General features: G+C 41.7%; 6 protein-coding genes, 1 long non-coding RNA gene and 1 pseudogene across 29 annotated transcripts; 5 read left to right on the top strand and 3 right to left on the bottom strand.

Moving 5' to 3' along the window:
* The first annotated feature begins 3350 nt into the window (after window positions 1-3350).
* Window positions 3351-10433, top strand: chrac1 (chromatin accessibility complex subunit 1). Its single transcript, XM_048529287.1, has 3 exons — window positions 3351-3359; window positions 3718-3877; window positions 9887-10433. Exons 1-3 carry the CDS (start codon window positions 3351-3353, stop codon window positions 10039-10041), a joined length of 324 nt encoding a protein of 107 aa, XP_048385244.1. The 3' UTR covers window positions 10042-10433.
* Window positions 10434-27620: 17187 nt separating this feature from the next.
* LOC125451790 (protein argonaute-2) lies at window positions 27621-125761 on the bottom strand. 4 transcript variants are annotated; one of them, XR_009445790.1, is made up of 20 exons: window positions 125510-125761; window positions 93834-94023; window positions 92765-92885; window positions 83802-83983; window positions 72193-72329; window positions 66863-66997; window positions 64206-64293; window positions 63780-63927; window positions 62320-62439; window positions 60008-60130; window positions 58779-58912; window positions 57072-57256; window positions 54719-54878; window positions 52615-52705; window positions 51218-51412; window positions 45546-45680; window positions 43690-43791; window positions 38706-38905; window positions 30259-35159; window positions 27621-28337 (listed from the first exon to the last, which is right to left on the bottom strand). XR_009445790.1 is itself a non-coding variant. In XM_048529367.2 (19 exons), exons 1-19 carry the CDS (start codon window positions 125529-125531, stop codon window positions 35051-35053), a joined length of 2577 nt encoding a protein of 858 aa, XP_048385324.1. In that variant the 5' UTR covers window positions 125532-125761; the 3' UTR covers window positions 27621-35050. The 4 variants fall into 4 exon arrangements, 3 of the variants coding, with proteins under 3 accessions (XP_048385324.1, XP_048385325.1, XP_048385328.1); XM_048529367.2 differs by having other exon boundaries at window positions 27621-35159; XM_048529368.2 differs by lacking the exon at window positions 125510-125761 and adding an exon at window positions 99105-99211 and having other exon boundaries at window positions 27621-35159.
* Window positions 93052-93136, top strand: LOC125452153 (U6atac minor spliceosomal RNA; annotated as a pseudogene).
* A 15759-nt stretch (window positions 125762-141520) lies between the features above and the next one.
* On the top strand, window positions 141521-149181 carry LOC125451939 (prostate stem cell antigen-like). Its single transcript, XM_048529703.2, has 3 exons — window positions 141521-141636; window positions 144463-144588; window positions 147739-149181. Exons 1-3 carry the CDS (start codon window positions 141585-141587, stop codon window positions 147945-147947), a joined length of 387 nt encoding a protein of 128 aa, XP_048385660.1. The 5' UTR covers window positions 141521-141584; the 3' UTR covers window positions 147948-149181.
* A 7340-nt stretch (window positions 149182-156521) lies between these two features.
* On the top strand, window positions 156522-159633 carry rplp1 (ribosomal protein, large, P1). Its single transcript, XM_048529461.2, has 4 exons — window positions 156522-156737; window positions 157988-158062; window positions 159142-159241; window positions 159497-159633. Exons 1-4 carry the CDS (start codon window positions 156666-156668, stop codon window positions 159574-159576), a joined length of 327 nt encoding a protein of 108 aa, XP_048385418.1. The 5' UTR covers window positions 156522-156665; the 3' UTR covers window positions 159577-159633.
* An 11995-nt stretch (window positions 159634-171628) lies between these two features.
* Window positions 171629-653327, bottom strand: LOC125451742 (focal adhesion kinase 1). Of its 18 annotated transcripts, XM_059646207.1 has the most exons (36): window positions 653091-653327; window positions 572041-572140; window positions 544886-544912; window positions 421177-421397; window positions 407683-407849; window positions 403728-403815; window positions 391822-391901; window positions 383809-383871; window positions 366576-366630; window positions 350399-350539; window positions 348129-348206; window positions 337881-337988; window positions 337174-337291; window positions 333546-333576; window positions 331321-331373; window positions 318194-318274; window positions 312598-312615; window positions 296755-296811; window positions 290459-290479; window positions 290181-290278; window positions 283748-283832; window positions 275086-275186; window positions 272677-272792; window positions 270678-270778; window positions 267835-267924; window positions 265049-265253; window positions 230828-230939; window positions 222446-222532; window positions 221833-221895; window positions 217944-218075; window positions 202984-203046; window positions 201511-201550; window positions 198464-198573; window positions 181408-181563; window positions 178591-178671; window positions 171629-172657 (listed from the first exon to the last, which is right to left on the bottom strand). In XM_059646207.1, the coding sequence occupies exons 4-36, from the start codon at window positions 421363-421365 to the stop codon at window positions 172442-172444; spliced, it is 3204 nt and encodes a 1067-aa protein (XP_059502190.1). In that variant the 5' UTR covers window positions 421366-421397; window positions 544886-544912; window positions 572041-572140; window positions 653091-653327; the 3' UTR covers window positions 171629-172441. The 18 variants fall into 18 exon arrangements, with proteins under 18 accessions (XP_059502190.1, XP_059502189.1, XP_059502183.1 ...); XM_059646206.1 differs by lacking the exon at window positions 572041-572140; XM_059646200.1 differs by lacking the exons at window positions 572041-572140; window positions 653091-653327 and adding an exon at window positions 567006-567192.
* Window positions 653328-769538: 116211 nt separating this feature from the next.
* On the bottom strand, window positions 769539-783136 carry LOC132209594 (uncharacterized). Of its 2 annotated transcripts, none has more exons than XR_009445788.1 (3): window positions 782989-783136; window positions 772012-772138; window positions 769539-770058 (listed from the first exon to the last, which is right to left on the bottom strand). It is a non-coding gene; the product is annotated as an uncharacterized LOC132209594 (long non-coding RNA). The 2 variants fall into 2 exon arrangements; XR_009445789.1 differs by having other exon boundaries at window positions 783014-783134.
* Window positions 783137-783156: 20 nt separating this feature from the next.
* dennd3a (DENN/MADD domain containing 3a) lies at window positions 783157-872761 on the top strand. 2 transcript variants are annotated; one of them, XM_059646195.1, is made up of 26 exons: window positions 783157-783465; window positions 783559-784431; window positions 793519-793636; window positions 795828-796110; window positions 800215-800330; window positions 802337-802476; window positions 806743-806854; window positions 811327-811446; window positions 815309-815527; window positions 819928-820049; window positions 824263-824418; window positions 825363-825459; window positions 827322-827425; window positions 831648-831829; window positions 836912-837433; window positions 843665-843769; window positions 847521-847780; window positions 850354-850521; window positions 855520-855649; window positions 859159-859257; window positions 860744-860883; window positions 862403-862560; window positions 862745-862887; window positions 863885-864003; window positions 864992-865129; window positions 868557-872761. In XM_059646195.1, exons 3-26 carry the CDS (start codon window positions 793553-793555, stop codon window positions 868749-868751), a joined length of 3912 nt encoding a protein of 1303 aa, XP_059502178.1. In that variant the 5' UTR covers window positions 783157-783465; window positions 783559-784431; window positions 793519-793552; the 3' UTR covers window positions 868752-872761. The 2 variants fall into 2 exon arrangements, with proteins under 2 accessions (XP_059502178.1, XP_059502179.1); XM_059646196.1 differs by lacking the exons at window positions 783559-784431; window positions 843665-843769.
* The last annotated feature ends 4277 nt before the right edge of the window (window positions 872762-877038 follow it).

Here is an 877038-nt window from a genome sequence, read left to right as displayed (position 1 = left end):
GGGAAGGGTGGGGGTGGGGAGGGGAAGGGGATGAGGGGTGGGGGAAAGGGTGGGAGGTGGGGAGGGGAAGGGGATGAGGGGAGGGGGAAGGGTGGGGGTGGGGAGGGGAAGGGGTGAGGGGAGGGGAAGGGGTGGGGGTGGGGAGGGGAAGGGGATGAGGGAGGGGGAAGGGGAGGGGGTGGGGAGGGGAAGGGATGAGGGGAGGGGGAAGGGGTGGGGTGGGGAGGGGAAGGGGATGAGGGGAGGGGGAAGGGGTGGGAGGGAAGGGGATGAGGGGAGGGGGAAGGGGTGGGGGAGGGGAAGGGGATGATGGGGAGGTGGAAGGGGTGGGGGAGGGGGGAAGGGGTGGGGGAGGGGGAAGGGGTGGGGGAAAGGGGAGGGGGAAGGGGTGGGGGAAGGGTGGGGGAAGGGGTGGGGGAGGGGGAAGGGGTGGGGGAGGGGGAAGGGGTGGGGGAGGGGAGGGGGAAGGGGTGGGGGAGGGGGAGGGGAAGGTGTGGGGGAGGGGGAGGGGGAAGGTGTGGGGGAGGGGGAGGGGGGAGGGGGAAGGGGTGGGGGAGGGGAAGGGGTGGGAGGGAGGGGGAGGGGAAGGTGTGGGGGAGGGGGAGGGGGGAGGGGTGGGGGAAGGGGTGGGGGAGGGGGAATGGGTGGGGGAGGGGGAGGGGAGGTGAGGGGAGGTGGAAGGGGTGGGGGAGGGGAGGGGGAAGGTGAGGGGAGGTGGAAGGGGTGGGGGAGGGGGAAGGGGTGGGGGAGGGGAGGGGGAAGGGGTGGGGAGGGGGAGGGGAAGGGGTGGGGAGGGGGAGGGAAGGGGTGGGGAGGGGGAGGGGGAAGGGGGGGAGGGGGGGGGAGGGGGAGGGGGGGGGAGGGGGAGGGAGGGGGAGGGGGGAGAGGGGAGGGGGAAGGTGTGGGGGGGGGGAGGGGAGGGGAGGGGGAGGGGAAGGTGTGGGGGGGGGAGGGGGAGGGGGAAGGGGTGAAGGGTGGGGGGGAGGGGAAGGGGATGAGGGGAGGGGAAGGGGTGGGGAGGGGGAAAGGGAGTGGGGAGGGGAAGGGGAAGGGATGGGGAGGGGAAGGGGAAGGGATGGGGAGGGGAAGGGGAAGGGAGGGGGAAGGGATGGGAGGGGAAGGGGAAGGGAGGGGGAAGGGATGGGGAAGGGGAAAGGGGAGGGTGGGGGAGGGGATGAGGGGAGGGGGAAGGGGTGGGGGAGGGGGTGGGGGTGGGGAGGGGGAAGGGGTGGGGGTGAGGGGAGGGGGAAGGGTGGGGGAGGAGGTGGGGGTGGGGAGGGGGAGGAGGTGGGGTGGGGAGGGGGAGGGGGTGGGGTGGGGTGGGGGTGGGAGGGGGTGGGGTGGGGAGGGGGAAGGGTGGGGGTGGGGAGGGAGGGGGTGGGGTGGGGAGGGGGAAGGGGTGGGGGTGGGGAGGGGAAGGGGATGAGGGGGAGGGGGAAGGGGTGGGGAGGGGGAGGGGAGGGGAAGGGGTGGGGAGGGGGAAGGGGTGGGGAGGGGACGGGGAAGGGGAGGGGGAGGGGGAAGGGGTGGGGGAGTGGGGAGGGGAGGGGGGAAGGGTGGGGGTGGGGAGGGGGAAGGGGTGGGGAGGGGAAGGGGTGGGGGTGGGGAGGGGAAGGGGTGGGGAGGGGGAAGGGGTGGGGGTGGGGAGGGGGAAGGGGTGGGGAGGGGGAAGGGGAGGGGGAGGGAGGGGGAAGGGGTGGGGAGGGGGAGGGGGGGGGAGGAGGGGGAGGGGGAAGGGAGGGGGAGGGGAGGGGAAGGAAGGGGAAGGGGAAGGAAGGGGAAGGGATGGGGAAGGGATGGGTGGGGAGGGGGGAGGGGGAAGGGATGGGGAGGGGTGGGGAGGGGGAGGGGGAAGGGATGGGGAGGGGGGAGGGGGAAGGATGGGGAGGGGGGAGGGGGAAGGGATGGGGAGGGGAGGGGAAGGGAGGGGAGGGGAAGGGGAAGGGAGGGGAAGGGGAAGGGAGGGGGAAGGGGAGGGGAAGGGGAAGGGAGGGGGAAGGGGAAGGGATGGGGAGGGGAGGGGGAAGGGGATGGGGAGGGGGAAGGGGATGGGAGGGGGAAGGAAGGGGATGGGGAGGGGGAGGGGGAAGGGAAGGGGATGGGGAGGGGGAGGGGGAAGGGGATGGGGAGGGGGAAGGGGATGGGGAGGGGAGGGGGAAGGGGATGGGGAGGGGAGGGGAAGGGGATGGGAGGGGAGGGGGGAAGGGGATGGGGTGGGGAAGGGGAAGGGAGGGGGAAGGGAAGGGAGGGGGAAGGGGAAGGGATGGGGAGGGGAGGGGGAAGGGATGGGGAGGGGGAAGGGAAGGGATGGGGAGGGGAGGGGGGAGGGGATGGGGAGGGGAGGGGGAAGGGGAAGGGGAAGGGAGGGGGAAGGGGAAGGGGAAGGGAGGGGGAGGGGGAAGGGGAAGGGAGGGGGAGGGGGAAGGGGAAGGGATGGGGAGGGGGAGGGGGAAGGGATGGGGAGGGGGAAGGGGAAGGGATGGGAGGGGGAAGGGGAAGGGATGGGAGGGGGAAGGGGAAGGGATGGGGAGGGGAGGGGGAAGGGGATGGGGAGGGGAAGGATGGGGAGGGGAGGGGGAAGGGATGGGGGGAAGGGGGCAGGGGGACGGGATTGGGGGAGAGGGGGAAGGGATGGGTGGAGGGGGGAAGAGGGAGGGGGAAGGGATGGGTGGAGGGGGGAAGAGGGTGGGGGAAGGGATGGGTGGAGCGGGGAAGGGATGGGTGGAGGGGGGAAGAGGGTGGGGGAAGGGATGGGTGGAGGGGGGAAGGGATGGGGCGGAGGGGGGAAGAGATGGGGCGGAGGGGGGAAGAGATGGGGCGGAGGGGGGAAGAGGGTTGGGGAAGGGATGGGGCGGAGGGGGGAAGAGGGTTGGGGAAGGGATGGGGCGGAGGGGGGAAGAGGGTTGGGGAAGGGATGGGGCGGAGGGGGGAAGAGGGTGGGGGAAGGGATGGGGCGGAGGGGGGAAGAGGGTGGGGGAAGGGATGGGGCGGAGGGGGGAAGAGGGTGGGGGAAGGGATGGGGCGGAGGGGGGAAGAGGGTGGGGGAAGGGATGGGGCGGAGGGGGGAAGAGGGTGGGGGAAGGGATGGGGCGGAGGGGGGAAGAGGGGAGGGAGGGTGATCGGATAGGGGGAGGGGGGAGGGAGATGGGTATGGGGGAGGGAGAAGGGGAAGGGATGGGGTGTGAGAAAGGGAGAGGAGGAGAGGCGAGGAATGGGAGAGAAATGGACATGGGGTGGAGGGATTAGGAGGTGGAGGCAGAGGGGCAGAGGGAGGAAGACAGCAGGGAAGGAGGAGTTGGGATGGGTGAGAAGAGGAGGTGAGGTGTAGGAGGTGTGGTGTGGCCGTAGGCATGGAAATGGTATGGGGAGAGAGTGTGATGGGGAGGGAATGGAGGGCTTGGGTCAAGACGGATCCTTTTTAATGGTGCTGTACACATGAAATTGTTTGGTATAAAGTCATTGTGCTGGAGAAACTCAACAGGTCTTGGCAACATCTATGGAGCGAAAGAAACAGTTAATGTTTAGAGACTAGTGACTGGAAATAAGTAATAATGTTCATTTAGCAAGCTGATGGAGGCATAGTGGGCTGAATAGCCACCTTCTGCAGTGTCATTAGACTCGAAACATAACTGTTTTTCTCTCCACGTTTGCTGCCAGATTAGCTGAATTTCTCCAGCACTTTCTGTTTATATTTCAGATCTCCTGCATCAGAACTAGTTCGCTTCTATTGAACTCCTTGTTGTTATATTTCAGGAATTATTTGTGCAGCATCTAGCCACATGTGCATACAAAAACAGCAGTTCGGAAAAGAAGGAGCTAACATACAATCACCTGGCTGACTGTGTGGAGAACTCTGAAACATTCCAGTTTCTAGCTGGTGTGTATATCTCAATAACTATTACGAAAATGCGCCTTTTCACTGAGACATTTAGGTGAAGGAAAGACCATTGAGAACAGTGATTGGCTTCAAATAGAGAATGTTTGAAATACAAATAAACTGAAAACAAAAATGCAGGCAATCACAGTGGATCAGGCAGCATCCTTGGGGGGAGAGAGCAAGATAACTTTTCGTGTCTAGATGATTCTTCATTTAAACTGACATGTACCATAAACTTGCTTTCTCTCCATGGATGCTGCCTGACCCGCTGTGATTTCCAGGATTTTTTGTTCTCAGTACAAGTTCCAGAATCCGCAGTAATTTGCTGCTCCTTTACTTTTTACACTACTTTTGACAAACCATAAAAGAACGTAAATAAACATACAGAATGATTTGACAAATGAAGTTCAAAACAGATAAATCTGCCATAGCACATTTTTGGTAGAAAGAAAGGAAGGTCACAGTTTTTGGAAGGTGCACATCTAAGTGGGAGGAACAAAGAAATCTCAGTAAATACACAAATTGCAAGAAGTTGTAGAATTGGTTTGCAAGGTAATTTATTTAAAAATGGGCACTAGCTTTATTTCTAGGGGGTTAGATGTTTGAAGTTATGCCAGACAATATTGGAGTAATCTTATTGCCACATTGTAAAAGAATAAAGAAGAAGTGCAGAGAAGAGACTTATTCTAGAAACACGTGTGTGTTGCACATCAGGAAAGGATTGACAGGCTGGGCCTCTTCGAAAATTAAGATTTGAGGATTTTTTTTCCCTCCATTTTGTCGTATGGGATGTGGATGTTAATGGCAAGGTCAACGTTTGCTGCTCACCTGTAATTGCACTCAAATTGAGTGCATTGTTAAGCTGTTTTAGAGTGTACTTTGAGTTAATTGCATTGTTGTGCATTGCATTTGCAGTTGAATGTAGGCCAGACTAGGAAAGGATGGCACATTCGTGTTGTGTACACTGCCATCTGTATTGTCCAAATATGGAGAGTTCTTTAGAGGCTTATGTAGCTTTAATCAAACAACAGTAGACATCTTCTGGCCTATTTAGAAGAATATTGTAGAGCAAACAAATGTATTTTGTTGCAGCTGTGTAACTGTTTATAGGTTGTAAGAGTAGGCTGTACATTATTCCAAAAGCCTGACGTTGGATCTGTCTCCCTCAAAAGCCTACTTTACTCTTTCACAATGTGTCGTGCTTATTGTGCTCAATCGAGTGGTAACCTTTTCAGACCCTTGCAGTTCCGTATATAGCATCTGCCCCAACCTTGACTTTACACATTCAGACAGCTGTAGGTTTCACATGTATCCCTAAATAATTTGTTTTCAGATTTGCAATAATTTTCTGTGCAAAAAGTAATTGCTTTGAGCTGTCTTCCCGGTGGTTTGAACTACTCTTCTGAACTTTTAATCCATTGTATTTCTGTCATGCAGGATGTTAGCCCTGCTATAGCAATCGCTTTTATCTTTGCATAATCTTTAATCTCAAATCATTACTTATTTCTCTGAATTGTATGCACCAAATTTTCAGCTTGTTTCAGTGGATGTTTGGTTTCAAGGCCCTTCCAAAATCTGTTCTGAATAGATAGATTTTGCCTTCCTTCAGTTCATTAATTAGTTTGGATTTTCTCATTTACCCTCCATAACTGAGTCCAAAGGGAAATAGACTTGCTCATTTCTTCAATTGTGTTACCTGAAGATTGCTTCCTGCTTGATGTGATATCTGTTTTGGTTATTGCGGATTAATCTCTAATGTATGTTTCTTTATTTGCCTTTATTTTTGAAGCTTATTGGCACTTCAGGTTTGTATTGCGTTTAATAATACTGGATAACATATCTGCAAAACCAGTGTACTCACCTCTATCTCATTTACCACATGAAGCACATTTCTTATTCCAATGTAAGACCACAAGGTGTGGAGCTGGATGAACACAGCAGGCCAAGCAGCCTCAGAGCTTTTGTGCTCCCGAGATGCTGCTTGGCCTGCTGTGTGCATCCAGCTCCACACTTTGTTGTCTCAGATTCTCCAGCGTCTGCAGTTCCCATTATCTCTTATTCCAATGTAACTGACCTTGGGGTTACACCTTTTGTTTACCTTCTGCATGAGCTCACTAAGCCCTGTAAAACTAGCTATTCCTTGAACTTTTGCTTAACTTTTGAATGAGATTGAGGTTCAATACCTTTTTGCTCGGAAGTGAGAATTCTTGGTTAAGAAGTACATTATTAGTTTTCTACTGTTTGAATTCTGGTGTGTTGCAGTGTTGCTTGCAGCACATGTTTAACATGAAGTGCAGTGCCTCCTGTACCATGTTGCTGAATTTCTGTCTGCTGCAAGCAGGGATTTGTCAATGAAGGCTCAGTATTTGACAATATTATGACACTTGTTCCCACGTCCAACTTGAAATTTGTGAGATAGCTATTGACGTAAATGTGTACTTTTCAAGTTTTTTGATCTGAGTTAACAGTTTCCCCAAGAAAGCTTTAGTACTGGAGACTGTTGTACCTCAATTATCTTTTGTTTGGATATATAATTTTCATTTGTTTTTATATGGCTGTGTCCAGCTTCAGCATGTTTTCTGGAAGTGACTTTTTGTTTTTGAATAAAACCATCACTTTTAATAGCTGGGCAACCCTACCCAGGTGACTCTCCTTCTCAGCATTGGCAAAGATTTTGTGTGTCTTTACTAACTGTTACACTGGCTTATCATTTGCCCATTTTGTGATTATGGTGCTTCAGAATTGAATGGTTCTAAAGATCATATGTGCCAAATGTCTCCCCTTAAGATTGGTGTTACCTCTGGACTTCTGCTTCATTCATCATTTGGATGACTTTGTCTAGAGACAGGTCTTCTTTGGACTGCAATATGGTTGAATCAGCAATGCCCATGTTCAGTTATAGAAATAAAAGGCAAAGACTTGTCTGTCAATAGTCCAGTCTCTTTAAGCCACCAGTTGTATTTGTCCTCTAGTGATTAGAAATTGTTAATGAAATCATCTGTAGATTCCCCTGGAAGCTATATTCATCTGTTTAACTCTTGGTCATTAAAAAAATTTCATTAGAGGATTAAATATTTGTCACAGACTTTTGGTAGCTCTTCCACTGTCTCTGTTGCTTTTTATTGATTGAAGAGCAATAACATCTATTTTACGTCTAACCATGCCAGAGTGTATTTACTTATGCAGTTTCTGAACTTGGTTTCCAGTTTCAAAGGTATTTTATGCCCAACAAATTTTTTCACAGGATGCCCAATTTTGTGTTCTATTTGGCTCATTTTGAAATTGAATCTTAATGCTAACACTACTTCCTATTGTGATTGTGCATCCTGTCTTTTTGTTTTGCGATAATGATGGTTCTTCCTCACTTTGCTTTGGAGGATTTTTCTGCTCTTTGCAGAAGATGGAGATGCACAGCTATAGCGGAGTATCCTGAATAAAATTTACACCAGAATCACTTACTACTATAAAAATCCCAACACTTGTTTGTTTTAAATATCTGGTTTTGTTATTTCCTCAACACTTCCTAGATTTTGCAAAATTCTCTCTTGGGCTTATTGGCTCTACTTCGTTCTACCAAGTGTCCCACAGTATCTGTATGCCATGATGGCATTACTTGATCTGAACTAAAAATTTTTAAAATTCTTGCTCCTTCAACTCAAATTACTATACCATTTAACGTTTCTCCCTTTGTACCCGGGATTTTTTTAGTTTTGACTCATGCGTCTCCACGTTCATCCACTCACTGGTTCAACGTGGCCTTCCAGTTTATGATGCAGTCTGCCCTCTTTCACGGAGCCGCAGATTTCTTCAGCTCCAGTACACCTCATAACGGGTCTGAAATTCTTTCTGTCTTTCTCTGAAGTATTCTGTTGTTTCCACTAATCTTTATGTGGTTTGCTGTCTTCAGCAATTAACGGTCTCAGTGTTTCTTGAAGTCTTCTAGGTTACTGACCTACTTGCCTCGTTGGGATTATTGTTGCTGAATTAAATTGTCAGATCTCGCACAAATCACCATGTTGGGTATGCTGTAGTTCAGTGTCTTTTAAATAATGCTCACTGCCTGTCACGGTCCTCACCTTGCCCCCTGCTCTCAGTAACGCTCATTGCCTGTCACAGGGTCCTCTCTTTCCTCACTTCTCTCTGCAAAGACACAGTGGTTGGTCCGTCCCTCAAAATCTTACTTTACTGTCCCACTAAGTCCTTGTGACATCATCACAGTGAGTGCTGTTTATTGGACTCAGTCTGGTATTAACTCTTAGATCCTTCCAGACCCATTTACAACAATCCCCTTCTCTAGGGGAAATAACCTATACGACATATGTGAAACAAGTGGGAATTTTCCAGCATTCCCTTCAGTGGTATTTTTATGGATGACTATAAAAAGAGCTTTTTAATCCAAATTGTTTAATTGAATTTAAATTCCACAAACTGCAGGAGTGGGATTTAAATCAATCTCATCGAGGAATTAGCCTGGGTTAGTAGCTCAGGTGACATTATCATTATGCCATCGTCTTCTGTTTAATTAATGGGGATCTTAAAGTGATGTAAGGTTTTGTTAGGGAGGAAAGAGCTGTTCCTTTTGTGGGACAGAGTGTTCCTTTTGTGGGACAGAGTATTACTAGAGGCCATCAACATTAGAGAGTCACCAAGAAATTCGAGATATTCAGGAGAGATGTCTTTACCCTGTGAATGATGAAAATGTGGACGGTGAACAGGATAGATGCATTTAAGGGGATAGTGTACAAATGTGAGGGGGAACAGAATAGGGAGTTGTAATGATAGATTTTGATGAACGAGGTGGGAAGAGAGTCGAGGAGCAAATCACCTGCATGGATGGGTTAAGCTGAGTGGCCTGCTTCTGAATTTCATCCTGTATAATTTGGAGTGTACTGCACAAAAGACCTAAAAAGATTTGGATCAAAATTTTGAAGTGGATAAGAAATTGGCTAAAGGACAGAAGTCGGTACGTATTTGTTAGAGAGGGGTTTTATGAGAGGTAGAAGAGAAAAGGGCATGCTATGTCCAGATATAGTTCTTGAGACCCCATAGTGTAGGGGAGAGTTTACATAGAGCTAGAATACAGATAATGCATGTGTGAGGAAGTACAAGAATGAATTCAATCGAGATCTCTGGGTAACAGCGGCAGATGAAATGAGCCTTTGCAAATCCTGTCCACATCTGAGACTAAGTTATAGTAAAGCACAAAGTCTTAAAAGTTCACAGTTGATGGAGTTCAGGAAACAATGAGATTGCTGCTTGAGGTTGCACAGATTAGCAGTTGAAGCCAAGTTTGCTGTTAAGGAACACCAAAGTACATGCCCTTGGAGTCTCAAAGACCAGTTTTCAGGGATGAATCCATAACCCCATCTACCTGAAGCTGTTCAAACAGCAGCAGTAAAGAAAACCTTTTCCAAAGCTTCTGGTAGGAAAGTGAGAAATTTAAGTAAAAATAGAACTGAGCTACTTGATCTTCCTGGGATAAGCTGTCATAGCTGAGGACAGAAGATGATTCACTTTCCTGGTCTAGGTCAGTTCACATTGTCAATTCCTGAGCTGAACTACTTCAGAATTACATATACTGCCTTACCTAGATAGTCTACAGAGGGGTTTATGATGTATGTCGGAAGGTCATTTCATAGAACTGCTCTGAGGAAGGGTCACTGACCCAAAACGTGAACGATGTTTGTCCTGAAGAATTTTTTGAAAAGTTGGGAGTGCTCACTCGGCTGTCCATACAATTAAGATTAGCAGGTTCCCTTTCCATGAAAATTATTGGTGAACCACGTTGATTTTGTTTCACAGTTCAGTCTTTATGGCATTGTTATTTCTTCATTAAAGTCAATCTGGTAAAGCATACCTGGTGCAGTGCAAAATGGATCACCCATTACTTTTGCCTTACTATCCAAGACTCTTACCTCATACTGATAGAAATTATGATTAATCAGTCACATTCGAAAGTAATGATTTGAAGTACATCTGCTTTAACAAGGCAATAATTAACTGTTGCAGATATATTACCAAAGAAGATCTTAGCAAGTGAATACCTGAAGATGCTCGAGGAGGAGAAAGGAGGAGGAGGAGGTGGTGATGAAGAAGGTGATGACGGAAATGACGAGGACCGTGATGAGGATGAAGATGAGGATGAAGAGGAAAATGAATCTTAAAGAAAGTTGCAAAGTGCCCTTTCACTACCAGCATTTCACTGGTGATTGTACAAAAGCTGCAATATGCAGCAAGAGGAAACCTCAATACCCAGGACTATAATGTACTTTGGGATGAATCGGCACAAACCTGCATATGCAAAAGTTGTAAATTCCAAAACATAAGTAACTGTGAAGAACTGAGTAATGATCAAATAGGAAGTCTGGAGTTAGCGTTAACAGTTCCTTCAGTTCAATGATAGGAAACTGCTGTTTTTATTTTGAAAAGACATGAGTTTTTTTTTCCCTTCCTGGTTGTGTTATTGGTAAATAACAGGACAAACTTGGTATAATATTGTGTAAATATGTGAAATATACTTTTGTATGTTTGGAAAAATAAAGATACAAATGTATTACTGGATTGAGATCATTTAATGACTGAATTAGATACTGGGTGGTTTAAAAAGTGCTCCATTTTATAGTTTCTAATTTTTAGTCTGAATTGAGTGCTCTTACTCTCCAAGTGCGACTATCCTCTGGGAGTGCAAGATCACTGATCTATTCAATGTTTGTAAAAATGTTTTTGTTTGAAAGCAAATACCAGGCATATATTCAGAATTTGTGCTAAACCTTTTCCTAATTTCTCAATGTAGGAATAGGCAGCTGCACTATATCTTTTGAATTGTAGAGATCTGATTATCAAGCAGTGGAATTTCCCACATTGTGGCTAGAACATGCCTTAGTGCAACGTGCTACTTTGGATGTGTCTTGTTCAGTTAGCAAAACCACTGTCCAAACTTAAAAGTTTGTACAGGTGAAGATAGCCAGCCAGTCTGGACAGAGTGCCTCACTTGTGTTTCCTACATTAATATTAGCATTTTGTGGACACCTAGTTTAATCACACTTTATCCAACTCAACCATTCTGCTTACACATGGTTGTCTTGATCTAACTACTGTACTTATACCAGGAAAGCGAAACTTCTTGCACAAGAATCTCAAAGCTCTGGAAACATGTAGGAATGATATGTTAGATATGTGACATAAAATGTGTCACCTACAGGCTGTTTTCACAGGTTTGTACGAAGTCATACTCTCTACACGCATGTGCAAACAGCTAAATGTTTTATTCACTTATGGGATGTGGATTTTTTTACTCACTGGTTGTGGGTGTCACTGCCTCGGTCAGTATTTGTTGCTCCCCACAAGGAGGTGGTGATGAGTTGCTGTATAGAACTGCTGAAGTCCATCTGGTGATGTAAAGCTTTTTCACTGAAGTTGGTGGAGGTTGGGAATGCTCTGCCTAGGAGGGGTAGAGGTTGAGGCAGAAAACTTCACAATCTTTTGTGTTCATTCAAGTACCTTTTTAAGTTTCATAATATTCAAAGGTATGGGTCTAGAGCAGGAAAGTGGGACTCGTGAATGTAGTCATGTTTTCACAGTTCAGACTTAATGGGCTGAAGGGCCTCTTCTGTGCTGTATGAATCAAGTGGGCTGCTTTCTTTTGGGTAGAGTCAAGCTTCTTGAGTGTTGTTGAAACTGCATGCATCCAGGTAAATGGAGAATATTTCATCACACTTCTCGCCTGTGTCTCGTAGATTGTGGACGGGTTTTGAGGAGTTAGGAAGTGAGTTACTCATGACAGATATTGCAGCCTCTGATTTATTTCTGTGGCTGGTCCAGAACAATTAGTAGTCAATGGTAACCTTTCAGCATGTTGAGAATGGGGAATTCAGTGATGGTTATGCCATTGAATGTCAAGGAGTGACGATTGGCTTCTCCCTTGTTGGAGATGTTATTGCCTGGCTAGCCACTTGTTGATGTAAACCTGAAACTTGTCCATGTCATGTTGTCTTTGGATATAGCCTGCTCTAGTATTTGAGAAATTGTAAATGAATGTAAGAAATCTACCTCATTTTTAAATACTTCAGTTAATTAGCATTCACAATTTACTGGGGTGGAGAATTTCAGATATTTAATACCCTTGAGGAAAATAAATTGCTTCACATCACAGTTCATGAGGATAGATGAGTCCCCTGGGCCAGACAGGATATACGCAAGGGAGGTGAAAGAAGAGATTGCTGTCCCTTTGGCAATGATCTTTGTGTCCTCACTGTCCACTGGAGTAGTACCAGAAGATTGGAGCGTGGTAAATGTCATTCCCTTGTTCATGAAACAGAATAGGGATAATCTTGGAAATTACAGACAGGTCAGTCTTATTTCTGTGATGGGCAAATTATTGGAGAGGATTCTGAGAGGTAGTATTTATGATTATTTGGAAAAGAACACTTTGATTAGAAATAGTCAGCATAGCTTTGTGAGGGGAAGGTCATGCCTCTGAAGCCTTATTGAATTCTTTGAGGATGTGACAAAACACATCAATGAAGGTAGAGCAGTGGATGTGGTATATATGGATTTTAGCCAGGCATTCAATAAAGTTCCACATTGTAGGCTCATTCAGAAAGTAAGGGGGCATAGGATTCAGGGAAATTTAGCTGTCTGGATACAAAACTGGCTGTCCAATAGAAGACAGAGGGTGGTAGTAGATGGAAAGTATTCAGCCTGGAGCTCGGGGACCAGTGGTGTTCCACAGGGATCTGTTCCAGGACCTGTGCTCTTTGTGACCTTTATAAATGACTTGGATGAGGAAGTGGAAGGGTGGGTTAGTAAGTTTGCTGACGGCACAAAGGTTGGTGGAGTTGTGGACAGCATGGAGGGCTGTTGTAGGTTGCAACAGGATATTGACAGGATGCAGAGCTGGCAAAGAAGTGGCAGATGGAATTCAACAGAGAAAAATGTGGTGATTCATTTTGGAAGATCAAATTTGAATGCCAAATATAGGGTTAATGGCAGGATTCTCGGCAGTATGGTGGAAGAGAGGGATCTTGGGGTCCACATACATAGATCCCTCAAAGTTGCTACCCAAGTTGAGGGTTGTAGAGAAGGTGTATGGTATGTTGGCTTTCATTGGCAGGGGAATTGAGTTGAACAGCCGTGAGGCTATGCTGCAGCTCTATAAAACTCTGGTTAGATCACACTTGGAATATTATGTTCAGTTCTGGTCACCTCAGGAGAGGAAAGATGTGGAAGCTTTAGAGAGGGTGCAGAGGAGATTCACCAGAATGTTGCCTAGACTGGAGGGCAGGTCTTATGAGGAAAAGTTGAGAGAGTTAGGACTTTTTTCATTGGCGCTAAGAAGGATGAGGGGTGACTTGATGGAGGTGTACAAACTGATGAGAGGCATAGATAGACTGGATAGTCAGAGACTTTCTTCCAAGGCAAAAATGATTATTACCAAGGGACATAATTTTAAGGTGATTGGAGGAAGGGATAGGGGAGATGTCAGAGGTAGGTGTGTGGAATGCGTTGCTGGCAGTGGTAGTGGAGTCAGATACTTTAGAGACTTTTAAGCAACTCTTGGACAGGCACATGGAGGATAGCAAAATGTAGGGTATGCAAGTTAGATTGATCTTAGTAGGATAATAGGTCAGTAGAACATCGTGGGCTGAGGGGTTACCGTGCTGTCCTGTTCTATGATCTATAAATGGGGGTTCCATCATTCTGTAACTATGCCCCCTAATTTGAGACTCCCCACGTGGAAATATCTTCTCAACTCAAGGCCCATCAGAAACCTGTATGTTTCAATAAGATCATTGCCTATTCTTCTAAACTCTAATGAATAAATAACTAAACTGCTTAGCTATTCTTGATAAGTCAACCCCTTCATCCCAGGGATCAGCCCAGAGAATACCTTCTAAATTATCTCCAATGCCCATGCAACATTTCTGAAATGGAGATCAAAGTTATACCATACTCCAGATGTGACCTCATCAACACCCTGTACAATTATAAAAGACTTCCCTATTTTTAAACTCCAATTCACTTGCTGCATCTGCTTGCTAACTTTGTGTTACATGCTCAAAACCTCTGATCACTCTGTTTAGCACTTGTTTGGAATCCCTCCATCTAAATAACAGTTTGAGTTTTAATTCTTCCTATCCAAGTGCATGTTCTCATATTCCCTGAATTGAACACCACCTTCCAAATTCTTGCCCACTCAACCTAGCTACATCCCCTTTTAGATTGTTTATGTCCTCATCACAAAATGCCCTCTCACCTATATTTATCTCATCACCAAATACATTGCATCCTGCCCCCTTTTACAAGTCATTAATACAGACAGTAAATCACAATCATATAGGCCCTAGCACTGCTCCTTGTGGGATTAGTAAAGAGAGATGTAAAGACCATTAATCCCAACTATCTGTCTTTTGTGCATTAAACAATCCTCACCCCGTGCTGATACATTACCCCTAATACTGTGAACTTCCATATTATGAAGTAATAATGCCTTCTAGAAATCAAATACACTGGCTCATCAGTTCTGCTTGTTATGTCCTCAAAGAATTCTAACAAATTTATTTAAAATGGTTTCCCTTTCACAAAACCATGTTGACTCTGATTGTAATATGTTTTTCTAAATGCTTTGCTATTTCTGCCTTAAAATAGACTCTAGCATTTTCCCAATACCAGACTCAGACTGTCTCGTCTATTGTTTCCTGCTTCTGTCTCCTCCGCCCCATCTTGAACAGGGGTGCCATATTAAAGTTTTACAATTGCTGGAACCTTCCCAGAATCCAATGATTTCTGGAATATTTTGACCAATGTCTTAACTATCTCTGCAGCCACTTCCTTTAAAACCCTTAAATGCAGGTCTCCTTTCAGTCCCATTTGTTAAATACTTTGTCTCATCTGGTAGAGAGATAATGGGAACTGCAGATGCTGGAGAATCTGAGATAACAAAGTGTGGAGCTGGATGAACACAGCAGGCCAAGCAGCATCTCAGGAGCACAAAAGCTGACGTTTCGGGCCTAGACCCTTCACCTTCTGATGAAGGGTCTAGGCCCGAAACGTCAGCTTTTGTGTTCCTAAGATGCTGCTTGGCCTGCTGTGTTCATCCAGCTCCACACTTTGTTATCTCACCTGGTAGATACTGCTGCAAGGCCTTTCCTCCCATTAACACCTTGCTTATCTTCATAGTGTCCTCCACCATTAAGACCAATGCAAAATATTAGCTTAGATTATCTGCCATTGCCCTGTTCCCCATTAATTCTCCAATTGCATTTTGCAAGGATCACACAAATATTTTAATTAGTCTCTTTTTATACACACACGTTGTTTGTTTGCAAATTTCCTACCAATTTAATTGCAAATCAATTTTCTTACTCTCTGTTGGCTTTCTGGTCATCTGCTGCTGACTCCTAGAAAAGAAATTCCCAATCCCCTGACCCACCACTGTTTTTCACCACGTTGTATGCCTTAATTTTTGATTGGATACTCCCCTTGATTGCCTCAGTTAACCACAGGCAGTTGGAACTTCTCAGTTCTCCTTTTTGACCAGAATAAATTTTGGCTGAACATTTTGAAATACCTGTTTGGTCTACTTTCCCAGCCCACTTTCAACAACTCTTCTTCACACGTTTGTAATTACCCTCATTTAAGTTGAGGACACTAGTTTGAGACCCGAATTGGTCTTCCTTTAATCATGCTGTGATTGCTACCCCTAGAGGATCGTAAGAAGTTTCCTTATTAATCGTACCTCATTACACATTGCTAGATCTAAAGTTCCCTGTCCCTGACGCACTCTACAAATTTGCTTTCCCTTACTGTTAGCTTTGCCCATCTCGTCAATATGCAGATTAGAATCACCGGTGTGCCCTTCTTAAAAACCTCTAATATTTCCCAGTTTATATTTAGTCATACAGTAAGGTAACTTTGTGGAGACCTATAAATGACTACTATCCATGACTTCTTTCCTTTGCTATTCCTTATATCCACACAAACTGATTTCACACTGTGATCTATATCCCTACTCACTTCCACACTGATACTTTCCTTTAACACCTACCTACCTCTTTTTCCTTTTTACCTAATCATTCAGGACAGTGAATAACCTTAGAATTCCCAGTCTTGTTCACCTCTGTAATAGCTATTAAGTCATGGTCACAAATTTCAATTTGCAACGTCGTCCTCTATGTTGTTGTTACAAATAGTATGCAGAGATTATGAGACCTAAGCTTTGACTTTTTGATGAAGGGTCTACGCCTGAAACGTCAGCTTTTGTGCTCCTGAGATGCTGCTTGGCCTGCTGTGTTCATCCAGCTTCACACTTTGTTATCTTTGACTTGTTGCTGTTTATTCCGGTTCTAATTTCTGCTGTCTCTTCTGTGTATCTTTTGTACTCTTTTCTGTCACACTTTCATAACCAGCCACTCTGGGCCATTGCCATCATTTATTTTTGATTCTTTAAACCTCCCTTCATTTGACATCAGCCCAATTATAGTTCTATCTACATCCCTAATTATATGATTCACCAGGACATGGTACTAAACGTTGTGCAATCATCGGCAAACATTCCCATTTCTGACTTTGTGATGGAGGGAAAGTCATTGATGAAGCAACTGAAGATGTTTGGGGCCTAGGACACTACCCTGAGCAACTCCTGCAGAGATGTCCTGGAACTGAGATGATTGACTTCCAAAAATCATAACCATCCCCGCCTTGTGTTAGGTATAACTCCAAACAGTGAAGCAGTCCCTCCTGATCCATACTGATTCCATTCACTACAATTTTTCAGTTGAAGGGTATTGTTGGCCTGATGCAATATCCGTGTCTATGTGAAGGACAGTCACACTCGCCTCACCTGTGGAAACAAGATCTTTTATCCATGTTTGGACTAATGCTGTAATGATGCCTGGGGCTACGTGGTCTTGGCAAAATCCAGACTCAGCAGTGAGCAAACTATTATTTTTAAAAAAGCCACTTGATAACCCAGTTGACAGACCCGTTCATCACTATGCAAATAACAGGGAACGGCCTGAGAGTACCTAGGTCGGATTTGACCTGCTGATTTTGCACAGTACGTACCTGAGCAATTTTTCACATCAGTGTTCTATCTGTATTCGGCTATGGACGTGGTTATGTCTGGAGTACAATTCTTTGGTACTGGAAAGTTGTTGGGCTCCACAGCCTTTGTGGTAGCAGCCAGCTATTTCTTGATGTTACACAGAGCAAACTGAACCAATTGAAGGCCGGTATCTCTATTCTAGAGGATGCCAAGATGGTTGTCCAATCAATCGCGACTGAAGACTATGGCAATAAAATGTGAGGCTGGATGAACACAGCAGGCCCAGCAGCATCTCAGGAGCACAAAAGCTGACGTTTCGGGCCTAGACCCTTCATTTATTTAACCAAAGTTGATTCCCTAGTTTGCTGATAATGGTAAAATGCAGATATGCTCTGCCATGAGGTTATAGATTATGGTTGAATGCAATTCTACTGCTGATGGGTGTCATGAATCTTGAGAAACCCTGTGAATGATGGACTTCACCAGTGCATAGCTCATTTAAAAATACAGGTATGGATGGTGAGTTTTGTTGTTACATATTTTGGCATGGGTAAGTGAATTCGTAATTTGTGATTTCACAGATACACAGGATTTACTGTACATTCATTCAGTATGGTGAAAGAGATCCTCAGTGTAGAAGTGGTACTTTGTTTTTCTTTATTTACTAACGAGATGAGGGCAGCACTGGCTAGGCAGCATTTATTGCCCATCCCTAATTGCCCAGAGAGCAGTTCAAAGTCAACCCCAAGTATGGCGCACTGACCTCTACATTGCTGAAGCCAAGTGCCAACTCTCCAACACCTCCTCCTACCGCCCCCTTCATCATGACACCAACCCCGACCACCAAACCATCATCTCCCAAACCATCCACGACCTCATCACTTCAGGTGACCTCCCATCCACAGCCTCCAATCTCATTGTTCCCCAACCCCGCACCACCTGCTTCTTTCTCCTTCCCTAAATCCACAAACCTGACTGTCCTGGTCGGCCCATTGTCTTCACCTGCTCCTGTCCCACCGAACTTATCTCTACCTACTTCAACTCCATTTTCTCCCCTTGGTCCAGGAATGCCCTACCAACGTCTGTGACACCACCCATGCCCTCCACCTCCTCCAAAACTTCCAATTCCCTGGTCCCCAACACCTCATCTTTACCATGGACGTCCAGTCCCTATACACCTGCATTCCCCATGCAGACGGCCTAAAGGCCCTCCGCTTCTTCTTGTCTCGCAGGCCTGTCCAGTCCCCCTCCACTGACACCCTCATCCGCTTATCCAAACTCATCCTCACCTTCAACGACTTCTCTTTCAATTCCTCCCACTTCCTACAAAGGGGTGGCCAAGGGTACCTGCATGGGCCCAAGCTATGCCTGCCTCTTTGTAGGTTATGTGGAACAGTCCTCTTCCTTAGCTACACCTAAACCCCAACTCTTCCTCCTTTACATTGATGACTGTATCAGTGCCGCCTCGTGATCCCATGAGGAGCTCGAACAGTTCATCCACTTCACCTACGCCTTCCACCCCAACCTTAAGTTCACCTGGACCATCTCCAACACATCCCTCACCTTCCTGGACCTGTCTGCCTCCATCTGAGGCAACCAGCTAGAAACTGATATCCATTTCAAGCCCACTGACTCCCACAGCTACCTAGAATACACCTCCTCCCACCCACCTTACTGCAAAAATGCCACCCCCTATTCCCAATTCTTCACCTCCACTGCATCTGCTCCCAGGATGAAGCATTCCACTGCCGACCACCTCAAAAGTCCTCATTTTTCAAGGACCACAACTTCACCACACCTCCCCCCTGACAATGGTCGAGAGAACACCCTCGACCGTGTCTCCCACATTTCCTGCAACTCATCCCTCACACCCCCTCCCCACAATAACCACCAACCTCCAGATCCAATGCATCATCCTTTGACACTTACGCCAACTGCAATCCGACCGCACCACCAAAGACATTTTTCCCTCCCCACCCTTATCAGCTTTCCGGAGGGACCACTCTCTCCAGGACTCCCTTATGCACTCCACATTCCACTCCAGCCCCACCACACCCGGCCCCTACACCTCCCCCCTCACCCCCAAGACTTTCCACATCACGATGTTTACCTGCACATCCGCTGATGCAGTATACTGCATCCACTGTACCCGTTGTGGCCTTCTCTACATCGGGGAAACCAGGCAGAGGCTTGACGACTGCTTTGCGGAACACCTACGCTCGGTTCACACTAAACAACTGCACCTCCCAGTCATGAACCATTTCAACTCCCCCTCCTCTTCCACCCCTGTCCATCTTGGGCCTCCTGCAGTGTCACAACGATGCTACCTGAAGGTTGCAGGAACAGCACCTCATATTCCGCTTGGGAACCCTGCAGCCCAATGGTATCAATGTGGATTTCACAAACTTCAAAATCTCCCCTCCCCCCACTGCATCCTAAAACCAGCCCAGCTCATCCCCACCTCCCTAACCTGTCCTTCCTCTCACCTATCCCCTCCTTCTACCTCAAGCCTCACCGCCATTTTCTACCGACTAGCCTCATCCTGCCCCCTTCACCTGTCTGTCTTCCCTAGACTGACCTATCTCCTCCCTGCCTCCCCATCTACACTCACCTTTACTGGCTCCATCCCCACCTCTTTGACTTGTCTGTCTCCTCTCCACCTATCTTCTTCTCTATCCATTTTCTATCCGTCTCCCCCTCTCTCCCTATTTATTTCAGAAACCCCTTACCCTCCCCATTTCTGAAGAAGGGCCTAAGCCCGAAACATCAGCCACCCTGCTCCTCTGATGCTGTGTTCGTCCAGCTCTAAACTTTGTTATCTCACATTGTTGTGGGTCTGGAGTCACATTAGGCCAAAGCAGAAATACATCCGCCACAGTTGATGGTGAGGACAAAGTCATTTGCACATTTCCCCATTTAAGATCCCTCACCAACTGGAGTAGATCCAGTCCAACAGCCTGTGTCCTTCAAGACTTGGCCAGCTCAGTCAGCAGTTGGGCTACTGAGACACACTATGATGGGCAATGAAATCCCCCATCCTGAGTCCAATCTGTGCCCTTGTCACCTTCAGTGCTTCTTTCAATTAATATTCATCCCTGAGAAGAACTTAATCAGCTGATGCTATGGGTGTTACATGTTAATCAAAGCAGGTTTCCTTGTCCGTGTTTGACCTTAAGCCATGAGCTTCATGGAATCTGGAGTCAACGTTCAGGACTTTCAGGGTAATTCTCTTCCAACTGTATTCCACTACATGACAACCTCTGGCACATCTCACCTGTTGGTAGGACATGAAGGGTAGGGTTACAATAGAACAGCAATGATGTTTAGGATATTGTCTGTAAGATCTATCGCCATAAGATGTGGTGTCAGGTTGTTGCTTGACTCGTCTGCTGGGGGCAGCTTAACAGATGCCAGACATTAATAAGAAGGGCCATGCAGGGTCGACAAAATTGTGCATGCTGTTGGCATTGCTGGTGCCTTGGTTGATCACTGATATCCCGTCTGACCAGCTACAATCCCCTTTTAAGGGCTTTGTAGCAATTAGAAACAACCGAGCAGGACTTGGGACAGAGGATGAATAACCAGGGGAGCTCACCAAGTTTTTGATTGCTTCCCCTGCACCTGAGTAGCATGCTCAGCCATTTTGGTGGACGGTGAAGAGTCAACCATTGTGCTGTGCATTTGAAATGACATGTCAGCCTGAGGCAGCTAAAGAAAGCAGAATTTTCTTTTCAAAAGAACGATGTAGTAAAAGCCTATCTGCTTCACCAATCAATGTGGTTTTATGATCACTATTAGACTAGCTTTTAATTCCAGATTCATTAATTGAACTCAAATTTCACTACCTACCGGTGCCATATTCAAACCCACATTCCCAGAGAATGCGTGTGTGTTTGGATTACCAGTCCCACGGCAACACCACAAACTGCATGTTCTCATATAAAGAGGAATTATGCATGTAATTACTAGGATATGGAATTGATTTAATCTGCTTTTCATAGAAGTTGAAACAGTTTTGTAGTTTTCTGTAATGTAGAAACATGGCTGTTTATATCAAAGACATTGCAGACTCCAGTCACCCATGTGATCCTAGAGCTAAGAGACCTGATATAGCCAACCCTAATCAAGTTATATCAGAAGAAATGAATGAAGCTTTGTGTCAAATAAATGTTAGGTTATCAGTGGAAGCACATATGGTCTTGTGAAGCAGGAGCAGACCTTTTTACTGTTGTAAGGTGTCTTATGAATTCAAGGTGGTAACTAAAAATCTGATTAGACTAATAACAGAGGTAGTTAACAGGTTAGTAGGGCTTTGCATTGGGGTTTGATTGTCAGGAAGGGCTTTAAAATAGTTCTGTACTTAATAAAATACATGAAGCATACAACTTGATAAGATAACTTGTAGTTTTAAAAAGTGAGAAATGATTACAAAACAAAAATGGAAATCCCTTGTTTGAGGTTAGTAAACTTCCATGTAAGTTACCATTCAAAAGAGAGTGCATGTTTCTATAGAGATTAGAAGTGAATGTGTGAAAACACTAACCAAGGGCCATTCTTCCAGAGCTTTTTTTCATACAGGCAAGGTATCAACAGTTGTTACATAAAGGGGTTTAAATTAGAAATGTAATTTGCAGATTAAAGAAAGTAAAAACACCCTCATTAAAAAAAAAGACTTCTGCCCTTCTTTAAGTCATTCATTGAATGAGGACATCACTGAGGGCAGTTAGGAGTCAACCACATTGCTGTAGGTCTGAAGTCACATGGTCAGACCAGGTAAGGATGGCAGTTTCCTTTCCTAAAAGGGCATCAGTAAACCAGATAGGTTTTTCCTGACCATCAACAATGGATTCATGGTCATCATTAGGCTCTTCACTCCTGATTTTTATTGTATTCAAATTCTACCATCTACCATGGCAGGATTCAAACCCAGGTCCCCAAAACATTCCCTGGATCTCGATCAACAGTCCAGTGATAACGCCAATAGGCCATTGTCTCCCCATTAATGTCTCTTGCGGGAACAAGTAAATCTGAATTGCCTTCAGTTCTTTAGAGATTTGAATCTTCGAGTGTGCGCCAAAAACAAAAGATGCAGATTTAAGCTAAAACTTAATGAAAATTTCTGTTTCTAAGGTCCCAGCTACATCATGTTCCAGTGAAAAGCTAGTGTGTTAGAGAGCTTCCTTTATTGTGTATATTTGCTCACAGAAGCAGGCAGTCAGTAATTCAGTTTAAGAACAGAAGCAGTTGCAATTCATGGAGCCAAAGGAGCAAAAGAGACAATGTTAGCAAGACCTACACTTTAAGCAGAGGAAAGACTAACATTCACTGCACAGGACAGGTGAGGGAGCACAAATTCAGATGACAGCATTCGAGAGAGAAAGGCTGGACAATTTGGCTAGCTTCGAGATAGAAGAAATTTAAATAACCTTCACTGAAAATAAACAATTAACTTGAATGCAGTGAAGCCAAAACTTGAGCTAAAATAGCTTGTTTTAAAGCCTTACAACTGAAAGGTTGAAGAACTGCTTAACCAAAAGCAATTGGAAGGGTCACCATGAAATTTCGTACTTCAGATTAGACAGAACATGGAGGAGAAATTAAAGTGAATTCTTATAAGCTACAGTATCTTAAATGAAATTCAAAAGTAACTGAAGACTTAAAGTAGAGGCAAGTCTTCTTGCATTAATTTTGTTTTATTTATAAAATAGGCTGAGTAAAAATGTGAAATCTTTCAGATTAGTAGATATTCAAATTTAAACATTAACATATCTGCACAGCTTGTAACAAGTTATGTGAAACCTATTCAACAGAAACAACAGAAGATACTAGAAGCAAAACTGTGTGGCTGAGAACCAAAAGGGAGACAGTAAGTTAAGTGGACTGCAGTTAAAAGTCAATTGGAAAGTACAACTGAAAATGCTATGAAGTAATTACCTGAAGTTTATGCATAATTTTATTTTCTAATATATTTGCTGCAATTGCTGACAAAGTATCCTGTTTCATTAATTGGTTTTAATCTTTTCAGTCGAGAATTAAGAATGACAAACTTCGCAGAAGAGACTGATCAAAATTGTGCAATAGATGAAAAAGTAACTTTCAGCAGCTTCTGACAGTGTCATTCAGGTCGCTCAAGGAGATAAAGAGGCAAATGGAAGTTCAGGTATAGAACTGCTGTGAGATTAGAACATTGGGTGACAGTGGATTAAATCGTTACCAATAACCTAGATTCAGTTGTAGGGAGCAGCTTTATAAAGTTTGTAGATAAGAAGGAAATGACAACATAATTCACAACAGGTACTGTAGAAATAACAAGTTGTAGAGCTGGATGGAACACAGCAGGCCAAGCAGCATCAGAGGAGGAGGAGGAAAGCTGACGTTTTGGCTCTGGACCCTTCTTTAGAAAAGATTTTGGAATGATGGATAACATGTGTCAAAAGGTCAAGAGGGCACCCAAAACTCAACTCAAGAATGCTGTCAAGACAGACAACGGAAGCCCTCAACTTCAATCATGACAAGTTGAAAACACTGGATGATAACTGATGCAAGTGGAAAACACTAGTTGATAACTGATACAAATGGAAATACAAGCTGTGGTACTGGGAATTTCCAAAATCAGGCACCAACTCCACAATCAAAACGTTAGGAAAGATCATCCTACACCACCAGCAAGAGACAACTTCAGGAAAGGCAAGTGTAGCAGACTTTGCTTTTTGAGAATTGACATGTTCAATCATCAACTCTAATGGATGATCTCAATTGACCTCTCATGATGGCGTGTCAGATAAAAGGATGCGAACAAGTAATTTATCTACAATTAGGTCTTCAAAGAATACATGAACTGGGTTAAAATATATAAATCTGATGATTAGCATCCCTTAATATATTGGGAAATTTGATACCAATTAAAGGTTTCTGGGAAAAATAATGGTTTTGTGATTTGTTTCTGAAAACAACTCACTTTTTTGTTAATTTATCCAGCTTTATCAAATACCTCAAATTTACCCTCTTCTCCAAATCTCAATGATCCTAATACAAAGAGCTAAGGGATTTAACTTCAGTTGCAAAGTTTGGAGAAGTTAGTCTTATTATAAGAACATAGGAGTAAAAATGTTTTACTGCAATTACAGTGTCTTAGTGAGATCACAGCTGGAATGCCAGAGAAAGTGGTGGATGCAGGTACGGTAATAACATTTGAAAGATCTTTGGATAAGTTCTTGAATAGGAAAGGTTTGAGGGATATGAGCCAAACACAGGCAAGTGGGACTAGTTCAGTTTGGGAACATGACCAGGACGGACTGTTTAGACCGAAAGATCTTTCCCATGCTCTATGACAATGACAGTGCAGAATTTTGGGTTTCATTGTCAAATATACCTTTGGTGGTGCAAACTAAATTCTGGGATGGTGCAATTATCCGATTGTCCAACAAGGCAAGGTTAAATAAACAAGACTGATATTCTCTGGAGATAGGAAGAATGAAAGGTCACTTTCAAAAGTTAATTGGAGTAGACTGTTTGTAGGTTAAAGGATGTCAGACAGGCAGGAGACGTTCAAGAGTATGATGCCAAGACTTCAAAGATATTTTGTTCCTGTTAGAGTGAAGGGTAAGTAAGTCTGGTAAGATTAAGGAACAATGGATGAATACAAATATTGAGGTTCTAGTCAAGAATAAAAGATAATCTTATTTTAGATATAGACAACTTGGTTCAATTAAATCTGTTAATCAATATTGAGTGTACAAGCATTCTAAAGAGAGAAATCAGGAAGGCAATGAGGGGATATGTGATAGCATTGGCAGATAAGTTTAAGGATAATTCAAAGATATTCTATAAATACTTTAAGAACACAGGATAACTAGATCGGGGATACGGCATCTTAAAGATCAAGGAAGTTGTCTTTGAGTTGCACCCCAGGAGATGGGAGATACTAAATGAATACTTTGCATTAGCTTTCACAGCAGAGAAAGAAATGGAGTCTGGAGAATGCAGAGAAATAAAATTTGTTTTAAAAATAGTTCACACTACAGAAAAGGAAGTTCATAAGGTCTTAGAGAATATAAAGGTGGATAAATCTCTGGGACCTGATCTAATGTATCCCAGAACATTGTCAGAAGGGAGGAAATTATGAGACCCCTTGCAGAAATATTTGCATCATCTATAGCTTTGGGTGAGGTGTCCAATGACTAGATGATGGCTAATGTTGTACCTTTGTCTAAGGAAGAACCAGGGAACTATAGACTTGAGAGTCTATAGTGAATTGTTGGAGGTGATTATAAAAGATCGGGTTTAAGGACACTTAGAAGGTCAAAAATTGATTACGGACAGTCAGCATGGTTTTGTGTGAGGAAAATCATGTCTCTCAAATTGCATTTTTTGAGAAGTTACCAAAAAGCATGATGGTGGCAGTGCAGTTGACGTTGTTTATTTGGATTTTAGTACAGCCTTTGACAGGGTTCCATATGTAGACTAATTAGTAAAGTTAGGTCACATGGGATTCAGTGTGAGCTTGCCAATTGAATACATGTTTTGCATACAACAGAAGACAGTGTGTTGGGAGAAGGTTGCTTTTTGGGCCAGAGACCTGTGGTCAGTGGTATTCCCTAAGGATCGTTGGTCATCTCTATAAATGATTTGGATGAGAATATAGAAGGCATGGTTAGTAAGCTTGCAGATGACACCAAAATTGGCAGCATAATAGAGTGTGAAGAAGATTTTCTAAGATTACAGACGGGTCTTGATCAAATGGGTTAATGGGCTGAAAAAAAGTGAGTTATTGTATTTTCATACAACAAACAAGGGTAGGGCTTATACAATTAATAGTAGGTCCTTGGGTTGTGTTGTAGAACAGATGGATTGAAGTTTGTGTCACATAGATAGGATGGATAAAAAGGCATTTGGCACACTTGCCTTTGTTGTTCAGTTCTTTGAATGTAAGAGTTCAGCAGTCATGTTGAGGTTATACAGGACATTAATAAGGCCTCTTCTGGAATAGCATGTCCAGTTTTGATTTCCCAGTTATAGCAAGGATATTATCAAGCTGGAGAGGGTTCAGAAGAGATATACCAGGATATTGCTGGATATGGAAGGTCTGAGTTATAAGGAAGGGCTGAATAGATAGACTCTCTTTTACTGGAGTGTGGGAGGTTGACAGGCAACTTGATAGGAGTTTATAAAATAATGAGGTATAGATAATGGTAGTTGTCTTTTCTGGATGATGGGGGATTTCAAGACTAGGGGGCACATTTTTAATGAACTGAGCTAGTAAAATGTCTTTATTCAAAGTATGATGTATCATTAAAATTGTCTGCCCCAGAGTTCTGAGAAGCTCAGGTGCTGTATACATTCAAGACGAAGATAACTAGATTTCTACTTTTAAAAAAAATCAACGATAGTGCAGGAAATGAAGTAGAGATAAATTAGCCATGACCCCACTAGATGGTAGAGCAGGCTTCATAGGCTGAATGGCCTCCTTGTTATTCAAAGTAGGGATGTTTTCTTGGAGAAGATAGAGAAGTTTGAGGTATTCAAAATCTTAAATAGTCTGAACAGTGTAAATAAGCTAAAAGAAAACTGTTGACATTGATAGAAAGACCTTCAATGAGAGGGCATGTATTTAAAGTAACTGTCAAAAGAAGCTGCAGAGACAAGAGGAAAACCTGTTTCATGCAATGAGTGTTTACTATCAAGAAATTCAAGAGGGAATTAGATCGTTATCTGAAAACTAAGAACATGTACAGCACTGGCATGAAGGTGGCAAAACAGCATTTGGAGAATTGCTAATAAGACAGCTGGGATAGATATCATCAGCCAAATGGCCAATTCCTGTTCTGCAAAAATGCTGATACATAACATTTAAAGTGTTTGAAACTGCTGTTATAAACAACAAAATTTATCTGAAAATGGACTGTGTTTATGATCCTTAAGTCTGTTCATTGGACTTGGATATCAGTGGTTAGGCCAGCATTTATTGCTCAACCTTCATTGTCCAGAGAACAATTAAGAGATGGTCACATTGCTATTGGTCCAGATTACCCTCCCTAAAAGGACATTTGTGAACCAGACAGGTTTTGACAAACAGGAGTTATATTACTGCAATTGGGCTAATTCACTTCTTAATTTTATTCCAGATTAAAAAATGAAATTAATAAATTAGACTAATAAATGAAAAGTGACTAAATGCAGGCATTCAATCACTGTGGACCGTACCCATGAAAAGAACTGCATTAGAGTTTCGTTTTTCACCAAATTAAAAACCCCATCAGAAGATATATAAAAAGTTGTAAAGGAAACCACAGAACTGCTCTTTCATTGGATAGGCACAACTAGTGGTGGTTTAACCAGAGGGTCACTGGGCCTCAGGTGAGCAAAGAGGTTGAGGAGGGCCATTCATGGTAACCTCAGCAGGAATTAATGGCACACTGTTGGCTGGATAAGGAATGTCTGGGGAGGGATTTACATTTTGGAGCATATTTTCATATGTAAAGCAGAAACTAATGTATAGTATGAATTAGATTTCAGAGCTCCTTCAGGAAAAGGGGTAATTTTTCCTTTTACTCAAAACTGGGTTTGTAACATCATCATCCATGATATGCAGCTCTTTTCTTGGTGGGACTGTATATTGCAGTACTGAGTGAAAATAAGGCCTGAGAAAACGGAAGACAAGATAACTAAGAAACTAATTTATCACTTGTGGGCAAGTAGTTAAAGTTACAGAAGTTTATTTGTTAAGAAAATGATCATACCATACTGCTAGTCAAAAAATTGATATTTCAGATTCACAAATTCATATATAATACTCATACATCATATTTTGTCAAGAGTTTACAGCATAGTTATTCAACTCATTAAAAAATATTGACTGAAAAAGGAATGGACAAATTTAACCTACAGGAACTATTTACACAGCATTAGTAAAACAAACTGCAAGCAATGCAAATCCTCATTGCCACAGGAGTGTAAACTGCTCATTCAAGCGCAAATGGACCACAAACACTAGGTTAGGTAACAAACCTCACTTGTGCTGGTTAAAAAGATTTAAAAAACAATTTGCATTCAGGATCAAAACCACCCTAGATTAAAACATGAAAGCATGAATAAAAATTTGCTGGAAGTCCACTTTGTGCCCAATTTTACCAGTGCCCATAAAAAGGAAACAAGCCAACATCTTAAAATGCAGTAGTTACAGAAGGTAGATGAGTTTGTGCAATTCAAAACAAAAAAAAGCAAAACAAAGAATATTCAAACTTTATCAATGCAGCATATGTCAGGCTTTTGAGGTACTTGAAAATATTTTAAATCCTCTTTTGTCTTAAGGATTTACAAGTAGCATTTTTTTCTCTCTTCAAAACCATTGTCCCGATCACCTCGTTTTTCCGCAGTTTTTTTCTGCAAACAGCCGTCATATGGCATAAGTGACTGCTGAGAAAGTGCAACAATACTGATCATTCTATGCAGCATAAATAACGATGCTTTACAACTTCTCAAAATATATTAAGTTTTCAACCTATTTTGTTCATTTAAGCAGTTTACGTACAATATAGTCATACACTGCTATTTAAGCCCGCCAGCAGATTTTGACATGCAATGGGATGATTACACAAGGCACGAAGAACAAAATAAAGCACTATAATCAACTTTAGAGGAAAACAGAACTGTATACCCAACTTTGCACCATTTTAAAACTTTTTAAAAAAAATTAGGATTACATTTTGAAATGTTCATTTCGGTCTTTATGTTTTTGGACCAGGGAAATATGCCATTTCTTCATCACTGCTGCAGCAAACAACTAATATATTGAGGTAGGTCCAGATTCAAGGGCAGAGGTCAGGATTGGGAAACAAAAGAAAAATGCAAATAGCAGCCAGGTTTTCTCCTGGCTGTTAGTGCCTGTTGCTCAAACTTTAAAAAAATACAAATCACTCAACCAGCCAGCAAGAAGGTTTGGCTGGGAATGGCTTGTCTGGTTGGGAGGCAGAAGGAATAGGTCAAGGTGAGCTCAAAACAGATGAAAAATTTAAGTTTTCTTTTGTCTCCTTCTTGTGCAGTATGATGATAACTTGTATTAAAGCAGTTTACCGAGCATTAAATGTAGAAATTTGATCCACATTTCTAAGGAAGTACAGGCCAAAGTAATAAAAGGAAGGCCAGTCAAAGTGAATATAATGTTGCACAGCCATATTGGCACTGAGTTCTCGTTCCATTCCCTCACAGAAGTAATAAATCTATGAAATATCACAAATTATATTTTTACTTCAAGATTTAAGGTGAGCATTCAAACAAATAGAACAGTCTGTGAAACACCATCACTTCCTTAAGTGGCCTTACAGTTTGTTTTCCAATGTTTTGGTAGGTTCATTTTAATCAGAGGCAAACAGAAGACAGTTGACACACATCTTCAGCTTATTTCTGAATTTCAGATATTTCCAAAGCACCTTTTTTTTTGCATGAATAGCTTGATTGAAGATGTGCCTTTTGCATTAGCTTTTCTTCTTTAAGTGTACAGTGACATGTTATGGACAATCTGCTTAACATGGTTTGGCTGCTCAAACATTTTCTTTTAAAAAATGTTTTCTAAACTACAGATTGGAGGTTTTAGATGACGACTCTGCTACTACATCATCTGATTTATCTTGCATCAACATATGAACTTTAAAGCTTTAAGGAAGAAATGAAAGAACAATAACTCAATGCTTAGGCTCACAAACCAAAAATAAAACTGGCAGCAGTATGATTCTGAACAGAGCAGAAAGCACAAGATCTAGACCTTTCTGCAAGACTACCAGCAAAATGATAACCAGCAAAAACCCAATGCAAAATTATTCAACTACAAAGAATAGAAATTGCAGCAAGGTCAAAGATGTCATCATCATACCATGTGTTAACATTAGTGATACAACATATGGCTGGATACATGCTACATAGCATAGCCTTGAAATCTTCAAATGGACTTGTCCCAGGATTATAAATGGAATCCTTTATTTCTCTACATTTCGTAAATGATTTGTTACCATTCCTTCTCCAAATTACACTATGCAATTAGGATGATCCCAAATCAAGACTTTTAAGTTTATTTCCACTGATAATGCTCAGAAGAATCTGCCTTTTATTATTGAAAATACAGACATGTTGCTGAAATTTTTCATCTATATTTATTTAGAGAAATGCAAGAAAAACGTTTGTTGGCAAATTGACTTTTGTTTGCAGAGGAAGAGATCCCGCATATTGATACCTGTCACTTTTAGCAATCTTAAATTAAACACATTATGAGCTTGACTGATTATATTCCAGTTATCTGCATACAAAACAACTACATTTAAGTCTTGCACCTTTTCTGAATTACCTGGGAGCTTGGTAGGCATATAGCACCCTGTTGCTTTCTCAATGACAATGCACTGGTTGACTAATTGACTTGGATTAGTCAATCAGCACCCTTTCCACCTGCGGTAAAAATTGCAATAGTTTGAAATAGACATTTAGTATCTGTCTTGATGAGTGCATGACAAGAGGTTTTGGCAACTTGCCTCTCTTTTCAGCAATATTCAACATCTGTATTTACCCTACTGGAAAATAAGGGGTTAAACAATTTTTCACTGAAGCATCATGTAGCTCAAAAAACCAGACCGGTCAGATAAATGAAAATCAAATTTCCACGTTTATAATTTAGGTGCTGTCAATTTTTCATAGAATTGCATCTTCTTCAATATGTTAATATAAAAGTTTAAACCTTTGAAAAACAAAAAAGGCCTTTATTGCTAACATCCTTGGATATCTTCATTGTCGACAGTGGATTTTGGCTATAGATAACTTAAATTTTATGAAATAAGGGTACATCAACTTGACATTCATTAAGTTGTATTTCTAGTATATTAGTACGTATTAGTTCGGTGGATACGACTAGGAAAAATAAAGCACAAAAATTCTCTTGCAACCACATACAAGATGCAGCTTATTTTTAGCACCTCTCTGACTAATGCAAAGGCTTGTGGAAAGTGCACTGCAAGTATGTTTTACACACTGATTGATCAGTGTTTGAAATTACAATTATGACATGCAGTGGAACTACTGAAGCCATATATTGCAATTTATAAAGATATTTTTACAAAACAAACATGGACATTGTTAGGCTCAAATTTTGAGAAAAGATTATTTTGTTTTTGAAAGAAGGCCACATAGGCTGGATATTGTCCTTAGTGTGAAGACTCTCAAAAGAGAGACAGTATGTAACATTTAAGACAACAGTAACCTCGCTAACTTCCAGGTGCTCACTTAATTTACCCCAGACGTCGCCATGTTTCTCAACTGTCACAGCCAAGAGATGGCAAGCATCTTACAAGAAACAAATACAAAAGAAAATTCTGTAATGAACTGATATCATCTTTTAACTTTGTCATTAGTCTTTCAGTTTACTGGGTTGTTTACATTGAAGTTTACAAAATTATTTACAAGCATTAATATTTCTCAATTATGCACAAATACATTTACAATAAAACACTAATGGTTTATTAAATTCCCACGGTGAATTCTGCTACATTTTTAAAATACTACACTGTTTTACACTCTAGCTGCATCGCTACAATTTTGTTTTTACAGGTTATCAGAATAATTATCCCAGTTGAATGTTGGCCACCAATGGCAGTAACTTATAAGGCAGATTTAATCAGCCAATTGCAGCACCAATTATTTGTCAGATGGCAGTGACTGCAATAAACTTTCACAAGAGCTGCTGCAATCCATTGATCACAGCACTTCATTGTTATTCTTCGTCTCTAATTTAACGTCGATATGACTGTCAATGTATAGCACAAGAACAGAGAATACAGGGGCCAGTTTACAGTAGCACCCATAACTTTGAAGCAAGATGTAAACTTTTTGTAGTGCTGGTTAGAGATTGCTTAATAGCTAAGGACACTTAAGAACCAAATCTGCCCCAAAAAGTGGGACAGAGATATGTATCTAAGGATTGTCCAGTTCTAAATAAACAGCCCAACCTACTCATCCAACTGTAGGCAATGACAAAAAAAAATCAAAGAAATAATGACTTATGGCTATGTGTAACTATTTATGGCTACATAATTTCTAAAGCTGCCCAAGCTGAGTTGGATGCTGGATGTTATCAAATAAGTGCATTAGTCAATGTGTTAAAAGAAAGCAGAACAGATAGAATCATAAAATCACTAAAATGTGGAAGCTGACCATCTGGCTCAACAATCCACACCAACCCTCCAAAGAAAATCTCACCCAGACCCACACCCCACCCCATCCCTGTAACCCTACATTTCCCACGGCTAACCCGCCTAGCTTGCACATCCCTGGACACGACGGTCAATTTGTCATGGCCAATCCACCTAACCTGCACATCTTTGGACTGTGGGAAAAAACTGGAGCACCCGGAAGAAATCTACACAGACACAGGGTGAACGTGCAAACTCCACACAAACAGTCACCAGGAGGTGAAATCGAACTTAGGTCCCTGGTGCTGTGAGGCAGCAGTGCTAACCACTGAGCTGTTCTGCCTCCCATTAGATGGGATGAAACAATTTGAAACACAATGGAACATTTTTATTGAAGATTTTTCAATAAAACTTTTCCTTGAACTCAATCCATAAACAGAGCAACTCAAATAAGATAAACCTTTGGTTCAGAGCTTCCGTCTAGCCTACAAATTTGAAGTTCAATCATCCACTTGAAAACAAAATTAAATGAATGTCAACTACTGCTTCATCAAATTATCATGCTGATTTTAGTATGCTTAAAAGGGGTTAAGTTCTAACATCACCTCACACCCATCTCAATTCCAGTGAAATAATCCCTTATTTCCATGATTAGCATTTTATAAATATCCGCCCTAATTATGACATATTTCCCCATTGTAAAAGAAGTGCAGACTTTAAAACCCTGAGTATTCATCATGCTGTCACTACTTACTATATTGTCACTTATTTTAATTGCCACATTGGTAGCCCTGCATATCTGAAGTTACACTGCAGCCCACCATGGGGATTTTCATGGACAGTAATGCATGTTCTTTGGCCAATGAACCAGTTAGCTATACTCGATCTTTCTGAAAAAGAGTCCCCTTTCTTTTATCAGCCTTCACCATGCAGGAAACCTAAATAGTTAGGTCAGCTGAGACTCAGGCTTGAACTTGGGTATCCCAAGTTGAAAAATTGAATGGTCTTAGTGTTTTAACTAATGAGTGTGGCAAAGACTTACTCCACTTCTACAGATTTTTCACAACTATTCAGAAGTCTCAATAGAACTATTTCAGTACTGAAAATTGATACACTTACTGTGTCCTTTGCTACATCCATTCCTCAAACAGTTTTAAAATTATAAAGTGGAAAAAAATTACAGGATTCCAGAAGAAGCATTAGGAGAACATGTAATTTGCATTTTCTTTAAGAAGCATTGCTCATCAATTTTTCAGTAGACATTTCATAAAAAAAAAGTTTTTTAAAAACATTGAACTTGTTTGGCAAAATATGCCCATTTGTGTAACACAATTTGCAGCATTATCACCTTCCTTGTATAAAAATGTAGCCAAATACAGAAATAGTTGAAAGCAGTTGATCTAACACTTCTGCAATAGACTTGCCTGTATCTATATGTTTGTCACATGATGTTCAAAACAGAAGTTGTATCCTAAATATCTATGTAAAATATGGTTTTTATTCATGGCCACATACGCAAGTTGTTAACACTGAAGTTTATGCTGGTTATGCCTTCCAATAGATTTGAACATTTGCAGGGTTGAGGTATATAAAACTGGATACTTTATACAATGCTTTGAGTCACAAGTGCATATAGGCCTTTGAAAAGGTGTTGTAGATAATCATAAAGAGATTTGGCTTCAATCTCAGGATGGATCTTAATCCAGGGATCAGTTTACATCATTTAGATGACTACCATTACAAAAATGCTTGCCTCATGGCAAAAACCTAGCACCATCTTTGAACTGCTTTGCGAACATAACAATGGCATGTGCTCATTCTGTTTTTGCTGCATGAGAATAACCACGAGGTAGTTAAAATTTACTTCATGCTAAAAAGTTTCAATTTTGATAGTTCTCATCTGACTGACCTGTAATAACTGAACTCAAATCGGTGAAGTGATGGTCATGGTAATCCTTATATTCGATATGATGCCAAGCCACAGCAGTGGCCGACCAGATAACCACAGCATAAAAATGTCACTTTTGAATCACTGGTATATCGTACGGAGATCCGAGAACTAAACAATTGCAGCATCTTACAAAAATATTAAGAGCTCAATATATAAAATAGTAGTGCCCATCTGTTCTTGTTATTTTTACAGATTGTCTCCAAAGATTAATTGTTCCAAACACACACACACCATTATTTTCTACTAAACACATCTTAAAAAGAGACTGCATTCCTTCTGTTAATAGTCATAGATGACATCTCAGAACTGCTGAGAAAGTCAAACCAATACAATATATTGCCTGCACAAAAAGGAAAAGCACTAGTTCTTCATAAACTTACTTTCAGTGTTAAAAGACTTTTTTCCCTTACCCACTTACAAGATGGCCGTGCTTCACAGTACTGTATTACAGTAGACTTCACTGAATTCACTGGATAAAACTCCAGATATAATAAAAGGAATGCTGTTGATGTTCAATTCCAAGTTTCAAAATTCTGCCATTTGAAGCCAACAGTCGGGATTACTATGTCTTTAAAGACTCTCACTATCCTTACAATTTTTCCAAATATTGCAGTCCTAAGTAACCTCCATTAAATATGCTGCTGCTGCATGTTATAATATTTCCACCAAATACTTTCTTATTCTATCCACAACAGTCTCCAGTCTAGTTTTAACTAACAAGATTAAGTTGCAGTTATTTAACTTCGATTCATGACTACATATCAAGAAATCTATTACAAGCCTAATATTCCCTGTTTTTGCTGTTCAAGAAAAGACTTACAGGCAATTTGACTCACACATTGACAGGCAGGTGAGATTTTACCTCATAGTTGAAAGAGGCCTGCAAGGTATTGCAATGTACACAGCAACAGAAACACATTAACTGCTCGTTCATCACTACACTGCCTGGAAAATGCAGCCGGTCTGGTCTTAGCCCAGCTCTGTTCAGAAATCCCAACTTAGGACACCTGTCAAGCAAAATACATAGTGCGCAGAGTGTCCTGGTGAACCTGTACAGCTTTAGCCAAAGCCTGCTGATCCCGGCCATTACTCTGGCCAGATGTGTGACTCCCTTCGGCGCTGAAAAGGAGAGAAAAGAGCAAGATTAGTTTAACTTGTCATCTAATGCACTACATAAAATTTACAGCAAAACTAGTTTAGGTAACAGACAAGTCTGCCACCTTACTTCATCAGACCCCATCAAGTGTAACTTTGTATCTGTTTTGGCCTCATGTATTTTTCCAGCTTCCCATCTTATTGTGTCAATGCTATTTATGACAATTACATTTGGTAGTAAGTCTTGTATTCTAACTGCTGTCTGGGTACAAAACAAACCTTCTGAATTCATTTCTGGATTTATTATCAACCATCATTTGATGGTAAGAGGAGGAGCAGGGACCAAAAAAAGGGATTTGTACCAGGAGTCAGGTGAAATAGCTGAGGTCTCTTTTCCAAAGACAGAGATGTAACCCAGGTCAGGGTGAGAGAAGAGGGAACTCACAAAGATTTAAAAGAGATAAGACAGAAGTGTCATATAGACATTAAGTGAGTGAAAGTGGAATTTGCAGGTATACTGGCCACAATCTTTCAGTCTGCCCTAGACTTGGGGGAGATACAATCTGGAGAGTGGAGCATTTGTTGTTACATGGAAAAAGGTGGGTTGATTTGGAACAATGGATTTCTAAAAGGGAACTCGCGTAACTAACTTGGTGTATTTTGAAGAGGTAACCAGAAGGCTTGATGAAGGTGATGCTGTTAATGTGAGGTGCATAGATTTTGAGAAGGCATTTGATACAATGCTACACAACAAGCTTGAGCGAAGTTGTATGTCATGGAATAAATGGGTCAGTAGCAACTTGGATAGAAAACTGGCTGTGTGATAGGAAACATTTTTTGGGCCAGAAGACTGGTAGTGGAGTTTCTTCAGGATCATTATTTAGACACACACTTTTCCTGATATATGTTAATGATTTAGATCTTGGTCTGTCGGGGTGGCTTCAAAGTTCACATATGACAAAACCTGGAAGCAGTGAAAACAGTGAACAGGACTGTGTAAACTGTAGAAGCACACAGACGAGTTGGTGGAGTAGGCAGATAAATAACAGATAGATTTCATTGCAGAGAAGTGTGAAGTGGGGCATTTTGATAGGAAGAATATTAGAAGACACAATTCTAAAGGCGGGGGGACACAGGAATATGGATCTGGAATATACAGAAAGTGGTTGGACAGTTAGAGAGAGCAGGAAGTAAAGCATATATTATCCTTTGTTTTATTAATAGAGACAGAGGATAAGAGCAAGGAGATGATGTTGAACTTGCATAAGACATCTGTTTGTCCTCATCAGGAATACTGCGTGCAGGTGTGCATGCCACATTTTAGATCAGATGTGAACTCATTGCAGGGTGCAGAAGCGAATTACAAGAATAGCTCCAGGGATGAGGAACTTTAGTGATGGGGACAGATTGAAGAAGTTGAGACTGTTGTCTTTTAAGGAAGGCAGCTAAAAGGAGATTTGAAAGGTGGTTTTTAAACTCACGTGCAGGTTGGATACAGTAGAAAGGGAGAAACTGTTCCCTCTCATAAAAGGAACAAGAACAAAAAAGCATGGATTTAAGAGATCTGCAAAAGAAGCAAGGGTGAAATGAGGGAATACTTTTTTACTCAGCGAGTTGGTGGGTAATGGAATGCACTGCCACGAAGGTGTGGTTTTTCTCTTCCTTCCTCCATTTACCTAGCTTCTTAAATGAATCTAAATGATTCTCCTAAACTAAATTCTGCAGTTGAGTTGCATATTCCCATCACTTGCTAGATGAAGCGGTTTCTCAAAATGGATTATTAGTAACTATTTGGTATTTGTTGCCCCTAAGTGGATGCACCTTCTGTATTTGAACCCCTTTTGAAATCAAAGCCCTCGCAACCCGAGTTACCTTTCTTCATTTTAGAGAACAGAGGTCCAGCTAGTTCAGTTTCTCCTGAACATTAACTACCAGTTCAGCTTCACCTTTGTTGAACCATCTTTATTCACATTTCTGTGGGTCCATGACAATTCACCCAAGAAAGGCACTGCAGGACTTCTTCAACCTCTACTGACTGTCACTTCCATGATGATAACTGTATTTCTCTACATATGCTGCTAGACTTGCTGAGTATTTTCAGCATTTTCTATTTTTATTTCAGTTTTCTAGCACATCTTAAGTTTTGCTTTTGTCCAAGTGTTAAATTCTCTGAAGAACCTCTTCAGACTCATCCCAAATTTAAACAGTTTAAAGCTTTTCTAAAAAAATCTGTTCCTGAGACAGGAGTGTGCTGTCCATCTGGAGTTTCCCTGGAGAAAATGGTGGTACGTTTCTTAGATCGCTTTAATTCCCAGCGCTGTTAGGAACAGAGATCCAGGACTGTGACACAACTGAAAGTCAGGGTGGTTTTTTGGGTATGGAGAATAAGGCACAAGTGGTGGTGTTCCTATGCATCTTATTATCAACCATCATTTGATGGTAAGAGGAGGAGCAGGGGCCAAAAAAGAGGTTTTGTACCAGGAGTCAGGTGAAATAGCTGAGGTCTCTTTACCAAAGACAGAGATGCAACCCAGGTCAGGGTGAAAGAAGAGGGAACTCACAGGAAGATTTAAAAGCGATAAGACAGAAGTGTCATATAGACTGTAGATGCTTAGTAGTCCAAACAAGAGATTGCTCTTGGACCTCTAGGCGGTAGAGGCTACAGGCTTGGAAGTTACTGTGGGCGGAGCCTTGGTGAATGATCACCCATTGTAGAGATGGTGAGCACTGCTGTACTGTGCATTCACTGCAGTGAAGCAAGTGAATGTTGTAGGTGGTGGATAGGTTGCCGACCAAGTGGGCTGATTCATCCTGGAGGTGCATTCCTCTTGAGCAAATTCACAGCACTGAATCACACTCCTGAAGTGTACCTTGTAGATGGTGGTCAGGCTTTGGGAGACATGAGGGGAGTTACTCACTGTAGAATTTATAGCTTCTGACGTGTTCCCATAACCACAGAATTCATATGGCTGGTCCAATTCATTGTCTGGTCAATGATAAGCCCCAGGATGTTGCCAGCAAGGGATGTCGTGATGATCAGAATCTCAGCCACATTGTCCGAGTTTTATCTGGTGATATTCCACATTTATCAGTTCCACTCATGACACTATTTTGTGTATTCTATAAAGTCCCTTTCTTTAATTCATTCATGAGAGTGTGGACATCATTTATTGCCCATCCCTAATTGCACACAGGGCAGTTAAGAGTCAACAACATTGCTATGAATCTGGAGTCACATGATAGCTGCCACCTTCCCTAAGGAACATTAGTGAACCAGATGGGTTTTTCTGATAATTGGAAATGGACTCACAGTCATCTTTAGACTGTTAATTCCAGATTTTTATTGCATTCAAATTCCACCATTTGCTATGGTGGGATTTGAAACCACGTCCCCAGAACATTGCCTGGGTCTCTGGATTAACTTCTCAAAGATATTGTTCCATGGCAAGCACATTAACGTTTTATCAGCCTTTCCTTGTAGTTCAGACCCTCGACAGTAACAGATCTGTTTCTGCAGCGCAAAATTTACAGATGAAATAAAACAGTCAAAGTCTCAAAAGGGTTTCATACCTGTCATGCTCCTTGTCCACCAAATGGTATCTGGCACGGAAAGCTACCAAATGAGCATAATAGGCTGGAGCTGGGATGGATACCGACCGCGTACATCGGACATACGTGTGGCAAAGCTGATATGTGAGGATCTGAAGTTCATCTGCATTGAAGCGATTATCATCCCAAAGCACATGGTAGTGAGATGGTCTGCTCGTCCCCTAGAAAATACAATTAATTATTAACTCATTTATAATTATATTCAATTGCTTATTTAAGTAATGTAGAAATACTATGTTTAGAAAACAACTCGCCGATGCACTATCTTACCTATTATCTGGAATCCTAACTAGATTATTACACTAGCACCTATTCTGAAATGCCACTTAAATTTGGGATTCTGATGATAATGCTGTTTTATCAATGTCTTCAAAAGACGGGAAAATGAATTGATTGCATGCTTTTGCACAGAACCACACGAATTAAATAGCATCTTTGACAGATTTATAGCAGTCGATCTTCAGTAGATGGACAAAATACTGGGTTAAAATTACACGTCCTTATGTGCAAATTCAAAACAGGCTGAATCAAGGCTTGCAAAATATTATTGAAGGCTTTTCACTGACTAGTCTAACCATGCACAAATTTAAAATTGGACGAGTTGAGCAATTGGTTAGTTTCCTCGTTGTCTGTTCAAAACTCTCAAATTGCTTTGCAGGACATTAAGAGCTACTTTTGACATCCCAGACTCTACTGCCTTTACACTCTAGGAAACAAAGCACGCTTTAAATCAAATTGCTTGTTCAGGTTGATGTTCAAGATCGAAAATCTGAAGAGTAGAGCTTTTTCGTGGTGTCCTGACCAAAATTTCTGCTCAACAAATATCGCTGAAGCGATTGGTTGGTTACTTATACTCATGAAACACTGTTACTGTCAATCAGCCATTGTACTCAAACTAGCTTGATATCTGAAGTCCACAGAGACACGCTGATCTTCTTGATTAATATTTTCTATGCAATATTACACCACCTAAATGATGCATTGAACCAGAGTCAATAGCATAAACAGTAATGTCCCTAGACTAGTAATCCAGAGGTCGAGGCTAACACTTGGGGGAATCATGTTCGGGCCCTACCAGGGCTGTTGGTGTAATTAAACTAAATTAATAAAATTTGGAATACAGAATTACACTCAATTATAGCAACCATAAAGCTATTAACAATTATCATAAAAACTCCTTTGATTTCCTTCTCTTTCAGAGAAGGAAATCTGCCAGGGCCTATACATGACTCCAGATCCACAGCAATGTGATTGACTTGTAACTTTCTGCCGAAATTGCCTAGAAAGTCAGTTCAAGGACTTTTCAGGAAAGGCAACAAATGCTGGCTATGCCAGCGATTCCCTCTTCCCATAGAAGTAATACACAAAATAAACTGAGTAGTCAAAGCTAGAAATTTAACTCTGTTTCATTTCTCTTCATTAAGGAAAATTTGGTCCGTTCTTTGTCACATATTCTATTTCTCTTCCTGCCACCGTTTCAAGGTGGATCAAACTGTTTGAATATTTTAAAACCACAGCCTGTTATTTAACTTCAAGTGAAGCTTCTAAAAATTTAACCTTCTTTAGAACTTGCAGTAATCATTTTTGGGAACTGGACTAAAAAATAGAGGTAGACCTATTTTGGACAATTCAATTTTTTTTAATGAAGGGTCAGAAAACACATTTAGATCACTGTTCCAAATTGAACAATTACAAGACAACATTTGACTGCATATGCCTGGGGGAACCCCCATTGTGTTAAAGGATCAGATATTTATAATTCTGAGTTTATGATAGGCAGAATAAACATATTACGGCTAACAAAGAACTGGGCTGGTTTTGGGATGCAGTGGGGGAAGGGGAGATTTTGAAGCTGGTGAAGTCCACATTAATACCATTGGGCTGCAGGGTTCCCAAGCGGAATATGAATTGCTGTTCTTGCAACCTTCAGGTGCCCATGACGGACATGTCGCCTGAGGAATGGGAGGGGGAGTTAAGATGGTTCGCGACTGGGAGGTGCTGTTGTTTGTTGCAAACCGAGCGGAGGTGTTCTGCAAAGCGGTCCCCAAGCCTCCGCTTGGTTTCCCCAATGTAGAGGAAGCCACACCGGGTACAATGGATAACCAGCCCAGTTCTTCCCCTCCCCCCACTGCATCACAAAACCAGCCCTGCTTGTCCCCTCCCCCCCACTGCATCCCAAAACCAGCCAGCCTGTCTCCGCTTCCCTAACCTGTTCTTCCTCTCACCCATTCCTTCCTGCCACCTCAAGCCACCTCCTTGACCTGTCCATCTTCCCTGGACTGACCTATCCCCTCCCTACCTCCTCACCTATACTCTCCTCTCTACCTGTCGTCTTTTCTCTCCATCTTTGGTCCGCCTCCCCCCCCATCCCTATTTATTCCAGTTCCCTCTCCCCATCCCCCCCTCTGATGAAGGGTCTAGGCCCGAAACGTCAGCTTTTGTGCTCCTGAGATGCTGCTGGGCCTGCTGTGTTCATCCAGCTCCACACTTTGTTATCTTGGATTCTCCAGCATCTGCAGTTCCCATTATCACTGATACAAACATATTAAGGCCATTATTTTAGTTTTGACTGCAGGATAGAAGGTTCAAAGTTAGTTCAGAAGAACTGAGGATAACAAAGCATGGAGCTGGATGAACACAGCAGGCCACGCAGCATCTTAGGAGCGCAAAAGCTAATATTACAGGTGTAGGCCCAAAACGTCAGCTTTTGTGCTCCTGAGATGCTGCTGGGCCTGCTGTGTTCATCCAGCTCCACACTTTGTTATCTTGGATTCTCCAGCATCTGCAGTTCCCATTATCACTGATACAAACATATTAAGGCCATTATTTTAGTTTTGACTGCAGGATAGAAGGTTCAAAGTTAGTTCAGAAGAACTGAGGATAACAAAGCATGGAGCTGGATGAACACAGCAGGCCACGCAGCATCTTAGGAGCGCAAAAGCTAATATTACAGGTGTAGGCCCAAAACGTCAGCTTTTGTGCTCCTAAGATGCTGCTTGGCCTGCTGTGTTCATCCAGCTCCATACTTTGTTATCTCGGATTCTCCAGCATCTGCAGCTCCCATTATCTTCGAAGAACTCAGTTCTGTTCAGAAGTGAATAGTTTTTCTCCGAACAGAACAGAGTTTCACAGTTCAATTCAGGGGAACCAGTCATCTCAGAAGTGGCTCCTAACCTGAAGCTTCCAAGACAGGAAAGCTTGAATAAAAATCTTCAAGTTGTTACAACTGAGAAAGTTTAGGCCATCACAAATGTGAAAGGTTGTGCTAATAGACTTGCAAAGTAATTGTAAAAACAGTCTCAAAGAGGAAGAAACTGGAATGCTTTAACTAAACAAATATTTAAAAGCTGGAAAAGTAGTAGTATTTCTCGAGGATTGAGTCTCTACGACAAGTTAGTGCTGGAAAACAGGTTGAATTTTCGTATTAATGTTTGTGTTAAAAAACTTTCTAACCATAATTTACACATCTAGCTGGGTTTTTCCTCTTCTTTAGTGCTGTAACGTTAGGTTCTACTGAAAAAGAACACCTGCAGCATCATGTGAATATGGTTCATTAAGCAACCATCATGTAAATTAATTACAAAATTGAAAAATAAGGCCCACCAAGCCGTTTCATTCTGTGATCTGATTTATACAGTATTACCATCAGTTGGGATCACACCACACTAAGACTGTCTGCTCCCAGCTGCACATCACTGTTCACTACCTGTCATAGCCCATTCACTACAGAAACCTTCAGCTATACGGACTTTCCTACACCTCTTCTGATCAGCCTTCTACTCCAAATGCTCTAAACCTCAATTTATCCAAAACGCTGGTATACCAAAGATAATGGGTAACAATTACCCATCAATTTGATCCTCGTTATCCTAAATTAGCCCCCAAAAACCTAAAAGTTCCTGAGTGTTTAAATTCCTTCCTGGTATTGCCTCCCCAGCCAACTTTAGAACATAGAAAAGTAAAGCACAGTACAGGCCCTTCAGCCCACGATGTTGTGCTGTGAAATAATCCTAATCCAAAACTAAAATAACCTAACCTACATTCCCCTCAATTCACTGCTGTCCATGTGCATGTCCAGCAGTCGCTTAAATGTCCCTAATGACTCCACTTCCACGACTACCACTGGCAAACTATTCCATGCACTCACAACTCTCTGGGTGAAGAACCTCCCCCTGACGTCGCCTCTATACCTTCCTCCTAACACCGTAAAGCTATGACCCCTTGTGGCAGTCAGTCCTGCCCTGGGGAAAAGTCTCTGGCTATCGACTCTATCAATGCCTCTCATTACCTTGTACACCTCGATCAGGTCACCTCTCTTCCTCCTCACCTCCAGAGAGAACTTTCTCCAAACTTACAATTGCATCAATTCAATTTTCAATTTCCTTCAACTTTGATGCACGATGCATTCCTTGCTCCTTTTGTCTAATAAACAGAAGTGATGAAAACCTCATGTGTCAGTATTCCCTACTCAAACCAGCTCTCCATCTGCTGTGACCACTACCTTTAAAGTCATCTTGATCAAGCTTTTAAGTCCACTCAATATTTTCCCCTTTGGCTTAGCATTGTTTTTGCACCTTGTTTTTTTTTCATATTAAAGATGATTGAGAAGTGCAAAATGTTTGTTATTCCAAAACAGGATTGATTCGGCACTTGGTAACACAGTTGAGTATCTTACAGGGTTGCAGAAAAGCAAACAAACAAATACTTGCATAAGGCACATAAGGAACGGAAGGAAAATGAATGTTTCTAAATCAAAATGCAGGTCTTTAAGCAAAAGAGTGAAAAATGAATGGAACTTTAACTGTGTTACGACACGGGCAGAATTTTGGATCACTTCAAGTTTATAGAATGTTAGTAGTAGTGAGCTAGGAGCATACTGAAATTTGCAGGTAACAAAACCTGGATTGTTAGGTAATTGCCTTTGGGTTTTGTTTTAAAAACCCACCTGAATGCCAGCATGGCTGCACAGGTAGAAGTCAAATTCTGATGGGTGTGTTATTTTTGTATCCACCGTTGTGCCTGCTGGAATATTGCCACTTTTACCAACCTAAAAAGAAAATGCAAAATGCAAGTGATTAATACAAATCAGCACAGGGTACAATGGAAAAAGCCAAGCCAAATGATAGTTTACAAGCTTGAATTTAAACTATTCCTCTACAACTTCTATCTTTTCCTGAGAAATCTATGGATTGAGCATACAAGATAAAATGATTCAGATACCATTGCTTCTTTCTACAGACCACCAAGGATTACATTGCCCCTTATGTTAAATGAGTGTTACTGCAATACTTAACAAAAGGTCACAGGTCTCCAAGACTCTGGGGAAAGTCTTGCTGAATTTTTAAACGATGTCTGTGCCATACAGAGAAGTGCTAATGCATACCTTTGTGATATGGTCCAGCTAAACTTCACAGCCTGTCACAAGCGCAACAATTTCATTTAGTATACATTTAAGACCATATTGAAATGAAAATTATTCACCATTATCTGCATTAAAATTTAGATTTTTTCACCTTTCTAAAAATCAAACTCTTCTCATCACAGGCTCCGAGAGGCAGCCCTTTCAATTAAATACTATAAAAAAGTGACAACCTGAGATTTCTAGTTTTATTTTTACTGCATTTGAGATCTCACGCCTGAAAATCTAGTATTGGTAACATTATCATCTCAATCAAACGTAGCAAGGACAATGTGCCAATGCCCCAATGGAAAGCTCCCTCCATGCTCTCCAATCCCCTTCTCCTCTGACTCCAACCTTTCTTCTAATCTAGTTCTTGTCATTTAATTGCCATACCAACTGACCTATCTCTGATGCTGATTGATGCGTGTTCAGGAAAGGACTTAAATTTTATCTCTTTATGCCCCTTTCGTTCTTGTCAGTACAGAAAAGTCTGGTGTGATGTCGTTTTTGAACCACAATAAAAGTAATACCAGGTTAGTAGTCCTTTTCTAGCTTAATACATGCCTCTCGAATCTGAATGATTCACAAGAAATATATGGCCCTGATTTCTTTGTCTCTCACCTTCAGCTCTGTGCCTATTTCTTTGCACAGGAATCCTCTTCCTACCATTTGGACCCTTTTTCACCCATTTCCAATCACCCTCTACACCTGGCCCCATCACTCTAGACCCTTGCCAGAACTAAATTTCTTCATTAAGAGCTATCTACTTGGTGTCAGTCATATTCATTTCTCTGCTCTCCTCACCTTAACTTCCACCACTTCATTTTTTCAGGTCTAACCTTGACATTATAAAACCTTCTGATAAGCGTAGTGCTGCTTTTGTTGGACATGCCAACTCTACCTTGCAGCTGTTGAGAATCAACTTTATCCCCGTCACCTGCAGACCCCGACCCCGACCCCATCAAGTTGCTGCTCCTAGGATAGTCACTAACCTCATTTCTTCTGAAAATTTCTCCTTCACAACTTTAGATTCAAAACATTAATTCCTTGTTTGTCTATCCAACGATGGCACTCGATCTGAGTTTCTCTAGTTTTTGGTTATTATTTTAGACACATGACATGCCACCATCTTATTTTCTGCCAACAATTAATAATTTAAGCTAATTCAGGTATTTGGATTAGTGACCAAATTATCCAACAAGTGAGAAAACACAAAAAAACTTGATTTAAAGCAGGCGCTTATGATTGTCAAAGTAGTTATGAAGCAATATATGTTGCTTTTAAAAAAACCAGATAGCAAACCCAGAGTAAAGTCAGTTCAGAAAATTGCTGGATATTTTCTTATTCATTTAAGATATTAAAACAAACACTCCAAAGTAAGAAAACTACAAATCTCCTACCCTTTCGTTCTTGTCAGTACAGAAAAGTCTGGTGTGATGTCGTTTTTGAACCACAATAAAAGTAATACCAGGTTGGTAGTCCTTTTCTAGCTTAATACATGCCTCTCGAATAGCCAGCAACTCATGATGGAGCACCTACGGAAATGGTGCACAATCACATTAGGCTTATTTGGAAAAACTTCAAAAGACTTTGAAACGGAACACACTGATACAGGACATTCAGGCAAAAACAAAGACAAATACCTTCTTTTGAAAACAAAAACAAAATCCAAGTTTTAAATTGAAATAAGCGAACTATAATGTGGATGATGCCACCAATTGTTACTCATTTCAAATTCAACAATTTTCTAACGACAATCAAAAGCATATTCTATTTTACAACAGTTTGGAAAACCAATCTCTGCATCAAGTATATTTAGATGTTAATCACCTACATAAATATATTTTGATTCAATTTTGGGTCTTCAACTATCTGGTTCAACATTCCAAAAGAAGAAGCTCCATTAAAGGAATCTTCATAAATTTTATATTTTACACAGAAATTGATTCACAGCAATGTAAACACAAAGAATAACTACTGCGTTTAATTGATATTTTTCCACATTTTCTGCCCTACGTTCACTTCTGTTCCATTTTTCTTCAGTTTCCTAAGTTGTATTTTGTCTTTTGATCACATCTATTTGTGACAAATAATATTGAAAATCAGTGAAAAGTGCATAGAAATCTCAAAGACAGCCTAATATCCATGGCATATATCACTAGGTATACCACAACTGATGTGCTGGAGACTGGTCACCAGAAACATAACCAGAGAAACTGCATAGAGAATTAAGAGGCTGGATATACTTGGTCGGTTGGCTCCTCTCAATTTCTAAATTGTCTCTGCTGCCTAAAAGGCACATGTCACTAAAGGGGTTGATGCACGAATACAAATGTGAGGTCAGCACTGTCTAATTCAAAATAGTTTACTTGATCAGCACCTCATCTGCTGGGTCAAATATACATTCGGTCCACCATCGATGAAGTGCGGTTGCAGTCTGAACTACCTACTTACAGTAACTTGCAATAACTTCTTTGGCAACACCTCTCGGACCTATAGAACCCATCACCTAATACTTAAAGGGGAAGTTATACTTCACGTTGAAACAAATGAGATAGGAAGAAATTGAAGTGGGATCCTGAAAAGCGAGGTCAATTATCCACTACAACAAGGTCACTCCCTTTCCCTTTTATCTGTCAAATTTTCCCACAGAAATAGAACCCTCACATGTATTACTGGTGCCAAGTGCAAGTGAGCAGAAAACAGTAAATTTAAAGAAGTGAAACATTTGATTTGTAAAGTGGAGGTGGTGGCGCATTATTAATTAGTGAGCCAGTTACTACAGTAAGGAGAGATGATATCTTGCAACAGTTGTCAAATGAGGCTTTGTGGACAGATTTGAGGAATAAAAAGGGATGGTCTTTGTGTACTGTAGGCCCCAAACAGTCAGCAGTCAATTCACTAAAGCATGTAAAAACAATAATATTGTAACTATATTGGAGATTTCATCAAGTCTAATATTAAAATTCTTTTCCTTTATTCATAGAATCCCTACAGCGTGGAAACAGGCCCTTCAGCCCAACATGTCCACAGCGACCCTCAGAGCACCACCCTCCAGACCTAACCCACCTAATCTACACATCCCCCAACACTACAGGCAATTTAGCATGGCCAATCCCCCTAGCCTGCACATCTTTGGACTGCGGGAGGAAACCGGAGCTCCCAGAGGCAACCCCCGCAGACAAGGGGAAAATGTGCAAACTCCAGATAGTCAGTTACCCAAGGTTGGAATTGAACCCTGAGTCCCTGGTGCTGTGTGGCAGCAGTGCTAACCACTGAGCCACCGTGCCGCTCACAGGATGACAGTGTTGCTTTAAGGCAGCATTTAGTGCCCATCTCTAACAGCCCAGAGGGCGGTTAAGAGTCAACCACATTGCTGTGGGTCTGGAGTCCCATGTAGACCAGGCCAAGTAAGGATGGCAGTTTCCTTCCCTAAAGGACATTAGTGAACTAGATGGGTTTTTCTGACCATCGGCAATTCACGGTTATCACTAGATTCTTAATTCCAGATATTTATTAAATTCAAATTCCACCATGTGCCCTGGCAGGATTCGGTCCCAGAGCATCATCATGATCTCTGGATTAACAGTCCAGTGATAGAACCACTACACCATTGCCTCCCCATGAGGAATATTAATTGGGATAACTGTGGCATAAAAGGTTTAGAGAGACAGATTTTTTAAAATGCAAAGAGGTGAACTTTTTATAACATGTAGATGGTTCATCAAGGGACAGTGCAGAGCTGAACCCAGTTCTGAGGAACAACACTAAACAAACAGTGCTTGAGGTGACAGTGGGGGAGCATTTTAGTGGTAATGGCCACAAGCACCATGGAAAAGGAGAAAGATGAGTCTGCAAAAAAAGGGGTTTTGAATTGGGGATAAGGCTGATTTTATTAAAACAGAAACTCCAGAAAGCAATTAGGAGATCAAAGAGGAGGCATGGAGAAACACAGGCAGGCAAGATTAGGGAGAAATCCCAACATTGCACAAGTATATAAAGGGGAGTACAAGACAGGGCCCATTAAGGACCAGCGGACAATCTGTGCGTGATGTCAGAGGGCAGTGTAGAGACTGGACAAGGAAGCTGTAGGTAGACAATTCAAGATAGACTGGGGAGTTCTTCATCAGATTAATACAAAAAGCAGGACGATACTGGAAGTTCGAGCAGACTTACGGCAGGTGTCGAGGGAGGAAATAATGAGGCCCTAACCCAGATTTTCAAGCTGTCTCAGGCCACAAGGTAAGGGGCCACTGGACGGAAGGTCAGTTAATGAGATTCCATATCCAAAGGTGGTAGCACAGACCACGGAGACCAGTGAGTCTCACAGCAGTGGTAGGCAAACTATTGGTGAAAATAGTGAAGGAGAAAATTTTACTCAAATCCTCTGTAAAGCTTTCACATTAAAAGTGCACCCCAATTAGTGAGAAGGAAGGGTTGATCAGGGATAGTCAGCACAGCTTTGTCAGTGGGAGGTCATGTCTAACAAATCTGGGTAAATTTTTTTGAGGTGATGACCAAGTGTGTAGATGATGATACGGCGTGGTTGATATAATTTACATGGATTTCAATATGGCCTTCGACAAGGTCCCTATGGGAAACTGATAAATAGTTAAAAGTTAATGGGATCAAGGGCAACTGCGAAAAGCGGATCCAAAATTGGCTTAGCAACAGGAGACAGATTAGTCAGACAGGCAGATCAGTGGCAGATGGAATTTAACCATGAGGAGTGTGAGATAATGCACTTTGGAAGAAATAACACAAGGGAGTACTCAATGAATGGCAAGACACTAGGTAGCTCAGAATAACAGAGGGATTTTGGAGGCGCTGGTCCACAGTTCCCTGAAGATGGCAGGAGAGATTAATAATGTATACAAGACACTTGCCTTTGTCAGTCGAAGCAAAAGAAAATGGAAGCAGGAAAGTGATGTTGAAGCTGTACCAAAATTTGGTTAGGACATAGTTGGAGTACTGTGCGTGGTTCTGGTCACCACACTAGAGGAAGGATGCGATTGGAAGGAGTGCAGAGGAGATTCACCAGGACATTATCTGAGATAGGGCAATTCAGCTATGAAGAGATAGTGACAGTATAGCTCAAGTTGATTTCTTCAGACCAGAGAAGGTTGAAGGGGTAACTTGATACAGGCATATAAAATTATGAGTGTGAATAGAAAACAGCTGTACCCCTCAGCCACAGGGTCAATAACAAGTGGGATAACAAGGTGTAGGGCCGGATGAATACAGCAGGCCAAGCAGCATCAGAGGAGCAGGAAAGCTGAAGTTTCGGGTCTGGATCTTTCTTCAGAAATAGGGGAGGGGAAGGGGATTCTGAAATAAATGCAGACAGAGGAGACGACGGATGGAAGATGGATAAAGGAGCAGATATCTTCCATTTTCAATCTGCCTTCCCCTCTGTCTCTATTTATTCCAGAGTCCTGCTCCCCTCCCCCACTTCTGAAGAAGGTTCCAGAGCCGGAACAGCAGCTTTCCTGCTCGCCCTGCTGTGTTCATCCAGCTCTACACCTTGTTACCTCAGATTCTCCAGCATTGGCAGTTCCCACTATCTCTGAATCAAAAACAAGTGGCTACGCTTCTAAAGTGAAAGGCAGGAGGTTCAGACAGGATCTGCTCTGAGGAAAAACCTATTCACTCAGAGTGTGGTGGGAATCTGGAAAGCATTGCCTGGAAGAGTAGTGGGTAGGCAGGTAACTTCACAATCTTCAAAATTACTTGAATGAACGCATGAAGAGTTGTAATGTACAAAGCCATGAGCTTAGCACAGGGAAGTATTTTTGGCAATAAACATCTAAGTTAAAGGCTTCTTCTGTACTGTATGATTACATGCTGCCTCACAAAGAATTTCAGCTCTTACTGAGGTGTATTCAAATCACAACCTGTGAACAATCTCCACATACCTGCCTTTGTCTCAAATCCATAAAACCTTTGAGGGTGTCAGGCTAAGTAGTCTACTCTTGTTTCTGCTAACCGAAGAACAGTAGTTATGACATCTATCAGACTTGAGGGGTGTAACCAGCAGTGTGTCCAGATCAGTGCATGGACCCAGTTAGACTTGAATTTTAGCAACCATAAGTAGTCAGAGCAGAAAGCGAGCCATTCAACTCCTTCGGTACGGCTCACCATTCAATGAGATCATGGTTGATCTGACAACCTTCAACTCCACTTTCCTGCCTTTTCCCCACAACACTCGATTCCTTCACTGATCAGAAGTCTTCTCAGCTTGAAGTTTATTTAATGATAGTCCTTTGTGGTAAAGAGCCCAACAGATGTACAACTATTTGAAAGACCCTCTTCTCAATTTTAAATATCCAATCCTTTATTCTCAGGTTATGACCTCTACTCCTAGACTTTCCCATAGGGGAAACAAGCTTTCTGCAACTACCCTGTCGAGTTCCCTAAGAATCATGCACATTTCAACAAACTGTCTCTCATTATTCTGAACGCCACTGAGTACAGGCCCAACTGACTCAACCTCTCCTCTTAAGGCAGTCCCTCCATAACAGGTATCAGCCTAGTGACCAGTCTCTGAACTACGCGCAAAGTCAGCAGTTTATCTTAGACAAGTGACCCAAAACTGCTTACAGCAAAGTATTAAAACTTACAGTCAATGAAATTAAGTTTTCTAAACTGGATCTTTGTTGTACTGAAAATTCTTTCTCCCACTTCCCAATTAACTTTGCAGGCAGCACTGCCTGTGATTTTAAAAACCTCTCCTCTACAATTTAGTTAACTTGTCGACAGACTTTAGGTTACAGTACATATATTACTTTTCAAGCAGAAAAATTACACAACACGATCAAGTCTACCTAAATCAATTTCTCCATTGTTTGGTTCATCAGTAAGGCCAAGATCAGATTAAGCAGGATTTTTTTTCTTTAAAACCTAGATAATCCACTTAATTGGCTGCACTTGGCTTGTAAATGTGCAGCTCTTATAAGGAAGGTACCATTTCCATTAGGTAAGTACATTTATAGGTTCAGCACCCTCTTTAATCTCATCTAGCTAACAATAGTCAGCTCCATAACCAAGCAGAGTCACCCAAACTTTCATTTACCTGTTGAAACTGCCCTTCTGAAACTCCATCTCTATAGAATATAATGCGTGTTGGTTTGAAGCGAGTGGATTTGTAAAATTGAATAAGGAGTTCTCTGACCATGAAAGCAAGGTCCTGAATGATTTCCTGCCGATGCTGCTGTACACGGACTGTGGCACAATAACGACTTGGATGAGCATCCATACTACCAACCACCTAAATGAAATGATATACAGCGCAAGAGAAAACAAACCTAAAGTAAGCTTCAGCATTTTATTAAATTACACTCCTATGGAATATAGCACACAATCAACAACTGTCAGGAAGCTTAGAAGTAATACTGCCATGAAACTGCTAACAAAAAACGGATTTAACAAAAGGAAGTGTTCACACTTGCAAGCGGGAAATGCCAGAAAATTGCTTTTAAACTAATGAGACTGCTCAGTAAACAATACTAAGCAGGTCCTTACATTTGTGGATTATAAAATATCACAAAATGTGCTTAACAATTGATAATTCAAGTCATCACTGTACTAAATATTTGGCATTTTTAGCATGCCTATATTCTAGGCATCTACATCAAAAATTATTTACCAAAACTGGTGTGGAGTAACTAATGACTCGAAAGTATTTGGGCATTGAATATGGTGTTTAGATCACTGATGTATTCTTAGGGTATAACAGCAGAGTGGGAATGGAAGATGAGGGCCCCAGCTTGACTATGCAATTTCTCAGAGTCTTTTACAAACTGAATTTGGCATTTTACTCTTGGTTCCTGAATACTTACCACCAGTAAAAGGTCATTAATTCAAGAATCATAGAATCCCTATAGTGTGGAAATAGGCTCTTCGGTCCAACAAGTCCACACCAACTCGCATAGCATCCCGCCCAGACCCATTCCCCGAAAACCCACTCACCCCTGAACACTATGGGCAATTTAGCATGGCCAGCCAACCTGCACATCTTTGGACTATGGGAGGAAACCAACCAGAGGAAACCCACACAGACACAGGGAGAAATTGCAAACTCCACACAGACAGTCGCCCGAGGGTAGAATCGAACCCAGGACGCTGGTGAGCTAAAACAATGCTTCAGAAATTCCTAAGTATTTTAATAATTGATAAATAGAAACTATACAAATCTGACAGGGGTGAAGCTGAGGGATGGAGAGATTGCATACACAGTTTTTTTTAAGGATGTCTTTGAAAGCAAGGGCATAAATGGGAAGATAAAGTGGTTTTGGAAGATAATCAGAGGGAAACAGTGATTGCAAAGAATGAAATAAATCCATTTTAGAGATTAGGAATCTCATTTCAGATCAAAACCTAGACTATCACATTCATATACTAATTACACTATTTCAATTTAAAAACTGTAGAAGCAAAAACCTGAATATAATTAGAATCACAGTTACTCACTGCAGCAATGGAAGGTTTCTTGCCATCTCCAGCTGGTGGATGTGTTACATCTGCACCCAGGAATATCACTGGCTGCTGAAACACTGCAGGTCTGGAAAAGTAAATATAAAATTTGGGACCATTACAAATAGCTCCAATAAATTACATAATAGAAGCACATTCCTATAGATATCCTCACTAAGTCAACTCAATGGGAAAATTTAATATTAAACATAGTATCCCATTTCCTGAAACAATGGGAAGATCACCTCAACATGAGCGTACCATACCATTTGGTGTTTGATATCACAGCTCCAGGGACCCGGGTTTGATTCCGCCAATGGGAGACTGTGTGGAGTTTTCATATTCCCCCTGCATCTGCATGGGTTTCCTCCAGGTCCTCTGGTTTCTTCTAACAGTCTAAAGATGCGCTGGTTAGGTGTATCAATCATACTAAATTTGTCCACAGTATCTAGAGGTGCACACACTGGATGGATTGGCTGTGGGAGGTGCAGGGTTAAAGGGACATCGTGGGAGGGTGGGTCTCAGAGGGATGTTCTATGGGGGCAGGGGGTCTGTGTGAACTTGATAGGTCAAATGGCCTGCTTTCACACACTGGGATTCTATTAATAAATTTCTGCCACAAACATTTTTTTTTAGACTTTCACGAATCAGTCAATATTTTAAAACAGTTACCACCAGTGGAACTTGGCACATTGGTTGCAACACAAGAAACTTACATACCTTTCCTTAGACAGTCATAGATGCCAAGTTAATCTACATAATCTGTTGTCAATAATTTAGTTTTGGCATACTATACACAAATGCAACATTGAAAGTATTTTGTGCAAAGAACATTTAAAAATGCAACATTGACAATATTTTGTGTATTTCCTTTTGAAATATGTTGTCCAAATATTGAATATGTATAAATCTAGATTAGCCTTCGGGTCTTGTCTAAACTGTTCAGCAGCAGGTGCCATTCTCAATTTGGCTGTAGCACTCTTACCCAATTCAGGTTACATGCCTATATCCTATCAAAATTGATGTATGCAAACCATTATAAAACCTAACTTTAGTATTGTAAAAATATGATAACACAGTTGATGGGACCATCTTTCGGGTGAAGCATTAAACACTGGGTGCTGTCCCCCTCAGCTTGACAAAAAAACATTCTGCAGCATTATTTCACAGAACAACAAGGTAGCCTACCTGGTGTTCTGTCACATTCATTGCTCAACTAAAAGTAGATTTCAAATCAATCATTAACTAGTGATTGGGTTTTCCTACATTACAACACAAGCACACAAAGTGTTTCATTAGCTGTTAAGCACTTGGAAGATCTGAGGTCAGGAAGAGTGCAGCATATGTGCAAGTCCTTTCACAGTTAAATATGCTGGGAGAGACATCAACACCTGCTTATTATATCTGAAGCAGATTTCATATATATGATACAGTCGCACATGGACATATAATCGGGAATATCTTATTCAACACAGTTGAAAATAAAACAAAGCAGGAACCAGTAAGCTGAAATCACAATTATTACAGCGCAGAAGGCCACTACAGCCTGCATCAATTATCCAGTGGCGATCTCCTGCCTTTGCCCTATATCCCATTACTATCCCAAAAAATTATCCAAAGCCCTCTTGAATGCCCCAATTGAACCTTTCACCATATTTCCAGTCATTACATTTCATACCCTAATAACTTGCTGAGAGAAAATGTTTCATTTTCCTCAAACTACTGATGCAACTAAAAGCTGAACTAAAGCAAAACTTTTAAAAATCTTTTTTCACTTTGCACAGAAAAACTAAACTGAACTATCAAAATGGTGTAAAGAACAAGCGTGGAAACAAGAATGAATTAGAATATTCACATTAAATGTGATTACAACAAGCAAACAGAGAAACAAATTTGAGAAGTGAGTGCAATGGTTTGGCTGACAAGATGACAAATTGTCATGGGATCTGCTCCACAACTACGGTCTCAGAAGATAACGTAATCCATTAATGAAGACAAATGTAAATATTGTGAAACCCTGCCTTGGGAAAAAAAAATTACATTTATAGAAATGGAACTTCCAGAAATTAAGTTACTTAACAAGCACAAAAGCTCAACTGACCTTCCTTGTGGCACCAAGATATTATTGACACCTCCTAGCTTAACATTGATCTTCAGACAGAGGTTGGAAAGTGTTTGAGGAGAGGTTTTCAGTACATTTTTCACCTGCACACATTGTGTTGCCATGCCAAGTAACGTGTCACCCACGCGCTTAACTTCCGCTGTCAATGAAAAATGCCATTTATTACCACTATTAATTCAATTACAGCTCATTCTTATTCAATATTTAAATACACAATTAAAATTATGCAGATGGTGAGACAATATAGCAACAGTATTGAATAATTTGAATAATTTAAACTAGTTCCAAGTTATCATGACTGATATGTTCCTAAACTTAATTTCTAACATTTTATTCATATCCTTACCTAAAAGAAACAATTTCTCAAATTTCATTGGACACAGCATCCATAATCTTGTCAGACAGAATGGCAAATTCCTACTATTGTTTACAATAAAAGCTCTTCATGACTAATTCCTGAATGACACAAATTTGAAGACTGTGCTCTAGCTTGTTCCAAATTTCTCCACCAGGCATTAGTTTCTCCATTTATCATACCACTTATAAGCAACTAACTTACAGCAGATTTCTCAATGAAAAGGAATGCAAGTTTATATAACCAGTCTCCATAAAGTAATCCATTAGGTCCCAGTCAGACCAATCCGCATTGCATTTTCACCTCCCCTCCCTGTCAACAAAGGTCAATAAATTCTTGAACTGTGGAATCTGAAGACAAACATAATAGTTCAGATGGAATTTGACCAAGGCTCTTGAAAAATGAGAATAATTTATGTATGTCTATGTTTGAACAAACATTTTACACCAGGGCACTAGTCTTTAGGGATGTGCATATATGGAAAACAAAATATCTTCATATGTGAAAACACCAAGTAAAGCTGAATTACTTTCTAGGTTCCACACCAGATAATATCCTTTCCCTACACGAAACTTCTTTCTGCAAGAGTTTCATTCACTCACAATGGATCTCATGTTCCTTTGTAACTTCCAGCTCCCAACTACACATTTTAACAACTCAATCTATTGTCATCTGAAAATCAGCAGTATAATTCTCTGTTCCCTCAGCCAAAGCATTGATTATATCTGGTGAAATGCTGGAATCTTAGGAAGCTCCATCAGTCGTACCCTTAAGCCTCACACTGAGTTCTTCACTTTAACCAGTTACAAACTCATCACAAGGAATGCTGTTGTTGGGGAAAAAGAAAAGTTTCTTAGCCAAGTTAGCCAGTCACCATCTCCCAGGTCAGTTGTTGACCAGTTAAGTGCAAAGTAAACTATCCACCACTATGTGTACCTAAGGTCAAAGAAAGCACATACCACCCTGAGGGTCTCTGAGCAAGACATGGCAGTTGTGTTTCAGTGGGTAGCATGTTCAATTTAACTAAACTGCATTAGCAATTACATACTGCAGCTAGAACAGTGAGTAAAAGTCGAGAATATTTTGACGAGTAACTCACCTGCTGTCTCCCCAACATCTGTCACAGGTATAAAGGGGTGATGTAATATTCTCTACTTGCCTGGATGGTTGCAGCTCCAACAACACTCATGAAGCTCGACACCATCCAGGATAAAGCAATCCACACAAATAGAATCTCATCACAATCTTAACATTTATTCCCTCTACAACCAATGCACACTAGAGGAATGATGTATTAACTCACTATTGATCATTTGACAGCACTTTCCAAACTTGGGACCTCTACCAAAATGAAAGAACAAGGGGAGGTTATACATGGGAACACCACTGCACGCAAGATCTCCTCCAAGCCACAGACCATTCTGACTTGTGACTATCTCACTGTTGCTTCACTGTCACTTGCCTTCTAACAGCACTGTAAGTTTTCCTATGACCCAAGTACAGCAACAATCCAAGAAGGCAGCTCACCATCTTCTGGGATTAGGATGGACATTAAAGTGCCAGGCGAGCAAACCATCTCCATATCCTTTCTATGAGTAAAAAGAATTCTCACTCTGAGTCAGAAGGTTGTTTAGCGCAAGTCCATCCATAGACTGGAGCATAAAGATCCAGTCCCAAGACAGTACAGCACTATAGGAAGTGCCATCTTTCAAATGAGCCAATTTCTTATCTGTTTACTGAGGTGACCACTGCACAGAGCAGGTGTCCTAAGACCTCAGGTTATAGCACTAAAAGATGAAGAACAAAGAGTCTGATCAAATGGCTGAAATTAGGTGACATCCACTTTTGCTTTTCATGTTACTTAAAAACTGCTCACTTTTACTGCTAATATCTTAATGGTTTTATTCAGAACATTTTTCAATGCATGCTATCAGAAAAAAAAATGCTTGGAAACCACAAAATCCTCAAAATACTGACCATAAACTGGCGTTTTTCCAGGAAGCACCACTACCACCAGCTGAAGTCCTGCATATGTATTCTTCAGGTGCCTGAACATGGGTTCCACACTATCTGCACCTTGTGCGTATTTACAAAAGCAAGGTTGGCCTTGTATTGGCATCCCAGCATCCCTGGATATCTTCCTTAACTGGTCTGTGAATGCTCTGAACATAAGCAATATAGTTACTGAGTAAAAGCTTTGTGTTCACAATTTTTAAAAAGCTAATAATAAACAATCTGGTAGGGAGCGGTAGAAGAGATAGGGTTGGAATTACAACAGTTTCTTTTTAGTATTTGGGATTAATGTTTGACAAAATTCAAACCTGGAATAATACGAAAATATTTTACTCTTTCCTGTTGCAAGATCATAGAATTACAGGACACCCTATAGTGCAAAAATTCATCATTCGGCCCATTAAGTCCAATACCCACCCTTCAAAGAGCATCCCATCCAGACCCAGTGCTCACTCCCCCAACTATTAACCACGGATTTACCCTGGCTGATGCACCTAGACTGCATATCCATGGGCACTATGGGGCAATTCAGCAAGGCCAATCCACCTAACCTGCATATCTTTGGGCTGTGGGAGGAAACAGGAGCACCTGGAAGAAACCAACACAAACACAGGGAGAACCTGCAACTTCCACATAGACAGTAGCCCATGGTTACAACTGAACCCAAGGCCTTGGCAATGTGATGCAGCAGTGCTAGCTAATGAGCTACCATGTCATGAACGAAAATGACAGACTGTGCTGGAAGGAAACTTGTTACTTCTCAAATTTGTTCATCCTTAAAAGCACAAGGATCCTTCAGAATCGCAGAATAATGCTGGATGTGGTCTTTGCCTGACAGCCACACATACATCTACAAGGATGACTGGTATGGAGCCTAAATCAGAGGCTAATTCTAACCAGCATACTGTCAAGGAGCTGTGAAAAACAAATTTAGCATCGATGAGGAATTAAACATGGACCTTTCTTGGCTGTATGGCTTAGTAATTATCATATAAAAACTGAAAGAACTGCAGATGCTGTAAGGAACAAAAACAGAAGCTGCTGGAAAAACGCAGCAGGTCTAGTAGTACCTGTGAAGAAAAAAAATCAGCGTTAAGGTTTCGGGTCCAAACTGTAGTTCTGAGAAAGGGGTCACCAGGCCCGAAACGTTAACACTGATTTTTTTTTTCTTCACAGATGCTACCAGAACTGCTGAGCTTTTCCAGCAACTCCCCTTTTTGTTCCCAATTATTACATAAAGTTCTCCACTCATTTTTTTTTAAACCAAACAGTTAAAATCATACAGCAAGTGCCACAATATTTTTATAATATTAGATATTCACTTGCAATGCCAAGACATACAGGCCAAGAGACGTAAAATAAGATTAGATTAATTAGGTGCTGCTTTTTGACCAGCATACACTGGATGTACTAAAGGGTCTTTGTGCCATAAGACTTCCATAATGCTATTTCCAAAACTACACTGTTAAGACCCCGCAGGATCCTGTACATTTCAATCAAATCACTTCTTATCCTTCTACTTGCGGCTGTGTGTGGGTGTGTGTGGGTGTGGGGGGGGGGGGGGGGGGGGGGGGGGCGCGATATTTGTGCACCACCACGGTCTTGCACTTCACATCTGTTTACTTTCTTGTGTACAAGTTTTGGAAACACAGGATAAAGTATATTGCTTACTTCAGTGTATCTTCTCTGCACTGCCTCTGTGGAGCAAAACAGGCAATTGCCCAGACTTTCACCTCAATGCCTGTATGAAACTGTTTGCCGCGCATATCCCACACACCCTGAATTGGAGTAGCAACTGTCTTATTCTGTAACAAAAAAATAAAAAATAGCAAGAGAGCATGAATGTTTCAATGTCACACACTTAGTCACCTACTAGCTAGAATGGTTTTCGTGAACTACAGAATACAGATGAGTTCTGTTGACTTTCTAAACCTTTAAGAATGTTGAGAGGTATAGTACTTAACTTCAATTAAACATCAATGCTACACAAGACAGTTATACACTGCCAAAATAAAATTTCTCTTGCACTCTCAGCATATTCTCCACGGCCAATTATGACACTTATAATTGTCACAGGACTTTTTTCAGTCTAAGAAACTGAAAATTTAATCTTCACTTGAGTAACTCAGATTTTTTTTTAAATCACTCATGTTTCCAGTTTATGAGCTTCACTAATTGTTGCCAGTATTTTTGTTTACTCATTCATAGGACGTGGGCAACTCAGGCTTAGTCATCATTTACTATCCCTCCCTCGTCCCCTGAGGGGAGGTCAGTGAGCTGCCTTCATGAACCACGGCAGCACCCTGATAAAACTGATCAGGATCATTCTGTTTTAACAGACAGGTTAAAGAGAAAATTTCAAAAGCAATGAAAATTTGAGAAGTCAGCAAACTTCAAGAAATTTAATAAGCTGTGATATAAAAGGAAGATGGTTCAAATGTGAATCTGAAATAAAAACAGAAACACACAGGTCAGGCAATATCTGCAGAGGGAATCAGAGTTAATAGTAATTTATTTTTAAACTCAATTGTCTCCTGACCTGTTCAGCTTTCTCAGCATTTTCTACTACTATTTAGTGTGCTGCTTAACTTTTCAAATAACTAGAGTTTAACATGGCTCATTATCCCAACAAACTTCACAAACACTTGGAGGAAGAAGGACAAAAGAAAATGGAAGAAATGGAAAAAGAAAATGAGGAATTAGTATGCTAACTAAAGTACAATCAGTTTTGTAACCTTCAAGTAGAATGCCTCAGCATTACAGAAACGGCAAAAAAGTTGGGTTAATGCCTCAAGATTTCAAAAATTAAATGATTTTAAGCAGGTTGCAAATATACCAAAAAAAGTTCAGAATTGTTGATCAATGGTTTGTTTGCTCATTTGCAAAATCAAAGTCCTTACCCGACCACCATACAACAAGGAAGGTGCCTGAAGAACACGACCTGGTACATCTGTCATGTCATCTCTCACTCCTATTCCAAATTCCTGAACATAGGGGTCAGCATTAAAACTAGCACTTTTCATCTGCAAGGAAAAGGACTTCTTTGAATAACTGAAGAACACATCTGCACACAGAAAATAACTTGGTTTACACTATTACAATATACAGTACAGCATCTATAGACTCACCAAGTAATCTTAATCCATAAAGCAAACAATTTCAGAAACAAAAACAGAAGTTGTGGAGAAAACTCAATGTCTGGCAGCATCGGTGGAGAGAAAGCAGAGTTAAAATCTTGAGTCCAGTGACCTTCAAAAATGTTAACTCTGCTTTCTCTCCATAGATGCTACCAGACCTTCTGAGCGCTTCCAGCAATTTCCATTTTTCTTACTGATTTCCTGCATTCAAAGTTCTTTGTATTTTTTTGTTTAGTGAAGAAAATAATTTATTTTGTTTCACCTGAATGTATTCATCAAATTAATCACCATTCTGTTCACCATCATTGCAATTTCCAGTAGCGTTGTGAAGTCAAAATAAACTGAAACAATGGAAATGTAAGTTCCAAAAACAATCTTAGAATATCTGGCATACATTGTATACCTAAACATCGGGAAGATATTTCCACAGCAAGACAACTGTAGCCAAAATTACAGACAGTATTGAAGTATGCATAAAATTATGAAGGCATATGGATGGATTAAATGAATGGACAAAATTATGACAACAAAATTCAATGAAAGTAAATGAAAATAATTTAATTATGGAAAGACAGGAACAATAGAGGTCAAAAGTAACTTGGAAGTCCAGGCTCACAGGTGACTAAAATATTATAACAGGTAAAGAAATCAATCAAAGCTGACAGTGCTGGTGAGCTCTTTTCTTGACTTGTTGCAGTCTTTGGGATTGTAGAGAAAATTATCTTGCTGTTAGACAGCATGTTCCAAGACGATGACCCAGCCACAATGAAGGAAAAGGACTTGCAGTTCCAAGTCAGAATAGTGCATGGTTTGAAAAGGAACTTGCAAGTGTCAGCTTCCTATGAATCTCCTGCTCTGCTGGTAGAGATCACGTTTGGAGCGAAAGAAGCTTCGGTGAGTTACTGCAATGAATTTTGTAGATAGTATACACTGTTGCACTGCTCAAAAGAGTAGATAGTGAAGGTCATTTTTTCGTGGATGGGTCAAATTTCTTGAGAGTTGTTGGAACTGCACTTATCCAGGCAAATGAAGAGTAATGCAACACTTTCGACTTTTTCCTTGTAGATGGCGGACATTATTGAAACACAGTTATTCACTGCAGAAGTCTCAAATTCTGCTCTTTTAGCTCCAGTGTTGATATAGCTGACCCACTTCTGTTTCTGGTCAATGGAAAATCCTAGGAAGTTGACAAGAGGACTTAAGCATCACTAACATCTTTGAACATTGAAGGGCAATGGCTCGGATTTCTTGTTGAAGGTTGTCACTACGTAACACTTGTGTGGTGTGAATGCTACTTGGCAGTTATTGGCCCAAGCTTGGATGGCTTCTCGGCCTGGTTGTACATGGCCATAGAGTGCTACAGTACTCGGGGATGGTGCTGAACATTGGTGATTGCACAATGAACATTCCCATTTTTGCCTTCATGAAAGAGGGAAGGTCATTGATGAAGCAGTTAAACATAGTTGGGTGAAGGATTTTACCCTGAGGACCTCCTACAATGCTGTCCTACACTTGAGATAATCAGGCTTCAATAACCACAATTATCTCCCTTTATACATGGTACAACTTCAACCAGTAGATAGCCTTCATCCTGATTCCAATTTTACCAGGGCACTTGGATGCAAAGACAGAAGTAAACAGAATGATACCAAAGTTCCTCAGGTTTTGTCCACCATGAAAATTTAAGCAAACTAGGGCTGCATCATACGGAATTCAACAGGTTTAGGGGTGATTTGATTAACGTACTCAAGATATAAAGGGAAGCAAATATTCAGAAAATATGTCACAGTTGGGAGTCTAGGATTCAGGTGCAAAGATTCCTGTTCTAGCTTTAGATTAAGAGAAAATTACAAAAATTATGAAAATATTTGTAAAACAATGTAGTATATATTTGAAACTATTTTGTAAAGTGTAATTGATGGTAGATCAATTTCAACTTCTAAATCTGAGATCCACAGATTTGTTAGCAAAGGTATAAGGGATACTGGGTAAAGACAGGTATGTGGAGCCCAGAACTAAATAGCAGAAAAGGTTCGAATGGCTAGATGGCCTCATGCTATTGCTTTATTACTCACCAGTTTGCTGATCTCATCTTGTCTGTCTGGTGCAGACCTGGCAGTGGCTCTAATCATTGTTGAGGTTTGATTGTCTGTCAGTTTTTTTATACATCTCTGCCCAGCTACAATGTTACACACCTGGAAAGAGATCAATTAAAAATTAATTCAGTGCCAAATTAATTTAACAATACAAGTCTCAAGAGTAACTCTAACAATGAGGTTCCATTCAGGAATTTTTCACTTAAACAAAATTTGAAAAAACTATACCTTTCAATATTAACTATTTTCCATTTTTATTTTTAATTTTTATTCATACTTCCAACGTTAGACATTACACTTCTAGATATGTGACATCTACAAAATAATGCATCAAAAACCTGAGATGATTCAAATTTATCCTGATCACTCACTTTATGTATCGGACTTGCTATCTCTGAATTCCTTTCTGCCCCTAATCTTCAACCAGAAAACCAAATGTCTGCTTTTCCAACAGTCAATAAAGTAGATGTGTTTTTCCTTAAACAAACATTGCAAGGTTTTTGACTTATTGATTAAGGCAGGATCCACACAAATATTTTAGAAAATTTTCAACTTATGAGGAACAAAGGGATTTTAAAAGAATCAGGGTACACGGGATTAGGGCTACTGCTTATGTGGAACATTAATAACACTGACAGGTTTGGACCAACAACCTGTTTCTACATCTATGTAATTCTATTTGATATAAAATGATCAAAAATTGTCATTGGATATAAGTACTACATTGCATAAGTGGAGTAGAGAAAGTCAGGCTAAATAGTGAAGCAAAGTCCTGTTAACAGCATCATATTCTTTTCAATACAAAGGTGAACAACATATTTTGAAAAGGGTATGCAATTTTATATAGGACTGTATACTGTATTACACTGAGAGAAATAATTCATGATTAGTATAGAATATTAGTATTAATAGTGTGACCACAAGTGAATGTTTATTCCATTTAATGTATTAGAAGACAGAAAAGGCTAATTGAAGTCACTGCTCTTTCAATTTCACCCAACAGCTGGACTATTGAATTTAAAGCATGTTGGAGTGTTTGCACATCTAGAGTTGAAAAAGGGGACATAAGCCCTTTTCTATTCAGTTCCCAATCCTATCAGTGTTGTTTGAGGAGGAAATCTCAAACTGAATAGGAATCTCAGTCAACCCGTGACAAGGGAAAATCAGGTCAGTGTGTTGTGCACGATGCAAGGTCTCTGACAACTCCAACTGCGGGCAACAGTGGCAGGAGGATGTACGGTCACAATGCTGTTTAGCAATGTCAAACAAGATGGAGAAGGTCAGAAGAAACCAAAATAGAAAGGAAACATGGGGAAAGGGGAAAACAGAGAAGTTTTGAAAAAAGTGTAAAGAAACTGTAAATCTTCAACTAACAAGCCTGGCACAAAAGTAATAATTTTATTTCATAACTTTAGTAAGAGACAACAAAACTGACATGCCTCAAGAGGAAGATACGTATGTTTTTGCTCCTGTCCAACTTGTAGACATGGTAAATGAGGATAGCGAAGATTTAGTTTGTGCTTGTCCTTGAAATATTGTGCTACTGTGCATTCAACAGTCTGCCCATTCTCCTGCTGAAGTGGAAATCTATATACAAACATGGTAAAACAAAATCAGAAAATTTTACTCAGCCATTAAACTTACAAAATAAAACTATTTCAGCCCTTTTAAAAAAAATTCTTCAGGGTCAGAGAAGAAAATATTCCAGTTATAAACAACACTTAGCAAAAGTCATCGGCAAGTTAAACTCAGTTTATGGAATTATAATAGCCAAAATCTGCCCCCCACCCCCCCCCCCCCCCACCCCCGTCCCCACCAAGTGTCAACATTAAATGCAATGTTGTTTCCAAACAGAAATGCCTTACGTTTGATGGCTTGCTGGTCTTCTGGTAACATTGCACACTCTATACTTTCTTTTCATTTGGCCACAATGAGTGATCTCCACCTTGAGTCCTGCAGAGAATTAAACACAAACTGGAGAACATACTAAATGGTAATAATGCCATAGTACTAATTACAAAGATACCAAACCATAAAATATATAAGCACATCACCACTCAGCCTATTACAGCCTGACAAATTCTTACCACTCATGTATTTATCAAAATTATTTTTAAGTTGGCAGTTGAATCTGCTTATACCACACCTTCAATTCAGATCAATTACTGAGTATTTAAAAAATAAATCCCTCTGCCGTCTTTGGTTCCTCTTTAAGTCATTTGAAACTAGTATCCACTGGCTACCAAACTATTTGCAACTTGAAACAGTTTTGATGAATTGTTTAATCAAAATCACTTGGATGTGAACACTATCAAAACTCCCTTTAGACTTCTTTTCTTTAAAGTGAACAACTTTAGCTTCTCTAGTCTCTCGACATCACTGAAGTCCCTCAATACTGGTATCATTTGATAAAATTCTTTTTGCAATGCCCTTAAAACCTCAAGATAATTCTTAACGTTTTGCACAAAACTGAACACAATACTCTTGTTAAGACTTCATGTTTTTTACTCAATCATTTGTTCATAATACCAATTCTTCATCGAACCACGGATCTAAATAGAACAGACTTTGAACAGATCTAACAACTGAAAATTTGATATCCAAGTGGATTTCAGCAGAATTGGATTTAACAATCATTTGTAACCTTACAGTCCAGCATGTGCCCCAGTCCATCATTGCCATCAAGTCCAGAAATCAACCCTAGTTCAGTGAACAGTGCAGGAGGACACGCGAGGACCAAACATACCTCAAGTTATTGTCAACCTGGTGAAGTTACAACACGGGATGTCTTGTTTGCCAAAGAGCAGAAGCAGCTTGCAATAGAGAGAGCTAAGAAACCTCAATCAACAAATCATATCCAAGCTTTACAGCTCTTTAACATCCAGACATAAATGGTGGTGGACAATTAAAGTAACAGAAGGTGGCTCCACAAACGTCCTCAATCTCAATGATGGAGTCCAGCACAAAATTCCAGACTGCAGCATTTGCAACCATATTCAGCCAGAAGTATTGTCTGGATGATCCATCCTAGTGTCCTCCTGAGGTACTGATCATCTCAGTTTCCAATCCTCAGCCAGTTTGGTTCACTGCATATGACCATAAAATATAGTGGTTTCATTAGGCCATTTGGCCCATCAAGTCTGCTCCACCATACAATCATTGCTGATAAGGTTCTCAACCCCATTCTCCTGATTTTCCCCCCATAACCCTTGAATCCCTTACCAACCAAGAACCTCTGTCTGTCTTAAATACATGCAGACCTTTCGGCAATGAGCTCCACAGATTAACTATCCTCTGGCTGAAGAAATTCCTCCTTGTCTCTGTTCTAAAGAGCTGTCCCTTCACTCTCTGGCGGTGCCCTCATGTCTTAGTCTCTCCTACTAGTGGAAGCATTTTCTCCACGTCAATTCTGTGCACTAAACTATCTGCAACTGGAATCATTCAACCATTGTTGAATCTTCCAATAATATTTTGGGGTTTCCAATGACTAGATACTGAACTGGACCAGCTATATAAATAATGTAGCTACAAGAATGGACAAGAGGCTAGGAACTCAGCAGCAATTAACAACTTCCCCCTCTACATCCTCAGTGCCCAGTCCATCAACTACAAGGCACATGTCAGGAATATGAAGGAATACTCTTCTTGTGCCTAAATAGGTGTAACTTCAAAAATACACAAGCAGCTCAAAACTATGCAGGACAGAGCAGCTCGCTTGACCACCAACACAAACACAGCATGTCACAATGATTTATAAAGTGGTGAAACTGTGGGGGGAAGCAGACTCAATAGTAGCTTTCGAAGGCTGATAGGACAAATACTTGAAGAGGTAAAGATTTTCACTACTATGTGGAAACAACAGACGAGATGGATAAGTCAGACAGCTTGACTTAACCACCCAGCAGATAGTATGGGTTAAGTGATCTCCTATATGCTGTAACATTATGATGCTATTTCCAAAAGGATGCAAAGTACTCTTAGTCACCCAATCAGTCTATAATATGAAAAACTTTGCAGTAGAATTGAAATCCATGTGTTTTTTTCCTATGATATACAATCTTCAAATTTGGGTGGCTCTAGCAAGATAGCATTTGTGCCCTGACAACTGAATGGTTTAACAATCAGCGTTTGACTACAGTAATATGTAAGCCTGACTAGCCAAGGATGACAAGTTTCTTTTTCTGAAGAACATCACCACAGCAGGTGATGTTTGCAACAATCTGATAGCTTCCAACATCCTTTTTTTTGCTGTTAGTTCATAAATCACTAATCTTATTGCATTCCATTGCTAAACTTTCTACAATTCTCAACCATTGGGCTGTATGTCCAGTACCATTAGACTACCACATCCCAAAGAGGCCTTTTGATACCATTATCTCTCAAATAATATTGTGCAAAGTTACTTTAAAATTGGGAAATGCTTAGTCCACTATAAGAAAAGAAACTCTAAAACTAATGTTGAGCACATAACGTGTTAAAATAAAATCTCTCAATCGTAGTTCCACTCAGTTCCTAAGCTCACCTTTGATCTCTTTGGTGAACTTCACTCTCTGGGAGTCAGTTAATGGTTTCTGCTGCTCTTCAATATTTTTAAAATCCAAAACTTCACACATGAATTCAATCACTGGTTGGGCTTTATAAAACGCTGTAGCAGATACTGTAAACAGAAAGAAAAAATGATAAAACTCTTTCTCTGTCCCTTTTTTCTTTGAAACAAATATCTGCTCTCAAAATAATGTCACAATGCCATATGTGATGAGCAACTTTAATATTTCCATGTTTTGACACCGACGGACCTGTCTTTCTCAACTGCAATAATATGAAAGCAAACTCTGCACATGCTGGAGATTTTAAATAAAACAAAGCTCTGGATAAACTCAGATCTAGCAACATTACTAGAGAAAGAAACAGAAAAAATGTTTCTAGTCCAATAGGACTATTCTTTGGAACTCAAAGAATAGGGCAAGTGTAGCAGTTGCATGCAGAATAAAGCTCCATTTTCTCTGCACTGATATGTACTAAAATCCTAAACCATAAAAAGCAAACCTATCAATGTACTAAGCAGAATCCTCACCTCTTAAAAAAAATGTCAGATGCCAAAGCATTTTCCAGCAGGGTAGCCGGAAATCAATTTCTTCTCAAGGGCAACAAGACGGCAGCAATAAATGCTGGCCTAGTCAACAACACCCACGGCCTATAGTCAGATATTTAAATATTCTGATTCATGCCGTCACTTCAGGAGTTTAAACATTGATTAGAACAGCTTGGGCAACTACAATCTAGAGCCAGAAAGAGCAAGTGAGAAACTGGAAGGCACAGAGCATTTAGCACACTAAGTCACAAGGCAAAAACATGGTAACTTTGAAGTACAACTAATATTACCCAACACAAGCTAAACAAACAATATAGGTAAATTGCCAATGTCTGGGCATTAATGCTGCTAAGCTCAGTTTGGGCACAAGGAGGTTGTCAATTTACTGGATTGCTAAAACTGTACCCATTGTAAAAGGATCACTCGATACAAATAATACTAGTACATTCTTTACGCAGTAAACAATAGATGTGCTATGTCTCTTTAATGAAAAATCACCATCTGAACATCAAACATTTTCATATTTCATATAACTAAGATTTACTTCAGATGTATTCAGTACTTAAGTCTTAATCTTAAGGAACTGAGTTGGCGAATGGCTGTTGCAAGTGATGTGAAGTAAACAGGTAACGTAAAAAGAAGTCCAATGGGTTACTGTCTAGAGAGACATGACTGAAGATAGTTTAACCTCAGGATCAACACATTTCAGACGAGGAGAGATGGTGAGCTCAGTCTGTCATGGTAACCTCAGTTGGTGCAGGAATTCAACCCACACTATTGGTGTCAGTCTGCATCACAAACCAGTCATCAAGCCAAATGAGCTAAACAACCCCCAAAGTGATGCATCATGTGGATACAAAATAATAAAATGCTGCAGATGCTAGAAATCTGAAATGAAACCAGAAAATACTTGAAAACTGAAATCAGGGAATGAGACAACAATATTCCACATTGTGGTTCCCTAAGTCTTCTGCTGTGCTTCAGTAAAGGAGTGTATAAGTTAAGTAGGAAGATTTCAAAGCGTGGTTGTTGACTTGCTCGCTAAGCTGGATGGTTATACTTCAGATGCTTTGTCACCATGCTAGCTATCATCATCAGTGTGGCTTCCAATGAAGCAATGTTGTTCTACACTGCTTAGCATTTGAGAGATCTGTTGAGGTGCTTTGTGTCAGTTCCAATTCTTTTTTGCAAGGGTTTGTATATGGTGTCTAATTCCACATGTTTATTGCTTGTATTTTGGGTGGACAACCAAGCCTCCAAATTCAAGGTGTATTTCTGTGTGGAGAATACAATGGTATGGCATATCGAAATGGAAAACAAAACACATATAATATAATATAATGAGGTAATGAGGCATCCATTAGATAAAATGGAAATATTTGGATGCTGTTGTTTGCCACAAATTATTTAATTATTTGGAACTTGTCAGGAAAGAGGTAAATCAAGTAATCAGCTATATATTCTTGACAGAAATTTACACAAGTTATGTTAATCTTGCAAAAAATATTAACAAACATGCTGATAGAAATGTGTAAGTCTGACACTAATTTTGAAAGGATACTGATTCAGTTGGAGGTGCTCCAATGGGGGACAAGGTTTTGAAAGGATACTATCCAGGCCTTCAAAATGCTTTGGACAATTAAGCGTTCTTTGCCGTATACAGGGTTATAATTATAGAATCACAAAGCAAGATAGTGTAACATCTCTACTAAATTCCAGCAGCTTCTAAGTTTGGGTTATGATGCACTAAAATTTAGTTTGTCATCAAAATTTAAGCAGAAGTTTAACCTTGGCTTTCATATACAAATATACAATACCAACTGCATGTATAAATAAAAATTATCACGTCTGCTAATCCACAGCAATATTTTATAACAAATGCACATTAGTGCATACTAAATTTTTAGTTTGGTTTCTGAGACTATCAATTACCTATTTCTTAGTGAAAGTCACAGCACAAAAAGTATCAACTATAAAAGCCAGAAGGGCCACAAGATTATATATAAACACATTGACTCAAATATGTAATTGAATATAAAACTGCCATTAGTCATTCTATCACATTCACATTGAAGGTCAACACCCATCAAATACAGAAATCACAATACAGAACTGTTTAGATCTGAAGCTTCAACAAATTTTCATTGAGCGTAAATTTCAAGCTATAGAACATAGAACAGTACAGTGCAGTACAGGCCCTTCGGCCTTCGATGTTGCGTCGACCTGTGAAACCAGTCTGAAACACATCTAACCTACACTATTCCATTATCATCCATGTGTTTATCCAATGACCACTGAAATGCCCTTAACGTTGGCGAGTCTACTACTATTGCTGGCAGGGCATTCCACGCCCTTACTACTCTGAGTAAAGAACCTACCTGACATCTGTCCTATATCTATCACTCCTCAATTTAAAGCTATGCCCCCTCGTGTTAGCCATCACTATCCAAGGAAAAAGGCTCTCACTGCCCACCCTATCTAATCTCTGATCATCTTGTATGTCTCTATTAAGTTGCCTCTTAACCTTCTCGCTAACGAAAACAACTTAAAGTCCTTCAGCTTTTCCTCATAAGACCTTCCCTCCATATCAGGCAACATCCTGGTAAATCTCTTCTGCACTCTTTCTGATGCTTCCACATCATTCTGATAATGCAGCGACCAGAATTGTATGCAATACTCCAAGTGCAGCCACACCAGAGATTTGTACAGCTGCAACATGAACTCATGGCTCTGAAACTCAATCCCTCTACCGATAAAACCTAACACACCATATGCCTTCTGAACAACCCTATCAACCTGGGTGGCAACTTTCAGGGATCTATGCACATAGACACTGAGATCTCTCTGCTCCTCCACACTACCACAAATCTTACCCAGTTAGCCCAGTGCTCTGTATTTCTGTTACTCCTTCCAAAGTGAATCACCTCACACTTTTACGCATTAAACTCCATTTGTCACCTCTCAGCCCAGCTCTGCAGTTTATCTATGTCCCTCTGTAACCTCCAATATCCTTCTGCACTATCCACAACTCCACCGACTTTAGTGTCATCTGCAAATTTACTAATCGATCCTTCTACACCCTCATCCAGGTCATTTATAAAAATGACAAACAGCAGTGGCCCCAAAACTGATCCTTGCGGTATATCACTAGTAACTGAACTCCAGGATGAACATTTTCCATCAACCACCACCCTCTGTCTTCTTACAGCTAGCCAATTTCTTATCCAAACCACTAACTCACCCTCAATCCCATGCCTCAGTATTTTTCTGCAATAGCCTACCGTGGGGAACCTTATTAAACGCTTTACTGAAATCCATATAGACCACATCAACCACTTTACCCTCATCCACCTGTTTGGTTACCTTCTCAAAGAACTCAATAAGGTTTGTGAGGCATGACCTACCCTTCACAAAACCATGTTGACCATCCCAAATCAAATTATTCCTTTCTTGATGATTATAAATCCTATCTCTTATAAACCTTTCCAACGCTTTACCCACAACCGAAGTAAGGCTCACTGGTCTATAATTACCAGGGCTGTCTCTACTCCCCTTCTTGAAAAAGGGGACAACATTTGCTATCCTCCAGTCTTCTGGCACTGTTTCTGTAGACTATGACGACATAAAGGCCAAAGCCAAAAGCTCTGCAATCTCCTCCCTAGCTTCCCAGAGAATTCTAGGATAAATCCCTTTCGGCCCAGGGGACTTACCTAGTTTCACACTTTCCAGAATTGCTAACACCAAATCCTTATGGACCTCAATCCCGCCTAGTCTAATAGCCTGTATCTCAGTAATCTCCTCAACAACATTGTCTTTTTCCTGTGTGAATACTGACGAAAAATATTCATTTAGCACCTCTCCTATCTCTTCAGACTCCACGCACAACTTCCCACTACTGTCCTTGACTGGCCCTAATCTTACTCGTCATTCTTTTATTCCTGACATAGCTAAAGAAAGCTTTAGGGTTTTCCTTGATCCTCCTGCCAAAGACTTCTCATGACCCCTCCTGGCTCCTCTTAGCTCTCTCTTTAGGTCCTTCCTGGCTACCTTGTAACTCTCAAGTGCCCTAAGTGAGCCTTAACGCCTCATCTTTACATATGCCTCCTTCTTGCTCTTGACAAGAGATTCAACTTTAGTAAACCACAGTTCCCTTGCTTGACCACTTCCTCCCTGCCTGACAGGTACATACTTATCAAGGATACACAGTAGCTGTTCTTGGAACAGGCTCCACATTTCAATTGTGCCCAGCCCCTGCAGTTTCCGTCCCATCCTGTGCATCTTGAATCTTGCCTAATCGCCTCATAATTGCCTTTCCCCCAGCTATAACTCTTGTGAGCTCAAGTGAATGTTTATTAACAAAAGTATTTGCAACAAGAAAGCATTCAGCATCTTGGGCCATTATTCCCCTCAGATTGTGGCAATTTCCTTTGCACTAATTGGATACAGTGTACCCCAATACTGCAAGAGTCACTACACTTAAAAATACACAATTGGTTGCAAAGTACTTTGGAAAACCAACTGCTTGTCAGATGCGCTGTACAAACAAAAGCCTGTTGATCCTTGCCATTACCAAAACTAAATTAGTGAAAACACGCCAACATAGTCCCAAGGTTAAATTTACTAGAATTCTCAAACATGTAGTATTAAACTCAAACACAGATGACAGGTACCTCAAAACTAGATCAACTGAAAGCAGTAAGAATTCTAATATCTAAAAAGCAAGAATAAATTAGTACAATACATTAAACTCTGAAACCAACCATCAATATTAAGCATCATTTTCCACAATGAAGGTCTGACAGACTGATGAAATCCAAACCACACTTCCCTGCCCCCTCCCAAAGGATTAGAGCACCCCTCAGATGGTGTGAAGAATGAACGGCCTACTGGAGTGTACCTGCAAAGAAAACAAGATGTACTTTACTTAAGAGTGCAATCACTAATTAAAGGACTGTAATGACATTAAACATTTCCACTATGATGTCTAACTGAAAAGCAAGAACAGCATTTTCATTTCTCTCTGTCTGGCTTCAGGAGCTCATTTGCCAAGGGGCTGAATTTTAGCCTTACCACTCACCCACCTCCCAAATCCTCATACAAAAGTCTGGCATGAGCCAAACAAAATGACTTTAAAAACAGCTGCCTACAGCACTGGAGGCAATTTTTACAAGGAAAAGGAGTCAACTATCCCTCACTAATGGTGTTCCACCCCAAAGCTGTTAGTCAATCTGATTAGCCAATAAACAAGTTGCTCCAATATCAGAACTCAGCAGTGGGCTTTGCTGGGACTACGATCGGATCCAAGATGATCATCGTGGTGAACAAAACCAAAGTTGCTGGAAAAGCTCAGAAGGTCTGGTAGCAGCTATGAACGAGAAAACAGAGTTAACGCTTCGGGTCCGGTGACCTTTCCTCAGAAGGGTCCACCTTCCAACATCATCATGGTGACCAGATTTAAAAAGCAAGTCCCAAGGCTTTTAGACAGGGAGAGATTGTAAGCCTTAGGAAACATGGAGTTTCAGATTTTGAAAACTAGAGGGGAAGTAAGTTGTTCTGCCATACACAGAGCACATAGACTTGCTAATGCCTTACCCACTACTGTATTACACACACAGTTTTGGAGTAGGCAGGAAGGTAGTGGACTAGCCAACTACTGAATTTTAATCATCCCTCACACCCAGCCATAAACTTATACAGCACGGCTGCCCAGAAAATTTTCCTCTTCGGTTCAGGTAGTGGCATTTTCTACCTCTGAACCAGCAGAGTTTGGATTCAAATCACACTTCAGGACTGGAGCACCAAAATCAAGGCTGGCAGTTGAAGGTACTACCGAGAGTACAGTGCAGCAACTTCCACTGACAGTGATTTGCTAGTAAATGTTAACCAGTGGGGCCATAAGACCTTACAGGTAAACATAAAAATGTCTCAAGATAAAAAGCTAGATTCCAGATATATTAGCCATTAAACTTAAACAACATGTTCAGAGGTCTGAAAGAAGCCAAGAAACGTCTTTGCAAACAGGATTATGCATTTATATGTATATATGGAATAACAGGGTAGCAAGGGAAAGGGTAAGTCCACTTAAGGACAAAAGAGGGAATTTATACGTGGAGCTGGAGGAAACCAATGAAGTACTTAACAAATACTTTGCATCTGTATTCACAATGAAGCAGATGGTGATCCGAGAGGAAGTTATGATAATATTCCAGGGCATGTCAATATAAAAATGATGGTGGTGTTCGGTGTTTTGAAAGCATTAAGATAGACAAGACCCTATGACCTGATGGGTTCTATCCGAGAATACAGAGGGAGGCAATAGCTTGGGCTCTATTTAAAAAATTTTTGTATCCTCTTTAGTCACAGGAGAGGTCCCAGAGGCCTGGAGAATAGCCAAAGTTGAAGGAGGGCACAGGGATAATCTAGGAAGTTACAGCCTGATGAGCCTTATGTCGGTGGTAGGGAAATTTCAGGCGAAAATTCTCAGGAACAGGATTTACTTATTTGGAAAAATATGGACTTACTAACAATAAGCAGCATGGCTTCGAGCAGAGGTCATTCCTCACAAATTTAATTGAATTTTTTGACAACGTGACAAAATGATTGAAGACAACAAGGCAGTGGGTGTTGACTACATACACTTTAGCAAGGCTTTTCAAAAGGTCCCTGGTGGCACAATGATACATAAGTTGAGGTCACATGGCATCTGTGGTGAGCTGGTAAGATGGATACAGAACTGGCGGAAGGGTGTTTTTCTGACTGGAGATCTGTGACCAGATTTTTTTGGTGGGATTAGTGCTGGAACCTCTGTTGTTTGTAATACAAATAAACGATTTGGAGGAGAATGTAGGAGATCTGATAAGTTTGCAGATGACACGACGGTTAGGGGAGTTGCAGACAGTAAGGATACAGCAGAATATAAATAGGCTGGGGACTTGAGTGGAAAAATGGCAGGTGGAATTTAATCTCGACAAATGTAGGTGACATAGTTTGGAAGGACTAATGAGGAACAATTATACAGTAAATACCTGAACCCTTAGACATATTAACATAAATAGGAATCTAGGCATAAAAGTCCACAGACCCCTGAAAGAGGCAACACAACTAGATAACGTGGTCAAGAAGGCATACAGCATGTTTGCCTTCATTGTCAAGGCATACAGCATAAAAATTGGCAAGTCAGGTTGCAGCTGTATAGAACTTTAATTCGGCACATTTGGAATATTGAGTACAGTTCTGGTCACCACACTGCTGAAAGGATATAGAGGCTTTGGAGAATGATACAGAAGTAGTTTACCAGGATGTCGCCTGATTTGGAAGGTATTAGCTATGAAGAGAGTTGGACAAACTAAACTTTAATTTCAGTTGAACATCAGAGACTGAGGGATGATCTGATCGTTCACATAATTATGACAGGCATGGATAGTATAGACAGTCAAAGTCTTTATCCCAAGATAAAAATGTCAGTTACTAGAAGGCATAGGTTTAAGATAAAAGGGGGGAAAGTTTAAAGATGTGAGAAATTATATTTCACAGAGGGTGGTCAGTGCCTGGAACATGTTGCCAGAAGAAGTGGTAGAAGCAGATATAATAGCAACGTTTAACAGGTATCTTGATAGATACATGAATAGGCAGGGAAGAGATGGATACAGACCGCCGACAGGCAAAAGTTTTTAGTTTAGAAAGGCATCGTATATCAGCACAGACTTGGTGGGCTGAAGGCCCTATTCCTGTGCCATACTGTTTTGTTCTGTGTTCTTTATTACTTAACCCTCAATCAATGTTACAAGTCATCTGTTGATGGATGCTAGCTGTGTGCAAACTGGCCACCAGTTTCCAACTTTAATGACTATACTTAAAAAGTATTTAAGAAATCTGGTGATTTTGAAAAGTACCATTCAAAAGCAAATCATTGTGTGCTCGCATTACTTTGAAACAACCAAAATCTAGTACTGTGCAAAGCTTTAGAGTAACAAAGCTGCAAATCTGTATAAAGGGAAAGAGGAAAAAAAAGTGGATCAAGGGAACTATTGTATGTCACTGCTGTCCATTCCTTTTCAGCTACAAATGGGACCAGATAGACCCCGAAAAGGTGAAAAGGGCAATAAAAATGACAATCAGGATCAATACTATCAACCTGAGAAAAGCTCAAAATTGGAAAAAAGCCTGACTATCACAACATGTAACTCAGATCCACAACAATTATAAGCTTTTCCACTGGTCTTCTATGTCTTTACATGCCTGCATGGAGAGGGCAGATTTTCGGCATCTATCTGTCCTAGTCATATGGTTCATTTGATTGTCCTTTTTCTTACTTTACCTGCAAGGAAATCTCCTCAGTTCAGTGTTTCTAGGACTGACAAGACTTTAAAGCATCATCCTTTTTTAAAAATCCATTCAGGGGATCTGAGCTTTGCTGGCTGGGCCAGCATTTACTGCCCTTCCATAATACCCTTGTGTAGGTAGGAGTAAGTTACACATTCTTGAACTGCTTGAACAGCATTTGGTGTAGGTGCATATATTATGCTGTTACTGAGGGAACTTCAGAATTTAGAAACATAGAAACACAGAAGAAAATAGCAGCAGACTGTTTGCCTCTTCAAGCCTGCTCTGCCATTCAGTATGATCATAGTTGATCATCCAACTCTGTACCATGTTCTCACTTTCTCCACATACCAGTGAAGAAATGGTAAAAATTTCTAAATTAGGACGGTGAGTGGTTTTGAGAGGAACTAGCAGATGATGGTACACAGGTGTAGGGAGATTTAGCAGTCTGGATTAGAAACTGGCTTTCTATAAGGCGGCAACGAATGGTGGTTGATGGGAAATATTCAGCCTGGAGTCCGGTTACTAGTGGTGTGCCTCAAGGATCTGTTTTGGGTCCACTGCTGTTTGTGATTTTTATAAATGACTTGGACGCAGGCATAGGTGGATGGGTTAGTAAGTTTGCAGATGACACTAAGGTCAGTGGAGTGGTGGACAGTGTGGAAGAATTTGCAGGTTGCAGGGAGACTTGGATAAACTGCAGAATTGGGCTGAAAGGTGGCAAATGGAGTTCAATGCGGACACAAGTGAGGTGATTCACTTTGGGAAGAATAATAGGAAGGCAGAATCAATGGAAAGATTCTTCGTGGTGTGGATGTGCAGAGGGATCTTCGTGTCCATGTACATACATCCCTGAAAGTTGCCACCCAGGTTGATAGTGCTGTTAAGGCGGCTTATGGAGTTTTAGGTTTTATTGGTAGAGGGATTGAGTTCAGGAGCCATGACGTAATGCTGCAACTGTACAAAACGCTAGTGCGACCTCACTTGGAATGCTGCGTGCAGTTCTCGTCGCCCCATTACAGGAAGAATGTGGAAGCATTGGAAAAGGTGCAGAGGAAATTTATCAGGACGTTGCCTGGTCTGGAGCGAAGGCCTTATGAAGAAAGGCTGAGGGACTTGGGTCTGTTCTCATTGGAGAGAAGAAGGCTAAGAGGGGATTTAATAGAGACATACAAAGATGATCAGAGGATTAGACAGGGTGGACAGAGAGAGTCTTTTTCCAAGGATGATGATGTCAACTTGTACAAAAGGACATAGCTACAAATTGAGGGGTGATAGATTTAAGACAGATGTCAGAGGCAGGTTCTTTACTCAGAGAGTGGTAAGGGCGTGGAACGCCCTGCCTGCCAATGTAGTTAACTCAGCCACATTAGGGGCATTTAAACAGTCCTTGGATAAGCATATGGATGATGATGGGACAGTGTAGGGGGATGGGCTTAGATTAGTTCACAGGTTGGCGCAACATCAAGGGCCGAAGGGCCTATTCTGCGCTGTATTGTTCTATGTTCTCTTGCTGTTGTCCTTGCAGATGGTAGAAGTTAGAAGGCGTTGTCTCAGGAGTTTTGGTGAATTTCTGCAGTGTATCTTGCAGATGGCACACACTCACACAGAAGGGTCTGAGGAAGGGTCACCGGACTGAAACGTTAACTCTGTTTTTTCCTCCACAGATGCTGCCAGACCTGCTGAGCTTTTCCAGCAACTTTGTTTTTGTTCCTGATTTACAGCATCCACAGTTCTTTTGGTTTTTAATAAAAAATGAGAACTTGCATTGAAAGATAAAAATTCACGAAGGAGCAGGCTTTACCTGTGCCATGCAAACAAGTTTGGTGACACAAACAGTTCTTCTGAATCCTTTCTTAAGATATCAAATGAAACTTAGGTGGAGGATTTATTTGTTTGTCATAAAAGCCCATGTCTGACAGAAAAGTCTTGCAGAAAAAGTGTCAGATTTAAGCTATATTAATAATTCTACAGAAAGTGAAAGAAAGAGTGTTAAGCCCGAGATTTGGGAGCAATTTAGAATTCACTAAAGTATGACTGAAGAAACTGATAAAGAAAGGGGAAAGAGAATATGAACGTGAACTAGTGAGGAACATAAAGGTGGACGAGAAAAGTTTGTCTACGTATGTATAAAAGAAATGGTTAGCAAGGACAAATGTGGGTCCACTATGGATAAAGACAGGAGAACCTAAGATGGAGAAAAGGGAAATGGCAGAGCAACTAAACCACGTTTGGCACATTTGTGAGGAGCAAGATATAGAAAATCTCCTAAAAATGAGTGAATACCAACGGCCTTGTGAAAATAGAAAACTAAAAGAAATTAGTATTAATAGAAGTACTGAAAAAATTAGCTGGATTGAAGATTGATCAATCTCCTGGACTGGATGACCTATATCTCTCAATGTTGAAGGTTGTGGCTGAAGAAATAGTTGATACATTGGTTATCAGTCAAAATTCTACAAATTCTGGAAAGGTTCTGCAGACTGGCAAATAACCAACATAAGCTCATCAATTAAAAATGGAGGGAAAGAAACTGGACAACTACAGACCCGTTAGCTTAGCATCAGTGGTCAGAAAAAAATGATGGAATCTAGTGTAAGTGATAACTGGACACTTACAAAATTGTAGGACTGGGCAAATTTAATATGAACTCATTAGACAGAATTCAGGTTGTCAAACCTGCAGGAGTTTTTGAGTAAGTTGCTTGTCGCATAGATAGAGGAGAACCAGTGGATGAGATTTATTTGAATTTTCTGAATTCTTTGATAAAGCTCCAGGTTGCAAGTTAGCAAATAAAATTAGAGCATTTGGAATTAGTGACAATATATTGACATGGATTGAAAATTAATTAACAGGCAGAAAGTAGAGAGTAAGCGTAAGCAGGTAATTGTCAGCTATGGCAGGCTGTTTCTAGTAGGGTGGTGCAAGTTTCAGTGTTGGGGCCACAGTTATTCATAATGTATGAAAATGATACAGATGTGGGGATCAAATCAAATATTTCCAAATTTGACAATGAAACCAAATTGAAGAAAAATGCAGCTTCAAGGTAATTTTGCAGGCTAAATGAATGAGCAGGAACATGGCAGATGGAAAATAATGTGAATTAAGTGTGAAATTATTCACTTTAGTAGAGAAAAAATAATGTTTCCTAAATGGTGAGAGGTTGGAAGTGTCAATATCTAAGGAGGCCAGGATGTTCACTAGTCGCTAAAAGATAACAAGTGCAGCAAATAATTACAAAGCCAAATGCTACTTTGTGGGTCGCCACAAAGGGATTCGAGTGCAGAAGAAAAGATTCCTTGCTGAAATAGTATAGAGCTATGGTGAGACCACACCTATAACACTGTTTTTATTTTTAGCTTCTTTACCTAAAATAAAATATATACACCATAGAGAAAGTGCAATTGATTTTACCAGGCTAATTGTTAGAATAAGGGAATTATTTTATAAATGGAGATTGAGGAAATAGGGTGTGTACACTCTGGAATTTCAAAGTATGAGTGATGATCGAATTGAAAATTTACAAAATTCTAACAGGATGTGACCAAATGCGTATAGCTGTTAAGTTCAGAACTAAGGGATAAGGGAAAGGCCATTTAACACAGCTAAAGAGGATTTTTTAAACTCAGAATATTAAATCTTTAGAAATCTCAACCCAGAAAACTGTGGAAATTTAATGTTTGAGCAGATTTAAATCAAGAATCGATAGATTTCTGGATACTAATGCCTTCAATAGATATGGAAAAAGTTGAGGTAGATAATCAGCTAGGATCTAATTGAATGATGCAGACTCAAGCAGCTGAAAGGCTCACTTCAGCTCTTATGTAAGTTCACATCGCAATGGCTACCTGATCCCTACTGATTTCCCATCTATCTCCCTACAACTCCAGTTTCAACTTCAAGTACACTGGTGTGCTGCAATGTAGGAAATGGGAAATATGGCAGAGAATTGAAAGCAAACTACTTCTGTGGAGCTGCTTTGTGAAACTTTTGCACTTACATTCACTGGCCACCTTCTTCTTCTTTAGATTCAATGTAAGCTATAAATCTAAACACCAACACTACTGAAGACTGGAACTGACTGCAGACAAACAGAAAGTCAAGGAAACAAGATAACAAAGTGTGAAGCTGGATGAACACAGCAGGCCAAGCAGCATCTCAGGAGCACAAAAGCTGATGGTTCAGGCCTAGACCCTTCTTCAGAGAGGGGGATGGGGTGAGGGAACTGGAATAAATAGGGAGAGAGGGGGAGGCAGACTGAAGATGGAGAGAAAAGATGATAGGTGGAGAGGAGAGTATAGGTGGGGAGTCAGGGAGGGGATAGGTCAGTCCAGGGAAGACGGACAGGTCAAGGAGGTGGGATGAGGTAGTAGGTAAGAAATAGGGGTGCGGCTTGAGGTGGGAGGAAGGGATGGGTGAGAGGAAGAACAGGTAAGGGAGGTGGAGACAGGCTGGGCTGGTTTTGGGATGCAGTGGGGGAATGGGAGACTTTGAAGCTGGTGAAGTCCACATTGATACCATTGGGCTGCAGGGTTCCCAAGCAGAATATGATTTGCTGTTCCTGCAACCTTCCGGTGGCATCATTGTGGCACTGCAGGAGGCCCATGATGGACATGTCATCTGAGGAATGGGAGGGGGAGTTAAAATGGTTCGTGAATGGGAGGTGCAGTTGTTTATTGCGAACCAAGTGGAGGTGTTCTGCAAAGCGGTCCCCAAGCCTCCGCTTGGTTTCCCCAGTGTAGAGGAAGCCACAACGGGTACAGTGGATGCAGTATACCACATTGGCAGATGTGCAGACGAACATCTGCTTAATATGGAAAGTCATCTTGGGGCCTGGGATAGGGGTGAGGGAGGAGATGTGGGGGCAAGTGCAGCACTTCCTGCGGTTGCAGGGGAAGGCGCCAGGTGTGGTGGGATTGGAGGGGAGTGTGGAGCGGACAAGGGAGTCATGGAGAGAGTGGTCTCTCCGGAAGGCAGACAAGGGTGGGGTTGGAAAAATGACGTGGGTGGTGGGGTCAGATTGTAGATGGCGCAAGTGTTGGAGGATGATGCGTTGTATCCGGAGGTTGGTGAGGTGGTATGAGAGAACGAGGGGGATCCTCTTGGGGCGGTTGCAGCGGGGGCGGGGTGTGAGGGATGTGTTGCGGGAAATGGGGTCAAGGGCGTTCTCGACCACTGCAGGGGGAAAGTTGCAGTCCTGGAAGAACGTGGACATCTGGGATGTGCGGGAGTGGAATGCCTCATCCTGGGAGCAGATGCGACAGAGGCGGAGGAATTGGCAATAGGGGATGGAATTTTTGCAGGATGGTGGGTGGGAGGAGGTGTATTCTGGGTGGCTGTGGGAGTCAGTGGGTTTGAAATGGACATCAGTTTCTAGCTGGTTACCTGAGATGGAGACAGAGGTCCAGGAAGGTGAGGGATGTGTTGGAGATGGCCCAGGTGAACTTGAGGTTGGGGTGGAAGGTGTTGGTAAAGTGGATGAACTGTTCGAGCTCCTCTGGGGAGCAAGAGGCGGCGCCGATACAGTTATCACTGTAACGGAGCAAGAGGTGGGGTTTGGGGCCTGTGTAGGTGCGGAAGAGGGACTGTTCCACATAACCTACAAAGAGGCAGGCATCGAAAGAAGTTGTTGAGGGTGAGGACGAGTTCGGCTAGGCGGATGAGGGTGTCGGTGGAGGGGGATTGGTCGGGCCTGCGGGACAGGAAGAAGCGGAGGGCCTTGAGGCCATCATCTGCGTGTGGAATACAGGTGTATAGGGACTGGACGTCCATGGTGAAAATGAGGTGTTGGGGGCCAGGGAATTGGAAGTTCTGGAGGAGGTTGAGGGCGTGGGTGGTGTCACAGATGTAGGTAGGGAGTTTCTGGACCAAAGGGGAGAAAATGGAGTCCAGATAGGTAGAGATGGGTTCGGTGGGGCAGGAACAGGCTGAGACAATGGGTCGGCCAGGGCAGGCAGGTTTGTGGATTTTGGGAAGGAGATAGAAACGGGCCGTGCGGGGTTGGGGAACAATAAGGTTGGAGGCTGTGGGTGGGAGGTCCCCTGAGGTGGTGAGGTCATCGATGGTGTTGAAGATGATGGTTTGGTGCTCGGGGGTAGGGCCATGATCAAGGGGGCGGTAGGAGGTGGTGTCGGAGAGTTGGCATTTGGCCTCGGCGATGTAGAGATCAGTGCGCCGTACTACCACTGCGCCTCCCTTGTCTGCGGGTTTGATGGTGAGGTTGGGGTGGGAGCAGAGGGCCGCCCGTTCTGCGCAGGAGAGGTTGGAGTGGGTAAGAGGGGTGGAGAGGTTGAGGCGGTTGATGTCTCGACGGCAGTTGGAGATGAAGAGGCTGAGGGAGGGTAGGAGAAAGCTGAGCAGCAGATGAATGATGCAGACCCATAAAAGGGCAGCAGGATTGATCAAACAGGTTCGTCCATTCCATATCGTGCTACAGTACTACAAACAGGATTGAGTTCTGGATAACCTTTCTCTGACGAACTCACCCATGGGTCCTACATTCCTTTCTCTACACACGTATCACACACAATGACAATTATATCCAAGATGCTTTTACTTTTTGGATTATCCGAATATCAGAGTTTAACAAATAATAACACTTAATGAAGTGGGTACCTAGTTCTTAAGATAAAAATAACGAAGGGAGAAGTATGAGTGAGAGTTAAACCAGGGCTACATAAAAGTTAACCAGAATTACAATACCAATTCAAGGAAATTTAATTTGCAGAAGATACAAAGATAGAATGCCTTGTGGGTGCAGGATGCAGCCAAGTTCCTACAAAAGGAACTCAACTGAGACTCAAGGACAAATGCAATATACAACATGATAAGGTTAAGATTAAACAACTATTTTAGGATATGAATGTCAAGGGATACCTGGAGATATTTTCATCAGGAACTAGTATTCAGAGATGTGCTCCCAAAGTAAATTGCGCATGACCAATCTGTCTTTAAAGATAATTTTTCAAAGTGATGAACTTCCAGAAGACATTTGCAAAGTTCTGATGCATTGCTTTATGAACTTGTCAGTGGGAATCAAGGGCAACTAGCTCACTCATGTAAGGATGTACGGAGTGCTTCCAAACAGATCAACAGCAACAGTGGGAGATAGTGCATTTGGTGTACTCTTGGTCTTTGCTAAACTTCACCCTTTCAGGACACTTATTAGTTGACCCTGAGCAATTATCTCCATTGGAAGGAAAGCTACTGGCATTAATTGACCTGTGACTCTCAGTGTGACCAAAAACAAAACAAGATTATATCACAGAATCCACTGATTGCATCATGCCATGGTCACACCACAGCTACAGTATAATTCTGGTCACAAACACAATGGGAGATTAACACAGCTCCTACAAATAATGCAGACTGTGTAACAAGGTTGGTTCTTGTTGCAAGCGCAAAGAATGGTAAAGAATGACTCAATAAAATTGGTAAAGAGGCATGCACCATTCAGAACGTCAGAATAATTATTGGAATAGTAGAAAATCAACCCAAAACATTGTACACATGGTATGTTTAAATCAAGGATAATAGGGGTTGTTGAAAACCTGGGATAGATACCAGGAAGTATGGCTTTGTGTAAATGGGATCAATTACTGGAATAGGTAGTCAAGAAAGACAAGGTTCTCAAAGCTGAAGTCAAATTGGCCACAGAATTTTGTCCTGTTATACCTTTATCAATGACAGATGGAGTATCTAATTTCCATGATTTGAGGTCTAATTTGTGTGACTGCAAACATATGGTTAGGTGCTAGACAACAGAATTCATGAAATTCCATGTGGTGAATAAGTTAATTGAAAGTAAAAATAATTTTCTTTAGTCAATATTCTTTGAAAGAACCGTAATTACTCGCTAAACTAGGTAACTGAACAGAGACGGGGAGGCAGAGAGATCAATTTGTGGAATGATGCACCAGTAAGATCCTTCATTCATGATTTTGTAACAGAGGTACTACTGCGCTTCCCTTTTAGTATACATCTAAAAACGTCACATGCAAAGTTATTACTAAATGTCACATTTTAGTCACTAGGTGGCTCTTCTCACCTCATGGAGGGCAGGTGTCTCATCACTACATCTAGTGCTTGAATAGATTCAAAAGGAATAGCTGGGAGACGACCTGAAAGTGCATCATGCAGAGCTTGGAGACTGACACATGCCACCCACTTTATCACCACCTTAAAGATTCTGTCCTTTCCTTCCCCTGGCAGAGTTACCTCCAGCTCCACCTATTTAAAAAGAAAAAACGTCAAATACTGAACACAAATAAACAAGACAGTTAAAAACTACAACAAATCAAGGAGCAGAAATATCTATTCATAAGCTACATCGACCAAAAGCCATATTAAAATAACAGCAATAATCAATATTATGTAAAACACAGAGGTTATAATAAAGACAATTCATTAGGATTAATAACCATCAGTAGAATAGCCACAAAGGGAACTGAAAGAAGGTCTAGCTTCGCACTTAGTCAATTCATTGCACTTGTATCAAAACGGGATTAACACAAACTTCTGCTTATTTGGAAAAATTATTAATGTAATCCTTCTGAAGTCTACTGCAAAATAAAGTAGATCCTGTGACAAACTAATCATTTGCCAAAAAATCAATATATCAGTCATATTAATCATACCAAGATGTTTTCAAAATACATCCAACAGGATTAAAATGATGATGCAATGGGCATTTTGATTGTTGTCTGTTCATTTAGTGGACCTCAGTTTCGCCGACTAGCACTGATTTCCTGTCTCTTCTTGTCCTGAAGGTGGTAACTGTCAGCAGTCTTCATGAACTGCTCTAGTCTCTACAAATGAAATTCAGCTAGCTGCTACTTGGAGGAGTTTTGGGAACCAATGAGAACAAATTTATTTGGCCATTAAGGAGCAGATGGAATTGTATCAGTGATAATGGGAACTGCAGATGCTGGAGAATCCAAGATGATGAAATGTGAGGCTGGATGAACACAGCAGGCCCAGCAGCATCTCAGGAGCACAAAAGCTGACGTTTCGGGCCTAGACCCTTCATCAGAGGTCTAGGCCCGAAACGTCAGCTTTTGTGCTCCTGAGATGCTGCTGGGCCTGCTGTGTTCATCCAGCCTCACATTTCATCATCAAGGAGCAGATGGAGTTATTTTGTATTAACTTGGTGTTGTTCTAAATTGAACTGTAAAGCCTAACCAGAAAAAGTGTAGAGAAAGTAGATTAAATAACATTTCAAAGGCATTTCTAATTATCCAGTATGCTTAACATAATAGATCACCATGAGACATATTACTGGATTTTTTTATGTACACCAATGCTCATATGTAAAGTGACTAAAGAGTCCAGTTTTGTTTGGTTAGTTCTAGATTTTCATTAAACATCCCAGTGTCTGGAAAAGTTCCTCAAAATAGCTGAAATGCCACAAAATTTACAACTTTCACATTGATTTTCAAAGTGAAATAAGATCAAATTGTATTTAGGTTTGAGCACATATACTTGGTTCTGTACCTTGCCCTATAGTCAACGCAGCACGTAGCCTTACCCTACAGCATGATAATCACTCCAGGATGAGCAGGCAGAAAATGGGCAGCAGGTAGAGATTGTTTGATTTGTTTACATCCACAGCACATGGTTTCTTAGGACTAGTTGAGGAATCAACTTTGAAAAGAAGGGCACCAAACTATGGTCATTTTACTTGTTTCAGTAGTACGAAGCATTAGTCCACTTTCAATCTGAAAGTCTGATCAGCCCATTTGCAGAAGGATATTAGGTCAGGTGACGAAAGTCCAGTAGTAGATGTGAGTTTTAAGGAGTTCTTAAAAGGAAGTAAGCAAGATAGAGAAAGAGACAGGTATATGGAGGTGTTAGGAGTACAAGGTTTTCACATAACGTTGAATGTTTTAAACTATCCTTTTAATTCAAGGTAAAACAGAATAACAACGATTTTGGACAGTAAGAGAAACAAATATTTTCATCAACAGATGTTTCAGCAGGAAAAAAAATGGAAGCTCATTACCAAGCTGAAAAGATGGGACCCACAGAAGTTCAGCATATGGTCTGCAAAAGGAGCCGTCAGAACATCTTACCACAAATCGGTTTGGGTAATTCTAAGGCAACTGAGGGAACAGACATGGAATGTTACAATTTCACAAGAGAGATGAAAGCCAAAAATTGGAAGCAGATTCAAGCTAGTTCCTACAAAGGCTACAATGCTCCAGAGAGTGAGGGGCAAAAGCAAAAAATGCTGTGTATGGCTTTCAATCATGTTTACATATTTAAGGAAGGTTACCTTTTCTGTATTACTGTATTACCTGCCTACAATGCATTGCTTAGTTGATGTTGATTTAGTCTGTTTTTTTTTCCCCGTTTACAGGTTTTAAAATAGGAAATCCTTTACTGTGCTCCTGTGGATTGGTCACTGGGAATTCAGAGTTGTCAGTGTCTACAGGAACTGTAACAAAAGGAATTTCAGAACTGAAGGCTCAGCCACCAATAAAGGGGTAGTTAAAATTGAAGATGTTTAAACAGTTAGACTTAGATGACTGCAGATGTTGGACAGATTGCAGACATGGAGAGGGACAAGATTATGGAGGGATCTGAAAACAAGGATGGAAATTTTACAGCAATTTGACAGAAGGAAGAAAGAAAACATGGGATGCTTTCCTCAGCAATATGGATTAAAAATCAAAATGGTGGGGATAATTTGTAAATCCTGATTTCATTTTTGACTATCGTGCTGCTGTTCACGACAGCTTCCAATGAATGAGTCAGCTACCAGTAAGTTCAATGTTACAACTCAACCCTAAACACTGAAATACTTGAAGTACATATAAAATGATTTCGGATGCATTGTTCTTGAAAACTCTATACAGATTTAAGTATCTGCTTTTGAAAGATTGTAAAGTGGGACAAACACAACAGAATGTTGGAGAAGCTCAGGTCTGGCAACATCTGTGGAGACAGAAACACAGTTAACATTTTGACTCTTGTGACTCCTGCAGAATTTCTGAAGCGCCATATTGAATTCAAAATGCTCACTGTTTTTCTCTCCACACGTGCTGCAAGGCCTGCTGAGTTTCTCTAGTATTCTGCCTTTGTTTCAGAATTCCAGCAGCCACAGTATTTTTCTTTTATTTAAGGATGTGGTGCGAAGGCGGCCAGGAATCCTTGGCCAATGATCAAGCCTAGGAGGTACCAAAGGCATGATGGTTTCACTAATTTGGTTGTCCTGAGAGCCAGAAACATGCTCTATAAATCCAAATACTTTTCTCAGCATCTTCATTTTATCATTGCAGAATGACATTGCACAGAAATGCAAACCAAGCTTGGGGTGACTCTTTGAAATAGTCATCCAATGAACTTTACTTCTGTGGTCTTTTTCCGCAGCTTTGCACAGTTCGTGTTCAATTTTACAGCCTCTGCTGCTTCTAGGCTTGATGGGTGAAACACATTGATGGTTGGTCTCCCACGTTCAGCCCCCCCATTAACCCAAGAGCACCCAGAACTCTGCTGCTCATGTTCTAACTCACAAGACCAGTTCATAATTTCACCAATACATCAGTTAAAAAGAAATCCCCTTTTGCACTAAGATTTGTTGGCTTTACCCAAGCTTTGGAATTCCCTCACAATCCACTCTATTTCTCTCTCTCGCTCTATCTTTACCCTCTGAAGACACTGTAGTCTCCATCTTTAAGCAAGTCCACATGTTTAAATATTTCATGTGCTTGCGACCACTTTAGTTCAGAGGTACTCCTGTCGAGAACCTGATGTTTGATTATATTAAAAAGGTGCTGTATAAAAGCAGTTAGTTTCAGTACAACTCCTGTACTAGAACTGGCACTTAAAATTCTCAATATATTTCCCTTGTATTATAATCTAGAATCTAATTTTTAAAAATAACTTTAAATTTACAGTTAATAGATGAACTGATGACATGATTTCACATTTTAAGATGCTTGCTGTGACAGACTAAAAGCGCTATCGACTAAACAGTACCTTATGTTGAAAACTTTATATTCTAACCTACAGAACAGCATTGATAACAAAATCAAACTCAGATTCACAGAGATAACAAGGTGTAGAGCTGGATGAACACAGCAGACCAAGCAGCATCAGGGGAGCAGGAAGGCTGACATTTCAGGCCTAGACCCTTCTTCAGCTTTCCTCCTCCTCTGATGCTGCTTGGCCTGCTGTGTTCATCCAGCTCTATGCCTTGTTATCTTAGATTCTCCAGCATCGGCAGTCCCCACTACCTCTATCAGATTTACATTCTGCTGACCTTTAAGTAGACGTTCAATTCACCCAGAAGCAATCCAAAATGAAGCTTAGCTCTAACAGCTTGCTTCCTATCTTTTCTATTCCCAGCTTGGAAACTGTCTTCCATTGTGCAACTTTGCCTGGATATTTTTCCATTTAACTAAAGCTAAGAAAGTCATTCAACTTCATTTTAACAGGAATTTTGACTTTCTGATCTGAGTACAAGACCCTGCTTAAAGTCCTACAAGGTAAACCACAGCACCTTACTTCACATAACCTCACTTCCTTCCCAAGACCTTGGCAGACTAACCTTTTGTAGTGCAGGCTGAGGTTCTGGATGTGAGATTGCTCGCTGAGCTGGAAGGTTCGTTTTCGGACGTTTCGTCACCATTCTAGGTAACATCATCAGTGAGCCTCCGATGAAGCGCTGGTGTTATGTCCTGCTTTCTATTTATCTGGTTAGGTTTCCCTGTGTTGGTGATGTCATCTCCTGTTCTTTTTCTCAGGGGATGGTAGATTGGCTCCAAATCAATGTGTTTGTTGATGGAGTTCTGGTTGGAATGCCATGCTTCCAGGAATTCCCGAGTGTCTCTCTGTTTGGCTTGTCCTAAGATGGATGTGTTGTTCCAATCAAAGTGGTGTCCTTCCTCATCTGTATGTAAGGATACAAGTGATAGTGGGTCATGTTGTTCTGTGGCTAGTTGATGTTCATGTATTCTGGTGGCTAGCTTTCTGCCAATTTGTCCAATATAGTGTTTGTCACAGTTCTTGCAAGGTATTTTGTAGATGACGTTTGTTTTATTTGTTGTCTGTACAGGGTCTTTTTAGTTCATTAGCTGCTGTTTTAGTGTGTTGGTGGGTTTGTGGGCTACCCTGATGCCAAGAGATCCGAGTAGTCTGGCAGTCACTTCGGAAATGTCTTTGATGTAGGGGAGAGAGGTTATCGTTTATGAGCCCGTTTTGTCTGTTTGTTTGGGTTTATTGCTGAGGAAATCGGCGGACTGTGTTCATAGGGCACCCATTCTTTTTGAATATGCTGTATAGGTGATTTTCCTCTGCTCTGCGTAGTTCCTCTGTGCTGCAGTGTGTGCTGGCTCGTTGGAATAATGTTCTAATGCAGCTTCGTTTGTGGGTGTTGGGATGGTTGCTCCTGTAGTTCAGTATTTGGTCCGTATGTGCTGTTTTCCTGTAGACGCTGGTTTGAAGTTCCCCATTGACTGTTCGCTCTACTGTGACATCTAGGAATGGCAGTTTGTTGTTGTTTTCCTCCTCTTTTGTGAATGTTATGCCAGTAAAGGGTATTATCGATGGTCTTGAAGGTTTCCTCTAATTTGTTTTGTTTAGTGATGACAAAGGTGTCATCCACATAGCGGACCCAAAGTTTGGGTTGGATGATTGGCAGAGCTGTTTGTTCGAGTCTCTGCATTACTGCCTCTGCTAAGAACCCTGATATCGGAGATCCCATGGGTGTACCGTTGGTTTGTCTGTAGGTTTTGTTATTGAAAGTGAAGTGGGTGGTGAGGCATAGGTCCACTAGCTTGATGATGTCCTTGCTGATGAGGTTGGTGGTGTCTGGTGTATGTGTCTTGGGTTCTTCTAATAGTGTAGTCAGTGTTCCTTTGGCCAGGTTGATGTTGATGGACGTGAACAGGGCTGTTACATCAAAGGAGACCATTATTTCATCCTCTTCTATCTTGGTGTCTTTGATGGTGTTCAGGAATTCTTGGGGAGAGCGAATGGAGTGGTGGGAGTCTTCTACTAGGTGTTTTAGTCTTTGGTGTAGTTCCTTGGCTAATCTGTAGGTTGGTGTTCCAGGTAGCGACACTATGGGTCTGAGGGGTCTCCTGGTTTGTGAATTTTTGGTAGTCCGTAGACGCGTGGTGCGTTGGATCCATCTGGTTTCATTTTTTTGGAAGTCTCTCTTGTTTAATTCTCCAGATTTTTGAAGTTTTTTGAGTAAGGCTGTGATTCGGTTCTCTAGTTGTGGGGTCGGGTCTATCGCCACCTGTTGGTAAGTGTCAGTATCTGCAAGCAGCGCGTTCGCTTTCTCAATGTAGTCTGTTCGGTTTAAGATGACTGTCAAGCATCCTTTGTCTGCAGGTAGGATAACGATGTTTTTATCTTTTTTCAGTCCTTTTAGGGCTTTTCTTTCTTGTGTATTGAGTGTGTTTTCTTCCTTTTTCCTCCTTAATGTTGGTGTGACTGTCTGTCTGATGGTGTGCTGGGTTTCTTCTGTGAGTTTGTTGTCTTTCAGTGTTGTTTCTAACTCTGCTAAATCTTTCTAGTCCGCATCCCGGAAATTGTAATTTAATCCTCTTACTAAGACGGCTTTTTCAGTGTCTGTTAATGGTCGGTCAGATAAGTTTTTTATCCATGCTTCTGTGCTGTCTGTGTTGTTATTTTGAGAGAGTTTGTCTAGTTTTTTCTGCGGGTCTAATTTTTTCGTTTTCTGTGTTTGCCGTTGTCTGATGTCTATGGCTCGTTGTACTGTGTCTGTCGCATTAGTGAGTAAAGTTTTTTGGGGTGAAATTTCCTGGTTGTATTTACGGAGTCTGTTGTGAGCATCATTGATCATTTCTCGAAGCATTCTGCAGCGGTTTTGCTCAGCTATTCTTTTGGCTAGCGGGGTGTTAAGGGGAGGTTTGTATTTGAGACGTTTGGGTAGTACCTGTTTCCTTAGGCATTCATGCAGGAAGTACAGCTGTTCGCGGGTGGCACTCTGTCGGATGGTATTGGTTTCCCATCTTCGGGCCAGTTTTAGCGTATTGCGCCCATAGGTGCTAGCGAGTTTTGAGAAGATTTGTAGCTTAGGTTGAGGTTCTGGATGTGAGATTGCTCGCTGAGCTGGAAGGTTTGTCTTCACACGTTTCTGAACCACAAACCCACCAACACACTAAAACAGCAGCTAATGAAATTAAAAGACCCTATACAGACAACAAATAAAACAAACGTCATCTACAAAATACCTTGCAAGAACTGTGACAAACACTACATTGGACAAATTGGCAGAAAGCTAGCCACCAGAATACATGAACATCAACTAGTCACAAAACAACATGACCCACTATCACTCGTATCCTTACATACAGATGAGGAAGGACACCACTTTGATTGGGACAACACATCCATCCTAGGACAAGCCAAACAGAGAGACACATGAGAATTCCTAGAAGCATGGCATTCCAACCGGAACTCCAACAACAAACACATTGATTTGGAGCCAATCTACCATCCCCTGAGAAAAAGAACAGGAAATGACATCAACACAGGAAATGACATCACCAACCCAAGGAAACCTAACCAGATAAATAGAAAGCGGGACATAACATCAGCACTTCGTTGGAGGCTCACTGATGATGTTACCTAGAAAGGTGACAAAACGTCTGAAAACGAACCTTCCAGCTCAGCGAGCAATCTCACATCCAGACTAACCTTGTCCAAGAGCTTTCAGGGTTATCTTTGAAATCCTTTCCCTCGCAACGCCTTTCATCATGGCAGCGTGATCATAGGGGCACTGTCTCCAGGTGGAATCCTGATTAGTTTTTGAGCCCAACTCTCTTTCATCTTGGAAGTATTGATCGGAGCAGCAAAGTCTAGAGCCTATCAGCCTACTCCTAACTCATATTTTCATATTAAAATCGTGCACCTTGTTCCCCGCAAAACAACTACGGCCCATTCATTTGGTAACAATAAACAAACCAGGCCTATTCTCATGCAGACTTCAAACAAGTTACATTCCCCGCTTTCATTTTATCTTAAAGACTGCTCCAAAATATGAAAATTTATAAATTCCAATTGTAACATCTGATAACCTAATAGAAAAGCTAAATTCTGTATACAGTAATGCTTTACCTCACCTCATTATAACAATTGTGTTAGTTTTGAAATACAACTTGGAGAAAATAATAAATGCATTTCTTCTACAGTCTAAACATTTTATATTTTTGGATAAAAGTAATCAGAGAAAGAATTGCATGCCAAAGACAGCGATAATTATCTGCTATATGTGGCCAGCAGGCGATAGTTATCTTTAACACACCACCGCTGCCCAGTTTTTTGCGCCATCTTCAAAATAATCACAACTATATTGTTAAAAAGATCAAATGCCAAAATATCTCTAACCTAACAGTAAAACAAAAAATTGCCATAACTGAATTTCCCTCTTAAGTGCTTCAGCTGAATCTTACAATGGATTCCAAGAATTAAGCTTCATATTCTGGACAGTACCAATCCCACTTATTATGACCTGCGTGGACATCTCAAATTCTTATACCTATCTTAGTACCTACCTTTCAAACTCCATCCTGAGCTCCACCCTAACTAGCACCATTTTATCTGAATCTCGAACACCTACTTGTCCTTATGAATTATCCAATGTCATTTCCATCTTCCAATGAATCTTCACTTACTCCTTCAATGCACAACTTAAATGTATTGTTTAAAAAAGTATAAATACCTTCAAAGTCTTATGTCATTTAACAATCTGCTTCAGTTTTATCTCTCAACTGAGATTCTTGCCTTCTCCTTCTAGACCCCTGTGCACAAATCGCTCCCTTGCATCTGACAATGGTGGCACACAACCTTAACGCAATATTGTTCAAAGTTGAAGGATATGGAACTTTTTGAAAACAGACCACTGACAATTAAGTTTTGGAACTATGACAACAGAAAGTCAACACCAACTTTTTCCACACCTCTACAAATTAAATGCAACATTTGGGCTGATCTAATGAATTCAAATGTTGAATTCATTGAAGTAATCTCACTCACCCTGTCTCGCCCTATTGGAAGAGGCATTGCTGTATAGAGGTTTTTCCTTCCATCAAACACTGGCTTCCGATCACCAAAGATCTGGTTTTTAAAATGCTGAACCATATGTTCAACAATTTCTCTGAAAAGCAAAATAATTATTTCACTTCACAGCTGTTTGGATAGACATTTTTTATCTATGCATTCATTGATATTTTTCAAATTGTTTTACTTTACTTCTATTGTAAAAATTCTTAATTAAGATGAGTCAGTGTCTTTTTTTAAAATTCACTGAAATTATAAATATAGTATTTTATGAAAGTACAGAACATTAGCACACCCCCTGAGTGGGATAGGAGTCGTCCTAGTGGCCTTACAAAGGTATCCTCTTATGGCACAGTGGCAAGGTAGGGACCCCTGGATCAGGCAGCACAGGTTCAAGTCCCACATGCTTTAGAGGAGTGTAATAACAGCTCTGAACTCGTTGATTATAAAAACATAGACTTTTGCACATTTCAGATTCACATATAATGTATATTTCTATATTGTATAATCATCACAAAACAACTTCACACAACAAGTTACTAATGAAAAGTGGTGACCCATCAAGCAAACCACTGATTTAAGAATGATAGACACCTAGATTTAAGTTTTGTTTCCATCGGTTCATAATCTTGAAACAAACAAAGATTTCAGCTCAAAGTTCTCACTGTTTCTCAACTTCAGATAAGTTGATCAAATAAAGAGTCTCTCATTTGGGGAAGTGCACATTTATAAACTAGCATTGTTTTCTACCCCAGGCGGTTAGCACTGGAATTCAAAGTTTGCCATACATCTTAAATCCTAAAATGTAGAATTTTTTCTGATAGTCATACTGAACCCAATAACATTATTTGTGAAAGCAAAACTCAGACAATAAGAAGTTTGGCAAAAAATTAAATTGCTTAAATGGAAAAGATGTAGGCGTCTCAGGACATATCCATTTACACAGGTTAGTCCAATATGGTGACAAAATATAGTCAACACTAAAATTTGCATCTTGCTGAAACTACCTACCATTCACAAAAGGGAACTAATTATTTCACATTACCTGTTGACTCTTCTCGGGCATTTGTCTGGTTTTATGTCTATGTCATAATGGTAAATTTCAATTTTTGGAATGTCCACTTCAAAGAAGTTGGCTTGTAATTTGATTGGTCGACCCATAGTACCAAAATCAGGTCTCACAGGTGGTTTGAAAGTTGCCAACGTCTGCACAGGTGGTGTTGGGGAAGGTAGATCTAGGAGAGAAAGGTATTTTTATTAGAATTAAAAACAGATTGTGCATACAAAATTGCACAGATAGTCATCTCAAGCTGGCTGGCATCTATTGCAAGATAGACAAAACATATTAATTCGCTAAGAATTATTCTGTGAGCTATAGCAGAGAATGATGCCTATTTAGCCCACCCACGTTTGTACCAGCATTACACAAGAACCATCAAGCGTCTCATTCCACTGCTCTTTATTTCCAATAAACTATCAAAATTTACAGGTGCATCTGCTTCTAGACAGTGCATTTCTAATCATACATCTGTATAAAAACATCTCTGATCCAGTGCTGATGTCAATTATCGAACATCTGCACATTTTCCACAAGACCATAAAATGTAGAAACAGAAGGAGGCCATTCAACCTATCAAGTCTGCTCCACAGTTCAATGAGATCATGGCTGATTGGACAATCCTCACCCACTTTCTTGGCTTTTCCCTATAATCCTTGATTCTGGCACTGATTAAAAATACATCACAGCCTTGAATACAGTCTCCACATCCCTCTGTGGTAAAGAATTTCACAGACTCATTCTCTTCAAAGAAGAAATTCCTCGTCTCTGTCCAACACCTTACACAGATTGTGCGCTTTGCTCCTCGACTCTTCCACAGGGGAAACAACCTCTCAGTATCACTCTGCCAAGCTCCGAATAGCCTCTTATATTTCAATACAAATTTGCCACAGTTTTCTAAACTCCAACGTATACAGTCCCAACTTGGTCATCCTCTCCTCATAAGAAAATTCCTCCATACCAAGGAGCAACCTACTGAACATTAGTGAAATCCATCAAAATGCCAGTATGGCTTTCCTTAGATAAAGATGACCAAAACCATTCACAATAATTTAGGAGTAGTCGACTAGGGCCGTTTAGCAAGACTCCCCTATTTTTATAAAACAAATGACTGCATATGCTGGAGATCTGAAACAAAAACAAAGTGCTTGAGAAACTATGCAGGTCTGGTAGCACCAGTAGGGTGAGGAACAGAGTTCAAGTTTTGAGTCTAGTGACACTTCATCACTGTATCATTTTGTTAGCTGTTTCTTCCTGCAGATGCTGCCAGCACTGCTTACAAGTGCTGGAGAAACTAAATAGATCTGGAAAGAGAAACAGAACTAAAATGACATAGCAAAGAAGGGGTGCTGGACTCAGAACATTAACTCTGTTCCTCTCTCTATTGGCACTTCTAGACTTCTACAGCAACAAAAACAGAAATTGCAGAAAAGCTCAGCAGGTCAAGCAACATTTGTGGAGAGTAATCAGAGTTAATGTTTCAGGTCCAATGACCCTTTTATGAGGAAGGGTCACTCAACACGAAACATTAACTCTGATTTCAACCCTACAGATACTGCCAGTCCAGCTCAGCTTCTCCAGCAATTTCTACTTATGTTTCTGATTTACACCATCTGTAGTTCTTTTAGTTTTTATTTAATTTCTCCAACAGACAGTTTCTGTTCCCTAACTTATGCTCTTTTCTCCTTGAAATTAACACCAACTGTCCATTTTCTCTGTTACCTGCTGAACTTGTATGTTAGCTTTTTGTTAGTAGGAACTGCCAATGCTGGAGAATCTGAGATAATAAGGTGTAGAACTGGATGAACAGAGCAGGCCAAGCAGCATCAGAGGATCAGAAAAGCTGACATTTCAGGTCTAGACCCTTCTTCTGAAGAGGGGTCCAGACCTGAAACGTCAGCTTTCCTGCACCTCTGATGCTGCTTGGCCTGCTGTGTTCATACAGCTCGACACCTTGTTATCTCTGACACCCTTTTTGTGATGTATGTACACGACTCCATTCAGCTTTTCTATCCTTCCTGCCAAAGTGCATAATCACACATTTTTGCACATTATATTCCACCTGCAAGGCTTTAGACCATTTTCTTAAACCTGTCTATATACCCCTAAATTCTTTGCGTCATCCTCACCACTTGTCTTCCCAACTGCGATCATCAAGTTTGCCAATAGTGCATTCGCAGTCCTTACCCAATTCAAAAATAAATGTTGTAAATAATTGTTGAGCTGTAATTCCTGTGGCATTCTACTAGTGACAGGTTATCCTTCCTGAAAATATCTCCTTTATCCCAATTCTGTATTCCACTAGTTAGTTAATCCTCTATTCAATCAAATATTGTTCCATACCCTGCCCCTCCCCCACAACTCCAGGGTCTCTAAGCCTTACTTGTAGCAACTTATTGAATGCCTCTTGGAAATCCAAATATATTATATCTACTGGTTCCTGAATCTACCCTGCTCCTCCCTCCTCAAAGACTAACAAATTTGTCAGGCACTTCCTTTTCATGAAACTTTGCTGACTCTGCTTGACTATATTATAGATTTCTAGACATTCTGATATTATGACTTCTCTAATAGATAACCAGCCATTGTCTAAAAAAAAATGTCTGTGTCTTTTTGAATAACGATTTTAAAAGGGAAAGAAACAAAAAAAGAACTAACAATACACCAGTCAGCAAAACATCTGACATTAGGAAAGTGTTATGATCAAGGATGTAATAGCAGGTCTCTTGCCAGTAAAAATGGTTTCTCATATACTCAATCTTTCACAAGTGAACATTAACATTAGATATTTAAAATTAAGTGTGGTCTGCTCCAATAGAAATACAACTTCTTTCTACATAACTGAAGTCTCTCATTTTTGGCATTTTTCCTATAAACCTTCTCTACAAAAACTTGAAACCCCTAAAACAGAGTGCACATTACTTACCATAATATCCCAGATGCAGCCCAATGAGTGTTACTACCAATGTTTAGCACAACTGCTATGCATTTCACATCTCAAATTTATAAAATCACAAATCTCGTACATTCTATTAGCTTTATCAAATTGCTATTCTGCTGTGTTTAAGGATTTGTAATTATAAACCCTCAGGAATTTGGTAAGCACACAAATATCTAAAACTAAATTATTTTAGCTTGATTTGTTGGCAACCAACTTGAAGGTCTATCACTAGCCTTAATATACTGGTAAAATTATAGTTCTCCTATAATTCCAACTCATCACCTACAACTGCTTCTACTGTCACCAGGCCTTTAGACAATATTTCCTGTCACCAAATTCGGAGGATTTAGCAAAAGCAGAGCTATTCTCTACAGCTTTGAGGTGCTTGTTATATGTCTGCATGTGTCTGAACAATATAGGAAGACAGGGATTGCCATTCCCCAGAAAGGCATGACTGAGATTCTTTTCCTCAAACATTTTTTCCCCTCGACTGAAGGTTAATTGGCACACTGAACATGGAAAACTTCATTGTCTGGCGGCCTTTGATGAGAGGCTACTCCCAATATATGAACGAAAAGGTCCATACATTTTAGCATATTTCACAAATGGCCAATTTTCTTGTATGTTTCAGCAGAAGAGTACATGATGACCCAGAGCTCAGTAAATGACATCATTTGCATTCTGAAGCATAATAATCAAAGTTGCAGTGGCTTCAGTTTTGAATTAAAGGTGGGGTGGGTTCAGCACTTTTCCATCTATTCTGTACATGATGTCTATGCCTGAAGTTATTCTGCTGAAAGTGAGATGCAGTGCTGCAATGTGAAAGGATAGAGAAGAGGGTTTGTGCAAAGACACAGCCTTGAATGATTCCAGTTTGCACTGGGTCCTTGTGATGATTCCATTGGAGAGGATCACAGGTTGTACTCCATTGTCAAGTAGGCAGGAAATGGTGACAAATTTCTGAGGGTGTCCAGGTTTGTATTACATAAGCCTATATGGCAGGCAGAGACAAAGATTTCTGAAGTATTGAAAAAGGTGATACACAGCATTTACTGCTATTCCTTGTATTTTTCTTGATTTGGGTTGTAGGGTAAAGTGGCATGATAGTTTAACAATGAATGCAGCTTCCCCCAAGCCAACTTGTCCCTTAATAAAGTGCTACCTACCAGCTCCACTGGGCAGGATGTTGGTCATATGCCTGGTATTAGACTCCCAAACCAACGTTCTACTCAAAACTCAAATCATAGAATGAGAGAGATAATAGGAACTGCAGATGCTGGTGAGTCCGAGATAACAAGATATATAGCTGGATGAACACAGCAGGCAAGCAGCATCTTAGGAGCAGGAAAGCTGACGTTTCGGGCCCAGACCCTTCATCCGTCAGCTTTCCTGCTCCTAAGATGCGCTGCTTGCCTGCTGTGTTCATCCAGCTGCACACCTTGTTATCATAGAATGTGACTTTCAGTAGGATGACAGAAATACTTTACAGATACCCTCAAAGCAACCACGTAGAAATTAAACATCCTACTGACTGATGGGAGCCCCTGGCTTGGACCTACTGAAATGTAGAAGCTTTATTTGAGAAGGCATATACACATTTTGAGACTGAGAAGCATGCAGAGACAAAGAACACACATACTTCTCAAGCTATCACTGCATGCAGCAATCGTAGAATCCCTAGCATGGAAGTAGGCCATTTGGCCCATTAAGTCCACACCAAACCTCTGAACATCAGCCAAACCAGACTCACCCCTCTACACTATGCCTGTAACCCTGCAGTTCCCATGGCTAATCCACCTACCCTGCACAGCTTTGGACTGAAGGAGAAAACCCATGTAGACACAGGAAGAATGTGCAACCCCACACATACAGTCACCCGAAGGTTGACTAGAGCCTGGGTCCCTGGTGCTGCAGGGCAGCAGCGCTAACCACAGAGCATCTGTGCCGCCGCACTGTCTGTAGATTACCAGTGGATTCATAAGTCATCGCAGACCTCACTAAACTAGTGTAGAAACGTCATCCTCAACTCTGAGGGACTGTCTAGGAAGAAACAGCAATATCATTGTCATGCAAATTGATTCTGTAACATTAAGAATTTGGAAGAAAAAAATTCTGTAATCTGACCATGACAAGTTTATTGCAGTTCCAGTGAATATTATGAAAATTAGAAGCTAAAAACATTGCAATTCCCCCAAATCTCATTTGAAAAACATCACAAATTTTGTTACATAATTAATTTTCAGACAAACCATTATTCCTGGCTAAAATCATTAAAACATCAGACTGCATTTTCTTTTAAACAAAGTCGTAATACGTACCAGCTAACAACAATGAAGTACACCAGAACAGTATAGAGTAAAGAACAAAAACACCCCACCATAAAATTGTGCATCATGGAACGAGTGGGCCCCTAGTGCAAATCGTGGCTATCTACTTCAGCACCACTCTTCTCTGGTCCTTATCTCACTTAAAAAGACATGCTCCTCCTAGCAAAGTCCTGCCCTGTATAGAATGATAAACTAGCAAGTCTAATCGAGGAAATTAGGAATTATAAACAAACCGTTGGAGAAACTAAGCAGGTCTGGCAGCATCTGTAGAGAGAAAAGCAGAGTTAATGTTTCGAGTCCAGTGACCCTTCATCAGAATCTATTGGGCTCAAAACATTAATTCCACTTCTCTCTCCAGAGATGCTGCCAGATCTGCCTTTATTTATTTTACAAATTAAGTAACACCAACAAATTAAGTTGGTCTTGTTACTATGCACGACTGCATACAGTACAGTATCTTGCCAAGAAACTATTTATGTTCTTCCTTCTTCTGGCTCATGAAGCTATACACAATTTGCTAGTCACCCATTATATATATCAAGAGGTAGCTTATTCCCATGCTTAAACCTTAAATAATCACAGGGAGATGGCAGCTAATTGAAATCTGGAATATTCGCTATGTATCCATATAAGAAAGAGAATCATCTGATTATCAAACTTCCATAATGGGACAGAAAAAGCCAAAGTAAATCAACAGCATAAACTAACACTGCAGAACTAGTTCTGTTGTGTGATGTTTTACCAGTGTAGTCAACTTCATTTAACCTGCAGAGCAGATTACAAAAACCCTAGACAGCAATGGAAAAACAAGTGCACAAAGTCAATTTTCCATGCACCGGGCAAAAGTCATCATAACCTTACCAGACCATTGGGTTGCTCTCAGATACAGACGACTGGTGGTGGTTTAACCTGCAGGCCATCACACTTAGGGCAAGGGGAGAGGTTGAGGAGGTTAGTCCTTCACGGTAACCCTAGCCAGTACAAGGTTTGAATCTATACGATTGGTCTCACTGTGCAACACAAGCCAGTCATCCAGCCAACTGAGCTACATGCATGGTACAATACTTTAAAGATGAGATCAGCAACGCTTACGTATTACCCCACTCCTTTGCCACTACTATAATTTCCACTGGTGCTTGCATCACACCACTGCCAGAAATGTTCAAATTGAATCAGGCACAATGAATCAAATATGCAACACTGGGAAATTCACAGTTGCAAGCTGGAATATTTCATCTGTACTTTAACACAGAACATTACAGCACAGTACAGGCCCTTCGGCCCTCGATGTTGTGCCAACCTGTCATACCGATCTCAAGCCCATCTAACCTACACTATTCCATGTACGTCCATATGCTTATCCAATGACGACTTAAATGTACCTAAAGTTGGCGAATCTACTACCGTTGCAGGCAAAGCGTTCCATTCCCTTACTACTCTGAGTAAAGAAACTACCTCTGACATCTGTCCTATATCTTTCACCCCTCAACTTAAAGCTATGCCCCTTCGTGCTCGCTGTCACCATCCGATGAAAAAGACTCTCCCTATCCACCCTATCTAACCCTCTGATTATTTTATATGTCTCAATTAAGTCACCTCTCAACCACCTTCTCTCTAATGAAAACAGCCTCAAGTCCCTCAACCTTTCCTCATAAGACCTTCCCTCCATACCAGGCAACATCCTAGTAAATCTCCTCCGCACCCTTTCCAAAGCTTCCACAACCTTCTTATAATGCGGTGACCAGAACCATACACAATACTCCAAGTGCGGCCGCACCAGAGTTTTGTACAGCTGCAGCATAACCTCTTGGTTCCGGAACTCGATCCCTCTATTAATAAAAGCTAAACCACTGTATGCCTTCTGAACAACCCTGTCAACCTGGGTGGCAACTTTCAAGGATCTGTGTACATGGACACCAAGATCTCTCTGCTCATCTACACTACTAAGAATCTTACCATTAGCCCTGTACTTTGCCTTCTGGTTACTCCTACCAAAGTGCATCACCGCATACTTGTCTGCATTAAACTCCAATTGCCACCTCTCAGCCCAGCTCTGCAGCTTATCTATGTCTCTCTGCAACCTACAGCATCCTTCGTCACTATCCACAACTCCACCAACCTTAGTGTCGTCTGCAAATTTACTAACCCATCCTTCTACGCCCTCATCCAGGTCATTTATAAAAATGACAAACAGCAGTGGACCCAACACCGACCCTTGCAGTACACCACTAATAACTTGTCTCCAGGATGAACATTTCCCATCAACTATCACCCTCTGTCTTCTTTCAGCAAGCCAATTTCTGATCCAAACTGCTATATCTCCCACAATTCCATTCCTCCGCATTTTGTACAATAGTCTATTGTGGGGAACCTTATCGAACGCCTTGCTGAAATCCATATACACCACATCAACTGGTTTACTCTCATCTACCTGTTTGGTCACCTTCTCAAAGAACTCAATAAGGTTTGTGAGGCACGGCCTTCCCTTCACAAAACCATGCTGACTATCCCTAATCAATTTATTCTTTTCTAGATGATTATAAATCCTATCCCTTATAACCTTTTCCAACACTTTACCAACAACTGAGGTAAGGCTCACTGGTCTATAATTACCAGAGTTGTCTCTACTCCCCTTCTTGAACAGGGGAACCACATTTGCTATCCTCCAGTCATCTGGCACTATGCCTGTAGACAATGACGAGTTAAAGATCAATGCCAAAGGCTCAGCAATCTCCTTCCTGGCTTCCCAGAGGATCCGAGGATAAATCCCATCCGGCCCAGGAGACTTATCTATCTTCACCCTCTGAAGGATTTCTAATACCTCTTCCTTGTGAACCTCAATCCCACCTAGTCTAGTAGCCTGTATCTCAGTATTCTCCTCGACAACATTGTCGTTTTCTAGAGTGAATACTGTTGAAAAATATTCATTTAGTGCTTCCCCATCTCATCTGACTCCACACACAACTTACCACTACTATCCTTGATTGGGCCTAATCTTACTTTCATCATTCTTTTGTTCCTTAAATACCTATAGAAAGCCTTAGGATTTATCCTGATCCTATCTGCCAACAACTTCTCATGTCTCCTCCTGGCTCTTCTGAGCTCTCTCTTTAGGTCTTTCCTGGCTACCTCGTAGCCCTCAAGTGCACTAACTGAGCCTTCACATCTCATCCTAACATAAGCCTTCTTCTTCCTCTTGACCAGAGATTCCACCTCCTTCATAAACCACAGCTTCCGCACTCTACAGCTTCCTCCCTGCCTGACAGGTACATACTTATCTAGGACACACAGGAGCTTTTCCTTGAATAAGCTCCACATTTCTAATGTGCCCATCCCCTGCAGTTTCTTTCCCCATCCTATGCTCCCTAAATCTTGCCTAATCTCATTGTAATTGCCTTTCACCCAGCTATAACTCTTGCCCAGTGGTAAACACCTATCCCTTTCCATCACTAAAGTAAACATAACAGAATTGTGATCGCTATCACCAAAGTGCTCACCTACTTCCAAATCTAACACCTGGCCAGGCTCATTACCCAGTACCAAATCTAACGTGGCTTCGCCCCTTGTTGGCCTATCTACATACTGTGTCAGGAAGCCCTCCTGCATACACAGTACAAAAACTGACCCATCTATAGTACTCGAACTATAGTGTTCCCAGTCAATATTTGGAAAGTTGAAATCCCCCATGACAACTATACTGTCTCTCCTATTGCTTATAGCAATAGGCTTATAGAAAACTCCCAACAGGGTGACCTCTCCTTTCCTGTTTCTAACCTCAGCCCATACTACCTCAGTTGACGAGTCCCCAAACATCCTTTCTGCAACTATAATACTGTCCTTGACCAACAATGCCACACCTCCGCCCCTTTTACCATCTTCTCTGTTCTTACTGAAACATCTAAATCCTGGAACCTGCAACAACCATTCCTGTCCCTGCTCTATCCATGTCTCTGAAATGGCCACAACATCGAAGTCCCAGGTACTAACCCATGCTGCAAGTTCACCCAACTTATTCCGGACGCTTAATACATAATAAAGCAGGGAATTATTCACTGAGTTTAACATTGCAACAAAAAGGGAGACATATGTATACTGAGGCTCAAACAATAAAGTTCTAATTTTTTCAATTCTTCAAGCAATTTCACATTAACAGAAATTTACAGTAGAAACAAAAAGGTTCAAAATTGTAATTCATAACGAAATCAATAGAAGTTGGGAGAGGGGAAGCCAGAAAATAAACTATCCAATCAAACACAACATTCCACTACATGACATTCCAGTGTGCAGGAAACTCTGTTTGCATTTTAATTAAGGAAAACGAATGAAACCAATAATCATTTAGGTTGAATATAAAGAAGAATTTTTCCAAAACATGTTTTTACAGGTATATTTCAGAACAGTTTCTGAAGTAAAAACAGGAATGCACAAAACAGATTGACGTCCATTAATTCACATGAAGGCAGTTTTTAAAATATTTTTGATTAACATATTTCAACTTTTAAACTGGTCGTTTCAACCAATGAGTGATAAAGGAGTGCTTTTGGGATTATTCATTTTCATTTATTTTGTTTAATAAATGGTTTAATCATTAATACCAAATAGGCAACATAAGGCTATTCACAATTTTCCACAATTATTTAAGCAATTGTCTTTTGCTCAAAAGCTAGAAGACCTAATACAAATGCAAAATATTGTGAATGTGAGAAACCAGACAAATACAGAAGATGTGGGAAATGTACCATTCAGCACTTGTGGAATATTCTAGCATTCTGTTTTTATCACAGCTCCATTTGTTGTTTGCTGATAATGATGAAACCAGCATCTGTACTCATGTTCAAGTCCTAATTCAATCTACAGGAAACATCAACCTGACCTAAAGACAGTGAAAGTTGATCCAAGCAATAGAAGCAACTGTTGGTGGAGACTTGTGGGCATGAGCCATGGAAAATATTCACTGAGCTGGTGGTGTGCTTTTTTAAATACTGATAGTGTTGTTACCCGTGCCTGTAATGCCTAATCTAATTTGACAAGATCACTCCCACCCTTCTTGCTAGCTTGTCATCCAAGTGCTCACCAAGTCGGTTAGGAAGTCATAACCAAGATCAATGTCATATTTCTGTACTACCATCTCCCAAGCATTTCCATTCGGGTCAATATGTGAATTAGTAATTGGAAATTCAATTTCTTTGGCCTTACCCAGCCAACTATTGCATCCCTGCTATTGACCTGGTGAACAACTGTAATTTTTCAAACATTTACAGAATAATATCAAGCACAGTAAGGGTGATGAGTGGAAACCAAACAGGGTGTCTCACAGACAGAAAAAAATTCCTGCTCAAAATTCCCTTTTCTTGTCAATACTGATTACAATTCAGCACTGAGGCTTCAAGAAGCTCTATATGGATTCTGAACCTAATTCACTAAATCAATTTTTATCTCAATACTACTTGTGAAAATAACCAATTCAGTCTGTGTGCGAATAAAATCTCCTCACACCAAGGAGCATTTCTTCCAAGTCAAAACCACACGATATATCTAGCAAACCAATCTGGGTAGCCATAGAACATGGTGGGCCAAAACAAAATTACCAATATATTTTATAACATGCAAGCTGTTTCTGAAATGATAACTATCTGGTGAGATAATTTTGCTAGTCTCTGAAGTCTGCTATACATCATAAACTTTTTAACTAAATCAGGCACATAACCACAGTTTTCAAAGACAATGCTTCACTTCTACAGATTTTTATGACTCTAGTTCACAATATTGAAGACTTGTGTACAGCTAGTTGACCCTGGTAGAAGTTCATTTCAAATTTTCTCAACAACTTATTGGATGAATTATTAAAATTCTCATATCACATCAATACCTACAATACAAGCTCCAGATTAATTGTGCTACTTTCCTAAAAAGACAAAAACTTCCTTCCTAATCCCACAGAACCCAGTTTAGGAGTTTACAAATGTAACTGCGAATTCTGATTCGATCTGCCAGTATCAATAGCAAAAATTAAATTTCATATTCTATCCAAGTCCCAGTACGAAATGGCAAAGCAAGCTAAAGTAAACACTCATGCAGTTGGAGCATAAAGCAAAGCTAAGTTACATTTCTGAGGAATTAAGATATATTTTAATCATCCTGCTCAGAGATGTTCTTACACACCTCTGGAGCAACTGGGACTTGAAGCCAGGTCTTCTGGCTCGGAGGTAGAGATACTGCCACTGCAACTGCACAAGATCCTGAGTCTTGTTAGATTACCAATTCTCGAACCACACTGCTGCATATACGTAGGCAAGCGCACATTACGGGTCAGATCGTAAATAGTTGTCAGATTTCAGATACAGGACAACGGTTTGTAGTTGAAGCCAAGTATTATTACTTATTCTGCGATGAAATCAACATCTAGCACTGTGACAATGCAACTTTCAAGATACAACCACCTCCAACTGTGTTACGCTTAATTGTTCCAAAATGCAAGTACCATCCAATTGCACCCAGGAGTAAGGCTTATTACAAGATCGCTGAAGAGAAGTTCAAATATTGCAAGCAGTATGAGAGAATGTCAGAGAAAGACAGAAATAGACTACATATTAGGTGTAGAGATAACAAAGTGTGGAGCTGGATGAACACAGCAGGCCAAGCAGCATCTTGGGGGCACAAAAGCTAACGTTTCGGGCCTAGACTTTTCATCAGAAAAGGGGTATGGGGAGAGGATTCTGAAATAAATAGGGAGAGGGGGAGGGGGACCAAAGATGGATAGAGGAGAAGATAGGTGGAGAGGAGAGTTGGGGGGAGGGGGGGGGGGGGTAGGGACAGGATAGGTCAGTCCAGGGAGGACTGACAGGTCAAGGGGGCAGGATGAGGTTAGTAGGTAGGAAATGGTGGTGCAGCTTGAGGTGGGAGGAGGGGATAGGTGAGAGGAAGAACAGGTTAGGGAGGTGGGGATAAGCTTAGCTGGTTTTGGGATGGGGTGGGGGGAGGGGGGATTTTGAAGCTGGTGAAATCCACATCGATACCACTCGGCTGCAGGTTCCCAAGCGGAATATGAGTTGCTGTTTCTGCAACCTACGGGTGGCATCATTATGGCACTGGAGGCGGCCCAGGATGGACATGTCGTCTAAGGAATGGGAGGGGTAGTTGAAATGGTTCGCGACTGGGAGTTGCATTGGTTTATTGTGAACCGACAATAGGTGTTCTGCAAAATGGTCCCCAAGTTTCCGCTTGGTTTCCCCAATGTAGAGAAAGCCACACCGGGTACAGCGGATGTGGTATTCCACATTGGCGGATGTGCAGATGAACATCTGCTTGATACGGAAAGGCATCTTGGGGCCGGGGATGGGGGTGAGGGAGGAGGTGTGGGGGCAGGTGTAGCACTTCTTGCAGTTGCAGGGGAAAGTGCTGGGTGTGGTGGGGTTGGAGGGGAATGTGGAGTGGACAAGGGAGTCGTGGAGAGAGTGGTCTCTCCGGAAGGCAGACAAGGGTGGGGGTGGAAAAATGTCTTTAGTGGTGAGCTCGGATTGTATATGGCAGAAGTGTCGGAGGATGATCCATTGTATGCGTTGGTGGGGTGGTATGTGAGGACTAGGGGGATTCTCTTTTGGCGGTTATTGCAGGGGCGGGGTGTGAGGGATGAGGTGCGGGAAATGTGGGAGGCACGGTCGAGGGTGTTCTCGACCACTGCGGGGGTGGGGGGAAATTGTGGTCCTTGAAGAACGAGGACATCTGGGATGTACGGGAGCAGATGCAGTGGAGGCGAAGGAATTGGGAATAGGGGATGGAATTTTTGCAGGAAGGTGGGTGGGACAAGGTGTACTGCTGTGCTGCGCTGCTGGATGTGCATTTGACCTACACAGATCCTATATAGGAGACTCAGTGATGAGTCAAAAGCAGCTTGGCTGCTAGAACAAGGAAGTGTTCCTGGAACTGTAAGCACTTAAACGTTGCAATCAGGATTCAGTGGCCCTGGGGGAAGCTGAGCAAGTGGAAAAGTAATTGCCTTGAGTTGGAGAAGATGCAAGGCACTCAGAAGTCCACAAGCTTTGATAATTTAGTACACAATTGAAGGAGTGTGGGAACTAAATACCTTACGCAGTATTTGCTTATTGCAATTGAGGAAGATTGGAGCTCAACATGTATTCACTTGCATTTAGAAGAGGAGGGGGTAATCTCATCAAAACATATAAAATGCTGACAGGCAACTTTCCCTTCAAGTTATGCAGTTGCACTCTAACGTTTTTCAATTTTAAATTTTCCAATCAAAAGGTTGTGAACCTGTGGAATTCTCCATTGCAGAAAGCTATGGAGGTGGACTTAATGAATAAATTTAAGAAAGAAACAGATTTTCACATGTTAAAAGAGTTAATATGAGAAGAGCAGGAGCATGGCATAGAAATCTAAAAACAGCTATGATCATGTTGAATGAAGGAACAAAGTCTGTGGGCTGAGGGGTTTATTTCTGCTTCTGTTTTCTACACCATGTTTTTATACTCAAGCTTGGTGGTGCAACTGACATCTTTGGAACATGCCTTCATTGCACTTATTACTTGATATGCATTGTGGAGAGTTTAAGTCATTTGTCTGTACCTACCACCAAATTTAGCAAGTTAGAAATAAGTTATCAATGCATTGTAGATTATTTAAAGCTGTGAAGTTTAGTTGTCAGTTTAGTCTGATTTCAAACACGGATAGATGAAAAAGAATCACCAGTTTGTGATGAAGATTCATAAGATATTGTTATTATAGAACTTGAATTGGGTGTTAATTTCCATTTTTGCAAAGATCTGTCTTGTTTTTTCTGAAACAGGTGGATGCTGATGTGAGTTTCACAACCTCAAGGTGCTGACAGAAGAAAGCAGATTCGTTCTGAGAAAAACAGTACTTAATAGTGAGGATGCTGCTAGCAGCAATTTCCATGCTTTTGGGATTGGGGAGGAATCTCAAGTTGCTGAGGAGTCAACTAAACAAAGCATCAAAAGCAGAAGATTGTGGAAGTGAGAGCGTGTGCACGCACGAGAGAGATAATAGTTTAAGGAGTCCAGGTTAAGTAATGAAAAAAGAACTGCAGATACTGGAACTTAAACGCAAACAGAAAGTGCTGAAGAAATTCATTCTGATCTGGGGAGTCAGTTCTGATGAAGGGTCACTGAACTTGAAATATTAACTGTACTTATTTGTCTACAGATGATGCCAGACCTGCTAAGTTTCCCCAATACTTTCTGCCTGCATTTCAGGTGAAGTAATAAGCAACAAGTAAGCCTAGTCAGCAGCTTGAGGGTCTCGGGGAGAGACATTAAACAGAGGAAAAACACAAAGTAATTGTCAAAGAAAGCTAATTACAGCCATGCCAGCTGAACAAGAATTTTAGTGTTGAAATACGGGTAACTCTTCAATGAAGTGAGTGTCAATAAGATTATTACTGGTGTAAAAGAGATGAAATATTGTAATTGGATTTCGTACCTTGGCTTTTCTGCAACAATTTTTATGTTTTTTTGTTAAAGGTACATCAGCATCATTTGCCTATGTTCAGTGACTTATCTCCACAATAAAATGAAAAATAAAACTTATGGTCTATCAAAACAGTTTCCACTCTGCGTCCAGTATTATCACTAACTGGGATCGTAACAAGTATAAAGCATATTATACCTGGGCATTTTCTACTGAAGTAATTGTTCTGGATGCTCTTATTTTAAGTAATTGTGGAAAATACTATGGGGCAGAAATTTCAATGAAATAAACTTACAGTTTGCAGTTATTCTCAGGCCAGAATTTACAATTAAAACAGCAAGCTAATGATGCTCATCATTATTTATAAACAAACTGGGTGAAACAAGGAGAGAGGTTAGTTACATACTGAGTTCACAGACTACAGCAAATTATGGCCCAAGTGAATCAGGAAATGTCCCTCACAATTGAACAAAGGAAAAGAACTGCCCAGGCTTCTTTTTACAAAAAGTTAAATCTGGCAAGGCTTTTCAGCATTTATTGATCTAATAAAGTGGATAAAATAATGCAAGTCTATGTAACAGTGACCAAATTAAACAGCTGTGAAAGACTTGCAGATCGTTATCCTGTTGGCCAAAGAATGAAACCTTACTATCTTGCTTATTGGATTTCCTTAGGTCTATTACAGGTTGGGAATCCCTTATCCAAAAACCCAGGATCAACTTGCTTTCAGGTAAATATGTTCAGTTTTCAAATATGCTTATGATTATAAGTCCACTTGAAGTTTTTTTTTTCCAAAGGACCTGAATGAGCCTAAAAAAAAATGTTCTTGTTCCAAAAGGCCTATCTAGAGGTCTGTTTAGGTCTGTTTCAAAAGACCTTCTGTTTTTAGGTTTCTTTAGTTTTTGGATGTGTCTATAAAGGATAGATGACTTGTACTTTGCAATAGGAATATTTTACCTACTTTTTACAGTTTTTAACAGTTTGAGATCATACTCGGAAGGGACAGAAAGAAACAGATGTAGAATTTATTTTACGAAATAAAGCCAGAATTAAAGACAGAAACCTCGTGTTCATCTGCAACATTCAGCCACGCAATGTTAACGAGCAAGATTTCAGTAAAGTCTAATAGTGAGCATAAAACTTTCACATAACAGCATTCTAAAAACCCATCATGACAAAATAGGCTTTGTTCTATAAGTTGAGATCCAAAACAGGAAAAGGGTTTTGTTTTGAAGTTATCCACCGTTTTGAAGCAGCTGCAGTAGAGGTGGTCTGGGTGGTACTGATGCAAAACAATGAATAGAAATGCACACTGCTCTAAAATGTAATTTTGTTTTCCATTTTGGCACGAAAAAGCCTATGCTCTCACTGCAGGGACTTCAGGTGCATACTCTTCCTTTGAAAATATAGCTAATGTTCAGCAGGGTTAACAGGATAACACCAAAGATAAAATATTCTGCTTTAATTCTTGGAAGAAGTTCTTCATTTTTACAGCTGTTGTAAATATTCATTAAAAGCAAATTATTCATAATTACAGGATTCCATTGATAGAGATTACAAGCCTTTTAAAATTCAAGATGAGAGCTTAGAAGAAATAGAACAGAAATAATGAGGAGAATACAAAAAGGTAAATTAATGAGGAGGATCAGGATTGCTCTAAGAAACCATTTGAAAAATTCAAAAAGAACAATAACATTCATAAATCAAAAATTCTCAAAAGCAAAAATAAAGATCTCCAGAATCCACAGTATTTCACTTTTATTTTCTTCACATTAAAAGGTCCAATCCCCAACAGAATTGTCCATTTGTACTGTACTTTAATCATCTTTAAGGAAGGTTAAGAACAGTTTACACAGTTCATACTAAAGAAAAGGATGTAATGGAGGATGCAAATTCTGAAATGCTTTGGAGCAAGGCACATGATATTTTGACTGAAGGGAACATCCTCTTGAATTTAGTTAAGATAACAAAGACAGGACCTCAGGGCAATGGAATAGCCTCTATAATGCTGAAAGAGGAAATAGCCAGTGCCCAGGAAATATTTCAGGATCCCACTGGGATGCAGTCATGTGCCAAGGAAAGGACAGTGGGCAACAAGTACCCACTCCCAGAAGGTAAAACAAAGGTAATCAAACTCTCTTGTCCCCTTTAACTTGTCTGTCTCCTCTCCATCTATCTTCTCCTCTATCCATCTTCGATCCACCTCCCCCTCTCCCTTTTCTGATGAAGGGTCTAGGCCCGAAATATCAGCTTTTGTGCTCTTAAGATGTTGCTTGGCCTGCTGTGTTCATCCAGCTCCACACTTTGTTATCTCAATAGCAAATACAGGTCAGTTTAGTGCATGGGCAAATCTTAAGGTTTTCAATTATAGGAACTACCACATGTTTGAGAGAATTAGTGAAAGCGCCAGGGCTTCTAAATGAAAAATTTGATCAGCAAAACTTCAAGTTTTTTTTTTAAATTAACAGAAGAAGGAACTGCAGTTAAAGGTCATTTTAGGAAAGTCTTTGGTAATGCACCAGAGGCTAAGATTTAACATATGGAATTGGAAGAGCAAAATACAAATTATGAATTGGTTAGCCTTAAAGTGCAGTGGTAGTGTCTCTCTCTCTCTCTGGGTTGGAGACCCAGATTCAAGTCTCACCTGCTCCAAAATTAGTTCATGTCTGAACACGCTGGTTAAAAACATGTACAAATTAGTTAGGAAAGAGAAATGGGGAATCTGGCCTTCACTTCAGAATGGTTCTTAGTGGATAGTGATATCTAACAAGGTTTAGTTCTGAGACTATTATTATGTGCGTTTACCACGTCCTTAGTTTTAGCAGCCAGACAGTACTAGATTTTGAATCTTGTTGGTTTTAAGAAAACTCATACACCTTAATTCACATTGGAATGCCTACACCTAATGAATAGGGAATTCAGGAAAACAATTGATATAATTGCAAATCAAATTAATCGTAAAGAGAAAAGAACTATGGATGCTGGAAATCAGAAACAAAATCAGATATTGCCGGAAAATCTCAAAGGGTCTGTCAGCATTTATGGAGAGAAAGCAGAGTTAACGTTTTGGATCCAATGACTCTTCTCCAGTTCTGGCAGACCTGAGTTTTTTCAGCAATTTATATTTATGTTTCAGGTTGAAAGATCATGTCACTGCTGATATTAATTCAAGTCTCAAGCATTGGGTTCAATAAATTACTGCATCCCTGCCCTACTTCTCTGTATCAGTGTTATAAAAATGAGGAAAGATCATGAAAAATCTTCTTTTCAGACAACACCAGTTTTGGGTAACCAAATTGGAGGCAGTTTACTTGTATTCACTGTCTATATGAATGATTTGAATGGGGGGGGTGGTATCAAATAACTACAGATAACACTGCAATAGTAATTGTAAGTTATTTCTTGCAAGAGAGCTGCAGATGGATGACAAGAAATTGATAAATGGGAGATGGACCCATTTGGAGATGGATTTTATGGCGTTAAGTCCAATGTGATGCATTCTGCTTTTAAAAACAAAACTGGCAAGATTCAGAAGCATGGGGTTTAAAGAAGATAGGGATCGGAAATAACCTGGTCAAAGCGCACTAAGCAGGACTACTAGCTAAAAGATTTAAAACAAAAAGTAATGGCTCTTGATATTATTGGCAGTTATTTTGAATATAAAAAAGGGCCCTGCAAAAAAAAAACTTAAGAAAACACCATTTGGTGTTCTATTAACAGTATTGAATTACCAGACTACAAAGGAAGACTTTTGCTTTAAAAAGAGCACAATGCTGGTTCAATAAGGTACTGCTTGATCATTGCGGTATACAATATAAAAAATGAAAAATTAAGAACTTCTTTCATCAAACAGCATACAACAGGTCAAGTAATTAAAATGCTTGAAGGGAAGGAACATGGGAATAGAGTATACCATTTCACTCCATGGAAAGGTGGGACAGCTTCACAAGGTAGTAGCTTGTCTGCTTACCTAAATATACGTACCCACTTTTGACACACACCCCTTATAAGCTCTTGGCTAACAATGTACCAATCTCAAATTTAAATTTAGCAATTAATGCCACAATCATTCTTTGCAGAATAGGTTTCAAAAAGTGAACTCTTTTAATGTCAAAGTGTTGCCTCAATTCACTCCTGAAAGATCTGCTCCCTTTTTGGTTTTTTAAAGGAATTACACATCCAATTAGATGCCCCAGCCAGTGGAAATAGACTCTTTATTCAGGCCAATCAACCCTGCAGTCCTCCAAGACCAAGCTACCACTCCTAAGGTGTTGTGTCCAGATTGCTTACAGCACCCCAGGTGAAATGTAACCAGGGCATTGTATAGCCGAAGAATGACTTCAAACTCTTTGCAATGTCATCTACAAATTTAAAAAAGCATTTTATTCAGCTTCTTGACTACTTTCTGTACCTGTTCATTATATTTTAATGATCCACGTACCTAATCCACCTCCCAAAGTCGCTTCAGACTTCACTGTTTCTAGCTTTACACCATTTACAAAGCACACTGTTCTATTCCTTTTAGGTCCAAAGTGGCTGACATCACATTTATCTATGCTGACCTTCATTTGCGACAGTTCTGCCTATTGTCTCAAAATTACCAAAGCACTAATAAATTAGGCTTCTACCTTTTAATGCTTTATTGACAGTAAATTTGAACTTACAGCCTTCTAGTTCAAAGTTGTCAATTAATACAATGAATGGCTGATGCTCCGGTGCACATCCTCGAGGGACACTACTGATCACATCCTGTCAGTTAGGATACCTGCTTGTTATCTGTGGTCTACCTCCTATGATGAGTAGATGTAGACAGTTTGCAATCTACTAACATCTAATCATTGCAAATCACACAAATAGCAACAGACATTGGGGCATGACAGCCCACTAGTGATGGAACACTTAAGGCGCCAGTGGTCCAAAGACACCGGTTTTTCATTCTGTAGTTGCCACACATCTTACCTCAAATTTACCTACACAATGCATCCCAAAATATACCCTTCTAAAAAAAAATTACTTTTTGCATTGCAATCAATCTATATTTTGTTCTCCAGGGAGCCTGTTCCAGAACGCCATCATTGAAATAATATTTCCATAGCTAAGTTTTCTAGTCCCATTCATGGCGGTGTGTCCTCTGACTCCAACGTTCCAGACAAAATGCAACAACTGGTCATCGTCTACAATACTAATTCCTTCAGAAAACTATAACAAAAAAATGCAACTGCACAACCTTCAGCCCATTACTCTGGTCACCTTCCCACCGATCCTCTCAAAAACTGGAATCACACTATTTGTATTAGTAACCAGAAGTGTAAACAGTATTGTAAGCGTGGTCACCATTCTTTATAGATGAGTTTAACATGTCTGAACCTGGCTAAAAATGTGTCCGGGTCAGGATACTTGAATTTAGACCTTTTAGACAAGAGGGAGGGGCACTACCACTAGATTAACCCCACATCTGCAACTCAATGTTGCCCTTAATGTACACCCTATATTTGATTTGCATTTGATGCGACCAAACCTAATCGAGATTGCAAAGCAAATTACTGCAGATGCTGGAATCTGTACTGGAACAACAAATGCTAGCAATCACAGCGGGTCAGACAGCAAGCCAACATTTTTCTGAATGGTCTAGGCCCGAAACGTCAGCTTTCCTGCTCGGCCTGCTGTGTTCATCCAGTTCTACACCTTGTTATCTCTATTGAGTACAGATGACTCTTCATCAGAGCTTGAGTGAAGTGTGAAGGGGCATGATAGTTTCAATTTATCAATCATGACTCTCAAGAATCTCATCTCTTGCAGTGAGCAAGGGCGACTGCTTTTGCCCCCAACAGGCTTTGGATATAGATTATGCAACTGGAAAACACAGGCAATTTACTGCTGTGGTTAATAGCTGAAAAATACCACAGGTGATTTGGTGATAGGACAAAACTGTTCACAGTTGTGTGTAAAAGCACTTCTAGATAAAAGAAATAAAAGAAAAAAAAACAACCACCCCTCTTTTGGGCTTTTGTGAAACAATGGCATGGTTCCTGTCTCTGGGCCAGAAGACCTATGTTCAAGTCCCACGTGCTCCAGATGTGAAACATAATATATTTGAACAGGCTGATTAGGAAACATTTACTGAAGGACAACTTCTTTAGAAAAGTGTGAAGTAAAGAAATAATTTCTGCTTCAACTACCAACTACAGAAGTAATGTCTACATTCAAGGTTAGATGAGATATGTGTGTCATAGAACATAGAGTGAACGTGACTAGGACTGAGAGATTGCATGGGGATAAATGCTTATGGAAAGCATGTTCTCATTGATAGTTCTGATTCCAATTAATATATGGCACACATAATTGATTGAAAAATTATCACAACTGCATGTGCTGAATTGAGATTACAATGCAAATAAATCAAATGGGCTCTTTTGGCACCCAGACAAGCTGCTGTCTCTTGGCCAAAAAAGCCGGATTCAAATCCCACTGGAAATGTCTCTCAATGTATCCAAACACATTTTAAAAGAAAAATTATTTATTCATTTTGTGGGATTTAGTCTGTCATCGCTGGCTGGTCAGCATTTACTGCACCTAGAAGCCCTTGAGATCAGGTGCCTTCTTGAACTGCTGCAGTCCACCTGCTGTGGGTTGATCCACAATGCCATTACAGGAAGGCAATTCTAGGATTTTGACCCAGCAACAGAGAATGAATGCCAATACATTTCCAAGTCAGCACAATGAGTGGGTTGGAGGGCAACTTGAAGGCGGTGGTGTTCCCATATATCTGCTGTCCTTGTCCTTCTAGATGGAAGCAGTCATGGGTTTGGAAGGTGCGGCCTAAGGATCTTTGATGAATTTCTGCAGTACATTTTGTAGATAATACACATTGCTGCTACTGAGCGTCGGTAGCGGAGGGAGTGGATCCTTGTGAATACAGTGCCAATCAAGCGGGCTGCTTTGTCCTGGATGGCATCAGATTTTTTTTAAAAAAATTGTTCTGTCTGCACTCACCCAGGCAAGTGAAGTATTTCATCACATTCCTGACTTGTGCCTTGTAGATTGTGGACAGGCATTGAGTTACTTGCTGCATTATTCCTAGCTTCTGACCTGCTCTTGTAGCCATTGTGTTTATGTACTGAGTCCAGTTCAGTCTATGATCAATGATAACTCCCAGGATATTGATAGTGAGGGATTCAGTGATGGCAACATGATTGAATGTCATGGGGCGATGTTAACTGGTCTCTTATTGGTGATGGTCATAGACTGGCATTTGTGTTTCCTGAACATTACTTGCCACTTGTCAGCCCAAATCTGGATATTGTCCACTTCTTGTTGCATTTGGACACAGACAGTTTCAGCATCTGGCAAGTTGCAAATGGTGACCATTGTGCAATCATCAGCAACCATCCCCTCTTCAGACCTCATGATGGAGGAAGGTCATTGATGAAGCTGCTGAAGATGGTTGGGCTTAGGACAGTATCCTGTGGAAGCCCTGCAGAGATGTCTAGGAGCTGAGATAACTAGCCTCCAAAAACCATGACCATCTTCCTACGTATTAGGTATGACTAACCACCAGAGAGTTTTCCCCCTGTTAACCACTGATTCCAGTTTTGCAACGGCTCCTTGATATTAAGGACTGTCACTCTTAGCTCAGCTATGGAATACAGCTCTTTTGTCCATGTTTGAATCAAAGCTGCAATGAGGTCAGGAGCTGAATGGCCCTGGCAGAACCCAAACTGGTTATTGTTCAGCAGCTGCTGTTTGATAGCACCGTTGATGACACTTTACTGACGACTGACAGTAGGCTGATGAGGCAGCAATTGGTTTGGTTGGATTTGTCCTGCTTTTTATGTACAGGACATACTTGGGTAATTTCCACATTATCGAGTAGATGCCAGTGTTATAACTGTACTGGAATAGCTTGGCTAGGGGAACTGCAAGCTCTTGAGCACAAGTCTTCAGACTATTGCTGGAATGTTGTCAGGGCCTGTAGTTTTTGCAGTATCCAATGTCTCCAACCATTTCTTGATATCACGTGGACTGAATTAAATTGGCTGAAGACTACTATCTGTAAGGCCAGGGACCACTGGAGGAAACTGAGATGGATCATTCACTCAGCACTTCTGGCGAAGAATTCTGCAAAAGCTTCAGCCTTATCTTTTGCACTGATGTGCTGGCTCTTTCATCATTGAGGATGGAAATATGTGTGGAGCCTCCTCCTCCAGTGGGTTGTTTAATTGTCCACCACCATTCGCAACTGGATGTAGCAGTACTGCAGAGCTTAGATTTGATCCGTTAGCTGTGGGATCACTTAGCTCTCCATCACTTGCTACTTATGCTCCTTGGCATGCAAGTAATCCTGTTTGCTGGTTTCACCAGGTTGACATCTTATCTTCAGGTATGCCTAGTGCTGCTCCTGGCATGCCCTCCTGCACTCTCCATTGAGCTAGGGTTGATCCCCTAGCTTGATGGTAATGGTTGAGTTGGGAATGTGTTAGGCCATGAGGTTACAGATTGCACTGGAGTATAGTTCTGTTGCTATTGATGGCCCACAGTGCTTCATTGATGCCCAGTCTTCAGTTGCTAGATCTATTCGAGCCTGTTTCATTTAGCATGGTGATTGCACTACACAACACAATGGCAGTTATTCTCAATGTGAAAGCAGGACATGGTCTCCACAAGGACAGTGGGTGTTGGCTTTTACTGATACAGTCATGGACAAATGCATCTGCAGCAGGCAGATTAGTAAGGATGAGGTCAAGTATGTTTTCCCTCTTGTTGGTTCCCTTACTACTTGCAACAGACCCAGTCTACTAGCTATGTTCTTTAGAACCCAAACAGCTAGGCCCGAATTGTCAGCCTTCTTGCTCGGCCTGCTGTGTTCATCCAGCTCTACACCTTGTTATCTCTAGCTCACTCAGTAGTATTGCTACCAAACTGCTCTTGGTGATGGCCACTAAAATGCCCCACCCAGAATACATTTTGAGCCCTTGCCATCCTCAGTGCTTCCAAAAGTGTTGTTCAACATGGAGGAGTACCAATTCATCAGCCGAGGAAGGACGGCATTTGGTAATCAGCAGGAGGTTTCCTTGCCCATATTTAACCTGAAGCCATGAGACTGCATGGGATCCGGAGTCAACGTTAAGGGCTCCAAGGGCAACTCCCTCCCGGCCATATACCACTATGCTGTCCGCTCTGCTGGGTCAGTCTTGCCAGTGAGATAGGACACATCCAGGGATGGTGGTGGATGTGTCTGAGACTTTGTATGTAAGGTATGATTGCATGAGTATGACTATATCAATCTGTTGCTTGACTCGTCTGTGAGACAACTCTCCCAATTTTGGCACTAGCCCCCAGGCGTTAGTGAGAAGGACTTTGCAGAGTCAACAGGGCTATTTCTGCTGTTGTCTTTTCCAGTGCCTAGGTCGATGCCACATGATCGGTCAGGTTTTGTTTCTTTGAGACTTTGTAGCAATTGGTACAACTGAATGGCATGATCGGCCATTTCAGAGGGGAACTGAGTGTCATCCACACTGCTGTAGGTCTGGAGTCACATGGAGGCCAGGCCAGACCAGGTGAGGATGGCATATTTCCTTCCCTGAAGGACATTAGTGAACCAGATGGGTTTGGTGAGCCCAACGGACATTAGTGAACCAGATGACAATTGACAATGATTTCATGGTCATTAGTAGATTCTTAGTTCCAGATTTTAAACTGAATTCAAATTCCACCATCTGTCATGGCAGAATTCAAACCTGGGCTCCCCAAAACAAAATCTGAGTCTCTGGGTTAATAGTCTAGCGATAATACCACTCAGCCAACATCTTCCAGGCGTACTTACAAATAAAATAGCTATATTCAATGCAACTATAAAATTATAAAAGGTTTGCACAATTATGAACAGTACACATTCACCATACTTAGCAAAATGTAGGTTTCCTTAATTTTCAGAAGTTACATACACTCTGCATTTTGTTTTCAAGTAAGTAAATTATATGCTATCAGGTTGAGGTCCTTACATTTGCATTCACATGCCATTTATCAGAGTTTTATAAAGCAAGGCCTGTTTCGTAAACTATTCTTTCTAACCTTATTTATGGAATGGGTATTGGATGTGGGATTTAAACATTTTCTGTCAACACGAGTTAACTTTGATCAAAGAAACTATGACATAAACATTCCATTGTCAAACAAGTCATTCTACTTTCATACTTTAAATTCAACCACAATGAACAAATTCTCCAGGCCAGAATAAAAGTTTCATCAGCTACTGAAAGTATCTCCACCTCTGTTAAAGGTTAAAAATGTTAGTTTTAGATTTGCTCCAATTTAATTGCTTAAGTCTTGTTAAAAGGTAGAAAAAAAAAATACCAATGAATAGCTTGCCTTTTTTTAAAATGAAAGCTGAGGACGGAAGTGAAAAGATACAAGGGATGAGGCAATTAATGAATAAAAAAATTACAAAAGTCACAAACACAAAACTGGAAAAGGCTAAAGTTGATATCTGCATCTTAGAATGCTAAGAGAAGTTGTGAAGGAGCAGAGATTCTAACAACATGTGTTCAAATAATCTTCAATGTGGCAGTATTACCAGGACCAGAGGCCAAATGATCTGACAGCACTGTTCAAAAATAAAAGCAAAGGATACAGTAGAGATAGCAAGAACTGTAGATGCTGGAGTCAGAGATAACAAAGTGTGGAGCTGGAGGAACATAGCAGGCCAGGCAGCATCAGAGGAGCAGGAAAGTTGACGTTTCAGATCAACTTCTAGTGACCATCGCTGACACTCTCTTTGAAATGCATGGTTAATTAATATCAGAGAGCATATTCCTTACACTCAGCTGGTTGGGGTCATATCTGGCACATGGTTGACGCAGGTCAAACATTCCACCTCTGCAGGAATTCCTCAGGATAGTGCCCTAAGCACAACCATCTTCAGCCGCTTTATCAATAACCTTTCCTCCATCATAAGGTCAGAAGTGGGGATATTCACCAATGATTGCACAATGTTCAGCACCATTCATAACTCCTCAAATACTTAAGTAATCCATGTTCAAATGCAGGAAGATCTGGATAATATTCAGGTATGGGCTGGAAAGTCTCAAGTAACATTTGCTCATACTGCACAAATGCCAGGTAATGACAATATCCAATAAGTGAAAATCCACCCATTGATCCTCGATATTCATTCAAGTAACCACTGAATCCCCTATGATCAACATCTGAGAGGGGTTATTATTGATCAAAAATTGAACTGGACTTGCCATATAAATATTCAGTGGCTACAAGAGCAGGCCAGAGGCTAGGAATACTGCACTAAGTAACTCACTTCCTAAACCCCCAAAGCCTGCCCACCATTGACAAGGAAGGAGTCAGGAGTGTGATGAATTACTCCCCACTTGCCTAAATAAGCACAACTCTAACATTACGGAGAATGCTTGACACCATCCAGGACAAAGTGATCCACTTGACTGATACCACATCCACACTCATTAGCAGCAGTGTATACTATCTATGAGGTACCCTACTGAAATTCACCAAACACCCCGAGACAGGGACTTACAAACACACAACCACCTGCAAGATCCCCTCCAAGCCACTTAAACTCCTGACCTGGAAATGTATCACCATTTCTTCATTGTCACTGGGTCAAATCCTGGAATTCTGTCCCTAACATAGTGGGTTTTCCATTTTGTATGCGGACTGCAACAATTCAAGAAGGCACAAAAAAAGTTGCTGGAAAAGCTCAGCAGGCCTGGCAACATCTATGAAGAAAATAAAGAGTTAATGTTTCATTAACTCTGATTTTTCTTCACAGATGCTGACAAACCTGCTGAGCTTTTCCAGCAACTTTGTTTTTGTTACTGGTTTCCAGCATCCACAGTTCTTTCAGTTTTGATTCATGAAGGCAGTTCACCACCAACTAGGGACGAGCAATCGGGCCCAGTCAGCAATATCCATGTCAAACGAGTGGGGGAAAATATCTGACAAATTTTAGCTCTGAAATAGTAACTGGAATGAAGAAGGATATTCAGTGGGTATTATGTGAATAGATATTCAAAAAGCCTTCAATTGGAAGCCTGATAAAATTAAGGTAAAGGAAATATAGAATTGTGAAAGGAATTGGCTAAAGAAAGCGGAAGTGGTCAACAGTTTCTTGAGTGGGATGTAAGCAGCAGTGCTTTCCAGTTCATAGACTGGATGCTGCATTTGAGAACATCACCTAAATTCATATAGTCTTAATTAAAAAATAATGAGACTTTTAATTGTTTATTAAACATTCCAGTGAGCTACACAGGAGAATAATTAGAAAGAAAATGCACACTGAACTGAGGAATGGTATTTAAGGACAAATACCTAATCAAGGGGGTGTGTTTCAAGCGGAATCTTTGTTGAAGACAAGAGGAGAGGCAAAGCAGTTTGTGAAGGGAATCAGGGCATTCAGGACTAGGTGTCAACAAAGAAAAGTGGGAGTTGCTAAGAGGTGGGAGATAGAAAAAAGGTAAGAGTTTTGATGACTGGAAGATGCAGAGATACAGAAGGGCAAAGTTCTGGCGAGATTTAAACATGGAGTGGGATTTTAAAATCATCATATTCGTGGACCAGGAGTCAATGAGCACTGGCATAATGGGAAAACAGGGCATGGTGTGCCTAACAGCAGTTAAAAACAATAGCTAAAAATAGTTTATGGCTGTGATACTTATAGGACATTGAGACTTTAAAAAATTGTTTTACAAGTGTAAGTTCTCTCTCACATGCAGCAAAAAACATGAAGATGGTTATGGGAGGCACAATCTCAATTTATCACTGAAAACAGATGTGTTTAATTTTGATCAATTTCAAGGAATAGGGCAGGTATAATAACATTGAAAAGATAGATAATTGATAAAAATGTAGAGAACATGCAGCAATACATTGTGATGGAACAAGGACAGAACAAATAAACAAATGCTAACACTTTTAAAAGAATATAAATTTAAAGACACACACATCTGCAACCCTAAAACAGCAAATTTAGAAAGCTCGTAGCAAGAAGCATGTGGAATCCTCTGATTTAAAAATGGTAGTAGACTACAAAAGCCAGCAGAAAATGCTAAATCTATAGAAATAAAGCCAGTTAGAATTGTCTATTTACTCTTTCTAAAGTGAGCAGCCAAAAGCTGTCAAAGCCACAGAGGGAATAAGAACATTACAAAATAGAGCAGGAGAAAGCTTGCCAAGTCTGCCCCACCATTCAACATAATCACGATGACCTAAGGTTTCAACTTCACTTTCTTGCCCACACCTGCAGCACCAAACAATTGCCCACCTCTTGTATTAAATATATTCAACCATGATACACCTATATCCCTCTGGAGTATGTGAATCTTTGGAATTCAATCTATTAAATGAGGAACTCTCTCATCTCAGTGCTAGATGATTGCCCTGTTTTGGAACTGTGACCCATGTTCTTGATTTCACAGCTGGGGGAGGAAACCCCGCATTGCCCATCTGAATCAACCCCTTAACAATCTTCTATGTTTCATTTTGATCACAGAGAACACAGGTTCCAATTTCCTCAGCCTCTCAAAAGTAGAATTGCTCCTGAGATGAGTGCAATCTTGTGAACATCCACTCTTCTGTCTCTAATGCAAATCTATCCTTTCTTATATATGGAGAGCAAACCAGCACCCAATATTCCAGACAAAGTCTCACCAAAGCCTTGTTCAATTGTAACAAGGGCTCATTACTCCTGTAGTCAATCCTCTTCCATTACAGGCCAACATGCTATTTATTCTCTTAATTGCTTGCTGTCCCACATTCTAAGATTTTATGTTGCCTGCATGGGTACACCAATGTCTTCAGAACATCAACTCTCAAGTTCTGCACCTATTGATAAGAGTGTTGATTTTCTATTCTCATCACCAAAGTGAATGATCTCACTTCACCATATCACCGTTGATAATTGTCCTTCAATTTGGGGATGTCAACTATCAATCAGAGTTGCAAGTTTCTGTTACAGGTCTTCATGTAATTAAACTGGCCAACTGTTGACCTGCAGATCTCTGATCACATGCAACAGGAGGTCCGAGGTGGTATGGGAATCCAGAGTACAGAAATTGCTTCCACTCACATTCCCTGCAGCTGCTGTGCCTCGTGATTAAGGCTTTTGGGATCAAAGCTTGATGGATCAGCTGGTGTCATTTTGCAAGACTGATAATGAAGTAGTCCCTATCATGAATATCAATGCTGCCACATATCAAGGAGAACTTTTCAGTAGCTCTGATTCACATTGTTTTTCCACCCTTGGAATACTGGCCATTCAAGGGTTGAGAACACAGGATCTGGCCAGGAAGACAGTTTTCAGACAAGTGGATAGTGTCCAGTCCACGACACACTCCTTCTGCCACCTTGTTGCTCACTCAATTAACTTGTCTGACTCACAGCTTCCATGATTGGAGATGCCAGTGTAGGCCTGGGATGGGCCAGGTCATAAAACACATGACACCAGGTTATAGTCCAACAGGTTTATTTGATAACACAAGCTTTTGGAATCTTACTACCTCTCTCACTAACATCTGAAGGAGGAGTAAGACTCCAAAAGCTTGTGTTTTTAAATAAACCTGTTGGACAATAACCTGGTATTGTGTGATTTTTGACCTTCGTAGCTTGCATTCACACATAGCTTTGACTCATGATACTACCTGGATACATTACTCAGTGTTGTCATCCAAATCATGAATATAGATTGGAAATAGCCAAGATCCTAGCACTGATCTTTGCACCACTCCACTAGTCATAGTCTGTAGACTTAAAATGTCGATTTACTCCCATGATCTGCTTACAGTATGTTACTGATTTTAAAAAAGCTGACTAATTGGAAGCAAACAGAAATAGTCAATGAATATCTTCTGGAAGAAAAGATTGTAGTGCAGTTCCCCATGGTTCAGTATTGGGACCCTTGCTCTTCCAGATATGTATTTGTGATCTAGTCTTTGGTGTGCAGGGGATAATACAAAACTTGGAAGCATTTTAAAACGTGAGGAACAGTGATAAATCATAGACAGATTCAAGGATGAATAGATTGCAGGTGATGCATTTTTATACGAAGAATATAAATACAGAATGGGTATAACTCTAAAAGATAGGCAGGAGCAGAGGGACCTGGATCTTAATGTGAGCATATAATTAACACTAAAGATCAGGTGGACAGCGCATTACTAAAGCATACAGTATCCTGAGTTTTATACCGGGTCACAGAGTACAAGGGTAAGGAGATGATCCTGAATTTGTATCAAAACACACAAAGCTGGATAAAGTTCTGGGGGTGACACTGGAGAAAGGGTACAAGAGATTTACAAGGATGAGACTTCAGTTACAAGGAAAGATTAGACAGCTTGGGAATGTTCCCCTTGGAAGGAATAAAGATAAAAGATCACAGAAGTTTTCATAATAGTGAGGGGTGCTGAATAAGTACATAGGGAGTAAATGTTTCCACTCAAAAGAATCAAGAATGCAAGGGTACGGATTTAAGGTGGATGACAAGATGAGAAGATGTGAGAAAAAAAACATTTTCAGGCAATGAGCTGGTCAGTCAGAATACACTGCCTGCAAGTGTGTTGGAGCCAGTTTCAATGAGGTATTCAAGAGTATGTTAGATGATTATTTAAGTTCTGAGGAAGGGTCACTGAACCTGAAACTAACTCTGTTTTCTCCTTCACAGATGCTGCCAGACCTGCTGAACTTTTCCAGCAACTTTGTTTTTGTTCCTTAAGTTTACACACAGTTTTAGAGGGATAAACAGAAATAAATTATTTCAAATGCTCAATGAGTTAATGGGTATAGATTTAAGATAATTTACAGTTGATGTAAGCAGACTATGCATATCTACATTGATAAAAGAAAGTGGATAAAGATTTTAATTAAAACTTGAGAGGGTATAGGGATAAATGGATAAATCTTTTTTGAAGTCCAAGATGGTCAAAATCACCTGTCATCTAGTAGGATTCAGAGTACAGTTAAAAAAGAATCAAAAATAAGACCATTCTCGCATCATTACGAGATCAAGCTCAGTGTGGACTTTTTGTATATTTCAATAATGCACAGTTTATTCTCTTAAAAAATTACGTTTACCTTTCCCAAGCGTTAAGTTAAAACGCATGACAGAAATCCAACTATAGTACAACGCTCCTCTCTCTCTCATCCGCATAGTAACACACGTTTGCATCTAAAAACCGAAAGAACTGCGGAAGCTGTAAATCCGGAACAAAAATAGTAGTTGCTGGAAATGCTCAGTTCGGACCAGAGGAAGGGTCAGCGGACCCGAAACGTTAACTGATTTTTTTTTCTTCTTCACAGATGCTACCAGACCTGCTGAGCTTTTCCAGCAACTTCTGTTTTTGTTCGCGACACTTTTGCATCTGTTTTCTTTCATTGTCGGCTTTGTCAAACCATCCAGCCTAGTTTACTTCCTCCAGTAATTTAGGAGTGAAGTGAGAACAATTACCCGACTCCTCTCATCTTGAGTGCTGCAAGTTAAAATCCGAGTGGGAAAGTACTACAGAGGCTTTACGTCCATTCGAAGCTGAACCACGGGAACAGCTGACAGTGATAACCCCACGCAGTCCTGATTTACTGTATTTATGAAAACAGCAAAGTATCGCCTTTATGGTTATATTTATAAAGTTCACGGGGGCGGGAGCGGAAGGTGGACGGAAGAGAACGAAAGACGGAAACTTTCCAAACGCGAGGGGAGCCCACAGCACAGCAAAGCTGGCAGCTAGAACACGGCCCGGTTTACAGCAGGTCACCCTTCCAACTTCAACCTGGGGCACTCCTCGTAGCCGAGTCCCAGGCTTGGATGAGGCCTCAATAGAGACAGGGTGGCCGCAAGCAACATCAAACTCCTCAGACCTCTGTAAGGCGCCACTTCAAACGATGAAAAACTTTTTTTTAAGAAAAGGAAGAAAAAACGTGAAGCAATAGCTTACCGGGTTCGCCGGCGGAATACATCCTCGTTTAAAGGGGAGGGAAGCAGCTGGCTGAGAAGAGATGGAGAGTTTCCCTTCCCCCCTCCCCCGTGTTTATGTAAAATTATAGTACAAACAGGAACAAAACAGCACTCATGAGGAAGAAAAACATTAATAATTCCCGATGGAGAGATGGGGGACATACGAGGAAGGATAGTGAAACGGGGACAGAAAACCCCGGGCCAGACACTTGACGGGCGGTGCAACGCGCAAGCGCAGGAGGCGGTCCCCAGCGCGCCGCCGTACGCCCGAACGTTACGCCTCCTCTCCCCCACCCCGCGACCGCAAACGCCTCGCGCCTCCCGCCTCCCGCGCGCGCGCCCGCCATTCGAGCCAGCGGAGGGCGCCAACGTGTAGCGCGCATGCGCCCTCGACAGGTCGGACCTCCAGTGCGGGTTGGGCATTCCACCCATGTGGTTGTGCGTTTTTGTAGTATGACAGTAACTGGGAGAGTGAATGTGAGTGTACGTGTCGAGAAACAGAGAGCTGTGGAGGCAAAATGCCTGTGTAACGTTGAAGGCTGAGCTGGGCAGATGCCCGATCAGGAGGGGAATCAAAGATCACGGGAAACAGCAGTGTTTGTGAGGAGAGACTGATCAGGCAGAGCAGGCTGGAGGGCTGTTTGGTTTTAAACACCTTTTGCCACTGCAGAATGCGCTTTTTTTGACATCAGTTAAAAACTTCCGATGAAGTTTGTGACCGCTTCGCAGAACATCTGCCTTCCGCTCAGAAAAAGAGACCCTGAACTACTTGTTGCCTGCCACTTTAAAGCACCACCGCGTTCCCTGGCCAACATCTCTTGTCTCTGGCTTGCTGGTGTGTATCAGCGAAGCTCAATGCAGAAGGACAACACCTCATTTTCCACTTGGGGACCCCTTGCAGCCTTCTGGACTCAATACCGAATTCAATAATTTTAGGACCTAAACTCTCCCATGTCCCAGACCCCCACCCCACACACCAGACCTTGTTACCATGGCATCACACACCACCTGCTATTAGTCATTATTCACCCTCCCAGCCTGATCATTATCAACTGTTGACTGTCCAACTGCTCCTCTCTCTTTGGGCTCTATTCTATCATTTGCTCCCTACCCCTTCCCCCGTCTCTTATTTTCTGCATATAAACTGCTGCTTTCCCAACCACCATCAGTTCTGAAAAAGGGCTACTGGACCCAAAGCATTAGCTCTGTTTTTTTCCTTCACAGATGTTGCCAGATCTGCTGAGCTTTTCCAGCAACTTTGTTTTTGTTCCTGATTCACGGCATCCGCAGTTCTTTCAGTTTTTAAAAACTTATGATGTTTTTTAAATTGCACCCGGGTGCGATTCCAGCCCCGGGCGACTGCCTGTATGGAGTTTGCGCGATCTCCCCATGTTTGCGTGGGTTTCCTCCGGGTGTTCCAGTTTCATTCCACAGTCCAGTGATTTGGAGGCTAGATGGATTGGCTGCAGTAAATTGCTCATAGTGTCCAGGGTAAGAAACGCAGGGATAGGGTAAGGGGTGGGTGTGGGTGGGATTCTCTGCGGAGGGTCGGTGTGGACTTGTTGTAACGAATGGTCTTCTTCCACACTTCAGGGATTCTCTGACTCTAAAAGATCTGTGAAGTCTTTGCAGAGAAAATACATATTGGAATTTTGACCTTCCTCAGAGCTCGCCTACAGTTGCAAAACCAAAGCATTTTCTACTCATAGTAGATAACTATTTACATACATTTTGAGGCAAGGACAGGATCTGATAACTGACCCATTTAATTTGGAAAAATGCAAAGTATTACATTTTGGTGAAACAAACAAAGACAAGACTTATGCAATCAAAAGTAGGGCCTTGAGCAGTGTTGGAGAGCGGAGAAACATAGGGGTTCAGATACATTATTCTTTGAAGTTTGCATCACATATAGATAAAGTGGTTAAGAAGGCATATATCACGTTTGCCATTATTGCTCAGACCTTCGAATATAGTAATCATATGTTATGTTGAGGTTACCCAGGGAGCAGTGAAGCCTCTTCTGGAGTACTGTGTCCAGTTCTGCTCATTCTATTATGGGAAGGATATTATTAAACTGGTCAAGGTTCAGAAGAGATCTGCCGCAATGTTGCCGGGAATGGAGGGTTTGAGTTATGAGAGGCTGGACAGTCTGGGATTTTTTTCACTGGAGTAGTAAGTTGAGAGGTGAACTGAGAGGTTTATAAAATAATGAGGAATATAGATAAGGTCAATGGATAAGGGTGGTGTATTTCAAGACTAGGAACTGTATTTTTTAGGTGAGAGGAAAAGGATTTTAAAAAGAGACAAGGCAAATTATTTACACTGGTTCGTGTGTGGAATGAACATCCAGAGGAAGTAGTGGATTCGGCAACAGTTTAAATGACAATTGTATAAGTACATGAATAAGAAGTGTATGGAGGAATATGGGCCAAGAGCAGGCAAAAGGGACAAGCTTAGTTTGGGATTATGGTCAGCTTGGACTGAAGGGTCTGTTTCTGTGCTGTAATACTCTATGACTCTAGATCCTTGTTGTACTTCAGCAGAAAGACCTTAGATGGTGCTCTTTCCTCACTGCTTTTTGGCAGCAGCTGCTCCAAGTTTTAGTGAGTCCCTCAGCGTGTAGTTCTGCACCTGGAAAGTGCCAGCCTGTAGCACTCTTTCGAGATCAACTCTTTACACTGCAAGGCTGACAGATTTCTTCCAGACCAGAGAACATCTTTCACAAGAGTTGATGTTTTCCAGGTGCGGTCAATACTTGTCTCAGTGCCCGTACAGCACGGAATTCTGCTACCCCCGCAGCTGCCTCAAGGACAGCAGTGGTGTCGGAGAGAGTCTGGGTGAAAATGAAGAATATGACTCTTAGTGCCCTTCTTGCCAGCAGCCAAGTTACAGTTTAGTGCTTGTTGCCAAGTTCTGGTGATGAGGCATTCAGCCAAATAGGTTTGACAGTCTGCTCTGGGAAACCACACAATAATGAGGTCAGGCCTATCATTTGTAACACCAGGGGCAGTTTGGACCTCAGTATGTAATAATACATGGTGTTTATTTACTGACGGTCCACGCACAGTTTGATGCAGAGCACATAAAGTTAGCCATGAGGATTAGGTTGGCATTGGGTATGTCCTTCTGCCAATCTGGAGCTTTGTACATGATGTCTGAATATGATCCATCTTTGATCTCCAGAGAAAGTGGCTCGGGTGACTGCAGTGGTCAAGGCTGGGAGAATGGGCCCGACCTGTGCCATGTGCAGCAACACCAAAATTACCTCGCACCTGATGACCAGGCTTTTACCTCCAGTAGAGAGAGAGGCTGGTGCTCCCATCTGCCTAGTTTCTACTTTTCCTTGGCAATATGCTCCTCCCAAGTTTTAGCACACGCCGTGGCCTAAATGAATGATATTCCCAACATCTTCAGGTGATCTGGCATGATGGTAAAGCGGATAAGGATCAGTTGATCCAGTTCCCAAAGAAAATGGCCTCACTCTTGCCTTGATTTACTTTGGCTCCTGATGCCAGTACAAAGTCATCCTTGTTCAGGGAGGCTTTCTACTGCCTCGAAGAGTCACCCCTCCCAGGCTTGAATCCATCTGGATGGACTCGGCAAAAGGCTCTGTGCAACACAAAAAAGGCAGGAGAGAGAGGAGCCCTGCCCAACTCCAGATATGATCAGGAAATCTTTTGATTCCCACCCATCAATTGAGACTGTGCTATTGATATTAAAAGAAAAAAGAACGGAACAGCACAGGAAAGGCCCTTCAGTCCACCGAGCCTGCGCCAACACATGAAGCCTTTCTAAACTAAAAACCATTGCCTCTATGCAGTCATATCCCATCAAGATTCTTCTTGAACATTGCTATCGTATCTATTTCTATCACCTCCATTCCCGGAACTTACCACCCTCAGTGTAAAGAACTTGCCCCTCACATCATCTTTAAATCTTCCCCCTTTTACCTGAAATCTATGTTATCTAGTAACTGACATTCCTACCCTGGAAAAAAAGACTTTGACTATGCATTCTATCCACACTTGTTATAATTTTGTTAACTTCTATCAGGTCATCCTTCAAGTGAAAACAAACCAATTTTGTCAAATCTCTCCTTGTAGTACCCTTCAAATCAGGCAACATGCTGGTAAAACTTTTCCATGCCCTCTCCAAAGCCTTTGAATTTGATGTATAGCAGTTGGATCCAATTGTGGATTTCTTCCCTAAAGCCCATTTTGGAGAGGACATTCCTGATGTAGATGTGCAATATCCTGTCAAAGGCTTTCTTTGGTTCTGTAAAGTAACATTTTGAGGAAATAAACAAACATTGGCGTTTGTCTGTGTCCAAACAAACCAAAGACATCTCTTACACATACAAGACCACATTTACATTCATTGAGGTATCAGGAGGGTGAGATAACTGAATGGACCTCCACTTACCTTCAGCAGGAAGACCTCAGAACAATGGCTTTATCCAGTGTGCCTTGGTGGCAGCTACACCAGGCTCCATTGCGGCCCTCAGCACATAGTCCTGGACCTTGGGAACATGCCAGCCTGCAACACTTGGTTGAGGTCAACTCCTTGTTCTGGAAGGCCAACAAGTTTCGGGCAGACCAAAGAACGTCTTTTACCGTTTTGATGGTCTGCCAGATGCAGTTAATGTTTGTCTCGATGTGTATCCTGGGGAACAGATCACAGAGCACAGACCTGCTGTGGACAAACCCTGTCAAAAACCACTGCATCTTTCTCTGGACACCCTTTGCAAAGGCACATTCCAGCAAGGGATATGTGACAGTCTAAGCACCGCCCCCTCCACCACATCTGCTTTGAGGGCAACATGCAGTGACACCAACCGACCTGGCTTACATGAAGGATATGATGGATAGTGCCCTTCTCACCACCAGCCAAGAAATTTCTTGGTGCTTGTTGGAAAGGTGATGAGGCATTCTGCTAAATGACTTTGACAGCCTGCTCAGGGAACCATGCGATAGGATACACTCTGTCTTTTTTCCTCAGGTGTCAAGGATGCTATATGCTGACCACTTCCTAATGGACATGTGGTCAAAGGTGGTTTTCTTTGGAAATTTCTCCACAAAGGACAGGTGATACGAAATGTTCCAACTATTTGAAGTATTGAACAGCAACAAGGCCAGTCCCATCCTTTGCAACACTGGGGACATGTAGAACCTCAGTATGTAGTGACGCTTGGTGTTTGCATACCAAGGGCCTACACACAGTTTGATGCAGTTGCACACAAAATTGACCATCAGGATGAGGGTGATGTTGGGTACATTCTTCCCTCCCCTTGTCCAGAGTTTTGTACATGGAGTCCCTGCAGACCTGGTCCATTTTAGACCTCCAGATGAAGTGGAAGATGGCTCAGGTGACTGCAGTAGTGCAGTGTGATGATGAAGGAGATGGTGGATTGCTCAGCCTAGTTCCCAAAGAATATGACCTCGTTCTTGCCTCGATTTACCTTTGCTCCCAAGGCCAGTTTGAACTGGTCACAGATGCTCCCCATCAGTAAGGTCATAGCTGGAGCTCTGTATATAGTTCTGATTGCCAAACCAGATGTGATAGTGTAGAGAAGATTCACCAGGGTATCGCTTTGAGCAATTCAGCTATGATGAGAGATCAGATAGGCTGGGTTGTCTTCCTCAGATCAGAAAAAGCCTAGGAGAGACTTGATGGAAGTGTACAAAATTATGAGGGGCATAAATAGGAAGAAACTTTTCTCTTTGTATCGAGATCAGTAATCGGGACAAAGGTCTAAGGTAAAGGGCAGGGGGTTTAAAGAGGATTTTGGATTTTATTTTTCACCTAGAGTGTTGTGGGTGAAACCAAATGCCTGAAAGGATGGAAGAGGCAGGAACCATCACAACACTTAAGAAATATTTAGATGATTACTTGAAGTACCATAGCATACAAGGCTACAGCCAAATACTGGAAAATGATAGATAGAGATAGGGGCTTGATGACTGATCTGGACATGATGGGCCAAAACGCTTCTTTTTGTGGTTCTGAAACTCTATTATGCCACTTTATATATGAGTTCTAGCTTATTACTACTGTAAGCAACGGCTCTGGGTTGAACCCCATAGGAACATATGTGGCCATTCAGCTCCTGGAGCCTGTACCAACATTAAATGAGATCATGGCTGATTTGTGACTGAACTCCATATACCTGCGTTTGGCCATAAACCCTAGTACCTATGCTAAACAAAAATAAATCTATCTCAGATTTAAAATTAGGAACGGATCTAGCATCAACTACTGATGTGGAAGAAAGTTCCAAACCTTACTATCCTTTGTATAACAAAGTTCTTTGCAACATTTCTCCTGAATGGCCTTGCCTTAATATTTTTTGACTATGTCCCTTGTTCTAGAATCTCCAATGACTGGAAATAGTTTATCTATCTACCCTGTCTTTTCCCGTTAATTTCAGATCACCCTGTAGCCTTCTAAATTCTAGAGAAGATCAGCCTAATTTGTTTAATCTGTCCTCATAACTTAACCTCTGAAGTCCAAGTATCATTTTTGTAAACCTACGTTGTACTTCCTCAAAGGCCAATATATCTGTCTTAAGGCATGGTGCACATCTCACTCTAGGAGTTATGGCTAACAATCACATGGATGTTCCATTGAGGAAGGGCTGTGCTGTCAGAGATGCTCCCTTTGAAATGTGGCACTAAATAGAGGCTCCATCTTCACTTGCTTAAACTAATGTAAAAGATCCTGTGGCATTGTTTCAAAGAACAAATGAGTTAACTGCTTCAGTGACAAAATGGTGGAGAATTTGGAGCTTTTGGTCCATGCAGGTGAAGTCTCAACAACAAAGGTCATCAAACATAGGGTGGCACGGTGGCTCAGGGATCAGCCCTGTTACCTCACAGCGCCGGGACCCAGGTTTGATTCTAGCCTTGAGCAACTCTCTATGCGGACTTTGCACATTCTTCCTGTGTATGAAGGTTTTCCTCCGGGTGCTCCAGTTTCCTCCTACTTTCAAAAGACGTGCAGATTAGGTCAATTGGCAATGCTAAATTGCCTGTAATGTTCAGGGATGTGCAGGCTAGGTTGATTAGCTATGGGGAATGCAGCGTTACAGGGGTAAAATAAGGGCATGAGTTTAGGTGGGATGCTCTTTGGAAGGCCACTGTGAACTTGATGGGCCAAATGGCTTGCTTCCATACTGTAGGGATTCTATGATTCAATAAAGGTCATAAAGTTCTGGGAAAGCTCAGTTGGTCTGGCAGCATCTGTGAAAAGGGAAACAGGGTTAATGTTTCAATCCAACCTGAATTGTGACTATATTGCGATCTGTGCACAGTGCCTGTAAGACGCTCTTATATGTCACTAGACCTGAAATGCACAGATACTGCCAGACCTGCAGAGATTTTCCAGCAATTTCTGTTTTCATTGCCCCTTATACTGTCTGTGTGGCATATAAAGTACTACCTGTTGTTAATGATTTAACTGAATTTTAATTATATTAATATTCTGCTCAGATATTGGGAATGCTCAGTTTTATTTAACGTCTACGAGAACATTCTGGATTGAAAGTGTTCTGAAGCAATATATGAGGAGATTGTATTCTGTAGTAATTACTTCAGTCAAAACCTGTGTGCCATCTGCTGATTTGGTTGGAATTTGAATGTCTTTCTGGAAAGCAAACAAGCAACCTTTTTTAAGAGAGGTAAGATACAGTATTTGTGGCTTTCATTCTTGATAAACTTTTGGAAGAGACGGAATCTTACACTGAAGTTAGCCTAGCAATCGCCTCTGAACTAAAGTTATTGTCTCAGTAGAACGAACGAACCACCAAGAAGCTGGCAGGAAAAAAATCTCACCCTCTCCTAATAACGGAAAAATATTAAAGCAGAACAAGCTGTCCAGATCCCTCTCGGTATCTTTCAGTATCTTTTACACCCTCTTAAAACTCTGAAAGGTGTTTTTTCTGTTCAGATACCTAAGCCTAATATGAGCCTCATCTAAACTGAAGTCTGACCTATTGAACTCCCATCAATTCTCCAGCTATCAAAATTGTGATCTCAACAACAAGGAAATATTCCCTCTTTTATTTTCAGAGTTGGCCCCTTGACCCACTGAAACATTTTTCCTTTTTGCCTTTTTTAATGTTAATATAAATGCCTGCAGAGTTATCTTAGATTCTAGGTCATATGATTGTGTGTTCTTGGGATTATAGTCGTAGAGTAGTCATACAGCACGGAAACAGACCCTTCAGTCCAACCAGTCTCTACTGAACATAATCCCAAACTATACTAGCCCCAGAGATAGTAGGAACTGCAGATGCTGGGAAATCTGAGATAATAAGGTGTAGAGCTGGATGAATACAGCAGGCCAAGCAGCATCAGAGGAGCAGGAAAGCCGACATTTCAGGCCTAGACCTAAGGTCAGCTTTCCTACTCCTCTGATGCTGCATGGCCTGCTGTATTCATCCAGCTCTACACCTTGTTATATCTGTCTTCTCCTGGCCCAAATCCCTCCAAGCTTTTCCTATTCATGTACCAATCCAGATGTCTTTTAAACATTGTAATTGTATCCACATCCACCACTTCTTCATTAGGTTAATACCACAGAAGAACCACCCTCCATGTAAAAAATTTCCCTTTCATGTCTGTTCTTAATCTCTCTGCTTTCATCTTAAAAATGTGATCCCCTAATCTTGAAATTGCCCGTCCAAGCGAAAAGACAACTTCCGTTAACTCAATCTTTAATCCTCATTTTTTTGGAAACTTCTATGAGGTCGCCTCTTACCTTTGTATGCTCCATTGAAAAATGTTCCAGCCTATCCAGTCTTTCTTTATAACTCAGACCTTCCTTATAAATGCTACTTGGTTAAATGAAAGTTTTGTTGATAACAAATAAGTAATATTTGAGTTTATTGAAGAAATTGGGTGAAAATCTCTTATTCTAGATAACCAAACAAATCAAATTGACCATTTGTTGATAAAACATTCACTGTTGTGGTATGACTCATGTTGTAATGGACTTGATTATCAGCATTCTCATCCCATTAGAACAGTTACAAATGGTTCACAAAATGTTTGTGTCTGTGTGAGAGAATGTTTGTGTGCTTTTGTGTATTTTGTGGCTAATGTGCCACTGCTGGACTGTTGGTTTCTATTAGGTAGAAGTTTTCAAGAAGCCAAGATGAGCTTGCATGTTGGCACTGCAGTGTGATTCTGCCAATGCATGTATAAACTGTGTGGCAGTTTCTGGAAGGCTGAACCATGGACTTCCACTGAATCAGGTATACACTCTTAAGAATGGTGTGTAGAGCTAAAATGTTGGCACTAGTATCTGTATCAATTTTCGGATTTAGGATGTGTTGTCCTGCCTTCTCAGGACATTTGATGTTAATGGTTGTAAAACTTCTGATTGGCTTGTACAATTAATATGGAGTGTGAGGTTAGCAATATGGATTGTTTAATTACCTTGTGAAATTAGAAGTTTATTTGATTGATACTGAACATTTTAACATATTTGCATCTTTGAACCTTCTTAAGAGTTTTGTTTTATTCATTTGTGGGATTTGGGCATTGCTTGCTCATCCAGCATTTATTGCCCTTCCCTGCTTGCCCTTCCTATTGTGATAATGAGCTTCCTTCTTGAAACATTGCAACCCAATCAGTGTAGGTAGACTCATTGTGCTGTTAGGGAGGGATTTTCACACAGCAAAATAATGTGAAAGAATGGAGATATATTCTCAAGTCAGAGTGGTGAGTGGTTCAATTGAGAATTTGCAGGTGGTGGTGTTCCATGTAAATGCTGCCTTTGCCCTTCTAGATGATAGTGGTTGTGGGTTTGAAAGTTGCTGTCTAAAGAGAACAAATTTCTGTGGTGCATCTTGTAAATGGCATGCACAGCTGCTACGAGTGTCGGTGATGGAGGGAATGCATGTCTGTATGTGTAGTACCAAACAAGTAATCTGCTTTGTCCTTGAAGATTTCAAGCCTCTAGAGTTTTGTTAGAGCTGCATTCATCCAGGGAAGTAGAGAGTGTTCCATCACATTCCTGATTTGAGCCTTGTAGATGTAGCCAGGCTTTGGGGAGACAGGTGGCAAGTTAACTGCTGTAGTATTCCTCGCCTCTGACCTGACCTTGTAGCTCTTGTATTTACATGGCTAGTCCGGTTCACTTTCTGGTCAATGTCAGGATGTTGCTTGTGAGGGATTTAGCACGGTAATGTCATTGAATGTCAAGGGCTGAGGTTTAGATTTTTTCATGCTGGAGATGGTCAATGTTTGTCACTTCTGTGGTGCGAACATTGCTTGTCAGTCTATATTTTCTACATCCTTACATGGACTACTTCAGTACCTGAGGAATCATGCATGATTCTAAACATTGTGCGATCATCAGCAAGTATACCCACTTCTGACCTTATGATTGCGGGTAGCTCATTGATGAAACAGCTGAAGATGATGGGACTGGGACACTACCCTGAGGAACTCCTATAAAAGTGTCCTGGAGCTGAGATGACTCATTTCCAATACAAAAAACAATCTTGCTTTGGGCCAGGTACAACTCAAATTAGCAGAGGGTTATTCCAGAATTCCATTGACTCCAGTTTTGCTAGTACTTTTTTGCCACACTTAGTCACATGCAGTTGTGATATGAGCAATAACTCATCTCTCCTCTAGAGGTCAGTTCTTTTGTACATGTTTGAAATTAGGTTGTAATGAGGTTAGGAGTGGGTTTTGCAAAGTAAGTGCTGCTTATTAGTATTGTTGATGTAACTTTTCATCACTTATTAATATTAATAATTAAGAGTAGACTGATGGACCATAATTGGCCAGGTTGGATTTTGAGTACAGGATGTAGGCATCAGGTAATTTTCCCCATTGTCAGACAGATTTCAGTGTTGTAGCTGTAGCAACAAGTTCTGGAGCACAATTCTTGAAGCTACATTGTTGTAGTGTCCACGGTCTTGTTGGCCACCGTTTTTCCTGGGGACTGGCTTGGCCTTCAAAACTAGATATCAAGCACGTGCTTGCCAATGTTCCTTGGTGCCACATACTTTACAGATATCCAGAAAAATGAGACCACATTTGCATTGGTGCAATGGATCGTAACTGTCACTAATTTTGTAAGTTTACTGAATCTGACTGCACAATAGTATTGGTTGCACTTAAAGTATCTCTTTGTCATTAACCTGCCACTGTTGCTGCATTGACTGTATAGTATGGCATGGCCCTTTTTCTTGCCAGATGATCTTTCTTAAATGCTTTAATTGGTGTGGACGTAAAAGAACTCATTTGGCAATTCCTCTTTGCAACTGATGCTAAATGCAGTCTGTACTCACCTTAGCTGATTCGACTGATTGTTTGAATTCTTGATGTCCATAGTTGTTGTAATGATTTTTAATTTGTTTTCTTTCACCATTACCTTGGAGTCTGAGTGGCCACAACCACTAACCATGTGGGTTTTTGCTTCAGCAGGTATCTTTGCCTGATGCAGCAATACATCACAAGAAATTAGACATGATAATGTGGTATTGAACAATCCAACAAACATTTATTAGAATTTATTAGTATGCAGAAATATTATATTCACAGGCTAATTAGTGTCTGGGTCAGTATTAAATTATTTTGGTTACAACTGACCAGCATGCATTTACACAGGTGGCAAAAAACTAGCGAATTTTAACAAGGTTGATCGCTGCTTTCCTCCCATTATCCACATTATCTGTGTGGTAGATTGATTATTGATTTGTTAATGCCTGCAATAGGTTATAATCACCATGGTCTTATCAATTTTTTATATTCATTATGGGTTGAGAGCATCATTGACTGGGCTAACATTTATTGACAATCCTACTTGCCCTTTGGAAGATGGGGCAAGTTGCCTTCCTTCACTGCTGCAGTCCATTTGGAATAGGTAGACTGATGATGCCATAGGAAGGAGAACCAGGATTTTGAGCTAATGACAGTGAAGGAATAGTGATACATTTCCAGATCAGGATGGTGCATGGCATGGATGGGAGCTTTGCAGGTGTTTGTGCTTCTGTGTATCTGTTGCTTTTGTCCTACATGGTACTGAGTTTGCAAGGTGGTGGCTAGTTAGCTCAGATGGTTACAGCCTGATGGTGTAATGCCAAAGTCATAAGTCTGTGTCTTGGCCACCATCCCATGTTTGTTAGGAACCCCTTATGTCATCAAATTGTAGAGGAAAGGACTGAACCTTAAAATGCATCATGATTTTGCAGTCTGTATATGCAACCGTTAACCTGAGGATTGATGTAGAGTCATAGAACTGTACAACATGGATCAGACACATTGGTCCAACTCGTTCATGCCGACCACATATCCTAAATTAATCTAGTTCCATTTGCTGGCATTTGGCCCATATCCCTTCAAACCCTTCCAGATATCTTTTAAATGTTGTAATTGTACCAGCCTCCACTACTTCCTCTGGCAGCTCATTTCATACACATGCTACCCTCTGTGCGAAAAAGTTGCCCCTTAGGTCCCTTTTAAATCTTTCCCCTCTCACCTTAAACGTATGTCCTCTAGTTCTGGACTCCCCCACCCCAAGGAAACAACCTTGGTTACTCATCCTATCCATGCCTCTCATGATTTTGTAAACCTCTATAAGGTCAGCCGTCAACCTCTGATGCTCCAGGAAAAATAGCCCCAGCCTATTCAGCTTCTCCCTGAAGTTCAAACCTTTGAACTTTGGCAATATCCTTGTAAATCTTTCCTGAACTTCAAGTTTCACAACATCTTTTCTACAGCAGTGAGATGAGAATTGCATGCAGTATTCCAAAAGTGGCCTAACCAATGTCCTGTACAGCCGCAACATGACCTTCCAACTCTTATATTCAGTGCACTGACCAATAATGACAAGCGTACCAAATGCCTTTTTCATATCCTATCGACCTGTGATTGCACTTTCAAGCAACTATGAACCTGTGCTCCAAGGTCTCTTCATTCAGCAACACTCCCAGGTCTTTACCATTAGGTGTAGAAGTCCTGCCCTGATTTGCCTTTCCAAAAAGCAGCACCTCACATTTATCTAAATTAAACTCCACGTGCCACTCCTCAGCCCATTGGCCCATCTAAGGTCCTGTTGAACTCTGAGGTTACCTTCTTCGCTGTCCTCTAGACATCCAATTTTGGTGTCATCTGCAAACTTACGAACCATACCTTCTATGTTCACATCCTCTCAGTCCTAAACCAACTAAACTTTTATCCTCCTTTAATCGAGCACAAATGAGGCAATACACATTCATTTCTTCATCTCTAGTGACAGGTGTGAAATATTTTCCAAATCTCGACCAGGAAAATAACTGATGCATTCCCACAAAATAGGATTGAAACTGTGCCATATTTTAGATTCTGCCCAATTTTAAGTTGACTTGGAACAGTGATCTGGAGTTAAATGTAATTTGAAATGCTGGAATAGACTGGTATGTCAGTGGTGAAAAAGATAACAAGTCCAAAGCTGTGCAGAGCGTATTTGAAGTTTATTTTAATTGATTAAGGCTTTTTAAAAATATATACATTCTAAACTGTTGGTTTTCAAACAATTTTTCTACAGACGGTTTAGAGTGTACGTATGTTTGGCTTGGAAACATGGACCAAACAAACAACAAACTAAACTTCAGCCAAACAATGTGCAGGTTATCTGTGTGTTTTGGATTGTTTTGCTCTAAAGCACAATACTAATGATCTGATTTCATATGGAAAGCAGGGCAGCACTGTGCCTGAATGAAGGGAGGGACATTGGTTGCCAAGGATGTGGTAAATTAGTGCAAATATTAAATTACTTTTTAACTTGCTGTTTATTATTAACAAGAAGAATTAGCGGTAACTACAACAGAAACTAATAACTGAGTGGATAAACTACTAACTATTTTACAAAATATCACATGTATCAGTGGAATTTTATTTCCCAACATTAAATATATTTTGCTTGGCAAAATGTCATTAACAGTTAATTTTCTACAACAGGTCAGATTCGTTGTAGCGCATTAGATTGTCATTTAACCTTTGACCTCTCCAGTCAGCCTCACTCCCCCAATTCAGCCCTGTTGCTGTGATAGTTGTGTTCAGCCAGTTTCTACTGCTAAATCCATCACGTTCATGCGCAATGAGCTCTAGTCATTGGTTCTCACAACATAAAAATGTTCCTCCTCGCATCTCCTTTCCTACCATCACACCCCCTCCACTACCACCACCCAATCCCAAAAATACATGCTGTTGTTCTTTTTTCTGTCTAAGATTAGAGTGTGGCATTTCGGTCGAAAGAAAAACTTTCTTATTTACTTTTAGTTGCAGCAGAACTGCAGACTAGTCAAGGCATGGAACTCATGAGGACAGCACCCTCCAGATCGGTACAGATTAGCAAGGCCCCTGTGACCCTTTTGACTGACCTGGGTGGACAGCCAGCTCCTGTGCCTGCCTGTTATACTCCCATTGATGAGATACTAATAATTCTGACTTTGGAGTAATCAAAGCACTTAAGATATGTGCCCGGATGAAAAATAAAAATTACATTCTGTCCATGATGTTCCGTCTTTAAAGTATATCATCTGTGTGCATGTAGAGTCTATACGTTCACAGTGCCTCCACCTTTTGGCTGCAGGAAACCAAAACGCACTTCACCCCAAAAGGTGCAGTTGCAGGGTGGCCGGAGATCACAGAGCGCCAATGGGAAAGTTATTTCAAAATTTGTTTATGGGATGTCAGCGTTGCAGAATTATTTCATTGTAGAAGGAGGCCAGTCAGTTCAAGGTGCCTGGCTCTAATACAGCTCAGGTATTCTTCATCTACACATCTGGACACCAAAAAGATTCTAAAAACCGAAGGTGTTTTCAGAAGTGGACCTGTAGACAGGCTGAGTTCAGGCACTTTGGAAAAGACCTTTGTTTGATCTGGACAAACCTGATTGTATCTAAAAGTGGGGTTAAAATTGTGATCAGAGATAATGGGGACTGCAGATGCTGGAGAATCCAAGATAATAAAGTGTGAAGCTGGATGAACACAGCAGGCCAAGCAGCATCTTAGGAACACAAAAGCTGACATTTCGGGCTGATGAAGAGTCTAGGCCCGAAACGTCAGCTTTTGTGCTCCTGAGATGCTGCTTGGCCTGCTGTGTTCATCCAGCTTCACACTTTGTTATCTTGTATCTGAAAGCGGAATGCTTTTTACCAAGGGCCCAAATGGACCCGTAAAGGCCCAAATGGACATTAGTGAACCCATTAACTGAAAATATCCTTTATCCGGAGGATTCCCGAGCTGTTCCGTCACATCAGATTGCTGACTATATTTTGAGACATGGAATAAATGTAACAAACCTTGGTTAATATTTCACAAACACAAAATCACACCTCACCTTGTTTCCAAAAACAGAGTTTACTTGCCCAAAGAGACTTGGGGACTAACTGTCAGCTCGCTTAGCATTTATTGGTCTGGAGTCATAGGTAGACCAAACAATTCCCTTCCTTTTGAGGTTTTACAACAATCTCACACTTTGAATAGCTTCTAATTCCAGATTTTCTTGAATACCAATTCACCACCTGCTACAGTGGAATTTGAATCCATGTTTTCAGGACATTAGCCTGAGGTTCTGGATTTCTAAACCAGTGACATTACTACTGTTCCACCAGCCTGTTCTTGAGACAAACTTGATGTTTGTTAAGACCCTGGCTGTTACAGTTCACTCAGGTAGTCTTGAGTTGCAGAGGCAATGTGTACTTACACACATGCCGTCCTCTAGATTTATAAAATTCAAAATACAACATAAGTTCACAAAGTGACATTTTAGAATATCAATACTATGCAAAGGTACAAATTAATATCTAGGCAATGACAACATAACAGTAATAAGATAGGATATGTAAAAAGTCTTTTCATATTCAATTGATTCACGTTTGAATAATATGTGTGAAATTTGATATACAGTTAATTATATCTAAGGAATTTAGTACTTAACATTTCAGCTAGAAGTTATTGTATTTCTAAACACAGCGACAATTTCTAACAACATTTCCCCTTACATTTATAAAGGACAATTGACAGCATTCCTTCCTTCAAACTGGGATCAAGATGAAGACTGTTTTATTTCTGCTATTTATGAGTTACTTCTTTATTCCTTCAGGTATTTTTTTACAAATACAGACTTAAATTTAATGTTGTACTTCTCATTTCAGAAATTTTAAACATTAGCTTTCTATTGCTTTACAAGTTTGCTTTGCGTTAGTGTAAAGGACAATTTAACAAGTTTCCTTTGAAATAAAAGCAAAGGACTGGAGATACTGTAGATCTGAAAGAAAATAGATGAAGCCAACTGCTTTCTCCAGCATTTCTGTTTTTACTTAAGTTTTCTCTTGTGTTGGAAAGCTGAGTGATTAATTGTTAGCACAAGTCAATGTAACTGAATTTAACTTTCTCAGTGGCATGGAAGATCAGGTAATATGTGGGTGTGTCTGGTAGTTTGCGGCAGGGAGGTAGATTTTCGTGCTGTGGCGCTGAATTGTCTGGACACAACATACTGAGGAAAATCAAGAAGGGCAGGATGCATACCCATAAAGCAGGCCATTCAATTTTCTACATACCACCGCATCCAGGCTCACCTGCACCCTCTGAGTTAATTTCTGCTGCTTCAATTGACTGCTTACTTAGTTCACTTGGCCCTAAACTCTGGAATACTTCCTCTACACCTCTATTTTTTTTTACCTCAATTTACCTTCTATAAGAAACTCCTCCAAATTTAATACATCCTTCTGGAGGTCAGTATAGTGTTACGCTTCAGTGAAGCTCTTAGGATTGAAGGTACGATGTAAGCTGTTGTGATGGTATATAGAAATTGAGTGGCTGCTGAGACTAGTGGTAAAATTGTTGGGAAAAAGGCACTTAAAGATGCATTCACTGTCCTTAAATGTTGAGATTTTCCTTGCACCTGCAAGGCTAAGTGTTCCCACTGTCTTTTTATCATGGGGCTAGAAGATGTCCTTCCTTCACCACAGATACAAGACATCTTTCCTGCATGACTAGATGCCTGCATGTGCCCTGCTTTAAAAGGTGCAGGTCCTGATGCTAGGATGGTAGAGTTTCGGTTTCCCCACTGATCTGTGCAGCCCAATGGATAATATGGTAGCGCTGGCTGCATGCAGCAATTATGTATCTTTCCAGGCATGTATGCAGAAAGTTGCTGCATTCATTATACTGAACATATTTGAGGCAATTGCACACCCCCATGCCCTTTTCGAAAGGCAATTCAGTTTAATTCCCATGTATTTTCCAGGCTATTCTGTTCATGGAGTTCAGTTTTATGGAGTTCAGTTGTCATTGACTATCTTAGAACTTATGTCGCATATCCTTATTAACAAAAGGAGTTACACCTGTCCTGTAGCTCTACATCCTCTGTTAGCCTTGACACCTTAAGGCGTTCTTCATCCTTATGAAGGTCATTATGTTTAACTACTCACCATTCTTGGATAAGTTCCCACAGGAATGAAAACATATTTCATCATTTCCCATCATGCTTTGAGAATGTGTTTATAGCTACATTTATTTACTCTAAGCTAGAAATATCAATCTTATATGTCTCACATCTTTCATCACATAAATATTTTTTTTCCTCAGGTGTCGCCAGACCTGCTAAGCTTATCCAGCACTTTATGTTTGTATTTCAGATCTCCAGCATCCACAGTATTTTGCTTTAATTTGGGGAAATGTGTTCTACTGTCCTTTATGCATGAACCCAAAATACATTTGTTTTTGTTGATATGTCTGTAGCTCAATTTGGTGGATAGGGTAGTTTCTGCTCTCTCTAAAAGTTGTCCCTCCTCGTGACCATATCCGGATGTGCTAGTTTTTTGTTAAGAGACTTTCAATGTTGATTTTCTATTTAGTTTAGATTTTCACAGGAAAGATGCACAGAAGATTGTTCCTTGAGTACTGCTGAAAACATACCTCTCGTATTTTTCACTTAAATACTTGAAAAGCATTGATTACGTGAAAACATTATGAAGAATAGTGCATTATATTTAACATGCTAAATTCTAAAATTTGTAGGCAGTCCTAAACAAAAGCCAGGTGCCAATACTACTATTATCAGAAGAATGTTGCCAATAGACCAGACTCCAAAACCAGACTGATTTTGTCCTTTGTTCTCAGGTGTTGAGACGAGTATTATACATTGTTATATTGTCAAGAAGGGCATCAGTTAGCTCAGTTGGCTGTATCTAAACACCTAAGAACTAATTAGACAGGAACCAGTTGTATGCATGAAGCTGTTCTGGCGCTGGGAGTACATTCACAGCAGCACCGTCATGTACAACACAACACTGGACAGCAGGTCAAAATGGATTGAAGATGAAGAGCTCTATCTAAGCTTTGTAAACCTATGTAATTATTTCTAACATCTGGGAATCTAAAGGTACTGGGAAGTCATAACATCCAGCAACCTTCTCTTAATTCTCACACAACTTTAGGGCAGCTATCAAAGAAAGTAAAGTACTCAGAGTGTATAATGGACGTATCATCCAACTGGGAGGACAGTCAATATAAATAAAAAAAATGAAAGTGGATCTCAAAAACTTTAAAATATATGATATGTGAAGAATATAACCACATTCTTTAAAACTTTAAAATATATGATATGTGAAGAATATAACCACATTCTTTAAAACTTTAAAATATATGATATGTGAAGAATATAACCACATTCTTTAAAACTTTAAAATATATGATATGTGAAGAATATAACCACATTCTTTAAAACTTTAAAATATATGATATGTGAAGAATATAACCACATTCTTTAAAACTTTAAAATATATGATATGTGAAGAATATAACCACATTCTTTAAAACTTTAAAATATATGATATGTGAAGAATATAACCACATTCTTAGTTTGTATCTTCACTACTAAGGATAAAACTGAACCAACTGGTTGTTATGATTGTTCTGTTTGCAGTTGTCCCCTTGCAATGCTACAGCTGCAGCAATGAAAAAAGCAACAAAATCTGCAATCAGAACCCACCTGTAAACTGCACAGGTAATCAGGACAGATGTATGGTATCCAAGGTCAGCGCAACTATATGTAAGTTTACATTCCTAACTATCATATAAAAGCTGCCATTTAAGATCCATTCTTAACACCATTGTTAAACTAAATTAGACAGTTATCAATGTCGTACCTTATTGAGGCTTCAAATGGTTGCATCAATCAGTGACACAGAAAAAGAAAGTTTTTCATTCTTGTTGGAATATCCAGAAGTGCAGAACAGAAATGGGATGTTAATGAAAAACTTTCTGGAACATGAAACGATGGTATGCAGGGAAAACAACCCACATCCACTGCTGACTGTGCAATACATTAAGAGAAATTTGTTTTGGGGCAAGGTGTAGAACAGGCAGAGCAGGAGGGTGTGATGGCAAGTGTTGCAGGTATGGAGATCAAGAAAATAGAATTGTAGGTGTCTTGGCTCTTGTAATCATATAACAAGTTCAACATTCTGTCATCTGAAATGAATGAACAAATTGACCATGGCATCTTAGAAATGGTAATCATTCAAGTAGGGGTTAGATAAGAATGTAATGGTATTAGGAAACAGTACGGTAATGGGAATAGACATAGGCCTGAGTGAAGATCCAGACAGCTATATTACTACCTGCTGCCAAGTCTCAGGTTGTTTGCTTGAGGCTATAGGAATCCTTCATGATGATGTGGAGAATCCAGTCTTAGTGAACCACATAGGCACCAATGACATGGATATAACTGAAAAAGAGGTTCTGCGTAGGAAGTATGAGCAACTCGGTACTAAGTTAAAAGCAAACATCGAGACCATAAGAAATAGAGCAGTAAAAGACCATTCAGCCCATCAAGTCTGCTTGGTCATTCAATGAGGTCATGGCTCATCTGATAACCCTCAGATCCAGTTTCCTGCCTTTTCCCCATAACCCTTGGTTCCCTTACTGATGAAAAATCTTAACAACCCGCCTTTACAGCCCTCCAAGTCAAGTGTGATAATCTCTGGATGATTAGGTAAATCATAAATAAATTGGGATAAAAATAAGCAGAGAGTTAAATACATGTCTCAAGGATTAGTGTGAGAAACAACTTTTAATTCATAAGACACTAACAGCAGTACTGATGGTAGTGGAAACTATTTTTGGGACGGTCTTCACCTGAATCTGTACTAGTCTAGTGTTCTGGTGCATTGTATAACTGGGGCAGCAGAGACGGCTTTAAACTAAATAGTCCGAGAAATGGGTTGCATGAAAAAATGTATGGTAGGTTAAAGGGCACGGTCCAGGCAAGAGAACAGGTTAGTATTAATTAAAGAGTGGCAGGAAGGGACAAAGTATATAAACTTCAAAGTATGCCAGAGTTTGGATAGAGGCAAGAAATAGCAATAGTAAGAAGTCACACATTTGGTCATAAGTCTCTTAACAGTGTACTGTAAGACAGAGCTCAGAAAGAAACAATGGGGATTTGTAAGATAGTTACAGCAATAATCATGGGTGATTTTATTCTGAGCATATATCAGACAATCATATTAGCAACAGGAGCCTGAAAGATGAGTTTTGGGATTTTGGATAAGTTCTTAAGAGTAATATATCCTAGAGATAATTAGAGAGGAGGCGATTCTTGACTTGGATGTGTGCAAGTAAAGAAATTTCTAAGTGGCAGTGATTACATTGTGACTGAATTCTGCGTATTATTTGAGGGAGAGAAGGGTGAACGGTGTTTCAAATTTAAATAAAGAGTATGAGGACAGAGTAACCCAAAATGAACTGAGAGAAAAAGGATGTAGTGATAATACCAATGGACTATTAAACCAGAGGCCCAGACTAATGTTTTGAGGACATGATTTTGAATTCAGTCATGATATTGGTGACATTTGAATTAATTAAAATTATGGAACAAAAGCTAAATTAATGGCGAACATTGTAAAAACCCATCTAGTTTATTAATGTCCTTTAGGAAAGGAAATCTGCCATCCTTACCTGGTCTAGCCTACATGTGACTCCACAGCCACAGCGATGTGGTTGATTTTCTGCGCAGTTAGGGATAAATTAGGAAGAATGAATAAAAGTTAAAATGGTAGGACATTTAAGGAGATGTTCCACAAATATATATTCCACTGAAAATGACACTAGAAGAAGAATGCAGTATCTGTGGCTTACTAAGGAAGTTAAGGATACTATGAAATTGATTGAAAAAGCCAACCATGGGGACTAGTGGTAGGTCAGAAGATTGTACAAATTTTTAGAAACCGGTGAAGATTTATTACAAAAAATAAGGAAGCAATTATGCTAGGTAGAAATACAAAAAGAACTAGAAGTTTCTGTGGTAAATTAGGTATATATTTGATCCACAAAGGGGTTGGACAGGCAAAAAAGTGAATTTGAGCAATCATTTCAGACATGAAATCATCAAATGGTGGCACAGGCTAAAGGAGCGAAATGGCCTACTCTTGGTCCACGATTTGTGTGAGAGAGAGATTGGCTACATTGTTATGCTATATGTATTATGCTATATGTTGCAACAGATCTGAATGTCAATCACTGTGTAGAATGGGCAGCCAATCTCAAACTGGTTTGCTGCAGTGCATGAGATAAATTTCCATCCCGAAATTTTTCTTTTGGGAAACACATGTAATATTCAAGGAACATCAGAAGAATATGTTACTAGATTTCATTACAACAGATACTATCAAAAAAAGTTTTGTCTCTATCAATGATAGAGGAACTGCCGATGCTGGTGTCTGAGATAACAAGGTGTAGAGCTGGATGAACACAGCGGACCAGGCAGCATCAGAGGATCAGGAAAGCTGACGATTTGGTTTCCTGCTCCTCTGATGCTGCCTGGCCTGCTGTGTACATCCAGCTCTACACCTTGTTGTCTCTATCAGTGTCTTCTTGACAGATAGAAGGAAGGTGAACCAAATAACCTGCTCATGTGCCTTTGCTAATTATGGCTTTCCATTGGCTACCAACATGAGAAAGCAGCCATGTCTATCACTGTAGCAGTACAGCCAGCAGGATCTTAATTATTCTCCCAATGGCAAGGCTAAGATCACTAACAATTTGTAAGCATCACAGGTTTCCTGCTGGTGTTTTTGGGGATTCATTCCTGCAAATCACACAAGAGCACTCAGTAAATGTACAAGACTGATTAAAATATTAGCACAACAGATGCTTGAAAATTAATGAGCTTAAATTATCTTTGCCTTCATCATTCTAGTTGGACAACAAATAACTACTTTGACAAAAGGCTGCATTGAAAGTTCAAAGTGTACTGGAACCATCAGTGTCATAGTCATCAGTGCTGGCAATAACTGCTGTGAGACGGACTTATGCAATGTGAATGGTTCACTTACTTTCCATGTAAACAAATTGATGCTTATAGCTTCTGCAAGTCTCCTTTACATGATTCTCAAGCTGATAAATTAGTTTGGGCTTTAACGTGTAGAATGCCGCTTCTGCTTGCGCAGGTCTAATCACAAACCATATTACCAATTTTACCTAGAGTTACAGTCCATTACCAAAAGTTAGCTAATTCATGTTGAAGTTTATGTCTCTGTATTCATGCCATGACTTACTACAGTGATCCCATATGATCAAAATGCAATCAAATGCTACCAGATACTTACTATCTTGTCACTCAAAAGATAAGGCAAACCAGATTAACAATATAAATTAAACAAACTGAAGTATAGTGAACACTTAGTGTCTTCATGAGCAATGTGACCTGTGATCATGGCCAATATAACACCGTTTGCAACTGTTCCATAGGGTTAAAGTGGTGATATTGAAGTGGCCTCCATTAAAACCACATAGAGACACATTTGCTGTAAGTAGTTGTACAACAATAAGACAAGGCAGCACAGTGGCTCAATCCAAGGACCTTCGTTCAATTCCACCTTTGGGTGACTGTCTGTCTGGAGTTTGCACATTCTTGCCTTGTCTGTGTGGGTTTCCTCCCATAGTCCAGAGCTATGCAGGTTAGGTGGATTGGCCATGGGAAATGTGGGATTGCAGGGATAGGTAGGGGCTGGGTCTGGGTGCATGCTCTTTGGACAGTCAGTGTGGACGTGATGAGCCAAATGACCTGCTCCTCACTGTAGGAATCCTACGAATCATTGGCACAGTTAGTGGTCCTCTTGTTACTATTGCATTCAATTGTAAGGTAAAACAAAACACATCTCTGTCATGCATTTATGTAATTCTTCATTAGAACTGTAAGTGGATTCATGTTTGTGAAGAATCTATTTGAGTAATTTTACGATAATTGTCAATATAATTTGCAATTGTTATGATGTGAGATAGAATTGGTAATGGTGACGTAAAGGTCTTGCCCATCCCTACCTCTGCAGCCTTCTCTAAAGTTATAGTTCTGTGAGATCTCTACATTGCTTCATTTTCCCCAAATTGAATTATTCCATGATTGACAGTTGTACCTTAAGCTGCCAAGACCTAAGCACTGGCATTCCCTTGCTAAATCTTTCCATTTGTTTCTTTTGTAAGGCATTCCTTCGAGTTTTTGATTATCTTTCCCAATGTCCCTTCATATGCCTTGGTTTCATATTTTGCTTGATAACAGTCTTGTGATGCATTTTGTTAAGTGATACATCAATACAAGTTGTTATTTTTATTGTGGCATTAATGAATAAATATATAACATGAACTTTGAGTGGTTTCTTTACTGCAGCATTTGAAAGAAGCAAAGGTTCCTTCAGGTCATTGCCTGCATAAACGGCACATGATGTTTCCCAAGGTGAAGAAAGCTGACAAACCAGATAGTTCATGTATAGGTCACAAAGGCTACTCATGAGCTATGGTGAAAATATTGGATGAACACCTTTCAGTGGTCTTCACTCCTGAAGATGATGCTTGACAATTGGAATTGAATAGAATTAATAATAAGTAGTAATGTTAAATTTGATACACATCTCATCACGTGTAATTTTACCGAAGATTAAGAACTTGATAACAGATAGAGCAACCAGTCCAGATGGTATCCACCTGAGGGCCCTTTTTTGTTATACTGTTCATTAACCTCCAGAAGAATTCCTGTAGTCTGGAAGGGGGCTAATTCCTTTCTATCAATAAAATCATTGATGAGAGGACCCAGATAAATGTAAGTCCATTAGCTTGATATCCTTAAAAGGAGAAATTACTAAGAAATGATGGAGTTTAATTTAGATAAATTTGAAGTGTTGCATTTTGTTAAGGCAAACCAGGGCAGGACTTGTATGGTTAATAGTTAGGACCTGGGAAATGTTGCCAAACAAAGAGACATTGGGGGTGCAGGTGCATAATTCTTCCAAGATGGAGTCACTGGTAGACAAGGTGGTGAAGAAGACATTTGGCACACTTGCATTATTGGTTATGACTTTGAGTATAGGAGTTGGGGTAGCCTGTTGCGACTGTACAGGTTATTGGTGAGGCAACTTTTGGAATACTGCGTACAATTCTGGTTGCCCTGCTGTAAGAAGGATGTTGTTAAACTTGAGAGTGTACAAAAAAGATTTACAAGAACGACATCAGGACTGTAAGATTTAAGCTTTAGAGACAATATTTACAAGGCATCTGGAAGGGTATATGAATAGGAAGGGCTTAGAGGGATATGGGCCAAATGCTGGCAATTGGGATATCTGTTTAGCATGGACAAGTTGACCAAATGGTCTGTTTCTGTGCTTTATGACTCTTGAGTGCAATTCATGATTATTTATGGAGAGAAAGAAACATTAGGCATAAATAAGGCTTCAATAGAAGGAGGTCTCACAAATCTAATTAAATCTTTTTGAAGCACTTATGAAAATAGTAGAAAAGGGCAGTCTTATAAACATGGTCTGAACTCTCTACCACAATGGCCATGTGTGCAATCTTGTGAGATTGGAAGTTTGGAGTGGGGAATTAGTGACCTACCTTTTGAAGGAAGATCGTGTCACGTCATCTCTGTCCAGATATTTTGTAATGAACTGGTTCAGGAATGGTTATTATACACATCTAAAGCAGGTGGGACTTGAACCCAAGCCCTCTGGCTCAAGGTAGGGACACTACCACTGCACCACAAAAGACCTTAACCCATCTCTGTTCTAGATATTTTCCAATCAATGAGATGTTATGATGTGCACACGGAGCAAGTGAGATTTGAATGCAGGACTCCTGGATCAGAGGAAAAGACACTCCCAAAATGGCATATCAGCCCCTCCCACCCACAATTTTCTGTTTCATCCACCACTTGTGTGTGTTAACTGTGACACATTAACACCCATGCTGCTTGTGTCAAAGGGATCAAGGCTCAAGCCTCACTCCAGTATTTGAGCACACAAACAGAAGCTGAAATGTCAGTGCAATATTCAGACCACGTTTTGTGCTATTGGAGATACAGTCTGTCTCTGGTTTTAAACTCCTGCCTGCCTAGTCGGGTGGATTAAATGGTCTCAAAGCATTACTTTGAAGGTGAGTAGAGGAGGTATCATGAGTGAATTGGCCAACATTATCAGAATACCAAAAACAGATCATCTTGTTATTATCACATTGGGTGCTTGTGGGAGTTTACTATGCACAGATTGGCTACTCTAATTCCTACATTACAACAGAGATTATATTTGAAAATAAATTTAATAATTATGAAAGATACGATATACATGCATGTTATTTTTCACTACTCGCTTGATCCCATTGATGACACCTCCCTATAGCTGTTGGATTTCCCAATCATTAAATTCAAATCTGTACCAAAAAGGATCGGGAATGAAGCTTCATTTACATATTTGAATTACAGAACTGCCCCTTTGAAGTATGTATGTGAATCTAGACCTTGTGGTGGCTCACTTTGCAAAGGCAGTGTTTAACTGAGTTATAGAGACCAGAAAGTTTCAACTTCACATTTCTGGACTGTTCTGCGTTAATGATTGTCCTTAGGCATCTCCTAAGAAATGTCAAATGTCCTCAAAACTAATCAAATCAGAAGGAATTGACCCCTCATTACATTCCAATAATCACTGGCAAAACTGCAGTTTCCTGACTCATCATTGATGTGCATCTTCATGCAGTCAAATAGACTCCTGATGGTGTATGTTTAGGTACACAAGTGAAAAATAACCAACTGTGTGAGGTGTAGAAAGTACTTGGAATTGTAGTAATACAACTTAGTAGTGCTGAGGAGACAAGTTACAAGTTTTAGTGTGGCTAGGAACGTAAGCACATATTTTAAAAACAAAGCCATATTTCTTAACTGACAAATGCACACCAATGTGAAGTTTTGACTCTCTGGAAATCACCGAAGTTTCAAGCCCAGTGAAACAGTCAAGATGATCCTGAACCAACTAAATCACTGACAGAAATGCAAGGGTATCAAATAAACAGTATGTTGTCAATCCTCCTATTTTGTCATCTGTCTTACACTTGCCACTGGATGTCACCTTTCATAGAATAAAATGCTGACAGGTGACTTATAGATATATGTAAAGTTATGAAAGGTTTTGATAAGAGTGGATACAGACATAACATTTTCTGATTGGGGAACGGCATAACTGGAAGCCATAAGATAGCTACTGAGAAATCCAATTAGGTAATTAGGAGGGTGGTGAGAATATGGAACTTGCTACCACCGGAAATTTATGAAGTGAATAAGACAGATAAATTTAAGCGGATGCTACACAAGCAGCTGAGGGAGAAGGGAATAAAGTCATTGTTTGGTATCACAGATTTTGAGTATGTCTGAAAACAGAGACACATTATTGGCGCTGACAATCATGCAGTCATTAGAATAGAGGCAGCATGTGTCCTCTGCGTCCTCTTCTATTTGTGATTTTTGTAAATGAGTTGGATGTAGAAGTGGAAGGGTGGATTAATAAGTTGGTGGACAATACAAAGGTAGGTCGAGTTGTGGATAGAGCGGAGTGCTGTTCTAGGTTACAAAGGGACATTGATAGGATGCCGAGCTGGGCTGAGAAGTGGCTAATGGAGTTTAACCCTGAAAAGTGCAAGGTGATTCATTTTGGAAGGACTAATGTGAAAGCATAATACAGGGTTAACAGAAAGATTCTTGGTAGTGTGGAAGAGCAGATCTCGGGGTTTATGTCCACAGTTCCCTGAAAGCTGCCACCCAGGTGGATAGAGTTGTTAAGAAGGCATATGGTGTGTTAGCTTTAAATAATAGAGGGATTGACTTCAAGAGCTATGAGGTTATGCTCCAGCTATACATAACCCTGGTTCAGCCACATCTGGAGTATTGTGTTCAATTCTGGTAGCCTCATTACTGGAAAGATGTGGAAAAAGGTACAGAGGAGATTTACCAGGATTCCTGGAATGGAGGGAAGGTGTTACGAGGAAAGGTTGAAAGAGCTATGCGTTTTCTCTTTAGAATGACCAAGTATAAGAGGTGACTTAATAGAGGTGTACAAAATAATCATAGATAGAGATAGAATGGACACCCAGAGACCTTTTCCTAGGGTGGAGGTAGCTATTACGAGTGGTCGTAGTTTTAAAGTGAAAGGAGGTAGATATAGGGGAGACACAAGAGGTAGGTTCTTAACTCGGAGAGTGGTCGGGGTGTGGAATGCATTGCCAGAGAGGATGGTAGAGTCGGCCTTATTAGGGGCATTTAAGCGACTATCAGTTAGGCATATGGATGGTAGTTTAAGATAGGGGTGAAGGTTAAATAGACCTTAAGCTTAGGGTAAAAGTTTGGCATAACATCGTGGGCCAAAAGGCCTGTACTGTGCTGTACTGTTCCATGTTTTATATGCCATATACCAAAGTTCAAAGGGAACAACATTTTAGAGTGCACAAAGACACTGACTGGTTAGCGAGTCAATTTTGATTAGTCAAAGCATTGCATCGAGAATGTACTAGAGAACTATTGTTCTGCACACTTAAATTGTAAAAAAAGCAATGTTAGATTTTCCTGCAGAGGATAGTCCCTGTGTACGACTATATGTAGCTTCCAGGATGCTTAAATGAACCACTCTGCGAGCCCGTCTGGTAATCCGTAGGCATTTTACATGCAGTCTAAATTGTTCCTCTCTTTGAAATCTGCATTTGCCAATAATAAGCATTAGACACGAAGGGAATATATAACTCCTTTGCCATTTCCTGGTTCACATTATTATTTCCCTAGCCTCAATCTCTTAAGAGGCCTGCATTCGCTTTGGCATCTGTCTTTCTTTTTATATATTTAATGAAGATCTTGATGTCCATCTTGATGTTACTTGCAAATTTTATGTTCTTCCTCTTCTTTTTGGGTTGTTTGGGCTGTAATTGTTGATGCTGCTCTGTAACAACCCTGGTTGTTATATTGCTAATAAAATTCTTCCTTGTCTGTATTACAGAACTTGAGTATTGCTGAAAAATGATGCACATTGTTGAAACTTTTCATCTCATACTTCTCAGGATAATTTGCAAGAAATACCCAAGTGAAAGGAAAGAACAGTGGGGGCGGCTCAGTGGTTAGCACTGCAGCCTCACAGCACCAGGGACCCAGGTTCAATGGGTTCAATTCCGGCCTCAGGCAACTGTCTATGCAGAGTTTGCACGTTCTCCCTGTGTCTGCATGGGTTTCCTCCAGGTGTTCCAGCTTCCTCCCACAGTCCAAAGATGTGCAGGCTAGATGGATCAACCATACTAAATTGCCCATAGTGTTCAGGGGTGTGTGGGATGCTTCAAGGGGCAGTGTGGACTTGTTGGGGCAAAGGGACTGTTTCCACACTGTAGGGAATCTAATCTAATCTAAACATTTACACTTATGTATACAGAATGTCAATTAGTTGGCAAGTGGATTTTTAATAGCAGCAGCACTGTTTACTAGAATGCACTTATTTCTTTAAAAAAGTTAATTATTTAATGAATCTTTTCAGCAATTCTCTTTCTTACACACAATGCATTTCCATAAGAATAACGGAAGTTGTATTGACTGGTAACTTTTATTAAGAACGTAGGAACAAGAGTATAGAGGGGTTTTCGATTTCAGTGTTCAACTTACAAACACAGTCCCATATGAGTGTGTATTAATAATAATTTCAAAGATCTGAAATATGAATATATCCCCATACTTATGACTGGTTATTTCATACTGTCCTGCATTGCGCCCAGACATGCATACAAGTTGACTTGCCAATGAACTCAAAAACAGAATCTGTTTGCAAACCATGGTCTGCCTGCAATCCATTCAGTTTGGCAAGCCTGTTCTGTCATTCATCTAAATCATAGCTGATCATTCACCTAAATGCCACATTCCCACACACATTTTGTTTGTAATTGGTACACATGAATTTCTGCCTTCTCAACGACTGAGCTTCCACAGTCCTCTGGAGAATTCCAAAGATTCATCAGCCTCTGCGTAAAGAAATTCCTCCTCGTCTCAGTCTTAAATGGCCTACCTATATTCTGATGCTAGATGGCTCCTGGGACTCTGTCGTGTTGAGATGGCCTCGGAAGAATTGCTCCTTCAAAAGGCCGGCCAACGCACAACAGGCAAATGGTTCCTGAGATAATGGGAACTGCAGATGCTGGAGATTCCAAGATAATAAAATGTGAGGCTGGACGAACACAGCAGGCCAAGCAGCATCTCAGGAGCACAAAAGCTGACGTTTCGGGCCTAGACCCTTCATCAGAGAGGGGGATGGAACTGGAATAAATAGGGAGAGAGGGGGAGGCGGACCGAAGATGGAGAGTAAAGAAGATAGGTGGAGAGAGTGTAGGTGGGGAGGTAGGGAGGGGATAGGTCAGTCCAGGGAAGTCGGACAGGTCAAGGAGGTGGGATGAGGTTAGTAGGTAGCGGCGGGTGCGGCTTGGGGTGGGAGGAAGGGATGGGTGAGAGGAAGAACCGGTTAGGGAGGCAGAGACAGGTTGGACTGGTTTTGGGATGCAGTGGGTGGGGGGGGAAGAGCTGGGCTGGTTGTGTAGTGCAGTGGGGGGAGGGGACGAACTGGGCTGGTTGAGGGATGCAGTAGGGGAAGGGGAGATTTTGAAACTGGTGAAGTCCACGGTGGACTTCACCAGTTTCAAAATCTCCCCTTCCCCTACTGCATCCCTCAACCAGCCCAGTTCGTCCCCTCCCCCCACTGCACCACACAACCAGCCCAGCTCTTCCCCCCCACCCACTGCATCCCAAAACCAGTCCAACCTGTCTCTGCCTCCCTAACCGGTTCTTCCTCTCACCCATCCCTTCCTCCCACCCCAAGCCGCACCCCCCGCTACCTACTAACCTCATCCCACCTCCTTGACCTGTCCGTCTTCCCTGGACTGACCTATCCCCTCCCTACCTCCCCACCTACACTCTCTCCACCTATCTTCTTTACTCTCCATCTTCGGTCCGCCTCCCCCTCTCTCCCTATTTATTCCAGTTCCCTCCGCCCATCCCCCTCTCTGATGAAGGGTCTAGGCCCGAAACGTCAGCTTTTGTGCTCCTGAGATGCTGCTTGGCCTGCTGTGTTCGTCCAGCCTCACATTTTATTATCTAGGCAAATGGTTCCTTCTATGTTGTAATGGAACTATGATGCTTGTTCAATTGAAAATCTGTGCTGCTGCTCAGAGTTCCAAAGTTAGAGGAATGATTAAATCCAACTAATAAAGCCTATATATATTATATTATATATACACACACTAGACCATTATATCTTACACTACCGTATTTCTACCCCTCATGGGAGACTTAAAACAAGGGGCAGTAAGTTTCAGGCTAGACAGTTCTCTGTTTGCCCTGCCGTTTGTAAGACAGCGGACAGTGTCCCACTTGCTTTACCCTCTCTGATGAAGGGTCTAGGCACGAAACGTCAGCTTTTATGCTCCTGAGACGCTGCCTGGCCTGCTGTGCTCATCCAGCCCCACACTTTGTTACCCAGGGATGGGCCCAGTTTCGACTGACCGGTCTACACAGCCCCAGCGCCATCACCACACACTCCTCACTCTCTTTTCCAGCCGGAACCACGGCGCCGCCGACCCGGAAGATGGCGCGCGGAGAACAGGAAGTGACGCGAGGGGCGCCCAGCCTATATAAAGGTCCGCCCCGCGGCCTGCGCTTCCTCTTCCCGCGCCGCCCCGCTCCTGAAGTGCTCGGTTCTTCGGATCGAAGCTAAGGCCGAGTTCGTCCCGGCGACTAGCACTGTTGGATCGCGTACACCCCCACCCCCCCACCACCCCACCACCTCTCGGACAGCCATGGCCTCCACCTCGGAACTCGCCTGTATCTACAGCGCACTCATCCTGCACGACGACGAGGTCACCGTCACCGTGAGTGTCTTCTGTGTGTCCCGGCGCCGTGCCTCAGGGCCCGGGCCCGGCCTCGGTGTGGAGGAGGAGTTGGGGCAATCGGTCCGCGTTCCCCTCGGCCTGAGGGAGAAGTGACTTTTTCCGCCTCCCGCGGTCCGTGGGGTGGGCCCGGGGAGGGGGCGTGTGCGGAGGGCCCGGGGTGTGGGGAGGCCGGGGAGGTGGTGGGTGGTGGTGGTGGTGGTGGGTGTGTGTGGAAGGCCTGCCGTTTCGGGAGGTTTTAGTGAGGGGGGGGTGGAGACACTCCCATTTCGCCCCCAACCCACCCCCCCCCCCCCCCAAACTGCCTGTAGGAGGTACATTCTCCAGGCTCATTCTCGGGACACGTGCGAGTCTGTCTCGGATGTTTTCTGGAGGCAGTAGGTAGTGCTGATGCAGGAGAATCTGAGATAACAAGGTGGAGAGTTGGATGAACATCAACAGGCCAAGCAGACCATTTCTGAAGAAGGGTCTAGGCCCGAGACGTCAGTTTTCCTGCTCCTCTGGTGCTGCTTGGCCTGCTGTGTTCTTTTTGTTCTTTCAGCCCCACACCTTGTTATCCCAGATGTTTTCTTTATATTTTTATTCATATTGTTGAGTACTTTTACACTGTTTTATATCCTTCTTCCCGCGCCCTGTGTATGCACCAGCTTCTCGTGCGTTATTCCACATCTGCCTTTTGAGGTTGCTTATTCCCTATTTGACCCCAATTAAACCTGTCTCCACACACACTCAGGCTGCCTGCCTTCCAGATCCAAACCACTCGTTACACTGAAGTGTTTATGTTGCATTAAAGTGTTTTCTGAAGAAGGGTCCTGACCCAAAACATTGACTTTCCTGCTCCTCTGCTGCCTGACCTGTGTTGCTCCACACTGCACTAACTCTGACTCCAGCATCTGCAGTTCTTGTTATGTGTTCTGCAGTATTATATTAAGTCAGTTCTGTCTCGTCCTTCATGCTTCCACAAGTGGAGTTGTTTCTCCCTTTCTACTGTCTAGAAACCAAGACTTTGTAGTTTTAATTTTCATCTATTATGTGTATGTTAACTTATCTGTCGTTTTAAAGTTTATTCCTATCATGCTCCACTTTGTGATTTGTGAGATGACTGTGATAGCACTGCACGTGTAGATTTTATTCTGAATCTGAATATGTGTAGCATTCTCAAATATCTGGACCAAGATTGTGCTCTCTCTCTCCTAAACTGATGCAGTTCTTTCATTTGTTTTCTTTTCTAGGAAGACAAACTCAATGCTCTGATCAAAACAGCTGGAGTAACTGTTGAGCCTTTCTGGCCTAGTCTATTTGCCAAGGTAATGTCCAAACTCATACTTTGTGTATTCACCGTCATCAACCCTGTTACTTAGGTAATTTAGTGCAGGACAACCTTGCACAGTGGATAGGGAGCTCTTGTTGGGCAGAGGGTAAGTGTCCCATCTGATCCAGTAGTGTACAATGTGATTTCTGAAGTTGATTTTAGAATATATCTATCCTGTTACACTAGTTTGAGTTTAGAAACTGATGTCCTATGCTGGAGGTCTGTTTTTGGTCTTGGTGGTGTCAGATTTAGTTACATTTGTTTAACTCTGTGATCCAACACCTTTTATCCATATGGACGTGGTTTGTTTGGATACTCCGAAGGCTCTCTTTAAGGTCTCCTCTGAAGCATGAATTTTTACAGAATAATTCACAATGATTGTGGGTGGGGTACTGGATAAAAAATTGATTAGCAGATAGGAAATAAGTGTGAATAAATGGCTCATTATTAGAGGTATGCAGTGACTCGTACCATAAGGATTAGTGCTTGTACCCCACTTAGCACAAATGTATAATAATGATTTAAATGAGAGCTCTAAATGTAATATCTCCAGATGATGCAGCTGGGTGGGAAGTTAGACTGAGAATGTAGAAATGCTTCAGTGCAGTTTAGACAAGAGTGGGAGATGTAGCAAAAACTGGAAGGTAGATCATCTGAATGGTGATAGATTGAGGGGGGAAAAAGAAGGTGCATGAAGATTTGGGTGTCTTTCAATCAGCAGGCACAACAGTATTCCATGTTTGAACTGCTGAATATTTTGGGCAGTCTGTAAATTTTGGATAGTAACTGGTGAGTATATGGTCCAATCTAAGGGCTGCAATGACAGGTTTCTGGCCAAATCAGGCTGTCATGGATTGTGAGACAGGCCGTCTGGTGGGACTGAGATAAATTTCATTCTGTCCAGAGTTAATCTGAGTGCTACCAGGGATTAAGGAAGAGTTTGGAATAAGAAGCAAAACAGTGGGTTCAGTCGTTATTCAGTACTGTTGTGTATGTTCAATATCTGAAGTAAATTTATATATAAACTGAAGTCTTCCTAAAGCAGACTAACTTTTAAAAGTTGTTTTCTTTTAGGCTTTGGCTAATATTGACATCAGCAGTTTGATCTGCAGTGTTGGTGCTGGTGGTAGTGCTCCAGCTGTAGCAGCTGTTTCCACTGCTGCCCCTGTTGCTGGTGAGTGGTCTTTCCTCTTTTTGTAAAGGAACTATTTGTTGCAGTTGTACAACTTTTGGAGGAAGCAGATTAACTGGATTGTTCATTGTACAGTGCTTGTGCAATGTGTGGCTGAGCTGATTTTCTTAACTTTCAGTTGCTTCAACTCTTTAAAGGTGTCCAGTTTTTGACAGATGAGATTGGTTGAGACTTGTAGTGCTAGCTTTGCTGTGTGAGAGCATGTTTCTTGTAAATAACTATTTTTTTGTCCTGTAGTGGAAGAGAAAAAGGAAGAGAAGAAACAGGAAGAGTCGGAAGAGTCTGATGATGACATGGGCTTTGGTCTTTTTGACTAAATGTAACATGTGACATTTGTTACAATTTAAAAACAAATAAAAACTGATCACACTTTTGCTTTTGAGTTGTCATGAACACTGAAGGATGTGATCTGCACAGATGTAGAGGAGGAACAGATGTGGTGGTAATGTTATGGGGTTGGAAGCCTGGCTTGATGTTACAGCTAGTGAAATTCAAATTCCATTACTAAATCTAGAATTCCAATCAAGGAATGTGACATCAATCAAGCTCCCTAAGAAATTAACTTACTGGTCTCCTAACCTACCTGTGGCTCATGGGTCACTTAACCCATTGAATTTTGAGAAGATTTGTAGCTCAGGTTGAGGTTCTGGATGTGGGTTTGCTCGCTGAGCTGGAAGGTTAGTTTTCAGACGTTTCGTCACTATTCTAGGTAACATCATCAGTGAGCCTCCGAAGCGCTGGTGTTATGTCCCGCTTTCTATTTATAGAAAGCGGGACATAACACCAGCGCTTCGTTGGAGGCTCACTGATGATGTTACCTAGAATGGTGACGAAAAGTCTGAAAACTAACCTTCCAGCTCAGTGAGCAAACTCACACCGTTGAATTTTCTCAACCATTCCCAAAAATTCCTGTCTGATTCCCATACGTTTTTAAAAATTATTTCTCTGGTTAAAGAATTCCACTGATGACCAGGGCCACATCCCTCCTGGTCTAGAGCCTTGGACAAGAAAGTTGAACTTAAGATATACAGCATGGAAGAAGACCCTTCAGTTCAATCTGGCCAGCAATCCTAAATTAATTCAGCCCCACTACCAGCATTTGGTCCATATCGCTCTAAAGTCTTCCTAATCATTACCCATCCAGACGTCTTCTAAGTGTTGAAGTTGTACCAGCCTCCATTACTTTCTCTGACAGCTTATTTTACACACTTGCCACTTGAAAAAGTTCCCCTTAGGACCTTTTAAATCTTTACCCTCTTGTCTTAAAACCTATGCTGTTTAATTTTGGAATCCCTTACTCTGGGGGGAAAAGGACCTTGGCTATTCACCCTATCAATGCCCATCATAATTTTCTATTCCTCTAAGGTTACCCCTCAGCCTTTGTAAGGAAAATAGTCCCAGACTTTTGGCTTGAACCTTCTAATCCCCAGCATTATTCTTACCCTTTCTGAACCATTTCAAGTTTATAGCAGGGAGACCAGAATTGAATATAGTATTCTTAAAAATTATCTAACCAATGCCCTGTATAGCTGCAACATTATCTTCCCAGCTCCTATATTCAGTTATGAGGGTGCATCGCCAGACATGCTGAGCTTTACCAGCACCTTTGTTTGTTTTTGTTCCTGTATTTGATGGACTGGTCATGAAGGCAAGCATACCAAGCAAACCCCTTCATCCTGTCTACTCTCAGCTCCACTTTGAAGGAACAATGAACCTGAACTATGTAAGCCTGCATCAGAGGAGCAGATAAGTTGATATTTCACATTAGGACCCTTCAGGTCCTGACCTGACAATGTATCCTGCTTCACTGATGCTGCCTGGCATACTTGCTCCTCCAGTACCACAGTTATTTCTGACTCCAGCTTCTGCAGTTCTTACTATCTCCAACCACACTCTAGTCAGTGGGGCTTGCATCACTGAATTTCTATTATCAATTTGCTGGGTATTACTAGTGACCAGATACTGTACTGGAACAACCATATAAGTCTTGTAGCCGAAAATGCAGGTTGGAGCTGGTAATTTTTGTGATAACTCGTCACTAAATACAGCCTATCACGATCTTCAAGATACAAGTCAGAAATATGATGGAATAATGTCTACTTACCTTGATTAATGCAACTCTGTTCTGCTGCCAGACCTGCTAAGTTTTTCTAGCGATTGTGGTTTTTGTTCCTGATTTACAGCATCTGCAGTTTTCTTTTGGGTTTTTAATTTAAGTGGAAATGTGCCAAAGGGGTCTTGATTGCTGGGGGTTTGAAGGTACAATTGCAGTGAGGTGGGGAAAATTTTTTGGGCATTTCTGTAAAAGATTGGATTTGGACATGGAACTGGATGGCTGTAACATGGAGTGTGATCGTAGGAAATGCTTAGAGAAACTCCTGTAACTGGGTGTAGCAGCACCACATGAGTTAAGAGTGTGGCAGTCAATACGGTTTAGGGAGTTCACAAGGAGGGACAGATTTAGGGAGGATAACCAGGCAATTGAATACAGAAAACAGAACATGATGAAATGGAGGCTGAAATCAGTGAGGATTAGAAGTCAGTTGGCGTAAAAGCTAAGCCAAGTTGGGGGTGGGGGGAGGAATAGTGAAGAGAAGGAAGAGTGAACTTGGTGAGAAATTGCTGTCCCATCTGTGGATGTAGAGAATGAGTGTTCTTAACTGCGGCGTGCAGAGGTGAGATTCTGGAAGGAGGGTAAAGTAAAAAGAGGAATGTTAGACCAAGATAACAAAGTGTGAAGCTGGATGAACACAGCAGGCCAAGCAGCATCTCAGGAGCACAAAAGCTGACGTTTTGGGCCTGGACCCTTCATCAGAGAGGCCGGAAACGTCAGCTTTTGTGCTCCTGAGATGCTGCTGGGCCTGCTGTGTCCATCCAGCTTCACACTTTATTATCTTGGATTCTCCAGCATCTGCAGTTCCCATTATCTCTGACGTTAGACCAAGGTGTAAGTTTTTGATAAGAGCCACATGTTTAGGAAGATTGTAAAGTAACGTAGAGAAAAAATACTATAAAACAACTTATGTTGGAATCCTCATCTCCCACTAAGCTCCACTAGATGGTGCCAATACTCTTGAAAACTAACATCACTTACTACAGAGATAATGGGAACTGCAGATGCTGGAGAATCCAAGATAATAGTGTGAAGCTGGATGGACACAGCAGGTCCAGCAGCATCTCAGGAGCACAAAAGCTGACATTTCGGGCCTAGACCCTTCATCAGAGAGGGGGATGGGGTGATGGTTCTGGAATAAATAGGGAGAGAGGGGGAGGCGGACGAGAGAAAAGAAGATAGGTGGAGAGGAGAGTATAGGTCAGTCCAGGGAAGACGGACAGGTCAAGGAGGTGGGATGAGGTTAGGTAGGAGATGGAGGTGTGGCTTGGGGTGGGAGGAAGGGATGGGTGAGAGGAAGAACAGGTTAGGGAGGCAGAGACAGGCTGGGCTGGTTTTGGGATGCGGTGGACGAAGGGGAGATTTTGAAGCTGGTGAAGTCCACATTGATACCATTGGGCTGCAGGGTTCCCAAGCGGAATATGAGTTGCTGTTCCTGCAACCTTCGGGTGGCATCGTTGTGGCACTGCAGGAGGCCCATGATGGACATGTCATCTAAAGAATGGGAGGGGGAGTGGAAATGGTTCGCGACGGAGGTGCAGTTGTTTATTGCGAACCGAGCGGAGGTGTTCTGCAAAGCGGTCCCCAAGCCTCTGCTTGGTTTCCCAAAACCAGCCCAGTTCGTCCCCTCCCCGCACTGCAGCACACAACCAGCCCAGCTCTTGCCCTCCACCCACTGCATCCCAAAACCAGTCCAGCCTGTCTCTGCCTCCCTAACCTGTTCTTCCTCTCACCCATCCCTTCCTCCCACCCCAAGCCGCACCTCCATCTCCTACCTACTAACCTCATCGCACCTCCTTGACCTGTCTGTCTTCCCTGGACCGACCTATCCCCTTCCTACCTCCCCACCTATACCCTCCTCTCCACCTATCTTCTTTTCTCTCCATCTTCGGTCCGCCTCCACCTCCACCTCTCTCCCTATTTATTCCAGAACCCTCACCCCATCCCCCTCTCTGATGAAGGGTCTAGGCCTGAAACGTCAGCTTTTGTGTTCCCGAGATGCTGCTGGGCCTGCTGTGTTCATCCAGCCTCACATTTTATTATCATTTACTACAGTTATGCTTCTGGCGTTAACTTGGAAACCAGTTTTTAAAGTTATGCTGGTATCCTTTGACTTACAAAATTCAGTTTATTTGGTTGCAAGATTAATAGTTATCCTGGGTAAACGTAAAAGATCCCACAACATAATTGTGAGGATGGTAGCAGGGGAGTTCTGCCTAAGTTCCTGGCCAATATTTATCCCCCAGCCAGCTCCTAAAGGGTCTAGGCCCGAAACGTCAGCTTTTGTGCTCCTGAGATGCTGCTTGGCCTGCTGTGTTCATCCAGCTCCACAGTTTGTTATCCTAAAAATGGATTTTCTGGTCAATTGCATAATGAGTTTTGTAAAATGTTGTTTGTACAAATTAGCTGCCAACTATTTCCAAAAGAACACTAACAAAAACACTTCAAAATTATAGAGGCACAAAATTCATTGCTTGTGCCAAGCTTTGACAATTCTCCAGGTTGTGAAAGGCACTATACAAATGCAAGTTCTTTCAACACATACCAACTTACTGAAGAGTGGATGATATTGCCCAAGCTAAGACTTTAACTGCATCAACACAACAGCCTCCATTTGACTCATGCTGACACCTATCACTCAATGCTTTTGGGCATTCAGTTTTTCTCCCCCCCAAACTTGAAAAAGCTACTGTCCTCTTAAACTATCAACAAATCCCACTCCCAAGGTGGATTGTGTGGCGATTCAAATCCACACTTACCCCCACAGTTTCACTCTTGTCCTGCTCTGGGCAAGGTTGCCACTGACATTACGTGTCTGTGATACTTGTGTTACACAGAAGATAGGGACAGAAGTGGGCCTTTCAGCCTTCGATCCTGCTCTGCCATTCAATGTGATCACAGCTGATCCCTGTTCCCCTTTCTCCCCATACCCTCTGATTCCTTTATCCAGAAGAACTACATCTAACTCCTTCATAAAAAAATCAATGTTTTGGCCTTAATTAGAAACATACAGCACAGAGGCAGTTCCTTTGGTCCAACTTGTCCATGCCAATTCGGTACAGTAAACTGAACTAGTCTTGTTTGCCTGCGTTTGGCCCACATTCCTCTAAGCTTTTTCTATTCACATATTTGTCCAAATTTTAAAAAAATGTTGAAATTTCTTTGGCAGAGATTTCCATAAATCATCACTCTGGGTAAAGACACTTCTCCTCATCTCAGCCTGAAATAGCCTTCTCTGTATCCAAAGACTGTGAACCGCCTGTCCTGGACACCTTGGCCTGGGGGAAGCACCATCCAGTCTGTCCAGATCTGACAGAATTCTATACATTTCAATGAGGTGCCTTCTCATTCTTCTGAACTCCAATGAATCCAGGCCTGGTTAACTCAGTGTCTCCTCATACTTGCTGTCTCAGGAATCAGCCTGGTGAACCTGCTCTCTATGGCAAGTATGTCTTTTCTGAGGCTGGACACCAAAGCTATACAGCTGCAATAAGACACCCTTGCTCCTGTACTCAAATCCCATGCAATGAAAACCAACATGCCATTGGTTTTCCTAACACCTTCCTGCACCTGCATGCTTGTTTTTAGTGATTATTGTACAAGGACTCCCAGCTCCCCTTATACATGAACATTTCTCATTCTATCACCATTAAAATAATGCCGTGCCATTTTCTATTCCTTACCAAAGTGGATAATTTCACACTTAGGTTTTTGCCCACTCGTTCAACTTGCCTGTTGATAGGGAATAATTCAGTGATAGTAATGCAATTGAATGTCACAGGGCAATGGTTAAATTTTTCTATTGTTAGAGATGGTCATTGTCTGGTACTTGTGTGACACAAATGTTATTTGCTACTTGTCAGTTCAAGCCTGAATATTGTCCAGATCTTGCTGTGTTTGAATGTGTACTGCTTCAGTATCTGAGGAGTTACAAATGGTAATTATTATCATTTGCAAACATCACCAGTTCTAACCTTATGATGGAGGGAAGATCATTGATCACGCAGCTGTTTTGGCCAAAGACAGTCCCCTGAGGAACTCCTGCAGAGACATCCTGAAGCCAAGATGACTGACCTTCAGCAACCGCAACCATCTTCTTTTATACTAGTAATGACTCCAACCAGAAAGGACGATTCCCCAATTCCCATTGGCTCTGGTTTTGCTTGGGCTCTTTGGTGTCAGATTCAAGTGTAGCTTTGATGTCTTGGCTGTCACCTCACCTCTGGACTTAGAGCTGTTTTGCCCAGTTTGAACCAAAACTATAATGCAGTCAGGAACTGAGTGGCCCTGACGGAACACACACTGGTAAACAGGTTCTTGCTGAGTAAGTGCTGCTTGATTGTATTGTTGATACGCCCACCCATCACTTTATTAATAACTAAAAATAGAATAATGGGAGCAAGTAGTTGGCTGTGTTGGTTTAGTCCTGTTTACGACATACTTTCAACATTTCCCATATTGTTAGCTAGGTGCCAGTGTTGTAGCTTTCCCAAAACAGCTTAGCTAGTTCTGAAGCACAAGTATTCAGTACTAATGCTGAAATATTGCAAGGGCTTATAGCCTTTGCAGCATCCAGTTTCTTTTAATCACATGGAGTGAATGAAATTGGTTGAATACTGGCATCTGTGATGGTGGTAACCATTGAAGAGTGAGAGGAATCATCCACTCAGCACTTCTGGCTGAAGATCGTTGTGAATGATACAGCCTCATCCTTTGCATGAAGGTGCTGTGCTCTTCCACCATTAGTAACATAATAATCAGCAGGGGGTTTACTTGCACATATCTGGGCTGATGCCATGAAACATCATGGTGTCCGGAATCACAGAGTCCTCTGCTGTGAATTCACATGGGAACTTTTTCCCTCTGTCCAGCTGGTAGGACAGAATATACCCAGAGATGGTGGTTGAGATGTTCAGGACATTGTCAGTCATTTTCAAAGAATCAGGCTGTTGCTTGGTTTAGTCTATGAGACAGCTTTACCAGTTTTAGAACTATCACCCCGGCATTTTTAAACGTGGACTTTGCAGGTTACAGGGTGGATTTGCTGTTGCCTTTCTCGGTGCCCAGGCTGATGCTAGGTTATTCATCTGGTTCTGTTCCTATGAGGCCTTTTAGCAGTTTAGGACAAATGAGTAGCTTGCTAGGTCATCCAGGAGTCAACCACATGCTGGTGTCTATGACATTGGCATTGCGATAGTGAAAGTCAGTAAGGATTTCCCTGGAACTTTTGTTGGGGATAAACAATCCTACCAATTTTTTTTTGATCCCAGGATACAGGTTTACCTGTTACGTTACAGCCTTAGAGATTTGACCATACATTTTAAATAACGTTGATGCAGTGCAAAAGATATTGCAAATGTGATGCTGAACAACTATGCAGTTTATGTTTTGCTAACTATGGTTTTATTTCTGAAAAAAAGAAATTGACATTCTGAGCTGAAGTACATACATCTACAGAAACAATTGGACCAAAGTAACTGAAAGAAAATATACTGAAGGTTTGGAATTATATCTCTCAGATTTCCCAATTCCGATTAAAGCTTACAGACTCCAAAATTTGCTTCTGTCTCCACAGATACTGTCTAACCTGCTGAATAATTTGCAACATTTTCAGATTTTATTTCAATATTTGGTGATGGTAGTTTGCAAGCTCCAAGTGTCCAACTGGATGTAGTACGCCCATTTGGGTGAATGGGGGTACTACTTGCGATTAGATGAGAAAATTCTGTTTTCTTACACAGAGAGTTGCGAATCTTTGGAATTCTCTATGCCAGAGGGCTGTAGAAGCTCAATCTTTAAATATACTTAAAGTAGACACTAATAGATTTTGGATTACAAATAGTGCACGGGCATTGTATGATGTAAAGATCAGCCACCAGAAGATCATCCATGATGCTATTAAACAGTAGATCAGGCTCAATAGCTTCATTCTGTTACTATTTCTCCACACATTGATTTTTGAAATCATTCTCCTTTGAATGTAGGCCCCTCTGGTTCCACTGTTCTGGATAAGGTGATGCAGCTTGTCATGGCAAAAATAGGCTAATTTACAGGAACTGATGCTTTCCAGTCAGGCATTAAAATAAGGAATTGAAGTAATCAATCCCATTAAATTGGACATCTGTTGTGGCGAACTTACCGGAATCTGTACGAGACAGCATGACTGAGCACTTGGACAAGTATGAGCTGTTCACAGAGAGTCAGCATGGTTTTGAGAGAAGTATTTCATGTCTGAAACTGTTTATTTTTTATTCATAGGTCACTAGGTGGATGGGACAACAGAGTATGGATCTGGAGGAACACATCAAGCCAGGCAGCATCAGAGGGGCCGGAAAGTCGACATTTCAGGTCAGGATTGTTCTTCAGACGAAGGGTCCTGACTCGAAACATCAGTTTGTCTGGTCCCATGATGCAGCCTGGCCTGCTGTGTTGCTCCAGCTCCGCACTGTGTTGTCTCTGACTCCAGCATCTGTAGTTCTTGTAATAATTAGGTGGATGGGGTTGTTTTATGTACATGGACCTCCAGAACATAACTGAAAAAGAAATTATCACCAAGATCTAATGCAGTTAGATTAGATTCCCTACAGTGTGGAAACAGGTTCTTCGGCCCAACAAGTCCACTCTGCCCTTTGGAGCATCCCACCCAGACCCATCCCCCTATAACCCACACACCACTGAGCACTACAGGCAATTTAGCATGGCCAATCCACCCAACCCACACATCTTTGGACAGTTAAACGCAATATTGTCACATGGGATGTAGGAGACGGAGATTTGAAATTAGTGAACTCACTTATTGGATGTAACCTGGACGTAGGCCACACCAACTTAGCACTGGATCAGCCCACACCAATTTGTGCAGGCTTTGGTTCAATGGCTAAATTCAAAATGCATGCCCAACAACAGCTTACAATCATGTCATTCCATCAATCCAATAGCCCAATCGAACAAAATATAAACTAACCCATGTAAAGAGTATTAGGGCAGATGGTTAAAAGCTTAGTCAAAGAATAGGGAAACAGAATACTCTGTAATTGGTGAGACGCCATTAATTGTTGCTGTTGAGAGAGATTTGAGTATCTTTCTATAAGATCATAAACATCCATTGACAACAGAAAATTGGGAGAGGTAATCATGTTGAGGAACAATATTCTGTGGGGGGTTGTCAGGATAGATGTTACAAGGCTGCTTCCTGGCTAGAGTGTCTAGAATTTAGAAGTTGGTCTGAGGATAAGGAGAAGGCCATTTTGTGCTGAGGTTGGGGCAAATACCTTCCCTCAAAAGACGTGAACATTTTGGTATGCTCTACATAAGAGGCATGTGGATGCTCAGTTGTTGGGTTTCATACAAAGGATGAACAGATCTTTGAACCTTATGGGAATCAAAAGATATGGGGACCTAGGCTGAAGATCAGGGAAAATTTAATTCAATGGCAGGTTTGGCTCGAGAATGACTGATTCCTGCATATATTTCTTACAATCCTAGGAAATTATGGCAGAACTTCATACAGTTCTTTCAAAGACAGGTTATGTGAATAGATAGAAATTGTGGCAGATGAAATTGAATGTCATTTTTTATTATTCAATCATGTGATGTGGGAAATGCTGGCTCAGCCTTATTTTCCAACTATTTATTGTCCAACTCTAAACACCCTGGAAAAGGTGGAGATAAGCTGTCTTTTCGAACTTCCTTAGTCCTTGGAGTGTGAAAACTCCAAAAGTGCTATTAGTGGGGGGAATACCTAGATTTTGACCCAGCCACAGTAAAACGGTAATGTAGTTCCACATTGGGATGGGTTGTGGCTTGAAGAGGAGTTTGGGTCCACCTTAAATAAGAAGATAGATTAGAAATTATTTTTCTGGTGAGACACCAGGAATTGCGCGTAAGAAAAAGATGATTTAGACATTTTAGTTGAAAAATCACAGAACAACTAGTGCAGAGACAAAATTGATTGAGATAACTAACGGAGTGTTGATCATAATCTGAAAAGGAGCTGAATACAAAACATACAGACCCCACCTGGATCAATGTTGGAGGAGTACTGTGTAGATTCATCAATACATCAGAATAGAAACTTATTGTCACACATACTTTTAAATGAAAAATTCAGTGAAAAGTTTTATAAAGTTGACCCATCATGGTGCCTAAATCAATGACAGAATAGCAGATACCCAGGAGTGAGTATGGTCCAGAATCAAATCAATAGCTCAGAGTATTGTATTTATTATACTTGAGAGGGAGTTACAATCTGATCAGAGGGATTTGAGTATGTTAGCTTGCATTGTATATGTGTTTCTCTCTGTTAGTGCTTGTGTGTGTGTATACATCACTGAGCGATATGTGTTCGCCTGTGTGTTTGTGCCTGTTACAGAGTAAACCACTGATTGACGTGTTTTTGTGTGTGTGGCCTCAGCACTCCTAGGTTTCAACAATGAAATGAAGCAAGTTTCCCCATCCTAACTGCCACAATTCTGTCCCTGCTAAAAGATCATTGGTCAAATAGTCACTGCCCATACTCCCATGTGAAGAATGGTCACTTGGGCAAACTGCTGAAATGATTCCGAATAACATGTCATGATTAAAGAACTCAGATTTATATGCATGACACCAAACTTGATTCACTCTTGAACTGTCCTACATAAACTAAGATTAAGAACTGCTTATTCCATAGCTATCATTCTGGAAAATGGTGCTATATCATAAATGACTGGCTCACATGACAAAAGAGACACAACATAACTTAAAGCCTCTCTCTGTACGGTAGGTTTTCTATGTTTTTATATTACTCAATAAGGAGACATTGGAAAATCATATCACCTGATTTTGCTCCTTCCCACCTCTGACAGGAATATTCTGACACCCTTTGGTAGTATTTTGACCCCCCTGCAGTAATACTCCAAATAAGCCTGTCATAAGAGATCTTGCCTAAGGTCTTGCTAAATTCCGTACAGAAAACATTAACGCCCTGCCCTCATCAAACACTTTTTCGCTGCCTGAAAAAAACTTAGTCAAGTTTGTGAGACGTAATCTTCCCTGCACAAAGCTATGTTGCCTATCACTAATAAGTCCATATTTTTTCCCAACATGAATAAATCCTATCCTAAGAATCATCTCCAATAATTTCTCTACCACTGACTCAGAGTGCTTGCCTGCCTGTAGTTTCCCAGATCCTTCCTGTTGTTCCTTTGTTTTAGAAGGGCATGTTGACTATTTTCCAGTCCTCTGAGACTTCTGTGACTCAAGAAGGTACTGTAAAGATTTCACACAAGGCCCCAGAAATGTTCTCACCTGCCTCCCTCAGCATTCTGGGATAAATCCTATTCGGTCCTGAGGGCTTAATATTTTTCAAAACACCCTACACCTCCCTACCACAACCCCACAATACACAGCAGCTCACTAATATCCCTCCTCACTTCGGGCTGTATCAGTGTGAGAGAGCATGTGAGAAAGGCTGTAGGTGCTGCAATAATTTAAATTTCAAGACTGAGATTAATAGAGTTTTTAAAATTAAGGTCGTAAGGCATGAAAGCAAAGGCCGGCAAAATGAAATTGTTGTACAGATCAGTCATGATGTAAATGAATGATAGAATGGTCTAGTCTTCCTCATCTTCAGCTAAAGTAGAGCTACAGAAGAAAATGAGTATAGTAATTTGCTAACAGCTGTAGTCTACTGTTATCTTTTGAAATATTTCTGAAAATGTGGAAGTTTACATCACTGTTCCTCACCCAGTACGCTCAGGAAATTACTTCCCAAAGATATACCGCTTAGAAGCAGCAACATGGCTAGAAGATGGAATCACTATGTGAATTAGAAAGACAGTTTGTTCAATTATACAAGCTCCTGAAGGCAAATCCATGGAACAACAGAGTTGGACAAAATCTGAGAGATCTCATCTATTCTCCAGATAAAGAGAAACACAAGATGAAACAGACCAAAACATGTTTGTCTATCAAAATATTTGAGGATTCTTAAATATCTTTTGTTCTCAGGAGTCTGGATGGGTTTGGCAAAACCACATTTATTTCCCAGACAGCATTGGCTAAGAACCACAAATTGGCACCAGAGCTACACAGGCCAGCTTCCCATTCCTGTAGAGCATGAAAATATTTTTCAACCATTTAGATTCTTAAAAACTCTTGTGACTAGTACTTCTGGTACCAGCTCATAAATTATTCACAATTATGAAGTTGCTTGTGCAACCCTATGTTTAACTGAGACAAAGTGCAGGTGTATATCAGGTAATCTGTACAAAACATTACAAGGTTTTGCTTTTTATTAACACCTTTTTAATAGGTCAAATAACTGTACAGTTCATTATATTCTTCCTGAGAATAATTTATACCCCAAAATGAAGGAGGGAGTTCCAGAGAACAGGTAATACATATGGAAAATAGAAATAAAAATGTACCACGTCTGCATACTACACTGTTCCCACAAACTCCTAGACAAGCCAGAAACAAGATGGTTAGTAACTAGTTTTTTTTTAAATTGTGATCGTGGCTTTTGTTTTAAATAATTAAAAAATGAAGTTAAACAATGGTAGAAGAAATATTAATACACAGCACTCAAATTTTGCTGCATCTGCAATTGCAGCACAATCTGTTCCAGGTTTTCTCTAAACTAGCATGTATTTCCGCTTGAAGCACGATACAGTCTCAGGTCTATTCTACATGCTAGTCTTTTAATTAACACTTCAGAGTGTTGCTAAAATACAGGTGAACCTCCATTCACACGCTGAGTGGAGTAACGAAGGAAGTTTTTTTTGTTACCTTAAATGACTTCAGTCTGAAAATATAACATCTTTGTTCAAATCCTGTTGATGTATTGCAGCTAAATATTGGTCTATTTCTATTCAGTGATTACAGTTCCAGTCTGGAGTTGTTGTACTGTACAACAAGAATTCTCAGCCCTCGGGTGTCCCGGAATCCTTGACTTGACAGTACTTTCTCTGCTTTTTATACATATGTCGATAGATAAAGTCTCTTTTTGGCTCTTTGTGATTCCACATGCTGGTGGTAGATTTGATCACACAATCATTTCAAAAACCCCCAGAGCAAGTTTCGGGCAGCTAGAGTGGCCGAGGTTGACCTCCAATCATTTTCAGTCTGGCTTGGTCGATAACATCCAGCAAATTTTTGGCATCCACAGCTAATGCATGTGCAGCTGTCAGCATCTGCTTCTTATATTCCTGCTGAAGAGTTGTCATCACATATTGTTGGGCCAGCTTCATTTTTCCAATTAATTCTGCTAGGTCAGAGTTCAGTAGCTTTTGTGCCATCTCAATCTACAGAGGAAACGTAAGGTTAGAGGCTTCCACAGTCAAACACACGTAAAGTATTAATCATAGTATGTAATCATAATTCTAAAAACTGGTATCAACATTTCAAAAAATTAAGCAGCATTTGGTTGAATTAATAAAACTATTTTAACTACATTGTTAAGCATTAATGCGGATATTCTACTACTCTATGAAACAGGCAAATTAAAAAATTGAGTAATGCAAAGAAAAATAAAGAAAAAGATGCAGTCAAACATAAGAAAAATGTAACTTTTGATTATGAAAAGGTTTCAAAAGAGTGGATACAGAGGGACAGAACATTTCTTCTTGTGGGAACAGCATAACCAGAGACAAATGGTGTAAGACTGTCATCATGAAACCCAGATTTCTGAAGAAACATCTGCACCCAAACAGTGGTGAGAATATGGGTTTCGCCACTTAAGGGTGCGGTTGAAGTAAATAGTACAGATGCATTTGAGGGGAAACTAGTCACAATCATGAATGAGAAGGTTGTGATGGTGGAGAAGAGAAAAGATGGGAGGAGGACTGAGGAGCAGAAACACTGGCATGCACTGATTGGTTTGAGTGGTCTATTTTTGTGCTGCATTCCTGAGTTAACCATCAAAAATCCTTTGGGTCTTTTGGTACATTTTAATTAAAAGAGCACAAGGCCAACCTTTGCTGGAAAATAACTGATATGGTCACGATGCATGTTTTACTAATGCATATGTTAGGCAACAAGTTCAGGCAAACTTCTGCCTCACACAAATGGCAATTCACGATTCAAACTCGTTACTGTACTCTTAAAGAAATCGCAGGATTTATATATTAATTGATATACTTGGAGCAGAAAGTTAGGGCTTGCACTCAATGGTATCTTTCTAAATACTTAATTGTAATGCAATGCCAATGAACCTCATTGTAACGAGATAAAATATGCACTAGTGATTTTCAAATTCCATCATTATGATTTTAATAACAGAGGCTTTCATGGAATGGCTTGTTTTTTAAAAAAGAAACATAACATCAACCTAAATCAGTCCAAAGATGTGCAGGCGAGATGGATCGGCCATGCTAAATTGCCTGTAGTGTACAGGGGTGTGTGGGTTATAGGGGGATGGGTCTGGGTGGGATGCTTCAAGGGGCGTTGCGGACTTGTTGGGCCAAAGGGCCTTTTCCACACTGTACGGAATCTAATCTAATCAAGCCACAACCATCACCTGACCACACTGGTAAGCCAAGCTTCATGAAAACAACATGGTATAAACAGTTGTCTGAACTCAAAGTAAAATTTTATGATACTAAAACTAATTCACCGAGTCAGGAAAAAGATACTAATTTTCCATTTGGATTCACAGCTCCGTCAAGTTTCACATGTTAAAAATAAAAGACGTGAACTGCAATTATCACATTTAGAAACAATTAAGTTAGACATGGAAATACACAAACCAACTTGTATTTTAAGTTTTGGCAGAGCATAACAACAGATTTTTGACCACAAACTGAAACCAGTTGGAGAAAGCACTTTCAAGAAGGAAAAAGTGCCCAGTGACAGAACTGATAAAGAAGAAACACCACAAACTGAGAACTCAAAGCAGAACTGCTGTTGATTTGCCATTGCTGATGGTTCAAGTCTGCACAGTCCGAAGTTAAAACCCTCCACCTCAAGGACTTTAAACTGTACTCTCTTTTTGATTCCTTTTGTACTGGACTCTCCCTTAACCTTTGTAACCACTGCATAGACACATGATCTTACATCTTATCATTTCTCTGGGGTTAGAAAACAATTAAGAAAAAGTTTCAGGGTAAGTATAGTATTATTAGGGAGACATATAGCGTCCAGCTACAAAGAATGCAAATTCTTATTATGGCCAACCCGGCAGGCTGCAAAGAGGGGAGCTGATTCAAACCTCCTCAACTGGTTAGAACTAATTTTCAGTCAAGAAAATAATTTAAATAGGTGAGTTTCATTCTTGAATGAAGTAATTTTGTTTTAAAGATTCAAATTAAAAATAGGTCCTTGCTGTCTTCCTGTCCCACTTAAGCCAAACCTTTCCTCTTTATTTTTTCGGTATCTGATTTCACTAATTCACCCTTTTTCTCAGTTGCTCTTCTTCTCCTTTCTGAAGCCTTATTTAATTGATGAAGGGAACAACATTGTTGATCATTATGTTCCCAGGTAACCCACAGCCCTTGGTGTGCTGTTTAAGTTACTGCAAGTCTGAGCTGAAAGTGCAAATTATACTTGAGCTGAAGGGTGCAATAAAATGCTACATTTCTGCAAGATTTGATTTACAGATACATAGGAATTGAGAGATGTAATCTTTTCAACAATGCCGCTTTCACAATTTTGGTGATACTAAATTACAGCTCTTATTGTATGCCAAAAAGGAATGCGAGATGACACAAGCAAGTTAGCAGACCAAGTTCAATGTGGAAAATTTTGTATCAACACCTTTCAGAGGAAAACAACGAAACCATGTACAGCCTAAATGGTAAGCTTATTGGTAGACTGGAGGAACAAAGATATAGAAGGTAAAATACATAGCTTGTTAAATACGTGAGAGAAGTACAAAGATACAACTCTGGATTTTATATGTCAAGCTACTGACAATATAATGGAGGAACTGACGTTATATTTTTTAGGTCACAGCATGATGATCTGGGCAATTCATTATAGGAAGGATATGAGTTCTATAGCAAGAGTTGGCTACAGTTATATCAGAATTTAAAAAACGGATATCATGCTTGGCAGATGGTGACAATACTGTAGCTTTAAGAGGTGTGCTTTGTCCTGGTTTCTTTGAGAGAGACAGGGACACAAGTGAAGAGCAGTCTATGAGAAGAAAAGCAACTTGTGGGTCCTTGGAGTTTTTTTAAATAAAACAACAGAAGCGATATGAGTGAGTGTGGTCAAACTCTCAATGATCCAGGAGTTTTAACTTTCAGCACTTGTTGTTGGGGTCTCAGCAGGTCTGGAATACAGTGACTCTCTCCTGGCTACTACTCTCTCTCTGGGAGCTGCTGCATGAATGTCTTTCTTGTTGATAGGATTTCTATCACCTGTTTTTCTGAATTTGCCTTTTTCTCAAGGTGCATTTTTGGGATGTTTACTAAATTGGAACAGTTACTGTTTCATAGTAAAATAATATATTATTCTGTTAAGTTTTCCAGTATAGTTAGATTATTGTAAGTTCCTCTTTCTTTTGTTGCATTTTAACTACAGTGTTGGAATGAATTGTGTTTTGCTGAATGTTGAGTAGTTTGACCAAAGTGCACCTGCGATACAGCACCTCGCGTTTATCTTTGAAGTAAGAAAAAGTTAGGGTCTAGGCTACTTTCTTAATATATTTTGAGGGGGTCTGGTCTGGTTCATAACAAATGGGGGCTCTTGTTGGGATCAAAATCTCGAATTCACGCTTTCTGTTGGTTAATGAAGCTAATAAGTGACCCTAACCTCATGCGATAATATCTTTTCTTTGGCACTTTATCAAATGATGAGGGAACTAAATGCAATATAAAAATGTGCAGATAGCACAAACTTGGGTGGGAGGACATACTGTTAGGAAGATGAAAAGATGCTTGAGTATAATATGGACAAGACAAATAAGTTGGCAAATGCATGGCAGATGAAGTTTAATGTGGATAAATGTGAGGTTAACCACTTTGGTAGCAAAAGGGAAGGCAGATTATCTGAACAATGGTAGATTGGGAAAGGGGGAGGTGCAACAAGATCTGGGTATCATTGTACACCAGTCAGTGAAAATAAGCATACAGTTGCAGCAGGTGGTGAAAAAGGCAAATGGATGTTGGCAGTCATAGTGAGAGAATTTAAGTACAGAAACAGGGAGGCCTTGTTGCAATTTTACAGTACCTCGGTAGGACCATACCTGGGGTATTGTATGCAATTTTGGACTCCTCATTTGAGGACAGATATTCTGATTATGGACAAAATGCAACCAAATTTTACCAGAATAATTCCTGGGATGGCAGGACAAATGTATGAAAAAAGACTGGATCAGTTTAGAAGAATTGAAAGGCAGCGGGGAAACAGTCTCACAAATCCAAAAATTCTAACTGGACTAGACAGGGTAAACGTGAGAAAGATGTTCCCAGTGACTGGGGAGTCCAGAATCAGGGGTCCCAGTTTAAGGATAGGGATAAAAACAAAATTGCTGGAAAAGCCCAGCGGGTCTGGCAGCATCTGTGAAGGAAACAACATAGTTAAGTTTCAGGTCCGCTCTGAGGAAGACCTGAAACGATAACTTTGTTTTTTCCTTCACAGATGCTGCCAGACCGGCTGAGCTTTTCCAGCAACTTTGTTTTTGTTCCTTCGTTACAGCATCTGCAGTTCTTTCAGTTTTTATTAAGGATAGGGATGCCCACTTCGGACTGAGTTTAGAAATTTCTTCACGCAAAATGTGCTGAACCTGTGGAATTCTCTGCCACAGAAAGGCTGTTGAGGCCAAACCATGTAATGTTTTCAAGAAGGAGCTGGATATAGGTCTGGGTGCTAAAAGGATTGAAGAGTACAGGGAGAAACTGTGAACCTTGTGATCTTTGTGAATGGCAGAGTCAGCCTGAAGGGATGAATGGCCTACTCCTGCACCAATTTTCTAAGGTTAAGTTTCTCAGGAACAAGAGGATATGGAATGAAGGATGATTTGACTAAATACATGTCATTGAGATCTCAACAATACCAGCAAAGTCACATTTGTAGCCCATCCTTTACTGCACTCCTTAAGACTTCTTTCTTTGTCCAAGCTTTTGGTCTTCTGGTCTATTATCTTTTGATGTGCCTTGGGGTTACAATGACGTTTTACAACACTAAAGTGCCTTGAGACATTTCATTAGATTGAAGGCATTATGAGTTGTTGCTATCCCTAGCTGGCCTGATACTGGCCAGGAGATTGGCACTCAGTCACATAACGTGGGACTGGAATTACCAGCTGACCAGGCAAGGTACAAGTGGCAGATTTTCTTCATTCAACACTGTTGTCTTTATTGGAGTAAGAGATGGTTGAGGATGGGGATTGGGTTTAATAGAAGTTTTGAAAAAATAATGAAGGGTTTTGACAGGCTAAATACTGATTGTTTGTGCTACTGGGAGGAGTGGTAATCAAACAACCTCTCAGAGTTTAATGGAAGGAGAAATGTGAAAGCCCCGAGTCATTTTCTTTCCCATTTATTAGATCTTAGAATGCTTCAATGGCTACTGAAGCAGACTTCAAAAACATTGGTGATGAAATTATTCTTTCGCATAAGTACAATGCTAATAGAAGTTTTAAAAAAAATGTAACAAACTTAATTACCATTAATATGAGTTCCATTATTCGCACTCAGGTGCCTTAAAAAGCACGAGTCCTTAAAAAGCAGTTTAGAATTCTGGAATCTGAGATAGCAGACAGCTACCATGCATCGAACAGTGGCTACATCTGTCTAATGCACTCAAATACAAAAAAAAGCACATTCTACTTTTTAATATTTACACTGCAGCTGCACAACTTGAAAGAAATTAAAAACCAAAAGAACTGCGGATGCTGTAAATCAGGAGCAAAAACAAAGTTGCTGGAAAAGCTCAGCATATCTGGAAAAAAGTTAATGCTGGGGTTTTATATAATTATTACCTATCATGTTGCACACAGGGAGTCAGTACCGTGTGCTGTCTTCAACTGAAGCAAGCTGAGCAGACAGTAAAGTTGAGGGGAGACTGTCATTACATACAGCAATGTGGGCAAAGTGTGTGGTTTAACAAGTTTACACAAATAGTTTCCATGATAAATGTAGACATAGGAATTTATGATGAACATGCTGCCAAGAAGTGAGATTAGATTCATTTATAAACACATACACAAAGATTTACTTATTAACCAGCAAATGCTGTATGGTAAATGGCAATGAGTTTGATCAATTAAAGGCTAAACAAAGTCTTTGCTTACCTCTCTATGGGTGCTTGCCGGAAGTGAAGGAATGGTTTCATCCACTGTAGCCAATAAAGTTCTCAATGCCAAACCAACCTCCTGAGAACACATTTACCAGAATCAAAGCACTTCTGACAATAAACTGATCAATTTAGTGCACAACATGGATAGTGAGACTCTCACTTTTTTTTTATCTTTGCCAAGTTTAAATAAATTGTGTTTGGCAGAACAGGAATCAATAGAGTTTTTTTTATAAACACCACTGATTTGTGACATACTCAAACGTTCTATTTAATTAATTTTGCTTTGAACTTTTTTTTTACCATGGTGAGATGAAAAGAAACAATTTTGAAGCCCTTTCTGTTCAGGGTAGTGAAGTGATCTTATTTGGCTGTTTTTCATCACACTTTGAGGCAGCATTAAGGTTCAACGATGTTTTACCACAGATGATCTCAGTACTCTGGGAAACATTGCAGAATTGTGGAAATTAAAAATCTGTAATTCACAATGATATTTTCATAATGGAATATAAACTCGATATTTTAGTTTAATTATCTTGTTGTGTCTCAACTTAGAGTCAAACTTATAATATTGATTTTGACATGACTGAAAAAAACTAGGCTTATTGCCAAATGAAATCAATCAGGAATCCCTTTGTTGGATTTATTTTCTCACAACTATAAGGTTAGAAATGGTATAATCAAAAAAGTCTGAGAACAGCAAATTTGGCAGGGAACTGAGATGAATAACACTGCACTGTAATTATCTCTCATTCTATCAATTTTTGCTTTTAACATTCTAACCCTTTTCAAAATGATTTTACAGCATGCCACATCAGAATGGCTGGGCTATTTTTTGCCTCTTGCTAATAAAATGTACACTTGTGTGACATTTCCCATGTCTTTCTAAGACAGATTGTCAAATCAGTGCTAATTAGGTGCAGTTTTATGCTCAGTTGGGAATGCACAAATCCATTTCAATATTACTCTTACAGTCAATGGATAGCTTTTGCGGTGATTCCCAAGGTGAAGGAGCAATGTTTAATCATTTATATAAGACAAAGAACTGCAGATGTTAGCAAACTGCAACAGAAACAAATCGGTGGTAAAACTCAGCAGGTCTGGCAGCTTCTGCGGTGACAGAAACAGAGTTAATGTTTAATTTTATTGTTCTTTTCAATTTTTACAATTCCAAACTAGAGAAGGAAGCAGCATGGATGACGATAACTTTATGACTTTCTTTCAATTTCCATCCTGGTCTCACCTTCACCTGGTCCATCTCTGACTCCTTCTTGACATCTGTTTTCAATCCTGGGGATAGGGTGGGCACCAACATACTTCCATAGTTACTTGAGCTATATTGCCTCAAACCCTGCTTCCTGTAAAGAATCCATTCCATTCTCCCAGATTCTGCTTCTGAGGCGCGGGAGGTGGCAGGAGGGTGGGGGCAGGGTGGGGAGGGGGTGTCGGGACACTTCAGAAAGGTTCACTGTTTTCCTCAACCAAAGATTCCCTGCTACCGTGGTTGTCAAGGCCCTTAGCCATGTCTCACCCATTCTCTTCCCTCCCATAACAACAATACAGGCCGCCTTCCATCCCACCTGCCTCCACATCTGAAGAATCATAAGCTGCCTTTTCTGCTACCTCCAGTGGGATACCTCTCCCTCCCTCCTTGTCAGCATTTCATAGGGATTATTGCTGGTGGAGCATCCTTGTCAATTCCTCCTCCACTCCCAACACCACCCCACAACCCCATCACACCTTTCCATACAATCGCAGTGTAACGCCTATTTGTTTACTTCCTCCATCCTCCCTATCCAAAGCCCCAGACACACCTAGGTGAAATGGTGAATTACCTGCACTTTGCTCAATCTAATCCACTGAGGTCGCTACTCACCATGTGGTATCATCTACACTGGACAGATGAAACACAGACTGCTTTGCAAAACACTTAGGTTCTGTCCATAACCATGACCCTAGGCTTCCAGTTGTCTGCTAATCCAACACACCACTCCGTTCTTTGACTGCTATTTGTGTTTGGGCTTGCTGTAGCATTCCCACAAAGCTTAGTGCAAACTGAAAGATCATCATCTGATCTTCCACTTGGGGACCTAGCAATCTTCAGGTATCAATACTGAGTTCAATAATTTTAGAGCCTGAACACCCCTTTCCAGGTTTTTTACCCAACCCTACACCCCAGTGGTGTCATGCCGAATTGCTTTCACCAGAGCCAACCCATTTTCACTCTCTCAATGATCTCATTATGAACTATCTATCTTTTCTTTTTTTGACAGAGGACAAAAAAATGCTATAAATCTCAGTGGGACAGGCAGCATCCGTGAAGAGATAGCAAGGTAACATTGATTCTAGAACACTGTTTCTGATGAAGAGTCATCTAGACTCAAAACCTTAGCTTGTCTCTCCATGGATGCTGCCTGACCCGCTGTGATTTCCAGCCTTTTTTGTTTTCAGTACAGATTCAGCATCTGCAGTAATTTGCTCCTACCTTTTCTTCTTCCCTTCATACTATGAACAGTCCTTTTACCCAAACTTTCCCTCCCTTTCTCTCTAAGCTCCACCTAGTCTGCCCTACCTCCTGTCATCAAGATAAACTACTTTTTCCTAGATGGTACCAATTCTGAACATAGGTCATTGGACTTGAAAAGTTACCTGTGTTTCTCTCTCCACAGATGCTGCCAGACCTGCTGGGTTTCTCCAGCAACTTCTGTTTTTGTGTTTCATCCCTTCATCGTGCTTCTGCATTCTTTTTCCAAACTATTATTGCTGACAAAACTGTGAAGTCTTCCACAGTACCAAATTTAAAAGAGCTTCTCACCTTTACCATCGGTATGTATTCTTCTGGAGGTGCTGGCTGTATTTTACTAGACATTTCTATCACGGCCTTCACCAATCCAGTTACATTTTCATACACTTTGTCATTGGAACGGTCCAGGTTAGCTGTGGGTGGGGGGCTTATTTCTTGTGGTTGAATCTGGATTACAAGAATCGAGCTAGTTACAGTATTATATTATATTCTACATTTTTAAACAATAATACATCACTGATTGTTAGGTAAAGAAACTTCTGAAGCTCCATGGATAACTACAGAGTCTCAAAGGATCATGGAACATACTGCACAAAAAGAATTCTCTGCTGTTAACTGCACCTCATTTCTTAACAATGCCACAATGGTTAGTTTGTTGTGTGAACATTTTCACACTTTTAGGACATGTCACTCAGCCCTTGTAAAGAGTGCGCTGCAGCACAGATACCATAAAAAATAAAAACTGACCTCAAAAATAAATTAATCATGAACCACAGTAATACTGTAGATTAATTTAAGGGTTTAGTTCATCATTACCTACCTCATGTTACATAGCATTGTTCATCTAGCCCACAGCACCAACTCCTCTCAATGAGGCTACTAAGATGTGCAGCTTAGGTGAATTAGCCATGGTAAATTGCCCACAGTATCCAGGGATGTGCAGGTTAGTTGAAGCCATGGGAAATGCAGGATTACAGGGATAGCATAGAGTGGTGGGTCTGGATGGGATGGTCTTTGAAGGGTCGGCTGGGACTCAAAGGGCCGAATGGCCTGCTTCCACATTTGAGGAATTATATGATTATCACTCTTAAGAAACCATTATTTCCAAAATACCTGTTCATTTGAAAAGGTGCATTAATGTTAACAATTTTCACCAAATGCACTTGGAACTTCTCGTCACCAACTTACCATAAGGTTTAGGAGCAGAACCTGGCCATTCGCACCATTGAGTCTGCTCCGCTATTCAAACATGGCTGATATGCTTCTCAGTCTTATTCTCCTGACTTCTCCCTGTAATCCCAGATCCTCTGACTAATCAAGAGCTTATCTATCCCTGTCTTAGGTGCCCTCTATTACTTGACCTCTACAGCCTTCTGCAGCAATGAGGTCCACAGATTCATCACTTCTGGCTGAAGGAATTTTTCCTCATCTTGGTTCTAAAGGGTCATTCCTTCTCTCCGAGGCAAGTGCTCTTCGGATCCCAGTCTCTCCTACTAGTAGAAGCATTTTCTCCAAGTTCACTGTACCCACGCCTCTCAATACTCTAAGTTTCAATGGGACCTTCCCTTCATCCTTTTAAACTCCACTGAGTTCAGTTCAGAATCCTCAACTATTCCTTATATGACAAGCCCTTAATCCCCAGGATCAGTTTTGTAAACCTTCTCCAGACCCCCTCCAGCCAAGCACATCCTTTCTTAGATATAGAACCCAAAACTGCTCACAATATTCCAATTGCTGTCTGACTAGAGCTTCATACAACCTCATTTGGAAACATTTCACTTGAAGCATTAATCCTTGAGTACTAATATACTCTCCTTCTGACTCTTGTGGTCCTAACCCTAGCTTTGCAAAAATATGCTAATGTTAAACACAGGACCTCAACTCATACTAATGGTGTTATTACATACATTTCCTGTTACATGAATTTAAAACTTTGTTATGTGGATGGAATACATTTGTGTCCTTCAATGTAAAAACTTGATTTGTTTTATGAACAGCATTGCCTGTCTCATTCTTTACTCATAAAAGTGAAGATTGGAAGTATTAGACACGGGACAGTCTGACAGTTTGAGAATCAAGCCCCAGGAATGTCCATTCTTGAATTATGGGCAGCAGAGTCAGTTGCAGAGTTCCATCTGCTCGTGCCAGTACTGTATTTCAATCTTAATCTCGAGGCAGTTAAAAGACCCATTTCCCATGCAGCTATTGTTATTGCTGCACTAAGTAAGCCAAAAATTTAGTAACAATGAGTGCTAAAAATATGAGTGCTGTTGTGCTGAATGTGCAATAAAACAAACAGTCTCAATCTTATTTCATACAGGGTTATCAAACCCTGACTGTATCTTCTCCTCTGGTTTGGACAGAACTTAAAATTCGAAACATGAAAGCGTCACCTATTAGTTCACTGTTCAATGCAGTTTCTCATCGAGAAATACATTATTTTTCCTGGTGACATATATTAGACCAACACATTGCGGACATATAGCACTCTGCAGGAGACAGATAAATCAGATTCACATTTTAGAACTTTCATTTGTGGAATCACATATGACTACAAAGATTTAAAATTTCTATTAAAGTAACAATCATGTAAATGAAGAGATAAAATAGTAAGGAAGATTAAAGAGGAACAAAACATAACTACACTTAAACTGACTAAACAAAACAAACTTCTGCCCCACATTAACTTTGGAGGAAAATCAATAATTATATGCTTTTGTGTAGCAAATAGTGTTAAATTTCAAATGATGGACTTTAAAAAAATTACATACAATTTTTCGACATGAGTTAGTTTATTAATGGAACTGTCCATTCAGTAACTTTGCAAACGTTCAAGTCAGGCATTATGAACTTGGCAGTGGACAAATGAAATTCTAGCCAAGTATCTACCAAACAGATGCTTTCATTCCAACCTTGCATTTCAGTATACCACATATGGAATTGCATTCAAATAACAGATTCTACCAGCACTTCGTTAAAACAAGGCCACAGGAACATTAGTAAAAGTAGTCTACATCCTAAATGATTTAATTTAAATTTGAACATTAGTATAAAGGGTGATTACAACCACACTCCAGAAATTAAGTTGAATATGTGTTGTTAAGACACACAACAAACAGCTATTGTTTAAATATAACAACAGAAGGTGACTAGAAAAGGGAGCATATACTTTCTACAAAAATGGGCAAATGATCTCTAACCTTTCATTAAAAGCTCGAAGTCCTTATTTATTTCACTTGTAAGAAGGATAAATTTGCATAACACTTCATATATGGTATCCTACAAGTTATTGTGGAGCAGACAATCTTGGGGCTCTTTTGGAATTCTGACTTATTTTTATATTTAAATTTGTTCCAGTGGAGGCTATTAAAGTCACACCAACAGCATGATAAGGAAATATTAAATGCTAGCTGTCTATTTAAAACAATATGAATTGGCTTTGCAATATTTTTAAGCTGATTGTCAGAAAAACCCATCTGGTTCACTAAATGTCCTTTAGGGAAGGAAACTGCCTTCCTTACCTGGTCTGGCCTACCTGTGAGTCCAGACCCACAGCAATGTGGTCGGCTCTTAACTGTCCTCTGGGCAACTGGTGATGGGCAATAAATGCTGCCTGGTCAGCGACACCCTCATCCCGTGAATGAATAAAGAAAAACAACTTCACAAAAAATGTGCAGGTGTGCTAGGATCACACATATTTAACAATGTTGATACGCTAGAAATATAGATCCCTGTACAAACCAAGTTACAAATGTACCATTTTCTTTTTCAAGGAGTGTGCCCAGGAGGAAGTCAATTATAACTTTTGATTTAAATTTCATGATAATTCACTTGAGATTGCAGTGTTATTGATCATACCTCAGGCTAATCTGCTGCCAAAATTTTCACATCACTTCTGATCATCAAGCAAGTGAAAATAACAATGCAGTATTCATCTGCAGAAAGATTACAGTCAGAACTTCACTGCACCTAGGAGGTCTGTTTATACATCTACAGCATGAAGAAAGGAAATTACAGGTCAAGTTTGATGAAAATCCCAAATCTACTTTTTGGTTAATTTATTTCATTTAGGTTGTTGTCCCTTTCTCCAGTCCAACGTGCCAAGCTCAAACAAAAATACCAAGGAGACAAAAGCTCCTTGACTGTTATCCATTTCACACTTGAAGCAGTTCTTATCATGCCTATTTTCAAAGCAGCTCAGGTACACATGCAAAGTTTAGTCGAAAGGCAAAATTATAATTAGAAAATTTTATAACTTTTTATTTGAGATGGGAAATATGGAGTGTAATTAGTACAATAGAATTTTTCTGCTAATGAAGTGAAGCTAAATAATTTTGCTTTTACTGATGATCAAAATAATAATTTGGTTTGTGTCTTCACATCATTAATCCATTTTTCAGTCTATGATGACTGAGCCAAACTAGATGGAGTGTATAACTCATTCAGCTCACACTATGGTTTCCATGGAGATCAAATTGTAATAGTCCATTGTTACAAGGAGGCAAGTTTCTCTATTCACTTGAGTACAGGGACAAAAATAAACACACAGATGGAATGAATACAGCTGTGGTAAAAATGCAAAATCAACGAAAACAAGATAACTGGTAATGCACAGTGCATCAACTGTACTGAACTGATGTTCCTGCCTAGATTATGTCCACTACACAGCAGTGATTTCTCAAATCTCATTTCAGAATTTTAGTCATAAGATCATATTCGTAAATAGAAGTTTCCATATTAACATTATGTGGTTGTGATTTTACAATTCAGTTCTGCTATCTTGGATTCTAACGTAGCTGGCTTTCAAATTGGGGTACAGGTTTTCACACAGGCCAAAGCCATAGTATAAACAACTTTTAAATAAAAAGATTGAGTGAAACCCAAAGTGCACTACAAACTGAACTAAGTGGATAGTTCTCATATTGCATTTCAATTATCTGGAATGCACAACTGGGAAGGATGGTTATAGCAGATTCAACCGTAGATTTCAGAAGGGAATTGGATATATGCCGGAAATAAGTCGAGTCACAGGGCTCTGAGGATTGAGCAGAGGGTCCTCTCAAAGGGCCATGCTGGCGTGATAGTCTCAATGTTCGCCTCAATCTCTGAATCACTGCTATTTAAAAAAACAATTACTTAGTCAAGTACAGAATCATAGAGATAGGGGATTACTGCGATAATCAATTTATATAATTCACTGTTTTTAAAGAAACATTTTGCAATTATACAGCCCTTTTCATGTCACCTTGAAGGAACAAATACTGTATAGTAAACGCAAGATAGAATTTAAAAAGAAATACACATATTATTTTGCTTACCCTCCATGGCTAGTGGTGAACACAATGTGAAGGAAGGTTAAAGCAATTTACCAAAAGGAGAAAAAAAGGAAAACAATTATTAAAAATGCAGCAAGCAAACCAATAATGCAATGTGCAGTTAAAAGCTGTGAAAACAATGGCAGTCTAAGAATATCATGCATCATCAAATGTGTTAGAGTGCAATTTAAAAGCTGTGTACATATTTCACCTTAAAAAGAAATTCTGCTAAAGTAGAAGCATTTTTTTTAAAACATGCAAATCAAATCAGTGGAATATATCAAACAAGTAATAAAGTCTGGTACTTGGTTAAAATTAAATAGCTTTACTGCACAGGGAAGAACCACGGCAGCAGAAAACTGGAGAAATGTTTAACTTCCCAATAGAGGCAATAAAATATTGCAGCAGTTTAGCAATGCAATCCAAATGATAAAAAAAACTCAAATAGAATAGAATGAGAAATTATGGACATATTGTACCATCAAACATGTTTATCGTCATACAACAGCATGTCTAAATTCACACCAAGAAGTTATTTCCTGTTTTCCTTTTCTTATCTACCAACCGAGATACATAATTGAGAAATTTTGCTTGAAATAACATCGGAAAGACAGATGCAATCATATGCTCCTCAACATGGGGCTGCAAACAATTTTCTACAAGCTGCTTCCACATAATTATGTTATTGTAATTACGTATATATTTATAAATTTTTTTAAAAGGTGAAAGCCTGATAACTCTTGGTGATTCAGAATCATAATGTTTCAATACTGGCAAGAGCTTGTTTTTTTTCCCCCCTCAATTTGGCCTTTAAACCAAGGCAAACCTATGCAATAATGTTAAAGAATTGATTGTCCACTTGCTGTCAAGCTCACCAGATATTCCTCCCAATGATTTTAAAATAGAATATTATGCCCTTTAAGGTACTATGCCTCTGAATGCTTCTGAAAATAATTTTAAAAAATACATTCACACTCTTCCATAATTTAGAGCTTAAAAAATAAACAATTTGGCTAATGCCATTTTCTCCATTCAATTAATAAATATTTCTATGATTTTTGCACACTTGTTTCACAGAAATTTATAAAAGTTCTTCCAACTCTCCTGCTTTACTTGCACAGGTAAGATTACTTAATGTAGGATACCAATACAAAGTTTCGAGTTTTGAACTTTCTCACTGAAACAAAATAAGCATTCCTTTGCAGACAGTCATGATTTAAAGAAAACTTAACAAGCAAATGGAAACTCACTCTGGCATGCACATAGTTTAGAATTTAAAATTAATATGATTTCAAAACAACCTCATGCTCATCCAATGCTTGGATAATAATGGAATAGTGCAGGTTAGATGGGCTTCAGATTGGTTTCACAGGTCAGTGCAACATTGAGGGCCGAAGGGCCTGTACTGCACTGTAATGTTCTATGTTGGAGCCCACTATATTAGATTATATTGCGATATACGACATTAAAATGATTTACTTACCTAACTATGAACTGTACCATGCCTGACTTTTACCAGTCACTTTGTATTATATAATAATGCAAGCAATATTTTGGTAAGACAGGAAATAACTCAAAGGTATACACTCAAGCAGGGACAAATGAAACTTTTGAATGGCATTGATAAGTAAATTATGTCGTGGGACACAGTACATGGCTTAAACTACTCATTTAATTATGCAACCTAAACTAGATGCCAACTTAACTTGACAGGTAAGCATACACAGTACAAAATGTGTCAACCTCAAAATCTAGGTTACAGCTGTTACTTCTGTGGAAATGCATTATACTGCAAGTTATTAAATTTCTTAAAATTTTAATTCAATAGTATTGTGTTTGCCTTGCCGCTAACAGATCAGTGTATATATTGCCCTAGCATACAGGGCACCTCCTGTTTTTGGATGCTAAAATGCATATTTAGTTCTATATGCAGCATATCAGTTGACACTCCCTCTCACCACCCCTCTTTTTCAGCTCATACCAGTATGTTGAGGGTTATGCTCAGATTAGGAGTTGGCCTCAGGTTTTCAACGGAGAAAACATCTTTGAGGTTACAGGCATCTTATATGTTGGTGCTTTGGATCAAGCAGGTGATCTCAGTCATGCTGCCAACATGACGCTATGAAGTTTAAGACATGCCGATATAGAGCAGACTGTACAGTGACCGAAACAGACATTTTCTGTTACATTTCAAAGTGACCACCTCTACACTACTGGCTCAAATTATATTCAATGTATTAGTCAACTTTATTTTTGGAAACATTTTTTAAAAAACTTTCAAGGTTGACTTATACCTAGAGTATAAGCAATAAATTTATCCTTCAAGTCAAAAATTTCAAAATTTTGGAAAATATCTGACAGTACATGGTCAAATTACAACAAATTGATTGCGACATAACAATATAAAAATATAAAGGGGATATAGTACACTTTTCCAAGAAGCATAGTGCTGGAAGTCATGGGTCATTTAATTAGTGCAATTCTAAGCTGCCTGTTTTCCTTATTCATTTGTAGGTTACAGTTAATCATGTAGCATTACCATCAAATAAGTTCAATCAAAGCAGAAATCATAAAAAGTAAGTTTTAAGGGGTTGAATGGGTAAAAACAATGCCATAGCTGTGAGTTTGCTCGCTGAGCTAGAAGGTTAGTTTTCAGACGTTTCATCACCTTTTTTTTTATTTGAAAAAATATACTTTATTCGTAAGATGTGCAAAAAATAAAACATATTTACACACCTACCCAGTCATGCAACCCACTCCGGATTACCCAGGGGGTACGTACACCAACTAAAGGAAAAAAACAAAACAGAGAAAAAAAAAACAAAGCAAAGAAACCACCCCGGCAGTCATCACCCCGCACAGTCCCAGTTGGCCCCCTGACCAGTTGGGGAAGGCGCCAGCTGGGCCCAGTTACCAGATAGGATTCTTTTTCCTTTTCTGGATGAGGGGGCTCATACGGTGATCTTTCCCCACCGCGCCTTGGCGGTGGCTGCCCCAAGCTTTAGCACGTCCCTCAGCACGTAGTCCTGGACCTTGGAGTGCGCCAGTCTGCAACACTCGGTCGGGGTCAGTTCTTTCAGCTGGCAGACCAGCAAGTTGCGGGCAGACCAAAGAGTGTCTTTCACCGCATTGATGGTTCTCCAGGCGCAGTTGATGTTGGTCTCTGTGTGCGTCCCCGGAAACAGCCCGTAGAGCACGGAGTCCCGCGTCACGGAGCTGCTCGGGATGAACCTCGACAAATACCACTGCATCCCCCTCCAGACCTCCTGCGCATAGGCACACTCCAGAAGGAGGTGATCGACAGTCTCCTCCCCCCCGCAGCCACCTCGAGGGCAGCGTGCGGTGGTGCAGAGATTCCGGGCATGCATAAAGGATCTCACTGGCAGAGCCCCCCTCACCGCCAGCCAAGCAATGTCCTTGTGCTTGTTTGAAAGTCCTGGCGATGAGGCATTCTGCCAAACGACTTTGGCAGTCTGCGTGGGGAACCACATGACGGGATCCACCCTCTCAGACGTTTCGCCACCATTCTAGGTAACATCATCAGTCAGCCTCCAACGAAGCGCTGGTGTTATGTCCTGCTTTCTATTTATATGTTTACGTTTCCTTGGGTTGGTGATGTCATTTCCTGTTCTTTTTCTCAGGGGATGGTAGATTGGCTCCAAATCAATGTGTTTGTTGATGGAGTTCCGGTTGGAATGCCATGCTTCTAGGTATTCTCGTGCGTGTCTCTGTTTGGCTTGTCCTAGGATGGATGTGTTGTCCCAATCAAAGTGATGTCCTTCCTCATCTGTATGTAACTCCGTAAATACAACCGGGAAATTTCAGAATACATGAACATCAACTAGCCACAAAACAACATGACCCACTATCACTTGTATCCTTACATACAGTTGAGGAAGGACACCACTTTGATTGGGACAACACATCCATCCTAGGACAAGCCAAACAGAGACACACGAGAATTCCTAGAAGCATGGCATTCTAACTGGAACTCCAACAACAAACACATTGATTTGGAGCCAATCTACCATCCCCTGAGAAAAAGAACAGGAAATGACATCACCAATGCAGGAAATGGCATCACCAACCCAAGGCAACCTAAACATATAAATAGAAAGCGGGACATAACACCAGCGCTTCGTCGGAGGCTCACTGATGATGTTACCTAGAATGGTGGCGAAACGTCTGAAAACTAACCTTCTAGCTCAGCCAGCAAACTCACATCCAGAACCTCAACCCGAACTACAAATCTTCTCAAAACTCGCTACAATGCCATAGCGTTTCTCTACTCAGTTAGCCTCCTACCAGTATGGTGCAGAATTGAAGGCCAGTTGGGTTTATGAAGTGATTGCTTTGAGAATCTTACATTTGGATACATTACAGTCATTCTGCCATATCCGTGAGGGTTCAGTTCCTGAGAACCTCTGTGAATGATGAAACATACAAGTGTTGAACTCTTTACAGAAGGTTAAAAATTGTGGATACGTGATTTGTGTTTTCATAGATACAGCGTACTTCTTAATTAGGTGAATAATTTCAATGACGTATGTTTGCTTCACTGGTATAAACAGAAAATCAAAATAAAGGAGCATTAGACTGCCCTTTCTTCTTGTAGGAGATTCTAGAACTAGGGATCATAGTTTAGAAATAAGGGATTGCACATTTAAAACCAAGATGAAGAAACGTTTTTTTCTTTCAGAGGCTTGAGTCTCTTTGAAATTCCTCAAAATGCAATGGATACAGAATCTTTTTTTAAAGTTATTTTTAAGGCAGAAGTAGACTGGATTCTTTATTGTGACGGGCTGAAAGACCATCTTGGATATGAAGGAATGTCGAGTTGAGGTTATAATCAGATTGGCTGTTGCTTACTGAATTGTGAAGTAGGCATGAAGGGCTGAATGGCCTGTTCCCAATCCTTGTTCTTATGAAACTAATGCTGCTGGTCACCATTTTTTGGTATGAAATACTTGTCATAACTTAATGACTGTTTAATTGTTAAGATTGGCTGTGAATTACTTACAGCAATTATCTATTTTAAGTTTTAATCAATTAAAAAAAAATCAACACTGCAACATAGGGATTGTTAGCCTAATAAAGTTATTGGAATCGAGTCAAAGAGTTATACAGTACAGAAACAGACCCTTCGGTATCCCTCTGAGCTGTTCCTATTCATGTCCCTGTCCAGATGCCTTCTAATTGTTGTAACTGTACCAGACTCCACCACTTCATCTGACAGCTTGTAACATACATGCACCACCCTCTGTGTGTCGATGCCATCCCTCAGGTACCTTTTACTCCTTTCACCTCTTACCTTAAACCTATAACATCTAGTTTTGGCCTTCCCTACCCTAGGAAAAAGACCTGACTATTCAAACTAGCCATGGCCCTCAAAATCTTAGAAACATTGATGAAGTCACACCTCATCCCTCTGACACACCAGTGAGAAAAGCCCCGGCCTATTCAGCCTGTCCCTATAGCTCAAACCCTCCAATCCCAGCAACATCCTTGTAAATCTTTTATGAACCTTTTCAAGTTTAATCACAATCTTCCTATAGCAGGGAGGCCAGAGCCGAATGCTGTATTCTAAAGATGGCCTCAACCATATCCTGTACAGCTGCAACATGATATCCCAACTCCTATACTCAATGCACTGACCAATAAGGGCAAGGGGTTTTACTGTAAGTTACAAAGAACAAAAACCTTAAATAAGACAGAAAATTCTGGAAAAACTCTGCACGTCTGGCACCATCTGTGGAGAGAAAGCAGAGTTAACATTTTGGGTCCAGCGACCCTTCTTCAGAACTGAGCCATTTGTCCTGCCAAGTTTCTCCAGCGAGTTCTAATTTTGTTTCACATTTCCTGCATCTGCAGTTTTTTTTGTTTAAAGAAAGCCTGGAGTTTGGGAACTGTAAGGTTCAAACAGAAAATAGTCTTGACTATTTTACATTATCACAGGACTCAAGCACACTGGATGCAGATCGGATTTAACAAAAAAAATGCCTGGCACCAACTCATGAACCTATCACTAATTTAAAAAAAACTGAAACTGAGTTCAGTGTGGAAAGACAGAAGCAAAAGGGAAACAAATCTGTGTAATGTCAGTTACTGATTCTTTGAACGGAATTATAAAATTTGTGCAAGCGGACATGATCGAGCACATAACCAGTTCATGAGGGATTCTCAGAATGCCTTTTTCCTTTGTAGTTTATTCTAAGGGGTCACAAGCAAAGCCAGAATGTATTACATTCTAGTTGCCTGTAGGTCAGGGCAGGCCTTCTTCCTTCAAGTGCTGTGATCTGTATTCTATGACTGGAGTTAACAATTGTAACGATAGTGAAGCTATTAACCTTCACCACGATTACCTCATGAATCTGACCATAACACCTGGCATCCTCATATGTTGTTAAACATGAATCCAAAGGTTGTTGGCTATGACCGCCTGCTCCTGTACAGGGTATGACTCTGAGGTTCTGGCAAACCTTTAGAAATTACTTTATTGATGGAAGTTCCTCTTTTATGCTACGATATCACAAATAGTTACTCTTTGTTAATGAGGTATAACTGGGTTTATAATAGTCTACCAAGTCATAAATACGGCTGAACAACTTCTTGGTCCATGAAAATTAATTTTATATTTTTGTAATGCCATTCAAATAAAATTCTCATCAATTTTAATGTAGCATTTCTTTCAAAATATTCATTTATTCATTCAACAGCTCACTTGCTTATCCAACTTAATTGCACCCTAATAAAATTAATAAAAATAAACTTTATTTCTTGGTGTGCTGTCTTTGAAAATTACCTCACACACTTGGCTGATGACATTACTGCTCTAGGTGACCAAAGATCCTCTTTATTTGGTGGCAGATTCAAATTAGTGTTAAGAAACGAGCGCTAGATCTCTGTGGATTACTTTCGTCAAGGTCAGCGGTGATCACAAAATCTGGATCATGAAGTGATGATGCAACCTAGTGGCTTACTACCACTTCAGAGGGCAACTATGTTGATGTTGGCAAGGAGTCTGACACGGGCAAGCGTTTGTAAAATAATAATGAATGACAAAGCAACGTCGGAATTTAAAACAAAAAGCATTAAAACACTAGATGGAGCCAAGAACTGATTAGAGGGCAGTTTGACTCCATGATCTTATTATTCCCAATTTCAGGCATGTCAGAATGGGAACATGACTAGAAGTCTGTTATTTCCAATAAAATAGTATGTGGGAAAATCGACTATGTCCATGCCAAGCTTTATGAGGCAATACCATAGCAGAAAGTCAAATATAACACATGGTCTAATCACTTATACACAAAATTTGTCAGGCTACTACCATTTAAACATTGAGATAAGTCTGTTGCTGGCTTCGGGCAGGAACATTTTGACTTTGAAATCAACAGAGTTAATTCTTGGTCATCGGTTTCAGAATGAACAAGGCAGTAGGCAGATAAAAATAGTGATCAGTGAGTACTGGCAGGATATTCATTTTTGGATGGTATCACTGCTGAATGTATTCCAGAATTCAGCTGAAAACTGCTCACCAAGAATCTGAACGCTGCTGATTAAGTTCTAACTGCTGGCCCAGCTGGGATAAATTTACTTAGCACTGACCTGCAAAAGGGTCTGGGAGCATAAGATCTTAAAGACTTCATACTAGACTGGGAATTGCTTTTGTCCACTAGAAACATTTGAGGAACAAATATGAATAAATTGAATAGTTGGTGTGGTGAAATGGACATTCTACAGACAACAAGAGCCCGTAATTAAAATTTGTTACTTGTTATTTCAACCAAGTGTCTCTTTAGAAGAACACTTTCAAAACAAGGAACATTTAATATTTTGCTCCCTCGTGGTGCCTTTAAGTGTACTCTACTCAGTATATACCTCACGGGAACCAGGCAATTTTATTTATTTGGAAAAAAACTGCAGTCCATTTCCCATTCAGTTGCACAAATTTAGCACAAAAACTTCAGCATTCAAAGCTTTTGTTCAGTCATCACTGACAGCTTTTAAACCAATTCAGTTTCTTGATGTTTGTGAAATAAGAGAGCATGATTTAAAAAATGCATATTTTTAATTCTACCTTTCACGAACCTAACTGCTGGTCATTGCTGTTAATGATCAGCATAGTTGTGTAATAAATATTTGACCAGGATGATTTAGGTTTATACTGTTTGGATTTAGTGAATATGGGTTGTGATTTAGCATATAACTTTGGTTTTGAAATGGTCAGAAAGCAAAATTTCAATTTTCACAGCTGGCCACGTCAAAACATCTATAATAAACAAAACAAAAAAATTGCAACAGAAAACTCAGTGCATTGGCTCAATCAACCTGATTTGGCTTCAAGCAAAAAGTCTTAATTATATTTACCCTGCATTCTGCTGTCATCCTGACCCTTTTTCCTTCTTCCACCTTCCCAATCTAGCTGTGAACGCTGATATTGTTTCTGTCTCAACCACGAATCCTGGAAGTGAATTCATAGCCTCATGACTCTCTACATCCTGCCCTCTGTTTAAAGTCATTCAATTGTGTCCTTCAGTAAAGATCTCTCAACAACTGAAAACAAATTGTTTTCATCTAGCATATCTCATCCTTTCATAGTTTTAATTAAATGTACAATACTGTCCTGTAATCTATGTTGTTCGAACTAAAACAAATGATGCATATTTTCAAGACTTTCTTCATACTCATATTTCCTAATTCAGGCCAGCATCCTAGTCTTTATGCCCTCTCAAGATTTAACTTCTTTCCATCGCATGGTGCCCGGCACCATAACTAAAATTTAATTATTTTAATAGATAGGTTCACCATTACCTCTAGCTATTACTTTCCTTATCTCAAGATGCAACTTTCCAAATTCTATTTTCTAGAAGGTGTTATCAACTTGAGGTGCATTCTTTAATATCTAGAGGTGACAAGACATCTTAAATCTACTTGTTCTTGAAAGACACCGGCCTGCTTCCATTGTGAAACTATTACTGCTCTTTTCAAAAATCAATCATCACCTGATTCTTACTGACACTGAATTTCAAGATTTAACTGTTTGAGACTACGGTCTAGATCTTTTCTACCTCCACTCCCATCTTCCAGATCTTTATGATGAATTAATAAATAATGCAGAAATGGCAGATGAGAAAATCTCAGATTGAAGAGATTTTTGTAGAAGCAATTTTAGCTGGGAGTAAGGGAGACATTCTGCTTTATCTTCATATATCATGCATCTAACTCCATCTAAACTATGCAGGGCCATCAGATATCTATCCAAAGGATACAACCTTAAACAGTTCAACACTGCATTACACCAAAAGTCAATCTAGATTACAGCCTTTTAGAAAAGCAACAAGTGCTAAAATATGAGATAGTAAGAACAGCCCATGCTGGAGTTAGTTAACACAGTGTGGAGCTGGAGGAGCACAGCAAGCCAGGCAGCAGAGGAGCAGGAAAGTTGACATTTCGGATTGGGACCCTAAAAGTGCTACAATATAGCTGGCATCCACTGGCATGTGAAAAAGACAACTGGTTAATCTTTAAGGGTGTATATCCCTTGTCAGAAGAAGGTCCTGCATTCAAAAACCTTAACTTATTCATCAACATTTCTAGAACTTGTGATTTTTAAAACAATTTAGACTGTTGGGCACAACTTCATGGGTTCAAACAAGGACGACTGTTACAGTCAGCTGGATTTAATGGGTTAACTTTATTCTTCAACCATGCGTGCCTATGATTCCCACCACTGCCCCACACAGATTGAGGGAAAACTCCCATCCCTTAGCAGCAAGGCCAAGCAGCATCTCAGGAGCACAAAAGCTGACGTTTCGGGCCTAGACCCTTCATCCCGAAACGTCAGCTTTTGTGCTCCTGAGATGCTGCTTGGCCTGCTGTGTTCATCCAGCCTCACATTTTATTATCTTGGAATTCTCCAGCATCTGCAGTTCCCATTATCTCTGATCCCTTAGCAGCAGTAAGTTAAGGCTCAGAGTGCCAGTGGGAGCAGTGAATACTACCAGTTCAGCAAGGTCCATGAAAAGATTTGAGCTTCAAACAAGGGTCTCAATAAGGGTACGTCTGGTTAGGGAAGGCAAAGTAGAGTACGTGGCTGGATTAGGAAGAGGGTTACACTGTGCCTGTGTGTCTCCAATGTGCCCCAGAGTTGCTGCTAAAGATGTACTCTTCCCCCTTTCATCTAGGGCTGCGTGCTTGTTGTGGGAATCTCCTGCCACTAGTTAATTAGTGGGATGAGGCTTTTAAGTTGGCTGGAACTACCCATTTAAGGGGTCTCAACTGGTTCAAAAATAGGTAGGCCACACAGTGGCCAGCCACAAGTAGAATGCTGACAGGGCAGAGGTGAAGGAGAAGGCAGGTGGCAGGCAGGAAAGCAATAAATCTAGCCTACTGAGTTTACTCCCTGACTGCCTTTAGTCAGCAGTACAACACCTTAGAGTTGAAAGACACCCATACATTTAAAAACCTCCTTATTCTCAACATTATGAAGGAAAACAGTACAGTACCATCGAACTTCATTTAAAATGAATCATTAAAATTCCAACTCATACAGAAGATCAAGACCACACAACCCTGCAGGGTGCATCACCAAACAATTAAGGTCCTATAAAATCAACTACATGATTTAAAAGCAGAATGATGATTCAATGAATAGTTCATCTAGAAGGAGGCTCAGCTTTGAAGTACCCTGATGGAAAAATAGCTTAATAAATGTCAAGGCTCACAAATGACTAACAGCAAAATATCAGAGGTCAATTAGTACCCATGAACTATATACCAGCAAGCAATCAGTATTTTCAGATGTATTTGTAGTTTCAGTCACTATATTTGGTCAGATAATATTGGACAGAAAAACAGCTTCAGCTGTTTCACCACGAACTTCAGATTTCATATGGGTACAAACTCTTTATTTTCACATTCCTGAGGCTTGCTTACAAAAACTAAAAGCACTACTTTATTTTGCCACTTCCGAGTTGAAATCAGCATCTGTTGAATTGAGCATTGAAATCAATCAAGACATTGCTTACTAGATTTTTGCAGGCTAATACCCACTGGGGTATGAAATCCAGATTGACATTCTCATACAGTACTGAGGGAGTGCAGTACTATTGGAAGTGCTGAATTTTGGAATGAGATGCTAAACCAAAGGCCCATCTGCCCTCTCAGCTGAATGTAAAAGATACCACAGCCCTATTTTGAAAACAAGCTGGTGCCCTTCCCAAAACTAACCTCAAAATCAACATCATGAAAACTGGTTAGCTGAGTACACTGCAGGTTGTGGGAGCTTGTTGTAAGAAAATTTGCTCCTGCATTTCCTTCACAATGACAAATATATTCAAAAATATTTAATTGGTGATAGAGCACTTTGAGGGCTTTGGTGGTTTGAACATGTTCTAGATAAATAAAGCCTTTCATTCATTCTATTCTAGTTATTTCTGTAGAAACCAATTGACATATAAGGGCTCAGAAACTAAATATATATGGGCAGTCCCCTGGTCACAAATGGGCTCTGTTCTGGAATCTGTACGCAAGTTGACTTGTCTACAAGTTAGAACACAATGCAGGGTAATATAAAATAGCCATTCGTAAGTACAGGAACTACTCATATCTTGGATCTTTAAAATTGTACCCCAGTATAGGATTGCATTCAGAAATACGAGCATTCCTAAGTCAGACATTTGTAAAATTGGGAACCTCATGTAAAACTTAAAACAAGGGCTGCTTTAATAAATTATGAGATAGACTCGAGAAGCAGCTAACTAAATCAATTGTCTTGTTCCTGACTTTCATCATCAACCTATTTAATATTTGAACATGTTCTACTTTTACTAAAGCAAAACTTAGAACAGCCATGTTAGATATCCATCTTGATCTCCAACTATCAAAATGTTTATAAGGATTCAGGTGAAATCTTACAAAGGTATCGGCTCTGACTCAGACTAAAGTCTCAATTGAAAGCTGTATATAAAAACTATTTCTGACAGGATGCCTCATGAATTAACACTGTAAGCTTGTATCTAAATGCTAACCTTCACTCCTTCATTGTAATTGTCAATTGGACTGTTTAGGCTGGCAATACTTCCTCCGTGGCTAGGGGCACCAGGTCGAGGAGGCTTCTTTGGTGGCGCTGCATGCTCTGCTTGTCAAAAAGAAGAAAACAAAATCAAAACTGCTACTTCATTGGTTGTTATACCGCTGGAAATCTAGAAATAGTACATCTCTGTCAAAATATATAATAATCGATAATCAGAAATACTTCTAAAGAACGTGGAATAGACTTCTTCATAGTGTGCACTTTGTGAGTCTGACTGCAGAATGAAACACTTGGTTGCTTAAGAGCCATGTGGGAGATAACACAATGTGTGGCCGGATGAACACAGCAGGCCAAGCAACATCTCAGGAGCACAAAAGCTGATGTTTCGGGCCTAGACCCTTCATCAGAGAGGGGATGGGGAGTGGGTTCTGAAATAAATAGGGACAGAGGGGGAGGCGGACCGAAGATGGATAGAGGAGAAGATAGGTGGAGAGGAGAGTATAGGTGGAGAGGGGATGGGTCAGTCCGGGGTGGACAGACAGGTCAAGGAGGCGGGATGAGGTGTGGCTGGAGGCGGGAGGAGGGGATAGGTGAGAGGAAGAACAGGTTAGGGAGGCGGGGACGAGCTGGGCTGGTTTTGGGATGCAGTGGGGGAGGGGGAGATTTTGAAGCTCGTGAAGTCCACGTTGATACCCTTGGGCTGCAGGGTTCCCAAGCGGAATATGAGTTGCTGTTTCTGCAACCTTCGGGTGGCATCATTGTGGCACTGCAGGAGGCCCATGATGGACATGTTGTCTAAGGAATGGGAGGGGCAGTTAAAATGGTTCGCGACTGGGAGGTGTAGTTGTTTATTGTGAACTGAGCGGAAGTGTTCTGCAAAGCGGTCCCCAAGCCTCCGCTTGGTTTCCCCAATGTAGAGGTAGCCACACCGGGTACAGTGGATACAGTATACTACATTGGCAGATGTGCAGGTGAATATCTGCTTAAAATAGAAAGTCATCTTCGGGCCTGGGATGGGGGTGAGGGAGGAGGTGTGGGGGCAAGTGTAGCACTTCCTGCGGTTGTAGGGGAAGGTGCCGGGTGTGGTGGGGTTGGAGGGGAGTGTGGAGCGGACAAGGGAGTCCCGGAGAGAGTGGTCTCTCCGGAAGGCAGACAAAGGTGGGGATGGAAAAATGTCCTGGGTGGTGGGGTTGGATTGGAGATGGCGGAAGTGTCGGAGGATGATGCGTTGTATCTGGAAGTTGGTGGGGTGGTACGTGAGGACAAGGGGGATCGTCTTGGGGCGGTTGTGGCGGGGGCGGGGTGTGATGGATGTGTTGTGGGAAATGCGGGAGACACGGTCAAGGGCGTTCTCAACCACTGTGGGGCAGGGGGGGGGAGGGGTGGGGGATGGTGATGCTGCAGTCCTTGAAGAACACGGACATCTGGGATATGCGGGAGTGGAATGCCTCATCCTGGGAGCAGATGCGGCAAAGGCGAAGGAATTGGGAATGGGGGGATGGAATTTTTGCAGGGGGAGTGGGTGGGAGGAGGTGTATTCTAGGTAGCTGTGGGAGTCGGTGGGCTGGAAGTGGACATCATTTTCTAGCTGGTTGCCTGAGATGGAGACAGAGAGGTCCAGGAAGGTGAGGGGTGTGTTGGAGATGGCCCAGGTGAACTTGAGGTTGGGGTGGAAGGTGTTGGTGAAGTGGATGAACTGTCCGAGCGCCTCTTAGGAGCAAGAGGCGGCACCGATACAGTCATCAACGTAACCGAGGAAGAGGTGGGGTTTGGGGCCAGCGTAGGTGCGGAAGAGGGACTGTTCCATGTAACCTACAAAGAGGCAGGCATAGCTTGGGCCCATGGGGGTACCATGTGGGAGACCTGGTCAATTTTGGGAACTAGGTCTTATTAGCATGAACACCATTCAAATGAAAACAGCTTGCTTGAGTAGTACCCAACTTCATCTTAAACATTCACTGTCTCTTCTACCAGTATGTTGGAGCAGCTGTATTTACTATCTATAGAACGGCCTGTAGTAACCCATTTCCCAAACGTACAGGTTCAATTGCCTAGAAACACAAGGGCAGGTGTACGGGAACACCAACATCTGCAGGTTCTGCTGCAAGCCACATCCTATCTTGCAATGGGACAATTTTCCTCTCCTTTATTTCAGTTGGTCCAAGACCTTGCATCTCACTGTTCAGTAGTACTGTGGTCATACCTTCATCATAGAGACTGCAGCTCAAGAAACACCCCACCAACATTTCCTCAAAGTAGTTGGGAACAGGTAAAAAAATGCCAACCTTTCCAACAATGCCCACATCATAGGACTTAATAAAAAAACTTCCAAGCTTTTCTACTCCATTGTTCTATTGGCAAATCTGAGGATTTCAATACTTTATTAACTGCTTTGCTAACTAATCCTACCAACTAAGGTTCAGGCCCAACCATATCCAATCTCTTTAAAAAATTATACGACTGAAATTTTATTGTCTCTCCTTACACTGATCAGAAAGCATTATCTTACACTCCCTGCAGTGAATTTTGTCTGCCGACCATACCATCAGCCCAAGTCCTCCTCTCTTTTAACCACACTTTCAAATTTCCTCTGGATATTGTTACTCATTCCATATGTTGACAGTGAATTGTTTTCCTATCGCTCTTGACCATGACACTAGAAGTTATTTCACTACGTCTAGTTTATTTGTTAATTACAATGCCTGACTGCTTCCTCACACTCTTTTCATCAAGTTAAGTCTTTCCCTCTGATACACCATTTAGAATGTCTTTTTGTGACTGAAAAATCAGGCTGCTTATATGGTGTTTACATTTCAGGTTGCTATTGAAGCTTATCAATGCATCCACACTGTTGGTGTTGCATCAGAAAAGTGAAAGGGGAAACCACATTTATGAAGTGCTATGCATGCCATAGCCAAGGTGCCATGAGTTTTCCGGCAGAATTACAAACATTGGATCTGAAAATGGGTCATTAACATTTTGTTCTAAAATTTATCCTCATTTATTGAGCAAAACAAACCTTTAAGGTATTTCAATTCTTACCTTGTTTCCCTACAGGCTGGTAGATGTGATGATTGCCAGTCTAAATAAAAACAATATGAAAATAAAAGATGATCATAATACAGTTTACATATTTGATTGGCAGCAGCATAATGGCTTCTAATTACATTACTTAATGGAATCAATTTTTTAATGCCAGTTTTTAATAGAAGCTCTTGGAAAGAAAAACAAAATTAAAAGTTATTCTTGCAGTTCACTAGACAGCCCAGAGCTTAAACTTTTATGATTTTCGTTCTCTCTCTGCTTGGGTTACCTGCAATGCATAGTACTATGTTAAAGGCGGAAAATAGTTTTTCACCTTGGTCACTTTGACGATACAAGTACTGGATGACGAGAGAAAGTGCAATACCTTATCCTTCCAATTGCAAAAGGTTTGAACAACAGGTGAAGTTGGCAATTTCACACTGCTACTACGCAGTAGCAATGCAAGTTCACCGTGAACAAGATGGTGCTGTCAAGCCAAAAATACATTGTGTTTGTCATACAAATTAGTAATATGGCATATAGAACTTCAGTGCTGGTATTATGCCAGGTATGTAGGCCATAAATCGCAAAGATTAGCAAATTCTATTAAACAGCTTATCCCTTCAGCTATTCACAATAAGCAAGATAATGGCAGTACCCAACCAACTCATGCTTGCAAAACTTGCAACAGTGTACAACTTTAGATGTGATTCTGCATTTGAACAACATTTACTAGATAATCCCAAGTTTGTGAAGAATTACACTGACAATCAATTCCTAATTGGCAGTTGGGTTCCTCATGTGCTGAAAGCTGCACGTATTAATTCACAGAGAGCCGGGTTTTCTTGACAGAAAAAAAACATGTCTAAGCACTGCACCTGCTTCAAGTCAACAGAATACATGACAGCCATTTGCTGATACATTTGTGAAGGAAATACCCTGACCAATCAAAGTCACCGTGCCTGGTTTCAAATCTAAATGAAGCCATTAAGTTATCAGTCAATCATCATTAACAACCGCATTCTCCATGGTAATGCAAAGGCAATCAGAATCCACTTGTTAACTAATTAACATTCACCCCTTATACAACAGAAATGCTACTTGTCTCCTCCTTTATTGGCACTCTTGTGAATTAACCTGATGGGCACAAGATTTGTCATGAAGAGAGTCACAAATTTGGAACTCGTGCATAAAATGCTAGTGCACAACACTGTATGACCTCTCTTAAAAGTAAATTTTTTGAGGGAAATTGGTTTGTTCACAAAACTGATTCTGTTTATTTGGCCAAATCCTCAGTTTAAATCACACTGTGCATATACCAACTTCAAGCACAGGTCTTAAATTATACTAGTAGAAATGGACCAGATTGGAATCATCTAGCATTCAAAATCATCTATCATCAAAATTATAAGGAGATGACACATGTGTCGCTCTCTTGATTGGACTAAGAAAGTCTACTGGTACCAGAAATAGCATACTGCAAAAACTTACTGGGTCCAGGAGACCACCATCATCTCGATCAACATTGTTTCTCATTGACCTTGGATCGGGTTTCTGAAAAGAAAATTACAAGGCAGAAATTAAAACATTCAGACAATATTGTTCGTTTTCTGCTGCACAGAATGTTCAATTCAGCAAAATCTAAGTGTAAACAATTCAAACTCAAAATGGTTACTTTACCAATTTTCCAACACATGACCTGAAAACTTCCATAATATAATTTTTGTCTGGGAGCAAAACAGCAGCCTATTCTCCCCTCACAGCAGTAATTACATACAGAGGACGGGAATAACATGCAATAATTCCTGTTTCCTGTCAGAGGAAGGCTTATAAGTACTTGGCTGCAGAAATACAGAAAGAGTGTTCAATTACAACTTACAGACACAGTACTAAGACCATTTCAAATTAAACCGATATCTTGTTAAATTCAATTTGCCCTTGTTTACTTAAGACATGATGACAGCTCTTCACTTCATCAGTGTGGGAATGATAACGATTAAAACTCACTGAAGGAAATGGGGATGTTTCTAAATCCTAGCTTGTGAATTTTTTTTTTATTTTTGACATGGTCTGTAATCAATTTGTCCCAAACCTCTTCCCCATGAGAATTTTTGTTTGTGATCCATCAATATTTGCTTCTTCTTTAAACAAATACTTTAAATATTTGGTTTGTGACCAGTGTCTTTATTTGGATCAACTATTTTTCCTCTCTAACCCAACTATGCTGTAATGAATACAGTTTTAAGAGGGACACAAACGAGTACTTGAAATTGATTTTAAACAGAATAAGAAGTCTCCATTCCTGGAAAGGCTTGCAACATTGAGGTTTGCTGCAGTTTGTCACAATTTTTAAGTCAACTTATCTTGGTTGGCGCACTCGTAACTTTATAACAGCATGAGGGGTTTCTCTGCAGAAAAATCAGGGAAGAAATTCAACCTGAGAAGAAAGCCATTAGTGGAAAGTTCATTCAAAGAACTCTGCCAATTTAAAATGGGAATTGGGTTTCATCTGTATTTAACCGGTGAGCCATGCTATCCTTACCACTGCGAATATTGATCGGTGAATCCCAGGGTTGAGGTTGATCCTGCCAAGTGAAATAGCATTTCAATACCTTTACAGAGATAGGAGATGCATTCCTCTACCTCAAGGCTCCATAAAGTATAATATTTTCTGAATGTTATCAGCAGCTCCTACAGTGCCTTTACCTAGCACTGGATAGACTGACTATGTGGAACAACCTGGCGCATGTTTGGCAGACTAATTTTAACTGAGGTCCAAGAACTGATGTAATTATTCTAATTTGCATTTGCAAGATACTTAATGTTCAATTACAGGTGAGTAATTTGTACAGCCACAAATCACTGAATTTCAAGTGAGCTGTTGCACACTTCCAGGAGATCGCCATTGTTTTCACGCACATAAAATAGGCATACTGATGTTAAATTCTGGCATCCTATGTCACCAGTCTTATAGAAACTTAATGAAAATATTTTACTGGGGAGAAAGTGTGAAGTTACTTGACATGTCTACCCACAGCACTTGTCTTTTAAAGCAGGGCTTGAACACTGCCGTTCTGTTTCCTCCCTTACCACTGTCTGTACCCTTAGTATTCCTTCCAGGTGAGTCAGTGATCATAATGCAATTTTATCAGTGGGAGACTTGCAGACCTACCTGAAAGGGGCATTTGGGCGTGTAGATGGCTCAACTTTGACAGTCAGTTGATCAGTGGAAACACAATGGCTATTCCCTACTAAGGACGGCTGCCCACCCAACTGGGTTGAAACAAAGGCCTTAGTTGGATGAGGAAGGGGAAACAGCGATGGACATGTGCGACACAATCAGCTCAGTGAGGTCTGAGGTCTCAGGGCAACTCAGGCAGATCCTGGTGACGTGGGAGTCAGGGAGGGCAGGTGGTGTGTCGCTGTGTAGACAGGCATTGGTACCAGGGTCACTCTGTGGGCTAAAGAATGTCCACAAATGAGTGTACCACCTGCAGTTTACCAGCATTTGCAGCTAACCCACGTGGCAAAGCCAGCCCAATTCCTCCTCAATCCTCTGGCTAAGTACTAATGGACATTTGAACAAGCTCTTAATTGACTACTTAACTGTTTCATTGGTCTCTATACTAGAGAGCTGTCATTTAATTGCTTACTTCCACGCCACCACACACCCTTCTTTTCCTTCCCACCTCCTGCCTTTTCACTGTCCCTGTACTCGCTATTACATCACTACTTGCATCCAATTCGGCTGCTACAATTCTTTTCCTGTCACTGACCATAAATACTACTTTTTTCTTTCTATAGACGCTACATGACCTCCTGGGTATTTCCAGCATGCTTTGTAGATAGATGTTAAGTTTTTGCAGCAGAATTTACACTGTTTTGTTTTAACCCGTTAACAAGAAGCTTGGCTCCAATCCAGAACACACAGCCAGCCAGATGTGATCTCAAATTCAAGATTAAGACAACATCATATTCTGCCAAAATAACTTGTCAGCACAGTTGTAGTTCTAGCAGTAGCATTTCCAAATAGGGAGAAGTTGGGCATAATTATTCTTCCAATGATATTTCAAGCCTTCCTCACCAATATGGTTGTACTTACAATCATAAGAAAACCAAGTTTGAACTTGTTTATTACGGAGGCATTTCATCCAAACTCGCAATAGCAGTGATGCAGGTAAGAAATAAATTTTATAAACAGGAAGTTAGTTTAGGTAATGTGAGGATGAAAATCTCAAATGGTAAGGAGTGTTTTAGTAAGTATTTTCAGATGATGCAAAAGACTATAATTTTTGAAGATATTTCTCAACACATTTGCCAGGCATAATTCCTAAAAGATCTGCATGTAATTTTTAGTTTTGCAGTTACATCATATATTGAAAAGATTGAGGTCTTTATTTTGCAAGAATTTTTTTCAATACCTTTCCCTTAACTGTTCAGTCATTACATTATGTTCCACTCAGCTGAAATACATTTGTATTTAACTTAACAGCAGCTGTAAATTTTAGATGCACGTGGTCCAGAAATACCATGACCTAATTTTGTTCCTCCTCAATAACATTCCACTGTAAAACCCAACACTGACTTTTTGATCCTTTATCAATCAATGCCTCAATATCCAACTTCCTCACCTATCCAGATTCCATTAAAAGTGCTTTCTCAAAAAACAGCTCCATTCTGTTCTCAATATTCACTGCCTCACTTTCTCTCCAGTACAGTATCTTTGAATGCATCAACACTGCTCAGCTGCACTGACTCCTCTCCGTAACTCCCTTTAAATCCTTCTAGACTGGCTTTCACCCTTCTCACAGCACAATGACTTTACTACAATCATAATGATGCAATAATGATAATAGGGCATTATTCCTCATTGTCCACCCTCAGGTACTGATAAATTGGCTATTTTTCTCCAATGAAAGATAGTAGGAACTGCTGATGGTGAAGTTTGAGATAACAAGGTATGGAGCTGGATGAACATAGCAGGCAAGGCAGCATCAGAGGCACAGGGAAGCAGACATTTCAGGTCTGGACTCTTCTGCAGTGAGGGGAAGGGGAAGGGGATTCTGAAATAGAGAGAGGAGGCGATGATGGAAGGTGGATAGAGGAGCAGATAGTTGGAGAGAAGGCGGAACCCTGCAGACCAATGGTCTCAATGTAGGCTTCACAAGCTTCAAAATCTCCCCACCCCCAACCTAATCCCAAGATCTGCCCAGCTCATCCTTGCCTCCTTGACCTGTCCGTCTTTTCTCCCACCTGTCCACTCCTCCCACCTCACTGACTAATCCCCATCCCCATGTCCTACCTACTAGACTCATCCCCACCTCCTTCCTTGTCCTGTCCGCTCTCCCTCCCAACTGACCAAACCCCATCCCAACTCCCTACCTACACTCACCTTTACTGGCTCCATCCCTGCCTCCTTGACCTGTCCGTCTTCTCTCCACCCATCTGTTCCTCTATCTACCTTCCGTCATCGTCTCCCCCTCTCTCAATTTATTTGAGAGCCCCCTTCCCCTCCCCCTTTTCTGACGATGTGTCCCGGCCTGAAACATCAGCTTTCCTGCTCCTCTGATGCTACTTGGCCTGCTGCGTTCATCTAGCCCTACATCTATTTTCCTTTGATGTCGCTATTTGTCAGGACTGACTACCCACAATTTCATAACAACCAACCTAAATGTAGTCAGTGCATCTCAAGAAATGCTTTCCGTTACATTCCCACAATACCAGTTTCAGAATCTCTTAAGGATGTCTTTAGGCTCCCTTCCCGCTCACTAGTCTTGGGAATATGATTCACAGGCATAAGGTCACTTTGCACATGTATGCCAATAACACTTTTTTTTCTCTCCATTACATGTCTGACTGCTTTCTGCAGTTGGATTGGTTGACTGACCAACTCAGTCACAGATTCATACAGCACGGAAACAGACCCTTTGGTACATCTTTAGCAACAACCAGACATCCCAATCTGACTTTGTCCCAAGTGCCAGTATTTGGCCCATATCCGTCTAAACCTTTCTTATTCACATACCCATCCTGATGGCTTTTAAAATGTTATAACTATACCTGCCTCTACCAATCTCTCTAGCAGCTTGTTCCATACATGCACTACTCTTGGTGTGAGAAAGTTACCCCTCAAGTCTTTTTTAAAATCTTTCCCGTCTCACCTTAAATCCAAGCCCTCTAGTTTTGAACCCAACCTAGGAAAAAGACCTTGGCTATTCACGCTATCCACGTTCCTCATGATTTTTTATAAACTTATTTTTATAAATTTCTATAAGGTCACTCCTTAGCCTCCAATGCTCCAGGGGAAAAAAGCACCAGCCTATTCAGCCTCTCCCCATAACTCAAACTTTCCAGTTCTGGCAACATCCTTGTAAATCTTTGTCTGCACATTGTCAAGTTTAACAACATCCTTCCTACAGTAGGGCAACCATAATTCTACACTGAATTCTATTCACCAATGTCCTGTATAGCCATACTTGGCATCCCAACTCCTATACTCAAAGTTCTGACCAACGACGGCAAGCATGCCAAATACCTTCTTCACCACCTTGTCTATCTGCAACTCCACTTGCAAGGAACTATGCATCTGCATCCCCAGGTCTTTGTTTGGCAACACTCCTCAGGGACCTACCATTAAGTATAGGTTCTTCCTGGTTTGCCTTGCCAGAATACAATGACTCACAAATATAAATCCTGCTGTACTAAGATAATCATCTTCGATGTCCATTATGCCACCTAGTTTAGTGTCATTTGTGATCTTACTATATTCACATCCAAACCATTTATACGAATGACGAAAAGCAGTTGACGCAGCACCGATCCCTGGGGCACACTGGTGCTCATGAGCCTCCAGGCTGAAAAGCAGCCTTCTACCCCATCCTTTGTCTTCTACCCGCAAGCCAATTTTACATACCATGAGGAACTTTGTTGAATGCTTGCTGAAGTCCTTATCAACAACATCTTCTGCTCTGCCTTCAGAAAACTGTCATTGTCACCTCTTCAAAATACTCAGTTAAATTAGTGAGACACAATTTTTCATGCACAAAGCCATATTGGCTATCCCTAATCAATCTTTACCTTTCCAAAAGCATATAAATCCTGTCTCTCAGAATCCTCTCCATCAACCTGCCCACCGCTGACCAAAGGCTCCTGGTTTCTGGTTCCTGGCTTTTCCTTACAGTCTTTCTTAAGTAACGGCACCACACTTGACAGGGAATCAAGCTCTGATACATCACATTTGAGATTTTTTGGTTGAAAGTCTGAAGACATCAAATTCAGCTCTTGGCACAAACTGTAATCTGTTACCACTAATTTCATTCACCTCTCCACCTCACCAACTAAAACCGATGACAACTTCGGTACTCTATTCATCCTAGTTTAGCTTCAGAATCTATGTTCTTTCCAGCCTGAATACAACTTATTCCACTATTGGCTCCATGTCCACAACATGGCCTTGAAGTTGTTAGATTTTGGTTTAAAAACTAAAGCCAGTTGGCTAATGTCCATTAAGGAAGGAAATCTGGTGTACACACCTGGGTTCAGTCTACAAGTGACTCAAGTACCATATGAATTCAGTTAACCCTTAACCGTTTAGAAAGATACTCAATTATGTATAACAGTTTTAAAGAATGTAGGGCAACAGTTCAAGGAAGAAGCCCAACAGCAATTTCTTGAAATGCCCAGGGTTGGGCATTGATACAGCCTTGTCAGCAATACCCCACATTCACAGTATGAATATGAAAAAAACAAACAACTCTTAGTGAAGAGCCGCTTGTTATTGAGTATTGAAGTAACCTTTCCAAACTTCTTTTAAGTTATCCTGTGAAAACACTTTCTTGAGACCCATTTCTTTCACCAAACTTTCTGCAGTGCTCCCTAAACTCTCCCCTTCTAGCACAAAATTTTAGTTACTTACAGTGTTCTGTGAACGGCTAGACAAGCTGCTGTTGTTAATAAGAGTAGATGATTTGGGAGACCTTTTATGGCTTAAAAAGCAAATCTGTGTGATCATCCAGTTGTAGAACGGTATTTCAGAGGCGAATCTCTGTTCATTACTGCTTTTTAACTCCTGATAGTGCAGCTGAGGTCAGCAACAAGCAGTCTGGAAATGTGGTAATGAATCTACATCTGCAACACCATGAATTGTAAAACACACTGCACCACCCAATCTCAATCCTGGCTTTGGGCAAGGAAAACACAAGCGAGGCCAACAATCCACTGGTGACTTAGCCTTTAACTATTCATTTAATTGAAACCATAAACTCTTCAAACAGATGAAAGCTACCATTTTTATGGCAAAAAAAGGGCAAGTTCGCATGACTTGAAAGTTTTAAGTTTCCTGTAGCCCATAACTCAGTTTTCCTGGAGCAAAATTACTGCAAAATTGAGACAGCTGATTAAATAACAAAAGAACAATGGCATTTGAGGGAGAACCACAATTTATTCTGACCTCAGTTTTCGGAGAAATTCATCTCTTTTATACCAAACTATGAAAATCTACACTTGCTTTTCGAGAAATAAAGCATCAGACCCGAGAAAAGAAACCGATAACCTGAATGTTCCATCGGCTTTAGCTGGAGATCAAGTCATCAACCACCTAATTTAGTATTGTTTGACACATGAACAAATGAGGTGTATCCTGCTAAACAAGAATGCATTCAATTTAGGTCACACCATCCTTGACTGACGGTGATCTCCATGCTGATAACATTCGACCACACAGGAGTGCTGACCAGATGACTTTTCAGCATCTTTGAACAATGAACTAATGAGTGATACTCTCGTTCTTTACTCATGGAAGTCCTTTACCTTTTGAAATGACCGAAGCTGCTTTCACCACCTTTTCAGCTAATACAATCCAGATACTAATAGAGCATAGTAAATCCAAAATAATCTTCCTGCCAATGAAGACAGTTAAGTCTTTCAACTCTATCAAACACCTTCATAATTCCGAGTACCTCAATGAAATTTCCTCTTAAACTTCTCTGCTTCAAGGTAAACAATCTCAGTTACTCTGGTGGCATTCTGGTATACCTCCTCTGAAAGGGCTTTTTTAAAAATACATTTATGGGATGTGCATTATATCATGTGTTGTACTACCACTGTGCTAAGTAGGAAAGGCTTCGAACAGATTTAGTAACTGAAGACTGTCATGGACGCTGCTCAAATACCCTCAGCCGCAATGCTGAGAGCGCGCAACATATCAATGCGAAAGAAAAGGCTAAAGCATTTGCAGCAATTTTCAGCCAGAAGTACTGAGTGGATGACCTATCTTGGCTTCCTCCAGACATTCCCAGCATCTCAGATGGGAGGCTTCAGCCAATTCAAATTATTCCACATGATATCAAAAATTGGTTTAACACATTCAATACTATAAAAGTTGTGTGCCCTGACAACATTCCAGTGAATGTATTCGAGACTTATCATTTAGAACGTGCGACACTCCTAGCCAAACTGCTCTAATACAAATACAACGCTGATATCTACCTGACATTGTGGAAAATTGCACAGCAATGCCCTTGTCATAAAAAGGAGGATAAGTCAAACCAGCCAATAACCATCCTATCAGTTTGGCCTTGCTCATCAGTAGTGATGGAAGGTGCCATCAACAGTGCTAACAAGCAGCAGCTGCTCAGTAATAACCTGCTCACTGACGCTCCATTTGGATTCAGCAGGGCTACTCAGCTCCTGCCCTCATTTTAGCCTTGGTTCAAACATGGGCAAAAAATTCCAGAATGAGGTAAATGTGACAGCCCTTGACATCGAGGCCATATTTGACCCAGTACGGTATCAAGGATCAGTGGTAAAATTGGAGTCAATGGGAAAATTCTTTGCTGACTCATGCCTGGCGCGTAGGAAGATGGATATTGTTGCTGGAAATCAGTTGTCTCAGTCCAAGAATATGTCTGCAGAAAGTCCTCAGGGGCATGTCTTGGGCCCAAACACTTTCACCTGCTTCGTCAACAATCTTCTCTCCATCATAAGGCCAGTAAAGGGCATAATTGCCAATGGATGCACAATGTTCTGCACCAGATGGTGAAGCAGTCAGTGCAAATGCAACTAGACATAGATAACATCCAGGATAATAAAATGTGAGGCTGGATGAACACAGCAGGCCCAGCAGCATCTCAGGAGCACAAAAGCTGATGTTTCGGGCCTAGACCCTTCATCAGAGAGGGGGATGGGGTGAGGATGCTGGAATAAATAGGGAGAGAGGGGGAGGCGGACTGAAGATGGAGAGAAAAGAAGATAGGTGGAGAGGAGAGTATAGGTGGGGAGGTAGGGAGGAGATAGGTTAGTCCAGGGAAGACGGACAGGTCAAGGAGGTGCGATGAGGTTAGTAGATAGGAGATGGAGGTTCGGCTTGGGGTGGGAGGAAGGGATGGGTGAGAGGAAGAACAGGTTAGGGAGGCAGAGACAGGTTGGACTGGTTTTGGGATGCAGTGGGTGGAGGGGAAGAGCTGGGCTGGTTGTGTGGCGCAGTGGGGGGAGGGGACGAAGTGGGCTGGTTTTGGGATGCGGTGGGAGGAAGGGGAGATTTTGAAGCTGGTGAAGTCCACATTGATACCATTGGGCTGCAGGGTTCCCAAGCGGAATATGAGTTGCTGTTCCTGCAACCTTCGGGTGGCATCATTGTGGCACTGCAGGAAGCCCATGATGGACATGTCATCTAAAGAATGGGAGGGTGAGTGGAAATGGTTTGCGACTGGGAGGTGCAGTTGTTTATTGCGAACCGAGCAGAGGTGTTCTGCAAAGCGGTCCCCAAGCCTCCGCTTGGTTTCCCCAACGTAGAGGGAGCCACACCGGGTACAGTGGATGCAGTATACCACATTGGCAGATGTGCAGGTGAACCTCTGCTTAATATGGAAAGTCATCTTGGGGCCTGGGATGGGGGTGAGGGAGGAGGTGTGGGGGCAAGTGTAGCATTTCCTGCGGTTGCAGGGGAAGGTGCCGGGTGTGGTGGGGTTGGAGGGCAGTGTGGAGTGAACAAGGGAGTCACAGAGAGAGTGGTCTCTCCAGAAAGCAGACAAGGGTGGGGATGGAAAAATGTCTTGGGTGGTGGGGTCGGATTGTAGATGGCGGAAGTGTCGGAGGATGATGTGTTGGATGATGATGCGTTGGATGCGGTAGGGGAAGGGGAGATTTTGAAGCTGGTGAAGTCCGCATTGATACCATTGGGCTGCAGGGTTCCCAAGTGGAATATGAATTGCTGTTCCTGCAACCTTCGGGTGGCATCATTGTGGCACTGCAGGAGGCCCATGATGGACATGTCATCTAGAGAATGGGAGGGGGAGTGGAAACGGTTTGCGTCTGGGAGGTGCAGTTGCTTATTGTGAACCGAGCAGAGGTGTTCTGCAAAGCGGTCCCCAAGCCTCCGCTTGAAAAGTGATAAGTAACATTCACGCCACACAAATGCTGGGCAATGACCATCTCCAATAAGAGACAATCTAACCTAATTACCATCACTGAATCCACTGTTATCAACATCTTGGGGGGTCACCATTGATCAAAAACTAAACCGGACAAGCCATTTACAAAAGGTGGCTACGAGAGAAGGTCAGAGGCTACAATTCAGCAGGATAGCAATCAATTACGGTTTTACGGTCACCAGACTAGCTTGCAATTCCAGATTTTGTGAACTGAAATTCCAACATTTACTGGCCCAGTGACATTACCTCTGTACCACCATCTCCCTAAAATTTAGGAACAGTGATAGCTGACAGTGAAATTTATATGAGTGTGAATTTAAATGGTTCATGGATTTACCTGTCAGGTAAAATAACTTGAAGCAGTTCCAACTCTCATAGGCTATATCAGAAACGCTGGTGTTAATTTTGTATATTACAAGGGTCAAATTACAAGTTACAATGCGAAATATTTGGTGTCCCAGTTCTCTTCGTCTGCCAGGGCCTTCTGTCAATTTGGTGGAAGTTGATCCTGTAAGCTACTCCAAGATCATATCTTCTGACCTACCCCTTCCAGCTGGGCCCCAACGCCCTCCAGTTTTAAACAGCCCAAGTCATCCTGGGAGTCCTCAACATTTGGAGTCTAGACTCCAAGAGGTCTCACAGCATCAAGACAAACATGGGCAAGGACCCCCTTGCTGAGTACCCCATAATTTTACCTGGGGGTGTGGTTTACCTGTGACAATACTGCCTGGCCATTGCTGTCCCATGGCATTGTTAAAACTAAATCAACTACGCAAGTTGTTGTGTTCTCAAGTTCAATGAATATTGTTGCACACAGTAGAGGGAGGGTCTAGATTGCCATGTTATGGTGTTGTAATGTAAATATCAAAGGCTTCCTTGAGTGATGCATCTGCGTAAAGGTCAATGTCAAATCCATGAAACAGTTTTCTTTCAGCAGTACTTAATATCGGAAATGTGGCCAGTTTCCCACGTATTCCTTCCCACTTTCTTCAGTATTTTATGATAGTTCCACCGTTTTGTTTCCAGTACAGCTTCAGGTTTTCAATTATTATTCATTTTCTCTGACATTCATCTGTGAAAACCAAGGGACACTGAGACAGATAGTGAACCTACACTGAAACAGCTAGAAGTCATTCTATTTTCTCGAGGAAACAGAAGGCTGAGGGCGACCTGATAAGGATGAGGTGTCTTTATGCTATCAAAAGGATTTTATGGGATAAATGTCAAAAAATTGTAGAAATTTATAAGGTAGTCAAAAATAAATCGAACTGGAAATTCATAAAAAACCTCATGCAAAGAATATCCTATGACAAACAGTTGTGAGCGATCATTGAGGTATTTGATCAGAAACTGGATCAGCACATCAGCTTTGCTGATGATTTAGCTGGGAGTGGGCTCAAGTAGAGCATAAATGCCAGCACGGACAAACTGAATCGAATTGTCTCTCTCTACATAACAATGTAAAGTGGGTAGCAAACATACCATATTTGTGGCATAAGTGTGGAATGAACACATTCTTTATTTAGCACAATGTTGTACATTTTCTATAGCCTCAATCGTTTTCACACAACTCTCCTGCCAATTTCAGACTGCTTAACTATGCTCTTGTTTGCCAAAATAAAGATTTTAACGGTCTTTGGGTATGAAAGAAATATACAGTTCAAATGGATGATTATTAAGTTCATGGGAAATATAGCAAAGTTGAGAATAGATCACCAATGACAAAGGAACCATCTGGATGTTCATGTTTTCAACGAATATTTGAACAAAACACAGAAAGAAAACCACAGTTCCTTCATTGTAATAAGATTACACAGTCTTGATGGAAAGAGATTCCATGAAATAATAATGAACTTGTAAGTCACTCATTCATCAGAATTGGCTCAAGAAACTTACATAAGTTTTTAATTTCACAAAAAGAAGTGGAAGAAGATCTAACATACAAAAATATCTTCAAAGCTATTAAAAGCAAGCAGCTTGAACACCTCCATTTTGAAGGTTCAGGATATTATTTCTACATTCTGTGACTCTTCTCAGCACACTACAATTCCATTAAACTCTGCTCCTCCCAATCTCAGGGTGAGATAAGGACGTTCCCACGCTTGGGCACAACTAAGAAAATAAGAAATTCGATCTACACAGTATCTTTCACAACATCATGGGTTTCCAAAGGGCTTTAAAGGGCAATTATGTACGATTGTAATGTAGGAAACATGGCAGACCATACTCACACAGCAAAGACCATGAAGCAGTAATAGAATAATAAATGGATAAGTGATTTATGATAACAAAACGTGGAGCTGGATGAACACAGCAGGCCAGGCAGCATCTTAGGAGCACAAAGGCTGACGTTTGGGCTTAGATCCTTCAGAAGGGTCTGGGCCGAAACATCAGCCTTTGTGCTCCTAAGATGTTGCTTGGCCTGCTGTTTTCATCCAGCTCCACACTTTGTTATCTCCGATTCTCCAGCATCTGCAGTTCCCATTATCTCTTATCACAATTATAAGTGACTTATGATGTTGGTTGATTTTGGTAAAGAGATAAATTGCGGCTTGGGCACTGGCTAGGATAAGTCTGCTTTTTACAGCAGTAGCCTACACCTCCTCATTTGGATTCCAAAAGGGGAAAAATCCAAAATTATTGCTTATTTTGATTCTCCTCCCGGGTTGCTAATTCAGGCAAACTCAGGTGCAAGTCTAGTATCCTGTTCAACTGGAATTGATCCTCAAACTTCTCATTTTATCCATTATCATGACAATTAATACCAATTTCCAAAACACTATCTAGCTTTGCCTTCCAGTCACTTCACAGCTGCTAAAACCCACAAAGGAAACACAGGGTTAGATTTATAAGTAGGCCATTCAGCTAATCCAGCCTGTTCCATCATTCAACAGGATCCTGGCTAATCTGATTATAGTCTCAACTTCACTTTTTTGTCTAACCCCCATAACCTACGAATCATCTTGGCACCCAAGCGTCTAACTAATTCTGCCTTAAATAAATGCAATGACCCAGTTCCCATTGCGAGAGAAAAGCATATCTCTATGTTTTCATTACCAACAGACTTTTCTTGAATACCTATTTTTGCTAACTTCCTAAGAACCACTGTATTAATACTCACAAAAGTTAAAACATAACCTCTCACATCAGGTTGCACTCATCCACTGTCTCTTGAAAAAAAATCAGAAATTAAAATCATTAATACCCTTTCTCAGTTTATCCATGTCCTTGTGTAAAACTATGTTTCCAACCTCATCAATATATGCTTGAGCTCAACATTTCAGTCTCTTCATCACTGGCAATCACTCACTAACGAGTATGATTGTCCACCTAGGAAATTCCATGTACTTGGTCAGGAGATCCGTGGGTTGTTATGTGGCTGATGAGACCAAGCCTAGAGCCACATATCAGACCACACATTTGGCAGGTGTTTTCAGGAAGTGGGAATGATCCTTAGCCTTGAGATCGCTAATATTCCTTTCCCCAGTTCCTTTTCTGTACTTCCTCTTGCCTGGGGGTGTTCTCAAATAATTGTGTCCCTTCAGCAAAGAGAGTTTCCTCTAACTCAGTTTCTTCTGAATGAATATCTCTCATGCATTGACATATATGTTGCACTTCTTGAGGGAATCCTTCAGGGAGACTTTGAAATGTTTTCTTTGCCCTCCTCTTATTCAAGTGCTTTCCTTGAGCTGGGTGTTAAAGATTGGCTTTGGCAGTTGGAACTCAGGCATCCTAAGCACACAGCTGGTCCAGCAGATTTGATTTTGGATAATCATGACCTTGATGCTGGTGCAATTGGTTGCTTCGAGGACGCTGATGTTAGTATGCCTGTCCTCCCAGCTGATGCAGAGAAACCACCTCAAACAGCATTGAGATATGACGGTCTCACTGAAAGCAATATGACAGAATCCTTTGGAGGTAAAGACGGGGGTCAAGCAGGGATGTGTCACTGCCTGCATGCTTTTCTCCATCTTCATTGCCACCATTCTTCATCTTGTCAAGAACAAGCTTCCCAGTGGTGTAGAGATTGTCTACAGCATGGATGGAAGCCCTTTCAACCAAGAAGAAACTGACACTGCTTGTAGAACTTTAGTATATGGATGACACTGTCATCTCTGATCTCTTGGAAGGGAATCTCCAAGCCTTGTTTAACATCTTTGTGAAAGCATACTGAAGAACTGGTCTTGGCCTCAACCTCAAAAAGACTCAAATCCTTTGCCAATCTGTTTCAAGTAAAGTTTTGATCCATCCCTCCATTAAGATCCATGGAGAACTTCCAATGGTGGAGCATTTCCTTTACCTGGGAAGCTACCTTTCATCTAAAGCTGACAGTGGTGCAGAGATTCAAGATCTAATTCAATCTGCTGCATTCGATGACTGCAACATCTGTGCTGATGCCATGATCATTATTATAAAGCAGGCATCCTTCCAACTCTCCAAAACCTGGACTCATCCTCTATAACTGCATCCTGTGAACCTTTCTTAGCACACTACACTCCATCAGTCCTGGCATAACTTTCATTGCCTTGACACCATTTTCTCCTATTGGTCACCCCTTCCACTTCTTATTTCCTACTGCTTAAACAGCCATATTTTCACAAAGGATATCATAATGTTCATTATGTTAAAGACCCTATATTAAGACAAACATGTTAGGTCACATAGGAACCCAGTTCAATCATAATAAAGCATTTATTATTACTTAAATCAGAAGTCCCAATAGAAACACTTCAAAGACAGAAATATCAAAGTTAATAATAACATCTAAGCTGTGCAATCTTTTATGCAATGCTTCAGACTAAGACTGGATATTATACTTTCAATCAATTGTTTTCTATTAGATCCTTTTCATTAACAACCTGAAGTACAGGTGACTGCTTACTCTAAAAGTTATACAATCAGCACTTATACAGATTCAATACATTTTCAAGCTAATATTTAAAATTTTATCCATCAATCTCTAAAATTTGTTGCTGCACGGTGTATTTAGCGAGGCACCAAAAGGAGAAAGAAGGAATTTACCAGAAACTTCTCTTCCTGTTCAAGCCATCGTTGATCCTCCTCCATTTCCTGCTGCTGCCTTAACAACTGTTCTTCCATTACATTTGTTGGGAGCATCTGTCCCATTCCACGCATATCCAAAGAGCCAGAATCCTGGAAGTTTAATTAAATGATTACATGCCATGCCATATCATGCAGTATAAGACTAAAGATATTGACTGAACTCCAACAGCATACAACTGTTGGCAACTCTTGGTTTTGCGAGCAGTTTTCACCCCTTCCCAAAAAGAAATAATGCAGCTGAAGCCAATGTAAGTTCAGTTCCTACAGAAGTTCTGTAACATGCCATTATTTTGCAATGACGTGAATAGCTTGAAAATCTGTTACAATGATGAACTAAAACAAAAATTGAAATTTGGCCCCTACTGTAATAAAATTATTTAATAAGATTAAATGAAGCTGTTGACTTGCTTGGTGAGCTGATTTGTTTTTGCTCAGCCGGTCCGTCACCATGCTAGGTAACATCATCAGTGAGGCCTCTGATAAAGTGATGTTGTTCTACTTTGCTTGGAATTTACACTGAGCTAATAGGAACTGCAGATGCTGGAGAATCCGAGATAACAAGGTGCAGAGCGTGATGAACACAGCAGGCCAAGTAGCATCAGAGGAGCAGGAAGGCTGACATTTCGGGCCTAGACCCTTCTTCAGAAATGGGGGAGGAGGAAGGGGGTTCTGAAATAAATAGGGAGAAAGGGGGAGGCAGATAGAAGATGGATAGAGGAGAGGTAGGTAAAGAGGAGACTGACAGGTCAAAAAAGAGGTGGGGATGGAGCCAGTAAAGGTGAGTGTAGGTGGAGAGTTAGGAAGGGAATAGGTCAGTCCAGGGAGGATGGACAGGTGAAGGGGGCGGGATGAGGTTCGTAGGAAGGAAATGGAGGTGGGGCTTGAGGTGGGAGGAAGGATGGGTTAGGGAGGTGGGGACGAGCTGGGCTGGTTTTGGGATGCGGTAGGGGGAGGGGAGATTTTGAAGCTCGTGAAGTCCACATTGATACCATTGGGCTGCAGGGTTCCCATGCGGAATATGCAGTGCTGTTCCTGCAATCTTTGGGATAGACATATCATCTGAGGAATGGGAGGGGGAAGTTGAAATGGTTTGCAACTGGGAGGTGCAGTTGTTTGTTGCAAACCGAGCGTAGGTGTTCCGCAAAGCGATCCCGAAGCCTCAGCTTGATTTCCCCAATGTACAGGAGGCCACAATGGAAACAGTGGATACAGTATACCACATTAGCAGATGTGCACTTGAATATCTGCTTAATGTGGAAAGGCTTCTTGGGGCCTGGGATGGTGGTGAGGGAGGAGGTGTAGGGGCAGGTGCAGCACTTCCTGTGGTTGCAGGGAAAAGTGCCGGGTGGAGCCGGAGGGGAGTGTGGAACGGACGAGGGAGTCCCGGAGAGAGTGGTCCCTCCTCCTTCTCTTTCAATTCCTCCCACGTCCAGTCCCTATACACCTGCATTCCTCATGCAGATGGCCTCGAGACCCTCCAATTCTTCCTGTCCCGCAGGCCCGACCAGTCCCCCTCCACTGACACCCTCATCCGCCTAATCCAACTCGTCCTCACCCTCAACAACTTCTCTTTCGATTCCTCCCACTTCCTACAAAGACAGTGGCCATGGGTACCCGCATGAGCCCAAGCTATGCTCTTTGCAGGTTACGCGCAACAATCCCTCTTCTGAAGCTACATTGGCCCTAAACCCCACCTCTTCCTTCATTACACTGATGACTGTATCCGTGCCATCTTGTGCTCCCACAAAGAGCTCGAACAGTTCATCCACTTCACCTACACCTTCCGTGCATCTGGACCATCTGATACCTCTCTTTCCTTCTTGGACCTTTCCGTTTCCATCTCTGGCAACTACCTGGAAACCGATATCCATTCCAAGCCCACCAACTCCCACAGCTACTTCGAATGCACCTCCTCCCATCCACCTTCCTGCAAAAATGCTATCCCCTATTTCCAATTCCTTCGCCTCTGCTGCATCTGCTCCCAGGATGAGGCATTCCACTCTCGAACATCTCAGATGTCCTTGTTTATCAAGGACTGCAACTTGGTCCGCTCAGTGGTCGAGAACACCCTCGACCGTGTATCTTGCATTTCCCACAACTCATCCCTCACACTCAATCCCCGCAACAACCAAAACAGAATCCCCCACGTCCTCACGTACCACCCACCAACCTCTGGATCCAATGCATCATCCTCCGACACTTCTGCCATCTGCAATCTGACCCCACCACCAAAGACATTTTTCCCTCCCCACCCTTATCTGCTTTCCGGAGGGACCACTCTCTCCGGGACTCCCTCATCCGTTCCACACTCCCTCCAGCTCCACTACACCCAGCACTTTTCCCTGCAACCACAGGATGTGCTACACCTGCCCCCACACCTCCTCCCTCACCACCCTCCCAGGTCCCAAGAAGATTTTCCACACTAAGCAGATGTTCATCTGCACATCTACTAATGTGGTATACTATATCCGCTGTTCCCGTTGTGGCCTCCTCTACATTGGGAAAACCAAGCGGAGGCTTGGGGACTGCTTTGCAGAGCACCTACATTCGTTTCGCATTAAACAACTGCACCTCCCAGTTGCGAACCATTTCAACTCCCCCTCTCATTCCTTAGACGACATGTCCATTCTGGGTCTCCTGCAGTGCCACAATGAATCCACCCAAAGGTTGCAGGAACAACAACTCATTGTGCTTGGGAATCCTGCAGCCCAATGATATCAATGTGGGCTTCACAAGTTTCAAAATCTCCCCTCCCCCTACTGCATCCCAAAACCAGCACATCTTGTGCCCGCCTTCTTAACCCCGTCCTTCCTCCCATCTATCCCCTCCTCCCACCTCAAGTCCCACCTCCATCTCCTACCTACTAACTTCGTCCTGCCCCCTTGACCAGTCCGTCCTCCCTGGACTGACCTATTCCCTTCCTAACTCCCCACTACGCTCACCTTTATTGGTTCCGTCTCCGCCTAGGTGACTTGTCTGTCTCCTCTCCATCAAATGTCTCCTCCATCCATCTTCTATCCGCCTCCCCCTCTCTCCCTATTTATTTCAGAACCCCCTCCCCTCCCCCATTTCTGAAGGGTCTAGGCCCAAAATGTTAGCTTTCCTGATTCTGATGCTGCTTCGCCTGCTGTGTTCATCCAGCTCTACACCTTATTACCTGGAATTTACACTGTCTGGTCCGTTATGGTAAGTAGTGTCATTTTTGGTTTTGCTCTGCATGAGTTTGTAGCCAGACGGTATAAATTCCAAGCGGAGTAGAACAACATCACTTTATCAGAGGCCTCAATGATGATGTTATGTTGCATAGTGATGAAACGCCTGAACAAAAACAAGCCAGTTTGGCAAACTAAGTCAACAACCTCACCCCACAACCTGAGCTACAAATCTTTGCTAAAACTTTAAATAAAATTTCATATTACATGCAATATCATAAATTAATTTAAATGGGTGATCAAGCACAAAACTCAAGGTAATGACATCATCTAAATTATAGATTACAATTCGATTAAAAATGTCCAGCACTTATTTTCTCTGGATCGCACTGAGAAAGATCTGAAATCCCTGGTTCTGTCAAACTCAAGTGATGCCTTTTCCAGCATCTGAATTACAACGGATGTATATTTTATTCAAATACTCCATCATGACGTGATGGTGTTTTTTAAATTCATTATACGTTAACATCTAGAGCACGGCTTGAAGGGCAAGCTATCAGTTTTATTCCAAATCAAGCTTCAATGAACTGAGTACCTTGGTTGTACAATTATATTACCTCCAGATTTTGTGGCCAAATTGGAATATCCTAAGCTCTATGATGATTCCAGGAATCATGAGCATCTAACACACTTGCCTGTGCAGTATATATAGTTCCAGGCATGGGCGAAATTCCATGTGAACCAGTATATCCAGAAACCTGTTAATAAACACAAATTAACTGAAATGATCTACAGTGACCACAGCTATAGATTAGTTCAATTCACAATTGTCAAGAGGACACAGCATTTTAAACATGGAATAAACCAAAGGATTCCAGAATTCAATATTACAGTTAATATGTTTAGAGATTTGCAACAGGAGTATGTATAAATCAATGCTGATTGAAGTAGAATTAGTGCTGCAAGATGATGTTTCCTCTATTGGCATTCTGTAGAAAGCACATACATGTTACTCTGACTATATAACAGAAAAATATTACTGCTATAACAGACTCTTGGTCCATGGTCTCTCAAGTATTAAGTGCTTCATTTAGACAAGTTTTAAAACTCCATGTTCTGCTACGGGGTAGGCTGAGATACTCCATGTCATCCAGTCACAACCTTGAATAAATGTATCAAGGCCATCACCATTCAATGAATTTGGTCTTTGTTGCATTTATGTTCGATTGATCCAAGTTATAATGTTACCATGTGTTGCAAATTCAGTGGTATTTTTCCCAAAAATGTTTTACAATGTCTGTTATTTACCTGATAATGATTATGCTGCACCATATGTTGTGGACTGGGAAAGAAACCATCACTGGATCTTGGACTTGGGTAGCCTGGTCTACTGGGCTATCGCAGAGAAACAAAGGAAAGAAATACACTGTAAATTATATCTGCTATTACAGCTGAATACAAAGGCCCAAATATTTGCACAGTACAGGTAAAGGAAGAGGTCAGATACATGATATGTGCACTACGTATGAAAGAAAATTAGTCATTTCAGACAGTTGGCTGGAAGATTCCACATTGGCCTTAAAGTTTAAGGTTAATTTCTGTAGGTAATCTTCCTACAACCTATGAGAAAATTTGACGATTAGCCAAAGTCAAATTTTCATCAGATGCAGTGGAAATAAAGTGGAGAACTGACTTGTAGAAAAACAGACACCATCCATCACAATTATCCAGTGTAGCTGGAGGCAAATTTACCCATTAACTGCAGTAATCGCTTACTCAAACTAAAGACCAATGATGAAGGTCAAAAAAGATCACCTTTCAACTGTGCTGTCTTTAGCTTGTTTATCTGCAGAAGCATACAGAGGATAATAAGAAAAGATCACTGTCTATTTATAGTAATTTTGTTAAAACAAACATACATTTTAAATGTATGTGTTTTAAAGTTTCATCATGCGAGGTATTGAATGGTTTCTTTCAACATGCTGAAATATCATTGACTACTGAGATAGACTAAAAAGAAACCTACATTTTAACGATAATGTGTAATGCTGAAACATATCTGCCGGTTAGATTTCTTTCAAACGAATCTCACCTAGCCATGTGTTCATTTAATGGCAGTGCCATTAAATAATCTTAACCATAATTTTTTTGGATGTTTATTTGATGACACAACAATGTACACCTTTAATGTATCAGCTGCCCCAAGCCCCTTGAGTGAGACACGAAAAACAAACTTCAAAGGCAAGCCACATACTAAGAGACAAGGAGAATTGCTCAAACAGTTGGTCAAAAATGTGGGTTTTACAGAAAGAGAGGTGGACAGCATGCTATTGGGCCAAGGCCAGTACTAGCATGGGTGTTATTGGTGAGGACAAAGAAAGGAAGGATGGACAAGAAAGCAGAGTCAGAGCAACACAGAGCTTTAGGAAGATGGAGAAAGAGGTTATGGGCTGATGGAAGACAGAGTGATAAGTGTTGAAAACTTGGTGTGGGTTGGAATATGGGCAGCATAGATTTAGAAAGGGTGGAGAATGAGTGTGAGCCTGGAAAGCTTTTGAATAATTTGGTGTGTGATTGAGAAAATCTCGAATGGGAATGCCAGCAGGGAGCAAAGCAGCAGGTAACATACGCAGGTGGAGGAGATAGCAGCAGGCATACAGTCAGTGACGTTGTTCATAATCAAAGAACACTGAGATTCTGAATAGTCATTTCTGCAGCAGGGGGCAGGAGGGAGATGAATTCAGTCGTGAGGGTAAAGGGGAATTTGGCAGAAATGGAAGTTGACAGCCTGGTTTTACGAAGTTTTAGGTAGAAACTGTGCTCATTTAAAACAATATAGCTACACACCCAGTAAAGTCTTAACTGGTGAAATCAGAGATTTGGTAACACCGTGACAACAGACTGTCTGTCTGTCTCTCTCTCTCTCTCTCTCACACACACACACACACACACAATCTATGGGGTTAATTTGTATTTGCAGATACGTTCTATTTTGTTCAAAGAGCACACAATTTATAGAGTCAAGGCAACATTTCATAAGTTCCTACTTTTGAATAAAACTAGTTTGACTCCAAACCAAGACACAAACACATTCTAAGCAAGGTCTCAAACCGAACATGCACTCTCCGGCCAAAAATGTCACTTCTTTACAATGATAAAACCTTCAGTTGTCTACAGAACAGTGAGTTGAAAGGAATTTGGGGATTTAGATGTATATATATCAATTAAAACATTCTAACTATTAAAGGTTTAACAGCATCTGAGGTTTGTTTAATACATTCTCATTGGTTGTGTGGCCCTTTGATCTTTTACTTATAAATACTGTGCCTGATGCCACCTCTCTCATTATCACCTGAAGAAGGAATGAGGGTCGGAAAGCTTGTGTTTTCAAATAAACTGCTGGACTACTTTCTGGTGTTGTGTGATATCTGACCTTGCCAACACAACCCATACAGAGAGGGAGGGAGAGGAGAGAGGAAGGAATTCACATTTGTAGCACCTTATAAATTCTCACTGCTATTATTGTAGTTAACTCTGCTATTATTGTAATGAACTGCACCGGCCAATTTGTTCAAAGCATGATCCTACAGCAAGTGACGGCAATTAAATCAATAAAAGCTGACAACAAACACTAGGTAATTTACTCCAGTCATCTTAGTCCTAAATACAAAATGTATTGCTTGTGTTTGAGTGCATTTTTCTGGTAGGTTGTTTCTTTGTTTAGTTTGACATGAAACAGTCGCAGACGTAAGACAAGCTTGAATAATCATGTCCATCCTGGGCCACCTGCAGTGCCATACTGATGCCACCCGAAGGTTGCAGGAACAGCAACTCATTTTCCGCTTGGGAACCCTGCAGCCCAATGGTATCAATCAAGCCTCAAAATCTCCCCTCCCCCCACTGCATCCCAAAACCAGCCCAGTTCGTCTCCGCCTCCCTAACCTGTTCTTCTTCTCACCTATCCCCTCCTCCCACCTCAAGCCACACCTCCATTTCCTACCTATTAACCTCATCCCGCCCCCTTGACCTGTCCGTCCTCCTCATACTGACCTATCCCCTCCCTACCTATACTCTCTTCTCCAACTATCTTCTTGTCTATCCATTTTCGGTCCGCTTCCCCCTCTCTCCCTACTCATTTCAGAACCCTCTCCCCATCCCCCTTTTCTGATGAAGGGTCTAGGCCCGAAATGCCAGCTTTTGTGTTCCTAAGATGCTGCTTAGCCTGCTGTGTTCATCCAGCTCCACACTTTGTTATCTTGAATAATCAGCTAACCTGAATTTATGTGTCATTCTATCACGTGGATTTACTGTATATCACAGGAGAACTGAGCACTGTGAATCAAAGCCATGATGACATCAAAGATTCATGAAATACTTCAAATCTTCAAGCCATAATTATCAAATTTGTCTTCTATGGTAACAGAGTGATTAGGGGGCAGAATCAGGCAGGTTGTAGAATGGGTAGCCTATTAATTTCCACTCACTTGTGATCCTGCTGAAGTTAAATTTTTGCTCCAAGATTAAAGGCAGTTTTCAGGTTAACGGGTTTGCACAAAGCGGGATAACTGGGCCACAGCCCAATTTGGGAGTTTAGTTCGGCATTAAGTAATGCATTCTCTGCCTCTTTGAATATTTTAATGCCTATGTGTACAAGTTAGATAGTGATTACATCAACATCTTCAATGGCAGAACTCCAACACAATACGTAACATTTACTTGGCTACTTTCAACTATAAATGTAGACACACCGATTTATAATGGTGCAAAATAAAAGAAAATGTCTGCGTGGATTTAAGATTTTAATGTAGTAATAAACATTCTACATTAGTTGCATTAAAATTATACAATGGCTTATATTTTTCTGCTCCAACTATGTCAGCGCACAAAGCAACTTTCACTTTAAAAACAATATGTGTGCGCTGAAAACTCAATTGGATTTCCTCTGACAAGATCCAGGAATATTTATGGATCTAGCAGGCAAATCAGCATAACAAAATTCAAAGTAACAACTCAAACTACATAACACAATCAAGTCTTCAGACTTATAAAACAAAGAAAAGAGTTAAATAATGGTCAGTTCTTTTCATTCATGTGGCTTGAACAAAGAGTATGTCATGGCTGTAGGAAAGTTACAGTGTAGGTTACAGGCCACATTCAAATCAAGCCAACCAGATGTCTTCAGATCTCTCATTCATTTCTATAAGTGCCATATAAAACATTTGCCGCTACAATAAGCTGTTGCCAGGTACGAATCACAGATCGAGGAACTCCCATCATATTGTTTATATACACCATACATCATGATATAGAAATAACTTTGTTAGTAGAGGAAAAAATTATCAGCTGAACATTTGACAATACCATTTCACGTAAAAACTATTGCCATCAGCTTTATTGATCAGAGAACAGGAAGGAGCGATTTAAAGATATATGGAAGCACAAAAAGACAAGCAATTAAAAGAAAGGACAAGTATTCAATCTTAGAACAGATACTTTGTGAGGAGGAAAGCTATAACAGACATGCTGGGTTAGACTGAACACACAGTTCATTCACTGCATCCAGGAATAAATAATAACTGCATGGGCAGCAAGTAAACAAAATGGTAGCTTTCAAAAGTTTTGTTAAAAAATGTTGTCATTGCTGAATATTTTTCTGCATCATCAGAACAGAAAAATGATGTGTTGAGAAGTGGGTTTAAGAATTTTCTCCAAAGAAAATTTGTACCAATTAAAGTATGCAAGAATTTTGTACTCAAAACGTAGGATTTAAGTGTTATTCATTTGGAGCGCTCCAGTTTTTGAGCACCACATTTAATCGTCAAGTATTTTCAGTTTTCTTAATTCATTCATAGAATATAACAAGGTCAGTATTTATTACCCATTCCTAATTGGTTGTAAGGAGGTGACACTGAGACACTGCAGTTCACGAGATGAAGGCACTGCAATAGTGCTATTAGTTGGGGGCTGGTTTAACTTTGTTGATTGGATGGCAGGTTTGTGATGCAGAGTGACACAAACAGCATGGGTTCAATTCCTCTATTGGCTGAGGTCACCATGAAGGTCTTACCTTCTCAACCTTTCCCCATGGCTGAGGTGTGGATCTCAGGTTAAACTCACACCAGCTGTCTCTCTGGGACAACGGTGACTTTACTTATTGTTACTGCTCCAAAATTGTGTGCCTCATCCCTAGTTTGAAACAGTATGGCTCATTACTAAATCCCACATTAGGTATTTTGTGATTTGCCAATTTCATGCCAAATAGGGAGTTAGCTGGCTACTGCTGCCAAAAAACTGATCAAACTTACAAAATTTATGTCTATAGAGAACTTAGTGTTCAGACAAAGAGGACACACTCCTGTTAATCGTGTCTGGATTTAAATCCAAATCTCAGAAGTGCAAAGCCATTGTCAAACTCACTGCATCACCCAATCATTCCCAAAGTATTCATAACATATTTATTGCTTGGAGAACATCTTGTCATTATATATCTTGAGAAGTAAAGGAGTGAAAGGTTAAGGAGGACAGGCAAGAAAGGGCTGATCAGATCAGCTATGATCTTATTGAGTGGTAGAGCAGGATCGAGGGGCAAGCTGGCCACCTCTTACTGTTAACTTTCATGTCTGTAAAGTCAAAAACATAAATAGTAAAACAAAAAATATGCGCTGACTGTATAGAGTGGTAACAGATGAATGTGCACCTCAGGATATTGATGGCCTAGTCACTAACCTATTAACCCAGAGGCCTAATTAACTACCTGGGGACTTTGGTTCAAATTCCACCAGTGCAGATAATGGAATTTGAATTCAATAAAAATCAGGAACTAAGGATCATATCTAATGATAATCATGAAACTATTGTTAATTCTCAAAACAAAACATCTGGCTCACTGAAATCCTTTAGTGAAGAAGAGTTGTCCTTACCTGATCTGGTCTACGTATGACTCCAGGCCCACAGATATATGGCAATATCTTAACTGCCCTCTGGGCAATTAGGGATGAATAATAAATGCTGGCCTGGCCAGTGATACCTACAATCCGTGAATGAATAAAAAATACCTATATAGTGGCCTTTTGATCTCAGTTCACAAATTTTGAAGATACCTTACATACCTGAAGTGTTTCTTTGTAGAAAATGAGGAGGGAAAATTGTTTTGTTATATTCTTGTGACATTTGGGCTTTAAAAGAAAAAAAAAATGGCATCTTTACAATTAAATTCTTTATTGAAATGGAAGGGGTATTGTTAAATTGCATTAATCTTATCCAGTATGTGTTTTAGATGTAACAGTTTAAAAGTGTTCACTATAAAAACACTATTTACTTCATTGATTTCTATTTTTAGCTACATGACAGTGCTGTGCTGATGTTTTGTTCCCTTTGCACAGTGAATCCTAACCATTGCTTCTTCCTGGGCTCTTCTCCATTCGCCAGACATCAATTGTTGCTGCAGATTTGCATTCAGCCTGTCAAAATAAAAGGGAAGCAGACGAGCACTCTGTCGATATGCTGAAGGGGGTACAGGAAGAAGCCTGTCAGAAGCAGACGCAGCAGCAGTGAATGGATGCCCATAAACTTCTGATGGTTGTTTTAGATATAAACAAAACTTGGTGCTGCGTTGGGAGAACTCAGGTAATGACAGACTGTCCAAGCTAAAACTGTGTTGCAAAGATGGCCAACGGGCTGGCTGCAGACAGACACAAAGCAGATTAAAGTAGAAAAGCAGCATGAATCAGCTTAACAAAATTATGAGACTATAACAAATGATAAATAAATATGCAAACTAAAATTGAAGACAATGCTACATGTCAAACATGGAAAATAATCTCAATTTCATAGTGCAATTTAAACAGAGACAGTGTTCCACAAATGAAACAGAACATTGCAAGCACCGGGCATTTCTACAAGAGGAAAGATTCAATGTGCTACTTTTAAAAAATCCTAATAATAAAACAAATATTTCCCAAAGACACAACTAATAAATCACAAAGGTATAACCATTTGGATTTGTGTACTAAGTATACAGCCTGCTGAAAAGCAACTTATTTCGTAGGACAGCACATGTTAAGTAATTGAGTGTATTGAAGCAGAGATAGATAGGTTCCCGATTAATGGGGGACCAAGGGTTACTGGGAGAAGGAAAGAGAATGGAGTTGAGAAATATATCAGCCATAATGAATGGCATGGGGACTTGATGGCCTAACTCTGCTCCTATGTCTATGATCTTTCAGTTAAACTAGCTTTGTCAAATCAAAACTTTCTTTGTATCTTTCCATACTGGTCAGTTTCGAGTTGTGGTTTCAAATATGTACTTAGGAAATGCCAGACAATATAAATTAATTTAAAGTTGCGTCTTTATGGAAGTATCTCAAAATTGCAGTAGGCCGTCTAGCTTATTTGCTTTAAATCAGGTTCTTTAGTAGCTAGCGCAGACTTGATAAGATACTTATATACTGCAGGAATAATCCATACCGTGTCAACATGGATTTCCAAAGCGGAAAAATCGTATTTAACTGATTTACTGAGGTTTTTTTTGATGAGACAGTTGGAAAGCTCAATGACGGTAATGCTATTGACATGGCAAACATGGATTTTGGCTTCGATACAATGCCATACAACAGATCAGAGAGGAAAGTTTAAGTCATGTTAATGACTAACGGGAAACATAGAATAACGGTCAACTGATATTTTTCAGGCTGGAAGGTGGCTTGGGGTGGAGTTCTTCAGGGGTCAGAATTGGCACCCTTGCTTTCCCTCATTTATTAATGATCTGGATCTTGGTGTGCAGGGGACAATTTCGAAGTTTTCACATGATATGAAGCTTGAAAGAAATGTAAGCTGTGGGAATCCCAAAGGACTCTGATGAGTTAGAGATGTGGACAGGCAGGTGGCAGATAAGGTTCAAAGTAGAGAAGTTTGAGGTGATTCAATGTTCTTCCAACCAAAGTGTATGACAGTATAAAGTAGGGAGTAAAATTCCAAATGGAGTGCAGCAGTGCATGGATCTGGGTGTATGCGTTGACAGAAATTATTGAAGATGGCAGGACAGGTGGAGAGAGCAGTTAATAAAGTATTCATTGTTCTCAGGTTCACTAATACATGCTTGTCCTCAGCTGTTAACTCCCAAGTTCTGGGAATTTTTTCCCCAACAGCTTCTGCATCTCTTTATTTCTGTCCTGTTTTAACGCTGCTTCTTAAAACTAATCCACTGAACCAACCTCTTTATTATTTGTTGTAATATGTCCCTTCTATGACTCAATGCTGCATTTTGTTTGGTAATGCTTCTTTGAGGTTTAAAGTATTTATAGAGCACCTCTAAAGGCAAGTTGTTGCTGCGACTAAGTTCATAAAAGTAAAACTTTGAAGGCAAGTCATATGATATTTTCCCATCACTGACAATCAATCCTAAAAACAAATACTTTAAGGCATTCTTCTACCAGTGCTAAATAAAAGATAGTTACAACTATCCTGTGTTACTTAGGTTGGAAGGGTGTTAGCAGTTTAAGAAAAAAATACATTTGTAGCAAACATTCAAGTTATTTAATGTCTTAGTATAACCCACAAAGAGATTCAAGGTGTCACTATCCCAAGCAATGAATTGAACAAACACGAAAAGAACAGCATGATATGAATATTAAAACAATTAGGTGTTTTTAAATAGAACAGGAAATTAGGTGCATTGGATATTCACAATACCTTTGGAGGGGCTTCATCTGATCCTCCCGAATCCCAGGAAACTGTGATCTGTCTTCTCTGCTCCATTCTCACTCTTTCTTCCTGTTGCACTTTCTCTTCTTCCAATATTGTACTGAAAGAAAGAAAGAAAATAATGCTTTGTTTAATTAGCAAGAAAACAGGGTGAACTGACCAAAAATTTGGAACAAAGGAACAGGAATAGGCCATCCAACCCGTTGAGCCTGCTCCACCATTCAGCACAATCATAGCTGATCGAACACTTCAATTTCTTTAACTCACACAATGCCACAACACTTTATACAATTGGTAATCAAATATTTATCAACCTTAAACTTATTCATAGACTGAACATCCGCAGCCATCTGGGGTAGAGAATTCCAAAGGTTCACACACTCTGAACAAAACAAAATTGTCACCTCAGTTCTAAATGGCATTCCTCTTATTTTAAATTGTATCCAACAATTCTAGACTCTCTTACCAAGAGAAACATCCTATCTGCATCAAGGTAGATGAACAGGGGGCTGGAAGAACACAGCATGCCACACAACATCAGGAGGAAAGGAGCAGTTAATGCTTTGGGTATTACCCTTCTTCAGGGCTGAAGGTTTTGAGTTATGGACCTGCGGTTCGCAACTTTGTGTTTACACATGCAGTTAATTCAGTGTCCGTGATACCACTGACCAAAATCTGAACTACACCAGTGATTACAACAGCAGGTCAGGGGCTAGGAATTCTGCAGCAAATAACACCCTTCCTGACTCCCCAAAGCCTATCTTTTACAATGAATGTGTTAGAACTGAGTTTGACAGCTTCAAATGGATGTTTCATACAATTTTGATACTTTGAAAGCATAAAAACCAAAAGAACTGCAGATGCTCTAAATCATAATTAAAAACTAGAAGTTGCTGGAAATGCTCAGCATGTCTGGCAGCATCTGTGAAAAGAAATCAGCATTAACATTTCAGGTCTGGTGACCCTTGCTTAGAATTCTAACTTTGAAAGTATGTAAGTTGCGGGCAGACCAAATGAGCGTCTTTCACCGCATTGATGGTCCTCCAGGCGCAGTTGATGTTGGTCTCAGTGTGCGACCCGCGTCATGGAGCTGCTCGGGACGAACCTCGACAAATACCACTGCATCCCTTCCAGACCTCCTGCGTATAGGCACACTCCAGAAGGAGGTGATCGACAGTCTCGTCCTCCCCGCAGCCACCTCGAGGGCAGCGTGCGGTGGCGCAGAGATTCCGGGCATGCAAAAAGGATCTCACTGGCAGAGCCCCTCTCACCGCCAGCCAAGCAATGTCCTTGTGCTTGTTTGAAAGTTCTGGCGATGAGGCATTCTGCCAAACGACTTTGACAGTCTGCGTGGGGAACCACACGACGGGATCCACCCTCTCCTTTTCCCGAAGGGTCTCGAGGATACTATGTGCTGACCACTGTCTGACGGCCTTGTGTTCAAAGGTGTTTCCTTTCAAAAATTTCTCCACGAAGGACAGGTGGTACGGAACGGTCCAACTCCTCGGAGCGTTCCTCAGCAACGAGGCCAGGCCCATCCTTCGCAACACCGGGAACAGGTAGAATCTCAGTAAGTAGTGACACTTGGTGTTTGCGTACTGAGGGTCTACGCACAGCTTGATGCAGCCACACACAAAGGTAGCCGTCAGGGCGAGGGTGGCGTTCGGTACGCCCTTTCCCCCATTTTCCAGGTCTTTGTACATGGTGTCCCTGCGGACCCGGTCCATCCTCGACCCCCAAATGAAGTGGAAGATGGCCTGGGTGACCGCAGCGGTGCAGGTCCAGGGAATAGGCCAGGCCTGCGCCACATACAACAGTATCGAAAGCCCCTTGCACCGGACAACCAGGTTCTTACCCGCGATGGAGGGGGACCGGAGCGTCCACCTGCCCAGCTTCTGCTTCAGTTTGGTGATACGCTCCTCCCAAGTCTTAGTGCACGCCCCAGCTCCAACAAACCAAACACCCAGCACCTTCAGGTAGTCTGTCCTGACGGTGAAGGGGATGAAGGAGCGGTTGTCCCAGTTCCCGAAGAACATGACCTCGCTCTTACCCCATTGACTTTGGCACCCGAGGCCAGTTCAAACTGGCCGCAGATGTCCAATAGTCTACTCATCGATTGACGATCGGTGCAGAAGACGGCGACATCGTCCATGGACAGGAAGGTCTTGACCTGAAGGCCTCCGCTGCCTGGGATAGTCACGCCCTTCAGGCTCACGTCCTTCCTGATGGATGCGGCGAAGGGCTCCACACAGCACACGAACAAGGCAGGAGAGAGCGGGCAGCCCTGCCTGACTCCAGATCTAACAGGAAAACTGTCCAATTCCCACCCGTTGATCGAGACTACGCTAACAATGTTGGCGTAGTGCAGCCGGATCCAATTGCGGATGCCCTCCCTGAACCCCAATTTGGAGAGGACGTCCCTCATGTAAGCATGAGAGACCCTGTCGAAGGCCTTCTCCTGGTCCAGGCTGACGTGGCAGGTGTCCACCCGCCTGTCCTGTACGTAGGCGATCGTATCCCTGATCAGTGCGAGGCTCTCAGCGATCTTCCTGCCCGGCACAGCACAGGTTTGGTTAGGGTGAATCACCGACTCCAGGACAGACCTGACCCGGTTGGCTATGACCTTGGCCAGGACTTTGTAGTCCACGTTCAATAGTGAAATGGGACGCCAATTCTTAATTTCTTCCCTCTCCCCCTCCCTCTTGTAAATGAGGCTGATGATGCCCTTCCTCATGGACTTGCACATTTCCCCTGCCCGAAGCGCACTATCGTACACCTCCAGCAGGTCCTGGCCGACCAGGCCCCACAGAGCGGAATACAGCTCGACCGGTAAGCCGTCGCTCCTGGGAGTCCTATTCCTCTCCAAGGACTTGAGGGCTCTGGTCAGCTCGTCCAGGGATATTGGCTGGTCCAGCCACTCCCTCGTGCCGTTATCTAAGACCTCCGTGATAGATGACAGGAACGACTCGGAGGCCGTGCTGTCCGTGGGCTTCGTGTCATACAGTCCGGCATAGAAGGATCTGCTGATCCTCAGAATGTCGGGCCGAGACGACGTCACCGAGCCGCCGTCCTCTTTCAGCCGGCTAAGCACAGAGCTCTCTTTGTGCACCTTCTGAAAGAAGGAACGCGAGCATGTCTCGTCCTGCTCCACGGAGCGGACCCTGGACCGGAAGATTATCCTGGAGGCCTCCGCGGTGAACAGCGAGGCTTGCTGGCCCCTCACCTCGCGGAGGTCCTCCGTGACATCGACCCCCATCAACTGCAGAAGGAGCAGGTTCTGCACCCTTTTCTGGAGTCGCGACAGCTTTCCCAGCCTCTCTCTCGCCTTCTGAACACCCTTGAGGACAAAGAACCTCTTGATGTTCTCCTTCACTGTCTCCCACCAGTCGCCCGGAGACTCAAAGAGGGGTTTCACGGTTCTCCAACCGGCATACTCACTCTTAAGCTCCTTGATGTTCTCTGGGGTCAACAGAGTCGTGTTGAGCTTCCACGTCCCCTTGCCGGCCGGCTGGTCATCCTGTAAGTGACAGTCGGCCAGCAGGAGGCAGTCGTCGGAGAAGAACACTGGCTCGACGCCGGTGGACCTGACCGAGAATGCCCGTGACACAAACAGGAAGTCTATCCTTGAGCGAATAGACCCGTCTGGCCGCGATCAGGTGTACCTCCGCTGCGCTCCATCTGTAGGGTGCTGAAGACGTCGAGCAGCTTGGCATCCTTCACCATGCCCATCAGGAATCTGGACGTGACGTCCAGTTGACTCCCCCCACCCGCTGTCCCCACGCCAGATCTTCCATCTGCATCGATGATGCAGTTGAAGTCTCCACCTAGGATGACCGGCCTGGACGTAGCCAGCAGGGGTGGAAGCCGCTGCAGGACGGCCAACCGGTCATTCCGTACCGTTGGGGCGTACACGTTGATCAGCCTCAGGGGAGCATTCCTGTAGGTGACGTCAGCCACTAGGAAGCACCCCCCCACCACATCCTGAACTTGAGAGATGGTGAAGTCGCGCCTCTGCAGCAGAATAGCCAGGCCCGAGGAGCGACAGTCTATATCCCCCAACCAGATTGAAGGCCCACAGGTCCAGGCGCCGGACCATTTCCCGTACCTGCCGAGGTGCGGTATCCCGCACTCCTGCAGAAACAGGAGGTCCGCCTTGATGGTGGTCAGGTAGGCCAACGTGGATACACATCTTGCGGTGGACTTGACACTGCGCACATTAATGCTCACAACTCATACCCCCATTGTGGGCAGTGACGGCAGTACCCTCCCCAAGTCCAAGGTTCAGCCCCTCCATCTGTCCCTTCATGCCCATTGCCCAGGCTAACTACTGGACGCTCTCCGGGCTCAGGAAACCGTCTGTGCTGCCTTCCAGGTGGCATCCCCCCATCAGGGGTACGGAGGCAGGAGGGTCCGGCTCTGGGTCAGGCTGGGGACGCACTGTTACCTCCTTCCTGCCTGGAAGTTCCGGGGGGCCCTCCAGTGCCCCAGCGGCACTTGACTGGGTGTTGGAGGGAGCCTCAGGACGCCTCCCGTCACCTGGAAGCGTGGTGCTGCTTTCCTTCTCCCTCGAGATCTTTAACTTCTGCTTCGGGTGGGCCCTCTCCGAATCTCCCTCGTCAGAGGAGCTCTTATAGCCCCCCTGTAGCTGCCTCTTCCCGCCTGATGGTTGCGGTTCCTGGGCCCGTCGACGCACCTTCCTCCTCGCTTTCCGGACCGTCATCCACTCCCCTGGGTCGCCTGTCGCCACCTCCATCGACTCCGGGTTGTCGGGGGTGGGGGTGAACGGAGCCTGCAGGGGCGCTTTGCTGGCCTCGGGCCCATCCTGCGGGGCTGGGCCCTCCTGCACGACCTGGCCCTCCTGCACATTAGTGGGGTCCTTGCAGGGCTCTGGTGCCTTCCTCTCCTCCGGCGGGGCTGGCCCCGCATTGCACCCTGCCGGCGACCTGGGCGTAGGTGGTCCCCCGCTGCGGGCATGCCCTATAGAGGTGGCCCGCTTCCCCACAAAGGTTGCAGCTTTTCTCTTGTGGGCAATCCTTTGCAAGGTGTCCCTCCTCCCTGCAGCTCCTGCAGATGGTGGCTTTGCAGTCGGCCGCCACATGACCTGACCTACCACAGGCATGGCAGACTTTAGGTTGCCCTGCATAGGTCAGGTAGCCCTTGCTCCCACCGACCGCGAAGCTGGATGGTGGGTGTACGATGTTCCCGTCCACGACCATCCTCAGCGTCACCTTGACCTGCCTCTTACTGGTCCAGATGCCAAAGGGGTCCATGATGTCGGTTAGGTCCCCTTTCACCTTCACATACCTTCCGAGGAAGGTCAGGACATCAACTGCTGGCACATGCGGGTTGTACATGTGTTCAGTCACCATACGGCTCCTCTGCACTGGCATCACAAACAGCGGGACAGCGGTCAATACAGAGAAGGGGCCCTCACCTCCTTTCTCCTTGAAAACCTCCAGGAAGTGCTCGCAAAGCTTGGCACTCCTGAAGGTCACATCGTAAAAACCTCCTCCTGGGAAATCCTGCAGGCAGTAAATGTCCGCAGCAGCGAACCCGTAACAGTCCAACAGGACCCTCTGAAGGTGAGGTCCACAGGTGCACCTTCATCCACCTTCTTTACGGAAACATGGATGGTGTTCCGGACCCCCTGACCTGGGGCACGAGCACTTGCCGCAGCCATCGTTGCAGGTTGGCTGCTCCCCTGAACCAGCGTTAGGCCGAAGCCATTATTAAGATCCACTGGTCGCAAGGGTGCACAGCCAACCCGACGTCTTCCTTTCACCTCCAACACAGCACTCTCCCCCTCTCGGTCCACAAGAGAGTGGGTCTTTATTTTGTTCCAGATGTCAGCTGGTTCACTGAGCTTGGGGGGTGTGTTCCCAGATGTTTTGTCGCCATTCTAGGTAACATCAACAGTGAGCCTCCGACGAAGCGCTGGTGTTATGTCCCACTTTCTATTTATCTGGTTAGGTTTCCTTGGGTTGGTGATGTCATTTCCTGCGTTTGTGATGTCATTTCCTGTTCTTTTTCTCAGGGGATGGTAGATTGGCTCCAAGTCAATGTGTTTGTTGATGGAATTCCGGTTGGAATGCCATGCTTCTAGGAATTCTTGTGCGTGTCGCTGTTTGGCTTGTCCTAGGATGGATGTGTTGTACCAATCAAAGTGATGTCCTTCCTCATCTGTATGTAAGGATACGAGTGATAGTGGGTCATGTTGTTTTGTGGCTAGTTGATGTTCATGTATTCTGGTGGCTAGCTTTCTGCCAGTTTGTCCAATGTAGTGTTTGTCACAGTTCTTGCAAGGTATTTTGTAGATGACGTTTGTCTTATTTGTTGTCCGTATAGGGTCTTTTTAGTTCATTAGCTGCTGTCTTAGTGTGTTGGTGGGTTTGTGGGCTACCCTGATGCCAAGAGGTCCGAGTAGTCTGGCAGTCATTTCGGAAATGTCTTTGATGTAGGGGAGAGAGGTTATCGTTTATGAGCCCGTTTTGTCTGTTTGTTTGGGTTTATTGCTGAGGAAATCGGCGGACTGTGTTCATAGGGTACCCATTCTTTTTGAATATGCTGTATAGGTGATTTTCCTCTGCTCTGCGTAGTTCCTCTGTGCTGCAGTGTGTGCTGGCTCGTTGGAATAATGTTCTAATGCAGCTTCGTTTGTGGGTGTTGGGATGGTTGCTCCTGTAGTTCAGTATTTGGTCCGTATGTGTTGTTTTCCTGTAGACGCTGGTTTGAAGTTCCCCATTGACTGTTCGCTCTACTGTGACATCTAGGAATGGCAGTTTGTTGTTGTTTTCCTCCTCTTTTGTGAATGTTATGCCAGTAAAGGGTATTATTGATGGTCTTGAAGGTTTCCTCTAATTTGTTTTGTTTAGTGATGACAAAGGTGTCATCCACATAGCGGACCCAAAGTTTGGGTTGGATGGTTGGCAGAGCTGTTTGTTCGAGTCTCTGCATTACTGCCTCTGCTAAGAACCCTGATATCGGAGATCCCATGGGTGTACCGTTGGTTTGTCTGTAGGTTTTGTTATTGAAAGTGAAGTGGGTGGTGAGGCATAGGTCCACTAGCTTGATGATGTCCTTGCTGATGAGGTTGGTGGTGTCTGGTGTATGTGTCTTGGGTTCTTCTAATAGTGTAGTCAGTGTTCCTTTGGCCAGGTTGATGTTGATGGACGTGAACAGGGCTGTTACATCAAAGGAGACCATTATTTCATCCTCTTCTATCTTGGTGTCTTTGATGGTGTTCAGGAATTCTTGGGGAGAGCGAATGGAGTGGTGGGAGTCTTCTACTAGGTGTTTTAGTCTTTGGTGTAGTTCCTTGGCTAATCTGTAGGTTGGTGTTCCAGGTAGCGACACTATGGGTCTGAGTGGGGCTCCTAGTTTGTGAATTTTTGGTAGTCCGTAGACGCGTGGTGCGTTGGATCCATCTGGTTTCATTTTTTTGGAAGTCTCTCTTGTTTAATTCTCCAGATTTTTGAAGTTTTTTGAGTAAGGCTGTGATTCGGTTCTCTAGTTGTGGGGTCGGCTCTATTGCCACCTGTTGGTAAGTGTCGGTATCTGCAAGCAGTGTGTTCGCTTTCTCAATGTAGTCTGTTCGGTTTCAGATGACTGTCAAGCGTCCTTTTGTGGTCTCGGCCCGAAGCATCAGCTTTTGTGCTCCTGAGATGCTGCTTGGCCTGCTGTGTTCATCCAACTTCACACTTTGTTATCTTGGATTCTTCAGCATCTGCAGTTCCCATTATCTCAGATACACAAGGTGGTCCTTTCTGTTGCTGAAGATTTCAGTTCCCATTCCCAAGGCCTTAGTTGGTAGAAAACCACCTGAAGTATTGATTACAAGATGCACTCTGAACTATGCTATATCAATATGAACATACTTTCAAAGTTAGAATTCTAAGGAAGGGTCACCAGACCTGAAATGTTAATGCTGATTTCTTTTCACAGATGCTGCCAGACGTGCTGAGCATTTCCAGCAACTTCTAGTTTTTATTATGATTTAGAGCATCTGCAGTTCTTTTGGTTTTTATGCTTTCAAAGTATCAAAATTTGGTCTAGGCCCGAAGCATCAGCTTTTGTGCTCCTGAGATGCTGCTTGGCCTGCTGTGTTCATCCAGCTTCACACTTTGTTACCTTGTGTATCCAATGCTTTTGACTAAAACAAATATTAGAAAAGTTAAAACTTTTGAAATTAATTAAATAATATAGTCACATGATAACCTGATAAATTCCCATTCATTCAATAAATCAGAACATGCCAAATTGGTTGTTTATTTCAAGCCTTTTAGGTCTTTTCTCACAAAGGTTGTATTCAGTTCACACAGGACTTAATCATGCATTAGGCAGCTGTCTCTTGTCCTATTGTATTAATTGACTATTTTCTTCCCTGGTAAGGAAAGCTTTGATTGCAAAAGCCTTCATGATTTAATTAACCCTATCCATTCACAGCATTCATCCTGTCCACTGATTCACTTCTAAGGACACATTTATGTTAATTTGCTAGAGTATTTCTTCAATTATCCAAGTTAAAAATGATAAACAGAACTCAAAACGACATTGTCTCTATATGAAACAAGGGTTACAAATGGAGTTTGCCCAAAACTAGACACTTACATAATATTTCCTAACGCTTATTGGAATTCTAAAATGACAATCTTCTTATCACGAAACATGCAACCGCAATAAATGCTATATGTTAACAAAGCATTGTATTTATCTCAGAGGGAATTATTGATCTAAACATGCACCTGCACACAGGAAGCTGGGATTGACTGCCATTCAAAAAGGGCGGAAACTTGCACTTATCAATTTCTAAGTTCTCAATCAAATTTCGTTACAGCTCTTTCTCTGATCTCAGTTAAAATAACAGAGGGGTGGTAAACTTTTTCTTCAATGATGTGGAACACATTACATGTGGAGCAATGGAGTTATACAGCATTTGTAACCAAAAAAATGGCTTCAAGACAAGATGAGTGCCACATTATATCAATATATGTACCTATAACATGGCATAACAAGTGAAGCATTTAATTGTCTAACAAGTTGGCTTGAGGTAACATTTATTCGTACTATCGAATGTAATGCATCAAGAATGTGAAAAATGTCAAGATATTTAAATCCAAGTTAGTTGAATGAATTTTTTTAACATCCAAAACAACTTCCTTTCAGGAAATTCAACTGCTCACCAGTCCTTCGCGAACGATGTTCTGCAATGAAGGTATCATAACCAAGTTTGAGCATGTCACAATTGCACAAACATTTTTCCGGTATTAGTCACTAGCCAACAACCAACAGTGGGAACATTAGCTGATTATATTACTCTCTTCCAGCACTAAAGCAATAGGGCCAACAGGAGTACCTAGAATCAATTATAACATATTCTGGATCACTTCTGGGAATGTTCCTCACCTCTATGACTCAGAACCACAGCATGGGACACGAGGGCAAAAGGAGATGGGAGCACAGATGGAGCCACTTACCTGGGAACTGTGCATATTGGGACCCTGGGTCAGACAGCACTGCCCCTTAAAATTTTGGGGTTCAACTTAATTCCAATTATTAACTACATTATAAAGTCAAGGAGTCATACAGCATGGAAACAGCCCAACTTGTTCACGCCAAACAGGTTTCCTAAACTGAACCGGTACCATTTGCTTGCATTTGGCCCATACCCTTCTAAACCCTATCTTTCCATGTACCTGCCCAAATGTATTTTAAATATTGTAATTATACCCACCTCTGCCAATTCCTCTGGCAGCTCATTCCATATATGCAACATACTCTAAATCTAAAAATATACTAGTCTTGATCAATCTTTGGAATTTAGAAGAATGAGAAATGACTTCATTGAAACAATCAAGATCCTTAGTGGACTTGACAGATTAGCTGCAGACAGGTTGTCTCCCCTTGTGGGAGAGCCTAAGACCAAAGATTGGAATCTCAGGCTAAAGGGTTGCCCATTAGAGTCAGAAATGAGGAGGGATTTATTCTCTCAGAAGGTATCTGTGGAATTATGAGGACTGTTGAGGCTGAATTGTTAAGTATTTTCAAGCTGAGGTAGATTTTTAATCAGGAAGGGAATCAAGAGATACAGGGAAAAAGCAAGAAAGTAGAAGTGAGGATAATGAGATAAGCCACTGAATGACTGAGCAGACTCAATGGGCTGAAATGCCTACTTCTGCTCCCAAGTTAATTTCAAGTGTACTTTCTCAAGATTTACAGAAATTACATTTATCATAGTACGTGTAAACCAAACGACACTTAATAAAACAGAGATCTATCCACTTAAGGCCATCAACTCACATTTCAGGCTGAATGGACTCAGATATCTTGCTTTCTTCTGTTAACTAAAGTTGTTCTTCCGTCTTTGGTTTGCTGTTTTGTAAACTGAATCACTAAGAATCACAACATATTAACTGTTGCTTGCCACTACCACATATGTATGACAGGGGACATTCTAAACTTTAATTGGCTTGCCACTGCACGAAAGACACATATCAATCTCAGACTGGCTAAACTGTGCATGCCCAAATTCTAGTCAGTTTCTTTATAAGTAATAGTCATTCAAATGGTCTCCTTGTTCATTCTTTGACATGCCAATGACTTTGAAAGATCACCAATCTTTATAACAGATTTTTTGTACCAACCTGCAAACATTTTACTTTTCTACTTATAATACAACAATAGTACAGTAGTTTGTATCTCTGCTTAGACTATGTAGGGCCATCCCTAGTGATTACTGTCATTCCAAATCTCCCAACTGTACACCTAAGCTTTCTCCATAAACTTATCAATATCCTTTAATGAAGAGTGCCATGTGTGACTCCACAAGTTGATGATCTGTTAGGAAGGAGAGGTCAAATGCCTTTGATAATGCAAATCAAAACACTAGCCTCCAATCTATTAGGGCAGGAGCAGAGATCACCTTTTAATAATTAAACCCAAAATACCCAGAGATGCTTGCTTCAACTTGCCTAATCTATTAAACTATTATGGAGGAAGGGAGGTTACACGTAAGAAAATCCCTGACATTCACTTTATAAGTAAAAAGTAATAATTTATTTATTTAACTCTTAACAGTGAACAAATTAACAGAATAATTAACAAACCAAACAATTCCCTCTTAACTACTATCTATTCCCTCAGTGAACTAAATTTTATGGTATGCTACAAGTGCCACTTATATAAACACAAGTAATAAGAAAAAAAAATTAAGACTTAGTCTCTCAAAGACTACACGCTATTTTTCTGCTGTTCACGAGTCATAAACGCATTTGTTCCACTGGCCCGACCGTCAGGGGTGTTTTCTCCGTGAGGTCTTCTGGAGGACAGTTGGCTAAAAGTGCCGTGGTGTCTTTTATGGATAGATGGTGCTTTCATAGAGAGTTTAGCAATTTCTTGTGAGAGCTAGATGCTTATTTCTCAGGTGGTGGTTCACTATCATAGCAATTTTCAAAAACCCTCTCCTTTTATACCTTGGATGACAGATAGATTTTCTTATACTAGCACTGGCCCGAGGTTGTCAAAGCCATCAGATTTGAATTCAATTGACTTCCAATTGCTAAGTGCTTGGTTTAAATTAATTGCCTGATTCTAGCTAGTTGCCAAAACATCAAAACAAGCATTAGGTTTCCAATCACACAGCCAACTGATAAACGTTTCAAATTCAGAGTGGTTTGTACCCCCTACAGTTGCTTAGACACATGTTCTGTATAAAACTCTAAGCTTAGAAAAGCACTTTACCTCTTCAAGGAGCCATGCACTCTTTCCCCCTATTGATTCTAGCTTCCTGCCTTCCAAGTCACCATTACTCTATACAACTTTGTAACATGCCTGAAACAAACTGATTTTAAAATAACCATATAAACGAATATACATGGGTCTGTTACATATTTTAAATTACACACCAAATCATTTTAAAGGATAGCTAAGTCTTTGAGTGAAAGCCTTTTCATTTAAAACATACTCACATTTATTAGTCTAGGTTCACATTAGCTCGAGCCATAAAAACAGCCTTTAAACCATAAATCCATTATCTCAATTTTGACCTGGTCCATATAAGTATTTTTCATTAAAGGGTTTTACAACTAGCCATAATTAAACAGAACATAAAACTTAACTCTGAACTTGCTTAATGAAGTCAAAGTTATTGAAAACTAACTCAATCCTGCACCTGATAGTAGGAAGTGCTGATGCTGGAGAATTTGAGATAACACGGTATAGAACTGGATGAACACAGCAGGCCAAGCAGTATCAGAGGAGCAGGAAAGTTGACGTTTTGGGTTTGGACCCTGCTTCAGAAGAAGGGTCCAGACCCGAAACATCAGCTTTAATGGTCCTCTGGTGCTGCTTGGCCTGCTGTGTTCATCCAGCTCTGTACCATGTTATCTCAATCATGCACCTGCTCGCTCAGGTAATCTCAAATGTACTCCCAATCACACAGTGGAGAAACATTCTTGTGCTCAAGATATGCTTGTTCTGAAATGACAACCCAGGTCTATCTTTGCTTTAAGCCATATTAATCACCCTCCCTTGCGGATGTACCCATATAAGGACGGTACATGGGGCTGTAGAAGACTCTCCCGCAAGGGCATTTGAAATATATTCAGTTAATCTTGACAGGAGTTATGATTAAATCTTGAACTTTTACACTTCTTTCTTCCCCACAGTGAGACGGTCTGAGATTGCAGACCCAGCCGTTATATCTTGGCTCTATTCACAATCTGCACAGTCAGACTTACTGAGGTAACATGACAGATCCAAGGCAACGAGATGGTAGCAGAAGCAACAGCAGCTGCTTGCACGGCCACCAGAAACCCACAATCTGATAGGGCAGTTTATGGTAGAAAATTGGAAAATTGCAGAGAAGCTAAAAAAGTAAGTTGTGTCTGCACTCTTACAGAAAGACAGGAAGTGTCCTTAAAATAATTAACATCCAAGGGTCTACTGAAGGTGTAGAACTGAAATAAATTATTATTAAAGAAATTAATAGGATTGAAAGTTGGCAGCTCTCTGGATCCTGAAGACTTTCACCCTAGACTTTTGAAAGAGATGACTACACAGTGGTGATCATACTTTGAAATTCTATTAATTCTGCAATAGTGCCTCAGATTGGAAAATTGAGAATATAATTTCACTGTTTAAGGAAGTAGAGAGAAAATCAGGTAACCACAGTCTTTAAAGCCTAACATCGGTAGTATGGAAATGTTACAATACAATATAAAGGATATGATAACGAGATATCCATTCCTGTCCCCTCCCTTAGGCATTGTATTCATGTTTTACATCATTTCTCTATGAAAAGACCAAATTTATGGGAAATTAAAGTGAAATTTCCAGGAAAACTGTCACCATGAAAGACATGACAGGCTGGTCACAACCCACAGTGTCACAACTCAGTGTCCCACCCTGCTTCATCACCTACAATTTGCTCACTGATGTAATAGATCCACAGAAGATGCCATATCCCTAGCCCTGCACTCATCTCTGGAACATCTGGACAATGAAGACACCTACGTCAGACTCCTGTTTGTTGACTACAGCTCCACTTTCAACACCATTATCCCCTCCAGACTGATCTCAAAACTACGTGACCTTGATCTCATCTCTGCCCTCTGCAACTAGATCCTCAGCTTCCTGACCCATGGGCTGCAATCAGTGAGGATAGGTAACTGCACCTCCTCCACAATAACACTCAACACTGGAGCCTCTCAAGGATGTGTCCTCAGCTCCCTACTCTATTCCCTGTACACCCATGACTATGTTGTCAAATTCCAAATAAATGGCATCTACAAGTTTGTTGACAAAACCACCGTAGTGGGACTGATATCTAACAATGACGAGTCAAAGTACAGAAAGGGAGATAGAGGGCTTGGTGATGTGGTGCAATGAAAACAATCTGTCTCTCAATGTCGGCAAAACTAAAGAACTGATCAGCAACTTCAGAAAAAAAAAAGGAAAAACCCAGCCCCATCTACATCAATGGAATGGAGCTTGAGAGAGTGAACAGCATCAATGTTTCTCGGAGTGAGGATAACTGGCAGCCTGTATTGGACTTCCCATGTAGATGCGATGGTCAAGAAGGCACAGCGTCACTTCGTCATCAGGTGGCTCACAAAATTTGGTATGTCCATGAGGTGTCTCACCAACTTCTACAGATGCACTATTGAAAGCATACTGTTTGGGTGCATAATGGCCTGGTGTAGCAACTGCTCTGCTAGGACCATAAGAAACCACAGAGGATGGTGTGCATAGCCCAGGCCATCACGGAAGTCAACCTTTCATCCATGGAGTCTATTTACACGGCTCCCTGCTGCAGAAAAGCAGCCAACATCATCAGGGACCCATCACACCTTGGTAATGATGTCCTACAACCTCTTCCATCAGGCAGAAGGTGCATAAGCCTAAACACATGCACAAACAGGTTCAGGAACAACTTCTTTCCAGCTGTTATTAGACTGTAGAATGGACTCTAGCCTCACATCACCTATATGCCTCTAAGTCGTTTTGATCTGTACATCCTTTGCTTGCTGTGATCTGCCTGTACTACTCACAAACAAAGCTTTTCATGGTATTTCAGTACATGTAACAATAAATCAATCAAATCTCTATCTCTTTTTTTTGAAGAAAGGTGTACAACCTGTACTAGTCTTTTCGGACAAGTGAATCCTATCAGTTTCAGTATTATTCTGATAAATATAACGTCATTCTCCGTTGCCTCTACAGTCTTTATATAATACGAAAACTATAACGACAAACGAGTACAAGCATGGCATTAGCAAGGTTCAATTTCTCTACTTTTCAATTCAAGCACTTTAGAAACAAATCCCTAGCACTTGGCTTGATCTTTTAATGACCTTAGGAATTTAAATCATGATGTTGTGATTTGTGAAAATATACACTATATCCCTTTGCTCCTCTACCCCACTTATATTCCTTCTTATGCAAGCATCGTGTAACCTCTTCATTCTAACAAAATGCACCACCTCATACTTAGCTACACTGAAATTCATTTGCCATTAGGCCATTTACTTTTATTTTGTTGCGTTCTTCATTTGTGTTACCTAAAGGTGTCCCCTACTCTAATTTTAAGTTACATAAAACTGTTGAAACTAGGAACAGGAGTAGTCTGAGTGATAATGGGAACTGCAGATGCTGGAGAATCCAAGATAATGAATTGTGAGGCTGGATGAACACAGCAGGCCAAGCAGCATCTCAGGAGCACAAAAGCTGACGTTTCGGGCCTAGACCCTTCATCGGAGAGGGGGATGGGGTGAGGGTTCTGAAATAAATAGGGAGAGAGGGGGAGGCGGACCGAAGATGGAGAGAAAAGAAGATAGGTGGAGAGGAGAGTATAGGTGGGGAGGTAGGGAGGGGATAGGTCAGTCCAGGGAAGACTGACAGGTCAAGGAGGTGCGATGAGGTTAGTAGGTAGGAGATGGAGGTGTGGCTTGGGGTGGGAGGAAGGGATGGGTGAGAGGAAGAACAGGTTAGGGAGGCAGAGACAGGTTAGACTGGTTTTGGGATGCAGTGGGTGGAGGGGAGGAGCTGGGCTGGTTGTGTGGTGCAGTGGGGGGACGAACTGGGCTGGTTTTGGGATACGGTGGGAGAAGGGGAGATTTTGAAACTGGTGAAGTCCACATTGATACCATTGGGCTGCAGGGTTCCCAAGCGGAATATGAGTTGCTGTTCCTGCAACCTTCGGGTGGCATCATTGTGGCACTGCAGGAGGCCCATGATGGACATGCCATCTAAAGAATGGGAGGGGGAGTGGAAATGGTTTGTGACTGGGAGGTGCAGTTGTTTGTTGCGAACTGAGCGGAGGTGTTCTGCAAAGCAGTCCCCAAGCCTCTGCTAGGAGTAGTCTATTCAGTTCTTCAATATGATCATGACTAATCTTTTATTTCAATACCATATTCATGATTTCTTTCCAAACCCCTTGATACCTTTAACATCTAAAATTTTATCGACCACTAGCCTCTACAGTCTTCTGTGGTACAGAATTCCACAGGTTCACTACCCTTCGAGTGAAGAAATTTTTCCTCACCCTAGTCCTAAATGATAAACCCCATATGCTGAGAGTGTAACCTCTGGTTCGAAACTCCTCAACTATTAGAACTGTATACATTTCAATCAGATCCCCGCTCATCCTTCTAAACTTGACCAAATAGAGACCAAATAAACTTGACCAAAAAACTGACCCTTCAGAAGAAGGGTCCAGACCCGAAATGTCAGCTTTCCTGACCCTCTGATGCTGCTTGGCCTGCTGTGTTCATCTAGCTCTACACCTGGTTATCGCCGATATAAACATGCTGCTGCATGGCTGACAGAAATCCAATTTTCATTCCTTAAGTAAGAGTAACAAATAATTTGTGAGAAAGTTATGCAGTTCTGTGTCACAGGTACAGTTGAAACTATAAGTTAATGCTCCCGGTTACACAACCAATAATTACAGGCAATTTCACATGTCACAATCTGTCAAATTTTAAACTCTGGCTCATGTTCAATATCAGGTCAACTGGGCTCAATATAGCCTGTTCCTTTAAGGTCACTGCTCAGTAAGTCCCTTTTGACAAGCAATCCAAATGGGCACCTGAAAATTAATTTCGAGGTTAGTATATGAGAGAATTTCCAGCATTGATTAGCACTTGCTTACATACTGTCAGTCTTGCTTTGAAAGTGAAACACTGTTGTTGACAAAATGGACACAGTGGCCTAGTGGTCACATACCTGGACCAATGATCCTGTAACATAAGTTCAAATCCCAACATGGCAACTGGGGGAATTTAAATTCTGTTAACTAGTTAAAGTATATTTAAATTACTTAAAGGAACATAAGCAATTGCAAGCAGGAGGCTACCAGATATTCATAAACACTCATCTGGTTAACAATGTCCTTGACGAACGGAAATCAGATGCACTCATTTAATCAGGCCATGTGTGACCACAGTCAACAGCCCTCTGAAATGACTTAGCAGGTTCACCACCAGCTGGTTCAGGCAGTTTGGGACAGGTAACAAATATTAGGTATTCTATTGTTGCTCAGAGCCCACTTACATAAAAAAAACTAAAGAATTATTAATTAGTTTTTAAAAAATATATGCTTTGAGTTTGTGTTATCTAAAATATCAAGGACACAAATTATATTATAAAAGTTTACCATAAAATATAGAATTTTTCCCTAAATCTGAAACAAGGCATAAAGGGGGATTAATTTAAAGTATTCATTTTTCAACTCAGTGGTCATCCAGAAAGGAAGAACATTTACAGGCAACCTTGCATGGTCTCAGGGCATCACAATCAGATACAGTAGTTTTGATATTTAGTCACTGTTACAATATTAGACAAATTATAGTTGAAATGATATTGATGTCTGGCATTTGCATAACAATTAATGGTTAAGCTCATCATCTGATTCAAGTAGTGGCTGGTGGGATAAAAGTCAGTCAGGCCATCAGGAAAACCTTGCTCTTCGAATATTGCCATGAGATTTTCCACAACTTGTGACAGTAAAGACAGAGCCTGGGTTTAACATCTTATCCAAACACTGACATCTCAATTACTTACAGTGAAGGCAAGTGTTGTAAGATATTGAAATTCCTGTACTTCCAAAACATGCTACAGTTTGGTTTGATTTGATTTACGGTAGTCACATGTACTCAAGTACAGTGAAAAGGTTTGTTTTGCGTGCAGCACAAGCAGATCACATCCAACAAGGACATACTGATCATAGGGTGCCTAGACAGAGCAAGGCATACAGGTTACAAAGGCACAGGAGGTGTGCAAAGCAAGATGAACATTATTTGAAGTTAGAGAGTCCATTCATCAGTCTCATAATGGCAGGGAGGAAGCTATTCTTGAACCCGTTGGTGTGTGTTCAAGCTTCTGTTTGTTCTGCCTGATGGGAGAAGTTGTAGGGGACTATTACCAGGGTTGGCAGGTGGGAGGGGTTGCATCTGTAAAAGTTGGTGAGGGCATGCTGAATTTCCTAAGCCACCTCAGGAAGAGGAAGTTGTTGTGCCTTCTTGCCGGTCGCATAGATGTTGGAAGTCCAGGACAGGTTGTTCGTTATTGTCACTCCTAGAAATTCAATGCTTTCAACCCTCCCCACTTCAGCTCCTGAGATAACTACGCAGAGGCCAGTGTCCCATCAGCAAATCACCTTTATTTACGTGTGCACAGTACACTGGCTATGGCGAGGTAGCTTGAAGCCAGTCCTGTGAACTGAGGAGATTCTAAATCTCCTGTTAATATTAATATTGGTCAGCTATGGACCAGGTTAACAACCCCAGTCAAGGACCTAGTCAATGAGGTCCACTGGTTCCAATCACTGTAGCTCAATTGCTGTAGATGGGGGTGTGTCGTCTTCTTTTCTTCCTGAAGGAAATGAACAGTTCTTTTGTTTGCTGACAGAGAGAGGCTGTTATCATTGTACATGACACCAAGCCCTCTAAATCCTGCAGGTAAAATGATCAAGTTGAGATAGTTTTTCAACTGTGTGATAACAGCCCAACCTTTAATTAATCAGAAATAGGAAGGATACTTCTAAACTGCAAGAGAATGAGTGGCTTCACATCTTATGGAGCATCTGAACTCACTTAACAAAAGAGTGCAGGAATGCCAACAGGAAATGACAATTCACCATGGCAGCATTTCAACCTTTAAGTCTTAGCTTGAGTTGCAAGTGAAACAACATTTCCACACACATTTCTCACCTGAAAATCAATAAGACTCACTGTTAGTATATTGATGGGAAAAGAGGTATTTGTACAATGTTCAGGCCCATGGGGAAGGGGCAGGAAAGCAGACATGAAGAATGTTGGATCAAATAGAGAAGCAGGTCTTAGGGGCTGAATGGCCCACTCCTGTTCCTTACAGTCTTATGTTGAATGTGTGGTGAAAATATGATAATAAAGCAAAATTTGAATTTGCTGAGGCTACACCAAATAGATCATCTTGTGTGTGAGGTGCTCCCATGTTTCAGCGCAGTGTCGAAACTCCTCAGTTAGTCTTTAAGGCTGTCCGTAAAGCACACATCTGCTGGCTAACATGTGAAGGTCACCTCTCTCCCCTCTACTTCTCCAAACTAGTTTGCTGTGGAAGTGCTTTTTTTAAGCAACATACTCTGTGCTTTTTATCTAAGCTTTCTTCAGTGTGGTCACTAGGCATGATGGTCAGGGACAGAACATTGGTATTAGCAGCCCTGTCTTGTTATATAACGCTGAGTAATCTCCGCAAGACGATCATGTTAAAGTGGTGCAGCTTGTCCATGTGCCATGCACAGGTTTGAACAAGTGCTGCCAGCCATGAATATCAACATGTTTAAACAACTTGGACAATCTGACATGACCCTGAAGTCAATGTTTAACATCTTCAGCTCAGTCACTTATCCCAAATATTGATATAATGTTTAAGTTTAGAGATGCCAGGTTTACTAGGGTACTGAAGTACCAGAAAGTAAGAACTAAAGTTAGGTTAAGTACTCGTAAGATTGTTTTTGTTACTATTCAATTAACTTACGGTGAATGTGATTGAAAAAGCAAGACAATATATGGTGGGATTGTTCTAATGTTTTAAACACTGGCAAATGTCAATGGTCATAGATTCATATAGTACAGAGGAGGCCCTTCTGCCCATGAATTCTACACCAATGCTAATGCTGTTTTACAGCACTGTCCCACAGCGTTCAATGTTTTGACACTTAAGTGCGCATTCAAGTACTGAGATTTCTTGCCTCTAACATCCTTCCAGGCAGTGCATTCCAGATTCCCAGTACCCACTAGATGAAAAACAAACTTTCCCCAAATCCCCTCTAATCGTCCTGCCCTTCACCTTGAAATTATGACCACTTATCATTGACCCTTCAGCAGAGGAACTGCTGCTTCCCATTCACCCTGTCCATTCCCCTGATAATCTTGGACACCTTAGTCAGGTTCCTCCTCAACCATCTCTGCTCCAAAGAAACCAACCCAAGCTTACTCAATCTCTCTTCGTATCAAAGATCCTTCACTCAAGGTAACATCCTGGTCAATCTCCTCTGCAACCCCTTCAGTTTAAGCTCATCCTTCGTATAGTGCAGTGATAAGTACTGTACACAGGACTTAAGTTGCACCTATTCAAAGTTCTAACATAGCCTCACTGCTCTTATAAACTAGTCCTTGACTGACAAGGACAAGTGCCTTCTGAATTACCCTATTAATCTGATGCCTTCAATGGACAAACATCCTAAGATCCCTCTGTTCCTCTAAGCTTTCTATTGTCCTGCCATGTCATTAAAGGACATTAAAAAAATGAATATAGTCTTATCGATGATTTCCGACTTTGGTGGTGGAGGACTTCGTGTAGTACAGAGGACAAAAAAAAAATTACAGCACAGGAACAGGCCCTTTCCTGCGCCAATCCAGATGCTCTATCTGAACATGTCGCCTATTTTCCAAGGATCTATATCCCTCTGCTCCCTGCCCATTCATGTATCTGTCTAGATACATCCTAAATGACGCTAATGAACCCACTTCTACCACCTCCGCTGGCAATGTGTTCCAGGCACCTACCACCCGCTATGCAAAGAACTTTCCAGGCATATCTTCCTTAAGCTTTTCCCCTCTCACCTTGAAATTGTGATCCTCCTAGTAATCGAGTCCCCCACTCTGGCAAAAAGCTCCTTGCTATCCACCCTGTCAACACCTCTCATGATTTTGTAGACCTGTCAGGTCCCCCCTCAACCGCTGTCTTTCTAATGTAAATAATCCCAGTGTTCAATTCGAGTTGGTGAGAGGAGTCAATGTACAGAATAAGGCTAAAGAAAGAAAGGAAGGGTAAAGTTAGCAAAGACAAAGCAATGCAAGATAAGTAGAGACTAGTTATTCTGACCAAGTTGAGTGATGACAAAAGGGAGTAGATTTTGTTTAATTCTCTGAGTAATAATTTTCCAAGGCAACACATAAAACATGGAAGTGTTTGAGTTACCACAGTTAGAAAATAACTTCACAAATTAATTTATTGCAAACTATAGTAAATTAAAAGCAAGGTTTAAATCTTGGACCTCAACTGATTTTAGGAATATGAAATTTAGAAATGAGATGGGGAGAGTAAATCAAAGTATTTGTCTAAATATTTAATTATGTGGTTAAACATGGGAAAACGTATTCAAAATAAATTGATTTAAAAATCATTTAAAAAGACAAAGATAAGATGATTTCATGTAATATGAAATACAATTAATAAAGAGAATTGTTCCTCTGTACAGAACTATGCTTAATTACATTTTGGCTGTTAACTGACAGCTAATTTCTAACATTTAAAACAGAATTTTAAAAATTAGATTTACTTGAGAGATACAAGTACACTTAAAATAGGAACTATTTTAATACGTACCATTTAATTTTGCCCACATAGAAACCACACGATAAAAGCAGTACAAAGAAACAATAACTGAGGTTTCCTTCAATTCTCAATACTGTTTCTCTTTAATCTTACATCAGTAGACAAATGTACCAGTATTTTATATCTATAGTTCAATCTATTTAATTAAATTCCAACCAAGTTAAATGCAAAAATAAGAATGCAAATTGTCTTAGAATTGTTACATGTTTGAAATATACCAAAATGCCAACTTGCTGGACTTCAGTCTAACGTTAAGTGGCAAGTGTATTGTTTGAAGTTGCACAGTTAATATAGTAGATTCAAAGTCAGAAGTCATGTAACACCAGGTTATAGTCCAACAGGCTTATTTGAAATCAAAACTTTCGAAGCACTGCTCCTTCGTCAAGTGAAATGTTCACCTGACAAAGGTGCAGTGCTCCAAAAGCTTGCGATTTCAAATAAATACCTGTTGGACCATAACTTGGTGTAATGTGACTTCTGACTTCGTCCACTCCGCACCAACACCGGCACCTCCATGTCATAGCAGATTCAAAATAGGCTTGTCCTGGTGTTGTTATGATCCCAGCTGATGTTATTACTGGATAAGTCCGATTCCAGGCTAGATCTGGCTTGATAGATTTCTTTCAATTTAATGAGGTGATATTTCATTGAAACACAACTATGCTGTGTTGCAGATTTAGTTCTAACTAAAGTGAAAGTTCATTATACAAAATAAGCACATGCTATTTGCATATGACACCGTTTGAAGGCTTTGCAAATATAAAACCACCTACTCCAACATTGCCCCTTTATGATATCCAACCACCAGAGGAATTTGATCGAGGTGATCCTTGAAAATCCAGACTGATATTTCTGTATAGTACTGATATTTCTGTATAGTACTGCACAGATACAGGTGCTGTCTTTCTGATGACAGATTGAACCAAAGCCCCACAACATGACATAAAAGACTGTACGGTGTTATTACAAAACATAAAAGAGTTATCCCTAATGTCCTCGCCAATGCTCATCACTCAGTCCATGTCCCCGATACAGATTACTTGACCATTAACATATTGTCTCTTGTGGAAATTTGCTCTGTGCAAAGCAGCTGCCACATTTTCCTCAGTATAATAGTACACCTCAGAAGTATTTCATTGCCTGTAAAGAACTTTGAGACATAATGAAGACATCAATGGGACTCATGGCAATTTCTGGCCCAAAATTCTGGGTCAGACTGGAGAAGATCTGTGAGGGTGCTAACCATTTTGAACATCTCCAAAAGGCCAAATGGAGGCCAAGAACAAACAGCTGAAGAAACGCGCAAAGCTCTAAGCATTGAAAGCGCCCACATCAGCAAACGTACCCGCCCCACCAACAGCAGGGCTTGTGGACCCAGTATTGGGCCATTTAGTCATCTCAACAACAGAATGGAGGAAAGTCAGTCAGTCATTCTCAATTTGAGGGCTGTTAGGAGAAGTCTAGATTGTATAACTAGAGAAAAAACATGGTTTTACTGAAGAGAATTTTTTTTGACAATCTAACTTGTAGGATAGGTAAAGGGGAGCTTGTAAATCTAGTTTATTCAGATTTCTAAAGAGCATTCATTATGCCTCACAAAACATTAGTACACAAGAGGAGTGCTCATGGAGTATGGGGTGATATATCAGCATGGATATACGACTGCAAAGAGCAAGAAGCAGGGAGTACAAGTTAAATGGGACAATTTCAAGTTGGCAGGCTATATCTAGATTGCCACAAGGATCAGTGCTGTGGTCTCAACTTGTTACAAACTATATTAATCACTTAATTGAAGAAACAGCAACTTATCCAAGTGTGTTAACAATACAAAGCTAACTGGGAATATAAGCTGTCAAAGGACAACAAAAAGACTGGCAAGAGATATAAACAGCCTAAATGGGCAACAAGATGGTAGTTGCAGCATAATGGGGGAAGTGAGAAGTTATTTAGTTGGAAATGAATAGAAAAAAGATAATATTTAACTTTTTTAAAAAAAGATCATTCGCAGGATATGGGCAATTTAGTGCACACCTCCATTGCCAGAAACGTTGCAGAACATGTTAATGTTCAGAGAGATTTAGGTAGATTCATCAAGAAAATAGCAGCCAGGTACAGGAAGCAGTTGGGAAAGGAAATGGCATGTTGGCTTTGATTGCAAGGGGAATGGAGTGCAGAAACAAGAAAATTTGTTACATTGTGCAAGGCTTTAATGAGACCAAACCTGGAATACTGTACGCAGTCATGGCCTTCATATTTGAAGAAAGATGTACTTGTAATTTGAGGTCTACAGTTCACTAAGGTTTGCTAGATGGATTCTGAGGATGAGACAATTACCTTATGAGGAGCTGAATAAATTGGGTCCATAATATCTTCAGTTAACTTGACATGCAATCCAACTGAAAGATACAAAATTCTGAAGGGGCACAAGAAGGCAGACATAGAGGCGGTTTCTCCTGCTGGGGAGTTTAAAGCATAACTTCAGGATAAATGGTCTATCAATAAGGATGGAGATGACAGGGTTGTAAATTTTTGGAAATTTCCATTTTCTTTAATATATTCAAAGCTCAGATAGACTTTTTAAAATCCCACAGGTAATCAAAGGGTATTGGGAACATGTGTGAAAGTGGAATTAAGGTGGAAAAATCAGCCATAGCCAGACTGAATAGTGGAGCAGGCTCAACAGGTTACATGCTCTACTCTTGTTTGTTTGTTATGAAAAGTAGAGGAAATCTTCAAAAAAAAATTGTAATGTCTCCACATTCAGAAAATAATTTCATTAAAAGCATTTCAAAAATTTCTCTTAAGTTGGTAAGAAAAAAAACTGAGGCAACGTGACAGGGTGGATGTTGACAGGATGAGAGAAGAATTAAGGCACACTACTTACTGAAAGGGCTGGCAATTTAAGATAGAGACAAGGAGGAATTTTTGGATCTTTCAAAGATGGAACAGTGTTTTCCGGAGAGTGGTAGAGGTGAAATAATTTCAGGGCAGAGGTAGATTCTTGACTAATAATGGAGTCAAAGGATATTACGGGTAGGCAGGAGTGTGAATGAATCCACAACCAGGTCAACCATGAGGAGCCAAACTGTCTACTCCTGCTTCTGATTTGTATGTTTGTAATAACTTAATCACAAACCTTGACACAGAATAAAGACCACCAAAGCTAAAGGGATAAGGAAGACATTGAGGTTTAAGTTCCATATTCAGCAATAATAAATGTCCAACCTGTATGTAATCCTTTCTCTCCTAACTGGGATGTCAAATGGTGCTTGCAAGCAACCAAACACAACTATCTACCTATATATTACATCACACAATATGAGTTTCGGTACCAGATCCTGGCTTAAAGTATGGCAGAAATGGACACTATACTGCCAGATGTCTGAAACATAGTCAAAATCAACAAAGTATTAACACACTGAAATGCATTCTTGAATGATACAAATGATGATTTCTCAAGTCACAGTTTATTTAAATAAGGTAGCCATTTCAAAATTAAGCCATAAAATTTGTTAATTCAGCTATAACAGTCAGCTGCCTTAACAAAATGTTTAAAACTCTGTTTACATCTGGTTAGACATTTGCCTGCTCTTTTCCATTAAAGTTTGAGAAATAATCAGTAAGGGTGTTAAGATGACTCTGCTATTTACTGTAAAATCAGCACAGCTTTGAAGATGTAAAGTTTCACTTAGTTAAAAAATTAAGTTGGATAATTCAATTTTTATGTTCTGATTTCCTCCCTTGATAGGTCACCTTTACTCCTTAAACTTGATAATCACAACAGTTGTGATGACATTAAAGGCAAATCTGTGGCATTTCCTCAACAAAAAGGAGACAAGTATCTTTCATAAATACTAAAAAAAACTAAAAGCTTTAAGCACACCCTATGGCAGCTGATACATTTCTACTCAGCTTGCAAGTTTCTCAAATCAATGCAGCAATTTTGTTTTTAAGAAAACATTTTAAAACATATTTTAGGTCACAAAGATGACTGAAGAATGCTACATATTCTGATCTAGTTACGTCTATAAAATACTTACTTAGAGTTGGTGAACTGTACTTCATGCTTATCGAAAAGTTGCTTCACTTTACGCTTCCACTGCATTATCAGCATTTTAAACAAAACTCCACAGGTTTAGAAAAGAAATGTAAAGTAAATCACCCAAAACAGATTTTAATGAAGTTGTTTTAGGAACCTTTATGTTGTCATAAGGAAAGGAAATGATTCCAAGAAAGTTAAAGCTTTTCGGCACTGTTGCATAAGTGATGGCAAAAAGAGAGAGTCTGGTAAGCAGTTCAGTGATAGCCACATGCGTTACTACTCACCAAACCCATTCTGATGAAACAGGATGTGCTGGCAGCTGGCAGAATGACTCAGTACAGTGGAAAATTATTTGTTAAGGTATGTAAGTTAACAGCCCCAAGCACATCCAAGTGCTGACTTTAATCTAAACTCCAAGCAATGCCTAAATAACAGTTAGTCCAAATCATTTTATTGTTTTTCCTTTCACTGTGGAAAACAGTTGCAAAACTGCACTATTTACGTACAGGCTACATCACGGAAACAAGCCATTCAATCCAATTGGTCCATGCCAGTGTTTACATTCCACACGAACTTCATGCCAACCCTGTTCATCATATATTTGGATAACACTCAGCTTGGGCTACTGAGGAATAACCTATTTTGTATTAACAAAACCTACTGTAAATTTAATGCAATTCTTGCTGAGAAACAAAGTGGTTTTCAAGAATTACTTTAAGATAGAACAGCAGTTCAGAGTGTTGGTGTGTAACATTCTGGGTGTCGGGTAAGATCAAGATTCATAGATTATACAGGCATTAGTTGGCTAACTGGCCCTTCGAGCCTAACCCACCATTCAATATAATCTAGGCTAACCATCTAGCCCAATAACTACTCTGTCTTTCTCCCACTATCTTGTGATGCCTTTAGCCCCTTCAGCCTCTAAAATGACCATGCATGCTCATTCAATTCAAACCATATTCCAGACAATATTTTTGGTAATAAATCTACGACATTATCCTTATTTTCACAAGTGTAAATATTTTGAGAGAGACTTGAGACAATGCACCACCATAGCCATTTACTTTGATTCCACTTTCAGCAGTCCTTCAATACTGAACAAGTTGGCACAGACATATATGATTCATCTTCCACCAATGCTGTGCTGAAGTATATTTTGAGGATATATATCAGCATAATACCAAGGTGTTTTTTTCTCTGATGATCCCTCCCTTTCTTCCAGAAGGTAGCGGGTGTGAATGGAGCCATTGTGAAGGCATTGTGTGTGAATGACCATCTCATCATTGCCATAAACCACTCATCAGCTTTCTGTTGTCTTGGTGAAAAAAATATAATGTGCAACGAGCATAGGTTTTCCAGCCAGACAATTATGATAAGATAATTATGGCTGCACCTCTCAAAGGTGATTACGTGTTGCACAGATTGGGAGCAGTCCTTTACATATCCTAAGGTGATCATTCAGATCTCTAAGTCTCAATTTTCTTTCGGTTGCTAGATGTACTGCATCAAAGCATGTTTCTTAACATTTCAGTTCTGTCTTATGACACAAAAATCCTGTTTCAACTTGCTTCATAAAAAAAAAACTCACATTATAAAAACAGTTGGAATTAGCAGCAAGCACAAGCTTCCCAAATGATTTTAGATTAATCAATCTAAAGTAAGTTGTTCTGAGTCTATTTTCTTTAAGGACTTTAGTTAATGCATAACAAAACAGCATGTTTGATCCTCCATATATTGTATTTTTCTTTATAAAAGTTCCCTGTGTCAAGATTTTTTTCTTTTTATTGCAACAGAGCACAACAGCATGCATTTTAAGCTGAAACATCGTACTAAATCATGAAAACAAATTGTGTCTGGAGTTTTTTAACTGCAGTGGAGAAAACTGCAATTTCTACTTCTGGAGATCAGATGTCATCAAACTTCACACATTCCCTTCTAGTACATAAGATCAAACAAATTGCTCTCCTTTGACTCAATAAATCAATAAATTACGCAGTGCAAAATCTACCTTACTAAATCGGGGAATTTCCGTTTTGACACATCATCATTTACGTACTCTGCAGACTCTGATTCCACAATTCCAGAGAAAATAATACTTCTGCAGGCATATCTTGGCAGAACTTAATGCTAAAATCTACCAAAGTAAACAGATCAAATTCTGCCTCACCCGAAGTACCAGAAATCCAGTCACTACTGTCCTTCACTGTGATTGGAATACTAAGTTCTAAATCTACTGTTTTACGTTGTTATGAAAGTTATATATATCATATTTGAGAAACAAAATGGAGGGAAAATTGTGTTGAGTTTTTTTAGTTCTGACCTGATTTTTTTTAATAAAACGTCAGAAAGTAATCTTGAACAGTAAGCTCAAAACAGCATTTACAAGCCTTTTCAGCTAAATGAACAACAGACCATCTGGGGACATAATTACTAGGGGTGTTTGTTGATTTGAGTTGTACAACCACTAGGGAGCAGGCAGAAGCAGGTACATGCAAGAGGCCCTCAACAGTAAACAGACTGTTTATTAGGAGTTTCCAAGCAGTCAGTAGGGGAACAAGTCCTGAGATGCCTAGATGTTAGTGAGAAAGTGAAGGCTGTGGTGTGTCAGAGAGAACGGTATCCTACAAGTCTGTGAAAGAGATGAGTCCAGGAATCTATGTTAAATAAATGAGGAGTTGAGTTAGCAGCTTGTTTTATGGGTCTTGGAGATGACCTAAAGAAAATAGTTAATGCACAGAAGCTGACCAAAAGAAAACAGATTACAGCCCAAGTATATGATTTTTTGTAGAACTCAAAGCTTGGAAGTCATATTGGACTCGAAACATTAACTCTCTCCACAGATACTGCTGGACCTGTTGAGTTTATCCATTACTTTCAGCTTTTATTACAGATCGCCAGCATCTGCAGTATTTTGCTTTTCTTTGGATAAAGATGTTTATTTTGATAAAATATTGACAGATAAAAATGGCAAGCAGCACTCTCTATCAAAGACACCAACTGCTTGCATCACATTCTCATCCAGGTATTCAAGGTTTGTTACAAGTTTTTATGAGAACAGTCTGAATCATTTCAAAGCTTGCACATTTCTGTTACCATGAGTGTTTATGTTTTCCTTTTATAGTCAAAGCAACAGCTCAAGGCATTCTTTTTCTCTTTTTGCCACTGCTCATCTCTCCTCCTTAGAGAATTTGTTCAGACACAGCATGATAGAAAACTCCTGGCTCATTGCTGTAATACAGTTGAACAGATGCTCTGATAATACACCAGTAACACTACTACTCTGTATTTTCATTGGTTCATTTTCCCTTTCAAAAGATGTTGTATTACTTTCTAATCATCTGGCACACTTAAGTAAGGTCCTGAGATACAGTTTCTAATGCTTCCAAAATTTGTTCCAGTGGGGTGACACACTAGGGATTTTTCTTTTGTTAGCTGAACAATTTATGTAATATATAACTCATGCTCATCATGCATTCAGCTTACTCAGTCATTTCATATCAATTCAAAATTATTGACAAGTTCTTTGTAAATACCCGAGTCCTATTTCTGAGACACATTCAGACCTCTCAAAGATTCTACCTCACTTCCAACAATTTTCCTCCAATTGACCTACTAATAAAATACTTTACTGTTCCTTTGATATGGAAAAAAAATCCTCATACTCTTTAGCTTTCTCAGCCCTCGTACAATCTCATGTACTCCAAACGTCAAGGGGTCCCAAACATACCTTTGGTCATGATTTGGCTGAATATCTTATTTACAAAGGAGTGAATATTTCACAATCATCACATTTGAGAATCTATAAGGAAATTATGTGGCTTTTGAAGCAAAGTGCCAGAATATTTAGCAGAGAAAGGCTAAGGCTGCAAGGGAGAACAGTGCAGTCAGCTTTGTTGAAACAGATGGCGAATGCCGGAGGAACTCAATTCAACTCTGGCAGCATCTAGCAGACCTGCTGAATTTCTCCAGCGTTCTGAAGTTTGTTTCAGGTTTTCAGCATCCACAGTACTTTGCTTTTATTCAACTTGCAGTAGATACTGATATTACTGCACAGGATTCACTCACTTGACCAGTGTCGGGAAGCTGTGTGTTTTCAGGCAAGGGAGTAAATCAGAAACACATGCAGCAGTGGCAATTCATGTACCTAACGAAAGGTCCCGGAAAACCAAATAATCAGACCAGAGTGAAACTGAAGGAGGTGCAGCGTTTTGCCTCTACCATACAGGAATATAGAGACAGAGAGCTCAAAACTCAGAAAACAGTTTAAACATAGCTCTGTTTCAGATATTGAAACATCTGCCATTCATTTTTATAAAGATCCTCAGGAGGATGAAAATAACAAAAAATAAGTTCACACCACAAGATGAGATCAGATTGGCATATGGGAGAGATGCATGGCCCATCTCCACTTTAGCTCGGTCAATTAATCCCTCAAGGACAGATGGAAATTCACCAGAAGGAGCAGTGCTCAAAGCTTGTGATTTCAAATTGTGTTAGGTTGTAATCTGGTGTTGAGAGACTTCTGACTTTGTCCACCCCAGTCCAACAACTGCACCTCTACCTCAGGGACAGGTGAAAGCAAAGTCTGTAAAATATCTGAGATAACACGGTGTGAAGCTGGGTGAACACAGTGGGCCAAACAGCAGAGGAGCAGGAAAGCTTGATGTTTCAGAAAAAGGGTCCCAACCCAAAACGTCAAGCTTTCCTGCTCCTCTGATGCTACCTGGCCCACTGCGTCATTCCGGCTTCACATCGTGTTATCTCAGATTCTCCAGCATCGGCAGTTCCTGCTATCTCTGTAAAATATCTGCCCTCCATCAATGACCAGAGTTGGTGGTGATGGGGCAAGTCTGCTGTGACAGCACTGAAGCATACTTGTTTGTTTATTGGACCTTTCCTTCACAAAGGTTGCACATGGTGAAAATTATGAATTGTTATCTGCATGACATTTATAACAACCGTATATTACTCACAGGGGTTAATGATTGTCACTGCACAGCCTTAGCAATGTGCAGCAGATGGTAGATGTCTTGGTAGCTTAAGCCTCAAAAGCATCCTTCTAACTAGCAACAGGATTATGCAAAGCAGCACATGGTATATTCCAGTCAGCTGGAGAATACCCACTTTTTGAACCCTAACACCTTAACTTGCTTACTTAGATATTTGACAGGATCGTTATGGATAAAAGATCTGCTGTGGGAGTAGCTAGTGACATGGAAGATTTATAAAGTGATCAGGAGGATTGGTGAGGACATATGAGGAAAATGTTTCTCATGCAGACGGTAGAGGGTGACTGGAATTTGTTGTTTGGGTTCATGGTTGATGCAGAAAGCCTCAACAGCCATAAAAAGGTACCTTGATCTGCAGCTGAAGTGCTATAGCTTTCAAGGATATGGAAAAGGTATCAGTGGTAGGAGTGGAAATGGCAGCAGGATGGCTAGATCATTTTTGTTGTCAGTACATGATGGGCTGAAACGACACTTTGTGTTGTAGAGAGATAACAAGGTGTAGAGCTGGGTGAACACAGCAGGCCAAGCACCTTCAGAGGAGCAGGAAAGCTGATATTTAGGGTCCGGACCCTTCTTCAGAAACCTTTAGCAGTAGTTTATTAATTATCAAAGTACAAGCAAACCTAAGCCACTGAAATTAATTTCTTAACTGAGTTTTGATTCATTTCAGTTTCCTTTACGGAACATTGCCAGTTCAGATTTACTTCAATAAAGTTTGACAGACTATATTTTCCAGTGAGTCGTTAATCAAGTTGCTTTGACATATTCTGACTAGTATTTAGAAAAGTTATTCAAACCTAAACAGCAGTATGTTATAGGCTAGATACAGAATTTATAAGAGCTAAACTGAGCCAGAATTATAAATAATAATTGTTAAAAGAATGCAATTGCTCACCGTTTGAAATTCAGTTTACATGAAGCAGCGCTCTTCTGTGGTGGTCAATGTCAAACAACCAAAGTAAGCAAAATAGTTACAAAAACAAAGCTGCTGGAAAAGCTCAGCATCTGTGAAGAAAAAAATCAGAGTTAACATTTTGGGTCCGGTGGCCCTTCTGAGGAAGGATTTTTTTCTTCACAAATGCTGCCAGACCTGCTGAGCTTTTCTAGCAACTTCAACAGGGTTAAAGGTAAAGGAATGTGAAGTCATCCATTTCAGATACTTATCCATCTTCTCAAAATGATTAACTGACATAGCATTATGCGTTTTTGCTAAATTCCTGTTCCACATATGCATCACTCTACAGATTTTGATCAAGTTTCACTTAACACTGGTTAGTCTTTGCATCAACCTGTTTTGTGATCACAGACCAAGTAATTAGCTTGTTTCTACTGATAATGCCTTTGTATTAATATTTTAAAATTAAATTTGGATTATTTGACTCAATTCAGTAGTTATTTCTTTCTGGCAAAGAGAAATTACATCAGAGATCATTGTCCTTCTCTAAACTTTCTTTGAATCATCAGTGGGAACAATTTTGAACTTTGCAGCCCCAATTACTTGGCAGACCACTTTACCAGCCTTTGAGAGCTTGCCCTTTGTTCTTCCATTGAAGAAGTGGACAGAAATTGGAAGGTTCAACAAATGGTCTTGATAATTTTTCTTTGTACTTATGCCAATAAATTTCCATTCATGATTCTGGCTTCAAAATAAACCCCCATTTATCAATAATGAAATACAACTCCATTCACAAGCCATGTACCATTAACAGTTGTTTGCTTGCTTGAAAGGGGTTGCATGAAAATAAATTGTACTTTCAGCTCACATGATGCTTTTGAAGGGGAAATATATTCTATCAATAACATTGATCCACATACAGTAACTGCGTTAGTACACTAAAACGTTGCTCTGTGAACAAATGAAGGGGAAAGGCAACGATAAATCCCAAATGGGTTTGTAAATCACTTGACAATGAGTAGAACCTGTTAAGATAATCTATTGAAATTAATCTTCATTTAGGGATTTGGGTTTACCAATTAATCATTTTGCAACATGATAGCAGTACAAGGACAGAATTTAAACATCTTTCTGGAATGGTGACAAGCTCTCCATACAGCGCCAATGTTTAAATAATAAAATTGGTAAATCAATGCTCATTGTCATTCTAAAAGCAAAATACCATTCACTTGTTGGTCTTAATTATCCAGATGCAACAGAATACTAATAGTTCCTGAAAATGCTTCAAATAAAATACTGATTGCTATCTATTTATTGTTTTATAATGCCAATACACAGTATTTTTATTTTTAAACCTTCACCTCTTACATTTGTATGGTTGTCAAATATTAAAAATTCCAAATTTCAACTCATCAGGTTCTACAAACAGATGGCATAAGGCACAACACAATAAAGAAATTTTTCATTAAATTTTTCCTGTGTTTTCATTTGCTTATTTAGCACGTAGCTCATAAGTTGACCCAAGATTTCATGACTGAGAATGACATTCTGATAAATGGAATTCAAAATATAGAGAGCTGGTTTGAACAGAAATGTCTGAGGAAGGGTCACTGGACCCGAAACGTTAACTCTGTTTTCTCCTCCACAGATTCTGCCAGATCTGCTGAGCTTTTCCAGCAACTTTATTTTTGCTCCTCATTTACAGCATCCGCAGTTCTTTTCATTTTTATTGAACAGAAATGTGTTTTGCTCCTTATATTCAATATAGGACTACACTTAGTCCTTAAAAGGTCTGCAGATCCTGGAAATCTGAAACAAAATCAGAAATTACTTGAGAGACTCAGCAGATCTGGCAGCATCATGGAGAGAAAAACAAAACTAAAATTTCAAGGCCAGGGAGCCTTAAGTCTTGAAATGTTATCTCTAATTTATCTCCACAGATGTTGCCAGACCTGCTGAGTTTTTTCAACAATTTCTGTTTTTCACATTTAAATCATGCTGTAGTCTCTATTTTGTGCCCGCCCCTCTTCAACAATGTACAATTTTTACACCAACACTCATTAGACAAGGGCACGAAACACAAAAGTCACTAAAAGAATTAAAGCAACAGTAATAAAATCTGTGATAATGGGAACTACAGATGCTGGAGAATCCAAGATAACAAAGTGTGGAGCTGGATGAACACAGCAGACCAAGCAGCATCTCAGGAGCACAAAAGCTGACATTTCGGGCCTAGACCTCTGATAAGGGTCTAGGCCCGAAACGTCAGCTTTTGCGCTCCGGAGATGCTGCTTGGCCTGCTGCGTTCATCCAGCTCCACACTTTGTTATCAGTAATAAAATCTGGTCCACTGACCTTTGATACCCACCACTTCATCAGTGTCTGAATTTTAGTGTTTCACTTCATATGATAGACGTGCAGCAATCTACATGAATTTTACCATAAAAATGCACATTTACAATATACCTTTCGCAATCCGTGCATCCCAAAGCACTTAAACAGCCTATAAAGCATTTTAAAGTCACTGTCGTGACAAAAGTAGATGCAAAAGCTGATTTACACACAGCAGGTTTTCACAAAAAATGAATGACAACAATTAAATAATCTGTGTTTATTGATGCTAGGCGAGGGAATAATTGCCACACAGGGCTGCAGGAGAACCTCTCTGCTGTTCTTTAAGAAATATTAATGGGAGATTTTACATCTGAGGTGGTGAATGGGACATTGGCTTAAAACAGCAACCGAGAGAAGCAACCTCTGATTGGGCAGCACTCCCTCATGAACTTTTAGTCAACATTATGGGTTTCATTTAGAAAACAAAGTCAAATCATAACTGTAATTTGCTTTGTTAAAATTTTAATCAAAAGTAAATAAGAACTTCTTCCTACCTGAGCTGTTGTTTCAGTTCATTGAACCGTGGTCTTCTGCTAGGATCATATGCCCAGCATTTGGTCATGAGGCTGTAGAGTGTTGGAGGGCAATTTGGAGGCATTGGCAACCGCTCACCATTTTCAATTCTACCAATTACATCATTATTTTTTACTCCTTGAAATGGTTTCACTCCATACATTAGAATTTCCCACATACAAACACCTAAATAGAAAGAAACATAGAAAGACATGAATTATTTTAATTAAATACAAAACAACATAAAACTGAACTTTCTTAATAGCAATCTGAATACAGAATTAGACAAACCACATAAGTCATATCTACCTAAAATGGAGAAGACTGAATTGAAGCTAATGATTTAGCCACAGATAACAGTGACCTGAATCTTCTAAAGAAGGCCAATCATAGTCAGATTGTTATTTTGCTCCTTTAACATACTGTGCCATGGAGCTCTTAAGTTTCAGGACCAAATTTCTCATTTGGACCTCTTGACAAATATACAGTATATTAAATGTAAGAGTAGCACAGAGTCAGAATGGATGCTAAGTTGCACCCATTTTTTAAAGCAGTAACTGCTGCACATAAAAGTTTAAAGATTCCAATGCTCTGTGAGAAGCTTCAGGGAGAATCTAAGTGAGCAGGGTGACAGGTGGCTGGTGGATGAAAGGACAGGATAGGTTGGATTTCAGATTGGGTTGAGATGTTGGGTTGACGGGGGACAGTGGGGTAATTAATAGAGTGTTGGGCCGTGGCAGGTACAGTTATGAGGTTTTGTTGGAGTTGGATGGGGGTATGTATTGGATCAGATTAGGGTACTGGGGTCAGGCCGGTGCAGCATCTGGGAGTCTGAAGCTCAATGGGGAACTGGAGCGGGCTCAGTTTTATAGTGACAGCAGTTTTAATTCCTTTAACTATTGCTGGTTAATTATTCAGGAGAGTGAGCTGGAATGCTCTCAAAGTCTGAGTTCTACAGTTCTGCGGAGACCACTGCAAAGACCGGGGCAAATGGAATTCAGCATTCATTGGGTGACAGATGAGCAGCAACTATAACAGTATGACTGTTTTGAATGAACTGATCCTCTACGGGATGGAATCACCTGGCCTGGAGGGAATAATGAAGATTTAAGCAAAGAGTGGAAGGAGAGAAAGAGACACGCAATGTTATGGGGATATAATATAAGAACAGTACATCACAGATCTGTGTTGATGATGCCATTCTAAATTAATCCTATCAGCTTGCGCATTGTTTGTATCCCTCTAACCCCCCACTCGTTCATGTGTCCATCTAAATGCCTCTTAAATACTCAAGTGTTCTTCATTATGAAGCGTCTATCAAGTCAGAATCCCAACTTGGCGTTGAAATGGATGAACTGCCCTAGACAATGGTAGAGAAAGGCAATGCATCTATGGCTACCTGAGTGGAAAGTGGATGGTATGAATCATGGCAAGGCTTCTATCGCCTTTATGTTACCCAAAAGAAATTGTAGCTCAACTAATGCTGAGCAGCTAGCTGCCTACTACGCTGACATTCAAAAAATAGCAAAGAAATTGAGTCAAGAGGTACAACTAAGTGTTATTAATTTTAATGTACAAATGGAAACTAACTCATGTCTCAGGCATGGATTTTCAAAAGCAAAGTTTAAGGAAGGATGTGGTTTGAAACATATCCTAAGGAGTTTCTACAGTTTATGGTGCATGTTAGGAAAGAGGGGCCATGTCTGGAAATGATCCTGAGCAATCAAACTGATGGGAGTGGAAACAAATATGAGTGAGATCCTACCAATGTGAACAAGAGGTGTTAAAAGAAAGTGGCCAGTCATGTCAAAAACTATAAAACAGGTCACAGCCATGGAGCATGGCAGTGATGGAAAACTGATGCAGGAATTCAAACTTTAGATCGCAAGAACAGACAGACATTTGAGACAGGACACAGGTCAGAACCTTCCATAAGTTTGGGAGAGAGTAAAAAGAAAACTTTTTTTTTAAAAAACAGAGGGACTTAGTAGGGTGGGAACAAAATATTTTGTCTGGTGGGGGGGCTCTGCAACATGGGCTTAATGCTAAAATTACGGTTTGGCCATTTAGGGACGAAATCAAAAGGAATTTTTCTGAAACTCACAAGATTGTAAAAATCTGCAACTCTATCAGTAAAAGATGCTGGTCAATTGAAACTCTTAAGCTAATATGGATAGACTTTGAATGTACAAGAGTATTGGGATATATGGACAAAATGGAGCTGAAGTGCTGATCAGCCATAAACTATACAAATGGTTGAACAGCTTCCAGCGTTTGCGATAGAGTAATAGTTTGTGGGGACAGAGGGTTTTCCAGGTGAATCTTAACAGAGGAGAAAGAGATTGATGATGATGATCATTTTGAAAGGGAACGGGTCAGTGCCTGAGAATAAAATTAAATGGGAGCCAGAACGTGTGTTTGGATGGTCAGTAATTTAATGTGGATGCAATCAAGGTGAGTAGGTATTCAATCTAATGGATGATAAGTTCAGAAAGGGATGAACCGTGAAAACAAGTTCAGGGGTACGGCTAGAATGAGGATTCAGGAAGGTTTCGTTTGCAGGGCAAGGAATTAAATTCAGTTTATTATCAAAATGCAAAACCATAGAGGCAGGTGTCTAAATCAACTCAATCTTAACGATAAAAGTAGCCTGCAATTTGCTGGCACTCCATCTTAGAATAGAGGGTGCAAAAGAGTAGAGAGTTTAAAGGAGGCAAATGCATTTCCTTCAACAAGATTTCTGTGAATGGAGTTAAAACAAACTTACCAAACATCCACACATCACTAGCTGAGGTAAACCGGCGGAAGTTGATCGATTCAGGAGCCATCCATTTAATGGGCAGCTTCCCTTTCGAGGCTGTCAAGATAAGGATGAAAGCTCATAAATTGTACCATCTATGCTGTAGTTTCCATACCTAGTCTCGCTCTTTAATTATACAAATTTAGATCTGGCCCTCAGAAAACAAAGTAGTGCAATCCATGAGCAAAAGTAAAAGGAATGAAGTTCTGCTCAGATGGCATTTGTGAAAATGCATTTATAATGAGCTGATCATAACATCAGTTTTGCCAAGGTAAAATTGGCTCCATGTTACTGCTCAAACTCAGTTGCATAATTCAAAACATAAAATCTACACTGAATCAGTGTAATTGAGAAGCACGAATGAGTGTAATTGATAATTGACTGGAATAGATGTACAAGTAACATAATAGTTTGATTAAATGGAATCTGGAAGTCTGGACTAATGATTCAGAGGTATGAATTCAAAATCCACAAAAGCAATTAGGAAATTTAGATTCAATGATATGAATGTAGAATTTTTAAAAAAAATGTTCATGGGTGTGGCTATCATTGGCTAGACCAGCATTTACTAACTGCTTAAGAAATTGGTGATGAACTGGCTTCTTGAATCACTGCAGTCCTCAGGTGTAGAGACACACTCCTTTGAAAAGGACTGCCAGGACTTCGTCACCTGTGACATACAAGGAAAACCCACTGGGTTCCAAGTCATGATGCTTATGTGACTTAGAGGGAAACTTGCAGGTTGTGGCCTTTCTGCTCAGCTGTTGCTCTTGTCATTGTAGGCGGCAGAATCTACAGGTTTGGAATCTGTCTAAGAAGCCTTGACTAGTTATTGCAGTGCGTCTTGTAGGTAGAGCACACAACTGCTGTTGTGTATCAGAGGCGAAGGGAGTGTTTATTCAATGTGGCAGATGGTGTTAGGAGTGAGTTCTCTCTATATTTCCTCTTCGACCAAACGAGACTCAGGTTCGTTACAAACTTATTCATGCATGCATGGGCAAAGTACACAAAAAAAAGGCGCACAACTCTAAGCTTCATTACAAGAACAAAGGTTAAATACAATTCTTAGAGATAAACCATTTCTAATGACTATTTCTATATGTAATACCTATCAATTAAAGCTTTACACACTTTATCTCTGAGCAACCCCGGTTGTCTACCAGACATTTGTGGTAATGCACATGTCTATATTATACAATCGTATTCAACTTCAGTCGATTTTATCCAATCATATTCTAACTATGATATACGCTCATGTCTCATACTTCTAAACACATACTAGTTGTAACAGGAAACCTGCAAGGTTTATTTGCCACCCCCATATCAGTTCCTCCTATTTCTGATACTATGCATGTTCCCTTCAATGGGGTGCCAATCAAGTGGGTTGCTTTGTCATGGATGGTGTCAAGTATTCTTGGGGCTGCACTCATCCGTAAGTAGGGACTATTCCATCACACTCCTGACTTGCTTTGTAGATGGTGCACAGGTATTGGGACGACAGGAACTGAGCTACACGGTACAGAATTCTCACCTCTATTGTAGTTGCACTGGAACAGCTTGGCTAGGGGCGCAGTTAGTTCTGAAGTGTAAGTCTTCAGCACTAGTGCTGGAATCTTGCCAGGGCCTCAATCTTCACGGTATCCAGTATCTCCAGCTGTTCCTTGATATCACATGGATTGAATTAATTGGTCGAAGGCTGGCATCGGTGATAAGGGCGACTGTGGCAGGAGGCTGAGAGGCATTATCCCCTTGGCACTTCTGGGTAAGATGGATGTAAATGCCTCAGCTACTAAAAGTGATGATGATTCTAATGGATTGTTGTGATAGTTTACAGATTTCCTTCCTTAAAGAAGATTAGTCATTCTATTTGATCTAGCATAGCCAAGACTGGAATTCTGACTCTCAGCAGTGCATTTGACTGTTAAACACCCTCTCTTAACAGCCCAACAAGTCACTCAAGAGGACAGCTCACCTTCTGAAGGACAAACAGGAATGTGCAATAACTGTTAGAGTAGCCTTTAATGAAAACATTCCTCAAATGAATTTTATAAATGACCATTTAAAAAAAAACCAAGGATTCAAGACAACTGAAAATGCATTCAAACAATTCAATGGTGCTACAGTTGGAAGAAACAGAATCAAAGATTTTACTTGACTGCCGATCACAAATCTTAAGTACCAAAGACAGACCAATTAACTGAATTTGAACTCACTTAAATACAGGTTGATAAACAGACCTGAATGAGGCTTTAACTGACAGGTCATGGTCATTATGATGAACTAACATGCCCACAGGTTTTTGCACATCTGAAATCCTCATCATAATGTGAAAAACACTCCCAAATAGGTATAGTTGGCATAAACTTACCACACTAACCGGTAGGTGCAGTCAATTACTGACAGTGACTTCTGAACCAATGTATAAGATTGCAGAACATCACAATATTACAAGTACAACTTACTCAAATGTTATGTTGACTTTTGACGTTTCCAGTGGACAATAATTACTCAGTGGGATCACATGCAAAAGCTATGAATTTCTGTAGTGTTAACTATTTACAGGTTGTACTCACTGCAGAGATAGGAAATGTATTCTTTGTAAGATTATTGTTCAAACATTTCAAATAAATGGGAGCAAATTCTGTTTCACCAGCAATAAAATCCAACAGTTTTACAGTTTATTATGTCAAGAATTCAATTGATACCAAACACATCACATATTAATTCCTTGTCAGTGCAGACTATCAAAATATTATTTGCAGAGATTGCCTGTCCAAGTTTTATAGCTTTGTATTAACTCCAATCCTTACCTTTGTAGTAAGTGCTGTCTTCCATGTATCTCGATAAACCAAAGTCTCCTAACTTTACACAGTCTAATGATGATACTAAGACATTTCTGGCAGCAATATCCCTATAAGAATAAAAAGTACAGATTAAAATATTTATACTAATCCTTTGAAGATTAAGTGCTGACTCCGTCACATATATCCTTTTCTATTCTTTCATATTAAAGGGCCATTCACATTGTGATTTTTACTGGATAAAGATATTTTTCGCCCGAATTGTTTTTCGCACACAAGTTTCTTTGCGCAAGTAAATTTGAAAGTGTTTTACGCACATCAAAAAAATCATCCAGAATTTAGTTAATATAATTTGCTGCAATGCCACTAAATTTGACATAAGCCCAAATCTCAGAAACACACTTCTGAATTTTGCTAAGTGCTATCCTTCGGCTCAGAAGCCACTGATCCCACTGTCTGTGGGCAGATTCCACCTTCGACTTTCATGACATCAAGTTTATCTTCTTTCATGCATGACAGCTGTAGGTGTCTATCAGCTCCACTAAATGTCTTGTTGTTACTTATCACTGAATATTACAAAATAATCCATTAATGATTTTAATTTACAATAGGTTATACACCAGAAAAGTAGTGTGATCCATCCAAACAAAGAACTGATTACGATTCATCTTATTCCTATAAGTGTAACAATAAATTCATCGGAGTGGCATACTATCACTATGCAGTCTTTATTAGATATGCCGCAGTGATTTTGATTACTTCAATTTTCATAATCAGGAGAATTCTTAGAAATGTGTTTTTTTAGAAACAGTGGTCTTTAAAACTTTTTGCAAATAACGTTGGAAACAAAACCAGAACAATACTATAGTTTGGTAAACAGTCTCTTTTCTAATCCTTAAAAATAACAAGCTATATTCTGTGCATCAATAATGCAGTTTAAAAATAAATAGCACAGTTAAATCTTATCCGAGCTAATCCTAATCCACAGCAAAAGATCAGAAATGTTGTTCAGATCTTCAAGTCAAGGCAATTGGGATGCCTCAACAGTGAATAAATGACTTTACAGCAAAATTAGAATAAATTGAGATTGAGTGATCTCTGTTTGAAGGGTAGTTTCTTCCAACGGTAATTTCAAGAGTTTAATCACCATTTCCATGGCTAATAAAGGTGCTTCAATGCTTTAACTTCCTGTAAACTTGCTCACAATACGTTTTTATGTTGCAAGCTTATTTGAGGCAGCACGTCACCAAGAAGCAAACATGGATTTTTTTACTGTAATTCATCTCTAATCCAGAAGGTGGCACTTACTTAGCACTGTTTCCAAACGGTAATCTGTTATTCTTTGTATGTAGGAATATACAAGAATAGACTAAATTATGTTTCTTTAAAGCTTCTTTTCGTTTTGATCTTCCCATAGTATTTTTGTTTTATTAAGAAATATATGCTGGCTGCGGCACGAGCTGATAGCTTCACCCAAATCTCCGCTGCTGAGTACTAACTTATGTGTGCAAAGTTTGATAACAACCCAAGGAACTAAGGATGCTGTTAAATCTGGAACAAAAACAGAAGTTGCTGGCAAAGCTGAGGTCTGGAAGCATCTGTGAAGAAAATAAAATCAGAGTTAACATTTTGGATCCGGTGACCATTCCTCAGAACGGTTCTGAGAAAGGGTCACTGGATCCGAAACATTAACTCTGATTTTTTTCTTCCTTGATGCTGTCAGATCTGCTGAGCTTTTCCAGCAACTTCTGTTTTTGTGCAACATTGAATGTTGCTCAACACAGCTCGCAAGGAAGCACTTAACATACGTGTAGCTATGCAACAGAATAGTACTTATCTCGAATGACGTCAGTATCTAATGGTACTTTGTTTCCATTTCAAACACCCTTAACGCCTACTTTCATTAATTAGTAAATGGTTAATAATGCCAGAGATGCCCACATCCAAATCAACATTCCTATAACATCCTTTCCTCCAATCAACTAGACTAAATTGCACATTTACTCACCGATGTACAAATCTCTTACTCTCCAGGTAAGATAATGCTGTGCTGAGCTGGTAAGCATACAGAATTAAGGAGGCCAAATCCAAGTTGTATTTTCTTACTTGTAAAAACGACCGTAACTGAGTGCAAAAACATTCAATTATAATAGTCATTCTTCTATGAAAGCAATTCCAAAAGGTATCATTCTTTTGACATTGACGAAGCAAAATATTGTAAATGTACCACATTGAAAAACGTATGGCAAAACATGTATTGTTTTTTATGAGCTTACATTCAAATTAATCTTAAAAACAAGTAAGAGTCTCTTCTCATCATTGCTTTTGATTTCAGGTGTTTAATTTCCTTTATAACTTGGAAGCAACTGATCAAACTAAATTACTGAACCTATGTCTGATGAAAAGTAATGAATTTTAAATTATACATATCACTGGTTACATTGCAATTAAAACATTGAGCCCAATTCGGAACATCCGAATTCAGGAAACATATGAGGGTGCAGGGAAACATCACAGCCAGGGCTGAGAGACATTATTTAAGAGAGTTGAGAAAAACTATGGTCTTTTCATAGGAACAAAGGAGGTTGAGAGGTACACTAACAGGTGTTCAATTTTCCCCCTCCCAGAATTAATAAAGCAAACGGTGAAAATAATTTCCATTCATTGGTTTACATAAATGTCCCATCTTTCCAATGGTATGCACTTTCCAACCCTGACAGTCATGATCAACTCTGTTAAAGCACCACCTGGTACAGCTCAGGCAGCCAGTTCTGGCGTGGCAGTCTCTGCTGCATTGACTACACAGGAAGTCAATGTGTCGTAAAGGTGCACATTTCACTGGCATCTCTTCCTCAGGGTCCACTTCTCAGTCAGCCAAGCTTTTAGATTCTGCTTGCCACTTTCATTGCCCTTCGAGTCAACCTCCAGCAGTCACTGGTGACAGTGAGATTTTGTTCCAGTTTCAATTCCAATGACTACCATCTTCATGTCTCACTTGCAGATTTTTGTGAATGCAGTGGTCATCCACTTTAGATCCACACAGTGAAGATAAAGACTCAGTAAGCTCATGATGTGGTGTGCTCAGTCAGATCAGTGTAATTCTACACTCTCAAACAGCTTCATCATAACAGCTGCAGCTTATGCCTTGCATATGTCAATTTCAGCATCAAGCAACAGATTGCTAGTAATTGTGGAACTTAGATGGGTGAAGCTATCAACAACCTCCAGAATCACATCATCAATGCGGACAGACGGCAGTATGACCAAGTCCTGTCCTCTAATATTTGCTCTGCAATCTTGATGGTGTTTTATTTGCTGAAGGTCGTTTCTCAGGGGTGCTAGTGGAGGTCCAGCCATGGACAATAACTCTTTTGTGAGGATTTGGCACATCTTTGTCTTGCATCTCTAATGAGCAATGTTGAACAGATTTCTGTTAATTCTGGTATGAAAGTAGATACCCTCCGTAGATAACCTGGAGGTATATGGCAGCAACAGGATTGAATATGGCGAAGAGTGTTAGTGCAAGAACATAAACCTTTTTGACCCTGGTGCAGATCACAAGTTTTGATGTAGTCACGTCATAACTGACCTCACGTGCCATCAAGAGCAGATCACATTAAATTGGTTGCAAACCTGCTCACTCTCAACATCTTCAAGAATTGTGCCTCTGCTCCAATGATCAAAGACTAGGTGAGAATATTGAAGGCAATATATATTGGTATCGTCAGTTCATGGCATTTTTCTTGAAGCTGTCATAATGGGAGGATGTTGTAAGTTGTGGGTTTTCCAATTCTGAAACCATAGTGAAATTCAAGGTAGGTGTGTTCAGCCAGCAGCTGCAATCTGACAAGGGCCAAAAGGGCAAGTACTCTTTCTAATGTCCGACAGGGTGATGTCTCAATTGCAAATTGTTGCAATTGCTCTGATCACCTTCGTTCTTATTACAGGACCAATTAAAATGAGAAGCAAACTAGCTCACAAAAGTAGGCTAACACACTCCACATACACATTTGATATTGAATTGCCAGACACTATTTGCTAAATAATGGGCATAAATTTAAGATTTTTGTACACAGAAGATTTTTAGGACAAGGTTATCCTACAGGATAAGTAAATATTGTAACTCTTTAATACAACTTCTAAAATGTCAAAAACCATCTTTAGAGCAGCTTATTAAATGTTGTTTGATAACAACTATACATCATCCACTGAATATCTCCTATTAATGCTTCAGGAATCTCAATTTTCAGGACTGTTATTATGTATTTTAGACATATCTATTTTGCAAAAATGTGTTGCCAATCCTGAAATATCCCATGTCATTCTAAATTAATATACATGTTAACAAAACACTAGGCAGATTCTTTCATAATATTCACACATCCCTGAACAAATCTGGCAGTGAATACGATCATACCTCTCCAAAGGTACACAGTTCCATAATTATCCAGACCGGATTTTCCGTAATTACGCCAATCAGCTTCACTATATGAGGATGGTCAAACTGTCGCATTGTCACTTTAAGAAAGGAAATAAGGGGTTGTTATTTTTGGCAAAGACATGTTTTATTAACTGAATAAAGGAGGAAGGTCCATACTGCAGAGGAAATATCAGATCAGGAGGAGATCATTCAGCTCTTTGAGCCAGTCAAACAATTAGACTGAGGCTGATCTGCATAACAATACCATTTATCTGCCTTTGCACAGTGTCTTTTGCAATCTTGCTTTAACAAAAAAAACTATCAATTTCCGTCTTATAAGGTTAAAATAAACCAGCATCTGCAGATTCTTCGTAAGAGAACTGTAGCTTTCCGATTTCAATTCAAGAAATAAAACTAAAAATTAACCCATATGAATTGGTCTGAAAATCTCCATCAATTTTGTCTATATCAAATACTATACAATATAATGCCAGAGTATTACTTTGCACTGACACATCTTGTCATCATCAACTCAATGTTCAGCTGGGTCATCATAAAAAGTGTTGCAGGCATTTGACTATTCCTTGATGACAATGCAGGAAGACCACTGTTCAAATCACCCATTATTGTTGTTCTGTGCCTAAATAACAAGTCAAAATTTCACTAAGAACGTTAAGAGGACCCCTGCATGAATGGCATGTTGCATGTCCAAACATGAGCATAATTATTAAATGCATATGCAAAATAGTAATGCAACCCTGAAGCCAGTGAAATTAATTTGAAACATCTGAATGCTGTTTAATTTTTTCAATACGAAACACTGGCCAATTAGGAAGAATTCATTAATAGCCAACAATGTCAGAGTTTCTTTTTGTAAACAATTGTTCGCAGCTGAATTACAAAGTCAAAACAAAATTCCTGTGGAGTGACACTATCTCTGCCATAATATAAATACATCTCGGCAATCTTGAGTTCAGCATGGAAGTGTAAATTCTGATTCAATATTGTGTAGTCATATCTGATAAAGTAACACTGCCTAAAATAGAAGCCAGCAATACTCCAATCGCATGAAGTGGTTAAAAATAGAAGGCACAATATCTCCCAAGGGATACAATAGGTAAAACTGGAGTACCTGGTCACGACATGTCTAGGAACAAGCCAGGTAGTAAAGAACTGTACCGAATTCAATATTTTGCCCAGTCCTTTTTTTTAAACTAGCTAATTTGCTAATCAACCTGTTCAGATTTAATAGAAGCCTCTGGACCAGGTGGGACTTGAACTCAAGATCTCTTGGTCCAGAGGTAGGGACACTACCACTGCACCACAAGAGGACCTTCCCAATCTTATACTTGGTTACAGTAAACATTAAAAGCAAGTACCACCTAATTCAGCTAGTTTTAAGTAGTAACTCTTGTTTTGTGCTCAAGTGAAACCACAAGTAATGTCCTTTACTCGCTGATAATTACATACAATTGAAATATAATTAACAAATGGGCTGGGAAATATATTTCATGGAAGTGAGTGAAGTGTTTGTTCTCTTTAGGAATAAGCAATACTAATTATAGCCTAGATGGAGATGGTATGATAACTTGACACCCGCTCTGCACAGAAAATGAATTGCTATTGTAAAGCATCCTATCGTACCCCAAGGAGATCACCAAGCACTCACTGTAGATCAAAATTTTTGAGATAGAATGTGTTAACACGGATTAATGCAACAACTAATATGTTCCCTACACTTCAGATAGCATTATGGGACCTGTTATATCCAGCAAGCTTTGATGCCTCCCAAATGACAATGCAGTAATTATTTAGTACTTGGAAGTCAGCTAATGTGTTGACATGTTGAAATATGATATCCACTTCAGAGCAGAATGTTAACACACCTCGAAAACCCAATTACCTTCAACTATTCCATCAATGACCTTCATTTCATTACAGGGTCAGAAGCGGGGTGTCTTGCTGATGGTTTGGCACTATTGAACTCCAAGCGCAATTTGTCACAGTGAAGCAGTCCATGTTCACACATATCAAGATCTGGACAACATCCAGTTTTAGGCTGGTAAACGGCAAATGGTGTGTATGTTTCAAGAGGCCACTCTTCAGTAAGAGAACACCCATCAGCTCCTAATGACATTATTGTTTCCTTGGTAAGAGGCTATATCTTGTCTGGCCCGTGGCTCACATTCTGATTCACTAAAGTCACAAGGAATAATAGTCTCCACTTGCCTGAATGAATGTAACGCAGCAACATTTGTTCATTAACATTAATGAACAATCTCAACCATACCTCCTGACATCCTGCTTTTTATAAGGACTCCATTCTCTACTCCCAGTTTCACCATTGCATGTGTTCTGCTGTAAGTACCATTCGTAATGACACTTCCAACAAATCTTCCTTTTTCCCAACTAAGAATCTCTTGCCATTGGGTGGGCAGATTCCTCAAATGGATGCAATCCATTTCATGCACATCTGCCGTCACCCTTTCCCTACCCTTCCAGAATAATGATGTGGAGGTGCGGTGCTGCACTGGGGTGGACAAAGTCAGAGGACATACAACACCAGGACGTAGTCCAACAGGTTTATTTGAAATCACAAGTTTTCTGACCATTGCTCCTTCTTCAGGTGAAGTCCCAGAACAATGGTAGGATTCCACTCTTCCTCATTTTCCACATCCAGCAGCTTCTGCATACAAATGATTAACCACCATTATTTCTGCCACCTCTAGCATATTGCCATTACAAAACAAATCTTCCTGTCCTCTCTACTGTCAGCATTCACTTCATCACCACTCCCACCCACAAAAGCTTGTCTCACTCTCATCATACGATTTCAGGCAATTGTGGTGTAATACATGCCCTTATAGCTCTTAACTGCCCAAACCCCCAAATTCTCCTTCCAGGTGCACAGCAATTTACCTTTTACTACTTTCAACTCAAATCTATTGTACTCATTGCTTACAATATGGTCTCCCTCATAGTGGGAAAAACAAATACAGGCTGGATGACCACTTTATAGAACATGTATTCTTTCTGCCTGCAAAGAACTAGGCCCGGTACATTGATATATATAGATTCCAGTACAATCTAGTGCACTAAACTGTGATTCCTACTAAATTGGATATCACATTTTTTTTTAAAACATACTTAGGAATTGATTTTGCTTTGAGCTGAGCTGATCTTTTATTCTGTTATGAAAACACCTACCCTTCGCCTTTTGCTGTGTGATACCTTTGATCATCAAACTTTCTTACTGTCTAACCATACCAGGATCTTCCCTTTCTTTCTACTTGCTCATCCCCCCATCCAATGGTATAAAACCCATCATATTTCCATTTCCCTCATTTCCAAACAAGAGATACATTAGACTTGAAACATTAACTTTACAGATGCTGTCAAACCTGCTGACCTCATCTAGCATTTTCATTTTTGTTCCAAAATGCTACAAATGGTTAAGAATAAACTTGACAGCAAAAATAGGAAGCAGTCTGACAAAGGATAGTTTTCCACTTAAGTAAGGTACCTGAATGAGGAGAGGTACTGAACGAAAACCACAATTTTAACAAGATACCAAAGCCTAATTATTATACACTGGATTAGAAATCCAGCATTCCATCTTAATAAACAAGGAAAAGCAAACTCAAATACCAATGAAATTTAGAAAATTTGATCATTTAAAATGAATCCTGGAAATAGAATGTTGGCACTACTTAAAATGAATTTGAGGCTACTGGATTGTTGTGAAAACATAACTGGTTCATTCAGGCCTGCTAAGCAAGGAAACCTACTGTGTTTACCTAGTTTGGCTCATCTACTAGTCCAGTATCAAAATGTGACTGGCTTTAACTATCCTGAAGTGGCCAGGCAAGCCACTCTCTTATATCAAAACATTGTACAGCAATTCAAGGCAGCAGCCCATTAGCACTTTGTCAGAGCAATTAGGGCAGGCAACAAATGCAGGGCTTCGCACAGGCACCCACATAAAATAAAGTTTTATCTCAACCCTCCCCACCCTTATCTGATTGAATCTTTTCTCAGTAATAGAAAATGATTTCTGTATAAGTCCCACATGGAAAAAATTATTGTTAGATATAATTCATCATAGACTTCAGAGGCTCAGAAGAATATCTGGCATCAATATACAAAGGGCTGTGTTCTCCATTATAATTTTAGCTGCACCACAACATATTTCCATCTGTATATTTTACAGACTAGTTGAAGGCAGGTTTTGTTTAGAGGCATGGGGCTGTGCCGAATCATTTAAAAAAACCCATCACCGAAGTGAAGGAAAAAGCAAGCCTTGTAAGATTGCATGATTCTTTTCTCTTACCACAGCTTTGCTATAATGACATCAAAAGCAGCCTCATAATTAAAAAGAGGACCACAAGATTTTCAACACTTGTTGACAAGCAAGCTTGCTCCACAACAGTTTGATGCCCAGCTTTAGAATAATGCTTTCACTATGCTCAGTTGCTGGCTTAACATTCCAATTTTCTCAGTTTTTTCCCCCCACTCGTATTAGTTTAAACTTTCATCATGGTAAAGGTAAGATAGTTGGATAGCCAAGTCTAATGTTATTTTAAACCTTTTAACGTTACAAACAGTTCCTTTAATCTTAAAAGAATCTTTAAAAAAGTCATGTCAATTTTCTAATAATATTCTTCAGTGTCAGGAATTTTTCATCGCATAATATTTAATCTATTAAGATTTAGTATGACATACCAAAACAACTGTAACCTCTTCAAAGCTAAGGATGTGCACAAAGATGTGAAGCATATGGAATAGGGATGAAGGTATAAATCTCTCAGGTAAGATATGTGAGATGATCATTTGCGAACCACAGGGAGCTCCTTGAGATCAGACTAAAATGGCCTGAGAAAGGGCTGCTCCAGATCCAAGACAGGGAGGTAGTGGTGATATCACCAGTTGATAATCCAGAGGCCCAATCTAATGCTCTGGGGAGACAAATTCAAATTCTACAGGTCATCTGCCATCCTTGCCTGGTCCCACTTCTGTGTCACTCCAAATTGACAGGAGGGTGGTTGGCTCCTACTGCCCTCAAATAGCCTAGCTAACTACACACGCCATTAGAGATCAGCAACAAACGCTGGCTTTGCAAGCAATGCCTGTACCTACTTGAAAAATAAAAGAAAACAAAAGCTATTGGTGCTGAAGTGTTAGGAGTTTTAGCCTGAGGCAGATTTGGGGTTGGAGGAAATGTTGGATGCTGGAACAATCAAGCTCTGCATATTTTCCATTTTTCATCTACCTCCCAGATTATTTGCAGCCTGTGTGACAATTTGTTCACAAAGTCTTTCACATACGTCCAACCAAATTGCTTTCTAATTAAAAGGCTTTGACAGGTTGGTGGAGTAAGCAGATAGGTGGCAGAATGTAAAATAGGGGGTATAATTCTAAAGGGTGTATATGTGCACAGATTATTGAAGGACGCAGGGCAGGTGGAGAGAGCAGATAATAAAGCACAGCGCTCTCGGCTCATTAACACAGGCATAGAGAACGAGATCAGCAAGATGATGTTGAACTTGTACAAGACACTTGCTAGGCCTCAGCTGGAGTATACAGTTGTGGGTGCCACATTTTAGAAAAGATGTGAATGCATTGGAGGGAAGGCAGAAACAAAAACAAGAATGGCTCCAGATATGAGCAACTTTAGTTATGAGGATAGATAAAACAAGTTGAGGCTGTTCTCCATGGACAGAATAAAAGGCTTTGACAGGTTGGTGGAGTAAGCAGATAGGTGGCAGAATGGAAAATAGGGGGTATAATTCTAAAGGGTGTATATGTGCACAGATTATTGAAGGAGGCAGGGCAGGTGGAGAGAGCAGATAATAAAGCACAGAGTGTTTGGAGAGAAGATGGTTCGGAGAAGATTTGATAGAGGTTTTCAAATTAATGAGTGGGCTCACTAGAGTAGATAGGGAGGAGCTGTTTCTGCTCAGAAAATAAAAAAAAGAATGAGACGGCATAGATTTAAAGTGACACGGAAACAGAGAAAGGGTGATACAAGAAAGACCTTCTCGCATAATGAGTAGTTAGGGTATAGAATGTACTGCGTGGAAATGTAATGGAGACAGGTTCAATTGAGGCATTCAAAAACGCTTTGGATGATTATTAGGATAGAAATAGTGTGCAGGGATTGGCACTGGGTAATAGAGGCATAATTTTTCTATTCATTCTGTGGAATGTGGGCATTGCTGGCTGGGATTTTGACCTAAGACAATAGACAAAATGGCCTCCTCTACAATACAACAATTTTGTGAATCAGTAATTTACATTATCATAGGAAAAATGTACACACAAGTTGTTGTTCATGCAATTTATGGTTTTAAAAGCAAAGTGTGATACACTCGTGTTAGTGTCGTGCGCCTCACTCTTTTATACCTACTGATCAACAACTGGACTCTGAACAATTTCCGTACTACTTAGATAGCACATGATTTAAGGTGTTCTGGCATATTATACAATACTAAAATGTAACCTTTAAGGTACCAAGATCAGTTACAGTTATATTCCATGGCTTGGAAGGCCTACCGACCGCAAGTTAAATGGGAAATCTACCGTCCTCACATCGTGTGCCCTCTTTGACTCTGGGCCCATAGTACTGTAGATGACTTTGAACTGAAATGACTTAGCTAACCATTCAGTTCAAGGGCAATTAGGGATAGGCAATTAATGCTGGTTCAGTGAATGACGTCCAAATCCTTGGCAAAAACAACTTCAAAAAGGTTTCTGGTTAAATAGTGGAGACGAGCGAAGCCTGGTTTTTCTTTGCGTAAATGCAGACAGCCATTTGGACTGCAAATTTAATTTCCAGTGGTCTCCAGTTTTAAGATGGTCAGTCATGACACCATGAATTTCAACTGGTAGCAGAGGAGACAAGGCAACATCAAAGTAATGCATGTAAGGGGGCAAATTATCTAGTGGGACATCTAAAATAATTAAATAGCATGATTGGCATACATATTTGAAACGTAATAAAACAGTTGTTACTCAGTAGAAAGGTTTTGGACTTCATCCCTGGAAGTTCACCCTGAAAAATACATTGACATAATTTAATATATTAAGATCTCACATTGTGAGAGAGTCTTACAGTGGGATGTGATTCAGCAAAGGCAGTGCAAAGCTTAGTGCAAGTGTACAACTTCCAAACTGTTGTAGGATTATGGAGAAGTCTTTTTTCTATCAGTAACACAGCAATGCAGTTAGCAGTAGTGGCCGAACCATGAAGTAGAATCCTGCACAATTTTTGGTAGATCAAAGCCCGAGAAGGTAACAAACAAACAAGTGGGAGGATCAAGCTCTTTGAACATCACCTTCCTCAGCAATGCAGGAGTCCAGCTCATCAAAGCTAAACTTTAGCAACCGTATTTAATCAAAGGGCCGAGTGAATGATCCAGCTCAGCCACAAGAATCTAACCCATAAATGCCAGTTTTCAGTCTATTCTATTTGCTCCACGGTTCTGTTATACAAACCATTGATACAAATCCGAAATAGTTGCGGTCTCACCACTAATCCACATAGCATTCCATTAGTTACAGTTTGTCAACCTGAAAATGGTCTGCACACCCCAACCGTGTTCCCTATTTTTGTGTCACTCCCCCATCCGTGCTGCTATTTACGCCTACCACACAATCTTGTGTGGTAATCTTCTATGTAACACATTTAAAAAGTTATTTTCATTGGCATATGAATGCCAATGGCAAGGCCAGCATTTGTAGCCCATCCCCCCACAGAATGCCTCTGGAAATCCAAATACACTCCATCTTCTGGATGCTCTTGAATCTTTTGTTGTTGCACCCTCAGCGAACTTTAATAAACTTGCTGAACATGTATGCCCTTTGGCAAAACCATGGAGACTCAATCTGATTGTGCAACATTTATAAAAAATGCCCTGCTACAGCTTTGACAATGGATGCCAGCATTTTTCCAATGGCAGATATTCAGCTAATAGATTTTTCCTGCTCTCATTGCTCTCCTTTCTTGAATAAAGGTGTGATATTTGTGATTTTCTAATCTGCTGGAACTGTTCCAGAGCCTGGGAATTTTGGACAACTGCAACCATGCTTCCACTATCTCTACAACTATTTCTTTAAACGCTAGATTGCAGGCCATCAAGTTCATGGGACTTGTCAATCTCTTGAATTTTCCTTCTACGTTTTCTCCAACAAGAGTGATTGTTTTAAGTTCCTCCCCCACTCTTGCCTATTGATTTTCTCTTTGTCGTTGTGTCTTCTAGCCTGAGAAAAGATATTAAATAACTGTGTGGGGTCTCTCCTGGTTTCCTATTAATAATTTTAAAAAGTTGGTCTCACATATTTGAAGTTGACGAACACAAGCTAATGTTCTTACCTTTAAGTCAATCATTAATGTAGATTTTCATTGCACATATTACACATATTCTGTTGTATCCTGAACCAAATTAGTAAAAACATGCTCAAGTACCATTAAATATTAAGTTACAAGCTTATATATCTCTCAAAGAATCAATAAAATTTGCAGAACAGAAGATGGTTCCCCACCCAATCCACAGAAGGTTTGCTATGTTACCTCTTAAACTCTAATTTAAATCCACTTCTCCATCAATTAGGCTAAGTGTTACAGTAAAATTGCAAAGTAAGAGTACATTTATAAACTTACAGGCTTCCTGTAAGAACTTTTCTCGCACACTATCTGAAGTGGAGTTTTTGCATGTTTTGATGGCAACAGCCATTGCAGGGTTTTCCTGTATAAGCAAGAAGAAAAAAAATACACAACTATAAAGGTTTCCAGAAGCAGTGGAGCAGTCCGAATAAACACATATCTGCACACAGCACAGGGCTACGTTGAAACACTTAAGTTAATACGTTGATCCAAACACACAATTTCTGCATAAAGCTATTACAAACTACATGGTGTTTCATTCGGAGACAGCAAGAACTGCAGATGTTGGAGTCAGAGTCAATTTAGTGTAGAGCTGGAGGAACACAGTCAGGCAGCATCAGAGGAGCAGAAGGGTTGATGTATCAGGTTGAGAGCCTTCTTCAGGGTTGGGGAGGAGGAACGGAGCTGGGAAATAAATGGAGGAGGGACGGGGCTGATAGGTAGGTGGGATGGTTACAGGTGGACGCGGATAGGGGTAGTGGGGATTCATCAGTAGGAAGGGTGGGACAGTTAGGTGGGAAGGAAGACGGACAGGCTGTGTCAGGTCAAAGACTTGGGGATTGGAGGGAGGGTTGGATTTGGGACGAAGCCAGAGGTGGGGAGATTTTGAAACTGATGAATTCTATGCTCAGGCCATTGGGCTGCAGGATCCCCAGGTGAAATATTAAGTATTATTCTTCCAGTTTGCGTAGTGTCATTGTGACATGGAGGCGGCCCAGGATGGACATGTCACCAAAGGAGTGGGAGGGGGTGCTAAAATGGTTGGAAACGGGAAAGCAGTGCTGAATATAGCATACAGAGCACAGATGTTCCGCCAATCAGTCACTGAGTCTCGGCGTGGTTTCACCAATGCGGAAGCGGCTACATTGGGAGCAATCAATACAGTAGGCCGAATAGGAGGTCATACAGGGGTACCCCTGTCAAATATGGAAAGTTCGTCTTGGGCCTTAGATGGATGTGAGAGGGGTGGTGTAGGGGCAGGTGCAGTGCCTCCTGCGGTTACAGGGAAAGATGTTGGGTGTGTTGGGGATTTCATTCCCAGTGAACACGGCCAGAAATATGCTTCAATAAAATTCTCAATTTAGCATAAAGTCAATGGGTTACTGACTGTAACAAAGATGCAAAGTGCTGGAGAAACTCAGAAGGTCTCAACAGTATCTGTGGAAAGAGGAACAAAGTCAACTGGGTCACTGGACTCAAAACATTAACTCTGCTTTTCCCTCCACAGATGATGCCAGACCTACTGAATTTCCCCAGCATTTTCTGCTTTCGTTTGAGATTTCCAGCATTTGCAGTTCTTTATTTTATTGTAGAAGCTATCATGTTATCTCTCATGGTCAGTATGCCTTTAAGAGACATTCTCATGATATCACCACTGTATCATAGTATGAGAGCTGAGGATATAAAGGTCTCATATTCCATCTTACCTCAGATCATCTGAAGCATGAAACTCCTGGAAACATGCTTTCTATTGTAAACAAATAGCTCAATACCAGCCAAATGCATGCACCATATATGCACCATATGACAGGTAGAACTAAGCAATTCCACATCCAATGGATGTTATCTATGCCCTTAAGTCCAATCGCATCCAATCAAATTTCCCACCCTCAAAGAAGAGAGAGGCCAGCATTTTAGAGCAAACGGTAAGGCTGCAGCATTTTTAAAATCGCCAACCATAAGTGCTGAATGGATGCTCAAACTCAGCCTTCTCCAGAAGTCCCCAGTATTCCAGATACCAGTCTTCAGCCAATTTGATTATTCCACATGACATAAAAAAAGGCTGAAAGCACTTGATGCTGTAATATTCTGGCAATAATACTGAAGACTTGCGGTCCAGAACCTGCCACGCTCCAGTAGAACTACAACACTGGCATCTACCAACAATGTGGAAAGTTTCCCAGATACATCTGTATGTTAAAAATAAGCCAAATCTAACACCTAACTTGTTGCTCCATCAATTTACTCTTGACAATCAGTAAACTAATAGGTGTACCACTGCACAGGAGCAGCAGTGTTTACCACCTGCAAGATGTACTGTATAGCTGACCAAGCATCACTTAACAGCATCTTCTAAAGCTGCAATCTCGGCCAGCTAGATTGGCAGCAGATGTATGGGAACTCCACCTGCAAGTTCCCCTCCAGGTCATTCACCATTCTAACTTCGGACTATAATCGCCATTCTCTCACTGTCGCCGAGTCAAAATCCTGCAACTCCCCTCATCATATACTGTGGGTGTCCCTAAGGCCAAGAATGAATGCAATTCAAGAAGGCAGCTCATCATGACCTTCTCAAGTGATGAGCAATGAAAGCTAACCTCACCAACGGTTCCTATACTCCAATATATGAATTTAAAAAAGAAAGTTCTGTTCAGCTATTGTCCTTACACCAGCCCCCAGTGAAGCAACCGATTTTAACATTCCCATTCAGTTTTTAAATTCTTACACACTGAAGCCTCTCCTGCTCTCTGGAATGGTCTCCTCTGCTTTCCTCTGGCCCTCCAAACAGATTCCAGTCTTGGCCATCCCTGCTTTTAGTCATTCCATAATTGGTGGGTGGGCTTTTTCAACTTTGAAGTCTCAAAGTTATGGAATTCTTTTCCTCTGCTCACCTTTCTTGCATATTTCACAACCTAACTCCCTAACACCTATCTCTTTGATCAAGTTTTTCTCTGGCTATTTACTTCTTGCATTGAACTTGTTCTGTACAGCAACTTGCAACTTCTACTGTGTTTTCCTTTAATAGTGTTGTACTTGTAAAACATTTGTTGGTTCTGATGCATTTTGGTACGTCCTGGGATCACCAAAGTTATGATGCCCTGGTCAGTATTCTGTCTTAATCACAATTGGCCAGAACAGATCAACTGGTCATCCATTTTATTGCATATGTGTGGAATCTGCTGTGCAGAAAACACGTAGCAACACTCACTGCCTCTCCAAACAGCCCTCAGAATATGAAATGCTTTGAGCTGTTTTATATGAACGCTGAGAATTTCTTGGCTCTAACAGGATACAGTATAAGATTTTCATTCAGATTTCATTCAGGCTATAATTTAATAATTCTGAGACTAGAAGCGGGTACCTGTTACTCAGCACTTCTGGAAGTGCTGAATCAAACTCAAGAAAGTGTCTAGTAGAAAGGGGAAAAAACTTTGAGGACAAGTTTCTGAGACTAGCTAATGGCTAGAGTGCAGCTAAGCCAGACCAAGACTTCCAACTGGCAACAACATGTGATGTGTAAAGCCCCAAAACAAAATAAGTGGCTAGTTATAAAGGAAAACTAATTATGCACAATACTAAATGTTTACTGTTTTCGAATTAAATTCATTTTAATAACCAACGGCAGTAATAGAGGTTTCCTGAAAACTACAAATGTATACTCTTCACACATTCTATTCATCCAGGCAACGCAACTTTCAAAAACATTGACAAAATGTGTGACTAAAAGCTCTTTTCCTCAAAGTAATAGAAAACAATGAAAAATGACTTTACAGACATATGAAACTTTTCCAAAACAAGCTACGTGATGGAGATGGCAGATTCCATAATGCACTATCCACAGGGGACAATTTCAAACAGTATATTTATTGTTAATTTCACTAGTACACACTCTATGCTGAAGCACAACTTGGACAGAATTTTTTGAATTCACCTGACTAGTTAAAAATGGCTCATACTTTCTTTCCAGTGGAAACAAACAACAAACCTCTATTAAACAATCTAAGGGACAAAACAGCTTCTGAATACAATAATGTGGGAACCAGGAAAGACAATTTGGTTCATCCAATTTTTTCTTGGACATCTGATCATTATTTATTTTTTCTAATTAAACTCAGCTATCTCTTTATTTAATAGAAATGGACCCGAGTCTTCTCCTTCAATTGTTCAACAGAATGAGTAATTTAGTTAGAGATAATGGGAACTGCAGATGCTGGAGAATCCAGGATAACAAAGTGTGGGGTTCGATGAACACAGCAGGTCAAGCAGCATCTTAGACGCACAAAAGTTGACGTTTTGGGCCCAGGCCCTTCTGTTTCTTTCAAAAATTGAAAATCTAGTAAGATCCAAGTTATTGATTTCATGAAGATGAACGTGCTGCGCTGTCTGGGTTCTTACATCTTGACAAGATAACTGCCTACAATAAGTGCCAGATTTTTATGCCATTGGGCCAACTTTGAAGGAATTTTAAAATGGCATGCAATACCTAGATGTGGAGTGCAGCCTCCATTTTCAGCAGATGCCATTTGTGTCAACTAGGGGCAGGAGACGAGGTTTGAATCGGAACTGATCAGGGCCTTTTGAAATTAGAGCAGGCTTTAAGCAGACCACGTTTTGGTTGTTCCAAGGACTTCAACCAAACAAGAGAGTCACAAATTGAACAGGCATAAACCCCCTTTTGGGGTAGCCAAGAACAATTTATGCTTCATGATTCAACACTATTCGATCATCAGCCCTTGAAACATGAAAATATTAGGCCAAAGTTGTCAGGCAAGGACAAAAAAACCCACATACTGCTGTAGTATAGAGATTGACAAGCCATCCAGTGTAGCTTATAAAACAAGATTGTCATCTGCTCCTGCACTTTCAGTAGACCTCAATGTAGATCTTTCAAGAAGCTTTACTACTGAGACAATTGTGATAGCTTGGCTGAGTTTCTAAAGCTCCACATTACTTCTCAGTTTTATAAGGCTATTAAAAATAAGCTAGTTTTGATGTGAGAGACAGTCGGAACTGCAGATGCTGGAGAATCTGATAAAACAGGTTGTAGAGCTGGATGAATACAGCAGGCCAAGCAGCATCAGATGAGCAGGAAAGCTGACGTTTCGGGCATAGACCCTTCTTCAGAAGACCCTGACTTCTGAAGAAGGGTCTAGGCCCGAAACATCAGCCTGTCTGCTCCTCTGATGCTGCTTGGCCTGCTGTGCTCATCCAGCTCTACACCTTGTTATCTCTAGTTTTGATGTGGTTGGTTTGCTTTATAACTGATAGAATTTTAAAATTCTTTGAAGTAGCCCAAGTGGATTTTCAACTGTAAACTGAACTGGACATGCCATACATATAGTGGCTACAACAGCAGACCAGAGGGTAGGCACACCTTGACAAGTAATTCTTGCCCTGACTTCCCACAGCCCATCCACCATCTACAAGGCACAAGTCAGAAGCATGATGGAATACGCCACACTTGCCAGGATAAGCGCAGCTCAAACAACACTCAGGTAGCTGGAAACCATCCAGGACAAAGCAGCCCGCCTGATTAGCGCCACAGTCACAAACATCCACTCCCTCCACCACCAATGGTCAGTAGCAACAGTGTGTACCATCTACAAGACGCAGTGCACACATTCACCAAAGATCTTTACACAACATCTTCCAAACTGTTGACCACTACCATCGAGAAAGACATGGGCAGAAGTATGGGAACACCATCACCTGCAAGTTTTCCTCCAAGCCACTCAACATCCTGACTTGGAAACACCTCGCCATTCCTTTACTGTTGCAGGGTCAAAATTGTGGAATTCCCTTCTGATTGCATTGTGGATCTACCTACAGCATGTGGACTGCAGCCCAAGGAGGCAGCACAGCACCATCATCTCAAGGGTAAGTAGGGATGGATAATAAATGTTGGCCCAACTAGTGATGCCCACGACAGGTGAATAAATTAAAAGAAGTTCTTTCTTTTGGTATCAAAATGTGTAGGAATGACACTGTTCAAAAATTGTTAGAAGTAGTTTTCATTTCCACGTGGCTCCCGAGTCTGCCCACGGTGGATACCGGGTGATTGGCTACAGCTATGAGCATGCATGGTGTGAAGTTGTAAGGATGAGTGTGGAGGTAACTTGGAGGGCATGAAGAGGCATAGACGTGGTTTAGGGATATGAGGGTGAGACCAGAGGGATTAAGGACCTGTTACAGAAATGAGTTGCAGTCTCAGATCAGAGACTGGCCCAATTTGATGATGCCTGCCCCACAACTCCAGAGTGCAAATCGTGTTTCTGGAGGATACTTCCAAACTTAAGCTTCCCATACTTATTATTGTAGCACTTAGCAAAAAAGGTTTTGGCAGTAGATAATTGTAGGGAGTATCAGGAGTGTGCTTACACTTTCTGGCTGTATTGTTAAAAGGTATTCTTTTCGAATTCCCTTCATGCTTGGTTTCAGGCTATCTGAATGACAGATATTTTGGCAACTGGGCATCCTCTGCAGTGATTACAAGGAGATCTTTGCTTGTGGAACATGATTCAATGCAAAAAGTTTACCCATGCAATTCAGGGCGTCTTCCACAGAATGAAAGGCAAAACAACTTTTGAACCTGCTGTGGCCTAAGGAGATTCCACACTTACACTGGAACTACTGGGCACTGTTCTGATTTTCTGTTTAACCATAAATGCTTTTAACCTTGTCATAGACACTTAATTTCTAAATTACTCACAGGACTCATGTAAATTCCTTGATGCACATCACCGAACTGCCCCTCTCCAATACAGCGGCCCAATTCGATTCTTTCCCTCTGTATCTCATAATCTCTGGCTGTAAAGATTGGAGATAATTAGCTATTAAATCAATTTAAGAGTCAAATTATTTTCACGGTTTTTTCAAAATTGATAGAAGGTTACACACTTAAGTGACACACAACTTGGCAAAAATTATATTCATCCAACAGGCAGCAAGCAGAAAAATCAGGCAACGATTAATAAACAATTTCATTACCTTCATCTATGCCATAGCTTTCTGCATTGCAATTGGGAGTAGGAGGAAGAAAATCAAAAAGCAGTGTATATTACAGTTTCTGTTGATAAATATGAAATAATGCATTTTACGTAGCATGGTACTGCAGTGAATGCTGAACAATGGATTAAACCATCAATTCTTTTGCGCAAAAAAGAACAAAAATTTAAAAGAAAACAAAACCTCTTTAGATGAAAAATTCAAATGAAGCAGCAGGTTTCTTATAAATTTGTAGAACAAAAGAAATGTGGGTTAAACAGCATTTTTAACAATCTCAGGAAGTCTCAAGGTGCTTTACAACCAATTAATTACTTCTGAACTGTTGTAAGGTACTAAATGCAGCAGCCAACTTGCATCAGAAATCTTCCACAAACAGCAGTGAGACTACAATGACATCATCTATTTTTCAGTTGTGGATTGACGGATAAATGCTGGCCAGAACATCTGGAATAACTCCTCTGTTCTTTGAAACTGTGATATTCCATCTTCCACATCCACCTGAATGAGCATGTAGATTCTTAGTTTAACACCGCACCCTTTAACAGCATGAAAAGGGAACGAGATGGCATTTGGCATAAATTAACCCAAACTGAGCTTCATTCCCTGTTAAATTTTTAAAACTAATCATCAAACTGTGGGTTCGTATACTGCCCAATTGGTATACTTCAGGGAATAATTTTTTTGTTGAATGAAATAAAATCAGAAAAAGCAGACAGAAGATAAAAACAAACTATCGTGTCTCCACTGCAATAAAACATTCCAAGGTGCTTCATTGGATTGTAAGAAGATGAAATATGACACCAAGCCATATTAGGCAATTTTAGATCACTTAAGACAAAGAAGTGATTTTAAGGACTGTCTTATAAGAAGAAAGTGAGACACAGAGGCAGAGGGGTGTGGGGGGGGGGGGGGGAGAAATTCCAGAGCTTGGGGGCTGGGCAACTGAAAGCACTTCCAACAATCATTTATCAATTAAAATTGGGAAGTGATTCAAGATTTAGATGAGTGCTTTATCAAAAGGGGTTAAGAGGCTGAAGAAGATTACAGAGTAAGAGACAGAAGGGGTCCAAGAGGCATTTGAAATCATAAAAATTTTTAAAAAGGATGAGAATTTTAAAATCAAGATGTTGCATGAATGTAAGCTAATGTCGGTCAGCAAGCACAAAGGAAGTAGCCAAAAGGAATTTAGTGCCAGTCAGAACATGAGCAGGGTTTTGGATGGCCTGAAGTTTACAGAAGTTTGCATGCGGCTGACCAACCAGAAACATGGTGAAATAATCAAGTCTGGAAGTAATGAAGGCATGGCTAAGGGATTCAGCATCAGATTACCTGAAGCAGGGAATTAGACAATGATTCAGAGGTAGAAATTAGCAATCTTCGAATATGACTCTCTTTACAACAGGTCTGGTTTAGTATCAGACTGTTGCCTGGGAGAATTTTAATCTAGAAGTGGGACTGAAAGTAAGGTTTTATGTTAAAGGAGCTATAGAAATGCAAATTGTTGCTGTTAAGTCTCTGCAGTGTTTAATTGAGAAAATTTCTGCTCACCTAGTACTGGATGCTTGGATTCAATAACTAAGCAACAGTGGAAGAGTCTGAAAGATGTGGAAATATAATGAAATAAAACAAGAGTAGCCATAGGCCAGTGAAACCCTTGAGCCTGCTCCTTCGTTTAATAAGGCCATTGATTGTAACCTCCACAAATCCACATTCTTGTCCACTCCTGATAATCTTCCATTCACTTGTTTACCAAGATTAATTCCACTTCTGCTGTAAAAATATGCACTTCTATCACCTTTTCAGGACAAAAGTTCCGAAAACACTCGGACCTCTTAAGTAAAATTTAGTTTCATCTCAGTTTTAAATGAGTGACTTGTTATTTTAAAAGTGTAATTCTTCCATAACAAGAAACATCCTGTTCATATCTATCATGTCAAGACCCCTTTCTTAATTACTTGCTGTACTTGTATATTACTCGCTATACCTACATTTGCAATTCATACACTAGTATGCCCAAAATCCACCTCTCAGAGGTCATAAATTTCTCAGAAGTTATATGTTTTCTTTATTCTTCCTGCCAAAAATAAAAATTTCACATTTTCTACATTATATTCTATTTGCCAAATCTTGGCACACTCACTTAACCTATTGATATCTTTTTGATGCCTTCTTACATCCTCTTTACTTTTCTACCTATTTTTGTATCAATAAATCTAGCAACCATCCCTTCCATCCCTTCATCTAAGTCAGTTATATGATTTTTAAGCAGTTGAGATCCCAACACCAATCCGTGTTATGCCATTCATTACACCTTGCCAAACTGTAAAAGAGCAATTTGTGTACATTCCCGATTTCTTGTCAGCCAGCCAACTTTCTAACCAATCTATTGTTCTCCCCTTCTTTTGTTTTCCACAATAACCTATGATGTGGCACTTTCACAAGTGCCTTCTGCAAATCAAAGTACAGTACATCCATCTGAATCCTTTTATCCAGAGCACATACTATTTCCTCAAAAAAGAATTCTAAACGATCATTAGACACGACTTACCTTTTATAAAACCACATTAACTCTGCCACATTACCTTGAACTAATCAACAAATTACTTATATAGAAGTGTCATTCTATAGCTTCCTTAATAAAAGATTCTAAAATTTTCACAACTGGCCTGTGGTTTTAAACTAGTTGGCCTGTAGTTTTCTGATTTGTCTCCCTCCATATTTAGATAAAGGAGACATTTTTGCTACCATAAAATCTAATGTGAAAATCAAGGTAGTTTTGGACATTTAAAATCAATCCATCAACTATCTTACTAGTCATTTCTTTTAAAGCCCAAGGATGAAGTTCGTCAGGCTGAAGCTCCAACTATTTTCCCAGGCCCATTTCACTGCGGTCAGTGATTCCCCCTCAGCACCCCAACCCACCCCAAAGTTCCTTCTTCCCTTCTATCTCCTAATTTATAGCTGTTCCTAGGATGTTTCTTGTATTCTGTGGTGAGTAATAATATCTTGCTTTGGCTTTGGCAATTAACTATTCAACAACGTTTTCAAAATTTGTCTAAATCAGTACATTTAAATAATCAAAAGGTGTTGTTTGATATATACCACAAAGACAGGAAGCCTAATGAGCAAGTACAGGAAAAGACTAAGAAAAACAGACAGGGAAAATAGTACAGGAAGGCAGAGGAAGATACAATATTTTGGTCACATCATTAGAGCTGATAGTGGACTGAGACAAATATTGGAAGGAATGATTGATTGAAAACTGAGCAGAGGGGCAAATGGATGGCCGATATATTGCACTGAATATAGTTGATCTGTGTGGATCACGTAAGGGCAGTGACAGGAGACTGATAAAGGTTGAGATCCCTGTGGCAGTTAATCTTTGAGGAAAATGATACCACCAACAAGCCAGTGACTACAACTCAATGGATACTGCATTATCAATGTAGTAATTGCAGAACCAGTGCAGAATTGGCTTTGATAAATATGCGATTCTATTAACAGAAAAAAAAGCATCAAGTCTTCACAATTTGGATCAGTGATTCTCTGGCCTTTTGGGTATCAACAGTACACAGTTATATCAATGCCCTTTTTGAGTACTTGCAACTTGGGGTGATTGGACCAAACAGTCGATATTTTAGTAGCGGTGTACAAATACATAGGTAAAGATGCAAGGTCACTTGGATTTTATTCTCTGTATCCCATAATACCAAGGTCACATCAAAGGTCCTAGCTCTTGCTCATTCTGTAATGTGAAGTAAATAGTAGCACTGATAATCAGCAATTGTTCACAGATATCTCAAGTGGTAGACACAATCATTACTTCTGTGCGGTACACGGAGTATTCCTGGTTTCACAAAATGATTTTTTGTGGCAAATTGGGGGTTATGTTTCCTACAACCTGTTTAGAAGTTTAAAAGTGCTTCATTGATAGTAAAAGCACTGTGAGCCATTCTGAGGACATAAAAGGATTAAAATAAATGTAAGTCATCCTTTAATATCTCCCACTTTTTACATACTTTTCTGAGCTCTCAGCCCTCAATGTTTACATGGCCATCTGAAACTCCTATTCTCCTCTATTTTCCTATCACTGCAGTGTCAACCACACTTGGTAATATCTTCCACCCCATAATCCCACATCTGATCATCATTATCCCAGCTCACATCCTCCCACATACCAGGACATCCCTAAATGCTGCAAATTCCAGAATCACTCTATATCTTGAATTAGATCCTGACAGCACTTTCAACATCATAAGTCTTGTAACTACCCCTCCAGGAGAGGTGACAGGCTGCAACTTTTATCTCTTAGATCTTTGTGTCAAAGCAACGTTCATTATCAGCTCACAAATGCTGGAACCACCTCCACTGTCTTAGCGACTTAGAAAAATCCAAAACTTCTCACATATACTGTTTTTCTATCAGTCATTGCATGGTCTGCAGCACAGAAAAAGGCTCTTCGAACCATCAAACTGCATCAATCACAAATAACAGTCTAACTATTCTAACTTCACTTTCCAGCACTTGGCCCACATTTGGCCCCCTTACATTGCAAGTATATGTCTAAATACTTATATATTATGAGGTCTTCTGCCTTCATCACCCTTACAGACAGTGAATTCCAAGTTCCAAACCCAGGTACCCAATGATTGAAAAAAAATTAGCACGCAGTAACAGGTTCAGTATGTAGGTTAAATAATGAGAGAAAACTAAATTATGCATGCTAAAATTCTGAAATAAAATTAAAAGTGCTGAAAGATGAAAGGAGGTCAATTGGTACAATCCTAGCCAAAGTCTTCACTTCATCATTAAAACACTGACTTATTTATTCCAAATTGCTAGCTTTTCTGTTCTAATATATTATTAATATATGATGTTAATATATTTCCATGGTTGACCATGGAAACTGCTTGAGGCAGAAGTGAACATACAAAAATCTGAAGTTTTCAAATTTACGTTGGGCATTGCTACCTCCAGTCTCTAACTCCTTTTGGCACTTACATCTTCTAAGATACCGGCATTCTTCCAATTCTGGACTCTTCAGCATCCTCAACTTTAATTGCTTCATCACTGGAAATCCATACTTTTGAGCTGCTGATGACCTAAGCTTTGTAAATCCCTCTACAAACCTATCTATCTCTCTTTCTTCCTTTGAGTTACTGCTGAAAACCCAGTCCTTTCCTTTTTCAAATTTATCTGATAGCAATCTGGAAAAGCCTTGGGACATTTTACAAGAATGTGCCAGGGAACTACGTCATTGTTGATATTGGGGACTGACCTAGCACTGATTTTTATCCAGCGGACATTAAAACTTTGTTAAGTATTCCAACAGAATAAGTGGTGATATTGATCGGTTTCTGAAAATTCATTATTAATAATTAAACTATTGAATAATCTTGAAAACAACATGGAACTATAATATACGATTTTAACTGTGTGTGACGTATTTCTTTTTCTCCGACCTCACTCTGGCAGAATATGGTACATATTCTACTCACAGTCAGAAAAGTTTAATATTATATCACTGCTGCATCTAATATCTCAAGTACCAATGTATCATGGAAAACAACACACACCAAAATTCTGTTAACAGCTGCAGTCAAATCAACTGTCATACTTCAACTACTCAATTAGTCCTGTTGTAAATAACTTCCAAATATCCGTTATCCATTGAACAATGGCCAGCGTCCACTGTGAAACTTGGATGAATCATTGGAGAAATCGGTTCACGCTCAGTTCTCTCATGATTAACACCCTGCACTACTGCAATACTACAGTGCTATTAAAAACAATATTTCATGGAATTGTGTCCAAAGGAAGCTATGAAACAAAATAAAGGAACCAAATAACAAACACTTTAATTTACTTTGGACTTTGAAAAGAAACAAATGTTCACAATTTATCAATTATCACTGAGTGTGTTAACAAATCTGCTGTGAGTAAATTCATTTAAACCTCATAATTTTCAAGTACTCAGCACAAGCAACAAACAGATTTAACCTTTAAATGTGGCTATGAAATTGAATGCCATATTCTATCAACAGCACTATGAACATTCCTAAACAATGTCAGAAACTAATTATTTTAAATATATAAAAAAGTACTCAGGAGTTATTTTTTGTCCGCTCTCGATTGAGCATTTGGACATCAACTTACTTGGAATGCCTTAAGTCAGACACACACGAGTACCGAGCTGATGCTGACGTAAACGTTTACTATTTAACAGATGTTTAAAACTGGGCCACATATAGCCATTACAGAACGGCAAATGTACTTACTGGAGGGCATGGTATATGTGTCCTCTTCATCTATGATCTCTGCGTAGTCATCGGTTTCTGCAAGTGAAGAACCACGCATTTTAACTGAGTTTGCTCAAGGCACAAACCGTTTCTAATTAAACTTAGACACACAGCATAAGGAAGGCATTAGAAGATAAATGTCTGCTTTCCTTTTAGACAAGCTGAAGCCCACGCTTTTCAAAAGAAACTACTTAGATTTCTCTCAATCGCTATTACAGAAAGTGACGTGTATAGACAGCCAGAATGCTAAGCTATTCCTGGTGAATAAGATGACATCATCTAATCTTAAGTACAGCCTTCCTTCTTAGAAAAAGGAAGAACAGCAAGTAGGGGATAACCCCTGATGAGATGGGAAAAAACACGAACAAATCTTTAAATAAAATAGGAAAGCACTAATCTATGTTGAGAACACATTCAAAGTTTAATAAGGAAACTCAATATAAAAGGTCTGTATACCATGGCAAGCTCAAAATTGGCAAAACCCTTTCTGCTGGCTCCCTGCGATTTAAACAAAATGTCAAGGTTCTATCTGGCTGAAGTTATTATCGAGCAATACAACACAAGGGAAAACAAAGGTGGTCTTTTCCCAGAATTCAGCTCTGATGACTTCCCACACATTGAAATTTCTGGCAATTGGCCTAGTAACTATGGTTTAAAAAAGAAGTATTTCATTTGGACCATTTACATTAGTTAAATGGAATATAATTTCAAAAAACATTTACAGATTTCCTTGATTTTTTTAAAACACACATATATAGTGGTGGTTAAAGCATTTAACCAAATTCACTTACTTCACAGAAAACTGAAGGACAACATCTGTCACTTGATACGCATTAACAACTTTCACTTACATAGCTGTTTTGACTTAATAAAACACCCCAGAGCACTTCAGTCAAAAAATGAGAGTAAAATGGCAAGTTAGAGATACATTTTCAAGAAGCTTTTAAAGGAGGGGTTGCAATTCAATGTGAAGAGCAGGGTAGAAAACCAAAGTTAATAGTTCTGCAATGAAAAGTACGCAGAAGAGGGAACAGATGGAAGATTGGGGAAAAAAGAATGTACAGGAACAGAATCTGAAAGTAGTGGCAATGATAATAAGGAGTGAGGCTATGGATTGTCCAAAAAAGGAAATTTAAAAGCAAAAAGACATCAAATGAAGGCTAGCGAACAAGGGGAAAAGGGCAGCATGGCAATACATTGAACCTGGGTGATGGAGTTTTGAACACAAGGCAAGTTTCTGAAGGCAGAACTTGGATGCATGTCAAGGAGAACATTGGAGCAATTTAGTTGGCAAAAAGGGGCTGAAGGATGAAGTCAGGTCAGAAGCAGAGACTTTGCAGACAGAATTGGTGGCATCCAGGATGAAGAGTTTAAAACTCCATCGCAAGATAAAATGAGGCACCAACTTTGTGCACCATTGTATTCTATTTAAATTGCCACAAAGAGGGAGGAAATTAATTGGTTCCATGTATTGGGTGGGAGAGCTTGCAATGAACAAACCTCCTTCGTGATCCAGAATTTAATACTGTCTATGCAGTCAAATAGGACAGTGGTATTGAACAACATTAAATATTGCTAAAGTTTATTTAATCCTTTCATATTATTGAGGTGTTCTCATCACAAGCAAAGCCAGCATTTGTTGCACATCCCAAACTGCTCTTGAAGGTGCTGGTGAGGTGCCTTCCTGAACAGCTGCAGTCCATCTGGTGCAGTATACTCTGCATGTCACAGATGACAATTGATGTTGTCAGAAATATAAAAGGAAGGGAGAAAGATTAAAGACTGGGTACATATCTGATGAAGCCATCAGGGTGTTGGGGCAGGCAGGATGGAGTCATGATATACAATCTAAAGATGGCTGATGGTCAAGCTTATATAATTGTATCCAACAGTCCAGAGAAACCAGAGATATGTCACTTTGACCAGGGTATCCTTGGAGCTGTGAGCAGAAAACAAAATGAAGTGATCTGGGAACTAATTATGGAATGTTGTGAGATGCAAGTCCAAGCTGAGTGGTGGCTACTCATTTGAGCATTTAGAGAGAATACAATTGTTGATTACCAAACAGTAATTGGAAAGACCAAAGGCATTAAGCATTGGTGTTTAGAGGAGAGCAGGTTAACAACATTTGTGGGGAGGGACGCAACCTGAAGAAGGGAAGACATAAGGTGTCACTGAGATGAGCTATGCTTTACGATAGCCAAAGGAAAATACTGGATGAGACAAGGTGATTTCAGATTAGATCGGAGGATAGGTTACAGAATACAGGCCTGAGTAGGGACAGAATAAGGCCATTGAAAAAGCTGTGGTATGTTCTTAATCTTAGAAGCTGTGGGAATTAAATTAACTGAATGTACAACTCCGATGTATTTTTTTTTAAGGCTTTCCATATCATCTTCGTTCTTTTTACAGCAATCCAGACACAGAGCAGAATTTCATACTGCCCTGCCGGTAGGTTTGCATACGGGATTAAGGGGCAGTAAAATTCCCAAGATGGTCCTCCCGGAGTCTTCCAACCCGCCCTCATCTGTCTGTAGTTTCAACCTAATGCCTGGCTTTGCCCCAGCTGAGGCCCTTAAGTATCTGCAACTGCGGGGTTTAAATTTTGAGGTTGTCAGGAGGAATGCAAGGAATTGAGAAGTTCAGAACACACCACTGGAGTCTTAAGTGGGAAATGGAGATGCAACTGAAGACCTCTTTTCCACACCAGGTGCTCACCAACAACCCCCCTTCCCCAAACAAAAGGCTGTCCTATCTAGAATGGCTTCCTTATCAAGACCCTAATCTTCTCTATTTTCCTTCTGTGAAGCCCCCTACAATTATCTGGTTTTAGGCTGCAAAGATTCTGGGACTAAATATAGTTCTAATCCTGGCCACAACTGCCATTGGTGCTGCTGGGACAGCAGAGCACCTAGCCAACCAGGTTGACGATGCAAGTTCAATCTCCACTCAATTAACACTCCACAAAGGATTAAATGGCTGCAGAGCTGCTGTGATTTGTGAGGATGCGTTCCTAATTGGCACTCAGGGAGGTTGGATGGAAAATCCTGCATCCGAAAAATCCTGCTCCTAATAAAGTCCTGATACACTTATGCTCAATTTTAAAATGCCAAAAATTTACAACGCACAAATTCAGCAACTTGGAACAGAGAGACCAGCCAATGTATAAGTATATGTCAGTAATTTGTGTGGTCAAGACTCGTGTATGAGCACCACTGATACATGTAAAAACGTTCATTGTTAAACATATGCATGAAGCTAGTTAAATATTTTTAAAGGAATGAAAAATTCCACCTGTTAAGCAGTTTATTCTAGCTGCAGTAACCTGAGTAATTTTTATTAGTGACAACTTTCCAGCAATTAAACGTAAGAAATATTTAAACAGGCATCAATTATTAACTGTAGTTTTTACATCTAATCAATCCATTACTGTGCAAATAAAAGGAATCGGTTTAAAACAAGTTCACACACAAGGGCACAGAATAAATTAACTACAAAACCCTTAGATCTAGATAATTAAAGAGTCATCGTCACTTCCTCCATTTCTTCACATCTCTTCTCTTGGATGCAGCATCTTTAAATACTATTAAGGCAGAGATAGATAACTTCTTGATTACCACGGGGTTGGAAGGTGATCAAAAGTGTAGGGGTGAGGTTAAAACAGATCAGCCATGATCATACGGAGTAGCAGAACAGGCTCAAAGGGCCAAGTGGCCTATCTTTGCTCCTTATTTGTTCTGTCTGCCATGCCTTTGCAATGTGAATTCTCTTTCATCACTGTATACACATTTTGCTTTTCCATCCAGACTGAAATCCATTAATTGCATCTTATTTGGATCTGCGTCTCTCAAACCTGCCACTGCTGTTACCTGTTCATGCCAGCTTTCTTCTCTTGCTTCAGTGATATTTTGTTTCTTCAACTCTTACCCTAACCTGACCCTCTGCAGTATTTTACTCAGTTCATACTTAAATGGCTAGTCCAGATGTGATTCCGACCAATCGCAATCCCCATGATGCTCACGATGGAAGTTTTGATAATGCCACAATGTCCTGGCTAAATTTTTGGCCCTGACACAGTATCACTCGCTACATATTGGTCCAAGCCTGTCTTATCTTGTCTTCAGCTTCGTCTTGGTCACTGGGCTTCAAGATTACTGGGTAAAGAGAAGGCTACCCCAGGATCCTTGTGAATGGTCTAACGAGGGCAGTAGAAAGGACTGCAATTAAGAAGGGGGAAAGGAAGCCTCAGGCAAGGGTAAATCTTTCACGCCTGAAGAGAAAAATTAAGGCTGTAGATCAAAGTGGTGATTTGGGGAATATGGAGCAGATGTCGAAGGAAAGGCAGGTGAAAAGTCATAACAGAGCATCAGCGACTAAGGTCACATCAGGACAAAGTTACAAAATGTTAAAATTAAAGGTGTTAAATCTGAATGGGCAAAGATGGATGGATCAGACCATAACTGATTAGTTAATGGCACAAATAGATTTGATCTTTTAGCTGGTAATGAGATGTGATTGCTAGCTGATCAAAGTTGTGAAGGAAATATATTTTCAAACATCTTGATCTTTGAAAAAAGACAACAAAATGGACAAGGAGAGAGAGTAATGAAGGTAATAAAGGATGAGATAAACACAGTAAAAAGAATTTTCAATAAGAAAATGAGTATGTATGGAGTTGAGAAACCACAAAAGGTAGAAAACACAGGTACTGCCACTTCATGAATTCACTGTTTAGTCAGTTGCCAACAGATTTATACATTAAGGAACACACAAGGGAACAGGCTTTTTTGGATTTGATGCTGAATAAGTAAACAGAGTCAATTAGAAATCTTACAGTAAAGGCTTATCTGGAGGGACAATGAGATCACAATATTAGAATGACAATCTTCAGTATACTTGCTAACTCAATTTTCTTACATGATTAGATTAAAGATACTATTCTCAGAAACAATAATGTCATTGATACTCAAACAAAATGATAAGTGGAAATAGCAATTGGTATGGCATTTTGTAACACTGTGCCTGCATGCCTACGCTGTGTACCTGGGTGATACATGGCAATGGCAAATGGCGTTATCCTATGTGAATGGTTACTGAACTGTTTTTGTACAAGGAGGACTAACACAATTTAAAAGAAAATGTACAACTCCTAAAGAAAGATTCACTTGATGTATTGTCACCTAAACTGATTCTTTAATTCTTGAACTTTATCACCAATATTAACAAAGAGGGCAAGAAATTAGAATTTTCGGTGACTGTTGTCTGGGTGAAACTGCTGCATACAGCACTGACACAGTTTTGGAGTACATGACACCAGTCACGATATAAGTGAGGACTTTGACAGGCATGCAATAAACTGTTGCAGAAATTATGCAGTTTATGACAATCAGCATCTAACACTAATTTGACATTACTGGAAATATTTAGGTGCTCAAAACTATCTAAACCCCTGAGCACAGTCTCAGGGGCGGAATGGGCCTTTCATAAGGAATACGAGAAGTAGGCAATTCAGCCACTCAAGTCTGCTCCACCATTTTATGATCATGGCTGATCTCATCGCAACCTTAACTCTGCTCTCCAAAAGCCTTCAACTCATTAATAATCAAAAATCCATTTATCTCCTTCTCAAATTTACATGTCTTAGCATCCTAGCATAGTGAATTCCACAGATCTAAGACTGTTTTAGCGAAGTAATTTCTCCTTGTTTCTGTTTCAAATCGGCTATCCCTTATCTTAAAACTGTGACCTCTCATTCTAGGTTGTATTACATGAGGTAGCATTATCTGGATGTGAGTTTGCTCGCTGAGCTGGAAGGTTAGTTTTCAGACGTTTCGTCACCATTCTAGGTAACATCATCAGTGAGCCTCCGATGAAGCGCTGGTGTTATCTTCCGCTTTCTATTTATCTGTTTAGGTTTCCTTGGGTTGGTGATGTCATCTCCTGTTCTTTCTCTCAGGGGATGGTAGATTGGCTCCAAATTAATGTGTTTTGTTGATGGAGTTCCGGTTGGAATGTCATGCTTCTAGGAATTCTCATGCGTGTCTCTGTTTGGCTGTCAGGAAAATGACATCACCAATGCAGGAAATGACATCACCAACACAAGGAAACCTAAACAGATAAATAGAAAGCAGGACATAACACCAGCACTTTGTTGGAGGCTCACTGTTGATGTTACCTAGAATGGTGACGAAACATCTGGGAGCAAACCTTACAGCTCAGTGAACCAGCTTACATCCGGAACCAAATAAAGACCCACTCTCTTGTGGACCGAGAGGAGGAGAGTGCTGTCTTGGAGGTGAAAGGAGGACGTCGGGTTGGCTGTGCACCCTTGCGACCAGTGGATCTTAATGCTGGCTTCGGCCTAACGCTGGTTCAGGGGAGCAGCCAACCTGCAACGATGGCTGTGGCAAGTGCTCGTGCCCCAGGTCAGGGGGTCCAGAACACCATCCGTGTTTCTGTAAAGAAGGTGGATGAAGGTGCACCTGTGGACCGCACCTTCTTCGTGAAGAGGGTCCTGTTGGACTGTTGTGGGTTCGCTGCTGCGGACATTTACTGCCTGCAGGATTTCCCCGGAGGAGGTTTTTATGACGTGACCTTCAGGAGTGCCAAGCTTTGCGAGCGCTTCCTGGAGGTTTGAGGAGAAAGAAGGTGAGGGCCCCCTCTCTGTATTGACCGCTGTCCCGCTGTTTGTGATGCCAGCACAGAGGAGCCGTATGGTGACTGTACATATGTACAACCCGCATGTGCCAGCAGTTGATGTCCTGACCTTCCTCGGAAGGTATGTGAAGGTGGAAGGGGACCTAACTGACATCATGGACCCCTCTGGCATCTGGGCCAGTAAGAGGCAGGTCAAGGTGACGCTGAGGATGGGCGCGGACGGGAACGTCGTACACCAACCGTCCAGCTTCGCGATCGGCGGGAGCAGGGGCTACCTGACCTATGCAGGGCAACCTAAAGTCTGCCATGCCTGTGGTAGGTCAGGTCACGTGGCAGCCTACTGCAAAGCCACTATCTGCAGGGAGGAGGGACACCTTGCAAAGGATTGCCCACAAGAGAAAAGCTGCAACCTTTGCGGGGAAGCAGGCCACCTCTATAGGGCATGCCCGCGGCGGGGGACCACCTACGCCCAGGTCGCCGGCAGGGGCAATGTGGGGCCAGCCCCCCCGGAGGAGAGGAAGGCACCAGGGCCCAGCAAGGACCCTACTAATGTGCAGGAGGGCCCAGCCCCGCAGGATGGGCCCGAGGCCAGCAAAGCACCCCTGCAGGCTCCGATCCCCGCCCGACAACCCGGAGTCAATGGAGGCGGCGACAGGCGACCCAGGGGAGTGGACAATAGTCCGGAAAGCAAGGAGGAAGGTGCATCGACGGGCCCAGGAACCGCAACCATCAGGCGGAAAGAGGCAGCTACAGGGGGGCTATAAGAGCTCCTCTGACGAGGGGGATTCGGAGAGGGCCCACCCGAAGCAGAAGTTAAAGATCTCGAGGGGGAAGGAAAGCAGCACCCCGCTTCCAGGTGACGGGAGGCGTCCTGAGGCTCCCTCTGACACCCAGTCAAGTGCCGCTGGAGCACTGGAGGGCCCCCCGGGACTTCCAGGCGGGAAGAAGGAAACAGCGCGTCCCCAGCCTGACCCGGAGCCGGACCCTCCTGCCTCCGCACCCCTGACGGGGGGATGCCACCCGGAAGGCAGCACCGTCGGTTTCCTGAGCTCAGAGAGCGTCCAGCAGTTAGCCCAGGCAATGGGCATGCAGGGACAGATGGAGGGGCTGGACCTTGGACTTGGGGAGGGCCTCCCGGATAATCTTGCGGTTTGGGCCCGCTCCGTGGAGCAGGACGAGACGTGCTCGCGTTTCTTCTATCAGAAGGTGCACAAAGAGAGCTCTGTGCTTAGCCGGCTGAAGGAGGACGACGGCTCGGTGACATCGTCTCGGCCCGACATTTTGAGGATCAGCAGATCCTTCTATGCTGGACTGTACGACACGAAGCCCACGGACAGCATGGCCTCCGAGTCGTTCCTGTCGTCTATCACGGAGGTCTTAGATGACGGCACGAGGGAGTGGCTGGACCGGCCGATATCCCTGGACGTGCTGACCAGAGCCCTCAAGTCCTTGGAGAGGAATAAGACTCCCGGAAGCGACGGCTTACCGGTCGAGCTGTATTCCGCTCTGTGGGGCCTGGTCGGCCAGGACCTGCTGGAGGTGTACGATAGTGCGCTTCGGGCAGGGGAAATGTGCAAGTCCATGAGGAAGGGCATCATCAGCCTCATTTACAAGAGGGAGGGGGAGAGGGAAGAAATTAAGAATTGGCGTCCCATTTCACTTTTGAACGTGGACTACAAAATCCTGGCCAAGGTCATAGCCAACCGGGTCAAGTCTGTCCTGGAGTCGGTGATTCACCCTGACCAAACCTGTGCTGTGCCGGGCAGGAAGATTGCTGAGAGCCTCGCACTCATCAGGGATACGATTGCCTACGTACAACACAGGCGGGTGGACACCTGCCTCGTCAGCCTGGACCAGGAGAAGGCCTTCGACAGGGTCTCTCATGCTTACATGAGGGACGTCCTCTCCAAATTGGGGTTCGGGGAGGGCATCCGCAATTGGATCCGGCTGCTCTATGCCAACATTGTCAGCGCAGTCTTGATCAACGGGTGGGAATCAGACAGTTTTCCTGTTAGATCTGGAGTCAGGCAGGGCTGCTCGCTCTCTCCTGCCTTGTTCGTGTGCTGTGTGGAGCCCTTCGCCGCCTCCATCAGGAAGGACGTGAGCCTGAAAGGCGTGACTATCCCAGGCAGCGGAGGCCTTCAGGTCAAGACCTTCCTGTACACTGACGATGTCGCCGTCTTCTGCACCGATCGTCGGTCGGTGAGTAGACTATTGGACATCTGCAGCCAGTTTGAACTGGCCTCGGGTGCCAAAGTCAATAGGGGTAAGAGCGAGGTCATGTTCTTCGGGAACTGGGATGACCGCTCCTTCATCCCCTTCACCGTCAGGACAGACTACCTGAAGGTGCTGGGTGCTTGGTTTGGTGGAGCTGGGGCGTGCACTAAGACTTGGGAGGAGCGTATCACTAAATTGAAGCAGAAGCTGGGCAGGTGGACGCTCCGGTCCCCCTCCATCGCGGGTAAGAACCTGGTTGTCAGGTGCGAGGGGCTTTTGGTACTGTTGTATGTGGCGCAGGCCTGGCCTATTACCTGGACCTGCGCCGCTGCAGTCACCCAGGCCATCTTCCACTTCATTTGGGGGTCGAGGATGGACCGGGTCCGCAGGGACACCATGTACAAAGACCTGGGAAATGAGGGAAAGGGCGTACCGAACGCCACCCTCGCCCTGACGGTTACCTTTGTGTGCGGCTGCATCAAGCTGTGCGTAGATCCTCAGTACGCAAACACCAAGTGTCACTACTTACTGAGGTTCCACCTGTCCCCGGTGTTACGAAGGATGGGCCTGGCCTCGTTGCCGCGGAACGCTCCAAGTAGTTGGACCGTTCCGTACCACCTGTCCTTCGTGGAGAAATTTTTGAAGGGAAACACCTTTGACCACAAGGCCGTCAGGCAGTGGTCAGCACGTAGTATCCTCGGGACCTTTCGGGAAAAGGAGAGGGTGGATCCCGTCGTGTGGTTCCCCACACAGACTGCCAAAGTCGTTTGGCAGAATGCCTCATCGCCAGAACTTTCAAACAAGCACAAGGACATTGCTTGGCTGGCGGTAAGAGGGGCTCTGCCAGTGAGATCTTTTATGCATGCCCAGAATCTCTGCGCCACCGCACGCTGCCCTCGAGGCAGCTGCGGGGGGGACGAGACTGTTGATCACCTCCTTCTGGAGTGTGCCTATGCGCTGGCGGTCTGGAGGGGGATGCAGTGGTATTTGTCGAGGTTCGTCCCAAGCAGGTCCATGACGCGGGACTCCGTGCTCTACGGGCTGTTTCCGGGGACGCACACCGAGACCAACATCAACTGCGCCTGGAGGACCATCAATGCGGTGAAAGACGCTCTTTGGTCTGCCCGCAACTTGCTGGTCTGCCAGCTGAAAGAACTGACCCCGACCGAGTGTTGCAGACTGGCGCACTCCAAGGTCCAGGACTACGTGCTGAGGGACGCGCTAAAGCTTGGGGCAGCTGCCGCCAAGGCGCGGTGGGGAAAGACCACCGTATGAACCCCCTCGCCCAGAATAGGAAAAAGATCCCTATCTGGTAACTGGGCCCAGCTGGCGCCTTCCCCAACTGGTCAGGGGGCCAAATGGGACTGTGCGGGGTGACGACTGCCGGGGTGGTTTCTTTGCTTTGTTTTTTTTCTCTGTTTTGTTTTTTTTCCTTTAGTTGGTGTACGTACCCCCTGGGTAACCCGGAGTGGCTTGCATGACTGGGTAGGTGTATAAATGTTTTATTTTTTGGACATTCTATGAATAAAGTATATTTTTTTCAAATTTAAAAAAAAGTGACAATGTCTGAAAACTAACCTTCCAGCTCAGCGATCAAACTCACATCCAGAAACTCAACCTGAGCTACAAATCTTCTCAAAACTCACTAGTAGCATTGTCTCTATGGCCAGTTTGCCAATCTGGTTTAGCATCTTATATAGCCCAATCATATCTCCTCTCATTCTTCTAAACACTAGGGAATCTAAGCCGAAAGTGCTCAATCTCTCTTCTTAAGACAAACCCCTCATCTATGAAATCAATTCAGTGAGCCTCTTTCGAATTACCTAAATGCAACAAAATCCCTTCTTAAGTAAGGGGACCACCATTGCATGCAGGTGTGGTCTTACTAATGTCGTGTACAGTTGCAAAAAACTTCTTTACCTTCATACTTTATTCCTTTATCAATAAATGTCAATATTTAATGTGCCTTCTTTATTATCTGCTATACTCGCTTACTATATTTCTATGATTCATGCACAAGGACACCCAGATCCCTGTGCACCAAAGCATTCTGAATTTTTTGTCTATTAAGATAATGTTATTTTTATAATCAAAATAGATACCCTCACATTCCAACCACATTATTCCTAGGGATCAACAATTTATAGGTGAAATGTTAATTATTTCTTTCAGCAGTTGCTTTCTTTACAAGAAGTGTTTTGTGCTTTTTAAAGTTGTAAAACAAAATCAGGGAGAGGTGCGGCAAGTGATGGGCAAGGTTCTGCTGACCTCAAGGCTTCTGCGCTAATTAATCAAGAGTGTGATGGAATAGTAGACGAGCAGCATCGGCAGTTCCTACTATCTCTGTGATGGAATAATTCCCATTTGCAACATTCTCAACAAGCTTAACACCATCCAGGATAAAGCAACCCACCTGATTGACACCACATCCACTCCCATCACATTGACACTCAGTATAAATGTGAAGTCATCCAATTTGGTAGGAATAACATTAAAAAAGGACTATTATTTGAACAGTTAAAACAAAAAGCAGCATGCTGATATACAGAGGGACCTGGGTGTCCTTGTGCATGAATCGCAGAATATTGGTTTGCAACTACAACAGGTAATTAAGAAGGCAAATGGGATTTTGTCCTTCAGTGCTAGAGGGATTGTGTTTGAAAGCAGGGAGGTTATGTTGCAGCTGTATCGGGTGCTGGTGAGGCCAAACCTGGAATATGGCATGCAGTTTTGGTCTCCTTACTTCAGAAAGGATGCAGAAGAGATTCACTAGGTTGATCCCAGAGTTGAGAGGGTTGGCTTACGAGGACAGACCGAGTAGACTAGGATTATAGTCAATGAAATTTAGAAAAATAAGTGGGGTTTTTATAGAAACATACAAAATTATGAAGGGAATAGATTAGATAGAAGCAGGGAGGTTGTTTTCAATGGTGGGTAAAACTAGAACGAGAGGGCAAAGCCTCAAAATTAGGAGGAGCAGATTTAGACTGGAATTGAGGAGGAACTTCTTCACCAAAGAGTTGTGAATCTGTGAAGTTGTGCCCAGTGAAGTAGTTGAGGCTTCCTCATTTAATATTTTTAAAGCTAAGATAGATACATTTTTGAATGTAAAGGAATTAAAGGTTATGGTGAGCAGGTGGGTAAGTGCAGCAGAGGCTATGATATAATCAGCCATGATCTTATTGAATGGTGGAGGGGGCTCAAAGGGCCAGATGGCCTACTTCTGGTCCTGGTTCTTAAGTTCTGTATCATCTAAAAGATGCACTGCAGAAATTTACCAAGACTCCTGAAAGTGGTTTTCTTTCATTTTGGTGAAATAAATGGAATGCATTCTAAATCTGTACATTTTATTATCAAGGTTTTCCACACATTTTTCCTTTGATACATGTGTGACATAAATTGCCATGCATTCACAGCTTGCATTGGTTCTGTACCTAACAATTATGCGGGTTGAAAAAGCAAAGGCACATAATTCCGATCGGGTTTTTTCCAAGTGTTCAACTAATTTCTTTAGGCGCTAAAGTTAGTATCAACACTCATACATTAGGGCAAGCATAGAAAAATGTAAAATAAAACATAAGTTGATGCAAGAAAAATCCAATGAAGAAAAATCTCGCCCACTGCACAGCATCTAGAAAGACAAGGGCAGCAGATACACAGGAATACCATCACCTGCACGCCACTCCTAGCCACCTACCATTTTGACATATAACAGCATTCCTTCAGTATCACTGGATCAAAATCTTGGAACTCCCTACTGGATTTGTGTATCTACCTATACCTAACTTTCTTGGAAAAGATTCAAGAGGGCAGCTCACTACTGATATCTCAAGGGTGACACAGCAATAAATGCTGGCCAGCCAGTGACACCCATGTCCCATAAGCGAATTTTAAAAGAGCATTCCAAACATGGCAAGCCCAACCTCCTCCACTGGATTTAGGACAAGCAGGCATTACTCTTCTCTTTGAGCTTCTGCTGTCTCCTGTTGAGTGCCACCTTGCTCCTTAAGAGAGAGGGGGGGAAAGTTTCAGTGAGTTTGGGTAATGTGGTTGCCTGGGCTGACTGTGTGTAAGACATCAGTGTGACAAGCAGCGCTAAGTGTTGTGGTTGTAGTGTAGCAGATGAATATCAGATTATGAGGTATGATTCAGAGGCACTGTTGGTAGGTGAGTGATGAATTACATGGTGTCCAAAGTTGACACTTCAGTAGGAAATAGCATTTGTAGATTCATTTACTTATCCTGACCACTTGTGAGGTCATTGGTTTTAGAATTACTTCTAGATTGTCAGAGCTTGACTCATACCTTCTGCGGCTATCTCCTCAGACTGCCTCCTTGACATATGTCGGGACAGCGTTCTAGGCCTTCTCAAAAACCAAATATCTCCCTAGTTTGCACGTCCATCAGAATCTATCAAAATCTTGGAGCCTGCTCTCTCCCACACTGTCATTCTTCAAAGGTTCTTAGATCATCCTTCCTGCCCAACCACCATCATCTCCTCTTGCAACAATACACTTCAACTTTAAGCGGTGGGGGAGAACAGGCTAGTTTTCAGTTGTGCCAGCCATATTGGCTCATTTTATGTTTTGCCAATTATAGATCAACAGCATGGAAATCAGTGGGGATTGGTGTCTTGTTTGCACTGTAATCAATGGGAAAATGTTCACTGTGCATCATTGTCCCTAGCCCATTTTTTGAGGCACTATCAAATTTACCCACAATGAGGGGAATTGTTGCGATATAAAAATGTGGACTGAAGTAGTAATGTGGAGGAGCTAATACGTCAACATCAGGTTGTAGGATCATTCAGGTTTAATTGTGGGTACTGGTCCTTCTAATGATTTGCTCAGTCTCACTCCTGGAGACCTCATAATCCTGCTTCCTAATGCACCTCAGTATTTGAAAACCACTTTTCGGTTCAACGACCTCAAACAATATATAAAATCATTTTCTTTCATTTTTGTGAAAAAACATCCTGCCACCAAATCCATAAATGGAACATATCATAAACCTGTGCATTTTATTATTAAGCTTTTCCACACATTTGTCCTTTGATACATGAATGACATAAATTGCCATGCAGTCCAAAGGTGTTCAGTTAGGTGGAGTGCCAGACTAAATTGCCTATGTATCAGGGATATGCAGGCTAGGTAGATTAGCCATAGGAAACGTAGGGATGTGGTGGTGGATCTGGGTGGGATGTGGAGGGCCAAAGTGGATTCAATAGACCAAATGCTCAACTTCCACACAATAAGGTTTCTATGATCCATAGCTTGCATTGGTCTGTACCTAACAATTATGTGTGTTGAAAAAAAAATGAAGGCACATAATTCCCATTGGGTTTTTACCAAATGGTCTACTAAATATTTTGGCACCACAGTTAGTATCAACACTCATAAATCAGGTAAAACAAAAGGTAAATGTGAAGTAAAATCCAGTGAAGAATAAAAATTGTTCATCACATTATTGTGACAATCTGCAATATCATTGACTATAATAAGACTGTCAATTTTTTGCCAAAAATAAGCTTGTCTTCAGTTAATGAGGAACTGACTCAAGATTGCTCAAGCTCACCCTTGCTGCTCAACTGTGTAATTTTGAAAAAAATGCATATGATGCTAAAAGCCAACAGACTGAAAGGACCCACATCTGACCAGTTTGACACTAAGTAAAAGGGCCAAATGCAATTCACTATGACAGCTAGTGCCTCTTATTTACTCATTTTCTTTTGTAATACTTCGAAAGCAGTCAAAATCCAGCAAAAGTAATTTGTCTCCAAATCGCTTTGAATTATTGAATGCAATGATGCAAAGTTTATTGCTTTGATTTACTTTTGAGTTATCACGCTTACAGCTACAAGTAACACTATAAATTATTTTAGATTACAACCTCTGAATCTAGTCACATCTAGATTGGCAATGAACAGCTATGAAAATAAACCAAAAAAGGCAATAATATAGCTCAGCAAATAATCAAAATTCGGAGAAGATTTCATTCTTCCTTCCAGTTGAGTAATTGGTAAATATTTAAAAAAATAAAAGCAGGGACTTTCATGATAGCTCTATTCCACGATAGTCACATTACATAATATGTCAGATCTCAATTACCAATGTAAAAAAAAATTAAATTTTGATTAAAGTTCAATTCCACACGAGTAACAGAGCGTGCAGGAGAAATGAGTGGAAAAATTTAATAATAAAATGTACAGGTTTAGAATATGTTCCATTAATGGATTTGTCAGCAGGACATTTCACCAAAATCAAAGAAAACCACTTAATATATTGTTTGCAGTCATTGCACTGAAAAATGGTCTTCAAACACTGAGGTGCACTAGGAAGCAAGATTGAGTGGTATACAGGAGAAAGACCCTGCAAATAGTTAGAAGGACCAGAATGTACATTTAACCTCAATGATCCCAGCCACCTGATGTTGACATGTTAGTTCCTCCACATTCCAAGTTCCTCCATGTTCCCATTCAAATGATTTCCTGTTTCAACTATATTATTAAAGGATGCTATTGTGCCAAGACCAGACCGTGTACAAAAGAGGAAAAGCATTAATGGTTGTCCTAGGTCACGCCCATACCAACACTAAATGGGTAGCATTGCCAGCAGATTGACATATATTTTCCTCCTGATCTAAATATGATGCAAGGAAAATCAGGCAGCAAACAACACAACTCGTGTAAGAAACATTAAAGAATACAACACGATAATAAATTTCGTTTGGTAGAAGAATCAGCATCAAGAAAGCAGTTAGTACATTTTCTAGTCATTAATTACATGCGTAGAATGAGAAATTCAATAGCATACATAGTCCACTGTGATATGTATGCAAATACCAGTCTGTACATTTTCTCATGGGCAAACTAACAGCAAAATCTATTAAAGCACGAATTAATGTTGTTAGCAAGTTCAAATTCTTTAGAATTTTAAGCATAACAATTACCGTCCCCACTAATTTCATCTGTGAATCCAGGCAGCAAGACAGAAAGAGAAGAAAAACAAGGAGGGGAGAAAAGGTGGAAAATTGCATTATTATCAGAGGCAGGAAACAAAAACAACCTTCAGGAACAAAAGCATCAGAAAATGCAAGAATCTATGATTCACAACAAACGGAAGCTAAACTTAAAAATAAATCTTTATAGATTCAAATTAATGTTTGATTTTCATATCCTTATATTTGGAATGAATTATTAATGATATTAATACTGGGAATTAAACTGACAGCCACACTTGACAGCATCTGCCAATATAAACCACTAACTTCCACTTCAAATACAGCTTCCCAACATGCAGAATAAATCACTATCCTGCCTATCAAAATGTTTAAAGCAAGATGAATTCCACTGTGTTAGAGTATTTCATACACTTATTGATGCACTTTTGAGCTAAGAATTCATGTCTTTTAGGTGAAAAAAACTGAAACCATTTCACTTGGGATCCAGAGGTCAGGAGAAACAGGAAATTTCCATCCAATTAGTTTGGGCGAGCTTCAGGTGGCACAGTGGTTAGCACTGCTACCTCACAATGCCAGGGACCCAGGTTCAATTCCACCCTTGGGTGACTGTCTGTGTGGTGTTTGCACATTCTCCCTGTGCCTGCGTGAGTTTCCTCCGGGTGCTCCAGTTTCCTCCCACAGTCCAAAAGATGGGCAGGCTAGGAGGACTGGCCATACTAAATTGCCGACAGTGTTCAGGGATGTGTAGATTAGGTGGGTTACAGGAAAAGAAGGGTATGGGCATGGGTCTGTGTCGGACGCTCTCAGGTTAGGTGTGGACTTGATGGGCCAAAGACCCTGTTGCCACTCTATGGGGATTCAGTGATGTTTAGGTGAATTACATGGGATATGCTAGATAACAAAGTGTGGAGCTGGATGAACACAGCAGGCCAAGCGGCATCTCAGGAGCACAAAAGCTGACGTTTCGGGCCTAGACCCTTCATCAGAGACTCTCTGATGAAGGGTCTAGGCCCGAAACATCAGCTTTTGTGGTCCTGAGATGCCGCTTGGCCTGCTGTGTTCATCCACCTCCACACTTTGTTATCTTGGATTCTCCAGCATCTGCAGTTCCCATTATCACTGATACATGGGATATGCTACCCAGATCCATCAGGGTATAAGATGATGCACTATAAAAGCAGCATTTTCTGGGCTCAAGCATGCAAAGGGAAAACAGATTGAGTAGCATACTGCCCCAGGTTTCGATTATACAGCATCTGGAAGACGGCCCAGGGCAGAAGATGAATGGAAATCAAATGTTTAGTCGGTAGCAATTATTAGAGAAACTCTCCAACTCTACAAAGCATCAAAGGTTTGTCCATAAAGTTTTTAAGCCCGAGGTAGAAAAATTACTCATGTTGATCATGCCACATGCTTTCAGTAAAACGGCATACCAGTCACCACATTAGTTTCAGTACCCAAAATGGTTTTATTTAAAATGCAGTACAAGTTTTGCTACAAAAAAAACCTATTGTGCATGCCAAGATTAAGAATTACAAAAATACTGAAAAGCATTAGTACATTTGTAGATAACACAGGGTAATAAGTCTTTTCTTAAAATAATATTTTACTTTAGTTTCAATTTAATTGGATAGCCAGACACTTCTTCCTTGGCGGAAATGACTATTCTGAGAGGGCATAATTTTAAGGTGACTGGAAGAAGGAATAGAGGAGATGTCAGAGGTAGGTTCTTCACACAGAGTGGAGGGTGTGCGGCATGCGCTGCCGACAGTGTAATGAAGTCAGATGCATTAGGGACATTCAAGTGACTGTTGGATAGGCACATGTGAAATGTAGGGTATGCAAGATAGTTTGATCTTAGAGCAGGATAATAGGTTGACACAACATCGTGGGCCGAAGGGCCTGTACTGTACTGGTCTATGTTCTTAAAATGGGAAGAGACATTAAACAAAATTTCTATTTTCATATTTTCAATAAGGACTCTGCTGCTTAAAAAATTAAATTGAAAAAAAAAACAACTAAAAATGTGACAGTAGAACAATTTCTAGTTAAAAACCAGGAAGTGCAAATGTAAGATACTGTATTAGTGAATAAGCAAAATAAAGTCAGTGCACGCTGGAAGCTAGGCCAAATCAAAACATTGCAATTGCAGAAAATCTTTACTAAAAGCAGAAAATGCTGGATATACTCAGCAGGTCTGTCAGCATTGGTGGCAAAGAAAGACTTTAACATTTCAGATTCATGCCCTTCATCAGTACTAGAAAATATTAGAGATGTAACAGGCTTCAAACAATCTGAGTCAGTAACAAGTGAGGTGGAGGAAGAAGAAAATAACCAGGTGTGTAATGGAGTGGAAAGTAAGACTGAGTAAATTAAAAAAAAAAGCAAAATAGACAAACACTCGAAGAAAATAACATTATGAGAACACAAGAGCAGATGTTATGATATCAAATTGCGAACTCAATGTTGAGCCCAGAGGACTGTAAAGTCCTAAAAAATAAACTGACCCCATCCTTCCCCCTGCTAACAGTCTGCTCACAATCTTGTTTCAAATTGGACTACAAGGGAAGCTTTCCACAGGACATTTGATAAGGTAACACATGTTAGGCTAGTTAATACTGCAGAATACTTTAGATTTAGTGGGGAGAACTGAAAAAGAAGAGGAATTACGAGGAAAAAAGGAAAAGGAACTATGAGAAAAAAACTCACACTAACATAGTGGGAAACCCGAAGTTTTCTATGGGCGTATAAATAGTAAAAGAATGGTTAGAGGAGGAGTGGGTCCAATCAGGGACCAAAAAGGGGACTTACACAAGGAGACAGAGTAATGGCTGAGGTATTAAATGATTACTTTCACCGAGGTAGAATGCTGCCCAGTCCATGGTATCAAAGGAGGCAACTCTGTCACATAAAGGTTCCAAATTTTTAAGCAGCAGCATTGGGTAGACTTTTGGTACTTAAAGTTGACAAGAAATCAGGACCAAATGAGAAGCATCCAAAGATTTTGAAGGAAGCAAGGTTAGAAATTGCAGGGGCACTGGACTTGGGGGTAGATGCTGGAAGACTGGAGAGTTGCAAACATTGTGGGCTTGTTCAAGTACAACTGTAAGGGCCTTCCCAGCCATTACAGACCGGTCAGTTTAACTTCAGAAAGAGAAAGCGAGGGAGAGACAAGTGAAAGAATACGCAGGTTAAGTGAGTGGGCAAAAACTTGGCAGATGGAATATACTGTGGAAAAATGTGAAATTATGTACTTTGGTAGGAAAAATAGAGCTATTAATAATACTTAAATTAGGAAAGACTGCAGAAAACTGTGATACAGAAGGATTTGGGGGTCCTTGTGTATAAGTCACAGAAAACTAGAAGTTCAACAAGTAATAGGGAAGACAGACTGTAGGCCTACTTCAAAGGGAATGGATTATCAAAGTAGGTAGGTTTTGTTAAACTATACAGGGCACCAGCTGGAACATTGTCCTCTTATATAAAGGAAAGATATAGTGGCACTGGAGGCAGTACAGAGAAGGTTTATCAGGTTGATTCCTGATAGGGTGTAAGGTAGGCAAACTTACTGAAACATACAATATTCTTAGGGGCCTTGACAAGGTAGATGCAGAGACTATTGCCATTGTAGGAGAGGCTAGGGCCAGATGTCTTAATCTCAGAATTAAGGTAGAGACGAGAAAGAATTTCTTCCCTCAGACGGTTGTCAATCTGTGGAATTCAGCCCAACACACGACTGTTCAGGCTGGATCGTTAAACATTTGAATGATGTAGGCAGATTTCAGAGATAGATTTTTTATTAGTAAGGGAATCAAGGGTTATGGGATAACAGGAGGAAATGACAGATTAGATTTGACTGGAGCAGAAATAGGCCATTCAGTCTCTGTTTTATGGTCTTACAGATATTCCAACCTCAACTGCCAACATGCGGAGGGTGCCCATTTCCACTGCTGCAACAATCTCAGGCTTACTCTTTGTTCAGGTCATCTGTTGCTGAAATCCTCATTCAAGCCTTATTTAACTCTAGATTTAGCAATTCAAATACATTCCTGGCTTGTCTCCCACAGTCTACCTTCGTTGAATGTCTCTATCTTAACCCACAGCAATTCCCACTCCTCTATTATCCATGCACCTGCTGACCTGCACTAACTTGCAGTCAAGCAACATCCTAATTTTAAATTCTTATCTGTGCTTTCAAAATCCTCTATGGATTACCCCTTCCTATTGTTGTTATGTCCTCCAGCTCCATAACAATCCCAAGATATCTGTGCTACTCTGGCCTCCCGACATTAATTCTCTCCATCACTGGTGGCTGCACCCAAGTCCCAGGTTATGGAATACTCACCCTATACTTCTTTGCCTCTCTCTCACATTTCCTTCTTTTGTTAAAACATGACTTCTTCGATCAAGCGTTTGATCATCTGATTCAATATCACCTCACTTAACTTGTTATCAAGTCTGGTGTATAATGCTGCTGTGAAGCTCCTTGAGACACTTCATTTATATACTATCTTTAACATAAAAGCTGGCATTTGGAGGCAGTCCAGAGGAGGTTCACTATGTTGTTCCTAGGTGTGGAAGAATTGTTTTAGGAGAAGAGGTTGATTAGGTTGGACTTGTACACCAATGAAAACATACTAGAACCTTACGTTCTCCCATCTGCATAACTGCTATTGTTTTGTTGAGGTACCATTCTTCGGAATTAAGTAATTGGAACAGAACTAGGGGCTGAAGATAATCAGGTCAGAATTGCAGTGGGATGGAGAAATAAAATGACAGGCAAAATGACTGCAAAGCAGTCCCTCAAACCAAATTTGGTCTCCCTTGTGTCAAGGATTCTTAGAGTGAAAATAGTATACCAAATTGCAAGAGTTTACATAAAATACTCTTTCTTGTGGTTAATAAGTGTTTGGGGCCAAGGAAGGTGAGAAGAGGGTAGATAAACATTTTATCTCCTTGACATCGATCTAAGACATTAACTCAGTTGCTAACTCCACAGATGCTGTCAGACCAGCTGAATGTTTTCAGAATTTTGTGCTTTCACATGATTGAGAGTTACAACATCAGAGCACGATTTGTTAGTGTTTTGCAAAATAAGCCGATTTATATTACGCAAAGGTGACTTAACACTCCCGCGCTCTGAATATCTGTACTTTTATCAATCTGATGACATTGGCCATACAATACACTGTGCATTTTCTATCACAAGGTGACCTTTTTTCCAGTTTTAGGATGTCTCCTTAACATCTGTTAGTGACCAACGACAGTAAAGTTCAGTTCTTGGAAACTAGATAAACATCAGTAAATGAATGTTTTAAATGATTTAAGTCATGTCTATATAAAAAAAGTTGTATAAATCACCTTTAAATCCAAAGATCAGAATTTTATTGGGTGAATAGCTCCAAGTGATCTAAGAAATTATAAAGCTGCATACATCAAATGATAATTTGCACAAACACTACAGATAGAAACGAGGTTTAAAGAAGAATGCAACCTCAATCACAAAGCTAAGGAGTTAAGCAGTAATTAAGTTAATCAAGGCAATGCTCTAGATTTTTCATGAAGTTAAACATCAATCCAGTACCCTTGGCTGTCTGATGAGAGCAGAGGATGAAGGGGAAAAAGCGTCTGGCTTTCTTAACTCTGGGCTGCCAATGATTCATTCCTTCAGTGACGACAAAGAATAAAAGGAAAGTTTGGATATCAAGATGAAATACAAAATATTTGAAAGCAGAAAGTTTAATGAATAAATAAATAAATAAATATCAAACCTCATATAAAATTACCAAAATGTTAAATGTCTCAAAGAATGTCCTCAAAGACAGTACACAACAAAAATGCAGAATTACTTTCATGCTCGAGGGTGCGAGCTATGTCCTCACTTCAACAGCACTACAATTTACCTAACAGCCATCCAAGTTCTGAATATCTACACACAAAACGGTTATTTCTTCATCAATTCCTTACTGCCACTTCAATTACACATCCTTTGCCCCTATTTGCCCATTGTTTTTAAGCTAGCTGCCATATATTTTTCTTAAAGGTAAAATACTGAATCATAAAAAAGCATCCCTGCAGTGTGGAAGGTGCTGCAAATCTGACATTGCAAATTTTGCTTTCACTTTTCACTTTCTAAGTGGATTTTCTCATGAACATATGTATATTATTTATTTCACATAGAACATTACAGCACAGTACAGGCCCTTCGGCCCTCGATGTTGTGCCGACCTGTCATACCAATCTGAAGACCATCTAACCCACACTATTCCATGTACGTCCACATGCTTGTCCATCTTGTGGATTTCCTAATCTGCCTTGATTGTTGTTTTGTTATCCTTTACATTTTCTGCATCAAAGGATATTACATAAAATCTGGCCTCATAGAATAAGGATTACCATGGATTGAGGGCTGATTATGGGGCAGAAAACAGTATAAATAAAGAAGCCATATCTGGGCAGGCAGGCTGCACTTATGGGTACTGTAATAATCAATGCTCGAGCATCAGTTATTTCCAATCTATATCGATGGCTTACATAAGGGTTTTTAAACTTGTTGACAGAATGAGGGGAGGTGATGGCTCAGTGGCTATTGTCACTGGCTAAGTAAGACCCAAGTAATGCTCTGGAGGCCAAGGTTCAAATCACACCATAGATGATAGAATTTGAATTCAATAAAAGAAATGGAACTAAAAGTTTGAAATCATTGCCAAATGCTGAAAAAAACCATCTGGTTCACTCATCCTTTAGGGAAGAAGAGTCATACCAGACTTGAAATTTTAACCTTTTCTCTCCACAGATGCGGACAGACCTGCTGAGTTTCTCCAGCATTCTCTGTATTTGTTCCTTTAGGGAATGCCTGGTCTACTTTACGTGACTCCAAACCCATGTGTTTTACTCCGAACTGCCTTCTGAAAATGCCTAGTGAGTCACTCAGTTGTATCAACAGTGAAGAAGAAAAAAATAAATGAAACTGGGCAGATCACCTGGCACTGACTAAGGCACTGAAAATGGCAATGAAAAATACAGCCCTGTGACCGGAAGCATTTAAAATTCAGAAAAAGGTTTGATCAAGAGGGGAAAAATTAAGTCTGAGAGTTAAATTGCAGGGAACACATAAATTGACCATAAAAGCATTGAGAAAAATGTGAAAGGAAAAATATTAATGAAAACAAATGTAGGTCCCTTAGCGTCAAAAGCTGGAACAATTATCATGGGGAACAAAGAATTAGCAGTAGAATTGAATATATATTTTGGTTCTCTTTTCACAAAAGAGGACACAAATGATTTTCCAGAAACTTTAGGAAACCAAGGATTTAGCGACAGGGTGAAATTGAAGGAAATTAGTATTAATGGGGTTAAACACTGACAAATCACCACAGCCTGATCCTTTACAACTTGGGATCTAAATTAAGCAGCCCTGGAAATACTGGATGCACTAGTGGTCATCTTCCAAAATTCAATAGAATCTAGAACATTTCCTACAGACTACAGGTAGCAAGTGACAAAAAAAACCCCAGAGACCAGTTTGCTAACATCAGCAAGGGTCGAATGCTGGAGTCTTTTACAAAATACAAGAAAACAGAACATTTAGAAAGCATTAACAGGACTGGTCAAAAGCAGCATGGATTTATGAAAATTTTAAAGGAATAAAGGGGAGATGGCAGAGCTGGCTCAAAGGGCCGAAAGGTCCACTCCTGCAATTAATTTCTATGTTTCTATACAGTACTTCTGTTGGGCACAACAAAGAAGAAAATTATAACAGTTGTGCTTTCATTGGCTTTTATAATAATATGCAATACTGATTTCTTCACTGCACACTCACTCTAACATCCAGAATGACAATGAAGAAGGGTTTCTGAAGAAGGGTCTAGGCCTGAAACGTCAGCCTTCCTGCTCCTCTGATGCTGCTTGGCCTGCTGTGTTCATCCAGCTCTACACCTTGTTATCTCTCTATACTAGATAAGAAGAGGTCGTTTTCCTTACAGTAGGAAGGGCTGATGGGCAGATCCAACTGTATAATGTTCTGACAGACACAGACAGCACAGGTGGGCAAAAACATTTCCTCTTAGTAGAAGGGTCAATAACCATGGCTCACTGTTTTATATTAAAGGAGCAGGATATTTAGATAGGATTTGAGGAAGAGGTTTTTCACCCAGAGAATTGAGGTATCTGGAACTCACTGTCTAAAAGCATGGTAGAGGCAGGAACTCCTAAGACATTTCAGAAATGCCTTCGGGCGACACAGTGGCTCAGCGGTTAGCACTGCTGCCTCACAGAGCCGGGGACCTGGGTTCAATTACACCCTCAGGCAACTGTACGTGTAGAGTTTGCACATTCTCCCAGCATCCGCATGGTTTTCCTCCGGGTGCTCTGGTTTCCTCCCACAGGCCAAAGATGTGCAGGGTACTTGGACTGGCTATGCTAAATTATCCGGAGTGACAAGGGATGTTTAGGTTAGGTGGGTTAGACATGGAAAACCAAGGGTAGGGGAATGGGTCTGGTGGGACACTTTTCAGAGGGGCAGTGTGGACTTGTTGCACCGAATGGCCTGTTTCCACACTGTAGGGAGTCTATGATTCTTTGAAATATTTAAGTAAACACTTGAATAGAATTAGAATGGATTAATGTTTTGGGACCAGCAAAGACATATGGGCTGAAGAGTCTTTTTCCATGCTGTAAAATATTATTGGAAAAATATATGTTTTGTCAAAGTTATTTATCTTGAACTGATCAGAACAAAAAGCTTTGAAAAAGTGACTTTTTCAGCAATACTGAAAGTGTTACAAAGTGACTACATATTCAAAATAATCATTTGATTTTCTACTCCAGTCCACAAAAAAACAGAATTATGCCGAGATACAATTGGTTGCATGTAGTAAAAATCAGGCTACTGCCCATATGTGAGCACTGTCACATACATTAACCACTGGAAACAAAGGCAGTACACGTCTGGTTGGGTCCTATTTTCAATATCTGCATTTTTAAGAAACAGTGACTGGATTGAGATCACAGCCCCAATATTTATGAGGCAGTTGGAAACTTAAAATAATTGAGAATCCAGCAAGGTCAGGTGTGTTGTCACACTCAGCTGAATGGCCTTATTTGTGTAGCATAATTTGGCTTCCCATCTGTCAAATGGCCAGATCAAACAGAGAGCAAACTGGTGGTAGTAAGGATCACTGAAGACAGGTCCAGACAATTGACAGCTAGGTACAGGTGTGAGGAAAGAAGTTCCATTTTGGCAATAGGGACTAGGGATTTGGTGAGACTTGCAGGGTTATCTGAGGAGCCTTGGGGATGGGGAGACATTCCTACTTCTCTCGATGCACAACGAATGCCCACAGCAATTCTGACAGCAGTAGGTCCTGCCTCTATTGCACTGCCAAGTTTCTAAGCCCTTGGGGAAACATATGTAGCATCAGCCTGGTTGAAGCCTGATTCAGGCCGGCTAGTAAGTATCGAGTACACCTGCAGCAGCCACTCACACACGAAGATCAGTGTAAGGAGGGCAGTGGGCATATGTATATCAGGGCTAGATTACATGCAATTCACTCTTCACCAATCAAACTGTCCCTCTGCTGAGGTTTAAAGTCTTAGAAATGTTGGACAATTATTAATAGAGAATAATTGTTGGCATTTGTAAAATTCATCCAGACACAATGATCCAAGGTTATTACAAATCAGGATACAAAATTTGTATCTATTGGCCTGCGCACCTTGCTGCCATTCATGGAAAGGGGAACTGCTGCACTCAAAAATAACTGGAGATGGCGCAGATACATAAAATACTTTTGGAGACAACTGATAAAATGGGGTTAATAACACAAAATAATCTTTAAACATTAGCAATATTACTTACAAATAGGCCGCCAGACTCAAGCCAAGAAAATTTTTTCAAGGAATTTGGCAAGGTTTTTGCTGGAGAACTAAATGGTTATTTAGGGTTCACTTGGCTGGCAGAGGACAAATCACCACTGTTTGTGAACCTCATCATTTCATCACAAGTCGAACTGGGTTGGTAGTAATAAGCTTTTAGGGCAGCACAGCAGCCTGACGGAAGCATTACTAACATAGCAGCATTGTGATTGAGTGATTCAGTCAGGACAGCTAAGCATTGGCAGGCAGAATGTGCCAGCAATGGCCCTACTGAAAAGGAGAATTTGGCAAAACAGTAAAGTCGCAGGAAATGGAACTCCAAAAGATGGATTTCTGTGGGATTGTATGGCAAATAAAATGGATGTGCTTTTACTTAGCTTCATCAAAATGTCAGTTTTCCACTGGAGTGCGCCACAATGGCGCCACCCTGTGGCAAATGTTAAAATATGCCATTAAAATTTAGACAAGTTTTAGTTCAATTGGTAGGCAGCTATGTAATTATAGGTACCAAAACAGCACCAAGTAAGATATAATGTTAAACTAATCGCCATTTTCGATAATAGCACTTTGAAGTTGGCAGAATAATTGTGAAAGGCTCTTAAAAGCCTTGCTTCAGTTAGGGAGTGGTGTGCCCTACAGAAGTGTGTGGTGGAGGCAGATTCAATTGAGGCATACAGAAGGGAGGTTGACTGTAATCTGAAATGGAAGACCACACAGATTTACAGGGAGACAGTAAGAGACCAGCATTCATTCAGTCCGCTGGTGAAAACACATGGGGTTGAATGTCCTCTTTCTGTAGTGTTGCTTAGCTTTATAAATCAGTTAATGGATATCAGCAAGCAAGTTATGTTAAACTTTTACAACACATTGGTTAGGCCTCAGTTGGAGGATTATATCTAATTTTATGAACTACAACCTGGATTGAATATCAAGTCCTTAGAGAAGATGCAGATAAGATATGACATTGGTACTGGTGTGTGAGATTGCAATCATGTATTGTGAAGAAAAATGTGAATAATATATATATCATTTTTAGAGTTTGGATTTCAAACTAGAGGCGTATTGGTGCTGATTGCCTCTAAGAAGGGTTTAAAAAAATTTCTGGAACAGTGACCTAATCCAATATGCGTCAGATTACAGTGACTGCAAAATCCCTGGAGTGTAATTGTTAAAGGGAATAGCTTGCTGGTGGTTTAGAAAAATCAATGATTGATTTTAGTTTAGAAATCAGAGAGATAGAAAACTTCTAAGGCAGTTTTGAAGATACCCAACTGGGGTGAGAAACAGATAATACTTTCTCTCCTAAATATGGTACAGAACAGTTTAGGGTTACCACAGTCAACCTTGGTGTAAAGCTTGTAATGTAAATTTTCTAAAGCAGGGTGCTTCGTTAGAAATTAGCAGATTACTAAAAGGATTAAAAGTTTAAACCTTCAGTTTGGTAAGCATTTTCATAAGATGACTTCACAGTTCATCGGACAAAACTGGGAAAAGTAATTACGTTGAACCTGAAGATTTGATAGAGAAGGATAATTTCCCTGGATTTGGATCACTGCCTGTATTTATTGCCCATTCTTAGTTGCCAGAACTGAGTGGCTTCCTTAGTAATTTCAGACGACAACTGACAGTCGGTCAGTCATGTTACTGTGGGTCTGGAGTCACATATAGGCTAGATCAGGTGAGGATGCCAGATTTTCTTACCTGAAGGACTTTGTTGCACCAGATGGGGTTTTCCAACAATTGGCCATGATTTATTTGATGGTCATCAGTAAATTCTTAATACTAGATTTTTTTTATTGAATTCAAAATCCACCATCTGCCATGGCAGGATTTGAATCCAGGTCCTCTGAACATTAGCTGAGTTTCTGGATTAATGGACCAGCAAAAATATCGTTAGGTCATTGCCTCTCCTTGACCATCACTCTGAGGGGCATAAACAGGGTAGACAGGGAGATGCTATTCTCCTCAGTACTGGGATTAATGACTAGGAGCCACAGTTTGAAGGCAAGGAGTGGAGTTTTAGATAGAATTTGAGGAAAAACATTTTTCACAGAGCGTTAGGGGTATCTAGAACTTCCTGCCTGAAAGGGTGGTACAGGCAGGAATAGTCCAGCTCATTTAATATATTTTGATGAGCACTTGAAACACTATAACATAAAAGGCCATGGATCAAGTTAGTGCTTAATGAGATTAGAACAGATAGATGTTTGATGGCCTGCATAGAAATAATGGGCTAAAGGGCTTCTTTCTGTGCTGTTATGTTCTTGTAGAGGCGTAAGAACTTGGAGCAGGAGTAGGCCACCCGGCCCCTCGAACCTGGCCCGCCATTCAATAAGATCATGGCTGATCTTATTGAGACTCAGCTCCACTAACCCACCAGCTCACCATAACACTTAATTCCCTTACTGTTCAAAAATTTATCTAGCCTTGCCTTAAAAACATTCAGCGAGGTAGCTTCGACCGCTTCACTGGGCAGGAATTCCACAGATTCACAACCCTTTGGGTGAAGAAGTTCCTCCTGACCTCAGTCCTACATCTGCTTCCCTTTATTTTGAGGCTACGCCCCCTAGTCCTAGTTGCACCTGCTGGTGGAAATAACCTCCATGCCTCCACCTTATCTATTCCCTGCATAATCTTATATGTTTTGAAAATATCTCCCCTCATTCTTCTGAATTCCAGTGAGTATAATCCCAGCCTACTCAGTCTCTCCTCATCATTCAACACTCTCAACTCTGGCATCAACTGAGCGAATCTCCTCTGCACCGTCTTCAGAGCTAGTATATCCCTTCTCAAGTAAGGAGACCAAAACTGCACACAGTACTCCAGGCGTGGCCTCTCCAGGATTCTTATACAGCTGCAGCATAGCCTCCCTGTTTTTAAACTTTATCCCGCCAGCAATGACAGACAAAATTGCATTTGCCTTTTTAATTACCTGCTGCACCTACAATTCTACTTTTAGCAATTCATGCACAAGGACACCCAAGTCCCTCTGCACAGCAGCATGTTGCAATTTTTTACCATTTAAAACATAGTCCATTTTGCTGTTATTCCTACCAAAATGGATGACCTCACACTTAACAACACTGTACTCCATCTGGCAGATCGCTGTCCACAAACTTAGACTATATCTCTCTGCAGACTTTCAATGTCTTCGGCACACTTTGCTCTACCACTCACCTTAGTGACACCTGTAATTTTGACATGCCACACTTAGTCTCCAACACCAAAATCATCTATGTAAATCGTAAACAATTGCAGTCCCAACACTGATCCCTGAGGCACACCACTAGCCTCTAACCATCGACCAAAAAAAACACCAATTTACCCCACTCTGTTTTCTACCAGTCAACCAATCCTCTATCCATGCCAATACATTACCTGTAATACCGTGCAACTTTATCTTATATAGCAGCCTTTGGTGTGGCACCTTGTCAAATGCCTCCTGGAAATCCAGATATACCATATCCACAGGTTTCCCACTGTCCACCATGCAAGTAATGTCCTCAAAGAATTCCACCAAATTAGTTAAGCATGCCCTACCCTTCATGAACCCATGCTGGGTGGTCCCAATGGGACAATTTATATCCAGATGTTTTGCTATTTCTTTCTGAATGATAGATTCAAGCATTTTCCCCCACTACCAAAGTTAAGCTAACTGGCCTATAGTTACTTGCTTCTTGTCTACTTTTTTAAACAGTGGCATCACGTTGGCTGATTTCTAATCTGCAGGAACCACCCCAGAGTCCAATGAATTTTGGTAAATAATTACAAATGCATTTGCTATTTCCCCCATCACCCCTTTTAGTACCCTGGGATGCATTTCATCAGGGCCAGGAGACTTGTCTACCTTTAGCCCCATTAGCTTGCCCAGCACTGCCTCCTTAGTGATGATAGTTTCTAGGTCCTCACCTGCTATAACCTTCTTGTCATCAGTTTTCGGCATGTTATTTGTGTCTTTCACTGTGAAGACCGACACAAAATAACTGTTTAATGCCTTTGCTATTTCCTCATTCCCAGTTATTAAATCGGCCTTCTCATCCTCTAAAGGACTAAATGTTACCTTCACCACTGTTTTATGATTTACATATTTATAGAAATGTTTGCTGTCTGTTTTTATATTCTAAGCTAGTTTACTCTCATAATCAATCTTACATTTCTATATAACTTTTTTTGTGGCTTTCTGTTGGCCTTTAAAGATTTCCCAGTCTACTAGTTTCCCACTACTGTTTGCTTTGTTGTACTTTTTTTTTCCCAAGTCTGATACTTTCCTTTATTTCCTTAAACATCCATTGCTGATTATCTCTTTTCCTACAGTTCTTCCTTAGCACTGGAATATACTTCTGCTGAGCATTGTGAAAAATCGTTTTGAAAGTCCTCCACTGTTCCTCAATTGACCCACCATAAACGTTTTGCTCCCATTCTCCCTTAGCTAACTCTTCCCTCATCCTATCATAGTCTTCTTTATTTAAGCACAGGACATTGGTACTAGATTTAACATTTTCATGCTCTACCTGTATTTTAAATTCGACCAAATTGTGATCACTCTTTCTGAGAGGATCCCTAACTGTGAGATCATTAATTATTCTTGTCTCATTACAAAGGACTAGATCTAGGATAGCTTGCTCCCTCATAGGTTCATTACATATTGTCCAAGGAAATGATTGCAAATGCCTTCTACGAGCCCCTCCCCAAGGCTGCTATGGCCGACCTGGTTTGACCAATCCATATGCAGATTAAAATCCGCCATGATAATTGCTGTTCCATTTTTACATGCATTAGCTATTTCTATGTTTATTGCCCGCCCCACCACAATGTCTTTATTTGGTGGCCTATAGATCAAGTCTATCGGTGGCTTCTTCTCCCTGCTATTCCTAATTTCCACCCAAATGGTTCAACCTTTTGTTCAGGAGAACCTATAATCATCTCTCACTACCGGCCTGACATCATCCTTAAAAATCAGAGCGAACCACCTCCCTTACATTCCTGTCTTTCCTTCCAAACAGTTTGAAACCCCTGGATATTTAACTTCCAGTCATGGCCATCCTGCAACCATGTCTCTGTAATGGCCACTAAATCATACCCATTTGCCATGATTTCACCGTCAACTCATCTATCTTGTTGTTTCGAATGCTCTGAGCATTCAGATAAAGTGCTCTTATGCCAGTTTTTGCACCTTTCTTTTGAGTCCTGTCATCTCCATTACTAACAGATCGCGTTCTCCTTCCCTTTAACTTTTTTCCTAATTTTCAATGGAATTTAAGCTTCCTCACCACCTGCTAACCTGCTGTTTTGCTTTCCATTAATTGTTATGCTCCCTGTATGCTCAGTCCTCCCTTCGCCCCTACTTACTAGTTTAAAGTCCTATTGACCACCCATTTTTCCCTTTTCACCAGAACACTGGACCTGGCCCTCTTCAGGTGGAGTCCATCTCAGCGGTATAGATTCCTCCTGTCCCAGAACTGATGTCAGTTGCCTGATGCCCCATGAAAAGGAAACCCTCTTTCCCACACCACTCTTCTAGCCACATGTTTACTTTCTTGATCCTCACCTATCCATGCCAATTTGCATGTAGCTTGGGCAACAATCCAGAGGTTATGACTCTTGAAGCCCTGCTTTTTAATTTTGTTCCTATCTTTTCATAATCCTGAAACCGGTCTTTCTTCCTAGTTCTGCCTATGTCATTGATACCTACGTGGACCACAACTGGATCCTCCCCCTCCCTCTGTAGTAGCATCTCAAGCTGGTCAGAGATAGCTTGCACCCTGGCACCGGGCAGACAACACACTGTGTGGGATTCTCTATCCTGCTCACAAAGGATGCTGTCTGTCCCCCGATGATAGAATCCCCTACAACTACAATCTGTCCTTTAGCCAGAGCTCCTCAAGCAGCCAACACTTGCTGCAGATGTGGTCACTGCTGTTCTCAATGGGATCAGCTAGCTCCCACATCATACAGCTACAACACATCACCTGACCTGCCATCTCTACTTAAATAATTATTTAAAATTAATTAGTTTTGTTTTTAAGTTTCACAGTATTCTCTCTTTAAGTTCACTGCACCAGTAAGTTTACTCTGTTATATACTCAAACAGACTCCGGTTTTGCCTTCCGAACCACTCCCAGAGGATTTGGTGTCTAGGTGACGTCCTCAAAAGATAACAAAGAGATGAGAAAAAAATGCCAATAGTGTACCACCTCACCACGCTTAGTGTTTATTATTAAGTTAGAGGGTGTGGAAGGGTGGGAGACACTATACGTGTAGTGTTTCGAGTATTAGCTACTTTCCAAATTTATTGGGTGAAAGAAAACTGTTACACAGCCAACCACTCGCACCTGGTCTGGGGCTCCTCCTCCGCTGAACAACTGAAGGCTGCAGTCACACGAGGTAAGACTTTTATAACAAAAGCGTACCTTCCCGGCTGCCCTTGCACTCTCTCCCGACACCCGTCGCTGAACAACTGAAGCTATATACCTATGATTCTATATACCTACGGTTCTATATATCTACATGTTTGTTTTTCTATCTCTCCCCAACTGTTTGGGAATCTATATTACACTCCCAACAAAGTATCCCCTTCTTATTTTAATTCCACCCATATGGCCTAATTTGAACAACATTCTAAGATATCATCCCTCCTTACTACAGTAATTGACTTCCTAATATTCCAAGCCCACCTCCTCCTTTACATTACCCTATCCCCACCTCACCTAAAAATTCTATCAAACTGAGCTGCCAGTCCTGTCCCTTCCCCAACCCTGTTTTTGTCATAGCAATGACCCCACATCCCCTTGCATTAATCAACATTCTCAACTCATTTACTTGTAAGACTCCTTTTACTTAAATAAGAGCCATGCAGCTTTGTCACGCTCCCTTGTGTGTTATCGTAACTATATCTGCACTGCCTCTACACTGACTTGGTTTTTCTTCTATACTTCTATGTGCATCACCCCCACTACACCTCCATTCCACATTCCATCCCCCTGCCAAATTAATTTAAGCAATCAGAAACCACACCAGGAAACCTCGCCCAAAGATATCAGTTCCATTCCAGTTCAGGTGTAACCGGTTGGGCTTATTGTTCAGGTTGCACTTTCTACACAATCTAAAACCCTCTATTCTGCTCTAATCTGTTAATTTAATTTTAGACAAAAATATTCCAAAGAAAACTGATCTAAAAGTGCACACTTCCTGGAATTTTGTAGTGATGTTGTGGGTCTACTTACAGCACATAGACTGCAGTGGTTCATGAAGGGAGCTCACCCACACCACCAAAAAGGGATGGGCAACGAATGCTGGCTGAGCCAGTGATGCTCACATTCCATGAACATTATAATCCTAATTTAGCTGGTCATAATAATACTGCAACAATCGATAGGTTATACCTTATTCATCTCATTCTTCAAATTTGCATGAGTTTCTGTAAAGTTGAAAGCCTTCCAGAGCAGTCAAACTGCAGCAAAAATAGTTTGAGTTTAAGATGCTTTTTCAGAAAGGGGAATACTTCAAAGCTGCAGTAGCTATTTGTGAGCTCATTGATAAGCTGATCTGATTTTCACATTTTTTTAGCCTTAGTTTGACACAGGCTCAAAAGTGTGGGCCAGAACAGTTGAGATTTGATACCTAATCCTGTGGAACCCCTATGGCAGAAAACGGAAAGCAATTTCAACACAAGAAGTTCTTTCACATCCAATACTAGGCCTCATCATCGTCTTAACATTGAGGTCACAGCACATAACTTGGTCTGTGCTTAGACTGAAATTTCAATAAACTTCTATTTTTCCTCAGCAGTCTGGCATTTAACATTCATCAGCAATCGACCTGAAAACAGGATGGGAGCTCTGTGACATTCAAAAAGAATACTTTTATGTTGATTGCTATTCAACAGAGCTAACACAGCCTGCGGCTTATTGACTCTCGCCTTTGAGGCAACTTAGTCATTACAGTGTGTCGGAGTAAGTAGTTCAATTATGATCAATCCCACTTTCCACATGACAATCAAGCGGGTATTCACTCTGCCATTGTATTAAATCTAAAATCAATGTAGCAGAATTAACTGCTGCAAACATTTCCAAGTGTAAATTAATTTAAGAAGTTGCACTGTCTATTTTCAACAGCTAATACAGAGAATACTAACAAACCAAGCGCTGATGAATTTACATAAAGCATTTGGTATTGTTCAATTACCGAACATTTCTATTTACCTCTTTCTAAAATATTACGATGTACAATGAATGCCTTCTAATATTATTTCTGGTTTTGCTTATTTTCACATCCTGAAAGAAACATATCTTGATTTCTCAAAGTCAAACTGGTTTCATTTTTTATTATATAATATTCTACATTTGATAAATATGATGATTGATGAAAAAAGGCATTTGGAAATGGTCAACACTGAGCAACTGGCATTACACAAAATCATTGAGGAAAATAAGCATATTATGCTATTTGCAATACAATGAGAATTCCTTTATCCATTTGCAAGATATATCATCTATTCAGTGTGTGAAAAACTGGCATAATACTGGTGTCAATGTATTCTTAATTAGAAGCGTTATATTTTAGCTAATAGTTGACATCTGTTGGGTTATTTTTAAATGCATAAAATAGTGAACCACTTAAGAATTATAAAATGTAGAATAGAGAACCTAAAGTATTAAAGAAAAAACTGTTAGAATCCAGAACTGGAATTCTCGAACTCCAAAATCACCAATTACAAAAATGCTAAAATATACCTTGAAAAACTGGCAAATGCTTAAAGGAAAATATAACCATTGGTCAGTGCTTCCTACAAAATTTAGGAAACAAACTTACTATCCTAAACCCAGAAAATCTTACCCGAGACTGAAACGGTCCGTGTCCTCAATCCCTGTTTTTCACTGTTTGACAATCTGAAAAATGAATGAGAAAGACGCTGAATGTTATGCATTTTCTGAAAGGTCCAGTATGCATTCATTACTTCAACCCAATGTTGCTTACAATAATAAGCAGGTTATGGAATTCCCTTTCTGACACAGGAAAATTGAGACGGAAACGAGCTACCATCCGAGTGTTTTGTAGGGTGAATGAATATACACAACACAATAAAGCTAAAGTTGAACATATTTATGTCAGTCTGTTGCAAACTGAATTTCCAAACTACAAACATACATTACGGCCTAATACAGAACTGTGATTTCATAGATTATGTTGTAAATGCATATGGGAAAGCCAACAGGATCATGCATTATGAGCAGGAAAATGTTGTCCCTGCAGTGTAGAGAGCCAAACAGGGAACATAATTCAGTCTTGAATACCTCTCATGTTGAATAATAATTAACCGGTTGAAAGGAGGGAGGAAGGGGAGGCGGGGGAGGGGCACAATCACCAGCATCAGCCACTATGATCCCGTTTTGAGCTGACTGGCTAAACACTCCACTGCTTTAACTCCCTGCCTTTCGAAAAGGTGTTCCTAAAACCCACCCCTTTGACAAAGCTTTTTTCATAACAGTGTGAAGTACCTTGGATTACGTTCCTTTAATAATTTGCTACTATTCTGCGTGCTTTTTTAAAAAGAGTGGTCAAATTTGGGGCAACATGGCAACGAAACTCATGATCAAAGGAATTCAATTTAATTGAAAATCTTAACCACAAAGTCCAACAAGGGGGACCAAAGCAGACAAAACATCCATCACCCCAGGCACTGTAAACAACAATGGTATTCATTTCCTACTTGACCCTGCAAAGGCTTCCTTATTGACATCCAAAGGCCTGTGCAAAAGTTGCAAGAGTTGGACCTCATGTTAGTTAAGGAATAGCCTGATATTTTTCTCTAAGGTGCGATTCTGTAAGAATGGCTACGTACCAGACAATATCATCACCATGCTATCACTGGGAGTGACACAGTCAGAAGTGTTGCCATAGCATCCTCATATTAACTCCTGAACATGAAATCTCACAGCATCATATCAATCATTGGGATTCAAGCAAAATACAATCCCATGCGCCTGTAAGTCAATTCAATGTTCAAGGAATTTCATTAAGGCGTTGCACTCATTGTTAAAATAATTATCAATTTCGCCATTACAGTTTTTATTTACTAATTTATCCCTAAACTATATCTGTCTGTCTGTCCATCTGTAAGAAAGTGGGAGGGGTGTTGAAACAAAACTGTGCTGAAATCATAGATATTAAGTAGATTATCTTGTTTACTCACATTCTGCTAAAGTTACATGACTAATAACAAATCATTAAGTTGTTTAAGTGTAAATTTGGTGATGTGAGGGGATTAGAGAGAGTTCAGAAAAGACTTAAGAGAATATTTTCATGGATGAGAAACTTCAGTCACATGAATAGAAAAGGGGAGGTTGGAAAGAGCTTTGATCTGGATAGAGTGGGGAGGGAGGAACAGCTTTTGTTGACAAGAGGAACCAGAGGACGCTGGTTTAAGGTGAATGGTAGAAGAACCAAGAGTGGCACGAAGACAACCATTTTTAGACAATGAGTCGTTAACATCTGAAGTGCTCTAAATTAATATGTGGTACAGGCAGATTCAATTATGGAAATGGAACTGAATCATTATTTCAAGTGATTTGTGAAAGAAGCTAAGGTGGAGTGAGGAGAAACATTTTCACACAGCAAAAGGTCAGGGAATGGAATGCACTGCCAGGTGACGTGTGAACGGCAGGTTAAATTGAGGCACGCATGAGGGTATTGGATGATTATCTGGAGAAAAATAAATGTGTAGAGGTACAGGGAAAAAAGCAGGAGATTGACATAATGGGCTGAACAGTCCCTTTCTGTGCTGTAACACTTCTGTGATTCTGGGAAGATTAAAAAAAAATTATGGGGCTACACGGAAAGGATAGGGGAATGATACGAGCTGAATGGCTCTCAGACAATTCGCAGAGATATGAAGGGCCAAATGGCCTCCAATTGTGTAAGAACTATTCTGTGATTCTACATTATACTCTGTTGTGCATGAAAATACTTAGTTTTCAATGAAAATGAATACAAAAATTATTAAAACTTAAATTTATCTTAAATGATACACTGCTAATTACTTGAAACTCATGTTCACTTACTTGGGCAAGGATGGCAAGGCTCGTTCTCCTTCTGTGGAAAAAGCATCAAAAAATTTAAGCAGATAAACAACAGTTTCTTTTTTAAGCTGAGTTGTATTACTGCTTTTATTAAATCAGCACACACTGCTTGAAAGATGTAAATTTAGGAATCCAGAATACTATGAATCAAACCATCCACAACTACTGGGACACCCAAACTAAATCAGAAAATGCTGCAACAGCCAACTAAAGCCAAAACAAAGACGTAGCAAATCATGAGTTAACCCAATCTTCTGTAAATGAGTTTGGTCTATTTCTAAATTCTTTCAATTATTTTCTGTTCCATATTAATTCATTTCTAGTTATGTAAAGATGACCAGTTTTACCAAATGATGAGTGGTGATAATAAAACCCCAAATTCCATCAATTTTTAATTGCAAACTTTACAGAAGATTGATGGTATAACTTCAAAACTTCAGAGGAACAGAAAAGACTAACTGCTTGCAAATAATTGCAGTAATTGCAAATATTGGCTCTCCTAATTAGGTCTGGAGACCAACTGAACCCATTTTGCCTCAAACTGTCAGCAGACTTGCTGTTCTGTGTATTTTAGTCTTCAAATTACAATCTGCATGTCTCTAAGTTGGTATTTATTCTTTCATTTTGTACAAAATTTGAATCAGAATTTGTAAAATGAATAAAGTCACCCCAACTACAAACCACAAGTACAGGAATCCCATTAAGGTATTTTAATTTTGTTTAGTTATTCAGGGGATGAGACATTTCTATCAACGCCAGTCCAAATTGTCTTTGAAAAGGTAGTCAACCACATTTCTGAACTGCTGCAGTGAGTATGCCTGAGGTATACACCTAAGTACTGTTCGGAAGGAAGTTTCAGGACCTCGACACAGTGACAATAAAGAAACAGATGATAAAGAAACAGGTGCCAAAGAGAGTAAGAACTGCCGATCCTGCAGAGATAACACAGTGTGGAGCTGGAGGAGCGCAGCAGGCCAGACAGCATCAGAAGAGCAGGAAAGTTGGCATTTCGGGTCAGGACATTTCTTCAGAAGTGGGGGAGGGGGAAAGGGAGCTCGGAAATAAATAGAGAAAAAGGAAGGGTGAGACTGGGGAAGGTAGGAGGGATGGTGATAGGTGAGTGCATGTTGTCAGGTGGGAATTGGTCAGTGAGGTGGGAGGAGCTGACAGGTGGGAGAGAAGATGGTCAGGTTGGGTCAGGTTGAGGCAGGGATGACAGGGAGGACTGGTCATGGGATGAGGCCGGGGGAGGGGAGTTTTCAAAACTGGTAAAGTCCACATTGAGGCCATTGGGTTGTAGGCTCCCAAGTCAGAATATGAGGTCCTGCTCCTGCAGTTTCCAGGTGGTGTCATTGTGGCATTGGTGGAGGCCCAGGATGGACTTGTTGCCCAGGGAGTGGGAGGAGGAGATGAAATGGTTTGCAGTTGGAAGGTGTTGTTGCTTGTTGCGAGCATCACACAGATGCTCTACAAAGCGATCTCTAAGCCTTTGCTTGGTCTCACCGGTGTGGCAGGAACAGCAGATGCAATAGACCCCATTGACAATAACAAGGTGTAGAGCTGGATGAACACAGACGACCAGCAGGAAAGCTGACGTTTCGGATCTGGACCCTTCGGTTCTGAAGAAGGTTCCAGACCTGAAACATCAGAATTCCTGCTCCTCTGATGCTGTTTGGCCTGCTGTGTTCATCCAGCTCTACGTCTTGTTATCTCAGGATCTCTAGCATTGGCAGTTCCTGCTATCTCAGACCACATTGTTGGATGTGCAAGTGAATCGCTGTCTGATGTGAAAGGTTTATTTGTTGCCCTGGGTGGAGATTTGGGGGGTGGGGGTGGGGGGGGGGGGGGGGGGGGGTGGTAGTGACGGTGTAGGGTGTAGCACCTCCTATGGTTGCAGGGAAAGCTGCCGGGTGTAGTGAGGCTAGTGGGGAGTGTGGAGAGGACATGGGATTCACGGAAAGAGCGATCCTTATGGAAGGCAGATAGGGGTGGGAAGGGAAATATACCTTTGGTTATGGGGTTGGATTGCAAGTGGCAAAAGTGGTGGAGAATGATGCGTTGTATCCAGAGGTTAATGGGGTGATATGTGAAGACAAAGGGAATTCTGTCTTTGTTTTTGTTAAGGGGAGGGGATGTGAGGGCACAGGTGCGGGAAACATAAGAGATGTGGACGAGAGCATTTTTGACCGCTGAAGGAGGAAAGTTGTGGTCCTTGAAATAATTGGACATTTGGGATGTTTGGGAGTGGAACGCCCATCTTGGGAGCAGATGTGGCGCAGGAATTGGGAGTAGGATGGCAGTACACTCCCAAATGGGGACCCCTCACACCTTAAATGCACGCTCCCTAGTTTTAGGCACTTCAACTCTGGGAAAAAGATTGAGCATCAGCCCTATGTATGCATCTCATAAGTTTATAGACCTCTATCAAGTCTCCCCTCAACATCCAATGCTCCAGAGAAAACAAACCGAGTTTTTCTATCCTTTCCTTTTGGATCATACCCTCTAGTCCACGCAGCAACCTGGCAAACTTCTTATGCACCCTCTTCAAAGCCTCTACACCCTTCCTGTAATGTATGTAAAGCTGCAACATGAGATCCTGACTCTTGTACTCAATTTCCCGACCAATAAAGGCAAGCGCACTATACACCTTCACAACCCTTTATACATGCATGGCCACTTTCAGGGAGCAATGAACTTGAATAACAAGATCCCTCTGTACATCAATGCTGTTCAGGGTCCAGCCATTAACTACACAGGTCCTGGAACTATCTAATAACATTGTGCATGTATTGACACCATATGGACTGGACCAATTCAAGTTGACAGTTCACCACCACCTTATTAAGTAATGCTCACTGAAGAGAGTTCTGGCTTTAATATTGTGGCATGGCCAAAAGCCCAAGTGGAGAGGTTGCAATTCAGATACTTTGCAACCAACTTGCTGCATTGCCATTTACACTGTTCACCAACCACTGAAATACAATTTTTTCAACTATCAATGATTAAGCCATTCTTATCAATAGTCTGAAATAGGTCAATTGTTTACTTGTTATTTTTGCTATGTACCTTGTGCGCAATTTACTCACTCCCATATAACGACTTCAATAACGGTTATACAAAAGTTCAAGTAAGGCAACTCATAGGTTGTGAAACTATTAGGGAAAAGGCTGAAATACATAACAACAATATAAACATGCTGTCTTCTCTCCCTCTATCAAATAGTTATCCTGACTAGGCTGTGTTACAAGCTGCAAATTGGCAGCTGCGATGTCAATGGCACTGGAATTGGCAGCAACTATGACCATCATTGTGCTGCTTAAATATGACAGAATCATTTGTTTATCTGGAATTCAATACAAGTAGCAAAAGCAGATAATTTGGAAAGCAGACTTTGTAGAGATAGACGTATTGAATACTTTTAGTGAAACGTATTTCTGGTCAAATGTACACTTCTGTGAAACAGGTGGTGTTCAACTTCAAACTTTCATGAGAAGGAACAGACGCTAACTATTAGAGTTGGTCGCACCTCATCAAAATCTAAAATACAGCTGCCAGTTAGCATGTTAGTAGTCGTTCAAAAGACAAAATGTTTGTAAGAACTTAAACCTACCTTTCTGGGATCTAATAATAAATGACTGCATGATGCCATTCACTAGGCGACAATAACCATCTATTAAGTCTGCCATGTTCTCTGCAATGTTCAGTGATGGAGTTGTTATTGTCAAGGGCTGAAAATAAGAACGTAACATTATTGACATAACTTGTCCCAGCTGTCAGTTCTCATCAGGGCATTTAGTCTCATTCTAGACAAGATATCCAGTGTCAAGACCAGAATACATCATCGCAAACAGCAAGTCAGGTGAGACCTGTCCAACTGGAGTGTGTGCTTTGTGTATACTACTCATTGACAACTCAGGTTCAGTGGTGTAACAAATGGCAAGTATAACATAAAAACTAATTTTCAGGCTTATTTTACGATGCAAATAAATTATAAAAAGAAATTCAATAGAAAAAGAAATCTCCAAGATCACTTTTGCCTATGCAAAAATATAGTAAAAATATGAATGAAGTCAATCTTGTGGACCTCGAATAAATTGTCCAGCAGATTACTGCATCAACTAGCTCTGGAAATCTGACAAGTTCTGCTGACACAGCATATGTATTTTACTTGCAGATGCTTGATGGAATACAAATTGGGCAAGCACTGAGGTGGTTTGACCTACAGATCTGAAATTATACCACAATGAATAAGAAACAGAAATCACAAAAAAAATGTTCAAGATGGTTGTCATTCTCAAAATTGGTGTTGGAGCTTACCTCTGCTGCTCCAGATACTTTTAACTGCAAAGTTCCTTTTCTGTCTTTGTCATCACTGTTTGAATACTGAATGGTCTGTACCTGGTTAAAATTAGCCAGGTGAGTTGGCTGTAAAAGGAGAAAAATGTTCTTTTTTTAAAAAAGATCGGAAGATTAATAAAAGACTTAGCTGTAGTGTGTCCTTTCACCTGAACCAAAAAAAATGTCAAAGCTTTCATATCATCCTTTTTGGGATAAATTTATCAGGTTTTTAAAAAGCTGGAATAGCAAATGTAGGCAGCTTTCAAATATGATGAGAAGACAAGCTTTTGAGAGTCAGGTGGTGAGTTACTCGCTGCAATATTCCCAGCCTCTGCCCTGCTTCCATAGCCACTACAGAGGAGCTTGGAGTGGGACAGGAAAGATCCAACTGTCGTGGTCTATGTGGGTACCAACGATTTCGGTAGTAACAGGAAAGAGGTTCTGCTCAGAGAATATGAGCAGCTAGGGGCTAAATTAAAACTTAGAACCAAACATGAAACATTCTCTAGATTACTACCTGAGCCACGGGGTAACTTGCACAGAGTCAATAGATTAAAGAGATAAAGATATGGCCCAAAGACCTGTGTCGGAGAAACTGGTTTGAATTCATGGAACATTGGCACTAGTACTGGGGAAGGACGGAGCTGGACCAACAGGACAAGCTCCACCTGAATCATGCTAGGTCAGTCAATGCAGGACCGAAGGTAAATAAACTTAAATGAACACAGCAGGCACAACAAGGCAAATGAGCTTACAGCACAGATTGAAACTGATGTGGCAAGAAGAGGATCAGAGCTGGGAACTAAACATTCAAGCATATCTGTCCAATTGAAAGGACAGGCACATGGGCAGGTTGCCTTGTTTAGTAAATGAAATTGAATCAAAAAACAAAAGATAAAAGACCCTAATGGGAGTTACGTGAAGGCCTCCTAGCAGTAATTAGGATGTGGGGCAGAAATTAAATCAGAAGAGAGAAAAGGCAAGTAAGAAAGAACTTACTACAATAATCATGGGGGACTCCCATATGAAGGTGTACTGGGAAATTCAGGTAGGTAGAGGATCCAGAGAAAAAGAATTTGTGGAATATATATGAGATGGTTTTTTTGGAACAGTTTGTGATACAGCCCACCGGGGAACAGACAATCCTGTGTTTTATGATGTGTAATAAGGCAGATTTAATTAGGGAGTTTCAGGTGAAAGAACCTGCAAAGGGACATTGGCCATAATATGATCAAATTCAGGATAAATTAGGAGAGGGAGAAGATGGAATTAGATGTATCAGTATTACAACCGAGTGAAAGTAATCCTAAAGACATCAGAAAGGAGATGGCCAGAGTTGATTGGAAGGGGACCCTAGTAGAGAAGACAGTGGAGTAGGGATGGCAGGACTTCCTGTGAGTAACTCAGGAGACACAGTGGAAATTAATCCCAAACATGAAGAAACATACTAAGGAGAGGACGAAGCAACTATGAGTAACTATGGAACTCAAAGGCAGTATATAAAAGCGAAAGAAAAAGCATACAGTGCTGAAAACTAGTAGGAAACTAGAAGAGGATTGGGACACCTTTAAAAACCAACAGAGGATCCTTAAAAAAGAAATCTAGGGGAGAAGATGAAATGAGGCTAACTAGCAAGTAATATAAAAGAAGACTGCAAGAATTTTTTTTAAGTTACGTATGAAAGATAGGAAAGAGGCAAGAGTGACTGCAGCAAATTGAGGCTGAAGTAGTAATAATGAGGAACAAAGAAATGACAGAGGAACTGAATGGGTATTTTGCATCAGTCTTCATGGTGCATAATACCAGAAGCATGCCAGAACATCAGAGTTGGGGGAAGAGGCGAGTCTAGTGGCTACAGTAAGGAGAATGTGCTGGGGAAGCTGAAAGATGTTTGAAGGTGGCTGCATCACCCAAACTAGATAGACTACACCCAGAGTTCTGAAGAAGATAGCTGAGGAGTTTGTAGAGACATTGGTGATGATCCTTCAGGAATCAGTGGAGTCAGGAGAGACCTAAAGAACTGGAAAATGGCCTGTTTGAGAATGGTGGGAGGCAGATGACAGGGAACTGACCTAACATCAGTAGCTGATAAGATTTTAGAGTCAATTAAAGATAAGATTGCAGAGTACTTGAGACTGCGTGGTAAAACAGGGCTGAGTTAGCACAGTTTGGTCAAGGGCAGGTCACACCTGACAGTCTGTTACAATTCTGAGGGTGTAATAAAAGAGCTAGACAAAGGACAGCCAGCCGATGTGACCTATTTGGATTTTCAGAAGGCCTTTGACAAGGTGCTGCACAGAAGGCTGCTAAATAAAATAACAGCCCATGGAGTTGAGGCAAAGAATTGGCAGGGACAGAGGACTGGCTGACTGGCAGAAGGCACAGAGTGGGGATAAAGAGTTATTTTTCAGGATGGCAGCCAGTGACTAGTGGAGTTCTGCAGGGGTCAGTTTGGGGCCACAACTATTCACATCATATGTTAACGATCTGGATGAAGGAACTGAGGATACTGTTGCTAAATTTGCAGAAGACACAAAGATGGAGGGACAGGTAGTTGAGAAAGTGGGGAGGCTACAAAAGTGCTTGGGCAGGTTAGGAAAGTGGGCAAAGAAGTGGCAGATGGAATACAATATTGGAAAATGTGAGGTTACATACTTTGGTGGGATGAAGAGAGAAGCAGGTTACTTTCTAAATGGGGAAAGGCTTCCAAAATCTGAAGTACAAAGTGACACAAGAGTCTCTTAAGCTTAACATGCAGGTTCAGGTGGCAGTTAGAAAGGCAAGCGCAATGTTAACATTCATTTCAAAAGGGCTAAAATACAAAGCAGGTAACGGGCATAATGCTGGCAAATGGGACGAGGTCAGATTGGGATGTCTGGATGGTGTGGACAAGTTGGACCAAAGGGCTGTTTCCATGCTGTATGAGTCTATGGCCCGATGACTCTAAATACCGCCGAGGCTATCTAAGGCTCTGGTCAGACCACATTCAGAATACTGCAAGCAGTTTTGAGCCCCATATCTAAGGAAGGATGTGCCGACACACTTTGACTACCAGTTATGTGGAAATAGGCTGGAGGAATGATTTCTTCACTCTGGATAAAGAATTCTAGCCTGAGATAAACTCTGGACAGTCAGAGATCAGTAGATCTGGACAGAGGTAATGCAACATTAGATAAAGTAGGAGCAAATTACCGCAGATACTGGAATCTGTACTGAAAACAAGCAAACGCTAGAGATCACAGCGGGACAGGGAGTATTCCTCGAGAGCAGCAAGCTAATGTCTCGAATCTGGATGACTCTTCATCAGAGTTGAAGTAAAGTGTGCAGGAGCATCATTTATGCAATAGTTTTGGGGGTGGAGAGTTGGAGTCCTTGGGGAGAAAGGAAGTTGATAGCACAGATTAAGTGACTTGAATGTAAGAATGGCAGAATAATGATGTGTCTAACTGCCAGATGCAAAGAGCAAACTGTCCCATTGTAGTGCGGGGGAGGGGAGAAATGACATGGTGATAGGGAATGTAACAAGCAAAGCTAAAAGAAAGGGAAGGAACGGGTTCACAGTTTGAAGGTGTTCAACTCAATATTAAGTCCAGAAGGTTGTAAAGTGCCTCGAGTCTAAAGATGAGATGTTGCTCTGCCAGTTTTCGCTGTGATTTGCTGGAGCATTACAGCATGCCAAGGACAGACAAGTGGGCATGTCAGCAGGATGCTGTGCTAAAATGATTAGCTACGGGAAGGTTGAGGACATGATAAGGATTTGAATATGTGTTGTGCCAGCTGAACAAATAGCGTGGGCCTTTTCTGTGGTCAGTTAATTCCTAATGATGGTGTGACAAGATTCTTAAATGGGTATTATTTAACCAATTAACAACCTCACTTGGCTCCCAAGTAGTTTCGCCACTCAACATTATCCCTGCCCTGGCACAGGTCTAACAAGGGCAAGAGATCCACTGGATTTAAGAAGCACTACCAACTTCAAATTCAACAGTGAAGGAGAATTAAGTCCAGCCTTTTATTTAAAACTGGGCAGCCATAGTAAATGACACAGTTTGCAACCTAAACTTCAATTATCTTACAATAGATGACAGTTTTATTCAATAAACAGTTGAAAAAGCAACCTTAAAACATGGTAGGCAATGCACTGCAGTAAAAATGTATGCAAAGAAATCATGGTCACAGCCTTACAAGAAGAACAATTTCATTTCAATAAATTACAGTGGTACTTTTCTCCATTTCAGGGAACTTACAAACGAAAAGAAGATACTATCTAATATGTGCTGGAGTGCATCCGAATACAACTTATTAGCTTTGGTAACTGGTTAAGGTATTCTTCTTGCAGTGAGTTTATTGCACAAACAGCCAGTCATCTTATTATCAACAGGTGAGGGTCAAGGACAGGGATCTCCCTGACTGGAAACAACAGGTTAAAAGGTTTAAGTGCACTTTCATAAGAAGCTAACAAGGAATTAAATTCACTTCCTAAAAACGATATAACATCACACTGCTGCAACTAGCACTGTAATTAAAATTGACCAGTCTTTTACTAAACAGCAGAGCTGGGGGAAATCAGTGCACGTCGTGGTGAAAGAATCTAAACCTCTCTTCTTAAAGAAATTCCTTCAAGTTGAACAAGAAAACAGATCAGTTAGTTTGGGAAACTTGGTCAGCATGGACCAGGGGACCAAGGGATCTGTTTCAATGGCTGTATGACTCAATGAAGTGTCATCCACCTGAAACATTAACTCTGTTTTCCTTGTTAACAGATACTGCTTGTCCTATTGAGTTACTCCAGTTTTTTATTTTCTCAATTCAAATTTCCAGCATCTGCAGAATTCTGCTTTTGTATTTGAGTTGCTTTAATCTGGGCAGTTGTATTACAGCAACATTTTTTGTAACCATAAATAAAATGACCCACAAGGTGGCACTCCAAACAAGTATCACAGCTGTGCGTCACTCAGATAGCAAGAACTGCTGATGCTGGATTCAGAGATAACAAGTGTGGAGCTGGAGGAAAAGAGCAGGTCAGGCGGCAGAGGAGCAGGAAAGCTGACTCCGAGCTAAAACATCAGCTTTCCTGCTTCTCCGATGCTGCCTGACCTGCTCTGTTCCTCCAGCTCCGTGCTGTGTTATCTCTCAGAGTTGTGTGGTTGCATTTGGAATTGCAGTTGTTGCTATAAATAAGCTGTTGACATGAGCAATACTACCTGTGATTTCTGAATAACACTATTAGTGCAGTAAACATACAGACACAATGAAATTTATAGAACAGGAGGCGGCTATTCATTCCATCATGTCCACAGTGGTCAACAAAGATCTGACCAATTGACCCAGCTCTTGGCCAAAGCCCTGAAGGCTACAGCAACATAAATAAATATCTGAATACTGTTTTAATGTTTACAACGGTTTCTGACTCAACCAGCCTTCCAGGCAGTGAGTTTCCGACTTTCTCCACCTCATGAATCACAGAATCATACAGTGCAGAAAAGGCCCTTTGGCCTATCGAGAAGCACCAGACTTTTAACCTAATCCCACGTACCAGCACTTGATCCACAGCCTTGAACATTACGGCATGCCAAGTACTCATCCAGGTATTTCTTAAAGGATGTGAGGCAATTCACCTCCACCATCCTCTCAGGTACCACATTCCATGCTATCACACCCTCCGAGTAAGAGGATTTCTCCTCACATCCATCCTAAACCACCTGCTCCTCACCTTGAACCTGTGTTCCCTCACGACTGACCCTTCAACTAAGTGGAACAGCTGCTCCTTATCTACTCTATCCATGAGCCTCATAATCTTGCAATCTTTAATTGGATCCCCCTCAGTTTTTTCTGACCCAAAGAAAACAATCTAGGCCATCCAACCTTTCATTGTAACATAAATTTTCCAGCCCAGGAAGCATCCTGGTGAATTTGCTCTGCACCCCTGAAGTACCCTTCCACAACTGCACACAATTCTCTAGCTGTGGTCTTACTAAAGTTCTGTACAACTCCAACTGGGCTTCCCTGGTTTTGTAATCAATGCTAAAGGCAAGTGTCTCGTGTTTTTTTCACCACAATCAGAGAGCTATGGGCAAACACACCTTTTGAATGATTAAAATTCTCCTCAACTCTCCACTTAGCCTTCTACCATTTGTCTTAAATCTACAGCCCCTGATGATTTACTCTCACTACAATTACGGGGTCAGTCCATTCCCACACTGGCTGAAGCTATTGCGAGGGACTCTCCTTCTCAACCTCTTGAATCACCTGATGAGTGGCAAAGCCACCATAAAGGATTTCCCTGATGTGTGGTGATGCATTGGTTAAACTACTACCACTCAACTCTCCTAATGAGAGAACAGCACTCTGGTCAGGTAGGACAACAGCGAGTTTGTCCGTATTTGCTGGAATAAGTGCCTTCCTATCTACCCTACTCCTTTTAAATTTCACTCCAAGGGAAACACAGCTCAGACCCTCCAGCTAAGAGGAGCTTACAGGAAATATTCAGGCCTTATACACAAAGTGACCACAGCAAACATCTGTACAACGAAGTAGTGGACTATAAATGGGAACAATTTTTTAAAAATGCTTTAAGCATTATACTTATTGAATCAAATTATGACAAAATAGGATACAGAGGGGACTATGGTATTGACTCTCATGAAGTGATATTTTCTGTATTGCACTGGTTAATGTGACAGAAATATTATTTCGGTCAGAAGCTTTGGTATATGATTTTGCCCACATGGGAAGAATTGACTCAAGTTGCAGAAATTAAGAAAATGAAGAATTTAAAGCTTGGATGCATTAGATCCAGAACTATAATGCTCAGGTTACTGCTGGCTAGTACTAACTCAAGTTACCCCATCCAGAAAACTGACCACATTTCCAGCTCGTCATGTCCCGTATTCGCTGATGCCTTATGAATGAGTGCAGTGTATGTGTGCATGGGAGAACAGGGCAGGGTTAAGCGGGAAATAGTCATCATAAAGAGCACAGAATTTCAGATGCACAGGTACAATGCATTAATTCATTATTAATGTCCTGCAAATGCAATTACCAATTCCCTCTATGCGTCATGTGGCACTGTGGTGGTGTTCCTACCTGTGGGCCAGTAGGTCTAGGTCCCACCTGCCACAGAGGAATGTCATAACTTGTTTGAATAGGTCAATTAGAAGTAGAATTACACCAAATTCAATCTATCACATCTCAAAAAGTTAATCAGTTAGTCTTCCTGTGATATAAAGGTTCTGTAACCAGCAGCAGAATAAAAGCACTGAACATTCTGTTTCTTTGGTGTAGACTTGTTTCAACACATATGTTATGAAAATTGATTAAATTCTCTACATCCTTTAGGCCCCACTGATGGTGATCCTGTTAATAATCATTTAAAATAGTGCTTGATTATGCTAATTCATGGGAGATTTTATATTTGGTCTTCGGCAAATAAGTTTGAGTGGAAACCTGGGTGTTACTTTAATTTGGCAAAGCTGAGTGAATTAAAGGATTCAAGTGCATTAAAGAGACATTTTGCTGACCACACATCAAACAGAATCACCTAGCCCTGGCAGATTAAAGCAGTTTGGAAAGGTGATGTTGTCCAGAGCACACCACCAGATGGAACAGTCACAAAAATAGAACGTTTCTGTTACTTGCAAACTTTGGAATTAAGTAACTGGTGTAGTTGATTGGCAGGTTAGGTTAGAAGATACATGCTTGCAATAGGTAACTGAAACTAAGTATAAAAACGTGTGAAGATTGGCTGCGGTCCTGACTTTCAACAACTAGCCTTTTGGAAAACAACCCTTATACTTAGGTCCATGTTGTTCGTATATATCAGTACAAGCCTTCGAACAAGTCTGTCATGTAGCACTTTATCAAACAACGTTTGAAAGTGCAAATACATGTCAACTGCATTTCTTTTTTTTAAGATCATAGATCATAGAATCCCCAGAGCGTGGAAACAGGCCCTTCGGCCTGACAAGTTCACACCAACCCACGGAGCATCCACCCAAACCCACCCCCCTACAACCCACCCAATCCACATATCCCGCAACATTATGGGCAATTCAGCATGGCCAATCCACCTAGCCTGCACATCTTTGGACCGTGGGAGGACACCGGAGGAAACTCACGTAGACACAGGGAGAATTTGCTAACTCTAAACAGACAGTCGCCTGGGGGTGGAACCGAAGCCAGGACCCTGGCGCCGTGAGGCAGCAGCTCTACCCACTGAGCCGCAATGCCGACATGCTGAACAAATGTCATTATACTGACACAGTGTATTAAGTGGCTGCATTAACTGACACCAGCGTATGAACACTATGCACCATTTAAATTTGCACACCTACACATACGTGGGTTTGGGTTTAAACAAGATGTGGCTGTGAATCGCTTGTGTGGCTGGAGAGGGTTTGGTGGGAATGGGTCCCGGAGAGATGTGCGGTGGGGGAGGTTTTAGGGAGGTGTAGTAGTAACGTCAGTTGACTAGCAACTGACATGTTTAGACTAACGCTCTTGAAAAACTGTTTGAAGTGTCACAGTGGCAGCAGGCAGACCTTAAATTCATTTAATATATCTGAGAAAAGTCTCTAATTGTGACTATGAAACCATTGTCATCTGTGGTAAAACCCCATCTCATTCACAAACATCCTGTAGGGAAGGAAATCTGCCATCCTTACGTGTGACTCGAGACCACATCAATTCGTTCACTCTTAACTGCCCTCAGACATAGCCAAGCAAGCCATTCAATTCAGCTGGAATTAGAGATGGACAATAAAAATAAAGTCCTCTGTTTGTTAACTGTGAGAACCCATTCCAGTTTGTCAGATATTATTTGCCTTCATCAAAAGTGCCTGGCTGCCTCTCGATAAGACATTCCACTCCCGCACATCCCAGATGTCCAAGTTCTTTAAGGACCGCAACTTTCCCCCCACAGATCGAGAACGCCCTTGACCGCGTCTCCCATATTTCCCGCAACACATCCCTCACACCCCGCCCCCGCCACAACCGCCCCAAGAGGATCCCCCTCGTCCTCACACACCACCCTACCAACCTCCGGATACAACGCATCATCCTCCGACACTTCTGCCATTTACAATCCGACCCCACCACCCAAGACATTTTTCCATCCCCACCCCTGTCTGCTTTCCGGAGAGACCACTCTCTCCGTGACTCCCTTGTTCGCTCCACACTGCCCTCCAACCCCACCACACCCGGCACCTTCCCCTGCAACCGCAGGAAATGCTACACTTGTCCCCACACCTCCTCCCTCACCCCTATCCCAGGCCCCAAGATGACATTCCACATTAAGCAGAGGTTCACCTGCACATCTGCCAATGTGGTATACTGCATCCACTGTACCCGGTGCGGCTTCCTCTACATTGGGGAAACCAAGCGGAGGCTTGGGGACCGCTTTGCAGAACACCTCCGCTCAGTTCGCAACAAACAACTGCACCTCCCAGTCGCAAACCATTTCCACTCCCCCTCCCATTCTCTAGATGACATGTCCATCATGGGCCTCCTGCACTGCCACAATGATGCCACCCGAAGGTTGCAGGAACAGCAACTCATATTCCGCCTGGGAACCCTGCAGCCATATGGTATCAATGTGGACTTCACCAGTTTCAAAATCTCCCCTTCCCCTACTGCATCCCTAAACCAGCCTAGTTCATCCCCTCCCCCCACTGCACCACACAACCAGCCCACCTCTTCCCCCCCACCCACTGCATCCCAAAACCAGTCCAACCTGTCTCTGCCTCCCTAACCGGTTCTTCCTCTCACCCATCCCTTCCTCCCACCCCAAGCCGCACCCCCAGCTACCTACTAACCTCATCCCACCTCCTTGACCTGTCCGTCTTCCCTGGACTGACCTATCCCCTCCCTACCTCCCCACCTATACTCTCTCCACCTATCTTCTTTACTCTCCATCTTCGGTCCGCCTCCCCCTCTCTCCCTATTTATTCCAGTTCCCTCTCCCCATCCCCCTCTCTGATGAAGGGTCTAGGCCCGAAACGTCAGCTTTTGTGCTCCTGAGATGCTGCTTGGCCTGCCGTGTTCATCCAGCCTCACATTTTATTATCTTGGAATTCTCCAGCATCTGCAGTTCCCATTATCTCTGGCTGCCATTTCCATGTTTTTTAAGGTAAATATTAACTTTAAATATTGCAATTTCATTTTGCTGAGGGGATAGCTAAAAATGTTTATAGATTATTTTGGTGAGATAAATGCTGCAAAATTACATACCATAGAGCCTTTGTCTGTAAGATAACTGATACCTTCTTCAGGTCCAATTGCTAACTCCACTGAAATTATCCAGCTTGACTGTTAAGATTGAAAATAAACATGAAACACAGGAATTGAAGAATGCAATCAATTTTGCTTTAAACTGTACACGTACGAATGAATTAAACGCTTTAAATACAAAATAAACCATACATGCTGAAAAATATTGAACAATTGTAATGGCAGCCATCTACTCTAACTTTATTGAAATTTCATGTCAAGTTAGAAGTGTGGGACAAATTTTCAAAATAGAATTTATTTTACCAATGAACTCGCCAATCCTTCTTTATCCATATCTACATTGTTCTAACACTTAGAAATAAACTGTTCCGTTATTTTAAAATCTGGAGAAATGGTATTTAACAGAAGGGACTGCTACTTTAAAATTTAATGAAAAGCATTAAAAGATGTTCACTGTAACTGATCTCCATGACCTAACTATATGCTTCACTCAAACTCATTGTTCATTATTATTATAAATATTTCTTGCAATAATCTCATCCTAAATGCTCTAGGGCTACTGTGCTATAACTACATGCAAGGAAGGTGTCAGTGAAATTTTAAGAGAGAAATATCAAGCAGGCAATAAATTTTGATCAGTGCCATGCCTACTAGTAACAAATCAAAATAGCAGTCTTTTATTTACGTCAGAAATTTAGACACATATCTTTCCTTTTAAATCTTGTTCGGTCTACAATTTTGCCCAATTATGACATTTGTGTATCAGATGTTTTCACTGATGAATTCCATTTTCCAGAGAAGATTTCTATAGTCCAGTTTTCAAATGAAGAGGCTTACAGTATTGCCAAGATTAGTATTAAGATTGAGAGAGACTTGGAAACCAGGAAGAACTGAGCAAAAAAATTGTATTAATCAGCAAGAAACATAAAAAAGCAGATATTAAGGGGTTCTGCAAGTTTGTGGGAAGAACGAACATGGCATAGTAAATGTAGATCCCTCAGAGTCAGAGAGAAAGAATTCTAATGGGGAAGAAAGAAATTATCTAGATATTAAACAAACATACTGTGCCTGTCTTCACAACAGACAACAAAAAAAAAATCAGGTGTAGAGGTCCTAACAAGAGTTAGCAACTTAAACACTAATAGATAGGGTACTGCAGAAAATAGAATCCCTACTGTGTGGAAACAGGCCCTCTGGCCCAACAAGTCCATACCGAACCACAGAGCACCCTATCCAGACCCATCCCCCTATAACCTACCTAATCTACACCTCCCTGAACACTATGGGCAATTTAGCATGGCCAATCCATCTAACTTGCACATCTTTGGACTATGGGAGGTAACCAGAGCACCCAGAGGAAACCCATGCAGACAAGGGGTGAATATGCAGACTCCACACAGACAGTCGTCCGAGACTGGAATTGAACATGGGACCCTGGCGCTGTGAGGCAGCAGTGCTAACCACTGTGCCACCGTGCCGCCCCAATATGCTGCAGGGAAACTGAATACAGTTAATGCCATGATCATAGTGAATGGTGGAGGAAGCTAAATAACCTATTCCTGTTCCTATTTTCCACATATAGATTATTTTTGCTTTCAAACAGACACTGAAGAAGTGAGGTCCAGAGGAAGTTACAAATACTGAAGTTGCTGGAAAAGCTCAGCAGGGCTGGCAGCATCAATGGAGAGAAAGAGAGTTGGCATTTCAGGTCGACTGACCCTTCCTAGAACTGACAGTTCTGAGGAAATGTGATGGAAGAAAATTGATCAATTATTCACTGTTGAAGAAGGCTTGATGATGACCATGGAGACGGTGGAATTTATATGTACGGGAGACACAGGAATTTTTTAGACAAAGATTGTAGATTTAACAGTTCAACTTTTATTGAAGAATTATTGTCTCATTGTTTCACAAATAAGATTTAGTTTATGCACTTTGTAAGCTGCATCTTATTAACAGCATTCCACAATATATAGTTTGGGCAAATTAAGTTTATATACATGGAGCAGGCACTTTCTTCCTCACAACAAATTTGTGAAAGTGAAGAATTTACCCAAAATAGCACTAGCAAAAGCAGTATAAATACCATACACACATAAAGAATGAAAAATTTGAAGGTGAATACATATTTGGCAGTAAAATGCTGCCAAATCAGTCTTCTGCTATACTGGAAGTCTACATCTATACTTGCATGAGATAACAGAAAACAATTAATTTTAACAAGTTGGTCCTTTTTGACAAACTGTCAAAGCATCATTGTAAAAACTTACCCCAAGGGCACACTTGAAGCACTCCTTGTCAAATCTGTAAACTGGAGACAGAATCTCAAAGAATTTCAGAACACTTTGCTCTTCATTCAAATTAGCAAACTGTCGAAAAGATTGTTGTATCAATTTCCTCAGTGTTTTGGCCTAAAATAGAAATTAGAAATCGTTAAGATTGATAGGAAAAATCTAGGTTTAATTTGTCCAGCTCAAATGCTTAGCTACTTACATAGTTTTTTATTTAAAAATTTTATTGCCATCATTTACGCTATATTATCATGAGAAAGGAATTTCAGCTAATGATGAAATCATAGCTACTATTTGGTCCTATTACTGCAGTTCATTTAATGGTACTGGCAACTTGACCTGTACCTTCAACCATGTCATTAAAACATGAAAACAGGAGCAGGGGTAGGACATCAGCCTTTCGAGCCCGTTCCAAGATTCAATATGATTATGGCTGATCATGAAACTCAGTTTACTCTTTCCGCTTTCTCTCCATTTCTTTTGATCTCTTTAGCTCTTATAGATTATATCTAACTCTTTCTTGAAACTCCTTCTTGGAAGGGCCTCGTGGGTCAGTGGTTAGCATTGTGCCTCACAGAGCCAGGGACCCGGGTTAAACACAGCTCAGGTGGCTGTTAAGTTTGCATAATTCTCCCTCTGTCTGCGGTGTGTAAACTGTGTGGACTGGCTGTGCTAAATTGCCCATCGTGTCGAGGGATGTGTAGGTGAGGTGGATTAGCCGCGTGGGTTGCAGGGACAGGGTTGGGGTGGGGCTAAGTCTAAATGGGATGCTCTTCAGAGTTTGTGTGAACTTGTTGGCTGAATGGCCTGTTTCTACACTGCAGGGATTCTATGAAAACGTTCAATTTTTGGCTCAACTGCTTCCTATGGCACAGAATTCTACAGGCTCACAACTCTCTATGTGAAATTTCTCCTCATCTCAGTCCTAAATAGCCAACCTCATATTCTTAGACTGACCCCTTGGTACTGGATTCCTGGTCACTGGAGACATCCATCCTGCATTTCTCCTGTCTGGTTCAAATTTTACAGGTTTATCCAAGATGACTCCCTCATTCTCCTGAACTCCAGCAAATATAATCCTAGCCGATTCAACTTCTCTTCAAACATCAGTCCTTCCATCCAATGAATTGGCTTGGTAAACATTCATTGTACACCCTACATATCTAGAACATACTTCCTCAGATATGGAGACCAAAACTGTGCATAATATTCCAGGAGTGATCTCACCAAGGCACTGCATAACTGCAGAAAGACATCCCTACCCCAATACTCAAATTCTCTTGCTATGAAGATCAACACATCATTTACTTCACTGTCTGCTCCACCTGCATGCTTTCTTCCAGTTTCTGGCATACAAGGACACCCAGATCATGGTACACCACCCCCTTTCCTAATCTATCGCCATTTAGATCATAATCTGCTTGCCTATTTGTGTTACCAAAGTGCTTAATCTCACGTTTACCCATACTATACTTCATCAGCCATGCATTTACTCATTCACTCAAGTTGTTCAAATCATGCTGAAGCATTTCTGCATCCTCCTCAAAGTTCATGTTCCCAACCAGCATTGTGTTATCTCCATGTCTGAAGATATTTACTTCCCTCATCTAAGTCATTGGTATGTTGTTAATAGCTGGGGTCCAAGCATTGCTTCCTGCAATGCCTCACTCATCACAGCCTAACACTCAGAAAAAGACCTGCTTTTCCCACTCTTTGTTTCCTGTCTACCAACCAGTTTTCAATCCATGTCAGCACACAACTTCCGATCTCATGCACTTTAACTTCACAGGATAACTTCTTCTGTGGGACCCTACTGAAAGCACCCTGGAAGTCCAAGTAAACCAAATCCATTGGCTTGCCCTTACCAACTGTACTACTTACATCTTTGAAAAATTCTAGTAGATTTATCAAATATGATTACCTCCTCAAAAAAAATCCATGCTCATTCTGACCATTCTGGTCACTGTTTTCCAGATGCTGTGCTATTACATCTTTTATAATGGACTTCAGCCTTTTCCCTACTATTGATGTCAGGCTAACTGGTCTTTCATTTCCTGTTTTCTTTCTACATCATTACTCAAATACTGGTGTTGCATCAGCTACCCTCCAATGAATAGGAACTGATATAAAGACTATACAATCTTAGAGGATGACCACTAATACATTTGCTATTTCTGAACTCACTCCCTTACTTACACTGGGAGGCAGATTACCGGGCCCTTGGAATTTAACTGCCTTTAATAATATCAATTTCGAACACTATTTCCCTACTAACATTGACTTCCTTTAGTTCTTCCTTCTCACCAGACCCTGTGGTACCAAAATTTTTGCAATGTATTATTAGTTAGTGTCCTCCTTTGTGAAGGAAGAACAAAGGTCTGTATTTAATTATGTTTACAAGGTTTATCTGTCATCTCTTTGTTCCTCACTATAAACTCTCTGATTCTGTTTGTAAGGAATCTACATTTGTTTTCACTGAACCTTTCTCTTCGTATACCTACAGAAGCTTTACAATTAGTCTGTATGTTCCCTGCAAGTTTACTTTCGCACTCTATTCCTCTCTGCCACTTAATCAATTCCATTGTCCTTCTTTGTTGAATTCTCAGGTCTGCAGCCTTTTTGGCCAAATTGTATGCCCCTTTCCTGGACCTAATATTATCCCTACATTAGCTTCAGCCAGGCCACCTTTTCCTTTTTCTTTTTGCAACAGTCAAGAACGAACAATTGCTGCAGTTCCTCCTTGCGCTCATCAAGTGCTTTCCATTGCCTATCTATTATCATTCCTTTAAGTAACAATCTCCAATTTATCATAGCCAGCTCACTGCCATGCCACTGTAATTTCCTCTATTTTGAATTTGTTCAGATGTCTGTAAATTTACATAAAAATAGCCACCAAAAATATGTCAATTGTTTCTCATTAATAAAATTACTGGCATTTATTTACAATTATACACAAACATGAAAAAGACTATTTTAAAGTATGCCATGTCAACCAAACTGGAAGATGTTTAACATAAGAAATAGATAATTCACAAATTAATTGAAGAGTTGTACTAATAATAAATAATTTTAAATTATATTCAGAATCATATTTCAGCATAGTGATAAAATTATAACTGTTAATATGGAAGAAAAACCTGAAAACTACACAAGTGTGGAAGTACAAAGTAAATGGAGTTAGAACTCTGATTACAGAATATGAAAATGTTAACGAATTGCAAAGGACCTACAAAGGAAAATACAATCCTTACTCAAAAGAAAGCACCTCAAAGAAACTATCAGGACCCAAAACAAAAAACAGATAACATTTTTCAGGTATAGTACGCTTAATAAGCAATAAGAAACAAAGGAAAGTGGATCCCCTAATTAGAAAGCAAAACCAAAATGGATGAGTCAGGCATAGTGATGGTACCACTGAGAGGCAGTAAATAGCTTCACAGCCAGTAAATCTCTATCAAGAATTGAGAAGCAACGTAAACCTGGCATACCATCCCAGTGCAGCAATGAAGCAAAAATTTGCATCGTTCATTTAAGCAGTAAACCACAATGAGAGATTTCAGCAACTATACTTACCAAAAACTGACATTGACCCAAATAAGATTATACCATAGAGAAACAAAATGTTTTGGAGAAATTACACGTTGAATGCTGTTTCAGGGAGGAGACAGATGGTTTAGGGGGCAGGGGGGTGGGTCTACTCAAGACTTATTATCAAATGCGGGATGAAGGTAGGTAGGCAGGCAGGAGAATTGAAAAATGTATACACTACAGTGCAATACTCAGTTAAAGAACTAAGGCGGCACAAGGCCATAGATTTTAACACAAAAATTAATATTTTCAAAATAGAGATATTGTTGGACTGGCAATCAACGTAGACCAGCAAGCACAGGGCTGATGAATGAACAGGACATGCTGCAGATTCGTAAATGGACATCAGGACTTTCAATGAGCTATGAGAAGCTCGTCAGGAGAGTATTGAAATAGTTCAGTCTTAACATAGTAATATGGATGAGGGCTTTGCGAAGAGACAAATTGAGGCAAGGGCAGAAAGTGGCTATGTTATGGAGATGTAAGCGGACTGTCTTGATGTTGGAAAGGATATTGTATGAGAAGCTTCAGTTTAAGATCAATCAAGGGTGCAAACAATTTGCTTGAGTTTAGCCAGTGATTAGGAAGCGGGATTGCATCTAGAGAATAGAGAATTACTAGAGAATAAATTTTCAGATAGAAGCTAAAATAACTTTAGCCTTTCCATTGCTGAAAGGAATTTTGCCTCATCCAGGACTTGAGGTCGGCAAGCAGTCTCACAGTATAAATGCAATGAATAGAGGGGTTGACAGCAATGGTGATGAGGTAGCACTGGATGTTGTTGGTGGAGCAGGTATGTGTGGAACAGGATGATGCATTGTTCATCAGGTGGCAGCAAAAGGAAGCATGTAAATTAAAGTGGATGAGTACTTGGAGTCCTCCAGAAAGAAGCATGGGAACAGAAAAAGATTCTCAGGCAACAACTAGATATTGCAGAGTCACTTAGCTGGATAACAGAAAAGAATCATTTGAACAGAAGGTAAATAGATCTGGTTGGAAAAGCAGATATAGTATATTTCGTAGTCACGGCCACATAAACTGATATATATGACTTTGATCAGGGTAGTTTCAGCAGCGATAAAGAGGGAAGAAACCTGAAAAGGTTTAAATATTGAGGTGGGCAATAGATGGGCGGTGGGGAGGGGGGGGGGGCAACATCATGAAAGGGGAGGTTGGAAATGGTATGGTAATTTGCAAGGACAAAGGGGTCATGGACAGGGTAAAAGAATATCAGGAGATGATGATTTTAAGGGCAGTCATCAGATTGTTGGATTAGAATACCCTGATAGCTCCTGACAACTGGCCTATTGGAAAGGTTTTTATAAACGGCTTCTCTATTCAACATATGGTGGCAATATTGGTAATCTGATGGAATGGATGAAGAATTGACAAAAATACCCAATGACTGTGAATGGATTTGATTTGTTGGGATTATCACAGTAATGAAAGATTACAAGATTACAATGTCGTTGTCTATTTCTGTTCCACAGGCCTGTGGTGCGGATCACTGAAGCTCCATTCCAAGCTAGTTCCAAGTAACTTGTATCAGCTTTTCCATTTATTTCATTTAACAATTTATGCGATTTAACAATGTGATCCATTTTCAAGTGTTCCTCTTTCTGCTTACAAATGTTAATTACTGAGGACAAACTGTGTTTTGCAAGTGGAAGAATTGACATTCTGAAATGTTATAATGAAACAATTATAACCCATGCTACCGAAACAAACTTTCCAAGCTATAGCCTATAACTTACAGCACAATTTAAAACAGCACTGAATCAAGATTACAGAATCTTATGTGGGTGAAGTACTTCAATGCCTCTCACCTTGAGTAGCACAGTAATGATGTCACTGTCGACCAAGTCCAATTGTCACAGACCTAACTGTTTATGATAATTTTGTTTAAGATCCAGTATGTGTGGGAATGGACTTGAAATGATAACTCTGCTTTCTTCTCACAGATGCTGCCAGATCTGCTGACTTTCTCCAGCAATTTCTGTTATTTCTGATAGACTAACCAAGGAAAGTGCTGCACTAGACTTTGTATTGGGGAATGGGGTCTGCTAGCAGATTGAAATTTCAGAGGAGGAGTATTTTGGAAACATTGATCATAATTTTGTAAGCTTTAAGCTAGTTATGGATGAGAATAAGACTAGTCCTTGGGTGAAAGTGCTAAATTAGGGGAAGTCTAATTACAACACCATTAGGCAGGAACTGTGGAAATTAGATTCAGGTCAATTGTTTGGGGATAAATCCATGTCAGACATGTGAGAGTCTTTTAAAGACCAGTTAATCAGAGTTCAGAAAGAGGGACTGCACCTAGAGATTCAAGAATCAACAGCATGTCGAGATGCAAGATACGGATGGGAGGATTTAGGAACCTTGGATGACAAGAATTATTGAAAGGTTTGACAAAAAGAAAAAGGAAGCATATATAAAGTTTAGGAAACTGAAATTAAACAAAGCCCTCGAGGAGTATAAAGGAAGCAGAAAAGAACTTAAACAAGAATTAGGAGGGGTAAAAGGGGCCATGAAGTACTCTTGGCAAGAACAGTCTCAAGGTATTTTATATTAGGAGTAAGAGGGTAGCTAGAGGAAGGGTAGGTCCACTCAAGGACAAAGGAGGGAACTTATACATGGAACCAGAGGCAGTGGGTGAGGTGTTTATTTTACAGAAATTTCATTTAATAGAATTTCATTGAAACCCTACAGTATGGAAACAGCCCATTTGGCCCAACAAGTCCACGCTGCCCCTCTGAAGAGCATCCCACCCAGCTCCATTCCCCTATATTTCCCATGTCTAACCCACCTAACCTAAACATGGGCACTATGGGCAATTTAGAATAGCCAACCCACCTAGCCTGCACATCTTGGGACTGTGGGAGGAAACTGGAGCACCCAGCGCACTCAGAGGAAACCCACGCAGACACAGGGAGAATGTGCAAACTCCACACAGTCACCGAAGGCTGGAATTGAACCCAGGGCCCTGGAGCTGTGAGGCAGCAGTGCTAACCAGTACTTTCCATTGATATTTAGCAAGAACGGATGATGGTAAGATTAGAGAGGGGCATGTCGATATTAAGAACGTGGTGGTATCGGGGAAGGTAGATAAATCCCCAGAACCTGATGGGATCTATTACAGGAAGCAAGGGAGGAAGTTGCTGGGGCCTTCACAGAGATCTCTGTATCCTCTTTAGCCACAGCTGAGATCCCAGAAGACAGAAGAATAGCCAATGCTGTTCCTTTGTTTCAGAAGGGTAATAGGGATATTCCAGGAAACTATAGGCTGGTGAGCTTTATATCAGTGGTAGGAAAATTACTAGGGAATAGTCTTAGGGACAGGATTTACTCACTTTACTTCAAGATGATTGGACTTATTTGGGATAATCAGCATGGCTTTAAGTCTTGTCTCACAAACTTGATTGAGTTTTTTAAGGAAGTTACAAAGATGACTGATGAGGGCAGTACAGTGGATGTCATCTACATGGACTTTACTAAAGTATATGACTATGGTAGGCTTGTGCAGAAATTTAAGTCAAATGGTTGATCCATGCTGAGTTAGTAAATCGGATACAATATTGGCTTGGTAACAGAAAAAAAGCGTAGTTGTGGAAAGTGTTTTTCTCACTGGAGATCTGTGACCAGTATGTTCTACAAGGATCAGTGCTGGGACCGTTGTTGTTATCAACATTTGTAAATGATGTGGATGAAAATTTAGGTAGCCTGATTAGTAAGTTGGCAGATGATATGAAAATTGGCAGACTTGTGGATAGCAAGGATAACGAGTTATCAAAGGATACAGCTTGATACAGATCGGTTGGAAAATTGGGCAGAGAAATGGAAGGTGGAGTTTAATCTGCACAAGTGTGGGGTGATACATATTGGGAAGTCAAATGCAAGAAGTAAGTATACAGTAAACTGCAGGGCCCTTCAGAGCACTGAGTTGCACGTACACCGCTCCCTGAAACTAGCAAAACTAATGGATAAAGTGGTAAAGAAGGCATACAGCATACACTTAACTTCATCAGTCAGGGAATTAAGTATAAAAGTTAGCAAGTCGTGTTGCATTTGCATAAAACTTTGTTTAGGCCACATTTGGCAGTTCTGGTCACCACACTATAGGAAGGATATGAAGGCTTTGGAGAGGTTGCAGAAGAGGTTTACCAGGATACTGATTGGATTGGAGTGTATTAGCTGTAAGAAAAGGTTGTACAAGGATTATTTTTGCTACAGTATCAGAAGCTGAGGGGTGACCTGATAGAAGTATACATAAATTATGACAGGGATAGATAGGGTAGATAGTTGAAGTCTTTTTTCCAGGGTGGAAATGTCAAACCATACTGGCATAGATTTAAAGTGAGAGGGGAAAAGTTTAAAGGCCACGTGCGAGGAGAATTTTGTTTACACAAATGATGGTAGGTACATGGAACATGTTGCCAGGGGAGGTAGTAGAAGTAGAGACAATGGCAATGTTTAAGAGGCACATGAACAGACATAGAATAGTGCGATACAGACCATATGCAGCGAGGTGGGATTAATTTAGAATGGCATCATGGAGGTAGGCACAGGCATGATAGGTTGAAGGGCCTGTTTTGATGCTGTACTGCTCTCTGTTCATAGTTACACAGATATTGCTCCAGTTATACAAGGCTTTGGTGTGGCCTCATCTAGAGCACTCTGTTACATAATTGGTCTCTTTATTAAAGGAAAGAAGCAAATGCATTGGAAGTATTTCAAAGAAAGTTTACAGGATCAATACAAGGAATGGGTGGGTTGTCTTATGAAGAAGGGTTGGATAGGCTAGGCTAGGCTTGCATTCACTAGAGTTTAGAATAGTCAGAGATTAATCAATTGAAGCAAATAATAACCCGAGGTATTTTTAACACAATGCATATGGAAAGGACACTTCCTCTTCTGGAAGAAAGTAAATATTGTTTTTGATGAGTAAGGGCTCATGTATTTAAGATAAGGAAAATTTCTTTGGCCTTTGGTACTCTTTTCCTCAAAGGGTGGTCTTTGAACATTTTTAAGGCAGGATCCGAGACATTCTAGATAAGCAAGATGAAAGAAGATAGATGGGAATGTGGACCATCAGATCAGCCGCGATCTTACTGAATGAGCAGGCTTGAAGGATCGAGTGACCTACTTCTGCAATTTGTATGTTTGCACTTATGACGGTAAATTTATGGATTAAACCATCAAGCAAAACTGCAGCAAATGAGTTTTGATTTTGACAAACGTGATGTAATAAAAGGACAGAATTAAGGTATTTTCTAAAAGGAGACCTAACAACATTAGGAGGTACTTGTACCTAGATCATTAAAACACCATTAACAGGTTGAGAAAATAATCAGGAACAGACTGACCTTTACATACGAAGGATCAAAAAGGGGGAGAAGTTATATGCAGCTAAACAAAGCCGAGATTAGACCACACCTGGAATACTATGAGCAATTCTGGATACCACACCTTAAACTGGATACACTGGCATTGGAGGGAGGGCAACATAGATTTAGCAGATTACCACCTGGACTTCAAGGACTAGACAAAAAATATAGCTTTGAATTTAGAAAGATAAAGGAGTAATTCACTTAAAGTTTTCAAGATATCAAGGTGAGCTTTTAGGTAAACAGAGAAACTGCTTCTGCTGGCTGTGGAGACTAGAAGTAGGGGAAAAAGTGTTAAAGATATTTCAAGGGTGAAATTAAGAAGCACGACACACAATGATGACTGAAGTTTGGAATTGTGTTCCAACAATGCCAACTAATAAATAGATGACTAACGTTAAATCTGAGATGTGTAGGTTTTTGTTAACGAAAAGTGCTAAGGAGTAGAGAGTAAAGACGAATATGTGAATTAAGTTCACAGGGCAGCCATGATTTTGGTGAATGAGAAAATACGTTCAAGGAGTTAAATGTATTTTTCAAAAAGATTATTTCACAGTATGTGAGCATTGTTGGCACAGTCAGCATTTCGTGCCTATCCCTAGATGCTATAGAGAAAATAAAGGTGAGCTGCCTTCTTGAACTGCTGAAGTCCATGTAGTGCAAATATACTCATACTATACAAATAAAAGGAGAGTTCTAGGATATTGACCCAGAGACAGGGAAAGAACAGCAATAAGTCAAGATAGCATGTGGCTTGGTGTTGATCATGATGTCCTTAGCCTTCTAGGTAATACAAGTCGGGCATTTGGAAGCTGCTGTGATTGTAGACCGAGCAGATTACTGCAGTGCATGTTATCCATAGTACACCAAAACAGCCGAGTGAAGGGAGTGCATTTTTCAGGTGGTGGATGGGTGCTGATCAAGCTGTGTGCTGAGATTAAGTGCTGTTGTCGCTATGCTCAGCCTGGCAACTGTAAAACATTCACTCAAAATCCTGAATTTTGCCTAGTAGATGGTGCCATGCTACTGGGGGTCATAAGGTGATTTACCTGCCACAGAATATCCAGCCTCTGATTTGCTCTTGCAGCCATGGTATTGATGTGGCTGATGCTTATAAGGCCTTAGTCCTGCTTCCAAGGTTCAATGGCAGACTATAAGACAACATCCATGAGGTGTTGTACATTGCAGTAGCCATGTATTCCACCACACCCGTAGCTAAGGCTCGTCATTTTCTTCACTCTACCATTCCCATCAAGCCAGGAAACTAGCCCTGATTCAATGAATAGGACAGCCTGTCAAAAGTAGCAGCTGGTTTACCTTAAAATGAGGTACTAACGTAGTGGATCTAGTATACCACAGGGTTATATGCATGCTCTAACACTGTCCTTGGAGGATTGTGGGGGTGCATGCCATAGATAAAACCAAGTGATTTCCTATGACTGTCTTAGCTCTGAAAGTCCTAACACAGTTAGCCACAGGACAACAGAAAATACTAAACCCTTGGGGCCTGCTCCACCATTCATTATCATCTTCGCTGATCATCTACCCAATTGCCTGTTCCTGCTTTTCTCCCATATCCTTGGATCTCTTCATTCCGAAGTGCTATATCTAACTCCTTCCTGGAATCATACATTATCCTGGCCTCAACCACTCTCTGTGGTAGAGAACTCCACTGGCTCACTATGCTGAATCCAGAAGTTTCTCATCTCAATTGTAAATGGTTTATCCCTCAGAGGACTGAGGCCCCAGGTTCTGGACTTCTCCTGTCGTTGAGAAAATCCTCCTTTCATCTACCCTATCTATTCCTGTCAAAATCTTATAGGTTTCTACAAGAATTCCACCCCCACTTCTTTTCCACTCCAATGGCTATAACCCTAACTGATTCAACTTCTCGTATCAGTCCTACCATTTCAGGAATCAGTCGGTAAAACTTCGCTGCATTCCCTCTGCAACAACAGCAGGCTGTGGATAATTGCACCAAGATATCCCTGCTTCTGAACTCAAATCCTCTCACTATGAACGCCAAACTACCTTTTGTGTCCTTGGCAGTCTGCTGACCTTGCATGCTTACCTACAGTTACAGAACCCAGAAGGTTCTGAGTGTCACTGGACATAAAACATTAACTCTGTTTTCTCCTTTACAGATGCTGCCAGACCTGCTGAATTATTCCAGCAACTTTGTTTTTGTTCCTGATTTACAGTATCAGCAGTTCTTTTGGTTTTTGCTTACCTACAGCGACAGGTTTACAGGGACACCCACATCTCGCTGCACCTTTCACACTCTTTATAGGCATTCAGATACCAAGCCTCTTTCTGTTTTTGCTTTCAAAGTGGATAACTACAAGTTTATTCACAATATTCTGCATGTGCTATGAATTTGCCCATTGAACTTATTCAAATGTTACTGAAGAATTTCCTCACAGCTCACCCCCCCATCCAGCTGTCATCTGCTAATTTGAAAATATTACGTTTAATTCCATAATCTAAATCATTAATACATGTTTTGAAAAACCGGGGTCCAAGCACTGACCTCTACTTTTAAAGAAACAAAGGGCATGAGGGCATCACCACCAGCACATTTACCTCCAAGTCACACACCACTTTGACCTATTTCACAGTTTCTCACAACATGAGAACAAATGTCATGACCTTTACAACTTGAAGGCTTTCGTAAAGGGCAACAGTATGCGACAGTAAGGAAATGCAGTGTCGGGTGGGGGAAATCAGACTTCGTGCCATTAAAGGTATGGTTAAGGTCAGATGCGACAAACCAGGGAGATTGAGAGATCACTGGGCATGGGAACAGAAGGGTCATGTGTGAGACTCTGCTGTTGATGGAAGCAAGCTTGGAAAAAGGAGGCAAACCATCAGTTCTTCGATGGAAGTATATATGCTAGGTTGGAGATGAGTTGGTAGCATAGAGAATGTGGATGCTCAAAGTGAGTGGAAAGGTTGCCAGAAGGGTCATTGGAACAGACATCAATGACCCATGGATGGAGGAGGGTCGTCGCAGCAGCTGGATGGGTGGGTGATGGTAAGGTGGGGCAGAGATCTTGAGGGCCAATTGGATGTGAACGTTGAGTGAGTGATAATGGGAACTGCAGATGCTGGAGAATCCAAGATAACAAAGTGTGGAGCTGGATGAACACAGCAGGCCAAGCAGCATCTCAGGAGCACAAAAGCTGATATTTTGGGTCTAGACCCTTCATCAGAGAGGGGGATGGGGAGAGGGAACTGGAATAAATAGGGAGAGAGGGGGAGGCGGACTGAAGATGGAGAGAAAAGAAGATAGGTAGAGGGGAGAGTATAGGTGGGGAGGTAGGGAGGGATACGTCAGTCCAGGGAAGACGGACAGGTCAAGGAGGCAGGATGAGGTGGTAGGTAGGAAATGGAGGTGCGGCTTGAGGTGGGAGGAAGGGATGGGTGAGAGGAAGGACAGGTTAGGGAAGCGGAGACAGGCTGGGCTGGTTTTGGGATGCAGTGGGAGGAGGGGAAGAGCTGGGCTGGTTTTGGGATGCAATGGGGGAAGGGGAGATTTTGAAGCTGGTGAAGTCCACATTGATACCATTGGGCTGCAGGGTTCCCAAGCGGAATATGAGTTGCTGTTCTTGCAACCTTCGGGTGGCATCATTGTGGCACTGCAGGAGGCCCACGATGGACATGTCGTCTGAGGAATGGGAGGGGGAGTTAAAATGGTTAGCAACTGGGAGGTGCAGTTGTTTACTGTGAACAGAGCCGAGGTGTTCTGCAAAGCGGTCCCCAAGCCTCCGCTTGGTTTCCCCAATGTAGAGGAAGCCACACCGGGTACAATGGATACAATATACCACATAGGCAGATGTGCAGGTGAACATCTGCTTGATATGGAAGATCATCTTGGGGCCTGGGATGGGGGTGAGGGAGGTGGTGTGGGGGCAAGTGTAGCACTTTCTGAGGTTGCAGGGGAAGGTGCCGGGTGTGATGGGGTTGGAGGGGAGATTGTGGAGCTGGCAAGGGAGTCACGGAGAGAGTGGTCTCTCCGGAAGGCAGACAAGAGTGGTGATGGAAAAATAACTTGGGTGGTGGGGTCGGATTGTAGATGGCGGAAGTGTCGGAGGATGATGCGTTGTATCCGGAGGTTGGTGGGGTGGTATGTAAAAACGAGGGGGATCCTCTGGGGGCGGTTATGGCGGGGGCGGGGTGTGAGGAATGTGTTGCGCGAAATGCGGGAGACACGGTCAAGGGCGTTCTCGACCACTGTGGGGGGAAAGTTGCAGTCCTTGAAGAACATGGACATCTGGGATCTGCAGGAGTGGAATGCCTCATCCTGGGAACAGATGCAGCGGAGGAATTGGGAATAAGGGATGGAATTTTTGCAGGAGGGTGGGTGGGAGGAGGTGTATTCTAGGTAGCTGTGGGAGTCGGTGGGCTTGAAATGGACATCAGTTACAAGCTGGTTACATGAGATGGAGACTGAGAGGTCCAGGAAGGTGAGGGATGTGTTGGAGATGGCCTAGGTGAACTTGAGGTTGGGGTGGAAGATGTTGAAGTGGATGAACTGTTCGAGCCCCTCTGGGGAACAAGAGGCGGCACCGATACAGTCATCAATGTAATGGAGGAAGAGGTGGGGTTTGGGGCCTGTGTAGGTGCGGAAGAGGGGCTGTTCCACGTAACCTACAAAGAGGCAGGCATAGCTTGGGCCCATGCGGGTACCCATGGCCACCCCCTTTGTCTGTAGGAAGTGGGAGGAATTGAAAGAGAAGTTGTTGAGGGTGAGGACGAGTTCGGCTAGGCAGATGAGGGTGTCGGTGGAGGGGGATTGGTCGAGCCTGCGGGACAGGAAGAAACGGAGGGCCTTGAGGCCATCTGCATGAGGAATACAGGTGTATAGGGACTGGACGTCCATGGTGAAAATGAGGTGTTGGGGGCCAGGGAATTGGAAGTTCTGGAGGAGGTGGAGGGCGTGGGTGGTGTCACTGACATAGGTAGGGAGTTCCTAGACTAAAGGGGAGAAAATGGAGTCCAGATAGGTGGAGATGAGTTCGGTGGGGCTGGAACAGTCTGAGACAATGGGTTGACCAGGGCAGGCAGGTTTGTGGATTTTGGGAAGGAGATAGAAACGGGCCGTGCGGCGTTGGGGAACAATGAGGTTGGAGGCTGTGGATGGGAGGTCCCCAGAGGTGATGGGGTCATGGATGGTGTTGGAGATGATGGTTTGGTGCTTGGGCGTAGGGTCATGATCGAGGGGGCGGTAGGAGGTGGTGTCAGAGAATAGGCATTTGGCCTCGACAATGTAGAGGTCAGTGCGCCATACTAGCACTGTGCCACCCTTGTCTGCAGGTTTGATGGTGAGGTTGGGGTTGGAGCGTAGGGCTGCCCGTATCAAGCTTCCATATCAAGCTGATGTTCACGTGCACATCTGCCTATGTGGTATATTGTATCCATTGCACCCGGTGTGGCTTCCTCTACATTGGGGAAACCAAGCAGAGGCTTGGGGACAGCTTTGCAGAACACCTCCGCTCGGTTCGCAACAAACAACTGCACTTCCCAGTTGTGAACCATTTTAACTCCCCCTCCCATTCCTCAGACGTCATGTCCATCATGGGCCTCCTGCAGTGCCACAATGATGCCACCCGAAGGTTGCAAGAACAGCAACTCATATTCCGCTTGGGAACCCTGCAGCCCAATGGTATCAATGTGGACTTCACCAGCTTCAAAATCTCCCCTTCCCCCACCGCATCCCAAAACCAGCCCAGTGCTTCCCCTGCCCCCACTGCATCACAAAACCAGCCCAGCTCGTCCCCTCCCCCCACTGCATCCCAAAACCAGCCCAGCCTGTCTCCACTTCCCTAACCTATTCTTCCTCTCACCCATCCCTTCCTCCCACCTCAAGCCGCGCCTCCATTTCCTACCTACCACCTCATCCCGTCTCCTTGACCTGTCTGTCTTCCCTGGACTGACCTATCCCCTCCCTACCTCTCCACCTATACTCTCCTCTCTACCTATCTTCTTTTCTCTCCATCTTCGGTCCGCCTCCCCCTCTCTCCCTATTTATTCCAGTTCCGTCTCCCCATCCCTCTCTCTGATGAAGGGTCGAGGCCCGAAACGTCAGCTTTTGTGCTCCTGAGATGCTGCTTGGCCTGCTGTGTTCATCCAGCTCCACACTTTGTTATCTTGGATGTGAACTTTGAAGCCTTGTTCAGACCACTGAGATTTTTCAGTGTTGCAATCAATCCTAATAGGAAGGTAAAGAAAACCACCACTTTGGGCAGAATTTCTGAAAGGCACTGCAAGCCTAAGTTTGCTCGTCTTAAGCTAAGGGGAATAATTTGAAGTTTCATTCCAGACTGATTCCTGGATGGAAGGGTTATCTTATGAGGAAAGGTTGAGGAGGTTGGGCGTACATTCTTTGGTGCTTCGAGGAGAGCTTACTGAAACATAAGATCCTGACAGAACTTCACATGATGGAAAAGAAGAAGAAGAAAAAGGAACAAAAACAAAGTTGCTGGAAAAGCTCAGCAGGTCTGGTAGCATCTGTGGTGGAGAAAACAGAGTTAACGTTTCGGATCCGGTGACCCTTCTTCAGAATTGCTCAGAACCCAGTTGAGGAAGGGTCACGGGACCCAAAACGTTAACTCTGTTTTCTCCTCCACAGATGCTGCCAGGCCTGCTGAGCTTTTCCAGCAACTTTGTTTTTGTTCCTGATTTACAGCATCCGCAGTTCTTTTGGTTTTTATTTGCCCAGTAGGAGAATGCAGAACTGGGTGACAGCATTTAAAAATTACGGGTATCCCATTTAAGATAAATATGAGGAAATATTATTTTCTCACAGCAGGTCAATATTGTATGAAATTACATTCCCCAGAGAGCTGTGCAGTCTGGATAACTGAGCATATTCAAGACTGAGTTTAACAGATTTTTGGTCAGCAAGAGAGAAAAAAGCGGAGTCAAGACCACAGACAATCTTACCAAATGGCAGAGTTGGCCTGATGAGCCAAAGACAAATAATCTTTTCCTGGTCTTGTGTTATCTTGGCCAATAGTTTACTTCTAAATACTCACGAGGACGTTTCATTTCTTTTTCTGAATTTTCAGTTCCCTTTATTGCATAAACATGAAGCCCATGCACGTACATCAGGTGATGATGCTGCACTGACTCTAACAAGGACAGAAAGTGCACCAAAACTTTAATCCAGGTAGTTTTACCTTGACTGATTCCACCAGGCTCTTGGGAAAGAATCTCTTCAAACCCACATCCTTCCTGTTAAATAGAAAATGAAAACGTAAATCATTTTTTGTACCGAAGTAAAAGTCCTTGCTCATTGATCTAGAACTACAAAAACAGGTGTTAAAACAATTATTCCATTATTACAAAGTTGAAGTTTTTTTTAAATAAATGATGCCTTTTTATACATGCCTTCCTCAGTACATACTGCATGTAACAATGAGAGGCATTACAACACTCTAGCATGCTGAATGGGTCAATATCATTACTAAACAGATGCAGAGCATTAATAACAGAACATCCCAGCTCACAAGACTGTTCATTAGTTAGTCAGATGAAGTAACTTTTGGGGATTGATATGAACATTGCAGTATGGATAAGGAATTTTGCAGTGACAAAGATAACGATAAAATTGCGAAAGGACCATAGTGCTAGAAGGTGGATCTCTCATTAGAAGTGAGATGACTGGTGTGGAGTTTAACCAAAGGGCACCAAACCTTAGGCAAAGAGCAAGTTTGAGAAGGCAAGACCTCTGTGGTGACCTCAGTAGGTATGGAAATTTAACCCATGCAATTGGTATCACTCTGAATCATAAACCACCTGTCCGGCCAACTGAGCTAACAGTCCCCAGTAAGAAAGTGCTAGTGGGCAGGCATTTTTCAGGTTGAAAGGTGGTTTGCAGCAGTGTTGTTTAGTTGCCTCAGGTCCAGTATATCTTGCAATTTTTTTAAATGAATGAAGGACCCGGGAGCAGACTTAACAAGTTTGCAAATAATATAAAACTTGGTTTAGAAGTAGACAGGGCTGAGAATAGTTGTAGATTTTCAAAGGACATAGGCAAGGTGGCGAAATGAGCAAGAACGGATGGAGTTCAAAACAGAAACATAACTAGGATCAGGAGTAGGCATTTTAGCCCCTCAAGCCTGCTTCACCATTTAATATGATCTTGGCTGATCTCATCTCGGCCATGACTCCATTTTCCTGCCTGGTCCCCCTAAGCCTTGAAACTTTTTCTAATTAAAAATCTATCTCCTCTTTAAATTTATTCAGTGTTCTGGCATCCTCCAGATCTGGGTAGTGAATCCCACAGATTCACAACCCTTTGTGAGAAGTAATACCATCAATTCTCTTTAGCATCTTTTCTCTCAACTAGTTCCTCTCTCATCCTTCTAAATTTTGAGAGAATAGGCCTAAACTACTCAATCTTCATTAGGGAAGCTTTCATCTCTCGAAACAATTTAATGAACCTCATCTGAACTGCCTTCAAAGAAATTACATACTCCCTCAAGTTAGGGGACCAAAGTGTACACAGTACTCCAGATGCAATCTCTCTAATGCCTTGTACAAGTGCAACAACATTTCCCTGGTTCTGTACTCCATTCCATTAATAATAAATGCCAAAGTTCCATTTTCAAGGCAAAGAAATACAAAGTGACGCACTTTAGGATCACCAATATGTAAAGACAACATAATATAAATATGTACCTAAATTTTCCTCCTGTTCCATCATTTTTACTTCCTTGGTGTATGGATTCAATTCTCCTTTGAAACAGAATCACTCCACCTACTGTCACCTCTCCTTGGGGCGTTACATTCCAAATCCAAACCACTTTTTGTACTGAACCAATTTCTTGAGTTTTGCAGAACAATTTCAACTGTGCAATTTGCTCATCTGGTTTACAGAACCTTACTGTTTTCTGAATGGCATAAGTTAACGTTAGTTATTAACAATAAAAGGAAATTACTCAAAATTGTCGGCTCTCTTGAACAGAACTTTCTGGCTTATACTTGCACATCACATCAGCAGCTGTCTGTGTTACACAGCGACTCTTATACTGACCAACAAAGGCTCCATTGGTAAAACCCCAATCTCCAACTCAGAAATCCACTCCAGGAGTTCAGCATCTAATCTGGGCCTACCTATTCAGTGCTGCAGTGCTAAATAAGCTGTTTTGTTTCCATTAGATCTTAAACAAAGGTTCTGCCAGTCAATGAAAATGTTCCGCATGTACTTCGCGTATGATTCTTAAACATTTTCTCACAATTCTTTCAGCCATTGTACATTGCATAACTTCCCTCCCCACATATATTTTAATTAAGGTGTAATTCAATTTAAAAAATAGTTTTTTGTTTTGCTGCCGTTACAAACAATTCTTCCTCATCCTGTGCTATTTGTAGAGTATTGTGGTGCTCAAACAGGTTGCTGCAGTTGTCCGAGATAACAAGGTATAGAGCTGGATGAATACAGCAGGCCAAGCAGCATCATAAGAGCAGGAAGGCTGATGTTTTGGGTCTAGACCCTTATTGTGGTGCTCAAACAGGCTACAGCAGTTGTCTCAGAGATAATGGGAACTGCAGATGCTGGAGAATTCCAAGATAATAAAATGTGAGGCTGGATGAACACAGCAGGCCAAGCAGCATCTCAGGAGCACAAAAGCTGACGTTTCGGGCCTAGACCCTTCATCAGAGAGGGGGATGGGGAGAGGGAACTGGAATAAATAGGGAGAGAGGGGGAAGCGGACCGAAGATGGAGAGTAAAGAAGATAGGTGGAGAGAGTATAGGTGGGGAGGTAGGGAGGGGATAGGTCAGTCCAGGGAAGACGGACAGGTCAAGGAGGTGGGATGAGGTTAGTAGGTAGCTGGGGGTGCGGCTTGGGGTGGGAGGAAGGGATGGGTGAGAGGAAGAACCGGTTAGGGAGGCAGAGACAGGTTGGACTGGTTTTGGGATGCAGTGGGTGGGGGGGAAGAGCTGGGCTGGTTGTGTGGTGCAGTGGGGGTGGGGATGAACTAGGTTGGTTTAGGGATGCAGTAGGGGAAGGGGAGATTTTGAAACTGGTGAAGTCCACATTGATACCATATGGCTGCAGGGTTCCCAGGCGGAATATGAGTTGCTGTTCCTGCAACCTTCGGGTGGCATTATTGTGGCAGTGCAGGAGGCCCATGATGGACATGTCATCGAGAGAATGGGAGGGGGAGTGGAAATGGTTTGCGACTGGGAGGTGCAGTTGTTTGTTGCGAACTGAGCGGAGGTGTTCTGCAAAGCGGTCCCCAAGCCTCCGCTTGGTTTCCCCAATGTAGAGGATGCCGCACCGGGTACAGTGGATGCAGTTGTCTGTCTATTTGTGACTTCAAAGTTAATTTACTGCATATGAAGCATTGAGTGTTTTTAAACACTTAACAGACCACTATATAAATGCAAATAATCCCTTTTCTTTACATTTCGAAGCATCAAGAGCAAGCATCGACAAGTTGCTGACCTACAGTCGTCAGTGATACTAATTTTATCCAGATTCTATACTTACTTTCTAGAAAGGCATCACTGATTAACAGATGAAGTGTGGAGCTGGATGAACACAAGCTTCACAAGCTTCAAAATCTCCCCTCCCCACACTGCATCCCAAAACCAGCCCAGTTCGCCCCCGCCTCCCTAACTTGTTCTTCCTCTCACCTATCCCCTCCTCCCACCTCAAGCCACACCTCAATTTCCTACCTACTAACCTCATTCCGCCCCCTTGACCTGTCCGTCCTCCCTACCTCCCCACCTATGCTCACCTCTACTGGCTCCATCCCCGCCCCTTTAACTTGTCTGTCTCCTCTTCACCTATCTTCTCCTCTGTCCATCTTCGATCCGCCTCCCTCTCTCTCCCTATTTATTTCAGAGCCCACTCCCTATCTCCCTTTTCTGATGAAGGGTCTAGGCCCGAAACATCAGCTTTTGTGCTCCTCAGATGCTGCTTGGCCTGCTGTGTTTATCCAGCTCCACACTTTGCTATCTCTTATTATGGTTATGGCCTTACTAAGTTAACACTGACTCTGAAAACATTGAACACATGTGATTTCACTGGCCACGATTTATGTAATTTACAATTTTTACGGCTTGCTTGAACACTGCAGCTAACTGTAATGGCTTATTTTTGCTACAAGAACTTCCTGGTGGAGAATGATCTGAAAGTCAGGATTTTAGTCTTTAAACCTACTGGCAAATCCTTTGACTTTCCGCATTGTGCAGAATGCTCTGTCAGTGCAAATAGTCCAACACATAGTCCAGATAAGGTTGGTTTCCCTTAAATTTGCCCAGTTTGGGGTTCACCAAGGCCACTCAGCTCCTAATCTCATTACAGCCTTGGTTCAAACATGGACATAGGAGCTTAATTCTAGAGGTGTGTGGCAGCTCTTAATATCAAGGCTACACTCAACCGAGTGTTAACAAGGAGCTCTGGGAAAACTGGTATCAATAGAAATCGGGGACAAACTCTCTGCTGGTTAGTCATAGCTGCCACAAAGGAAGATGACTGTGGTCTTTACAGGTCAGTCATCTCAGCTACAGGACATCTCTTGCCCTGCACCCAACCATCTTCAGCTGCTTCATCAACAATCATCCCTCCAGCGTAAGATCAGGAATGGGGATGTTTGCATGATGTTCAGCATGATTCATGACTTCTTAGATACTAAATAAGCCCACGTTTAATACAATAAAGGACTGGGCAATAGAGGTTGGAGCTGAAAAACGGCATATAACATTCAAGCTACACAAATGCCAGGCAATCTAACCACCACCCCATGACATTCAACAGCGCCACCATCACTGCATCCCTGACCATCAACACCTTGCGGATTAGCAATCAACTGGTCTCACCATATAAATGCACCAGCTACAAGAGCAGGTCAGAGGCGAGGAATACTGCAGCAACTAATTCGCCTCCTGACTTTCCAAAGCCTGTCCACCATCCACAAGACACAAAACAAGAGTGTGATGGAATACTTCCCACTTGATTGGATGGATGTGGCTCCAACGACACTCAAGAAGCTTGAGATTGACACCACATTCACAACCATCCACTCCCTGCACTACTGACGCTCACTATTAGCTGTGTGCACTATCTACAAAAATTCACTAAAGATCCTTAGACAGCACATTCCAAACACAGATAATAAAATGTGAGGCTGGATGAACACAGCAGGCCAAGCAGCATCTCAGGAGCACAAAAGCTGACGTTTCGGGCCTAGACCCTTCATCAGAGAGGGGGATGGGGGGAGGGAACTGGAATAAATAGGGAGAGAGGGGGAGGCGGACCGAAGATGGAGAGTAAAGAAGATAGGTGGAGAGAGTGTAGGTGGGGAGGTAGGGAGGGGATAGGTCAGTCCAGGGAAGACGGACAGGTCAAGGAAGTGGGATGAGGTTAGTAGGTAGCGGGGGGTGCACTTGGGGTGGGAGGAAGGGATGGGTGAGAGGAAGAACCGGTTAGGGAGGCAGAGACAGGTTGGACTGGTTTTGGGATGCAGTGGGTGGGGGGGAAGAGCTGGGCTGGTTGTGTGGTGCAGTGGGGGGAGGGGACGAACTGGGCTGGTTGAGGGATGCAGTAGGGGAAGGGGAGATTTTGAAACTGGTGAAGTCCACATTGATACCATATGGCTGCAGGGTTCCCAGGCGGAATATGAGTTGCTGTTCCTGCAACCTTCGGGTGGCATCATTGTGGCAGTGCAGGAGGCCCATGATGGACATGTCATCAAGAGAATGGGAGGGGGAGTGGAAATGGTTTGCGACTGGGAGGTGCAGTTGTTTTTTGCGAACTGAGCGGAGGTGTTCTGCAAAGCGGTCCCCAAGCCTCCGCTTGGTTTCCCCAATGTAGAGGAAGCCGCACCGGGTGCAGTGGATGCAGTATACCACATTGGTAGATGTGCAGGTGAACCTCTGCTTGATGTGGAATGTCATCTTGGGGCCTGGGATGGGGGTGAGGGAGGAGGTGTGGGGACAAGTGTAGCATTTCCTGCGGTTGCAGGGGAAGGTGCCGGGTGTGGTGGGGTTGGAGGGCCGGTGCGGCTTCCTCTACATTGGGGAAACCAAGCGGAGGCTTGGGGACCGCTTTGCAGAACACCTCCGCTCAGTTCGCAAAAAACAACTGCACCTCCCAGTCGCAAACCATTTCCACTCCCCCTCCCATTCTCTTGATGACATGTCCATCATGGGCCTCCTGCACTGCCACAATGATGCCACCCGAAGGTTGCAGGAACAGCAACTCATATTCCGCCTGGGAACCCTGCAGCCATATGGTATCAATGTGGACTTCACCAGTTTCAAAATCTCCCCTTCCCCTACTGCATCCCTCAACCAGCCCAGTTCGTCCCCTCCCCCCACTGCACCACACAACCAGCCCAGCTCTTCCCCCCCACCCACTGCATCCCAAAACCAGTCCAACCTGTCTCTGCCTCCCTAACCGGTTCTTCCTCTCACCCATCCCTTCCTCCCACCCCAAGTGCACCCCCCGCTACCTACTAACCTCATCCCACTTCCTTGACCTGTCCGTCTTCCCTGGACTGACCTATCCCCTCCCTACCTCCCCACCTACACTCTCTCCACCTATCTTCTTTACTCTCCATCTTCGGTCCGCCTCCCCCTCTCTCCCTATTTATTCCAGTTCCCTCCCCCCATCCCCCTCTCTGATGAAGGGTCTAGGCCCGAAACGTCAGCTTTTGTGCTCCTGAGATGCTGCTGGCCTGCTGTGTTCATCCAGCCTCACATTTTATTATCTTGGAATCTCCAGCATCTGCAGTTCCCATTATCTCTCACATTCCAAACACAGGATCACTTCCATCTGGGAGGACAAGGGCAGCAGATATATGGGAACATTACCTCGAAATTCCCCTCCAAGTCACTAATCATCCTGATTTTGAAATATGCCACTGGTCCGTCATTGTCTTTGGGTTAAAATCCCCAAATTTTCTCCCTATGGAAACCCACCACCACCTTCTCAAGGGCAATGAGACATGGGCAATAAATGCTGGACAGTCAACGATGTCTATGTCCCAAGAGTGAGTAAAAACAAAAGTAGGTAGCTGTCACCTGAAATAATTCTTCACCAGTGGCATAAATTCGTAGCTTCTTACAAAAAAAAGGTTCTCTAAGTGGAGTCTGATTAATATACAGAATGTTTGGCCATCTGCTGGCAGCATGCGCTTTACATCAGTGGATTCATCAATCTGTAAAGCAGACTTCTCACTAGTAGCTAGGTTTTTTTGCAGCACCTCTCAATATCAGCTAACATGTCATCAATTCTTTGTTTACTTTCATTACTGAGAGTGGAATATTGTCTATCTTTTGCAAGATCAGTTTCTGACAGCACACTCATGACTGTTTTACATGCAGGCATGATTAAGGTTTCAGCAATAGTATGGGGCTTTTTTGATTTTGTTACAAGCTCAGCCACCAGGCAACTGGCCCCTTGAGCTTTATCCAATAACACATTGCTCAGACACTGGGGCTGCTTGATGTTTTGCTCAGTCAAGCTCATGAAGTACGATAAAACTATAATGATATTGGATCAGAATTAGGCTATTCTGGCCCACCGAGTCTCCTCTACCATTCAATCATGGCTGATAAGTTTCTCAAGCCCATTCTCCTGCCTTCTTCCTGTAACCTTTAATCCCCTAACCAATCAAGAGCCATTCTATCTCTGTTTTAAATACACTCAATGGCTTGGCCTCCACAGCCTTCTGCAGTAATGAGTTCCACACTCACTATCCTCCAAGTGAAGAAATTCTTCCTCATCTCTGTTCTGAAGAGTCTTTCCACCAACACTGAGGCCTTGACCTCGGGTCGTAGTAAGCAAAGGGATAATGGAGGAATGGGGTTTTTGATACATGTAGAATTTTGAACATTTCCAGGTTTACAGCGGGTAAAATTCAGAGGGGTGGCCAATATGATAAAGGTTCATAATTTCTTATAATTTAGGAATTTAGTTTCTAAAGTGGAGCAATGATGAATAGTTTTGAGTTTGATTTGTATTTCTATATTACATCTGTTGAGAAAAGGAAGACCAGAGGCTGACCTTACTTCTTTTAGCTAAATGCTAGTTGCTTCGAATTTCTGGGAGGTTTTATGCCACGAGATTCAGTAAAATGAGAAGAGGCAATGGCCTAGTGGGATTATCGCTGGGTTGTTAATCCAGAGACCCAGCAAACATTCTGGAGACTGGAGTTTGAATCCCGCCATGGCAGATGGTGGAACTTGAGTTCAATAAAAAATATCTGGAATTAAGAATTTAATGATGACCATGAGTCCATTGTCAATTGTTGGAAAAAGCCATCAGATTCACTAATGTCCTTTACAAAAGGAAACTGCCATCCTTACCTGTTCTGGCTTACATGTGACTCCAGACCCACAGCAGTGTTCTGAAGTATGTCACCAGACCCAAAACACTAACTCTGTTTTTCCCTTCACAGATACTGCCAGGCCTGTTGAGCTTTTCCAGCAACTTTATTTTTGTTCCACAGCAATGTGGTTGACTCTGAACTGCCCTCTGGGCAATAATGCTGCCTAGCCAGCAATGACCTTACTCTGTTAGTGAAATTAAAAAAAATCTGTGATCAAACTCACCTCATTAACTATCTACATCCTCTCTGCACCTCATTCAAATTTTATCCCCATCTTCACATACACTGTTTTCAGCCCAACTTGCCACTCAACAGTTACTCACCAAAAAGCCAGCTTCCTTGTGATGCTGCTGCCGCACAACCAGACAAGCACAGCAGTCACAAACAGCTCAGGGCACATAACATACTTGTTGACACTCCCTCGCACACACAAACCCATTCTCTTATCCTGTCGGCTGTTTAACCTCTAGACGACAGAAATTATATGTCGTTAGATACATTCCATCTAAAATACCCTCTCTAAGTCATCGCTACTGTATCCCTTATGCCCACTGGAGACCTACCACCTGTTATTATCCAGGAAGGAAACGTCTAGCACAGGTAAGCAATTGGACAATTCCAAAACGAGCTTTATTTCCAGCTAGCAAATGCAAATAAAGCAAGCAGAGGCTACAGTTCACTCCCACAATGAAAACTGAACGCTGGCATGAAGACCTACTTAAAAGATGTAGCGAGCTACTCCCAATGATCCAGATAGTTTTCACCAGAATTCTCATGCGATTCCGTCACAAATATCATCAGAGCTGATTTCATTCGGTCTCCGTAAGACTCTGTCCAGAGTTTTAGTTCTTTTTCACGTTTGTTCAATGAGTGGTGACAGGGTGCCTTGAGTTGTTCATATGCATTTTAATGAGGCTACAACATTTCAGTAGAGTTGGAAGTGAGAAATCCAGTGCAACAGAAAAAGGTCAGAAAGAAGAAAAGAAACGGCTGTTGCCTCATAACAGGAGTCGAGTATCACATATGGACAGAAATATCCAGAGGCAGTTAGGTACAAGCAGGTTTATTTAAAGACAATGGGTCTGTAGCAAAATAGGTGCTGTTAGTTTAACAATCTCCAAAACAGCTTGGGCTGTTTGGAAATTCTAGATGCCTTAAAGATCAGTAACAGAATAGCTCCAGAAAGAGAAGGCAGTTGAAGTGATAAATTTAGGGAATAATAAATGTGAGTTAAGGTTTAAACGACACAGGATGCAACACTAAAGAAAATAACATCACATGAATGGAGAAACTTTCCAAAAACAATTAAATCCAAACTCATGGAGCTTTAAAGTAGAGACAGGGTGGCCCTTCGCCTAAGTTTGAGTGTAAGGTTGTTGCTGAGGGCTAAAACAGTTTCTTAATTTCTACTTTTTTCTAATAAAATTGCTTCAAGTAATTCTTGCTCAGTGAAAGATAGCTTGTGTTTGAGTAATAAATCTTTATATTCTTTTATTACAAAGTGCACTGGCCTCTTGTTCAGTGAGTGACTACCACAGCAAACAAACTGCAAAAATAAAACTTATGGTCTTCAAGCCAGGTTTCACTCTAGGATCTGACGTAGTATTATCATCAGCTGGAATCAATATCAGGCATAGTCAAATACAGATATAACGAAGACACTGATGAAGATTTCAGTCACAGATGAGTAAGGGCAGAGTGAGACAATATTATAGAGATAGAATTTGTCGGTCTGTGTGTTAATGTGGATATATGGCAGAAAGCTCATTTCTTGCTCAAATATTAAACCAATGGAGCAGAGAGTCTGGTTCAGCCTCAACAGCTGCCAGGGAAAGAGACCAAGTTGAAGGCCAGAGAACTGGGTTGTAGTGGGTAGTAACTATTTCTACTTAAGGCAATGGGGGCTTCAGTCATCCAAGTTTTATAATTGGATAATTTCTTTAACAAGAAACATCCATTGTCAAATTGCTGACAGTAATTCTACTTGAAATAGTACATCAGTGTTCCAAAGCTATATTCGGACTTGTTTCTCACTCAACATGTTCTACATTTTTTTCAATAGCTGTTCACTACATTCCCTTCTCCAAAATGGCCTTTACAACTAAGTACTTGCTTAAAAGAAAATGGTTTTGGAAATGACGGTTCTTTGAAATATCTTATTAATCTACATTACTGGTTTGAGCTTTCATTTCTGGAATCACTAAAATCTTGGTCTTGAACCAGTTATTCATTAAATCCCTGAGGGAAATGTACTCATGCACAACATATGATTAAATACTCTGATACTCACCAAATGCTAGAACATATGCAATTTCAACTGCCACAGGGGCAGATCCATTTAAAATGAAAGAAAGCTTTGACATCTGACATCCCAGGAACAGTGGGTCAGCTTAAGGCTTAACATTTATCTACAAGCCACAAAGCAGATTTCAGAACCATCTGCCGCTGCAGTGTGAAAATGAGTCTGACGAAAAAAAGACAACTGGCAATGTTCCAGATCAAACTGTTACAAATTACAGCAATCTGATCCATAGTGAATCCAGTCACACTTTTGCAAACTCTCAGGATGTTCAATGCTCAAAACGTTTATTTGAGAAAACCTTGCTATTGTGCAAGAAAAATGTTAAGTTGAAAATAAGTGCACAAATGCTTAAGATTTGAATTCAGGAATACTCTTTAGGAATGCTAATATCTTGTCGGTTGAAACATTTCAATACGAAATAAAAACAGTACTTATTTCATATCACCACCATCATACATAGAGGTATTAACAACTAGGCACTGTTCCAGACAACCTAATGATGAAAATAAAACTGAACTATTGTAATTATAATAATTTTTTATAATAATTTTATTATAATAGTTTGTTTGACTATGGAAAAATGTATTTAAATCTTAAATGGTACAAATTGAGGGTGGACTGCACCAGTCATGTGAAGAAATGTCAAAAATCACAAAAGTGATTATCGTAAAAAGTAGAAAGTAGACAAACAAGTGTGGGGTAGCAATTAATGTGCAACTTCACAGCACCTAACAGACTTACAAAAGATTGGAGTTACCAATGCAGACATTAAAAAATCTCTCAAAGATTAAAACATGCGAGATGAACTACCATTGGAGCAAGATTTCAGAAAATCAAACATCAAGTGAAGTATAATCAAAGTGTCTGCGCACACTCCTATTGAGCCATTTTAATTGGTCTTTTGCAAACAGAGAGGTCACAGCATCTGTGATACATAATACAGCGTAACACCTTTGGGAAGCCCAAGGAAATTCTCAACTTTTGTTCATAAGAATAGAAAATCCAGAAATACACAGTGAAGCTGTGGAAAAAGCCAAGTCTGTAGTTAACCATTTCGGATTTTAATTTGGAATTGAAGATATTAAATAGTGAGCAAGACATTTCACCCACACTAGGCGGAAACAAAATGGCTGAAACATCTCTTTGCCTGTCGTTTTGTTTGATCCAGGGAGAGTAGAGGTTGAGGAAACCAACAGGATGGATACAACTCCATTTATTTTTGTTATGAACACTTCAGGTATGAAGACAATGAGGAATACAAAGGACAAAAAATGCCTAAGTCTGACAAAACACTGCTGTTTAACCATCAAATAAATTTACATGTAACAGAAAACCCAGTTTGTCCACCACTTAGCCAATATTTGTGTAGTCACAAAATTTACCCTTAGGCAGCTTGTCTGTTCAGCTCTATTAAGTACAACAAGACTCCACACTGAACGTAATTCATACCACCCTGAAGGACTGTGCAGATTCTAATTAGTAAGCGTATCAAATGAATGGTAATCTGATCTGCCTTCTAATTGACCAACTTGACCATTATTAATTTGTGAACATTCTCCTGCTGCTGATCATTTAGCTCCTAAAAGCTGCTCTAGGAAAGGCATAAGGTATGGCACTGACCATCTGGAGAATAAAATGCAAACTGTACTTTACATCAGTGGAGGTCTTTGTTTTATTGAAAGGAATAAATTTAATTTGGTTCAAAGAACAAAAACAATACTTTGAAGTTGCTGCATTGTTCAAAAATACTCATCAAGAATTCAAGATTATTAGGACCTAAACTAAAAGCAAAATACCACAGCTGCTGGAAATACAATGTGAAAACCCTAAGTCCAGTAGCATCCATGCAAAAGAAAAATTATCTTTGAGTTTAACGTGACCTTTCTTCCAAGCTGAAAAGAGGAAGAAAGGTGTTGGTTTTCTTCTGTTGAAAACGGAGAGAGAGGTTCAGGCAGAACAAAAAGGTCAGGGATAAAATAGAGAAAGTTAGTTTAATTGACAAAGATGTAAGGTAACTCTATGAATCAGTAATGGTAATGACAGCTGAAAATAAAAACAAACATTGGTTTGGAGTAAGTGTTAATGGCAGATTAAGAACAGCTGTGTCTAAAAGCAAAACCAGATTGACTACTGATTCCTTACGTCTGTAACGAGCCTAAGTGAAAAATGGGGTGCTATTTCTTAAGAGATAATAGGAACTGCAGAGAAGAGGGTTCTGAAATAAATAGGAAGGGGGGGGGGGGGGAACACAGGCGGATTGGCAGCCCAATGGTATCAATGTGGATTTCACAAGGTTCAAAATCTCCCCTCCCCCCATCGCATCCTAAAACCAGCCAAACTCATCCCCACCTCCCTACCCTGTTCTTCCCCTCACCTATCCCCTCCTCCCACCTCAAGCCACACCCCCATTTCCTACCTACTAACCTCATCGCACCCCCTTGACCTGTCCGTCCTCCCTGGACTGACCTATCTCCACCCTACCTCCCCACCTACATGCACCTTTACTGGCTCCATCCCCACCTCTTTGACCAGTCTGTCTCCTCTCCACCTATCATCTCCTCTATCCATCTTCAATCTGCCTCCCCCTCTCTCCCTATTTGTTTCAGAATCCTCTTACCCTCCCCCACTTCTGGAGGAGGATCCAGGCCCGAAATGTCAGCTTTCCTGCTCCTAAGATGCTGCTTGGCCTACTGTGTTCATCCAGCTCCACACCTTGTCATCTCCACCATTTCTCAAATCTGTGTTGGGCTTCACCAGAACAGGGAGTGAGCAGAGACCAATGTGGCAAAATAAAACACCAAGCATAACATCAGGATCATGCTCACAGGCTGACTACAGCCGTTCTGCAAAGCAGCCACCCAGTTGCAATTGGTCGTCTCAATGTAGAAGAGTTCACTGTGAGCAGTATACTAAATTCGAAGAATGTGAGTTGATTGCTGCTTTATCAGGAAGGATTATTTGTAGGATTTGACTTTCTCTCTTCTCACTGTCAAAGAACTTTCGGTCGTCACATGCGAACGTGCCCTTTGAAGGGGATATTAGGGGAATGTAGGAACACAGCAGGGTGTCATGGAGGAAATCCAGTTTACTGCCCACTGCTCCTAAACGTCTTGGATGATTTCGTAGAATTGGATAATTACAATTACTGAACAATTTTCTTTCCAGAACACTTGTACTTTCATTGTAATTTTTTAACTAAAAAAAATTGATACACCAATAAAAGATTCTTCTTTCAAGGTTTAAAGCAGGAGAGGTAGAAAAATACAGCAAGGAAAAACATATGTAACATTGAAAACAATTTGCCTTAAAAAGGAATGGTAATGACTAATAAAAGATGCCGAGTTGCAAAAATACAGTATTCTCAGATTAAAATCTCATCTTCAACTAGTTAGCTGCAAGTACATTTTACAATATTTCAGCGCCATGTATTTTGGATGGCTCCACATTGGCTTTTGTACATCTCAATGTTCTTTTTACAGTGCACCTTGGATTCAAAACGCACATACACTAACTTCGTGTTCAAATTACTGACGTTCAGCCAAATTAATAGTGTGCAAACATTATTCATATCTGAATGTGCATCCTCTTTGCAAATATTATGCTGCACTTGGGGAAATGCAGCACAATTTTAACATTTACAGAAACATTATACAGTAGTTGGTTACAGTAAAATTGGAGGACTGAGACAAAAAAGGGAAGGTAACAGAATCAAAGAACTGGTACAATATAGAAGGCCATTTAGCCCATTCTATTCGCACCATCTTTCTCGGACTAATTTATCTAATGTCACTGCTCTGCCTTCTGTCTACATCCTGATTTATCAAATAACAATCCAATTCCCTCTTGAAGACTCATTTGAACCTGCCTTCCCCACACTCTCAGGCAGTACATTTCAAACCTGAGCTGTTCACTGAGTGAAAAGATGTTCGTTTCCCCTCAAATAGTCACAACTTCTTTTGCTAATTACCTTAAATTTGTGCCCTCTTGTGCTCAATTCTTCCAATTGGAGCTATTTTCACCCATCTATTTTGTGCAAACCCTTCAGTTTTAAATCCCAATGTCAATCTCTTCTCCAAGAAAAAGAGACCTAACTTCTCCAGTCCATTTATGTAACTGAAGTTCATTGCCTTAAATGCCTGCACATCCCAACAATGTCTCTTCTTCCTCAGGTGGCTCAGGAAATGTGGCATGTCCTGAAGGTTCCTCACCAACGTCTACAGATGCAACACTGAAAGCATACTGTACATAATAGCCCGGTATGGAAACTGCTTTGCCCAGGACCCCAACAAGCTACGTAAGGTGGTGTGCACAGCCCAGACGATCACAGAAGCCAACCTTCCATTCATGGATACCAAGATGTAAAGCTGGATGAACACATCAGGCCAAGCAGCATCAGAGGAGCAGGAAGGCTGACGATTCGGGCCTCGACCTTCTTCAGAAGGGTCTAGGCCCAAAACGTCAGCCTTCCTGCTCCTCTGATGCTGCTTGGCCTGCTGTGTTCATCCGGCTCTATACCTTGTCATCTCAGATTCTCCAGCATCTGCAGTTCCTACTATCTCTTCCATTCATGGGCTCTATTTACACAGCTCACTACCGCGGAAAGGCAGCCATCATCAAAGACTCATCGCACCGTGGTAATGTCCCCACTATAACCGCTTCCATCAGGCAGCAAATACAGAAGCCTGAACATATGCACAAACAGGTTCAAAGACAGCTTCTTCCAGGCGTTATCAGATTATTGAATGGGCGCTAGCCTCAAATAATGAACCTGTATGTCTCCAAGTATTTCTGATCTATACACCTTATGCTTGCTGTGATCTGCCTGTACTGCTCGCAAACAGGGCTTTTCACTATGTTTCAGTACACATGACAATAAAATCAATCAATCCATCCTTCCTAAAGTGTGGCATACAGAATAGAATCAACGCTTCAGTTGAGGCCGAGCTAATGTTCTGGACAAGTTTAACATAACTTACTCGCTTTTATACTTTATGCCTTTATTTGGTAAGCCATTAAGTAACGGCACCACAGACTTGAGGGAGTGAAAGGTCCACTCTTGTTCCTAGGTTATATGCTCATACTTGTATTTCTTGAGGAGTAGATTTCTCTAGACAGAAACTTGAGAGAAGAAATGGAGACGATGCAAGATAAATGCAGAGAACATACTTCCAAGAGCGTGTGCGTGCGTGTGCGTGTGGTCAACAAGTCAAGCCCAGCAAGACTTTATCCAAACAATGGTCAGCATCTAGAACTTGCTCCCACTTACAGCCGTTGAAGCAAGTACTGGGGGGAGGAAAAAAAAAAGAGAAGGATATGTTGGCGGAGTTTGATGAAAAGGTGGGATGAGGCTCATGTGCTATGTAAGTACCATTGTGGATTTGTTGAGTCAAATAGCCTGCTTCAGTACTGTCAATATGCTTCAATACAATCTAAGGAAAAAGTTGCCTCTTTTGAAGCTGCACAAAGGCATAGTATTTTTTGAAAACTGTTTAGAAACAGGGAGCCTTAGATGGCAGTTGGTTTGTTGGCCGAGCTTGACAAATGAATTGCAAACGTTTCGGCTCCCATCGAGAAGACATCATCAGTGCGAAGTTGGGTGATTCCTCTGGTGCTCGCATTTATATAGGTTGCCTAAGAGTAGTTAATTTTCTCGATTTTGATTGGTGATATTTTAGTAACCTAAATCACGTTTGTGTTATGGTTTGTCAAGTCGCCATTTGATTGGCTGTTTGGAGATTGTTTGAATCGTTTCTGCGTGCCTGGGGTTTGTGGCAAAGGACATGGAGTAGACTATCAAAACCCAAAGGGAAACTGGATTTGATGAAAAGAAGCAACGTGATCTACCAAATTCAATGCAACAACTGCACCAAGCACTACGTCGGTCAAACCGGAAGAAAGCTGTCTACGAGAATCCACGAACACCAGCTCGCCGCCCGAAGGCACCACCCAATGTCACTGGTATCCGTCCATGAGGGCCAAGAGGGACACCAGTTCAACTGGAACAACATGAAGGTACTGGCACAAGGAAATACCAAACAAGAACGGGAATTTATCGAGGCATGGTACTCATCCGAAGAAGCAATAAACAAGCACATTGAAATCGACCCAGGCTACCAACCATTACGGACAAGGGAACAACGAACATGGGGGAACCGTGGAAGAGAGACAAACGCCACAAACCCCAGGCTCGCAGAAACAATTCAAACAGCCAATCAAATGGTGACTTGACAAACCATAACACAAACTTGATTTAGGTTACTAAAATATCTACCAATCAAAATTGAGAACATTAACTACTCTTAGGTAATCTATATAAATGCAAGCACCAGAGGAATCACCCACCTACGCACTGATGATGTCTTCTCGACTGGAGACGAAACATTTGCAATTCATTTGCCAAGCTCGGCCAACAAGCCAACAGCCAACCAATTTACCCGAGCTACCAATATTTCCCAACATCTCTAGAGAGTCTTAGAGTTTGATGCCGAATAGTTTTCAATAATTGGTCTGACTATTATGCTAAAATACTAAATTGAATTTTTTGTTGGCTAACAGAAATCAAAATTTATTGAGGTCCAAATGTCTCAGAATAGATTTCAGAAGAAAAAGGAAATATGGAATATAAAATTGTATGCTTTTATCCTTCTTGCAGTAATTTGAGACAAAGTGCAAGTTAGTTACTTAAAACTACGAGATAATTACCTACACATTAAAATGCAACAAGTTATCCTTCAGTAGAGAAACACAGAAAAGCTACTCACTCCAACAATTCATAATTGGATTTCTTTTCCAAGGCATTTCCTCGCATTTCCCTATAGAATCTCCTAAAAAAAATAAAAATTGTTTAAATTACAATCAAAAAGTGATCTGTTAATTAAACCATGAATCATTTGAATTCGTATTCTACAGGGAAAACTATTATGACAATAGGAAAAAAAATATGAGCTTAAGAAAATGATTTACAAGAAATGTTGAATTCAGTTTTAACATCTGGGCAGACCAGCCAGAAAAATGGACTGCAACGTAGAAGTTTGTGCATTTTCATTTAGGTCTGTCCTTGTATTATTTGCACTGACCAACTTAATGTTATCTGCCCAGAGCTAATATTTCATAGATACTGTTTCACTTATCTCTAGTAAGCTATTATATCTTTCTTAGAGTCTTGAAATCCTTCCATTCTTTTCTGTTCCATATACCTGTACAGCTTCCTCCATAATAAATTCATGCCATTCAACTCAAACACTGCCTGAAGCAACACATTTCATAAACTAACATAGATATGGAAGGAATGGGCACAGTGTTACAAGAATAATATCATCAAGAGGGTATCCAATGATATGGAACAAAGACACGCAAGTGGAACTGAGGTAAAGATCATTATTTTAGTTTATTTTAATATTTTGTTTTCTATTTTAATTTTAATTGTTTAGTTTCTGGATAATCTGTATGTAAGATTTAGAGATTTAAGAAGCACAAGATAATCTGTGATTAGCCAGTTTTGAGAAGATTTGTAGCTCAGGTTGAGGTTCTGGATGTGAGTTTGCTCGCTGAGCTGGAAGGTTAGTTTTTAGACGTTTCGTCACCATTCTAGGTAACATCATCAGTGAGCCTCTGATGAAGCTTCATCGGAGGCTCACTGATGATGTTACATAGAATGGTGACAAAACATCTGAAAACTAACCTTGCAGCTCAGCGAGCAAACTCACATCCATAATCTGTCATATTTATGGACTATTTTTAAAACAGAAAACATAGAACACTACGGCACAAGAACAGGTTCTTTGACCCATGATGTCGTGCCGAACATGATGCCAAACTAATTTTTTCTACATGCCCATGTTTCACATCCCTGCATTCTTTGCTTTTTCATGTGCCTATCTAAAAGTCTCTTAAACGCGCCTATCATATCTGCCTCTATCCGTGGTGGTATGTTCCAGGCACTTACCACTTTGTACAAAAAAAAACTTGCCCCTCACATTTCCTTTCAACTTTCTCCCCCTTCAACTTAAATGCAGGCCCTCTAGTACTAGGCATTTTAACTCTGGAAAAAAGATTCTAGCAGTCAATCCTATCTATGCCTCTCATAATTTCGTGGACTTCTATCAGGTCTCTCCTCAACCTCTGCTGCTCCAGAGAAAACAATCCTAGTTTGTCCAGCCTCTGCTGAAAGCTCGTACCCTCTATTCCACACAGTTTCTTTTCCAAAGCCTCCACTTCCTAATGTGTTGGCCAGAATTGAACACGATAGTTTGAGTGTGGCCAAAGTTTTATAAAGCTGCAACATCACCACCTCACTCTTGTATGCAATACCCCAACCAATAAAGGCAAGCATGCCTTTCTTACTACCCTATTTGCTTGTGTGGCCACTTTCAGGGAGCTACGGACTAGGACTCCAAAATCCCTGAATACATCAATGCTATTCGGGGTTCTATTAACTGTAAACTTTCCCGTAACATTTGATCTTCCAAAGTGCAGCACCTCACACTTGCCAAGATTCAACTCCATCTGCCACTTCTCAGCCCATGTTTGCAAGTGATTTATAACCTGCTATATCATTTGAAAACCTACTATACCATCCACATCTCCCCGATCTTTGTCTCGCCTGCAAATGTACGATACCCATCTGTGTTTTAATCCAAGTTATTTATATAAATCACAGACAGCATACTCCCAGTAAAGATCCCTGCACTAGTTACAGATCTCTAGCCAAAAAACCCTTTTCCACTACTACTCTCAGTCTTCTATGGACAAACCAATTCTGAAACAATAAGCCTACGAGGGGCATTGTCAAAAGCCTTACTAAAATCCATGTAAACAATATGCACTGCTCTACCCCCATCACCTCCTCAATCAACTTTGTTAGACATAACCTGCTACGCACAAAGCCATGCTGACTATATTAATTAGGCTATGCTTTTCCAAATGAGTGTAAATCCTCTCCAATAGCTTTCCAACCATATATGTGCGACTCACCAATCTATAACTTCCTGGATTATCCCTATCTCCCTTCTTGAGCAAAAGAAAACAACATTAGCTACTTGCCAATCCTCGGGGACTCTTCAGCGGCTAGTGATCTCGGTCAACGATCCAGCAATCTCTTACTTTCCCTCCCTCAATAGTTTGGGATAGATGGCATCAGGCCCTGGGGAATTACCCACCTTAATGCTCATCAAACGACCCAACAGCACTTCTTTCCTGAGCTCAAAATGCCCCAGCATATTAGCATGCTCCACATTAAGCTTACTATCTTCCCTGTCCTTCTTGTTCATGAATACCGATGCAAAGTACTCATTGCGGATCTTGTCCATATCCTCTTCTTCCAAGCACAAGTTCTCTCCTTTACCCTTGAGTGGTCCTATCTACTGCCTAGTTATCCTCTTGCTTTTAAAGTGTATATAAAATGCCTTGGGAATCACTTTAACCTTACTTGCCAAGGACATTTCTTGGCTCCTTCTTGATTTCCTAATTCCCTGCTCGGGTTCTTTCCTGCTTTCTTTATATTCCTCACCAGCCCTATCCAATTTTAGCTTTTTAAACCTTATGTATACTTCCTTTTTCTTTCTGACTAAATTCACAACTTCTCTTGTCATCAACTGGTCCCACACCTTGCTATCATTGTCTTTCCTCCTCACTGTAACATGCTCACCTAAACTCTGTTCAATAGGCCTTTAAAACAACTCCCACATGTCAAATGTGGACATGCCCTATAACAGCTGCTCCTACTTAAGTCTCCCTAGTTCCTACCTAATACTGATGTAATTTGCCCTCCCCCAATTTAGTACACTTTTCCAATACAGAGTCTACTGTATTTAAATAAAGTACTAACACATAGGTATACAGGAGATCTCTTAAGGAAAAGATCTTTGAGAGATGTCCAAATTCAGGGGCTATAAATAGTTATTAGTGGATCCAATAGGGTAGTCAAAAAAACCCGAGTGGATTTCATAGAGCATTTCATAGGATCCCTACAGTGTGGAAACAGGCCCTTTGGCCCAACAAGTCCACACTGATCCACAGAGCATCCCACCCAGACCCATCCCCCTATATCCCACCTAATCCACACCTCCCTGAACACCGCAGGCAATTTAGCAAGGCCAATCCACCTAGGCCGCGCATCTTTGGACTGTGGGAGGAAACTGGAGCACCCGGAGGAAACCTGCACAGACACAGGGAGAATGCGCAAACTCCACACAGACAGTCGCCAGGGGATGGAATCGAACCCAGATCCCTGGCGCTGTGAGGTAGCAGTGCTAATCACTGTGCCACCGTGAGCTTATGAAGCTTGTTACCTCAGGCAGCAATTGATCAAAATGGCATGAATTCATCTTGGATTCGTATGTGATCAAAGCCTCAAGTGAACATCAGCAGGAAACGGAGAACAGTGTTGCTAAACCTGTGAAAGTAGCCTGGGTGCTGGTGGAATAAAAGGAAGAAAATAGGATTCATGATGGGGGTTTACGAGAGTTAAATAGGCTTGGGACTACCAACGGGTGGCATATGTTCCAAAGGATAACCATGCCATTTGAAAAATCCTGCTCTATCAATAGGCTCCCTATGTGGACAATAACCTCTAATTACCAATATACTGTTGATAAGTTTATAGGAAGCTTCTGTAACCTTTTTTTAAAAACTCATTTGAGTGCCACTGGTTGGACCAGCAATCATTGCCCATTCCTAGCTGCCCTTGAAAAGTTTTTGGGGGGATAAACTGCCATCTTGAACCACTGCAGGTATGTGCAATGGAATTCCAGGTTTTTGACCCATTGATACTGATCGAATTGCAACATATATTTAAGTTAGGATGGTGAGTGCATAGGAGGCGAACCTGGAGGTGCTGGTGTTCCCATCTATCAGCTGCCCTTGTCCTTCCAGATGACCATAGATGTGGTTTTGGAAGGTGTTGCTGAAGGATATTTGGTGAATTTATGCAGTACATCCTGTAGATGGTACATACTTCTGCTACTTAAGTGCTGGTGGTCGAGGGAATGGATGTTAGTGGATGTGGTGCCAATCAAGTGGTTGCTTTTTCCAGAATGGCCTCAAGCTTCTTGAGTTTGTTGGGTTTGGATTCATCCAGGCAAGTGGGGAGTATTCCATAATTCTCCTCATTTGAGCCTTGTAGACGGTGGACTGCTTCAAGAAAGTCAGAAAATAAGTCACCCGCTGCAATATTCCTTGCCTCTGACCTGCTCTTGTAGCCACTTCATTTATGGCTCGTCTAGATGAATTTTAAGGTCAATGGTACCCCTCAGGATGTTGACAGTGGGGAATTCAGTGATGGTAACACAAGTGAATATCACTTGTCAACTGAAACTTGAATATTGGCCGGGTCTTCCTCTATTTTGCTATGGACTGTTTTAGTATCTGAGGAGTTAAAAATTATTACAAATGCTTCCGGCTTATCTTTTTCACTGATGGCTTCTCCATCACAGAAGATGGGGATATCTATGGAACTTCTTCCTCCATTAAGTCATTTATTTGTCTACCACCAGATTGTTAACAATGACAAGTCCCTCCCTGACATACTCAATGCTTTCTATGCTCAGTTTGAGCAGAATACCCCCGACATGGCGACACTTGCCCTGACAGCCCCAGGCACACCTGTTCCCTCTGTCACTGGTTCAGACATCAGCTCAGTCTTCCTGGGAGTCAACCCAAGGAAAGCGATGGGCCCCAGACAGAGTCCTCAAGCACAGCACTCAGATCCTGTGCAGGCCAGCTGGTGGAGGTATTCACTGACATCTTCAACCTCTCCCTCCTACAAACATAAGTCCTCACTTGCTTCAAGAAGACCACCACCATCCCTGTACCCATGAAAACACGTGCAATGTGCCTTAATGACTACCAACTAGTAGCTCTGACTTCAATAGTCACAAAGTGCTTCGAGAGGCTAGGTATGGCCTACATCATCTCCAGTCTCCCAACTTGCCTTGATCCCCTACAGTTTGCCTACTGACATAACAGATCCACAGAGGATGCCATATCCCTAGCCCTGCACTCATCCCTGGAACATTTGGACAACCAAGACACCCACATCAGACTCCTGCTTGTTGACTACAGTTCTGCCTTAAACACTATTATCCCATCCAGACTGATCTCAAAACTGAGACACCTTGGTCTCAGCTCTGCCCTCTGCAACTAGATCCTCAGCTTCCTGACTCATAGGCTGCAATCAGTGAGAATAGGTAACTGCACCAACTCCACAATAACATTCAACACTGGAGCCCCTCAAAGATGTGTCCCCAGCCCACTACTGTATTCCCTGCACACCTACCACTGTGTTGCCAAATTCCAAATGAACACCATCAATCTACAAGTTGGCTGAGGACACCACCATTGTGGGAAGGATATCTAACAACAATGATTGAAAGTACAGAAGGGAGATAGAAGGCTTGGTGATATGGTGCAATGAAAACACTCTCTCAATGTTGACTAAACTAAAGAACGACATCAACATCAGAAATAAAGGAGGGGAGCACACCCCCATCTACATCAATGGAACTGAGGCTGAGAAAGTGAAGAGCATTTAGTTCCTTGGAGTGATGATAGCCGACAACCTGTCCTGGGCTTCCCATCTAAATGCAACAGTCAAGAAGGCACAACAACGCCATTCTTCCTCAAGTGGCTCAGGAAATTTGGCATGTCCTGAAGGTCCTTCAACAACTTCCACAGATGCACCATTGAAAGCTTATTGTACAGGTGCATAATGGCCTGGTGTGGTAACTACACAGCCCAAGACCGTAGGAAACTATAGAAGGTGGTGTGCACAGCCCAGACCATCAAAGAAGCCAAGCTTCCATCCATGTTCTCGATTTACTTGGCTCACTACCAACGGAAAGGTGACCAACATCATCAAAGACTCATCGCACTCTGCTAATGACCTCCTACAACCTCTTCTGTCAGGCAGAAGGAACAAAAACCTGAACATATGCACTAGGAACAGCTTCTTTCCAGGCATTAATCAGACCGTTGAATGGACTCTAGCCGCAAATAATGTAACATGTAATGTAACCAGTATGCCTCTAAGTACTTTGACGTGTACATCCTTTGCTTGCTGTGATCTGCCTGTACCACTCACAAAAATAGCTTTTCACCCTATTTTGGTACACATGACAATAAAATCAATCAAACCTGCACAGGTGTATGCAGTAGGACTGCAAAATTTAGATCTGACCTCTTCATTACGGGATCCCTTGGTTCTGTCTATAACTTGTTCCTAATGCTGTTTGGCATACTAGCAGTCCTGCTTTATAGCTTCACCACATCGACAACTTATTTTTGGTATGTCTGGTGCTACTCCTGGCATGCTCTTCTGCACTCTCCATTGGGCCAGGATTGATCCGTTGGCTTGAAGACAAATGTTAGAGTCGGGGATGTCCCAGGCCATCAGTTTGAAGAATGATTCTGCCGCTAAGGGCCCACAGCGCCTCATGGATACCCAAGACTTGAGTTGCCAGATCTATTTGAAGTCTGCCCATTTAGCATGGTGATAAGGAATACATCGCGATGTATGGCATAATGTAAATGCAGGACTTTGTCGCTACTGTGATTGTATGGTGGCCACTCTTACTGATACTGTCAAGGACATGATGCATCTGCAATGGCAGAATGGTATTAAATGAGGCCAAGTATGTTTTTTGTTCAACTTGTTTTCCTTAGCATAGATCATAGGGATTAGGGATCATAGATCATAAATCATAGGGATTCCCTCATAGATATTGTGATTCTAAGATCTATGATCAGCACCTACCACAGGCCCAGCTGAGCAATTATGTCCTTTAGGCCTCACCTAGAGTATACTGAGTCCTTGCCACTCTCATTGCTTCCCTCACATGGCGCTCAACATGGAGGAATGCTAATTCATCAGTCAAGAGGGTGTCAGGGATAAAATGTGGTAAACTGCAGAAGGTTTGGACAAGTTGACTGAGTGGGCAAACGTATGGCAGACGAAACGCATTGTAGATAAATGTGAGATTACCCACTTTGGTGGCAAAAACAGGAGGGTAGAAAATTATTTAATGGTGATGGGGAAGGGGGAGACTTTAATGTCTTTTTCCACCAGTCGCTCAAAGTGAGCATGCTGGTGCAACAGGTGGTGAAGATGGCAAATGGAACATTAGCTTTCATGTAGAGTGGATTTGAGTACAGGAGCAGGGATGTCTCGCTGCAACTGGGTCTTGATAGAAATCAACAGAGTACTGTGTACTGTACTTATTAGAAACTAGAATAACATTGCATACATCTATATTTGATTGACAAGCAAGTGAAGGGCAATGGGAAACAGGGAAGAAAGCAAAATTAAGGCTATAATCAGAGCAGCCATGATCTTACTGAATGATAAAAAGTGACAAGGGGCTGAATAGCCTCCTCCTACTGTTTCTTATGATCTTATTACGAAGAAGATACAAACTCAAAATGTCCCAAGTTGTAAATTCAGAACTGCTATATCAGTAGAGGCCCGAATTACTCGTCTAATCACTATTTCTTTTCTTCATGATTCTGAACTTAGTTATTTATACTTAACATCAAGCCTCAGGTGCTTTCCATTATACAATGAACCATAGCTAATTAGTGCTAACCAATATTGCAAACGATTGACTAATCCCAGCTAGAGCTTCAAACAGGGAGCAAACTGGACAAAAGTTATTTTAACTGCTTCATGTACTGACTAGCCTTTAGTTTAATACCTAATTAGATTTCTGCATACCTGAATTTACCAAGCAGAAAAACCTTCAAATGTATTAACATTGGTAAAGTCGCTACAATAGACTTACCTGATCTCAAGGCAACCCAGCTTCAGTGCGATATCCTGGTCCACTTGATCTGCTATGTCCATCATGTAATCATTCTTAACCTAAACATGAAAATACATTCAATAAGACTAAATACTTAAGCTATGATCTTTGAATTACCCTGTAGATTAACCACATATGTAATGGCATGACTATCTTGGATACCTAGAGATTCAAAACTAAGATATATTAAGGTATGAAAATGGCAAGGTATTACTCAGATTTCCATACAACATAAAATGTTCCGATATTTTCAGTTATAATTTCCTAGGGAATACTTAATAAGCAAAGCAGTGATTAATTGCTTCTTTGCCGAAATTAGTTATGAAAGCTTGACATACTTTTCAATTCCTTTTACAACATACTGCTGCAGAACTTCTTCAGTAGTCAACAGAATGACAATAATCAATTTAATCCAAGGTCTGTAGATAATGTTGTACATCATCACTTGACAGCTGAGATCCCAAAAGCCTCATGGGACTGGATCTTCCATCATGCCTAGGTGATGGCCTCACTGCTGATGCAGGGATGAAGGAAGAACACCTAATTTGTCTTGGCTGAAGGGTACAGTTACAGAGCTGCTAGCTGTATTCAGCCAGAAATATCAAGTACCACAGACTAGATGGGTCAAAGGGCCTCTTCTGCGCTGTGACTCTAAAATCATCAGAATGAAATGCAATACAAATCACAAAGAAAACTTGTTAATAGGAATGCTGGCAATTTTTGGCAAATGATTGACCTTTTGGATATTTCAAAGAAAAAAAATTCACTGCTCATTTTAATCAATGGAAATACACTCTAGCTAAAATGGTTATTATTGCACATTTTTGAACTTCGAATGCATTCAACAGGCATGTGATTGTGTTTCGTGGTCCAATTATTTATTTGTAATACAAACACTGCAAGTTATCTAATTTAGCCCCCATTATTTGCAAAAATATTTAAACATTAATTATCATTCCCCAATTCCATATAAATGAGATATTTCATGAATCGAGAAAAATTGAATATCAAAGTGTTAAATATGCCAATGTAACTTTTGAAAGCTTTCATGTACGATACAATTTAAATGATCATAACATGCAAGATTATGACACAGTGTTCCATACTATGTGAAGCTGCTGTAACAAACTGACTTACTGGCTCAACAACTAGGAGGTCAGCATATATAAAGATAAGCTTTGTTTTGGGAGCAAAATTGTAAAACTTGTTTGAAGGGAAGTTCCATACTTCATGAACTTTACTTAATTCCCATATCCTGTTATTCCCTTAGAAAGCAATCAGGCCCCAAATTTAGTCAAAGAGTAGCCAGCTAAACTTCTCTAGGATGGAAAATTTCAAAGAAGCACAATCCTTTGAGTTAAGAAGTTTCTCTTCAGTTCAGTCTGAAACGGTCATCTACTCATCCTGGTGAACACTCATTCCAACCTTTACAGAAATCAAGAGCCTTAAAATTGCAACTCCCTTACTTTTATAGGCCAACTCTCTTGCAATAAACGTCAAGATAAAACGAGTAATTTAAGTAAAATGAAAAATGACCAGACAATCAAATGAAGCCCAAAGCTTATCTAAAATTTCTACAATTAATTGTGAAGCAAATCAATTCAGCAAAATTCATTCAAAAGTGAAAAATACACCAGAAGAAATAGAAACGGAAATAGACCATTCAGCCCCTTGAGCCTGCTCCATCATTCAATAAATTATAGCTGATCCACAACATTCCTTATACCTATTTTCCTGCCACAGCCTTGATACCCCTATTGATCAAGAATTTATGCATCTTAACCTTAAATATACACACACATCCAACATGCTGCCATAACTTTATCTGAAAAAACACTCATCACCCTCAACTAATCTTCCCCTCTCTACCAACGGATAACGAGATCAAATTTAGGCCTTATCCTAGCTGAGAATGTTAGTTTAGCATTAACAAGAGATTGAATTTGGACCTTCCTTGTGTGTATTGTTCAGAATCAACGTGATAAGATTTAAATTGTAGCATAAACGTTTCAGGAACTTTTACTTTATTCAAACCAAGAGGGTTTTCCCAAGTTTTATTCAGGAAATCAGAAGTCTAGAATTAAAGATTAACCATCTTGCAGGAATATAAACATAAAATAGCATAGAGCAGTTGCTTAGTGGAAATTCTGAGGCAGAATGGATCTTTTTAAGAGGCAACTGCAATTTTCTTCTTATTAAAAAAACAAACCACAGGACAAATTATTCAAACAAGAGATGCAGGGGGCTTGCCTGACAGCGAAGTATTCAGGATGGCTGGAGCTGAAGTTTAAGAACTATTTTTAAACTTTAGAAACTTCAAATATTCTCCCTTTGGACTTCTAGCTGGCTTACTAATAAAATAAGAATTTCCAGAGTACTTTATTGCTGTGAAGCAGCTTGGAATATCATGTGGATGGGAAAGATGGTCTATAATGCATATTTGTACTTATTTTCCTGGGTTAAGAATGGCTCATTAATCTGTACGGCAGCTTTCCACATGGCAGGATCTTTATTTGTTACACAGTACAGGTTAATAGCCTTTCATAATTGACTGGGCAATAGTCAAGTGGATGATGAATGCATCTGAAGAAGGGTTTATGAAATCATATGCGTTTAGTCAGCACCCAACTTACCACAAAAACACTCCAAAGTTCTTACTTCTGAGAATGTATTAAAGAATTACAGAAATCAAAGAATTTCAGGAAGTATAGCAGCCTTTGGCTTCCTTGGACTAAACAGCACATGAAATCAACAAACCGCACATTGTCATCAAATCTTTAAAGATACTGAATAACCTTAAGTCTGCAACTCGCAAAAGGCAAAACCTTATATACATTAACTGGTCAACAATTTCAAGTGAAGCATTCTTAGCATCTTGCAATACCTGGACGAAGTTAAATTAGCAAATATTTTCCAGGTACACTTGGTTACTTATTTTGGCATTCTTATGAAAGCAGTCTGTAATGGGTTATATAGGCATGAAAGAGGATATAGAGATTGATAATATTCTAAACTATAATAATAGTAACAAATATCGTAGACAAAATGGTTCATAGTCTTCACAGACTGACTAGACAAGCACTATTACAGTAAAGAAGCAGACATTGCAATCCTCCAATTCCCAAAATAAGCCTCAATTTATCCATAACCTTTTGTCCTGCAGCTCCACACTTTCTCCCAAATCAAATAGAAGATCTCATGCATTGTATGCTATTTTATAATAAAAGAACTTTTTTTTTCTTTTAACTATAATCAAGGAGTTCAGTGATGGAATACCTGAACTAAATCAGTGAACTAGCAAAAATAAATGAGAACAATCAACTCCAGTTCTGCCCTGAAGAGTTTATCCATGAACTTTTTCTGCTGCTCCTTTATATAATCTTAGATCTTTCAGGAAAGGAGGTACATCATCACTATTTACAGAAAATGATTGCCCCAATTGAATATAAAACCCAACAAATACAAAATGTTAATCAGGATTAATGAGTTTGAACATTATATTGATATATACAAAAATTCTCTCTGATGTAAAAAAAATCCTACCAAGCTTTGAACATAGTATTTAAAATAATAAGGGATAGGCCATTTAGGACTGAGATAGGGAGGAATTTCTTCATTGACTGAATATTTAGAATTCACTGCTCCAGAGGGCTGTACAGGCTCTGTTGTTGACGGCATTCCAAGGGAAGATCGATAGAGTGCTACATTTAAAAAGATCAAGGGATGTTGGGATAGTGCGCAAAAACTACATTGATGTGGAAGATCAGTGAAGGTCTCACTGAATGGTGAAGTGGGCAAGGTATGGAATGGCCTACTCCTCCTATTTCTTGCATTCTTATAACTTGCATAACTTACTTTAATTTGAAATTTGCCTTGCATCTTGGAACAATTAAAAACCTGCTGAATTAATGGTAACTTTTAGCCATACAATCCATAAAAATGCTGACAAACTGAATGACGAAACGATAGAAACTGAGAACAGAACTAAAACATTCGCAACTATTTTGAAGTAGGAGATCATTGAAAGGAAAGCCTCAGTTAAACTAAGACAAGAGTAAACCTGATACATTTTGCAAGTCATTATATTACATGGTCTGGTAATTTTGTAATCAACATGGTCAATTTAAGCTGGATTTTTACTCTCCTAAAAGGAAAAGTCAATGGTAAAGTCATCAGGAAACAATGTGGATAACAAACTAGTTCGCAGACATAGATGGGAAGCGACGCAACATACATTTCAAACTAAGAATGCATGAATATAACTGCTAAAAACTGCATATTTGTTCAAGTTGTTAAAGTTAATTGTAAAAAGACAGCGCTCAGTGACAACTGTGCAAGAGGTGATGATCATAACACAGTCGTTAGTAGCAACACTGGTGATTAAATTTAATTTGACTACATATAGCTAGGAGAAAATTGTCAACAAATTGCAGATATTTGTAATATGTAGATATTATTAGCTACTGTCCCCATTTCAGAGATTTTATAAAATTATTTAAACCTACTTCATTTAAATTGCAAAATTAATTAAATTAAGGTGTAATAGAGTGACTCAAGTTTTTAAAATTTTATTCACTTTGATGCAAGTCGGCCAATAGCCAAGAAAACAATACTTGTTCAGAAACAATTGTTTACAGAACAATATAACATTAAGCTCAACTGTAGACCACTCATGCTAAAACTAATAAGAACAAAACCTTTATGCTTATGCAACACTACATCAGTTCCATTAGAACCAGGTATGACATAATTCAGAATAACGAAATGTGAGGCCGGATGAACACAGCAGGCCCAGCAGCATCTCAGGAGCACAAAAGCTGACGTTTCGGGCCTAGACCCTTCATCAGAGAGGGGGATGGGGTGAGGGTTCTGGAATAAATAGGGAGAGAGGGGGAGGCGGACCGAAGATGGAGAGAAAAGAAGATAGTTCGAGAGGAGAGTATAGGTGGGGAGGTAGGGAGGGGTCAGGTCAGTCCAGGGAAGACAGGGTCAACGAGGTGGGATGAGGTTAGTAGGGAGGAGATGGAGGGGCGGCTTGGGGTGGGAGGAAGGGATGGGTGAGAGGAAGAACAGGTTAGGGAGGCAGAGACAGGTTGGACTGGTTTTGGGGTGCTGTGGGTGGGGGGTCGGCGGGAAGAGCTGTGCTGGTTGTGTGGTGCAGTGGGGGGAGGTGACGAACTGGGCTGGTTTTGGGATGCGGTGGGGGAAGGGGAGATTTTGAAGCTGGTGAAGTCCACATTGATACCATTGGGCTGCAGGGTTCCCAAGCAGAATATGAGTTGCTGTTCCTGCAACCTTCGGGTGGCATCATTGTGGCACTGCAGGAGGCCCATGATGGACATGTCATCTAAAGAATGGGAGGGGGAGTGGAAATGGTTTGCGACTGGGAGGTGCAGTTGTTTATTGCGAACCGAGCGGAGGTGTTCTGCAAAGCGGTCCCCAAGCCTCCGCTTGGTTTCCCCAACGTAGAGGAAGCCACACCGGGTACAGTGGATGCAGTATACCACATTGGCAGATGTGCAGGTGAACCTCTGCTTAATGTGGAAAGTCATCTTGGGGCCTAGGATAGCGGTGAGGGAGGTGGTGTGGGGGCAAGTGTAGCATTTCCTGCGGTTGCAGTGGAAGGTGCCGGGTGTGGTGGGGTTGGAGAGCAGTGTGGAGCGAACAAGGGAAAGCAGACAGGGGTGGGGATAGAAAAATGTCTTGGGTGGTGGGGTCGGATTGTAGATGGCGGAAGTGTCGGAGGAAGATGCGTTGTATCCGGAGGTTGGTGGGGTGGTGTGTGAGAACGAGGGGCTCCTCTTTGGGCGGTTGTGGCGGGGGCAGGGTGTGAGGGATGTGTTGCGGTAAATGCAGGGGATGCGGTCAAGGGCGTTCTCGATCACTGTGGGGGGAAGTTGCGGTCCTTGAAGAACTTGGACATCTGGGATGTGCGGGAGTGGAATGCCTCATCATGGGCGCAGATGCGGCGGAGGCGGTGGAATTGGGAACAGGGGATGGAATCCCCCTCGTTCTCACACACCACCCCACCAACCTCCGGATACAACGCATCATCCTCCGACACTTCCGCCATCTACAATCCGACCCCACCACCCAAGACATTTTTCCATCCTCACCCCTGTCTGCTTTCCGGAGAGACCACTCTGTCCGTGACTCCCTTGTTCGCTCCACACTGCCCTCCAACCCCACCACACCCGGCACCTTCCACTGCAACCGCAGGAAATGCTACACTTGTCCCCACACCTCCATCCCAGGCCCCAAGATGACTTTCCACATTAAGCAGAGGTTCACCTGCACATCTGCCAGTGTGGTATAGTGCATCCACTGTACCCGGTGTCGCTTCCTCTACATTGGGGAAACCAAGCAGAGGCTTGAGGACCGCTTTGCAGAACACCTCCGCTCGGTTCGCAATAAACAACTGCACCTCCCAGTCGCAAACCATTTCCACTCCCCCTCCCATTCTTTAGATGACATGTCCATCATGGGCCTCCTGCAGTGCCACAATGATGCCACCCGAAGGTTGCAGGAACAGCAACTCATATTCCGCTTGGGAACCCTGCAGCCCAATGGTATCAATGTGGACTTCACCAGCTTCAAAATCTCCCCTTCCGCCACCGCATCCCAAAACCAGCCCAGTTCGTTCCCTCCCCCCACTGCACCACACAACCAGCACAGCTCTTCCCCCCCACCCACTGCATCCCAAAACCAGTCCAACCTGTCTCTGCCTCCCTAACCTGTTCTCCCTCTCACCCATCCCTTCCTCCCACCCCAAGCCGCACCTCCATCTCCTACCTACTAACCTCATCCCACCTCCTTGATCTGTCCGTCTTCCCTGGACTGACCTATCCCCTCCCTACCTCCCCACCTATATTCTCCACTCCACCTATCTTCTTTTCTCTCCATCTTCGGTCCACCTCCCCCTCTCTCCCTATTTATTCCAGAACCCTCACCCCATCCCCCTCTCTGATGAAGGGTCTAGGCCCGAAACGTCAGCTTTTGTGCTCCTGAGATGTTGCTGGGCCTGCTGTGTTCATCCAGCCTCACATTTCATTATCTTGGATTCTCCAGCATCTGCAGTCCCCATTATCAATGACATAATTCATTTCTCTCAAGTTGCCCTCCATCAAGTTTTCAAGTGAAAGTTTTCAACCAGTCTGACTGAACATTTTGATGATATCAGTTTTAATATGATTTGATGCAGAAAAATAGGATCAGAGTGACATTCAAATTTAACAACTTTGTTGAGAAAACAGACTTGCACAATTATCTGTTCATACTATCTTAGATAAAACAAAAGTCAGTTTATTAAGATTTGTTAATAAAATCAGGATCAAAAATATTGAAGCTTTTCAAAGAGTTTAGCAGAGAATTAATGCCTAACTATAAGACAGACAAAGTGTCTGCATAATTGAAAAAAGTATTGGCTCAATGGTGATTTAACTGAAGTTGATAAAAACATGAAGGAACTACATTACATTTTTTCTCAAATATCTAAAAGAGTCAAAGAAGAATCTTTCAGACTTTTCTTGATCTAATGAGCCAGAGTTTTAAATCCGCTTTTTATTTCTCCAGAAGATCACATTGTTTGAGGAGGGTGAGAGTTTTCTGTGTTGTAATATGAAGAACAGTGGTAGCAAATGCCAAGACCAACACTGCCAGATGCAAGTTCCACTCCAGGCAACACACCATCCTATCTTGAAAATATCACTCGTCCTTTTTGGTTGCAGGGTTGAAATCCTGGAACTCTCCACCTACGTAGACACCCCACCCCCGCCACAACCGCCCAAAGAGGATCCCCCTCGTTCTCACACACCACCCCACCAACCTCCGGATACAACGCATCATCCTCCGACACTTCCGCCATCTACAATCCGACCCCACCACCCAAGACATTTTTCCATCCCCACCCCTGTCTGCTTTCCGGAGAGACCACTCTCTCCGTGACTCCCTTGTTCACTCCACACTGCCCTCCAACCCCACCACACCCGGCACCTTCCACTGCAACCGCAGGAAATGCTACACTTGCCCCCACACCTCCCCCCTCACCCCTATCCCAGGCCCCAAGATGACTTTCCACATTAAGCAGAGGTTCACCTGCACATCTGCCAATGTGGTATAATGCATCCACTGTACCTGGTGTGGCTTCCTCTACATTGGGGAAACCAAGCGGAGGCTTGGAGACCGCTTTGCAGAACACCTCCGCTCGGTTCGCAATAAACAACTGCACCTCCCAGTCGCAAACCATTTCCACTCCCCCTCCCATTCTTTAGATGACATGTCCATCATGGGCCTCCTGCAGTGCCACAATGATGCCACCCGAAGGTTGCAGGAACAGCAACTCATATTCCGCTTGGGAACCCTGCAGCCCAATGGTATCAATGTGGACTTCACCAGCTTCAAAATCTCCCATTCCCCCACCGCATCCCTAAACCAGCCCAGTTCGTCCCCTCCCCCCACTGCACCACACAACCAGCCCAGCTCTTCCCCCCCCACCCACTGCATCCCAAAACCAGTCCAACCTGTCTCTGCCTCCCTAACCTGTTCTTCCTCTCACCCATCCCTTCCTCCCACCCCAAGCCGCACCTCCATCTCCTACCTACCAACCTCATCCTACCTCCTTGACCTGTCCGTCTTCCCTGGACTGACCTGTCCCCTCCCTACCTCCCCACCTATACTCTCCTCTCGACCTATCTTCTTTTCTCTCCATCTTCGGTCCGCCTCCCCCTCTCTCCCTATTTATTCCAGAACCCTCACCCCATCCCCCTCTCTGATGAAGGGTCTCGGCCCGAAACGTCAGCTTTTATGCTCCTGAGATGCTGCTGGGCCTGCTGTGTTCATCCAGCCTCACATTTCATTATCTTGGATTCTCCAGCATCTGTAGTTCCCATTATCACTAGTACTTATGGGCAGACTGGATTGACTAATAAGTTTAAAAATAGAAATAACATATCTAAATAGAAGGACACAACATTTAAATAATGTTTACATTTAGTTACGTTTCATACACAAGCACAATATACTTCATATTGCATATAAATTTGGTTGCCTAGTTTCCAATAATACAATAGTGAACACAGCTCAAATAAACTGGTTACTAAATGCCTTGCAACATCCGGAGGCTACTAAAAGCATTACATATTTTTTTTTTCCAAGATGGTTGTGCATGTCAAACCAGGAAATAATTTGTGAAACTACAATCCATTTTTAAACATAATTTAACTCAGAATTGAGGCCACACAACAACTGATGTATCCATCAGATCTATTGGTGCATTGAGGTATCAGGTAGTTAAAGTCAAATTTCATAATAAGATGCTCTGACCACTCAATAAAGGCAACTGACATTACTGAATCAGGCAAAATATGTATGGCAGACCTAAACTTGTAACATGAGTGATAATGGAGCATAATTCCAACACTCAATATTCTTTAAGAGTTTTGAGATTTTGCCATCAGTCACGCTTTGCTCACAGCAAATTTTAGTTGCTCACAGTGCAATGTGAAAGAACATGCATATATCTCAAAGACAGGTAGGGGTCAGTTAGCACAGTTTGCAGGATGGCTTGTTTGCAATGCAACAGAGCGGTTCAATTTCCGCACCTAGCTGAGAATACCATGAAGGATTCTCCTTCTCACCCTCACTTTTTGTTTAATCCTCATGTTAAACCCCTCCAGCCATCTCTCTAGTGAGAGAGCAGCCCCATGTTCTGGTAAGACAGCGGCAACTTTCTTGACGATTCTAATATAAAGTATTCAAAATAAAATCATTCATAAGACACGAGCTCCAGCTTGCAGTCTGGTAGTTGTGTTGATATACGAATTATGAAGTTCACCGAGGGTCAGAGACTCTAGATTTTTGAGTCATATCAAAGCTTTTTGCAAGACTCTTTGCTGTGATGGAAAAATGTAGCAAACAGCAAGAATGTTAACTTTTTTAATACTTAATGAGACACAAAATAAATTAAGCTGATCTCTTGTGGTGTTGCCTATGCTAAATTATACAGAGTTTTGTAAAGGACAGGCTGTTTCTCATTCATTCTTTGGATGTGAACTTCACTGACCCATCCAGTGCTGTCCCAAGAAGGTGATGAGCTACCTTCTTGAACCATAGCAGTAACTGTGCTGCAAGTAAATCCACAGTAATATTAGGAAAGGAGTTCCAGGATACAACAATGTAAGAATAATACATTTACAATCAAGCTGATACATAGTTTGCAAAGAAACTAACAGGTGGCAGTGCTCCAATGCATCAGCTACTTCTGTTCTTTTTTTAAAGTAGTAGACATTTGGAAAGCATAGTCAAAAGAAACTTGACAAACTGCGGTGCATCCAGACCAGCAATAGTGGAGGGAATAAATGCTTAAGATTGTGGAGATGGTACAAATAAAATCAGCTGCTTTGTCTTCGATGGTGCAGAGTCTATTTCAGTTTGTTTGAGTTTGTACTCAGTCAGGCAAGTGGACAGTATTTCACTGCAGTCCTGAATTGCAGATGGTGGAGTAGGTATTCAAGAGTCAGGAGACGAGTTACTCCTGATCATCAGCAAAGTTATGGACACTCCTATTGGGTGGCATTTGCTCAAAAATAACTTGGTCAACGATGCTTGGGTTCCTTCAAGATTCTTGACAGTATTTCAGCCTTGATCGAAACATGGCTAAAATTTAAGAAGTGACATGGGATTATCAGACCGTGTGTAACAATGAGGGAGCCCAAACAAAATTAGAGTTAATGGGAAAAAGGGAAAATTTTCCACAGACTGGAATCGCACCTGGGGCAGAGGAAGTTGATTGTGGATATTGATGGTCAATTGTCTTAGCTCCAGGACAGCTCTGCAGGAGCTCATCAGGCTAAACCTCTTCAGTTGCTCCACCAATGACCTTCCATCACAACACAATCAGATGTGCGATGTTTACAGATACTGCACAATGTTCAGCATCATTTCCACTTCCTCAGATACTGAAGCAGTCCATGTTCAAATGCAACAAGACCTGGACAACTGGCAATGGCAACCGAGAGTCGCACTACACGAGTGTTAAATAATGTCCATCTCCAAGAAAAGGGAGACTAACCATTGCAACGTGGCATTCAATGGCATTACCACTGTTGAAACCTTCTACCATTGACTAATCATATAAATACTTCAATTGCAAGAGCAGGTCAGAGGTAAGGAATCCTGCAGCAAGTGACTAGCCTCCTCACTCCCCAAAGCCGGCTCAAGGCACAATGCAGAAGTGTGATGGAATACTCCCTACTTTCCAAACCAGAAGCCCCTCAATTCATTAATCTATGCCAAGCTTTATATTCTTTTCAAAATTGTGAATGTATTGGAATTCCTAAGATTTCTATTTACCTTGTCTACAAAATGGCTATTTCATTTCCTGCACTGCAACGGTACCTACATTTTAAAAGTACTTCATTGACTGCAATGCACTTTTAGATACTAGGTGATCACAGTCATCATAAGAATGCAAGACTCATTTTTCCTGTGACAATAACATCGCCCCCATTATGCAGAAACATGCTGGGAGAATTGGTATAATTATTTATGTTGAAAGTTTCTGAAGTGACCTACATTATGTCATTATTCTTTTGTAAGCAAAGAGAAGAATGTTTTAAATGCAGATAAAGTTATGAATGATCATTTAAAAATCTAAGCACCCATATCGTTAGTGCACCTATGAGGCCAATTTTCTTGAAAAGTACATGTTACCAGGAAACATTTTTTTAAAAAAACCACAAATAGCAACTAACGTGCATTAGGTGCAACACTACTTGTTTAAAACAAAATGAATTTGAGCACGCTTGCAGACCTTTTCTTGTGTCTGTTAATTGAGGTATCAACAGGGTATTCAAATATGAACAAGAAGTGAATAACCATTAGCTCACCTGTTGATAAAAGAAATTTAAACATGGCTTGTCTTCATTAAACTCGTTCAGGAAACCTTTAGGCAGATATCTGATTCTTAACTCATATCTAGGAGAATAAAAGAAAACATTAAAAGGCTGTCAATTTTAAAGATGGCAACAAAGTTGAATACTTCTTGATTGCCTCTAAGAAAGCATTGTTGAAAACCTGAAAACGTGCAAACCTCTGTTGGAATGACTAAGTACTTGAAAAATCTTATGATCTATTATTACTATGTACGTGGTTTGAAGACATTCACGTACATCAGGAAAGACGAGAGTCCCAATATCAATGCTTGAAGGAACACCTTCATCTTGTAACCAGTCCCAGAAGTATCCAATGCCCCTGACTCTCTGTTCCCTATCACTCAACCAATTTGTGCCCACGTTGTTATGTATCTCAAAGGCTGCCTTGGAGGACGGAAGCTGAATGTCCTTGACCACTAAAGTGTTCCCCGACTGGGAGGGACATTCCTGTCTGGCAACCGTTGCACGGTGTCCATTCATCCATTGTCATAGCATCTGCGTGGTCTCAACAATATACCATGCCTTGGGGCATTCTTCCATGCAGTGCACATGGTAAACAACATTGACCGAGTCACATCAGTATCTGCCATATATGTGGTGGGTGGCGTTCCCACATTTGAAGGTAGAATCCATGTTGATAATTTGACATGTCTTGCAGAGGTTGCCATGGCAGAACTGTGTGGTGTTGTGGTTGATATTCTCCTGAAGGCTGGGCAGTTTGCTGTGAACAATGGTCTGTTTAAGGTTTTGCAGTGGTTTGAACGCGAGAAGTGGAGGCATAGGGAAGACCTTGGTGAGATGCTCGTCGTCATCGATGACATGTTCTTTGCAGCCTTCCACATGGTATAGTCTTTCTGCTCTGGGGAAGTACTGGATGACAAAGGGTACTCTATTAGTCGTATCTTGCATCTGTTTCCTGAGGAGGTCATTGCGGTTTTCGCTGTGGCATGTTGGAACTGTTGATGGATAAGCTGAGCATCGTATCCCACTTTTATGAGGGCGTCCTTCAAAATCTTTAGGCGGCTGTCGCGTTCCTCCTCATCTGAGTAGATCCTGAGTACACGCAGGGCTTCCCCGCTGGGGATGATTTCTTTAGAAATGTTTAGAGTGGAAGTTAGAGAAGTGCAGCATTGAGGTTATCTGTGGGTTTGTCACAGAGTGAGGTAACTGTCCTTGATGAAGGTGCATGCATCCAAGGATGAAACGGGGACTGATTCTGAGGAATAATTCATGAATAAGACTGATGGTGGGATGAAAATTGTTGATATCGCTATGTAGTCATTTCAGTGATTCCTCGCCATGAGTCCAAAGGAAGAAAATGTTGTCATATAACGTTGGTCGGAGGTCTTGCACAGCAAAGAAATCTTGCTCGAACATGTGCATGAAAATGTTGGCATATTTGGGTGCACATTTAGTCCCCATGGCTTTTCTGTGTGTTTGGATAAAGAACTGGTTGTCAAAGGTGAAGATGTTGTGGTCGAGGATGAAGTGGATGACTTGCAGGATAGCATCTAGAAACTGGCAGCTGTTGATATTGAGAACTGTGAGGTCAGTGGACAGACTATGCCATATATTCTTCGCAGCCTGCAACATGTCATCGAAGACGGCAAGCATCTCTCCAAGATCAACCCTATGCCTCCACTTCTCACCTTCAAAACAACAGCCAAACGTGTTAAACATACCATCGGTCGTAGTAAACTATCGAGGCTTCAGGACAACATCGACCACAACACCACACAATCTGTCACGGCAACCTCTGCAAGACATGTCAGATCACCGATACGGATACTACCATTACCCATGGGAAGAGCACCCACAATGTATACTGCAGATACTCATGTGACTGCCAACTGTCTACCTCATATGCTGCAGGCAAGGATACCCCAAGGCATGGTATGTTGTCGAGATCATGCAGACGCTACAGCAACGTTAGAATGTACAACATGTGACAATCGCCAGACAGGAATGTTCCCTGCCAGTTGGGGAACACTTCAGCAGTCAAAGACATTCAGCTTCTGATCTTTGGGTAAGTGTCCTCCAAGGCAGCTTTTGAGATACACAACAATGCAGAATTGCCGAGCAGAAACTGATAGCCAAGTTCCATACCCACAAAGATGGCCTCAACCGTGATCTTGGGTCATGTCGCATTATGTGTGACCCCATCATACTGTTCTGTATCTGAAAAATCTTCCTTACTATCCTGTTTTGTCACCATCACCTGGATAAATTGTTATGATTTCTCTATGTTAATGACTTTGTACAGTTTTGGGTTATTTATTACTTTGGTTAGACCCTCAGAATGTGACTCTTATACCTATCACATTATTCCAGTCATTTGGTTTGTCTCCAGCACCAACCTTTCATTAAAATTTTTTTTGTAAGTATCTCTCTGCCTCATTTACTCAGATTACAGGTCATCCCTTCACTTGTTATTTAGCTACTGACACTTTACTCACACCGTCTAACACTTTGGTTCTTCTGCAGGGACTTATTATTCAACACTCCACTCATACCAGCTGCACAATCTTTTCGCCCTTGATCGCTCTGCCCATATATTCTGTTTTGCGTGTACCGCTCGCATTTCATCTGTTGAAAGGGGCTATGCTCTGAAGGCTTGTGATTTCAAATAAACCTGTTGGACTATAACCCGGTGCTGTGTGATTTCTGACTTTGTCCACCCCAGGTCAGCACCAACACCTCCACATTATTAGGAACTTATATTAAGGAATATTTAAGACCCAATCTTTTTTGTGCCTTAAGCCCAGCCTCTGCTATCGCCACAACATTATATTTCCATATGTTAATCTTCGGCTATAACTCCCCAACCTTATTTACATATATGCCATTAACTCTGTCTTGGGCTTCATTTCTTTCTCCCTTACTCCAACTTCGCCTGCTAAATTGCCATTCTCTGTGCTAGTGTTATCTGTATACCCAGATATTTTACATTTCCTAGTATTCGTCTCTATTCCCATAGACTTGCCAAGTTAATTTAAAGCCCTCCCACCAACACTACCAAAGTACCCTGGAAGGAACTCGGTACCAGCTCTGTTCAGATGCAGCCTGACCAACTTGTAAAGGTGTTTCTTCCCCAGGGCCAGTGTCTTAGGAAGTTAAAGTCCTCTCTCTAGTACCACCTCTCCTGCTGTGCATTCATGTGCCATATCCTCCTATTTCTGTACTAACTGCAAGTGGTACTGGGAGTAATCGAGAGATTTCTACATTTCAGATCCTGGTTGCTAACATTCTACCTAGATCCCTAAATTCTGATTTCAGAAGCACAATGCCTTGCTACTTTAGTCATTACTACCAACATAGACACCACCTTGGACAGTTCATCTTTCCCCGAAGAATGTCCTGGAGCTGCCATGTTACATTCTTAATAATGGCATTGGGGAGGCAACATACCATCCTGGAGTCATGTTGACAGCCACAGAGGCCAGTGAACCCCTATCAGTGTCAGTTCTCTCTCTTCTTTCTCCCTTCCGGTATAGTCTGACCATTCACAGTGCCAGAAGCTGGGCCCTGACTGCACTCCATTAAGGGCCCAGCAGTCTAATCAGCCTCCAAAATGGAAAAATGGATCAGAAACGGAGACATAAAGGGTCTCCTGCACCACCTGCTGGTTTCTCTTCCACTGCCCTAATGTCACCTAGTCCCTCCCTTCCTCTTAGGCTGTGGTGTATCGACATTTCTAAATGTGCTAGCCACTTAACCCTTAGCTTCACACGTGCTATAGTGTCTTCAGCTGCTACGCGGACTTTAAACACGTCGTCAACTTCAGGCAAGGGGCTCAGAGCAAGATATTGGATGCCGAAGCCAAAGATCCAGGTAGTCTTGCATCTTCACGATTTAGTTGTTATTCCGTCACTGTTATGCTGTTTTGATTATAATGTATTATCTTTCTTACCTCCATTCCTCTGCAGGGTGATGCTGCTCAAATTTTTCACGTACATGTGAAACGCCCATGTCTGGATGCAGCCAGTGGACCTCTTCAGAATGCATATGACTGAGTCGAATTCCAAAGCAGGCCACATTCTTAACTTTGTGAGAATCTACAATCTTCTGAATAATACCCTGAAACATGACGCAAATATGCAATTGAATCAAATTGTACAACACAGCAAAAGAAAAGGTACAACTGTCTGGCTTAAGCTTTTGAAATCAACTCATTTAACCTTCTGCCCAAAGCTAATAACCTACTACAGATTTTAAAATTATGATAAGATACGATTTACTTCAGGGGTTAAAACACGGCAGCAAAACATATTAGCTGCATGCTGATTACAACTCATACTTGCAGAATCTGAAAACAGCCCTATAAAATATTGCACTTAAAGTAAAATCTGGAAGTTTTGAATATAGACGAATATCAAAAATTCAAAATAAAATTAGAAGAAATACATTAAAAGAAACTAAAAAGTGAATTTTGAAGTTGATGGTGTTATACTGGATCATGGCTAAGTTTGCCTATTTAGAACAAATGATAACAGAGGTTGGCAGATGTGCTGCAGGAGTTATAATGAACTCACAAATAGCCCAAAGCAATTTTATGAAGCTGAAGTGTTAACAACTCAACAAGAAACTGTAAGGTTGCAGCAACGAAAAATTGTTATATTCTATCCATTTCCTTTATGCCTCAGAAAACTGGACAAAGATCTGTGTAATAAAAATCTGATTTGTGGATATTAAAGGTGCATGCTAAAATATGTAAGGTACATAAAGTAGTACCTGAAATTGTAAAAACAAAAAAGGATTCCAAAAAGAGACAGACATTCTGAAAAGCTGAAGAGATCTATTCGAGAACTCAAAGCAGACAAGGGTCAACCTAGGCATGCATGGACAGCAAATAACACAAAACTGTTGCAGACAAGGATGGTGCGGGACAAGTTTGTGTTTTATACCATGACAGTCTCTAAATTCAAAATTCTACAGATTCTGGAACGTTAAACTGGAAAACCATAAGAATCCCTCCAGTGTGGAAGCAGCCCAGTCAGCCCCAACCCTCCAAAGAACATCTGAACGAGATCCAACACCCCACCCCACCCCACTCCTCTACCCGCTCCCCGCAACCCCATACACACACACACACCTCATAACCCTGCATTTCCTATAGCTAATCCGCACTACCTTGTACATTTCTGGATACTACGGACAATTGAGCATGGCCAATCAAACCTGCACAACACTGGACTGTGGAAGAAACCAGAGCACACAGACGAAACCCACGCAGACATGAGGAGGATGTACAAATTCCACACAGATTGTTGCCCAAAGCTGGAATCGAACCTAGGTGTGTGGCCCTGTGAGGCTAAACACAGAAGCCACTGTGCTGCCAGTTTAACTTTTCCTCACCAGCTGCATATCAATGGTTTGAACATGGGGACCAAATGAAACATCTCTAAATTTCCAGATAATTCAAAGCTAAGTGGAAATATATGTTGTGAGAAAGACGTAAAACATTTCCACGATGATTTGGATAGATTTAGCGATTGAGCAAGAACATAGCAGATGGAAAAATGTGACGTTATCCACATTGCTAGAAGAAACAGAAGTGCAGAGAATTTCTTAACTGTGGAGATGTTGGAAATTTAAATGTGTAAAGGAGCTTGATTTTCATTGTCAATAAGTCACTGAAGCTTAACATGCTGGTGCAGCAAGCTATTAGGATGGCTAATGAAATGTTAGTCTGAAAACGTATTTGTGTATAGGAGTAATGAAGATTTGCTTCACTGGAAGAGGAGTTTGGTTAGTTAGCACTTGATGTACAGTGCGCTGTTTTGGTCTCCTTATTGCTATTATTCCATAGTCGAGTGTGCAAATGGTTCCTCAGACTGGTTTCTGTGATGGTAGGAGAGTCCCATGAAGAGACATTAGACAAACTTGATCAGTATTCTCTAGTGTTTTGAAGAATGATAGGTAATTTTATTCAAACCTATAAAATACTTCAAGGAATACCGACAGCTACATGCAGGTAAGATGATTTCCCTGGCTGGGGAATCCAGGGTGAGTGTCAGGGGTTAATTTGAAAATAAGAGGGATGCTTTTTAGAATCGAGATGAACAGAAATACTTTACTCAGAGGTGGTGAATCCTTGGAAGTCTCGAGCCCATGTATATGTATTGTGATATGTATTGTGAATAGCTTGGGCCCAAGGACTGATCTTTGCAGTAACTCTCTAGAGTAATGTGCTGGAAGTTCATTCTTTCAGTAGGTTTAAAGTGGAAATGACTGTGTGTGTGTGTGTGTGTGTGTGTGTGTGTGTACAGTTTTAAGTAGTGTGTGTGTATATGGTTTTAAGTATTCAATGAGCCATAATTACACTAAATGGTGGAGCAGGCTCAACAGGCTCAATGGCCTATTCCTGTTCCTCTGAATACCAGGACAGCTGGCACATGCAAAAAATGGACTAGTGATGTCAATTTGCCGTGATGCAGCCTTCTTCATTAGGATGTGTTTGCATATAGATACCATGGGCTGTTTGTTATAATGAGCTTTCCTTGTGTCGAAAAGAGAGCTTCTCTCACCCAGTGACAGTCCATTACAACCCCGAAGGGTGTTAAACACACCAACATCAGAAACCCATTAATCTGACAGATAGCGATTACAGAAAAGACAACAAAAGAACAGAATGTTATTTAAATGGAGAAAACTGCAGAAAGTGGCAACACAAAAGGGGCCCGGAGGTACTTGTGCATGAAACACTAAACTAGCACACAGGTTCAGCAGGTAATGAGAAATGCTAATGAAGTGTTGGCCTTTATTATAAGAGTAGAAGTCTTTCTGCAACAGTACAAGGTGCTAGCGAAACCACATCTGGACTACTATGAGTGATAATGGGAACTGCAGATGCTGGAGAATCCAAGATAATGAACAGTTTTGACCCCTTTGGAAAGCTATCATTTCACTGGAGGCAGAGAGAACGTTCACCAGGTTGATCCATGGTATGAAAGGATTATCTTATGAGCAAAGGATAAATAGGTGGGGGGGTCTACTCACTGGAGTTAAGAAGAATTAAAGGTGATCTCATTGAAACATATAGGTTATTAAAGGGCTTGATAGGGGAAATGCCAAGATGTTTCCCCAAATGGGCGAGTGTAGGACCAAATGGCATTATCTCAGTACAAATGTAATGAGGAGCAATTGCTGCTCTCATATGGTTATGAGTCTTTGAAGGTCCTTGCCATAGAGAGCCACGGGGGAAGTGTCCTTATGTATACTTAAGACTGACACAGATTCTTGATCGGGGGAAATCGAGGCTTACGGGGAAAGGGCTGGACTCTGCCCATGAGGAACGTTGGATCAGCCATGATCCTATTGAATGAAGGAGCATGCTCAAGGGGCTAAACAGACTTCTCCTGCTCCTATTTCTTACCGTCTTATGATCTCAGAGCAGCATGCGGTGCGAAGCCAGCCTCTTTCCAGTTACTATTTTACAGCAACTGAGACATGCGAAAGAGTCTTCAGTAAAATCAGGGAGAAATTGCTCTGCACCTCATGTTGAAATGTTTTTAATTATCATCACAGCAAGAGACAAAATGCTGTTAGTTTCAGTCAGCTGGCAGAGGTTTGATTCTGTCATGCACTGAGATGATATGGCTTGTACCATCCTCGTTCCAGACAACTGCCAATCCAGTAGAAAGTTGTGTTTGTGCGCATGTGCCACCGCTAAGCCATTTACAGATGGCAGTCACAATCACCGCTCTCTATTTGAAAACTGACCAGAAGTAATCAGGTGTCAAATAAATTAATAAGTGACATCTGGAAAATACAATCTACAGGTTTGTGAACTGGTTGAAAATTAGATAAGATGATGCACCCACCAGGAAATCATAGAATCCCTGCAGTGAAGCAGGCCATTCACCCCATCGAATCCACACCAACCCTCCGAACAGCATCCCACCCAGACCCATCCCTATCCTTTCCCCGCATTTCCCACCCTACACACTAAGGTCAAATTGGCATGGCTATTTCACCTAATCTGCACATCTTTGGACTGTGGGCGGAAACCGGAGCACCCAGAGGAAACACACGCAAATATGGGGAGAATGTGGAAACGTCACACAGACAGTCACCAGAGGCTGGAATAGAACCTGGGTCCCTTGCATTGTCAGACAGCAGTGCTAACCCCTGCGCCATCATGCCATCATGTGATGTACCACACCAAAAAGATAATTCAAATAAAAACCTATCGTTGCCCAATGCTGCATGTCACTACAAGTATACCAAAGTTTGAAACAGTTCAACACTTCTAATGCACCTGGCTGCTTTTCTTGAAATGTAACAACAGAAATGTAATAACAAAAGCCATAATTTTGAACTTTTAAAATTGATCTGAATTTTTAAAATGTTAAATCTAATTGCACATTGAATCCAGATTGCCCCCCTCAGTAAATTTTTGAGAATGTTCTGTGTTCAACAGCTTTTGATTCCATTCATAATTTCTGTTCCCTAGCAGTCATGCAATCATCATTTGACAATTAACAGTGATCTATTCAAATCAATGACCCTGAAATGAAATCATACAGCACTCAATCCACGTCAACGGCAAACATTTATTTGTCTTTAAAGTGGTCAGCAACGTTTATCTGAAATCACTGGAAATAACAGAGAAGGAACAAAGCTAAAACAAAAAACATTAAAGCAATTCCTCAACCAAGAAGGAATTAAGGAAGAAACTATGTAGCTATCGCAAGGGGTTTTTGACATTTTTCTGAAGACCTGATTTAAGCAGTGGCACACAATTCAGCCCATTGTGTCTGCACGAGCTCTCTGAATGAGAATCGTGACTTAGTGCTATTCTCCTGCACTTTCCCATAAGCCCATACATTATTTCTAATTTAAAATTTTCAACTGTCCTTCTGAGAACTGGAATGAACTTGCCTCCAAGACACTTTCAAGCAGTGCACTCTAGACCTGAACCACTCAATGTAAAGAAGAATTTTGTCACCATTTTGTTTTGCAAATTACTTTTTTTTAGTCCATTTATACATAAAAACAATTTTTCCTACATGTTCAGATCCTATATGATTCTGAATACATCATCAAATCTCATTTTAGGTTTCTCCTCTCCAAGGAGAACAGTCCCAACTTCTCCATTCTATTTTCATAACTGAAGTTTCTCATCTCTGGAATCATTCAAACCTCTTCTGTACTATCTCCAATGTCTACACATATTTGGTAAAGTGTGGCACCAAAAACTGTACACAATACTCCAGCTGATGTCTAGTCAGTGTTTTATAAAAGTTCATCAAACCTCCTCGCTCTTGCACTCTATGCCACCTTTAATAAAGCAAAGGATACTGTATGCTTTGTCAACCATGCTCTCCACCTGTGCAGCCACCATTAATGACATATGCGTAAATACACAGTGGTCTCTCAATCCTGCATACCCTTCACAGTATCTTATTTTATATTGTATTTTTATGTACTTTTTACTGAAATACACTGCCCCAACTACTTCATCACATTGAACTTCAGCTGCCACCTACTTGCTGTTTCCACTTACTTGTCAATATGAATTTGAAGCTCTGCACTGTAATCATTTTATAATGCTTCCATTTTTTAAATTATTGTCAGGAAACTTTGAAATTATTCCCTGCTCTCCAAGAACTAGAAATTCATGAGTTATCAGAGCAGGCTCCCAATACTGATCCAGGGAATTTCCATGGCAAATCTTCCTTCAGTCTGAAAAATATCCATTACCGATTACACTGCTTCCTATTATTCAGACAATTTTGCATCCTGTCTACTGTCTGTTTATTTCATGAGTTATACCTTTTTTTTCTTGTTTGGCATGGCACTGAATGCCTTTTGCAAGTCTCTGTACACACATCAACAGCATTAACTCAAGTACTCTCGCTATTACCTCTTCAAAGAATCAGGGGAAGACAAAGAATTTTGCCAGGGCCTCTAATTTCTAATGTCGCTTCCTTCAATATACTTTGATGCATTTCATCAGTTTCTGCTCCTCAAACCTAAATACCAATTGCTTGCCCAATGCTGCCACCTCAGCAATTCTGAACCCTTCTGTTTATTGAGTTGTCTCTTTTGTCATCATGATCTGGGTAAATCTGCTTCCTTGGAAAACACAGATGCAAATTATTCATCTGCACCTCAGCCGTGTTCCCTGCTTCCACGAGTAAATCCCCTTCTTGATTTCTAGGTGGCCTTATTCTTTCTTTTACTATTTATACATGTTCACTGATAGAGCGCTTTGGAGTTCCTTTTGTGGTCATCTGATCTTTCACTGTGTTGCGGACTTCTGCCTCCAGCAGAGCTTTAACAGAACCATACATGGGATGTGGGCATCGCTGCCTCTGCCAGAATTTATTGCCCAAACAGCAGTTAAAATTCAAACACATTGCTGAGGGTCTGGAGACACATATTGGCCAAGTTATAACAGTAGATTTCCTTCCATAAAGGACATGAATGAACTGGCTTTTACAATAATCAATAGGACAAAGCAAATGTTTTATTCCATGTTTTCAGTGAATTTAAATTTCAACATTTGCCATGGTGGGATTCAAACCCACGTTCCCAGAATATTTGCCTTAGGTCAGGATTACTTGTCCAGTGACATTACCATTGTTTCACCACCTCCCCAGGGAAATGTGCATATATACCTGACAGGGTGATACTTGTATTGTGGGAGCACGCCTAAGAACTAGGCGTGGGTAACGTAATACAACATAGACACTAATGTACAGGAGTAGAATGAGGCTATTTAATCCATACAATCTGCTCAGCAATTCAATGACATTATAGTTAATCTGATAATTCTCAATGCCACTTTCCTGCCTATTCCCCATAATGTCAATTCCCTTACTCAATAAAAATCAGCATATTGTAGCCTTGAATTTACTTAATGATTCAGGCTCAATAGTCCCCAAATGGTAAGGAGTGCTACAGATGCACGACCTTCAGAGAAAAAAATTCCTCCTCATCTCAGTCTTAAATGGGTGACCCCTTATTCTAACATTTTGTTTTCTGGTGACAGACTCTCCCACAAGGGAAAGTAATCTTTTCATATCTATTGTCAGGTCCCTAAGAATCTTGTATGTTTCAATAAAGACAACTTTCATTCATCTTAATTCCCATGGGTACAGGTCCAACTCACTCAATACCTGGTAATAGCTTCAGCAACTTTCTCTGGACAGCCTCCAATGCCAGTATATCTTTCCTTAGATAAGGGTCTCAAACTATTCATAGTATCCCAGCTGTAGTCTGACTAGTCACTTGTATAATTTTAGTAAAACGTCCCACTTTTATATTCCACACTCTTCGAAATAAAGGCCAATGTCCTACTTGCTTCCCCTGGTACCTGCTGAATTAAAAGAAACCTAAAGAACTGCAGATACTGTAAATCAGAAACAAAAGCAGAAGTTGCTGAAAAAGCCCAGTAGGTCTGGCAGCATCTGTGAAGAGAAACCAGAGTTAACATTTCAGGTCTGGTGGCCCTTCCTCAGAAATGGGTGGTTAACTCTCATTTTTCTTCACAGATGCTGCTAGACCTGTTGAGCTTTTCCAGCAATTTCTGTTTTCGTGCCTTATAAACTTGTTTTTGTTCTTTGTCATTCACTGACAAGGATGCCCAAATCTCCCTGATGCATAGCTTTCTGAAGTCTTTCTCCATTTGAATAATATTCAGCTCTTCGCTATTTCTTGCCCAAGTGTCTAACCTCACATTTCTGCACATTAAATTCCATTTGCTAAGTTTCTGCTCAACCGCTTAACCTGTCTATATCCCTCTGCACACACAGTCATCCTCACCACTTACCTTCCCTCCTATTTGTGGGTCGTAGGCTTTTTTTTTTAAAAAAAACAGTTCCCATATATACATTTATTACAGTCACGGGTACTTCTGTGTCTGGACTAACAATCTATATTCAGTTGTAGTTCCCCTACTGTAACTACTCTACAATGCTTACATCTTGCTTTAGTTCCTTTGCAGGCTTCTTCCCAGTAGTAGTCTGAAGACCACAGCGAGCAACATAAATGAACCCTTCTTGCATGTGGCCAAATTGATTCTGTCTTTAATACTCAGACATTATCTTTTTCTAGTATTGCAATCGTGGTCTTAAGATCACTATTGCCCCACTTTTTCTTCTTTTCCTATCTTTTCAGAACACCCTTTAACCAGGAATATTTAGTACCCAGTTATGCCCTTCCTTCAGCAAGATCTCAACACAGCATCATAATTCCACATGGCAGTCTGCACCAGAAACTCACCAATCTTATTACCATGCTTTGTGTATTCAGCTCAGCGCCTCAATCATGGCAACATTACTATAAGTTGCATTATAGCATTATAATTTTAAATATCATCCCATCCACACCCCCTTACTCTTCCCCCTCCACTCTTGCACCTGTTCATACTGTCTCTCCTTTTCCTTCTCTGCTCTCTTTCACTGCATGTTGTTGAGAACTGGATGGTGTCCAGTGCTGGGAAGCGAAGAGGTTTGGTGGAGAATTGGAAAGGTGTGCAATCCAGAAGACTGTGGTTCTAAGATACATAATGGCTAGGAGAATTTTTATCTCCCAGAGTTGGTCACCTTGCTGAAGTCAACACAGAGGTATCAGAGAACAAAGAGTATCATCAGTTCAAACGAAAGAGATGATGAAATTCTTGTGAAAACATTTGAAAATACTAAATAAAACATCTTTATATTATCACCTGTAAGAAGCTGCGTTTGATGCTTGTGTGCCTCCTTCCACAAATTTAATAAGCTGTGATTATTTTTGAACATACAATAGGGGAGGCAATTTGAATTTATTTTTAAAAAACTGTAAATAAGAGGCCTCTGATGACCATGAAACCATTGCCAATTGTTGGAAAAACCCATCTGACTCATCAATGTTCTTCAGAGAAGGAAATCTGCCATCCTCATGTGCTCTGGCTTACATGTGACCCCAGATGCACAATACTGCGGTTGACTCTCAACCGCCCTCTGAAAATGGCCAAGCAAGCCACTTAGCCATAACAATCATGACAAAGTCTCAACAAAGAAGCGAAACCAGATGGACAACCTGGTATCGACCTAAGCACTGGAAACAACAACAAAAACGGTCAACTTTGCAAAGTCTTCAAGGGGCTAATGCTAAAATTGGGAGAGCAGTCTCACAGACTCAGAAAACCATACTTCAAAGACAACATTCCAGACATTACTATCAACATCCTTGGGTATGTCCTGTCCCACCAGCAGGATAGAGTCAGCAGAGGTGGCAGCACAGTGGTATAAAATCAGGAGACAGCCCTCAACATTGATTCCAGACAGAAATTTACGAGGATGGTGCCAGAGACTGACTGATTTATAGGGAGAGGTTGTACAAGCTGGGACCTTTCTCTTTAGAGCATAGGAGACCAAGGGACAATCTTCTGGAGGTATACAAGAACATGAGCAGCATGGATAGGGTGAATGCACTCAGTCTTTTTCCCAGGAGTGGGGAATTGAGGACTAGAGGGCATCAGTTTAAAGTAAGAGAGGAAAGAATACATGTGAACCTAAGGGCAACTTTTTTTTTACACAGGGAGTGGTATGCATATGGAATGAGCTGCCAGCGGAAGTTTTTCAGGCAGGTACATTAACAACATTTAAAATGCATTCAGACTAATACATAGATAGGAGGCTTTAAAAGGATATGGGCCAAGTGCAGGGAAATGGGGATATTTTGGCCGGCATGGAACAGTTTGAGCCAAAGGGCCTGTCTCCTTGCCATGGGACTATAACCCAGTGAAGCCCCAGACAGGACTACTTATATATCAAGAAACATTGGCAGCAAATGACAGGAATCAGGGAGCAAACGCTCCACTGATTGGAGGCATACCTGGCACATAAGATGATGGACATAGTTATTGGAGATCAGTCATGTCAGCTCCGGGAGATCTCTGCAAGAGGTCCCATGGTAGTGTCCTAAGCCCAAGCATCTTCAGCTACGGGGGCCAAATAGGACTTTGAACTCACGGCTCCTGGTTCAGGGATAGGGGCAGTACAACTGTGCCACAAGAGAATGTGCATATATCTTGAGTACTGTATAACTCTGATCTCATTATTTAAGAAAGGTTATAGTTACAAGAGAAACAATGCAGTGAAGTTGAACTTGGCTGATTCCTGGGATGAAGGCATTGATTCTGGAACAGGTGGACCTAGGCTGAGGAGTGGCAGATGGAGTTTAATTTAGATAAATGTGAGGTATTGCATTTTGGTAAATCAAACAAGGGCAGGGTGTATACAAGTAATGGTAAAGCAATGGACAGTGTTGTAGAACAGAGACACCTAGGGGTTCAGGTACATTATTCTTTGAAATTTGCATGACAATTAGACAGGGTGTTAAGGCGTTGAGCACATTTCCTTCATTGCTCAGACATTTGAATATCGGAGATGGGACACCATGTTCAGGTTGTACAGGGCATTGGTGAGGCCTCTTGTGGAGTATTGTATGCAGTCTTAGTTGCCCTGCTTTAGGGAGGATGTTATGAAACTGATTTGGGTTCAGAATAGATTTACAAGGATATTGCCAGGAATGGAGGGTTTGAGTTGTAAGGAGAGGCTGGATAGGCTGGGGCATTTTTCACTGAAGTATGGAAGGTTGAGGGGTAACCTTATAGAGGTTTATAAAATCATGAGACATAGATAAGGTAAATAGCAAAGGTCTTTCCTTAAAGTGGGGCAGTTCAAAACTAAGGGGCAAACTTTTAAGGCGAGAAGAGAAAGACTTAGAAGGTACACAAGGGGCTTTTTTTTTTAAAAACACACAGTGCGGTTCGTGCGTGGAACGAACTTACAGAGGAAGTGATAGATTCACAATGTTTAAAAGACACTCAATAAGCAATATATAGGAAAGGTTTGGAGGGGTATGGGCCAAATGCAGGCAGGTGGGACTAGTTTAGTTTGGGAACATGGTTGGCATAGACTAGTTGAAGCAAAGGGTCCATTTTCGTGCTCTATGACTCTACAACTGCCAGTTCAATTGCAGGGTAGACATCTCTGCAGCCTCAGGAGCAGTAGCCACTATTGCAGCTGCATCCAGTGGAAGAGGACATAGTGGTTGATGTGTACCACTCACAACCAGCTAAATGGGGTCTGAAAGTCTGTGAATAGCTAAAGTCCTAACCCAATTTCTGCAGTACCCTACTAATCACTACCTTCTATTCAAAAAAAGAAGTATTTATTTCTGCCCTTTGTTTCCTGTCTGTTAAGCAATTTTCTATCCTTCTCTATATATTACTCCCACACGTTAATTTCTTATATGGGATTCTGTTGAAACCCTTATGGAAGTCTGAATAAACCATATCATTGGCTGTCCCTGATTAACTCTGCTAGTTACATCCTCAAAGAATTTCAGTAGATCTGTCAAGTAATGTTTCCCTTTTTGTAAACCCATGCTGACTGTGTCTGATACTACCGCTGTTTTCTAAGTGCTCTGGTGTAAAATCTTTTATAAAAGGACTCGAGTATCTTCCACACTGCTGATATCAGACTCACTGGTCTATAATTCTGTTTTCTCTTTACCTGTCTTTTAAAGTTGTGGGGTTACATAGCTACTGTCCAATCTGTAGGAACTGTTCCATTGAAGTCCTTGGAAGATGACCACAATGCATCCACTGTTTCTCACTTCCCTAAGTACTCTGGGATGTAGACTATCAGGCCCTGGAAATTTAATGACCTCAAAACCCTTCAATTTCTCCAACACCATTTCCCTACTCATATGGATTTGCTTCAGTTGCTTCTTCTCACAAAACCCTGTGTTCTCCATCATTTCTGGTATGTTATTTGCGTCTTCCCTTGTGAAGACAGAAGCTAAGTATGAATTTAGTTTCTCAGTTATTTTTTGATCCCATTAGAAATTCCTCCATTTCCAATTCTGAGGAACCTACATTAGTTTTCAACAATCCTTTTCTTTTCACATACTTAAGGAAACTTTTACAGTCAGTTCATATGTTTCTAACAAGCTTACTCTCATACTCTGTTTTCCCCCTTTTGATCAATCACTGGGCCCCCTTTGCTGATTTCAAAACCATTTCTAATCTTCAGGTCTGTTGTTTTTTCCCTTGCCAATTTGCCCACTTCCCTTTCCTGCATCAAATACAATCCCTAATTTCCCTTAAAAGCCATGGTTTAGCCACCATTCTCCTTGGACTCCTGCACCAGACAGAAATAAACAATTTTTGTAGTTCATTCATTAGCTCTTTCAATACTTGTCATTACCTATTCAATGTCTTTCCTTTCAATAACATTTCCCAAACCATTACAGCTAACTCACACCTCATACCGTCATGGTTTCCTGGAACAATCAGGACCCTAGTCTCAGAATCAACTATCTTATTCTTCAACTGATGCAGAATTCTATCATATTATGATCCCACGGTATTTCTCACAGCCGCATTACCAATTATTCCTTCTCACTGCATGGTAGCCAGCCGAAGATATTCTGTTCTCTTGCTGGTCCCTCAACACATTGGTCCAGCAGTCACCGAATTAGCTGCCTGCTCTAAAATGTACCAGTCCACCTCTTCTATGTTCCATTGCACGGCAGGGTCATTCCCTATAACCACCCCCAAGAATCCAGTCACCTCAGAAAAACCTTGTTCTAAGATTGACAAAAATCATCTCAGTTGAATAGCTTCTGTTGTTGGTCAAATTTTCAAACAGAGAAAGAAAGAGAATATCACAAAGCCCATGCGACATCAGCAAAGAACTAAAAAGGAAGTGAAAGCAAGAAAAGCAACTCTGAGTCCTGCGGTCCAGACTGGTGTTATTGAACAAGATTCCCTGATCATTGCTTTTCTTTTCCCACTATTTATAAACATGTTGTGTCTGTCATTGTCTATAAATGCTTATGAAGAGGGTAATTTTTAAAAAGTATCGAGTTTTAGGTTGCAGATTCATAACCTAGCATTTCAAATTTCCCAATTACAATTGGTTAAGGGCAATTTGTTTATAATAAACAGTTATTTTCTTGTTAAGTCAAGAAACCTGGTGAGTGTTTTCTTTTAACCCAAGTTCAGTCAGGTAATTGGGGACAATGACTAGCTTGATTAAATCTTCACACTTGTGACAACTACAGGAATATTAGGGCTTGGTTTCCAGCGCACTACCTAGATTAGTCCTGACAATATGCAAATAATTGTTTAGTGTATATGCATCATTTGTCATCTGTCACCGAGCATATTACAAGAACAATTCACAAAGTCTAAATAACAAATTTTAAAAAAGATAAGCAATATGAGATTGATGAAACTAATAGGAATATGTTTAGCTGATTTTTTAAAAAAGATATCTTTAATATTTCAGCTCAACATCTTTCCCAATTTTCAGTAGTAATCTAAGATCAAAACCTTTCATATTGATCATCATTGGAAAGTATTCCAACAGATTTCAGCTCAATAACAGTACTGACTCACCCGGACATCAGTGGCATCACCATGCCTGATGTTCATGACCCAAGTCGAGGGCTCATTATTGCTCTCAAAATAATGGAAGACCTTCAGTACTCGTTCCATGGTACCAGGAGATCGTTCCATACTCAAACGAGACTTGGCTCCTGAACCTGCTGTGTGATTCAAGTTCGGATCAAGGTAAGCAGCTGCCATGCTTCTACGGGATGCTATGTGTCGGTCATATTCTACGGAGATCAAAATTAAAAGTTAGAAACAAAAATCTACAGCTAAGTAAACACATGTTTTGACATGAAGAAAAATCAAAATCGTACTAAGTGTTGGAACAAAATGTAAAAGTGTAAGTAAGAGTAAAGGCTGAATATCAAACAGTGTTCCTGACTGCTCATCATCTTACAAACATCCCATTGTATAATTATTTCACACAAATCTTAGTGTCAATTGTTGAGTTGTAACAAAATGAACCAAAACCAAAATGACGATCCATTTAGATTTTAGAAATTAGAGCCAATAAAAATTTGATTTATCTAATGTTAAAAACAGAAAGTACTGCAGAAATTCAGGAGGAGTTCCAAAGAAAAGTCATCGGGGAATATGAAACATGAATTTATTTTCCTCTCTACTTGGACATTGTCAGACCTGCTAGGTTACTCCAGCAGTTTCTGTTTTTATGTCAGATCTCCAGCAACCACAGTTCTTTATTTTATTTTAGTTTCTTTGGTGCCTTACTGCATAACGTATCAATGATTGTCTCATTGTTGGCAGTTTCAACTAATCCAGTTGTAGATTCAAATCCCAATGTAGAGACTTCAAGGCACAACTTAAGTCTAGTGCAGTACGGAGAGTGTTGTCTTCCAGATGAGACGTAAAAGCAAGGTTCCATATGGTCTCTTAGGGGTTCATTAGAAAATTCTTAACATTACTCAAAGTAAAGCAGCACGGTCTAATTGTCCCAAACAAATTTATTACCTCACCCCACTAAAAATAGATTATCTGGTCATTTAGTACTGCCTTCTGTGGGACTTTGCTATCTGCAAGTGTCTATAATGTAGGTAATTACAGCAGCCATGCGATATAACAGCTATGCGATTGCCTGCTTAGCCCTTAGATCACCCTGAATGACACAAAATAAAAGCATTCTTATTTTTACTTTCTTCTCTTTGTTCTTCACACTATACCATTTGAGTGCTGCAAGCATTTTGTCTTAACTTCAGATCTTCAGCAACTGTAATTCTTGTGATTTTTTGTTTTAGGTATTTCGAATTCTGTGCAACCATAGTTAATCCAAACTGAACTAAAACTACTAATGCATGATGAATCATTTGGTTAAGGACCATTCATGGCATTACTAGTCTGATTGTTATACTACAGCTTGCCCACTAACTCCTTCACATCTTAGGGTTTTAAGCTTTCAATTAGATTTCTCAAGCTTATGACTGTGCCCATTTAGGTGCTCATTAGAAAGGGTAATGTTAATAACATATTAAATGTTTTACAAACAAATTATTTAATAAAATCATGAATAAATTATAGCTACAAAACAGTTAAACTTTCATGATAGAATTGTTTGAAAGGCAGATTTCATTTTGAAGAATCACTGGACATTTATTTCATTATTAAATATTGCACTTATAACAGCATGATAGGACACAACAATCATTGGACACTAAAGACTTTAAGGCCAATAGTGTTACTACTTTTCTGAAGTAGAAACCTTGGTATTCAATTTATACACATTAAGCTCTCATAAACAGTAATGGGATAAGAACAAGAGAATCTGTTTTATTTGATTTTGATCTGAGCGTAAATATTGGCAATGATGCCTGGGCTAACTCCCATTTTGTTTTTGAGTATTACTAAGCAAAGATATATGATGTTGAAGTTTTTGTCAAGAAATATGAATGGAAATGGAAACATTTAAGCTGTATGAGAAGACAATGCTGATTGTTTGACAAGTGAGTCTGATTCATAGAAACACTGATGATGGCAATGTATCAGCTGAATGAATGAATTTTGAACGTGACAGGTTGACTCAAACTAGTCCACGCACTGATGGGATGTAATAAACGAACCAGAGAATCACTGTCACGCATTTTGCTGAGTTAAAACAGGCACAATGTATTTACATGCTCTTTCAGTCTGCAAAGAACAGTTCCGTTGTACGCAGATTCCAGCATATGCTAGAGTGCCACACTGCAAGCTTGAATAACAAGTCTAAATTAGTTGCCAGAATAATCATTGGAACGTACTGAAATAATCAGCAAGCATTGTCCAAACATTGAGGCATATCAAATGTTGGATATTGTGGTTTGAGTTCTGCAAACATGTGCTGCTTGGGAATGGTAAGTACCTCGACTGGTGCAAATTTGCAATTATATGTTGTTTGATACAACCCACCAGTCTTTGGGATGTACAGCTGTCATATCTAGCATCACACCAGCATAAATTCATTTACTGCATTCCACAATGTATGGTAGGTCACCTTTCAGGATTGACAGCAACATCCTGCTCATAGTGGACAACACTCATACAATCATAGAGCCACAGCACCTGACAGCACAAAAACAGACCCTTCAGCCCAACTCATCTATGCCAAGCAGATATCCTAAGTTAATGTAGTCCCATTTACCAGTATTTGATCCATATCCTTCCTATTCATGGACGCATCCAGATGCCTTGTAAGGGTTGTAATTGCACCTACCTTCACTATCTCCTAAGGCAGCTTGTTCCATATACGCACCACCCTTTAGGTGAAAAAAGTTACCCCTTGGGCCCTTTTTAAATTTTTCGCCTCTCACCTCAAACCTATGCCCGCTAGTTTTGGACTCCCCTACCCTGGGGAAAAGAACTTGGCTACTTAACTGTGTCCCTCATGATTTTATAAACTTCTGTAAGGTCACCCTCAGCCTTTGACACCCCAGTCTATTCAGCCTCTCGCTTTTGCTTAAAGCTTCCAACCCTGGCAACACCCTTGTAAATTCTTTCTGAACACTTTCAAGTTTAACAACACATTCCTTATAGCAGGGAGGCCAGAATTGAATGCAGTATTCCAAAAGTGACCGACCCAATGTCCTCTGCAGCCACATCATGACATCACAACTCCTATACTCAATGCACTGACCAATTACGGCAAGGGTACCAAACGCCTTCTTCACCACCCTGTCTACCTGAGACTCTACTTTCAAGGAACTATGAACCTGTACCCCAAGGTTTTTTTTTGTTTGACAACACTCCCCAGAGCCCAAGTGTGTAAGTCCTGCCCTTATTTGCTTTACCAAAATGTAAATTAAATTCCAACTGCCATTCCTTAGCTAATCATCCCATCTGATCAAGGTCCTCTTGAAACTGGAGATAACATTTTTCACTGTCCACTACATCATCAATTTTGGTGTCATATGCAAACTTACTAACCATACCTCCTATGTTCAAATCCAAATAATTTATATAAATGATAAGAAGCAGTGGGACTCAGCACCAATCCTTGCAGCACACCACTGGTCACAAGTCTCCAATCCAAGAAACAACCTCTCCCCTCCCCCCACTGCATCCCAAAACCAGCCCAGCTCGTCCCCACCTCACTAACCTATTCCTCGTCTCACCTATCCCCTCCTCCCAACTCAAGCCGCACCTTCATTTCCTACCTACTAACCTCATCCCGCCCCCTGGACCTGTCCGTCCTCCCAGGACTGACCTATCCCCTTGCTACCTCCGCATCTACACTCACCTCTACAGGCTCCATCCCCACCCCTTTAACTTGTCTGTCTCCTCTCCACCTATCTTCTCCTCTATCCACCTTCGATCCGCCTCCCCCTTTCTCCCTATTTATTTCAGAACTCTCTCCCCATCCCCCTTTTCTGACGAAGGGTCGAGGCCCAAAACGTCAGCTTTTGTGCTCCTAAGATGCTGCTTGGCCTGCTGTGTTCATCCAGCTCCACACTTTGTTGTCTCTATTTCCACCAGCACCCTGTCTCCTACCTTCAAGTCAATTTTGTATACAAGTGGCTAGTTCTCCCTGGATTCCATGTGAGCTAACCTTTCTAACCAGGCTACCATGTGGAACATGGTTGAATGCATTGCTGAAGTTCATACAGACAATGTCCATCGTTCTGCCTTCATCAATCTTCTTTGTCACTTTTTCAAATACAGCTCATGCTGCTGCTGCAAGTAGCAACGCAAAAAAAAGTAGCAAAAAATAATCTGATCAGGGTCGTGATTACCCTGCAAATTGGCTTTGGATGTACCTTGTTTCAGCAACAGGCCTTGAGTTCCATGCCCCATAAGATGGGCCTTCTTTGTTCACCATTAACGTTTGATACTGCACTAGCCTTTCTGGTAACCTTCTTCTGGTTACCTTCTACATATTCTTCATCCCAACTTCATATTGAAATCCCCCATGATTACTGTAACCTTGCCTTTCTTACATGTCTTTTCTATCCCCTGGTGTATCTTCTGCCACAAATCCTGACTACTGTTTAGAGGCCTGTACCTAACTCCCATTTGGGTTTTTAATACCTTTGTGGATCCTCAGCTACCCACACAGATTTACATCATCTGACTTTGTTTCTTGCTATTGATTTAATTTCATTTCTATTTAATAAAGGAACTCCACCCCCACCTGCCTGAATTTTCAATAAGATGTATATCCTTGGGTATTTAGCTCCCACTCCTGATCCCTTGCAGTCACGTCTCTGTGAAACCCATCACATCATATCTGCCAATATACCAAAAGCTCATTTACCTTATTTCATATACTGCATGCATTCAGATACAATAGCTGGTCATATATTGACCGTCCTGCTTCTCACTGTCATTCGTTTATCCAGCGTGCTTGAAGTTTGATTCCGAACCCGTTCCAAACATTTTGCCCAATTGTGTGTGCTGGAGATTTTAACAACCTCTCACAAGTTCTTCATCATCAATCACAGAATCATCACAGAATCCCTGCATTGTAGAAACAGGCTCTTTGGCCCAACAAGTCCTCACCGTCCCTTAGAGCATCCCACCCAGACCCATTCCCCTATAAGCCCGCCTAATCTACACTTCCCTGAACACTATGGACAATTTAGCTCAGTACAGTCAATCCAACTAACCTGCACATCTTTGGACTGTGGGAGGAAACCGGAGCACCCAGGCAAAATCCACGCAGACACAGGGAGAATGTGCAAACGCTGTACAGACAGTGTCACCTGAGGGTGGAATTAGACTCTGGGTCCCTGGTGCTGCGAGACAGCATGCTAACCACTGAGCCACCGTGCTGTTAATTTCTCTTGTATATTTCTATGCAGTTGAATCCACTCGTCACGTTAACCTGCTGTTATGTTTCCCACTGTCTATTATGCTTCATGGAGTTTTACTCTTCCCTTCCCCCACACCATTCAATTTATAGGCAGAGAGATCAAAAGATACAAATAGTGTGTGTAGAGTGTCAAGAGGCTGAATAAGAAATCTCTGCAAGGGATCAAAAATGTCAGATGGTGTGAGTAAAGTATAAACAGTTCAATAGCGAGTGAAGGGATGACCTATACTCCGATTACTTGACGCAAAGAGATAAATACAAAAAGTTAAAAATAAGGTGGTGTTGGAAACAAACCAAACAATTGGAATAGCATGATAGGTATAAGGGTCACATGCCAAGGGTCTAACCAATGTAACAAGTAATCCAAAATTGTACAAACTAATTAAGGTAGAGCAATCATAACAAGTTATCAAGGTGCTGGTGTCAAAGCAGATTAATAAGGAATATTAGAGATGCTGAGCAGTGTTGTGAGGGTTGCATGTAGTGCAACATGAACCCCAAATCATGGCTGAGACTGTCTTCATGGGTACAGAACTTGCCTACCAGTTTCTGTAATGGTGATTCTGCACTGTTCTGCATCTCAAAGGCCAACTTGGAGGGTGCTTATCCGAAGATCAGAGGTTGACTGCCCTTGACTGAAGTATTCCCCAACTAGGAGGGAACAATCCTGTCTGACAATTGCTGCATGGTGTCCATTCATCCGTTGCCGTAGCATCTGCATGGTCTTATCCTTGCCTACAGAGTACAAGGTAGACAATATTCGCCGAGGCACATGGGTATCTGCAGTGTACGTGGTGTTCTCGTGTGATGGTAGCATCCATGTCGACGATCTGACAAATCTTATCGAGGTTTCCATGGCAGGGTTGTGTGGTGTTGTGGTCGATGTTCTCTGGAAGGCTGGATCGTTTGCTGCAAACAATGGTCTGTTTAAGGTTCGGCGGTTGTTCGAAGGCAAAGGGATGATCTTGGATAGATGCTTGTAGTCATCGATGACATGTTGAAGGCTGCAAAGGACAAAGCGTTCCTCTGTTCCGGAGAAGTACTGGACGACAAAAAGTACCCTATCGGTCATGTCCTGTGTCTGTCTTCTGAGGAGGTCATTGCAGTTTTTCGCTGTGGCATGTCAGAACTGGCGATCAATAAGTTGAGCATTGTATCCCGTTCTTTTGAGGGCATCTTTAGATGTTCGCCGCATTCCCCCTCAGCTGAGCAGATCCTGTGTATACATAGGAAATGGCTTCTTTACTCTGTTTCAGGTAGAACCTAGAAAAGTGTAGCATCACGAGGTTACCTGTGGGCTTGCGAGAGAGTGAGGTACTGCGGTGTCCTTGATGGAGGTGTGTGTGTGTCCAAGAATGAGACTGATACTGAAGAGTAGTCCATGGTAAATCTGATGGTGGGATGAAACTCGTTGATAAAATTGTGTAGTTGTTTCAGTGAGTAATGCCACAAGTACAAAGGAAGAAATATCATCGATCTATCTGGTGTACAGCATTGCTTGCCAGTCCTGTGCAGTAAAGAAGTCTTGATCAAACTTGTGCATAAAAATGTTGGCATATTGGAGTACAAATTTGGTAGCCATGGCTATTCCATGTGTCTGGATGAAGGGCTGGTTGTAGAAGGTGAAGAAGGTGTGGTTGAGGATGAAGCTGATGAGTTGTAGTATGGCATTTGGAAATTGGCAGTTGTTGGTGTCAAGTACTGAGGCTGATGCCATCACCGTCGGGGATGCTGGTATAGAGAGTGTCAAAATGTCCATGGAGACAAGGAATGTTCCTGGTTAGACTGGGAAAAGCCAGGGAATGATAGACCAGTGAACCTGACATTAGTATGGGCAACTTGTTGGAGAGAATCTTGAGGAACAGGATTTACATGTATTTGGAAAGGCAAGGATTGATTAGGGACAGTCAACATGGCTCTGTGCATGGAAAATCGTGAATCCCTAACTTGACTGGAGTTTTTTGTAGAAGCAACAAAGTGGAGTCATGAGGGCAGAGTAACAGACTATGCGGACTTCAGCAAGGCATTCAACGAGGTTCCTGGTAGACTGGTTGCAAGATTTAACCACACGGATTACAAGGAGAACTAGCTATTTAGATACAGACCTGGTTTAAAGGTAGAAGACAGTGGGTGGTGATGGGGTGTAGCTTTTCAGACTGTGGGCCTGTGACCAGTGGTGTGCCACAAGGATCGCTGCTGGGTCTGCTGCTTTTTGTCAGCTATATAAATGATTTGGATGTGATCGTAAGAGGTATGGTTTGTAAGTTTGCAAATAACATTAAAATTGCAAATTTAGTGGACAGCGAAGAAGGTTATCATCAAATACAACAGGACCTAAATGAGATTGGCCAATGCACTGAAAGCGGCGGATAGGCATTAATTTATACAACTGAGGTACTGCATTTTTGGAAAGGCAAATTAGGGCAGATCTTATACACTGGGCAGCATTACTGAACAAAGTGACCTTTGAGTGTAGGTTCATAGTTTCTAGAAAATGGAGTCACACTTAGATAGGATAGTGAGGGCGGCGGTGGGTATGCTTACCTTTGTTGGTGACTGAATTGAGTATAGGAGTTGGGAGGTCATGTTGCAGCTGTACAAGACATTGGTTAGGCCACTTCTGGAGTATTGCATGCAATTCTGGTGGACATTGTGAAACTTAGAAGTGTTCAGAAAAGATTTATGAGGATGTTGTCAGGTTTGGAGGGTTTGAGTTATAGGGAGAGGTTGATTAGGCTGGGGTGTCAGAGGCTGAGGGGTGGCTTTATGGAGGTTTATAAAACCATGAGAGGCACGGATAGGGTAAACAGGCAAGGTCCTTTCCATGGGGTGGGGGGAAGAGATAAAAACTAGAGGGTGTAAGTTTAAGGTGACAGGGGCAACATATAAAAGAGACCTAAGGGCAACATTTTCCACAGGGGTTGGTGCATGTATGGAATGAACTGCCAGAGAAAATGATGGAGGCTGGTACGATTAGCTTTTCTGTGCTGTCATAATTGTTTGTGCTGACAAAAATTTTCTTATACAATAGACTTTTTTCAGGGTTAAAAAGGAACAAACATTAATTATGTACACAAAAAGTTTTCATGTAGGATTTAAGATATGAAAACAAGCATAGTAATTACAGAGATAGCAAGGTGTAGAGCTAGATGAACACAGCAGGCCAAGCAGCACAGAGGAGCAGGAAGGCTGATGTTTCGGGCCAAGACCCTTCAGAAAGAGGGGTCTAGGCACGAAATATCTGCCTTCCTGCTCCTCTGATGTTGCTTGGCTTGCTGTGTTCATCCAGCTCTACACCTCGTTATCTCAGATTCTCCAGCATCTACAGTTCCTACGATCATAGCAATTACAGACTCTTGCTTATTACAAAGCAGATCAGATGGCAGAAATTCCAAATCAGTATGAAAAGCATGGGTCAACAACTGTGTTTTCAGAACATGGTCACTAGTGAATGCAGGGAACTGATCCTACACATTTGTGCATTTCCATATGAATTGCAGAGCCCAGATAGGTTGCAGGAAACATCTTTCAGAAATAACACAAAGTGAAGAATGCGGCAATGCATCACTCTTTGGAATCTAGAATCTTAACAGCAGATTTTTTGACTATGGTGCCTATGCCAGACCTCAAACATAGCCATATAATCGATCCAAACTCTGGTTACTTTCCTAACATCCCTGCAATTTTACTCCTACAAGTACTTGACTTCACCTTCAAAAGTTGTAAATGAATCTGCTTCCATTGTCTTTTTAGGCAATACATTCTAAATCATTATCGTGCAACATTTTTTTTCTCCCTCAGATTCACAGGATAGTGCAAGATCATTCATACCACCAAGTCTACACTGGCTCTTTCAAAAAGTAAAAAGTTGATTCCCTCACCTTGTCCATATCCCTGCAATTTTTATCCTCCTTCAAGTGTATATCCAGCTTGCTTTTGAAGGATACCAACAGATCCATCAATCTGTCTAGCAGTGCATTCTAAATTTTAAATGAGTGTTACAAAAACAGGTTCTTTCCACACACTGGATCTTTCACTGATTGTTTAAATCCATGCCCTCTGGTTACTGACTGAAAACAAATGCCTTTTAACTATTCTATCTTAACACTGAAGGATTTTAAACAACAATCAATAAATTCAGTTGGTCTTCACTTCTTTGAGATTAGCCAAAGCTTCTCCAGTCTCTCCCTGGAGCCATTCTAGCAAAATGCTTTCTGCCTGCTGTGAAAACATTCACATTCTTGCCAACATATAGTGCCTAAATTGCACACAAAATCCCAGCTGGAGGAAAAGCAATGTTTTACGACAGGCTTAGCTCCATTTCCTGCCTTCTGCAATGGAATACAGAACATTACAGGCCCTTCAGTCCACGATGTTGTGCCGACCTATTATCTTACTAAGATCAATCAATCTTGCCTCTATTTATAAACCCCAAATTCCATATAGAACATAGAACAGTACAGCACAGAACAGGCCCTTCAGCCCACGATGTTGTGCCGACCATTGATCCTCATGTATGCACCCTCAAATTTCTGTGATCATATGCATGTCCAGCAGTCTCTTAAATGACCCCAATGACCTTGCTTCCACAACTGCTGCTGGCAACGCATTCCATGCTCTCACAACTCTCTGTGTAAAGAACTCGCCTCTGACATCCCCTCTATACTTTCCTCCAACCAGCTTAAAACTATGGCCCCTCGTGTTAGCCATTTCTGCCCTGGGAAATTGTCTCTGGCTATCAACTCTGTCTATGCCTCTCATTATCTTGTATACCTCAATTAGGTCCCCTCTCCTCCTCCTTTTCTCCAATGAAAAGAGGCCAAGCTCAGTCAACCTCTCTTCATAAGATAAGCCCTCCAGTCCAGGCAGCATCCTGGTAAACCTCCTCTGAACCCTCTCCAAAGTATCCACATCTTTCCTGCAATAGGGCGACCAGAACTGGACGCAGTATTCCAAGTGTGGCCTAACCAAAGTTTTATAGAGCTGCAACAAGATCTCACGACTCTTAAACTCAATCTCCCTGTTAATGAAAGCCAAAACACCATATGCTTTCTCAACAACCCTGTCCACTTGGGTGGCCATTTTTAGGGATCTATGTATCTGCACACCAAGATCCCTCTGTTCCTCCACGCTGCCAAGAATCCTATCCTTAATCCTGTACTCAGCTTTCAAATTCGACCTTCCAAAATGCATCACCTCGCATTTATCCAGGTTGAACTCCATCTGCCACCTCTCAGCCCATCTCTGCATCCTGTCGATGTCCCGCTGCAGCCTGCAACAGCCCTCTATACTGTCAATGACACCTCCAACCTTTGTGTCATCTGCAAAGTTGCTGACCCATCCTTCAATCCCCTCATCCAAGTCATTAATAAAAATTACAAAAATTACAAACAGTAGAGGCCCAAGGACAGAGCCCTGTGGAACACCACTCACCACTGACTTCCAGGCAGAATATTTTCCTTCTACTACCACTCGCTGTCTTCTGTTGGCCAGCCAATTCATCAACTTTAAAAAGGGAAATGGCCAGCCATTATCATCAACTGATTTAATCACCAATCCTGACACTCTGCCTCTCAGATCTTTGTTCGAGCATTTACTTAAATGCAACCCGTATACTGCAAGTAATGTTTAAACCATAAAACATAGGCCATTCAGCTCATCGAATTATTCGAAGAGACGTTGGTGGATTTGATAATCCTCGATTACATTTCACTGCCTTTTCCTTATAACCTTCAATTACTTCCTGATTAAAAGTCTACTTATCTCAGCCTTGACGAAAATTAACGACCCAACCCCAATAGCCATCTGTAGTAAATAATTTTGTATGTTCACTATTCTCTGAAAGAAACTTAAAAAGATGACCGCTTACTCTGAGATTATGTCCCTAGTCCAAAGCTCTTCAACTGGCCCAACTTACTCAACCTTTGCTCATGAGACAGTCCCTCCGTACCTGGGACTGCCTCCATTTGCGAATATATCTGTCCATTAATCTGTTCACGGTATTCCAACTGTGGTCTAACTAGTTTTAGCAACACTTCCCTACTTTAATACTCCCTCATTTTGAAATAAAGAACAACAATTCATTTGTCTTCTCTATTATCTGCTAAACTTGCATTTTAGCTTTGAGATTTACGCATGAAGACTTCCAAATCCCTGTGTTCTGCTTCTAATGACTTTCCCATTTTAAATAATTTTGAACTGCTTTTTTCACCCTGCCAAAACATTTACATTTTCTAATATTACATTCCATCTGCCAAGTTTTTGCCAACTCACTTAATCCTAAATATCCCCTAAGTAGATTCTAGATGTCATCCTCATCAATTGCCTTAGAAATACAGAAAATAGGAGCAGGATTAGACCATTCAGCTCTTCAAGTGTGCTCTGCCATTCAAAATGATCATGGTTGATCATCTAACTCCGTACACTGTTCCAGCTTTCTTCCCTTCAGCCATGACAAACATAATTAACTCCTTAATGAAAGCAATCAATGATTTGGTCTCAACTGCTATCTGTGGCAGAGAATTCCACATGCTTACAAATCCCTTGGTGAAGAAATTGCTCTTGATCCGAGTCCTAAAAGGCTACATCATATCCTTAGATTGTGACCCCTCATTCTGGACTCCCTGATCATCAGGAACATTCTTGCTGTGTTTATCCTTTCTAGTCCTGTTAGAACTTTGTAGGTTTGTCGATCCCCCCTCATTTGCTCCAGTAAGTATAGTCCTAATTGATTCAGTCTCTCTTCCTATGTCCTATCATTCAAATAATCAGCCTGATAAACCTTTGCTGCATTCTCTCCATTGCCAGAACATTCTTCATCTGATAAGGAGGAGACCCAAACTGCACACAATACATCAGGTATGGTCTTACTAAGGTCTTATTAAATTGCAGATCTGTACTCAAGTCCTCTCATTTCGAAGGCCAAAATATCATCTGCCTTCTTCACCACCTGTTACACCTGTATGCTTAATTTCAGCAACTGGTCTACAAGGACATCCAAATCTCATTACATTGTCATACAGTAAGGCACAGACCCTTCAGTGCAACCGCCCATGCAGAACATAATTCTAAATTAAAGTAGCTCTACCTGGCTGCTCCTGGCCCATATGCCTCCAAACCTTTCCCATTAATGTACTTATCCAAATGTATTTTGAACATTGCAATTGTACCCATCTCCCCGTTTCCTAATCTATCACCATTCAGATAATAATCTGCCTTCCAACCAAAAGTGGTAGGCTTACATTTATCCACATTCTACTTGATTTGTAATGCATTATCCACAGTCCCAAATTATCCAGCAGGGTCTGTTTCCGTGTTGTATGACTCTCGCTCTGACTTATCCAAACCACAGTGAAGCACCTCTGCATTCTCTTCACAGTGCACCGTCCCATCCAGTTGTGCATCATCAGCAGATCTGGAAATATTACATTTAAATTGTCTCATCTAAATCATATATACTGCGAATAGCTTGGGTCCTAGCACTGATTCTTGCGGTACCCCTTAGTCATTGGCTGCCACTCGGAAAATCACCAGTTTATTCATACTCTGTTTCCTGTGCGCCAACCAGTCCTCTATGTCACTACCCTAACCTCAATCCAATGTGCTTTAACTTCACTTTATGTGCGATTGTACATAAATCAATCCCGCCAGCTTACATTGCTACAATTCACTTTCCATATTCAAGTCAGTAATATACATTGAGATTGATTATGGCCCTAGCATTAACTCCTTTGGCATTCCATCAGTCACAGATTGCCAATCTAAAAATAGCCCCCTTATCACAACCCCCTATCCATGCTACTATATTACCTCCAACACCATAGGCTCTTATCTTATTAAGTAACTTAATGTGTACTGCCTTATCATGTTACTTCCTCAAATAATTCTAAAAGTTGTCAGGCATGATTTCCCCTTTGTGGATTCATGCTGACTCTACGTGACTGTATTATGCATTTCCAGGTGCTCTGCCTTTACATCCTTTATAATAGGCTCTAACATTTTCCCAACAACAGATGTTAAACTTACAGGTCTGTAGTTACTTGTTCTTTGCCTCCTTCAATTTTTAATTAAAAGTGTTACATTGGCGGTTTCCTAATCCTCTGGAATGTTCCTAGAATCTAAGGATTCCTGGAAGGGAATTTTTTTAAAAAATTCAACCGTGAAACATGTGCATCGCTGGCTGGCTAGCATTTACCGTCCGTCTCTAGCTGCCCTTGAGAAGGTGGTGGCAAGCTGCCTCCTTGGACTGTAGCTGTTCATGTGCTGTAGGTTGACCCACAATGCCCTTAGGGAGGGGATCCCAAGATTTTGAACCAGCAGCACCAATATATTTCTAAGTCAGGAGTGGAATGGAGGGGAACTTTCTAGTTATTCTGTTCCCATACGTCGTCTGCCCTTTACTTCTAGATGGAAGTGACAATGAGTTTGGAAGGTGTTATCTAAGGTTCCTTGGTGAATTTCTGCAGTGCATCTTGTAATTAGTGCTGCACTGCTACTCAGTGTCAGTGGTGGAAAGTGGAGAAAGTGGATGCTTGTGGGTGCGGTGCAAGTCAAGCAGCCTGTTTTGCCCTGGATGGTGGCAAGCTTCTTCAGTGTTGCTTGGAGATGCACCTATCCAGGCAAGTGGGGAATATTCCATCACACTTGGGATTTGTACCTTGGACAGGCTTTGGGGAGTCAGAAGGTAAGTTAATTGCCATAATATTCCTGCCACTGACCTGCTCTTGTAGCTACTGTGTTTACAGGGCTCCAGTCGAGTTTCTGGTCAATGGTAATTCCCAGGATGTTGATAGTGGGGAATTCAATGTTGGTGAAACTGTTAAATGTCGAGGGGACAGTGGTTAGACTGTCTCTGACTGCAGATGATCATTGCCTAGCATTTGTGTGGTGCGAATATTACTTGTCACTTGCTAGCTTAGGCCTGGATATTGTCCAGTTATTGTGGCATTATTGGCTGTTTCAGAATCAGAATTCAGAGTGTAGTGAAAAGTGTACAAAAGTCGCCATTCTCCAGAACAATTTTGGTTACAGAAGTGGAATTTTAAAAAAGGAGAAATAAAAGGAACCAGAAGGAAAGAAACATGTCCAGATCTTCTGAAAAACTCCCATCTCAAAAAAAGGTGAATTGAACATTCAGCCAGCCTGCAAGCCATCGATCGCCACATCCTTGCTGCCACTGCTGACTCAGGGGCTGGAAGAACTTTGCCCCTGCTGTTGCCACACCCTCTGATCTTTGGGCAGAGCTTTGTTGAACACTATGCAATCATTGGTGAACATCCCACTTCCGTTGAGAGTTCATTGATGAAGTAGCTGAAGATAATTGATCCAAAGGCACTAACCTGAGGATCTCTTGCAGAGATGTCCTGGAGGTGGGATGACTGACCTCCAACAACCACAACCATCTTTCTATGTGCCAGGTATGACTCCAGCCAGTGAAAAATTTGTCCTGATTCCACTTTTGATAGGACTCCTGGGCACTACCTTTAAGTCCATTGCAGCCTTGAAGTCAAGGGCTGCCAGCTCGCCTCTGGAATTCAGCTCTTTAGTCTATGCTTAAAGCAAGACTGTCACCAGGTCAGGAGTGGAGCAGCCCTTCAGAACACAAACTGGGTTTTAATGAGCAAGGTTATTGCTAAACAGGTGCTGCTTGATAGCACTGTCGATGACAACTTCCATCACTTTACTGGTTATCAAGAGTAGACTGTTGGGGTGGTCTCTGCCCAGTTGAATTTGCCCTGCTTTGTGTGTACAGAACATTTCTGACACTTTTCTAAATTGTTGGGTATATGCCAGTGTTGTAACTGTACTGGAAGAGTTTGGTCAGGGAAGTGGAAAGTTCTGGAGCACAATCTTCAGCAGTATTGCTGGAATATTGTCATGGCCCTGTAGCCTTTGCAGTGCCTCCAACCATTTCTTGATATTACCTCGAGTAGCCAAATTGGCTGAAGATTGAGGGACTACCGGAGGAAGCCAGAATGATCATCTACTTAGCACTTCTGGCTGAAGACTGCTGCAAATGCTTTAGCTTTATATTTTGCACTGAAAAACTGGGCTCTTCCATCATTGAGTATGGGGCTATTTATGGACCTTCTCCTTCAGTGAGTTGTTTAATTGTCCACCACCATTCACAAATGGATTCGGCAGATCTGCAGAACTTAAACTTGATTGTGGGATGACTTAGCTCTGTCTATCATTTGCTGCTTATGTTACTGGCATGCAAGTAGTCCTGTGTGGTAGCTTCAGTAATTTAACATATCATTTTTAAGTATGCCTGATACTGTTATTGGCATTGCTTTCCTGCACCCTTCCCTGAATCAGGGTTGACATGCTGGCTTGAAAGTAATGGTAGAGTGGGGTATATGCTGGGCCTTGAAGTTACAGATGGTGCTGGAATACAATTCTGCTGTTGGTGGTCTCATGGATGACCAATTTGCTAGATCGGTTTGAAGTCTGTCTCACGTAACATGGTGATAGTGCCACATAACACAATGGAGCATATTCTCAGTGTGATGGCAGAACATCATCTCCAGCATGACTATGCAGTGATGACTCTTACAGATACTGTCACAGATGCACCTGCAGCAGGCAGATGAGTAAGAATGAGCTCAAAGTATGCTTTTCCTTCTCATTGGTTCCCTTGCCATCTGACACTAACCCAGTCTTGGAGGTATGTTCTTATGAATTTAACCAACTCAAATCAGTAATGCTGCTGCTGAGCCACTCTTGGTAGTAGTCATTGGAATCCCCAGCCCAGAGTACATTCTGCACCCTTGCCACATCACTGCTTCCTCCAAGTGTAGTTCAACATGGACGAGTACTGATTCATCACCCACGGGAGGACAGTACATGGTAATCAGCAGGAGATTTCCTTGCCCACGTTCAACTTGAAGCTTGAGACTTCATGATATGCAGAATCAATATGAATACTACCAGAACAACTCAAAAAGAATGATATCTTACAATGTCTCGGTGTTGCTTAACTAATCTATTAGACAGTTCTCCCAACTTTGGCACTAACCCCCATGTGTTAACGAGAAGGACTTTGCAGGGTCAACAGGACTGTTTCTGCTGTTGTCTCTTCCAGTACGTAGGTTGATGCCAATTGGTCTATCCAGTTAAATTTCTTTGTTGAGATTTCATTGCGATTGATACAAAAGAATAGAGATACATTTCAGATATCAGGTGAAAGTCAACCAATTTGCTGTTGGTCTGGGGTTAAATGTAGGCCAGACCAGTTGAGAATGGCAAATTTCCTTCCCTGAAGAACATTAATGAATCAGATGGGATTTTCTGAACCAATGGTTTCATGATCATCAGTAGATTCTTAATTCTGTATCTATTATATTATTGAATTCAAATTTTGAACCAGACTCCAGAGAATATTAGCTGAGCTTCTGGATTAATAGTCTAGCAAAAATAACACTCTATTACTGCCACCCCAGGCATGCACTCTCTCTGTAGGAACTTGCTTGGGGGCATCTCATCAGGTCCAGGGGACTTAGTCTTTAGCTCTACTATGTCCTTAGCACTTTTTCTCCAGAAATTGTTATTGTTGTTATTTCCTCTCCTCCTTATGCTCCCTGAACATTTAGTATGCTCTTAAGAGTCTTCTGATGTGAAGATTTATGCAACACAATGATCCATTTCCACGTTCCTCTTTACTATTTCCAAAGTCTCATTCTGTAGGGAGCTTATGTTAACTTTGAGATAATAAAATGTGAGGCTGGATGAACACAGCAGGCCAAGCAGCATCTCAGGAGCACAAATGCTGACGTTTCGGGCCTAGACCCTTCATCAGAGAGGGGGATGGGGAGAGGGAACTGGAATAAATAGGGAGAGAGGGGGAGGCGGACCGAAGATGGAGAGTAAAGAAGATAGGTGGAGAGAGTATAGGTGGGGAGGTAGGGAGGGGATAGGTCAGTCCAGGGAAGACGGACAGGTCAAGGAGGTGGGATGAGGTTAGTAGGTAGATGGGGGTGCGGCTTGGGGTGGGAGGAAGGGATGGGTGAGAGGAAGAACTGGTTAGGGAGGCAGAGACAGGTTGGACTGGTTTTGGGATGCAGTGGGTGGAGGGGAGGAGCTGGGCTGGTTGTGTGGTGCAGTGGGGGGAGGGGACGAACTGGGCTGGTTTAGGGATGCAGTAGGGGAAGGGGAGATTTTGAAACTGGTGAAGTCCACATTGATACCATATGGCTGCAGGGTTCCCAGGCGGAATATGAGTTGCTGTTCCTGCAACCTTCGGGTGGCATCATTGTGGCAGTGCAGGAGGCCCATGATGGACATGTCATCTAGAGAATGGGAGGGGGAGTGGAAATGGTTTGCGACTGGGAGGTGCAGTTGTTTGTTGCGAACTGAGCGGAGGTGTTCTGCAAAGCGGTCCCCAAGCCTCCGCTTGGTTTCCCCAATGTAGAGGAAGCCGCACCGGGTACAGTGGATGCAGTATACCACATTGGCAGATGTGCAGGTGAACCTCTGCTTAATGTGGAATGTCATCTTGGGGCCTGGGATAGGGGTGAGGGAGGTGGTGTGGGGACAAGTGTAGCATTTCCTGCGGTTGCAGGGGAAGGTGCCGGGTGTGGTGGGGTTGGAGGGCAGTGTGGAGCGAACAAGGGAGTCACGGAGAGAGTGGTCTCTCCGGAAAGCAGACAGGGGTGGGGATGGAAAAATGTCTTGGGTGGTGGGATCGGATTATAAATGGCGGAAGTGTCGGAGGATGATGCGTTGTATCCGGAGGTTGGTAGGGTGGTGTGTGAGAACAAGGGGGATCCTCTTAGGGCGGTTGTGGCGGGGGCGGGGTGTGAGGGATGTGTTGCGGGAAATACGGGAGACGCGGCCAAGGGCGTTCTCGATCACTGTGGGGGGAAAGTTGTGGTCCTTAAAGAACTTGGACATCTGGGATGTGTGGAAGTGGAATGTCTTATCGTGGGAGCAGATGCGGCGGAGGCGGAGGAATTGGGAATAGGGGATGGAATTTTTGCAGGACGGTGGGTGGGAGGAGGTGTATTCTAGGTAGCTGTGGGAGTCGGTGGGCTTGAAATGGACATCAGTTACAAGCTGGTTGCCTGAGATGGAGACTGAGAGGTCCAGGAAGGTGAGGGATCTGCTAGAGATGGCCCAGGTGAACTGAAGGTTGGGGTGGAAGGTGTTGGTGAAGTGGATGAACTGTTCGAGCTCCTCTGGGGAGCAAGAGTCGGCGCCGATACAGTCATCAATGTACCGGAGGAAGAGGTGGGGTTTGGGGCCTGTGTAGGTGCGGAAGAGGGACTGTTCCACGTAATCTACAAAGAGGCAGGCATAGCTGGGGCCCATGCGGGTGCCCATGGCCACCCCCTTAGTCTGTAGGAAGTGGGAAGTGGGTTGTTCGCTCCACACTGCCCTCCAATCCCACCACACCCGGCACCTTCCCCTGCAACCGCAGGAAATGCTACACTTGTCCCCACACCTCCTCCCTCACCCCTATCCCAGGCCCCAAGATGACATTCCACATTAAGCAGAGGTTCACCTGCACATCTGCCAATGTGGTATACTGCATCCACTGTACCCGGTGCGGCTTCCTCTACATTGGGGAAACCAAGCGGAGGCTTGGGGACCGCTTTGCAGAACACCTCCGCTCAGTTCGCAACAAACAACTGCACCTCCCAGTCGCAAACCATTTCCACTCCCCCTCCCATTCTCTAGATGACATGTCCATCTAATCCAAGTTCCTCATGGTCACACTGAATGCTAAATTCTTCCATAGCGTGGTCATTGTTTCTACAGAATCTTTTATTTTGATATCATTTATCAAACCAACTTCATTTCACAACACCACCTCCTAAACAGCCTGATCCTTAGTTGGATTCATTAAATATTGTCTTAGAAATGGTTCTGAACACACGTTACGAATTCTTCCTTGTAGCCACCTCTGACAATCTGGTTACCCATGATTAACACAATGTCTTTTTTTTTAACAACCTCATTTAATATCTCAAATTCTTTCCTATCCTACTGAATAACAACTGCCAAGTAGTCTATAGATCACTCTTTCCAGTGTTTTCTTCCCTTTTTATTTCTCACTTAGACCCAATACGGATTCTATATCTTCTGATCCAGGATCAATTCTTGTCACAATTATTCCATCCCATACTAACAATGTTAGCCCATCAGCCTTTCTTTACTGCTTGACCCTTTGAAAGTCACTTACCACTGAATACTTAGTTCCCTGATTTGACTTCCGAGTAATCATGTTTCTACAATGGCTAGAGCACCATTACCGTTTACCTGTTTTTGTGCCATTTTATGTATTTTATTTCAAACGCTATGTGCATTCAAGTCAAAAGCTATTAATTTTGCTTTCACCAACCTTGATCCTAATTATTGCTGTTTTTCTATGTTTTTACACTTTGTCCACTTCTGTCCCACTCTGCATATCATTATTCAAATAGGTGCCTTGCAGACTTTGACACTTAGTGGCATCACCATCACTGAATTCCTCACTATCATCATCCCAGAGTTTATCGTGAAGCAGAAAATGAACTGGATAGATACATGAATAGGAAAGATTTGGAGGGATATGGGCCAGGGGCAGGCAAGTGGGTCTAGTTTAGTTTGGGATTATGTTTGGCATGGACTGGTTGGACCGAAAGGCCTGTTTCCGTGCTGCATGACTCTATAACTGCACCGTGGGTGTACATGCATCACATGGACTATAGACACCCAAGAAGCCAACTCACTATCACCTTCTCAAGGCAAGTTAGAAATGGTCAATAAGTGCTGGACTTGCAAAAGATGTCCACAGCCATGCAAATAAATAAGTAACATTGTTCTTCATCATCTTTCTAATTATGTTCCTTTTTTGTGTTAAAATTTCATCTGGAATCTGTCGCCTCCTTTTACTTTCAAGGGCGAACTATACAGTAAATGGAAAAGTCCTAGGGAAAATTGATGAACAGAGAGATCTGGGTGTTCAGGCCCATTGTTCCCTGAAGGTGACAACGCAGGTTAATAGGGTGGTCAAGAAGGCACATGGCATGCTTTCCTTCATTGGGTGGGGTATTGAGTACAAGAGTTGGCAGGTCATGTTGCAGTTGTATAGGACTTTGGTTCGGCCACATTTGGAGTACTGTGTACAGTTCTGGTCGCCACATTACCAAAAGGATGTGGATGCTTTGGAGAGGGTGCAGAGGAGGTTCACCAGGATGTTGCCTGGTATGGAGGGTGCTAGCTATGAAGAGAGGTTGAATAGATTTGAATTATTTTCATTAGAAAGACGGAGGTTCAGGGGGGACCTGATTGAGGTCTACAAAATCATGAGGGGTACAGACAAGGTGGATCACAAAAAGCTTTTTCCCCCCAGAGTGGGGGACTCAATTACTAGGGGTCATGAGTTCAAAGTGAGAGGAGGAAAGTTTAAGGGAGATATGCGTGGACAGTTCTTTACACAGAGGGTGGTGGGTGCCTGGAACGCGTTGCCAGCGGAGGTGGTAGACGCAGACACATTAGCGTCTTTTAAGATATATTTGGACAGGTACGTGGATGGGCAGGGAGCAAATGGACACAGACCGTTAGAAAATAGATGACAGGTTAGACACAGGATCTTGATCGGCGCAGGCTTAGAGGGCTGAAGGGCCTGTTCCTGTGCTGTAGGTTTCTTTGTTTCTTTGTTACTTGTCTAAGTCTTCCTAGCAATGTACTATGCTTTCAAATTTTGTGTCAGCTGCAAACGTAGCTTTGAAACTTTGCCATGCATACCTCAGTCCAGGTATATAATAAGAAGAGTCATAGCCCTAACTACTGGAGAACATCACTATATTTCTCTCATACTGATGAATAACTATCTATCAGGCAGGATGGGGATAAGGAGGCAACTGTTTTCTCAGCAAGTTGATAATCTTTGAAATTCTGAGATAATAGGAACTGCAGATGCTGGAGAATCCGAGATAACAAAGTGTGGAGCTGGATGAACACAGCAGGCCAAGCAGCATCTTAGGGGCAGAAAAGCTGACGTTTTGGGCCTAGACCCTTCATCATAAAAGCTGATGAAAGCGTTTCTGATGAAGGGTATAGGCCCGAAATGTCAGCTTTTGTGCTCCTAAGATGCTGCTTGGCCTGCTGTGTTCATCCAGCTCCACACTTTGTAATCTTTGAAATTCTGTTCCTCAGAATGGTGAAGTGTAGGATATCAATTATATTCATAGAACATAGAACATAGAACGTAACAGCACAGTACAGGCCCTTGGGCCCTCGATGTTGTGCCACCCTGTCATACCGATCTCAAGCCCATCTCACCTACACTATTCCATGTACGTCCGTATGCTTATCCAATGACGACTTAAACGTACCTAAAGTTGGCGAATCTACTACTGCTGCAGGCAAAGTGTTCCATTCCCTTACTACTCTCTGAGTAAAGAAACTACCTCTGACATCTGTCCTATATCTTTCACCCCTCAATTTAAAGCTATGCCCCCTCGTGCTCGCCGTCACCATCCTAGGAAAAAGGCTCTCCCTATCCACCCTATCTCACCCTCTGATTATTTTATATGTTTCAAAGATTGAGTTAGAAAGATTTTTGAGCTATAAATTAGTAAAGGGTAATGGCAGGGAAAGCAGACTGGAAAACGGAGGTGAAGCCATAATCGGATTACCCACAATCTTATAGAAGAACAAAGCATGACCAAAGGCTCAAACAACATACTCCTGCTCCCATTTCTTATGTTCTTCAATTCTTATGTTCACCCATCACTAATCTCTGCTTTCTAGCCTACCTTGTAACTATGCTGTGCTATCCCTTTAATCCCATATGTTTCAACCTTGCTAACAAATCCATCATTTTACACTTTGGTGAAACACTTTGGAAAGGCTCCAGTACACAAAATCAACCTCATGAGTTTCATCAACTTTCTTCATTACTTCAAAGAATGTAATCAAGTTGGTCAAACACAACGACCCAAGGGTCAGTAGCTAAAGTTGGCTGGATGGCTGGTTTTCAACAGAGTAGAAGCAGTAGCGCAGGTTCAAGTTCTGTATAGTTGGGTCACCAAGATGACCTCATTCTTAACCCAAGACATGGTGAGCCCTAGGTTAAAACTTCTTCTAAAAGTTTACTTGATGAGTTTAATCATTCAGCAATCTCTCAACAGAATACTAGACTTTGCTTTGCAAGGGGAAATTAATCTTTAAATATTATTAACAAGACAGACATGTTGTCAAAACATCACCTTCTACTCGCTGAATGACTGAGGCATTATCATGGAGTAAAGAGTGGGATACAATAGGTTTCCCAGGCTCCAAGGTAATTAAGGCTTGAACATGCTTTCATTTGCTTTTTCAGTTGTTTCAGCAGCGGGAGTCCGGAAGGAGGTGTGAGGGCAGCCTTGGAAGGTAAACCTTTCCTTTAAAAACTTCGTGAATAGGCAGAGTGCGCGCTGACCAGGAGCAGATAAAAGATGGCTGAGTAAGTGAGGTAATATATTTGGGTTAAAATAGTATCAGAGATAATGGGAACTGCAGATGCTGGAGAATTCCAAGATAATAAAATGTGAGGCTGGATGAACACAGCAGGCCAAGCAGCATCTCAGGAGCACAAAAGCTGACGTTTCGGGCCTAGACCCTTCATCAGAGAGGCTCTCTGATGAAGGGTCTAGGCCCGAAACGTCAGCTTTTGTGCTCCTGAGATGCTGCTTGGCCTGCTGTGTTCATCCATCCTCACATTTTATTATCTTAATATATTTGGGTTGGTGCTTTACCCGAAACACTATTCAGGTAGTGCTTCCGACCCATCCTGCTCCAAACAAAAAAAGTTCTGAGTACCAATTTGGTAAGTTACTAGTTTTTTCTTCCCCCAATAGTCTTTTTTTGGGAATTCAGAACAGTGGGAATGGATGTTAGGGCAGTTGCATGCTCCTCCTGTAGAACGTGGAAAGTAAGGGTCACCACTACTGGCCTTGCTGACTTCATCTGCGGGAAGCGTACCCAACTCCAGCTCCTCAGAAACCGCTTTAGGGAACTGGAGCTGGATGAACTTCAGATCATTCAGGAGGCTGAGGGGGTGACAGAGAGGAGTTACAGGGAGGTAGTCACACCTCAGGTACAGGCAAAAAGTAGATTGGTTACAGTCAAGGGATGGAAAGGGAACAGGCAGACAGTCCAGGGATCCCCTGTGGCTGTTTCCCTCAATAACAAGTATACCGTTTTGGATATTGTTGAGGGGGACAAATTACCAGGGGTAAGCAATGGGGTACAGATCTCTGGTGCAGAGTCTGTCCCGGTTGCTCAGAAGAGGGGAAAGAGGAGGAGAGCATTAGTCACTGGGGACTCCATAGTTAGGGAGACAGATAGGAGATTCTGTGGGAACGAGAGAAACTCGTGGTTGGCATGTTGCCTCCCAGGTGCCAGGGTCCGTGATGTCTCTGATCGTGTTTTCAACATCCTTAAGGGAGAGGGGAAGCAGCTCCAAGTCGTGGTCCACATAAGCACCAACGACATAGGCAGGAAAAGGGATGGGGATGTAAGAGAGAAATTCAAGGAGCTAGGTTGGAAGCTCAGAGCTCGAACAAACAGAGTTATCATCTCTGGTTTGTTACCCGTGCCACGTGGAGGGACAGCAGTTGAACATGTAGCTACAGAGATTGTACAGGAGGGAGGGATTCAGATACCTGGATAATTGGGGCTCATTCTGGGGTAGGTGGGGCCTCTACAAACAGGATGGTCTACACCTGAACCAGAGGGGTACCAATATCCTGGGTGGAGAATTTGCTAATGCTCTTTGGGAGGGTTTAAACTAATTCAGCAGGGGGATGGGAACCTGAATTGTAGCTCCAGTATACAGGAGCTTGAGAGTGGCGAGGTCATGAATAAGGTTTCAAGATCATTGGAGTGTACCGGCAGGCAGAAAGATGGTTTGCAGTGTGTCTACTTCAATACCAGGAGCATCCAGAATGAGGTGGGTGAGCTTGCAGCATGGATTGGTACCTGGGACCTCGATGTTGTGGCCATTTCGGAGACATGGATAGAGCAGGGACAAGAATGGTTGTTGCAGGTTCCAGGCTTTAGATGTTTCAGTAAGATCAGGGAAGGTGGGAAAAGAGGGGGAGGTGTGGCAGTGTTAGTCAAGGACAGTAGTACGGTGGTAGAAAGGAGGTCTGATGAGGACTCATCTACTGAGGTAGTATGGGCGGAATTTACAAACAGGAAAGGAAAGGTCACCCTGTTGGGAGTTTCCTATAGGCCTCCAAAAAGTTCCAGAGATGTAGAGGAAAGGATAGCAAAGATGATTCTAGACAGGAGCAAAAGGAACAGGGTAATTGTCATGGGGACTTTACCTTTCAAAATATTGACTGGAAACACTATTGTTCAAGTACTTTAGATGGGTCAGTTTTTGTCCAATGTGTGCAGGAGGATTTCCTGACACAGTACGTAGATAGGCCAACAAAAGGCGAGGCCACATTGGATTTGGTGCTGGGTAACGAACCAGGCCAGGTGTTAGATTTGGAGGTAGGTGAGCACTTTGGTGACAGTGACCACAATTCGGTTACATTTACTTTAGCGACGGAAAGTGATAGGCATATACCGCAGGGCAAGCGCTATAGCTGGGGGAAAGGCAACTATGAGGCGATTAGGCAAGACTTAGGATGGGGAAGGCAAGTGCAAGGGCTGGACACAATAGAAATGTGGAGCTTGTTCAAGGAACAGCTACTGCGTGTCCTTGTTAAGTATGTACCTGTCAGGCAGGGAGGAAATGGTCAAGTGAGGGAACTGTGGTTTACTAAAGAACTTGAATCTTTTGTCAAGTGGAAGGAGGCGGCTTATGTAAAGATGAGGCACAAAGGCTCAATTAGGGCGTTTGAGAGTTACAAGTTAGCCAGGAAGGACCTAAAGAGAGAGCTAAGAAGAGCCAGGAGGGGGCATGAGAAGTCTTTGGCAGATAGGATCAAGGAAAACCCTAAAGCTTTCTATAGGTATGTCAGGAATAAAAAAGAATGACCAGACTGAGATGAGGGCCAGTCAAGGACAGTAGTGGGAAGTTGTGTGTGGAGTCCAAAGAGATAGGAGAGGTGCTAAATGAATATTTTTCATCAGTACTCACAAAGGAAAAAGACAATGTTGTCGAGGAGAATACTGAGATACAGTCTATTAGACTAGACGGGATTAAGGTTCATAATGAGGTGGTGTTAGCAATTCTGGAAAGTGTGAAAATAGATAAGTCCCTTGGGCTGGATGGGATCTATCCTACGATTCCCTGGGAAGCTACAGAGAAGATTGCACAGCCTTTAGCTTTGATCTTTATGTCATCATGATCTACAGAATAGCGCCAGAAGACCAGAGGATAGCCAATGTTGTCCCCTCCTTCAAGAAGGGGAGTAGAGACAACCCTGGTAATTATAGACCAGTGAGCCTTACTTCAGTTGTTTGTAAAGTGTTGGAAAGGATTATACAAGATAGAATTTATAATCATCTAGAAAGGAATAATTTGATTAGGGATAGTCAACACAGTGTTGTGAAGGGTAGGTCATGCCTCACAAACCTTATCGAGTACTTTGAGAAGGTGACCAAACAGGTGGATGAGGGTAAAGCAGTTGATGTGGTGTATATGGATTTCAGTAAAGCTTTCGATAAGGTTCCCCACAATAGCTATTGCAGAAAATACGGAGGCATGGGATTGAGGGTGGTTTAGCCGTTTGGATCAGAAATTGGCTAGCTGTAAGGCGGCAGGGGGTGGTGGTTGATGGGAAATGTTCATCCTGGAGTTCAGTTACTAGTGGTGTACCACAAGGATGTGTTTTGGGGTCACTGCTGTTTGTCATTTTTATAAATGACCTGGATGAGGGCAGAGAAGGATGGGTTAGTAAATTTGCAGATGGCGCTAAAGTCAGTAAAACTGTGGATAGTGCGGAAAAACGTTGCAGGTTATAGAGGGACATAGATCAGCTGCAGAGCTGGGCTGAGAGGAGGAAAATGGAGTTTAATGCAGAAAAGCATGAGGTGATTCACTTTGGAAGGAGTAACATGAATAGAGTGTACTGGCTAATGGTAAGATTCTTGGTAGTGCAGATGAGCAGAGAGATGTTGGTGTCCATGTGCATAGATCCCTGAAAGTTAACAACCCTACCAACCTGGGTGGCAAGAAGGTGTACGGTGTGTTTGGTTTCATTGGTAGAGGGATTGAGTTTGGGAGCCATGAGGTCATGTTACAGCTGTACAAAACTCTGGTGCGGCCGCACTTGGAGTATTGAGTACAGTTCTGGTCGCCACATTATAGGAAGGATGTGGAAGCATTGGAAAGGGTGCAGAGGAGATTTACCAGGATGTTGCCTGAAATGGAGGGATGGTCTTATGAGGAAAGTCTAAGGGACTTGAGGCTGTTTTGTTAGAGAGAAGGTGGTTAAGAGGCGACTTGATAGAGACATACAAGATGATTAGAGGATTAGATAGGGTGGACAGTGACAGCCTTTTTCCTCGAATGGTGACGGCTAGCACGAGGGGACATAGCTTTAAATTGAGGGGGGGTAGATATAGGACAGATGTCAGAGGTAGGTTTTTTACTCAGTGAGTAGTAAGGGCGTGGAATGTCCTGCCTGCAATAGTAGTAGACTTGCCAACTTTAAGGACATTTAAATGGTCATTGGATAAACATATGGACGATAATGGAATAGTATAGGTTAGATGGACTTCACATTGTTGCACCGACCTGTGAAACCATTGAGGACCGAAGGACATTACAGTGCAGTACAGGCCCTATGTTCTATGAAGGAAAGGATCTATGCTAGAAACAACATGTACTGAACACAAAGCTAAATGAGCCATGTTATGAGCCTAATTATCTAAAATAGTTACTAGCATTGCTATGAGCACACAAAATTGTTCAGCAACTGCTGAATCAAAGAATGACAAAAATGGTACAGGCCATTTCCCTGGCATCGCACCAGTACTAAAATGCAGTGTTCATACAGTGGTATTTTTCCCTAACAAGATGCTGCCCTCAGTTTTAAAATGTTTTTCTGCCTATTACCTAACTGAACAACACTAACAATTTCAGTGCCAACACAATGCCAGGCACTGAGGCGGAACATCCCATCAATTGGCTATCAAATCCAACAGCATGTTCTTTCTGTTGCTCATGACAAAGTACAGGCCCTGCTCAACCAGCCACGCTTGCAAACTGCAAGCATGTTGGATGTACTTCTGAAATTTGTATTTTTGTTTAATTGTTTCTTATTAACAATATTAAAATTAATCCTCTAACGCGTTACATAACATCAATATTTGTGACTAACAGCATCTGCAGCAAGGGTGACTGTGCATTGGTATTTCACACGCTACACCATAATAAACCAATGAAAATACATGTTTTCCTCAGTTAATGACACATATAATTACATGTCAGACAGGATACAGAGCACCCAAAAGAGACCAGCTCGTTTATACATGGCTTAATTATCTTCTTCATTCTCGTTCCTCAATCTTACTTGTCCTTTCTCAATCATGACTTCACCTAAAACATGTTCATGCTATCAGCCTTAAAAATAGTTCTTGTGACAGCAAGTTGTGAATGCTCACTACACTTGTTTAACAAAACTCATTTTATCACTTAATGACATCAACAGTATGCATAATTAAATCAACTAAGACCTTATAAAACTAGAATGGAAATTTCTTGATAGAAAACAATATAACTTGCATGGAGGCGCTTTTGTAGGCCAATTGGAACATTCTTACCTCTGGGCTAGAAAGTCCAGTTTCTTGTCCCACTATGCTGGAAATGTGTCTGAACAGGTTGATACAAAATACTTACAAATTAGCATGGACTCTAGGAAAACTAAAAACATGTTAAAATATGCAAATTTCAAGAATGAAATCTCAGAGTCATTCAGCACAGAAGAAACTATTTGCTCTCTTGAGTCTGTGCCAACCAATCATCATTACTCCCACATCCTAACATTTGGCCCATAGCCTTGAATGTTATGACAATTCACACAATCATTCGAGTACTTTTTAAAAGGTTGAAAGTTTTCCACCCTCCACTAACCTTCCAGGCAACAGAGTTCAGAGTCCAGATTCCCCAAGCCAGCTGGGTGAAAAAACGTTTTTCAAATTCCGTCTAAATTTATGAAGCTAAAGGTAAGAGGTTATGTCCTCTGGTTATTGATTCTTCAACAAGGGAACAGTCCCTCATAACCTTATACACCTCTATCAGGTCCCCATTCAGCCTTCTCCGATCCAAGGAAAACAACTCAAACATACCCAATCACTCTTCATAGCTAAACTGTTCTATCCCAGGTAATATCTTAGTGAATCTCTTCTGCACCCCACCCAGTGCAATCGCATCCTTCCTAAACTGTAATTACCAGATGTGCACACAGTAATCCATCTGTGGTCTAAACAATGTTTTGTACAGCTCCAACATAACCTTTCTTCTGCTATAACCTATGCCACGACTACAAAGGCAAGTGTCATGTATGCCTTGTTAATTACCCTATTAACTTGCCCTGCCGCTTTCGGAGATCTATGGACAAACACCCCAAATTCCCTTCATTCTTCTGAGCTTCATGGTGTCTTGCCATTTATTAAGTGTTCCTGAGTTGGGAATGAGTTAGCTCAATTGTCTAGATGGCTGGTTTGTGATGCAGAGTGATGCAACAACATGGGTTCAATTCCAAAATCACTGAGATTACCATGGTTGTCCCACCTTCTCAACCTCGCTGCTCACCTGAGGCATGGTGATCCTCAGGTTAAACTGAGTACCATTTATCTCTCTTCCATGAGAAAGCAGCCTTATGAGCATCTGGTGCTATGACGATTTTACCTTTACATCATGGCATTTAGGACAGCTCAAATACCAAATTGACAGTTTAGAAAATATTCCTTTATAAAACTTAGCATTTTGCTGGATTCCATGCATTGACACCTATCCTTGATACATGTGCAAATTAAATATGTTGTGATTTGCACGAATTCCCATGAAATAGTATCTAAATTTTTATATCCAAAGCTGAATACACTTACATCAGAAGCACTGCAGGAGCAGACAATATCCAGCAGCTGTTCAGCTCTCCTCACAAAATACCACAACACTGTATTTGGATGTGGCAGCTTATTGCTTATGTTCTTCAGTGAAGAATAGTGAATATCACCACCACATTTGGGATTTTATGAGGAGATTTAGAAGTGAGAACACTAGCTGCAAATATCTAAATCTACATGTGTCAAAAGCATTCTTACCAAAGAAAAGCTATAGCATGCTAGGCCTTCAATGTGCTGAATACAAAGTAATGGACTAAGCTTGGAACCCAGATCCCTAAGACAGAAGATTCAATCTGTTATGTCTTTAGTGGAAGAAACAATGGGAACATAAATATATTTCCACGTGTTCCAGGAAAAATAATGCTACAAGTCTGTCAGCAGCTAATTCAATGGAAAGGCTTCAAAATATTTCCACCACGCCTTCCCCCACTGGGCGGGGTGTGGTAGCTGAAAATATATTTTAAGAAGAATTGATACAAAACATTGCCAGAGCAATTTCACTCCACTCAATTTACAGCTAGTAACTATTAAAATTCAACACACCTTCAAACAGAACCTTTTAAATATCCTTTTTTTAAAAATGATCCATAGAATAATGAAAATCTTGTTAATTGCTTGAAATATTCTAAACATGGCTTAAAGTCCTTTGTAATTATACCTTCTGCCACAAGATGTTGTGCTTCTATTTCATTTCTTGTCCGAGCACCCCAGCAAATACATGGTATGTAGGATTCTGCTGGGGAAGAAGGATCCTTCTCCACAACAGTCATAGATAAAAAGCGAATTATTCTAAATTTTAAGATAAACCAAACGGCCACTCAGCTTCTTTCTTGTCGAATTACATTCTTACAGTCAACCTATTCATAAACCAGCCAAACATGAATCATTGGAACCTGGACCTTTTTACCCAACGTCACAAGTAGTATACTTCCTAGTTGTAACACCGTCTGCACGTTTCACCATGATTTTACACAGCGGCAGCATTGCACATTCCACAGAGACCGCCTCCACACTGTGAAGGCATACTATTGCACAAAGTGAGTATGTGAAGATCTCATTGGTTCAGTTTGCAATAAAACAAACAGACATGCAATATATAGGAACTCTTGCCAAACACCATTCAATGAGGTGGGGCACCACAGATTAGAATGTTTAACATAAACCATAAGCATAGAAGGCACTTGTTTTAGCATGGGTCAATTCTCAAGAAAAAGGACTTCTCATCACTCAACCTCAGCTTCTGCACTGAAAAGGGCCAAAATGACTTGCAAACAGTTCTCAAATGGAATTGAATCAATGGCATTCGATTGCCTACTCCATTGAATATTTACAGAATTAATCCTTATATATTTTCACATTATTTACCTGTGCTGTGTCTCTGAAAACATTTCACAAAATATTTGTTGATTTAAGCTTGAAATTACATGAACGAGGTATAGTGTTTGTGGCAATCTTGACCATCTTCATGGGGCTTAATTTATCTAGTTTAATTTATCTAAAAAAAATCACAAATGCTGGAAACACACAACCCAAATCAGCATTTGTGGAAAGGACAGACAAGTTGGAAAGGACAGGCAAGTTAATAATCTAACTGTGAACACTTACCCTCAGCATTTTCTTAGAAACAAAAACAAAAACATTGTCAGGGAGGCTTTCTTAATTATCCTGACATTTTTATATTTGTTTGAAATGACTGTGCTACTCACAAATTTATACTATCACAATCTTTTTTTACTTTCATTCCCAGGATCAATTCAATTACTTTCGTTTTCATGTTTACCTTCTTCACTGATGTTGGGGCAGTGTTTGCCTTCTGGCAAAGACTCAGTTTGGAAGTACCTTTCAGTAGACAATGAAACAGTAGATAATCACATGGTGTCAAATATGCACACAATTTTAAAAAAAGGCAGTAGGTAACTGCATGCAAAATCAGAGACAGCTGGTTGGTGTGACTAACGTTTGACATACAATACGTATCACAACAAGATATCTTGTTTTGTGGACTTATTTGACCGCAGCTTAAAGGGTTCAAATTCCAAATCAGTACAAGCAATTCCTTTTGAACTTTCTTGCACAGATAAAGGTGAAAATGTTTGGATCAATATACAACTTAAAATAAACAGCTTTTGATCCGCAATCCCTAAACAGATACTCATTAAAGTTTCGCTTAAAACAGGAAAACATATTTACTGGTGAAACAAAATTCAAGCAAGAAATATATATTACACAGCAACTAATAGATTACGGAGGGCTTACAGCAATTTCCAGCTTAGCAAAGATGCAGGACTTGTGAGAAAAGAATCATAAGATTTGTAATACATAGTCCTATATCTAGAAATAAACTAAGTTTGGTGGCACAGTAGTCAGCACTGCTGCCTCATGTCACCATGGACCTGGGTTCAATTCCAGACTTGAGACTGGCAGTGCAGTTTGCACGTCTTCCCCACGTCTGTGGGGTTTTCACTGGGTGCTGTTTCCTTCCACAGTCAAAAGATGTGCAGGTGAGATGGACTGGCTATGATAAATTTCCCCAAAATGTTTAGGCCAGATGGGATAGCCATGATAAATGAGGGGTTATGGGGATAGGATGGAATGTTCATTGGAGATTTGGTGCAAACTCACTGAGCCAAAAGTAGGGATTCTCTGAAATGTAAAATAAAAATGTTAATAAAGCACAATATCTAGAAAGGGAGAATAAAAAGGTGTTTAAAATTTAGTCTCATGCCTTTGTTACGGACCAGACCAAACCACCTTCAAATATATCCAGGTGATGGCGTAGACCTCAACTTTAAAGACAAGTGCAAGTTGCTGCATTCCTGATGTAACTCAATTGGCCACACTATTTGGTTTTAACAAAACACAATTTATTCTTATACCCAGTTAAAATACAAACAAATGAAAGAAGAATTGGTATAATTTCAACTCTATTGGAAAGTTTAACAGAATAATATATTATTTAACTAGTAAACAGTAACTGTTCCAATATAGTAACATCCCATAAACACACCCTTGGGAAAGACAAAGACTGTAAAACAGATTGTCTCACATGTGACTCTAGCAGCAGAAACAGAATCCAAGCTTTTAGCATAGCAGAGCCAGATGTAGCAGCTACCACAGCTAACTTCAAAACCCCAGCAACTGCTGAAAGCCAAACGAAAACCCTGGTTCCGTGGGAGCCCGTGTCCACCCATTCATATTGCTGCTTTTGCTCTGACTTCTAAGGGAAAAAAACAACAAGGCCCCACAAGATGTTTACTTTATTGGTTTTGAGGAGAAACTCAACACCTATTGCCCAAACCTCTCCAATACCAATCAGGACAAAATATACCTCTTACACTGTAGTTTCCTCAAAATTTACAATGACAACCAAGAGAAAAATCAATAAATGAATAAAATCAAAATTCACTATCCGTTGTCATAGTTGCTGCTTCAACACAATGTCTCACCTGATTAATGTTACAAAAATTAGAAATGCTTGCAATTAATTTTACCTGGGAAGCAGCAAATACAGGAGGCTGTGAGATATCAACTAAGCCTGAGATCCAATAAATCTGCAATCCTTGCTCACGCTGAGATTTTTTTTGTGTAAGATTTGTAGCTCGGGTTGTGGCCGGTTGGCTCGCTCGCCAAGCTGGCTCATTGTTCCGCAGACGTTTCACTACTCTGCTGGGTAACATCATCAGTGCATCCTCCGATGAAGCACTGTTGTGTTTTCCCACCTGTTATTTAAACTCTGGTGTCCGTTGAACCGGGTTACCTCACTTCGGGTTTTCCTTCGCAGTGGAGTATATATAGGGTCTAGCTCTATGCGTTTGTTGATGGCCTTCTTAGCAGAGAACCAGGCCTCCAGCAATTCCCATGCATGTCCCTGCTTGGCCTGATCCTTTGAAAGAATATCGGGAATGTAGGGTGAATCTAAAATGAGGAATTAAGAGGGCTAAAAGGGTATATGAGATATCTTTAGCAAAAATGGTTATGGGAAATCCCAAAGCCTTTTATTCACATATAAACAGCAAGAGGGTAACTAGAGAAAGGACTGACCCACTTCAGGACAAAGAAGGAAAGTTATGCGTTGAGTCAGAGAAAATGGGTGACAATCTTAACAAGTGCTTTACATCGGTATTCACCAAGGAGAGGGAATGGTGGATGTTGAGGCTAGGGATAGATGTTTGATTACTCTAGATCAATTCCGCATAAGGAGGGAGTAAGTGTTGGGTATCCTAAAAGGCATTAAGGTGGACAAGTCCCCAGGTCCAGATGGGATCTATCCCAGGTTTTTGAGGGAAGCGAGAGAAGCAATAGCTGGGGCCTTAACAGATATCTTTGTAGCATCCTTAAACACGGGTGAGGTCCCAGAGGACTGGAGAATTGCTAATGTTGTCCCCTTGTTTAAGAAGGGTAGCAGGGATAATCCAGGTAATTATTGACCGGTGAGCCTGACATCAGTGGTAGGGAAGCTGCTGGAAAAGATACTGAGGGATAGGATCTATTCCCATTTAGAAGAAAATGGGCTTATCAGTGATAAATAACATGGTTTTGTGCAGGGAAGGTCATGTCTTACCAACTTAATAGAATTCTTTGAGGACATGACCAAGTTGATTGATGAGGGAAAGGCTGTAGATGTCATATACATGGACTTCAGTTAGGCATTTGATAAGGTTGCCCATGGCAGGCTGATGGAGAAAGTGGAGTTGCATGGGGTCCAGGGTGTGCGAGCTAGATGGATTAAAAAACTGGCTAAGCAACAGGAGACAAAGAGTAGTAGTGGAAGGGGGTTTCTCAAATTGGAGACCTGTGACCAGTGGTGTTCCACAGGGATCTGTGCTAGGACCACTGTTGTTTGTGATATACATAAATGATTTTGAGGAAGGTATAGGTGGTCTGATTAGCAAGTTTGCAGATGACACGAAGATTGGTGGAGTAGCAGACAGTGAAGGGGACTGTCAAAGATTACAGCAGAATACAGATAGATTGAAGAGTTGGGCAGATAAACAGCAGATGGAGTTCAATCCGGGCAAATGCGAGGTGATGTATTTTGGAAGATCTAATTCGCAAGCAAACTATACAGTAAATGGAAAAGTCCTGGGGAAAATTGATGTTCAGAGAGATCTGGGTGTTCAGGTCCGTTGCCCCTCGAAGGTGGCAATGCAGGTCAAAACAGTGGTCAAGGCGGCATACGGCATGCTTTCCTTCATCGGACGGTGTATTGAGTACAAGAGTAGGCAGGTCATGTTATAGTTGTAGAAGACTTTGGTTCAGCCACATTTAGAGTACTGCATACAATTCTGGTCACCGCATTACCAAAAGGATGTGGATGCTTTGGAGAGGGTGGAGAGGACGTTCACCAGGATGTTGCCTGGTATGGAGGGCACTAACTATGAAAAAAGGTTGAGTAGTTTAGGATTATTTTCATTAGGAAGATGAAGATTGAGGGGGGGACCTGATTGAGGTCTCCAAACTCATGAGAGGTACAGACAAGGTGGATAGCAAGAAGTTTCCCCCCTCCCTGCCCCCAGCACAGAGTGGGGGACCCAATTACTAGGGGTCATGATTTCAAGGTGAGGAGGAAAGTTTATGGGAGATATGTGTGGAACGTTCTTTACACAGAGGGTGTGGATGCTTAGAACGCATTGCCAGCGGAGGTGGTAGATACAGACATGATAGTGTCTTTTAAGATGTATCTGGACAGGCACGTTGATGGGCAGGGAGCAAACGGATACAGACTCGTCGGGAATAGGTGACAGGTTTAGACAGAGGATCTCGATCGGAGCAGGCTTGGAGGGACAAAGGGTCTGTTCCTGTGCTGTAATTTTCTTTGTTCTTTATTCTGACCCAGGAGCCTAGTGTTATCCCAACCAAACTGGTGGTTTTTATTACCCATGTGGATGGACATGAGCGAGTATTGGTCGTGTCTTTATTGTTGCTAGTTGATGTTCAAGTACTCTTGTGGCTAATTTTCTTCCTATCTGTCCAATGTAATTTTTGTCACAATTAGCCTCAAGAGTACACGAACATCAGCAGGGTAATGATGTTACCCAGCAGGAGAATGAAACTCTGCGGAACAACAAACCAGCTCATCGAGCCAACCACACACAACATCACACTGATATTTCAAAGATGCAAACAACAGCATGCCAACATCACTCCTGCACTTCAAGGAATCAATTAAACTAGTCATTTGGATTTCAGCGCTGTATCAGAACACAGAACATAGAACAGTACAGCACAGTACAGGCCCTTCGGCCCATGATGTTGTGTCAAACTTTATTCCTAAACCTAAGGTCTATCTAACCTCCACCGCCACCTTATACTATCATCCATACACCTATCTCTTAGTCGCTTAAATGCCCCAATGAGGCCGACTCCACTACCTTCTCCGGCAATGCATTCCATACCCCGATCACTTTCTGAGTAAAAAACCTACCTCTGATGTCTCCCCTGTATCTACCTCCGCTCACTCTAAAACTATGTCCCCTCGAAAAAGCTACCTCCACCCTAGGAAAAAGTCTCTGGCTGTCTACTTATCTATATCTCTGATCGTTTTGTACACCTCTATTAAGTCACCTCTCATCCTTTGTTGTTTTACAAAGCCCTAGCTCTCTCAACCTTTCTTCATTACACCTTCCCTCCATTCCGGGCAACATCCTGGAAAATCTCCTCTGCACCTTTTCCAATGCTTCCAGATCTTTCCTGTAATGAGGTGACCAGAACTGGACACAATACTCCAGATATGGCCGAACCAGGCTTTTGTACAGCTGGAGCATAACTTCATGGCTCTTGAACTCAATCCCTCTATTAATGAAAGCTAACACACCATACGCCTTCTGAACAACTCTACCAACCTGGGTGGTAGCTTTCAGGGAACTGTGGACATGAACCCCAAGATCCCTCTGCTCCTCCACGCTGCCAAGAATCTTTCTGTTAACCCTGTATTCTGCTTTCAAGTTTATCCTTCCAAAATGAATCACCTCATACTTTTCAGGATTAAACTCCATCCGCAACTTCTCAGCCTAGCTCTGCATTCTATCAATGTCCCTTTATAACCGAGAACAGCCCTCCGCACTATCCACAATGTGACCCACCGTCGTATCGTCCACAAACTTGCTAATCCACCCTTCCACTCCTTCATCCAAATCATTTACAAAAATCACTAATAGAAGAGAACCCACAACAGATCCTTGTGGTACACCACGCGTAACTGAGCGCCATGTTGAATATTTTCGGTCCACTACCACCCTTTGTCTTCTAAGGGTCAGCCAATTCTGAATACAATCTGCCACATTTCCCCCAACCCCATGCTGCTTGAGCTTACCATGGGAAACCTTATCAAACGCCTTAAATTCATGTATACCACATCCATTGATTCACCTTCATCCACGTGTTTGATCACCTCTTCAAAGAATTCAATAACACGTGTGAGGCATGATCTACCCCTCACAAATCCATGCTGACCATCATGAATCAAACTGTGCCTTTCCAAGTGATCATAGATCCTGTCTCTCAGAGCCCTTTCAAATAATTTGCCCACCACTGAAGTAAGGCTAACTGGCCTGCAATTTCCGGGGTTATCCCTATTCCCTTCCTGAACAAGGGGATAACATTCGCCTCTTTCCAATCTTCCGGGAATATACCCATGGGCAGTGAGGATAAAAAGATCACCACCAAAGGCCCCACGATCTCTTCCCATAGAATCCTTGGATAAATCCCATCACGCCCAGGGGGCTTATCCATCTTCAACTTCCTCAGAATTCCTAGCACGTCTCCTTTACTAACATCAACCTCCTTAGCCTACCTGTGGGCTTCACACTTTCCTCCCCTCCAACTAGGTCCCTCTCAGTTGTGAATACTAGAAAAGTACTCATTAAGGGCCTCTCCTCTCTTTAGGCTCTGTGCACAAATTCCCTTTACAATTCTTGATCGGCCCTAACCTTTCTCTGGTCGTTCTCTTGCTCTGCATGTGTAAAAAGCCTTGGGGTTTTCCTTGATCCTATATGCCAAGGTTTTCTCATGCCCCCTTATAGCTCTCCTAAGCCCTTTCTTCAGCTCCTTCCTGGATAACTTGTATCCCACTAGAGCCTTTTCCGTTCCTCTTTTCCTAAGCCTTACAAAAGCCTCCTTCTTCCTCTTAGCCAGTCGTTCGACCTCTCTCAAGAACCATGGCTCCCTCAGTCAACCGCATCTTCTCTGTTTGCTAGGGACAAACATATCGAGCCGAGCACGTGCAGTATACGTTTCTTAAACAATCTCCATATTTCTGTGGTGCTCTTCCCTACAGCATCACGGATTCTGTTCAGTAAACTGCTGTGCAACATACCAAGCTTGTCCCATGGGATGTAGAAGCCTAATGTGGACTCGTTCTGAACCCTAGCTCAACTTCTTACAGGTTTATGGCATATATCTGCTCTACGTATTTTTAAACCTGGCAGTGTGCTTTCACAGTCAGAACACAAAGGTAATATTTGCCAGTGAGTTCAAAGAAGCTATCACAATCTACAGAGAGATGGAAAACTTTCAAAACAAACCTGAATTTCCAGTTAAGATCTGAGAGAATGACAGACCAAAATTTCACGTTTTAAAGTTTTACTGTAACAAAATACATTTTAAAAAATCTTAACACTACTGCCTGTTTGCAGACAACCTATACTTCAAACTGCAGGAGAAAAGATTCATCATTTAACTTTTAGCACAGCAGAAAATGTCCTGCTATGGTTAGACAGTTCATTGTCCTGTAAGTATACACTTCATTCCCCAGGTGTCAGGTTCATCTTCTAGTGGCTTGCTTCTTTACTTTCTCAGCAAGGTATTTATAATTGCAGCACTGAACTTCCCTGTAAAAATTAGGATGCAGATTTATTCTTCTTGCTTAAGCTGGGTGAATAACTCCTTATAAATTCAGCATCCAATTTGAGTGATAGCTCTCACTCACATTCCACATGAATAATAGTCAGCCTTTTCTATTCCACCTCTCAGGATGGCTAACCACCATACAAGTCAAAACTGCTGTTTGCCTTTGATATTCATGGCTTTTAGATGGATGCCTTAAACCTGATCTTAAAAATGCCTTCCACTATCCTCTTCACTATGGCAACAGGAAACCTATTAGGCATGCAACATCAGGGGCCGAAGGGCCTGTACTGTGCTGTTATGTTCTTATGGTCTATGTAACAAATGGTAACAATTATCATTGATCTAACCCCCTTGCACTCAGTTAGATTTCAGAACAGGTCAAATGGCTCCATTTGTTTCCCTTAAACTGAAAGTTACAGTTCCAAAATATAACCTTATAAACCTTGTAATTTTAACACCACAAATATCCTGCAATCTAAGCTCATCTTCTCAAACTTCAGTTTAACTTTAGCGACAAGTCAAAAGGCTGCTTCATGCATCCTCCTAACTGCAATTATAATGTCAGCAAGCAGGTAAGCAGCCAATCGCAGTGAACAATCCTCACTAACAGTAATGATTACCATTCACTTTTCAGAAATCTAAAATAAATGAATTGACAAATAAAGTGGGTTATCGAGGATATTCAAATCTCATATTTGCAAATAAAAACATGGTGGCTCGGTGGTTAGCACTGGTGCCTCACAGTACCAGCTACGTGGGTTCGATTCCAGCCTTGGGCGACTACTTGTATGGAGTTTGCACATTCTCCCCGTGTCCGCGTGGGTTTCTTCTGGGCGCTCCGGTTTCCTCCCACAGCCCACAGATGTGAAGGCTACGTGGATTGGCAATGCTAAATAGCCCCTAGTGTTAAGGGCTGTGGAGCTTAGATAGGTTATCAGGGGAGGATCAGTGCGGACTTGTTGGGCTAAAGGGCATCTTTCCACACTCTAGGAATTCAAAAATAAAAAGTACAAATTATTTTGGGACTAAAAAAGTTAGGTGTTCTAGAATAACACCATGTGAAGCTGGATGAACACAGCAGGCCAAGCAGCATCAGAGGAGCAGGAAAGCTGACATTTCAGGTCGAGACCCTTCTTCAGAAAGGTATTCTAAAAAAAATTTTTTTTTTTTTTACAATGTCAAGGCCACTGAGGCTCCTTATTACTAATTATGAACTTTGTACCTCATTAAAAGTAACATTCCATTTATCAAGGTATAATATTTTCAAGGCATTTACAATTACATTAGTTATTTCAAATTTGTTTCTGCCTGGAGTACACACTAGTACACCTTTTTCAGAAGCAGGAAATCTCTGATAGCAACTTCTGGACATCAATTTTAATAGCACATGTGCAAAGTCTAGATTCTGGCCTTTAGCTGCTGGTGTCACGGAAGTACTGACTGCAAAGATTGACTGTTTTGGTCTCATTAGTACTGCAAAATCCTAAAAAACGATGCACTTGTGCCAAGCTTCTTTAATTCACAGCTGTGCATAAATGTTCTATAACATTTTCCTTCTGCCCCATTTCTAATGGTTTCCGTGCATCAATGAAGAACAGCACAAACAACACTCAAGAAGCTTGACAACATCCAGGGCAAAGCAGCCTGCTTGCTTGGCACTCCAACTATCACCTTCAATATTCACACCTTCCAGCACAGCAGCGTAGGAATGGAGTACCCTATAGCAAGTCGACAGTAGCTCCAAACGCAAAATTATAGCCTGCCCTCTCATTACTGCTCATCTAACCTGAGGTTCACTAGGTCTTAAATAAGGAAAGAGAATTGAGAAGGAGGGTCATTTGTGGTAATTTCAGGTGACACTGGAATCAAACCCATGCTTTTGCATCACTCTGCATGTTAAACCAGCTCTCCAGCCAACTGAACTAACCAAAACCCTGCTTCCAGAAATACAGGTCACTATTTAAAAACAAAGGGTTACACGTTTAAGACAGAGTTGGGAGATTTTTTTTAATCTCTGAGGAGCATGAAACTTGCAAACTATTTTTTCCAAAAGGCATTGGAAAAAAAGTGTCTTTGAATATTCTCAAGATGGAGACAGATAGGCTCTCGATAAGCAACGGGGTTAAAGGCTATCAGGATGGTGAGAATGTGGAGAATTCAATTCAGCCATGATGCTACTGATTAGCAGAACGGGCTCAAAGTTTATCCTAAAATCAATTCACCATTTAAACAGTGAGTTAATATAATCCCACTGCACAGCCCCACAGGCCATTATGAACTAGTTCCAACCTTAATTTAAACATTTTTCCTACAATACAGTTTAGTTTTGCTATTCACTCCCCGAGTTTCACCTTCTCCAATAACGTAGTCTCAGCTCTCCTTTTCTGTCTGCTCCTTGTAACCCTTAATTCTTCTGTTAATCAAAAATGTATCAAACTCAGTCCTGAGTAAATTTAAAGATGATCAGAAAGAGAACTGCCCACTAACTCACGTCCCCTCATCTTCACTACAAGAAGAAACATCCTCCTTGTATCTACCCAATTCAGTTCCCTCAGCATCTTACATATTTCAGTGAGCTCAAAATGAGCTTCTTCTAATTATTTTCACTTCATCTAACATTAAGACAACTCCAAACTTGCCCAATATAGCTCAATTAATTAATTCAAAGGTAGTAAATTCGGAGAAAATCATCAATACAGAAAGCAAAGCTGAAATGCATTTAAGGTGCACTCTGGTGTCAATGTTATATGGCATAAAATAGATCATGAGTCATAACTAGGCTGGAAAAGCTGAAAGCATATCCTACTGCATGTCTGCATGCAGAAATTATATAGTGTAGCACTTTGGTGATAATATTCTTGACTGAATAGAATGTGGACCCACTAAAGCTACGTGAGCACATCAAAGACGAGCGTACAGCTTGAGATATTGCAAAAAGGACCTATTTACCTTTTGATTCAATTTCTCATCGCAGCTGCTCCCTCATCTTGATTTTGATCATAAACAACGTCAATACGGCACCCAAATTGGAATTGCTTGTAAGCCACCAACTGGCCTGTCGCCACTATCGTCACATCAATCTTACTGTCAATGTGCACAAACACTTTAATTTACATGGGTAACCTTGTGCACTTAATGATTCACTTTCATTTTCAGATTTTCAAGTTTCAGCTCTCATTGTCTAAACTAATCTTAACTACACTACACTGTTAATTTAACTAATATACAAATCCGTAAATCCTGACCTGAAAGTTCCTCTCCACATAACACCCATCCTGACTTTGAAATACATTGATTTTCTTCATTGTTACTTGATCAATTTCCTGGAATTCCCTTCCCAGCAACAACGTGGAAGTACATCTTTCACCATGTGGACTTCAATAGTTCAAGAAAGAGACTCATCAATACGTTCTCAAAGGCAACTCCCAGGTATACGTGAAAAGCATGTTTTCACTGACTCCACAAGTCTTTGGAACATTCAGGCATATCACCCGCCTGGCCGAAGATTGATTCGGAAGTCTTCAGCAACCAGCCACCATCCTGAATTCTAAAAATCTTTACCCAAACTCCCCAGTTTCACATTCTTATAATTTTAAAGTCTACCTCTACACTCCCTCCAATGTCCCGTTGGTGCTTATTGTCTGATTCAACTCCCGAACTCTCCACTAAAGTAAAACAAAATACTTCTTAATAAATCAAGATTTAGAATTAAAAGCGCAGTCATCACTGCCAGAACTGTGTGTGCTCAGACAAACAGAAAATTAGAACTTGAACAAATGGAACACTTTACTTATTTCAGTAAGGACTTGGCGAAACAAATTCATATGTTTAATTAATTGTGTCGGAGACACTTTGGGTACAAGATTTTTTTTAAAATGCAGTACAATTGAGGGTGCTGCTTAGTCAACAATAAATTATCCTAGTGTATTCTAGATTTGAGCAAATAAGAATCTGCACTGGTTGTCAGAACAGAAGGATTTGTTGGTTGTGATGTTTAACCCCAGGTTAATAACCTTAAACTGTCTCAGGTGAGGCATGAAAAATAACTAGCTTGGTGCCTGTGAAACAGTTGGTCATGATAAATCATGTCTCTCAAGTATCTGTCCTGCCAAAGGGCAAGTCATAAATAAAGGCTGAAATGTAAAAGACGCTTGTAGTTCTGAAGAGGAACAAGAAAAAGAATTTTGAAATAAAAGTGAAACAATTTGAAGTAGTACATACAAGGTTCAACAACATCTGTAAGGGCAAGGTACAGAATAACATTTCATCTTACTGTGAATAGCTGACACTCAGGATCCATCAATTGCAGTTTTCTTGTCATAAATATTAGCAGCCCTGCTATCTATTTCTGGCAGATTTTTGTTTCATTTCAGAGTTTGTAGCTTCCCTATTTGGGATGACTAGAACCTGAGCTCATGTTAGAATTGTGTACAGCATACTTTTGAAGGTTGAGATGACAACAATGTTACTTATTTAGTTTTGTATACCGGAATAAAGTATTTCACAGTTTTGTGAGAATATTTAATTTCTACAGACAATGGTGGAAGTAGAAGACAACTGATGAGCAGGATTATGAACTTTATGAACTTGTCACTAGTATCTATTGCATACCTCAAATTACTCTGGAAAAGGAGAAGGTGCTTCCTTGAACTGGTACAGTCTTTCAGGTGTAGGTACGCTCATTGTCTTAAGGGAGTTCAAATTTGGTTTAGGCTCACAGTGAAGCAACAGCAATTTAGTTGCAAGTCCAAGATGATCAACTTGGAGGAAAACTTGCAGGTGATATGGTGGTGTCTGCATGCATTTTCTTCTATTGTCCTTTAGGTGGCACATGCTGTCAGCTTGCAAGGTGCATTCATAGGAACCAAGATGAATTACTGCAGTACACCTTGCAGATAGTAAACACTGCTACGACTATATCGGTGGTGAAGGAACTACGTATTCAAGCTGGTGGATGTGGTCAAATCTAGTGGGGAGTATTCCTGAAGATGATGAACAGGCAGTGGGAAGACAGGATAACAAAGTGTGAAGCTGGATGAACACAGCAGGCCAAGCAGCATCTTAGGAGCACAAAAGCTGACGTTTCGGGCATAGACCCTTCATCGGAGAGGGGGATGAGGAGAGGGTTCTGAATGAATCGGGGTGGCGGGGGGGAGAAGAGAACCGAAGATGGATAGAAGAGAAGATACGTGCGGAGGAGAGTGTAGGCAGGGGAGGTAGGAAGGGGATAGGTCAGTCCGGAGAGGACGGACAGGTCAAGGAGACGGGATGAGGTTAGTAGGTGGGAAATGGAGGTACGGCTTGAGGTGAGAGGAGGGGATAGGTGAGAGGAGGGGATAGGTGACAGGAAGAACAGGTTAGAGAGGCAGGGATGAGCTGGGCTGGTTTTGGGATGCAGTGGGGGAAGGGGAGATTTTGAAGCTGGTGAAGTCCACATTGATACCATTGGGCTGCAGGGTTCCCAAGCAGAATATGAGTTGCTGTTCCTGCAACCTTTGGGTGGCATCATTGTGGCACTGCAGGAGGCCCATGATGGACAGGTCGTCTAAGGAATGGGAAGATGAGTTGAAATGGTTCGCAACTGGGAGGTGCATTTGTTTGTTGCGAATCGAGCGGAGGTGTTCTGCAAAGCAGTCCCCAAGCCTGCACTTGGTTTCCCCAATGTACAGGAAGCCACAATGGGTACAGTGGATACAGTATACCACATTGGCAGACGTGCAGGTGAACCTCTGCTTGGTATGGAAAGTCATATTGGGGCCTGGGATGGGGGTGAGGGAGGTGTTGTGGGGGCAAGTGTAGCACTTCCTGCGGTTGCAGGGCAAGGTGCCGGGCGTGGTGGGGTTGGAGGGGTGTGTGGAGTGGACAAGGGAATCCTGGAGAGAGAGTGGTCTCTCCGGAATCTGCATTTCCAGCATCTCCATTCTCTAGTGTCTGCGGTTCCCATTATCTCTGATCACAGTGGGAAGACAGGAGGTGAGTTACTTGAATCCCTAGTCTCTGACATGCTCTGTAGCCACTCTATTTTCTTTGTACAGCCTCGTTCAGTTTCTGGTCAACAGTAATTCCCGGGATGTTGATACTGGGGAATTAGGCAACGGTAATGTCACTGTATATCAAGGAGATACAGATTATTTCCTTTCAAGCAGTCATTGCCTAACGCGTTATGCCAATGTGAATTCATGTGTGCTTTAGTTCTCCAGGTTGTTTTAAGTTCTCTGTATATTCAAGATACGCATATCAGAGTCAGTAAGTCCACCAAATCAACAGTCAACATGCACAGCACGCATTCACCATTTTAAAGGCAAAGATTAAAATAAGCAACACAAATACATTTGATGTCACTAACCCTTTAAATAAAGCCACTGAATGACAGCAATTTATAAGTAATACAATTTTACAGTGTACTAGTGCAAATAAGAATATTTGATGTCATATATACTTCAAATTGTACATCACCACTTTGCTGACTGTTCATTCATCCTTGCATGAATCCACATTCTCAAGATAATGCCATAAGGGAAAGAAATGATGTTAAAAATAAATTTATATACAACATAATGTCAAGACATAGCTGGTAGCAGGCTTCAGTAGTAACTTAACTCTTTCATTCAGCAGGCACTCCACTCTAGTTTTGCACATCCATATAACTCACTGGCAGCCATTCTGTTATCCTGTTCACATTATTCGGTCACATTATAAATATTTCACTTGCTTTCTGATGATGGAAAAAGGCTAGAATTTTGCATTACAAAAACTAACAGACTTAAAGGGTAGACTGGCAGATCAGATCATTCATAAGTCATAGCAAGACACAATTCTAATGCCATACATTATGATTTCCTTACTTTACAAAGTGAAGTTGTGGAAAAAAGTATTGGAATGAAAATGAAGCTGAGTCCCTTTGAACACTCTGAAAAATACTTAAAGGGCCAGAGGTTGTGCTAATATTTAATATCAGATAAACAGAACATGACATGTGTCACACGTTTCAGTAGAGAGTAACGAAAATTATGGGAAAACAAAATGTGCACACAAATTTCAAAATAACTTCTCTGATAAATGCCATCATTCATTTATTGCTTACAAATATAAAGCAAGTCTAATTTTTTTTTAAAAAATCACTTTTTTTAAATTCGTCCCAGTTACGTATGTACTTCCCTCAGTCATTCAACATTCTAAGTTGTTACAACACAATTACACAAACATATACTGTATTCATAGCCTCAAAACTCAAATCTGAAACTATGGCACAATCCAAAATGAACTTAGCAACATCAAAACCTTTTTTTAAAAATTCATTCATGGGACCTGGGCATCACTGGTTAAACTCATACTTATTTTCTCAAATCTAAGTGCTCTGGAGAAGGTGGTAGTGAATTGCCTTTCGAACCACTGCACTCCATGTAGAGTGCATATACCCAATATGCTTTTGGGAGGATTACCAGCAGCAAGGAGGAATGGCGATATGGTTCCACGTGAGGTTGAGTGATCTGGGGGGAGAACTTGCAGGTTCAGAATTCACATGTGCCCGCTGCTCCTGCCCTCTAGATGGTAGAGGTTTTGAAGGTGGTTTACTTTTGCTGCTATTGTACATTGGTGAAGGGTGTGAATATTCAAGGTTGTGGATGGGATGCCAATCAAATGGTCAGCTTTGCCCTAGGGTGCTATTGAATTTTTATGGATATTTTGTACTTGAAGTATTTAACATTTGAAGTAACATGGTTATGTCATCAAATACCCATGCAAGCAACTGGAGAGTATTCTAGCACACTCCTAACTTGTTTGTTTTAGATGCTGATCAGGCAATTGGGGTGCAAGAAGTGAGTAACCCATCATAGAGTTCCTTACTTTTGCCCTTTTTTTGCAGCCACAGTACTTACTTGGCTGGGTTGATTCAGGTTCTGAACTGAAGCTAAGCTGGAAACCCCCAAGCGGTTGATATGGTGGCGGGGGGGGCAGTGATGATGCGTCAAGGTACAACTTTTTCTGCTGGAAATATTCATTACTGGGCATTTGTGTGGCATGAAAGCATTCTGAAGGGAAAGGGTGAACAGCCAGAGGTTGTGGTACATACTGGTACTAACAATATAGGTAGGATGAGTGCCAAGGTCATGCAACAGCAGTTCAGGGAGCTAGGTGGAAAGTTAAAGAGCAGGACCCCCAAGGTTGTAATCTCGGAATTACTCTCCATGCCACGTGCCAGTGAGGCGAGAAATACAAGGATAGCACAGCTCAACACATGGCTAAACAGATAGTGTAGGAGGGAAGGTTTCAGATATCTGGACCATTGGGATCTCTTCTGGGGCAGGTGGGACCTGTACAAGAAGGATAGGTTGCATCTAAACTGGAGGGGGACAAATATTCTGGCTAGGAGATTTGCTGGTGTCACTCGGGAAGATTTAAACTAGCTCGGCAGGAGGGGTGTGAACCAAGCAAAGGTGAATGGGCTGAAAGGGAAATTAGAGAACAGAGCCGGTAAGACTCTGAGGAAGAACAGGCAGGATGTGGTTGCAAAATAAAGCAGGTCTGGCGAACTGAAGTTCATCTGTTTCAAAGCAAGAAGTGTAACAGATAAGGCAGATGAACTCAGAGCTTGGATTAGTATTTGGAACTATGATGTTGTTGCTATTACAGAGGCTTGGTTAAGGAAGGGACAAGATTGGCAGCTTAACAATCCAGGATACAGATTTTCAGGCTGGATAAAGGGGGATATAAAAGGGATGGGGGAGTTGCACTACTTGTTAAAGAGGACATCACAGCTGTACTGCAGGAGGACACCTCGGATAGATTATACATGAGGCAATATGAGTAGAGCTCAGGTACAGGAAGGATGCAATCGCAATTTTGGGATTTACTACAGGCCTCCCAACAGCCAGTGGGAGATAGAAGAACTGATATTCAGGCAGATTTTGGCAAGATGTAAAAAGTAACAGGGTCGTTGTCTGGGTGACTTTAAACTTCCCATATATTGACTGGAACTGACTTAATGCTCGAGGTTTGGATGGGGTGGAGTTTGTAAGGGGCATCCAGGAGGGCATCGTGAAACAGTATGTAGATAGCCCAACTAGGAAAGGGGTCATACTGGACACAGTACTGGGAAATGAGCCTGGCCAGGTGATCAAGGTCTCAGTAGGGGAGCAGCTCAGGAACAGAGATCACAATTCAGGAAGCTTTAAGGTACTGATGGATAAAGATAGGTGTAGTTGTCAGGTGAAGGTGCTAAATTGGGGGAAGGCCAATTACAAGAATATTAGGCAGGAACTGAAGAATGTAGATTGGAGGTAGACGTTTGAGGGCAAGTCAACATATGGTATGTGGGAGGCTTTCAAGTGTAAGTTGCTGGGAACTCAGGACTGGCACGTTCCTTTCAGGATGAGGGATAGGCATGGCAGGTCTAGACAGCCTGGGATGATGAGAGATACTATGAGCCTAATCAAAAAGGAAAAGGCAGCATTTATCAAGGATAGGGGGCTGAGAACATACAAAGCAAGGGTGGAATGCAAGGTAAGTCCGTAGAAACTTAAGCAAGGAATCAGGACGGCTAAAAGAGGTCATGAAAAGTTACTGGCCATCAGGATTAAGGAAAATCCCAAGGCTTTTTGTAGATATCTCAACAGCAAGAGGGTAGCCAGGCAGAGGGTTGGCCCACTCAAAGACAGGGAAAGGAGTTTATGTGTGGAGCCAGAGGGAATGGGAGAGGTATTACCTCAGTACTTTGCGTCGGTATTCACCATAGAGAAGAACTTGATGGATGATGAGTCTGGGGAAGGGTGTGTAGATAGTTTGGGCCGTGGTGAGATCAAAAGTGAGGAGGTACTGTGTTAAGGTTGACAAGTCCCCAGGGCCTGATAGGATATACCCCAGATTACTGAGACAGGCAAGGGAGGAAATTGCTGGGGCTTTGAGGGAAATCTTTGTATCCTCACTGGCTACAGGGGAGGTCCCAGAGGATTTGAGAATGGTCAATGTTGTTCCTTTGTTTAAGGAAGGGCGGTAAGGATAATCCAGCTAATTACAGGCCGGTGATCCTTACGTCAGTGGTAGGGAAATTACTGGAAGGATTCTTCGAGACAGGATTTGCTCCCACCTGGAAATTAATGGGGGCATTAGCGAGAGGGAACATGGTTTTGTGAAGGAGTGGTCATGTCTCGCTAAATTGGTTGAGATTTTTGAAGAAGTGACGAACATGGTTGAAGAGGGTAAGGCATTGGATATTGACTACATGGACTTCAGTAAGGTCTTTGACAAGGCTCCTCACGGCAGGCTGATACAGAAGGTAAAATTGCACGGGGTCAGAGATGAACTTGCAAGATGGATTTTAAAAACTGGCTCAGTCATAGAAGACAGAGGGTAGCAGTCGAAGGGTGCGTTTCTGAATGGAGGGCTATGGCTAGTTGCGTTCCTCAGGAATCAGTGTTGGGACCTTTGCTGTTTGTAATGTATATAAATGATTTGAAGGAGAATGTCACTGGTCTGAGTAGTAAGTTGACACAAAGATTGGTGGAATTGCAGATAGCTATGAGGACAGTCAGAGGATACAGCAGGATATATACATCGGTTGTTGACTAGGGCACAGAGATAGCAGATGACATTTAACATAGAAAAATGTGATGGTCTAATCCAGATGTAAAATACACAGTAAATGGCAGAATCCTTAAGAGTAGTGATAGGCAGAGGGATCTGGGTGTACAGATACACAGGTCACTGAAAGTAGCAATGCGGGTGGAAAAGGTAATCAACAAGGTATATGGCATTAGATTAGATTCCCTACAGTGTGGAAACAGGCCCGTTGGGCCAACAAGTCCACACCGCCCATTGGAGCATCCCACCCAGACCTATCCCCCTATAACCCACACACCCCTGAACACTATGGGCCATTCAGCATGGCCAATCCATCTAGCCTGCACATCTTTGGACTGTGGGAGGAAATCGGAGCACCCAGAGGAAACCCATGCAGACATGGGGAGAATGTGCAAACTCCGCATAGACAGTTACCCTAGGCTGGAATCGAATCCGGGTCGCTGGTGCTGCGAGGCTGCAGTGCTAACCACTGAGCGATCATGCCGCATGTTCATCTTCATCAGCTCGGGCTGTGAGTTTAAAAACTGGTTGGTAATGTTGCAGCTTTATAGAACCTTAGTTAGGCCACATTTGGAATAGTGTGTTCAATTTTGGTTGTCACACTACCAGAAGGATGTGGTGGCTTTGGAGTGGGTACAGAAAAGATTTACCAGGATGTTGCCTGGTATAGAGGGCATTAACTATGAGGAGACGTTGGAGAAACTTGTGTTGTTCTCACTGGAATGACAGACATTGAGGGGCAATTTGATAGAGGTCTACAAGATTATGAAGGGCATGGGCAGACTGGACGGTCAGAAGCTTTTTCCCCCCCAAGAGTGGAAGAGTCAGTTACCAGGACCATGGCTTTAAAGTGTGAGGGGCAAGATTTTAAGGTGATGTATACAGCAAGTTTTTTTTTTTACACAGAGGATGGTGGGTGCCTGGAATTCGCTTCAGGAAGCGAAAGTAGAAGCACATACTACAGTGACTTTTAAAGGATCTCTTGACAAATATAGGAATAGGATGGGAAAGGAGGGATACGGTCCCTGGAAGCGTAGGGGGTTTTAGTTGTGATAGGCAGCAAGTCGGTGCAGGCCTGGAGGGCCAACGGGCTTGTTTCTGTACTGTAATTTTCTTTGTCCTTGTTTTATGAACGCTGCCTGCCACTTGTTATCCTAAGGGTATTGGATACCCTTTGTATTCAACGGACTGAAGGGTGCTGATGAAGCAGTTGAAAATGACCAGGCCTAGAACACTACACTGATGGCCAGGGGCTGAGATGTCTAACCTCCTACAATCGTTTCCTCTGAGCTAGGTATAACCAGAGTTTCCCCTCACCACTTCCCCAATTCCTACTAACTTCAAATTTGCTCAGGCTCTATGATGAAAAATGCAGTCGGATGCTGCCTTGCTTTCAAAGACAAAGACAATCACTCTCAGTTCACCTATTAAGTTTAGATCTTCTGCCATATTGAATCAAAGTTGTAATGTCTTCTGAAAACGAGCAGCCCTGGTTGAAACTAATCTAACTGTCAGTGAGCAGGTTAGCTCTTTGCAAGTACACTATGACCAGGCTATCAATAACCCCATCCATTATTTTGTTGATGAATGAGAGTAGACAGAGGGGATAGGAGACAGAGAGGATAGTAGATGGTCAAGTTGGCCTCACCTGCTTTTTATACACTGAGATACCAGGCAAATTTCCAACTTTTCAGCTTGATGCCGGTGTTGTAACTATAGTATACCAGCTTGGTTAGAGGACGGATAGCTCTGCAGCACAAGTCTTCAGTACTATTATCAAAATCAAGTCTATGATGCCTAAGCCCACAGGGGGGCAAGATAGATCGTCCATTTGGCACTTTTTACTGAAGGTGGATAGAAATACAAAAACCAAAATTTCTGGAGAAGCTAAGCAGGGCTGGCAGCTTCTGTGGACAGAAATCAATTAACATTTTAGGTCGAGTGACCCCTCCTCAGAACTAATGGACGGAAATACTTCAGCTGCATTCTGGGCTACCCATCATTGAGGATGAAAACATCTATACATCCCCAAAATCCTGTTAGTTACTGAACTGTCCACAACCACTGAACATGGCAGAACTTAGAACTTACGGTCTGCTGGTTCCACTGTTTTGGCTTTCAAGTTGATTTGTGTTCACACCTCATGTTTTGGTGTAAGTGCAAGTCACCACAGCCCAGAGGATTAATGGCTGCTGTCTTTTAGAAAGACACGACTGGTGGCAAGATTAATCAGAAATTCACCATGCCTCAGATGAGGGGCAAGGTTGATGCTTCATCCATGACCTTAGCTAGTGAGGGAATTGAATTGGCACTGTTGGTATCACATGCATCGCAAGCCAGCTGCTCAGCCAAATAAATACAGCTGGTGGTGCTCATGGATTACCACCTTACACGCTTCATATAAGCCAGGATTGAGCTCCTGGCTGCATGGTAACGGCAGACTGGGGGTATCTCAGGCACAAAATACCAGTTTGTGGCTGAACAAAATTGTTATCGTGGATGACTAAATTTGAGTTGCAAGATTATATGATTGGAATGAGGTCAGTCAGGTGGATCTCACTGAATGAGCTCCCCGATTGGGGCTGTTAACCTGATCCAATCAGGGAGTCCTGGCTGATAGATATAAACAGGAGCGTCAGAGGTTCTGTTCCCTCTAGATTTCAGCTCAGAGACAGCTAGGGCAGTGTCATGTTTTATGCCCGTGTAAATAAAGGGTGATTTGGTGATGGATTCTGGCCTTCATGGGCTTGTTAGATCTGTTAGAGGTCTATCCAATTTGGCAGAATGTAGTGCCAGCCATCATAATAGATGCATATTTTCAATGTGCAGATGGGGCTTTATCTCCACGAGGACTGTCTTGCTTAACCCTACCAATACTGTCAAGTACAACTACATTTGTGACAGGTAGTTTGGTGAGAATGCGGTCAAAGTAGAATTTTCTGGTTGTTGGTTCCCTCATCACCAACCGCAGATCCAAGAAGTTATAGTCCAGCATCTATGACCTTTAAGTCTAGCTTGGTCAATACCTTTAGGACTGTACCTGTTCAGTCAGTAGCAATGCAACTGAGCCAATCCTGGTGATGCTAATCGGAGTTTCCCACTTGAGTACATTCTTGCACAGTTACTACTTCCTCTAAGTGGTGTTCAACATGGACATGTACTCATCCATTAGCTTGCAGAGTGGAGTGGGTAAATCAGAAGGAGGTTTTCTTGCATGTTTGACCTGATGCCACTAAATTTCATGAGGTGTGGAATTCATGTTGAGGACTCAAAGGGCAATTCCATCCTAATTGTATACTGTTCCACTACCTCTCATGGGTCCATTCCAGGGATGATGATGATGACGATGTCTGAAACATGGACTCAAAAATATGATTCGGAGTATGACAAAGTCAGGCTTTTGTTAGACTACTCTGTGGTACAGCCATCCTAATTTTGGCACAAGCCCACAGATATTAGTAAAGAGGACATTTTCACTGAAGCCAGGTGGCCGTATCCAATATCATCCCTTTCTTTACACTTTTCAGCAATTTGATTTGTCTTGCTAAGGACAGTTAAGATATTTCTGTAGGTCTGGAGCCATGTGTAAGCTAGACCAAGAAAGAATAGCAGATTTCTTTCCACGAGGATATGAGAAAAAAAAATTCATCTGAAGCCATGAGACTTCTTCTTGATTGTACACTAATATATCACCAGACTTAGTATGTCTGTTCATCTGGTGGAACAGGATATAACCAGAAGTGGTAATGGAGGTGCCAGGACATAGTCAAGATCAAAACCATACTTAACAGGTATTGCGATAACAACATGTAGAGCTGGATGAACACAGCAAGCCAAGCAGCATTAGAGGAGCAGAAAAGATGACATTTTCAGGTCTGGATCCTTCTTCAGAAAATGCAAAATCTTCTTCTAAGGATCTTCTTGTAAGCCTCTTCTAAGGATGCCCGTTTGTTATTTAAGATTCTCCAGCATCTGCAGTTCGTACTATCTCTTCACAGGTATTGTCAAACTTTACCATTGTAACTAATTGTTCATACAGGATAGAGTGGTTATTCCAGAGCTGTATAAATTAACTCATCTATAAGAACAAACTGGAAGAAATAAATCAAGCGATTCTATTTCTATTCAGTTCTCTTTGATAACATGATGATAATGTTACAGTAGCTGGAACCATACATGACTTTTGGATGTCAAAAGTAGCTTTAGTCCCCCTTTTTATCTGTCCTGTGAAAACACTTTGGAAAATCAGCTTACTTTTCATGCAAGTGATTTTGCAGACAGGCATGTCAATTGACCGATTATGTGCCTTCAGCAACAACTAACTTGAGGGGAAACCACTGTGTAAACTGCACTGATGCTACATAGGCAAATTGTCATATTGCTTCCAATGAAAGAATGAAAATTAATTGTCCTTGATAATTTTGTTTGAATTCCCATTTCAAGAAATATTGGCAATGGGATTCAAATTCAGTTCTGAAAGATGATATTTCAACAGTTTCGGGAAGTACTGGTTTAAAGGCCAACCAGATGCTTTTTGCATTTTACATAAATGGTAGAACAGCAAATTTGCAATGAATGATAACCAATACTTTGCAGGTTTCAGTACTTACATTAGGTAATTTTCCCAAAAAAAATAAGGCAGCAAATGATTAAAATCAACACAGCACAACTAAACTACGACATGATGCCCAGCATGGGTTCCACCAGGACCACGCAGTACCTAATCTCATTAACTGCTTTGGTTCAAACATGGACGTGAAATGAGAGTGGCAGCTCTTGACATCAAGGCTGCATTCCACCAAGTGTGGCATCAAAGAGCCCTGGCAAAACTGGTGTCAATGGGAATCTAGGGGCAAACTCTCCAGTGGTTGGAGTCATACCTGACACATAGGAAGATGGGTGTGGTTGATGGAGGTCAGTCATTTCTACGGGAGTTCCTCAGGGTAGTGTCCAAGGCCAGACCATCTTCGGTCACTTCAAATGACCTTCCGTTGATCAGAAGGTCAGAAGTGGAGATGTTCACTGATGACTGCACAATGTTCAGCACAATTTGTGATTCCTCGGATACTGAGGCAACTCATGTCCAAATGCAACAAAATCTGGATGATATCCAGGCTTGGGCCAATAAGTGGCAAGTAACATTTGTGCTACACAAATGCAAGGCTATGATCATCACAAATAAGAGACAATCTAACCACTGATCCTTCAAACACATCCAGTGGTGTTACCATCACTGAAACCCCACTACCAACATCCTAAGAATTATCATTGACCAGAAGCTCAACTGGACTCACCACAAACACAGCAACTGCAAGAGCAGATCAGAGGCTAGGAATACTGCAGTGAGTAACACCTCCTGACTCCCCATCTACAAGGCACAAGTCAGGAGTGCGATGGAATACTCCCCATCTGCCTGGTGGAGTGCAGCCCCAACATCACACAAGCAGTTTGGACACCATCCAGGACAAAGCTGCCCACCTGATTGGCACTACATCCAAAAGATTCCACTCCCACCACCACTGATGCTCAATAGCAGCAGTGTGTGCTATCTACAGGATGCACTGCAGATAGTCAAATATCCGAAGACAACACCTTCAAAACTCACAACCACTTGCACTTGGAAGGACATGGCAGCAGGTATATGGGAAGACAACCACCTTCAAGTTCCCCTCCAAGCCACTCACCATCCTGACTAGGAAATATATCGGTGTTCCTTCACTGTTGCTGGGTCAAATTCTCAGAATTCTCTCCCCAAAGGCATTGTGGGTCAACCCACAGCAGGTGGACTGCAATGGTTCAAGAAAGCACCTCACCATCACCTTCTCAAGGGCAGCTAGGGACAGGCAATAAATGCTGGCCAGCTAGCGATGTCTACTATATAACAAAAAATATTCAAAGTGCACATATCTATACGCTGAGTCCTATTAGCTGGATTTAACCAGATGATTGTATGGACTATTGTAGAAATATCTGATGGTCTTAAAGAGGATATGATTTCAACAAAACAATGTAAATGGACATCAGCACACATTGAACATGTCAGAAACAAAAACATAAGCACTGGAAAAGTTTGTGCATTAGACAGGTTAAACAAAATCCTTAATACAAAGTGGAATTAGTGTTGAAAATATAAACAGAAATGTTGGTAGAATTGGTTAGAATTTAGAGAAACTAGAGCAATAGAAAGTGGCTTCTCTCTTTTAAAGAACTGAATGCACATTTTTAGTTATCAGCTGCTTAGCAAGCAAGGGAACAAACAATATCTAACAACTCCATTTATGCAATTATGAATATAGTTGTGCAACTTCACCAAACTTCATTCACTTCCAGTGCGATAAAAATGTGGATTTCTTTCTAAAAATATCTTTCTAACTTTATAAGGCAATCGCAATTGTCACATTTGATGTTACCAGTCTGTGAAATGCGAACAGAAAACATTGACATTTGTCACAGAAGGGAAAACAACGGATCGCTTTTAAAAAGGACAAAAAAAACAAACAAACATATGAATTCAGAGGAGGCCTCTCAGCCCCCCAAACTTGGCTCTGCCACTCAATGAGACCACAGCTGATGTGATGGGTCCATATTTCCACTTACCTGTAATAACCAATCATTTCCTGTTTAACAAGAATATATGTATGTGTACATACAGACACACACAAACACATACACCTTTAACTTGACAATATTGAAAGACACTGCATTCACCATATTCTGAACAGTCATGATCCTCTAAGAAAAAAGCATTATCCTCATCTGTTTTTAAAGGGTGACCCTTTCTCTTTAAATAGCGATTCCCACTTCTAGAATCTCCAACAATAAGAATCAACATGCACCCTGTTCTAGAAGCTAACAGTTCAATCTAGTTACAACGCAGAAGCAAAATATCTACATGTACTTTTTGTATTAGGTTTAATTTCTATTACTGGGTGATTAGCCTTGGAATGATATAATCGTGATACAATCAAACAATAGGTTATCTAGCCCAGCTTGTAAACACTGAAGTTTGCTATTCCTTTATGTTATACACATTTCTTCTGGGCGTTTAAGTGTTACTCACTTGTTACCTTCTGTATTAGTGTGATATTGCCTTGATTAAAGTTTTAAGTAACTATGCAATTTTTTTTATATAAAGTAAAATAACTGTGCCAAAGAGAACAGCCACAGTGAAATACATCACCCAGCAAGAGGCTTCCAAAAGGCAGTGATCTGAACAACTGACATAATCAACAACGTGTAAACACAGGAAGACAAAAAACTTTGATTTAATTAGGAATTCACACTACATGAGGAAAATCAGAGGCACAAGTGAATCGTGCTTCCTGTCCTAGGAGAATAGACATCAGGTGACCAGGCACTGGACTATTATACCTCACCTAGCCAATCATGATCTAATCATTCTCTTCCAGGGCTAATAACAGGGTTGGGACCCACTGGTCAAGCTGTGATTGTGGTTTGGGAAAGGTGGGCAAGGTTAAAAGCATTCTAGGGCTTTTGTGGCACAATAATGTATCTGGCTCTGGGTGAGAAGATCTTAATTTAATCCTACCTGCTTGAGACAGATGTCATTCCATAACTGAATCAGCTGGTTAAAATATCTAGAAAATCTTGCCACTCAGTGCTAGAGTGCAGATAACAAAAAGACGACAGAAAAATTTGCTGCCTGACAAATTGAGGACTAATATTTCATTCTGACCAAGCTGAATCCACTGCTTTAAATATTACTTCTGTTGTACTGGATTTGAAACCTTAATTAAATTGCCAATCTTGCCTAAACACACTCGTACTCCAAGCACTTTGGTACTTGGTCAGACTGGAGACTTATAACTTATGTTAAACTGGATTTCAGAATCCTAATAGTCTTGTTGAAGATCCCGCAGGGTCTTATGCATTCAAATCAAGTCACTTCTTTTTCTTCAAAACTGCAGCTGATACAGTCAACCCAGTGCAACTTTTCCTCCTTAGACAGCCCAATGCATTCCAGGTACTTTTAACTACTTCCAGCTCATTTACATCCTTCCTTAAACATGATAGCCGATATTGTACAGAGCACTCCATCTGCTGTCTCTCACCAATGCTCTGTATAACAGAAGCATAGCTTTCCTCCCTTTGCAATAGTTAACATTCTAATCAGCTTTCTCAATTATTTGTTGTACCTGCATACTAACTTGTTTCCTTTGGATGATGTTTTCTTTCCCCGAGAATCTCAAACTAAATTAGTTGAACACCATAACAGACATGCAGCTGGACATTCAGTGAAATTGCATGCTTGTTAGGTGCAGAAGGACCTCCATACTCTTGCAATATTGCTACACGTCAACAAATTGTTCAACTAATAGATCATAATTGTTAAATGAATACTTAGGCTTGAAATTACTTCACATTTGTGGCAAATTTCATTTCCACCTATTTCAATATACATTCACTTCTCCCCCGAACGGACTGCATCCATTATATGAATTACAGCAAGTAACATCAGCTCACCATTATTTTTAAGAGTAGTACCTGCACCACTGGATACTTAAATAAAGAAAAACCATGATGCAATACATGAACCAATATGTATTCAGCTTAGGAACCAAAAAGTAAATTGCCTGATAAAACAAGCATTGTTTTACTATTGTTTTATTGTTTCCTTAAAGAAATTACCCTCGTCCCTCCAAAAAATCTCAGTTCATCCCTCTCTCACTGCAACCCTCTTGTACTTTTCTTTGGCCCTGAAACTGCTCGACCACATCCGAAGGCAAATCAGGTACTACTGCCACATTTCCTTTCTGAGCACCTGCCTATGGAACCAGATAATCCCCAACGGATTAATAGATGTGCCTCCCACTTCCTACAGACAAAGGGGGTGGCCAGGGGTACCCACGTGGGCTCAAGATATGCCTGCCTCTTCGTAGGGTGTGTGGAACAATCCCTCTTCCAAAACTACACTGGCCCTACCCACCCCCATCTCTTCCTCCGGTACATTGATGACTGTTGCGGCGCCACCTTGTGTTCCCACGAGGAGCTCAAAGAGTTCATCCACTTCACTAACACCTTCCACCACAACCTTAAGTTTACCTGGACCATCTCTGACACCTCTCTCTCCTTCCTGGACCTCTCTGTCTTCATCTCTGGCATCTGGAAACTGATATCCATTTCAAACCTACTGACTCCCACAACTACTTAGAATTTTCCTTCTCTCACCCACCTTCCAGTAAAAAGGCCATCCCCTATTCCCAACTCCTTCGCTTCCGCCGCATTTGCTCCCAAAATGAAGCATTCCACTCCCGAACATCACAGATGTCCTCTTTTTTTCAAAAACCGCAACTTCCCCTCCACAGTGATTGAAAATGCTCTTGACCGTGTCTCCCGCATTTCCCGCAACTCATCCCTCACACCCCCTATCTGCAATAATAGCCAAAACAGAATCCTCCTCGTCCTCACGTACCAGCGCACCAACCTCCAAATCCAACGCATCATCCTCCGACATTTCCGCCATCTGCAATCTGACCCCACTACCAAAGACATTTTTCCCTCCCCAGCCCTACGTACTTTTTGGAGGGACCACTCTCTCCGTGACTCCCTTGTCCGCTCCACACTCCCCTCCAGTCCCACCATCCCTGGCGCTTTTCCCTGTAACCGAAGCCACACTTGCACCTATACCTCCCCCCTCACCCCCATCCCCATCCCAGGGCCTAAGAAGACTTTTCACATCAAACAGATGTTCACCTGCACATCTATTAATGTGATATACTATATCCGCTGTTGCCGATGTGGCCTCCTCCTCTACATCAGAGAAACCAACGGAGGCTTGGGGACCGCTTTGCAGAACTCCTATGCTCAGTTCGCAACAAACAACTACACCTTCCAGTCGCGAACCATTTCACTCTCTGCCCACCTCCCCCCCGCCACCGCAAAACTACTCGGACAACATGTCCAACCTGGGCCTCCTGCATTGCCATAATGACACCACCTGAAAGATGCCAGAACAGCATCTCATATTCCACTTGGGAACTCTGCAGCCCAAGGGTATCAATGTGGACTTCACAAGCTTCACAATCTCCCCTCCCCCAACCACATGCCAAAACCAGCCCAGCTAGTCCCCACCTCCCGAACTATTCCTCCCACCTCAAGCCCCACCCCCATCCCCTACCCACTAACCTCATCCTGCCCCCTTGACCTGTCCATCCTCCCTGGACTGACCTATCCCCTCCCTATCTCCCCACCTACATTCACCTTCACTGGCTCTAACCCTGCCTCTTTGACCTGTCTGTTTCCTCTCACCCTATCTTCTCCTCTATCCAGCTTCTATCTGCCTCCCCCTGTCTCCCTATTTATTTCTAAATCCCCTTCCCCTTCCCCCATTTCTGAAGAAGGGTCCCAACCCAAAACATCAAGCTTACCTGCTCCTCTGATGCTGCTTGGCCTACTGTGTTCATCCAGCTTCACACCGTGTTATCTCATTGTTCTACTATGAATACTTAATAGCCTGTAATTAGCCACAAAACAATCTTGAACTTTTGTAGGCTCTTTGTCAACCTTCAGTATCTAACCAACTTGATTTCAAATAGTAATATCAATGTAACTACGCAATATCTATGTTTTATTTATGAGTAATGACATTTTAAGGTGGTGGTAGATGAAAGTAGTACATTTATAAAATTTAAGTGGATTTTAGCAAAGCTTTTAACAAAGTCACACATGGGAAACTGACAAAGAAAATAAAAGCACATAGATCAAGGTTGACTTGCAAATCGGATCCAAAATTAGCTTAGTGGTAGGAGGCAGAGGGTGGTAGTGGAAGACTGGTGTTAAGCGCATATCGCTAGGATCAGTACAGTGTTCCTTATTATCTGTGACAGATGAAACAGAGATTGGCTGGTTGACAGTGAGGAGGGAGGTCTTAGATTATAGTATATCATAAACCGATTGTCAGATGGGCAGAACAGTGACATATGGAATTTAATCCTGAGAAATGTGATGTGATGACTTTGGAAGAAGGTAAGGGAGTAATCAGTGAATGGCAGGACACAGATCATGGGAAGGTGTCCACAGACCCCTTAAGGGAGCAGGACAGGTTAATAGACCAGTTAAGGAGGCATGAAGGACACTTCCTTTCATCAGTCGTGGCACAGATTCTAACAGCAGGGCGGTTATTTTGAAGATGTTTCAAACTTTTGTTAGGCCACAACTGGAGTACTGTATGCATTTCTGGTCACTGCACTATAGGAAGGATGTGATGTGATTACACTGGAAGGAATGCAGAGGAGCTTTACCAGGATGTTGCCTGGGGTAAAGCAGTTTAGCTATGAAGAGAAGATAACAAAGTGTGAAGCTGGATGAACACAGCAGGCCAAACAGCATCTCAGGAGCACAAAGTCTGACATTTCAGGTCTAGACCCTTCAGCAGAGCCCTCTGAAGAAGGGTCTAGGCCCGAAGCGTCAGCTTTTGTGCTCCTGAGATGCTGCTTGGCCTGCTGTGTTCATCCAGCTTCACACTTTGTTATCTTGGATTCTCCAGCATCTGCAGTTCCCATTATCTCTAGCTACAAAGAGAGACTGGAAAAGAGCTTGTTGTTTTCTTTCTAGCAAAAAAATAGGCTGAGTGTGAAACCGACTGAGGTGTACAGGATTGAGGGGCATAGACATGATGTGTCGGAAGCAGTTGAACTTTAAGGTGAAAGGGAATCCGAAATCCAATACCTTGGGAGAGTAGTAGAGGCCAGAAACCTTCACAAAGTACTTGGATGAGCACACAGCACTTCAGCCTCAGCCTAATTTAAGCCATTTTTAACAAAATAATAGTTGAAGTAATAATCCATATTTTATGCTACATTGAACAGTATTAAAGGAATTTTTCTGTGAAATTAAAAATAACTGTGATGTTTGAGATCTGAAACACAAACAATAATTGTTGGTGAAAATTAGGTGGTCTGGCATTATCTGTAGGAAAAAAGCAGAGTTAACGCTCTGAGTCTGGTGGATCTTCACCAGAACTTAATCATGATAAATCTACACAAGTCCCATTTTCCAGCACTTGGCCCACAGCCTGAATGTCAGGGGCAAGCCACAGGGACCAGGTCTCTGCTGCAGGGTCTGGCTCTGTGGCTCAGAAGGAAAGGGAGGGGAGAATAGGAGAGCAATTGTAGTGGGGGATTCAACAGAGGCAGAGACAGGCAGTTCTGTGAACGCGAACAAGATGAATAGATGGTACGTACCTTCTTTGACAAGGTGACAAAACAGGTGGATGAGGGTAAAACAGTTGATGTGGCGTTTATGGATTTCAGTAAAGCGTTTGATAAGGTTCCCCACAGTAGGCTATTGCAGAAAATACGGAGGCATAGGATCGAGGGTGATTTAGCGGTTTGGATCAGAAATTGGCTAGCTGTAAGGCAGAGGGTGGTGGTTGATGGGAAATGTTCATCCTGGAGTTCAGTTACTAGTGGTGTACCACAAGGATCTGTTTTGGGGTCACTGCTGTTTGTCATTTTTATAAATGACCTGGATGAGGGTGTAGAAGGACGGGTTAGTAAATTTGCAGATGCAAAATTGCAGGGGCATGAGAGAGGAATTGACGAAAATTGACTGGAAGTAGAGCCTAGCGGGGATGACAGGAGTTTCTGGGTGTAATTGAGGACACAGTACAGATGTTCATCCCAAAGAAAAGAAAGATTATCCGGGGATGGGATTAGACAGCCATGGCTGACAAAGGAAGTCAGGAAATGTATCAAAGAAAAAGAGACAGCCTATAAAGTGGCCAAGACCACTGGGAAATCAAAAGATTGGGAAGGCTACAAAAACAAACAGAGGATAACAAAGAGAGCAATAAGGAAGGAGAGAATCAAATATGAAGGTAGGCGAGCTAGTAATATTAGAAGTGATAGTAAAAGCTCCTTTCAATACATAAGAAACAAACGAGAGGCAGAAGTAGACATTGGGCTGCTCCAAATTGATGCTGGAAGGCTAGTGATGGGAGATAAGGAAATAGCTAAAGAACTTAATAAGTACTTTGCGTCAGTCTTCACAGTGGAAGACATGAGTAGTATGCCAACAATTAGGGAGAGTCAGGGGGCAGAGTTGAGTATGGTAGGCATTACAAAAGAGAAAGTGCTAAAATGTCTAAAAATTGATAAATCTCCTCGCCCCGATGGGCTACATCCTAGAGTTCTGAGGGAGGTGGCTGAGGAAATAGCAGAGGCTTTGGTTGTGATCTTTCAAAAGTCACTGGAGTCAGGGAAAGTCCCAGATCATTGGAAAATTGCTGTTGTTACCCCCTTGTTTAAGAAAGGATCAAGGCAAAAGATGGAAAATTAGAGGCCGATTAGCCTAACCTCGGTTGTTGGTAAAATTCTAGAATCCATTGTTAAGGATGAGATTTCTAAACTCCTGGAAGTGCAGAGTCAGATTAGAACAAGTCAGCATGGATTTAGTAAGGGGAGGTCGTGCCAAACAAACCTGTTAGAATTCTTTGAAAAGATAACAAGTATGTTAGACCAGGGAAACCCAGTAGATGTTATCTATCTAGACTTCCAAAAGGCCTTTGATACGGTGCCTCACGGTAGGCTGCTGAGCAAGGTAAGGGCCCAAGGTGTTCAAGGTGAGTTACTGGCTTGGATTGAGGATTGGCTGTCTGACAGAAGGCAGAGAGTTGGGATAAAAGGCTCTTTTTCGGAATGGCAACTGGTGACGAGTGGTGTCCCACAGGGTTCAGTGTTGGGGCCACAGCTGTTCACCTTATATATTAAATGATCTGGATGAAGGGACTGGGGGCATTCTGGTGAAGTTTGCCGATGATACGAAGATAGGTGGACAGGCAGATAGTACTGAGGAGGTGGGAAGCTGCAGAAAGATTTAGATAGTTTATGAGAGTGGTCCAGGAAATGGCTGATGAAATTCAATGTGAGTAAATGTGAGGTTTTGCACTTTGGAAAAAAGAATACAGGCATGGACTATTTTCTAAATGGTGAGAAAACTTGTAAGGCAGAAGTACAAAGGGATCAGGGAGGGTTGGTCCAGGATTCTTTAAAGGTTAACTTGCAGGTAGAGTCCGTGATTAAGAAAGCGAATGTAATGTTGTCATTTATCTCAAGAGGGTTGGAATATAAAAGCAGCGATGTGCTTCTGAGGCTTTATAAAGCTCTAGTTAGGCCCCATTTAGAATACTGTGTCCAATTTTGGGCCCCACATCTCAGGAAGGACATACTAGCCCTGGAGCATGTCCAGCGAAGATTCACACAGATGATCCCTGGAATGGTACGTTTAACATATGATGAACTGCTAAGGATCCTGGGATTGTACTCATTAGAGTTTAGCAGGTTGAGGGGAGATCTAATAGAAACTTACAAGATAACGTATGGCTTAGAAGGGGTGGACGCTGGGAAGTTGTTTCTGTTAGGCGGGGAGACTAGGACCATGGACACAGCCTTAAAACTAGAGGGGGTAAATTTAAAACTGAAATGAGACAGCATTTCTTCAGCCAGAGTGTGGTGGGCTTGTGGAATTCATTGCCACGGAGTGCAGTGGAGGCCAGGACGTTAGATGCCTTCAAGGCAGAGATCAACAAATTCTTGATCTCGGAAGGAATCGAGGGCTACGGGGAGAATGCCAGGAAGTGGAGCTGAAACGCCCATCAGCCATGAGTTAAATGGCGGAGTCGACTTGATGGGCCGAATGGCCTTACTTCCACTCCTATGTCTTCTGGACTTAATAGATACATAAAAGATGATCAGAGGATTAGATAGGGTGGGCAGTAAGGGCTTTTTCCTCGAACGGTGGTTGTTAACCTGAGGGGACATAGCTTTAAAGTTGAGGAGTGACAGATATAGGACAGATGTCAGAGGTAGGTTCTTTACTCATAGTAGTAAGGGCATGGAATGCCCTGCCTGCAACAGTAGTAGACTCGCCAACTTTAAGGGCATTTAAATAGTCATTGGATAAACATATGGATGATAATGCAATAATGCAGGTTAGATTTCAGATTGTTGTACCATGTGAAACCATCGAGGGTGGAAGAGGCTGTACTGCGCTGTAATGTTCTAATTTGCCTCCCGGGTGCCAACATCTGTGACATCTCAGATTGTGTCTTCAAGATCCTTAAGGGGGACGGTAAGCAACCAGCAGTCATGGTACACATCGGTACCAACGACATAGATAGAAAAAGGACAGAATGCGAAAAACGAGTACAGGGAGTTAGGTTCTAAGCTGAAGTCCAGGACAAACAGGGTAGTTGTCTCTGGGTTACTACCACTGCCACGTAATAACAAGTTAAGAAATGGGGAGAGAGCACAGCTAAACACATGCCTACAGGGCTGGTGTAGGAGGGAGGGCTTCCATTATGTGGATAATTGGAGCACATTCTGGGGAAGGTGGGGCTTGTACAGGAAGGATGGGTTGCTCCTGAACCGGAAGGGCACAAATATCCTGGGAGCGAGGTTTGCTCCAGCTAAACAGGATGGTTTAAACTAGATTGACAGGGGATGGGCAACCGGATTTGTAATTCAGAAGATGAGGTGTTCAGCCTTCCAACAGACACAAGAGGAGTGAAGTTGTTAATAAAGTAATACAGTTAATGGAGCATAATTGTGGACACAGAGGTGGTCTGAAGTATGTATACTTCAATACTGGAAGTATCGGAAATAAGGTGGATGAACTTAGAGCATGGGTCAGTACTGGGAACTATGACGTTGTGGCCATTACAGAAACTTGGGTAACTCAGGGACATGAATGGTTGTTGGAAGTTCCAGGATTTAGATGCTGTAAAAGAAAGAGGGAGGGTGGTAAAAGAGATGGGAGAGTAGCATTGCTAGTCAGGGCTAGTACAGCAGCCACTGAAAGGCAGTTTGAGAATGATATGTTGACACAGTCAGTTTGGATTGAGGTCCAGAACAAGAATGGAGCAGTCACTTTGTGGGGGGGGGGGGTTTACAGACCCCCTAATAGTTGCAGAGAAGTAGTGGTGGAGCGGATTGGGAGACAGATACTGGAAAGGTGCAACGGTCACAGGATTGTCGTCATGGGTGACTTCAATTTTCCAAATATTGATTGGAAACATTTTAGTTGTAATAGTTTAGATGGAGCAGATTTTGTCCAGTGTATCCAAGAAGGATTCCTGACACAGTATGTATATAGACCAACATATGAAGAGGCCACTTCTGATTTGGTGCTTGGTAATGAACTGGGCCAAGAGTTAGACCCATTGGTAGGAGCGCATTTTGGCAGCAGCAATCATAACTCTGTTACTTTTACAACGGTCATGGAAAAGGGCAGGTACATACATCAGGGTAAGGTTTATAATTGGGGGAAGGGTAATTATAATTCAGTTAGGCAAGAGCTGGGTAACATAAAATGAGAAGAGATGCTGACTGGGAAGAGCACGATAGAAATGTGGAGATTGTTTAAGGAATGTATACTGCGTGTGATTGATATGTTTGTCCCTAGCAGACAGGGAAGATGTAGTCAAGTGAGGGGGCCTTTGTTCTCAAGAGAAGTCGAACGACTGGTTAAGAGGAAGAAGGATGCTTGTACAAGGTTTAGGAAAAAAGGATCGTAAACGGGTCTTGAAGGATACAAGTTAGCCAGGAAGGAGCTGAAGAAAGGGCTTAGGAGAGCTATAAGGGGGCATGAGAAAACCTTGGCATATAGGAATTAGGAAAACCCCAAGGCTTTTTAAATGTTCATGAAGAATGAGAGAATGACCACAGAAAGAGTAGGGCCGATCAAGGGAATGTGTGCACGGAGCCTAAACAGATAGGAGAGGTCCTTAATGAATACTTTTCTTCAGTATTCATAACTGAGAGGGACCTAGTTGGTGGGGAGGACAGTTTGAAACAGGTTGGTAGGCTACAGGAGGTGGATGTTAGTAAGGAAGATGTACTAGGAATTTTGAGGAACTTGAAGATAGGCAAGTCCCCCAGGCCTGATGGGGTTTATCCAAAGATTCTATGGGAAGTGAGGGAAGAGATCGCAGGGCCTTTGGCAATGATCTTTTCATGCTCACTATCCACGGGTGTGGAGCTGGAAGGCTGGAGAAAAGCAAACATCATTCCCTTGTTCAAAAAAGGGAATAGGGATAACCTGGAAATTATAGGTCAGTTAGTCTTACTTCAGTGGTGGGAAAATTATTGGAAAGGGCTCTGACAGGTAGGATTTATGATCACTTGGATAGGCACAGTTTGATTTGTCAGCACGGATTTGAGAGGGGTAGATCGTGCCTTACAAACCTTATTGAGTTCTTTGAAGAGGTGACCAAACATGTGGATTAAGGTAGAGCAGTGGATGTGGTATACATGGATTTAAGTAAGGCGTTTGATAAGGTTCCCCACGGTAGGCTCATGCAGAAAGTAAGGAGACATGGGATTGGGGCAAATGTAGCAGATTAGATTCAGAATTGGCTGACCCTTAGACGACAAAGGGTGGTAATGGACAGAAAATATTCAACATGGTGCTCAGTTACGAGTGGTGTACCACAAGGATCTGTTCTGGGTCCTCTTCTATTTGTGATTTTTGTAAATGATTTGAAATGTAGGAGTGGAAGGGTGGATTAGTAAGTTCGTGGATGATACGAAGGTGGGTCAAGTTGTGGATAGTGTGGAGGGGTGTTCTGAGTTACAAAGGGACATTGATAGGATGCAAAGCTGGGCTAAGAAGTTGCAGATGGAGTTTAACCCTGAAAAGTGTGAGGTGATTCATTTTGGAAGGACAAACTTGAACGCAGAATACAGGGTTAATGGAAAGATTATTGGCAGTGTGAAAGAGCAGAGGGATCTTGGGGTTCATGTCCACAGTTCCCTGAAAGCTGCCACCCAGGTTGGTAGAGTTGTTCAGAAGGCGTATGGTGCATTAGCTTTCATTAGTAGAGGGAATGAATTCAAGAACCATGAAGTTACGCTCCAATTATACAAAAGCCTGATTGGGCCAAATCTGAAGTAGTGTGTCGAGTTCTGATCGCCTCATTAAAGGAAAGATTAGGAAGCATTGGCAAAGGTGCAGAGGAGATTTTCCAGGATGTTGCCTGGAATAGAGGGAAGGTCTTACAAGGAAAGGTTGACAGCGCTAGGGCTTTTCTCTTTAGAACAAAGAAGGATGAGAGGTGACTTGATAGAGGTGTACAAAATGATCAGAGTTATAGATAGAGTAGACAGCCAGAGACTCCCCCCCCCCCCCCCCGAGGGTGGAGGTAACCATTACTGGAGGGCATAGTTTTAAAGGATGTGGAGGTAGAGATAGGGGAGACGTCAGAGGTAGGTTCTTTACTCAGAGTGTTTGGGACGTGGAATGCTTTGCCGGAGAGGGTCGTGGAGACAGCCTCATTAGGGGCATTTAAGCATTATGAGGAAGGCGCATGGATGATAGTATAAGGTAGGAATGGAGGTTAGATAGACCTTAGATTTAAGGTAAAAGTTTGGCACAATATCGTGGGCTGAAGGGCCTGTACTTTGCCGTACTGTTCTACATTCTGTTTTCTAGTTCTAAATCTTTTCTAAACCATCTCAGGTTTAACAACATCCTCCCAAAGATGGACAACCAGAATTGTGCACATATTCCAAAGTGGCTTCATCAATGTCCTGTCTAGCAAAATGACATCCCAACTTCTATACTCAATGCACTGACGAATAATCGCAAGCATACCAAACGCGTTCTTCACCACCCAATCAACCAGTGACTCTACTTTCAAGGATTTATGCACCTGCACCCCTCGGTGCAATAACTCTTTAATCAGCAACACTCTCCAGGGCCCAAGCATGAACTGCATAAGTCCTGCTATAGTTTGCCTTACCAAATGGCAACACTTCACATTTATCTAGATTAAACTCCATCTGCCACTCCTCGGCCCATTGGCACGTGATCAAGGTCCCATTCAACTCAGAGATAATCATCATCACCATGCAGTACACCACCTATTTTGGTTAGAGATAATGGGAACTGCAGATGCTGGAGAATCTGAGATAACAAAGTGTGGAGCTGGATGAACACAGTAGGCCATGCAGCATCTTAGGAGCACCCAAGATGCTTCTTGGCCGGCTGTGTTCATCCAGCTCCGCATTTTGTTACCGCCTATTTTGGTGTCATCTGCAAACTTACTAACCATACATCGTATATTGAAAGGAAGCTGCAGTGTTACTGGGGAATGTATCCTCTGAAAAGAATCTCAAGACTGAAGGGTCTAGGCCAGAAACGTCAGCTTTTGTGCTCCTAAGATGCCGCTTGGCCTACTGTGTTCATCCAGCTCCACACTTCGTTATCTCGGATTCTTCAGCATCTGCAGATCCCATTATCTCTGACCACAAAACTTCCCCAGTTGTGCAAAGAGGACAAAAAGCTAAGTTACTCAGTGACAAAGTGAGCATTCCACATTCCCATTACTTCTAATCTATTGTTAAACTCCTGCCTGCCTATTAACAGCCTTCCTATTGCAATTCTGTTACTTGCATCCAAACTTTTCTGGATATAGTACTGGCATACAGAAATATTCCATAAAACATCAAAAATAGTAAGAATACTCTGTTGGGAGAAGCCAGAACAAGAGAACATTTAAGAGTGATATTGCAATGTCCAAATAGTTAGATAAAAGTGCGAGTGAGAAGGATCTTTACTGGTAAGTTTTATTTACAGCAAAATTGCATTGTTATTTAAGTGATTTATGCTGTAAGTAAAGTATGACAGTGAAGTGTAAAACCCCTGTATTATGTTTCTATTACTTAGTGGGAGTTTTTACATTGATCGAGGAGTCCACATAATCAGAATATTTAATCAACCAGTACACTTCTGGTCCCATAGGTGCCAATTAGTGAAACATTTGCTGTAGCCACAAAACACTGTATTCTGAATTCCATTTTTGTTCTGTAAGACAGCAATCTGTGAAAATGGCAAAATTTAAAGTAAACTTTTAGAAGTCAGTGATAATGGGAACTGCAGAGTCAGATAACAATTCAGTTCCTTCTCCCCATTCCCCTCTCTGAAGAAGGGTCTAGGCCCAAAACGTCAGCTTTTGTGCTCCTGAGATGCTGCTTGGCCTGCTGTGTTCATCCAGCTCCACACTTTGTTATTTTAGAAGTCAGTGTTCATTTCACTATTACAAAACACAATTTGTATTCAAATCTGCATGGCAATAGGGGTGGGGCCTGTTGCAAGTGCTTCAATTATGCAACTGAATTATTTTCAAAAAAATGCATGAATAACACTAGATGATGCTTGTTGTTTCTGAACAACAGGAAGGGAAGTGTAGTACCTCAAAATCCAGGGTAGTGTAAGCCCAAGAAGGTTAAAATACACCACCAGAATATGGGCAATCTTGAGGGGAGCAAGTTTTTTGAGAGGCGTTTCAAAACTAGGTTGTCTGAAGTGAAGAAGTAAAATCCTTTGTAGAGTTTCAACAAGATTTAGTAACCCAAAACATCATGAACTTTGGTTGGAGATGGGAACTTGCTGAGTAATCTATGGGGTCTGTTTCATCTCCTTAGCTATTTGGTGTGTCCTGTAGGATGTTCAATCATCACTTTTGTTGCCCATTTTTTCCCCTCAAGTTAAGCTTGAAAATATCAAAGTACAAATTCAGGGAAAGGTTCACCAGGTTGCTCTCAGGTGTGTAGGGATTGTCTTATGAGCAAAGTTGGGTAATTTGAGCCATTACTCATTGGAATATTGAAGATCATGAGGTAACCTTTATTAAAGCATACAATATTCATCGGGCACTTGATAGGTTAGACAGGTTGTTTAGTCTTGCAGGAGAGTCTAGAACCAAGAGGGCATTGTCTCAGAATAAAAGGTCACACATTTAAGGCAGACATGAGGAAGAATTTCTTCTCTCAGCAGGTAAGCAAATCTGTGGATTTCTGTTTCCAGTTGCACAGGTCTGTACAGGCTGGGTTATTAAATATATTCAAGTTGAGACAGCCAAACTTTTAATCAGTAAGGGGTTCAAAGACTATGGGGAAAAAGGCAGGAAAGTGAAGTTGAGGATTATCAGTTCAGCCATCATTTCATTGAATAGTGGAATAGACTCGATGAGTTAAATGGTCTACTTCCGTTCCTATGGCTGAGTTTGCCTTCCCTCGAATTTTCTTTCAGGCTATGTCAGCCTCCAGGATCCAGGTACGACAGTGACTGTCAGAACAAGAAATGAATGCCACAATTGACATACTGATGCCGATCGATGTGTACCGAAGTTCAGAGCGGCTGCATGCTTAGAGGGGGCACTGGTTGAGTGCCTTTGGAATTCTCTGCATCAAAAGGCAGTGAATGCAGAATCCTTAAATATTTTTAAAGGCACAACTAGTTAGATTATTGATTATCAAGAGGTTGAAAGATTATCAGGGTATGCAAGACTATAGAGCTGAGGTTAAAAACAGGTCAGCCACGATGTTATTGAATAGCAGAGCAGACTGAGGGTCGAGTGGCCTACTCTTGTTCCTTGTCATATGTTCAAGCTTTCAGCATAGTCAGTCAGAAGAATGTCAAGCAGCACAATTTCCAGACCAACAGTGAAAATCATAACCTAAATTAGCTACTATTTCCACTGTAACTTCAGTAGTTCCATTTCATTCCTATTCTAGTACAGGCAAAATTGGAGCTACAAATCAGCAGCAGAATCAAGGCAGGGATAACGGGAACTGCAGATGCTGGAGAATCCAAGACAACAAAACGTGAGGCTGGATGAACACAGCAGGCCAAGCAGCATCTCAGGAGCACAAAAGCTGACGTTTCGGGCCTAGACCCTTCATCAGAGAGGGGGATGGGGTGAGGGTTCTGGAATAAATAGGGAGAGAGGGGGAGGAGGACCGAAGATGGAGAGAAAAGAAGATAGGTGGAGAGAGTATAGGTGGAGAGAGTATAGGTGGGGAGGTAGGGAGGGGATAGGTCAGTCCAGGGAAGACGGACAGGTCAAGGAGGTGGGATGAGGTTAGTAAGTAGGAGATGGGGGTGCGGCTTGGGGTGGGAGGAAGGGATGGGTGAGAGGAAGAACAGGTTAGGGAGGCGGAGACAGGTTGGACTGGTTTTGGGATGCATTGGGTGGAGTGGAGGAGCTGGGCTGGTTGTGTGGTGCAGTGGGGGGAGGGGACGAACTGGGCTGGTTTTGGGATGCAGTTGGGGAAGGGGAGATTTTGAAACTGGTGAAGTCCACATTGATACCATTAGGCTGCAGGGTTCCCAGGCGGAATATGAGTTGCTGTTCCTGCAACCTTCGGGTGGCATCATTGTGGCACTGCAGGAGGCCCATGATGGACATGTCATCTAAAGAATGGGAGGGGGAGTGGAAATGGTTTGCGACTGGGAGGTGCAGTAGTTTGTTGCGAACTGAGCGGAGGTGTTCTGCAAAGCAGTCTCCAAGCCTCCGCTTGGTTTCCCCAATGTAGAGGGAGCCACACCACGTACAGTGGATGCATTATACCACATTGGCAGATGTGCAGGTGAACCTCTGCTTAATGTGGAATGTCATCTTGGGGCCTGGGATAGGGTTGAGGGGGCAAGTGTAGCATTTCCTGCGGTTGCAGGGGAAGGTGCCGGGTGTGGTGGGGTTGGAGGGCAGTGTGGAGCGAACAAGGGAGTCACGGAGAGAGTGGTCTCTCCGGAAAGCAGACAGGGGTGGGGATGGAAAAATGTCTTGGATGGTGGGGTCGGATTGTAGATGGCGGAAGCGTCGGAGGATGATGCGTTGTATCCGGAGGTTGGTGGGGTGGTGTGTGAGAATGAGGGGAATCCTCTTTGGGCGGTTGTGGCGGGGGCGGAGTGTGAGAGGCGTGTTGCAGGAAATACGGGAGACGCGGTCAAGGGCGTTCTCGATCACTGCGGGGGGGAAAGTTGCGGTGCTTGAAGAACTTGGACATCTGGGATGTGCGGGAGTGGAATGCCTCATCGTGGGAGCAGATGCGGCGGAGGCGGAGGAATTGGGAATAGGGGATGGAATTTTGGCAGGAGGGTGGGTGGGAGGAGGTGTATTCTAGGTAGCTGTGGGAGTCAGTGGGCTTGAAATGGACATCAGTTACAAGCTGGTTGCCAGAGATGGAGACTGAGAGGTCCAGGAAGGTGAGGGATGTGCTGGAGATGGCCCAGGTGAACTGAAGGTTGGCAGAATCAAGGCATTAAGTTTTCAACTCAACATTAGATTCAGTTTGGAAAACATTATCACCTACAATGAATCTGTTGTAAGAACGTGGCAGGACTAAAATGATAAAGCACTAATAAATTGTTTTGTCTCTCCATAAGCTACTATTTTATATTTTAAAAATTTACATGTGCAATATCATTTTAATTTGTTCATAAGCTTGTCACATGATCACATAACTATTATTCTCCAAATAAATGTGAATCTGTTGCTCATTTGTAATAAATGCTTTCCACTTATTTCCAAGTCAGAACTGTTACATATGACACATTTACATGTATAGACATGTTAAAACAGTGCATAGCAATCTTAGAAATGCTCTCAACTTTTCACCAAGGGTTAGACCAGAGAGCTGGCAAAAACATAGGAATAATGCACACAAGTATTTGGTGCAAGACACATTGACATGATTGTTCAAAAAGGTAGAAGAGCTGGAAGAAACAAGAATCTTACAGCAGTGTATGTTTCCTATATTCTGGATTATACTTAGTTATTGCAGATGCACAACAAGATTGTTATGACCAGGTGAGGAGTGAAGGAGTACATCATCCCTTTGCCCTCCTTGTTCGATCACAATAGATCTTTTGTTTGAAAAGAATATATCTGTCATTTAGTGAATACATAATTATTTATGTACTGCAAATTTAAAAGAACCAAAGTTCAACAAGGAAAGAAAGGAATTAGCTTTATTAGGCTGAAACCAATCAAAATAAAATTATAAAACACTCAGACTTTGCACAAAAACTTGAGACTTACAAATACAGATTGTTGTGGGGAAAGGTACATTGACTGAATTAGGAGTTCATAAAAACTGGCCTGAAGCCAGCCAGGTCAATTTCAGCGGTCTCAGTGATTCCAATTTAAAAATATAGATGGCTGAGTTGGTTGCACTTCTGCAGATGACAGTACTGAATTGAATCCTTTTAAGAAATCTCTGTCTACATCAAGGGCATGACTGGATTATCCCAATCAGCAAACAGGGATCAAAGCATGATGGAGAAGTCAGACAGAAGGAGAGGAAGAATCACACTTGAGTCTACTCTCACAGCTTGTCTTCAGTTCTGCGATGATAACAAGTTTAAATCATACCAAGGGCTGTCTGGTCATGTGGCTTTTCTACACCCCCCACCCCTCCCTCCAGAGCTAGAAAAGTTCACGTCGATTGTTTGTCTGCAGGTTCCGAAGGCTACTTTTCAGCTTATGCCTGGAAAGCTTCCTTAGCCATGATTCACTGACCAAGTAATTAGTTTTAATAATTCTTTAATTATGGAATACAAATAATTCCTTATTGTCTTGTTGATGGGTCAAGATATATGGGTGCTTCACATTCCAAAATAACTACTGCCTCTGCAAAAACAAAATACTGCAGATGGTGGAAATCCAAAGTCCTGGACAAGATGGTGTGTCAGCATGTGTAGAGAGAAAACAGAATTAATGTTTTGAATTCAATATGACGACTCAAAATCAGCATCAAATTGGACTCACCGTTAACTCCGCTCCTCTCTCCACGTATGACGACACACCTGCCAGGTTTCTCCAGCCTTTTTGCTTATTTGATGGGTTTTTCAGACTGTCTCCATTATACAGATTGGAATGTGAGATATACTGTTGTGCAAATTAGGATAGGCACCTTTAGCCGTGTCCTTGTGTTTTAAAAGTCTGTTTTTTAAACAAATTCTATGCTTCCAACACCAAGACAGCCACAAGTCGCTGTGATGATGTCACATAGCCACAACAGAGCCTGCTGGCTGACATCCCAACTCTTGCTAGCTGCATCCCTCCCATCTAACGGCTCACCACCTCAAGATCTTTTTAAGAATGCCAGTCATTGCACCACAATATGGCAGTGCTGGCCATAAACACAACTATTTTCAAAAGTTCAATTAATATTTTCAGTGAGTGAATTAATAAAACAGGATTCAACATAAGCATGGCTTCACGGCATGATCACAGGCAAATTAATTTGTTATTTGCAATCCAAGTATTATAATGTTTGTGAAATGCTAAGGAGAACACATCTGATCAATTCCGATCAGAATCAATTATGCCTTATCCTAAAATTCAACGATATCTGGATTCAGGTCCCACCTGCCCCAGGGGTGTGTTATGTCATGTCCAGTCCAAACAGGTTGATTGAAATAACTTGCATTTAGTATTGCCACTACCCTGACACCAACATCTTGAACATTCGGCCATCCATTCAACCAATAACAGGCAGACTTCCCAAACAGATCTCTCACTGATGTCCTGCAGGGTTAGGTGACATACAAAGACAGAAAGCAAAAAAAAACTAACAGATGTGCCTGCATACCTTGATTCACATGAAAGAAATGGTGCCGGGGATTATCAGGGTAGTCAGTAAGGAGGATGACACCTATCTTCCAGCCCCATCCCAACACCCCCAGACTCCATTATATCCTAATTTACGAGCTACAGATAAACTTCATTATCTGCATCCAACTCTCTTTTTAATTCACAACCAATGGGTTGTACCTCAACAGGACAACTGGACATGTAAAGGCATGCACAAGACATGCACAAGGGTAAATTTTGGCATTCACATGCAATATGGCATGTTTTAAGTTATAAATGTGTTTGAAACTTTGATTTTATGGTGACATTTACTATTGTACTGTGACCAAATGGCACCATGGCATTAATGAAAGGACATGGGGACCGTTAAATGAATAGAAAATTTGGGTACTAGTTGCTAGATCGCACGTCACTGACAGCCTGGCTAGGAAAGGATAGCGAAGATTACCATCTCTCATCCTTCTCCTCATGCTCCAATCCTTAGCTGCTTATAATATCGTTGGTGGTAAGGACTCAGTTGTTTTGGTATGAAGGAGACTATCTTGATCCAAAATATCCATTCTGGCAAGTAAACTGCAGGTCATCTCCAGAGCATGCTAGGTAGTGGAACTATTGTTTTAGCAGAATATTGGTCCACTCTAATTACATTTGTGTGGTCACATGCTCTTGACATACAAGTTATGTATGAATATAAGCTTTGCATCAGAGTCAACAGCGACATGGGCACTGTTCTGAGGAAGGGTCACCAGACCCAAAACGTTAACCGTGTTCTCCTCCACAGATGCTGCCAGACCTGCTAAGCTTTTTCCAGCAACTTTGTTTTTGGGCACTGGGTAGCCCGGTGCCCATTAGTAACTCTGTGGATTACCACGTTGATTGAAATGCAGCGGACACTGCAGACTGTACTAGAGTAAAGGTGTCATGTCTGCTGCTAGGAGACCAGATTTTAAGCTGCATGATTCATTGCCTTATGGACATACTTCAGCATCAAAGTGGAATCCCTCCCTGTTCCAACGTAGTGATGGAATCTATGGTTTCAAAGTTTGTACATTTTTCAAAAGATCAATTTGAAATGAAAAGGGAAACAGAAAAAAAAATGACCTTTACAAGACTGAAACTTACCAAATCTTCTAGAGTAGAGTACCTGGCGCTTATTGAAATAATATAAAAAGAAAATAGAATCATTAGAGCTCAGGTATGATCCCAAGAATGCAATATAGATAAACTAAAAAGGATCATGGTTAGATCTAGAAGCTGAGAATAGGCAAATATACAATTGCTGCTGCTACTTCTGCTTCTTGAAGTTAATGTACGTGATTCTACACAATCCAACCATCATGAACCAAGTTGAATCAGTGATAATGGGAACTGCAGATGCTGGAGAATCCAAGATAACGAAAGTGTGGAGCTGGATGAACACAGCAGGCCAAGCAGCATCTCAGGAGCACAAAAGCTGACGTTTCAGGCCTAGACTGATGAAGGGTCTAGGCCCGAAACGTCAGCTTTTGTGCTCCTGAGATGCTGCTTGGCCTGCTGTGTTCATCCAGCTCCACACTTTTGTTATCATGAACCAAGTCGAGGAGGTTCTGCAGTAATGTGCGATTCTTGGCAAAGGCCACACCTGTAGAACCTGGGAGGGTTGTGCACCGCAATCAACTGGGAACTAAGTCATGTTGTAGAAAAAGAGAAGCTGAAATTCTTTGAGAAGAAGATAGAGTTTAAGGATTTTGTTGCTGTGAATGATATCCTGAATGGACTGCCAAGCTAGTTGCCAAGGAACTGCCTCAGCTTTATCTGCTAATTTAGTTCATTTAAAAAAAAGGGGAGCAGTTAGCTTAGTTGCTTGGACAGTTAGTTTGCAATGCAGAGTGATGTCAACATGGTTCAATTCCCACACCAGCTGAAGATACTGTGAAGGACTCTCTTCCTTCTTACCCTCTGCCCTCGTCTGAGGCATGGTGACCCTCAGGCTAACTCAGTCATCTCTCTCTAACGAGAGAGCAGCTCTATGATCTGTTAGGACTTTAGCGCTTAACAATAGACTACAATTTGCCTGCTGATTCATATTTAACTTCTCAATGCTACATTTCAGAGCAGAAATTTAGCTAAGACAGTTTTTAGCATTTGCTTTGATGGTAAAGATTATTTTATTTCAAACTATGGAATCTTATGGCTTCACAATTTCAGTAAATAACAGTGATTTCAAATTATTTCAGAGATAGCAGGAACTGCAGATGCTAGAGAATCTGAGATAGAGCAGGATGAGACAGCAGGCCAAGCAGCATCAGAGGAGCAGGAAAGCTGATGTTTTGGGCCTAGACCCTTCTTCACAAATGGGGGAGGAGAAGGGGGGTTCCGAAATAAATAGGAAGCAAGAGGGGGAGGTAGATAGAAGATGGATAGAGGAAAGATAGGTGGAGAGGAAACAGACAGGTCAAAGAGGTGGGGATGGAGCGAGTAAAGGTGAGTGTAGGTAGGGAGCAAGGGAGGGGATAGGTCAGTCCAGGGAGGACGGACAGGTCAAGGGGGCGGGATGAGGTTAGTAGATAGGACACGGGGGAGGAGCGTGGGGTGGGAGCAGGGGATAGGTGGGAAGAAGGACAAGTTAGGGAGGCGGGGACGAGCTGGGCTGGTTTTGGGATGCGGTAGGGGGAGGGGAGATTTTGAAGCTTGAAGTCCACATTGATAACATTGGGCTGCAGGGTTCCCAAGCAACATATGAGGGGCTGTTCCTGCAACCTTCAGGTGGTATCGTTGTGGCAGTGCAAGAGGCCCAGGATGGACATGTTGTCGGCAGAATGGGAGGGGGTGTTGAAATGGTTCGCGACTGCGGAGGTGCAGTTGTTTAGTGCGAACTGAGCTTAAGTGTTCTGCAAAGCGGTCCCAATGCCTCTGCTTGGTTTCCCCGATATAGAGGAGGCCACAGCAGGAACAGTGGATACAATATTACCACATTAGCAGAGGTGCAGGTGAACATCTGCTTGATGTGGAAAGTCTTCTTGGGGCCTGGGATGGGGTGGGGGCAAAGAGATGCGTGGGAGCAGGAGTAGCACTTCTTGCTGTTGCAGGGAAAAATGCTGGGTGTGGCAGGGCTGGAGGGGAATATGGAGAGCACAAGGGTGTCCCACAGAGATTGGTCCCTCCGGAAAGCCAATAAAGGGTGGGGTGGGAAAAGTGTCTTTGGTGGTGGGGTTGGATTGCAGATGGCAGACATGTCAGAGGAAGATGCGTTGGATCTGAAGGTTAGTATCGCCCGCATTTCCCACAACTCATCCCTCACACCTGCTCCCCGCAATAACAACCAAAACAGAAATCCCCTCGTCCTCACATACCACCCCACCAACCTGAGGATCCAACGCATCATCCTCCCCCTCTCTCCCTATTTATTTCAGAACACCCTTCTCCTCCTCCATTTCTGAAGAAGAGTCGAGGCCCAAAACATCAGCTTTCCTGCTCCTCTGATGATGCCTGGCCTGCTGTGTCATCCAGCTCTACACCTTGTTATCTCAGTGATTTCAAATTTCTGCTTTAAGCAAAGTGACTGGTGTCAACTGATAATGTAACAATACAGAGTTAGCTGTCACACAGAACCTTCAAAGTGATACACATGCAGACAACGGCAGTGGTGACCATTGCTGTAAAACTGCATTCTTTTCTTTAATGTCTGCTGAAGAATCCAGAGTGATGGTGTTTGTCTTATGACAAGGGATTGAGTACTTTAGGCTTACAATCTGTGTTTAGAAGAATGAGAGATCGAATTGGGGTATAAGAGATGCAAAAGGGAACTGAGAGTGGAGGCATACAGTGAATGTTTCCTTGCTTGGGGCAATCAAGGTACTTAAGGAGGTGGCTCCAGAAATCATGCACACATTGGTAATCATTTTCCAATGTTCTATAGATTCAGGATCAGTTCCTGTGGATTGGAGGCAGCTAAATGTTGTCCCACTTTTCAGGAAAGGAGGGAGAGAGAAAACAGGGAATTATAGACCGGTTAGCCTGATGTCAGTGGTGGGAAAGATGCTGGAGTCAATTATAAAAGATGAAATTATGACTCATTTGGATAGCAGTAACAGGATAGGTCAGAGTCAGCATGGATTTATGAAGGGGAGATTGTGCTTGACTAATCTTCTGGAATTTTTTGAGGACGCAACTATGAAGATGGACAAGGGAGAACCAGTGGATGTAGTGTACCCGGACTTTCAGAAAGCCTGAAATAAAGTCTCACATAGGAGATTGGTGAGCAAAATTAGGGCACATGGTATTGGGGGCAAAATACTGACTTGGACTGAAAACTTGCTGGCTGACAGGAAGCAAAGAGTAGTGATAAATAGGACCCTTTCGGAATGGCAGGCGGTGACCAGTGGGGTACCACAGAGTTCGGTGCTTGGACCGCAGTTGTTTACAATATACATTAATGATATAGATGAAGGCATTAAAAGTAATATTAGCAAATTTCCCGATGACAAAGCTGGGTGGCAGTGTGAAATGTGAGGAGGATTTTATGAGAATACAAGGTGACTTGGACAGGCTAAGTGGATGGATGGATGCATGCATGGCAGATGCAGTTTAATGTGGATAAATGTGTGGTTATCCACTTTTATGGCAAGAACAGGAAGGCAGATTACTATCTAAATAGAGTCAAGTTAGATAAAGGGGAAGTACAACGAGATCTCAGTGTTCTTGTACATCAGTCAATGAAAGCACGCATGCAGGTACAGCAGGCAGTGAAGAAAGCTAATGGCATGCTGGCCTTCATAACAACAGGAATCAAGTATAGGAGCAAAGAGGTCCTTCCACAGTTGTACAGGGCCCTGGTGAGACCGTACCTGGAGTACTGTGTGCAGTTTTGGTCTCCAAATTTGAAGGGCATTCTTGCTATTGAGGGAGTGCAGCGTAGGTTCACGAGGTCAATTCCGGGAATGGCTATCAAATGTTGAAAGATTGGAGCAACTGGGCTTGTATACACTTGAATTTAGAAGTATGAGAGGGGATCTGATTGAGACATAAGATTATTCAGGGATTGAACACTCTGGAGGCAGGAAGCATGTTTCCGCTGTTGGGTGAGTCCAGAACTAGAGAACACAGTTTAAAAATAAGGGGTAGGCCATTTAGAAGAGAGTTGAGGAAAAAAACTTCTTCACCCAGAGAGTGGTGGATATATGGAATGCTCTGCCCCAGAAGGCAGTGGAGGCCAAGTCTCTGGATACTTTCAAGAAAGAGATGGATAGAGCTCCTAAAGATAGTGGAATCAAGTGTTATGGGGATAAGGCAGGAACAGGATACTGATTGTGGATGATGAGCCAAATGGCCTACTCCTGCACCTATTGTCTATTGAGAATGAGAGGACACAATTTTAGGATAAGGATAGCAGATATAAAACTAGTGAGGGGCAATTACTTCTCTCAAAAGGGTTATGAATCTGTGGAATTCATTACCCCAGAGTGTGGTGGATACTGAGACACTGTATAATTTTAAAGGAGTCAGCCAGATTTGTAATCAGTAATGCCTTTCAGGGGTTATGGAGAACAGGCTCAGATGAGCCATGATCATATTAAATGGTGGAGCAGTTCAACAGCTGAATTGCCTACTCCTGCCTCTAGTTCTTATGTTCTAAAGAAGAAAATCTCCTATTCTTAACTAACCTGACCTATATCCAACTCCAGACCCACAGCCATGTAGCTGATTATAAACTGCATTGCAAAATGGCCCTAAAAGCCATTTAATTGTATTCAAAAAGGCCGCTTACAAACGACCTTGAAGGGAAATAGACTTCTGGAGGCTAAAAGGTGTCAAGGTATGAGGAGAGTGTGGGAACACAGTATTAAGACAGAGATTCAGCTATGACCACGTTGAATGCATGAGCGAGATCAACGGGCTGAATGGCCTTCTCCTGCTTGCATTTTCTATATTTCTAACCTTCTAAAGGAAAATTATGGGCTGTTGTGACCCTAGAAGATGGTAATATTGGACATTATTATTTAAAGGGCAGCAGTGGCTCAGCGGTTAGCACTGCTGCCTCACAGCACCAGCAACCTGGGTTCGATTCTACCCTCCAGCAACTGTCTGTGTGGAGTTTGCACATTCTCCCTAAGTCTGCGAGGGTTTCCTCCAGGTGCTCCAGTTTCCTCCCACAGTCCAAAGGTGTGCAGGTTAGATAAATTTCCCATGCTAAATTGCCCATATAGTGTTCATGGATGTGTAAATTAAGTCAATTACAGGGGAATGGGCCTGGGTGGGATGGTTTGAGGTTCGGTGTGGATTTGTTGGACCAAAGGACCTATTTCCACACTGTCGTCATTCTGTGATGATGACAAATCAAATCCAGAGTGAAACTTGGCTTGATGGGTGACAAGATATATTTTTGTCTGTTTTTTTTTACCATGGAGGTTAGTCAATGAACATGTTCGTTAGAGATTGTCAAAGTACTTTTAACAAAGGAACACAGAAGTTTATTACACAATAGAAAAGCAAAACTATGCTACACTAGGCATGAACTATTGAAACAGTGTCATGATAAATGTGTAATAAATTCAAATAATTTATCTCAGCAATACACTTACAGGCACCCAGACCGCAGTTAAAAAGTTCTGTCTTCATGTTAATCGCTCCTTACCTGGCACAGCTGTATTCAGTTCCATATCATCAAATTTCCTACATTCACTGTTTTCTGCGGTTAATGTCTCTGGAGATTCTGAAAACAAACTGATAATTCAGCTATTACTGGAGTTGGTTCCCTAAATCCTTGTCATTCAAAACTGCCTTGCTGGATATCTCATTCTGTAGCTTCCGCCGCTTTCTGCTTCTCGAACGGCCTTCTCACTCATCCCTAAGTATCTCAGGGCTTCACCTGGGCCTGACTGCATAATGTCTGCTCGTGACAGAGGTCTTGTCACCTTTCGCCTCTTTCCCTTCCCCCCACTCCAAGTACCAGTTACTGGCACTCCCTTTCTCTCTTCCTTCTGTGCTGTGGTAGTTGAACAACTCAAATCAGCAATACCTGAGCAACTATCTCCCAGATGGGTTGCTGTTCATTTAACTGCAACCACACAACTTCTTTGAAATGCTGTTTTGAACCATATATTCATAATGCGTTTTTGGTCCTTCAAAAAAAAAGTCAGATTTTCACAGAACTGAAGAACTAAAATCTACTTTGCATCCACTTTAGAGCCTCTTGAACTATTTTCATTAATGAGCTTCATAACCGGTTATGTTATGAATGTTGGGTTTGCTCGCATCATAACTATATCCAATGACGACTACATTAAATAAAACTTGCATCTTGGTACATATGCCATCCTAACAAAGTCAGATAACTCCGTCTGTTTCTTCCTAATGAGTCATGAAGAAAAGTAGTTAGCTGTCTTCACACGCAAGGTCTCACTTACACAACAATGGTTGGGTGGGGGGGGTTAATCTCAGAGATGCTTAAAGTATCTCCAGCCAGGAAGGAGCCAGATATAGAAAAAAAACACTTACAACAATCACTACACAAGCACTAACAATATAGTTCTGCCCCACTCCAAGGTTGCTGAAATCTGCCAGCACAATTAGAATGGCATCCTTATTGAAGCACAAAAATTATAGTTGATCACAGAATCCCTACAGTGTGCCTAACAAGTCCACACCAACTCTCCGAACAGCATCCCTCCCAGACCTATCCATCATATAACCCACCTCATCTACACATCCCTGAACAGAAACCTGTACACACACTTGTCAATATCCCTTCAACACAAATGAACTTTTCAACTGTAGTCAGTGGACAGTAATTAATAGGAAGAATTTGCTGATTTTTCTACTCCTCAGCAGAGAACTAAAGCTAGCTGCAGTATCCATCCGTCAAAATACCACTCAAAACAAATTCAGATTTGATACTGATTTTTCTCAGCACCAATGAATGAATTTATTCACTGAGCAAGCAATAAAGCAAAATCTAATTTTGCTTGTTAGTGACAACTAAGTGCAAAGAAAAAGAATTCAAAGTTGAATCTAAGGTTTGGGGAAAATGATTCACCAAGTTAAACAGGATTTTGTTTAATCCACTAATTAAATCAAGAGCGTAGAAATTATGTGGTAACATTTGGAATCATTTTTGTATTTTTTTTAAAACGACCACTTGATCTCAACTTTAAGTGACAATAACAAATAATTACAGATAGAAATGATCACATCCAGAGTTAATTAACATCCTGCTAGCATGGGAACTACAATGATTTCAAAAATTGAGCCAATGAGATAATGATAAGAGAACCAATTAATTGTTTCAGATGGGGCTCGTGGTGTAGAGGTAGTGTCCCTACCTTTGAGCAAGGAGACCTGGTTTGAAGTCCCACCTGCTCCAGAAGTGTGTAATAGTATCTCTGTTGATAGAGATACCATAACTGACTTTTTCAGTTGGAGCTCTTGTGGCAACATGGTAGTGTTGTATATATGACCCATGAGACCTGGGCTCAAATCCCACCTGCTCCGAAGGTGCGTAATTTAAGCTATGAACAGACTGATTTGAAATCATCATTACAGGAGTTCCTCATGGTAGATGTCCTGCCGCTGAGATGATTGCCCTCCAGCAGCAACAAGTATTTCCTTCTCTTGATTCTTAATCCAGAGACCCAGATAATGTTCTGAGGACTTGGGTTCAAATCCTGTCATGGCAGATGGTGGAATGTGAGTTCAATAAAAATCTGTAATTAGAAGTTTGATGAATAGTTTCAGTTCGCTTCTTTGGTACAATGACAGTGTCCATACCTCTGAGCCAGGCAAATCAGGATCTCGTCGCAGAAGTGAGTAATAATATCTCTCAGCTGGTTGATCAGAATTGTTTGGTTTGCTGCCATATCAGTCAGTGCACTAACACTGTTTGAATGTAGACAAGTGCTACAGAGTGGGAATAAATTGTAATTCAATAAGATTTCTTCTCCACTGAAGTGACTTTACGAATAGATATGCATTTTTGTAACCAAATGACCACTTCACCTTATGGCCTTTCTTGTTCAAATGAAAAACTTGTCAATAATCTATACATTCATATTCATTCTTCTTGTGTAGTTAAAATACCTGAAAGTGCTGTAGCAAATTATTGAACTTTAAAGAGGTACACATTGCCTTGTTTAGTTAAATATAACAGCTATTACGAACAAGTAATATTTCACTAACACTAAGCTCAATGACCAGTTAATCTGCTTTTTGTTTTGGTTAAGAGACAGCATTGTTGCCAGCGCATTAAGTAGGTTTCTGCGTTTTAGTCACTGCCGTGGTCTTAAACAGCTGCATCCACTGGGCTGCACGCTGCCTCTCAGTGCCAGGGACTGGGTTCAGCTCCAGACTTGGGCCGCTGGCCGCATGGAGTTTGCACATTCTCCCCATGTCTGCATGGGTTTCCCCAGGTTCTCCAGTTTCCTCCCACAATCCAAGGTCATGCAGGTTAGGTGGATTGGGCACGATAAATTGCTCATAGTCTCTAGCGATGTGCAGACTAGGTGGGCTTAGCCATGAGAAAATGCAGAGTTAAAGGAATAGGGTAGAGGAGTGGGTCCGGATGGGATGATTTTCAGAGGGTCAGTGTGAGCTTGATGGGCCAAATGGCCTGTTTTCATACTGTAAGGATTCTACAACTCTTCAAGGCAGACAGTCTCCCTGTACAATACTTCAGCTACTCATGACACCTCAACAAATGTCAAGATGCTCATTTTGGGTTGAGCCCATGAAATTCCAGTCTAGTGCTGTCGGCTTGACCAACTGAGAGAAGTCAATTCCATATTTTTTTTTAAAAATTCTTTTATGGGATACAAAGGCCTCTGGCAGGCCAGCATTTGATGCCCATCCCCATCTGTCTTTAAACAGAGTGGCTCAACAAGCCATTTCAGAAAGCAATTAAAGAGTCAGCCACATCATCATGGGTCTGGATAGGACTTGAGCCAGTATCAGATATTGAGATCTTTGGACCTCCTTGCCACAGAGCTGTGACAGCAGAGTCTTTGCGTATATTTATGAATTTGATAGGTAGATTCTTAATCAATACAGGAATCAAGGGCTACAGGGAAAATGCAGGAAAATAGATGTGAGGAATTTCGAATCAGCCATGATCCTATGAATGGCAAAGGAGGTTCAAGAGGCTACTCCTGTTCCTATTTCTTATAGTCTTAACAATCACCAAAGAAACATGCAACCAGTCCACAATGTTGTTACTCTAGAGTAGCAGGCATCATATTTGTCTAAAACTAAAAAGGTCCCCAGTTCAAAACCACAAAAATTTAAAATGCTGCTAAAGCTTAGGAATCTACCTATGAAGAAAAGATGTGCTAAGCCCTACAACACATACTTCATTTATTTATTTTGGTGAGAAACTAATTAGCAGCTCAGAAAAGAAAACTGAAACATTTGTTGTAGGGGGAAGAACAAGCAACTTGTTTTGTTCTCTCTTTCCAAGACAAATTTATGCCTGTGACATACAATGAATTTGTCAGTTGCCTCAACATTCTCAAATTACACTAAGTGATGATGTGACCTATTGAGCATAGTGAAACTGAACTAGCAGAATTTGACAGTCCGACCACTCTGAACTGCTCCTTTCCTGTGATACCAGCTAGTTGTTTACAAGATTTTCTGTAAGTAAGCACTGCTGTCCAATCCCATCCTAATGTGCACAGGCTGAAATTAAAATGCACAAAATATGCATTTGACATCATAAAAACAGGAAAATGAAGACTTCAAGCTCAGAAACCCTTTTTCTCTTCAGCCTCTAGCTCACAATCTTATTAAAAACCTACAGTTCCTTCAATGACCAGTATTACTAAATGACAAAAGGAAAAATATTACGGATGATAGAAATATGAAAGAAAATGCTGGAATATTCATCTGTTCACAAATCTGCTTCATCTGAATACTTCCAACACTTTTTATATTTGCTTTTAATTGCTTGTCTCACAGAACAACATTTATAGACGGAGGCTCCATCTGTTCAGCATCTGGCTTTGAATTTTTGACAGCCCATCTTATTTCACACAAAAATTTTGAAGGAGGTGTTTTTCCTCTCTTGTTCTGTCTCCTTTCGATTACCTGTACCTAACTATCTCCTAAAATCACTTTGACAAAAAAAACTGTCTTGGTGCCTTGTACATGTACTGTGGGATACCTATTCTTTCTTCTGTTGTTAACGAGAATGTCAGTATTTTGTGTTCACAAAATTCAACAGAACTTTTGAGGTGAGCCATATACTTTTGGAAACAATGCTCCTGCCTTTTCTTAAAATTGTGGTCACTGTAGTAATATCAATGCAATAAATGTCAACATCAAGCATTCCCAGCTAATTATGGCACAGTGAGCTACAAGACAAAGTACTCTCCTAATCTGACTCGTGATAAGCCTTTGGTGTAACTGGAGAGGAGAGCCTCCCGACTGCACTAGACTGCCCTACTTTCATTTGCCATTCTTCCAAATATTTGGACTGAGCCGGCACAATGTTGCTGAATTAAAGTTTGATGCTGTGGGTCCCTGTTTACAAGGAACTGGATTTGGATTACACATTCATTTCAAATAAACACCTTAGTTTACATATGGGAGTTAGAAATTGATCAGAGCACTGGCCCCAGCAGCAGAAGAGTAGCATACTAATCTACATCAAAATCCAGGCCGACCATAATATACCTAAACTTAACCTCACAATTTACTTGCGGTCAGACTTTATATAAAGGTGGGCCTTCAAACCGTCTGTTATCATTCTTCTAGGATACCGAACTTATTCCCACTATAGGAGGCATCTGCTTCTTCAATAATCCACACACACACACAGACACACACACAGACAAAATCAGGGATCCAGGTGCAGCTAAATACACTTCAGATTAGCAAATAATAACGAGTAATGGACACCTTCATTGGGAATGTGATTTTGATTTTAATTTCCATTTTTGTACAGTGGATGCACAAGTGTTCAGTCAGAAAAGGAAATACAGGACTGCTTTTGATCATTAAGAGTACTACCGTTACTGAATATTCAATTAAAATACACTGGACATAACTAGAACTATATGCGAGGCATTTTCCACTAAAATCAATGTGTGAGATTGAAACAATGTTGCAGTAGCCAGAGCTGCAGCAAGCCAGTAATTTTAACTGGATACTGCTCCTTTTAAGTGCAGTGTCCTGATCTTTTCTGGCAAGATTCTTCAGGTAATATTTGCCACTTAATAAATAAAGCACTTAATGACATCTGTTAAATGATTTTCTTCACAGGCCCAATGCCCTTATGGTTTTTGTTACTTCATCATATCTGCAAATATTATTTTGATTTTTACTTTCACATGTACTTCAGTCTTCCTGAAAAAAATCTATAAGGCAGCGTAGTCCTGGACCAAATTATTTCTCATAGCTTTGCCTTCTATCAGCAAGAATCAGCCTCATTTCTTCACTATATGACCTGTCTCCTGGGTATCACTCACAGAAATGTCTAACATATTTCGGGTACCATTTGACCAATGCAACCTCTCATTTGACTTCAATGTGCCATCCAGATTTCAGCTCAGCTCATTAGGTAGTGAACATGGCTGCATTTCTTATTGCTGCCTCACACTACTTCAACATAATTAGTGACAACCCAACAGAATCACAGAATCCTTACAGCGTGGAAACAGGCCCTTCGGCCCAGCAAGTCCTCACTGACCCTCAGAGCACCCACCCAAACCCATTCCCCTATAACCCACCTAATCTACACATCCCTGAACACTATGTGCAATTTAGCATGGCCAATCCACCTAGCTGTGCAAGGAAACTAGAGCACACAGAGGAAACCCACACTGACATGGGGAGAACATGCAAACTTCAAACAGACAGTTGCCCGAAGCTGGAACTGAATCCGGAGCCCTGTGCTGTGAGGCAGCAGTGTTAACCACTGTGCCACCTTGCCATCCCAGTGCCCAATACCTCCAAGACCCACTCAAATTTTCCTTTAATAAACTCGAACCAATCTACTGAATATTTGATACAGCTGAACTAGCATGATACAGCATAGCTCATCTCGCCTATAGCACAATCTCCTTTATGTCTAATTAAAGCAAAATAAATTTGAGAGTCAGATGGTTTATTGCTTTGGTGTAAGCTGTCAAAATAAGGTTGATTTCTTAATGGCTCTTGTGGTGCAATGACAGTGTCCCTACCGCCGATCCAGGAGGCCTAAGTTCAAGCCCCAGAAGTTCCTGACAACATTTCTGAACAGGCTGATTGGAAGAAAAAAGAAAAGAAATGAATGATTTTGCACAACCTACAAGGATCCGCATGATAAGGAAGTGTTTCACCAATTTGGAACACCACTTACTGAATTTGCCATTATCAATTAAATATTAACATTGCGAGAGTAAGCGTATCAATCAATTTAAACCAAGCCTCCAACACTTTTTTTAAAAACTGTTTTAAACTTATCCTTCTAAAAATTTACTTCCTTTTAAATGCAATTGCTTGATCAGTTGTGAAATGCAATTTGGGCCACAAGATATGCCACAATCGGGTATCACGGCTTCAACATTAAACTAGACATTTTCAAGACTGGTGAAATTACGCAGAGCTACAAACAAATCAGAAACAGGAAACCTGCCTGTGTTGTTTATCCTTCACATAACCCAAATCCCTTGAGTCACAAACATAGCTTCAGTTTCCTAAAGTTACATCACCACGTACAAGCACTTAACTCTGCTTAATGTATTAACAGCTACTGAATGAAAAGCAAACATGATGTGCAGGTAAAGTCACAATCATATCCCAAAAAAATGAAAATTTATTTTCAAATTACTATATCTTCTGATTGTAAAAAAGAACACTTAGAGGTAAAGAAGTAGTTGTTTAGTCATCAGTAATTTAGCTTTTTGCTTAGTACCACCAGCATCTGGCAAATCAAAAGTTTGGGAGTCAAGCTCAGCATACTGGTCCCACAGAATTGCAAGCATTCAGTAAAACGTTCAAAGCCAACACACTTTTAACAAACTAAACTCTGACTTTTTATTCTGAGCTGGAAACTCCACCTGTTGGTTAATCCTCAAAATGAATAACAGGCTTGAGGTAGGCACTGCATCAGACTGCCTCTTATTTTATGAATTTTATGTGATTATTTAAAAGTGTAATCAGTGCAATTTATATTCAGAGAACTGGACTGCAAGCCACTACCAAAAAGTGATAGCTAAATGACAGATTCACAAAATGCCAAACAGAAACAGCTTACATTTACATGTGCCTTGAAAAACACAACTATCCCAAAATCCTTCTGCAAACTGGAACAAAAACAAAGTTGGTAGAAAAGCTTAGCAGGTCTGGTAGCATCCGTTAAGGAAAAGTTAGAGTTAATGTTTCATGTCCGGTGCTTTAATTTTAGAAATTGGATACTAACCACATGAGATATCAGGGAAAATAATCAAGAATAAAAAGAATACGACCCTTATGAAGGGTCATTTAACTCTAAACATTAATTGTTTTCTCTCCACAGATGCTGCCAGACCTGGTGAGTTTCTCTAACAATTTGTTTTTGTTGTTTCAGATCTCCAGTATCCTCAGTTCGTTGTTTTATTTTAAAATGACTAAAAGCTTAGCCATAGAGAATTTGTGATGAAGGAAAAAATGGAAGCCGAGAGGTAGAGGGGTTTTGGGAAGGAATCAAAATTTCAGTGCCTAGGGTACTGAAAGCGTAGCCAGCAATGGTGGAGCACTTAAATCCAAAAATCCTCCAGGCAAGAAAAGCTGAGGCCGCAAATGGATTTGAAAGCAAGTGTGCAAATTTTTAAAATTAAAGTATTGACTCAGCACCAATATAGGGCAAAAAACATGAGGATAGTAACAGATGAGGGAGATTAGGGCTCTTGTGGTGCAGCAGTAGTGCCCCTACCTATAAACTAGGAGGTGTGGGTTCAAGTCCGACTCGCTCAAGATTTGTAACAACAACTCTGAATAAATTGACTGCAAAACTATGTAGATAAGACAGACTTTGTATAAGAAGTGCCACAGACAGCAAACATTTGGATGAAAAGTCTATGCAAGGCACAATGTGGAATGCCAGCCAAGCATGCATTAAAATAACACAGCTAGGAATGAGGATTTCAGCAATATATAAAATCAGACAAGGGTGGAATTGGGCAATAATACTGAGGTAGAAATAAGCTTAGTGACGGTAAGATGCACGGTTGGGTGCTTATTTCAAGGTCAAAAACAGCATAGCAAGTAGTTGCCAGGGTTAGAAATGGAGTTGGCAAACTAGGAATTGAGTTTGGGCTGGAGACCAAAGAGAATACCTTCAAAGGTCTTCAAGTATTTAACCAGAGGAAACTTCTGCTCAATCTACAGATATCAGATAAGCAGGCTGATAATTTAGTGATGGAATGGAGAAATGCAGTGGCAATGTATGGCTTAGAAAGGGTGGACACTGGGAAGTTGTTTCCGTTAGGCAGGGAGACTAGGACCTGTGGGCACATTCTTAGAATTAGAAGGGGTAAATTTAAAACAGAAATGAGGAGAAATTTCTTCAGCCAGAGAGTGGTGGGCCTGTGGAATTCATTACCACAGAGCGCAGTGGAAGCCAGGGCATTAAATGTCTTCAAGGCGGAGACTGATAAATTCTTGATCTCACCAGGAGTTAAGGGCTACGGAGAGAGTGCAGGGAAGTGGAGTTGAAATGCCCATCAGCAACGATTAAATGGCGGAGTGGACTCGATGGGCCGAATGACCTTACTTCCACTCCTACGTCTTATGGTCTTAAGTAGAACTGTGTGCAAAAGCTAAATACAGTTGATGCTGAAAATCTGAAACAAAAACAAAATGCAGGAAATGTGCAGAAATCAGGCAGTATCTGTGGCAATAGCCCAAGTTCACATTTTAGGTCAATGACCTTCCATTAGAACACAGGAACAAAGAAATATCAGTTTTTAAAGCCAGTAGAGCAGTTAACAGTGCAGGAAGAACAAAGAAATGTCTCTGATGAATGAAGGACAAGCGAGATTTACAAACAAAAATATTTCATGATACGAAATCCAACATGAGTGATCATGGGTACAGAAAACAAAATGTCATGTGCTGTTAGCCTAAACACCTGCAGATGATGTTGCCCACAGCAGCACACAAATGAGAAATACAGAAGACCATGATAATTCCTTGAGGGACACGCAGGCTAACTTCACAGGAACAGGAAGAGAAGTCATTGCAAATGATACTTGCACCACAAACAGATGAATAAAATATAAAGGAGCTAAGTGAGTGAGAGATATTGGGAACTGCAGACGCTGGAGAATCTGAGATAACAAAGTGTGGAGCTGGATGAACACAGCAGGCCAAGCAGCATCTTAGGAGCACAAAGGCGCTGCTTGGTCTGCTGTGTTCATCCAGCTCCACACTTTGTTGTCTCGGAGCTAGGTGAGTGCTGTCTGATCCAGCTGGACAACAGCAGAGAGACACCAGGACAAGATGGTGTGGTCAGTAATAAAGGCTCAAGACAATTTAAGGAGAACAAGATACGCTTCACCTTTGCAGCACATCAGATTACATGCCATGTGACTTTGATTCAGTACTAGGACTGACAAACTGCCAGAGGGATTCAAACCCGAAACCTGGAATGGGGATATACATAAGAACGCTGAAGAGAGAAGAGAGAGATAGGGATCACTGGGGGTGTTTTTCTGTTCAGATGAATTATGACAGCTGATTCAGAGAACAGTTGAATAATCCCTGAGGAGAGATGGATGCTAACATGTGGTCCTTTAAGGGAAGTTAGCAGCTTAGCAGGTGTAGGATTTGGGTGGGTGGGGGGGTGGTGGAGGTGGGTCTCATCAACTACATATGCTTGGAAATAGCATGAAGGAAGGTAGAAAAGAAACAAAATGAAAGGATGAGAATTCAAAGCTAAATAGGAGAGAACATTCAATCAAGTTTTACCCAGCGGGTTTGTATGTAGGATTTGCATTGGCAGTTGATCAGATGGCCTCAATCTTAATGACATAGAAGTCCACGATACGCTACACCTTTTATAGCAGAAGAAATGGTAATCTAATTTCAATGTCACAGAATATATTGTAGATGATGCCTTTTATAACAAGTCATGCACACGTAAGCAAGTACTCTGTTCTCACCATTATTTGTTCCTCACGCACATAAATAAAACAAATTACCTTCACAGAAATGTGAAGCTTTTCTGTACAAAAATGAGAAGTTATATGAATTGAAAGGGGAGACCTACATACAAACATGAAAATACATGACAAGTTGAAATATTTATTTAAAAACCATACAAAAACCTTAGGCTTACACTTAAGAGACTAAAATACAAAAATGCAATATAAGATACACAAAACCTGAGTCGGTGTATGGATTCAAGTTCTGACATCAACATTTAGGTAGCATGTCATGGTCTTAAAGAGAAAGTACAGAAGAGGCTAAAGAGAAGAGCACAAGAACTGAGAAACCTCAGTTCCCGAGATAGACAAGAGAATCTAGGGTTGCTCATCCCAGAGCAAAAAGAACTGATTTCAGTGTTCAAAATCATGTAAAGTTTTGATATGGATGAAATGAGATAAAACAGTTTTCAGCAGCCTAAGAATCCATTCTCAGAAGAAAAAGACATAAGATAACTGAGTTTAAAAAAAAGTGACGAGGCAAAAAATTGTACTGACTTCATGATCTGGAGTATTCTGCTTGTAAGGAAGTAGAAACAGACTTATTAATAATTCTCAAAAAAACTGTATAGATATATCAAGTAGCAAATTTCTACAAAGTGAGACTAATTGAATTACATCCAAGGAGCTGGCATAAATATGGTGGGCCAAATGTTCTCCTTCTATAATATTTCATTCAATCATCTGTTTTGGTACTTTACTGATGGAAAAGAGTCATTCTATTTCCTTCAGTGACAACAGTGGTGAATTAAAATGCTCTGGGGCTGCAGTGCTTCATAAATATGAACTCTTCAAATCTGACATCATTCTATTTTGTGATCATCAGTTTTTGGCTGGTTTAGTTATTTCAGTCAAGCAGGGAAGGCAACATACTGACTGATCCCATTGGCAGAGCTGGTGAGTGAAATGTATAAACAAAAACAGAAATTGAATGGAAGTGGAGGAAAAACATTTATATGCTGAAAGATGACTGTTGATTGTCAACCAATCCGCATGACAAGTACAAAACCAATGAACTGAAATATTAGAACATAGAACAGTACAGCACAGAACAGGCCCTTCAGCCCACAATGTTGTGCCGACCATTGATCCTCATGTATGCACCCTCAAATTTCTGTGACCATATGCATGTCCAGCAGTCTCTTAAATGACCCCAATGACCTCGCTTCCACAACTGCTACTGGCAACGCATTCCATGCTCTCACAACTCTCTGTGTAAAGAACCCACCTCTGACATCCCCTCTATACTTTCCACCAACCAGCTTAAAACTATGGCCCCTTGTGCTAGCCATTTCTGCCCTGGGAAATAGTCTCTGGCTATCAACTCTATCTATGCCTCTCCTTATCTTGTATATCTCAATTAGGTCCCCTCTCCTCCTCCTTTTCTCCAATGAAAAGAGGCCAAGCTCAGTCAACCTCTCTTCATAAGATAAGCCCTCCAGTCCAGGCAGCATCCTGGTAAACCTCCTCTGAACCCTCTCCAAAGCATCCACATCTTTCCTGTAATAGGGCGCCCAGAACTGGACGCAGTATTCCAAGTGCGGTCTAACCAAAGCTTTATAGAGCTGCAACAAGATCTCACGACTCTTAAACTCAATCCCCCTGCTAATGAAAGCCAAAACACCATATGCGTTCTCAACAACCCTGTCCACTTGGGTGGCCATTTTAAGGGATCTATGTATCTGCACACCAAGATCCCTCTGTTCCTCCACATTGCCAAGAATCCTATCCTTAATCCTGTACTCAGCTTTCAAATTCGACCTTCCAAAATGCATCACCTCGCATTTCTCCAGGTTGAACTCCATCTGCCACCTCTCAGCCCATCTCTGCATCCTGTCAATGTCCCGCTGCAGCCCACAACAGCCCTCTATACTGTCAACGACACCTCCGACCTTTGTGTCGTCTGCAAACTTGCTGACCCATCCTTCAATCCCCTCATCCAAGTCATTAATAAAAATTACAAACAGTCGAGGCCCAAGGACAGAGCCCTGTGGAACCCCACTCACCACTGACTTCCAGGCAGAATATTTTCCTTCTACTACCACTCGCTGCCTTCTGTTGGCCAGCCAATTCTGTATCCAAGCAGCTAAGTTCCCCTGTATCCCATTCCTCCTGACCTTCTGAATGAGCCTACCATGGGGAACCTTATCAAATGCCTTACTGAAGTCCATAAACACCACATCCACAGATCGACCCTCATCAACTTTTCTAGTCACGTCCTCAAAAAACTCGATAAGGTTTGTGAGGCATGACCTACCCCTCACAAAGCCGTGTTGACTGTATTTGATCAAGCCATGCTCCTCCAGATGGTCATAAATCCTATCCCTCAGAATCCTTTCTAACACCTTGCAGACGACAGACGTGAGACTTACTGGTCTGTAATTGCCGGGGATTTCCCTATTTCCTTTCTTGAAGAGAGGAATTACATTTGCCTCTCTCCAGTCCTCAGGTACGACTCCAGTGGAGAGCGAGGATGCAAAGATCTTCACAAGTGGCGAAGCAATTTCATTTCTCGCTTCCCAAAGCAGCCGAGGACAAATCTGGTCCGGGCCTGGCGACTTGTCAATCTTAATGTTTGACAAAATTTTCAGCACATCAGCTTCCTCTATCTCTATCCATTCCAGCATGCACACCTGCTCTTCAAAGGTTTCATTCACTACAAAGTTCGTTTCTTTCCCCTACCTCCTCAGACTCCACACACAAGTTCCCTATGCTATCCCTGATCGGCCCTACTCTTTCTTTGACCATTCTCTTATTCCTCACATAAGTGTAAAATGCCGTTGTGTTTTCCCTGATTCCTTCTGCCAAGCCTTTCTCGTGCCCCCTCCTGGCTCTCCTCAGACCTTTTTTGAGCTCCTTCCTTGCCTGCGAGTAATCCTCTCTAGCTGAACTTGACCCTAGCTTCCTCCACCTTATGTAAGCTACCTTCTTCCTTTTCACAAGAAGCTCCACCGCTCTCGTCATCCAAGGTTCCTTTATCTTACCCCTTCTTGCCTGTCTCAGAGGGACATATTTACTCATCACTCGCAACAACTGTTCCTTAAACAGTCTCCACGTCTATAGTTCCCTTACCATGGAACAATTGCTCCCAGTCCATGCTTCCTAACTCGTGTCTAATCGCGTCATAGTTTCCTCTTCCCCAATTAAATGTCCTCCCATTTTGCCTAATCCTCTCCTTCTCCATAGCTAAGTAGAATGTGAGGCAGTTATGGTCACTATCACGTGAAATTACTAAACAGACACCAACACTACAAAAAGGACAAGTGGAGTTGGAGTTGGAGTAGGAGTAGAAGCCAGTTCTCACGCTCAAGGTTGATCAACAATTAGCCAATGTCCTTTTACATTGGAACCACATTTGATTAGGTATGACAAAAAGCCCAAGCAAAATTTAGGCAATGGTAATCAAGGGGAAAATGCATTAATAGCTGGAGTCATACCTTACATAAAGGAAAATGGCTGAGATTGCTGAAGGCCTCATCAGCTCAGGCTCAGCATATGGGTGAATGGGTTATGAAGGCTGGAATCCTAAGTCTTGCATTTTCAGCAGTTTTATCAATAACCTTCATATACTTTCCAAGTGGAGACGTTTGCAGTGTTAAGTACCATCCAAGACCCTGAAGGAGTTCATTTCCATTTGTAGCAAGAACGTTAACATTCCAGCATCAGATGTTATTTGGCAAACAATATTCATGTCTCAAAGTGCCATGCAATAACATCTCCAACAAAGAGGGAATCCAACCATCTCACCATCATGTTCAACAGTATTACCATCACTAAATATCCTAATTTTGACACCTGACGGTTTTTTTGTGAGGGGGGTGCAGATGTGATATCACTGAACAGAAACTGAACTACAAGTGTGAATCAGAGACTGCGAATTCTGTAGATAGTAACTAATCTCCTGACTTCCCAAAGTCTATGCACCATTTATAAAGCACTAGTGGTGGAATACTCTCCACTTGCCTTGGATAGGCATAGCTCCAACACTCAAAAAGCATCATATTCAAGACAAAACTGCCTGTTTGATTGGCACCCAATTCACTCCCTCCACCACAAGCAAACAGTGACAGCAGAGCATACCAGCTAAAAGATGTATTGCAACAACCCGGTAAGACCCCTTTAAAGCACCTTCCCAAGTTTGGCTTCTACAATTTAGAAAGTCAAAGGCTGTGAGAACACCATAATGTGCAAGCTCCCCTCTAAACTACACATCCTGACATGGAAAGATATCACTATTCCTCAACTGTCACTTGATCAAAATTCTGGTAAGCCCTCCATCACTACTCTGTGGGTGCACCAATACCACATTGGTGACATAGTTCAAGATGGCAGTTCACTAATACCTTTTCAAGAGCAAACAGGAAATGAGCAAATGCACTAGTTTTGCCAGCCATATTTGCAATCCATGAATAAATATTTTTAAAAGTTGAAAGGTCATTTCAGGAAAGTACAAAAAGCCTTCAGAATGCCAGACAGAAAAAGCACAAAATTAAAATTTAGGAATCTCCAGTAAAGTTGCAGGTACGTTTGGATTTTGGCACGAACTATATCTCAATGATGACCAGTTCTGTCTATGGAGTTAATTAGAAATGACATCTTCAACAAAATATAATCAAGTTTATAGATCTGTAATTTGCAATTGAGAATCAGGATTTAGACATACATTTTCAGACTTCCTACCTTCAGAAAAATATTGTATACTGATTGGTCCATTGCTGTGTTTTGCTTTATCCTTTCACAGCATGTGGGCATTCCTGGCTAGGCCAGTTTTATTTCCTATCCTTTAATGCCCTCAAAGAGGTGTGATGAGCTGCTATTTGGCAGGAATTGTGACCAAGTTACAGTGAAGGAACAGTGATTTAATTCAAAGTTGTGATGGTGAGTGGCTTGATGGGGGTCTTGCAGGTGGCCATGCTCCCATTCATCAGTTGCCCTTGTCCTTCTAGGCGATACAAGTAACAACAAAAAACATTGGGAGAAATTCAGGAAGTCTGGCAGCATCTGTGGAAAGAGAAACAGTTAACTTTTTGAGTCAATGTGAATTTGACATGTTAACTTTGTTTCACTCTTCACAGATGCTACCAAACCTGTTGATTTTCTCTAGCAATTTGTGTGTGTTTGTTTGTTTCTGACTTCCAGCATCCACAGTATTTTGTTCTTATTACAGGTAGGTGATATTGGGTTTACAAGCTGTTGTGAAAAGGAACCTTGCTGAGTTCCTGCACTGCATTTTACGATGGTATGCACTGCTGCCTCTGCACGTTGCTGGTACAGGGAGCGAATATTTGAGGCTAAGGTCACCCAATTTGGAAATGAAGCATCCCATCTGCTAAACATTGATGGAAGCTAGGTACATACAATGGAAGGAATATGCAAAAACTCGAACTTTCCACCAACCCGCCTCTTCAAACATTACTTGTGGCTATGTGTTCAATCACTTCAAGATCCACAATTCCAGAGTGGAAGAAAATCATCTTCAATCCTTGCCTAAGAAGGATTTTGATGGTTATGGATGCGTTGCCAATCAAGCAGACTGCTTTGTCCTTAATGGTGTCAAATTTCTTGAATGCTGATGGATTCATCCAGTCAAATGGAGAGTATTCATTTACGCTCCTGGCATGAGCCCTGTGGAATGGTGGACATGCACTGGGGGCACAGAAGGCAGCTTATTCATCAAACATTTCCGAGCTTCTGACATGATCTAGTAGCTACAGTATTTTTATGTCTAGTCTGATTCAGTTTGTGGTCTGTGGTAACCCCATAGCAACCCAGGTGGGAAAACACACCGATGCTTCATCAGAGGCTGCAGTGAGGATGTTACCAAGCACGGTTACGAAATGTCTGCCGAACAACAAACCAGCTTGGTGAGACAACCAACCTCAACAATCTTAAAGTATTTTTTGAAGGGGGAAGGGGTTAATAAATAGGGAGAGAATGGGAGGCGGATAGAAGATGGATAAAGGAGAAGATAGGTGGAGAGGAGACAGACAGGTCAAACAGGCGGGGATGGAGCCAGTAAAGGTGTGTAGGTGGGGAGTTAGGGAGGGGATAGGTCAGTCCAGGGAGGACGGACAGGTCCAGGGGGTGGGATGAGGTTAGAAGGTAGGAGATCGGGGTGCAGCTTGAGATGGGAGGAGGGGATAGGTGGGAGGAAGGACAGGTTAGGGAAGTGGGGACGAGCTGGACTGGTTTTGGGATGCGGTAGGGAGAGGGAAGATTTTGAAGCTTGTGAAGTCCACATTGATACCATTGGACTGCAGGATTCCCAAACAAAATAGGAGGTGCTGTTCCTGCAACTTTCGGGTGGCATTGTCGTGGCACTGGAGGCTCAGGATGAATGTCGTCTGATGAGTGGGAGGAGGAGTTGAAATGGCTCACGACTGGGAGGTGCAGTTGTTTAGTGCAAACCGAGCGTAGGTATTCCGCAAAGCGGTCCCCAAGCCTCCGCTTGGTTTCCTCAACCACACCCCCTCCTTCACCTGTCCATCCTCTCTGGACTGACCTATCCCCTCCCTAACTCCCCACCTACACTCACTCTTACTGGCTCCATCCCTGCGTCTTTGGCCTGTCTCTCTCCTCTCCACCTATCTTTTCCTCTACCCATCTTCTATCTGCCTCCCCTGCTCTCCCTATTTATTTCAGTACCCCCTTCCCCTGTCCATTTCTGAAGTGGGGTCTGAGCCCAAAACGTCAGCTGTCCTGCTCCTCTGATGCTGCTTTGACCTGCTGTGTTCATCCAGCTCTACATCTTGTTATTTCTCTCCATCTCACTGAGGTGGCTTTAAGTAAATCTGCATTAAAGAATGTGTTCTGAAAACCCTCACTTTGAGGGACCCATTAAACATCGGATACTAAGACAATTCATAATATTTTAAACAAAACATTCCAAAACAGGTTTAGCAAATCCTTGAAAGAAAATTCAGCATCTGGATCCATATCCTTGCTAAAACTGAATCAATGTTACACTGAGCCAAACCCTATCATTTTATCAAAGTTCACTGAAATCTGCCTACTGAAATCTGATATTTAATGTTTACAGATAAATAGGCTTGATGGGAGGGGAGCCATTTCCTCTATCCACCCTCAGCAGTAGAAATAAGCACAGGTACAGTGTGTATGAATGCTTATTAAAGGCTGCAATTTCCTCAATGGAACACATGAGGCCTGAAGTGTTGCACAGCTAGTTAATATTTATTAGAACAGAGCTACTGTAAAGTGTAAGCACTTATTTTTCCTATTACAAGTAAATAAATACCATTCTGCACTTTAATACCTTTAGATAGCCAAGAACTAAGTAAATTTACAGTTGAAAAATATTGACCTTTCTAAAAAAACTCAGATTGCTCCATGAAGCAAAAATGGTAACAAATGCCTTCACTGTGGTGCTTTTAATTTGTTAAGAAAATTAGAACTGTCACATTTACTCACCCACTGTGACCTGACAGAGGTAAATTATAACAACACAGCACAAATGAACTTTTCACAGAAGTGCTTTAAAAAAATGTTCCAGGCAAATGAATTGTCAACTATTTGTGTTTATAAATGAATTTAACAAAACAAGGTCAAAGTCAGCATACCAACCAAGAAACAGTTGTCAAAAAAAGATACTTTCCCCAAAGGCATTTAGAGAATAATTCCTCAAAAGAAAACGTATTTAAAATATTTCAGATTTTTTCACAATTGCTACATGCTAATTTCCTCCTTCTGTTCATTAAATGGGTAGGAATTTCTTTATCTGTCAATACCTCTGGCCCAGCATACTGGGAATAGACTGCAGCCGCTCCTCTCCATGCAGACGACAACTGCTACTGCTTCTTGGAACAGGCCTTGCTGCCTTGGCAGCAGCGTACGCGCTAGCTGGGCCACTGCGTACAATGTCTCAATTGAACACTGTCAGTATGGGCTCCAGCAGGGGGCTGGGAAGGCACTTCAATGTGTTCAGTCCAACACAAAAACCTTGCTTCCTTTCATTTGCGCCTTCACATTTGTTCTCCTATTACAGGTTCCACAGCCGTGTTGAACAGCATATGATTTCTTTAACAAAGAACTGCATCAAATCGCCGTCAAGTTTTAGATTCTCATCATGCTTCTCGTATACACGAAATATCCTTGCAAACTGCTAAAAGGCACTACTGCAGCCTGCAGCCAGCTCCATTTGGAGTTGATTAGCAAGGACCTTATTAATATGCTAATCCGACCCGCAGACTCCTGTTTACAAAACTGACAAGAGAATTCAACAATGCCTCACTGCAAATCAAATCTGACCCAGGTCGTGACTATATGTCTTCAAATGTGCCTCTAGTATTTTGCAGAATTTTTTTCTCTTTGTTGCATTTGAAATTATGACGAACGTCAGGCAATAAACACATAAAAGTTGCGCTTCATCTTGCCATTTCTATCCATAGGAGGAGTGTACTTTTTAAAAACATAACCTACTAAGAACATCATTGGAGTTTGAGCACGTACTGCATAGCAAATAGGGCACTACCATAATAATTTATCAGTACCACAGCTAGCTCCTGGATCCTTAAAGACAGCTTCCGTATTTTCCATACATCTGGGCAATGATGACGGACTACATTTTTATACTGCCAATACCAACTCCATCACATTCCATTTCATAAGCCATGTCACTGCTGCAACATCCATCAGCCTTAATAAATGGTACCCAATTGTGTGTTTTGGCTTCAAAATATTCTTTGTGCATCTAAATCTTTATAATTCATGAACAACTTGGGCCAGCGTAAACTACAATACAAATGTGATTATAATTAAACCTATGTTTATGTGACATATTTTGGAAGTCTCAAACTGAATGTTGTAAGTTGATTATAAACTGTTTAGAAATGTTATTACACACCTCTGGAGCAAGTGGGACTTGAACCCTGTGTCTCCTAGCACAGAGGTAAGGACACTACAAGTACACCACAAGAGTCTTTCAACTGAGTGCTATACACCTCTGTGCAAGTACCACTTATTCAGTGATCAATTATGAAGTTTAAAAACAACCAATCAAAACTGCCCTTGGGATACCAGAGTCTCCAAACGCTGTACTGAATAGGTGCTATGAGAGTGCTGCCCTGTCAGCGGTGCTGACTTTTGGATAACTCGTACAACCGAATTTCCATTCTTCCTCTCACGGAGCTGTAAAATAAAATCACATTAAATTGTTTGAAGAAAGGAGCTCATCCTCATCCAGCCAACGTTTATTCCCCAAAATTGTCCAACATCCATTCATCATCACAACTGTTTTCCAAAATTTATTTATTCACTCATGGGTTGTGCGTGTCATTGGCTCGGCCAGTATTTATTGTTCAGTTCTAGTTGCCCTCGCGAAGGTGATGGTGAGTTGCCTTCTTGGACCACTAAAGTCCATGTGGTATAGGTAGACCAACAATGCTTTACAGACTTTATGGAATCTTGTGGAAGTGACTGCACTTCAGAAAGTGCATCACTGGATGTAAATTACTTTGGGATGACCTGAATTCACAAAAGGCACTATATAAATGTGCAACTGAATTTTTCCCAGTGAATCAAAATCCTACGACACAACTGGTGGCCAGGCACAGAAGAAAGGTGATTATTTCTCTTCAAAAATGCTAATAAACCTGCGCTTAATTCACTTTCAACATCTAAGAGGCCAAACAGCAATAGAGATAGTGTTCATTCATTTATTTATAGAATCTGACATACATTATGGGGTGGGACACAAGAGAGAAGACAAAGAGAAAAACAGGAGATGGTGAAACCATCATTAAAAATACAGGCTGGGATGAAGACAAGCACCAGAACAGCAATAAGCAAACTCACTGCAAACAGGATTTTTTTTCCCAACCAAATTTGACCACAAAAGTGAAAAGAGTTCAAGTCCAATTGAAAGTTGAGGACTAAACTTGAAATATTTGTCACTAACATTGCTAATGATGCAAACAAGAAACTTCCCAGGCAGCCTGACAAAAGAATGTTCCTGGCATGCAGAGGTGAGCGTACTTGTACAAACAGCAATACTTAAAAATGACTTTACTTCACAAGCCCAGCAGATTATGCAATTGAACAGTAGACAATATGGCAGTTATAAATCAAAAGAATAACATGCCTTTAACCTAAAATAAGAAAAATTCTCAAATTGCTTTCAAATGCACGGCCAGCAACACTTCTCTCCCCTCCTTCAACCAGTGGCACTGACGGCTTGCTGAACAAGTTTCACAAGCTCTCCAGCACTTTGTCCAGCTATCAATTATTCACCTAGAAACTTAACTGGTATTACAAAATCAAAAGTGACAAACCTCACTAGGTTAGTAAGTCGAATGGTCATGCTAAAGGTCTGTGGACAAGGGTTCACACTTCACCACAGCAGAATTATTTCATTCATAAATTTGAAATTTTAAAAGCTAGTCACAATAATTGTGACCAAAACATGTTTGTACTAAGATTGTAGCAAAGGCAGCAGCTGAGTGGTTCTGGCAGGTCCCGAAGTGAGCATCTGTGAGGAGGTTCCCAAACAAGTGCCGCTTGATTGTGACTACTGATTTTAATCATTTATTGTCACATGTATTCAACGTAAAAACACAGTGAAAAGCGCGTACCTTCACCATACATACATGGCATCATTCACATTAACTTAGAAAAAGATAAGAAAAAAATAACTTCAGTGTCCAGGGTTTTCCAGCCCTCTCCATCCTCCACCAGAGTCCTGCTTGACCGCCTTCCACCATAAATGACCGAGAGAAGACTGATGGAACAGTAGAACACAGAACATAGAACCATGCAGCGCAGTACAGCCCCTTCCACCCTCGATGTTGTGCTGATCTGTGAAATCAATCTGAAGCACATCTAACTTACACTATTCCATTATCATCCACATGTTTATCCAATGACCATTTAAAGTTGGCGAGTCTACTACTATTGCAGGCAGGGCATTCCACGCCCTTACTACTCTGAGTAAAGAACCTACCTCTGACATCTGTCCTATATCTATCACCCCTCAACTTTAAAGCCATGTCCCCTCGTGTTAACAATCACCATCCGAGGAAAAAGGTTCTCACCATCCACCCTATCTAATCTTCTGATCATCTTGTATGTCTCTTTTAAGTTGCCTCTTAGCCTTCTTCTCTCTAACAAAAACAGCCTCAAGTACCTCAGCCTTTCCTCATAAGACCTTCCCTCCATACCAGGCAACATCCTGGCAAATCTCCTCTGCGCCCTTTTTAATGTTTCCACTTCCTTCTTAAAATGCAGCGACCAGAACTGTACTCAACACTCCAAGTGCGGCCGCACCAGAGTTTTGTACAGCTGTAACATGTCCTCATGGCTCTGAAACTCAATCCCTTTATCAATAAAACTTGTGTGTGTGTGTGTGTGTGTGGAGGGGGGAGAGAGAGAGAGAGAGAGAGAGAGAGAGAGAGCGAGAGCGAGAGCGAGAGAGCGAGAGAGCGAGAGAGCGAGAGAGCGAGAGAGCGAGAGAGCGAGAGAGCGAGAGAGCGAGAGAGCGAGAGAGCGAGAGAGCGAGAGAGCGAGAGAGCGAGAGAGAGATGCTGCTGTGGACAGGGGACAGAGAACAGAGCCAGAGGCAGAGAGTCAGAGTCATTCAGCATGGAAACAGACCCCTCAGTCCAACCAGTCCATGTCGAACATAATCCCAAACTAAACTAGTCCCACCTGCCTGCTCCTGACCCATATCTCTCTAAACCTTTCCAATTCATGCACTTATCCAAAATGTCTTTTAAACATTGTTATTTATACCCACATCCACTGCTTCCTTAGGAGGTTCATTCCACACAAGTACAACTCTCAAAAATTTGCCCCTCATGTCTTTTTCAAATCTCTCTACGCTCACCTTAAAAATGTGCCCCCTGGTCTTGAAATCCCCTATTCCTGGGGAAAAGACAACTATCATTAACCCTATCCGTAACTCTCATTATTTTATAAAACTGGTGATTGCAGAAGCTTGTGCCCAAGTTCTGTGGGGAAATAAAGAACCAACTGCATTTGTATGGTGTCTTCAATGTGCTAACATACTTTCAAGCATGTATGGGGATTTTATCAGCAACACTTCATACTGAAGCCACCCCCAAAAGAGATATTTGATGACAATAGGCTTGATAAGAGATAGGCTTTACAAAGTGCCCTGAGAATAAAGAGATAGGCATCCTGAAACAGTGTGGTTTACAAACAGAATCCAGGGCTTTGGGCTCTAGATGACAAAAGATTACACAGACTCAAAAGTCATAATCACCACAATTCATCATAAGCATGAAATATATCAATCGTGGTTAAGCTAGGGAGAAATAAAGAAGCCAGGACTGAAGAACAAAAAGTATGTGCAGTTACCAGGGATTATCTGCCAATCAGGTTAATTGTCAAACAGGTGAACTCCACAGCATTGCAAAAGTTGATGTATAATGCAGTTGCACTGCATCACATTTGCACTTCTGGTCTTCGTGATCTTTTTCAACTGTGACAAGTTAAAGGCTCCTCAAAAGCACACATAGGGGACTGGACTTGTGTTACATCCTTCAGTGTGACTTGGGAGCGTAGGTGTTGACTGTGGATTTACTTGATCTCCTTTGTAAGGGTCAATGCTCTACCTGTACTTAATAATCTCACTGAGAATGACATGTCCTTATTAAAGAGAAGGCTGGAGCAAAGTGCTGGAATCCATGCCAAGTGTCCCAATCTTGCAAAAGACCACAATAATGTACAATAATTAATTATATAATTCTTTTAAAAATGATAAAATTACATTAAATATCTCCTGTGTTGACACTAATACTTAAAAGTGTGTCATGCCTTTCCTGATCTCAGTACATCCCCAAGAGTTTTCCAGAAGGCATTTGATAAAATGCCACAAAATCTATTACAGAAAATCAAAGTTAGTGGCACAGAATTGACATATTGCCAGGGACAGAACACCAGCTTGCTAACAGGAAGCAGAGAGTAGGCACAAATGGGTGTTTTCCAAGTTGGCAAGATTTAACATGTGCTATCATTTCAAGCGTTTATTGTTTATATCAAACGACTTGGCCGAAAAAGGTATGGTTGCCAAATTTACTGATGACACAAAACTAGGTGGGAAACTAAGTTGTGAAGAGGACAAAATGAGGTCTACTAAAAGAAGTGGACAGTTTAAGTGAGTGGGCAAGGATGTAACATGGAACTTGAGACAACACAGGGTGGAACTGGAGGAACACAGCAGGCCAGCAACACCGGAGGAGCAGAATAGTTGACATTCCGGGTCAGGACCACTCCTCAGAGCCATTTCTGAAGAAGGGTCCCAACCCAAAACGCCAACTTCCAGCTCCTCCGATGCTGCCCAGCCCGCTGTGCTCTCCCAGCTCCACACTTATTTCTGACTCCAGCTTCTGCCATTCTTGCTATCTGTAACATGGAACATAACTTGGCAATCCTTTTTTCAAAAAATAGCTGATTATCCAAATGGTGAAAGATTGCAGAGCTCTGAGATGCAAAGGGATCTGGGTGTCCTTGTGCATTATTTGAAAAAGTTTGATATGTAAATACAACAAGTAATTAGGGAAGCCAATGGAATGCTACCATTATATAAGAGAGGAGAGGATATGCTTCAATTATACAGGGCTTTCGTGCAACTGTACTTGTGCAGTACTGGTCATTTTATTTAAGGAAAGATGTAAAGGCATTGGAAGTAATTTAGAGAAGATTTACTAGTCTAATACCTGGAAAGGGGTGGGGTGCTTTACAAGGAAGAGTCAGACAACTTAAGCTTGTATTTGTTCGAGTTTGTTAGAGTAAGCAAAGAAGACAAGCATGAAATGTAAGTTGCTGAGGGGTCTTAACAAGGTAGATATGGATAGGGAGAATGGAAGAATCTAGAATTAAGCTTTACTGTTTAAACTTTAGGGGTCACTCAGTTAGAACAGAAGTGAGGTGAAATTGTTTGCTCTCTGTCTTTGAAACTCTTCCTGAGAAGGTGAGTGAAGCAGAATTTTTGAATATTTTTAAAGGTAGAAGTGAATAAAATCTTGGTAAGGAAGAAAGAGAGTGAAATATTATCCGGGTACGTGGGAATATTAATTTGAAGTTACAGTCACAATCTTATTAAAAGATAGATCAGGCTGGTAGGGATGGGGTAGGGGTTGTGGGGGGGGGGGGGGACTGGCATACAGCCTACCTCTGCCCTTTTCTACAACCAACGAAACACTTCTGAAATGTGGTCATTGTTGTAATGTAGGTGACAGTTGGTCAGTTGGCTGGACCGCTGGTTTGCGATGCAGAGTGACACTAAACAGCGCAGGTTCAACTCCCACGCTAGCTGAAGTTACCATGGAGGTTCCGCTTTTCTCCACCGCGCCACTCCCCTGGAGGAGGCATGGTGACCCTCAGGTGAAACTCGTTGGTCATCTCTCTCTATGAGAGGCAATCTGGAACTATGGTGCTTTTATCTGCAGGGCACACAGCAGCAACATATACAAAAATCAGAAACTACTGGGAAAACTCAGCAGGTCTGGTAGCATCTGTGGAATGAAAGCAGAGTTAACATTTCAGGTCCAGTGACCCTTCAAAACTAAACCCTTAAGAATTTCCCACAAACAACGTGATGATAATCAGGTTTTTTTGAAATAAAAACATTGACAAAGACATTGACTAAGACACTGTAGAAAACAGCATAGATATTCATTTTCAAAAATAATTTCAGAACAACATTCAGGTCCATTGGAGGGAGCAGATTGGGGCTCAGCATAACCTTGCTCAAAAAAGGCCAATTCTCTGACCAAAGTTCCCATATTTACACAGCAAACTGAAAAGAAGCTCACATGACTTGTTCTACACTTGTGGGGAAATTGGTGTTTTTTTAGAAAAAAAAGCAAATAGGGAACAAACACCGACAAAAAATTTCTATGGGACAGCTAGGTTTTAAAGGCAACACTGCAGAGTTTAGCAGCACTGTCCCAGTGCAGCTCTGGGAGTGGTACTCTACATGCTATACTCCAAACTCTGGAACAGAACTCAATCTTGAATCTTCTGACTGAGCAGCAAATGTGCCACCAACTGGACCAGACAGGGTCAGCAAGTTCCAGGCAGAAACAGACAATGACTATTTTGAAGTGGGGGTGCGGCAGGGGTATTGGTGAAAAGTTGGTCAAATATTGGAAAATGTCAGCTGAAGTCTCTTGCGTGTGAAACACCGGGTGGTCACAAGTCGATCCACTTCAGGACTTGAAACGCAAAATCAGATGGAACCTAGGTGAATTTCTGGGGATAGCGCACCGAATTGCGTATGGGGAAGGACGAGCGAATATTGATAACGGCTCAATAGACAGGATTGGAAATTCTGCCATGGCTCCAAATCTACAATTTTCACTCAACAAACAGCAAATGGAAAGCAAAGCAAAGACCCAAGGAACTCGGCGGCTGGACACAAAATGGCTTCTGCCTTTTCCAACACACGAACAGTGACTGAGCCTCAATAAATCGATACATCGAACTGCTTGTGACATCCGAGGGAGGAGAAAGTAGAACTCTTTTCACAGCATGGGCCTACGGATTGAGACACTGCAACGGCCAACACTGTAATACACTTCGACAATGTGTGTTAAATACAAGCTTTGGAATTTAATTTTACCAGTTTCAGTGAAACAGTTAAGTACTTACAAAAAAAAGCATAATTGATAAGACCTGCAGCAAAACTATCCTTCACTAATTAACTAACTAACTATCTGTCAAGTCCACTGAAGTCGACCGGCCACGGAAGTAAAATGCAGTATTCAGGAACTGATGTTTCACACTGCCACTTTGTCCAAATATGGACAACTGCACAAGGGCATGCATGAAAGAATCTGCATAGTACCAGGTAGTAGACTCCCAATCTTTAATAATGCAATGTGCTGCGATCTCGGGCTAGTGGTCACCATAGCTTCAAGATCTAAGCAATGTCATTTTGGGAACTACATGTCAAATCTGCTCTGTTGATTGGCTGAAGAAGCCAATTGTTGAACATGTAAATTATGATTACACCACCGATTTTCTTGTGGTGCTGCTTCAGCATTGTCTTCTCACGTACTGTGAATTTGACTCGGCATGTTTTCAAACCTTTCCACTTCATTCAGTTGCCTAATGTATTGAAATTCATGAATCTTTCATCCAAGGTGTCAATGTGACCTAACAGGCACTCATGATCATGATTTGTTGAAAACTTGGAAATTTGTAACAAGCTTTGCCTTGAATAAAGCAGTGACACCAATGAGCTATTCCTAGAATACACATCCTCCCACCCAACCCCCTGCAAAAATTCCATCCCCATTCCCAATTCCTTCACCTCCGCCGCATCTGCTCCCAGGATGAGCTCCCACTCCCGCACATCCCAGATGTCCACATTCTTCAAGGACCGCAATATCCCCCCCACCCCCGCAGTGGTCGAGAACGCCCTTGACCATGCCTCCCACATTTCCCGCAACGCATCTCTCACACCCCGCCCCTGCAACAACTGCCCTTAGAGAATCTCCCTCATCCTTACATACCACCCCACCAACCTCCGGATACAACGCATCATCCTCCGACACTTCCGCCATCTACAATTCGACCCCACCACCCAAGACATTTTTCCATCCCCACCCTTGTCTGCTTTCCGGAGAGACCACTCTCTCCGTGACTCCCTTGTCCGCTCCACACTCCCCTCCAACCCCACCACACCTGGCACCTTTCTCTGCAACCGCAGGAAATGCTACACTTGCCCCCACACCTCCTCCCTCACCCCCATCCCAAGCCCCAAGATGACTTTCCACATTAAGCAGATGTTCACCTGCACATCTGCCAATGTGGTATACTGTATCCACTGTACCCGGTGTGGCTTCCTCTACATTGGGGAAACCAAGCGGAGGCTTGGGAACCGCTTTGCAGAACATCTCTGCTCGGTTCACAATAAACAACTACACCTCCTAGTCGCGAACCATTTTAACTCCCCCTCCCATTCCTCAGACGACATGTCCATCATGGGCCTCCTGCACTGCCACAATGATGCCACCCGAAGGTTGCAGGAACAGCAACTCACATTCCGCCTGGGAACCCTGCAGCCATATGGTATCAATGTGGACTTCACCAGTTTCAAAATCTCCCCTTCCCCTACTGCATCCCTAAACCAGCCTAGTTCATCCCCTCTCCCCACTGCACCACACGACCAGCCCAGCTCTTCCCCCCCCACCCACTGCATCCCAAAACCAGTCCAACCTGTCTCTGCCTCCCTAACCGGTTCTTCCTCTCACCCATCCCTTCCTCCCACCCCAAGCCGCACCCCCAGCTACCTACTAACCTCATCCCACCTCCTTGACCTGTCCGTCTTCCCTGGACTGACCTATCGCCTCCCTACCTCCCCACCTACACTCTCTCCACCTATCTTCTTTACTCTCCATCTTCGGTCCGCCTCCCCCTCTCTCCCTATTTATTCCAGTTCCCTCCCCCTATCCCCCTCTCTGATGAAGGGTCTAGGCCCGAAACATCAGCTTTTGTGCTCCTGAGATGCTGCTTGGCCTGCTGTGTTCATCCAGCCTCACATTTTATTACCATTGTACAAGCAAACAGTTTTAATGGAGTAAGGATTCATGTATATTGTATGAGATCAGAATGGGGGAAGCCAGAGTTTAGTAACACCACAACCCGCAGGTTCTTCTCCAAGCCACACACCATCCTGATCTGAAACTCTATTTTTCTGTTCCTTCAATATCAAAATCCTGAACAACCCTTTCAAACAGCACTATAGGTAGCACCAAACTCCAAGAATCACAGCAGTTCAAGAAGGCAGCTCAAATACCGTTTTCAGGAGAGGGAACAAATGTTGGCCACAGTTACGACAGTATATCCCATGAAAAGAAAATTGTACTCCTTTACCTACTGGCATTCAGGACAAATTTAATGCTGTACCACGCACCTATGCTTTTCTTGGTTGAGGCCGGACACTTTAGCCCAGTATAGGATTTATAGTCTGCTCCGTTCACCTATTTGCTGGATATATGCATGCTGAGTCAGAGAGTCCTTCATCATGCTTCTCAGAAGGATACAAAATAGTTCAAATGACAATACAGGATACATTCAAATATATTTCTCAAACAGTAACGTTCATAATCTATTAAATTATGGAGAATGCTGTTGTGGGCATCCAGTGACTTACATGGCAGTTAGCATTTGAATAAAATTTCCACTAACTTTACTCATAAAAACACGACAAGCAATATACACAATATGTGGTCCAAACATTTGTTTGCGAAGGAAATTAAAATGGATCTATATTTTGAATACACTCAACAATTACACCAGTAATTAAAGAATAGCTGCAATTAAAATTTTAAACTATGAGTAAGAGAATGGAATATTATTTTTGCAAGAATACATCTTTTGGATTATTAATAATAATGCCTATACACTAAAACTATATGTATTTTAGGACTGGCAATGAATCTGCTTTCAGTCTGCCCTAGAGGTAAATGCCAGAAATATTCAGAATATTACAGTCACATTTATAGTGCCATAATATACTGTTCACATCACAAAGCATTTAAACATTGAATTACTTGTGACTGATTTAATTTATTCTTTTCTCCAATTCAGTACCTAACCAACATATTAAGAGTACAGCACGAACAATTTTGACACAGTAAATAAAGAAAAACCATTTCCAGTGGCAGAAGAGTCTTTACTAAATCGTATGATTTCAAGGTAATTGCCGAAAGTACCAAAGGTGAGATGACATTTTGTCTTTAAATTCAGCAAGTTCTATGGTCTGGAATATATTGCCTGAAAGGTCAAAGAACATTCATGAGTAGCAACAAAATCCCTTGAAAGAAAAAAAATAGTGCTGTCAGGGAAAATGTGGGGCTAATTAGATTGCTTGAATAACAGTCACACAGGCACAATGAATCAAATGACCTCCTGTTCTTTATCATGCAATATAAAGAACAGTTCAAAATGTTATTACAAACAGACGGATGGGAACTAAAGGTGTCTTAGTCAGCTTCATATAGACAGAACACTTAGAAAACACATTAAATTCCAAAAACAACATAATCACAAAGAAAGTTAACATACTGAAAATTGCACTTATTTGTTCAGTTATCATTTCAGATGTATGAATTGTTCTGAAAAGCTAATCCATTAATCTATGACTCTGACTCTGATCTGGCTGTGCCAAACAACTCTAAAAGAACAAACTAAAAATGATAACAATTCACGTAAAATCAGAAAAATTTATTTAATACACAAACAGAATTCTGGTGAGTGGAGAGAAAGTGGCTAACATCGCAGCAGCAGTAAACCAGAGGCCAAGGCTAATGCTTTGGGACAAAGGATTCAAATTTCACCATAGCAGATGGTGAAATGTGAATTGAATTAATAAGTTTGGAATTAAAAACTAATCATGAAATCTTTGTTGATTGTTGTATAAATTCATCAGATTCACAGACTTACTGCGAAATTTACTTTCTCTGGTCTACATTGGACTCCAGACCCACAGTGATGTGGTTGCCAGTGAACAGTCTGCTGCAGTGTCTGCCACTCAATTGTACACAACTGCTACAAAGTTTAAAGTGAGAAATTAAATTGAAAAGACCACCCAACATCAACCTAGGTAACAGAAACAACAACAATGGGGAAAACATGCTGGATTGAGGCAAGGTTGAAACAATGCGGTTTCAAGTCACACCCCTCCCCAGCATACTACTAGCAAACATCCAGGCTACCAAAAACAAAATGGATGAACTCAGATCTAGCTTACCTTCTGAGAGACTGATATGTGCTCTGTTGCACAGAGCCTTTGTTCACCCATGCAATTTCTGACTGCACCCTACAAGCTGATGGGTTCTCTATACATCTCACAGAGTGCACAACATCCTCAAGTAAGGCAAAGGGCAGTGGGGTACGATTGCTGATCAACACCTCCTGGTGCTCAGACGTAGCGACCCTACCGAGCCATTGCCCCCTCGGACATAGAAAACCTTACAGTTAAATGCTGTCTCTACTACAGGCCATTGGAGTTCACCTCTGCCATCCTGACAACTGTTTACATTCCATCTTGTGTGGATGTGAAGAATGCTCTGGATGAAATTGACATCACCACAAATACTCTGGAGACGAAATTATCCAAGGCCTTATACATCGTGGCTAATGGCTTCAAGCAAGCCAATCTCAAGAGGATGCTGCCCCACTACAGGACCAAGTATCCTGGACCACTGCTACACAACCAAAGGCGCCTTCACTCCATGCCCCACCCATACTTCGGAAAATCACATCACCATGCTACGTTTTTCCTCCTAGCTTACAAGCTAGAGCTGAAGCAGGAAGACCCTTCACAAAGGAATATAAACGCTGTTGCGAGGCAGTGAAAGAGGGTCTCCAGGGCTGCTTGGAATTGGTGGACTGGACTGTAGTCAAGTACTCAGCAAGAGACCTGGATGAGTACACCACCAGTGTCACAAGCTTAACTAGCAAATGCATGGAGGGCTGTGTACCAAAAGAAGTCAGTCAAGTGTTCCCCATCTGGAAATCTTGGATGAACCAGGAAATCCACACCCTACTGAAAACTAGGTGTGCAGCATTCAAGTCAGAAGACCCAAACCTATACAGAAAATCCAAATATGACCTCCACAAAGCCAGAGATGCCAAGAGGCAGTACCAGATGAAGTTAGAGGTCCAAATCAACCATACAGACCCCTGCCGCGTATAGCAAGGCCGAAACAACATTGAGTTATAAACTGAAGCAGAGCAAGGTAGCAGACAGAGACACATCCCTCCCTGATGTACTCAATGCTTTCTATGCTCAGTTCAAGCTGAGTGCCAGTAGCACGGTGTCACCCGTACCAACAGCCCTGGACACACCTATGCCCACTGTCCCCTCTGCAGATGACAGAGTGGTCATCCTGGGAGTCAACCCAAGGAAAGCGACGGGCCCGGACGGAGTCCCCGGCCTAATACTCAGATCCCGTGTGGGTCACCTTCTGGAGGTATTCACCGACATGTTCAATTTCTCCCTCCTACAAGCCATAGTGCCCACCTGCTTCAAGAAGGCCACCATCATCTCAGTACCTAAGAAACCACACAAGTGCCTTAATGACTGCTGCCCAGTGGCCCTGACCTTCATAATCATGAAGTGCTTTGAGAGGCTGGTCAAAGTCCACATCAACTCTAGTCTCTCAGCCTGCCTCGAACCTCAACAATTTGCCCACCAATGAAACAGATCCACAGCGGGCACCATTTCCCTAGCCCTGCACTGCCCTGCCCTGCCCTCTAGAATATCTGGATAAGGACACCTATGTCAGATGCCTGCTCGTTGACTACAGGTCCACCTTCAACGCCATTATCCCCTCCAGACTCATCTCAAAACTCCAAGTCCTAGGTCTCAACTCTGCTTTCTGCAACTGGATCTTCAGCTTTCTGACCCATAATCCACAGTGAAGGTAGATAACTGCACATCCTCCATGATAACAGTCAGCTCTGGAGTCCTCCCAAGGATGCATTCCCAGCTCCCTACTATATTTCTTGTATGTCCATGACTGTGTTGCTGAATTCCAAATGAAAGCCATCTACAAATTTGCTGACAACACCACCATAGTATGACGGACATTAAACAACGAGACAGAATACAGAGAGGAGATGGTAGGCTGATAATGTGGTGGTCTGATAACAACCTCTTTCTCTCAATGTCAGCAAAACAAAATAACTAATCATTGACTTCAAAAAGAATGGAGGAGAACACGCCCCCATCCACATCAATAGAGCTGATGTTGACAGGGTTGGGAGGGTCAAGCTAGGAGTGATAATAAATGACAAAGATCCTAGGCATCCCATAGAGCTACACTGGCCAAGAAGACATAACAAAGCCTCTTCTTCCTCAGGCAGCTCAGGAAATTTAGCACGTCCAAAGGACCCTCAACAACTTTTACAGGTGCACCACTGAAAGCAACAAGAGGGAGCAATGTACTTGACATCTTCATGTCAATCTGTCTGGGTGCACAAAAGCTGACGTTTTGGGCCTAGACCCTTCGTCCTAGGCCCGAAACGTCAGCGTTTGTGCTCCTGAGATGCTGCTTGGCCTGATGTGTTCATCCAGCTCCACACTTTGTTATCTTCTATACTATCCATGGTGTTCATTTACACGTTCCGTTACCACAGAAAGGCTGCCAACATAAAAGACCCATTCCACCCCGGTAATGCTCTCCTACAGCGTCTTCCATGAGGCAGAAGATATAGAAACTTGACCACAAGCACCAGCAAGCTCAAGAACAACTTCTTCCCTGCTGTTATTAGACTGATGAATGGTCTCTCCAATTTGAAATAATGCCGATCTTGTTAATGTTGATATTGCCTACTGCATGGCCTGTGTGATGTAATCTGTGTGCCTCTGTCCAAGCATTTTTTCAACTATGACCTGTATGTCCTTGCTTATGATGATCTGCCTGTACTGCTCATAAACAAAGCTTTTCACTGTGCTAATGTACATGTGACAATAAATCAAATCAATGTAGCCCCATCGGTCCTACAAACTCCCTACTGATATCCAAGATGTTGTGCCAAAATCAGAAGGGTACACCAAGGAAGGGTCAAACCATTGTCAAACCACAGCCATACCTCTTGGAAACCTACCTTAAAATCATTGTAGACTGACTACTGATGGAACAGACCAACCCCAGGTGACAGTACTGTGCTATCAAAGTCTGAACACACTTGCCCTGAAAGTTGTCAGCATAATTCCAAACCCCACAAAGTCTCGTGGCATCAAGTCAGACAAGGGCAAGGACATTTTCTGTTAATTGCCATCCACTGCACCACTCTCAGCTGATGAATCAGTTCTCCTCAAGTTAACAGCGATCCTCCAAACAGCAGCCCACCCAGAACCTCCCACTTACCCTATCCCATGCAAAATCCACTCACCTGGGTATCTCCAGACACAATGGACATTTAGTATGGCCAAGCCACCTAACCTGTCCATCTTTGGACAATCAATCAAGATGCATCTGACAATGAAAGTATCATTAGGAAAGAAAACTGCACAGTACTTGCAGACACCAAGTCCTGTCTTCACATTGAGGATACTCTCCATTGTCCTATGTGGCACAACCAACATGCTGAACAGCATAGATCACTAACAGATCTGGCAACTCAAAACAGGGTATTCATGCGGCACTGAGGACCATCAACAACAAAATGGTATTCAACCACATCCTATAACATTAAGACCTTGCATATCTGTCACTCTACCACCACCGTCAAGCCAGAAATCAACCCTTTATCAGTGAACAAAATAGAATAGAATAGAAAAATGTATTGTCGTATACTTTTACATGAAAAATGCAGTGAAAAGTTTTATAACTCACCCATCATGAAGCCCACATAATACACAATAATACGAAAATGTAAAATTAATACAGATTTCATCACAGTTCAGTTAACGGCTCCTGGGCTTGAAGAAAGCCAATTAAGGAAGTGCACTAGGTCATGCAGGGAATAACGCCAGACATATGTAAACAGGAGGTATCAATCTGGTAAAGCTGCAACACATGTCTATTTGCAAGCCAAATACCTAAAGCAGAATGCATTAAGTAGGGTTCCACAGCAATCCTGTAACCAATAGATTCAGATCTATGATGTGCCACAGTGCCAAATCCAGCCATGACTGGTAATGGACAATTGAACAACAGCTGAAATCACCACAATGATCCCCAACTTCAATGATGGGGGCGCCCAAGACACCAGTAAAAAAAAGAAGGCTGAAGCATTTACATGAATCTTCAGCCACAGTTGCCAAGTGGATGATCCATCGCTGCTTCCTCCTCAGGCCCACAGTATCACAGGCATTAGTCTTCAGCCAGTAAGATTTATTCCACATATGATATCAAGAACCAACTGAAGGTACTGTAAAAGGCTACTGGCCCTGACAACATTCCAGCAATAGTATAAAAGAACTAGCAGTACCACTAGTCAAACTGTTTCGCAACACTGGCTTCTACCTGGTAATGTAAACTTAACAAGAGATAACCTGTGTACAAAAAAAAAATTCCAAGCCAGCTAATTATCACCTCACTGTCCATTCTTGATTGTCAACAAAATGATAGAAGGTGTCATTGACAATTTTATCATACAGTTCATTCTTAACAATAACCTGCTCACTGATGCACAGTTTGCAGTCTGCAAGGGCTACTCAACCCACCGACCTAATCATAGCTTTGGTCCAAACGTGGCCAAGAGAGCTGGGTGCCAGTGATGAGGGAGAGTGGCATTGACAGCAGTTTGTAAACATCTGCAAGATGCACTCAGTAACTCACCCAGGCATCTTTGAGAGCTTCTTCCAAGCTAGCGACCACTATCACATACAAAGATCAAACGCGACAGATGCATGTGAATAGCACCATCTGTAAATTCATCTCCAAATCTCATACCATCCTGACTTGGAACATCATCATCATTGCTTCTCTGTCAATGGTTCAAAATTCTTGAACTCTCCCCTAATATCATCGTGGGCATACCTACATCCCAGGGACTTCAGCAGTGCAAAAGGCATCTTCTCAAAGGCTATTAGGTAGAGGTCATTAATGCTGGTCTTGCATGCCAAACCAACATCCTGTGATAAAATAAACTGCTGAAAATCATTTTTTGAAATACCTTATAAAAGTAGCCCGCATTCATTCTTATGTTGCATAAAATTTGACTCAATATGAAAAATCTTATTTAAATGAATCGTCAAAAATACGTACATGGGCCTGTAATTTTGAAATGAGCAAATTGTTTTATTTAGTTTGCCATGGTAATATACTCAGTTCGGATTATCATAGTTTACCTCTATTTCCTTTGAATGCTTCCAAAACTGAAATGTGGACAATGAGCTACATGGCTAAATATGAATACGTGTGTCAGAGCTAAACTGTGTTACCAGTTTAAGTGCAGATTATTATTAGCTCACTATGCTGAACAGTTTAGCTGAGTTCCCATTAAAGCTTCACACACTAGATTCTGCTTCACAACTCTGCTAAATGTCCCAGTTTTCAAATCACTACATTGTGCTAATGGGCTATTAATGGAACACTGTGGCAAATTTCTTCTCAAGTCTGATATTCTTATTTGCTTCCCATATAGATAGGCTACATGATATCACGTACAGAGCTTGTAACCCCATCTGGTAAGATACATAACTGAACATAGCCAGATCTACTGTATGATTTTAGCACAGCATGATAATATTACATGTTAACTCTTTAGATGACATGCAGTTTCAATTTGGCAGCTACACTGGCAATTTGGTATATTTTCAGATTCCATGCACACTTTGTACAATGGTGGTATATTCAGAAATAATAACATTTCAGACTACTTCAGTTGCTTACAAAACCACCCACTCCTGTCAGAAGGGCTTTGCAGCTCTTGAACCAAATGCAAAATATTTCAGATTCCCAGCATCTGCAGTAACAGAAAATACTACAGAAACTCAATAGGTCTGGTTGCATTCTCTGTTGGAGAAAGAAAGTTAATGTTTCCACTCAAAGCCTTAACTCTTTCTCACTGTTCAGTTTCTCCAGCATTCTCTATTATTATTTCACAGATACATATTTCCTATGATTTTTTTAAGATTTCAGATGTAATGGGGAGTGATTAATTTCTGTCAAGACTTTTTCTCAGACTAAGTAAAGATTCGATTTCAACTTTTTAAAAATATAACACATTTAACATTATCAGTTGTCTCAAGGGGATTCACAGAGCACTTTTCAACAAACTATGACACTGGCCCACAGAGGCAATTCTAGGTCAGATGACCAAAACATGGTCACAAATGGGTTTTAACGATTTAGAAGACATAGAATCCCTTCAGTGTGGAAGCAGGCCATTCGGTCTATCGAGTTCACAACGACACTTCAAACAGCATTCTACCTAGAACCACCACAATTCTAATCCTATAGTCCTAAACTTCTCAGGGCTAATGTACCTAATCTGCACATCCCTGGACACTATGGGGAAATTTAGCATGGCTAATCCACCTAACTGGCATATGTTTGAACTGTGGGAAGAAGCCAGAGCACTTGGAGGAAAACCATGCAGACATGGGGAGAACATGCAAACTCCACACAGACCTAAGGGTGGAATCACATCCGGGGCCCCTGGTGCTGCAAGGCAGCAGCACAAGCCACTGAGCCGCCACGCCACCCACCTATTTCCTTTTTCAGGGGATTTTGGCATAGATGGCTGGGCAAGTATTTATAACCCATCCCTAGCTGCCCTTGAGAAGAAAGTGGCGATCTTGAACTGCTGCTGTCTGTTAGATGTCAGGTCACCTACAAGGCCATGAAAGAAGAACCACCAAACCAGACAGCAGAGCACAGGCAAGTCATTTGGCCGATTGATTAGCAGAATGAAGTTGATAAGATCATGGTTGATTTGATATCCTCAATTCCATGTTCCTGCCTTTGAACATTTATCATAGATCCCTTACTGATTCAAAAAATCTCAACCCTGAATATACTTACATGACACAACCTCAAAAGCCCAAGATTCACTATCTATCAAGAAGAAATTTCACCTCATCCCGGTCTTAAATGTGCAACCACACAGAGACTGTACTCTCTGGTCCTAGACTCTCCCAAAATGAAAAACATCTCTCCACATCTACTTTGTCAAGCACACAAAGTCTCATGTTCCAATAAGGTTACCTCCCATTCTCTTCAGCATCGAGTATAAGGCCAACCTATGCAATCTACTAACCAAAGTAGCTCCCGTCTCCCCCACATCGGTGCCATTGCCCCCAGCAACACCAATCTTTGAGTCACACATTTAACTCCTTGACTTCATTTACCCAATGTCAGTTTGCGTGCAGCTCAGGGAATGATACCAAGATTATTACCGTGGAGGTTCTGTCTTTTATTGTAGCACCTCACTTTTGAAAATCTTTCAACTGGACCTTCTTTCTAGTCCTTTCAATGTTGTGACAATGTGGATGAAAACAACTGGATGCCATCCTCCCTAACCCCAAGTTCTTCTCCAAACCTGAGCAGACGTCCTTAAGTGTGGCACCAGGCAGGCAACAGAGTCTTTGGAATTCTCACTCATTGCTCCCTGCAGTAATGTCTATCCCTCTAATTACACTGTACCTACTACTACTACTACTACTACTACAACATTTTGATTTGCTCAGCCAACCTGAATGGCTCCAGTGCTGTCATCAGTTCACTCATCACCTGCTACAGTCCCCAGTTTGGTTCATACAGCTTGCAAGAATCTTGATTGTTGTTGAACTGCAGGAACTAAGGCTCCTCAAACACTTCCCCCTGGACCCCATACCTGTCTCACTAATGGTCTCTCACTCCTTTTGTTGATCACAAACTAAACTTGAATTACCTAATCGGAATGATGTGGTAGCCTCCTGGACCAGTCTTCCCAAGTAACTTTCTCCCTCCTTGCTATGACAGTGTCAGCTGCCCAGATTCCAGCTCCTCAATTCAAATCCAAAGTTGTAAAGACTTTAGATAAATGTGTTCACACTTGATCACCTTAGCGTCCAGTTGCTTCCACATGCTGCAGTTGTTTAACATCCCTATTGTATTTTGTTTAAATCCATTACTTACTCTAGAATGTCTGTTTCTTACATGTTATATTTTACAACTATTTTCCCGCCTACTCCCTACTTCACTCAATTCCCAAACACACTAAATATTTATCTATCCCTGACTTAAATATAGTTAACAATGGTACATTGGTAATCATTTGGGATATAGAATTCCCAAGGTTCAGAGTTATTTACATGAATAAATTTCTTATGATTTGACTCTTAAATGCTTAGCCACTTATCCTACAGTTAAGACAGTTCTAAACTTCCCAGCCAGAGGAAACAACCTCCATACATACGTTAAATCTGGTCAGAAGCTGAGTTTGTCCTCAATAAATTCTCACTCCTCTAAACTTGAGCGAATATAGACAGTTTACTTAGCCTGCATCACAGGCTAATCTTCTCAGTCCAGGTATCAGTCTTCTAAACCATCGCTGTGTAGCCTCCACTGTAAGTGTATTTTTTCATTTACGTGAAGACCAAATTCCATGTGTGATTTCATCAACGTCCTGTTCACTCATCCTAGCGCTCTCCTTGATTACAGAATTGCTATTAATGACTTGGATGACCAATCATTCAAAATAGCAATAACTTGCTATCAAACTGCATCACACTAAAGAGGGTCATTTTGTGATGTGGCACAACATCAAGGGAAATATAGCTAATCCCACACTCTGGACATTTGTGTGCAAAGAATTTTGGTGGATGTATCCAGGATATATACCACTGTTCAAGTACTGATCACTTCTGTCAGTTTCCTCTCTGGCATTCCCTATAAAGAACAATAAGGTTAGTAGAGTCAGAGAGTCAAAAGAGATGAGCAGCTTGGGAACAGACTCTTCAGTCCAACTCATCCATGCTGATCAAATATCCTACATAAACCTAGCCCCATTTGTCAACAATTGGCCCATATCCCTCCAAACGCTGCCTATTCACATATCCATCCAGATGCCTTTTAAATGTTGTAACTGTACCACTGCCACTTTGCCTGGCAGCTCATTCAATACATATACCACCTTCTGCGTGAAACGGTTGCCCCTTAGGGCCTTTTTAAAAATTTTCCTTCTTACCTTAAACCTATGCCCTCTAGTTTTGGGCTCCCCCACCCCATGGAAAAGACTATTTATCCCATCTATACCCCTCACGATTTTATAAACTTCAATAAGGTCACCCCTCAGCCTCCAACGCTCCAGGGAAAATAGCCCCAGACTATTCAACCTCTCCCCTTACCTCAAATCACTTCAAACCTAATAACATCTTTGTAAAGCCTTTTTGAACCCAACATGTTTCATATAGCTGGGAGACCAGAATTACACACAGTACTCCAAAGTTGGCCTGTGACATGTACAGCTGCAACAAGATCTCACAACTCCTACACTCAATGCACTGACCAATAAAGGTAAGCATACCAAATGCCTTCTTCACTATTCTGTCTGCTTGGAACTCCACTTTCAAGAAACAATGAGCCAGCACTCCAACGTCTCTTTGTTCAGCAACACTCTCCAGCGCATTACCATTAAGAGTATAAGTTCTGCCCTGATTTGCTTTTCCAAAATGTAGCACCTCACATTTAACTAAATTAAACTCCATCTGCCTCTCCTCAACCCACTGGCCCATCTAGAACACAGAATAGTACAGGCCCTTCAGCCCAGAATGTTGTGCTGAACTATTATCCTACTCTAAGATTAAAGTACCCTACATTTTACTAGCCTCCATGTGCCTATACAGGAGTTGCTTAAATGTCCCTAATGTATCTGACTCCACTACCACTGCCAGCAGCGCATTCCATGCACCCAACATTCTCTGTGTAAAGAGCCGACCTCTGACATCTCCCCTATACCTTATTCCAATCACTTTAAGATTACCTTAAACCCCTCGTAACAGTCATCTTCACCCAGGGAAAAAGTAATCTCTGGCTATCCACCATCTATGCCTCGCATCATCTTGTACACCTCTATCAAGTCACCTCTCATCCTTCTATGCTCCAAAGAGAAAAGCCCTAGCTCCCTCAACACTTCCTCATAAGACTTGCCCCTCCAGTCCAGGCATATCTCTCCTACACCCTCTCTAAAGCTTCCACATCTTTCCTATAACGAGGTGACGAGAACTGAACAAAGCTCCAAGTGTAGTCTAACCATGGTTTTATAAAGTTGCAACATAAACTCGCAGCTCTTAAACTCAATTCCCCTGCCAATGACAGCCACCACACCATACACCACCTTCACAACCCTGTCAACTTGGATAGCAACTTTGAGGGATCTATGCAAGTGGACCCCAAGATTCCTCTGTTCCTCCACACTGCCAAGAATCCTGCAATTAACGCTGTATTCTGCATTCAAATTCAACCTTCCAAAATGAATCACTTCAAACCTTTCTGGATTGAATTCCATCTGCCACTTCTTTGCCCAGTTCTGCATCCTGTCAATGTCCCACTGCAACATATAACAGCCCTTCACGCTGTCCACGACTCCACCAACCTTTATGTCATCAGCAAACTTACTAATCCACCCTTCCACTTCCTCAACCAAGTCATTTACAAAGATCACAAAGAGCAGAGGTCCCAGAGCTCCATGCTGAATACTTTCCATCTACTACCACCCTCTCTTCTATTGGACAGCCAGTTTTGTATCTAGACAGCCAAATTTCCCTGAATCCCATGCCTCCTTACTTTCTGAATGAGCCTACCATGGGGAACCTTACCAACTGCCTTGCTAAAATCCATGTACACCACATCCACTGCTCCACCTTCATCAATGTGTTTTGTCACATTCTCTCTCTAAGACCATAAGGCATTGGAGCAGAAATGAGGCCACTCGGTCCATCGAGTCTGCCCCATCAGTCATGGCTGATAAGTTCCTCAAAGAATTCGATAAGACTTGAGGCATGTCCTTCCCTCACAAAGCTATGCTTTTTCTAATCAAACTGTGCTTTTCTAAATAATCATAAACACAATCTCTCAAAAACCTCTCCAATAATTTGCCCACCGCAGACCTAAGAGTGACGGGTCTGTAATTCCCAGGATTATGTCTATTCCCTTTCTTGAACAAGGGAATAACATTTGCAACCCTCCAATCATCTGGTACTGCTCCAGTGGACAGAGAGGACGCAAAGATCATCGCCAAATGTGCAGCAATCTCTTCCCTCGCTTCCCATGTAAACTTGAATATATCACGTCTGGCCCAGGGGACTTATCTATCCTTATGTTTTTCAAAATTTCTAACACATCCTCCTTCCTAACATCAACCTGTTCGAACATATCAGCCTATTTCAAGCTGCCCTTACAAACATCAAGGTCCCTCTCACTGGTGAATACCGAAGCAAAGTATTCATTAAGGACCTTCCCACCACCTCCAATTCCATGCACAAGCTTCCTCCATTATTACTGATCGGCCCTACCCTCACTCTGGCCATTCTCTTGTTCCTCACACAAATATAGAATGCCTTACTCCCTTCTAGCTCTCCTAAGTCCATTCTGATCAAGATCCCGTTGTACTCTGAGGTAACCTTCTTTGCTGTCTATTAGATCTCCAATTTTGGTGTCATCTACAAACTTACGAACCATACCTCCTTTGTTCTCATCCAAAGCGTTTATATAAATGATGAAAAGAAGTGGACGCAGCACTGAGCCTTGTGTCACATCACTTGTCACACGCTCCCAGTCTGAAAAGCAACCCTCTGTCATCTTCCTTCCAGCCACTTCTGTGTCCAAAAGGTTAGTTCTCCCTGTATTCCTTGCTAACCAGTGTACTATGAAGAACCTTGTTGAATGCCTTACTGAAGTTGATAATAGGTCACGTTCACCACTGTGCCCTCATCAATCCTTTGTTACTTCTTCAAAAAAATCTCAATCAAGTTAGTGAGACAATTTCCCACACACAAAGCTATGATCAGTCCCAAATATATGAAAATCCTATCCCTCAGGATTCCCTCCAACATCTTTTCCACGACCGATGTCCATCTCGCTGATCTATAGTTCCTTGACTTTTCCTTACCACCTTTCTTCAATAGTGGTAACCACATTAGCCAACTCCAGTCTTCTGACATCTCGGCATATTAGTAAAATTTCCTCTACGATCTCCCACAACTTGCAAAATGGTGACTTCATTAATGCTGATAAGAATTTAATGACCTTTATTACTTTTCGTTATTTTTTCCAACTGATAGCTATTATACTGCAGAAATTAGCTTGAACACAATACCCCTCATTTAATTTTGTCAAAATATGCATTTTCTTATTTTGCACGAGCAAATAATGTAAACTCCTCCTTTGCTGCAGTGCATTAATATTTCTCTATTGTAGCAGTGTCAGAGGTCCCTTACCAGTCTCCAACACATTCAGTGGATTGCACACAACATCAGTGACATAAAGATTTACAACATAGAGAGCGAGCATTTGGCTCATTGCCTCCATGCCAGTACTTTTGAGTCAAGTTTCAAATGTAACAAATCAAAACACTAAATGAGCTCACCATGAATGAAGTGAGCATTCTTGCTGTCTTTCTCATACCCACAAGATGTGGCACAGGCAGTAAACGGTGATACAGAAGTATGACTGACAAGTGGAAAGGACAGAAAATTCAAACCAGTTACCACTGTCTTTTACTTAAAAGGCTGGACATAATTTATAAATAAAAATATAGTAATCCAAATCAAAGGCTGCACAGTCTTTCAATTAATTTCAACAACACTGAAAATAATTGAGAATGAGAGTTGTTCCTCACAACACTAAATGACTTGAGCATCAATTCAATTTAGTGTTGGTGTACCTCATAAGGTTCTCACTAAGCCAATTTTAGATGGTATATTGTTACTACTAATTTTTTACCTATTTAAATAGTGGATGCATCAATAAATTTTGCTGACATTCCAAAAACAACATTAAATCTAAAACTTATCAAAAGATAATGCACACTCACCTCTTTGATGGTGTGTACTGGAAAGATCTGCAAGGAATAAAAAAAAACATATTACTTTACGTTTGTGCCTTATAGCAATGTCAGGCTTCCTTGTAAACACACAAAACAGAAATCGAAAAATTAATAATGAAGAAGAACTGAAGACTTAGTGTGGAATCCTCTGGTACAAGCAATTGGTGCAGTTAAGTCCTTCATTTCTATTGAACTGGATTAGAATAATTGGGTGAAAAGACTATAAACAGTGAAGGTAACGTCCTTATAGTCCTGCTGGACCATAAAATGGCCCTGCCCTGCCATTAGAGGAAGAGAGTGTGAGATAGAGTGCAAGATGAGAGAGAGCAAAGAGAGAGAGCGCGAGAGCAAGAGCAAGGAGAAGAAAGAGAGCGAGAGAAAAAAAGAAGAAATTGAGAGCGAGCGAGAAAGCAAGCGAGTGAAGAAAGAGAGCGAGCAAGAGAAGAAGACAGAGACGAAAGGAAGAAGAAAGAGAGAGCAAGAAAGACAGAGAGAAGAAAGAGAGAGAAAAGAAAGAGAGAGCGAGCAAGCGAGAGAGAGAGCACGCAAGCGAAGAGAGAGCGAACGAGTGAAGAAAGAAGAGCGACAGAGCGAACGAAAGAAAGAGAGCAAGCGAAAGAAAGAACGAAAGAAAGAAAATAAAAGAAAATAAATAAGACACCGATTACTGCATTACAAACCAGCTATCCAGCCAACTGAACTAACTGACCCTCAAAACCTGAGCAAGCAGGTGTGGTTCAAAGAAAACACGAAGTTGATCTGTTGTTTGTGCTTTAACCTTTTGTACGAACTAGTCAATTTCCAAACATTAACAGATTTTGGATACTTTTTATAACATAATTTTTGAACTTCTGCAAAAACAAAGACACCACACAAAACTACAATTATTAAATCAATATTTTTGTCACAGTTGAAAAGTGTTTTTATTAAAGAGAAACAAACCAAATTAAGAAAGACACAAATTTATTCTACATAGTTCACATCTTGATGCCAAAACATTTCTCAGCCAATGAATTACTTTTAAAATGGAAAATGGAAAAACACAGCAGTCAATTGTACATGGAGACAGTAGAAACTGCCGATGCTGGAGTCAGGGGATAACACATTGTGGACCTGGAAGAACACAGCAGGCCAGAAAGCATCTAAGGAGCAGGAAAGTTGGCCGTTCTTCAGAAACGGGGGAAGGAGAAGGGAGCTCCAAAATAAAAAGAGAGAAGGGAGGGGAGGGGTTGGGGAAGGTTGGTGGGATGGTGACAGGTGAGGGCAGGTAGGCAGTATGGGGATGGGTCAATGAGGTAGGAGAAGCTGATAGGTGGGAGAGAAGATGGACAGGTTGGGTCAGGTCAAGGAGGTGGGGAGGAGAGGTAGGGTTGGTCATGGGATGAGGCTGGGGGATGATTGGAAGATTTTGGAACAGGTAAAGTCCACACTAAGACCATTGGGTTGTAGGCTCCCAAGGTGGAATTGTGTATGTCAAGATTCTACAAATTGAATAAATAATTGGATACGAAGAGCACAAGTAATAGGATGTGAGAAGCATACATCCCCTTGACCGTGCTCCGTCATTCAAAAAGATCACAGTTGATCTTCACCTATAACTTCACTTTGTGCACCAAGTTCAAGCACGAAAGTCCATCAATCTCAGACTTCAATATTTTCAACAAACAGGCACTCAGAGCAATTTGGGGTTAAGAATTTCAAATATTTATAACCACCCTAGTGAAAACAATTCCCTTCAGCTCTGTCACAAATGGTTAACACTATTTTTTTTGCAATTATGTGGCTAATTCTAGACATGGAAACAGTCTCTCAGCACCTGCAAGGGTAAACTCTTGCAGAATTTTTTTGTTTCAGTGAGATAATCTCTTTTATTCTAAAATCCAGAAGGCATAGGTCTTTTTCCACTCCTCTTTTCTTCTTGGGATATTCATTCCAACAGTCTAGAAAAGTGAAGGCAAGCATATACTTCATTACGTATGTTATTTTGTTTTCATGGTATGGCATTGCAACAAAACCTATAATTACAGCAAGAACATGCCCTCTCTAGGTGACTCTAGGCCTTTTTGCAGAGCCTCTGAGTCTTCCTTATACATGCAGTTACATGTAGCCGAACCAGGTAAGGATTTTGTTCCAAACAGGACATGAGTTAACCAGATGGGTATTTACACAACTGATTGCGTTTCCATGGTCATCATTAGGCTAGCTTTTCTTTATTCTAGATTTTTACTGAATTCAGATTTCAGTATCACCCATAGTGGGTACAAACTGACATTCCCAGACATTAGCCTGGGGTTCTGCACTACAAGCCAAGTGACATTATCACTATGCTACTGCTTCCCCACAGACCATTGGCTTGAAGTAAATTAAAATTGTCTGATATTAACCTTTAGACATCATTTGATAAGTATGATTGTTCAATCGCACTGTCTCACAACAGTACAAAAGTCATTCCTTGGACAAGCTGTCAACGAACAACATATTTGCTAAAGGTATAGTGGTAATGGGTAATTTTAATCAATTTTAATAGAAATTAGATAGACTTTCAAACGTTTTTTGTGGGGGGTGGTATACACTAAGTCATTTAAGACATGGTAAGTACACAAGCTTGGGAGGAAGGACAGGTGACTATGGGCACATGAATGAGCTTGAACAAAAAGAATCAAAGTACTATGAATGCTGGAAATCAAAAACAGAGAAATTGTTCGAAAAACTCACTCAGCAGGTCTGGCAGTATACGTGGAGAGAAAAATCAGAGTTAAATGTTTCAGATCCAGTAAATCTTTGGACTAATTGTAGCTAGAAAACATATAGCATTTCTGCTGAAGATATTTGGGGCGGGGGGGGGGGGGGGGAGGAGGAGGAGGAGGAGGAGGAGGAGGAGGATGAGTAAACAATAGATGAAGATGGAGCCCAGGGAAACAGAACAGCAATTGGGCAGACAAAGGAATGAATAATGATCAGTCTGGACGAATCAACAACTGCTAATGGGGATCATTAGTAGCTGACAATGGGTTGGTTGCGATAGTAGTTCATGGAATGACAAGGTCTGGTGTGTTGGAGCCAGGATAAGAACACGGAGAATATGGTCAGGCCCTGAAATTATTGAACTCAATATTAAGTCCTGAAGGCCACAAGAGCCTCAAGCACAAAACAAGATGCTCTTTCCCCCGCCAGGGCTGAGCTTCACTGGAACAACCCCGAGTTGGAGATGTTGGCCAGAGAATGTGATGGTGTTTTGAAGTGGCAGGCAGCAGGAAGCTCTGGGTCATTTTTAAAAGGACAAAATGCAGGTGTTCTGCAAAGCAATTGCCCAGACTGTACTTTATCTCCCCAACGTGGAGGAGACCACATTGTGACATAACACCAGCGCTTCATCGGAGGCTCACTGATGATGTTACCTAGAATGGTGACGAAATGTCTGAAAACGAACCTTCCAGCTCAGCAAGCAAACTCACATCCATTGTATACAGTACTTCAGGGTGTTTTTACTAGGGCCTTACAATAAAACTTTGCTAGTTTTATAATTCCATTTCCCTTGAAACAAATGCCCACATTCAATTTGCCATCTTAATCATTTTGCTGAACCCACAAACAAATTTTCTGTGTCTCATGTACCAGCATGAGAACTGTCCTCAAATGAACAGAACATATTCATTTTAACTAAGTTATGGCTTTCCTCAATGGCAAGTTATATTGGAAGAAAGTTGTCATTTTCAAGAACTACAATCCATTGCTTGATAGTTTCAAGTCTAGGCTTTCAAAATGCAATGTAATGTTTTCTTGCTTAAACAAGGGATGGGAAAATGACAACACATTTGCATCCCCTTAGATTTTGAAACTGGTGAAATCCACGTTTATACCATTGGGCTGGAGGCTCCCAAGGCAGAATATGAGGTGCTGCTCCTCCAGTTTGTGGTGGCATCATTATGACACAATGTCAGTATCACAATGACACTCCCTACCTGTACTCACCTATCACCATCCCACTTAATTTTCCCTTCCCCACCCCTCCTCTCTCTATTTCTCAGCTTTCTTTCCCCTCCCCATTTCTGAAGAAAGATCCCGACTCAAAACGTCAACTTCCCTGTTCCTCTGATGCTGCCTGGCCTGCTATGCTTCTCCAGCTCTACACTGCGTTCCTTCAGCTGTGTCATGCTTGGAGTAAATTGTGAAATATGATGCTAAAACCAATTTACTTAAAAGGGATAAAAAAAAACTTGAGTAGCCATGTACTATTGCCTCCATCCCCTTCTGCTCTCTGCTGTCCACCCTCAAGCATTTGGAAGGTGCCGACTTATAATGGCATTGTTTCGCAATGTGTTACTATTCTGATAGACTGAGATAAAAACAATTCAAAAGAGATTGTTCACTTGTTCCACTAGCAATCATAATACTCAACTAAAATGATTTTAAAAACCCAACATTGAATTCATTGGAAAAAGCTCTGAATCTATTTCTTAGTATGCTAGTTTCCCATGGTTCGGGCAATAATCTGCCTCATGTCTCTAAGGGTAGACTGAAGTTATTTTTCTTTTCCAGATTTAATTCTACTTCTCAGGATCCAACTCAACATTTTACTGCAAGACCTACTGAAACAGAATCAGGGCTTCATTATTAAATACTACACATCTGAATTAACAATAAATTAGCAACTATTGAGGAAGAGAAAATTTGAAAATCACAGTTGGGTTTTATTGATTAATAAGAATACTGCCATCTGGCACAACTCTGCGCTCTTTACAATCTAAACTGTCAGCAGTCACACACTGGCAGCAGCTGGCTTCCCTTCTGCTTTGAGATGCAAAAATATACTAACGTCTTTATTTCTCTCTGGGTTACCTGTTCATTTTCATATCCCCTGAAATTCTAAATTTAACTGTAAAAATTTTCAAGAAAACAGCATCTGTGCAAAATTCACCTAATGCAGGCTATTAAACAGGGCCTGCTGCAAAGAAAATCTCATCCATTCCCATACCACACATAGGAATAAAAAAGTGTCACTTGGGCCCCTTTGATTATAGAACTCTAGGTGAAACAAAGTTTCTGATTAGACTCAGGAGATACAAATTGCTCATCAAACATTTTAAAAATTAAATATCATTGCTCAACTTATTCACAGAGATAAACACAAGAAAAACCAGAAAGGAATAATAGTGATAATGGGAACTGCAGAAGCTGGAGAATCCAAGGTAATAAAATGTGAGGCTGGATGAACACAGCAGGCCCAGCAGCATCCCAGGAGCACAAAAGCTGACGTTTCGGGCGTAGACCCTTCATCAGAGAGCTTCATTGGCAGATGTGCAGGTGAACCTCTGCTTAATATGGGAAGTCATCTTGGGGCCTGGGATAGGGGTGAGGGAGGAGGTATGGGGGAAAGTGTAGCATTTCCTGCAGTTGCAGGGGAAGGTGCCGGGTGTGGTGGGGTTGGAGGGCAGTGTGGAGCGAACAAGTGAGTCACGGAAAGAGTGGTCTCTCCGGAAAGCAGACAAGGGTGGGGATGGAAAAATGTCTTGGGTGGTGGGGTGGTCTAGGCCCGAAACGTCAGATTTTGTGCTCCTGGGATGCTGCTGGGCCTACTGTGTTCATCCAGCCTCACATTTTATTATCTTAGAAAGGAATAATAATTTGAGCAACCTCCAAACATAACTCATCTGCCAACCAGCAAAATAAAAGGACTTCAGCACTGGATCAGACAAAAGGAGTTCAATTTGCAAAATGTCGTGAACAGTTCAAGTAATAACGCAAAGCAAGGGGAAATATTTATTTACTACCAGTTGACATTTCAGCACAACACTAATTTTTTAACGCAATGAAAAATATCTTCACAATTGTCATATTTGTTCCAATATATAAAACTTATACTTACTGTTCTAAATTTACAATTGGCTGCATTTGGTTAGGTGCAACAGAAAGTTAACTATGATTGCTGTAAATAAATGTTCCATTTCAAATCAAACTGTCAGAACAGTTAAGCCACATATCTTATTTTGAACAGTAGAACAGGTATGTTATATTCAAAATTCCAGATATAACTGCAGCATAAGCAAATTCTAATTCCAATTCAAATTGCAAAATCTGTAATCCATCCTTTTTAGCTCAAATTTTATATAGACCAATATGATGAATTTAAAATAAATTCAGCTGCTCATTGCAAGAAATTCAATAGAAACTACAGTAACTCACATTTTCAAGGAAGATACAGTGGATAGCAGTTTATAGTACTTGATGTTAATTGAGTTAAGATTGCAATTCTTTGAAATGTTGAACATTCACAAACTTATCAATATATGATGATCATAAACACGAATCAAACTATTTGAAAATCACTTCAGAATAATGAACATATTATCTTCCTTCAGAATCTTTACACAACAAATCTGAATTTAATTCCAGTGACAGTCTGTGGCAGTTAAGGAAAACTTGGAATTGTTAAAAATATATTGTCCTTTCACTTTACAGCAATTAAGAACCATTACAATTGGTTGGGGGAGTGCGATTTCCAAAATATTTCATATGCCTGATCAGTGTTCTAAACTACTGGAAGTAATATTTGAGAGCATGTGTAAATAGCTCAAAACCCATCAACTTCAAAAAGCCGTATATCAAACTTTTCACAGGCCAAAATTTTAAAATCATGATAAAAATTCAACAGCTTGACATATGGAAAGGCCCCTGGTGCATGTTTGAGATAGAGAAATGGTGTAACAGAGAATTTATTGCTTTCTGTTATTTTAAACAATTATTTCCTCATCACTGTAATGACATGGAACAGAAGTGTATCTATTTTCAGACACTTAAAGGCTTGGTTAAATTATTCTTAAATGCATTAAGCTGCTGTGCATTTTACCATGTGAAACAGCCTAACATAGCACGTGAATTAGAGATTTGTGGCCCTGATAATATGGTCAACACCTTTTACTTTTGTGGAATGAAAGAGCATGTAAATGAGCAGGTAGTGGTGGAATACTAACATTGCTAGACTAGCAATTCAGAAACTCGGGCCTATGTTCTGGGGCACAGGTCTCAATAGCACCATCATAGATGGTAAAATTTGAATTCACTAAAAATTTGGAGCAAAAAACAGATAACCACCATCAATGATTGCAAAAACCATCTGATTTCACTAATGTCCTTTCGAGACAAAATTTGTCATCCTTACCTGGTCTAACGTATGTGTCACTCCACATTCACAGCAATTTCGTTGATTCTTAACTGCCTTCTGGAGATATGTTGGTGTGTTCCAACTCTCAGGAAAAGGAAGGGTTCAACCCTTGGTCCAAAATTTCATTTCTTGTAGCAAAAAAAAAAGCAGAAAGAACTGCAGATGCTGGGAATCCAAAACAAAAACAGAAATTGTTAGAACAACTCAGTAGGTCTGGCAACATCTGTGGACAGAAAGCAAAGTTAATGTCTTGGGTCCAGTGAACCAAAATGTTTATTCTGCTTTCTCCATATATGCTGCCAGACATGCCGAGTTTCTCCAGCAATATCGGTATTTCTTGCAGTTCTTGTTGTTTATTCACTTTTGGGACATGTGCATCACTGGCTGGACTTGGCCTTATTGCCAGCCATTAGCTGCCCTTGAGAAGTAATGATGAGCTGCGTTTTTGAATTGCTTCAGCTCATGTGCTGTCAGCAAATCCACAATGTCGTTATGTAGGGAATTTCTGGGTTTTAAGCCAGCAAAAGTGAAGTAACAGTGACAATATATTTCCAAGTTAGGATAATGGGTGATTTGGAGATGATCTTACTGGTGATGGTATCCCCATGTATCTGCTGCTACTGTCCTTGAAGTGGTTGTGTTTGGAAAGTGCCGTCCGAGGATTTTAATGAATTTCTGCTGTGCGTCTTGTAGACTGTAGCAACTATGTGCACTAAGCATTGGTGGTGGAGCATGTAGATATTTGGAAATGTGGTGCCAAATAAGTAGGCAGCTTCTACATGGAGGTTGTGAAAATTCTATTGTTCTTGAATTTGCACTCATCCAGGTATGTGGTGATTTGAGTCTTGTATCTGGTAGGCAGGCTTTTTTTTTGGGGGGGGGGGGGGAAAAGAGTCGGAAAGCAAGCGACTCACTGCAGTATTCCTAGCTTCTGGTCTGCTCTTGTAGCCACAGTATTTATACGGCAACTCCAGTTGAGATGCTGGTCAACAGTAACCCCAGAACGTTGATAGTGAGAGACTCAGTGACACTAAAGTCCTTGAATGTCAAGACAAAGTGTATGGAAGGTCTCTTATTGGAGGTGCTTGTTGCCTGGCATTTGTGTGGCACAATTGTTACATGCAACTTTTCAACTCAAGCCTTAACATTACCCATGTCTTGTAGCATGTGGACATTAGACCGCTTCAATATCTGAGCAGTTGTGAACGGTGCTCAAAATTATGCAGTGAATGTTCATATATTTGACTGAATGATGGAGGGGTGGTCATTAACGAAGAAGCTGAAATTGATGGGCCGTGAGTACAACCCTCAGGAACTCCTGCAGCTGTGTTAACTGACCTTCCAACAAGTACTACCACCTCCCTATGTGCCAGGTATGAATTCAAACAGTATGCCAGTAAAAGTGGAAATGCTCACCATCCCCATTCAGGACAGATGCACTTTTGCAAGTTGAAGATGACTATAGTTTGCCTACAGGATGAGCAGAAAAATAAAGTGCAGGGGTGTACCCAACTTATAAAGAACAGGGATAGTAAGAACTGCCAGTGCTAGAGTCAGAGATAACAGTGTTGAGCTGGATGAACTCAGCAGACCAGGAAGCATCAGAGGAGCAGGAAAGATGACGTTTCGGGTTCAGACCCTTCTTCAGAAAACGATTGTCAAAGTTTGCTGTCTGTGTGGTAATGTCGGCAGCGGTTGGGGCGAAGAAGGGCCCTGACCCGAAATGTCAAATTTTTCTGCTCCTCTGATGCTGCCTGACCTGCTGTGCTCCTCCAGGTCCACACTTATCTCATAACAGAACAATTTTGTAGTCAGTCAAATATTTCTAACACATTTATGTAACCTAGTCTTGCGCAATAAAATTAAAAACAAACCCCATTTCCTAACAATGTGAAATGAGTGTTGGTGTGGAACTGACACCAAATAGATCATAAACCAGTTTCACAAAGGTTACAAAATTAATTAACATAGGTTCTTGATATTGGAGATAAACTACTACTATTAAAAAAAGTTCCTGCTATGAAACTATTTTATCAAATAAGTTAATTTTCCCCTTGCTATTCAATTTGACTTACGATTCTTTCAAATAGAAACTGTTTTTAAAATTTTTCTTGGGATGTGGTCATCACTGACCAGGCCAGCATTTCTGACCCATCCATAATTGCCCTTGAGATATAGTGGTGCGTGCTTTTCTGAGCCACTGCAATCCTTGACATATGGGGATACCCATGTTGTTGTTATGGAGGGAGTTCTAGGAGTTTGTCCAACCATAGTGAAGGAAGTGCAGTACATTTCTAGTTGAGATGGCGCACAGCTTACAGTGGAATTTGTAGGTAGTGCTGCTTCAACATAGCTATTGCCCTGGTCCTTCTAGCTCAAATTTTACAGGTTCAAAAGAGGCTGTCGAAGGAGCCTTAAATGAATTACTGCACTGCACATTGATGACGCTCTTCATCGGTGATGAAGGGACTGAATTTTCAGGTGTTGGATACCAATCATGTGGGCTGGTTTGTCCAGGATGGTGTGAAGTGTTGTTGGAGCTGCACTCATCTTGGCAATTGGAAAGCATTCCAATATACTCCTGATTTATGCCTTAGAGAACAAGCAGTGGGTGGACATGTATTCATTTATTTACTGCAGAATTCTAGCTTTTGACCTGATCTTGTAGCCACAATATTGTAATGGCTGGTTGAGTTCACTTTATGGTCAACGGTAACCCCAGGATTTTGATAGTGGGGAATTCAGTGAGGGTTATGCCATTGAGCATCAGGGCCAGTGATTAGATTTTCTCCTCATGAATATGGTTATTGCCTGGCATTGTGTGGTGTGAATGTTACTTACCACTTGTAAGCTAAAGGCTGGCTTGTTGTCCAGGTCTGTTGCACATGGACATGGATTGCTTCATCATCTCACGAGTTGCAAGCGATCTGACCATTGTCAGTTAGGACAAGCGAACTGTCATTAATCTCTAGAAGGTGATATTACATACTCTAAGCAGATACATAAAAAACCTCATTGGTGCCACCGATCTTGATCAAAGTCTACGGAACAGGTGAACTAAAACAGCCAACTTCTTAGTGCTGAAATGATCTTATAAAGTGATGACATGTCAAAGAATTAATCAGAAGGCAGGAGTGAAAGTGGTTAAAATGACCGATCAGGAAGTGGTCTATCTAGCCAATCTAAGACAGGCTATAACTTTTTCATACACCAGAAATCTTTGGTCATGCACAGAGGGTAGCAGCTAGCAAAGTTTAAGTAGTACTTCTTTTTGGTTTGATGCATAGAATGGAAGGCTGAGGACATAAGAACTTCAAACAACAGAACAGGAGACTTGTGCTATATCAACCAGTGTCATGAATTCGCATCCCAAAGTGGATCAAATGACAAACAATTGCATTTAATGAGAATTATTTATTTTTGCATTTGTTATGATAAATGCAATAAATTATCTAAAACGTGAAAATATTTATATCTGAAACAGGTCTTGTAATAAATCAGGACAAGGGAACTTCAGATTGAATTTGGGAGAACCAATCTATAAATGTGATTAACATTACACTGTAAGACCCAAGTCAAAGTTGACCTCAAAATCTTATAATCGCATGAAGTCTCTCAGCCAGCTTCCCGAATTTCAGCACAAGGCCCCAGATGGAAAGGAGCAGTTTGCAGAGTCAATATGGTTGCAATTACTCATCATTTCCAATACATATATTGGCCTAACTAGAGATAGACAGTGATGGCGGAGGGTTGTTTTTCAGACTGGAGGCCTGTGACAAGTGGTGTTCAACACAGATTCTCTGGGTTCACTTTCGTTTGCATGAATATAAACTATTTAGATGAAAATATAGACAGCATGGTTAGAAAATTTGTGGATGACGCCAATATTGGTGGTATAGTGGACTGTGAAGAAGGTTATTTAAGATTAAGAAGAGATTTTGATCAATTGGGTCAATGAGCTGAAGAGTAGTTGGAGTTCAATTTGGATAAATACGAGGTATTGCATTTTGGTAAACCAAGCTAAGCAAGTCTTACATAATTAAAAGTAGGGCCTGGGCTGTGTTGTAGAACAGAGAGATCTAAAAGTTCAGTACATGATTCTTGGAAATTTGCGTCATATGTAGACACGGTGATGAAGAAGGTTTTTAGCATGCTTGCCCTCATTGTTCAGACCTTTGAATATAGGGGTTGGGAAGTCATATAGAGCTTGTACAGGACATTGGCGAGGCCTCTTCTGGAGTACTGTGTCCAGTTCTGGTCACCCTGTTACAAAGAAGGATACTATCAAGCTGGAGAGGGTTCAGAAAAGAAAGATTTACCAGGATTTTGCCAGAAATGGAGGGCTTGAGTTATAAGGAGAAGCTGGACAGGTTGTGACTTTTTCCAGAGAGCACATGGGGTTGAGTGGTCATTAAGGTTTATAAAATAATGAGGGGTATAGATAAAGGTGGATGTCAGGTGTCTTTTCCCTAGGGTGGGGTTTTCAAGACTATGACGCATATTTTTAAGATGAGAGGACAGAGATGTAAAAATAAAGTCATGAAGGGCAATTATTTTTTAAGTAGAGAGTGGTTAGTGTATAGAATGAACTTTCAGAGGATGCGAGCACAGTTACAATGTTTAAAAGATATTTAGATAAGTACATGAATAAGAAATGTCTGGAGGAATATGGGTTAAGGACAGCCAGGTGGAAGTAGTTTAATTTAGGATTTTGGTCGGCATGGAGTGGCTGGACCAAAGGGTCTGTTTTCATACTGTATGACTATGACAGAGATCCATGATCCATCTAAATGCATGATCTCACATTTATTAGGACTGGTAGCACTGTTCTGCCCAATTTACCAGGTGATCAATAACAGACTGCAGCCTGAGACCATCCTCCTCACGAGCAACAATGCCACCAATTTCTTTATTAGTTATATCTTCTGCACTGACATCCAAGTCACTAATATACATAAGAAACAGCAAAGGTCCCAGCACTGATCCCTGCGGTACATTGCTGATCACAAGCTTCCAATCTCAAAAATAACCCTCCACCATCACCTTTTGCCTCCTATTTTCAAACCAACTCTAGATCCAGTTTGTCAATTTGCCTTTGATACAATGGGCTCTTACATTTTGGACCAGCCTTCCAAGTGGGACCTTGTCATAGTCTTACTAAAGTTCACATAAACTACAACAAGTACACTACCCTCACCAATATATATAGATACTTTTCCAAATAAAAAGTTAAATAGGATCTCCTTCCAACAAGTCCTTGCTGACTATCCCTGATCAATTCATGCCTTTCCAACTGTCAATTAATCCTCTCGTCAATTTTTTTTCCAATAATTTCCCGATCAATAATGTCAAACTAACAGGTCTATAATTACCTCACCTTTCCAGTCTGCCACTCCTGAACAAGGGAACCATATTAATTATGCTCCAAGTCATCTGACACTTCCCCTGCCACCAGCAAGTATTAAATATCTCGGCCCAGGCCTTAGCAATCTCCTCCCTTGCCTTTCATAACAGTCTGGGACATATTTCATCAGGCCCTGGAGATTTATATACCTTTATACCAGCTAAAACATCCAATGCCCCTTCCTTATTAATTTTCCTCACCATCACTACTGAAATCCCCAGGTGGTGGTGAGGAAGGGCGTTGCTGTTGTCACCTATATTTTTGACTTTTTTTGGGGGGAATTAAGATTGCCGACTCACAGGTACTAAACTAACACTGACTTAAATTGTTTCAAAATTCTGCACAACTGCTGGCTCTTATCAAAAGATGTGTTGCAATATACAAATGAATTTGAATTAGAAATCATGAGGTGGAATAAAAGACATGGGAGCACCAGCACTTGGAAGTTCTTCTCCAAACCACACACCATCCTGACTTGGAACTATATCATTGCTTCTTTACTGTTGTTCAATCAAAATGCTGAAATTCCCTCCTAACAGCACTACAGATGCTCTTACACCCCAGGGGCTCCAATAATTCAAGGCGGCTATTTTCCACCATTTTATACGGGCAGTTAGTGTTGAGCAATGCATGCTGGCCCAGTTAAAGATGCCCATATCCCATATTAAACAAAGACCTTTATAAAATGGGCAAAAATTTTAGCAAGCTAATATCAGAATTACCAATTGGATCACAAATGAAAAGTCTGCAAGCTGCCAGGATTATATTTGGAATCACAAGGTGGTAAAATTCACCAGATTCAAGACTCCACTGACAGGATATGCATTTTAATCTCAAACACATGAAAAGTCCTCTACTGTACTAGGTCTTGCATTTGAAAGCCCTGAAACATCTATCATGTTTGAATGGGGTAGCTAATTTAACACTAAATTAAGGAACCAGAAGGGCTTTTCCTGACAATCAACAATGGATTCATGGCCATCATAAGATAACTCAATCCAAATTTTTACTGAATTCAATTCCCACCACGTGCTGTGGTGAGAATTTAACCCAGATCCTGGGAACATTAACCAGGCCATCATCTCTCCTGGTCAACTTTTTCCTGTCACTGAATGTCAGCATCTTGCCATATGCACCTTTTAAGGTCAGACAGGAAAATGGTTGTACAGGCAAACACACAGGCATTGGTCCATCATCAGCAAAGGCTCAACCGCTTAAGTTGCATAGAGGTTACCCCACAAATGAACATTGTTAGTGTTACTGATATTCATAGGTGCTCCGTGAAAGAGAAATAAGCAGGTATTTTTTAAAAAAAGTGAATGAGAACTGACAATTTCTTTATTCTTTAGAATGCGATGATTCCACAAGGACTCTTACCATTCTTTTCAATGCACCATAGAAAGCATCCTAATCTGGATGCAACACAGCTTGTTATGACGAGTGATCTGCCCAAGACTGCAAGAAATTACGAGAGTTGTGAATGCAGCCCAGTCCATCACGCAAATCAGCCTTCTTTCCATTAACTCTGTCGAGACATCCCACTGCCTCATTAAGGCTGCCAAGATAATTAAGGACTCCTCCCACTTCAGGTACACCCTATTCCATCCTCTCCAATGAGGCAGAAGATACAAAAGTTTGAAAACACATACCAACAGATTAAAGAACAGCTTCTTCCCCACTGTTATTAGATTTATGAACAGACCTCTCATACAATAAAGTTGACTGTCTCTGCACCTTCTCTGCAGCTGTAACACTATATTCTAAACTCTATTCTATTACCCAAAATGTATTTATGTAAGGTATGATTTAGCACCCAAAACAATACTTTTCACTGTATCTCCGTACACAACAATAATAAATCAAGACAAAGTGCACATCACTGGCAAAGCCAGCATTTGTTGTCTATGCCTAATCATCCTTGAGTTATGTGGCTTGCACAGCCATTTCAGAGGGTCAGCCACAGTACTGTGGATCTGTAGTAACATGCCGCTCAGACTAACGGTGTTTCCTAAATATCACTGGTGAACCAGGAGAGTTGTTTTAAAATGATAAGTGATGGTAGTCATCACACCTTACATGGACTAAATCCATATTCTAGATTTTTGAGTAGAATTTAAATTCCATCTGCTCCAAATGGACTAGTCTACCAACGTTCTCTGTTCTTCTCGAACTCTTGACACTGTTACAAAACATGGATTTGCATCATGGTTTGACAATCATAGCAAAAATAGGAATAATGATGATTGGCAAGGTCAAACTGTCATTTAATGGACAAGAAGCAAAAAGTCTATTAAGTTAAAAGTACTTTTTTTAAATAACCTGACTAACAAACTTGCAAACATCAAGCAAACTTGATCATCTTTGATTTTAAGAAAGGTTTTCTAGACTTGGCAAAAGAAACAAAAAACTGAGACAACAACAGCATACAAGTGTCATACTTGGATAAATTAATTAAGTGGAACGGAAAAGACATTGATGGGTTACACAATTTATGTTCCAAGTAGCAAAGAGACTGTTCACTTGCCATGACTTCAAACAACTGAAGATAAGCTGCCTTATAATCAGCACCCCTTTAGATTAAATGGGTGGGTCGGACTGATGCGGCATATCAAGCCTAAATGTATGATGGCAGATTTCACAAAGTTTAAGCAGCATTCAAGTAACATCTTAATGGCAATATAAATCAATAAACAAAAAGGGATGCAATAAATTTTTGAAATTTCTGAAAGATGGGCAATTATCCTCTGGTTTTAGCAGAGCTCCTCTTGCATATTGGCATTGGCTTAATTTTGGTCCCATTAAACGAAAGCAAAATCAAAGCAGTGAATCTGCTCTTTTCTTGGCCAATTTCTTCACTAACATTGTTGTTGTCTCCTCAACACTGCTCAGTTCAACATGTCAAAATTTATGAACATCTCAACTATGTTCCAATCCAGGCCATCAGTATTGATCCAACAGTACAAATAGAAGTTAATGGAAATCATCTCGTAACCATATCTCAGTCATGGCTATCAGAAGGTCAAAGCTGGAAAAGTCAAGAGTCTGGAACCTCTGAAAAGGATACACAGAAAGGGAAGGGTGGTGGGCTAGCATTGTTGCTACAAGATGGAATAATTAGCCACATGGAATAATTCATAAAGTCTGCCCTAGTTTTCTAGATTAATATGCTGTGGATCCAGACAGGGATCAGGGTATTTTGGATCTGGTGACGTGAACTGAGGCAAATTTAATAAATTATCTCAGAGTAAAGGATCACCTCGGGAATAGTAACAATACATTACAACTCAGCATTCGGTTTGAGAATAAGAAATTTGACTCAGAAACAAATGTGCTTAATTAATTTACATGGCAAGGTCAGCATTGTCCCAGAGAATCACAGGGCAGCTCTCTCATAAGTCAGAAACAACTGGTGAGGAGTTTAATCGGAGATTCACTATACCTCAAGTTAGAGGTGAGTTTGAGAAGGTGGGACCTTCATGGTGACCTCAGCAACTGCAGGCAGAGTTTGCTGGAGTGGACTGGAAAATGTTTTGCAAAAAAGACGGTTTATGAATAATGGCAGAGGTTTAAGAAAGTGGTACACATCTCACAGCAAACATAGAGATAGTAAGAACTGCCGATGCTAGAGTCTGAAAAGTGTGCAGCTGGATGAACAAAGCAGGCCAGGCTGCATTTTTTCTGAAGAAAGGCCCAGACCCGAAACATCAGCTTTCTTGCTCCTCTGATGCTGCCTAGCCTGCCATGTTCATCCAGCTGCGCGCCTTTTCCAGCAGATATATATGTCAGTGAGGCTGAAGGTTACTAGGAAGGGCATAAACAGAACACAGTTAACCAGGGAAGTTAAGGATATTACCAGACTGAAAGCAAACAAACAACATGGTAAATTACAGGATTGGAAAGTTTCAAAAGCCAACAAAAGATGAAGAGAAAACAAATAAAAGAGTGAAATAATAAACCAAGGGCGAAATGGCAAGAACCAAAATGGATAGCAAGAGTTTCTTTAAATTTATGAGGTAACAGAGAGGCACCAATGTACATATGTCACTCAGATAACAAATGTGGGGAAATTCATGGCTGGAGACCCTAACAGTATTCTGGAAATACTAAACAATCAAGGGTCTAAAACTGGGGGAAGAAGGGAAACAAACATCACTGGAAAAAGAATGCTTATGGAACTAGTAGGACTAAAGGCCAAAAAGAAGTCCCTAGACCTTAAGGGCTGCATCTGAGGATATTAAAAAGAAAGTAGCTGCAAGACAATGGATCCACATATAGTAATCTTTCACTTAAATAATATTCAGCTCTCTTCTTCTTGCCAAAGTGCATTATCTGCCATTTTCCTTCATTTTCCATCAGAAAAGTTTTTGTTCAATCACTTAACCTGTCTACATCTCTCTGTAGACTTTTTAATGTCATTCTCACTACATTGAGTCGGTGCTGACCAAAAACAATTACCTAACTATTTTAATCCCATTTTCCAGGTATTCCCCTGCCTATGTGCATCAGGTCACACATATCCATACTGAATTCTATTTGCTACTGATCAGCCAATCTGAGCAGCCTGTCTATATCCTCTTGTAATCTTAGCCTACCCTCCTCACCATTTACTGCCCAACTAGTTTTCATATCATCTTCAAACTTACTGGTCAAAATGGGACTCATTCAGTTTGCGTATATGTTGTTTGACTCTGTAACCCTCCTACACACAATTCTAAATTATTTTTTATAGAAATCATTTATATACAAGGATCCCAACAGCGATTCTTCTGGAATTCCCCTGAACTTAGGTTTCTAGTAACAAAACAACCCTCAATCGTCACCCACTGCTTTCTGCCACTCAGCCAGATCTGAACCTAGTTAGCCAAATTTCCTTGGATCCTACAGACTCTTACCTTTTCTATCAATCTCTCATGCGGGACCTTATCAAATCCAAGTTCTGAATTCATATCCTATGTTCCCATTTTCTCACTTAATTATACGTGTATCCCATTTAATATTTTGACAACTTGGGGTCTCCTTTCAGAACAATCTGTCTCGATGGTTCCCTAAAATCTCTTTCTCAAAAACCCTAGTTAGGTACTATCTTCATTGCACTATTTCATAATTTTGGTATCCCGAATTTACAAAAGCAAATATAGGCCCTTGAGGAAATGCGCAGTAGGCTTTTTAGCCTGCTCCAGTATTCAGACCATGGCTGATCTGTCCCTCAATGTGTTTTGGCTCCATATCTCTTGATACCTTCCAGAAAAAGAAAGACTGAAGTTGGACTGGACTAAGCAAAGCATTGTAAAGCATTCATTACTGCACATTGACACGTGTGTGTTCTAGGTACAAAGTCCAGTCATCAATTAGCTTTTATGATAGATCTATATTCCTGTATCAAAGCAGATAAAGTGATACCGCCGAACCAAGTCAAACCCATTCATTCTATCCTTGATATTTTTGACTAAGGTGCACAAATTGATATTTCACGTAGTTTATCTGCCCAAGTGGAAAAAAAAACACTATGTAGAAGTTTTGCAGACCATCTTAACCACTTTTCCTTTTTTATTGACCTTTAACATCCTTAGATGCTAATTCATCGCAACCTAATCTGCTCACAAATTATACCATAGAAAAATGAATAAAGTTCGACCCAGCTGTAGCATAACAGAACTGTGTATCCATTTTTTAAATATAAGACTAGCAAGTTAAAGTAATTGCAAACTCCGATTTTCATGGGCCTTTTAAAATGCAATCAGATTAATATATTCCTTTAGAGACCCACTAAAAAGACTAAGTGAGGCATTTCATATTGCAACATGAAATGTGCAGTCCCTCAGATTCAGTTCAGCATCAACTCCAAGGTCCTCCAAATCTATTTTTGTTTATTCGCTCATGGGATGTGCGCATTGCAACTGGAAAGCAGTTATTGCCCATTCTTAGTTGCTCTTGAGAAGGTGGTGGGGAGATGCCTATTTGAACTACTGCAGTCCATGTGCTTAACCCACTATGCCATCAAGGAGGGAATTACAGGATTTTGACCCAGCGACAGTGAAGGAACTGCACTATATTTCCAAGTCAGGATGTTGAGTGGCTTGGAACACAACTTGCATGGGAACACCACCACCACCTGTATCTGCTGCCCCTGTCCTTCTAGATGGAAGTGATTAAGAGTTTGGAAGGTGTTATCTATGGATATTTAGTAAATTTCTGCCATACATCTTGTAGACAGTACACACTGCTGCTAGTGAGCATCAGTGTGGAGGAAATGAATGTTTGTGGATGTGGTACAAATGGGTGGCAGTGTCCTGGATGGTGACCTGGGCTGCTGTGGGAGCTGCACTCCTTCAATCAAGTGGGTAGTGGGAATTTTACCTATGACTTTACAAACAGAAACTGAAAGAACAATCTTTCAGACTCTTGTGTTGTTAATTTGTCTATAAATTTTTTGGGGCATACTAAAAAGTATGATTTCAATTATGAAAACTAATTTTAAGAATCACCTTTGAAGATGTTAGCCTCTTGGGAAGCAGTATAAATTAAGGTACCACTGGTCAGCAGAATTATCAGGTTTCTCTTTCAATTCAACATGCAGGTCATTTGGATAGAATTTCTTTTAAAAATTAATAACTGCTATAGGCCTCATTCAAGCATCACATTGCATCTCTTAAGCTATCAGTTCAGTTCCATGTTGTATTCTGTATTGTTAGATATCGCTATGAATCTTTCCTGTGGACCTTAGCCAAATACACAGCTGTAATATTTTGAAGGAAATCTGCTGAAAAATAATTTTGCCTTTTAAATTAATCATAGAAAGCATAAATAAAAGAGCTCTATTTTTACTTTGTATTGCAATAGTTTCCATTAATTTACTTCCTGCCTTTGGCAACACACTAATGAATTTGAAGTTCTCCTGCAGGCATTAGTCTAGCTTTTAATTTTCACTGAGGTCTCAGGTTAGAAAAAAAAAGTCACATTTCTCTCTTCTGAAATCAATATGGATTTCACAAGCTTCAAAATCTCCCCTCCCCCAACTACATCCCAAAATCAGCCCAGCTCGTCCCCACCTCCCTAACCTGTTCTTCCTCTCAGCTATCGCCTCCTCCCACCTCAAGCCACACCCCCATTTCCTTCCTACTAACCTCACCCCGCCCCCATGGCCTGTCATTCCTCCCCAGACTGACCGATCCCCTCCCCACCTCCACTGGCTCCATCCCCGCCCCTTTAAATTGTCTGTCTCCTCTCCATCTATCTTCTCCTCTATCCAACTTCGATCCACCTCCTCCTTTATTTGTTTCGGAACCCTCTCCCTCTCCCTCTCCCCCTCCCCCTCCCCTCCCCCTTTTCTGCTGAAGGGCCTAGGCCAAAAACGTCAGCTTTTATGCTCCTAAAATGCTGCTTGGCCTGCTGTGTTCATTCAAGTCTACACTTTGTTATCTCAGATTCTCCAGCATCTGCAGTTGCCAATCTCTCTCCAGTTCTGGTCACACTGCTTTAGGAAGGATATTATTAAGCTAAACAGGATTCAGAAAAGATTTCAATGTGGACTTCACAAGCTTCAAAATCTCCCCCTCCCCCACTGCATCCCAAAACCAGCTCAGCTCGTCCCCTCCCCGCACTGCTTCACAAAACCAGCCCAGCTCGTCCCCGCCTCCCTAACCTGTTCTTCCTCTCACCTATCCCCTCCTCCCACCTCAAGCCGCACCTCCATTTCCCACCTACCAAGCTCATCCCGTCTCCTTGACCTGTCTGTCCTCCCCGGACTGACCTATCCCCTCCCTACCTATACTCTCCTCTCTACCTTCGGTCCGCCTCCCCCTCTCTCCCTATTTATTTCAGAACCTTTTCCCCATCCCCCTCTCTGATGAAGGGTCTAAGCCCGAAACATCAGCTTTTGTGCCCCTGAGATGCTGCTTGGCCTGCTGTGTTCATCCAGCTTCACACTTTGTTATCTTGGATTCTCCAGCATCTGCAGTTCCCATTACCTCTGTTCAGAAAAGATTTACTAGGGTGTTGCCAGGAATAGAAGGTTTGTGTTCTAAGGAGAGACTCGATAGGCTGGGACTTTTTTTAAAAAACTGAGCACAGGAGGTTGAAGGATGACCTTATAGATGTTTACAAAATCACAAGGGCTATATACATATATATATATATATATATATATATATATATGTATATGTGGTAAATGGCAAGGATCTTTTTCCTAGGGTGGAGGATTTTAAGACTGGGGGCACGTTTTTAAGGTGAGAGGAGAAAGATGTTAAAGACGACTTGAGGAGCAACTTTTTTTTTAAAAAAAGGAGTGGTTTGCATGTGGAATGAACTTCTAGCGGAAGTGGAGGATGCAGGTACAGTTACAATGTTTAAATGACATTTGGATAAGGAAATGAATAAGACATGTTTGGAGGGAAATGGGCCAAGCACGCGCAGGTGGGACAAGTTTAGTTTGAGATTATGGTTGGCATGGGCTGGTTGAACCGAAGGGTCTGTTTCTGTGCTGTCTGATTCTACATAGCTGGCATTTGTTTTGTTATCTTGTGCAGTAAAATTTGTGTTTCAAATGGTGGAATCTTGTGACTATTAACAAATAAATTGGGATTTTGAATTTCATGAACTATTTCAAAAGTTACTGAATCCACCCCAGATCATTATGTTGATCATTTGGGTTTGAACTTTCAGAAACACAAGATGGCCTCAGTAAGTAGGTCCACATTTTTCTGAATGCTTGCATATGGAAGGATATTGATATCCTCTAAGTGTGTAAAACTTTAATGAAGCATTGAAACATTAAACTAATCAATGACTAGCAAACATTCCCATGGTTAATCCCCAAAAAAAATTCCTGATCACAGAAAGATACAAAAATTAGCTCTAAGAGACATGTTAGACTTTAATGTGTACAATCAAAGAATTTGTAACATAAAATAATTTCTGTTCTAAGTTATGCCTCTTCCTAACTTTTACTTTTTACATGTTGAAGATATTGCAAATTTCAAATTTAGGCAGGTTTGGTTTGCAAATTTTTAATATTACCCCAGATCCAATTGGTAGAGAAAAACACAGAAAGAGGTAGCATTTGGTCAAGTTTGAGAAAACACCATTAGTCTTCAACTACATAAGATGATATTCAGATATACTTCATAATTCACACATTCTCTCGTCTTCAAATTAACCAGCCTAATTTACTGCTTCATCATTCCAGACGCATTGTTGGCATATCCCTCACACAGACAAGGCATCAACCATTTTACAAGCCATTTCACATTTCAATTTTCAAATAACAAAATCTAGCTACCAAAAATTCATGTCCCTTTTACAGTCACTAAGACATGGCATTCTCCTAGATTTTTCAAAATCATTCAATTATGTTAAAAATCACAAAATACATTTTTATGATTAGTAATAATTTGATCTGGCAGTAAAATCTGCTTCACAGTTATTTAGCAAACAGTTGCAAACAAAGGAGTTTTAAAAAATACCAATAGAAATTTGCCACATTTGCCTCCATAAACTGAAGTTGATCTAACAATGTAAGCAGAAAGCACAAGGACTTAACTCACCATAATATTTAATATTCAGCTTCCAGTTCAGAAAATCTTCCATATAAACAAAGCAGCTTGCCTGACTATAATGTAACGTGATTTCTAGAATATACGATTCAAAATTTCAGCTAACCAGAAGCACATGATTTAAATGAACACAGAAGAGGAGAAAATGGCTCTAGCCCTGCATTAAAACACCGACTAGTCTGCACTATGCCATACGCTGACGTGAGTCTTTTGTTGTGGCACAGCACCCAAAAGCTGCACATCAGAAACAATATACATCAATCACTGCAGTACACAACCACCAGACGACTCAGCAATGTTGTCTCGCAGATGGATAGGATGCTTATAATTTAATCTACTGTATAAAATTAAGCAGTTGTGTTGGTAATGACTAGCTCAATTCTCCAGATTAAAATACATTTTCAGTTTTTGATTTGGCTGCACTTATGTTCTTAGCATTGCTAATGCAATAGATTTAATTCTCCAAAATAGAATTTACAAACTTTATCTCAATATATTTCAAAACAATTAATTTGCAGTTAACTGCTGCTACAAACAATACTTTTAAAGCCTGAAAATATTTTGCTAATTCACATTTTAAACTCACAACATAAACAAAATGGGAACATTTTTTGGTAATCCCTGGAATATAAGTAGCCTGATAAGACAGTGTAGACTTGAAAATGGTATATTTTATTATTAGTATCTTGTAGCACCTTTTATCTAGATCTTCTTTCAAAGTCATAGCATGCTGTCATCACTTCACTGTTTATGGTTCATGATTTTTGTAACTTTCCCTCCGCCCTACACATCCCAGGGGTCTACGTAATCATGCACCAGCTGAGCCCTGCATCAACAGCCTTTCAGGCATTGTAGCGCATTGAAAATTACACCATGGACAAATTTCAAACAAAGCTTGCACTGGCCTCAAAAGACTAATTTGTCAAAATATCACAGCACATTACCTCATGGTGAAATGTGTAAATGTACAGTAATAATGCAAATACTGTGGGCCAATTATTGCATTTCAGTTCTCATATATATAAAAATTTGACATTCATTCATCACACTAATACAACAGAAAAACTCTACATGCAAGCAATGGCAAAATTTCAATTGGAATTTTCTACCACTAGGAACCAACCTTGTACATTAATCAAGATGGAAGATACATTCTACTGTTGATGCTACGACAACGATATCACCTTTCTTACAACAGTGAAACATACCACACATACTTAGTAGTGAAGAAAGTCCAAAATTGCTCTGTAAATTTATACACTTTGTGACGTCCCAGCATCTTCCATCAACTCTACAGTTAATAGCTTCATTCCAAGGTTATAAATGGAGTACATCACAGAATTTTGGGAGCTTGGCACAGAATCAGAATATCCTTTACTGTCACATGTACTCCAGTACAGGAATACAGTCAAAAGTTTCTACAATGGCTGCCTTTAAATGGCACCATCTTGGGTACAAGTGCCTAGATACAAAATGTGGAATAAATGAAAAGGTGCGGTTACAGAATAAAAAAAAGAATATAAATTAGCACAAAAACAGTGAAAAGTTCAGAATGATAAGTGCCCATCAATACTTAAGTTCCGGTCCTTGTCTGCAGGCCCCAGGGCACAAGGCCATGCTGCCACCACATGCTGTTTTCTATCAAGGGCTCACTCCACTGCCACTTCGGGAATCGCCCCTGCCTGCTTGGTCCTCTCTAACATGGGACATGGTCCACAGCCCGCTCTTTCAGCTCCACTGCGGGACTCAGTTCTCTCGCTCTGCTCTTGGTCATCTGCCGCCATCATTCCAGCCCATGCTGGATCCATTGCCGCACATTCATATGTTCGGATCTGTTTGGTCTCTGGTCACGATCCAACTCCTTTCCACAGGTAGGGGTAAAAGTTAACAGTTGGATGGGTCGGATGGGGTGGGAGTGGAATAAAAGTAAGTACTGCAAATGGGACAGACAGAAAAAGAAGGAAATGGAACTTGTGAGCAGATGAACTCTCATTGGAGCGTCTTGCCCTGCTGCTATCTTTCATCTCGAGTAGCAATTTAGTAAAAAAAGAGAAAGAAAGAGTGCTGCTTTTTGCCTTTGTTATTTGTAGAATGTTCTTTCTACTTCATTCTAGGTATATGACTAGTATTTGTTGCCCATTTAATAACTGCATATGATCACAATTCACCCAATTAATAAATAATATCTAGGCTCATTTCCAGATCATTGATTATTCAGAGATTTCAGCAGTTCACACTCCATATTACAATTTCTTATAGATCACATATACCAGTTTTAGTACGACAGTATTTATACAGAACAGCCAAATAAATGGGCAGGATCACAGTAGAAATCTTTTTAGCATGATTTCTGTCAAAGGCCTGAGAATTCTGCAGTGGAGTACAGAATACTCCAGCCACAGTTTTGAAGGAGTTTTATATTCCTAACAATGTTCACTTTGTCTGGGTACTAGGTTAACACCAATTTGGTGGAGTTTTTACAATGCTTTGGGTTTGAAAAACTGCAGAATAACCAAATTCTGATTAATACAGTCTGTGATGCAGTTCCGTGGTTAGATCCCAGATGTATGAACCCAAATCTGTACTCAAGGTCATATGACTAAAAATATTCATCTATTTCCCACCCCCATGTAAAAGTTTAGCAACCTCAGTTTTTAAATATCACATTTGAATAAATGTTTTGCCAAAGAAAAATGTTAAAAATACCCCTTCAGAACTCCGTTGTTATAATTTGTAAAACCGGTCATTAAAGTACTAGACTAGAATGGTTTCGAAACATTAAAGAAAAGCAGTGTACAAAAGTATTTCCTAGTGGCTCTGGATAAAATGGAGTTTTCTCCTGGATGAAGGGTAGTAAATCTCTGATCACATGACTACACATTGTCAAGAAGTGGTCCTTGGGTCACCCCGTTGGTGGAAAAGGTCTTCCTCTCCAAATTCAGCTTCTTCCTCCACATCTTCACTAAGTTTTTCAGAGATTTCTTACTGCAACTTCCTCTCCATCAGCGCTGACAATGACAGTCTTAATCTCATCACTAGTGCCCCAGCTATGACTTTCCACAAAAGGTCAGTAGGAGGACTATGGGCTTTACCAGCATCCAGATTTTGACTTCTTGTCCAGCCTTCAGAGTGTTCTTGGGAGTGAATTTGTAGGCCATTTCTTCCCCATCTTCAATTTGCCTCTTCAGTCTCCAGCCACCCAGTGGCTGATCCTTCTCAGATTTATTACTGAGACAAACAAACTTTTCCCTCAAGATCAGTTGGCTCAATACTTAATCGAACCACTGCTAGTGTAAGTCTGCTGTATATGACTGCTGCTTTCATGAAGTTCCTCTATTTCTACATGCTTACTCTTGGCTGGGGAGGTGTGACCCACTGCTGGATGTAGCACAGGACACTTATGCGAGAGGAAGGACTTGGAGACGGCTTCAATCTCTCTTGCTCGCATTCCAGGAGTTTACAGTGGGCTTGAATTTCCATGTCAAGATCCAGTTTGACATCAAGGAGGTCTTCATATTCCTGCAACTGCTCCTCCACAGCATCCCTCAGGTCAGCCATTTGCCAGTCTCTTGCCTCCAACATCTTGCGATATTTATTATGGTCATTAGCCAGCATCTCTTCCAGCTCCCTAATTCGAGCCTCAGAAGCAGCCGACTGCTTCTGCAGGGTTCCAAGTCGGTAGTTCAGACTCTCAAATCCGAGATATGCCTCCTGTAGTTCTTCTCTTGCCCGTCCCTAACTGCACATAAAAAGGCAATGCTGAGCCATGTTCTTGAACTGCAAGAGTGCCTCTAGGGAGGGAGTTCCAGGATTTTGACCAAAAATGAAGGGACAACAATACAGTTTCAAGTGAGAATACAGTGTAGTTTGGAGGGGAATTTGCAGTTGATGTTCCATCTGCTGCCTTTGTCCTTTTAAGTAGGTGACATCATGGGCTAGAGTAGTGTTGTCAAAGAAGGATGTGCACATAGCATACGTTACTGCCACTGTACATTGTCATGGAGAGGTGACAATCAAGTGGGCTCCTTTGTCCTGAATAACGTCAAGTTCTGAAGTGTTTTTTTGAATCACAGTGAACCACACAAGTGGGGAGTATTCTCATATTCTTGATTTGTGCCTTGCAGATGCTGGAGAGGCACTCAAAAGGAGACAAAGGCAAGTTACTCATTGCAGGCTTACAAGCTTGTAACCTGCTCTTGATAGTTTAACGTGCTATCAGGAAACTGTCACAGTCAGTCAATCATGTAAGGAAGTAATAACAGATTTGGAAAGTCAGCTCAGTCAGTACAGTTTTATGTTTGCATAGCACAATACATCACATTTGACTAGTTTGCTTGCTACAGAAGTGAAGAACTCCAGCAAGGTAGACAATGGGGATTCTGGATGTGGTATATCTGGGCCTTCAAGAAGGTATTTGATTAGATGCTGCACCAAAGATTAATACTGCCTTACTTAACGTTACCTTGTGTAAAATTATTAGCTTGAATAGGAGAAATAGCTAACAGAAAGCAGATGTGCAGTAAGTGGGTCTTTTTCTTCTGGTTGGCAAGACCTAACTAGCAGGGTGCTACAGGGCTTGGTCCCCAGGCCCAAACTACTTACAATCTACAGTGACTTGAACATGGAGTTCAAAGAATTGACAATGTCGAACTTGCAGATGACACTTTAAAAGATTGGAAAGTAGGCTGCAAAAAAGAAAAAAGTTTACAAATGGATATGGACAGGTTAGGTGAATGGCCCAAAATCTGGCAAATGAAGTATAATGTGGATAAAAGAAAAGGCTATCCATTCTGGTCAAGAATAGAATGGTAACATGATCTAAATGGAGGGAAATTTCAGTGTTTTGGTGCAGACAGATCTGGGTGTTCTCCTCCACAAATTGTGGGGAATAACTAGTAGGCAGGTACAGTAGGTAGAAAGCAAGGCAAATGGAATTTTGCAATTTTTCTAGGGTGTAAAAGTAGGGAAGTGGTGCTGCAATTGTACAAGACATTAGTGATTAGTGCATATGATTTGGGTCCCTTACCTGAGGAAAGATGTCTTGGAAGTAGCTCGGAGGCTCAATGCACTTCTTCCAGGGAAGGGTTTGCCTTATGAAAAGAGGTTGAGTACTCTAGGCCTATTCTCTGGAGGGGAGTAGAAATGAGAGCCATTTAACTGAGGGTTAAGACGCTAAAGGTGACTGACAAAGTAGATGCAGAGACAATGTTTCATCATGGTGGGTAATCTAGCCTGAGTGGTCATTAGTTTTAAGTCTACTATCCCTTCTCCTAAAACTATAAAGGAAAATCTCCTTCTCAAAAGGGTTGTGAATTTCTGGAATTAACTACCTGAGTGGTGGATGTTGGAATATTGAGTAAATTTGAGGGGCTAGGCAGATTATTAATCAGTAATGGGGTAAAGAGTGATAAAAAGCAGGTAAGAAAGTGGGGGTGGGGTTGGGGTTGGGGCTGAAATGAGATCAGCCATTACTATGTAAAATGGCCAAGCGGCCTTTAGGGGCCAAGTTGTCTACTACTGCACCTAGCTCTGTTCTTGTGTTCTAATTAATAAGATGTTAGCTATGGCAATGCAGGTGAATTGCTGGTTTGAAAGCGGTATAATTTTGCACAAACACACCTGCACTAATTCCTTGAATTAAAGCTCCTTTAAAATGCACATTCAGCTACAGAGCTGGCGCCTGATGAGCAGAGATTCCAGAAAATTAAGTTACCTGGACACTTTTTTTAATCTTGGAGAATCCGTCACAACCTTCGTGTTATGGTGTAGTACAGCTCTTGTCAGTTATCACAGGCAGTAAGGTGTTACTGCAAATCAGTTGAGTACAGGGTCTCAAGGGAAGGACAAGTTAAACTAACTTCTGACCTTAATCACCAGATACAAGGTTCTTGGTGCCTACTCAAAATGAGGCAAAAACTGCAGGTTGAACTAATAGCCTACTACATCTTTTGTACAGGTGGTTATTCAAATAGAAGGAATGAAAACCAAAATGTGGGAATAGTAGTAACAATTATTGTTTTCGGATCAATGCCATTTTCTACAGCCAATACTTGCGTTTAGAAAGTTGTATCACATGTCCACTATCAGGGTTAAAGACTTCTCCTTTAACCCTTTGAGTGAAGGGGGTGGATCCAGTTGGCACAACATATAAAGGGGATAAGCAAAATAGTTAGGAGGAATGAGGCTCTACTGAGAAAAACTAAAGAATCAGATATACAACACAGAAACATACCCTTTGGTTCAACTTGTCCATGCCAAACAGATTCCCGAAATTAATCTAGCCCTATTCACCAGCATTTGGCCCCATATCCCTCTAAACCCTGCCCTGACATGCCTTTTCAAACGACAAAAGAATTTCACCCTGAGCAAATATTGAAGCACATTCTAACCGTACAAAATATGGAAAAATCAAGTAAGTTGACGAGATTGATTTTAGAAATCTGACAAATACTGTCTTTCAGTCTATCAACTTTTTTTGATGGGCCATGTATTAAATAAAACCTTTGTGGGTAGAGTGATCTGCCAATAGCTAAGAGGAGATTTAGGATGGCTAAGTGAAGATATTTAAGGATTATGCATTTGTATTTATGGGGAAGGAAAGTATAGCAAAAGTAAATGCAGATCGGAGGGTGAGACATAAGTCATAATGAGGAACAAGGAAATGGATAAAATGTTAAATACCTTGATACCTTACTTCACAGTCAGGGGGAAAATAAAATGGTAGGGAACCAAGTGTCCATTGAGGAACTTTGAGTGTAATATTAGGCAAGAAATATAAATGGGGGAATTAAAGGGACTAAGCCAACAAATATCATGAGCCTGCTGCCATATCTTAGAATGAATGCACTGGTTGTCTGCAGATTCTTACAGTCACAGTGAATTCTAAGTATGCAACACCTGTTGTGAAGGCTTCATATTCAATTTATTTGAGGACCTGAGTTTTGAAGGATTAATGAGAACTAATTTATTTCAAATTCTGTGGCAACACCTACACTTTGTTTTAAAAGGTCAATGAAAGGACTTTTTTTTTTAAATAAATAAGGCATGTTAAAGAAACTTTAGGATTTCAGCTAACTGCCAGATTTGTTTGCTGAGGTCAACTACTTGAGCTTTATGACTACAAAGGGAGCTAGTGTTTTACTTGGAGATTTACAGTGGAGGTTTGTTTTTAACTGAACAAAAACATCTACTTGAAGACAGACTGCCCAGCTCATCTCTCCTGTTTCTGAAACACCCTTGCTGTGAATTCAATGTAAAACCCATTGTTTTGGCCCAGTGTGCCTGCGCTGCTCTATCACAGGGTCCATCTCCTGCCTTTTTCCACATAGCACTGTACACTTTGTTTTGGAAAGCACTCTCTAATGCTCTCTAGAAAGCCTCAATTGAATCTGAGGAGGTAACGGCTTAGTGGTCTTATCCCTGGACTATTAATCCGAAGACCCAAGTAATGTTCCGGAGACCTGGGTTCAAATCCTGCCACAAGTGGTGGAATTTGAATTCAGTTAAAAAATAAACCTGGGATTAGGAATCTAATGATTATCATGAATCCATTGTCAATATAGGAAAAACCCACCCGGTTCAGTGATGTCCTTTAGGGAGGGAAGCTGCCATCTTTACTGGTCTGGCCTACATACGACACCAGACCCACAGCAATGTGGTTGGCTCTTAATTATCCTTGGCAATTAGGGATGGGCAAATAAATGCTGGCCTAGCCAGTGATGCCCACATCCCATGAATGAATTTAATAAAAATTCCAGGCAGAGTGTTCCATACCATAATTGATGTTATTTTCCTCATTACCCTTGCTTTGTTTGCACATCAGTTCAAATCTATGCCCTCGTTTTTTTTCCCCTTTTACAAGCAGAAACAGGCTCTCTCTAATCTGTCCAGCCTGCTCATGATTTTGAAAAGCTCAATCAAGTCTCCTCTCAGCCTGCTTTTCTCCATACAGAACAGCCCCAACTTCAATCCATCCTCTGAACTGAAAATTCTCTTCCCCAGAATCATTCTGGTAAATCACCCTGCGCTCTCTTCAAAGCATTCACATCTTGCCAATAAAGGTGGTAATTTTACACAGTTCACCACCTGAGATCTAGCACATTTTTTTTGTACAAGTTCAACACGTCCTTGCCCTTACACTTAATAAAACTGAGGATAAACTTAGTTCACTGTTCTGACCACCTGTTAAGCAAGCCTGAAATGATCTGTGCACATTTGTATTCCTATTTTTATTGTCTTTTGGTGTTTTTATGACCAACATCATCTCAGTTTCTGTATTGAACTTCCTCTGTTACCTACCCACTAAAATGGATAGATGTTTGATGACTGGCACATATTGTTAAATGAGAAAAATGAATTCTGGTGGTAGATGGAGTATGTTGTGAAAAAGAGGTTACTCACTTTGCTGGAAGAATAGAACATAGTGAGATGGACAGTTTTTTTTAAATCAGTAAAGGAATTGAAAGTTTTAGGAAAGGCGGGAAAGTGGTGTCGAGGGTTATCAAATTCCATTTAACTGAATAGTGGAGCAAACTCAGTGACTTGAATGGCATTCTACTACTCCTACAATTTACTGTCTTCAAACTTTTCTACATTTTATTTTCCCTCCCTCCCTACAAAACACCTAAATTAACATGCAGGTACAGCCAGTAATTAGGAAGGTAAATGACCTGTTGCCTTTTAATCCAAGAGTGTAAAAGTACAAGAATAAGGAAATAAGGCACTGAGTTTTCCTGTATGAAACACTTTGTACATGTGACATTAGTCACTGGGTAATGTCCATGTTACATTGATACCAATACTCAAGTTCCAGTTTTGCTGTTTAGGTTTCATCCCTGAAACATTTCTATGTCATGGCACAGTAGCTCAGTGGTTAGCACTGCTGCCTCACAGTGCCAAGGACCCAGGTTTGATTCCAGCCTCTGACTGTGTGTGTGGAGTTTGCACATTCTCCCTGTGTCTGTGTGGGTTTCCTCTGGGTGTTCTGGTTTCCTCCCACAATTCAAAGATGTGCAGGGCAGGTGGATTGCCCATCATGCCCAGGGATATTTAGGTTAGGTGGGTTAGACATGGGAAATCAAGGGTAGGGAATGGGTCTGAATGGGGTGCTCTTCAGAGGGACAGTGTGGACTTGTTGGGCCAAATAGCTTGTTTCCATACTGTTAGGGATTCTAATTCTAGGATTATCAATGTTATCCAAAAGTGTAAAAAGCAACTTGTTACGATAAGCATTTTCAATTTCTTGGCTCAAGAAGCAGTACTTTTTTTTCCTGTAAAACAAACCTTTTCAATAGATTTTTTTTTGTTTCCCTTCTTCCAAGCTCACTTAGGAGAGAAGTGACTAATGTTCATCTGCAAGTAATAAAACATAAACAGCCAGTAGGAGGTGCATGTGGGCAGTGTTAAATTGAGTGAATGTTCGTTCACTGTGGCCAACGATTTCACTTTAAATTTATTTTCCATAAACAATAAAAACATGTCAAGCAAGCTATTGTATTATTACACATGGAACTTGTGGCAAGAATTACAAATTGAATACTTAAATTGTTCAGGCTATGCTCAAACAAACCTATAGCACAATGTCACTTAAAATATTATGATCAAATGTGCAATACAAACGCATACCATCATACTGCTCCAAATGTTTTGGCAAAGTTCTGTAGCTTGGGTTGTGGATGAGGTTCTATACACATATAAACCCATACACATCAAACCTGGAAAAGACAGTACTCACCATAACGGACTATACAGTATAAATTCCAAGTGGAGTAGTTGTTTCATCAGGCTCCACTGATGTCACCTAGCATTATGATGAAATGTCTGAACAAAAACAAGCCAACAACCTCATTGCTCCAAAACTTGGATGTGGAGACCAAGTACAAGGAATCAAACTTTGTGACAATAGTTTGGTGAGGAAGTGAATGAAGAGGGCGTAAACAGGCTGGAGAGGGTTAGAGGAAGGTTAAATAAGTTGGCAAAGACATTGTAGATGGAATAAATATGAAGGACAGTAGTATGTTTGGAGGATTCTTTTTAAAAAATAGTTGAATGGTGAGACATTAAGAATTGCTAATGCTCAAAAGGGCCCTGCGTATCCTTGTAAGCAAATCAAAAAGTTTGCTTGCAGGAACAGAAAGCATTTGTCTTTGAAGCTGCTCAATCTTTTGTTGCAACAGGACTGGGGGAGAGAGCAAGTAAAGAAATCTTACTGCACTTGTACAAGGTAAATCACTGTTTGCATTTTCAGCCTTGTGGGCAGCAAGTTCCAGGTCACTGCAACAGTTAAAACAAGTTCGTCCTCAAATTTTGCCGCCCCCCACCCCGTCTCTTGCCAGGAAGTCGTTATTTTCTAACCTACCCTTATCAAAGCTCACCTTAGCGTTTATACATCTTTAGCAAATCTCCCCTCAAACATGTGGAGTTAGCAAGAACTGCAGATGCTGAAGTCAAATTCAATACAGTGTGGAGCTGGAGGAACAATGCAGGTCAGGCAGCAGAGGCGCAGGAAAGTTAATGTTTTGAGTTTGCATTCCTCATCAGGACTAGGGAAGGGTAAGGGAGCTGGGAAATAATTGCAGGAGGGTGAATAGGATGGTGATAGATGGATGCAGGTAGGGAGTAGGGGAGACTGGTCAGTGGGAAGGCTGGGGTGGATAGGTGGGAAAGATGATGGGCAGGTAGTGTCAAGTCAAGGAGACAGGAATGGGCGAACAGAGGCTATGGCAGTGGGTGAGGAGATATGAAACTGGTGAATTCTCAGCTGAAGCTGGAAGTCCCTAAGTGGAACAGAACGTGTTGTTCCTCCAGTTTGTGGGTGGCATCATTGTAACACTGGAGGTGGCCCAGGATGGACATGCCACCAAGGGGGTGGGGGGTTTAAAATGTTGTAACCAGAAGATGTTGATTATAGCACACAGAGTGCAAATGCTCTGCAACTCGCTCACCAAGTCTACACAGATGTGGAGGAGACCACATCAGCAAAACATACAGTAGACAAGGTTGGAGGATGTACAAGTGAATCCCTGTCAGATGTGGAAAAATTGTCTGGGGCCTTGGATGGAAGAGACAGGGAAGATGTACAGCCAGGTGTAGCACCACCTGCAAATGCAGGGCAAAGGAGCCAGGAGTAGTAGGGAATTTGGAGTGGTCGAGGGAGTTGCAGAGTGAACAGTCCCGATGAAAGGCAGACGGGTGGACAGGGAAATTGCTCTTTGGAGTCAGATTGCAGTTTCATGGGTGTTATGAGGGGACCAGGGGGACTGTGCTGTTTTTGTTGGGGAAGGGGTGTAAGAGCAGAAGTGTGGGAAAACGCAAGAGATGCGATTGAGAGCATCATAAATCAATAAAAAATGGGGTGGGGGTCAGAGAGTTGTGGTCCTTGAAGAAAGGCAACATCTGTGATATCGGAGTGAAACACTCCATCTTGGGAGCAGATGAGGCAGAGGAATTGGGAGTAAGGGGTTGCATTCTTGCAATAGGGTGGGTGAGGTGGTGTAGTCGAGCTTGAACAAACCCCTCCAACAAAAACAACAACAGAGACTCTCTAGTCCTTACATAAAACCCCACCAACGCCAGTACCTTTCCCTCCAACCACAGGAGGTACTACACCTAACCAACACCACCACCCGCTCCGTACAAGGCTCCAGACAATCTTTCTAAGTCCAATAGCAATTCGCCTGTACATGCTCCAACCTTGCTCCCGTTGCTCCCAATGTGGTGGTCTCTACATCAGTGAGATCAAGCGCAGACTCAATGCCAGATTCACAGAGCATCTACACACTGTATGCTATAATCAACACCACCTTCCAGTTGCCAACCAGTTTAAGTCTTCTTCCCACTCCTTTGGTGACATTGTCTATCTTGGGCCTCCTCCAGTGTCACTGACACCACACGCAAACTAGTAGAAAAGCACCTCCTATTCTGCCTCAGGAGCTTAGAGCCTGATTTGGGCTCAGAGTAGAATTCACCAGTTTCTTTCTTTCCTGCCTATCCACCCCACCGTTCCCACTTGACCAACCTTCATACTCCTACCAGTATCCACTTATCAACATCCCACGCACTCCTTTTATTTCCCAGCTCCTTTCCCCTCCCCACTGCTGAAGGGTGTAAACCCAGCATGTTGACTTTCCTGGTCCTCTGCTGCCTGGCCTGCTGTGTTCCTCCAGCTCCACAGTGTTGCCTCCCCTCAATAGTCATTCCTTCATGGAAAACAATCCCACCCTTTTCCAAATACTTCATTCCTGGAACTTTGTAAATCTCCTCTGCAACCTCTTATGGGCCTTCATAGCTTTTCTAAAGGATGACACCCAGAGTTGAAAATAATACTTTAGTTGAATGCATTCATTTTCTAGGAAATCCACTGAGCAGTGCAGCAATTAATTCGACAAACGTTCATTTTAATCATGTCTAACATCTGGTCAGCAGTTTTTCCAATGCTCCAAGCTGATCCACTCAATTTGCAATTCATCATCTTATCAAGGCAGTCATCAATGCCTCTTCACAAGCAGCAGCTACCCTGTCATCTTTGAATTCCCCATCCAGAATGCTCGCTGAAAAATTTAAGATCAATGCTCGAGGCTCATCTCCACTTCTTCCACCAGATCATTCACAAGTGAACAAATGATCTTGGCACTGAACATCTTTTTAACAATGACATCATCCAGTAGTCAAGATTTTAATGCAGACAGCCTTCCGCTTTTCGATTCCTCCTCGCTCTGCTATAACTTCCATGAGCATCCTGATTTCAATCACCACCTGGTGACATGGCCCTTAGCAATGAATTCCATGTTACCTCCAACTCTTTTAGCACCTTCCTCAGTTGCACCCTTGTTGTCTCTCCCTTTTCAAAAATCTCATTCTCTAACTAATCCCCAACGAGGTCACGCATCAAATTGCCACCAAGATCTGCTCACTGCTTTGCTCCCCCAGCCTTCACAGGAAAATTACTCAAACATTGAAAAAAAAACATTTTTACTTCAACTCAGCACCACCTTCACTGCCTCCTTGTTCTAACATTTCTGTAATGAAGTCTCCTACCCCTGTTTGCAGCTTTTGAAACAACTGTCTCTTCCATTTTCTCCATCATAGACAAGGACATCAAGCTCCTTGCTTGCCTCACCACTCATGCAACACTTCAATCTATGTCTATCACTGAAAGAAAACTAACCAAGTCATTTTAAAATTCCCAAAGCCTAGCCTTTATTCCCTCACTGTGTGCAAATCGCAAAATACTCACCAACAGCATGCACCTCCCACCCCAGTTCACCCATGTTGGGCTGCCCTTGGCTGGCACCACTTAATTATGCTCTTTCTTAAAGTTTTTGCAGTTCAATTTTCCCCCCCACTACTTTCCACCATTACCTTTTGAAATCCTCAAGGATCAATTCTTGACCTACACCCATTTTTCAATTCCACGATGTCATTTGGTGTGATAATCTGACAAATACCAAAGTTGTAGTAATAATAAGGGGACTGTGGTATCTTTCCCCCAGAAGATTGACTTTGTCAGGTTCCCAGTATATCAGTATTTTTGTCACATTATAAAGCCTGAAAAAGTGAGCTGCAGCCACTTTCCAAAGACTTGGAACTAGCCTGATTTCTAATCAAACTAGATTTTTAAAAAAACTTCCATTTGTATACAGCTGATAACAATGGATTTTGTCAACAAACACCTATGGACCGTGAACAGCCAATAATACCGCTAACATTGTTTATAGACCACTGGTTGATCAAGGTAATTTTCCCCTTTTATTTACTTGTAAAGTATCATCACTGCAGAGCTGTTCTTGTCCTGTGCATATGGGAGCGTGCTTGAGTCTGATTAATTTTAATTTGAAATTAGACTTTAGATATTAACCAGTTTTACCACTTAATATTATATATTCAGTTTTTATGACTAAGTAGATTGAATTTACTGAAGAAGCCTGGTCAAGGTCTGCAATTCTAGATAGCATTTCTAAACAGAATCAACTGGCCATTTTAGCGAACGAATTTAAACTTTTATTCTAATGGTGTGATTTGTTGAGTAGTGGGGCTCGATTATCAGCACATTCTTCCCATCACAGTTGTAACAATTTCAAAATCCTGAAACTCTCAATCACCCTTTAACATTTTATATTCCAAAGAACGCAAGCTCACAATCTCTCCTCAAATCAAGCCAGAGTAACACTGGTGAATGTACTGTATTCACTGAGGCCAACATATCCTTTTACAGTTTGGCACACAGAACCCTATATAGTATTAAAAACAAAGTTGAACAGTCTTTGCATACTACTGCAAAAGGAGTACTACTACTCCTTTATATTCTTATCCATCTAGAGGCTTAAAACAGGTTAACCATTCCAAATTCTAACTATATTCCAGTTTTTTTAAGACCATGTAGCACCTTGTAAAAACTAAAAGAACTCCCTCTGCTGTGAATCAGGAACAAAAACAGAAGTTGCTGGAAAAGTTCAGCAGGCTCCTCAGCATGGTGTTCTGAGGAAGGGTCGCCAGACCAGAAACAACTGATTTTATTTTCCCCCCCCTTCTTCACAGATGCTACTGGACCTGCTGAGCTTTTCCAGCAAATTCTGTTTTTGGAGAAACTTGTAACCCTGAAGTATTGTGTCGAACAGACCATTTTTAAAAAAAGCAATGTCTAAGTCAAGCCAACTCAACACACAACAGTCAAGGTTGACATATTAATGTTTAAAGTTTCAAATTTCTTAACATCTGAAAAACAAAAACCAGCAAATATCATACACATTATACTACAATGAACAATCCATCAAATACCATGTAATGTAGAAATCCAAATGTCATTCAATCTGGTTTGGAATCGTTTTGAGACCCTATGCTACTTAACCTTAGGCATCCTCTTTACAATGCTGATCCAGTTTGGAGACTGCCAATGTCTTTGATATGCATTCAGCATTCATAAGCAATTAGAAATGACACTTCTTCTTTCTTGTACAAAATCAGAAGAATTTTTTTAACAAGTTATTTTGTACATGAACAACTGCAAAATGTATAATTGCTCATCCAACAGTTCATGCACAGGTTGGTTGCTTAAAAAAAAAACTCCAACTTTCATAGAATTCTAAGTCAAGAAGGGTCCTCAAGGAGAAGGCTTTTTTAAAAACAAGTTGACTTTTTGTGTCAGAGGACAAACCAATTTCAGCAACTACTGGAAAATTGACAAGCGGGTAGGCAACCTAACAATCAACCAATCTATTTTGGAAAAGAAGACCGCTATTTGTGTACTACTACAATTTAATACAAACTTTAATTGTGGGCATTTGTTTCTTAACTTACCTATTGATTTTGGATGAAGTTTTCTAACATCAATAAATCGAATGGTACCTTTCATGCCCTACTATTGCTTAGATTTTGCCAAAGCAAGCAAAATCCTTACTTTGCCTTGATGTTTTTACTCACCCAAATCTTGGATGATTAAATTACACATTAGTATTGTCAGCTAAGGAAATTACAACATGTGGCTGGCATCCATAGGCAATAAGGAAAAATGCACATGCACATAGCTGGTTGCTTTTTATCTGTAATTAAAATAAAATACGAACAAGTAGAAGTGCAAACAGAAGTATCACTTTAACAGACAGTAATAACCAGGATGAATTCACAGTAGTTTTCTAAACCTACGTGTCGACTCTCTCTCTCTCGGTCCAGAGGAGAAAATGCTTATCATCTATACCCAGAACGGCAAATTAGAGCAGCAATGTCGAAGCCTAGGGAAACTATTCTGACTTCAGCAAGAACAAAAAGAAGCTGAGCCACGTGAAGAGAAGTTCTGCATGCAAATGTGGAAAAGAAAACCAAGTTGAAAATATTAAAATGCGTCTGCATCAGTTACCATTATTGTCAATGGAATTTTTTTCAAGTGAGGAAGACCAGTCCATTGTTATCCTTGCTACGATGAATTGCAGGAAGGGAATAATCAGCACAGGCTTTACGTCATGTCCTCCTTCACCTTTTAGAGAACCGTAAGATGTGGCATTTTGCCTTAACTACGTAGACTGGGGAGTGGAGGTTTGACTAAATGGTTTTTAAAACTCTAGCTTTGTTCAGGATGTTCAAAGTTAACTGAGTGACATTGTACCTGTGCTGATGGCATTTTAGCTCTCATTAGCAAATTGAGGATTTTTTTTGTAGGATCTGGCTACAGTCCGAACAATCAATACAAGATTTAAACAAACATTAAGTTTCAGAACTGAATTCTGTCATCACTTCAAAGTTGTAACAACCAATCAGCAAGCACTCCAGAGATAAAGATAATGAAACATTTTGGGCCTCAAGTAGTCTTAGCTGAAGGAAGCAGACAAATTGATGGAACATAATAATTCAGTTTCTTCAAATACTATTACTTTTGTCAACTTGCTACACTAGCTGCATCAATACTGAATAGTTTCTTAAACTAATCTGTGCTTGACAACCAGCTACTTCCACTTTCAGGGAAGAGAGAAAATGCTGCTCTTTTAGCTATTTCCATCAATCAGATTGAAACTGGTGAACTAGTACACAAGCGCTCTAAACAGCATTATAAGAATTGTCTGTCTCTGGGTCTACAACAACTGGTATTCTTACTGTAAAGGTGCTTCTCCAGCAGCTTGTCAAACATAATTGGAAATTGAGCCACCAAAAAAAGTGACAAAGCTTGGTCAGGGCGATCAGCATTAAGAACCACTGAAAGCACAGAAGCTTTGGGAGGAAATTCCAGAGCTTAATACCTCAGTGTTCTTTAAATTTGTTCACAGGATGTGAGAATTACTGGTTAGGCCAGCATTTATTGCCTAACCTCAATTATTGAAGGAGAAGTTAAGAGTCAGCCACATTGCTGTGGTTCACATGTCAGCCAGCCTAGGTAAAGATAGCAGATTTCCTGCTCTTAAAAGAGCAGGAATGAACCAAGTGGGGTCTGTCAACAATTAACAGTCCTTACTTGGTTGTCATTAGACCAGCTTTTCATTTCAGCTTTTAATTGAATTTAAGTTTCATCAACTGCCCAAGTGGAATTTTAACTTTTGTTCTCAGAACATTAGACTGAGGTTCTGAATCAAGAGACATGACCACTTTGTCATTACCTCTGGATTTAAAATTGGGAATAGTGAAGTAATTACAGGCCAGAATTACAGCAAAACACAGATCACATGTGCTCCTGAGATGCTGCTTGGCCTGCTGTGTTCATCCAGCTTCACACTTTATCACAGACAGCTGCATATTAGAGAAATAAGGAGGAACAAGGCCCTCAAAGTTACGTAGAGTTAAATTTCAATCACTTAAGTTGGCGACTGCAGGAGTGATTGGCTAACAGGACGTGAAGCAAGTTAGTATAAAGGCAGCAGAGAAAGTGAGATCATCTCTATGGAGAAGGGAATTTGGAAGATGGGCCAGCAGTGCATTGGAATAAGTGAATTCTAGATGTAACAAAAGGGCTTCACAACATGAGAAATTGAGATCAGGACTGAGTTGAATAGTTTCATAAGTTGGAACATGTGCTCTCAGTGATTCATCTCTGGGTCAATTCTGACATTATGTGCAGTTCGAGAATCTACATTTGTAGCAGGGATATAATGGCACTAGAGTGGGATTTAACAGGATGATGCCTGGAGTGGAGTGTTTACGAAGACAGTGGACACACTGGAATCGTCTTCCTGGGAGCAGAGGAACTTGAGGAGAGGGCATAGTCATGCAGCATTGGAACAGACCTTTCTTGCCAACCACTCCACACTGACCATAATCCCAAACTAAACTAATCCCTCCTTCCATGCAATAATGTATACATATTTCCTACTTCAGCAGTTAAGCAACTTGAGCACGACGATTTTATCTATAGAGCAGTTAAGTTGTAGTTGTGTAGTGGCAGGATGTGGTTACAAAACCCTACACACCCTCTGTTGTTAGTCACTAACAGTTCCCATTGACAACTATTCACCCTCCCAGCCTGATCCTTTGTCTGTCCAACCACCTTTCTCTGTCTTTGGGCTCTATCCTACTGTTTACTCTCCACCCACTCACCTCCCTATTTTCTGCATATAAGCTGATATTTTCCCAGCCATCATCAGTTCTGAGGAAGGGTCACTGGACCTGAAACGTTAACTCTTCTCTCCTCCACAGATGCTGCCAGGCCTGATGAGCTTTTCCAGTAAGTTTGCTTTTGTTACTGATTTACAGCATCCATAGTTCTCTTGGTTTTCATTTAGAAGGAAATGGGGTCATGCATGTAGTTTGAACTGGCCAACAGGCTTTAGAGAAAAATAGAGAGATCAACTATTGGGAAGTTTGCAGGCAAGTCCAGGAAGGAATAAGTTTAGGCATAGAATGGAGGGAAACAGACTATGTTCAGGCAAATGGGATTAGTTTAGAATGGCATAATGGTCAGTACAGACATAGTGGGCTGAAGTGTGTGTTTTGTGCAGTATTGTTCTATGTTCTGAGAAAGTGATTACCTTTGCTGGAGTCACAACGTGTCATCTGTGACTTTGAAGAAAATTGTTAAGATTGTGGTATATTGAAATTAGATTTAGAGGAATTCATACATGGAATTTCTGGAGAAGAGGGCATGGATTTGGGAGGCAACAGAATGTTCAAGGACTTGAAGAAGAAACAAAAAAGGTGGAAATGGGCTGATAGTTTGAAAAGATCATGGGGTCAAAAACAAAGTTTCCTCTTAATGTTGTTGTATGTAGCCCCTTTCTGAATGTTTTATCCACAAGTTCTCCTCCAAACCCCACATTAATCCTGCCTTGGAACTATAACGCAAACAGATTACAGAAGAAAATCCTCAGGTTCAGCAGCATCTGAGGAGAAAGAGACAGTTAACATTTCAAATCCAGAGACCCCTCTCCAGCAATTTGTTTTTTTTGTTTCAGATCGTCAGCATCTGCAGTTCTTCATCTTACAGTCCTCATTAAAACAATGTTACCTCACTTATTGGTTCAAAATCCAAAGCTCCATAATAGAATTGTGGTCGCCTGAGACAGCAACAATTTAAGGAGGCAGCTCACTACCACCTCTCAGGCAATTGGTCATGAGCAATATATATTAGACCAGGCAATGATGCCCACATGTCATAAATGAATAAAAATTGTTGAAGCTGTATGTCCTGTACTCACCAGGATAAATACTAGAATTACACATTTCCAATAAATCAAACAATTTACACAACAGGTGAGGGAACCAGAGAATCAGAGGCTCCACGAGCTCCCAGATAATACAAAAGCAAAAGGCTTGAACATATTCCATTAGTTTGCAAACAGGACCTTCACACTTGGAAGTATCTTACATTCAGAGTTAAAGTGAGCCAAGTCACAAGATCAACTGATTATCATTAAGTAATTTATAGTAATGTAGTTGATTGCACATGCAATTGTTCAGAGAGAGTCGTCCTTATCATGAAATCACATCGCATGGTAGACCTTTCTAATAAAAGGGACATGAGACTCAAAACATTTAACTCTGTTCTTCTCTTAACAGATGCTATCAGACCCGCTATGGTTTTCCAGCAAACTCAATTTTTCTTCACATCTAACAGTACTTTTTTGTCTGTTTTGAAAGTGTGCGCTACTTGAAGATGGTCTGTATTCCGCCAGTTATGAACAGCCGAAGGACTGAGCCATCTGATTTCTTCAGCTAAACATTGCATACCATGGCCTTCATTCCAGATGTAGGATGTCACAGAAACTGACATTATTCAACTACAAAGGTAGTCTTATGACAGTATCTTGTTAATGGAAAATACCACTCACACAGCTGCTCTGTAATATCTGTACAAAACAATTTGCTCAAACTTATTTAAATTTTGAGATACCGTCTTTAGAATTAGACAAAGCAGTTTACATGTTTGTATAACATGATCAGGTTAGCATTACAGTTCTATTTCCACATCGTGCTTGTAAACCACCAAGGGCCCTGTTAACAAGACTACTGAAAGACAATCTTGCAGCATATGGAGCTAAATGAATCCCAGTGTACATACTGACTGAAGGTAAACTTAGTGGATCCTATCAGCAGATTTCTCATCCAACACAAGAAACAGATGCAAGTTAGGAATGCTAAAACTAAATTACAGTTGAGATGGAGCAGTCCGAGTTTATTGTGATTAGAATAATTTGAAAGGATTCACTCATGACACTTTTCACCAAACTTAAATAAAACACACTTGTACAACAAGTTAGGAGATTAATACATACATAAAAGACGAAGTGAAACATTAACTTAAATTGTTTAATAACACTTCATGATAATAAGTTATTGTCAGGACCAGTTCTGCTATGCAAATCTCAATTTAAAAAGCTAGTTACACCTGATTAAAAATTAGTGTTTAAGGGAATTTCACACAGTGATGTGGGAGTGGGGAGGTTGAAATTGTCACCGATTATCACAATTGCTGCTTGTTGCGTGGCTCATTGTGCAGCTGGAGATGGAAATCTGAGCGACAGACAATTTCAAGATTTCTGCACTAATGTGCAAATGCCTAATATCCTGAATTTGCAGTCTGTTTCAGAGAGATTGTGAATTAGCAAGGTTAACCGGCATTATCACTTCACTACCAAAGATCATTTATTCTATCACTGATGACAAACATTGCATAAACACTCCTCCATGGAAAGCAGTCAGATCCCAATTTTTAGAATGTAGGGCTGCCTCGGAATCACTCGTACAAGATAAATCATTCTTGTTGCCCAGGTAGAAAACATTTTTAAAAACTTTTAATGTGAACTTTAAGATCTATTTTTAAAATGTGATAAATAAAAGTGTGGGAATTGGGAAGAATACTTTTACCTGTACATTAAACATTGGTCCAAACCAGGGTTTCAGTTGTGTGGCTCTAATCATAGAACAAGATAGTCAATAAGACCGGATCCTTTTGGAACATTATTGGTATTTATTCAAGAAATTGAGAATTAAGTCCACTGAGCACTCCAGTGTCAAAAAAATATCATGGGCCAACGTCATTACAATAAGTTTTCTGACACAACTAATATTTTCCACTGACTTGTTCAGAATAAATTCAGCAGGTAGATAGTCCTGGATCACATAGAAAAAAAAGAGACAAAAAGTGTCATATTAAACTCAAACCTGAACAGTGGTTTTATTGACATAATTCAATTGCCTAAAAATGACTAGTTTGCATGATCTTTAGATGTCATTTATGTAATTATACCAACTTGAAACAGGAATTAAAAGGATACTTAAAGACAGCTCTTTTTGGTGTTTATTTCTACACTGTTCAACCAGTTTTTCTCTTTAAACAAAAAAGCAACATTTTCAAGCACTGCAATTCAAAATTAGTTGTCTGTTTTCTTTGAGTAGTATAATGTTGTAATACTGGGCCAGCTGAAACCACTAGCCAGAAGTCAGCTCAACTAGCTAATATTATGGCAACAAAGGGTTGATGAGATATAAAGCTTTCTTAAATTGCATTCCTCACCACATCTCTAAATATCTTTATCAAGAACATACATTACTCATCATTCACCTGAACAAACATTATTACCACATTTCATCAAGTCAACAACCTCTACTGCACAATACTGTGCAACACCAGCAACGTGAGTGAATTCAATGCTCACTGTCACTGTACATTCAATGTTTGTAGTCAGTGGGGTAGGAGAGGGGTGACGGTAGAATAAATTGGCTTTGGTAGTGAAGTGATAGTGAGTTAATTGTGCTGACTGTCATCATCCCTCTTGAAACAGACTGCAAATTCAAGATATTAGCCACATGCATATTAGAACAGAAATCTTGAAATTGTCTGCCACTCAAACTTTGTCCTGGATGGTGTCAAGCTTGAGTATTTTTGGTGGGGGGGGCACGGTGGGGAAGAGGTTTCCATCACACTCCTGGCATTTAGAATCATAGAGGCCATTTGACCCAATGAGTCTATACCAACCCTCTGAACAGTATTTACCCAAATCCACCACCATACCTGATCCCTGCGACCTTGAATTTACCACAGCTAATCCACCTAGCCTGCATGTCCCTGGACACTACAGGGCAATTTAGCATGGCCAGTCCACTTAACCAACACATCTGTGGGAAGAAACTATAGCACCTGGCAGAAACTCACACCAGGGAGAAGATGCAAACACCACAAATACAGTAATCCAAGGCTCAAATTAAACCTGAATGGGTCCCTGGCCTTCTGAGGCAGGAGTGCTAACTGCTGTGCCACTGTATCACATCAGCTTATGCCTTGTAGATGGTGGACAGGCTCGGGAAGTCAGCAAGTCAGTGCCTCACTATTTGCCTTTGGATTCATACTACTTGCGTGGCTCCAACAATTCAGTTTCTGATCAATGGTAATACCCAGAATGTTGATAGTGGGGGATTCAATTATGGTAATGCCATTGAACATCTAGGGTTGATGTATTAAACTCTTATTAGGGATGGTCATTGGGTGACATTTCTGTAATGTGAATATTACTTGTCACTTCTCAACCCAAGTCTGGCTATAGTTTTACATCCACATCTGTCACCATAACTGAGTGCATCTGCAACTGCAAATGACGCTGAACATTACTGATTGCACAAACATCCCCACTTCTGATGCTGTGATGAGGGGAAGCATTTTTGGGTGATGCTGTTTCAACACAAAAACAAGCTGATTGGTGAACGTAACACTTTCTGATCCCATATCCAAGGACGATGGTGATGGTGGTGGTGGTGGTGGTGATGTCTGGTACACTAAGGTATGATTTTCAGAGTGTGACTATGCTAACTGGCGCTTGACAGGTCCAACAGCTCTCCCAATTTTGGCACTAGCCCTCAGATGTTAGCAAAGAGAACTAAGGTCAGCAAGAGATAGTAGGAACTGCCGATGCTGGAGAATCTGAGATAACTAAGCTTTAGTTCAGCTCTCAGTGCATTGTCCAGAATATATTTCTTGCATTGTTCAACAAACAGCAAGATCAGTGTACGACCATAAGAAACTGATTTGATCTATTATTACAATTACTGTTGTCACATGGTACAGTGAAAATTGTTTTGCATGCAATACAGGCAAATCATACCATACAAAATGTATTAGGGTAGCAGGACAGAATGAAGAATAGTGTGTTACAGCTGCAGCGAGCAAGGTCAACATTCAAATTTTAAATTTGAGAGGTCCGTTCAGAGCCTAATAACAGCAGGGAAGAAGCTAATCTTGAACCCAAACGTACATGTATGCAATCTGTCGGGCAGAAGATATAAATGGAAGAGAACATAACGGGGGTGGGAGGTGTCTTTGAGTATGTTGTTTGCTTTCCCAAGGCTGTGGGAAGTATAGAGAGAGTCAATGGATGGAAGGAAAACAAAAACTGTTCTGAGGAAGGATCACAGGGCCCAAAGCGTTTAACTTTTATTTCTCTTCAGATGCTGCCAAACTTGTGAGCTTTTCTAGCAACTTCTGGTTCTGTTTCCGATTTGCAGGTTGTTTGGTTTTTTCAATGGATGGAAGGCTAATTTCCACGATGAACTGCGCTATTTTCACGACTCGTAGTTTCTTGCGGCCTTATGAAGTGTAGTTGTCAAACCACACTGATGCATCGAGACAGGATGATTTCTGTGGTTCATCTATAAAAATTGGTACAAGTCCTTGTGGACATGCTGAATTTCCTTTGCCTTCCGAGAAAGTAGAGATATTTATTGTGCTTTCTTGACCATTGTGTCAAAGTGGCTGGACCGAGTGATCATCACTCTCAAGAATTTGATGCTCTCGACGATCTCCACTTCAGCACCATTTATACAGATAGGGGCCTGCCCTCCACTCTGCTTCCTGAAGTCAATGACCAGCGCCTTCATTTTGCTGACATTGATTGTTATCTTCACACTATGCCATTAAAAATTCAGACTTTTTCCTGTATTCTGTCTCATTGTTGTTTTGAGATCTGCCCAGTGGTGTTGTCAGCAAACATTTAAAAGAAGTTAGGGGCAGGGTTTGGCCACACAATCGTGAGTGTTCCGGGACTGAGTATTCAGCCTTGTGGGACATCAGTTTTGAGGATTATGGTGGCGGACGTGTTGTCGCCTTTTCTAACTGGATCCTCAATTTCCTGACCCATAGGTTGCAATAATTAAGGGGTGGGGGTGGTGGGAATCAAGACCTAGGTTTCAATTTAGAGATGAGTTTGTTTGAAATTACGGTGTTGTAGGTGGAACTGTAGTCAATAAGTAGGAACCTGACGTAGGTATCCTTGTTATCCAGATATTCCAAGGATGAGCGTAGGGCCAGGGAGACGGTGTCTGCTGTGGATCTGTTATGCCAGTAATCGAATTGCGAACAATCAAGGCAATTTCGTAGGCTAGAGTAGGAACAGGAGCAGGCCATTCAGCTCGAGCTTGGTACACCACTCAGTAGGTTCTTGGCTGATCTGACACTCCTCACATTCACAGTCCTGTACTTCCCCTGTAACTCTTGATACACACCTATCAAGAATCTGTCTACATCAGCCTTAAATATACACAAGGACTCTACCCCACAGCTTCAGTGTTTTGTACAGTTGCAATAAGACTTTCCTACTCTTTCATGCTCCAATCCCTTGAAGTAAGGGCTAACGTTCTGTTAGCCTTTCTGAGATACGATTAGTTAGAATGTTGTGGTTGGCACAACCACGCTGCAGATTTTCTCCATCTAAATAAGAATAAATAATATTCTGTTCTTTTGTTCTCCCTTCCAAAAAAACAGCTTCACATTTTTCCACATTATACTCCATTATATTTCCATTTCCTTGTTCTCAGCCAACATATCAATATCTCTAAATTGTACGTATACTTCTTGCAACCTGCCTTTCCATGTATTGTTTTGTTGTTTGCAAATTTGCGACAGTGCAGTCATACAATACTGATCTTGTGGAACCCCACTGGTCATGGGTTGACAACCTGAGAAATAACCCCTTATCTCCACTGTTTCCTGCCCATTAGCAAATTCACTATCCATGCCACTATACCACCTTCATCACTGAGCTCTTAGCTCATGACTTGACTTAATTGTTTGTGAAGTATCTAGTTGAAAGCCTTCTGTTGTCCAAATAAAATATTTTTATAATTCCCCAAATACACTCTAATTGAGGCTGCCTCAATACTTTATTAAAAAGTAGTCAGACATGATTTCCCTTTCATTTAAGCTATGCTGACTCTGCTTGATTAGGTTCTGCTATTACTTTCATAATAATTGATTCCAACACTTTTCCAACAATAGGTTAAATCGGCCTGTAGTTATCTGCTTCTCGCCTCCCCTTTTTGAGCAGAGATGTGACATTGGCAACTTCCCAATCCTCAGGTACTTTTCCAGAATCCAAGGATTTTTGGAAAATTACAACCAATGTATCCACTTTCTCTATAGCTACCTATTTTAGGATGTGAGGATGTAAGTCATCAAATCAAAATATGTTTTGTAGTGATAATGGAATGTATTGACATCACTCTTCCAGTATTATTTGAACATTCAACTGATAACAGACTGAAGAAATTGATCAAAAAGGTGATTGATCGCTATAATTATACTTCTGAAATTGACCTACCACGCATGCCAGAGCAAAAACACCATGAACTGCCTTGATTTAAAAAGGTACCATTGGCAGCAGTCCATAACTAATTCAGGCCTGAAATACCAAATAAATGTCAGTGTAGTGTGCTGTTAATACTGTGAATTTGCAAACAACTGGCTTTAGCCTTGTGGTTATAAAGCTTTTCTTATATGCATTCAAGGTAACTATAGTCAACGAGATTTTGCTGAACAGGGCATCAACATGCTTTCTCACAGCATGCCCCATTTGTTAGATTTGTCTGTTTCAAATTCAGCAAGAAAATTTTAAAACTTCAGTGCTAAAAGTGCCAGCATGTTGCATTATGGGTGTAGGGAATCTTGGTGAGCAACAGAATAAACAGTTTGTTCTTCTTTAATGTTAGAGTTTAAGGATTAAAAAAAATGTTGGTATGAAGCAAAGTAAACTGGCATGTTTCAATGCAATATCAGAAGGGACACAAAGATAAAACATGGAAGGGAAAGAAAGATTGGATCAAATAAAAGAGAGAGGCTAATCCACAGATCAATGTGGAGAAACATTAGGGAGGAAAGGATAGAATTCTAAGTTATGATCAATTCGATGTATTCCAGGTTGGGTGGTGATGCACCATAATTAGCTCAGCCCACTCCTTTTTGATAAATTAGCTCCAGTAGTAGGTTTTCAATACTTTCCAAGTTAGTCACTGTCATTTTCCTTTGTAAGGATTGACAATTTACAAGTAATTTTGCCATTTCCTCATCCATTTGTACATCCATGGGTAATGACAGGTTGATGCTTTAATTTTCTCCTAGCTCCAACTATTTCCCCATCAAGTGCACAGCATAAGCTTTTTCAAAAAAAATGCTGGAGCTTTAGGAAACACGTAACTTGATTATTAGTTCGCAAACTAAATATTCTGAGGCAGGGAATTTGAAACCAGAAATGCCTGGACGTTTTGCAAAATTTCTTCCTTGAAACCCTGAGGAGGCAAATACAGCTTTTTCATACTGATAGCATCCTTACCTCATACTTATCCTTTTGAAAGCTATGCATTAAAAAGATCCATGTTAGAGGCTTGAGAAAATTTGATTATTTTATCATAACAGAGTGCTGTGCTGTCAAACAGACCATCTTTCAGATGAAAGAATAAATCAAGGCCCATTTTGCCTCTGCAGGAGGCATCATAATGCCAAAGTGGCATTCAAAGAGGAGCAGGGGATTTCTCTTGGTCAATATTTGACCTTTAACCATCATTAAAACCATAATTTTGAAAATTTATCAAGTTGTTCGCAGGGCTAGATGTTATTTGTCTGCTGCATATCCCTTTTTCATTGCTGTGTTGAAAGTTACTACGTAGCTGTAAAGCACTTTGGAATATCCTGAAGTCACAAAATTTGCTGTATAAATCCAAATATTATTTTTTCCCTCCCTGACTTGGGCAGGAAGAAATGTTATCCATCTGGGGCTGAACATGTTATTTAACATACATGAAGAATTCTCCATTTTGATAAAGATTTAGCGCAACCCAGAGTATCACGTGCATGATATAGTTTCTCAACAAAACACTTGTGTAACAAGCAGCCATTGACTTGTACATTAGCTTCTTTCTCAGAATGAAAAATCTACGACAAATGAGTCTAATGGCAAGTTCTTTTGAGCAAAACAGTGTGATTAACTGCAACTGGCTGATTAATTTACCACTTAGGGTCAAATCAGATTCAGGTGGCATCTTACTAACACATTGTGAAGAACTTTTAGGCCAAAGGGAAAATAGCTTTTTAAAACAGATTTTCTCAAAGTCAAACCAATAAAAAAATCAAATGCAGCATTGATGACAGGAACCTGCATTGAACTCAGCAGTTTAAATATAATTGCACACTGAAATGACATTATTTAGCACTGCTTTAAAGAGTGCCTTAGTGTGCAAAAATAGACTTTGTTAGCCCTTGGGAGTGGTTATCATTTCTTGTGGTTCTGCTTTTGTTCTGCATGGACAAAATTTCCTTTTTATTGGACACACAGGTTTTCTTTATGCATTTGTCTATTTCACATTAATCTGTAGGTATTTGAATATATAGCCGCACAGAAATGAAACTGTTGGTAACCATTTTTAAATCGGCTTAAAAACTGCAGTTCTGATTTTAACTATGATTCTCTGAGAGCACTGAGCAAACAGTTTCCCTCTATGCACAAAAGAAACTTTTTTCAGATGGTGTTAAATTTGGCTTGTAAGCCTGAAATCTGGTTAAATCTAGCTGTTGAAAGCTCTTGACTATTAAAAAGGAGGGTCCCTGATAAGTGTGGTAAACACTCAGATTTGATCCAGTTATAAATAACGGTAATAGCCCAGCGAGAAGGCTACTTTCCAGTATCATTTTGCTAGCTGAAAATTTGGGAATATCTCCAGTATCAGTTTGATGCTGGTATGGTATGAGTCAGAATGCTTTTTAGAAACACCAGTCCTGTTGCATTTGGATTGTGAACAATGCACTGGTTACTCCTGCATCTTAGGCAAACTGTTTGAAAAGTATGCTTAAGTAGACTCTTAAGGAACTACCGCAATGCCGATTTAAGACAAAAAGTTCGAGGTTTGAAGTCTTCAGAATTCTTTTTCTCAAAAGGCAGAATCTTTGAGGCAGAGGTCGATTGAATCTTTTATCCTTTCGGTAATTAAGAATCTGAGGTATGAGAGCATGCAGAGTCAAGGTTAAAATTACATCAGCTATGGTCTTATTCAATGGTGGAGTAGGCTTGAAGGACCGAGGGGCCTACATTGTTCCTTGCTGATGTGTTTGTTGGGCTTCAGCGGCAGTTGAATTAACCAGATTCTAATAGATCTGAAGTCACATGTATGCCAGATGAAGTAAAGTGTAGCAGATTTCCTTCCCTAAAAATTGGAGAACTGACTGCTGTAAAAAGCCATCAAATGACAGTCTCAGAAATGGTGAATATGAAACTAACTTTCAAGTCCATGATCATTTATTGTCAATCCATGTTTTTTTGCCAAGGTGATTTGAACCACACCACAACAAAATGCAAGGAATTCTCAGTGTGAAGGTGCCACTTGGTCTCCACAAGAACTGTGCAGTGGTCAGTCTTATAGATCTTGTTGTACATTGATGCATCCATGACCAAGAGATTGGCAAGGACGAGGTCCACTTATAACACTCTGCTAGAAAGTCTAAACAAAAGTAATGAAACTAATCAGACTACCTGGTATTGACAGAAAACCACAAGAAACACAGCTTGCTGACCTTAGATAACAAGGTGTAGAGCTGGATGAATACAGCAGGCCAAGCAGCAGAGGAGCAGGAAAGTTGACATTTCGGGTCAAGATAATAATGCTACATTGGTGTCTGTCAAATACATGTGGAAAGAATTGCTTTCACCTGCAAACTTTTGGAAAGTTTAATGTAAAAATGAAAAAAGATTAAAAATACATTACCCAGAATAAAGAATGAAATTCAGGTGCTGAACAACAGGGTTTGAAAGAAAACACCAAACCCCAGCTCCAACAAAGCATCTCTCCAACTCCTGTCTTGAAAATGCTGATTCTTGAGGAGATTCAGCTCCAAACCTCACCAGGCACTTATCAGCTTCTTTGCTATTGGTGACACTTTACAAGAGGTGTTCTCCAGGAATTGTTGCTTTACATGCTGCCACCCATGATTCTGATTAAGAGTTTAGAGACAGTGTTATTGGAAATATATTCACTAAATGTGCAGCTGATACTAAACTCTGTGCAAGAGTTAAGTGTTGAGACATGCAATCTGATACAAAGTGATTTACCGAAGGAATGGCATTTAACCTAGCTGAATGCACTGGCATGAGTTGTTAGAATCAACAGATTACAATTATCGTTTACAGCGAATGATACTAAAAAGGGAGGTACATAGATCAGTGATAGTAGGAACTGCAGATGCTGCAGAATCTGAGGTAATGAGATAACAAGGTGTGGAGCTGGATGAACACAGCAGGCCCAGCAGCAGAGGAGCAGGAAGGCTGATGTTTCAGGCTTAGGCCCTTCTTCAGAAATGGGGAGGGTAAGGGAGTTCTGAAATAAATAGGGAGAGGGGGGGAGGTGGATAGAAGAGAAGATAGGTGGAGAGGAGACAGACAAGTTAAAGAGGCAGGGATGGAGCCAGTAAAAAGGTGCTTGTAAGTGGGGAGTTAGGGAGGAGATAGGTCAGTCCAAAGAGGACAGACAGGTCAAGGGGCGGGATGAGGTTAGTAGGAAGGAGATGGGGGTGTGGCTTGAGGTGGGGAGGGGATAGGTGAGAGGAAGAACAGAGTAGGGAGGCGGGGACGAGCTGGGCTGGTTTTGGGATGCGGTCAGGAGAGGGGAGATTTTGAAGCTTGTGAAGTCCACATTGATACCATTGGGCTGCAGGGTTTCCAAGCGGAATATGAGCTGCTGTTCCTGCAACCTTCAGGTAGCATCGTTGTGGCACTGCAGGAGGCCCAGGATGGGCATGTCATCTGAGGAATGGGAGGGTAAGTTGAAATTGTTCGTGACTGGGGAGGTGCAGCTGTTTATTGCAAACCAAGCGTAGGCGTTCTGCACAGCGGTCCCCAAACCACCGCTTGGTTTCCCTGATGTACAGGAGGCCACAACGGGAACAGCAGATGCAGTATACCACAGTAGCAGATTCTTGGGGCCTGGTATGGGGGTGAGAGAGAGGTGGAGCAGGGGCAGGTATAGCACTCGCAGGGAGAAGTGCCGGGAATGGTTGGGCTGGAGGGGAGTATGGACCAGACAAGGGAGCGAGTGGTCCCTCTGGAAAGCAGATAAGTGTGGGGAGGGAAAAAATGTCTTTGGTGGTGGGGTCGGATTGCAGATAGTGGAAGTGTCGGAGAATGATGCATTGGATCCAGAGGTTGGTGGGGTGGACCAGGGGGATTGGGAAGGAATTGGGAATAGGGGATGGCATTTGTACAGGAAGGTGGTTGGGAAGAGGTGTGTTCTAGGTAGCTGTGGGAGTCGGTGGGCTTGAAATGGATATCGGTTTCTAGGTGGTTGCCAGAGAGGGAGACAGAGGGATTCAGGAAGGAGAGAAAGGTATTAGAGATGGTCCAGGTGAACTTAAGGTTGGGATGGAAGGTGCTGTTGAAGTGGATGAACTGTTTGAGCTCCTCGTGGGAGCAGATCAGTGAATGTTAACAATCAAATCAGCGCTAACTCAAGCTAACATGGTACAGAAAATTGGAACATGTTAATTCATATAGCAATCCAGTAAGTAGAGCATATAGGGAACCAACTGATATGATCGCAGAGCACTTTAGGTTAATGGGCAGAATCGTGACAAAGTGGTTAATGCCGTTGCCTCACGGGACGCAGGTTCGATTTCAACTTTTTGCCTGGGTGGGTTTCTGCCATATCACTCCACAAGCCAAACTTTGCCCCATATAGTGTCCAGGGGTAAACAGGCCAGGCAGATTAGCTATGGTAAATGTAGTGTTATGGAGACATGGTGAGGGATGCGAATCAGAGTCCTGACAAAGAGTTTCAACCCGAAATGTTGACTTTCCTGCTCCTTGGACGCTGTCTGACCTGCTGTGCTTTTCAAGCTCCACATTTTTTGACTCTGGGTGGGATATTATTTGGAGGCATTCTATATAGCTGATACTAATTTAATTCTCAAACATTGGATTTAAAAACTCTGCTCGCAGGCAATGTGGTTTTGGGATTGCCAAATTTGGAGCTATGTACCTGTATTGGATTGTATCATTAAAACTCATTCAGTATAAATAGAATACCACCCATTGGACATTGAACATGCAATTATTCAGACAGGATCTGAAGTGACGAGCTAACTTCCATCATGCTAAGAGGGCCAGTAAAGTTCCATCCCCTGGAAAAAATTCATAAGACCAATGAGAATCTTTCCTATCTTATGGAACAGAATCTACTTTACAGCACCACATATTTAGAGGTGACCTGATAGAAATATGTATAAAACAATGGAAGGGTGGGGTATTATCCCCGTCAATCGATTATTTCAGTTCAGATTGTGGAGCATAAGTGGACACATATTTACGCCACACAAAAGTATGTCTGAACTGAATGTTCAACACCTTTTCCTTATCTTCTAGAATGCATGGCCAGCTGAAAGTAACTCTCAACTAGTGGAAAGTTGAGTGATCTTATCAAATAAATAGATTCCTGCTCTTAAGTCCTATATCCATCTTTTCAGAAGCCACACCAGCTCTTCAATGGGGCACAGACCACATCATGTAAAAAGTAAGAGATTTAACAGATAATCACATAGTTCACACAATCACATATTTGACTAGTGGAGGTTACAGAGGAATTTCCCAGAGCATCTTTTTCTCATTTTGATCCTTAGTCTGGCACTTTATTGCCACTCCCTTGAGAACATGGAGGGCAGACAGGAATGTGGAGTTCTTTTTTCCTATTCATTTCTGGTATGTGGGCATCGCTGGCTGGCGAGCATTTCTTGCCCATCCCTAGTTGCCCTTGAGAAGATCATGGTGAGCTGCCTTCCTGAATAGCTGCAGTCCTCCTGCTGTAAGTTGACCTACAATGCTATTAAGGAAGGAATTCCAGGACTTTGACCCAGTGACAGTGAAGGAACAGTGATATATTTACAAGTCAAGATGGTGAGTGACTTGGAGGTGATGGTGTTCCCATAGGTCTGACGCTGTTGTCTTTCTAGATGGAAGTAGTTGTGGGTTTGGAAGATGCTGTCTGAGGATCTTTGGAGAATTTCTGCAGTGTAACTTGAAAATAGGACACACTGCTGCTACTGAGTGTTGGTGGTGGAGGGAGTGAATGCTTGTGGATATAGTGCCAGTCAAGCCGACTGCTTTGTCCTGGATGGCGTCAAGCTTTGAGTGTTGCTGGGGCTGCGCTCATTCAGGCAAGTGGGGAGTATTCCGTCACGGTCCTGACTTATGCCATGTAGATGGCAGGCAGGCTCTGGGGAGTCAAGTGGGGAGTTACTCGCTGCAGTATTCCTAGCTTCTGGCCTGTTCTTGGAACCACTCTGTTCAAATGGTGAGTTCAGTTGAGTTTCCGGTCAATGGTCACTCCCAGAGTGTTGGTAGTGGAGGATTGTGAGATGGTAATACCATTGAACGTCAAGGGACGTTGGTTAGATTGTCTCTTATTGATGATGGTCATAGCCTGGCATTGGTGTGGCACGAATGGCACTTGCCACTGGTCGGCTTGGATATTGTCCAGATCTTGTTGCATGTGAACATGGGCTGCTCCAGTAGAGGAGTCACAAATGGTGCTGAACACTGTGCAATCAATCATCGGTGAACATCCCCACTTCTGACCTTATGATGGAGGGAAGGTCACTGATGAAGCAGCTGAAGAAGATTGGAAATAGGACACTACCCTGAGGAACTCATGCAGAGATGTCCTGGAGCTGAGATGCTTGACCACCAACAGCCACAACCATCTTCCTACGTGTCAGGTATGATTCCAACCACCGGAGAGTTTGCCCCCTGAAACCCATTGATCCCAGTTTTGCCAGGGCTCCTTGACGCCACACTCGGTCGAATGCAGCCTTGATGAAAAGGACTGTTACTCTCACCTCACCTCTGGAATTCAGCTCTTTTGTCCATGTTTGAACCAAAACTGTAATGAGATCAGAAGTGGAGTGGCCATGGTGGAACCCAAACTGGGCACTGAGCAGGTTATTTCTGATGATCGAGAGTAGATTGCTGGGGCAGTAATTGGCTGCCCTATGATGGCCCATATAACAACACCAGTCTGGGTTGAAGTGGTGTCTGCAGTTTGTCAGAAAACAGGTCAGTTAGCTTAGATAATAAAATATGAGGCTGGATGAACACAGCAGGCCCAGCAGCATCTCAGGAGCACAAAAGCTGACGTTTCGGGCCTAGACCCTTCATCAGAGAGGGGGATGGGGTGAGGGTTCTGGAATAAATAGGGAGAGAGGGGGAGGCGGACCGAAGATGGAGAGAAAAGAAGATAGGTGGGGAGGAGAGTATAGGTGGGGAGGTAGGGAGGGGATAGGTCAGTCCAGGGAAGACGGACAGGTCAAGGAGGTGGGATGAGCTTAGTAGGTAGGAGATGGAGGTGTGGCTTGGGGTGGGAGGAAGGGATGGGTGAGAGGAAGAACAGGTTAGGGAAGCAGAGACCGGTCGGACTCGTTTTGGGATGCAGTGGGTGGAGGGGAAGAGCTGGGCTGGTTGTGTGGTGCAGTGGGGGGAGGGGACGAACTGGGCTGGTTTTGGGATGCGGTGGGGGAAGGGGAGATTTTGAAGCTGGTGAAGTCCACATTGATACCATTGGGCTGCAGGGTTCCCAAGCGGAATATGAGTTGCTGTTCCTGCAACCTTCGGGTGGCATCATTGTGGCACTGCAGGAGGCCCATGATGGACATGTCATCTAAAGAATGGGTTGGGGAGTGGAAATGGTTTGCGACTGGGAGGTGCAGTTGTTTATTGCGAACCGAGCGGAGGTGTTCTGCAAAGCGGTCCCCAAGCCTCCGCTTGGTTTCCCCAATGTAGAGGAGCCACACCGGGTACAGTGGATGCAGTATACCACATTGGCAGATGTGCAGGTGAACCTCTGCTTAATGTGGAAAGTCATCTTGGGGCCTGGGATGGGGGTGAGGGAGGAGGTGTGGGGGCAAGTGTAGCATTTCCTGCGGTTGAAGGGGAAGGTGCCGGGTGTGGTGGGGTTGGAGGGCAGTGTGGAGCGAACAAGGGAGTCACGGAGAGAGTGGTCTCTCCGGAAAGCAGACGGGGTGGGGATGGAAAAATGTCTTGGGTGGTGGGGGTCGGATTGTAGATGGCGGAAGTGTCGGACCTGTCCCGCAGGCCCGACCAGTCCCCCTCCACCGACACCCTCATCCGCCTAGCCGAACTCGTACTCACCCTCAACAACTTCTCTTTTAATTCCTCCCACTTCCTACAGACTAAGGGGGTGACCATGGGCACCCGCATGGGCCCCAGCTATGCCTGCCTCTTTGTAGGTTATGTGGAACAGTCCCTCTTCCCCACCTACACAGGCCCCAAACCCCACCTCTTCCTCTGGTACATTGATGACTGTATCGGCGCCGCCTCTTGCTCCCCAGAGGAGCTCGAACAGTTCATCCACTTCACCAACACCTTCCACCCCAACCTTCAGTTCACCTGGGCCATCTCCAGCACATCCCTCACCTTCCTGGATCTCTCAGTCTCCATCTCAGGCAACCAGCTTGTAACTGATGTCCATTTCAAGCCCACCGACTCCCACAGCTACCTAGAATACACCTCCTCCCACCCACCCTCCTGCAAAAATTCCATCCCCTATTCCCAATTCCTCCGCCTCTGCCACATCTGCTCCCACGATGAGGTATTCCACTCCCGCACATCCCAGATGTCCAAGTTCTTCAAGGACCGCAACTTTCCCCCCACAGTGGTCGAGAACTCCCTTCACCATGTCTCCCACATTTCCCGCAACACATCCCTCGCACCCCGCCCCCCACCACAACTGCCCAAAGAGGATTCCCCTCGTTCTCACACACCACCCCACCAACATCCGGATACAACGCATCATCCTCGACACTTCCGCCATCTACAATCCGACCCCACCACCCAAGACATTTTTCCATCCCCACCCTTGTCTGCTTTCCAGAGAGACCACTCTCTCCGTGACTCCCTTGTTCGCTCCACACTGCCCTCCAACCCCACCACACCCGGCACCTTCCCCTGCAACCGCAGGAAATGCTACACTTGCCCCCACACCTCCTCTCGCACCCCCATCCCAGGCCCGAAGATGACTTTCCACATTAAGCAGAGGTTCACCTGCACATCTGCCAATGTGGTATACTGCATCCACTGTACCCGGTGTGGCTTCCTCTACATTGGGGAAACCAAGCGGAGGCTTGGGGACCGCTTTGCAGAACACCTCCGCTCGGTTCGCAATAAACAACTGCACCTCCCAGTCGCAAACCATTTCCACTCCCCCTCCCATTCCTCAGACAACATGTCCATCATGGGCCTCCTGCAGTGCCACAATGATGCCACCCGAAGGTTGCAGGAACAGCAACTCATATTCCGCTTGGGAACCCTGCGGCCCAATGGTATCAATGTGGACTTCACCAGCTTCAAAATCTCCCCTTCCCCCACCGCATCCCAAAACCAGCCCAGTTCGTCCCCTCCCCCCACTGCATCCCAAAACCAGTCCAACCTGTCTCTGCCTCCCTAACCTATTCTTCCTCACCCATCCCTTCCTCCCACCCCAAGCCGCACCTCCATCTCCTACCTACTAACCTCATCCCACCTCCTTGACCTGTCCATCTTTCCTGGACTGACCTATCCCCTCCCTACCTATCTTCTTTTCTCTCCATCTTCGGTCCGCCTCCCCCTCTCTCCCTATTTATTCCAGAACCCTCACCCCATCCCCCTCTCTGATGAAGGGTCTAGGCCCGAAACGTCAGCTTTTGTGCTCCTGAGATGCTGCTGGGCCTGCTGTGTTCATCCAGCCTCACATTTTATTATCTTGGATTCTCCAGCATCTGCAGTTCCCATTATGAGTTAGCTTAGAATCTGATTTGGGGAACAATTATGTAGGATGTTTTGGTTGGACAAAATAAGTAGTCCATTCATAACTTGGTGAAAGTTCAGTGACTTAAGTTGCCATACACAAAAGTAAAGTTCAGAGAGAGAAGTTTGTTGTCCATTTGATACAAAGAAAATATAAGAAACATTTTGCTCACTCTTCTTTTACTGCCTTTGGAAAACAGTGTTTGTCAAATTAAACTTAACTGCATTTTCAAAATTCCAGTGTCTAACTTTGGGTCCTCTGACAAGAACACAGCTATTATTCATCTCTACCATCTCCATTGAAACTACTTTTCTCTCTCTCTCTCAACCCAGTTTCCCTTCAAGTTCAAAGAGCACAAACTTGAGAGATAATGTAGACAGCTAGTTTAGCCATTCACCTGTCTGCTTGTACTAAGTAGAATACTCAGGTCCTGCTCTCATCTACCAAAATTGTTCACTACTGCACCATCTTCTTGGTGTTTAAAGAGAATGCAAACCATTTTCTTAACCTCATCTCCCCGTGTCAATTTCTGCCAAGTACAAGGAGCTTGTGGATTTATCTGACAAAGATTAAAATAATTTCTGGTTCCCTGAATTCCACTTTATTGCCAGATCAAAACTCCTCCTAAACATTCCCTATTGTACTTTTTTTACTGGAAAACATAGAACAGTACAGCACAGTACAGGCCCTTCAGCCCATGATGCAGTGCTGAACTATTATCCTACTAAGATCAATCTACCCTGCACACCCTACATTTTACTATCCATGTGCCGATGCAAGTGTCGCTTAAAAGTCTCTAAAGTATCTGACTACACTACCACGCTGGCAGCGCATTCCACACGCCCTCCAAATCAGCTTCAAATTATGCTCCCTTGTAATAGTTATTTCTGCCCTGGGAAAAAGTCTCTGGCTATCCACTCTATCTATGCCTCTCATCATCTTGTACACCTCTTTCAAATCACCTCTCATCCTTCTTCACCCCAATGAAAAAGGGCCCTAACTCCCTCAACCTTTCCTCATAAGACCTGCCCTCCTGTCCAGGCAGCATCCTGGTGAATCTACTCTGCACCCTCTCTAAAGCTTCCATATCTTTCCTATAATGAAGTTACCAGAACTGAACACCAAGTTCCAAGTTCAGTCTAACCAGAGTTTTATAGAGCTGCAGGATAACCTCTGGGCTCAAACTCAATTCCCCTGCCAATGAAAGCCAACACACCATACACCTTCTTTACAACCCTATCGACTTGGGCAGCAACTTTGAGGGATCCATGGACATGGCCCCCAAGGCCCTCTGTTCCTCCACACTGCTGAGATTCCAGCCATTAACTCTGTATTCTACATTCAAATTCAGCCTTCCAAAATGAATCACTTCACACTTTTGTGGATTGAATTCCAGCTGCCAATTCTTTGCCCAGCTCTGCATTCTGTCCATGTCCCACTGCAACCTACAACAGCCCTCCGCATTGTCCACGACTCCACCAACCTTCATGTCATTGGCAAAACGTACTAACCCACCCTTCCACTTCCTCATCCAAGTCATTTATAAAAGATCACAAAACAGCAGAGGTACCAGAACAGATCCCTGTGGAACACCACTGGTCACCGAGCTCCAGGCTGAATACTTTACATCTACGATCACCCACTGATTTCTATTGGACAGCTAATTTTGTATCCAGACAGCCAAATTATCTGGCTTGCTCCCAGAGTTCAAAGATGTGTAGATTAGGTGGATTAGCCATAGGAAATTCAGAATTACAGAATATGGTGACAGGGGGAGAGCGGGAGGGAAAAAAAAGAGAAATGCTCTGAGGGGAAGTGTGGACTCGATGAGCTGAATGGCCTGCTTCCACACTAACGATTCTAATGATCTATTATGCATCTCCTCTACATCACCTTCAAGGTCATCTTGACCATGAGATACAGCAAATGTTCTCTCAACTTTATTCTGGCCTGTCTTTTTGTTGTTTCCATGATAACTGATATTGCTAAAAATTTCTCCTTCAGACAGTGAACTATTCCTCCCCCAACCCCCAAAATGTTTTTTCTTTTAAATCAGATTGTCACCAACAACCAAATATTGCCCTCTCTAGTTTTCTATCTTCTACAATTTCCCCTCCAAAGTCCGGAGCAAGTTTGTGCCCATCTTTCCCTGAAATCTAGGTTTGAATCCCATCAATATGGTTTATAGTGCAGAGTAACAAAAGATATTTCATGTTCTCCTTGTTCTTCAATCTGCCTGCAACATTCAACTTAGTTGATCACTCCCATTCCCCTCTGTCACCCATGTTTGCCCAGTTGGGTAGGACTGCATTTGTCTGGTACTATAGGCGTCAAACCACAGCTAAGTTTTCCTTTATGCTTACACTATTACCTCTGTCCATGCCTACCTCCGACCTCAAAATAATCTGTCCTTGGCACCCTATTTCAGGCACAGAGCGCAGATGGAAGCCATTCAGCCCAAATCGCTTTCCTTGAAATACACCTCCTTACCCAAGAGTTCCAGCAGCTGTCTGAATATCTATGGTACAGTTCAGTTTGATCTTGAAATGCTGCTGGTAATCAAGTTGGAAGATTTAACTACATTAAAAGTTGCAAATACAAACTATTGTTGCTGTTGCTTTTCAATCATTTCACCAAAAGTTTATACAACTACTTCATACTTCAATTAAAGAAATTTATTTTGCCTATCTCACCAGTTCAGTTTACTACTAAAATGTAATTAACACTGTTCTTAGCTTATAAAATTGTCACAGGACATGTTGGAACTTGACACCGAAACCACTTGAAGAGTGCACTCCGTAAAGCACACAATTTGACTACTCGTTCAGCTAATTCAACATTATTACAATTAATCAGTTTTTTTTCAGGCTTTTCCCTGTCTGGCTGATACAATGCAACAACAAAGCTGAACAACAAGTAGGTCATTTTATTAAGAGCTTCACTGCATTGGAGAAGTTTCATCCCAATCTAACAAACAGCTCTGAAAACTGAGCAAAGTTTGACAACTGAGTCACATTGGACCAGAGTGGCTGAGACAATCTACAGCATTCTAGAAAAGTTAAAGTTAGTTCTCCATCTCAATGTTTACGGATCCTTTAAAATAATTTGAGGATACCAGAGTTTGCTGTAAATTATTTTACATTAATTTTTGATAAATGTTGTTTACAGACAGCCTTACAGGCAAAAACATTATCGCAACCCACCTTTAGTGATGCAGTAACTATTTCTAATTGCACAATTCCCAGCAGCAGATAAACTATAACAACACAGATGACTAAGTTTGAATGCAAAGTGTCTGGCCTAAGGATCATTTTACATAATTGACTTAAGTTCCAGAAATTCAAAACTAACTTAAATTTTTTTCAATTTGCCCTCCAATTCCTGAAAGTTTAAGACGTGCAATTAATTTTCTACTTCTGACAGGGTCACAGTGGCACTGCTGCCAGTCAGCACCGGAGACCCAGGTTCGATTCCACCATCAGGTGATTGACTGTGTGGAGTTTGCATATTCTCCCCATGTCTGTGCAGGTTTCCTCCAGGTGCTCCAGTTTTGCCCCACAGTTGACTGGCCATACTAAATTGCCCATAGTTTGCAGGGATGTGCAGGCTAGGTGGGTTATCCAATGGAAATGCAGGTTTACAGGATCAGGGTACGGTGGTGGGTCTGGTTGAGATGATCTTCAGAGGGTAAGTGTGGATTTGAAGGGCCAAATGGCCTGCTTCGACACTGTAGGGTTTCTATGACATTAATGTTATGTTTGATGGATAATGACGGTGAAGCTTTCAAATAACATTACTACCCAGGGAGATAATTCTCTATTGTTCATGACCTTCTAAAATAGAAACTTCATTTATGCAACTGATTGCAAAAGATCACAACATTCAAACTAATGAGATAGGTAATGCAATCCATCTTACTTTAGAGTTTATTGGTGGTTCAGGTAAGATCAACCTGATACACTAACTGTTTCTCTATCCACTGATGTTGTGAGATCTGCTGAGTATTTAAAGCATTTCCCATTTTTAATGCCAGATTTACCAATTGGGTTGATAAAATAAATTTGTTTCAAAAAGTGTATTATATCCATTTTGGGACAAAATGTTAAAACGTTTTCTTCAAGGAAGTCCAGTACAAAACAGTTCTATGTGCATAATGCCTTCCATTAATTTGAGTTGATATTATCAGGTAGTATTAGTACACATACTGCATATCAACACTTAAGAATATGACAACAGATGTGGGGGTGCTGGTGTTGGACTGGGGTGGACGAAGTCTTACTCAGGAGTGAGACTCCAAAAGTTTGTGTTTTCAAATAAACCTGATGGACTATTACCTGGTGTCATGTGATTTCTGACCTAGAGCAATAGACAACAAGAATAGGTCATGTAAAAATCAATGAGAAAAAGTCCCCTACATAAATAGCAGGAAGTGATTTACTCATCCTTTCTGCCAGCCAGACTAGCAACTCTCATTCTGTAAGGTCTACAAACTGTCACCAAGGTTTTTAACCTTCTTGCAAGTAGAATTTTTCTGAACAACTTTTGAAGATATTTTCTAATCAACCTATTCAGAGGCATTATGACTCACATCTGGAGCAGGTAGGATTTGAGCCCAAGTCTCCTGGTTCAGAGGTAGGGGCACTGCCATTGCACTCCAAGAGCCTTGAAACATTTTAAAAGCTTCCAAAATGGATATCTTTGAGCTGCCAATTTCAACAATTATATGCAGGGTTTGAACTAAATCATCATCCACAGATTCATTATTACAATTATCTGAACCAATTCCAAGCAGAAATGCAATTACACCAACACCAAACATCCTCATAAAGATTAATCAGCATAATTACAACTATATTAAAAAGTAGTCATAGATTGAGTGTTAAAATAGATAGATGTGTATGATGACAAAATTAACTTCAGTAACTAAAAATGGAATATTCAACCATTATAATTGAAGTTATGAAGTGGGAGATGGCAGGAAGGATAAAAGGCATGCTAGAACAGGAGAGGTCGACATACTTTTTAGAGAAAGATAGTACAGAAAAAAGTGTTTCAGTAAGGACTTCTAAGGATCAGGGTCACAAGGGTTCAAAACTAAGATCTAGGAAACACAACAGGAAGCTTAATAACAATAATCTGGGGGACATACAACAACTAAACTAAAGAAAAATCAGCTTGGAAAAATTAAGCAGACTCATGCAAATATTTTGGAGGGGGGGGGGAGCGCGCTGGGGGAGGTTTCACCTTGGGGCAGGAACCCAGTGTCCTGGGTAGTGTTGCAAAGGGCAAGGAGAGTGAAGAGGGTGCGGTGTCTACTGTGGGAGTTGAAGAGTTAATCTCACCTTAAAGTCAAGTACTAATTGCTTACCTGGTCTGGCCTATGTGTGACTCCGGACCCACAGCAATGTGGTTGGCTATTAACTGTCCTCTGGGCAATTAGGGATGGGCAAAAATTGCTGCCAAGCCAACAACAACTCATCCAGTGAACGATCAGAGGCCAATGGAATTTAACAAAGTTGCTGGAAAAGCTCAGGAGGTCTGGCAGCATTTGTGGAGGAGAAAAAAAAAGAGTTAATGTTTCGGGTCCGGTGACCATTCCCCACAACTGATGGTGGCTGGGAAAACATCAATTTAGATGCAGAAAATAGGGAGGTGGGTGGGGTAGGGAGTAAACGATAGGATAGAGCCCAAAAAAGAAAGAAAGAGAGAGAAAGACAGTTGGACAGACAAAGGAGTTGCTAACGATCAGGCCGGGCGGGTGAACAGTTGTTAATGAGGACTGTTAGTGACGAACAACAGGAGCTGTGGAATGGCAGACTATGTGGTAACAAGGCCTGGTGTGTGGGGTGGGGGGGCTGGGGCATAGGGGGAGTTTAAGGCCCTAAACAGAGAAGAAGGTAAAAGGGGCAGAGGTGTGGCATTGTTAGTCAAGGACAGTATTACAGTTGCAGAAAAGGATGTTTGGGGACTCGTCAACTGAGGTAGTATGGGCTGAGGTTAGAAACAGGAAAGGAGAGGTCATCCTGTTGGGAGTTTTCTATAGGCCTCCGAATAGTTCCAGAGATGTAGAGGAAAGGATAGCAAAGATGATTCTCGATAGGAGTGAGAGAGACAGTATAGTTGTCATGGGGGACTTCAACTTTCCAAATATTGACTGGGAACACTATAGTTCGAGTATTATAGATGGGTCAGTTTTTGTCCAGTGTGTACAGGAGGGCTTCCTGACACAGTATGTAGATAGGCCAACAAGGGGCGAAGCCACATTAGATTTGGTACTGGGTAATGAGCCTGGCCAGGTGTTAGATTTGGAAGTAGGTGAGCACTTTGGTGATAGCGATCACAATTCTGTTATGTTTACTTTAATGATGGAAAGGGATAGGTGTATACCACTGGGCAAGAGTTATAGCTGGGGGAAAGGCAATAATGATGAGATTAGGCAAGATTTAGGGAGCGTGGGATGGGGAAGGAAACTGCAGGGGATGGGCACATTAGAAATGTGGAGCTTATTCAAGGAAAAGCTCCTGTGTGTCCGAGATAAATATGTACCTGTCAGGCGGCGGGTGGGGGGAGGAAGCTGTAGAGTGCGGAAGCCGTGGTTTACGAAGGAGGTGGAATCTCTGGTCAAGAGGAAGAAGGCGGCTTATGTTAGGATGAGATGTGAAGGCTCAGTTACGGCACTTGAGGGCTACGAGGTAGCCAGGAAAGACCTAAAGAGAGAGCTCAGAAGAGCCAGGAGGAGACATGAGAAGTTGTTGGCAGATAAGATCAGGGTAAACCCTAAAGCTTTCTATAGGTATTTAAGGAATAAAAGAATGACGAAAGTAAGATTAGGCCCAATCAAGGATAGTAGTGGTAAGTTGTGTGTGGAGTCAGATGAGATAGGGGAAGCGCTAAATGAATATTTTTCAACAGTATTCACTCTAGAAAACGACAATGTTGTCGAGGAGAATACGGAGATACAGGCTACTAGACTAGGTGGGATTGAGGTTCACAAGGAAGAGGTATTAGAAATCCTACAGAGGGTGAAGATAGATAAGTCCCCTGGGCCGGATGGGATTTATCCTCGGATCCTCTGGGAAGCCAGGGAGGAGACTGCCGAGCCTTTGGCATTGATCTTTAACTCGTCATTGTCTACAGGAATAGTGCCAGATGACTGGAGGACAGCAAACGTGGTTTCCCTGTTCAAGAAGGGGAGTAGAGACAACCCTGGTAATTATAGAGCAGTGAGCCTTACCTCAGTTGTTGGTAAAGTGTTGGAAAAGGTTATAAGGGTTAGGATTTATAATCATCTAGAAAAGAATAAATTGGTTAGGGATAGTCAGCACGGTTTTGTGAAGGGAAGGTCGTACCTCAAAAGCCTTGAGTTCTTTGAGAAGGTGACCAAACAGGTAGATGAGAGTAAACAGGTTGATGAGGTGTATATGGATTTCAGCAAGGTGTTCGATAAGGTTCCCCACAATAGGCTATTGTACAAAATGCGGAGGAATGGAATTGTGGGAGATATAGCAGTTTGCATCCGAAATTGGCTTGCTGAAAGAAGACAGAGGTGATAGTTGATGGGAAATGTTCATCCTGGAGACCAGTTATTAGTGGTGTACCGCAAGGGTTGGTGTTGGGTCCACTGCTGTTTGTCATTTTTATAAATAACCTGGATGAGGGCGTAGAAGGATGGGTTAGTAAATTTGCAGACGACACTAAGGCCGGTGAAGTTGTGGATAGTGACGAAGGTTGCTGTAGGTTGCAGAGAGACATAGATAAGTTGCAGAGCTGGGTTGAGAGGTGGCAAATGGAGTTTAATGCAGACAAGTGTGAGGTGATGCACTTTGATAAGAGTAACTGGAAGGTAAAGTACAGGGCTAATGGTAAGATTCTTAGCAGTGTAGATGAGCAGAGAGATTTCGGTGTCCATGTACACAGATCCTTGAAAGTTGCCACCCAGGTAGACAGGGCTGTTAAGAAGACATACACAGTGTTTTAGCTTTTATTAATAGAGGGATCGAGTTCCGGAACGAAGAGGTTATGCTGCAGCTGTACAAAACTCTGGTGCGGCCGCACTTGGAGTATTGTGTACAGTTCTGGTCACCGCATTATAAGAAGAATGTGGAAGCTTTGGAAAGGGTGCAGAGGAGATTTACCAAGATGTTGCCTGGTATGGAGGGAAGGTCTTACGAGGAAAGGCTGAGGGACTTGAGGCTGTTTTCATTAGAGGGAAGGAGGTTGAGAGGTTACTCAATTGAGACATATAAAATAATCAGAGGGTTAGATAGGGTGGATAGGCAGAGCCTTTTTCCTCGGATGGTGATGGTGAGCACGAGGGGGCATAGCTTTAAATTGAGGGGTGAAAGATACAGGACAGATGTCAGAGGTAGTTTCTTTACTCAGAGAGTAGTAAGGGAACGGAACGCTTTGCCTGCAACGGTAGTAGATTCGCCAACTTTGGGTACATTTAAAGGTGTCATTGAATAAGCATATGGACATAAATGGAATAGTGTAGGTTAGATGGGCTTGAGGTCGGTATGACAGGCCGGCACAACATCGAGGGCCGGAGGGCCTGTACTGTGCTGTAATGTTCTATGTTCTATGTAAAATTATTGAACTCAATATTGAGTCCAGAGGGCTTTAGGGTCCACGAGCAAAAAAAATGAGGTGTTGTTCCTCCAGCTTGCATTGGGCTTTACTGGAAAACTGCAGCAAGCCAGAGACAGATGTTGACCAGGGAGCAGGATAGTGTGTTGAAGTGGTAGCATCTTTTTTGCAAGCAGAACATAGACATTCTACAAAAGCGGTTGCCAAGTCCACGCTTCATTTCTCCAACGTAGAGGAGACCACATTGTGAGCAGTGGGTGCAGTAGACTAGATTCTGTGAAGTTTTACTTCAGGTATGTTTGGGCCCTTGGATCTTGGGAACAAAGAAGGTAAATGGGCAGGTGATGCATGTTCTCTGGTTACAGGGGAAAGTGCCGTGGGGCTGTGGGAGGTGTGGGGGGGAAAGAAGTGTGGACCAGGGTGTCCTGAGGGAATTGTCCATGTGGGAGGCAGATTTGGGGGGGGGGGGGAAGCGAAGGCGGGCGAGACAGCGAGGGCCGGGGGGGGGGGGGGGGGGGGCGAGACACCGAGCGCGTGGGGGGGGAGGGGGGCGAGACAGCGAGAGCGCGGGCGGGCGCGCGAAAGCGGGCGTGCACGGGAGCGGGAGCGCGCGAGCGCGAGAGCTGGCGAGCCGGAGAGCACGGGCGCGGGAGAGCGAGAGAGGGCGCGCGCGAGAGCGGGAGGGAGAGAGAGCGCGCGCGAGTGGTGAGCTCTTCCCTAGCTCCCATGGTTCACCTTGTCTCCTTTCGTGGGCGAGAATGATTTAGCTAGGAAGAGGGGTTTAACATGCTGGGATTGTTTTCTTTTAAGCAAAAAAGGCTGATTGGGGGCCTGATTGAGGTCACGGACACGGCCGACAGGAACCAGCTGCACCCCTTCGTTGAAGGGGAGGCATAATTTTAGGCTGACCAAGTTTAAAGGAAATTTGAGTAAAGGTCTTTCAGGCAGAGGGTGGTAGTAATCTGGAATGCACTGCCTGAGAAGTTAGCTGTTGCAGGAAACCTCAACCTTTAAAAAAAAGTACTTTACAGGAGCACTTGAAATATCATAACATTCAAGGCTAGGGTCAAGTGCTGAAAAGTGGAACTAGTGTAGCTTTACAGCAGTTTTGTCAGTACAGACCTGATGAGCCAAAAGGGGCTCTTTTCTGCACTGTATAATTCCATTGGGGGGGGGGGGGGGAGAACAGGGTCAGGGAAAAAAAATGGGCTGCAAAATAAACTGAAGATTGTGAAGAATGCAACATGACATCCTAATTCCTGTACTGAAAAAAGTCTGACCACTGTGCCAAAAGCATTCTTAATCTCCCTCTCTACCCAAAACTCTTTCAAGGATCATGTATGGGCACCCCAGGTCTCTATGTTCACCAACACTTCCCAATACCCTACTATTAACTGTACAAGTCATGCCGTGCTTTGTGTTACCAAAATGCAACACCTCACATTTGTCTAAATTAAAGCAAAGATCCCCAAAACTGCTGGTAACCCAAAAATGGACACAGAGCAGTGACAATGTAAATTAAATTGAATGGGTTTTCATGTATGGAAGTGATTTTGTTTGAAAAGTCTATATGGTAAAGGTTGTATTAGCATTTTAAACTTTATTTTGTTTCATGGTCAGCATGGGTGCTGAGGTCTACCCGTGGTAGTCACTGGATGAAATGACAGAGGGATAAGGGAAAAAAATGATAGGTGGACATCATAGGTTGGCATGAGGTGAAATAACTGTGGAAGGGTATTGGGGTTAGGGCTAGACATTCTGAACATAAGCAAATAACTGGATGAAATCTTGGAGAACCAACGCAGGCTTTTTAAATAACCGACTATGGAACTCAACACTTTTGCAGGCATACACTGTGAAAGTCACACCATTCAGGGCTCCTTCCCCCACGGCAGACAGTGGTGAGCCAGGAAATTTCCCAAATCTTGCTCTCCAACTTGGGACAGAAATGAAACAAGTTAGAAAATGTAGAAAGACAACATTTTTAAAATAAAAACTGAGATTGGGTGGCAAATTACAATGGTGCAAGGAATAAGGTGGTGGTAATGGGACACACAAAAGAGCAAAAACAGGAAATAAGTAAGGTTACAGAATCAACCTCAGCCATTGCCGTCTGAACAAAAAAGGTGGTGCTTCCAAAATCAGAAATTGATATTGAACATAGAAGGCTACAAAGTATCTAATCAAAAGATGTGATTACTTGAATGTCTTTTGTAATTCATAAAATCTTAAGGAAGAGTGGGGGAGGGCCATTTGGCCTCCTTGTGCCACCTCAGGGAAAATATGCCTCATGTCTCTCTTAAAAGGGAGATCCCTTACTTTGAAACTCTGCCTTGCAGCTGATCCAGATTCCAAATGTAATATATTCTCTCTGACCATGGAATTCATTGATTACGGAAGATATTGCCAAGAGCACATACATGGGATGATTATTCCTCATCTATACACAGTCGGTGGGACTGCCTGAATCCTTGCCATCCACTGTTGAGCTCCAAAAACTCAGGCCATAAAAATTTGACTTTATTTTGCATCTATCCTCTGTTAATCTGCTTAACCTATCGACAGGTTTTCTGAATGTGGCATGTATTTTTTTTCCTTATTCCTCTCGTTACTGTTTTGTCACAGGACCATCATTTTTGGCACTTAATGATCTCCTTCATTTAATTTGAGCTGACTCTGCATATTTAAAAAAATGTGTTCTGAAAGGCCATCCATATGAAATGCTAACTCCATCTATAGTGACAGCAAGATACTACTTGACCTTCTGAGTGCATCCAGCATTTTTTTGCATTTCAGATTTCCAGTATCTGTAGTATTTTCTCTCAAGTTTCATTATGGATGGCTGTTTTTAAACCCACGTGAAGTATGTTTAACAATTCAACATATCTCAGATCATAGTGGACAAGTTATACTAAAAGCGACTGAAACTTAATGAAAAAAATGCAACTTTAAATATAAAAACTGTTGATTTATGAAGCTTACCTCCACCTGCACAGTTCAAAAATTCCCAAAACTGCATTTTTCAGTCTTGAATTTAAAATCTTCTATACAGGGAATCGGAGCCTGTTCTGTTATCACATACAAATCCCTCTTGATTAGCATTCCACCATGTTTCAGGAACATAGTGACTGAGAGACAGATCAAAACATGTTCTAGTCCTGTAGAAACATTTTCCACACACCACCACCCCAAGTACAATTGATGCCTTTGGCGTGAGTAATCTGGAGGAGTGATTAAGTTTTGCATCTGGATCGTTACTGATCCTGATTAGGCTATAATTATTTAATCAGACATACCAGGAAATCCCAGCAATTGTACTGCAGTTCCTAAAAATAAACAACTTTGGATAATATATAATAACCCAAAGACAAATAAATTTAGTTTCAAGCCAACAACACACAATTGCTAACATTGGACAAGGATAAACAGAACATTGGAAACACAAGTACAATGTACAGTGGGGCGTGTAAATTATATCCAACTGAAAGAATAGCATTAGCTAGTCATTGCATTTGTCCTTATTCTCCATTTGGTAATTGTATGTACTTCTGTCCATTCAGCATTTTAGTCAGATCATACATTGGTGGTCATCAGTTACTCTTACCAGTAAGAATAATTTGGAAAGCACTGTAAGTGCTAACTAATTCACAAAACAAATGGCCAGTTAAACAATATTCTTACTTAGTACAACATCGCACTATGTTCACTATTCATTATTCTCAAGAACCACTTGACAGGATGTCAGTAATTGATGAAAAAACGCAAAGAACTGTGGACGCTGGAAATCTGAAACAAAAACAGAAAGCACTGGAGAAACACAGCAAACCTGGCAGCACCTGTGGAAAGAAAGCAATTAACATTCCGGGTTAAGTTCAGGTCTTTTCTGAAGAAGGGTCACTGGCTCCAAAACTTTAATCTGCTCAAACCAGTAGTAAGCCAAGAATGCACTGACCTACGAAACCTCATTTCATATCCAAGTGAGTGAAAGGACACTCCAAAGTTAACAGCACTGTGGGTGACACAAGGCTTGTAGGATGGCTCGCTCACGATCACCTTCTGGAGTTCAAATTAAGGATGGGATAAAAAAACCCAAAACACTGGCCAAATCAGAAATATTCACAACCAAGGAATAAATCTGTAAATAGGTACCAAAAATACCTAGGCTGAGTAACAAGGCCAAAAGCCAGAGACTTAGTAAACTCCTTCCCATGCATTGCAGAAGAGGTCAACTACATTGGTGCCCTTAAATTCTGCTGTGTTTATACTGCTTACTGAAGATGGTGAGCCAGTGACAATCCAAAAGTGGGACAAGAGAAAAAAAAATTATTGGCTTTGTGCTAAATGCGGATTCCAGTTACTGACAACAGTGGGATAACAAAATGGTACAAATCAATTAAGATGAAAGGAGATGGCATGACAGTTGCAGGATGATTGCCAGCACCCATTCGGGGCTTTAGCGTTGACATCTGGAACGCTTTTTTAAAAAAAGTGGAGTGGACTTAACTTGGAATCAGATTTTGACCAAACAGACAATTCCCATAATGTGGGATTCATTGTGTCAGGTCACATATGTAGCAAAAATTATTTCTTTCAACATTACAGATTTACCAGGAAACTGACTGTACATCAATTAGCAGCCATTTTCTAAAATATTTCCTGGTAAAATATATTCCCAACAATCTTGCACAAGAACCAATTAAGATCACAATCAGCGTCTAACTACATGAAAAAATGTTAAGAATTCAAGAGAGGTGCTTCTGACCTACAGTGGGTCCTTTTGGAGCATATCCTAAAGTTTAAAATACTCAGAGATAACAGTGTAGAGCTGGATGAACACAGCAGGCCAAGCAGCATCTTAGGAGCAAACAAGCTGACGTTTCGAGCCTAGACCCTCTTAAGGAGGGTCAAGGCCCGAAACGTCAGCTTTTTTGCTCCTAAGATGCTGCTTGGCCTGCTGTGTTCATCCAGCTCTACACTTTTTTTAATCTCAGATTCTCCAGCATTTGCAGTTCCCATTATCTCTTTAAAATACTCATCCGCGTTTTAAATCCCTCCATAGCCCTGTCCTTCATTTTCTCTGCCATCTCCACCAGCCTTACAAGACTCCAATTTATCTGCACTCCTCTTGTTCTAGTCTGCTCAGTACCCCAACTTTAATTGCTCAATCCTTGGTGACCGTGCCCTCAGCTGTTCAGGCTCTAAAAACTGTGGTTCTCTCCTTGAACTTCTCCACCTTTCTCCTCCATTAAATCACTCCTCAATACCTTCCTTTATGACCAAGCTTTTGGTGGTGTTTTCATAAGATTTATTTGCCTTAGTGCTATATTATGTTAGGAAAAGTGCTTTGGAAGATAAAGCTGTCATAAAAGTGTGATGGAAATACTGTTCACCACAATTCTATGTAACATTAGGTACCATAGTTTCAGGTTATGTCCCATCTTTTCAGGTAGGGCTTCCCAAGATTTGGGTCATGATTCCCAGTGGAGTTACATACAAGTGGAGTCCAAAGTTGAACAGCCGACAGTTTTCTGACAACTGAGATCCTTTCAAATCATTTTCCTCTTCTTGGTGGGCATGCCCTAATGGACCACTTTCCAAGGCCTTAATACTGTTACAATACAAAGCCTGCAGGAAAAAAAATAAAGTTTTTTTTGAAAGAACGACAATCTTTCAACAACTCTGCCTCCTAAACTCAGTTCCTCACTCTGTCAGCTAAAGCCTCTAACTATCCTCATTCCTCTGCTGGTCTTCAACCCTTCACTAAGGTCTCAACATCTGGGGTGTTAAAAAAATAAACAGAAATTTTGAGAAACAACAATTTAAGGCATGCCAATGTTGCCAACAGTTTATAATTTGCGCATTTTTCATGATTGCAGACTGTTTCTTGCACCATTTAGGACGCAAGTTATTTGGCACTATCAATACAATTAATCTTTTGTAGGTATCCAATTGGACACAGTTTTGTGGGAGGTATGCATGCAACTGACCTGAATTGTAAACCATGATAGAGCGATGGCAGGCTTTTTAAGTTTAATCGATAACATTATATTCCAAAGGTAATTTACACAAGCACAGCACAAGGGATCAACATACAGTGGGTCACAGCCAACCTTCCTTTCAGAATAGGAACCAAAAGCTCGCTTCTACCTCCTGCCAAAAATCCACAAACAGGACTGTCCAGGTAGACCCATTGTTTCAGACTGCTCATGCCGCACAGAACTCCTCTCTTCCTACCTTGACTCAGTCTTCTCTTCCCGGTCCAATCCCTGCCCACACGTCCATGATTCATCTGATGCCTTTACGCCAGTTTCAAAGCTTCTAGTTTACTGGCTCCAGCCACCACCTCTTTACTATGGATGTGCAATCCCTTTACACATCCATTTCCCACCAGGAGGGTCTTAGGGCTCTCCACTTCTTCCTGGAGCAAAGACCTGAACTATCCCCACCCACCACCACCCTCCTCCGCTTGGTCGAGCTTGTCCTCACCCTCAACAACTTGTCTTTCAACTTCTCTCATTTTCTTCAGGTAAGAGGCATTGCCATGAGTACCCACATGGGCCCTAGTTATGCCTGTTTCTATGGGGTATGTGGAACATTCCTTGTTCCAGACCTATTCCAGCCCCCACCCAAAACTCTTTCTCTGAATACATCGATGATATCGTCGGTGCTGCTTCCCTCTCTAGTCAAGAATTGGAAAGCTTCTTCAACGTCACCTCCAATTTCCACCCTGCCCTCACTTTCACCTGGTCTATCTCTGACTCCTCCCTTCCTCGGCATTTCTCTTTCCATTTCTGGGGATAGACTGGCCACTAATCTCCACTACAAACCCACCGACTCCCACAGCTTCCTGGACTATACATCCTCACACCCCACTTCTTGTAAAGACTCCATCCCATTCTCTCAGTTCCTCTGTCTCCATTGCATACGTTCAGATGAGGCCAACTTTGACAAAAGGAGCCTGCGAAATGTCCACGTTCTTTCTCAAACGAGGATTCCCCAGCTCCATTGTTGACAGGGCCCTCAAATAGGATCCAACCCATCTCCCGCACTTCTGCCCTCAACCCTTCTCTTCCTGCCCGCAACAGCGATATAGTCCCCCTTATCCTCACCTACCATCCCACCAGCATCCAAATCCAGAAGATCATCAGATGCCATTTCCACCACCTCCAGTAAGATGCCACCACCAGACATATTCCCCTCCCCTTCCTTGTCCACCTTCTGCGGAGACAGTTCCCTCTGGGATACCCTGGTCCATACCTCCTTCACCCCCAACACGTCCCCACAGCACCTTCCCCTGTAACCAAAGGTGCAAGGCCTGCCCATTTGCCTCCTACCTCCCCAGTATCCAAGGGCCCAAACAAACCTTCCAGGTGAATCAACACTTCACCTGCACTTCCAAGAATCTAGTCTACTGCATTTGCTGCTCACAACGTGGCCTCCTCTACATTGGGGAAAACGAAGCGCAGACTTGGTGACCGCTTCGCAGAACATTTATGTTCTGCTCGCAAAAAAAAGACCCTGAACTACCTGTTTCCTGCCACTTCAATGCACCACCTTGCTCCCTGGCCAACATCTCTGTCTTTGGCTTGCTACAGTGTTCCAGTGAAGCCCAGCGCAAGCTGGAGGAACACCACCTCATCTTCTGCTTGGGCATCCTACAGCTGTCCGGAACCAATATGGAGTTCAATAATTTTAGGGCTTAAACTCCCCCACGTCCCAGCCCTCCACCCCACACACCAGGCCTTGTTACCACAGTCTGCCATTACACACCCCCTGTTATTAGTCATTAACAATCCCCATTAACAACTATTCACCTTCCCAGCCTGATCGTTAGCAACTCCTTTGTCTGCCCAACTGTCTCTCTCTGCGCTCTATCCGATCCTAACATTAATTCCCTACCCCACCCACCTCCCCGTTTTCTGCATATAAAATGATGTTTTCCCAGCCACCATTAGTTGTGAGGAAGGGTCACTAGACCCGAAACGTTAACTCTTTCTCCTCCACAGATGCTGCCAGACCTGCTGAGCTTTTCCAGCAACTTAGCTTTTCTTCTTCCTTTCGGAAGGTTAATAACAAGCATATTGCTCCTAGACGAAACACAAGATGCGTACACTGAAGGTGTAGAGCTGGATGAACATAGCAGGCCAAGCAGCAGAGGAGCAGGAAAGCTGATGTATCGGGTCTAGGCCCTTCTGATTTCTTGTTGTCTCAGATTCTCTAGCACCGGCAGTTCCTACTATCCATGCCTACACTGAAACTATTGTAACCAGAGGAATTTGTCCTAACATTTGAAAACCAGGGGAAAAGGGATAAAAACACAAAAATATTTGAAAAAAATTTAAAAAAACAATATTCATTTGGAAGAACAAGAAGAAGTAGTGCAATATTTAGCGAACACACAAATGACAGGTTAATATTAACTGCCAAGCTGCATTTAAAAAAGTTAACAAAAAAAAAAGTAGCAACAGCTGAAGTTGATCGGTGACATTTTGCCCCGCAAGTTGGCATTGGCTGAAATAAACTAGGGTGTGTATTCCTGGTTTGTGGTATCTGCTAGAAAATACACATCATTCAGTTGTCCTCTACAATTAGGAGAATGAGACAGAATGCCACATAAGGCAATAACATGGCACATGACCAAGGTTGATCAAACAAAATTCACTTTGTTTTGTAAATTTGTACATATTCCTACTGAGTGTAACTAAACGCTTGCAGCCAGTCACGTTATATTTCAACAAGTCATTAGTTTCTGGAAGTCCAAATTAAGGGGATGGGGGAAGAGAGCAAACTCATTCATCCATTTAAAGATGTCCTATGTTTAAAAATTCTATTGACAGAATATATGTTCAAACAGAACTGGATATGCAGTATTAGACAAAAAAAAGGTCAGAAATTTCATCAGATGCCTTCCTGTAAATCATTTTACTTTGTTACTTTAAACCACAGCTGCATATTTCTTCCTTCACAATTCTCCCAAGGTGTCTCATCTGTTGCTGTTGAGTTCTCAAATGCAGCTTGTTTCAAATTTTCATTCACACAAAAAGCAAAATACTGCAGAGATTGGAAATCTGAAATAACAAAGTGCTGGAAATTCTCAACAGGTCAGGTAGCATCTGAAACTGATTTATGATGGCCTTCAACAGTCAGGGTCTGCACAATGTTCAGCACAATTTGTGACTCCTCAGATTCTGAAGCAGTCCATGTCCAAATATAGCAAGACCTTGGCAACACCCAGGCTTGAGCTGAAAAGTGGCAAGCAACATTCTTGCCACACAAATGCCACATAGCAACCATTCCTAATTAAGGCCAGACCACCCACCACCTCTTAAAAACACAATGGCATTATCATCACAGAATCCCTGATTTATCATCCTGGGGGATACCACTGACCAGAAACTCGAATGGACTCATCTTAAAAAAGAAAGACCACGTTAGCTACAAGAACAGACCAGAGGCTAGAATTAACTCACCTCCTGACTCCCCAAAACCTATCCACAAGTCATAACTTAGGAGTGTCTTAAAATACAACCCTCCTCGCTTGGATGTATGCAGCTCTAACAACACTCAAGAAACTTGACACCGTCCAAGCAAAGCACCCCACTTGATTGTAACCACATCCACAAATATCCGCTCCCATCACCAACGTTCAGGAGCAGCAGTATGTACTATAGATGCACTGAGAAATTCACCAGTGATCCTGAGACAGCCCCTTCCAAACCTTCCACATCCAGGACAATGGAAGCAGATATTTGGGACCACCACCAAGTCCTCCTCCAAGCCAATTGCCATCCTGACTCGGAAACAATTGCCATTCCTACTGTCACTGGGTCAAAATCCTGAAATTCCCTCCCTATCTATTGTAGGTCTACTTACCTCATGATCCAAAGCAGGGAGGTCACAATCATCTTTTCAAGGGCAATTAGGGATAGGCAATAAATGCTGGTCTGGCTAGCGATGTACACGACCATGAGTGATTAAGAAATACAACCAAAAACAATGAATTGTGTTTCTGTTCACAAATGTTGACCTAAATGGGAAAATAAAACTCCAGCATTTTTATGACTTATTTCAGAATTTCCTTAGTTTCATCAAAACAGTAAATTTTTAAGACTGCATATTATTTTGGTTGATTGACACCTGTTTCACTAAATCACAAGTTACAGCTGTTTTACAGCAAGCACTATTCTTAGTACTTAACAATCAATGTAACGTGCAAAACTTGCACTCAAGCCCACGACATTGCACCTATACATTGGATGTTGTATGGCATCCTCATTCGTACAAATAGAACCAACCACCCACAGGAAGAAAAGGTCTGGTCCCATGTTATGTTATCTCAAATAAAACAAAATTTCAAACAGAATGGATATTTGCACTCTTTTCCTTCACAGTGCACTACTGCAATAATTCCTCAAGTCAAGTATGCATAAGAAATAATAACAAGCAGTCATGTAGATCAGCAAATCAATTTATAGGTAACATATTTGTTCATTTAACCAAAGAAACATCTGCCATTAAATTAGAACACAAAAACACTTGTGGTAAAAAAGCAACTTTAATGCATAAACTTATCTAAACATTCCCAAAGTGATCAAAGGATGTGTTTATGGAAATAAGGAAATGAAGGCTGAACTCCACCCAGTCCCGGCACATGTAACTGCAACTGGGCAGTTATGTCTGCGCCTGTACACACAGACACACACTCATTTGGACGTCCAGTTTGATACAGGCTGGCAGCATAGCAAGAAACAAATGACCACTTCAAGGGATAAAACTATTCACAATACTGCATATTGTGCCGGAACTCTGAACTACTTCCATAAATTCGCAGAAGAGTGAAAAACTAGTATGCACACAAGAAATTTGTCCAGCATCCAATGGCGTGAATAATTTTTTCTTAGGACATGAGCAATACTAGCAAGGTGGTAAAGTGTGGAACTGGATGAACACAGCAGGCCAAGCAGTATCTCAGGAGCACAAAAGCTGACGTTTCAGGCCTAGATCCTTCATCAGAGAGGGGGAACTGGAATAAATAGGGAGAGAGGGGGAGGCGGACCGAAGATGGAGGGAAAACAAGATAGGTAGAGAGGAGAGTATAGGTGAGGAGGTAGGAAGGGGGATAGGTCAGTCCAGGGAAGATGGACAGGTCAAGGAGGCGGGATAAGGTGGTAGGTAGGAAATGGAGGTGCGGCTTGAGGTGGGAGGAAGGGATGGGTGAGAGGAAGAACAGGTTAGGGAAGCAGAGACAGGCTGGGCTGGTTTTGGGATGCAGTGGGGGGGGGGGGGGGTGGATTTTGAAGCTTGTGAAGTCCACATTGATACCATTGGGTTGCAGGGTTCCCAAGCGGAATATGAGTTGCTGTGCTCATCCAGCTCCACACTTTGTTATCTTGGATTCTCCAGCATCTGCAGTTCCCATTATCACTAGCAAGATGGTATTTGCTACCTATTCCTAGCTCACCAACGTATAGAACCAAAGCAAATGTTCATTCCACTGAAAGACATTTGTAAACCTTTTTTTTTAAAATATAAAAACAATAAATCAGGAAGACTATGGTCACTTTGTAAGTCTAATTCACACATTACCAAGTTTATTGAATGCAATTTCACAATTCGGCTCTGCAACGCTGGAGCTCACAACTAGCCTACCCTAGTACTAGAAATACTCCTCTATTATACCCATATTACTAGACTTCTGTACTGTCTGTCTGTCTTAGACTTCAAAAATCAGCAACAAGAAGTTGGACTAAAATCATACGTTAAAGAGAATTGCTTTTTAAATCAACACAGGCCTGTTGTGTTTAGGTGTTTCCCTGATGTAAAAATCTGATTCAACCAATCAAGGCGTATAAAAGGGTGCACAGATCTTAAAAAGATTACTATGAACAATCAGGATTAGGAGGTACAATTTAAATATGCAAAGTAGTAAAGCAGAACAACTGAGATTAAACATGTAAAAATATTCCAGTTGTGAAACAGAAAATGTATTTATGGACTAATGCTGGCATGAATATGAAGTTTTGTGAATATCCTTTCTTTTAAAAGGAAATGTACTGGTCTTCACCTTTCAGGAATGTGAACAGTTTTGGAGCAGAGCAGTAATCTTACATGCTAGAACACACAGTTTGAGATGTATTCGATTCCACACATCCATAGTCTACAGCACACTTCTGACCAAAGTGGTGGATATAAAAGCCTAAACATTCTGAGAATCAAAATTAATGTGTGGCATAAAACACCTTAGTGGCACATTCTTACCCAAGCACAATTTTTAATTAAGTAACCTCTACAGAAAAACATGAATGTTACCAATATTTTATTCATCAGTATAAGAATCAGCAAAGTGATGGAAGGGTTGTCAACAGTGCTTTCAACTTGCACAGTAAAAGACTTGCTCACTGATGCCAAGTTTGTGATCATTTAGCTCTTGACCTCATTTGATCCAGACATGGACAGAACAGCTGAATTCCAGCAGCAAAACCAACTGTCCTTAACATTAAGAAAGCATGTGACTCAGTACGATATCAAGGGGCCCGAGCAAACTAGAGTAAATAGAAAAATCAGGCAGAAAACTCCCCACTGATCATAATTAGCACAAAGAAAAATGGTTATGGTTGTTGGATATTGTTTTACAGCCCAGACATCACTACAGTAATTGTTCAGGGTAGAGTCCTGGACCCAAACATCTTCAGATGCTTCATCAATGACCTTCATGCTGACATAAGCTAAGAAGTGAGAACATTTTCTGGTGATTGCACAAAGTTTACCACCATGTGAGAATCCTCAGGTACTGAAAATGTAGCAAGACCTGGACAACATACAAGCTTGGCCTGATAAAGTAGCAAGTAAGTAAGTAAGCTGGTTGGTGGAAAGTATAGAGGGGATGTCAGAGGCAGGTTCTTTACGCAGAGAGTTGTGAGAGCGTGGAATGCGTTGCCAGCAGCAGTTGTGGAAGCAAGGTCATTGGGGTCATTTAAGAGACTGCTGGACATGCATATGGTCACAGAAATTTGAGGGTGCATACATGAGGATCAATGGTCGGCACAACATTGTGGGCTGAAGGGCCTGTTCTGTGCTGTACTGTTCTGTTCTATGTTCTATGTTCTAACACTTACACCACGCAATAAACAACGGGTGATTACCATTTCCAAGACAGACAACATGCAGACTGCTTTGGATGGACTCATTGGTGCGCTGGCGTGTGCGTGTGCGTGGATATGGGGTCAAGCTTCTTCAGTGTTGTTGGAACTACACCCATCTAAACACGTATGGAGTATTCCACCACACTCCTGGCTTGGGTTTAATAGACAGTGAACTGGCTTTGAGGAGTCAGGGGAAGAGTACTAGACTCTGATCTAACCTTGTAGACATATTTGTATGTCTAGTCTAGCACATATCTGACCAATAACAGGGCCTGGGATATTGATATCGTGGTCCCTTCAAGCTTTCTAGATCATGATTCCAGATTTCCCTGGCAGCACTGTGGGCATACCTACCCTCAAGGCTACATTAATTCAAGACGGTTGCTCATCACCAACTGCATGGGCAATGAAGGATGAGCAATAAATACTGAGGTATATTCCCTCTAATTTTTCCAGTCGTTGCATGGACCTCAGAGGTCAGTATGTGGAACAGCTTCCAATACTGGAATAAATACATCCATGGAGCATCTGAGCTCCAAAACAAAAACCTAACCTGGAACCTAATAACTCAACCTCAGCTTTTGAAGCATAACCTTTAAAAAGGAAGGAAAATGTGCCATTCTTACATGGTGAGGCCTACATGCCAGACCCACAGCAGTGCAGTTGACCCTTAAATACCCTCTCTGCAAATCAAAAAAGGGCATAATTGCAGGCCTCAGCAGCAAAGCTCACAACTCATGAACAAATTTAAATTATTTTGATTTGTGGGTGCTGCTAGTAATGCCAGCATTTATTGCCCATCCCCAATGCTCTCAAGCAACATCCAACAAAAAAAATCCACAGATCATTTAGATCAACATGGTGCTATTTATACCAAGGTCACGGGTTGAACAGTTTTCAGGTTATTCACTTGCTTTATCAATAGTTCAGCTGGTGGCATATTTCTCTTGGAATCAGAAGGTTATCAGTCAAGTCTCCCTCCAGACCTGAGCCCAAAAGCAAATCCAGTCCCATGCACTACTGAAAAGCACAGGCTGTTAACTGAAAGATTGTTGAAGATCACAATGTGATGTTAAATATCCAACAGTACTCAAGAATAGCAGGGTTATCCCTGGGTGCCCGTATCCATTTTCATCCTTCAATTAACACCACAAAAGCAAAATTATCCTTTTATTGGATCAAAGGTCTTGATAATTTCTGTAGTTTAACTCATGAAAGATTTGTCAAAATAGACCTTCATGTACTTGAAAATTATTCTATGAAATTAAATAATGGTTGTCTACTGTTTCAAAGTACAATTTCACATAATATCAGTAAGTTCATGGCAGTTGCAGTACACCATGGATAATTGAAGTCAAGCATTTCAAAGCAAAAGGCAAAGTCAGAGTATTACTTAACAGAGGACTTCTCAGGAAGCATGGATGTACAAAGGGATCTGGGAGTCCTTATACACCCAATGAAAGTAAGCAGGTGCAGCAAATAACTCTGAAGACAAATGTCATGGTGACTTTCATTGCAAAAGGATTTGAATTCAGAGGCAGAATGCCTTATTGTGGTTATACCACACGTTGGTGAGTACCTGAAGTACGGTGGACAGTTTTGTGTTCCCTACCTAAGAAAACATCGATATTTTTTAATTAACCTGTTCTGACACATTAGGACATCTCTGGAGCAGGTGGGACTTGAACTCATGCCTTCTGGCATAAGACCTTACTTGAGAGGATATTCTTGCCACAGAGGAAGCAAAGGTTTATTAGAATGAGAACAAGAGTTGGCAGGACTGTCACATTTGTTCGACAGGGCCTATATTCTCTAGACAAGATGAGAGGGAATCTGATTGAAATGTATAAAAATCTAACAAGCTCAGCAGACTAGATGCAGACAGAATGTTTTCCATGTCAGGGAATCTACAACCAGGCATCACAGTGTCAGGATACAGGTCATTTTAGGACTGAGATGACAAATCACTTTTTCATTGAACATGGTCAGTCGGTGTTATTTGCTACAACAGAAGGACATGGAGGCCAAGTTACTAAATAATTCAAGAAAGAGACTGATGGTGAAGGGGAGAACCACCAGATATGGAGATAAAGCAGGAATATGGCATTGAGAGCGCAAGATGATCAGCCATGCTCACGCCGAATAGCAGCGCAGGTTAAAAAGGACCGAATAGCCTACTTCAGCTCCTATGTTTCCAAGTAAGACATGGAATAAGATCAATAAGTGGAGAATACAGCCACATTGTGCCTTATGGTGCTGGAGGGAGTGAACATTTTTTCAAAAACAAAAAAAGGTTTTATATGGAGGCATTGAACACAAGATCTTCAAATTTAGGAGCAGACATAGTTCAGCCTATTGAGGCTACTCTACCATTCCATGAGCTCATAGCTGATCTAATAACTGCACTTTCCTCACAATCTTAAAATTTCCTTACTGACAGAAAAATCTTTCTCAGCCTTGAACAGACTTAATGACCTCGCCTCAGAAACCCTCTGTAGTACGAGAATTCCATAGATTTATTCCCATTTTCTAAAGGCATTCTTCACTGTTTCATATGGAGACCTCTTTATTGAGATTATGCCCCATATTCCTAGGCACTCCCAAAAGGAGGAAACATTTCCACGTGCATACTGTCATCAAGTCCCTTCAAAATCTCATTGATTTCACCAAGGTTGCATCTCATTCTTCCAAATTCCAACGAGTACAGGCCCAACCAACTCAACTTCTCGGGAGACAGTTTCCCCACCTGCCCCCCATCTACCCCCACCCCCCAACCCCAGTACCTAGAATTAACCTTGGTGAACTTTCCCTGAAGTTCCAATGACAAGAAACCTTTCTTCAGATAAGGGGTCAATACTATACACAGTATTCCAGCTGTGGTCTGACTACTGCCTTGCATCATTTTCGCAAAATTTCCATACTTACATACTCCATTCCCTTTCAAAGGGAAAGGCCTTCATTCCATTTACCTTTCCTATTCCCTGGATGCTAGCTTTTGAGATTCATGCATAACTGCCAAATCCCTCTGGTCTCCCTTTAAATGATATCAAGCTCCTCTATTCTGTCCAAAGTGCATAATTTCACATTTCCCACATCATTTTCAGTCTGCCAGGCGTTTAACCACTAGTTTAACCCATGTTTAGTCCCCTGCAGACTCCGTCAACCTCACTACTTGTCTTCGCAGCTATTTTTCTGACATCTACAAACTTGGCTACAGTACATTCATACACTATATACCAATGTTTCTGATGAGGAAAGTGAAAGTAAAAGTAATTGTGGCCTCAGTAATGATCTTTCTACTAGTCACTGATCACTATCCAGAAAATGCCTCCATGTCCTAACTGTGCTATTAGTTTTCAAATCTTTTAACAATGCATGGGCTCTTATCTTAAGTACCATCATTAGTGGTACTTTATCAAATGTGTTCTAAAAATCCAAACGTATGACATTCGCTGCTTCCCCTTTCTCTACCCTGCTTGTCACAAAATTTGACTTCTTTTGAAGGTATGATTTCCCCTTCATGAGGCCATTATGACTACTCGATTACATTATGTATTTCTACATACTCTGCTTTTAAATCCTTTATAACAAAACAATAACATTTCCCAATGACAGGCATTATGGTAACTGGCCTAGATTTTTTTTCCTATTTAGAAAGAGATGGAGACAAATGAAGTGTCACGTTAGTGGTTTTCCAATCCTCCAGGCTTTTTCCAGAATCTAAAGGGTTCTTGGACAATTATGATCAGTCCATCCACTAGGAGATAGCAAGAACTGCAGGTGCTGGAGTCAGAGTCAACAAAACATGAAGCTGGAGGAACACAGCAGGTCAGGCAGCATCACAGCAGAAAAGATGACATTTTGGGTTGGGACTCTTATTCAGTTCTGGACAAGGGTCCCAACCCAAACCGTCGACTTTCCTACTCCTCGGAAGCTGTCTGCCCTGCAGTGCTCCTCCAGACAATCCACTGGATCTGTAGTTACTTCCTTTAATATCCTAGAAAGGCACATCAGGTCCAAGGGACTTATCAGCCTTTAAACCCATTTGTTTTCCTAACACTTTCTCTAACAACATTGTTATTACACTCATTTTCTTTCCTCCTTTTCCCCTTTGTTTATTTAGTAACATTGGAACGCTATCAGCACCTTCCACAGGTGAAAATTGATGTACAGCATGTATTCAACTCCTCTGCCACATCCTGGTTCCCATTTAATATTTCCCCAGCTTCCAACTTCACCACTTTTCACAGTGGAAGATACCAGCAGAATACCAGAACTTCAAGAGTAATTGGGCATAGTGAATGCAGTGGCCATCACTATGGATTAGGTGCTGGGCAAGCTGAAAAGTCTGAAGATGGATAAATCACCCAGGCCCCAAACTTCTGAAGATACCAGAGGAGATCTTCTAGGAATCACTGGTGTCCATGAAGGTGTCAGAGAACTGACAAATGGATAATCTAATGCCCCTGCTTAAGAAAAAAAAACAAAGACAGACAGAAGACAGGAAACTATATGCCAAACAGACCTGATCTCAGTAATTGTTAAGATAAAAGAGTCAATCAATCATTAAGGATGACACTGTGGAGCACTTGGAAGTGCATGCTAAAATAAAGCTAAGTCAGCACATAAGGGGAAGTCATGCCCCACAAATCTGTGAGAATTCTTTGAAGAGACAGCAAGATAGACAAAAAGGGGAACCAGTGGATGTGATCTATTTGCTTTTCCTCAACAACTCTGACAAGGTGTTGCACAGGGGACTGCTAAATAAGAGCACCTGGTTTAAGGGGCAAGGTGCTTGCACAGATAGAAAATTGGCTGACTGGCAGAAGGCCGAGTGTAGGAATAAAAGGGGTCTTTTTCACGATGCAGCCAGTGACTAGTAGAGTTCCACAGGTGTCAGTGTTGGGACAATTATTCACATTACATGTTTGCAATCTGGATGAAAGACTTGCAGGCACTGTTGCTAAATTTGCCAACAACACAAAAAGAAACGTGGAGCAACAGGTGGTGTTGAGGAAGCTGCAGAGGACTTGGTCAGGCTAAGAAAGTGGGCAAAGAAAATGGAATACAACGGGGGAAAAAGTGTGAGGTTACACACTTTGAAAAGAGTATTTTCTAAACAGGAAAAGACTTCAGAAATCTGAAGCACTGAGGCTTGGGAGTCCTAGTTCAGGATTCTCAAAGTTCACATGCAGGTTTCATTTAGCAGGTAGAAAGGCAAATGCAATGCCTGCACTCATTTCAAGAGGCCAATTGTACAATAGTAGATATGTGCTACTAAGGCCGAGGAAGGCTCTGGGCAGACTGCATTTGGAATATTGTGAGCAGCAAATGTCTTTGAACATCAAGTGGACATGTTTAATTTTCTGACTGGAAATCAGCACTAAAAAATGATTAGACTCCCGAACCTAGCACAAAAAAATTATTCCTGGAAACTATGTGCCACTAATTAAAATGATAATATGACTAAAGCATTGAAAAATTTTAAAATTAACTATATGGCTAACACCAAATGTGACAAAAATGCAATTTTGTCTTTTGAAGCCATTCTAAGTAGCAACACACAAGGGTTTAATATTTTTGCTGTACCATTCAAATGCCAGGTCACAAAATGAGAATCTATGATAAAAGTTAAACTTATTTGCACAAGGTAGAAGTTATGTAAAACAAAGTTTTTTTTTCCCTTTTCATCATGCCAAATCAAAGCACCAAATATATTTTTGAGGAGCCTGGGAGAGTAGGCCAGTTGCAGACAGTTAGCCAAAATGCCAAGTGGGCGATAATTATTCTCTGCCATTGCCCTGTAACGGTTTATCTATTTATCCAGGATTAGGCCCCTTTAGACTCTTGTTCCAAAATGTAGAATTAATTCCAAGCCCCCTAGGTACATATCAAAGTATTAGACCAAGACAGAGTTTGAGTTATAGCCATCTTTAAGAGGAGAACAATAGCACAAATTGGCAGTGGTTCATTAATCTAGCAAGCAGACAGGAGTCTCCAAAACATATTGTATTGGGTTTAGTCTACTTAGTTTAGCGGGGGGTCGCAAGGCCAGACCAAATCTGCGCAAAGCTTCACAGTATCGTTTTAAACATGCACAAGAGAAAACGCCCCTTTTTTAAAAAAAAACATAGCTGGTAATATTATTATATAGTATGCATTTCACTTACTTAAGCCATCTTTTCATTTAGATTGCCTTCAAAGCCAAAAATCAAATTGAAATAAAATTTAGCATTCCTTCAGCTGACATATACAGTTCTCTCATAAAACTGGAATTCACTAATCATTTAAAATAGAAACTCATCAGGTTAAACCACACTCCAAAAAGTGTAAGGAGTGTTAACTTAGAGGAATGGTCAGCAACATCCAACACAAATCACGAAAAGGAACGCTAGTTCTAACTCCCAACATTTACCCTTATCCAAGTGAAAAATCTCCAACTTTCTAATGTATTTATTTAAAAAAGGAATTACTGAGGAGTACCACTTTTGACCCAGAGAGCTCCTGGGGGTGCAAGTCAATCGAAATATTCTGCTGGACAATTTTTTCTGCAAAATTGCACCCATCTGAAATCATGCAGAAACATTGCAAACATTACACTGCAGACTTCTGTCAGCACAACTATGATGTAGCAAAATTTGCTGATTTAACATTATACAAAATTTAAAATAAAAAAACAAAAACAAAAATTTTCAGGAAGGAAAACACTGACATGGAATTTAACTACATTTTAAAAATTGATAGTACCTGAAAAATATAAATATAAAAATAGAATGAACACACAAGTCGTTAAATTTTCAAATAGTTAATCATTGTTCTCCATAAAAAATTGTTTCATAAATCATAAGAAATCCTACGAGAATACATTTAAAGTGCAGAATCTAACAAATCCCCAAACCACCTTGTCAATAGCCAGAAGACAACAACAGCTGAATTGCACTCATCTCAAAATAAAATTAATTTTCTGAAAGCCATTCAAAAGCAAGTTCCTTTTCATTCCATAATTAAAAACACATTACTGTCAAAATGACATGCTGAAGAAAACTCTGGTAGGCCCTACTAATAGAGTATTATACCCAGTTCTGGTCACATCAGAAAATAAAAGAAAGTCTTTGAGACTGAAGAATTACCAGAATGGAGCAATTTTAGTTACAAGGTTATGTTGGAAATACTGGAGTTGATCTCTTTGCCACAAGGGAGATTTGATAGAGGCAGTCAAGATTCTGATGGTTGTAGATAAGGTACACTGACAGGCAACCTCAAATAGGGCTCAAGTTCTAGTGTTCCTAGCTTAATGCCTAAACAATTGCATCAAAACCATCCTACACAATAATTACACAGTGATCAGATAATTCTCACCGGATACTGCACAACCTTATGGAGAGACCCAAGGTTGCAACTTACAGTCCTGAAAAGTGCATGGTCTACCTCAGGTCACCCTGAAAAATAAGGTACTCCAAACATTTCAGCAATAAATGAAACTAGTTGTTTCACACTGCTACATCCAGGCACAACACAGGCAGTGCTTGCCAATGTTACGATGGCAATCTTGGATAGCTTAGATTGCAGTGAAATATGCAGCAACCCCTCCACAATAATCAAGCTGGTGCTAACTTTTACTACAGACTTAAAATAACACGTGTAGAGGTTAAACATGCTGAGAGGTGCTCAATTCCTGACCACTGAACGGTAATCTTTCTTCAAGGTTCAAGTAAGGAGTGCAAAAATTTACAAGATACAATTATTACATACTATTGAGGAAGAAACAGGGTTCATTGCAAAAATGTAGTCTTAAAATCCAATGGTTCAATCACCTGGAAAGCTTGTGAAGCTGGATTAACACAGCAGGCCAAGCAGCATCTCAGGAGCACAAAAGCTGATGTTTTGGGCCTAGACCCTTCATCAGAGAGGGGAATGGGGGTGAGGGTTCTGGAATAAATAGGGAGAGAGGGGGAGGCGGACCAAAGATGGAGAGAAAAGAAGATAGGTGCAGGGGAGGTAGGGATGAGGTTAGTAGGAAGGAAACGAAGGTGCGGCTTGGGGTGGGAGGAAGGGATGGGTGAGAGGAAGAACAGGTTAGGGAGGCAGAGACAGGCTGGGCTGGTTTTGGGATGCGGTGGGGGAAGGGCAGATTTTGAAGCTGGTGAAGCCCCCAAGCCGCACCTCCATTTCCTTCCTACTAACCTCATCCCACCTCCTTGACCTGTCCATCTTCCCCGGACCGACCTATCCCCTCCCTACCTATACTCTCCTCTCCACCTTCGGTCCGCCTCCCCCTCTGTCCCTATTTATTCCAGAACCCTCACCCTATCCCCCTCTCTGATGAAGGGTCTAGGCCCGAAACGTCAGCTTTTGTGCTTCCGAGATGCTGCTGGGCCTGCTGTGTTCGTCCAGCTTCACACTTTATTACGTGGAATCCCTTAACCCTATTTTCCAAAGCAGTCTCATGTCCCCTTTTTGCCCTCCTGATTTCCCTCATACTGCCTTTATATTCTAAGGTTTCATTTGATCCCTACTGTCTATACCTGACATAAGCTTCCTCCCTTTTCTTGATCAAAAATGTCTTTCTCTAGTTGTCCACCATTCCCTACTCCTACCAAAATGACCAATATGGACACAATGCACTGAAGAGTTTTTCTCCCCACACCGTGCTGTCAAGAACACCAATTTTAAAGAATGCAACACATTCTCAAACCTCAAAAACAAATTATCTTCATCTGGTTTAAATGGGTGACCTCTTCTAGTCCTAAATACTCCCACAAGGGGGAAAAAACCCACTCCACATCTATCCTGTCAAGCCCCCAAATATCTTGTGGAATTTAATAAGATCACTGCTTATTGTTCTAAGCTCCGATGAATACAAGCCTAATGTACTCAACCTCTATTCTACCTCACCTCACCAGACAAATCACTCCAAACCTAAAATCCACAAATGAACTGTTTCACTGATCAAAGAAGTTCCCCTGAACGTGTGCAAGAAATTCTTTGCCCTCACTTTTTCTTCCAACATTGTCCTAATTCATACTGTAATTATTAAAGTCTCTCAATCATTACCACTCTGCAGTAGATTTCCCCACAGATTTGTTCCTCTTTCTCTGGTGTGATTAATGCTAAAAAAATCCCAAAAAGCATGATCTTAGCTCTTTCGCTTCTCAACTCTAACCAAATAGATTCTTTCCTGCCCCATTTTTCCTACATTGCAATATCTTCTTTAATGATTACTGCTTCCCTACCTCCTTTTCTTAATGTGTTGAACACTTCACATTCTTGTATATTAAAAGTATTCAGTCCTCAACATTTTCAAGTTTCTATTCTTGTCACTACATCTTATTCCCACAGAATGTTTTCACTTCTCACAAACTTTACAATACCCAATTTGTGCATTTACATGCATGCTTTGTGTTTCTGACTTCGAAATCCTTGCAAGGTTTCACTCCTAACAATAGATTGCTGCATCTTCCTCTGTAGCAATTTCCACTTCATGCAAATTAACCTTCTTTTCTACTTCCATGTGCTAGCACCAATCCCTCTGCCAAAATCAGTTAAAAGCTTCCCCATCCATACTAGAGAATACCCCACAAGGCTTCAATTCCAGAACTCGTCCCAATTCCCAAAGAATTTGAAACCCTCCCAGCTGTTCTACGCTTCAAGCATTGATCTCCACGTCTCCCTATTTTTAAACTCTGGTTATCTTTGGATACCCCCCCACCCCCTCGAAGTCCTACTGTTAACTTCCTACCCAAGCTCCTGCAAATCTGATCTGGTCCTCAACTAATGCATAGCAGACAGAAGCCGAGAGAGAGAGAGAGAGAGAGAGAGAGAGAGAGAGAGAGAGAGAGAGAGAGAGAGCACGAGTCAGGTCACAACAAAAAAAATGCAGTCAAGCTTCTCTTTTGTCAAGAAGGGGGAGGCAATGGCCCAATAGTATTATCACTGAACCGTTAATCCAAATACCCCAATAAAATTCTGGGGATCCGGGTTTCAATACTGTGCATCCATTGTCGATTGTCAGGAAAACCAAATGTGGTTCACTAGTGTCCTTTAGGGAAGGAAACTGCCATCCTTCCCTGGTTTGGCCTGCACATGACTCCAGACTCACAGCAATGTGGCTGGCTCTTAATTGCCCACAGAGCACTTAAGGATGGGCAATAAACGCTGCCTTGTCAGCTACGTCCTCATCCGGTGAATGAATTTCAAAACACAACTAAATAGTTGGTCTCCATTTTCCCTTCTCTAATTATAGAGCTAGATTATAAAACCTACTGTGCATTTCCATGTCAGGTATTTTATTCACACTGGAATTTTAATCCACTACATTTTACATAGATTACAACCGACCATGCTGCACTCAGCAGATTACTGATGCAGCCTAAATTCATTGTAGTTTTACCTTATCCTGTGATCAAACAGAACAGTATCTCCAAACTACAGCAAGTTTCACCAAATTTAACACAGCCATCTACACTGAATTCCTTAAAGCAATAATTTTGTATATCATCAACATTCTACTTCATCTTGATTCACAATATGTCCATACTGCAGCAAATTTCTTCATAAAATGGGTTCAAATGACTCCCAAAAGAAAACTTCCTCAGATTGTTCTCATTGTTAGGATCAAAGCAATGAAATAAACGACCCATTTTTAGTTCCCAACTTGCTTTGAAGGCCAACCATTTGCAGAAATATGTGGGGAGACAAAAGAAAAATTTAATTTTCAGTCTTTTCCACACATCTGGGCAAAAATTGTCTCTTTCCACTTGCACAGTAACCTAAAAGGAACAAATGCAAAGAGTTCAAAACAAATTCAACCAGTTAAATTATTTCATGTTTTCGTCTAAAGTTTACTGAATGACAATTAGAACTTTGGACATAAACAGGAAATATCATTCCTTTGAAGCACTGCCTAACTGGACAGAAATGAGAGTACTTTCTTCAGGCACTTATCATACGCATTCTTTGCAACTGCATGTATCTTAAAATACCAGCATTACAACAAAATAAAGCTACCTTAAGTGGAACTTGATGGCCCACAGAAACTAACTCTATCCATTCCTCTATAACAACAGGTTTTAATATAGTTCTAAAATATGGCACCACAGTTCAAGTCAAAACTTTACCAATTTAATACAAGGAAAACTTGCAAGACAGAACTGTCCAATCCCTTTTCTCAGATTTTAAACACATATTTATTCTTTTGCAAGATAGGCGTATCACTGGTAGGCCCATTGGTACATGTACTGCAACGTGGGATTAGCTTTAGATAGAGGATTGCAGGCTCAAATGGGCCAAAATGGCCTTTGTGTTGTATGACTCTGACTCTATACGATACACCACACCTTTAATTAGCAAAGCATAACATAAATTTGCTTTCTGAAAATCATTTGTGGGATGTGGGCATCTCCAGCTGGCCAGCACTTTTTGTCTGTCCCTAGTTGCCCTTGAGAAGGTGGTGGTAAAGTGCCTTCTTGAACTGTTGCAGTCCACCTGCTACAGGCTGACCCACAATGTCATTAGAAAAGGAATTCCAGGATTTGGACCCAGGAACAGGGAAGAAATGGCAATATATTTCCAAGTCAGAATGGTGAGTGGTTTACAGAGGAACTTGGAAGTGGGGGGTCTTTCCATATATCTGCTGCCCTTGTCCTCCTTAATGGAAGTGGTTGTGGTTTCGAATGTGCCTTCTGAGGTTCTTTCGTGAATTTCGGTAGTGCATCGTGCAGATAGTACACACTGCTGCTTCTGAGCGTCAGTGGTGGACGTGACTGGATGTTTGCGGATACAGTACCAATGAAGCAGGCTGTGTTGTACTGTATGGTATCCAGCTTCTTGAACGTTGTTGGGGTTGCACTCATCCAGGCAAGTGGAGAGCATTCCATCACACTTCTGACCAGTGCCTTGCAGTTGGTGGACAGGCTTTGGGGAAGTCAGGAGGGGAGTTACTCACTGTAGTATTCCTCGTTCCAGATCTGCTTTTGTAGCCAGTGTTTATGTGCTGAGTCCAGTTGATTTTTTTGGTCAATGACAACTCCCAGAATGTTGATAGTAGAGGATTCAGTAATAGTAACATTGTTGTACACCAAGGCGCTGTGGTTAGATGGCCTTTATTCGTGCTGGTCATAGCCCAACATTTGTGTGGCGCAAAAGTTACTTGCCATGTATCAGCCCAAGGCTGGATATTGTCCAGATCTCATTGCATTTGAACATGCACTGCTTCAGTCTCTAAAGGAATCATGAGCAGTGCTTAACTTCAGTTACTTACCAAACTGAGGAGAATTACAAAGAAAATTAGGACAGTGTAGAAAAAGTAGATTTTCCAGTTACTGTATTTCTTTCATTACGACAAGACACAATGTTTTTTCCCTAAACTCCAAGTGGGAGCAAGATTACTGAACATCCCACAGCAGAATCAAGTAGTGGTGGTGGGGTCAGGGAACAGGATTGCCGTTAGCAGCATCCAAGATAGTGATGCGTTACTACAGATTTCTCCAGATTTCCATTTTATCCAACTGAAAAATGCAAAGCAGATATTTTTCGAAGCCAGGGATATTAAGGATCATCAAACCATGGTGGGTAGACTGAGTTTGAGAGATTGGCCATGATCCAACTGATTCTGAGAACAGCATACTCCAGTAACTATGTCCTTGCAATATGAATAGCACTGAGCAAAGCTGTACTTAATCCTTCTGCACTGCTGGAACAGGAAAAGGGCGAGTTAGTTCAGTTGGCTGGGCAACTCGTTTGTGATGCAAGGTGACAACAAGAGCACGGGTTCAATTCACAACAGTGGAGGTTACAACAAAGGAATGTCCTTCTCAACCACCCCTCTTGCATGAGGCATGGTGACCCTCGCATTAAGCCACCAACTGTCAGAATGTACTTACTGCTAATCCCCAAGTACCCCAAGAATGGTGGGATGCCAGTTCTGCAGTCGATAGAGCAAATAACTGTACTCAGGCTAAGGGACTTCCAGAATAAATAAACTAATTTTGAATGAGGGTCACAGTGAGTCCACTTGTTGGGTGGAGCTCAGAAGTCCAAAGAGGAGTGAAACCTAGAGGTTACGAAGATCTGATAAGTTTCAGCACACTGGCTTTGAGACAGGGTCTTGAACCTCAATGTGAACTTACACTATCTGGATCCAAGTGTTTAAAGTTCACGTTGAGGGAACAGGAAGATTATGTGCCATTACTTTTGGCTAGAGCAGTCATCCAAGAACTGTAATGGGATCAATAACAAAATTGCATTTATACAGCACCGGCATCTTTAATGTGGTAAAATATTCCAAGCACTTCACAACATTTTCAAACGATGACTGACGAATCTACTCCTGTTATCTCCTGAGCTCAGAGGTAAGCTTAAAGAAATGTCTTAACAGAAAAGCAAGATAAGAGGCAGAGAACTTTTAGAAGGGAATTTCAGAGCTCTTTGCCTAGGCAGAGAGGGCCAGTCGTGAAGCAATTAAAATAAAAAGGATAAGTCATTGCCATAGTCCTACAAGATCATAGGACTGCTCCCTCATAGGAGGGCTGCAGAGGGGGATCAAAGGAAAACAACCCCCTATTTTTTTTATTTCGGCAATACGGAAAAGTGAAGCTATCCAGGATAACAAGGTGTGGAGCTGGATGAACGCAGCAGGCCAAGCAGCAGAGGAGCAGGAAGGCTGATGTTTCAGGCCCAGGCCCTTCTACAGAAATCTGAGTCCTCAGAACAGCTCCTCAGTTCTGAAGAAGGGTCACCGGACTCAAAACATTAACTGTTTCTTCCTTCACAGATGCTGTCAGACTCGCTGAGCTTTTCCAGCAACTTTGTTTTTGTTCCTGATTTACAGCATCCACAGTTCTTTCGGTTTTTATTTAATCTCTGCATTAAGTCTGTCCAGTCCTAACAGCATTTGAAATATTTCAAGGAAATAACCTCTCATTCTATATACCAATGAATACTGGATCAGTCAATCCAATCTCTTCTCATAGATCAAATCTGCCATCTCGGGAACCAAGCGAGTGAATTGTGCGGCAATCCCTCAATGACAAGTATGTTATTATGTTAAGGAGACCAAATAAACTGGCACAATTCTTCAGGTATGGTCTCACCAGGGCCTTTGTACAGTTGCAAAGAGACTTCCTTGTTCCTGTGTTCAAGTACGCTTGCAATAAAGGCCAACGGAGCTTCTCCTAACTGCTGGCTGCACCTGCATCCTTGTTTTCACTGGACTGGTCTATCAAAACATCCAGGTCTCTTCACATATCAGCATTTTCCAATCTTTCACACTAGTCCACATTTTACACACTGCTATACATTTTCCCACTTACTTAACTTGTTTAAGTGATCTTCAATCCTTTTCACTCTAATCCTCTTCTCAACTCAGTTCCTCATACTTTTGAGTCATCAAACTTTAAAACATTACATTTGATTCCATCAGTCAAGCCTGAGGCTAAGCACTGATCCATTTGATATCCCAGTCGACACTGCTTTCCATTCCAAAAATGGCCCTGCTATTCCTACCGTTTCCTGTTTAATAACTAGTTCTCAATCCATGTCCCTATATTACCACTAATCCCGTGTGCTTTGATTTTGCACACAAACTTCTTAAAAAGTACTTAAATCAAAAAATTCAAAATCCAAATAAACCATATCCACTGGTTCTCCCTTGTCCATTTTACTAGTTAGCTCCTCAGACAGAAGTTCTACTTCATCAAACAGTAGGTTTATCAAACATAATTTCACTTTTATAAATGCATACTGACATTGTGTAATCGCATTGGTAGTTTCTGAATGTCCTGTTATCATACCCTTTATAAACAGATGCAAGCATTTTCCTTACTATTAATGATAAGCTAGCCAGACTTTAATTTCCCATTTTCTCCTGCTCTCCTTTTCCAAGTAGTGGGGTTATATTTGCCTTCTGCTGAGACTGTTCCAAAAGTTCTGCAGATTCTGGAAGATGGACAATTCGTGCGCCTACTTCCCACTATTTTCACAGCCATCTCCTTTCGCACTCTGGAATGCAAGTTGCTCCGAATTTAATCAACTTTGTCTCATTACGTTTCACTAGTACTTTTCCAAAAGCACAATAATTTCCATCCATTCCCCCTTCTCAATAGGTCCCTGCTTCCCTAGCACGTCTAGGGAATTATTTATTTTCTTCTGTGATGGCTAACTTAAAGCATTTGTTTAATGATTGTCATTTTCCTTGTTTTCCATCATAAATTCACCTGTTTCAGGCAATGGCCTACTTTTGTGTGTTAATCTTTTCAGAATTTTAGTCTGCTTTTACATCTCTTCCAAGTGTATTCTCATTCTGTGCCCCTCTTAACAACTGTCGTGATTCAAGATTGCTAAATTATAAACTGCTGCCAGTCTTCAGGCTTACTAATTTTTTCTACCAACTTAGGACTCCTCTTTGGATTTAATACAACCCTCAATTTCTATTACTAACCATGGCAGAGCTGCTTTGCCTACAAAAAAAAACAAAGAATGTATAACTGAGATAATGGGAACTGCAGATGCTGGAGAATCCAAGACAAAAAAACGTGAGGCTGGATGAACACAGCAGGCCAAGCAGCATCTCAGGAGCAAAAAAGCTGACGTTTTGGGCCTAGACCCTTCAGAGAGGGGGATGGGGAGAGGGTTCTGGAATAAATAGAGAGAGAGGGGGAGGCGGACCGAAGATGGAGAGAAAAGAAGATAGGTGGAGAGAGTATAGGTAGGGAGGGGATAGGTCAGTCCAGGGGAGACGGACAGGTCAAGGAGGTGGGATGAGGTTAGTAGGTAGGAGATGGGGGTGCGGCTTGGGGTGGGAGGAAGGGATGGGTGAGAGGAAGAACAGGTTAGGGAGGCAGAGACAGGTTGAACTGGTTTTGGGATGCAGTGGGTGGAGGGGAAGAGCTGGGCTGGTTGTGTGGTGCAGTGGGGGGAGGGGACGAACTGGGCTGGTTTAGGGATGCGGTGGGGGAAGGGGAGATTTTGAAGCCTTTGCAGAACACCTCCGCTCCGTCCGCAACAAACAACTGCACCTCCCAGTCGCAAACGATTTCCACTCCCCCTCCCATTCTTTAGATGACGTGTCCATCATGGGCCTCCTGCAGTGCCACAATGATGCCACCCGAAGGTTGCAGGAACAGCAACTCATATTCTGCTTGGGAACCCTGCAGCCTAATGGTATCAACGTGGACTTCACCAGCTTCAAAATCTCCCCTTCCCCCACCGCATCCCTAAACCAGCCCAGTTCGTCCCCTCCCCCCACTGCATCCCAAAACCAGTCCAACCTGTCTCTGCCTCCCTAACCTGTTCTTCCTCTCACCCATCCCTTCCTCCCACCCCAAGCCGCACCCCCACCTCCTACCTACTAACCTCATCCCACCTCCTTGACCTGTCCGTCTTCCCTGGACTGACCTCTCCCCTCCCTACCTATACTCTCTCCACCTATCTTCTTTTCTCTCCATCTTCGGTCCGCCTCCCCCTCTCTCCCTATTTATTCCAGTTCCCTCCCCCCATCCCCCTCTCTGATGAAGGGCCTAGGCCCGAAACGTCAGCTTTTGTGCTCCTGAGATGCTGCTTGGCCTGCTGTGTTCATCCAGCCTCACATTTTTTTGTCCAAGAATGTATAACTGCTGCAATCCTTAAACAGTAACCATGCCAATCCATCATCCTTTTTGATAGGTACCCAGTCTATCACAGGCAATTCATTCCTTGTATCTTGCGCATTTATTTGTTTATATTTAGGATTGGACTACTTCACTTCGGGCATCACAGTGACTCAGTGGTTAGCACTGCTGCCTTACAGCACCAGGGACCCAGGTTCAATTCCGGCTTGGGTAACTGTGCAAACTCCACATTCTCTTCTTATCTGCTTAGGTTTCCTTCATGTGCTCCCACAGTCCAATGACATGCAGGTAAGGTGGATTGGCCAGGCTAAATTGTCCATAGTGTCTAGAGTGGGAAAGGCAAGGATAAAGTAGGGGGGGTGGGTCTGGGTGGTAAGCTCTTCGGAGGGTTGATGTGAATCCGATGGGCCGAATGGCCCACTTCCACACTGCAGGGATTCTATGATTTAAAAGCAAAATACTGAGGATGATGTGAATCAGACTAACAATAAGTGCTGCATAAACTGAGCAGGACAATCTGTACAGAGAAAACAGAGTTAACATTTTGAGGCAAGATACCATCCTGATGTTGTGAGTGCAACCGCAGAAACCTTCACCCATTCCTCTTATGATAAAATTCCCTACCACTGTTGTTCTCCCACTCTATCACTCCCACTACCATAAAGCTGGCCAACATCCAGTGCCATGGTCTTGGCTCTTGCTGCACTTCCGAGGAAAATACCCCAACAGTATCTGAAGCTAAAAATCTTTGAGATAATATACTCAGTCTGGCACTCATCTTTCTACCTGTGGGGTCTTTACTGACAGTGTCACCACATCACTGTGCATATTACCAGAAAGGTCTTTACCTTGTAAATGGACTTTAGTGGCACCAGCACCACTCCTGATTTTTAAAACAAAAAGTGTCCCGTTCCAGAAGCTAGAGACATCTCCTGCATGTGGTTACCCTCAACACCAGAAGTATTCCCAATTTTCTGCATTGCATCCAGAGAATCATACTACCCAGCCAAACTGCCTTAGCATGATGTACTCAAATTACTCCATCCACTTTCTCTACTTTAAAAGAATATCAAATATATACCAGGGATCTTTCCTTATGAGAGTGGGTAAAGCAATCTAAACAGAAGATCAATTTTTACCTTAAAAGCTGAGCGGTAGAAACACTTAACTGGCCTTATTTACCAAGGCCAGTACTCACCTCATGCTGGCACCCAGTCCAAACTAATAAACTTTTGCTTTCTTTGCAATATCATTCTAGAATATTTTAAACTCATCCCTCTTACAGTCAATGTCTGGTCTCCTGAGGCAAAGGGTAAAGAAAGAAAGGGGAAATAGCATATTCCTTGCCTTCTCACCAAACTCACTTTTCACAAAATTCAGTGTCATCAATCTGCATCAGTGCTCTTATGACACAGCCCTTAAACTCTTATTTATCCACGGTAACGGAGATCACTCTCCTATAATGCAGCTAAAACAAAAACCAATTCTCATTTTATCTGCTGCATTGGCCTTGTTTCTTGATTAGTCCTGCTTTCAGGCATGTAAGAGAGTTAAGGCTTAAAATACTAACTTAGGAGTTTTTGTGCAGTGACAGTGTCCCTCCCTCTGAGCCAGGAGACCTGGGTTCAAGTCCCCAATGCTTCAGCAGGGTGAAATAATATCTGAACTGGTTAAATTTTTAAAAATTTAAAAGACTAATTTTAAGTAAAATACTAAATCATATTTTCAACCCTTTAAAAGTGTAAAACCTTTAGCTTGTTTTGCAATAATTCAGAGTCTTACAAGTCTGCATTGTAGCATGAGAAAATTCAGCAACGGTTAATTTCACATCTTCCAGGAATGTCTAGAAGAAATTCTTCTCCTCTACTAAAGAAAATTTGAATGGTCTCTTCATTTCAAGAGTGAAAGGTCACATATCTGTTACATTAACTCAGTTTCCCTCACTGGAGTTGTGCCAGACGAGCTGACGATTTCCACCACCTTCCAGTTCCAAAGGTGACTTTGCTGGTAGAAGCAACTGGAGAAGCCTTGATACAAAAAAAAACTAGAAATAAAAACAAATTTCAATTTAACAAAGATGGCCACGAAGAGGAATCACATAGCAGACCATGTCAAAAAAAGCAATGAAACACTGAAAACTATTTAGAGGCAATAATCTCAGTCACACCATGCTGTTAACAACTGAACGGAAGAAATAATTGTGTGGGGGAAGAGGAAGAGACAAAAATTTGATTGAAAAAGGAATATAGTATGAAATGATAAGTGAAAGCAATATATTCCATTATCTCTATCATTTACAAACAGTCGCAACAGGAACTGACTTCACAATAGTCCAGGGCATTCAACTGGTCTGTGCACTTAACTATTGAGACAACTTGTGATTACAGGCATTTCACTGGACCTTGTTTTTTAAAAAAAAGAACTGCATTCTTCAAAGCTATTTTAGTTGCAAAGCTTTTGAACATAAGACCACATAAGTATCACAGTGTGCAGTTAACTTAATACCGGTTCCAAAGCCCTTGACTTCTCAAAATGTGTTCTTTGAATTTCTCTCCAACTTTAAGCCAGATTCTTGAATTCTCAGACTGAAAAAAAAGGGGGGTTTGTGACAGATGACAAGAAAGAAAGCAATCTTAAAAAAGAATGAGGAAGCAAATGGTTATGAAAGTCTCATTAATATTTCCGATGTTGCTGGCATTTTCAATAGAAACATAATCAACATACCAATCTTTTACGGTTCCTTCATTGGTCCTAGGTCAACATTCTGGCATTTCCCACTTAACACAAGCATTAAACACCTTGACCATAAAGAACGCAATTATTAAAGAAGACAATTCACACTGTCTTTGAAAGCAAAGGGTTACAAGTAGAGCCATGTTAGTGTCAGCTCCATTCCAAGAACAATACAAAACAATGCAAAGAAATGGAACCAGCAGCTCCAAGCAAAAAAGTGTAAACATATTGGCTGCAAAGCATCCCCAAACTTGAGCTACAAATTTTGGCAGAATCACTTCTGGAAAAACATTACTCCCCCTCAAAAAGGAACACATATATCAGTACGGAGATAACAAGGTGTAGAGGTGCAAGAACACAGCAGGCCAAGTAGCATCATAGGAACAGGAAATCTGACATTTCAGGCTGAGAAGAAAGGTTCTAGGCCCAAAACGTCAGCTTTACTGCTTGGCCTGCTGTGTACATCCAGCTCTATACCTTGTTATCTCACAAATCAGTATGGATGAGGTATAAACTTTGTTATGAGAATTGCATGGATTGTGAGGTTAAAACTTGAAGAACTTGGACATCTGGGATGTGCGGGAGTGGAATGCCTCATCGTGGGAGCAGATGTGGCAGAGGCGGAGGAATTGGGAATAGGGGATGGAATTTTTGCAGGAGGGTGGGTGGGAGGAGATAGGTAGCTGTGGGAGTCGGTGGCCTTGAAATGGACAGTTACAAGCTGGTTGCCCGAGATGGAGACTGAGAGATCCAGGAAGGTGAGGGATGTGCTGGAGATGGCCCAGGTGAACTGAAGGTTAGGGTGGAAGGTGTTGGTGAAGTGGATGAACTGTTCGAGCTCCTCTGGGGAGCAAGAGGTGGCGCAGATACAGTCATCAATGCAACGGAGGGAGAGGTGGGGTTTGGGGCCTGTGTAGGTGCGGAAGAGGGACGGTTCTGCCAATGTAGTATACTGCATCCACTGTACCCGGTGTGGCTTCCTCTACATTGGGGAAACCAAGCGGAGGCTTGGGGAGTGCTTTGCAGAACACCTCTGCTCAGTTCGCAATATACAACTGCACCTCCCAGTCGCAAACCATTTCCACTCCCCCTCCCATTCTTTAGATGACATGTCCATCATGGGCCTCCTGCAGTGCCACAATGATGCCACCCAAAGGTTGCAGGAACAGCAACTCATATTCCGCTTGGGAACCCTGCAGCCCAATGGTATCAATGTGGACTTCACCAGCTTCAAAATCTCCCCTTCCCCCACTGCATCCCTAAACCAGCCCAGCTCTTCCCCTCCACCCACTGCACCCCAAAACCAGTCCAACCTGTCTCTGCCTCCCTAACCTGTTCTTCCTCTCACCCATCCCTTCCTCCCACCCCAAGCCGCACCTCCATCTCCGACCTACTAACCTCATACCATCTCCGACCTACTAACCTCATACCACCTCCTTGACCTGTCCGTCTTCCTTGGACTGACCTATCCCCTCCCTACCTATACTCTCCTCTCCACCTTCAGTCCGCCTCCCCCTCTCTCCCTATTTATTCCAGAATCCTCACCCCATCCCCCTCTCTGATGAAGGCTCTAGGCCCGAAACGTCAGCTTTCGTGCTCTCGAGATGCTGGTGGGCCCGCTGTGTTCATCCAGCCTCACATTTCATTACATTGCATGGATTGTGACATGGATATCAACCCAGTGTACAAGATGACCCTATTTTCCAACCCAAAAACCCATTGTTTTGCATATACCCAGTATTTAAGTTGACACTTTGCCCCTTTACAGCCATACATGCTACATTTGTTTTGGTAGTCAGCCTCAACTTTGCACCCCACAAATTTAGATTTATTTGCTACTACCTGATAACTGGGCCCAAATGGGTCAAACAGGCAATGTGGGGTTGGGTTGCAAAATTATAAAGGGAGGAGATTAAAGAAGAAGAAAAAAAAAGACAAACAGTTTTTTAAACTTGAAACTATCACATTTGCTAATTCATCAAATAACTGCGCTGCAGAGATGGAATTCTACGTTACTGAATAATTGAATTCCGTTTTGCATTCCCACACCAATCTGAAGATAACACCAAAGACCAAAGCACAATGAGAACATGGATCACCACTGGCCTGATTGAGTGTTTTGGATCAGAGTTCCTCCTCAAACGTCCGAATAATATCATTAATAGAAATACCAGCACACGCAGTACAAAGCCAAGCCAAAAATCAACAGTCCACCAAAAATTTCAGACCAAAAGCTACTCAGTGTAGCCATTTTATGGAACAAAAATATCCAGTGTTAGAAAAGAAGGACAAGACAGCTCAGAGACTAATCAAAATACCTCAAGGCAAAGTGAGCAGTTTCCAGCAGTTCAGATAGCAACAAAAAAAAACGCAAGATCCATTACGTCACATCAATGTGGATGAAATGCACGGCAAAGTACGGACCAAGAAAAGCAGAAAAGGTTTGCGAACAGTTCTGATGAAAACTATAAGACACAGGAAGACAAGATTCACAGCAGTACTAGCCGAAATGGCTGATGGAATATATCCAAGCCTACATCAAATTTACAATAGTAAAACAATGCAAAAAAAATTAATTTTCCTACAAGAGGTTTTGTGCATATCCACGGCAACAGTTAATCGAACGAGAATGTAGTCAAGTTGTGGATTAATAATGTCAGAATACTGTGAAGAGTTGGCCCCCTTATCTAATCGAAAGATACAATGGTATTGGAGATAGTCCAGAGAAAGTTCATTAGGTTGATCCCAGGTCAGGATGGGTTTTCTTGAGATGAGATTGAGCAGGTTGGGGCTGTATTCAAAAGGAACTTATAAGAATGACAGGTGACCTTAGGAACAATGGGAATTTTAAGGGCTTGACAGGATTGAGATGGAAACATAGACGTCCCCATAAGGTAAAACAAAGACAGCAGGTATAATCTCAGAGTAAGGGGTCACCCAATCCAGACAAAGATGAGGAAGAAATCTTCAAGGAGTGTAGAGAATCTGTGGAATTCTTTACGGCAGAAAGCAAATCAAGGCTGGGGTCATTAACTACATTCAAGGCAGAGATAGACAGTTGTTAAATCGATAGGAATCAAGGGTCATGGCGTTAAGCAGGAAAATGAAGTTGAGAAACAACAGATTGGCTATGACCTCATTTGAATGTTGGAGTAGACTTGATGGACTAAATGCTCAACTTCTACTCCTACGTCTAATAGTAAAGCAAGATGCTTATTTAGGCTATGTAAAATATGCACCTTATTATCATACAACCTGTTCGGATGCCATTAAGTTATTGCAATCAATTGATAGCTGCAATTAAATTGCAGTACTGCTTGTGGGGCCAACATGTGCAATCCAACCTTTGGACTCAAACAAGCTATTCTAGCCTTATCTCTACTTTGAACAGAATGGACGAATAGCTGGAGGAGAAAAGTTTTCACAAAGTGTGGAATTGTGTGCGCAACCCAGCTTGACACTTCATTTGCTTATCAACCATGTGGTGCTATCAGTCCACAGTTGTTATCAGATTATTACACAAATGCAGAAGATCCAACTCAAAAAGACAAAAGATAATTTGCCGTAGAAATTTCTTTTCAAAATTTCATTCATGGGACAAGGACATTGCTGGCTAGGCAGCATTCGTTGCACATCCCTGATTGGCTAGAGGGCAGTTTATAGTGTCAACCACACTGCTGTAGGTCTGGAGTCACATGTAGGCCAAACCAGGTAAGGATAGCAGTTTCCTTCCAACATTTGACAATGGATTCACAGTAATCATTAGATTACTAATTCCAGATATTTATTCAATTCAAATTCCACCATCTGCTGTGACAGGATTCAGATCTGGGTCTCCAGAATGTTGTCTGGTCTCTGGATTAACATTCCAGCAATCATACCACTTGGCCATCACCTCCCCTTGATTAAGGTGTTTAAACCGTTGAGTATAATATTAAAATTTGGTTTTCAAAATGTAGATTTTTAATTTCTTCATTGGCATCATGAGCTAGTCAATCAGCCATATTGCAAAGAATAAGTGATGAAGCACTTGTAAACTTCAGGATTCATGTACAGACTTGTATGCTTTTTATTCATTCTTGGGATGTAGGTGTTGCTAGACCTGTATTAATTGTCTGTCCCCGTTAGCCCTTGAGAAGGTTGTGAGGAGCTCCATTTTTGACATTGTTGTCTTTGTGCTATCGGTGGATTCACAATGCCATCTGGGAGTGAATTCCAAAATTTGATCCATTGACAGTGGCTGAACAGCCACAGATTTCCAAGTCAGGATGGTGATATCTTACAGAACTTTCAGGCAAATATCTGTTGCCCTTGTCCTTGTAGATGGAATTAGTTGTAAGTGTGTCTCAAGATTTTTGTGAATGTCTGCAAGTGCATCTTGTAGATAATACGCTTTGCTGCTACTGAGCACCAATGGAATGACTGAATGTTTGTGGATCCAGTGCCAGTCAAGCAAGGTCCTTCATTCTGAACGGTGTCAAGCTTCTTGTGGGTTACTAGAGCTGCTTCATCCAGGTAAGTGGGAAGTATTCCATCACAAATAACAAAGCGTAGAGGGGGAATGAATACAGCAGGCCAAGCAGCATCTTAGGAGCACAAAAGCTGACGTTTCATCGCACCCCTCACTTGTGTACTGTAACTGGTGGTCAGGCTTTGGAGATTCAGGAAGCTGAAATGGCTTAATTTCTGTTCCTATGTCTTATTGTATTATGAGTTATGTGCTTCAGCATTCCTAGCCCCTGACCTGTTTGTCACTGTACTTCTATGGCAAGTCCAGCTGAGTTTCTGGTCAACTGTAACCCTCAGGATGTTGCCAGTGGGGGATTCAGTGATGGTAATGCCACTGAATGTGCTGGTGTAGTGGTTAGATTGCCTGACATATGTTGCACAAATGTCATTTGTCACTTTTTGGATCAAGCCCAGATATTATCCAGGTCTTGTTGCATTTGGGCACACACTGACAATATCTGAGGAGCCATGAATCATGCTGAAGACTGAGCACTCTGACAATCATCCTCACTTTTGATCTTATGGAGCAAAATCCCTTATAAAGCAGCTGAAAATGGTTGGGATTAGGATACCATTTTGAGGAAATCTTGCAGAGATGTCTTGACCCAAGATGACTGACCAACAACCACAACCATTATCCTACGTGCCAGGTACAACTCCAAACAGCAAACCGTTACTGACCAGATGTTGCTTGATAGATTTGAAACTGAATTTTTTTTGATAAGCAAAAGTATTATGGGATATGGAGTTAGGCCACAGATCAATCACGATCTCACTGAATGGCAAAACAGGGTCAAGGGGCTGGATGGTTTACTCCTGTTCCTGTATTCCTATAGAAGTGTTGATGACACCTTCAATCACTTTATTGACGGTGAGAGTAGACGGAAGACACAGTAGTTGGCTAGGTTGGAACTGTCCTTTTGTGTAGAGGACAACTTTCCAAATTTTCAGGCAAATGCCAGTGTTGTCACTTTACTGAAATATCTTGGCTAGGGGTGCAGCAAGTTCTGCAGCACATCTTCAGGACTATTGCTGGAACGCTGTTAGGGCAAAATAGCCTTTGTGGTATCTCACATGTAGTGAATTGAATTGGCTGAAAATAGACATCTATGATACCAGGAACTTCTGGAAGAGGCAGAAATGGACCATCCACTCGGCATCCCTGGCTGAAGATTACTGTGAATGCTGCAGTTTTATCTTTTGCACTGATCTAAGAAGCTATTTGTTAAAGTCCTAACATTTTTATACTTTAAAAAGTCAAAAAGATATCTTCTACTTCTACTAACTTGTTACATCAATGACTACTCTAGAGTCATAAAAAGTCAGGCATTATACAGCACGGAAACAGGCTCTTAGGTCCAACTCCTCCGCACCAACTAGATATCCTAAAATGATCCAATTCCATTTGCCAGCATTTGGCCAATATGCCTCCGAACCCTTCCAATTCATACACCGATTCAGATGCCTTTTAAATCTTGTAATTGTATCTGACTCCACCACTTCCTCTGGCAGCTCATTCCATGTACAATTTGTCCTCTGCATGTAAAAGTTACCCCGCAGGTCTGGTTTAAAATCTTTCCCTTCTTACCTAAAACTTAGGTGCTGTAGTTTTGGACTCTCCACCCTGGGAAAAAGACTGACTATTCATCCTATGCACATTCCTCATGATTTCATAAGTCTCTATAAATTTTACCACTCGGTCTTCAATGCTCCAGCGGGGGAAAAAAGCCCCAGCCTTCACAGAAGTTCTGCTCAGAATCCCTACAATGCGGAAGCAGGCCATTCAGCCCACTGAGTACACACCAGCTCTCTAAAGAACTTCCCACCCAGACCCAGCCCAACCTGTAAGCCTGCATTTTCCATGGCTAATTCACCCAGCCTGTATATCCCAATACACTATTGGGCAAGCTAAATTGCACATAGAATTCACCTGCACATCTCTGGACTGTGGGAGGAAAGCCGAACACCTGGAGGAAACCCACACAGACATGGGGAGAATGTGGAAACTCCATTCACAGTCACCAGAGGACAGAATTGAACTTGGATCCCTGGCGCTGTGAGGCAGTAGGGTTAACCACTGAGCCACCACACCATCTATAGCCTCTTCCTATATAGTTCTAACAGTCCAGTCCCAGCAACATCTTTGTAAATCTTTTCTGCACTCTCTCTAGTTTAACAACATCCTTCCTATAGAAGGGCAACCAGAATTGAGTGCGGTATTCAAAAAGTAGCCTCACCAAATGTCCTGAACAGCCACAACATGACATACAACTGCTATGCTCAATACTTTGATCAATGAAGGCAAGCATGCCAAACACCTTCACTACCCTGTCTATCCGAGACTCCACTTTCAAGAATCTGCTCACCTGCACTTCTAGGTGTCTTTGTTCAGCAACACTCCCAGGGGCCTACCATTAACTGTCCTGTCCTGGTTTGCCTTACCAATATGCCACACCTCACATCTAAATAAACTCCATCCACCACTCCTCAGTCCATTGTACAAGGAGATAACTTTCTTTACTGTCCACCACACACAGTTATGGCATCATCTGCAAACTTACTCATCATTAATCATATATTTGCATCTAAACCATTTAGTTGCACTTCTCTGAAGGTCAACTTTGAATTCATTATTTTATCTAATTTTAAAATCAAACAAAAAAAAACTTGATAAATTGCCAGTTGATTCCTATTTTCTTGTAATGAAATGTAAAGTGCAGTAGGAAAAAATGCAAACAGGTTTCATTAAATGCATTCCTTCACAAGGAATAGCCTTCTCAACAGATTGTGATGCACAATTGCCAGACTCCAGTTATGAATTTGTCTTAGTCCTAGACAGTAATAAATTCAGATAAATAGTCAATACAATTATTTCGTGTTAGACTTGATCATTCATCAGTATCAATTCCCTTTAGCTACCAGTGACTTTACACCATTTGAGTCTCATTTCCAAGATGTAATAAAAGTGCTGATTTTGGATGTGATGCTACAGATAAAATTTGATGACTTAAAATGAGATTGCGATTTGTTTATCCCAGAAGGACCAATTTTTGGTAATAAAAGTTGCTAGTTTAAAGTAATTGCATACTTTTATATACCTTGATATAGATGCCAAAAATAAAAAACTTGGACTAGATCTCTGGCTTCCCCTTTCAAACTAAAAACCATTAATTGTGTTTCTCAAAGCCCTACACTCATCGAGACAAACTTGACTGGTTAAATATTAACCATCTTTAATACTAATGACAAGAGATAGGTATACAAACCAAAGCCTTTTAATTAACTACTGGTGCACCAAGATCATATGTGCAAGCACTAAAAGGAACCTTGTCACAAAAATCTTCACAGCTATATGAACAGTTGTTTAATAAAAAAACCAACATCATATTTAAAAAACTGTCCAATTCAATGTAACAGATGACAAACGATTATTCTGTCACTCACAAATATTAGGTTGGGTTAAATAACCTTTCATGTGGTACATATATTTACTGTCAACATTCTGCAGCATAACAACACTTGGTGGAAGGCTAAACTGCTGCACAGATGGCAAACTGAAGAACGTTCGTTTCGAACAAGTCGAAAATAAATTGTCGAAAATTCAAATAAAAACACTGATTCAGGTGTGTGCCACTGCAGCAGATTGAGTGGGGGTGTTTGTTGAAAGCGGGGTAAGAATGTTCACATATTTCGAAAGGGAGCTACAATGAAACTCAACCCAGCACATTATCTAAAAACATAGCACTGCACTAAGAGCAAGCGAAATAACAAAACCCTTCAAATAAAACGCGAGGTAATGGGGTGGTGGGTGTGTGGGCGGAGAGAAGGCGCAACTCTCTTCTGCATACCTTGCTGACTAAAACACGTACACAACGAAATGAAGCAGCATATACACACACAGGCATTTCACTGACTGCAGCCTTTGCAAACGCAGTCAAGTGCACCAAAAGAGACGGTAACTCTTGCACACATACATATTAAACCCAGGCTCGGATACAAGACCATAATATTTCCAAAAAAAGTACACCTCTGGTGATTCTCTTTTACTTTTTGCCCACGTCCAGCATGAATTATGTGGACAAGGAGAGAAAAAGAGAAAACAATACGAAATACCAAGGTTTACATCTACCGTAGTTTGGTCGCGTGTAAGAACGGGGAGGGGGGGGGGGAAGAGAGATAGATCGATAGATAGATAGATCGATTAAAAAAAAGTGTTTTTAAAAAAAAGTGTTTTTAAAAAAAATCTCCTTTCCCCCTCCCTTCTCCACTCCTTTCTGAACGGCCGGAGGGAGAGACAAGAACAAGGACTGCTGGGCGACAGCCGGCGCCACACTCCATCCTCGCCTCTGAAACTTCACCACTCGCAGCCAGGATCGACCGTCAGTTATCAAACATCTCCACTCCCAACAAACGTGGAGTCAGACTGGGAGGAAGAAAATACATATAAAACCTGTATTTCTTTCCACAAGAAAACAAATAATTGCAACACTTACTTTCTGTTGAGAGGGAAAAAAAAATCCGCTGCTCCTTATAAGCCGTTAGTCGAATCGTTTTCCCATCCCTCTCTCACTCATACACAAACACACACACACAAAGCCAATAAGTGCTCTTTTCTTGGCCGTGTCTTGAAGGGAGGGGAAGTCGGGAAAGGGAAGATTTAGATTGCGTCCGCGTTTTTTGGCGAGCGGCTGCCTGACAGACAGTGTATTAAAAAAGACAGCAGGGGGACCTCCCAGCCGCAGCAGCGCTCCCACCCTCCACCCGCCTCTCTCCCGTCCCAACGGTTGCGGCTGTCAGCCGCGAGCGCACTGGCACCTGGGAAACATTGTCAGCATCCCAAGATGGCGGCAAGGAAGAGGGAGACGATCCTAATCACTGACCTGCGCGCTATTTATTCACTGTTTACAACTTCAAACCGCATTCTAACTTAAAAGAAAAACCTTCGACTGCCACACTTCAGAAAGTTCCACTTTACGTTTAGGAAGTAAAAGACTCCTCATTTAATGTTTCTCACACATTCTGAATTGCAAAGGTTTTCAGGCTTTCCTCCCACTCGGCAATGATGATTGTAACTGTCACCACATTCGTTTTCTTTATGTTAGTGACATTGATTTTAATGGCAAAGCTATTGTTACCGCAGGTGATGGCGTCTATTTGAGCCCCTTATTGTTCCTTGTGAAAGTTTTCCATAAGTAAGTGGTGAGGCCCACAAGAAGAGTATGTTTAAAAAGAGTGCTTGGAGCTGAAAGTATTATCAAAGAACGCTATAGAAATTGTGACTCCTATACAGTCTGACTACTGTCCGCATTTTTCTTTGAGCACCGAACAGTTTTGGATTCAATACCTTGCAAATAACACATCCATCCTTCCTGTCCACAAGCCTTACGTCCTCTGTCAGAATTTTAAGTCAACCTTTTGTGTTCACATTTAACATTGGAACTTTTCATGGAAATATTAGAATGCAGCAATGAGAGGAACCTATCTACAAACAATCAAGAGAGACAGAAGGAAGGAATTTTGTGAATTGAGAAACAGGCAGCTGAAGGTGCAGTGAGGTATAAGGAGATGAATTCACAGCCTATAAACTACAAATCAGCAGAAATTATTCTTAACAGCGCTTTGAAATGTCATAGCAAACCACTTAGTTGTACATAACCACTGCTAAGTCTAAGAGAAAGAACTAAAACAGATGGACCACATAGCACCAACTGAGCAATATAAACCACAATGCCAGTCCAATCTGATCAACCATACCTTATGAACATTTGATGAAAATGTTAAAATTTGGAGAGCTGTTCCACAAAAGGCAAAATGTCACTTGTGGGAGTGGTGTACAGTGACCTCTCAGTGAGGTGGAACATAAGGGAAGAAGTAAATTGAGCTTGTTAGAAAAACATGGGAATAATTATTGGAGATTTTAATTTATGTACAGATGGGCAAAGTCAAATGAGCAAAAGTAGCCTCAATGAGGAGTCTTTAAAATATGCATACTTTCTTCAAATAGCAGGTTCTAGAGCTAACCAGTGAGCAGGCTATGCTGGATCTGGTATTGTAAAATGAAATAAAATTAATTAATTTATTGGAAAAGTGCCCCTAAGTAGCAGCAACAATAATATGACTGAATTTTACTTAAGGTAGAGACAAGTAAGTTTGAGATATTCAAAAAAAATTAGCTAAGTGTAATTAAGAAAACTTGAAAGCAGAGCTAGCAAAGCTGAATTGACATACTAGGTTAATAAAGATGCAGTGGCAGACATTTCAGGGATATTACAGGATAAATAGAAACACTCCAACATGTGAAATAAATTTGCAGAATTCAAATATCCATGGATAATGAATAATGTTAAAGATAGTATTACAAGACAAAGCATATAATTGTGCAAAGATAGGTGGCAGTTTCGAAGATCAGACAATATAAGGAGGGAAAGTTTAGGTACAAGCTATCCAGAAATATTAAAACCAAGACTATGTTTCGATAAATACTTTTTTAAAAAGTTAACAAATTGAGCACTGGTCCTGTAAAATGTCAGTCTGGAGAATTAATAATCTTCCAGATGGCGGATAGTTGAATGGGCATTTTGCATTAGTCTTCACTATAGAGGATACAAATAATATTACAGAAGCAGTTATAAATCACGGAACAAAAAAGAGGAAGGAACGCAGGAATGTTATAATCACGAGAGAAATGGTACTGAATAAATTATTGTAGCTGCAGGCTGCCTGATGGTCTTCATCTTAGGGTTTTAATTGAAGTGTCTAGTGACATAGTTGAATCATGGGTTTTAATTTGTTAAAAATTCCCAAGTTTTGAGAAAGGTCGCAGTAGATCAGAAAACAGTGAATTAATAGACAGAAAGCAAGAAACTACAGACCAGTTAGCTTAACATCTGTTGTAGCGAAAATGTTGGAAGTATTTTGAAGTAAGATATAGCAGGGCACTTGGGAAAATTCAACATAATCAAGCTGAGTTAACTTTTGTAAAGGGGGATTCATGTTTAACCATCTGTTGAAATCCTTTGAGGACATAATATGTTCTGTGGATAAAGGGGAACCAGTGGATGTTTGGATTGAGATTTCCAGAAGGCATTTGATAAATTGTCACATCAAAGGATATTGTGAAAAATATTACAGAAAATTGGTGCGGGGCCGTAACATATTGGAATGGAGAGAAAATTGACTGGCTAGCAGGAAACAGAGGGAAGGCTTCAACAAGGCATTTGATAAGGTTCCCCATTATAGGCTCATTCAGAAGGTCAGGAGGAATGGGATACAGGGGAACTTAGCTGCTTGGATACAGAATTGGCTGGCCAACAGAAGACAGCGAGTGGTAGTAGAAGGAAAATATTCTGCCTGGAAGTCAGTGGTGAGTGGAGTTCCACAGGGCTCTGTCCTTGGGCCTCTACTGTTTGTAATTTTTATTAATGACTTGGACGAGGGGATTGAAGGATGGGTCAGCAAGTTTGCAGACGACACAAAGGTCGGAGGTGTCGTTGACAGTGTAGAGGGCTGTTGTAGGCTGCAGCGGGACATTGACAGGATGCAGAGATGGGCTGAGAGGTGGCAGATGGAGTTCAACCTGGAGAAATGCGAGGTGATGCATTTTGGAAGGTCGAATTTGAAAGCTGAGTACAGGATTAAGGATAGGATTCTTGGCAGCGTGGAGGACCAGAGGGATCTTGGTGTGCAGATACATAGATCCCTTAAAATGGCCACCCAAGTGGACAGGGTTGTTAAGAAAGCATATGGTGTTTTGGCTTTCATTAACAGGGGGATTGAGTTTAAGAGTCGTGAGATCTTGTTGCAGCTCTATAAAACTTTGGTTAGACCGCACTTGGAATACTGCGTCCAGTTCTGGGCGCCCTATTATAGGAAAGATGTGGATGCTTTGGAGGGGGTTCAGAGGAGGTTTACCAGGATGCTGCCTGGACTGGAGGGCTTATCTTATGAAGAGAGGTTGACTGAGCTCGGTCTCTTTTCATTGGAGAAAAGGAGGAGGAGAGGGGACCTAATTGAGGTATACAAGATAATGAGAGGCATAGATAGAGTTGATAGCCAGAGACTATTTCCCAGGGCAGAAATGGCTAGCACGAGGGGTCATAGTTTTAAGCTGGTTGGTGGAAAGTATAGAGGGGATGTCAGAGGCAGGTTCTTTACGCAGAGAGTTGTGAGAGCATGGAATGCGTTGCCAGCAGCAGTTGTGGAAGCAAGGTCATTGGGGTCATTTAAGAGACTGCTGGACATGTATATGGTCACAGAAATTTGAGGGTGCATACATGAGGATCAATGGTCGGCACAACATTGTGGGCTGAAGGGCCTGTTCTGTGCTGTACTGTTCTATGTTCTATGTTCTAAGTCTTTTTCGCTTGTGTAGAATATAACAAGTGGTGTGCCTTTCAGAAATCGGTGCTAGGATCTCAACTTTTGCCAAGAAATATTTAAAATATGAGTAGCAATAGGCCATTTGGCCCTTCGATGGCTCACCATCCAACTCAATTATCTGTTCCCTCTTTTCGCCACATTCTTTGATCCATTTAGCTCCAAGTGCTATAGCCAGTTCCTTCATGAAACCATACAAAGTCTTGGCTTTAACTGCTGTTTTTTTTTGGTGGCAAATTCTACAGACTCACCATTCTTAAGATGAAGACATTCTTCACATCTCAGTCCTGAATGGCTTACCCTGTATCCTTAGATTGTGACCCCAGGTTCTGGACTCTATCATCAGGAACATCCTTCCTGCATCTACCCTATCAAGTTCTTTGAGAATTCTATAGGTTTCAATGATATCCCCATCATTATTTTGAACTCCAGCAAATTTAATCCCAATCGATTCAACCACTTGTTGTATGTCAGTCCTGCCATCCCAGGAATCCAATAATTCTCTAGCAAGAACATCCTTCCTCAGACAAATAGATCACAACTGTGCACAATATTCCATAAGTGGTTTCACCAAGGCATATATAATTTCAGCAAGACATCTCTGCTCTTGTACTCATATCTCTCTGATGATGGGCAACATATCATTTTCCTTCTTCACTGCCTGCTGCGTCTGCACGCTTACCTTCAGAGACTGGTGCACAGGGACACGCAGGACTTGTTGCACATTCTCCTTTCTCAATTTATAGCCATTCAGGTAATAATCTGCCTTCCTGTTTTTGACCCCAATGTGATTTATCCACACTATAATATATATATAATATATGGATATATATTTTATCCACAACTTTTAACCAATCACTCGGTTTGTCCAAATCGCCCTTGAAACATCTCTCAATCCTCTTTACAAGCTCAACCACGTACCCAGCTTTGTGCCATTTGCAAATTTGGAGATATTATGTTTGGTTCCCTCTATCCCAACAATTTCTGCAACACTATTCCCCTACTAATATTGATTTCCTTCAGTTCCTCCCTCTCAGTGAACTGTATGTTCCTCAACATTCCTGGTATTTTATTTGTATCCTCCTTTGTGATCACAGAACCAATGTATGTAATAAGTTGGTCAACTATTTCTTTGTTTCCCATTATAAATTCCCCTGTTTCTAACAGTAAGGGGTCTAAATTTGTCTTCAGTCATTTTCTGTTCACATAAATATAGAAACTTTCACAGTCAGTTTTTATGTTCCATGCAAGCTTACCCTCATACAATGTTTTCCCTTTCTTAATCAATTTCTTAATCTTTAGTCCTTATTTTTAAAACTGCTTCCACACCAATTTGTTTGCCTCTTTGGAGCTAATAATATCTCTAGTTTTCACTGTAAGCCATGGTTTGACCAACTTGCCTGTTTTAGTTCTGCGCAAGACATGAATGAACAATTGTAGTAGTTTGTCCATGCACTCTTTGAATATTTGTCATTTTATTTACACAATAATCCCTTTAAGGAACGTCGCCTAATCTATCATAGCCAATTTGTGTCTCATATCATCAAAGTTTCCTCTATTTAGATCCAGGACCCTAGTGTCAATATCAACTACAACACTCTCCATCTTGATTAGGCATCCATCATGTTGTGATTGCTCATTTCAAAGAGGCCTCACATAACAAGGTTCTGTGAGATTGCCTTTTATTCTTCTAAACTCCAGACAATACAGGCCCAGTCTCCTCAATCTCTCCTCGTAGGAGAACCTCACCATCCCAGGAATCAATCTGGTGAATATCTGCTGATCTCTTATGTGGCAAAGGGAAAGTAAAATAAATCACCAATCAATTCCAATGCATCAGCTCTTTGTAACGACCATAATCTGATATTCAAACTTATGAACATATGACTTTACTATGACATCATTCGTAAATTTTATTTAAACACAATTTTCTACAAAGGTGGAAGCAGCCAACAGCAACAGCATTCTATTGACATCCATTCTGTGCCCCTGCCACATTTCCTTGCATATACACTGTCTGCCCTCTCTCCCACAAGCTCAACTCTCCTCTTAGTTTATATCCTCTATGTGATCCTGGTTCATTTAGTTACAGGTTAACCTGTTCTGTGTCTCTCTCATGGGTAAATTAGCTACTTCATTACTGACTTTTTCTCCACCATCAGTTGTCAAGTAGGAATGTTTGCTAATTATTGCACAATATTTAGCACCATTTGTGACTCATCAGATACCAATGCAGCCCGTAAGCAAATGCATTAAGATCTAAGCTGAGAAGTGACTAGTAGCGTTTGCAAAATACAATGCCAAGCAATATCCATCTCAAACAAAATAACAATCTCCCTTTGGAATTCAATGGGCTCATTATTATTGAATCCCCTATCAGCATCTCAGGGTTACCATTGACCACAACTGAACTGGACCAATCATATAAATATTGTGGCTATAATGGTTGGTCAGAGGCTAGGAACCCTGCAGAGTGGAATTTACCTTGTGTCTGCCCGGAGCCAACCTACCAACTACAAAGCACAAGTCAGGAGTGTGATAGAATACTCCCCATTTACTTGAAGCTCACAATACCAGAAGCTCACTTACAAATAGCTCACAATTGTATTCCAACAATACTCAAGATGCTTGACACATTAAGAACAAACCATCCAGCTTGAATGACACCCCAATCATAACCTTCAACAGATGCACTGTAGTCACTCAACAAGGTTGTTTTGACAGCATATTCTAAACCCTTGGCTTCTTTGACCTGGAAGTAGAAAAGCAGCAGCCACATGAGAACACTTATACCTGCAAGTTCCCAGTTAAGCCACTCTCCCTTTTGACTTGGAGCTATATTGCCAATACATCTCCATTGATGAATCAAAATCTTCAACTCCTCTCCTAACATTGTGGGTGTACCTACACTCCAAGAACTGTACTCTCATGAAGGTAGCTCACTACCATCTTGTTAAGCATAATTAATATGGGTTTTAAACATGCTGGCTTAGCCAGCGATGCCCACTCCCATGAATGAATGAAAAAGTTAGATCAGAGCCAGTGAAGAAATAAATTTGGAGAGAAACAGATTGTTATGCTTAAAGGTGGTATTCACATAAGCAGCTGTGAGATGATGGATGTCGCCTGAGGAAAGGAGCTGCTGTATATCATTGAGAATAGGATATTGAAACTAGAATTTATTTCTAGATTAATCATGTTTGTTGAGGAAAAGATGGCAGTGCTGTGGTAATGCCACTTGATTAGTAATACAGAGGCCAGGCAAAAAAAAAACCTGGTGGCGTTTGTATTTTACTAATAGTTCTGGAATATCCAGTCAGTCTCAACAATTATCGCCTTCAAACTATCATCAAATGTGTAAAAACCCATCTGACTATGTCCCTAAGGGAAAGAATTCAGCCATCCTTAACCAATCTGGTCTACATGTGACACCAGGCTCACAACTCTTAACTGTCCTCTGAAAGGGCTTGGCAGGTCACTAGCAGTTCAAGGGCAATTAAAAATGGGCAACATATGCTGGCCTTACCAGTAATACCCACATCCTAGAAACCTTGTCAAAAGCCACACCAAAGTCTGCGCAAGACTGCATTACTCTCATTCATATTTCCAGTTAACTCCTCAAAAAATTCAGTCAAACCATTGGACATGACCTCCCTCTGACAAAGCCATGCTAATTGTCCATTGTTCTAATAGTTTCCCTACAACTGTTGTTAAAATCACTAGCATATCATTTCCCAGTTTATCTCTACCACCTTTCTTGAATAATGGTACCACATTCGTTGTACTCTAGTCCTTGGCCACCTCTTCTGTGTCCAGAGAAGATTTGAAAAATAATGTCAGGATCCTTGCAATCTCCTCCCTCATCCCCTACAGCAACCTTGCATATATCTCACCTCGGCCTAGATATTTACTCAATTCTAAGACCACTAAAACCGCAAATAACTCCCCCCTCTCAATTGCAATTTGTTCAAGTATATCACATTTGATTTCTGTACCTACACTGTTCTTTTGTATCGTGAACATACCTAAATATACAGGTAAAATGTCACCCATATCTTCTGACTCCACCCACAGAGTTACATCTAGGCTCCTAATGAGCCTCGCTTATTCTTTGGTTATCCCCTTGCTCCTAATATACTTAAAAGATGGTTTTGGATTTTCTTATATCTTATTCACCAATGTTTTTCATGCCCCCTCTTCATTTTCCTATTTTTTTAAGTAGCCCTCTGCACTTTCTATTTGCTTCACAGGCTTCTGGCGTTCTGAGCCCTCACTATTTACTGTAAGATTCAATTTTCACTATTTACTGTAAGATTCAATTTTCTTTCTTTGTCCAATCTTGTGCATTCTTTGATGTTTATGGTTGTCCCATTCTTCACCTCTACAGGAGCATGTTTACCCTGCATTTTTATTATTTTTCCTTTATGAAAAGTCCCTACTGCTATCAGAAAGTTTTCTACAAATAGCAGCTAGCCTGAAGATTCTAGACCCCTGATTATTGCTGTCAATCCTTCCCATCCCCCAACTATGACTCCAGGAGTCATGGTATCCCTAGGTATTAATCAAAACCTTCAACTTATCTGCCTCACTCACAAAATACCTTCTATTAAAATAATACTATTCAATCTTCCTTGTATCTTGACTGTATCTGATCTGCCTGCTCGCCTGACTTGTATTTTCTTCTAGTTGGTTGTCTATGCGTGTACTGTTGTAGTTCCACAATAATTCCATCCCCTTGATAAATTAGTTTAAATTCCCACCAATAGGTTGAGTAAATCTCCTCTGTAGGATGTTGGTCCTGGTACGGTTCAGGTGCAACCTTTAGGAGTTGTACATATCCCACCTCTCCATCATCAGAATGCCCTGCAGCTGTTCAATGACATCATCAGCCCTGATCACAGAGAGGTAACACACCATCCTGGAGTCATGTCTGAGCTGCAGAAACACCTGTCTGTATGCTTCTTCGTTGAGTGTCCTAACACTATAGCTCTTCTTCTCTGTTTGATTCCACCTTGTGAAGCCAGTGGAACCATTACATTTGCTTTATTTCAAAGCATCTTGAGTGAAGTGTTCTTTGGGCTTTCCTGACTGTCTTCCTCTCTGTTCAAATTGATGGTCACCCATTCCTTCCCTGACTGCACTTCATTAAGCTGTGGGTTGACCACGTCTGAAAATGAGCTATCCTCAAATTGCTCAACGTCGCAGATGCACTGTGGGTGGTTCCAGCTGACATTCAAACTCTAAATTGTAGAGCTCAAGAAAATCAAACTAGTGGCACTTCCTGCAGATCTGGTCATCAAAACTGCCAGAAATATCAAAGATTTCCCACATAACTGCATGCCAAGCAACACACAGGACTGAGTTTCCATCACACCTTCAGTTAAAAAAAACTAAGTAAATTAGTTAGGTTTTCATTTCTAAAGAAGCTGGAACTCTTACCTTTCCTTAAACCATAACATGGGAAAAAAAGCTGACCAACAACCTACTAGTCAGAGATAATGGGAACTGCAGATGCTGGAGAATCCAAGATAACAAGGTGTGGAGCTGGATGAACACAGCAGGCCAAGCAGCATCTCAGGAGCACAAAAGCTGACGTTTCGGGCCTAGACCCTTCATCAGAAAAGGGGGATAGGGAGAGAGTTCTGAAATAAATAGGGATGGGGGGAAGCGGATCGAAGATGGATGGAGGAGAAGATAGGTGGAGAGGAGACAGACAAGTTAAAGGGGTGGGGATGGAGCCTGTAGAGGTGAGTGTAGGTGGGAAGGTAGGGAGGGGATAGGTGAGTCTGGGGAAGATGGGCAGGTCATGGTGGGGGGGTGGATGAGGTTAGAAGGTAGGAAATGGAGGTGCAGGTTGATGAGGGAGGAGGGGGTAGGAAGGAGGAAGAGCAGGTTAGGGAGGCGGGGATGAGCATGGCTGGTTTTGGGATGTAGTGGGGGGAGGGGAGATTTTGAAGCTTGTGAAATCCACACTGATACCATTGGGCTGCAGGGTTCCCAATCAGAATATGAGTTGCTGTTCCTGCATCTTTCGGGTGGCATCGTTGTGGCACTACAGGAGGGCCAGGATGGACATGTCATCTAAGGAATGGGAGGGGGAGTTGAAATGGTTTGTGACTGGGAGGTGCAGTTGTTTATTGTGAACCGAGCGTAGGAGTTCTGCAAAGCACTCCCCAAGCCTCCACTTGGTTTCCCTGGTGTAGAGGAAGCCACAACGGGAACAGTGGCTGCAGAATGCCACATTGGCAGATGTGCAGGTGAACATCTGCTTGATGTGGAAAGTCTTCCTAGGGCCTGGGGTGGGGGTGAGGGAGGAGGTGTGGGGGCAAGTGCAGCACTTCCTGCGGTTGCAGGGGAAAATACTGGGTGTGGTGGGGTTGGAGGGGAGTGTGGAGCGAACAAGGGAGTCACGGAGAGAGTGGTCTCTCCGGAAAGTACACAAAGGTAGGGATGGAAAAATGTCTTTGGTGGTGGGATCCACCAACTCCCACAGCACTGATATACATTTCAAGCCCACCGACTCCCACAGCTACCTAGAATACACCTCCTCCCACCCACCTTCCTGTAAAAATTCCATCCCCTATTCCTAATTCCTTTGACTCCGCCGCATTTGCTCCCAGGATGAGGCATTCCACTCCCGCACATCTCAGATGTCTGTGTTCGTCGAGGACTGCAACTTCCCCTCCGCAGTGGTCAAGAACGCCCTCGACTGTGTCTCCCGCATTTCCTGCAATTCATCCCTCACACCCCATCCCCAGAATAACCGCCAAAAGAGATCTCACTCGTCCTCACATACCACCCCACCAACCTCCGGATCCAACACATCAGCCTCTGACACTTCCACCATCTACAATCCGACTCCACCACCAAGGACATTTTTCCATCCCCACTCTTGTCTGCTTTCCAGAAGGACCACTCTTTCCATGACTCCCTTGTCCACTGAACACTCCCCTCCAACCCCACCACTCCCGGCACTTTCCCCTGCAACCGCAGGAAGTGCTACACTTGCCCCCACACCTCCTCCCTCATCCCCATCCCAGGCACCAAGAAGACTTTCCATATCAAGCAGATGTTCACCTGCACATCTGCTAAGGTGGTATACTGCATCCGCTGTTCCCGTTGTAGCATCCTCTACATCGGGGAAGCCAAGTGGAGGCTTGGGGAGTGCGTTGCAGAACACCTACACTCGGTTCACAATAAACAACTGCACCTCCCAGTCGCAAACCATTTCAACTCCTCCTCACATTCATTAGACAACATGTCCATTCTGGGCCTCCTGCAGTGCCACAACGATGCCACCCGAAGGTTGCAGGAACAGCAACTCATATTCTGATTGGGAACCCTGCAGCCCAATGGTATCAATGTGGACTTCACCAGCTTCAAAATCTCCCCTTCCCCCACAGCATCCCAAAACCAGCCCAGCTCGTCCCCGCCTCCCTAACCTGTTCTTCCTCTCACCTATCCCCTCCTCTCACCTCAAGCCGCACCTCCATTTCCTACCTTCTAACCTCATCCTGCCCCCTTGACCTGCCCGTCCTCCCCAGACTGACCTATCCCCTCCCTACCTTCCCACCTACACTCACCTCTACAGGCTCCATCCCCACTTCTTTAACTTGTCTGTCTCCTCTCCACCTATCTTCTTTATCCATCTTCGATCTGCCTCCCCCTCTCTCCCTATTTATTTCAGAACACTCACCCCGTCCCCCTTTTCTGATGAAGGGTCTCGGCCTGAAATGTCAGCTTTTGTGCTCCTAAGATGCTGCTTGGCCTGCTGTGTCATCCAGCTCCAACCTACTAGTCAGTACTGCTTTAGGCTGACATCACTTTTTTCATTTTTTCAGATTGTGACTGCATCACTGTTGGGGTTTAGCTGCTGGTCCAACTGGGCTTGATGTGGGCCTCACTCCTCAGGCATTTTTTGGAAGTTCTGCTGCCACTATTCACTGCCAGATTTGTTCTGTTTTACCACTGCACCAACTAGCTCTTCTTAAAGTAGAAGTAAACTGTGGAGAATAGACTGGAAGAATCTAGTGGTATTATCGCTGGACAGTTAATCCAGAGACCCGGATAATGTTCAGGGGACCTAAGTTCAAATCCCTGATGGTGGAATTTGAATCCAATAAAATATCTGGAATTAAGAATCTAATGATAACTACAAATCCATTGTCAATTGTCAGGAAAAACCCATGTGGCTCACTAATGTCCTTAAGGGAAGGAAATTGCCGTAGTTACCTGGTCTGGCCCACATGTGACTCCAGACCAACAGCAACATGGTTGACTCTGAACTGCCCTCTGGGCAATTAGGGATGGACAGTAAATGCTGCCTAGCCAATGATGCCCTCATCCTGTTAATGAATAAAAAAAAGTATTGCCTGTGTCCCAGTCAGCCTGCTCTCTCAGTCAGCTGACTTGCTTCACCTTCCTCGCAGTCTGCTTCACACTATTTCTGGCTGCTGCACGCTCCTCTCAGTCCTTTTCATTATCCCCATTAGATTACCTCTTAATGCGTAAGAAGTGCCTGACTTTTTAAAAATATGCTTTAACTTGCATAAAATCTCTTATTTTGTTTAATCATGTCACATCCAATTTGGATGCAGAGGACACAAAATATAACTCTTATCTCCCCAGTGATTATCTGAAGGCAATCCAAAATCACTTCATGTGCCAGGACATGTTACATTACTTGAATGACAAACGAATTTTTGATTAACAGTAAAATCCACAGGAGATTTGTATAAGTTATTTATATTTCATAATGCAAATTTCGTCAAAACAAAGGTAGTGCATAATATGCATGTTTAAGGTTGATCAAAGTCACACTTATTTTCACAGGAGTGTTTAACTTAATTGATTAGTTTCCAAAATGTGGGTTTAGGGAAGATCATAGATATGAGTACAAATTTCTTCAGAATGTTGTCAATTTCTAGTTCATCCTGCTGGTAAAATAATTTTAGCATTCTCAATTAAAGGCTCATGCTGACTCTTTATTTACCTCAGTTGAAAGAATGGGAGCATTAGTTTCAATCTGCAAGACACCAGAACAGAACCAAAAGGAATGAAAACAGCAAAACAGTAGGATCGAATGTGTTACCACTGGAAGTATGGACCTGCCTAAATGAACATGGGGGTGACAAAGCTGCTTATAATGTCATTAAGGAGAAAATCACAGATGCATTGAGACAAGGTACTAATATTCAAAGAAAAAGGAGACTTCCAGCAATGCAAAACCTAAAGAGGAATTAGTCTCCAACCAGGCAATTTGAGAGTCAAAGACTAGAGAATCAAAGAAATATTGGAAATCATGAAGGTCATGCAGGAGAATGCACCACCAATATAATTTTGGAGAAAATGATTAGTTCAAGTACAGGCAATTTTCCTGTTGCTAATGGGCTCCATTCATTTGCAGGTTGATTTGTATGCAAGTAAGAACACAATGCAAGACAATATAAAATAGCAGTTCATAAGTACAAGGAAACATACTTATTAATATTAATACACCCTGAATGAGATCATGTTCATAAGTATGAGCTTTTTAAATTAGATGTTTGTACATCAGAGATCACCTGGACCTGAGGTCAGCGTGGCAGAAATGGAAGTATTAGTTTTGAAATTAAGCTCTAGTTGGAATAATTGGAAGAAGTATAGTGGAGTATTGTGATAGAAAAGTAAAACCAAATCTTGAAAACAAGAATGTATTAGATATTTGTGAGACCAGCTATGCAGTATCATATGTGAATATGGACAACATCAAGAAGACAGGTGCAATGACAAGATGTTGATGCTGAAATTGATGTATGAAGTGGTCTCAAAAGACTGTCAGGAATCAGTCTATCAGGGAGCTGGTAAAAATTGTGGGAGCACTGAAGAAAGTACTGATTTGAAATTAAAATGTTTTTTTTATTCATTTGCAGGATGAGGACATCTCTGGCCAGACCAGCATTTATTACCCATTCCAGAGGGCTGTTAAGAGTCAACCACATTGTTGTGGGTCTGAAGTCACATGTAGTCCAGACCAGGTAAGGTTAGCAGTTTCATTTCCTGAAGGGCATTAGTGAACAAGTAGAGTTTTTCTCCTGATAATTGACAGTAGATTCATGGTCGTCATTAGACTCTTTATTCCAGATTCTTTTTATTGAATTAAAATTCCATCATCTGCCCTGGCAGGATTTGAGCTCAGATCTCCAGAACATTATCTGGGTCTGGATCAACAGTCCAGCAGTATTATCACTAGACCATCACCTCCCCATTCTGTGTTACAGAGAGAGAGGGGACATGTGGTAAGATGACTGATGGAGATGAAAAGCCAGGAAGAAGGAGAAGAGGAAGGCCTGAGACCAGATGGCAGGATGAGGCGACAGCAGACTTAAATTTAGCAGGAGGATGAAGATTGTTGACTGACGGATAGAGATGGAGAAGGCTGGTCAACCAGCATTGAGGTAACCCCAGGTAAAATGCAAGAACCAAGAAAATAGACTATAGATACATAGGACTGTTTCTGCTACTCTCTCATCCTTTGAGTTACTTATTAAAGTTAATTTATTTGACCAACCTCCTGGTCACCTATCTTCATATCTTTTTTATGTGGTAATGGAGTCAAATTCTGTCTGATAACAGTCTTGGAAAAGACCTAGGATTGTTTTTCCAGGAAGTAAGAGAGGAATTCAATTATTCGATGATAAAGGGGAATGTGGGCTGATTAAAGTCAGAAACATGTGGTTTGGATTGAAATGTAATCATGTACAAATGTCCTTCCTTGCTTACCGTAGTCATCTAACCCCCTCCTATGGGGCACACACACTGTTTGCAGATATCTTAAGTTCATTTCAATATAGACCTTGTGTTACACTCACTGCTGCACTGTGTACAAGAAGCAGAGGTTAACTTCTTGAACTAAAACTACTAGTTTCACAATGGAGGAAGAGGACAAAATGTGAATATCAAGGGAATTTAGCAGTAAATTAAGAGGAGGAACTGATTGCATACTGTAAATTTTCAGCAATTCCTGAAATAATAGGATTTAATTTTATGTGGGATTCACTGCATAAAAGTACACAAAGATTCTTTGTTCCATAGTCTTTATAAAGATTCATTTTTATTTCTTCATGGGATGTTTGGCATCTCAAGCTAGGCTGGCATTTATTTTTCATCCCTAACTGCCCAAAGGGAAGTTGGGTTAACCAAATTGCAATGGGACTGCAGTAACTTGTAAACCAGATCAGGTGAGGCTATTATAATAAAGTGTGAAGCTGGATGAACACAGCAGGCCAAGCAGCATCCAGATGCTGCTTGGCCTGCTGTGTTCATCCAGCTTCACACTTTATTATCTTGGATTCTCCAGCATCTGCAGTTCCCATTATCTCAGGTGAGGCTATTATATCTTTTTTCTCTGAAAGACATTAGTGAACCAGTTGGATTTTTATGACAATCAGCAGTGGTTACATGGTCACTATCAGGCTATCTTTTTTATTTCAGATGTGATTGAATTTAAATTTCACCATCATCTATGATAACAATCAAATCCATGTCCCCATGTCTGGAAGTTCTGAATTCTTGATCCAGTGACACCACCATTATGCCACCATCTCACCTTAACAGTTTAACACCTGGAGACGAACTCTTACATAGTGGGCTAGTCTCAAAATCTACCAGGACACCACCAAGTCGAAATTCCTGATATCTAATTCAGCAGGAAGCAGAATCCATTACATAGAACTCCTAGTTCTAATTACTATGACTGTGTGAATCAAGTTACCTTGCCTCCTTGGTACAATGGAATCTTGCACTTTTTGTGGGATCTTGAACTCAAGGTGCTGTCCAGGCAGTCCACCTACATTTCCAGCAGCTGTATGCCTGATATGCTTCCACTTCCCAGTTCTCTAGCCACTCTCCATGTTTTTGAGCTGCCATATTTGTGGCCTTGAAACCTTCACACTGCAACTGTCAGGTCCTGGTCTTCTGCTTCTTCTCCATCCTCATTGATTCTACTTCGCCCTACTTCAGCCTGAATTCTGAATTTCAGGCTTCACTCCCAGCCTGCCGAGAGCATCATTTCATGTCATAAAGGAGGCCCACAGACTGAGCTTTCTGCCAAGCGTACGCCCAGCCTACAACTTCTGTATTCGGGAACATACTGTCCTGTGGGAAATGTCCTACAGTTCCTACATCTGGCACCATCCCAAAGTCAAAAGTCAGTATGCCAAGGTCCCGTTTACTTCTCCCGTTACGTTAAGAGGGACAAATATCTAAGACAAGATGGTTTTACACCAGAATATCTGAAAAATAGTTCAAGAAATTCCGGGTGCAGTCATCATAATTTTCCAGAGATTTCTATTTCTGGAATGTTGGATTTATAATTACAAATTACACTATTGTTTAAGAAAACAGGAAGAGAGAAACTAGGTTAAAACAAACTGTAAGCACAAAGAGGTATTTGAACATAACATTAGAAACAAAGCCATTCAGCATCTGAACAAGTAGGAGACAGTCAACTTGGATATATGCAGGTTAGGTCACACACAGCTGTTAAGTTAATTTTTTTAGGAAGTCATCATTATTGTTACTAGATGATGGATGAAACTCCATACGATATTTGATAAGGTACCATACTTGCTTATCTGCAAAATTGAATGTTTGAAAATGCAAGTAATTTTGAGTGGTATGTAGTTTGGTAATTAGTTCAAATGTAAGAGAGTGCAGAGATAATGTAAACACTCTCTTGTTACTGGACGCGTCAATTCCCAGGGATGGGCAAACAAACAAATAGACAACAATTCAGTAAACGAGCACAAAGTAACTGATTGCTATGTTGCAAACTGTTCAAACATCCTCTTAAACTCAAAAAAACAAACAACATACACACTTGACAAAACTAAGCTTATTAAGAAATCTTAATGTACATGCATATACAGAAAGTTCTGTTTTTGTAAACCACTGCACCTGTTATTGGTATTGCACCATAACGGTGCCTGGCTGCAAAGAAATTCAAGATAACAAAGTATGGAGCTGGATGAACACAGCAGGCCAAGCAGCATCTCAGGAGCACAAAAGCTGACGTTTCGGGCCTAGACCCTTCATCATAGAGGGGGATGGGGAGAGGGAACTGGAATAAATAGGGAGAGAGGGGGAGGCGGACTGTAGATGGAGAGAAAAGAAGATAGGTGGAGAGGAGAGTATAGGTGGGGAAGTAGGGAGGGGATAGATCAGAGCAGGGAAGACAGACAGGTCAAGGAGTTGGGATGAGGTTAGTCGGTAGGAGATGGAGGTGTGGCTTGGGGTGGTAGGAAGGGATGGGTGAGTGGAAGAACAGGTTAGGGAGGCGGAGACAGGCTGGGCTGGTTGTGTGGTGCAGTGGGGGGAGGGGATGAACTGGGCTGGTTTTGGGATGCGTTGGGGGAAGGGAAGAGTTTGAAGCTGGTGAAGTCCACATTGATACCATTGGGCTGCAGCCTCAAAATCTCCCCTTCCGCCACCACATCCCAAAACCAGCCCAGTTCGTCCCCTCCCCCCACTGCACCACACAACCAGCCCAGCTCTTCCCCTCCCCCAACTGCATCCCAAAACCAGCCCAGCCTGTCTCTGCCTCCCTAACCTGTTCTTCCTCTCACCCATTCCTTCCTCCCACTCCAAGCCGCACCTTCATTTCCTACCTACTAACCTCATCCCACCTCCTTGACCTGTCCATCTTCCCTGGACTGACATATCCCCTCCCTACCTCCCCACCTATAGTCTACTCTCCACCTATCTTCTTTTCTCTCCATCTTCGGTCTGCCTCCCCCTCTGTCCCTATTTATTCCAGAACCCTCACCCCAACCCCCTCTCCGATGAAGGGTGTAGGCTCGAAACGTCAGCTTTTGTGCTCCTGAGATGCTGCTTGGCCTGCTGTGTTCATCCAGCTTCACACATTATTATCTTGGATTCTCCAGCGTCTGCAGTTCCCATTATCACTGATGCAAAGAAATTCAGTTCGGTTTGGCCAGGATAATCTTCTTTTGTGGCTAAGGTCATCTTCATCATGTATCTTCTAGGTTCTGGGTAAACTCTTCAGTAGGCCTGAATCATCTATTCCTATATTTTCGAACCCACATGAGCAGAATACTCTGAGGTTCGGGAGATTTTAGATTTTTACAATTCATTGCTCTTATAATTTGTCAATGGACATGTGGAAATTGACTTTAATGTTTCTTTATGATACAATAGTTTTATTCAGAAAGCCACTTAAGTAGCCTTTTTTAAGTTCACTCATAGGACATGGGCATCACTCAATGTTAGCATTATATCAGTATCTTCTAGTAATTGAGTAATTTAGGGCTCAGTGTGATATGCTAATTTATGAATGCAATTTCAAGTGTAAATATAATATTAATTGTTATTGATATCCATACACTATTGTCATTTCTCTTTAAAACTTCTCTTAATCGCGAAAGTATCTTTAACTTTGTCACTGGGCCATTGTGTTTATTTGTACATCAGTATTGCAACAGTTCTCCCATTGTATTATATGTTCTCAAGTAGGAGTTAAAGGAGCTTAGATACCGATATTACCAGAACAAGTTTAAAGTCACGCTCTCATAATTTTCTCCCCCTCTCTTTTCCAGCCAATTTCTTCATCTCCCATAGACAAGCAAAATTTACTTTCAAGGATAAATTTATGTGTGGTTATCAGACAGGAATAAAGGAATGCATGTTAAAGACAATCTGAAGACAACAAGGACAGAGGGCACAGAGGTGTTCACACATTCACTGTCAAAAACCACGCATTTGTTGAGTTTTACAACATTCAGCAATACCGAGGCAACTTTTATTCAGATCAGATTTTTAAAGATTGCTAAACTTAATTTAAATTAGTATATTACAATGGCAGGTCAATATAAAATAATAAGAGTAATTAATCCCAGCCTCTGAATTATCATAACCACTTCAGTGCATCGATAGCATTACTATTTTTAATTGCCATAATTGATCATGTAAACTGACAATACAGAATTAAAAAGCAGTGAATGTGCCAATCCAGCTGTAAGATGCATTCTAATGTTAATGTCTCAGAAGAATTGGGCTACTTCAGATCAGAATTACCTCTGTTTTGGCGGACAAGCATCCAGTTGTATGTCTTCTGTGCCTGTTGTCAGAATTTTGTGGGCAGGATGGACAACACAGGAAACTGTCACTCAGAAGCAAATGCAACAGATTTGTGGTTCTCGATTCTGAGCAACTGAAAAATCATTAGAAGGACTGTGTGAATATACCACACAGCAACAAAGAGCAGAACAAATAATAAATTAATCCTCAGGATGAGATTTTTAAACATGAGGGGAAACATTTGCTCATGCGAAAACTTAAATATAGCTGAACTTACCAAGTTACATTTGCCACAGGCTCTACTCTTTCTTCTCCTGAGCCTTATTTTATATTTCTGTATTTTTCTTTAGCTTATGTTGGGCAGAACTCCCTCATCCCCAGCCATATGGTACGAGTGATGCCTGGAAAGGTAGGGAAATATGAAGAGAATTGAAAACATAAGGTTCTCAACAGCAAGAAAAATTTTCTCAATTTTCTACCTAAGCCCTGAATAGTGAATTCAGAATCTTGCCGTTAAGTATTTCCAAGTATTTGTATCTCATTAAAACCCCAACTTATCTTATTTTTCTTCTCTCCAATTCTTCTCTCCTTCATTGAGAAACTAGATGTTATAAAATCCCAACATATAAATCAGAGTAGGTATCAAGTGGTGGCAAGCTTAGCCTATCTTAGCAGTCATGCTACTACTTCTTCAGAACACTGTAACACTTGGTCCATGGCCACTGTCCTGCGTGATCATTCTACCACGCAAGTAGCAATCAGAAAACTAGCAGTCTCACCACATCATTCTGTTGGCTCTAGCACCAACTGTCACACCACTTCAACAGTTTCTCTTGGAACTTGGGGTATTTACAGTTTTCATGCTTCTGCAAGGTCAAGTGAAGACTTTGGACATGTTGTGTAAGTAGGCAAATGCATGGCAAATGTAGTATAATGTGGATAAATAACAGGTTATCTACTTTGGTAGAAAAACAGGCAGACGGGTTATTATCTGAATGGTGATAGATTGATCTTGTTGCACCTCTTGCTTTCCCAGGGTGTTCATATACCCTTGTCACTGACGGTAAGAATGTAGGTCCATCAGGCAGTGAAGGAAACAAATGACATGTTCATAGAATCATACGGCAAGGTAGAAGCTTTTCAACCTGTCTAATCTGCACTGACAAAATACCTACACTAGTCCCAGTTATCATCACTTGGCCATAGCCCTGAATATTATGACATCTCAAGTGCTCATCCAAGTACTTTCAAAGGTTGTGTGTTTTTCCCGCCTCAACTATCCTCCCAGGCAGGGAATTCTAGATTCCTACCACACTCTGGGTGAAAAACACTTTGCTTAAATCCCCTGTAAACCTCTTGCCTTTCACCTTAAAATTATGTGTCCTCGTTATTGGTCCTTCAACTAAGGGGAACAGCTGATTTTTTTTATCCATACTATCCATGCCCCTCATAACCTCACACCTCCATCAGGTCCCTTTTCTCTGCTCTAAAGAAAACAATCTAAGCTTATAAAGATCTTCATAGCTCGTTCATGACTCATGACGAGAGGGTTCATGTACAGTGCTTGAGTTGTCTTGCTGCAACTGTACAGGGTATTAGTAAGACCACATCTGAAGTGTTGAGTACAGTTTTAATCTCTTTATCTGAGGAAGAATATTCTGGTTATTGAGAGAGTGCAAAGAGGATTTACCAGACTGATTTCTGGGATGGTATATGATGTATGAAGAGAGATTTGCTAAGATATATTCACCAGAATTTAGAAGACTGAGGGGCATCTCATAGAAAGGTATAAACTCCTAACTTGATTAAACAAGGTAGATGCAGGTTAGATGTTATCGATGGTGGGGGATCCCAAAACCAGGGCTCACAGTCTAAGGTATGAGATAGGTAATTTAGGACAGAGGTGATGAGGAATTTCTTCACACTGACAGTGGTCAGCCTGTGAAATTCTTTGCCACAGGAAACTGATTATGCAAAAATATTGAAGATTTTCAAGAAAGGTAGAGATGTAGTTCTTATAACTAAAGAGATCAAAGGATATAGGGAAAACAGGACTGAATTGAATCATTGGCCTTGATCAAATTGAATGACAGAGCAAGCTCATAGGACTAAATGGCCTACTCCTGCTCATATATTTTATATTTCCAGGTCACATGCTGGGTCAGTAACAAATCTCATGTGTCTACACAGGGAGTTTTGCACCATGATGGACACATGCATCTTATGGCTCAGATAATAAAATGTGAGGCTGGATGAACACAGCAGGCCCAGCAGCATCTCAGGAGCACAAAAGCTGACGTTTTGGGCCTAGACCCTTCATCAGAGAGGGGGATGGGGTGAGGGTTCTGGAATAAATAGGGAGAGAGGGGGAGGCGGACCGAAGATGGAGAGAAAAGAAGATAGGTGGAGAGTAGAGTATAGGTGGGGAGGTAGGGAGGGGATAGGTCAGTCCAGGGAAGACGGACAGGTCAAGGAGGTGGGATGAGCTTAGTAGGTAGGAGATGGAGGTGTGGCTTGGGGTGGGAGGAAGAGATGGGTGAGAGGAAGAACAGGTTAGGGAAGCAGAGACCGGTCGGACTCGTTTTGGGATGCAGTGGGTGGAGGGGAAGAGCTGGACTGGTTGTGTTGTGCAGTGGGGGGAGGGGAAGAACTGGGCTGGTTTTGGGATGCGGTGGGGGAAGGGGAGATTTTGAAGCTGGTGAAGTCCACATTGATACCATTGGGCTGCAGGGTTCCCAGCGGAATATGAGTTGCTGTTCCTGCAACCTTCGGGTGGCATCATTGTGGTACTGCAGGAGGCCCATGATGGACATGTCATCTAAAGAATGGGAGGGGGAGTGGAAATGGTTTGCGACTGGGAGGTGCAGTTGTATATTGCGAACCGAGCGGAGGTGTTCTGCAAAGTGGTCCCCAAGCCTCCGCTTGGTTTCCTCAATGTAGAGGAAGCCACACCGGGTACAATGGATGCAGTATACCACATTGGCAGATGTGCAGGTGAACATCTGCTTAATATGGAAAGTCATCTTGGGGCCTGGGATAGGGGTGAGGGAGGAGGTGTGGGGGCAAGTGTAGCATTTCCTGCGGTTGCAGGGGTCTTTCCCTTCACCCACTGCATCCCAAAACCAGTCCAACCTGTCTCTGCCTCCCTAACCTGTTCTTCCTCTCACCCATCCCTTCCTCCCACCCCAAGCCGCACCTCCATCTCCTACCTACTGACCTCTTCCCACCTCCTTGACCTGTCCGTCTTCCCTGGACTGACCTATCCCCTCCCTACCTCCCCACCTATACTCTCCTCTCCACCTATCTTCTTTTCTCTCCATCTTCGGTTTGCCTCCCCCTCTCTCCCTATTTATTCCAGAACCCTCTCCCCATCCCCCTCTCTGATGAACGGTCTAGGCCCGAAACGTCAGCTTTTGTGCCCCTGAGATGCTGCTGGGCCTGCTGTGTTCATTCAGCCTCACATTTTATTATCTTGGATTGTCCAGCATCTGCAGTTCCCATTATCACAACTTATGGCTCAGCTTGCTTTCTTAGCAGTCACTCACTTTACATTTACTTAGAGGTTGCTTGCTTCCGTCTACTTCACATTGCTTTCTTAGCACGTCTTCACTAACCTCAGCACTAATAATTTCTTGCTTTCTTAGCAAACAAGACTTTTAGTGCTCAGCTGCAGGCTTCCAGACTGTGTGGCTTGCGTTAATCTTTAGCACAATTGAAAAGGCAGGCAAATTGTGGTAGCATTGAAGGTTCACTGGGGCAAACGTGTCACTGTGAAGCACCATTGCATACCACACCTGCAGCATGCACCAGCAGTTTCCCAGGCAAACACACTTTGCTCCTCAACAGATGGCCTTATGTGGAAGTAAATGGGACCAATTCTTATTGGGGTAAAGAGAGACTTGTTTTTTTCTACATTCTTTCATGGGATATGGATGTTGCTAGGAAGGCCAGCATTTATTACCCATTTCTAATCGCCCAGAGGGTAGTTAAGAGTTGTGGTATGGAGTCATATGTAGGCTAAACCAGGTAAGGGTGGCAGATTTCCTTTGTTAAAATGCTCTGGTGAACTAGATGTGTTTTTATGACAATCAGCTGTGGTTACATGGTTGCTATTAGGCCAGCTTTCTATTCTGGATTTTCGTTGAATTCAAAATTTACCATCTGCCATGGTGAAATTCAAATTCATGTCCCAGAATATTGGCTTGATCTTCTGGGTTACTTGTCTAATGACATTACAACTACACCACCACATCCCCATAATTGCTCTTGAATTGAGTAACTCACCAGGCCAATCCAGGGGGCAATTAAGAACCAATCACAGTCTTGTCTAACAAATAGATGAGACAAGGTAAGCATAGCAGATTTTCTTCCCTGTGGGACATTAGTGAACCATATGGATTTTTATAACAGTTAGGGGTTGTTGTTATAGGCACCATTTCTAAGGCCATCTTTAAAATACAGAATTTATTTAGTGATTTCAGCTATCATAGTGGGATTTAAACTCTGTCCCAGCTAGCCTGGACCTCCATATTAATAGTTCAGTGTCATGCCAGCACTGAAATGCAACACATTGGCTTCAGACCTCGACATCATGTATAATCATATGGCTAATAGCTAAACCTGTCCAAAGCATGTTGGGAAAAGAAGACTACCTCATTAAATGTCAGTCTACAGTGGAAAGGAAAAGTATAACCAGGTACCTGATATTAAGGGTCACCCAATCTTCATGGTTGCAAAGGTTGATAAGTCAAGGACCAATAACAGCACAATGGAGCAGATGTGTCCTTTTTAGATGATCCTTGGACAGCTGATCTTAGAATCATGCATCATTAAACATTCCGAAAAATTGGAGGAAAATATATAAAAAAGGAATATCAGAGATGTTGATAACAACAACAATGGAGCAGCTATTGAGGAAGGAAGACCAGGAGTACAGACCTCAGAAAGGACAACCATCAGAGTGAACCTGGCCAGTTCACCTTGCACAGGTAATATCAAAGTCTAAATCTTTGAGTCTTGCAATTTCATTGTAATGAGCAAAAAGCTGGAATATGAGTTAAATACAAAATTATCAAGAATAAGTGAATGTCTATACAAGTGATTTGAATACTAATAAAGACTAAGTTGTGCTGGTTTTCAGTTTGAGTATATCTTTGTACGCTCCAACAGTTGACACCCTGTGGAGGCAACAGGGTCAACACATGGTTCAAAGATGCAAAATGTCAGAGGCTAGCTGCTAACAAGGAGTTGTTTGCATTTTGGAAATGAGCACTGATTCACCATGACAACTTCTTTTATCCTTGGGATGGCTGAAGAAGCTATTCCTCTCTCACATACTTAACCAGGAGTCAGACTGCGGAAATTAGACTATATCAGACGTCCAAAAAGTGCAAGTGAGATTATGTTTACAAACTTTAAAGGTTATTTACATTGATATTTCACCTGTGCTATCTATGTGCCCTCAGTAAACGTTCTTCTTCCACTTTCTCCCAATATATTTAAGTGCATTCTGACTTTTGGAGCTGATGTGGAGCAAGCCTGCTCTCAGGTTGGCCCTGTTAGCTTGCAAGGCCTGGATCATCGGCCCCTGTGCCTTTGGACTTAGAGGTACCAAGCCTGCAGGAATTCTTTTGTCCAGACTTCTCTTCTCAACTTGAGCTTCTCAAGACTCAGAGTTTATCATCAGGAGTCAGATGGTGGACATTTCTTGAGTGTCCTGAGGGTAAGCTTCTGGGAACATTGCTTGACCCTCCTTCTCTCAATGGAAATCTGCTGGCACCACCCTGCCACCCTGAGAGGAAAGGTATCTGGAGTGAGAACACAATTCCTTGTTCCCCTCTCACCTTGCCAATGATGCTAAATATCTGTATCTACAGTGATAGAGAGTAGGTCTGTGGGCATATTCAGCAGGCACTGAGAGTGTTTGAGTAAAAGAAAAAATCTGTGGATACTGAAAATCTGAAAAAAATGTTGGAAAAATTCAACAGGTTAGGCAGCAAATGTGAAGGGAGAACAGAGTTAAAATTTCAAGTCGGATGTGTCTATTCTTAAGTACCCAAGAGTTTTGCACTCAGAATGCTGCCTTGAGGTCCAATACCTGATATGAGATCTGACATCCACAGACGTCTTCATCTTTTGGAAGGCAACTGTCGTGAATGACACAAATAGTCTGCAGAGGGATATGGGCAGGTTAAGAGGTTGACAAAAACTTGGCAGATAGAATATAATGTGGTGAAATGTGAGGTTACACATTTTGGCAGAAAGAATAGAGGAGCAGGGTCCTAATCTGATACCTGATATCGGGGGACTGCCTTATGAGGAAAAGTAGATTGAATTTGTACTTATTGGAATTTAGAAGGCAATGTTATTGAAACATGCGAGATTCTTAAGGACTTGCCAAGGTAGATGCTGTAAGGGGATTGTGTCCCCTTGATGAAGAGTCTAGGACCAGAGATCATAATTTTAGAATAAGAGAGTGCTCATTTAAAACAGCGACAAGGCGGAATTAATTCTCTCAGAGAATGTTGAATCTGCAGAATTCTATATTGCAGAGCACTGTTGAGGCTGGGTTGTTAAGTATTTTCAAGCTGGAAATATGCAGATTTTTAATCAGTAATTGAATTGGGAATCATAGGCAAAAGGCAGGACAGTAGAGTTTGAGAATTCTCAGATTAGCCATGATAACACTGAATAGTAGAGCAGATTTGATGCGATGAATAGCCTACTTCTGCTCCTACATCTTATGATCTTAGTCAGGTATGACTCCAACCAGTGGAGAAATTTCCCCCAATTCCCATTGACTTTAGTGTCAATGGAGCTCCCAGATGCCACACTTGGTTAAGCGCTGCCTTGATGTCAAGGGCAGCCACCCTCACTTTGCTTCCTGAGTTCAGATCTTTTGTCAGTTTCTAGAGGCTATCAAAGGCTATCATGAAGTCGAGAGTTCAGCAGCACTGGTGAACCCAAATTGAGTGTGGGTGAACAGGTTGTTGTTGGGTAAGTGCCATTTTGTAACGCGTTCCATGACACCTTTCATCTCTTTGCTGAAGGGAGGTATTCCAGAGCTTCAGGTCCAGACAACTGAAGCCAATGACCCGCAGCGTTGGAGCAACTAAAATTGCAAACGCTCAAGAGGTCCAAAAGAGACAAATGCAGAAATATGAAAGGATGATGTCATAGAAGCATTTGTAAACAAGGAAGAGAATTTTGAAATTGAGATGCTGCCTGACAGGAGCCAATATTGCTCAATGAGCACAGAGATGATAGGAAAATGAGACTTGGTACAAATTAAGATATGGGCAGAAGAGTTTTGTATGAGCTGAAGCTTATGAAGGGTCGAATGCAGGAGACCAACCAGGCTTTGTCAAATTTTAGCCAAAGAGATGGGCTTTAAGGGATGTCTTAAATGATGAGAAAGAGAATTGAAGAATCTGGATGGTTCATGAACGGAATTGGTGTCAAGGAGGTTGACAGCATATTCATTAATATGGAACCAAAGATGAAAGGATATTTTCAAGAGTCCAGAATCAGAGTAAGATGCAGGTGGAATGAGCTGGTGATTAAAACCCTCTGAAGTTGGGAGATCTATGAAGATATTTTAACATGAGGTCGAGAAACTCTCATTTAAGATATCGGAAGACCAGGAACCAATGTTGATTATCAAGGACAGAGTGGTGAATTACTAGATATGCGAGAGGGAGCAACCTTTGGTTGAGATAAAGTTTATGGAAAGTTGAAGGCAGAAGGCAAATTAGTAAAGAAATAGAAGAACCTAACAATAACAATAGCCATGGGCAGGTTTTCAGCAACAGATTGAGTGAGGTGAAAGCAGCCAATTTTGCTGATGAAGTAGGAAGTCTTTGGAGTGAAGCTAATATGGGGTAGGAAGCTCAGAAAACATTAATTTCGTGTTACCTTGATAAGTACAGAAATGTAGAGATATAATTTATGCACATAGGAATGTAAACTGGGCATCCATAAAATAATCTGCTGTGTCATCAGCAATTTGCCTACCCATCTACCCCTACACTGCTGAGATTTTAAGAGCAACAGGAGAGTTGTTGGTTAGCTGTCTGCCTGTTGCCTAATAGAGGCCCTTCAATGGGCAACTAATGCAGGCTTAGGAGCATCATCCTACCACTCCACTGAGGTAGTAGGTTTGACCCTGCATGAGTTGCTAGTCAGTGAAACAGGGGATGGATTCCTTCTTTATCCAACCCTCAGTGCCCATTGGAGCCACCTCATAGTTTTCCTTTGCTGGGCCTATTCCCCTATCAACCGTCCAACATACTTTTCACCTCCCTAACCATTTACCTGATGTCTTCAGGACAGTACCAGCAGTGGTTATTCTCTCCAGTGATGCTACCAAGACGGTAGATCTGTCAGCCTCCAGTTGGTTGGTAGCTTTGTGAGGCAGGACTTCTTCCTGGACAGAAGTAGAAGTTTTGCCTCATAACACTTAAAGCCCAGTTGACCGAAAAATATAGAAGCGATGCAAGCCAGCAAACTAGAGGTGGGCTTGCTACATCATCCGTTAGGGCGAGGGGAGCCCTGTCTCAGGGTTAAATCCAACCCACAGCTTCAACTGAGGAACCTTTGCTTATCATTAGCATTCACTGGCAAACACATTTGGAAGGGTGAGAACAAAACCCTTAAAACATTAAGATGTCCTTAAATGTTTCATAGCCAATTAAATAATTTTTGAAATGGTAGTTTAGGAAACACAGTAGCCAATGTGTGTGCAACAACTCCCACAAGCAGTAATGTGCTAATGACCAGAGAATCAATTTTTTTGTAATCATGTTGTTTGACGTAAAAGTGTTGGCCAGGCCTCCAACGATAATATCACTGCAATCCTTTAAAATATTGTCATTGGATCTTCACTGTTCACCTTCAATGCAGACAGGAACTTAGTTTATCCCCTCGCTGGATAAATGACACATTTGATGGTGATTCACTTCTTCAATACTGCACTGGAATGTCAGACTAGGTTGGTGTGCTCAGTTCTTGGGGTTTAGATGAGAGTGCTTCCAACTGAGTCATGCCTACAGGATTACTTTAGCATGAGTATTAACTTAAAGGAGACAGTAACTTTGATAATTAGTAACATAAGAAACATCAATAAAGAAAACAGCATGCTTTAAACCCTAGTCAAATCTGCTTATGAAAGGGAAATTAAACACTGAAAGCAAACTGTGCTTGTTTGGTCATCTGCCAGTAATGTTTGAAAGCAAAAATAGAGTCATGTCTGAATTTCAACTCCACTCCGTACTGAAAGAATGCTGGTTCACATGATAGGAACATTGTTGCAAATTTTAGCCTAGTTTTATGTTTAATTTTGGGTGATTTTATTTATGATAGGTGGCTCATAGTTGCTAGCTATTACGACGATCAAAATGATGGAAGCAAAATAAAGACTTGCATTTTTAAAACAATTATTGCTCACAATAAAACATTGGAATTATTCAAATAATGTTAATCCTGGACATAGTTAGTCACCGCTGGTTCCAGTTTTTATTTTCAATAAAGTAAGGTATGAAAAACATTTCAAAAGGTAAATCAGGCTTCTAGCTCAAACGTATCATGCATTTATTTGAATTTAATGAACATACTGCATAAGGAAGTAATTAAATTCTGTTAACTTAAACAAGTGATGTATACAAGCTGTGTGTTGCTCTAAATGTTTATGGTATATCTTCCACCCATACCACAAAGCACTGGAATTCCAGGCCACCACTCCCTAATTTGCATATTTGGGTGCTTCAGTGGGATTTGTGGTGCAGAACAGCTTGAATCAGTTTGTCCTGGGTGCAACTCCAGCAGAAATCTGATGCATTCTGTTTCATTCTGTTTCTTGGGTGCTTGTGGTGCACAGGAGTAGAGTCGCAGCGTTTTGAAAAAAAATGAAAACTTGTGGACATAAATATGAAGGAAAAAACATATGGTGCATATGGAAGAAAAAAGACTTGCTTTTAAGTGGCTCTTTTCATTGCCTTAAGACATTCTAAGATGCATTGTAGTCAATGAAGTGCTTTTCAAGTTTTGATACCAGTAAAGTGCAGCTTTGTCTTTCCAATTGTGTTTTGAAATTAACTCTACATTATAAATTAGTGACTTGGAGGAAGGAAGCAAATGTATTGTAGCCAAATTTGCAAACCACACAAATGGGGACAAGTTCCGAGAGGGATACAAACAGTTTATAGAGAGATCTTAATAGGTTAAGTAAGTGTGCAAAATGTTCACAAATGGAGCATATTGTGAGAAAATGCAAGTTGTTCATTTTGGAAAGAACAATAGAATGGTATTTTTAAAAATACACCTGTAAAGAAAAACTGCAGAAAGCTGCAACAGAAAGTAACTTGGGGGTACCAGTATTTTTTTACTCGCTCATGCAACGTTGGTGTCTTGGCTAGGCCAGCATTTATTGTAAATAAAAGAACGAAAAAAACAGCAGATGCCGGAAATCGAAACCAAAACAGAAATTGCTGGAAAAAGTCATCATGTCTGGCAGCATCCTTGGAGAGAAATCAGAGTTAACATTTTGGGCCCAGTGACCCTTCTTCAGAACAGCATTTATTGCACATCCCTAATTGCCCAGAGAACAGTTCAGAGTCAACCGCATTGCTGTGGCTCTGGAGACACATGTAGGCCAGACAAGGTAAGGATGGCAGTTTCCTTCCCTGAAGGAAATGAGTGAGCTAGTTGGCAGTGGTTTCATGGTCATCATTAGGCTCTTAATTCCGGATTCTTCAGTGAATTTAAATTCTACCCTCTGCTGTGGTGGAGTTTGAACCTAGGTCCCCAGAACATTAGTCGAGTTTCTGGACTAATAGTCTTGGAATAACACCACTAGGCTATTGTCTTCACACTTGAACATGAAACACAGCAATTTAACACACAGGCGCAGCAGGTAATTAGAGAGTCTAATGGAATGTTGGCCCTTATTTCAAAGGAGTTGGAGCATAAGAGTAGGGAAATCTTATTGCATTTATAAAAGGTGCTGGTAAGGCCACACCTGGAGTATTGTGAGCAGTTTACATCCACTTATTTAAGGAAGTATATAGTTTCACTGGAGGCAGTTCAGTGAAAGTTCACTAGGATGATCCCTAATATGGAGGGTTTGTCTTATAAGCAAAGACTGAACAGATTGGGGCTCTACTCACTGGAGTTTAAAAGAATGAGAGGTGAAACTTACCGGATTCTTAACAGGCTTTACAGGATAAATGCTCAAAGAATGTTTCCCAGCATGGGAAAGTCTAGAACTAGAGGACGCTGTCTCAGAATAAAGGGATCAAGTTAACACTGAAATGAGGAGGAGTTTCTTCTCTCATTGGGTTATGAATCTTTAGAGGTCCTTGTCACAGCTAGCTGTGAGGTAAAGCTCTTATGTATATTTGAGGCTGAGATAGCTTCTTGCTTGGTAGGGGAATCAAATGTTGTGGGAAAGGGCAGGAAAGTGGCTATGAGGAATGATCCTATTGAATGGCAGAGCAGACTTGAGGAGCCAGACAGCCAACTCCTGTTTATATTTCTTATGGTCTTAACATTCTCTGATGCATTGAAATTTTTTTGTCAGCAATATAACACAGGGAAATTTGAGATTCTGCACTCTGGCAGGAAGAATAGAGGAGCTGAATATTACTTATATGTAGAAAGACTGCATAAACCAACAGACCAAATGTATTTGTGTATGAATCACAAAAAGCTAGCATACAGGTTCAATAGCTAAGATTCTTAGAGGACTTGACATAGTATGTACATGGGTTGTTTCTCCTGATGGAAGATTCTAGTTTCTGAATAACGGTAACTCATAATATGCTCCATTTGAGATGGAAATGAGGGTTGTGAATCTGTGGAACTCTTTACCACATAGAACTATTGAGGCTGACTCATTAAATATATTTAAGCGTGAGGCAGACAGATTTTTAATTAGCAAAGAAATCAAGGGTTATGGACAAAAGGCAAGAAACTGGAGTTGAGGATTATCAGGTCAGCATCACACTGAATAGCAGAGAAGACTTCAATGGGCTGAACAGCTTACTTCTACTCTTACATCTTATGGTCTTAAAAAAATGTTTCAAAATTTATGTTCAGTCCATACCTTGATAATTGTTCAGAACATGCAGGCTGAGTTCAATGACACAATGGTTAAAAATGTGGCTTCACATTTCCAAGATTCTTTTTCTCTCAAGTGGGTTTTATTATACATTATACAAAAAAATACAAAGAGTTCTAATATGTGCTTTTTCTAAACCATGTTAAAAGTTCACTGGGACAAAAGCAAATATGTTTAGAATCTTGCAGCAGGAGCTGGAAGACTGTTAACTTTGTAAGTTAGATATGCATTTCCAGGAATTACTCAACATTGAAGACGAGCTTTACCTGTAACTTTAATAATGAATTACCACATTTGTTTTCTTGCAGGTTGAATGAATCCATGAGGGACAATTCACAGCATTAAAAAATTGTTATGATAAAGAAGAAGGCCATATGGCCCATCACATCTGCACTGGCACTCTGAACATTATGATTTGGTACCATTCTTGTGCCATTTCTCCATAACCCTACATGCAGTTTCTACTTAAATAACCATCTAATCCCTTTGTCAATGCCTTGACTGAACCTGCCTTGACTACACCAGGAAATTTTTTCCAGTCAATTACTCACTATGATAAAGGCTTTTTCTCCTCACCTCACATTTTCTTCTTTTTGCAAATTACTTTAAATCTTTGCCCTCTCACTCTCGATTCTTTTACAAGTAGGAATAATTTCTTCCTATCTAATCAGTCCAGACCCCCAACATGATTTTGAAATCGTTGATCAAATTTCCTCTTAGCCTTCTCCTTTCCAAGGAAACAAAATTTTTGATTTCTGGAACTATTATGCATACTGCTTCTGTATTCCCTCCAATGCATTCGCATCGTTTGAAGTGTGGCACCAGAACTATACAAAATACTCCAGCTGGAATCTAACTAGTACATTAAAGAAGTACAGCATAACTTGCTTGCTATTGTAATCCATGCTCCTATCAATAAACCCATATGCTCCCTAACCGGCTCTTCCTCTCACCCATCCCTTCCTCCCACCCCAAGCCGCACCCCCAGCTACCTACTAACCTCATCCCACCTCCTTGACCTGTCCATCTTCCCTGGACTGACCTATCCCCTCCCTACCTCCCCACCTATACTCTCTCCACCTATCTTCTTTACTCTCCATCTTCGGTCCGCCTCCTCCCTCTCCCTATTTATTCCAGTTCCCTCTCCCCATCCTCCTCTCTGATGAAGGGTCTAGGCCCGAAACGTCAGCTTTTGTGCTCCTGAGATGCTGCTTGGCCTGCTGTGTTCATCCAGCCTCACATTTTATTATCTTGGAATTCTCCAGCATCTGCAGTTCCCATTATCTCTGCTTTATTAACTGTTCCCTCCACCTGTCCTTCCAACAGTAATGACTTGTGCACACAGACACCAAGATCTCTCTGCTCCTGCATACCCTTTAAAATAGTACCCTTTATTTTGTACCATCTCTCCAATTCTACCAAGATATTTAATTTCAATTCTCCCCACCTACAAGCACATTCCATCAACTTATCAATGTTCTCTTGAAGATCTAGGTTCCAATTTAGCTTTAATTCCAGTTAGTTAAAAGTGATTGGCATGTTGCTGCTGCAGCATATGGAAGCCACAGCATGCAAAAGGGATCCGGAGCAAACATATCTGTACTAAGTGTTTGCAACTCGAGAAACTTCAAATCTGAGTTGAGGAGATGAAATCCAAAGTTGCAAATATTGTGTCACATCAGGCAAGATTTATCTGGACGCTAGACCAGAAAGTTGTCACTCCCCTCAGACTAGGTAATTCAAATTTAGTCTGTGATCAGGGAAGGACGGTGTAACTGCAGGTGAGGCAGTACTGGGAACCCAGAGCACTGCATTTGGAGAGATTCAACCTCTGCGATTGTCCAACAGTTATGAGGTTCTTTCAAGCTGTGTGGATGAAATTATGATCTGTAGCAAAGATGAGTGAACTGATCACATGACCATGGTACAAGAAGCTATTCAAGTCTGGGCAGGAAATAGGAACGTAGTTGTGGTCGGGGCAGTATGATTAGAGGGATAAACATTGCAGTTGTGAGCATGAGCCTATTTTGTCTGCCCAGTGTCAGAATTAAGGACATCTCCTAGAGGCTGGAGAATTTGGGGAGAAGAATTAGACAGATCCAGATGCTATCATTCACATTGGTACCAACATTGATAGGGTTAGAAAGCAGATTCTGCTGAAAGATGTTGAAGAGTTAGGTCCGAAATTAAAAAAAGTAGAGCCTCTGAGGTAATATTCTCTGAATTACTATCTGAGCCACAGGCAAATTGACATAGGATAAATAAAGTAAAGGAGTTAAATACAAATCTCAGATTGAATTGAACTAGCTTTACTGCCACATGTACTCACATGAATACAGTGAAAAATTTACAAGGTGCCATGTACAACACCACCTTAGCTACGAAGTACCTAGCTACAAATTCTTCAATACAAGTTCTGAGGGAAAAAGAATCAGTTGCAATGGCTTTCGGTTTGTGCGGTAGTGACACCAGTACTGGGATTGAAGAGAGCTGTTCCAGTGCAGGGATGTGTGTTTGGTGAATTGAATTGCTAGGGCTGTTGAGTGGACTTTAAACTAATTAGACAGGGGGAATATATGCTTACAAAGCAAAAAAGCATATGGCAGCAGTATAAGATGGAAACTTCCAAAAGTTGACCAGGGGAGGTTGTTCACAGATAAACAGACCCAACTGGCAGGTGGGAAGCTTTAAAAGTGAGACATAAAGAGTTCAGAAACAGTATGTTCCTGTTAGAAAAAGGCATATGTCAGGTATAGACAGCTGGGATCAAGTGAATCCCTTGAGGAGTAAAGGGATAGTAGGTGTATACTTAAGAGGTAAATAAGGAGGGCAAAAATGGGACATGTGATATCTTTGGCAGATAAGGTTAAAGAGAAAATGAAGACATTCTACAAGTACAGTAAGAACAAAAGAGTAACTAGGGACAGAATTGGGCCCTTAAAGATCAATGAGGCCAAATAGGTACAGAACCGCAGGAGATGGATGAGATACTAAACAAATATTTTGCAATAGTATTCACTGTGGAGAAAGACAGGGACGCTAGGGATCTTGGGGAACTGAATGTTATCTTGAAAAGAGGTGCTGGAGGTCTTAAAATGCGTAAAGGTAGATAAATCCCTGGGATCTGATTAAAGGAATCCCAGGACATTGTGAGAAGCTAGGGAAGAAATTGCAGAGCCCCTAGCAGAGATATTTATGTTATCCACAGCCATGGGTGAGCTGCCAAAAGACTGGAAGGTGGCTAATATTGTGCCATTATTTATGAAAGCCTGCGGGGAAAAGCCAGGAAAATGCAGACCAGTGAGCCTGATGTCAGTGGTGCGTAAGTTGTTGGAGGGGATTCTGAGAGACAGGATTTATGTGCATTTGATCAGCATGGCTTTGTGCATGGGAAATCACGTCTCGTAAACTTGATTGAGTTTTTTTGAAGCGGTGACCAAGAAGATTGATGAAGACAGAGTGGTAGATGCTGTCTACATGGACCTTATCAAGGCCTTTGACAGGGTTTCACACGGGAGACCAGTTAGTAAGATTAGATCACATGGGATTGAGGGAGAGCTAGCAAATTGAATACAAAATTAGCTTGACAGTAGGAGACTGAGGATAGTGATAGAAGGTTGTTGATTGGACTAGAGGCCTGTGAACAGCAGTGTGCCACAAGGATTGGTGCTGGGTCCACTGTTGTTAATCTTTTACATAAACAATTTGGATGCAAATATAGCAGCCATGGTTAGTAAGTTTATGGGTGACACAAAATTTGTAGTTTAGTGGACAGTGCAAAAGGTTATCTAAGAGTACAACGGAATTTTGATCAGCTGGGCCATTGGGCCGAGAAGTGGCAGATGTAGTTTAATTGAGATAAGTGCAAGGTATTGCGTTTTAGTAAAACAAACCAGGGCAGGACTTACACAGTTAATGATAGAGCTCTAGGAGTGGTATCAAACAGAGAGGCCCTGAGGTTCAGGTACATAGTTCCGTGAAAGTGGCATCACAGGTAGACAGAGTGGTGACATATTTGCCTTCATTGCTCAGAGCACCGACAATAGGAATTGGGATGTCATGTTGTAGCTATATAAGATATTGGAGTACTGCATACCATTCTGGTCACTGTGCTGTAGGAAGGATGTTATTAAACTGGAAAGGGTGCAAAAAAAGATTTCAAAGTGTGTTACCTAGACTGGAGGATTTGATTTATAAGGAGAAGCTGGATAGGCTGGGGTTATTTTCCCTGGAGTGCAGGAGGCTGAAGGGTGGCCCTATAGAGGTTTATAAAATCATGGCAGCTATAGATAAGGCGAATAGCCAAGGGCTGGTGAGTCTAAAACTAGAGGGCATAGGTTTAAAGTCAGGTGGGAAAGATTTGAAAGGGACCCGAGGGGTAACATTTTCACACAGGGGGTGGTGCATATGTGGAATGAACTGCCAGAAGAAGTGGCAGAGACGAGTACAGTTACAACATTTGAAAAATATTTGGGCAGGTGAGGCATGAATGGGAAAGCCTTAGAGGGGTATGGGTGAAACGCAGGAAAATGGGACTGTTTTGGTTAAGGAAACCTGGTTGGCATGGTAAGTTGGACTGAAGGATCTGTTTCTGTTCTTGATGATTCTATGACTCATTGCAGCTGACTGGATTATGAAACCCAGCAGAAGAGAGAAAGGGACAGTACATACAAACATAGGAAATCAGGAGCAAACAGAGTCAATTTGGGGAGAAATGGTAAAAAGGCACATTAATAGCTCTTTATTTGAATGCACGTAGTATTCAGATCAAATGATTTAATAGTGCAACTAGAAGTTAATAGGTATGATCTTGTAGCCATTATGAAGACATGCTATAAGGAAATCAAAACTGGGAATTAAATGTTTAGGAGTTGATTACTTTTCAAAAGGACAGTCAATGATGGGGCAGTGGGGTGGATATGTTAGTACGGGATGGAATAAATGCAATTGTGTAAATGTTCCTCAAGCCAAAGATATCAATGGAAAGAATGGATGTTGAGGAACTTTGGTGGTCAGGTGTATTTTTCCAATTTCTAGTAGAGTCCCAAAAGAGAAGGTCATTAAAGTGTAAGAAAACAAGATTCTATCAAAGCTACATTAAGTTATATATATTGCTTTGGTATGAGCAACATTTGTCAACAAGGTCAGAGATAGTAAGAACTGCTGATGCTGGAGTCAGAGATAACACAGTGTGGAGCTGGAGGAGCACAGCAGGCCTGACAGCATCAGAGGAGCACGAAAGCTGATGTTGTGGGTTGGGAGCCTTCTTCAGGAATGAGGGAGGGGAATGGGAGCTCTGAAATAAATAGAGCCCTACCCCTCCTCTCTTGATTTATTTCAGAGCTTCCATCCCTCTCCCCCATTTCTGAAGAAGGGTCCCAACCTGAAACGTCAACTTTCCTGCACCTCTGATGCTGCCTGGCCTGTTATGTTCCTCCAGCTCCACTCTGTGCTATTTGTTGACAAGGTAATGTTTTCTTTGTCATTATCCAGCCTCAGAAGAAGATTACTCCATGGTAACACCAGCTTGCTTACAATTTTTCTCCCCACAATGTAGCTCACATCTAATTTTAAATGAGCTGTTTTTCAGACTCACATTTTAATCTTCATTGCATCTTATTCATACCATATTTTGAACATGTTTTATCAAACTGTACCAACATAGTTATACCACAGGTTTGCGACCTAGTTTATCTGTATGTTATATAAGTAACTATATAAACGTGTAACCAAATTTATTGTATAACATCAATGACACCAAAAATAGTACAGTTTATCAATTAGCTCTACTCATTCAGTAATATTTTCCCAATTGGAGTATCAGATGAAGTTAACACTTTGGCCCAGATTCTGATGGGCTGCACGGTGTGCATCAAAATCAGTCAATCTAGTTATTGGTATGATCAATCTTTAATTTCATTAGGCTTTTGTTTTGAAGTGAAAGGTTTAACACAATGAAAGACGCCACTCTACTTTCCAAGAAAATTTGTGTCAACTTTATACATCCATAGCAGCACTCTGAACTTTGCTAAAAATCTATCTGCCTTTGTTGTTTATCTTGATATCCTTACCAAATATAAATCTGTTGATCTTAATCCAGGAAATTCCAATTGCTCAGCATTGCCACTCTTTTAGGTAGAGGCTTGGGTTGACATTACTTTTATGTGACGATGTATTTCATGATCTCACTCCTCATTAGCTTTGATTTAATTTTAAGATTTTGGCCCAATGTTCTGGATTCCCTTTATAAATTCAAGGTCGTTGACCTGAAAGATAAACTTTGATACTTTCTCCACTGATGCTTTTCTGAGAATGGGAGGGATCAGTGTCAGGAGGGGCATTTGTACCTCAGCATTTAGGGAAGGTGATATAACCATGGATGGGGTCTGCAGAAATGGATGGAGGTTCAAAGGTAACAGGGGCACCAGGGATGAAAAGATGGTGCACATGAATGATAATCTGAGGATCATGGCAGGTAACAGGGGAAAGGTTGAATATGTCAGTACTGACAATAATCATATTTTCTCAAGGAAGTCATTGTCACAGGCGTTATTGAAGAGTCTGCATCCAAAATAGAAGGAGGTTTTCTCTACGTGTTCAAGCACACTGCTTAGAATTTTTAGTTGACTGAAGGAGTATCCCATACATCTTGATGCCAGTAGCTGCAGCATCATGCTAAGCTGGATGACACTCACAATGATCTGGAATCACTTCTGAAATTTATGGAGACCCAATCAAATGAGATCACATAATGACGTGGATTGATTGGCACCTCATGATGTTTGAGATATGGACTTTCCACTTTTAGGAGTCCAGATGGGAGAGGACTGGAACCTCTAAGTTCCCAGCTGGAAGCTCATGACAAACAAGCAAAAGGAGTAGAGGTTTGTTGGCGTGTCAATCATACTAGGACAACCCTACAACGATTGTACTTCAACTTCACTGACTATCATGAAAGGTGCACAGACGCACTTTAAGTATCCTGGGTGATGCGCAGTGTCTCTGTGCACTTCAAATGTTTGGTTACAAGGGATTTTGCTCTGCGTTCACATAGCATGGCTATCATCGTAGTGGGTATGCTGGCTGGGCAGAAAACTGGGAGAAGAAAAACAGGCCAGAAGAAGAGTCTAGCATAGCCTACAAGAAGCAGGTTTGGAGGGCAAACTCAAAGAGAATAATGACATGTATCAATGCACCGTTTTGACAGATCGAAAGTGACAATAATATGGCATAGACCAAACCTTCCCTTCTGATTATTGTGAAGCCGAGGAGAAACCAGAGCAGAAGGATTAAGGAGCAGCAACAGCTGCACAGGCTACAGAGCAGACAGCAGAGGCACAAGTTCCAGACAAATAAGGGTCATTTTTATAGGGAGTGTAGGCCAAAAATTAAATCAACAGGTGATTCTGCAGCTATATCCAGCTGACACAGAAACAGTACAACAGGTGCCTCAGGATGTTCCAGAAGGTGGTGTCCTACATATGCCAACTGTGCCCATATGACCTTGGTGGCAATCCCATTCTAATTGCCTTGGAGAAAACCACAGCCCCGAACTTATTTGCAAGTGGCTCATTCCACCATTCCACTAGGGATCTCTGCAGAATTTCCCAGTCAGCCGTTCGTACGGGACTGATGCTGTACTCTGAAAAGCTCAGGATTTTGTGAGATGATTCAAGATGCTGAGAGCCAGGGCATTGAGGTTTTCTGCAAAGGTTGGTTTCCTGCCAGTGCAAAATGAAGTAGGTTGCACACACATTACCAGCTGTCTCTCTGAAAAGAAAAGGCTTCTTTCCCATAATGTGCAATTGCTATGTGACCACACCAACTAAATGTTCCAGGTTTGCAGTTGCTACACAGGGACGCCACAGTCTGGAGCACTTGGAGGCAGCCAAAGATCTACTGTTTTTTAAAAGGCTGTCTGATGGGAGACAAGGGCTACCTCCAGAATGCATGGGTGTTTACATCAGTAGGGATTCTTCTGACCACTACTGAGAAGGGGTATAATGTGGCAAATGATACATTGAGTAGACAATGGAAACAATCAAAATGAGATGCAGATGCTTGGGCCACTCAGGTAGTGCACTGTAGAATACCTCAGAAAGAGTCTTCCACTTCATTGTGGTATGCTGTTCTCTCCATACCTCACTCGACAAAGGGGAATGTTGTGAAAAGGAAGAAATGAAGGAATGAGAGGTTTGCTCCAGTGAAGAAAGGGAAGATAATAATGTGGGCTAGGAAATCACTGTCAGACAGGAAGAAGCCAGATCAATTGACAAGCCTACAAAGGCTGTTGGATGGAAAAACAATATTGTCCTTATTTACTAGATAATGAAATGTGAGGCTGGATGAACACAGCAGGCCCAGCAGCATCTCAGGAGCACAAAAGCTGACATTCTGGGCCTAGACCCTTCATCAGAGAGGGGGATGGGGTGAGGGTTCTGGAATAAATAGCGAGAGAGGGGGAGGTGGACCGAAGATGGAGAGAAAAGAAGATACGTGGAGAGGAGAGTATAGGTGGGGAGGTAGGGAGGGGATAGGTCAGTCCAGGGAAGACGGACAGGTCAAGGAGGTGGGATGAGGTTGGTAGGTAGGAGATGGAGGTGCGGTTTGGGGTGGGAGGAAGGGATGGGTGAGAGGAAGAACAGGTTAGGGAGGCAGAGACAGGTTGGACTGGTTATGGGATGCAGTGGGTGGAGGGGAAGAGCTGGGCTGGTTGTGTGGTGCAGTGGGGGGAGGGGATGAACTGGGCTGGTTTTGGGATGTGGTGGTGGAAGGGGAGATTTTGAAGCTGGTGAAGTCCACATTGATACCATTGGGCTGCAGGGTTCCCAAGCGGAATATGAGTTGCTGTTCCTGCAACCTTCGGGTGGCATCATTGTGGCACTGCAGGAGGCCCATGATGGACATGTCATCTAAAGAATGGGAGGGGGAGTGGAAATGGTTTGCGACTGGGAGGTGCAGTTGTTTATTGCGAACCGAGCAGAGGTGTTCTGCAAAGCGGACCCCAAGCCTCCGCTTGGTTTCCCTAATGTAGAGGAAGCCACACCGGGTACAGTGGATGCAGTATACCACATTGGCAGATGTGCAGGTGAACCTCTGCTTAATGTGGAAAGTCATCTTGGGGCCTGGGATGGGGGTGAGGGAGGAGGTGTGGGGGCAAGTGTAGCATTTCCTGCGGTTGCAGGGGAAGGTGCCGGGTGTGGTGGGGTTGGAGGGCAGTGTGGAGCAAACAAGGGAGTCACGGCGAGAGTGGTCTCTCCAGAAAGCAGACAGGGGTGGGGATGGAAAAATGTCTTGGGTGGTGGGGTTGGATTATAGATGGCGGAAGTGTCGGAGGATGATGCGTTGTATCCGGAGGCTGGTGGGGTGGTGTCTGAGAACGAGGGGGTCCTCTTGGGGCGGTTGTGGCGGGGGCGGGGTGTTAGGGATGTGTTGCGGGAAATGCGGGAGACGCGGTCAAGGGCGTTCTCGACCACTGTGGGGGGAAAGTTGCAGTCCTTGAAGAACTTGGACATCTGGGATGTGCGGGAGTGGAATACCTCATCGTGGGAGCAGATGCGGCGGAGGCGGAGGAATTGGGAATAGGGTTGGAATTTTTGCAGGAGGGTGGGTGGGAGGAGGTGTATTCTAGGTAGCTGTGGGAGTCGGTGGGCTTGAAATGGACATCAGTTACAAGCTGGTTGCCTGAGATGGAGACTGAGAGGTCCAGGAATGTGAGGGATGTGCTGGAGATGGCCCAGGTGAACTGAAGGTTGGGGTGGAAGGTGTTGCTGAAGGGGATGAACTGTTCGAGCTCCTCTGGGGAGCAAGAGGTGGCGCCGATACATTCATCAATGTAACGGAGGAAGAGGTGGGGTTTGGGGGCCTGTGTAGGTGCGGAAGAGGGACCGTTCCACGTAACCTACAAAGAGGCAGACATAGCTGGGGCCCATGCGGGTGCCCATGGCCACCCCCTTAGTCTGTAGGAAGTGGGAGGAATTGAAAGAGAAGTTGTTGAGGGTGAGGACGAGTTCGGCTAGGCGGATGAGGGTGTCTTCAAGGACTGCAACTTTCCCCCCACAGTAGTCGAGAACGCCCTTGACCGCGTTCCCGCATTTCACCTATACTCTCCTCTCCACCTATCTTCGGTCCGCCTCCCCCTCTCTCCCTACTTATTCCAGAACCCTCACCCCATTCCCCTCTCTGATGAAGGGTCTAGGCCCGAAATGTCAGCTTTTATGCTCCTGCGATGCTACTTGGCCCGCTGTGTTCATCCAGCCTCACATTTCATTATCTTGGATTCTCCAGCATCTGCAGTTCCCATTATCACTTGTCCTTATTTACTTCCTAGTTTATTTTAGACATGTAAGTATTGCCAGTAGACATTCATTGTAGGCAGTTATCTTATAGGCAATTCTAATGATAACATGTATAATCAAGACTGTACTCGTTGAACCCATAACATTGTGACTGATGTAGTGCTGAGACTGACAGTTGAAGAGCTCCAATAGAAGCACAGCTACAAAAAGAGGAACAGAGAAATGTCCAAAGCTGCGACATATCACAGAAAAAGAAAAGTAAATAAATAAACAGGTCATAGCTGAATCATTTGGTGACTGACTCAAAGACTGTAAGCTTTTGTCTCCCAGCTTCATTCAAAATGAAAGATGTTATGAAACAGTATTGGCAGTTTTCTCACTTCTAATTGTAAAACTGAGATTGTAATAGAGTTAATTCCATGAACCAGAGCAGCTACAAGTAATTATAGTGAGTGAGAGGTTATTACAAAGTGCACTCCATCTTAAACTTCTACAAAGAATAGAAAAATACAGACCCAGAAATTTTGAATGTCTTCATGTTTTGAAACCAAAGTGAATGTAATTTATCAGAGATAATGGGAACTGCAGATGCTGGAGAATTCCAAGATAATAAAATGTAAGGCTGGATGATGGAGCCTCTCTGATGAAGGGTCTAGGCCCGAAACGTCAGCTTTTGTGCTCCTGAGATGCTGCTTGGCCTGCTGTGTTCATCCAGCCTCACATTTTATTATCTTGAATGTAATTTATAATGGTATGTGTCCGATATTGGGGCTCAAGGTGAAAAAAAGCCCATTGATCAGTACGTGACTGCATCAATGCAGCGAACAGAATCCTGGGCATTTCAGCACTAGAAAATGAACTAATTAAAGTTAAGATTGTCTTCAGCACAAAAGATGTTGAAGTAAAGCCTAGGCTGAAAAATGGCAAGTAACACTCACACCACACAAATAATTATCTCCAACATAAAAGAATCTAAGCATCAACCCTTGAAGTTAAATGGCATTACCATCACCCTGAATCATCCACTATAAACAACTTGGGTGATACCATAGACCAGAAACTAAACTCAACTAACCATACACATACAGTGTCAACAAGAATGGGTCAGAGACTAGGAGTACTGTTCCCCTCCTGCCTCCCGAAAGCCTACAAACCATCTCCAAGGCACAAGTTGAATGCGATGGAATATTTGTTTGGATGAATACAGGTTCAATAAAACTTAAGAAGCTTGACACCATCCAAGATAAAGCTGTCTACTTTATCATATTCACAAGCTGCAGGAATCCATGTTGATTTCTTTTCCTTCATTTAGTAATAAATTCATCTAATCAGACATGGTGTAGGATTTGCAAATCATGAACCTGAAATCCCCAGACATAGCTTAACTAAACACAATATGGACCTTGCTTTTATTGTATCCTTCCTCCTACTTGAGTTAGACCTCAGCTGGAGTATTGTGTACAGTTCTTGTGGTGACTCTTCTTGAAATGACTTTTCTGAGACTTTAAGTATACCAGACTTAAAATGTTAAATCTATTTCTTTCTACAGATACAGCCAGATCTGCTGGGTTTTGCCAGCATTATCGGTGTTTGTTTCAGCTTTCCAACATCCATAGTGTTTTGTTTTGATTCATTGTTGGTCTGTCTGTTTCTAGGATATCGCCGCTATCACTGCTGCTTTTAACCTGACTGTTGCTGATCTTGAGTCCAACACAATTCTGCTGCCAGTCCTTGTGCCTGCAGATCCTAACTTTGCCAGTTCCTCTCAGGCTTTCCTTGAACTATTTCGAGATTTCCTGAAGGGATATCCTTCAGTTCAATGTATGCTGTTTTCTCGTATGCTACTCTTAATATCACAGAATCAAAGCTGATGGTGAAAAACTCGAGCATTTCATATTGAAGTGAGATGGCATTCCAAGGTCAGCAATAGTTGTGTGTCTGTCACTCAGGTGGTAGCACTCTCCTCTTTGAGTCAAATGTACAACATTCAAGTCTCACAAAGAACTTTAGCATAAACAAAAGAATCAAAGCTGACACTCCAGTGCAGTGTGAGGAGGTACGTTGCACTTTTGTAAGTGCTATCTTATGGATAAAGTTTTAAACCAAGGTTCCATATGCCATTCCTGGATGGAGATTAAAAATACCCACAGCACTATTTCCATATTGAGCAGGGAAAAGTGTCTTAGATAATATATGCTTTTCAATCAATGTCACACTGATTATCTAGTTATCATCACAATGCTGTTTGTGTGACATCACTATACACAAATTGGCTGCTGTCTTTCCTGCATTACAAAAGTGTAAAATATATTTCATTGTCTGTAAAATCACATCGAGAATCATATGAAAAACATTTTGGAAATGTAAACCTCTTTATCTTCCTCAGTTTAGAAGTAACAAAGATGATGGTTTCAGTGGCATCTAAACAGTTGTAATGTCAGTTAGGCAATGTGTAAATTTATGATTTTAGTGATGCATTGGTTTAGTGATAGAAAACTTATACTGAGGATCAAATATGGCAAAAATTGTTCACACTTTGATTCCTCCTTGGGAGAAATGTCAGAGTTGTTTGCTCAGGAACGGAGCTCACGGTAGGTATTGAAGATAGTGGCTTTGGTCTTCTCAACACTGAGAAGAAATTCTTTCTCATCCAGTATTATTTACAATCTTCAGCAAAGGTAAATTCTCTCTTCATCTAATTTTGATTTGATTTATTATTGTCACATGTACCTAAGTATTATAACATACAAAGAACACAGGATAATTGAACAGAATGAGGAGTACAAAGTAATGGCTGCAAAGGAAGTGCACAAAATGCAAGATCAACATTAGATTTGAAATTTGAGACACCCACTCAGAAGTTTAATAACTGCAGGGAAGAAGCTATTCATGAACCTGTTGGTACGTATGCCTGATAGAAGAGATTATGACGGGGTAGGAAGGATGTTTAACGATGTTGGCTGCCTTTCTGTGGCAACGAGAAGTGTAGATAGAGTCAATGGATGGAATGTTGCCTTGTGTGGTCAGGGCTGCGTTCACAATTTCCAGTAGTTTTTTTTACTGTCCTGGGCACAGCAATTATTATACCAAGCTGTGATTCATCCAAATATGGTGCATCTGTAAAAGTCAATGAGGGTCCTTATGGACGTACCACATTTCCTTCGCTTCATGGGAAAGAAGAGGTGTTGTTGTGCCTTTTTGACTGTCATATCAACATCGGTGGTCCAGGACAGATAATTGTGAATGTCACTTTGAGGAACTTGACGTTCTTGACGACTTCCACCTCAGCTCCATTGATGTGGAGAGGGATATGTCTTCCAGCTTGCTTTCTGAAATAAATTAACTGCTCTTTAGTTTTGCTGACTTTGAGCAAGAGATTGTTATCTTTACCTCTGGAAGAACAGGCATTGCATTCTTCACTATCGCATCTATATGGGAAGTCCAGGACAGGTTGTCAGTTATTGTCACCCCTAGTAACTTGATGCTCTCAACCCCTCTCAACTTCTGCTTTGTTAATGTAGATGGGGGTGTGTTTTCCTGCTATCTTTTGTTTTGCCATCATTGAGAGAAAGTTTGTTATCATTTCACCATGGCACCAAGTCCTCTATCTCCTTTCTGTATTCTGACTCATCATTGTTTGATATCCGACCTACCATGGTGGTGTTGTCAGCAAACTTGTAGATGGCATTCATTCGGAATGTGGCAACAGCATCGTATGTACAGGGACTACAGTTGGGGTGCTGCAATGTTGAGGGCTATCATGGAGGAGATGCAGTTGTCTGTCTTCACTGATTGTAGTCTATTGGTCAGGAAGCTGAGGACCCAATTGTAGACTGCAAAGCTGAGACCTAGGTCTCAGAGTTTTAAGAACAGTCTGGAGGGAAAAATGCTGTTGAAGGCAGAGCTGTAGTCGATGAGCAGGAGTCTGACGTAGGTATAGCAGAAGTAATCCCGCAGAAGTTTTTCTGCTGCCTCAGACCAACAGTCTTCTACTTTCTGTACTGGGTCCTCACATTTCAACTTCTTCCTGTAGCTGGGAGGAGGAAAACAGCGTTGTAATCTGAATGTCCAAAGTGTGGATGGGGTATGGTGCAGTGGACATCTTTGATGGTTGTGTAGCAATGGTCAACTATATTCAGACAGGAGGTTGGCCTGTTTGAATGTCTGTAAACATGCACTCCTGAGGAAGAATCAATGATCAGCAATTAGAATTGAGGCTGCTCCCACCCTACTCACTCACCTAAGAATGCTAAACAATTGAAATATCCATACTCCTGTCTCAACTGAATTTTGGGCCATTTCAGCATAACCAATTATCAGTTTTAATCTGTTTACTGAAAAATTAGGCAGTGCATTTACCAACCGAGCCATCTGGGGATCAAGTAGATTACAATTTGCGTCAGAATTTTAATCAGCAAATGGTAAACAGAGCAGGCGTTACTTCAACATACGTGCATAGGGCAGTAATTTTGTCATGTGTATTAAATCTGTGCAATTTATTTCTGGAGCTGAGATAGTAGGAATTACAGATGCTGGAGAATCTGAGATAACAAGATTAGAGCTGGATGAACACAGCAGGCCAACTGCATCAGAGGAGCAGGAAAGCTGATGTTTCCGGTAGACCCTTCTTCCGAAAACTTCAGATTTCTTCAGGTCTCTTCAGATTTCTGAAGAAGGGTCTAGGCCTGAAACGTCAGCTTTCCTGCTCCTCTGATGCTGTTGGCCTGCTGTGTTCATCCAGCTCTACACCCTGTTATCTCTTATTTATGGAACTGTTCTGTTAGGAAGGAAGGAAGAAGTCCTGTTGGGTGTTTTTATGGAATGCACTGTTACGAAGCATACTGAATATTAATGCAGCTGTAATAGTCAAAACTATATAAAGCAAATCTAATTCAGACGGAACTAAATGAATGGAAGCTGTGAACATTTGACTTAAATTCCCTGCTTCTATTGAATTTAGTTTATAAATAAACATATCTTTGTGACTGAAAAATATCAAATCGAGTTGTAAGATTTGCAGACCCAATAGGTAGCTTAAATTCCTGAATTAACATATTCTTCATGTTAGCTTCTTCTACTAATTTCACTGTGGTTTGTTTTTGCTCTTGTGTTACCACTTTAGCCATTATCTGTGGCTAATCTCAGTTTCCTCTTGTTAAAAGGCTGTTACCACAAATGTCCGCTGTGGAGCCATGAAAGGAAACCATTATCTTTGCTGCCCTTTCCAGCCGGATACAATGTGGTTGCAATGCAAAAATGTAATATACACTAATATACAAGATGGCTAAAAGTTACCCTTCCAAAAAAAATTAAGAAGTAACATTCTGATAACTTCTACATACACAGATAAATAATGTTGATACAAAACAAATGTTTCACTCCTCTTAGTTGGTTTTCCCTTCACTATCTCACATTCAGAGTTTGCAGGCTTTATAAATTGGTACTTCCAAGAATCCCTTCTAGATTTCTTCCCAAAAGTTGACTGATAAAATTCATTTCATGGTTTCATTTAAGAGTAGTGTTAGGCAGCTGACAGAGCAATTGAACTGCTTTCATGTCCTGTAAATTGAATTATTATAGATCAACTCCCTTTTGGAAGCTATTTTTTCCTTATGCCAATTTGTTTTTCTGGCTCATGTTAGTAACGTCTCAGCTGCAGAGAGTTTCCTTCTTGCACAAGTTATTGCACTTCTGGAATGTCAAAGTTGATGATGCCATGTATCAAGATCGTGCACCTGAGTGAGTGCAGTCATTTTCTGATTTAGCCTTGAACGAATACACAAATTACAATTATCTTTGCATTAAGTACTCTGCTTTGTACGTTAATGACTGAGTCATAGCGAAAAATAATTAAGTGTTGAACTGGAAACTGAAAACAAGGCTTTATAGGTTTTCAGAGTGTGAAATTTAACTCCGACAAATGCAATCAAATAGCTGATATTGATACTGCAGTCTCTTTTGGCAAGTTGCATGAAATGAAACTTTTCATTTAACCTGTGGTGGGTCTGATAGGTTAGAGAGTGAGGCGCTGAACTCCTAGTGGGTAACAAGACAAGAGTTCAGATAGATCACAGGAGGAGACCCTAGGTGGTATAGAGTATAGGAGTGGGGAAACAAGGGCCCATGAGAGATGGTGGAGGGAGCAGGCCAGTTGCAATGGAGGCACAAATGACTGCAACACATTGCAACTGGCAGGCACATACACACCAATGTCATTAGTGGCATGAAAATTTGCAACACATGCTGGTGAACACAGTATAAGTTGAGAGCACATATGGTACAGTACCTGATGCCTAGATGATTGTCATTTGGAGCTACATCCTGTCAGTCCACGTTTCACAACTTTGTATTACACCAAATTTGCAAGGCTCAATTTTGTATTGTATTGGATTATTTTACTTGACAGATACACTTACATGGTTTGTTGCGACTGTGAAAGAAGAAATACTTTAATTTTTTTATCGGTGTGTGGACCTTGAGGTCCATGTGCGGCATTGACATTAAAAGCCAGAAGTCAATTTGCAGCACACTGATTGGCTTTCCTGGAACTTAGGCCACACAGCTCAGAGAGAATGCGGATATGAGGAATGTGCTGCTAATCTAGCTCCACTACTCAACATTAATATAAATGATTTAATCATGAAAATATCCAAATTTGTACTGCTTTCACTAGACTTCCTTTCCAGACTCAAAATAAATTTATTCCAGTACCCTCTCCCCATCCCCCTCTCTGATGAAGGGTCTAGGCCTGAAACGTCAGCTTTTGTGCTCCTGAGATGCTGCTTGGCCTGCTGTGTTCATCCAGCTTCACACTTTGTTATCTTCCAAACAATGCTTTAGTTAGTTGGTTCAGATGAAAATCAAGGTGAATCCACATCTGTAGACAGTGGTCAAAGCTGAGTTTATCAGTTTCTGAGTCATGGACACACGTTACTAGGTTCTTAAGTAATTCAACCAAGAGAGGGAGACAGAAACTATTGTAACCATAGTGCTACTTTGGAAGTTTCATCTTTTTTGACACCCTAGACAGGTTTGCTAGGTAATACTTAGCAAAAGGGAACTCTCAGTATCTTCCAAAGCCATGTTTTCCAGCAATTAAAGATAATAAAAGCCATCTCTTAGCTCTGCAAATGCTTTGCTTGGCTTTTTTTTCTTAGTCACATGACTCTCTGTAATGAACAGGTGGATCACAGCTCACGTCAAAGTTTTGGCCTCATTTCCAAGTAGCCATATTGGTTTGAAATTAAGCACCACTTCCAAATTATCACGTAGATATGAAAACATCCTCAACATAAAGAGAGGAATAGTGCCAGATGACTGGAGGATAGCAAATGTGGTTCCCCTGTTCAAGAAGGGGAGTAGAGACAACCCTAGTAATTATAGACCAGTGAGCCTTACCTCAGTTGTTGGTAAGGTGTTGGAAAAGGTTATAAGGGATAGGATTTATAATCATCTAGAAAAGAATAAATTGTTTAGGGATAGTCATCACGGTTTTGTGAAAGGAAGGTCATGCCTCACAAAACTTATTGAGTTCTTTGAGAAGGTGACCAAACAGGTAGATGAGAGTAAACAGGTTGATGTGTTGTATATGGATTTCAGCAAGGCATTCGATAAGGTTCCCCACAATAGGCTATTGTACAAAATGCGGAGAAATGGAATTGTGGGAGATATAGCAGTTTGGATCCGAAATTGGCTTGCTGAAAGAAGACAGAGGGTGGTAGTTGATGGGAAATGTTCATCCTGCAGACCAGTTACTAGTGGTGTACCGCAAGGGTCGGTGTTGGGTCCACTGCTGTTTGTCATTTTTATAAATGACCTGGATGAGGGCGTAGAAGGATGGGTTAGTAAATTTGCAGACAACACTAAGGTCGGTGGAGTTGTGGACAGTGACGAAGGATGCTGTAGGTTGCAGAGAGACATAGATAAGCTGCAGAGCTGGGCTGAGAGGTGGCAAATGGAGTTTAATGCAGACAAGTGTGAGGTGATGCACTTTGGTAGGAGTAATCGGAAAGCAAAGTACTGGGCAAATGGTAAGATTCTTAGCAGTGTAGATGAACAGAGAGATCTCAGTGTCCATGTACACAGATCCTTGAAAGTTGCCACCCAAGTTGACAGGGCTGTTAAGAAGACATACAGTGTTTTAGCTTTTATTAATAGAGGGATCGAATTCCGGAACGAAGAGGTTGTGCTGCAGCTGTACAAAACTCTGGTGTGGCCGCACTTGGAGTATTGTGTACAGTTCTGGTCACTTCATTTTAAGAAGGATGTGGAAGTTTTGGAAAGGGTGCAGAGGAGATTTACTAGGATGTTGCCTGGTATGGAGGGAAGGTCTTACGAGGGAAGGCTGAGGGACTTGAAGCTGTTTTCATTAGAGAGAAGAAGGTTGACAGGTGACTTAATTGAAACATATAAAATAATCAGAAGGTTAGATAGGGTGGATAGTGAGAGCCTTTTTGTTAGGATGGTGACGGCGAGCACGAGGGGGCATAGCTTTAAATTGAGGGGTGAAAGATATAGGACAGATGTCAGAGGTAGTTTCTTTACTCAGAGAGTAGTAAGGGAATGGAACGCTTTGCCTGCAACGGTAGTAGACTCGCCAACTTTAGGTACATTTAAGTTGTAATTGGATAAGCATATGGACATACATGGAATATTGTAGGTTAGATGGGCTTTAGATCGGTCCGACAGGTCGGCACAACATCGAGGGCCGAAGGGCCTGTACTGTGCTGTAATGTTCTATGTTCTATCAATGCACGAAAATGTAGACTTTGCTTCATTCATCCTTATTCAGTCATTATATAAAACCTATACAATTCGTTTCACCTTCTTAATCTCTAAACAATTCCAACATCGTTACAATCATGATGTAAATAAGCAATGATAATACAAACAATATTTATTATTGGGACTGAATTGGGAAATTCCACAAAGACAATCTAGCATTTTGGTTCTTTAAATTCTCTGCAAAGGCCAAGGGATTATGGAGAGTGTATATTAATGTATAATATACTCCTATGTTGCATGGAACAGAAGAAGGCCGTTTGGTCCATGAGATTTGCTCTGCCATTCAGTAAGATCATAGCTGATCTGGTCATCTTCACTTTCATTTTCCTGCCTTTTCCCCATAATCCTTGATAGCCCTTTGCAGTCAGAATTACACAGATTCACTACCTTCTGAGAGAAGAAAATTATCCTCGTCTCAGTCCCAATTGGGAGACCTCTTACTTTGAGACTGCGCTCTCTGATCTTCGACTCTCCCACACAGGGAAACAACCTTTGTACATCTACACTGTCAGGTCCCTTAAGAATCTTGTTTGTTTCCATAAGATCACCTCATTCTTTTAAACTTCAATGAGTTCAGGCCCAAAATACTTAACCTCTCTGCATCAGCCAAACTATTGAATCTTCTCTGGATTGCCTCTAATGCCTGTACATCTTTCCTTAGATAAGGAATCCAAAACTATTCACGGTGTTCTAGGTGTGGTTGAACTAGTATCTTGTATAGTTTTTGTAAGACCTCACCATCTTTATACTCCATTCCTTTTGAAATAAAGCAATAAATAAAGGAATATTTTGAAACTTACACGTTAGCTTTTTTTGTAATTTAAAGATGAGGACTCCCAGATCCCTTTATACTGTAGCTTTCTGTAGTTTTTCTCCATTGAAATAATATTCAGCAACTCTGTTCTTCTTGCCAAAGTGCATAACCTTACATATTCTCATATTATATACCATCTTCTGAGTTTTTCTCACTCACTCAACCTGCACATATCCTTCTGTAGATTCTCTGTGTCATACCCACCATGCTATAAGAGCCAGAAACAATCTCAGATTTTCTTATAGAATATTTCTTTTGATTCTAATTTAGTTTCTTAAAGGTGATTGCTTAGTGGTATTAGCACTAGTCTATTAGTCCAGAAATTCAGAGAATATTCCGGGGACCTGGGTTTGAATCACATCATGGTAAATACTGAAATTTAAATTCAATTTTGAAATTTCTGGAATTGAGAATCTACTGATCACTATGAAACCATTGTCAATTGTCGGAAAACACATCTGGCTCATGAATGTCTTTTAGGGAGGGAAATCTGCGTTTCTCACCTGGGCTGGCCTACATGTAACTTCAGATCCACAGCAACTTGTTTGACTCTCAACTGCCCTCTGAAATGGCCTAGCAAGCCACTCAGTTGTATCAATTGCTTACAAAATCTCAACAAAGAAATGAAAGATGAGATACCACCCGGCATTAACCTAGGCACTGGGAAAGACAATGGTAGAAACAGCCCTGTCAATCCTGCAAAGTCCATAAGACCAAAAGACCATAAGACATAGGAGTGTAAGTAAGGCCATTTGGCCCATCGAGTCCACTCTGTCATTTTAATCATGGTTGATGGGCATTTCAACTCCAATTTCCTGCACTCTCCCCTTAGCCCTTGATTCCTTGTGAGATCTAGAATTTATCGATCTCTGCCTTGAAGGCATCTAACGTCTTGGCCTCCACTGCACTCCGTAACAATGAATTCCACAAGCCTACCACTCTCTGGCTGTAGAAATGTCTCCTCATTCCTGTTTTAAATTTACCCCCTCTAATTCTAAGGCTGTGCCCATGGGTCCTAATCTCCTCACCAAACGGAAACAACTTACCAGCATCCTCTTTACTAACATCTGGGGGCTAGTGCCAAAATTGGGAGAGATATCTCAGACTGCCTGATATAATCATAATCATGGAATCATACGTTACAGGCTGAGTCCCATGCATTACCATCATCATCTTTGGATATATCCTGTCCTACTGGCAGGACAGACCCAGTAGAGGTGGTGGTGAAGTGGTATACAGTCGGGAGGGAGTTGCCCTGGGAGTCCGCAACATTGACTCTGCACCCCATGAAGTCTCATGGCTGCAGGTTAAACACATGCAAGGAAACCACCTGATGATTACCATGTACAATCCTACCTTGACTGATGAATCAGCACTCCTCCATGTTGAACAACATTCGGAGGAAGCAGTGAGGGGAGCAACGGTACAGAATGTAGTCTGGGGTGAAGATGGTAGTTCACCATGTACAAGGCACAAATCAGGAGTGTGAAATAACACACCCCATCGCCTGGATGAATGCAGCTCCAACAACACTCAAGAAACATCCAGGACAAAGCAGTTGGCTTGACTGGCACCACATCCACAAACATCCACTCCCTCCACCACCAATGCTCAGTAACAGCAGTGTGTACTATCTACAAAGTGCACTGCAGAAATCCACCAAAGAGTTTTAGACAGCACCTTCCAAACCCATGGCCACTTCCATCTAGAAGGACAAGATGCATGGGAACACCACCATCTGCAAGTTCTCCTCCTAGCCACTCTCCATCCTGACTTGGAACATATCACTGTTCCTTCACTGTCGTTGGGTCAATATCTTAGAATTCCCTCCTTAACAACATGGTGGGTCAACCAACTACACGTGCACTGCACCAGTTTAAGAAGGCAGCTCACCATCACCTCCTAAGAACAACTAGGAATGGGCAAAAAATGCTGATCAGCCAGCATCACATATTTCCCATGAATGAATAAAAAATAGTACACTACTGGCTTCTCTACGCCTGATCCATCTTCTTGCATTTTGTCTGTAACTTGTAAAGGGTTTTGTGAACTTGAGACAGCCACACTGATTTGTTTCTATGAATTGTCTTCAGCTTCTCAAAAACAGTTTGGCACTGTTTTGACCATATTACCTTTGTCTGTCTTCACAATTAACCTGTTAGGGGTTAAGCTATTGTGCTAAAATTTGCCACAAACTTTTGATAGAAACTGTACATCCCAAAAAATCTTGTGATTTCCAATTTAGTTTCAGGAATGGTAAAGTCTATCAACTGCCCTTAGTCTTGTTATCCTTGGCAACACTTGCCTTTGACCTATGGTAAGATTTATCACTGAATCACCTAACTATAACTGTTTCACTAAGGCTTCCAATAGTTTTACATGTTCTTTCTGGGTATTGCTGTATATTAACATTTCATCCAAGAAAACCCACAATTCAAAATACAACCTGGTTTGCAAGTCTTCGGAAATTACCTGGAGCATTTTTAATGTGGAATGGCATGACTCAATATAGTCTATTTGGTGCAACAAAATCAGATTTTGATGTTCATGGTACTTATCAGAATCCCTTCAATAATAGCAAGAAACAAACCAAGGAACTGGGTATGAGTTTGTTGCTGCATTTACTTTCCTGTGATCTATGCAAAGTCTGGTCAACTTATCAAGCTTAGGAACTCATAGTGCTGAAGAACTTATAGTGATGAAGAACTTATAGTGCTGAAGAACTCCCAACTGCTTTGACTAGGTTCAGTCAAATGATTTTCTTACATATATAGAATTTCTGCTTTCACGTGAGCTTGTTCTCCATTCTTAAAATGATAAGATTGTTAATTTTATTGGTGCAGATTTCTCTACTTTTACGTTATGCCTGGCTAAAGTTGTATACCTTAGTTCATTTCTTTTTCCTTAAATTCTGAGAGTAACCTTATTAGATTCTTTGTTCTCCTCCCTCTAAGTAAAGGAATTTTGGCATTGAACTGTCGCAGAATTTCAGTGTTAGCTAACCGGATAGTAGGAGGTTCAATTTGTGAATTGTCCATGTCTCGTTTTACCTTACTCTCTGTCATCCAACACTGTTCTTACTATCAGACATACCTGCTCCTTTGTGTCTTTCTCTTCAAGATGATACTCTTTCATTATGTTGATATAACCTAAGTGATTGCTAGTCTGTGATCTGCGGTGTCTATTAGAGAACATGGATGCAATACAGAATAGGTAAATGTGAAGTTATCCATTTTGGTGGGAAAACCAGAGAGACAGTATTATTTAAATGGTAATAGTTTGGGAAATGTTAACATACAAAAGGACCTGGTCATCCTTATACACTAGTCTCTGAAAGCAGGCATGCAGGTGCAGCAAATAGTTTGGAAAACAATTGGTATGTTGGCCTTCATTGCAGGAGGGTTTCAGCTGAGAAGCAATGATGTCTTCTTACTGCAGCTGCCACGTGCTGTGGTGAGGCCACACCTGGAGTATTGTGTGCAACATTTGTTTCCTTATCAAACATATATGTGCTTGCCATCGAGGGAGTGCAGTAAAGACTGATTCCTGGGATGGCAGGTTTGCTGTATCGGGGAGCTCTAGTTGATGAGACCTGTATCTGAGGGAGTTTAAAAGAATCAAGGGGGATCTCTTTGAAACATGTAAAAATCTGACAGGATGGACAGACTGGAAACAGGGTTGATATTTCCTTTGGCTGGTGGGTCCAGGATAGAGGATCACAGTCTCAGTGTAGGAGTAGGCTATTTTGACCAAGATGGAGAAAAATCCCTTCACTCAGAACATGGTGAACCTGTGGAATTCTTTACCATAGAAGGCTATGGAGGACAAGTCATGAATGTATTTAAGAAAGAAAGGGGTAGATAGAACATAGAACATAGAACATTACAGCACAGTACAGGCCCTTTGGCCCTCGATGTTGTGCCAACCTGTCATACCGATCTCAAGCCCATCTAACCTACACTATTCCATGTACGTCCATATGCTTGTCCAATGACGACTTAAACGTACTTAAAGTTGGCGAGTCTACTACCGTTGCAGGCAAAGCGTTCCATTCCCTCACTACTCTCTGAGTAAAGAAACTACCTCTGACATCTGTCCTATATCTTTCACCCCTCAATTTAAAGATATGCCCCCTCGTGCTCGCCGTCACCATCCTAGGAAAAAGGCTCTCCCTACCCACCCTATCTAACCTCTGATTATTTTATATGTTTCAATTAAGTCACCTGTCAACCTTCTTCTCTCTAATGAAAACAGCCTCAAGTCCCTCAGCCTTTCCTCGTAAGACCTTTCCTCCATACCAGGCAACATCCTAGTAAATCTCCTCTGCACCCTTTCCAAAGCTTCCACATCATTCTTACAATGCGGTGACCAGAATTGTACACAATACTCCAAGTGCGGCCGCACCAGAGTTTTGTACAGCTTCACCATAACCTCTTGGTTCCGGAACTCGATCCCTCTATTAATAAAAGCTAAAACGCTATATGCCTTCTTAACAGCCCTGTTTAACCTGGGTGGCAACTTTCAAGGATCTGTGTACATGGACACCGAAATCTCTCTGTTCATCTACACTACTAAGAATCTTACCATTAGCCCTGTACTTTGCCTTCTGGTTACTCCTACCAAAGTGCATCACCTCACACTTGTCTGCATTAAACTCCATTTGCCACCTCTCAGCCCAGCTCTGCAGCTTATATATGTCTCTCTGCAACCTACAGCATCCTTCGTCACTATCCACAACTCCACCGACCTTAGTGTCGTCTGCAAATTTACTAACCCATCCTTCTACGCCCTCATCCAGGTCATTTATAAAAATGACAAACAGCAGTATGCGATACACCACTAGTAACTGATCACCAGGATGAATATTTCCCATCAACTACTACCCTCTGTCTTCTTTCAGCAAGCCAATTTCGGATCCAAACTGCTATATCTCCCACAATTCCATTTCTCTGCATTTTGTACAATAGCCTATTGTGGCGAACCTAATCAAATGCCTTGCTGAAATCCATATACACCACATCAACTGGTTTACTCTCATCTACCTGTTTGGTCACCTTCTCAAAGATTTCTAGAGACTGAAAGTGTCAAGGGATGTTGGGAGAGACAGGAGTGATGCTTTGAGATAGAGGATCAACCATGATCATCTTGAATGATGGAGCAGACTTGATAGTCAAATAAGCTAGCTCTATTTCTACTTTCCATGTTTCTAATTCACTTTCCTATCCTTCTTAATTACCAAGTGAACCACTAGGTCAGAGGTTCCCACTGTAAAGGTAACATTAGTCACATTTCAGGCTCAATCTTTGGTTTCTTGACTCAGTCCAAGTTGTGAATATTTTTGGAAGTTTTCTGTCACAAGACTTAATGGGTTTTCTCACCAAATCTCACAAAACTTTCCTCATTAACTATCAGATCCACCCCTGCACCATCTCTGGTGCCCAATTCCGGCTCCATCTTTCCATTCCCAGAAGAAGTTGTGACTCAGTGGATATTCCAGAATTCACCAAATCCCTTGCAGCTGCTTCAAGTTTAAAAGACCATTATGTACCCAGATGATACCATCAGTTTGGAGCTGCTCTGCTTATTTTCTGACATTCTGGCCTGAACATAGCAGGCAGGGGGAAATTGTTGCTCCACTTTGAGGACAGGTTCCTGGCAATCCTGCGGGATATTGGACTGCACAGGTGGAACTTTCTCTTCCCATTGGACCAGCAGTGGAGGCCAGGGCACCAGACCATGCCAGCCTGATCTGCAATTGTCAACTGGGTTAAAACAGTCCCACCAGTCTGGATGAATGCCCAGTGCTTTTGGGAGAAGAGTGAATGACCTTCTCTACTCTGCTAGCATAAGTGCCACCATCTTTTTTCCACCTTACACACCTTATATCACTGCTACTGTAGCCACCTTTCACTTCCTACCAAGATTAATTCTCTACCACCCTCATTATTGCCTGCTATACATTCCCTCAAGGGGTGTCACCCACCACAACTCTTGAAGCCACTAACACTGCATTCCTTCTGCACTCCCTCGCTTACAAAGTTCAAAAAGGCAAAGGAAGAGAGAGATGCTGTGAGTATCCCACTAGGGTCAAAGTGAGCGAGTGCTCTGACAATGAATGAAGAGTCTGGAGATACAGCCTGCTCCAGTTCATGAGTTAGTGTACGTCCCTCACAGTGTCCTTGCTGCAGCATTACAGTGACAGTTACCAGTTGCAGCTTGAGGTGCAGATGCATTATGAGGGGTCTCAGAGTCTGGCACAGATCAGATGCCATTGTCCATGGATGTGCAGTACATGTAGCTGATGCTCATGTGGTGTTCCCTGGTGTTCAAAGTAAGTTATGAAGTAAGTCATGAGCTGCATTCAGACGCTTCCCCAACTGCACCAGAAGCAACAACTGTGCCAACCGTTTTCTTTTCTCATAATACCTGCAACTCTCTCATTCTAGAAGAAAAACAACTCACAATAGGGCAGAAAAACTGAAAACAGGTGGTGGGTTGCCCAACATTTGGCTCCTCACCTGTAATGTGGACAGCATCCTGATTCTCACTGTCTGACTAACTGTTTCCAAGCTTTTTGACTGATATTGAAGGTGTTCCAAGAGGGTGCTTAGAGGCTGGCAAATAAGGGGTGTTAATGCTCATGGCCATGATGTGCGTTTGGCTGGTGCCCATGCATAGTGCTCAGAAATGCCCAGTATTGGATCCAATGTGGAAGTCCTTCAAGGAAGTGGTGAGCTGAATTTGCCAGGTAATTTCTATTTTGAGATATATCAACATCAAGATAGTTTCATGTATTTGGTAAGATAAGAAACAGAATATTAATGAGGTGAGTTGGGTCATTAACAGGACATTGAACCATAATAATCTCCATTAATTGGCAACTTGCCACTGCCAAGCAAGAAGCTTGTAGCGCCACTTGCCATCAAAAGCACAAAGGATGCTCCCAAAGTCTAGGCTGGCCTTGCTAGAGTTCTTGTCTGATTCTGCCACAAATATCACCTTGGACCACAACACTCAGACTCCTGTAAGGTTCCTCCTTTTACATCCTGTTTGAAATCCCTGAGGACTTCAATTGCTTTACACCAATATCTAGAAAAGCTTTTGATATAAAATTTGGACTTTGGTCGAGGGTATTTCTATTGGTAGTCTACAATGAGTAAAATATTGGCTTAATTTTTCCACCATTATTTATCTGTGATTGTCCTCAAATGGATGGCATCTGTAAACTGATTTGTCAATTCATAATAGTAAAGGTTGTGTGTGTCCTACTTTCGTTTTTGGCAATGGTCCTAAACAGTATACTTACACCCTAATGAGTGGTTTCTCAAACTGGCAAATGTAATAAAAGTGCCAACGTGATCAGAGATAATGGGAACTGCAGATGCTGGAGAATCCAAGATAACAAAGTTTGGGGCTGGATGAACACAGCAGGCCAAGCAGCATCTTAGGAGCACAAAAGCTGACGTTTTGGGCCTAGACCCTTCATCAGAGAGGGGGATGGGGAGGGGATTCTGAAATAAATAGGGAGAATGGGGGAGGCGGACTGAAGATTATTAGAAGAGAAGATAGGTGCAGAGGAGAGTACGGGTGGGGATATAGGGAGGGGATAGGTCAGTCCAGGGAGGACGGACAGGTCAAGGGGGTGGGATGAGTTGAGTAGGTAGGAAATGGAGGTGCGGCTTGAGGTGGGAGGAGGGGATGAGTGAGAGGAAGAACAGGTTAGGGAAGCAGAGACAGGCTGGGCTGGTTTTGGGATGCCGTGGGGGGAGGGGAGATTTTGAAGCTTGTGAAATCCACATTGATACCATTGGGCTGCAGGGTTCCCAAGCGGAATATGAGTTGCTGTTCCTGCAACCTACGGGTGGCATCATTGTGGCACCGCAGGAGGCCCAGAATGGACATATCATCTAAGGAATGGGAGGGGGAGTTCGCAAATGGGAGGTGCAGTTGTTTACTGCGAACCGAGCGGAGGTGTTCTGCAAAGCGGTCCCCAAGACTCCGCTTGGTTTGCCTAATGTAGAGGAAGCCACACCGGGTACAGTGGATGCAGTATACCACATTGGCAGATGTGCAGGTAAACATTTGCTTGATGTGGAAAGTCATCTTGGGGCCTGGGATAGGGGTGAGGGAGGAGGTGTGGGGGCAAGTGTAGCACTTCCTGCGGTTGCAGGGCAAGGTGCCATGTGTGGTGGGGTGGAGGGGACTGTGGAGCGGACAAGGGAGTCATGGAGAGAGTGATCTTTCCGGAAGGCAGACAAGGGTGAGGTGGGAAAAATGTCTTTGGTGGTGGGGTCGGAGTATGAAGCGTTGTATCCGGAGGTTGGTGGGGTGATATGTGAGGACAAGGGGGATTCTCTTTCGGTGGTTATTGCGAGGGCGGGGTGTGAGGAATGAGGTGCGGGAAATGCGGGAGACACTGTCGAGGGCGTTCTTGACCACTGCGCGGGGCAAGTTGTGGCCCTTGAAGAATGAGGACACCTGGGATGTGCGGGAATGAAATGCCTCATCCTGAGAGCAGATGCGACGGAGGCGAAGGAATTTGGAATAGGGGATGGAATTTTTGCAGGAAGGTGCATGGGAGGAGGTGTATTCTAGGTAGCTGTGGGAATTGGTGGGCTTGAAATGGACATCAGTTTATAGGTGGTTGCCTGAGATGGAGACAGAAAGGCCTAGGAAGGTGAGGGATGTGTTGGAGATGGCCCATGTGAACTTGAGGTTGGGGTGGAAGGTGTTGGTAAAGTGGATGAACTGTTCGAGCTCCTCTTGGCAGCATGAGACGGCGCCGATACAGTCATCAATGTAACAGGGGAAGAGGTGGTGTTTTGGGCCAGTGTAGGTGCGAAAGAGGGACTGTTCCACGTAACCTACAAAGAGGCAGGCATAGCTTGGGCCCATGCGGGTACCCATGGCCACCCCCTTTGTCTGTAGAAAGTGGGAGGAATCGAAAGAAAAATTGTTGAGGGTGAGGATGACTTCGGCAAGGCGGATGAGGGTGTCGGTGGAGGGGGACTGGTTGAATCTGCGGGACAGGAAGAAACGAAGCGCCTTGAGGCCATCTGCATGGGGAACGCAGGTGTATAGGGACTGGACGCCATGGTTGAAATGAGGTGTTGTGGACCAGGGAATTGGAAGTTCTGGAGGAGGTGGAGGGCATGGGTGGTGTCATGGACGTAGGGAGGGAGTTCCTGGGCCAAGGGGGAGAAAATGAAGTCCAGATAGGTGGAGATGAGTTCAGTGGGGCAGGAGCAGGCGGAGACAATGGGTCGACCAGGGCAGGTGGATTTGTGGATTTTAGGAAGGAGATAGAAGCGGGCAGTGCGGGGTTGGGGAACAATGAGGTTGGAGGCTGTGGGTGGGAGGTCACCTGAGTGGATGAGGGCATGGATGGTTTGGGAGATGGTGGTTTGGTGGGTCTAGGCCCGAAACATCAGCTTTTGTGCTCCTAAGACGCTGCTTGGCCAGCTGTGTTCATCCAGCCCCACACTTTGTTATCTTACAAAAGTGCCAATGTCATTGCTTTCTGACTTTATAATTATGAACAAAGCTAATTCTTGCCGAACCAAACCCAGGAATAAATCAGTCCTGCTCGCCTGATGTTGCTTGGCCTGCTATGTTCATCCAGCTCTATACCTTGTTATCCCAGATTCTCCAGCATCTGTAGTTTCTACTATCTCTCTCAATAAATCAATCCTATCTACAGGTACTTTCTGAACAACATCTAATGTCACTGTTCTGGACTTTAAGTTACATTCTGAGTGCACTCTGTATAAAGGAACAGATTTCTACTCTTCACTAATTCTGTTTATTAAATCTTTGTCTTTCACTGCAGTCTCCAGTGGAATAGCCATGTCTTTTCCCAGCAAAAACATCTGAATGGTTCTTGTATTCCTGAACACAGTTATAGGGTAACTTGTATCACTATGAATAGAGGTTTCCTTTTTCTGTTGACAAAATTTCTTTACATATCTCTCATCTGTCCTATTCAACTCTCCTGCACGTTACCTTTGGTCTCATAGTTGTAATTAATGCTAAATGTTAATCCAATTAATTTCTATTCTGGGCTTCTTTTGTCAGAATCACTCTTACGAACCCCAATAGAACCCATGGGTTTTCCAGCCAATGTCCAGCATTCTGAATGTGTCCCATTTTGTGACAGAGGAAACACTTAGGACGTCGATTTTCGATTCTACCCTCAGCATAGAACATAGAACATAGAACATAGAACAGTACAGCACAGAACAGGCCCTTCAGCCCACAATGTTGTGCCGACCATTGATCCTCAGGTATGCACCCTCAAATTTCTGTGACCATATACATGTCCAGCAGTCTCTTAAATGACCCCAATGACTTTGCTTCCACAACTGCTGCTGGCAACGCATTCCATGCTCTCACAACTCTCTGCGTAAAGAACCTGCCTCTGACATCCCCTCTATACTTTCCACCAACCAGCTTAAAACTATGACCCCTCGTGCTAGCCATTTCTGCCCTGGGAAATAGTCTCTGGCTATCAACTCTATCTATGCCTCTCATTATCTTGTATACCTTAATTAGGTCCCCTCTCCTCCTCCTTTTCTCCAATGAAAAGAGACCGAGCTCAGTCAACCTCTCTTCATAAGATAAGCCCTCCAGTCCAGGCAGCATCCTGGTAAACCTCCTCTGAACCCTCTCCAAAGCATCCACATCTTTCCTATAATAGGGCGCCCAGAACTGGACGCAGTATTCCAAGTGCGGTCTAACCAAAGTTTTATAGAGCTGCAACAAGATCTCACGACTCTTAAACTCAGTCCCCCTGTTAATGAAAGCCAAAACACCATATGCTTTCTTAACAACCCTGTCCACTTGGGTGGCCATTTTAAGGGATCTATGTATCTGCACACCAAGATCCCTCTGTTCCTCCACGCTGCCAAGAATCCTATCCTTAATCCTGTACTCAGCTTTCAAATTCGACCTTCCAAAATGCATCACCTCGCATTTATCCAGGTTGAACTCCATCTGCCACCTCTCAGCCCATCTCTGCATCCTGTCAATGTCCCGCTGCAGCCTACAACAGCCCTCTATACTGTCAACGACACCTCCGACCTTTGTGTCGTCTGCAAACTTGCTGACCCATCCTTCAATCCCCTCATCCAAGTCATTAATAAAAATTACAAACAGTCGAGGCCCAAGGACAGAGCCCTGTGGAACCCCACTCACCACTGACTTCCAGGCAGAATATTTTCCTTCTACTACCACTCGCTGTCTTCTGTTGGCCAGCCAATTCTGTATCCAAGCAGCTAAGTTCCCCTGTATCCCATTCCTCCTGACCTTCTGAATGAGCCTACCATGGGGAACCTTATCAAATGCCTTACTGAAGTCCATATACACCACATCCACAGCTCGACCCTCATCAACCTTTCTAGTCACATCCTCAAAAAACTCGATAAGGTTTGTAAGGCAAGACCTACCCCTCACAAAGCCGTGTTGACTGTATTTGATCAAGCCATGCTCTTCCAGATGGTCATAAATCTTATCCCTCAGAATCCTTTCTAACACCTTGCAGACGACAGACATGAGACTTACTGGTCTATAATTGCCGGGGATTTCCCTATTTTCTTTCTTGAAGAGAGGAATTACATTTGCCTCTCTCCAGTCCTCAGGTACGACTCCAGTGGAGAGCGAGGATGCAAAGATCTTCGCAAGTGGCGAAGCAATTGCATTTCTCGCTTCCCAAAGCAGCCGAGGACAAATCTGGTCCAGGCCTGGCGACTTGTCAATCTTAATGTTTGACAAAATTTTCAGCACATCAGCTTCCTCTATCTCTATCCATTCCAGCATGCACACCTGCTCTTCAAAGGTTTCATTCACTACAAAGTTCGTTTCTTTCGTAAAGACAGAAGCAAAAAACTCATTTAGGGCTTCCCCTACCTCCTCAGGCTCCACACACAAGTTCCCTATGCTATCCCTGATCGGCCCTACTCTTTCTTTGATCATTCTCTTATTCCTCACGTAAGTGTAAAATGCCTTTGTGTTTTCCCGGATTCCTTCTGCCAAGCCTTTCTCGTGCCCCCTCCTGGCTCTCCTCAGACCATTTTTGAGCTCCTTCCTTGCCTGCATGTAATCCTCTCTAGCTGAACTTGACCCTAACTTCCTCCACCTTATGTAAGCTACCTTCTTCCTTTTCACAAGAAGCTCCACCGCTCTCGTCATCCAAGGTTCCTTTATCTTACCCCTTCTTGCCTGTCTCAGAGGGACATATTTACTCATCACTCCCAACAACTGTTCCTTAAACCGTCTCCACATGTCTATAGTGCCTTTACCATGGAACAACTGCTCCCAGTCCATGCTTCCTAACTCATGTCTAATCGCATCATAGTTTCCTCTTCCCCAATTAAATATCCTCCCATTTTGCCTAATCCTCTCCTTCTCCATAGCTATGTAGAATGTGAGGCAGTTATGGTCACTATCACCAAAATGCTCTCCCACCACAAGATCTGATACCTGCCCCGGCTCGTTTCCGAGCACCAAGTCTAGAATGGCCTCTCCCCTCGTCGGCCTGTCAACGTACTGCGTTAGGAAACCCTCCTGAACACACCTTACAAAAACAGCTCCATTCAAATCTTTTGCTCGAAGGAGGTTCCAATCAATATTAGGAAAGTTAAAGTCACCCATTACAACAACCCTACTGCGTCCACACTTTTCCAAAATCTGCCGACCTATGCTTTCTTCAATCTCCCTGCTGCTATTGGGGGGCCTGTAGTAAACCCCTAACGAGGTGACTACTCCCTTGCTGTTCCTAATTTCCACCCATACTGACTCAGTAGGCAGATCTTCCTCGACAATGGAAGCTTCTGTAGCTGTGATACCTTCTCTGATTAGTAGTGCTACACCCCCTCCTCTTTTTCACCCCTCCCTATTCTTTTTAAATGTTCTAAACCCTGGAACATCCAGCAACCATTCCTGCCCATGAGAAACCCATGTCTCTGTTATGGCCACAACATCATAGCACCAGGTACTGATCCATGGTCTAAGTTCATCACTTTTATTCCTCATACTCCTTGCGTTAAAGCAAACACACTTTAACCGATCCCTTGGTTCCTTCCCAGGAAAATCCTTCCCACTAGCTGGTCTACCTCTTGCTACTGCCTCACCTGCATCAACGCTCACCTCTGGTATACAGCTCAGGTTCCCACCCCCCTGCCATACTAGTTTAAACCCTCTCGCACTAATCGAGCAAACCTTCCACCTGGGACATTGGTCCCCTTCCAGTTCAGTTGCAACCCGTCCTTCTTGTACAGGTCCCACCTTCCCCAGAAGGCATCCCAATTATCAACATATCTGAAGCCCTCCCTCCTACACCAGCTGCGTAGCCACGTGTTCAGCTGCGCCCGCTCCCTGTTCCTCACCTCGCTATCTCGTGGCACCTGTAGTAAACCAGAGAACACGACTCTGTTCGTCCTGCTCTGCAGCTTCCATCCTAACTCCCTGAAATCACTTTTTATATCCTCAATCCTATTTCTGGCTATATCATTTGTGCCAATATGTAACACGATTTCTGACTGTTTGCCCTCCCCTTTTAGAACCTTATACACCCGATCGGAGACGTCCCGGACCCTGGCACCAGGGAGGCAACATACCTTACGGGAATCCCGATCCTGACCACAAAATCTCCTGTCGATTCCCCTAACTATCGAGTCCCCTACCACGAGTACTTTTCTATTCTGCCCCCTTCCCTTCTTCCTTTCCAGTTTGAGGAGGAATTCTGCCCATACTCAGATGTCCCTTCTTTATTCTATATTTAAGACAGATAGACAGACTCTTGATTGTCAAGGGGACCAAGGGTTATGGGGAGAAAGCAGGAGAATGGGGTTGAAAAGTGACAATGGGAACTGCAGATGCTGGAGAATCCAAGATAACAAAGTGTGAAGCTGGATGAACACAGCAGGCCAAGCAGCATCTCAGGAGTACAAAAGCTGACGTTTCGGGCCTAGACCCTTCATCAGAGAGGGGGATGGGGAGAGGGAACTGGAATAAATAGGGAGAGAGGGGGAGGCGGACCGAAGATGGAGAGAAAAGAAGATAGGTAGAGAGGAGAGTATAGGTGAGGAGGTAGGGAGGGGATAGGTCAGTCCAGGGAAGATGGATAGTTCAAGGAGGCGGGATAAGGTGGTAGGTAGGAAATGGAGGTGCGGCTTGAGGTGGGAGGAAGGGATGGGTGAGAGGAAGAACAGGTTAGGGGAGCAGAGACAGGCTGGCCTGGTTTTGGGATGCAGTGGGGGGAAGGGGAAGAGCTGGGCTGGTTTTGTGATACAGTGGGGGGAGGGGAAGAATTGGGCTGGTTTTGGGATGCGGTGGGGGAAGGGGAGATTTTGAAGCTGGTGAAGTCCACATTGATACCATTGGGCTGCAGGGTTCCCACGCGGAATATGAGTTGCTGTTCCTGCAACCTTCGGGTGGCATCATTGTGGCACTGCAGGAGGCCCATGATGGACATGTCGTCTGAGGAATGGGAGAGGGAGTTGAAATGGTTCGCGACTGGGAGGTGCCGTTGTTTGTTGTGAACCGAGCGGAGGTTCTCAATAAACAACTGCATCTCCCAGTCGCGAACCATTTCAACTCCCCCTCCCATTCCTCAGATGACATGTCCATCATGGGCCTCCTGCAGTGCCACAATGATGTCCCCCGAATGTTGCAGGAACAGCAACTCATATTCCGCTTGGGAACCCTGCAGCCCAATGGTATCAATGTGGACTTCACAAGCTTCAAAATCTCCCCTTCCCCCACCGCATCCCAAAACCAGCCCAGTTCTTCCCCTCCCCCCACTGCATCACAAAACCAGCCCAGCCTGTCTCTGCTTCCCTAATCTGTTCTTCCTCTCATCCATCCCTTCCTCCCACCTCAAGCCGCACCTCCATTTCCTACCTACCACCTTATCCCGCCTCCTTGACCTGTCCATCTTCCCTGGACTGACCTAACCCCTCCCTACCTCCTCACCTATACTCTCCTCTCTACCTATCTTCTTTTCTCTCCATCTTCGGTCTGCCTCCCCCTCTCTCCCTATTTATTCCAGTTCCCTCTCCCCATCCCCCTCTCTGATGAATGGGGTTGAAAAACTTATCAGCCATGATTGAATGGTGGAGTGGACTCAATGGGCTGAATGACCTAGTTTCTGCTCCTATGTCTTAATGTCTTTTGGTCTTTTCACCTTCTATCCTTCTTGCGATTTTAGGATAATGGTTTGAGAGTTGAAGGTAACCTTTCAACTTTCAGTTTGCTTTTTTTCAAAAAAGAGAACAAATAAATTGATTTTTGCTGATGAAGCTGGATGTGGAAGTTAATTGCAGATCAATTCTTGTTCGAAGAACACTCCAGATGTTTTGGTTTCGGAGATGTGTTGCACTCAAAGAGATGGCAGATGTTTGAAGGTTGACAGTGACCTCTAGAGAGACAACTACTCTAACAAAAAGAAGCCAAAGTTTGATCTGGTTTTGAATTGGGTTGAAGTCACGTGTAGGCCAGACCATGTGAGGATGGCAGATTTCCTTCTCTGATGGACATTAGTGGGCTGGGTGGGTTTTTCTGATAATTGGCAATGGTTTCAAGTCATCAGTAGATTCTTGATTCCAAGTATTTTTATTGAATTCATTCCAACATCTGCTGTGGCAGAATTTAAACTTGGGATCGCAGAACATTGGCTGCGTTTCTGGATTAAGTCTCGCAATGTGTAGGGGGAGGCAGTAGTCTCCAACATCTAACAGCAAAAATTACTTTGCTTTATTCTTTCAAATCCAATATTTGTTAACTAGCTTTTGGGGTTATTTCCTTATATTTTGAAGCTTTTGCCTGTATGTCTCAGGAACTTAAATGCACTAAGAAAATCCTTTTTACTGCATCATAATCTATAGAAACCTCTTCTGAAATAATGCATAAACCTCATGAGCTCCAAGTGCTTTTCATGGCCTGTGTCCAGTTTTCCTATGGATACTTCATTTACTTTGCTGTTTTCGCAAACGGAATAAAGGATATCTCCACATTCTTCTCATCATCGGGGAGGGAGAGTTGAACAATTTAAAACTCTTCCTATTGGACTTTGGGATGGGGTAGGTTTTCCAACATCAGCTTTCTTCTGTATCAAGGTCTTATTGATTTAGTTCTAGAATTTAAGCTGATAGTCTATTTCTCTCGCTTTTTATTTCCATTTTTTGAAGTGCTTCCCTCTCAAGTTCAAGTTGTGTTTAAATTTCCATTTCCTTTTCTGTTTCTGCTTCTTAGAATTCCATTTCTCACTGCTTCATTTATTTTTCATTTTCAAGATGCTCTAACTCCAACTCAGCCATAACTAAGCCTTACCCTAAGGTACTTGAGTACCTTATCCCTCTTGTAGTTCTATCAGTTTCAAAAGTTGTGGTAGTGCTATGATTATATCGGCCTGTTTATTTTTTGCAGAAAATTCCACCTGTTATGCCTTTCCCAATTCTCTTAGTTCAGCCTTAGTTAAATATTATAAACTGGTCATGGATACCTACTCCATCTGTACAAAGGTTTGGGGAACTCTGTATGCAATTTTTGTTTTATAAATGAGAAATCCAGTATCGTTCCTTTAATCCCTGAGCAAATATTGTTATTTCAGATTTAATACCCCAAAACTGAGATACAACTGTGATGGGAGGTATGTGCCCTGCTACTCCACAAATCACACATAGCAGAATTTTTTTGATTCAATCACAAAATATGTTTCTCTTTTATACTACTATCCAGAATAGAAGAGAGTCTTTTTTAAGGAACTCAAAATAATCAGTTTATTATAAAACAAAACTAATTCTTAAGTGATAAAAGTGGTAAACGCCCATAACTTGGAATTAGAACTAAAACCCCTTTAAACCAAAAACATATATACATAGACACAAGAGAAAAGACAAGAAAAGCTTTGCAGAGATGCTATTTAATAGAAAGCAAAAGAAAAACCACTTTATTGCCAATGGCTGAAATAACAGATAGAATTTTATGAATTCCCATGGTCACTGAGATTCCTGTTGATGAAATCAAATTGCTGACAGGTGCAAATCAATGAAAAACTTTCCAAACAAGGCTACAGTTTGGATAGAAGTCAAGTTGATCTTTGGACAGTGGCACAGCTCAGCTTCTCAGGGTTTGCAAAATAGTTAAAATACTGAGGTACAGAAAGTTTATCACATTCCCAAGAAGGAACAAATTCAATCCTCTTGACTAATAACTAGGATTTATGTCAAAATTGGTAGACCTGTCCAACAGACTAATCAAACAAGTAACTGACATAGTAATAGAAAATCATTGCTTTAGCAAAGTCCCAGACTCCTGCATTTCTAACCTTTTTTGGTGCAGGAGTAGCACAAGAAGTGGTAATGCAGTGATAAGCAGTTGGGAGGGAGTAGGTCTGGGAAGTTCTCAATATTGACTCCAGATACTTTGCTGTTTCATGTCACAGGTCAAATATGAATAATGAAAGCCCCTGCTGGCTACCAACCTTCTCATTCCCTAAACTTATGAATCAGTTGAATCTACTTGGAAGAATGACTGATGCTATCAAGGGCATAGAATATCATCTGGGTAGGGGACTTCAATGTTCAATTGTGAAAGTAATTCAGTTGCACCACTACTGAGTGATCTGGGAGAGCCCTGGAGAATATGGCAGCAAGACAGGGCCTGTGGCAGGTAATGAGAGAACCAACATGAGAGAAAAAGCTACTTAACCTCATCCTCACCAATCATCGTCACCATCCAGAATAAAGCTGCTCACCTGATTAACAGCTTATTCATCATCGTAAAGATTTGGTCATTGAGTTCTACAGCACAGAAAAGGCTCTTTGGCCCATCAAGTATGTGCCAGTCAAAAGCAACCACCTGATTATTCAAACCCTATTTTCTAGCACTTGGCCCATGACCTTGTATGCCTTGGTATCGCAAGTGTGCATCTAAATGCGTCTTGAATGGTATGACATTTTCTGCCACTACCCCCTCTCAGGCAGTGAGTTCCAGGTTCCCACTACCCTCTGGGTGAAAAAAATGTGTCTTCACATTCCCTCTTAACCTCCTGCCCCGTACCTTAAGTTTCCTAGTCATCAATGCCTCCACCAAGAGGTAAAGTTTATTCCTGTTTATCCTGTCTATGGCCTTCATAATTTGATGCATCACAATGATGTTCTCCTTCAGTTTCCTCTGCTTCAAGGAAAGCAATCCCAAACTGTCCAATCTCTGTTCATAACTAAAAATCTCCAGCCCAGGTAACGTCCTGGAAAATCTCCTTGCCTCCCTCTCCAGTGTGATCACATGCCTTCTATAAGTGGATTCCAGAACTACACTCAATACTGTAGCTGCAGCCTAACTAATGTTTTATACAGTTCCAGCATCACCTCCTTGCTTTTAAGCTCTGCCTGCCCAATTCCTCCACCAAAAGTGCATTGTGGCATGTGTGCCATGACATTCAACTTTCCAAACCTGTGACTCCTACCAGCTAGAACGACAAAGATAACAGACATATGGGAACACCATACCCTTGAAGTTGCTCTCCGAGCCACACTATCATGACACAACTGTGTCTTAGAACTAGATAGCTGGGATAAGGGGAGGTGAAGGCATAGTGGTATTATTGCTGGGCTGTTAATTCAGAGACCCAGATAGTTCTGGGGACATGGGTTCAAATCCTGCCACAGTAGATGGTGGAATTTGAATTCAATAAATATCTGGAAATATGAAATATCTGAAAAAATGAATGACCATGAATCCATTACTGATTGTTGGAAAAACCCATCTGGTTCACTAATGTCCTTTAGGGAAGGAAACTACCATCCTTACCTAGTCTGACCTACATGTGACTCCAGACCCACAGCGATGTGGCTGACTCTTAACTGCCCTCTGGATAATTAGGGATGGGCAATAAATGCTGCCTGGCTAGTGACGCCCACATTCTGTGAACGAATAAAGAAAAGTAAAATCCTGTAACTCCTTCCTGAACTGTTCCAAAACCATTAACAGCAGTTCATGAAGACCATCATAACCACTTTCTCAAGGACATGTAGGCTAACAGATAACGAACAGATCATTCTCCACATCAATGTATCGTTCTCCACCACTTCCGCCACCTGCAATCTGATCCCACTTTGAAGGATATCTTTCCTTCCCCACCCTTATCTGCCTTCTGTAGGAACCGCTCTGTCTGTGACTTCCACGTCTGCTCCACACTCCCCACTAGCCCCACCACAGCCGGCACCTTTCCCTGCAACTGCAGGAGGTGCAACGCCTGCTCCTACACCTTCCCTCACCTCCATCCCAGGCCCCAAGCAAACCTTCCACGTTAAACAGATGTTCATCTGCACACCTGCTAATTTAGTATGTTGTATCTGCTGTTCCTGATGTGGCCTCCTCTACATCGGGGAAACCAAGTGGAGGCTCAGAGACCGCTTTGTAGAGCACCTGCGCTTGGTTCACGAAAAACAACGCCTTCTAGTCACAAACCTCTTCAACTCCCCCTCTCACTCCCTGGGTGACATGTCCATCCTAGGCCTCTTCCAGTGTCACAATGATGCCAACCCAGAAGCTGGAGGAGCAGCACCTCATATTCCGCCACGGGACCCTACAATCTGATGGTCTCAATGTGGACTTTACTAGTTTCAAAATCTCCCCCCTCCTGGCCTCATCCCATGACTAACCCTGCCTCTCATCCCCGCTTCCTTGACCTGTCCGTCTTTACTCCCACCTATCCGCTGCTCCCACATCATTGGCCAATCCCCACCACTACCTACCTGCACTAACCTATCACCATCCCACCTGACTTCCCCAGCCCAAATCACCCCCCCCAATTATTTCAGAACCCCCTTCTTCTCCCCCAATTCTGATGAAGGGTCTTGACCTGAAACATCAGCTTTCCTGCTCCTCTGATGCTGCCTGGCTTGCTGTGTTCATCTGGCTCTACACTGTGGTATAACAGACAATGAACGCTAGCTTTGCCCATGACACCTAGTAATTAAAAGCCACACGCACATCTCATCTTGACAACGAAGAGGCTGAGCTGATTAACTCAGATTTGATTCATTAAAAGACAACCACTCAAAAAGTAGTGAAACACTTTTTTCCATAAGCTACTTGCACAAACCCAAATGAAAGCCATGAAATTTAACTGCTCATAGTCTGAGAATGTTTTAATTGAATCTTAGAACCACAGAATGCTTAGACAGGAGATTATTCAGCCTGTCATCTCACGGCTGGTTCTCTTTAAGAGCAACTCAGCTAGTTCCACTCCCTGGTCTTTTCCCTGTTGACTTGTGAATGTTTCTCTTCAGGTCTTGAATGAACTTCTTTTTGAATTGACCCTACTTCTAACGCAGTCTCAGGCATTGCATTTCAGATCTGAACCACCTACTGTTTGAAAATGTTCTTCTTCATGTCACCATTGGTTCTTTTGCCATTTACCTTAAATCCCTGTAGTCCTCAACCATTCCATCAAGGGGAAGTTTCTCTATATCCATACCTCACAGACGTGTCAAGATTTTGAGCATCCCTATCACATCGCCTCTTAAACTTCTCTTCAATAAAGTCAACTTGAATTGCTGAATTTATCCTTGTAACTAAAGTTCTCCATTCCAGCAAGCATTCTTATAAATATTTTCTGCATCCTTCCTAACACCTTCTTATCCTTCCTGAAATACATGATTGACTTGGATGCAGGGACAACTTCTGAGGTGCCAGATAAGCTTCTTTTGCTTTTAGTCAGAGGCACGACTTAACTGGTGACTGGAATTGGACACAATTGAGAGCATGCCAATGATATTTTCTCCCCCAAAATATACTTTATTAATAAAATTTGTAAACAAAAGCACTTCAAAGGAATATTATTGGAGTTGTAAGCAAACTCAACATTGTAACAGGATTCATATTTAGTAGATACATTTTGTATGTATGCATCCGGACAGCAAAACATTTTGAATTGCTTATTACATAAATTGTAACAAAATGGTGCTATTTTTACAAATTTATTTGTGGAATGTGGGCATTGCTAGCTGACCAGCATTTACTGCCTGTCCGAGTGGTGGTGAACTGTCTTCTAAAATGGCTGCAGTCCACGTGGTGTGGGTTGACCCACAATGCCATTAGGGAGGGAATTACAGCATTTGATCCAGCAACAGTGAATGAACAATGATGCTTTTCCAAGTCAGAATGGTGACTGGCTTGAAGGGGAGCTTGCAGGTGATGGTGTTCCCAATTATCTGCTGTCCTTGTCCTTGTGGATGGAAGTGGTTGTGGGTTCGGAAAGAGCTGTCTGAGGATCTGTGGTGAATTTCTTCAGTACATCTTGTAGGTATTACACTGTGCTGCTACTAAGCATTAGTGGTGGAGGGAGTGGATATTTCTGGATGTGGTGCCAATCAACCAGGCTGCTTTGTCCTGGATAGCATCAAGTTTCTTCAGTGTTGTTGGAACTATACCCATCCAGGCAAGTGGGGAGTATTCCATCATAGATAATGGGAGCTGCAGATGCTGGAGAATCCGAAATAACAAAGTGTGGAGCTGGACGAACACGGCAGGCCAAGCAGCATCAGAGGAGCACAAAAACTGACTTCTCGGCCCTCAACCCTTCATCAGAAAAGGGGGATGGGGACAGGGTTCTGAAATAAATGGCATGGGGAGAGGCAGGTCGAAGATGGATAGAGGAGAAGATAGGTGCAGACAGACAAGTTAAAGAGGCGGGGATGGAGCCAGTAGAGGTGCGTGTAGATGGGGAGGTAGGGAGGGGATAGGTCAATCCGGGGAGGATGGACAGGTCGAGGGGGCAGGATGAGGTTGGTAGGTAGGTAATGGGGGTGCAGCTTGAGGTGGGAGGAGGGGATAGGTGAGAGGAAGAACAGGTTAGGGAGGTGGGGACGAGCTGGGCTGGTTTTGGGATGCAGTCGGGGAGGGGAAATTTTGAAGCTTGTGAAATTCACATTGACACTATACTCCTGACTTGTGTCTTGTCGATAATGGATAGGCTTTCAGGAATCAGGAGGTGATATACTCACAACAGTATTCCTAAACCTCGGTCTCTCCTGCTCTTGTAGCTTTTCTATTCTATGGCTCAATTAACAAAGCCCAGGATTCGTATGTGTTTTAGCCACTTTCTCAATTCATCTGCCAATTTTCACGGATTAGTGCACATATTTTTCAAGTCCCTTTGTTTGTTAGCTCCTCCTTGAGGCCATCAGAAGGGCTTGACTATTATAATTCCACGATTCCGCTGAAAATCGCACCTGCTGTGTTTGATTTAAGTAGTTTTAGAAACATCTTTATAAATCACTCAGAGATACACCAATGTCTGGACTTTTTGCATGCTACATGGGTCCTCACTGAAGATGTGGGAGGTAAATTCGGAAAGCTGCCAACCATTGAGTACGAAAGCTCGAATGCAAGTTTTTTTTAAAAAAGTGCGCCTCACAGCGCCGTTTGAAATCTGGCTTCGTCTAAGAACCAGGATGTCCCAGGTCATGACTCTCCCAACTCGAACACGCCTGTCGAGGGTCGCAGCTCTGCTTTCTGTATTGTGCTCAAGACATTATTGGCGTGTGGAAATAAAGAGTAAAAGCAGCAGGATGTCCGGCGCTGTACCTCCTTCTCCACCATGTCGCTCCCTTGTGTGGCAGCTGCAGTATGTGTGCAGCAGGAATTCCCTGTGTATTATTTCCAGCTCCATTGTTAGTAAGTTTCACAGCAGCTGCAGGTCAGACTTCCACCTCAGGAAGGATGAGCAACAGCTGAGTGTCTAAAATAAAATTTATGGTATTGTAAGGGAAACAATTCAGGGCTTTAAAAAAAAACCCACAAACTTTACAGGAGTCTTCGCAGAGTTGGCGCTCATCCTCAGCTTTTGAGTTTACAACTCACTTTATTCCCGACTCTACAGTGGGATTTGTATTTGTTTCACGCAACGTTCCTGGCGTAGAAAAACACTCACACAAGAATTGGACTCCTGGAAACACGGAGCGCTGTGATTTTCGAGGTGGAACATCCCGATTAAACTTCATCTGATAAAGTTAACACATTGGGAAGAAAAAAATCTGAAAATGAATTTGAAATGGGGCTGCGCCCACAGAGACTACATGCCTGTCACCCTCTAGTGGTTGCAGTCAACAGCACAATAACGTTCCCAGCAGACAAAGAAATCGAATGGCAGCGAAATTTCATGCTTGCTGTCATTTCCTTTTAAAACTATACGGGCGGCACGGTGGCTTAGTGGTTAGCACTGCAACCTCACAGCGCCAGGGACCCGGGTTCAATTCAGTCGGGCGACTGTCTGTGTGGGGTTTGCACATTCTCCCCGTGTCTGTGTGGGTTTCCTCCCACAGTCCAAAGATGTGCGGGCTAGGTCGATTGGCCATGCTAAATTGCCCGCACCGTTCAGGGGTGTGTGGGTTATGGGGGCATGGGTCTGGGTGGGATGCTTCAAAGGGCGTTGCCGACTTGTTGGGCCGAAGGGCCTGTTTCCACACTGTAGGGAATATAATCTAATCTATACCTTAATTGAAATTGATTGTCAAATGCTTGAATAAAACAAAATACTCTACCACCCTGCTCACTTTTTGATATTAGCATCGTCTTAAACATGTTTTGCTTGCAGATATTTAATTGACCACACGGCTGTTTTCCTGACAGCTTAAATATATCTATAGATCTAATAACAAACTCTATTCACAAAGGTGTCTTTATTTTCTGTCTCCACGTGTTATTGGGCAGGGCGGGGGGAGAAAGAAAAGGTTAAAAAAAGGGAAAAATAGTAGACACTGAAGGGGCTCTTGTGGCGTACTGGTAGTGACCCTTCCCCTGGACGGAAGCCCAATAAGAGTAAAAGCAAAATATTGTGGATGCTGGAAATCTGAAATAAAAACAGGGAATGCTGGAGAAACTCAGCATGTCTGGTAAGAGAAACGGAGTTAACATTCAGAGTCTGATAGAGCTTCTTTGGAATTTGGAAAGTTAATATAATGGTCTTGGTTTAAAAAAGCATCTTTTGTTCCTTATTCATTATCTGCCGATACATTTACCAGAACTGATACCTGTGGTTTTCAACTCATTAGCAGAGGGCAGCCCGATGCAGGTAATCTGTGGCTAGACAAATAGTGCCACCAATTCTCTTTCCTCCCTTTAGGTCTCAGGATCTAATTGGTTTTCAGATTAGGGTTCTTGTGGCATAGTGGTAGTGTCCCTACCTCAAGGCCAGACTGTCCTTCTGGCCAATGTGTGACAATGCATTTGTATAGATTGATTAAAACAATCTACATTTACTTCATTGGGGTCTTGCAGCGCAGTGGCAGTGTCCTTATCTCCTGAGGCAGGAAACCTGGGTTCAAATTTCACCTGCTCCTTGGATATGTAATAACATCTTTGAACAGTTTTATTGTAAAACATCTACATTGTTTCAGGAAGGAAGTTGTGAAATTTGACAGGGTTCAGTAAAGATTTGCAAGAATGTTGCCAGGTCTGGAGGGTTTGAGCTATAGGGGCGGGCTGACTAGGCTGGGGCTATTTTTCCTGGAGTTTTGGAGGCTGAGGGGTGACTTTATCATGGTTTATAAAATCATGAGGGGCACGGATAGGATAAGTAGACAAGGTCTTTTCCCAGGAGTGGGGGAGTCCAAAACCAGAGGGCATACTTTTAAGATGAGGAGGGAAAGATTTAAAAGGAATCTAAGCAGCAACTTTTTCACACAGAGCGCTATGTGTGTTTGGAATGAGCTGCCAGAGGAAGTGGTGGAGGTAGTAACAATTACAACATTTAAAAGGCATTTGGATGGGTATATGAATAGGAAGGGTTTAGAGGGAAATGGATCAAATGCTGGCAAATGGAACTAATTAATTTAGGATATAGGTTGGCATAGATGTATTGGACCAAAGGGTCCATTTCCGGTATGACTCTATTAGACTTTGTTACCAAGACTACAGTGAGGCCTTTTGATTATAGGTCTACATTCCATGGTATCCTAAGATGTTCTGCCTTAAACCCCCACCCAAGCTGTGAGGTTGAGTTATTTTTGAATAGTTAATTATTTTAACTTGATTGAGCAAGTGAGGAATGAAATTCTATTCTGTTTGGGTGGAATTACTTGTAAGCACATTTTGTAAGAAAGAAAGCCATATGACCGAGGTCAAAATTTAGGTAACTGGTTTTATTGCTCAGGCTAATATAAACTTAGGTTGACACATGAGAATGCTTTGATGTAAAAGGCTTTTACTTAGGACCAGGTTTATTCAGCTTTGCACCTTGTTATCTCAGATTCTCCAGCATCGGCAGTTCCTAGTATCTCTCTTAGGAACAGTTTTTTATTTGTTTGTCAGAAGTGTGCATCACTGGCCACAGTAGCATTTATTGCCCACAGAGCAGCTAAGAGTCAACCACATTGCGTGGATCTAGGGCCACATCTAGGCCAGAACAGGTGAGGATAGCAGATTTCCTTCCCTGAAAAGGCACTAGTGAACCAGATGGGTTTTTAAGAACACTCAAGAATGGTTGCATGGTCACCATTACATAAGCTTTTAATTTATTTACTGATTTTTCAGATTTTAGTGAGTTCAAGCTTTAACCACCTGTCATGGTGGGATTTGAAGCCATGCTCCCCCAAGAATTAACTTGTGTTTTTGTTTCACTAGTCCAGCAGCATTACAATGATATCACCACCTGTATTTGGCTTTCTTTCTAACTTAAAATATGCAACAGGCCTATGGGTATACCAATATTTGAGTTTGCTGACATATTTCTTTGGAATTCGGTTCTATTGTGAATGTTATCATCTTTACCTTTTTCAACTGCATCAGTTGTCATATTTATGATGATAGTTAATCACTACGGAATGACGCCATACAGTCTGAGGCAAATACGTTAACAAATTTATTGGAGCCACCTTATCTTAATGAAGATCTATGGAATTAGCAAACTAAGAGTGCCAAGCTGTTATAAAATGTGTCCAGTTTTGGGCCCCACACCTCAGGAAGGACATACTAGCCCTGGAGCATGTCCAGCGGAGATTCACACAGATGATCCCTGGAATGGTACGTTTAACGTATGATAAACGGCTAAGGATCCTGGGATTGTACTCATTAGAGTTTAGAAGGTTGAGGGGAGATCTAATAGAAACTTACAAGATAATGTATGGCTTAGAAGGGGTGGACGCTAGGAAGTTGTTTCCGTTAGGCGGGGAGACTAGGACCCATGGGACAGCCTTAAAATTAGAGGGGGTAAATTTAAAACAGAAATGAGACAGCATTTCTTCAGCCAGAGTGTGGTGGCCTTGTGGAATTCATTGCCACGGAGTGCAGTGGAGGCCGGGACGTTAGATGCCTTCAAGGCAGAGATCGACAAATTCTTGATCTCACAAGGAATCAAGGGCTACGGGGAGAGTGCAGGGAAGTGGAGTTGAAATGCCCATTAGCTATGATTTAAATGGTGGAGTGGACTTGATGGGCCGAATGGCCTTACTTCCACTCCTATGTCTTATGGACTTATAAAAGGGATTATCTTGCAAAGCATGTGAAAAAGGAAATGCTCTTAAAAGGTGACCATTGTTTATAAAGAAACCAGTCAGGAATTGGGCAGCCACTAACTATCCATCCAAGCTTGATCACAAGCTGTTCAAGCGTTGGCATAAGTTCAGAATGTCTCTGATCAAGCCCAGAGTTAGTGGTTAGCAAAGGTTAATAAGTGTTACATAGAACATAGAACATTACAGCACAGTACAGGCCCTTCGGCCCTCGATGTTGTGCCGACCTGTCATACCAATCTAAAGCCCATCTAACCTACACTATTCCATGTACGTCCATATGCTTATCCAATGATGACTTAAATGTACTTAAAGTTGGCGAGTCTACTACTGTTGCAGGCAAAGCGTTCCATTCCCTTACTACTCTCTGAGTAAAGAAACTACCTCTGACATCTGTCCTATATCTTTCACCCCTCAATTTAAAGCTATGCCCCCTCGTGCTCACTGTCACCATCCTAGGAAAAGGGGTCTCCCTATCCACCCTATCTAACCCTCTTATTATTTTATATGTCTCAATTAAGTCACCTCTCAACCTTCTTCTCTCTAACGAAAACAGCCTCAAGTCCCTCAGCCTTTCCTCATAAGATCCCTCTATTAATAAAAGCTAAAACACTGTATGCCTTCTTAACAGCCCTGTCAACTCTATTAATTCTTAATGGTTTGATGCATAGGAAGTTTGAATGTGGATGGAGAATTTAGTCAACAGAACTGAACAACAGACCTATGGTTAGACAACCAGTGTCACGTACTGGTATCTGAAACAGATACAACTAAAATATTACTGCTTTTATTAAATATTATTTATTTTGAACATCGTTGACCAAAAGTCCACTGGGAAATGGTCAGCCTGTTATGGCCTCAAGACGCTGTGGGAAAAGGAGAGATGGATCTGTCAAGAGGTTCCAGGTGCAGACTGTCAAAGTCATTTGGCAGAATGTCCCATCAGCAGAACTTTCCAAGGAGCACCGAGCTATGGCTTGACAGGCAGTGAGAAGGGTACTGTCCATCAGATCCCTCATGCATGCCCAGTCTTTGTGCGCCGCTGCATGCTGTCCTCAAAATGGCTGCACCAATGAAATACACACATCTTCTTCTGAAATGTGTCTTTGCAAAGGAAATCTGGAGAGAGATGCAGTGTTTTCTGTTGAGATTTGGCCTGAGCAGCTGTGACATAGGATTTTGTGCTCTATGGGCTGTTTCCCAGACACACACTGAGACAAACATCAATTGTGCCTGGAAGACCATCAGTTCAGTGAAAGATGCTGTTTGGTCTGCCCAAAAAATATTGGTCTTCCAGTGTAAAGAGTTGACATCAACCGAGTGTTGCAGACTGACACATGCCAATGTCCAGAACTATGTTCTGAGGGATACAGTAAAGCTTGGCTCCGTTGTCAGAACGCCTTGGTGCCTCAAAGTGAATATAAATAGTTTTCTGTATAGTGGAAAATGTCTTTGCTTTTGCAACTGCAGAGAAGCGCTGAGAAATGCCAAAATTCCAATGTATTTTTTTCCCTTCGAAGACTATTCGTAACTGACTTAGAACTTTTGTATGTAGTTATGGATGACTTTATGGATAAAGTATATTTTTGAAATAAAAAATATTTTACACTTGTTATAATAGACATAAGAAGTTCTATAAAACTTGTGAAAACATATTTGTACCTGGAATGGGTCTTGTAATGAATCAGGGTGAGTAAATGTTTAGATTGGCTCTCTCAAATACAGCCTGTAATTGTTATTGACTTAGGTCTTACACTTAAAGTGAACTCCAAAATCTTCTAAAGTTTGTAGGATATCATCAGATAGGGTGGAGCTTAATACACAGTGTCCAACAGAAATGCTTCAGAGCTGTCACCTTGTGCTACAGACCATACCATGGGGTTTTGCTTTCCTGCTGTATTTCATTGTTATGAAGATTCATGATTTTTGTTATTATTTGGAAGCTTGAGGTCAGAAATGGAGGAAAAATGATTTTAATTTTCTGTTCTACAAAGAACTTTTGTGTTTTTCTGAAGTTTAGAAAGTCATTTGAACATCGAAATCAGTGCAGCTTTTGCAAGAAGTCATGTGACTTCAGTTAAGCAGCCTGGAAGATGTTCGGTTACTTGAATTTTTCAAGTAGCAGAGTGAGCAAGAAAAAGAGAGAGAGAAAGGCCCAGAAGCAGAGACATGTAGAGAGGAAGGGATCTTCTGACAGAAGTGTCATTAATGGCACTCTCCAGGCAGTCAGGAAGTCGTGAGAAACACAGATCAATGAGAAGAAAACTCCAGAAGCCGAAACGTGTGGTGTGAGGGAGGAAAACCCATGTTAGGTCTTCGTAGTTTGCTATTGCCCATTCAGTCTATTCTCAATCATCAGTAAAGTAATGGAAGGAGGCGTTGATAGTGCTATCGAGCAGCAGCTGTGGTTGCTGACTGCACAGCATTGCATGCTATTCCTCATGAAAACACAAGCAGATGTGGCCCGGGGGAGGAGGATTTAGAGAAAAGGCCAGAGGGTGATAGATTAGGTCAGTGGAGAGGGGGATGATCTGGCCAGGAGGTTGTGGTAGAGGGAGCAATGATTGGAGGTTGGTAGGGGTGTGAAGAGATCAGGCTGGTGTGGGGTGTTGATCAGGCTGGGGAGAGGGATCAGGGGTTGGATCACACCATCTGTATTCTCCACCATCTCTCTCTGTCTCTTTTCTTCCCGCGTCCGTTTTCTCAAGAAGCTGATCCACAGTCAGACCAGCAGTAGAAGGATGTCACAAACCACAACATGACACAACTGCTGGGAAAGAAGCGGATTGATGAGAATGATTGGTGAATATTTCTAGTTAAAGTAATTAACAGTTTATGTTTAAGTTTCCAATGTTTTTCTTCTCTTATTTCTTAAAAATAGCTGGTTAAGTACATTAAAGGTATTATATTTTAAACTAATAACAATTATATATCATTACAGTAGAGTGTGAAGAGCAGGGAATTTCAAGCATGTAAGAGTTAGGAGGTTATGTTGTGAGTGTACACTTGACGGTTAGGCCACTTTTGGGGTACTGCGTGCAATTCTGGTCTCCCTGCTATATGAAGCATGTTGTAAACTTGAAAGAGTTCAGAAAAGATTTACAAAGATGTTTCCAGGGTTGGAGGGTTCGAGCTATAGGGAGAGGCTCAATAGACTGGGGCTACTTTCCCTGGAGCGTTGGAGGCTAAGGGTGACCTTATAGTCGTTTATAAAATCTTGAGGAGCATGGATAGGGTGAGTAGACAAGGTCTTTTCCCAGGGCTGGGGAGTCCAAAACTACAGGGTCTAGGTTTAAGGTGAGAGGGGGAAGATTTAAAAGAGACCTAAAGGGCAACTTTTTTGCACAGGGTGGTGTGTGTATGGAATGAGCCGCTAGAACAAGTGGTAGAGGCTGTTACAATTACAACATTTAAAAGACATCTGGTTGGGTACACGGATAGGAAGAGTTTAGGGGGACATGGGCTAAATGCAGGCAAATGGGATTACATTAACTTATGGTTTCTGGTTGGCATGGATGAGTTGGACTGATGGGTCTGTTTCCATGCTGTACAGCTCTGTGACTCAATGACCCTATATCAAAGGTTACACGAGAAGGCAGGAATATGGAGTTGAAGACTATTAGCTCTCATTGAATCCGATTGGTCTGATTTCATCTCATTGAACAGACTTAATGAGCTGAATGACCTTCTCATGGTCATCCAAGTCAGCAAGACATTACTGAAGGAGTTCCTCAGAGTAGTGTCCTAGGCCCAAACATCTTCAGCTGCTTCATTAATCATCATCTTCCCTCCACTATAAGGTCAGAAGTTGGGATGTTCACTGATGATTACACAATATTGAAGTCATCCACGACTCCTCAGGTATTGAAGTAGTCTATCGACAAATTTAGAAAGAACTGGACAAAATCTTGGTTTGGACTGATCACTGGCAAGACACATGTCACAGACAGTGACCATTTCTAACAAGAGAGAATCTACCCATTGTCACTTAACCATTAGCAACACAGTTGTCAAAGCCTACACTATTAACATCCTGGAGGATTTCCATTGACCCGAAACTGGAACTGGAACAATCATTAACATACTGTGGCTATGAAAAGAGGTCTGAGATTGACAATTCATTTCATGAGATGTAATATTGTTAATGAGTGAGGTGCAGTATTCTCAGTCAGTGAGGTGCAGTATTCTCAGTCAGTGAGGTGCAGTATTCTCAGTCAGTGAGGTGCAGTATTTTCAGTCAGTGAGGTGCAGTGTTCTCAGTCAGTGAGGAGCAGTATTCTCAGTCAGTGAGGAGCAGTGTTCTCAGTCACTGAGGTGCAGTATTCTCAGTCAGTGAGGTGCAGTGTTCTCAGTCAGTGAGGTGCAGTGTTCTCAGTCAGTGAGGTGCAGTGTTCTCAGTCAGTGAGGTGCAGTATTCTCAGTCAGTGAGGAGCAGTGTTCTCAGTCAGTGAGGAGCAGTGTTCTCAGTCACTGAGGTGCAGTGTTCCCAGTCACTGAGGTGCAGTGTTCTCAGTCAGTGAGGTGCAGTGTTCTCAGTCAGTGAGGTGCAGTGTTCTCAGACAGTGAGGTGCAGTGTTCTCAGTCAGTGAGGTGCAGTGTTCTCAGTCAGTGAGGTGCAGTGTTCTCAGACAGTGAGGTGCAGTGTTCTCAGACAGTGAGGTGCAGTGTTCTCAGACAGTGAGGTGCAGTGTTCTCAGTCAGTGAGGAGCAGTGTTCTCAGTCAGTGAGGAGCAGTGTTCTCAGTCACTGAGGTGCAGTGTTCTCAGTCACTGAGGTGCAGTGTTCCCAGTCAGTGAGGTGCAGTGTTCCCAGTCAGTGAGGTGCAGTGTTCTCAGTCAGTGAGGTGCAGTGTTCTCAGTCAGTGAGGTGCAGTGTTCTCAGTCAGTGAGGTGCAGTGTTCTCAGACAGTGAGGTGCAGTGTTCTCAGACAGTGAGGTGCAGTGTTCTCAGTCAGTGAGGTGCAGTATTCTCAGACAGTGAGGTGCAGTGTTCTCAGTCAGTGAGTGCAGTGTTCTCGGTCAGAGGTGCAGTATTCTCAATCAGTGAGGTATAGTATTCTCAGTCTGTGAGGTGTAGTATTCTCAAGCAGTGAGGTATAGTATTCTCAGTCTGTGAGGTGCAGTATTCTCAGTCTGTGAGGTGCAGTATTCTCAGTCTGTGAGGTGCAGTATTCTCAGTCTGTGAGGTGCAGTATTCTCAGTCAGTGAGGTCATATATTCTCAGTCAATGAGGTGTAATATTCTCAGTCAGTGAGGTGTAGTATTCTCAAGCAGTGAGGTGCAGTATTCTCAGTCAGTGAGGTCATATATTCCCAGTCAGTGAGGTGTAGTATTCCCAGTCAGTGAGGTGTAGTATTCTCAGTCAGTGAGGTGTAGTATTCTCAGTCAGTGAGGTGTAGTATTCTCAGTCAGGTGAGGTGCAGTGTTCTCAGTCAGTGAGGAGCAGTATTCTCAGTCAGTGAGGAGCAGTGTTCTCGGTCAGAGGTGCAGTATTCTCAATCAGTGAGGTATAGTATTCTCAGTCTGTGAGGTGTAGTATTCTCAAGTAGTGAGGTGCAGTATTCTCAGTCAGTGAGGTCATATATTCTCAGTCAATGAGGTGTAGTATTCTCAGTCAGTGAGGTGCAGTATTCTCAGTCAGTGAGGTGCAGTATTCTCAGTCAGTGAGGAGCAGTATTCTCAGTCAGTGAGGAGCAGTATTCTCAGTCAGTGAGGTGCAGTGTTCTCAGTCAGTGAGGAGCAGTGTTCTCGGTCAGAGGTGCAGTATTCTCAATCAGTGAGGTATAGTATTCTCAGTCTGTGAGGTGTAGTATTCTCAAGCAGTGAGGTGCAGTATTCTCAGTCAGTGAGGTCATATATTCTCAGTCAATGAGGTGTAGTATTCCCAGTCAGTGAGGTGTAGTATTCTCAAGCAGCAAGGTGTAGTATTCTCAGTCAGTGATGTATGGTATTCTCAGTCAGTGATGTGCAATGTTCTCAGCCAGTGAGGTCGTGTATTCCCAGTCAGTGAGGTCGTGTATTCTCAGTCAATGAGGGTCAGTATTCTCAGTCAGTGAGGTGTAGTATTCTCAGTCAGTGAGGTGTAGTATTCTCAGTCAGTGAGGTTTAGTATTCTCAGTCAATGACGTTCAGTATTTTCAGTCAGTGAGGTGTAGTATTCTCTGTCAGTGAGGTGTAGTATTCTCTGTCAGTGAGGTGCAGTATTCTCAATCAGTGAGGTGTAGTATTCTCAAGGAGCGAGGTGTAGTATTCTCAGTCAAAGAAGTCATATATCCTCAGTCTGTGAGGTGGAGTATCCTCTGTCAGTGAGGTCTTGTGTTTTCAGTCAGTGAGGTGCGATGTTCTTGGTCAATGTGGTCTAATGGTCTCAGCTGCAGTATTAGTCATTAGTTATAAGACCCATTCCAGATACTAATATGTTTTCACATGTTTTACAGAATTTAAGTTCATTATGACAAGTACAATATTAATAATATTTAATAAAAGCAGCAATATTTCAGCGTCCACCATCTATGATGTACAAGGCAGGAATGTGATGGATGTGATGAATGATGCAATGCGACTTGCCTGGATGAATGCAGCTCCAACAATACTGAAGAATCTTGATTCATCCACTTGCAAAGCAGCCTGTTGGATTGGCAAACATGACATTCAATAGCTTCACAACTGACACACAGTGGCACAGTGAGTACTATCTACAGGTTGCGCCAAGGGTCCTTCAATGGCACCTTCGAAACCTGCAATCTCTATTGCCTAAAAGGAAAAGGACAACAGATGCATGGGAACACCACAACCTACAAGCCATTCACCATCCACACTTGAAAGTACATCCCTGACCTTTCACTTTCAATTGGATCATAATCTTGGACATTTTTTCCTTCCAGCATTACAGGTGTCCCTACACCAGAAGAACTGCAGTAGTTCAAAAAGACAGCTTACCCTCTCCAGGGCATTGACTTCCATATCTCTGAAAGAATAAAGAAATAAAGTAGGTGGTATCGTAATATTATATACTTATAAAAGTCCCTCTTACCTACTCTCTGAAGTGTAAATACAACACATCTGCCCATTATTATCCTTTATAAAACTTCAGAAAAAATTTCAACATGAAAAAAAACAAAGTGAGGAAGTTACATTTTTCAGTTTGAGAGTTAATAAGTATTTCTGAGTGCAATGTGGAGAAATTTCTAGTTTACGTGATTTGAGAATGCAACAACTTCAAGTGAATTTTGCCTTAGGCTGTAGCAGGGTTTGTATCCGGATGATTTCACAATGCATATAACTTCTTGAGTTAATATTTCATGGAAAACACTATCTTCAAATCACCACATTTTCCTCTTTGCTTTTCATACTGTTGCTCACTGCCACGTTTGCTGTCCAACTTGTGCATTTTGCTCTTGCTGCCCCATCCTCAGTCAGAGATAATGGGAACTGCAGATGCTGGAGAATCCAAGATAACAAAGTTTGGAGCTGGATGAACACTGCAGGACAAGCAGCATTTCAGGAGCACAAAAGCTGACGTTTCGGGCTTAGGCCCTTCATCAGAGAGGGGGATGGGGAGAGGGTTCTGGAATAAATAGGGAGAGAGGGGGAGGCAGACCGAAGATGGAGAGAAAAGAAGATAGGTGGAGAGGAAAGTATAGGTGGGGAGGTGGGGAGGTAGAGAGGGGATAGTTCAGTCCAAGGAAGATGGACAGGTCAAGGAGGCGGGATGAGGTTAGTTAGTAGGAAATGGAGGTGCGGCTTGAGGTGGGAGGAAGGGATGAGTGAGAGGAAGAACAGGTTAGGGAGGCAGAGACAGGCTGGGCTGGTTTTGGGATGCAGTGGGGGAAGGGGATGACCTGGGCTGGTTGTGTGATGCAGTGGGGGGAGGGGACGAACTGGGCTGGTTTTGGGATGTGGTGGGGGAAGGGGAGATTTTGAAGCTGGTGAAGTCCACATTGATACCATTGGGCTGCAGGGTTCCCACGCAGAATATGAGTTGCTGTTCCTGCAACCTTCGGGTGGCATCATTGTGGCACTGCAGGAGGCCCATGATGGACATGTCATCTAAAGAATGGGAGGGGGAGTGGAAATGGTTCGCGACTGGGAGGTGCAGTTGTTTATTGCGAACCGAGCGGAGGTGTTCTGCAAAGCGGTCCCCAAGCCTCCGCTTGGTTTCCCCGATGTAGAGGGTGGTTGTGGCGGGGGCGGGGTGTGAGGGATGTGTTGCAGGATATGCGGGAGATGTGGTCAAGGGCGTTCTCGACCACTGCGGGGGGAAGTTGCGGTCGTTGAAGAACTTGGACATTTGGGATGTGTGGGTGGGGAATGCCTCATCCTGGGAGCAGATGCCGCGGAGGCAGAGGAATTGGGAATAGGGGATGGAATTTTTGCAGGAGGGTGGGTGGGATGAGGTGTATTCTAGGTAGCTGTGGGAGTCAGTGGGCTTGAAATGGACATCAGTTTCTAGAGGATCCCCCTTGTTCTCACATACCACCCCACCAACCTCCGGATACAACGCATCATCCTCCGACACTTCCGCCATCTACAATCCGACCCCACCACCCAAGGCATTTTTCCATCCCCACCCTTGTCTGCCTTCCGGAGAGACCACTCTCCCCGTGACTCCTTTGTTCGCTCCACACTCCCCTCCAACCCCACCACACCCAGCACCTTCCCCTGCAACCGCAGGAAGTGCTACACTTGCCCCCACACCTCCTCCCTCACCCCTATCCCAGGCCCCAACATGACTTTCCACATTAAGCAGAGGTTCACCTGCACATCTGCCAATGTGGTATACTGCATCCACTGTACCCGGTGTGGCTTCCTCTACATTGGGGAAACCAAGCGGAGGCTTGGGGACCGCTTTGCAGGACACCTCCGCTCAGTTCGCAATGAACAACTGCACCTCCCAGTCGCGAACCATTTCAACTCTCCCTCTCATTCTTTCGACGACATGTCCATCATCGGCCTCCTGCAGTGCTTTTCTGCTCCTAAGATGCTGCTTGGCCTGCTGTGTTCATCCAGCTCCACACTTTGTTATCTTGGATTCTCCAGCATCTGCCGTTCACATTATCTTTACCACAATTTAAAGTTGTCCTACATCTGCCATCAAGTGGCTTGAAGTGGTTATTACAAGCTAGTAAATAGTTGCGAGTTAAAATGATAATTTGACAGAAATAATTTGAGAGTGTCAAATTTTGTTCGGATATAGAACAATTACAGCATTGAAGGTGGCCATTCGGACCATTGGATCCTTCCAAATCACTGTAAAGCAAATCAGTTTGTTCTATTCTGCTGCTCAAACCCCATGGCCCTGCAAGTTCATTTTCCAAATGCTCATTCCTTTCCTTCTGAAATCTTCCATTGTCTCCACTTGCACCCCTATAGACCATGAGTTCAGGGTTATTGCCACCATTATATAAATAAGTTCTTAATACCTCCCTGCATCTCCTATTCAAGACCTTAAACATGTGCTCCCTCGTCCTTGTATGAGCAAATGACAGGAGCTGTTTTCCTTTGTCTACTTTCTCTAAATCTGTCAAAACCTTGTATGTCTCTAATAATTTCTCCCCTCAATTTTCTTTGTTCCAGGGAAAACAACCCAGCTTTGCCAACCTATAGGTGTACTTAAATTCTCTTATCTCTGGAACCATTCTGGGAAATTTTCTTTCATCTTCTTTCAAGGAACATCATGTGTGAGATGACTAGAACTGAATACAATACTCTAGTTGTGAGCTAATGAAAGCTTTGTAATGGTTCAGCTTCTTCGTCTTTTTATTCAATATCAATACTTATGAAGATCACAGTTTCATTTGCTATGCTAACACTTGTATATTTGAATCCCAGTGCTTTCTCATAAATAAACCCATACAAATATCCAAGTGCATAAGAAATAGGAGCAGAAAAAGACCATTCAGCCTCTCAAGCCCTGGCATTCAATAAATTATAGACTCCTCACTGAATACTCATTATTTTTGTTTTTTGCTTTATCAGTTTTGGTTTAGAGCTGTGAACTGGAACTAAAGATGACTTTTGGACTGTGGGTAATAGCTTATGTTAAAAGGAAAACAGACTGAACAAACTTTTGTTTTTTTTGAGGCCAGTCCTGGAAGTTAATTACCATTCCTGATCAAAAAGTTCTGCGGATGCTTCATCATCGGGGTACACCTCTATGTTTAAACAGATAGCTGAAGCTAGCTCTTAAGAAGAAATTATCAATTAATAGTTAATACTGGAAATTGAGTCTACCAAGTCTGGAAAAGATCTTATGTGCAAGCATATAGCAAACATTAAATAGTAACTGGAACCTCATGAGGGAGACTATCAGTCTGTAAGGGAGTGATCAAAGTTGCAATTGGATTTTGGACTGTGTTTTCTATAGAAAAGGAATCTGACTACTGATGCTACAGCATGAAGATTCAAAAGCTCCCTGCCTAGCATCCCTTAGCAGCTCTTGGAATCTCAGAGACTAGAAAACTAAATTATAAACATTACTGCTGTTATCTGAATGAACAGTAATGGGAACCCTGATCAACTTCTTTAGAAAATCACCAGAAAAACCACATTTGTGCCTGTGGAAAAAAGCACTGTAAAAACTACTTACATAATGTTGCCAGAGATAATGGGAACTGCAGATGCTGGAGAATCCAAGATAACAAAGTGTGAAGCTGGATGAACACAGCAGGCCAAGCAGCATCTCAGGAGCACAAAAGCTGACATTTCGGGCTTAGACCCTTCATCAGACCAGCTTCACACTTTGTTATCTTACATAGTGTTGCCAGTTTTGTTATTTTTTTTTGTTTATCCCTTAACTGTGTTTGTTTAACTATTTTTTCATGTGAGTGGGGCTGAAACAAAAGGTTTTGGGTTTAAAGCATAGCCCAATCAAATTATTTTGTTGTTTGATTATTTTGTGCTGCTGACAATATTGCATTGTTGATAAATTGCTACTTTTCTTGTACCACAACTATGTAAATAAGTTCTTCTTCATACCTCCCTGCGTCTCCCACTGAAAAGCTTACATTTGTGTTCCCTACTCTACATTTGAGCAAATGACACAAACTGATTTTCTTTGTCTACTTTCTCTAAATCTGTCAAAACCTTGTATGTCTCTAATGATTTCTCCCCTCAATTTTCTTCGTTCCAGGGAAAACAACCCAGCTTGGCGTCTGGAAGTGACTATTCACAGAGTCTGGGATTAGTTATTGAAAAAGTCTGATTAGGACCCAGTGGGATCAATTTTCAGAGTCTTTCAAGGTTGTAATTTTACTTTGTTGTGAATAAAGAGGAAGAAAGGCTTACTTGCAGAGTCAGAGTCATACAGCACAGAAATGGTCCAACTCATCCACGCTGACCAAGTTTCCCAAACTAAACTAATTCTATTTGCATGCATTTAACTTAGTATCTGAGGAGTTGCAAATGGTACTGAACATTGTGCAATCATCAACATACATCCCCATTTCTGATGTTATGATGGAGTTGAGGCCATTGATACAGCTGAAGATGGGGAAATAGGACACTATGTTGAGGAAGTCCTAAAGAAATGACTTGGAGCTGAGATGACTGACTTCCAACAACCACAACCATCTTGCTGTATGCCAGATATAACTTAAACCAGTGGATTTCAGCTGCCTTTCTCCATTTTGTAAATACGGTTGATCTGCTCAGGCCTTAACTCCTTTGATGTCAGCGCTTTATACCCCTTAACTTTCCATATTTCAAAAATCTATCCACCCATTCTTTAAATACTTGATGATCTGGCCTCCGCATCTCTCTGGGGTTGAGGACTCCAGACATTCGCTATCCTCTGTGAAATGAAATTCCTTCACATCTCAGTTTTAAATTAATGTCCCTTATTCTGTAACTATGCCCCTTAATTCCATTATTGAAAACAGCTTCTTAATACTTACCCCATCAAGTCCCCTCAGAATGTTTCCTATTCTGCTAAACTCTAGTGAATAAAAGCCTAACGTGTTTAGCAGTTCTTGACAAATCAAACCCTTCATCTAAGAAATCAGTTTATTGAATCTCTTTTGAACTACCTCCAATGCCAGCACATCCTTTCTTAAATAAGGGGACCAAAACTGTATTCCAGGTGTAGCCTCACCATCACCCTACATCATTGTAATAGACTTCCTTGATTTTAAATTCTAACCCTTTAGCAATAAAGTGCTTGGGTAGATTCACTGCTGGCATCAGTTGAAGTTATTAATAAAAGTTAAGCAAGTGGTCAAAGACTTGCAGATGCAGTGTACCATGGATAAATGTGAAGTTGCCCATTTTGGTCAGAATAACAGAATGACAGAGTATTGTTTTCATGGCATTTTGATTAGGAAATGCCAATGCACAAAGGAACTTGGATGTCCTTGTACATCTGCTCACTGAAAGCAAGCAGGCAGGTCAACAATTAGGAAGGCTAATAGTATGTTAGTCTTCATTGTGAGGGGATTTGAGCACAGGATATGTTGCTGCAAATGTATATAGACTTGATAAGATCACACCTGGAGTATTTTGCGCAGTTTTGTTCTCTATGCTGAAGGAGAGATATACTTGTCATAGTTCAACAAAGATTCACCAGCCTGATTCCTGGGATAACAGATTTGTCATATGGGGAAAGACTGTGTTGACTAGGCCTGTATCAACTGGAATCTGGAAAAAAAGGGCATCTCGATGAATTAACAGAGCTGTACAGACTGAATGCAGGGATGGTATTTCCTCTGGCTGTTTTCCAGAACAAGGGGTTACAGTCTCAGCATAAATGATTAATCATTCAGGACTAATGTGAGGAGAAATTTCTTCACTCAGTGGTGGTGACACTGTGGAATTCACTAAAATATTGGCTGTTGCATCAAATCACTGAATATATTTAAAGAAAGAGATAGATGGATGTTTAGACAATAAAGGTATAATGGATATGGGGACAGAATGGGAGCATGACAGTGAAATAGAAAGTCAGCTTGATTGAATTGAATGGCACAGCAGGTTTGATGGACCAAATGGCTTAATCCCACTCCTGTTTTCTATGTTTCTCTACCGTGCGGGCAGGAATGTCAATACAAACTGTTTTGCAGAAGTTAGGGCCAATGGCCAATTAAAAGGTGTATTCCATATTACCTAGTAACATTGTATTGGAAATACATGACTGCCTCTTGTTAGAATATCATGCTTAACATGGAACTATTTTGGTTATGTGCTGTTAACACTGAGAAAAATTGCAGAAACATGACAGATCCTTTGATGAAAACATACCTAACTTCCAGGATTTGGTTAGTTCTTTATCAAATAGTCCATCATTAATATTTTCCAGATCAACCTCTTCACAAGTGGTGTAGGTGGGACTTGAGCCGAGGGCCTTCTGGCTTAGAGGTAGTGATACTAGTATTGTGCCACAAGAGGTCTATCAAGCAGTCTGCCCTATCTTGATGTGCAGAACTTATCTTAAATTGACACCACCCTCAGATACTAACTATTATACTACGTCCTTACTACCTGTGAAAGTCTGACACTAGCAAAGATCTAAGGAGGTGAATCATTCATCTTTTTGTCCCTAAAGACATTTGTGTCATTAAAACTATTGCCTTTCCCTGTCTGTTTCGGCAAAGTACATCACCCATACTTAAATTTCATGGCCCAGATTTTCTGATGGGAAGTTAATCATTGTAGCAATATCAAAGGGAAATGTACCTCAGGGCTATGTGAAAGTCCTGATGCAGCCACTTCCCTAGGAATTGACCTCAAGTTTAAACTTACAACGAGGAATTACCCAGCATCTAGAGACCTCTGAAAATGTCCCAATCTCTGAGCTCTTGCTCCAACTGACTTAATGTAACAATGAGGAAAATGAAAGGAATTAAAACCCACCCTAACTCCTACATAAATATTAAAAGGATTTCCCAACTTACCTCCAATTTCCCCCACTGGGCCTGACATGCTTCATCCACTCGTCAAAATTGGCCTGAACCCTGATTCTTGTCTAGAGCCGATACCCCACCTTCGGACACAATAATCACTAAGACGCAAGGCTTTTCCTGACTCCCCCAGAATCCCCATCCTCCCAGGATTTGACTCCTCAACTGCTCCCTCATCCATCTGACACCCTCCTCCCTCACTTAATCAACATTTGTCACCCCCTCCACCCTCATTTGCCGCCCTCACCTATGGGCTCCGTAACACAACATAACCAGCAAGGACCTGCAGCCCTAACCCCTCCACCTATCCTGCCAATGTGGTCTCCACCCACCTGCTACTCTGGCCTTCACCCAACTACCAACTGAACCCTCATCTACCTGATACCCTAGCCATCTTCATCCACCTGACATGTTATCTTTCACCCATCTGGCACCCTACCCACTTACTTACCTTATACAAATATCTTCTGTCAGTACCTGAGGCTCCTTAAATCCCAGAAATTAGCACGAGCTTGCTGGAAAAGAGGTCTGCTTTCAAAGCTAATCTACTTTCCTGCTGGCCTTGTGGATTCCTGTATTACATTAGACCACTCCAGCTGAAAAGGCAACCTGGTCCAGATATTTACAAAGAGAACTCGTCAAAAGATAAATGGTTGTTTTATTTTGATCAGAATAAAAAGTAGGATTTCTGATCCTTTTTTAAAAATTTATTCATTTTGTGGGATGAGCGCCTAGTTGAGTTTCTGATCAATGATAACTCCCAAGATGTTGATAGTGGGCAGTTCAGTGACAGTAACACCATTGAAAGTCAAGGGGTGGTGGTTAGATTATCTCTTATTGGTTAGGGTCATAGCCGGCCATTCGTGTGGTGTAAATTTTACTTGCCACTTGTCAGCTCAAGTCTGGGTATTGTCGAGATCTTGTTGCATATGGACACATCCTGCTTCAATGTCTGAGGAGTTGTGAATGGTGCTGAACATTGTGCAATCATTGGCAAACGTCCCCACTTTGGACCTCATAATGGAGGGAAGTCATTAATGAAGCAACTGAAGATGGTTGGGCCTAGGGTAACGCCCTGAAGAACTCCTGCAGAGATGTTCTGGAGCTGAGTTGACTGACGTCCAACAACCACGACCATCTTCCTATGTGTCATGTATGATGCTAACCATCAGAGAATTTCCCCTGATATCCATTAATTCCAGTTGAGTTAGGGCAGCTTGATGCCATACTCATGAAAAGCAGGTTTGATGTCAAGGGCTGTCACTCGCACTTCACCTCTGGAATTCAGCTCTTTTGTCCATGTCTGAACCAAGGCTGTAATGAGCTCAGGAGCTGAGGAGCCCTGGCGGAACCCAAACTAGGTGTCACTAAGCAAGTTATTGCTGAGCAGAGACAGTAGGAACTGCCGATGCTGGAGAATCAGAGATAACAAGGTGCAGAGCTGGATGTACACAGCAGGCCAAGCAGCATCAGAGGAGCAGGAAAGTTGATGTTTTGGGCCTAGACCCGTCTTCAGAAATGGGTGGGGAAGGGGGCTCTGAAATAAATAGGGAGAGAGGAGGGGGCCGATAGAAGATGGATAAAGGAGAAGATAGGTGGAGAGGAGGCAAACAGGTCAAATAGGCGGGGATGGAGCCCAATAAAGGTGAGTGTGGGTGGGGAGTTAGGGAGGGGATAGGTCAGTCCAGGGAGGATAGACAGGTCAAAGGGGCAGGATGAGGCTAGTAGGTAGGAGATGGGGGTTGGGCTTGAGGTGGGAGGAGGGGATAGGTGGGAGGAAGGACAGGATAGGGAGGCGGGGACAAGCTGGACTGGTCTTGGGACACAGTTGGGGTAGAGGAGATTTTGAAGCTTGTGAAGTCCGCATTGATACCATTTGGCTGCAGGGTTCCCAAGCGAAATTTGAGTTGCTGTTCCTGCAACCTTCAGGTGGCATCGTTGTGGCACTGCAGGAGGCACAGGATGGACATGTCGTCTGAAGAATGTGACGGGATGTTGAAATGGCTCATGACTGGGAGGTGCAGTTGTTTAGTGTAAACCGAGCGTACTCCTTGACAGCACTGTTGATGACACCTTCCATCACTTTAATGATAGGGCCATAATTGGCCAGGTTGGATTTGTCCTGCTTTTTGTGTACAGGACATACTTGGGCAATTTTCCACATTGTTGGGTAGATGCCAGTATTGTAATTGTGTTGGAACAGCTTGACCAAGGGAGCGGTGAGTTCTGGAGCACAAATCTTCAGGACTGTTGTCGGAATCTTGTCAGGACCCGTAGCCTTTGCAGTATCCAGTGCCTCCAATCGTTTCTTAATATCACATGGAGTGAATCGAATTGGCTGAAGACTGGAAAGTGTGATGCTGGGGATCAATGAAGGAGATGAAGATGGATCATCCACTTGGCACATCTGGCTAAAAATTGCTGTGAAAGCTTCAGCCTTACCTTTTGCACTCATGTGCTGGGCTTATCCATAATTGAGGGTGGGGTATTTGTGGCGCCTTCTCCTCCAGTGAATTGTTTAATTGTTCACCACTATTCAAGACTGGATATTGCAGGACTGCAGAGCTTAGATTTGATCTGTTGGTCGTGAGATTGTTTAGCTCTGTCTATAACTTGCTGCTTTCACTGTTTGGTGTGCAAGTTTTCCGGTTTGGTGGCTTCCCCAGGTTGACACCTCAGTTTCAGGAATGTCTGGTGCTGCTCCTCTCATGTCCTCCTCCACTCTCCATTGGACCAGGGTTGATCCCCTATCCTGAGGTAATGGTTGGGTGGGGAATAATCTAGGCCATGAGGTTACAGATTGTGCTGGAGTACAGTTTTGCTGCTGTTAATGGCCCACAGTGCCTCATGGATGCCAAGTTGTGAATTGCTAGATCGATTGGAATTCTGCCCCTTTTAGCATGCTGCTAGTGCCACACAACATGATTGGGTTTATTGTCAACATTAAGGCAGGATTTCGTCTCCACAAAGAGTGTGCAGTGGTCACTCTTACTGTTGTTGTCGTGCACAGATGCATCTGAGGATGAGGTCAAGTATGTTTTTCCCTCTTATTGCTTCCCCCACCACCTGCTGCAGACAAAGTCTAACAGATATATCCTTTTGGACTCGACCAGCTCGATCAGTAGTACTGCTACTGAGCCACTCTTGGTGGTCGACATTGAAATCTCCCACCCAGAGTACATTTTATGCCCTTGCCATCCACAGTGATTCCTCTAATAGTTGTTCAACATTGAGGAGGACTGATTCATCAGCTGAGGGAGGATGATATGTGATAATCAGCCCGAGATTTCTTTGCCCATGTTTAACCTGAATCCATGAAACTTCTTGGGATCCAGAGTCAATGTTGGGGAATCCCAGGGCAACTCTCTTCTGACTGTGTAACACCGTGCTGCCCTGCAGGTAAGATAAGATATATCCAGGGATGGTGATAGTAGTGTCTGTGACATGGAGTGTGACTATGTTAAACTCTTGCTTGACTAGTCTTTGAGACACCTGTCCTAATTTTGGCACTAGCCCCCAGATGTTAATGAGGAGGACTTTGCAAGTTGAGAGGGCTATTTCTGCCGTTGTCTGTTCTGGTGCTGAGGTTGATGCCAGGTGATCCATCCAATTTCATTTCTTTTAGACTTTATAGCAATCGGTACAACTGAATGGCTGGCTAGGCCATTTCAGAGGGCAATTGAGAGTCAACTACATTGATGTGTGTCTGGAGTCATATGTAGGCCAGGCCAGGTGAGGATGGCAAATTTCCTTCTCTAAAGGATATTAGTGAACCAGATGGGCTCTGATCGAATGACCTGATCTCTAAGTCTTGTTTTAATGGGCTGGCTTATGCTCTTCTATCATCCGGAATGTTCCCATATCTAGGGAAGATCGAAAAACAATGGCAAGCCTTTCCACCATCTTGCTCTCATTTCCTTTAGTAACTTGGGGTGTAAATCATTTGTACCTGGAAACTTATCCACGCTACTTTCATTACATCTGCCTATCAACCTCATCTAATACAGTACCTCCATAATCTCCATTTTTACCTCTTCCTTGAAAAACACCGATAAAAGCTGTTGGATAAGGCTGAAGATACAGAAACTGATAAGTGGCTTTACAATGGGTTGTTATGTGAGCGGAATTACGCTGAATCATTCAGGTCTGCTGAGAGCTAGGCTTGCAGGAAATTACTAACTGGTGACTCTGCCAAATAAAGAAAAATCATTCAGGATTGGTCATGTGCACAGATAATTCCAAGTATGATATAGAATTGGCACAGCGACCTAAATATAAAGCAGTTTAAGAGACCCTAATTTCTAAGCAGGACTCTGAAGAATAACACTGCAAGAGATATCCTATCTCAGGAGGAATGGTGAAGACATCAAGAAGAGTGGCCTGGCCAGCTGCCAAGTCTTCTGGGTAATAATGTTTGGGATTAGTTACAGAACTCAGTGTTGTGAAAGACTGTTTGAGATATCTCTAATAGTTAAAAGCATGTGTTATTCATTTATGTACTTAATAAATTAATTGAGTTTTACAAAGCTCTAAGTGTCTCCTCTGTACCTTTGTCTATGTATGTACAGTTGTCTCACAGAGAAGAGTAACAGAATTTGGCATCCCTGGGTGGGCATTGATAAGAAGTGGCTTTAAGTTACCCCAATGCTAGATATAGTAACCTCTGAATTTTCCAACATCTTGCAGGAGTAAGTGGGTACGGGAAGGAGGAGGTGGGAATTTGATAGTGAGAAAGACACAAAAAGAACAGTGGATACACTAAAGACATTAGTGCTAACAGAGAATGGTGAGTCCATGGGATTCTGACTGGAGATAATTTCTCCAACAGAACGGGACTGGGAAGTGGCTGATGTGCTGAGTATACCAGTTGGGCCAGCACAGGAATGGGAATACATGGGGATATTCTCTGGAGTATGGCAAAAGATAGTATGGGAAAAGAGAACTTTAATAATTTGCAGAAAGTGGTAGCAGTAGGCTGTAAATTGGAAGACTGGGCGGAAAAGCAGCAGTGAGAGTTGAGGCTGCAAATAGAGGTAGCTAAGCTGAGAGAAGAGATAAAGATGCTGACCAAGAAGGTCAGGAATTTACAAAGCCAGAAAGATGCAGATCTCATGCATATGAGTCAGTATCAAATACGATTTGAGAAACTGATGAGGGGATTGGAGAAAAATATATAGGAATCTAAAAAGGCTCACGCGCCCACAGAAGAGTTCAAGAAACAGTGTAGTGCTTTGAAAACAGCTATAAATGTAGCGCATAAGTCAGCATAGGAGCAAAAGTGGACCCTGGAGCAGATAGAGAAGTTGCAGTCAGATATCAGCACAAAGAGGGATAATATGTGCATGTATGACCCCACCCTTTAAGGAGGAATGGTGATGTCAGTTGGGGAGGGATAGCAGATAAAGCAGCCAGATATGGAGAGAAGGACCCATGGGAGTGGGGCCCCCTCTGGAGGGAGATGCAGGAGATAGGCACACTGCCCATATGGCCCCACAATCACTTGGAGACAAACAGTCATCAGCACCAGGAGGGCAATACCCATGACTCCGACATTGACATATATCACTCCTTATGATGTTAAAGCTAAGAAATACAGCCAAGCATATAGGGGATTGACAGCCTCGGCTAGTGTGCCAAAGTGTATATGGCCCAGGACTAGACTGTTGAAGTCTGGATGCACCTTTTGACAATCGATGGGTCCGTATGCTGGTGTCCATTGGACAGACAGTCGCAAAAGGCATAGACATGTTCAACCCCTCCAACGTCATACATACTGAGGCATGGGTGTTGAGGAAAATGGTCAGAGTTTGGGAGAAGGAGTCAAGAAGACACAAGACACAAGGAGGATGAATGGAATCTCTTAGAGATCAAGTGGTGGCATGAAAAAATACCTGTGGAATTCTCTGAAACATTGGCTATTGAGTCAAAGCACTGAATATATTTAAGAAAGAAATAGATGGATGTTTAGGCACCAAAGTTACAATGGATACAGGGACAGAGTGGGAGCATGACGGTGAAATAGAAAGTCAGCTTGATTGAATTGAATGGCACAGCAGGTTTGATGGGTCACATGGCTTAATCCTGCTCCTATTTTCTATGTTTCTCCACCATATGTGGAGGAATGTTAACACAAAATGTTTTGCTTAAGTTAGGCCCAATATGGATGTCTGATGCAAAACGGAATGGGACAGGGAGACCCTTAGTGGCCGGTAGGGTTGGAAACCATCCTATCGCTTTCCTTTGGAGTGCTGGGGATCCTGCACCTTCCTAAGGATATCTGTCATAAGTAATGACAATTGGAAAATAGGAACAGAAATAAGCTTGAATGATTTCATGGGACATTCTCAACTGGGACAAGCAACTAGTCCTTTAAATATACAAGTAAAAATGATACATCTGATAGTGCTCAACAGCCAATGTTTCAGAGAATTCCACAGGTGGTTCCCTTGGGAATAATCCCTTTCCTTCATTTTTTCGTGCCACCATTTGATCTCTAAGAGGTTCCATTCATCCTCCTTGTGTCTTGTGTCCTCTTGACTCCTTCTCCCAAACTCCTGGCAAATCAAGAGCATATCCTGGGAAGTGATTACATGGCTTCAGCAGGATTGTGCTTTGATCCAGTGAACTGTATGATATGGAAAATGCTAGGGATAAGCGAGGGGCAGTTTTTTTGCTGAAATCCCTGTAGGACAGTGTAGAAGAGAATGTGTATGGTAGGAGAAATGTGGATCAGTCCAACAAGTGAGGATCTGATAGTACAAAGCATTATTGGACAAGACCAGGAGGCGTTTGCTAAACATAAGCGTGACTGTGGACAGATGCAAGGGGAGGTATGCATACAGAGCCCAGATCTAAAGACCCAAAGGCAGTATGTATTCCCCTGCAGGCTGAAGGTGATATAGAAAAGGTAGTGCAAAGCTTGATAGCACAATTTGTGTTAAGGCAAATCGTCTCTATGAACAATTCACGTATTTGGCCAGTAAAGAAACCAAATAGGGGTTGGAAACTAACTACTGATTATCAAGAACAAAATGCCTTAATGTATCTACAGTGGCTATGAGACCCAAAACCATGATTAAACAGAGAGAATCTGCATTGCGGTTTATGGTGCTGGATATAATTAGTAGATTTTGGTTAATCCCCTTGACCGATGAATGCCAGTATAAAATTGCATTTACCTTTCAGGGACAGCAATATACGTGGACTGCTTTGCAACAGGGATTTCACAACCTCCCATCAATATTTCATCAATGGTTAAGCAATGGATTGTGGGATTTCTCTAGGCCAGACTGCCTGATACAATATGTTGATGATTTGCAAGCAGGAACCAAACAGGTTCCAAACCAAGCCAACCAGCACCTGAATAAGTTGTTACAACTGCTAAAGCAGCTTGGGTTAAAAGTAAAGTTGAGAAATGCTCACATAATGAGGCAGCAAGTGAGTTATTTCAGAGTGGTGTTAACACCAGGACAAAGAGATAGACAAATAATGGATTGAAGCAGCAGCTAGACTTCCCATCCCTACAGATAGAGTGAATAAGATCATTTTGGACTTGATTGGGTGTTGGAGAGACCATATTGAGGTTTTGCCACAAAGATAGAACCACTAACGGTGTTACTAAAGAAAAAATACCCCACGGGAATGGAAGCCAGAACACATGCAAGAAATAATAGCTTTGAAACAGGGTTTGCTGAGTGTTTCTGCACTAAAAATCCCAAACGCAGCTTAACTATTCTCCTTGGAGGTGGCTGCAACAGACTCCACAATATCAGGCAGTTTGTTGCAAGAGGTGCTTGGTCAGTTGAGACTAGTAGTGGATACCTCATGCATACTCACACTAGTACAGAGGCATTTGTTGTTGGTATTCTGGGCAGTATAACATTTTATCTACATTGCAGGGTTGAGCCCATTGACAATTCTGACAGAATGTACATCCATTCATATGCTGCTGGAAGGATGTATTAATGATGACATGGTGAGCCAAAACAGAATTGCAAGATTAACACTGTTATTACAAGGGAGAAGCATAGAGGTTGAAAAGGGTTAAAAGTATGATGATGTTAGCAGATAACTTACCAGGGTTCACCCCATGAGTATCAGGTGGTGATAGCGAATGATCCCAAGGGACCATTTGCATCAAAATAAAAAGGAAGGAAAAGTAATAAAGAGAACATAGGGGTTACCCAAGCTAAGAGACAAAGAGCAACAGAAATAGGAGAACAGCAACGGAATGCCACAGTGCCCTTAAAAATCTTTGTAACTAATCTTCATCTGTACAGGATGGGGAACAGAGAACTGGCCAAGGGATTTATATGGAAGAAAAACAAAGACAGGAAGTGGACGGTAGATCACTCAAATTGCCAAAGACCATGAGAGTACAAGCAGCCAAGTTGGCAACTGTGGCATGTAGAGTGAGCCCAAGTCCCAAATCCCTCCAAGATCGACTATCTATTTGTTTTCTTTATTTGTTCATAGAATGAGAAAATCACAGACTAGGCAGCATTTATTGCCTATCCCTAATTGTCCAGAGGGCAGTAAAGAGTCAACCACATTGCTGTGGATCTGGATTCACATGTAGGCCAGACCAGGTAAGGATGGCAGTTTCCTTCCCTAAAGGACATTAGTGAACCAGATGTGTTTTCCCAACAATCAACAATGGATTCATGGTCACCATTAGACTCTTAATTCCAGATTTTTTTTATTGAATTCAAATTCCACCATCTACCATGGTGAGATTTGAACCTGGGTACTTAGAACATTTCTGGGTCTCTGGATTAATAATCCAGCAATAATAGCACTAGGCCATTGCCTCCCCCAATAGCATATATGTGTGTAATAGTCTGATGGAATACCTACCCTTGTGGAAGGTGAGGGATTTCATGTCAGTAGATGGAATGGCCATACTGTGTGCACCATTGCTGAGGTACATCTTTGAACAGACAAAAGGAAAAGTATCTTTGAAAAATTCATTTTTGGAATGTGAACGTTGCTTCCTGGCCAACATTTCTTGCCCATCCCTAGTTGCCCTTGGGAAGGTGGTGGTGAGCCGTCTTCTTGAGCCGCGGCAGTCCACTTGCTCTGGGTTGACGCATAACATCATGACAGAGGGATTTCAAGGATTTCGACCTAGCAACAGTGAAGGAATGGTGATATATTTCCAAATCAGGATGGTGAGTGGCTTGGAGGGAAGCTGGAAGGTGGTAGTGTTCCCATATATCTGTTGCCCTTGCTCTTCTAGATGGAAGTGGCTATGAGTTTGAAAATTGCTGTCTGAGGATCTTTGGTAAATTTCTGCAGTGCATCTTGTAGATAGTTCACACTGCTACTACTGAACTTCAGTGCTGGAGCAAGTGAATGCTTGTAGATGTGGTACCAATCAAGTGGGCTGCTTTGTCCTGAATGGTATCAAGCTTCTTGAGTGCTGTTGGGGCTGCACTCATCCAGGCTAGTGGGGAGTATTCCATCACGCTCCTGACTTGTGTCTTGTAGATGACAGGCAGGTTTTGAGGAGCCAGGAGTTGAATTACTTGCCGCAGTATTCCTACCTTCTGGCTTGGTCTTGTAGCCACTGCATTTGTGTGGTGAGTCCAGTTGGGTTTCTGGTCAATGATAATGCCAGGATGTTGATAGTGAGGGATTCAGTGATGGTAACACCGTTGAATGTCAGGGGACGGTGGTTAGATGGTCTCTTATTGGTGATGGTCATAGCCTGGCATTGGTGTGGCACAAATGTCACTTGCCACTTGTCAGCCCAAGCCTGGATATTATCCAGATCTTATCTCATGTGAACATGGACTGCTTTAGCATCAGAGGAGTCACAAATGGTGCTGAACGTTGTGAAATCATCGGCGAACATCCCCACCTCTGACCTTATGATGGAAGGAAGGTCATTGATGAAGCAGTTGAAGATGGTTGGAAATAGGACACTACCCTGAGGAACTCCTGCAGAGATGTCCTGGAGCTGAGATGGTTGACTGCCAATAACCATGATCATCTTCCTATGTGCCAGGTATGATTCCAACCACCGGAGAGTTTGCCCCTGATACCCATTGATCCCAGTTTTGCCAGGGCTCTTTGAATGCAGCCTCAATATCAAGGGCTGTCACTGTCACTTTGCCTCTGGAATTCAGCTCTTTTGTCCATGTTTGAACCAAGGCTGTAATGAGGTCAGGAGTTGAGTAGCCCTGAACCCAAAATGGGTGTGACTGAGCAGGTTATTTCTGAGCAGGTCATGCATCATAGCTTTTTGATGATACCTTCCATCACTTTACTGATGATCGAGAGTAGATTGATGGGGCAGTAAATGGCCAGGTTGGATCTGTCCTGCTTTTTGTGTACAGGACAAACTTGGGCAATTTTCCACATAATCGGGTAGATACCAGTGTTGTAATTGTACTGAAAAAGCTTGGCTAAGGGAGCGGCAAGTTCTGGTGCACAAGTTTTCAGCATTATTGCCGGAATGTTGTCAGGACCTGTTGCTTTTTCAATATCCAGTGTCTCCAACTGTTTCTTGAAATCACCTGGAGAAAGTCGAATTGGCTGAAGACTGGTATCTATAATGCTGGGGACCACTGGAGGAGGTGAAGATGGATCAGCCACTCGGCACTTCTGGCTGAAGATTGACACGAATGCTTCAGCTTTATCTTTTGCACTGATGTGCTGGACTCTTCCATCATTGAGAATGGGGATATTTGTGGAGCCATCTCCTCCAGTGAGTTGTTTAATTGTCTGCCACCATTCATGACTGGATGTGGCAGACTGCAGAGCTTCGAACTGATCTGTTGGTTGTGAAATTGTTTGGCTCTGTCAATCACTTGCTGCTTATGCTGTTTGGCTTGCAAGTAGTCCTGTTTGGTGGCTTCACCAGGTTGACATCTTATCTTCAGGTATGCCTGGTGCTGCTCCTGGCATGCCATTCTGCACTACCCATTGAACCAGGGTTGATCCCATAGCTTGATGGTAATGTTGGATGGGGGATATGCTGGGCCATGAGGTTACAGATAGTGCTGGAGTACAGTTCTGCTGCATAGCAGAATGGCCCACAGTGCCTCATGGATGCCAAGTCATGAGTTGCTAGATCTCTTGGGATTCTGTCCCATTTAGCACTTTGCTAGTGTCAAACAATATGATGAGGTTATTCTCAATGTGAAGGCAGGATTTTGTCTCCATAAAAACTGTGCAGTGGTCACTCTTATTGATGCTGTCACAGACAGATGCACCTGTGGCTGGCAGATAGGTGAGGATAAATTCAAGTATGCAGAGTGATGAAACTGAAAACTCATTCTAATTTACCAGCAGCGGAAAACAGAAGGGTGGTTGAAATTGCCAAAGAACGGACAATAGCTGAAGAAGAATGGCAGCTCGAGGAAATAGGAGCACAGAAAGAGAAAGTGGCCCCAATTGATTTAGCAGGAGGACAAAGAAAAACTAAAGAATTGCAAAAAGAATTGGGATGCAGTCAGAGAAAAATAAGGAACAAAAAGGCATAAACATAAAAGAGAATGTGGTATTGTTTGAAGGTAAGTTTGTAGTACCAGAGAGAGAAAGAAACCACACAATTTATTGGTACCATGGTAAATATGGAAACCAACAGTCGCAAAACACCTTGGAGAGGTTGAAGGAGTGTGAAAGGGAATGTGAAAAATTGTCTGACCTGTGTCCAAAATAACGTCAACGAAAATGTGAAGAAGGGGTCCCTTCAACACACAAGGCCAGTGAAGGGGCCCTGAGAAATCTACAGATTGATTTTGTGGGTCCCCTACCACCAACTATGGGAGGATACACGTATATTCTGGTGATAGAAGACAGCTTCACCAAATGGGTAAAGGTGTTTCCAACTCAAAGCAATACTGCTAAAATCACTGCAAAGGTTGTGTTAGAAAAGAGTTTTACTCATATGGGTTTACCAAGAATATCGAACTTTACTGGTCGGGTGATACAGAATGTCATAACACCGTTAGAGATACCACAGATAGGCCCCAATCCAGTGGTATAGTCAAAAGGATGAATTGAACTTTGAAGAATATGCTGACCAAAATGATGCAGCAGCAACAGACCACTTGGCTGATGGCACTTCCTTCCATACTGATGAAATAAGAAGCACTGTTGCTTCATCGATAGGATTTACTCCTTATAGGTTGATGACAGGTTCAGAGATATGTGGCCTGAGCCACTGCTAAGTTTAGACCTCTCCAAGCCAGAAGTAGATAGAATAATAAAAGATAAGTGGGCACAATAGCTGGTTGAGAGTGTAAAAGAAGCAAATTTTGTGACCACAAGTAATATGGAAAGGAAGAATGACAAAGTAAGGTCGACTTTGACTCCAAGAAGAAGCCAATTGAGGTGCAAGTGGAGAAACATGTAAAGATACCTGTACATCAAACAACATCCTTCCTGGCCCCTAGATTTGCAGGACTATATGAAGTGATAGACAAAGTAAGTCCATCAGTATACAAGGTGCTAACAGGACCGAACAAGAGTAGCTGTTATTACATTGACCAGCCAAAACCATTTGGACAAGGGCAGGATAATTAACATCATTTACCCAACGTTGGGAGAATGTGATGCTCCAGAGTTAGGAAACTAGAATGGGACTGGTTTTGGAGCCCAGACTGGGGGATCCAGGTACCTGAGTAACCGAAGCAAAATGTAGGTCTGGCAGGTGCACCATAATCTCAAAACCTCTTCAGCGTCAGATGAGTTCCTCACGATCACCAATGGAAACAAAAACAAATGAGAAGAAAAAGGGGAGTACAATACTTCGATTCCCTACAGTGTGGATACAGGCCCTTTGGCCCAACACATCCACATTGACCCTTGGAGCATCCCACTCAGACCCATCCTCCTATAACCCACACACCCCTGAATGCTAGGGGCAATTTTAGCATGGCCAATCCACCTAGCCTGCACATCTTTGGACTGTGGGAGGAAACCAGAGCACCTGGAGAAAACCCACACAGACACAGGGAGAATGTGCAAACTCCGCACAGACAGTTGCCCGAGGGTGAAATTGAACCCTGGTCCCTTGTGCTGTGACGCTGCAGTGCCAACCACTGAGCCATCATTCTGCCCTAACTGAAATGGGACAGTGGAAGGGATGGAAGGCTGGAGCCTGAATGTACATGAATTGGCTGAGGTGGGGGTGTGAGGAGATTCCCACAATAAATGGTATAGAATAAACTGTAAATAGAACAAAAACTATGAATCTTTAAAAAGCTTACCTCGAGTGCCGGTGCCTTCCATTTCTGGTTGCAGCAGCAGCAGCGCGAGCGGGAACTTGGAACAGGAGCCTGACGGGAAGCCGGTGAGTCACGGTTTTTGAATCTTTAAAAAGCTTACCTCGTGAATAGGCAGAGGGACGCTGAGCAGGAGCCGACACGGGACTGGTGAGTGAGTGAGGTAATATATTTGTGTGGTTGTGTTACCCGAAACACTACCCAGGTAGCGTCTCCCACCCATCCTCCTCCTCTAACCAAAAAAAAGGTTCTGTGTGCCTGATTGGTAAGGTAACAAGTTTATTTTTTATTCTTTATTTTTTAAGTTTTGGCAATTTAGAATAATGGGAACGGAGGTCAGGGCAGTTGAATGTTCCTCCTGCAGAATGTGGGAGGTAAGGGTCACCACTAGTGTCCCTGCTGACTACATCTGCGGGAAGTGCACCCAACTCCAGATCCTCAAAAACCACGTTAGGGAAATGGAGCTGGAGCTGGACGAACTTCGGATCATTTGGGAGGCAGAGGGGGTTGTTGAGAGGAGTTACAGGGAGGTAGTCACTCCTCAAGTACAGGAAAAAGGCAGATGGGTTACGGTCAGGGGACGGAAAGGGAACCGGCAGGCAGTGCAGGGATCCCCTGTGGCCATTCCCCTCAACAATAAGTATACCATTTTGGATACTGTTGGTGGGGGGGGACTTACCAGCGGAAAGCAGTGGGGCACAGGTCTCTGGCACAGAGTCTGTCCCTGCTGCTCAGAAGGGAAGGGGGAAGAGGAGCAGAGCATTAGTCATTGGGGACTCCATAGTTAGGGGGACAGATAGGAGGTTCTGTGGGGATGAGAGAGACTCACGGTTGGTGTGTTGCCTCCCAGGTGCCAGGGTGTGTGATGTCTCTGCTCGTGTTTTTGGGATCCTTAAGGGGGAGGGGGAACAGCCCCAAGTCGTGGTCCACATTGGCACCAACGACATAGGTAGGAAGAGAGATGGGGTTTTAAGGCAGAAATTCAGGGAGCTAGGATAGAAGCTGAGAGCTAGGATGAACTGAGTTGTTGTCTCTGGTTTGTTGCCCGTGCCACGTGCTAGTGAGGCGAGGAATAGGGAGAGAGAGGAGTTGAACACGTGGCTACAGGGATGGTGCAGGAGGGAGGGTTTTGGATTCTTGGATAATTGGGGCTCTTTCTGGGGTAGGTGGAACCTCTACAAGCAAGATGGTCTTCACCTGAACCAGAGGGGTACCGATATCCTGGGGGGGAAATTTGCTAAGGCTATTTGGGTGGGTTTAAACTAATTCAGCAGGGGGATGGGCACCAAATTTGTAGTTCGACTATAGAAAAGGTTGAGAGTAGGGTGGTCCAAAACAAAGTTTCAGGAAAGCAAGATGGCACCGGCAAACAAGAAGTTGGATTGAAGTGTGTCTACTTCAATGCCAGGAGCGTCCGGAATAAGGTGGGTGAACTTGCAGCATGGGTTAGTACCTGAGACTTCGATGTTGTGGCCATTTCGGAGACATGGATAGAGCAGGGACAGAAATGGTTGTTGCAGGTTCCGGGATTTAGATGTTTCAGTAAGAACAGAGAAGATGGTAAAAGGGGCGGAGGTGTGGTACTGTTGGTCAAGGACAGTATTACAGTTGCAGAAAGGATGTTTGGGGACTCGTCAACTGAGGTAGTATGGGCTGAGGTTAGAAACAGGAAAGGAGAGGTCACCCTGTTGGGAGTTTTCTATAGGCCTCCGAATAGTTCCAGAGATGTAGAGGAAAGGATAGCAAAGATGATTCTTGACAGGAGTGAGAGAGACAGGGTAGTTGTCATGGGGGACTTCAACTTTCCAAATATTGACTGGGAACACTATAGTTCGTGTACTATAGATGGGTCAGTTTTTGTCCAGAGTGTGCAGGAGGGCCTCCTGACACAGTATGTAGATAGGCCAACAAGGGGCAAAGCCACATTAGATTTGGTAGTGGGTAATGAGCCCGGCCAGGTGTTAGATTTGGAAGTAGGTGAGCACTTTGGTGATAGCGATCACAATTCTGTTATGTTTACTTTAGTGATGGAAAGGGATAGGTGTATACCACTGGGCAAGAGTTATAGCTGGGTGAAAGGCAATTACAATGAGATTAGGCAAGATTTAGGGAGCATAGGATGGGGAAGGAAACTGCAGGGGATGGGCACATTAGAAATGTGGAGCTTATTCAAGGAAAAGCTCCTGTGTGTCCTAGATAAATATGTACCTGCCAGGCAGGGAGGAAGCTGTAGAGTGCGGGAGCCGTGGTTTACGAAGGAGGTGGAATCTCTGGTCAAGAAGAAGAAGAAGGCTTATGTTAGGATGAGATGTGAAGGCTCAGTTAGGGCACTTGAGGGCTACGAGGTAGCCAAGAAAGACCTAAAGAGAGAGCTCAGAAGAGCCAGGAGGAGACATGAGAAGTTGTTGGCAGATAGGATCAGGGTAAACCCTAAGGCTTTCTATAGGTATTTAAGGAATAAAAGAATGACGAAAGTAAGATTAGGCCCAATCAAGGATAGTAGTGGTAAGTTGTGTGTGGAGTCAGATGAGATAGGGGAAGCGCTAAATGAATATTTTTCAACAGTATTCACTCTAGAAAACGACAATGTTGTCGAGGAGAATACGGAGATACAGGCTACTAGACTAGGTGGGATTGAGGTTCACAAGGAAGAGGTATTAGAAATCCTTCAGAGGGTGAAGATAGATAAGTCCCTTGGGCTGGATGGGATTTATCCTCGGATCCTCTGGGAAGCCAGGGAGGAGATTGCCGAGCCTTTGGCATTGATCTTTAACTCATCATTATCTACAGGAATAGTGCCAGATGACTGGAGGATAGCAAATGTGGTTCCCCTGTTCAAGAAGGGGAGTAGAGACAACCATGGTAATTATAGACCAGTGAGCCTTACCTCAGTTGTTGGTAAAGTGTTGGAAAAGGTAATAAGGGATAGGATTTATAATCTTCTATAAAAGAATAAATTGATTAGGGATAGTCAGCACGGTTTTGTGAAGGGAAGGTCATGGCTCACAAACCTTATTGAGTTCTTTGAGAAGGTGACCAAACAGGTAGATGAGAGTAAACCGGTTGATGTGGTGTATATGGATTTCAGCAAGGCGTTCAATAAGGTTCCCCACAATAGGCTATTGTACAAAATGCGGAGAAATGGAATTGTGGGAGATATAGCAGTTTGGATCTGAAATTGGCTTGCTGCAAGAAGACAGAAGGTGGTAGTTGATGGGAAATGTTCATCCTGGAGACCAGTTACTAGTGGTGTACTGCAAGGGTCAGTGTTGGGTCCACTGCTGTTTGTCATTTTTATAAATGACCTGAATGAGGGCGTAGAAGGATGGGTTAGTAAATTTGCAGACGACACTAAGGTCGGTGGAGTTGTGGATAGTGACGAAGGATGCTGTAGGTTGCAGAGAGACATAGATAAGCTGCAGAGCTGGGCTGAGAGGTGGCAATTGGAGTTTAGAACATAGAGCATAGATCATAGAACAGTACAGCACAGAACAGGCCCTTCAGCCCACAATGTTGTGCCGACCATTGATCCTCATGTATGCACCCTCAAATTTCTGTGACCATATGCATGTCCAGCAGTCTCTTAAATGACCCCAATGACCTCGCTTCCACAACTGCTGCTGGCAATGCATTCCATGCTCTCACAACTCTCTGTGTAAAGAACTCGCCTCTGACATCCCCTCTACACTTTCCACCAACCAGCTTAAAACTATGGCCCCTCGTGCTAGCCATTTCTGCCCTGGGAAATAGTCTCTGGCTATCAACTCTGTCTATGCCTCTCATTACCTTGTATACCTCAATTAGGTCCCCTCTCCTCCTTTTCTCCAATGAAAAGAGACCAAGCTCAGTCAACCTCTCTTCATAAGATAAGCCCTCCAGTCCAGGCAGCATCCTGGTAAACCTCCTCTGAACCCTCTCCAAAGCATCCACATCTTTCCTATAATAGGGCGACCAGAACTGGACGCAGTATTCCAAGTGCGGTCTAACCACAGTTTTATAGAGCTGCAACAAGATCTCACGACTCTTAAACTCAATCCCCCTGCTAATGAAAGCCAAAACGCCATATGCTTTCTTAACAACCCTGTCCACTTGGGTGGCCATTTTAAGGGATCTATGTATCTGCACACCAAGATCCCTCTGTTCCTCCACACTGCCAAGAATCCTATCCTTAATCCTGTACTCAGCTTTCAAATTCGACCTTCCAAAATGCATCACCTCGCATTTCTCCAGGTTGAACTCCATCTGCCACCTCTCAGCCCATCTCTGCATCCTGTCAATGTCCCGCTGCAGCCCACAACAGCCCTCTATACTGTCAACGACACCTCCGACCTTTGTGTCGTCTGCAAACTTGCTGACCCATCCTTCAATCCCCTCATCCAAGTCATTAATAAAAATTACAAACAGTAGAGGCCCAAGGACAGAGCCCTGTGGAACCCCACTCACCACTGACTTCCAGGCAGAATATTTTCCTTCTACTACCACTCGCTGCCTTCTGTTGGCCAGCCAATTCTGTATCCAAGCAGCTAAGTTCCCCTGTATCCCATTCCTCCTGACCTTCTGAATGAGCCTACCATGGGGAACCTTATCAAATGCCTTACTAAAGTCCATATACACCACATCCACAGCTCGACCCTCATCAACTTTTCTAGTCACATCTTCAAAAAACTCGATAAGGTTTGTGAGGCATGACCTACCCCTCACAATGCAGACAAGTGTGAGGTGATGCACTTTGGTAGGAGTAACCGGAAGACAAAGTACAGGGCAAATGGTAAGATTCTTAGCAGTGTAGATGAGCAGAGAGATCTCAGTGTCCATGTACACAGATCCTTGAAAGTTGCCACCCAGGTTGACAGGGCTGTTTAGAAGGCATACAGTGTTTTAGCTTTTATTAATAGAGGGATCGAGTTCCGGAACCAAGAGGTTATGGTGAAGCTGTACAAAACTCTGGTGCGGCCGCACTTGGAGTATTGTGTACAGTTCTGGTCACTGCATTATAAGAAGGATGTGGAAGCTTTGGAAAGGGTGCAGAGGAGATTTACTAGGATGTTGCCTGGTATGGAGGGAAGGTCTTACGAGGAAAGGTTGAGGGACTTGAGGCTGTTTTCATTAGAGAGAAGAAGGTTGAGAGGTGACTTAATTGAAACATATAAAATAATCAGAGGGTTAGATAGGGTGGGTAGGGAGAGCCTTTTTCCTAGGATGGTGACGGCGAGCACGAGGGGCCATAGCTTTAAATTGAGGGGTGAAAGATATAGGACAGATGTCAGAGGTAGTTTCTTTACTCAGGGAGTAGTGAGGGAGTGGAATGCTTTGCCTGCAACGGTAGTAGATTCGCCAACTTTAGGTACATTTAAGTCGTCATTGGACAAAAATATATAGACATACATGGAATAGTGTAGGTTAGATGGACTTGAGACCGGTATGACAGGTCGGCACAACATCGAGGGCTGAAGTGCCTGTACTGTGCTGTAATGTTCTATGTTCTATGTTCTATGATACTAAGACAACGTGATAAAATAGAGGGAGAGATGAACATGGGAGTATCAATGGCCATTGTCATCTTTCTTTGAATTATGCTTTGGGTAACCATGGGATCTTGAGATGGGCACCTGATGGGCTTGAATCATGGAGGGAAGGGAATGGCAACGATTGAGTGTGAGCTTAAAACCTTAAGTATTTGAACAAATGTCATGCCTAATAATCATGTGTTGAGATGAAACGTGAGTTCTTTAAAGTTTTGGGTTCCAACTCTTCCTTCAAGCAATGACTGTGGCAGTCAAAATGAAGGTGGTATTCCTTACATTGTCTGAGAAGAAAAGTAAGCCTTGAGGATTAGTCTGGAGACCTATGGTATTTGATGGCTCAGTCGAGTGCAGAGTGCAAGTCAAATTTACCTCAAAGCCAAATGCACCCAAGGAGGACGGGGACAATTTGCATAGGTGTCATCGGCTTGGACCCTTCATATTGTAGCGCCGGCCCACCAACTATCACCATCATGACCCACAGAAATGCAGTGTAGTGAATCTGAGAGAAATACGGGGGGAGTAGAGTTAGTTCTAGTAGAATCGGAAGAGATATTTACTGTCATGTTATGCTATGGATACGTAACAGGTAATATTTAACCTGTTGAACATTCAGGTACCATTCTGGTGAAAGAGCACAACCAGGCAGCTCTCTCACCACCTTCTTCAGAGGCAACTTAGTCGTGAATTTACATCAGAAAGAAAAAGGTTGAAGTGGGGTTAATGGAGTTAGCAGGATAAGGCTGTGCATTAGGTTTGGCTACTGTTAACACACTTTATATAGAAGAATTATATGCGCAATTAAGTTCCCTCCAGGATCAAGAAAAGACAGGTCAGATAGGACAGCAAGCAGCACATGTAGCCCTGAACATCATTAAAATGTCGAAACTTGTTCAAGATATTACTAACGAGATTATCGACAGGATCATTCATGAGGCAACCTACAGTAATAAAGTGGCATTTTGCTCAACATATACCAGCATGCTCCTGCATATGGTTAGCACAAATTGTTACAAATAGATGCTCATAGATTACCGGACTGGGTGTTGGGGCCTTCCATTTCTGGTTGCAGCAGCAGTGCGAGCGGGAGCTTGGGCCAGGGCCCTGTCGGGAAGCCGGTGAGTCAGAGATTTTTAAACTTTAAAAGCTTACCTCGAGCGTTGGTGCGAACCATTTCTGGTTGCAGCAGCAGCACCTTGGAGCAGACATTTCTGGGAAGGGAGGGACTTTTTTTTTCATCCCTCTGCTATATAAGTGATCGTTGGCTAAACCCAAGACCCTGCCCTTGTCGGGCCTCCCACCCATCCTCCTCTAACCTTATACACCAGGAACAAATCAAGGTAAGCTTCTTTTTTTTAATTTTCTGTTTAGGGGATTAGCAGGGATGGCAGTACAGGTAGAGGAATATTCCTCCTGCATGATGTATGAGGTGAGGGACGCCATTAGTGTCCCATCCAAATACGTCTGCAGGAAGTGCACCCAACTCTTGCTCCTCCAAGACCACGTTAGGGAACTGGAGCGAGAGCTGGATGAACTTCGGATCATTCGGGAGGCAGAGTCAGTGATAGGCAAGAGTTTCAGGGAAGTAGTTACTCCTCAGCGTGAAGAAAGCTGGGTAACTGTTAGAAGGGGGAAAAGCAGTCAGTGCAGGGATCCCCTGTGGTCGTTCCCCTGAAAAACAAGTATACCGTTTTGGATACCGTTGGAGGGGGGACTTACCAGGGGCATGCAGTAGGATGCAGGTCTCTGGCACAGAGTCTGTCCCTCTTGCACAGAAGGGAAGGGGGGAGAGGAAGAGAATCATAGTCATTGCGGACTCAATAGTTAGAGGGACTGATAGAAGGTTTGCCAGTAATGAAGGAGACTCACGGTTGGTGTGTTACCTCCCAGGTGCCAGGGTCTGTGATGTCTCGGATTGTGTCTTTGGGGTCCTGAAGGGAGAGGGTGACCAGCCCCAAGTCGTGGTCCACATAGGCACCAACAACATAGGTAGAAAGAGGGATAGGGATGTCAGGCAGGCTTTCAGGAACTTAGGGTGGAAGCTGAGAGCTAGAACAAACAGAGTGGCTATCTCTGGTTTGTTACCCGTGCCACGTGATAGTGAGGCAAAGAACATATGGTTAGCACAAATTGTTACAAATAGATGCTCATAGATTACCGGACTGGGTGTTGGGGCCTTCCATTTCTGGTTGCAGCAGCAGTGCGAGCGGGAGCTTGGGCCAGGGCCCTGTCGGGAAGCCGGTAAAGAGGCAAAGAACAGGGAGAGATTTCAGGGAACTGTTTGGTGTCAGAGAGTTGACGTCTGGCCTCAGCAATGTAGAGATATCAGCTGAACACATAGCTGCAGGGATGGTGCAGGAGGGAGGGGTTCAGGTACATGGACAATTGGGGCTTATTCTGGGAAGGTGGGACCTCTACAAACAGGACGGTCTCCACTTGAACCAGAGGGGCACTAATATCCTGGGTGGGAAATTTGCCAGTGCTATTCAGGTGGATTTAAACTGGCTCAGAAGGGGGATGGGAAACTGAAGTGTAGCCCTAGTACACAGGAGGATGAGTGTAGGGAGGACATGGACAGGACCTCACTGTCACAGGAGTGTGCTGGCAGACAGCAAGCTGGGTTGAAGCATATCTACTTTAACGCCAGGAGTATCCGGAATAAGGTAGGTGAGCTTGCAGCGTGGATAGGTACCTGGGACTTCGATGTTGTGGCCATTTCGGAGACATGGATAGAGCAGGGTCAGGAATGGATGTTGCAGGTTCCAGGGTTTAGATCTTTCATTAAGGTCAGGAAAGGTGGTAAAAGAGGCGTGGCTTTCTTAGTCAAGGACAATATAACGGTGGCTGAAAAATCTTTTGATGAGGACTCACCTACTGAGGTGGTATGGGCTGAGGTCCGAAACAGGAGAGGAGAGGTAACACTGCTGGGAGATTTTTATAGGCCCCCGCAAAGTTCCAGGGATGTGGAGGAGAGGATCGGCAAAACTATTCTGGGCAGGAGTGAAAAGAACAGGATGGTCATTATGGGAGACTTTAACTTCCCTAACATTGACTGGAAATGCTATAACTCTAGTACATCGGATAGATTAGTTTTTGTCCAATGTGTGCAGGAGAGTTTCCTGACTCAGTATGTCGAAGGGCCAACAAGAGGGGTGGCCACACTGGATCTGGTACTTGGTAATGAACCAGGCCAGGTGTTTGATTTAGTGATAGGTGAGCACTTTGGAGAGAGTGACCATAACTCAGTTATGTTTACTTTAGCAATGGAAAGGGATAGGAACATGCCACAGGGCAAGAGTTATAGATGGGGGAAGGGGAATTATAATGCTATTAGGCAAGGCTTAGGAGGCATAGAATGGGTTAGCAAAATGCAGGGGATGGGGATAATCGAAACGTGGAGCTGGTTTAAGGAACAGATATTGCGTGTCCTTGATAGGTATGTCCCTGTCAGGCAGGGAGGAAGCGATAAGGTAAGGGAACCGTGGTTTACAAAAGAAATTGTGTCTCGTGTTAAGCAGAAGAGGGAGGCTTATGTGACCATGAGACGAGATGGTTCAGATGAGGAGATGGAGAGTTACAGATTAGTTAGGAAGGATTTAAAGAGAGAGTTAAGAAGAGCAAGGAGGGAACATGAGCAGACATTGGCAGGTAGAATAAAGGAGAACCCTAAAGCTTTCTACAGGTATGTGAGGAATAAGAGGATGGCTAGCGTAGGAGTAGGGCCAGTCAAAGACATAAGTGGGAAGTTGTGTGTTGTCTGTGGAGATTGGAGAAGTGCTAAATGATTATTTCTCATCTGTTTTCAGTGAGGAACAGGAGGATATTGTAGAGGAGATGATTGAGTTACGGGCTGCTAGAATTGAAAGGATTAAGGTTAGTAAGGAGGAGGTGTTAACAATTCTAGAAGGTGTGAAGATAGATAAATCCCCTGGGCCAGATGGGATTTTTCCAAGGATTGTCTGGGAAGCTAGGGAGGAGGTGACGGAGCCTTTGGCCTTGATCTTTGAGTCCTCATTGTCTACAGGTTTAGTACCAGTGGACTGGAGGATTGCAAATGTTGTGCCCTTGTCCAAGAAGGGCAGTAGGGATGACCCAGGTAATTATAGACCTGTGAGCCTTACGTCTGTTGTAGGAAAAATTTTGGAAAGGATTATAAGAGATAGGATTTATAACCATCTAGCAAACAACAATTTGATTGGAGATAGTCAGCATGGATTCGTCAAGGGCAGGTCATGTCTCACAAACCTCACTGAGTTTTTTGAGAAGGTGACCAAGCATGTGGATGAGGGTAGGGCAGTTGATGTGGTGGACATGGACTTCAGTAAAGCCTTTGATAAGGTTCCACATGGTCGGCTATTGGAGAAAATACAGAGGCATGGGATTGAGGGAGATTTAGCAGTTTGGATTAGAAACTGGCTTTCTGTAAGAAGGCAACGAGTGGTGGTGTTGATGGAAAATATTCAGCCTGGAGTCCGGTTACTAGTGGTGCGCCTCAAGGATCTGTTTTGGGACCACTGCTGTTTGTCATTTTTATAAATGACTTGGACGCAGGCATTGGTGGATGGGTTAGTAAGTTTGCAGATGACACTAAAGTCGGTGGAGTGGTGGACAGTGTGGAAGAATTTTGCAGGTTGCAGGGAGACTTGGATAAACTGCAGAATTGGGCTGAAAGGTGGCAAATGGAGTTTAATACGGATAAATGTGAGGTGATTCACTTTTGGAGGAAGAATACCGGGTCAATGGAAAGATTCTTGGTAGTGTGGATGTGTAGAGGGATCTTGGTGTCCATGTACATAGATCCCTGAAAGTTGCCACCCAGGTTGATAGTGCTGTTAAGAAGGCTTACAGTGTTTTAGGTTTTATCGGTGGAGGGATTGAGTTCCAGAGCCGTGATGTCATGCTGCAATTGTACAAAACGCTAGTGCGGCCTCACTTGGAAAATTACGTACAGTTCTGGTCGCCCCATTACAAGAAAGATGTGAAAGCATTGGAAAAGGTGCAGAGGAGATTTATCAGGATGTTGCCTGGTCTGGAATGCAGGCCCTATGAAGAAAGGCTGAGGGACTTGGGTCTGTTCTCATTGGAGAGAAGGAGGCTAAGAGGTGATTTAATAGAGAAGTACAAGACGATCAGAGGATTATATAGGGTGGACAGTGAGAATCTTTTTCCGAGGATGATGACTTCAGCTTGGACAAGAGGGCATAGCTACAAATTGAGAGGTGATAGATTTAAGACAAGTGTCAGAGGCAGGTTCTTTACTCAGAGTGTGGTAAGGGTGTGGAATGCCCTGCCTGCCAATGTCATTAACTCAGCCACATTAGGGGCATTTAAACAGTCCTTGGATAAGCATATGGATAATGATGGGATAGTGTAGGAGGAGGGGCTTAGATTAGTTCACAGGTCAGTGCAACATTGAGGGCTGAAGGGCCTGTTCTGCGCTGTATTGTTCTATCTTCTGGTGATGGGGTACACCTGATCTAAATTTGCTATCCAGTCTACCATGAAGAACCTTGCTGAACACCTTACTGAGGATTTCTTCCAATAACTTGCCCACCACTGTTGTCAGGCTCACCTGGTCTATAGTTTTCCAGCTTTTCCTTTCCACCTTTCTTAAATAGTTCGACAACCTCAAGTCTTCCGGCACCTCACCTGTGGTCATTGATGATACATTCAAGTCATACATCATGGAAATAGACCCTTCGGTCCAACTAGTCCACACTGACCAGGTTCTCAAACTAACCTCATCCCAGCTACCTGCATTGACCCGTATCCCTCCAAATCCTTATGTACTTATCCAAATGTCTTTTAAACATTGTAACTGTATCTGCATCCACCAGTTACTCTGACAGTTCGTTCCACAAAATGACCAATCTCTGTGATAATATGTTGCCCCTCATGTCCTTTCTAAATCTTTCTCCTCTCATCTTAAAAATATGCCCTCTAGTTTGGATCTCCCTACCCTAGGGAAAATATTTGCTAGTCACCTTATCTATGACCCTCATAATTTCATAAACCTCTACAAGGTCACCCCTCAACCTCCTACACACTAGTCAAAAAAATCTCAGCCTCTCCAGTTTCCACAAAATTGACTAACTTCAGCCTTGAACATGCTGCTGAGAAAGAAATAGAGGCTAGAGAACTCAGGGAAATAAACACTGATGTTTAGAAAAAAGTTCACATTACAGAAGTGGAAGTGCTGGAGATCTTAGAAAATGTACAGGTGGATAAACCTCTGGGACCTGATCTAGTGTACCTCAGGATGTCGCGGAAATTAAGAAGGAAATTTGTTTTTTAGATTTAGATTTTATTGTCACATGTACTCAAGTACAAAAGTCTCAGACTGCAATGCAACATGCATAATGTCACCACACATGGCACCATCTTAGGTACAAAGGTAGCTAGGTACAAAAAAAGCTGAGGTACAAAGTACTAAAAGAAACAAAGTTAAAAATTTAAGCATCACCTTCGTAGAATACATCAAAAAATAAAGAAATAAAGTTCAAAGTTCAACAGTCTTTGTTGAGTCCTCCGCTTAGCTCACTCTTGTGGAGATTTCAGCTGCCTATTCTTGACGCCGATGCCACAGATACCAGGGGACAACCCTCACCGTTCGCTCTTCCCATGTTTGGCCGTAATGCCATCACTTCTTCCACTCCTGAAGCTGCCGCCTTCCCAATCTCCTCATGTTGTCTCCAGAACATGCCAAGACAGGACCCACTCGCATGCTGAAATACTGTCATGCCAGGCTGAGAAACTGCCAAGCAAGGCTGAAAGATTGCCATGTGCTTCTGACAGACTACCACAGGCTGGTCTGGGAGGACGTCTCACTGAGTCCACACTGTGGCCAGGTGTAAAGAAAAGAAACACCACCCGAGGGAAAAAAAAGACCAAAAAAAAGAGAAATGACAAAATGACAGGGTCTCTTGCAGAAATGTTTGTATCATCTAAAACTACTAAGTGAGGTGCTAGTTGACTCAACAGTAGCTAATGTTGTGCCTTTGGTTAAGATCAATATAAGGAGAAGCTTGGGGACTACAGGCCTGTGAATCTGACATTAGTGGTGGATAGGTTATTGGAGGTGATTCTGAAAAGACAAGATTTATATGAATGGACTGACAAGGAATGATTACTGATAGTCAGTAATGATTTTGTGTGAGGAAAATTGCGTCTCACAAACTTGATTGAGGTGTTTCAGGAAGTAACCAAGGAGATTGATAAAGGCAAATCGATAGACATGGTTTACTTGGACTTTAGTAAAGCCTTTGACAATGCATGGTAGACTAATTAGTAAAGATATGTCACATGGGATTCAGGATGAGCTTGCCACTTGGATACAAATTTGGTAGGAGACAGACAGCGATGGTGGAGGGTTATATTTCAAACAGGGCACCTGTGACCACAGATAATAAAATGTGAGGCTGGATGAACACAGCAGGCCCAGCAGCATCTCAGGAGCATAAAAGCTGACGTTTTGGGCCTAGACCCTTCATCATTAGCACTCGCACCTGTGACCACCGGTGTTCCACCGGCATTAATGCTGGGTCCACTTTTGCTTGTCATTTTATATAAATAATTCAGATCAGAATATAGAAGGTATGGTTAGCAAGTTTGTGGATGACATCAGAATTGGTGGTATAGAGGACAGTGAAGAAGGGTATCTAAGATTACAAAGAAATCTTGTCAATTGGGTCAATGAGCTAAAGAGTGGAAGATGGAGTTTAATTTAAATAAACGTGATGTATTGCAATTTCGTGAAACAAAAAAGGGCAGGACTTATACAATGAAAAGCAGGGCTTTGGGTAGTGTTGTATAACAGAGAGACCTAGTGTTCAGGTCGATAATTCTGTGAAGTTTATGTCACATATAGATAGGGTGGTTCAGAAGTCATTTAGCACAGTTGTCTTCATAGCTCAGACAATTCAGTATAGGAATTGGGATGTCATATTGAGGTTGTATAACATGCTGGTGAGATCTCTTCTAGAATACTGTGTTCATTTCTGGTTACCCAGAAGGGTATTATTAAATCGAAGAGGTTTCAGGAAAGGTTTACCAGGATGTTGCTGGGACTGGAGGGTTTGAGTTATAATGACAGGATGGATAGCTTCAGACGTCTTTCACTGGGCCCTAAGAGGTCGAGGGGTGACCTTATAGAGGTTTATAAAATCGTGAGAGATATAAATAAGGTGAATGGCAGATGTCTTTTCAATAGGGTAGGTGATTTCGAGACTAGGGAACATATTTTTCAAGGTGAGAGGAGAAAGATTTAACAAAGACGTGGGGCATTTTCTTTTTTACACAGAGAGTGGTTCATGGTGAATGAATTTTCAGAGGAAGTGGCGCATGTGGATACAGTTATAATATTTAAAAGACATTTAGCTAAGTACATTAATAAGAAATTTTTGGAAGGAAATGGGTCAAATGCAGGCAGGTGGAACCAGTTTAGTTTGGGATTATGGTAGGCATGGACTGGTTGGACAGAAGGGTCTGTTTCAGTGCTGTGTGGCTCTATGCTCAATGATTCCACAGTCCTCTGGGAGACAGAATTCTAAAGACTGAACCCACCCCAGCTCCAAGTGAAGGAATTCCTCTTTATCTTAGTCTTAACTAGCTTAATGTCTCAAATATAAATAGACAACAATAAAAACATATTTTTCATTCGTTACTTGCTTACCAACATATATTATTTATAACGGAAGTAATTCTTTACTCTCTACTCATTAAAATTTAAAACTTTGTTTTGAGCAGATTAGCACTTTGGTACAGAGGCACATTTTAGCACACAAATGCTCACACTATTTTTGAGGGGAGATCCTCTTTTCTTTCATATTCCCAAATCTGTGCTGTTTTCATCTGGCCTTGTGTGGGTCAGGAATGCCGCGTGTTGAAAATCAGCACGAACCTCTGCAGACATCAGGTTCCTTATTTAAAATAGAAAATCATATTTTCTTCTGTGCTTCAATTTCATCACGTGTTTTGAAATTCTATTCAATGTATTCGTAATGTGGAGGAACTCAGTACAGAGATATGTTCTTTAAAAGAAGATTGACTCCTACAAGTCTTGCAAACATTCCAGCGCTTTTTAATGGACAGAATACCAAAATGTAGTGAAAAATGTTATATCCCCTGTCAGTCTGTTGTAAAGTCTGTTTGATTTTTATTGATTTTGATTGCGGGTTGAAACAGGAAAGCAACTATTTTAAAAACCAAAGGTTGTCAAGGGATTGCTGCACTTTCTGAAATCAAGTAACCTGATTTTCATTGCTGATTCTCACAGTGGTGGATGGCTTGCCGATGAGTTGGTACCAAAGGGTGTGCACAAATCGAGATTTGGCAACAAGGAGCTGACTGCTGTCAAGAACAGTGACCCGTTATTGACGACAAAGGTCTTCTCTGCCTGTCAATAGCTATAATTGGCTCCCAGATAACTGAAAAGTTTGGGGTTGTGAACAAGATAGGGAGTAGCCATCAAATCTCTGAAAGCTCGGGAACAGTCTCTATTCTTGAAATAAAAACCACTCTTGGAAGAAAGCCTGATGAAAGCCAGTTTACTTTTCCTTCAGAAGTTGCTGTAACTAGTGAATTTTAATTAATAAATCAGAAACCTTTATACCTGTGAACCAGTCACTTTGTACCTCTGGCAAATAACCGAAAGCATCTGGAGGAGGAAGATTAGTTCAGGAACTATCTCATCAAATCCTGTGAACAGGGGCAACAAAACTGCCAGCACAATGTCCTGGCTGTACCTTCCTATGCCCATAACACCCATTTTTCCTTTCCAGTCTGTGTTGTCTGGAGCATGTAGTCAGGGAATTAATGGGAGTATCGTTGGGGTGGGGGGGGGGGGAGTTTAGAGTTTTAATGAGTAAAGTTAGATGTTGATGTTTCTTAATTATTTATCTGTAGTTAGCAAGAATTACAACTTATGACACAAAAGACAGGTAAAATTGAGGAATTCTATGCATTTTTAAAAAACCTTTAACTTTTGTAATGAATCTAGGAAGAGTCGGCCTCGATCTTCAATGTGCTACCCCAGTGAGGTGCAATTATTAGGATGATATTAAACATTAGATGTGTTACTAAATATGTAGACAGACATTGGTGGTGCCTCATTATGTGAAGATAGAATTGGAGTCATACTGCATAGAAACACCTTCGGTCCACCTCAAAGTTTCCCAAGCAAAACTCGTCCCATTTGCCTCCATTTGTGCCCGTATCCTTCTAAATCTTAAACAACAAGGTGTAGAGCTGGATGAACACAGCAGGCCAAGCAGCATCAGAGGAGCAGGAAAGCTGACGTTTCGGGTCTGGACCCTGCTTCAGAAATGGAGATTCTGAAATAAATAGAGAGAGGGGGAGGCAGATGGAAAATGGATAAAGGCGCAGATAGGTGGAGAGGAGACAGGCACGTCAAAGAGGCGGGGGTGGAACCAGTAAAGGTGACTGCTGGTGGGGAGTTAGGGTGGGAATAGGTCAGCCCAGGGAGGATGGGCAGGTCAAGGAGGCAGGATAAGGCCGGTAGGTAGGAGGTGAGGGTGGGGATTGAGGTGGGAGGAGTGGATAGATGGGAGGAAGGACAGACAGGTTAGGGAGGCGTGGATGAGCTGAGCTGATTGTAGGTTGCGGTCAGGGAGGAGAGATTTTGAAGCTTGTGAAGTCTACATTGATACCATTGGGCTGCAGGGTTCCCAAGCGAAATATGAGGTGCTGTTCCTGCAACCTTCGGGTGACATTGTTGTGGCACTGGAGGAGGCCCAGGATGGACATGTTGTCCAAGGAGTGGGAGGGGGAGTTGAAATGGTATGCATCTGGGAGGTGCAGTCATTTGTTACGAACCAAGCGTAGACGTTCCATAAAGCGGACTCCAAGCCTCCGCTTGGTTTCACCGATGTAGGGGAGGCCACATTGGGAACAGAGGATACAGTATACCACATTAGCAGATGTGCAGGTGAACATCTGCTTGATGTGGAAGGTCTTCTTGGGGCCTGGGATGGGGGTGAGGGGGGAGGTTAGCACTTCCTGCAGTTGCAGGGAGAAGTGCCGGGGTAGTGGGGCTGGTGGGGAGTGCGGAGCAGACAAGACAGTCACAGAGAGAGTGGTCCCTCCGGAAGGCATATAAGGGTGGGAAGGGAAAAATGTCTTTGGTAGTGAGGTCAGATTGCAGATGGCGGAAGTGATGGAGGATGATGTGTTGGATCTGGAGGTTGGTGGGGTGGTACGTGAGGACAAGGGGTGTCTGTTTTGGTTGTTGTTACGGGGAGGGGTGTGAGGGATGAGTTGCGGGACATGCGATAGGCACGGTCAAGGGCGTTTTTGATGACTGTAGAGCGGAAGTTGTTGTCCTTGAAAAACGAGGGCATTTGGGATGATCGGGAGTGGAATGCCTCATCTCAGGAGCAGATGCGGTGGAGGCGAAGGAATTGGGAATAGGTGATGGCATTTTTGCAGGAAGGTGGGTGAGAGGAGGTATATTCTAGATAGCTGTGGGAGTCAGTAGGCTTGAAATGGATATCGGTTTCTAGGTGGTTGCCAGAGATGAAAACACAGAGGTCCAGGAAGGAGAGAGGGGTATCAGAGATGGTCCAGGTGAACTTAAGGTTGGGGTGAAAGGTGTTAGTGAAGTGGATCCTATTCATGTACCTATCCAAATGTTTTTCAAAATGTTAAAATCTATAAACTTAGTAAATTAACAGGGAAATGAAAAAGGATATTCCCATAAATAACTGATATTTATCGTGGTCAGAAGATAATTGAAAGTGATATCAATAAGATTATTACACCTTTAAGAATAAAATCATAAATTGGGCCCATCTAGCCGATCTGAGACTGAGCATGTGATGTTCACGCATTAGCAAGTCAATTGGACACCAACCAGAAACTCCCCAAAGCATGTCCAATCTGAAAGGCACAAGTCAGGAGTATGCTGGAATACTTTCCACTTGCCTAGATGATTGCAGTTCCAACAACACTCAAAAAGCTTGACACCATCAGTCCTGGTTTGTCCTAAAGTAGCTCATTTGATTGCCATCACATTAACAAACATCCACTCCCTCCACCACCCGACCTGCAGTCATAGGCACTGTGTACCATTTACAAGATGCACTGCAGCAATTCACAAAGGCTTCTCAGATACCATCTTTCGACTCTAGACCACTACCATTTAAAAGGATGATGAGAATATATAGAAGAGAGTAGAAGATACATGGGAACACCATCATCTACATGCACCCCTCCATGCCATTCACCAGCCTGACTTGGAAATAAACAGCCATTCATTCAGTACAACTGGGCAAAATCCTGGAACTCTCAAGCTGTTTGAAAAGATTTGTAGCTCAGGTTGTGAGATGAGATTGTAGACTTGTTCGCTGCGCTGGTATGTTTGATTACAGATGTTTTGTCACCCTGCTTGATTACATCGTTAGTGCACCTCTGGTGAAGCGTTGGCATTCTGTCCCGCTCATGATTTATATGCCTTGGCTTGCTGGAGGTTGGTATCACTTCTGGTCTTGTTCTTCAGTGATTTGTATATCGGGTCCAAATTGACGTGTTGGTTTATGGAGTTCCAGTTGGAATGCCAGGCCTCCAGGAATTTGCTGGCATGTCTCTGTTTGGGTGCTGCTATTTATGGATATGTTTTCCCAGTTGAATTGGTGTTCTTCTTTGTCCGTGTGTATTGAGACCAGTGAGAACTAGTCGTGTCTCTTGGTGGCTAGTTGGTGTTTGTGTATCCTTATTGTTAGTTTTCTTCTGGTATGGCCTATGCAATGTTTCTCACAGTCCTTGCATGGTATTTTACATATTACGTTAGTTTTAATAGTTGTGGGTTTGGGATACTTTATGTTAGTCAGTAGCTTTCGCATAGTAGTTGTTGGTTTGTGGGCCACCTTGATACCTAGGGGTCTGAATACTCTTGTGGTCATCTTTGATATATGGTAGAGTGACTAGTATGTCTGGCCAGGTTGTGTCTTCTTGATGTGGTCTGAGCCAGAGGTAATGGCGAATTGTGTGTTTTGGGTATCCATTCCTTTTAAAAAGCTCTGTATAAGTGCTCCTGTGCTGCTTTGTACAACTCCGGATTGCTGCAGTGTGTTGTAGCCCTTTGAATAATGTCCTAATGCAGCTCCGGCTGTTGGTATAAATAGTATCTGGTTCATATGTGTGGTCTTTCTGTATTCACTAGTCTGGAGTTCCCGTTGTTATTACATTCTACTTTACGTTGAAGAAGGCTAGCTGGTTATTGTTCTCTTCTTTGGTGAATTTTATTCCAGTGAAGATGCTGTTTGTGTGTCATTGGGTTTCTTTTAGTCTTGTGTGTTTGATAATCATAAAGGTATCATCTACATAGCAGGCCCAGAGTTTGGTTTGTATAGTGGGGAGCACTGTCTGTTCTAACCTTTGCATTACTGTTTCTGTAATCAGTCCTGATATTGGGGATCTTGTTGGTATACCATTGATTAGTTTGAATCTATGGTTGTTGAAGGTGAAATGGGTCATGAGGCACAGATCCAGCAGTTTCAGGGTGCTGTCCTTGTCAATGCTGTTAGTGCCTGCCTTTCTGATTTGTCCAGATGTGTGGCAATTGTCTCTTTGGCTAGGTCAATGTTTATGGATGTAAATGGTATTGTTATGTTGAAGGATATCATTATTTCGTCCTTTTCTATTCTGGTGTCTTTGATGCTGTGCGGAACTCTTGGGAGGAGTGGATGGGGTGGGTAGTGTTGTCAACTAAGCATTTCAGTTTCCACTGTAGTTCTTTGGCCAGTCTATATGTTGCCGTGCCTGATAATGAGACAATCAGTCTGAGGGGGACCCCTGGCTTGTTACCTTAGAGAGTTCATAGAAGTAGGGTGGCAGGGTGTGTTGGATTCCTCTATATTCATTTTTTGGTCGTCTGACTTGCTGATATCTCCTGAGTTGTGTAATTTCTTCAGAGTTGTTTTAATCCAGCTCTCTAACAAAAGCAAAGCAGAACAGGAGCACTTATACAGAGTTTTTAGAAGGAATGGATACCCAAAAAGCACAACCCACCATTACCTCTGAGATAGAGCCCAAGACATAGCACAGCCAGAGATACTAGTCACGGCACGGTGGCACAGTGGTTAGCACTGGAGCCTCACAGCGCCAGGGACCCGGGTTCCATTCCAGCCTCGGGCAACCGTCTGTGCGGAGTTTGCACGTTCTCCCCATGTCTGCGTGTGGGTTTCCTCTGGGTGCTCCGGTTTCCTCCCACAGTCCAAAGATGTGCGGGCTAGGTGGATTGGCCATGCTAAATTGTCTGTAGTGTTCAGGGGTATATGGGTTATTGGGGGATGGGTCTGGTGGGATGCTCCAAAGGGCGGTGTGGACTTGTTGGGCCGAAGGGCCTATTTCCATACTGTAGGGATTCTAATCTAATCTACCATACATCAGAGATGACTGCAAGACTACTCAGACTCCTAAATGTCAGGTTGGCCCACAAACCAACAAGCACCCTGCAATAGCTACTGACAAATGTTAACGATCCCACAACCAACAAAACAAACATAATTTACAAAATACCATGCAAGGACTGTGAATGGCCTTACATTAGCCAAACCAGAAGAAAACTGATAAGGATACACGAACACCAACCAGCTGCCAAGAGACGCGACCAATTCTCGCTGGTCTCAATATATGCAAAGAAGGACACAAATTTGACTGGGCCAACACATCCATAATAGCACTAGCTAAGCAGAAACATGCCAGGGAATGCCTGGCGGCCTGGCATTCCAACTGGAACTCCACCAAAAAACACACTGAGTCAGACCCAATGCCAACCACTCCAGCGATCCGAGGCATATAAATAACAAGTGGGACAGAACACAATGCTTCATCAGAGGCGCACTTACGGCATGACCTAGCAGGGTGACGAAACATCTGCATCCAAATACAGCACTGGGCGAGCAACTCTCTCCCTAACAGCAACTAGGTCGATATGGAGTGTGCGATAACAAGGTGTAGAGCTGGATGAACACAGCAGGCCAAGCAGCATGATAGGAGCAGGAAAGCTGATGTTTCGGGCCGAGACGCTTTTTAGAAATGGGGGAGGGGAAGGGGGTTCTAAAATAAATAGGGAGAGAGGGGAATGCGGACAGAAGATGGATAGAGGAGACGATAGGTGGAGAGGAGACAGAACAGTCAAAGAGGTGGAGATGGAGCCAGTAAAGGTGAGTGTAGGTGGGGAGGTAGGGAGAAGATAGGTCAGTCCAGGGAGGATGTACAGGTCAAGGGGATGGGATGAGGTTAGTAGGTAGGAAATGGGGGTGTGGCTTGAGGTGGGAGGAGGGGATAGGTGGGAGGAAGGACAGGTTAGGGAAGCAGGGACAAGCTGGGCTGGTTTTGGGACACGGTACAGGGAGGGGAGATTTTGAAGCTTGTGAAGTCCACATTGATAACATTGCGCTGCAGGGTTCCCAAGTGGAATATGAGTTGCTGTTCCTGCAATCTTTGGGTAGCATCGTTGTGGCACTGCAGGAGGCCCAGGATGGGCATGTCGTCTGAAGAATGGGACAGGGAGTTGAAATGGTTCGTGACTAGGAGGTGCAGTTGTTTATTGCGAACCGAGCAGGTGTTCCGGAAAGCAGTCCCCAAGTCTCTGCTTGGTTTCCCCGATGTAGAGGAGGCCACAACGGGAACAGCGGATGCAGTATACCACATTAGCAGATGTACAGGTGAACATCTGCTCGATGTGGAAAGTCTTCTTGGGGCCTGGTATGGGAGCGAGGGAGGAGGTGTGGGGGCAGGTGTAGCATCTCCCACGGTTGCAGTGAAAAGTACTGGGTGTGGTGGGGCTGAAGGAGACTGTGGAGCAGACAAGGGAGTGACAGAGAGAGTGGTCCCTCCAGAAGTCAGATAAGGGTGGGGAGGGAAAAATGTCTTTGGTGGTGGGGTCAGATTGCAGATGGCGGAAGTGTCAAAGGATGATGCGTTGGATCCGGAGGTTGGTGGGGTGGTACGTGAGGACGAGGGGGATTCTCTTTTGGTTTTTATTGGGGGGATGGGATGTGAGGGATGAGTTGCGGGAAATGCAGGAGACACGGTTGAGCACATTCTTGACCACTGAGTGGGGGGCAAGTTGCAGACTTCACAAGCTTCAAAATCTCCCCTCCCTCTACCTCATCCCAAAACTAGCCCAGCTCATCACCACCTCCCTAACCTGTTCTTCCTCTCACCTGTCCCCTCCTACCACCTCAAGCCCCACCCCATCTCCTACTAAACTCATCCCAACCCCTTGACCTGTCCATCCTCCCCAGATGGACCTATCTCCTCCCTACCTCCCCACCTACGCTCACCTCTACTGGCTCCATCCCCACCTCTTTGACCTATCTGCCTCGTCTCAGCCTATCTTCTCCTCTATCCATCTTCTATCCTCCTCCCACTCTCTCGCTATTTATTTCAGAACCCTCTTCTCCTCCCCCATTTCTGAAGAAGGGTCTCGGCCCTAAATATCAGCCACCCTGCTCCTTTGATGCTGCTTGGCCTGCTGTGTTCATCCAGCTCTGCACCTTAATGAGATAATGGGAACTGCAGATGCTGGAGAATCCAAGATAATAAAATGTGAGGCTGGACAAACACAGCAGGCCAAGCAGCATCTCAGGAGCACAAAAGCTGACGTTTCGGGCCTAGACCCTTCATCAGAGAGGGGGATGGGGTGAGGGTTCTGGAATAAATAGGGAGAGAGGGGGAGGCGGACCGAAGATGGAGAGAAAAGAAGATAGGTGGAGAGGAGAGTATACGTGGGGAGGTAGGGAGGGGATAGGTCAGTCCAGGGAAGACGGACAGATCAAGGAGGTGGGATGAGGTTAGTAGGTAGATGGGGGTGCGGCTTGGGGTGGGAGGAAGGGATGGGTGAGAGGAAGAACAGGTTAGGGAGGCAGAGACAGGTTGGACTGGTTTTGGGATGCAGTGGGGGGAGGGGACGAACTGGGCTAGTTTTGGGATGCGGTGGGGGAAGGGGAGATTTTGAAACTGGTGAAGTCCACATTGATACCATTAGGCTGCAGGGTTCCCAGGCGGAATATGAGTTGCTGTTCCTGCAACCTTCGGGTGGCATCATTGTGGCACTGCAGGAGGCCCATGATGGACATGTCATCTAAAGAATGGGAGGGGGAGTGGAAATGGTTTGCGACTGGGAGGTGCAGTTGTTTGTTGCGAACTGAGCGGAGGTGTTCTGCAAAGCGGTCCTCAAGCCTCCGCTTGGTTTCCCCAATGTAGAGGAAGCCACACCGGGTACAGTGGATGCAGTATACCACATTGGCAGATGTGCAGGTGAACCTCTGCTTAATGTGGAATGTCACCTTGGGGCCTGGGATAGGGGTGAGGGAGGAGGTGTGGGGGCAAGTGTAGCATTTCCTGCGGTTGCAGGGGAAGGTGCCGGGTGTGGTGGGGTTGGAGGGCAGTGTGGAGCGAACAAGGGAGTCACGGAGAGAGTGGTCTCTCCGGAAAGCAGACAGGGGTGGGGATGGAAAAATGTTCGAGCTCCTCTGGGGAGCAAGAGGCGGCGCTGATACAGTCATCAATGTACCGGAGGAAGAGGTGGGGTTTGGGGCCTGTGTAGGTGCGGAAGAGGGACTGTTCCACGTAACCTACAAAGAGGCAGGCATAGCTGGGGCCCATGCGGGTGCCCATGGCCACCCCCTTAGTCTGTAGGAAGTGGGAGGAGTCAAAAGAGAAGTTGTTGAGGGTGAGGACGAGTTCGGCGAGGCAGATGAGGGTGTCGGTGGAGGGGGACTGGTCGGGCCTGCAGGACAGGAAGAAGCGGAGGGCCTTGAGGCCATCTGCATGCGGAATGCAGGTGTATAGGGACTGGACGTCCATGGTGAAGATGAGGTGTTGGGGGCCAGGGAATTGGAAGTCCTGGAGGAGGTGGAGGGCGTGGGTGGTGTCACGGACGTAGGTAGGGAGTTCCTGGACCAAAGGGGAGAAAATGGAGTCCAGACAGGTGGAGATGAGTTCGGTGGGGCAGGAGCAGGCTGAGACGATGGGTCGACCAGGGCAGGCAGGTTTGTGGATTTCGGGAAGGAGATAGAAACGGGCCATGCGGGGCTGGGGGACTATGCCTGCCTCTTTGTAGGTTACGTGGAACAGTCCCTCTTCCGCACCTACACAGGCCCCAAACCCCACCTCTTCCTCCGGTACATTGATGACTGTATCGGCGCCGCCTCTTGCTCCCCAGAGGAGCTCGAACAGTTCATCCACTTCACCAACACCTTCCACCCCAACCTTCAGTTCACCTGGGCCATCTCCAGCACATCCCTCACCTTCCTGGACCTCTCAGTCTCCATCTCAGGCAACCAGCTTGTAACTGATGTCCATTTCAAGCCGACCGACTCCCACAGCTACCTAGAATACACCTCCTCCCACCCACCCTCCTGCAAAAATTCCATCCCCTACTCCCAATTCCTCCGCCTCTGCCGCATCTGCTCCCATGATAAGACATTCCAATCCCGCACATCCCAGATGTCCAAGTTCTTCAAGGACCGCAACTTTCCCCCGACAGTGGTCGATAACGCCCTTGACCGCGTCTCCCATATTTCCCGCAACACATCCCTCGCACCCCGCCCCCGCCACAACTGCCCAAGGAGAATCCCCCTCGTTCTCACACACCACCCCACCAACGTCCGGATACAACGTGTCATCCTCCGACGCTTCCGTCATCTACAATCTGAGCCCACCACCCAAGACATTTTTCCATCCCCACCCCTGTCTGCTTTCCGGAGAGACCACTCTCTCCGTGACTCCCTTGTTCGCTCCACACTGCCCTCCAACCCCACCACACCCGGCACCTTCCCCTGCAACCGCAGGAAATGCTACACTTGCCCCCACACCTCCTCCCTCACCCCCATCCCAGGCCCCAAGATGACATTCCACATTAAGCAGAGGTTCACCTGCACATCTGCCAATGTGGTATACTGCATCCACTGTACCCGGTGCGGCTTCCTCTACATTGGGGAAACCAAGCGGAGGCTTGGGGACCGCTTTGCAGAACACCTCCGCTCAGTTCGCAACAAACAACTGCACTTCCCAGTCGCAAACCATTTCCACTCCCCCTCCCATTCTTTAGATGACATGTCCATCATGGGCCTCCTGCAGTGCCACAATGATGCCACCCGAAGGTTGCAGGAACAGCAACTCATATTCCGCCTGGGAACCCTGCAGCCTAATGGTATCAATGTGGACTTCACCAGTTTCAAAATCTCCCCTTCCCCCACCGCATCCCAAAACCAGCCCAGTTCGTCCCCTCCCCCCACTGCACCACACAACCAGCCCAGCTCTTCCCCTCCACCCGCTGCATCCCAAAACCAGTCCAACCTGTCTCTGCCTCCCTAACCAGTTCTTCCTCTCACCCATCCCTTCCTCCCACCCCAAGCCACACCTCCATCTCCTACCTACTAACCTCATCCCACCTACTTGACCTGTCCGTCTTCCCTGGACTGACCTATCCCCTCCCTACCTCCCCACCTATACTCTCCTCTCCACCTATCTTCTTTTCTCTCCATCTTCGGTCCGCCTCCGCCTCTCTCCCTATTTATTCCAGAACCCTCTCCCCATCTCCCTCTCTGATGGAGGGTCTAGGCCCGAAACGTCAGCTTTTGTGCTCCTGAGATGCTGCTTGGCCTGCTGTGTTCATCCAGCCTCACATTTTATTATCTACACCTTGTTATCCCAGATTCTCCAGCATCGGCAGTTCCTACTATCTCTAAAACGATATGTAGTGTGGCCATTCAAGAATGAAGTGCAATCGTTGGCTGACCTAGCTTCCCGAGTTTTTCCATCACCTTTAAACGCGCACTCCTTGACGACGCGACCCCCGTAGAAGCATACCCTCTTTTGCCGCTCCGCCGCCCGTTGGAACACGGATTTTAAATCCGAGCGGCCAGGGCCAATCGGGCATGCGCGGAAGCCGGAGCCGCCGGGCAAGCGCAGCAGGAAGAGCCGCAGTCCGCTTTGGACGCGGCGAAGTGTTGTCGCTGATCTTTCCAGTTGTGAAACGAAGGCCGGTGTTGGGAATGTGAGGTATTTCTTGCTTGAAGTAAACCTGCGAAGCAATGATCACTTGGTTTCGGTTTGATAGTCGGGGAATGCTGCCAGCTGCTGATGGATGAAAGCTATTTTAATGTTTGACCCGCGTCGGTGCACTTGAACAATTGGACTTTTGCAATTTTGTTGATGTTACGTCGACTGCGGCTCCTGTATCATGGCTATTCACAATCCCCATTAGACATCTTTTGTAAGTACTTAGTTCGCTTTCATTCGCCGTGTGCTTCCACGCGCTTCAAACTTACCCTCACGCTATATTTTTTTGTTTATCTGTGCTGCACAGTTTGCGAACTTGGATCCCTCGCACCAAACAGAAACCGCATTTCCTCCATCGCCAGTCCTTCTCTGGAAGTTGATCCAACGTTTATTTACGGCAAATGAATGAATTTAAAGTTATCGATATTTTTCAAAAGATATCAAAAGTTGTCGGCACCTCGATAATCCGTGCAAGATGCAAGGATATGTGTGTGTGTGTTTAAACTTGAAGGAGGAAATTAATTCTCCTGTCTTGCAGCATTGTTGACATGATTTCAAATGATATTCTTGGTCGTCAGCTTTCTTCAATAACTTTCTTTCGAACGATTATGGATGGTCGATTATGGATGTGGTGCCTATGGCTGAAGAAACCAATCTGACAAAAACAAAACAGGAAAGCTCAGCAGCTTCTGTGAAGAAAGATCAGAGTCAATGTTGTGGGTCCAGGGACCCTTCCTCAGAACTGAGTTCTGAGCTTTTCCAGCAATTTTAATTTTCGTTTCTGATGTTCAGCGTCCGCAGTTCTTGCGGTTTTTACCAACCTGGGTGAGATTCTGCCTTAGGTCTTTTGGAAACGTTGTTCATCAAACATTGTTGTAGGTTCTGAGGAAAAATCACTGGACACGAAACATTAACTCTGTTTTACCCTTCACAGACGCTGCCAGACCGGCTGGGCTTTTCCAGCAGCTTTGTTTTTGTTGTATGTCATCGTGTTCGGTGTTGTCACCTTTCGTAAAACCACAGTGTTCAGTAATCGTTAAGCTGATGTCACCACTTTTTTCTTTTGACATCAGCTAATGTTTCTCAAGCGAGGAAAGCAATGTTTCAGGCTTTCATATCCTTTGCTAGGATGCTTGGAATCCTACTCGTCTGCTGGTCGTTTGGTTCTGATAATACTGGGGTATGTAACTGTCAGGATATTCTGTGTTAATGATTCAAAAGTTATGCCAATAGGACACAATACAGATCCATGAAATAATTAAGTAAGTCAAGCTCTACTTATTGGGTCAGAGATAATGGGAACTGCAGATGCTGGAGAATCTGAGATAACCAAGTGTGGAGCTGGATGAACACAGCAGGCTAAGCAACATCTTAGGAGCACAAAAGCTGACATTTCGGGCCTGAACCCTTCATCAGAAAAGGGTGATGGGGAGAGGGTTCTGAAATAAATAGGGAGCGAGGGGGAGGCAGACTGAAGATGGATAGAGGAGAAGATAGGTGGAGAGGAGACAGACAAGTTAGAGGGGTGGGGATGGAGCCTGTAGAGGTGTGAGTATAGGTGGGGAGGTAGGGAGGGGATAGGTCAGTCTGGGGAGGATGGACAGGTCAAGGGGGCGGGATGAGGTTAGTAGGTAGGAAATTGAGATGCGGCTTGAGGTGGAAGGAGGGGATTGGTGAGAGGAAGAACAGGTTAGGGAGGCGGGAATGAGCTGGGCTGGTTTTGGGATGCATTGGGAGGAGGGGAGATTTTGAAGCTTGTGAAATCCACATTGATACCATTGGGCTGCAGGGTTCCCAAGCGGAATATGAGTTGCTGTTCCTGCAATCTTTGGGTGACATCGTTGTGACACTGCAGGAGGCTCAGGATGGACATGTCGTTTACGGAATGTGAGGGAGAGTTGAAATGGTTCGCGACTGGGAGGTGCAGTTGTTTATTGCCAACCGAGTGTAGGTGTTCTGCAAAGCGGTCCCCAAGCCTCCGCTTGGTTTCCCTGATGTAGAGGAAGCCACAAGGGGTACAGTGGATGCAGTATACCACATTGGCAGATGTAAAGGTGAACATCTGCTTGATGTGGGAGATATCTTGGGGCCTGGGATGTGGGTGAGGGAGGTGGTGTGGGGCAAGTGTTTCACTTCCTGTGGTTGCAGGGGAAACTGCCGGGTGTGGTGGGGTTTGAGGGGAGTGTGGAGTGGACAAGGGAGTCCCGGAGAGAGTGGACTTTCCGGAAAGCAGACAAGGGTGGGGATGGAAAAATGTCTTTGGCGGTGGGGTCGGATTGCAGATGGCGGAAGTGTTGGAGGATGATGCGTTGTATCCGGAGGTTGGTGGGGTGGTATGTGAGGACGAGGGGGATTCTCTTTTGGCGGTTATTGTGGGGACTGGGTATGGGGGATGAGTTGTGGGAAATGTGGGACACACGTTTGAGGGTGTTCTCGACCACTGTGGGGGTGGGGGGGGGGGGGTGTTGCGGTCCTTGAAGAATGAGGACATCTGGGATGTGCAGGAGTGGAATGCCTCATCGTGGGAGCAGATGCTGAGTTCACAAGCTTCAAAATCTCTTCTCCCCCCCCCACCCACTGCATCCCAAACTCCTCATCTGCTCCCAGATTGCAGGAACAGCAACTCATATTCCACTTGGGAACCCTGCAGCCCAATGGTATCAATGTGAATTCCACAAGCTTCAAAATTTTCCATCCCCTCATTGCATCCCAAAAACAGCCCAGCTCATCCCCACCTCCCTAACCTGTTCTTCCTCTCACCTATCCCCTCCTCCCACCACCTCAGGCGGCACCTCCATTTCCTACCTACCAACCTCATCCCGCCCCCTTGGCCTGTCCGTCCTCCCCAGATTGACCTATCCCCTCCCTACCTCCCCACCTATACTCATCTCTACAGGTTCCATCCCCGCCCCTTTAACTTCTCTGTCTCCTTTCCATCTATCTTCTCCTCTATACATCTTCGATCCACCTCACCCTCTCTCCTTATTTATTTCAGAACCCTCGACCCATCCCCCTTTTCTGATGAAGAGTCCAGGCCCGAAACATCAGCTTTTGTGCTCCTAAGATGCTGCTTGGCCTGCCGTGTTCATCCAGTTCCACACACTGCTTATTGGGCGGTGTTTTTGTAATGGCAATCTGTACGGTAGTTTTACATAATTGAATCATGGTACATTATAGTACAAAAAGGAGGCCATTTGAACTGTTGTCTGTGCTAGTTTCTGCAAGAACAATCCAGCTTGCCTTACTCTGTTTTATAAAGGATCATCAAAACTTGTAATTTGAAATTTTGGAATTTGTACCTATTTTTAGAAAACCAATCATCTTGAATGTCTTTTAATCAATTTTTAGATTTTTCCTGCCAACATCAGTGCTCTCTGAACATACACACTTGGGTGTTTCTGTTCTATGTCACTTTAATGTGTTCTTTAGTTTCTCTTGCTCTTTCCGTCTGTTTTTGTACCAAAATTAATGACTTTACATTTATGAGAAATTTTGTCTGCCATGTGCTTGCCCATACTATTAGCTGCTTATATCTTTTGAAAGTCAATAATCCTTCTCCCTGTCCAAAATATTTCCAAGTTTGTGTTATCTGAAGTGTTGAAATTATGCCTTGTAAACCAGAATTCAAATCCGTATTAAACATCAGGAAAAACTGTCATCTGTGTACTGATGCATGTGAAGCCCACCATATCCACTTTGGAGAAGGGCATTCATCATGACTGTTTCATGTCATTTAGTCAGCTTTTCAATTGCTGTCTTTTTTATATTTGACTTTGCTGACTTGTTTATTTTGTGACATTTTAGTAAATGCCTTTTAGAAGTTTTTGTACAGCACTTCCTTCATCCAGTTCTTGTTAACTCGTTTTAGAAATTTTAGTATACCACTTCCTTCATCTGATTTTTGTTATTGTCTCAAAAAAATCAAGTTAGTCAGAACTTTTTTAACAAGAGCACACAAGGTTGAAAGGTGACTTTATAGAAGTTTATAAAATCTTGAAGGGAATGGAGACCACGAATGGTCATTGTCTTTTCCCAAGTATGGGGAGTTCAGAACTAGGGGGCATATTGTTAAGGTGAGAGGGGAGAGATTTCAAAAAGACATAAGAAGCCAATTCTTTACACAGAGACTGGTTCACGTGTGGAATGAAATTACTGAGGAAGTGCTGGATGTGGGCATCCCTACAACCTTTAAAAGACATTTGGATAAGTACAAGTATAGAAAAGTTTTGAAAGGATATGGGCCAGGAGCAGGCAGGTGGGACTAGTTTAGTTTGGGATTATGTTCGGCATGGTCTGATTGGACAAAGGATCTGTTTCTGTGCCGTACTACACTAGGAATAACTGTGAATATAAACAGAAATGCTGAAAAACAGCTGATCTGGCAGCGGCTGTGGAAAGAGAAAAGCAGAGTTTGGATTTCAGTTTTTCAATAGTAAAATTTAATTTTACTTTTCACATATTTAAGCTGGCTTTCCTTAATTATTCTGCATCTTTCCATGCAATGATTTTGTTCAGATTATTGTATCTAAAAGCTTCCCCACCACAGAGGTTAGGTTGACTAGTGAGTAGTTGCTAGGTTTACGTTTATATCTCTCGTTAAACCAAGAATGTAACATTAGCAATTCATCTTTATTTTAGTCTTGGGTATTGCTAACTAGATCAGCATTTATTGCACAACCTTATTGCCATTCAAAGAGTAGTGTTGAGCTGCCACCTTGTACTACTGTAGCCCTTGGTATTTATGTAAATAGTCACTACGTAGTTAGAATGTGAGTTACAGCATGTTGACCCATTGACAGCAAAAGATCAGTGATATACTTCAAAGTTAGGACTCCTGACATTCTAGTTGAGCGTGGCACGGTGGCTCAGTGGTTAGCACTGCTGCTTCACAGCGCCAGGGGCCTGGGTTCAATTTCCCCCTTGAGTAACTGTCTGTGTGAAGTGTGCACGTTCTCCTCGTGTCTGGGTGGCTTTCCTCCAGGTGCTCTGGTTTTCTCCCACAGTCCAAAGATGTGCAGGCTACGTGGATTGGCCATGCTAAATTGACCATAGTGTTCAGAAATGTGTAGATTAGGTGGGTTTGGGGAATGTATCTGTCTGGGATGCTCTGAGGGACGGTGTGGACTTTTTGGGCTGAAAGGCCTGTTTCTACACTGTAGGGATTCTATGGATTCTTTGGAACTCGCGGGTTGCATTGTTGCATCTAGCTGCTCTAGCTGCTGCATCATTTGTCCCTGTCCTCTGGCATCACCTTTGATCCAAAGATTGAAAGATTACCGATTATATCTCTGCACTTTTCCACCCTTGTTTCTCTTAGCGCCAAATCTGAACCAGAGTAACTTTAAGTATAACTGGTCTTTTCTGTACCTACTCTTTGTCAAGGTCCAGCCTATGGCAGCAGAGCACAACATTGAGAATACTGGAACCGAAATAAAAATTGAAAATGCTGGAATTACTTAACTTCAGTAAAGAAGAAGTTGAATTGCCGTTTCAGATTTGTGATTCCTGTATCAACTAGTATTAAGAGTCTGACATCTGTCATAAGCACCCTTCCTCAATTTTGTTTTACACTTTATCTCTTTTGTTTTTCATTGAGCTCTTGTTTTAGTTCCCTTGCCTTTTTCTTCTTGTGGGAATATACACAGACTGCACCTGAAATATAACTCTTTTGAAAAGCGTTATCCAATATATGTTTTACAAGTCAAATCTTTGATTCTAGTTTATACCTGCCCTCTATGTTCTTAACCTAAATTTTTCCCTTTTTAATCTTTCATTGGCATTTTCCTAATCTAAAATTTATGATACTTTGATTACTGTTACTTGGATGTTCCCATACTGAAGGTTTCTCTATTTGACCTACTTTTTCCCAACACCAAACTACCAAAGCTAACTTCTTTGTTGGGCAGAAATGTACTTTCAATAAAGGTCTCCTTAGTCTAAGTCAGAAATTGTAGTTCCTCTCAGCTACACTTTATTACCCAGTCTGTATTGCAATAACTCAAGTTGGACATTGGTGAGGTTACTTTTGGAGTACAGTATACAGTCCTAGTCACCCTGCTATAGGAAGGATGTTAATAAGTTGGAGAGGATGCAGAAAAGATTACCACGACTGGAATGTCTGAGTTATAAAGAGAGGCTGGATATACTGTGACTTCTTACTGTGGAGCTTAGGAGGTTTGGAGCTGACCTTAATAGAGTTTTGTAAAATTGTGAGGGACATAGATAAGGTGAATAGCAAAGGTTTTTTTCCCTAGGGTTGGGGAGTTAAAACTAGAGGGCGTAATTTTTAAGCAGAAAAGAGAATGATTTAAAAGGAAGCTGAGGGGCAACTTTTTTCATACAGAGGCTGCTTTGTATATGCAATGAATTACCCGAGGAAGTGGTAGATGTAGGTACAATTACAACATTTAAAAGACATTTGGGCAGGTACATGAATAGAAAGAGGTTAGAGGATTGTGGGCCAAATGCAGGCAAATGGGACTAGTTTAGTTTGGGAAACTTAGTTGGCATAAATGGGTTGAACTGACTTTGAACCTCGTATTGTTTTCTGTGATAAACTTGCTGTTTCATGCTTTCCCCAATAATCAATAACCTCAAGAATACACCCAGTAATGATACAAAAACAGAAATTTCTGGAAGCTCAGCAAGTCTGGCAGCATTTGTGAAGGAAAAAAATCAGTTAATGTTTCAGGTCCAGTGACCTTTTCTTAGAACGGTAATGGTATTTCAATTGTTTCTTCAATCTAACAAAAAAAAGACAGTAAAGGTGAGCGACTTTAACCAACAATTAGATTGGGCAAATCAAATGAGTTACAATACTGTCGCGGACGAATTGCTCAAGGGTGTATGGGATGGTTTTCTGCATCAAAAAACTAACTGGAGAACAGGCCATCCTCAACTAGGTATAGCGTAATGAGACAAAAATAATTAGCAATCTAGCTGTGCAAAATTTGTGCAAAACCCCTTAGGGGGAAAAGCAAACAGACTATGATAAAATTTGTGATTTAAGGTGGAGTTTGCTCTGAGACTAGGGTCCTGAATCTAAATGAAGGAAACTACAATGGTTTGAGGCGTGAGCTGGCTATCGTTAATTGGGGAACAATATTTAAAGGGATGATGGTGGATAGACAGTTGCAAACGTTTAAAGAGCGCATAAAGGGATTGCAACAGGTGTACGAAATAAAACAGAAAAGGTGGTCTGACCACAGCTAACGAGGGAATTGGGGATAGTATTAGATCCAAGGAAGCGCACACAAATTGGACAAAAAAAGCACAGACTTGAAGATTGGGAGTAGTTTAGATTTCAGCAAAGGAGGGCTAAATGATAATCATTGAATCAATTATTTATTATCATATCTATTCTATGTGAAAATACATGGAAAAGTGGCTACCTTCGCAGTACATACATGACGCCATTCACATTAAATTAGAATAAAATAAAGGGAAAAAGAAGATAACTTAAGAGATTCTAACTTTCCATTCCACTGCCACAGTCCTGCTCCAGGCTTTCCAGCCCTCACCATGCCCCTGCCAGAATTCTGCTCTGGGTTGCCTCACAGCCTGCTCTTGCCAGCCCACTCTTGATCTGCTGCCATTGTTCCAGCCCAGGCTCAATCCGCTGTCACTGCAGGACACAGCAGGTGCATTTAGCTCCTGCCACGTAATTCCCAGTCACGACCCAGCTCCTTCCCTATTCTTTAGGTATGTAGTTAAAAGGGGTAGAGGGGGATAGAATTATTAAGAGGGAGAGGGGGAAAAAAAGAACAAAGAAAGAAAGAGAAACTGGCGAACAGAGCTTACCCTGCTGCTATCTTAATGTAAATATTGAATAAGAGAGGGAAAGTAAAGTGCAAGAGCAAGCTTGTAACATACAAATTAATTGTAAAAGCATCTATATAGGATTGTGAAGAGAAAAAGATTGTAAAGACACATGTATGTTCCATATCATCAAAAACAGTAGAATTTATAATGGAGAAAAAAAGAGATGGCAGACTAATTAAATTTATGATTCTGTTTTCATAAAGGAGGACATAAATAAGATCCCAATGTCATTGGGGTCACATGGTCTGGTTAGAAAGCAACTGGTGAATTTGGGAAATGTGATAGGGAAATTGGTAGGATTAAGAGTAAATAAATCCCGAGGGCCCGATAATCAACATACCAGAGTACTTAAGGAAGTGGCCCTAGAAATAATGAATGAATCAGTGGCCATCTTTTAAGGTTCTATAGACTCTGGAACTGTTCCTTTGGATTGGAGGGTGGCTAATGCAACTGCACTATTTGAAAAGGGATGTAGAGAGAAAAACAGGGAATTATAGATTTCTAGCCTGATATTGGTAGTGGGTGAAATGCTAAAGTTTATGACAAAAGGTTATGGTTGGAGAACTGTGACAAGGTATGACAGAGTCAATATGGGTTATAATGGTGTAGGGGCGTTTGAGGAAATCCTTGCTTGACAACTCTACTAGAATTTTTGAGGATGAAAGAAGTGAGTTGATAAAGGGGAACCAGTGGATGTGGTTTATCTGGACTGTTCATTGAAGTCCCATATAAGAGAATAGCATGTAAAATTAAAGCACATGCACTTGGGTGTAGTTTGTTGACATTGAAAAAGAAGTGGTTGGCATACAGGAAACAGTGAGAATAAATAGTTCTTTTTTCAACTGGCAGACAGTGACTGATGGAGTTCTGCGTAGATCAGAGCTTGGGCCTCAGCTATTCACAACAATATGTTGATGATGTAGATGAGGGAATTACATGTAATATCTCCACATTTCAAGGCAATGCAAAGCTGGGTGGGAGGCTGAACTTTGAGGAGAATACAGGGAGGCTTCATGTTGTTTTGGACAAGGTGAGAGAGTAGGCAGGTACATGGCAGATTAAGTATAATGTGGAAAAATGTGAGATTATCCACCTCATTGGCAAAAACTGGAAGGCAGGGTATCAGAGATAAAAGGGGGAAAGTGCAGTGAGACCTTGGTGTCTTTGTACACCAGCCATTTCAAATAAGTATATGCATGTGGTAGGTGGTGAAGAAGGCAGATGGTATGTTGGCTGTCAAAGCAAGAGGATTCTGGTTTAGCAGCAGAGATGTCTTCCTATAATTGTACAGGGCTTTGGTGAGATCACACCTGGAGTAACGTGTGCAATTTTCGTGCTCAAGTCTTCCCATTGGAACTGGAGTCCACAACTATTTTATGCAGAGGATGTATGTTGCAAACGAAACCACTTGAATGTAAGACTTGGAATTATTTTTGGAACTGATTCATCTTATTTTGAAGAAACTGTTGAGCTTCCTGCTGCACCCCACCCCCTGCTTTGACCTGATTCTTTGTTGCTCAAGTGCTTGCCTTTCTGTACTGCTGTTTCTGCACCCCATTCTGCTTATTCTATTTTCTATGGCCCCTGTTGTAGCATTTCATGATTGCGGAGATTAATAATCATATTAGCAGTAATTTCTGAGGTGGCATGAGAGGAAGCATGAAACAATATAGCCAATGTTTGTCTTCTACAAATTAGAGAATTGTGTTATGTGTTTGAGAAAATCTGTTCATCTTTTTGTGTGATTACTCATCCATGTGCACTCCTGTTACTGCCCCTCCCCCAACCCCACCAGAGACTATGCATTTCTCAATTGGGCAATTGCAAGTAGTATTGTGCTTTCGTTTCCTTGACGCAGCTTCTCAGGTTTGGGGCATAGATCCACAGTACACACCGTGTGGTATAAACACTTCTTGTGTATCTTGTGCAGGAAATCTTACATTTCCACTTCTGCTTCAACATTTTTTAAGTACTCTATTTTTGACACAAAGGAGAAATGGGCGATGGAGTGACAAACTGGGAGGCAGTGGCCTAGTGGTATTATCACTGGATTGTTGATCTAGAGACATCAGGATTGTTTTGGAACCCAGGTTTGAATCCCAGCATAGCAGATGACCTCCAATTTTGGTGTCATCCGCAAACTTGTTAACCATGGCTTTTTATATTCCTATCTAAGTCATTTATGTAAAATGACTGACAAAAGTACACCCAGCAATTGAATTGAATTTTAAAATATTGAACTAAGAATCTAGTTTTATTAAAACTAAAAAAGTTCTTTTTTTTACTTTGACTAATCTAATTTTTGCCAGATTAAACACAATTATTGTGCAGTGGTATACATTTTAATAAGATTTGTATGCTGTGTAAATCCTCGGTGATAGATTGTCAAAGATTCAGTAAATTACAAATAAGGTTTTAATGTTTCACATTTTCCCTCTTGCTTTAGTCTCTAACTAAGGCTGTTGGAAGACGAAGTGATCATGGCTGATGTCCTACCAAATGCAATATTAGAAATTTGTGTTGTTGTGGGAGCATCTGATAAAAAACTGAAGGAAATATGCCAGGTAAATTTCCTTGTTACAAAAAGATCAAAGGATCCGGGATCTAGATTGGAACATCTAAGTGCCTCTCCAACTATTAAATTTACTTTTACTTTAAAAAGGTTTACATTTGAATTGCTCAGCTTCTGCTCTTGAATCAGCTGTTTTGTTTTAGATGCTGTTGTATTTCATTTGACACTAGTTCTTGGTATGGTAATTGAGTGCTTAAAATTTATTAGTGAGTGTATTTTTTCCTCAAAGTTCCTGTTTTTACCAGTTGATACTCACCACACTGTATGCTACTGATTTCTTCCTATCTCCCTGTGATTTATGACGTAGAATCATTACAGCACAGGAGGGGACATTTAGTTCAGCGACAGTAGGAACTTCAGATGCTGGAGAATCTGAGATAACAAGATGAACACAGCAGGACCAAGCAGCAGCTTAGGAGCAGGAAAGCTGACATTTCAGGCCTAGACCCTTCTTCATTTAGCTCATTCCTTCTCTACATAAGCGTAATCTGGTATTCCCAATCCCAGTGTTTCTGTGTTATTTTTCTTTTTCTCAGATAATTATCCAATTCCCTTCTTTTTTGAAGCCCAGGTATGAATTTGCCTAATGTCTCCATCAGTCTTCAATGCTGTCCATTCAATTATCATAGAATCCCCACAGTATGGAAGCAGGCCATTTGACCAGTCAAGTCCACATTGACCCTCCAAACAGCATCCCACTCTGACACCCCCTCCCCAACCTTAACCCAACCCTGTAATCCTGCATTTTCCATAACTAGTCTGCACATCCCTGGATGCTATGGTCAATTTAGCACAGCCAGTCCATCAAACCTGCACGTCTTTGAAATGTGGGACGAAACCAGAGCTCCTGGAAAAATCCCATGTAGACGCTGGGAAGATGTGCAAAGTTCACACAGACAGTAGCCCTGAGGCTGGAATTGAACCTAGGCCCCTGGCGCTGTGAGATAGTAGTACTAACCACTGAGTCATTGTGCCTCCTCTTTATGACTCATTTTTTAAAGTTTTCCTTTTGCCATATGTTAGCTTTTGTTGGTTTGCTAATTTCTAGTTTTTTATTTGATGATTCTTGACTTTCACTGGTTTCCTCCTGTTACAGTGTCCAGACTTCTTATGATCTTAAACATCTCTATCAAATCTTTTAACGTCCTCTATAAAGAGAACAGCCTCAGTTTCAACGACCAATCCACATAACTGAAGTTTCTCATTCCTGAAACCAGTCTTGTAAACTTGCTCTACTTCCTTTGCTGTGCTTTTTCATTCTTCCTAAAGTGTGGTGCCCTGAATTGGACATAGTTTTTGCTTGTCCAACGTGTCATGGAGATTCAGTAATTCTTCTTTTACCACTTGTATAACCTAGGATCAAGTTGACCTTGTTAACTGTTTTTCTCCCTATCACCTTCAATGATTGTGCGCACACACACACCCCCAGATCCATCTACTCCTGCAGTAGAATTATATCTTTTATGTTTGCTTTCCACATGGTTCTTACCAAAATATATCTCAAAAGATTTCTCAGTATTACATTTCATCCACTGAATGCATTCCCAATCCATTCATTCACTTCATTTTTGATTTCTTGTTCTTATGTTCCCCATGGTTCACAATACTTCCAATTTGGTACAATATGTATATTTTGAAATTTGTGCTGTGCACCAACAAGTTAAACCATGCATATAGATCAAGTGAAGCAGAGACCATTTGGACTGCTAGGAAATCTCTCTGTGAACTCTTAATCCAAACTGACTGACTTAATCTAAAATTAAACATATTACTATTTCCTGTTACTCAAAAACTTCATATCAATGTGTGCACGGACCCCATCAACTTTGCTGACAAGCCTTTTAGTGACATTTTATTAATTGGCTTTTGGATTTCCAAATGTATTAAATAAATTGTATTATCCTTATCAATGCTGTCTTTTACTGTGTTACGTGCATTCTGAAACTCTTGCTCTCAAAGCTTCTTTCCCACCTTGAATTGTTGGATTGTGAACAATCTAAATTTTCAGAGTTTATGGTCAATTGGAGATATTTGATGTAGAAATCATTTTATTGTTTTGTAGATACCATCATAAATTAAGCTGTTACTTTTGCTTTATTTAATGTTGGAAGCGGTCATAACGAGATCAGTTATATTTTTGAGTAATGTTTGTATACAGCAATGGTTTGTCTTTTTCCTTTTAGGTAGTCCAAAAAGATGATGCTCAGTCACATATTTGTCTCATCCCAGAGGTTCTGTCAGCTCATGTTCCTCCATTTGTCACTAGAGACATCAGCCACTCTAGTCACATTGCTCAAAGTTTTACCAAAACTTCAAGACATCGCTCGTTCAGAAAGAAAAAAGATTTTAAGCATTCAACATCTGCCCTAAGCAATACAAATGCAAATCATAAAGAGCCACAGACTGAAGAAATTAGCATTCCAAATAACATTGATCTTCAAGGATTGCCTCAGTTATGTTTTCCAGGTATTTTGTTTCTATTTGAACATCAATCACTTTACCCCTTACCACATCCTACCTTGAAACCACTTTATACCTAATACGGCAACACATTTTTCAATCTTTCATCAGTTTTGTGGTGAATTCCCAATTTAGCAGAGTTATGCAATAAATTTCAATTATGTATGCTTGTGTACATGCAGGGAGGTAGGTACTTAATCATCTTGGTTGAGGATTTAGAGTACAGTCCACAACTTTGAAAACCCGGTTTGGATGAAAATACAGTGATAGGTATGCTTTCCTAAATGGGATTTGATGAGGGAATCTACAGTTGTTTCCAATTACAATGCACAGATGTCAGTCTCTCAATTTTAGTCACTTAATCCAGAATTAATGGAAATTGAAAAGCTTTACAGTCAAATATGGGGTCCAACAAAGCTGTCATTGCTCCTCTGTCTTCATGTTTTGTATCAAATCTGAGTCCACCTTCTGCTTGGATCTTCCTCATTCTACAAAATGCTGAATATCTGAAACAAATTTGACATAACACCGGGATCTAGGGTAAGGTATCAATTTTACATCTTCACTGTTGGTACAGAATTTTCTGAAGGCACTAGAAATATGGTTTGAAGTGTGGTAAGAACCTGACGAACCTAGCTGTACTGGTGCTGTGCTGTGTGTTGAAAGTCTGGCGCACACTGTAGCAGTTACCTGAATCACCTTGGGCTTTATCTGAAGATCAAAAATAAACTATGTCCCAGGTTTGGGATAAAGGGGCAATAAAACACCTGACATTACCTTCATCTGAAGATCCTTGACATACAAACACCAAGTCTGGCCATGCATTATGTTTAATTTTGTTCCTAGTGTTGGGGATAAATGGGGTCCGGCTGTTTTGCCATGGAATGCATTGTTCAGTTGGACAGTTATGCCATTTGACTTTTTATTGAAATGTTTATGCAGAAAACGTATTTGACCAAAGTCAATCAGGTAGTGGTTGATGCTGTACGGGAAACAGGAGGGTAATGGATCTTGTTGGATGCTTCCTGACTGATTGATTGTCAAAATTGTTCGACAGAATACCTTGTTAGTAGAAATTGCAAACAAGGATATAGCTGGGCTGTGATGAAAAGGCCCTTCTAATCCTTCATGAACATTAGAGGTGGGAATAGACTGTCATCCGTTCCCTTCAGTAGTACGCATTCACAAAGAACATCTGAAAAAAGTTGTCGCTTGTTTTCATTGATGTTCATCCAGACCGCTCCCAAACAAAGGAATTTTTTGCTAATCCCAGTGATGCTGCAAAGAGAAACATCAATTTCGTTAAAAATTATCTTTGATCTGAAACATGTCACACTTCCACTTCAAGGAGCTGCCCATGACCAATTGTTGCAGGCTGACAAGATTATGTGCCGAGGAAATGCACTAAAACTTGTTTCTGCCGCATAAAATGCTTAACTGAGATAATAATAATCAATGGACACAAAATATGAAGGGTATAGAGAGGGTTGATGGGAATAAACTTATTCCCTTTATAGACCTCCATAAATTTGAGTAATTAAATATAATTATTAATTAAGCATTTATATTATTTAAGCTAAGGGGCAGGAGGTTTGGAGGGGATTTAAGAATTTCTTTTCACCTGATGAGTGATCATCTCGGACTCCGTGTCTGAAAGGTGGTAAAGTTGGGGGCCTTCACGATATTTAAGAAATATTTAGACGAGCATTTAAAATGCTATAGTGCACAAGGCTATGAGCTAAGTGCTGAGCAATAGCATTAGAGTTGACAGATTTTTGATGATCAGTATGGACATGATGAGCTGAAGGTTCTCTTGTGCTGAATTACCCAAACAGTCCTTCTCTGGTCCTCATTTTTCCTTCAAGTTTTAATATATTTAGCACTTAATCACTCTATTGTTAAAGCCACAATATTGCTTTAGTTTACATTTAACTCAGAAGCATTTCAAAATAGCTAACTTGTTTCTGTGATGTTTACTATCATATCACATATTAAACTTGTGGACTTGTTGGGCCAAAGGGCCTGTTTCCACACTGTAGGGATTCTATATCTATTCTAAATTTGTTAGTTTTCAATGATCATTGGAAATCATGAGATATTTAAACTGTATGAAGACAAAAAGAGGAATTCTCGTCTCTCAAATGGTCACAAGTCTTTGGAATTCTTTTTCCCAAAGTGGGAGGTGTTGGTGAGAACGTTGAGTACCTTTAAAAGTAAAGATAGAGATATATAGATTCTTGACTAACAAGAGCTTGGTGATTAGTAGAGGTAGACATGAATGTGGATTTGAGATTACATTTAGATCAGTGTGATCTTATTAAATGATATAGTTGGTTGGAAGAGCTGAAGAGATACTTTCTTCTAATTTGTGTATTTGTACACCCATGTGATTTGACAATTGAAGTTAAATAATGGACAGAATTTATTACATACCTCTGAAGACTGAGCACCCATTAATTAGACAAGAAGGAGTGATGTAGAGACCCTGTTGCTTTCCTGCTCACCTCACATTTAATAGAATAGCGATGGGAAGACCTCATGGGACTCAAAGTATAATCCTGCAATTTGAGCCTCTGTAGTACCAGCAGTGGACACTACTTGCAGTAATGCTAGCTTGTGGGCCACTGTAAAAACAATTTTTAAAAAAACTAATTTTCTCTTTTTTGTGGGCCCAAAATGGGAGGATTGTTTTTAAAAAACCAGGTGTTGTGAAAAGCATTACTCCACTTTATAAAAGCCTAACAGTTGTTGTAATTGCTGTTTGTTGCTATTTGTTCAAGCAGCAATAGGGAAGTCGAATTGCAGATGAACTGGAGCCAAGAATTGTGTGTGAATGGAGATTGGCCAGCAGCAAATTGCTGATTGGTCTGGGAAACGATGACTCATTGTTGATGACAAAGACCTTCTGCCAGCTATTAAATACATGATTGTTGCTCAGGTAGCCGAACATCTTGTGGTTTGAATGTTTTGTGTAAAGCCATTGGACGCCCGGAAAGAGAGGAAAAGTTCTTCCCTCTGCAGTAAAAACATGTCAAGCCTGAAGAAAGCCAGTTTCTTTCCCCTCATCGGTTATTGTATTCTGCCATTTCTAACAAATAAGTCAGAAACATTACAAGTGTGAATACGTTGCCCTGTGACTCCTGCAAAAGTGTAAGTACCTGGAGAAGGAAGATGGAGGAGCAGCAAGCCCTCACAAAACAAAAAGAAAAACAAAAACTGTGGACAGGGACACTTGAACTGCCTTCCCAGTCTTTGTACCCGGGCATTGTTTTGTGTCTATCCGCACACACACGGTCAGGCTAGCTGAAATGACTACAGCATGGTCGCCTCAGAAGTATGCCATTTGATCCATTGAGTTTAATAAGATAAAGTTCATCTGGTAATCCTGTTTTAACAATACGTTTAACCTTCATAAAATGAGATTGTGTGAGGCCTTTTTTTCGGCACCATTGCATTTCATGTGACTGGTTCAGTTTCTCCTGCTATTTGCTCAGGGAGGAAGCACAGTTCATGATTTTGGAGGCGGATTTAAGCACTTTGTGCCTTTTACCAACCTTAAAAGCAAGACTGAGTACTTAGTCCCATGTCCCATGCAGTCGGGTAAACTTCAGGGAAATCCTTATCACCCGGAGTTAGCAAACCTGGTGCTGAAGATTTTTTGAGATAACATGATGTAGAGCTGGATGAACACTGCAGGCTAAGCAGCACCAGAGGAGCAGGAAAGCTGACGTTTTGGGCCTAGACCCTCCTTCACCTTGTTATCTCAGATTCTCCAACATTTGCAGTTCCTACTATTGCTGAAGATTTTTTGTTGAGTTGTGCGGATGAAGTCTGACAGGACTTAAAGCTTGTAGCCTTCCTGGTCATAGAGGTGGTACAGTGCAGTACAATGCAATGATTGGTGCTAAGTATTTATATATCTTCTTTCTGAAATCAAATTGGAATTCCGACCAGTGGGCATGTTTGAAGCCAGTGTTTAAAATTTAAAGGAAATGCTTGGGGCATAGATCCCATGTTCAGCAGAACCTTTTTAGACCATCGTGCCAGTTATGTCAACAAACGTTTTCTGGGACCAAAGTGCTCTCTACAATATTGATTGTTTATTTACAGGAGAACTCCAAATAGAAACTGAACCAAAGGAGGATCACTACCACTTCTTGGTGTTCACAGATGTTTTTGGAGCAAGAACCTATGGTGTGGTAGTGCAGTTTTATAGGCCTGTTCAGGTATGTAACGTATGCATCAAAATACAGTGTATAGATTCATATTTGGAGGTTTCCAAAGAAAATGTTTATCTTCTGCAATTTATCCCAACTGTTGCCAGTTAGAAGTACTGAGTTGCTGATTTTTCTCAAAGCAAGGTGCAAAGTGTTATATTCCTTTGGCCTGATCAAGTGGTATAGGATGCCAGCCACATCAGGAATTGGGACAGTAGCTGGGTGAATAAATATGTGGTAGTCAGTGCACTAATCACTTGCATATCAATTCCAGGATTTGCAGCATTGTAAAGGATAACTGTGGGACCTTTCTACTTTTTGATATTTGATGACATTTGTGATGGGAATTGAAAATTAAATTTTACGTATTTTGATGTGATCTATTACCTTACTAGTGTGGTTTGTAACCAGGTGAAGGTAAAATTTCATAGTCTGTCATCAGAGAGACCTGAGTGTAGGGATTTGTAAATAGGTAAAGGTAAAATTGCCATCGTCTCTCTTACTATTGTCATAGTGTAGGTAACTTTAGCATGAGGCTCACCAACCAACGAGGAACCATTGAATAGGTAGGACCTTTATGATGACCTCAGCCAGTTGCATTGCCAACTGAGCTAATTGACGACTACCACAACCTTCTGGGTGAAAAAGATTTTCCTTGTGTCCTGTTATGGACCAATCCAAATCCCCTCAAAGCATGTCAAGGAGATAGCCTAGAACCTAACTTTTTCTTGTTTTAGAGACAAGTGCTAGGCATTGTGTTCTGGATGCAGTTCGATCAGTCAAACAACCAGGCTTAAGCAATGTATATTTTACTGATACAGTTAAAACAAAAATAAAATAAAAGAATGAGCTTAACTGTAACAATCAAAATACTTAACAAAATAATAAAATACTCATTAACTGTTCTAATATAATGGGGGAGGTTGCTGTAGCCTTACCAGATGATAGGGCCGCGTTCTCATTTAATGGTGGTGATTTAACCCAAGGGCCACCATACCTCACGCAAGCGGAGAAGCTGAGAAGAGAGTCCTTCGTGGTAACCTCAGCAGACACGGGGCTTGAATTCATGCTGTTTACATCACACTCCTTCCCAACCTAACTGTCCAGACGTTTGAGCTAAACTGGCTCTCCTCCAATTTAACATCCACTAGACATAGTCTTGGCAAAGGCAGAGTCAGTAAAATAGTTAGAGTTAGTTTCTCATGCAATTCCAGTAGCAGGAGGAGAACTGGAGCAGTTAGCTGAACCAAAGAGAGAGAGAGAGAGAGAGAGAGAGAGAGAGAGAAATGTAGTAGCTTTTACAATCCCAATAGCTAGTGAAAGGTAAAACTCCTGGTTCTCTGGAAGCTTGGACCCACCCTTTATTCCAGCTTTTTAAAACAAAACCAAAGGCCTCAAGTCTTTTAATTTATTGGCTTGACATAGTTTGCTTGGCACACCCGCCTCAACCTCTGTTCATAAGAAAAGCCAGGACAAAATACACCTCTTAAAGCCATGGCATCATTGCAGTCCCTTCCAATCTTTCTACACCTCACCTTAAATCCCACCCTCCTGAGAGAGCTGTCCAATTTTCTTAGAAATATGTGACTAATCGAAGTATCTTCAGTCTGCCGCATCTGCTGCTTCCTTACTTTCTTACTTTGCTTTCCAGGAATCTCCCAGAATTTCTCTTGAACTGTAATCTTTGCTTCATTAGGGTAATAGTTGGATATCCATTCCCTGTTTTTCCTCTTCTACATCAATTTTTCTTTGTCACTGACTAATGTCATGACTATTGAGTCCAGTGTATTCTAATTTGTTATACTTGGAGAAATTATAAGTCTGCATTGTATAGGTTGACTGTGGGTCTGGTGGATATGTTTCCTTTTTGCTCATTTAAGTAAGATCAACCACACTGGGGAGTAGCAATGCAGTTTACAAATTTAGCTTCAGAAAAATGTGTATAGATTGCATTCAAAATATATAAAGTTCAATTAGTGCAACTCTGAGTCATGTGATTTTGCTTCTGTTCACAGGAAGAAAAGAGTTTTCAAAATGGACAAGCACATTGGGATGCAGCTGTGCAAAAGCCTAGGATGTCTTTATATGCTCCTTTCAGTATTTGTGTGATATCTAAATTCCCTTACTTTACAGCCTTGAAGGATTCTCTGTCCTGGTAAGCACTGACATATTAGTTAACGTTTTTCTACTGTGGTGCAGCTTGTTAAGGATTTAAAAACTGCTGCAGTTGAGCATCTGTGGTGGTTAGGTTGAATGTTGATGTTGGTGGATGTGGCGCTAATCAAGTGAGCCACTTCATCCTGGATGATGTTGAGATGCTGGAATGTTGCTGGAGATGCACTCATTCAGGCAAGTTGAGAGTACATTACACTTCTGACTTGTGACTTGTAGATAGTGAACAGGCGTTATAGAGACTGGAAGTGAGGTACGTGAGGGAGAGCTGCTAACCTGTTATTTTAGTCACAATAGGTTATCTATATGCTTGTCCTGTTGAATTTGTGATCAGTAGCCCTAGGATGTTATTAGTGGGAGATTCAGTGATTGTGAATGTCAAGGGGCAATGCTTAAATTCTGTCTCATTAGAGATTGTCATTCCCTGGCACTTGTAAGCATGATGTTATCCAGGCCTTGCTCCATATGAAACTGCTGCAGTTGAGCATCTGTGGTGGTTAGGTTGAATGTTGATGTTGGTGGATGTGGCGCTAATCAAGTGGGCTAATTCATCCTGGATGATGTTGAGATCCTGGAACGTTGCTGGAGATGCACTCATTCAGGCAAGTTGAGAATACATTACACTTCTGACTTATGACTTGTAGGATGGTGTGTTTGCATCTGAGTCATGAATAGACAATGTTCAGGACCAATCGTCAGCAAACTACGGACCTTGTGATGGCGGGAATGTCATTTGATGAGGCAGCTGAAAATGTTTGGGCCTAAGATCCAGGACCTGGGCCTAGATAGTTCACTTCATACCGTGCAATGGCACTTACTTCCTTTGCGTGCAGGTGGAACTTAACTAAACAAGGACATTAAATAGATGCGGTAGGCTGTTCAGGAACTTCTCATGGATTGGCACTGAAATCTTTTATTACGCTGTAGTTTTCTATTCAAAAGAAGTTGTTCAATTGTTTTGTTTATTCTAACAAAGTCATTATTCAACAATACGGATAACAAAGTGTGGAGCTGGATGAACACAGCAGGCCAAGCAGCATCTCAGGAGCACAAAAGCTGACGTTTCGGGCCCAGACCTTTCATCAGAGAGGGGGATGGGGAGAGGGAACTGGAATAAATAGGGAGAGAGGGGACTGAAGATGGAGAGAAAACAAGGTAGGTAGTGAGGAGAGTGTAGATGAGGAGGCGGGGAGGGGATAGGTCAGTCCAGGGAAGATGGACAGGTCAAGGAGGCGGGATGAGGTGGTAGGTAGGAAATGGAGGTGCAGCTTGAGGTGGGAGGAAGGGATGGGTGAGAGGAAGAACAGGTTAGGGAGGCAGAGACAGGTTGGGCTGGTTTTGGGATGCAGTGGGGGGAGGGGAAGAACCGGGCTGGTTTTGGGATGCAGTAGGGGAAGGGGAGATTTTGAAGCTTGAGAAGTCCACATTGATACCATTGGGCTGCAGGGTTCCCAAGCGGAATATGAGTTGCTGTTCCTGCAACCTTCGGGTGGCATCATTGTGGCACTGCAGGAGGCCCATGATGGACATGTTGTCTGAGGAATGGGAGGGGGAGTTGAAATGGTTCGCGACTGGGAGGTGCAGTTGTTTGTTGCGAACCGAGCGGAGGTGTTCTGCAAAGCGGTCCCCAAGCCTCTGCTTGGTTTCCCCAATGTATAGGAAGCCACACCGGGTGCAATGGATACAATATACCACATTGGCAGATGTGTAGGTGAACATCTGTTTGATATGGAAGGCCGTCCTGGGATCTGGGATGGGGGTGAGGAAGGAGGTGTGGGGGCAAGAGTAACACTTCCTGCGGCTGCAGGGGAAGGTGCCGGGTGTGGTGGGGTTGGAGGGGAGTGTTCAGCGGACAAGGAAGTCACAGAGAGCGTGGTCTCTCCGGAAGGCAGACAAGGGTGGGGACGGAAAAATGGCTTGGGTGGTGGGGTCGGATTGTAGATGGCAGAAGTGTCGGAGGTTCGCAACAAACAACTGCACCTCCCAGTCGTATCAATGTGGACTTCTCAAGCTTCAAAATCTCCCCTTCCCCTACTGCATCCCAAAACCAGCCCGGTTCTTCCCCTCCCCCCACTGCATCACAAAACCATCCCAGCTCGTCCCCTCCCCGCACTGCATCCCAAAACCAGCCCAGCCTGTCTCTGCTTCCCTAACCTGTTCTTCCTCTCACCCATCCCCTCCTCCCACCTCAAGCCGCACCTCCATTTCCTACCTACCACCTCATCACGCCTCCTTGACCTGTCCATCTTCCTTGGACTGACCTATCCCCTCCCTACCTCCCCACCTATACTCTCCTCTCTACCTATCTTGTTTTCTCTCCATCTTCGGTCCGCCTCCCCCTCTCTCCCTATTTATTCCAGTTCCCTCTCCTCATCCTCCTCTCTGATGAAGGGTCTAGGCCCGAAATGTCAGCTTTTGTGCTCCTGAGATGCTGCTTGGCATGCTGTGTTCATCCAGCTCCACACTTTGTTATCTTGGATTCTCCAGCATCTGCAGTTCCCATTATCACTCAACAATATGGATTTTGCCTGATCATGGATTTGGTCTTGTGTAGTACAAATTAGGGGCTTGGTGTGAAATCTTCCCAGGATCTGAATGATGTAGAACTATGATGAGGAATTTGGAAGAATTATTGGGAGGTTGAGTGCTGCATTTCTTGAAGTTGGAAGCAATAAGTTGCATTTTCCAGTGGAGTTTTGGGCATTGAGATGAGATTCTTGCTAGTAAGTGGTGAGAGGCCTATTACCGAAGGAATATTGCTTGTAAGCACTCTCATTACCGAATTTTATTTATGGTCAGGTTCCTATTTTAACATATATCAGATTGAAACTACACACCAAGAATGCCTGACATGAGAATCAGAGTGGGTGCCTGGTGACTCTAAATTGCAGCTTGTTTCTCAAGACTGCTGGATTAGACACTTGGCAGCAACATCTCAAGGCACAGTCAATGGACTCCACTCATGCATTCTGGCATCTTACAGCCCTGACAGCCAATACTGTGAGTATGCATCAGTATTGGGAGGGAGGGCGTGAGAAAGAGGTGTGTGTGCGCGTGTGTACGTGTGTGTGTGTGTGTGTGTGTGTGTGTGTGTGTGTGTGTGGAGGGGCTGTGATGGATGCTGAGGAACTGGGAGAGTGGGAGCAGTCTTTTGAGGAGGATGAGCACATTGATCAGGAAGAACATTGCCTTCAGCACAACAGTGCAGTTGGCACCTGTTTCTGATAGACTCGAGCTGGGTGTAGTGTTCACTTATTGACTCTAAAGTACTTTTCTCTCAACATGTGAACAGTTTGCTTGTATTTTGGGAAAGAAATTGCAGCTTGTGTCTGTTTCATTTCTGTTTGCTTTTATTGTTTATAAATAAAAGCTAAATGTTTGAATAATTTGAAGGCTTTCCTGCATATGATGGCCCCATATTTAATGATGATAAAATGCTGGTCTACAATGGGTATAGGAAAAGGAGTAGTATTGACTTCGAGGTTGTTCCTGTTGCAAGATGGAATGTTGTTATGGACTAGTGAGTTGTGTGACTTGGCTCTTAAACGGAGATTTTGGGAGGAAAGTGAAGTTATATGTGTAGGAAGTGTCAGCTATTCTGCATATATTGCATTGAGAAGTGCAGATTTGTACCTATTGTGCCACTGCGTTGATAGTGAATGGCAACTTAGAATAGCCAATGCTTGACTGTGCCCAGCTGGGTTCAAAGATGGTATTGGTTCCAAGGATGATAGTGTATTCTTGGGTATCCCAGCGGTTCCTTCGTCTGTGGCGAGTTGTAGAATCCAGTTAGCATTGGACAAGAGGTGTGCCATAGGGTCAGGGTAGGTAGTTAATGAGGTGAGTTTGGGATGATTATGTGAGTAAACTGCTTTTACTTTGCAGAGACAAGTTCTTCGTGAAAGTTATTCAGCCTATCCAGTCTGTACTGGTTTCCTGCAGAGCAATTCGGTTAGCCCCACTCCCCTGTTCAGTGTGACTTCCAAATGTGAATTCCTCAGCTCACCATCCTATGATGCTGATCAATGGTGTTTTGTTTGGGGTTTATCAAATTTATTTTTATCATTGCGCGAGTGTTAGACATTGTACAATACAAAATAAGAAACTGTGGAGAAACGCAGCATGTCTGGCAGCATCTGTGGAGAGAAAGTAGAGTTAATGTTTTGAGTCCAGTAACCCTTTCCGGAATTAAAAATTGTTTTATTTTGTTGACTTTTTGATTTTACAAGTTCTGTGGTCTTTCTTTCAGTCTTACAATGCAAGTGAAGTCATGTCATCAGGTGGACTTTGATCACGAAGTTCACCAATTTGCAGCAAAATTAGCATTGGTTCCCAGTCCGCCACCTGGAACCCTCCATTTGGTAAAGTAGCATTTATCATCAATTTACTTTTACTAAAAGAAGGTGGACTGAGTTTTCTAAACTTTCAAATGCTGAAATGGAAATTAATACATTGGTGCAGTGTCACTTATTACTGGATTACTACAATTATCAAGCTCTGTGAAAATAAATTTTGAAATCAAAGTTTTTAACGGTAACAAATTGATCTGACTCCAACTATCTTGCTTTTCTGTCATAGTTCATATTACATATTGCAACAAAGGGAGTGAGTTTAAAGGGCTAAGTTATGGGGGAAATTTGTAAAACTTTGTGTTTAGTGTTTATAAAATTGAGGTCAACCTAAATTTAAGTGCCTAAAATAACGGAGGGATTTGTTTGGGCAGGGGAAGGGTACAGTGAAAATATCTCAAATAGGAAAAATACACAACATTGCAGCACATTTTTAAACTTTCAGTTCAGCCCTTCAGAAGCGAAGTAAGGAGTGCCTTGTCATAGTACAGGGACAGTGGCATTCTGGAACTCTTCCTCATAAGTCTGTCAGTTGAAAATGTCAATGATTTTATTGTTAAGAATATCCGTCGCATAGTCCTAAACTCTGCTTTTCTCCTGAGAAAGCTGTTATTATGCGTGCAGGCAGTACATTCCGCATCCTAACTGCTCACTCATTCATATTTGCTGTTTTTACAAAAAAATTTAAATCTGTGCTGTCTGGTTCTTGAGCCCCTTAATGATTTGAAATTCTCCCTATCTACCGTGCTTAGACCCCTTTGAAAACTTGGCCTTGTCCACTCCATGGAAAGCAATCCTAAGTTCTTCAATCTATCCTTTTAACCTGTTCAGGAATGAGAGACTTCATTCTCAAAAAATGCTTCTGTACTCTCCCTTCATTGTGTTTATGTCCTTCTAAAGTGTATCTCCCTGAATTGTACACAGTTGTCCAGCTGATATCTAACAAGTGTCCTGTAAAAGTTCATCATAACCTCCCTCTCTTGTACTCTGTGCTCCTATTAATGAAGCCTGGAATACTATATCCTTTATTCACTGTTCTTTCTAGCTATCTTGCCAGCTTAATGACTTATGCATTCTTATACCCAGGTCCCAATGCTCATGTATGCCCTTCAATTTGTACTGACTGTTCATGGTCTTCGTATCAATATGTATCATCTCTCTCTTCTGTGCATCGAACTTCATGTGTTACCCATTCGGCCATTCCACCAACTTGTCAAAACTACATTGAGATTCTGTACCATCCTTCTCATATTGGCAACGCTGCCAAGTCTAGTATTATGTGTAAATGTTGAAATTTGTCCATTGCTTATCAAGGTCTAGGTGATATATATCCAATTTTGAACTTCATTACAAACCTTCCTCCAGACTGAAAAATACCTATTAAACTTTATTCTGTTTCTTATTCCTTAGTCAAATTTGTATCCACTCTCTACTGTCCCTTTTATTCCATTAGCTATGACTTTTCTCACTGGTCTATTATGTGGCAGTGTACTGAATGTGTTTTTCGAAAAACACAATGTCCACCACATCAACAGCAAAGCCTTAATCGACCCTTGTCAAAAACATCTAGCAAGTTAGGTAAGCACCATTTTCCCACAACAAATTTTTGCTGGCTGTTCCAAATTTCCATGTGGCTATTAATTCTATCCTGAATAATTGTCTCTAGAAGTTTGCCTTCTGCTTTAAATAAACTGACTGGTCTGTAATTTTCGGGTTAGTCTTTACAACCTTTTTTTGAATAAAGACATAGTGCTGAATAAGTGCAAGTGTTATGGGGATAAAGCAGGAAAGTGGATTTGAGGTTTCTCAGATCAGCAATGATCTGATAGAATTGGATTGGCTTGGATTGAGGATTGGCTGTCTGACAGAAGGCAGAGAGTTGGGATAAAAGGCTCTTTTTCAGAATGGCAACCAGTGACGAGTGGTGTCCCGCAGGGTTCAGTGTTGGGGCCACAGCTGTTCACCTTATATATTAATGGTCTGGATGAAGGAACTGGGGGCATTCTGCCGAAGTTTGCCGATGATACGAAGATAGGTGGACAGGCAGATAGTACTGAGGAGGTGGGGAAGCTGCAGAAAGATTTAGACAGTTTAGGAGAGTGGTCCAGGAAGTGGCTGATGAAATTCAATGTGAGTAAATGTGAGGTTTTGCACTTCGGAAAAAAGAATACAGGCAGGGACTATTTTCTAAACGGTGAGAAAATTCACAAATCAGAGGTGCAAAGAGATCTGGGAGTGTTGGTCCAGGATTCTCCAAAGGTTAACTTGCAGGAAGAGTCCGTAATTAAGAAAGCGAATGTAATGTTGTCGTCTATCTCAAGAGAGTTGGAATATAAAAGCAGCGATGTGCTTCTGAGGCTTTATAAGGCTCTAGTTAGGCCCCATTTAGAATACTGTGTCCAATTTTGGGCCCCACACCTCAGGAAGGACATACTAGCCCTGGAGCGTGTCCAGCAGAGATTCACACGGATGATCCCTGGAATGGTAGGTTTAACGTATGATGAACGGCTAAGGATCCTGGGATTGTACTCATTAGAGTTTAGAAGGTTGAGGGGAGATCTAATAGAAACTTACAAGATAATGTATGGTTTAGAAGGGGTGGACGCTAGGAAGTGTTTCCATTAGGCGGGGAGACTAGGACCCGTGGGCACAGCCTTAAAATTAGAGGGGTTAAATTTGAAACTGAAATGAGACGACATTTTTTCAGCCAGAGACTGGTGGGCTTGTGGAATTCATTGCCGCAGAGTGCGGTGGAGGCCGGGACGTTAGATGCCTTCAAGGCAGAGATTGACAAATTCTTGATCTCAGAAGGAATCGAGGGCTACGGGGAGAGTGCAGGGAAGTGGTGTTGAGATGCCCATCAGCCCTGATGTAAATGGCGGCGTGGACTTGATGGGCCGAATGGCCTTACTTCCACTCCTATGTCTTATGGTCTTATGAATTGTGAGGCAGTCTCAACTGATCAAATGGCCTACTACTGCTCCCATGTCTTATGTTCTTATAGTTTGCAGTTATCCACCGCCATCCCTCAACCCAGCAAAGGTTTGAAAAATCGTCAGTGTCTGAACAATTTCCATTCTCTTCTTTCCGTATCCTTGGATGTATTTTATCCGATCCTATCATCTTATTAACTGTTGATGGCATCCACCTTATCTGTTTGAAATCCTTTTGCACTGTCCCCCCAGCCCCACTCTCCCTTCCACTATCAGGTTCCTAAAATTCCCTTCCTGCTACCATTATATGTCTATGCAGACCAGAGGAACTGCACTTATCAAGAAGTTATCTTACCACCATCTTCTCAAGGACATATGGGATTGAAAACAAACACCAGAAATACTTAATTCCCCAGGCAAAATTTAAAAACTGCAAAAGTACTGCTTTGAATTTTAAACATTTTGAGACATCATGAATTGATGAGTGGGGCTTTTCTTCATTTCCTTTTAGTATTTTGTGACTTTTTCTGCAAGAGAATGTAGTTGTGATGCTTCCAAGTTCAAGGATTTTTTGAGCTTTTCATGATTCTCCAAAATGCCTAATTGCATTTGGAAATGACACAAAAATACCTGGGAAGGAAAATTGTGAGAGGGATACACCCAGGTTAGAGATATTGAAAGGATAGTAAGTGGGCAAAAAGTTGTCAAATAGAGTATAATGTGGGAAAATGTGAAGTTGTTCATTTTGGAAGGAAGAATAAAATAATAGGATATTGTTTATTCCTATTTATATGGAGGAAAAATTTCAGGAATCTGCAACATAAAGGGACTTGGGAGACACTTGTGCATGAAACACAGATCTGTCACACAGTTTCAGCAGGTAATCTGCAAATCTAATGGGTTGGAGTATAAGAGTAGGGAAGCCTTACTGTAACTGTACAAAGTGTTGGTGAGACCACATCTGGAATACGATGAGCATTTTTGGTCCCCTTATTGGAAGAAAGATTTCAGTCATTGGAGCAGTTGAGAGAAGGTTCACTAGGCATAATCCCTTATTGCGCAAGAGCAAAAGCTAAACAGGTTGGGACTCGACTCACTGGAGTTTAGAAGAATGAGGTGATCTCATTGAAATGTACGGAATTTTTAAGGGGCTTGACATGGTAAATGCAGAGAGGATATTTTTTCCTGATGGGAGAACCTAGGACCAGAGAACATTATCTTAGAATAAAATTGAAATGAAGAGGAATTTCTTCTCTCGGCATGTTGAGTATCTTTAGAACTCCTTGTCACAGAGAGCTGTGGGAGCTGAGTCCTTGAGTATATTTAAAGCATAGATTGATTCTTGATCAGTCTTGAATCCAGGGTTAGAGGGAAATGCATGAAAGTGGATGTGAGGAATGTTGGATCAGCCATGATCTTATTGAACAGCGGACCAAGCTGGAGGGACTGAATAGTTTACTCTGGTTCTTATTTTTAATGTCCTTATGGTATTATTTATTTCTAAGTATTAGCTTCAAACTTATTATAAGAGAGCATTAATATGTTTTTCAGGTATTTAATTTGAAACCATTGCAGATTACATTGCCTTCAAGGGAGGATCCGAAGTACCCTATAGTAGATTTGGACCTTCACATTCCTTTCCTCTGCTTCAAACCTAAATGTATCCTTCAGGTAATTACTGCCCCACTTTTGGAGTATTGTCATTTATGATATGTCTATTTTCATGGTCTCAATCACTGACTAGGTAATTTCTATCTACCTCATTGTATCCTTACTACTTGATTCCATCTTCATGATTTCCTTCTGATATGGTGACTGGAAAAGGACTTCCCCAAGTCACTGCTACTAATTCTCAAATTTAAACTACCTAACCTTTGGTCTTCCATTTTTGCCAGGGTATGTCATAATTTGCTTCAAGGATTAACCTAACCACCTTTGTGTAATAGGTCACTGAAAATGAAAACTAATAATTTTGCATTGAAAAGCATTGACATTGCAAACTTGGTACGGAAATGGGAAACTATCTGGACCATGGGGGAGCAGGACAGGGAAAATGGGCACTGGGGATGTTATTTAATTGCCTTCCTTTCTAAAAAAAAAAGCCATGTTGCACTACATCGAACTGTATTTGACACTTGTCTGCTCACTCCACTAACTTGTTGATGCATTGCTGAATATTTCCTTTCAGTTTGCCAAGTGCTTTGATTTGATTTTGGTTGTAAGTTTTGATATGTATAGGATCAGAATCACAGAATGGTTAAAGGAGTGATCATTTGGCCTTGCAGGTCTGTGGTGACTCTGCATAAAGGAGCAATTCACCAAATACAATTTTCTTGCTAGCTCCCTATAGCCCTGCATATTTTCTTTCTCAGGGGAGAGCAGGTGGCACGTGGTGACGTATTGTGCATTTCACTTGGCTCGTAATTCAGAGTTTTAGGCTGATGTTCTGGTGAGGTAGATTTGAATGCGACCATAGCAGATGGATGAAATTTAAATTTAGTCAAGTCTGAAATGTAACCATTGGTGCAAAAACCCATCTGGTTCACTAGTACTTATGAAAGAAAATCTGCAATCCTTATCTATGAATCCTATGAAAAGTTTAAAGAAAAGAATGAAACCAGATAGACCACCCAGATCACATGACCTGGACAGTGGAAACTGCCCTATCAATGCTGCAAAACCCTCCTTATTAAAATTTGGCACTTGTGCCAAAATTGGGAAGTTGTCCCATAGACTAGTTTTCTAAAAACAAAACAACCTAATATATTCATTCTCATGGCATCATGCCCAAAAAACAACCATCACCATTCCTGGGTATATTCTGACAATAGAGGTGGTGGTGTACAGTTGGGAGCTATCAACATTGACTCTAGACCCCAAGCTGGATTTGTTCTGAAGGACTTGGCTGCTAAATTGGGTCAGTTGCAGATGGTGAAAGAACCAATAAGAGGGAAAATGATCACTCAACCTTATCCTCCCAGTTGTACCGTGGCTGTGTGGTTAATACCTTTATCTCACCATGCTAGGGATGTGGATTCGATTCCAGCCTTGGATGACTGTGTGTGTTTAAAGTTTGCATGCATTCCCTGTTCCTGTGGATTCCTGCCGGGTGCTTTGTTTTCCTCCCAGGCTCCAAAATGGTGGATTAGGTAAATGAGGGTTAACAGGGTTAGGGTAGACGGCTAGGCCTGAATCTGGGTGGGATGCTGTTTGTAGAGTTGATGCAAACTTGATGGGCCAATGAGATTCTGTGATTCTAGAGTATGTTTGCAGTAGTTAGACTTAGAGTCATAGAGATGCACAGCATGGAAACACACCCTTTGGTCCAACTCATCCATGTCCACCAGATATCCTAAATTAATTAGTCCCATTTGCCAGCATTTGGCCCATATCCCTCAAAGTCTTCAAAGGCAACTTCCTTCTCACTGTATACCACTGTGCCACCACCTTTGGTGAGTCTGTCCTGTTGTTGGGCTTGGACATACCTACTGATAGTGATGTCTGGAACATGTCTGTAAGTATGTCTATGTCAGGCTGTTTCTTGACTGTGGGTCACCTCTCTCAATTTTGGCACAAACTACCGACAAAGAATGGGGGACTTGGAGAGATGATTGGACTACGTGTGATGTTATAATTTCTGCTGCTTTGATCAATGTCAGTGGTCTATCTGTCCTTCTTTCAGATTCTGTAACAGTTTGTTACAACTGAATGGCTTGCAATGCCATTTCAAAGAGCAGTTAAGAGGCAACCACATTGTTTGAGCCGTTCAAGAAGGCAGCTCACCATCTTCTCCAGGGTATCGGCAATAAATGCTGGCCTAGCCACTGATTCCCACCTTGCACAAATGAATAAAAATTAAAACCCTATTTTCTTTTGAATACTGTGCACTGTATTTCCAGGTGTTACATTCTAGAACCTAAATACTGTTGTATTCTCTGTTTCTGAATCCTACCATAAATGGAAACAGTTTTTCACTATCTACTCTGCTCAGATGCCTTACAATTTTTAAAAAATTATTTCATGGATATGAACACTGCTGGCCAGGTCAGCACTTGATACCCTTGAGATTGGTTAACAGGCAACCATATTATTGTGGTTTTGGAGACACATATGTGGGCCTGACCAGGGAAGGATGCCAGATTTGCTTCTTAAGAGATATTCATGAAAGAAATAGATTTTTATGACAATCACTGACACTGGCTTTCAGAATATGTTGATTAACTGAATTTAAATTCAATCTGTTGGCATGATGATATTTCTATGTATGTTCCCCACAGCAATGTCCTGGGCCTTAGGATTAATAGTCATCTGACATTACTACATAATAACTAACAATATACCACTGTTTTTCTATACAGTTTTAACAATCAAATCTCCTCTCATTTCTCTTCTCCATTGTACGAGTCTAGTTTCTCCAAAGAATCTATTCAACTGAGGTTCCTTAAGAATTTGAGAGTCTTTTCTGTACTCTTTCTAATGCTTTCGTGCCCTAAGCAGTGGTACCCAGGATGGAACTCAGTATTACAACTAGAGCTGAACGAATGTTTTACCTAAATTTGACTTTTTTTGCTTTTGTAGTGTGCACCCCTATTAATAATGCATAGGACTCTCAATTCTTTATTTACTTTTCTCTCAATCAGTTTTGTTATTTCCAACGATTTATGTACAGGTTCCTTTACACCTGAGCTCTGATTAGAATTGTGCCATTTATTTGATATTGTGTTTCTGCATGCTCCCAAAATGAAGCGCTTCTCACTTTTTATCTTGTAGTTGTTTTCAAGTTATTTATGTAAGTAGGCCAGGCATGGACCAACTGTGAATGTATTAAGGATATCTCAGAAGTTTTCATTGTTAAATTTTACTTTTTGGGGGAAGCTTTGAATTCAAAAAAATTAAAATACTTTTTAATTTAATACATTTTAAAACACCCACAACCCGAGCTACAGATCTACTCCAAAACCTTAAAATACTTCCACAGGATGGATGATTATTGCTGGCGAGGCCAACATTTATCATTCAACCTAGTCACCCTTGAGAAGGGGTGGTGAACAGTCTTCTTGAACTAATGTTGTCCATTTGGAGTAGGTACACCCTTAGTGCCATTAGAAGGAAGTTCCAGGATGTTGATCCAGCAGCACTGCATGAAAGGCAATATACTTCCAAGTTAGGATGGTGAGTTGCTTTGAGTGAAATTTGCGGTTGGTGCTGTTCCCATGTACCTGCTTGTCCTTCCAGATAGTAGTGGCTGTGGGTTTGAAACTTATTGCCACAAGGTCCCATGGAAAGCGCAGTTGATGTAATTGAAGCCCTTTTCTTTATAGCAGTGAGTGTTGGCTGCATGGCCTTAACTGTACCTCATTGTTCAAATAGAATAGTCCGTAAAATATATGGAAGATAGTGTGCCTGATTTTAGTGAAAAACAATAGTAATGTTGAACAATATGCCGAAGTGTTTGGATTTTAGGGTAAGTAAAATATCTAGGGATGATAAATGCCAAGTATTGATAATTTTCTCATTTTTCTTTTTACCTCAGATCCTGACATGTTTTTTACTTGAACAGAGGATAGTCTTTTTGTCAGCTGATTGGGCTTTGCTGACACTCATCGCAGAATGTTTTATTCTCTATCTTCACCCACTCCAGTGGCAACATACCTATGTTCCTATCCTGTCCAAAGGCATGATGGATTTTCTAATGGCACCAACAGCTTTCTTGATGGGCTGCCATGTCGATTACTTTAATAAAGTTAACTCAGTAAGTATTACGTTATATGCCTGCATATATTTATAGATATCCGAGCTGCTGGTAATACTGGACAGATCAGATTTCCGAATGAACCTGACTTGATAAATATAAGTTTTTCTTTTTGTTTACTGTGGAGTTCCATTACTGAACATTTTCATGTGGCTGTGAATAAACTTTTAACAATAGAACGTAAAAGTTTATTACGCAAGGAAAGCACAATCTATATCACCTGATACAGAACAATTGATAAAATTTCATTACAAACATCAGAAAGAAAGAGTCATTCATTCTGTCACCAGAATCAGAGACTCTGAAACCACAATGAAGAGTTTACCTCATCTCTAAATTAAAACTTCTCCCTCAGTTGTCGTAACAATAATTTGTTGCCTTTCAGTAAATTTATTTGCATTCACTCCATACTTTCTTTTGTGAATGTGTCTCTAAGACCCTTCAAATAAACTGCTAACTTAGCACACTTAATTCCACGTAGATGCCCTGAATTTACATTTTAAATGTCTTGTAAGAAGTCTTCCTCCTTTGATATCTCCATGCTTCTAGAACTTCCTTTGCACTAACCTCGATAATTTACATGACTTCTCCTTAGCCTGTCTGGTTTGACACTGCTACTAATTGCATTTCTGCTGTAAAAACATTCTGTCTGCATTAACTTGCTCTGACCTTCTCTCACTTTCTCTTTTTGGATTGTAAAACCAAGCCTGCAAACACCTCAGCAATTATCTCCCAGGCATATAGCAGGTTGGTTAGCTAAAAATCAATGACTTCTTGTAATGCTGCTTTAAACTTGCTGTTCAAAATTAATTTTTGACCTTCTTTAAAACAAATGTCAGACCTTCACAGAACTGAAGACTAAAATCCATTTTTCCCTACTCCAGAACCCAAGTTTCTAAATAAAAATAATATATGTAAATGAAACTTCATAATGTATCTTAAACTTCTACTATTCTTGCTTTTTAAAATATATATCTTTGCTCCTCTTTTCCTGGTATCCATGAAAAATGGGAAACCCACTGGAGTTGAAGTAACAAGTAAAATATTACCTGTGTCCTGTCCTGCCAGGAAGAACAATTGGCTCAAAGTTTCCCATAGTTATCCACACTTGCTGCATCCACCAGAAGTTTTCTTTGATACCATTGCTGATTCTTCAAGATCATCAGCAAACAAAAATTTTGCTCACTTGCAATGATCCTATATGCAGTGTTAATCTTAGCAATACTAACGGCATTACAATCAAATGATTTTAAAATTTGAAAGGAGTACATTGCACTTACCTGGATGACTACAGCTCTAACAACTATGACCTTGAAGTTTATCAATTATTTGCTCATAGGACAGGGGCATCATTGTCTGGACTAGCATTTATTGCCCATCCCTAGATGCCATTAAGAAGGTGGTAGTAAGCTGCCTTCTCAAACTCCTGAAGGTGTGTGCTATAGGTAGATCCTCAATGCCATGAGGGAGGACATTCCAAGATTTTGTCTCAAGAACACTGAAAGAATTACAGAATTGTTCCCAGTTGGGATGTGAATGGCTTGAAGGAAAATATTGCAATGGTGGTGTTCCCGTATATTTCATGTCCTTGTCCTTCAAGATGGTAGGAGTCATGATTTTGGAAGGTGCTGTCTAAGGATCTTGAATTTCTACAGTGCAAGGTATTGATGGAACACAGTTCTGCTACTGCACATTGGTGTTCAAGGAATTGGATGCAGTGTTAATCCAGTGGTCTGCTTTGCCCTGGGTCCTTGTGTTTTGGCTTCTTGTGTTTTGTAGGAACAGCACTCATTCAGGCAAATGAGGTGCATTCCATCAAACTCCTGACTTGTGTCTTGTAGATGGTGACTTGACACCATTTTGGACAAAGCTTATTTGAAGGTTTGTTTATGGATGTGTGCCATTCACTCCCTCCACCACAGGCGCAAAGTAACAATAGTGTGTGCCATTTACAAGATACACTGCAGAAATTCATCAAGGCTCCTGAGACCAGAACTGAAGAACTCAACGAGGTTGAGTTGAAATGTATGTTGCCTATTTCTAATTGTTTTTGAATTAGGTGACTTGCTAGAGCATTGGACAGACAGTGTCTGTAACACTGTGTGCGGTACTGGTCACTGTGCTTGCAAATAGTTTATGAATACGGTAGAAGCAGTTCAGAGAAAGTTTACTAGGTTAGAATGTGGAATACGTGAATTGCCTTCTGAGGATTAGCCATATAGACTAGACCTGCATCATCTGAAGTTTAGAAGAGACTGAGGTGACTTAATTAAAACAGAAAAGATCCTGAGCAGACTTGACCAGGTGGATGTGAAAAAGATATTTCCTCTTGGAGAGAATCTAGAACGAGTGATCATAGTTTAAAATAGTCACCCATTTAAGGCAGAGGCGAGGAAACATTTTTTTCTCCAAGGCTGATGAAACTCTGTTTCCTCAAAAGGCATTGGATGCATCCTCTTTAGATATTTTTAAGGCTGAGCTAGATAGTTTTCCTGATTACCAATATTATTGGGTATATACAGGAATAGAGTTGAGGTTAAAATCAAATCAGCCATGTCCTATTTAATGGCAGACCAAGCTTGAAGGGCTAAGGGGTCTACTCCTGTTCCTTATTCGTATAGCAACACTTTACAAAACAATGACTGCTACTATTTAGAAGGACAAGGGCAACAATAACCACATATCAGTACCCAACACCTGCAAGTATCCTAACTTGGTGAATATCTTGGAATTCACTTCCTGACAACATTGTTGGTCTACCTCAGCCAAAAGGATTGCATTGTTTAACAAGGTTAGCTTCTGTTGCCTTCTCAAAGGCAGCTAGGGATGGCTAATAAATGCTTGCCCATGCAGAAAAGCCCACACCGAATGAATGAATTATAAAAAACTGTAGCTGATCTTGTTGTGAGGAGCGAAGAAATGTAATGTGTGCTGTTCAAGTGAGCTGATAAAACTTGAAAAAATGTAGCTCAATTTAAACAATTTGAGAAATTAAGGTGACAAGTTTTGATTGTTTGGGTATATTGCTTGTCTCTGCCAGAGGGGTCCCTCAAAACAATCCACATTTCCATTAATTGAAAGTTAAGACTGCTGGATATTATTGTGAATGGGTGAGTGAAGTAAATTGAACTCTCATTTTTCTTGTATTCTGTGCAAAAGCAGAGGTGTTTCCTTTTTCTCTTTCGAATCAGGCTGTGCTGTATTTCCCTCAGTGTTCTATTTGGGATTCCAATTTGCAAAGTGACCAGCATTAAAAATCTTGAGGTCAAATCAGAAGTACAGTTTATTCATGCTTTCAAACCCAGGGAATGATTGTAGCAACATGCACACAGAGTCATACAAAGAAGAAAAAGGAATGGGAATAGGTTACAATAAAGAATAACTTAGGCATGAGTATTCATTCACATGATTTTAAAGTCCAAGATGTGGAGGGTTAGTGTCTGCAGAAACTCCAATTCAGGCAGGTTTAGCTAACCAAGGCACAAGTTGCATGATTCCTTGTAAAGTTGAGAAGGCACAGCAATGAAACATTGGCGCATGCATACTCAGTCTGCTTTTCAGTCTAATTCAAGGTTTCTTTCTGAAATTGTTTTTGAAACAGCTTACTTGGACTTGAGATAAGCTGGACTGCTGGCCTCAGGTCTGTTGATAGTCTTGTAGACTTAAATCACTTAGGTGATCAAAGTGGACTGGACGTAACCAACTGGTTGATTTCTTAGCAGACCAAAGTGAGGATGCCCAGAGCTTAAAATTTAACTAAAACACTTTTGGCCTATTAAATGTTTGTGTCAGAGTTTCTGGATGAGCCACATTAGATAATAATTGCCTGTGCCCTGGTCAAAACCATTGTTTGTTTTGAGACCTGGATAGTCAGCCATTCACATATTTTCAGGTATAATGAAGTTTGATAGCTGTCTTTATTTACCAGAGTCTGCTGGCAGGCCATATCATTGATTATTGGTTTATATTTACTGATTGCAAAACCCACATATTACAAGGATAAGAGGTTTAAGGGGCTGGTGTCTTGAGTTTTTTAGCCTGGTAATTGCTGTTCAGAGGTTTCAAGAATTGTAGTTAGCTTACATGATGTGATCGACAGTAACTACCATGCAAAGTCCATTTTAAAACAAACATAAGAAAATATAGATTTTAAACCAATTTATGATCTTGTCACATCATACTAACATGACAATATGGCAAGAAGGGAAGTAGTTTGTAATCCATCTGAAATGGCAATGGCGTTTTCCTGTTTAAGGGTCCAGTATTTGAATTTTTAGGAAAAGTTAGAACAATATAAACTATTGCATTCCAGAAAATTGTAAGGAAAATTGTGTTGAATTGAAACATTTCAAACTATATATAAAGCCTAAAATTAAATTTACTTACTCTTAATTATATAGGAAATTGAAGGCTTGATATTGGTGAACATCGATGAAGGAACCATTAAATCCTCCGACTTGTCAGATATCAAGCTAGACATACCTGAAATTCCTTTAGAAGCAGCGGAATGTTTTACACAAAGGTAAATGCAATGGAAAAAAACTATCTTGTTTTTGCATTTGTTCTAATTGTGGATTGAAATGAGAAAAGAACTGTTTTTAAAACAAATAGCTGGAATTTGGCAGTCCTCATAGTAAGTGTCATTTATACAGCTGTTTACTCATTGAAGTGTGGTTTGTATACAAGTTAGAACCTTGGAGTTTTATACAGATGGAGCTTTGGCTGGCCACAAGCCACAAATTGGTTTGTAAAACTAGTGACCAGTTACCAATGACAAAGATCTTAAGCCTGCCAACAAACATGTGATTGGTTTATTTGTAAATTTTTTTATTCTCTTGTGGGATGTGATCATTGCTGGCTGCACAGTATGTATTGCCTGTCCTTAGTTGCCCTTGAAAAGATGCGGTAAACTGCCTTATTGAACTGCTGGAGTTCATGTGCTGTCATTAGACCAACAGTGCCGTTAAGGAGGAAGTTCCAGGATTTGACACTGCAACAGTGAGGGAGTGAAGATATATTTCCAGTTCAGGATGGTGAGTGGCATGGTTGTGAATTTGCAGTTGGTGGTGTTCCCTCCTTCATCCAGTTTGAAGTTGTTCTGGGCTTGGAAGGTGCTGTCTGAGGATCCTTGGCAAATTTTTGCAGTGCATCTTGTAGAGTACGCACTGCAACTCCTAAGCACTGGTGGTGGCAGGGTATAAATGCGGGCCCAATCAAGTGGGCTGCTTTGTCTGGGATGGTGTCAGGTTTCTTTGAGTGCTGTGGGAACTGCACTCATCCAGGCAAGTGGAAAGTATTCCATCGCAGTCCTGTTTTGTGCCTTGTAGGTAATAGAGAGGTACTGGGGAGTCAGGAGGTGAGTAACTTGCTGCAGAATTCCTAGCTTTTGACCTGCTCTCTTAGCCCCTGTATTTATATGGTGAGTTCAATTGAGTTTCTGGTCAATGGTAACCTCCAGGATATGGATGATGGGGGATTTAGTAATGATAATACTGTTGAATATCAAGGAGTGGTGGTTAGGTTGTCTCTTATTGGGGATGATCATTGCCTGGCATTTGTCTGGCACAAATGTTACTTACCACCTTTCAGCCCAAGCTTAGATTATTATCTATGTCTTGTTCTATTTGAACGTGGACTGCTTCAGTATCTGAGGAGTTTGGAATGATGCTGAACATTGAGCAATTATCGGCGAGCATCCCCACTTCTGTTCTTATGAGGGAGGGAAGGTCGTCGAGGCAGCAGAAGATGGTTGAGCCCAGGCTGATACAATCCTGCAGATCTGTTCTAGCACTGAGATGACTTCCAACAACCACAACCATTTTCCTATGTGTCAGGTATGACAACCACTGGAGAATATGCCCCTGATTCCCATTGATTCCAGTTTTGCTGGGGCTTCTTGATGCCAAGGGATGTCACGCTTACCTCACCTTTGGAATTTAGCTCTTTTGTCCATGTTTGAACCAAGGCGTTAAGGTCAGGAGCCAAGTGACTGATGGGACCCAAACTTGTGTCTGAGTTTTGGCTTGCTAATTTCTGATTAAAACTTCCAAGAATTGTAGTTAGTTTACATGATGTAATCAATAGTAATCACCTTTTAGTCCAGCAAAGTCCATTTTAAAATATTACAGATTTGAAACTGATTTATGATTGCATCATGTCTTAGTGACATGACAATTCAACAAGAAGGTAAGTAGTGAATTTATAATCCATTTGAAATAGTTAATTATAATGGCCTTGTCCTGTTTTAAGGGTTCATATTTGAATTTTTAAAATAAATCAGAACAATAAATAGAAGAACGTAAACTACTGCACTCCAGAAATGTTTAAAGAAAGTTCTGTTGAAACTGAAACAATTTAAAATAATTATAAATCTTGGGAAATTGAAGACTTAATATCGGTGAAAATTGATGAAGAAGATATTAAATCCTCAGACTTGTCAGAGATCAAACTAGACATACCTGGAGTTGCTTTAGAAGCAGCTGTTGAATACACATTCACATTACTGATGATTGAGAATAGACTGATGGCGTGGTAATTGACTGGGTTGCATTTGTCCTGCTATTTGTTTCAAAACATACCTGGGCAATTTTTTACATCATAGGTGGATGCTAGTGTTGTAGCAATACTGGAACCAACTTGGTCAAGGGTAAGGAAAGACTAGAACACAAGTCTCCAGTACTGTTGCCGGAATGTTGTTAGGGCCCATCACTTTTGCAGTGTCCACTGCCTCCAAACTGCCTGAAGACTGGTGTCTGTGATGCTGGGAATGTCATGAGGAAGCTGAGATGGATCATCAACTTAGCACAAAGAGAGTCAAGTAAGCTCAGGGTGATGTACAGTCAGCCTCCACCTGATGAAATGGATGATAATGACCCAAAGATAAATCTTTGTGGTCTAACCCTCTCCTTTAAACACATTGTGAACTTGAGCATGAACATAACCAGTGCCTTTTCCACTGTCTCCACCCATGCCCGCTCCTCATTTCATTCTTCCTCCCTCAGTCCCTCTGCAGGAGAGTCACCCCCACGCCAACATTTCCCTGGGACTCTGAACTCTAAAGCGTTAGGAAAGGTTTTGAAGGATCTGTCTATTTCATGATGTATGTGTCTTATGTCCAGATGTGCTGACCTTTCTCATCATTGAGGTTGGAGTTATTTGTGGAGCTTCTTCCTCTACTGAGTTGTGAATGGCGATAAACAATTAAACAACTGGATGTGGCAGGACTGCAGAGCTTAGATTTGATCTGTTGGTTGTGTGCTTGCTGAGCTGTATCAATAGATTGGTGCTAATGTTGTTGGCACACAGGTGGTCCTGTTTGGTAGTTTCACCAGGCTGGCATCTCATTTTTAGCTATATCTACTGCTCATGACATGCTGTTCTGCACTCTCCATTGAACCAGAGTCGATAGTAATGGTTGAATGGTGGATATGCCAGGTCATGACTTTTCAGATTGTGTTGGAGAATGATTCTGCATCTCATAGATGCCCCGCCTTAAGTTGCTGTATCTATTTTTAGTCTGGCTGATTTTAGCATGGTGATAGAACCATACAACATGTTGGAGGGTATTAGCTATCTGAATGCTGAACTTTGTACCCACAAGGACTGTGGGGTGGTCACTCTTACTAGTATTGTCATGGACAGATGCATCTGTTACAGGAGAGGATGAGGTCATTTATCTCTCTCGATGGTTTCTGTCCTCCCTACTGCAGATCTGGTCTAGCAGCTTTGTTCTTCAATCAGTAATGCTGCTTTCGAATCACTCTTGGTGGTTAATATTAAAATTCCTCAACCCAGAGTACATTTTGTGCCCTTGCCACTCTCACTGCTTTATCCAAGTGTTGTTCAACGTGGAGGAATACTGATTCATTAGCTAAGAAAGGATAGTGCATGGTAATCAACAAGAGGTTTCCCTATCCAAGTTTAACCTGATACCCTGAGACTTCACGATGTCTGGCATGAATGTTGATGACTTCCACCTGACTGCATACCAGTGTGCTGCCATGTCTGCCGAGTCTGTCTTGCTGGTTGGTTTTAAAGCCCAAGTGTGCTTCTGTTCTGTTCATTTTAATGTGGCTCACTTGGAATTGAAATCCCTTGTCATGAAATTGACAGATCCTTCAAAACCTTTCCTAACTCTTTCTAGCATTAAATTTAGCATTGAAGATGTGCACTTCATTTGAATCCTTTATTTCCTTGTGATTTAGTTGCATTAGAAATTGCTTTATTGGTTATGATTCTAACCCAAAGATTTTGTGCCTGTCAAAATGCAAATAGCTATATTTCCTGAAGGGATAATCAACCCTTATCTGATCGCAACTCAAATTACTTCAATAGGTGTTTAATTTAGACGAGTTAGAATTTGATTGACAATTTTGGCATGCTAATTAAAAATTCTTGCATTTCATAACTGTTGAAAACTTATCCGTAAATCATAGCATCTGCTAATTCCCACAAGAGACAAGTCCAGTTATATCAGCTCAGAATTAAGATTATAAAATTGATATCAGAATTAAAAATGATAATTTTGGACAGTAAACTAATCTGTAGAGAAGTTTTGAATTGCTGTGTTATAATGACTTGCATCATTTACCATTTAACTTTGTTTATTTTCCTCTATGCAAGCTATTACAAATGTCATAAGAAGTCATATTATTTAAGACTTTATATATTCCATCATTCTTGAGTCTTTGATTCTTTGGGTAAAGAAAAATACAAAAAAAACTCTTCTTTTTCAGGATAGAAAATCTACAGCTGTACTATGATCTGGAATTATCTCACTTGGGCTCCAGCACAGATATTTCAGATTTACGCAAGCGCAGAAGGGAATGGCAGCAGAACCTGCATGTTCAAATTCAGCAAATATCCTTGGAACTGATGGTTAACATCTTCAGGTACAGATGACTTCAGAAACACTTTTTTATTGGATTCACCATTGAACTGTTACTTAATTTTTATCTAAAAATTTAACAATATGCACTGAAGGCTCAGAGGATTTGGAGTCAGTGCTTTGCTGCTTAGCCAGGTCAAATGAGATGGCTCAGGCCAGATGACCATTTTGGTGATGGTGAAATAAAAATAATTGGAGATGAAATGCACATTATCAGTTGTGATTTTTGAAATAAAAACAAAAATGCTGGAGAAACTGAGAACCTAACAACATCTTTGGAGGGAAAAGTGGAGTTATTATTTGCGACCAGCATTACTCCTCTTTAGAGTTTAAAAGAGTGATGTTAGTGTGATGTATGCATCAGTGTTTGCTGTAACCAGGCATGAAGTCATAAATGGAATACATGTGTATTTCTAGATCCATCATTGTTAAATAGACAATTGAGAAATTTCATTTTCCAGCATATCCAGGAGAAAGTTCTAGTTATTTGTAAATCACAGTCACTTAAGTGATCTTGCTTGAAATAACATGCTTGCATCTGAACTGTTTTACTATCATAAAAAAAGAGCTTTCTCTGGTGAATATATGTAGGAAGATACAAAATAGAATTATGGTATTGTGCCAGATATCAAGCGTACTGTTAAATTTCTGATGCTGCATTTTTTCCAAGTCAGTTATCACATTTTTTAAAAAAAGTTACTGTCGAGTTTAATAAAAACAGAAGCTGCAGATTTGCTGAGTTTCTTCAGCACTTCACCTTTTTATCTCAGAGCTCCAGTATCCTCAATATTTTGCTTTCCGTTTTAGATTATACGTTGAAATACTCTGTCTTAAATCCATGTCCATAAATTTAACTTGTATACTTTGAATGCCAAAATATTGATCCATTTAAAATGTTAAGTTATAAAACTCTTCACTGCAAAGTTTACATAACCATTATTTTTGCAGGGAAGTATCAGACTATCTTAATTATGAATATCGCGTCTTCAACAGTGAAGAATTCTTGAAGACCAGGACCATTTCTGATCAGCCTTTTTACAAAAAGGTATTCATTTAAAAATGATATTGGCATGTGAAAATGATACTGATACAGTGGACGGCTACAATTTTCATTATGGGTGGGAACCATTTGATGTGTTCGTACAGCTATCTCACGCAATTAGGTTATCAAGTCTAATTTGGTCTCAGTGCTGTTTCCCTATCCTCTCTAGTATATTTTGGTTTTCTGAATCTAATTTTTTCTTCATGTCAAGAATGAATTCCCGCAATTCCACTTGAGGATTCATTTCATATTCTTGTAGATCTTTTACAGAAAAAAATCCCCAAGCTTCTGTTTTATTTTTATAGAACTAGTTTTGAATACTGTAGTACTAGTTATGTTCATTGTTGCCAATTAACTGATGGGTAAAAAAAATCTAAATTCGGAAAGTTACTATGATTTTTGAAGTTTGATGCTCTTATTTTTGCCTGTTGCACACTTTAATCTTTTCTGTTGATTCTAGTGGATTCGTATACCATGTTTTCAGTGGCCTCAATGCTTTTTTTCACTTTGTGCTGAGAATGGCACACAGTATTCCAAACCATATGGCCTAACCAAGATTCTTGTACCAAGTGCTCAGATATTTGAATTCTTCTCTTTTAACTATTTGTCCTTTCTTTCCAATATTCCTCTCACTCTAAGGTATTTCTGTTCCTTTATTTTTTTCCCCATCCAGTTGAGAATATCATTCCATTCTTGCTAGTTTTTGATAGAATATAAATTCCAAAAAGCATAAGATTTTCTGTACTATTATTAAAAATACTTCAAAGTAAAATATTCTAGATTATTGCTTATTTAGCAATGTTTCAAGGAAATAAGAATAGATTTTTAAAATGATGAAGGACATGAGATGGACTTGAGTGTGATTAATGCAAATGAGATTGTTTGTTTGATACAAAAGTATGGTAGAAACTCAAGGAAATGAATACATTGAGGAAACAAAATATCAACTTGGCATATTGAATGCCTTTATTGCCAGGAGATATTTTTCTATGTGTTATGTGATTATGAAGATTAGCATTGAAGGTTTACTATATGTGGTTTAGCAAAACTTTAGGCCAAGTATGGTGGTTACTGAACCTGGCATACAAAAAAAATTCACCGGTTAAATCTTGTTTGAGACTAGATCAAATGAAGCAACAAATTAAGCACAAATTCTTGTATGAAATATCGCTAGATCAAACATTTATGTACAAGTAGAGTAATAAGCTTACAAAGAGGGCGACGCGTGTCTAACGTAGACAGGAAGGTAAAGACAATTGTAGTTTTAAATTTTCCTTCAGTTGTGAGGATGACCTGAGTCTCAACAGTTTAACTGTTGCTTTGTCTCTTCATGACTGGTCAAGTTTGCAGATCTTGAGTTTTCAGTGAACCATTGTTACTCCAAGTTCCTTTTTAAGGTTGAGAGGGAGACTTCCAAGATGGTGCATTCCAGTTCTTGTCTACAAATCCATTTATCCTGTTATTTGCCTTACTACTCAGAGCATTTGTGGATGAAATTCGGTTTATATTTCCCTGACTTTGCTCCCTGTTTTTCCAAATTGAATACTCCATAGACAACATTTTATCGCAGGCTGTAACTTGCAGGAAGTTGCAAACCAATTTGGAGACACAGGTCTGAGTTTCAGTAACATTTTAGAACAATTCTAATACTGATTCTTGTTTACGAATTGTTTCATGAGCTCACCTTGACTTAGTCAAGTAATTACAGTAGCTATTTGAAATAAGCGATTGAACTTTTTAAAACTAACCTTGGTCCATGAAAGTCTCAAGTATTCAAGTCAAATGAGTTAAGTTGAAAATTGATCGTGCAATCTAACTATGATCATAACAATTTTTAAGATTGGTTTTGTTATTGCAAATCCTAGGTTTTGGAAACGTATATATTCCATTCTTTCCTTAAAGCTCGTTTGAGTGGAAAAATGGATGCTTTCAGCTACATGGAACTCAGCAGTTGCTCCGAAAATGACAGGTAAAACTGAAGGATTGTGTTTTAGAAATTGCAGTTCTTCAAAAAAGCATGAAGACTGTTGCAGTCCATTTATGTAAATCCTAAACCAACTGTCTAAGTGAAAATAATTGATATAGTGCAATTTGATGTAAAACATGGAATTCTTGCGCAGAGAAATCTGAATGGGATTTCAGTACTGCTGGTTTTGCAAGTTCTCACCAGATAGCAAATAGGTTTTTCATCTGGGAGTGAGTTATGTTGTTGATCTCTACTGTCTGGTTGGTGATGGTATGAATTTTGCGCAAAGATTTTAGTTTTGTGTCCAAAGTAAATTGAATGGGAGCTTCATGGTGATAGAATGGAATAGGCTTCACTACTGAAATCCTGAGAACTGATATTTGCTGTGAAGTTTATTTCAGAGTATTTGTGATTCAATGAAGTTTTGCTTTGCAGTTTTTCCATGGTTCTAAATTAAGAGTTAGGAGTTGAATATCACATTTAAAGACATGTTACTTCCTGTTTATTTTAGATGCCAGTGTTGTACAGGGGCAGACAAAGTCAGAAGACATGACACCAGGTTAAAGTTCAACAGGTTTATTTGAAAGCACACAAGCTTTCGGAGCGCAGCCCCATTATCAGGACTATAACATGGTGTTATGTGACTTTTGACGTTGGAACCTGACCAAATCATCATTGGTGAGAACTCAGCATTGCAAAGGTTGTGGTTGTAAAATAATTTCTTATCCTCTGACATGGCGCACCTCTACAACATGCTAGGCTTCTGTTATGACGGTTTAATGGTTTGGCATTTAAAATTGATTGTGCCAATTTGCATTTAATGTATTCAGATGTTTGATTTGCAATTAATGTTAGAATATAGCCAACATTCTGTGGGTATGATTAATAAATTCTACTTTTTAGTGAACTGCATAGGTGATTTATATTTGCAGTATTAAGAAACTAAATTTTACATGGGAATGGATCATGGCAAAAATCTTTAGATTTCTCTCTGCTGCTTTGTCACCGTTTGCACTTCCGTTAGCAGAATGGAGCTTGGATCTAGTTTTCTCAATTAATTTAAATCAGGCACAAAAACAGAAATTGCTGGAAAAATCTCAACAGGCCTATCAACATCTCTGGTGAGAAATCAGAGTTAATGTTACAGGTCCAGTCACCCTTTTTCAGATAATTGAGCTCCATTATTCAAGTTAACAAGTTATCACAAATATATAGCTACCCAATTTCTTAGGATAAGAGAAATTCAGTCTTAATCATTAACAAGGAAATGACTATTTATTATAAGCAAGATCAGTCTAGAATAAATGAAAAACAAATTACTGATCTCCTATGATGTGTCTTGTGTTTATCTCTGTTTATGTGGCATCTCTTTAAAACCCCAACATATTCATTACTTCACAGAGGATTCGCTAACCAACAGAAAGCACAAAGTTGGGATAAATAAGTCTTTTTCTGGTTGACAGAATGTAATTAGTGGGGTATTGCAGGAGTTAGTACTTGGGGCCCCAAATATTTGCAATCCAAATTGACTTGGATGCGAGGTAGAAAGTACTATAGCCAAATTTGCGGCTAACACTAAAATAAGTGGTAAAGTAAGTTGCAGTGAAGAAATTTACAAATGAGCCAAAATTTGGCAGATGGAGTTCAACGTGGATAACTAAGAGATTATTCATTTCTGGTCAGAGAAATAAAAAAGTAGCTTATTATCTAAATGGAGAAAACAAAACTTCTAAGTGCATTGGTGCAGAGGGATTTGGACATCTCGTGCATGAATCACAGAAAGCCAGTGTGCAGTTACAGCAGGTAATAAGGAAGGCAAGTAGAATTTTGATATTTGTTGCAAAAAGAATAGAGTATAAAGTAGGAAGGTGTTGCTCAACTGTATAAGGCATTAATGAAACTGCACCTGCAGTGTTGTGTACAATTTTGGTTCCCTTATTTGAGGAGATATGTCGTTACGTTGGAGGCAGTCCATAAGAGATTCACTAGATTGAATCCACAGATGAGGAGTTTGTCTTTATGAAAACAATTGAGCAGTTTAGACCTGTACTCATTAGAGTTTGGAAGGATGAGAGAAGATCTAATTGAGGTATAAAAGATTCTAAATGGGATTGACAAAGTAGATGCAGGAAGGAGGTTTCCTTACTAGGGTCAATCTAGAACGAGAGGTTGTAGTTTTAGGATAAGGGTAGCGGATTTCAAATAGAGATGAGTAGAAATTATTTCTCTCAAAGGGTCATGAATCTGTAGAACTCACTGCCAAAAGTGCAGTAGATTGTGGGACATTGAGTAGATTTAAGGAGATAGACATTTTTAGTTAGAAATGGTTTGATGGGTTATGGAGATTGCAGGAAAATGGAGTGAGATCAACCAAGGTCATAGTAAATGGGGTAGGGTGCTCAGGGCTGAATTGGTGATTAAAATAAATTCTGTTAATCAAAATCTAGACTGCAAAGATTGGATGAGTTGTTTCAATCCCTTAAATTCTTGGTAATGATGATATGATATTGTATGCTGAGTGATGGTTGATCTTTAGTTCAATAGCCAGTGTGTAGACCTTTTGTTCTATGTGAATTCTTCCATTTCAGAGTCTTCAGGTTTTGATTTATTTTTGCTCAAAGAGAAGGGTGAGAGGTGTTTCATTTTTGCTTCTGGATGTCTCCAAAAGCACCACACTCATAGCCCTGTAAAAACAAGCTGCAAATAGCTCAAAACCAAGTTGCGGTGAGGCAGTTTTTCCTTAACTGGAAAACTTCTGGTGGCACTCTGTTATAAAGTATCCACCTCACTTCTTCAAAAATTAAGAGTCTTGTGAAATTCAAATATATGCCACACAATCCTATTTGACCTGGATGTTGCACAATATCTCCTTGGTAGCTTTTAATTACATGGCGGTGTCCAACTTTTTATTTTCCAGTTTATAGTCCAAAGGGAAAAATCTGTGGACTCTTACAAAGGCACAGCATATTATGTAACACAGGACTGACCAAGATTCAAGAAAGATTCTAAGTTTTGTTTACTGTTCCATTTTCTAAATTAATTGCAGCAAGATTTTTTCATTCACTCATGGGACGTGGGTGTCATTGCCTGTCCAGTACGTATCGCCTGTCCCTAGTTGCCCTTGAGAAGGTGTTGATGAGCTGCTTTCTTGAACTACTGCAGTTCATATGCTGTGCATTGATCCACAATGTCCTTAGGGAGGGAATTCCAGGATGTTGGCCCAGCAAAAACTGAAGGAAGTGCGATATATTTCCAAGCTGAGTTGCTGGTGGTGTACCCATGTTGCCCTTATCTTTCTAGATGTTACATGTTTGGAAGGTGATATCTAAGGATCTTTGGTGAATTTCTGCATTGCATCTTATAGATAGTAGACATTGCTGCTACTGAATGTAGTGGTGGGGGGAGTGGATGCTTGTGGTTGTGGTGCCAGTCAAGTGGCCTACTTTGTCTAGGATGCAGTCAAGCTTCTTGAGTGTTTTTGGAGCTGCACCCATTCATGCAAGTGGGGTTCATTCCATAACACTCCTGACTTCTGACTTTTAAGTGATGGACAGGCTTTCAGGAGTCAGGAGGGGAGTTACTCGCTGTAGAATTCCTAATCTTTGACCTGCTTTTGTAGCTGCTGTTTATGTGGCAAATCCATTTGAATTTCTGATCAATGGCAACCTGCAGAACATTGATAGTGAGGAATTTAGTAATGATAATACCATTGGACATTAAGGGACAGTGGTTAGATTTTCTCTTTGTGGAAATGGTAATTGATTGGGATTTAGGTGTTGTGAATATTACTTGTCCCTTGTCTGCCCAAACCTGGATGTTGTCCAGATCTTGTTACATGTGAACGTGGGCTTCTTCAGTATCTGAGGAGATCTAAATGATGTTGAACATTGTGCAATCATTGGTGAACATTCCTACTTCTGGCCTAAAGATGGAGGGAAGTTCACCAGTCCACATCTTTTAAGTGGTAGGTAAAAGATGTGTAATAAAATGTGAGGCTGGATGAACACAGCAGTAAAAGATGTGTATTCACTTTTGGTACAATTTAAAAATGACTTTTTGGGTTTTATCAGTAATCAGTTTAATGTATTACCATGACATGTATGCTGATTCCTTACAATGGTTTTGCCTTCACGCAAATGATAGCTTACTTGATTTTTATTATTTATTTACTAACATGCTGACTTGTAAGTATCCTATTATAATCAGTTGATTAACATTATTCTAGAGGAAAGATGCTAGCTAGTCCACGGAGGCCCACAATGGAAGAAATGGCTATGAAGAGGGAGCGTAATTCTGACTTCTTGATGATTAATCGACTTGCTGCAAGCATGCCAAATCTACCAGTGGATACCTTGTATGATTTGTCGGTTGTCCATCTGTCTACAGGGAAGAACAAACGTGAAAATGGTAGTAAAATTTATTGCCAAACATTCATTTAAAAATGATATGGGTTTTCCAAAGTTTACCTGCATGATCATAGATTGTTTTTCCCTTTTATACTTCATCTTTATGTTCTTATAATAATTGAATTCTAACGGCTTTTACAATTACTTTTGGTATTCTATTTGAAACTGCTGCAAATCAAAAAAGTAATGGTTTGGAAAGGCAAATCAGGGTAAGACTTTTCCACTTAATAGTAAGGTTCTGGAGAGTATTGCTGAACAAAAAGGTCTTGGAGGGCATGTTTATAGTTTTTTGAAAGTGGAGTCGCAGGTGGACAGGATAGTGATAGTATAGTGTGCACTTTTAAATTAAATTAAATTCCCTACAGTGTGGAAACAGGCCCTTCGGCCCAACAAGTCCACACCGCCCCTTGAAGCATCCCACCCAGACCCATCCCCCTATAACCTACACAACCCTGAACACTATGGGCAATTTAGCATGGCCAATCCACCTAACCTGCACATCTTTGGACTGTGGGAGGAAACCGGAGCACCCGGAGGAAACCCACGCAGACACGGGGAGAATGTGCAAACTCCACACAGGCAGTCGCCCGAGACTGGAATTGAACCCGGGTCCCTGGTGCTGTGAGGCTGCAGTGCTAACCACTGAGCCACCGTGCCACCTTGATGGGCTGAATGGCCTGCATCCACATTGTAGGGATTCTGTGATTCTATTCAATGAAGTAGGTGCTTGGTATCCTTGCCTTTGTTGGTCAGTGCGTTGAGTATAAGAGTTGGGAGGTTATGTTGCGGCTGTACAGGACATTGGTTAGGCCACTTTTGGAATACTGTGTTCAGTTCTGATCTTCCTGTTATACAAAAAATATTGTGAAACTTAAGTGGCTTCAGAAAAGATTTAAAAGGATGCTGCCAGGGTTGGAGTGTTTGAGCTATAGGGAGAGATAAATGCTAGGGCTTTTTTTCCTGAAGCAGCGGAGGCTGAAGGGTGACCTTATAGAGGTTTATAAAATCATGAGGATAAAGTGAATAGCCAACACCTATTCCACAGGGCAAGGGAGTCCAAAACTAAAGGGTGTACGTTTAAAATGAGAGGGGAAAGATTTAAAGGTGACCTAAGGGGCAACTTTTTCCATGCAGAGGGTGTTCCGTATATGGAATGAGCTATCAGAGGAAGTGGTGAAGCCTGGTATAATTGCAGCATTTCAAAGGCATCTGAAGGGTGTATGAATAGGAAGGGTTTAGAGGGATGTGGGTCAAATACTGGCAGACAAGACTAGATTAATTTAGGATAACAAGGTGTGGATCTGGATGAACACAGCAGTCCAAGCAGCATCTTAGGAGGAGGAAAGCTGACATTTCGGGCCTAGACGCTTCATCAGAAACAGGGGAAGGGAAGAGAGTTCCGAAATAAATAGGGAGAGAGTGGGAGGTGGATTGAAGTTGGATAGAGGAGAAGATAGGTGGAGAGGAGACAGACAAGTTAGAGGGGCAGGGATGGAGCCAGTAAAGGTGGTGAGTTAGGGAGGAGATAGGTCAGTTCCAGGGAGGACAGACAGGCCAAGGGGGTGGGATGCGGTTAATAGGTAGGAAATGGAGGTGCGGCTTGAGGTGGGAGGAGGGCATAGGTGAGAGGAAGAACAGGTTAGGGAGGTGGGGACAAGCTGGGCTGGTTTTGGGCTGCGGTGGAGGGGAAAGGGGAGATTTTGAAGCTTGTGAAATCCACATTGGGATCCCTGCAGTCCAATGGTATCAATCAGAATGAGTTGCTGTTCCTGCAACCTTCAGGTGGCATCGCTGTGGCACTGCAGAAGGCCCAGGATGGACATGTCGTCTGAGGAATGGGAGGGGGAGTTGAAATGGTTCGCGACTGGGAGGTGCAGTTGTTTGTTGTGAACCAAGCGTAGGTGTCCTGCAAAGTGGCCCCCAAGCCTCCGCTTGGTTTCCCCATATAGAGGAGGCCACAATGGGTACAGCGAATGCAGTATACCACATTGGCAGATGTGCAGGTGCTCTGCTTGATGTGGAAAGTGTTCTTGGGGCCTGGGATGGGGGTGAGGGGGGAGGTGTGGGGGCAAGTGTAGCACTTCCTGCAGTTGCAGGGAAAAGTGCCAGGTGTGGTGCGGCTGAGTGTGCAGCGGACAAGGGAGTCCTGGAGAGAGTGGTCTCTCCGGAAGGCAGACAAGGGTGGGGATGGAAAAATGTCTTTGGTGGTGGGGTTGGATTGCAGATGGCGGAAGTGTCGGAGGATGATGCGTTGGATCCAGAGGTTGGTGGAGTGCTACGTGAGGACGAGGGGGATTCTTTTTTGGTTGTTATTACGGGGAGGGGGTGTGAGGGATGAGTTGCAGGAAATGCGGGAGACACGGTCAAGAGCGTTCTCGACCACTGCAGGGGTGAAGCTGCAGTCCTTGAAAAACGAGGGTATCTGAAATGAACCATTTCAACTGCCCCACCCATTCCTCAGATGACATGTCCATCATGGGCCTCCTGCAGTGCCACAATGATGCCACCCGAATGTTGCAGGAACAGCAACTCATATTCCGCTTGGGAACTCTGCAGCCCAATGGTATCAATGTGGATTTCACAAGCTTCAAAATCTCCCCTCCCCATACCGCATTCCAAAACCAGCCGAGCTCGTCCCCGCCTCCCTAACCTGTTCTTCCTGTCACCTATCTCCTCCTCCCACCTCAAGCCACACTTCCATTTCCTACCTACTAACCTCATCTCGCCCCCTTGACCTGTCCATCCTCCCTGGACTGACCTACCTCCTCCCTGCCTCCCCATCTACACTCACCTTTACTGGCTTCATCCCCGCCTCTTTGACCGGTCTGTCTCCTCTCCACCTATCTTCTCTATCCATCTTCGATCCACCTCCCCCTCTCTTCCTATTTATTTCAGAACCCTCTTCCCCTCCCCCATTTCTGATAAAGGGTCTGAGCCCGAAACATCAGCTTTCCTGCTCCTAAGATGCTGCTTGGCCTGCTGTGTTAATCTAGCTCTACACCTTGTTATCTTGGATTCTCCAGCATCTGCAGTTCCTATTATCCTAGATTAATTTAGGATATCTGATTGGCTTGGATGAATTGGACCAAAGTATCTGTTTCCTTGCTGCACAGCTTTATGACTGCATGACTCTCTAACCACCCAAAGATTTAACTTAAGAGGGAGAAATATGATTCAAATTACTTACACATAATTTGAAAGGTTACCTTTTTAACTGAATTTTTCTCATACTGACAAAACTGCAGTTTTGTCACATCGTGACTAGGCTAAAAGTTCTTTAGGTTACTAGGAGGAGATATGATGTCTGCCTCACAGTTAAAGTCACCAGTTTAAAACTTATTGGAAACATTGTCACGTACCATCCATGAAGCATGACTATGAAATTACATTATTCCTGTTTGTTTATAAATATTGGAGGGTCTTATCGTACATTGTTAGTCTCACTACCTCTGAGCCATAAAGTTCAAGCCCCATATTCATATGCTTTGGCCGAGGAGATATGTCATTACACGTTCTCATAAATTGATTACAAAAAATCTCCCTGGATTAGGATGATTTTTCTTTTAACAATATATTCATTCTCCCATATTGGATATAATTTGCTACAGTTTTGTTTTGTGAATATAAATCAGTGAAATTCAATGTTTTCTATTCATTTTATGGTTATTGAAATTAGAAATATTAATGATGCATAAGGACAGAAAATGCTAGTTGGTATTTGAAGAGAGAAACAAATGATCTTTTCAGGCCAGTGCTCTTTTCATCGGAAAGAATTCAATTACCGAGGGATCACCCTTTCCAATTTTCTCTGCAAACCGGCAAATAGAGAAATAATTTCCTCCATTGTGCAAAATAATCCTTAGTCCCAACTTTTCATATGTCCCCTTCTGCATCAATATAGTATTTTTCTGTTTTCCCCACTGTTCATTCACGGGCTTCCTCGGTGATTATGATGCTTAATGCGTACTTAGGGCGGTTGTACGTAGTCAAGTTATTTGAAAGCTAAATAAAAACAAAAGTAGTATTGGTTCCACCTATACCTATCTTTATGTAAGATGCTCCTTGTTCCTCCTCAAAGCCTGTCCAACACATCTTTCTTTGGTACATTGATGATGTCATCAATGCTGTTTCTTTTTCTCATTGGGAATTGGAAATATTCTTCAGTTTTGCTTCCCATTCTTCTCTCATATTCATCTGTATTAGTTTTGACTTTACCCTTACCTGGCTTTGACTTTACTGTTTCCATTTCTGGAGATAGGCTGTTCGCTAATATCTGTTATAAACCCATGATTTCTCAAAGTGATCCTGACTATACTTGCTTATATTCTGCTTCCTGTAAGGACTCCATTCTGTTATGTCGGTTTCTCTGTTTCCATTGCATCTGTTCTAATGATATCCTTTCTATAGGATGCCTCCAAAATGTCCATTTTTTTTTCCTGAACCTAAATCTCCACCGTGGTTGATGGGACTCTCAGTCATGTTAGATTTACTTCCTGCACTTAAGGCTTTCACCTCTTGCCTCCCAGAACAATGAAAGGGTACCCCTGATCCTCATTTTCTATTGACCAGCCTCCAGTTTCAAAATATAATTTTCTACTTTTCTGTTGCCTCCAGCAGGATGCAGTTGCCAAACATACCTTCCCCTCCCTTTAAGTCTTTTTGGTCTGTACATCCTTTTGCTGCAATGATCTTCCTGTACTGTTTGTAAACAAAGCTTTTCACTGTATTTTGGTACATATGACAATAAATCAATCCAATCCAATTTGATTTTAAAAAGCCAGCTGCTAGGGGAGACTAGTTGTCAACTATCCTTGCTGGAAATTATGATATTGTATTGCAAAATTCTATTACTGTATGCAGCATATCTGCAAAAGTTCAATCATCTTATGAGGCTCCGGCATTTAATTACATGTAGTTTCAAGTTATAGCTTAATGAAATGAAGCAATTTTCTCAGATTGGAGTACCTTTCAATTAAGTAGCCCTCCTTTGAGCGATTTTGCGAATGTAAATAATTAGTGGATACATTGCAGAATAGGCATCGTGTTGAATGATTTATGTTAATATACAATGTATTTATTTCAGCTTTAAAAAGGAGCATGAAATCAATAAGAAGATTCAAGCTGCCGGAGTTTAGTAGCCCTGTTATGTATTCTCATGTGATTGACTGGTATGTAGATTTTGCCAACTTGCTGAGCAGAGCCATAAATTCCACAGGAACGGAAAACTCAAGCCTCCTGGCAAGATATTACTATCTCCGTGGGTTGGCTTATTTGATGCAGGAAAAGTTTCAAGAGGCACTTTCAGATTTTCAGAGCCTTTATAAGACTGACCGTGATATCTTTCCCAAAGAACTTGTAAAGAAAGTGATCGGCGCAATGCCTCCAGATCAATGTAAACATGCAAGTCGAAACCCAGAACTAAAGCGACTTATTAGCATAATGTTAGAGAAAGAAGGAGATGTGACTACATCTGATGAACATGTGAAAACTTTTCAGCTCCCTAAAACCCACATGCATCAAGAGGATTTTATGAAACGGATCCAGGAATCTGGAATTGTGAAGGATGTTGACACCATTCTTCGGTTGTTTGATGCCTTAACGATTGGTGAGTGATGCATTTTACATAAATGTGTCTCTTGTCCACATTTTCTCCTGATCTAAAAAAAAGTGAACTGAAGTTCCCCTTTTATTGGTTACCTCAATGCAAATTAATTCTGTATTATTTGGCAATTAAAATATGTTTGGTTCAAGTAGGATCCCTGAATCAATTAATAATTCAACAGATAAGATCAAGAAATTTTTGTAATGGGTATGGCCATTGAATAAAATAACATTTTTAGCACATTGTATTCCATCATGAAATTTGGCAACCTCTCTGGATCACCCAATTATGAATCTATATTTGTACCTGTCGCACCTTGATAAGATTTTGGAGTAATTTTTATGATGCTATTTCTGTGAATTTAAACTAAATTCACAAGGGATTAACTTGTAGAATAACACAAATTATTCTGGATGTGATTCAGGAAGAAGTTACTCAAACATTTATGTGTCTTCCGATTGTATTCCTTGCATATAAGGTTGGATTAAGATAATGGAGGGTCTCTTGCATTTCTAAGAGATCTTTGCAACTCCTGGAATGAATGCAAATAGGTGCCTTGGTTAAACATTTTATGGCCAACACAGGAGTGGAGAGTTGGAAAGGTTACCTTTTCTTTGCAATTTTAACGTTAACCACTCTGCATGAAACTGAAGGGCTGAGATTAATGTCTTTTTTTCAAATACCTGATTTCACATTTTAATCTCATTTTTGATTTTTTTCTCTTATCCTTTCTCCTTTGGTGTTTCTATGTGTCTTCCTTTGTTTAATGCATGTGAAAATAACTATTTTCCTCTTTGGGAAGGACTGTAAATTGCAAAAATTTAAATTATATCTGGGTTGCTATGAGGGAGATCTTGGTTTTAATGAATCTGTTGGTCATGTGGTTAAAACGCCGTTTAACATTCATTGAAATTTTAACAGTGCTTTTGTCAAATGTGAAATGATGCTTTAGACGTCTTATGGGTAAAGTTTTTAAGTAAGAATCTGAAAGTACGTCGTAGATTTTGCATGTTTGATGTGGTTTTTAACAAATTGGAATTTTCACAGTTGTTAAATGGGCTGGATTTTCATGGTCACAGTGACTTATTGATGGTGTGAAGATGGCGAAGACTTGAATCTGTAACCTTCAGTATTGACCAGTACAGAGTGTAGGCTAGACTCCTGACATGGCAGGTTCCATTGTGGGCATAGCTGTATCCTAGTCCTTGGCAATTTTCATGGAGTTGGGCCAACATGTAAATATTTTGTGATTCACGACCCCCCTGAGTTATCGGTGAGGGAACCGTTTGAAAAGCACATTCAGAAAATCTTAACAAATGACACACATGCCAAACTATGCCCCTAACATTCCCCACCCCATGGACCCTTGTACCCTTCAGGCCAAGCAATGGCCCATTCACTGTAAAACACTATGTTACTGATGAATCCTATAATAACAACAATATAACTGTATGTATTGAAAGTCTTAAGAAAATATTCTTTAGCCTTAACTTGAGACATTAAACAAGCTGTTTTTGCTGTATCACCATAAAAATATAAGTCATCCAGACCCTTTAAAGTGTGAATAACATAAACTGCAAGTACTTGAAACTTCTATCTTCTGTAAATGAATATTGGCAGAAGAGATCATGGAGCAATGTTTTCCCTGATGCATAGCTGATTTTACAAACTATACCTCATTGGCATTCTTCAGATCCAGAGATATGTTACTATGTTCAAACAGCTACATCTCCATATTGCTTGATTCCCAGCACTTTCTCTGGGTTAGTTTCTGTAAATTGAACAGTGTGTGTTTGGACTCACACAGTGCGGAAACAGGTTGTTCAGCACAACTCATCCATTCAGACCAAGTTTCCTAAAACAAACTAGTCTCATTTGTCTGAATTTGGCAAATATCCATCTAAACCTTTCCCTTCCATGCACCTGTCCAGATGTCTTTTAGATGTGGTGGTGTACTCAACTCTATCACTTCCTCTTCCAGCTCATTCCACACGTCTACCACCCTCTGTGTGCGAACATTGCCCCTAAGGCCCCATTTAAATCTTTCTCCTTTCACTTTTTAAACCTAGTTCCTCTAGTTTTGGACTCCTTACGTTGGGGAAAAGACCTTGGTTATTCACCTTTATTTATTAGATTTAGATTAGATTCCCTACAGTGTGGAAACAGGCCCTTCGGCCCAACGAGTCCACACCGCCCTTTGGAGCATCCCACCCAGACCCATCCCCTATAATTCACACACCCCTGAACACTACAGGCAATTTAGCATGGCCAATCCACCTAGCTCGCACATCTTTGGACTGTGGGAGGAAACCGGAGCACCCAGAGGAGACCCATGCAGACATGGAGAGAATGGCCCTCATGATTTCATAAAACTCTGTAAGGCCAGTTCTCAGCCTCCTATACTGCAACATACAAAGTCCCAGCCTACCTAGCCTCTCCTTATAACTCAAGCCCCCTAGTTTCAGTAAGATCTTTATGAATCCTTTTTGTACTATTTCCAGTTTAATAGTGACCTTCCTTTAGCAACGAGGTCAGAATTGGGGCGGCATGGTGGCTCAGTAGTTAACACTGCTGACTAACAGCATCAGGAACCCAGGTTTGATTCCACACTCGGGCGACTGTCTGTGTGGAGTTTGCATGTTCTCCCCCTGTCTGTGTCGTTCCCTCTGGGTGCTCCCGTTTCTTCACACAGTCCAAAGGTTAGGTGGATTGGCCATGCTAAGTTGCCCCAAGTGCCCAGTGGTGTGTAAATTAAGTAAATTAGACATGGGAAATCCAGGGTTACAAGGATAGGGTAGGGGAATGGGTCTGGATGGGATGCTGTTCGAAGGAGTGTTGTGGACTTGTTGGGCTGAATGGCCTGTTTCTACACTGTAGGGTTTCTAAGATTCTGTGAGAATTTCAAAAGTGACCGTACCAATGTCTTGTACAGCCATAACATGACATCCCAACTCCTGTACTCAGTGTTCTGACCTCTGAAGACAACTGTGCCAAATGCCTGCTTACTACCCTATCTACCTGAAAAATCATTATATGATTAGGTAGAGTCAGCAAAGTTTTTATGAAAGTGAAATTGTGTTGACGACTGATTTTAGAAGATTCAGTTATCATGATATAAAAACAGAAGTTGCTGGAAAAGCTCAGTAGGCGTGGCAGCATCCGTGATGTGAAAATCAGAGTTAATGTTTCGGGCCCGGTGACCCTTCCTCAGAGCACTGTCATGATGGATGAGTGAGTTCAGAGCTCTCACTCTGTTTCAGAGAACAGTGTCACACCCCCTCACTATTCTTTCATATACTGTTTCTACCTTAGAGAACAAGACCAGGGGAGAAATAATGGTGAACTAGAAGAGGAGTTGAATGCAACTTTATGTCAGTTTTCACAGAAGACATGAATAGAATCCCAAAATTACTACATAATTAAGGGGCAAATGCAGGAGGGGAAATAAATGCAATAACTATCATTGCTGAAAATTGCTAGGGAAATTAATGGAGCTATAGACTGAAGTCCCCTGGACCTGAAGGGATAAATTCTAGGATGCCAGAAGAAGTAACAACAGAGATAGTGGATACAATGTAGTAATCTTTCAAGAATGCTTAGATTCTGGAAAAGACCTAGAGGGTTGGAAAACTGCAAATGCAACATCTCTATTCACAAAGGGAAAGAGACAAAATTAAAAGGCTAAGTATAGCCCAGTTAGCATTTAGAAATACATAACAAGATCAAACAGAATCAGCATAGCCTCATGAAGTAGAAATCATGTTTTACAAATTTATTAGAATCCTTATGATGAGGTAGCAAACAGGATAGATTAAGGGGAATGTAATATTTTCAGAAGATCTTTTATAAACTACCACATTAGGATGCTTAGTAAGTTTAGATCTCTTGGTGTTGGAGGTAGTATATTAGCATGTCTGGAAGATTGGCTAATGAATAGAAGACCGAATTGCAATAAAGGGGTCATTTTCAAGATGGCAACCTGCAACTGTTGGAACGCTGCAGGGATCAGAGCTGGGGCCGTGATTATTTATAATGGATATAAATTACTAGAATGAGGAAAGTGAATGTATTATACCCAGCTTTTCGGATGATGCAATAATAGATGGAAAATAAGTGTTGAGGATAATACAGATTTTGTAGAGGGATATGGATGGGTTCAGTGAGATGGAATATAATTTGATAAAATATGAGATTTTGCATTTTGGTTGGAAGAATAGAGGACAGTGAAATTTTGGGGTTCTGATGCATAAATCGCAAAAAGCTAGCATATAGGTTTGGCAGGTAGTAGGGAAGGCAATTGGAATGTTAGTATTTATTTCAATAAGAATGGAATATAAAACAATACAAGGCACTAGTCAGACCACAACTGAAATTCTGTGAACAGTTTTGGGCCCTTTTTTAAGGAAAGATTTACTGCATTAGTGGCAGTCCTAAGAAAGTTCACTAGACTGATTCTGGATTTGGAGAGACTGTGTACTAAGAGAAGAGATTTTGTAGATTGGACTTGTGCTCCGTGAAGCTTGAGACTGAGAGGTGACCTTTTTGAACCATCCTAGATTCTTAAAGGATTTCATGTGGTAGGTGAGGTTGATTTCCCCCTGTGGAAAAGTCTAGCACCAGAAGTTGTAATCTCAATAAGTAGTCACCATTTAAGATAGAGATGAGGAGAAATTTCTTCTGTCAAAGGGTGGTGAATCTGAAATTCTGTGATTGCTGAGTCTGGGTTTTTAAGTAAATTCAAGGCTGAAGTGGATAGATTTTCAATGAGTAAGGGAATCAAGGGTAATGGAGAAAAGGCAGGAGGTGGAGTTGAGGATTATCAGATCAGTTATGATTTCATTGAATGGTGGAGCAGACTTGATGGGCAGAATGGCTTATTTCTGCTCCTGCGTCTTATCGTCTTATTATGGTCTCTTGAATGGTTCACAGATTGCTTGCAGGATAAATGTTAGCCTGGACACAGGGATAACTCAGAACAGGTCCCCAGCCAAAATTAGAATCAATGGTAGATTTGTCTGGAGCTTTGTAGGTGCATATCTGGTTTCCTCTGCATTTGTGTGAAGTGGTTTTGTGATAAACTAGCTAGAAAAATATGGGGATGGTAAATTATGCACCAGTGCATAGAAAGAGCTAACTTGATAGTTCTAATGGTGTTGTCATGTGTGTTTGTAGATGAACCAAATCAACAGGTAGTTTTTCCACTATGAAAGTGTGGGTATCAAGTCTGGAAGGTTTTTAAACTGACCATTTCATACCTTTGGTTTTCCAACACTGTGATAATAATAATTTGCTGTCATTCTAGTGGATATCTTGGCATGAGCAATTTGTGTAACAGAAATGTAGAGACACGTCATTTTATTATACTTAAAAGTTTTACATGCCTAAATGGTTCCTTTAAAATCGCGTATTCCCAGCAGTGTGAGAATGTTATATTTTATTATTATTATTAACAATAATATCATCTATGCCTTGATAATTAAGGTTTCAGACTCAGCATTTCAAATAAAACTTTCTTTTTATGTAAGCTCAGGGCAGGCAAGAATCCACATTTTAGTCAGTCTAACTTTATTGGCATGGGAAGAATGACAGTTAAAGCTGGTATTGCATAAAAGTGTGGGCAAACAGTGGAGTTGTACATGAAAAAAGTTTTTGTTTAACATTGTATAATATCAGTAAGGGTCTAAAGCTCTAATTATCAAAGAAAACAGCAATGGTAACAAAATGAGAGATATAAAACTGAAGGAAAGAACAATAAAAGTGCAAGGAATAGTGTAAATTCACGGTCTTGTGGACAGATCACTTCATGGGTATAAATGCTGACAACCTTGGTGAGGTGATGCTGTATCAAAGAGGAGGGCAAAATGAAGAGCTTCTTCCATGTGACAGAAGCCAGAAGTAGTCTGATTTATTCCATAATCAAGGCAACGGTTAATAGTTTCCCTTTATTCTAAACTGCAAACTTTGGGCTAATAATGGTAAGTTGACTTATCTTTCATTTCCAGGGTAATTCCTTCTCCCATTCCAGTCGTGCTTCACTATTGTCAGTTCCAAACTCATTTAAGTTGCTTAAATAAATGCTGATTTGGAAATGTTGGCATCAATATGTTTTAAGAGTTGAATCCAGAACAGCTTCTGTTTGCATTCACTAATCAACAGCTACGTTGAGGGTAACCCTTCATCCACTTCTAGAAATGTGCTGTTCGCCTGGTTTCACCCTCTATTGTTTTCCCTCAGTCAGTTCTGAAAAGAACAGCTTTAATTCTCGTGATATGACTTCGGAGCAATGGCCAACACCAAAAGCGGTTTCAAGATCAGTATTTTATTTATCGGCTGAGACGGGTAAGCAGAATGTAATGCTGGGCCATCTCCAAATGCTAACAACTTTAACATCCACTTTGATGCCTTTTTACTTGTAACAACATTATCATGCACAGACTGTACTATCTTCACAATGCATCCTTTCATTTTCTTACCAGCATTGCTAATTCTTGGTGGCCCTTAAGGTAGTCTTACAGCCGCAGTGAGATGCAGTCTTAAACAGCCGCAGCCCTTTTGGTGAACTGAAACTTGTAATGCTATTAGCGAATTTGAGAAATTTGCCCAAGTGACTATGAAGGAGAGTGATAATATTCACGTGAGATGTTGTTCCCATGCATTTACCGCCCTTAACCTTCTAGTTAGTTCAGGTTGCGCATCAAAAGGTGCTGCTGAAAAGAGTTGACACCTTTTATGCTGTGCATGCACCTAATGCACTGATATTGAAAGAATGGATCTTAAACGATGAATGTTGTCCTGATTAAATAGATGATATCAAACTACTTAAAATGTTGTGAAAAGGCTTTGGGAATCAAGAATTGAACTACTGCAACAGAATTTGCAGCCTCTTTGCAGTATTAATTTTGAACACTTTTCCACCCTGATTTTAATTTCACTACCTTTGATAGCTGTGCTTTCTGTGACCTGGGATCCAAACTCCAGAATTCCTTCCCCAAATATCTCTGCCTTGCACTTCTTTTAGAATGCTTTTAAAAATATGCCTGTTTAACCAACTTTTGCCTATTGTCCTTTGGTAACTTGGTGACAAAATTTGTTTAAAATGCTCCTGTGAAGCACATTGGAAAGTTTTACTGTGCTACAAATCACTTTATAAATGTTGTTAAAATGTTCAAGTTCTGCACAGTATCAATAACTCATAGTTTATTTGTGTGAAGAAAAAAATTTTCTTAATCAAATAGCAACTTGACCATTAACTTGAACCGAGTTAATTCCAATTTTGTTGCTTTGACCTTTATTCCTTTTGTAAAATAGCATTTTTCATAAAGACCATTTTTCTCTGGCCTGAAAATGGTATTATTAAGTTGCAGTCCTCACTGTGAGGACAAAAAAAGAAAAATAATTGTTTTATGAAAGGGTGATGGGATACTTTACAGTAACTTGTAGGGCAAGTTAAATAAATGTATGAAGCAAGGAAGATATGCAATAATGAGTATATTTCTATTAGTTCTGCATGGGAAACAAAGGACCTAGACCAGGAATAGACAGTCTTACAACTTGATGCCTGATTTGCAATTTGATAAGGTCATGACTGACCAGTTGTGGTCTAAACTCCCACTTTTCAGTCTGCCCTATAACCCTTGACTAGCAAAGAAAAAGGTTAAAGCAGCCTTGAATAAGTTGGATAATACACTTTTCTCCAAAGAGAACTCCTCATGCTAACTACCTCTGGGCGAAAACATTTCTGCAAGGCTCCATTTTAAAATGGATATCTCTTATTCTTGAACTGTGAGTCCTCATTCTGATCTTCCCATGAGAAGAAATAGCTTTCTAGGATTTACCCTGCCATGTACTTTCAAGATGTTTTATTAGACAAGGAGCATACAAATGCTATAGCCTTCATGATTTTATGGTTCCAAATGTCTGTTTATCGAAATGTGTTGCATTAAACATGATTACTTACTTCTGATGGTAAGTGCTCTCAATTATAAGGACTGGCTTAAAAAAAAACTAGAGTAATTATTGTGCCAGGAGATAGGATCAATTAATGATCTCACAGTTAATGCACTGCTTGGTAACAGAAATCGTATGATTGCATTCTACGTTCAGATTGAGGGAGACAAGAAAGGATCCAAAATTTTTTATTTAGACTTTTAATTCTAATTACGACAACATGAAAGCAGAACTTATTAAAATGAACTGGCAAATTTGGTTAGAAATAGTACAGTTGCAGTGGCAATCATTTAAAGTTTATTTCCAATTACATGGAGTAGATATATTCCAACAAGAGAGAAAAGTTCCAAAAGGAGGACCTAGCATTTGGGATTAACTAAAAAAATTAACGTTAATTTCACACATAAAGAAAAATCACATAATTATGCAAAGATGGATGGCAATTTAGAAGATTGAACAGAATATCAAAATCAAAAGAGTGACCAAACAATTAACAATAAGGAAAACAATTAGATTACAAGAGAAAATGAGCTAGAAACATAAAACAACTGGGCTACTGAGTACAGTATTGATCTCCTTACTTAAGGATGAATGCAAATGAATTGGCAGCAGACTGATGCCTGGGTACAGTCTGGGCTTGCATGTGCTGGAATTTAGAGTAAGAGGTGACTTAGTTGAAACATACAGCATCCTGAGGGGTCTTGACAAGTTGCATGTGAAAAGGATGTTTCTTGTTGTGACTGAATCCAGAACTAGGGATCACTCTGTAAAAAATCAGGGGCCATCTATTTAAGACAAAGTTGAGAAGAACTTTTTATCTGTCAAAGGAATCTGTATTTGGAACTCTGTTCTTCAAAGACTATTGAAGTAGAGTCTTTAAATATTTTTAAAGCAGAGGTAGGTAGATTGTTGATAGACAAGGGGGTGGAAATTTATCAAGGATAGGCAGAAATGTAGAGTAATAAAATCAGCCATGATTGTATTGAATAATGGAGCATGCTCAAGGGGCAGAAGGCATGTTTGTAAGTGTAAAAACAGATTAAGAACCAAATCTAGTTTGCAACGTATATTGACAGGAATTGAAGACTCTTAGATGAGAAACAAGGAGGGAAGGTTAATTCCCTCCTGTATGGTGAGTTTTTAGTGGTGGACGATAGTTAATCAGGTGGGAGGGTGGCTGATGGGTCCACATTGTTTTCCCTCCTCCAATTGATTTAATCTGCAGTTGGAAGGCCGGTAGACCAACCTCCCATGCCTTACTGTCGTCTAAGGTCCTTTTGCGCAAAGAATAACCATTTAAGAAATTCAGTAGTAAATTTAGGAATTGCATTTTGATAGTAAGACCAGTAAACCCATTTGTTGCCTGTGGCTTCCTGGAGGTGGGGTGAGGTGTTCCTTGTTTAAAGGCTCTAGGTACCTGACATTCCATCCCTGATGCTGACTTGCCCTCTACTCTTGTTACCCTCCCCTTGCCTCACATGGATAGCTATTTGAAGTATCAGGCACAAGACTGATGTCCTCCTGCTACATTGTATAATACATTTGGTGATTTATGTTGCTAGATTATAAATAATGCTTGCAGCTTCAACTGTTTCTTGGCTTTAGCTAATACTTCCTCCTTGACAATGGGGTGGAGCCTGCATGAGCTTTGCGTGATGCAGCAAATTTCATGATTCAGCAAGATTGTTTACTTAAAACTACATTAGTTCATGAATTCTTTCGTCAATTTTATAGATTTCTTATTCCCCTCTAGTAGCTCATGCTAAGAAATCTCAGCACTGTTTGCCACAATTCTATATCCATTAATGCTGGTGAAACTACTGAGGTGAATGTCTTCGTTTTCCAAACATGAGGCTTTCTACTGGATGCATATCTTAGCTAAAGCTGACGTTTTGTTTTCTCTCCAAATTTCCTAATAATTCATTTGTAGAATAAGATTGTTTTTATAGCTGTTTTGGTGTTATTAGAGAGAAACAAATGTTGCTTTGTTAGCATTTTGCATTTTATTTTCTACTTTAAAAGATCACCATTCCCATTAAGATTTCTTTTTAATTTCCATTTAGAAGCAAACTCTGATCTTTGAAACAGGTATACGTTTTTAATGGAAGTTGTGCAGTAAAGTTTCATTTTGTTTCAATTACAGGGCATTTGAAACAGATTGATCCTGAGACATTTAAAGATTTTTACAACTTCTGGAAAGAATCTGAGACTGAGGCACAAGAAGTTAACCTTCCTCTGGAAGTGATAGAGCACTTGGACAAAAATGAAAGTGTCTATAAATTATCATCCTCTGTGAAAACTAATTATGGTGTGGGCAAAATTGCGCTGACACAGAAGCGACTGTTTCTTCTTTCAGAGGGTAGACCTGGCTATGTTGAGATTGCCAAATTTAGAGAGATACTGGTAATACTTTAGAAGAGTGCATGCAATTTATACTTGAATAAATGTAATTATTTTATCTTCTTAAAAAGGTATAGATGATCCTTTGTTCTGCGCAAGTAGCCTGAAGTGGACAACCAAAGCAGGATTGCTGCCCGGTTATACAAGTCCATGTTTTTCCTCATATCACTGTTAACCAGTTATTAATAGCTTTGTCCTAGAAAGATAATTATTGGTTGCTGAAAGACTGGTATATATTTTAGTTGTATGACCTGGTTAAACCTTTTTAAAATTAAAAGCATTGGTCTATTGTTGGAAAACACCAGATGTGCAGTAAAAATGCTTAATATTAAGTTGATTGATCATTTAGAGTCTTTAATTTTCATTAAGCAATACAAAACTGAGCTGGAAAGTTTTTAGATGTAGAAAATAGGAGCAGAATAGGCTTTGCAGCACCTCAAGCCTGCTTGGCATTCAGTTTGACCATGGCCAGTCATTCAACTCAACACCCTGTTCTTGCTTTCTCCCCATACCTATTGATCCCTTTATCCTTAAGAACTATATATCTAACATCTTCTTGAAATCATTCAGTGTTTTGGCCTTAATCGCTTTGAGTGGCAGAGAATTCCACAAGTTCACTACTGTCTGGGTGAAGGAACTTCTCCTCATCTCAGTCCTAAATAGCCTACCGCATATCCTTAGATTGTGACTGTTCTCCTCAGTCACCAGGAACATCCTTCATTTTCACTGTCTAGGATTTTATAGGTTTATATGAGATCCTGTATCATTCTTCTAAACTCCAGTGCCTGTAAGCCCTAATTGATCCAGTCTCTGTCCATATCAGTCCCTCTATACCAGGAATTGATCTGGTAAACATTTACACTTCTTTCAAAGCTAGAATACCTTTCCTCAGATAAGGAGGATCACACAGTACATCGTATGGTCTCACTAAGACCCTGTAAAATTGTAGCTCTGTACCCAAGTTCTCTTGCTTTGAAGACCAACATAACATTTGCCTTCTTCATTGCTTGCTGCACTTAATTTCAGCTACTGATGTAGAAGGACACCCAAATCTCATGCCCAATCTATTGACATTCAGATAATCTGTTTTATTAGTATTGTTACCAAAGTGGATAATCTCACATCTATCCACATTATGCTTAACCTGTAGTGGTGCATTTGCCTGTTCACTTCGCATTCCAGATCATACTGAAACAGTATTGAACATACTGAAACAATTCGCATACATTGTGAATAACTGAGGTCCAAGGACTGATCCCTGCAGAACTCTATAAAACTTTGGTTAGACCGCACTTGGAATACTGCGTCCAGTTCTGGGCGCCCTATTATAGGAAAGATGTGGATGCTTTGGAGAGGGTTCAGAGGAGGTTTACCAGGATGCTGCCTGGACTGGAGGGCTTATCTTATGAAGAGAGGTTGACTGAGCTCGGTCTCTTTTCATTGGAGAAAAGGAGGAGGAGAGGGGACCTAATTGAGGTATACAAGATAATGAGAGGCATAGATAGAGTCGATAGCCAGAGACTATTTCCCAGGGCAGAAATGGCTAGCACGAGGGGTCATAGTTTTAAGCTGGTTGGTGGAAAGTATAGAGGGGATGTCAGAGGCAGGTTCTTTACGCAGAGAGTTGTGAGAGCATGGAATGCGTTGCCAGCAGCAGTTGTGGAAGCAAGGTCATTGGGGTCATTTAAGAGACTGCTGGACATGCATATGGTCACAGAAATTTGAGGGTGCATCCATGAGGATCAATGGTCGGCACAACATTGTGGGCTGAAGGGCCTGTTCTGTGCTGTACTGTTCTATGTTCTATGTTCTATGTTCTATGTTAACCCCACTTGTCACTACCTACCATTTTAGAAAATGAACATTTTATTTCTAATCTTCGTTTCCTGTCTGACAACTTTTTTTAAAATCAATGTCAGTACACTACCCCCATGCACTTCAATTTTACATGCTAATACCTTGTGTCGAACTTTGTTGAAAGCCTCTGAAAGTCCATAAACCACATCCACTGGCTCCCTCCCGTTAACTCTACTAGTTAAATCCAGTATATTTGCCAAGTATGAGCTCCCTTTTATATGTCCATGCCAACTCTACAATTTTGTCACTGTTTGCCAGGTGTTTTGCAATTAAATCTTTTATAATGGACTCTAGCAGTTTCCTGCTACCAATGCCAGGTTGACTTGTCTATAAATATTTCTGGTTTTCTCTCTGCCTCCCTTTTTAAATAGAAGCTAACCTCTAGTGCAAGGGCCAATAGCATCTTGGAAGATGATCAACAATGCATCCAGTATTTAAAGAACTACTTCCATTAGTATTGTGGCAAAAGGTTATCAAGATTATTAAAACATTGTTTTGAAACATTGTGAATAATTGAGCAGGGATGGAGATCTGACTGATCATCTAGAAATGAGAAAACTGATTAATTTTCATCACAGTTCGAAAATTGCAGGATAAAATGTGATGGTACTTGGAACAGAAGGTACTGCCTGAAACATGACCTTCCTGTTTAACAAATCTTATGAATGGATTTGGTGAGTCTTGTTTTCATTGTTGATACTTTTCTTCTCGATTGTTAGGAACTTGAAAACATTTCAGTGATGTTTTTCCCACTTCGAATCCCAGCTCTTAAAATTAAAACTACTCGGAAGGAACCATTTATTGGAAACCTGAAGAATGAACGTGATCTTTGGCAGCTAATTGTGAAGGAAATGTGGGCTGGGAAAAAATTGGCCGATAAGCTCAAGGTTTGAAACTTTTGTTTTGAAATACGCGATGATTTAAATATCTTTTGACATTTAAATAATAAAAGTCCATTCATCAAGTGTACAAACTCGTTTCATTTAACACAAATCTTATTGGAAGTTCTAACCTTTTCATTTATGATCTTTAACCTCTGATTTCATGGCCTTTTTCCAGCATCTTCTGTTTTACAGTAACTTATCTTGCAGAAGACAGAGTAGTTACAAAAGTCATATTTGAACGCTCTTTAAGAAAAGAGTCCCTAGCAGCAGCAGTGAAAAACTATAGCTGGCTTTAAAGATCAGTATATTGATCATAAAATTGATTGTGCTATTGAAGAGGTACACTAATGGATCAGAAATGACTGGTGGACCTTATCGATTAGAAAGAAATACATAGAATGGTGGTGACATCTATATTTTGAATAAACAAGAAGTTAAGGAGGCCCAATGGTAGTAAACTGCCAAGAATGGGTGTTATCAAATCTGGAGGTGACAGGTCTTGGAGATGTGCATAAAGTTTTCATTTGCCAAAAATCCTGATAAAAGGCAGAGATGTGCGAAATTACAAAGGTGAAATTAAGCAAACTTGAAGGTTACCTAGAGGACAGTATTGGGATGCTTGTTTTTCCTGGGGTCTGTAAATAACCTAGACTTGGTGTGGAGTGGATAATTTCAAAACTTTGCAGCGTGAGCCAGAGTGCCGATGGATAGGTAAGGTAGTTCTTTCTTCCTGTATAAAAACTTAGCTCGTGCAGTAGGCATTTTTGTTTTCAGCAGCACGTTGTGTGGAAAGAACACGAGCCAGGAACGAACTGATATATTCAGACATTGGCTAAACCTGAAACATGACACTACATCCTCCTCCTCCAACCGAAAAAAATGGCAAGGTAAGGAGATAGTAGGAACTGCCGATGCTGGAGAATCTGAGATAGCATGGTGTGATGCTGGATGAACACAGCAGGCCAAGAAGCATCAGAGCAGCAGGAAAGTTTGATGTTTAGGGTCGAGACCATTCTTCAAAAATGGGGGAGGGGAAGGGAATTCTGAAATAAATAGGCAGACGGGGGAGGCAGATAGAAGATGAATAAAGGAGAAGATAGGGTGAAAGGAGAGATGTCAAAGAGGCGGGGTTAGAGCCAGTGAAGGTGAATGTAGGTGGGGAGTTAGGAAGGGGATAGGTCAGTCCAGGGAGGACGGACAGGTCAAGGAGGTGGGATGAGGTGACTGGGTAGGAGATAAGGGTGGGCTTGAGGTGGGAGGAATGGTTAGGGAGGTGGGGACTAGCCAGGCTGGTTTTGGGATGTGGTCAGGGGAGGGGAGATTTTGATGCTTGTGATGTCCACATTGATACCCTTGGGCTACAGGGTTCCCAAGCGAAATATGAGATGCTGTTCCCTGAAACTACTCGACCATGTCCTAAAGCATTTTAAACCATCTTGTACTTTCTTCGGCCCTGAAACTGCTCGACCATGTCCTAAAGCAAACCCGGTACATCAGTTTGCAGCAAACAACTACATCTCCCAGTTGTGAACCATTTCAACTCCCACCCCCGACCCCCAACTCCTCGGACGACTTGTCCATCCTGGGCCTCCTGCATTGCCACAATGATGCCACCCGAAAGATGCAGGAACAGCATCTCATTTTGCTTGGGAACTCTGCAGCCCAAGGTTATCAATGCGGATTTCACAAGCTTCAAAATCTCCCCTCCAATCAAAACCAGCCCAGCTAGTCCCCGCCTCTCTAACCATTCCTCCCACCTCAAGCCCCACCCCCATCCCCTACCCACTATCCTCATCCTGCCCCCTTGACCTGTCTGTCCTCCCTAGACTGACCTATTCCCCCCCCCCCCCCCCATTTCCACCTACATTCACCTTCACTGGCTCTAACCCCACCTCCTTGACGTGTTTGTCTCCTCTCACCCTATCTTCTCCTTTATCCATCTTGTATCCGCTTCCCCATGTCTCCCTATTTATTTCAGAATCCCCTTGCCCTCCCCCATTTCTGAAGAAGGGTCCTGACCCGAAATGTCAAACTTTCCTGCTCCTCTGCTGCTGTGTTCGTCCAGCATCACACCGCATTATCTCAGATTCTCCAGCATTGGCAGTTCCTACTACCTCTGTCTACAGAGTCAGGTTGGATTGAGGTCCAGAACAAGAAAGGAGCAGTCACTTTGTGAGGGGCTTTTAATAGACCCCCTAATAGTTGCAGAGAAGTGGAGGAGTGGATTGGGAGGCAGATACTGGAAAAGTATAGAAGTCACAGGGTTGTAGTCACGGCTGACTTCAGCTTTCCAAATATTGATCGGAAACATTTTAGTTGTATTGGCTTAGGTGGAGAGGATTTTGTCCAGTGCATTCAGGAAGTATTCCTGACACAGTATGTAGACAGGCCAGCATGAGGACAGGCCACTTCTGATTTGGTGCTTGGCAATGAACCGGGCCAAGTGTTAGACCGGTTGGTAGGAGAGCATTTTGGCAGTAGCGATCATAACTCTGTTACTTTTACAATAGTCATGGGAAAGGATAGGTACGTACAACAGGGTAAGGTTTATAATTGGAGGAGGAGTAATTACAATTCTTTTAGGCAAGAACTGGGTAACATAAAATGGGAACAGATGCTGTCAGGGAAGAGCAGTATTGAAATGTGGAGATTGTTTAAGGAATGCATACTACATGTGCTTGATATGTTTGTCCTTAGCATGCAGGGAAGATGTAGTCGAGTGAGGGAGACTTTGTTCTCAAGATAGTGCGAATGACTGGTTAAGAGGAAGGATGCTTACATAAGGTTTAGGAAACAAGGAACGGAAAAGACTCTAGAGGGATACAAGTTATCCAGGAAGGAGCTGAAGAATGGGCTTAGGAGAGCTATAAGGGGGCATGAGAAAACTTTGGCAGATAGGATCAAGGAAAACTCTAAGGATTTTTACATGTTCGTGAGGAAGAAGAGAATGGCTGGAGAAAGGGTAGGGCCGATCAAGGATTGTAAAGGGAATTTGTGCCAGGAAACTAAAGAGGTTGGAGAGGTCCTAAATGAATACTTCTCTTCGGTATTCACAACTGAGAGGGACCTAGTGTGGAGGCTAGAGGAGGTTGTTAGTAAAGAAGATGTGCTAGCAATTTTGAGGAAGTTGAAGATAGATAAGTAACCCAGGCCTGATGCGATTTATCGAGGATTCTATGGGAAGCGAGGGAAGAGATCGCAGAACCTTTGACAATGATCCTTTTGCCTTCACTGTCAACGGGTATACTGCCAGAAGATTGGAGAGAAGCAAACAACATTCCCTGGTTCAAAAAAGGGAATAAGGATAACCCCTGGAAATTACAGACCAGTTAGCCTTAAGCCAGTGGTGGGCACATTATTGGAAAGAGCTCTGAGTGATAGGATTTATGATCACTTGGAAAGGCTCAATTTGATTCATGATAGACGGGTTTGTGAGGGTTAGATCATGCCTCACAAACATTATTGAATTCTTTGAAGAGGTGACCAAACACGTGGATGAAGGTAGAGCAGTGGGCGTGGTATACATGGATTTAAGTGAGGCATTTGATAAGGTTCTTCATACAGAAGATAAGGATGCATGGGATAGGGCAAAATATGGCAGATTGGATTCCGAATTGGCTGACCCTTATAAGATAAAGGGTGGTAGTGGATGGAAAATATTCAACATGGTGCTCAGTTATGAGTGTTGTACCACAAGGATCTGTTCTGAGCCCTCTTCTATTTGTGATTTTTGTAAATGGTTTGGATGTAGAAATGGAGGGGTGGATTAGTAAGTTTGTGGATGATATGAAGGTGGGTCGAGTTGTGGACAGTGTGGAGGGCTGTTCTAGGTTACAAAGAGACATTGATGGGATGCAGAACTGGGCTGAGAAGTGGCAGATGGAGTTTAACCCTGAAAAGTGTGAGGTGATTCATTTTGGAAAGAAAAACTTGAAAGCAGAATACAGGGTTAATGGAAAGATTCTTGACAGTGTGGAGGAGCAGAGGGGTCTTGGGGTTCATGTCCACAGTTCCCTGAAAGCTACCACCCAGGTTGGTAGAGTTGTTCAGAAGGCATATGGTATGTTAGCTTTCATTAATAGAGGGATTGAGTTCAAGAGCCATGAAGTTATGCTCCAGCTGTACAAAAGTCTGGTTCGGCCATTTCTGCAGTATTGTGTCCAGTTCTGTCGCCTCATTACAGGAAAGATGTGTAAGTTTTGGAAAAGGTGCAGAGGCGATTTACCAGGATGTTGCCTGGAATGGAGGGAAGGCCTTACGAGGAAAGGTTGAGAGAGCTAGGGCTTTTCTCTTTACAACGATGAAGGATGAGAGATGGTTTGATAGAGGGGTACAAAATGATCAGAGGTATAGATAAAGTGGACAGCCAGAGACTTTTTCCTAGGGTGGAGGTAGCTATTATGAGGGGGCATAGTTTTAAAGTGAGCGGAGGTAGATATAGGGGAGACATCAAAGGTAGGTTCTTTACTCAGAGTGGTTGGGGCGTAGAATGCATTGCCGGAGAGGGTAGCGGAGTCAGCCTCATTAGGGACATTTCAGTAGCTGTTAAAATAGGCGTGTGGATGATAATATAACGTAGGAGTGGAGGTTAGCTAGACTGAACTGAAAGGAGGGGAGAATCAAGAGCTGCATAGAACAAGGCAAGATTAGATAATAATGATAATCAAATGCATGGAAATAAAAAAATCCCAGGTCCTTATTGAGACACCGAGCTCATTATTTGAATCTGTAGGGGAAAATTGGAAATTTTTTCCTTGATATTAGGAATCTGATTTTTTTTTCATTTATTCCCAACCTTCTCACATTCCCCACATGATTTGAGCCAATGGAAAATTCCATCCATAGATTCCAGACTGATTTTTTTCCTAGGATCTTGCAACTTTGACCATCTTTATTGTTAAAATCTAACAAATTATTGTGGAAGCCAGTATTGTCTCAACATTTTCAAGACGTACATATGTTTCTAATTTGCCAGTGGTGTTTGCTTAACTTCTATTTTAGGACCCACAGTACATTGAGCAAGCACTAACCAATGTTCTGTTAATGGATGCTGTGGTTGGATGCATGCAGTCTCCTCGAGCTATTTATGCAGCTTCCAAATTGGCTTATTTTGACCAAATGAAAAATATGGGTAAGAATAAGGATAGATTTTTATTATTTTTACTGACTTTTAAAATGGTCTTGTTTATATATTGTGTCAATATTAATTGCTAATTGCAACTTAAACATGAATATAAAAATGCAGCCAATGATAATTTAGAGTCTTAAGAGTTATGTAGAAAGGCCCTTTAGCCCAAGTGTTCATGCCGACCATGTTTCCTAAACTGAACTGTCCCTTTTTCCTGCATTTGGCCAATATCCTTCGAAACGTTTCCTATCCATGAACCTGTCATAATGTCTTTTAACTGTTGTAATTGTACTCACTTCTACCGATGTCTGTTATTCCATGTACGCATCCCCCTCTGAAAACATTGTCCCTCAGGTCACTTTTCAGTCTTTCCCCTCTAACCTTAAACCTATGCTGTCTAGTTTTGGACACACCTACCTTTGGGAAAAGACCTCGGCTATTTACCTTATCTATGCCCGTCATGATTTTATAAACCACTATAAGGTTCCCCCCCTCCAAACCTCTTATGCTCCAGGGAAGAAAGTCCCAGCCTATCTAGCATCTCCTTATAACTCTAACCTTCCAGTCTTGGTAACAGCCCTGTAGATCTCTTTTGCACACTTTCCAGTTTAATAACATTCCTCCAATTGTAGGGTGACCAGAATTGTATACAGGACTTCAAATGTGGTCTTACCAATGTCTTGTATAGCCATAACATGAATCCCAGCTCCTGTACTCATTGCTGTGACTGATTTGAAGGCGCACGTGCTAAACACCTTCATTGTGTTCCTGTGATGCCACTATCAAGGAACTATAGGTCTCATTATTTGATAATACTCCCCAGGGCCCTACCATTAACCCTAAGATCTGCCCTGGTTTGTCTTTTCAAAATGCAACACCTCACATTTATCTGAATTAATCTCCCTCTGCCATTCCTTGGCCCACTGGCCCAGCTGATCAAGATCCCACTGTAGTCTTAGATAACCACCTTTACTGTCCACTACACCATCAATTTTGGTGTCATTCATGCTAACCATGCCTCCCATGTTCTCATATAAATTATCTGTATAAATGGTGAATAACAATGGACCCAGCACCGATCCTTGTGGCACACCACTGGTCACAAGCCTCCAGTCTGAACAACAAACGTCTACCACCACCCTCTGCCATCTACCATCAAGCCAATTTTGTATCCAGTTGACTAGCTGGATTCCATGAGATCTAATCTCACTAATCAATCTAACATGCAAAACCTTGTCAAAAGCTTCAGTATAATACATGCAGACAACATCTATTGCTCTGCCTTAATCTATCATCTTGGTCATCTCTTCAAATAAAAACTCAATCAAATTTGTGAGACAAGATTTCCCACGCACAAAGCCATGCTGATGATCCCTAATTAGTTCTTGCCTCTCCAAATGCATGCAGATCCTGTTTCTCAGAATCCCATGGAATCCCTATAGTGTAGAAGCAGGCCCTTTGGCCCAACAAGTCCATATCCCACCCAGACCCATCCCCCTTAACCCACCTAATCTGCACATCCCTGAACGCTGTGGGCAATTCAGCATGGCCAATCCACCTAACCTGCACAACTTTGGACTGTGAGACGAAGCCAGAGCACCCAGAGGAAGCTCACGCAGACACAGGGACAATATGCAAACTCCAGACAGACAGTTGACCAAGGCTGGAATCGAACAGACATCCCTGTTGTTGTGAGGTAGTAGTGCTAACCACTAAGCCACCGTGCAACCCACAATTCCCTTCCGACAATTTACCCACCACTGACACTAGGCTCACCGGTTCCTTGGCTTTTCCTTGCAGCCTGTTGTAAATAATGGCACAACATTAGCCAGTCTCCACTCTTCTAGCATTTCATTTTTGGCTGTCGCTGATACAGATATCTTTGCTAGGGGCCCTGAAATTGTTTCCTTAACTTAAAACAGCATTCTGGGATACACTTGATCATGCAGAGACTGGGTAGTTAATGGGTGTAGTGTTCTCGTGTGTTCAAACTCAAAGGTGAGGTGAGAGTGTCTGTCCTTGACATCAATGCTACATTTGTCAAGCGTGGAAACATCGATACCTAAGAAAGTAGAGTCAGTGATAAAACTTTCCACAGGTTGGAGACATATCTGGTGCAAAGGAAGATAGTTGCGCTTGTTGGAAATCCATCATCGCAGCTGTGCAGGAGTTCTTCAAAGTAGTGTCCAAGGCCCAAACATCTTCAACTGCTTCATCAATGGCCTTCCCTTAATTAAACTGTCAAAAGTGGAAATGTTCACTGATGATTGCACAATGTTCAACACTGCTCAACACTCTTCAGATACTGAAGTAGCCCATGTTGAAATGCAGCAAGATGTAGATTGTTTAGGCCAGAAGTGGGCTGAGAGGCAGTAAGCTATTACTCGATTTAATAGTGAAATCTGGCCAGGACTTCAACCATCAGTGGTCTGACACTGGGGTCGGAGGTGTCCAGGGTTTGATCTTTTGGCAGTGTTGTTCTTCAAATTTCTGCTGTTGTTGTGTTGTTCTGTTATTTGATTCTTATACAGATTTTCATCCTTCGGTCTCTGAAGTGATATACTAATGATTTCTTTACAGTCTTACATCCAAGTTACTGCAAGACTGCAGCTGGCTTCCTCACCAAAAATAATTTCTTTGTTTCTTGTTACATTTGACATTGACTGTCTGTTTTGAAGCCATAGCTTTCCTGTGGTTAACATCCAGTTTAGCAAGCAAGTGTCAAAGTAGTTTTGTTTATGTAGCCTCACCAAGACATGGCTAATTTCTTGAGTCCCTGTGTAACAGCTTGTCTTTGTACCTAAACAGTTTATTTCAGACAGAGTTAATGCTATGTGTTATAGTTTATCTTTTGTTGATTCATTCAGTCCATGAACAGTTATTAAAGTTCTGAACTATGGACCATCTATACAAACATTGTCGCTACAAGATCAGGTCAGAGGTTAAGAATCCTACAGCAAGTAAGTCATCTATAAGATGGAAATCAGCAGTGTTTTGGAATACCCGTCACTTGTGTGGAAAAGTCCAGCTCTACAACACGCAAGATGTTTGACACTTGGAATTCACTAAAGCTCCTGAAATAGCACCTTACAAACCCATGACCATCATCATCTAGAAGGACAAGGACGGCAGAATAATGGGAACACTACCTCCTACAAGTTCCCCTGAAAGCCACTTACCAGCCTGACTTGGAAATATGTCACCATTTCATCAGCGGCACTGGGTCAAAATTTGGCAAATCCCTCCTTTTATGGTATTGTAAGTGTACCTACACCAAATAGACTGCTATGGTTCAATGAGGCAGCTCACCATCATCTTCACAAGGACAACTGGGAATGGGCAATAAATGCTGGCTGGCCAGCCAGCAATAACTAAATCCCATGAATGAATAACAAAAAAATTATTCCATGTTTTTGTTTTTCCCTTGTGTTTTAACAATTATTTGTTTATTGACCATTTTCTGATATTAGACTTCTGTGCCCAACTTCAGTTGTACCTTGAATTTTTTCTAGTGCTTCCTAAAACAACTTCAGAGACTTTGAAACACAAGATAAATCCTTCTGCTGGTCAAACAAGCCCTCAGGCTGTGAATGCATTTTTGTATACACCAGGTAAGAAAAATAAATCAATTATTTTGTAATGAAATATTGCAGAAGTGTGTGAGATAATAGATTAGATTTTAAAATCGTAATGGAGATGCAAAGCTTTTTATTGTCATTACTTCGACGAAACTGACTGCACACTTGCAAAGTGTCATGAAGAAATTCAGCTGTTGCTGTTAGTGAACTTCTACACTCTTTCAGGCCCCTTGATTGCAATTAACAGGAAATCTATAAATTGATGCAAATATCCAATATTAGGCTGTTTGTCTCTTGAAATATATTTGAAAAGTTTACACCTTGTTAAATCTTAATACAATCAAATTTATTTTGCTGCATTAAATTTCAAATTAAAAGTGTTTGGCTTCCTGTTTTGGCCTCTGGTGGGGATACTTCATTGTGATTAGCTATTAACCTGCTTACTAATATAATTGCACCACTGAACATCCCTGTGGATGGCCACTGATTTCATCAGGAATTGGAAGTCTATGCCGGAGTTTCTCTGCATCAGAAATGTGATTTCTGACCTTGCCCACCCCAGTCCAATACCAGCTCATCAGTTTCTCTGGGTCAGTGTTTCTGTCATCTATTTCTCTGCTATAGTCCTGTTTTGCTGCTGGGAAATTGGGTGTGACCACAGACTGGGATGGGACAAAATGGCATTGAAGACAGTGAGAAGGGTTAGCAGTGGTAGGGGTAGGGGCTTGAACAGCAAACAACAAAGTTCCTTTTCCCCCACCATTTTTGCATGCTCTGCTGAATACAGCCATCAGGACTCTGAACTCATTTCTTTAGGCTGTGATCCACTACACCTTGACAAGAGATGAAGTTGCCTGCATGTCATCAGGCTTTGGAGCTGATACCAAGGCTGGTATACCAAAGTGAATGTTTCACATCACCCATGAATCCTCAGAGGAGGGAGAGCTCTGGAATCACAGAATCCCCAATCGTCTGAAAACTATCCCAACTGCCCTATCCCCTCAACCCTGTTCCCATAACTCTGCATTTAACATGGCTAATCCACCTAGTCTGCACATTCTTGGACACAATGGGACAATTTAGCATGGCCAGTCCACCTAACCTGCACATCTTTGTGACTGTGGGAAGAAACCCACAAAAATATGAGGAAATATGCAAACTGTGCACACACAGTCACCCAAGGCTGGAATCAAACCTGGGTCCCTAGCACTGAGGCAGTAGTGTTAACCACTGAGCCACCATGCCATTTGTAATGCTAATTGCTCATCCTGCAGCCACACTGGGAATTATGAATCACAGTTTGGGAACATGTGTACTGGCACCTTGAGGGCATCATTCTTTGAAGTGTATACTGCTATTTTGTTGCTGAACGAAAAAAAAACTGGACAAATACTTTTGTGTCAGACCTAAAATTGAATGAGTTTATTATGGTTTGAAGGACCATCAGTTTCCATGGTTTTATGTTGCAATGTGAAAATTACATGTTCTGAATCACAAATTACATACTTCACTCTGCTAGGTCATCGAACACGTCTAGAAGAGGATGAAAATGCAAATCCAATATTATGGTGCGCATTAAGTGAAGGAAAAGTAGTGCTCTTTAATTCAACAACATGGTCCATTCAGCAGCGCTGTATTCGAGTGGGAAGCTTGAAATTGGTGAGTTGAAATGTTTTAAAACATGTGAGAGGACATTGAAGGCAAATTAAGTATAATATGAAAAATATTGGACAAGTGCATTGCTGATGCACAATAATGTACAGTTTCTGACTTTTTATATAACTGATCATGTTAACATTTAATGGAAAGATGCTCCTTCCTTTAATGGAAAGATGTGCCTTTAACACAGGAATTAGGTTACTATATAAACTAACATGAAAGTTTCCATTATTTTGTTTTGTTTTTTCCCATGTGCATTATGTAAAAATTGACTTAAGTTTTTCAGTGATTAATGTCCAAAAATATCACAAAGTATAATCTCTCCAATCACATCAAAATTCTCAATTTATTGTTCACGAACAAAGTTAATCACCATATCCCTTGTCAATGAAGCATATTGCTTGTCAGAATGAATGTAGACTGATTTTTGAATTTTAGGAGAAAAAAACCTACAGATCAGAGCAGTAAAGCAAATGTCTTACACAGAGATACCCAACCTCCAGAGCAAACATTAAAGCAATGGCTGGGCTTTGTGACCTAAACTGTTGCCATCAACATTGCAGAAGGCGTGTGTTCTTGCAAATACAAGTCAAAGAGTCATAGAGTCCAACAGCACGGAGACAGGCCCTTTGACCCAAGCGGGTCTATGCCAACCAAAATGCCTGTCCACATTAATCCCATTTCCCCGCATATCCTTGGCCCATATCCTTCTAGACCTTTCCTATCCGTGTATTCATTCAAATGCTGTTTATGTGTTGTTAATGTACCCGCCTCAACCACTTACACTGGCAGCTTATTCCATACATGAATACATGACCCTCAATCCCCTGTGCTTTAGTATTACACACCCATCTCACATGGGACTTGTTGAAAGCCTTTTGAAAGTTGAAATAAACCATATCCACTGGTTGTCTCTCATCAACTCTACTAGTTACATCCTTGAAAACAGTCCAGTGGATTTTTCAAGTGCGATTTGTCTTTGTCTTTTGTCAGTCCACACTGACTGTTTGATTCTGCCACTGTTTTCTAAGAGGTATGCTATTAAATCTTTTATCATGGACTCTAGCATTTTCCCCACTACCAATAACAGGCTGACTTGTCATAATTCCTGCTTATGTACCTCGCTTTTTTAAATGGAAGGTTACATTAGCTACTCTCCAATCTATAGTAAGTGTTACGGAGTCTATAAAATCTTGGAAGATGACCACCTGTGCATCCACAATTTCTAGGGCCACTTCCATAAATACTCTGCAATGTAGATTATCAGGCTCTGGGAAATATTGTTTGAAAAAATTACAAAGAATTGGGTAGGGAGAGAGACCTGCTTGATCATGTAGAAATGAGAAAATTGATTAATTTTCATCACAGTCCAAAAATCGCGGTATAAAATGTGATAGTACTTAGAACAAAATGTAGTCCCTGAGACTTGTCTTTCTGTTTAACAGCTTTTATGAATTGTTACAATTCAATATTTTCATTACTTGAAAGTTAGCCACTTTTGTCATTAATTTATTTTCAGAACTGTTTGTTGGCAGTGGACAGCCAAGTTTGGGTTGGTTCACAAGATTCCTCTATTTACATTATCAATACTCATAGCATGTCTTGCAACAAGCAACTGACTGAACATTTCAGTGATGTCACTGACATGGTCTTGGAGGATAAGGGCTCAAAGTTCAGGTATTGTACCTAAAACGAGTATGTTCTTATTGTCTAGAAGTTGGATTTAGAGCTTTGAAATTGCAATATTTGAAGAGAATATATGAATAATACATGAATTAATACAGCATGCCGTAATATTTGAGTAAGCATTTTTGATTATTTTGTGTTAAGTAATGAAATAATAAAGGTTTTGTATTTCTAGTCAGAAGCAAGTGTATTCATGCAGTCTAGATGGAAGAATCATTAGCTGGGACGTGCACACATTAGAGATAAAGACTAATTTTCAGTTGTCCAACTGCCACAAGCTAACTGCCATTAAACTTCACAATTCTATGCTCTGGTGTTGTGAGTATTAGCAATATTTTTACTGTCTTTAAACTTACTCAAAGTCTTACATCAAGACAAATTGCGTATGTAAATAATATATTTATTTAAATTGCGCAGAAGATCATAGTATTTAATTACAAATCACTCATTTCCTCAGAGTTCTAATAATCCAATTCATTTGACACTTGCATTCTGCATTTTTTGACTATCATTTATTGTGGAATGTTTCCTTATATATGATACCTTACATAGTTTTCACTTAATTGTGGAATGGTTGTCACACAGAAAGACACCATTTGACTTATTAAGTTGATGCTGATCCTCTGTAAGAGAAATTTAGGAAATTCCACTCCTTGGCCCTTTCTGTGTATCCCACTGAGGTTTTCTTTTCCATTCAGGTTTTATGCAATTCTGTTTTAAACACCACAGTTGAACCTGCCTCCATCACTGTTTCACACAGTACAAACCAGATTCAAATTGTCACTACACAAAAAAGCTTTTCACATGTTACCATTGATTCTTTTTCCAATCACTTTAAATCTTTTCTCCATATCTGTTCAGTCTAAGTCCCTCATGATTTTGAACATATCTATCAAATCTCTTTCAGCCTTCTCTTTAAAAATATTCTCCCTAAAGCCTTCTAAAATATGATGTCTAAAGATCTTAGTTGAGATTGAACGAATGTTGTTTAAAGATTAATTATAACTTCCCAGCTTTTGATCTCTGCGTATAAATTTCTCTAGTGGTAAACTGTTTTCTTTTCTGACTAATGTTTCCTATTACATAGCTAATTCAGAATGCGTGTCCACTGTTCCATTTATTCAGTGGGCTTCAACTTTGCTATTAAACCTGTCGGGTGATGCCCTGCTTCATTCCTTTTGACACTCATATGATAATGAATTGCCTTGCCTCCATTACTGCTCTCTGTTATGCCTTCAGAAAGCTCAGTCAAATTTAATGGTTGTCGATGGTATTGTCTATGCTATTTCAAGCTTGTCTGCCCTGAATCTGTTAGGTATAGGAGACGCACTGCTGGAAGTGAAAAAAAATGGGCAACTGTTACGGAGAGTGATGTTATTGGAAAATCCAAAAGGGCGTCATGTCCAATTTAGCAGTTTCCTTGCCTTTCCTGAGGTAGGCTGAAACAATTAAATTTTGACACCACAAAAGTAAAAGCAATATATTGCTGATGCTGGCGATTATGAAATAAAATCAGAAAGTGCTAGAGAAACAACAGGTCCAGCAGCATCTCTGGAGAGAGAGAGACAGACAGAGAGAGACAGAGAGAACTAAAGTTAACATTTCAATTCCAGTTGAAATTGGAAAATCGATGCTTGATTTTCTCTCCATATTTGCTGCCAGGGTTTCTAGGTTTCTGTAGTGCTTTGTACGACGTATTGAGGCTTCGTGGAGAGCCCAGACAACCATTAATTCTCTGGGAATATCCGAACCCCAGCTTCATTTACTGAAGGACGGAATGGGCGTTTAAAATGGTGGATTTCTGAGTGTTGCTAATTTTCTACATGGCAGAAATTTCTTATCCGTACTGATTCCATCCCTGTTTCCTCCCACGTTGGAAAATCACAGACATGAAACATTAACTGTTCCTTCACATTTGCTGCCTGAATCTGCAGAGTTTTTCTGATATTTTCTGATTTTGTTTTAAATTTCCAGAGCACATTACACATTTTATTCAACTAGAATATTTACTTATTATAAAAAAAAGTGTTCATTAAACATTTGAGTAAAGAAATGAAGAATATTGTTAATGTTGAGAAAAGCAGCTCTGCTAATAGTATTAATTTTGCATAAACTTGGCTGCATTAGAAACATTTAATTGAAGAAAATGAGCTGTATTTGCTGCAGTGAAATTATGAGAAAAGTGCATCATTTTTGAGCAAGTCAGCTTGTTGGAGGGACACTTCTGCATTTTTATATATACATATATGTATGTTTTTAATATATATATTATATGCATTTTTTAAAAATTTCCAGGCTTGTAGCAACAGAAGCAGTAGTTTTGAACAAGTGTTTTGAGGTCAACCTTAAGTGGAATGAGCCAGTAATGACTGTCCTACATATTGTTTCCTTTTAATAATTCGCTGCTATATTTTCTCTTTAGGAAAATCAGTTGGTGACAGCATGTGCCGATAAAGGAGAAGTTTGTATTTGGGATATGAAGGATCTGTCAAAACCCATGCAAAAGATCCAGCTTCAGGCCTGCAAGAGCATTAATTGTATGATACGTGTTAAAAATCAGGTAATTACTTAACTTCAATTTCAAGTTTATTTAAGGAATGGAAAATGTATGGTGCATGGTAGTGTAATTTCTAAATAACATGGAGCTCAAACCATGTCAGAGATAATGGGAACTGCAGATGCTGGAGAATCCAAGATAATAGCTTGCTCTGAAGAAGGGTCTAGGCCCGAAGCGTCAGCTTTTGTGCTCCTGAGATGCTGCTTGGCCTGCTGTGTTCATCCAGCTTCACACTTTATTATCTTCAAACCATGTCAGTTCATTTTCGTCAGTACCACCTTGTTGAATCTTAATCAGAGCTACTGTTATCAACTATAAAGTGTCATGTTTCTCCCCAAAGTAACTAACAAAAACTACTGGGGATTTTCTCACCGCCTAAATCACTTGACCAGAATGAGTAAAAGCTCTGGTGGTAAAGTTGGCCTTCATCATTAGTCCACTGTTTCATTGTTTAAGTGATTGTTGTTTTTACAGACTGTTAAAAGAAATGATTAAGCATGTTCAAATTTTCGAAAAAAAGCAAATTAAATAATATTTTAAAGTTCAATAGATTTATTTTCTACAAATATTTCATTTAATACATATTGACTGTAACGTGCACGTGTTTTGGATTTTAAAATTAATTTTTAGTAAATTTTCTTAAGTGATGCTAGAAGTAGTGCTTGTTGGGCTCTACCATTGATTTTACTTTTCTTCGTGATTTTAATTTATTTTTCAAAAAAAATTGTTAAACGTGGACGCGCCAAATATCCTGCACCAGAGTCTGCAAGTCACATTCTCAACTGTCTTCTGAATTTTTGATTAGGACTGGCTCGAGAATTGTACAGACACAAAACCTTCCAGCCCAGTCTGCAACAATCATGAAAAATTTGGCACTGTCTGCTGTGGGCAACTGCACTTGTGCACTACTCCGGAGGCACTACTGAGCATGATTCCAGACCCCTTGCGCCTTCATGTAAAAATTCAGTGATGTCATACGTAAAGTCTGCATTGCACATGCACAAAGAAGATGCACAATATTGAAATGGGCGTCAGTGGGCGGAAGTAGTAAGGAAGCAAGAGCGGGGGAAAGCGAGGAAATGTGACTTGAGATATAAGGAGAAGCGGGACATTTGAGGGAGAGTGAGAGGAGTCAGGAGGGTTTGGGGGCCTTCCTCCCTTCCATATTCATGGCTAGATGTCTGTCTACCCAACCCCTTATTTAAATTTACATGAGAATTTATGTGGTGCACAGCTTGCGTGCACTGATGTTAACAGACAAAGCTGAAATATTTAATCATCTCTTTATGTGCCACTCTGTCTTCTGCCATTTCCTGTCTGTTAAGTTGAACTCATCCAAAACTCTGCCTGTATTCACAAGTTAATCATACCAGACCTTTGCTAACATATATTGTGCCCTGGTTTGGCAATAACTTGTGTTATCATTCCCTCAGATTGTTATGTGGACAAATCAGGTCCCACTTGGACACCTATCTTGGTAAACCATGTTCTATTTTTTTTAACTAACTAAGTGGCTCCTCACTAAAACATACGCAGGCAATTCTATTGATTTTGCTTGAAAATAAATCAGAATTTTGTTGCAAAAGAAATTTATCTGAAGTAGAATAATCCAAATTATCTACCTTTTTGTTCTTCTTTAAGTTTTTCTCTGGCTAACACATTTTCTATAACTACTTTATAACTTGGATTTAAAGTTTTCTTAATTTCATCTCTCTTTGTATTTCTCTCTGCATTTCTTTCTCCTCTCTTTCCATTGTTCTCCAATTTTCTTTCTCCTCTGTCTTTTCATTTCTCCTTCTAGAAGTCCAGTTTTTATTTTGAACTGTACCTTAGGTAACTTAAGTTGTGAAATCCCAGTTTCAGGTTTCCTTTTTAACAACTCTAAATGTGGTATAACCAATGGAAATATCTATCCTGACAAACTACTAATTTTAAGTGTCTTCAATAAATCTGCTAAATTCTTTTATCTTAACTTTAGTCAAAGGTTGTAAATAGTCCACTGTAAATCTTCCACTTCCAGCTCTTAATAACTTCTAAGCCATCATCAAACCGTGTGCAATAAATTTCACCACAGCAAAGCTAATTTGAACCTAGAGCCACTCTGTTACTTTGACAAGATAGACACAGACCCCTGTCAAACAAAATGAATTTGGAGCTCTCGGATGAGTCTCCACTTGTTATTGTCTCTGTGAAATATCACAGGTTCAGCCAGAATTACCACTTCTCTGATGCTACCTAATGCTCATCTAAACAAATTTTTAAATATGTAGGAATACTATTTCTGAATTCTTCCATGGTTAAAATTTTCCCTACGTTCTCAATTTTCTTTCTCTGGTTTAAGTGATCTAAACCATGGATCCCAAAATATTTCGTTCTCTTGTTTAAAAAAAAATCCACAACTATCTAATCAGGTTTCTATCATGTCGTCATAAATTTCAATTGATAAACTTCAGGCACAAGTTCATAAGCATTGAGTATTACCTGTCTGACCGCTCCAAATGCTGTTCTGACAGGCTGGCATATAGCCTTAGCTATTCCTGTCAAAACACCCTGTAATCTCTTTTGGAAACTTCATCTGTCTAGTGATTTTCAACTCCATCCTCATTAAATTTAGGCATTGAGTGTAGATTCTTGGATCAATCAAATCTCTCGTTGGAATTGTAATCATTCTCCAAGTAATATTTTCTCTTCCATTAACCCCACTCAAAGACAAATGGCATGATTAAGCAGAATCAGTGACTGACGTGCTCCAGTCTATCAGTATTCATCTTGGTTTACATTTATTTTGAAGCATAAAGAAATAACTGCCCTTTTGAGATAAAATATTCTCAACTTCCAGTGGTCTGAGCAGTGTGCTCCTTGATCATGTGCATATGGGTTGTTATTATGTCGATAAGGTTTCATTTGCTGATTTATCTTCTATCAGCTTGTTTAATAGTATTGCTTTAAGTTGGTTGTTGAGTGCTTTTGTGGCATTGTGATTGCCCCTTACCTCTGAGCCAGAAGGCCTGGGTTTGAGCCTTATGTGCTCCAGTGGTGTGTAATAACACCTGAACAAGTTGATTAGAAAATATCGTAAGTTGGGGTTTGTGGGATCAAATATCATCTGGATCCCTTTGCATTTGTGTTTTCTCTTCCCATTGTTTGGAAAGAAATATTTTTAACTGTGCTGGATTTCCTTGACTTATGTGGAAGTATGTTTCTTTTTTCCGGTTGCAAATACAAAAGCAATTGATAAGATTGACTAATGTCTATTTTCTGCATGAAAATTTCTACTTACAAGAGAAGTGAACTTTAATATTGTATAACAAAATCACTTCTTCAATAAAGCGTTGAGTTTAGGCATTGCTAATAGTACTCTGCTGAAACTGGTTAATACTATGCTGAAAGGAATATAGCTGATAATATGATTTTTAACAATCTCTTTCAGCTCTGGATTGGAGGCAGAGGATCAGACAAAGTGAGAGGGAAAATCTATGTGGTAGATACAACCACATGCAATGTGGAAAAGGAACTGGTAGCTCATGCAGACATGGTTCGAGCACTGTGTAGTATTGAAGACAGATATGTTATTAGTGGTGCTGGCAAAGAAGATGGGAAAGTTGCCATCTGGAATGTTGGGTAACTTATCATCTTGTATGCATTTTACCTCAATGGTACTATAGTGTTGACCTTTGAACTTTGCTTATTTGAGGATAGCATGCAATTCCTGTCCTTTGGCCCAACTGTTTAATTATGCTTTTAAAAGTCTATCTGAAACAAGAACAAAATACTAAAAAAGTACTTAATGCATGCAACAATGAGACCTGAAAATATTTTTTTTTTCGGAATCATTAGGAATCTGCACTAATACAGAATAGTATTGAATTTTTCACTTTGATTCATGTATTGCTATAAGCTGCCTCTTGAAATTACATAGTGCAGACAAAATTTGTTTCAAACTGGTGCTAAAGTGGAATGATTTGGGCTAGCTTGAATTGTATTAATACCATTGTGCAACTGACCATAACTTACTTCCTACTTCATATGAATTAACCAAAGAACTACTAATCAGATTGCCAAATATGCAAAGTCCATAGATCAGGCAACATCTGCAGAGAGAAATATTTCAGGTCATAACCCAACTTGCTATGTGTTTTCAGCACTTTCAGTTCTTATTTCAGGGTTTCTGTATCCATGGTACTTTGCTTGTATTTGATTTGAACAATTTTGTGCACATTTTGCAATTTATTACTCAATTTTTTTTTTATATATTCACAGTTGCTAGGCCATTGCTTTGGGGTCCTCCAATGAATCTAAATTTATGTAGGGAATGAGGAATTTAAAAGTGAAGTAAAGATTTGGGAACAGAAATCGAAGTTGAGCTTGAATATTAGACAGAATATGATTAATATTGTGAATAAGCTGTTTTGTATGTTTTCTTTCCCTGCAAGTTTGTAGTGCTATATAATAGAATGTACAGGATCTGAAAATATTGTTGTGGTCCATCTGCTCATTCCAGTTGCCTAGGATATAACACCAATTTTTTTTACAAGTATTTTGAAAAGTACAAAATGTCAATGCCACACCAAGCAGTTTTTTGAGCTTCGAACCTTAACTGTTGCAGGACGATTGTCTAAAACATCAATGCCGGTAACGCACATGTCCATATACTTCTTTGTTTCTATATGTATATTTGTATAAATTTTAATATTTTTGATCAGACATATTTAAAATAATCTGTAAAGTAGGCATAGAACACAATTCACTGCCTTGCATCATTTGTCTATTATGTTTAACATGTACAGGCTGCTAATTGCAGAGCAATATTCAACTATTATTAATTTTTCTTAAGTAAAAACAACCCACCTACCTCAACATTCTGTACAATATTACAACATTACCAATCCCTTTCCACTCAAATCGGTAAACCTGTTATAATGCTCTGATTTAAATCTGCTTGTATTAAAACCATAAGAAAGTGAAACTTGAGGTGTGTCATGAGGTTTGCGGATGCCTTATGAGCCCCAGAAATTATTAAATAACAACCGACTGTGCTGGAGTTGCAGGTTGCTTTCTGATTCAGCATTGACTAGAGTGGTCATGGTATATAAAGGCATGCGATGGATTGGCAGAAATTGAACTAATTATATACATGGTGTGCTACTGTGCTTATGATCTAAAAATATTTCACCTAGGGTGGTACACTAAAGTCTCAACTTCAAGATGAAAGTACCCCATCAGTCTTTATATTCCAAATGTTGAAATTCAGTTTTTTGTAATTTGTGCCGGATTGAGTAAATTAGAAAGTAGTTTCTTCTGATTAAAGAGCAGTGATACACTCTTATGTATTATAGTTTTTAAAACAAAGGAAAATCTTTGTTTTGCTAATTATAGAGCTGTTGATTCATACAGTGCAGAAACAGACCCTTCGGCTCAACTTGTCCACACTCACCAGACATACTGATCTGACCTAGTCCCATTTGCCAGCATTTGGTTCATGTCCCCCTAAACCTGTCTTATTCATATACCAGTCCATTTGCCTTTTAAATGTTGTAATTGTACCAGCCTCCACTACTTCATTTGGCAGCTCATTCCATACACGCACCACCCTTTGAATGAAAAAGTTGCCCTTTTAAATCTTTCCACTCTCCCCTAAAATCTATGCCCTCTGGTTCTGGACTCCCTCACCCTAGGAAAAAGACCTTGGCTATTCACTCTATCCATGCCAATCTGATTTTATAAACCTCTATAAGGGCACCTCTCAGTCTCCGACAATCCAGGTAAAAAGCCCTGGACTTTTCAGCCTCTCCCTGTAATTCAAACCCTCCAGTCCCAGCAACATCCTTGTAAATCTTCTCTGTACTCTGTCAAGTTTAACAACATATTTCCTAATAGAAAGGCAACCAGAATTGTATTTTAAAAGTGGCTTCACCACGTAGGGACCAGAGAGCATAAACTCAGAGTAAGGGGCCACCCTGTTGTGACAAAAATGAGGAGGAATGCCTTCTGTCAGATGGCAGTGAATTTGTGGAATTCTTTACCCCAGAGGGTTGACGAGGCTGGGTCATTTAAATGTATTCAAAAACTGATATTGATTAAAAAACTAAGGGGATGTTAGATTGTGGAGAAAAGACAGGAAAATGGAATTGAGAACATCAGATTAGCCATGATCTCGTTGAATGGTGGAGCTGTCTCAGTGGGCCAAATGACCAAGTTCTGCCTTTGTTTTAGTGTAAATATCTAGTCCAGCACAAGGGTATTGCAATTTCTGAAATACACAGTGAATGAACAATACAGCATTTAGTAAAATAGTCACTAGAGTGAAAAAGACTTTTTATTGATAATTGCTTGGTAGTACAGAACTTAAGCATTACTGACAAGAGATGCACGTGAAGATTTTCATTTTGCACTCACGAATGTTTTCGTCAACCTCAATAGATCTGTAGTTGAGTTCAGTTTCAGTTGTACCATGTAGCCCAAATACATAGTTTTGCCATGGAATCCTCTCTAGGACCAGGTCTTACTGACAGTCTGTTTGTCAATTAGCACAAGAGGCATCCCTTTGATTTAATAATGACTAATCTCCCACCTCTTGAACACTTCCGATAGTCGGTGACACATCTGCAATATTTGAATCCCACAGCTACATCAAAGAATTTCTGTGCTCAATTTACTAAATTCCATTCTGCACTTAGATTTACCATTGAAAAGGAGGCATCAAGCGAGCACCCTTTTCTTGCTGTGTTGGCTGAGAAAATTGCCAATGGGTTTGGTGCTAGTATCTGCTACAAACCTACATTCGTTGGTCAATAAATGCATTACGATTCCAACAGTTCCATTTGCTGCAAGATCAAATTTATTGACAAGCTCATGAATAGATGTTGTGAGAGAATGTTTCAAAACTACCCTCATGAAATCATCATTCATGTGGTATGTGAGTTCCAATACAGTTGAGATGCATTCTTGCTACACTTCCCATGGCACTGCCCTGACAATTCAGTCTACCTGTCTTAGCTGTTTAATCAGCTAATTAAGATTGACATTTAAACATTTTTGCTACATCTCCATGCCGACCAGTCAGCTCTTCTCATGCTGTATACATTTTTATTGTTGGAACAAATACAAATAAAATGTTTCTTGTATTGCTCAATAACCAAAAGCAAATACCAATGTTCAATGAATTTAAGACAGCCCAAAATGGGTCTTCATTAGCAGTTTGAAAGAACACACTTTTTGTCAGTTATTTTTCAGCAATTTAATAAATAAAAATGTTTTTTTTAATGCTAAGATTATTAGTGAAGTCATGTTAGAAAAAGGCATTTAATATTTTATCTGCAATGGGATTGTAAATCTGCAAACTTGTTATAACCTGTTACAGTATGTTATTTCACATAGTTAAGCTGTTAAATAAAATGTTGTAAATTAAGATTCAATTGAGAATAAACATAAGCAAAATCAGCTGTGTTTAGTGAGCAGATCAAAACCAAAATATGTCACACTAATGTACTGTGTAAAATGCAAAAGTTACATTGAAGTTGTTACGATATGAAACAATATTTGATGCTTTGTACAGTAATGTTTTTCTTATCTCATCTTTGCTGCAGTACTAGTCATATTTCATATTCATTTCTCCGATGTTTCTTATTTTAATAAATAAACCCTTTTAAAAAGTTGTTGTAGTATGCCTTTATCTTTCCTTTCAGAAGTGAACGTTTGACTCTGAATTTCTGGATAATTACTAATGGTATTTTGTAGAATCCAAAGGGGATGATTTTGGTTGCATTTTGTGAAAATTACAGAATGAAAAGAACCGCTTAGCATGTCACTTTGTGTAAAATGTTAACGGGCCTGTGCCTTTTTGAACAGGTGACAACCCTCCAGCTGTGACCTCTGGATGAGCGGTCTTAAGACTACCACTGTGCCACCATCCCCTTAGGGGAGCATTTTCATTACTAGAGATTCTGGATATAAGTTTGCTCGCTGAGCTGGAAGGTTCGTCTTCAGACATTTCGTCACCACTAACATCATCAGTGAGCCTCTGGTGAAGCACTGGTGTTATGTTCCGCTTTCTATTTGTGTTTAGGTTTCCTTGGGTTGGTGATGTCACTTCCTGTTCTCTTTCTCAGGGGATGGTAGATTGGCTCCAAATCAATGTGTTTGTTGATGGAGTTCCGGTTGGAATGCCATGCTTCTAGGAATTCTCGTGCATGTCTCTGTCGGGCTTGTCCGAGGATGGATGTGTTGTCCCAATCAAAGTGGTGTCCGTCCTTATCTGTATGTAAGGATACGAGTGATAGTGGGTCATGTCTTTTTGTGGCTAGTTGATGTTCATGTATCCTGGTGGCTGGCTTTCTGCCTGTTTGTCCAATGAACACAGTCCACCGATTTCTCAGCAACAAACCCAAACAGACAAAATGTGCCCAGAAACGATAACCACTCTCCTGTACATCAAAAACATCTCGGAAATGACTGCCAGACTGCTCAGACCTCTTGGCATCAGGGTAGCCCACAAACCCACCAACACACAAAACCAGCAGCTAATGAACTAAAAAGACCCTATACAGACAACAAATAAAACAAACGTCATCTACAAAATACCTTGCAAGAACTGTGACAAACACTACATTGCACAAATTGGCAGAAAGCTAGCCACCAGGATACATGAACATCAACTAGTCACAAAACAACATGACCCACTATCACTTGTATCCTTACATACAGATGAGGAAGGACACCACTTTGATTGGGACAACACATCCATCCTAGGACAAGCCAAACAGAGACACATGAGAATTCCTGGAAGCATGGCATTCCAACCGGAACTCCATCAACAAACACATTGATTTGGAGCCAATCTACCATCCCCTGAGAAAAAGAACAGGAAATGACATAATCAACACAGGAAGTGACATCACCAACCCAAGGAAACGTAAACACGTAAGTAGAAAGCGGAAGATAACACCAGCGATAATGGGAACTGCAGATGCTGGAGATTCCAAGATAATAAAATGTGAGGCTGGATGAACACAGCAGGCCAAGCAGCATCTCAGGAGCACAAAAGCTGACGTTTCGGGCCTAGACCCTTCATCAGAGAGGGGGATGGGGGGAGGGAACTGGAATAAATAGGGAGAGAGGGGGAGGCGGACCGAAGATGGAGAGTAAAGAAGATAGGTGGAGAGGGTGTAGGTGGGGAGGTAGGGAGGGGATAGGTCAGTCCAGGGAAGACGGACAGGTCAAGGAGGTGGGATGAGGTTAGTAGGTAGCTGGGGGTGCGGCTTGGGGTGGGAGGAAGGGATGGGTGAGAGGAAGAACCGGTTCGGGAGGCAGAGACAGGTTGGACTGGTTTTGGGATGCAGTGGGTGGGGGGGAAGAGCTGGGCTGGTTGTGTGGTGCAGTGGGGGGAGGGGATGAACTGGGCTGGTTGAGGGATGCAGTGGGGGAAGGGGAGATTTTGAAACTGGTGAAGTCCACATTGATACCATATGGCTGCAGGGTTCCCAGGCGGAATATGAGTTGCTGTTCCTGCAACCTTCGGGTGGCATCATTGTGGCAGTGCAGGAGGCCCATGATGGACATGTCATCAAGAGAATGGGAGGGGGAGTGGAAATGGTTTGCGACTGGGAGGTGCAGTTGTTTGTTGCGAACTGAGCGGAGGTGTTCTGCAAAGCGGTCCCCAAGCCTCCGCTTGGTTTCCCCAATGTAGAGAAAGCCGCACCGGGTACAGTGGATGCAGTATACCACATTGGCAGATGTGCAGGTGAACCTCTGCTTAATGTGGAATGTCATCTTGGGGCCTGGGATGGGGGTGAGGGAGGAGGTGTGGGGACAAGTGTAGCATTTCCTGCGGTTGCAGGGGAAGGTGCCGGGTGTGGTGGGGTTGGAGGGCAGTGTGGAGCGAACAACCGCAACTTCCCCCCCCACGGTGATTGAGAACGCCCTTGACCGCGTCTCCCGCATTTCCCGCGACACATCCCTCACACCCCGCCCCCGCCACAACCGCCCCAAGAGGATCCCCCTCGTTCTCACACACCACCCTACCAACCTCCGGATACAACGCATTATCCTCCGACACTTCCGCCATTTACAATCCGACCCCACCACCCAAGACATTTTTCCATCCCCACCCCTGTCTGCTTTCCGGAGAGACCACTCTCTCCGTGACTCCCTTGTTCGCTCCACACTGCCCTCCAACCCCACCACACCCGGCACCTTCCCCTGCAACCGCAGGAAATGCTACACTTGTCCCCACACCTCCTCCCTCACCCCCATCCCAGGCCCCAAGATGACATTCCACATTAAGCAGAGGTTCACCTGCACATCTGCCAATGTGGTATACTGCATCCACTGTACCCGGTGCGGCTTTCTCTACATTGGGGAAACCAAGCGGAGGCTTGGGGACCGCTTTGCAGAACACCTCCGCTCAGTTCGCAACAAACAACTGCACCTCCCAGTCGCAAACCATTTCCACTCCCCCTCCCATTCTCTTGATGACATGTCCATCATGGGCCTCCTGCACTGCCACAATGATGCCACCCGAAGGTTGCAGGAACAGCAACTCATATTCCGCCTGGGAACCCTGCAGCCATATGGTATCAATGTGGACTTCACCAGTTTCAAAATCTCCCCTTCCCCCACTGCATCCCTCAACCAGCCCAGTTCGTCCCCTCCCCCCACTGCACCACACAACCAGCCCAGCTCTTCCCCCCCCACCCACTGCATCCCAAAACCAGTCCAACCTGTCTCTGCCTCCCGAACCGGTTCTTCCTCTCACCCATCCCTTCCTCCCACCCCAAGCCGCACCCCCAGCTACCTACTAACCTCATCCCACCTCCTTGACCTGTCCGTCTTCCCTGGACTGACCTATCCCCTCCCTACCTCCCCACCTACACCCTCTCCACCTATCTTCTTTACTCTCCATCTTCGGTCCGCCTCCCCCTCTCTCCCTATTTATTCCAGTTCCCTCACCCCATCCCCCTCTCTGATGAAGGGTCTAGGCCCGAAACGTCAGCTTTTGTGCTCCTGAGATGCTGCTTGGCCTGCTGTGTTCATCCAGCCTCACATTTTATTATCTTAGATAACACCAGCGCTTCATCGGAGGCTCACTGATGATGTTACCTAGAACGGTGATGAAACGTCTGAAAAACTAACCTTCCAGCTCAGCGAGCAAACTCACATCCAGAACCTCAACCTGAGCTACAAATCTCCTCAAAACTCAGAGCTAATACAACTTCGTCTGTTATCTCGATTCATCAGAGCTGCTGAGATCAAGTCTGGTTCCGTGTTCACTGAACTGCAACAAGAGATGCATTTTTATGCTTTGCCACAAGGGGGAACATTAAATTGTTATATTGTTGTAAGTAATCAATCGTCACATCGTCAAAACCCTTCCATTATTTTTTTCTCCCTAGCTCATCCAGCTTTCTCCAGCGTGCATTTCCTTTTTTATGCAGTTGTACAGAGTTTATGAAAAAGAGCAAGAATATGATGATTACTATCATGAGGTAAAGAGAAAGAGTGAGGGGGTAGTGAGGGGTAGTGGGAGAGAGTGAGGGTGTGGTGGGAGAGAGTGAGGGTGTGGTGGGAGAGAGTGAGGGTGTGGTGGGAGAGAGTGAGGGTGTGGTGGGAGAGAGTGAGGGTGTGGTGGGAGAGAGTGAGGGTGTGGTGGGAGAAAGTGAGGGTGTGGTGGGAGGGGGTGGTGGGAGAAAGTGAGGGGGTGGTGGGGGGAGTGAGGGGGTAGTGGGGGGAGTGAGGGAGAAAGTGAGGGGGTGGTGGGAGAAAGTGAGGGGGTGGTGGGGGGAGTGAGGGGGTAGTGGGGGGAGTGAGGGGGTAGTGGGGGGAGTGAGGGAGAAAGTGAGGGGGTGGTGGGAGAAAGTGAGGGGGTGGTGGGAGAAAGTGAGGGGGTGGTGGGAGAAAGTGAGGGGGTAGGTGAG

Source organism: Stegostoma tigrinum, chromosome 5 (assembly GCF_030684315.1).
Source record: "Stegostoma tigrinum isolate sSteTig4 chromosome 5, sSteTig4.hap1, whole genome shotgun sequence".
Taxonomy (NCBI): Eukaryota; Metazoa; Chordata; class Chondrichthyes; order Orectolobiformes; family Stegostomatidae; genus Stegostoma; species Stegostoma tigrinum.
This window is presented reverse-complemented; position numbering and strand designations above follow the sequence as displayed.

What these genes read in the sequence shown, in the direction of transcription:
- LOC125451790 (XM_048529367.2), bottom strand. Translation starts at nt 125,531, where the DNA reads ATGTATTCCGCCGGCGAACCCG. An exon ending in AGACACCTGCCCTCCATGAG is followed by an intron (nt 72,330 to 83,801) that starts GTGAGAAGAGCC and finishes TTTTCTTTGCAG; the next exon opens with GTACACTCCAGTAGGCCGTT. An exon ending in TGGAAAAACGCCAGTTTATG is followed by an intron (nt 54,879 to 57,071) that starts GTCAGTATTTTG and finishes TTTCATTGACAG; the next exon opens with CGGAAGTTAAGCGCGTGGGT.
- chrac1 (XM_048529287.1), top strand. An exon ending in AACATTCCAGTTTCTAGCTG is followed by an intron (nt 3,878 to 9,886) that starts GTGTGTATATCT and finishes TAACTGTTGCAG; the next exon opens with ATATATTACCAAAGAAGATC.
- rplp1 (XM_048529461.2), top strand. Translation starts at nt 156,666, where the DNA reads ATGGCCTCCACCTCGGAACTCGCCTGTATCTACAGCGCACTCATCCTG. An exon ending in GGCCTAGTCTATTTGCCAAG is followed by an intron (nt 158,063 to 159,141) that starts GTAATGTCCAAA and finishes GTTTTCTTTTAG; the next exon opens with GCTTTGGCTAATATTGACAT. An exon ending in CACTGCTGCCCCTGTTGCTG is followed by an intron (nt 159,242 to 159,496) that starts GTGAGTGGTCTT and finishes TTTGTCCTGTAG; the next exon opens with TGGAAGAGAAAAAGGAAGAG.
- LOC125451742 (XM_059646197.1), bottom strand. Translation starts at nt 451,233, where the DNA reads ATGACTGTTGTGGAGAAGGATCCTTCTTCCCCAGCAGAATCCTACATA. An exon ending in TAGTGATGTGTGGATGTTTG is followed by an intron (nt 265,254 to 267,834) that starts GTAAGTTTGTTT and finishes CTTTCTATTTAG; the next exon opens with GTGTTTGTATGTGGGAAATT. An exon ending in ATTACAATGAAGGAGTGAAG is followed by an intron (nt 181,564 to 198,463) that starts GTTAGCATTTAG and finishes CTTGTAATCCAG; the next exon opens with ATTCAACCACAAGAAATAAG.
- dennd3a (XM_059646195.1), top strand. Translation starts at nt 793,553, where the DNA reads ATGGCTGATGTCCTACCAAATGCAATATTAGAAATTTGTGTTGTTGTG. An exon ending in GAGTGGGAAGCTTGAAATTG is followed by an intron (nt 860,884 to 862,402) that starts GTGAGTTGAAAT and finishes ATTTATTTTCAG; the next exon opens with AACTGTTTGTTGGCAGTGGA. An exon ending in CAATTCTATGCTCTGGTGTT is followed by an intron (nt 862,888 to 863,884) that starts GTGAGTATTAGC and finishes TGAATCTGTTAG; the next exon opens with GTATAGGAGACGCACTGCTG.
- LOC125451939 (XM_048529703.2), top strand. Translation starts at nt 141,585, where the DNA reads ATGAAGACTGTTTTATTTCTGCTATTTATGAGTTACTTCTTTATTCCT. An exon ending in TTACTTCTTTATTCCTTCAG is followed by an intron (nt 141,637 to 144,462) that starts GTATTTTTTTAC and finishes TTCTGTTTGCAG; the next exon opens with TTGTCCCCTTGCAATGCTAC. An exon ending in CAAGGTCAGCGCAACTATAT is followed by an intron (nt 144,589 to 147,738) that starts GTAAGTTTACAT and finishes TCATCATTCTAG; the next exon opens with TTGGACAACAAATAACTACT.